The sequence below is a fragment of the Triturus cristatus genome, chromosome 3_2 (genome assembly GCF_964204655.1).
Source record: "Triturus cristatus chromosome 3_2, aTriCri1.1, whole genome shotgun sequence".
NCBI lineage: Eukaryota > Metazoa > Chordata > Amphibia > Caudata > Salamandridae > Triturus > Triturus cristatus.
The window spans coordinates 456,252,167-457,405,599 of NC_140584.1; the positions used below are offsets into that span (position 1 = coordinate 456,252,167).

A 1,153,433-nucleotide genomic window follows, 5' to 3' on the forward strand; every position below is an offset into this window, starting at 1 on the left:
ATAGGCAAAACACATTCAGGGGTGGGCAAACATGCCACTACTGTAACATGCCAGGACATTTCATTAGAGAATGTAGGACCAAAAAGAACAATGAACAGGCAGGGGTAATATATGGCCAACAAATGGTACCACCTGGTCACACTGTGGTACAGCCTGCCATGAGCCCCTAAGTGATATATCTTCCACAGCCTCAAATGCAGCCTCAACAACAGTTCCAGCCCCAACAGGTGCAACAACACGAGCCCCAAATGCAGTACGGGCAGCAACAGGCAGTGCAGCCCACTGTACAACACCAGACCTTACAAGGTGGGGTAACGGTCAGAGGAGGAAACCCCTTTCAGCAAAATTATGTGGGAGGATATGCTCAATGAAGGTGCCCACGGAGTAGTCTCATGTGTCCAGTACTATCGATAACTCACATGCCAGACGAGGAACCCACTGTGACGGTAACCATAAATGACAGGGAACACAGCTTTCTTATTGATACTGGAGCCACTAGGTCCTGTATCCGTGAAAGAGGACTCCCGCTGTCAAATTTGTTAGTGGACACACAGGGGTTCTCCGGGGAAGTGATGAGGGTTCCATTCACCAAACCTGTGGAGATAGAGATAGGGGGGAGGTACGTTAACAGCAGTCTTTTATTTTCCCCCACGGCCCAAGCAAACTTGTTAGGACGTGATCTTATGGCAAAATTAAACATGTCCATCCACTTTGAGGAGGATGGGACAATGGCTTGCTCAACGCCAGGAATGTCTCGCACACGTATCATGACAATGGTCACTCACCACCCAGACGGTGACCAAACCAGAGCTAGGCCTATAGATATCCCAGCCTTTACTAGAGCAGTGTATACTATCATAGCAGAAACACCAGAACTAAAAGGAAAGCTAGTTGAATTGCCAAGGAACTTTCTGTTCGGCCGCCAGAGCCCCTGGTCAGAAAAGCTGAATTCTGAAGTGTCAGGTTAAAGATCTCTTACTGGAGGTGGAAGCTGTGGAGATATCTTCCACCTGGGGGATGGTGATGGCCAGTGAGTACACCTGTACGATGTGGGCCTGTGTCATCTTTCATGACCCCAATATAAAAGTAAAAGATATATCACATGACCAGTTGTTTGCCGATAACCCCACAAGATCAGTGTTAGTTTTTCAAGACAGTATTCCATTGGGTGCTACGCTGGAAACAAGGTTGGCAATAACAAAGACTGTTTCTGGTCCTAGTAAGGACAATGAACTTTCACAGGTACCCTCTGATTTGTGGACCAAAGGCTCCCACGATGTGGGCCTCGTCCGCACAGCAGTCCCATTCAGAAGAACCTTGAAGGAAGGAGCAATTCTACCAAGGGTAAGGCAATACCCTCTATCCAAAAAAGCAGAGGAGTGCACCGCCCCAGTTATACAGGCATTGGTAGAGCAGGGAGTCATATACCCAGGTGTATCCCCCTGCAACACCCCGATTTACCCGGTCGAGAAGGCCAGGGGTAATTCATGGCACATGATTTAAGACCTGCGCCCCTTAATGACATAGTGATACCGGAATTCCCAGTAGTACCTGACCCTTCCGTTATCCTGACTAACATACCCAAAGTTGCCAAATACTTCTCAGTCATAGACTTGAAAAATGCATTCTTTAGCATTCCACTACACCTAGATAGTCATTACTTGACTGCATTCTCATTTCGTGGCTCCCAGTACCTCCATTCTCGTTTACCTCAGGGGTACTGTGAGTCCCTAGTGTCTTCAACAGAGCAGTCAAGAATGACCTCGCTAATTTTCAAAGTGACAGCAGTATGTCGATGACTTACTAATTTGTAGAGCCACAGAAGAACAGTGCAGAAACGACACTGTGTCTCTGCTTTTCACCTTTGCCCAACGAAGCTACAAAGTAGACAGAGACAAATTACAATATTGCCAGGAAGAAGTCCATTATTTGGGACAATTGCTATCAGCCTCAGATCGCCGAGTTACACCTGAAAGAGCAACATCAATTAGACAGATGACTGAGCCCGAGACAGTGAAGGAAATGCTAACATTTTTGGGCCTATGCAACTATGTCAGACAAAGTGTTTTTGACTATAGCACTATAGCATGCTCGCAGCCATGAAACAGGCAAAGACATAGAAAGACAGAATAACATGGACTGCAGAAATGTGAGAAACATTTTACAAACTAAAGACAGAGATAACAAATGCACCAGTGTTAGGAACACCAGACTACACTAAAGAGTTTTTCCTTTTTTGCCACTGCAATGGCCAGGTGATGACGGCTGTCCTCACCCAAAAGTATACTTTAGGCCTCAAACCAATTGCGTACTTTAGTGGCCTACTTGATCCTGTTATGAACGGCCATTACCCCTGCGAGCAAGCTTTGGCAAAAGCAGCCTTTGCGGTTGAAAAAAGTGCCCCCATTGTCATGGGTTCACCTCTGACGCTGTATGCAAAACATGCAGTGTTTGCAATAATTCAGAAGGCTGAGACGACACTAACAACACAGAGAGTATCAGGCTATGAGATAATGTTATCACTACCATCTCTCAAGGTAGTCAAGTGTCATACAGTCAACCCTTCTACTTTCTTTGCACCCCCTATTGAAGGTGCAGCTAGTGACCCCCATGACTGTGCAACATATAATCCAGATGAGTGTAGCCAAGCAAGAGAAGACCCTATTCCAGGTAGCATTGTATATTTTGTAGATGGATCATCCCCAATAGATCAGGACACAGGAATACGACATCCAGGGGCAGCAGTGGTCATAGCCATGCAGCATGATTCTTCAGATACTTTGCAGATAACAGAACAGATAATTTTGCCATCCCATTATTCTGCTCAAGCTGCTGAGCTAGTAGCACTGGTGGCGACCCTTAAACAGGGTGAAGGCGAAACAATTACAGTGTATTCTGATTCCGCCTACGTCACTATAACAGTGCATTCCAGCATTATGTGGTGGAGCAGATGGGGATTCCTGAAATCCGATGGAAGCCCTGTCATGCATCGCCCTCTTTTAAAAGATCTGATTGTAGCTCTAGCTCTACCACATGCAGTCGCTGTAGTAAAATGCGCAGCTCACACCAATTCTCAAGACTTTGTGTCCCATGGAAATGACTTGGCTGATTGGGCAGCCAAGGAAGCAGCCAAACTCCCCCTAAACAATGTACCTGCCACAATTCCATTAACGACTGACACAGCAGCTAGCGACACAGATGCATCTTATGATCCCCTGGACCCTTCTAAGCATTATGCAGAAACAGCTCACCTACATCTAAGAGAGATACAGGAAAATGCTCCAGACCATGAAAAGCAGTTGTGGGAATCTAGGGGATGCACACAGACAGGTACAGATTTAATATACAGACGGATATCAACAGGGAAGCCTGTCATGCCCCAAGCTCTACTACTTATAGCCTTGAACCAGCTACATTTTCCATCACACACTGCCAGAGACAACATGTCCCTCCAGATACGCCAGGATTGGTTTGTTCCCAACTTACACGACAAGATCACAATGTACCTGTACACATGCACCGTGTGTCAGCAGTATTCCCCAAATCCCACCTTCATGGTAATAGCTTCTACAATACCCCGACCACAAGGACTCTTCAAGGAGTTGCACATTGATTATGTTGATATGATTGACAGATGCAACCGTTACCGGTATCTCATAGTTGTAGTCCATTTTCAAGGTGGATCGAAGCAGGCCCTTGTGTGCACTGTGATGCCAAGTCTGCTGCCACTTTTCTGATCCGTGAGGTTATACCGAGATGGGGAATTCCCGAAGGGATCAGATCCGACAATGACACACACTTTGTGACTAACATTTTTTCCCATCTTACCACCTTGCTAGGAATAACACACAGGCTCTCATCAGATTATCACCCTCAAAGTAATGGTATTGTGGAGCGCCTTAATGGCCTCCTCAAGAACAAATTGAGTAAACTGTGTGTCACCTTGAAAAAGAACTGGTTGTACTGTCTCCCATTAGCATTATTTGCTCTCAGAAATACCCCAGGGTCAGATCACCATTTGACCCCACACCAAATAGTGACTGGGAGGCTGATGAGTACATTTGTGCCCCCAACTAGACACAAGTTGCAAACTGAAAGTGCACCTGAAGTTGTTCAAACTGAAATGTCTGACTATATTGCACAGCTAACAAAAACCGCAAAGTTCTTCTATAAACAGGTCACCCAAGCAGTAGATAAGTGTGCCAATGCACTTCCAGCAGATGACCAAAGACCACCTTTGCCAGTTGGAGCTTTAGTGTACACAAAGAACTTTATCCGTACCTGGAAGGACAGCAAATTCAACGGACACTTCTGAGTAACTCACAGCTACTGTGGTGAAAGTACAAGGACATAAGCCATGGTACCATCTGAGGGACATTCGCCTGACGCCGACCTTGCCATCTATCCTTTCAGACACCGAGCAGGAAAAGGAGGGGGGAGAACAGGAGAAGTAACTGGAGTAAAGCCTCCCTCCAAAGCTTCAGCTTCAACAGACACTTATTTTAAGATATGTACTTTTATTTTATTTTTCCTCCTCGGTGCGTTAATATTGATGATGATAGCCCTAGTCTATTTCGATTTTCTCTCTACATTAGATATCATGCGCATGCGTAGAAGTGTTGAAAATGAAGCTGATCATCACCCTCTCCACAAGGCTCTGCTTGAAAATAGTTGGTACCAGCACATGCATAGTATAGGCCAATCGAAAACTAATACCAGTTTTTATGTATGCTCCCTTATTCCCCATGCCACTGCAGTAGATAGATTGCATCACCCCAAGGAGGTACCCCTGAATGTTACACACTGTCTTTTGCACCTCTTTTTATGTAGAATAAAAGCACAGCTACAACCAATGCATGTTAGTCCGGCAATATCTCCAGTCAATACAACCTAATTTGACACCAACCCTGGGGTCCTACAAATTCTTACAGAAAATGAAGACATAGTGAAGGAAGTATCAAGAATGAAGGAAGCAGGGCAGAAAAGAAACTATGCAGTTTGGGAAAAATGGATATTACAGCGGGGCATTTGAGGAAAGTCTAATCCATCATCCGGATGTAGTAACTATTCAGCTAAACCTCTGCCCCCTGACTGCGCAGCTAGGCCAGTACTCAATATTACAGGATCAGTATTTGTCAATGATAAATGGCACACTGATGCCACATTCATATGTAGAGCTTTATCATTGTGGAATGGCACAAAAACAAATAACCCTTTAAAATGTGATAAGGTAGTAGGACAATGTCAGCAAATATGGGATGCAAACATACAGAGATATACCTGGACAGAAACAAACACACACCCTAGGGCAGCAATAAAATTAACACCGTTTTCTCTTTGTTTTAGAGGAAATGGGCCAGTAAAGGTGGGAAGAAACCTCAACTGCAATACCACCGTGGACAACGCCGACATGCAGGGGGGCACCACCAGCCGGACCACTTTTGGCAGTGTGGGTCCCGGCTCCACCTACAGCTACCTCCGAACTGGAGTGGTCTCTGAGCCCTGGTCATACTGCACATCCCCTCCCTGGTGATACCAGGAGTTGATATTAAGACATTGTATGACCATCCCATGAGCCGTCCAACGACCCTGCTGCATCACCACGTGAAGAAACGATATGCTGAGTACTTTGGCACCACAACCTGGAAAGATGTTCCGCAAGAATACAGACTTTTTAAAGATGCCCAACTATTCTTTGGCAGCATTATACCATTGTTTCAGGCAAAAGCAACCGCCCGCTGGCGCCAGATCACAAGATGGGAGCTAATGAAGGCCATAAATGCCACGGAAGATGGCTTCAATGCCATTAAGGAAGAACTACATGCCCTTAGATTAATGGTGATGCAGCATAGATACATTCTAGATTTAATGACGGCCATGGAGGGGGGTGTGTACAAGAAGAATGGATCCACCTGCTGCACGTATGTGCCAGCCAATGATGCAGACAATGGGACATTGACCGGGGCCATTCGGACATTGCATGATCTCCACAAGAAGATGGTCAAAGAGGGGCGTGCTCTGGATAAGTGGTTAAACGGGCTGGTTCGATTGGGTGCCGTCCTGGATGTTGGGGTTGTGCAAGGCCTTGTTGCCTCTAATTGTTGTATTGCTTTTGATGTGCCTTGTATTTCAGGGGATACTAGCCTGTTGCAAAAAGATGACAGCTAGCGTGGGAGGAGCATTCTTGGTCAGAAAAAGCACCACAGATGTCTTAGAACAGAGTGTTATATATGAGGAGATTCCCTTTGAGGATGGGAGATTAGGAGAAAAAGTAGTTGAAGAATCAACTAGAGGGGGGAATGATATAGGGAAAATAGGATACATTTTGTGCAAACACACACAGAGTTAAGGTCTGCAACTTCTATGCAGAAGTTCCAAGTTAAAAGCAGCTTTAGGCCTCAGTAGAAATACAGGCCCAGGCCTCTGCACGAGAAATAGGTCAGAAAATGCATGTTACAGGGTCAATGAGTTTAGCTGAACTTATCAGGTCACACAGTTTGTTGAAAGGTCAGGAAATGGCCTGCAGTCACAAACATAAGCTACTGCATGAAGCGTAGATCATATCTTCTTCCAGACTCAGGAAACCAGTAGTGTTTTAAATGTTGGAACTACAAAAACCACAAACCACAAGCCCATCTGCTAGCGAGACTGAGCTAGAAGGTGTCAATCATGTCTTTTGCAACTGTGTTACTAATGCATGCACACATAGATTAAGCACGCACACAGGATGGACTTGCCCAGGTGCAAGCCTTGTCACTGCTCATAAGTCGCTTCAGTTAAAAACCACATGTCACACTTACACAATGCTAGGCATGATGGATGAAACCACAGGTCAGAGGTCAGATAAGCATGGCCAAACAGCGTTAGGCAAAAATATAACCACTTGCTTCACAGGAAAAAAGATGTGTGTAAAAAGTTGCTAATAATGTATGAGAACAGGAAAACCACCGAGGAGGTTTCCGCCAATATGAGATGCGAGGGCCTTGTGGCCCATATCTATATGTGTTTTGTTTTCAGGAAAATCTTGTAAACTGCTGATTTTAATCTACTCATTTCTGACATAAATCCTATGCTTGTAACTTTTTTCTCTTGTGGTTTTAGCGTATATAAGCCACTGCTTTTGAACTGTTCATTGGACATCAGACTCCAGTCTCTGCTGAGCCTGGCTGATCTCCCCAGCTGATTAATGCATTAAACCATATTGTATTGTCAACCTGCTCCTGTGTTATTCTTACAGAGATCTTTTCCCTTCATTTTCCCTTCAACACAAGCACGCACCAAACAATTGAAAAAGAAAACAAAACACACTTACCTTCAGTCAGCTCTGCGCTGCCTCAGGGGTTATAGAAGGCTTGGGACTCGGGACAGCCAATGAGGGAAGGCAGCTGTTCCAACGTAATCACAGAGTGGGATGGGGTCAGTGAGACTGCTGACCCCACCCCACTCTGTGATGAAGTGTCACTGATTGACACTAGATCCTGGACGCTTCAGGGCTTAAAACTGAAGAGCGCAGGTGCGAGGCAATCAGTGACCTTACCCCTCGTCACTAAGGGGAGGACCTCAGCAACCTTTGCTGAGCTGAGAACGTCACGCCCACCGGAGCTGTGACTTTCTCAGCCCAGCAAAGTTCAGTTTAGTCTGCCAGGAGCCAGCACTAAATGCGCATGTCTGGCTCCTGGCTGCTTGAACTAAAAGTGAACAGTGTCTGTCAGGCTGACCTTTGCTCAGCCTGACAGACACTGTTCCTACGGGGCAAAAGGTGGAGGGGCGTGGCCCCTCTGCCCAAATGGACCGGCCGCGCAACCCCACACATAAAGCAGGCCATGTGCTTAATCAAATTTTCTCTAATGTTAAATTTGATCTTGAAAAGCCCTTACCACTAGTCTGGACAGACCATTATTTAGGCCTATTTTAGCAAGACCTAGGATTAAAAAAAACAATACGTCTGTCATGAGGGCAATTCATAAAATTTAACCATTGGAATGTATTCACTCTCTGGAAGAGAGTACCCCCTCTCTCTCAGGGCGAGTGGAGGAAGATGCCAGCACTTTAGATAGCTGGATTAAAAATACCTCAAGTAAGCTAGCTCCGATTTCCTCATGTACTCCCTGCAGAAATAATCCTTCCGTTCCCTGGTTTAAAGAGAATCTTAGGACTAGGAAGAAACACTATAAATCCCTTGGAAGGCATTGGCGAAAAAACGACACGATTGATGACAAAGTAGTTTATAAAGCAGCCTTAAACAAATACTATGTGGAGGTTAGGGCAACAAAAATAGCATTTTTGAGGAAAGGAAAGAGAGGGCAGATGATAAATCAAGAGACATTTTTAGAGTTGTCAAAAAAACTTCATGTTCCCTGAGGCATGTACCATACTGCACCAACCTACTGTTGAATGGTGGAATCAGTTGGCCTCCTATTTTCATGATAAGATCTCAACTATTCCAGCCAGCCTAGCATCGGGTTCCTCATGGGGAGAGTCATTTGGAGACCGCTTGCTCCAGTACTGTCTCTCCCACTTTGGTCTCTCCTTCAGATTTTCAATCTATAACTTTTGATGAATCACTGGCGGCCCTATGTGCCCTCAAATCAAGATCGCCAGCAGACCCCTGCCCACCTCATCTATTAGCGATAGAGGCAGACGCTATTAATCCACTGGTCAATAGTCTGCTTAATGCATAATTGTCCTCAGGAACAGTCCCTGTGTTATGGAAGCAGGCTAAAACTCTGCCCCTCTTAAAAAAGCCTGTAGCGGACCCCACGGAGCAATCTAACTACAGAGCAATTTCCCTACTGACAGCATTTTCCAAGGTACCAGAAAAAGCTGTTAATCAACAACTATCTCAGTATTTTGTAACTAATGAGCTGCTCCATTCCAACCAGTCTGGCTTCAGGCCAAATTTGCATTGATTGAAGTTACCAAACATATTAGAGGTACCTTGGATGCGGGGAAAGGCTGTCCTAAATATGTGAGATTTGTCAGCGGCTTCCAATACGGTCCCTCACTCTATGCTCTGTCATGCCTCCAATCCATTGGTGTAGCTGGACTGGCTTTGGACTGGTTAGATTCTTATTTGAAGAACAGACAGCAGGAAGTGTGGATTTCCCTATACTCCTCTGGAGCATTTGAGTTGATAGTAGGAGTGCTGCAGGGGTCGGACGTAAGCCCCACATTGTTTAATGACCTCATCCCTTTAGCACAGTTGGCCAAGGCTCTGGGGGCTAAGGTGATTTCATACACTGACGACACACAGCTGTTGTTTACATGTGGGAAGGGAGAAGCGTTTGCAGAACATCACATTAAAACTTGCCTTTTTTCTGTCCTCCACTGGATGTCTTTTCATCAACTGAAATGCAACGCAGAAAAGACAGAAATATTATTCTTCGGTCCCAGTCCTCCGGATTGGGAGTTTCTGTGGCCTCAAGATGGCCCACCCCTCGGTCCTCAAAGGATAACAGTTGAGAACTTGGGTGTTTCATTTGGCTACGCATTATCTTTTCAGCCACAGATAATGTCGGTGTTTGGAACTTGCTTTGGGCTTCTGATGACATTTAAAAAATGTCTACACCTTCTCTCCCTGCCTGCAAGAGAGGTGGTTATCCAGGCACTCATAGCATCTAGACTGGACTACAGAAATGCCCAACATGTAGGACTCCCAGACTATCTGCTTAACAGCTTGAAGTGGTCCAAACCACGGTAGCCTGCATGCCACTTAATCTGCCCCAAGAAAACACGTGTCGCCTCACTTGCGGGCCCTCACTTGGCTTCAGATAAAGAAGAGAATTCTCTTCAAAACATTAATTCTAGTCCATAGAGCACTACACCATTCTAGCGTGGGTTATCTTAGGGCTGGAATTTGTTTCTATGGCCCCTTTCGAAACTTGCGGTCAGCCCGTTTCTTTCTGGTGAGGATCCCTAAGATCCATGGTGGCGGAAGGACTTTCTCTTATCTTGGATCTATGATTTGGAATAAACTCCCACTGGAGCTACGTTCTGTAGTGGCTACCGCCTTGTTCAAGAAAAGGCTGAAGACAAGGCTCTTCCAACCAGAATAGATGATCTCTCTGCATAGCGTTATTGAGTGAAAGCGCAGCGCCAGGACCCTCCCTGGAGTAGCCGTGTGCTTTAGAAGTCCCATTTCATTCATTCATAAATCAATGCAAATATTTAAACATGACATGCAGCTTTTGGAATATAGCAGTTACCTCATAGAAAGTGCAAGGAAGGGCGAGTGCGAGTCCGTAGCTGAAAGGTGTTTTGATGTTCCTTTTTTTATGCGCCTTTGGACAGTTTTGAAGTTGCATCTCATTTGTTAGTCAGTCCCTTCACTTCTACACATTTCACAGGCTTGGAATTAATACCTCTGGTTGCTCCAAGTGCCTATAGGTGGTTCCGTTTAAAGTGGGGTGTATAGTATTATGATGCTTTCTAACGCTGTAGCAATTGGTCAGTTGCTTAGTTGTATATTTGTTGCAAGCTCTCTAGTTCATTATAGTGTTGCATATTTGCAACTTTTAAATGTTTGACTGTTTGCCTTTCCTGTGCCTCCTGGTCAATGGCAGAATGCCGAGGCATTAGGACACCCTACACATTGATCAATCAGTCATTGTGATTGGGTTGCCAGTTCAATCGTCAGATACAGGAAAGCAGATGGGATTAAGGCAGCACCACAAACCTTCGGATAATTGCATAGTCACAGCTTCTGATCAGTATTTCATAAGTACAAAAGGATCTATGGTGAATCGTGGGCCTTGGAAAATGTACCTCTAGTTGAAGAGCCATGGTATTTCTCTCAAGCGAACTGCATTCACATTACATATTGACCTTTACGAATAGGTATCGTTTTGTATAGAGCTGATGCTCATAGAGTCTGTTTCAAAGCTCTTTGCTGGGAGGGAAAGGTGGGTTTCAAAAATTCAAGGTGGGAGCATCTGTCATCATAGATGCTTCTAGTGAGGTGGCAGAGAGACAGAGGGATGCTGCCACTTGAAAGAGGTCACAGCAAGAGGGCATGAACACGAGAACACAACAGATGGCACTATTATTAATTATTTGTGGTTCTACTTCCAGAGTTGTCGGTAGTGCAGCAGAAACACTGTCACCAGAGCCCAATGCTGTAAAGGGGCAGTTGCACCTCAGAGGTGGTTGTCTTTATTTGCTCAGTGAGGGTTTGATGGACAAAAACACGCACCCTGGATTCACGTATTTGAAGGAGGCTCGGTAAAATAAAGTCTTTGTCTGGGATCAGACAATTTAGTCAAGCAGAGTAGCAGAGATTGATCACAGATTTTCCAGTTCACACTGTGCAATTTAGTCACTAGATGGGTATCTCTTTCTGGGGTCAAAATGTTAATAGTTTGTCCTTAATTCTTGCTGGATGAGATCAGAGTGTTGGGCAAAAGACACACAGTACATTACATGTTTTGGCACAGAAAGATTTTCCAGGATTCAATACTGCTTCTCCATGTTGCGTGGGTGGCAGCGGTAGCCACTAAGCCATGTCTCCTGCTGTCCTCTTAAACATAAACTTAGAAACATACGCCTCCCCTACCCTGATGACAATTCCATTAGTGAACTAGAAGGAAAGTCTGTTGTAATGCCCACCGTTATTTGGGCCTAGATTTTCAATATACATGAAGCAACATTATAGTCAATTAAATCCAACACGGGAGATTTTTGTACAGGGCACATCCTGAGCTCACATAGTTGAACGTGCTTGCATATGTGAAATGGGAAGAAAAGGTGGGCCGCTGAAATCAAATTATGTAAACCTAGGAAAATATTTTGTCAAGTGAGGAAGACAGGATTGATCCCAGGTTTTCTAGTGTTATATTGTGCGATTCATATACTAGATGGGTATCTCTTACTTCTGTTTTACCTCTTAGGTTAATGCTTTGTTTTTCATTCTTGGTGCATTAAATTAGGAAGAAGCTACACGAAAGCTTGGTTTGTTATGGGCTTGAGGGTCAAAGAAGAACTCAATCTGAGCTAGACATGTGGCTCAAGCATGCAGTGGTTTTGCTACCATCCAGATCTTTAGGTCAAATGTGTTAGATAATTGTGATGTAAAATCCTCTTTTTTCTTTTGCAAACCGTTTTCGTTAGACAACTCCATGATCCCCAAACCCACCTGTTTGTGGGTTTGGGGATCATTTTTTTCACTGTTTTGCTCAGTAAAAAAAGACATTATTTACGCTCACTACTTTCTAAATTCACCAGCTGCCACTGACGAATGCATATATATTGCAACAGGTCATTCTTTGGAACATGGAGTATCCATATTTAGGAATTATTTGGCATGTAAACATTCGAGAAGCATTTATTTCAAGAGACTTCCTAAGCCGAAAGTTTGGGTTTTTCTGAAAGTTACATTGGTGTTACATTTAGTAAAATCGATTTGACTTCGAAACAATTATCTGGCTGTGTTTGGTTTCCTCTAGAATTTCTGATATTAAAGCTTTGGATTTGAGATGTATTTGCTCCTGAGATGGCAGGGGTAAGATTGGATGTAAGGTGACAGAATAAATCTATTGAAGTGGTAATTTGTGGTTTTGTACGGTGACATGCATTAGAGAGTATTAGTCAAGGAGGAGAGATGCAGGACCACAATTTTGGATTTTCTATGTTAATCTATTCAAGCCTATAATTACTACTGCAATGTGGGTCAGTTGTGTAATGAGGGAACCTGGAGTGAATGTGGGGTTATTTGAAGCAGATTCTGGAAGAGGATCTATGACACGGAAGGCTTTTTTCTGAGAGGTGCATTACCAGATATGTTCTATTCTGCAGCCTGGTTGAGTGTGCAGTGCAAAGTTTCTGAACTTGTACCTAATCTGAGCCTTTGGTCTTGCCATACAATTATAATTTCACCATCTCGTATTTGAAAAAAAAGACACAGAGGCTCGGATTATTCTTACATTAACTTTTTCCCACCCATAGGGGAGACAGAAGGAAGGGATTTTATTTTTGTATAATTAGGATTATACCTAATTCTCAATAGTGTTTTTGCAGTTTGCCTGTTTCATTTTGCTAAATGGAATACAACAAATGTGTTAATATTTTCACAATGAGTAGATACTAAATCGAATTTGGTGGTGTTTGACTGGAGGAAAACAATATTTATTGGAGTCATTTGAAGATGAAAGGAGGAAAGAGTATTATTTATTTTTAATTACTTTTAACACCTCTAGTTTTTTTCGAAGCTTGCCTTAAAGAGGCTGCATTCTAGAAGACATGGAATGCTGTTGTTTAAAATGTTCTGTTGGCATGGTATTGAGTTGCTGTGGGACAGTGCATTAATGGAGATTCACATGAAAGAGCAAATAGAGGCAGAATTCCTGAAAAACAATATGACGACTCTGCCTTGGAGGCCGTCACAGGATATTATGTTAGGCGCACAGATTGGTCGTTGTGGATTTTGGCTAAAGCCCAGGGGCTTATGTGCATCTATTCCCCAGAGATGGCCCTGCTTGATAGCCCTGCCCTTTCACCTACCAGGGACAAAGGCATAAAGACCATACTATAGAAGGCAGGGATATAGAAAGTCAGCCAACTATATATTGATAATAACTGTATAACCCTAGAGCAATTTAGGGGAGAAAGAGACCTAGCCTCTCATAGACCTATTTGACCCCTACAGGTTAAGACATGCAGTTAGGGCACATTGGCTGACATTTTCAGAAGTACCAGTGGAATTTCCCTCCTCACACAAAGTGTAGATCTCTAGATTATAGTGGTATTTTATAGAGGCCTTAGAGGTTTCGGCTAGCACTGTTACAACAAGATAGGAGGCAGAACCCAGAAAAGTAAAAATATTGTTGTGCCCAAACCATACTGGTCTCTATTAACTGTAGGCATCAACTAACACTTTACACATTTGAACAGGATGTACTTCTCTCCTAGTTGCTTGCATAAATTAGACCCTAGTGAATCCCCCATGTGAGAAACTTAAACCCCGCATGTTCTGATTTGATCACTAAACATAGCAAAGTCAAGGGGCATCTGAAATAGTAGGTCATCTAATGGAATGCACCCTCACATTGAAGTTGCTAGGATTTAGGACAGTAATAGAGTTACTGGCAAAACAACGACTGGCAAGGACCTAGATGAGAGGTCTAGCTCCTAAAGTAACAGACTGGTTGAGGGATGCGGCCTCTAGCAAAACTATGGCAACAGACTTTGCCACTTTGCAACATTTAATGGCCATACCAGATGATATATGGGAACTTCTGCAGACATATCTTGTCCTGAAGTGTCCTATAAATAGATAATTACTAAAGTTTAAGACTAAAATGATATTGATGGTTGTTCCCGCCTAGTTATGGTCAAGGACATTTTAAGAAGACGGTTAAGCTTCACTTCCTGTTCTTAAGGAAGGAATATATCTTTGACAAACCTATATATTTTTACCAACTTCACCAAATTTGATGTGGGAGAAAGTAACCTGCAAAATGTGCTTTGATGTAAACGATGTATGTTGTTGTAGTGCTACTATTAAAACTAAGTAAAGTTTGAAAATTAAATTTAACCTACATGACAATTAGTTGAAGAATGACAAGACAGACTGACTACAAACAGAATGACAAACAGAACATCCGGTTGCGTGACAAGGTTGCAAAAAATGTGAAGCACTCGTACAACCCCAATACATGACATCCTAACACCCCCTGTATGAATTATGCTCAATAAATCTGCATTACAGAAACAGAACTCACTGTACTGGATGAAAATACCCTTCAAAGTAACTAAACCAACATCTGCTCCTTGTCTGATAAAAAAGGTTCAGTGCCTGAACAATGGTAGTAAGTGCTATGTTATTGGAATTATAAATTACTCATACATTAACATGAGTGTTCCTCTATCTAAAATCTTTTTGTGAATCCGACCAAGATAACATAACAGTAGGAATGTATGACATGGCAAACTGTTGACAAACACAGTGGTATGGTCCCCCTTTAGAATTTTCTACTGTTGTGTATTCACTTAGGGCATCATTATTGTGCCAGACGGTCGGACCAATGACCGCTATTGCAGCAGTCAGGAGCCCGCCGACATGCATGGGGGCAGTCAGACTACCGCATTATGATGCGACCACCGGGTCTGCGGTCGAAAATGCTGCTGGGGCATGCTGCAGCCATGTAAAAGGGCCACAGAACATGCCTCCAACAGGCAACACCTGCTGCACTGTTTGCCATGCACATGGCACATGGTGCACGGAGGTGTGTGGGCACTACATGTGCCCCCATTGCCACTTTTCAGCGGCCAATGATGGACAGGGGCCCTGTTTGGGGCACGCATATCCATTTCCGAAAACCTTTTCATGGCGGTGCTACCTCCATTAAAAGGCTGTTGGGAAGGGACATTGTAATCCCGACGGCTGTGCCTGCCTTGCACCGTTGCCTTTCTGGGACCCAGCTCCGACCGCCGCCCCATCTGGAACCCTGATCTTGGCAGAGGTGGTGGTCTTGCATCGTACAGAAGTGGGTCCAACTGCCAGCCTCCTATTGCGGCGGTCGGACTGAAGGGATATCGGTGGTCTGACCGCCACCGATGGCCTGTCAGTGACCCGATCACCCGACATCAAAATCACGCCCTTAGTTTTCTAAGAGCTGTAGTTTCACATATACTAATGGGTTGCAAAATCAGTTATGCAGCCTTCAGTTGCCAAGTAGCTCCTTGTCATGGATAGCTCGTAACAAGCAATGGTCTATTTGCCTCAGCATACAAGTTCCCCTTTCCTATAATAAGTATCACGATAAGTACTTTTGTCTATGCCAGACCTACATTTTAAGCACTAGCTCTTTCCTCTTCAATGTCACTCATGACACAGGGCCACACTCACTTTTGTAAAATCAAATCACAATGTAAAATGTTTGTCTTGTCAGCATCATAAAAACCCTTATGGTGATCACTGTCAAAAAAGTAGCTACTTCGCTTAGAAAATGAACATGTCAGTGTATGGCCGAGCATGATCCATGGTTTTACCTTAGCTTACTCCATATTTGTATGGTTAGTTTAAAGAATGATATCTTTGTTGCCAGCCTCAAGTAAAAAGTAAATGGACCAACAGATTAAGAGGGCTGACCCAAAGCTCCTCTCTGTATGTATGTAAAACTGTAAGTCACACTTTGCTTCCATCCCCCAAAGTAAACTATGCAAGTGACAGCTGCTGAAGTGGGCTGACCCATTGCCCCAATAATGTGGGTGCCTAAAGACATGAGCACATCCACCTTCAAAAAGTGCACTTTAGAGCCAGCGTTGTTGGGCAGATACCTTACTTTGCCCATGTTTTTTTTCTTTCAATTCTTTGTCCTGTGTGTTTAATCTGTGTTTCAGGTTACAGTAATTCAAAGCAAAGCCAGCTGTACCTTATATTTGCTCCTTTAGGAATAATGTTTTACTTGAATGTGCATCAAGACTAATAATTGGTATAGAAACCCTGTTAAGTATACCTACATGCCCTTCTTTTAAAATGATATGCAATAGTTACTTTTTTCATTTACAAATTTGATTGCAAGCATATGACCATCACATATAGAAGAACGCGTGTTTTCTTTTTTTTCTTGTCCTTTTTTGTGGTAAATTACTTTTAATAAAATTAACTTTTACAGCAGCTTACAAAAAAGCTGAACCTTTGCCTTTGTCAAACGTTTGCATAATTAATTCCCCAATTTGCCATCTTTCTGCTACAGATCATAACTCATTTATTCACAACTGTATCAGTGAAATAAAACATTTTCAGTTATTGCTACGGAATCGCAAGCTATTGTTCTATGTTGGAAAAATAGATAGCATCCTTTATCTCTTACTCCACATATGTTCTGGCTTCCCATTAGGGATCGACATGTGGCCTGACACTGGACTACCCTCACAAGCCTAACTTCAGAAGTTAACTGTTCCCTTTCCTAAAGGTGCCACTTGAACTGTTCTGAGCTTGGTAAGTACATAGTTTTACATAAAGCACACAAGTGAGCATTCGACTTACATCCTTGATGTCAAACAGTGAATCCACCGATGATATGACTCTTCTGACTTAGCAAAGCTGCAAATGCAACTTGGCAGCTTCATAACTGTTTGATAACATTTCGGTTCACCATTACTGCTGGAGCATGATTTGGCAATGTAAGCATAATTCGATCCAACAGATGAAATTGCAGCTTTCAACAGGATGCTCAAAGAAATACAATTTGCTTACCTTACGACATGAAAATGTTAAATTAAATAGAAGTAAAACAAATCATTTTACTTCCTATCCTCACCCATGTCTCAAGAGGTGTGCAGTGCAAGCACTTTTAGGCTAAGAATTTTAAAAAGTGGTCACTTAGTGGCCCCCTTAGTACCTTTGGAAAATGCCCTCCTACACATTACATAGCAGCCAGTAATGTTTGAGGATTCGGACTCCTGAAGAATTTTTTCCAAAGGCCTCAGTACCACTCAGTAAGTAAGTTAAGACATGTAACTGTTTTTAATACAACCCTGAACTTTAAACAAAAAGTAAAGAGCTTGGGCTCATTACCGCTCCATTGAAATATCAGGTGAGTTTTAAAATGTATATTTTCTCTGTCGTTTCATAGTCTTTCGTCACTTCACATTTGATCTCACATTCTCTGCCCTTGTCATTTGGGTCAGTTTGAAAAGTTACTGTTGAAGTATATCCAGAACTGTCCTTATCATCCAGGTTTTCAATACAGTCCTCGTCAAAGGGGTACATCCCATCGAACCATGACACGTCGGCATTGCTTGCACTGCATCCAGCTATAAAATAGTTCAATACAACAATCTCACCAGCCTTTGGATTACTGGTGAGACACTGAATTTCTGATGACTGTTCTTCCTCCTGAATTTCTGATTCACATCCTGAAAAGTATGAATTGAAAAACATTTAAAGAACTTCATTTAAAATAGGAAATAATTAGTTGAGTACAATATTTAATAGGTTGCTGACTGACAATTCAGGCATAGTTGAACATATAACTCAGTAGAAAACATTAAATTATAATTGGCATATGTTTCACTTAACCATTCAAACCTGTACATACTGCGGGGAACATATGATTTCAGGGTACACATCGTTACTTTCCTGCCAGCGTTATTGATTTACTGAAACAGTCACAATTTTAGAGTAGACAACAAACAAACAATTTTTATAATTTTAGTTAATCTTTAATTCCAAATTCAATATTGTATGTTCTGAAGACCCAGCTCCTTACTATCTCTGCCTAAAACCGGTGTTCAGATCTCTTATGTCTCATCATTTGACTCAACATTAGAAGACGGATGAGGAAAGACAGTGAGCACATGTTTCACAATGAATTTTTCTTTTTTGTCCGGATATAGAGGGAGTTGTATAAAGATGAGGCGATAGCTGATTAAAAAGACAAATCCAGAAAACACAGTCATTTAAATATTAATGTATATGCCAAGAAAGCATGGGCCTCTCTAGTGTGGTCTTTTATATAGGAGGTCAAGTTATCTAGGATCTTCAGCTCTCTTTACGGGATTTGAGCAGTCTCTGGTAAATGACAAACTGCTATCCACCACTGCTGCATAAGACATCATCTTTTCCGATACCAAGTCAGACTAGGAAAACTTGCCAGGAAACAACGTTTACAACGCTGTTTCCACAACACAGTGCTATTACAACGTGGTTGTTACAACGACCGCGTTGTTAGTACGCAATACCTTTACATCGCAAGTTAATATAACGACTTGCTGTATGTGGCGTCCAAGGTATTGGATATAAAACCCAACACCTTCCCTGCTGTTGCGCAAACCGGAGTAGGAATAGTAAATAATACTATTCCTAAGTCCAGCAGTCCCCCTACAGCAAGTCGTTGTAATGCATTGCGATGTAAAGGTATTGTGTACTAACAACGCGTCCATTGTAACGACTGCATAGTAATAGCATGCGATGTATTCGCATGCGTTGTAACATGCTATATTCAAACTTGCCCATTATCACCCTTTGTACTTTAGTCTTTGCAGAGTCTTTAGTGCAACAGCTGAGATCTCAGATACTGCATGATGTTTAGAACGAAATGCGATCAAGATGAAATTATATAGATGAAATTATATGTACATTCTGAGAACGTGAAGTATTAATTGGGGTGCATACTAGTCTACCACAAGTAATAAGGTCACAAACCTTTTAGTTCCAGTAAAGTTTTAATTAAATTAAACCTGAAGTTAGCTCCTCCTTGTATGATAAAGAGTAGACAGGATTAACTTAAGAAAATGTGTAAAGTATTTAGAAGTACCAAAACAGTAAACATGTTTAAAAACACAACACCATGAAAAATCCACTTCAATTTCTAAAAATAGAGAATACTTTCATGAACTAAATGGCACAAAAAATGACACAAATCCAAAACGGGGAACCAGAAATATGTATTTTTAAAGTTTTAAATAAAACTAGCACCAAAATGCGTTAAGCGCCAAACACAGACATCTGGTTGTGTTTGATCAGGACTAAGGACAAAATAACACCACAATGACAAATTAAAAATAATATCTTTGGTTTCTCTTCTTGATTTTTAACAGAAAAAGCACTGAAAAAAAGTAAAACACCAATTAGTAATCATTGTTTACCAGGACCTAGGAGTCATTTTAGGACAACCAGGTCGGAGTTTGGGTTAGATACACTGAGCAGGTTTGTTCCAGTCGCAGATTTTACCTTAGGACTTAGTGCCTGATTTAGATCTTGGCAGAGGGTTACTCCGTGATATCCCGTCCGCTGAAATATAAATCCCATTAGATTCTAGGAGATTTATTTTTTGGCAGACAATATATCCGTCAGCGTTGGGACAGAGTAACTTGTCCGCCAAGATCTAAATCAGGCCCTTAGTCTCAAAAATTGAAGGTAAAATCCTTCAGTGGGTCAAGACAGCAGACTAAGGAAGTCCTCTTGAAGCCGGATAGCCAATGAACACGCCGTTGGTTTTGTGAAGAAAATACAGGGCAGGAAAAGTTCAAATTTTGCACCCAGAGACGTCTGCTTATTGGCCGAATACTTTTTGTGCCTTTGCCCAATCAACATTTCTATGTTCGGGCTTACTCCCTTTTTTGGAGCTACGACTCTTCCTGCGGGGCAAGGCTGCAAGCTGTATCCAATGATGAGTTCAGCAAGGACCGATACCTCCTGATGCGGTCCCGCTGAAATGAATTTGCTGCTGCAGAGAAGCTCCAAGTGGAGAAATCCGTCTCTTCAGCCTAGTGAAATTGTGAATTGGCAGAATCAACTTGGATGGATGGTACTGGTCCTCATGAAGCTAAATGTCAGATTTTTTGTAAATCTGCTGCTTTTCAAAGATTGTAGGAGAAGTTCAGTTAGACACAGCCAAAGATCCCAGGACCTTAGGGACAGCACTTAGGGGTCATGCCTCACTCCAGCAGAGGCCACCAGAGAGTTCTGTCTTGGTCCAGTTGCAATTAGCCAGATGGGGGCTTCAGGAAAAGGGCCTCCTCTTGCCGCTTGTGTCCCTCTACCAACAGAGTAGGTCCACCAAATGACCCTTGTACAGAGTACAAAGCAGTGGACTCTAAGTGGGATAAGGTCCAGCCCTTCAGGTCTCCTCACAGGACTCAAACAGAAGGTGCAGTCTTTCTGTTCTTCCACAGGCCAGAAAGTGATGAGTGTGCTTTGGGGTGATATTTATGGTTGGCACTAGTTAGTTGATGGGGATGACTCTTGGTTCCTCCCTAACCAATGAAATTAAAGTACCCAGGGGCAACCAACCCCACTTTTCCAGCAGTTTCCATTTGCCTTAAAGGCAAGCAATACCACATTGCACCTTATGCCGGACGTCCAAAATAAGGGAACCCCTTCTCTCTGGTGCAGAGCCGGGGTGTCTGCCTAGAGGTGTGCCCAGGGAAATTAGTAGGAGCCTCCTTTGTGATCACTCATAACTGGCTCTGATGTGGTGCCCCTCCCACTGGGGTTGGAGCCAGCCTGGGGTAACAAAGGTTTGCCTTCTCCAAGTCTCACGTGTAACATAAGAGGTCATTTTCAAGTTAATTAAGTTGCTGGCTACATGCTAACTGGTCTTTGTGAGGGGATGAAAAACACTTCTGCACACTTAGACCATTGTTGCTGCTCTGGCAGCAATTTTGGGTTGCTATTTTACATGGACAACACTATGGATTATTAAATCAAACACAAGAGAAGGTTTTATATTTCAAGGTGCTCTTACATGTGATAATGATGAAAAAATAGGCAAAGTGAAATAAAATAACTGCCTAGCATCCCAAAATTTGATCAGGTGGGGAAGCTCGAAATGATCATAGGTTTTATGGTTTCACATGGAGCAACCCTATTTCATTCCAATTCAGTAATCAAGTTACTTCCTTTTTATACTTGACTCTCCCGAGGTAGTGATAGTAGGAAGAGAAGGCTTACCCCAAGCTGCAGTACAGAGGTCGCGATTCAGATACAGCATTACATAGGATTTTCTAATCTTTGACTCTTCAAGAGTCTAAGGGCTTAATTTGGAGGGCAGGGTGGAATGAGACTCTCAAAATAATTCCATGAACACCTCATGTACATGCTTCCTTCATCAATGCCCACCTTACCCGCCCCCCCTGCAAAGCCCCAGTCACACCCTGCTTGGATCAATGCAGCCCTCAGGTACACAACAGACCATACATTGTGGCACCAGGGAGAATGCTGGTGAGTACCCATGCTCAAAGGGCTTCAGGCAGGGGAAAAAAACTTTCTAAAAGTTACGTTTCTAAATATGTATTTTAAATGTGACTTCACCATTGAATTCAGTTTTAATAAACATAAAAACGTCGTTTAATAATTTTTCTATCTGTTTCCAAACCCAAAATAGCATAATTGAACTTTTCTTCCATACCGTGGTTTAATATATGATAGCCAAAGCCTCTCACAGTGAAAACAGCTTTAGGAGGGCTTTTTACTGAATGGACATGGTAGCATTACATTTCTACATTCCTCTCCATTACAATCCATGTACCCTACCTGATCGGCTACAAGGCCTACATAGGGATGTCTTTTTGATATTTAAATCTGCAGTCCAATATGTCAAAATAACCCTTTTGACAGTGGAAAAACCTTCCTGTTGAACAACAGTAGTCAGGGTACAATGATACCCCAAGAGCATGTTTCCTGTTCCAACTAGTGGATGAAACAATAAGTGCTGCAGTAAACGGGTGACATTTAACTGTCTATGCCATGGATGTAGGTTCTACATCATATACTGTGGATGTATAGTAGAGCCAAGTATGCCAATCAGGGATTAGCCAATTTCAACATGTTTAAAGGGTCAGAACATATAAACTGGTCACTGGACAGAAGTGTCCCAGTGTGCAGTGTGTAAAAACCAGCAATAAAATTCTGTAAAAAAATGGGAGTTATCGTACAAAAGGGGCATTTTCTCACATAGATGATTTAGTTATTTGTATTTCAATGCCAATAAATAGGTAAGCGTGTGCATTAGGAAGTCAGTAGGCTCGAATTACCTAATTCTGTAGAGTGATCAAACAAAAGTGGATACACAACGAGCTAGCTTTCCTTTTCATAAGAAATACCATCACTGCGATAAATAGAGTTTCAGCCTTAAAGTTGGCCTTGAGGGGAGTAGCCTAGGGCGTCAAGAGGGCAGTTGCACCAGACCCCTCCGTCATCTGCCGCCATTGGCCACCATTAATGCACTTTTCTCTGCACCCCTACCACCGCTGATGCCCCACGATTTTCCTGGGAGCTCTGGTTGCTGTGGCTTGGAGCCTGAGGTTCCTGGGGAGCAGGGGAGAATCTGACAGAGTCAAGACCGCACTTAAGACTCGTCGAGTGCTACTCTAGCAAAAGACACACCAGTCAGCACTGGCTGATGCGAATACTGAGGGCAACGCACTGGTAAGTGGTGGCCTGGACGCTAAGAGAAGACCCAGAGCTCGCTGCTCTCGTCCCTGCTAGATGTGAGAGACAGAGAGTGCATGGGGTGTTCCGGATCAGAGAGGCTCAAGGGATTGGGCCGCCTCGAGGACTGGTGCAAATCTAGAGGCCGTGGGAACGGAGCTACCTCCATCTACTCCTGATGAACCTGTGTAGCCCGTGCCTAACCCTAGGCGAACAGAGAGACTACTACCAGTTGCTGGGGCAGTTTGCCTATTTGTTCTCCCTTACATGAGAACTCACTACATGGTGTACCCATGATACTGATACTGGAAACAGCATTCTTGTGGAGAGCAAAATGTACAGGTTGTCTGACAAAGTGAGAGCTAGCATTAAAGAGGTAGTCTGGAAGATGCTGGCATTAGGGGTTCAAACAGCTTTTGGTCCAGCCTAGCAGTGTTGGATCTCGAGGCTGCTCCTCCAAGTGTCACACCCAAACTAAGGCTTTGCGTGGACTACCTTGGGCTCAATGCAGTCACCAAGACTGACTCACACCCCAATCCTGAGCGTATGAGCTCGTAGACTAGCTAGAATCTTCCAAGTTCCTCAGAACGTTTAAGTTAATGTCTGGGTACTGGCAGATTGCCTTGATTGAGGGGGCAAGAGAGAGGTCTTCGTTCTCTACCCAGTAGGGCACTTCCAGCCTTTCTGGTTGAAGATTGCCCCTGCCCCTAACAGAGGTTAGTCAACCAGGTCCTGGCTGGGTTGAAGAACTTCACTTCTGTCTTCCTAGACAATACTATGGTCTTCAGTTCCAGCTGGGAAGATCTCCTGTTCCACCTCAGGAAGTGGTTCAGGCTCTACACATGGTAGACCTGACTATTAAGGCCATTACATTAAGTGCCACCTAGGGCAGGGTTAAATGGGTCACCATCTGGGAGGTGGCATGGTGCAGCCCCAAAAGGTCAAAATTAAAACCATTGTGGCTTGGGAACCCCTCAAGACCCAGACAGAGGTGGGATCCTACTTAGGTCAAGGGATATGGCGCTATTGTTGCCCCCTTGACAGAGCTGAATTCCATGAATCAGCCACATCAGGTGATTTGGACAGAGGCATGCCAGAAAGCTTTTGATGCCCTGAAGACGGCCATGTGCACAGCCCCTATGCTCAAGGCTCCTGACTACTCCCAAGATTTCATCGTGTAGACTGATGCTTCAGAGCATAGCATGGGGGCCATGCTTTCACAACTAAGTGAAGAAGGTGTATGTTGCCCACTTCTGGGTTCAGACAGACCCCAAACCCCTCAGATGTTTAATGCAAATGAGGGGTGAGAATCTCAAACTATTGAGGTGGTCCATCTCCCTACAAAAACACCATTCTGGAACTGACCACACCAATGCCGATGTTCTCGACAGGTTCTTCGGCTTTAGTAAAGAGAATTCCTAAGGGGTTGGCTAGCTCTCCCCACTTTCAGCTGGGGAGGTGACACGTTTTAGACCAGGCATCCTTGGTGAGGTTTCCCCTAACCTTTTGCCTTCAGACCTTCTGTTCTTGCTGACTTTGATTTTGCTGGCCTTAGGATCCTGCACACTTTATCACTACTTATTAGTGCTCTTTTCCTAACATGTGGTAACATTGCCTTATCCACAATTGGCATGTTTTTCACTTTCTTATACTTCCCTAGTAAAGTGTGCTACATGTGCCCAGGGCCTGTTAATTAAATGCTACTAGTGGGCCTGCAGCACTGATTGTGCCATCCACTTAAGTAGCCCTTTAAACATGTCTCAGACCTGGCACAGCAGAGCCTGTGGTGTCTGCTGTTTAAACTATCATGTTGACCTGGCAAGTTAAACCTTTTGCCAGGCCCAAACCTTCGTTTTATCCCCAGGGTAGTCCTTAAATAGCCCAGAGGGCAAAGTGCAATATATTTAAAAAGCTCAACATGTACTTTTAAGTTTTAAATGCCCTGGTGGTGAAAGACTCTTACATTTGTTATTAATTACTGCAAGGCCTATCTCTCAAATAGGATAACATTGGAGATGCCTTATTACATTTTGTAAGAGTAAGAGCAATCCTGTCATAACTGTCCAGCTTCTGGGTAGACTGAACTGTGGCCTGATTAATTGTAGATCCCTAGTTAAACACTATCAAGAGGTGGCAAATATGTTGGAGTGCCTAGACCTAGACGTTTTGTTTTTAAGCGAAACATGTACCAGCGCCGACTCTGTGGTAGAGCTAGGATTTGCATGCCCGGAGGGATATAAAATGTTCCACAAACCCAGGCTGGTGGGGAGAGGCGAGGGGGGGGAGTGATCTTTAATGAAAAGTGGGATTTTACCCCTTTACACATCGATGATGTGGAGGATATTGAACTTCTTGGCTTCTCACTACTGGAGGCAAGAGGGAAAGTGTTAACAGGAATAGTATGTTACAGGCCCCCCAGACAAAATACCCAATACCAAGCCCTAATCAACACCTTTGTTACTATGACCCCAACACACTCAAGGATGATCATACTGGGCGATTTCAATCTCTGGGACAATGGGACCCTCGGCCCCCCACTGAGAGAGTTGGAACAAGCCTGCAAAAGTCTCAATCTGCACCAACTAGTACTTCAGTCTACCCATCAAGGAGGGCACACCCTAGACCTCTTATTTGCAAATCAGAATGAAACGGAAGTGACTGAAGTGCTACCTCAATGCTGGATCGATCATTCCTTGATTCATATTAGGATCACGCTGCCCAGTCTGGCCAGTAACACAAATCAGTCAGTAACCTTCCGGAAGGGAAGAGAATGGGCTAAGCTACTAAAAAGTAGAAAATCTACAACATTTCCAGAACACAATCTATTTGTGTCCAGTAAATTAGTGGATGAAAATTACCAAAGTTACTGTGACTACCTAAAGGGTACTCTAGATCAGATCGCCCCAGTAAAAAGGCTGAAGAATAGAAAATAAATCTCAGCTCCTTGGTACAATGAAGAGCTAAAACTAATGAGGAAAAAACGTAAACGAGCCGAAAGAATATGGAGAAGGTCATATGAGGAAGCGGATAAAGAAAAGCTGAAATCATTACAGGCCTCATATAAGGAAGCAATTTCAAGGGCCAAAGCAGAGTACTATGCTAAAACAATTCTGCAGGCACCTAATAGCACAAAAACGCTCTTCACCATCATAAAGGACCGATCTAATACAGAGTGTACGTGCAATAAAGTAACCGCGACACAAAAACTTTGCGACAATATCGCTACCTACTTTGCCGAAAAAATTAACAAGATAATTAGCGGTCTAAACTCCAACAATAGCAACCCTGACGAGGAAAAGGAACCTCCCACGAGATTAGCAACAGAGCAACAGAAAGAGGCACTTAAGGACTATCTGCCACCCGCTTTAGAGTGCTTTCAAATCCCCACTGAGGATATATTTAACAACTTAGCGCAAAGCATCTCCTCCGGGTCCCACTTGGACCTCCTTCCGCAGGCGATCTGGAAAGAGTTCCAGCAGGAACTATTTCCCTGGCTACGGCAGATTTGTTGTCAGTCATTAGAAAGGATAACCGTCCAGGAGGTCTGGAAGCAGGCAGTAGTGACCCCATTGCTCAAAAAGCCGTCACTTGATCCTAATTGTCCTTCTAGTTTTAGACCAATATCTCTTCTACCATATCCAGTAAAAATTCTGGAGCGGGCAGTTAGTAAATTCCTGGCCCTCTATCTAGAAGAAAATCAACTGCTAGATAAGGATCAATTCGGTTTCCGACCAGGGCATGGAACGGAAACGGCCCTAGCGACGGTCCTGGATAACCTAACAATGGCAATCTGTCCGTACTGGTATTACTGGACATGTCGGCCGCATTCGATATGGAAAATCACAGCATCCTGTTGAAAAGACTAGAGGACATCAGAGTGAAAGGACGGGCGCTAAAGTGGCTGCAATCATATCTGATGGGCAGGCAACAGGTGGTAACTAATACACCGTCTACCTCTCCCAAGACCCCTGTGTGACATGGGGTGCCACAGGGCTCAGCAATTAGCTAATTTTATTCAATATTTATCTGCGCCCTTTAATCCCAATTATTAAGTCCTTTGGCATCGACCTAGTCAATTATGCAGACGATACACAACTGGTGTTCTCTCTGGAAGGAAACCAGGCAGTATCTATTGAGAAATTTCAGGAGTGCATGCTCAAGACCTCCTGCTGGCTTAGGAAAAACTCCTTACAATTTAACAGAGAAAAAACTGAGATAGTATATTGCTCTGCGGCCAAAATCGCTTGGCTTACCCCGCCGAATTTAGACTCAACGATTTGGATAAACCACTGACCCCAGCCAGAACAGTGCGTAACCTGGGGGTCTTCATGGGTGACAACCTCCAACTGGAATCACAAGTCAATAAAACAGTCGGTACCTGCTTCTCCTTGCTAAGAGCACTGCGCCAGATCCTCCTGCTCCTGCCCGCCACTTCCAGACCCCTGGTGGTGAGGAGTCTAATACTGAGCAGGTTGGACTATTGTAACTCCCTGTATTTGGGAGAACTACAATCAGCACTACGGAAACTACAGAAGATCCAGTCTATAGCAGCTAAACTGGCACTAAACAGGCAGTGTAGGTCCTCAACATCATTAACTCCAAAAGACCTTCTCTGGCTGCCCATAAATGAGAGAATTCATTTTAAATCTCTCTGTATGGTGTTCAAAGCAGTCCACGGCCTAGGTCCAATATCCATGCAAGAGAAATTAACCTGGTACGTTCCCGGGAGAAACCTACGCTCATCAAGCGCAAATCTGGTAACCACCACTAGATTTAAGAGGACCAGAACAAGTGGTAGAGCCTTTGGGACAGCAGCCTCACGACTCTGGAATGACCTTCCCCTGAACATTAGGCAAATCAAATCTTTGCTCCTATTTAGAAAGAGAGCTTAAAGACATGGTTATTCCCTAAGAACTAGCATACTGAGCATACCGCGTCTCTAAATTAGGCCTGGGAGTAGTTCGCGAAGTAGCACTTCGCGAAGCTACGCAAAGTGAAGTTCGCACTACGCGAGCTACGCGTAGCACTTCGCGAACTGCGTAGTACCTTGTTCGCACTGTGCCAGATGTCGTTTTCAATGATTGCACAGTGCGGACAAGCAACCGGCACTGTGCAAGCATTGAAAATGGCATCTTGCACAGTGCGAGCTGTAGTTTTCTGCTGCTCGAGTAGATTTTTACTCGAGCTTCAGCTTTCTCAACGCGAACGGGTAGTTTCTCATCGCGAGCATACGCGACCACTCGCACTGAGAAACCTGACCTCCTCGCGTTGGGATTCTCGCCGGGAGGTTTATTTTCCATGCTCGCGATCGCCAACTTGAAGTTGCTGATCGCGAACAAGGAAAAAGTCTCGCCGGGATGTCATTTTGCTTGCTCGCGGTCGCCAACTTGACGTTGAGGACCGCGAGCAAGCAAAAAATGACCGCAGCACTACGCAACACTACGCTATGCGTGTTCGCACTGTGCTACGTGCAGTTCGCGTAGTGCGAAGTAGCGCGAACTTCGCAAACTACGCGAGCGTAGCGTAGTGCTTTGCCCAGGCTTACTCTAAATAGGCTATCTTCATGCACAATGTCATCTGTGCAAGCCACAGCGCTAGGATACCCATAGGGTGACAGTTTTGCGCTATATAAATCCTAGAAATAATAATAAGTTCCAAATAGAACAAGATAACTCCTTCAAGTCTGGTATCTCTGGAATCAGAATTTAAAATCCTAACTTATGGTGAATTCAGATTTCAAATTGCAAATCTTGCCTAAGCCATTTGGTACCTGATGCCTGTCTCTGATCACATATCTGTGGTGGGTGACAGCTGGGCTTTGTGTATTCCCCCTAGACAGCAACACACATGGGCCATGGTTTGATGGCCAATCCTGGCAGCATGGGAGGGTTAAGCTTGTCCCAGCCTCACTTACACCTGAATAGGCTGTGTCCTGTTACCACACAGAGGACTGCATACCCCGTGTAGGGAGTCTGGAGCCAGGGCTGGGAATCTGTGCACTTCACAGGATTGACTTTGAAGTCCCCCCTACTTCAAAGGCACAGCTGGGTACAAGTACTGGACCTCAGACTCCGCCACTTCAGGACACTTCTGGACCTGTGGCTACTCTGCCAGCAAGAAGGACTGCTTGCTTCTAAAAGGAATACTAATCTGCTGGACTCTGACTCTGCTGTGCTAACCTGCTGTCCTCTTTGCCTGGGTGAGAAGGGCTGGACCCACATCACTTGAACCCAGGACCCAGAGTATGGCTCCAAGGTTTGTTGGCTTGCCTGCTGATAGAAGTCTCAGGGGACATAAGACTTCAAACTCACCTGTCTCAGGACTGGGACTCTGCCATCTGTAAGTCTTCCCTGCCAAGTGGTGCCAAACCAGTCCTGGGCCCCTGGAAGTGGGTTAAAGTGCTGCTCCAGTGGAATCCATGCATTGCTGTCAATGCTAAGGACTCAGAACCGGTGCATCTCCTCCACTATGGGCACACTGCCATCATTCTGAAGATCGATGCCGATGCATCGCTGACTTTGGCAGCGCATTGACTCCATTTTCGATGCATCACCACCGTTGCATGGCTTGGAACCACCTATGTGGACCAACAAAAATGCATCGCTTCATCTGCACCCCACATTTCGTGTCCGTCGATGACGCATCACTTCATCTGCGCCTCACATCTCTTCTTTGACGATGATGCAACTAAGGTACTTGGCTGGTCCCTGTATCCAACCCGCGCTCCATCGCGGTCAGCCTGAACGTTTGGATTTCACCTAGTGCGACCAGATAGCCCTGGTGCTTTATGCTTTCAAGCAGTACATTTCAGTTTATTCTTTTGTTATTGTTGCTACTGGTGAGACTATGAAGATGAAAATACCTCAAGCTGATCAAGTTATCACTTTATTTGAGATTTGCACAGGTATGGATTAAAATCAACTTAATGTAGATCCCTAGGATATGATGGTCCTATGACCTTAAGCTATGTTGTCAACATGTTTCAGCCCCTATCCTAGGGCCTCTCAGGTCCAGGGCTTTCATCAGGACGTAATGAAATCTGCTGCCACAGTGTAAAAGTAAATTCACACCTAGTCACACAAATGTGTGGTATGCAATACTAACACTTCATGCGAGGAGAGTAAATTCCCTCACCTTTTTAGGTTTTGCCTGCATAGCACCCGCAGTGCGCTTGTGAAATCTATTGCAATAAATATAAATCTTCAAAGGGGCTTACATCCCCCCATTGGTTCCTGTGCTTGCCACTTACTTTTCCAGCGTTTCTATTGGCTGTACCATAACTATTTCCTTTTGTGTTCCTCGTGGGCTTCTGTTATAATTCTCAATTGGACCAAGCACTGTATTCATCCGCTTTTGAAGCGGAACTGTTAAGTGTAGCGTGAAAGGGGGCCTGTGCGCATAGCTGACAGCTCTAAACGCGGCCCCACCTTCATATGCATGTGCCTCGTCAGTTTCGTGCCGTCTCTTCTCTTATTATTATTATTGTATTTGCTGCACTCACACAGCATGACTTTAATATTGCTGCCTCTCAAGACGTTGCCTTGTTTGCCTTCCTGCCGCTATATGTGCAGATGTGACCTCCTGCTCTTCGTTGTGCTCACACAGCCTGACTTTAATATGGGTGAGTCTCTGGATGTTGCCTTGTTCGTCTTCCTGCAGCTAGATGTTCAGATGTAACCACCTGGCCTGCTTCCCTGATTATTGCTCCTCTGGAAAGGGCGTTGCCATGGAAAACTGGGGTCTCCTCTTCTTATATCTGGGGTGCTCTTCTATGTTTGCAGGTAGGTCCACATTTCATCATCCTTTGGTTGTTTCCATGTGTCGTGCTTTTATTCTCATGCTTACTTGTTTTTTGTCCATTCACTATGAATGGGGAAATTATGGGTTGTTAAAAGTTGTGTTCTCTGAAACATTTTGCTCCCTAGGCATGGTCAAGCAGCCTGAGCCTGGGACACTGCAAAGAGGGAAAGCGCCTCGCCTTTCATTCCTGATATTTTCCTCACTGTTAAAAGTAACTGGCTATTATCTCTTCATTCTCTAATTAGTTATCATCTTATTCTTAAATCTTTTTCTCAGGCCTTAGCCTCCCAATCTACTTCTTTCTCTATCCCTCTAAACTGCTTTGCTTGCGTGTTCTGTATGTGTATACCTCGGCTGTGGCCATGAATGTTTGCATCTTTTCCTGCGCACACTTGCTGCTCGGATATAGGCTCAAGCATGTGTGAACGTCTCCGCTTACAGGCTCCCAGTGCCTACACCTACCTCCGGAGCTCGCCCGCCTTCGGCTGCTCACAAAGCACGCCATGGAGATAAATTGGAATATAATGTTGCTTTCTCTAATCTGTTTCAACATACATAGTCTCTTGTCGAGTAAGTAACCTTCCTATACTACCCGTTGAAGTCATTAAAAAAAAAACGACTTTTTGCAACAAGAGAGACTTTTTTTTTTATGCAACTGTTGCAGACTTTTGCGTGTATCTCAAAGCCCAACTTTCCGGTGATATGAAAATGATTACCAGTGTGTACAACTTAGTACTTTTAAATATACATGTCCAGTTTTTGCACAGTTCTTAATACAGCTACTTTTTTTTTAATGTCCTCCCATATTTTAGAAGATAGGGAGCACAGCAGGGACAAGGGTCACACACTGTGAGGATGACCAAATTAGGACACGGTTCCAAAACAGACATCTTTGCAATACACATCAGGTAAAGTTCTGCAAATCTTCAGCCTGTGGCAGCAAGCTCTTTCTAAGAACAAAAAGCACATTATCAATATTGAAACAATTGCTTCCCATGAACACCGTGTACTGAGAAAAGATGCAACTCCGGCCAGAATCTCTAACTCCTAGAAACCATCAGAAGAGCAACATGCCTTGTTTCCTCTGTGTTTTGCTTTAGCCTTCCAACTAGTCACATGATCATTAATTCTAGAATTATTATTTTTGTATTCCTGGAAGCAACATTGTGGTGAAGCGGCTTTGTAGCAGCAGGTAGTCAGTGGTCACTGCAAAGGGCAAACTGCAGCTGCTTTACAAATGGAAACAGCCCCTCCTCGATGCCAAGACATAATGGTCATTTGAAGTCTCAGTGGCAAAGTTCTTTTTAGGTTTCGCCTGCCTAGGTTACGGTTACACAGGCTGTGAAGGGGCAGGGTGCTGAACAAATGTTGTGTTAGTAACATACAGCAGGTAATACCGGCATTCTGGCCTGCTTCAAGGCGCTCCAATTGTAATGTTTCAAATGTGTCCACACTTTGGTGACAGAACAAACAGGTGATTGTTCTGATGATTTTAATGGCATGTTAACACACCACCCCTAGATGAGCATTCTTCTCCCTGCTCTTTGTTTTACCCACCCCCTTTATACTACCACCAGTTACTGCACAATATATTTCCTTCCTCAGTAAACAAGTCTTAACACTTTTACAGTGTTTATTTAACTTATATTAAATAACTGCTCACCAAGCTAAAACGTAGATTTTAAAAAAAATTATTAATCACAGAGGTTAAACCTAATGCATTTATCAAATGCTTGTTCTTAAATCATTGTTCCTGTAAGCATTCATATTGTATGGGAACTACACTGTGTAGAGGGAAGAATAAAAGAAAACAATGTCTGCTTCGGCAAGGCACACATTAAAAAGGCATTGGTGACCATTGTCTTGTTTGGTGCTACTACATGCATTTTAGTGGACAAAACATGTCAAGCCCATTTGATCAACCCGATGCACAGACAATGCCCGGTAAACATCCTGGGCTGCGTATCCTTAACATATAAATCACACTCATGTCTTGTTTGATCTAGCCTATGATCAACATGCCTTGAAAGCAAAACATGTATTATGTGGAGACAGCAGATAACAAATGACTGCACCTCGAATTCACACTGACACACACTTTCCCATATTGGGATAAGCGTCCAACCATGCGGGGGAGCATGTCCCTGTACTGACACACTGCCCAGCGTATATGCGTTCACCGCTGTGAGATTACAGTATGAGCGAACAAAAGTTCCTGTAAATCATGAGTCAAATGACATGTAAAGCATCCTAAGGCAACCATTACTCAGGAAAGATTGCCCAGGGATTGGGATAGTCCCCTATTTATGTCCTCAATTGTTTTGCACGCTGCCGCTGCACCTGTTTGTCTGCCTGCTCTCTCCCAGGTTGTCCTGGAAGCCAAGGTGAGGGAGCGGGCTTTAAAAGTGTCTGTCAGTCGTTGCGGGATCCAAGGGCCGTGGCTCTAGCGTCATTACGCCATGACTTGATTCAGTCAGTCAGTCAAAAGTACTTTATTCGGTTCATATCAAAAACCATAAAAGTATATTACATAATACACCGATATCAGGACCGCATATAAAATATGAAGAAACAATAATACAGATTGTTAAAAGTTATATACATTAAATCATTTATGTAAAAACAAAATTTTTATAAAAAGGAAAAACAGGAGACACAGACAAAATTCATAATGTCCCGCTGTGAGGCTGTGACCAATTGATATTTTTCCTCAGGCTTAATGCTATTGATAACAAGTTTGCTAAATTAAAAATCACCCAAGAATTCTGTAACATCTGGAAATATAGAAGGGCGGGTTTGACTTGTTTAAAACCTCTATCTTTAATAAGAGGGATAATGAACTTTTTGCGTATTGGACAAAGATGTTTACAAAAAATGATAAAGTGCACAGTGTCTTTGATGGAAAAATTATCACAGGAACAAATCTCCAAATCTGTTCCCTTCGTCCACCCTGGGCGGTCAGTAAGCAGGAGATGGAATTTATTCAATCTAAACTTAGTTAACAAATATCTATGATTCATGTTGTTAACAATTCTCAGGTAGTGTTCTAAACCACTGGTACTAATCAGCATTTGGTGAGCCCTTACTGTTGGTTTACATAATTCCTTTTCTTCCCTTGTTAGATATACCAACTGTTTGTATGTATCTTTAACCCATTTCACGTCCCCCTTTAATAGCTTGTGTGGGTGATCAAACAGTTCAGGGCGACCCAATTCTGTGGTTAGTTTTTTGATATAATTTAGCCACGGAATGGTATTACCATGCTCAAGGGCTAAACAGTCCCTAAGGATCTCATGATTCAACTCTAATTCCACATTTAGCCATAATGAGATCCATTTGAGTAGCGGGGCTAAGGCTATTCGATCTATAAGATAATCTACCACACACTCCTGATGAGCAATGTATCCAGGTGTTGACTGTGGGAGAGATAAAATGGATTTCAAGAACTTGTCTTCAGCTATTTGCAACGCCTTTACATTTTTCCACCCCCACAAGTCCGCTCCATACATGGCTATTGAAATGTATTTTGCATCATAAGTTTTCAATACGGCCTCTAAGGGTTTTGCCCCTAAGTAACGGGCAAAGGCCAGAACAGCCAGAATCGACCTAGAGAAAGCATTGCGTTTGGCTACTAATTGGGGCAACCAAGTGGATTTATCATCAAAGATCACCCCCAGGTATGGGAATCTTGAAACCATAGATAAGATATTCCCTTCGCAGTGCAAAGTCTTAAATCTTTTGGGCTTGCTGCCCACAATCATGACGTGCGATTTCGAAAAGTTCACACTAAGATCCAACAATTTCATAAAATTAGCAAACACATTTAAAAGACATTGCAGCCCCACCGCCGTACGTGCTATAAAGGCGGCATCGTCCGCATATAATAAGGCCGGAATAGAAAACTTGCCAGCCCTTGGGCTATCTAGGGACGCCCCAATAAGGGTCACACCCAGATCATTAATATAAAGAGAAAAGAGCAGGGGGGCCAAAATACACACCTGCCTAACCCCATTAATAATCACAATCTTACCCGTGCAATTGCCTAACCTATCATATCTGACTGTAGCTGTTAAATCTCTATGTAAATCAGCCAGAAAATACACAATATTTTTATCTATGCCCAACTTAAGGAGCAATCCCTAGAGTTTGGACCTATTCACACGGTCAAAGGCCGAGGAAAGGTCCATGAAAGCTAAATATAGGGTGCCCCTTTTGGCAATGGTGTATTTTCCAATTATTAAATGAAGGTTAAGGCTTTGGTCTATGGTCCCTCGCCCCTTCCTGAACCCATATTGCAAATAGGAAAGGGTATCTGTATCTTCCAGCCAATCATTTATTTTACTTAGAACCACTCGCCCCAGCACCTTAACCGCGTAATCAATAAGAGAGATGGGGCGATAACAACTGGGGTCTCCTCTATTACCTTTCTTAAAAATGGGTATGATGACAGATTCAGACCAAGTGTCAGGAATCCCTACAGTACATACCCTATTAAAAACATTGGTTAAAACTCTAGACCAGGTCTGATTCGTCATGGTGTCACAGAGCCTCACAGGAAACATGGTTTCATAGAAGAGGCATCGGCGTTCATTGCTACTGATGGAGCAAGGTTTTCTGTAAATAAAACTGCTCTGATTAAACCTATCATTGTTTGAAAATCATTAACAAAAAATTTGAAATTATCCAAAAAAACATTAATAACCTTTAGTTTTGGAAAAAGAAAATAGAAAAGGTGCAGGAAAATGAAAATGTGTTTAAGAAAGCCACAAATGATTCCGGCACGAAAGACAGCATAGAAGGAGCAGATATTATTTTGATGAGCAAACGTGGAATGAAAACGTGTTTATCATTTAATTAAGCAATATTAATTCCATAGAATAATAGCTTACAATGATTGTGTTTATATTAGACTAATGAAAGATTGAAATGAAAAATTAAATGGAGCTTTTATTTTGAGCGAATCTGTTTATTTCTTCTAGAGAAAACTGCATGCATTACAAAGAAGTCATCAAAGCTGTCATTAGGGTTAATTTTGCTTTAAAATGTACAAATGCAGAAAAATGTGTTTTTTTCTTCATAGATGACTATTGTGTTCTTTCTTTTCAATGGCTGCTACATGTTCGGAGTGTCATCGGAACTTCCACCTGTCCGAGGAAATATTTAAATTAGTGGATAATTGTGGTAGTAAAATGTTACAACGTTTGCTTGAATGCACGTGTGCCGAGGAAGAAGATTTTGAATTCCTTTGCTGAAAAACGATGATGACAGCGTGAATCTAAACAAAGAAATTTGAGAGAAAAGAGCGACGGAAGTGGTGTGACTTAACACCCTATGCTTCTTGACCAATAAGTAGAGAGACTTTCCCGGATTTCGATGCAAAAGTAGGGATGGTCTTTTAACTTTAGGGTATAACTATTAGTGATAGAATCCATGTTTTTTAGAACGAGGCGACTAGAGAGAGACTTCTGTATGAGGCGTTTGTGTGAGTTGTTTCTTTGAGATCCTTTAGCTGATGCTGTCTGTAAGCTGATTCCTTAAATTTGCTCCTTCTACTTTTGTGAGGCTTGCCCCAGCTTTCCCTTCCGGCCCGAGGGTTAGCTTTCCAGCTATTGGCACGCTGTGCTATAGTTTTCTTAGGTTTGTATGAAAATCTGTTTTGCATTAATCTTATTAAAAATGCTCTTTTGTCTCTTACACTATCCACTCAACTCATGCTCCTTAAATGAGATGGATATTGCGAATTACTGAAGTTTTGTTCTCTTGTGTGATGGTTCTAATTCAATACTATACCTTTGTTTGACCATTTCATATGCTATACAAAGAAAAATAGATAAAAGCAAAGTAATATAGAAAAACAGAATCTGTGGTTATTGATTAATGTAAATAATGAAATATATATATAGTTGTATATAATGTGGTTTGTAGAAATATTCCCTTTGTTCTAGGTCTTCATGAGGGGTATACCATCTAAATCTTTGGCCAAATCCCTTTCAACTCTCCGATCCGTCAGAGGTCCTGATGTTGATATGGGCCAAAATTCATTTTTATAAAATAGTGATTTTTAGATTGGCCGGCGTGTGGTGTAAATATTACACACTCTGCCATAGATAGCCAAAAAACCCTTTCTGCTGTGCCACGTGCTAGCTATTTGTGGTAGCAGGATTAGGATGGTTAGTGTAGATTGATCATATTGGCAATTGATTAAGATGAGAATTATTTTTGGTTATTCATCTTTCATACTTTTTGTTACACGTAGTGGTTGTACCGGTTTGACCTTAAAGGGATTTGTAGCACGTCCGAAGAGGCCTAAGTTCCCACGATAAACCCAAGGCCTTGACTTAGTGTGGCATACGCTAAGTAGTATTGCGTTATCTGCTGTTGATGCAAGTATTGAGCAATAGCTGTATTGTTAGTATTGCACAGGGAACTTTGGAGTTAGTATAGTAGAGACTTATTTGGGTACCTTTAGAAAGCACATCTGGAGAAGTTCCGAAACTCTTTACCTGAATGAGAGTAGAATCACGCTGGTCAGAGATTTTACCAGTAGCAAGAGAATTCTTGGAGAGTTTGTGTCTATCTTCGTTTGGTGGAGCAGACAAGCTGGAATGTCTGTGTGTTCTAACCTTGTTTGTTTAATGATTTTGTAAATAGTTAATGTTTGTAAAGGGAGGGTCAGTTGCCGGAGTTATACTAACGTCACAGAAAGCCGCGCTGCAATTGGATAGCTAGAGTGAGTCATCACAGAGAACTGCGCTGCTATTGTTTAAATAGTGTGAATTGTCACAAAGAGACATAGGCTGTTATTGGTTGATTGGTGTGAGTCTAGCTAGTATTGGACAGCGAGAAGCAATTTGATTTGTTAGAAGTACGGAAATAATTTCTTGGATAGAGTTTTAGCGGTCGATCCTAACAAAAAATGAAGTTATTCAAATTGTTGAAAACCTTGTTTAGAAAGGATGAACCTATCCCCATTAGAGAGGGAATCCCTGTATCTCCAGAGGGTACGACTGCCTCTTTTATGTCATTAGAAAGGGGTTATCATATGTGTACCTGGTTGGAAAATTGGGTGAAGTATACAGAGAGAGATGGTAATATGGAATTTCCAGAGCATGGTACTTTTAACAGTAGAATTTTTGAAAATGTGAGATATCAGATGAATGAGTTGAATCCAAGTCCGAGACCTATGCAATAAGAAGTGCTTGAAGAGTGGGAACATGAGGCATACAAAAGAGATAAGGATAGAACTGAGACTAGATACAGAGTAGATACTCAGAGACAAAATGGGATGCACAGATGAAAAATTGGAGGAGAGATGTAGTGGCAATGGGCGAAGGAATGTATCCAGTTGTACTAGTGGAGAAAAATGAAGGAGGAAAATGTAAAGAAAAAAAAAAGAATATTCCAGAAACAGAATCAGATCCAAATGAGGTAGATGATGAGTTGTTGGATGATTTATTAATGACTAGGTCTCTCTTCTTCTTCCTGATTCAGTGAAGGTCATCACTGAGTGCTTCATTGATTCAGATAGAAGATTCCCAAAGGAAAAATACAAGTGTAGTGAGTCAGCCAAAAGGAGAGCTAACTAAAATGATAAATCAGTGAAGTTTGAATGCAGTGACTGTTGGTCCTATAGTTCCATTATATAATAATGAACAGAATGTTTTACAGGTGCATGCTCTAACCGTTCCTGCAGTTTTAGAGAAGACTTTATTTCCTGAAGCGAATGACAGAACTAATAATGATGCAAGTGAATCAGAATCATTGATTGATATTTCTGAAAGATCGTTAAAAACTCCAAAACGTGGTGTACAGGTTGATCCAAGGAAATTATTACAGAATACGAAGGGAGTGACACCTACATCAGGAGGGTCTTCAGGGCATTCACCAGAGGAGTTGGATGAGTGGATTTGAGGGATGACATCTAATAAAGTGAACATGGATGTAGGTAGATTAAAAGCAGAATTGGAAGAAGTTATATTGGGTATGATTAGTCCAGAGAGATTGAGTAGGTATCAGGAAGAAGAGTTGTTATTTTTGTGTAAAAATATCGCAATGAGAGCGAGAAATCTTCATGAGAAATTTGCTGAATTTGCACCGACGTATGGAGTGGATATAGAAAAGTCAAAGGCCTTACAGAAAACATTTAGATTGGATTTCAGTGACAAAGATCTGGAGAGTTTGAATGCTTTAGGAAAACGATTGCAAATTAAGGAGTTAATTAACACATTGAAACGATGGGGTGAGTTAGATTGTTGGAATGGAAGATGGGCTAAAAACAAGGATGAAACAGCTGTAAATACAGGTGCTTTATCAATGTTTCCAGTGAGAGAAACAGGTACAGAAGCGACTGAAATGATATCTCCCGTGAGAGAGGTACCAGGAGGTGGATATGTTCATGTTCTGTGGTCAAGACAGGATATATTATCTTTTACGAATGAATTTCCCAGATTGATAGAAAAACTAGTAGAATGGTACAAACAAGTAGAGAGGTTTGTGAAAGTTTCAAAGGTTTGTGGAAAGACATAGATGGTTTGTTTGATATTGTGGTTCCAGCTGATTTGTGGATTAAGTGTAAAGTTGCAGTAGATTGGCCAAAAGAAGAATACCCAAGAGATGCAAAAACTGGAGCACCATCTGATAAACTGATGAAGAAATATAATCAGGTCATTAACTATTTGAAAGGGAAGATTTTGCCAAAAGAGACAGATTGGGTTAAAATAGATAGAACTACACATGAAACAAAAGAGACAGTGCATGCTTAGTATAAAAGGCTTCTTCAGGTGTTTAAACAGTATAGTGGCGTTGAGAATATTACTGACAAGGACATAGGTCATTTTGTATATAGGTTTGTGTTTGGATTGAGCCTAGAGATTAGCATGATGATTCAACAGCATTCAATCTGTTGGCAAAGCAAGTCTATCAACGACATATAACGTTATGCAAAATATTGTAGTGATGATATTAAAGCGTGAGATAAGTAGTTGAAAGATAAATTAATGTGGGCTCAGATGAAAGCAGCACACAAAGGTGGATTTGTAGAATTTTCTTAATCAGGTTTTCAAGGCAAAGATCAGGTTCTTCAAGATACTCAGAATGCTACTACTACAAAGGGTTGTGGTGCAAGAAGTAGAAATAATAAAGAGGATATGAAGAAGAAATATCCGAGTCATGCTTGTGGTGAATTTGGACATTGGAAAATCCTGTTGTGGAATGTTAACGGGTTGGTGGATAAGATCAAACAGACTGTGGTCCTTCAGTACCTATGTAGACATGCCCCTGACCTTGTTCTTTGACACGGGTCTGTTGGCTCTCAATGTACACTCTGGAAAGCGTATAAAGTTGTGATTAGGGGGTACATTCAGGCAGAGGTGGGCATTAAAAGGAAGCAGGACCGCTCTAAATGTGATGAATTGGAGCAGGAAATAGAGACCCTAGATCGGCAAAAGACGGGGGAGGGGACGAACAGTCGGCAGTCGCTCCTGCGGCTTTGTCTCAAGCGGAAGGAATTGAGGGATTTGTGGGAGGATGAGGCGCGCCATCACCCACTGGCCACGCATAGGCATTTATACAATGTCAGTGAGAAAGTGAATGAGTTAATCGCGTGGCTGGAGAAACGTGACCGGGATCGGGACTGGGGTGCACAGCTCACAACAAGCACGGGGGTCTGTTTGCTCTGGAGCAGATATTGCGGAGGAGTTTGCGCAATATTATGAGCAGCTTTATCAATCGGTATCCTCCAGGCCCATTCACGAGTCCGAGGAACTGTTGGCGGAGCTGTCCTTGCTGACGGTGGCTCTAGAGGACAGGGACGACATATACCAAAAATTAACAGTGTAGGAGGTAGAAGGGGCCATAAGGGACCTTCAATCTGGGAAGGCAACCGGCCCCAACGGGCTGTCTGCCAAACTCTTTAAGTGTATGGCATCTGTACTGGTGAAACCTGTGTTGGAGATGTTTGTGGCTGCGCATCAGGAGGTGTGGTTACCAATGATCTGCCCAATGCCATGGTAGTGGTCATTCCGAAACAGAACAAACCAAAGGAGCTCTGTGGCTCTTATCGACCCATCTCTCTTCTAAATTTCGAAACAAAAGTATTAGCAAATTTTTTGGCCAACCGACTGGTCCCGGGGATTTCCCCTCTGGTACACCCGGATCAGACCGGGTTCATGCTGCAGCGCAACACCAGGCTTAATCTTTGACAGCTGTATGGGGTAATGCAAGCAGTGTCAACCGGGGCAGATGAGCCCAGGGAGCTGCAGTCGCTTGATGCGCGCATGGCTTTTGATAGTATCGAATGGCCTTATCTCCTGTCGGTGCTGACTAGATTAGGACTGGGCCCCAGGTTTGTGGCATGGGTTCATCTCCCATACTGGGACCTTGTTGCCTGGGTTCGGGTGAACGGGGTGGTATCCAGATCCTTCCTGCTCCACAGAGGCACGCGTCAGGGCCGCCTCCTGTCCCACATCCTGTTTGCGCTGGCACTTGAGTCACTGGTGGCATGGATCATGGGCGATCCGATAGTGAGAGGAATAGATGTGGGGGGGGAATGGGAAGAATGTATTTCGTTGCACGCAAACGATATTTTACTTTATGCAGGTAATCCCCAACAGACATTTCATCTGCTTATAAGCATTATACGGCTTTTTGGCACCTATTCTGGTTACCAAATAAGTCCCAAATCTTTAATCTTGCTGGGGTACCCCCTCCACTTACCTCTGACTGCACGGCATTGACGCAGCTGGATAAGTTTAAATACCTGGGTATATGGATCTCGCACTCCTCGCAGGAGTTCCTGCGCATGAACACTCAGGTACAGCTGATAAGACTCCGTGAGGATGTTGCCCACTGGCGTCGGCTCCCCCTTCTTATGGGAAGAGCTTTTTTGTTCAAAACGATGCCCCTCCCACATCTGTTATACATGATAAAAAATACATCGCATAGACTACCCAACACCTTTCTTTGAACTATTGATGGGGAATTTCGGACTATGCTTTGGGGCACCAGGGCACCACGAATAGCACTCCACAAGCTTCAGAGGGGAGTATATGAGGGTGGGCTTGCCATACCAGACATAAGAACCTATTACCTAGCATTCCAACTTATAAATTTCAATGGCTGGGTTTTTGCACCACAGACTGAGCCTACATATAGAGTGGATAGATGTGCGTTGGGACCAAATGGATACCCGTCAGCACTATACCGGAATAGAGGAGGAGGAGGGCTCCCTGCAAACACCCAGACGGTGGTGTGGGAATTGCATGCCGCCAATAAGGCGCTTGGGTGGAAGGGCAGGTAACCCAACAAACCCCATTGTGGCACAGTGACGGGTTGAGTGAAGTAGGGAAGCTCGAGGGTTTCCGCAAGTGGAGCCGCATAGGTATAGATGCCCTGGGGGACATTTGGAGGTGCGATCAGATGCTCACATTTAGTGAATTACAAAAAGACTATCAACTGGTAGAGACAAGCAACATCAATACATCCAATTGAAGCACACGCTCGGTTGCCATATCAAAGAGGGGGAAACTGTACCAGAGTATGCCCCACTGGAAGACTAACTGTTATTAGATCCAAGTCCCGAAAAAGCAATCCCCCTCACATACAAGAAAATAACGAACAACTTACCTGATCCTCTCGAGACACTCCGGGCGCAGTGAGAATCTGATATTGGCCTGTTGGAGGATGATGATTGGCAGGAGGCACTGCAGGGCCCCAGGGAAAAAGCAATACGGGCTAGGTTCCGATTAATTCAGTTACAAATTCTACACAGAACATACTATTCCCGCACACTTGTGCATAGGATCAGGCGTGCGGACTCAGATCAATCAATGTGTGAGGGGATGCGGGTCACTCTGCAAGTTTTTCCACATTTTATGGGAGTGCCCTGTGATACAGCGATACTGGTATATAGTGGCTGGTGTGATGACTGGGGTGCTGGGCATACACATTCAACCAGAGGCCCGGTGGCTCTTGTTAGGCGTCACAGGGGAGGATAGATGGCCAGCTCACACAAAAACCTGGCTAATGTTAGCTGCTGGAGTGGCTAAATGAAACATTGCGCGGCTCTGGGTTGCTTGTACGCCTCCCAAATTATCGGACTGGCTGGCGGATATGAATTGGTGATGCCTTGAGGGAAAGGGTGGTGTATGAGAGCAGAGGTTGCCCTAAGCAGTGGGACAAAATATGGAACCCCTGGGAGAAATATTGAGTTTAAGACTTAAAGGGACCGTAGGGAGGATGGGAAGGCTGTACAAAATGACTCTGGGGGGATGTTGACTTGCATGAGATGTATAAATTTTACTGGGCTGCAATCGGCAGTGCCCTCCGTATGCTGTAACCTATATTTTATGTGGTGACATGATATACTATGTGTATTTGACTGGAACGGTTTATTTTTCTGTTCACTAAAAATACTTTAAAAAATGAAGAAAAATTATTTGACATTGGGAACGCGAGTGTAGGACAAATACAGGTGGTGGTACAGTGGTAAATGATATGAATCATGTTAGACCTGTCAGCCCTAGGGTGGTCTCCCCCTCTATTTTTGATCGTGCCTCATTTTTTCCACCCTCATTTTTATTTTGGACTTAGGTCTCCGGGCGCCTTTTCATTGCCAATCAGTGTTAAGATGCAGGTGCTCCCTTCTCCCAAGATGGCTGCCACAGGCCCCTGCTACTGCAGAGTGGTCTTTCTAGTAGCATCCTAGCTGCCAGGAGCTGGCTGGAACCCCACAACAATGTTGCGACACCAGCCCGCCTTTTTTGTCCCATAGGTAGAATGGGGAAGCTCCTGGAATGTGCTGGAACCTTCTAGAAGGGAGGTGGGGTTTTTACTTTTGCCGCCTTGGATAGAGGTCACCTGACCTAGGGCTACTTAACAGAGGGAGGGAACATTTTCTAGTCAGTTGGCCAGTTGGGGTAAAGTAGACCTGGAGAATCCACGCAGGAGATTTAGGGCCTAGCCAGGGACTTATGCCTCTGAAAGTGACAGGACTTAGGTACTGCCTTTTAAGTGTGTGAGGGATCCTGTACAGCCCACTGATCTAGCCCAGCGGTAGGAGAACCAAGGGGCCATCTGCCAAACCTGACTAGGAGGTAACTAGTCACCAACTCAATCCCTACCCCCAAGAAACAGAACCCCTAAAGGCGCCAGAGACATCTGCGCCATTAAGATTGCTGGAACTTCCTGCTGAAACTGAATGCCGAAACTAAACGCTGGAACTTCATGCTGAAACTGAATGCTGAAACTAAACGCTGGAACTTCATGCTGAAACCTAATGCTGAAGCTCCCTATTGAAACCTAAGCTGAAAGTGACTTCTGGACTGCTGGGGGATCAACCAGGTACTAGCGCTGTGACCCCTGCGCTCCCCGACCTTGCCTGGGATCCCCCTGAGTCAGTCCCACATCGGACGCTGAGCGCTGAGCTCGCCGTCGCCCCTGCTTAACTTTTCACCCCCCCCCCTGGCGCGGGGACCAGAGGCGCACTCACCGCCGCAGCCCAGGACCCAGAGGTCTGCCCCTCATCGAACCGGGGCCCGTGGAGAAGCCTGGGGCCCCGCCGCTGCCGTCGCAGCTGCTGCCTGAGTCATGGAAGGCCGTGAAGCCAGCTCCTGCACCCACGTGACGAGGGAGGACTGCGCTTCGCCGCCCCCGCCGCTGAGCGCTCTGACTGCGGGGCCGGAACAGTGAAGATCCCCAGAGTGTCTGCCGGTGGAGGACGCCGAGATCAAGGTAACCCCCGGGGGCTGGGAGGTAGCGTGGCTGTGCTGAGGCCTGGGACTCACCCCCTGCTCCCCGGGAGGTCTGAGGAGGACCCGGTGCGCCCCCTAACGATCGGGAGCGGCACCGCACTACTTGCGACCGCTTCCCGGTGCCCAACCGAGACTCTGGTTCCCCTCCGTGGGATTTCCCCCCTGCTTCTAGACTGCCGCGTACAAGGGGACCATGTGCTTAAGGCCTGATTATTACAAATAGCGCTGTGTTCCCAAGTTCTGCTCTGAAGTGCTTATGGCCTGATTATTACGAGTAGCGCTGTGTTCCCAAGTTCTGCTCTGAAGTGCTTACGGCCTGATTATTACGAGTAGCGCTGTGTTCTTAAGTTCTGCTCTGAAGTGCTTAATGCTTGATTATTACGAGTAGCGCTGTGTTCTTAAATCCTGCTCTGAAGTGCTTAATGCTTGATTACTACGAGTAGCGCTGTGCTCTTAAGTTCTGCTCTGAAGTGCTCAATGCTTGATTATTACGAGTAGCGCTGTGTTCTCAACTTCTGCTCCGAGGTGCTTAATGCCTGTTTATCCCGTGTAGCGCTGTGATCTCCAGTTTTGCTCTGAAGCGCCAACAGTGTCATGAGTAGCGGTAAGCCCGCAAGTGGTGCCCTGAAACGCTATTAGTTTCCCAGGTGGGGCGCTACGTTTCCCAGGCCTATGTCGAAGCGCTGATAATTACTAGATACCGCGCGAGGTGCCCACGGCGGATTGAAACGCTAGTGGTGGGAGGGGCGCAGCGCGCTGGTTAACCGCTGTGTTTACCGCTCCCCCAGGTTCGCCAGGTACTGCCTATTGCATCATAATGAATTGCTGGTGAATCTGCCGCTAATGTATTCAGGTACTGCCTATGGCACCATAATGAAATGCTGGTGAATCTAACGCTAATGTATTCAAGTAATGCCCATTGCCATCTAATGAACTGCATTTGCATCTAACTGCTTAGATAAACGTGATTGATTTTCATTGAACCTACTGTGTGGTGTCCAGTATTGTGTGCGTTTCCTGCTTCAGGGGATGTGTGTGTTGTATGGTCGCTTTACACTTAAGCCTTCGGGTGCCCACCCGCTCGAGTCACGTTACCCCCTTAGGGCCTGGTGACCCCAGGTCTTACAAATCAGAATCAGTTAAATCAGATGCAAAATCCGAGTTTGATACCTGATGGAAGAGGACACGGTTTACATATACCTCAACCTTAAATACCTCTAGCTCATATACCAAATCAGAATATGAATGGTCATGTACAGAGATACAGTGCAGCTATGGGTTTTCACATGGATGTATCAGCAAAACAGAATGTACAAGTGGCTTCATAATATTGGTTTCAGTCCCAAGGGAGGGATTCAGATACATCTCAATGACGGCGCCTAAAGGGGGAGGAGTAGTGCGTGCTTGGCGTATCCCTAGAGGTAAATCAGTGTGGTCCTTTTGTGGATGGAGAAGTAGAAGATAATGTGATTAGAATCCTTGTAGACACTGGCGCTACCCGTTTCACTGTGAGAACTGTGGAAATTCCTAACCTACCCCTCTCGGGCGATAATATCCAAGGTGTAGGCGTTACAAATCAATTGATCAAAACCAATGATAGTGCAAATTTCAGATTTCAGAGATTTACCTCGATTTGTGGTGTGTCATACAAGTACAGTTAACCTTTTTGTAGAGACTTGTTGTGCACAATGAATTGCACTATCTACTGTACACCAGATGGAATAGCATTCCATACAAAGGACAAAGACGTTGTTTTCAAAATGGCAAGGCAAGGGACATAGGTGAATGATTTGTATCCTTTATTTACAGCGAAGGAATTGCCTGCTGAATTGAGAGAAACTGCGTTGACAGATGTGTGGGATTTTTCAGGGAAAGACATTGGATTGATGAAGGGAGTTGATCCTATTAACATTTCAGTCAAACACGGTGCAGAGTTTCCAAAACTACCACCTTACAAAATAAGTCCTGAAACAATTGCAGGAGTAACGTCTGTGATTGACATGATGATAGAACAAGGTATTTTAAAAAAGTACTAAGCAGTCCTGGTAATTCGCCTATTATGGGAATTAAGAAACGGAGCAGGAAATAAGGATTGTCCAAGATTTAAGAAAAATAAATCAGATAGTGGTGCCTTGTTGTCCAATAGTGCCAAACCCAGCAGTAATTCTTCATCAAATTCCATGTGATGCAGAATGGTTCCCAGTGATCGATTCCCTTGCATCCGGATAGCCAATATTTATTTGCGTTCTGCTTTGGAAACCTTGTCTTGGCATGGTGCCGAGTTCCTCAAGGGTTTACTGAAAGACACTCAATCTTCAATAAGATTTTGAAGAGGTGCTTAGAGTAATTGGTAATGGCCAATAACTCAGTGCTAGTTCAGTACATCGATGATTTGCTTGTTGCATGAAAGACGAGAGAAGCTTGTGTAACAGATGCTAATGCTATACTGAACAATTTAGCAGTAGGTGGGCATAAAGTGTCACCATCAAAATTGCAATTTTGTCAAAAAGAAGTTTTTTACTTGGGGCATAAAATTGAAAAAGGAGTCACAAAGGTGTCACAAGATCGAATAAATGCGATTTTGCAGATGACACCTCCCAAGACACAAAAAGAAATTCAGATGTTTTTGGGTATGGATGGATACTGCAGACAGTGGATACATAGATTTTCATTGACAAGCAAGCATTACAGAAACTGACTCACAAAAAAGTGTCAGATCCGATTCATATGGATGAGGACAGCATGAGGGCATTTGTTGAGTTGCGAGACGACCTTTGTCGTGCACCAGCATTAGGAATGCAAGATCTCCACAAGGATTTTGTATTATTCTGTTACCAAAGAGATGGTTTTACACTTTCAGTTCTAACGCAAATGCATGGAACAACACTTCGTCCTGTGGCATATTTTTTCAGCAACACTTGATTGTGTAGCTGCAGCTTTACCAAAGCAGTTGCTGCTACTTGTGTGAGTTTGGAACAGAATGAAGCAATTGTGAATGGACATCCATTGAGGGTGTATGTACCCCATTCTGTTGATATTTTGTTGACACAAACTCGAACACAGCATCTTACGTGTAGTCGGTTGACAAAATATGAACAAGTGATACTGGGAGCCGAGAATGTAACAGTGACAAGATGTATGAATCTAAATCCAGCTACTTTGTTACCAAATCCAGATTGTGAAATGGTGGTGGAGGAAGCAGATTATGATTGTCTGGATGTGACTGAATTGTGTACAAAACCAAGACCTGATATTAAAGATACTCCATTATCTGAATCAGATTGTTTGATATTTGTGGATGGATCTTGCTTGAGAGATGACATGGGTACATTGCAAGCTTCCTATGCAGTTTGTACAGTGGCTAATGCCATTGAAGCTTCAGGCTTGAAAGGAATAAAAGCATGCTACTTTGGCGAGAAGTGGAGAGTAACCATATTTACTGATAGCCAGTATGTCTTCGGGGCTGTCCACGAATATGGACAATTGTGGTCTCAATTTGGTTTCTTGACCTCATCACGTTGACCAATTTGAAATGGAGAATATGTAAAATAACTACTGCTGGCACTACAATTTCCCAAAGAAATCAGGGTTGTGAAATGTTCAGCAAACAGATCTGGCAGTAATTGTATAACAGTTGGAACTAAGTATGCTGACGAAGTTGCGCATTTTTGTGAGCTAAATTCGGTTTCGATAAATAGAAAGATACAGATATCAGAAGAAAAGGAATGCAATCTAATGTTCTTATCTGTTGAAACATGGGATGAAATTAGACAACTACAAGAGGAAGCAAGTGCAGAAGAAACATAAATTTGGATTAAGGCGGGTTGTTCACGTAGGGAAGAAGATGAGGTGTGGATTTATCCTGATGGAAGACCAGTAATGCCAGATAGTCTGTTGTCCCAAATGGCGAGGTTTTACACACATTGGTAGAGATGCTATGATTAGGATGTTTAAGGAATCATGGTTCAACCCTAAGTTCAGGGTCATTGCAGAAAGTCTTTACCAGAGGAGTGTGACTTGTCAGCAACAAAATGCGGAGAGAAAGACAGTTGTTAGTTGGGGACGAATTGGAAAAGCAGCGGGTCCTTTTACACGATTACAAGCTGATTGTAATGGACTATATTAAGTATTGGTGATTGTCTGTTTGTTTTCTTGGTGGGTGAAAGCCTACCCAACAAGATGCAATGATAGTCTAACAGTTGCTAAATTGCTTCTTAGAGAGATCATCCCAAGATTTGGATTTCCAGTCTCTTTAAAATCTGACAGGAGGACGCATTCCAACAATGAAATGAATCGGATGATTTGTTCAGCATTACAAATTGAACAAAATTTGTATTGTGCCTATTTACCAGAAACATCAGGTGTGGAACAATCAAATCAAGACTTGCAAAGGTGTGTGCATCCACTGCACTGAAATAGCAAGATGCATTACCGTTAGTTTTGATGAGTCTGAGAAGTATTTCTGATAGAAAAACTGGATTGTCTCCACATGAGATCATCATGGGCAGAGCAATGAAACAGTTCCAGCGAATCGGCTAATGAATATAACTGATGATTTGGTTCTCGATTATCGCAAAGGATTGGCTGATGTGGTGCGTTCTGTGTTTCAGGTTGGAAAAGTTGCCACCACAACACAGCAAGAACAGGCACACGACCTGAACCCTGGAGAGTAGGTTCTTGTCAAGAAGCACATGAGAAAGTTGTGTTTGGAACCTCGATGCATGGGCCATATCAAGTGATGCTGGGGATGACGACAGCAGCACAGTGCGTTGGCTTGCCGAACTGGATTGATGCTAGTAATACACAAAGAGTTTCAAGTCCACTTGAAAGTAAGGAATCAGTTAAAGGTGATAAAGAAAGTGATCAAAAAGAACTTGAACAGTGGTTTTATGGGAGGTTTTTAAGGCTGTGTTAAGGGACAGCGCACAAAATGTGATAGCACATAAGAACAAGAAAGAGAGGAAACAAATGGAGACACTCAAAAACAAATTAGAGCAGAACATGGAGGATGAGCCCAGCCAATCCATTATCCGCCAGATAGAAACAACTCGCACCGAGTACCTATCGTTGGAACGTCGTGAAGTGAAACTGAGGTATCTTGCTTCTAGACATCGCATCTATGAAACCGGGGATAGGGCAGGGAAACTGTTGGCATGGTTGGGCAGGAAGGAAATAGAAGCCCGATGGATACACACCATCCAGAGGGATGGGCAGAACCTTACCTCTGTGAGAGATATAGCTAACGCCTTGGCAGGATAATATGCCGCCCTCTATAAGGGTGGGAGTCACCCAGATTCAGGATTACCTTAACAAGGTAGACTTTCCAGTCGCGTCCCCAGAACGTTGGGACGATCTAGAGAGAGAGCTTGTGTTAGAGGAGGTAACGGGGCCATACATCCACAGAAGTCAGGGAAAACAACAGGGCCCAATGGGTTACCCACGGAATTCTTTAAGGCTAACTCCACGCTCCTAGGACCATACCTCTTTGAGATGTTCCAGGTGGCCCAAGAGGACAGTATCCTACCCCCTGACTTCCGAAACACGACGGTAGTGGTAATCCACAAGCAGGGGAGAAAGCCAACGGACTGCGGTGCATATCAGCCAATCTCTCTCCTAAACGTGGAGGTGAAGATTCTGGCATCCATTCTGGGGAATAGACTGATCACAGTGGTTACCTCCCGCATTCATGAAGATCAGTCAGGATTCATGCCTGGAATGGCGACAAGATTCAACTTAAGACGACTAGCAAATTGGATAAGTACAGTTCAACACAGAACATAGGCACACCTGCTGTTATCATTGGATGCAGAAAAAGCATTTGATGAGGTTCACAGGCCCTTCATGTGGCAGACATTAAAATGGTTGGGGTTTGGGCCCAAATTTATGTCGTGGGTTGAACTATTGTATAGGGAGCCGAAGGCGATGGTGCGGGTCAACGGGGCAACGTCAGAGGAGTTTGAAATAGAGAGGGGAACTAGACAAGGGTGTCCATTATCCCCGAAGCTCTTCGCATTGACTCTGGACCACTAGCGCGCATAATTAGATCACATCAGAAGGTAAAGGGATTCATGGCACATGGAATCGAAGAACGCATTTCACTGTATGTGGACGACGTCCTGCTATACGTCACTGACTTCACATCTATGATTCCAACCCTTTTTCAAGTACTAGAGACATACGGAAAACATGCGGGCTATAAGATTAACTGGGGTAAATCAGTCCTCTACCCAGATGCAATGATAGTCTAACAGTTGCTAAATTGCTTCTTAGAGAGATCATCCCAAGATTTGGATTTCCAGTCTCTTTAAAATCTGACAGGAGGACGCATTCCAACAATGAAATGAATCGGATGATTTGTTCAGCATTACAAATTGAACAAAATTTGTATTGTGCCTATTTACCAGAAACATCAGGTGTGGAACAATCAAATCAAGACTTGCAAAGGTGTGTGCATCCACTGCACTGAAATAGCAAGATGCATTACCGTTAGTTTTGATGAGTCTGAGAAGTATTTCTGATAGAAAAACTGGATTGTCTCCACATGAGATCATCATGGGCAGAGCAATGAAACAGTTCCAGCGAATCGGCTAATGAATATAACTGATGATTTGGTTCTCGATTATCGCAAAGGATTGGCTGATGTGGTGCGTTCTGTGTTTCAGGTTGGAAAAGTTGCCACCACAACACAGCAAGAACAGGCACACGACCTGAACCCTGGAGAGTAGGTTCTTGTCAAGAAGCACATGAGAAAGTTGTGTTTGGAACCTCGATGCATGGGCCATATCAAGTGATGCTGGGGATGACGACAGCAGCACAGTGCGTTGGCTTGCCGAACTGGATTGATGCTAGTAATACACAAAGAGTTTCAAGTCCACTTGAAAGTAAGGAATCAGTTAAAGGTGATAAAGAAAGTGATCAAAAAGAACTTGAACAGTGGTTTTATGGGAGGTTTTTAAGGCTGTGTTAAGGGACAGCGCACAAAATGTGATAGCACATAAGAACAAGAAAGAGAGGAAACAAATGGAGACACTCAAAAACAAATTAGAGCAGAACATGGAGGATGAGCCCAGCCAATCCATTATCCGCCAGATAGAAACAACTCGCACCGAGTACCTATCGTTGGAACGTCGTGAAGTGAAACTGAGGTATCTTGCTTCTAGACATCGCATCTATGAAACCGGGGATAGGGCAGGGAAACTGTTGGCATGGTTGGGCAGGAAGGAAATAGAAGCCCGATGGATACACACCATCCAGAGGGATGGGCAGAACCTTACCTCTGTGAGAGATATAGCTAACGCCTTGGCAGGATAATATGCCGCCCTCTATAAGGGTGGGAGTCACCCAGATTCAGGATTACCTTAACAAGGTAGACTTTCCAGTCGCGTCCCCAGAACGTTGGGACGATCTAGAGAGAGAGCTTGTGTTAGAGGAGGTAACGGGGCCATACATCCACAGAAGTCAGGGAAAACAACAGGGCCCAATGGGTTACCCACGGAATTCTTTAAGGCTAACTCCACGCTCCTAGGACCATACCTCTTTGAGATGTTCCAGGTGGCCCAAGAGGACAGTATCCTACCCCCTGACTTCCGAAACACGACGGTAGTGGTAATCCACAAGCAGGGGAGAAAGCCAACGGACTGCGGTGCATATCAGCCAATCTCTCTCCTAAACGTGGAGGTGAAGATTCTGGCATCCATTCTGGGGAATAGACTGATCACAGTGGTTACCTCCCGCATTCATGAAGATCAGTCAGGATTCATGCCTGGAATGGCGACAAGATTCAACTTAAGACGACTAGCAAATTGGATAAGTACAGTTCAACACAGAACATAGGCACACCTGCTGTTATCATTGGATGCAGAAAAAGCATTTGATGAGGTTCACAGGCCCTTCATGTGGCAGACATTAAAATGGTTGGGGTTTGGGCCCAAATTTATGTCGTGGGTTGAACTATTGTATAGGGAGCCGAAGGCGATGGTGCGGGTCAACGGGGCAACGTCAGAGGAGTTTGAAATAGAGAGGGGAACTAGACAAGGGTGTCCATTATCCCCGAAGCTCTTCGCATTGACTCTGGACCACTAGCGCGCATAATTAGATCACATCAGAAGGTAAAGGGATTCATGGCACATGGAATCGAAGAACGCATTTCACTGTATGTGGACGACGTCCTGCTATACGTCACTGACTTCACATCTATGATTCCAACCCTTTTTCAAGTACTAGAGACATACGGAAAACATGCGGGCTATAAGATTAACTGGGGTAAATCAGTCCTCTACCCAGTGGGTGGAACCCATAAACTGTATGACATCCCCAGGGAACTACAAATAAATACAGAGCAGTTTAAGTATTTAGGGATGTATATATCCACAGACATGTTGCGATGCCTCACTCAAAATATACGCAGGCTGGTGGCGGACTTCCATGCAGATGTGGAAAGATGGAGACATTTACCCCTAACACTGTTAGGTAAAGCTGCTATATATAAGATGATCACACTCCCCAAACTTTTGTATATCTTACAGAACACACATTATAAGATCCCAGAGGATGTATTTGGAACAATAGACAATGGGGTGCACACACTCCTGTGGGATGGGGGGCAACCGCGCATCGCTCTTCGCACCCTGCAGTGCAATAAATATAATGTGGGTATAGCCCTCCCAGACATTAGATCATACTACTGAGCGGAGCATCTTATAGTAAATAAAGGAGTGAAAGACACCTGCCGAGAACACACCCGACATACGCACTGGAACATGTACAGTTTGAGTCGCATTCCCATTTACACTACATATGTGGAGATAGAGGAGTCAGACACCTGCTCCCAGCAACGCAGAGGTCACTTGAGACATGGAGGGCAGCAGAAAGGCACCCAGCTCCCAGAAATTGGGAAATTGGAAGGGTTTAAAAAACTGGGATAGGAATTTTGAAAAGCGAGGACATAATAAAAGAAGGCTCCTTGATCTCCTTTAAAGCCTTGCAGCAAAAATTCTAAATGGGAGATAGGCAAAGATATAAATATATACAAATAGAACATGCATGGGCCGCAGAAGGGATAGAGATTGCAGGTACCCCGGAATTTGCACCACTGGAGGGCAGACTAGATATTAGAAAAGGCGGTTTCCTTGACCTACAAAACACTTATTAATAACACCCCAGATAACGTAGTGGCTCTTAGGAGAAAATGGGAGAGTGTCGTGGGTAACTTGGAGGATATATACTGGGAGGTGGCGCTAATGTACCAGAAAGAGATTGCCATCAAACTGTGACTACGTCTAATCCAACCTAAAATCCTTCATAGAATGTACATAACAAGATCCCATCTCTATTAAATGGGGCGGAGAGATTCCCCTGACTGCCTCCGTTGCAAGACTGAGACAGGCACGTTTATCCACACACTGTGGGAATGCACACACATACTAAGATATTGGGCCAAGATACTGGGAGAGTTAAGTGTGATACTTGGATATCAACTTCCGAAAGACGTCAAATATGTGTTGCTTGCCATACCTTCAGACATAGACTGATGGCGGTAGCTAAGAGAGACACACCCAAGAAATGGGGTATGCAAGAGGTCTCCACTCTGAGGGAATGGAGAGTAGGCATGGACATGTACATGGGGGCGGAGCGTGTAACATACAAAATGAGACGGTGCCCTAAAAAAAAATTCAAGATTTGGCACCCCTCGCTCAGACACTATGGATTAGAAGTGGACGAGGTCCAGTATAGGTTCACGAATGGATATAGGCCTCAGGAAGGGACAAACTTTAGTGCACATATATCTGGGGAAGAGGAGGGACGTGTGCTTAATATGGACTCATTGGTATGATCTCACAAAGGTGTATACTGATGTTGCTGGAATCGCGAGAACTTTGTAAAGAATGGAGGGACGTGAATTATATTGTTCCCTGCTATGTGCCAAATGTTTATTTGATGTGTATTGAAAATGGAGAAAAAAAACTATCAATAAACATATTTAAAAAATAAAAAGAACTTCAACAGACTGAAAATCAAGTAAAGTCGGCAACAGCTACTGGGTCGCGTGAGACTGTCGATACAGTGAAGAAATTGATTCTAGAACGAAACAGTGAAGAAGACAAGAAAGAATCAATTAAAAGAAAACTGAGACAAGTCCTGAACCAAACGAAACTGAAGAAATTCTAAAGAAGAAAGCAAGAAAAGGAGATATATGGCCAAGAGGAGTGAAAAGACTGAAATACACTTTGAATGAGAGTGTTCCAAATACAATAGTCGAAATATCTGAACAAAGTGATACAGAAGAAGATACAGTTTAAAGAATTCCAAACAAGAAATACACAGCACCTGAATGGACATACTTGGTTGTTGAAACAGTTGATCAAGAAGACAACAGTGGAGAAGAAATCGAGCCAAATCACAGAAATTGCTACGAGCCACCCTAAATGAACTGTGTTAAAAACTTGGGTGTAGAAATTCGAAAATGTTTCTGAAAATACAGAAAATAAACTGAAATTGAAACCTAAACTGTGAACTGTGCTAAGAAGACTCAAATAAAAAAAAGAGGGAATTGGAGAAGGTCTGTGAAAAGTTTCAGAGAGAAAAGAAGCTGTGGAGACCTAAGGCCTGGAAGTGCCTGGGCACACATATTTTTATCAAATCTAACTTTTTTATTTTTTATTAGTTTTTTAGCTGAAAATGGCTTGGATTCTGGAGACTGGTAATCAGAATCAGGGATCAACTAGGGGTAAGTGTATTAACGTTTGTTGTCTATGTGTTTTACTAATAATGATTGTCTGATTAATACTAAAAGTTGTTGTGCCTTACTTTATGTTTCCTACTAAGAGAAATACTACTAATGATTTAGTGAATATGAAAATGAATGAGAAAGAATCTCTAAAAGAAGACCCACACACTAACATTAAGAGATCAACTGGGAATGACTTACACCAAGACAATTTTATTAATGATTTTTCATTAAATGTTTTTACTAAACTTCTTTATGGGTACGTAAATACTACGGATGCTAGAGATTGTTATGTGTGCATGCAATTACCATCTTCAGTGTTAGAAGGGGTGACTTATCACCACCTTCCCTTAACATATAGAATTTCGTTTAGTGTACTAACAAGTTTGTTGTATGAAAAGGGCCTGATTCAGTATTATTACTCCAATCTAGGTTAAGTATTTTCTGAACTTCCTATTCGAAAGAATATGAATGTAGTAAGTAGCGCGAAGACTGCAGAGTATATGGGAGAGATTTTTCATACTACAAAGGCAATAGATACTGTATATGCCCTTAGAAATAACTTAACCTGCAGTTTATAGAGTGAAGAAATTGAATTCTTTAATGTTGTAGAAGATAGAAAAGAACATTTTCAGAGGAAAGCTGCTGAGGAAAAGAGTCATATTCCTCATGGACTCATAGAGAGAGAGATTACTAGAAAGGCGAGGCATACGCTACTATGACCCTGGATTGGCATCATAGAGGGAAGCTTTGCTTACTAAGACAGAAGACTGAAAATAATAACTATTTCATTAGTTCTAGTGAATGTGATCATACCTTGCTGATTACAGGAGGTTGGGGTTTGAAGAGTGGTATGGATCCTGTTTTTCCCGTAACTTATTATGTGTGTGGTAAGAATGCCTATTATAGGTTACCAGCACGTTGGTTATGTGGGAATTGTCTTTCACAAAGTCTACCATGTAGATAAGAACCATGGAATCAATGAAAGGAGTAAGAGTGGATTAATACGTAGCAAAAAGAGAATTAGTGCTGCTGAAATTGTGGGTGATATTTTTGGAGCATTGATACCTTCAGTTGGGGTAATTTTACATTCGCACAAAACCTGAGGATTGTCCACGGTGGTTGATCGTTTATCAACAGATACTGCTGGTGGATGATTGACACTGAAATGGTGGCTATGAAATCTATAGTTTTACAAAAATAGACTTGCTCTTGATGTATTATTGGCAAAACGAGGGATCTGTAGCATGTTGAAAATTCAACAATGCTGTTCATATATCCCTGACAAAAGTAAGAATCTAGAGGGATATATCACCAATATTACACATTTAAGGGAAGACTAAACTGAACTGAAGGTTGATGGTGCTTGCAAGAAACTTGGCAAGTGTTTCTCCTCTATGGGAGACTTGTTTTTAACATTTGGTAACGGCTTGTTAGGAAGATTACTAATACCTATTACTGCTACTGCTACTGGAATACTAATGCTGTTTCTAATATATAAATGCTGCAAATGTAAGGGGAAAACACTAGAAACAAAACAAAGAGCAAAGAAGAGAAAGAAAGAAGAAAGATAAATGGAAGACAGGAAGAGAAATTTTGATGAGGTAATGAAAGTTATAGATGGGGTTAGGTTGAAACAAATGAGAACCACTGTGTTCTGATACAATCAGATTGTAATCAGATTTTCTGATTTATTGATGGCTTAAGTAGCCATCAAAAGGGGGATTGATGTAGGAGGGTTTTCCGTAAATAAATCTGCTTGGATTAAACGTCCCATTGTGTGAAATTCATAAACAAAACTTTTGAAATTAACCAAGAAAGCATTAATAACCTTCAGTTTTGGAAAAAGAAAATAGAAAATCTGCAGGAAAATAACAATAGGTTTAAAAAGGTCACAAATGATTCCTGCACGAAAAACAGCAAAGAAGGAGCAAATATTATTTTCTTGAGAAAATGTGGAATGAAAACGCGTTTGTTTAATTAAGCAATATTAATTACATAGAAAAATTGTTTAAAATGATTGCATTTATATTAGACTAATGAGAGATTGAAATGAAAAATGAAATGTAGCTTTTATTGTGAGCAAATAACTGAATCTGTTTATTTCTCCTAGAGTAAACTGCACGCTTTACAAAGAAAGTCTCAAAGCTGTCATTAGGGTTAATTTTGCTTTAATATGTAGAAATGCAGACAAATGTGTTTTGTTCTTCATAGATGACTATTGTGTTCTTTCTTGTTGATGGCTGCTACGTGTTTGGAGTATCAGCGGAACTTCCTATTGTCCGATGAAATGTTTAATTTAATGGATAACTGTGCTAGTAAAATGTTACAACTTTTGTTCGAATGCACGCGTGTTGAAGAAGGAGAAGCTTTTGCTTTCCTTTGCTGAAGGACGATGATGACAGCGTGAATCTAAATAAAGAACTTTTGAGAGAATAGAGCGAAGGAAGGGACGGAAGACAAGACAGCCATTGCTGCTTGGATGAGGAACAACTTCCTGCAATTAAGTACATGGAAAACGGAGATCATGTTATTCGGAGAGGCTCCTCTGCTCTAGTCCCCAGAATGGTGGCCTACCGAACTAGGTGCCACCCCGGTCCCTAAAGCCGCGGTAAAAAACACAGGCGTACATCTGGATCAACAACTCACGATGATGGAGCACGTCACTACCACCGTAGGCTCATGCTTCCATACGCTAAGCCTTTCACTGAGGGTTTTCCCTTTTCTCCCTCTGATAGTATGCAAATCACTTCTCCGAGCATTAGTAATAAGCTGCCTAGATTATTGTAATTCTCTTCCGATTTCAGCTAACAAGTCTTCCCTAGATAGACTTCAGGTGGTTCAAAACACAGCGGCACGCCTTATCTCCAACTCTCCTGCCAGGACCGCCTCTTCCCCGCTACTTCAAAGATTACACTGGTTACCAATCCGCAAGCGGATCAGATTTAAGATCTGCTGCACTGTGCAAGATCTGCTGCACTGTGCATAAGGCACTAAATGGCAATGTCCCTAGCTACTTAGAAGAAAGACTTACCCGTTATCAGCCTTCTAAGAACACTATGTTCAGGCTCTAAGTCGCTACTGCTGGTACCTCCTGTTAAGAAATCCCGCATAGGTGGAAAAGCCTTCCATTATCTGGCCCCCTCCTATTCTAACCAACTTCCCAGCCACTTTCGGAAATGCCCAGACTATCTACTATTCCATAAGCTCCCTAAAACTGAGCTTTTTTGAAAACCTCTGCTCTTCCTAACTGTAGCACCTCCGTAGCGCGGAGATATCCCTAAAAATAAATAAATAAATAGGTGGAGTGACCGAACAACCTATGCTTCTTGACCAATAAGGAGAGAGACTTCCCGGATTTCAATACAAGAGAAGGGGTGGACTTTTATCTTTATGGTATAACTATTAGTGATAGAATCCATGTTTTTTAGAATGAGACGACTAGGGAGAGACTTCTGTATCAGGCGTTCGTGTGAGCTGTTTCTTTGAGAACCTTTAGCTGATGCTGTCTGTAAGCTGACTCCTTAACTTTGCACCTCATACTTTTGTGAGGATTGCCCCCGGTTTCCCTTCCAGCTGGAGGGTTAGCTTTCCAGCTATTAGCATGCTGTGCTATAGTTTTCTTCGGTTTGTATGAAAATCTGTTTTGCATTGATCTTATTAAAAATGCTCTTTTGTCTCTTACACTATCCACTCAACTCAGGCTCCCTAAATGAGATGTTATTGTGAATTACTGAATTTGTGTTCTCTTGTGTGATGGTTCTAATTTGATACTGTACCTTTGTTTGACCATTTCATATGCTTTACAAAGAAAAATAGATAAAAGCAAAGTAATATAGAAAAACTGAGTCTGTTGTTACTGATTAATGTCAATAATGTGATATACATATAGTTGTATATAGTGTGATTTGTAGAAATATTCCCTTTGTTCTAGGTCCTCATGAGGGGGATATCTATCTAAATCTTTTGCCAATTCATTGTCAACTTTCTGATCTGTCGGAGGACCTGATGTTGATATGGGCCAAACTTCAGTCTTATAAAATAGTTATGTTTAGACTGACCAGTGCGTGGTGTAAATATTACACACTCTGCCTTAGATAGCGAAAACCCCCTTTCCGCTGTGCCACGCGAAGTGGATTAAATGTTTGGCACATCATTTGCATTCTGTATGCATCTGCTTACTTGCATTTGTTATTGTGTAATTAGGCATTGTGTTGTGCTTTGTGATAATGGCTCGCACATGTATAGGACTCTGGTGACGGTCCTAACTGCAACCTTCAGTTACTGTCGGGCATCCGAACCAGCTGGACGTGATTGAGCATTTGGAATAAAGCTCATGTTAAAGTCTTACCTGCTGCATAGATCCATATGTTACATTTGACAATGACTGTTACTCGCCCACCGTTGTACTCACGCCTTGGGTTTATTTTGAGCTTGGACCGCGTACTCCAGTGGAGATCCTGACTGAGGAACTTTGCCATCCTTGAATCATTTGCATAAAGAGCATACAAGAGCACAAGCGCGTCTCCAGCACTATTGGGTGTGCTTAGGTAAAGGTACCCTGGTTTGATGGTAACCTGCGCAACATCAAGCCGGTTTAGAAGAACCCTCCAGGAATTTTACAAGTCTTTCTGCCTTGTCTCAGAACACTGCGTGCATTGCCTCAAGAGCTGTTGTCCACCTGGTGAGTGGGGGTATCTTCTACTTGTGCATTCCCTACGTGTCCTTTAGCAGCACACGTTCTGCGTAGCGCGGTGCCATCGTAATTTGGGAAGGAGCACCACAGGCTGCCTGCACATTTGGTGACAGGCACAGGAAACAGCCTGAAAAATGATTTTTTAACAACGAGTGGCCTTAACAACGACTCATAAACAGCGACCTGCAACTGAACCACGACCACCTCAACAACTACTACATTAAACAACAAGCATTGGCATAGCCAATAGGTCTCGCTTTTGGAACCTCATAAGTATTTAGTTATGCAGCATAATAAATATCCTTGGTGCAACAACATCAACTGTTGCATGGCTAAACACTTATAAGGTCCCAAAGGCGAGACCTATTGGCTATGCCAATGCTTGTCTTTCTAAGGTAGGGCCAATAATTGGTTCATTTATCTGGAAAAAATATTATTTCCAGAGTCAATTCATCCATATGGCTGCAGAAGCAGACTTAATTCACTCAAATTCTGAAAACAAAATATTGGTTAGCATGCCTATCCTATGTTCAATTCCTATTAGCACCTGATAGATGCTCAATTCACATTTCTGATTCTTGCAAGGTGTTATTAATTCTGTAAATACTAACAGCTTTCTAATTAAATTTATTGCCCCAAAATACATCAATGAAATATTACTGGAGGTAATTTTTGACACAACAAATATACAGTTTACATTAACCTGCCTACACTAGCCTCACTTTCTAAGAACCAAATACATCTCATATTTGTGTATTCCCACTGAGCCAGCGTAAAGCAGTTCTCTACTGCACACCTTCACCTCTGATGGGTGGGCTGTGCTGTTAGGAGTCTGCAAGGCTTCTGAAGGTCGTGAAACACTTTAGGAAGGGCGCAAGAAAGAACTTAGTTGAAAAAATACAACATTGGTGCATGCAAAAATTAAAGTAGTTGATGCAGTTGGAAAGATTTGTTGATGTAATATAGAGTTAAACAGGATTGTTCTAGAGCTGAAAGGAACGCACTGTGTCAGTCTTTTAGGGCCACAGTCACTGCTTAGTCATTAGCTAACCAAGTCTGCCAAGGGAAGTCTAGGGTCCAGATGTATGAAGACATTTTCCCATAGACACAGAATGGGTAAAACTGTTTGATACATCTGGCCCTAGATGTCTGCCTTGCAATTGTTTGCAGCGTGCCGAGTGAGTTTGCATTTTGACTACAACCACGACTCCCGTCTTGCCTTCCACAGTCATTACAAGATGCCGAAAAGAAAGGGACTACTAAGGAGTGCCTAGAGCGATGGGCACCCCCGGTGTTTTCAAACTCTTGTTTGTTTAAATCAGCATAAAGATCTATGCAAATTTTTAAAAAAAAGACAAAATGCACTGCATTCCCCAAAAAATCTTAGCATCTTTGGAGAGAGCTTTAAAACGCATAGACTGCCTTTCTCAATACACCAAAGTCCCGTTCTGTTAATTACAACTTTTTTTAAAAGACCCTGGTGTTAACAGGGGCACATTATCATGTGTCACAACCCCAGATAAAATTACTTCTGACAAAGTCACTGCAAACTTTATCTATGAAATTAGCAGATGTTGGTCTTGTATGTACAACTTGGCGCTTTGATTCAAAAAGGGGCCTACCAGGGATGGATAATTAGCATTTTTAATTTCAGATCTATTCAGTGCCAATGATTAAAATCGTACTTTCTTTTGTTACGAAAAAAAATACCATTGCTAAAATATTATCTCTTTCCTAAAGTCCCTTGTACTACGATTCTCTTGCCCAGTTTAATGTTCCAATATTGACAATCTGTTTACGTTTTTTACCTAAGTAAAGCATACAGTAGGGCAACAAGAGATAACATTTTTAGATCAGGCATTCCGCTCAGTTCACTGGGGGGTCCTTCCTTAATCAATAGCTGTTTAATTTACCAGAGTAATAAAACTTCATTGCACCGGCCCCTGAGAGGTGATAAAACCCATGAAGATTCAAGATGGATGCCATCTTGCTCCATCAATAGCCTCTGCAAGGTCGGTGAGCTGACCTTTTGACGATAGCTGATTGCTGACAACGCACGAAATACGTGCTTGCTTATCATGTGAGACAGGTTTTGAAACATTAGTATGTCGCTGCGTACTAATACAGCCTGCAGTGCAATAGTGCTTCCAGATAACAGTAAGTCGGGGGTTTTGACAGTGGGCAGAATGAAAAAGCTGCGTAATATAGACCAGTCTGGAACGAACATAACAAACTACATATTTGAAGTCTGCGTGCGCTCGAGCCGAATTGCGAAAGATTAAAAAGATGTGTTTGAAGCGGCTATGTCTTGGCAAATGAAAAGAAACACTGTCACATTTTCAACAAAAAGTAGAATTTACCCGCTTGAAGATATAGCAGAGTAAAACAAGCATTGATAAAGCCATTAGGTCTGGCTTTAATGCGCCAACACTTGCAGATAGAGACGCAGGCGAGTGTTTCCATGCGTTGCATACACAAATACTGTTCAGCACATTAAAGGTAGTCCTCCTGGCGTCGAAATAAAGGACGACTTTGCGCACATAACGGATATACTGTTAACAGAAACCTGATTAATATACGAATCCTCTCTGGATACCATGGCAGCTCTCCTGGCAGACTATTATCTTCTTCAGACAAATAGGCAAAATAGTGTGTGTGTCTGGGGAGGGGGTGGGGTGAGGGGGGAGTAGCTGCTGAAATTAAGAAACACCTTAGATTCACGAGCCTGGTTCCATCAGCTGTCCCTACAGTTGATTGCCTCTTGATTAAGCTTGACTCTCCTAAGTCTCCCTTCATTTGTCCAAGGGTCTAGCGACATTTACAACATATTGACATATGCAACATTTTCCACAACTTTTCGCACAATTTTTATCCCCTTGGTTATTGACCATGTTAAAATCCTGATAATAGCGATGACTCCTAAAGTAATTACGAGGAGCTCTTCAGATGTTCCGAGGTAACCCTATGCGAGTCAGTAGTATGGGAGAGGAGTGCAGAGTGTGAAAAAATATGGTGTGACTACAGTGAGTTAAAACTAACTCCATGGCAGACGTCAGACTTTACTGTTGTCTGTCCGGGTTAGAATAAAAACGATTCAAAAGCAAGTGCTCAGGGAGGTATAGGTACAACCCTAGGATTTGTATGGTCTTTGTTCTGTTTCTGCCCTCAAAATACACTTCTCCGATGTGTGGGGAATTCATCAGGACCTATACGCAGTCACTTCTGCTAATCGCTGTCAAACTGAACAGTGGTCAAAACAATACCAAACATATATAAAGTGATCACCAAAACATGAAGGAATCCACTTCTCCAGACCCTGTGGAGAAATAAAATGTAATCAAAATGCATCTTGGTTACATAGCAGACCCAGATGTAAGCATATATCATCCAATTGTAAATTGTAAGTGCCACCTGATCCCATGACGAAACATAATATTTCCTTCTATGTGGTGTCAGCATGCTGGCCAGTGTTGGACATCAGATACAACTCCTAACCTTACCCTGAATAGTTGGGTTTATCGTCTCCACTCGAGGTGTCCCTGGCGAGAGTGTACGCTACAACTGGAAAGAGAAGTCGAAGATGTACCGCAACTAAAAGCAAGAGAAACTTAAACAATGCACTCATAAACCCAATCAAACCTAGCATGACTAAGCTCCAAGAGTAACAGGTAGGTTAAAAAACAAATAGTAAATATAATTATGAAATTATATCGGATTATGGGAATGACCCATTTGAAATGTTTCAGTGATTTAATTTAAGAGCTTAAAGAATTAGCCACAAAGAGAGCTAATCTCCAATGACAGTAAAATTATGCAGCTAGTCAAAAAATTAATCAAAACAGGTAGTGACTGGCCAACAAACTACTCTCATCAATGGCAGCATGTCAATTTACCTGAAACAGGCCCCAAAGCAGTACATGACTCTCCGGGAACCAGGATGCCAGATTCTCCCATTGACCTCATTAAATTGCCAGCCATTTGCACGTATGATGCATAATGATGGTCAATGGCGCATGTGGCGCATGTAGCTCATACTGCATCACATCAACGCAAATGAGGAGGATGATGGGAACAGTAATTCTGATGTTTAACTATCACTCCGAACGGTGTGGACATAAGCGTCAACAAACACTGTTTAAGTATGAGGGCCGATGACGCATGTGGAACATACTGTATTACATCAGCTTGACACAAGGATGAAGATGGTGATGGTGGTTCTGATGTTACCAATTGCTTAAAAACAATGCAGACATAAATGTCAACAAGCAGTGTTTAAGTATGAGCATGTCGCCATTATAAACAAGCTGGCACACCTCGCTCGGCTGCAGGGGGAGGGGCAGAGGAGGGGGCCTGCACGATTCCTTTGCGGGAGCGAGCAGCAAGGCGCGATAATTGATAACATATGGCGCCAGCTGCTCGCTCCCGCAAGTGAATCGCCAGACGTGCACGCGTTGCCATTGGAAGCAATGCAACACGTGCACGTTTTTGCAGGGAAAGCTGTGCCGATTACTAAAGGTCTCTTTCCTATGCAGTGCATGCACGCTGCATAGGCGAGACCTAACGAGTGGCCTTAACAACGACTTTAAACACAAACAAAAATGTAATGAGTTTTGATTATTTACCTTGTGAGGCCAATAGATGGCACTGTAGGATTGTTTTCAGATGTTTTTATGCTGCAGTGTTTTTTGTTTTTTTTAAATAATTTTTTTTTTGTTTTTGTTTTTTGACAGGCACACCACTTTGCCTTGATGGTTATTGATTCGCTGCACATCTGCCTCCTCATCAAAAGCTTGCCTTCACTCGGTGATGGGCACACCTTTTCCTCAGGGAATGATGCTTCCATTGCTGAATACACATCGCAAATTGTAATAACTTGCAAGGTATTTTGTTTAAAGATTGCCTGGACACTCTGTGATAGGCACACTATTTTATCATTCTCACAGTACTCTGCAATGATTTTTCATTTTCATCATAGGTATTTGTTTTGGGGTTTCAACATTACTTTTTATTAAAACATTTTTAATCAAATAATGTTTGTTTCTCTTAATAATTTTCCTGGAAGTTCTTTATCATACACTGGTGCACATTTAGGGTACGCTTCAGGCATTGGTGTGTCCTCAATTTATTTGATGTGTGTTTCTTACCTCTATGTTTGAGATACTGGTGGCAGTTGGAGCTGTTTATTTGTACTCTTGTTCTTAAATTGCACATTTACGGCACGTGTATCATGGCCACTCCACAGCAAACTACGCAACCACCTTCTTTTTCAGCTCAACCTGGTAAACCACTCATTAAGTGGATTGAGTTGTTTAGGATATTTGAAAATCACTTGCTTGCCACAGATGCCAATGGGTACAGCCCCGCGCGCAAGTTTGCCTTGTTATTTGGAAGTACAGGGCAGCCTGCCCAACATGTTTTATTAGCTTAACACCGATACCTGCACCATCTGGAGATGGTGAGTGGAATGTTTATATGGAGGCTATCGCCAGGTTGTGAAAACAATTCTCGGAAGAGACTAACCTCATGCCAGAACATCATAGCATCAGCAAGCATAAGCAGCAACCAGAGGAAAACGTTGCAGCCCTTGGAGTTCTAGCTGCGACGTGTGAATTTGGTCCTTACTTAGACACTTGTACTCGTGACAAGTCTGTATTCAACTGTTATTCAAGGAAGATTCAGGAAAGATTATTGAGTTGCAGGAATCCAACTTTGCAAAAGGTTGTTGACTTAGCCAAGAGCATTGAGAGGTCACTAATTTCTTCCAAAGTGCTATATCCTGAACCTAGTGTCAATGTTGTAGTTCCTCATGATGATGTTTCGGAAGCAGTTACAACAAATGAGAAACTTTTTCAGACACCAGTAAGAGAGTTTTTGGTTCTTGTTATAGGTATGGGTCTAAAACTCATATTACTAATTTTCCTGGCTGTCCTGCTGTTGGCAAGAGATGTTTATCGTGTAAAAACATTTATAATTTTCAAAGTGTGTGCAGGAGTATGAAAAAAACTTGTGAAGATTGGGAGTGTGGGTGTGGATGTTGTTATGTGTGCAGAACCCTTAAAAAATACAGCCCTCACATAGGACTGTACCGGTCAGTCCACATCTGTGAAGGGTCCTACATGTGAAGCTTGCATCGGTAATGTGTCATTGATGGGCATGGCTGATTCTGGGTCACCCAACACCATTCTGAGAGACACCACATTTTATGAGTCGTGGGGAACTAATTACACTTTGATCCCCATAGATGTCAATCCCAAGACGTTCGGAGAGAAGGATATTGAAATGCTTGGATACTTCAACATTATTGTGTCTTGTGTAGGGAGAGAGACATACACTAAGGTGTATGTAGCAGTTAAAGGCATCAATATTATTGGGTGGCAGGACCCTGCCAAAATGGACTTAAATTAAGTCCCAGGTTGTGGCAACCCTGTGGTGGTTAGTGAGGTTCCAGCATCATTGGTTGGGGATGTACAGGGAACTGCTGAGCATATCCTGAATGGACAATATTTTCTTGCTGGCGGGTTGTCCCACACAGTGCCAGATAATGATGGTAATCTTGGATGGGATGATGCAGAATGTGTGACACTGATAGATATTATGGCTGAGCATCAGCCTGCTATGAGCGAGCAAGTGTGGTGAAATGCTTATGCAGAAGATTGTATTTTTAAGAAAGGTCATGGAATATACAGTCTATGGTTAGCCTGTAGAGAAGTATTTAGACTGAGATTTGAAGACATGTTCTTGTGTTATTCACAACGTGTCTGTGGTTAATGGAGTTGTTCTCAAAGGGGAACGTGTGGTCCCACTCACAAAACTGCACAACAGTATAATGTCCTTGGTGCATGTAGGTTATGTGGGAACCACAGACACATATGAAGGTCGAGCAACACTATTGGTGGCCTGATTGGAGTACTTAAGTTAAGCTCATGATGGACAGGTGTCCTGGGTGTCTACACAAGCACTAGGAGAGCACGCATACTCCTTTACACCCGACACCTATTCCTAGGAGTGCTTGGACAAAACTTGGGTTACATTATGCAGGGCCTTACCCCACCTTACTAGTCAATATGAGGTATACTGTGTTTCTCTTTGATTATGTCTCGAAGCGGGTGTGCCATTCATTGGCAGAATCACTCAATACTGAGAGTTATCAAATTATTCGAAAGCATTTTTGTTCTGGAAGGTACACCTAAAATTATAGTTACAGCCAGCAGTACACACTTTGTGTCTGACTGTATCAGAAAATCTTTTGTCCGATATGGACATTAAACAACTGAAAGTAACTCAGTTTTAAGCCTCCTCTAATGGGTTAGTTGAGCATTGTAAAAGCATCATTGAGGAGGGCGTATGAACTGCTTTGTATTCAGAACTAAATGTGGATCCAGTTATTGCTAAAAAAGTTAGGAGTTACAAAACGCCCCTGCATTGCGCCATGGGACAGAAGTCATTTTCATTACTAAAAGATAGAGACATTTCAGTATTTCCCTCATGGTTAACTGAAAGAATTCACAAAAGTGTAAGTGTTGGCCTGCCCAGAAATAATGTAACTTCAAAAGTGATGCCACAAAACTCTTACACGAAGCAACATTTTTATTTAAAAAAAAACAGTGAAGTGGGAGCAGATTTAATGGCGAGTGACTGGGCAATGTTTAAAAATTCCTTCAGACATAAAAGAGGGAACTCTAAGTTCACTGCGCCGGTGCGTGTGGAAAAAGCTAACAAAGGAGCTGCACTGGTTATAGGAAAAGGTTGGTGAAATAAGAGTAAGTTGGTGAAGCTTATGCCAGAGCAGCTAAGCATCATGAGCAAGAGGAAAAGATTGGTTCACACTTGCGTAGCTGGTAACCAGGTACAGGTTGATAGAAATATTTTGAAGAGAGGCTAATTGCCCAACCAACTTGTGGGTATGAGGTTTGTTATGGCTTTGAACCTCGTGATTGTCATGCATAATGTCATTATTATAGAGACGTCTTAAGTGCAAAGTGTAAGTTTGATGCTTATTTTTGTTTAATTTTTTTAAGGGGGGAAGGTGACATAGTGGATTGAATGTTTGGCACATTATAGGCATTCTGCATGCACCTGCTTATTCGCATTTGTTATTGTTTGACTAGACATTGTGTTGTGCTTTGTAATGATGGCTCACAAGTGTAGCAGACTCTAGTGAGGGTTCTAACTGCAACCTTCAGTTGCTGTTGGGCATCCGAACTAGCTGGACGTGACACCGTGAGCAATTGACTGTATGGAATAAAGCTCATGTTGAGGTCTTACCTGCTGTGTAAATCCATATGTTACAATTGTGTAAACTTTCTATACGGGGATATTTCAAAAACTCAAATAATTGGGCAAAAAAGGGTTAAATTGGTAACTACTGTGGTGGAAGGTCTATAGAAAATAAAAATAAAGATGAATAGAAATACAAATAAAAATGCCCTTCAGGAGTGATTACATGCGGAGTGAAAAAAGTCTTCACGGAGACTTAGTTCTTTTACCAGGGCTACAATTTGTTCTAGGCTGTCAGCCAGCTGTTGTAAGTGTGAACATGTTTGCATAATAATGCCTGTGTCAGCCAAATGTAAGAGAAATGGCAAGCTCCGGTGGACAAATCCCTCACTTTCAATCTTGCGTATTGCGACCTAGGTAGTAGGATGACCATTCACTCACTAGGGTTGAGGTAAAAAAAAAAAGGAAAATAAAACTATACCAGAATACTTCTAATCCTGCATGTGTATATGTAAAATCATGACGGTCTGTATCTGATTACAGGTCATTCCTTGACCTTTGCCCAAAATAGGTGATGCACCATTGGTTCAAGGGACTCCATATATTGTACAGCCTTCCTTGTGCACTAATAAGGAAATAGTGCATCTGTACTTAAGTCATGGTTTAATGCCTTAGTGTTCCATAGGAAAAATTTCCTTTTCATTATACTGGTCTATACATGTCAGGTATACCATGAGGGCGAGAAAAACCCAAGGGCACATCCTCGTAAATCGCTTAAGTCTACAAATAATGTTGAGGATATCAAGAGAAGGGTAACCTATAATGAGCATGTTTCAACATCGGACCTCACTTCACATTGTATAATTTAATTGTGATGCACTTGTCTTTTGATACTATAAATGTATGGGATTAGTGAGGGTGGTGGGAGTATTATCTTGACCAATTGCATGAACATTTCATTCTTTATTGAGTGGTCAGATATGCCACAATATATAAATGAGGATCCAATAAACCTTTCGGAACAAGTCATGACACCCGCAACACTGTATTTGTGTGCTTAATGATATTTTGTACTCAGCATGACAGCCATCAATAATTTCTGCAATGGTCTTCTTGGTCATATTTGTTGAAATATTATAGCGGGCTAGTAAGATTGGTTCTCACAATCGACCCACTGAACTAGGAGGTGAATCAAAAAGAGTAGAGGAACAAACAGGTGAGAACCCAAAGAAGGTTGAAGGGGATGGGGACAGCGAGGAAGAGGGGATACAGGAAAGGTTAGAAGGTAGAACAACTGATGAGTAAAAGGGAGGGAGAGAGGAAGACAATGTTGAGGAGGAGGGATTGAGATCGGTTAGAGAAGGAAACAGAGTGAGCAGGGAGAAGGATGGCGAGAGAGAAGTGAGGAGATGGAACAGTGAGTGAGGGGGCCGGTAGGAAAGGAGAGAGTGGAGAGGGGTGATAGTGAAGGGAGAGTGAGCAGAGAGAGGGAACAGTGAGAGGGAGTGAGTGGGACCGGTGAGATGAATGAAGTAAGGCTAGGAGGCAGTGGGTTAGAGGCACCAGTGAGAGGACCGGCAGATGGAGAGGGAAGGAGTGGAGAAAGTGTGGTTACTGTCATACTGTATTTGGGATCCAAACCCTTTACCACCCCACGGAGCAAGTCATAACTTGTTGCTATTGCTGCTTTTGAGAAACAGGTTAACAAAATGAATGTTATGTTAACAACATTTGACATAGCACTCAAATCACCCCAGGGCATCTCCACACTACCAGCGATGACAGGCAAGCATCCACACAAAGAGAAGAATTAGAAAAGGGCCGAATTTAGCAGTTTCAAAAATTGGCAATAGCTCATGCAGGTACGAGTTTGTACAGGGTGCCTGTTCAAATAAAAAGAAGCCAGTTAGGAAAAGGCTCTCCCTCCACACCTCAGCAAGAGGATGAGGGGTATGCACAGCAGGGCTTCGTCCTTGGATCTTAAGCTTCTAGTGGGTATGTAGCATTTAATTTTCTGTTGGAGATAATTGGGGCTTTCGCCATTTAATGCCTTATATGTGAGACAGCAGGTTTAAAAAAATACTCTATTTTCTAACTGGCAACAAGTGCAGAGACTTCAATGAAAGGGTAGACTGGGAGCCTGGCGGAGGGTTGAGGACATGCTTGGCTGCTCTATTTTGAACTATCAGAAGTTTAGCCACGAACGTCTCATTTGCTGCAGCCAGGAAGGCGTTCCCATAGTCTAATCGACTCACTACCGGAGCTTGCACTGATGTTCTTCTGGCATGGATCAGAAGATAGGGGAGTATTCTATGTAGAAGACGCATATTTTGGTAGTACCACCTAGAAGTGGCCAGAATATGGTATTTTATAGAGAGGGCTTGGTACATTTTTTATGCCAAGTTTCTTCGCGGATTGTTGGAGAGATGGAACTGATCCCAGTTGAGGGGACCACCGCTCTTTTAACCATAATGTGGTGGCTTTACCGAACAGCAAGATCTCAGTTCTACCTCTCTAAAGCAATAACGCATGATGTGCAGAACATCACTGAGATTACAGGAAGGTCTGTCCCTAAAAAAAAATATATATATATACACACATATGTGTTTTCTATATCTCAAGCCTGTCTTCTCTCAAATGCCAATTAAAAGGAGAGGTTAAGCATCTGCCGTTTAAAAAATTATCTTATTTTTTTGTAGTAAGTGCAAATAGGTATATAGTAACAGCATACCCCAAAGCAATACAAAATACCTGCAACCCACAAGCAGTGAGATAAAAAAGAATGACATAATCCGCATATACAAATTTCTCCCCTTACCAGGTGAACGTTGTCTGCATACTTTAATAAGAAATATAAAATGCTGATGAGAGATTGTACAAATATAACGAAAATAAAGGGGACGGCAGAAGGTAACCCAGTTTTATCCCATTCTCTTTCAACCTCTATGGTCACTTTCTGTGCCCATAAAAAAGAAACATAGGTTAGATATGTGGAGGGTAATTAAATGTTAACAGACAGTTATGGATACCAGGAGCGTGGTATGCCCATGCTGTAGGGAACCCTATAAAGGCCACTTAGACAGGCTGACTGACATCTAATCCTTACATAGTTCTCAAACACGTCATTTAGCACAACTAAATTATCAAGAGTTGATACATTCAACTTAAAACCAGAATGCCTCAATGGGATAATATTTTTAAACAAAAAAACAATAGAGTGAGGATAATGAGGATCCCGAACCCCCGGTCTGGATATGAGTATAAAACAAAGGAGGGAGAGAGATGCAATCGAAAAAGATTCAATCGAAAAGAAGGGGGAGAGATAGAGAAAGGAATAATTCAGGGTAAAAGAATTTCCTATTTGGAAAAAGACCCATCACTCACCAACCTGGTTGGTGACATGCTTCATCATCTGGGTCCCACCCTGACCGCCGAATGCCGTCAGGGTGTGCTTCCACACCTGGAATTCCAGCGGAGCAGGTTTTCGTGTGTGTAGGTGAGTGAAAACGTGAATGATGAAAAATAAAAGTGATATATTAAAAGTGTCAGCGGTGTGCTTCCTAATAATTTAATATGAAGCCACTTGGCACGATTAAAACCTGTGAATAGATATCGTAACTGGTATTAATGGCCAGTGATATCAGTGTTGGTATGTGTGTGTGGTCAACATGTTTCAACCTTTCTAGTAATTCTTAGGTTTTCGTCAGGACCAGGAATTTGAGGAACGGGGGGGTCTGCACTTGCTAAGGTGCACCCACACCCTGAACCTCTGTGTACTACACCTTTATTAGAGAGTAGTTTGTTGTGCCTTCAAGCCGTTCTTGAAGGATGATTCGGATCTGTAAAAGTAAAATCCGAAAAAAGAAACTTTCTATTGGAATTATTCCCATTAACTCTCCACGCTCACTTATTATGGTATGCGACATGCAATGTGAGTTGTTGCATGCAATCTATTGTGGGTTGTTGAAGGAGGTTAGAATGATGACCACCCAAGCGGTCCAGCTTCCTGTTCTGAGCTGGGGTCATATATGAAAACAGATGGCATAGGTGATAGTTGATGGCTGCATTTAGGAGAGATAGGTATAGGCTTCTCTAGATGAGACAGAACAGTCCCATGTGGTCAGAAATTGTAAATAGGGCCAGCAATCACTTACCTTTCACAGAATTCAGGGTCGTTAACAAAATGGGAATATACAACCTCATGAAAACTCCGACCTCTATGACAAACTGAATACTTTTTAAAAAAGTTTCACCATTCCAGGCTGCACACAAAGCTCACCTCTTGAATATTTTTTTGCAAAAGGAGGGCTATGCTGATGGCACCACAATACCCCCTGGTGGTTTTGGCCAGATGTACAACTGTAATTCAGGGATGTACCACAGTGGGTCTTCAGAGTGCAAATGCTAGTCAGCTGTGCAGTGGACTTGAATATTAGCAAGGCCACTGGCATTATGGCTTCTGCAGTTGCAAAGTTTTCTGCCTAATTATGCCACATTTGCCACAGAATCCGTCACCGGCTGCATAAATTGCAAATTTTAACAAAAAATGTTTCTAGCTCAAACAGATCAAGTCTCTAAACACTCAAAAAATGTGTTACTGTGCAGTAGAAGGCCCTTCACAAAAGTTGGCAGGTCACATTTCAGTTGCTTATTTATGTGTTTGGGTGCAAAACTTGTATTAATGGGATGAAACATTTGCCCAAACATTTACAACGTGAGTAAAAATAAAAACCCTGCCACATTGGCCTTAAATATTAGCAACTGAAAGTAATGAGTGAACAGAGCGTAGAAGGGATTGCGATCATTGAACCTCTCCACTATAACATACAGACCCCTGGTTTCTTCTCATTAGCTTTGGAAGTGGGTGATTTATATAAACAAAAGCTGTGTTTCATTTAGTGTAAAATTTACAGGTGGTATTTCTAAAGTTTCATGATATCATTAATTGTGGCTGTGAAGGGAAGCAGTAGCATAACAAAGGCCCCAGCAGCCACCATGGTGTAGGGGGGCCTCTGAGCTCCAGGGGGTCTCCTCAGCACATTGCCCTGGCCTGAGAGCTACCGAGTGTGGTTGGAGGGGGCCCCCTCCATGTACTTTGCAGGGGGGCCCCCTCAAGTTTTGTTACGCCACTGGTACTATACGTATTTGTATGTGTCTATTACTACACGACTTTCCACGTGTTATGCGGTGCCATCCTCGCTGGCATCAGTGGCTTGTGGGGGGGGAGAAATGTGTGTGTGAGGCATGTAGGTTGTACATGCCCTACTCTGGTTAGAATGGGGATCATTTTAGTTGTATTTGAAGCAGTTTCTTTAAAAAACATTTTTTATTCACCTATACCACAAATCATATTTAATGTCTCTAAGTATAACAAACTGAGATACCTTTTTCTAATGTAATAAAGTATTTTGTAGGACACCATCGTACTCCAGTACCGGTGTGAAGCCTTGACCACTGGTTCAAGGCCAGCACTCTCCCCAGCAGCATCGCCTGTCTGCCGGTCTCCTGCCTGTGTCCCCGCTCAGGGTTTGAGCCAGCAGTCCGTCCCGGCGCTGCTGCTCCACCATGCTGTTCGCCCGCTGTGGTCAGAGGCCCCCCCCTGTGTGACAGCACTTTTGTTTTCTTGTATTTATCATTTTTATTTCACTGTTCCTCTGTTCCTCTGATTGTGTTTTCGGCACTGTGGGTTGTCGTTTTTTCCTGCCGCTGCTGCCCCGCCCACTGATCCAGCCCGCTCCCACCCCCTACCTCTGATCCCGCCCACCTCCCCTTCTTATGGCGATCGCTGCGGGGGAGCGCGTGTGAAGCCTTGACCACTGGTTCAAGGCCAGCACACTCCCCAGCAGCCTCGCCTGTCTGGCGGTCTCCTGCCTGTGTCCCCGCTCAGGGTTCGAATAAGCAGTCCGTGTTGGTGCCACTGCTCCACCCATCTGTTCACTCACAGCGCTCAAAGGCCCCCCTGTGTGACAGCACATCGTATTTGTTTTCTTGTATTTATCATTTTTATTTCAATGTTCCTCTGATTCTGTTTTCTGCGCTGTGTTGCCGTTTTCCCTGCCGCTGCTGCCCCTGCGGCCCCGCCCAGCGATCCAGGCTGCTCCTGCCCCCTACCTCTCATCCCGCCCCCCTCCCCTTCTTATGGCAACCGCTATGCGGTCGCACCGCTGGCGCACCGAAGGCGCACCTAAGCCAAGCCCGTCTGCGCCTGTACCGCACCCAGTGCCAGACCCCCTGGCTCCCGTGACCATCACCACACCCGACGCAGCTACAACGCCAACACCCTCCATGAGCTCAACGGCAGCCGAAATTCCACCTGCTTCCAGGCCACCCAGAAGCTCACCCACGGACCCTTCACCTGCCGAAACTGCAGCTACACCAGCCAGCGCACACCCGCATGTCCCACCCATCCCAAAACTGCAGACCACAACTATCTCAGCTGCATACTTCTCAACACCCGCTCAGTCCACAAGCCGTCGAACTCTGGTACCTGCTCGACTCCTCCGTCCCGGACGTCGCCTTCCTGATGGAGACCTGGATGAACGCCTCCTCGGTGCCAACATAGCCATAGACATCCCAGATGGCTACAAGATCACCCACAGGGACCGCACCAACAAACCAGTAGGAGGAATCGCCATCGTCCACAGAAACACCATCAGAATCTCAACCATCACGAAGACTCCCTCAGCATGGCCGAACACCTACACTTCCAGATCCACATCGATCACAACACCACCCTCAGAGGAACCCTCGCCTACCGACCTCTGGTTCCCCGACCACAGTTCAGCGAACCAGACACCAAACAACCACACCGCCCTCATGAACGCCAGACGCAAACACCACCAGCTCATCCGATCCACCAAAAGAACCTCCTTCAAGGAAAGCATTGACATCAACGCACACAACAGCAAAGAGGTCTTCAACATCGTGAAAGAACTCGCCACCCCCAGCTCCAGCTCAAACGACGTCCCGCCGTCACAAGAACGCTGCGACTCCCTGGCTACCTTCTTCCACTGCAAGATCGCAGACATCCACAACAGCTTCAACACCCAGACGCCGACAACAGACGCAACACCCCCAACTCAACACCCCCTAAACACACCAACCTCCTGCTCTCCTGGAACCACGTCAACGTCGAAGACACCATCAAAATCATGAACACCATCCACTCCGGCTCACCATTCGACCCCTGCCCTAACCACATCTTCAACAAGGCAAGCTCCATTATCGCACTCCAACTCCAAAAGATCATCAACAGCTCCTTCGAGACCACCACCTTCCCGAAGAGCTGGAAACACGCTGAGATCAACGCCCTCCTCAAGAAACCCAAGGCAAAGGACCTCAAGAACTTTCGACCCATCTCTCTGCTCCCGTTCCCGGCAAAAGTCATTGAGAAGACCGCCATCAGACAACTGACCCACTTCCTGGAGGAGAACAACGTCCTGGACTTCCCCCAATCCGGCTTCCGCAGCAACCACAGCACTGACACCGCCCTCATTGTCGCCACTGATGACATCAGGACCCTACTGGACAAGGGCGAAACTGCGGCCCTCATCCTCCTGGACCTCTCGGCCGCCTTCGATACTGTCTGCCACCACACCCTGCGCACACGCCTCTGCGACCCGGGGATCCGAGACAAAACCCTGAACTGGATCACCTCCTTCCTCACTGGCAGAACCCAGAGAGTCCGCTTCCCCCCGTTCTGATCCGAAGCCACCAAAATCACCTGCGGCATACCCCAAGGATCATCCCTCAGCCCGACCCTTTTCAACATCTACATGGCACCGCTCGCCAACATTGTCCGAGCACACCACCTCAACATCATCTCGTATGCCGACAACACCCAGCTGATCCTCTCCCTCACCAAGAACCCGGCCACCGCCAAATCCAACCTTGACGAGGGAATGAAGGCCGTCGCAGACTGGATGAAGACTAGCCGTCTGAAACTGAACTCAGACAAAACGGAGGTCCTCATCCTTGACTCCACCCCCTCTGCATGGGACGACTCCTGGTGGCCAACAACGCTGGGAGCTGCCCCAACACCCACCAATCATGCACGCAACCTGGGGTCCATTCAACGCTCTCTATGGTCCAGCAAGTTAACGCTGTTTCCTTCTCCTGCTTCAACACCCTCCGCATGCTCCGCAAGATCTACAAATGGATCCCCACCGAAACCAGAAGGACGGTCACCCAAGCACTCGTCAGCAGCAGGCTGGACTACGGCAACTCCCTCTACACAGGAACCACGACCACACTCCAGAAGAGACTCCAACGCATACAAAACGCCTCCGCTCGCCTCATCCTCGGGTTCCCTCGCCACAGCCACATCACCACCCACCTGAGAGACCTGCACTGGCTCCCGGTTGACAAGAGGATCACCTTCAAGCTCCTCACCTACGCTCACAAAGCACTCCACAACGCCGGACCAGCATACCTCAACCAACGACTTTCCTTCTACACCCCGAACAGCCAGCTTCGCTCCGCCGACCTCACCCTCATCACCGTCCCACGCATCCTCCGAACTTCCACCGGCAGCAGATCATTCTCCCACCTCGCTGCCAAGACTTGGAACACCCTCCCCACCCACCTACGTCAGACCCAGGATCTGCTGACCTTCAAGAGACTTCTCAAGACCTGGCTGTCTGACCAGTAGCTGCTTCCCCCACCCCTCTAGCGCCTTGAGACCCTCACAGGTGAGTAGCGCGCTCTACAAATGTTTTGATTAATTGATTGATTGATTTCATTTGAAGCCATTGACTGTGGGTGGTCCTATCCAGCCCTCTTTGCCTGTGTTTATTTTTTGTTGCACGTGGCACAATGTGCGTGTACAGTGCGATGTATGACCCCTACGCTTGTCATCAGAGATGTAACGTGACAGTTTATTTCTTGTTCAGACTTAAATAGGTTGCCCTTTCAAGCTTATCCAACTTACTTAAATGATCTCTCCTTTGGCTATGAAGTGGATATTCACCCTGCCAGTACATGCTATGCGTTGCCAAGTTTTTTCAACCTTGGCTCGAAATATGTAAATAATATTTTTCTGTTTTCTAATGTCACAATTCTTGTGAGTGTATCCCACAAACCATGTCTTTTAACATTGGAATATAATTGTTGTTTCTCTTCGCTTATCATGAAATTTAAATTTAAATTTAACAATGAACAATTAACAATGAACAATGAACAGCAAAATATTAGAACGTTGAAATGTTAATTACGGACGTTCGCTGGTGGAGCAAAAGTTTTGTTGCCCTTTTAACATCTAATATCTCGGCGCTGAAAACAAATATTTAATATTAAATTTTTTCACATCCTTTTTTTGTCAATTTCGAGCATTAAACTTGTTGGGCATTTGTTTCCATTTTGATGTTTGCTGGGGGCATGTGATTTTAGTAATTTTATTATGGATTGGGTTGGCATGAGCTGTTGTTTGATGTTTTTGGGGCCATGGACGCGCTTATATAATCAGTTGTTTGGTTGATGCTACCCTATTTTTCGGTCGACCCTGGGCAGCGCATGCGCTGCTCTGCGAGGCATGCTGTATTCGAGTATGGACTTGGAGCCCGGCCCACTCTCCGCTCATATTTGTCATTGGCTTGTGTCATTGCCTTTCGTAAATGCTGGCTTCTGATTCCTTAATAAGCTTGTTAGTCCCTCCTTAGTACCACATTGTCTTCATTTGTAACCTCCCATGAGGACTGGCCCCTTTACTTCTGTTGCACGATATGTCTTTTTTAGTCAGAAAGCACTATTTTCTTTAATGAGTTTTTCGTACTGCAGGCACGACATGCTTTCCTGCAACATTCAGCTTGCCATGCACGCTTTCTCTTTCCAAACAGCTCACGACAACAGCGACCACTTCTTTACAATGCAATACGTCTCACATTTACAAGAGTTTGGGCTATTGGCATTGTAAATGACAATGCCTTTTATTTATGTGTTAATTATCAAAACAGATAAATAAAAGGCATTGTCATTTACAATGCCAACAGCTTAAACTCTCGCAAATGCGAGACCTATTGCATTGCAAATGTTTGTTTTATTTGTCATAGCATGGTGATGACCTAATATGCAGCCTATATAAAGCGTATTTATTTCAGGAGACAGTTGCTTTTCGAATTTCACTTTTTTCAACTCGCTTGCGCCAGGATATGGAGGATTTCAAATCAATTCTTTGACTCAATCTGGTTTACAACAGTATCATAATCTTAGATCCCATTATTGCAAGTAAACACAGCAGCAGGCCGTGACTGTCTGTTTTGCCACCAGGCTTTACTCTGGTGGTCCGGAGCCTTTGGAGGCTGTTTTTTGAGGAAAGTGGGATGCTGTTGGCAACTCTTGTCACTTTCTAAAGTTTCCACAGGAAATTACAGCAGGCATGGGGTCTCAGGAAAGAGAGAGATATGACAGAGAGAAGGCGAATGGAGTAGGGTTGTCAGGTATTTATACCAACATGAGCCGAGCGGTGAGGTTCTACATTTGAAGTTTATTCAAATAAGAAGCCCTTTCTGGTCACTGCATCATCTGCCTGTCTGTTCGCCAACCGTTCCCTCACTCGACCTTCAACATTCCACCCTCAACAGTCGACCTCCACATTCCACATGCACAAGACATGGCTAGCTGGAGGGAGGCAGGGATACCCGACATAAGCAGCAACACAAACATATAGAACTTTTATATAGGATACAACACCTAAACACTGTAAAGAAATCTTCTTACGTTACAATATTTTTATGTCTCTTTGGTAAAACATTTTCCTTTCTAACATTACAAAATCTTTATATCTCCTGGGTAATACACAAAAGGTGTTTCACCAGTTGTAGCATGAATGGTATTGGGTTAACTGCAAATTTTATTCCGTAAACACTCAATTACATTTAGTTTGGAAGAGTTGATTGTTTGAATCCCCTCTTTAATTGTACTAATGGCCCTTTTTATTAATCCATTAAAATGTGGTGAGTAAAGAGCAGCTCTGTAATGATTACTGCCTGCATATTTTCATTGAAACTAATTGAGTTCTATCATCTGACACCACAATCTTTGGGACACCTTCCAAAGAGAACACATTTTTTCAAGAAGTTAATTGTCCAATCTGTTATCCTACTAACTTACTAACTGATTTTTAATATATCCATTTGGAAAAATAAGTCATAAGTACAATAAAATACTTCTGATCTATAGATAGACAATTAAACTGTCCCAAGAAGTCAATTGCTACTTTGTCCCATGGCTGCTCAGGCATCTCCACATTAATCAATGGTGTTTTGTTCAAATACCAACTCTTGTCAGATAATAAACATTCTTTATAACCTCGTAATAATATTCAACCATTTTAGCCATCCCTGGCCACCAAAAATGATTGCGTAAGATCTTCTTTGTGGAAGATGCCCCAATATGACCTTTGTAAGCAATCATAACAAGTCTTTTCTTCAAGGTTTCCGGTGGTACAAACACACCCTTTCTCAGAATAATTCCAGACTCTACAATTAATTCTGGCAACACGTTGCGTAGTGAATTATTTAATGGCACTAGAAGCATTTCTAGACATATGATCTCCAATATTGATGATCTTAATGATCTCTTGCTATTGTGCACCATTCACCAACAGAAATAGCAGAGTTACATTTATCTACGGTATCAATGCAGTAACAATACTTTAGTTCAGAAAAAGTTCATCATCAGTTTCACTGTCACCATTCTGTACAGGCAACCTGGACAAACAGTCAGCCCAAACATTCAATCTTCCAGCCACATAGCTGAACTCAAAACAAATTCCTGTAAGGAAGTAATCAACTGGACCAATCTTGATGAAGGCTTCACTACGCCATTGTCTCCCATAAGGTACACCAGTGGTTTAAGGTCTGTAATAATCTTGAACTTCTGACCCCATAAGTACATTTTGATGATGAAGTATCTTAAATTTGTGCCTTAGAGAGTAGGCAATATAAATGCAATAGTTATTTTGCTACCATCCACTCTGACACAATACAGCACCTCAAAAAATGGCGCTTGCATCCACAGTGACCTCACCTGGATAACCTTGAATGAAGGGTTTCAAAGCATCACAATTTAATATCAGTCCTTCAATTTCTCCAAAGGCTATATACTCGAAACAATTTTGCATTTCTTAACAGACAGAATCACTATTTCGGGCCGTTAAGAAATGCAAAATAGGCTTTCGGTATGTACGAACGGCATAAACGCAGTAGCAAAATGAGATTTCTACCTAGTTGAAATTGGATTTTGAAGATTGACAAAATAAGAAATCGCAAATAGCGATCTCCTATTTGCGAATCACAACTGCATGTATAAAGGATTTCCTAATTGCGATTAGTCGCAAAATGGCCATTTGGGAAATATAATTACAATTGACTCAGAACCATTGGTAACCATGTGCAAACTATAATAATGCCCCAAAATGCATCTGGCTCTTTCACAATTGTGGCGCTATACATCCTGGCGAGAAGGATGAGAATGTTGTCTGTGAGGGAGTGAAAGATAAGGAGGCAGGAGAGGATATTTAGAGTGAGGGTCACCCTGTCTGAACAGACAGAGGAGGAGATTATTGAGAGTTACAGACTGAGTAGTCAGGTTATACTTAATTTGATAGATGAATTGCGACCCCCAGCTGCAGGCCCCAACACTCAGGAGCAACGCAGTACCACCGCATGTACACCTCCTAGAATTGGGGTTTGAGTGTCATAGCAAAGGCGGGGGGGGGGTCACAAAGTGCCTTTTCCAGGTTCTTCCCCAAGTTCCTGGGCAAAATGGTTAGAAAGGTTAACCAATACAAATATTTCCCAATACCCCCACTCATTGCAGCATATAAAATAGAATTTCTGAAGGGTAGCACAGTTCTGCAATGTAACTGGGTGTGTTGATTGCACACATATAGCCAAATGTCCCCCTTCAGCAACTCAATTCATCTACAGGAACAGGAAGAGCTCATATTCACTCAATGTCCAGGTGTGACGCCTCTTGTATCTGCACAGACCTGTGGCCAGATACCCAGGCAGCACCCACGACTCCTTCATGTTGCGCCACAGTGGAATACAGAACCGACTGGCACAGGGGGAATTTGGCGATGGGTTCCTACTTGGTGAAAGAATCACAAACTCAATGAATACAGTGGCCAAGACGGTGTGAGTGATGTGACCTAATGGTTTCTCTTCTCATGCAAATGCAACAGTGGAAATACGTTATGGACGTGGCTCCTGACCCTATACTTGACCTCGAGGACACCAAGTGAGAGACAATACAACAGCGCACACAGGACAATGCACTCGCTCATTGAGTGGAACATTGACAACCTAAAGTCCCACTTTCGCTGCCTCCACAAGACAGGCGGGGCACTACTCTACAGCCCAGACACATGCAGCAAAATCCTCATCACAACTTGTGCCAGCCTGCACATTAATGAGGAGGAGTTTGCACAACATCCACATCACACCTGACTTTGATTATGACATGCTGCTATAACATCCTTGAAATTAAACATCACACATATGGGTAGCTCTTGGTGCACAACTGTGTGACCAACTATTATGCTGGTGGCGACCACATCATAGTAACATTAAGTTAATAGGGTAAACGATGTGCTGGAAAATACAAAGGCAACTCATCCCATTGAGTTGCTAGTGAGACACTTCTTGCGTCTTATTGGGTTGGGTGCTTTCTCTGCATCACAGGGTCCTAGAGGGATTGCTGCGTTTACTCCTGCTTGAGCATGGCTCCTGGATAGATAAGCCACTGAGGCTGGAGCCCTCCTCGCGTTCAAGTGGTGGGGGGATGTTGGGGAATCACAGTTTGTAGGTCTGTATGTTCTGCAAAGCAGTTGTGACTTGCACCAGCCCACTAGCACTGTCCTGGCAGCAGCGTGCCATGTGTGTCTGTATATTTACAGAGTACCTTGATGTTGCATCAGCCAGTCGGTTGATTGAGCATGTGAAGGTGTCAAAGCGGGTCAGGTAGTGCCTGTGCCACTGCGCACCATGCTTCTGCTCCATCGCTGATAGCCAGCACTCCTACCCCTTCTCAATGGACTTTGCCATGTGCTGAAGCTGCCTCTTGACAGCGCCTATTTTTTTGCTTTGCAGGCACTGTGTTCTCGGGATGGACCTTTCCAGGCCATTATAGATGGGCAGTGTATACAACACATTGGACACAGTCTCTGTGCGCCCTCGTAGTGTCCTGTGCTCTGCTGTTGTTGGGTCCCTGCCATGTGACTATCTGCCATTACTGTCCTCAAAATTGGGCAGTGGGGATATGGTGGCTCTCCTGCAAGTCGGGGATGTTGCGATGGGCTGACAATATATTGGTGTAGTGGGTTCAGGGACAACCTCACAGCCAGTAGTCCCTTTGGCTGCCAGGGGTGCTGACCAGTCCAAGCTGTGATCTGTGGAAATGCCTTAATATGATTATTGTAATTAAATGGTTTATGTTTTGCCACAATGTTGTTGTTACTCTGCGGCATGTATTTGTGACATGTTGTTTGTGCTGGTCATCAGCACTCTGTGCTGGGTACTAATGAGGTGCATTACAGCTCCCATGATGCATTGTATGGGTGAGCCAAACACCTCAATGGAGTAAATCAAGCTCTGATTTATGATATGTGGATTGCCTAACGGTATGTTATGTATGGTACATAAATGAAAGATGGCTTACCCTGGCAGGTGCCTCCTGGAATGGAGGTGTCAATGATCCTAACTCCCGCTACACTTTTTGGTCCGAGGGTTCCCTCAATTAGCATCTCATGGGAGTCAGAGGGGGGTGTTTTGAGAGTCCTCAACCAGTTTCACTTTCCTCTGCCATTCTGCTGGCCTGCTTCTCCTTGGTACGGCACCACAGCTCATACCACCGCTCTCATATCTCTGGGATTGTCCTCAGTCTCACTCCCAGGAAGTTCACCTTATCAAGGATCCCATTCCAGATTCTGCTTTTCAGGGCCTCCAAGACTGTGAATGAGGCCTTGCCAAAATGCTGGTCCATGTTGGCAGCACATTCCTCCACCAGAACCTCCAGCTCCCTCTCCAAAAAACTTCCCCTTGCACTACCTGCTGCTCTCAGCCTCTTTCCCCACTTTAGCTCCCATGTTGTGGTCTTTTTTTTACTTGTGATACAGCCAACAGTGAGGTCGGGGCACTCCCGACTTCCAGAAGATGTATTAGGCCTCTGGCTGGTGGCCGCTCACTGTAATTAGCCTCCACCAGGGCACTAACATCATCGTACTGCTTCCAGGTGCATTTGGGCCTCCGTTTTCTAAATTGTGATTTCCTATAAGGAAATAGCAATTTAGTGATTTCCTAAACTGCGATTTCCTAATAGCGTTTATGGATCCGTAGGCATCGCTATTAGGAAATCGCAGGGTGCGTCTATTCCCATTTGCGATTCCCAAATAGCGATTTCTACAGATTCACTATGTAGGAAACGCTAATTAAGAATTAAGTACTGGTGTCCCCAAATGCATTTTTTGTCCCACCTTCCTTCAATAATTTTCTTTTTTTAATTAAGATTTGTTTCAATGACCCTGATACAACACCAAACCTACACACAAACCTTCATAATACTTACTCAGTCCCAGAAAGGAACGTAAACTACCTTGTCAGTAGAGCTTGGGGCCTCCCTGATTGCTGCTAAATCTTTTTTTGGGTTCAATATCTCTCTCAGAAATGCGATGACCAAAATACTCTATTTCTCTTACTCTGAACTTACATTTATCATTTTGCACTGTCATACCATGCTCTTGAAAAATGAACAATACATTGTGCAGAATTACATTAAGCTGAGCCATAGCTGATGCAAATATGAGAATGTCATCCTGATAAGTCATGACACCAGGCACATCCTTAAATAAAACATCCATAAGTCACTGAAAAACACTGGCAGCTGATGCTAACCCAAATGGTGGTCTAAGATACTTAAATGCTTCAGTAGGTTTAATGAAAGTCGTAAGAAGTTGTGAGTGATCTGTCAACGTGATATGATGGTAAGCAACCTTAAGATGTATTGTGCTAAAAATACACGCATCCCCTTCCTGTGCCAGCAATTTCTTGGATTTTTGGAAGCAGATGACATTCAACAACAATGTTCTTATTTAATGAGCGGAGATCAGCACACAACCTGATTTCACTATTTCTTTCACGTGTAATCACAATCCTCGACACCCATTCTGAACATTCGGCAGACGAAATGATCTTATCCAATAGGACTGTCAATCCTTACAAACGCTCAAAGTTACATTTCTAACATTATGCACTATTGGTTTAGCCTTTCTTTTCAAAACAATATCACGTGAAAATCCCTTCATGCACCCAATTTTTCTCTTTGACTACTGAGGTATATTCTTTCAAAAGTAAGTAAATTGTCTCTATACCATCATCATCAATCTTCATCAACAAAGGTTACCTGCTGACCACATCCTTATATTGTGAGTCTTACTCTACCCAATCCAGATCCAATTGAACTGGAATGGAAGACCCAGGTTTAAGAATTATTCCCAATCTTGCTGTATCCATCCACCCAAACACATCCTTTCCTTCAACAGCCTCTTACAGTTTACTGACAACCTTTCTTCCCATGAATGACACAATATCCTCAAACCATCTCAGCATTTGAATCTCAAAACCACCCAAAACCTTTGGTGAAGTGTCACACACATTCAAAAATTTCTCTTTCCAATTTTCCATGAAGGTATTTTGATCAAATATAGTAACGGGTGAACCTAAATCTACAATGACTGACATGATTACTGCTGATTAACATGGAACAAGCCGTGGCTGTTCTGTAATAAAGGTATTGGTGGAAGTGAAGTAAGAATAGCGTTCTTGAATTTTTACTGACATTCGTCTAACATACCTTCCTCGACAATGTGCACAGTGGAAACATTTGTATACTTCTTTCTATCGCTACCCCAACTCTCTTTCGATCAGCAATCTTTGAGAGGAGGACAAAGTAGATAATTTCTTCAAACAAAATTTATTGACATTTTATAATTAGTGGCATTTGCTAAATGTGTTTATGATCCACAGCTGTAACAATTACTTGATCCACTCTTGTCAACTTCCCCACTTCTATTTCTCTTATCATCCACACGCAGAGCTCCTACATTTACTTCTACTCTGATACCATTAATCCCAAACTTTAGATGACATCATAGATCTCTCAACTCCCGTAGCAATACCAATCAGCTCAGAAAAAAATGGATTAGATGTATATAACAATATTTCTTGAATTCACTTGCTAAAGCAACCTAAAACTAACTGGTCACAAATATATGTGTCAATATTGCTGCCAAAACCACAAGATGCTGCTGAAGTTCTGAGATTGGCTTTGAATTCATCGAAAGTTTCTTCACTGCTTTGTTTTCATGAAAAAAATGTAATCTTTTAATAACTACATTGGTTTCTTCACTAAATTGGTTTTCCAATTGTACAACTGCTTCACCATATCACCCCAAGTAGCATCTGTTGTAATCTAGTAAGTGATTAATGCATCCTCTCTGTTGTTGCCCTTTGCCTTGCTGCTCAGTCTATGTAATTTCATCAGAATGTTGAGAGTGTTGGACTGGAAGAAGGAATCAGTTGTTGTGGAAGGGCTGAGCAGCACGGAGGCTGCTCCTGGTGGGGCATTGTATGAAGCATAGCATGAGACATAACTTGGATCTTATCTGAAGAATAAAGATGTGATCCTAATATACATCTCTGGACTACGTATCTTTCATTTAATTGTAACACTGGCGACGATTTTAGAGAACCTGCGTGCTATTTCAATCGAGATTGGACTTTTAAAACTGAAGAAACAACAACCTGTGGATTTGAACAAACCTGGCACCCCTAATGCCCCACCAGTGACCATTTCATCGTCGCCCCAATCAGTAAGTGCCAGTTTGTCTTTGACCTTCCTTCGTTGTCTTAAAGCCAGCCTGTCTTTGCTGAACTGTTCTTGTCCTGTAACATGTTGACAGAGAACATCATCTGTGACCTGGACATTATTTGTGTGTACTAGTGTGTACTGTACATTTGCATTTGGGTTGGTTCCTGCTGCCTGTTGGATTTTGGGAACGTTTTACCAGTGCCAGTTCCTGCCTGCCTGCCTACTGTCCACTGCCTGCCTGTCTTGGAGGAAGTCTGCCCTCCTGCTTTGGTTGAACTGTCTTTGCCTTGTTGCCTGTGCAGTTACATTGGAAATGCGTTTTTAGGTCTCACCTAATCCAGCGCATGCGCTGGTCTGGCCGAGTCATTTCGTCAGTGGCTTTTCGAAGTGCTACCAAAGGCTTTTCCCGGCCACCAGCTTGCGATTACGCGCAAAAGCGTTCGCGCCTTGCTCCACCTCTCCAATGCAGCGTGCCTCGCTCCACACCTCCCTGACCACAGAGCGCATCCCCGCAATCGTGATCGCTTTCACAGATGCCTCACGTTGTTTAGCTGTCTTCCTCGTGTCCCCGCCGCTGCCGCCATACACAGCAATCTGTGATTGTGTATTCTGAGAAAAAGATGAAGATGTGTCTTACGCGGCAGAGGAGGTTATAGTTCAGCCTCGGGAAGACAGTGAAGAGCATTGAAAATCTATCCAGTTTGCTCCAGAATAAACTGCCTCCTGAAAAAGGAGATTCTTCGCCAAACACTGCCTGTAATGAACACCTTGTGTTGCTACTGTGTGTAAACAATCGGCTTCTTTTGGCAAGCCTGGCCTACCTTGGCATGCCAGTAAAGGACAATTTCACTATTATTATTATTATTATTATTATTAATGAAACTGTTCAAGACAGTGGTCAAGAACAGGGCTGTCAAATTTTGAATTAATGTATATTATCTGGAGAGTATGAACGATGACCCGACTAAAAAACAAGTACCACGCTGAGCCAATAACATTTTTGGGAAAATGATTGTTCTGTGTTTAGCTATGCATACTATTTATGGTGTTCCAAGCAAATGGAAAGGAAATTTACATTTTTCTTGTTGATAATCTTCCAGCAAGGTACTGTTTCATTGCGAATTACTTTTATCTATATGTTCTTCAAGCCCAGCATGCTTGCTTTACAGACCACGGTGACTACCTTCTTTATTTTAGTTTTTTGTTTTCTTGGGACAGTGTATTTTTCATAATGCTGTTGTATGTGCTCAAATGCTTTTATTGTGCCATTCTTTTAGGTTCAATTTTATGTGTGTGTTTTTTTTATGCGATGATTGTATTATTTACTGGTACCTTATACTGAATTTGTTTGAGAGGAGGTGAGAGAGTGTAGTGTTTTGTCTTGCATTTGTATGATTAGAGGGAGATAGAGTATAGTGTCCCTGGTCATGTTAGTGTGTGCCCCTCTGATTGGTGGTTACCTCGTGTGAGGTATTGGGCTGTGTGTTACGGGTGCGCACATAAGAAGACTCCTTCTTTTGAAGCTTCTCTGATTTGACTGTTTTGGTTTTACCCTCTGAATTGGTTGTTACCTCGTGTGGGGTGTTGGACTGTGTGTTACGGGTGCGCAGATGAGAAGTCTCTTTCCTTTTTAGCTTCTCTGGATTTACCCTTGTTTTGGAAAGTTGAGAATGCTCTTTAGCTTATCTGGATTTACTCTTGTTTGGGAAGAAGGGAATGCTTTTTAGCTTCTCTGGATTTACTCTTGTTTTTGGTTGAGGTATTTGTATCACCCTGTGGTTAGGGGTTGCAAAATTACCCTGATAGTGTTACGTCTTGAAGCTTTGTGTTATTCTTTAAGCTTGTTGACTTTTTGTATGTGTGTATGTCCACCTCCACACATTCTATTTATAACTATTCATATTGCATGTATGTACAATGATCTCGTATGCTTGTATTTTTACATTTCTGATGAGGGGGGATGTGTTGTAATCTAGTAAGTGATTAATGCATCTTCTCTGTTATTGACCTTTGACTTGCTGCTCAGTCTATGTGATGTCATCAGAATGTTGGAGCGGAAGAAGGAATTAGTTGGTGTGGAAGGGCTGAGCAGCAAGGAGGCTGCTCCTGGTGGGGCATTGTATGAAGCATAGCATGAGACATAACTTGGATCATATCTGAAGAATAAAGCTGTGATCCTAATATACATCTCTGGACTATGTATCTTTCATTTCATTGTAACAGCATCCTCAGGAGATTCAGCTTCTGGCAAATGTTAAAATATTTCCTCAGCAGCAGCCCCCAAGCAGCTTTGCAAATGCATTTTTTCCTTTCAGGATCGACCTTCTAAGCATCAATAGCTCAGAGGTAATTTTCAAAGTTTCTATACCAAGTACACCATTTGACCATAGGTTTGCCTATATTCTGGAGAAAAGGTTGTGGTTGAGTTACAAATTGTTGCGGAGCCATATTTAACATGTTTTATACTCTGCTGTACACCAACTCAATCTTTCAACAATGGCTGCAACTTGCAAAAGTTGCAAAATGACGTGGTTCTTTCTAGAAAGGGTTCTGTTTACCAAGAGAGAATAATTAACCTCTAAATTATTGAGCATTAACAAAAATTGCCATTAACAAAACCATTAGCATCTTTTCTCCAGTGAGTGGAGGTTGTTTTTAGGCAAGAAACCCAACAGAAGTATTAAGCCCTTCTCGAATATGTATTTACATACATTTTCAATCCAACACAAAATGGCTGCCAACGTGACCATTACTGTGTTTTCTCTGGTGAGTGGGGCTTGTTTTAAGCTCAGATGACAGCAGAAGTATTATCCTTTGCAAAATGGGCGCTGACAAGCCCGTTAGCGCATTTTCTCCGGTGTGTGGGACTTGTTTTAAGCCCAGACGACAAAAATTGTGTCTAAGTAACCATTAGCGTATTTTCTACAGTGAATGGGGCTTGTTTTAGAGACAGCAACACCAGGCCTCTGAGCCCTTCTGAAAATGACAATTAATGTTCTTTTTAACATGAGTAAAGATTGAACAGGCCTGCTCCCCAATCAACTGACCTAAACAGCAAATGACCGATTGAATTACTTGTTTCAGTTTTCAACTGATGAGAACCACAAAAGGCAAGCCATTTCTGCAGCACCTCTAATTCCTCGGTTCCCAAGAGACTTCTGTTCCATTGCTGTAGCACTCCACATGATGACAACAGACAGGGCTTCACTCCTCAGTTTTCCTTGTCAAATACCACATCGACTCATCAACAATATTGATGTGGTATTTATAACAACTCGAAATGAGCAGGTGCATTAAAACATTTGAAGTTTATTTGATAAAGAAGCCCCTAGCCGGTCACCGCATTCTTTGCCTGTCTGTTCACCAACCATCCGCTCACTCGACCTCCAACATTCAACCCTCAATATTCTAACTTCACATTCCACATGCATGATACAGCAGGAGCCAGAGTGAGGCAAGGATACCTGCCAGAACCAGCAACAGCAATAAAAACATATGCAACTTATATAGACTACAACAGGTTGGTTCCCAGTCTGGCCCTGCACAATAGAAACATTTCCTTCCATTATTATTCTTTCTTGAATCATTTTATGTAAAGAAGCAGTATCTCTCAAATACCAGTATAGCCTCTTAAACAATGTTTGTTCTTTCAGTACACCACTCTCCAAACATCAAAAAGATTATGATGATGCGGGTAATTTGAGATTTAATTGGGTATGGGGGTGATCACTGAGGTCACTGTTTATACTGCACATGCCTACAGGTTCAGTGTTACCTGAGAGTAGACAAAGTGCTCTGCTGCTCGATGCTTCCTCCTGTAGGTACTGGGGGTCCATTATGATAGATCTGCTGTCCACAGCTAGATCCTATCTGAGGAATGAGTCTGTTTGTGAATCCTGTGACAGAGAGCTTGCAGACAGTAGAACTGTGGCTAACTATTAAATACATTCTTTGGACATTTTCTAATGATTTTAGTCCACCACGTAAAGTGTTGTCTCCCAATAACATCTTTCCTTTCATATTACATTGCAGGGTCAACAATAGGATTATCATTTTGTCAGCTTTAAGATCGAAGTTAAAAAAGTATATATTTTTTTAATATACAACAGATGGCTGTTGGGTAAACATTTTGGTCTAGATCATTTTTCATTATCAGAAGTGTATTTTTAGATTGTTTGTGTCAACTAAGTACATTTCAAAAGCCAGGACTTACTTGGTATGGCAAATTATGCATATTTTTGGCAGCTTTGGAGAACTCTGGTCCGTGCTGTACACTATGTACACTAGGATGCAAAGAAAGGTCACCTTGCATCTCCTCTGAAGATACCCCTCATCTTCTCCTTCACACGCTTCCCTGAAAGGCCCCGTTGCTTGCAAAAAAGGCAATATTGCATCCTTAATATTTCCATGTGATATATGCATGTTCTTTTTTAATTATTGCCTGATGTTTTGGTAGATAGATTCTGATATGTACCACACCGCAAATACAAAGTTTCCTATTGAATAACTGCAATGTCTTTTCCAAGTGTTGGAGGTTGTGAGAAGTTCTATGTAGCGTGTTGTTCTGCCACATATCAGCCAGGCCAGGGATAGTCCATTAGTACAGAGAATAGACCTCAAAATGGCAATGCCACACTATGCACAAGTATGGTGTTCCATGAAGGTGTCCAAAAGGCAGAGTCCCTAGTGCAGAAGGGAGTGCTTAAAGGCTCTGGCCCTTAGCTGATTCCCAGAGGAGTAGCTGAAAACAGACATGCTGGATACTAAGAGACACAACATTGGATCAATGGGCTATTTGGAATTTTAGGGCTTAGACCTCAGTGAAAAGACAACACACAATAGCCAAAGAGACCATGATGGTGTGTTCCTAAACCAGGCAAGACCCACGATAGTCTCTTAGATTGTGACCCCAGTAAATTGTTTGTGAAAGATTTTGCTGGGCACTGATCCATGAAGACAGCCTAACAGCCTACAGAAATGTCTGCTGGATCAAAACAGTACTTACTGCATATATTTCAGAAGGAAACCCATAGTACCAAGATTCCCACTTCTAACATAGACCCACAACAGCATAGCAAGCTGAAGGCCCAAGCAAGTTTGAGCATATTGGACAAAGTCCATTTGGAAGTCTCCAGAAGGCAAACATGGTTCAGGGACAGCACGAAAAAAGTCATCTCAGGTAGTGCTAGGCATGGACCAGTTCAAAACTTTCAAGTCCGGGCTAATTTGCACTAGATGCTCCCCGGACCAGTCTATTGGCATCAGTATCCCTTGAGATGCTGCCCATCTGGGTTATTTACAGTTCATTCTGAGCTTGGCCCATGCATGAGTGTCACAGGAAGTATGTTGTGAAGAACCATGGACCTCAAAAGGTACTAAAAACTCTTTTGGTATCATTCCACACAAAGAGTGGAGGTAAAGTCACTTGAAGGAGCGCCACAACATAAGGGTCTGCATGGTGTTTGGTAAATAGGTTCTTGGGAGTCAGAGTGCTGAGAAGGACCCTTCAAGACATATCAAATTAAATATTCAGGGTACAAAGCAATTGTAAAGGAGGAGTGGAGACCCCTAGTGATTTGGCAACAAAGAGTGCTTGGAACAACACTCTGAGAATCTCTCCAGACATAGCTTAAAACAAGCCCCAGAGGGGTGCATTTGGCACTGACCCACGGATAGGCCCAGAATAGATATTCACAGAGTTCTCTCAGATGTGCTAATAACTCTAAGCACAATCGGAGGCATATCTTGGTCATTTGACCTTATAGTCTGAAATGTCTTTGGGGGTGTCAGGATGGCCCAGGTAATGATGACCATCAAGAGGCCTTAACGGATGATTTGCCTTAGCACATCACAGATGTGGTCCCCAAAAACAACTCAATCGCCTATGGTTTTTTTTAAGCCTTCATCAGAACAAGGTAAGGCAACTTCGAGAGGGACAACAGGAAGTCCCTCCTTTCTTATTGGACACCGGAATTGGGAGGACCACCCAGTAGAAACAACAAGACCAGGCCTCTTTAGGAGGGAGGTGGAGGCATGGCGGGGAGAGATCTCCACTGGAGTTTTGGAGTTTGCTGAATCAACATCAAAAAAGAGGGACGTTGCAAAGGACGCTGGGACCATGCCGCTGGTCCAAACGAACACCCAAAAAGGTGACGGCCTCCCTTGGCTCCTTCGGGACGCCGAGGAATGTGCAGGACCAGGGGAGAAGCTCTGAGGCCACCAGCAGGACGATGTGCCCAACCAAGCTCCTGGAGGAGCGTGGTCCTCACCGGTATGTGCTCGTCTCCTTGGCCAATATGGGACCCCTGACATTTAGTCTGCATTGATAGTGATATGAGTACTTGATGGTGATTGAACCGCGTTGCCCAGGTGTATTAAAACTTTAAGTAGCATAGCGTGCTGTCTGAATAGAAATCATCATAGAGTACGGTGTTGGTGGAGGTATAGTAAATGTTGTCACAAATTGAGCTGCTGAAATTCCCCAGACAAGGTGAAAACCATGTGCTTGCAAGTTGAGCCTTTCTTATGTAATTATTGGTATATATTTATTTTCTTATCATACAAAGGGTGATGGTGGTGGTTGCATGAGACAGGGACCGGCATACATCCCTCACTAAAGCCCAAACCCTGAATCTAAGGATAAGTCCCTCAGAACGCTGACCTGTGGTTTTTCTCCTTTCTCTGAGCGACGAGGACCGTACCAGTGGACCAGATCTCCCAGCACCTACAGGAGAGAAGAGGAGACAAGGAGAATGTTAGAACAATAGCCTGCTATGAAAAGCTTATGAAATAAAACAACCACCTAACTAACAGTTGTGGTCGGAGTCATATGTCCAGCTTGTGCGACAGGGGGCCTAATATTCAGTCATTAAAAGAAATAGACACGTCAGAAAACTCACTTGTTAAAGAGAAGAAAACATTTCCCTGAAATAAGTGCAGGATCTGCAGAAACACAACAAAAATATTTTCCAAAACAGGGAAAACTACCAGTTAATGCAACTAGTTGAGTAAAAATCACACTTATTTTAATATGCCTCCTTAGGGGGTTTTGCCAAGGATTCCAATATGATGTTAAACAGCAAAGCACAAGAAAAAAAACCTTGTTCCACCTCTTACTAAATAGAAAAAAGTTTTGATTTTGAGTAATTATAGTTGCCGTAGCCAACAGTGACAGTGCAGTGATGCTACAGGAAAACTGTTCCCAAAGCTTATGAGCTTCTATGGATTTTTACCTTTGATAGCAGGTCTACAACAAATTCCATAGGGGCTGGAAGTAGAGTGAAGAATTTGAATCTAGTCATCTATACTTCTCATTTTTTGTAACAACCTCCTATAAAGTTCTAAATATAATCCTAATCAGTAAATGCATAAATACCCCTTTATCCAGAAATAAGGCCAGGGCTTCAACAAGTTGATTGTATGTGTGATATAAGTCTCAAGAAGGTTATTTATGCAAAAGATGAATGATGACTTGGAACATCTGTTGAATAAAGTGTGAAAGGGAATGCTTTGTAAAACAAACCACGGACAGGCAGGTACAGGATTGGAAGAGTTAACAAAAGTTTTATTAAAACATTGGAATGTTGGGGTCTACATTGAAGACAAAAGTGTAGCAGAGGACAGACATTAAGCAATAGTATGGGGTGCACTAACTCATAGTTATTGATGAGGGTGGAGTTCCACTCAGGTATTGACAGGGACAATGGAGAGCCAGAGAGCACCCAATTCCCTTTAGAAAATATTGCTGATTTATATCAGGTCCTTAAATTCGGGGTGACATTCACAGAATGGTATGTTAAGTGGTGTGTTTTTCATGATAGTGTTTAGGTGACCGGTTATGAGAAGTATGCTTACTGGATTTGGGTGTTTGTTTTGCGGTGATTGGAGTCTGCTATTTTTGTCCTCTTGAAATTTAGTGAATGAGGGTGGCAAAAAGAATTGTGCAGAATGGGCAATACATTCTTTATTTTGTGACTAAAATCTGTTGGGGGTCATACTAATTTCAGGAATTGTGTAGAGCTTTATGGTGATTTCACCATATTGAAAATATGGCTTTCTGGGATCTGACGAACCATCTTTAAAAGGAAACGTTTTTCTCTTTTGATTTAGAATTTGTCAGTTCATTCCTCTGAGTTCTACTCTTGCTTGACCACAAGGGTCTAATGATCAACAACAAGAATGCTAACATGTTCATGATAAATATGAAAACCTCCCGGTTGCCACATTACTGAAATATTAGCAGCCAAGTTAGAGCTGTTCTTATGGAGCATGCTGAATTGAAACATCATTGTTGTATTTGCATTAATTCACTGTAATGAAATAACTCTTTTTGCATGATCACCCCCAAAGTGTTGGACTGATGCTGCTGGATTTTTTGACCGAGAGTGCACTAAGGCCTGCTAACTTGAGTGCCAGTGCTCAGACTCTTATAAGTATGTTAACTTAGCCAATTGAGCAGAAGCCAACGAAACATATACTTTTAATTCCCTATGATTTGATACCATGTGTACCCTGGGCCTTAAGTTAAAGTGTCTTCCTCAGGGCTGCAGCACTTTGTGTGCCTCCCTAAATGTTAAAAAGTAAACCTGACTCCTAGCCCGGAAGTGAAGTCTGGTAGAGCAACTTCTAACTGGAATTTATCATTTAAAGTAATGACAAATTCTAAACCTCCCTTTTTAATACATATGTCACCTCTACAGCATGCCTGTCAATTCCTAGGGCAGGCTGCTGCAAATTAAAAAGTGGGGCATTTAATTGTATGTGTTCCAACTGTAAAAACCCCACATTGAGGGGCTTATTTACAACAGAATGGAGAAGCTTGGCGTTAAGCAAACATTGCTAACGCCAAGCTTCTCAATTCTGAAAAGTTAGGGATGCGCCGCATTCACAAGAATGTGGGGCACCCCTGCATTTCCCCTAGTGCTGGCACTAAATTTAGCTGCCTAGCGCCAGGGTAGACACCCTTGTCTGTTTTGGGGGGGGAATGATTGTTTATGTGCACGGAGCTGTTCCATCCTGCACATAAACAATCACAAATGGCAATTTGTAACTAATATGTGTGCTGCAATGTGCAGCACACATAGAAGTTGCAAATCATCATTTTTAATGATTGCTTATGTGCAGGAAGGAACACAATCCTGCACATAAACAAATATACATAGTGTTTTGCTGTTTCTATGTGCACTGCAGAATGCAGCACACATAGAAACAGGAAAAAAGGGGAGAAATAAAGCATTTCTCCTCGTTTTGCCATGTTAGGACCAGGTTTTCCCTGGCCTTAATTTTGGCGCTGTCCCATATTTACGCCACCCTTTTAAAAATGGGGCAGCGTCAAAATCAATGGGTGTTGCGGCGTAATGCCCACTGCAACACTCATTGTCTACCAATTTGAGTATAGCATGAAAGGGGGCCTTATTCACAAGGCGGCGTTAAGCCACAATAAGTGGCTTAAAATTGCTTTGTAAATGAGGAAAAGCCCCTATCACCACAGGAACATCGCACAAAGTGATGTTCCTGCGGCGATAGGGGCTTGTAAATATGCCCCAGATTTTTTAATCAAGTAAAGGCTAGTAGCCTGAATGGGACTGCTAAAGTTGGTACTTTAACATATCATAATAATCATCACATTAAACCCGACTTAATGCCCAAGTCGAATTTAATTCAACTTTTAAGTAAATGCAACTTCTGAAAAGCTGCCACTTTGTTGCATTAAGTTTTCCAGTTGCCATTCACATATGCGAGCAACAAGACAGCCTTCTGCACTCCTGGGCTTGCAGGAGAGGAAGCAATAAAGGCCTGTAGTTGGAAGAGGTTTTACCTCTCCCTGGCAGGAAGTCACCCAGGTTTGAGCTCATAAGGCAAGCTTCAAACGGTAATCTGCCTTTGGCTGCCTTTGAAGGGCAAATGGTGGACAGGTAAAAGAGTGGTTACTCTCTTGTTCAGGAAACGGGCGGCATCGGAGACAGGGGAGGGGCATTTGCTAAACCATTTTTTCCATGGGTGTGTAACCCCCAGTTACCCACACCTCTAGAATGGGCTACCAAGCTTAACACACCAAGAGAAGGGTTCAGTCATCTGGGGAGTGGGCAGAATAGTGCACCCTGAGATAGCTAGATGCCACACACTACAGGAAGACCTAATCAGGTGGGAAAGGACATGGTAACCCATTGGCTAGTAACTGCTGCATCAGTGAGGGCACTTTCTGGGTATAAATAAGGCTCCCCTGGCACCTAGACCTCAGATCACACCTGGATTGGAGAGAGGACCTGCCTTGCTGTTTCCTTGGCCTGGCAAGAAAGGCTGCATGAACCTCTGGACTGCACCTGCTGATCTTTGGGCTAGCAAAGACTGTGCCTGCCTGTGGTGACTAGGTCATGAAAAAGTTGCTCCTGCGCACCAGACAGCAGAGGTGAAGTCCAAGAGTCAGTAGAAAAACTTTCTGTTATAGCACCTGGACTGCAAATGCTAAGGAAGCCCATACTGGCTAGCTAGTAGCCAGAATCGTTTGCTTGACACTGACCGCCGACGTGTAGCCGGGCAGACCAAGTCCCAATGCACAAAAGTTGCCCAAAATCTCCTGCACCTGGGAGACCCATTGTAGTGCAGTTTGGTAGCCCAAGACAGACACTAGCCTTCACCATAGGAAACCACTGGTTTTGCTATGACCGGATTCCAGTGGCAACTTGACTTTTGTTGGACTCAGGAGGACTTCAATGGACATTGACTCCTGTGGCCAAAGTTGCCCCATCCAGACCGTGGATCCAGGAGTAGCCCCAGGAATCTCCTCGTTGACTGCATAGCACCGCCTGCGTGATACAGTTTCTTCAACATCTTGTATCCCTTGCATTAGTACCCAGCATTGATGTCTATGGTTGTTCCCCCAGAGAGCCTGGAACTTGACTTGAGGCTACTTTGGTGACAAGGGAACTGCCCTATAAAAATTCTTACTGGTCCCCTTTACCTTCTTTCTATTGAAGCTAGTTGCATAAACTGGGCCAGAGAAATGAAGCACAACTTTGGAAACTGTGTAAAACTTTTATAAAGTTTCTGCGAATGGCAGTAATTACCAATGCTTGTGGGAATTTTGAAGGAAAAGCAGTGATTTACGTTTTAATTAAAATTCTAGATCTTCGGAACCCACAGTGGATTTCTTTCATTTTTGTGGCTGAAAATTCATAAAAATAAAATATATTTTTATAAATTGGTGCTGGAATTCTCTCATGTTGTGTGACTTTCTTATTTTTTTTGTTTAAGTACTTCCTAACACTTTACACTGTTCCTTTGTTTAAGCCTTGCTGCTCGAAGCCACAGCTACCCAGGGTTGAGCGAAAGGTTTTGCAAATGAGCTTGACTGGACCCAAAATGGTACTGTTAGTGTATTACATGGTGAGATCTCACAACCACACCATATAATACACCAATTTCCTCACATCCATTTAAAGAAATGTAATAGGTTACATGTGTTTGTTATTTATGGCATAATATATTTTAAAGAGCTAAATTACGTAATGAAAAAGGTATCTTTACATAGTATCTGTTCCCTTTTCCACATCTCATTCCTAAGACACTGCATCCTCTGTCTCCTGGTAACAGCATGTATCTATCTATCTATCTATCTATCTATCTATCTATCTATCTATCTATCTATCTATCTATCTATCTATCTATCTATCTATCTATCTATCTATCTATCTATCTATCTATCTATCTATCTATCTATCTATCTATCTATCTATCTATCTATATATATTATCTACTGGCGGTCGCCAGTAGATAGTTATAGTTAGGACCATGTTTCCATAGGAAATCCGCAACATTCTATTTGGAATAACTTTGGCGCCGGTCGACGAATCCTCACAAAATTTTCAAAACTAATGGGGCGCTACGCTCCGCTCCTACCCTGAAAGTCTCGGGGGGATTCGTCAAGCGGGGGCTGAGAAAAAAGGGGGGTCCCAAAACACGTTTTCCCCATGCATTTTTCCATAGGACCTTTAGACACAGCTACAGCCGAACGGCTGAACAGAGTTACTTGAAATTTGGCAGAGAGGTAGTCTACAGGTCAAGGAAGTGCCTTTTGTAGGTCTGGTGTAAATCTGTTCAGTAGTTCCTGAGAAAATAGCATTTAAATCAATATATATATCTGTGGCAGCGCTCCGTGCGCTTACCGTGCGCTTACGGTAAGCTTACCGTACGCGTACGGTGCCGTGCGCGAGCGCGATTCTGATTGGCTGTTAGATCTTAGTAAACATTCGAATCGGTCGAAACCAGGAAGTGTCGGCCGCCATTTTCTCTCTCGCACTCTGAGGGGGGGAGGAAAAACAAAGTTGGATAACATGAAAAGGGGCAGGCTAGACAGCTCGTAACCACCTAGCCTTGGTTAGGGTGTCCCATAAGAACCCCCAAGGCCAAAAATCCACTTTTTTTATTTTTAAAAAATACGCCGAATGCGCTTACCGTACGCGTACGGTCAAAATAAAAAAAAATAAAAAATATCCACATTTTCCCCCCCCGTGCGCCAAAGATGCCCGTAGGCCACCTTTTGTGCATGGCATATATAACAATTGAACATTTAATAGATAACCTTTCACAACGAAGCGCATAATATGTCCTCCGTGTGCGGACGGTGCGCGAAGCGCATCGTGCGTACATGGCCCATCCAGCGTAACGTGGGCACACGGTCCGCGTAGCGCACCGCGTGCCCACCGTGCGTGCACGGCACTAACTGCGTAAAGTGGGCGCGCGGTGCGCGAAGCGCACCGCGTGCTCACTGTGCGCGCACGGTGCGCAAAGCGCACCGTGCGCGCACGGAACGAACTGCGTGAAGTGGGCGCGCACGCCACGAGCGGCGTAAAGTAACTTAGCATTTAAAAAAACATACAAATTCACTGAAAAAACCATAGGTTTCACACACGTTATAGTTAGGAATTAGCATTTAAAAAACCTTGCAAATTCACTGAAAAAACCATAGGTTTCACACATGTTATAGTTAGCTGGACATTTCACTCGTGAAAAACCATTGAAATTCCCCCGTTATAGTTAGTGCAGGCAACTATAACTCACGCGACCGCAATCCTCTGCTGATGACATATGTGTCTTTATGAAAAAAAAATATTTGTAATATATGAATAGCTAAAATTTAATGGAAGAAGACATGGGCAAATAAGTGTCTAAATACAGTATTAGCATCAGCAGAGGATTGCGGTCGCGTGAGTTATAGTTGCCTGCACTAACTATAATGGGGGAATTTCAATGGTTTTTCACGAGTGAAATGTTCAGCTAACTATAACATGTGTGAAACCTATGGTTTTTTCAGTGTATATATATATATATAAATTCACTGAAAAAACCATAGGTTTCACACATGTTATAGTTAGCGGAAATTTTACTGATAAAAAACCAATGAAATTCCCCCGTTATAGTTAGTGCAGGCAACTATAACTCACGCGACCGCAATCCTCTGCTGATGCTAATACTGTATTTAGACACTTATTTGCCCATGTCTTCTTCCATACATTTTTAGCTATACATATATTACAAATATTTTTTTTTCATAAAGACACATATGTCATCAGCAGAAGATTGCGATCGCGTGAGTTATAGTTGCCTGCACTAACTATAACGGGGGAATTTCATTGTTTTTTTATCAGTAAAATTTCCGCTAACTATAACATGTGTGAAACCTATGGTTTTTTCAGTGAATTTGCAAGGTTTTTTAAATGCTAATTCCTAACTATAACGTGTGTGAAACCTATGGTTTTTTCAGTGAATTTGTACTGTTTTTTAAATGCTAAGTTACTTTACGCCATTCGTGGCGTGCGCGCCCACTTAACGCAGTCCGTTCCGTGCGCGCACGGTGCGCTTCGCGCACCGTGCGCGCACAGTGAGCACGCGGTGCGCTTCGCGCACCGCGCGCCCACTTTACGCAGTTAGTGCCGTGCACGCACGGTGGGCACGCGGTGCGATGACAAAGCAAGAAAGCACGTCAACAAATCTGTTTCTGCTTTCCTCCGTGACTATGGTATGGGTGCCATTTACCACAACAACTTGCGTTATGACATGCAAGACATTTATAGAGGAGATGGTGTGCACTTCAATGATGAAGGGAACAGAGTCTTCCTCTTGAACCTTAGACTCTGCATCGGTACTTACTTGTAGGTACCACTAAAAAATCATTTCATAAACACAACGGCTCTTTTTAGAGCCCCCTAATATCTAAACACTTAAATCTGATTTTCATTTTATTTTTATTTTTTTTTCTACCGTACGCTTACCGTAAGCTTACCGTACGCGTACCCCGTGATTTTTTTTAAAATCAATAAATGTTTTCTTTGTACTTTACAGTCCTTCTTTGACCCCCTCACAAATGTAAGGGGGTCTGTAACTCTCCTCATTGCCCCCTTTTCTTGTTTTCACTCTTTTTTTTCTGAGTGAAATACACAAAATGGCGGCCGCCGCTTCCTGGTTTCGGCCGATTCGAATGTTTACTAAGATCTAAGAGCCAATCAGAATCGCGCTCGCGCACGCCACCGTACGCTTACGGTAAGCGTACGGTAAGCGTACCGTAAGCGGGCTCAGATATATATATTGATTTAAAGGCTATTTTCTCAGAATCTACTGAACAGATTTACACCAAACCTACAAAAGGCACTTCCTTGACCTAGGGACTACCTCTCTGCCAAATTTCGAGTAATTCTGTTCAGCCGTTCGGGCTGTAGCTCGTTCTAAAGGTCCTATGGAAAAATGCATGGGGAAAATGCGTTTTGGGACCCCCCTTTTATCTCAGCCCCCGCTTGACGGATCCCCCCGAGACTTTCAGGGTAGGAGCGGAGCGTAGCGCCCCACCTATTTTGAGAAATTCGCGAGGATTCATCGACCGGCGCCAAAGTTATTCAAAATAGAATGTTGAGGTTTTCCTATGGAAAAGGGGTCCTAACTATAACTACCTACTGGCGACCGCCAGTAGGTAATATATATATATATATATATATATATATTCACTGAAAAAACCATAGGTTTCAGGGGTGTTATAGTTAGCTGGACTTTTCACTTGTACAAAACCATTGAAATTCCCCCGTTATAGTTAGTTCAGCTAACTATAACTCACGCACCCGCAATGCACTACTGATGACGTCACATATTACATCACTCATGACATGGTCAGTGACATCACTCATGACATCACTCATGACATCTCAAATGACATCACTGATGACATCACTGATGACATCATCCAGTGAATGTGTGTTTTTCTGAAAATTAAATTTGTTTTATATATGTATATCTCAAGGTCGATGGAAGAATAAATGGGTATATAAGTGTCTAAATGGATGATTTGTTTTTGAAAAATTGATTGTGTAACTGACTGATTAAGTGTATCATAGTGAATACATGGCTTAGTGAGTAATGTTTAAATATGTAAATATCTGTATCAGTCTCTCACTTTGTGTATAAGTGGCTGCATGGGTTGGTGAGTAGCTACATGGGTGTCTATATAGGTTATTAGTTGTTTTTTTGAGTATCAGTCTGAGTGTCTGCATGGTTCGGTGGGGGGTATTACGTAGTACATAGGTGCATGAATGAGTGACTCACTGTTTGTATGTGTTGAACACAGCATGTGTGCAGGACTGTATGGGTGGATGAGTGTGTGTATGGGTGTGTTAGTGAGTGAATGACTGTCTCAATAGTGTCTTTATGAGTAACTACATATGTTTTAAACTAGTATATGTGACTATTGGTGTATATATGTGAGTGTATGTGAGAGTGAGAGATTGAAAGAGTTCCTGTATGAATAAGTATGTGTTTCTATAAGTGATTGTTTAAAAGACTAAGTATGTGTAAGTTTCCGTAGAAGTAAGTGTGGTGGTGTGTGTATAACTGTATTTGCAAGTAAATGTATGTTTGATTCTTTATTAGCATGAGTGACTATGTGTGTGAGTAACTCTATGGATGAGTGGCATTGTGTAACAGGATGTATAGGTGTATGAGTACATATGATGAGTGAGTACATGTATGAGTGACTGTATAGGACTGTTGGTGAATGAGTGGTTGTGTATGTGGATCTTAGAATTACTGAAGAGGTTGTTGTAACTGGTATTGGTATGTCCATTGTTTTGAAAATTTTAGTCTCTATTTTTGAATGTGTGTATTAAAGGTTATATTAGGGTGAGAGGAGGTCTGCCACTCTATCACAAGGATGATGTCATCAGTGATGTCATGAGTGATGTCATTTGAGATGTCATCAGTGATGTCATGAGTGATGTCACTGACCATGTCATGAGTGATGTAATATGTGACGTCATCAGCAGTGCATTGCGGGCGCGCGAGTTATAGTTAGCTGAACTAACTATAACGGGGGAATTTCAATGGTTTTGTACAAGTGAAAAGTCCAGCAAACTATAACACCCCTGAAACCTATGGTTTTTTCAGTGAATTTCTGAGGTTTTTTAAATGCTAATTCCTAACTATAACGTGCCTGAAACTTATGGTTTTTTCTGTGAATTTCAAAGGTTTTTTAAATGCTAATTTCTAACTATGCCTACAGAGATAGAACATGTGAAGAAAGAAGAAAAAATGCACAGAAAGAAACAAAAGAAGTGCAGAAAGAAGCAACAGAAGTCCTCAAATACGAAGATAAGTGCAGGAAGAAGGATAACGTGCAGAAAGAACAAAAAGAAGAGCAGAAAGAAGCCTTGTTGCAAAATCATCCTGTACCCTCAACTTTTTCAGACGGATACTGGTGGTAACTGAGTCTGACTAACCAGTCCTAGAGCCAGTGCTATGTTAAAAGACACTTAGAATACAGTGAAAACACCTACATACACTAGGGAACATTATGCATTGGGGTCCCCCTGTGATTAGCATGACCTCCTCTGTAAGCCCCTAGTATATAATAGGGCATGGGGATTAAAACTACCTCTTAAAACAGGCCACAGGGCATTTTTGCACACGTTAACTCAGGCCCGTCCCCTCCCTTCACTACTGTGTAAACACGCCCTGTGTCCGTTTTTAGTTGGGAGATTAAGTTCCTTTGAATCCTGAGGGTCCCTAGGGTCCAACTAGCCCACTAGGTACCTCCAGTAAGTGCCACAGAGCTGCGTTGCAGAGAGGTGTAAAAAGTGGCACGGCCTGGACCACCTCTCTGCAATGCAGCTCAGTGGCGCTTACTGGAAGCACTTGGTGGGCTAGTTAGCCCCCAGAGGCCCTCAGTATTGAAGGGAAATTATATCCCCAATTTAAAACGTGCCATAGTGCGTGTTTGCACACGTCACCTCAGGCCCCGTCCCCTCCCTTCACCGCTGTGTAAACGTGCCCTGTGGCTGTTCTAAGTTGAGAGATTAAGTCCCCTTGAATCCTAAGGGTCCCTAGGGTCAAACTAGACCACTAGGTACCTCCAGTAAGCGCCACAGAGCTGCGTTGAAGAGAGGTGTAAAAAGGGGCTTGGCCTCAGAACACCTGTCTGCAGCGCAGCTCCCTGGCGCATACTGGAGATGCCTTTCGGGGGCGCGTTTGCAGAGTGCTGCACGGAGGGGGCATGGCCTCCGGCACGATGCCAGTCTTTTATTTATTTTAATTTTTTAAGAAGGGGGGCTGTGTGGTTCCCCTTCTTATTCTAATTTATTTGCCCGGATGACCCCATCCCCCAGGGCCTGTCTCCTAATTATATTTTTTTGACCCCAATCCCCAGGGCCGGCCACTGTTTTTTATTATTTTTAAAAAATATATATTTATAGACACACCTAGGACATGCTGGACAAACCGTACGTACCTATCACCATGACGATTTGCGTGATATTCATTAAAAGGCGACTATGCATGCAATGAATCCACGTGGAATGTATTTACACCACTAGTGGAGCTCTGACATGTCTGATGCCCTACCGTGCCTAATCCCGGTAGACACACTTGTCGTTTATTTATACAAACATGGGTAGCTATTGACGGGCACATTTAATACACATGCACACCAAGCCATTCAAAGGGGATTCGACAAAAATTCGACCAAAACTATGCAAGAAACCCCCCTCACGGTTAATAAAACACACATCCACTGCCGGATGTGTAATACTTTTTATTTTACTCTCTGGAAAGGGGACGAACATCACTTGAGAGTCACAACGCACTCCTGACAGAGCCCAATGCTGTGCTACACCCACCATTGCCTGCAGAGTGCCACACACCTCTGTGTTGTATTCCACTAGCTAGTGCATATGCTATGACACTCTCTAGCCCATGTGCACTGTAACACCACCCCGTGAATATGTCATGCCACACTTGTCTTCGCACGGGTTATATTGCCCCATCTAACGTGCCTTCCTCGATGCCTATGTTATAACGCACAGTGCTATGCCATACATATTACAATCTGGGATCCATATCTTTGTCACAGTGCATATGCAACGTTACACTCGCCAGCACATATTTTATATTACAACTTTAGAGACTAGTTAGGTTACACAACACTGCCCTGTGCATATTACACTCCAAGGCGCATATCGCATAGCACGCGCTAGTGCCTGTGCTATCTCGCGCTCTCCAATAAATCTGTCATTGCGCACAATGTATTGCATATTATATTTCACGCCCGGTTCATCTAATATCACACTTTTTGGTGCATAGTTTATACCATACACTATATCTAGTTTTCATTTTCAATCGTGCTCTCAGGACTATGTTCTATATAACACTGTGTTCACCTACCCTTTTCATGGGCATTACATTTTGCGATAGGGGGTGGAGGGTCATGGGGTGTATCTGCCAAGTGAGCCCGGAGTCACAGTCACAAACGTCCTCTTCTTCCTGAATAAAAGTGAGATTATGCTGCATATTTGTTCATATTTTAAGTAGTTCGCACCTACACAATGTTTTAAAAACAATAAAGTTCCTAATACCCGCCTTCTCTGAACAGTTAGCTTGCTGCCCCATCCCCCTCCTCCCTATCCTCTGTTGTGTGAATCCATGGACTAGCCTCCTCCCTCCCGCCATGCATGGCCTGATTTGCTGCCACTGCCCTCAATTTAGTATGATGTACCAGTCCACTCCTCCTGCCCTCCATTGCCCAATTATATGCCCCATCATTGACCTCCTGCTTAAACTCTGTGCTTAGCTTGCTGCCCCTATTCTCCTTCCCCCTGCCCTCGGATGTCTTTGTGCTTGCCCCTGCTCCATCCTTTTTGCCCACCATGTCCCATGGACCTGCCACTCCTATCTACTCTGAGTGCTCTGTTGAGCTGCCACTCCCCTCCCACCTGCCTAGCATTGTCAGATGACTGTAACCTGTCCCTGCCACCTCCACCCTGCCTGTCCACATGCCATGCCCCTATCCTCTTCATCCTGTCCTACATGGTCCATTGTACTGCCACACCCTTCTGCCCTCCCTGGTCTGTTGTGCTGCAACTGCTCCTCCTGCCTGCCCCGTGTGGTCTGTTGTGAGGCCCCTTCCCCTGAACTTTCTTGTCTGTGCACAGGTCCTGACCCTCCCTTCTATCCTCCATCGTCCTTTGTGCATGCCCCTGCACCCTCCTTCTTGCCCATCATAGCCATTGTGCTGCCACTAACCCTCCCACTTGCCATGCATGGTCTTCTGTGCTGCCATGGCCCCTCCCACCTTCCCTGTGTGGTCAGTTAGCTACCCCTGACACCCTCCCACCTTCCCTCCATGGTCTGTGTGTATGCCATCACAGTCTCACTGTTGCTCTAGAGCTGCAGACTTTGCACCTGGGGAACCAGGTTGAAGTTTCTGCTTCAGCTCGACATTCTGTGATTCTGGTCAAATCACTTAGTCTCCCCATGTCTACAACCAAAATGAATTTGTTCTTGTGTGTCTTGCTTCTAGTGCCCATCCTGCCTGACCTCCATGGCTATCTTGCTGCTCCTGCCCTGCCCCCTTGCCCCCAGCCCTCTGTTTACATGTGCAGACCCCTACTCCCTCCCTCCTGGCTTGTCTGTTCCATTGTAATGCCCCTGATCCGTCCCTCCTGCCCTTTATGGTCTGTTATGCTGCAGCTTTCTCTCCTGTCTGTCCATTATGGTCAGCTAGCTACCATTGCCTCTTGCCCCTCTGTTCTCTGTTGTCCATGTGCATGGTCCTGTCCCCTCCCTCTTCCTTTCTATGGATTGTTGTGCTGCACTCCCATCCTGCATGCCCTGTGTGGTGTATTGTGCTGCTGCAAACCCTGATGCCTGCCCTGCAGGGTCAGTTTGGTGCACCTCTCCATGTCCCTCCTGTCCTCTGTTATCCAAGTCCATGTCCCTATCCCATTTCCTTCCATGATCCAATGTACCATACTTGCGAACATTTTGAACTTGGTAAGAGGGAGAGTTTGAAAAAAAACTGGGGTATTGATTTTCCCCTTTGAGTTACATTGAAAAAGAGGATATTGTAGACAGGAGACAGATCAAATAAAGCCCATTTGAGCTTAAAAACATTGGACGTTTCCTGGCTGAATCGGGTCTGTTGGCATGTATGGTTGTACTACCATTGCCTCTTCCTTCTGCCCACAATGGTCTATTACATTGCCACAGACTCTCTTGCAAGTCCTGTATTGTTGGTTTGTTGCCCCTGCCCCCCTTTCCACTGCCCTCCATAGTCTGTTGTGCTTCCACGGCCCTTCCTGCCTGCTCAGTGTGGTTAAATTGTTGCCTTTGCATCCTCCTACCTGCCTTCAATTTTCAGAGTCCGTGCCCCTGGCCTCTGCCTCTCAACAGTATCCTAATGAACAACTAGATTGCTACCATTCTATATTTATTACAAAAGTGTGGAACGCCTGACATCATCTTGATGTAATCAAAACTGTAATACCTAGAGCATTTCCTTTAGAAATTACATATATGAGAGGGTCTTATTGGCATCAAAATTATGGTTAGTGCTCTAAAAGACTAAAATAAGGACATATTTTCTGAGTTTTCAAATAGCGACAAAGCACTTTTAAATTATTTGTTATCTTTATGTTTTTTTATCCAGTTGACCACTTGATTAAATGTTGCACCTTGGCAAGAGGATGTGGTGTTACTTCCAGAGCTGCAGACTTTGCACCTGGGGAACCAGGTTGAAGTTTCTGCTTCAGCTCGACATTCTGTGATTCTGGTCAAATCACTTAGTCTCCCCATGTGTACAACCAAAATGAATTTGTTCTTGTGTGATGTAACCAATGCTCATGTAAGGCACTCCAATACCTGACAAGTCTGCACTATATAACACTGCAAAAATACAAAATAATAAGTGTTTTGCACACTTCTGTCATTGGGCTATATTTGGGCTACATCTGGGTGATTTTGGGCTACATTTGGGCTCTTTTGTCTCCGGTGGCCATCTTGGGAGATTTATTTGTTATGAAGTTTCCTAATTTCCTCATGTACTGCAGTCTCCTCAGTAGGAAATGCTTTCAGTTTTTTAATTTGATTCCATCATGAAGGTATTCAGATATGTCACACATTTGCCATAAATTCTGAATGTTAGCACTCTAGTTGCTCATTAGATCGCTGTAGTAAAACAACTGTTCACCATGGAAGTCTGCTCCTGGTATTAAAAGTTAATGTTTCAGTCTGCATGTCAGAATTTTTTAATGAAATAGAAGAGGATTTGAGAAGTCACTCAAAATGTGCCCTCATTTTCTTTCTTCGGCATTAATCATAATTTCTATGGCAAAATGAACCCCCTCATTGTGTTATTTTTTAAATTAAATGTTTTAAGTGTTACCAGTTTATTCCAATCAAGATGGCTTCAGGTGTGCCATACTTTTGTCATAATGAAGACAGTAAGCGCTCTAGTTGTTTTTAAGAACATTCTGGGACATTCTGTCATTGGGCTATACTTGGGCTACATCTGGGTGATATTTGGGCTACATTTGGGCTCTTTTGTCTCTGGTGGCCATCTTGGGAGACTTATTTGTTATGAAATTTCCTAATTTCCTCATTTACTGCAGTCTCCTCAGTAGGAAATACTTTCAGTTTTTTACTTTGATTCCATCAAGAAGGCATTCAGATGTGTCACACATTTGCCATAAATTCAGAATGTTAGCACTCTTTTTGCTCATTAGATCACTGTAGTAAAGCTACTGCTCATCAGGGAAAACTGCTGCTGGCATTGAAAGTGCATGTTTCAGTCTGCATGTCAGAATGTTTTAATGAAATAGAAGAGGATTTGAGAAGTCACTCAAAATGTGCCCTAATTTTTCTTTCTGCAGCACTAATCATACTTTTTATGGAAAAATGAACCCCCTCATTTTGTTCCTTTTTAAATTAAATGTTTTAAGAGTTACCACTTTAATCCAAGCAAGATGGCTTCAGGTGTGCCATACGTTTATCATAAGTAGGACTGTTAGCGCTCTAGTAGTTCTTGGGAACACTCTGGGAAGCTGCAGTAGAACACAAAGGAATCAACTGACAGTCTCTGCCCTTGTTGGATGTACATGTTTTACTGAGAATGTCAGACTTCATTCTCACATGACTGAGAAAGATAATGTGAATTTACAGAAAATAAGTTCTCAGTTTAGCTTATAGATCACCTTCCAAACCTCTGTGGTAAAAGCATGAGAAAATATTTTTCTTTCAATCATGATATCCCAGCAGAAGGCTTTTTCACATGGTGAAATCACCTTAGAACATACCACAATTCCTAAAATGAGTATGGTACCATCAACAAATGATTTATAATGTAACTAAAGTCTTAAAACCTTCTATTAACTGCAATGCTTTTTAATGAGGTGCTATCATGTATATTGGTCCCAAGATGGCTGCCAACACTTCTTGGATGAAGTGCTGACAGCCAATCAGATCTCAGGATGTGTGGTTAGGCTCCGCCCACATATATATATATGCTTTTAAATGCTATTTTCTCAGGAAATACTGAACAGATTTACACCAGACTTTCAAAAGGCACTTCCTTGACCTTATGGCTACCTCTCTGCCAAATTTCAAGTAATTCTGTTCAGCCGTTCGGGCTGTAGTTGTGTCTAAAGGTCCTATGGAAAAATGCATGGGGAAAACGCGTTTTGGGACCCCCCTTTTTTCTCGGCCCCTGCTTGACGAATCACCCCGAGACTTTCAGGGTAGGAGCTGAACGGAGCGCCCCATTAGTTTTGAAAATTTCACGAGGATTCTTCAACCAGCGCCAAAGTTATTCAAAATAGAATTTTGAGATTTCCTATGGAAACTAGGTTGTAACTATAACTATCTACTGGCGACCGCCAGTAGATAATATATAAATATATATATATATACATATTACCTACTGGCGGTCGCCAGTAGGTAGTTATAGTTAGGACCTAAAGCATTTTTTGTTTTCCCAATAACTTTGGAGCCGGTTGACTAATCTTCGCAGAATTTTCAAAACTAGTGGCCCGCTCCGGTCAGCTCCTGTCTTAAAAGTTTTGGGGTGATTCGACAAAGGGGGGGCTGAGAAAAAAGGGGGGTCCCAAAACATGTTTTCCCCATGTAATTTTATATAGGAAACTTTAGACACAGCTACTGCTCGAACTGCTGAACGGAATTACACCAAATTTGGCAAAAAGGTAGCCCTTGGTTCAGAAATAGCCCTTTTTGTTAAATTGTGTAAATCCGTTCAGTAGTTTTTAAAATATTATAGGAAAAAGAACTTTATATATCTGGGCGGAGCCTAACCACACATCTCATTGTGAGATCTGATTGGCTGTCAGCACTTCATCCTGGAATTGCTGGCAGCCATCTTGGGACCAATATACATGATAGCACCCCACTGAAATGCATTGTAGTGAATGGAAGGTTTTGAGGGTCACCAAAAGGAGAATGTATAAAGGGTGATAAGACTTTAGTTACATTATAAATCATGTGTTGATGGTACCATACTAATTTTAGCAATTGTGGTGTGTTCTAACGTGATTTTACCCTGTGAAAAAGCCTTCTGCTGGGATATCATGAATCATGTTTGAGAGAAAACTTTTTTCTCTTACTTCCCCACAGAGGTTTGGAAGGTGATCTAGAAGCTAAAAGGAGTGCATATTTTCTGTAAATTCACATTATCTTTCTCAGTCATGTGAGAATGAAGTCTGACATTCTCAGTAAAACATGTACATCCAACAAGGGCAGAGACTGTCAGTTGATTCCTTTGTGTTCTACTGCAGCTTCCCAGAGTGTTCTAAAGAACAACTAGGGCGCTAACAGTCTTACTTATGACAAAAGTATGGCACACCTGAAGCCATCTTGATTGAAATAAACTCGTAACACTCAAAACATTTAATTTAAAAAGGAACAAAATGAGGGGGTTCATTTTGCCATAGAAATTATGGTTAGTGCTGTAGAAAGAAAGATTAGAGCACATTTTGAGTGACTTCTCAAATCCTCTTCTATTTCATTAAAAAATTATGACATGCAGACTGAAACATGCACTTTCAATACCAGCAGCAGACTTCCCTGGTGAGCAGTAGCTTTACTACAGTGATCTAATGAGCAACTAGAGTGCTAACATTCAGAATTTATGGCAAATGTGTGACATATCTGAATACCTTCTTGATGGAATCAAAGTAAAAAACTGAAAGCATTTCCTACTGAGGAGACTGCAATAAATGAGGAAATGAGGAAACTTCATAACAAATAAATCTCCCAAGATGGCCACCAGACACAAAAGAGCCTAAATGCAGCACAAATATCACCCAGATGTAGCCCACTCCAACCTGGTTTATGTGTATTTGCAGTTTTATATAGTGCAGACTTGTCAGGTATTGGAATGCTTTACATGAGCATTGGTTACATCACACAAGATCAAATTCATTTTGGTTGTAGACATGGGGAGATTAAGTGATTTGACCACAATCACAGAATGTTGAGCTGAAGCAGAAACTCCAACCTGGTTCCCCAGTTGCAAAGTCTGCAGCTCTCGAAGTAACACCACATCCTCTTGCCAAGGTGCAACATTTAATCAAGTGGTCAACTGGATAAAAAAACATTAAGATTACAAATAATTTAAAACTCAGAAAATATGTCCTTATTTTAGTTTTCTAGAGCACTAACCATCATTTTGATGCAAATAAGACCCTCTCATATATGTAATTTCTAAAGGAAATACTCTAGGTATTACAGTTTTGATTACATCAAGATGACGTCAGGCGTTCCACACTTTTGTAATAAATATAGAATGTTAGCAATCTAGTTGTTCATTGGGATACTGTTGAGAGGCAGAGGCCAGGGGCACGGACTCTGAAAATTGAAGGCAGGTAGGAGAGTGCAGAGGCATCAATTTGACCACACTGGGCAGGCAGGAAGGGCAGTGGCAGCACAACAGACTATGGACGGCAGTAGAAAGGGGGGCAGGGGCAACAAACCAACAATACAGGACTGGCAAGAGAGGCTGTGGCAATATAATAGACCATTGTGGGCAGAAGGAAGAGGCAGTGGTAGTACAACCATACATGCCAACAGACCCGTTTCAGCCAGGAATCGTCCAATGTTTTTAAGCTCAAATGGGCTTTATTTGATCTGTCTCCTGTCTACAATCTACTCTTTTTCAATGTAACTCAAAGGGGAAAATCAATACCCCAGTTTTTTTTCAAAATCTCCCTCTTACCAAGTTCAAAATGTTCGCAAGTATGGTACATTGAATCATGGTAGGCATGAGGAATTGGGGTAGGGACATGGACTCGGATAACAGAGGACAGGAGGGACATTGAGAGGTGCACCAAACTGACCCTACAGGGCAGGCATCAGGGTTTGCAGCAGCACAATACACCACACAGCGCATGCGGGACGAGAGTGCAGCACAACAATCCATAGAAAGCAATAGGGAGGGGACAGGACCATGCACATGGACAACAGAGAACAGATGGGAAAGAGACAATGGTAGCTAGCTGACCATAATGGACAGACAGGAGAGAAAGCTGCAGCATAACAGACCATAAAGGGCAGGAGGGACGGATCAGGGGCATTACAATGGAACAGACAAGCCAGGAGGGAGGGAATAGGGGGTCTGCACATGGAAACAGAGGGCTGGGGGCAAGGTGGCAGGGCAGGAGCAGCAAGATGACCATGGAGGTCAGGCAGGATGGGCACTAGAAACAAGACACACCATGGAGAGCAACAATGAGACTATGGTGGCATACACACAGACCATGGAGGGAAGGTAGGAGGGGGTCAGGGGCAGCTAGCTGACCACACAGGGAAGGTGGGAGGGGCCATGGCAGCACAGAAGACCATGCATGGCAAGCGGGAGGGTTAGTGGCAGCACAATGGCTATGATGGGCAAGAAGGAGGGTGCAGGGGCATGCACAAAGGACCATGGAGGATAGAAGGGAGGGTCAGGACCTGGGCACAGACAAGAGAGTTCAGGGGAAGGGGCCTCACAACAGACCGCGCGGGGCAGGCAGGAGGAGCAGTTGCAGCACAACAGATCAGGGAGGGCAGAAGGGTGTGGCAGTAAAATGGACCATGGAGGACAGGAGGAAGGGGAGAGGGGCATGGCATGTGGACAGGCAGGGTGGAGGTGGCAGGGACAGGTTACAGTCCTCTGACAATGCTAGGCAGGTGGGAGGGGAGTGGCAGCTCAACAGAACACTCAGAGTAGATAGGAGTGGCAGGTCCATGGAACATAGTGAGCAAAAAAGGTGGAGCAGGGGCATGCACAAAGACATCAGAGGGCAGGGGGAAGGAGAATAGGGGTAGCAAGCTAAGCACAGAGGCTGAGCAGGAGGTCAATGATGGGCCATAGAATTGGGCAATGGAAGGCAGGAGGAGTGGACTGGTACATCATGCTAAATGGAGGGTAGTGGCAGCACATCAGACCATGCATGGCAGGAGGGAGGAGGCTAGTCCATGGATTCAGACAACAGAGGATAGGGAGGAGGTGGATGGGGCAGCAAGCTAACTGTTCAGAGAAGGTGGGTATTAGGAACTTTATTGTTTTTAAAATGTGTGTCTGCGCGAACTATTTAAAATATGAACACGTATGCAGCATAATCTCACTTTTATTCAGGAAGAAGAGGACGTTTGTGACTGTGACTCCGGGCTCACTTGGCAGAAACACCCCCTGACCCTCCACCCCCATCGCAAAATGTAATGCCCGTGAAAAGGGTAGGTGGACGCAGTGTTATATAGAACATAGTCCTGAGAGCACGATTGAAAATGAAAACTAGATGTAGTATATGGTATAAACTATGCACCAAAAAGTGTGATATAAGATGAACCGGGGCGTGAAATATAATATGCAATACATTGTGCGCAATGACAGATTCATTGTAGAGAGCGAGATAGCACAGGCACTAGCGCGTGCTATGCGATATGCGCCTTGGAGTGTAATATGCACAGGGCAGTGTTGTGTAACATAACTAGTCTCTAAAGTTGTAATATAAAATATGTGCTGGGGAGTGTAACGTTGCATATGCACTGTGACAAAGATATGGATCCCAGATTGTAATATGTATGGCATAGCGCTGTGCGTTATAACATAGGCATCGAGGAAGGCACGTTAGATGGGGCAATATAACCCGTGCGAAGACAAGTGTGGCATGACATATTCAAGGTGGTGTTACAGTGCACATCGGCTAGAGAGTGTCATAGCATACGCACTAGCTGGTGGAATACAACACAGAGGTGTGAGGTAATCGGCGGGCACTGGTGGGTGTAACACAGCATTGGGCTCAGCCAGGAGCAAGCTGTGACTCTCAAGTGAGGTTCATCTCCATTCCAGAGAGTAAAATAAAAAGTATTACACATCCGGCGGTGGATGTGTTTTTTATTAACCGTAAGGGGGGTTTCTTGCATAGTTTGGTCGAATTTTTGTCGAATCCCCTTTGAATGGCTTGGTGTGCTTGTATATTAAATGTGCCCGTCAATAGCTACCCATGTTTGTATAAATGAACAACAAGGGTGTCTACTTGGAGAGTACCCACCGGCGGGGGCACCGGGATTAGGCACGGTAGGGCGTCAGACACGTCAGAGCTTCACTAGCGGTGTAAATACATTCCATGTGGATTCATTCTATGCATAGTCGCCTTTTAATGAATTTCACGCAAATCGTCATGGTGATAGGTACATACGGTTTGTACAGCATGTCCTAGGTGTTTCTATAAATATATATATTTTTAAAATAATAAAAAACAAAGGCCGGCCCCGGGGGATGGGGTCCCCGGAGGCATAAGTGGTCTGAGGAGGGGGGCAACGCAGCCCCCTCCTAAAGAATTTAAATTAAAAAAAGGCCATGACCCCGGGGCCGATTAAGGCCTTGGGAGGGCCAAATTAATTTTTTTCAACAAAAAAATTTAGGGTGCAGGTCCTGGGGGATGGGGTTACCAGGGCCAGTAAATTAGAAAAAGAAGGGGGGCCACACAGCCCTCCTTCTTAAAAAAATAAAAAAAATAAAAGACCGGCATCGCGCTGGAGGCCACGCCCCCTCCTTGCAGCACTCTGCAAACGCACCCCCTGGCCAGTTGTAAGTTGGGGAATTAATTCCCCTTCAATACTGAGGGTCCCTGAGGGCCAACTAGCCCAACAGGTATCTTCAGTGTGCACCAGGGAGCTGCGTTGCAGACACGTGTTCTGAGGCCACGCCCCTTTTTACACCTCTATGCAACGCAGCTCTGTGGTGCTTACTGGAGGTACCTAGTGGGCTAGTTTGATCCTAGGGACCCTTAGGATTCAAGGGGACTTAATCTCTCAACTTAGAACGGCCACAGGGCGCGTTTACACAGTGGTGAAGGAAGGGGACGGGGCCTGAGGTGACGTGTGCAAACACGCCCTGTGGCACGTTTTAAGTTGGGGAAATAAATCCCTTACAATCCTGAGGGACCCTGGGAGCCAACTAGCCCACCAGGTGTTTCCAGTAAGTGCCACTGCTCTGCGTTGCAGAGAGGTGGTGCAGGCCGTGCCCCTTTTTACACCTCTCTGCAATGGCGCTTACTGGACATACCTAGTGGGCTATTTTGCCCCTAGGGATCCTCAGGATTCAAGGGGACTTAATCTCCCAACTTAAAAAACGGCCACAGGGCATGTTTACACAGTGGTGATGGGAGGAAACGGGGCCTGAGTTAAGGTGTGCAAACAAGCCCTGTGGCGCGTTTTAAGTTGGGGAAATAATTCCACTTCAATCCTGAGGGCCCCTGGGGGCTAACTAGCACACCAGGTGCTTCCAGTAAGCGCCACTGAGCTGCATTGCAGAGAGGTGGTCCAGGCCGTGCCACTTTTTACACCTCTCTGCAACGCAGCTCTGTGGCGCATACTGGAGGTACCTAGTGGGCTAGTTGGACCCTAGGGACCCTCAGGATTCAAATGAACTTAATCTCCCAACTAAAAACGACCACAGGGCGTGTTTACACAGTGGTGAAGGGAGGGGACGGGGCCTGAGTTAACGTGTGCAAACAAGCCCTGTGGCGCGTTTTAAGTTGGGGAAATAATTCCCCTTCAATCCTGAGGGACCCTGGGGGCCAACTAGCCCACCAGGTGCTTCCAGTAAGCACCACTCCGCTGCGTTGCAGAGAGGTGGTCTAGGCCGTGCCCCTCTTTACATCTCTCTGCAACGCAGCTCTGTGGCGCTTACTGGAGGTACCTAGTGATCTAGTTGGACCCTAGGGACCCTCAGGATTCAAGGGAACTTAATATCCCAACTTAAAACGGCCACAGGGCATGTTTACACAGTGGGGAAGTGAGGGGACGGGGCCTGAGGTGACGTGTGCAAACACGCCCTGTGGCGCTTTTTAAGAGGTAGTTTTAATCCCCTGCCCTATTATATACTAGGGGCTTACAGAGGAGGTCATGCTGATCACAGGGGGACCCCAACGTATAGTGTTCCCTAGTGTATGTAGGTGTTTTCACTGTATTCTGAGTGTCTTTTAACATAGCACTGGCTCTAGGACTGGTTAGTCAGACTCAGTTACCACCAGTCTCCGTCTGAAAAAGTTGAGGGTACGGGATGATTTTGCCACAAGGCTTCTTTCTGCTCTTCTGTTTGTTCTTTCTGCACGTTATCCTTCTTCCTGCACTTTTCTTCGTCTTTGGGGACTTCTGTTGCTTCTTTCTGCATTTCTTTTTTTTTCTTTCTGTGCGTTTTTTCTTCTTTCTTCACATGTCCTATCTCTGTAGGCATAGTTAGAAATTAGCATTTGAAAAACCTTTGAAATTCACTGAAAAAACCATAGGTTTCAGGCACGTTATAGTTCGGAATTAGCATTTAAAAAACCTTAGAAATTCACTTAAAAAACCATAGGTTTCAGGGGCGTTATAGTTAGCTGGACTTTTCACTCGTACAAAACCATTGAAATTCCCCCGTTATAGTTAGTTCAGCTAACTATGACTTGCGCGCCCGCAATGCACTGTTGATGACGTCACATATTACATCACTCATGACATGGTCAGTGACATCACTCATGACATCACTCATGACATCTCAAATGACATCACTAATGACATAGAGTGGCAGTCCTCCTCTTCCCCTAATATAACCTTTGATACACACATTCAAAAATAGAAACTACAATGTTCAAAACAATGGACATACCAATACCAGTTACAACAACCTATTCAGTAATTCTAAGATCCACATACACATCCACTCATTCACCAACAGTCCTATACAGTCACTCATACATGTGCTCACTCATCATATGTACTCACACACCTATACATCCTGTTACACATCGCCACTCATCCATAGAGTTACTCACACACATAGTCACTCATGCTAATAAAGAATCAAACATCCATTTACTTGCATATACAGTTATACACACACCACCACACTTACTTCTACAGAAACTTACACATACTTTGTCTTTTAAACAATCACTTACAGAAACACATACTTATTCATACAGGAACTCTTTCAATCTCTCACTCTCACATATACTCACTTATATACACAAATAGTCACATATACTAGTTTAAAACATATGTAGTTACTCATAATTACACTATTGAGACAGTCTATCACTCACTAACACACCAATGCACACACTCATCCACCCATACAGTCCTGCACACATGCTGTCTTCAACACATACAAACAGTGAGTCACTCATTCATGCACCTATGCACTACGTAATACCCCCCACCGAACCATACAGACACTCAGACACTCATACTGATACTCAAAAAACCAACTAATAACCTATATAGACACTCATGTAGCTACTCACCAACCCATGCCGCCACTTATACACAAAGTGAGAGACTGATACAGAAATTTACACATTAAAACATTACTCACTAAGCCATGTATTCACTAAGATACACTTAATCAGTCAGTTATACAGTCAATTTTTCAAAAACAAATCATCCATTTAGACACTTATATACCCATTTATTCTTCCATCAACCTTGAGATATACATATATAAAACATATGTAATTTTCAGAAAAACACACATTCACTGGATGATGTCATCAGTGGTGTCATTTGAGATGTCATCAGTGATGTCATGAGTGATGTCACTGACCATGTCATGAGTGATGTAATATGTGATGTCATCAGCAGAGCATTGCGGGTGCGCGAGTTATAGTTAGCTGAACTAACTATAACGGGGGAATTTCAATAGTTTTGTATGAGTGAAAAGTCCAGCTAACTATAACGCCCCTGAAACCTATGTTTTTTTCAGTGACAATATATATACACACACACATATATATACACACATATATATATCCAAAATCCAAATTGTGGTAATGCTGGCGTGCTACCAAATCACTGGTGGTGCTTTAAGAATAGCGCTACCGCTAGCGCTATGTAATGTACAAGAAATAATCCCCAACCAAATCTGATTAAGGAGGAAGCACTCGTCTCATGGGGGTTCTCTCGTTTATTGCGCAGGTTACATCGGGCCAAGGACAAACAGGAACGCGTTTCGGCAGACAAGCTGCCTTTCTCAACCTGAAATGCGCCATATTGGTGTTTCTATTTAAAATATTCACTAAAACAGAAGATGCACTTCATCTCGCAGCGATTGGGTACAGGTAAGCACAATTATTAAGACAACTGCAACAGTGAAAATCCTTCAAACTAAATTAATTTCTGGATTGTTTTCAATCTGTGCTGTTTATCGTGTTTTATGCCCTTCAGTTCCTATTGTTTAAGAAAAACTCCCAACATGCCTAATTTTACTTTCCGCAAAACCCGGACTGGATTTCATACACGTCCTTCAGCTGCAGTCAAAGGCATCTTGATAATAGCTTAAAATCCAAAAACTCGCATTTTGCCAAGTTCAAGTTTTCACTGTTGCAGTTGTCTTAATAATTGTGATTATGCTTTGTTTATTGAATGTTTGGTCATCAGCCCACATGAAGATTCGTCAAACGGAGCAAATGTTATTAGCGAAATGAATAAATGTTTCCCATGGAAACTAGGTCCTAACTATGACTACCTCGACTGCCAAATATATCTATATCTATATCTATATCTATATATCTATCTATCTATCTATCTATCTATCTATCTATCTATCTATCTATCTATCTATCTATATAGATAGATAGATAGATAGATAGATAGATAGATAGATAGATAGATAGATAGATAGATAGATAGATAGATAGATAGATAGATAGATAGATAGATAGATAGATAGATAGATAGATACACTTCTCTATGGATACCTTTTAAGTAACCACCTTTAAATATTATCAATTATAACATATTTTATATTAAGTAACATGAAATAAGACAGCAATGAGGCAAGTATTTTGAAACAGTAAAAACTGCCATGTACTACACATTTGTCACAGCTTGGGATCAATTTGAATATATAATGCAAAAACATAGAAAGGAATGTTTTCAGGGAATCCTTAATTTCGGGATCCTGTAATGAGAGATTAGAGCCATTTTCATATACATGGTCTGGTCAAGGATTCTAAAGCTCTATTCTCCAGCTGTAGGTCTCATATTGAGGGCACATTCTGTGATTGAGGTGAATACTTTTTTTAGAATTTAATGGTCTTTACTGGCAGCTATAGCAGAGGAAGGCATCGTGTAATGGGACTTGTCTAGGTATCTCCCAGAAGGGATTGACCAGGTGGGAGCATATCAAAATGCAGCATTTTGGTAATGCACAGCAGTCGGATTTATAAAGGCTGATACATTAAAACTTCTTCAACTTTCCAAAGCTTGTCTTTCTGTTTTTCCCTTTTCTATTAGCAATATCTTGCCCTCAGCAAGTATCCTCTGCAAAATGTTGAGCATCAGAGCTTTAAGTTTACATCACATTCAGGTCAGTCTTAGCAAATGAGCAGACACAACAGTCACATAAAACAACATCTTACCCCTAGAGTTGAGCAGCAGTTTTTTTTCCAAAACAGTGCTTGTACTGCTGTGCATGACTTCACACCGGATTTTAATATCTTTGTCACTTGCTTGTAGCTTAAACTCAGCTTGGCTTGAAGTACAATATAAGGCATTTGCTCCAATGTGTGGCTCTGAGCAGGTAACCATTTCCTTTGAAAATTCCATCCAGGAGTTGTACCATTTTATATGTATCTCTTTTGGCGCAAAGTCTGATACATTAATACACAGACGCAGATTATTTGTTGCGTCAGGTTCTGCAGGTGTCGTGGTAATATCCGATATGACAGGAGGATGGGCTAAAGTGGAATAAAAAGGTGTACAGAGTTATAGATGGAGAAAACATCAGTTCAAAACCAGTTATGTCTTGCTGTAATCATTTGTTGACTTGCATACGACTTTCTAGGATTGAATAATGTTCAACTTTCAGAACTGCTTAAATCAAATGCCTAACTATCACAGTAGCCTTTATGAACTCGTCTTCTGTGGAATCGGGGAAGTAGCAATTTTAAAAACGGTGTAAATGGATTTTGGACCTGTTAGCCCTGACCATCTAAGCAAGGCCCCCTGAGATGTTTTTGCCTTGTTTTCGACCTCATTTTCTTGGTATTAGAACTCTGTGCCTTGTTTCCTGGGTAACCAGTGATAAAGTGATTTTGCTCTCTCCTTAAAACATGGTCAAATTGGCCTACACCTAATTGGCATAGTTAATTTACTTTACAATCCTCTGGTGAATGGACCCACATGTAGCCAGGACCTGCAGGATAAATGCCTCAAGTGGGCCACAGCACTCATTGTGCTATACCACCCACTAAAGTGGCAATTTAAAACATGTCTCAGGCCTGCCACTGCAGCCTGCAGTGAACTTTTAAACTGCTAATTCGACCTGCTAAAATACATTTTTTGCCAGTCCTAAACCTTCCTTTGTAATACTTATTTTTTTATTTTTTTTTATTTTATTCAGAACAGGTATCATAGAAACCCCTTTACAGCAAGTAATTATACGGGAAAGTTTCAATCAAATAGTATACATTATCTTTAAAAATAATAGGCATTATGTCAGTAATGTATTTATGATGTGCAACCTGCCTCGTTAAGCAGGGGGAAAAACCCATGGGTTTCGAGGGGGATCCTACTACTTGCCCCGTTGTGGCCCGGGCCGCGTGCCTGTTGGAAGGGTTTTATTTGCTCCTGCTGAACAAGTAACCGCCTTTCAAGGCATCTGGGATCCTTGCTAGTGTCTTCCATCATCCTCTGAAAGTATAAGTAGATACAGCCTAAGTGGGCTCCAAATGTTTCTGGATTGTGAAGTCTGAGGTTGCAATTTGGCAAATGTCTCACTTCTGCCATTAAAGAGGGTTACATCTGCAAGCCAGTCCTGCTTTCGAGCGATTCATGTCCCACACCAGTGCATGGCAATCCTTTTAGCCAACAAGAAGGCCATAGCAGCCAGTCGGCGGATTCCACAGGGAATTAGAGGAACATAACCCAATAGTACAATCAGGGGTTGTGGGGCTATTGTGAATCCCATAATAGCAGTGGTCAATTCTATCATTTCCTGCCACTGCAGCCGTATGGTAGGAAATGATCAAGCCAAATGATTTAGGGCAGTTGTGCGGTCGAGAGGCATTCATCCTCACCTGTTGTTCTGGTGTGAAGTAAGCTTTATGAAGGAATTTAAGTTGAAGCCGTTTACATCAATGATTTATGGACAGCATTTGGGTCACTTACAGCAAAACATCCACTGCTCGTCATTGAGGGTTCTGTTTAAATCTGTCTCTCATGCTAGTCTGCTGCATGTGTGTGGGGGTGTAGGCAGCTCAAGAATTACGGCATATAGTTTGGTCATCGGGTGAGCAAATGAATTGGGTCAGAGGTGTAAATTCTTTGGGTTCTGTTAGGAACTCCATCAGTCACTCCCAGAGCATATGTGCCAATCTTAAGTATGTGTATTGGTTCAATGAGGTGTGACCAGAGTGCTTGGCCATGCTGATGCAGCAAATATCAACTTTGAAGGTCTCCAGTAACGTCAACTGTGTAGTCACTAGCCCGACATTATGTGAGAAATATTCTAGAATGGCCCACTCAACGTCGCTCTGAAACACTGCAATCCAGCACGGCCTCACAAGGGAATCTCAAGCACAGCTGGTGGTGTACTGAGCATGGAATGGCCAATTCGGGTAAAACATGTGAGTAGTCAAAGAGCATGCGCGGGAGGAGTGAAATGCTAGCTACCCAGGACATTAGGTCATCAGAGAGCACCCAGTAATCTGTGCAAGATTGGGTCTAATGTGGTGCAGAGAAGAATGTATATTTTCACTGCCGTTCATGATAGCAGCACCATGCATCTGTCATGGAGTGTTGGGCCATTATCTCAGTCAAGGAGTGCAGGCACAGGGGTTTTGTGGAGCTCTAAGTGTAGGAGCAGTCTAGGTTTAAGTCCAATACTAGGTTTTAATCACTCTCCCTCCCCCTCCCCCCCCCCCCCCATAATACCCTATCACCTTCAGGAGCCAATGGATCACCCAAATATCATGAAAGAAGTTTTGGGGCATCCATGTTAGGGCATATGTACTAACAATTGTCACTGGTAGGTCCTTGAACACTCTGTTGAACACAAGGTGACCCTGGGCGTCCACATACTGTTGGTGTAACTTGAAGTTCTGCCTGTTATGGGTACGAATACAAACACTGTGTGCTTAGGAGTGATAATATGCAAAAAATCTATTACTGCCTATCGAGAAGCACCGAGACCCATATTTGCCAGACTGGTAAACTACTCCAGCAGTGACAGCGTGTTGCGGTTGTCTAGGGAGCAAGGCATATTGCAGTACCAATGAACAACACGATCTCTGTACCCAGATTTCACACAGGCGGTCCAAGAGGCAAGACAGATGTTTCATGATGTAAAAGGCATGTTATGCGATAAGGGCATTTCATTTTGTGAGGTCCACAGCCGCACCGCTGCAGTCTCTGATGCACATCACCCTGCGGGCTGGGAGACTTCAAATATGATGTGCCCCCTACGTTGTATGTTGCCGTCCCAGGTGTTCAGCTACATTCGGTCCAACATTAAAGAAATCGGGCTGGTGGCAGAGCTTCGCGATAGGCGGCCATCTTGGTTGCTGGTTAGGGCCATGCACCATCTTTTTAATACTTATGTCACCCCTAAGTTAGTCCATAACAGTTCCTAGGGCAGAGTGCATTTTAAAAGTAGGACATGTGTACATATGTTTTACATATCCTGACAGTGGAAAACTCCTAAAAGTGTTTTTCACTGTGGTAGGGCCTATCCATTGGCTAACACTAGGTTACCTTACTACACTTCTTAAGTGCTTACTTTAGATTGGGAGATGATAGAAATATGCCGTTTGGAATCAAAATAATTGTAATTGAAATTCCTCTTAAATGGATAAGTTGTATTTCAAGTCAAAATTCTGAAAAGTTGGCATGGCTGTGACTGGCTCTGCTGTTGCAGTATGTGTATTTCTCCAAGACACTGACACAAAGGGGGATTAGGTGAAGACTTCTTGAATTGTATGCCATTGCCTATTATGTGCTTATGGCATAGTACTCTGCCATACTGTCCAGGTCATAAAAGTTGCACTTACCATTGAAAACCATTGGGCTGGGTGATGACTAATGCAGGTTCTCAGCGAGAAGCAAACCTTTTTGACCTCCCAAATAAATTGAATTAAGGATAACTCGTTATTAAGCTCACCCTGATCACGGGGCATAGTACTGTACCTACTTTAGATTTGGCCAGAACTGCATTAAAAAGTTTTAGTTCAGAGAACACAAACTGTCAGCATTTCAAAGGTCAGATGGCCTCACTTCCCATGATCTCATTTCCATTACCCCTGCTATTTTGGTGAATCAATGTCCATGCAACAGAGGTAGTGAAGGTAAAATCAGCCGAGTGGTGGAAGGTGTTCGAATGTTAATTGTTTGTATGATTGCTATTATTCAGATGATTTCTCAGGCCCTATTATCAGCAAATAAATGAAGGCCCGTTCAACCCAGGGTTCATCAAGAGGCTAGAGATTTGACAAGGGTGGGAAGGATAGGCGAAGGCAAAGGAGAACATAAATAGAGGTAATCCTAAAATAGAGTGTATTAAAAGGACCCCATACACACTTCTAGCCTATCTACATACTGGAACTGGACAATTTGTTGAAGACATTGTTCTATTAGAATACAAAAAGCAGTATCAGAAGGTTATATTAAAGCAATAGCCCAGACTCGTACCAAAATGCTGCAAGAAACTTTTTGTATACCACCACTAAAGAAATCTGTTAACTTTTTAATCTCTTTACTCAACCGCCTCATTTTCTTACCCTGCGCTTCTGCAAAAAGGTCCTATTCAGATTGTATTTCCTCTGATCCCCCTTCCAATTAAGATCAAGGAAGATTTCCCTCCCAAACCTCAGACGAAATTCCCAAACAGTATCTTAAAGGATATCCCACTCGTGACACAGGAAACTTTTAGCTCCCTGTTGGCCACGGTAAAGAGCGGCTCCCCAGCTGACCCAGCATCACTGAACATCCTGAAACAGGTTACCCCTATCATGACACCTGACATGATCAACATGATCAATGCCTCACTTACCACGGGAATAGTTCCCACCAGATGGAAAGAGGCGAGGGTGAGAGCTCTACTAAAAAGCCCAATCTGGACCCAGCCGATCTCGGCAACTACCACCCCATATCCCTTCTCCCGGCCATTAGTAAGATAACAGAGAAACACGTAAATTTAATTCTTTCAGGGTTTCTCGAAAGTCATAGCCTGCTCCACCCCTCCCAAACCGGCTTCCGCCCACGCCAAAGCACTGAAACCGCTTTGCTGGCAGTGGTGGAAGAAAGCAGGAAGATTCTGGACTCTGGAGGCTCAGCGGCCATCATACTCCTTGACCTGAGCGCCGCGTTTGACACGGTGAATCACTCAACTCTGATCCGGTGTCTCAGGATTATCGGAGTGGATGGCATTGCACTCCCATGGTGATCCTCTTTCCTGGAGGGAAGAACCTTCCAGGTGTTTAATGAAAGCACTGTTTCCAAACCCATACACCTGCCGAGCGGGGGGCCCCAGGGCTCCTCGCTCAGCCCGACATTATTCAATGCATATATGTCCCCGCTAGCAGCCACAATAGAGCCTCACGGAATCCGAATAATCACCTATGCCGATGACACCCAGCTGGTGGTCGGGCTCACCCAAGCCGAACAGGAAACCCACTCCTGTTTAAATGACATCTCAAGCTGGATGGATGACTCTCAACTCAGGCTCAATGGAGGAAAAACTGAGATCATGGTCTTAGGTAACTCCCTCCGTTTTAACCCCAGCCAGATGAGGCCATCGTGTATGGGCCCACCCTCAATCCCGAAAGCGGAAATCAAGAGTTTGGGGGTATGGCTGGACCAGGACCTCAGCCTCAGGACACAAGCCAGGAAAACAGCAGCCCTCTGTTACGGCCTACCTAGAATGGCCCGAATGGTCCTGCCCCTTCTTCCCTCTACGGCCAAGAAGGTATTGGTCCAGTCATTAATACTCTCCAGATTGGATAATGGGAACGCCTTGTACCTGGGCACTCCCATCTCAGCAATCAAGAAACTTCAATCCGTACAAAACAGTGCAGCGAGACTGCTAACGGGAATCTCCAATAGGCTGTCAGCAGAACCGGCTCTCCGCGCACTCCACTGGCTCCAGGTTCAGGAACGAATCAAGTTTAAATCCTTATGCCTAGTACATAAAGCAAGGCAGGGACTTGGTCCACCGTCGATTTCCACCATGATTCATCCATAAAAAGCCAAGCGTAAACTTAGATCAGATGATCTGCATTTTGCTGAGATCCCCAGGATCAAGAGGTCCAGAAGCGGTGGCAGACGTTTTTCCTACAACACTTCCAAACTCTGGAATGCCTTGCCTCTTCACTTACGCCTAATCCCTGACCACATGGCTTTCCGGAAACAAATAAAGACTTTGCTCTTTCCTTAGCCCCTCTCGTCCCCCTGCTGTCGGCTATTAGCGCTGGGATGCCTCCGGGTAGCCAAGCGCTCTATAAATGTTTTTCAATTCCATTCCACACTCCAAACATGTGCTACCTGTTTAAGGTCTGATCTCTACTGAAAATGAAGGAGAAAAAACTAAAATCCATCTCTGGTCTTCATGCCAAAAAATCAGAATATACACTAGCGGTATACCAATATACAGCTAGAATAGGACCCCTGCGAACCATGTTGTTCTCCCTAGGGTGCACCTTTCTGTGACTGCAACACAGAGTTCAAGTAGTCTCTAGCAGCACTGGAGCTGGAGAACATGTCTTTTTAACAGCAACCACACAATGTTGTAGTAACTTCCATCCCAACAGCTGCAGAGCCCCTCTTTAATAGCTTCAAGTCTTGCCTCCTCAGTAAGGTTGATTGGCTCAATTTCGGGAAATAGGAATGTTGGACCTCGCAAATATAGACCCAAACCCACCAGTACTATGCTTTTTGTAGCACTTGTCCCTGAAGTCCCTTTGATTGCGATCAAAGCATGTGTATTGTCTTTCACTGATTCCTCCTTTGTGCACTCTAATCTCATCTAATCAGTCATCAAATTCTCCAGTCCATCTACAGCTACCACAGGATCCTGACCCATGCTTCACAAGACTCATTTTCAAGTCGTTCATTTTTCATCTGTGGTAAATAATTTAATTACCGGGACTTAATTTGATACAGAAACATAATAAAACAGCTCAGTAAATAAGAGGCAGAATCCGTGGTATTAGAGGTTCGGAATGGGCTTTATTCCAATGGTCGATTATAATCGGTTGCTCCAAGTTCCGTCACCACGAAGGTTCAGGAAGTGAAGTACATACGTTATTGACAATCAATTACTTTTATACAATAGACATTACAGTGAAGTAAATATAAGAGGCGTAACAATTGATAGCAAAGATAACAATTCACATGCGTAACCGGAAATGGGCGTAATGAGGAGTAAAAAGGAACATAATTGGTTATGATGTCATATATAGGTGGATCTATAAGATTATACTTGGTATAGATGCGCGCGCAGCAGCATGACGTGTGATTGACGTGCAACTAGGGGGTGAAGGGGACTTGACATTTAGCTCTACATGTGGCGACAGAAGTCTGGAGGGTCAAGTCAACCTAATCCCAAATCATATCTAACATCCTATGTTTAAAGAACTAAGTTATCCAAAAGAGAGGTCTCTTCGAGTAGAATCTTATTCTATCCTGACTATACTGACCATTAGTGCGTGTACAAGCGTCTAAGTGTCTACACTAGATGCGAGGGCGGACATCTTCCATAGCAATAGGGCTATGAATTACTTTAATAAAGACAGAGAAGCCGAGCCTTTGCTCGGTAGCTAGAAGAATGTTTACTTAAACTACTAGACAGGAATGCATCGGGCAGAGAACGGAGCAGATAATTTCGAAGGTGAAATACAGTTTTTGGCAGGCAGCAGGCTGATGTCAGGCTTCGTGAGCCGCGCAGAAAATGAGGCAAAGTTCATGGTCACAGATGCAGGCTCAGACTGGAGCTTTCAGAGGCAGAAGGCAAGAAGAGTTCGATGACAGAATCAGGGCCTACTTGCCTGGACTGTAAAATGGCATAAGTGAACCATATAAAGCCGGTGGCCTTTCATACTTAGGAATGGAATATCCGGCCTATTCATGGCGGATCTGACAGAGGACATGTTGACGGTGGACGCACATGTGTTTGCGTCTTCATAACTGGAACTGGAGGGAACATACATGTACTTGTGATTCATACATGGAACCGTTGGGGTCCAAGATAGGGGACATAACTGATCAGAAAAATCCATATTTCCACATTCCCTCCTTGTCCCCTACTTGCCCGTTAAGAGATATCAATCTTCATCAATCCATTGATCTGTTCATATAACATCATTTGTTCTTCTTTCTTCTTCCGTGACGAATGAAATCTTGGTGGTGGAATACACGATGTGGCACACAGACCACAGATCGCTGGTCCACATTGTAGACATAGACAGCAACTGAATAATATGAGAAGGCCAATACCTAGGAAAGATAGGACCTTCCATCCAAAGGTAGATAATACACTCCAAAACCAACCGGACCAAGTCCAGGTGCCTGGGTTCTGGTGTATCTGGCTTACAATCTTATGAAGGTGAGTTATGGCTTTATATACAGATGGCGAATTTTCTGGTATGAAAATGCAACAGCTTGATCCGATGACCCTACAAGCTCCGCCCCTATCGGCTAGGATGACGTCAAGGACAAGACGATTTTGAAGCACAACAATCCGCATAGCAGACTGCTCTTCTGTTAAATTGCCTAAGGCGGAAATAGTTTCATTCACTACTGCTTCAAGGGTTCTAGTTAATCTACGTATCAGTTTACTATTAGTAACGGTACCTATATAGGGAAAGAGACCTTTATTGAAATCTGTGTATTTTTCCCATGCTGTTTCAGTGTAATCGACTATTGGGAGATCTCTCCTTACTCTATTATTTACTAAATGAGTGTTTCTGTGATAATCAGGAGGAGCTAGAAAAACAGGTGGCAAAAGGAATCCAATATAGCAAGTACCATCCCAATCTAGAGGCAAACGTACATATGCCGTCTGACCACATATGAAATAGGAATGGCGAGAAGCTCTAAATGTAGACTTGCCTTGATCACTAAATTCTACTACAGTGGTGCATCTACTATGGCCCATATGTATGGAACCATTCTTTCTTATACATAATTCCCCCTTTACTGGGAATACGGACATGGCGGGCAAAATTGGAGTAGCTTCGGACTCGACATTTAGGATCATAAGATTAAGTGTAAAATTACCTAATCCATACACTTCATTTTCTAGATCCGTTCCTGTTCTCTGGGGAAGTCCCTCCTTGTTAGGGTAGCAGACCTTAAGCAAAACTAGGTTCAAATTTCCCCATACCCAGTTATCTTGATAAACTGCAGAATTCGAATCTAGAGAATTAATTAAACTAAACCATGCTCCACAGGAGCCGTTGTGTGTGAACGGGTATGGAAAGAGAGGTAGAATTCCTTGATAATTCTGATAGGGAGGGAGTCGGCCACATATCCAACAATTTGTAGCATTGCTAACCTGATGGGAATGATGTAACATACTGATAAACGTGTTATTGCGCAGCGCAAATCTATAAGACAACTCAAGCGGAGGTAATTCACTAAAAGAATGTTCAGCAGTAACATTGTAAACATTTCTGGCAATAGGGTAATATATGCGCAACAATATACTTGCAGTAATTATTAAAAGACTTAAGAAAAACAAGATTAATAATGTCACTATGCAATGACTACGCAGTGATTTACAGTACGCCTGTCGTTTCAACATTTTCCGGGTGTTTTCTCTACTCAGGTCCAAGGGATACATGTCAGAGACAAATTCAACCGCTTCACCTTGGAGAGGACTTAAACAATCAAATTGCTTGACTGCTTAGGCCTAAGCTTTAGTTTATAGTGTTCGGAATTACTTTGTTCAACAAAAGGAAGTTTTGAGTCAATGGGTGAAGTCACACGAGGTGGGGTATTCACATCTGCTGGTAGTCCATGAAATTTCTTGATATGACTTGAATGAATCCAGCCTTTCCTGCCCTCGATCTTCACGGCTGTTCTTGTGGTGAGCAACACCAGCTGAGGTGACCTCCACCTAGGTTCCAGCTGAGTCTTTCGATCAAAGTTCCTCACGAGGACCAAGTCTCCCGGAACCACGTCATGGGGTTTCACCTCAGTGTTGTCAGGAAAAGCTGCAGCTACCTGTGAACGACAAGATTGTAGTGCAGACATCAAGGAAGCCAAGTAATCTGTCAGCATATTACAGTCAACATCAGTGATTTTACGAGGTATAGGCGTCCCCCACATATTTGGTGGTCTGCCGAAGATCACTTCATACGGGGATAGCCCTGTTCGAGAATGTGCTACCATTCTCATGTAAAAGAGTGCAACTGGTAATGCTACTACCCAGTCGACACCTTTCTCTCTGCATATTTTGGACAATCTGATTTTTAGTATCTGATTATGTCTTTCTACGAGACCTGCTGCCTCGGGGTGTCGGACACAGTGGAACTTCCACTGATAGCCTAACAAAAGTGAAACATGTTTCATTAATTCGGATGAGAACGGCTGGCCGTTATCTGAGTGAACAACACGTGGTAAACCGTATCGTGGGAAGAATTCTCGAACCAACTGTTTGGCAGTAGTCGGGGCAGTGTAATCTGAAACCGGGTATGCCTCCGTCCAACGGGAAAGTGCACAGACAACTACGAGAACATATTTGAATCCTCGACATCGTTCCATCTGGATATAATCCATCTGGAGTACTTCAAAAGGGTGATCAGGAGGATGAAATCCACCCTGTTCTACGGGAACGCTTTTTCCTGGGTTGAACTGGCAACAGATCATACAGGTACGAACTTTTTGTTTGGCTGCTGCTCGCAAATGTTTATTGAACCAAATGTGTTGAATGCTGTCTAGCATAGCCTTTTCTCCTAGATGTGCTGGACTATGTATAGTGTTAATTATAACTTGGACCATTGAATCAGGGAGGAACCACACAGACTTTTCCTTCATCATCCATCCTTGGTCCGTTTGGATCCCTCCTAATTCAGTCCATTTCTTTATTTCGTCTGGTGTAGCATGTGTCTGTATGTCAATTACGTCAAGAGTAGGATCTTTAACCGTCATACAATGTGTCGGCGTCGGGACTATTGTCCTTGTTATGTCGGATGTTTGAGTTTGAGCGGTCTGTTTAGCTGTTCTGTCGGCTAGATCATTGCCTTGAGAAATGACGTCAATAACTTTCGTATGAGCCTTACATTTCATAATTGATATTGCAGTGGGTAGATGTATTGCATCTAATAAGGCATGGATGAGGGGTCCGTGCTGAATGTGGGCACCGTGGGAAGTTAAATAACCTCTCTCTCGCCACAGCACGCCGAAGTCATGTACAACTCCGAATGCATAACGTGAATCAGTATATATGTTGACTTTTTTATTTGTGGCTTGAATACAGGCTTGTGTCAGAGCGATACGCTCTGCGGCTTGAGCTGACAAGGTATTTATGCGATCAGTTTCAATTATTTCAGTGTCTGTTGTGACTGCGTAAGCAGCCACTAACTCTCCTGTACTTGTTCTCATACATGAACCATCTACATACAATGTCAGGTCTGGGTCTGACAATGGAACATCGGTTAAGTCTTGTCTGGGTTTCGTCGTTATTGTAATAACTTCAATACAGTCATGGGCTAATGGGTCTGTTCCGATTACAGGTAAAAGTGTGGCAGGATTCAATGTGTTACAACGTCTGATTTCTATATGTGGCTGAAACAATGTCAGTTCGTACCCAGTGAGTCGCGCAATAGTCAAGTGTTGTGTTTGCGTTCTATTTACAAGAACCTCTACTGCATGTGGTACTTGAACTGTCAATGGATGTCCTAACACTATAGCGTCGCTCTGTCTTATTGCTAAAGCTGTCGCTGCCACTGATTTCAGGCATGCAGGCAAAGCCTGAGCTACGGGATCTAATGTACTAGAAAAATAAGCACATGGTTTGTGTGCTCCTGCTTGTTCCTGTGTGAGTACTGACAAGGCAGTACCTTCGCGTTCTGTAACGAAAAGTGTAAACTGTTTACTGTAACATGGTGTTGCTAAAACAGGTGCTTGGCATAAGGCTTTCTTTAGGCTTTCAAAAGCTTGTGTATGTTCCTGAGTCCAAGGGAGAACAGTCGATGTGGCTGCCTCCTGTGTTGTCAACTGAATGAGTGGTTTTGCTAGAAATGCATACTGAGGGATCCACTGCCTACAATATGAAGTGAGGCCTATGAAAGCCCGTACCTCCTTTTGTGTCTTGGGTATTGGCATGTTAGCTATTAACTGAATGCGGTCGGGTGTAAGCTGCCTTCCCTCCTTGGACAGCGAGTGTCCAAAATAAACAACTCGCTGGACACAGAATTGCAGCTTAGAAGGGGACACCTTGTGCCCCTTTTCGGCTAGAAATTGTAAAACTGTCAGTGATGCTTTCTCACATTCGGGTTCGCTTCTCGCGGTGATCAACAGATCATCGACATATTGAAGCAAAGCAGTGTTAACTGGCATGTGGATACTGTCGAGTTCTCGTTTCAGTGCTTGGCTATAGATGCTGGGGCTTTCTGTGAATCCTTGAGGTGCGCGGGAGAATTTAAAGCTACGTCCATTTAAACTAAATCCGAACAAATATTGGCTTTCCGGATCTATTGGGACGCTGAAAAAGGCATTCTTGAGATCAATTACAGTAAAGAATGTTGCTTCGGAATCAATAGCTGTCAGTAATGACGAGATATCTGGGACCACAGGAAATTGTGGCACAATGCATTTGTTTAATTCGCGCAGATCAATAACCAATCGATATACTGGCGGGGCCTTTGGATCTGTTCGTTTAAGAATCGGAATTATCGGTGAATTACATACATTGGAGTCTGTTTCCACAACTACTCCTTGGGCAATGAGCTCGTCAATTATTTGTAGTAAAGCCACTACAGCATCTGGTGGTAACTTGTATTGTCGCATTCGTGGTAGTACCACTCCTGCCTTTAGTGTGACTCGATATGGTGTAATATTCATGCAACCAACATCAGTAGGGCCTTGTGCCCATAGATGTGCAGGTAAAGTCTGCAGTCGGGGATCCATGTCTCTAGACACATAGTGACCTTTAAAATCACGTAAAAACAATCTTACTCCTTCCGGAGAACAACATATTATAGCTCCTAGAGCTTTCAGTGTTTTTATTCCTAACAAGTTTTCTGGACATGATTTAGTAAGCAATAAATCTGTAGTTCGGGTCAAAGGTCCTATCGTAAGTGGAAGAGGCTGTGACACTTCATTAACAATAGGTTTTCCTGAAAAACCAAGGGAAATATTCTGAGAGCCTGAGAGGGGTGCCCCTGGAACTTCACTACGTTTTATGGTTGTTCGACTTGCCCCTGTATCGAGTAAAAATTTTCTGTCTTGGCCTAATAATTCACTATGTACATAAGGTCCTTCTTGATCTACAGGGATCTCGATAAGGGGTAAGTCAACTTCCCTCTCTAGGCTGGTTCATGCGTATCGTTGGTAATCAGGATAGTCGTACTGTGCGGTCTGGTACAGTTGTCGTGTCGTGGTTTGTGTGGCAGCAACGGGCAGCGCTGGTGCAGCTGGCACAAACTGTATAGACTGTGGTGGAGCTGGCATGGACTGTGCATGCTGCGGGGCTCCTTGTTCATTCTGATCCTGTCTAGGTGGCCGTGGTCTTTCTTTTGTATTACCTATGGCGATATTATGTTTCAAAACTGGACAATCGTGTACGTAATGACCTGGCTTTTTACAATAATTGCATGTCACTTTTACAGGTCCTGTTGGGTCACTGGAATGTGTCGTACCCTTCTTATGTCCTTCAGCTGGAACTGTCTGGGAAACTAGCATTTTCATTTTCGTGTCTTTCATACGTCTATGTTCATGTTCTTGTTCCTCTCTAATTCTGTTGTGATGGTACTGTAACATTTGTAACATTTGTGATGGGGTGTTACCTTGCCAGGTACTCTCGAATTTTAATACTCTGTTCTTCACTTGAGGCAGGGCATTTTCTACTAATTTTGTTACAAATAGATGTGTGTATGATTCGCTACTTGCTTTTATGCCACTATTTATACCAAAACATTTTTCAAATCGGGCATAGTAATCGCTAGTGTCTTCATCTTGCTTCTGTTTACAGGCTGAAATTGTACCCCAGTCTTCCTTTTTCGTAGTTAATAAACGTGGCAGTACCTGTACTAATAAACCTGGTAGTGCTTTAGTTTTATCCCCAAGTCCTGCTCCTGCAGTTCGGGCCTTTTCTTCTGCTTCTAATACTGACCATTCTATCTTTTGGTCTCCTACCTCCCACTCTTTTTCCCTGAGTTTCTCGTAAATGCCAGCAGGCATTAATACCTTTAATATTGTCATAATGTCGGGATAGGTATACTCTCCCATGAGTAACATGTCTTTAATTTCTCGGTGAAAACCTGCTGGGTCTTTGTCATGACTGGGTACCACTTTCTTCATTTCTAACAATTCTATTTTCGATATGGGCGTATATACAAATACGCGTTTAAACTCATTGTCCTCGCCTTTTATTGGGTGCACTTCTCGTAAGGGATTCTGTCTATCCATGTAATACGTGGTTCTTTCCTTGATGGGCAATGAGACATGTTCTGAACATACAAAAAGAATATACTGCTTTCTTGATTCTAGAATTTCTTTAATTAATTTAGTACCTGAACCTCTCCATCTATTCATGAGCAATTCAGTCAATATGTCAGGTAAGGGACCAGGGTCCGAATGCTGACTCTGATATAGTATAAGGAGTTGTTGAATCATATAAATCCCAGCTAAACGCTGTTCATCTGGGGTGAGATTCAAAAATGTGCGTGCTACTGTATCATCACTGTACTTTCCGGGACTGTCAACCCAATGGACAGCTGACCTGGCTAAATCTTGTTCATCCATAGAATCGAGAAAATGATAACCCCTTCGTTCTCGGAGTAATTTGTCAGCTGCTTGGAATGAATGCTCGTTAGACCTTATATTAATTATAGGTGTTTGAAAATTCCTGTTATTATCTGGACATATCGGACGTATCGGGTCAATAAAACATCTATTACTATTATGAGATCTTCCTCTACCCACATAGGCTATGGTGTCTGACTGTCCTGTGGACAGTCCTGATCCTTCTTCCTCGCTTTGTTCGAACTGGTCTACCGCTAATCTTTCTTCGTGTAAGCGTTCTATTTCTTTACGGATCTTTCGGCACATGGCTATTATACAATTTTGCTTATCATGTCTACCTTCTGATATATTCTGGCTCCACCTGGTAAGAATTTGCATTGCTTCCGGGTCTACCCCCGGTCGGTCTTGATTTCTGATCACACAATTTATGAGGAAACGTAACAGTTCCCCCTGTATCTCCACTTTCTGGTATTCCATAGCTCTGTTAATACATTCAGAATCTCGCCCTGTTTGGACAAAATGGTATATATTATCTAGATGCGCAGTCATTCCTGGTAACTTCCCTAAATACACTGCGGCTCGTCTGATACGTAATGATGCCATGATCATTTCGTCCTCTTTGCCGGGCACAGGGTCATATCTACAATCTACAAGAAGTTCCTTAAGCGTACGGGCATTTATGAGTTTGGGGGTACGTGAATGTGCTGACTCTTGAAAGGTAAGTTTAGTTATTCTGGGTGGCGTAGAAAAAATATTGGTACCCGATACCCCATCTGGGGTATCGGGCGTGAAAGGATTCGTTGAACGCGACACAGCAACTATAGGTGTGGACACAGCTATAGAAGTAGCTGTAGGAACAGATGCAGAAACAGATGTGCTTGCCGGAATTTGTTACTGTAGAGATACGGGTACTGGATCTTGGCGTTGAACCTCCCTGGCAGGCGGTCTATGTGGGGCGGAATTAGCATACTCGGGTGCTGCGTCATCTAAATATGAGGAAAGAAAAACATCTTCTGCGGTTCTAGGATGCCCCTTAGGATGTACCTTTATTGGAAATAATGGGGTTGGCAAGTCTTTTGGTATCTCTGGAGTAGCCTTAGGTAACCCTTCGGCCAGAAGGGGATACATACCATTCATAAGGGCATTTCTTTGTCTGTCTACTTGTTCTGATTTCACTCGGATACCTTCTTCAATTAATAGATTTTCTCGAACTTTATTTGAACTCTCTTTATTCTTCTCTTCCTGTCGGAGTGCTTTTTCTGTACGTCTATGAGATTCTTTACGCCATAACGTCTTTCTGTGACTGTCTGACTTTCCTTTTCCATAACTCTTCCTCGACTTTCATGATGCACTCTGCATCCCAGGTCCCCGCTGTGGGCCACCTCTGACTTTCTGGTAATTCCTTGGTGTAGTCTACCCATAAATCAAGAAATAATATAGCGTCTAAGCCATGTTTATGATACATGAAGTACCCTGGAGTGTCCCTAGGAGGAATAGGAACGGCTTCTTCGAGTACCCCTTTTCTTGTTGTGATCTGTCTTAATTTTGAAAAGAGCGGCATATTGAGAACTGATCTGATACTTGATTTAAAACAAACTTAATACAGTAAACACGATAATGAACAGTCATTCACACCACAATATGCAGAACGTACTTAAAACATTTAACATTTAACATTTACCTGAACAATCAATAATGATGACGATCTAAGGAAAACTTAATCACTAAACATAATACTCGACATTAACTGAATCATTCTGAATTATATACTTGATATACTGCTAAACAGTACAGATACACTGCTGAAACAGTGCAGACCGGATTTGTGTACCCAAACCCGTCTTGACCGGCACAAACTATGTGCACGTCAGAAAGCCTCCCCAGTAATGGTACTCACCGGGTAGCTCGGAAACGGAAGGCCTCGGAAACTGAACTGAACTTGAACCGGACTGGACTCGACTCGAACACTGCGGAGACTGGACTCGACTTGGGACTTCGGAAACTGGTGGGCCTCTGTATACCTCGGATCTTGCTCTCTCAGCTAGGCTCTGGTCGGGATACTTCGCACTTCTCACCGCCTCGTCTGGGTGTTGATCGCAGCCTCAGTCGCCCCCGCTTGACCGGAGGGAGATACAGGAAATCCTGCTGGTACGCGTTATTGTCCGTCCAGCTGTGGCAGGAGACCGGGCCTGCAACTCACCGCCGGCGCGTGAGATGAGAAAGTGTCCCTATTCGGGCGCCATTCATGTGGTAAATAATTTAATTACCGGGACTTAATTTGATACAGAAACATAATAAAACAGCTCAGTAAATAAGAGGCAGAATCCGTGGTATTAGAGGTTCGGAATGGGCTTTATTCCAATGGTCGATTATAATCGGTTGCTCCAAGTTCCGTCACCACGAAGGTTCAGGAAGTGAAGTACATACGTTATTGACAATCAATTACTTTTATACAATAGACATTACAGTGAAGTAAATATAAGAGGCGTAACAATTGATAGCAAAGATAACAATTCACATGCGTAACCGGAAATGGGCGTAATGAGGAGTAAAAAGGAACATAATTGGTTATGATGTCATATATAGGTGGATCTATAAGATTATACTTGGTATAGATGCGCGCGCAGCAGCATGACGTGTGATTGACGTGCAACTAGGGGGTGAAGGGGACTTGACATTTAGCTCTACATGTGGCGACAGAAGTCTGGAGGGTCAAGTCAACCTAATCCCAAATCATATCTAACATCCTATGTTTAAAGAACTAAGTTATCCAAAAGAGAGGTCTCTTCGAGTAGAATCTTATTCTATCCTGACTATACTGACCATTAGTGCGTGTACAAGCGTCTAAGTATCTACACTAGATGCGAGGGCGGACATCTTCCATAGCAATAGGGCTATGAATTACTTTAATAAAGACAGAGAAGCCGAGCCTTTGCTCGGTAGCTAGAAGAATGTTTACTTAAACTACTAGACAGGAATGCATCGGGCAGAGAACGGAGCAGATAATTTCGAAGGTGAAATACAGTTTTTGGCAGGCAGCAGGCTGATGTCAGGCTTCGTGAGCCGCGCAGAAAATGAGGCAAAGTTCATGGTCACAGATGCAGGCTCAGACTGGAGCTTTCAGAGGCAGAAGGCAAGAAGAGTTCGATGACAGAATCAGGGCCTACTTGCCTGGACTGTAAAATGGCATAAGTGAACCATATAAAGCCGGTGGCCTTTCATACTTAGGAATGGAATATCCGGCCTATTCATGGCGGATCTGACAGAGGACATGTTGACGGTGGACGCACATGTGTTTGCGTCTTCATAACTGGAACTGGAGGGAACATACATGTACTTGTGATTCATACATGGAACCGTTGGGGTCCAAGATAGGGGACATAACTGATCAGAAAAATCCATATTTCCACACATCTCCAAACTGGAGACAGAATGCTTAGATCAGGGAGTGAGTGTGTTGGAATTCTGAGGTGTCAGCAGGTTGAAAACTAGTAAGATAGTAGCCCCTACACATTTTTAGAGATACAGCTTATGATAGAATCCAGGATACCCTCTCTAAATGCTGTACATCGTCATCCTTGTAGGAAACTCCTGAATGAGGTGGTTTCTGAAAGAAAAAGCTCCTTTGGCTCCTCTCTTACTTTGGACCCTGGTCCATCAGCTGCATGTCATCTCTGTACACATCAGCCCCAAACCTGATCTCAATGGCATCCGATTGTCTCAGGGCAGGAAGGAAAATCCATGGTCCATCCAGCATCCTCCACACATCTTTTCTGCAGCACTTACTCTCTCCTTGTATGGTGTGCAGCAATCCATTGTACCATTCACGGCCTTTCATGGCAGTCACCATCATGTCCCGAGGAGTGAGGAGCTAGGAGCTTCTAGATCATCAGGTGGAATGTCCACTTCCCAGGAGCCACCGAGTGACACTGCTGAAGTGTTGCTTGCCTGGTCCTGAGGGAGGCCAATCACACACCTGCCACACCCCCACCCTCTCTCTCTATCTCTCCGCGTCCATAAATAGCCCTGAAAGTAGGGCAGTGCCGGGCCTCACAAGGCTTGCTGCCATCTTGGAGCTCTGCCGACTCCGCCCTCCTCTACTGTACACTGCATTCTAAGGGAAGGGGTACACTTTGTTGGCGACTGGCAGCCTGTTGAGGTGAGAATACATCCCCCAGCAGGCCTTGTTTACATTCTTACCGTCCCATTGCAAGAAGTAGGGACTGCCATGCTCTGTGTTATATTAGCGCATTTTCCTGCCTGCGTTGCGGTACACTTTGTTGGTGACTGGTGAAATGCTGGGGTGAAACTACATTCTCACTGCCCCATTGCAAGGAGAAGGTACTGCCATGCTTGGCGCTATATTAGCGCGTTTCACTGCCTGCGGTGGGAAACACTTTGCTGGCGACTTGCGACCTGCTGAGGTGGGACTATATCCCCCAGCAGGCCATGTTGACATTCTCACTGCACCATTGCAAGGAGGAGGGGTTGCCATGATCGGCACAATAGTAGCAAATTTCCCTGCCCTCGGCCGACTGAGGCTGGGCTGAGCCACCCCTCTTGGCCCTCTTGCTCTGCATCTTGCTCTCACCGGGGTTTGATTTTGAAACAACTATACTGTCCCACAATCTAAGGTAAGAGACAATGGGAAAAAGGAAAACTGTCATGATGTCTGCCAAAGATCTCCCATTAATTGCTACCATAATGAGTTTCCCCACAACTCCTATGGGGGCGCTCAATAATGAAATACAATCTGTAGAGGAGAGATTGGGGAACATAATATAACAGTAGAGTCAAATAAAATTATTGGCACCACAGAGATTTTGCCTATAATACCACGAACAATGACAAATGAGACCAATTTTATAAACTCTAATCCATGTGTTTTTATGACGACTTAATTATTGTCCCCAGTAACTCTCAAAGAGATGGCAAACAAATGCTAGACCACCCCCACCAAAAAAGGCTAGAAGTACAAAAAGATCAGCCACGACCCACACCAAACCAACAAGAAAATTCTAACAAAGTACCCGCTGCATCAAGTCTTGTTGAGCCCCCCTTGATGGTTGGGGGAAGGATACTTTGGTAGAACAGTTTACTCCTGCTATGCTCAGTGACATTTTTGAGGTAACATTGAAAAAAGTAGTTGATCCAATATTATTCATTCTGAAGAGCACTGAAGCCTCATTAAAGATCATATGCGACCAGGAACACACTAATATTGGATAAGGCCACAAACAGCTTAGCCTCAACCTCTGGTGTGAACAGACAAGCCAAATAAATTACCTATGTTGGATCTTCTGTGGAGCAAAGAGAAGGTCCACAGGGCACCAAAGTACTCTTGAGGCCCGCTAAAGCAGGCCCAGCTAATGCAAGTGCAAAGAATCTGAATGCCACTATTATTCCACCAACAGCCTCACTGAGACTGGACTACTGCCCAGAACAGGCAGCTAATGTCAGAACCCTCAGAACTGGGCACATGCATTGCTCTTCACAACCAAAAAGAGTTATCCAGCTCCCACCTGAAGCCACCTCAATGGTGGGAGGACGAAGCTTATCATCAGTTAAAAAACAAGACTGTACACTGGCTGGCTAAGTACTCGGATTTCTACAGCTCTGAATCCTTATATGACAGCATAATCAATGTGCAACGGGTACACAGGGTCGGATTACACCCCAAAAGCGAACCAGGGGACTGGATTGTCATCAATATTAGGAATTAATTCATTGCTGGGTCTTTATTGGAAACGTTTTCTGCAGTTCATCCATTTTCTGGCGGCATTACTGTGGTTTTGTTTCTATAAACCTGGAGCCGCAAAGTCTTGTAAAGTTTGTGCCCATGCACCTCTGCCATATAATTCTTACTTGAGGTCTCTACCTACAATTGCTTTACGTCCCGGGAAGAAGTTGACTGACTATTACATTTAAGGCCATGCAGCCCACAACGTGAACACTTTAAATAGACGTTCAGAAAACCAACTCCTAAAGACCAGTTAGTGTTGGAGGCTCCCCCAGAATTTATTGATAAATCCCCCTAGCAATGTGAATTGTACTGAGAAGTAAATAGTGCCTCTGAATAAAGGGTTACGGTGCTTTGCTCCAACTTTGGGAGATACTGATACTCTTTCTGCTGAGGATACCCGCATTAAGTTAGACCCTGCTGACCCAGTTGCAGAGATTTTGCCATTTGGAATAATACACCACAGGTCATCTGTGTCTGACAAACACTATGGTTTTAATGAGATGTTTTGGAATGTAGTTTGTGTGTTTAATAAGGAGAAGAATGTAGAGTGGATTAAACTGATTAAGACTTACATTATAGTTCGTCTCCAAGAGACATGGGCAAGAGAACCAGTGTATATTGATGGGTTTCTCTCAATTCATACCCCAGCAGTCCCTTCTAGAGGAGGGCATCACAGAGGTGGTTTGTTAACTTTAATTTCAACCACGCTAGATGTAAAGAATGTAAAGTTGCACCTCGACTCACCTCACTTTCAAGTTATAAGTGTTATGTATAAACCAAGGCTAACACTTGTTATTTTCAATTTTTATCATAACAATGTTGCCTTCTATAATGTTGACATTGCTGCATCTCTTGAACAGAATCTTAGCTAAGTTATTTGTAATCTCAAATTGGAGTATATTGTGATTTGGCTGGGATGTGAGTTCAATTGTAAATTATGTACATTGTATGAGTCCTCTGTTTGTGGGATGCCAGGATGTGACATGGAGGGTTGCACCCATTTTGAGCACATCCCTTGAGTAGAGATTTCTAATTCTATTTTAAATATGTTTTCCCTTTATCTGACCATTGACCGCATGCCATGTTCGAATACCAATCATATCTCCCAATAGGAAGAGGCCAAGGCAGTCTTATCAACTTTATTTGTTCTTTATCATTATTATAAGCCTAGAGCTATCACTTCCTCTATTCTACAAGTTTGCTTGAGTGATCACTATCCAGTGACCCAATCGTTTGACAGGGATACCAACAAACGCCCAAGTGAATCATCTATTATGTCAATGACAGCAAAAGCAAGGGGGTCTTACTCAGGTGGTCTACGGTGAGCCCGGTGCTATATTGGTGGAACTACTAAGGAGAAGCAGGAGGCAGGTATTAGCTTGCCTGGAGCCTGACCTAAATCCCAAGCTCTTGTTGCAGGCTTTTGAGGGAATTTGCCACATAGTCACCAATTTTCTGTCTATTGAAAAAAAAACATTGCGAGTCTAGACAACAAAGACAGTTTAATAATAATTGCTTGAAGACCCAAAATAATCTTTTATGTGCCCCGGAACAGGTACCCCCGATATAGGGGACCAGTGAGTACTTGCAGGCTACACTATAAGAAGGCAATCATGCAGAGAAAGATGGTCACCAGGCAAGAAGCATGGGAAAATTGCACTAAGCAAGTGTAAGGAAGGACCCGTGTCTGTTTTGGAAGACAGTCAATGATTCTTTCTGTAAAGACATTCAGAATTCACATATTGATGTCATCATTCCTCTGCATGAATGGGTTGAACATTTTTCTATATTCTATAATAGCATCAAACCAGTCACTAGCAATGTGAAATGGGATGGCTCTGAGCTAACCATACTAACTTATGAGGGGGTTAGACATGCACTTGAACGGAACGCGAGAAACAAGGCCTCTGGCACAGATGTTGTGCCAACTGACCTCTTTTTGGATAATCTTGATCTGTGGGCACCATTACTTACAACAACCATGAGAAGTGCAGTTATTGAAGGTCCTCCTAAAACATGGTTAACTGCCACTATAGAACCCATCTTCAAAAAGTGTGACAGAGCAGACTACCGCTGCTATCACCCAATTTCTTTAATTGATTCCACAAGCAAGCTGATGGGTAGACCTTAATCTCCACCTGATCATTAGTAAATGCACAATGGCAAAGAGCGGCACACTCCAATTCATGGACCCAGCGTAAGATTTTGACTGGGTGGGTAGAGGGAAATTATGATCAAAAATGCTTAAAATGGGTATAGACACAGCACTGGTGCACTTTCTAGCTCAGATGCATGTAACAGGGTCTGCAAGGTATGGGAGAAAGGTGAGTGCACTGACACAAATTAAATGAAATACGGAGTGAGGCAAGGTTGTGTCCTAGACCCCTTCCTATTCTGTCTTTATCTTAATGACCCTGAGAGCCAGCTTAATTCAGGGGAGACAGACACTCTCAAGGTGGGATCCAGGAAACTGCCCACCTTACTCGATGCAGATCACTGTGTTTTAATTTAAAAAATAAGTGCAGGCCTGCAAAAACTGTTAAACTTATTTTCCTCAATCTGATAGAGGCAGCTTGCTGCATATTCCTTACCTTTGAATTCCGCAGGCGTCACACTGGACCTAGAAGATTTTTCTTCAAGCAATACCCCGGTGCACTGGTAGGTGGCGTCGGTCTGGGCCTGCGTGATTTTGTCGGCATCCCTTGCACTAGACGAGACGTCTGTGTCACCTATATAGACGCCACATTGGCATGCTGATGTTAGTTCTTTACTTTCCACGCCAGTTAAGCACTGCTCCGTGAAGAGAACCACCCTGTGTCACTTTCTGACAGGATTTTTCAATATTTTGTCGATATGTGGTGTCCAGGTACCATGTCTAGAAAGACTTGTTTTTTTTATTTTAAATCTTTATTTATAGATTTTCATCAATACAAACAACAGCAAGCTGCATACAGACTGAAGGCAGGAAGAAGCGTAGCACATGCCCAATGCATGTTGACAGTCACAAACAAGCTTGCCATATCAATGGCGATGCAAGTCCATTAAGACATACAGTGTCTCAATAACCAGCTTGCCTGTCTTTCCAGAAAGAGGCGGCAGTGAACTAAAAGAAAAAAGAGAGGAAGACAGAATGGAAGACAGAAGGGAAGGAGGGGGGAGGAGTCTCTCCATGGCCATCACCCATGAAGTAGCATTTCGGTGCAAAGGATGTCTCCACAAACACTCCTTACACTTCCATCGTTCCACCTACGCACATGTGGCAGGATCCAATACTTAGTCAAGGGGATGCAGTTGCTCCCATATATTTTGAGGGAGCGCCTGCACAGGCATTAATTCCCAGAATTCAGATAGTTGGTTATGAGAGAATGCTGCATCTCTATGCCACTCATTTCTGTGCAGCTTGCATTTCTGGCCCCAGCAGATCGCTACCTGCCTTTTTGCTAGCAGCATCATAGCTGCCAACTTCCTGTTATCTACCGGTGCGTTTCTCACATATCCAAGTAGGGCGATCAGCGGAGATCATTCCAACCTGCAGCTTAGTATTTCGTCCAGCACATCCAAAACGCAACCACAGTACCCTGCTACATCTGGGCACTCCCAGGCCAGGTGTAGGAAGGAAGCCTCCGACGGTCCACAACGCGCATACCTTGCATCTGCACTTAGACCTGCTCTTCGCAGCCACACAGGGGTCCTGTAAAGCCTATGGAGAAATTAAAAATATATTAACCGCAGTCTATAGTTGGGTGATAGCTCTCTGGCCTGCGTGCAGTAGTAGGACCACACGCCCTCCTCGAATGGAGCTCCCAAGCTTTCCTCCCATTCGCGCTGCGCAGGTGGGGCGCAAACTGGAGATTCACGCTGCATACCAGAATATAAACGGGTTATGAATTTGCGGGGTAAAGGATTAGCCAGAAATACCTCCAAAACGTGGAAAGTTTGTGGCGCAATCAGGAACGATTCGTATTGCGCGTGCAGCAAACTCTCAGCTGAAAGTATGTCATTCTATCCAGCAGCCCCATATGGTCGTCCCGAGTGCCGTCTCCATACTAACAAAGGTGCCGTTCAAGAACGTCCATCCCAGCGTGCGCAAGTGCAGCTTTTGCAATCGGTGGCATACCCCAGTCTCAGCAGTGAAGGGTAATGATGGGTGTCTAGTGAGCGGCACGGATGGTGCAAAGAGTGTGTCCAGTAGGGTGACCAACTGGCATTGGTGCAAATTCAGGACGGTGAGTGTAAAAATTCAGGACAAAGGGTCAAAATTCAGGACACAAATTCAGGACAGGAGGTCAAAATTCAGGACAAAACTTTAGGACAATAGGTAAGTTTTACAGACACATCAGAGGAGGTCGCGCAATAGTATATAAATAAGCCCAGCCATACCCAAACATATTCAACCATTTGCAAACCTATCCATCATGTATCCTTCCATCTATCATTTCACTCATCCATCCCTTCATCCATCCTTTCACTCAGCTATCCATTATCCATCCATCCTTTCACCCTATCCATCTGTACTCATCCATCCACTCTTCTACCCATCCATTCACTCATCCATCCAGCCATTTACCTTTTCATTCATCCAGCCATCCTTTCACTTAGTCATCCATCCACCCACCCACTCATCCACCCTTTCAGTCATCCATCCATCCTCCCTTTCTCTCTCCATCGACCCTTTCACTTAGTCATCCTTCCATCCATCCACCCACCCACCCATCCATCTACTTATCCACTCATGAATCCATCCATTGACCCTATCGCTCATCCATCCTTTCTCTCATCCATTTATCCTTTCACTCCTTCACTCATCTATTCATCCTTTTGCCCATCTACCTTCCCTTTCACTCACTCATCCATCCTTACATCCACCCTTTTACTCCTCCGTCCATCCATTCACCCTTGCACTTATCAATTCATCAATCCATACATCATTTCACTCATCCATCCACCCATCCACCTTTTCACTCATCCATCCTTTCACTCATCCATCCTTTCACTCATCCATCCTTTCACTCATCCATCCTTTCACTCATCCATCCACCCTTTTACCATCCAGCTACCCTTCCACCCATACATCCAGCTATTTACCTTTTCTTTGATCCATCCTTCCACTCACTCATCAATCCATCCATCCATCCTCTCTCATTAGCCATCTATTCAATCTTTCATTCATCCATTCACCCTTTCACTAATTCATCCAGCCATCCACCCATCCATCCCTTCACTTACTCACTCGCTCACCTTTTCATATTAATTTTGAGCTGAGCCTTTTTAAGAAAAGGCCCATCAAGAACTTCACCCTCGCTGCAGGAGCCATTCCAGTGTGGAAATGTGGATTTTCCTGATCAGTTATGTCCCCTATCTTGGACCCCAACGGTTCTATATGCATGTTACAAGTACATGTATGTTCCCTCCGGTTCCAGTTTCTAAGACGCAAACATATGTGTGTCTACCGCCGACATGTTCTCTGTCAGATCCGCCATCAATGGGCTGGATATTCGATTCCTAAACATGAAAGGCCACCGACTTTATATGGCTAAGTTACTCCATTTTTACAGTTCAGGCAAGTAGGCCCGATTCTGTCCTCAAAGCCTTTCCCTGCTCTCTGTCTTTTGACAACTTCAGCTTGAGCTCGCATCTGTATCCATGAACTTTGTCCTACTCCCTGTGCAGCTAACGGTGCCTGCCTCGGCCAGTTTTCGCCTGCCTGCCAAGAAGTTGTATTTCACCTTCGAATTATCTATTTTGCTCTTCAGCCGATGCATTCCTGTCTAGTGATTTAGGTAAACATTTCCCTTAGCTCACAAGCAAAGGACTCAGCCTTTCCGTCCTCCTACAAGTGATTCATAGCCCTGCTGCCATGGAAAGTTTTCTGCCCCTCGCATCTCATATAGACACTTAGACGCTTGTACACGCACACACAGTTAGTATAGAATAGATTCTGTCCGAGAGTCCTTCCTTGTGGATAACATAGTTCTCCAAACATAGGATGGTAGATATGATTTGGGATTAGGTTGACTTGACCCCAGACTTCTCGTCTCCACATGTAGAGCTAAATGTCAAGTCCCCTTCACCCCTAGTTGCACGTCTATCACACGTCATGCTGCTGCGCGCGCATCTATGCCAAGTATTATCTTATAGATCCACCTATGTCTGATAGTCTTAACCAATCATGTTTCTTCTATTCCTTATTACGCCTAGTTTCGATTACGTACCTATTTTGTCACTTTTCTTATCAAATGTTACGCCTTCTACATTCGTTTCATTGTAATGCACTTATTATAAAAATACATGACTGTCAATAAAGTATTGTACTTCACTTCCTGAACCCTCGTGGTGACGGAACCTGAAGGCCGCGACTCGAGTCGGCCATTTTGAATGGAATAAAGCCCATTTAGAAAACCTCTTATACCACGGATTCTGCCTCTTGTTATTTTGAGCTATTTACTTTATTTTAAGATTCCGTATGAAATTCAGTCCGGTATTTTTATTTACCACATAATGGCGCCCGAACAGGGACACTTTCTCATCTCACGCGCCGGCGGTGCGTTGCAGGCCCGGTCTCCTGCCACAGCTGGACGGACCATAAACGCGTACCAGCAGGATTTCCTGTAAGCTCCCTCCGGTCAAGCGGGGGCGACTGAGGCTGCGATCAACCCAGACGAGGCGGTGAGAAGTGCGAAGTATCCCGACCAGAGCCTAGCTGAGAGAGCAAGATCCGAGGTATACTGAGGCCCACCAGGTTTTCCGAAATCCCGATGTCCAGAGGGTCCGCTGTCCGCAGTTATCGAGTCCTGTCCATTCTCTGAGGCCTTCCGTTTCAAGGAGCTACTCGGTGAGTACCATCACCGGGGAGGCGTGTTTACGCGCACATAGGTTGTGCCGGTCAAGACGGATTTGGGTACACAAATCCGGTCTGCACTGTTTAGCAGTGTATATGTACTGTTTAGCAGTATATCAAGTATTCCGAAGTATTCAGTTATTGTCAAGAATTCAGCGTGGTGACTAGTTAGGCAGACTGTCATCATTGTCGATCATTGTTATAATGTTTAATGTTTAATGTTTAAAGTATTCAGAAATGTCTTGCATATTGTGGTATGAATGACTGTTCATTGTTCACTGTTCATTTATTGTGTTTTTCGTATTTAAGAAAATTCAAGAGTAAGTATCAGATCAGTTGTAAATATGCCGCTCTTCTCGAAGTTAAGACAGATTACTACCAGAAAAGGGGTGCTTGAAGAAGCAGTTCCTATTCCTCCTAGGGACACTCCAGGGCATTTTATGTACCATAAACATGGCTTAGATGCCATATTGTTTCTTGATCTATGGGTAGATTATACCAAGGGATTGCCGGAAAGTCAAAGGTGGCCCGTAGCGGGAACCTGGGATGCAGAATGCATCATGAAAGTGGAGGAAGAGTTATGGAAAAGAAAGGTCAGACAGTCACAGAAAGACGCTGTTGAGTTATGGCGTAAAGAATCTCATAGACGAACAGAAAAAGCACGTAGACAAGAAGAGAGGAGTAAAGAAAGTTCAAATAAAATTGAAGAAAATCTATTAATTAAGGAAGGTATCCGAGTGAAATCAGAACAAGTAAATAGACAAAGAAATGCTCTTATGAATGGTATGTATCCCCTTCTAGCCGAAGGACTACCTAAGGCTGCTCCAGAGACGCCAAAAGACTTGCCACCCCCATTATTTCCAATTAAGGTACATCCAAAAGGGCATCCCAGAACCGCAGAAGATGTTTTTCTTTCCTCATATCTAGACGACGCAGCTCCCGAGTATGCTAACGCCACACCACATAGACCGCCTAGCGGAGGGGTTCAACGTCAGGATCAGGTACCTGTCCCCGTGCAACAGCAAGTCCCGACACAAGCTTTGGCAAGCACATCTGTTTCCGCATCTGTCTCCGCAGTCGACTCTACAGGGGTATCGACACCCATAGTTGCTGTGTCACGTTCAACGAACCCATTCACACCCGACGCCCCAGATGGGGCCACGGGAGGGGCTAGCAATACCTTCACACCACCTAGAATAAATAAACTTGTTTTTCAAGAGTCAGCACATTCACGTACACCTAAATTCGTAAGTGAACGTACGCTTAAGGAACTCCTTGTAAATTGTAGATATGACCCAGTGGTTGGTAAAGAGGACGAAATGGTCCTGGCATCATTACGTATCAGGCGAGCCGCCGAGTATTTAGCGAGGTTACCAGGAATGACTACGCATCTAGATAACATATATCATTTTGTTCAAACAGGACGAGATCCAGGATGTATTAACAGAGCTATGGAATTCCAGAAAGTAGAAATACAAGGGGAACTGTTACGTTTCCTCATAAACTGTGTAATCAGAAATCAAGACCGTCCGGGGGTAGACCCGAATGCAATGCTTACTCTCACAAGATGGAGTCAGAATATATCAGAAGGGAGACACGATAAGCAAAATTGTATAATAGCCATGTGCCGAAAAATACGTAAAGAAATAGAGCGTATTCATGAAGAAAGATTGGGAACAGACGAGTTTGAGCAAGATGAAGTGTCCGAATCAGGGAATTCCGCAAGACAGTCAGAGACCATAGCCTATGTAGGCAGAGGAAGATCCTGTGATAATGCTAGATGTTTTTCTGATCCCATACACTCTGTATGTCCAAATAATAACAGAACGTATCCGACGCCTGTAATAAATCTGAAATCTCCTGAACATTCGTTCCAAGCCGCAGATAAGATACTGCGAGAACGAAGGGGTTACCACCTCCTCGATTCCATGGATGAGCAAGAATTGGCCAGATCAGCCGTTCACTGGATTGACAGTCCTGAAAAATACGGTGATGAGACCGTAGCACACACGTTTTTTAATCTCAGTACAGATGAACAACGCTTAGCTGGAATCTATATGATTCAGCAACTCCTCATATTATATAAGAGCCAACATGCTGACCCTGGTCCTTTACCTGATATATTAACGGAACTACTCACGAACAGATGGAGAGGTTCTAGTAACAAGCTAATTAAGGAGATATTAGTGTCACGTAAACAGTATGTCCTTTTTGTAAATCCAGATTCTCTCTCCCTGCCCCGCAGAGAAAGAGCACCGTACTATATGGATAGACAAAATCCTTTACGAGAAGTGCACCCAATAAAAGGCGAAGACAATGAGTTTCACCGTGTATTTGTTTACACACCCATATCAAAAATGGAATTATTAGAAATGAAGAAAGTAGTACCTAGTCACGACAAGGACCCAGCGGGTTTCCACCGAGAAATTAAAGACATGTTACTGATGGGAGAGTACACCTTTCCTGATATTATGACGATATTAAAGGTGCTTTTGCCTGCTGGCATATATGAAAAACTGAAAGAAAAAGAGTGGGAAGTAGGAGACCAAAAGATAGACTGGACAGCATTAGCAGAGGAAGAAAGGGGCCGAACTGCAGGTTCAGGGCTCGGGGATAAAGTTAAACTGTTACCAGGTTTACTAGTACAGGTACTGCCACGTTTATTAACTACAAAAAAGGAAGATTGGGGTGCAATCACAGCCTGCAAACAAAAGCAAGATGAAGACACAAGCGATTATTATGCTCGATTTGAAAAATGTTTTGGTATAAATAGTGGTATAAAAGCAAGTAGTGACTCATATCCACATCTATTTGTGACAAAATTAGTGGAAAATGCATTGCCTCCAGTGAAGAATAGAATATTGAAATTCGAGAGTACCTGGCAAAGTAACACTCCGTCGCAAATGCTACAAATGTTACAGTATCATCACAATAGAATTAGGGATGAACAAGAACATGAGCATAGACGCATGAAGGATACAAAAATGAAAATGCTAGTTTCTCAGACAGTACCAGCAGATGGTCACAAAAAGGGTGTGACACATTCTGGTGATTCTGCAGTCCCTGTAAAAGGAACCTGCAATTACTGTAAACAACTAGGCCATTATGTACATGATTGCCCAGTTCTAAAACGTAATATAGCTACAGGTATTGCAAAAGAGAGACCACGATTAGTTAGACAAGATCAGAATGAACAAGGAGCTATGCAGCATGGACAGTCCATGCCAGTTCAGCAACAGTCCATGCCAGCCTCACAGCAACCCATACAGTTTGTGCCAGCTGCACCACCGTTGCCTGCTACTGCCACACAAACCACAACACGACAAATGTATCAGACCGCACAGTATGAATACCCTGAGTATCAGCGTTACGCATGAACCAGCCTAGAGAGGGAAGTTGACTTACCACTTATCGAGATTCCTGTAGATCAAGAAGGACCTTATGTACATAGTGAATTATTAGGTCAAAATAGAAAATTCTTACTCGATACAGGGGCAAGTCGAACAACAATAAAACGTAGTGAAGTTCCAGGGGCACCCCTCTCAGGCTCTCAAAATGTTTCCCTTGGTTTTTCGGGAAAACCTATTGTTAATGAAGTATCACAGCCTCTACCACTTACGATAGGGCCTTTGACACGAACTACAGATTTATTGCTTACTAAATCATGCCCAGAAAATCTGTTAGGAATTAAGACTCTGAAAGCACTAGGAGCCATAATATGTTGTTCTCCGGAAGGAGTAAGGTTGTTTTTGCGTGATTTTAAAGGTCACTATGTGTCTAGAGACATGGATCCCCGACTACAGACTTTACCAGTACATCTATGGGCACAAGGCCCTACGGATGTTGGCTGCATGAACATTACACCCTATCGAGTTACATTGAAAGCAGGAGTGGTACTACCACGAATGCGACAATACAAGTTACCGCATGATGCTGTGGTGGCTTTGCTGAAAATCATTGACGAGCTGATTGCCCAGGGAGTAGTTGTAGAAACAGACTCTAATATATGTAATTCACCGATAATTCCGATTCTTAAACGAACTGATCCTACTGCCCCACCAGTATACCGATTGGTTATTGATTTGCGTGAACTAAACAAGTGTATTGTACCACAATTCCCTGTGGTCCCTGATATATCATCATTATTGACAGCAATTGATTCCGAAGCAACATTCTTTACTGTAATTGATCTCAAGAATGCCTTTTTCAGCGTCCCAATAGATCCGGAAAGCCAATACTTGTTCGGATTCAGTTTAAATGGGCGCAGCTTTAAATTCTCACGCGCTCCCCAAGGATTCACAGAAAGCCCCAGCATCTACAGCCAAGCATTGAAACGAGAACTTGACAGTATCCACATGCCAGTCAATACTGCACTGCTTCAATATGTCGATGATCTGCTGATCACCGCGAGAAGCGAGTCAGAATGTGAAAAAGCTTCTCTGACAGTTTTACATTTCCTAGCCGACAAGGGGCACAAGGTGTCCCCTTCCAAGCTGCAATTCTGTGTTCAGCGAGTTATTTATCTTGGTCACTCGCTGTCCAAGGAGGGAAGGCAGCTTACACCAGATCGCATCCAGTTAATTGTTAACATGTCAATACCCCAGACACAAAAGGAGGTGCGAGCTTTCATAGGCCTCACTTCATATTGTAGGCAGTGGATCCCTCAGTACGCATTTCTAGCAAAACCACTCATTCAGTTAACCACACAGGAGGCAGCCACATCGACTGTTCTCCCTTGGACTCAAGAACATACACAAGCTTTTGAAAGTTTAAAGAAAGCTTTATGTCAAGCACCTGTTTTAGCAACACCATGTTATAGCAAACATTTTACACTCTTTGTTACAGAACGCGAAGGTACTGCCTTGTCAGTACTCACTCAGGATCAAGCAGGATCACGTAAGCCATGTGCTTATTTTTCCAGTACATTAGATCCCGTAGCTCAGGCTTTGCCTGCATGCCTGAAATCAGTGGCAGCGACAGCCTTAGCTATCAGACAAAGCGATGCCATAGTATTAGGACACCCATTGACAGTACAAGTACCACATGCGGTAGAGGTTCTTGTGAACCGAACACAAACACAACACTTGACCATAGCAAGACTTACCGGTTATGAACTGACATTGTTTCAACCACACATAGAGATCCGACGGTGTAATACATTGAATCCTGCTACACTATTACCTATAATTGGAACAGACCCACTAGCTCATGATTGTGTTGAAATCATTGAAATAAAGACGAAACCTAGACAAGACTTGACAGACGTTCCATTGTTAGATCCAGACCTGACGTTGTATGTAGACGGATCATGCATGAGAGCAAGTACAGGAGACTTAGTGGCCGCGTATGCAGTCACAACAGACACTGAAGTTATTGAGACAAATTGTGTAGATACTTTGTCAGCCCAAGCAGCAGAACTTATTGCTCTAACACAAGCCTGTATTCAAGCCACAAATAAGAAAGTTAATGTATACACTGACTCACGTTATGCATTCGGAGTTGTACACGACTTCGGCGTGCTGTGGCGAGAGAGAGGTTATTTAACCTCCCATGGTGCCCACATTCAGCACGGACCCCTCATTCATGCTTTGTTAGACGCAATACATCTACCCACTGCTATATCGATTATGAAATGTAAAGCACATACGAAGGCCACTGATACCATTTCTCAAGGCAATGATTTAGCTGACAGAACAGCTAAACAGACTGCTCAGAATCGCACATTAGACATGACAAAGCCAATAGTTCAGACACCAACACAGTGTATGACAATTAAGGATCCCGCACTTGACGTAATTGACATACAGACACATGCCACAGCAGAAGAAATAAAGAAGTGGACTGAACTAGGAGGGATCCAGACAGATCAAGGGTGGATGACGAAGGAGAAATCTGTATGGTTTCTCCCTGATTCCATGGTTCAAGCCATTATAGCTACAGTTCACAGTCCAGCACATTTAGGAGAGAAGGCTATGCTAGACAGCATTCAGCACATTTGGTTCAATAAACATTTACGAGCAGCAGCTAAACAAAAAGTTCGTACCTGTATGATATGTTGTCAGTTTAATCCAGGAAAAAGTGTTCCCGTAGAGCAGGGTGGATTTCAGCCTCCTGACCATCCTTTTGAAGTCCTCCAGATGGATTATATTCAGATGGAACGTTGTTGAGGATTCAAATATGTCCTCGTAGTTGTCTGCGCTCTCTCCCGTTGGACAGAGGCGTATCCCGTATCAGATTACACTGCCCCGACTACTGCCAAGCAGCTAGTTCGAGAATTCTTCCCACGGTACGGTTTACCACGTGTTGTATATTCAGATAACGGCCAGCCTTTCTCATCCGAATTAATGAAACATGTCTCACTTTTGTTGGGATATCAGTGGAAATTCCACTGTGTCCGACACCCCGAGGCAGCAGGTCTCGTGGAACGACATAATCAACTTTTAAAAATCAGATTGTCTAAAATATGTCAGGAAAAAGGTGTGGACTGGATAGTAGCCTTACCAGTTGCGCTATTCTACATGAGAATGGTAGCACACTCTCGAACAGGGCTATCCCCGTATGAAGTGATCTTTGGTAGACCACCGAATATGTGGGGGACGCCTATACCCCGTAAAATAACTGATGTTGACTGTAATATGCTGACAGATTACCTGGCTTCCTTGATGTCTGCACTACAATCTTGTCGTTCACAGGTAGTCGCAGCTTTTCCCGACAACACCGAGGTGAAACCTCATGATGTAATTCCCGGTGATTATGTTCTCATCAGAAATTTTGATCGGAAAACCCAACTGGAGCCAAGGTGGAGGCTTCCTAAGTTGGTCCTGCTGACGACCAGAACAGCTGTGAAGATCGAAGGAAGAAAAGGATGGGTGCATTCCAGCCATATCAAAAAATTTCATGGACTTCCTCCTGACACAAACAGTACTCCCCGTGTGTCTTCCCCCATTGACTCAAAGCTACCTTTGGCTGAGGCCAGTAGCACCGAACTCTATAAACAGAAACTCAGGTCCAGATCCAAGCTGTCGGACGATTTGATTGTTTAAGTCCTCTCCAAGGTGAAGCGGTTGAATCTGTCCCGACATGTATCCCTTAGGTCTGAATCATGTAGAGTCCAGAATCATAATGAAACGACATGCTTATTGTAAATTACTGCGTAACCACTGTATTGTGACTTTATTAATTTTGTTTTCCTTGAGTTTTTTAATAGTTACTGCAAGTATATTGTTGCATATGTATTATCCTGTTTCTAAACGTACTTTCAATATAACTGGTGAACATTCTTTTAGTGACCTACCGCCACATGAGTTGTCCTATAGACTTGCGCTGCGCAATAACACCTTCATTAGTATGTTACATCATTCCCATCAGACTAGTAATGCCACCAATTGTTGGGTGTGTGGCCGACTCCCTCCCTATCAGAATAACAAAGGAGTTCTGCCTTTCTTTCCACATCCGTTCACCCACAATGGCTCCTGTGGAGCATGGTTTAGTTTATTAAATTCCATAGACCCAGACACAGCAGTTTATCAACAACATTGGAAATGGGGAAATCTGAATCTAGTTTTATTCAAAGTCTGTCACCCTAATAAGGAGGGTCACCCCAGTAGAACAGGAACTGATTTAGAGAATGAAGTGTATAAATTAGGTAATTTTACGCCTAATCTTATGATTTTAAATGTCAAATCCGAAGTTGAACTAATTCTGCCCACTATGTCAGTATTTCCAGTTAAAGGTGAATTATGTGTAAGAAAAGTTGGTTCCATACATATGGGCCATAGCCAATGCATTACTACAATAGAATATAGTGATCAAGGCAAATCTTCATTTAGAGCTTCTCGCCATTCTTACTTCATATGTGGCCAGACGGCATATATGCGTCTGCCTCTAGATTGGGATGGTACCTGTTACATAGCATTCCTTTTGCCACCTGTTTTCCTAGCTCCCCCTGATTATTATCGAAATGTTCATTTAGTACATGAAAGAGAGCGTAGAGATCTCCCAGTTGTCGATTATACTGAGACGGCATGGGACAAGTATGTAGATTTCAATAAAGGTATCTTTCCCTATATAGGTACCATATCAAATAGTAAGCTGATACGTAGACTAACCAAGACTCTTGAAGCTGTAGTAAACGAGACTATAGCCGCCCTAGGCAATCTGACAGAGGAACAATCAGTGATGAGAATTGTTGTTCTCCAGAATCGTCTTGTCCTTGACGTCATCCTGGCCGATAGGGGCGGAGCTTGCAGGGTCATCGGATCCAGCTGTTGCATATTCATACCAGAAAATTCGCCATCTGTATATAAAGCTATAACACGACTTCATAAGATTGTAAGCCAGATACACGAGAATCCAGGCACTTGGACGTGGTCCGGGTGGTTTTGGAATGTGATATCAGCCTGGGGATGGAGAGTTCTATCCTTCCTAGGTATTGGCCTTCTTATGCTCTTCAGTTGTTGTTTATGTCTGCAATGTGGACCAGCGATTTGTGGTCTGTGTGCCACATCATGCATCCCATATCAAAGTTCTCGTTCAAAATGCCGGAAGAAGAAGGAAGAAGAAATGATGCTCCATGAGCAAATCGATGGAATGATGAAGATTGATATCTCTTGAAGGGCAAGAAGGGGACAAGGAGGGAATGTGGAAATGTGGATTTTCCTGATCAGTTATGTCCCCTATCTTGGACCCCAACGGTTCTATATGCATGTTACAAGTACATGTATGTTCCCTCCGGTTCCAGTTTCTAAGACGCAAACATATGTGTGTCTACCGCCGACATGTTCTCTGTCAGATCCGCCATCAATGGGCTGGATATTCGATTCCTAAACATGAAAGGCCACCGACTTTATATGGCTAAGTTACTCCATTTTTACAGTTCAGGCAAGTAGGCCCGATTCTGTCCTCAAAGCCTTTCCCTGCTCTCTGTCTTTTGACAACTTCAGCTTGAGCTCGCATCTGTATCCATGAACTTTGTCCTACTCCCTGTGCAGCTAACGGTGCCTGCCTCGGCCAGTTTTCGCCTGCCTGCCAAGAAGTTGTATTTCACCTTCGAATTATCTATTTTGCTCTTCAGCCGATGCATTCCTGTCTAGTGATTTAGGTAAACATTTCCCTTAGCTCACAAGCAAAGGACTCAGCCTTTCCGTCCTCCTACAAGTGATTCATAGCCCTGCTGCCATGGAAAGTTTTCTGCCCCTCGCATCTCATATAGACACTTAGACGCTTGTACACGCACACACAGTTAGTATAGAATAGATTCTGTCCGAGAGTCCTTCCTTGTGGATAACATAGTTCTCCAAACATAGGATGGTAGATATGATTTGGGATTAGGTTGACTTGACCCCAGACTTCTCGTCTCCACATGTAGAGCTAAATGTCAAGTCCCCTTCACCCCTAGTTGCACGTCTATCACACGTCATGCTGCTGCGCGCGCATCTATGCCAAGTATTATCTTATAGATCCACCTATGTCTGATAGTCTTAACCAATCATGTTTCTTCTATTCCTTATTACGCCTAGTTTCGATTACGTACCTATTTTGTCACTTTTCTTATCAAATGTTACGCCTTCTACATTCGTTTCATTGTAATGCACTTATTATAAAAATACATGACTGTCAATAAAGTATTGTACTTCACTTCCTGAACCCTCGTGGTGACGGAACCTGAAGGCCGCGACTCGAGTCGGCCATTTTGAATGGAATAAAGCCCATTTAGAAAACCTCTTATACCACGGATTCTGCCTCTTGTTATTTTGAGCTATTTACTTTATTTTAAGATTCCGTATGAAATTCAGTCCGGTATTTTTATTTACCACACCAGGACTGGGACAGAAGCCACCCCGGGCGGAGACAGGATCTACCACAGGGGGGACATGAGCCATCACAGGTGGGGGGAGGGGGGGGGGGACAGGAGCCACCACATGGGGGTACAGGAGCCATCACGGGGGGGGGCAGGAGTCATCACGTCATCACAGGAGGGGGAACAGGATCCACCAGGGTGGGCACAGGGGTGGGCATGCATTATTCTAGTATCATCTTGGTCTCTTCAATGGTGGGGTAGGGCTCCTCACCCCCTCCTGGACAAGACAACGAGAAGACAGGCTCTCTTTCCAAAATGTTAGTTTTGCCATCCCCCACTGTGATGTACAGTACTTAAAGGAGATACTTCAAGAGAACTGATTTAACTGATTGTCCTCCATACTTTGTTAATCAGTGTGGGTGCGTTTGTGCCATTTCCTTATTGTATTACATTATAGACTGCATGTTTGCAGAACCAAGGTTTGCTTACAATTTAGTGACAGTTATTAAGCTCTGTGAAGAGAACCACTTGCTGCCTAGGTGTAATTCTAGGTTTTGGGGCCCTGGGCAGAAAGAGAATGTGTGAGGCCCCTCTAAATTGCAGAGACATGACGCATTCAGGGCTGTTTGCATCTGAATAGATGCCCCTGCGCCTGAAGCTGTAGCCCTCCTTCTCAGTCACCTTCAAGCACCTCTTAACAGCTCATCAAGGGCTGAAGGTGTGAGGGTTGCCATCCCGCTGTGCCTCTCCAATGCTGCTGGTATCTGAGCTTTGGTACTGCATCGGAGTCTGTTACAACCGACCTCAACAGCATCGGAGTCAAGAAGGGAGGTGGGTGGAAGCTGTGCCGGCTTTAGGGTGGTGCGAGCGGTGCCCGGTTAAAATTACGGACAAATGGTGTCCGTTAAAGAATCCTTCACGGACAACGGACAGACGGACGAAATTACGGACTGTCCGTGAAATTTACGGACGGTTGGTCACCCTAGTGTCCAGGCGTGCCTTACGCCGAAGTTGCTGTCACGCCCGTACCATGCAGACTCCCATATTGATCTCCGCCCGTGGGTGTCTTTGAGACCGGTTCAGCACCATGGGCAGCGGGATCGGGTCCGCCTGGTCACTTTCAGGGCAGTGTGCGCCATGAATGGAGTCGGGTATATCCAATGGAATCCAAACTGTGCTTGTGCACAGCTATGGTGCAGCTCCATGTCTAGAGCACCCAGACCCCCCTGCTCAAACGGAAGCATGAGAGTCTCCCTTGCCACTCGAGGCTGCTCATCCACCCAGGCAAGGGATATTAAATTTGAGCAAAGCCTCCTCTTGAATTCCGAAGTAAAAGGGAGCAGGAGATTTACAAAGACCTAGAGAAACATGGCTAGTATCATCATTTTGGCGATGGCGATCCGGCCAGCCAGCCAGAGACAACGGGAGCGACCTCCAACAGACCAAGCGGCTCTCCAGCCACTCCATGAGCCTACTGTAATTGTAACGCCACAGCTCTTCGTGATCCCGACTGAGCCAGATGCCCAGGTATTTCACTGGGGAGTCTGCCCACTTGTCAAGGAAGGGAAGCAGATCGGGAACTACCTCTGACTGGCGTGCCGCATGTAGGGAAGAGTAATATGCAAGCATTTCTGTTTTCACAGCTTACTCACCAACAGAGATTCCGTCATCACCGACGCGCAGTTCACTAATATATTCATTTGCCCACAGCTTTTTGAGCAAGCCCCCAAGAGTTTTCTCCGCTCGGTCCCCCTCCCCGTATTGACGGGCCTGCATCTCCTTTCCCCGGAAATGTGTCTCTCTATACGCTGCTTCCTCAAATTCTGCTATCTTTGCCTTAATATGCCCTAGAGTCGCCAGCTGGCCGGTAGCAAAGTATTCCGATTCAAGAGTTCGTATCTCCTTCTCAAGACGCCAGAGTTCTCCTCTAAGCAAGCGCAGGACTCCCGCCTGTTTGGCAATGCAATTGCCCCTAATTACAGTTTTAAATGCCTCCCATAGCATGGACTGGGAGTCCACAGAGCCAGCAATAATCTTAAAATATTTCGTTATGGCACATCTAATCTCCTTTCTGAATACCTGGTCCCGGAGGTGACCAGCCGGAAGCCTCCCACTAAAAGCCCTGCTAGGTGCATCAGGCAGCTAGAATTTTCGCAGATCCGGGTCGTGATCTGAAAGAGTTCTGGCCAGATGAGCACTGTTACATACCCAAGTCTTTAGATTGTGCGATATAAGCCAGTAGTCAATTCTGGACCAGGTGGGGCCCGCTGTGGATATGCAGGTCCCCTCATGACTGCACTGGTGTCGACGGCACCAGACGTCTACCAGTTCATGGTCTTTCATGAGGATCTTTAGCTGTGCCGCCGCCTGCAGGTGGGGTCAGCGGGACTCGCCAGATCTATCTCTCTCTGGATCAAGGAGTACATTGAAGTCCCCTCCACAGAAAACTGCCCCAGGGCCCTAAGACTCTGCCAGCCGCCATACCTCACCAAAAAACTGGGGGTCATCTGTATTAGGGCCATAGACCGATAGAAGCCTAATAGGGTGACCTGTGAGTACCCCAGACACTATAACATATCGCCCTTGGGGATCGCATATCGCAGTGTACATGTGCCACAGGAGGCCTTTTCTGAGAAAGATAGCTGTGCCCCTAGCATAGTTGGAGTATCCCGCTATGAATTTTTCTCCCATCCATGCTGTTTGCAAATGCGAACAGCTGGCACCCATCAGATGGAGTTCCAGTAAGAAACAAATATCCACACCATGACAGTTAAGAAGCGCCGCTACCAAACGTACATTTCTGCAGTCGTTCAAGGCACGCACATTCCAAGTTACAGCTTTTAGTGTATGCACTCTGTCAGGATTCTCATCCATCCATGCACTCTTGTGGATCCATGCGTGTCGATAAAGGGGCAGCATTGGGTGTGAGACCAGAGAGGGGTGGGGAAGAGGGTGGGAAAGAAACAAAAGGGGAAAAGAAAAAACAATGTAACCAGTTTAACTAGCCCAATACCCAAACAGCCCACCCTCACCCACTACAGCCACCCAATTTGGGAGGTCTGCAGTGGTCGCTAACAAAGAGCGATTGGGTCACAGGCAGACCCATCTCCCACAACCAGAGCTCACAGTAGTGACAGATGTGCCACTTCTAGGATGGGGCAGCCATCTGGGAGAGGTGGAGATCAGTGGACTCTGGTCTCCGTCGGAATCCAGAATCTACATCAACATGCTGGAGCTCCGATCAATCCAATTGGCATTGAAAGCCTTTCTCCCCTTCATCAAAGGAAGGCTACTTCAAGTTTTCTCAGACAGCATGTTATTCTGGCGTTCATGCGTCCCTTCACTAAGACAGTATACACCTACCAGTGGAACAAATTTGTACTATATTGTATAGAAAAGTCTATTGACCATCCTTCTGTTTCCCTTTCTGATACATTGGATTTTTTTGTCCCTTGCGCAGCAGGGCTGTGTGCTGGGCACCCTGAAAAGGTATCTTTCGGCTTTGTCTGCCTTCCTGAGGCTGCCAGACCAACCCTCCTTTTTTAAATCACCAATTGTACATAGATTCCTGAGAAGCTTTGTACATATGTTCCCTCCTGCAGCTTTAATTATGCCTAAGTGGGACCTTATTTGGTTCTCACATTCCTAATGTGCGCTCCTTTCGAGCGCATGCATAATTGCCCCCTCTGGCTGCTCACCATCAAAACAGCCTTCTTAGTGGCAACTACATCTCCCAGGATGGTGAGCAAGCTGCAGGCTTTAGCGTACAAGCCCCCCTTTTTGATGATATTCCCTGATAATTTGGTGCTTTTCTCTAGGGCCTCTTTCCTTCCAAAAACGGCAACTCCATTTCATGTGGTGCAATCTGTCATCTTGCCCACTTTCTTTGCTCCTCTGCATCCCTCTAAAGAAGAAGAGAGACTCCAACACCAGCGCCCAAAAAGAGAGTTGTCATTCTACCTTGACCACAAAAAAGAGTTCCAGGTGGACGACCAACTCTGCGCGGGATACGTAGGAGCGAAGAAAGGTTGCGCAGTGCAGAAGAGGATTATCTCCTGGTGGGTCATCCTCAGCATCAAAATTTGCTATGATCTTGCAAAAAAGCAGCCTCCTGAAGGCTTAAGGGCTCATTTCACCAAAGCTAAGGCTGCTACCACTGCTTTGCAACGTGGAGTCCCAATCCTAGACATCTGTCAGGCAGCAACATGGACATACCTGCACACGTTCACCTAACATTACTGCCTGTATGAACAAGTCCATAGGGACGGCCATTTTGTCCGATCAGTCAGGCAGGATTTTCTAGTATAAATTTGTCTGCAGTCCCTGCTCCAGGGATGACATTGCTTGGGTATCTATTCCAAGGTACGGAATCTGTAGCTAGATGTCTCTATCAGCAGGGCCGGACTGGTAGCCGAAACGGGCCCTGGCAAACTGCTCTGCTGGCACCCCCTAGGGTGAGGTGGGGGGGTGCCAGCCGAGCAGTTTGCGAGGGCTGGATTCAGCCGATTTTGTTACAAGGGGCCAATATTTCCGACCCCTGGTAACAAAAACGGCCCCCAGGGGCCCAAAACCGTCCCCCACCCTTTGCGGCCCACCAGGGAAAGGCCCGGTGCCCGCTACGGCCAGTCTGGCCCCGTCTATCAGATGGGCAAGTTATTTACCTTCGGTAACACCGTATCTGGTAGAGACATGATCTAGTTGTGGATTTCTTACTGACTCACCCATCCTCCTCGCGCTGCAGACAAGTTTCTAGGGTCAGGGCCGTTTTCTTTCAGGGCCCAAGCTTCTTAAAAAAAACACCAATGTCAGTACTCTTCATAGCTCTGCGTTGCTGGTGTGGAAACTCATGAAAAGTATCCAAAGTCAGCAGCCAGAGGTGGCGCCTATGTAGGTAACGCAGACGTCACTTACGACACGGACGATGATGTAACACGGAGCTGACCAATGCAACCTACCAGTTTGCAGGGGTATTGCTTGAAGAAAAATCTTGTAGATCCAGTATGACGCCTGGGGAATTCAAAGGTAAGAAATATGAAGCTAGATCATATCTCTACCAGATAAAGCGTTACTGAAGGTAAGTAACTTGTCCTTCATAAGTAGTTTGGGCCAAAAGCCAAACACTTCTAAGTCCCATGTCAACGTTGTAGAGTCATCTATCCCCACTCTAAAATCATGCACAATCAATGGAGACAAACTCCTTTATGTTCCATCCTTCGCATATTTAGGGGTACATTTTGACCAAAAAGGTACATGGTCACATTTGATCAAGGCCAGAAAGTTATGGTTCGATCAAACTACTGATGCCCTTTTCAGATTTGGTGGGAAACTCTGCTCCAAACCCCTGGATGACATGATAAATATTTATTCTGCACAATGCTCCTTTACAGTTGCATATGGAGCTAGAGGATGGGGTCTGGAGACGTCACCAGCCTACAGGCTGCTGAGAAACATTTTTTGAGGAGACTTTTGTCAGCTCCCAACTGCCTCCCTATTTTTCTTTCTCATATGGAGCTAGGCAGGGTTCCCCTAGAAGAACACTTCAAACTAGCACCCTTAATGTTATGGAGAGCAATTTGGGCTAAGGAAGAAACCCGTCTCAATCAAGCCATAATTAATTAACAATTGTCTGCTTCTTGTCAATGTATACAATACTGGCTGGCTGAAATTCATAAAGACACAGCTTGATATTCTAGGGAGAATGGACTGTTATCAGAATCTACAGCGAATTGCCACTATTTTAAAACAGAAACTAAAACAAGATTTTCTAGTCGCTTGTTATTATAAAAGAGAGCCTAGAGATGGGAAAAAAAGGGTGTGTGAGTATCTCCCTCTTGTCACTACAGACCTTATGGAACCTTCTCTTCTCTTCTCATTTAAACGCTATCAACAATTTAATTTGATTAGATTTAGGTTCAAGATAGCTTATTTTCTGGATTCATAACACAGGATCGTATATCGCGACTACTGCCTTGATTCTAGTCCTTGTGTCTCCAAATCAAGCCAGTCAATGTTGCATTTTATCTTTTTTTGTACATTGCGTTCCATTCCAAGGAAATATTTTTACTGAGATTTTTAAATATTAGAAGTTGTAGACTTGTCATGTTTTACTTACAGCGCCTACAGTCAGAATATACTTCAGCTGCTGTGCGTATGAGGACTTTAGTGGGGAAATTACCCATCAGATATGTGCTTTCAAAACAATATTTTGTTTTACATATGCACTTGACATTTTAGATTTTTAATGGATGTAATGATATTTTCGTTTTTGAATGCACATAGCCAGTAAAATGTTTGTGATAGCATGACATCATGATGGTATTTGTTTTTTATGTGCACTAGACACTTTAGACTATTAATGGTTTTTAGGTCTCGCCTGACCCAGCGCATGTGCTGGTCTGGCGAGACTTATTGAGAGGGCTCCAAAAAGTGCTACCAGACCAGCCTAGAGCTACAGTGTATGTGCGCGGGCACGCGCGCCGCAATTACTTTCACGGTCGCTTTGATGTTTGATCGCGATCACTTTCGCAGCCGTACGGCCGCTTGGCATAGCCAATAGGTCTCGCTTTTGGGACCTTATAAGTATTTAGTTATGCAACTGTTGTATGGCTAAACACTTATAAGGTCCCAAAGGCGAGACCTATTGGCTATGCCAATGCTTGTTTAATGATATTTTCTGCTCTTGAATGCATTACATTAGCAGGATATGTATGACTTTCGCGCTTTTTAGTCGAATTTATAACTTTTTGTTGTGATATTACCACAGCATCCTTGTTTACATATGCACAAGTCACTTTAGATCAGCAATAGATGGAGTGATATTCTTGTGAGCCTGTATGTACAAAACCACCATAATACTTCTGGGCTCCAACGATAACCTAGTCGAGTTTTTCATAAACGCTCCAGAGATGTTTTCAAAATAACGGGAGCTTTGTTAAACAATCGATCTTTCTGGTGAAGTGAGGTCAAGCCTCTGATACAAATCTGACAAATGTATACTTCGCATCTGTAATCTGGCATTCTATGAGATGTGTTAATATTTTGGTTGTTTGATATTAAAGCCTTATCTGTATGCTGCTGAGACCTCATGAACTGTGGAGCTACATGAGCCAGGTGCCCTTTTGTGCTTATTTCCTGTAAACAGGTTGCTATTACTGTGAAGCTTTGTTTTATGTGTTTTTTGCTGTATTTATCGTTTATGGTCTGTGTTTGACAGACTAAAGATTGTTGAAATGAACTGTAAGGGAAAAGTGAGATATCTGAACAAGCCCAATTTATCAAGCTGGATTGCTTCACATCACTTTTATTGACATGATCACATTCTTGTTAGTCTATTTCAATCTTGATGGAGAAGAAGGTCAGAAAGGAGATGTTAGTCTTTTAAAAATGCTTGACCAGTCAAGTGGCACTTGATACAGCTGACCTCATCCGTATGTAGGATTTCATCCAGAATTTGTGGGGTTCGGTGGGACTCTTGTTATCACAATTAATATGACTCTCTCTCTTTATATATGTCACTATTCTTAATTTCTGTTGAAAAAATAAATATAGTTCACAATATACATGGGATAAAAAAAGTGCAGACGACGCAGTGCTCAAAAGTGTGATACATATATACAAGTGGGATGTCTACAGAATTTGTAAATACAAAAACTGTCCACAGTCTGTTCAATAATTCCTGCCTACAATTTAATTGAATGGCAGACAATCCCTTCTAAAATTGTTAATGTTTTGACCATATAATCAATGTGCAATGTGCCAGATGCATTTCTTGTCCTGAGGAGACACTAAAACATTTATTATACGGTTGAACCGATGACAATTTAAGAAGGGAGTGTCTATCATTTAATTCAATTGTAGACGGGAATCACTGAATAAAATGCGGACTGTTTTTTGTATTTACAAACTCTGTAAACATCTCACTTGTATATATATCTATCATTGTAAAAGTTGCATATTATCACATTTTTGAGCACTGCACCGTCTGCACCCTTTTGATTTCATGCATATGGTCTTACAGACTCTCTCCTGAGGCGGAAGCCGGGAGATTTTAGCTCACTAGCACGTTGTGTTTTTAAAAAGCAATAATTGACTGTCACCTGCATTTACGTTGAAGCGCTCGCTCGCTGGTTACACCTGACCGCCCAGCAGATCTATTGCTGTAGCGGAGAGGGTTGCCACAGCAACGCCGCCCTCGGTCACAGGACACGCCCAGCGGCGCTCACCACGCCCACAAGCCAGGCCTTAAATTGACTCGCGCTGAGTACTAGCGCTGTCTTACAGACTCTCTCCTGAGGCGGAAGCCGGGAGATTTTAGCTCACTAGCACGTTGTGTTTTTAAAAAGCAATAATTGACTGTCACCTGCATTTACGTTGAAGCGCTCGCTCGCTGGTTACACCTGACCGCCCAGCAGATCCTTTGCTGTAGCGGAGAGGGTTGCCACAGCAACGCCGCCCTCGGTCACAGGACACGCCCAGCGGCGCTCACCACGCCCACAAGCCAGGCCTTAAATTGACTCGCGCTGAGTACTAGCGCTGTCTTACAGACTCTCTCCTGAGGCGGAAGCCGGGAGATTTTAGCTCACTAGCACGTTGTGTTTTTAAAAAGCAATAATTGACTGTCACCTGCATTTACGTTGAAGCGCTCGCTCGCTGGTTACACCTGACCGCCCAGCAGATCTATTGCTGTAGCGGAGAGGGTTGCCACAGCAACGCCGCCCTCGGTCACAGGACACGCCCAGCGGCGCTCACCACGCCCACAAGCCAGGCCTTAAATTGACTCGCGCTGAGTACTAGCGCTGTCTTACAGACTCTCTCCTGAGGCGGAAGCCGGGAGATTTTAGCTCACTAGCACGTTGTGTTTTTAAAAAGCAATAATTGACTGTCACCTGCATTTACGTTGAAGCGCTCGCTCGCTGGTTACACCTGACCGCCCAGCAGATCTATTGCTGTAGCGGAGAGGGTTGCCACAGCAACGCCGCCCTCTGTCACAGGACACGCCCAGCGGCGCTCACCACGCCCTCTACGCCTATCCGATTCAACACTATTTACATGCATTGGAACCGGAAGCGCAGCGGACGAGCGCAGCGGGCGCGACGATTGCGCGCCGAAGGCGCGCATAAGGCAAGCTCGTCTGCGCTCGTCCGCGCCGAGGCCGGGCCTAGGGCCACCCCCTCTGCTCTGCCTGGTCCGCGGCCCATCGCCAATTCTCCTTTGCTATCCTACTCCTCTGCCGAACTCCTGAGATATAAACCATACGCCGAGAAAGCCCACCCCATACCCCTCCTTAACTACAACTCTTGCATTGGACCGCTTAAATGTCTCACATGCACGGAAACGCTGTCCACAGACACCACTATTTCCCCACCCACAGTGTCTGCAGCCCTAATAAACGTCCGTTCCTTACCTAAACACAAAATTGAAATCGCTGAGTTCATTGACTCCCATGATCTGGATATACTATTTATTACCGAGACATGGGGAGACGAATCCTCCGGACCTGACTTCAGAGACGCCACGCCTAACAACTATTGTGTAAGCAAGCTAGATAGACCCTTAAGAAAAGGCGGAGGAATAGCAATTATACACAAAGAACACCTAAGACTAACAACATCAGAAATAACTCTTCCTGAGTGCGAGGCTCTCCTTTTCGCCATATGCATCTCCAGTAAAACTACTTTCAGAGGTTTGCTAATCTACCGCCCCCCAGGATCTAGATCAAAATTTCTCTCAAACTTAGACAAAATCATTGAGATGTCTATTGGATCCCAACACTTCACCGTTTTAGGTGACTTCAATTTTCACCTTGAATCCTATGAAGACCCTGATACAGGAACGCTACTCGGTGACTTGGAGACAGTAGGCCTCATGCAAACTGTCAAATCACCAACCCACTTAGCAGGGCACACCCTAGACGGCTTATTTACCACCAATAGAGACATCACAATCACTAAGGTCATCCCTTTAATATGGACAGACCATTCTGCAGTATGCTTTTCATTTCCCATTAATCCTTGTCTACCCTCCCAGACAATTTCTGGATCAACAAAATTCAGAGACTGGAAGAACATTAATCTAAACCAGCTCACCCAGATCATACATGATAGCCCTCCGCTAAACACTCAGGACCCTGTAGCTGCTTCAGCTACCTACCTGGAGAATCTGAACACAGCCTGCAACAAACTAGCCCCTACAAAAACCTCTCATAGGAACAGAAAGCTGATATCCGCCCCCTGGTTCTCGGAATCCCTTAGACTACAGCGCCAATATTGCAGAAATTTAGAAAGGCAATGGCGCCGACACTATAATAACGCGGACAAGATTAGCTATAAACACGCCCTCTCTAATTACAAAAAACTGATTGCATCCGAGAAAACCGCCTACTACACTAACCAAATAAATCATGCCAAAAACTCATCAGGAAAACTGTTTCAGGTGGTAACATATCTGTCCAATCCTCTGATACCCTCCTCGGAGGGATCTCAGGCCCTTTCAGATACACTGGCCACATTTTTCGAGGATAAGGTCAGAGCCATCTTCTCCACTTTTTCGCCTGATCCTTCCGTATCCCATACCGAGCACTCCACTGCCAATAATACGTCACAATTTTCAGCCTTCGAAAACACCACGAAAGAAATTGTTCAACCCCTGATCGTCCGAACTAAATCCGGATCACCACTTGATCCATGCCCTCCTGCCGTCCTTAACCTCGTCGCAGAAGCCGTTGCCCCGTCACTCACTACCATCTGCAACGCAATGTTCACATCCGGCACCTACCCTTCTGTATGGAAAGAAGCCATCATTAAACCATTACTCAAAAAACCCAGCTTAGATCCTTCTCTTCCAGCCAGCTACAGGCCTATTGCTTGCCTCCCTTTTCCGGCCAAAATCTTTGAAAAGATCATGAACCAGCAATTGTCAACATACATCCATAACAACAACTTACTGGATGACACTCAGTTCGGGTTCCGTCAGGGACACGGCACGGAGACAGCTCTCCTGAAAGCCACGGACGAGCTACGATCCACTATGGACAATGGAGGAGCTGCAATCCTCATACTTTTAGATCTGTCCGCAGCCTTCGACACGGTCGATCATACCATACTGATCGACCGTGTCGCGGCTATAGGAATAAGGGACAAGGCTAAGGAGCTTCTCGCCTCATTCCTGTCAAACCGCCTACAAACGGTGAAGTTGGGACAATTCACCTCCCAGACTTTCTCCCTGCCTTGCGGTGTACCACAAGGATCCTCGCTAAGCCCGACACTATTTAATATATATGTGTCTGACTTAGCGAGGGTCATCAAATCCTATGGAATTTCTCTCACCACATATGCAGACGACACACAACTGGTGTTGTCCGTATTCGATGATGGCCATACAGTAGCTTCAAACTTCCAATCTGGTATGAAAGCAATAAGCTCCTGGATGTCATCAAACTGCCTTAAGCTGAATTCTGATAAAACAGAAGTGATGACATTCGGGAGACCACAACCAATCTGGTCTCCACAATGGTGGCCCCAACGAATGGGACAACCTCCAGAACCAGTAGTCAAGGTACGAAATCTGGGGGTTGTCTTTGACAACAAATTGTCCTTCCAGCAGCATGCAAATTCAGTGGTTTCATCCTCCTTCTACACCTTAAAAAAGATCAAAAAACTCATTCCGTACTTACCATCTTCTGCAGGCAAAACTTTAGTCAGCACGTTAGTCTTTTCTAAAACGGACTATTGTAATGCCTTGCTTCTAAATGCACAACAAAAGGTCCTCAACAAACTACAGACTGTACAGAATGTAGCAGCCAGGATCCTGCTACCCATTCCCAAATTTGCATCTGTCTCCCCTTACATCCAACAGCTACATTGGCTGCCGGTGAGGAGCCGCATCAAATTTAAAGCCTTGTGCATAGCCTATAAAGCGATCCACAATCATGGCCCTCTATTCCTAAAACAAGCCTTTCACCCGCCCGAACAGCGAAGAACACTGCGTTCATCCTCAGCCCATCTGCTAACAGTCCCCCGTACAAGAAAGGCTAACTGGGGAGACAAACGCTTCACCGTTGTCACAGCTAGACTGTGGAACACTCTCCCTCTTCACATCAAATGTGCACCGACTTTGCTCAATTTCAGAAAAAAATTGAAAACATGGTTGTTCCAAGCCTAAACCCCCCCTTCTCCTACAGAGAGTTCTGTGACAACAGCGCCGAGACACCCTCGGGTAATTGCGCGCTCTAAAAATCGCCATAAATAAATAAATAAATAAATAAATTGAACTATACTTATTTTTGAAACATATATGCAGAATAGTGACATATATAAAGAGAACCTGTCTGTTTATTTACATTGTATACCCTAGTTCTGGGTTTGGGAATGAGGGTTTGGTCCTGAGTTCTTCTTATACGTATCTACGTGGGGAACCAGATAGGAAGGATTTCAGAAGCTTATTGTTGGAATTGTGAGATGGGATTTGTAACAATACTATGTTTACAATGGTTTTCCCTAGGGAATAGAGTTCTTAACCCCTTCCCCGCTCATGACGGAACCGTTCCGTCATGAGCCACGGTTGGCGTGTGCTCATGACGGAACGGTTCCGTCATGACAATCCTGTTGGCGGCCGCTCCGCCTGCGCGGCGCTGTTTCCCCGCCTGTGCGGGGCGACAACGCAAATGGGCGGAGTCATGACGGAACCGTTCCGTCATGAGCACAGCTCAACTGTGGCTCATGACGGAGCGGCTCCGTCATGAGCACAGGCCCACCGCGCTGCCCCCCTGCCCCCCCCAGCGCTGCAGCGGAATGTCCGCAGCAGCGAAGGGGTTAAACTAACATTAGGCATTGAAGACTTTGTGGTCAAGGTCAGGTATTTTCAGTAGTGGTGATATTTTTGCAAGGACTGGACTAGTTCCTCTCCTATGGATGCATTGTTGCTTCTTAGAATTAGTGGGGCTTTGGCACTGGCACATGATTGTATTACATTAACTTTAGTGGGACTGTGATTATGAGATGAATGTTTAGTAGAAGATATGATCTGTAATAGGTCTAACATTTTAAAGAATGGCTGTTTCGTAGAGGTTATCTGTTGTGCACATGGACATGCATATGCCTGAGAATCTTCCTTAAGCTCCTTTTGAATTATTCGTATGGTCTCTAAAAAGACAATGATGTTAGCGGTGATAGGATAGCATTTTCATCCCAATAGTGAAAAAAAGTGTTGAGGGGGTTAAGCTTAATTGAATGTGTTTTTTAGTAGTTTGATTTGGTGAGTAGTGTTGGGTCTCTATGTTTTTTACATTGCTCTTTTATGGTTCTTATGGCTTCTGGTATTTTTAATGGCCTTGATATTTTTTCCAGGTCTCTGGTTGGTCTTTTACTGCTGTTGAGTTTTAGGGTGTGCTGTTGGGTTTAGCAACACTTTGTGATAGACTTTATCTTCAAGGGAATATATTTTTATTGAAAGAATTACTATAATAGTAAAAAATCCAGTTGAACATGTATTTTTTGCCCACCAAAATTGCTTTTAGTTCTTTAGATCATCATTGAGTAAAGACACTCTTTAAGGGACTGCTCAGTATTTTCATTGGTTTGGCTTGGCCTTTTTGTGTAGACCAGGGGCTTGTGCAGAATAGTACTGCAAGGCGAACTGCCCACTTGAGTTTATTTATCCATGAGGTTGGGGGATTATAAAATCAATAGAACTGACTTTGTTGGAAGTGAGGAATTGTTAGAAGAGGTTATGCAGTGAGCAGAGTCTGTTTTTTGTTTAGTTTTAAGGTCAGTTATTGTTTTGCCTATTTATCTAGGTGATTTCGAGATGATTGCAATATTGCATTGAGCTGTGACTTCACACGATGGTGACAATGTCACTGAAATGGCAGGAAAGGGTAGATTATAACCATGTGGTTTTTGCATATCATGGAAGCAAACATTTGAGTTGGTTTGTGGTGAATTACATCAGTTCGAGGGAAGCAGGACTAAGGCCTGGTGTCTTTAAGTATGTCTTCATGAAGTATAGAATATCTGTTCAGTAATAAGACTCACTTTTCATTATCAAAGGATAGTTCTCTCTCAAATCTCCACTTTCATTAAACATCCTAAGTCAAGAAGAATTGTAAAGTTAGTTTTTTTGGATGCACTAGCTTAGGCTGATCTCGCTTTGATTTTCTTTTTTTAATACTATAGTACGTATGATCTTGTTCAGGCTCATGCGGAAGGGATCATTGAACGTATGTTTAAAAAAATCCAATTAATTATCAGAAAGCATACACAAAACCATTAGTCAATGTGTAAGAATGACTACATTTACATCTTATTATTGATAATCGTTTTTGGAGCAACACATTTTGACAAAATAAAACATTCAAAAGGACATGCCTCAGTTACTCAAACAAAACATAAGTAGGACTAAAAACAGGAATTATAAGTGTCCAACACATATGTACACAAAGCAGTTTTTAAAATCCTTTTGTACAAATGAACAATGAGTAACAGGCCATGTGGCCCAAAAAGAGGTTTATGCACTCTATGTGGTATCCCAGTGTCCATTTAATTCCATGGTTCTGTATGCAGGATAGCATCTAGTGGAGTTTCACTCCTCTGTAGGCTATAAGTGCTGTACCAGCATGTTTATAACTCATTGTATAAGGAACAGAAACAGGTTGAAGTCTTCAAGGCGGTAACCTTAAATCCGTGTGGGACACTGAACAACAAATAATACACAATTATTTAAAAATAGCAGGCGATCACTTCAAATCTTAAGGAAGTATGGGCTAAATTTAATAGAGGTGCAGTTTACCCCTGTTTGCAAAAATATAAGAACTAAGTTACAGTTCACACCTAGGGCATTGATTAGCAGGCGTTTTACTCTTGTACTTTAGGTGGTGGTTGTACATGGTAGCAGTCTAGAAGGTTTATTTCAAACCATACAGACTTGAGTGTAACAAAAATTGTTAAAGGCCCAAACGTGAGTTATAGGACCGAGCTACAGTCAAGGCCATCTTGTGAAAGACATGGTCTAGTCTTTGAAGTAAGCATGACTAGGCAGATCTGGGTCTATTTCATTCGCCCAAGATGGCCCCGCTCCATTGCCTGTCACAGCGGCTATTTTGTAAGAGACACAGTCTAGTTTTTGAGGTAAGCGTGACTAAGCCGATCCGGGTCTATTTAATGGCCACCGGGAGACAGACGCGGTCTCCAGGGGTACCATCAGGTCATTTTCCGAGAAGAGTGCTTTGACAAAGTAAATCCAGCCAGACCCTTTTGACCTTATTTCTCATTTTTCCAAGGATAATAAGGTTTCTATTTTCCTAACAGGATAAGCTAAGGCACCGGGAATTCTCTCCCCGGTTCCTATCTCATTTACCTTTAGGAAACTCTAATGACCATCTCGATGTCCCCATTACCATTTTAGAGTGTGACTTCAAGCCCCTCTACCCCTGCAGATCATGAGGCATATTACTGCCTAAACAAAAGTATGTGTCATTGATATGTAATATTAATATCTTGTTGTATGTTGTATGTCATGTGGTGTCTTTTTCAGGAGTGCTTTTAAACTGTAATTTGTACATAACCACTTTTCTTCAAAAAGACATTGTGTGTGATCGATTTTTTCCACCACAGATGATCGCAAAAAATTGCTGTTAAGTACACCAACTATAGAGGAGTACATTGATCGAGATACGACGCCGCATATATTAAGGACCTGGCAGCTTGGCTGGTAGGCGGGCTTTTTAGATTTTTCTTATGCTTTATTTCCTACAGATACAGAGTGTCAGTGTACAACCTTATGTATTAAATATCTGGTGAACACACATTATGTGTGCACCCCACAGTTTCCTATTCACAGGATACTTTAGGAGTGGTACTCACGGGGCTGGCCCTCGTGTGGTCCTGAAGAAGAGCTTTAGGGGAAAGCTCTAAACATGTCGGCCCAGTGCTACGGACACCATACTCATTACAGTTAGGTCTTTCCCTAGTATTTACCCCTGATTTTAAAACATATCGACTAGGGGCAGGAATAAAATATTAGCTCACTAGCTAGGTATTTTAACCTATTTTTTTCGCATTCAACCTCACTGCACCACATATATTTTCCAAAAACAAAGTGCTCCTACATTCTTCGCAAGGTGCAGCATGCCTCAATCCGCAGCGGATTGAGAGGACATCAATGATGAAGCATGCCTCCTAGGGGTAAACCTGGTGGGTGAGGGGACTCTAGAATAGAATTGTTCTTTCTGGAAAGAGGGCATTTCACACGTGTGCAGTGGAATCCCTGTTCTTCCTATGGTTAGGTTTCTAATTCTGGATGTTGTGGAACTGCATTCAGTAAGGAGAGTGAACCTAACCTTAAACCCTACCTCCCACCATTTTTTGATTGTGACATATCCGACTGATTAGATATGACCCTGTGATGTCTATCTCTATTACTAGATATTGCAAGTAAGCAGGGACGCCATCTAAAGTATATGTACTGGGCACTGGTAATCACAAGTTCCCCACCTACTTAATAACTTCACTGAAAATAATGTCTCAATAAATCCACACTGATACCAGCGTTGGATTTAGTATGACATGCACTCAGAGGGCACATAAGAGGTGCCCCCTGAAAACATACCAGTCCTCTATTGTGCTGGCTGACTGGTGTCAACCAGCTTGCTACCCAAGATGTATTTCTGACCTACTGGAGGTGAGAGCCTGGGCTCTCAAATGACAGGAACAAAGCAAGATGGCTAGTGATTTAGCATATGAAGACCGGGTGCTTCAACGCCCCTGCCCCCTTTGATATGCGACCTCTGCTTCCCCCAGACCTGGGAGATGCCACCCCCTGCCATGGGACCCATTTGGTACCAGAGCAGGCGGGAATATTAGCTAGTCAAGAGGCTTGTCACACATACAGGCTGAGCACATCCCTAAGGTGGGCAGCATGAAGTAGACCTTCAAAGAAGGGTTTCACCATCTTTTGTTTGGTGAAAGTAGGAACTCTGGGTCAGGGATATGCCCACTCCCTGTAGGAAGTAGTCATATAGGGTCTGTAGTCACCCTAGGGATAGGTAGCCCATTGGCTACTACCTTACACTTCCCGTAATGCCCCACAATCGAGTATTTAGGTGGCCGCCTGCCACCAGGACCTTAGATATGACTACCTGGGAACTGAAGAGGTCAAAAGAAGAGCCATGACCGCAAGAACTGAGGACTGACCACAAATTTCGAGTGAAGCCCAGCCTAACTGCTGGAACCTCAACAACTGAAAAGACCCGACTCGTTCAGAAGCTGTGCATCTGCTCCAAGACTGGAAGCACAGCCCAGCACTTCGACAACCAGTTAGCATCTCCTTTGAAGTGGGGGAGCCACTTCCGTGAAGCCTGCAGGCACCTACAGCATCTGTCCAGTACACCGTTCTGCAGTCAGATCCATCTCTCCACAGTATTGGGAGATGACAGGACCTCCAGTAGCTGCAAAGCACCAATACCTGGAGCCCCGGAGCATTTGATTTGCCTCAACAAAGGCTTGTTGTGTATCTAGTCCAGACACCACCACCACAAAAGACAAACCAGCCCACCAAGGGACAACAAAACCTATGAGGCTGACCCTGAGAGGGGCGCTGCTGTCTGTTTTCTTCCCCCTCTACAGGTCTGACCAAGAGCTGTGAGCGCCTTCAATGCATGGAACCAGCCGAACAACTCTCACTGCACCGAAGCTCCCTTCGTCCCAGATCCTTGAACACTGACTGTGCTTCCTTGTTCCCAAGACCATCATGACCTGAGCCCCCTGTTGGGAGCTCTCGGACTTGTCTCAAAGTCCCACTTTGAAACCTGTTTCTAGGAATCCCCCCTTCTTTGCCAATGGTGTAGCTCGCAGGGCTACCAACCCGTTCGGCTTCTCTGCACTTGGACACTCCAGGGCAGGTAAACCCAAAGTGCTGGTGGCACTTTGGACCATGGCCCTCTAGCACCTTAAGTCCTAAAGGGGACCCCTTAAATACGATTGCAAGTACCTGTATGTCGTATATGTTTATTTCTCTATAGGAAAGCATTGCAGCGTAAAAACACATTTTGTGTGATCTTTTACTTACCTGTAATAATTGATAGTTCGACTAGTATTTACCTAATTATGAAGTCCTTGGTGTTGAAATATATATAAAAATGTGTGCTATTTTTCTAAAATTGGTCTTGAGTCTCTTCTTTTGTGTATGTCTCATTTATTGAATTTGTGTGTACAGCAAATGCTTAACACTACCCTCCGATCAGCCTAAACTGCTCGCCCACACTACAACTAAAGAGAGCATTTGGGATTATTACTTTAAGCCCTGGAAGCCAATAAGGGTCTTCAGAGCTTCCTACAGTGTACCTCCTTTTGGTACACTACATAAAAAACCAGCTACCTTTAACAATCCTAAATTTAGACAGAAGTGTAAGTTCACCTTGGAGAATCCTGCTTGTTGAATGTAATGGGTAAGAAGCAGATGCTTTTGATAGGGAGAGAGGATAATTATCCATACAGGATTAGAAGTGTTTGTGGAAAAAAGTGTGTAGCCTTTCGGGTAAAAGCATTAAAATGGTGGTGCAAACTGAGTGAATTAAATTAAATGGGAAAGATCCCTTTTTGGACGAATGTTTCAGCAGGTAATGATTATGCTCCTCGCCAGATTTACAGCTTTGCACCCATGTTTGCATGACTTTGGTTCCCATTAAGTACCGCAGGTATTTACTTTCCAGCACAAAAGATGTTTGGATTTAGAGCTGTAAAATGGGACCTTCCCAGCAAAAAACAATTGCTATTGTTTTTATCAAAACCCTATTGGCGTTTGTGCTAATCCGCCCCATTGATACAAATCCTGAAATACTAAGGTAGATTGATCGGTCTCTGCTCATACTTCCTCTAGGCTTTAGTACACAGTACTTATCCAATGCATCTGAATTTCTGAGTTTGTCTATGGAAAGGAATTTGTATTGAAAGGGTATGATCTCTGTACAAATTGTATGCCGGGCAGCAGATCTCTTCTGTGCCATTGCAGGCTGCTTGCACCACACCAGTCTGTTTATGCAAATCTACTTATTACCCTGCTATTGGTGTTGTGTTTCCCACTTCGTGCAATGCAGTGCAGCATACCTGGATGCTACATTGCATGAATTTGCTGTAAATTTGTGCTTTCCTGAGAGACCAGAGAATCTACCCTCACGGGAGTGACATGTTGAGTCACTTTGAGGAAATACTTGATTTGGTACAGAATTTATAAACGGCAGCTGGAATAGACAAGTAAAAGTATGAGGCAGTGGTGCTACGGCTCCCCCACAGGCGGTCAGCAAATCAGAATGAGTGAGGAGTAGCTCCATTGTTGGGACCAATATGGGTGCTTTCGTTTTCCCTGTAATCTGGGCTAATTGGGATTAAGGGGTAAACTGTTAAAGGATAATGTTTTTGAAATGCTTCTGAATGTTTCACCGACCACTGCACTCATATTTTGGGGATGAGTGAGTATCCTAATGGGCAGTGCGAGGAGGGCTAAGTATCTTGCCTCTGGACAGCAGGATGAGCAAAGAGGCCAATGTCCAGAACAAGCTAAATTGCCCTGACAAATGACGAGCACAAGGGGTCGTCGTGTCCATTATTTTTATAGGTGTCACATCTGGCAAGGCAGGGTCAGCCCCATTCAAGAGAGGCAGAAAGTTGAGAGTTTGGCCTTGAGGTGCTAGTGTCCGTGAAACTCCCTTTAATGCTGCCACAGTGTGGAAATGAATTGGTCCATTGAAGCTCTCCCAATCTCTTAAAGTTGTGTCAGTGTTCGTCCTACTTGCAGGAGTCTTTAGAAAGGGATTGCCAAGATCTGGAAAAGCACTTAAAAGACCACTAAGGTGCATGCTTCATAGAGTTGTTCTATATCATATTGTCTGATTTGATTTATTTATTTAGTTACTTGGATAAACTGAGTTTATCCAAGCTTCTTGGAGAGTGGCAATCTTGAGCAGTTGTGCTCACTTGCCCCAGGGGTTATTGTACTCACTCCATTTTACCATGAGTTAGAAGCTCATTAAAAACAAATAAACGTGAACTTCATTTGTGTCCATTATGCCTAATTTCTACCTATCTTGGAAGATAGCCACATTTAATGATGATTGTGCCAGTGTATTTCTGCACCCAAATTCGTGCTAAAGTTTAGATTGATAGCTCTGAAAACATTCTGCTGTGCGCAAATACGGAAAGTATTCAGAAAGCATGTGAAAATTGGAACCAGGACAATTGTCACATGATTTTAGGTGTGATTTGGGTGCACAAGAATCTGTTCTTCTGTAGCAAGGGCTTGATGAGAAGGTTGATCCTAAACGTTTGGTTTACAGCCCACTAAAAGGCACCAGGAAGTACAGAAACCTAATGAAGGTTACTTAAGTCAATAACCAGTGGTGTTCTGTTGGTGATTAAAAGTTCTAGAGGCCAGTCAAAGACAACAGAAAGACGTTATTGGGTTTCCCTGAAGAATTGCAGATCACTTGTCGTACAGTAGTTCCTTCCTAATTTATCCTAAAATGATAATATGTTTTTGCATAAGTGACAGAAAATTCATAGCCACTAATGGTGTTTCCCATAACCCCTAATGGCTTTTCCCATCAGACCAATGTCCAGTGTCCTAATAGTAAATTTGGTAGACGTGTGGCAGTGTATCCGGAACACTGGAGTTTTCAATAACAATCCTGTGTAGATGTTGGCTGGACCCTAACTGTAGCTTTATATCCCAGCACAAATCTATTTAATCTCTTTACCCATTAAAGAGTTCTTATTCCTATAGCAAAAATGACCGCTTCACATCAAAGACCTAATCCTTTCACACGGCAACACAAGAAAAGGACACATTGACCTAGATTGTTGGAAACATCAATCAAATATAAAGTACATTATATGATTTAATGCATAATGGCTATTTATTCAATGTTCACTAATTAGCGTTGAGGAATCATGCATGAACCACTGTTTTTTTAATACGTACGTTTAAGAGGCAGATACATCTGTTTGTTAATAGACTGCTGTAGGTTCTTGTGTTTCACCTTGCATACAAATTCTTTGTTGTAGTGTAAAGCTGTGGGAATCAGCTTAAGATCGAAGTATCTGATGGTACGATCCTCGATCATAAGTGGTGGTTGCCTTGAACTTAATCCATTCAGAATTTGTTCATCTTTCTGAAACCAAGTGACAGTGAGGTCCTTGGGATCACAGCCCATGACCTGGCAGCTGAGGGTGAGAGGCTTCCCATACATTACTTCGCTTGGATTCACTATAATGTTTTTTACTATTGGAAAGCCTGTTAAGAAAAAAAGAAAATATGATCACAAAAGAAAAACATGTAGCAGGCAATCAGAAAAAACGTATTCCATGTACTCTGTTGTGCTCTTTGTCCAAGGTTATACAATACATTAAAATAATTGTTGTGAGATATCTCAAAATCATTACTGTACTATGAATGCTAGTTAAGAATAACATTCAACATATTTATAGTAGTTACCACAGCATGACCTACCTGAATATTTTGTTTAAGAAAGGATGTTTACTAAAAATCAAGTATCTTCCATTAGTTTCAAGGCATCAATCAAAACCCATTAGTTCCAAAAAACGATATATGGCTCACCATTTCCAACAGAAACATGAAAAGAAGGATTGATGATCCTGTAAAATCCTAGCAATGACACCATTCAATCAGCCTGTTTTAGGTGACTGTCAATTTTTTCACATATTTCGAAAGCACAAACCTTCATCACTTCTCAATTTATTTCTAATGAACTAGTGGAAGCATAGGTTTACCTCACACCTATATACTCTCCTTTCCTCCTATTTCCACTTTCTGTTTGTAGCTGAGATCTAAAACCTACAAGACGAAAGACGTTTGGTATATGTTAATACTGCAAACAATATGTCTGCTAAAGTGGATCTCTTGCTCATATCTGGATGGCTTTGTTGTCTATCTCAGTTGTCTTCTCTTGATTCATTGACTTTCCATCCAACTCTTCTTTTTCCAGCCTAGGAGAATTTAGAGTGTTCTGATTGGATGATTTGTTTCCTTAACGACATTATTGGACTATTTGTTTGTTTTTGGCCACACCATGTGCATTCAGGTGTCTCCTTCAGCGGCGGCTCCTCCGTCATGTCCATCGCCCCACTGCCTGGCTCAAAGCCAGTAAATGAAATATAAAACTATGTTCTAGCATCGTTTAATTTTTCATTTGCCGGCCCTGAACCAGCTTATGCAGGGTGGGGCGTTGCATGGGGAGGAGGAGTGCTATGTGCACTCCATAAGTGCGCATATGTGTTTGGCCGGCCGGCTCAGGCTGACCAAAACACACATGCGCACTTAGGTTTCTCCAGCTCAGCTCAGGCCAATCCCTGGGCTGCTCTCATAATATGAGAGCAGCGCGGGGATTACACATTACATTACATTAGATGTGATGCTGATCCAGTGTTTGATGGGACCAGGAAGGACGAGGTGTGACGCGGGAAGAGGGCGGCAGCTCCAGGTAAGTGTTTATTTTTAATTCATAAACCCCCCTCACGCTCCTCCTCCCGCGCTCCCCGTGCCCCATCCACCCGCCTCACCACCTCTTCATTGTGGCTGCCGCCACTGGTCTCCTTTCTCTGTCTCTCTTTTCCTCTTCAGGATTACCTCTGCTATGTAAACCAGAGACATACTTTCTTTGCCAATGCTAAGGCTTTTTTCTTTTAGTTTTGTTGTATATTGCCCTCATTTCTGCTGATTTTAATTGGTTGTTTTTGCACTTGCAGCACTCTTTATTCCCACCTGTTTTCTGCAGTAATTCAACTTGTCAAACTCTTGAATATATCATGCTGCATAACAGCAGTTCTCGTCTTTCCAAATAAATTTTGTTGTAAATGTGTTTCGTTTTCAGAATTCTTGAATCTTCCAAGATATTGAGCAGTATAACGTTGCAATGTGGCACAGTGCAGCAGGTTTCAAGCAACATTCCTTTGTAAACCATTACAATGGATGTGTGGCTAGATAAAATGTTCTTGTTTTTTTTAACAAACTTTATTGGCTTTTAAGAATTACAGACAAGCAGTTTTAATTAAATAAGGTACCAGAGATATATTTATCCTCCCCTTCTCCCACCCCATTAAACAGCAGCTAGGATCCACTGTAGTCACATTATACATTCTGTAAGGAATTTATTTCCCTTAGCTCTATCCAGAGACTCCCGCGCCAACATAAAACCATTTAACTCCACCCCCGTCCCTCCCCCCTCCCTGGCTCTGTCTTAAGATCTCTCACGCTTTCACAAAATGTATGGTTTATGTGTATCCTAGATATCCTAGGGTGTCTCTATTGTCCACCAGCAACCATCCGTTAATTAGTACATCGGGGTGTTCTCACCACCTATGCATTCGTATCCTCAGGCTCACTCAGGGCCTGCAGGTCTCGAAGATCCGCCAGCATAGATGCCCATGCCTTGAGATTGTCTTTCATTTTTTCATCCTCTCGGACATGTTTCAATCGGACTGCTTCCGAAGGCGCCCACTCATACATGTCTTTCCACCATGCTTCAGCTAATGGGGGTGTGGGATGCATCCACATTATCGCAACGCATCTTTTTGCTAATACCAGCCCCAAAAGGACAAATTGTCTTCTCAGCTTCTTGTTTTTGGGAGCAGGAAGCTGCCCCAGCAACACTGTTCAAACCTCTCTGGGTGGTGACCACCCAACCCGTAGCACCCTTCAAATGTGCAAGTATACTCTCCCAGTAGGGTGTCAGGACTGGACAGGCCCATCATACATGCAGAAATTCAGCCTCCGTTGTTCCACACCGGGGGCATGCATGCAAACGGTCTGGGTAGATGCTACTGCGCATCCACGGGGTAAGGTATGTCTGATGTACAAAATTGTACTGAACTAGTTTAAATCGCGCACAGGAGCTTACACCCCGGACTCTCTCAGAAACTCTCATCCACTCTCTCTCTGTTAGAGGTTTCCCAACTATAAAAAAGCACTTCACTTGCAGAGGAAGAGTCCAACCCGGAACGTCATCTCGGAGTGCCCGGTACACTAATCATCGTCTATGTGCCATATAGAGTATTACTTTCAGTACATGGGTGCAGGGGGGTTCCTCAGGGAAGGAGGGCCAGATCCCCTGAGCCACCTTCGAGATCTTTTCGTATTGCACAAACTGCTCTGCTTCAAAGCGAAGGAGGCCTCTGCCTCCCCCACGTTATAAAGCGAACATTTTCGTAGAGGTCGCCCATCAGTTGGCACTCACCCTCTTTCCATCTCGCACCGACACAAAGTCCGCTATGCGCAGGAAGGGCTTCTCCACCTACAATGGCATGTTTGTGGCTTAGGGCGCGCATCGCACCATTCTCCGGACCGCGGAGTCCTAAACAGCAGCCACATGCTGTATAATGTAGGGAAAGGAAGTGGGAACTCCAGAGCCAAGCATCAGGAGTTCTCGTAAGGAGTGATCACTGTGCATGCCTGCCAGGAACTGCTTTTCCCAGTTGTTGTCATCATCCAAACAGTGGACCGCATGTTGGAGATGGGAGACCATGTACTAGAGCTCCAGGCAGGGTACCTCATGTCCTCTGTAGCATTGTTAGGCGGCCTCATTTGCGCTTGGAGCCCCACAGGAGATCCACCAGCTACAGAGCATCTAGTGTTCGGAAATAATGTCTGGGGACTCTATATAGTAAGTGTTGTAGTGCGTATAGGCATCAGGACAGAATAATCATTTTTGCAATTGCTATTCGACCTATAAGGAACAGAGGTAAGACTGTCCAAAATCTTATGGGGTCACATATACCCTCCACTACTCTCTCCACATTAAGATCTAGATAAGAGGTCACCGTAGTCGCCAGTCGGATCCCCAGGTACTTAGTCCCCTCCGCCACCCAAGGAAGCCTCACCAGAGGCATTGCGTCCCTTGGCCCCATTGCCAATCTCCCCAATGGGATCAGTTTGGATTTCCCTGGGTTTATATGGAGACCTGAGACATTCCCAAACCTCTGCAGTATGTTAATGTACACCAGAGTATTATTGGCGTATAGGGAGAGCACATGTTTCGTGTCCCCGAGAGTTATTCCCTAGATATCCATCTGTCCCCTCAAAGCGGCTGCTAGAGGCTACACAGCTGCCGCGAAAAAGCATTGATAAAGGGTAGCCCTTAAGGGGTGCCCTGGCCTTGTGTAAATGGTTTAGATACTATACCTCTAGGCCATATTGGGGAAACAGGGCAGTATAGAGCAATTGGACCCATTTGAGAAAAACCGGGCCCACTCCGAGCCATCGCAAGACCAACCAGACATACAAACATTCCACAGAGCCAAAGGCCTGCTCTATGTCGAGCAGTGCCAGGGCATAATCATCTTTCATGGAACATGCCAGACATGCGCCAGGTGCCGCAGATTATGAGTGGTGCTGCGCCTCGGGATGAACCTGGCCTGGTCTGTGTGTATAAGGTGAGGCATATGCGGGAGGAGCCGAGCCGCCAGAATATTTGTTTATTATACACATTGGCTAGATGCTCTTCGACTTCAAGGATAGCCTGCTGCGTACATACTATTTCCCCATTGCCACACTGAATCTGTAGTATTGGCGTCACAGGTGCCTACCGTTTTACAGGTCAGGCAAGTAAAGCCCCAGTTATGTCTCCCTCCACATGCAAGCTTTGTATATATGGAAACCTTTCTAGTCTGCGCCAATTCTCCAGAAAAGCCTCTTGGGCAGCGCACCACTCCCCCATCACATGTGGAGCCGTGGGAAGTTCCGCCGCTAACTTGCCCAACTTCCATTCCTGTGTTCGTATATATCTTGTTCCAACTGCTGTCTTACCCTATAAGTTGTTTTTATACAGACCCCTCAAAGGATAACCTTCATGGCCTCCCATTACAGTGCCCAGCTTGAAGCGGACCCCTCAATTCTTCCCGAAGTAACCAGACAAGGTATCCAAGACCGCGGCTGCAAAGGGGAGGATCCGACAACGCCTCTGCCCTAAGGTGCTATACGGGTATAGCTGGGCGTTACTGGGCTCCCCCAAACTGAGCAAGAAAGATGAGTGGTCTGAGCGGTACCTAGGTAAATAAGTTATCCCTTCCACCTCAGGAGAAAGCTCGAATGAAACGAAACAGAGTCCAGCGGGTTCTAAGTACCGGTCGTCGGGGTATGACATGAAAACAATCTCTTTTTAGGGTAGTGAGCCATCCATACATCGCACTACTGCATGCCATGCAAGAGGTCCCTTAAAGTCACAGTGATTTGGGGTTTGGTATGCGCTCGGGGGTTCACGGTCCAATGTCCCATCCAGGATGCAGTTAACTTCACCCGCCATAATTACTGCTGTACCCAGGTAGGGGGCTGCCGCCGCCACAACAGCCGAAAGAAGGAAGGGCAGTCAATATTAGGGGTGTACATATTAAGGATACATATTTAATTTCCCTCCAATTTACAGTGTAAAATAACGTACCTCCCCTCGGGATCCACAACACCCGGCGCCACCCATATGAGGGCCCCTTGCACAAAACCCGAGTAAAAGGTAGCATAAAGCTGCCCTCTCTATCTCTGCCGTATACATGGCAGTGACTCCCCCCACACGTGTCTCCCACAGGCATGCCTTCGCCACTCCATAGTGTTTCAGATAAGCAAATACCAGCCTGTGTTTATCAAATGATGCCATATCATGGACATTCCATGTTATCAGCTTTGTTACAGAGGAATCTATTAGTTGTAAAGCATTTGCATCTCTCTCCAAATCACCCACTCCACCTTTCGCATTCCCATCAACCAGTGGGATCCCTCCAGCAGTGCAAACATGATAATCAGACACGAAGTCAGTCCCAACCATATCAAAACAAGTACATCATGGTCAAACCCCACTTCCCCCCTCCCCTTGGGCAGTACCACCAATCCTTCCACCCCACAATTGTAGAGAACAAGGACTCTTTGTCCAAACCCCAAACAAAAGATGACAGAAATCCACATCATCATCGTCCTTAGTTCGTGTTTTGTTTCTGGTCTGTCCATAGGTGGGTGGTGTAACAATTCCCAAATGTTGGTACTATGCTAGTGGTTGGGTAACTAGTGGGGTGTGAGGCCGAGACCTCCAGCTCCCCACATGGGTATCAACCTCGGGGAGAGACGCCTATTGACAGCAGCTCACTACATGTAGAGGAATAAACCCCTATACAGCACATCATGCAATATTCCCCTCCCATTACATTCCAGCCCATCCTCCCACTAGCATCAAGACCCCACATTCCACTTATCTGAGCCACCCAGGCATGTTCACGTGCCGCTGCTTTAACTGTTAGCATTATCAGTCAAGCTTGGATCTATCACCAAATCTTAGGTTGCCCCATCCGAGTGTGGCACCGTCTCCGAGACTTGCAGCGTCCCATCAGGGCAGAACCGGATCTGCCCCGGGCTCCCATCTTTGTTGCGGGATTTCCAGTGGTTCACCAACCTGCCTGACTCCGACGATAGGGATGACTCCGTCAAGGGCACCAGACAGGCTCCCGGCAGTTCAAGGGTATCTTGCAAGTTGCTCACCTCCGCCGCCAAAAAAAGAACACAGCTTTTCCGTTACATTCAAATCGTAACTTAGCAGGGAAGAGGAGGCTGTACTTTAGGTTAGGATCCCGTAGAGATCGTTTGACCTCAAGGAACGTTTTGCATTGGTGTGTAGTCTGGATAGATGGATATGTGGGTGGAGAATCAAACAGCAACGCTCCCTAAATACGTGTGGTTTGCAGTCTAGTGTCCCTGTCCCGGTGGTTGAAAAGCTGGGCACCTGGCGGCGCACCAGGTTTAGGCATGGAGACCAGTGCCCTGTGCGCTCTCTCAATCTTAAAAAACTATGAGGGCCTTCTGAGAGCGAGGACATTTACGATCCAGTCTTCTAAGAACAACTCGTTTGAGGTTCCCTCTGCCGTCTCAGGAAAACCCACAAACCGTAGGTTGTTCCTACGTGACCTTCTTTCAGAGTCTTCAACCTGGTCATCGAGCTTCACCACTCGTTTATGGAGTTCCAGGAGAGTTCTCCTGAGGGATCATACCTCTGTTTGTAATGTATCCATGTTCTGTTCAGTTATGGTCACTATTTCCAATACCTTACGCGGGTCACAGTACAGCAAATTGACCTCAATGGCCACAGAATCAATTCTATGCACCATTTCATCCTGGGTGGTTTGGATCATTGGTACATGTCCACCAAGGAGGGGGCTGACTCTGTGGTCCGCAAGGCTTCCTGACCACGGTCTGCCATATTTGTGTCTTGTGGCCCGGGGCCCTGGGGGAGGGGTAGCGTGTAGTTTAGGATTTTGTTGCCCTGCGCCGGCCGGTTCCCCTTTTTTTTGCCATCCTGGCCTTTCACCTGGGGGCCAATAGTCCAGGAATGTGCTGGAATCACCCAGGGGAAGCCGAGTTATGCCCTTTCCAGGTCTGCCTCCAGGGGCGATGCGTCACACCTCCACAGACAGCAGCCCCCCAAAAACTAGGCGCTGTCAGTGCCTAAGATTCATGTTAGCACTGGAGCGCCGTCCCCACATGCGTTCTGCCAATCCCGGTCTCTTACTGTCCTTCCTGTGTTTCAATCAGGGCACTGCCCAGCACCCGCCTCCTTGCTGGTCACCAGGGGACAACTGGCACCTCCCGGAAGCAACCCTCACACTCCCAGGGGATTTCACACCCAGAGTTTTGCCCCTCAGCAATCGCCTCCCAATCCCAGTGTCGGAGAGTTCAGCAGCCTAGAATAGTTCCACTCCTCACACTCCCCCCACAAGCAGCTCTCCCCCTGGGAGTCCCCGCAGTCTCATCTACAACACCTGCCAGCAACCAGAGGCCGCGGTCCACTAGTCACCTTCGTTGTTAACTATGGTTTCGTGTGCCAGCCAGTTCGATATCGCGGACCCGACACCATCACAGCCCAGATCTCCAGGATCATAGCAGGGGACTGGCTGATCGTCTGCTCTGCAGGACTCTTTTTAGCTTCGTGGTAGGCCGCCTGCCGAGTCCCCAGCCGCCGCGTGAATCCCTGCACAGTGTTCCACTCGCAGGTCCATGCATGTGGGATGGCCTCCTTGCAAGCTCAGCACCTCCCGGCATATCACAGACGCAAAGCTTCACCTCCCAGCAGCAGCCCCGGGGGACACCAGTCCTGTCCTCTTCCGCGGCCATCAACCTCTCATCCACAGGGTCTCGCAGGCAGGTGTTCACCTCCACAGCATGCAACTGGGGGGCCTCATGGTCAGTTCCCCTCATGTTTGCAGGGCATTCTGGGTTGAAGCACTAATGCCGGCGGCTCCAGCGCACCAGGCCAGTCGATCTAGGGTCACTTCATCGATAGTGCCACGGCATACAGCGACCCGCCAGAAGGCATAGGCAGGCGGCCTGGCAAGATGACATGAGAATAATGGCCCAATCTTGTAGAAAGTACAAAAAGAAGTAAAATAGTGGTCTAGTCCAGATAGTGCACAGACCCAAGCCTTCCTTCTTCATAAAATCTCTGAAGCCCAGAGCACGCTCTGGTTAGTCGCTATCACTTTCCGCCAGCGGCAGGGGAAGAGCAGCAGGTCTCTAGACTCTACCATGGGCTAGTTGCTCTTAAGGTGCTTCAGGATGCTGCTGTATTTCAAGTATGCCCCAGTAGAAGTGTCTACTTGACCATCTTGTCAGGCCATGCCCCCAACAGATAAAATGATGCTATGAAAGCTTTACTGAACTTTTCTTTCTTTCTTTTTATTTATTCAGCAATTTTTAATGTGCACAGCTACCCCGAAGGCGCAGGACAGACGCAGATATGATGACACAGAACAGTGACTTAGAATAGCCAAGTCTTCAGTCTTTTGCAAAAAGTGAGCAGATAATTGCAATTTCCAAGAGCATCAGGCAAATAGTTCCACAATTTTGGACCTAAATAGGCAAAAGAGCTGCCTTTCACACAGGCTTGATGTAACCTTGGTACAGTGAAAAGAGCTTGATGCGAAGATCTCAATGACCGAGTAAACTGATAAGGAACTACCAGTTACTGAATGTAGCATGGCGCTAAGCCCTGTTTGACTTTCAACATATAATATAGTGCTTTGAACTCAATGCGTTTAGAAACCTTAAGCCAATGTAGTTCATGAAACAAATGAGACTGAAGTGTTTTTCGGTAGATGAAAAACATCCTAGCTCCGGCATTTTGGAGCATCTGTAAACGATGGACAGAGATCTTATCCACTCCCAGGTACAGCACACTGGCACAATCCAATTTGGATATGGCCAAAGCCTGTATTGCAGTCCTTTGAACTGCTAAGTGAATTAGCCATAGAATATTTTTCAGCCATTTAAGGACTGCAAAACAGGTGGCTGTTAATTAGTCACCTGCGGTTTAATGGAAAGCTTTTCGTCAATAAGAAAGCCCAGATTTTTCAATTTCGTCGACGGAATTGGCAGAGATTCTAAGGATTCCAGCCAGTGTCTCGGGCCCAAAGAGGGTAACCACATGCAATTTCGAGAACCATAAAACGCTCCTCTGGATGAACCAGGAGCGGTGGTAATCCCCTAGGAATTTTGGAGTGTCACACCTGAGCCTACATTCAATTTATATGAAGCAAATTAGGCTCCACAAAAGGACAAAGAATACTTTAGTATCAAACCGCAAAGGTTTATTAAACATTAATGGGTTACAGAAGACAAAACTCAGGTTAGTAACAATATGTAGTTAGAAAGCATATGGTTCAACCAAATTAGATTAAATCTTTCAAAGCAGAGGACGAACCAGCAAAGAGTCACCTCATAGGGAAGGACAAAGAAAATGTCAGGCCTCCCTCTGAGAGAGCACTCTAAAATCTCTTGCTCTGTTCTGCTGTATTCTAATGTGTTCTGCTCTAAAGGTACACAGCATTAACATTTTACACAACTGCAGGGAGTTCTCAATAAAACTATTTAATTAGGTTAAAGCAAAATGATACAATTACATACTCAATAAATTATCAAGTTTTCTCATAATACAAGTTTCTCTCTGCGTCCTCCAAACTTATACTATCTGTAACAAGATAAAATAGGTATTATCTGCAAACTGCAGGTATCTCTTGAATGTGCATTAAAATATTACGCGATAATGACAAAGAAAAGAAAGCATGTCACATAGGAAAGAAGAGAAAAGTGAAATGCACTCCATAATATTAGAATTCCAGCTTGAGTAGAAATTTACTGTTCATGTGCCACAAAGCAAAGATGGCAAACAACATTAATGCAGGCCTTAATTTCAAAATGACCTTGCTATAATTAAGCTGAACATAAATAAACATATTTTCTCTCTACATTAGCATTAGTGTGACTATGCACTAATATCATGTTAATGTAAAACATTCAGTATAAGGGGGGGGAGTGGCCGAGCCGGCCAAGATGGCGGCAGCACTTCCCTAGCGCTCCGCTCAGCAGCCCGCAACATCGGCATTAAAATATGCCCCAACCTGACAACAACCCACTGCAAACGCCACCGCCTCCACAGCACGTGTGAGGAACACCCAATGAACCCGGAGGGACGACAGAGACGATGCCCCTAAAGACGCCAGGAGCTATGGCGAGGTCGCGGCCGAGATTGTAAAATGGCGGCTCGCGGTGGACCCTGAGCGCTCCCGCGACTGAACAGGGGTTTGGAGATGGGGCCTGTTGATCACCGACTTTCAGACCTTGCGGCGATCATCTTTCATGCTCGGACAGCCCCCAAGCGGGGGAACACAACAGAAAGGCACAGGTGAGAGCGTTTCAGCAGCTGATCGCGGGCCCCTGCACACCGCGAATCCCATGCGAGGGGTGGCCCCCACCTGGAAAGACACCACGCTGATGCCAGGGCCCACCGTAGCATTCCCACAGAGCGCCCACGAAAGGCACCCTCCCCCGGCACGGCACCGGGCCTCAAAGTGCGCGGGGGAGATACAACCGGGTAGCAGGCGGGCACCAAAGAATTATCCGCGCCACCAGCAATAGCCCCTAACACAGCAGCCCCACAATTCTGCTGGGAGCCGGGAACCAGGGCCTGTGGGAGGCGGCCGAGCACGTCGGAGGCCTGGACGAAGGGGGCGGGAGCCCTTAAAGCTCGATAGCAGAACCACCCAGGACTGGCGCGGGACAAAGGCCGCAAGGCGCCTGCCTGAGAAGGCCCTGCTCAGGGGTGCCCCCAGGAGATGCCCACGACCCCCTCCAGGGCCTAGCAGGGTGTCATCGTGATCTGAGAGGCAGCGGGATCGTGTGACCAACCGCTACCGTACGTGGGACCCCGGGGCACCTCTGAAACCACACTGGGCCCCCACCTCAGCTAAAGACCCAGTGCTGACAAAGCAAGAAAGAAACTTTGCACACCGACTTCTTTCCTCGGGCTGCCACTGACCCCGGACGACACTGAGCCGCAAAAGGATCCACGGAGAGACGTCCGGTCGCTCCTGAATACCATTTTGAGAAGTGATACTCCCCCGGCACCAGCTTGCACGGGGCGCATCCCAGGAGGGTCGGCGGGCATCGCCCATCAGCGACCAGGCGACCGTAGGAAGACTTAACCGGAACAAGAGCGGGGGACACCATAAGGAGAAACATAGGCCCTAACAGACCGTGACCCACTGGATCTCCACAGAAGGAGAGGGACACAAGAATCAGCCGGTGGCTGTCACCATGGGGCGCCAACTCACAACGGGCACTGCACAGACCCCGGGACCTCCGAGAAAAACATCCCTGGTACCTCACACTTCACAACTGGGAGAGGAACCCTCAACCACAGAGGCTTTGTCAAATAAATTGGACAAAGTCCTGGTGGCAATTGAACACTCGAGGGTAACCATGGAGGACAAGTTTTTGAGAACTGGCCACAGACCTCAATTTGCTCTGGGACGACCACAGAAAGCTGGTGGACAAAGTCAAGCAAGGAGAGAAAACACTGCATACTCTGGAACCGCAAATACAACAGCAACAAGACACCTTGAAAGATCAACAAGCATGGGTGAAGATTCTGGAGAACAAAACGGATGATTTAGAAGGAAGGTTCAGCGGAAGCAACATTAGCTTAATCTCCCGGAGGGAGTGGAAGGGACTGACCCTCTCGGATACATTACAACATGGATTACGACGTTCACACCAGCGAGGGACCTGACCCCATTCTTCTCCATAGAAAGGGCACACCAGGTACCGTCCCGCAAACCACCACTGGGGTCGTCGCCCAGACCATTTCTCCTAAAACTGCTCCATTACCAGGACAGAGACGCTATCCTCCGAGCTGCAAGACGACAGGAAACACTCAGAGTAGAGGACAAACAGGTCATGCTATTCCCAGGTTACTCACGGGCTGTTCAACAACAAAGGTCCACCTTCTTGGCAGTAAAACGCCAAAAGAATGTCCAATACGCTCTTCTGTTCCCAGCCCGACTCAAGATCATACACGATAGAAATACCCACTTTTTCTCAGATCCCGCAGAGGCCAACAGCTGGGTTGAGCAGCACCTGTCACAAGTGGACAATCCCAGGAAGGCGCAAACCTATCGACCAGCAGGTCGACAGCGATGGCAACAGACAAAAGTCACGCTTACACAATTGAGCTCACGTTCGGACTCCTCCAACAAGAACTCTGCTGATCTTGAACAAATCAAAGCGTAACGCCGGAGAGCACTTTAAGCGGCCGCAGGGATGGGACCCCCGAGGACAGTTCGGGCTGGACTGTTCCCATTAGGCACAGGGTCAGACTGATTTGCATATGGCTATGTCTGAACTGGGGTGGCAGAGTGGGCTAAAGAACGGTGATGGATTAAACCCAGATCAGTTGACTGGGCGTGAGTGCTTGCAATGTTCAACACTCCGTCCATCATTTCGTTTGGTTTTTGCTTTGTTCGCCATAAGTTGGCAGGGTATGCTCAGACGTGAGTCCCTTGCTCACTTTGCCACTGGATTCAAGCAAGCCTGGCTGAAGATGGCTGAAATGCCAGAAACCGGTCCTATGAAGCTTGTTTACGGTCCAGGGAAGACATGGCTTGGCAGTTCGGGCTGGACTGTTCTTATGAGGCACAGGGTCAGACTGATTTGCATATGGCCATGTCTGAACTGGAGTGGCAAAGTGGGCTAAAGAACGGTGATGGATTAAACCCAGATCAGTTGACTGGGGGTGAGTGTTTGCAATGTTCAACACTCCGTCCATCATTTCCTTTGGTGTTTACCCCCGAGGACAGCTCAGATGGTGAGAGAGGCCCGCACTTCTTCACTTCAGAGGAAGAGGGCAGCGACACAAATACTCCCGGAGATGGCTCAATGACACCACCAATAGTGACCCCCCAAACGGCAGACACCCTGATCTGATACTCCCAGACTGGAATGATGAACATTATGGGGGGCGACCTTCGAGACCTTTATACCTCCTAAACTAGGAGACATTGCTCGACACCGAAAGGACGTTCCAGCCACAGGTCCTGTACTTAAGGCGCCTGAAGACTGTACATAGCATGGAACAGCACCAGACAGTGGTGGCTAGCATAGTCATGGTTGGGCACCACCAAAGCACAGTCAACGAGCGGGTAGCTGAAGTGACAGCGGCTGATGGAGGTGGACAACCACTTCCCCCACGCAACGAACTACAGTTGGCACATGACGTGCAGTTTGAACGTATCGCCTCGAGCGATAGGTCCTATGAGGTGGGATTGTTTCCCATTGGTTCACCTTACTTCCCCCGCATTTCACATCCCCTCAACCCTCCCAGGGGAGCGCACACACGGCATAGAGAAACATGGCTCAGATATAAGTGGCAGGCATTTCTTTCAGCTGTGGAGGGTGCGAGGGATGACAGAGACCCCAGGCCAACAGAAACAATACTTAGACACAATGGCAGCCAAAATCCCTAACACAGACCTGAAGGTCATTGCATTGAACGTCAGGGGCATGCCCACAGCAAACAAACGGTACGCGCTTTACGCCTACATTAAACGACAGCAAGCACAAATAGCTCTCCTACAGGAGACACACCTCACGGCGACAAAGGTGGCTCGCCTACGTAAAAAATTGCGGGGTATTATCTGCCAAAACATACTCTGTATTTGCCAGGGGTGCCCTGATTTGGGTTAGACCTGGGGTCCCCTTTAGAGAACAATCCAGAGTGGTAGACAAAAAAGGTCGATACTCCTTGCTAGCGGGACTCCTCGCGGGTAAGGAAATACTGGTCGGAAGCATTTATGCCCCAAATGTGGAACAAGATCAATGTTGGGTCCACCTTACTGGAGTGTTAGCACAATACACATCACTGCCTTGGCTGTTGGGAGGGGAGTATAGCTGCACTCTAGACATCAGCTTGGATAGGTCTCATCTCCCTCCGGCACAGTCCCCCGCACTGAAACAGACAGGTGTATTCCTTTTACTCTGCCCCACATAATCACAGGGTGAGACTATATAGATTTGTTTGCTGCGCAGCGCTGCTCCCTCAAATACAGCACACAGACTATCTGGGCAGAGTACTATCTGATCATGACGCACATACAGTGATCCTCAGATGGAGGCCGCCCCCCCCGTGCCCATGTGGAAACTACCCCGGGAGTGCCTCACTGATCAGGTGTTCTGTCACACGCATGGCAACCATAAACAGGAATACTTCACATTAAACGCAGGCACATCCTCATCCACATCGATAGAATGGGACGCGTTTAAGGTCGAGGCTAGGGGACATTGCATCCAACACATAGTAGGAGTGGGAATAACACTAGAGCAATCGTTACAAACAGCGGAAACAAGATTGGCGGACCTGACCAAAAGCATGGATAAAGGGGAAGCTACCCCAGAGCAAGTGGCGACAGCAAAAACAACTTACGCAGAAACTATGAGAGACCTTCGTAAATACAATTTTAGGACCTATGCCGCCAGGGTACATTGGGAGAGAAACAGGATGGGAACACTCCTAGCCTGGCTAGTGAAACAAGACACGTACATACATTCGATTACAGAATTGATAGATGCGATGGGTGCCCCTAAGCAGTCACAATACGGACAATATTGCAAGGCTTTGCAGAGGTCTCCAGACTCAAAGTCAATTGGGAAAAATCAACGGTCTTTCCGCTAAGTCCCCACCTAGCTCCCTCGGAGATAACGATTGGGCCCCAGACACTTGGTTGGAATGCTGCTGCCCCTGATCGTCAACTGGCGGCACCGCGTAGGTAGCGGGTGCCATTTATGGAGGGAAATCAGCTGGTGCACAACAGCAGGACATTGCACCGCACTCCACATGGAGTTTGAAACTGCACGATGTTGAAAGTCAAGGACCGGTAGCTCACTGTAGCAGTACTGCAGCACTACAACTATCAGAACGCCGCGGTTGTGGCCACGCCCACAGTGGCGGGGAGTTTGATACTTAAGTTGCCTCCAAAATCACCATGTCTTTGACATTCAAGCCCAGTACCCCTGATGAAGTGTTTACTACGAAACGCGTTGGGTTGGACTGCTGTAGTTTGTGGGCCTGTCTGCTGTTGTCTGCATCGCTGTCTCCAATAAAGAATATTGGACATTACTCACCTGTTGCGGGCCTAATCCTTAGCAGGCACCTCTGTTGGTTTGATAAATATATATATATAGACATACACCAATAGCATAAAATCTCATTAAAAAAAAATTATATCATAAATTAAAACATTAAACTATTTCAAAGTCTTTAAACTTCAATTTTCCACTCCAATGAGTGCAACAGTAGGGAAAGTGCTGGGTAGAAGAGGGGTAGAAAATACTATTCCTACTCTAATGAGTGCAACAGTAATGAAAGTGTTGGATAGCGAAGGGGTAAAAATTACTATTTCCACTCCAGTGAGTGCAAGAGTAGGGAAAGTCTTGGATAGGGGAGTAGCAAACATTAGTATTCCCACTACAGTTAATGCAACAGTAGGGAAAATGTTGGATAGCAGAGGGGTAAAAATTACTATTCCAACTCCAGTGAGTGCAACAATAGGGAAAGTGTTGGATAGCGGAGCGGTAGAAATTACTATTACCACTCCAGTTAGTGCAACAATAGAGAAAGTGGTGGACAGCAGAGGGGTAAAAAATACTATTCCCACTCCAGTTAGTGCAACAATATGGAAAGTGTTGGCTAGCAAAGGCGTTAAAAATACTATTCCCACTCCAGTTAGTGCAACAGCAGGGAAAGTGTTGGATAGCAAAGGACTAAAAATGACTATTCCCTCTCCAGTGAGTGCAACAGTAGGGAAAATGTTGGATAACGTAAGGGTAAAAAAATACTATTCCCACTCCAGTGAGTGGAACAGTAGGGAAAGTGTTGAATAGCGGTGGGGTAAACAATACTATTCCCACTCCAGTTAGTGCAACAATAGGGAAAAAGTTGCATAGCGGAGGGGTAAAAAATACTATTCCCACTCCAGTTAGTGCAACAATAGGGTAAGTGTTGGATAGTGGAGAGGTACAAAATACTATTCCCACTCAAGTTAGTGCAACTATAGAGAAAGTGTTGGATAGCGGAGGGGTTAAAAATACTATTCCCACTCCTGTTAGTGCATAAATAGGGAAAGTGTTGGATAGTGGAGAGGTACAAAATACTATTCCCACTGTAGTTACTGCAACAATAGGGTAAGCGTTGGATAGTGGAGAGGTAAAAAAACACTATTTCCACTCCAGTTAGTGCAACAATAGAGAAAGTGTTGGATAGCGGAGGGGTTAAAAATACTGTTCCCATTCCAGTTAGTGCAACAATAGGGAAAGTGTTGGATAGCAGAGAGGTACAAAATACTATTCCCGCACCAGTTAAATCAACAATAGAGAAAGCGTTGGATAGCGGAGGGGTTAAAAATACTATTCCCACTCCAGTTAGTGCATAAATAGGGAAAGTGTTGGATAGCGGAGAGGTAAAAAATACTATTCCCACTCCAGTTACTGCAACAATAGGGAAAGTGTTGGATAGCGGAGGGGTTAAAAATACTATTCCCACTCCAGTTACTGCAACAATAGAGAAAGTGTTGGATAGTGGAGGGGTTAAAAATACTATTCCCACTGCAGTTAGTGAAACAATAGGGAAAGTGTTGGATAGCGGAGGGGTAAAAAATAATATTCCCACTGGAGTCAGTTCAAATTTAAAAACAAACAAAATATCAACAACACAAAATATTTAAAACATTTTAAAATAAAACATATAAAAATATTACAAATTTAATAAGATAGAAACATATTGTGTTAAATAGATATAACAAATAACTAGAAATATTACATTAAATACATTAAAAAATAATTTACAAACAAATAACTATTTTTAATTAGAATTTATTTATAAACAAAAACATTATTTATTACATAAATGTAATCTTTTTTATTTCCTACCATATAACACCACACAATTCACAACACACTTCTACATTTTTAAAAAATGTACCTCCATAATTAACATAATTATCAATTAAAGAAATATTGGTAATATGAAACAAATTAAAACAGATTCAAATTAATGTACTCCCCAAACGTTACTCCTATAAAAGTGAAACCCACACACAAAAAAAAATAAACAATTACCCTAATTAATTATCAATTGATGAATGAATTTTAATTATCAACTAATTATCAATTAATTAAACATAAATTACTTTCCACCCTCAACCTCAATAAGCTCCACAATCCACACCTGCACATCATTACACAATTTTCATATTTAATTTTAAATTAATAAATTAATATAAATTAACAACTACTTATTAATTAATTAAAAATAAATTACTTCCCACCCTTTACCACTATAAACCCCACAACTCACATCTAAAATGAATTACACGATTGCCATATTTAAGTTTTAATTAATGAACTTGCATTAATTTATAAATAATTATTAATGAATTAAAAATAAATGAATTCCCACAAAAAGCACTATAAAATATAAATTAAATAAATATTAACGAATAATAAATAATAATTTATTTATTATAATTAAATTACTTCCCACCCTATTCCCCTATAAACCTACAACCCACTACAGAACTAAAAAAAGCTAAATTTTAATAAACTACTACCAATTTAACACATATATAAAAAAACAAAAGCAATACTTATACAAAAAAATAGATCACATACATTTAAAATACATACTAAAATACATAACACTAACTATGCCCGCGCTGATCTTGCATACATTGCTGCAGACAGATGTATTCCCGATTCCGGATTAACTCCCACCACGGGCTTTCCCTCACTCCCGGACAGACCCTCTGGACCGACTTCTCCCATACCCTCACTGACAGTGGATTGGGGCTCCGACCCTGTCCCTAGGACCCAGTGCAGATCTTTCACCACGACTGCTAGGACCACAGCACAGCCAGTGTTTCCGGATCACCCGTACCGGCTCCAGTTCCTCTGGTTCCACTGCGCCTTCCCTACCAAACTGAGGATGTCATCACCATTGCGCTTCTTCCACGGACCTTGCACCCGGTGGACCTGATCGCCACCCAACCCCACCAGGGCATCCTATGCTGCCCTTTCTCGCTTGCCTCTTGCTAACTAGCCAGCACCTTCGACCCGGTAACCCGGTCCTTAAGATGATCCTAAATCACTAGGATCAAAACGCCGATGACATTTCAGCACAATTCGCAGCGCCTGTTCAACTAAGGTTCATTCCAAATGACTGTAAAATATGAATCATTACTGTGAATAACCCTTGATGAACCATATATTCTTGTACATAACAGTCACCTTTTCACGTTGCGCCTTCCGCTGTTTTCCTTCACTTGTCACTTGCACCGTCACCTTTGTGTGTCATGAGCACATTAGTGCACAAAATTTTTGCCTACAGTGCTTATACAACTGTTCTGGATTGTTTGTATAAATTAATTTCCCATTTTCAATATATGATGCCTTGCGCACATTTTACAACAAACTGCGAGTCTCCCTTTTTTCTGTCCTAGTAATGTCTTGTACATACTTGTTAAATTGTCTTTCTCAATAATACCGGTTGAGATATTGTTGTTATTTTTCATGTACTTACCCAGATCTCAACCTGGTCTATGGGTTATACTCCTGTTGCTTTTTACCATGGCTAGGTGTGGCATTTATGGGGGAGGATGAAACCAATACAGGACAAAGTGTGCCTGTGCGCATAGATCATAAAGTTTCATATCAAGGGCCTCAAAGCCACCCTGTGTAAAGGGACGCGCCAGAGCGTCCCATTGGAGTTTGGGTTGTCTCCCTCCCCACGCCAACCTGATCAGTTGCTATTGGAGCATTCTAAAAAAGGTGTGACAGGATTATATTGTATGTTTAGAAACAGGTACAACAGTTTGCGCAATATTAGCATTTTGGTCAATGATATGCGCCCTGCCATGGAGAGGGACAGTGTGATCCAGCACGTTATTATGTCTGTCCGGTGTGTCAGGGCCCATCCATAATTAGCCCACATAAGATCCATCCTGTCCCTAGTGACTGTTATCCCTAAATACTTCACCTCTGCCTGGCATCCAACTATAGGGTAATCCAGAGGATACGGGTGAGTGGCTTTCGTTAGCAGAAAGTCTTGCGTCTTTTCCCAATTAACTGTAATTCCTGAGATCCCTCTGAATGCAGTAAATTCACGTAATATGGGGTTCAGACTGATTTGCTGGTTATGGACATATAACGTAATATCATCCGCATAAAGGGATACGAGGATCTGTCTGGTGGGGTATCGTATTGCATGGTCCCCATATTTATTGATGCGGCTTGGCTGCAAGTGGTTCTACAGCCAACGCACATAGTAGAGGTGAGAGCTGGCATCCCTCTCTCATTCCTGTGAGACTGGAAATGGGGCAGAACTTACACCATTCACCAACGCTCTTGTCTGTGGCCGCTGGTACAGAAGCATTATCCAAAAAAGGAAACCAGAAGGTATCCCTATACGTCCTAGCACCCCCAGGCGATACCCCCACTCCATTGAATCAAACACTTTGGTAGCTGCTAAGAAGACCACCACTGCTTCTATGTCCAGGCCCAGATCCTGTATTAGCGAAAATAAGTTTTGCAAATTGTGTGAGGTTGACCGCACTGGAATTAACCCTGCCTGATTGGGCAGCACCAGAGAGCTCATTAGGAGAGTCAGTCTGTTCGCACGTACCGTTGCCAATATTTAACATCATAATTTAAGAGGGATAATGGCCTGTATGATTTACACTTGTCCCTGGGCTTTCCTGGCTTTAGTAGTGAGACAATAGTCGCTTCTCTCATGCACTTAGGAAGAGCTCCCTGCTCCCTAGCCTCATCATAAACCTGCTTAATTATAGGGTTCAAGTAATCGACCGACAGGCCACCCGAGCCAGGCGCCTTACCACATCGTAGCTGCATCACTGCCACTCTAATCTCATTCTCCTCAATCTCCACCTCCAGAAACTACAGCTGTGCATCTCCGAGCCACCCCACCGCCATGTCTTCCAAATATGTTGCTAAAGAAGTAGCCTGCTTCCCTCTAGTGGAGTTCATGGATGAGTAGAATGTAGTGAAGGTCTGTAAGATATTGGTTGTGTCCTTATGTAGGTTGTCATTTGTGTCTTGTATAACTAGCACATAATTATTGAATCTAGGATGGTGGATTTGGTAAGATAGTGCCTTCCCTGGCCTCTCCCCCTCTCCATACCTGTGCACTCTGAAGTACCAGCCCCGAAACAGGCATTCCCAGTCTGCCGTTTCCCTGTACTCTGACAGCTTATCCCTGAGGCTATTTGTGTTGCCCCTGTAGGGGAGTCTGAGAACTCTCTTTCCAAACTTTTAAGGTCCATCTCTAGTTGGGCATATGTCTCGCAATACTCCTCCTCCTTTAGCGAAACAAATGCCTTGTATAGTGACCTTGAACGCCTTCCACACCGTGGTGAGGCAGGGGACCGACCAGACATTTCATTAAAAAAATTATTGTAACTCTTGCCCTATTTCTGTCCTAAAAGAGGAGTCCATAGGTTGTTGGATTTAGTCTCCAGGCATCGTGAGGCATGTAGTCCAGTGGGGGACAAGTGTGATTCGGACTGGGGAGTGGTCTGACAGGGTTTGAGCCAGATGCTGAGCTTGTGTCACCCAGGTTCCAATCCCTCTGGCTATAATCCAGTAGTCAATTCTGGACCTGGTAGAGTGTAGTATGGAGTAATGGGTGTCTTCCTCCAGCTGGGGGTGTAAGTGTCTCCATGCGTCTATGAGATAATGGCCGGCAATTAACTGTTGTACCTGCCTCTGTGTGGCTGTGCAATAACGTCGTTGGGGATTTGATCTCCTTGTGAGGTTCCAAAGTTGTATTTAGGACCTTCCCCACAACACATACGTGGATCCTTTGTCCAACACCTTACCCCAGAGGACATTGTAATTGACGGATCATCTACATTTGGACCATAGCAGCACACAAGTGTGATAGAGTATGGCACCAACCTTCCCCACAGAATGCTATATCATCCCCATGCATCCTGCATCGACCCCACTGCCACATATGGTGTGTTCTTCTTTATTAGTATCACTGTGCCTCTAGCGTATGTAGAGAACATGGAAAAGCATCTATGTGCAGCCCACCGGGAGGCGAATGCAGTATCTGTACGGGGCACAATGCATTTTCTGCAACATGGCTATGTGAATATTGTGCCTGTCTAAATAGGCTAGGACTTGCCTACATTTTTGTGGGTTTCCTAACCCACGGACATTCCTGTGTAGGAGGTTTAATCCTATATTACTTTGCTGTTCCGTTATTCAAAGGGGAGAGATTATATTGTATTCTTTGAAAGCATTGCATAGTCTATTTGGGACTACCACAATTTATTTTTAACTGGTAAGAACTTATTCCTGGCCTCCTACACCGCCATTGTGAAATCCAGGTGGAATGCTACACTAGTCCCCTCGAATTCAAGTTGCTTCTGTCGTGGGACCACATCCCGGTCCTGGTAGTTTAGGATCCTAGCGACTATTGGCCACAGGGTTGCCCCTGGAGGAGGTCGGGGGCCCAACGAAAGGATGCGCTCACTCAGCTACTAGCTGTGCGGAAAGAGCATCCACTCTGAACAGGGTTTTCACCATCCACTCCACATAGTCTTCCATTCGCCCTGAGTTATGTCTATGTGTCTATGTGGGGATATTTGTAAAGCGCGACTGCTACTCCAAGGAGTGTCCTGTCACTGGATGTCGAAAGGTAACAGTGGGACCAAAAGAAAAGGGGAAATTATGGGCTGGAAAAAAGCCATGTTTTCAACTTTTTCCGGAACAGGGGCCTAGACTTGATGCTTCTGAGGGATAGGGGCAGTTTATTACAGAGGGATGGGCCGAGGCAGGAAAGGGCCTTTCACCCTGACCTGGTCTTTTTAATACGAGGAGTGTTGGCCCGAAAGAGATTAGTAGAGCTAAGATTTCTAGATGGGACGTAGAATGAAATTCTGTGTTTAAGATATACAGGGCCCATCCCGTATAAGGCTTACTGGGTCACAAGTAGAGTCTTAAATATGATTCTTTTCCTTACTGGAAGCCAATGAATATTCCTCAGAAGGTTAGACACGCGAGCCTTACAAGGGAGCTCAAAGATAGCTTGAGCCGCAGCATTTTGAACCAGTTGAAGTCTGTCCAACAAATACCCAGGCATGCCCAAGTAGAGGCCTTTCCCGTAATCAAGGCGAGACACGATCAAGGCCTGGATCACCTGCTGTCTGGCAGCCAGAGACAGAAAGAACAAATATTTCCTCAAAAAATGCAGGAAGGCAAAACAGGTGCCCACCACTGAATTTACTTGGGTGTGGAAAAGCAATTGGTTGTCAAATTTAAAACCCAAGTTTTTCATCGCCTGATTTTTTATAGCAGGGGTGGGAGCGTCTGGTGGTCAGAAGGATTGAAGCGGCATTTCTGCATCCATGCCAAAGAAAAGTAGCTCAGTTTTTTCCACATTACATTTCAGCTGATTCGTGGCCAGCCACCCAAATACCGCTGAGATGGAGCTACTAATTAACTTGCTAGGGCAGAGCTTGTTGTTCTTCCACGTGAACAGCGAGGGGAGAGTTAGTGCTCTCCAGCACCCCCATAATGTGCACATTATTGTGCCGCAAGCGCACTTCTAAGTCTTCATTCTTGGTGGCGATAACTTTTAAGAGGCAATCCATTTGCTTTAGTTGTCCCTTTCTTCCATCAGATGTATCCTCTAGTTCAGAGATTCTATTCTCTGCTTCTTGCAGCCTGCATCATATTTTCTAGTTTTTGAGCCAGAATATCGACCGAGTGCATATCGAGTCAATCTTAGTTTCCATGGAGGTGAGGCTCTGCTTCATGGCCGCAAAAGGGTCTTCACGCCGTCATCTGTGGGGTCTTGAGTAACATTGGTCCCCTCTGCCATTTCCCTTTCAGTATCCCTTGAATGGGACCTCGCCACTCTTCGGGGCTCGAAGGACAACCTGGACTGCTTGCCCTCAGTTCTGCCCATATTGGTTCCCTACCTCTCAGTTGTACCAGCTTCTGTGTCGTATCTGTCAGTCCTCCTCCTGCCCAGAGCTCGGAAAGCTCGTAGGCATGGCCCTCACAAAGAGTGGAGATCCCAAGCTGGGCAATCATTTTCAGTCACCTCAGGGAACCGTCCCCCCTACCGTAGCTGTGTGCCCCGTCCCAGTAGAGTGTCTTGTCACCGCAGCTTAATGGTTTCGGTCAGTAGCTCTATATGATGCTGGACCTGCTGTCATTGACCTTCTCCGCCAAGTATGACTAAGTCGGGCTCCCCCCGAATTTGCTGAGCAGAAGCTACCAGTTTAGGGATTTTTCATCCTTCCTCAATCTGCTGTAGCCCTTTATGCGGAACTAGTACCATTCTAGCAGCTGTCTTTCTCACGATTGGTGTCCTTTCGAATTATTATGTTTCACCACTTTACAGAACCCTTCTTGACCCTTATGTAGGACTCTGTCATCTCTCACTATTTTGTGCCCAGAGCCGATGTGTTGCACAGTGGCAGAGTAGGCTGCCTGCCGTCGGTGCCTCGATCCATCTGTTACTGCAGGGGGTGTCCAATGGTGTTCTTACTCTTGCCCACAGCTCTCCTTAATGGGCTCCTGCCTGCACACTTCGCCCCGCACTCATACCGTCTCACCTGTGCGGGGCATTCACAGAGGTCTATAGTCTGCGCCTCACTCGTCCTTCGTTCCTGGGCCCTTCCTGCGTGGGCCACAGGTATTTCTCCACCGAGTCTTGCTGTGCCTCTGTACCAGCCGCAGTTCCCTTCTGCAGCAGCTGGCCCGTACTCCGTTTCTCTCCCTCTTTATCAGGGACCCCAGGTATGTTTGCTTACGGGCCTCCTCATGTCATGGGCCATGGTGGCAGCGGCAGACCTGCCACTGCAGTGTCTGTGTGTGGTTTTAAACTGCCATTTCGACCTGGCAAGTGCACCCACTTACCAGGCCCAAATCTTCCCTTTTACTACATGTCTCCCATAAGGTAGGACCATGTCAGCCCCACGGGCAGGGTGCAGTGTATTTAAAAGGTACCACATCACAACGTGGAGGCCAACATTAGTGCCCAGGGGGACACATCCACGTTGTGATGTGCTGCCTTTTTCATTCAAACTGACATTGTTGACCGGCACGTTGCCCCAGGAGCACATATAAAATTCATAGCATATTTAGTTTCTTATAACAACCTAAAGTTGTAGCGCGCACAACCTACTTTTTATTTAAAAGGTACGACATGTGCTGGTTTTACATGTCATAATAGTGAAATACTGCTAATTTTGTTTTTCACTATTGTAAGGACTATCTCTCTCTTAGGGTAACATAGGGATTGCCTTAAATATCTTTTAAGTTTAACTTCCCGTTGGAAGCTGATAGAGATTTAGAGTTTGGGGTCTCTGAACTCACCATTTAACAGTACATCTTTTGGGGAACTTGGTTTTTAAATTGCATGTTTGAAAATGGCACTTTTAGAAAGTGTGAGTTTCCTTGCTTAACCATTCTGTGCCTCTGCCTCTCTGTAGAATCCACGTCTGGATTGGCTGACAGTTGAAGTCTTGTGCTTTCACTCTAGACAGTTGCACAAAGGGAGGTGAGGTGTGCCTTGTATATCCTGATGTGCCATCACCTGTCCTCACACAAAGCTGTCTCACGCCCCCCCTTCCCTCAATAGTGTGTCTGGAGCCAGGTCAGGGAAAGGCAGGGCCATGTGCACTACAAAGATTTTCCTTTGAAGTTTGCCTCATTCAAAGGCAGAAAGTGGTATAAGTATTGGACTTCTGAGACTCTCAAATCAGAACAGATCACTTCTGGACTAAAGGACATTTCGTCAGAAAGAAAAGCTGGACACTGCAGAAGGGACTGCCACACTGCCTGTTGCTTTGTTGTGCTGGCCTGCTGCTTGCTGTTTCTGTCCTGGAAGTGAAACGACTAGACTTTGCTTTCTGTATCCTGCTTCCAAGGTTCTCCAGGGGCTTGTGCATGCTTGCCTCCTGTCAAGAAGTATCAGGGCCATCAAAGACTTCACCTACCAGTGCCTGGGCTCTTCTGATGAGAGCCCTCAATCAATCAGTATTTGTAGAGCACGGCTACTCACCCCTGAATTACCAAGTGATGCCAATTCTAGTTATGGGCCCTTTGAAGTGTAATATGGTGAGAAAATCTACGCTTTGACTCTCAGCTCCCGTTTTTCCCAACGCAGCACCACAGTGCAGCTGAAGAATCAATGAAGCACCTGTACTGCGGTCGAATAATGGACACAGAACCTGTAGTGCAGCCAAAGAATCGATATATCGCTTGGTTTGCAGTTAAAAGACCACTGCATCGTGAGTCCTGAGCAATGTGTCACCGACATCAATAACACCCCACTCTAACTCCGACAAAGTCCCTGCACCGCAGCTGAAAATCGATGCAGTGCCTGCTTCGGGGCTGTGAAAAATCAACACAACACCTGCTTTGCCGTAGCCACAGCGAGCCTGGATTTTCGATGCATCGTCTCTCAACTCTGTCTCTTCATTGACACTGGGCTGCAGTAAGGAACTGAGGCAGTGTGTTCAGAAATCAACGCATCGCCTACCCTTCTAGTAAGGAACTGACGCATCGCCTCCCCTGACAGTAAGGAACCAATGCATCACCTCCCCTGCCTAGCAGTAAGGATCCGACATATCACCTGCCCTGGCAGTAAGGAACGGATGCAGCACTTCCCCTAAGAGTAAGGAACCAACATATCCCCTGTACCTGTTTTCATCTTTGATTTTGAAGCATCAAGGGTACTTTGGGCTAAAAGAAATGCATAAATATATGTCTATGGATTGAACTTATTTAACCTTTGAAAAGTGGTATCTTTACTTGTATATGTTGGATTTTTGTGGTTTTAGACTTGTGTTATTCAAATAAACATTGGCTATTTGTCTAAACTGGTGTGGACTCATTTTGTGGTGTTGATACTGTGTGTGTGTGTGTGTGTGTGTGTGTACAAATGCTTTATACATTGCCTCTGAGATAAGCCTGACTGCTCGCACCAAGCTACCAAGGGGGTGAGCAGAGACTATCTTAGCTGTGACTTACCCTGACTAGAGTGAGGGTATTTTCTTATACTAGGTGCAAACCACTACCAACAAAAGACCCTATCCCTAATATGTACCATGTACCACATGTCATATTTGATTAATGTCAAAGTATTGTTAATTCAGACTGGTTTGCTGCAGAGAGGGTGGAGGAGGTTGTGACTGATTTCAAAGAGAGCACTCGTAAACAGGAAAGTTGCTGGTACTGTAGAAGGATGTGGTAAAGGCAACAATGCAGTGAGTGTGTTTCATAAAAATACAAGGTATGCCCCCACTGCAACGAACCACCATCTAGGGACTCACAACAAACCATCTTTCAAAGGATTGACGGGAAACTCCAACGGTTGCCCCCATGTGTAGAGCTTTGAAGAATGATAGTCCAAATACAGCATGTTCAGATCCTGTATGCCCACTTGAGATGTAGTATATTTTATCTCTATGCAAGATTAATCCGGTCCCCAGGACATTTCCCATTTTCTTGGAAGAAACCCTTGACATAGTCTTACATCTGAAAGCCAAAGTTTTGAAAATCTTATCGACAGGTAAGTTCAACATCTGTATTGATCAACATGATGCTAAGCCATTCCTATAGAGACTTCTAGCCCCATTTTGAATATTACCAAGACATCAGACTGCATCTTGAAACTTTCCAACAGGACCTCTGCACACCGGTAGGTGGCGCCGTGTGGCTCTTCCAAAGTGAAACGTACTCCTTGCAATGATGATCAGACACAGATCTGGAGCTACCTCTTGTCTCTTTGAGACTCCTATTACCTCAAAATGTTTAAACAGTGTGCAAGGGAAATGTCACCTCCCAAAAAGAAAGGGTTTAAAACTTGTAGAAACCGTCATAAAAAAGGTCTGTGACAAACCCGATGAGGGTCTGCCTGTGGTGCCTGGAGTCTGGTCACAACTGTAAGGTCTGCCGGTATTACACGTCGATGAAACTGAATGCCACAGAAAACTGGGAGTCCAAATTCAAAATCGCCAAGCACCCGAAGACACCATAATAGGATCGACCCAAGTCGAATATTTGGTCCCGATACGATTCCAGAAGTCGCAGGAGTCATTCCAAAGGTTGGTTTTTGTCTTGATTAAAGACATTGGTTAAATCAAAGAAAAAAAAACAAGAAATCTAATTGGGAATCGGCCTCTTCCCGCCAATCTGGCAATCGCAAGTACATCGGCACACTTCTCGATCTCACTCCCAAAGTCGATTGATATCAGAGTGTATTCTGCAACTTGATCCTGCACAGCCTCGGTTTTCAGGGCCAACTGCCCCTCCAAAACAGTTCTGCAATGCCTATTCGGATCCTTGCCCACTCCTTTGCGAGTCTTCGGTCTCATAGAGCTGAGAGTCACTTCATCTGGAAAACCGCTGGTTTACTTGGGGTGGGTGCAGGTTGAACCCTCCGAGCCCATAATGGAGCCAACTCTGACTCCAGTTCTGACTCCATATTCAGTTCCAGGGTCACGTCAGTTCCTGGAACTTGTATGCGGATGTGCACTCCATCGACGCCCCCCGGAAGATGAGGTGCTATTGTACTTTCTGACTTTGAGTCTGCACTGGTTCGACCAAGGCCATGCCTGGCCACTGTCGATGCACCGTTTTCTCTACCCGAGCCTTCACCAGGGAGTATATATACTACATTCCCTGTTTGGCAGAGATTCGGATGATTACAACACGGGTGATGAGATTGGCCAGCCTTACCACAAAGAGAATTGTTATGATAAGTTACAAGAGGGTACTTGCCTTGATATATCCCCTGAGTCAGACTCCTCTCACCCCCAGGTCCTGCCACTGAGTAAAGTATTTTAGGCAGTCGAAGTGCTCGACCTCCAGCTCCCACCATTAAGGTCAAGATCTATGTTCTGTCAGAAATTTTCAGCTTGGACAAAATCCACTGAGCCCCTCCTACCATTAACCACTTCAATGCGCATGCCGTCTCCCGGCCGTCATGAGTCATGGTAGTCGTGTGCTCATCACGGCCGGGAGCCGTCCGACCGTTGCCGCTCTGCCCATGCGCAGCTAATTCCCCGCCTGTGCGGGCGAATTAATCAGTGGGCGGAGTTCGTACGGCTCCCGGCAGTCATGAGCACACGCCCACTGTGATTCATGACGGCCGGGAGCCGTCCTGAGTACCTGGGTGCCACGCCCAGCCCCGCCCCCTCGCACCGCGGCAGATTTTGCCACGCGTAGAAGGGGTTAACAAGGCCCTAACAGATACCTTGTCGGGGCTGGTGCCAAATCTTACTCTGGCTACCCGGTCAAATGCCAAATTTCACAATGCCACTGACATGCCCCATTGACCCAGCATCTTTTATCTCAACACTCCTCCACTGAAAGCTTGGCGGGCATGTGTCTGCAAGCAAGACTAACCCTAACACATTTCCAACTACTACCCCTCATAGGTGAAGAAATTTGAAAAGAAAATCTTCTTGTGTACCAGCTTGGCACTTCAATATGCATATGCCAGCTGTTTCCTGGGGCACTATACCCACATCCTTTGGGATTAGGTGGCTCAGTCCTCCCAGGTGTTCCTGAAGATATCCGATGTGTCCTGACCCAAGCTATTAAGGACTTCCATGAAGCAGACAAGTTCACAATTCTTTCTGGCTTGGTCACTACGGATTCCATAGGGTTGGCCATTGGCACCAGTGTCGCCATTCCCCACCGTGTTTGGCTGAGGTCCACCAGTTTTTCAGATGATTCTCAATTGTCCCTCATGGACATGCCTTTAAATGAGACTCACCTGACTGGGGACAAGGCAGATTCAGTTTTCAAGTAGTTCATGGAGCGTAGGGTCATGGCATGCTCCCCGGGCTTATCGCTCTGCCTTGCCAACTGTGCTACCTGGTCAACCGCATCAGCCCTAGCTCTTCTTTAGCGGCTTCTGCAGAAGTACACAATACTGACAGCCAATCCATCCCCACAATGCAGCCAGCAGTTTTGAGGTTGTGCTGCACACTGCCTCCGTGATCAAGGTCAACAGGATGCCTGTCCACTACCGCCCCTGCTACCCCTCCTGCCAAACCCCTTTAGCATGCCCTTGGTGGAGTACAACCATCTAAAATAAGGCAGGAGCCGACAATTCGTGAAAAGGTTGACAGGCCATAACATTGGACAGGTGGGTCTTGCAAATTGTTCGATAGTGATATGTCCTACCTTTTATACTTTTGATTCTGCACCTTCCACTGCCTCCCCCAAACAACTGATGGAGGGCCATCTTTTCAGCAGGAAGTTCAAGCCCTTTTTGCCAATGGGGCTTTTGAGAGGGTGTTTACTCCAAAAGTAGGAAGTGGGTGTTATTCCAGCTACTTTATGGTGCCCAGAAAAGATTGAGGACTTTGTCCTCAAGGCCGAGAGGAAGGTGCCTTCAAAAGGCCTTCCTTTGGAAAGAGAAATTCAAAATGCTCACTCTGGCCCAGGCCTTGTTTGCCCTCAATCCTGGAGATTGGATGGTGGAGTTGGACCTGCTGGACACCTCTTTCCATATACTTGTCCTGCAGGCCCCTCAGCGTTACCTGTGGTTTGCAGTGGGATAAGAGCATTTTCAGCTCACTGTGTTCCCATTAGCCAGGGCCCCTTTGATATTCACAAAAATGATGGCGGTTGGAGCAGCACATCTTCAGAGGTCAGGGGTGCCAGACATCCCCTACCTCTGGGACTGCTATTGAACGCATGCTTGCCCTGGGCAGTTGTCAACCACATTGAGACAACAGCAAACCTCCTGTCATCTTTGGGGTTCACTATCAGTATGCCAAAGTCACACATAACTCCTTCTACAACGCTCCCCTTCATCTGAGAAATTGTGGACATGGATTGGTTTCATGCCTTCAACGCTAGAAAAGAGAGTCCAAGACATTTTGACTATAATCCCAATCTTTCTGCCTCGATCCTGTATTTCAGTGATGTTGACTATGAGGTTGCGGCAACTGATGGCCTCCTGCATCTTGCTGGTAAAGCACGCCAGGTGGCATATGCAGACTCTGCAATGGCATATGAAGTCTCAGTGGGCCCAACATCAAGGAGACCTCTCCAAACACGTTCAGATTTCAGAGGAGAGTCCAAAAGATCTGCAGTAGTGGTTAAAGGACCATGATTGAGTCAGCGGTAGACCCCTCTCCCAACCCCACCCAGAGCTAACGTGGTGACCGATGTCGCTTTTGGGATGAGGTGGCCATCTGGGAGAATGGGAGATAAGAGGCCTTTAATCCCTGGCAGAGTCCTGGCTGGATATTGACTTTTTATAGCTGAGGGCCATGCCCTTCTGCTGACAGCTTTCCTTCCATCAATTCTGTGGACGCCGGGACAGTTGCTCTCGAACAACAGCACAGTGATGCAGTACTGCAACAAACAGGGCGGGCTGAGGTCACAGACCCTGGGCCAGGAGGCCATACACCTCTGGAAATGGTTGGACCCCAGGGAATTTTGCTTGTATTCAGTACTCCTGATCTTGAGGATCTCTCCTCTGATCAGTAGAATACCATTGGTGCGGCGTGCGAGTGAGCTTTAAGCTCTCTGTGTCAACCCGCTGTACACCACCTTCTTCCCAGATAAGGTGGTTTTTCTGACACGTACAACAGTGTCACAACATTAGGCAAGAAGAATGCCCATTGGTCAAATCATTACCTTGCCAGTGTTCCATGCTCCACGGAACTCCTCCAAGGATGAAGAGGGACTCCACCATTTGGACCCCATGTGTTCACAAAGCACTATAGTCGGGACATTTTGCCTACTCGCTCCCACAGGACTTTTTAGTTGAGTTCATTCACAAACCCACCTTTGAATAAGCACTTCTTTGGTATCTATTCAACCGGTGAGGAATCTGCAGTTAAAAGCTTACATCAGAAGAACAAGTTTCTTATATTCGTTAATGCTCAATCTGGTAGAGAATTAGGAAATGTTGCTGGTGGTGAACCACATGGCAGGATCATTGCATGCCAGGGTGGATCATGAATGGCAGTTTCACCTAGAGGTGGTGCAAGGTCTCTTCCATGAATGGGGAGAACCGTGGCTCGATCTGTTTGTCACTGCAGAGAACACGCAATGTCAGCAATTCGAGCGAGAAATGCCTTGGAAACTCCAACTTGCAGAAGATGTGTTCCACCCTGCCCCAGACTGGCATTACCAGGCATCTAGTGTTTCCCCAGGGCTTACAGGATGGGGTCCAGGTACTCTGCTAGTGGGGACTGGTTTCGTTGCTGGCCACTGGCGGTCCACGTTCCTGTCTGCAGTTCTTATAGATAAACAAGCCAAAAGAAATGATTTAAAGAATGCTTTAAAACTATTTCTTTTTTGTGTTTGGGTAATTCCTGTCTCTAACAGACAGGAACATAGTTGGTTGATGCCCAGCTACAAAGCTGGCCCCCACCGTGCCTTCCCAGCGGAGAAACGCTGCACTTGTTCACTACGTGCTGTATAGGGACTGTTCTGGCAAAATTTACCAGGGCTGATTTTGAGGCCTAGTCCATCCCTGGTACCAACTCAAGTAGAATCAGGACTCCTGTATGCCTTTCTGTCGCTACCGCTCCTGCTATGAGTCCTCAAGAAGATCTCGAATGACTGGGTCCAAATCATCCTTGTGGCCTTGGATTGCGCATGGAGAGTATAGTATCCGGAACTACTGATCCTGAACATCGCTCTTCTGATCAGGCTGCCCCTTTGAGAGGATTTGCTGTTGTAATAGTAGGGTAAGGCTCTGCAACCAGGCCTTCACAAACTCCTTCATGCATGGAGATTGAGCGTTGATAGCTGAACACCTCTGACCTTCCTCTGGTAATGGTTGATGTCACCTTGGCAACCAAGCATCCCTCGACAAAAACTCTATACGCCTGCTGTTAGGACAACTTTGTGGCTTGGTGCGGAATTCTGCCTGGAGGGGGTCTATCTGCCAACTTATATGACATTTTGTTGTTTATTATGCCCTTAGCCAATCAAGGCCTTCCTCTGTTATAGGGTTTGGGGTTGCTGGATCAGACCTGATTATTTAAGTCAGCAGTTGTTATGCACTATTTGAAGGGGTTACATTTGTTTCATCCCTCTCCCTTTGTCATGCCAAAGTGGGACTTTAATTTCTTTGTAACATTTCTGATATGCACTCCTGTTGCCTTGAGGGTGAGAAGCATCAAGCAACAGCTATGAAGAGGCTTGGTGTTCTTCGTTGCCATACCATTGGTGCGGCATATGAGGGAGCTTCAAGCTCTCTGTGTCAACCCACTGTATACAACCTTCTTTCCAGACAAGATGGTTTTGCTGACACGTGGAGCAGCATCACAACATTAGGCAAGAAGGATGTCCATGGGTCAAAACATCACCTTGCCATTGTTCTATGCTCCGCCGCACTCCTCCAAGGAGGAGGAGAGACTCCACCATTTGAACACCAGGAGAGCTCTAGGCCTTCATATTGATCGTACCAAAGAACAATGGGTGGAAGCTCAGCTGTTTGTGGGTTCTTTGGAGCAAACAAAAGGCCAAGGCCGTGAAAAAGAGAAAAACCTCCAGCTGGATGGTACTTTGCATTGAGATCTGCAGCACACTGGCCAAAAATCAGCCCCAAGAAGGACTGCGTGCTCACTCTATCAGGGCCACAGCTGTTACCATTGAGTTGACAAACTGAGCCCCTGTGACAAACTGAGCCCCTGTCCTGAACACTTGCCAGGCGGTTGATAGGCATCCCTCCATATGTTCCCAAAGCACTATTGTCAGGATGGTCAGATCTGCAACAGGGGCTTTTTGTCCACTCGCTCAGACAGGACTTTCTGGTTTGGGTTCATTAACACTCCCAACTCCAAATAAGCACTGCTTTGGTATCTATCCAAAAGGTGAGGAATCTGCAGCGAAAAGTGAAAAGATTCCATCAGAAGAACACGTTACTTATCTTCAGTAATGTTCTTTCTGGTAGAAACTCTATCTAGCCGCAGATTACTCACTGACTCTCCCATCCTCCCCATTCTGTTCTTTGACTTTATCAATTAATAAGATCCCAAGTCTACGAATCTGCACACTTGTCACAACCAATTTGCTATTAGGGCTCTGCGTCTGGAGGTGTTAACAGCTTTGAAAGAAAAATTACACCAGCACAGAGGAGCAGTGCTAATAGAGGCTCCATATGTCATTTCTGGAACGGAACACCCTCAGCGTGGAGCCCCACAGTACCACCTACAGGCACACAGACATACAGCTGAAAAGCTTCCAGATCCAGTCTTATGTGTGGTGAATATTCAAAAGGTGAGGAATCTGTGACTAGATAGTCTCTACCAGAAAGAGCATTATTGAAGGCAAGTAACTTGTTTGTTTCAACCAAACTAAGCTTTAAAGAAGTCTACATCAACTAAATGCTGACTTATGATTCCGAACCACACTATTGTGTTCACATTCAATATCAAAACTACAAGCCCTCTGGCACAACAGCACATTTAATTGGATGACTAATTATATTAACTCTCTCATACATGCACCATCATCTTCCAACACACAAGACAGATCCAAAGACCACTCTGACTAGACATTATGAAAAGGTTTTTAAAACTTCCATAACACTCGCAAAACTGACCCATAAAACACATTGGACCCAGAAAGCCTGCACCACAAGATCAGCAATGTCCACAAGAATGTTTGGAGGCAGGTCCTTGGGCATCAGGCAGGGTCAGATTGGTAAGGTGGGCACTTGGGCAATGGGTGATGAGCTGGTATCTGAGTTGCAGTGGTGAGTCGCTGTTTTAGCCAGCATGGTGACCCATTTAGGCTGTGTCTCTGCTAGTCAGATGCCACCAGCGGCCCAGTGGGGGGCTGAGTGGCCATTCTGGAGGCAGATGGGTCTCTATTTCCGCCCTTTTACCAACAGGGCAGATGTGTAATTCCCAGTCTTTTGCTGGGCCTTCCCATTAATGCATGCAGATTGAGCAAGGGAAGGGGGCCAGAGCAGACGTGGCTTTACTTATATTCAGGTGTGGTTTACCATTGTGAACAAATGTGTGTACAAGGAACCCTGATAACATAAGCATTTATATAAAATCTCAGTGAAGTTAGGAAAGCATGCCTCTAATAGAGAAGCCCCCTTCTTCTGTTTCTGTCCTCCCAGTTTTCATAACAGCGCCAGGACACCTCCGGGTATTTGCCGCGCTATACAAAACTCAATAACATAACATAACATAACACTGAAGCAGTGTTTTGCGAAAAGACATAATTGAGGCCACTTTTTTTTAGGGTGCCAGGGCCTATTTTTGATCCCAATCCAACCCTGAAGTCAGATGCTCAAAACTCTAAAATACCATACCACCAGCCTAAGAGCAGGAACCAACCACCTCCTGTTCAGAAAACTGAAGACCAAATCCTTTGACAAGGCATTATTCTGATGTTTAGAATCAATAACAACAGCATTATAGCAATACTGATTAAAGTAGCTTCAACTCCCCTGCGATTTGACTCTTCCTCCCTTCACTGTGCCAATACACACTCTTTCTTCATTTAGAGCTCCCTAGCAACTGCAAGACTGCATGCCTGCTGCTTTACAAAACTCATCAGTAAAGCAATATCAGTTGACACAGCTCTGTAACTCATGACCCATGATTGTCAATAAAATACTGACATCAGTTGATTAGAAAGAATGTTATATATTGCCCCATATATCCTTCATGTTGAAAATGACTATATTTAGCGTGGTTCTTCCCCAGATTGTCTTTCTTTCAGCACACTATTGTTGCTGAACCTGTTTTTGATGGCCATAGGACTCTGTACACTCCATTACTGCCAAACATTGCTTGTGCTGTCCCTTTTAAACATGCTAAAATTGCCAGATACCCAATTGGCACATTTAATGTACTTATGTTACCATATACTACAAAGTTAAATGTACCTTTGGTCTTTACATTAAATGCTACAAGTGGGCTAAAGAAAAAGAGAAGGGAAGGTGCACTCGGTCAAGGACCCTTATACAAGCAAAAACAGTATTCTGAGATGCATTTTCATCCTTTATTCATTTTCTTCAGTAAGAGGATAGGCACACAGCCAACGCGTTTCGTTCCCTCAAGCCTTGGGAACTTCGTCAGGGCTTCAAACGGGTATAGGATAACGTCAATAAGAGCCAGAGGAGATAATACCATGGGAGTTGAAAATAGCAATCTCGAAAAGTAAATCAAAAGACACCAATGTCACCGAATTCTTAAAGAGCAATTGCGTGAAGTTATATTCCGATCGACACAGTAACGCTTCGAAAGCGTGGCCTTTATAGGGCTTTAAAAGATTATATAAGATATCTGAAATGTTCTATCATGAAGAGGCGCAGTATGATAGCTGGTAACCCCAGGTTCAGTAAAGAGGGCTAAAGCACTCATTATGCATTTAAGGCAGGGTGGATGGTATTTGAAAATACATGCCATACTTTTGAGATAGTTTTACATGTCTCAGCAGTGAAAAATCTCCAAAGTTGTTTTTCACTGTGGCAAGGCTGGTCTCCTGTAGACTAATGCTGGGTTACCTTATAAATAATTTAATAAGTGATAACTTCAGTTTGGTAACAGTTAGTAAAATACTTGTTCCACTCATTTTAGTTGTAATGTAAAATCCTCTGTATAAACTTTACCATTAGAGTTAGACAAAAGGGTGTCCCTCACCCACAGGCTGGCTCTGAGGATAAAAGTGGCATTCCTAGATCCTGAAATAAGAACACTCCTGGACCTGTGAAGATCAGAAGAAGGTCTGCCCTGCTGAAGGAAGAACCGGAAGGAAGACTTGCTTGCCTTGACCCCGGAAGTGACTCCAAGGGTCAGTTGGCTGATCACCAGTTCGAGCTACTGGGACACAACAAGCTTCCTGAGTACTTTCCTCTTTTACAGGTGAGAAGACCCAACTGGACCTGACCTCATCCCCTCTGTTGGTATCTATGGGAATGAGTCCTGACCCCCACATACTGTCCACAAGGTTCTGGACCTTTGGCTATGGTCCGAGTGTACTCATCCATACCTGACAGCAATCTTCACCAGATTCGATGCCGAACGGCACCTGACCGATGCATTTGACAAACACAGACGCTGAGCAGCACCCTGGCGATTCCGGAGTTCACCACTCTTTGAGCACCACTTCCAGCTTGCACTTCTGGTGACTCGTCAACAACCACTTTTTGTTCCTAAAAGGTCTGAAGTCCAAAGGTACACTTTCCACTGGGATGAACCTGGTCCCTGTTTATGACTCAAGCTCCATCGGGGTCAGCCCTAACTTTTTACTTAGATCTGGTCTAGCGTAACTGGTTAACTGCAGATGGAGATTGGTGCTTCCTGGCACAATTTCTAATCCAAACTTTAAAAATTCATATCTCCGGTTATATTTATAGAATTTTTGTTGTTTTGGTGTCATTTTCTTTATTAAAATGCCCTTACCGCCGCTTGCTGCCTGCCTGACACTGGTCCTGGGGGAATTCAGCAACCCACGTGCCAGGAGGTGCCGATAAGTGTTTTCCGTGCCCGGAGGCGCATAAATCATCGCGGCGCTCCTGCAGCGCGGGACGCCCGCAGGCATACCCAGGCCAAGGCAGGCCTGTCTGCGCCCCCCTCTTGTTTCTGTGCTATGAGAAGTTTTATCTGGTCTTCCTGTTCCCTAAGGACAAGCGCAACACTGACACTGTAAGTCTGACCTACTTGGAGTTACTGTCTTTTGGCAATATTTTACATTCGTTTAACCTATGACTCCCTACTTTGGATCCAAGTAACGGTGCACTGTATGGAAATGGGGAAAAAGAAAAACCCGAGCTCTGCACTAGCATAGTCTCCACCAAAATCACACTAGTCAATAATGAATTACATAACAGTGGCAATGGGGGCTGTTGAGAAGCAAATCTTAAGTGTGGAGGAAGCTCTAACCATCTGCTTGGAGAATCCCCCTGAAATAGTAAACTCTGGTACACTTCCTTCAAGTGCAGCCCAATTCATCGAATTGCAGACTGAGAGAACTTGGACTGTGAATAAGGATAATAACAAGATGTGCACAATCCTTACCTCTCCAGGCACTTTGAATGCCCATCCCCTATCTAAGCGTCCAAAGATTCCAAGGAGCTGCCCAGTCGATCCTATCGCAGCTCCACCTGATGGGCATGTAAAGGCTAAAAAGAGGGCTCCAGCACACAAGCTGGGTGCAACCCCTGAGCAACCTAGAGCTGTTAATCAGTACCCAGCGCAACCCTAGACTGCATTCCATGGGTGACCTCTGTTCATACCCTGACTGAACTTATTAAACATCTGTTTGCAGTCTTACGAACCGACTTAAAACTATAGAATGTGCTGTGTTAACTTGTGTTGAGCAATTAGGCTCAACAAATCTTTATTGTGGGACAAATGATCATGGTAATGCCAATTTTGATGCTTTAACCTCTAGAGCCTCTCTAACTCCCCTGTTACAAAAACCTGCACCAGGGAACCCTAAATTACCCAGACGACCAGCGTTAAATCTAGAGCCCCAGCGTCGCCCTGTTCAAGCTATTGACGTAGACAGGGTTTATATCGAAGATGCACCAATTGCTTCTGTGTCTAACACCTGCTCTGGGGGTTCTGCCCTTATTTACCCTTTGCCTATCAAAGACAGATAAAATCTTCCCCCTGCTGCTACCCCATATGTGGTCATTTTGGCCGATGTCCCGACCCTAGGTGTCCTTCCTCAAGAAACATGGGACTCGTTGAGAAACAAGGCTCTTAACTGGTTAAACACCAGAGTTGGGATGGGGGGAGCACTTTTTGCAGATTTTAAGATGCCCAGATGGGTAGGGTGGGTTGGCAGGGTGCCCAAAGTGCTGCAGGGGGGACTGTGTGGTACTCTCTTTTAAAACCCCAGCACTAGTTAGTGATACTGGGAAGGGCAAATTCAGCACTTTTGAATTCAAATCAAATTTCAGTCCTACTGCTAGGTTTCTTTTATAGGCCCCCTTCACAATTGCATAGACAGGTGAATGCTGGGTCACAGCAATTTTTCCAAATACAACCAGCTGTCCAACCACCAATTGTAAATTCAATCAATGTACGTCCCTTGATTTATCCTATTGCAACATCCAATAGATTTGATTGCCTCTCTAGTCCTGCTGGGGTGGACCGAATACAGGCTGAACTAGTGTTAGGAACCTCTTTGTATAATCCCGTCCCTATTACCGCGACCCCTGTTAATAACCGCCAGATAGAAGAGGATCTATCGGTTACCCAACTAACTGAAGAGTGTGCTGCGCTGAGTAATGAGATAAATAAGGACTGTATAATTACTGACCTAAGTACCATTACTGTCTTATGTTGGAATGTAGCGGGGCTCCGTAGCAAGAATAGTTTACCTGAATGGTTAGACTTTGTGACAGGTTTTAACATTATTTATTTGCAGGAAACATAGGTCGTGGAACCAATCTATCTGAATGGGTATAAAACATTTAATTCTCCAGCTACTCCAACGAAGCATGGCAGACCCAAGGGTGGTACCTGTATTTATGTGTCAAACAAACTAAGTTCTTCTATTGCAAATGTAAAGTTCCCTAACACTTTTTATCAAATTGTTTCTGTTGAGTTAATGTCTATAATAATGCTTGTGACTCAGAGATACCGGTCATCCTGGACCAACTGGATATTGATCTAGAATCTTTAATTACCAAAGAAATAGAGACGGTGTAGGGGGGGGTTAAATATCCAACCGTGTAAATTGCCATCCAACAAGATCTGTGGTTTTTCGTCAGCGATGAATGATGATGTTACCCATTTATACACTCAATCAATCAATCAATCAAAATACTTTATTCGATTTCATCACATGGAAATCATAAAAGTTCAAAATAGCAACATATACATAGGCATATCCACAGTAATCAAGTACAAAAGACGTGTTACAAAAAAAAGGGAAGCAATTCATCATAATATTCTATTCACAGATAAAAGAGAAATTAAATATTAAAAGTGTTAAAATAACAAGTTACCAAAATTACATTGTGGCTTGTGACCTAATAATCGCTTTCAAGTAAGTCTTGACTGCCATGATCGTGTCCGATGTTTCCATCATCTGTAATCTCAAAAACGCTACCCTGCAGTATCTAATGTTCCAATTTTTAAGGATCGGTCTAAGATATCGCTGCCTGGGTATAGAAAAGTATTTACAGTGCATTGTTGATTGTAGTGACACGTCATCACAGGGACATACAGAGACTTGAGATGACCAGACATTTGTCACTGGAAATAAAACCATTCTGTAAAAGGAGCCAAGTCGAAAACGGGCCAAGAGCATGCGACTAAAACTATCTTGTACTAGCAACAAATAATGTTGAGTGCCCGTGCCACTCAAGATCAAGTGGTTCGCCATAACGGAGTGCTTAACACTCTCTTGAGCCCATCTTTGATCTTCAAAATATTTCAGGCAGAGTGACTTCAAATCTTTCCTAGAAATATCCACCAAGGTGCTAGGATCTGTAAAATATGCAGGGTGCCCCATAGCCCGAGTAGTCGTTTTTATATAATTAAGCCACGCCGTATCTTTGACTCTCTCCAGCTTAAGGCAATCTAAAATTATTTCTCTGTTAAAAACTGTCTCATCTGTGATCCATACCTTATGCCACAATAATAGTGGGGCTATCTTGATAGTATCCGATATATAAGAGAGTCCCAATTCCTGATGGCAACTGTACGTGGCAGAAGAAATGGGTACTCCCAGAAGATAACGGATAAAACCATTTTCACACGTTTGTATAATGTCTGGGTTTTCAATGCCCCACAATCCGGCCCCATACAACCCCGTGGACACACATTTGGCCTTAAAAACTTTCAAGAGTTCTGGCACAGGTCTTCCTCCTATTGTTTTAGCAAAATTAATAACTGCCCCCAGGGCTCTGCTAAAGTTCAATTTCCTAGCTTTGATGGCTGATTTCCATGTTCTCTTTTTGTCAAAGCTTATGCCCAGGTAACAGAAGGAACCTATAGTTTCTACTTTTCTGTCTTCGATAAAAATGTTACATGTCGTGCCTCTACTAAAGCCACAGACCATGGTGTATGTCTTTGTTGTATTCACTCTTAGGCCCCTCTTTCTCATGTATATAACAAAGCTGTTTACTGCTCTTTGGAGGCCTAGTTGAGTTCTTGACATGATCACCGCGTCGTCGGCATAGAGTAAGGCGGGGACAGGGTTACACCCAATAGTCGGGTAATCATTTTGCTCTCTATTGAGGTGTTGTCCCAGACTATTGATGTAGAGTGTAAAAAAGAAAAGGGGCCAGTATACACCCCTGTCTGACACCCTTTTCGATTAAAAAAATTTCCGAACACTCCCCCTTTTTTCCGTAGCGAACCCTTGCCCCCGCATTCCTATACATTTCTTTTATACACAGTATTAAAACCCTGTCTACTTTAAGATCTTCTAAAGTATTCCATAACATGCCATGATCAACCCCATTGAAAGCTGAACTCAAGTCTACAAATGTAAGAAAAAGTTTCCCCCACTTTGCTTTAGTATACTTATCTATTATGAGAGCTAAGTTTAATCCCTGTTCAATGGTTCCCATGCCTGAGCGGAAGCCATATTGTATTTTTGTTAAAAAACCTGCCTCAACGCCCAGGTTTGGAATCTATTAAGAATTATTCTCCCAGCAATTTTCAGTAGGGCGTCCAGAAGTGAAATGGGCCGATAGCAACTAGGCTCATTTCTGTTGCCCTTCTTGAAAATGGGGACCACTATCGCATCTGACCACGTGGGAATAAGTTTAAAAGTAGTACAACTATTCAAAACCTTCGTTAATAGTGGGGCCCACAGGTCAATATTTGATCTGTAGACATCCACAGGGACCCCATCCGGGCCAGGGGCCTTCCCTGCCGCACTCTCCTTAATTGCTCCTATCACCTCCTTCAGGGTGAAATTCAGACCCAGAGGAAAAACATCATGAGTGTGAGCAACTCGGTTATCCAGGACCACTCCCGTGGATTTAAAAAAGTTCCTAAAGAATTCCACCCACCTTTCACCTGTAATTGCCACGTCTATAACATCATCCTCTCTATCTTGGTAGAAAGAAGCGTTTACAGCCTTCCAGAAACTAATGTTGTCTCTCCTTAGACCCGCCTGATGTAATGCTTCCCAGGCTTCTTTCTTTAGCCGGCTTTTACGCTTTTTCCGGGCTAGGTGATAAGCATTCCTTGCCTTTCTTATATTCTACGGCCATGGGCTCCAGGTTTGCGCCCGCTTACGCCGGCCTCTTTATGGGCTGGTTCGAGCGGGTGCACGCCTGGGGCCGACATGCCTCTGCATGGATGGAACACATACTCTTTTGGGGCAGGTACATTGACGATGTCATTATCATCTGGAATGGACCTGTCCCTGAATTGATGAGTTACTATCACTTTCTCAATGACAATCCATACAACATAAGATTTACGGTAAACTGGAGCAGGGAGAGGATTGACTTCCTGGATATCCAGTTCTTTGTACATAACAATTTAGTACAGAGTATAATTCATCGGAAGAGTACCGCCTGCAATAGTGTATTACGCTATGTTAGTGCCCATCCTCGACATGTAGTTAACAACATCCCTTTTGGGGAGATGATAAGAATGAGGAGGATCTGTAGTAGTCAGGAGGGATTCATTCAAAATGTGACAGAAACTAAAAAGAGATTCATTGCTAGGGGTTACCCTGTGCCCCTTATGAATAAAATTGAGAAAAGGGCCTTAAAAGTGAAGAGAGAAAGTACTCTTGAGAAAAGAATGCCACAAATAGGAAGTAAGGAGTGCCCCACCACTGCCCTTGTGACCACTTACAACAGGGACAGTAGTAAGATCTTCAATATCCTTAGAAAACATTGGAGGTTACTTTGTGAAATACCGGGCTTAAAGGATGAAATAACTAGGACACCCAGGGTCACTTACAGACGAGGCCAGAACTTGAGGAATTTATTATGTCCTAGTTTTGTAACATCTCCTAAAACTCCCAATTGGTTGACAAGGGGGTTTCTTTACGTGTATGAAATGCAGTGTGTGCAAAATGGGAAGAAATAGGACACGCACGTTCCAATATAACACTGGTAAAACACATAAGATTAAACACACCATTACGTGTAAAACCAAGTTTGTAACATATATATTGGGCTGTCCGTGTGATATCATTTATGTGGGCAGCACTAAAAGGGAACTCAAAGTCAGAATACAGGAACACCTGAGAGCGGCAGAGAAGGGTGATTCTAAATACCCCCTTACAACACATATCCAGGCCAAACGACACAAGCCTAATGAACTGTGGTTCTTTGGGATAGACCATATACCACCATCCCCCAGGGGAGGAAACAGAGAGCTGGAATTAAGAAGAAATGAGGCTGGCTGGATATGTAGACTTCGATGTGTGGAAATGGGGCATAACACTGAATATGAAATGCATTACTTTCTCTAAAATATATCAATGCCTTATGAATGTTGATTCAGGTTCATTATATACTACCATGTGAATCTCCTGTATCTAACTGTCATCATTGTTAACCTTGTTACCCCGACTTCCATTCTTGCACCGTTAATGACTTGTTATGAACTGTTATGTTGCTAGACTTAGTGGTACCTGGGTGTTAATCTGGAACTAAGTAACCCATTATTTGCTACAGTTATCAATTTCCAATTTTTCTTAATCTTCACAATATCTGGATGATTTAGTGAAATTGAATATCTTATGAGCTCTATTCCATCGACGAGGACTCAATTGATTAATTCCTGATTAGTAAATGCCTGACTACAGGGTATGTATTTTGCGCCCTAATAGGATGCCTAATTATGGCATTTCACTTATTATTGATCTTTTAACTTTAGAAGTTCCATGATTTTCAAATGACTCATTATATGTACCGGACCCAATGTTGAGTCAATTACCCTTCCAATATGGCGACCATTTGTGACACTGTATTGGGGGGTTGACGTTGACTATTACCTTTTCCGGCATAACATGCCCTCTCCGCGGCACCAAAAGATAAACCATTATACGTTTCTTTTCTTGTTGCGTACATTATCTCTTATCTTCGGGCCTTCTATATATGTTAGCCCTGTGACAGTAAGACGCACTGTTAGTTTTCTTTGAGTTTACGCTGTGAGCATTACCTTTCCAACATGGCCACTATGTTTCCCCTTTTTTTTTGATTCACAGTGACGATATGACATGTCCTTTTCGCGGCACAAATGAAAAACCATCACGTGTTCCGTTTTGTTTCGTTGCGTATATTATCTCTCATTTTCTGGCCTCTTACATATGTTAGCCCTGTGACAGTAAGACGCACTGTTAGCTCTCTCTGACTTTACGCTGTGAGCATTACCTTTCCAACATGGCCACTGTGTTTCCTGTTTTTTGACTCACAGTGACGATATGACATGTCTTTTTCACAGCACTAAAAATAAACCATTACGCGTTCCGTTTTTTATTGCGCACATTATTTCTCATTTATTAGCCTCCCACATATGCTAGCACTGTGATACTAAGACGCATTATTAATCTTCCCTGACTCTATGCCTTGAGCATCACCTTTTCAATATGGCAACTATGTTTGTCTTACAATTTACAGTGACGGCGCTCTGACGCAACTTCCGTTATTTCGAAGCGAGAAACTCAGGTGTTTTGGGTTTTAAGCCTTGACCAATACTACTTAAACGTGCGAGCAAAACCACCGTTTGGTGCAGATTTCTGACGGATTTGGTTCTATCTTGAATACTGAACATGCGGAATCGGGTAGGTTATATGTTGAATTTTATATTATATTTCTTTCCCCACAACTGAGTGTATTATAGTCGGTATTCCCTATAAACTTAAACCTTTGGTTCTTGGTTGATATTAAGGGGTTCGTGGGATTCGAGCTCTTTTTTACGACAAGCGATATGTCGCCCTTATCAAAGTTGATTGAACCATATGGCCTTTTGATCCGTATACGATCTAACTGAGCCCAACACTGATCTAATTCAACTGGGATCGCTCGGTGCGCTGAAGTCACTCATATAAGCATTGGCACGCCGGATCTTGCCTTTAGCCACGCTGTTGCTTTTTCTTTCCTTTTTTTTTTTACTCTTTTTTTCTGTTGTTATATCCGGATTTCTCTAAAAAACTAGTTCTAATTCCTTCACCAAGGATGACGCGAAAGGGATTATTTTAATAGAGTTTCACTCTATGCTGCTAGCTTTAAGGTCGTACCTAGACCAATCTTACACACCATATGGCCAATCAGGCCACCTCTTCTATTTAACAGAGTTATAATGTGAGTTTACTCACACATAGTGAAGGAGTGACTATGTTTGCATACTGTTAAAATATTAATTCAGTGTGGTTCATCTTGTGTGATTGGACTGCCATGTTTCCGCTTTCAGGCAACTTGAAGACTTTGGCTTCTGTCCGTATCATTGGATGAAGTCTGACTTTGTATTATACTGAAAGAACGGGACCTCCTGTTGTCATTTGTTTGACATACACTCGCCCTCCAACTGATAATTTTATCTTGTGAATGTAAGTACAGATACTCCCATGAGGAGTCCTTCTTTTTAACATCTTTTGGAGGTCCATATATTATACATATTGACTGTAATGTTTATTAATGAGAATCATTACACCAACTTTGTCGCTTTTTTCTTGGATAACTTCTGTTCTAGTTTAAGGTCACCACAACAAATGATTTACTCACATTATTTCATTAATGGATTTTCGTTACAAAATTCCCTTGTTTTATATTTTTCTACTTTGGCTCTTTTCAGTGACGTTGAATGATGTTCTAGAAATTGCCACGAATATAAACACACACCGATATATTACTATTTACGGTGGGTACATCTTCAGGTCTCTCCCCTTCTTAAACTTAACTGAGCCCGTTTGGATATAATAAGATGATGATTACAATCAAAAACGATGTTCTCTTTTTCTCGTACTTTTTCGCATATATTTTTCCGTTAGTTTTGGAGTCTCTGATTAAACACTAGCATAATTAATGCAGATTTAACCTAGGAATGAACCTATCGCTGAAATTAAAAATTTTTTTTTTTTTTTAATAAATATATGCTTTCAAGCTGTTATACAATTTAATTCATGTCTGTATGTCTAGTTGACGTTTAATCCGACTAGCCAAATGGAAAATGACGATCACGAACTTTTCTATGAACAACTCGCAACAAATGTTGGTTTGATGGCAGTTTTTAGCTTTCTTATGTCTTCTTAGTACTGTTAAAAGTGATGTCTTTTTTGTAATATTTATATGAATTGGTTCTTTGTTATAAATTATGTTTGTTATGTATAGTTCGGTTTTGTCATTACAAAATGTTGTTATATGTGTTATTTATATATATCTTTTATATATGCATTTTTGCAGCCCTGAAGAAGTCCCAAGTTGGACGAAACGCGTCGGCTGCTTTGGCTGTTCTTAATGTCATTATAACAAATGAATAATAAAGAAGAATTTTTTGAAAAGAAAACGCATCAAGTACATGGACTAATTTAACACATTTTACATTTGTTGAAGTGGTGCACCTTTTGCTGTTTGTTTACATTTGCTCCAGAACCTGGGGAAGCACTGTGCTGGCGGGTGCTATTCAAGAGTGCACACGTGGGGTGAACTTAAATTATCACCAATCAATATAATGGGTTAATCGATAATCCGGTGCTGCCCTAGAGGGATACCGCTTGCTCTTCTCTTTTCTGCCTTTCTTATATCCTCTTTACATTCTTGCACTGTTAATGACTTTTTATGAACTGTTATGTTGCTAGACTTAGTGGTACCTGGGTGTTAATCTGGAACTAAGTAACCCATTATTTGCTACAGTTATCATTTTCCAATTTTTCTTAATCTTCACAATATCTGGATGATTTAGTGAAATTGAATATCTTATGAGCTCTATTCCATCGACGAGGACTCAATTGATTAATTCCTGATTAGTAAATGCCTGACTACAGGGTATGTATTTTGCACCCTAATAGGATGCCTAATTATGGCATTTCTCTTATTATTGATCTTTTAACTTTAGAAGTTCCATGATTTTCAAATGACTCATTATATGTACCGGACCCAATGTTGAGTCAATTACCCTTCCAATATGGCGACCATTTGTGACACTGTATTGGTGGGTTGACGTTGACTATTACCTTTTCCGGCATAACATGCCCTCTCCGCGGCACCAAAAGATAAACCATTATACGTTTCTTTTCTCGTTGCGTACATTATCTCTTATCTTCGGGCCTTCTATATATGTTAGCCCTGTGACAGTAAGACGCACTGTTAGTTTTCTTTGAGTTTAGGCTGTGAGCATTACCTTTCCAACATGGCCACTATGTTTCCCCTTTTTTTTTTTGATTCACAGTGACGATATGACATGTCCTTTTCGCGGCACAAATGAAAAACCATCACGTGTTCCGTTTTGTTTCGTTGCGTATATTATCTCTCATTTTCTGGCCTCTTACATATGTTAGCCCTGTGACAGTAAGACGCACTGTTAGCTCTCTCTGACTTTACGCTGTGAGCATTACCTTTCCAACATGGCCACTGTGTTTCCTGTTTTTTGACTCACAGTGACGATATGATATGTCTTTTTCACAGCACTAAAAATAAACCATTACGCGTTCCGTTTTTTATTGCGCACATTATTTCTCATTTATTAGCCTCCCACATATGCTAGCACTGTGATACTAAGACGCATTATTAATCTTCCCTGACTCTATGCTGTGAGCATCACCTTTTCAATATGGCAACTATGTTTGTCTTACAATTTACAGTGACGGCGCTCTGACGCAACTTCCGTTATTTCGAAGCGAGAAACTCAGGTGTTTTGGGTTTTAAGCCTTGACCAATACTACTTAAACGTGCGAGCAAAACCACCGTTTGGTGCAGATTTCTGACGGATTTGGTTCTATCTTGAATACTGAAAATGCAGAATCGGGTAGGTTATATGTTGAATTTTATATTATATTTCTTTCCCCACAACTGAGTGTAATATAGTCGGTATTCCCTATAAACTTAAACCTTTGGTTCTTGGTTGATATTAAGGCGTTCGTGGGATTCCGAGCTCTTTTTTACGACAAGCGATATGTCGCCCTTATCAAAGTTGATTGAACCATATGGCCTTTTGATCCGTATACGATCTAACTGAGCCCAACACTGATCTAATTCAACTGGGATCGCTCGGTGCGCTGAAGTCACTCATATAAGCATTGGCACGCCGGATCTTGCCTTTAGCCACGCTGTTGCTTTTTCTTTCCTTTTTTTTTACTCTTTTTTTCTGTTGTTATATCCGGATTTCTCTAAAAAACGAGTTATAATTTCTTCACCAAGGATGTTGCGAAAGGGATTATTTTAATAGAGTTTCACTCTATGCTGCTAGCTTTAAGGTTGCATCTAGACCAATCTTACACACCATATGGCCAATCAGGCCACCTCTTCTATTTAACAGAGTTATAATGTGAGTTTACTCACACATAGTGAAGGAGTGACTATGTTTGCATACTGTTAAAATATTAATTCAGTGTGGTTCATCTTGTGTGATTGGACTGCCATGTTTCCGCTTTCAGGCAACTTGAAGACTTTGGCTTCTGTCCGTATCATTGGACGAAATCTGACTTTGTATTATACTGAAAGAACGGGACCTCCTGTTGTCATTTGTTTGACATACCCTCGCCCTCCAACTGATAATTTTATCTTGTGAATGTAAGTACAGATACTCCCATGAGGAGTCCTTCTTTTTAACATCTTTTGGAGGTCCATATATTATACATATTGACTGTAATGTTTATTAATGAGAATCATTACACCAACTTTGTCGCTTTTTTCTTGGATAACTTCTGTTCTAGTTTAAGGTCACCACAACAAATGATTTACTCACATTATTTCATTATTGGATTTTCATTACAAAATTCCCTTGTTTTATATTTTTCTACTTTGGCTCTTTTCAGTGACGTTGAATGATGTTCTAGAAATTGCCACGAATATAAACACACACCGATATTTTACTATTTACGGTGGGTACATCTTCAGGTCTCTCCCCTTCTTAAACTTAACTGAGCCCGTTTGGATATAATAAGATGATGATTACAATACATAACGATGTTCTCTTTTTCTCGTACTTTTTCGCATATATTTTTCCGTTCGTTTTGGAGTCTCTGATTAAACACTAGCATAATTAATTCAGATTTAACCTAGGAATGAGCCTATCGCTGAAATAAAAAAATAAAAAAAATAATTTTATAACTATATGCTTTCAAGCTGTTATACAATTTAATTCATGTCTGTATGTCTAGTTGACGTTTAATCCGACTAGCCAAATGGAAAATGACGTTCACTAACTTTTCTATGAACAACTCGCAACAAATGTTGGTTTGATGGCAGTTTTTAGCTTTCTTATGTCTTCTTAGTACTGTTAAAAGTGATATCTTTTTTGTAATATTGATATGAATTGGTTCTTTGTTATAAATTATGTTTGTTATGTATAGTTCGGTTTTGTCATTACAAAATGTTGTTATATGTGTTATTTATATATATCTTTTATATATGCATTTTTGCAGCCCTGAAGAAGTCCCAAGTTGGACGAAATGCGTCGGCTGCTTTGGCTGTTCTTAATGTCATTATAACAAATGAATAATAAAGAAGAATTTTTTGAAAAGAAAACGCATCAAGTACATGGACTAATTTAACACATTTTACATTTGTTGAAGTGGTGCACCTTTTGCTGTTTGTTTACATTTTCTCCAGAACCTGGGGAAGCACTGTGCTGGCGGGTGCTATTCGAGAGTGCACACGTGGGGTGAACTTAAATTATCACCAATCAATATAATGGGTTAATCGATAATCCGGTGCTTTCCTAGAGGGATACCGCTAGCTCTTCTCTTTTCTGCCTTTCTTATATCCTCTTTACATTTAGGTACTATATGTAATATCTTTTTAAGGTGGATATGAGCTCTGGAGCAATCCCCATCAAACCAGCTCTTTGCTTTTATTCTCTCTCGATTGTTTTCCCTCCTAAGGAGACTGTGGGCTTCTTCAGATATCTTTAAATAAGCAAAATAGACATCTGTGGCGGGAGTCCCCTGTGTAAGGCATATGTCCCATTCGGCCTGAGTTTTAATTATTAAACTGTGCAAAAAAGCGTCAGGTTCTATTCTATCCCATTTTAGGGTATACCCATTTTTTGTCGCCAGACGCACCCCGTGATCATATTGTACCTGGATCTTATTTTTTGTGCAGATTGTCTGAGCATACAATCCAAGAATAATGGGATAGTGGTCACTCATGGAGATTTCCTCCGTGGTGCAATCCAAAATGTCAGAAGCATATCGCTTGGAGAGCACTACAAAGTCAATCGTTTGCAAAACCTATATCAAATTGAAATAATATCTCATTAAACATCTCCCCGCTTTTATTATGCAAGAAATGCGAGGAGAAATCCTCTCTATCTTCCCCCAAGCCACAGATGTTTAATTCACTGTGCGCACAGAGAGAGCAATTAAAATCCCCAACCCATATTAGGGGCATTTCCCTTAGCATACTATCATTTATATTCTTTAATATGTTGCTTAGTTCCCTAAAAACAATCTCTTGACGATCTGTTGGGGCGTTATTATAAAAATTCACTAAGACCACCTCTTTGTCATGTTTTAACCTCAAAGTCAAAATCTGAAAGAACTCGGAATGATGCCTGAACTTCACATTAGTTGCCCCTGCCTCAACTGAAATATAGGTACACAGCCCCCCCTTGTTACGGCCGAAATTAGTGGTGACTGCTGGAGTATGAAACGTGCTAAAACCCTGGATATGGATTTCCCTCTCCATCCATGTCTCTTGTAAACATATAATGTCATTCTTTTCAATGAAGAGTATCCACTCGATATCATGTACTTTAGATTGTAAACCTGCTACGTTCCAACTTAAAATATTACAAGTTCTTACTTCTTCCATGTGTCTCAAATTTTCCTTGTTCGAGACTATTTGAGATGTTGCTATCTGATCAGTGTTAATTATATTATCAGTCAAAGCTAGATGATAATCAGTGTCCGCATTATCACAGTAGATACTAACTGACTCCATTGGTGTCCCTTCAATAACATGGGTATTACCAATATTCTGATCCCTAATAGCACTGCCGACCTCCCCCCGTCTGTAGGTCGCATTACTAGCGTGAGTTTCTATTTTTTTCTCCAGAGTTTCAGACTGTCAATCCTGGTCATCCAACCGTGACAAGGATTCATAACGGTTAGGATGTAACCAGTTAATAATAGGATCACTAGTAACTCTTCTCCCCATGGGGGCGTTGTGGGCAATGGTCATCGCGCTATTCAATCCTGTCTTATCTACTGGATAAAAATGTCCTAGAGGTAAGATAACAATTTCTGAGTGTACCTGGCGGTTGATCCCTGCCCTATACAGGATCTCCCTTATCAATCTTGGATCGCTAAAGGTCAGAACTATACAGTCCCCCTTAAGTTCTTTTCTGCCGTTCCCGACCCATGGAACACGTCTAGCCATTTTAAAATACTTAAATAAAGGGCCACACAGGCCGATCCGGTTTCCCAGCCAGTGTAACGACTTGTTACGTAGTTACCTCCAAGATTCCTGGTCAGTTTGGGCCAACTCTGGGACATTTGCTAGTATAACCACATATGGGTCGGCTGCCGGGGGTAAATTAAGACAGGGTTGCCCTCTAGTGTTGTGTTCTTGGGTCCTACGTGTGGCTATATTACTGTCTATAGATACCTTTTGTTCCTTCAATCTCTTCCATTGTTCCGCCTCTTCACCCGTACCCTGCGCCAAAGAATTATTATTAGGAACTTTGGGCACACCATCTATATTTGTTAAGTTTATGGGTGTATTAAAAATGCATTCCTGCAGGGTCCTTCCATTATTGTGTGGCGCCTCTACGCTCTTACCTGGGAGGGTTCTTATACTAAATTCGATTGCCGCCATTCTATCTGATAAGGCTCCCATACCGTCTATGAGATGAGTTTGAAGGGTAGCTATTATGTTCTGCAGACTTTCCATTATACTTTTCTGACCCTCCAATATTCCCATAATCTAGTTATTGCCCACATTATAATGCCTTTTGGTCGCCTTGGGTTTAGAGACCATTTTTCTCTGTACATTTTTCCTCTTTATACCCCCTCTATCAGTCTGTCCTATGTCCAAGACTTGTTCAACTCCTTCGCTGGGTTGGGAGCATTCTGAGGTCTTACTCCGCTTTGGGGGTGGGGTATGAGTCCTTGCCAGTCCTGCTGTGATCACTAAGGTTTATTAGGTCATCCGTGATCTTTATACAGCCGTTGTGCAGATTTCCTCGAGAACCCTCCTTTCGTGTAGCTTTGGGGCAGATAGTACTCCCTTTCTCCGCGATGATTGTATCTCCACCCCCATTAGTGAACGTTTCTTCTACCCTATGGATCTGTTCTTCAATTTGTCCCATAGCCCCTGTAAGGTATGTCAATAATGTTTTATGACCGATCCCCTTTTGGGTCGATGTAACACTGCTCCCTTTCCGTTTCGACATACTATGGGATTGTAAGCACTGTAGATGGTGCTCACGCTACCGGCCCTGTCTTGGCGGCTACTTCCCGTCCGTCACGTCTCAGGGGGGGGGGCCCAGCCCAGCCTCTTCCGGCTTTTGAATGCCGCAAACGGCCCTGCCCTTGTCCCGGGCTTCTCCCGGTGCGTCCCGCGCGCGTCCTCGCGGGGCGAGGGACCAGGCGGACCTTTAAGTGCCTCCTGGCGCGTTTTGAGGTCACATCGTGGCCCAGGGAATCCTGGATGTTGTGGTGTTTACGGGGCCGGCGGAGCCAAGCCCGGCCGGTCCCTCGTTGCAGGCAGGAGAGGCAGGGGGGGCGAAGCCAAGCCCGGCCACAGAAACAGCAGGCAAAGGTGAATGTCCTCACTACGGTTGCAGAGCGGTGTCCAGGGGAAGCTCAAGAATGGTGATAAGCTTAACGGGCTTATTTTTAAATACGATTTGGGTTTCAGCAATAAATTTGGGAACAATCCAGTTGAGGTACCCTGTGCATTTGATGCTAGTATGGGTAAAAGTGTAATTGATTTTCTGCTTTTTCCCAACTGTTACTCGGCCCTAGATATTAACTTTGAAATCCACGACCAAGCAATGAGGGACCACTTCACCCAGTGCCAAGTGTTGAGCTCTGATTATGGAAGAAAGCAAGGGGCTTGTCAACACACTTTGTCTGTGGAGAGCATAGAACTCTCCCGATTGAATGGCTACACCCTACGCTGGTCAATGGTCGCGACTGAATGGTTTCCTAGAGCAACCAATTCACCAGCACAGAAGGCCTTTGATGTTTGTTTAGATGACTCGGCTGAAGCCTCTGTCATTATGGAGTCATTCGGTCGAGTTACCGGGGCAATCAAAATTGGCCTAACTTCCCATCAGAAGCGAGGTCTAGTAAAGAGGAAGCCTTGGTTTGATCATGCATGCTCAGTGTCCCATAAAAACCTAAAAATAGCCTTAAAAAGTACACCTAGGAATTATTTGGAGGTTCAGCGTAGGAGACGGCTGTACAGGTTTGCTCTAAAAAAAATGCAAAATAAGTTTGAAAGCAGAGGTGTGGGAAAAATGGTATGATGCTAGCTGTAACAATGATACTACCGCATTCTGGCGTGTGGTAAATTCACCCTTTTTAGCGAGGACAATAAGCCAAAACTGGAGGCTGCAGTGAATGAAGTTGATTGAGTAGCGCATTTTTCTAAGCTATATGCAGACCCAACAAAAGGTGATGGTAGTAAGTCTACATCAGCACAGATGGTGGATATTTCATCATCTACAATCTTTTAGGACTGCTCTGATCTTAATTTTACCCTGGAAGTGGTCAACCTAGCTATAAGGTCAAGCAAGGGAGGTAAAGCACCAGGTCCTGGCGGTGTTCCAATTGACCCATTTAAGACTAATATTGAGCTGGGGCCCCCTCGTGACCCTTGTCTTTAGATCATGCCAGAATGTTGGGTTCCCAATGTCATGGTCCGAGTCACACATTGTTCCAATATATAAAAAAGCCGACGACAACTTCCCAGCACACTATAGACCCATTTCCTTGCTACGTTCTCTAGTTAAGGTTGTGGGTCGTATAATTCTAGACAGACTACAAAGTTGGGCTGACAGCAATAACATCATTTTGGATCTACAATATGGATTTCAAAAGGGAATTGGGACCATGGAGCAAGCTATTAATTTGAATCTGCTACTGGGCAAATATGCTCATATCAAAAGAGACAATCTGTTTTAGGTTTTCGTTGATTTGTCAACTGCTTTTGATTGTGTATTTCATGAAAAGCTCTGGTCCGGTAAGACCTTAATGGGTATAAATTGCACCATTGTTAACTTTTTAAGTACATATATTCAAATAGCAGAGCCAGGGTTCATTTTGGTGCAAGAGGCAAATGTACAGGCTCCTTTAGTATCAAAAAAGGGGTTTGTCAAGGGTGCTCGCCCCTTTTTTGTTTAATTTTTACATTATTAATCTGGGTGACACTCTTGCTAACTTGTGTACGGACCTGCCACAAATCAAGCATCGTCCCATTTCCTATTTTGCTATATACGGACGACGCTGTACTTATGGCTTGTACCCCATTGGCTCTGCAGCGTCTCCTTGATAGTTTTGTGCACTATATGGAAAATCTGGGATTGCGAATTAATATCAGCAAAACTTTCGTAATGAAAATAGGCCGTAGTACAACTAAGATGCACAACATCTTTGTAGGAAAAGATACCCTTCCACTAACTTCTTCCTTTTCATACTTGGGTATTTTATTTGACTGTGAGGGGAATTGGAAAAGCGTGATCAACTCTAGAGGGTTGCAATTAGTTAAATTAATTATGGCCCTGTGCAACTTTGCAAGGAAGTTGTGGTGTAAGCGCCCAAAAGGAATTCTGACTATCTATAACACAAAATGTAGAACCATTGCTATGTACAGCTCTGAGCTGTGGCGGTACGCAAACGTGGAACAAGTACAGGTGGTAGAAAATGCCTTCCTTAAAAACCTTTTTGCTCTCCCTTCTAGCTGCTCAAATTTTGTATGCCATTCTGAACTGGGTGCAACCTACTTAACGGATCTGATAAAGATACAGCCAGTCCTTCTTCGGCACAAGATCTGGACTTCAGATCACACGGAATTTAATTGAGCCTTAGTAAAGGACTGCTGCGATTCTAAACTAAAAATTCCATGGCTAAAGTTTATTAAGAACTTTATGTTAGATATCTGTCATCGAGAATATTATTATCAACCTGAAACCGTAAATTGGACTATGAGGAAATCACTAAAAACAGATTGTTTAGACCTTTTGGAAGAATTGAGATTGTCGGACGAAGTGGTCAAACCAACTGTCCAACACAATCAAATGGTTTTGACCACTCCTTCAATGCAACCATATCTTTTTAATGTTTTTAATGCAGATTTGTTTTAACGCGCTTTAAATTGGACATCTTTCACCATCTGACAAGCTTTCCAAATTTTAACAATTGGTCTAGCGAATTAATACCCTGCCCTTGCGACAACATGTCTAACCAATCAATGATGCACATATTGTTCTTTTGTAAATTTTTTACAGATCTGAGGAGATCTTTTATTGTACCTTTAATTAAATCTTTAAATTTTAAACAATGTAGGACTGTGTTTTTATATCTGCAATTACTCCTTAATCTGTATACATGCTTGGCACTACCAACATTTTTTAGGGCTGTATTAAAAAGAAGAAAATCATTACCCGCTATTTGTTAAATTGTGACTGAATCTCAAATCTGTTTTATATTATTGTCGTGAAATTTAAATTTACTGTGGCTTTTATGTATACTTTTATGATACACTTTTTTGTGAATCGAATAAAGATGAATGGATTGATTGATATTAAACTGTACTCAGTGGCGTAACAAAAGTTGCTCCCCTCCCACGTACATAGAGGGGCCCCACTCCGGATTTAATCCGGAGCTATTGGGCCTGAGTACTGTGTTGAGGGGGCCCCATGCAGCTCAGGGCCCCCCGCATCGCGTGGGTTGTGGGGGCCTTTGTTACACCCCTGACTGTACTATATTTTTTCAAATTGGTTTGGGATTTTTGTTGCGTTTACATATTGCCTCTGTGCACTGCATAAATACTTTAACAGTATTAAAGTGAAAGGTTAAGCCTGACTGGTAGCTCAGCACAAATGCACAGGGGTTAGCACAGGTTTATTTAGTGACTTTTGTGGTTCACACTGACAAGTATTGTGATTATTTCTTGAGGTGGGTTCTCACCTTCTCAAATAATACTCCCATTTCTTACACTTATGTGAACTCTGCACAGCACTGGAATTAAGTGATTCAAATAGGAATACAGAAAAATATGGCGAGACAGGAAGTTGGTAAGGTACAGTGAACTAAATATATGATCTTGAAGGGCTGTTGATTTAGTTTTAAATATACTTGGAGCTAACAACTACAAGTTAATTTGTCTCATGTCTCAAATTCACTTTCTGTGTTTACACCATGGAGGCTGTAGTTACTGGAAATGTGTTTGCATCAAACTTTTAAATGTGACCAACACTAAAAAGAAAATATCTTCCTTGTTTAAATGTACAGCAGTTTTATTTAATTTTAAGTAATACTTGCTTCACTGCTACCAGGCTTTCTTTTGTGGCTGTATTCACTAGATTCTAGAAGGAGTAATGCTTCTGCGTGGATTGTAATGCTTGTGATATTGTTCCTATACCTCGGCACCAAAGTACTATCAAGCGTGGTCCAAGAGTGAACATGTGGAAATGTGTGCTTTGACAGGGAGATCAGATTCCCATACCTTTCTCAAAAGAGCTGTCAGTCACAAAGTGACTGAAGATAGTGCCCCAAATAGAATCAGAACAGGTATGCCATGGAGAGGCAATTGAATCAAGGGAGTCCAGGGCTCAATGTAGATGTAACTGCAAAGGGACAAGGTGATCACTTATCATCCTGCCAACAGCCTTCAAGGTTGTGACCACAGAAGATGTGAGACAAGATCTATAACAGGGAAACCTTTCAGCTAGTGAGGCCAGAACATAAGCATGTGTTTGATCATTTTGATTTTGGTACACATGCTTGTGATCAAGTTATATGGGAGAATGGCCATGATCACAGTGTGATGATTGACTGCACCCCTGCGTTCTTAACCTTTAACATTGCTTTACCACCTGGCCCACTGGTCAAAGTATTACCAATTTTGAGGGGCAGTTTGAAGACAAAGGAAAAGACTGTTTCTGTTTTCTTCTGTTCTGCAATTAATTTGTGCACCTTGAATGCAAGCATCACTGTGCTATTGTCCATTTTGAAGCCAACTATTTTTCTGCCTCTTTTAGGATGGCATCCCTGAAATTTAGTATACGGACCACCAATGGTTTAGGGGGTGCCCCTAAATGTGGGGGCCTGGCAAGAACACTATGAACCCACTCTGCTGCATACAGTCTGTGGGAACCTAGCTGGCACAAATGGTAGTACTGCAGGGACACTCAAAGCTTGCTATGTCCGCTTTAGCGATCCTTTCTGGAAGGACTACAATCCATATGTTGTTTCCCCTGGACCTGTCTTCCAAATCATCAGCTCTGTACTTAAGGAAAATAATCTGTTCATTCAGTTCTGACATCTGTATTTGTAGAGGTTACATTTCAGGCTGCAAGAAGAAAAGCATGCCCTCAGTGTTCTATAGCCTGTGTGGTATCTTGTGCTGGTTATCTCATAGAAGATTCATATGCACAACTGCTTAATTTTGCTTTCCCGTGATTTTCTAGTAGCCAGAATACTGGAAGCATTTATGGCCAATTTGTCTGCAGTTGTGGTTTGAGGATCTTTGACCTCCCCAGGTGAAGTCTCTGCTGTTCTTGGGATTTCTATTGATCTTGAGGAATTTTCCCAAGTTCTGAAATGACTTTGGTTTCCCAATGTCATACTTGTTGCACTTGGGACTAAGGGCTCATTGATGACTATGCCTTTTATTTACGGGAGCTTTTTCTGCTGCCATCCTTTATTCACCAGTTCTATTCTGCATTCCATCCATCATTTGTTGCAGTTACACTTTTTGCCCTAAGTGGGACGAGTATGCCCAAACGTGGGTCCCTTGCTCTCTTTGCCACTGGACTCAAGCTAGACTGGCTGATGAACAGTGACATACCTTGAAATCAGTCCTAGGATGCTTGTTTCCGGTCCAGGGAGGACCTGGCATGGCAGTTCGTTCTGGACTGTTACCACGAGGCACAGGGTCATAACTGATTTGCATATGGCTGGGTCTAAACTGGGGTGGCGCAGTGGGCAAAAGAACAATGGATTTAACCCAGAGCTCTTCACTGGGGGGTAATGTTTGAATCATTCAGCATTCCGTCAATCATTTGTTGCAGTTACACAAAGACTGTTCAATTCAGGCAGCACAATTGAGAAGCAATTTATCATCAGTGGGCCCCAATGGGGTAGACAGTGATCACTGTTTGTCTTACTGTATTTCAGATCACAAAACGGGTGTCCACCACTGAAATAGTGTTGAGCTCTACATTTAATCGGTAAAGTACACTCATAAGCACCTGCCTCGCAATCATGCAGGGCTACCTCTCTTTCCTGCACAATCCTAAGATTGAGCGCTGTGGCCTCTATCTCCTCCATCATGTTTTCAGGGTATAGTGCAGTAAAGCCCTTCCCACAAGTAGCCTGGTTGGCCATTTGCCGAATCAATGTCTCTCACCTCCCCGTCGTCAAACCTTCACAGGCCACCCATGGGTGCTATGAGGGAGTTATTATTATTTTCATGCAAAATAGAGAAGGTATACAAAATTTTGTTTTACCTGCTCTATCAGCTACTTCAACTTCTGAAGCTGCAACTCTCAGCTCTTTTGGTAATCTGTGCAATCAGCTGGGGCTTAGGTCTGCTACACCATCTCCTCCTCAATTTTCTTCTGGATATCGATCCATGATGGGCCACCTTTAAAGCATGAGCTGATAGCAGCCCCATGATTCTGCTTGTAGTTTGCAGGCCTGACCTGTCTCACCTGTCACAGCATCAGGCAGCTGGGCCCCTCAGGTTCCTCTAAAGATGGCTCGAGTCCCTGATTTCTTCTCTTTTCCATGCAGAATTAGTTTTTTTCAACAAGGTCAGTAAGGATATCCAGAGAAAGCACCCTACACCACGTCTTAGTTGAGAATTCTCTTTTGTTTATGTAGACTAAGGACAGATAAGCACAGATATGTTACTTGTGTCTCTATCCAACACAGTGATTGTCTGGTGTTTCCCACAATGGTTTTGGGATTTAAATATCACCTGTCTAACCTAGCTTTGGTACAACCTAACAGAGTTCATAGATTCGAGTGTCATCAAAAGCGGAATAAGTGCTCTGTACAGAACCTGCAGGAAATACAGAGAGTTTGCGGCCATTGATCGTGTTCTATGTTTCCAGCACAGGGTAAAGGTGAAGCTCATTCACATTTTATGGTACAGAAACTGCCTCATTGATTTATGAACCCACTCTTTGCGAGGGATTGCCAAAGGATACTACCCTGGATTTTCCTGTTAGCCTGCACTTCTCGAAATATGCAGGGTGTATGCACACTACACAGAGAAATTACAACAGCTAGCAACGAGAAGGGTACTAACATTTCCTGCAAGAATTAAGAGGGGACTTGTAGAGGGGAACCACCGGATCTGGAGGCCTCCGCTGTTCAGGTCAGAGAAACTACCTATGCTACAAGGATAATCTACTCCAAGTGATACATGTTCTCCATATTCAAACATACAATTGACAAAGACATGAGGAAGCATTATACATAATTGTACAATTGGAGCCAGATTCTTAGTTAGTAAAAGGTGTGTTTGAATTATTTCTTGGAATGAATAAGGTCTGTGATAAAGCAAAGCTCAAATGAGAGAGATGTCTCTGATTTCAAAGGGACAATAAAAGAAGAGTTGTTTGTCACTTTCTGAAATCCTTAAATATGTTTTTCAGATAAAAGAGAGCCCTTTCTGTGCAGCATGGAAATGTCCCAGTAAGTTGGGTGATTTTGCTTTCACTCATTTTTTAGGCGGTTACCTTATTAGAACGTGGTCTTTCACATCACCAATTTAATAGAACTGGACGTAATGTCTAGGGAACATAAATGGTAACACAACATTCACATCTGAAAATTGTATGGAACCTCTAATCAGGAATGTGGAAGACCTAGCAAAAGAAAAGGAACACATTTCTTTCAGAACCACTGCGGGTATGGCTGCTTCTCAAATTCGACCTTTAAGACTTTTGCTTCTTAAATAGTCAAGCAATGCCCAAATGCGGATTGCTGGGAGGAATTCTGCTAGGTAATACACATGGAAAAATGGCTCGGATATTGATTTTGACTTAAAATTATCTTGATAAATCAAGGTTTTCATGGGAAACTCAGTGTTGGAAACTAGGCTTCTTTTCAGATGCCCCATCCCCCCCACACACACACACATTTAATCCCATTTTAGACTGCTAGATGGGATTTTTACTCTGATAGTGCGCTGGGACCTGCTAACCAGGTGCCTGTGGCAGTGCTCTTAACCCCAAAAGTGATGTGAATTGGTACACCCAATTGGCAAGGTACTTTGCCCCCTGATAAGTCCCTAGTATATGGTATCAATGGTACCCAGGGCAAGGGTGGTAAAGGGGTCACCAGGGCTGCAGCACTGTGTTGTGCCACCCTGTGTGACCCAAGCAAAAATGTGTCTGCAGGTCTGCCATTGCAGCCCTGCACAAGCAGCCTGTCTGCTCGAGAGTGACTCTGCATACACCATGTGCTGCAAAGCCACACCTCTGCCTTAATGCAAGTAAGTCACTCATAAGGTTGTCCTCCTAGGCCCAGGAGGTAGAGTGCATTATGTTAAATGTGTGGATACATATGTATATACATATATATCCCTACAGCAACCCTCTAAAGTACGATTTTACAGTAAGTGAGTGGCAGTCCATACAGTAATATGGGCTTGCTACTGAGAAACCTCGAGATAGTCAGCTCCATTATGGAACAACCAAATTGTGTCATGTTTGGTGTCAAATAGCGTGCTTTTTCACCCCAACACAATTCTCGTGTCGAGGGTGCGCTGGTATGCACAGGGGTGCCACCCTGACTGCCCCCCCCACCCTCTCTCTAGGATACAGTGACCTAGACCCTAGTGGGCTTCCCCGAGTTGTTGCTGCCGAGACAAGAGTCTGTCCTCCTGGTATGGTGTGCTAGCCCTTCTCCAGGACAGAGACAGAGGCCTGGGCACTAAGGAGGTCACACCACCTTCCTCCCAGGAAGGCTAGTGTTTACCGTTATCAAGGCGGTGAGTCTCAAACGATTTCACCGCCCTTGATATGTTTTCCTTGTCCCTCACTTGAGGACAAAGCCCTTCCCACCTTGTCCAGCCTGACAGATTGGAAAATTAGCTATTTAGGAGACATATACCGCCAAAAGGCTAGCCACACCTTTAGTGTGGGCTAGGAAGTCTGTACAGCCAAGGAAGGATTCTGCCATGTTGGAAGACCCTGAAATAGAGGACTCTGGATAGAAAGGTGGTGTACACCCACAGGATTTTGTCATCTCAGGGGCGGGTTAGCCGCAGGGACCAGTAGCCCATTATCCACTGTCCCTGATGCCCCTAACACCCCCTAAACTAGAATTTAAGAGGCTCCCCTGGCACCAGAACCTCAGTACTGACTCTGGATCAGAGAAAAGGCACAAAGAAGATGCCGTCACCGACAACAGGACTCTGCCGCAGCGCCAAGAGAGGACACTTGAGTGCCCTGAAGAGACCATATACTGGAATTGTGTGCTCGACATGTGTCTGTGGCAAAAGCTCATTGCTCCCAGCAAGAGGGACTCCAATGGATGCCAGAAACCGAAGCAGATTCCCTTGGATTGCAAGCTGCAGGAAAATCGTTATGCTGAGTGACAAGAATTGTGAACCATAGGCCTGTTGAAAGAGAGCCTGAAGAGAAGTGGTGTCCTGCAAGCCCGGAGTAGTGGGCAGGCTTTCCCCAAGTTTCAAGTCACTACTTCACTCCTGTTGACCACCAGTCGCGCGCTGAAGTAACTGTCGACTACACTTGTCACAGCCAAGGCTTGGTGATCACCAGTTCGGTAATCGACCCCTTGAAAGTCATCTCCAGCCCGAGAGCACCTCACAGCGACTGACGTCAGCAATGACCTCGCTGCTGTGTTCCCGTATCTTGAAGTTGGAGTTGTCGAGTGTGTGTCGGAGCATCTTTGGCACGACCTTCCCCGGTGATTGACAGCTGCAAGCTTCCTTTGCACCCGGAGCCACAGAGCAAGGTAGAAGAAATCCAGCTGGCGACCCTGGGTCTAAAGTCTCTACTCTCCGTGGGTAGAGTGAAACTCTCTCTCCAAGTGTGGTTTTCTCAAGTGCTGCAATTTTACGAGCTCCCATGGATCCCGTTCAGTATCCTGGACAGCCAATTCACCTCTGCACCTGGGTTCCCTGGGTAAGGTAACAAATCAACTACTGTTAGAACTTGGTATAGGGACCTGCATGACCTTATCCACAAGAGGGTTCATTTGAATACACCCTGCAAGTGACCGAGTGCTTTCCGCCATTGACTTCTAAAGGTCCAGTTTGACAGTTGTAATGCATTTATTTCTGAACACTTTAAAAATCCACAACTCTGGTTGTATGTATGATGCAAAGTTCGTTTTTGTGCCTATATTTATACAAAAATACAAACTGTTTTTATAAATTGGTGTCAAGGTTTCTCTCAAGTTGTGTCACTCAGGGGCGGCTGGTGACATTTGAAAGTGGTGGGGGCGTAAAATGATTGGCATACTGCACCGTTGCGAGTGAGCGTAGTGAGCGAGCCCGAACCACCATAAGGGGGGTTCGTTGCGATTCCCCTGCCGTGAAAATTTTGAAAAAAGAGAAGAAAAATGGTGCATTTTCAAGCAAATTTGAGAAAGCAGGAAGGTTAATAAAGCAATTGTGAAAGTGCCTCTGTGAACTGTCACTTTTCTCTTTACCTATCTCTCTCCCAGAATTCACCACCTTCACCTGTAAGTGGCTGCGAGCTGCTCTATCGGCATCACTCTCTTCTAGTGGCACTCTCACTTTCCCATCATCTAAGTATCCCTTCCTACCTTATCTCTTTCGCTATCTCAGCATCTCCCCTCCTCTTGTCACTGGCTGGGTGCTGCTGACACTGCCCGGTGACTGTCTCTTGCTGCCCCTTCCATTGTCTCGCAACCCCCCATGCTCTCCTCTCTCCCTATCTTGCTATCTCTTCCTATCTTGTTGCTGTCACATCCATCTTGCTTGCTATCCCTCCCTACATCTCAGTATCCCTTCCTCCCTCGTCTCTTTCTCTGTCTCCGCACCTCCATTCCCCCGTCATAGTAAATGACAAGTAGTTACGACAGAGCACATCTCACACAAGAATCGGATCATTCGGATGAACTATCTCTAGACTCTACTATAGCGCCTAATATGTACCGGTGATTGCAGGTGGTGGGCGCTTAGCGCTGCCACTCTTTTAAGGTCCGGCGTCCGGTCCGGGGCGTATTTCTCATCATCGGCCTTCACCCCCAGAGCAAGAGAGAAAAGTCAGTTAACCGGGGAATAGAAAGAGAAGGAAACAGTGACATAAGGGAACGAGGGTGCAGAAAGGAACATGTGAGAGTAACGGAGCTGATCTAATGCCCATTGCTTATATCATTACAAAACGAAAGCAGAATGGTTTAAAAAGACCACGTTTGTGAATATACAGAGCTGCGCGTGCAGTATGCATTTTGTTTTCCAATGCACGCAAAAACATTCTTCAAAGAGCGAGGAGGCAGTCGCGTGGGGGGGTTGCGATGGGGGGTCACGAGGGGGGGGTCGCGAGGGGGTGGGGGGCTGAGGGAGAATAAAACTTAAAATTAAGACGAAAACTTACCTGACCGCCTCTGCTCCTCGTTGGCAATGGCGCCTCTTGAGTTGAAACAGGAACAGCACTGGAATGGCAACCCCTCAGGCAATCCTGGCGCTGCTGCAGTGCCAGGATTGGCTGAGGGCACAGCTTACTCTTCGCCCGCCGCCTGCCCATTAGGAGACCGAGGGGCTCCTAATCGGCATGCGCAAGTCAGTGAAAACACAAGTGCGCATGACTGGGCACAGGCTAAAAATTAGCTCACCTTGCCCACTCATACGCACTTGTGCTGCAGTGCTGCCTGTCCCTGGCTGGTCTGACAATGCATGTCAGTCAACATGACACCGGATCGCCCACGGTCCGACGTCATGCTGACTGACATGCATTGTCAGTTCTCCCTCGGCGTCTCTGAACTTAAGTAAACTAAGTTCAGAGACGCCAAGGGAGCGGCGGGCGGGGGCCGGGGGGGGCAATGCCCCAACACCCCCAATGGACGCACCGCGCCTGGTGTCACTTACTTATTGTCAATGTTGGTACTGGGAAATGCTTAACACATGTTCCTTTGGGTATGCCTGATTCCTCTGTGCCACACTACCAGGATCGAGCTAAGGCTGCCAATGGCGAATCCAAGGTCCATCTCTGTGTATTGTGATAACATTACATGGTAAGGTCCCACAGCCATACCACATAATATTCCACCCTGCAACACTCAGTGAAAGGAGACCAAACGAAGTCTGATGCCAGACCTGAGCAGGTAAGAAGCACAATCAAAACATGCTGTAACATGCAAGAGAAACAAAAAAAAAGTTTGAAAGTTGACCTTTGAGAAAGTCCATCAAAGAGCAAATCAGGACCCTTTTCTCTTTGAAAGATTCTGGTAGATTACCTGATTGATGTCCAAGGCAGTTTCTGAGGAGGTAGCATCAGGATTTTTGTAGGTAAGTGCTTGAGGGGAGTGATGAAATAATTGCCCTTTCTGGTAGAGACCTTGGGCCAGATGTACGACCCTTTCAATTAGCGCCTCCCAGGGATGGTGGCCAACTGGGCTCAGCAGACCAAAATGTCTGGGACTGCTTGTTAATAAAGCAGCTTTTTTTTTTTTTAAATGCAGCCCGTTTTCCTTAAAAGAAAACGGGATGCATTTAAAAAAAAAAAAAAACGAAACGTTGTCGTTTCATTTTTTTAAGGGAAGGCAGTGGTCCCTGGGACCACTGCCTGCCCTTAAAAAAGTATTTCGCATGCATTTGCAAAGGGGAAGGGGTCACCTCGGGACCCCTTTCCCTGTGCAAGTGCATCACCACCTATTTGGAGTAGGTGGTAATTGCAAGTGTTTTGCGACCGCAATTGTGGTTGCAAAACATTAGTACATTGTTTTGGGACTCGCAATTTGGAAGGGAGTCTTCGTACATCTGGCCCCATATTTCATATTTGATTACCAGGAATCAATTTGTCCAGAATGTTTCACAATGAAAGCAATGTTGCCATCTGGGCATTACCAGGGCCTTGTGCCTCTTCTGTCCTTTCCCGAGTCTATTCATTTCAAAAGTAAGTCACAAATTGTTGGCGGCACAACCAAAAAGTGTCCCAGCTCCCATCCCTCAACACAATTGACTTGTGAAATGTCTTAGCATGCCCTTTCATTTGATTTTTACCACCAAAAAAGGCCCACACATGAAGGACCCCCACGTGTTCAAAAGGAGAGATGTCGCTTTTGTACTGCACTTCCAGTCAGGCGGTGTGTAGGTCAGCCTGCTGAGGGAGCTGGCCGGTATATCCTGTACCCCTATTAGGTGAGTAGCCCAATTTAAATATCCAACAAGCAAGGGGCTTCTCTGTCCCATCAGCAGTTGAGTAGATGCAAACATTAGTTTTACAAGCAATATCTCTGCAGGAGGAGAAAAAATGCAGATTGTAGAAAGGCCATCTGTTCTAGAAAATATTCAACATCTATAGAATGTTGGTATCAAGGGCCCTAAAACTCCTGGTACCAAGGATCATGGATCTTAGGTCTTAGAAATGCCAGAATTGTGGACTACATTTTCTAGGAGGGGTGGGAAGGGAAGAAATGGTACCCTAGGTCCCAGAATATCTGTGAACCACCACTCTTCCAGATTCCGTTTGATTATGTCCAAAAAGGAATTTGCCTTGCTTAAAAGTGGCATCAAGAGTCAAACCTTCAATCCTTACAAAGGGCGTGATCTACATCTGTAGGCGTGCATTGAAGACTATGTCAATACAAGAAACTGGAAGGTCCAGACTCCCCTGGAACCACCAATATGCCGTTACCAGAAATCCTGGTAGGGCTGTACTCCATTCTGAAAGAGAAAAAGTTTTCCCCCATCTCAATGTTCAGAATGGCCCCAAATCATCTTATTATAAACTGCAACCACTTACAATGCAATTCTCACTTCAGGATTTTTAAAATATTATCTCCTTCTTCTGATTTCCCTTTTCCCTGGGCATCAAACTACGATAAATTGTGAAGTATGAATATTACAGATCCCCAGAAAGAGAACTTGCCAAATCAATACAAAGCAATACACCACTAAATTTGATATGAAACAACACACTGACCTTTTAAAATCATGGGGTACATTCCTCTTAGCTGCCGTCCATGATGAGTAACCTCCACTGTGAACTCAGCGTTATGGTCGTCCTTTGTTGGTGTAAATGTGAGTTGGCTTTTCCTTTGGAAGAGATCAGTTTCTTCACACAACTCAGGGGCCTCCACAATCGCGGCCTCGAAGAACTGAAACCCTCTAAACCACCTCACCTCGCATTCTGGAGGGTAGTAGTCTTTTACGACACAAGATAGAGTTACGCTCTCTCCTTCTTTAGGGACTTTGGGCTCACATACAATTTCCAGTGGTTTTGGGCTACTGACTACAGAAAAATACCAAATATAAATGGGGTAAATTTTAAGCGGCGAATATGAGACATAACAGTTTTATACATACATGCTACAGTGGAAATGTTGAACAATTGTTTCATAACTTATGCAAAAAGTAACCCCGTTAATCATGCAGTATTACGCTGCTGTAAAACATGGAAATTCAATGCTCCAATAATTAAAATTGTCTCAGGTTTATGTCCAGTTCAATCTCATGTTCTGAAGCAGTACCATGTGATGGTTGTAAATGCTTAAATGCTTCTTCCAATCAGTTTGACAAACAGAATGTTTTCAAATCAGTCTTCAGACTCTCACCAGGTGATATGTCAGACAGAATAGATGTTGCTTAGATTTATTAATTGCATTGAGTTTTCTCTAGTGATGAATTTTAATCATTTAAAAAACACTATTACCTCCCTCCAATCTCAGTGCATTGTCTTCTGGAAATAAGGCAGGAATAAACAACTGCAGCTGGGTTGTATCTCACAGAGAGGCTATGAGTGATTTCAAATAGACAACTTGAGCTTCGTTCGTGAAATATATCCCCATAATTCTCTTTTTACGCATTGTATATGACGTCACTCAGAACTTCGAGGTGAAAAATCACTTTTTACCCATGTATAATTTTATGTTATCTATATCCCCCAAAGTCAGGTGCCCCTGCTTTCAATTGCTACTCGAAGGAAGAGGAGTACTGGGGTTGCCACTTGTAACATGGCTTCCCCTCCCTGAACCAAATGTGAACAAGCATTGGCATAGCCAATAGGTCTCGCCTTCGGGACCTTATAAGTGATTAGCCAGATGTTTTGGTTTGGCCTTTGTTTTAAGCTACGTTGTAGAGCAGTGTGGCTGCCGTGCAGCTATGTTGCTTGGTAATGTTGAGCTGGCTTTCTGCTGATGTTGTTTTAGTTTACGCTGTTGTAGTGCATCACTTATGTTGAAGTTGTGCTTTGTTAGTGCTGAATTGGTGCTGTGGTATGGCTCTGCTGGTGCTGATTTGGGTCTGCACTGCTGGTGTTGTAGTGATGCAGATGTGGAGCAATGCTGATGCTGAGGTGGTGCAGCACTGTTGCTGAAGTTGTGTTGTGTTGGTCCTGATTTGCTTTTGAATTTTGGCTGTGTTGGTGTTGGTGAATTGATGCTGGGTAGAGCGGCGCTGATGCTGAGATGGTGCTGTGTTGTGGTGTGTTGATGTTGACGTGTTGGTGCACTGGACCTGAAGTGGTGCTGTGCTTTTACCGTTTTGGTGCTGCACTGTTAGTGGTGCATTGGTGATGTTGTGCTGTGTTGGTGCTTATGTGGACTGTGGTGGTGTTTATTTGCTGCGGTGCTGGTGCCGATGTGTTGCAGAGTGTTGCTGAAGTGGTGTTTAGTGATGTTGAGGTGTTGCTGAGTGATGCTGAGGTGCTGTTTCTTGATACTGATGTATGAGAGTGATGCTGATATTGTTCTGTGTGATACTTTGGTGCTGTGCTGGTGTTTAGGTGGTGCTGAGTGGTACAGAATCACAAGACTTTGAGCAGAAGCCAGTATGTTGTCCTGGTTCAAAGTCAGCAGCGCTTACCACTTTGCTCCATCCCTTTCGCACTGACTGCATGCTGTTTGATACACATAACAAACATGTGGCATGCAAAACGTGGGTATATCGTCTGTGCAGTCTACCAAGATTACTGCATAGTGACCGGTACAAGGGGCCGTGTGAAGAGCAGAATGGCGCGCATTGCCTGGTTACTGCAGGTCGAGTAGTACACCAACATCATAGACGTGCATTGCAGACTTGTGTGCCTAGGCATTGTTCTGTTATTACTGCATGCTGATTGGCGGATAAAAATTAAAACATGAAGTGCAGAAACTGTTCACATGTTTGCTTTACTTTTATTACAGCATTCTGGCTGGCACACTGCATTTTGTTTTGAAGGGTAGAGCGCTGTGAATTGTAAGGTTTTTTTCCGTATGCTCAGTGACACGAGAGCAAACGCGAATCCCTAAAGCTGCCGCCTTATAAGATTCCTGGAACATTATTTATTACAAATTCAACACTAAAAGCTTATAAGTCACCAACACTAAGGAGCTGCCTTGATTTGCATTATCGGGGGTGCTAATCAGTGCTAAAATCATCGCAACACAAATGCAAACATTAAAACTCACCGGTCCCCCCCCAAAAAAAATTCCATGAACGAGCAAATTAAGATAGACACCAACACCAAATACTTCACCACACTAGTGGTATGATTAAAACAAAATGTGCTCCCTAAAGCTTCCGCCTAATAAGATTCACGGAACATTATTTATTACAAATTCAACACTAAAAGCTCACAGATCACTTACATTAAGGAGCTGCCTCGCTTCTCCCGTGCAGCGTGATCACTAACCGGGCCCCCTCTACTGGTGACAACAATGACCCTTACCTGCACGGAAGGGATTTGCGGTACCGGGGGCCTGTTTCTCTTAAACTGATTGTGGAAAGCATGTGGGGGTATAATGCTAATCAGTGCTAAAATCATCGCAACACAAATGCAAACATTAAATCTCACCGTGCACGGAAGGGATTTGCGGTACCGGGGGCCTGTTTCTCTTAAACTGATTGTGGAGAGCATGGAGGGGCATATTGCTAATCAGTGCTAAAATCATCACAACACAAATGCAAACATTAGACTCACCGTGCACGGAAGGGATTTGCAGTACCAGGGGCCTGTTTCCCTTAAACTCATTGTGGAGAGCATGTGGGGGCATAATGCTAATTAGTGCAAAAAATCATCGCAACACAAATGCAAACATTAAAACTCACTGTTCACCACCCCAAAAAATACCATGCACGAACAAATTAAGAACGACACCAAAAACGAAAAATAGTTCCAAGACAAATACTTCAGCACACTAGTGGCAGGTTTACAGTAGTTAGGTGGTGGTGCATAGGCGTTCCCTGACAAATAAAGGAGGAACTAAAAGACAGATTAACCGGTCCAAAGCAAAAGATTTAATCTGACAAGCGACCAAGCCAATAAAAAGGCAATGGGCGGAGTTTCACCACTGATACGGATTACTGGATGTCTCGGAGAGACAGCGCATGCTCACTGCCTAGGCGAGACCTAAAAATAAAAGCCTTACCGTCATCCAAAATCAGCGCCCAGTACCTTTGTCTCTTTTCGTTCACCCTGCAGCTGTGTTTTTCTAATTTAAGCAGACAAGCAACGCTGCACTTACAGGCTCTGTAAGTCCTATCGGCCTGGTCTGGATGACCTTTATGACCCAACAACAGTATTTAACCAGTTTTGTTATCAACAGTTGCTACTTCATAGCAGTGAGTTATCAGGTTAAGAATTGAGTTTAAACGCTAATGGCTCTCTATGAGAACCATACATAACAAATGACGTTCAAAGTATAAACCATGAAGATATAATACAAATTAATTAAAAAACAGTTTAAATATAAGATCAGAGTTAATAAGCATACATTGCTCATTATTTCCTTATTGTTGTATTAATGCAGCTCATAACAAGTATTGGCAAATCAAACAGGTATGCTCTTGGCAAGCTTGTGCAATTGTATATTTTTTGTTTTTATTGCAAGCATGTGACCCAGCGGGGACGCCATATGCTTGCAATAAAAAAAACAATTAAAAAGCAAAACAGCTGCATCTGTGTTTTATCGTGATATTTTTTTTAAGAACCTGTTCATTATTTTCAGCATGAAAGACCCTTTATGCCAGAGAATTGCAGCATACGTGGAGATGGCCCACATGGGGACCAGGGTGGCTGACGTCACAATGTGGGGAGTTTATTCTGTCACCACTGTAGTGTTTTGTGGCGAGGTTCTGGGTTCTTCTTGTGACGCAGAGGTATCTGTTTCTCGTCGTCTCTGCCCCATTAGAGGTCGATACCTCAGGCTTCCGACAGTTCTCCAGCCCTCCAACCAATCCCATGCCTCACTGGGGTTCGTGAAATACCAGCAATGGGGTTCGTGAAATACCATGTTTTGCCCTCAGCAGTGATTCTTAGCTTTGTCGGAAAAATCATTGAATATATTATCTCCCATTTTCTTTTGTTTTGATAAACAATTTTATTGGTTTTAATACTCAACAAAAAGAACAGAAAAATCACTGCAACATACAAAACGTTTTGGTAGTCACGGAGTGTTTTCCCGTCAGGCCCAGCAATGGAGAAGAACTAGACCGCCCACAGTCCGCCCAACCATCTCCCATAGCAGATCAGTCCAGCAGACCCAGCCATTTGCCCCATACACTCCTGTGTTTAGTCAGACAGCCTCTTGCCTCATACACAGCTTTTTCTTGGATAGTACACCAGTCCACTCCGCTGCACCACCGTGCAATGGAGGGTGCTGTTGAATCCTTCCATGCCGCTGCAATGTCTCCTTTGGGACTAGCATGGCCGTCTCCAGGAGTAATTTGACTAAGGGGATCCACCCACCCTAGTATGTCACTCAGTTCAGTTACAATTGACGCCCAATATATGGAAAGGGTGGCGCAGGACCAGACCATAGGGTAAAAGTTGGTGGTTCTGCCTCACACCGAGGGCATTTTGGCGACGGGAGTAACCCTGCTCTGTATAGCTTCGCAGGTGTAAGATATGCACAGTGAAGATAGAAAATTTGAATGAGGCGAAGTCTGACCGATATACCTAGTACCTTAGGGGCCATTAGTGCGTCTCTCCAGTCTTCCAACTCCAACGGACCAAACAATTGCTTCCAGCGGGTCCTAAGGGAGTTTAGCACAGACGGGGTGTTGTTTATTAGTAATCAATAGATTTGGGAATTTCCCCCCTTCCCCAGATTCCTCATGAGGTGGTTAGCTCTCATTGGACTGAACTCTGGGACGGCTGTGTGGTCAGGAATGTGGAGGGCAAGGGCATGCCACAATTGGAGGTATTCGTAGAACTGAGTAGCCTGTCGGGAATATGTCTGCTGCAGCTGTTGGAAGGAGGACAGATGGTCACCCTAACACACATCTCCCAATCAGGTATTACCAATCAGGTCTCATTTCTTAAAGCACGCTAATGACCGAACCTCCCGCAGCTGAGTGCTGTGCCAGAGGGGTGTCTGTAGTGTAATATTGGCATCCTATTGAGTGTATCGCAACGCAGACCGCCACGCGAGGACAACCATTCGGGTGACTGCGGGTAGAATGTGAGGAATTGGAGCCCCATATAATAAGGCCTGGATCTGGGAGAATCTGAGGCTTTTTAGCTCTAGCCAGTAGGCCGGACCTGACCAAACCTGCAACTGAATCAGTCGTGGATCACCAGTAGGCGGGTGGACAAGTAGTACAGAAAGGGGTTAGCCATCCCCATACCACTCTCATATGGGGGCCGTTGGCTGTGCACGAGAGCCAGCTGTGACCTCGAGCCCCCCCAGAGGAAAGTCGTGGTCAGTCCATCCAACCCACGACACCAACTGCGGGGGAGCTGAAGCGGGAGATTCTGAAGTACATATATACGGAAAGGGGCAGGACCATCATTTTGAATAGGACAATCCTGCCAAGGGGATTGAGCGGATGCGATTGCCAATGCCTAAGGTCACCTTTTGTACGTTTGAGCAGTGGGCTCACATTGAGGGACCAATTCCGCTCCGGGAGAAGGCCACCCAGATACCAAGGTATTTGAAAGAAATTCTCCGCAGGGGAATGGTTGTTTGCCAGTCCACACATTCTCGCGAGGGATGAAAAGGCACAATCATAGATTTATCTGTGTTTAGACATACGCCCAATGAACTCCCAAAGTATTGGAGGATCTGGAGGCATCTCGGTCTAGAATGGGCTGGGTCAGCCAGAAAAAGCAGGACATCATACGCATACAAGGCGATCCGGTCCTCATGGGACCCATGCTAGTGTCATCCCTGAATCCGCTCATCATCCCGTATGAAACCATCCAAAGGCTCTATCGCAAGAGCAAATGGGAGAGGGGAGAGTGGGCAACCGTGTTGGGGTCCCCTCCTGATGGAGAAGGCCTCCGATAGTGCCCCATTTACGAGGACCCTGGCTTACAGGCTAAAGTAGAGGACCCCTACCATTTTCCAAAAATGGGGACCAAAACCCGCATTTTCCAGTACACTCCCCAAATTGTTCAAGTCGACCGCGTCGAAGGCCTTTTCAAAATCAAGTAGCACTAAGGCTAATAGGGAGTGAGGAGATGACTGTGAGCAATGGCCACATGGAGGTGTCTCAGACAGTGCCGTGTGCTACAATGCGGCATGAAACCACATTGGTCAGGGTGTATGAGAGTGTGAATCACTCACTTCAGACTGGTGGCAAGGATCAGGGAGTACATTTTAATCTCTGTATTAATGAAATTGGGCGGCAGTTAGAACATGAGGCTGGGGGCGAGTCCACTTTGGGGATGACCACGATGATAGCGGTGTCTGTGTCAGGGCGAAAAACGCCTTTTTCCAGAGCCTCATCGAACAGGGTATGGAGTTGTGGGGTCAAGATGTCTCAGAACACCGCATAGCATTCCGCTGGCAAGTCGTCCGGACCGGGAGTCTTGCGAGTACTAAGAGCTGAGATCTCCTCAGTGGTGATGGGCTCATCCAAGGCCTTAATTTCCACCTCTGGGAGCTGCGGGAGGGGGGCACCCTGCAGCAAGAGAGAGCTGGTGGCTAGCGTTGGCCACTGATCCGCCGAACAAATCTCTTTATAGTAATTGGCGAAGGTCTGCGCGATTTCAGCGGGGGCATGGAAAACTTGTCCTTGGGGGTCCCAAATTTCGGGGACTATCTGTTTGGCTAGGGGATGAGTAGTGAGCCAGTGGAGCAATTTTCGATTTTTAACCCCCCAGCCATACACATGAGCCACTGAGGACCTCCAGATCATTTTGGCAGATTCAAGAGAGATGGTCCTGCTATACTCTTGCACTAAGCAGAGCTGCTGGCGGTCCGTCTCCCCATTAGCTGCGTCTGAGGCAATTTCCAAGCAGAAGGCTCTGGCCTCGAGCTGGGAGAGATGGCATTCCTGGGCCTGCAGTCTACGCTTAAGGAGCCCCTGGACTGTGACCTTACCTGTCTCCCACAATGTACCCTGAAGTTGGACTGTGCGCTCATTAGTAAGAAAGTAGTGTTTCAATTCTCCTTCGATCCCCTGATTATATATATATATATATGGGGCGTAGAGCTCCCGTTAAGCCCCTTAGTTGCAGAAGAAGTGGGGAGTGGTCTGATACCCTTTGCACCAGGATTTGGCCCTCAGTAACTAGCCTGCAGTCCGGGGCGGGCATGAAGATGAGGTCAATGCGGGAGTGGGTATGATGCACAGCAGATGTATGTGTATATTCCAAAGTTCTATGGTGCCAGGTACGCAGACGTCACAGAGGCCCAGTTTGGAAGTCCAGTCTCCGAGACATTTAGCTCCTAGTCCTCTATGGGAAGATGGTGAGCCTGTGGCATCTTTGGTTGGGTCAGGGGCAGCATAGAAGTCTCCTCCAGTCACCGTCAGACCCTGGGGAGGGAGTTGATCGTCTACACAGCTGTTCGGAGTGTGGAGTCCAAGTTTGCCTGTGTGGCATATATTGACATCAGATTAATGGTTGAGTTCCTGAGGGTACCTGTAAGGATGACAAAGAGGCCCAGAGGGTCAACAACTGTGCGGGCCGGTGTTAAGAGGAGGGAGCGTCGCAGAAGGATTGCTGCTTCTTGGCCCCTCTAGAGAACCCTGGGTGCCACACTCTATCAATACCCTGACATGCCAAGAAGGGGCCTCAATTTCCCATCAGGTGAGTCTCTTGCAATGAAAGGACATCTGGGTGACATCTTCGAGCGTAATTTAAAATCGCCAGCCACTTAAGTTTATCTAAGAGTCCATTGACGTTCCATGAAAGGACGCTAAGGTGTTCACCCCCACTATAAAGTTGTGACATTATGGTAGGGTAGTGACGTGCAGGCCAGAGGTCTAGGTTGCCCAGAAATCTCCAGAGGCTAGGCTCAGGAAGCGGCTGAGGGCGTTCAGAGCCACCGCATGGACTATGCGGGGATGCATCATGCATTTTGTACCTAGTGTTGCAGAAGAACAAATTAACACAAACATAAATAGGGAAAACAGTCCTCCGCACTCTCCAACGAGCCCCCACCATACTTCCCCAAATGAAGAATCTGTCGCCCCATAAACATTGAATTAGAGTGTAAGAAAAACTAGCAATGGAATCATAGTGTATGGCAATGTGTGGGGACCCTCTACAATTAAGGATTGCCGTTCCTCCAGTTGAAGACATTGGTAGTAGTACGTGAGATCAGATATGGGGGCTGTGTGAAAGTTGGTGTCCTCAGAGGTTGGCCCTGTAGAGTCAATAGAGTGCACCTCAGGCGTCTGGTCCAGTCTCTCAGAGTTCCCACTGATTTCCACCAGTTCCTGGGATGCCGATGATCTGCTCCTCTCACAAGGGTAGCCTGCGGGTGAGGCAGAACCAGCACCATGAGCACGTGCCTTTTACGGGATCCATCGTGGGAAGTCGCAGTCACACCCGCTTGCGGTCCCTTCTGGGGCTCAGATCAAGGAGTGCCCTTTGCTGTGCGGAATGGACATTCCTCAGTCGCCCAAGTCCATGCCACCTCCGGTGAATCAAAGAAGTGTGCCTTATTTTGGAATATCACTTTGAGATGGGCCAGCAAGAGAAGTCTGTACTGCAGATTGAGGGCCTGCAGTTTTTGTTTCACATGTGTGTATGATCTTCTTTGGACTTTGACTTTTTTTGTGTAGTGAGGGAAGATCATAAACTTGGCGTCTTTGTGGAACAACTCTGACCGGGAGCGCGCTTCTTTCAGGATGGCATTGTGATCTCTAAAATTTAGTATCCATGAAATTATTGGTCGGTGTGGGGCTCCCGGCGGCGGTCTAGGTGCGAGTGCCCGGTGGGCTCTCTCAACCACAAACCATGATGGCAGGACGTTCGGGGGCATCCAGGATTTAATCCAGTCTTCGATGAAGGTATTCATTTGTGAGGGTCGCCTTCCTCGGGAAGGGCCACCGAGACATATTCTAAGAGGCCCCTAGGTTGCAGCATGTTGAGTTTAGGATTTTCCACAAAAAGGTCCACTGTCGGCCCCTCCGCTCTCTCAAGGACCCCACAATACACACATGGTTACAACTCGAGTAACCGTCAGAATCGTCCACTCAGTCTTCCAAAGTTTTTGTGACGGAACGCAGTTCATTGACCTGGGTTTTTAAAAGCATGTTGTCCGCCTTGAACAAATCCTCTACTTCAGACATCCAATCACCCATTTTGCGAAGGTCTGCTCTGACCAGCGTAACGTCTGTTGACACTGCATCAATTGTGTATTCTAAAAAGGTGCAAACTCCATGGATTACTTCCATGATATCGTGGAGCGTAAGAGGTTCCTATGTTGGGGTTTGGTGTTCTGCTGAAAGCTGCCCTTTCTAAGTCTCAGCCAGAGCTGCAGAGTCTTTAAGTAAAACATAATTTTCCACCTAGGTTTAATGTATGGTGTAAGTCACTTTCCCACCACCACTGTCATTATTGTGTGATGCAAAGGCCTTGCATGGAGAGTAGTCATTAATCGCAAGACTAGCTGTTGGGGATATGGCTGTTTTGCGGGGGAGGGAGGGATCACGCCTAATGTCACTACCTTGAATCTTGAGGGAAGAGTAGGGCACTCGTCTGCTGAGCAGACCTACTAGTGCTGGCGTCGGCAACCCCACTACCCCAGTTGGGAACAATCTGTGATGCCGCTCCATCCGTAGTCGTCTAGGAAGACGATTCGTGGAGCATCTAATCAAGGAAAGGCTGTCGGGCGCAATGAACTGAGGCCTCACATGCATGATAGGATGTGCCGGCAGTGAATTGTTCTCCCAATTACACTCAGAGCTGGGTTCAAAGAAAGGCACTATGTGCTGATAAAGTGTGTTGTCAGCAGTTGGGTAGGCTGATATATGTGCCGAGCAGGGCCCTCCTCCAATCTCAAGGCCAGTTGCAGTAAGCACCATGGGAATCACAGGCAGATATGGCTGAGCTAACAAGTTACGCGCTGTAGGCGTCACAGGAGCCCTTCGCCAGCAGTGTCTCAGTGAGGCACTTCAGTCCTGATTCGCACACGCTTGTTGTCACAAGCTTATTGCCGTGATGTACTTCATCCTGTATTCAAATGTAATCGTGCATCTTCTGAAGGACATTCCAGATTCTGCGGTTCAGAGTACTGATCAGTCAGTTTCTTTCACCAGTCAGTTACCAGATCGCAGAGGTGGAAGTCGTCAGAGGACGGGCTCCAGGGTACAAGTCCTATAAAAAGAAGTGGGGGGACTGACAATATGCAAATGACCTCATGACGTCATGAAAAGCAGAGCTTGCACGTTTTCTACGTCCAGTCCAAGTTTCTACTCTATATTCTGGAACTCGTAGTCCTGCTTGTAATGATGTACCTCCTACTGTCCCAGCACAAAGAACCACGTGTACACGGTGTTAGTGGTGCACGCAGGAGCACCGGAGCGGAGCTCTCTCCTTCTTGAATTTGGCACTACTAATGCCTGGGAAATGGGCGCCGCCGGACGTCCTGTGACGTCACGCGGCGCGCGTTGCGAAACACTAGACCGCTACACCACATCTCCCCCTCTTATAACAACACAAAACCTAACAACCCCTTGGAATATATACAGTCTTACTTGTTGTCCATGCTGAATTCCCCGAACCTCCGGGGCAGTAAGATTCTTATTCCTCGTCGTGTCCACTTACTGGTTTCCCCAGCTTTCGGAGTGGTGACTACGCCTCCTGGGCTGGGTGCCCCTTCACTGCTCTCCAATCCTGCTTCTTCCCACTCATCTCTCTCAGTCCCCTCTTGGGTATCTGCCTCCTGACCACTCTTCTCCTCGCAGGTTCCGTGTCCTGTTCCCGCCTGGGGACTTCTTTCTACTCCTCCATGGGGACTCTCCCGATCTGCCACCGGGCTCCTCCTTACGCTGGGTGTCCCTGTTTGGTTCGACACTCCCTGTGTCTTCCTCCCATCCGTGGGCATGCATCTCGCCATGCGGTCCTGCGACCATATCTTCCCATCACTGAGAAGTGCTGACCTCGAATATGGTTCCAACACTTGGAAAGGGGGGGTGAACTTGCTGTCTCCTTTCTTCCTCTGGATAGGTAACTTGACTCTTACCCATTCCCCCTTCTCCAGTGCGACTTCTTTTGTGTTGTGCTTCCTATCATAGTGTTCTGTGTATACTGTCTGTGCTTTCTCCAGGTTCTTGCGCACTACGGCTGGGGACCAATGGCTTTGGACCGTGAGGCGTTTCCGGGCCACGTTGTCCTTTGTGAAAGGCTCTCTGGACTGTACCCCGTTGAAGTGGGTGTTATCCGATAGGCCCACATCAGCCGCTTTAACTCCTTCTCCCAATTGCTTCCTTGGCTGGTCGCTGCTTGCACCGACCCCATAATCACTCTGTTGAACCTTTCCGCCGCACCATTCCCGGCGGGGTGATATATTGGGGTGTGCCGAACTGTGATGCCATTCCTGTCCATGAAGGTTTCCCACTTGCTAGATATAAACTGCGGGCCGTTGTCGCTCAGGATCCCTTTGGGGATACCTTCCCTTATGAAGACTTCCGTCAAGAATTCCAGGATTGTCTCTGTTTCCGCGTTGTCCGCTACGTGGACTTCCGGCCACTTGGAGTAGCGATCTACAACTACTGTGATATACTTCTGGATGTCGTTAGTGTCCGTTATGGGTCCCAGGACGTCAATGGAGATCTCTTCCCATGGGTTTTCCGGGCATTCATATCGGCCCAGGGGTGGCCTCAACACTTTTTGAGTCTTATCCGTGTTGCTACATTGCTCACATTCTCTAACGTGGCGTTCCACTGCCATGTCCATCCCCGGCCACCAGTAGTCCTCCTTAGCTCTCCATTTGGTCTTCACTATACCCAGATGACCCTCATGTGTGATGGCTACTATGCGTTGTCTCAACGAGGACGGAGGAACCACTTTGTTGCCGCGCAGCAGGAACCATGGCTTGTCTCCTACGGACAGTTCTTCCCTTACTTCCCAATACTGTTTCAACTCTTCTTCCAGCAATCTCTTCTCCGGCCATCCGTTCGTTACGTACGCTTTTATGGCACTCAACTTCTCGTCCTTTCCGTATTCCTCTTCCCATTCTTGGGCACTTATTGCTCTTTCATGATCACCAGTGAATGCTACCGCATAGTCCTCCCATCCGCCTTCGTCCTGGACTTCCGAGACCTCCTTGGATGCTGCTCTACTCAGGAAGTCTGCCACTTTGTTCTTATGCCCTGGTAGGTACTCTACATCATAGACGTAGTCCAGTAACCTGAGCGTCATCTTCGCGATTCGTGGAGTGGCATGCTCATGCCCGCATGACGTGAGGACCTTCACCAACGGCTTGTGGTCTGTGCGTAGCAGGAACCGTCCACCCCACAGGAATTGCCGGAATCTCTTCATCGCCCACACTGCCGCCAACATTTCTTTTTCGATGACACTGAACTTACTCTCGTTCGGGGCTAGCGCTCGGGACGCGAAACTAATCGTGGCTATCGCCCCATCTGAGGTCCTTTGCGTTAGCACCGCCCCTAGTCCTCGGTCGCTGGCGTCCGTGGTCAACATGGTTGGAGCGTTTGGATCGTATCCATGAATAGGCACTGCCCCGCTGATGTTTCTTTTCACTTCCTCGAATTCTCGTTGGTGCTCCCCCGTCCATAGGAACGTGGATTTGTCTTTGAAGAGCAATCTCAATTGATGGGTCTTGGAAGCGAAGTGGGGAACAAACTTGCTATAAAACTCCGCCATCCACAGGAAGGTTCGTACATCTTCTTTGTTCGATGGGGTGGGGGCTTCCTTGATTGCCGCGACGTTGGACGCTTTGGGTTCAATGCCGTGCCGGCTTATCTCATGCCCTAAGTACGTAACTGTGTTCATACCGAACTTGCATTTGTCCTATTGGGCCGTGAGCCCGTTCTGCTTCAGCACTGTCAAGACTTCCACTAACTTCTTGTTATGATCCGCTCGGGAGGTTCCCATCACCAAGATGTCGTCCTGGAAGTACTGGATGCCTGTTTTCTTGTGGAACAACTTGTGCATCAACTTTTGAAAGCCTGCAGCTGCCGAGGCGAGTCCGAACGGCATCCTTAGGAACTTGTAGCACCCGAACGGTGTAATGAACGACGTCAGGTGGTTGCACGATCGGTGTAGGGCGATCTGGTGATAGGCGGACGTCAAGTCTATAGTGGAGAACCACTGCGCCCCTTGGGTTTTTGCCAACATCTCGTTGATCCTGGGAAGTGGGAACTTGTCCACCACGATGTTCTTGTTCAGTTCCCTTAGATCGACACATAGCCTCACCTTCCCGTTGGGTTTCTGCGCTACCACTAAGGGGGCCAACCATTCCGCGTTGTCGATCGCCTCTATCACGCCGTTGTCTTCCAACCTCTGTAGCTCTTCTTGCACTGCAGCCCTTGTTCGGAACGGGATATTGCGCACTTTGTGGGACACCGGCTGAGCTCCCGCTCTGAGCTGTATCTTGTGCGTAAACTTCGCCATGCGGCCAATGGAGTCTTTGAACACTTCCGGGAATTCTTCTTTCCATCGCTGGGCGTCCTGATCTGGTCCGTCTTAGGTCATGAGGACTTGCATGTGCCCTCCTGGGTTCAGCTTCATGCCCAAGGCTCCCTGGTCTCTCCAGCCCAATACCGATGGTCCCTTCTCTGCCACATACAGTTTTCCTTCACATGTACGGCCTCGGAATTCGAAGGTTAGCGGACAATATCCCACCATGGGTATAGGCTCACCCGTGAACGTTACAGGATGAATGTCAGTGGGTCTCAAGTAGTACGCCGTGCTTGATGCGAAGTCTTTCTCCCATATCCTCCGTTGTATGATTGTGTAGGGCGATCCTGAATCCGCGACCATGGTGACTCTTATGCCGCCTATCGTCATTTCGCACTTTGGTTTTTTGTCCGCTGAGTTCTCTATTCCCAGTACTTGTTCCTCTACTATCAGGATTTCATCGTCCTCTTCTTTGTCCACTTCTTCGTCTTCTTCGCGTGCCCCTTGCGCTACATACTTCACTTCTTGCCTCGGAGACTTCCTCCTGCACACCTTTTCGTAGTGGCCTATGAGTCCACAATAAGAGCATTTGGCGCCAAATGCCGGGCAACCCTTGTCGCTGGCGGCGTGGGTGCCGCTGCCGCACCTGTAGCAGGCCGTCTTGTTCCATTGCCTTTGCCCTTGTGTTCTTGTCGTCCTGGTATTGAATCTTTTATGGGTCCGTGTGCCTTGTTGCCACGCCGGTTGTTTGCTGTCTGGTGTTTCCCCTTTACATACCGCTTGCTCCGGGTGGTTTTCGCGTTTGGCCGCTTCTGCGCACCTCCTGGTTAGTTCTGCTTTCTTCACTAAGGCCACAACGGTTTTCAGCGGTGCGTCGCCGTTCGTCCACAGCTTTTCTTGGATTGCGGTGTTCACCGTGTGCATGATGATTTGATCCCTTATTAGGTCTTCCTGTAGGGTACCGAACTTACACGTTAGGGCCAGTTTCTGTAAGGCCGCCACGTATTCATCGACGGATTCTCCTTTATTCTGTTTCCTATGGTAGAAGTTATACCGATCTATTGCTGTGCACACCACCGGGCGGTAATGGGCGTCCAGGTCTTCTATCGCATGTTGAAACACGTCGTCGCCTGCTGCTGTCCTATCTTCCTTCACCAGGTCTTGGTACACTCTTTGCCCTGCTGGGCCCAGATGGTGGAGGAGAATTTTCTTCCGCCGCGAGCTCGTGAATGGGGTGTCGCCCTCTTCTTCCAGGGCTGCGAGGTAGTTTAAGAAATACCTTTTCCAGTCCTCCCACGGCATCTCGGGCTCCCCTGTTTTAGCCAAGAAGGGCACTGGGTTCGTTAAAGAGAATGTCTGAGAGGTCATTTTCTTCCCACTGCCAGCGCGTCTTCCTCTCGGTGCGGACGTGCCCGATGTCCCCTCTTCTTGGACGTCTCTGCCCCTCTCTTCCCCCTCCTGGCTGGATTCTCCACTCGCCGCGGGACTGCCGCTGACTTTCTCCAGGGTGCTGGCCAATTGCCTGCCTAGTGATCACTCCGTACCTTCTTCCCACCTCCTGGGGTGCGGTGACTGTCGCTGCGGGCCCTCCTCGCCTGCTGCAGTGGCCTGGTGCGCCTGGCATGCCTACTTCTCCACCCGCGGCAGTTGGCGCTTCCTCCGCCTCTCTGCCGCGATCCCGCGTCGTGCACATGGTGGCCTCTGCTGGGTCCTCTCGTTTTCGCCGGGGCTCGGGTCCAGGGTGCATAGGTGTCACCCCTTCACCACCTCGTCGACATTGTAATGATGTACCTCCTACTGTCCCAGCACAAAGAACCACGCGTACACGGTGTTAGTGGTGCACTGCATTTATTACATGCACGCAGGAGCGCCGGAGAGGAGCTCTCTCCTTCTTGAATTCTGCGCTACTAATGCCCGGGAAATGGCCGCCACCGGACGTCCTGTGACATCACGCGGCGCGTGTTGCGAAACGCTAGACTGCTACACCACACTGCTTATCCCCATTAGAAAATGCGCAAATAAAGACTGTGTATACAAAGTAAAAACCTGGACTGAGGGAATTACTCGCGCAAGACTCTGGGAAAGCTGGGGGTTCTGCATAACTAGAGGAAGCTGCCCAGCGGCTAAATCGAATACCCACACACTAGATAGCAAAGAATCGCCGTGAATGCTGCGCGATTAACCCAGTCCTTCGCCGATTTGTGTTTTAAAGTCACAGGACGGCAAATGACCGCCGTTTCATTTCACTGCAATTAGCACAAAACCGCTTACACAAACGGTTTCCTTTTTCATCCACGCCCCGTGGGGCCCAAGTTCTTGGCAGGGGGGACAGCGTCCACCCTGTGAAAAGAGTGGTGGGGACGCCCTGTACCTGCATGTACCCTTGACTCGAGCCCTGATGAGCTCCTTCCATGTAACTTAAAGAAGAATAAACACGGAGAAATGTGGACATAACCGAACGGATTGTGTTTTTCATTTAGCACACCTGGCATACAACAGGGTGCTTCCCGTAGTCGCTCCAAGTCACCCGCTGCAGCGCGCTCAATTTCTCTGCACTCTAGGCCATGGCTTCACTCCAGCATACAGGCCACACCATCACTTACGGTTTGGGAGCACGATGGGCCCACACACAAGGCTTCTCAGACACCCTGCACGCCACCACCTTTAGGGGCTTATTTACAACCCCTTTGCGCCACTTTTGCATCATTTTTAACATGGGAAAAGTGACGTACGGGTGACGCAAGGGGCTTGTAAATAAGCCCCTTAGCATCATAGGCGTAGGCGCATCAGTGGTTGGATGTCGTGTTGGATTTACAGGGATTAGGCAGCGGATTGCGGGAACCTCTTTAGAAAGCGCCATCTTCCTGGGCAGCCTGCCACGCGCCTCCATAGTGATATATTTTTATGTACAGTGCAAGCCTTTCATTTGTTCTATGCATTTTATTTTTATTTGAGATGGAGGCAAGAACGAATCACCTCCTAACCAAGGATTCAAAACAAAGGCAGCTACAGTTTCACTTGAATAATTCATAACAGCAACTTTTCAGAAGAGAACGCATACAATTCACTGATATTTAAATTTAACATAAAAAATAACATAAAAACACAATTTAAACCACCTTTGTCAGTAACTATCTTCAGGCTTATGTGAACAATGTGCACAGGGATTGTATATTCAGTGAAGGGAGCCAAAGGAAAAAAGCTGGCTGACTCATTGCCCACCACAGCAAAAACGTAAAATGTAAATGCCAGTATAACAGGCAAATGGATGGAGTCTCCTGACCAAAAGCAGTCCCTCAATTTGTGCATACATATTACTGTTGCCCAGACTTAACAAGCACTGGCAAAGCCAATAGATCTCTAGTTTGCCAAAGCAAAAAGGCTTGTGGTCAATACGATGAAAGAATAAAGCAAGAATTGCCAAACTTTATTGTTGGGTAAAGTGTCGGGCCCTCACTAATCGACAAAAAAGAGTTGGCAAAAGGCAAAAAGCACACATTACCAAAAGATTCTCTGACTCTGAAGTGAACTAGTTGTGTATGGATGTGCTCCTTGTGCAAGGGAAGCATGCCAACGCTTACAGTGAAGTCGGAGGCAAAGGCAGGATGACTATATAGACATATGATACTTGAGCTCTCGCCCCACTGAAGATATTCCAGCAAGTGAGTGCGATGTAGGCGCTTCAGACTTTATCAAAAAGGCTTCATGCTGCTGAGTGAAAGGTACTGCACCCAGAGATGATGCTGAAACTGTCAAAAGCAACGCTATGATTGGAGGATGGACTGTGGCACTGGGTCGCGGCAGATGGTATGCCGCATGGCACCAGATGTTGAATGGCTGCGGAGGCACTGGAGCCTGGAGAGAGCTGGCAATACATCCCACTGAGAGCTGGCGGAGTGGTGCAAGTCACGGGCCAGCTGCACTCAACGGCATGCCTGTAGATGATGGAGACTGCAGAGAGGGGGGGCCGGGGCTAGCGGCGGCCAAAACTTCTGCACCTACTGCGCTTGTGGATATCAACTGGAAGTGATGCACACCAGGAGGAATGATTGCTACAAGCATCAAGGCTGGCCGTGGACAGAATAAATGTGTGGGGCAGGAATGGCAGCTATAGTATGGAAGAAAATATGGTGGTGTCCATCTGGCTGTGATTTCTGGAAGGAGATGTATTGTCCCTATGCCCCCTGACTACATTCGCTGACGACTGAAGAATCCGGGTACGCATTTGTTATGCACAACGTGACCGAGTTTAATGGTGGAGCTCTCTCCTGTGTAAGTTCCCTTGTGAGTACCGGAACTGAGGCATTCCAAATGGTGAGGTGATATTTGGGATGGTATGACCAGGGGTTTAAGTGGGCCGGGTCTCACCGGTGCTGAGCACCAGCGTTTTTTAAGGAAAGCCTCGAAATGGGTCTCTATCAGGCTCTGTTTTGTGCCCTGGCACAGGAGGTCCGTTAAAGATAGACATTTTCACTTGGGATTTCCCTTCTGTTTCTGAAACTCAGGTGCAGCAACATTGTCATGGTGTCACCAGGGCATTAAGTGGAAGTTTTTCAATATTATACACAAGCCATAGTTGCTGCTTATTTGTCTTATGCAACTAACAACCATTGACAAAGCCAATAGTCCTGACTTGGTGTAGGTATGATGTTACTTGTTGTATCATATATCTTGATGCAATGACAGAAAAGGGAAATGCTACTTACCAGTATGCATCTGTTCTTGGCATGTAGAGCTGCAGATCCACACACTAGCATAGTAGATCGCCATCTGATGTTGGGCTCGGATGCTTGCACCTTGTTGTTGTCTCGGAAGAAGTCTTTGTAGTCACGAGATAGGTGACTCCTCCTTTGGACGATAGTGCGCATGGACATCGACTTCATCGTTAGATTGTTTTTCGCCATGATGGGAAATGATGGCGTTAGTAGAAGAAAAAGAGATGTCCATGTGTGTATATCTAAGTAAGATAGAACTGGAACAGATACTGGTCCCGGGGAGGTGTGTGGATCTGCAGCTCTACATGCCAAGAACAGATGCATACTGGTAAGTAGCATTTCCCGTTCGAGGCATATGAGCTGCAGATCACACACTAGTATAGACTATACAGCAGTATCTCCCCTAGCGGTGGTCACCTGTATCGGTTGCAGTAGTTTGAAATAAAGTTTTAAGGACAGCTTGGCCCACAGAAGCTTGTTGCTTTGCTTGTACGTCAACACAATAGTGTTTAGTGAAGGTGTGTGTTGTAGACCATGTGGCTGCCTTACAAATGTCTTCTAAGGCAATGTTCCCTAAGAATGCCATGGAAGCCCCTAGTTTGTGAGTGGAATGCGCTCTAGGGCGAACTGTTAATGTGCGTTTAGCTTATTGGTAGCATATGTGGATACATTTAATTATCCACCTTGCAATCCCAGATTTGGAGATAGGGTTACCCTTATTTGTGGTGGAGAGAAAGCTACAAGCAATTGTTTTGTTTTGCAAAAAGATTTAGTTCTGTCAATGTAGTAAAGAAAGGCTTGTTTAACATCTAAGGTGTGAAGAGCCCTCTCCGCTATGGAGTCAGGGTTTGGAAAGAACACTGGTAACTCCACTGACTGGTTAAGATGATAAGGAGATATGACTTTGGAAGAAATTTTGGATTTGTTCTAAGAACCACTTTGTTACGATGTAATTGTAAGAAGGGTTCTTGTATGGTTAAAGCCTGGATCTCACTCACTCTCCTGAGAGATGTTATTGCAATAAGAAAAGCTACTTTCCATGTAAGGAACTGCAGTTCGCATTTATGTAGAGGTTCAAATGGGGGTCCCATGAGCCTAGTAAGGACAATGTTTAGTTTCCACACCGGAGAGGGTGGTAATCTGGGAGGAATAATTCTTTTAAGCCCTTCCATGAAGGCTTTGATTGCAGGGACTCTAAAAAGTGACAAGTGTTGTCGATTTTGTAAGTAAGCTGCGAGTGCTGCTAGATGCAGACGTATGGATGAGTATGCTATGTTAGATCTTTACAAATGTAGTAAGTAGCAAATGATGTTCTGGATGGAGGCATCCAGTGGGTGTATATTATTGTTAGTGCAGTAAATGGAAAATATTTTCCATTTTGCAGCATAGCAAGCTCTAGAAGTAGGTCTTCTGGCACCTTTGATAATGTTCAAGCAGTCCGGTGGAAGGTTAAGGTAACCGAACTCTAGGACTTCAGGAGCCAGATCGCCAGATTCAGTTGACCTGGATCTGGATGTCTGATCTCTCCATGGTTCTGGGTTATTAAGGACGGGGAGAGACGTAGTTTTTGGTGTGGAACTTGTGAGAGTTCTAGTAGTGTTGTGAACCACGGTTGGCGTGCCCACGTGGGAGCTACTAGGATCAGTTTGAGAGATTGTTGCCTGAGCTTGGGTACCACTAGTGGAATGAGTGGGAGAGGCGGAAAAGGGTACGCAAATCTGCTTGACCAATTCATCCATATCACATTGCCTTTTGACTCCGGGTGTGGAAACCTGGTGGCGAAGGTTGGGCATTTTGCGTTTTCGTGTGTGGCGAACAGATCTATGTCTGGTTGGCCCCACATTTGGAAAAAGGGTAATAGAACTTGGGGATGTAGTTCCCACTCGTGTATCTGTTGTGTCTGTCGACTTAACAGATCCGCAATCTGATTGTGAACTCCTGGAAGGTGTTCTGCAAGTAGGTATATGTTCTGAGGAATGGCCCATCTCCAAATGTTCTGTGTGAGCTGGGACAGCTGCAGAGAATGTGCGACTCCTTGTTTTTGTATGTAATACATGGCTGTCATGTTGTCCGTCCGGATGAGGACAGCCCTGTTTTGTACATGTAGTCGGAAGGATTTTAGTGCTAGGAATATTGCCAGCAGTTCTAGGTGATTGATATGGAGCAGTTTTGGTTGAGTGTTCCATTTGCCCTGAGTTGTGTGTCCGACGAGATGGGCTCCCCATCCTTTGAGTGATGCGTCTGTCGTCAGCACTATCTGTGGAAGAGGCTCGAGGAACGGCAGCCCTTTGGACAAGTTTATTATGTTCCACCATTGTAGAGAACGATGTGTGCGGCTGTCCACCAACACCAGATCTGTAAGTTGTCCCTGAGCCTGGTTCCACTGACGTGCTAGACATTCCTGTAAGGGACACATTTGAAGTCTTGCATAAGGCACAATGAAGATGCAAGATGCCATCATGCCTATGAGTTGCATGAACACTCTGGCTGGAAGAGAGTGTTGGTTTTGGAATTTTGTGATAAGAGTTTGTATACTGGCTGTCCTGGCTGGACTGGGATATGCTAGCGCTGTGGAGGTGTTTATTGTGGCTCCTAGATATTGGTGTATATGAGAGGGCTAGAGATGCGACTTGGTGTAGTTGATCATGAACCCCAAGTTGTCTAACATTTGGATGGTTTGGTGAGTGTGTAGAACACATCAATTGAATGACTTGGCGTTTATTAGCCAGTCGTCTAGATATGGGAAGACATGAATTTGTTGTCTTTTGAGATGTGCTGCTACTACCGCAAGACATTTCGTGAATACTCTGGGTGCGGTGGTCACTCCGAATGGAAGGACTGTGAACTGGTAGTGTTGTCCGTCCACTACAAACCTTAGGTACTTCCTGTGAGCAGGATGTATGGGAATGTGGAAGTATGCATCCTTGAGATCTAGTGTGGCAAGGAAATCGCCTTGTTGCAGCAGCGGGAGCACTTGTTGAAGAGTGATCATATGGAAATTATCTGAGTGTATATACAGATTTAGGGGTCTGAGGTCGAGTATTGGTCTCAGAGTCCCGTCCTTTTTGGGTATTAGAAAGTACAGTGAGTATACCCCTGTTCCTTGATGCCCTAAGGGAACTGGCTCTATTGCGTGCTTTTGAAGCAGTGAGAGAACCTCTTGTTTGAGGAGCGTATGATGGTCTGGGGACATTGGACGCTGTTTTGGTGGTATGTGTGGGGGGGTAGTTGTAAGTTCCAGGCAATAACCATACTGGATAATTTGTCTTACCCACCTGTCTGTTGTGATGGAATTCCAGACAGGTAGGAACTGTGTTAATCTGCCCCCGACCGGAGTGGAATGGTCTGGGGGGGAGCGGAAGAAAGTCACTGTTTTGTGGCTGGGGAGGTGCGAGTGTTGTTATTACCTTGACCTCTTCCTTTATTGTTGTTTCCTCTGTATCCGCCTCTAAAATATCCTCTTGTGGGGAATGTTTGTGTAGTGGCTTTAAATGAAGATGAGGTGTCTGCGCCCATGTTTTTGGAGGCTCCTCTATAGAAGGAGTGACGAAAGGAGCCACGCGTTTGTTGAGACTGTAACACTCCCATGGACTTAGCAGTCTCGGTGTCCTTCTTCATTTTTTCAAGTGCAGTGTCCACAGCCGGGCCAAAAAGTTGTTCTTGGTTGAACGGCTGACTGAGTATAGTAGTCTGGACCTCCTGCTTAAAGCCTGAAATGCGTAGCCAGGCATGTCGTCTAAGGAATACACTGGTGTTGATTGATCTAAAGGCAGTGTCTGCTGCGTCAAGTGCACATTTAATTGACGCACTTGAAATTAGCTTGCCCTCTTGTATAAGGTCATTTGCCTGGGTTTTATACTGGTCAGGCAGATGCTGCAATAGGTTTTCCAGCCGGTCATAATGTGCCCTGTCATATCGTGCCAGCAGTGCTTGTGTGTTGGTAATACGCCAGTGATTGGCTGCCTGTGCCGCTACCCTTTTGCCAGAAGCTTCCAGCACTTTTGGATTCCTTATCAGGGGGTGACGCATCCCCGGAAGTCTGGGAGTTGGCGCACTTTCTGGCATTGGAAACGAATAGAGAATCCAAAGGCAACTGTCCTTTGATGTAAGTAGGATCTTCAGGGGCAGGCCTATAGTTCTTATCTATTCTAGGGTTAAGAATTCTGGCACACACAGGATCTTTAAACACTTCAGGGGCATGCTTAATGACTCCTTTGATCATTGGTAATATTTGCACTGACTTTTGGGATTGACAAGAAGGAGGCATAGGTGATGTGGCAAAGTCCTTATGTACAGGAACTGGAGCAGGTGGTGTGTCCAGCTTCCTCTTTTTACATGGCACAGCCGTGACATGTCCTGTTTTTGGGTTTATATAAATCTATTTCTGCCTTGGATCTGGGTGAAAAAGTTCTCGGGAACCGCTTTCGGTGCCGATTTTTTCGGTTCCGAGCGAGGCTGTGGTTGATCTTTATGGTCTTTGCCTTAGGGGGCGTATTAGAGTCCTTAGGCTTTTGTTTCGGTTCCGAGGATGTTGGTTTCGGAGCCGAAGTGGGATCTTTAGGCTTGGACACTTTTGAGGCTGGTTTATCCACGGGCCTCAGGGTTTTCGGTAACGTTTTGGAGGTGGAAGGTGGCGGAGCCGATTTCGGAGCTGAGTGTTCCTTTGGCTTCGGTGCCGAAGGCGCCTGGCGGGACAATTACATGAGGTTTGCTCGGTCCCGAGTTACCAGAAGGCTTGTCCTTTTTCTTCTGAGCCGAGCCTGGAGGTGGGGCTTCTGAGGATGTTTTCGGTCGCGACTGGGGCCAACAGGCAAAGTCTTGACCACTGCCTTCGGATTTGGAGGGGTTGGTGTAGGGGCAGTAGTACTCACTCGTTGCCCAGGAGTGATGGGTCGTCTGAGTCTTCTGCCTCTGACACGATTTCGAGAACTTCGGAATCTTCTTCCGGGACATCGGGGCCTTCATCAAAGATGTCCTCTGGTTCCGGAGCTGGTCTCTGTGCCATGATGTGTGGTTGAGCCCTTCGATCCCGAATAGTCTTCTTCGATCGAAAGGATGCGCAGGCTGGACAGCTGGACTCATCGTGTTCAGGTGATAGGCACAGATTGCAGACCTTGTGATGGTCACTGTGCAGAAACTTGTCTCCACACTGGGGCCATTTCTTAAATGGCGTCCTTTCCATGAGCCGTAGGCCTTACGGCGTGGATAGGCCCAGCGAGCCGATGAAGTCGCGTCAAAGATGAATGTGAATCAGAGGGTTTTTTGGAAGTTTTGCACTTCAAAAAAGTTTGAAATTGAGATTTCGAACCGGAGCGGAAAAGTTGCATCCAAACCCAATGGCGAAAAAAAACAATCTAACGATGGAGTCTATGCACATCCGCACTATCGTCCAAGGGAGGAGTCACCTATCTCGTGACTACAAAGACTTCTTCCAAGACAACAACAAGGTGCAAGCATCCGAGCCCAACACCAGATGGCGATCTACTATGCTAGTGTGTGATCTGCAGCTCATATGCCTCGAACATACAAGTTGGGCGGCACACTATGCTAAGCACAGATTTTTAGCTTGCGTGTTTTTAAGCCACGCCCTTAATTAAATTGGCTACGCCCCTTTGAGAGACCCACCCACCGGTTCTTTCATCCAACTTAAAGCCCTGGGTATGACAGTAGGAAACTGCTAATAGTGAGTTGATGTACGGCAAAAGGACTTCCTGGATTCCCCTGGCACTACTTCTTGGCTCTCCTAAAAGACGATGTTGTTAGCTATCAGTGTTTAATTTGAGTCTGTGGTTTCCAGTGCTCGGCATATGCACATAATTCTTAGCACTGGCGCTTGTGATAGTCTGCCACATGGTGGCGCTGTCTGCCAAATTTGGGTATTAGCAGAACAGTTGTTTATTAATGTTATAGCTTTGGGGGTCTTGAATCGTATAAACTGTCCCACGTGTAGGAGTGATGGTTAGTAGTTATGTTGGTACAGTAGGGGCATATCATCAAGCCCCGGAGATAAAATTATCGCCGCTTTAGCGTCCGTTTTCGGACAGAAAGCGGCGATAATTTTATCGCCTAATCAGCTAGGTCACGCTATCGCGTGAATCCTTGCATTATCGCACTTTCCCCCAATGCCCATCTTTGCATCTCTAATGAAATGCAAAGTGGGCGTTCCTGCCCTGACATAACTGGAGAAATGTCACTAAGAGACATTTCTCCAATTATCAATGGGCACGCTAACCTGCAAAGCGACAAGCAAAGTAGCGATAACCTCTGTTATCGCTACTTTCCTTACGCCTGCTTCAAAACTGACTTAGCCATGATATCCAATGTAAGGTGAATATCATGGCTAAGTATGTCTTGCCCTATCTGCAAGCTTTTGCCAAACCTTGTGCGATTATCGCTGTATTTCCAGCGATAATCGCACAATTGGCAGCTTGCGCTCTGAATTTTATCGCTTTGGAGATAAGCGTTGCTGATAGCACGCTATCTCCACAATAAAATTCAGAGTTGGCTGGCGATAATTATCCTCGCGCTAAGAGCGCTGAGCGATAATTATCGCATGGCCTTGATGATATGCCCCGTAGTTGGCAGCAATGGATGGTGATAGCTGCCATATCCTCCTGACGAAGGCCCTGGAACGTATTGTTTTACCAATTAACCACTGCCCAGGATCACATTGCTAAAGCAGGGGTAGAACAATGTAAACTGGGGAATAGGGCTATTACGGCTTAAAATCTTGATCAGCAGGTAGCGGAAAACCTGCAGTAGACACCCTGCAAGATAGGGTATACTGCAAGGCCATTGCGCAGCACACAGATTTGTACTTTGAAATAAATTATAAAACATAGACAGATGAATATGTAGAATGGGATACATTCAAGGATTACCTGCTGAGTATATATGCGTTTCAACTGTGTATGGTGTGAATAAAATCCTGCAAGAAGAAGCCACTTCATTGGAAGCGCAGGTAACTAACTTGGAACAAGTAGTAGCAAGGGGAAGCACTTAAGTTCAGCAGCTACTGGCACTGAAGACCCAGTGCCAGAAAGTATTGGGCAATTTATATAGAATAGAGTAAAAAGAGACATCAGCTAGACAGCACCTTGAAGGTGATTAACCAGAGCACTTGCTGGCTTGGTTGATACGTAGGGAGATGGTCTCATGCACCCACCCACGGTTTTGATGCAAAGTAACACAAAGCAGCACATATCATTGCTTCACACTACTTTTAGGCTACTATTCAGAGCAGATAACGTTTTTCACTGGAGAATAAATCCAAAACCATGACTTTGTGCCAGTACAAAGTCCCAAAAGGGACACAAATTAGATCAAAGTGTTGATGAATCTGATCCTTAATGCGCCCTCATGTAGGACTCCTACCTATTTGCTACGAATGCATGGTGGGCTATAAGACCTTCTCAGCGAATATATCTTCCAATGACTAACGAGGGTGGACATATTTCAGCTTCTTAGTCTCTAATGAGCTCTGGTAATGGAATGTGCTATGTTTTTTCTCTTATATATTTTATGACTTTACTGCTGATATATCTTTCAAAAACGTTTTTTATGTTCCTTCGCAAATTTATGTTAAAATGTTGGATGGAATGTGTCAGGTGGGAGCTAGCAGGTTCGGGTTGCTATCCCCAATTCCCATGGAAGCTTCTTCGCTCTTTTTTCATCTTCTACCACTTTAAGTCCCTTTCACAGCTAGACACCTAAACATAGTCTTTCGTATGAAGACGCAAAGTCAGAGGTTTACAGTTCAGTCCAGTGCCCTACACTCTTGGTCACAGGGCAGTGTTAGATATCCTCTGGAGAGACACAGGCTAGGAGGGTTTAGAAATAAGGCTTGTGTGACAAAATATGAACTCCCACCAATGATAGACTATATACATTTTGACATCACATTACCTCACTCAAATTGGTTCTCTGAATGTTCAGGAACTTAATTCTCATTTTATGTGTAAATCAGTGCTATGATGGTAACACGTTAAGAAATATGAGAATGCACTAATTCAGGACACACATTTTCTCAAATCAGATAGATGACGATTGGTAATAGATCAGGAACCACCAGGATTTCTCTCTTCTACACCTTCAAAGATTTGTGGTCACTACACGCTTTATAAGGAGGGAAGCCCAGTTTAAAAAGGACTTCATGTATTCTGATAGAAAAAAATGTTAGACAGGGTAGGATTGTGGGTATTAAGGACAGCTAACAATTATTTTCAGTATACCGACCAAAATAGAACAAAACGTCTCCCCCATTATCAAATCTCTTTCAGAAATGTGAGCTATAAGTGGGAATGTATCAGTCAGCAGAGGAACCAAAGGTGGCGTCAAAGCATGGGTCCAAATGCAATTACACATTTTATTTGTGTTCCCATAGATCTTATTCCAGAGTCAATTGCTTTTTGATTTCCATAACCCTGCTCCCTGCCTGTGGACTTGGTAGAGACATTTATTAGGGTCAGTTCAGTTCAAATAACTTTATTCGATTCTTTAGAATCATAAAAGTTTACATATATACATAATAAAAACAGTTAAAAACATTTAAAAAAATTCCTCATGTTCCCTTCCATACATCTTGGTGTACCTAATTCTATTAAAACTAAGTGCTGCACTTGAGATTGCAGCTGTAGACAATGACCTCAAGTAGTCAAAGCCTTCCTGATAGGAACAGGGCCGAATAGCTTTCAGTACAGGCTTAATAAAGCGTGCTCTTGGATCTGTATAGAGTGAGCAAAACAGCATAAGGTGCATTGTGCTCTGTTTGGCCAGATTGTTACAAGGACAAGGGGCTAGTCTCTCACACCAGCCAGCCTGTTTAGAACAGGCCAATAGAAAGTGCAGAGTGCCCAACCGAAATCTAGTCAACAAAAAACGTGATTGTACATGTAAGGTAAAAGACAGATAAAATTGCTGATGTCTTAACACTCCACCATCTAACATGCCCTGGTCCTGATTAAACATACTTGATTCAATATGGTATGCATTTTTAATGATCGTTTTCATGTTAGGTTGGATGGTATCTGGATTGTTATAATATTCATCTAGGCCAATTTTATAATAGGTACCCTTGACATAATGTATCCAAGGGAGTGACATGGCGTTATCCAAGTTCATACAGTCCTTGAGGATACTCGTAGAGAAAGTCAGATCTTCTGATGACCAGATTTTCACCCATAAGATCAGTGGTGCGATATTTATACTATCTTTCACATATTCCAGGCCCACCTCGGAATGACAAAATGATGTTGAGGAGCTACTAGGAATCATTAATAATCTTTTAAAAAAGGTATTCTCTAAAACTGAATATATGCCTCGAACATACAAGTTGGGTGGCACACTATGCTAAGCACAGATTTTTAGCTTACGTGTTTTTAAGCCACGCCCTTAATTAAATTGGCTACGCCCCTTTGAGAGACCCACCCACCCACTGGTTCTTTCATCCCACTTAAAGCCCTGGGTATGACAGTAGGAAACTGCTAATAGTGAGTTGATGTACGGCAAAATGTATTATATTCTCTATCTTTATCGAGTCATACTTAAGCGAAATGAAAGTCACTAAACCTCCTTTAGCTCTTCCTGCAATTGATGGAATTGCATGAGTATTTAATGAACAATATCCATCGATAGTGACTTCATGTCAAATGTCTTCACATATTGCAATCAAGCCCTGTCTGTTAATTTTGAAAAAATACCCGCAATATTCCATGATGTAAACCTAAAAGGCTGTGTATTAGAATTCTGAACTCTGGGAACCTCATAAGCACTATCAGTATCATTAAGGTTCAGGTCCCTAGATGCCTCTTCGATGTTATCATTGACAATTATATCATCCATATACATTTTTGGATCCAACCCCGTAGTTCCTACATACTCAATGTTTGAATACTGGGGGGTGCGATAGGCTGTTATCATAGCAATTTATAGATGGAATACCGCTATACAACCTAATTCCCCAGAAACAGTCTCTGAGGTACTAGCCAGTACAGCAATTTCCCCTATATTGTTCCGGGCTGGGGTCAGTCAATCTATTTCTGCGAGATCGCTCAATACCTCAAAACGGTTGGGATGGAGCCAGGGAGGAGGAGGGAGATGCTGTGTTGCCCCTACAGGTTTACCTTCTCCTACTGTATTCCATCCAGCTCCTGGTGGCTGGTAAAAGAACCCCAAGGGCAAGACAGACCCTCACACCCTCAAAACAGTTCTCCGTCCTATTTAGTATGGTCCTAACTAACCCTGGAGATCTATAAGTCAACACGATACAATCTCCCCAAAATGATTTGTTAGATTTCCCCACCCAGCCTATGCGGCGGGCTATTTTGAATTATTGAAATAAATCCCTATTATCAATGCCTGTCCTAATACTCAAAAAGTGAAGCGATATATTCCTTAGTGTTGACCAATGCTCAATGTCTCCAGACGATAGTGTTGGAACATTGGCCAACACCACAGTTTAAGGTGTTGCCTCTGGAGGTAAATGTAAATTGGAGTGCGGGGGCTAGAAGGTCTTTGACCAAAGAACTGCCCCTCTATTGCTACTACATTTCGTGGTCCGTCTGTTTGATTAATGTCAGACTTATCTTTTGGGGTATTTCTTGATATATTTGCAGTCTGGCCTTGAACGTGGGTCAGCACTTCTGACCGACATAATGTGTCAGTGCCATTTATAGGGTGATGTACGACCCTTGAGTAAGAGGAGTCAGCCTGGCTTGCTGGTCTAGGGGCAGAGATTCAGGGTGCTGCGTGTTACCATTCTTAACAATACCCCTGGCCACATTTTGTCCACCGGCTACAGAAGCTACGGAGGTACTTAACACAGGTTTTACCAAACTGTTTATTGTACCCTCGATTTCAATTAACTTTTTTAGTATAGGATCTAAGTGGGCTGAGATTACAAGTTCCAATTTTTTCATAAAAGAGTCTTCCATCTCTTGAATAGGAGGAGCTCCTAATGTTGCAACATTGTCCAATACTTGAGAAGCCCCTTGATTACAATCTAAGTCAAGAGATTTACTCCTGGAACCTGAAGGTTTACAGAAGGAAAAACTCTGTTTACTTTGTTTTTTTGGTTTGTTCGAAGCATGCCCCTTTCTGTTTTTTTGGGGGAGGTGCATTACAGATTCCATGATTAACTTTTGCTTTTTGACCTCGAGTAACAACGCACGGTCTCAGTGGAGTGTCAATTTTTTTGATTTCAACCGAATCGTCATTATTTTCAGAACCCGGTGACTGTATGGTAACAATTCGTGAGTGACCCATTTCCAGGTTCGATTGTGTCGCAGAAGTGACAAGGGCAACAGGAGTAACAGGGGCAATTCGTTGTTGAAAGTTTTGTGGCTCCAAGGACAATCTGCATTGTTTCAAATCGATTTCGTGGCTGAGGGCGGACTCAGCCCTCAACAGAAAGGCGTCCAGTGTCCCAACTACCCCTTGCCCATTTCCAGATTTAGGTCCATTCATCATATATGGCCTTCACCCTACTATATCAGTATATCGTTATGAGCAGTATAAACACTGTCAGTACCACAGTACCACAGTACCACAATAGGATGTCACAGTACCTTCTGGGGTGATGTTAGGGCCAGATGTTAAAAATGTGGCCCAGCCTAGCCCCAGCCTCTGTCGGACTATGACGGGCTAAGACGGGCCCGTGTTCTGCTTTTGATGGAGTCACCGCCCCTCCAGGGGCCGGGAGGAATGTGCAGGCGTGCTTAGGGGTCCAGGGACAGTAGCAAAATTACGGTGCCGGTGCTCGCGGTGCCGGTGCTAGCAGAACAATCACTATACCTCTCTAATGTGCATCCTGGGGTATCACAGCAGACCTTGCTCTCTCTCAGGCGATCAAACAGGTAGAGCACCACTTCTCTAAAGTGTCGCTCAGTGAGCCCCCGGTGTCAAGATCATTACCGCTAAGTCGGTCTTGGTATCTCTCCGCTTGTCATCAGAAGCACACTCAAAAGCCTTGGGATAACGCCCTTCAGCTCTCAGAAGCGCCATTCTTGTCAGTGCGCCGGGGCTTCAGTCCTCACATCCCCAGGTTATAGCGCACCCCTGGCGTCGCTCATGGCCGCCGTCTTGCTCCTGGAGGCGTAGCCGTCAGATCAGGGTCATGTTTGAGAGCAGAGTCATGCAGCGCCAATTCCTTCACATGTCATTCTCTATTTTGAGGCAGGTGCATCTTCATTGAATCTTGCTCAGGAACCACAGATGCATGACCAAAGGTGCAGTAGCTGATACAAAGGCATCCAGTAGAGTGGGATATGGTGTGGGATGCAGCAAAATGCAGTTGTCAGAGGTGAATTGATTTTGCACAGACCCACTTTCATTAAGATGCACCTAGTAACAAAGAAGGCGATTGAACAACATATATCTGACCTTGAATTGAGGTACAGGAGACTGGGGTTTCATATAATGTATTGTGATCTCAGGAAGGCAGGGAGTGAACTATAAAACCTCATGATCAGTGAGATGGCATACAAACTACTCTACCTAAGCCAACAGTACTATGAAAAGGGAGATAAATCAGGTACGGGTGCTTGCCCATAAATTACGGACAAAACAATCCAGAAATTGCATTGAACATTGGGAACAATAATATATTAACGGTGTATCTAGCCTATTATTTGTACTCTAATGAGCACAAGACAGTGACCCTCTATTGCAGGAACAGTTCCTGAAAGATCTTAAACTTCCTTAAATGGACCCTGAGCTGTAGAACACACGGACAATGAGATAACGGCTATGGAGGTTTGTAAATCAAGAGGTGCTTTGGAAAGAAATAAAGCACCAGGGTCTAATGGGTTCCCGGTGTCCTTTCATAAAGCCTACTGGAATCTTCTAGTGGGACACCTGTTGAAGATACTTAATAATGTCCTAAAATTAAAGTCAAGCACACTCACATTGATGGACTGTGTTTGTTTTTGTCAGGCTTCAGAATAATTTGGTTTATACGAAATAGGACAACACTAGACTGGACATACTGCTCATGGAAATAGATCCACGACATTAAGGCTTTTGATTGTATAGAATGAAGCAAAAGGAGTACAATCTGAACTTTTTGTTGTTGGATTACCCATGAACACTGCTAGACAAGTCAAACTCTAAGCCTGTCAGTCAGACGTACATAAAATTTAACTTTGTTTTGCCCCAAACGAGACTCCAAATCAACATTTATCTCTTGCAATTGATTTATTTGATTAGGCTGTCCACTTTCCCTCTTGCTCTTATCCAGGAGATAAATGCCAATACAATATTCAACATATTAAAATGGCTACAGGCCATCACAAAACTGATGATATTCTGTGCTCACTAACTGAAGCCTGACATTAGTGAAGAATGTGTGTATTGATTTTTGAGGGTCAACGATCAGAGGATATGGGCCTATATATGAATTGAGATTCTTGTCCAGACCTGTTTCCAAGTCAAGATTTACAATGGCTAGAGGGGCAGAGTTGTTCGTTTGGGCACATTATGTTTGGATACCTGAGCATTATTTTGGGTTACAACTTTACAGGCCTCCAAGATGCTCTTTTCAAGGATCTACACAGGTGTGGGTGCATGGAGCTCTTTTGATTTAGTGCAATACCTTGCACAACAAAACCTTCTCATAAGGATCATCTATGTTGCGCAAACTCTGTGGAGTATCACCAGCTCAATGCTAAAAGGAGTGCAGTATAATTGTAATCTTTAGTGTGGAACAGCAAACAGGAAAGGTTCACAGGTCGTCTCTAACCCCCAACTCCTAATGGTTGGCATAGTCTTTCCCAAAACAGTGAACGATGTTTGTGCAGCCCACCTGCGACCAGCCCTAGAATGAACCCAATTAGGCGCAACAAAATTATGGGCTGTTCTTAACCACAAATACTCAGACATACCCCTCGCTCTCTCGTGTAATGGTTATGTAATGGTACAAGAAAAACATAGAAAACCCCTTACATATCACATCCACACTGGTACTTCACCAGGACAGGGTTTCTAGATTGAACTCACGTTTGTCTCCACTGGCACTTCTAACACATAACCTTGTTTTTGCATTGGTCTTTTTGATATGGGTTTCCACACTTAAACCACTCCTTTAATGTTGATCAAAATGGCCCTATCCTTCTCGCCGAGAGGGAAGGACATCTCATATGCACTGGCAAGCAGGAGGGATCAGAACCTGCAGCTAAGAGTTAGAACTGGTTTTGCCTTCTCCTGAGTACTCAGACAGAAAGTCTAGAGTGTGTCTGGGAATCAGCTGTAGTTCCTGCCAACCACAATTGGCATTTTCACTTCAAAGAAAGAGCTATGAAATTTGACATTTTTTCTGCCAGCTGGTTAAGTCACCCTCCCAGATGGCTTATTTTTCGTAAGTGGCCTTGTTGATCCCAATTGTGTTAGCCTGTGGCAACAGGACAAGTAAATATCTCCCAGGAGGAGGGCCATTAACAGGGGCATTAAAAAGTCAGGCAAGGCATGTATTTTGTCTCCAAAGTATGGCTGAGAGGGGGCAGAAGACGTTATGCCATTGCTAAAGGCCAGCATAATCCGACAGGAAAAAAAAAGGGGGACCACAACCAAAGTAACAAAAGATTAATAATTACACTGAAAACAGCCCCTTTTCATTCACTCTTTTGTAATGGAAGCACCATCTCCATCTCCATTCGAACAGAAGAAGATGACCAACAGCAAAGTACAGAGTCAGGGAACCCAGGTCCTGACGCTCACATTTATGATAAAAACTTAATTGAAAAAAACACCACAACTAGATTTGTGAATTGTAATATTTTTAATAGATAGTTCTCTACAGTTTTCCCGATAATCTAAAATTTAGCATGAACACATTTAAACCAACACGTGTTTTGCGGCTGATTGGTATAGTGGCCTTCCTCAGGGATGTTAAGAGTTTATTTCACATTATATTACACATATGGTGTTGTTAAATTATGATGGATACCAATGTTACCAAATACCAATTCTAGCATAATTTGTCTCTTTTATATATCATACCCACTATTTGTATTGGAGTATGGGAGTACCAGACATGTCAGAATTGTTTGTTGTTTGATCTCATGAAATTAAGTTTGTGTTCATATGAATGTTTTTTCATATTGATTTCTATGTCAAAATTAAAATGCCAATAAATGAAGAACAATGTTCAGATATTTGCTATACATTCAGGATTAGAAAAGAATAGGGAGAAGATTGCTGTTCCTTTCATATATTTCCTTTGATATTGCTTTTTTTCGTTTTAAATTTGAATGGAAGTTTTACAGAAATACAGTTGTCTTTGAAGGAGCTACTGTTGTATCCAATGTATGGCACATTGAGGCCATCACAGTTAAAACTGTATACATGGAAGATGCTCCTTTGTGTATCAGTGGATACAAGGTCTCTTTTTCCCCCAATGAAAAGGAGAGCAACAGAGCAAAAATATAGTAAACAATGCATTGCCGAAGGGTGAAGTGTGACCTCAACTTCTACAATAACCTAGTGAATAACCATCAATAGATAGTTTTTACTAGAAAGAATATATTTTATTTGATTACTCAAGATTTGGAATCTTATGATGACAAAATCATTTAACTGTGTTAACATATGCATTCGAAATTAGAAAGTTTATGACATTCAGGAGCCTGCAACTATATGTTAGAGTTTAGAACAAACAACTGTGCATTCTCCCTAGTCACCATTTTTGTATATTATGTAACACTAGAGCATTTCTTATTCACTTACTTCTCATTTCCTGCGCTGTTGCGTTGTTTGGGAAACACCACTCTAATTTCGAATGTATACATTAACAGAGTTAAACGATTTAGTCTTCGTAAGATTCCAAAACTTGAGTAATCAAATAAAATATATACTTTCTAGCAAAACCAATCTATTGATGGTTATTCTCTCGGTTTCAGTGGTAGTTGAGGTCACACTTCCCCATACAGGGACCATTGTTTCCTATATTACGGTACTACACAGGTCCCAGGGTCACTGGGTTGCCCCTTGTTCTATGAATATGAGCAACAGAGCAATGCATAAAAAGACTATGGGGTATATTTATCAAAGTTTTGTGATGCCCTTGTGCAACACAAGGTAACACAAGGGTGACGCAAAATCTAGATGAGATTTGCCAAACCACGCATGGCCACCTTACATGGCCCTGCGGTGCTTGGTAAATCTGGAGTAAAACAAGGAAGCGCTGCCTTGCATTTCTCTGCCCCTGGGAAGACATTCTGTGTGTAGAGCATGGGTGTTCACACACATCCACCATGGATTTTGGTGCGATCCCAGATTTACCATAAGTGGTAGACTTGGGAATGCATTAAAATGCTACACCTTCCCAAGGAAGGTGCAATGAAGAATAATATCTTTATTTCTCCTCGTTTTTCCCCTCTTTCTGCCAGTGCGGAACTCTGCAGCCCAAGTAGAAAGACGAAAAAGCCTTAAAGGATTATTTTTGAGCAGGAAGGTGTTACTTTCTGAACAAAAACAATCCTGCCTGTAACGCAGGCACTCGTGTACCATAGTGCAGTGGAGCCTGCGTAGGCGCTAGGCAGTCAAAAGTGTGTCAGTGCAGGGAGAGAACAGGAATGTGTCATATCTTGATAGATATGGTGCATTTCTACCCTCACTCTATCAGACAGCACAGCAGGGTGTCTTGCTGTGCTGTGTTGTGTTCTGTTGTATGAAAACATGATAAATATGGACCAGATTCTTCTATGAACTTTCAGGTTTTGCTAATCTAAAGAATTATCTGTTTTGAAGTGTGTTATAATTTAAGAGTTGTTCTTATTAGAGGGGGAGCAGATCAGACTATGTGGGGCTTAAAGTAGCTGAAAATATGGTCTATAATGATGCTTTGTGTTAGACCTGACAGCCTTAGGGTGGTCTTCCCCCAATTATTCTCCTGACTCTCTCCATTTTTGTGTATTTGTTTTTTTGGGTTTTAGGACTCTGTGCACTTTACCACTGCTAATTAGTGGTAAAGGGCTTGTGCTCTTCAACCTTAACATGGTAACATTGACTCATACCCAATTGGCATACTTAACTTACTTATAAGTCCCTAGTAAAGTGCACTGCATGTGCCCAGGGCCTGTAAACTAAATGTTACCAGTGGGCCTGCAGCACTGATTGTGCCACCCACATAAGTGACCCCTTACCCATGTCTCAGGACTGCCATTGCAGGGCCTGTGAGTGCAGTTTTCTTCCACTCCATCTTGGCATTTAGAACTATTTCATACACTGCTCCGGGAGGGAGACAAAGGGTCTGAGGGAAAGTTTACCGACCTAATCCAGTTCCAATCCCCAATACTTATAATAAACAAACAATGAGGAACTGGTGGTCTAACGGAAAGAGGCTTGTAAGAAACAAAACAAGTATACCAAGAGAAGAGGAACTATACAACTTCAGATTAAACCTACAATGAGACGTTAGGCAGAAAACACAGAGAGTTGTCAGGATTTCCATCAACTGCCAAGAGAGGCCAGTGTCATCATCTGGTCATCCTTCAATCTTAGCCACTATTCCTCAAAGCCTTGAGGGGAATCGTGTGGCAAAAAGATTGCAACTGAGCCAGCAAAGTATAGTCACAGAAGGAGAAAAACCAGAGGTAACTGATCAACGTGATCTTAAAAGGCAGTATGTGTTCTCTTGCTTGGTGGAAATGGTGTAAGTGCAGTGCAGGACAGTGAAAATAAAAAGGAGTTGGAAAAGAGAGAAACAGCCTTTAATCACTATCTCTGTACCAATCCTCTTAAAAACGTGCTAAAGCAACATGGAACAAATAAGTTGCTTCACAGTGGGTCAACTAGTTTCAGCCTAGATGGAACAGTGTCCGGCTTTCTTCAGGACCTATATGACAAATTGTGCTACTGCATCAGTGATCTTGTGATTTAAAATACAAAAATTGTCAAATGTACAACCTTGGATGATGAGATCTCAAAAAGGTCAGGGTGATCTTCACTCCTGGAACAAATGGATACATAGAGAAATCAGAATTATATTCGTTTGGGGGGATAGGTAGGTTCCTTACAAGTCTCAGCAACGCATCATGTGAGGCGGTACTTTTTAAACTAAGCCAATAATTATTGGCGCACTTTAATAGTAAACTATTAACCACGTGCACTCACCTGTACCTTTCTAGATACAGACCTCACCTCACCCGGTCACTAACTCAGGGATGGGAGACCCCGCTCTATAATGGATAAGAGAGTGGATCAGTGTTAGTACGGAAGATACTTATTATTCCTTCTAACATGTTTTAAAAAACCTAATATTGTTCGTTTATCAACATTCTGTCTACCAAACATACAAAGAGTGAAAAAATTCAAACAAGGGGGGGAGGAGGGAAAGATAAACTGTTTGACCTCTCCATTGAAATTACAACACGGTTGTGTAGGAAGGGAAAGGTAAATGGCTACCTCAATGTCGTGTTCGATAGATACTGAGCTGGAGCCCCAGCTGATGCAGCAGTATCTGTCGATTAAGTTGCAACACGGGTGACAAACAAGGGTGTATACAAACGCCCGGTCTAATGTTTGCAATAGTGCTTCTCCCTTGTGGTGGTTAAAGCAATCATTTGAAAAAACCATTTAAAAAAAACCCATTTTAAAAGGGAAAATGCCGCTGTCCGGTCAAGTATAATTAGCGTCTTGAGGAAGCGGTTGTGGCTCCTCACGTACTGGTTGGAAAACTTGAGACCTCGTGTGCTCAGGACAAAAAACGAGTGTCGAGTGTTATACTGCACTGGTATTAAACTGCGCTGATGACAAAACAGGCTACCTAATGCAGGCGAGACAAAGAGAATCTGTAAAACTCGGTAAAACTCACCTATCCGTCGGTGCCTCGGGCTCCCCTGTGTTTGTGGAAGGTACCGAGGCACCGATCAGATGGTGTATTTACGTGTGCACGTAACGAGCCACACGTTGCCAATCAAAACACACTGATGGAACTACAGGATGACCTCATCTTTACAGGAAGTAGTAGTTCAAACGGAGTCGGTAGTAGCATCACTGTGAACAATAAAGTTTCACAGTACGCTTCTGATTGCTCGACAAAATAAATATTAGTGTCTGTCCTGTGGCCATTGAAGCTACATCTCAGGAGTACTTGTAATGAAAGCTTGCACTGATAAATAACACGCAGTGCACCACCAGGAGGCAGACATTCAAACTAGAGTGTTATGACTAGCTTGACTTCTGTCAATGTGTATAAGATGCGATGTGTTCACAGAAAGACACACATTTGAAAGATGTTAGAGGATACATTTAATCCTTTTGTATTCCTCCCTGTAAACTGAATTGTTCGTCTGTTGATTTATACAAACAACATGCTAGTGACCTTTCAAACCAGTTATCAGTGAAATTATACCCTAAAAAACTGATAAAAAATGCATGTAAACGTGCATTGAACAACCATAGAGATGCACTACTTGAACCCAAACCTGCAAAACCATCTCTGGAGCGCCTCACTTTTGTTCACACCTTTAGCACACTCTCTAATGGCATCCAGAAGAGCATCCGAAAAAATTGGCGGATCTTGAACACATGTAACCAAAAAATCCCCATGCCTCTTTTTGCATTCAAACGGGGTCAGAATCTCCGTGATAAATTGGTTAACACCCGCCCAAAAGAACGAGAAGCATCTACACAAGGTACTCTATGGAATCTACCAGCTATCCAAGGTCACTATCCTTGTGGGGGGTGTGCCGTCTGTCCGCAAACTTGACATTCTAAATCAATTGAGATAGGTACGACTAGACCTTGGTTACAGAAATCATTCACTAACTGCAACAGTGAGAACCTGATCTATCTTCTGAAGTGCCCATGTCAATACCATTATGTAGGCATGACAACCCGCAAAGTTAAAATAAGAATGCAGGAACACAAAAGCACATTTAGATGTAGTAAGACCAACACTAAGTTGACTAGACATTTCGTTGAAAAAAATCACAAAGCAGAGGATTTTATTTGGACGGTTTTAGAAAAATCATTTATACCGTCCCATATCACGGACAAAACCCACTTTCTGTTTAATAAAGAACAGCGTTGGGTATTTAAACTGCGCAGTGACCAGATCGGACTCAACGATTCGATACCATGGACTACTTTATCATAGTCCATTGGGGAACAGTTAGCTCAATAGTGCTGAATGATCCTAGTATTAAAATCTCTTCCTAAGACTTAAAATTCCTTTCTAGTACTTGACATGTGAAAGTTTACAGGGAGGAATACAACAGGATTAAATGTATCCTCTAACATCTTTCAAATGTGTGTCGTTCTGTGAACACATCGCATCTTATACACATTGACAGAAGTCAAGCTAGTCATAACACTCTAGTTTGAATGTCTGCCTCCTGGTGGTGCACTGCGTGTTATTTATCAGTGCAAGCTTTCATTACAAGTACTCCTGAGATGTAGCTTCAATGGCCACAGGACAGACACTAATATTTATTTTGTCGAGCAATCAGAAGCGTACTGTGAAACTTTATTGTTCACAGTGATGCTACTACCGACTCCGTTTGAACTACTACTTCCTGTAAAGATGAGGTCATCCTGTAGTTCCATCAGTGTGTTTTGATTGGCAACGTGTGGCTCGTTACGTGCACACGTAAATACACCATCTGATCGGTGCCTCGGTACCTCCCACAAACACAGGGGAGCCCGAGGCACCGACGGATAGGTGAGTTTTACCGAGTTTTACAGATTCTCTTTGTCTCGCTTGCATTAGGTAGCCTGTTTTGTCATCAGCGCAGTTTAATACCAGTGCAGTATAACACACGACACTCGTTTTTTGTCCTGAGCACACGAGGTCTCAAGTTTTCCAACCAGTACGTGAGGAGCCACAACCGCTTCCTCAAGACGCTAATTATACTTGACCGGACAGCGGCATTTTCCCTTTTAAAATGTTTTTTTTTAAATGGTTTTTTCAAATGATTGCTTTAACCACCACAAGGGAGAAGCACTATTGCAAACATTAGACCGGGCGTTTGTATACACCCTCGTTTGTCACCCGTGTTGCAACTTAATCGACAGATACTGCTGCATCAGCTGGGGCTCCAGCTCAGTATCTATCGAACACGACATTGAGGTAGCCATTTACCTTTCCCTTCCTACACAACCGTGTTGTAATTTCAATGGAGAGGTCAAACAGTTTATCTTTCCCTCCTCCCCCCCTTGTTTGACTTTTTTCACTCTTTGTATGTTTGGTAGACAGAATGTTGATAAACGAACAATATTAGGTTTTTTAAAACATGTTAGAAGGAATAATAAGTATCTTCCGTACTAACACTGATCCACTCTCTTATCCATTATAGAGCGGGGTCTCCCATCCCTGAGTTAGTGACCGGGTGAGGTGAGGTCTGTATCTAGAAAGGTACAGGTGAGTGCACGTGGTTAATAGTTCACTATTAAAGTGCGCCAATAATTATTGGCTTAGTTTAAAAAGTACCGCCTCACATGATGCGTTGCTGAGACTTGTAAGGAACCTACCTATCCCCCCAAACGAATATAATTCTGATTTCTCTATGTATCCATTTGTTCCAGGAGTGAAGATCACCCTGACCTTTTTGAGATCTCATCATCCAAGGTTGTACATTTGACAATTTTTGTATTTTAAATCACAAGATCACTGATGCAGTAGCACAATTTGTCATATAGGTCCTGAAGAAAGCCGGACACTGTTCCATCTAGGCTGAAACTAGTTGACCCACTGTGAAGCAACTTATTTGTTCCATGTTGCTTTAGCACGTTTTTAAGAGGATTGGTACAGAGATAGTGATTAAAGGCTGTTTCTCTCTTTTCCAACTCCTTTTTATTTTCACTGTCCTGCACTGCACTTACACCATTTCCACCAAGCAAGAGAACACATACTGCCTTTTAAGATCACGTTGATCAGTTACCTCTGGTTTTTCTCCTTCTGTGACTATACTTTGCTGGCTCAGTTGCAATCTTTTTGCCACACGATTCCCCTCAAGGCTTTGAGGAATAGTGGCTAAGATTGAAGGATGACCAGATGATGACACTGGCCTCTCTTGGCAGTTGATGGAAATCCTGACAACTCTCTGTGTTTTCTGCCTAACGTCTCATTGTAGGTTTAATCTGAAGTTGTATAGTTCCTCTTCTCTTGGTATACTTGTTTTGTTTCTTACAAGCCTCTTTCCGTTAGACCACCAGTTCCTCATTGTTTGTTTATTTAGAACTATTTGCCAAGCCTTAAACCCCCCCCCCCTTTTATTACCTACAAGTCACCCCTAACGAAGGTCCTTGGCAACCCAGAGGGCACAGTGCATGTACGTTTATGTTTTACATGTCCTGGTAGTGACAAACAGCTAAAGTTGCTTTTCACTGCTGTGAGGCCTACTACTCTCATAGGCTACCATTGGAAATTACATAAAATACCTTTATGCTGCAATTTCTGATCGGAAAGCAGTAGCTTTTTCATGTTTCATGTATTTAGAATGGTAATGATAAATCCTCCTTACTGGTGAAGTTGGATTTTATATTACTATTTTAGAAATGCCACTTTTAGAAAGTGGACAATTCTCTGCTCTTAGTGTTCTGTATGCCTTTCAGCCTGTCTCCAATACACTTCTGGGCTAAGCGACAGTTTCCCTTTGTGCATTCCCTCTAGACAGCCACAAACACATGACGGCTAGGTGTGGCTGAGGACACACCTACATACATCTGCATTCTGATGGCCATTCCTGGCAGTCGGGAGGAAGTGGCTCAGACTTACACTTCAAAGGGTAGTGGCCTGACCCCACACAAATGACTGATTAATCCCCACAGATAGCCTGGCAGATAGGACTTGGTTGACAGGGATACTTCTGAACTTTAAAACCACTATTTGAAGTTTCCCCCACTTCAAAGGCTTATTTGCATAGTAGTACTGGTTCTACGACCCCATCAAATCAGACACTTTGGGGTCTTGCAGTGAACCTCTGTCAGAACAACTGCTGTGCTGGTCAAAGGGCTCAACTGCACTGCTTTTCTGAGAGGACTGCTTTTCTGCTTGTTGCCCTGCTAGCTGCTGCTCTCTGACTCGAAGGAGACCTGGACTCCGTCTTTTCTCCAAGTAATCCCCAAGGGCTTGCTGGCTTTCCTTCTGCTTTCTGAAGTCTCAGAGACATAAAAGATTTCTTGCAATTCAGCTGGTGCTTCTGGACTCTGCCATCTGTGAGTCCTACCCTTGCCTGAGGTGTCCTCTGCAAGTCTTGGCATCTGAAGTGGGTTCTTCAGCTGCTTTGCTATATAATCAACGCATTGTCACCACTGTGCTAATCAGAACCGACACAGTGCTCTTTGACGCGGATACAGTGCCGATCCGGAGGCATCCCTGAACGGCTCAATGACAGCACAGGACTGTGAGGTTCAACTCCGATCCATGGTCCCAACCACAAAGTTCAACTTGATGCATTATTCCTGTGAATCAGAACCAATGCATTGTCCTCTCTGTTTAAAGAAGATTGACGCATCTCGTTGCTTGCGACCTAAAAACGTACTTTGTTCGCCGAGCCTGCTTGGGTCCTGTAGTCGAGTGGCGCCTTATCAGGGATGGGCGGAACTTTGACTTTGCCCCGGTCCACCACTATCTAAAGTAACCTCTTTAACGTTACTTTCTTCTAAGTACTTTATTTAATTTATTTCTTCAAAATTCAATAACTCTACTTCTACTTGATAGATTTTGATCATTTTGGTCTTGTTTTGTTCATAAGTGTGAAGTCTTTTTGTCATGTCTTTACTTTGTTGTTGTATGAATTATTGCACATACACTTTATAAATTGCCTTCTAAGTTAAGCTTGTCTGCCCTGTGCCAAGTTACCAGAGGGTGAGCACAGGATAATTCAGGATTGTGTTGTGACTTACCCTGACTACGAGTGTGGTTCCTACTTGGACGTACCTCTGCCACCTAGAGGCCCAATTTCTAACACTTCCATTTCGAGGTCTCAGCAACTTTGGCACCGTTACACTAAGGGTGTGTTTGAGCTCATGATAGTATACCATGTGAGAAGTCTGCTTAATAACTGAGACCTAATCATACAGGTTTGGAGAACAGCATGCATAGAGGTAAAATTGTTACTTGTATTTCTGTTCTTGGAAAATTATCCTAAAATACTGTTATTATTGTCTACTCCACCCCCATTCCTAATTGGGTGAAACAATGAATATGCCTTTCAAGCCAAACAGATTACTCAATTTATTTTTCAGACCCATCATACACTTCATATTTTGCTTTTGTTACCCACATACTATTAACAAAATTAATCACATTCAACAAATTGGTCATTAAGCAAGGAGATCATGTGTGGGACAAAGGTAAAAAGGGAACTTCACTATACAAAAAAACAGCTGCAAAATCCTGCAGCATTGGCTCTCTCTCACACCACGGCCCACCTGCCTGGTGTACATTTAACATAGCATAACAAGTGTATATAACAAGACATAACGTGTATTTGTAATTCACACATTCACCTGAGGGCATCTTGGTGCTGAATAACAGATGTTTAGGTTCCGATCACGATCCGGTAAAAAAATAGCCCGTACGACTCGTATCCGGTCTTTTTACCGTACGAATCGTACAAGTGCCGTACAAACTGGCAATCACGATTCGCATGGTAAAAAGTCCATACGAACCGCATTCGGAATATTTCCCCACACGTCCTCGGGTCGGAAAATGTGTCCGACACGTCCTTGGACGATTTACCGTACAAATGTGAAAAGTGAAGTCCGACCGAGGAATCACGATCCAACCCGTGCGTCCGATCTCACAACCGTATGGTAAAAACACCGTCCGCACCGAACTCCCATTGCAACCATGGAGACATGTGCCCGCATACGCACCCAACACTCCCCCCAGCACCCATACGTTCGAGTCGTACTCCCCGTTAATGTACACACACCCCCTGTATGTACACCCGTGTACGTGTCGAACCCCCACCCGTGTATGTACACCCCTGTACGTTCGAGTCGTACCCCCGCCCCTGTACGTGTCGTACCCCCCTGTATGTACACCCCTGTACGTTCGAGTCGTACCCCCACCCCTGTACGTGTCCTACCCCCGTGTATGTACACCCCTGTACGTTCGAGTCGTACCCCCACCCCTGTACGTGTCGTACCCCCGTGTATGTACACCCCTGTACGTTCGAGTCGTACCCCCACCCCTGTACGTGTCCTACCCCCGTGTATGTACACCCCTGTACGTTCGAGTCGTACCCCCACCCCTGTACATGTCCTACCCCCGTGTATGTACACCCCTGTACGTTCGAGTCGTACCCCCACCCCTGTACGTGTCGTACCCCCGTGTATGTACACCCCTGTACGTTCGAGTCGTACCCCCACAACTGTACGTGTCCTACCCCCGTGTATGTACACCCCTGTACGTTCGAGTCGTACCCCCACCCCTGTACGTGTCCTACCCCCGTGTATGTACACCCCTGTACGTTTGAGTCGTACCCCCACCCCTGTACGTGTCGTACCACCGTGTATGTACACCCCTGTACGTTCGAGTCGTACCCCCACCCCTGTATGTGTCCTACCCCCGTGTATGTACACCCCTGTACGTTCGAGTCATACCCCCACCCCTGTACGTGTCGTACCCCCGTGTATGTACACCCCTGTACGTTCGAGTCGTACCCCCACCCCTGTACGTGTCCTACCCCCGTGTATGTACACCCCTGTACGTTCGAGTCGTACCCCCACCCCTGTACGCGTCGTACCCCGTGTATGTACACCCCTGTACGTTCGAGTCGTACCCCCACCCCTGTACGTGTCCTACCCCCATGTATGTACACCCCTGTACGTTCGAGTCGTACCCCCACCCCTGTACGCGTCGTACCCCCGTGTATGTACACCCCTGTACGTTCGAGTCGTACCCCCACCCCTGTACGTGTCGTACCCCCGTGTATGTACACCCCTGTACGTTCGAGTTGTACCCCCACCCCTGTACGTGTCCTACCCCCATGTATGTACACCCCTGTACGTTCGAGTTGTACCCCCACCCCTGTACATGTTGTACCCCCGTGTATGTACACCCCTGTACGTTCGAGTCGTACCCCCACCCCTGTACGCGTCGTACCCCCGTGTATGTACACCCCTGTACGTTCGAGTCGTACCCCCACCCCTGTACCTGTCGTACCCCCGTGTATGTACAACCCTGTACGTTCGAGTCGTACCCCCACCCCTGTACGTGTCCTACCCCCGTGTATGTACACCCCTGTACGTTCGAGTCGTACCCCCACCCCTGTACGTGTCCTACCCCCGTGTATGTACACCCCTGTACGTTCGAGTCGTACCCCCACCCCTGTACGTGTTGTACCACCGTGTATGTACACCCCTGTACGTTCGAGTCGTACCCCCACCCCTGTACGCGTCGTACCCCCGTGTATGTACACCCCTGTATGTTCGAGTCGTACCCCCACCCCTGTACGTGTCGTACCCCCGTGTATGTACACCCCTGTACGTTCGAGTCGTACCCCCACCCCTGTACGTGTCCTACCCCCGTGTATGTACACCCCTGTACGTTCGAGTCGTACCCCCACCCCTGTACGTGTCGTACCACCGTGTATGTACACCCCTGTACGTTCGAGTCGTACCCCCACCCCTGTACGTGTCGTACCCCCGTGTATGTACACCCCTGTACGTTCGAGTCGTACCCCCACCCCTGTACGTGTCGTACCACCGTGTATGTACACCCCTGTACGTTCGAGTCGTACCCGCACCCCTGTACGTGTCGTACCCCCGTGTATGTACACCCCTGTACGTTCGAGTCGTACCCCCACCCCTGTACGTGTCGTACCCCCCTGTATGTACACCCCTGTACGTTCGAGTCGTACCCCCACCCCTGTACGTGTCCTACCCCCGTGTATGTACACCCCTGTACGTTCGAGTCGTACCCCCACCCCTGTACGTGTCGTACCCCCCTGTATGTACACCCCTGTACGTTCGAGTCGTACCCCCACCCCTGTACGTGTCCTACCCCCCTGTATGTACACCCGTGTACGTCAGAGTTGCACCCCCACTACAACCTCCTAAGTACGGAGCGCACCCCATGCCCCAACATCACAACCGCATGTACGAGTCGTACAAAGCCACACACAAGGACAGCACCGTACAACCAAATGGCCCATGTACACACCGTACACACGCTAAAAACGCAGGTACACAACCAGGACAAACCAAAACAACACAAGAATACACCATTCAAATGGCACAAAGCCACAAAACATGTCCAACAAACACTAAAAAAACACATTCACTGACCTGCAACTGCCAAAAACAAACAGAGGCCCAAAACACCACCACTCTTTATAACACACCCACCCAAACTTCAAACACAGCCACACCCACCAATGGACCAATAAAAAGGGCCCACACACACAAACCATGAGCCTTTGCAACAGACTCACTGCTGCCAGACACCACAGAACCATACTACAAGCTTCACCACACCTTACACTTGCACACCTTCACACAACCACCTTCACAAACACCCCCTCATCACATTCACACACACACACACCTGCACAACCACACCCACACACCCACAACCATCCACACACACCCCCCACCATCCACACCCACACCCCTCACCATGCCCACTAACAAGAATCCAAAGTTCAGTAACCGAGAGTTGGAGGTCCTTGTTGATGAAATCCTCAGAGTCGAGCCACACCTCTTTGGAACATTGGTCAGACAGACCAGCATGGCAGCAAAAACAGCCATGTGGCAGCCCATCGTCGATGCTGTGAATGCTGTTGCGGACACCAGAAGGACCAGGCATGAATGCCAAGCCAGGTGGTACGATCTGCGGAGGAGGGTCCGAGCCAAGATGCTGGAGGAACACAACCAGGCCAACGCCACTGGAGGAGGGCCCTCCCGCAGACCCGTACACTACCAGCCCTGGGAGGAGAGGGTGATGGCCATACAGCCGGTGGAGGCAGTCGAAGGATTAGGAGGACTCCGAGACCCGGGTGAGTACACAAACAACGCACCTCACATGGGGGGAACGTCATCCACAACCAAAATCGCTAACAGGCACGCAACCACCCCAAGCTATCGCAAGACTCAACCACACTCCATGAACACGCACATGCCACTGCCGCCACCATGCCCCATGCACCCAGCTGGACAATGTCAAGTCACAGGCCACAGAAGACACCAACACATGACACGGTAACCCGGATGGCGGGAGGGTGGGCCCCAAAATTCACATAGTGCAACTCACAAGCAGACAACAATGCCCTCTGCCCATATGGCCTAGGTCACAGCCATACAAACACTGTGTCCCCACACAGGAAAGACTCGCCAGCAAATGGCGGACGCCTTGCATCAACACATGGGGTGAAGGCACTGTTTTGCACATGACAGCAGCTAATGAACAGCCAACATTGTGAAAGAGTGGCAGAACACACCACCACAGCGGCAGCGCAGAGACACACACTACACCCAATGGGTGCCTGGAGATCAGAAACAAACTCACATCAACAAGCCAAGGGCCATTCAAAGATCTGCTAACAGTGTGTGCCCAGGAAGCTGGGCTGAGGTGACAGAGGGTGACACACAGAGGGAGGGAGAGGGGGATAGAGAGGGAGGGAGAGGGGGACAGAGAGGGAGGGAGACACAGGGACACGGACAGAGGGAGGAGGCTGACACACGGAGGGAGGGAGAGGGGGACAGAGAGGGAGGGAGAGGGGGACAGAGAGGGAGGGAGACACAGGGACACGGACAGAGGGAGGAGGCTGACACACAGAGGGAGGGAGAGGGGGACAGAGAGGGAGGGAGACACAGGGACACGGACAGAGGGAGGAGGCTGACACACGGAGGGAGGGAGAGGGGGACAGAGAGGGAGGGAGAGGGGGACAGAGAGGGAGGGAGACACAGGGACACGGACAGAGGGAGGAGGCTGACACACAGAGGGAGGGAGAGGGGGACAGAGAGGGAGGGAGACACAGGGATACGGACAGAGGGAGGAGGCTGACACACGGAGGGAGAGGGGGACAGAGAGGGAGGGAGAGGGGGACAGAGAGGGAGGGAGACACAGGGAGACGGACAGAGGGAGGAGGCTGACACACGGAGGGAGGGAGAGGGGGACAGAGAGGGAGGGAGACACAGGGACACGGACAGAGGGAGGAGGCTGACACACGGAGGGAGGGAGAGGGGGACAGAGAGGGAGGGAGAGGGGGACAGAGAGGGAGGGAGACACAGGGACACGGACAGAGGGAGGAGGCTGACACACGGAGGGAGGGAGAGGGGGACAGAGAGGGAGGGAGACACAGGGAGACGGACAGAGGGAGGAGGCTGACACACGGAGGGAGGGAGAGGGGGACAGAGAGGGAGGGAGACACAGGGACACGGACAGAGGGAGGAGGCTGACACACGGAGGGAGGGAGAGGGGGACAGAGAGGGAGGGAGAGGGGGACAGAGAGGGAGGGAGACACAGGGACACGGACAGAGGGAGGAGGCTGACACACGGAGGGAGGGAGAGGGGGACAGAGAGGGAGGGAGAGGGGGACAGAGAGGGAGGGAGACACAGGGACACGGACAGAGGGAGGAGGCTGACACACGGAGGGAGGGAGAGGGGGACAGAGAGGGAGGGAGACACAGGGAGACGGACAGAGGGAGGAGGCTGACACACGGAGGGAGGGAGAGGGGGACAGAGAGGGAGGGAGACACAGGGACACGGACAGAGGGAGGAGGCTGACACACGGAGGGAGGGAGAGGGGGACAGAGAGGGAGGGAGAGGGGGACAGAGAGGGAGGGAGACACAGGGAGACGGACAGAGGGAGGAGGCTGACACACGGAGGGAGGGAGAGGGGGACAGAGAGGGAGGGAGAGGGGGACAGAGAGGGAGGGAGACACAGGGAGACGGACAGAGGGAGGAGGCTGACACACGGAGGGAGGGAGAGGGGGACAGAGAGGGAGGGAGACACAGGGACACGGACAGAGGGAGGAGGCTGACACACGGAGGGAGGGAGAGGGGGACAGAGAGGGAGGGAGAGGGGGACAGAGAGGGAGGGAGACACAGGGAGACGGACAGAGGAAGGAGGCTGACACACGGAGGGAGGGAGAGGGGGACAGAGAGGGAGGGAGACACAGGGAGAGCAAATCAGCCGTGTGGTGTGTGGGAATGTCTGCTCGTCAGCAGGTAGACGGTGTGCATGTAGCCAAGGGTGGCCAGTGCCAGAACCCCCCCTCTTCTCCATGGCAAAACACAGGGCCATGTCACAACCTGTTCACGAGCACAACGACAGCTACCTGCATTATATAAGTGTGTGGATCCACTCCATGTGCACATGTACAGTGCTACACGGAAGGCGCCAATGCATGGCTCGCCACACCTGCCCACTCCACTGCTGACTGCAGTCACACTTGACGCAGCAAGTAAGACTGTGCCACACATAGTTAAAGGGGCCAAAGTGGTGCCCAAGGGACACACCCATGCACAAGTGCACTGTGAGTGGAATGCAAGACAGATCCTAATTCCAAGAGGAAATGTGCCAACGTTGAAACTGATGAAACATGGATGTTGCATGGACCAAAATTAACATTGTCTCTCTCACACACAGGTCAACGTCGTGGTTCACCCCCCAACACTGGGGGGGAAGACTCACAGGACCCGGATCTGCGGGAGGCCGAAGATCCCACCGGCAGCGACGACTCACACCACTCTGTGGATGACCCCGACCAACCTGGCCCCTCTGGTGTCCAACCACCTGCAGCACCTGCGTCAGGTACAACGGGGCCAACCACCACCCCCGCTCCTGCCACATCCCAGGAGACACCCAGGATCCCTGCCCCACCACCACAAAGCAGCCAGGCTGGCCAGGAGGGACACGGTGTCCCGGGCACCCAGGAGGAGGCAGGCGACAACGCCAATGCCACCCCTCAGGGGTCCCGGAGACCCGATGTGCCCACAAGGGCAGGCCAGGTGCAAGTGGGCAGGGGTGGTGGGAGTGGAGGACGGCGGAGGCGCCAGCCTGACCAGTTGGCTGCGGAACCGGTGTATTCCCATGTCCGAAACATCCTGGACACATACCGGCAGGACACCACGGGCCTGGCCCAGGTTGTGTCCGTCCTCGAGGGGATCAAGACCCAGCAGGCCCAGCAACATGCGGAGCTACATGCCTGTCTACTGCAACACCAACGGAGGATGGAGGACGGACAGGCTGAGCTCGTGACGGCGTACACGGGAATTCACGATACACTCCGTCGGATGGCCGACAACATGGCCGACCCTCCCTGTGCCAGAAGGCGGAGAACATCACCACCCACAGGGAGGGATCAGGAGGAGGAGGAGGAAACATCCGATGGAGCATCCCAGACGTCGTCACGGCCTGCTTCTGAGGGTCCCCGCAGGAGGGCGGGTCATCCACGGAAAAGACCGCGAGGGTCGGCGCAACATCACCATCTCCCAGGACACCTGGCCTGGCACCTGGCCCACTGGAGCAACAGCATCACAGCATCAAGAGACATTCTCTGCCACATGGCCTTGCTGGTCACTGTCTGACCAATGTAGACAAAGACTGTGGCATGGACTCGGAGGACTTCCAATGGCAAGGACACCAACTCCCCTACTGAACTTTGGATTCCAAACTCCCGGAAAGCCCCTCACGTCATACCCCCCCCCCCCAAAAAAATAAAAATTCACACCATGAAGAGAAGATGCCTGCTGGTTGCATTATTACCTTACATGTGTCTTGTAAAGTCTAAACATGCCTGAGTTCTCTTTTGACTTCAACCATCCACACCCTGGGGCCTGAGTCTGGCACAGGACACACGGGCCACAGTGTATTAGGCAAGACAGACATGGAGCACCACACACACCCGTGATGGGCCCAACCAGCTGAGGGGGTGGCCGAACAACCGTGCTGACAGACACATTGAGAACAGCAACAGTCATGCGCAGAGGTCAGGGATCCAGTCCAGTGTCCTGGGGGGCACCCAGGTATGTGTAGACAGGTGGCAGAACCATGTCCTGCAAGCTTGAGTCCGGTGGATGCAGAGAATGGGGGCCTGGCCAACGTTGGATGCATGGGGATGGCACATGTCACAATACCCACACAGTCATGGACATCATGCATAATACACAGTCTCAGCCCACACACACAGCTTGCATCTTGCTACTCAACACATAGACACATAGCCACTATCAGGGGAAACCATGCCAGACATGCTGGATGCACCGTGGCAACACACCAGCATTGACTGAGAAAAGAGGCACCTTGGAGGCATAGGGACACCTTTATTAGTCATGTTTTCGGGATTGCAGAGGCAACTTGAAGTACACATGAACACTTCATGTGGAGTAACATGTGGGTCCAACACTGGCACCCCCCCTTCTGCAGCACAAATGCGTGATAGCCATGGAACTGGCACACAATTGTCGGCCAACAGCTAAACACCCACAGCTGCTCACGGAGAGCCTGCCATACACCATTGATCCGCTGATGTAGAAGTCCCACACCATGTCAAGCCAATGCAAACCGTATGTGACCGAGGGCAGTGTTACACACATTGATGCCATCATCACAATCCACTATCCCATCACTGATGACTGTCAACAAGTCTGACCATCTATTCAGGTGTACCCAGCAGCATGTTATGTGTACCATGGTGAGGCTACATGTCTGCAGAGGAACCAAACATCGACAGGGGCAGTGTGCATACATCGTGAACAACTGCCACACCCAATACACCCCTGATGCATCCCTTACCCTATGGAGGCTTCAAAACGTGTCCGTGCCTGTAACGCTGAGTCAGCACATGATGACGTGTCCATGAGGAATAGCAGTGCCACAACAATGCAAGCAGCAGACTGCATGCGCAAGTACCTGGGGAAGAGAGACACACAAGAAGTCAGCCACAAAAAGCACAGCCACTTGCATGTGCATTTACTCGACACATGTATGGATGACAGCATGCTAGGTCACAATTATGACTGGGGAAATACAACCATCACTGGCACCATCACTCCAGTGACATACCCACACACATCTCTGACTCACGTGCCATACATGCAGGTGGAGACACACATCACAACACATGCCACACGGGGACCAATGCGTGCACACTCAGACACTGGTACTCACCACTAAGCAAAGAAGTCGCGTATGAGCCGAGTCCGGATGTCCTCTTGCGGCTCCACATCCTCCACATCACTAGCCCCATTGCCAAGCCCTTCGTCCTCCACGGGTGGATGGTCCTCGTCATGTTGATCCAGGATGAGTGGCACAGCTTACTCAACTGCCATGTTGTGCAGCATGCAGCAGACCATGAAGATTTTGCAGACCTTCGCAGGGGCATATGGGAGCGCGCCGCCGGTCTTGTGGAGGCACCGAAATCGGCTCTTCAGCAGGCCAAACGTCCTCTCTATCACTCGCCTTGTCCGGCCATGGGCGGTGTTGTAGCGGAGCTGGGCCGGCGTGATGGGGTTGCGGAGAGGTGTGAGCAGCCATGGCATGTTGGGATAGCCAGCGTCCCCTACATGTGAAGCACATGGACATCGTTAGAACTGGTGAAGTGGTCGTGCTGGTAGGCTATGCAAAATACAGGACAGACAGACTGTACCCACCAACAACACATGCTTGTTCGTTGCGCAGCTGCATCATCATTTCAGGCACCCTGCTACGCCTCATGATGTAGGCATCGTGTGCTGATCCTGGAAAACGACCACAGACATGTGAAATCACCATGTTGGACAGACACACCACAAGGGCATTGATGGAGTGGTAGTGCTTCCGATTGCGGTACGCTACCTCCCGTGCGTGTGGTGGTACCAAAGCTACATGTGTCCCATCTATGGACCCAATGACATGGGGCATCCCTCCCAGGGCATAGACCCCAGTCAACTGTTCAGGGGTTGGGAACTTGATGAAGTCATCCAGGTGAATCAACATGGCCTCTAAGAAATCATGCAGCACACGGCAGAACATGCTCTGGGACATGCCACCAACATGAGCTATGGTATTTTGAAAGGTACCCGTGGCTAGAAAATGTAGGGCTGCCATTACCTTCAGCTTGGGTGTCAGTGCTGTAGGATACCTGTGCAGCGGTTGCAGGTGTGGTGCCAGTCTCGCGTCAACTCCAGAATCAACTGTTGGGGGAAGCGGTAGCACCGGATCCGATCATTCTCCCGCATGGCAGCCAAGTCCGGAATTGCTCGGGGAAGAAGCGGCGCTCTGCAGGAATTTGGAAGTGACACGGAAGAGTGAGTGCCCCACAACAACAAATAATTTGTACTGAGCACATGTTAATCTGTCTATACACATATGCTACATACGGAGTCAGGTATGTGCCACATGCCCTGGACACGTATGGCTGCCAGGTGACACTCCTACCAAGACCCAACTACACACGGAGATTGAGAACCTCCACATGCCATGCCATGGGATTAGCTGTGTCCCAGTGCAAGTGAACAGCCAGACGCAACACAGGAGTGACATACACCCACACATCAGCAGAAGTAGGATGCAGATTGCAGAGACTGGTAGCGGAACACTAGAGCCACAGGTCACATGACATTACACTAGGACAGCCCACACACCTTGCCATGAAGGTGCACATGTCATGACTCACCACACCTTCATTGAGAGGATGCAGACATGTCCTTGTCACGCTAATCCGTGTCCCATGCATACATACGCACCTCACATCCGATACCACATGTGGCATGGTGTGCGGAACAGTGTCCAATGTCAATCTACACACATACACATGTCGGTTGCTGCAACAGCTGCAGCTTTTGAGGGTGCTCCAACATCAACCTAATGGGAAGCCCCCACACATACATGACATAGTCACATCGTGCACCGTGGGTAGTGACAAGTCAAGTCTGGTAACCGCTGTACCGGGCATCAGGGGACACTTCCGTGTGTTGGTGTCCGTGCCATGGCAGTGACGCTCATCCCATGTGTGCAGTACGACATGCACACATGTCAAAGGAGTCAAGGGCATGCCTGGCACACATTGCACCGTCACACATTACATCTGTACACATCTCATCATACAGGAGACAGGAGGGGTGGGGGCCTATCACTCCCAGCAGTGCCCTGAGACAGGAGGGGTTGGTGCGGAGTCCTCCCAGCAGTGCTCTGAGACAGGAGGGGTGGGGGCCTATCACTCCCAGCAGTGACCTGAGACAGGAGGGGTGGGTGTGGAGTCCTCCCAGCAGTGCCCTGAGACAGGAGGGGTGGGGGCCTATCACTCCCAGCAGTGCCCTGAGACAGGAGGGGTGGGTGCCTAACACTCCCAGCAGTGCCCTGAGACAGGAGGGGTGGGTGCCTAACACTCCAAGCAGTGCCCTGAGACAGGAGGGGTGTGTGCAGAGTCCTCCCAGCAGTGCCCTGAGACAGGAGGGGTGGGTGCCTAACACTCCCAGCAGTGCCCAGAGACAGGAGGGGTGGGGGCCTATCACTCCCAGCAGTGCCCTGAGACAGGAGGGGTGGGGGCCTATCACTCCCAGCAGTGCCCTGAGACAGGAGGGGTGGGTGCGGTGTCCTCCCAGCAGTGCCCTGAGACAGGAGGGGTGGGTGCAGAGTTCTCCCAGCAGTGCCCTGAGACAGGAGGGGTGGGTGCCTAACACTCCCAGCAGTGCCCAGAGACAGGAGGGGTGGGGGCCTATCACTCCCAGCAGTGCCCTGAGACAGGAGGGGTGGGGGCCTATCACTCCCAGCAGTGCCCTGAGACAGGAGGGGTGGGGGCCTATCACTCCCAGCAGTGCCCTGAGACAGGAGGGGTGGGGGCCTATCACTCCCAGCAGTACCCTGAGACAGGAGGGGTGGGGGCCTGTCACTCCCAGCAGTGCCCTGAGACAGGAGGGGTGGGTGCCTAACACTCCCAGCAGTGCCCTGAGACAGGAGGGGTGGGTGCCTAACACTCCCAGCAGTGCCCTGAGACAGGAAGGGTGTGTGCAGAGTCCTCCCAGCAGTGCCCTGAGACAGGAGGGGTGGGTGCCTAACACTCCCAGCAGTGCCCAGAGACAGGAGGGGTGGGGGCCTATCACTCCCAGCAGTGCCCTGAGACAGGAGGGGTGGGGGCCTATCACTCCCAGCAGTGCCCTGAGACAGGAGGGGTGGGGGCCTATCACTCCCAGCAGTGCCCTGAGACAGGAGGGGTGGGTGCGGAGTCCTCCCAGCAGTGCCCTGAGACAGGAGGGGTGGGTGTGATGCACAGTGTGAGCCTGGCTCATTGCTTGTGTAGTTGCCCTCATTCCACCTGTGTCCTTTAAATGGCACGTGCTGCTTTTGGCCTTCCCCCAGAGGATCATGTCACTATGACAAAGGTGCAATGCGTTGGATGCATACTATGCCTTGTTGGAAACAGCAAATGTGTTATAATCTGTGTCCCCGTGACATGTGCCAGGTGTATTGAGGTAGTGTCACTTGTCCATCCTCACAGGTAGACGCCTCTGCCAAGGAGAAGATATGGCTGGACGCCGTCAGCGCCGTGAGGAGTGCGGATGGTCGGAAGCGGCGCCTGCCCCAGGTGAGGAAACGCTGGCAGGATATCCGGTGCTGGACGCGGAGGATCGCACGGGTCCTGCTGGGGGACTCACCTGAGAGCCATAAGAACCGCGGGCGCCGCCGTCTCTCCCACATCCAGAAACGTGTGCTGGCGGTGGTCTTTCCTAACTTGGACAGGCGCCTACAGGAGATGCAGCAGCCGGAAGGGGGTAGGTACATGTGTGTGTTTGTTGTGTTTCACCAGCATTTGTAAGTGCACTGTTCCATGGATACACTTCCAGGGTTTATGGTGCTGTGCAGATCCTGTTACCCACAGTATTGCAGGGCTCTCCTGCCTCCCTTCCCCTCCTTGCAATGTGTTCCCTGGTCTGTGTGTAGTCACTCCATCACAAGGTTATGTAGCCTGACACCTTCTCCAAGTGTACAATGCCTGCAGCATCATGTGTGGGGGTGGTGTGTAACAGGTTTAGTGAGCTTGCCTGTGCCCTGTCCAGTTCTGGACTTGTGGGTTCCATGTCAGTTGGCACTAATGCTGATTCCAGACATGGGAGTTAATCTCTCGAGTGCGAGGCCTTCCAGCAGGCATGTCCCATGTGGTGGCCTGTGACATGATGTGCATGAGTGTGCATTACGCATAGTGCAGGGATGTTAGCGTGTGTTGCAGTCATTCCCATTCAGGAGCATGGAGTTGTGTGGCCACTACTGTCCCCAGGGGCATCTTTTCCTAGGTATCATGTGTGTAATCCGAGAATGTCGACAATCTCTGTGTCTACAGCATAGGTTGTGCTCTGTGCCATTGTCCCCTGGCACCATGTATATTGACGTGAGATGTATTACAAGTGTCCACTGTCCAGCCTGACCTGATTTTCCAAGTACATACTCACGGTGGCCATTGCCTGTGTGTCTTGTTGCAATCATCTGATGATGCCTGTTTGTACATGATTATTTGGACAGGCGCACCTTGGGTAGTTTGTGTGCAATATTGAATTTTTGCATCCCATGTGTATTTCACCCAGACTAAGAGATGTAAGTGCTTCCTGTGTCTCCACAGATTTGTCTCATGTAGGGGGTGGGTGGTGCGGGCATGGCCTACATGTCAAGACCTGTAATCTCCTTGCTAGGACTGGCCAGTGTGTGATGTTTGTCTGGACATACACTCAAGGTGCAGTGTGCCAGTCAGGGTGGGCATGTTATCAGTATTACCTATGCTGCATGTGCCTCTAGTTCCTGGATGTGGTCCCTGCTCATCCCTATTGCCTGCCACACTGTGTGGTGCAGATGCAGTGCTGGATTGTCCCCAGGGCCTTGCTCCTCAGTCAAAATTCCATGTCATCTCATTTGCTAATGTGTCATGCTCTCCATAGTTTTTCCATGGCATGGTGGGTCACACAACTGTGTCTTGCAGGGCCTACATATGTACCTTGTTTTGTAGTTGTAACTCTTCCTTTGTTTCAGGCTATGCACTGTAACCTAAGTAGATTTGACTCATGTGACATATGTATACAGGTGTATGATTAATTCCTGTCTCTTCACCCTGCCCACAGCATCGTCGGGGGACACGGAGGGAGACATGGACACAGACGGCGCAGAGGGACCGAGCACCAGTGCCAGCGGTGACATCGTGCCTGGCACTTCGAGTGGGACTGAGGCGGAGGAGAGTGAACCCGGGGACCTGTCGACTGGCACAACAGAGTATGAAGCTGACGGGTCCGAGGATGATCTCTCCGAGTGGGCGGTGGCTGCACCACCATCTGACAGCAGCCCTACATCTCACACCGCCCCCTCCATTGGCATCAGCCGCCTCCCACGTGCTCGTGTCCCTTCCCAACGTGCCCGGTCACCACATGTCTCCTTCCTGCCAGGCACCGCACCCCCTGCCCCTGTCTCCACTGCTGCCGCCAATGCTGAGTCTGTGGACATCCAGCGGCAGTTGCAGATTGGTCAGACTGCGATCCTTAATGTCCTCCATGCCCACAGCCAGGTCCTCAACAACATGGAGGCATACTTGGAGGGCATTCATTCATCGCAGGCTGACCAACGCAACTTGCTGAGGTCCATAGACTCCACACTGACTGCAGCAGTGGGTCTCCTGCAGCGCTACGTCCCACCCCCTACCCCTGCCCCTTCCACACTTCCCACTCCCATGCCTGTCCCACATACACCCAGACGTAAGCATGCACCCACCACAACAGACACAGGCACCACACCAGCAGGGAAGGTCCGCCGCACACCTCCTGACACGCACACACAGGGTGAAGTAGGCACACCCACTGGGTCGGGGGGCAAACGTGTGACACGCAGCCAGAGTGGGAGTCCGCATTCCACCCAATCCACTCCCTCCAAATCCCCTCCCCTCAGCTCTCCTGGCCACATCTCCCCCAAAGACTCCTTCATGGCCGCTCTGTCCCTGAGCCCCACAGTGACACCACTCCGCAAGCGGTCAAGGAAGTCCATGGTCAGGGTGCTTGAGTCCCCCCCCCTGTCCACACCCTCCCCCAGTGGCGCTGCGACCCATCCCTCTGACCCCCCCCCCCTCCTTGGGGCCTGTGGTTCCTTCGGGTGCAGGGGAGTCCCTGGAGGACCTTGCCGAGGTGTGCAGCGCGCTCCTAGAATCCACCTTTGGCCCTGCCCCACCCCCTGTGGTGGAGTCCTCCATCCCTGCACCCACGTCGCCTACCCTTCGCACTCCTGTCCCTGCGGTGCCTGTTCCTTCCCCCCCACTTGATACCCTCACCCCTGTGGAAGACAACGGCTTGTAACTGTGCAGGCAAGCTAGGGGACACGCATCCCACTCTGTCCCCCATCCAGCTGTGACTCCTGGACTGCCCTATGGGCTTTGTAAATATTGAACTTTCTACATACCAGTTTTTGGATCATGCTGAATAAAGCTATTTATTTTTTGCCATTGGAACACTCCTGCTTTGCTGGCATTGCTGTCGGTGGGGCTGCTACATGGTTGTGGGTGGTGTTCATGTGTTGGGTGTGTGGGAAATGTAGTAGTGTGCTGCTCATAGGGGGGACCATGGGATCTGTGTGCCATCACACGGTGTTAGCTAGCTTTCTCAATTCATGTAAGCAATTGCTGCATGTTGCAATTGTCCCAAGGTGTTTTCCTTCCTCTGTGTACCCTGACTTCTTCCCTGCAGGGTGTTCCCAATATTTAGCGCCGAGCTGTGTGTACATTAGCTGGGTGTGTGACGGAGTCCTTCAACTTTGCACATGCATGCTGAGCCATTCTCCACCTGCATCATTCGTGGCATCCTTGGTAGTCATTGTACTTGTGTATGTGGACTATTGACATGACTTCATGTGGACATGTTATCTTTTTGGCCCTATGCATGCGTATACTCCCAGCCTCGCACACATGTGGTACATATACTGCAGGGTCTTTGTGCACCTGACTGACATTTGTGGGCATGGTATCTGTGGCTACTCCACCCTTTGCGTTCCAAGGGCACTGCTGGGAGTGTTAGGCACCCACCCCTCCTGTCTCAGGGCACTGCTGGGAGGACTCTGCACCCACCCCTCCTGTCTCTGGGCACTGCTGGGAGGACTCTGCACCCACCCCTCCTGTCTCAGGGCACTGCTGGGAGTGATAGGCCCCCACCCCTCCTGTCTCAGGGCACTGCTGGGAGGACTCTGCACCCACCCCTCCTGTCTCTGGGCACTGCTGGGAGGACTCTGCACCCACCCCTCCTGTCTCAGGGCACTGCTGGGAGGACTCTGCACCCACCCCTCCTGTCTCAGGGCACTGCTGGGAGGACTCTGCACCCACCCCTCCTGTCTCAGGGCACTGCTGGGAGTGATAGGCCCCCACCCCTCCTGTCTCAGGGCACTGCTGGGAGGACTCTGCACCCACCCCTCCTGTCTCAGGGCACTGCTGGGAGTGATAGGCCCCCACCCCTCCTGTCTCAGGGCACTGCTGGGAGGACTCTGCACACACCCCTCCTGTCTCAGGGCACTGCTGGGAGTGTTAGGCACCCACCCCTCCTGTCTCAGGGCACTGCTGGGAGGACTCTGCACCCACCCCTCCTGTCTCAGGGCACTGCTGGGAGGACTCTGCACCCACCCCTCCTGTCTCAGGGCACTGCTGGGAGGACTCTGCACCCACCCCTCCTGTCTCAGGGCACTGCTGGGAGGATTCTGCACCCACCCCTCCTGACTCTGGGCACTGCTGGGAGGACTCTGCACCCACCCCTCCTGTCTCAGGGCACTGCTGGGAGTGATAGGCCCCCACCCCTCCTGTCTCAGGGCACTGCTGGGAGGACTCTGCACCCACCCCTCCTGTCTCCGGGCACTGCTGGGAGTGTTAGGCACCCACCCCTCCTGTCTCAGGGCACTGCTGGGAGTGTTAGGCACCCACCCCTCCTGTCTCAGGGCACTGCTGGGAGGACTCTGCACCCACCCCTCCTGTCTCAGGGCACTGCTGGGAGGACTCTGCACCCACCCCTCCTGTCTCAGGGCACTGCTGGGAGTGATAGGCCCCCACCCCTCCTGTCTCAGGGCACTGCTGGGAGGACTCTGCACCCACCCCTCCTGTCTCAGGGCACTGCTGGGAGGACTCTGCACCCACCCCTCCTGTCTCAGGGCACTGCTGGGAGGACTCTGCACCCACCCCTCCTGTCTCAGGGCACTGCTGGGAGTGATAGGCCCCCACCCCTCCTGTGTCTGGGCACTGCTGGGAGGACTCTGCACACACCCCTCCTGTCTCAGGGCACTGCTGGGAGTGATAGGCACCCACCCCTCCTGTCTGAGGGCACTGCTGGGAGTGATAGGCCCCCACCCCTCCTGTCTCTGGGCACTGCTGGGAGGACTCTGCACACACCCCTCTCATGTCTGGGCACTGCTGGGAGGACTCTGCACCCCCCCTCCTGTGTCTGGGCACTGCTGGGAGGACTCTGCACACACCCCTCTCATGTCTGGGCACTGCTGGGAGGACTCTGCACCCACCCCTCCTGTCTCTGGGCACTGCTGGGAGGACTCTGCACACACCCCTCTCATGTCTGGGCACTGCTCCGAGGACTCTGCACCCACCCCTCCTGTCTCTGGGCACTGCTGGGAGGACTCTGCACACACCCCTCTCATGTCTGGGCACTGCTGGGAGGACTCTGCACCCACCCCTCCTGTCTCTGGGCACTGCTGAGAGGACTCTGCACACACCCCTCTCATGTCTGGGCACTGCTGGGAGGACTCTGCACCCACCCCTCCTGTCTCTGGGCACTGCTGGGAGGACTCTGCACCCACCCCTCCTGTCTCAGGGCACTGCTGGGAGGACTCTGCACCCACCTCTCCTATTTCACAATATGTACGCTCATGACATACACGGATGTGGGTACGCTCCATGCATTCGAGGTGGGGGTACATGTCGTACTTACACTGTTGGGGTTGGGGGTACGCTCCTTGCATACGCGGGTGGGGGTACGTGTCGTACTTACACTGTTGGCATGGGGGGTACGCTCCTTGCATACGCGGGTGGGGGTACGGGTCGTGCGTACACTGTTGACATGGGGGGTACGCTCCATGCATACGCGGGTGGGGGTACGTGTCGTACTTACACTGTGTGGGTTGGGGGTACGCTCCTTGCATACGCGGGTGGGGGTACGTGTCGTACTTACACTGTTGGCATGGGGGGTACGCTCCTTGCATACGCGGGTGGGGGTACGGGTCGTACTTACACTGTTGGGGTGGGGGGTACGCTCCATACATCCGCGGGTGAGGGTACGGGTCGTACGTACAATGTTGGCATGGGGTACGCTCCTTGCATACGCGGGTGGGGGTACGTGTCGTACTTAAACTGTTGGCATGGGGGGTACGCTCCTTGCATACGTGGGTGGGGGTACGGGTTGTACATACACTGTTGGCATGGGGGGTACGCTCCATGCATACGCGGGTGGGGGTACGTGTCGTACTTACACTGTTGGGGTTGGGGGTACGCTCCTTGCATATGCGGGTGGGGGTACGTGTCATACTTACACTGTTGGCATGGGGGTACGCTTCTTGCATACGCGGGTGGGGTTACGGGTCATACTTACACTGTTGGGGTGGGGGGTACGCTCCATACATCCGCGGGTGAGGGTACGGGTCGTACGTACAATGTTGGCATGGGGGGTACGCTCCTTGCATACGCGGGTGGGGGTACGTGTCGTACTTACACTGTTGGCATGGGGGTACGCTCCTTGCATATGCGGGTGGGGGTACGGGCCGTCCGTACACTGTTGGCATGGGGGTACGCTCCATGCATACGCGGGTGGGGGTACGTGTCATACTTACACTGTTGGGGTTGGGGGTACGCTCCTTGCATACGCGGGTGGGGGTACGTGTCGTACTTACACTGTTGGCATGGGGGTACGCTCCTTGCATACGCGGGTGGGGGTACGGGTCGTACTTACACTGTTGGGGTGGGGGGTACGCTCCATACGTCCGCGGGTGAGGGTACGGGTCGTACATACAATGTTGGCATGGGGGGTACGCTCCTTGCATACGCGGGTGGGGGTACGTGTCGTACTTACACTGTTGGGGTTGGGGGTACGCTCCATGCATACGGGGTGGGGGTACGGTCCGTACATATCCGTCCCCACGCTATGTGATGCTTGTGCGGCCCATACCCAGGCCTTTGCCACGTGGGTACGAGCCGTCCCGCCATTGTTGGGGTGACATAGGTGTGGGCGTGGTACGACTCGTACCCACGCTCTTAAGGCGTGGGTACGGGACGTACCTGTCTGGTTGTGTTGCCGGTTCGCATCATCAAGAACTTCTGTTGTGGCGGTCGCTGGCTTAGCTGGACACGCCCCCACCCCCTCGTAGTGACCAGGGCCTGAGGGTCAGGTATGTCCAGGGCATGTGTGCTGTGTGACTTTGGTGGGGGTTTTGTGGCCTGCCCTGGTCCTGCCACCCCCCCCCTTTCCCCCCCTCCCTTAGTTGTTCTGACCTTCTGCGACGGCTGCGTCGTAACCAGTAGAGGAGGTCGACTGCTATGAGGGCCGGGATGACACGTAGGTTCGGGTCCATGTCTGTCCGTCGCGTATGGGTACTCCTTGTTCGCGTCGTCCTGTCTGTCCGTCGCGTACTGGTACTCCTTGTTCGCGTCGTCCTGATTTCCCGGCAGTTTTTGGCAGCCGGAAAATATTCACCGTGCGGGATGACGTCGGTGCGAATCGTAATTCCTGGTTCGTGAATGGCAGGCTGCGTGCGTCCCGACGTCAGGTCGGCGCTTTCCCGGATCGCATTTGTATGTTTATTTTGTTCGGTCGGGGTTTTGTACGATTCGTACGGACATGGTGTTTCCGTGCGAATCGTAATTCCATGTTGGTAGATTTTGACGACCGGGTACGCGTCGGACGGAGAATATGCTCCGTCCGACGGTTCGTACCCGGTTTTTACAGGATCGTGATTGGCACTTTTATCTCTTCTCAATATCTTGAAATGATACGCATCCACCAGGGCCCATTCATGTACATCTTTCTGGCATTTCTCAGATCCTCCTGGTTCCAAATTTATACCTAGTCCCAGCAGTTGAACCTCTGGGGGACAGTCTTCCAAGGGGGAATAGGCTTGACTTAGGATTTCAAATTAATCTATCTAATATCCTCCCAAACAATTGCAGTTCTGTAAGCATGTGGGTACTAACTGATAAGGGTCCCTCAAAGATAATAATGTATTATTGAAACAAAGAGATACAGTATGCAGCTGGGTTCCCACGTGGATTCCCCAGATAGCCAAATTCTCTCGCATTCGGGTTACAAGTGGCTCCACCGCAGACATGAACAGCATAGGGGTAGAATAGGCTTCCATCTTGTACCCCTGTCTAATTCCCAGGTATGTGAGATCACTCCTCTTATTCGTACCCTAGCTATTGGTTATATGCATAGCAACATTACCCAGCCAATGAAATTACGACCCTACCCCATCCATTACAACACTACCTATAAATACATCCAACTCACTGTATCAAAAGCACATTCTAGGTCGATGGCAACCTGCACACAGTCATGCTTGGAGCCCACTAGGTCCTTCATAATAAGCATCAGCCATCCAATATTAAGCATCATATTTCTTCCTGGGATAAACCCTTTTGATCTTCATGTATAAGGGACCTAATGAGAGTTTTCGGGTGTTCCTCTGATTGATTGTGCCTGAGTGGGGGGCATGCCAAACCAGAGCCGGACCAGAGCAGTTGAACTGAGCGGTGAGAGGAGAGGCGCCGGACACAGACACAGGCACTGAGAACCTGTAAGCTGAGCTGTGCCTGAGCTGAGCTCGAGGCCGGGCGGTGTGCGCTCAGTGTGTTGCTCTGCCCAAATGGCCCAACGGAAGCAGCCGGGAGATGGAAGACGTGAGATGCGCTGCGCTGGCGGCACAGAGCGGCACAGGCAAGGCGGTAAGAGCTGAGGAGCCCACCTGCCCGCTTGTGCCCGCACCGAATATTGCTGCCGGGAGATGCGTTCACGGCACAACAAGGCAGTAAGGTGGTAAAAGCTGGGGAGCCCAGCAAAACACATAAGATGATGGACGGAATGTTGCACATTGGCAGGACATTCACCCCCAGTCTTAGATCTGGGTTTAATCCATCATTATTTTGCTCACCACGCCACCCCAGTTCAGACATGGCCATATGCAAATCAGTCTTGACCCTGTGCCTCATGGGAACAGTCCAGCCCGAACTGCCAAACCATGTCTTCCCTGGACCGGAATCAAGCATCCTAGGACTCGTTTCGGGGTTTCACCCCTCTTCAGCCAGGATGGCTTGACTCCAGTGGCGTAGTGAGCATGGGACCCACGTCTGGGCATACCCTTCCCACATAGGGCGAACAGCAAAACACACAAGATGATGGACGGAATGTTGCACATTGGCAAGATATTCACCCCCAGCCACAGATCTGGGTTTAATCCATCGTTATTTTGCTCACCACGCCACCCCAGTTCAGACATGGCCATATGCAAATCAGTCTTGACCCTGTGCCTCATGGGAACAGTCCAGCCCGAACTGCCAAACTATGTCTTCCCTGCACCGGAATCAAGCATCCTAGGACCGGTTTCGGGGTTTCACCCCTCTTCAGCCAGGATAGCTTGACTCCAGTGGCGTAGTGAGCACGGGACCCACGTCTGGGCATACCCTTCCCACATAGGGCGAACAGCAAAATACACAAGATGATGGACGGAATGTTGCACATTGGCAAGATATTCACCCCCAGCCACAGATCTGGGTTTAATCCATCGTTAATTTGCTCACCACGCCACCCCAGTTCAGACATGGCCATATGCAAATCAGTCTTGACCCTGTGCCTCATGGGAACAGTCCAGCCCGAACTGCCAAACCATGTCTTCCCTGCACCGGAATCAAGCATCCTAGGACCGGTTTCGGGGTTTCACCCCTCTTCAGCCAGGATAGCTTGACTCCAGTGGCGTAGTGAGCACGGGACCCACGTCTGGGCATACCCTTCCCACATAGGGCGAACAGCAAAACACACAAGATGATGGACGGAATGTTGCACATTGGCAAGACATTCACCCCCAGTCACAGATCTGGGTTTAATCCATCGTTATTTTGCTCACCACTACACCCCAGTTCAGACATATGCAAATCAGTCTTGACCCTGTGCCTCATGGGAACAGTCCAGCCCGAACTGCCAAACCATGTCTTTCCTGGACCGGAACCAAGCGTCCTAGGACCGGTTTCGGGGTTTCACCCCTCTTCAGCCAGGATAGCTTGGCTCCAGTGGCGTAGTGAGCACGGGACCCACGTCTGGGCATACCATTCCCACATAGGGCGAACAGCAAAACACACAAGATGATGGACGGAATGTTGCACATTGGCAAGACATTCACCCCCAGTCACAGATCTGGGTTTAATCCATCATTATTTTGCTCACCATGCCACCCCAGTTCAGACATGGCCATATGCAAATCAGTCTTGACCCTGTGCCTCATGGGAACAGTCCAACCCGAACTGCCAAACCATGTCTTCTCTGGACCAGAATCAAGCATCCTAGGACCGGTTTCGGGGTTTCACCCCTCTTCAGCCAGGATAGCTTGCCTCCAGTGGCGTAGTGAGCATGGGACCCACGTCTGGGCATACCCTTCCCACATAGGGCGAACAGCAAAACACACAAGATGATGGATGGAATGTTGCACATTGGCAAGACATTCACCCCCAGCTGGGGAGACCACCTGCATGCATGCTTACTTGTAAACTCAAGTTTTCCAACTGGTGCAACCCCCGGCCCCTGCTTTAAACTGTCTGACTAACTGTACAGATCCACCTATTGTTCCTGTGGTTGAGGCAAGACCGTAGCTCCTGTGGTTGCGCTGGAGCACTGAGGCTGAGTGTCGCTCCTGCTTCCCCCCCACTCCTCCTTGCCTTCTCCCCAACAGGACCATCTGCATTCCCCAACAGGACGCGTAGGCAGGACGGCTGGAGCAGCTTTAGTCCCCTTAAATCGCACCACAGCACCTCTGCACTACTACCAACGACAGTGAACAGAGGTAACCTGAGTTCAGTTGAATACAGTGACTGTATTATCAATGGTGTCACCACAGCGTGCACACTTTACGAGCGAGAGAATCCAGAGGATCCGGACCAGAGGTTCCTGAGTGCTGTCGTATCAAGAGCGGCTTCTGAGCGCGGCATGGCGGGCTGTGGACCTCTGAACTGCGGGATTGTTCTTCCTTGTCCTCGTCACCCGTTACCCGCAGTGGCAGGCAACCTTAACAGCCCTAACAGCCCTTAATAGCCCCTTGATCAATGAAGCGTTGCAGGGTGGCACAAACTCACAGGACTCACGGGACTGGTTCCTTCCCACCCCCGTTACCGGCTTCCAACTGCCCCAGACCAATGGAGCGCGTGGGGCAGCCTTGATCAGATTAAAGGCACCGAAGGCAGTCTCTATTCTGTTTGCCTCGCGTGCCTGTGTCTGCCAACTGGAGGGCGCTGGGGGTGCAGGGAATCATGAGCAGCTGCTCTTAGCCTGTCTTACCTGCGAGCTTGAGCCCGCCAACCTGCAGAAGCGGCCTGGAGGCTGGAGGCACTGGAAACGGTCTGCATTGCCTGGAACTCGCCTCCATACTGTGCCTGCCTGGAGCTTTCATCTTTGGGTCCTTACCGCCACTCTTACGTGTTATTCTTGAAGTTTCTGGGCTCTCTCTTTTAGTTTTGCTTCACCTTTGACCCCTCCCAGCTGCTGCGAGGACTGCTGCCTCCATCCTTAGCAGGCTGATTGGAGAGATTGGAGAGAGGAAGTTGCCGCTGGTGATTATTATTTTTCAGCAAGCGACCCGAGTGGAGGTGAGAGTCTGCTCCCTTTTGACATTTAAGTAAGCAGGTGCCGGTGCGTGATGTCTGCAAAAAAATTATGCTCGGGCCATGTACTCTCCTCGTCTTCAAGTCATACAAGCAGATTAAGGAGATCGTATAGCGGGTCCAGACATTTACAGCATCTTTGTTATAAAGCTCAACCAGCCATTACTGGCTTCTTCCGTAAAACTCCCCGGTCTGTCCCTGTGGAGGCAATACTGGATCAAGAAGGTTTGCTCATTAAGCCCATCCTAATAACATCACCTCATTTATCCTTGGGGGAAGCACAGAGGATCCCTTGTGGCCTCACGGGGGGTCAGACAAAGTACTGCGAAGGGGCCACGACCCAGACAAATTTTGGGCTGGAGGACGACTCAAGTGGGCAGTTATTGGATCCACTCCAAAGTATAAATATGGGCCCCGGTTCACGCGTCTGCCATTCAACCCACCAGAGCCAGCAGAGTAACCAGCACATCTCTCTAAACCAATCAAACTTAGAGCATCCTACTGCTAGTTCATTCACCGCATCAGTCGTTGACTTTTATGCAAAACTGGACTCAGAACAACTCTTTACCCAGCAGAGTCATCAAAACATTACTGTGAATAGGAAAAAAACTAATAGTATGATTGTGGCTGTATCTGTTGTCTCTCCGGAATAGGGTGGCGCTGACAAGGGATTAAGCGCTGACTGTGCACTTGGGCATACCAGAGGCCCCCGGAAGGTCTCAGGGGGGGATATTCCGGTTACGGAAGAGAAGGCAACCGCATTCGGAAAACTCCATCAAAGAGAAGATTTTACACTCTCAGACATTGATATAGAAGTACAATCAAGGGGTTGGGAAGTCCCTTATGACCAAGTTGACAAAGATGGCTACTCTAAGAGTATATTTAGGGAAAAGAATACCCCAATAGTAAGCTCTTCTCCCAGACTACTCTCACTGCCTTTCTTATATTGTTTTGTTAAGTTCAACAGGAGTGTCACCCATAAACCACGTTGTGATATGGGTAGGTATGAGAGAATAAACAACAATATCACAATTGGTATAATTGCGAGAGACGGTTTAGAGTATGCATGTCAAAGAACATTGCAGAACAGAAAAAGGAAGACTTTGAGTCTTCCTTTTTCTGTTCTGCAATGTTCTTTGACATGCATACTCTAAACCATCTCTCGTAATTATACCAATTGTGATATTGTTGTTTATTCTTTCTTATATTGTAGCACAAGTCATCTGATTGGTACTTCCGTGGAGTCCGATCACGATGCACATGATGTTCATGATGTTTTTTTGCCTTGTGCCCAAGTGAAGTTGGGAAATCAAAATGAGAAGCATGATGTGCCCTCTGAATATTTAATCTGTATTGAAAGAATACTAGGTTCCATTCTGTGTCTACTGGATAAATCTGTATTGAGCTCAGACCATATGCTTGAAATGATCTCTGCAATGTTGTTCGAAGTGCAAAAGGCAACAAAATCTGACATCATTAACCATTCGCCTAAGATATATACGCAAACAGGAGAACAGACAGATGCTAGGACTCTTTCTCCTGTTCCCCGGAGAGAGCTGAATGATGCGTCTGTTCAAGCAGGAATACCCCTCTTTCTATTACCCCCCCATTGAACCTTTGTGTAATCACGACAAGGAAGAGCTTTGTTTAAACTCACTCTTCGGGGAGCCCATAGTGGGCCCCCCTCTGGGAAACATCACACTAAAACCTTAGCCCCTGTTTATCAAGGGAAAAAAGGTTGACAGTATGGATAATAAGAAAGATGAGAAATTCAGGAGCTATGTGGGGCAAAAAGGTAGGGGAGAGGTGGAGGGGGAGGCCCCAATACCATCCACCTCTCAGGGTCAACCCCCTACTTCATCGGGGAAAGGGGGGTCAAAAGCTAGGAAGAAGGGAGGTCTCACAATAATTCCTAAAGGGGATAATATGAAAAAGAAACCTTAAAAAAATAAAACGATTCCCTAAACGGAAAATGGCAAAATTACATTTCCCACTGATCCCCGATTGTCAGAGTGATCCCCAAATTACAATGGAGGAGGGAGGTCTTAAATTGCCAGTTGAGGAGGGTGCTCCTAGAAACCCGACTATAGTACATTTTACATTAGATGGGGATATGAAGGGCGACAGGATTGTCAGATATTCCGTCAAGTCCAGTGTTGCAGTCTCCACAAGTACCTTATTCCCTCCAGACCAGTGAGTCATCCGCTCCCCTGAGTAGGGGGATTTTAAAGGGAGGTGGGGCTGCTATATCTCTGACAAGGCCAAGAGCACTGGGGGCCAGAGTGGATGCAAGTCGAATGGTAGGGTCGCATGTACTGGGTAACTTACAGATGGGTTCTAATAGAACTTTCACAGGGACAACAACATCGGATAACAGAAAGTTAGATATCCCAATCACCTCTACAGTGTCGCATCTAACGACTCAGTTTAATGAGGAGGCACAAGCTGTCAGTGTTGGTGACAGAGTGCCTCTTTGGATCCCTCCAAGAGACGCTGTAAAGAAAGATAATGTGCTGCAGAATGTCCCCTCTTCCATCGTGGATTTTATCTGGCTATTTGACGGTGAATCCTGTCCGGTAAATAGGGGATTCATTCTTAAGCTCTTTTCTGAGATAGAGGCACTAAAGCTGGTGGAAAGTAGAGATATCTCGCCTGTGAAGATTAACCTGCATGAGAGCTTCTTTTATTCCAGGGTCTTTTTTGGCTCTCTGATTGTGGCAAATCTGGTCCTGCAAAACTGTGAATATTTTCTAAAACGAGGGCTGGATTTAATGCCTGTATTATAGTCTAAGGGAGATCACACTTTGCGCCCTCTAGTTCAGTACCCGAAAGTACAGAGGCCCGGTAATCCTGTGGTGTTAGACGCTTTGGGCCCGACTCAGGGGCAGATTTACAAACCCCTTGCACCACTTTTGCATCACTTTTCCCATGTTAAAAATGACGCAAAAGTGGCGCAAGAGGCTTGTAAATCTGCCCCTCAGAGTTTCCATCGGATAATGGTCTAAATATTAAGGTGTCATTAGATAAAAGGGGTCGCTCAATAAATTTGGTGTCAGATGCCGTAGGCACCTATCAGGACACAGACATAGATGACGATCTGGTTCGGTGGAGTAGGGTTGCAAAATCCTTGAATACCAACTGCCCGGTGGTAGAAAGAAGTGGTTCATTGAGGTAGCCGGGGGGTGGGGGTCGGGGGCTATACTTCTGTCCTGGAATATGGCCGGTTTAGGTCATAAAGATGAGAAACTGAATTTGTTTAAATCCTTGAATCCCTCAATTATATGCTTACAGGAAACCTGGTCGTGTAAAGATTTTGATTTTGATGGTTTTTTTGTTTTCTCTTGTTATGCTAAGCACTCCGAAAGGGGTCATGCTAACGGGGGGTATCCATTTTGCTCAAGAATATGATAAACTAGAATCAGAAAGTTTTCCGCCATCCATCAAATCTTTGTATCTGCCTCAAGCTGACATGTTTGGAAGACTCTGGCAGCCTCATTTTCTTTCTGGTGGCAAATCTATATATCCCTCCAGGGAGAAACTTTGACTATTTGTTAAGTACATTTTTCTCATATATTCATGAGATAGCTACCCAGGAAGAATGCCACTCGGTTGTATTAGTGGGAGATTTGAATGTGAAAATTTCGAACTCTGCACTGGAGATTTATGCCAATCTAGACAAAGAGGAAATTTGGCATATTCCAGATTCTCAGCTACCACATGAAATAAAAACGGACAAACGGGGTCTTCTCTTGCTTGATAGTATCAGAAGCATGGACTTGGTCATTCTAAATGGTAGGGTTCCGCTTGATAAAATAGCAGATTTCACTTTCAACTCCCATTATACACAAAGCCTATTGGACTACGTGGTTGTCTCCTACCAAATGTTTGGGGCCTGTGAAAACTGGGGAACAACCTTTACAACGCAACTTTTACAACGCACTACACTTACAACGCATTTTTTACAACGCACAATCCATTACAACGCATGACATTACAATGCATGACACTACAACGCATTTTTAAAAACTACCTTTACAACGCATTCCATTACAACGCATACTACCATTACAACGCATACCATTACAATGCATAATATAGTAATTTTTACCCCTATACTATCCAACACTTTCCCTACTGTTGCACCCCCTGGAGTTAGAATAGTAATTTTTACCCCTATACTATCCAACACTTACCCTACTGTTGCACCCCCTGGAGTTAGAATAGTAATTTTTACCCCGATACTATCCAACACTTACTCTACTGTTGCACCCCCTGGAGTTAGAATAGTAATTTTTACCCCTATACTATCCAACACTTACCCTACTGTTGCACCCCCTGGAGTTAGAATAGTAATTTTTACCCCTATACTATCCAACACTTACCCTACTGTTGCACCCCCTGGAGTTAGAATAGTAATTTTTACCCCTATACTATCCAACACTTACCCTACTGTTGCACCCCCTGGAGTTAGAATAGTAATTTTTACCCCTATACTATCCAACACTTACCCTACTGTTGCACTCCCTGGAGTTAGAATAGTAATTTTTACCCCTACACTATCCAACATTTACCCTACTGTTGCACCCCCTGGAGTTAGAATAGTAATTTTTAACCCTATACTATCCAACACTTACCCTACTGTTGCACCCCCTGGAGTTAGAATAGTAATGTTTAACCCTATACTATCTAATACTTACCTTAAATGCAATTTAATATTATGTGTTGTAATGCTATGCGTTGTAAAGGTAGTATGCGTTGTAATGGAAATGCGTTGTAAAGGTCGTTTTTAAAAATGCGTTGTAGTGTCCTGCGTTGTAATGTCATGCGTTGTAATGGATTGTGCGTTGTAAAAAATGCGTTGTAAGTGCATGCGTTGTAAAAGTGTGCGTTGTAACGACATACATCCGTGAAAACTTAGTGGTATCTCCGTCAATATGGAGTGACCACAGTGTATTGGGTTTGACAATAGCCAACCTGGACCAGGGCTCAGTGGTCTTTAATAAAGCTAATGGCTGCTCCTTTTGGACTCCAAAAGATACCACCGAGGTAGGTGTGATGGTGAAGAAAAGTTATGTAGAATGGCAAGGTTCTGATTCCTTAAACATTTTACAGTTTTTCGAGGCACAAATGAAGGAGATAAAAAATGTAAGTACTGGACTCAACTGGCCCCCGTGTTGCAAACCAGTTTTTGCCACTGCTGAAATCATTAAATCAAGAAATTAATTGTTTAATCAGAAAACAACATTTACAATTCTCCATTGGTAAAAACAAGAAATCAATCGCCTTAAGCAAGCTAGAAATCGTTTTAAATTTAGAGAAAAGAGAAGGGAGTTTGATGCCAAATGGAAGCCACCAGAGCCAATAACTCAAAAAAATACTGGCACCTGATCGCAGAATACTGCGATTCAAGACAGAGGGCTCTGCCTATTTCAATTCCAGAAAGGGAGTGGTGGTCTGTATCTCACTATTATATAAAAATAATGGTACAGTATCTTTCTTGATGCCCTCTACAGAGGAGTCTTCTCTTCTGGAATATGGTCCTCCATCAAGGGATGAAGTAGTGGGCTACATAAAGAATAGTAGATCCTCCGGCGCACAAGGGCCGGATGGAATTCCGATCGTGTTAATTAAAAAGGAGCCAGTGACTTGGGGAGCTTTTTTAGCACCTTTGTTTGATTTCTGCTTCCGAACTATCAATATCCCCTCCTCCTGGAAGGGGAGCATTATAGTTCATTTGCATAAAAAGGGCCCAAAGAGTCAACCTACTAGTTTTAGACAGATTGCGTTGTTGGACGCTACGGGCAAATTATTTGCAAAAAGCATACTCTGTCACCTGCAGCAATGGGACAATGATCAGAACATCTTACCACCTGAACAGGCAGGCTCTAGAAAGAACCATGGAACCCTGGACAACATTGCGGTAGTCCGGATCATTGTAGAGAAATATACTTTCTCACGAAGCATGCCAGTCTATACGTCTTTTATTGATTTCTCCACGGTGTTTGATAAAGTGGATCGTCAAACGCTGTGGAAAAAGCTTAATCATCTCGGAATGCCACACCATCTCCTGGGCCTCTTGATAGAATTTCATACAGACACCTGGTGTCAAGTCATGATGGGAGGCCAGCAAGGTTTATCTTGCAGGATCGAGACTGATAATGGGCTGAAGCAGGGCTGCCTGTTGGCCCCTCTTCTGTTTTCCTTTTATATATATGATCTTCCAGGCACGTTACATTCAGTGAGATGGGATGCCCCTAGAATTGGTCCATTGTCCATAGGTGCCCTACTTTATGCAGATGATGTTGCAATTTTTGATCTAACTCCTACGGCTTGCAACGTCGACCGGATACCCTAACTAAATTTGTGGAGGATCATTTTCTGAAAATTAATATCTCCAAAAGCAAAATATTGAGCTTCCGCAAGAAAGGTCATAGAATAAAGAAAGGGTGTAAGTGGTTGTTAGGGCATGAAGAATTAGAATTAGTCGATTCATATCTGTATCTGGGAAAGGTTTTTGCTAAAAACCGGCGAGACTCAGAACATATTAAATTATGTGTTGGTAAGGCTGCCTCCCAGGCTGGAGCTCTGAATAGATTTTATAAAATTTGTGGGAGACACCATTTTAGTCATGTCCTGTTAGTATTTAAGGTTAAAATTCTGCCCTCATTAACTTATGCTGCAGAAGTATTGGATAATAATCACTGGCTCGCCTTTGACAAGGCTGAAGGCTGGTTATCCGCCAAATTTGTAATTGAAATTCTCTGGCCGCCCCACATGTTTTACGCCTGGAATTTGGTTTAGTCTCCTCTTTTATTTTAGTTTTGTCAGCGGTCCTGAGGTGGGGGAACACTCTCCTGGGGAGATGAGGGTTCCCTTAGGGCGGCCCTGAGAGTGGAAATCTTTGACAAGCTAAAGGATCAATCAGCATTTCTTAGATCATTTGTTTATGCAAATGACATATTTGAGCTCAGTTTAAATAGTAATTCATCTATGCCAAAGTCTGCATTGAAGCTATTCATAAAGAAGTCTGGAAGCTCGATTAGTATGGCAATAGATATTGCTCTAATTAAATCTAAGTCCCAAAATGAGTTGGTCTGTGGTAGTGCCTTGGGGAAAAGGCCACAACCTTATTTAATTTGGAATCATCCACATGGGATGAGAAGACTGATGCTTCTCCTGAGAATTAATTTGTTACCCCTAAGAGATGTTACTGGCATATGGGATAAAATCCCGAAAGAGGAGAGAATCTACAAATTGTTTTATTCTCAAAACCAGGATCTTAATCATGTCCTGTTTGTGTGTCGGGAATTACAAAGGGCAAGGCGTATGTTTTTAAGACCATCATTTATTAAATGTAATATTCATTTGGCCCAGGAGGCCAGAATATTTTTTTTATCTCCACCAAATTAAATGGTCTGTTATAGGAGATTCCAATTTGTAAAAACTTTTCTGGCTATTTATTAGGAAATACTTAATTTTTTTTTTTTTTTTTTTAAATATTTTTATTGATACATTTTTTCCCCACATTTTATTTCCCCCCCCCCTCCCCCATTACATGGACAAGGCACAATAAGTTTCATAAGGCAGCCACATACTCAACTACATATTCAAAAGAAAAATGGAAAGTGAAATATTACAATATACATACTACATACAGATCCTATCATAATATATACGGATACAAATAATATATGTTAACATTCCATAATACATACATTCCTCAAAATACCTTATTCAGTTCCAGCCTTCCATTGAATCAAAGGACCCCAGATTTGTATACCCAGCTTTTTACCCTTTCTCCCTTTCCTAGAGTAAATAGCTGTTTCCAATTTTTGTATTGACAAAGTTTTTCCTAGCCATTGATGATACGTAGGAGGATTTGGATCTAACCAAGTTGAGGCCACAAGCAGTCTAAAAATCGACATTGCTACAAACAGAAAATATTTACAATTAATTTGTCCGTTGGGGGATATTCCCAACAAAATAGTTGCTGAGTCCAACTCTATTGTTGTGTCTAAGGCATTCCGAAAAAAATTCCCGATATCTTGTTTTATCTTATCTAAGTGTGGACAAGTAGAGAAAATATGTAACAAATTGGCCTCCATACTGCCACATCTAGAACACGAGATGCCCGACACAGCCCCCCATTGAGCAATTTTCCATGGCGTATAATACAGGTGATACAGGCTCGTGTAGTGCTGGGCCTGAAGAGACGCTGAGCATAGTAATTTACATCCCATCTCAAGTGATTCAGAGAAAATATCTCTTTCTCTAGCTATATCTAAATCTGAGGACCATTTGATTATCCATTTGTCAAGATCATCCTTTTTTAACTTTGTCATTTCTAAATAAAATCTTTTTATAGTACAGTCATTACCTTTTTGTCTGAGATCCATCATTATACTCCTCCCAAAGCCTAGAGCTCCCCCTTTTTTATTTAATATACAACTCCTTATTTGAAGGTATTTAAAGAAATGATTTGTGTTTAACATATACTTGTTTTTCAAATCTATAAATTGTAAGATGCCATTATCATCCCACATATCACCAATCATTCTTATACCTTGACTCTCCCATTCCTCATATACCATTCCTGAGAACACAGCCCTAGGTAATGAGGGATTATTTTTTAATCTAGTATATACACTATATTTCCCTATTCCAACTTTTTTGGAAAATCCTTTCCATATGCTGTAGGCCGCCATAATTATCTTGAAACGTGTTCTTTTAAAGTAACTTCCATCAGTAAATCTTAAAAAAATATTTTCAGCATTTGTACCCAGAGCTAAACCATATATAGCCAGCGAGCCTGTCTTATCCCATCCATCCATCTCAGCCCCCCCAATTAATCCAGCCATTCCTTGTATTGCTGCAGCCCAATAATATACCTTTAGATCCGGCAGTGACCACCCCCCTCTCTCCCTGGGAAGGGACATATACCTCAATGCCCTCCGGGTTTTACCTCTAGCCCAAATAAAACGATTTACCATACTTTCACAAATTTTAAACCACTTATTTTCAATTAGAAGAGGGATTGCCCTAAAAAGATACAACAGTTTGGGTAAGATCAGCATTTTAATAATATTAACTCGCCCAACTAATGATAAATGTAAGTTCTCATAACGATCCAAATCTTTTCTTGCCTTTTCGATTACTGGGGCAATATTATTATCCACCAAACTATCTAAATTAGACATAATATTAATTCCGAGGTATTTCCCTGCCGGTACTACTCTTCTATCTTCACAAGGTGTAAAAGAGTTTTTAATAATCTGGGTTTTAGACGCGTTCAATGAGTACCCTGAGACTTGTCCAAATCTTAAGGCCTCGGCCTCTACAAATGTGGTTGCTTCCGTTGGGCAAGGTGTTGTCACCGCAACGTCGTCAGCATAGGCTAATATCTTGCATGGCCCAAGAACTGTATTGACTGGGGTGATCTCTGGTGCTGATTCTATCTTCCGTATTAAGGGATCCATATAGATGGCAAATAGCAAGGGAGAGAAAGGACATCCCTGGCGAGTTCCTCTCTTGATTTTAAATTGACCAGTTATACCCCCGTTTATCCTTAATGCTGCACCTGGATCCATATATAGAGTCTGAATTGCTTTCAAATAGCCTCCTCTAATCCCAACTCTAGCTAGGGTCTGCCACAAATACTGCCAGGAGACCCGATCAAATGCTTTTTCCGCATCCAAAAGCATAACTGCCATCGGGTCTCCTGCTACTTCCGCCACATCAAATAAAGTTATAACTTTTCTAATATGGTGAGTTGTCCCTCTACCAGGAATAAACCCATGTTGGTTATCACTAACCAGGTTACTTATAATTCTTGCAAATCTTGCAGTCAGTGCCTTTGAATACATTTTGGTGTCATTATTCATCAATGTTATTGGGCGGTACGACCCTGGTTCATTCGGGGGCTTTTGTTTTTTTAAAATTAATACTATATCTGCCCCGCTCCAGGATTTGGGAATGGATACCCCACTTTGTGCAGCTTGAAACATTTGAGTTAAATTATTACCTAAACATCCCCAGAAAGTTTTATAAAACTCGATCGGTAGCTGATCAGGTCCAGCAGCCTTCCCCGAGGGTAGAGCAGTCATTGCTTCTTTAATCTCAGTTTCGTCCAATACGGTCTCTAATTCCTCTGCATCTTCAGGGGATATAGTTTTTACCTCAATGTTCTGGAGATATTCATTTATTCTATCGATACTACTGGGATCTTTCTCATCATATAAAGATTGGTAAAACTTCCTAAAGACCTCCCGAATTTCTTCTGGATCTGAATGTAGTTGTCCCTTTTCATCCTTTATTTCCTTAATCGTCCCTGCCGCCGCTATCTGTCTGGTTCGTATAGCAAGGACTCGCCCTATTTTCTCACTGAACTCGTAACATCTCTCCCTTCTAATTGTATATTGCTTTGCGGCTCTATTAACAAGTTCTTCCTCTGCCTCACTTTTCACCTTCAGTAATTCTATTACGAATTGTTCAGTCGGCTCTCCCCTTATTACACAGTTATTAAGTTGTTCTTCTGCCTCCAGTACTTTTCCCTCTTTCTCCTTATATCGCAGTCTTTCTGTTTTCCTCTTGAAGGCGCTATAACTACACGTTTCACCGCGTGCTCCTGCCTTAAAGGCATCCCATACTATGCCAACTGCAGCAGTTCCTCTATTATATTCAAAGAATTCAGTAATCCATTTAGACATATGTTTTATATAGTCATCATCTAAAAGCAATCCCCTTTCGAATGTCCACTCCCTTCTTATTGTTGTTCCCCCACTCTGCTTTATCGTTAGGATTAGGGGATTGTGGTCACTAAGTATCCGAGGAAGTCTATCAATTTCCACTATACTAATTAAATCATTGGAAACCAGGAAGTAATCCAGCCTAACGCATATCTGATGCGGTGCTGAATAATATGTATAACCGAGTTGTTTCGATCTGATTGACCCCCAGACATCTCGCAATGTATTATTTTCTAAAAGATCAGTAAGGGCCTTGTAGACCTTTTTTTTCCTCCCCTTATACTGTCTTATTGAGCCTGATCCTAGACCCTCCGCTCCGTCAATATTTAAGTCTCCACCTATAATAACTCGAGGGGCCCAGTCTGCCAACTCAGAATCCAAAAATTGCAGAATTTCTGGATCGTCCTGTGTAGAACCATATGCTGCAACTAATGTTGTCCACACCCCCCCTAATAGTACCTCAACCATCGCCCATCTCCCCCAATTATCTCTTAACTTTCTCCTTGTTACTACATTTTTATCCCTCGATAGAATCGCTACCCCTCTCTGTTTAACTCCTTGTTTAGAAGCAACTATTAATTGAAACCCCAGCTGATTAAGATATATCTCATGGGTACTCATTACATGTGTCTCCTGAAGAAACACAAAATCTACGTTCATTTGCCGTAGCCGTATTCCTATCTTCTGCCTTTTCGTTACATCATTTAGGCCGCATACATTCCATGTCACTAATCTAATAGACATTTTTCATTTTTTTTTTTTTTTTTCCCCCCAGCCAGTTCTCTTCAAACCCTATCTGCTTGCTTTTATTTAATGTTCTAGAAACGATATACAATACTAGGCCTAGCACACAGCATAAATAGACTTCCCTGTTAATTTCAATATTGTCTTCCACATCTTCAGTGTCACTACCCATATCATACAGTTGATACAAATTACTTTTGTCAAATCCTCTTAAGTGTCTTGTACCTTTGTGCCCTGTCCATTTCCCTGCCCATCCCCAACCCCACCCCAGACTGCCCACCCTCAGAGTCCCACCCCCCCTACAGGCAAATAGGTCCAACGGACCTATGTCTGGCCGACTTTTGCCTCCTGGATGTCAAACCCGTAAACCCCCCTAACTTTCCCTTCATCTTACTGTGCTCAGTGTATGTCCAACAAATACCACCCCTATTCGTGCTCAACCTCTACCCCAATTCTTCTTATATTAATACCAATCTTTACTTATTGAAGCAGAAAAAGCTACAACTCAAGAAAACCATCCGATAAAGAGGAGTAAAACATCAAATAAATTTTTTTCCATAGACCTTGAGCAAACAGTTTCCTCTATTATTTTAAATAAGTCCTCATATGTAGCTTTCGTCCCCAAAAATTACTTTACACAGTCTCTATTTTCCATATTATATTTATCTTCGTTTCTTTTGGGGAATATCCCTAAGAGCTACTGCATGATCATTATTCTCAACATTCTCCTTGTGCCTTGTTTTCCGTTGGTCTTGCAGAAAGTTAAGATATTCTTGTACAAGTATCTCAGAGTAAAAAATTTTAAAATTCCCATTTACTCCAATCTTCAAACGAGCGGGATACAGAAGGTAAGCCTCACAACCTATGTTTTGAAATGGGGTAATGAGCTGCCTCATCCTCCACCTTCTTTCCACAGTGGTGTGGCAAAAGTCAGGACGTGCAAAGAACTCTACGCCGTTGTATTTGCATTTAGCTTGGGGCTTTGCTTTGTTAATTATCTCTTCTCGCAGAAGAAAATTCCCCACGTATAGAAGTATTGCGCGAAGCTTACTCTGCGCTGCTTTCTGGATCAGAGGAAAACGATGCGCCCTTTGTATTTCATGGTCAAGATCCCATGTAGACAACTCTGGGAGGGCACCCTTTAATAAGTCAACAACATACCCCCGAACATCACTTCCTTCTTTCCCTTCCTGTATTCCAATCAGGCGAACATTGTTGCGTCTTTGTCTGTTCTCAAATTCCTCGAGTTTCCATAGCATGTCGGCCGTAGTCTTATCTTGTTCTTTTCTGTCATCCTTCACTTTGACCATATCATCTTCTAATTTCCCGGTTCTAGTCTCTACTTCAGAGACTCTCTCAGCCATCTCCTCATACAACCTGCTGACCTTACGCAAGGAGGATTGTATTTTCCTATTCGCCTGTTTAGCCCTGCGCTTTGCTTTTTGGCTCTCAATGCGAGCCTCACTCTGCATTTGTTTTAATGTTGTAAATAAGACTTCAAAATTAGACATACCACCATCCGCTCCACGGTCTGCAGAGTCCAGAGTTTCACCATTTACAAACTCATCTGCCGGTATTCCAGGATTCTCTGCCATCTTATCCAAATTTAGTTTTTTTACTACTGTTTTCATATTGCCTCTGTGTTTCTTTGACAATCTCTGTTGTCTAGATTTCCCTTTTCGTTTGCTTGACTTCCTTTTTTTGCTCTTAGTTTTAATTTTTTCCACAGATCTGATACTGCCCTCAGGATTTGTCTTTGATCTAGAAGAGACGTCTTTTTGCAATGTTTTTTGAACTGAATCCTTATATTCTTTATCAATAGGCTCTATCTCACTACTGATAGGAGTTGAGGAGTTTTCAGAGTCAGTCCCTGATACAGTCTCATTACTTCCCGTGTCAGTATTCACTGTTTCATCATCTGAACTCTCCGTCTCTGACTCCGTGTCTGTCGTTGATCCCAGACTTCCATTCATACTTTCCTCATCATCCGCCTCGTCATTACCAGTGAAAAAAACCTCATCACTGGGAGAGGCAGGAAGTGCATCAGGTAATTTGCGTGTGCTTGCATCCCTCTTATTAATTAAATCCAAGTTAATATCTTTATCAACCCTTAGCTCTGTTTCAGTTAAGTTAGTTGCAGCCTCAGAATTACTTTTTTCCACAACAGTATCCTCCACCAGGCTTTGTTCTGCGCCTGGCCCTTTAACTCCAGATACCACTGGTGCCAAATGAGTTGTGGCTTTCTCCTTTAAGAGCTTGGGTCCGCCCACTTCCACAGCAGTAGAAAAGTCTCCGCCTTCTGCTGCCTCTGTAACTTCAGTTAGAGGCTGTACCTCGAGCATGCAGGTACCATCCCCATCTGCTCCTGCCTGTTCAAACGGTTCCCTCTCCACAGCAGGCTGCAACATCCTGCACAGGCTCACCAACGTGGGGACTCTCACTCCCTGTGGCAGATTCGACTGCAAAGTTGTTTGGTCAGTCGTTACTGGTGTTGCTGCGGGCAAAAAAGTCTCAACTATGGTCATCTGGCGGAGTGCAGTTTCCTTTCCAAATACCTCCCCAGCGGTGAGTTTTGCTTCCTCTCTTCTCCTTACAATAGCTGACACTGGGACAGTCACATTCTTTTTTTTCCCTCCTTCCTCTTTTTCACGTATTTTCTTTAATTTATTTTCCTTTGCCGCTTCTCGCCTTTGCTGCGCTTTAGATCGTGCTTTCCCTCTTAAATTAAGCGCTGGGGCCCCGAGGTTATCCATATCCTCCTCCACCTCAGAGTCACGGCTCCAATCGTCTCGGTCACGATTCTTCCTTGAATAAAGTGCAGGTTTTGTAGCCATAGATTTTGAAGCAACTTTCCAATAGCGACTTCCAGGTAGGGGCGAATGGGAAATCAAAGCTGAACAGTGTTTGTGCAGATATTTCTGCAGAGCCCACTTTTTCTCTTGTGGAAAGTCACATATCAAAAAAAGCAAACCAGTGAGTTCTCTCAACATCGCTTTTTATCAGTATCGAGTGCTCTTTTTCTCCCAGTAAGAAAGGCAAATTTTCCACAGCAGATTAGATTAAATCAACTTAGCTTGGTAGTAGATCAGTGAATCTGCAAAATCTGTAAGTCTGCAATCTAAGCATATGAGCACGTAGTACACCTCATCTTCCCAGTCAGGAGGGTTACAGGGTGCGACCATCCACTACGGCGTCTCGGCGGCCATCTTGCCCCTCACGCATACATACATTGCATTTGCATAGTCTATGGGAGCGAGAGGAAATATTTAAAATCTCGCTATTACAAACTTTATCGATATCCCCCCGTTAGACAATACATTCTAATAGCGAGGAAATACTTAAAATCTCGCTATTAGAATGTATTGTCTAACGGGGGGATATCGATAAAGTTTGTACTGTATAAAAAGCATACTCACCCTTCTATCGCACTTTTTAATCTATTGTTGTAATTTAGGAAAAAAGGGAAATATTTTTTATATCATGTTTAAAATTGTGTCTTTCATTGTATTGTTGCATTTTTTGGACCTCCGTAGGAGTTCCTCAACAAATAAAACTTTTTGACTTGGGACCTAATGATGCCCAAAAATCTACTGGCACCTAGGTTTCAGTTCTTATCAGAAATAATGAATGGTAGTACGATACTTGAGTAAGATCTTTGCCCTCTTTGGGCACCAGGATTACCACCACTTCCTGCATTTTGAATGGGAAGCAATCAACCTACTTGGATTCTTCGAAAAAAAATGACATTTTAAGTGTTCAAGTGTTTTACCTCAGGCCATCCCCACCAAAATTTATTTCAATTTGGGCATTCCAATTGGGCCCTCTAACACCTCTAACTATGTAGTTGTAAGTCTCTCTAGCCTCACACCGCCCATGAATGCCCTTACCTCTTGTTCATCCACCAGAGATAGGCATTCTCTCTTGTATTCCTTACAAATAAATGTTCATTTGCTCCTTTACAATTACCATTCTCCTATAACTCTGTTGTAATGATGGTATATGTGTTTGGGATTTCTCAGGTTTTAACAGCCATGCCAAAAGTCAGACATTGATTATTTGGGATGGGGAATAAACCATGCCATGTTGTGTGTAGGTGTAGATATCAAGCTGGGTCCAGGTATCTTCCATCTGTCTTTTTGTTTACTACAGATGCTGTTCACAATGTCTATGTGAGGGTTATTTGTAAACTGTTACTCCAAAGAGTGTCCTGGCGCTGGCTGGATGGTGGCAACATGGGAGAAGGAGCTTAAGGGCGGGAAAACAACCATGTTTTGAGCTTTTTCCGAAACAGGGGAATGGATTCAATGCGTCTCAAATGCAGTGGCATTTTATTCCAATGGCAAGGTCCCAGGAAGGAGAGAGACTTAACTACTAGCCTAGATTTTTTTAAACGGGGGACATTGGCCAACAACAGGTCAGTGGAGCGTAGCTGTCTACGAGGAGAGTAGAAAGATAGCCTACGTTTAAGGTAGCCTGGTCCTTCCCCATTGAGTGCTTTCTGTGTGGTAAGCAGAGTTTTAAAAAGGATTCTTTTCCTTACAGGGAGCCAGTGCAGGCTCATCAGAAGGTGTGACACACGCGAGTTTCGAGGGAGCTCAAAAATGGTCCGGGCTGCTGCATTCTGGACAAGTTGAGCCTGTCCAGCAAACAGCTAGGCATACCCAGATAGTCTGTTCCCATAATCTAGCCTTGATATAATCAGAGCTTGGATCACCTATTGTATGGCCTCTTTAGATAGAAAAAACTGGAATTTCCGTAGAAGACGCAGCAAAGCAAAACTGGCGCCAACTACTGCATTCACCTGAACACGAAATAGCAGCTGATTGTCCAGTTTGAACCCCCGATTTTTCACCACCAAGCAATTTGCTGAGGAGGCCAGAGCATTACGTAGGCCAGAAGACATGTAAAGGGATCTCTGCCTCTTTACCAAAGAAGAGCAGTTCTGTTTTAGCAGCGTTACATTTCAACTGGTTGGAGGCCAGCCAACCGAAAACAGCTGCAAGGCAGTTACTGATTAGCACACCCAGGCAAGGCTTGTTAGCCTTCCATAAATACAACAACTGTGGGTCGTCAGCATAGGACACAATTTTGGCCGCACATGATTCAGCCACCTCAGCTAAAGGAGTGAGGTAGATGTTAAACACGGTTGGGCTCAAAGCCGAACACTGTGGGACCCCCACCTCCAACAAGCGTGAGGAAGCTGAGAAAGGGTTACGCCAGACCTCCTCTATAAAAGAAGCCAACCATTTCCAAGCCAACCCCCTGATGCCGATCGCGTGAAGCCGGGTCAGGAGCATCTGATGTGACACCGTATCGAAGGCGGACGACAGATCTAACAATATCAGCAATGCCTTCTCGCCTGCCTCCTGACTCAGCCGGATAGAGTCCACCACTTCTAACAGAGCTGTTTCCATTTTGTGATTCGGGCAAAAGCCCCACTGGCTAGGGTGGAGCAGGCCATTCTTTTCCAGAAAGGATGATAGCTGCTGGTTAACGTGTTTTTCCAGGATCTTCAAAAAAGCTGGAAGCAGGGAGATGGGCCTGTAACTAGCTGGATCAGATGGGTTGGCCTGAGCCTTTTTTAGCAAGGGGATAACTTTGGACAACTTCCATTTCCTGAGGACCGTAGCCTCAAGGAGGGAGTAATTTAATAGCTGATTCATGTGAGGGTTGATTGCCTCTCCTCCCAATGCCAGAATAGATGTGGGGGCAAGATCCAAAGGAGAGCCTGATTTAAGGCCTTTTAGCGTCCTTAAGGAATTTTCCAAAGAAATGGGGTCGAAAGAGTCCAGGGGACATACTTCCTAAGAAGCAGGTCCAATGTTATTAAGAAATTCTTGAGCACTGGCCCCTTCTAGGTCTGTCACTGACCTGACCTGTACGCTAGCCAGCACCCTTTCCATGTCCATCAGGGTATTCTTCAAGTAGCCTCACACTCCAAATATATATAAATATACGCACTCTACTGACAGTCACCTTAAATGTCTCCCATTGGGTAGCCCTACAGTTTGTGGACCCCTAGATATCCAGAATATAGTGTCCAGTAAGGTCCCAGATGTGAGGAAGGAAGGTGAGATCAGTCAGAACTTCCGACCTTAACCTAAACATTGGTAATTTAGGCTTGGGTAATTGATGTTGCAAATCAGTGGGGAATGGACTGATAAAAATCTATTTAAATATGTTGCAGGTTCAAACAGTCACATATTCTCCTATATATATTGTGTGCTGGATAATGAAAATAGATCAGATTCTATTAGGATTTTTGGCAATGCCGCTTCCATTGCAGCTTTTAGCCCCGGTCTAGGACTCTACTTATCTAGCCTCCAATTCCCCACACAATTATGATCTCCCATCCAAATTAATCTAACATCAATGTACAGAAAGGCTACCCACATTATTGAGTGGAAAAAGTATGCATCAGCTACGTGTTAATCAAACATGCCTCCCCTCCATCAAGGATACTGAAGATAACCTAGTATGTCCCATGTGGGTTCCACACCTCCTGCAATTAAAATGAGACCCCTAGTGCAACCCAGGTCAGGACCCCCTTACAAAGTTAGAATAGCTCACAGCACAAATGAGATCTCACCATTTCTTACCAAGATTGGACATCTCTGCCCTCAGCAAAGGAGTTTCCTGGGGCATGGGGTTTTGAACTCATGAAAGTGTAGATGCTGTAGCTTTTGGGAAATGTGTCTTGTCTCCGCTCATTCCGGGACATACAGTTCTTATTTATAGCTGCTATCTTTCAATTGGGTGAAAGCAGGGGATTGTACCAATCAGTGTATGCCTATCTGTGTGCTTAGTCTCCTCTTCTATGATATGAGAACGTGACCAATTGACCAGTCTTTGCATCAAAAAACGTCTAACCTCCCAACAGTACAGCCCCCATCCCTACAGGCAAACACCATCCCTCAAACTCCTTGTTCACCCCGGTATGCCCCAAGACTCTTAGTTTTACCAATGAACCTGACATGGAATCCCACCCTATCCCAAAAATTAACTATGTCCCTCCCAACTACTTTGTGGTATTGTAGGTATCATTCAGTCACCAAGACTGTCACCCCTACAGAAGAGGGCTCCCCAGCTATTCTGAGTCTACAATCCACTATACAATATTGTGTTTATCCTTGCTCCCGCCCACTCAGCCATATATAGCATAGATCATATTGTAAAACAACCTCAAAATTAATTTTAACATCTTATGAAATGTATCCTCTTGGCATACATTAAAAATATATACAGGCATCTGCATACCCACCTTCCCCAAAAACCACCTTTTAACTAGTCAGTCCAGGTTCTGAACCACCACACCACCCCTTCAGGTGACATCAGCTCCTTATTCCTTGCACTTAATTTCTGCAAGAACTCCAGCCGACCTCTCCAGCAACCCCACTGGGATGTCTGTTTCCCCTGAAGAGGATCTATCCTCTGGCCTCAAAGTCCTATCATCCTGCACCACCACATGGGGAGTCCAGTCACCTCAGTTCCAAAAGCTTCCAGATCATCTCCAGCCTTATATCCCCTCTATCTATGATCCCCTTGCCCAAGGTTAACTCAAGGGAGTGATAGTCCATAGGGACCAACTTTACCCAAAAATTAACAACCAAGACCAGACATCTGGGCTATCAAAGAAGTATTTTTTGCCCTTTGCCAAAACTTGTAGCCGGGCCGTAAACACCAGAATGTACTTGAGGTTCATCAACTAGAGGTTTTGCTTAACTTCTATATTTGATTTCAGTTGGGCTTGAGCCCTCCTGGTCTAATTTAGGTAAATAGCCCACCTGCAGTTTGAGACTCATGCTATTACTATCTCTCGACCCGCACGTTGGATACAGTCACATCCCTTGTTATTAGGAATTTGTGTTATGAGGAACATAGGTGGCGCGCCAGGCATCGGGGCCAGGACAAGCTCTTTTCACTATAAACAGTCCAAAGAGTTCTTGCGGCTGCATCTCACGTTTGACCCACTCCTCCAGAAATCATTGTGTAGCCATGTCCTCAACTTTCTCTGGAAATCGTAGAAACAAGTATGTTTGGCCTGGTCTTCATCGACACTATTTAATCCTTCAAGGCAGCCACCTCCGACTTCAGCTCTGTGATGGTGCCCTCTGCTTATTGCACCCTCTCTGCCAACTTGCTCAGGTCTGCCTGAAGCAGATTGACCCCAAATTGACACAGAATCAGTTTTCCCTTCCGAAATTGTTTGCAAGGCCTGAAAGGCTGCCATAATATCTGCTACTGAGGTGTCCTCTACCACCATCTTCTGCTTGGTGATTTTCTGCAAGCCTGTTTGTGTAGTCGCCTGCTGTGGCAGGGCACGAGGTGTCGTACACTGCATCATAGTGTTGCCCTTAGGCAGTTTAGGTGATTTAGCTTTACCCATATTCGGTGGCAATGAACTTCAGCCCCCGGAATAATCTAGTATCCAGTTTCTAATTGTTACAGACCTCCCTCGGTCAGTATTAACGAATCTTCTCATGTTGATGACTTGGCCCCCACCCACATACCTGCAGACCCAAGTAAAGTGGTTACCAGGTGTCCTTGCTGCTGGTTGAGGTCCCGCCGGGTAAATTCCACCATCCTCTTCATGTCGGGTCCACAACCAGAGCCCCAGACAGACCACAGCATGCCGCTCCAGGACCCTCCCTCACAGTCTGCTCACGTGCCCTCTGCCAATCGGGATCATTCCACTCCCATCAGTCCCTTCAGGAAAGACCAGCAGGGGGGGTCCCTACACTCTGCAGCCTCACTTTTCCACCCATAGGGCCAGGCTCCTCTCCCTTGTAATCAGTTAATTTCAGCCGGTGCACCCTGGCCTGAGTAACCAGTCCCTCATACAGTTGGCAGCAGTTCCAAAAGATGGACTGTATATGCGCTGACGGGGTCCAACTCCTTACCAGATGCCTGCTCTACCAAGCCCCTGGCCACCCACCATCAGATTTGCTGTCACCCACCCATACCACATGGCATCTGGGCCATCTGTATAGCACTGCAGTCCTCTCTGGGGCTCTGGTGCTCAAGGCTGCCTGACTGCACAGCCCCTGGCCATTCATGCTTTAAAGCCTCTACTGTCAGGGCATGGCTCGACAGACAGGAGATTGGGTTGGGAGAGGTAATAACAGTTCCCACCGGGGGGATGGCATCACCACAGCACCTAATCAGTCAGCAGGGTAGGTAACTGCACTTCTTGGGGGTCTGTCACACAGTATTAAGTAGGGTAGGCTGGGTGCTCCTTACAAGAGCATCAGATCGGTGATCTTGCCATAGCCAGACCAAAGGTTCTTCATGAAAAGAAAAGGATAGTTGGTAAGTGGGAACTGTCAAATAGCCAACTGAGTAAAAAAATGGGGGAAACATTCAGGTTAGAAAACACTGATGCTACAACCAGGCCTGTCAGAAGGGTGTGAGGCAGAAAGGGCATTATTGGCAAGGCTGTTTTGACAGCCCATGCTTGTGCTACCATAACATTATTTATATATTTAAAAATTCAATTTGGAGCACCTTTATTCATAACAAGGCAGTTAATACAAATAATAATCCTAGAAAGAGCCCAATATGGATCTGCTGTGTTTTGTATTTCCCTCTTCTTATGAAGGGTTCGGATCAATTTGATATCCCAGGCCCAGTGAAAACTTCTGATATGCGTGAGTATGACAATAAACAACAATATAGAGCATATGGATGTAGCATTGAAGGAGATACAGTTTTGACAGAGGGTGGGATTATAAAGAAGTTTGTACCTAGTTACAATCAATATTATAATGGTGTCAAAGAATGTAGCGAGCATACAATTACTGAAAGTGAGAAATTCAATAAAATAAAATCAGGCTGTGGACAAAAACAAGTACAAGAGACTTTTAACAAGAGGAATTTAAATAATTTGTGACTTACTCAGATATTTAAGTGTCCATTTAGCTTCTTTGTGTTTGGTAGAACCTTTGTGATTCTTCAGACTTTCATGGCCAACTCTGCATATGAACTCCTTCCCAACATCTTTGTTACAAGGAGTACATGTTAGGCTTGTTGTGCAGCTACAAAGTCCATCTGGTCCACTGGTGACATCACTAATGCTTATGTTCTCACTCACTTGTTCATCATTTTTATACCAACTCACTTTAAGAGTTTTTGGGAAAAAAGAATGGATTCTGCATGACAACGTAAGCACGTCTTCAATACAAAGTGTTTCTGGAACAGCTTGTATAAGGTCCAATGTTGGCTGAGCTAGAAAAATTGAATGGGAGTGACATACTTTAAAGAGAGTGCAATTCATATCTTCCATTACAAACATGCATAATGTTTAGTCCACCTATGGCTGTGCACCTGAAGTACTGCATTATTTCCTCTAAGGGTGGCTAATAACACAATTCAAAAACGCAAACAACCTTAATTTAACGGCCATTAAGATAGCCAAATATATGTGATTTCTATACAGAAAAGTAAATCAAAGACAAATTTGGTGTCACATATCAAACACTGAGATCTTATTTACACACCATTAATTGCAGAGAATAGTTTCTAACTCAAAAAAATGAGTCACTTAAAATGATTAGTTACTAGGGGTGCTTCATAAATAGTCCAAGGACAAGTAATTAAATAAAGAAGGATCTCAAGGGTTCATAGACAGAGACATGAATTCTGCTGTGCCTCCGAGCTGGAAATTCCATCCCAGATTACATTGACCTTACTGAGGCTACTCACTTTCAAGGTACCACTGATGTCCTTTCTACACTGAGTCTGGGAAAGAATGGTGCATTTTGAATTTTTACATCAAAGTAGATTTAGAAAGTCCGCTAACCATCTAGCTCTGGATAGAAAGAGAAGCTAGCAAAAAAGCTAAAAAGGGTTTTAATGCCACAAGCTGTTGGACTGTGTCAGTGTGTGAGACACTCTGCTTCTCTGCAGCGCTCAGCTCATCTCCTGCCACAAGCAATGATCACCCAGAGAACTCCAAAATATTTGCCTGACACATCCTACTGAAAGAAAGAGGTTGCAAAACCCATAAACAAAATCATGTTTTAATTTCTCATTAACCTTTGATGCCCTGTTGCAATTATATGAGATGGATACAAGATGGACCTGGCCGACAGCAGATACAAACAGCAATCCTGATGAAACCCAAATAATACAAAAGCTCCCCTAATGCTTTCCACGGTGTGGTGATGGATCTTTCCATCTCCAAATTACCCACAACAACATTAATAAGGTCCTATGTATGCTCATAAAAGCTGTTTCAAAGTGCCAGAAAAGGCAGGGTATGAAAAGCTGCTTCAAAGTGCATGAAAAGGCAGGGTTCCTCAATTCCTGAAAAAATTATAGCTATCAGTAGGCCTAGTTAGAATTAGATAGATCTATTTTCTGACCCTTCTATTGAGAACCGAGTTGATTCAATTGAGCAGATGTTTTAGGTGAGGATTAGGAAGGGCTGACAAAACAGAACAGCTTTTATGTTTCTTCTAAGTATGAGCCGGTCCTGTTGTTGCCTAAGAGCAGGGGGCGGCTGTTTCAGCATTTTGACAAAAAAGCTTAGGGTTTTACTACTGCCCCTCTGTTGGATATGGCCATCCTTTGAGTGGTGCACCCCCAGATGTTTTGCTTTGACTGTTTCTGCTGGCAGTAGAACTCTACTAATGCTAACCAGTGGAAAGGGCAAAGAGTGACTATGTGTTGAAAAGGAAGCTTTGGAGTGGGAGGAGGAGATGAGAGGCAGATGGGAGAAATGGAATCCTGTGTTATATGGTATTACATATCTGTGGGAATAAGAGAATAACACAGGAAAATGTAATGTATGTGCAACAGGATTGTTGCTGGTTGTACTGAAATCTGAATAAATAAAGAGTTAAAATAAAATGTACACAAAGTGCCTGGGCTACTTCTTTCAACATGATGAAATTAGAATACCCATGATTAGCATATTTAAGTTACCTATAAGTCCCTAGTATATGGTACAAAAATGTACCCAGGGCCTGTAAGTTAAATGTCATAAGTGCACTGCCGCACCCTTTGTGCCATCCACTACAGTTGCAGTGTAAGAACGACAGCAGGTCTACCATGTGTAGCCTGACTGTGCAGTTTTAAACTGTAGGTTTGGCCATTTGACAGGCCTAAACCCACATTTTAAATACTATGCACCCTGCAATAAAGGGAGTAGGAGCAGGTAAAATATTAATATTTAAAAGTAGGACATGTAAAGCTTTAATGTTAAACACGTTCTTACAGTGAACAGACCCCAAAAGCTATTATCACTGTAGCTGGGTCAGCTGCTCCTTACTGGGATACAATATTAAATGTAATAATGTTATCTCCTGTCAGAAAACAACTACAAATGTAATTCTTCAGTTTTTTGCAAAATTGTATTACAAACCCACATTCATAGGTGAAGACAGGATTGTAATAAATATTTTGGAAAATTACCTCTAGAAAGATACCTTTTTCCCTGCCTAAAGCCTTTGGAGGCCCATTTACATTAGTCACCTGGTAGCTGAATTGCCCCCTTGATGAGGTGTGAATTAATCCCAAAAGATGACACAAAGGCTTTTGGTGTGAGGAGGTGTACTGTTCCTCTCACAGGATTACCACCTGGGCTGTGCCGAGGAACTTGATTAACTTCAAGGACGCCTAGCCTGTCACAGGCAAATGTTAGCTGACAACTGGGTACAGACCTTCTTTTGTTCTCCCAGTCAGGCAGGCACCAAACCCAATGGGAGAGTAGTTGTCCCCAGAACTAGTTTGGAGTGGCCAAATAGGAGGCGTTGATCAATTCCCTGGCCACTTCACTGGGGTAGGTACACAGGCTCTACACAAAGGGAGAAGGGTTTTACCATCTTGGATTTAAGCAGAGCGGGGCACTGTGGGATTATTTACAATGGGGCACACAGAAAGAGCTGCAAGTGGACGGGTTACCTTGGGAACATTCAACCTAATGGTTAGGGAGTGGGGAGGAGGCATCCCCACCCACTGGCCGGTGCCAGCCTTAAATGTGGCACCCTTGGTCAACTTCTTCAGAACACTTTCTGGATCTGTGGGAGAACAAAAGAGGACTGGATCTGTTGTCTGTGACCTCAGAGGAGCATAAGAAACTGGACGTTCTCTCCCTTCAGAATCTTGGGGACAGCACTTGAGGTAAAGATTTATTCTAGTAGAAGCCAGCAGCAGGGTCCAGGGCAGGTCCAGTTGGAACTGGTCAGCCAAGCAGTTTCAGAAAAGGCCTCTTGTAGTTTGTTATACCCAGGACAAAGAAGAGGACTCCAAGTGTCACAAGGTTGACCTCATGTTCAAGCTACAGGGACACAAGTGTATGCCTCCTAACTTTTCCTGACACTTAGGACCTAGAAACATTTTGGCTTCAAGAGCCTTCAAAGGACCAGGACCAAACTGCCAAGCTGAACCAAGGAAGGTGTGTTGCCCCTGGGCCAAAGATTAAGGTTGTTACTGCTCAGAGCTTTGCCACCACAGTAAACCCATGCAAACTAGCATAGAAGGTATCCAGTCTCTTGGAGCTCTCTTCAGCTACAGCCTGAGGCTTTGCCCCTCGGCAAAAATCCAAGCTAAATAAAAGGAAAAAATCTTCACAGAGTGAAGGTGCCAAAAGTATCTGGCTGGTGAGGCACCTTCTCTGAACACAAAATTCAAATTTCCCTGAGCTTTTCTGCCAAAAGACAATGGCTTTAATAATACCTAGAGCAGGTGCTATCAGACAATGTGGAGCACTCCTCAGCCACAGCTTGCTGTCTTGTTGAGAATTTTTGACTTCCATTTTAGAGACTGAGGGAACTATTTACTAAGATTTAATGCTGTGTTTGCAACAACGCTAATTCTTTTCACCTATTTACTTTCCAGAGTGAAACTTGTTTTACACTAGAAAATCACTTGAAAGTAATGTGAAGCAGTGCATAGCGCTGTTTTGCATTACTTTGTGGCAAGGGGGCATACCATGGGTGGTGCATGAGTGTTCCCATGCAACTACCCAATGTTTCTGTAGCAAAGCTCTATTTACTTAAAAAAGTAGACAAGGTTCAGCATCAGAAAATAGCTCCTATTTCAAAAAGGCTCTATGAAGGAGAAATGCTTTTTTCTCCATTATTTTCTGACTTTGCATGTGTGTTGCACTGTACAGCACACATACAAAGTGAGAACATTTTTAAAGTTAGTCTAAGCATAGAATGTTGAACCTGAAGAGTTTCCTTCCAGTACAAAACCTATGATAGATGGAGACACCTTTGCACTAAGGTGCAAAGTGTGTCCGTGGCGCATGGCCGGACATTTCTGCACTGGTGTTAGGGACAGGGGAGGAGAATGCCATATTCCTGTAAAAATAGTGCTCTCCTGCTCACTCCCTGTCAGGCAATGCAGCGCATTTGCGGCTGCTGCACTGTGTTGCGTGACAAACTGGCAAAACTGGCCTTAAGTCAAAAGGTAAAACTTCTGACAGGGTCGGACCTGGTTTCTGTATCCAACCCGTGCTCCATTGAGGTCGACCTTAACATGCGCCTCGGTACTGGTCAAGCGCAACTAGATTACCATTATTGCTACCTAATGCTTTTTTGTGCGATTTTGAGCTTTAAAGCTTAATAATTTTGATTTCCCTTACAGGATTTGTAACTTTTTGCTGTCATTTTATTTATTAAAATGTGCTTTATTTATGTAAATTGATTTGGGATTCTCCCTGTATTGTGTACTGATTGTATTACTGTTTTGATACTGCATGAATACTTTACACCTTGCCTTTAAATTACGCCAGTCTGCTCTGTACCACAGCTGCTGGGGATTGAGTTTAGGTTAATTAGTCACCCTGATTGTGGTTGTAACTTTACCTCAGTGCTCACCCCCTTAATTAATACCCTGATTTATCCCTCATTCTTTTTAGGTCTCGCTAGCGTAAGGCTGCGCGCATGCGCAGTCTCGCTGGCAAGATTGTGTTGACAGGGTATTTTCAGTAAGGGGCATTAAGCTCCGCCCCTCTTACCCATTGGCCGGCGTCACCGTTTATGGTAACCGGCGGCCAGTCATTGGGAAAGAGGTGCCGGTGACGTTTTCGCTTAGCTTTTCGAGCCGTCCCATTTGGACGGCCTCGCCTGTCTTCCTTATGCTGCAAAAGGTTTCTTATCTTTATGGGGCCAAACACATGGCCCCATAAAGAAAAGAAACCTTTTAGCAGGCATGGTGAGCACTTGTTTTATTTTTGACGGTGCCGTCGTCTCCGCAGTGCAGCCACAGTGCACCACTTCTGCTGTTCTGCTGGGTGGGGGGTGAAGGCTTTCGCTACGCTGCCCCCGTTCTATCCCTACTACCACCAGGAATGGTGAGATGAGACCCAGCTCACCACTTCAATCCGTGGTACAGGCGGGGGTGGAGGCTCTGGTCATGCTGCCCCATGTCCACGTGCCGATCGTCCTTCGCAGCCCACATTAGAAAAAAGGGGCAAAAGTGAAGCCCGCTGCTCCTGCAGCCCTTGCTGATGTCGCTCCTTGTCCCGCTGATGCTCGCGCCACAACGCGATGCGGAGGGTCTGATCCCGGCTGCCGTCCTCATCTGGATGTCGGGTAGGTCACCACAGCATTCTTTGTCTCAGGTCCACGGAGGGGGTGCTGGGGGTGCGTTGCCGGTAGCCTTAGCAGCGGGAAATTAAAAATTATTTGCGGGTTTGCGACCCCCCTGTGTTCAGGGGCAAAGTCCGGCTTCGGGACTGCGGGATTCGAGCCCGTCCTGTTGCAGCCCCCTGGAGTTCAGCAGCCCAAAATGGCTGAACCACCAACCCCATCCGTACAGCACTGGCCGGACCACCCTCGCTGCCTTGGCAGTAGTGGATGGGTTTTATTGGAAGAACTATAAACTAACATCATTTTGGTCCCTATTTAAATAATGCACAGTTTTGTCTCTGGAAACATATGAGGGGGTGCGAGTGCTTTGGCCACCGGAGTATGTCCGTATCCTGTGTCCTGTGTCAGTCCACTCCACCGTCCATGCTTGTGAATCCCTGATCTTTTGTGTGTCTCACTGTTTCTTGGGCCAGTTTGTGTCACTGTCCCCTTGTTAATGTTACTGCCTCTTCTTCTATGCCCCCAGCATTGGTGCTCTCTCCCTCCCCCTCTCTCTCTCTCTGTTGGTCTCTCCCTGACTGGAGGTAATTGGGAAGGGTCTGGGCATGTGTTGCATAGCGCCTAGTCCTGGTGTACAGGCTGTGTTTAAAAGATTATGTTGGTACACACACGAACAGCGGCGCCGAAAATTAAGTGAATTGCCCAACATCACAGTGTTTTTAAAAAAATCCAGCTTTAAGCTCAGGTTTTCTACGAATCACAAGCAGTGATGTGGTCTGTGGACCACCTTTTTCTCGACGTGTGTGGTGTTTGTGGGTGGGAAGAAGTGATGTGCGGGGGGAGGGGTTTTTGTCCCCTGCATAAGTTGTGACTTCAGCTAATGGAATGGTGCGCTATTTAAAGCGCCGAGAGTGACAGTGCAGGCTGCAGGGTTTACTTTCGTGCACGGGTGCGTGCCCGTCTTGTTGTCACTGCTCTTGTTGTGATGTGTGGAGGCTGTATATCTGTGCTGGGGGGGGCTTCACAGTGGGGGCTAGTAGCGAATAAATGGACTAAGGGGTAATGTTAAAATCAGGGTCCTAAGTGACACTTCCTGACAGGTCTTGCTGCCTCCCAGAAGCACAATAGGCGCCCTCATCAGAAGCCCGCTGAATGGACCTAGTGTTTTATCGACCTCGGAAAGATGAAAGGTCGCGCCAGTCCCACCGGATTGACGTCTCTGTGGACGGCTGATCGGTTATTCAGACAATCCTTGCAGTGCATGCATCCGGTTACAAAATGTGGTGCTCACAGCGCTTCAACTGTGTCAGGGAGCTGGATATGTGAATCATATGTTGTTCCAGTTAATATCTATGTTGTTAGTATCGGTCGAATTGGTAGGAGTACTAGCGAGGGGGTGGTTTTAATGTTATTACATACTTATTGGTCGTAGTAGAGGTGTTTTTTGTTATTATCGTCGGTAGAATAAGTTTGCATAACACTTATTTCTCGTGCGCCTACATCCGAGCTAAAATAACCCCGTTTCCATAAATAGACAGCAGAGTAGAATGATGTGGGATAGTTGTCAAATTCATGCCCGTGGGTCTGGTATACTTCTGTATTAATCCCGGCTTTTCTACTTCACCAAATGATGTGATCTTGGGCAGATCACCTGTTCTTTGGCTCTCTTGCCCGGCTTCATTTGAGACATTTGTTACAAAAACAAAAAGATCACTAGATAGGTGCCAAAGGCTTTGCAAGATTTCCAAATATTTGCGCGTTTTCAGTGCATCTCTGCGTTACTAGCGCTTGTTTGCAGTGAGGCGCAGATGGATGGGCGGCCATTGCCGCCCCTCTATTGTATGAGTTGTTAAGTAAAGATATTCTGAGGTGCACGTCCATGATTGCAATAATCATGCGGCAAAGGCTGCGAACGTTCAATCACAATTCCAGTGACCCTGACTATATAACACATAGATGTTCCATTAGAAGTTAATGTGAAATTAGGTTTAAGAAATAAAACCAAACCGCACAGAAACTAACCAGTTAAGTTAGGCCACATCCCACGCCAGGAGAACCAAAACTGCCCACCCCTGGCCCCTAAAAATGGTTATCATCATGATAAAGCAAAAGCCAAAGGAAATGATGGACGGAGTGTTGAACATTGCAAGCACTCACCCCCAGTCAACTGATCTGGGTTTAATCCATCACCGTTCTTTAGCCCCTCTGCCACCCCAGTTGCATATGGCCATGTCTGAATCAGACATGGCCATATGCAAATCAGTCTGACCCTGTGCCTCATGGGAACAGTCCAGCCCGAACTGCCAAGCCATGTCTTCCCTGGACCGGAAACAAGCTTCCTAGGACCGGTTTCTGGCATTTCAGCCGTCTTCAGCCAGGCTTGCTTGAATCCAGTGGCAAAGTGAGCAAGGGACTCACGTCTGAGCATACCCTGCCAACTTATGGCGAACAAAGCAAAAACCAAAGGAAATGATGGACGGAGTGTTGAACATTGCAAGCACTCACCCCCAGTCAACTGATCTATCATCATGATAAGCCACCCCCCACCCTCTAATCACACAGGGGAGGGGCTGGTACTCTACCATGCACTAACTGGGCCACAGAGGCATGGAGTCGGCATGAGGCCGCCTCCCCCACACAGCACGTTCCTGGGACATAACCAGATGTTCCCCGATGACTAATGGATCTGCAGTCCGGCCACTCTGCAGAGCGATGCTCGTATATGTGATAGTGTTAATTGTGTGACGGAGGTACACAGCTGTCGAAATCTGGGAGCAGCATAGGAAACGACAATGCAGTGGGGGAGTTGTATGCGTGGGTGCAGGGCCTCACCGGTGCTGAGCACCGGCAGTAACTTTATCCTATTAGCATTACAAATACATTATATTTATTTTGCTTAACAAAACTCACATTGACACAAGACATTAACATTTACAAAGCCAATAGATCGCACTCATATAAATGCAATTAATAACTTTTCCATTTACAAATTTTAACACTATTTGCGTTTTACATTACAATCATTTTAATACATTTTTACAAAACATAAAGAATATAAAAAACAATGTCATTTACAAGGCCATTTACTCAAAACAATGACACTGCGAGACCTATTGCACTGAAAATAAATGCTTGTTGTTAAATGATATTGGAGTATTTGTCTTGTTGTATGTCGATCTCAGGTGGGATAGTGTATGCGGATATTGAAGTGTTTAGACAGGTATTTCGTGCCACAGGTATAGAAAATTCTGTGAGTAATGCACAGCATGTTGAATGCTAACATCTGTTTGATCTGTAACCATTGTGTAATCTTTGCAAGGGAGATGTGATCAGTTTTCTTGAGATCTCGCTACAGACAGCTTCAGTTGCCAGTCAACATATTGGCTACAATGGTGTCTGTGACAAACTTAGACAAGAAAGTCATCAAACCATAGGCAAGGGGCAGACCCAAAACTCACTCTGTTTCAATTCTCTGTTCCTGATTTAATGAATTTCCCCCCTAATCTTGTGTATGTTCTGTCCTTGGAACACTTAGGTTTTTGAATGTATCCTTTCCCTGCTGACATTAGAGAACTATTTATCTTTAGACTTTTTTCTTTTATTTAGGATATAGTACTTGAAATGAGTACATGTCCTACTCCTGCCGCACCCTCTCTTGCTTTCTTTTGTTTCCTTTCTCCCAACACAATCGCTCTGCCCCAACCCCCTGATTCCAAAGTCATCCTAGATTTACCTTGCCACCCCGCCTTGCCTCCGTATTGTTGCCCCCACCAACACGGAGTACAATTGTGGCTTGGTTTCTCTCTCCCCTTCCTACCTCTCTTTCGAACCGCTGGCCCCATGCACCTCTCCAATCATTGGATTTGCCAGGTTTTGTACAGTGGCACTGGCACTGGCAAAGCAAATAGAGAAGGCCAGCATCTTAGAATGTTGTTTTCTATATTTTCATGATTGCCGTCTTAGAAGGTTAAAAAAATAACATTCCAAGAAGGTTAGCCCACACTTTTATCTGTGCAAGTTGGCCACTGCTGTTCTTTTAGCTTTTTCATATTTTGTGAAAGTGCAGCACAAGCATTGGCAATGTTATTTTGCATACATACAACATTGACTCAAAGTTGCATCTATATACAATGTTCTACCATCCTGGCAGCATGTCAGCATGGTTTATCTGAGCCTTGAATAAATATAGAGTATTTTACCCTACGGAGTCAGGAGTTTCAATGATGGGTGGTTCACTTAATATAATTTAGATGTGGGAGCAGAACATAAAGATCAGACTAGATATCATCTACAGTAGAGACTGTTGTCCAAAACCTTTTCTCTTTCATGAATACTCAGTGACAAGACATAGTAGGTGGTGCGCCGCTATTGGACCCGTGGTATTCCACTTGCATACCAGAGTTATGGGTTTTGGTAAATGGGAAAGTCAGGAGCGTGGCATATACTTTCATCCTACAAATATGCAACAATCTATCTTGCTGAGTGAAGTTATGCAGGAATGTATTCATTCATACCAGGGCTGACCCTGGAGGTCTTCAAGGTGGTGGACCAGGATGCAGTGGTCCAAGGAATTAAAGCAGTGGGAGCAGGATTACTAGCAGATAAACTGGAACTGTTCTTATTTTGTCCTACCACAATTCCAATAACTGTACTTCTTTTGTGCAACTACCTTAGCAACTTTCCAACATACTATGTGAATGGTCATTGGTACAGATATTTACAAAATAGCTCACTATAACTTTCACTGGAACCTAGCACAGTATTGGTAAAATTAACAATGTGAACACAATTTTATATATATTTCCTTGTGTTGGACAGAAGGTCGACATGAGTATAAGTGCAAAGGATTGATAAGAGTGTGTGTGTCATATGGCCATCTGCAAGGAAATGGTTTTACCACCAGCCAAATTATAAATCCTGTTCATGTGGCTTTAGCCCGGGCACTCTTGCTGGGAACCTTCAAGTGTATGCTATTGCAGATTGTATAAGCTATCAGCGGTCTGCCCAGAAGATGCAGAGATCCACCCATATTAATGGATGTTCTGTCAGTGACTGTCGAACTGTACTCCATGATTGACTCACCAGAGAACCAGTGACTGTAAGTCAGCCATAGTATATACCTCGATGAGTTCACCCGAACGTAGCACAGATGGCCCTATAGAAATGGGCTTAAAATAGCCAGTTATTGTATATCTTCTGAGGATTAGTCCAGGGTTGGCAATTGTACATTCCAAGGGGCCCCAATGGGTGACCTACTACTTCCTGCAATACAGAGTGTTACACTTTGTTGGAAATTACCATCTTTTGCTTGGTATTCCCCCAAATATTTACCTTCTTTTACTGAACCAGTTTTTGAAGGCCATATGACTCTGTGCACTTTACTCCTGCTAACCAGTGGTGGAGTACTTGTGCTCTCTCTTCTAACATGGTCAAAGTGGCATATACCTAATTGGCAAATTCAATATGCTTATAAGTCCCTTGTATGTAGTAATACATGAACCCAGGGTGTGTACATTAAATGCTGCTAGTAGGCTGCAGCACTTATTGTGCCAACAACTAAAGTAGCACTGTAAAACATTCTCAAGGTCTGCAGCCTGTGTGTGCTGTTTTAAACTAGGTAAGGTATAAAGGGTATTCAGTTCCTAGTGAAGTGTGTTTGCCTGTTCAGGTCAATATTGGTTCCACAGGGTACGCTGGGAACCTGACTCTGCAGAAACAAATAGGATAAGAGGTACTTCTCAGGAAAAACTTTAATGAACAAGTTCTCCTACCTCTATTAAAATACGTGGTGCTATCTACTAGAAGTTATTATCTAAGATAGCTGTAGGTCAACATGTTTCAAGCTTTAATTTAGTCAAATCAATGATCTAGTAGCTATTCTTCAGGACCGATGTTACCTAATCTACTTTATGACTAAAGTTTCAATATATAGGTTCATGGATCTACTCCCATTCATGCATACATTTTTTGCGCATTGGTTTAAAAACGTATTTTGGCGATGACCCTAATCGGGTAATATTTATGACTCCTTGAGTCATGCACACCGGCACGCTACTTGCCTGAGTTTTTAAAGAGCAACACTCTGGACGACCTACCCTCGCTGGCCGACTCGGAAGCGAGGGTAGGTGCCTAAAAAATGTATGTGTGATAGGGAGTAGATCCATGAACCTATATTTTGAAACTCCAATTAAAAAGTAGATTAGGTAACATAGGTCAGTGCGCAATGATACCCCAGAGTTGCATAACACAAGTACAAATCTGCTGATGAGGTACAAGATCTAGTCAAGGATGCTTCCATTTATGACAAGTTCCTGAAGTCTCTCTAAACAGGAGTGGAGGTGGAGGCCGGGTCTGGTGGCCCAGTGGGCCAATGCAGCCCCTGAAGGGGCCTGTGCTCGACCTCATGGTCACAGGTTCAAATCCCGGCGGGTCCAATCAGCCTTTCATCCATCTGAGGTCGATAAAATAAGTACCATTGAGTTGGGTAACAATAAACATCTGATATTCAGTGCCAAGACGCCTACGGGTAATCGTGCACTTTACAAATACACGTGTTATGTTATGTTATGTTAAGTGTGCTGATTGTGGCAGACAGGTCAAATAAAGAAATGAAGCAATGGCATTCCTCTCTATGGTGGTCTTTAGATTGTCCCTGATGGAGATCAAGTTAATTCCTTGTTTCTCCTAAGGCAGAACGTAAGTTGGTGAACAGAAAGTAAATTGTTTTCTTCAAGGATGTTAGAAATTTCATGGAATGATGCTCTTTGATCAATTTTTCAAGGAACTTGCCAATAAAGATTGCTCTCTAGCTGACTGAGTTTGCTGGGTCACAGCTTCTTCCTAATGGGCAGCTGTATGCAGGAGATTGTGTAAGGTTTGGGTTGGAGCAGTCATTGACAGGAGGATGTTCTTGAACATTTGTGGCAGGCAGGGATATGAAGGAGAATCCACATGCCCATTAGCCTTGACCTGATTTTAAAATTTAACCATGAGTCATTTAGAAGAGGCTATCAGTGGTGCTTGACTGACTCTAATGCTTGGCTGGAGTACCTTCGTAATTGTTTTGCCCCTATTAGAGCTGCAGTACAATCAGAAGCATATTATATCAAGAGAAATGGTCTTATTTGTGAGTGTATTTTTGTATTAGTGCATCCCTCCCTAAACATCTACTATTTAATTACACCCATATTGCCCTAAACCCCACGATTTAGCAATAAGTATTCCCCATTTTCCACCCACTCCCCATCCCTCTATCATTTACTATGAAAATGTATACCTGCTTGTGCAGAGAGCTCTGCACATGTAGCAAAGACCGCAATATAACATCATCCAACCACATGCAGGCATCCACATAAGAAATTAATTCACACACCAAGCAACCTTTTTTCCTCCACTATGTCAGAGAATGTCTTTGGAGCTTTGCTTTTCACTTTGAAGAAAAATTATTGGAGGAGGAAGATAGGGTTACCAAGCAAAGTACCAGCATATTTGGCATGTCCAAGGAAGCACTCATTGCCAGATTCTACTTTTTACCTGGGTTGATCCTTAATTTGGTTGCAGATTGGGAGCAGGAGTCTGATTCAGCTACAACCCGCTAACAGGTTATCACAGCCCATGGCAAAATACGGACTTCACTCAATTTCATAGCCACTGGGTCTGTCCAGAAGTTCAGTTCAGACAGTGTAGGCATAGTACCGGTTGCAAACACTGAAACTGGCTTGCCTTTAATGAGATGCTTCAAAGGAAAAATGTAACTTTGTTTTTTGCCAGTGACTGTAGCATGGCTGTAAAGGGTGGGAAGGACAATGCAACCAAGGACACCTACGACATGAGGGAAATGGACAACAGCATAGACTCATGTGGCACTTCAGCCACCTCACCTCAAGGAACACCTTTTCTGCAACATACACCACTCTTGCATGGTGTTTTGGTTTCTGAGGATCTCAGTGGTACAGGAAACAGGTACGTTATAACATCTCACACTGGGACCTCATGTGCATTTGGTGGATGGCCTCTCAGTCATACTCACTCATTACTCAGTAATTACACAATAAATACACATCACCCTTACAGTAACTGCATATATGGATATATGATATATGATGCAGTACATTTAGAACATAAGCACATTTTAAGCAATATCCAATATTTGATAGGTGTGATGCCGGGTATGCTCTCTCCCCAAGCTCCTCATACCCTTCGTTCATCCAGCCACACTATTTCATCATAGATACAATATGGCACACCCACGTACATGAGTCATCAATGATCACACTTTAGGTATCCTTAGGTTGGGCTTCAGAATTCCAGACGGTATGGTGTGAGAGGGATTTGCTGCCCCGCCTTGAAACTGTGTGCAAGATGCAGTAGACTGTCATGTGGCAATTTTGTGCACCTTGCAACAGAGGTCACACCCAGGTTCCCCAAGTGGGTTAATGTATGCAGTGTGGGTTCTAGTAGCTGACTCATTTTTTGATTCACTAGTTTCACTGCTCCATTTATCTAGTTGGTTAGTACCTAGCTCATTAGCTACCGGTAGCTCACCAGCTACCTGTAAGTAGCTCTCCAGTGTGCAGACCAGCCTAGTAGTTTAGAAGTTTATGCTTGGCCGAATCATTATATTGAATATTTTGAAGCATGTGAATTCGAGATGAAAATGTGTATATTTTCTGAAATCGTATGCAAATATTTGGAGAAAAATGGCTGAATTTTCAAAATATATTTACAGATAATATTAGATTTAAAAATCATGCATTGTTGGAGAGACTCACTACTAATTTTATTAGCTTTTTATGTTATTGCTGGCAACCATGCCTGAGGCACAGAGGTGGTCACTTCTAGTAATCTTGCATATAGTGACTGCTAACATAATCTTGTCTGATATGGTCACTATTACAACACTTAAAATACTAGTAGCTCGGGACAATTTTCATTGAACTTAAGTAGCTCTCATTACAGAAAAGGTTGGCGACCCCTCTAGTTAGTGATAAATGATGGACTATTATGTAATCCACATATACCATTCTGACAATCAAACATGCTATGCTCTATTTATTAATACAGTTACCCTTCACACCCATTCTTCCATCTTTACCTTTGAACACTGAAGTTAAATCATTCACATAGTATACTCAAGTACGCATACATATACCGTAACACCTTAATTGTCACATGATGTACCTACAATTTAACTGCTTGTAATATTTATACTCCTACGACAATTCATTGGCAAAGTCTGTAACCTCCCGCAATATGGCTGTCTTCTGAGATCAGCTGAAGGTAAATGGAGGCACCACTATGCATGTGTTCGTACTGTTTGAACACAAATGTAACCACAACTGCGTTCTCCTCCTCAGTGAAATACCTCTTCCTCTTGAGTGGTACTGACTGCATCGCAGAGCCTGGATGTGGTTCCTGTTGGCTGCAAGGTGACACAGTCAAAGAGTAAACAGGCAGAGCCTAGAGTCTAGGCTGTATTTCTGCAGTTGGACATGAATAAGTGGCAGGTGTGTATGATTTTGGGCATGTATATAGTACATGCCTATTCTGTGCCATTCAAGGTCTCCACCTAGGTGGCAGAGTTCTATGTCCCATTTGTAACTCACTTGTAGTAACTTTACGGTTGTCAATACTATCGTAGGAGGCTCCACTCTCAGTGGCGAGGGAGGAGACATGTAGGTCTACACTTAGCTATTCAACTCCGTTCAGAATTGGTGCATAGCAAAAAAGTGGAGAGTTACACCTAAGTGTATTACCAAATATACACATACACTTATTACCCAATTCACGAAAGTAGATATTTAAAGCAAATGAGTTCCAGCTCTGGGAAGGGCTGAAAGTGTGCACCAATAAAGAAATCTATACATGCTTTCCTTAGGATGCAGCAGTCTTACAGTTTCTATGAAAAAAGATCAAACCTTCACGGAGTCCCTTTTTGCTGTAATTTAATTCACTTCTTAACATCCGAGGCATTGCTTTGGCATAACTATATTATCTGCACAATTGTTGCAATTATACAATTTCGATAATTCCTCAATTTATTGATAAATAAAAAATGTCTCATAATAGAAGAAATCACATAAACAAGTTCCAAACTACATGATTTAAGGATCTATTATTTCAGTATAAAATGTCTAAAAAAGAAAGAATTAAGTTTTGCTTTTAACAGGATTCAAAAGACAGCTCAGTAACTTCCTGGGATTCAATATTCAGTCATTTTTGTTTTATTCTTTATTTGTGTATTTAGCACTTCTAGCATGCAGTATATACCATCTCATAGTGACTTCAGTGACATGACATTTTATTAACTGTACAATTAATTAAAATCATTACAGTAAAGGTGCTCATCATTTTGCAGCTAGTGCAGATAATTAAAAACTGTTATTTGTAAAAGGAGTTTAAAATATGTTTTGATAAAAATAAAAAGAATAAAAAGTTTGACTCCCCTCCCAAATTCCACCAAAGTCAATCTTCCCCAGAGTTTGTGTTTATGGAGGTGTGACTTTGGTGGCAGTCCGGAATCCCGTGTTGTTCTATGGGTGGCATTATAAACGTATGTTTCATTCCCCTTGGCCTCTGGACCATTAACAATGAGAGGGGCTTTCCTGGAGGGGTTGCTGGAAGTGCAGACAAGCATCAATGCACGGTCTAGACCACCTCAGCGCCCTTGCGCTGGTTTTGTGATGTACTTCTCCAGAGTTTTATTAAGTTCATTTGCCAGTTTTAGGGCAATCCTGATGTGATGGATAAATTTCCCCAGTCTAGCTAGGATCATCGTGCTAGGCTTGGAAAAACACATGGCTGACACTTCGCTACAGGATTTTGTTCCGTTAGTGGAGCAAATCGGCCGCAGTAATTGCCTTCGTTCCTTGATAAGATTGGGGCAACAACATAGAAGGTGGAGCCACGATTCCCTCTTGTATGAGCAGAGTCTGCATTTAGTGGCTTCCCCTCTACGAGCCCACGCAGGATTAAAATACGCGATTCCTAAGGTGATTAGTCTCATGGACAGAATTTTGCTTCGAGCTGATGGTGTAATAGTGTCACTTAGATAAGCCTGGGCTTTGCCAGCTGTCTAAGAACTATTTAGCGGATCTAAGAGTGGACTTGAATGGAGGGATTAACAGTCCAGGTCAAATGAGATTTTGCACACTTGTTTGTTTATCACTTTTTTCCATGTGTTCAGGGGGATCTCTGGCCTAAATATGCTTTCTTCCACTATATTCAATGTTTTGATCGCTTTATCGATTGCAGAGTGCCAGGGCGTGCAAGGCTCTTCAAAGATTGATCTTAACTGATGTTTTAAGGAGTTAGCTGGAGCCCTTAAAATCCTGAGATAGAGTTTTATGATGTCACCCTGGCACATCAAGTCCGGCCTCACCATTCCCAGCTCCCTTCTTAGCCTTGCGTTCCTTGCTGCCCTTGGGATTTGAAGCACTGCTTTATAAGCTTTGGATTGAGCTGTATTTAGGCAGGCATGCTGTGACCCGAGGAAAGCCTGATGGCCATAGCTGATTGCTGGTAGCAGTTTCGCTTTCATAACCTTCAATATTGGGCCGGTGGTCGGACTCATCAGATGATAGTTTAGTTGTTTGAGTAGGTATATGACCCTGTTGGGTTTAGTTCTCTGATGTTTCAGATGGGCAGTTGCCTTAGCCCGTTCCATTAGCCAGACCCCTAGATAATTGTATGACTCCGCAGTCTTGATTTGCAAGCTGCCCAAATGCCAACGTGCTTTCTTTTTCTGATGGTAGATCCCAAAGATGACAACCTTGGTCTTTCCTTGGTTTACTGTCAGATTGTTGATGATGTTAAATTGATTTAATGCAGTTAGGGCTCTTTGTAGACCCACCTTTGTGTGATCCATTTTGGCGGTGTTGTCAGCGTATTGAAGCACCGACAGCCTCGTATTTCCTAGTCTTGGTGTTAATAGGCTGGCTCCTTTTAGGGCGTCCCCCAGATCCGCTGTGTATAGATTGAAAAGAATGGGAGCCAACACGCAACCTTGTTTCAGCCCGTTCTCCGTGTTTTTTTTTGAGGACACGGTGCTAGCACTGGTTTTAACTCTTACCCAGGTGCCTTCATAGAGCAATCTTATTGCCTTCAGTAGGTTCGGTGGGATGCCCCAGTTTTCTAGCTTCCACCATAGTCTTCTGCGTACCACTTTGTCGAAAGCTGTGCTATAATCCACAAAGCAGCAGAAGAGTGGGGGGTGGTTCTTCGTGGTAGCCTGGGTGGATAAGTAGGCCAATGCCAGTACTTTGTATATGGTCGATGCCTGTGACCTGGAGCCAGTTTGATAAGATGATATATTGCTATTCTCATCTGCCCACTCCTCCAGGTCCTTTAGTAGAAGGCGCGCGTAAGCCTTGGCTTCAAGGCCAAAAAGGGCAATAAGCCTATAATTTTTTATTTTTTTTAATTTTTTTTAAAGAAACCTTTATTTGACTTCAAAGAGTTACAGACATGGGCCTACACCCACTTGGGCCGGCCGCTAATTAGTACGAGATGTGTTATTTCACCGTTATACATACATGTCCATCAAAAGATCCCGTTAGTCCATAAGCACTCTGAGTGAAGGCAGCGGTTGTAGTCGAATAACAGTGTTTAAGACGGTTTCATCTTTCAAATTTAAAACTTATTAACATTTCACACAAACAAGGCAATAAGAATTGTAAGTATCAGTACGTGCTCCCCGGGGTAGGAAATTCCACTTTATATAATAATCATGAATGGTCTGTGACAGAGGAGGGGGGGGGGCCTGGGAGCAGAGGAAAAGTCAAACTGTATCATACTCATAACATAGCAAATTAGGAATGTTCAGCTAGGGGGACAAAGGAACATCCAATACTACTGCCAGAGGAGGGGCGCAGATGTCTCCGCTATAAGAATTCCACGGACCCCACACCTTAGTCCATTTCCTAGGCTTGCCTCTCGCCACATACACCGTCTTTTCTCTAAACATGCACCAGTCCATATTCTCCTTCCATACCGAGACCGTGGGTGACCTCTGGGAACCCCATAACTGTGCGATGTTGCGTTTAGCCACCATATTCCCCAAAGTCGCCCACTGCGTCTGTGCCACATTATAATCATTTGGCTCCCACACGTTCAGCAGACACCTCCTAGCTTCTGGTAACAGAGCAACATGTGTGACCTCTTCCATTACCGCATGCACCCGATTCCAAAAGCGAGCCACCTCAGGACATTCCCATATGACGTGAAGGAAAGTACCCAGCAAACCACAGCCACGCTTACACAATCCATCCACAGAAAAACCCATGCGCATCAGGCGGGGTCCCGTGACATACTCTCTATGGAGTATCTTCAGTTGTACGAGCCGAAGGCGGGCCGGAATTGCCACCTCCCTCGGGGAGGCTACCGCCGATACCCAGTCCTCATCATCTAATTCCAAACCGTCAGCTACCCAGACCTCCCTCAGGTGGGTCAACCGGTCCGCCCGGCCGTTTATAAGCTTTTTATAAATCAAGGCACCCTGTCCTCCAGTGGGGAATTTTCCGGGATAGCAGTAACATCAGGGAAAACCGAGCACAACGCATGGCGGACCTGAGCATACCGGAAGTACTCCCTATCATTCAGCTTATATTCCACTTTCAGCATTTCAAACGTTTTAAACTTCCCTTTCACCCAAAAATAACTCACCTTACATATGCCAATCATATCCCATTTCTCAAATCCTTTTGTTTTCCACAAACAGCCCAGCCTTTCTGAAGCATACAGCGGAGTCGCTCGAGTCAGGCGGTCCTTCCATCCCATCGCAGCATTCGCAGCATGCCACACACGTACTGCTATCTTTGTTGGGCCTGTCAACTGCACACCGGGAGACTTCGAATAGAGTGCCCTATTGTAATCCCCACCAGGCAATAACATTTTATCCATCTCAAACGCCGGGTTCAGGGCCGGTCCGTACATCCCGTGATTCACCGCCGTCAATTGGGACGCCCAATAATATCGCTTGATATCGGGGAGTGCAATACCCCCATCATACCAAGGGAGCGTCAATTTTGTGAGAGCGATTCGCGATCGCCCGTCCCAGAACAATTGCCTCTGCAAACTCTCCATCGCACGGAAATAGCGGGCCGGTATAACGTCAAGTGTGTTTTGTAGTGCATACAGGAAGCGTGGTAGCGACATCATTTTAAACAATGCCGCACGTCCGAGCGGCGAAAGCGGAAGCCGTCGCCAACCCGAAACGTCGGCCTTTAGTCGTTGAAGTGGGGGGAGTAAGTTCCGCTCATAACGGGCCACAGGGTCTAATGTTATGAAGACTCCCAAGTATTTAAACCCCGACTGCGAAATCTGGATAGGGCAGCCACGCGGAAGGGGAGGAGCATCACCTGAGAGAACGTAGACGCATGACTGAGTCCAGTTAATGACCAAGCCGGAGTTACGACCAAATGAGTTTAGAACATCAACTAATACAATTAAAGACTGCCGGGGAGATGTGAGGTACAGGAGAATGTCATCCGCATAAAGAGAGATGCGGTCCTCAAATTCAGGCATCCACCTGATGCCCCGCAGTGAGGGCTCCCATCGTAGCCAGGCAGCCAGAGGTTCCAAGGCAAGTGCGAAGAGGAGGGGCGACAACGGACAACCCTGCCGCGTGCCTCTTCCCAACACAAAGGGTGTCGACACTCTGCCATTCACTACCACCTGAGCCAACGGTTCATCATACAACAACTTTACCCAACCGATAAACCCGGGGCCAAAACCAAATTTCGCGAGCGCCGCCCAAAGATACGGCCATTCTAGAGTATCAAACGCCATTGTTGCATCCAAAGACGCCAAAATGGCCGGCTCACGTATGTACGCCGCTCTGGCGAGCACTCCATGAAGACGCCTCAGGTTCAGAGCCGTGTTACGGTGAGGTATGAAACCGGAATGATCCGGATGGATCAAGTCACCAACGACCCTAACCAGACGATTAGCTAAAACCTTAGCCAGAATTTTGGGCTCAGCGTTTAACAAGGAGATGGGTCTATAAGAGATACATCGATCCCGCGACTTCCCCTCCTTGTGAATCAGGACTATTGTAGCAAGATGCTGATCATAGGGGAGGGAGCCCACTTCTTGTGCTTCAAGAAACATTTCGCGTAGATGAGGCGCCATCTTGTCCGGGCGCAGTTTATACAGTTCGATGGGAAGGCCATTAGGACCCATGGCCTTGCCGGAAGCGACCGAGCGAATGGCCAAAGCAATCTCATCAGGCGACAACGTCGCGTCCATCAGTATCCTATCCTCCTCCGACAAAGACGGCAACGCAATATCTCTCAGCAATAGATGAGAGTCATCCTCAGGGCGATCCGAGACTGGAGAATATACCTCGCGGAAATAAGCCACGAAACATTCAACAATTTCCACAGGGTCAGTCACACGCACGCCATCCGCTCTCTCAATAACCGGTACCACTCGACTCGCTCTCTCTTTCTTGTCCAACCATGCAATCAATTTTCCAGCCTTATCCCCCACATCGTATAAGCACCCTTGCTGCTCTCTACTCATCACTTTGGCGGTATCGGTGACCAACGCTCTATAGTCAAGCTGCTTCAGACTGAGAACGTGCAACTTATCATTCGTAACACCCAGCTCCAGGTCCCCCTCCAACCCGGCTATTTCGTTTTCAAGGGGAACCACCTCCTCAATCTTGCTTTTCTTGGTGTGGGAAATTAGAGAAAGGGCTTGCCCACGGATCACTGTTTTGAAGGCTTCCCACAACGAGACAGCAGATGATACTGACCCCACATTGTCATTGAAATAGTGTTCGAGAGACTTGACCAGTTCAGCCCGGATTTTAGGATTACGCAGGTACCAAGGGTTAATCGGTGCTACCCTCCCATCAGCCCCGGGGGTGACCTCCATGTGCAACAGTAGTGGGGAGTGATCAGAAATACCCCGGGCCAAATGTCTTACTTCCCTAACCATCACAGCTTGGGCCGCCGGCATAAGGACATAATCAAGTCTCGAGAGACTGCCATGCGCCCCTGAGTGGAAAGTGTATTGCGCCTGTCTCGGGTGCATTAATCTCCAGCAGTCTATCAGTCCGAGGGTATCTATAAACCCACTCAGCCAGGTCTGTGCCCCAGGGAGATCCCTGGGAGGGTGACGATCCGCTCTACCGGATACGACAGAATTAAAATCGCCCCCCGTCACCAGAAACCCCCCCTGGAGTCCCAAGACCAGGCGTCCCAAATCAGCAAATGTTACAGTCTGCAATCCTGGTGGGACATAAACAGAAACTAGCGAGACAGTTCTGCCCTCCCATCTTCCGACGAGTGCAGCATACCGCCCTCTGTCATCATGAATCATATCGTCCACCTCCAACGGGAGAGAGGCTCTAACCAAGATGCCCACCCCCCTCGAGCCAGAAGTGAAACCGGAGTGGACAGCGAGACGATATCCCCGCCTATTCATAGCATGGCAAGAATTCCCAATTAGATGCGTTTCTTGCAGAAAGACAATGTCCGGCGAAAGCCGTTTCAAACTGCAGCACTACCCCACGTTTAATCCTGTCCCCCAATCCATTCACATTCCATGAGAGTACTCTCAATCCCCTACCCCCATCCCAACCACGTGCACAACCCCCTCCCCCAGAGAACACGACCCCGACCACCAGTCGTAGAGCGTTACGTTGCCTTGTGAAACATTCAACCATTCCCTGGCCCCCCCCTCCCCACCAACGTTTCCGTTACAACTCCCCCCTCCCTGCACCCCTGCGTGAGCCCATGTAGCCCCCCCAACTTGCAGTGTGCCTGTCGCCCTAGCATTAACTAATCTACAAAAAGAAACCTCAGAGGAGGAAAGAGCCTCACTAAGCACCCCACAACCCCCGGGCATTTAAGAATAAGGCACTGAATAGAAACATCGAACCAAAGTATGGAAGTGTCATCGCAATGTTCAGTCACCGGGAACCAAGAGTCTATTCCTGCCCCGCCCCGCCAGGCCCACTCCGTTCTCCTCAGTCTGTCCCTCTCGACTTCGTCGCTGGGGCAGAGTATCAAGCCAATCTCCGACCACCTCCGGCCGATCGAAGAAATGTGACCGATCCTCAAACTCAACACGCAACCTGGCCGGAAAGAGCATCGCATATTTCAGCTCCATGTCTCTCAGTCGCCGTTTAACACCCATGAACCCCTGTCTCTGCTTTTGGACCGATTGTGTGAAGTCCGGGTAGAAGCTGATATTAGTGTTCTCAAACTTCGTCGGCCCACTCACCCTCGAGGCCTGCAGGATAGCGTCCCTGTCCCTAAAATTGAAAATTCTGGCAATGATAGGCCGTGGGGGAGCGCCCATTTTCGGCTTACCACCCGGAACTCTATGGGCCCGCTCGACCGCAAAAAAGTTACTCAATCCTTTGGGTGCAAGATGGTTGATCACGAGGTCTTCCACGAAGAGGTCGGCCGCAGGAACCTCCGATTTCTCCGGCACCCCTATTATGCGCACATTGTTCCGCCGAGCCCTACTTTCAAAATCCTCCAGCCGACGGTCAAATAAGTCATTGGATGTCCGCAGAGTACGGACCTCTGCGGACATCCAATGTCTGACACGTCCGTTGTCAGGCTCGACGTTTTCAGACCCAAGGATTTGACCTTTTCATTCATTTTTGAAAGGTCCACTCTGACTAGATTAACATCGATCAAAACCGTGTCCAATTTATGGGCCAAAGTGTCGAATTGCTGACCAACCGCAGCTTTCATCTCGTCGATGGCACCCATGACGTCCTGAAATGTTAATTCTGTGGACGATCCCGGGCCATCCTTGGGTCTCTCCGGTGACTTATGCAGTCCACTAGGGGATCCTTTTGACTGGGCATAACGGTCCATGTTATTAGTTTGGAAATAACCTCCCCGCCTAGTCGTCTTGGATTTTTGTTTATCTCCGTCCAATCTAGCCGCCATTGTCTGAGGGCCACCAAGGTTGTCGTCCACCAACACAATTAGTAATCCCCGGACAGCCGATCCAATGAGCCTCGGCGATCACGAAATGTAGTCCAGACTAGTGTCCAAGATCCAGGCAGGATTCCCAATCTTCCCACTATCGATGTGTCGCTGACAATCCAGGGTCCCTCAGCCGGGTTCAGCGAGGAGACCCGAAACCGAAAGTGAAAGTGTGGGGTACGCACCAGCCCGGGTCCTGCATGCCGTTGTTGTTCACTTCCTACCCGGGCACCACGCCAACTCGAGTCCGGGGCAAGGCCAGGAGTAGGCCGCCAACTTGAAGTCGATGCTATCCCGGTTCCTGAAGTCCGATTTAAGTTTGGACAACGGGTATCACCTCCGCTTATGTTCGCCTGTAGAAGCCCGTCGATAGAATCAGGATATATTCATGATAGACGTGGGAGGTTGCGGAGGCCCTCGGGAGCCCTGTGCCTATGCGGCCATCTTGATTGCGCTCTAGGCTCCTCCTCTCCAATAAGCCTATAATTTGATGGTTTTAAGCGGTCTCCTTTTTTTAAAATGGGGACCAAAATGGAGCCCCTCCAGGAATCATGAATTATTGCTGATTGGAATGTATGGATGAATAAAGGAGTTAGCAGACCTGCCCAGAAGTCGGGGGCCTTTTTAAAGACCAGAGCTGGATTTACATTTGGTCCGGGGGCCCCATCGTTCTTATTGTTCTTGATGATCTTACTGACTGTATGGGGATTTAGCTTGGCTGGTGTTTCGTCATGTGTTTCCGCCGACATTCTATTACCCTCAGACCAGTTATCTTGGCTGACTTTGGTGTCGCTTGGAGCGATATTTATTTGCCGGTCTGGGCCCTCTTTGCCACTGGTCCTTTCTGGACTGTCTTTATGGGCAGCAGTAATTGTGTATAGCTGTTTGACATAAATCAGTCAGTCCTTTTCTGCTACTCCGTTTTCTCTTGCGATTCCTCTGTTGCTCAGTTGATTTATATGTCTCCACAGGTGGGCTGGGGTCTTCCGTTTTATCAAGGCGAAGACTTTTAGTCATTCCCTTTCCGTGATGGCGTTTTCATGTTCCCAAATTTTCTTTCTTAGTGCTGCCCTTAGTGATGCAACCGACGGTCCCTCTGAAACGCCGCCCCCTCTTTTCTTTTTTGCTAGGGCCTTATGCAGGAGGAGTTTACAGACTTGTATGTCTTTGTTTGGGCCTACGCTACCCCAGCCGTGGCCCGTGGAGGGAGTTCCGTGGGGCGGAAATGCGAGGCGGGGGAGGGGCAGGGTGGGGGGATCTAAAAACCGGAATATGGATAATTGCAGGTAAGTAAACAATAAAGTAAATAAAACGAATTTCGTTGCGCGCCCTGCATCGCAAAATGCGATGCAGCGCGCTACGAAATTTGTTTTATTTATTTTATTGTTTACTTACCTGCAATTATCCATATTCCGGTTTTTAGAACCCCCCACCCTGCCCCTCCCCCGCCCCGCCTTTCCACCCCACGGAACTCCCTCCACGGGCCGCGGCTGCGCTACCCCCTCTTGTCTGTCCTTTGGGCCTGATGTATTTTGTCTGGGGGTTCCCAAACTTTTCTTGTAAATCCTTCACGATATCTTCCCAGGCCTTTATGGGTGATATCGGCGTGGACAGATTGCCTTCCTGTTTTTCTTCCAGCCATGTTTGCAACATGTTGCCTATCTTGACCGACCATTTGATCCTCCTCAGGACACTGTGTTTTCATTCCCCTCTTGATGCTCCAATGGTTTGGTAGTGTGGAGCTGTCGGAACTGTCATCAGGAAGACCGCTCTCAGTGGCCTGTGGTCGCTTTCCATCCTATCTTCCACTTCAAAGTCATTCAAGCTGGCCGCCAGTGCTTCGCTGATCATGATGTAGTCAATTCTTGAGATGTCTCTGAAGGTAGGAGGAGGGTCCCATGTGTTCGAGTGGGCCTTTTTCAGTACATGAGTTGAGGTCAGCTTATGGTTGCTGATGAAGTTGATCAAGAGTGCTGCCCTGCCACAACTCATGGGCGGGGATTTGTAAATGTCCAGGTCCCTCAGATTCAAATCCCCCACTAGGATAACCTGGTGAGATTTATATTTAAACAGGAGGTCTTCTAATTTCCTCAGCAACCCCTCAAACTTATTTTTTATAATAAGCTGGTCCGGATTGATGTAACAGTTAATTATTAGAAGAGGCATAGGATGTGAGTTAATATTCAGGCCTTTGATTTGTAGAGCTTGCAATCCTGTTATGTTTAAGTTGATAGTTTTAGCTGCAAGGGCGCTGTCGTGCTTTATAAAAACTGATAGCCCGCCGGCCGGTCGGCCAAATAGATTCTTTTTTTATGGCTGGAATGAAGTGTTCATAATGCCCTGCCAATGAGGTACTGGCCAGGGCCCAGGTCTCTTGGAGGCAGAGTATGTCGACAGTTTCCAGAAATTGCTTCAAATTTTCGTTGCCACTGATTTTGCTTATTCCTGCTATATTCCAGGAGATTATAGTTAGTTTCTCTTTGTGGACTGCACTTCGCTTTGTCCCTTCCATTGCCGGCCTGGATTCTCTAAAGTTAGGCATGCTGGTTCCCCCCATTTATCCTTCCTGGTTGATTAAGGACTGAGGGGCCTGCACTGATGACCCGGTGTTTGTTTTGACCTTGGGGGCTGTCTGAATTTTGCTTGATGCACCCGAGCTATTTGTCCTGTGCAAGATTGACCACGGGGCCTTTGCTCTGTTATCCGGTGCCAGGACATGAGGATATTTTGGATGCGGCACCGCCTGAACATCAATGCCCCGTTCAGCGAGTTGAATGGCGTTATTTGCAATGGCTTGTTGTGTGTTTATATGCTTTAGACCAACCACTCTTGAGTCGCTGTGTGTGTCCCCCTTTGTACTCAGGAATTTCACCCATTCTATGTCACCCATTTGTATTTGATCTAGGGTTGCCAGATGTTTAAAAAGACGGAGTATATTGCTCCTGTTCAAGATGTCGTGCTGACCTGTGCTTTGATACCTAGGGGTGAGGATTATCTCTTGGAGTATTGATGGTAAACTCGGGATTGGAGCTATTATTCTCCTATATGGGGAGCGCTCTACCAGACCCAGTTCTGAGTTTTGACTTCCTTGTTTACTCGATGAGTGTCTTGCTTGGGACCAATTTATGTGACCTTGATTGGCCCCAGCGTCGACCTCTTGTCCAAGTTCTGCTTCAAAGGAGGACAGGTCCGGCGGTTGCGGCGCTGTTATGTCTGTCGCTATCTGGGGGCTTGCTTCTCGTGGTGCCCGGCTTGTTGTGGTTGTTGACATATGTCTGATGAGATGGTCTGGCTTTACCGAAGATTCAGACCTTGCTGAAGGTTTATGGTCCATCACAGCTGTGGTGCTCGGGAGACCTTAACTGGCTGTGCTCTTCTGCCTGGGGGTGAATATCATGGGCAGCCTTTTTGCCCCAGTTTTTAGTAATAAAGGTAGGATAGGGCTGGGGAGGATTGATGTTCCATAGTGGGGGCTGGGGGATGCTCCTCCTCAACTGCAGTTGCCTCCCTCTTGTCTTTGTTTTTTTCCGTTGTTTCCTTAGCTTCTTTTTTGCTCGCCTTGATAGAGTGGAGTCTTGTGCGTTAGTTGTACTGAGGGTGTGTTCATGCTGGTCAACAACCAGGGTGTCGCACCCCCCCACACTGCCCCTGGATTGTGGTTGATGTCTCTTTGGCCTTTCGGGGGCTGCCCTTTTTGTCTTGAGACACTGAATCTGGGCCCACTTGGGATCCTGCTAGCTTTTTTGCCTCCAGGTGTTTACGGTTTATCAACTCTGAGTCATCAATGATGGATGTTATTGATGTCTCCCAGCATCCTTTGGATATTTCAACTATGTCCGTTAGGATCTCGGGGAGGGAGGCCCATTTCTCCATAAGGGTTGAGCAGCAGCAGGTACAGTCCCCCCGATTGATGGTTAAATACTGATAAACCCTGTTGTTCAATTCGTCCACCCTGGTGCTTATATTGACGAAACGGCCTGCGATGGCTTGTAGGAGGTCTATTTGGACTTCCATTTTGGATGATTGCCACATAAAGGGCTTTATTGGTGGAAGAATTTATATCGGTCGGTGGAGATCTCTCCAAATCCGCGACTGTGCTGACGTTCCTAAGGTTGTAGTCGGCTTTTGAATTGGTGCCCCGTAAGGATTATGATTGCAACAACAAATTAGGGGTTAGTTTAAGGGTTCTTTCGATCTTCTGATCCAGATTGTGGAGGAATGAGGCTGTTAGGTCTCCTCCCACCGGGGAGTTTAGCCTCTCGGTAACTGAGTGTGACCGCATGGTTATACAATTTAGTTCAGAGTCCGTACTCTGGAAATCGAGGCCTTGGTCACTGACTTGATGAATTTTTGCTTTTATCACAAACGTTGGTGCATCCATGGTTAAAGCCGGTTCATATAGCTTGGTAGGTTTGGCATCTTGCCCCACGACAGGGATTTGGTGGGGAGCTGGACATATAATTGTGCCTTTAGACTGCGTTGAGTCCGGTTGGATGCAGGCTGCGCCCTCCTTTCCCTTCAGACCCTTGGACTCCTTATTCAGGAGTTGACCCTCCCCGCATTTTCGGGTATACTCCGGAGTTGCTCTGCCCAGCCCCTTGGGACTGAGACTGCTGACTTGGGGCACTCTCAAGCCATGAGGTAGATCGCCAAGGGGTGTCTCATGGGTTATATCATGGTCAGGGTTCAGAGTGTCCTTTTTCCTAAGGAAATACATTATCGAGCCCTTTTGTGCTGCGTCTTGCAGTGTTTCCTTTCTGTTATCTGTAAGAGATTTACTCCTTGTGACCCTTGTGGTCCCCTCTTTTGAGGAGTGGGCTTTGAGAGTTTCCTCTGGGGTCGTGTGCACTCGCCCTTTTCATTTGGGGCCCATTGCTGGTTAAAGCACTGAGGGGATTACTCCTGTATTTAACTCCAGATAACTTCCCTGCAGATCTTGCCGGGCAATGCCCCCGATGGCAGTGAGGGGTGAGTACTCCTTTCGTCTGTGCTGAGGCAAATGCAGAAGAATGCTAAGTGGGCTAAGACCATTGAAGAGTCTTAACGTCTTGTCGTGTCTATTGCTCTGCACTGTGGTCCCCCCGTGAACAGGTGTCTACAGTATGCAAGAGAGTAGGTGGGCGGGCACCGATGGGCTCAGTAGGTGGGTACAGCAGTTAAGCAGTTGAGGGGCTGATACGGTGCTGTAGGACAGGAGAAGGTGGGAGTAGGCAGTGGTCGTAGATTGAATAGAGGCTCCCCCTGGCACCGCAGCCTCCCCTGGAATACCACCTCACCAAGCCTTATGCCTTATGCCGTCCTCGCCGGGTGTAGCCCCTTTCGCTCACCTGTGCCTTATGCCGCCCTCGCCGGCTGTAGCCCCTTTCGCTCACCTGTGCCCTTCTGAGCCAAAGACTGGGAAGGTTGAGAAGACAGGCGGCACTGTCTTACTGGAGTTCCTGGTCTCCACTGTGCCTCCTCTGTGTCTCTATGTGCCTCTATGTCTCTCCCCGTTGCTGCAGCTGCTGCTGTGGTGGTGCTCCGACCTGGCTGTTTGGTGGCCTGTGCCTGCCCTTGAAGGGCTGCTGAGGGCTGAGAAATGAGGTGGGCGGACAGGCAGACTGGCTCGGGCCGGAGATCTCACGGAGGTATCATGGGCACAGGAAGCAAGAAAACGCAGTAGCAAGCCGGCCAACTGGCGTGTGAACTTGCCGGTCTGCTATGCTGTACTGTGCGGCGTGCGGCACTCTGAGAGAGGAGCGGGAGCGAAGAGCGGGAATGCGAGGGGTTTGGGGGGGTCAGAGCCAGGGCAGGACCAAAGCCGCAAACAGATTTTCAGTGTCCCCCGCTCTGCTCGCGTCCTCCCGCTCGCGCCCTCCTGCTCCGCGGTTGCTGCTGCGGTCAGATCAAAACTGTGGCGTCTGGATCACTCACTGCACTGTGGTGTTTGGATCTCTCACTGTGGTCTTCAGTGGCGTGTGTAGAGTGGGTAAAACATCTGGGTGAAGGCAAGGAGTAGAAGATCCTCTGTCATTCTCTTCAACCCATACTGACCTGACTCTACCCTCTATCATGATCCATGTTCACTCTGGAAATGAACTGCAGGCAATTGAAATGGATTGTCCTTCTGAATCCACTTAGATATTACCATCACAGGAAACCCTTTACTTCTGTTTCTAGGACACAGAGGATTTACCTTTCCTTAGCAAAGCATCTAGCTTACCTATGATGCCATACCAAGCTCAGGACCTGAAATAGTTTCATCATCTCTTCCTCCTTTCTTTATGGTAAAGGCAGACTGTAGCATAGGAGAAGCGAGAGGCCAAAAACACTGGCCTATCATTTGAGTTAAGCCCTAATAAACAATCAGCATTAACCACAACAGCTTTCTTTAGGCTGCTTAAAAATATATGATTACTTTTATATTAGGGAGAACAGAAGATGTTCCTCCTAAATATCAACTCATAAATATCATCTGACAGCAATATAAATGTCAAAATATTGTGAGTACAAAAATACAATGGGCCAAAATGAACAAGTTATTCATCTAATACAACACCCAGTGTGGTAGAAACTCTATCTAGCCACAGATTCCTTACCTGAGAATTATCCCCAAGCGTCAGATGGATCAGGAAGTTTCCGAGCAGTACCCCTGCACGCCACTAGGTTGCATCGTTCGGCTTCGCATTGGCATCATCCGCACTGGAAGTTAAATACACAGCACTTTTATACAAGCCACCATGGCGTGCTGACATCAGTTTATTTCCGTGACATTCTCTGCCAAAGCGCGTGCCATGATGAAGACTGATTACTGGTATGAACTGCTAGGGGCCTTTCAAGAGGTAACCCTCATAATTGACTCTGTTTGCAGATGGGAAGGATGCGCAGGTCGGTAAGGAATCTGTGGCTAGATAGTCTCTAACAGTTAAGGCATTACCGAACGTAAGTAACTTGTTCATCTGTACGAGACTTCTAGCTGCAGATTCCTTATCTTAGAATAGATACTGAAGAAATGTCTCCAAGGCGGCGGGTCTGCAAACCTGTTTTAAACCAGGAAGTCCTGCATGACTGAATGGGCAAAATGCCCACCCTAATGTATCTGACTGTCCAGGCAGTACTCACTTACTTACGCCTACTACCCCAATTGGGGTGAAGGCCATCATTTAGGACTCTCCAACCATCTCTGTCCTTGGCTTTTCTGTCAATCGAACTCCATGTGTATCCCATCTCCCTCCAGTCAGCTTCGAGGCCTCGATGCCAGGTTCCTTTTCCCTTGAGGGTTTGAGGTGAGGCTTGCCTGGTGGTGTCTGATGCGGGCTTCTGGATGGTGGGACCTATTCAGCTCCAGCGTCCTTTCATGATTTCTTCATGAGCAGGGAGTTAGAAAGTCTGCTGCCATAGGTCGTTGTTGCTGATGTTGTTTGGCCAGCGGATTTGCAGGATTTTCCTCAGACAGGTGTTGATAAAGATCTGGACTTTGTTCGTGGCGGTCACTGTTCTCCTTCAAATTTCAGCTTCATATACAAGACCAATTTTACGTTTGTGTTAAAAAGCCTGATCTTGGTTTATAGATTTAGGTTCTTGGAGCTCCAGATCTTCTTCAGGTGAAGGAAAGCAGCCCATGCTTTGCCGATTCTTGCCTTGACATCGGCTGTGCCACCCTGCTTATATATGGCACTGCCCAGGTAGGAGAAGGCCTCAACCTCTTCCAGTGCATCACCTGCAAGAGTGACTGCAGTTGTGCTGGCTGTGTTAGTCTTAAGGATCTTGGTGACCTGAGCAACTGCGCAAACTACAGAGGGATAAGTCTTCTATCAACCCAAGGCAAAGTGTTCAACAGAGTCATCGTGAACCGAATGTAGGAACAAGTCGGCGCTCAGTTATGAGACCAGCAAGCTGGCTTGCGCAAAGATAGATCCTGCACAGACCAGATTACAAAAATGGGCATCATCACTGAACAGCCAATGAAATGGAATTCCGTCCTCTATGTCAACTTCATCAACTATGAGAAGGCATTCAAGAGCGTGGACAGAGAGATTCATTGGAAACTCCACTGCCACTACAGTGTACCAGATAAACTCATAAGAATCATCAGGAACTCTCACAAGGGAATAACCTGCAAGACAGTCCATGGAAGGCAACTCACAGAAGCCTTTATAGTGAGGACCAGAGTCCACCAGAGTTGTTTGCGCTCACATTTTCTCTTCCTGCTGGCAATAGACTGGATAATGAAGGTATCCAAAGCAAGGAAAAGAAATGGGATCCAGAGGGCACCTTGGACGCAGCTCAACGACCTTGACTTTGTCGGTCTTCTCTTGCATCTGCAGATGGGTATGGGAGAGTAGAGCCAGGTTGTCTGCAAACTGGCAGCCACATCAGCACAACCTGGCCTCAACATCCACAGTGCAAAAACCAAGATCCCACTGTCTAGGCAGCAGTGCTTAGTAAACGTGTGCAAGGAAGCTCATGTTGTAGCCTGACAGATGTCCAGAACGGGAGCTCCATGAGCTAGTGCAGAGGTTGCTGCTTTGGCTCTGGTAGAATGAGCAAGCATGCCCTTGTGTGGTTGTTACTTGGCCAATGCATAGCAGATCTTTATACTGAGCACTATTCATCAGGCGATGGTTTGATTCTCCACAGCCTTTCCTTTTTTGGCCCAAATGTACCCTACAAAGAGTTGGTTGTGCAATCGTGTTATATTCCCGGGTTAGGCCCATGTAGCGAAGCTGCTCAGTTTTTTACATTGCACTAATTTTCACAATAAAATTTCTGGCGGGAACGTTTGCACATATTTGCATGCTCAACAATGCTGGATTAGTTTCTCTGAAACTGCTTTGTTTACACATCTAGATTTGCACAACATTATCATGATGCCTCTAACATCATGTAGAAGGCCTCTTTGCACACTATGTACAAATGTCATTCTACCTTCATCCACGGGACGACAGAGCTTTATAAATATCCATAACATCACTAATCTACAATGTACATCGTAAGGCTGCTTTGTGTTATAAATAAGCATCCCATAGATTAACAGAGGAGGCCCTTCAGCTGACACTGAGGGTTCCTGCATGCTATGACTTCACCACGCAGAGGTCTGACATCACCGTGAGGGGGTGTCTAGTTCGTGACCAAGACGTGCTCTTACATTCTCTCCCGACAGATAATGGGGTTGGATCATCCCTTGCGGGGATTCTTGGCTTCACACCAACACACACTCTAGGTACACGCAGAGTAGGGTTTTGCATTGTAGGAGTATACCAGATTACTGCCTTGTTTATATGCCAGCATATATACAATGTTTTAGCACCATGGTAGAACTATATCCACTATTTATACTCTTGGTGTTTGTAATCACTTTCATTTACTTCTGGCTACTGATTGTCGCAGAACATGTATTATATACAAGAATAATGTTGGTTCAATAAACATATTGAAAACGTACCACTGTGTATTCTGTATATTTCTGGGGAAACAAACATTACAACGGGGTCATTACAATGCATTACCATTACAACGTGGTTGTAACAACGCAAATGCTGTGACAATATATGACCATCACAACGCATATGCCTTTCCAACGCATGCCTTTACAACACATTTCGTTGTAAAGGCATGAACAGTAATAGGATATGCATTTCAAATATAAGTATTAGTTAAGTATGGGTTGGGTTTTTAGTGTTTAGGGTGGGTATGGGTTTTGGGTGGCAAGGGTAGTTTTAAGGTTTAAGGTGGGTATGGGTTTTGGGTGGCAAGGGTAGTTTTAGGGTTTAAGGTGGGTATGGGTTTTGGAGTGGCAAGGGTAATTGTAAGGTTTAGGGCAGGTGTGGGTTTTTGAATGGCAAGGGTAATTTTAGGGTTTAGGGTGGGTATGGGTTTTGGGGTGGCAAGGGTAATTTTAAGATTTAGGGTGGGTAGGGGTTTGGGGTGGCAAGGGTAATTTTAGGGTTTAGGGTGGGTATGGGTTTTTGGGTGGCAAGCGTAAATTTAGGGTTTAAGGTGGGTATGGGTTTTTGGGTGGCAAGGGTAATTTTAGGGATTAGGGTGGATATGGGTTTTGGGGTGGCAAGGGAAATTTTAGGGTTTAGGGAGGGTAGGGGTTTTGGGAAGGCAAGGGTAATTTTAGGGTTCAGGGTGGTTATGGGTTTTGGGTGGCAAGAGAAATTGTAGGGTTTAGAGTGGAAATGGGTTTTGGGGTGGTAAGGGTAATTTTAGGTTTTAGGGTGGGTAGGGGTTTTGGGTGGCAAGTGTAATTTTAGGGTTTAGGGTGGGTATGGGTTTTGGGGTGGCAAGGGTAATTTTAGGTTTTAGGGTGGGTAGGGGCTTTGGGGTGGCAAGGATAATTTTAGGTTTTAGGTAGGGTAGGGTTTTTTTGGGTAGGGTTTTTTGGGTGGGAAGGGTAATTTTAGGCTTTACGGTGGGTATGTGTTGAGGAGTTGTGGAATTTTAAGGAAATGTGTATTTATATGTAGTCTTAAGTTTAAGCGAAGTTTAGGATTTTGTCTCAGATTACTTTTGTGAATCGGGCACTTTATTTTTATATATGTTATATATAGTTGATGTGTATATATATATATATATATATATATATATATATATATAAATATATTTAGACATACATAAAGTCTATATACATATATATGCCAAATCAACCGTAATAAAATTGCACTGACATCTATACCAACACGCTGTGGTCTGTACCTGTGTTCCTGCATGTGTGAACTGATGGACTTGTGATTGCTTGTGATTCTGTTTCCCTCTATATATCTATTATCTACTGGCGGTCGCCAGTAGATAGTTATAGTTAGGACCCTGTTTCCATAGGAAATCCGCAACATTCTATTTGGAATAACTTTGGCGCCGGTCGACGAATCCTCGCGAAATTTTCAAAATAGGTGGGGCGCTACGCTCCGCTCCTACCCTGAAAGTCTCGGGGGGATTCGTCAAGCGGGGGCAGAGAAAAAAGGGGGGTCCCAAAACGCGTTTTTCCCATGCATTTTTCCATAGGACCTTTAGACACAGCTACAGCCCGAACGGCTGAACAGAGTTACTTGAAATTTGGCAGAGAGGTAGTCCTCAGGTCAAGGAAGTGCCTTTTGTAGGTCTGGTGTAAATCTGTTCAGTAGTTCCTGAGAAAATAGCATTTAAATCAATATATATATCTGTGGCAGCTTAGGGTGCGCTTACTGTGCGCTTACGGTAAGCTTACCGTACGCGTACGGTGACGTGCGCGAGCGCGATTCTGATTGGCTGTTAGATCTTAGTAAACATTCGAATCGGTCAAAACCAGGAAGAGGCGGCCGCCATTTTCTCTCTCGCACTCAGACGGGGGGACGCAAAACAAAGGGAAAAAACATATAAAGGAGCTGTATAGACTGCTCCTAACCACCTAGATTCGATGTAGGCGTCCCCAAAGAACCCCTAATGTCAAAAAATCAAGATTTATTTTTTTCGAAAAATCGGCGATTACTTTTTATAAAAAAAAAAATAAACAATATTCTCCCCACCCCGTGTGCAAATGTTGCCCGAACGGCAACATTTGTGCATGGCATATAATATAAACGGAAATGTAAATGTATTAAAAAAAAAAATTAACCATACTCTCCCCACCCCGTGTGCAAATGGTGGCCGAAGGGCACCATTTGTGCATGGCCTAAAGTTTGTAATGAAAATGTAAAAGTTTACCTTGCACAACGAAGCGCGTAATATGCCCTCCATGTGTGCACGGTGCGCGAAGTGCATCGTGCGTACATGGCCCATCCAGCGTAACGTGGGCACGCGGTGCGCGTAGCGCACCACGTGCCCACCGTGCGTGCACGGCACTAACTGCGTAAAGTGGGCGCATAGGTTTCACACACGTTATAATTAGGAATTAGCATTTAAAAAACCTTGCAAATTCACTAAAAAAAACATAGGTTTCACACATGTTATAGTTAGCTGGACATTTCACTCGTAAAAAACCATTGAAATTCCCCCGTTATAGTTAGATCAGCTAAATATAACTCGCGCGACCGCAATCCACTGCTGATGACGTCACATATTACATCACTCATGACATGGTTAGTGACATCACTCATGACATCACTGATGACATCTCAAATGACATCACTGATTACATCACTGATGACATCATCCAGTGAATATGTGTCTTTCTGAAAAATAAATATTTTTTATATATGTATATCTAAAGGTTAATGGAAGAATAAATGGGTAAATAAGTGTCTAAATGGATGGTTTTTTTGGTAAAATTAATTGTATAACTGACTTATTAACAGTATCTTAGTGAATACAGTGATGTAATATGTAACGTCATCAGCAGTGGATTGCATCTTCTGATGTTTATTCTTATTTTCTTTGTAGAGATTTACATATAAGAATCACAGCGCTGCCTTCTTTTTCCTTTATGTTAACACGTGTATCGCGCTTCTTCAGGGCTGTCATACAAACAACATATTTTTTTTTTTTAAAACAGAAAAGAAGAACAACTTACAATAAAGCACGTTCCTGATACATTAATATACAAATTAACACTTATTTAAAATTAGAACATAATTATTAATTCATAAACTCAAAAGCAGTATCTAAATTATAACCGATTGTTCAATCAGTCAAACGTGTACAGAAATTCGGGTTGTCATAATAATATACACATTTTCTATGGTAAGTATACCCATTCTAATGATCCATAGTGGTGTATCAATTTTTAAAAACATTTTTTATCCTCCCAGTTCTTATAATGGCTGGAGCATTTCTTTACCTCAGTTAAGTAGCTAATCTCACTTCTTGCCTTGTATTTTGGAAAAAGTTCTCCCATTAGTAGAGTCTCCGTTTTCTAAGTATAGGTTCCTAAAATAATATATATTGATGTTACCTTATTGCTTTGTTTATTTACAAGTAATCATTATTAATATTGAAACTTAATTCTCACCTTAATTATTCATGTATACTTGTTGCACAGTTAAAATATATCTTCATAATCAGAGTGTATTCTTTATCAGTCCTCAGTCTACTGATCCTTGATAAGATCTGTAATAGTCCAAAAAAACAAACATATACCTTACACAGTGTCACCTAGTCTAAAGAACAAAATTCTTTTAAATATTAAAGAGTATATTTTAATTAATTATTTGTTGAACCTTATACCAGGATCGAACCCGCGAAGTTAATTTTTTGTTGATACCATGATCTAATGCGCTGCGCTAACCTCCTTGTCAAAGCAAATCCAGTTTCAATTAGCTATCTGTTTGGTTTTTTAGATTAATTGTATGTTCAGAAAGACTTCTAATGAATTATACCCAAAATTAAAGAACACTTACTAATATTACACATTTGAATCTACACTATAGGTACACTCTACTCTTCATGCTGACTAAAAAGCTTCATTTTGTCAATATCAGTTAAAAAAATATATCTATGACAATTGACTCTGAGAATAGCTGTGAAAAATATTTACGAACTAGGACAGGACCTGTCAGTATTGTAAAGTCAAATTGACAGAGAAATTACTACACTTTATGTCTAAGTTCAACAAAATTAGAGTCCCAATGCTAGAGAATTCTTTTTACCTCTCAACCTTCTCCTCCATCTAATTGAAACCCAAAGTTTATTATTTACTCAGACCATTTTAATGAAAGAACGTACCCAAAATTAGAATACTCAATAATTGTTGTTTATTAGAATCAACATCAAAGCTGCATGCTCAGGTCACTGTACCTATTCTCAACTTCTTAATTGTATTGTAGCAGGAGGTCGTGATCTATGGGAAGTAACTTAGAGTCCCAATTATGATCATCTTAAATATCAATAAGTATACATATGTATTTCTCTTATTCATTCCTACATGTGACATACAGAGTTCCAAGGAAGATGTAATTAAGATATTGAGATATTACCTACATGCTGTATATATATCCTACTTATTAAGGACCGAGTTAACTTAATAATGTATATATTTCATGATCCATATTTAACCCATATTGTACTGCTCGTAATTTACTAATCCAATAGGTTTCTCTCGATCTTAATTTTGCTTCTAAGTCTCCACCTCTTCTATCAATATTAACTTGTTTAATACCCATGAATTAGATATCTTTTAATTCGGTCAGTTTATGTTTATCTTTGAAATGTACTGCCATTGGATATTTAGGATCGCAGTTTTTGATGGCTCTAAGATGTTGCATCCATCTAATCTTCAGTTTTCTCATAGATGAACCCACATATATTTTTTTACAAATACAAGTCATTGTGTATATACAGTGTCTCGTATTACAGTTAATGAAAGAGTTGATTCTGCATGTGTTCTTATATGTGTGATCACAAAAAGTTTGAGAACATATTTACAACAAATACATTGATTACATCTATAAAATCCAGGTGTTAAGATAGTTTTTGTTAATAGTTGTTGTTCATTCTGCACTTCATATTGACATGTATCACTGAGACTCAGAAGATTTGTAAGTGTTGGTGCTTTTTTATACACCATTTTAGGCTTGTTGTCTAGAAATTGGGCAATTTCTTTATCTAAAGTCAATATGTCCCAATATTTACGAAGTGAATGGAAGACCCTATCGTTTCCTTCACTGTACGTAGTGATCTATCTAATCACATCTTTTTTATTCTCTCTGGGTCGTGGTCTGTCATTCAAAAGTTCCTCTCTTGTCACTTTCTGTGCTCTGAGTCTAGCTTTTTCTACAGTTCTGCTGTCATAACCTCTTCTCAAAAATCTTTCAGTTATATCTTTCGTTACAGTTTGGTATTCCATATCCTCACTACAGTTTCTTTTAGCTCTAAGAAATTCCCCGTATGGAATGTTATCAATCTGCATTCTTAGGTGTCCTGATTTAGCATGTAATATTGAATTCGTTGATGTTAATTTCCGAAAAAGTCTCGACTCTATGTGTCCATGTGAAACGTACATTTCTACATCTAAAAAAACAATGCTTTCTAGACAGTATTCAAGAGAAAGAGTTATATTATAGTTGTTAGTATTTAAATAATTGTGAAATAATTTTAGCTTTACTTCACTACCTTTCCAAATCATAAACACATCATCTATAAATCTACCCCAGTAGATAATATTTTCCTCAAATTCACTTCGCCTCCAAGCATGTTCTCTTTCATAATGTCCCATAAATAAATTAGCATATGAAGGTGCGAATTTCGCACCCATTGCTGCACCTGTTATTTGATGAAACAAATCACCTCTATAAAAAAAGAAGTTGTTTGTAAGAACCAAGTGTAGAAGCTCTTGTATCATATTAGAGTGTTGAAGATAGCTTGCTGATTTAGTATACAGAAAGTATTTAACAGTTTCAATCCCTTTGTCATGTTTGATACTAGTATAAAGACTGTTAACATCCATAGCTACTAGAATCATTCCATTTTCCCAAGTAATATTTCTCATTTGTCGCAAAAAATCTTTAGTGTCTTTGATATACGACACAAGAGTTTTAACAAATGGTGCTAGGAACATATCTATATATTCTGATATATGTTCTGTCCTACTGCCAATACCAGAGATAATTGGTCGTCCTGGTGGTAATTTCCCACCTTTATGTATTTTTGGAAGGAAATAGATAATAGGTGTTTTTGCTTTATCTACCAATAGATAATTATATTCATCGATATCAATCAATTTTTTGTCTAAAAACACCTTCAATGAATTGAATCATTTCTTTTGAGTTAGTTACCTGAGATGAATTTGCTTTAGCATAACTCTCACGATCTCTCAATTGTCTTAATGCTTCTTTATGATAGTCATTGTGGTTTAACACCACCACATTCCCCCCTTTAGCTGCTTGTCGAATAATAATACTTTTGTCTTTACTCAAATTATGCAGTGCTTCAAATTCATCTTTATTTAGATTGTACTTACATTTGCTTGGTATGTTTTTGTCAAACTCTCTCATAACAAGATTAGTAAATACATCTATCACATTCTCTCCTTTCATAGGAGGTACAAACTTAGATTTTGGTCTTAATTTACTGGGTACACTGTGGTCAGTTTCAATTTCTAGTTCTAATGCAATATCCTCAATGTCACAATTGGTTTCATCATCCAAATTAACAAGACATCCAATATCATTCAGTTCTTTTCTAGATATTTGGCTGATATCTTTCTCTATACATACTGTTTTTCTCATATCCATTTTGTTAAAAAAGTATTTCTTCAATTTGAGAGATTTGAGAGATCTTATCAAGGATCAGTAGACTGAGGACTGATAAAGAATACACTCTGATTATGAAGATATATTTTAGCTATGCAACAAGTATACATGAATAATTAAGGAACCTATACTTAGAAAACGGAGACTCTACTAATGGGAGAACTTTTTCCAAAATACAAGGCAAGAAGTGAGATTAGCTACTTAACTGAGCCCTGAAGAAGCGCAGTGTGCGCGAAACACGTGTTAACATAAAGGAAAAGAAGGCAGCACTGTGATTCCTATATGTAAATCTCTACAAAGAAAATAAGAATAAACATCAGAAGATGAATACATAAGAAGACTCATATATTGTTTCTTTGCTTGTAATATGAAACTATCTCAGATTTGTTTGTGTTGCATATATAATTGCACTGGTGGGGACCAGTGTCTGAGATTGATGGCGCCGGGCAATGTTACCTGTACCCAAGTTATATTAGAATCTATGTAACAACAGGTGCAAGGTGCCTTTTTGGATTCTGATAAATTTTGCTTTGTGCAATGGCTAAACATTTTGACAAACGTGAATTTTTGGCTAAAGATCTGTTCTCAGGTGTGCTTGTGACAGGAAATGGGGTTGTTCAAGAACCTAAAAAAAGTTTAAAATAACTTTTTATTAAATTAGAGAGACTACAGAAAAAAGAATCTGCTAAATGGTGGGATGCGATGACTCTTAGAAAATATCTAGATGCAGATAGGATACCTAGAGGTCTCAGGATTAATATCTTTACAGCTGTGGAAGACCTAGATGAGCAAAAAGCAGAAAAATGGGAAGAAAGACTCAAGACAACTTCTAAAGATCTCATGATTATGCTTATTGAATTTGCTGAAGATCAAAGAAAACTGTTATTGATAGAGATTGAGGAAATAAAGAAAGACATAGATAATCTTAAGTGCTCAGAGAACACAGCTAAAAGCTATGAGATCTTAGACAAAATTATGGATTTATACCAAGTTGAATTGAAAGAAAAAAAGAGGCTTAAATTTGCAAGAGACGAAAGAGATTACAAATATGGTAGGGTGTATACATATGCTAGAAAATTTGACGGTTCTATACGAAATGATGAGAGAAACAATAAAAATCTTATTAAAAACACCACTAAAACTATAATCCCTAGTGACACATCAAGTGCTAGTTTAAGTAGTAGCGAATCTGACACAGAATGGTCTAACATTGAGGAAACAGGAGCTGGGGCAAGAACCTCTTCTTTTTTAAGGGAACTCAAAAGAATGCGGAGAATACAATTTCAAGCAGGAGGGAGAGATCGAGAACAGATAATGAGAGGAGGAGAGGCAGTAAAGGTGGGGGTACTAGGACCTTCCGTAGAAGACAGAAACAGAGATGGGGTAAGAACCAGGTCAAAACTACAGAGGGAGACAGAAATGAGGAAATAGAAAATCTGATAGTTAATTTGTCTAGCAAATCTTTGACAACAGCAGAAATTAATGCTCTTAATAAGGGTTTAAGCTTTGCACTGTCACATAAATGGGATGATTTGAAAGCTAAAGTTGATGTTAATAGATTTGCACGCACATTGAAATTGAAGAAATACTTTTTTAACAAAATGGATATGAGAAAAACAGTATGTATAGAGAAAGATATCAGCCAAATATCTATAAAAGAACTGAATGATATTGGATGTCTTGTTAATTTGGATGATGAAAAAATTGTGACATTGAGGATATTGCATTAGAACTAGATATTGAAACTGACCACAGTGTACCCAGTAAATTAAGACCAAAATCTAAGTTTGTACCTCCTATGAGTGGAGAGAATGTGATAGATGTATTTACTAATCTTGTTATGAGAGAGTTTGACAAAAACATACCAAGCAAATGTAAGTACAATCTAAATAAAGATGAATTTGAAGCACTGCAAAATTTGAGTAAAGACAAAAGTATTATTATTCGACAAGCAGCTAAAGGGGGGAATGTGGTGGTGTTAAACCACAATGACTATCATAATGAAGCATTAAGACAATTGAGAGATCGTGAAAGTTGTGCTAAAGCAAATTCATCTCAGCTAACTAACTCAAAAGAAATGATTCAGAATTCATTGAAGGTGTTTTTAGACAAAAAATTGATTGATATCGATGAATATAATTATCTATTGGTAGATAAAGCAAAAACACCTATTATCTATTTCCTTCCAAAAATACATAAAGGTGGGAAATTACCACCAGGACGACCAATTATCTCTGGTATTGGCAGTAGGACAGAACATATATCAGAATATATAGATATGTTCCTAGCACCATTTGTTAAAACTCTTGTGTCGTATATCAAAGACACTAAAGATTTTTTGCGACAAATGAGAAATATTACTTGGGAGAATGGAATGATTCTAGTAACTATGGATGTTAACAGTCTTTATACTAGTATCAAACATGACAAAGGGATTGAAACTGTTAAATAATTTATGTATACCAAACCAGCAAGCTATCTTCAACACTCTAATATGATACAAGAGCTTCTACACTTGGTTCTTACAAACAACTTCTTTTTTTATAGAGGTGATTTGTTTCATCAAATAACAGGTGCAGCAATGGGTGCGAAATTCGCACCTTCATATGCTAATTTATTTATGGGACATTATGAAAGAGAACATGCTTGGAGGCGAAGTGAATTTGAGGAAAATATTATCTACTGGGGTAGATTTATAGATGATGTGTTTATGATTTGGAAAGGTAGTGAAGTAAAGCTAAAATTATTTCACAATTATTTAAATACTAACAACTATAATATAACTCTTTCTCTTGAATACTGTCTAGAAAGCATTGTTTTTTTAGATATAGAAATGTACGTTTCACATGGACACATAGAGTCGAGACTTTTTCGGAAATTAACATCAACGAATTCAATATTACATGCTAAATCAGGACACCTAAGAATGCAGATTGATAACATTCCATACGGGGAATTTCTTTGAGCTAAAAGAAACTGTAGTGGGGATATGGAATACCAAACTGTAACGAAAGATATAACTGAAAGATTTTTGAGAAGAGGTTATGACAGCTGAACTGTAGAAAAAGCTAGACTCAGAGCACAGAAAGTGACAAGAGATGAACTTTTGAATGACAAACCACGACCCAGAGAGAATAAAAAAGATGTGATTAGATATATCACTACGTACAGTGAAGGAAACGATAGGGTCTTCCATTCACTTCGTAAATATTGGGACATATTGACTTTAGATGAAGAAATTGCCCAATTTCTAGACAACAAGCCTAAAACGGTGTATAAAAAAGCACCAACACTTACAAATCTTCTGAGTCCCAGTGATACATGTCAATATGAAGTGCAAAATGAATAACAACTATTAACAAAAACTATCTTAACACCTGGATGTTATAGATGTAATCAATATATTTGTTGTAAATATGTTGTAGATAAAACTCAAACTTTTTGTGATCACACATATAAGAACACATACAGAATCAACTCTTTCATTAACTGTAATACGAGCCACTGTATATACACAATGACTTGTATTTGTAAAAAAATATATGTGGGTTCATCTATGAGAAAACTGAAGATTAGATGGATGGAACATTTTAGAGCCATCAAAAACTGCGATCCTAAATATCCAATGGCAGTACATTTCAAAGATAAACATAAACTGACTGAATTAAAAGATATCCAATTCATGGGTATTGAACAAGTTAATATTGATAGAAGAGGTGGAGACTTAGAAGCAAAATTAAGATCGAGAGAAACCTATTGGATTAATACATTACGAGCAGTACAATATGGGTTGAATATGGATCGTGAAATATATACATTATTAAGTTAACTCGGTCCTTAATAAGTAGGATATATATACAGCATGTAGGTAATATCTCAATATCTTAATTAAATCTTCTTTGCAACTCTGTATGTCACATGTAGGAATGAATAAGAGAAATACATATGTATACTTATTGATATTTAAGATGATCATAATTGGGACTCTAAGTTACTTCCCATAGATCACGACCTCCTGCTACAATACAATTAAGAAGTTGAGAATAGGTACAGTGACCTGAGCAGGCAGCTTTGATGTTGATTCTAATAACCAACAATTATTGAGTATTCTAATTTTGGGTACGTTCTTTCATTAAAATGGTCTGAGTAAATAATAAACTTTGGGTTTCAATTAGAAGGAGGAGAAGGTTGAGAGGTAAGAAGAATTCTCTAGCATTGGGACTCTAATTTTGTTGAACTTAGACATAAAGTGTAGTCATTTCTCTGTCAATTTGACTTTACAATACTGACAGGTCCTGTCCTAGTTCGTAAATATTTTTCACAGCTATTCTCAGAGTCAATTGTCATAGATATATTTTTTTAACTGATATTGACAAAATGAAGCTTTTTAGTCAGCATAAAGAGTAGAGTGTACCTATAGTGTAGATTCAAATGTGTAATTTTAGTAAGTGTTCTTTAATTTTGGGTATAATTCATTAGAAGCCTTTCTGAACATACAATGAATCTAAAAAACCAAACAGATAGCTAATTGAAACTGGACTCGCTTTGACAAAGAGGATAGCGCAGCGCATTAGATCATGGTATCAACAAAAAATTTACTTTGCGGGTTCGATCCTGGTATAAGGTTCAACAAATAATTCATTCAAATATACTCTTTAATATTTAAAAGAATTTTCTTCTTTAGACTAGGTGACACTGTGTAAGGTATATGTTTGGTTTTTTGGACTATTACAGATCTTATCAAGGATCAGTAGACTGAGGACTGATAAAGAATACACTCTGATTATGAAGATATATTTTAGCTGTGCAACAAGTATACATGAATAATTAAGGTGAGAATTAAGTTTCAATATTAATAATGATTACTTGTAAATAAACACAGCAATAAGGTAACATCAATATATATTATTTTAGGAACCTATACTTAGAAAACGGAGACTGTACTAATGGGAGAACTTTTTCCAAAATACAAGGCAAGAAGTGAGATTAGCTACTTAACTGAGGTAAAGAAATGCTCCAGCCATTATAAGAACTGGGAGGATAACATTTAAAAAAAAAATTGATACACCACTATGGATCATTAGAATGGGTATACTTACCATAGAAAATGTGTATATTATTATGACAACCCGAATTTCTGTACACGTTTGACTGATTGAACAATCGGTTATAATTTAGATACTGCTTTTGAGTTTATAAATTAATAATTATGTTCTAATTTTAAATAAGTGTTAATTTGTTTATTAATGTATCAGGAACGTGCTTTATTGTAAGTTGTTCTACTTTTCTGTTTTAAAAAAGAAAACAAATTTATGTTGTTTGTATGACAGCCCTGAAGAAGCGCAGTGTGCGCGAAACACGTGTTAACATAAAGGAAAAAGAAGGCAGCACTGTGATTCTTATATGTAAATCTCTACAAAGAAAATAAGAATAAACATCAGAAGATGAATACATAAGAAGACTCATATATTGTTTCTTTGCTTGTAATATGAAACTATCTCAGATTTGTTTGTGTTGAATATATAATTACACTGGTGGGGACCAGTGTCTGAGATTGGTGGTGCCGGGCAATGTTACCTGTAACCCAAGTTGTATTAGAATATATTATCTACTGGCGGTCGCCAGTAGATAGTTATAGTTCGGACCGTGTTTCCATAGGAAATCTGAAAATTCTATTTTGAATAACTTTGGCACCGGTTGATGAATCCTCGCGAAGTTTTCAAAACTAATGGGGCGCTCCGCTCAGCTCCTACCCTGAAAGTCTCGGGGTGATTCGTCAAGCGGGGGCCGAGAAAAAAGGGGGGTCCCAAAACGCGTTTTCCCTATGTTATTTTCCATAGGACCTTTAGTCGAAGGTACAGCCCGAACGGCTGAACAGAATTACTTGAAATTTGGCAGAGAGGTAGTCCTCAGGTCCGGCATGTGCCTTTTGCATATATGGAGTCAATCTGTACAGTAGTTCCTGACAAAATTGCAGTTAAAAGTACATAAATATCTATATGCGCGCACCGTGGCGAACGTGAAAAGGGGGCAGGGTAGAGAGTTCCTGACCCCTTAGCCTTTGTCAGGGGGCCCTGAAGGACCCCGAAGGGTGAAAAAAGCATTTTTTTTTTTTTAAATCGCGGGGTGCGCGCTCGGTGAAAAACCTTAAAAAACAAATATATAATAATACATACATAACTTAGCATTTAAAAAACCGTACAAATTCACTTAAAAAACCATAGGTTTCACACACGTTATAGTTAGGAATTAGCATTTAAAAAACCTTGCAAATTCACTTAAAAAACCATAGGTTTCACACATGTTATAGTTAGGTGGACATTTCACTCGTAAAAAACCAATGAAATTCCCCTGTTATAGTTAGTTCAGATAACTATAACTCGCTCGACCGCCACTCTATCACAAGGATGATGTCATCAGTGATGTCATGAGTGATGCCACTGACCATGTCATGAGTGATGTAATATGTGACGTCATGAGCAGTGGATTGCGGGCACGCGAGTTATAGTTATCTGAACTAACTATAACGGGGGAATTTCATTGGTTCTTTACGAGTGAAATGTCCACCTAACTATAACATGTGTGAAACCTATGGTTTTTTAAGTGAATATATATATATATATATATATATATATATATACATATATATGTATATGTGTGTATATATATATATATATATACACACACACACACACATACATACATTACCATATATATTTATATAGCGTTTTACTGGTAAATACTTAAATTTTCAAACTCAGCTTTAACTACGCAGATGCCTTTATCAATCATGCTATTAGAACGAAATCTATTGTAAAGGCATGCGTTGCAAAGGCATATGCGTGGTAAAAGTTTGCGTTGTAATGGTAACGCGTTGTAACAGCACTTGCGTTGTTACAACCGCATCGTATATCCTACGGGGGTGCCCAGAATCAGTCAAGGCACCTCGCCCTAAGTTTATGTTGTCCAAGAAATGCACAGATCCTACGGATTAGTAGGAACTATACGACACCCGGAATTCTTTTGTGTGGTCAAGGAAGAACGACAACGCTCTTTTGGGGTCTAGATGGTGGGAGTCTCTCCTCTTCCTTAGAACGGTAAAAAACGGCAGTCAGGGTGATGGTCTGGTCTACTTGAAAAGGAGTGACTACATTGATAAAGAAGGAGGCATGTGTCTGGACAATCAGTATGTCTGTGTAGAAGGTAGTATACGGAGGATGCACCAAGAGAGCCTGCAACTCGCTGACCCTCCTAGCCGAAATAATGGCCACTAGAAAAGTGGTCTTGATGGTCAATAACCGATGAAGGCAGTTGTGCAAAAGCCCAACAGGTGTGCACGTCAGCAAAGTGAGGACCAGGTTTAATTCTCACTTGCGCATGATGAGTGGCCTGGGGGTTAAACATGTGATATAAATCCTTAAGAAATCTTGTCACAATAGTGTGACTTTAATAAAGGAGGTTGGTCCAGCAACCACAAAAATGCTGAGATGGCAGTTAGTGGTAAAGTCTTAAGACAGACTTAAGACAGACTTAAGACAGACTTAAGTTAGGATTTTGTCTTAATTTTGTCTTAAGTTTGTCTTAAGTCTGTTTTATGTCTGTCTTAAGTCTGTCTTAAGTCTGTCTTAAGTTTGTCTTAAGACAAACTTAAGACAAAATCCTAACTTCTGTGAATACCAAAAGTAGTAAGTTTAGGATTTTGTCTTAAATTAGTTCTGTAAATCGGCCCCAAAGCGTCTACAACCCACCCTATCCTGCTTGTTGTGAACACCTGGACAAGCCTTTCCTTGATGGAGGGTAGAAAAGCGATCAATGCCAAGTTACTCACCCAAAGCTACAGCAAGTTTATGTGGAGCCCGGACTCCACCGGAGACCAGAGTCCTCTGATCTCCACCTCCCCCAGATGGCTGCCCATCCCCGGAGTGACACATCTGTTACTACAGTCAGTTATGGGTTGCTAGGTAGAGGGGTCTGCCACTGACCCAATCGTGGTTTGTCAGCCACCACTGCAAATCTGTTGTCCCTCTGAGTTCTGGAACCTTTCAAAGAGATTACACTGATGCTGTACCCATTGGAACTTCAGGTCCCAATGTAGAGCCTGCATTTGCCAGTGGGCATGAGTCACTAGTGTGATGCACCAGGCCATGTGGCCCAACAGTCTAAGAATCTGTCTCACCGAAATCTAGGATAGAGGCTTGAACATCGGTATCATAGCTTGAATATCTTGCACTCGCAGTATGGGAGTATAAGCCCGAAACTGTACGTTGTCCAGAACAGCTCCAATGAAAGAGAGTCAGGCGTGACTTTGGCATGTTGATAATGAACCCTAGCGAGTGCAGGAGGTCCGCCATAGTCTGGAGGTGGGAGACCACTGCCTGGGGGTGAGCCCACCTTCAACAGATAATTGTACAGTTAGAGGAAGACTGGAACACCAGACCTCTGTAGGTGTGCTGCAACCACTGCCATTGCCTTAGTGAACACGCGAGGTGTGCTGGTGAGACCAATGGGGAGCATGGCAAATTGGAAGTGCGTAAGGACGCCTGTGAACCACAGGTAACATCTGTAGACAGGCAGAAGGGGGATGTGAAAATAAGCTTCAAGCAAGACCAACACCACCATCCAGTCTGACACATTCAGTGCAGACAGAACTTGAGCGAGCGTGTGTTTTTAATTTCACCTTTTTCAGTAAGTGATTGAGAAGGCACAGGTCGAGTATAGGACAAAGGCCTCCATCCTTCTTGGGTACCGGAAAGTAGCCTGAATAGCAACTACGACCTACTTCTAATGCCGGGACACTCTCTATCACTCCCTTGGATTAAAATAGATGACACTTACTAATAAGTAAGGAAAGATGGTCTTCCATCAGCTGATCATAAGTGAGTGCCATGGTTGGAGGAGTAGACACAAAGAGGATGGAGTAGTTGGTAGTACCCAACGGTCTGATGGTATTGATTTCCAGTGGAGCAGGTGATGGCATATCCTTTCCCCCCCAACTCTCACTGAATGCCTGTGATGGTAGGAGGGCAAACTACATGGGCTTGGAGGCTGCGGCTGCCAGGGGAGTGGTGGACTGGCTCAATCTCTGGCTACCTTTCCCATGCGGTGTGTGGGAACCACGTCCTACGCCACAAAAGGGGGTAGGAGCTTGCTGGCTGTGGTGTTTGGGAGGGTATTGACACAGTTGGAAGCATTTTCCATGGCCATGAAAGGGACAAAATGCAGACTGGGGCTAATGAGGGGGCATGGAGAGAACCAAGGACCTGGCCATAGCCCTGGAGTCCTTTAAGAGGTCTATCTCTAAGTCCGCTTTCATTCTGAAGAGACAGGAGCCATCAAAGGGCATTTCCACAAGCAAAGCTTGGACATCCCCAGAAAAACCAGTAGTTCTCAGCCAGGCATGGTGCTGAAGGACCACCAATGAAGAAATCACTCTGTCCAGCAAGTCGGTCATATAGAGTTCACAACAGATGGCAAACTTTGCTGAGTCAAAGAACAATGAGAGAGCTAGGGAAGGAAGGGGGTGCGTCCGTATCTCCTGTTATAATGTATGTTTTGTCAATGGTGGACTAACCCAAGTAAGTGTGGTACGATCACTGTGAGGCAGTGTTTGGGAACCCACTGGGTTGGTTGAAAGACCCCTCACACACCAACCTGGTTGTTGTCATGCTTCAACATTGGGGTCCAAACCGGGTGGCCGAATGCCCCCCGGTTGTGCTACGACGCCTGGTTACAGCGGAGCTGGTGTGGTGCAAAGGTGTGATGTTGTGTGGTTTAAAAATATCTCTGAGAATCCTTGCCGTTTAAATTTTATTACTGGCGGCTCAGGATATGATTAAAAACTAAGTATGTGATGCAACTATGAAAGAAGAAATTATCTTATAGTTGTATGTGTGGTGGGTCTACATGTTTCAGCCCGCATGGCGATGTATGTGGGGCTTTCATCAGGACCAGTGAAAGTGGTGAGTGGCAAAGTGGGTAGTGCCACGTGAGAAGTGAAAAAATAAAAAGATATTTATACCTACACACTCGCTAAGGTGTGTGGAACCGGTGTCTGCAAACTAGCGGACACCGCAGCGAAAAAGACCTGTGGGAGAGAAAGAGACAGCACAAAACATGTATACATCTGACACATGGGCGACGAGCAATTTCAGCAATTATAAAATGCAATCTTAGGTGCTGTGATGAACCAAACAATTTTGTCAAGAGATTGTACCTGTGGCCTCATTAAGAGCATACAGTGATAGTATGGCATGCTATGAAGCAAATGGTTAGATTAAGACAATTTTAAAATGGTGTGATAAACAAAACATCTCTGTTAAGAGACCATCCATGTGGCTGCATTCAAGGCGTACAGTGATATTGCAGGTTGAAAAACGAATGGTGGAGCATTGTTTGCATGCTAGATGCCTTGTGAGTGAAGGACGTCAAAGGGAATATCAATTCAAGACACCGTGAAACGCGGGGTGGCATCAGTCAATTATGGAGCCTTAACGTAGTGTAAAACCCAAAGGTGAATGAGCGCGTTTATGTTAAAGCTGGTGGGAGGCGAGTTGCGAAGCACGTAGCTTTGGTTATCAGGGTTTTAGGTAGTTTTAAAATGAGCTAGTGGGGCGACGTCGCTCCTGTATGCAGCGCTATGGTAGAAAATGCATATTTACACTATGGCTGAGCTAAATCGCTGGTCGGGGTACGGGAGGAGTGTGCTCCTCAAACAGACTCTCTAGTCTCCAGTAAAAGCATAGGCATCCCTCATGAGAACTAAAGCGCGCCACCTTACTTGGTAGAAGTGCTGCACCCGCCTTACACCTACTGCGGTCTCCCGTGGTCCCGGATGGTTTTGAGCCCACTGAGATCGGAGACTAAGTACTACGGAGCTCCATGGAGTACGTGCAGGCTGGCCTGTGGGCGTGTGATTCGGAAGTGATGTATTCGCATGTGCGGCGAGAGAGTGTTTGAATGCCGCGCATGCACGTAGGAAAATGAAAGCCCTAGTGCGCGCGTGCACAGGGGGTGCTGGCAGCTCTAAGGTCTTGTGCTGCTCGAGAAGTCATGGCAACTAATTGAGCTGAAAATCAAAATAAAGATAAAAGGGGCATAGAAAAAACGGGGCTATGAGTCGGTGTTGACTGAGAGCCTTAAATTGGTGTTGCCTAAGCGCTTAAGATGAACCTATGTTAATGTAAGTTATGAAAATGAAAAGTTCAAATTAGAGACAGGGGGCAAATTTATGATCTTCTTAGGCTATTCCAAGGGATATTGTCGACAAGCGATATATCCATCTTTGTTCTTGTTCCAAAAGGCATTTCTGGATGTTTGGCAGGTTGGGATCCAGAGCTTCCAAGACGACCCATCGCATATTGTTGGTCGTGTGGCCTTTTTCCAGAAAGTGGTTAGTCATTTTGGTGGTGTTTTTCCTGCAGCGTATCGTACTGCGATGTTCACAGATCCTGGTTTTGATTTTGCGGGTGGTCATACTGATGTAAGTGAGGTTACACGGGCAAATTATCCGGTACACAACCTGTTCTCTGTTGCAGTTGGTGTGTTTACGTAGTTCCCATGTTTTTCCGGGTTCTAAGTTTAGGTACTGAGGGCCATATGCATCAACATTGGCATTTGCGATTCCTTATTAGCGAAAAATAAGGATTCGCTAATAAGGAATAGCAAAAGGCTATGCATGTAGGAATCGCTCTTCAAATAGCGATTCCTTAACTTTCCTTAATTGCTACTAGCAAATTGCGAGTAGCAATTAAGGAATGCCATCCCAATCATTTCTATGGGCCTCCAGGCCCATAGGAATGAATTGGAGATTGCATGAGCAAATAGCGAGTACCAGTAGGTTCTCGCAAATTGCTCATGCAATTTCAAGGGTGCAAGGGTGTCAAAATGACACCCTATTGCACCCCTGAAATTGATATGTGCACATATGTTGCACACACACATGCTCTAAGGGCATGTGTGTGCGCAACATGAAACTTTGAAAAATGCACAAAAGTGCATTTTTCAAACTTTTAGCAAATTACCATGCAGTTCATCTTCATGGTAATTTGCTCCCCCTATTAGCGAATTCGCTAATTTTTTAACTTTCATGCATTGCATTTAAGCAATCCCAAATTGAGATTCCTTAAATTAAGGAATCTCAATTTGGGATTCCTTAAATAGCGATTTTTGCTTTTGGGTTGATGCATTGGGATTGGGTATTTTTAACTCAATACCGGGAGCTATTAGCGAATCGGTATGGTACCGACTGGATTTTGGCTTGATGCATGAGGCTGTTAGTCGTCTCAGTGATGTGACTGACGCTGCAACTTCCGCAAGGGAAGTGCTCTTTGATACTTGGAAGACCCCAGGCGTTCTGGACTGTGTTCATGGGTCTAGAAGGGGGTATGGGTCTGGTGGATATTATGGTGTCTTTGATGGATCTTGCTCTTTTGTTCGAAAGAAGGGGAGGTTCCCAGTTGAAGTTGCCTGTGTGCAAGATTTTCCAGTGTTTCCTGATGATTTGGGAAACCTTGTTGGTCACCGTGTTGTGGGTCGTCATGCATGTTAGTGGCGGAGGTGTCGGTTCTTTGATGTAGGTTTCTAGCAAGCCTTCACGGTTCTGGTTTCTGGCCCTCTTATTGGCTTTCTTTGTTATGTATGTAGGGTAGCCCCGTTGGTGTAGTTTGTGACACAGGTCGGTGGCTTGGATTTTGTAATCCTTTGGGTCACTACAGTTTCTGCGTAGTCAGAGGAATTGACCATATGGGAGGCTTTCACGAAGAGCTCTGGGATGGAAACTGGTAAAGTGTAGTTGGGAGTTGCGGGCAGTGGGCTTGAAATGGGTCTTGCTCATGAGGCCTCCTGCTACTGCTTTAATGTCCAGGTCCAAGAATGTCGTGTGGTGGCTGTCAGAGTTATGTGTGAAATGGAGGTTAGGGTCACACGTGTTCAGCCAGTCACAGAATGTGGCCAGGGATTGGCTGGTTCCTTCCCAGATCAAGAGGATGTCATCGATGTATCATTTGTAAAATTTGATTTGAGGAATGCGTGGTTGATTGGGCCCTGGTGAGGACGTCGGAGAGGGCTTTATTAAAGGGGTGCAAGGGTTCGGAGGGTTAGTCCCCGGCTGAAGCATCTATGTTAAGTTGCTAGTCTTGACTACCACTGAGGGCATCTGAAGGTCCAAGAACGCAGCCTCCCTACATACCACCATGGCCCCCTCCCCTGTAGCAACAGTAGAAAGGGAGACCAGGCCATTATATGGGTATGGTGTCTAACCTACCGGCATCCGCCAGATCCTCATACCCGGTGTCCTCGGTATCATCCAATGGGTGGCGATGTTCATCAGGGTTGCCATACCCCTCACATACTTCCCCCGTTCAAGGCCTGTTAAAGACAAAAGCACTGGCTCTGATCAGGAAGGCATGGCTCTAGACAGGACTGGGACACGCATCCTGCTCTGTTTTTGAATTGAGGACGAGGGGAACGGCGTTGAGAATGGACATTGATGGCGATGGGCGCATCAGTACAGGAGCGGGCAGCAGAGAAGGCCTCCGTCTCACTGATGGCACTACTCTGGATCCAGCACCAGATTCAAGGGGCATGACTGGTATTGAGGTTATATCTGCTGTCAGTAATTCATAGGGGGTCCTTCCCAAACCCATGGGGCCCAAAGGCACTCCAGAGTGGTTGGGCCACCCAAAGGTACAAGGCCTCACAGAACTCTCTACATTGGGCGGGGATTGCTCTGGGAAAGTCAGAGAAGCACAGACTCCCTCTTCTCATGCGAGGATTTGGACGGATGCAGAAAAGTCAAACACTTCTTACATTTCTTCTTATGTGACTCATCCAATGACGACTTCGACGGGTACGACTGTTAGGTGTGGTTCCGCAATCTGTCCCGGAACCTTCCACTTGACTGGGATCATCCAACGCTGTGCAGCAAGGACCTCGAGAGGGCGTGCTCCCAGCACCTTGGGGTTCATGTCACAGCCTTAGAGTCATGGTCCTTCTCGATGTACCATAGACAGACCAAGTTGGGGTCTTTCACAGACATCTAACTGGGACAGGCACCGCATGGTTTGAAACCAGACGGTTTCTTGGAGGACATCCTGTCCCAGCAGGAAAAACTCATTTCTCAAAAAAGTGGTTGACATAAAGTATATCAACAAAGGAGGGGGGGACGAGGAGCTATTAGAAAAGGTCCTGTACCAGGGCTCCCAAGTTAAATGCAACAGCAGTATGATGGTAACAGTTCCTAAAGAATAAAGTAAGAGAGATTCAGAAAGCCAGTTAGACTTTTGAAGAATGTGCAGTGTCTCCAAGATGGTTAGAGTGTGCCGAGAAAGAGTGAAGGTACTCCTATGTGGATCTGTAAGTGCCCTCACACACCCAAACAGGTGTATAGCATCATCATCGGGCTGGTGCTCCTCGTGGGGGTGGCGCTGCAGTCCCTCACGGGCCCGTTTGACGGGGCTCTTTGTCGGAGATCTTCAAGGAGTTTGCCGCATTTGTGCATGGGGGTGTGTGGGGCTAAGTGTAAGTGGTGTGGTGATTGAGTTCTAAAAAGAGCCCAAGGACACTTGCAATTTATTAAGGGTGTCCTCGGGGTCCGGATAAAATATATCACGGGGATGGAGAAGCAATCTCAGTTGCCTGTGTGAGAGGGGAAAATGAAAAAATACAATCCCTCTTCTCTCACCCGTGTGGTGAATAAAGTGAGTGTGTCAAGGGGTCGACATGTTTCGCGCCATAGATAGTCCCTAGTGGATCTGGGGGCGCTTCATCAGGACCAAAAGAGTAAGGTATGTCAAATGGGAGTCGGGAAAGAGACACCCTATAAACCCATGAGTCCTAATTGTAGGAAAGGTAGTTGCAAAACAAGAGATAAGAGACACGTCGTCTAGCGTGTCCCTTGTTACGGCCCTCCCTAGTTCCAGGTCAGGCCTCGTCAGCTTAGCCAAATAGCAGTGAAGGCAGCGAAGCTACCGGGTAGGTGTTCCGGAGCACAGAAGAAGAGCACGCACTGCCTTCACTGCTATTTGGCTAAGCTGACGAGGCCTGACCTGGAACTAGGGAGGGCCGTAACAAGGGACACGCTAGACGACGTGTCTCTTATCTCTTGTTTTGCAACTACCTTTCCTACAATTAGGACTCATGGGTTTATAGGGTGTCTCTTTCCCGACTCCCATTTGACATACCTTACTCTTTTGGTCCTGATGAAGCGCCCCCAGATCCACTAGGGACTATCTATGGCGCGAAACATGTCGACCCCTTGACACACTCACTTTATTCACCACACGGGTGAGAGAAGAGGGATTGTATTTTTTCATTTTCCCCTCTCACACAGGCAACTGAGATTGCTTCTCCATCCCCGTGATATATTTTATCCGGACCCCGAGGACACCCTTAATAAATTGCAAGTGTCCTTGGGCTCTTTTTAGAACTCAATCACCACACCACTTACACTTAGCCCCACACACCCCCATGCACAAATGCGGCAAACTCCTTGAAGATCTCCGACAAAGAGCCCCGTCAAACGGGCCCGTGAGGGACTGCAGCGCCACCCCCACGAGGAGCACCAGCCCGATGATGATGCTATACACCTGGTTGGGTGTGTGAGGGCACTTACAGATCCACATAGGAGTACCTTCACTCTTTCTCGGCACACTCTAACCATCTTGGAGACACTGCACATTCTTCAAAAGCCTAACTGGCTTTCTGAATCTCTCTTACTTTATTCTTTAGGAACTGTTACCATCATACTGCTGTTGACATAAAGTAAACAAAAAGCGAGTCAAAAAGGGACTGAGGGGTAGCACTTCACAGATCTGAGCTATCTGGTGCAGAAAGGAAAGAACTGAGGTTAGCACGCTGAAGTGGTGCCTACATAGGTACCACGTACATCACTACCAGTGCCGATGCCATTGATGCTGACCCAAACTACGCCACCTACCAGCAGGCAGAGGTACTGCTCGGAAATTTACAGATCCAATCTGATGCCTAGGGTTAATTCTAAGGTAGGGAATCTGCAACTAGAAATCTCTATCAGATATTGAAGGTAGGTATATCACTTTTGAAAGTTTTACTACTGTATCCATCTTTAAAATGTTGTATCCTTTGTGTGAATACAACAAACATTTGATATCCCCAGCAGGGAGTTCTATAACTTCTTCAGACTTAGAGTGGTCATTAACAGAAATCGGGGCTTTTTGAACCCGCTCCCCTCAAGTGTTGAAGACATGCTGAAACTAATATCTATCAAGCCTCAAAATTGTACAAACATCTGCAGAGAGATGACCCCCAAAACGAACCTCCTAACTCAGCACAAATAAACTGTATCTTACATCAAACTAGCCATTGACATCCCTACCGAGCATAGCTGGGCTCTCATTTGGAATTTCACCCACCACTGAACAATGCAAATATTGGCTGATACACAGATTCTCTTAGACCCCTGACAAACTCTTTAGTCATGTCTGATAGACTCAGATAAATGTTGAAATTGTTCAGACAAAATAGGAGATCTTGATCACATGCTATTCACTTGTAAACTTCTTCACCCCTTTTGGGAAGGAATCCAAGAGACCATCAATGCTATCTTTTAAAGCAACATTAATTGAAAGCCAGTCCTCTTTTCGCTGGGCCCTTGGATTATTACCCCCTCCTCTTCCACTAAGTAGCACAGAGCTCCTTTTACTAGACATACTACTTATGCTGGGTGCAAAATGATACTCTGTGACTGGAAGAATTGCAAAGCCCTACCTTACCACACTTGGTGGGCTTAGGTTTGTTTCCTTAGAAGCCAGGACAATATCATCTTCAACAAGTAACATAATTATAATATCAAACCCCGAGACTCACCACTGTCACACCCCATTACCATGGACTAGCCAGGCTTTCCCCTCCGCTTCTTTTCAGTCCCTTCCACTGCTCTCGACCCCTCTTCCTATTTTTAGTCTTTTTATTCTCTTCTTTCTCCTACACAGCAGTCATACCTGTTACTGGGAAGCTTGCCGGGGCAACTAGGTTTCATAACAGCTCTTTTGGAAACAAAAGTCAAAACTCTTGTGTAGCTTGATAGAGTAGTGTACTATTCAATGCTTTCTAACCAATACAATGTAAAATGTCACTGGAAGTATGTATTGGTTCATACCGTACTCTAAAGTTGTACTTTATTGTTGAAAATCCCTAATAAAGCATTTCGAAATAAAATGTGATTTACAGTAATAGTGTTGTTTTTAATATGTGTTTTTAATGTAATATAAAAAAAAAAGAATTTACCATAAAAACATAAAATGTCTAATTTTTTCAGGTAGCTGGGTGAATTGAGGGATTAAGTGAGCAGTTTTTTTCACTAGACTGTGTATGGAGGAGCCCGAGTTATATTTTGAAGGTGGTGCATAAATTATAAATTTAAGGTATAACCATAATTAAAAAATGCGTATGTTTCAGTAAATTAAGTGTAGCTTGTAGAGAAAGAATAAATAAAGATATAGTAATATAAAGGTGGTGCGTAAATTATAGATTTACGGTACAACTAAAATTTTAGAATTTGTATGTTTCGGTAGTTTAAGTTTGGTTTTTATGGAAAGAATAAATAAAGCTTTCCTAACTATAACTAAGGATTAACCTTTGCTTTGTGTAGAGCGCAGTGTTGAGCAGAGAGTAGTAGAGTACAGTGGAGAGTGTCGAACAGTGTAGTGTCATAGAGTAGAGTGGGGTGTGGTAGCATACTGTGGAGTAGTGTCATAGAGTGGAGTGGCGTTGAGTGCAGTAGAGTGCCATGGCATAGCATAGAGTTCAGTAAACTTTCATAAACAGGAGTAGCATGTTGCACACTAAAATGCAGTGGTGTGTCATAGAGTCTTGGAAAGTGTTGTGTTGTAGAGTGTTGTACTGTAAAGTGTAGGGGCATACAGTGGAATAGTGTGTCTTACAGTGGCACAGAGTGTAGTAGAGTCTTGTGGAGTTGCGTAGAGTGTCGTAGAGTGGAGCAGTGTAGAGTGGAGTGGAATAGAATGGTGCAGAGTGGGTAAAGTATTGCATAATGGAGTAGAGTGGAGTAAAGTGGGATACAGTGGAGCGTTCTGTTGTAGAATACAGTAGGGTGGAGTTGAGTAGAGTGGACTGGCATACCATAGAGTGGAGTAAAGTGTCAGAGTGGAATGGCGTGTCGTACAATGGAGTGGACTGCTGTGTCACTGAGTGTCTGAAAGTGGCTTGGAGTGTCATAGAATTGAGTGGTATAGAGTAGCATAGAGTACAGTACTGAAGTAGAGTAGAGTGGAATAGTGTGCCAGAGTAGAGTGCAGTAAAGTTGGGTGGAGTGGTGCAGTGGAACTTGTGTAGAATGACGAAGAGTGGAGTAGAGTGTGGTACAGTGGATTAAAGAAGAGTGCCGTACACTCTCATAGAATGGAGTACAATGTTGTACAGTGCAGTGCTTTAGATAGGAGTACTGTGTGGAAGAATGGAGGGGCATAGAATGTTGTTGAGTGGAGTACAGAGTCATAAAGCAGAGTACAGTGGAATTGAGTGGGGTAGAATGGAGTGCTATACAGTGGAATAGCATAAAGTGCTGTGGCGTAGAGTGGAGGGGCTTGCAGTGGAATACCATAGCGTGGAGTGTTCTATAGTGGGATACCATAGAGTGGAGTGGCTTAGAGTGGAGTGGTGTACAGTTGAAAAGCGTAGAGTGGAGTGGCGTAGACTGAAGTGACGTACAGTGGAATAGCAAAGAGTGAGTGGTGTAGAGTGGAGTGGCATGGCTTAGAGTGGAGTGGCATACAGTGGAATGCCGTATAGTAGAGTGGCGTAGAGAAGAGTAGCATACAGCGGAGTACCTTGGAGTGGCGTGCAGTGGAGTGGCATGTCTTACAACAGAGTGGAATGGTGTGGTGTACTGTGGAATGGCATAGCTTGGAGTGGCATAAAGTACAGCGGCAGAGTGGCGTGGCATGGAATGAAGTGGCATAGAGTGGAGTGGCGTAGAGTGGAGTGGGGTAAAGTGGAATAGCGTACACTGTAGTGTACACTGGAGTAGCAAAACGTGGAGTGGACTACAGTCAAATAGCGTAAAGTGGAGTGGTGTACATTGGAATACTGTACAGTGGAGTGACATAGAGTGAAGTGGCATGTCGAAGAGTAGAGTGGAGTGACCTACAGTGGAGAGCCATACGTAGACTGGAGTGCCGTAGAGTTGAGTAGTGTGTCATATTTAGTAGAGTGGATTGCCATAGAGTGGAATTATGTAGAGTGGAGTGGCATACAGGGGGGTTCCCGAGAGTGGAGTGACATAGACTGGAATAGCATGGAGTGCCGTAGAGTTGAGCTGCGTACAGTGGAGTGCCTTAGATAAGAGTGGCATACAGTGGAATAACATACAGTTGTGGGGTGTAGATTGGACTGTTGTAAAGTGGAGTGGTGTATTGTACAGAGGATTAGAATAGAATGTAGTGGCATATGGTAAAGTACAGTGGAGTGGCATGTCATAGAGTGGCATGTGGTATAGATTATTAGAGTGGATGGTCAAAAAGTGGAGTGGCGTAGGGTGAACTGTGATGTCCGAGTGGATTGGAGTATAGTGGAATATCATGTCAAAGAGTGGTGTGGCATGACAGAATGGAGTGCCATGTCACGGAGTGGAGAGGCATGTGTTAAAGTAGGGAGGTTTGTGTTAGTCAGTGGAGTAGAGTGTCATAGAGTGGAATATCGTGGAGTGGGGTATCGTACACTGGAGTGAGGTGTCATGCAGTGGACTGGAGTAGCATGTTGTAGAGTTTAGTTTAAACAGACATAGTGTCAAAATAGCTGAAAGGATAAAGATGTAGATTCAATTAGTCAGGAATGTAGAATATGGGGATAAAACTGTAATTTTTTCGAGATATCCAACATAGTTAAATACTGTTAATGTTATAAGTCACAAAACACATAGGGTAAATTTATTAAAATGCCATTCAACACAGCAAAACACCTTTTAGCACTGCGTTGTGTGACAGAGAGATTACTGAAATGCAACCAAGATATCTATTAAAATATGACGCATTCCTGCTCTCTCCTTGAGCTGGCACACTCGTGGCTGCCTAGTGCCAATGTAAGCACCCTTGAGAAATGGTGCAAGGGTGCCTGCGTCGCAGGCAGGATTGTTTTTGTGCAGGAAGGAAAAAGGACAAATGTAACTTGCACTGACTTGTTACTCCAGATTTCCAAGCAATGCAGAGCCATGCATGGTGGCCTTGCATTGCTTGGTAAATCTGACTTAAGTATTGTATTGCCCTAGCGACACTATGCAGGAAGCAATGGCAACACACAGCAATGATAAATCTGGCCCATAGTTATATATTTTGGGCCACTTTAGACCGTAGTAACTTCGTGGTATACCGCAGGACATGCCGATGACAAGGCAGTATATGATTGACTAATAGCTGTCTTTACAAGGTTAAACAGCAGTCATGTTGTTTTTACCATACTTTCGCTGTGGTATGGGATTAAGGCCTTAGATACAGGTAAATAGTTTAGGTTTCATTGTTGTTCGCAACCCTAAAATATTTGTCAAAGTGTTTTTTCTAATTAGACAGAATGGTCTTAACCACTGAAGCAAGCGTGGGCAGACCCTTCTAATTGAGTTGTGGTGGCTTGTTTATCGCAACAGCTGCAGCCCCTGCTATCAATAAACATCAGTTGCAGCAGACGCCATGCACTCCAGTAAGTGCTGCCTCCGCGGTGCTCATTATTCAATGGCATTTGTCAGCATCTCATACACATGACCCTCCAGCAGAGCTCAACTTATTGTTTTCCCTTTTACTCCTAAGCTCTGGGAGTCTGCAGTGCTGCATGGAAGACACTTTATTTACAGATGTGATGAAAGTCACAGATCATAACACACTTCCAAATAAGAAATATACTGAATGTGATTTACAAATAATGTACCTTTCACACAAAGCGTGAGCGTCTTCTCAGCTTCCGCCTTTGTTGCATAATGGAGGATCCTACAAAGGAACTCTGCTTCATCGCATGTTGTTATTGACGGTGCAAAGCTCAATGCACTCAGAATGCTGAAGGTTTTATCGCTGAAAGAGGTTTCGCTTGTAGTATGTGAATACTTGTCAGAGAAATAGTTGACAACATCTTTGCTCGAGTCAAATTCGACCAGCGCTTTCTCCATGTTTTGCCTCTTTTTTATCCATGTGAGTTTTATTGGTCTTGGTTTAAATCCATTAATTGGACAGGTCAGCGTAATACTTTCTTGATGAATAATTCTTGGAGGCTCCATTATGTCAGACACCTTTGGAGGCCCTGATAAAGGAATTCAAACATAAGACATTATGTTGTAAGAAAACGTATGTCAACGTAAGAAGGCGTAGCCTGTGCATCTAAAATGCTTCCGTTTTCAAAATGGAGGAAAGAGAGAATTAATACCTTCGGGTCAAAATGTTCAATTATTGCACAATCGCATAGCAAACTCAAGCCATGAATGTATTTTATCAACTACACAACAGAAATAACACAGACTGAGACACTGCAACACACTAAGGTGCATCTTTATCATACTTTCATGCAGCGCAACGCAGCAAACCGCCTTGCTGCGTTAAGGGAAATGGCGGAATGCACTGTATTTAACTTCAAACAGAACATTGCTATCCTTTCCTTGTGGCAGCCTAACTCCAACACAGGCACCCTTGCACCAAGGTGCAAAGGTGCCCGAGTTGTAAGCAAGATTGTTTTGGGGCAGAAAGGGACACCTTCCCGCACAAAAACAATCCTGAAAGGCCTATTCCTTTCCATGTGTGCTGTTCTGCAGCACACATAGAAAGAGGAAAAAACAAGGAGAAATAAAGATATTTCCACTTGTTATGCCTCCCCTGGGGAGGTGTGGCATTTTGATGTATTCCCAGGTCTACTACTAATGGTAAATTTGGGAATGCCTAAAAATCCATGCGTTATCTCACATTTATTTAGCCATGGAGTGCCAGGCAAGGTGGCCTTGTGTGGCTTGATAAATCTGACTTTAGTTTTGCGTCGTCCTAGCGCACCCTTGCATGGCACAAGGGTGATGCAAAACTATGATAACTATTAGCCCAAATTATTTGCTCCGCATCTCACACCAAAACAGTGTAAATTTGTTTAATACATTTGTTGTCAAAGCCAATATGTCTAAGCTATCAGTAAAAGAGCTTCTCCATTGATTACTTACTCACCCATCCACACAAACAAATGTGAGAATGACTCATTGGTTATATGGATGCGTGCCTGCATGAATGTATGGATGGAAGAATGAGTTAATGCACCGACAGTTGTATGTGTGACTTTAATACATGGATGGATGGCTCGATGTATTAGGTGAGTAGATGGATTGATGAACATGCAAGTGCACTGGGTGTGTGGGCAAGGATAGCATCGGGACAATAGCAGTAAATGGAGCAGAAAGTGAGAAGGGGTAATGTGTGAAAAATTGGAATATCTGATAACCCCAGCAGGATGGTTGTGCTTGCATATGCTGAAATATAGCGCAAAATATAATAGGTTCAGCTGCAACGCCTGACTTCTGATGAAGTAAGTAAGTAAATGGAATCAGGCTTGACCAAGGCTTCTCCTCAACTGATACTGCTGATTAGCTTATCAGTACAGACCAGCTGCGTGATCTCCATGTATCACGGCCACAGAGCTCTCTACCATATCTCCCCCACTGTGTACACTGTCACGCAGGGGTATTCGGACACAAAGGTTATATCGACATAACACTGAGAAGAGACTATATTATGCTATTTTGGTTGTGCTTTTTTCTGACAAACTGCATGGCTTATATCATCACATCACACAATGCTATATGTGGTGAAAAATGACAATCTATGGGTGATACGGAGAGGCAAGCTCTTCTATTTTGTGCTATGTTTCAGTGTATGCAAGCACAAACATCTTGCTGGGGTTATCAGCATGGCTGTTAAACACACCACACCATGTTAAGACATGTTGATAGATTGGATAAGATGATGCAAAAACTTCTATGTACGTCACGTTTAATTGTATGCATGCACATTCGTCTCGTGTGTGGCAACAGCATCGTTCATAGCACATCGCACAATAAGACATGTTGAGAAAGTTTGTTACGTTTAATTTTATACATGCACAATTGTCTCGTGTGTGGCAATAGCATCCTTCATAGCAGATCGCACCATAAAAAGACATGTTGAGAAAGCAGTAGATTTGTGTGTGTGGTGTGAAGAAGTATGCATTCTGCAAAGGTGAAGGAAAAACAACCTAATTTGCCCAGTAGACATTAATAAGGTTTGACGTAACTATCACGGTGTCCAGACAAAAGAAGTGATTAACAGCTACACTAAGCATATTACCAGTGGACACTTGCAGCTGCGTCAAGCAACAGTTGGGTGGAGATTTTAGGGTCAACATGATTGTCTTTTTAACATTAGTAGCTGTAAATAAATACCAATGACCTATCCCGCTATAGGTGAGGGACGCAGAGGCACCTGTAGGTTTCCCCTGTTTCCTGGTCCGTAGTATACAATTTTAGTCAAGGGCACACGTAAAGGTCCCCGTAGGAACAAGGGGCACTATAAAAAATAGAAACAGAATGGTTGGAATGCATAGGGCTAATGTCCTGGTTAGACACTGAATTTGCATGTCTTTCAAAAAGAAAGCTACGTTTTATATTGGTTGTACCCTATAATTTTCTCTTTTCTTGCGAACAATTTTCGTTAGTTGTGTCTGACTACGAAGGAGACGTCCTCCACACTCAGCTATGATGCATGTAGTTTCATATAACTCCGGAAAGTAAAAAGTTGCACTATTTAGACAGCCAGTACGCATGTCCTCCAAAAAATGCTACTGTTTGTGATTATCTAATTATCACTTTTTTATATTATAGTGTCATTTGGAGTAACTTTCTGCATTTTTATTTTTATTTTCATGTGGTCATTATAAAATTTTGAAATAAATAACTGTCACGTTTAACAGTGGAAGTAGTTGGGATAAGGAATAGGGTCACTTATACTTACGCTTATCCCTCTTATATTTTTTGTTGTTCCTTTAGGTTGAAACCTATCCAAATGAGGAATTAGTAGGGTTTTAATTATTACCTTTTTCTGTATGGTTTGATTGGATACCACAGCTAGGGAGTCCTTATACCCTGAAGAAGACCTGAGGCATTTTTGGGCTGTTGTATAGGTCGAGACATGTTGGTAATTTATGGATATTTGATGGCCAGGTGAATCATTGTATTTCACCATATGATAATTTTTAGTGTTTTTTTTTCTTTCTTTTTAATCCTCAATCACCTCAGACCATTAGTGAACATACCAACCGCCCGTACCGTTACTCAATAATGGGGAGACGTAGGCATTGAATGGGGACCAGGAGGACGCGCCCCGCCTACCAGTACCGCAGCAGTCTAGGATGACACTAATCCCAAAGTGAAGGGGGTGGTCACTCTCCTAATCGGTCCAGAAGACCCTGGCAACTGTTGATGTTGGCGACGGGTGGATGAAAAAACCTGGGAATGCCCAACACAGTCAGGAGAGTTTCAAGGAGGTGTAATCATGGGACCAACGTTTCTTATACATCAAAATTTATACATAAATAGAATGATAAAGAGTGGGGAAGGGCTATCCAGTCTCCCAAGCTTAAGTATTGGACCAATTTAATAAGAAATCTCATAGTGCTTTCTTTTTCTTGCTTTGGGTTCAACACAGATCCATCCTAGATGACACAAACAATGAGGACAACCACTCAGAATACAGAGGGGGTACAGCTTCTACCCATCTTTTGTATATCTCCCTCCTGGCCAGCAGTATAGGATAGAAAAAGAAAGAACTAGCATGGCCGGTAATTTAAATGGATAATCCAAAGATTATCAGCGTAATATTCATTTGTATTGGAAGGCCTAGAATATCCACAATGGTGTTTCCTACTCTTTCCCAAAACTCTGCTATGGCCTGGCACTCCACAAACATATGTACATACGAGGCACTGTCCAAATTACATTTTTTACATCTAACTGGAGGCCCCTTTGACCTTTTGGTCAACCTTTACGGAGACAAATAGGCCCTATGAAGGGTGAACAAATGGTTCCTTCTAAACCAAGCTGGTTTAACAGTGGCAAACAAGATGTTAAAGGATGTTTGCCACAGATGTTCTCACTGTTCATTTGGTATAGTAACCCCCCACAGGTCTTCAGCCAGTTTAAAATCCCCACCCACTGCTTCCTCAATAGCCCAGTACAGGAAGGAGACCTCCTTCCCCCCAGCCAGTCTTGTAACTAGCTGCTCCTCGAGAGTGTTTTTTTCAAGTTTTGGGTCCAAATCTGTAACTGAATTTATTTGAATTTTGACAAACCCTCTGCCACCCTATTATGTAGCGATGGCCAATATAGAAGCATGCCCTCATGAGCCAGGTCTCCCCACACCTTCAACACAGCTGCTCTAAGCGGAAGAGCTAGCCTGTCCTTTAGGCAATCTGAATTAAGTAATTAAGACCCGTCAGCCTTTTAATAATAGCCCATGTTCTAGCCATGCCCTGCAGGACTTTTAGTTTGATCTTTTTGAAGAATTTTGGTTGTCCAAATTTGAACAGGAAACCCTCCTGAGATAGACCTGCCCCCTTTATCATTGCAGAAAACATAGCCTTCACCCCGGTATTATCTGGAGTTTTAAGAGCATCCTAGAGTGCGACAGTTGAAAGGCCCAAGCGTAATATTGCAATGTGAGTCCTCCCTTTTCCCTCCTGCGTCTCAGCTTCTTCCAGGATATCCTGGTACCTCTATATGCCCAGACAAATGAGTTGATAGCCTGTTGGAACTTAACTATAGCCGATTTGTTGAAGTGTAATGGAATGGCATTAAGAGGAAGGTGATTTTTGGAAGCACCGCCATCTTTACCAAGTTGATCCTCCCAAGAATGGTTAAAGGGAGATGAACCCAGAACTTCATAAGTTTTTGGCACTCCCTTGAAACGATCGCCAATTGGTCACTGAGATCTTATCAATCTCTTGAACTATTCTGACTCCCAAATACCGCATATCGCGCTTGGTCTGGTGCTAACATTCAGCCAAATTCCAGGTCATAACCTCAGTTTTCTCAGCATTCACCTCATAACCAGATACCTGCCCAAAATCTCTTGCCAGCCTTATAACAGCGGGGAAGGTCCTAGCAAGTTCCGCAGAGAAAACCAAAATATTGTCAGCGTACAGGGCCACCATTCTCTCCCAAACCCCATGCTTAAATGGTAAAATGCTAGCCTCCTCTCTTAACCGCTGAGCAAAAGGCTCAATATATAGGTCAAAGAGGAGAGGAGATAAAGGTCAGCCTTGCCTAGTACCCTTGATGATATTAATAGGTCTTGTCAAGTTACCGTTAACCAGAAGTCTAGCTGATGGATCTTAGTAAATCAGCTGAATAGCACAGCAAAACTTGTCCCCCAGATTAAATTTCTCCATGACTGCAGATAGGTACACCCAATTGACCCTGTCGAAGGCTTTAGTGGCATCTAATGTTATAGCAGCAAGGGACTGCGAGTAAGTTGTGGCCAAGTCTATTGCACCAATAAGATCATAAGTAAGGTCAGATATGTTCCTGCCTTTAACAAAAGCTTTTTGATCTGTATGAAGCATATCGCCCGCAAGAAATCTTGGCAAAGATTTTATAATCTGTTTTCAGCAGCGGGATGGGCCGATAAGACCCACAGCATGCTGGGTTTTTCCCCGCTTTCAGGATAAAGGTGATGGTAGCCTCTCCCCACGAGCCTGTAAGTCTCATACCTTCAGATAAGATCACATTAAAAAGCTGTGCCAAGATGGGAATTACCACCTCTCCCAAAGATCTATAAAGTTCTGTTGGCCGGCCATCTGGGCCAGCATCTTTCCCGCTTTTACAGGAAAAATAGCCTTTCTCACCTCTTTCTGAGAAATGTCCCACTCTAGTTCTTCTTGCTGAGTTAACTTCAGGTGGATAAGCATTCTCCCGTACAGCCACTCCATGGCCACGGTTTTGTCCACCTCACTATCTTCATGGTACAAATCCTGACAGAAATAAAAAAAAAAGTGCCCCCTAGCTCCTCATCTGTGGATAGAGCAGTAGCCCCACCCATGTTGTTGATTTGTTTGATCAGATTGCGCAACCTGTCAAACTTAGTCTTCCATGCCAGGAGCTTGCCTGCACCTTCTCTATACTTGAAATGGGCAAGCTTACTGGCTGCCCATCTACGTGCAACCCTAGACTGAAGAATGGTGTCTATCTGATCCTTTAAACTTCTTAATTTAACCAACTGTTCCTGCCATTTCTCAGAGTCAGTCTCCTTATTTAGGCCCAACTCTACTACCTTCAACTCTGTCTCCTTGTGAGCCACCTCTTCTCTATACTGTCTGTTCCTGAAACAAACCCTACTCGTGATCATGCCCCTTAAATAGGCCTTTAGGGAATCCCAAACCACCGAAGTTGCAGCCAAGGCTACGTTGAGACCCAAAAAGCCATCAGTCTCCTGAGATAAATATTTCATCTCCTCGCCATTGAGAAATAGAGTTCGATCGAACGTCCAGACACTAGGATGCTGACTATCTGCCAGGACAAGATCCAACCAGACCCCTGAATGATCGGACAGATGGGGAGTTAAATAACCAATGTCCTTAATCTTACCACTCAAGCTGTGACTAACCAAGATGTAGTTGATTCTCGACTTGTGGCTGTATTAACTATTGCAGTATGAAACTCTCAGCTGAGAACCCGATGTGTCTCTCCAAACATCACAGAGTCCAGTCTGTGCCATCATGGATTGGAGGTACATCCAGGATCTAGAGGGCACTTTAGCTCTACTTCCTGTCGACTTGTCCAATTTCGGGTTCAGGACTATGTTAAAATCCCCAGCCATGATCACCAAGTCTGGGTAATCCAGGAGATTCGAAAAAATAGTTTTAAGAGAAGAGGGGTGTTCTTGGTTTGGGCTGTAATAGCCCACCAAGGTAAGTGGATAACCCCTGATAATAACCTTTGCAATGACCCACCTGCCACATGGGTCAACCAGAGAATCTAAAATGCGGGCTTTTGCTTGCTTCTTAATTAATATAGCAACGCCCCTTATATTGACACTCTGATTGGAGCAGATCAAATAATCTGCCCATTTTTGATTTTTAAATACCTCAGATATCTCTTCCTTCAAAAGATGAGTTTCCTGAAGGATAATGACATGCGCGGGGGAATCTTTTATATATTGCAGAATGTTTACCCTTCTAGTTTTCACGCGCAGGCCATTAAAATTTCAGGACAAAAGCTGAATCGGTTTCATGAGGGTTTAGAGGTATACGCGACAGTCATGAGTTCTCCAGGTCGCAAAATGAGCCAACACCAGACCAATCGCAACACCACTAGGGCAATCCAAACAAACATTAAGGTGAATGTGGATTTTTATTTATTTTTTACCCCTATGCTCCCCACCCCGTGCACTCAACCCCCCCTCCCAACAGACCCCTTATAGGAGATCCCCCTCCCCCCATTCACCTGGACAGATAGAGTCCAGTTACTGCCCCACGTGGCCACCCATCGCGTCCCTTGTAATCAAGAAGAGAAAACAAAAAAGGCAGTAGAGGAGAAGCTAGAACCCAATGCTTAGCTTCCATTAACTAAGTGTCCCAACGTAGGCCCCTATGTGATGATTTTGTAATTACCTCTCTAGTGCTATTTAGAATCAAAAAATCAAAAAAGAAAATAGGAGTATGTCTTTCGAAGTCCTACTAGCGAAGTCTACCATATTGTTCTTTATAAGTGGATACTATGGATGGCTGCGAAAACCCCAGGGATTGGCCTGCTTGCTATACTTCGCCCTTTCACAGACTTTCTAGTAAGTCATCTGCTTTTTGTACTGATTTTACATTATGCGTGACTTTCAAAGCAGCTGGAAATTTAAGTTGAGCCACAGCACCGAGCTTTTTGAAATCGTCCAGCTTCCTGCCCAACTCCCACTGCCTGTCAAGGGCGACTCGGGCCCAGTGGCGGCTGGTGACATTTGAAAGTGGTGCAGCATAAAATTATTGTCCTAATGCACGGCAGCGGGCGAGCGTAGCGAGCGAGCAGGAACTAACTACGACCGAGAAAATTTTGAAAAAAGAGTGGACAAATGGTGCATTTTCAAGCAAATTTGAGAAAGCAGGAAGGTTAATAAAGTAATTGTGAAAGTGCATTTATTACATTAATAAAGAGATGTCATATAACATAGGTAGCTGCTTATTCAGTATATGTCTCTTTACTCTCCCTGTGCCCTTACATATCACTCCTCTGTGTCTTTGCTTTCCCAGTTCCCTTACATATCACTCATCTGTATTTTTTTCCCTCTGTGCCCTTACATATCACTCCTGTGTGTCTTTCCTTTGCCCGTGTCCTTACATATGTCTCATCTGTGCCTTTGCCCTTACATATCACTACTGTGTGTTTTTGCTCTCCCCGTGCCATTACATATCACTCCTCTGTTTGTTTTCCTCTTCTTGTGCCCTTGCATATCACTCCTGTCTGTCTCTGCTCTCTCAGACCCCTTACATAATCACTCTTCGGTGTCTTTGCTTTCCCTTTGCCCTTATACATCACACCTCTGTGTCTTTGCCTCTCCACGTGCCCTTACAGATCACTCCTCTGTATATATTATTTTCCCTGTGCCCATCCCTCGCAACCCCCTTTGCCTTTATCCACCACTTCTAGATCCTTTGTTCTCTGTGCCCCTTCTGCATCAGTCACTGTGTCTTTCCCTCTCCTATCTGTTTCACTTTTGCCTTTAACTTTATCTCGTATCCATCGCTCTGTCCCTTGCTCTACTTGGGACCTTATAATAATCTGTTCGTCTCCGTCCTCTCCCTGTGCACTCATGCACCTCTCCAGAAAACTTAAATAAAACGATCATACTAAGGGGCTGCTAACCGTATCTACCTGCCAAAAATGCACCCATATCCCACAGCACTCTATCTTCAACCACCTCCTTCGTCGCGGTCTACGTCCTGCGACGCGTCCTCAGACCCCTCTGATCTGTCACAAACGACAAAAAAACACTCCCCTACATTGGCGCTCGGATGCTGAAACGATGCAAGTGCAGAAAGAGTAAACAGGAATGCACCATATTGCTTAAGTATGGTGCATTCCTGCACTTTCACTTCTGTCCTAGAGCAGTGCAGTAAGGTGCCTTTCTGCACTACCTAAGCCCAAATCCCATAAATGAGGCCCATGTTGCACTAATCACAGCCTCAGGCCAGACCTCATCAGCAGCACCAGGTCCATCAAGAGAAGCCAGATCCCCAGAAGCACAAGAGTAGATTGAGGCGACTACCGAAATGACGCAGGGTTCGAGCTACAGGTTTCCTGAGGAGAGAGTCGTAGATTTATCCCTTCTGTCACTTGGGTTAAAAAAAGCGCAATTTAAGAATATATGAGTATCTTTCCTAATAAGTATTTTTTTAAGTTTGAATGACATTACTGGGCATGAGGAGAGGAGCAGATGAGATACAGAGATCTGGATGTGGCCTAGTGAGAATCGTTTCATAAATCGAATGCGCTCCATGTAGATCGTTTGTGAGGAACTTTATATTGAATATGTCATTAATTTTAAGTGAGAAAAAAACGTACATTCTAAAATTGATTTGTGAATCCTTTGCTTTCATATAAATCGAATGCGCTCTGTGCAGAGAGTTTGAGAGGAGGAGCGTTATGTTGAATACGTACATTCTAAAACATTTTTGAAATTATGTCAACCTGTTTTCTTCCTTTATGTAATCTTATTAAAAAAGATTTCAAAGTAAATTAAAATTTGAAAGCGGCCGTGCCTCCGCAGAACCACCAGTAACTGAACTCTGGGAACCGAATACTTGAGAGATCACAGGCTCTGTAGCGTGATGTCTCGAGACCAGTACCCTGCTATATGTGCGCAGGGGAGGGTTCCACTGCGGAAGAGAGAAAAGCAAACCACCATGTGGGATGTTATGTCGGGTAGCATGCTGCCTTTTGTGGTTTTTTTCAGGTTCATCTCTGGATCATTTTTAGTGACAGAAGCGGGATCTCGTCAACAAATTGGATTGTGAATTTGCCTGGTCCCCCTTGCCCAAAGCCAAGCTCTCATTCTCTGTACTGGTGTTTGTAGTAAACTTATACTCCTCGCTTTGATCCATCTAGTTATATGTACAACAGTGTTCATGGGACCTTAGCGGGTTGCGGCGGCCGCCAGCCGTCATGCTCAAGGGAGGGGGTGGGAGGGAGGGTGTCACCAGCGGGGAATTAAACAGTGAAAATACGTACCTCCGCACCGTCTCCGCTCCAAACCGCGTCCGGCCACTTTGTACTGGTGGGTCCTCCGTGTGTTCCTGCAGGAAGCAGCCAGCAGGCAGCTTCCCTCCCCTACAGCAACGCAACACGACCCAATTTCAATGCTGGTAGGCGCAGCAGGCGAGCGCCCTAGCCGGGACATTTTCTCTGCATAGAGAGAATGGGAGAGTGGGCGGTCCTGCTCGAGGGTAGGGGGGGAGTGGCTTACCCACTGTTGTGGGTACTGACTGTTTGGTCGGCTCCAGGGCCGACCAAACAGTCAGTACCCACAACAGTGGGAAAGCCACTCCCCCCCTGCCCTCGAGCATGACCGCCCACCCGCCCACCCGCCCGCCCCCAACTAGGCACAGAGGCACTTCTGCTTTCTCACAATGCGAGAAGGCAGAAACATAAATGGTAGTTTTTACCGTTTATGTTTCTGACTTCTCGCACGGTGAGAAAGCAGTGGGGCGACCCCCCCACGCCCCAATGGGGGAGCCGCCACTGCTCGGGCCAGATCTGAGCGAATTTCAAATAAAATGTTCTGGTCTTCAATGATTTCCCCTTTAAGGTCATATTGAGGATCTTTTCTTTCAAGAAGTAGGTATGGAAGTAAATAAGGATTTTCCTGGGCTTCGTTCTGTTGGGGTTCCTTCTAAAGGGGTCTCTGTGAACCCTCTGGATGTCCTTCCTCAAATCTTCCTTTGACTCCTCGATCTGCAAACATTCTTTTAAAAGTGAAATCATATAGGATTTGAGATTGTCCCCCTCCCTTCCCTCCGGGACATTCATAATACGCAAATTGCTTCTTCGGGAGTTGTTCTCCAACATCTCAAGCCTGTCTCAAAGAGCCAACTCCTGCTTCTTGAGAATCAGTATGTCAGCTTTAGCTGCTCCAAGGTCATCCTTCAACTCTCCCACTGTGCTCTCCAAGGTGTTTGTTCTAGTATTTAGGAGGTCAATTTTCTTCTCCAATGTCTCGCCAAAGTTCCTAATCTCTCCTTGGTTGGCTTCAGATACTGAGAACACCCTTTTGATATCCTCCAAGAGGGTGGAAAGGAGAGCCTCCAGCAAAGCTACTGAAGGCCCCCTTATTTCATGGTCCTTGGAGCCTTTATCCACCTCAGCGTCACAACTGACTTCCACCCCTAGAGATGCCAAGATCTTCTGCCCTTCCAAATCCTGTCCTTTATTCAAGGCTTAATTTAAGCTACTTTCAGAAGTTAAAGTTGGAGTTGATGCTATAGGCAGGGGACCTCCAGAGGCCTCCATCCCCTCCATTATGGAACTTGATACAGGCAGACCTACTGACCCCCTACTAAGGGCCTCACATTGCTTCACAATGTCTAGTACAGGTGGCTGTACCTTGAAATATGACCTCAATGAGGGGGTAATCCTAACTTTGAGATGCAGAGGATTACTTTTAGCCCTCGCTGCCTTGATTCTCCTACCTTTGACCTCACACTGCTGGAAGGAAGAGCAGCTACCTTCTGTGTTTACACTGGTGGCACTACCTTTTCCTTGATTCTTCCCACTGCCAGATTTCTCCTCGGGAGGGGTGGCTGTTTAGTACTTTTACCATTCAATTTTGATTATACTGGCCCCTGAGTGGCCCCTCCGCGCCTCTTGCCCTTCCTTGACCCTATGACTGGAAGCAATATGCTTGATGTCGCCTGTGGCAATAAACTCACCCACTTCGCCTGGACCCCCTGTATCTGCTCCTGCTGCTGTAGATGTGAGGGAGACCGCAAAGGAAAGTCACCGCCTGGATTTGGCTCTTCCCAAAGCTCCTCACCAGTATCAGCCTACTCTAGGGCGGCGAAAACTCGACTGGTGCTGCCACTGCCTGTGCTGACACGGAGGAGCCCACGAGCTGCTGCTCTGCGGCCCCATCTCAGCTCCAGGGCAACCACCACCCACCAAGATGCGTGGGGAGAAACCACGGACTCGGAGGCTCCCAAATACATGCCCCGAGGAAAGGAAAGAAAATCAGCAGAGCCAAGCAGGGGAGAAGGCAAAACCACTCCGAACGGCTCCAAACGGCTCCGACACAGGTAGGGCGGGCGCCAGCTTCACCTCGTAAGGCGCGGGACGCGGATGCCTCTGGGGAGTGAGCGGCTGCTCAGCTTGTTGCCACCATGTTCTCACCATTTATAATGTTTTTAATGATACCAGAGGTACTCACTAATAAAGGAAACCTTTGAGTATGCCCTTAAGTATGTTTTAATTGCTTTTGCCTGAAACAGAACCCAAGTAACTGTCATGAAAATAGATCTATAAGACCTCCCAGGGCACTTTTCCTTCGGTTGAGTCCGCTGGGGTGGCATTGGTCCTACCCCAATGTGAGAGGTCATCAAATGATGGAGCATGCCTTGATATGTTAAGGGTGAGACGACCTCTTAATTATCTTTTGATGACCTTCTCTTCCAAGAAGTCTGAACTGAAAACAGTGGTGACCATATTATCTTCAGGTATATTTTGTATTGATCTTTTATCTGGGAGGATATACTTGAGGATTCAACTCCAATAGGCGCTTGTGGGGTTTGAATTCCCAATGCTAACCTATGAGAGGAGTAGGCCTCACAGCAGTGAAAAATGAAATAGGCTCTTTGTCACTACCAGGACATGCAAAACATAAAGGTACATGTCCTACATGTCCTACCTTTTACTTTCACAGCACCCTGCCTTTAGGGCCTACCTTACTGGTTAACTATATGTAATAAAAAGGGAGTTTAAGGCTTGGCGGTAGTTTTAAACGCCAAGTCACAGTAGCAGTGAATTGCACACATAGGCTCTACAGTGGCAGGCCTGAGACAGGTTTGAAAGGCTACTTCTGCGGGTGGCACAAGCAGTGCTGTAGGCGCACTAGTGCCATTTCATTTACAGGCCCTGGGCACATGGTATACCACTTTACAAAGGACTTGCACGTAAATCAAATATGCCAAACGGGTGTAAACCAATCATACCATGTTTAGGGTGGGAGCACATGTACGTTAGCACTGATTAGCAGTGGCAAAGTGCCCAGAGTCCTAAAGCGAACAAAAAGAAGGTCACAAAATAGGCAGAGGAAGGCAAAATGTTTGGGAATAGCCCTGCAGAAAGGGCCAGGTCCAAAACCCGGGATGCCTTATTACAAGTACCATGGGATATAATGTACTTGTAACAAGGCAGAGAGGATGTCCATCCTGTTTGTGATGAAGTAACCTGTCCGCCAAACTCAAAAGTTAGAGATTGTAGAAAGAGAATATAAAGAAGAGAGTGGAAAAGGTACATTAGGGCCTGATTGAACCTTTCTAATATTCTGACACTGCTGATTTATTGAGAGAAAACATGAGGTTCACACTGTGCAAGAGAGGAAAAGGTGTCTAAGTGCTAATTTCCAATAGATAGAATACCAAATCCTCCTAATCCAGTCTGGGAGGATCACGATGAGTAGTGTACATTTAAATAATTTTTTATCGCTTTATGTGGAAATAAATTATGACAGATACTTTGATATCAATTTAAAACGATTGTGAACCCAGTCCCCACAAACAGTGAGCTATTTGTTAAAAACAACCAATTTGGACTGTCTTCAGTATTAACAATACTTCAACATCTCAAATGTTGTTGTTTATAAAATCATAATACGATTGGTAAGTTATCTCTTAAATTGCTTTGAGACGCAGAGTCACAGTCCATTAGTTCATTAATAGATCAAAAATCATTGGACACAGATGGCACCATTTGTACTGGATATTCCTTTTTCATAAATGTTTTGCAGTCATTCATACACAATTGGTCTTACAGCCGCAGCCAACCTGTGTTTTTTGGTATCTTTCTTTTTTTTAGGGCTCTATAGTTCCACATAAGAGTATATCTTCATATCCATGATTATCTTTAATACGATGACAAATTTGATTACTGGAAGACAAGTGAGAAATAATCCTTGTGTACAGAATAGCATTTATAATCTTTTCTGGAAGTAGATTAGTTAGGTAAAGTTGTTTTCTAATTTCTCGGGGCACTAGTATAGCTTCGTCCAAATTTATAGCTGTTTTTGATCGCTCACATCCATAAGCGTTGCCTATCACACCGTCGGTAGGACCTTCTAAAGAAGTGTCATCACTGGAAATGCATAAAGAAGAGCATGTGAACAACTGAACGCAAATCATCCACCAGGAACCGTTGAGAGTGAAGTGCATGGCACTAAACAGTGGACATTTCCTGCTTGCATCTCTTCATCAGAGGCCTCAAACAGGGACATCCTAATCTGGAGAAGATAATTTGTCACTTTAAGATGAAGATCTCGCTTTCAATCCTCTAGAGAGAGAGAACATTCAGAGCATCAACCCTCACCAATAGCATTTCACCTTCTGGGCACTATCACTGTGAAATATCCTGTCTCTGAGACCACTTCCTAAGTTATATTTTCTCCTAATACAGGGCAGTGTCAGATATTAAACCCTGTTTGTTGAAATAATGGATGGTGATGGTGTTGGTGTTGCCCAAAAGAACTTGCATTATGATCCCTGAGGTGGAAGCAATGAAGGCATCATGACTACTAAATTGTAAGTAGGACGTGGCAGTGATTATATACCTTTTATATCAAGAGGGTGATGATATGCAAACTTACTGCTGCAAAATGAATATGAAGTTGTTATTTATCAGGAGAAGCATTATATAATTTATAAATGTCCAGTTTAAAAGAAAATCATTAGTAAAGTCCTTGGTTACTATGTGAATTACCATGAACTGTGGGGGTAGATATAGTAAGATGTTAAAGATTTTTTTTTACCAGGAGACATATGTGTTGATACAATAATTTACTGTAGTCATTGCGATTATGAGTACAGTTGTCTATCCTTATACTGAAATAAATTAAATAATGGGATGTCCATTGTGAATGTAACTTTATGTGAATGGTATGTGATCTGTATGCGGATGACGCACTCATATACCTTTGTGTGTGCTCTGCACTTTCTGATTTAGTGAGCCTACTTGACAAATTCGGGATGTCTCCAGCCTATCTGTGAACTGGCCCAAATCCTGTCTATATCCCCTAGCGCCCAGACAGCCCATACAACGGGTTGAGCTCATGAGGAGTCCCCTACAGTGGTGTCACGACACCTTCAAGTACCTAAGTGTGTGGACATATCACACCGAGAATGATCTCCAAGGCGACAACCTTGACAATGCTGTTAGCTCAATCAGTTAATCCCTGGCGCTCGTTGCCCTTATATCCACTGAGATGATGGGCCATTTCTAAAATGATAGTACTACCCCGACTGCTTACTTCTTTCCCGCCCTACCACTCATATACTATATTACACTGCAGCACAACTACAATTGCCGCTGGCATTGTTGAATGCACCAGTCAGTCCTGAATCACTGCTCATTAGGAACATGCTGCGTGGGGTCAGTACCTATACCTGGCTCTCTGACTTTGCCATCCACCCACAGGGAGAGACACACCAGATGTCAGTGGCCCATGCCTGTTGGCGCTGGTTTGTGCATTTAAGATGCCCCCATCTTCCTTATTCTCCTGTAATCACCATTAGGGAGTTGCCGTGCATGAAGGCCATGCTCCAGCATATTGACATTGCTTCCTAGAAGGCCGCAGAAATCGAAAACACAGGGAAAATTACAAAGAGGGGAATATCTTGCCCTTTCAGGCCATGAAGGACACTTATGGCCTGGGACTGGTCAATTCTTGACCTATCACGCTATACAGCATGTATTGTGAGAAACCTGGAATGCTGGGGATACAGAACCAATTATTTTAGAGATACTGCACACAATACCCCTCAGTGGGCACACGGCATACCATCACGTCCCCTTATACCTCTCTGAACCTTCCCTTGCCGCCTCGTGCAGCCGGAGCACATGCAAAATGTGAAGCTGGGGCCAGCGAGCGCCATATAGCTCCATTGATAAAATATACTGAGTCACATTTATTATTGACATGGTGATCATGTACTGACGTCACTCAGAACACTATTCCCCCCCACACTGTCTGCTGAGGAAGGCGTTGGTGCAAAACTCTCCAACTATCGACTTCTAGCATTATTCTCACCCCCCTTGTGACGTAACACTTTACACTTGACCCCTAACACTCGTACACATATTTGGCACCAGGGCAATTGCTGTTTTGTTAAAATTTGTGCTTCCCTTCTATCTAAATCGCTTCCCACTCAGTCACGAAAAATCATCCTTTTTTCCAATGACATTATGACTTAATCTTGCAATGCTTTTACATAATTACACGACTGACACATCTTTTCCAGACCTGGCTTAAACCTGGCTGATAGGGCACACGATCCCAGCAGTCTAAACAGCATGGAAAAAACTAAAAACAAATCCTACGCTGCTGTCGCAGGGAACGTCCCAAAGAAACCCGCAGGAAAACAAAGAAGGGATAGCCTTGAGCAACCGATCACCCAACCCAATTACAAGCTGGGGCAACAGGGAAAGGCTCAAGAAATCATCATTCAACAAAGTCCTCATGGTCAAAGTATGGGGAAAGGTAGCCCAGAAATACTCAGGGAAAAAAACAAAAGAGGACGAAAACAAAAAAGGAAAGGGAGAAATAAGATCAGCAACATAAATGCATTCTTCAAAGTAGTAACTTCGACTACAGAATACGCAGAAAGAGACAGTCTAACAGCAACCAATATAACATCACCGGCAAAGGAAATCGCACAAACAGTACAAAGTTCGAACTCTAACTGCATAGGCGAGGGTACGAACAGCAATTACCAAACAAAAACAATTCACCGGAAAATTAAACATAACAAAGGAATAAAATTGGCAGATTGTACGGATCCCTTAAAAACGAATTGTCTGGGATCATTATTAGTCGGTAGCAAGGGAACCCCTCCGACACAGGGATCGACGCCAATAGAAGAAATGGAGGATCGAGACGTGTGGGTAGAAGAGCTACCATGTGGACAGAGTCCCGACGGGGCACAGGTCAAACCAGCCACAGAAGATCCTAAACAACGGGACAATAGGCAGGAGGGAGCCGAAAGTGGCACAATTCTATTTATCCCGGACTATAAGTCAAGAGGTAGAGGGGACATCCTCAACCGAGGCAATATTCTACGTTTATTATCCACCATCAGTAACCTGAGGGATATCAGCACAAACGACCTAGAATCTGTGCAGTTTGTGCATTATAACCACCTGTCTGACCAAGAGGCCACTATAACAACATGGACCACGCAGGAAACAGCGGACCGAATTATGGAGACGGAACCGCGCTTCCAAGCATGGGGGATACGCCTAAAAAGACAGGGAATAATAGGGTATCCAGATCCATTAAGTCAGGCACACAAAGAGAGGGATTATTGCAGCCTCCAAAATAAACAAAAAACAGCTAAAACGGAAAGCGTCCTGAAGGGGGCTCGAAGCTCCTCATTTTCACAGACAGATATTAACCCATCTAGCCCAAGGCAAGTCCAAGGATCATTTGGCCAAAAGGACTGGAACTGGATAGCAAGGACCATCAATTCAAGGGCCCCGAGGACATGACAAAACACGCAACGAAAAACCACAATAAAACATCAATTAAGAATATGTGTTTGGAATGTAAATGGCGTCTGGAACAAAGTCGACGACACTCAGCTTTTACTCTACTTTCAAAAATTTGACTTAATTGCTCTTCAAGAAACTTGGTCAGATAAACCGCATCAATTACAGGGTTTTAAGGCATACCATCTACCAGCCACAAGAAATGCCAAATACGGCCACTTAAAAGGAGGCCAAACGATATACACTTCAATTAAGAGCATCAATGAATTAAAGAATAAAGACTCTATACAGTCAGGCAATAACAGCATCAAAATAATAGAGCTGGACCTAGGGGGAAAAGACAAAAACCAAAAGTTAATCCTGTTAAATGTATATCCACATCCTCGCGAGAAAAAAGCTGGGATGAAACTACTTATAGGAGAAGTAACAAAAATACTGACAGATGAAACGACACCAAACCTCATAGTAACTGGGGACTTCAACATGTACCTCGGTGAGCCACAGACTAGGGATCCATTGTTAGAAGAGCAGTTCCAGGCATGGGGCATACCACAACAGGAAGCAAGCAAATGGGGCAAACACAACAAGCTGTCAACGGACAGCCTAAAGAATTTAGAACATCTTAACCTGGTAGCTTTAAATGGACGCTTCACTAACGATAGCCCCCCCGGCAGCAACCTTTCATAATCAGAATGCAAGTTCAACAATAGACTTTACATTCTCATCTCTACAATGCTTTGGCAAAGTCTCAGATTTCCGAATAGGATCAATGACAGTTAGTGACCACTTACCGCAAGAGATTACCCTTAACACTCAAGGGGCAGCAGTAACTCTGCCAGCAGTAAACCTGGGAGCCTCACTTTCTGTCACACATAAAAGAATAAAATGCAATACGCATAACCCGGAAGGCTTTGAGAAGGAAGCGAGAAAATTGTGGGAAACAAGTACTGCGACTCAGATAGACAACATAAGCCGATGGGAGCTATTTACCAGCAGACTTGGGACCGCTCACACAAAGAAATCAAAGCCCCACACAACAACGGAAGCTAAAAACCAACAAAGCCACAAAAAGTGCTCGCAAACATTGGTAGGTCAAGACAAGCTAATAAAACAAAACACCAATCTAAAACTCCTTAAAAGAAACATTAACAAACAACTGAGGCAATTACATCGAGAAGGACCAGATAACGCTGCCCAAAAAAAACTGCAAAAACTTAAAAACCTCAAAAAGAAACTGATTTGGAACTTAAAAAGGGAAGCAGAGGATGACCTATGGGCCAAGTTACTCCACGACGCCAAAGGAAATAACACCAGCGGAAGATTCTGGAAAATGGTTAATAATCTGCAGACCCCAAGCAGCCCCAGTACCAACTCTCATCTTACTGAAGAAGTTTGGTATGATCACCTTTTGCTCCACTTTAACACGGTTCCAAAAAAAACCAAGACGAGGTCACCAGATTCTGATAGAAATACCTTAAGTTGCACCTTAACAGCGGAGACAACCACACTGACCTTCACAGGAAAACAAATCATAAGTAGGATAGCTAAAGGTAAGACAGAGGGAGCGCCGGGCCCCAATGGAATCCCGCCCATTCTGTACAAACAAAACCCGGAATACTGGGCAGCGGCGCTAGCCCCACTGTATAAACAGATTATAGAAACCAAAATAATACCTGACTCATGGAAAGGCTCAATAATAGCTCCAATTCATAAGAAAGGCAACAAAAACGATCCGAAAAATTACAGACTGATTGCCTTAATTGACAACGAGGCCAAATATTATGCTGGTCTATTATTAGAGGAGCTTATAGACTGGGCGAACAAAAATGCAGTGATTCCCATTTCCCAGACAGGATTCCGGAAACACATGGGAACAACGACAAACATACTGGCTTTATCACTTCTGATAGATGCTGTTAAACTCGCCAACCTGCCCCTTTTCGTTTGCTTCATCGATTATACTTCAGCTTTCGACAACATCAACAGAAAGCTACTATGGGAAAAGCTGGCCAACAGGAAAATACCACCATCCCTACTAGCTCAACTGACGCTTTTACATACGGATTCGTGGATACAAATTAAGCTGGGAGCAGGGGACTACCTGTCAAGGAAAATACCGACGACCAAGGGCCTTAAACAAGGGTGTGTGCTAGCTCCAACCCTTTTTAACATCTTCATGTCAGATCTCTCACAGAAGCTAGACGAATGCAATGCACATGCTCCAAATCTAGGAGGACTCAACCTCTCGAACTTGATGTATGCAGACGACATCGTGCTCATTAGCCGTACGCCGATAGGGCTACAACGTCTAATCGATACAACATCTAATTATTCGGCTATGAATGGTCTCAGCATTAATCTGTCAAAAACAAAAGTGATGAGAATTAATGCAAAGACGTGTTCACCCAAGTTCTGTTGGCAAATAGGTGGTGCAACTCTCAAAACTGTGGGGGAATACAAATACCTAGGAGTAATCATTGACAGAAAAGGGTCATTCCAACCACAGAAAGAAGCAATACAAAGGAGAGGCACCACTATAGCGGTCGCACTGAGGAATCTCAAAAAGAAAGCTGCTGGCCGAAGCTTCACGCCACTATTACAAGTGATTAAAGCAAAATTAACACCGGCCATCACTTACGGGAGCGAATGCCTCCGAGGGAGGGATACATTGACACTGGATAAAACTACAGCAAGGGCAATGCGAATGATATTTAATTTACCTAATTACACCTCGCAGGCCCAGATAAGGCTTGAATTTGGCTTAAGGAATCAAAGAATAGAAAGAATGGGTGTTTATGCCAAAATTTGGCATAAAATACAGGGAGCCGACGTCTCGACTCTGAATCACCATCTCTGGAAGGAGCTAGAAATCAAAAATAAAAGTGCAGCTGCAAATTATCTAAAGCACTCAATAGACTCCTTGAAACTACAAGAAATCTGGAAGAGCATTGGTCCTCATGACATATTCAAACGACTAGTAAACAAATCTGTGAAGATAATCTCGCTAGCCGAAGACAAAGCAACACTAGCTAACATGTCTCATGGCTGGATTGTCATCCAAAATTACACGAGCAGCACCTGCCAAAGCTACCTAGGAGTTGGTTACACACAGACTACAAAGGAGAAGTTTATACGACTAAGGATGGGGATCCTTCCGTCCCAACACCATCTTCCCCCATGGAAACAAACCCAAACGACAACAAGCTGTCAGCTATGTGGGGATGCAAAAGAAGACATCCTTCACCTAATTTGCATCTGCAAAGAACTGGCAAAGGAGCGCAGACTCCATTTAAAACCCGCTCTAAAGAAAATGGGAATAAGAACATGTCGGCAGGCGGTCAAAGCATGCTTTGACGGGAAAAACATCCAACTAATAAGTCATCTCGTCAAATTTATGGAAAAAGCGGGAAAAAAGCAGGAAGCTAGAAGAGAGAGACCGGACGAAGTAAACCCACAAATCATTTGTGCCCAATCGCCCCACTTGGAAAATGTCATGGAATAAACCCCCGCTATGTAAAGCCTCGTAAGAAATGGTGGGGTTGCCCCAAAGAATCTGCAGGTGTGAACATCTTAATATAGACAATTTGGGCACATAATGTCTCTTTTCTATCTGCTTCTCGGACAGCGACAAAAAATGTTTAATTTTTTTAATTTTTAAAATGTACCTTCTTAACCTTATGAAATTTCGCTAGAAGTCTTAGTAAATGACATTTTAACAAACTTATTATAAAAACTGTATTTTAAGGTTGTTTTATATGTAAAATATGTAGCTGATTGCAATGGTTTTAATTTACTGAGCCATAACAATAAATCAAATCTAACATCTTTTCCAGGCATGTCTTTGTAATATTGTAAATGAGTTCATTTATGTCAAAACTGCACTGGCATATGTAAAAAAAAATGTATATAAGTGGGTACTGGAAATTTTAATTAAATATTTAATTACAGACTTTATATAAGGTTTATGTCAGAGCTAGTTCAGATTTTGTTTTGTCAATTAGCCAGTCCATATGTGGTGGCAGTTGAGGCAAAATGTGTTGGGTGGTATTGTAGTTTTTTTTAAATAAGTTTTTATTTATTGGGTGTTTGCATGATTCTCGCAGCCCTGATGAAGTCCATTTTATTGGACGAAAAGCGTTGGCCTGGGCTGAGAATTATCTATATGAAGAATAAAAATGTTTGTGAAAAACAGATATTGGCTCAAGTATTCTGAATGGACTGAATAAAGAAGTGAATAGGATTAGAAATATATGACAGCCCTCCAGTATTGTTTCTTGGACTGCTGAACATTTAAGGTATATATATATAGATATTTTATTTTTTAGGGTGCTCCCCTTGGCAATGTGTCAATAAAATGTGCCTGCGGACTGCTGGACCTTGTACAATTTCTATCAGGCAGCCAGCACGCGCTTCAATAGTAGGTACCAGAGATTCTTGGATTCCAGAGAAAAATGTGCAAGATTCCTGTCAAAGTGTATGGTTTGGCCTCAGTCATGGGCAAAATCATTGATCCGGCTGCCACTCTTCGTACCACAAAAGGAGGGCCAGAGGGACAAGAAACTTGGGTTTGAAAGTCTACATAGAGGCTGATAACCTTTTTGCCCGCTTTCAATAAGGATGATGGCCTTTGAGTCATCATGCTCTGTGTGTCCTTGTTAGGTATGGCCAGAGCATAGGAATCAGGTCCAAAAATAATTTTCATCTCGATACTTTAAAATGTCCCAAAGAGGTGCTCAGCCTGAGGTTCTCCAGAAAGACAAGTGCAAACCTTTTATTTTGCCCCTGAGATAATGTAAATCCACTTCCAAGGTAGAAGGGACACCGTAAACAGCTCCAGAGGAAGCCACATCGTAAGCAGCGATGAGTGCATGGGGATGGGTGCATGGGATGGATGCTTTTGGAAAGTGCAGACTTCCTCAGAAATAGCACCAAGATAAAGGTTGTGGAGGCATGGAGGTGGGCTGCATCAGGGTTGGAGCAGCTTGCATCATTTACCCCTTTGAACATGCCCACCTTGGAAAAGTAGTGGCCATCCTAAATATGCGTAGCTTAGCGAGTTCAAAGACTTCGAACGGGGCTGGATTGGCTAATGGAGTCAGAGCTCCAGTTTAATTTTCTCCAATACTGGAATCCACTCCAGTTGAATATACAAGCATCGGGGAAAGGCGTTGAGTCATTTCCTCAAGGAAGAAGACTTTGGCTTCTTATGTTTTTATGTTTTGTGGGAAGATCTCTTTGGAGATTGTTCCTTTTCTAGAGGTTTACCTTAAGGGGATCACTTCGGTGTGTTCATGTAGGCCTTGAATAAAAATAACTTGGCCTCTCACTCTCTGATGTCATTTGGGTACATCAAGAATATCTGAAGGTCATGTTTGAATTCATACACCACATGCAAATGTCACATGCTTCTGGTGAGGGCATCGTTCAGCATCTGTCACTGGGTTTAAAATATTGATGGTAACCATGGCAAATACCTCTTTCAAAGGCTCTAAAGATGAAATATTTTGTCAGTGATACACCGGGAGTTGCTAAGGAGCCAATACAATGAGGCATGGTAAAACAGGAACTGATGCTAGTGCTTTACTCAGTGCCTTATATGTCCTATGTCTTCACATCTTGAACAGGCAAGGCTGGGATAGAGCTGCATGCAGCCATTTGGCGAAGCTGGAGAGATATTGCCGGGGCTAAAGTTTCAGGCTTAAGTCTGGCACCTGGAGAATATTCATAAATAGAGGCATCTGCAGGAAGAAGTAGTCAACAGAAATATAACCTCTAAAAAGCGAGGTGCTTAGGGGAGGAGTGAACAGGGAAAATAAATTATGATTCAGAGCAATCGAAAATGAAAGCAAAAATGTTCAGACAATCCTTTAAACCAAATTTGAAAAGCAAAATTAAATTCCTTGGTTAACTTCGATCATGAATATGTATGGTATTATTTGAATTTAAAAATCAAAATATTCTAGTATACAAAATAGGTCAAATCGATTTAACTAATATCCCAGACACAACAGTGTCTTAAAAAATGTAAAACTCATAGCAAATATACTTACGTCCAACAACTGTTAACCGACGCTTTTGTTCAATAGGTTCTGCAAGGCCAGTGTGCTTTATAGTCAGGCAGAGTTCTGCTCCATTATGTTCGTCTATATTAGGAACAATTACAATCTTGCATGAAAGGCTATAGCTCCCATCACTGTGAGACTCAATGTTTGCTTGACAATAAATCGAATCCGAATGTTTAGTCATTCCCCAGTTATTCATAATAGGCGTCAAGGCTTCAATATCATTTGCATCAGTATTTCTTTGACTTGGGCAACAACATATTAGTGATTCCAGGTTATTCATAACGGGCATGGAGGCATTTCTTTCACTTGGCCAACAATAAACTAGTGTAGACTTCTTCTTTCCTCGTTGCTCAGATGAGAAAGTGACAGTGATATGCTTTGGCTGGAAACCGGTGATTTGACAAGACAGAGTAGTTTTTTCCATGTGGACTAAATCTTCATTGCCAGTGATTTCTGTTACTTTTGGTGCAACTGAAAGGAAAGCAAAATGGAAATCAACTGATGTCATTAGAAAAAGAACATGCAAAACGAAAAGTGCCCCGCTAGGACTAAATGGGAAGTGAATTTAGGAGAGAAGAGCCACATGTATGTCTGTAGATTTTGCTGCATCCAAACTTGCTTAGTCTCCTCGAGCAGTCTAATAAAAATTATAATACATTATAATTCTCGCAGAGGGCTTACCGCACTCCCCACAGCTCTAAGGATGTTTGGTCTCTGTGGGTACCTGAGCAGAGCGAGGTATGGAGTGCCCAAGGTTGACTTCCCATACTCGGCCTGATCATGCAACGGAGTCCTCTCATATTGGCATGAGGTACTAGTCAAGCTATTTCACATGACAGAATGTGAAATACAAAAAGACCCTAAAACCACGCAGCTGGGAGGGAGATCTTCGGACCACACATAACCTTTATCGCACTGGCTTGCTCTTGGGGCAGGAGGAGTTGACTAGAGTTCAAGCAGCGGCTGGACTCTCTTCTATATTGTAATAAACAACTGGAACTGCATTCAGAACTATTGCCACCAGCTTCTGAACCCAGCGATATCTGGGTGCCCTTGAAATATCAGCCGTGCATCACCACAGACCCCACGACATTGATACCTGATGGATTATGTTTGACTATACACAGAAGTTTTCGTAGGTTCTTAGGCTTTCAGCACCCCCACCTCTCCCAGGCCCCAGCCCCCCTCAAATCCTCGGACAATCTCTGGTTACATATCTCCAAGGTTTCAGATTGCTTATCTATGACATTTTCAAAATTTCAGTGTAATAATGAGTAACATTCTACGAAAATGAGTGACACTTTCTCGCGAGCAAAAATCAAGCAATGAACACAAGGGAAACATATAAATGTAAAAAATGACACCCATTTGAGCAACTAGAAACTAGAAAATCTTAAAACTGCTGCAAAGCACCAGAAACATAGCTGCCAAGTTTGTAGACTGCTTAATTGTGTCATTTTGGTGGTTTTAGTGTTCGTATGAGCAGGGCCACTGCGAGGTTGCGGCAGCAGTGATTATTGCATAGTTGTAGATTTGCCGCAGCAGTTTTAAGATCACTTAGAGTTTCTAGTTGCTCAAATGGGTGTCATTTCTGATATATATATATATATGTTTCCCTTGTCTTCATTGCTTGATTTTTGGTCTTAGAGAAAGTGTAGCTCATAGTCGTTGAATGTCACTCATAATTACGCTGAACTGATGACAATATCACACATAAGCAATCTGAAACCTTGGCAGCTATCGCAGGGCTGTGGTGTGCAAAGGATGAGTTTCAAACCATTACCATTGTCATCCTCCCTGCCATAGCCCTTGTAGTGGTGGGACTCCAGGTCGGGATGCTGGATCAAAACCAGTGGAATGAATAAGTGATGCACCATTTGAAAGTAAGCAAGTCTAAAAACGCTAGTTGATTATGCAACTGTGTGTAGACTATATGTATGATCAGATCTTTCAACAAAAGATGCAATGTTACGCAAAAATTGTGACTCTCTCATGAAGTATTCATTGTTGTTCAACCCATTTTTCTTTTGTCATTTAAAAAAAATAAAGAATAACAGCAACAAGTAATCAAGCTCAGTTGCGAATGACTGCATAAACACAAGGTGCCAGATTTATCAATACTTTGCTCTGGTGCAGCAAAAGTGACAAACCAGCAGGAAGTTATGATCTAATATTTACTTTCCATCGCAAAACTGTATTTGCACTGCAAAGTTGACCAAAATTAACATATAAGGTGGCATACAATAAGTGGTTTATGGGCATTTCCATGCCACCCGCCATGGTTTTTGACACCAAGTCATATGTACTAATATTTGTAAGCCACAACATCTGCCTCCCTAAGGCAGGAGCACAGTAGAAGAACGTTTTCTTTTCTGCAAACATTTCCCACCCTGTTTACCCACTTTGCATGTAGGCTGCAATGTAGATAGTTTGAAAGTTTGTCTGTGCATAGTATTTTGTTCTGGAAGGATACCCAGTTTAAAACCTATGCTAGACATCATGCATTCACCTTTGCACTTAGAGAAGCTAGGCAGCCTGATCGTGTCCTAGATCTAGAAAATGGAGCAGAAGTGACATAGCTTAGTTTTCTGTTGTTTTTTAAAACTTTTTATTTACGTTTTCGAAACAATCAGCAATACATCACTTCGGGGAAGGAAGAGAAATAAGTGCAATACATGTTATCTCCGATGATCAGTATGACAAATCAATACATTGAGAAAGCTATTCCATCTCCCTTCGGCCTCGTGTCAAGAGTACTGCACACCCACTACATAATCCCTTAGCAATATAAAAGCCTCCTCCCTATAAAATCCATGTCCTCCACATAGCTGATCACTCACTTCCAGAACCTCCATCACTTTCAACTTCCTTGACATCAGTGTCAACCTCCGGATTCAAGAACCCAGCACACAATTCACTCCACACAGCGATACCCTCTTCTGCCTTATCGTCCAGCCTACTAAATCTCATGTGAGTTTCCTCCCCTACCGCCCATTCCCGAACATCCCTATGCCAGCAGTCAAATTCAGGGGCTCCCTGTCCCATTCAAGCGATAGCCACATGTCATCTGGCCAGGACTAGGGCTAACTGCAAAAATGTAAATGACATCTTCTTGCCCTTAATTCTTACTATATTACCCATGAGACAACAAGGCAGAGTAAGATCAAACGTGATGTGTGCCGTCCTGTGATTCTCCGGCACCACCCCTCACTCAGTACCCCCATATCCCCCGCACCTTCAGGCCAAGAGTAAAAAATACCCTCTTCCCCCCACCTCATCCACACCACATCTAGGGCATACCACTGAACGGGTAGGATCCCAGCGCCGATGTCCCCACGGTGTAATTTAGGCCCTGTGCAAGTGAAGTATCAATTGGAAACGCACATTGCAGGATACCGTATATGTGAGATCATTAACTCTGTCCCAGTCCCTGTCAGTGAAGGATGTATCTAAATCCATATCCCAGGCCAAGCGCGCCTTTGGAGTGGGCCCTACTGCCTATTCACGTACAGCTTTATATAGTAATGTAATCAAATGCTGACCCCACCCCCTGCCTCGCACATGTCGAAATAATGCCCAGAGTTTGAGTATATTTGGGGGTCTGCCACGTCGTTTTAGCAATATCCGCTAATCCAGCATACTGCAGGAAGCGACCAGGGCCGATCGTAAAAGTATCTCGGGCCTCATCAAAGGAAGTGAAGTACACGTCCGGGTACAGATCCCCCAGTTGTCCGCAACCACCATCAAGCCACGCCTGAAAAGTCATATTATCCAACAACAATCGAATGGCCTTCAGAATCCAAATGGGTAGTTCTCTATGGTACGGGCCGGCTTCAACACCATCCATACAAACCTATGCCACAATATGGCTGTATGCCTAACAATATAAGGGACGTCCAAGCAGATCCCGCACCCTCCATTAGGAGCTCTGGAAGGTCATGCCAGCTGCACCCTGCCCCCCAACAACAGTTTTTTTATGATTGTTGGAAGAGTCCAGCCATCAAGCCGCGTACTGCAGCTGACCATCGAGATAATATGGCACATGGCACTTCGAGGCCCCCATCCGTATAACGTCTGGTCAAGGTCGATAACGCCACTTTGCTGTGCTTTTCCACCAACAAAAGGGAGATTAGGATAGTATCTAGCTGTCGGAAGGTACAAACTGGGTGCAAATAAGGGAAAAGCACCATCTTAACGATGGTCATTTTGGCCATTAACAAAAAGGGCAATGTATTCCAAAATAACACTGATGGCCTCAACCCCTCCATGACCCTGCCCATATTATGTTGAAACTAAAGCTTCAGTGTGAGTGCTATATTAATCCCTAAATACCTGAAGAGAGATGTCTCCCCCGATACAATTCTCCATTCCTGCATCTCTTGTTGTACCCAGACAGCCAATGGCTACATCACAAGTGCAACAAGCATAGCACCAGCAGGAGGCAACACTCCCCACCCCACCCCACAATAGCATGCATGTTCTACACATAAATAAAACACACCACACAAATTTTGTTTGGGCAAAAAACTGCTGCAGGTTTATTACATACACCGTTATGTAATATGGTGGTTATCTTACGGGCGATCCAAGGGCAGGCAACCATCTGGGCCGCCTGATGAGCCAAGCAGCACTGGGGCGAACCCCATCTGGGCTGCCCCTTCGGTGATCCTCTTCCCGGATCACGGTCCCTTATTACTCACGCCCCTTTCAGGGCGGAGCGTAGCAATGCAAGACCCCGGTTGTTCAGGCCCACAACCACCCGAAGGACTAACGGGGTGCCGACACGGTTTTCCAGGAACCTCCCATGAGGCTCCTGGGCTCTTGCTCTGGCACCCCCTATGGTGCCGCACAGAGGTACCCTTCAGTACCCATTTGCTTCCAGATCGCCCTATAACTCCGCCACAGCTCTGGAGGCGGCCACCGTCGCCGCCAGAGCCCCCCACCAAAATAGCTATAGTCTTGCCCGCTAACTCTCCTGTCTAGAGCCTCCTGCAAATCTAGATGAAAGGGAACATCCCTACTGGTTATCGATGCCCCATCTATATCCCAATAGCCCTAGACGTTAGCTTGGATCAGCTAGTGTCTGAAGAAACAAAACGCCCTTTATGCCTGTGAAGTTGTGCCAAGCACTATACACCTCACGCCGCAAAGTTCCACTGCGTCACGTGACTCTGCCCCATCCCAGTCAGGGCGGGACAGTTTCAGACACCCAGGCTCACGATGCCCCACCTATTGCTGATCACACTGGCTGCCAACCTTCTAGCACCGTGTGTGACTGGACACATGTGTCTCCGATCTCTGGGACAGCAGCTCACTTGTTAGGAGACCGTTCCTACCCCCGCTAGCCAACTAGACTATTAGGGCGGGAAGGATTATACTTAACCTTGGCACCGTCCCTTTACTTGCTAAATCAATGCGCACAGGGATGTCCATAACAGGCGTATGAACATTGAGCACGGCTACACCCCAGCACTTGCCCTGCATCCCATATTCTTTATAGGAATTTCGACCGCTCAGCTCCCTCTGGTGAAGCCCCCTAAGCATACCCGCTTACAGAATCTGACTGATTCGATACTGGGCGCACTGTCTGTAATCTAGTGCCTAACCTTTGATGTGGGAGATGCCACACACCGCCTAGGTCATGGTAATCTAAAGGAGCACACCATTTTCCCCCAGGCGTACCTCTAAATGGGACTGGCTCCACCCAGCTGTAACGCCAGAGACACATCTCTTAAAACTCTTTACTGGTTATGCCACTTGGCACCCTTCTGGTTGCAGCTTTGTGTATTTGTAAAGCGCGCATGCCCCCGGGGCACGATGTCGCTGACTAGCCAGTGTATGTTACCCACTCGCTGATACTTATCTATCGCTAACTGCCCTTACTTGGATTGAAGGGTTGCTGGATGCTACCCCAGGACTGAAGACTTAATGCTCCCACCCAGTTTGACCCCAGAACTTGGGGACAACCCCAGTAGTGACCATGCCTTTCATGGTACATCTACCCCAGCGCTTGACTATCAATGTGTTAGGGACCCCAGTCCCAAAAGATGCCCCTTCCATTGTCTGGTTCTAGCCCGCAGAAGGATAACCCGGGGGGGGGGGGGGGCAGACAAGTCTGGGAACCAGAGGGGAAAGTTGTGAGCAAATGGGGAACATCCTTAACAGCGTGGTTAGTACACCGCGATGCGGTTACATCGCAATCGTTACAAAGAACGCGATGTAACCACGCTATGCCATTACAACGCAAGTCTTTACATCGACTTGCGCTAGATGGCATGCTAAAATTACAAATAGTGTAGTTTACTATCCCAACACCTTCCCTACTGTTAAGTGGACTGGAGTTGGAATAGTAAATGACACTTTACTAATGTTAGCACACCATCTAGTGCAAGTCAATGTAAAGACTTGCGTTGTAATGACATAGCGTGGTAACATCGCAGTCGTTGTAACGACCGCGATGTAACGGCACGTGTTGTACTCACTCGCGTTGTAACATCATACATCCCAGCAAATACCTGCCCTTTCCTGAATTTTGGGATGCCAAAAGGTCGAAAATACCCTGTCGCCATTGGCACTAACGCAGTGTTTACCAAACTTTTCCGCGCCACAGCACACTTGTTAGCTGACAACTACCACCACCCGCCTGCTGCACTGGTTAAAGCGCGGGTGAATATGTCTTAACTGAAGCTACCTGATACCGGCCCTTGGCTGCAGGGGAATGCCCACCCAGTGTACATGGTACCCGATTCTATATGGTGCCTGCAGGTGTTCGCATGGAGGCCCTCGTAGCCAATTGCACAATGCAGTCTCAGTATTTCGCAGTGCCTCTCATTGCGTTGAAATTTCTTGAGTAAGTGTAAAATTATACTTTTATTCGACATTCGGGAGGACCGGGAGCAGTCGCATAGGACCCAGGAGGAATTTGTTTCCTGTTATAAGCGGACAAACAGGATATTTCTCCTCCCCCTCCTCCCATGGTACAAGTAGTTCATAGAATTAGGGCTTCACCGTTGGAAGCCATCTAGGAAGTGGAGAGTGGCCTGTGCCACACCCGCGCAGTGGTAGTATCTTGCCACCAGTTGGTAAGAACGGAGCCCCTTTTAACTTAGGTCCTGATGAATGCCTTGGACCCAATTGGGCCGACACGGCAGAAACATGTTGACCACTCACGAGACGGTTAGGGGACACTAACTACCCCATTTCACCATCCTACATTTTTAATATCATACAGTTATCAGTCACATTAAAAAAGCACTTCTGATAACCGTAATGATTTTTAAATCCACTCACAATTTCACAGGCCCCCTCTTAGTCACTTAGAAGTGCATCCCTGTCGTCAGGTATACGCCTGCCCTCTATCAAACGAAGGTTTTAGAGGGCGAGGACTGGCCGATGATGAAGCATGACACCAGGTGGTGTGTGAGACCAGTCCGTAACTTTTTTTGAGATACCCACACTCACGACGTTCTCGTAACTTATTTGGGTTATCACACTAGGAGAGCTCTTTGTGGTAAATATTTAATATTGGAGGCTGCTAGCTCCTAGAACCCCATGCCTCTTGTTCCCTCCTCCACACATGTAGTGGAGCCCTTTTGTGATTAGATTAAAATTATACTTTCCCACCACTGGGCTGTTAACCAGTGGCAAAGGCAGACTGTTTTTTTGCGTCTTCTGACATTGCCTCGGATATATACTACAAAACCCAGTACCTACTACATGCCAGTACCCTTGGCTTTAGCAATGCTTGTTAGGTGTATAAGATAACTGATGCCACAATTCTGGCTTCCCTGCGTAGCATATTGAAAATGCTTCCATTCTGAACTGGTGGGAAGGTCACCATAACGTGTTCAACATTCATTAAATGTCTCCCTTCGATGAATAGCAAGCTCAACCGCAAACGGGACCATTACACTAATCAACTTCCGCAACAGCCAGGTAGGTCACCTGCACGTAATCCAGGTGCCGAAAGCGGAAAGCGGGAGCCCTTTGGAAGTGGCGCACAATCCCCGCGTTGGAGACGAAATAGACCTTGTTGTACTGCGAGAGAGGCACATGCGGAGACAACATAACTATTCTTAGCAAAACAGAGCCTGTCCGTAACTTCTGTCTATATTGGGACAAAGGATGAACCATGATAATATCACTGATCAAGTCTGTGATGTCATATACGCTACCTCTGGCATATTTCTCATAATTCGCCATATACGACTGACACCGCACTCTCCCCCTGTGCTTTGTGTGATCTTGGCCCACTTTGGTGTGAGCAGATCCCCGTGAAGTATACTTGGCTTCTAGGCCGCAATGCACAAGTGTTAGGTGAGAAAGATGAAACCATACTTGCTGAGCCTCAGCCAAAACCGACAACCATTTTACCATTTGTCATCAGTAGCACATACATCAATAGGGCATTGATAAGGGCCACATGCATAACTCCTGGTGGCCAAAGGACCTTGTTGATCAAGCAGCGAAATATTCGCTCAATGCAATAATACAAAACAGATTTCTCATGGCGCACGCCACCCAGGCGCCAAACAGGACACCGATGTTTACTCCGAACACCCCAACTCCAAAGGAAAGGCCCCACAAACCCAACCCCCTGCGCAAGTCACTCACCAAGTCACCGCTGAAGGATCCACCCCTGAACAACGCCTTCAATGAATAGCAAGCTCAACCGCAAATGGGACCATTATACTAAGCAAACCACCAATCAACGGAAATCAACCATACCCCCTGTAAAACAGGTAAAGTGAGTGTGAAACCCAGCCATAGCCAGACAAAACCATAGAAGCAGTTTATATGGGGCATTGTAGAGACGTAACCGATACTAGACAACCTGTTCCTTCCATCTGAAACTCAATAATCATGAACAGGATGCCAAGTGACTTAAAAAGAGGCATATCAACTGTAACAGCTCCCCGCGGTGCTTTCTTTACCTGCCTTCGCATAATCTGCGGTCATGTGACCTTGGCTGGTGGCGTGCTATACCTGAACCTAACGGAAAATGAAACCTCTGGAACTGCAGCCATGAAAGCTAATTAAATGAAGACCAGAGAACTGAGGCAACTCCTCAGGAGTTTATACTCGCAAAGCTGAAGTCATTAGACAATCGACACCTTTAGGGGTACAAGAGCATGTTCAAAATGATCCCTTAAAAGCCTTCTTGAATGCATAAACCTATGATGCATCTTATCTTATCTTATCTTAAGTGTGACTTGTAAAGCGCGCTGACACCAAAGGCTTCCTGGCGCTGTTAAGACAGAGAGAGTGAGGGACGAAAAAGGCGAGAGTCGCATAGGTTAGCCTCAAAGAGGGAAGAGGTGAGTTTTTAATAACAAATAACTAAGCATAAGGATGCTTAGACCACCTTTGGAATGCCCACATTTATGAATGGTCCCTTGATTATCTGTTAGCCACCCACCGGTTAGCCAACTCCATGTGCTTGCAAAGAACACAGTCCCTTATCAAATTGGCACCAACCAAGAACTAGTTTCTTTTTCCTCTCAACCTATGGGAGCAAAACTAACATCAATGGTCGCACTACTGACCCACAGCGCTCCGATTACCGACCCCGGTATGCCTACCTGCAAAGCTTCACCATGCGCTGCTAGGGCCATGTGTTCTACACTTACAACATCACTAAAAGGTTTCTTTTTGATCAAAACAGAACCTCCTATATGCTGAGGTAGAGCCACCTATTATTTTCAGTAATAATAGTGAGCTGCTGCTGTGTTACCATGTTGAAAACACGCCACCATCCCTGAATATTGTATGCAAACTCATTTAGAAATTGGACGAGTGTGTCCGTGCACTGTCAGTAACTTACCCAAAGTGGGCATAAAAGAGCTGGACTGTCTCAAATTCAATGCTGTTCCAAACAGGGGCCCCCAAATAAGTTGCTACCAAGGGCAGCTACTAATACTACCACATATGCTGTTGTGCACGAGTAGGCACTCCTGACCTCAAATCTTCAAAACGCTGTGTTAAACGCGCCAGAGCCAAAGACACAAGTTTTTTTTTTCTTTCTTTTTTTTTTTTGGTAGCATGTATCCACTATGTGCTAGCCCTGCCTTTCATGTGGGCGTCTGGGAAACTGGATCTTTGCATGCCTTCAGGGCTGGACTAGGAATATTTATTTATTTAATTTATTTATAGTTTTATAAAGCGCGAACTACGACCCGAGATGTCGGGTATCAGTGCGCTTCACAGAGCACCAGTTCCGTTACCTGAGGACCCTACACTTTGTAAGGCACGGGGAGATTAAGTGATTTGCCCAGACTTCCATGATGTTGAGCATCGTTGCCGAGACAAATGTGTGCTAGATTTTGCCCCAAACAATGTAAGTATTCTATCCTGTCATCCATGGAGCATCCCCTTGGCCTGCAATGACAGAGACCCTCCCGGGAACTTCCCAAGCCCCTTGTCGGCCCACTGCAGCCAGGTGTGCAACTATGTGCCTGCAGTCACCTCAAGCGGCCACCTCCGTTTGCCCCACACCTTGCTCCTGCCGTGCTGCCAAGTGAAGTAGCATCCCTGCTATTAACCCTGAGCATGTGCAAGTGGACATCCAGACTATACCAGGCCCCTGACGCTGTGAGCTTGGCTTGGGCAACAGGCACTCGACATTCAGTGCATAACAAGTTGATCGATGCCTGTTGGTGTGGTCATCTCTAAAATAGATAGCACCCTTGTGGCAGGCTGTCCGCGTGCCAGTGTTGAAAACTGTGGCGGTGCCGCGCACCCGGACCCCCGTCAAGTTATAACCAGGTAAACTTGCTGCTGGGTATAACATTAGTAGGCCGTGCAATGAATCCTTATTTTGGCCACACACGCCTATGTTACACAGTGATGGCAGTCACTGCCAATGCACAACATAGGTGCAGGACCCTGAAACAGCACCTTGACGCCTGGCATTATCTGCACACTTATCTAACACAATGATTGCAGGGACTGAACCTGCACACTTATCCTGCCCACCGCATTACAATGCACCTAGGCACGGGAGATAAGTGATTTGCCCAGAAGCACAGACTGTATTGGTGCTCTAATGTGCATAACCACACTACAATGCACAATTGGGCACAGGAGTCAGTATGCCCAACAGTACAGTACGGCCTAGGAGCGCTAGCAGTGCCCCGCTTGCATTGCACAAGGGGCGCTGGAGATAAGTGAATTGCCCGGGAGCGCAAAACGGCATAAGAGCGCTGGCATGCGCCCAGCTTTACACTGCCCACACAGGCACGGGAGAAATTGATTTGCTCAATCGCACAGGTCGGTATACGTGAGCACCGCCTTACATAACGTTCAGGCACGGGAGATAGGTGCATTGCCCCGGAGCACAGCACGGTATTGGAGCGCTAGCCTGCACAACGCTTGCATCGTACATTCAGGCATGGGAGATAAGCAATTTGCCCAGAAGCACCGGATGTGGGCGCGACGCACCTCTTTCCCTACCAAGAACACGCTCCTAGAGCCTCGCCTACTGCTCCTAGTAACCCGCAAGCAATCGCGTCGCCCGCATTCATCCCGCAGCGAGGAAAATGAATGAATCACTACCCTCACTGGATGGGGGGTGCACCCACAACTCGCCGCACTCAAGACTCTTCGGAGTTATGGAGGCAGGCAAAATCCAGCCCACGGGCACTCGTCGCCCCACCCCCCACCTTCCGGGCGAAGCCCACGACATAGCTTAAAACGTATAGCGATACAGGCCACGCTGATTTTAAATAAGGCAAAAGTGCCGGACATATTCAAATAAAAGCAGACCCCTGCGTACAACATGGAGCTCGAACCCCCCACCTTCCAGGCCATGCAGACCACATTGCTTAAGACATATAGCAATGCAGGCCCCACCGAATTTAAATAAGGCAAAAAATGCCCATCATATTGAATTCCACAAGCAGACTACTGCGCACAACATGGAGCTCGAGTCCAACATCTAGAAGTTAAAGTCCTCGTACTCTACCAACTGCACCAGTGGTTAAACATATAAGAGGTGCCCAGGGGAACAGCTGCAGACCTACGCACTCGTGGGCCGCAGCAGCCCGTGACCCCTGTTTCTGCCGACTGCTACATGCTTCGAGGAAACTATGAGGCAGTGCCCACCATTACTCCTTAAGACTCGCAAGCCCTGCTGCTCTGTATCCCCCCAACCACGCTCCCTATTCCATCGGACGGCTTACAGCAGTGGAATCCCTTCGGGGAGCGCATCGCTGCATCCGAAACATTCACACATACTGTCTGCAGCACTTACGGGGTCCGTGACAAGAGGCCCATACCGATATTTATGGCCAACCGCCACTCCCCCTAACATTTCCCTTGCCGCTTTTCGCCTGTTAGGTGCTTCTCCCACCAGATGCAACATTACACATTCAACTTATTTAACGGGAAGAATCATGCACCTTGTTCTCCAGCCTCAGAGGCAGCCGCCCTGACCGTGCCGATCCTAATCACGCCCGGTCCTATATGCTCCTGCCCCCGTCACGGCGCGACCTCAACGAGGGGAGGTGGAGAGAGCTGAGGTTGGCTCTTCAGTGAGTCGCTGCGAGGGCTGGCCAGGCGATCGAATGCCCGGGCAGGACCCCCCTCGCTCCGGCCCCCAGCTGGTCCCCATGCTGCACCCCCAGCCGCAGGACCCGCAACCCAGCGGTCCTCCAGCGTGGCCGAGCTGAAGCACCAGGGGGAGGTGGAGGCCCGCAGTTGTGACTCGATAGAGGGGGAGTCGAAGGAAGTGGAGCGACACTATCCTATCTAGAAACCTCAACAATTAGACCGACAACAGGGGGCCTGGCCAGCCCAGGCAAAGGCCACCACTGGCCTCTTCAGGCCTGCACTCACCGCCTAAACCGACGACGCAACAAGGGCACCCTGGCGGACCTGCCCGGACGGCGCTGTCCGTGCCCGTCTTGCTCGCACGCTAGACTGGCCACGCCGACCTGAGCGAAGCCTTGCTGACTCATCACCCATACAGGTCTCACTGTGCCGAGGGCAGCCCTCCTCCCAACAGCTGCTATGGCTCACCCGCAGGTACTGCTGGCGCCGCCGCCGGGTGGGAGGCCTGGCAACGGGAAAAAATTGCAGGTTGTGGATCAGTCGGGCACCCTGGAGGGGTTACAGGCAGGTCCTGCACACCGAGCTAACTGCGAGGTAACCCCTCCCTGGAAGTGAGGACGGGTAGTTCTGGCTGGGGGGGGGCTGGATCAGACCACTTATGCCGTGCCGATCCCGCCAGTGAGGAGCCTGCGCCCCCAAGGTCTTGCTGGTCCCATTAAGGCCTGCGAGGGACCTGACCCACCTCACAGCTCCCGCAGCATGCACATTCTCCCCACTTGCCCCCCCACCTGCGGCCGCAACATATCAAGGAAAAATGCAGCTGCAGCAACGTAATTGCTGGGGCGATGCGGCCTCTCTTCGCGTGGGTATAACTCTGCCTGCACCGCCGCTGCCCTCTCCCCAACCCAAAGTGCCTCCAGGCCAGCCGGCGTTAAGGGGAGGCTGCTGCTGGACTTAAATGTTCCAGGCCCCCCTCCGATTGCCCGATGCTGTCCCCGATCCGAGCAGCTTTCCGGTGCATGTTATCACCGAAACCCGCTCCGTGAGCTGTTTCCCAGCCCCCTCCTGCAGCGGACCAAGAATGGGCAATGGCCGATATCGGCTGCACAGACTAGTGAGGGGAGGAGGGTGGGGATGAGGATACACTCACCGGAGAGTTGGATCGGGCGCGGAACTCGAGAGACGTGGCAGACAGCGTGTCCAGGGGGCAAAAGAGGAAGGACAGAGGGTGGGGGAGGCCTATATACCCCCCGTTCCTCGCGCCCCGGAAATGACGCGCCCTGAGCGCTGCAGCCCCTGGCTGCCAGAGTAGGGGGACTCCTCCCCGAGGGGTCCCCATACTTAGAAGAAGGGGGTGGGCTGGTGCCTTGCTGGCACTAGAGGCCCGCCCTTCCAGGGCACCCTGCGGGTGCCAGGGCAGCCGCATTTGCAATGCAATAGGTCTTGCATTTGCGAGAGTTCAAACTATTGGCATTGTAAATGACAATGCCATTTATTTATCTGTTTTGATAATTAACATAATGCCAATAACTCAAACTCTTGTAAATGTGAGACATATTTCATATCAAAGAAGTGTCCGACATTGTCCCGGGCTGCTGCGAAAGTGAAAGCGCGCATGGCGCGCTGAATGTTGCAGGAAGCATGTCGTGCGTGAAGTAGGAGAAAGACAATTAAAGAAATAGTGCTTACAGACTAAATAAGAAGAGGTGATGGGGTAGTCAGGCTGTTTTGATCTAATAGTCTACAGTTTTTGATGATTCTAATAACTGAACAGCAGCTGTTGATAGTACCCTTTTTAATGGAAGTTAATTTATCAACCTCAGAAGGATGAAGGATTGGGTTTTCTCTGCCCGAATGAAAACCTGTGATTTGCAGATTTCAGACTTATTTCTGTAGGAGATGCACTCGTTGCGTTAAACATTACAAATCCCTGCCCTCCATTTTTTCTTGCTTCGACATGGTGGCTGTGCTTGCAATAAGCAGCCTGTCTTAAGGGAGGGTTGGAGTGTAAACTTATTACCAAGGCAGTGAAATGTACACGCGGAGAAAGCTGATTTATTTTGTTCATGGGATTACGTAATTTAGCCAAGTGGGGTGGGTGGAGTTGTAAATGTCATGCATATGTGGTTATTGGGTGAGACAGTGTACCAGTTTTATTTATTTTTTAATCATGGGAGAATCCCCCCAAACTTCCGCTGGAAATAGGTGGTGCTCGTGGCAATCCAGCTTTAAGTCTCTGCAGGCAGTGGGTGGTGCGAGTGGTGGAAGTGGGTAGTGGTGGAAGGGGGCAGCGCCGATAGTGGAAGTTGAAGATTGCTAAAGAAATAATTTGGGCCCCTGCATTTTTTTTTCTTAAAGTACGCACTGCACCCAAATAACTGAATTTTTACAACATGGTCATGAGACCCCCTTACCTTCAGTGACATTTGGGCTCTATAAAAAATAAGCTGGACATATATGCATGCAAAAGGTTTCTCCAGGAGCAGTGGTTTGGTAGTTTGGTGAAGGAGGTATTCACAATTGTATGATTTGTGTGATATTAACATAAAAACACATCTGGCGAGATATGGCAAAGATTTAAAAACCTACTGCTAAGATCTGTCATGCAGGAACATATTCTAGTCTTAGTGGGCGCACTCCCCATGTTAATCTTCAGAGATATCCATACGCAGTGCTTAATTTGAGCTGGTGTTTTCCGGTGCTCAGCACCGGCACTTAAATGGTTTCCAGTGCTCGGCACCGGCACCTAATTGTCAACACGATATTTAGAACAGCCTATCACAAGGTGGCGCTGCTCATCTAATTTAGAGATGAGCAGAACGACTGTTGTTTAGGAATACAATATACATTTAAAATTGCTCATACCTACCTCCCGAGCCATTCCTTTAGCTTTGGGGACCTGGAATAATCTGAGATGTCGCATTTACACATGCGAGTGATGGTTAGTAGTTGTTTTTGCAAGCAATTACAAGGGCAATGGGTGGTGCACGCTGCAGTGGCCTCCTGGTCAGAGCCCCGGCACTTCATATTTTACAAATTAAGCACTGTCCATACGTATCACTGAGTACTGATAATACCACCTGTTATTACAGTGCTTCGAAACGGCAAGCTCATGATAGCCGCTACATACATCTGCATTACATCATGCAGTTATTCTTCTTGGAAGCGAGACACCGCCATAGGATGGGGTACACTAATTGTACCTGCGACGTCCACTGGCCTGATGTATGGGACCAGGGGGTCGACGTGGTGGAGAAAGACGGCGGTGATGAAGGAGAAGATGAAGGAAGCTGAGGACCAGACTACCAACAACCAGGGCCAGAAGCACAGGCCCTGCTGGAACCACCACATGGCCCAAGCCTCCGCCCGCCGATGACAATATAAAACTAGCTTGGGCCACTTTATGTCCTCTTGAAACAGCACTGCGGCACGTAGCGCATCACAAAATGAAATACACAAAAAACTAAGCACAGAAATCTGGGGGCAGGAATAGTCCACTGACCCGGAGGTCTGGAAGCACCGGCGCCTTTCAAGCGCTACCACTGCTTCACATTAACCGCCGTTAATTAATCCAAAATAGCCTCGTGGGTACCCCAAGATACGAAGTCTTGCAGCTGCTCGTCCGCGCTCACTGCAAGTACTTTCAGTTTCCATTGGGAGGGAGGGGGGCAAGTCAGCACAAGACCAATTTTTTGTGTGTGTAAAAGGCCGCTTTATTGAAAAAGGTGCATATCACAATTTATTAACCTTGGCAACTGCCTTCCAAAACTAAAACCTCACTATACATAAATGACCTGACCCCTTGTTCCCCCCCCCCAACCCTACGATCCCCACATCAAATCCCCCACCCCGCAAAATACAACATCACATTCCATACAATAATATTACACAGTCCTACACAATATAGCATTTACAAATCCTAACCTCCCATGACCCAAATCCCTATCTGCCTTTGTGCAACTGTAACTAATAAACCTATAATCTAAACTTAGCCTACCTGGTTACCCTTTCCCTGCTCCTGCTCACAAACTACCAACATTTAACTAAAAACTACAGCCAATCCTGGCCAACTTTCAACAACCCCGCAAGCACCTGTTCCAAGCGACAAATATACAAAATATCAAACCCTTATGAACCTGTTCCAATAACCGCCTCCGGAGAAACCCCAAAAAGGGTAAAAAAAAAACCCCAAAAACCGAAAAAACTAGGGAGGGAGGGTGGGGACAAAAAACCTACTCTGCACAGCGCTCCCAGCCACCAGGTCACCAAACCTAAAATGGTGGCTGGGAAAGCGTGAAAAAACCCTACATACCTTTGGGCTATTAAATCAAAATTGGGCTACAATTGGGCTAATCCCAATGTAGCCCAAAGTAACCCAAAATGGCCGCTCGCCGGCTAGCCCCTCCCCCTCCCAATCTGCCCGGGGGGCAGACCTCGCTGTGCTCGGCTGCCCCCCAAACCCACCTTCGGTGATATAGGAGCAGGACGAAGCCAACAGGAAAGAGCCGCCTATTTCTACTTTTGCATGGATGGTACCCTTGGTGGCGCAATCGAATACTTTTCAGAGACCGGCGACAACAACAACGAGGAGCGGCAATGGACCGCTGCCCGGGTCTGTTTGCATAATGTGGGAGGAGCAGCATGTGGTCTTGTGATCTAGTCCTACAATGGATGTGTTCTTTATCCCGAGCCGGGCCAACCAGTGTTAACTCCTTGCGCCTCAGTTCCCTTTTCTGTCAGAAATGAAGTGCTAATAAGGAGGATAATTCCAGCCAACAGACTTTGGGGCAGATGGTGGGTTTGGGGGGCAGCCGAGCACCGCGAGGTCTGCCCTCCGGGCAGACTGGGAGGGGCTGGATGAGGAGCGGCCATTTTAGGATACGTTGGGCTACATTGGGATTAGCCCAATGTAGCCCAAATTTGAAGTATAGCCCAAATAGTATAAAGGGGATTTTGGCGCTTTCCCAGCCACCGTTTTAGGTTTGGTGACCTGGTGGCTGGGAGCGCTGAGCAGTTTAGGTTTTTGACCTAGACCTAGTGGTGGTTTTGTGACTGGTTAGACAGTTGTTTATCTTGGCTGAGGAGGTATTGTATGTTAGGATGGCTGGGTAAGATTATCATGTGTTGGAGGCGGTACGGCCCCGAGTGCGAAGCACGATGTTCGACTGTGGGGCAGCGCTGAGATAGCAGGCGTGGCCCCTGCGGGAGAGTCTGGCCTTGTTATGAGCGGGGGGGTTCCTGGATGCCTGCAATGAAGGGAGGAAGGGCCCGGCGGGGGAGCGCGTCCCGCATCTCCCCGCCGGGGTCTAAAATTGAAAGAGGCCGCTTGTATGTGAGGAGAGTGGCCCCGCGTAGTGAGGGCAGTTTGCTTTCAACGCAGGGGGTCCCGCCTGCTAACAAAGGAGGCCGCGTGGTGTCAGGAGGAGCGGGGTGGCAAGGGGGGAAGGCGCATAAGTCCCGGGTGCCGGTACAGGAGAGAGAGCAGCTGGGATTGGGGTCTAAGGGCAGTAAGGTCGTGCAAGGCCCTGATCTGGCAGCTGGGGGCCCCTTGCAGTGTGGGCAGGAGAGGTTGCCTGGGGGTTTGGGTCTGGAGGCGGAAGATGAGATGGGTGAATGGGGGGGTGCAGGAGGGTGTCTGATGTCAGGGCAGGTGGGTGAGGTAGCGGGGGGTGGTGTTGGGATTGTAGGGGACGGGGGGGGTTTCCCCTTTGTTGCTGGAGTCTGAAGGGAGCAAAAAAGACTGGGGCGGCCTGGACATTTTTGCCTCCTGGGTGGAAGAGGTTCAGGGGGTGCAAGGGAGGGTAGGCTGGAGGGTGGCCGCCGGAGGGCTGGGTTGGCCGATTCGGAGGGGGTTGACATAGAGTTTCCATTGGGGGGTGGCAGTGAGGAGGTGAAGGGGGAGTTGGGAGATGTCCATTCGGGCGAGGAGGCCAGGCCGAGTTGGGCTGGTATGCAGGGTACAGCGGGTTTGGTGTGGAGCGATGTGGAGGGGGATTTAGGGGATAGTGGGGAGGTGGTGGATCTTAGTGCAGTGGGGCAGGTGTGGGCGGCCAGCACATTAGGGTTAGGTAGGAAGCGGAGCTGGGATGGGAGGGAGAAGAGAGAGGGGCCCATCACACCAGACCATGCTCTTCTTTTTCAGGCGGTGGAACGTCACGGGGTGCCAGACTTGGTAGGGCTGGGAGCGACCCGTTGGCACCAAGGAGAAGGGAGGGTGGAGCACCGCACGGCATACCCAGTACTGGCGGAGGATCCCGTCGCGGCTGGTAGAAGTAGGCCTAAGGCAGGCTCGCCGGCCCCACCACCCACTGGGCCTCAACGGTTCAGGGGACACCGCAGAAGGAGGAGCGCCGAGGATGACCTTTTGCGTAATTCTAGTAGGGTGCAGTCTGCACCCCTGGCTGTGAAGGCCGGTGGTTCCAGGGAGGAGGAACTAGACTATGAGGAGGATAGCATGGAGGAGGGAGAGTTGCAGGACATAGAAGGCGAGGGAGAGGGGGGGCGAGTAATGATGTGCATAGTGTTTTCCAGGCGGAGCCCACAGGTCAGACATCGCGCTGGAAGGAGAGGTCGGCCCACTTGGCCGGTCGAACAGTGGAGCGACGGCCGGAATCCTTAGCGCCAGGTAAACAAGCAGCGAGATTGCGTCCTTTAATGGTGTCGGTGTGGGGGGAGTTGACGAGGAGGGGGCAGGGGGTAGGTGAGTAAGGGTACGTATGTGATGGATGCCGGAGTAGGGACGGATGACTCAGGTAAGGGGTCAGCAGAGGGCGCAGGTAAGGTGTCCGTGAGTACAGGAGGCAGTGCGCCTGACTCGAAAGAGACGGTGGAATTGACGACAGGGGGACCGGAGACTAAATTGGAAAGTAAAGAGTTAAAGATAAAACGGTTGCCTTACACAAAGCCAATGAGCGCACAACTAATGCTGACCACTAAGGAACGTATATGGAAGGGGGAGTATGTTGAGATGCTTAAGCTCCTTCATGGGGAAGTTAGGGCAAAAGAAGGGTTGAAGGAGGAGGAATTTGAGTTGGCCAAAAGGCAGAAAGATCCTTTGACAATAGAGAATTGGACGGCCGCTTTCCTTATATATGCCAGTGTGTACTGCAAGAAACACCCAGAAAGGTGTGTGGCCATGTTCAAGTACATGGACGTAATCAGGTAGGCCCAAATTACGGGGGGTGGCTATGCATGGGCCCAATATGATAAGGAGTTTCGAGCACGCATGGCATGGGACCCAGAGGCCAAATGGGGTGAATTGGATACGGACTTATGGCCGCACACGATGGGGCTAGCCGGGGCGGGAAAAAACATCTTTACAGCCAGAGGCCTCCCGCTCGTGTATTGGCCCTTTCAGGGGCAACTAACTTGGGGAGGGGTGGGGGGCGCAGGCAGAGGACAAACAGGTTCTAAAGGAGCTTGCTGGGACTACAAGGGATTGTGCACTCGGGAATACTGCAGGTTTAGGCATGACTGCTCGAGTTGTGGAGGCAGACATGCGTTGGTCAATTGTTTTGGGGGAGGGCTGGGGCAGCAACAGGGGAACCAGCAGTGGCAGTCAGGTGGTTTTAGGTCAGGGGGACAACAGCAGCAGCCACCCGCAGGAGGGCGGGGGGCTAAGGGGCCTGGGCCAAAAGGCTCGTACTCCAGGTAGGACTGACAACTTGATTGCAGCCCTGCAGAATTATAGTGACGTAGAAGCTGCAGAGCGACTGAGGGTGGGGTTTCTAGAGGGGTGTTGACTGGGGTATGATGGACCTAGGACAAAGAAGGTGGGCAGACAATGTAAAGTCAGCAAAAGAGCACCCGGACATAGTACAGGAAAAACTGGAAAAGGAGGTGCGTGAGGGCCGCATGGCGGGACCTTTTGAGTATTGGCCTCTACAAAATTTGATTGTGTCACCCATAGGAGTGGTGCCGAAAAAGGAGCAAGGGTAGTTCCGCCTCATCCAACATTTGTCATGGCCTGAAGGCATTTTGGTGAATGATTTCATCGACGAAAGGGAGGCCACTGTGACCTATTCATCAGTTGACGATGATGTCGGCTTTCCGGTTGCTTCCAGTCCATCCGGATGATTGGGATCTTCTGGGGATCCAATTCAACGGTCACTGGTACGTGGAGAAAGCATTACCGATGGGCTGTTCTATGTCTTGCGCACTTTTTGAATGCTTCAGCACATTCCTGCAATGGTTGTTTATGGAACGAACGGGTCACCAAGGAGTAACACACTACCTGAATGACTTTTTCTTTGTGGGCACCTCAGACTCCACGGACTGCCAGGAGGCGCTGGACAGTTTCAATGAGATCATGAGGGAACTGGGCGTGCCGTTGGCACTGGAAGAAAACTATGGGGCCCTGCACGGCTCTGTCCTTTTTGGGCATTGAGTTGGACTCTCGATTGATGGAGGCACGCCTTCCGGTGGACAAAAAGCAGCAAATGTTGGGGCTGCTGGCGACAATGTTGTCGAAAATCAAGGTCACTGTGAAGGAAATTCAGGTGCTATTGGGCCACCTTAACTTTGCTTGTAGAGTGGTGAGCGTAGGGAGGACTTTTTGTAGGTGACTGGGCAGGGCACTAGCAGGTCAGAGACCTCCCCATCATCATGTGTGTCGGTGGGGGTGAGAGAGGACTTGCGCATGTGGCAGTTTTTCTTACAGAACTTCAATGGCATCCTCTTGATGCAGGAGGGTGACATGGTTTGGGATGTGCAAATATTTTCTGATGCGGCAGGGAGCAAGGGCTTTGGATTGTACTGGCAAGGGAAATGGTGTGCGGAACAGTGGCCTCCAGAGTGGGTGGGGGGGGCAGGAGCATAGCCTTTCTGGAATTCTTCCCTCTGGTGGTTGCGGTCACTTTATGGGGTGAGCAGCTGGCACACAAAAAGGTAACCTTCAGAATTGACAACATGGCGGTAGTAGAAATTGTGAATCGCCAGTAAGCCAGGGATGAACAAGTATTGAAATTGCTGAGGTTGTTTGTGTTGGGCTGCTTACGGCATGATATTGCCTTTCGCGCAGTGCATGTGCCAGGAGTGGACAATGACATAGCTTATGCCTTGTCTTGTTTACAGTGGGGGGGGGAGATTCCGTGGGCTAGCCAAGGACGCGCAAAGGACCCCGACCAGCATGCAGCAGCATTTGTGGCACGTAAGCAACACAGGATGTTGCAGCTAGTTTTAGGTTCCCTTGCACAATCCACGAAAGCAGCATAAGGACAGCATGGGAAGATTTGTTGCGCTCATGTGCTAAGCGGCGGGACTCAACAGCGCTCCGACAGGAGGACATGATTCCGTTTATTCTGGATATGATTGAGAGGGGACTCACTAAGGTTACGATAGCAGGTAAACTGGCAGGGATTGCTTTCATGGGGAAATTGTTGTAGGGTTATGCGCCATCCGCTGCAGAAATCGGGATGCGCATGCTGGAAGGTTGGGCCAGTGAATGCAGCCGTGCAACCAGGGTAAGGAATCCCCTGCCTTGGGATCTTTTGGAGAGGGTTATTCAGATTTTGCCTGGGATATGTACGGACGGTATCGAAGTTTGTCTTTTCTCCACGTTGATGTCGTGGATGTTCTTTGGGGCTTTCCGGGTCTCTGAACTGTTAGGATCAAAATCTGAAGAGGGGCTGTTATGGAGGGAGGTGTCCATTTGCAGGGATAGGATCTGCCTTGGCTTAGGAAATCTAAGACGGATCAGAGGGGAGGTGGTAGATGGGTTTCTTTGCAAGCTGACGATCCGCAGCTGACGTGCTTGTGCAGGTGGGGTGCGAGGCGGAGGTCCTTGTCCCCTGATACGGTTGGGTTAGTTTTCAGGCATGCAAACGGGTGGGGTGCAAAGGCTTCCCAGCATTAGGCTGTGTTGAGGAAGGCGCTGGCCGGGCTGGGGATTGAGGGTAAAGGTTTTGGGATGCATTCATTTCGGATTGGGGCAGCATCGGAAGTGAGCAACCGGGGTTGGGGACGAGGGGACATCATGAAGTTGGGTAGGTGGTCCTCTGATTGCTACCAGCGTTATGTGCGCAGCACATCTGGGGTGTTGTAGCGCAGTTCTGTTGTTTTCCCTTTTGTTCATTCATGTTTCTCGTTTCAGGTTCAGTGATGGGTCCCCTCGCCAGGGAGATGTCTATATGGATTGTTGTTGCAAGTAAAAGAGAGAGACCCCTAACAAAACCAAAGGGATAGAGTACTCTAAACAAGTAAGATATATATTCCCTCCAGAGGGAATTTATATCTTACTTATATGGATTGTTGGACATTCCTTTGTGAAGTGGGCACATGTCCATGCCCGCGCCAGTTATTTTGGGAAAAACCTTGGTTTTAATAAAGAAATGTTTGAAGTTTGTTGGAGGGGAAAGGGGGGTATGAGATGGAAGGAGTTGCTGCAGGTTTTATATGGGATTTTGGTGGCTGGTAGGTGCCCCAACGTGCTGGTCATTCATCTCAGGGAAAATGATATGGTTAAGGAAACTGGTTTGGCATTAATGAGACACATGAAGCGTGATTTGTCTTTGATCAGGCATCAGTGGTCCGGTTGTGCTGTCATATGGACAGAATTTGTTCCTCGTAGAGTCTGGAGAGGACTGGTGAATCCGGGGGTGGTGGACAAGGCCAGGAGAAAGCTCAACATGGAAATAGTGCGCTTTTGTCACCATTTGTTTTTTTTTAGGATCACTCACAGGGACATCAAGTATGATACGCCAGAATTTTCTGGGGGGATGGGGTCCATTTATCCAGGCTGGGCATGGACTTGTACTTATTAGAACTTAGGGAAGTCCTGGCCAGGTTGTTGGGGGTCCAAAGATGCTAATAGGATCAGACCTAGGAGGCAGGGGGGGCAGAAAAATGGGAAGGCGACGTTTCCACCTACCCTCCCGCCTTTTCCTGGGTGGTGGGGTTGTTGAAAGTTGGCCAAGATTGGCTGTAGTTTTTAGTTAAGTGTGGGTAGTTTGGGAGCTGGAGCAGGGAAATGGTAACCAGGTAGGCTAAGTTTAGATTAGAGGTTTGTTAGTTACAGTTGCACAAAGGCAGGTAGGGGTTTGGGTCATGGGAGGTTAGGATTTGTAAAGGCTAAATTGTGTAAGATTGTGTAATATGATGGTTATGTAATGTTATTTTGTATTTGGCAGGGTGGTGGTTTGATGTGGGGATCGTAGGGGTGGGGGGTAACAAGGGGTCAGGTAATTTATGTATAGTGAGGTTTTAGTTTTGTAAGGCAGTTGCCAGGTTAATAAATTGTGATATGCACCTGTTTCAATAAAGCAGCCCCCCGGACAGATTGGGAGGGGGAGGGGCTGGCCGAGGAGCAGCCATTTTAGGATACGTTGGGCTACATTGGGATTAGCCCAATTGTAGCCCAAATTTGAAGTATAGCCCAAATAGTATAAAGGGGATTTTGGCGCTTTCCCAGCCACCATTTTAGGTTTGGTGACCTGGCGGCTGGGAGCCCGGAGCAGTTTAGGTTTTTAACCCACCCTCCCTCCCTAGTTTTCGGGTTTTTGGGGTTTCTTTTTATCCCGTTTTGGGTTTTTACCAGAGGCGGTTATTGGAACCGGGTCATAGGGGCTTAATCTGTTGTATATTTGTGGCTTGGAACAGGTGCTGGCGAGGTTGTTGAAAGTTGGCCAAGATTGGCTGTAGTTTTTAGTTAAGAGTTGGTAGCTTGTGCGCTGAAGCAGGTAAAGGGTAACCAGGTAGGCTAAGTTTAGATTAGAGGTTGGTTAGTTACAGTTGCACAGAGGCAGGTAGGGGTTTGGGTCATGGGTGGTTAGGATATGTAAAGGCTATATTGTGTAAGATTGTGTAATATGATGATTATTTAATGTTATTTTTTATTTGGCAGGGTGGGGGATTTGATGTGGGGATCGTAGGGGTGGGGGGGAACAAAGGGTCAGGTAATTTATGTATAGTGAGGTTTTAGTTTTGTAAGGCAGTTGTCAGGTCAATAAACTGTGATATGCACCTGTTTCAATAAAGCGGCCTTTTACACACACAAAAATTGGTCTCGGTTTGGCTTGCCCCCCTCCCTCCCAAACAGTTTGTTTTCAACCAACTTCATGAGATGGTCAACTCAGTATCCTGCAATGGGGGTAGGGTGAGAGGGCCGACACCCTCTCCAAGCCATCTCCTTCTCATAGGACTAAACAGATTGTGTCAAAAAAATCCGTACAGCATCTGTGTCCGTGTATGTGCAGTAGATGTGCGGACTGAGTGACGGGAGCAGTGCTGTGCGCCCTATGCCCTGTAAATGACGTATCCCAGGCAGATTTACTATCACTTTCTCTAATAGACCAACGAGAGCGGAAAGTGACAGGCTAGAGAGAGGCTGGGGAGGGGGTGGAACTAATGGGAGGGAGGTTAAACAAGCAGTCTTTGGCTGCACTCCCAGGTTAGCACTGCGCGTAGGGACTGTGTGCGAGTCGCTGCTCGTACCAGCGGCAATACTCTATGGGAATGAACTTCTTAGAAAAGATGTGATATGCACCCACCATTAGCCATTTGAAGGCTACCATTTTTAAATGACACACGCCAAAGCCACTCCAAAGCGTGGGAGGAGTCAGACCTCACAAAGTACAGACAACAGATCGCCTAACAGCACAAGCGCTGTTCAGGCTTGACCTAAAAAGCAGAGGCGAAAGTGGGCATCCTTGATGCGTCCCCTGACCTACCACCCAAGCTTCAATCAGAATCTGCCCTCCCTGACTTTGACATGGCTCACTATACAACAAGTGCACCTACTTACGATAATGCAGTCCAAAGCCCATACCTCGGAGCGCCTCCAAGAGATAACCCCAGTCCACCGTGTCAAAGACCTTTGCGAGATCAATTGCCATTAGAGCTAATTCTTCATTCCTATATCGCACTTCGTGAAGGACATGAGTCAACCTCCTCAGGTTCATCCCGGTACTGCGACCTGGAATAAATCCACACTGGTCTTCATGTACCAAACTCGGCATAAAGCACGAAGCAAGCATCTTATAGAGTATCTCCGTTTAAGTGTTGATCATTGTTGGGGGCCTATAAGCAGCCGGGTCAGATTCCCTACACCCTCCCCCGGTTTAAGCATTAGGCAAACCTCCTCTTCCCTCATTGTTGGAAGCAAAATGCCACGCTTCTAGATAGACCTTCAGAAGCACATTACCTAGTGGTTCCGAAAAAATCCTGATAACGTTCTTGGAGGAAACCATCGCTTCCAGGGGCCTTCAACAAGGGAGAGCACGAATCACAGCTCTTATCGCATCTAGCTCCAAGGGAGCTTCAAGAGATTCCACCATGTTTGCCCCCAAATGAGGGAGACCCAGCCAATTCAAATAGGGAGTGTAACGCTGTGGATCGACACCTGGGTATGATGTATATACTTGTCACGGATGCGTCAGAAAAGTGAGTAAAATGTCCACTCTAGATGTAACCTTCTGACCCTCCGGCATCCTCAAGTGTGTCACAAGGGGTGGAGCTTGCTCTCTGCATAGAATCCAGGTTGGAGCTTGCCAGGCTTGTCACCCTCCCAATGCAATCTCGGTCTATACTGACATAAAGTATATTTAGCCAGGCAGTCCCAGATTTTAGCCTCCCGCTGCCTAAGTACCAACTCCCTAACTGAAATGTCAGCACCCGCCGAAGGCTTTGTTTGCAGTCTCGCCAGGCTGGCTTCACATTTTTGGAGCTCCTCCCTAAGTTGATGGCTCAATCCACAAGTGAGTCCTCAACATGCCCTTTTAACATAGCTTTCAAGGCCTCCCACTCAGTGGCACTATGGGCTACAGTGCCCCAGTTAATGTCCATATAATTGGTCAGAGCTCCAGTCAATGCCTCACGCCCAATTGATCTTCCAATATGTCTGCCGGCAGCCCCCAGGAACTATCCCTCTGACACGATCTCCCACATGATATCTGACAAGAGACATGCGCGTGATCTGACAAGTAACTCGCCAAATGTGTGGCCGAGACCCCTGCCAGCGTCAGGTGCCCACTGACCAAAACTCTATCTAGTTGACTACAGGTATTGTGAGTCAAAGAGGAACATGTAGAGACCCTGTGCATGGGGTGTACTGACCGGCAGGCATCCGGCAACCCCACGTTCTGCACCACAGTTCGCAGGGCCCTTATCATGCGAGGCCAAGTTCATGACCTCAAGGGATCCCTGTTCAGTGCTGAATCAAACACATAATAAAAATCACCCAGCCATAGTATGTGTATATGATAAGTATGTGTCAGGAGGTCCTGCATGGTATAGAAAAACCCCAGCTCATCAGTATTAGGGACGTACATATTCAATATGGACAGGTCCCTACCATCTAAAGTGCCCTACAACAGCACACACCTACACCCCACATCAGCCTTTGAGTATGTATGTGCAAATGGGACCCCCCGGGCTACCCTCATCAATGTACCTCTTGCATATGTTGAATAGGAGGAATGGAACACCTGCCCTCTCCATTTCTTAGCCAAATGTGCAGCCCCCAAGTCATCCAAATGTATCTCTTACAAGCATGCAATATCTATTTTATTCAGCTTTAAGAAGGACTACACTCTATAACTCTTCTCATAGGTGCCCAGTCCCCACACATTCCAGGAGAGAACCCTGAACTCATCTTGCATCATAAGGAATGAAGGCGGACCCGCCGGTCTTGTCTCCCTGTAGTACCCACGCCTCCGCCATATGCTGTGGAACTCAATAAACTACATTACTAAACAATGTAAACAGACCCAAATCCCCCTCTCCCACGGGCAAAAACAGCTCAGCATTCCCACCATCAAAACCCACCTATAGCTTGTGCCTGGACGAGCACTCCACCCCCAAAAGTCCAACCAGGACCAAACAATAACACCCCCAAAGTACGCAACCCAGCCAGCCAACTGTATACATGCATGGTGCAACAGTTCCTACAAATAGAACCCTGAATAACCTCTGGTACAATACAAGTCTTGTGCATTCTGATTAAATGTCTCCTGGCCAGCGACTATCCCGCTAATCCATCTGATCCTAACACACGGTTCTAAGACAGGCAGCTTTTAACCCCCCATTCTTTCCGACACCTGTGTCCAAGCTGACCCTGCCTGAAATCCACTGAACAGGCAGACCCATGCAATGAAATTCAGCCGGGTCCGCCATGTACAACCCCCCACCCCTATACTCAGTAGAGCAATAGTATTGTGTATCACATCACGTTCAGTGGCCTGAGAGCCATCTGAGGACATTCGAACTACAGTCTCTTCCTCCCCAATCATCACTCAGTGCTGCCCCAAAGGGGTTAGGTTTGGGCATCTCCAGGCTGTTCAGAGGGGTAGCTCCTCATCTTAATAGATATAGTGCTCTCCTGCTCTCTTTCCCTCACAGGCAATGAAGTGCTGGATATTTAGTTGCTGCACTATGTTGCGAGACATATTAAAATATGCCTTACACTTGCTTGTTGTAAGTATCTAAATGTGCTTTGCTAATAGACAATGGATTTGATTTAATTAAATATGCAGATACAGCCAATGTAAAAATGCTATTATTAGTGCACACGTTTACTACAATTTTTGGATGTAGGAAGAGTCCTTGACGTAAGAAAGAAAAAGCATTTACAATGCAATAGGTCTTGCAATGACATTGTTTTGTGCTATTGGCATTGAAAATGTTATTGGTTTTTTTCCCCCCTTCGTGAAGCATTAATCAAGTAAAGGCGCTGTAAATGACAATGTCTTTTACCTCCTGTTGACCCCCGCATAGAGACATACATAGAAACCGCACTGCAAACAGGTACACATGCATGCCCATGCTGAGAAACACACGCACCCCGTGAGACAGACATACTAATACATAGAGGCACACGGGTGCACTGAAGCACGTGATCCCACACGCAGGCACACTGAGTCACAGGCACACTGAAGCTATGGGTCTGGCAGACTAGCCGACACTCCAGACACTGTCACACTGAGTAGAGGCGCACATCATGCTGAGAGGGATGTTTTAATTATCAAGCTCAAGGTGCTCACTGTAAAAGTCAAGAGGAGAGGAAGACTGACGTGAGGTTATGTAAACAAAAAATATTATGCAGTGAATCAAAGGATAAAATTATATACATTTTAAAACCCTATAGTGTTTGTTCACACACCATAACTACAATGTACAAACTAGTAGATCGCCAAACAAATTAGAACCATTGAAGTCATTAGCACTGTAAGTAAGTAAGTAATGTTTATTATTTAGTTAATTAAAACCATAATAATTTAAAACAAGTAGCAAAAGCACAAAATTACGAGCAGTTAAAAACAAAATTTTAAATATTAAATCATTTTGTTTCTTAAAAGTTCAATGCAGCAGGTTAGACATCTTGCCCAGCTTCCGACCCTTTTAGCAATGCTTTTTAAAGGCATTAAGAAATTTATTGCTATGCAATGGGGGGTCTGAGGGGCTTAAGCACGCCATTATAGCGGCTCTGCAGGATCTAACACCTCTTTAGTTGAAACTTGTCTTTAAGAAGATTGCGCGTTCACCCCGCAGTTTTTTGCATGTACAGATTATATCAATGAAGTCTTCTTTCTGATGATTGCACAGCCGGCACGTTTTAGGGCCTGTATGCAGCCAAACTGGCTGCTCAGACAGAGATGGTAGTGATCCAAAACGCAGTGCCATGAGTTGTTTTTTTATGTTGATTGAATAGGTGTCGCATAAATAGGCCGCCGGTGCGAGGGTCTTATAGTGGTTTATCACCATCCATGCGTGCGACCTTGATCTTAGAATATTTTTATCCAGTAGTAGTGAATGAGTTTTTGATGCTTTATTTACAACTTGTTTAAACGATTGGTATGGCAAGTTTTTGTTCCATATTTCCGTCGTACATGTGGCCGAAAGGGATTTACAGAGGTATTGATTAAAAGGAGAATATTTGTCTTGATTTAGTTCAGTCCAGATGGCCTCGGTGATTTTTGAGGTAGCAACATTTAACTTAAAGCGGTACCAGGTTTTCACCGTCGCGTACATTCTGCCAACTTCTTCATTTGTAAGGCCGAATTCCAGCCGAACCTGGGCTGGAGAAGCTGACCTTGGAATCTGAAATACTTTTTTATAGATTGAAGCTATTAGTTGGTTTAGGAGCTCTCCATCCTCTCCATGGAAGGCCTCGCTGGCATATGTTAGAGTTGGCAAGATTTTTGCCTTCATAACGGCAAGCAAAGGTTTATAAGAGGGGCCCTTCAGCTTTTTAGCTAATAGGCTAAGAGCAAATGTTAGAGCACTCGATCTCTGAGACATATATTTTTTGTGCTCCGTGAGATTTCTTGAGTTGTCGATATAGAGGCCTAAGTATTTGTATTTTTTTACCTCCTCAAGTTGGATTCCGTTAAGCCAGATTGTCTGTTTTCTTAACTGTTTTTCCCCAATCACCATAGTTTTTGTTTTAGATGTATTTATTTCAAGTTTGTTTTCAGAAATGTAAACTGACATTTCATTCAGGCATCTTTGCAGGCCGATCTTTGTTTGGTTCATTAGAACCACATCGTCCGCGTATGAGAGATGCGAAAGTCTCAATTCGCCAAGTTTTGGTGGATGGGAATTGGTACAGTCCAGCCTTGGAGAGAGGTCAGATAGGAACAAATTAAAAAGGTGGGGGGCCAGAACACACCCTTGTTTCAAGCCTCTGGTGGTTGTCAGCTTCCTTGAGAGTCTGGACCCGTCACCTATCTTAATCCTTAGCCAGGTGTTTGAGTAGAATAACAGGATGCCTTTTAAAAGCCTTTCAGGGATACCCCAGACTCGCAGCTTTTTCCACAGGAGATGGCGGTCAACACTGTCAAAGGCAGCTTTTAGGTCTATAAAGCAGAGGTAAAGTTGCAATTTCCTCTGCTTACACTTGTTTGTAATTAGCGAGAGACCTAAAATGTTCGTCGTCGTACCAAGGCCTTGTCTAAAGCCCGTCTGGCTTTCCGGAATTAGGTTACGGTCGTCGGACCATGCCTTAAGCTCTTCAAGTACCAAAGAGGCATAATATTTAGCCTCTACGCCCAGCAAGGCTATCAATCTGTAGTTGGCCGGATTAGCTCTATCTCCGCCTTTAAACAGAGGTGTCAAAATCGAACCTTGCCAGTTTTCTGGTATGATGTTTAATTTCTCTATTTTTTTTTAAAACCTTTATTTATATCAGTCTGGAACACAGCTATTCAGCCGACATCCCGGAGGTTCGGCAGCCAATTAAGCAACACATGAAAGCGTCCGTAGCTCTAGTACAGGAAAAAGACAAAGGTTCCGTTTTTTAAACAACCTACAATAAATAACACAAGCAAGGCAGTATACACAATAAACTTGTGCCAGTTCCCGATGGAGGCGTGGCCCCATTCCCAAAATCAGGACAAAGCCACCGGTCGGGTGGATGAGGGAGAAGCAGAGGCGCTAACATTCTAGCATATTTTCATCATGAAAATCCCAAGTTGGAAGTGAAGCTAGGGGGAAAGTTGCTCCTCTGACGGTTCAGTGGCCGGGGGCAGACATATATCACCCCTATACTGGTTCCATCGTCCCCATATCTTGTGCCATTTCTTAGGCCGCCCCCGGGCACTATACACCGTTTTCTCCCTAAACATGCTCCAGTCCATATTGTCCATCCATGCATCCAGAGCGGGAGGTCTCTGAGAGCCCCACAGTCGCGCTATATCACGCTTCGCTACCATATTTCCTAGGGTCACCCATTGAGTCTGCGCCGCGTCATAATCAGTAGGACCCCAGACATTCAAAATACAGCAATTTCTCTATTTCTTGATATAGATTAGAAAGGTGTTCGCCCCAAAACGGAATGTCATATTTAAAAATTGCTTGAGGGATTCCGTTGGGGCCTGGTGCGCCGTCGTTTCTGCCTTTCTTAATTTTGCGTTTAACTCCTTCAATCAACGAGGAAGAGTAACTTGTGGCTGAACTCGGGGAGACATTTTCCTCCATTGGATATATAACCATGTTCAATTGCTCCTTCTGTTTTGAAGTTGCAGCGCCTTCTGGGAAGGTGCATTCCAAAAACCCCATGGGCTTTACATGAATTGCCCCTTGATCATAGGTGTTTCCCACGATTAATTCTGGCAAGGGAGCTTCCCAAAACCTCCTAGATAGAAATTCCACCCACTCAGGTTCTTGTATATTTGAGAATAACACTGTAACTGGTCGATTCAGGTTGTTTATAATGATCCAAAACTGTTTTGAGTTGGATTTCTTTGAACTACAGAGGAGTTCGGCCCAGAATTTATCGTTGCTCTTTCTTTTTTCTTCCCAGAGGTCTTTTTTATAACATTTCCTGAGCTGTCTTACTCTATCCCATGCAGCTGAGTCAGGAGTTGTTCTTTTTAGCATCCTTATGCATTTTTTGAGTTTACGTTTCAGGGTTCGTAGACCCAACGTTGTTGTTTTTTTCCAGGCGTTGGGCTGCTTTTGTCCTGACGGCATTAGTGTTTTTAGCTCAGTTGTAAAGCTTTCCCATGCTTGTATTTTGTCCTGGGCTCCAGTTTTACTAATAATTAATACATTTTTTATTTTTAACTGCAATGTTTCAATTGTGTCGTTTGACCATTTTAGACGTTTTAGGTCCACTGTGTATATGTTACCATCAATAGTTGGATTTACCTGATGTTTGGTAATTTTTGACCTAAAATGTATCAACTGATATGAATGGTCACTCCTGGTTGTAAACTCTATTGTAAAGTGCGATAGGGATGGTATCAACGATACTGAGATTGCTGTGTAATCCAATCTTGACCTTGTCTTCCCCCCATGGAATGTAAACTTAGGGGGGAAGTCATCTGGAGTTCTACCGTTCAATACTCTTAGCCCAAGAAACTCTAAGGCATTAACCAATTCTTGACCTATGCGGTCTACTTTTGGCCTCAGTGACTGGAATTGGTGTGGAACGGACCAATATATATTGTCTGCTGTTGTAGAATCGTCCTCGTCCGGAGTATAAATCAAGTTTGAGTTAAAGTCCCCTGTGAGTATCAAGTCCCACAAGGAAAAAGTGCTCCAGATGTTAGTAATAATTCCGACTAGTTGTTTATTATGGGCCAGTTTTTTCCTGGCCAAAGGATGAGTATATGTGTTTATTAAGAGGACGATTTTTGATCTATTAGCAGGCCCTAATGTCAATTTGATCAATTGAATGTTTGGTCCTTCTGAGTCCATTTGTTCACTTTCAATCTTTAACTCTGAAGAGATATAAACTGCCAAGCCCCCTTTTGGGCGACCAAAGGTTTTGGATTTGGTTGCTGGAACTGTGTAGTGAATGTAATTTGCCAATGGGAGAGCATCTAGAGCCCAAGTTTCCTGCAAGGTTATTATGTCGTAATTTGCCCATTTTTTTGGGAGTTCTCCTTTTTCCAACCATTTTTTTGCCCCCGCGATGTTCCACGAGAGCATCTGTATGTTGGTTGTGTCTTGAGTTGATAAATTGTTTTCCGTTGGTCAGAGGCTTGTTTTCGAAGTTAGTACTCCTGGCAACCACCCCCAATTGTCCTTAGACCTGACCATTCCATTTACCCGGACATTAGGTGCCCCCTCTTTCCATGTTGTTGAGAGGTTGCTGCCAATTGCCCCTTTGAGTAATGTTTGAATGTTAGATGTGTTGTCGTTTCGCCTTTGAGCTTTTCCTTTACTACGATTGAGAATATTGTTCAAGGGGCCGGGGTAACGGGGGGTCGCTGATTTTATCAATTTAATTCCCCAAGCTTCAAATTGCACCTTAGAATCCATGATATGCTGTGCGTCTTCTTCAGTCAGCCAGGTGGTCAGTGTTTGCTCCTTACTCTTTTGGTGTTCCATTCCTATGAATTCTACTGCCAGTAGATTACCTGATGTTAAGTATTTTAATGCCGGAATGTTTGATGTTAATTGCAAGATATTCCCTCTATTCAATATATCATGGGGCCCTTTTGAGTCGTATTCTGGAATTAGCAATAATTGCCGTTCTGTTGGTGCATTGCAGTGGCCTGCCTGGGGAGTTTGGTGTTCTTCCTTATTACCGAGTGTAATTTGCTTTAAGTCGCCTGTAATTTTGACTTTTATGTTAACCCGGTGGGAATTGAGATCCATCGCAGACTGATCGACCAATAGGTCGTCCACCTGGCGTCCAGTGCTCGAGATTGTTTCTGCTTCCCATGCCGTACTCATTAAGATTGAGTCGGCTTCTTGTTTTGGTTGAGGTCTCTTTTGGTTTCCCACCAATCCGTTGGTTCCCCCCAGACTAGGCATTCGGAACTTTGGGATGTCCATTTTCTGGGCAACTTTCATGCTATCACTATACTTTTGGTGCCCCATGTTTGAGAGTTTCTTGACTGTCAGGGTGTTTACATGTTTCTCTTTGTCCGTCTACACGATCTCTATTAGTGTCATGGACCATTTCTAATTTGTGTTGTCCTTGATTGTTTGCAGCTTTGTTTCCTCGGCATTTATCTTCAGGGCAATTTTGTGCTGTCAGGTTACAAATCATAACTCGTTGTTCGCCATGCCTACTTGTGTCTGCGATGATGGTTTCCATTCCTTTCCCTTTTTTTTTGTTTTTAGAGCACTTGTTATTTGTTATTTGTTGGGTTCCAATAAAGTCTCCAACTCGGGTCACCTCTTTATTTGGGCCTTGTTTATTATCTCCCTTTCCTTCTGCTAATTTTTCCGTTGCTACCGAATCTAAGCGAGCTCGGGTCACCTCTTTATTTATGCCATGTATATTATCACCCTTTCCTTCTGCTTGATTTTCAATTGCTGCCGGGTCTAAGCTAATCACACTATCGGTGAGATCATCTGTAGAGCTAATCGAGGCTGTTATTGTATGACCAATCACTGGTAGGCGAAACATTGGATAGATCTTTGTTGTATGTTGCTCTAAAGGCAGAGACAATTTATTCCGTGCTTTCCTGTCGCGTTTTTTTTGTTTACGTGATAATTTTCGATCTTTGTTGCATGATCCATCCTGATTGTCTGTCTGTTTGTCTACTTTTATTTCATTATGATGCTCTGGGCTTGAAAGAGCTTGATCGTTTTCTGTTTTAATAATCATAAATTCCTTTTCTTTTGTTATGCCCTTCAGGCCCAAGGAGGATTGATTAAATTTAATTATCTGGTCTAGGAGTGTTGGCAACAAGCTTAGTTTATCTATTATTGGGCTGCATGCGCACTGGACAGAGTATTTTGCCTGGACTCTGGAGATAAGATTGTTCATACTCTCCAGTTTGGTATTGATCCCTGCTATTTGTGTTGCTATAATGTTCATCAGGTCTATTTGAAAGTCCATCTTATCGTTTTGCATATTAAACGCTGTTATTGTTGTCTGTAGTGTGTCCAATAAAGATTTAGATGTCTCCGAAAAAAAACTGTAGTTACTGGCTGATTCTCCTTAGTCATTAGCACTGTGTAAGAACTAGAACAGCAAAGAAATACTGAAACGGTGGTGCGCCAAGATCCGAGCAGCTCTATGGAAAGCTCTATAAAAAGTCAATATTATTAATGACATGGTCGCAATAAACTGATTTTGAGCCATCGTGTTAGAGCTGTATTATCTGATAGGCGCCGCGAAGTCAGCAGGATTCAAAAAGAAAATTAAAAGGGTAACATGCTCTCTAAAATGCCTATGTGCCCCACAAGAGGAATCGCTATCAGAGGGAAGTGACTAACTATTAAGATAAGAATATTCCATAATACGGTGGATTTAGACATGAACAAAGCTGAGGGTGCAAAAGAAAAACCCTGAAAATGTACTGTCGAACCTACCAAAATGCCGCTGTTAAACTATTGTCTTAAACTATGATGTATGCAAAAGTGACTATGAGTGATAATGCATCACTGTATTACAACATAAAATGTTAATAAAAAGGTTTAAAAAAAAATAAAAAGCCTATGTTTACAGTTGCAGAGTCCCAGATGCCAACTATGTTATTTGAAGAGGGAAAACAACTTGGTATTTCAGACAGAAACAGTGGTGTCATTTTGAATGCATTGTTTAGCAAGTATCAAAAATGTGAACATTTAGAAAAAGAATATGGGGGCATATTATCAAGAAACTGCATTAAAATTGTCGTCCCTTTAGCGGCAGCAAACTGCTGCTAAAGCGGCGATAATTTTAACGCCGTGCTTGATAATATGCACCGTAGTGCGCTAAGACAAGAGTTGGCTGACGCTCAGTTTGAAAACAAGTCTTTGAAAAAAGAGTTAAACATGTACCAAGCTCTGAAGCCATTTGTTTTGACCAGCTATTCTGATAGCCAGGATGGGTCATATGTGAAAAATGTGAACCTAGAAATGTTGCCAGTTAATCTACAGGCTTCACAAGAGGTCTTAATTAATTATTTTGAGGACGTTCCTCCGCCAGAAATGGATTTGAACTGAGAAAATGTGAATGTGCAGGAAGATAAACAGACCAGTCTCTCAGAACTAGCGATCGCTCGTTGCAGGTATAAATCAGACATGTCAGTGAATTATGGATCTTGCTCTACATGGAAAGACGCTATTTTGAAAAAAGAAATGCAGCAATGTGCTTTTGAATCTGCACAACAGACTGTGCAGTGTGTGTTAAAAGAGTGTCCAATACAGAAATGTGGCAGTGAATTTGATGTGCCAGTTCAGGAGCAGTGTGCTAATTTTAGTACTTGTGAAACACACGGAAAGAAACCGGTCCTAGGAAGCTTGTTTCCGGTCCAGGGAAGACATGGCTTGGCAGTTCGGGCTGGACTGTTCCCATGAGGCACAGGGTCAGACTGATTTGCATATGGCCATGTCTGAACTGGGGTGGCAGAGTGGGCTAAAGAATGGTGATGGATTAAACCCAGATCAGTTGACTGGGGGTGAGTGCTTGCAATGTTCAACACTCCGTCCATCATTTCCTTTGGTTTTTGCTTTGTTCGCCATAAGTTGGCAGGGTATGCTCAGACGTGAGTCCCTTGCTCACTTTGTCACTGGATTCACGCAAGCCTGGCTGAAGACGGCTGAAATGCCAGAAACCGGTCCTAGGAAGCTTGTTTCCGGTCCAGGGAAGACATGGCTTGGCAGTTCGGGCTGGACTGTTCCCATGAGGCACAGGGTCAGACTGATTTGCATATGGCCATGTCTGAACTGGGGTGGCAGAGTGGGCTAAAGAATGGTGATGGATTAAACCTAGATCAGTTGACTGGGGGTGAGTGCTTGCAATGTTCAACACTCCGTCCATCATTTCCTTTGGTTTTTGCTTTGTTCGCCATAAGTTGGCAGGGTATGCTCAGACGTGAGTCCCTTGCTCACTTTGCCACTGGATTCAAGCAAGCCTGGCTGAAGACGGCTTAAATGCCAGAAACCTGTCCTAGGAAGCTTGTTTCCGGTACAGGGAAGACATGGCTTGGTAGTTTGGGCTGGACTGTTCCCATGAGGCACAGGGTCAGACTGATTTGCATATGGCCATGTCTGAACTGGGGTGGCAGAGTGGGCTAAAGAATGGTGATGGATTAAACCCAGATCAGTTGACTGGGGGTGAGTGCTTGCAATGTTCAACACTCCGTCCATCATTTCCTTTGGTTTTTGCTTTGTTCGCCATAAGTTGGCAGGGTATGCTCAGACGTGAGTCCCTTGCTCACTTTGCCAATGGATTCAAGCAAGCCTGGCTGAAGACGGCTGAAATGCCAGAAACCGGTCCTAGGAAGCTTGCTTCCGGTCCAGGGAAGACATGGCTTGGCAGTTCGGGCTGGACTGTTCCCATGAGGCACAGGGTCAGACTGATTTGCATATGGCCATGTCTGAACTGGGGTGGCAGAGTGGGCTAAAGATTGGTGATGGATTAAACCCAGATCAGTTGACTGGGAGGTGAGTGCCTGCAATGTTCAACACTCCGTCCATCATTTCCTTTGGTTTTTGCTTTGTTCGCCATAAGTTGGCAGGGTATGCTCAGACGTGAGTCCCTTGCTCACTTTGCCACTGGATTCAAGCAAGCCTGGCTGAAGACGGCTGAAATGCCGGGATCCGGTCCTAGGAAGCTTGTTTCCGGTCCAGGGAAGACATGGCTTGGCAGTTCGGGCTGGACTGTTCCCATGAGGCACAGGGTCAGACTGATTTGCATATGGCCATGTCTGAACTCGGGTGGCAGAGTGGGCTAAAGAATGGTGATGGATTAAACCCAGATCAGTTGACCGGGGGTGAGTGCTTGCAATGTTCAACACTCCGTCCATCATTTCCTTTGGTTTTTGCTTTGTTCGCCATAAGTTGGCAGGGTATGCTCAGACGTGAGTCCCTTGCTCACTTTGCCACTGGATTCAAGCAAGCCTGGCTGAAGACGGCTTAAATGCCAGAAACCGGTCCTAGGAAGCTTGTTTCCGGTCCAGGGAAGACATGGCTTGGCAGTTCGGGCTGGACTGTTCCCATGAGGCACAGGGTCAGACTGATTTGCATATGGCCATTTCTGAACCGGGGTGGCAGAGTGGGCTAAAGAATGGTGATGGATTAAACCCAGATCAGTTGACTGGGGGTGAGTGCTTGCAATGTTCAACACTCCGTCCATCATTTCCTTTGGTTTTTGCAGTGAATTTGATGTGCCAGTTCAGGAGCAGTGTGCTAATTTTAGTACTTGAGAAACACACGGAAAGAAAAGTATGCTTTAAAGTTGTGGACTGTAACATTTCTTAACGCTAGAAAAATACAGATGTTTTTGTGCTTTTGCGCATTGAAAGACACTGGGCAGAAGACAATAAGACATAATGTGATTTGCCAATGGGAGGAAGCAACTGTTATTAAATGGCATATACAGACAGAGACTGCAGTTTTGCATGAACAGATTTGCAGGTCCCAATGGAAAGTCCAGGGATGGTATTTGAGACACAGGATTGCCCAGTAAGTGGCAGATTGTACTGCAAAGCGCATCTACTGTGCAGGACAGAACATTTAATTCCCTTACAGATGAAAAGGCTAAAATCTTGGAGACAGAGGTGGTGACACACGATTCAGATTTGGTGTACATAACTAACGTTGAGCACCTAGGAGAGAAAGACCATACAAACAGGTGGGCAGAGAATGAAGGTATGCATATTCCCCTAGATTTACCTAGAACTGTGATTCTTATGTGTCAGAATGCACAAGCCAGACCAGTCTCACAAAAGGTGAGGGGGGAGTTGAAGAAAGGATAATTACCAGAGCAAACAGAGCAGATGGATTGCCTTGGGTTTCTGCCAATTGATAAAGGGAGCACGCATTCAGCAGTGAGTGGAAAAATAGTCAGGAAGGAGACTGCCCCAGACCTTCTTACTATGCAGGGAAAAAGAGAGTTTCATCCTAATACCAAGGATTCAGAGGCTAAAGTGTGGGTAGAATTCTCAGATAATTCCCCAGAGCCAGTAGAGAACCGTGCAGACAAGAATGATAATATTGTGGCTTCAAACTCAAAACAGAGAAAGGAAAACATGCGAATTTTGAAAAATGTTTTTTGCAAGAAGAGTGATGCTTGTTGCTTTTCCAGTGTAAATGCGACAATATCTCAGCTGGATGTACTGAATTATTTAGAAAGGTATGTACAAGACATTACAAGAGACACAAGAGAGGAGACTCAAAGTTGTTTTTTCAAATGCGCCAATCGGCGTCATATATTTGGCAGATCAAAGGAGTTGCAAAAATAAGAGCACAACAGGGTATAAAATACTCTGGCAACCCTAGTGAAAAAGTGTACAAGTGCTCGTGCTAGTGAAACAACGGCGCTAGTGACAACGTGAAAAACCACAACAGACGTCACTAGGGTTGCCAGAGTATTTTATACCCTGTTGTGCTCTTATTTTTGCAACTCCTTTGATCTGCCAAATATATGACGCCGATTGGCGCATTTGAAAAAACAACTTTGAGTCTCTTCTCTTGTGTCTCTTGTAATATCTTGTACATACCTTTCTAAATAATTCAGTACATCCTGCTGAGATATTGTCGCATTTACAAGTATTTACCCAATCTCAGTTGGGTCTATGGGTATAAGTCCTGTGATTATTCTACATTGTTGCTTTTCCAGGTCATCATACTGCGACGTGTTGGTGGGCCTGATGTCCCTGTCCGTGTCTGTGTACTCCGTGTGGGTGGGACCCTGCCCCTCCCTCCCCAACCTCACCGGATGGTGCAAGCTGACATCCTGTGGCTGAACAAACCAGACAGACCTACCGAGCCAAGAACGATGAACTGATTTCATAAACATGAAGTACAATGTACACAGTTATTATTTGAAATGCAGGAAGGCTGTGTGTCTTTCACACTGGAGGGCATTATTTGTTCCGTATGAAGAAAGAAAAAGAACAACAAAGATGTTGTGCAATATAAATCGAAATTGAAGATGTTTTTTGAGTTAAAGATAAAAAGAAGATGATGATGTTGCCTTTATTTTTTAGCACACAATATATATGTTTTGCTGCTTTAACAGTAGAAGTTCCAGTATTAGCCATTTGAGATATTAGGTGCATTACTGAGTTCCTATGCTTGATTCTATTTGCATCATTTATTTTTTGTATCCAAACATTTATTATTACATGACTTTATGATTTCACTGTTTTAATGTGTGTTTCAAATATACTTGTGCTTTCAGTTCAGCACATGAGTTTATAATGTTACTGTGAGAAAGTGCCATCTTTCTTGCATGGTATGCCCCCACTTTTTGCTGAATTGCTGAATGTACTTTGACTGAGTGTACCCTGGACTCCTGCCAATCAGGTGCCCAGGGCCTATGTTCCTGCCCTAAAACACAAAACCCAAATTGGCAACCCCTGGCCACATGTCAGCCCCTGGTAAATGGTACCCTCGGTACCCAGGGCCTTGTGACCAGGGAAGGCCTCTAAGGGCTGCAGCACTCATTGTGCCACCCTTAGAGGCCCTGTACCCTTACACACACACACTGCCTTTGCAGGCTGGGTGTCTGGGTGCAAGACAAAACAAAGAGTCGACATGGCACACATCCCGGTGTGCCATGCCCATCACCTACACTGCCATGGCATACATCAGCCACCCCTCTAGCTGGGTGCCCTATGCCAATGGTGTGGGAGCAGGAGCCCTGTGCCCCTACAGTAGCCAGGTCCATTAGTGGGCACTGTAAGTGCAGTGCTGCCATTTAAGAGTACATGGTGCTGAGAGCTCGTCAAACACGAACTCCACAGCACCATAATGGCAACACTGAAGACTGAGAAGTTTGGTATCTGTGGAAAATAACTTGAAACTTCCAGTGAACTCAATGCATTATTGTGTTTAAAATTGTGTTGCCTATTGCAACCACTTGCAACTTTCTACAAAAGTCAATTGCATTTTGCAAAAGTATTTATATAAAGCATCTCATTCTGAGGAAGTATATTTTAATACCTATTGTTGGTTCTAAAATAAAACAAGCATATATTTTTTATATATAAACCATTGGCCTAGAGTTCAGTTATTGAGTGTGTGAGACCATTTGCTGGCTTAGTGTGTGCAACAAATGCTTTACACTGTCCTCTGATACTGCCTTACTGCTCGACCAAGCTACCACTTTAGAGAGTAAGGTTATATCTAACTTTAACCTCTGCCAAACCTCTGGGGACTGTGGACTCTGTACACACTGTACCTATTTGGGAACAGTATATACAGAGCCACTTTCTCACATTGGTGTATCAGTGGTGGGATACAAACTTGCATTTGTTAGACTACTTGGTTACCATCTGATCACACGACAGAACTCTTAAAATTGCCTTTAGAATTCTGATTGGTCTTTTCCAAAATTACTAAAAGTCTTGCTAGGGTCTTGCTTAAGTCCCATTAGAATTTTAGAAAAATAAAAGTCACTATAGTCAGGGTAGAGGATTAGAACTGTCAGGTTAGAATGACTCAAACAAACCCAGCTATTAGTGAAAATAATAACATGGACCTGGTGGAGGAGCTCGACCTCACACCTTACTTGCACTTGTCTTTCAAGGAATTGAGGTCCCTATGCAAACTTAAAAATATACCAATGGGCCTGCATCCAACCAAACTAGGGCTCCAGGAGCTCTTGGCTGAGTATGCTAAGGATCACCCATCTGAACATAATGATGGCCAGTCAGATGAGGAAGGGGAAGAAGAGGAGGTGGATAATAACCCCCCACAATATTCCCTAGGGAGGAGAGGGCACCCATACCCTTCAATCCAAGAATTAGCATCTGGGGACCTAGAGATCACACAGGTGACTCTGGTACCAGAGAGATCACTGGGGGACCCACCAGTGAAGAGGACAGCCTTTTAGAAAGGCTGGCCAAAAGATAGAGCTAGAGTCCAGGCTCCTGGCTCTAGAAAAAGAAAGGAGAGTGATGGGTTTAGCACCCATCAATGGTGGCAGCAATAATAAAAACAAGGATAGGGAGGAAACTTCTGACCTTAAAATCCCCAAAGGGATTGTCCCTAAATTTGAGGAAGGTGATGATATCACCAAATGGTTCACAGCCTTTGAGAGGGCTTGTGATATCAGAAAAGTAAAGAAACCTCTCTGGGGGGCACTCCTGTGGGAACTGTTCTCTGGTAACTGCAGACACAGGCTTCTGAGCCTCTCTGGGCCAGAAGCAGGATCCTATGACCTCATGAAGAAAGCTCTGATTGAGGGATTTGGATTCACAACTGAGGAGTATAGAATTAGATTCAGGGGGGCTCACAAAACCCAGACCCAGTCCTGGATTGACTTTGCAGACTTCTCAGTAAAGACACTGGATGGTTGGTTAGCTGGACATGGTGTGCAGGATTTTACTGGATTGTACAATTTATTCATGAAGGAACATATATTATGTAACTGCACAAATGAAAAGTTGCATCAGCATTTGGTAGACCTAGGTCTAATTTCTCCCCATGAATTGGGAAAGAAGGCATACCACTGGGTCAAGACTAGGGTGACAAGGACAACCACTGGGGGTGACCAGAAGAAAGTGGTCAGTCACAAAGCCTCCCCAGGGGAAAGGTGGTGAGAATCCCCAAGATAAAAAGTCTGAGTCTTCCAAAGGGCCCCAAAAACCTGTTCAGATGGGTGGGACCCAAACTACTCCCTATGTGCCTCAACCCTATAGGGGGAAGAACTTTGATCCCTTAAAGGCCTGGTGTAATAACTGTAAGAGGTCAGGACACTTAATTGTAGATAAATCTTGCCCCCACAACAAAGCCCCTAAGGCACCCAGTACAGCTACTCCTGGGGCAGCAAGTATACCGATGGGATCAGAAGTGTACCCTGAGCAAATCTGGGAACACACTGAAGCAAGCCTAGTCTCCCTGGGAGAAGTGGAGTTTGCCACTGTAGCTGTGTGGCCACCCAACTTAAAGAAATATTTACAGTACCCCTGGGTGAATGGAACTAGGGTAGAGGCTCTGAGGGATACAGGTGCCAGTGTCACTGTGGTGAAAGACACACTGGTTTCCCCTGAGCAATATTTCATTGGGAAGTCTTACCCAGTCACCAACGCTGACAGTGTCACCACTAGTCATCCCATGGCCATGGTGACATTAGGCTGGGGGGGGGGTTACTGGCCTGAAACAGGTAATGGTCTCTCCAAAGTTGCCAGCTACATGTCTGCTTGGAAATGATCTGGAAACCTCAGCCTGGGCTGAGGTTGAGCTAAAGGCCCATGCAGCCATGCTGGGCATCCCTGAATTGGTGTGTGTGCAAACCAGAGCACAGAGCAAGAGGAAGGGTGAAAAAGTAGGTCTGGAGCCTGAAATAATGGCCCAACCAACCAAGAGAAAAGGTAAGAAGACTGGGGAACCAGCTTCTGTACAGCAAAACATTCAGGACCCCTCTCCACAGGGAGAGGATTTGGATACCCCTGAGGGAACTGAGTCCATTGAGCTTGACCCTTACCAGGTTGAACTCTTGGGCCCAGTGGGACCCTCTAGTGAAGAGCTGTGCCAGGGTCAGCGAGACTGTCCCACTCTTGAAAGCCTGAGGCAGCAAGCTGTTTCAGAAGCAAAGGGGGATGTCAGTGGTACCCACAGAGCTTATTGGGAAGAGGGATTACTGTATGCTGAGGCAAGAAACCCCACTCCTGGAGCCACCAGGAGGGTGGTAGTGCCACAGAAATACAGAGAGTTCCTCCTAACTTTGGCTCATGACATCCCCCTAGCTGGACATCTGGGGCAATCCAAAACTTGGGAAAGGCTAGTGAGTCACTTTTACTGGCCCCAGATGCACCAAAAGGTGAAGGAGTTTGTCAGCTCCTGTGTTACCTGTCAAGCCAGTGGCAAGACAGGTGGCCACCCAAAGGCCCCCCTCATCCCACTGCCAGTGGTGGGGGTACCCTTTGAAAGGGTGGGAGTGGACATTGTGGGTCTACTTGAACCTCCCACAGCTTCAGGGAACACATTTATTCTAGTAGTAGTGGATCATGCTACTAGGTACCCTGAAACAATTCCACTTAGGACTACTACAGCTCCTGCAGTAGCCAAGGCCCTCCTGGGTGTCTTCACCAGGGTAGGGTTTCCTAAGGAGGTGGTTTCAGACAGAGGTTCCAACTTCATGTCTGCTTACCTGACACACATGTGGAAGGAGTGTGGAGTGCAGTACAAGTTTACTACACCCTACCACCCACAAACCAATGGCCTTGTTGAGAGATTCAACAAGACATTGAAAGGTATGATCATGGGTCTCCCTGAAAAACTCAAAAGGAGATGGGATGTCCTGTTACCATGCCTGCTTTTCGCTTACAGGGAAGTACCACAGAAGGGAGTAGGTTTCTCACCCTTTGAACTTCTGTTTGGTCATCCTGTGAGGGGACCACTTTGTCTTGTAAAAGAGGGCTGGGAGAGGCCTCTTCAAGAGCCCAAACAAGACATAGTGGACTATGTGCTTGGCCTAAGGTCCAGAATGGCTGAGTACATGGAAAAAGCATCCAAGAACCTTGAGGCCAGCCAGGAGCTCCAGAAACACTGGTATGACCAAAAGGTTGCACTGGTTGAATTTCAACCTGGGCAACAGGTGTGGGTTTTGGAGCCAGGGCACCAAGGGCCCTCCAAGATAAATGGAGTGGCCCTTACCCTATCCTAGAAAGAAAGAGTGAGATCACCTATTTGGTTGAGCTGGGCACTAGCAGGACACCCAAAAGGGTTATCCATGTGAACCGCCTTAAGCTCTACAATGACAGGGCTGACATCACCATGCTGATGGTGGCTGATGAGGAACAGGAAGCAGAGAGTGAACCTCTTCCAGACCTCCTCTCCTACAGCCCACAAGATGGGTCAGTAGATGGTGTGATCTTTTCAGACACCCTCTCTGCCCAACAGCAGACTGTCTGCAAACAAGTCTTGCAACAGTATGCTAGCCTCTTTTCCCTGACCCCTGGTCTGACAAACTGGTGTACCCATGATGTGGACACTGGTGACAGTGCACCTGTCAAGAACAAAATCTATCGACAGTCAGACCAAGTCAAGGAAAGCATCAAAGCTGAGGTCAGCAAGATGCTGGAGTTAGTGGTCACTGAACCCTCTGAGCGCCCCTGGGCTAGCCCAGTGGTTCTGGTCCCCAAACCTCATCAACAAGGTGAAAAGAGAGAGATGAGGTTCTGTGTGGACTATAGAGGGCTCAACTCTGTCACCAAGACGGATGCTCACCCTATTCCAAGAGCAGATGAGCTGATAGATAAATTAGGGGCAGCCCAATTCCTCAGTACCTTTGACTTAACTGCAGGGTACTGGCAGATTGGCATGGCCCCAGGAGCAAAAGAAAAGACAGCATTCTCCACCCCTGATGGGCATTATCAGTTTACTGTAATGCCCTTTGGGCTAAAGAATGCCCCTGCCACCTTCCAGAGGTTGGTGAACCATGTCCTGGCTGGGCTGGAATCCTTTACTGCAGCTTATCTTGATGATATTGCTGTCTTTAGCTCCACCTGGCAGGATCACCTGATCCACCTTGGGAAGGTTTTAGAGGCTCTGCAAAATGCAGGTCTCACTATCAAGGCATCCAAATGCCAGATAGGGCAGGGCACTGTGGTGTACTTGGGCCACCTTGTAGGTGAAGGTCAAGTACAACCCTTACAACCCAAGATCCAGGCCATCATGGACTGGATAGCTCCAACAACCCAGACGCAAGTCAGGGCATTCCTTGGCTTGACTGGGTACTACAAGAGGTTTGTGAAGGGATATGGGTTCATTGTGACCCTCCTCACAGAACTCCCCTCCAAGAAGATGCCCAAGAAGGTTGACTGGACAGTTAATTGCCAAAAGGCTTTTGACACCCTGAAAGAAGCAATGTGCTCAGCACCAATTCTAAAAGCTCCAGATTATGCCAAGCAGTTCATAGAGCAGACTGATGCCTCTGAGCTAGGGATAGGAGCGGTCCTATCCCAGACCAATGATGAAGGCCAAGACCAACCTGTTGCTTTTATAAGCAGGAGGCTACTCCCCAGCGAGCAGCGTTGGAGTGCCATTGAGAGGGAGGCCTTTGCTGTGGTTTGGTCCCTGAAGAAGTTGAGGCCATACTTGTTTGGTACTCACTTCCTGGTTCAAACTGACCACAGACCTCTCAGATGGCTAATGCAGATGAAAGGAGAAAATTCAAAACTACTAAGGTGGTCCATCTCCTTACAGGGAATGGACTTTGAAGTGGAACACAGACCAGGGACTGCCCATGCCAATGCAGATGCACTTTCCAGGTTCTTCCACTTAGACAATGAAGACTCCATAGGGCAAGGTTAGTCTCATCACCTTTCGTTTGGGGGAGGTTTTGTGAGAAAGTGCCATCTTTCTTGCATGGTATGCCCCCACTTTTTGCTGAATTGCTGAATGTACTTTGACTGAGTGTGCCCTGGACTCCTGCCAATCAGGTGCCCAGGGCCTATGTTCCTTCCCTAAAAACCCCAAACTCAAATTGGCAAACCCTGGCCACATGTCAGCCCCAGGTAAATGGTACCCTAGGTACCCAGGGCCTTGTGTCCAGGGAAGGCCTATAAGGGCTGCAGCACTCCTTGTGCCACCCTTAGAGGCCCTGTACCCTTACACACACGCACTGCCCTTGCAGGCTGGGTGTCTGGGTGGAAGACAAAACAAAGAGTCGACATGGCACACATCCCTGTGTGCCATGGCCATCACCTACACTGCTATGGCATACATCAGCCACCCCTCTAGCTGGTGCCCAATGGTCTGGGCACAGGAGCAGGAGCCCTGTGCTCCTACAGTACCCAGGTCCATTCCTGGGCACTGTAAGCACAGTGCTGCCATTTAAGAATACATGGTGCTGAGAGCTCGTCAAACACGAACTCCATAGCACCATAATGGCAACACTGAAGACTGAGAAGTTTGGTATCAGACTTCTCAGCACATTAAACCCACACTGATGCCAGTGTGGGATTTAATGTACCAAGCACCCCAGAGGGCATCTTAGAGATGCCCCCTAAAACCTAACCTACAATCCACGTCTGTTCTGAGGCTGCCTAGGCTGCCACACAGCAGACATGTTACTGGACCCCTGGGTAGGAGAGCCCCTGCTCTCCTGGGCCCGCAACAATGCACATACTGGGCGAGGTGCTAAATCTCCTCCCCCAGGATGGGCAGGGGGAAGCTTTAAAGGCATGCCGCCTCTGTGAGCTTCCCCAGGCCACTGCAACCCCCCACTCTGGCAGGAAGCTTGGCCAGAAACCCCAAATAAGGACAGGGGATGTGCCAGCCTGCCAACCCCACCCCTCAGGTGGGGGAGGCGAGGTGAAGCACATCTCTGGGCTCTCGCCATCTTGAAGATGGGAAGCCCTGCCCTATCAGGACTAGGCTACTGCCCCCTCCCACAGGAGAGAGGCAGGATAGGGGGTGTACCCACCCCAGGACAGGGACCCATTGGTCCCTGCCCTTCACCTACCTGTAACGCCCCTAAATCTAGTATTTAGGGACACCCTGAACCTTCCTTCCCCAGATTCCAGATTCCGAAATCCGAAGAAGAGCTAGAAGAAAGAAGACCTGCCCTGCAGCTGCTAGGAAGAGGAAGACACCAACTGCTTTGGCCCGAGCCCCTACTGGCCTGTCCACCCTCAAACCTGCTCCTGCTCCAACCCGGCATCTCTTGTGGCCAGCAACCTCACAAACCCCGGAGGACCTGGCTACCTTTTGACTCTCAACCCCTGGGACTCCCATGAGTAGAGGCTCTACTCAAAATCTATTTCTAATCCCTGGCAGCAGCCCGGAACCGCGAACCCTTCACACTCTGAACCCGCCAAGCCTGGCCGGTGCCGGAGTGAACAAAGACCATGAGGACGACCCCACGGCGACTGTGACCCTGAGTCCGGCACCCAAGGACCTCCCTCGACACTCATGAAGAAGCCTGCAGCCTCAGAACCAGGTGCCCCCCGCGGCCCCCTGTGCCCAATCCTGGGGTGCCTAACCTATCCTCCAACTACCCAACTTATCTCTCGAAGTGGTGGTGGCACCTGAAGAATCTTCGTCCCCGAGCTTGCAGTCTTTTTCTAAACCGGAGATTTCCCATTGAAATCAGTTGAGCGCCCGAAGGCTCAAAAGCACCCTGCACCCAGCCGCCCGAGTGGCCCTGGCAGTGTAACCTCTACACCAATCTACTTCCCCACTTCCCCTGAGTAAGTGACCAGGAGCCCAGCTCCCACAGCCGCGTGGCCTGCTAGTCAGCAGCCACCAACCAAGGCCCCTCTACCTCTCATAGGATAACATTGGGCCTAACTCTCTCTGCACCCAGCCGCCCTTGTGCCGCTGAGGGTGAACTAACTGTACCTACCTGACCCTGGGAGACCCCTGAGCCTATGCCCAGAACCTTAACTCTGCCAGTCGAGTACTTACCTTTAAACCGATAACTCAATTTTCTCCATAGGGTAACATTGACTGGCTTTTCCTGAAATTTCTTCTAAGTGTGGACTTTTCAAAACTTAAAATATTCAACAAAAATCAGCCGAGTAACGAAAACGAAAATACTCACCTGCTCTTAGGTGGGCTCCCAGTGCTGGATCTTGGTGCCCAGCACTGACTCTGAAAAATACTTACAACTGTACTTACCAGTAACCCAATTTTCTCCCATAGGAAATCATTGACTGTTTTTCTGTAAAATTTCTTGTGTGTCAATTTCTGCAATCTTTAAATATTCTTTAAAAATCATATAATTTCTGAAAACGTAATTACTTACCTGTTTTGGATAAAGGTCCCAGTACTGAGTCTAGGCAGCACCCAGTACTGGATTACAAAAGTAACGAGAACATACTATACCTGCAACTTGAATTTTCTGCCATAGAGAATCATTGACTGTTTTCTATGAAATATAAAGTGTCAACTTTTAAAATAGCAAAATATTGTCTAAAAATCATCACAGTAATTAAGTCGACTTTCATCACTTGATTCCAAGTACTGACCCAGGACTGAATCTAGGATCCAGTCCTGGAATTCCAAAAGTAATCCTAAAAGTAATCTGTGGCAAATAACTTGAAACTTCCATTGAACTCAATGCATTATTGTGTTTAAAATTGTGTTGCCTATTGCAACCACTTGTAACTTTCTACAAAAGTCAATTGCATATTGCAAAAGTATTTATATAAAGCATCTCATTCTGAGAAAGTATATTTTAATACCTATTGTTGGTGCTAAAATAAAACAAGCATATATTTTTTATATATAAACCATTGGCCTAGAGTTTAGTTATTGAGTGAGTGAGACCATTTGCTGGCTGAGTGTGTGCAACACATGCTTTACACTGTCCTCTGATACTGCCTTACTGCTCGACCAAGCTACCACTTTAGAGAGTAAGGTTATATCTAACTTTAGCCTCTGCCAAACCTCTGGGGACTGTGGACTCTGTACACCCTGTACCTATTTGGGAACAGTATATACAGAGCCACTTTCTCACAGTTACTGCTTCAACATGTGTTCAATCATAGTTGTGCTTTCAGTTAAGAAATGCAGTTTTTCAATCATACTTGTCCTTTCAGTTAAGAAATGCAGTTCTTCAATCATAGTTGTGCTTTCAGTTAAGAAGTTCACTTTTTTTCCAATCATAGCTGAGCTTTCAGTTAAGAGGTTCAGTTTTTGATATATGTAGGTGATGATAGTCAAAGGTCATGGGGTGGAATGTAGTGCTAGAGGCACTTTTGTGGTTTGACACCCTGTGATGACCTTTGACTACCATTATTTTAATTGACTTTAGTGTATTATTTTATCCTAGTCTGGATGTATGAAGTTCCTGCATATGCCATGCTTCTCTTACAAGTTTCTTTCTTGTAATCTTGCTGTCTTTCAGTTGGAGCTGTCACAGAGTAGAACAGCCTTGCCAAGAATAGAACGTCTGGGATGTGCATTTGAAAATGTGAAAGGGAGAGAGAGTTGTGGAATGTACTTTTTGGCTTCGAAGTGCAGTGTTGTGGGCATTGATGCACACATGTGCTTGGTGTTGTACATTGAGAGATGAAGTATATGAATCCATAAGCAGTTGTGCACAATTGTGCATTGTGTTGTACATTGATGGAAATTATGAAGTTCTTACTATTGGCTTTGACATGGCCTCATGTCATCCTTTTTCCTGACTTTGCCTAGCTTCAGCTTCTCTGCGTGCACAGCAGCGCTTGCAAGTTGCTTGGTTTATTCATGTTCAAGGGCTTTTTGATTTTGTGAGGGATTATTTATGTACCCGGAAGGCTTTGTGAGCTTCGTCAAGATAAAGGCTGGAACATGCGAGATTTGGAGAGGGGTACATGAGAACTCCTTCCTGCCATGGGAATGCTTACTTGGAACCTTGCCAGTTCCGGTAAGATTCCTCTGGCCTGGGGGGAGGTCTTTCTCGAACCTTCTAGTGTGTTTAAAGCTGAGGGTTGCTGACTCGGAAACTGGGAGTTTAGAATCTGAATGGGGGCGGACGGGTCTACCTCAGAGAGTGGACACTGGTTGCTGAGGCTCTCATTCACGGCTGTTTACTTTCCCAGTCTGAGATGCAGTGTTTGCACCAGGTGATGTATTGAGTTTTGGTTATTGCCATTGTGATGTTTGGCCAGTGGCTTTGATCATTTGAGGTGTTTTCTTTGTGATGTAGGAGTGAGTTGAGGTGCACATCCAAAGTAATCATATATACATATATATCTTTCTGATCTCTTGCAGGACGTCCAGTATATTTGCTTGAGTCTTATCTCATATTATTTGCTGCTTCTTTATTCATCAGTATTACCTATGCATTATATTTACCAAGTGTGTTATTATTGCTTGCATATAAACCTATAAATATCTCTTTGTGTATTTGGCATCCGGGAAAGCCTTTCAGTTAGAGAGCATTGTGTAAAATAAAACCCCAAGCCTTATTCTAAAGAGAGAGAGTCCTTGCATTTTGTAAAATAAAACCCTTTTCTAAAGGTGTTGTTTGTTTTGTGTTAAAGTCTTTGCTGCGCCGGGTGTTGAGCCATCCTGTGAGAGCTGTATTATCTGACAGGTGCAAGCAAGACAGCGACATCCCATAATCTCCGCACGTTATTCTCTATTCTGCATAGTGTGGATACCAAACTGGCACTAGCGGCTGTCTTCTTAGACGCCATGAAGGCCTTTGATTCGGTTGAATGGGACTATTTATTCACAATATTGCAATGTATGAGTATTCCCATAGGATTCCTGGCATGGATCCATCTACTATACAACTAACACGCAGCCAAAGTCCAGATTAATGGCCTGGTCTCATCACCATTCTCTGTTACGCGAGGCACGGGTGCCCACTTTTCCCACTCCTCTTTGCTCTCACTATTGAGCCTATTGTGGCCAAAGTGAGACAGCATCATCAAGATACAGTTCTGCGCTGCCAAATGCGCCCAATACTCATCTCTCTATATGCAGATGATATTACCCTGTATCTTAGAAACCCTCAGCAGAATCTAAAACCCATATTGCGGGAATTTGTCCGCTTTAGGGAATTACCAGGAATACATATATATTGGAAGAAATACCAGATCTTCCCCTCACCACATCTACTATACCATTTGACCCTGACTACCCAATAGAATGGTGTCCCACAGAGGTGAAATATCTGGGTATATATATTGCTATTGACCGGGCGGAATTGATGCGCTTAATTTATGGCAGAGCTTTAGAAAACATCACCAGTTGTTTCACACAGTGGATTTCTCTTCCCCCTATCTATGGCAGGACGCACTTCTCTAATAAAGATGGTTATTCTCCTAAAGATCTGATATTCATTGATTAACATCCCATTTAACCATGGTAGGCATTTTTTTACGGCCCTGCGCACTGAGATGATTAGACTGACATGGGGTGACAAACAACCTACACTGAAGTGGGATGTGCTTACTAGGCCTTACTCCCAAGGAGGGTTTGATGTTCCAGATCTGGAATTGTACTACACCTGTGCACATGCTCACTATGCCCATTACTGGTTCCACCCTCCTAAATAGATGCCATGAGTAGCGGTGGAACAATAGCTGGCAGATCCTATACCCCTGGAGGGAGTCATATTGAGGACACCTCAACCTGAGACACCGATCCTACAGCAGTCACATGCAGGGGGAACGCTTGGCAACGAATAGCCATGCACATGCAAGTTCCTATGCTATACTCACCTATACTCCCCCTAGTGTATCACCCGAAGATGCCAGTATTACTGGAAGGTGCTTTTAGAAAAAACACAAAACTAAGTTTGGCATACATAACTGGTGAGATTTATATTTGAAAGGGACATTCCGCACATTGCAACAGATGTACGCTACATCAGCACCCACTCCCATGGACATTTTTTTATATGTCAATTTGCGGCAGTGCATTAAAGAATATACGCCTTCATACCCACAAGAACCACAAGCGCTCACTCCACTACATACGTTGTAACAAAATGAGACAACTTCACACGTGGTATCTAGACTATACCATAGCATATACATCAATCAGACCCCGGTACAATGTGACGCACAGGAGAAATGGGCGACAGAAATAGGGCAGGAAATAACGGAGAACAGTGGATTTACTGCTGTAAACAGACAGAGCAGGTGTCATCCAGTTGCCGCTTGCGCATTATACAGTACACATTTTTACATTGCACATACTATACACCTGTTAAAATGTATAAGTACAAACTGCGAGACAACGATTGTTGTAACAGGTGCGGGATGGAAAACACAGACTTCCTACACCTCGCCTGGATTTGCCCCAGTATTAAGGACTCTCTGGAAAAAGTGTTTGGAGCCTTAGAACCGATGACATCACCCTTAATCGAGGCTTTGCCTGTAATTGCTCTCTTGGGCTACACACAAAATATAGAGGTGGGACACCAACGCTTCACTTCTCTAGGGCTTCTACTAGCTAAGCGAAGAATAGCATGTAGATGGGGACGAGGCAGAGACCCTATGTTTAAAGATTGGATTAAAGACATGATATTTTGGCAGGATCAAATGCTTACTTATGCTCAATTACTCCCACTGACCTTGAGGCCCAGGGACATAGGGGAGCCCCTCAAAGCATATCTCCTCACACACCCAATAGACATTGCAAGTAACACGTAGACACGCTGATGCATACTGTTTAGGCATTACCCTCGCACAAATAATCGACCGGGGAAAAGGAGTAAATACTTTTATGGTCCTGAGTGGAACACTCCCATCCCACGTGTTCCAGTCAATACAATAAACAATTAAATGTGTGTAACTAATGTATTACAGATCTATCTCCGAAATGCTACTACGGAAACTGTCAAGTATGTTCCTCTTGTTGATACATACAATGTATAAGTATAGCTATGCCTGTGCTATTCGTGTATCATGATTGTTTTCTGGTTTAAAAACTAATAAATAAAAAAAATGTGAAAGGCCTAGCAGGGAAGGGGTTAATGACCAAGGAGACTTTGCTTTTTTTTTTAATGTTGCTGGCAGGCTGATGGACTACCTGCAGCCCCCAACAACATTAAAAAAAAGCTTAATAGTGCCCTTCACTATACTAGGGGCACCACCACACTCAAAAATGATAACAAAAAAGCCCTTGAAGGACATTATGAGGCACTCCTTCAAAGGAGCAGTGATAATTAATGAGCATCTCATGGGAAACCCCCTTTTATATAATTATAGGGGAGGAGGCGCTTGACCCCTCCTCATGCACTACTGCCTGGAGTCCCCATCCCCTGTGTTTTCTTTTTATTAAGGGGAGGAGGCACATCCTGTAGGGCCAGCCTATTTTGTAAGGAGAAGGCGGCATGTGGCTCCCGTCCTCAAGCCTTTATGGCCCTGGGGACTCCATCCCCGGGGACATTATTTGTTTGTGGGGAGGAGGCATGTGGCCCTACCCCCTAATCCAAAAGAGGCCCTGGAGACCCATCCAGGTGCCCTGGTGGAAATGCACAGCATACAATACTTTGGGGGCCATGAGGCAGCCCCATGGTGAAACCAGAGCACCCGCAGTCCTGCTGGCTTCTTGCATGCATTCGTCCCATTTTTGCTTGCTCCCGCTAGGCGGACACATCTGAGTATCCCTGCCGTCAGCAGCAGCATTTTGAAAGCTCCTGCTAGGTGGGAGGAGACAAGAGTCTCTGCCCATGCTCTTGCAGGCAGTGAAACTACTGTGCCTTAAGATTTGGCTCCCTGTAAGTAGTCATAGAACTGGCCCTAGGGGATAAGGTCCCGGATGCATTGTCAGGCTCGGTGAGGGAGGAGTGCACCCCCCTCCTCTATAACTATTTATGTCAGCCTCAGGTGATGGGTTCCCCAGAGCCTCGGTGAGTTTCTGTAAGAGGGCCTCCCATTTCATATTGCCCCAAGCCCAGGGGGGAGCAATCTGTTGTTCTGATACCTACCCCACAACAGCGCGGGTAGGGAAACTGATCACATGTCTGCCCCCAGTGGGCGAAAGCATTTTTATAGCTCCCAATTGTTGGGAGCAGACTTTGTGTTTGCTCATGTTTGAGAGCAGATTTAAAAAGGCTACGCCAGACAGGAGCAAGTACATGTTTCCCTGCCCATGCCAGTGTGGGCAGGGAAACCCCTGTGTGCCAAATGTGGGCCATAGGAGATGGGGTCCCTGAGCAATTAAAAGTTCAGGGAGGTGGCTGCGCGGCACCACTCCATTTTAATGTACCTCAAGACCCTCGGAGATGGTGTCGCCCGGATCTATTTAAGGTTTGGGGAGGGGGGCTGCGTGCTCCCTCCCCTAAAAAAATTAATTGGGCTCCGGCAGATGGGATCCCCAAGGTCAAAAACAGCTCAGGGAGTGGGACTGCAACTCTCTACCCTTTATAAATAGATTGGGATCCAGGGAATGGGGTCCCCAAGCTGGAAACAGCTCAAGTAGGGGGGAGCACGTGCCTCGCCCCTAAAAAATGAAATTGGGCCTCAGGGGATGGAGTTCCTGTGGCCGATAACGGCCCGCAGGGGGCTGTGTGCCCCCTTCCCTTTATAAATTGATTGGGCCCCGGGACATGAGGTCCTGAGGGCTGAAAATGGCTCAGGGAGGGGACTACATGCCCCCTCTCCTTAAATTTGCCCAGGGCCCTAAATGGGCAGGTAAGGTGAGCCTTACTGATGGCCCACCCCACATATATATAAACCATGGATTTTGGCAAACACTGCTGTTTTTATTTTTGCCTCAGGAGGTTTTCCCTTTGATGCTTAGGGGCGCAGGTTATCCCTACCCTTCCCCTTATATCTTTGTTTTCCGTTAATCTTCATGACAGGGGACTAAGTCCCCAAATCCTGTAATGACTGCCAGCAACATCAGAGCCAATGAGAGAACTCACTCCTGCGGGAGCGAGATGGCCCACAGGAGAGAACTAAATGCTATACACTACTCCACTCTACACCACCCCAGTGTAGACCACTGTGCTCTACGCCACTCCATTCTATGATAGTCCTTTGGACGGCACTTGACTATAAGCTATTTCAATGTACCCCACAACACTCCAGTCTACACCATTCCACTGTATGCCACTCCCCTCTACACTATTCTACTTTGCGCTATTCCACTCTACGCCATTCCACTGTACTCCACTCTATGCTATTTCAATGTACGCCACTCCTTTCTATGCTATTGCACTGTAAGCAATTTCAATCTTTGCCCCTCTACTGTATGGTATTTCACTCTACCCCACTCCACTGTATGCCACCCCACTGCATGATATTATATTCTACCCCACTCCACAATACATCCCTCCACTGCATGCTACTCCACTATATCCTATTACACTCTATGTCACTCCACTGTACACCATTCCAGTCTACATTACTCCACTCTACGCTATTCCACTTCATGCCACTCCACTGTACGCTACTCCAATGTATGCCACATTAGTGTACTCACCTCCACTTTATATAACTCCACTCTACAAAACTCTACTATAGTCTATGCCACTCGACTAGTCTCTACTCCTCTCTATCCAGATACACTCCGCTGTTCAACTTTGCACACAACTCTATGCCAATACACTCATTGTACAACACTCTACTCCACTCTATGACAGTTTCCAACACTGTATGACACAGAACTCCACTCAACTGTATGAGATGCCACTCCAATTTATAAACCTGTACTCTGTGGCTACAACCCCACTCTACGCTAATCTACTGTACCATAGTCCACTTTACGCCACTCCACTGTCCACCACCTCACTCTACACTATTCCACTCTATGCCACTCCATTCTGCTACACTCCAATGTACAGTATTACACTGTACGCTATTTCACTTTCTGCTACTCTACTTTAAGGTAATCTACGCTGCACCACTACAGTGTATGTCACTCAACTCTACTCCACTTTATTGTATGACACTCTCCTCCTCTCTATGTAACTCCACTCTATAAAAGTATGCCACACTAATGACATTCTACTCCACTTAAACCCCATACACTCCACTGTCCGTACACTCCAATGCACAACACTCTGTTCCACTATACAACACTTTTCTATACAACATAGCTCTCAATTCTATTGCACGAGACCCCACTCCAATTTAAAACAGTCTACGTATGCTACGCCACCCCACTCCACGTCAATCTACTCTACGACATGCCAATCTACTCTACGACATGCCAATACACTCACTACTAGATTGGAGTGGAGTAGAATCGAGTGGAGGACTGCACCACTCTACTCAACTGTACTCCACTGTACGGGACTTTACCTCACTCTACGCTACTATACAACAAAAAACTATGCAGCTCCACTGTTTCACTCACTACTGTACTCTATGCAACTCCACTCTACAACTCAACTACACTGCATGCCACTCTCCGACACTTTACTCCTATCTATACCCCTTCCCTACACTGTACAACACTGTACTATACGGTATACCACTGTACAACACTCTAATCCATTCTACTCTATGATACTCTAGTCTCCTATATGAGCAACTTTTTGTATACCTCTGCACCCCACTTTAATCTGCTCGCCTCTAACACAGTACTTCACTCAACTCCAGTACTCCACTGTACGCCACTCCACTCTACACCACTCTATGCCATTGTACTCAATAACACTGTACGCAAATCCACTCTGCCACATTCTACAACACTGTACTGTACACCACTCCACTCTTCAAAATCAATTAGACTGTATACCACTCTACCCTACTGTAGTCTGCATCACTTTCCAATTCTGCACAACACCACAATACACTCTACTGTACAACACAGTACTCCAATTTGTGGCTCCTTACTCGACTGTATGCTATACCACTCCAATCTACTCGACTCCATGCCACAATAGTCTAATACATGCCACTCCACTCTGGCACTTTACTCCACTCTACAGTACCCCACTCCAGTGTACTCAATTCCACTATACTCCACGCTAATATACTTTATCCCACTCTACGCCACTGTATTATACTCCGCTCAATGCCGCTCCACTGTCAGTTTACAACACTGTACTACACTCTATGTCACTCTACTCCACTCTATGCCCACCCACTCTCTGCCACTGAGCTATACTGTATGACACAGGGTGACACGCCACTCAACCTTCTCTCTACAATACGTCAATCCACTAGATGACATGGCACTACACTCTACCACACTCTCCTCCACTGTACTCTACAACACTGGACTTGACGATACTCATTCTTTGACATTCTACTTCACCAAACTCCACTCTAAATCACTACTTCACTCTATGACAATCTACGACAACCTACTCCACTGTTCTACATGCCATTACACTGTACAACTCGCTGCTCCAGTCTACAATACTTGACTCAACTCTATGAGACACCATGCCTCTACACTTATATAACACTTTGCTACACTGTACGATATACTACTCCATTCTACTCTACTCCACTCTATTCCAATCTATTATTCTCCTCTCTATGACAATAGACTTTACAACACTCCACATAACAAATCACTACTTGCAACTCCGGACACTAAGATTTGAAACACATTTCTATTAAAAATTAACAAAAACACTTGAAATTCAATGAAAAAACAAAGGTTAAAGCTTAGCTATAGATAGGAAACCTTTTTCCCTATCAAAAGCAAGTATAAACTAAGCACACTTTAAAAATTCTAAAGTTATAGTTATAACTTTCATTTACAGTTTATCTATATTATTTATTTATCTGTATTATAATGAGCGGACCTTGTTACATACTCTTTTCAGCTTGCTAACCAGACAACATTAACTATAAGTTGCCACTCTACCATGCCCTGTGTTCTCACAAATAATGATGCCTCGATGTATAACCCTACACTATATGAGAGTCCATTCAATGCAACAACATTCCACTACATTATGCAACTCTACAACACTCTACTCAATGACACTCCACCGCAGTGCATTTCATGACACTCCAGTCAACGACCCTCCACTGTACTCACCCGTGAGGGTCTCAAGGCACGGGGGCAGCTCCGGATCAGTCAAAGAGCCAGGTCTTGAGGTCCTTCTTGAAGGTGTGCAGGGTAAGGTAGTGTCTGATGTTCACCAGGAGCTCGTTCCAGGTCTTGGCTGCGATGTAGGGGAAGGCTCTCCCGCCTGCTCTGTTCCTGCGGATACGCGGGACCTCTGCCAGGGCGAGATCCACAGAGCGGAGGTACCTCGTGGGTACAACACACCACTCCACTCTACGATACTGCGCTCCATGATAAGGCAAACCACTCCACTATATAACACTTTACTCCACTGTACGCTATGACACCCCACTCTACTCCACTCCACACTACAATACTCCACTCTATGATACTAGACTCAACAACACTCTCCTTTACTGTACTGTGCTACAGTCCAATTGATGACACTCCAAACAATGACACTCCACACTGCGATTTGAAACACATTTTTATTAAAAAATAAAAATCATTAACATACAATGAAAAAACAAGGGTTAAGGATAACTTATAGTCAGAAATACATTATGTATTCTTTCTATACATACCCAGCTTAAAATAGACAAACATTAACAGTTAAAAAGTTATAATCAATTTATAAGTTATGCACCACCTTGAAATTAGTATAAGTTGCGCACCTCCGAACACAGTCTTGTCACCTCACTCGCCGCACAACATTAACTATAACTCATGCCTTTTCCATCAACTATTTATACCCTTTCATACTACATCACTTATAGCATATAAACTCATAGCACCCATAACAACACTTAGAACTTCTCATATTACAATATTTGTCACAACACAGTGCAAGGTAGAGTGGCAAGTTATATTAAGTGTTGTCTGGTTCGCAAGTTGAAAAAAGTGTGTAACGAGGTCCGCTACTTAAAGTAATGTGAAGGTGGTGGATAAATTGTAAATAAAACTTATAACTATAACTTTAGAAAGTCTGTGGAGTTTAAGCTTGGCTTGTAAACTGAGGTTACAGAGACATTGCAGTTAGGAAATAGAATTTAAAAACATTAGAAATTAACTGAAAAAGCCAAAGGTTACAGGGATGTTTAAGTTAGGCTCAGATTTCAGTTGTACAAAACCAGTGAAACTCAGCAGTTATAGTTACCTGAGCTAACTATAACTTACGCTCCTGCCATGCACTGCTTGTGACCTCACATATTACATCACTCATGACATGGTCAGTGACAGCACTCATGACATTACTGTATTACTGTTGACAGCTAAAATAATATCACTGGTGACAATACTGATGACCACATCCTGTGAGTGTGTTTCATAAACGGTTCTGAGACTTCGAGATATATACTAAGCTACAGCATAAGTTAATTTACTATTCTTTCTATGCTAGTAATTAGTCATCCTATTTCTAACATATTGCATCTGAGTGGTTGTGTGACAGTATCAGTGTGTGAGAGGATGTCTGAGTGTCTGTATGGTTGTGTGAGTGGATTTGTGAATGGCTGTATGGATGTGACTATGGGTATGAGAGTAAGTGTATGGGTGGGTGAGTGGCTGAGTGAGTGACTGTATTGGAGAGTTAGTGGGTGGGTGAGTGGATGTATGAGTGAGTTAGTGGCTATGTGAGTGGCTGCATAGGAGTGTGAGTGGCTGTATGAGTTAGTGAGTGGGAGGGTGGGTGGTTATATGGACGAGGGAGTAGCTGTTTAGTGTGTGTGTATGTAAGTGAGTAGGTGTGAGTGGCTTGACCTCAGCGCTGCATTTGATACTGTCAATCATGCCATATTGTGCGCTAGACTTATGAACTTGGGAGTGTCTGGTATGGCAGTACAGTTGCTGCGATCTTTTCTTACTGGCCGCTCTTTTAGGGTCTTTGAGGGAGATGTTGCCTCCAACCAGTAACTCCTCAACTGCGGGGTCCCTCAAGGCTCCACATTGAGTCCCACCCTATTTAATATATACCTGAAACCTCTGGCAGAAATTGTACATCCATTTGGCATAAAAAATGTTCCTATGCAGATGATACCCAGCTCGTGGTAGCTCTCAACCACCCGGAAGGGTCATCTAGCACTCTAGCCTGTTGTCTAGAGGAGGTTGCCAAGTGGATGGAACAATCATGCCTTAAGCTTAATGGGGATAAGACGGAGCTCATGCTGTTGGGCAATTCTCCTGTTTTCAACTCGGCCTCCTTTTGGCCATTTTGCCTAGGCCCAGCTCCAACCCCTAAAGATCAAATCAAGAGCCTAGGCATCTGGATTGATCATTCGCTCTCATTCAATCACCAGGCAACTAAACTCTCGGCTATTTGCTTCGGACTTCTAAGGATGCTTCATAAGGTCCTTCCCCTTCTGCCCTTCCACACCAGAAGGATCATGGTTCAGGCACTGATCCTTTCCCGCCTGGATTATGGCATTGCTTTATATCTGGGAGTACTTCAATACACCATCAATAAGCTCCAAGTAATACAGAACTGTGCGGCCCGCAGACTTCTTCAGGTTCCTCGATGGAGTTCTACAAAACAAGCATTAAAAAGCCTGCACTGGATGCCGATCAGACAAAGGATCCAGTTTAAGGCTATGTGTCTGTACCATAAGGCCTTCTGGAAGAATGCTTCCTTGCCCTTCAACCCAGAATAAAAAGGTCCAGATGTGGTGGCCGCTCCTTTTCATATAATGGTGCCATTGGGTGGAATGCCCTCCCACTCCAACTACGCAAGGAATCTAATCTTCTATCCTTTCGCAGGTTATTGAAAACCTGGTTGTTTTAAGTCTCTCTCCTGCCTCTGCTCTTTGCTTGTCTGTCCGCAGCGCTGTGAGGCCTACGGGTAGCCAACGCGCTTTATAAATCCCATTTCATTCATTCATTCATTCATCCATTGAAGAGTAAATGTCTGTGTGAGTGGCTGTAAGGGTGAGTGAGTGCTTGTATTGATGTATGAATGGGTATGTACGTGGTTCTGTGGGTGTGTGAGTGGTTATATGGGTGAGTGAGTGGCTGTATCAGTGGCTGTAGGGGTAAGTGACTGGGTGTATTAGTAGCTGCATTAGGTGAGTGAGTAGCAGTGTGAGTGCCTATAGGGGTGAATAAGTGGCTGCGTGAGTTTCTGTGTGGGTGATTGAGTGGGTGTGTGAGTGTCTATAATGATGTATGAGTGGGTGTGTATCTGTATGACTGAATTTATGAGTGGCTGTATTGGTGAGTGGGTGTATGATTGGCTGTATTGGTGAGTGGGTGCATGAGTGGCTGTATGGATGAGTTAGTAGGTGAATGGGTGGCTATATGAGTGAGTGGATGTGTGAGTGGCTCTATGGATGTGTGATTGATTTTGTGGGTACTGGAATGGGTCTGTAAAGGGGTATACAAGGAGTTGTGGGTCAGTGGGTATGTGAGAGGTTTCATGGTGGTGTAAGTGACTGTCTGATTGGTTCTGTAAATAATGTCATCAGTGATGTCATTTGAGATGTCATCAGTGATGTCACTGACTATGGCTTGAGTGATTTAATATGTGAGGTCTTATGCTGTGCATTGCAGGGGTGTAAATTATAATTAGCTCGTGTAACTGTAACTGCTGAATTTCACTGGTTTTGTACGAATGAAATGAGCCAAGCTATAATGACCCAGTGACCTTTGTTTTTTTCTGTGAATTTCAAAGGTTTTTTAATTCTATTTCCTAACTATAACGTCCCTGTAACCTTTGTTTTTTTATTGAATTTCAAAGGTATTATACATTCTATTTCCTAACTCTAATGTCCCTGTAACCTTTTGTTTTTTAAGTGAATTGCTAAGGTTTTTTAAATTCTATTTCTTAAATATATCATCTCTGTAACCTTTGGTTTTTTAAGTGAATTTCTAAAAAGAAAATTCAATTCTATTTCTTAACTATAACGTCCCTGTAATCTTGAGAAGTGAGTGGGTGTGTGAGAGGGTGCATGAGAGGTTGTATGGTGTATGAGTGGGTGTTTGAGTGGTTCTGTGATTTATGTAATCAGTGACATCACTGACCATGCCATGAGTGATGTAATATCTAAGGTCATAAGCAGTGCATTGGGGAGGGCGTAAGTTAAGTTAGCTTAGATAACTACAACTGCTGAATTTCTATGGTATTGAACCAGTGAAATTTAAGCGTAACTATAACATCCCTGTAACTTGTTTTTTTCAGTGAATTTCAAAGGTTTTTTGAAATTCTACTTCCTAACTAGACCGTCTCTGCAACCTTTGTTTTTTTCAGTGAATTTCGAAGGTTTTTTAAAATTCTGTTTCCTAACTATAAGGTCCCCATAACCTTGGATTTTCTTAAGATAATATCTGTTTTTTTTTAACTATTACTCATGTTGGTAAAGTGCAAGAGAAAAGGGGCGGGCCTCCGACCAGCTCTCAGGAATCCCACTGTGTTGGACTTACTGGAGGTGAGAGGAGGGCTTCTTGACTCCAAAGGACCCTCAGCATCCAAGAGGACTTTATCCCCAACCAATATTGAGCCAGAAGGCTCATTTGCAGAGTGCTGGAGAAAGGGGGTGGGGCCTCCAACCAGTTCTCAGCAGTCACTCTGTATGGGACTTACTGGACATAACAGGAAGGGTTCTAGCCATGCAATGACCCTCAGCATTCAAGGTGACGTTATCCCCCAACCAGTATTAAGCCAGGAGGTGCATTTGCAGAGTGGTGGAGAAAGGGGGCGGTGCCTCTGACCAGTTCACAGCAATACCGCTGTGTGGGACTTACTGGAGGAGACAGGAGGGGTAGTTAGTCCCCAAGGACCGTCAAGAGCCAAGGTAACTTCATTCCCCAACCAGTAGTGTGCCCAAGTAGTGGTAAAAGATCGGCTTTTTAAAAAATAAATATTTTCTTAAGGGAGGGGTGCCTCCTTCCCCAGGCTGATTACTGCCCTGGGGTTCCCATCCCCCAGGGCTCAGCCTATTTGTAATAAGGGAGGGCCCCCTCCCTTGGCTGATTTTGGCCCTTGGTACCCCATTACCCAGGGTTTGGCCTAAATTATTTACAACATTGGGAGGGGGGGCTGCGTGACCCCCTCCCAGAGCCACATTTGGCCCCGGGGACCCCATTCCCCGGGCCTTGTTCTTTCTCAACTGGTGGAGGGGGGCGCAACGGCCAATTTTTGCCCCGGGGACCCCATCTCCTGGGACCCGGACATGTATGCTGGGTGCCCCCAGGGCACCCAATCTCCACTGGGACCACAGGGGAAGCCTGAAGGCCCCTGCAGTCACTGCTGGCTCCACCCCTCCTGTGAGAGCTGGTATTGCTTTCAGACTTAGGGAGCTTCTGGAAAGGCAGCTCATGTCTGAAAGCAATGTTCCTCTGCAGCCAGCAAGCAAGAGTATTTTTAATGGCTGTGGCTTGGTGGGAGCGGTAAAGCTCCTGCCAAGCTATAGCAAACAGCTATGTCCTGGAGGTGGGCACCCTGGGACATAACAGGAGCTGGCCCTGGGAGTGGCAGTCCCTTATTGGCTCCAGGAAGGAGGCCACATGACCTCCTCCTTTCTAGTATGAGGGCCTACCCCGAGAAGGTGGTGGTCCCAGGGCCGAGAAAGGCATGAGACGGGTGCCATGCAGCCCCCTTCTGATTAAAAAAAAAACCTTGATTTTGTCTCTGGGGAGGTGGTGGTCCCTGAGGGAGTCCGTGAGCCCCCCCCCCCATTTTCCATATTAAACAGCCCCAGAGAGGTGGTGGTCCCCGGAGCATGTGGGTTTCAGTGAGGCACCCCAGCATCTATAAATAGCCCCAGGGAGGTAGCAGGGCACGTGGGTGTTGCGCAGACACACCCTTAATAATTAAAAATAAGTGCCCTGTAAAGATGGCGGTCCCCAGGGCTTTTGCAAAGCCTAGGAGTGGAGCCCCATGCACCCCCTCCAGTTTTTTTTATAATGCCCAAATGTCCCTGGGATTTAGCTCACGTAGAGGCTTGCTAGTAAAAAAAGGTGCAGGAGCCCGCAATTCTTTTTTTCAAAAAGTTTGGCAACTGAAAATCACTTTTTTTGTAGAATATCCGTCTTAATTATGACTACCAACTGGTGACCACCAGTAGGTAAATTATATATATATATATATATATATATATATATATATATATATATATATATATATATATATATATATATATATATATATATATATATATACCCCGGATTTTGCCTTCTTTGGTTACTGAGAGCGCATTATTGGATTATTGTGGGAACATTACGAGCCGGCGTGCTCCGCCGACGTTTGCGCCACCTCTCACGGGTCAAGCGGTCCAGAAGGAGCATTTGTGGATTTATATTATGTGAGGACTGCAAATCGACCGGCCCGCATTGCAGCGCTGTTCCAGGACACGGACAACAGTTTCGGTTCAAGGTAAGCCCTGTGGCCCGTACTGTCTGCCCCTCAGGGGCGAGGGTGGGTTTCCCTGTGTGGGGGCTCCTTCTCCTTTCCCCGGGAAGCAGCGGGGGTTTGTGGGTTGCCGCATATCGAACTGTTTGGCCGTTTGGGAGCTGTGGGTTGTGCATACCAAGGATCGCACTAAGGATACGACACAGAGATCTCTCTGCCAACCCTCCCTATTACTTTACTGAACTGGTTTGGCAGTCGTTTAAGCGCGCAAGGGGCAAGAGGAACCTGCTATTCCAGCGGGGGTAACCACAAGTTTGCGAGGTACGGTTAACACATACACGGACATCCACCAGGGGTGTGTAGGAGACATGGAGGAAGAAGGAGAAAGGAGGGCAGCTGCACAGGCTATGTTCGCGAAGAGGCACCCTAAAGCTGCCATAGGAACTACTCCAGCAACTAAGCAGCCAATGGATGATCAACTGCGGAAATTCGAGAAACTCAAAAGACTCGAGATATCGAAGTGGTGGGAAGCTATTTCTCTTCAGAACTACATAGACCAGGACATGGTCCCAAGAGGTCTACGAATTTTTACTACCCCCACGTATGAAACCCCGAACCCTGAGATGCTATCTGAATGGTCCAAGAACTCTGCATTAAGTTCCAAAAGGATGTTGGAAATCCTTGTGAAATATGCATGGATTGATAGGGACAACATCATAAAGGAGATACAAGAAATTCTGGCGGAACTGAATAAAACAACAGACACAGGCAAACTCGAGGCCACAATGAACACCATAAAGGAACGCCTCAAGAAATATGAAGAGGACATTAAAGCTCGCAAGGAGAGGAAACTCGATCGTGACTACAGGGACTACGAGTGTGGCAGGATTCTAACGTTCAGCCGGAAATATGATCACTTGTATAACTCAGAAACAACCAAACTGGCAACCACTGACATCTTGTGCGAAACATCAGCACCCACCACATCACTGACCAGTGACACAGAATCTGATGTCTCTGTGGATACCAACACCCTCACCAATCCACCCTCTAGACAAATTAATTTTTTAGAGGAGTACCAGCACATCCGGCGAAGCCAGAGGACTATACAGAACACTCCAATGATGACAACGCGACGTCAGAGGGGCAGGGGACAGGGCCGGGGCCGCGGCAGAGGAAACACAAACGGAGGAACAGAAGACTCAGGACATTCCAACGATGGAGGAAGAGGCAGGGCAAGGGGCGCAATGGGAAGCAGAAGATCACGCCCAAGGAAGATGTATTAATGGATCCAGACATGGTGAATAAAGCTATCATAAATCTCTCCAAGAGACCTTTATCTGACATTGAGAAACTCACTTTGTGTTTGGGACTCTCGTTTTGCCCTTCCAAACAATTTGATTATGCAGGCACTAGGATTGATCTTTTCAAATTCTCTAGGAAGTTAAAATTGAAAAAATGGCACAAACTCAAGAGACTAGAACACACGAATAAACACATTAGGGAGACACCCACATTCAGTGACAACATGGTTGTTGGAGATATTGATACTCTGATCACCATGCTGGATTTGAATCAGGGTACGGACAGCAATGTCGACACCAACATTAACCAACAACACCTGCTTGACCACACATCGACTGGGGGCGGACCAACTACCACACAAATTCTGGAGGATATGAATATCATCACAGACTCCTCTGGGCACTCAGGTTTCAAGCCCAAGTCCACCTTCCTGCCTATGCTACCGCACGATAACATCGATACCTTTCAAGATGTTGTCAGTAGGTCTTTGAGCACATACAGACACAAGAAGAACTGTCACCACACACCTAATTTATCAGTCCAACAGAGAACACTACTTAAATCACTGGGAGATGACACCAGTATCATTATACGCCCAGCTGACAAGGGCGGTAACGTAGTGATTATGGACAGGGAGGATTACATAGCTGAGGCACTCAGACAACTATCAGACACCCGATATTACACACCGATTGACACCGGCACATACAGCAAAAGCATCACCACCATTTGGGAGTTGCTCATCACCTGGCGAGACAAAGGTATCTTAGAGTGGGATGAGTATTGTTTCTTGAAGAACGACCACCCCATTCTACCTGTTCTATACCTGCTACCCAAGGTACATAAAAGCCACTCCAGACCGCCAGGGCGACCCATCGTGTCATCTAGGGGTTGTGTTACTGAACACATATCGAAATATGTAGATAATTTTTTAAGGGACTTTGTCACCAGTCTGCCCAGCTATGTCAAAGATACGAAAGATTTCCTTGGCAAAATCAACAATCTACAACTGGATGATAAATGTTTGCTGATCACTCTAGATGTGCAATCGCTCTATACCATCATCGACCACAGACAAGGCCTCGAGGCTTGTGAACACTTTTTGAACACTAGGCCCCTACATTACAGAGAGCATAACAAGATGATCCTAGGCATGATAGAATTTTGCCTATCCAACAATATTTTTCTTTTTGACGGTACCCTGTACAGGCAAACTACGGGTACCGCGATGGGTTCGTGCTTTGCGCCATCTTTCGCGAATCTGTTTATGGGCCAGTGGGAGGAGGAGATTTTCACCAACCCCACCTACAAACATTACCTAGAACAGGCGGTGATGTGGCTTAGATACATAGACGATCTGTTTCTCATCTGGAAGGGCACTGAGGTAGAAGCCCGGGAGTTTATCACACTTCTTAACACTAACATCTACAATATCATCCTCACCAGCACCATCAGTGAGAGTTCAGCTGAATACCTTGATGTCAAACTCACCATCAAAGACAAAGCCATATGCACTACCTTACACAGGAAGATCACTGCAGGCAACAGTATCCTACATGCTCTGAGCAGCCACCCGGACACCCTCAAGTGGAGTATCCCGTATGGTGAACTGCTCAGAGCAAAAAGGAACTGTAACACTGAGACTGACTACCAGCTTGAGAGCACACGCATGTTGGAACGTTTTAGAGCCAGAGGGTACCCTAATTGGGTACTGAACAGAGCCAAGGGTAGAGCTGACAAGGTCAATAGAGACACTATTCTTTCCAACACAACCAACACCTTGCCCTTAGAGGACAAGGAGACCAGGATCATCCTCACTTACAGTGCTGACTCCCACAAGATACAGGGCATCCTCAACAAAAACTGGGACATCCTCAAAGCTGACACGATCATTGGGGAATTCATCTCTAACAGACCCAGTATCACATATAGAAAGGGGAGGAATTTCAGGGATCAACTTCTACACAATGACGTGACCAGGTACCCCCAAAGTCAGGAACATGGCCTACAGGGTTTTTATCCATGTGGACACTGTAAGGCTTGCAGGAATAGCTATCTGTGTAAAAAAGTCAGCTGCAATGGGGTTTACAAGGAAATTACACAATTTCTCACATGTGGCTCCACTTTCGTGATTTATGTGATCGAGTGCCCCTGCCGATTATGGTATATCGGCAGCACAACCCTTATGGCGAAAAAACGGATACTAGAACACTACCGTGCCATCTCCCATGGAGATGAGAAATACGCTGTGGCCCGCCACTTTACTGAGAGGCATTTTTCCAACCCAGGTCTCCTCAGATTCTTCATTTTAGAACAAATCCCGAATAACCCCAGAGGTGGTGACAGGGTCTTGAAACTGAGACAGAGAGAGTCCAGATACATCGTGGATTTTCAGACCAAACACCCTGGGGGTTTAAATCAGGATGAAGAGCTGGCAGTGCATTTGAAATGAATTTGTGTCCTGCATATAGTTGAGACTACAGCTCCCATTATCTAGGTACCACATACATACTTCCACACCATCTGTGTGTGTGTCAGAGCATATACATTTTCTGCCTCTCACCAGGATGCCTTAAGTGTTAGTCCACAGTTGTGCATTATTGCTTGGATATGTATGTTAACCTTTTTATCCCCCTTTTTATCCCATTTCTTATATCCATTTGCAGTCTGCCATCCTCTTTCTCTTCCTCCATTACAATGCACAATTTGAGTAGAAACGAAGATATATTTTATTGACAACTTAGATATCTGTCATGTTCTGATACTAAGATTTGTTTTTGTTTCTTTCCTTTTGCAGGAGGGAAGGAAGGAGCCCATTCACCTACGAGCACTATCACGGGCCTCCTACCCTTTCCCCCGTCACTTCACTTGATGGATGAAGCTCACTCTGGCTGTGGTATGGTCACTAGCGTTTCATTTGACTGAGATCATTTCACAACGGACTTGTTTACCTACGTCCACTGGCACTTGCCAGCACTTCTCATGTCGTTATTTCCATTGTCGTTTTGTGCCAATTCATTCTGGAGTAGTGTTATCCATGCTCACTTGAGCTTATACACTGACGAACTACACTTGTTTAGCACCCACGAGTCTGTGACACACTCCCCTTGGCACTTCGACACTGTGGACACATAACTCAGTCCCGTGCTAGCTTAACTATGGGACATTCGGGAGTATTTCTCCCCTAGGCTACGCATTCACCGGTCGCCTTTGAGCTATGATTAGAGGCACGATTCTGGGACACTTCTCTGGGGATGAGCCCGCATATTCATCAGGTTCAGACACAGTGCTACATCTCCCCTTAATGCGAGTTATGTTGGTATTTACCGTTACTTCTTTTCTTTTCTATGTTGTTTTATATTGTATGTATTACAGCATTATATTCATGGTTTATGGTGCCATTACAACATGTCTGCCGCTTTTGACCATCAGACTAATGTATTTCACATGATTGTCCTTTGTCACTGTTTACCCCGGAAAAGCTTTATCCGTCTGTCACCCATGTTTGCTTCCTTACGTGAACAAGACTCTGCAACGAGTTGAAACGCGTTGTGAGGAATAAACACCTCTTTTTGCACTACCCCGGATTTTGCCTTCTTTGGTTACTGAGAGCGCATTATTGGATTATTGTGGGAACATTACGAGCCGGCGTGCTCCGCCGACGTTTGCGCCACCTCTCACGGGTCAAGCGGTCCAGAAGGAGCATTTGTGGATTATATATATATATATATATATATATATATATATATATATATATATATATATATATATATATATATGAGTACACGGGATGGATCCCTTTGTGACGCCGGCGCTCTGTTTTTTGCGCGGTGCAAAATCCATACGACAGGATCCAGTCGTTAAATATTCAAAAGTGGGTTTCTAGTCCTTTGGTTTTTGGACTAGAAAAGGATTGCACTCACTCGTAGTAGTTAGATGGAAAGGTCTTTATTCTTGCCAATAAACCCAACGCGTTTCACCTCGTCACGGAGGCTTGATCACGGGATATGGTTACATTGTATGTCTGTCTTTTATGTTTGACATACTGGCATTTCCTGTTCAATTAACAGTTGCATTGTGGTAAGTGTAGTTTATATACAGTGTAAAATTATTTTTAAACAGTGCTCAAAAAATAAATTCTAAATTAGTCTAATTTATGCATATGCGGACTCATGATAAAACGAGGTTTATTCATGATACTTAAAGTTTTTTGGTTGGTTTTTCTGCTCTCTGGTGAGCATGGATTTCCTCATCCCTTCGATTTTCATTATTATATTGTAATAATGAATGTGATGATTTGTTGCAGTTCTATACTCTCCAGTGAGTATATTTTACAGTTCAACGAGATTTTCTAGGTGTTGGGTGAAGGTCATGCAGTCACACTTAATTTTAGTTCTTGATGTCAGACGAGGATTTGCTTGAGATGAGTTGTGTTATTTACAAATGGGTGTATAATTCTTCATTTTGATTTAGGCCTCTTGGATCCAAAGTTCTGAACATGAGGATGTGTTTTGATTCCTTTTGGCGTAGTTTTTTGAGACGATCGCCTCCTCTTTCAGAGATTGGTATTTGTTCCAAGACCCAAAATCTTATTGTTTCCCAGTCGCTGTTGTGATATCTTTCCATGTGTTTGGCAACTGTGTTTGTCCGATCTTTATGGATTATTGCACGCATGTGTTCCAAAATGCGTTTTTTGGCTTCAAATATGGTGCTGCCAATATATCGTTTTTGGCATGGGCATTCGATCGTGTAAATCACGTAGGAGCTTTTGCACGTTAGATGTTGCCTTATCTTCCATGTTCTACCATTTTGAATTTGCACTTCTTTCAGTGGTGTTGCTATTTTACAGATTTTACATTGCTTACACGGCCAGAATCCCTCTCTCTGTAGCCAAGTTAGTTTCTTGGTATCTTGGAAGTGGCTGTGGACTAGTTGGTCCCCAATGTTTTTCGATCTCCTGTATGTGATTTCTGGGTGATCTCCTATGATCTCTGCCAGTGTGGTGTCCATTCGTAAGATACCCCAGTGTTTCCTGATGATCTTATTCAGTGTTTTGTTTTCTGCACTGTATGTTGTTATTAGTCTGATTTTTTCATCTGTTTCTTTTGCTTTTGTTTGATGAAGTATCATTTTTCTGTCTAGATTCAGAACTCTATCTAGACATTTTGTTACCACTTTTTTGGGGTATTGTCGTGCCACAAAGCGACTGCTGGTGATGTTACTATTTTTGGTGAAGTCTTGTGTTTTGGAACAGTTCCGTCTCAGTCTCAAAAATTCCCCATATGGGATGCTCCATTTGAGATTTGTATCATGAAAGCTTTGCCCGTGTAGTATGGCGTTTGTCGCTGTGCTTTTTCTATGCAGGGTGGTTTCAATCTTGTTATTTTCTATGTAGATCTCAATGTCCAGGAATGTTATTTTTTCCTCACTTATTTCATAGGTGAATTTGAGATTCATGGGAGAGTTGTTTAGTATCTCAAAGTATTTTGCAAAATCTTCCTTTGTACCATTCCAAATTATTATGAGATCATCAATGAATCTCAGCCAGGAAACAATTTTGGTTCTCCATTCATAGTTTTGTGTGTTCCATGCTATGTGTTTTTCAAACCAGCCCATCGTTAAATTAGCATAGTTTGGTGAGAACGAAAATCCCATGGCGCATCCCTGAATTTGTTTGTATATCTGTTTGTTAAACAGAAAGACGTTGTTATTGATGCATAGTGAGATCATTTCATTGAGCATTTCGTTGTGTTCTCTGTATTTGATGTTCCTTTTGCCTAGATAGTATTTGCAGGCTGTGGTGCCTATGGAGTGTTCGATGTTTGTGTATAGCGACGTTACATCCATTGTGATCAGTTTGTAACCTGATTGCCATTCTATGTTCTCCAGTTTTTGGAGTAGATCCGTTGTATCTTTCAGGTAGGATGGTAATTCTTTCACTAGAGGTGACAGGAAGTAATCAATATAATTGGAAGTGGGTTCCAGTAAGGAATTATTTGCAGAAACAATTGGTCTCCCCGGCGGTTTTTCCTTATTTTTATGAATCTTTGGTAGACAGTAAAACGTGGGTAACGTGGGATGTTTTTTGTCCAGATATTTTTGTTCATCTTTGTCAATTAGACCCTTCTCTTGCCAGGTTTGAAGTGATTTGTTCAATCTATCCTGTAGCTCCGTTGTCGGGTCCTTCTTCAGACGTGTGTAACATTTCGTGTCTGATAGTTTTGCACTATGTTGAGATTGGGGTACTATACCTATACTGGCACTCACTATCCTTTATTAATTTTTCTATATAGATTGATATAGACGCACAGTAATAAATCATGGACCTTGACCTGGGTACTATACCTGTATGCACCTACTTTTGGGCAATGAAGCAATTTGCCACTTATCTGTGACTGACTCCATACAAACAAAACTTTCCCTCTGCAGAACAAATAAAAATTGTTGATTATGATAGAATGAATTTATTCAGAAATGTAAACCTGAAAGTTAATGTTTTTCATGAGTTTCGATTAATTAACTTTTCAACCTATCGTTAGAAGAACCATGAATGTAAGGGTCATCATTATGTTTTTTTCTGACTACTATAGTCTTTATTTCATGAACGACATCGAGGACCCGTGTAAACAACTATCTTGTTTGTGATCAAGTCTGTTTTCATTGTTTATTAGTGAACGCTGCGACGTGCCGAATAGAAACTTGCATTTATACTTCCTGGTTCAAAGACGAGGTCATGTGACCAAGGCTGCTTGTCAGCCGAAACGCGTCTTCTGTCGTTGGTGTAATAAACTTTATACTATTTCCTGCAAGACTGGTGTGGCTCGTCTTCTTTCCCTATGGATGTGTGGAGAGGACTCCTGTGCAATTTGTAAACGGCGGCGTCCGTTAACGAGCCCCGACCCGACTGGCTGGGCGTTCACTTCAGCGCCACAACTTCATTTGGATATATATATATATATATATATATATATATATATATATATATATTTATAAACAGCAGGCACCGACACAGTGGATTATTCAACAACCAACTTTTAATTCAAAAGGAGGCTCCTGATGTGTTTCGGTGGACGTACCACCTTGCTCACCTAGCCAGGCGCCATTAAAGCTAGCCGTTTTATACACACACACAGAAAGGGTTGTCATGGTAACATTGTCAATTTCATAGGAATGCAAAACCGCTTAAACCAAATAAAATGACCATGTAAATAGTACATATTGGCCTACTTAATAATGTAAAATAAACTAAAGATTACAAATTCATCTTATCAAAATGAGATTCAGACAAAATTCAATACTTTTGTTCTGCTTTTCTCTTAACCCATGGGAGCACATCTAGTGTAGAACTGCTGAAGAATGCGCTCATAGTGAGCAAATAATTAAAGTATTTCGTCCACAAACAAAATCATGTATCAAATATACCGTTGAGTTGCAATGTTATATCCCAAACAAAGCACACAAAGTTAATTCCACATAGTATGTCTTACAATATACATAGTGCAAATTCACGTATGTGAGTGTTTGTATCGGGGTGTGAATGGGTATATCTGATAGAGACATCTAGCCGCAGATTCATTAACTTTTGAATTTTACCCAGGTGCCAGCCTGGATCTGGGCATTTTTTAGCAGCAGCACCTCTGTGTGTCAGTTGGTGGTGTTGAGCGACTCCTTATATGCGTGGACCACGTCAGTGATGTCACCGGAGTCCATATAAGATGCCCTCCAAAGTGCTGAAATCAGTTTCTTCTTTTCCACACTTGTACGCAGATCCAGAGAAGCCATACCTCTGGACGTTTTGGCTGACTTTAACAGTTTTTCAAGGGAAATGGTGTGCCTTCGTGTTTTAAGGATTGTGGTCCTGGGGTTGGTAGATGTCAGTCACGGACACCCACCCCATCTGCATGTGGTGCCTGGGTGAGTACCATGATTCAGCATTCTGCAACTCCTGTCAACTGCTTTGGTCTAAAGTGCTTAAGGAGCGGCAGATGAAGCTGCTGATGGGACAAATGTCACAGCCCTCGAAGGCGTCCCATAGGCCTCGGTTACCTTCGCACTCCAAGGACCATCAGCGGGGTCGCTTCAGGGACCGTTCTTGTGGACATCGTTCACTATCCTCCTCTCGCAGTACGTCAAGAAGCAAGCGGTCCAAGCCGCGTCGGACCCATACTGTGCCTGTGGAGTTGGGGAAAAAGGAGTTTGCCCAACTACTCCCAACATATGCTTGAGCCAGGGTGACCCTAACTCAGATCAGGCAATATTATTATTCTCTTCACAAGATTTTTGGATCTACACTTTCCCCTGGAGAGACTTTGGATCCCAAAAAGGTGCAGGAGGTTGAGACTGTAACAAATACACAGGTTCACCCTCGGTGTCAGTCAGGCCATCAGATGCCATTTCCATATGGACACCAGTGGACAGCCCTTCGGGGTTTCCACCTTTGGCACTTGGCTCTGACTGAACGACGTTGTCACCGGTGCCAGTCGATTTGTGCACAGCCTTCTGAGGCTTCAACTTTCGATTATAGGGCCTGTTCATTTGATATCAATGATGGCGCCGCACAGTGTTGTACCATTTTCCCTCTCTGATGCAGATGAGGGCGCTGTACAGCACGGTACACATTGGGCGGAGTCGATGACGACCACGCTTGACGCCTTGCACCATCGCACATAGAGCTGATATAGCCGGCTGGCTCAGGCATGGATTCTAGGCTCCTTGTGGGCTCACCTCTTAGTATTTCTCTACAACCAAGTGAATTTCGAGGTGAAGGGGAGGATATGTTTGTTCCACAATCAGATCCAACCATTTTGGACACCAGTTGGATTTCTGAGCTTGGAAATACTAGTGGTTTGGAGTCATATCCAGTCTAGGTCCTTCTGTCCCCTCCTGGATAAGCTTTCTTGGTAAGCTCATCACTTGCAGACATGTTGACGCAAGTTGGTGAAGCTTTAAACATGCCACTTCCATCTGTGGCTTTGTCAAGGGACCCTTTGTTGGACATTTTGCACCAGAGTCAGTCCAAAGAGAAATCAGTGCTTCCTTATTGCAAAGTATTATCTGATATCTTGTAAGGGGCCTTAGGTAACAAAAACCATAAAGACTGCAGTTATAGTTATAGTTATCGCAAGTAACTATAACTTGTACTGTAAGGTAACTGTGACTCACACCCCCACCATGCGCAGGTTTCTCATCAATAATTTTACTGCAAATGTTGTAGTGATATTATCAATGATGTCCTAGAAGATATCATGATTGATGTAGTATGTGGGGTAATTAGTAGTGCATGGTAAGGGTAATAGTCACCTTACGGCTCCCAGGGACATAGCATGAGCCGGCCCTGGTAGAAGGCGTCCCCAGCGCCATTACTGAATCCCATTGTATATACAGTCTGGCCCTGGGGGATGTAGTCCCCGGGATGAAACTGGCCCTGGAAGAAGGCCTGCATGACCTCTCTCCCTTTTTCACTACAGCCAGGCCCAGGGAGATGTGGTCCTCTGGGCCATAATTGGCCCCGGAGGATGCCATGTGCCACCTCCCACTTTTCTATTAAGGCCAGGCCCTGGAGAATGTGGTCCCCTAGCCAAAATCAGCCTTGGGAGGGGGTCCACGCACACCCCCTGCCCCCAAATATATATCAATGTTCCACCCAGGACCTGGCCCACCCGGGGACTTATAAAAAGCAAGGTGCACAAATCTACGCTTGTTTAAAAAAAAAAAAAACATATTTTGCCTTGCCAATTAAAAAACACCTTGTTGAGCCCCAGGCGGAATCCCTGTAGGATACCAACACAAGGCCTGTGGAGTCAGGGTATCCCTACCCTGCCCCATGTCTTCTTTTGCATTTTTTAGGACTTGGGGCCGAGAAATTTTTCATGACAATTTGGTGTATATGGCGAAGGGACTGTTATCCCCCTCCATGTTAGTACTTGAGAAAGCAAAAAATGAGATGTATTTTAGACAGTCATTGATTGGTGTGTGTTTATATATGAAGTCTGAATCCTCATATGATATTTGGTTATTTGTTATAGACACTGTATTATATTGGGAAATGGTGGGTCTATCGGAGAAAAATGGTCAGTGTGTTGGGATATGATGTTGATTGTGTTAGTGTATGATGATTGGAGTGTGGGCAGCCACCATGATGGGTGTGTGGATGTTTGATAGTGTCTGTATGAATGTATGGTAGAGTGTGTGGGCATATAAATTTGGCTTTGTTATCAGGGATGTGAGACTGTATACTTTTTTATGTAGACATATAGTGGTGGCTGTTTAGTTATACATGATGTTATTTCTGCAAATATCTTATGGCCATTTTCTGTTATATGGTGGTGGGTGGGTTCTCATATTTAAGAGTATGAAGTTGATTTAATGGATGAAGGATGATGTAATCAATAATTGCTGTATTTTGTGTAGTGTAGTATATGTGTAGAGTGGGAGTTATGGTTGACCGTGTACAGCAGGGTGAAGTCTTTGGCAGTTCAGCAACGCCAAGCCTCCTTCCTGATGGTCAAGAGGAGACTGTGGGGCATATGTACAAGGAGTTAACGCCGCCTTAGAGGCACTTTTCTGACAGTTCGGGGGTGATTTTTTTTATCATCATATGTGCAAGCTGTCACTAACCTCTGTTAGCTGCAGTTTTCCGGCAAAATCGTTAATTTTAAAGATCGCCACTTCTGTTAGCAAGAATGACATGCAAGGGAAGCGTTCCAGTGCAAAAACAGCTGCTAACCCCACTTTGCGATATTTACAAGGGAATTCTTGAAGTCTGGAAGACCAAAAAAACTGCCTCTAACTGCTGATAGAGGAAGTTTTTAACGACCAGAAAATAGCTGGTCTTAAAAATGGAGATAACAGTTGGGGCCTCATTTCAGCAGGTTTTGGTGCTGGACAGCGCTGCAAGCAATGTTGCTGCACTGCCCTGCGACAAAACTACAGGGCAGGAATGCGCACCATCAATAAGATCATGAAAGGTGCTGCAGCGCTGCAACAAGACAGCGCTGCAACACTTTTCACAACGCCCTTCTTGCAACACCATGGATGTGCTGTATTCACTGGACAGCGCTCCATGAATACTAACTTATCTATCAGCGCCAAAGTCATGCATTGGTGCAGTTGTGTCACAAGCATGATGCAACTCAAGCAATGCATGAAGCCAGCCTATCCCTGTGGCACTGCGTCACCCTTATGCCTGCCATCATGCAGGCGTAAGGTAGTGACGCAGTGCCGTCCTACAATTGTAGCAGTGAAATCTGATGGATTTCACTGTGCCACTCCTATGAGGCCTTGTCGCGTGGGAATGCACACCCTGCATACATCATACCTGATGCAGGTATGATGTGGCACCGGGTTTCACAAGGTCAGCATATGCCTACATGCGTCACTTTGCAAATACAGCGCAACATGGTGCTAGATTTTGCCTGGCCTGTTCTTGAGGGGTGCGCTGCGGTGTTATGGAAGCGTTGGTGGAGTGGTGGTGCTGAGGGAGTTGACGAGAAGTTCTTCGGTGGCCTTGATCCAGCTGCGAGGGGGGCGATGATGGCGGTGGTGTGCGGTGGGCCTGGTGAAGACGTGATGTATGCAATGATGGTCGGTCCAGCAGAGTGCGGCGGTGTCTGCTGGCGGAGGAGACTTGCTCGACCATGTGTCCTGCTATGTGGCTTGGTGCAGTGACTAGCTGCTTGAGTCCGATGTTGGCGAGCTTCCCCAGGAAGGGGTGGTGTTCCAGTCACTGGGGTTGTCCCGGTGGGACTAGAGTACACCGAGTAGGTTGTCGTCAGTTGATGGGAGAGCCTGGGGTGCAATGAGGTCTACATGGTTTCGGAGAATGGGGGTCCATGGCCCGGGGGGCCTGCAGATGAGGGCGCTGCAGAGGATGGGGTTGTGGTTGGTCCGGATCTGGCAGTAGAGGTGTTCCAAGGTCACCATTGGGTCATTAGAGTGCATGGTCAGTCGGAGTGTGCTTCTGTAGGTGATGGCAATGCCTTCTACTGGACGGTCGGGTGGTCCTTGCAGGTGATTTAGTAGCCGTCAGTGATGGCGATGGCTATGTCCGGTCCGGAGCAGAGATTGGTACTGGTAGGCGATGTGGCGTCCAGGGTTGATGGCGAGGAGGGTGCTGGTGTCATAGCAGTGGAGTGTCCGAGAGAAAGGGTCCTTGGTGCTGAGCATGGTCCAGGGGCAGACGGATGCAGACGGGCTTGCCTATGGTTTGCCTTAGGCACGGGAGATGCCCATTACAATGCAGGCATTACATCATAATGCCTTTACAATTCAACTCCAACAACGCAGGTGCCTTTATATCGCATTCCATTCCAACGCATTGTGAGGTTAGTAATGGAGATTTTTAAGTTTTAGAGTTGGTATGGGTTTCGGGGGTCAGAGATGAAATTTGGGGTGTGCTTTGGGGTCAAATATGATTTTCAGGGTGTATTTTAAAGGGGGTCAAAGATACATTTTAGGGTTCAGGGTGTGTTTTGGGGTGCAAGGGTTAATTTTTTAATCTCCGCAATATGCGCAGTATTAGTATGCATTGTAATGGAATGCGATATAATGGTATGCGTTGTAACATCATATCTACCTTTGGTACACCAGTGGTACGCCCGCTGCGCATGGGCGCACAGCGGCCAACCATTGAAAAGTGCTGCGGGGGGAACTTTCGGAAAGGACACTGGATGGGGCAGGGACGCAGGGGTGTGTGTGAAAGGGTGTTGTAAATATTTTAATGAAAGAAATCCTATCTCGAGGCCAGGTACCATGTCTTTGTCACTCCTGCTCTCCGGAGTCTGATTCCAGGAACAGGAAGTAGGCAGCTAGGCGGGGGGATTGGACAGCTGGGAGGTGGGTAACGTCGGAAAGACACTGGATGAGGCAGGGACGCAGGGGTGTGTGTGAAAGGGTGTTGTAAATATTTTAATGAAAAAAATCTTATCTCGAGGCCTGGTACCATGTCTTTGTCGCTCCTGCTCTCCGGAGTCTGATTCCAGGAACAGGAAGTAGGCAGCTAGGCTCCCTCCCATAAGCCAATCACAGTGCTGCAATGCGGCATTGGGCTTGTTCAGTAGCGCTGCGACAAGGCGTGGAGCCAGGGGCTGGAGGGGTAGGCATGTTCTCCATGTAATGCAGCCTGCATGGCGAACAGGGAAGTGTGCATAACTGCTTTGGGCAGCCTGAGAGGGCCACCCAAACAGTAATTGAAAACTTGAGTGGGCATACCACTCTGCCCCTGCCCTGCTCCGTGAGTGGAGCAGCCCTACCCACCCTTCCGCCCGCAAAGGAAACGCAGCACGAGTACATCAGAAAGTTATCATCATGTGTTGGTTTTTCCTCTTCTTGCACTGCTTGAAAGCAGTGGGGCAACGCTCTTCCATCATTGCAGATGAGCCGCCACTGGGGGTGCGTCACACCAGGTGCTAGGCCTGGTTGACTTGACCCCCGGGCCTCCTCTGCTACGCGTCCCATCTTCTCCTTACCTGGACAATGACACCGGTACACTCTCTCCAAATCGGTGACTCAGCCAGCAGGAGCCTCAGCCAGTTGGGATTTCACAAGCCTGGGTACAGCAGTCGCCGCAAAGTCCGCTGGGGAACCTGCTGATGCAGGTGATGCAAAGTCACAGCATTCCCGCCACACAAGTTCGGCGCAGCTTAGGGGCCTCACTCTCTACAGCGTCCTGCCGGCCTGTGATGCAGAGAGGTGTCGCCCACCGTTGATAATCCCCTTCGTGCACCCCGGTGTAGTGGTGGATCATAGTATTTAATGCAGACCTCCCTACGTTGGTGCGCAAGAGTGCCTCTACCATTCACAACTCCAAGGTCCCGTGCTCGCCACGTCACTGGAGTCAAGCTATCCTGGCTGATGAGGGCTGAAAGCCCGAAACCGGTCCTAGGATGCTTGTTTCCAGTCCAGGGAGAACCGGGCCTGGCAGTTCGGGCTGCACTGTTCCCTTTGGGCGCAGGGTCAAGACTGACTTGCATATGGCTGGGTCCAAAGTGGAATGGTATGGTGAGCAAAAGAATGATGGATTAAGGCCCAGATCTCTGTACTGGGGTGGATGTACGACATTGTTCTGCATTCTGTCCATCAGTTGTTGTTTTTGCATTTGTCACCTCGAGTGGGACGGGTATGCCCAGATGTGGATTCCGTGCTCTCCATGCCACTGGAGTCCAGCTATCCTGGCTGATGAGGGCTGAAAGCCCGAAACCGGTCCTAGGATGCTTGTTTCCAGTCCAGGGAAGACCGGGCCTGGCAGTTCGGGCTGCACTGTTCCCATTGGGCGCAGGGTCAAGACTGATTTGCATATGGCTGGGTCCAAACTGGAATGGCATGGTGAGCAAAAAAACGATGGATTAAGGCCCAGATCTCTGTACTGGGGTGGATGTATGACATTGTTCTGCATTCTGTCCATCAATTGTTGTTTTTGCTATTATTATGCTGCCCAATTCCTGTGGTCCACTTTTTGGCTGGGAGGACATCATTTAGTTGGGAAGGGTCTCACAGTAAACAAGATAAAATCAGATGTATTTCATGATGCACTTTTCTCATACGCCAAAGGGTCCCTGAAATGCACCCTACTCCTCTACGTGTTTTGTACTTGCTAGCACAACTCCCTGAAAAACACCAGTGCCTCCCTAAGCACTGGCTAGCCCACTATTGTGCTTCTCAAATCGCATAGCAGTGATTTCCTCCAGTGATGATCCACTTGAAACCAGCTGGCCTGACTACGTTGGAGAATTGCTCAAGGATGGCCATTTCCTTGATTTTGCAACCAAGACTGATCGCTGTGGGCTCCCAACAGGAGAGTTTCATAAGTATGGCAGGATTTGTCATCCAATACATCAAACCTAGAAAACTGTTCTTCAAGAACTTCCCACATACACCGCATTACACACTCTCCAAACATTAGGCCGTGGCAGAAAACTGGTGTCTTCGCTGTAGAGAGAGATTCGAGGCAACTCTGAAGTTTCCTCACAAACTCTTAAGTGCAGTTGGGAAGACGGGCTTCACACCTCTTTTAACAATAGGGAAAGGCTGGATACGCAGGGACCCGATGATTCGGGGCATGCGCTGGTTTCTGGAATGGGAGGACCGTATTTCCCTTTACGCTGACGACATTCTCCTTTATCTGACCTCTCCAAGACGATCCTTGATTGTGGTTTTAGATATCCTTAACGATCTTTGGTAGATACTCCGGCTACTCCATAAACTGGAGCAAGTCCCTCCTGTCCGTGGTGGCGGGTGAACCGCCGTTCCCACCAGGTGGGTGTTCTATACAGACATGTACAGGTTTTAAATATCTGGGTATTTTCCTCTCATTAGATCCCTTGCTCCGTTACTCTCACAACCTCCGCCCCCCCTTGCTTAGGCTGCGTAAAAATATTGATAGATGGAAGTCGCTCCCCCTTTCCCTGCTATGGAAGGCTGCCCTCTTTAAAATGATGTCTTTACCCCAGTTCTTGAATGTCCTCCAGAACTCCTTGTACCCGATACCCGCGTTCTATTTCAGAGAAGTAGAGAGCCTCCAAAGGGATCTATCGTGGAATGGCAAACCACGTATCACTCTAGGTAAGCTTTCCTTGAACTGGTATGGTGGGGGCATTAGCCTTCCCAATATCAAAGTGTACTATTGGGCGGCTCACCTGTCCTCCATTAACCACTGCACTTACGGCCAGCCTGGAGACCCAGGTTTTAGCATGGATAGATGGCTCCTCTCTGGAGGGAACTTTAACAGAGCCCTCTACTCCAGGCCCCGACGCTATTCACTTACGGGCCCCACTAAACACGCAGTACACATCTGGCATGCGGCCACTAAATGCCTTGGTTGGGGGCGTAAGTTAACGCTTGCACCACCGCTATGGGATTCCGATCAACTGGGCACTTTGTGGAGGAGTAAGGGGTTCGAGAAGTGAGATCTCATAGGTATTTCCCATATAGGCGATCTGTGGGAGAAATCAGACATTAAGTCATTAGCCGCATTGCAGCACCAGTACAAGCTGGCTAACTCGGAACGCTTCCGCTACACACAGGTCAGACACGCATTACGCACTCAGCTACAGCCCGGGGTCACGTTACCAGAATCATCCCCACTAGAAGATAGAATATTAGACGGCCATATTCCTGACAGTACCATTTCACTGATATACAAAAAGCTGGTAAACAACATCTCGGATCCTCTCCAGGCCCTCCGAGAGAAGTGGACCGGAGAGGGCATTGAGATGGACGACGAGAAGTGGCAGGAGGCTATCTCCTCTCCCAGAGTGGTGGCGATACCAGCTCGTCTCCGACTTGTCCAACTAAAATTCTTACACAGGGTATATGTAACAGGACCTCAATTAGTGCGGATGGGGAGGGCAGACGAGGGAGACTGTAGACGAGGATGTGGCCAGCTGTGAACCTTCCTTCATATAGTCTGGGAATGCGAGCTGATCCAACCCTATTGGCGCAACATTCATGACATCATTAATACTGTCTTGTCCGTGCAACTTCGTATGGAAGCCCGCAGGGGCCTATTAAACATCTGGGAGCCAACAGATTTGAATGTCTGCTTGATACAATGGGTCATGTTAGGACTAATGCTAGCCAAGAGAAACATTGCCCAGCGATGGGGAGCGCTACTCCCTCCTATAGTGCAAGACTGGGAAAAAGACTTGGATTGGGCAACGTTTCGAGAAAAAACTGTATATGTGGCCCGTGGATGTCCCAAAAAATTGACTTGTGTTTGGGGCTTGTAGAACTCCTATCGAGGGGCTATATTTCAACCTACCCTGACTCCCAATATCGAAGATCCCCCTACACCCTAGACCTTCCACATCTGAATATTAGATTCACCTACCGTTCCCATGAAGCCTAATGTACTACTTCCTCTGAAATGTCATTGTATTGCTGATGTTTATTTCTCAATAATAAAAAATGTTTAAAAAAAAAAAAAAAACAATAGGGAATGGCAGACCATGATACAGTATCCCTCTCAAATTTCCTGAAATGCTTCTTTTACATTTATACAAGGTTGTATTCTTCACAGAACATACTTGAATCATCAGAAAATACATGTGCTATTCCCCATGGCCTCTCTGAACTGCCTCCCATGTCATCTGGCACCAGCACACTTCACTCACATGCTCTGTTCTGCACGCAGTTACAACCCTTTTGGTCTGGAGCCCTCTCTAAATTTACGCAGGTCTTGGAGAAGCCACTTCAGCAGTCTCATGGAGTTGCCCTCCTTGGGGTTTATCACTGACTTAAGGGGGCAAAGCTCACTACTATATACCTACAGCTTGCGCTCCTCCTCGTACACCGTGCCAGCAACCAGCGATGGAAATCCACAATACCCTCCTTCTTTATTATCCTAGCATGGGGACTTCGAACACTGGTCACAAGGCAAAACAAAGCCTCCTCCGTGTGCCAATAGCTGATAGCTGGGACGCCATATTCGTTGCCCACAAAACTATAGTCTCCACCCTGAAGGGATACTACCCTCCATGTAATGATATTGACATACATATCACTCCCCTCATCTCCCTCTTCTTCTATTAGTGCTGATACTATACCCAGGCCTTCTCTCTTTCTCCCCCTCCAAGAGGCTGACAAAACAACGCACTTTAATGCGATCAGTCACTCTCAAGAGCAACGCCACCAGGCACTATTTCCAAGCACTTAGTAACAAAACCATAGGGTGTGGGTGGGTGGAGGAGGAAGGAAGAGGTCCCTATGCGTCTGCTCACTTATATGGTGATGAATTGTGAAAGCAACATCTTCTCCTATGGGAAATAGATGCACTAACTCGTGGACAAGTGATTGACAACTTCACTGTAATTTTATTGTACCATGTTCCACCTAAAATAAATAAAAATGGTTTCGGCAAAAATGGTAAGTTGTGTAATATGTTCCTATACTGGCATCACACGGTTTGAAAAATATTTATATGATCAGAAGCCTTCAATGGAATTTTTGGAACACGGTTACCTGTTTTTTGGGGGAAAGTGAAGCCATTTCAACAGAACTTTGCTTTTATACCTTGGCTCCAAGTACGGAGACACATGTGACTCTGAGTTCCCCAATCTTTTCATATATTAGAAAGCCCAAATTACTGAAGAGGTATTTGACTGACTTGGAGATTTTGGGCATACGAATAACTGGCTTTATCCTCCCTGATGTTTGAAGGTAAAATGTTAGAAGACAATATGTAAACTTAAATCGAACCAGGAGTCTTCGCTTGGATGAGGAAACTGATTAATCCTTTAAAAAAGGTGTGAATATTTACCATAATGACTTAATTAGGTATAGTCCTGTTCTTGAAAACAAAAAAAGAGATGCACACTCTTTCACCAATATGAGGAGTATGAGTGAATGCTTTCTTTCAAATATTAAATACATATCAAACAAGATTCTTCTTACTTAAGAATAATTTGGTTCTGTGCTACGGTTTTTATTATTCAGCTCAAAATACTCGAAAGGCACAATTTCATTTTAGCGAAAAATATCAAAAATAAACAATGTTGATACTCTTCACCCATGCAGCAGATATACACTCTCCCTCCTGGGATGAAAAATATTTTTGAAAAGATCTCTACTAGTTGCTTAGCAGATCCTTCTAATTCACAAAGGTAAAAGAGTATCAAAAACTGAAGAGCGGTTACTGAATTTGTCTGAACTGGTCTACTTAAGAATTCACATCTAACTTTTTGCCCCTACCAAAAACTTTCTTTTGATGGTGTAATTTCTTATCTTTCTACTTTGACATGTGGCAATTTGTTTTCTGTGGAGCAACTCATGTTGAATGTTCCACTTAATGTCAGTAAACCACCTTAGATGAACAGCCCTAACATTCCTTTACATATGGACATACACAACATTGATCATCTGAGCAAAAGAGTGGCAATTTACACAGCCCCATTCCAGAGGGTTAAAACACTGCTGTTGTGGAACCCAAGACATGGTCCTGACCTATGTGGGAAGTGATCTGTCTCTACACTTTATTTTCAGAGGAGTGATTCAAACATGTTTTAATGATCTTATTTCTGCACTTATACATGGAGCAATGGAGAGAGATTCGAAAGTATGGTAAGTTTATGCAAAATGTCTCTATGGAGGTGGGGGGTTGTGTAATAAGACATTTTTGATGTTCCTGCTTGATAGTGGGTTGGTAGTCTGGCCTAATTGTAACAAATTGGATACTGTGCGTAAGATGCACCAACCCTCCATGAGGTACATCCAGCTACACAATGCTGCAGGTGCAACTTAATGGAAGTGGCAGCCTGCTATAACAACAGTAATATGAGTTTATTGGTTCCACCCAAGGCTGTAAGGATGCAGTACCGTGGAACATAGATCTTTCAAACAACCAAAAGCATAAAGATTCTGTGTAATTCCAACCATTTGCGGTGATGTAGTGACGAGAAGTCACAGATTCTTAACCAAATAAGCCTGTGAAGCATACTTGGATCAACAGGGATATATCCCAGTGGGAGTCATAGTGTCTGTCTATAGCTGGTTGTTGGAAAGCTAAAAGAAATCACAAAAGAGCAGCAGGGAAGACAAATCTTCCTGAACTCACCAAGGTAGAGTCTAAGGGGTCTATCTAGAAGTACTGGGTAATGCTGATTACATTACCAACCATGAACCTGGTTTCCCTTTGGGGTCCACTCTGGCATTGTGGGAGTGCAACCCACTGTAAAAGAAAGCATCAAGCTACAAAGGGTTTCCTCCCTCCCTGCTAAACAGGTTTGACATTAATATGGCTACAACAATGATGAGGCCCTGCCCTGAGGTCGAGCGTTTAGATATTTCTTTCTCTTTTTATTAATTGACTCCACATGTGGTGAGGGTGGTAATGAGACCGCTAGACAGACGAAGGTGGCAACAGCGTCTACTCATGGCCACTTTGCTGTAATAGCCCATAAGCTGGTAAAAAAACTGTCCAGATTAAATGGGCATGTTGGGCCCCCAGCCTAGAAATAGATGACACATTTCTCAGTAGAGCATCTGTCCCCAGACAAAACAAGCATTGGCATAGACAATAGGTCTTGCCTTTTGGACCTTATAAGAGAATAAATTACAAGTGCTAAGCTATTAGCCAGGACATCTCTCTCCATGAATGTGCACTTCTGGATTCTGTTCAGCGCACTAGGATAGGTGGAGGTGATGCCAATAGTCCAATACTAGGTTCCTTTACACAATTACGAGTCCCTCCCACTTCCACTGGAGTCCAAGAATATGTCCAACCATAAGACTGGCTGTCAGGCAACGCGGAAATGCTGCTATTGTGAACAACTGTTCTAGTGGTGGTATGTCTTGGTATGGAGGAAGGGTGCATAGTTTCCCCGCCGGCAGTCAAGGAGTCAGGCAGCTGGCTGCTCTCCAGAATGCAGAAGCCCTCATTGTTCTTGAAACCTGCTATCTCACTCTCCTGCTGGGCGAATAAAAAGCGACAGCAGGCTCCTACTAGGGGACCCCGTTCTCCACCTGAAGGGGAGCTGAGCAGAACATGTCAAACTCCGTCATGGTGCTGAGGGTGAGAGGAGGGCTGGCTCTAGTGTGGAGGGTTAGGAGCAGAGTCACACAGACAAGTCACCCTGGTGGGAGAGCAGCAGAAACATGAGACTGCTCATCTGGCCCAAGCCACCAACAGAGAAATTGGACTTGCCTTGCTTTTTGTCTGTCACTGATTGGTCACAAAGTAGCCATCTTTCAAAATAGTCATGAGAAGTTTGCACAAAGTCAGCTGCAGAATTGTTTCAAAATATTTCCACAAGAGGAAACATATTATTATTATATACGGCTTCTAGTAAACATCAGAGAGTGACCATTGCTTGACCGCTAGCAGAATATTTATGAGCAGGACACAGTGTCAATGTTGCTCGCTGATCTTAAAGGGCAGGAGGGAGATGTACAGCAGCGAGGTATAGGACCCGAGTGGTCAGCCTCCATTGTTACTTGTTCGACCGTGGCTGAAACATGAAGAGCAGCATCCATGCAGCGGGCACCATGCTGAAATAAATATAAAGCTGCGGGCATGACAGGGCACTTCCAATCTCTATGCAATGCTGATTCACCCCGCAGAGCTGAAATATGAAGCGGGAGGAATGGCAGCAACAACAGGAAGGAGGGGGCTGGAGGGAAGATGCAAAAATAGAGGTGGGTGAGACACGTCATGCAGAACAAAAGAAACACGGGCATCCGCCAGCCTTAAAGATAAAGCGCAGCGTGCCGCGCTGATCAAGGGATAAAGTGCAACAAGCCATGATGATCAAGGGAAACACAGGAAGTTAAAAAAAAGTCCCTGAGCCAATAACAATAATGGGACAAGCAGAATGCTACAAATAGTGGGGACCTGCTCCATGGACGAGAACAAACAATGAAAAAAGGGGGGACAAATAGAATAATAGCCACTTAGAAGAAAAGATTATTAAAGGACACTGAAATTAATAATTGAAAAGCAGTGGGCGGGCAGTTAGTTCACAGAGTGAATACAGCATGTCTCGAAAAGAGAGCGCATGCGCTGCCTAGGCTCAACCTAAAAAACCTACTCTTCTTAAGTATAAAACACCAAAAAGGCAAGCCAGTCGTTAACATACATTCAGGTACGAAACCGTCTGTTGTGGTTTTCAACCAAGGAATAAATGGCTTAGATGCAGCCTTTACTCAGTGGAAAAGACAGCTTGAAACAAAAATTAATGTGAACCTTATTGTGTCACGCAATACTTCAAACAATATGAAACTATGGTGGGGGTCAGCACCATTCAAACTCAAACTACACATTTCTAAATGTTCAGATATAAAAAGAAGAATCTTTGGTCTGGACAGATCTTTACAGATGCACAAAAGCTCAAGGGGAGGTCAAATATGTTATCTACTAAATAGTATGTAAATGGTGCTCTTTGGCTTTTGAACGTTCAGTACTTTCTGATGGTATCATTTCTAAGAAAGTGGGTACATATAATCCTGCTTTCACTGCACAGATTGTTAGAGTGGCTATTGGAAAGATTATATTTTTGTATACTTGCCTTGGCAATATATTCATTGCCTTCTAGTGGAAGGATGTGTAGGATTAACTGGACATAACATAAACAATGACAACTAGGAGCCAAAATTTACAGTCAATGGTAGTAGAATTATTGCAATCTTGTTGTAGAGGTAAAGGTAATTTCTCTGGCAGTATCGTTTCAATTGGCGAATTTACCACATCTGCTAGGAGCATGCACATTTTATCTTACTGCCCACCTCTAAATTCAGACATTCTGTGTTGGAGTAATTCAGAGATACACAAATAACGTATTGACAGCATATCACCCTCACCATTAGAAGCAAGCCAGTCTTACCTTTCAAGGCATCATGTATATTCCCAAGAATTTTAGAAATGGGGGCCACTTCCAATAAGAGCACACTAAGTATAATGTTCCCCATCCTAAACAGTAGACTGACTCTGGTACAGTGCATTGTAGAATCTTTATGCAGGTTGCATCTGTGCTGATCCAATCCACAGTGTCTTTCATGCTATTGGCATCACTTAGATCATCATGTTTTTGTTCATGGTGCATTTACCCATCAAAGTAGCAGTAGTATTACTGGTGCTATTGAAGCACTGGCATTATGTTTTCCGATATTATGAGTGGCTATTTCTGCATTGCTTTAGTTTTGGAGCAAAACGGTTTTCCAGTGCTTTTTGCGCCTACATTTCTCCCATTTATTAGGTCCTGGCTACAGATAGCTGTAGCTAACTGTTGTGTTCAGTCCTGTTGTTTCCAAATACTCACTGTATTCCAATTCCCATTCAAAGACAACTGACTCAATCATGAGTAAGGTACTAAGGTAGATAACAAACATGATTCTAGAGGAACATTTTGGTCTCACAATGTTCAGACTGATTAACTTGCACCCTTCCATTGCTTCCATTGTTTGCATTCAGGGACCTACTTATTTCTTTTTGCTTAATCCCTGCAGTGCGGAGGCCATGAAAGTCTTTTTCTCCTACTGTAGGCAGGATATTTGTCTGCAGCTGGTGCCCCCGACTGTCCACCCCTGTGGGATGAAAGCCCTCTAGGAGCCAGAGTTTTTTTTATAATTATTAACAAAATGGGATGGGGCCAGCCACTCCCAAGGTGTGGCATAAATCCCTATAGACACCAGGGCTTTTTATGTTTATAAAAATGAAGTGGGGTAAAGGCTGAAAATCAAGTGAGGAGAAGGCTGTGCCATCCAGGCATTGGGCCTTACCTCCACCACAACAGTCTTTCTGCCCCCAGGGGTAGTTTGTTGGATTTACAACTCATTATACACCTAGGTTCATTATATTTATTTAAAAGAATATGGAGAGTCCATCTAGACATCGGGCCTTATCCTCCCACCTCTTCTGCAGGGATGCAGGGTTGTGGAAGGAGAAATCCCAGTAGACTTTTTATATGTGTACAATTTGTACAACAACATGGTTTGGTCCAGCCTGTCCATGTATTGGAGCATACTCTTACATCTAAAGATCCAACAAACTTTTTGACTCCGGGGGCGGTTTGAGGATTTACCTCAAGGGGCAAAGAGCCAACTGGACACCATACCTACCACTCCTAAAGTCCGAACAGTTTTTCTGCCCATCTGAGGCCCACATCCCCAATTTTTACCATGGGAATGACTGCAGTGAGAGAAAATATGAGTTTTTTGGGGCATAATTTGGGTCAGCACAGAGGGATTAACTCTCCAATTTTGCATCTCTAGGGTGGCAAAAAGATTGTCTTGTGCCCAGGGATGGAGGCTGCAGTTCAATACCAGGATGGTTGTATGAAGTCTTTATCACGCATAAGCCTTTATCATGTATGAATAAAAATGTAACAGGTAAGCATTACCCCAATATATTTATATTTTGGGTTAATGCCTGTTACATTTTTATACACACACACACACATATATATATATTTATTTCTCTCAAAGCACAGGTCGGAATTCCGGACCTGTTACATTTTTATATGCATACACACACACACACACGCATACACACACACACGCACACACACATATATATATAGTTATATGTTCCACAATGTGCCACTGCTTTAAAGACGCAAACCACAGTAACTTAATTAAAAAGCAACCGACATTCTTTATTTAGATTTCTTTACATGCCTTACATGTTTCAGAGCCCAGCTCCTTGCTCACAGACAGCCTTGGTGCACGCAGTATTGTTGAAGGGCTTATCCTCTGCAGGTTTAATTGCTTCAATCGACCTTCAGTAGGTCATAACAGATGAGTCAAACTTGTGTTCCATGTTGTGATATGTAGTCCCTTTTATTTTCATTCAGTCTCTGGTAGTCCCTGCACTGCAGCATGCAATATGCATTTTAACAATACCCTTCAGTGGGCCTCTAAAGTAAGGCCGGTGTCCCACTTTATTACACAACGATTTCCCATATTCAAGAAAATATCAGGACTCTCCGGGATGCTTTGTTTCTTTATTAACAAGAAAAAGCCTCTCACCAACGCGTTTCGCCTCTCGACTTGTTCACGGTATGGCATGACTGCCCCGGAGAGTCCAGGTATTTTCTTGAATATGGGAAATCATTGTGCGATATATATATATATATATATATATATATATATATATATATATATGTCCCCACAAAATCCAATGATGCGCTCTCAGTCACCAAGAAACACCAGAATCCGGGACAATGTTCAAAAAGAGGTGTTTATTCCTCACAACGCGTTTCAACTCGTTGCAGAGTCTTGATCACGTAAGGAAACAAAGGTGAGTGAGCAATGGATAAAGTTTTTGGAGGGGTAAAAAGTAACAAGGGACAACATAATATGTTACACTGGTCGTGTAGTCAACCTGGCAGACATCAGCTGATGTCTGCCAGGTTGACTACACGACCAGTGTAACATATTATGTTGTCCCTTGTTACTTTTTACCCCTCCAAAAACTTTATCCATTTCTCACTCACCTTTGTTTCCTTATGTGATCAAGACTCTGCAACGAGTTGAAACGCGTTGTGAGGAATAAACACCTCTTTTTGAACATTTTCCCTGATTCTGGTGTTTCTTGGTGACTGAGAGCGCATCATTGGATTTTGTGGGGACATTTACGAGCCGGCGTGCTCCGCCGGCATTTGCGCCACCTCTCTTGGGTCGAGCAATCCAGAAGGAGCGATCTTTGTGCTACATATATATATATTCACTGAAAAAACCATAGTTTTCACACACGTTATAGTTAGGAATTAGCATTTAAAAAACCTTAGAAATTCAATGAAAAAACCAAAGGTTTCACACATGTTATAGTTAGCTGGACATTTCACTCGTAAAAAACCAATGAAATTTCCCCGTTATAGTTAGTTCAGCTAACTATAACTCGCGCGCCCGCAATGCACTACTGATGACGTCACATATTACATCACTCATGACATGGTCACTGACATCACTCATGACATCACTGATGACATCTCAAATGACATCACTGATGACATCACTGATGACATCATCCAGTGAATGTGTCTTTTTCTGAAAATTAAATAGGTTTTATATAAGTATATCTCAAGCTCGATGGAAGATTAAATGGGTATATAAGTGTCTAAATGGATGATTTTTTTTGGAAAAATGTATTGTGTAACTGATTGTTAAAATGTATCATAGTGAATACATGGCTTAGTGAGTAATGTTTAAATATGTAAATATCTGTATCAGTCTCTCACTTTGTGTATAAGTAGCTGCATGGGTTGGTGAGTAGCTACATGGGAGTCAATATAGGTTATTAGTTGGTTTTTTGAGTATCAGTCTGAGTGTCTGCATGGTTCGGTGGGGGGTATTACGTAGTGCATAGGTGCATGAATGAGTGACTCACTGTATGTGTTGAAGACAGCATGTGTGCAGGACTATATGGGTGGATGAGTATGTGTAAAGGTGTGTTAGTGAGTGAAAGACTGTCTCAATAGTGTCTCCATGAGTAACTACATATGTTTTTAACTATTATATGTGACTATTGGTGTATATAACTGAGTATATGTGAGAGTGAGAGATTGAAAGAGTTCCTGTATGAATAAGTATGTGTTTCTATAAGTGATTGTTTAAAAGACTAAGTATGTGTAAGTTTCTGTAGAAGTAGGTGTGGTGGTGTGTGTATAACTGTATATGCAAGTAAATGGATGTTTGATTCTTTATTAGCATGAGTGACTATGTGTGTGAGTAACTCTATGGATGAGTGGCGTTGTGTAACAGGATGTATAGGTGTATGAATACATATGATGAGTGAGTACATGTATGAGTGACTGTAGAGGACTGTTGGTGAATGAGTGGATGTGTATGTGGTTCTTAGAATTACTGAATAGGTTGTTGTAACTGATATTGATATGTTCATTATTTCGAACATTTTAGTTTCTTTTTTTGAATGTGTGTATTAAAGGTTATATTAGGGGAAGAAGAGGTCTGCTACTCTTTCACAAGGATGATGTCATCAGTGATGTCATCAGTGATGTCATTTGAGATGTCATCAGTGATGTCATGAGTGATGTCAGTGACCATGTCATGAGTGATGTAATATGTGACGTCATCAGTAGTGCATTGCGGGCGCGCGAGTTATAATTAGCTGAACTAACTATAACGGGGAAATTTCATTGGTTTTTTACGAGTGAAATGTCCAGCTAACTATAACATGTGTGAAACCTTTGTTTTTTTCATTGAATTTCTAAGGTTTTTTAAATGCTAATTCCTAACTATAACGTGTGTGAAACCTATGGTTTTTTCAGTGAATTTGCAAGGTTTTTTAAATGCTAATCCCTAACTATAACATGTTTGAAACCTATGGTTTTTTCAGTGAATTTGCAAGGTTTTTAAAATGCTAATTTCTAACTATAACGTGTGTGATACCCATGGTTTTTTCAGTGAATTTGTACGGTTTTTTAAATGCAAATTTTTTTTTGTCATTTTTTGTAAGCCTTTGTATAAAATAATATATGTACTATATCCTGCATTATGGAAAGGTTTTTTTTTTTTATGCATTTTTTTCCATGCGCGTACGGTAAGCTGACGGTACGCGCTTCGTACGTCATAAGTACGGTGCGCGTACGTGATACGTGCGTGACGTACGCGTACACCCGGAAGCAACGTCGCGGGTACGCAGGGGCGTGTAATGCGCATGCGCGATACGCAATACGTGCGTGACGTACGCGTACACCCGGAAGCAACGTCGCGGTTACGCAGGGGCGTGTAATGTGCATGCGCGATACGCAATACGTGCGTGACGTACGCGTACACCCGGAAGCAACGTCGCGGTTACGCAGGGGCGTGTAATGCGCATGCGCGAGTGTGACGTACGCGCTGCGTAAGCGCACGGTAAGCGTCACGTGCGCGCACGGCAGGTCATGTGACTTACAAAGAACACTTTTTATTGGTTGAAATTACTTTCACTTCCAGAAACTTCCCACACCACACCCATTCCCCTCATTACTGCTTGAAAGAACACTTTTCATTGGTTGAAACTACTTTCAGTTCCAGATTCTTCCCACACCACACCCATTCCCCTCATTTCTGCTTGTGATTCTCTAGGAGCAGGAGCTGGATTGACATTGGGATACAATGGCAGAACAGCAGACCTCTTCTGAGAGTGAGGCCAGCAGCACCACCATGATCCAGAGAAGGAGGAAACAAAAGACTTCTTTTGTATGGGAGTATTTCACTTTTCCAGAGGGGGAGAAAAAGGTGAATGCTCCATTGGTCACTTGCAAACTTTGTGGTCGTGTTTTATCAAGAGGAAATCCAAGGAGGAAATATTCCTTTGGAAATCACTCTATGAAGAGACACCTCCAGGAGAGACACCCAAGGACCTTTGCTCGACATGCTGAAGAAAACTCTTCAGTAAGTCACCAGAGCCCAGCCTCAGATGCTCAGCCGAGTACATCATCGGCAGCTCAGCTGAGCCCTTCCTCTGATGTGGGAGCATCACCTTTTTCTTTTCCTGTGGACATCAACCCTCGATTTGGGAGCGTTGAAATGAGGTGTACAAAAGGTGGTGGTCTTATTGTTTTTGGGGAGATCAGTCTTCCCCTTATTAACAATAAGATAGACCAGCATGTTTGTAGATGCTCATAATACTCCCATTCTTTCTTTCCTCCATCCCTGTATGAACCCAACGGCTCTTATAAGAGCCAACCTTACCTCTCAACTTTTTTTAATTTTTTCTTTGAAACTTTTTTTTAATTTTTTTTTACCGTACGCGCACGGTAAGCGTATTTTTTTTTTTTTTTTAAAAACACTAAAAATCAATTACCACATCTCAAGATCCTTGAGAAATTAATAACTAATTTTTAAAAATCTTTTTGAGATAAAGTGGACCAGACCACAAAGTATGCAAGTGACCAATTGAGCATTCACCTTTTTCTCCCCCTCTGGAAAAGAAAAATACATTATGAATCCACTTTTCAGATTTTTTAAAAAGCACATGTCCAAACTGCTTTTTCAGACCACCACCATGTGTAACCTGGGTGGCTGCCTACATTCCAGCAAGGGCAACCAGCCTTAGTGATGCTGAATGTATTTGCATTACTGAGTCCAACCCCAAACCCTTAAACTATTCTTTTTTTTTACCAGTACACCTTAATTTATCGTGAAAACATACTCCATATTATTTTACATGTTCCTCACATTTATATTTCTCCCAAAACAGAAAATGATAAACACAACTTCAACAAAAGGAATTCCATTTCTATTATTCATTTCTTAATTTACCATATACATCCCCTCTCAAACTCTTAACTCACCTTTAAAATTAGTTAGCTGTGAAAGAAATGTGCCACTCAAACAGCAGATTATCAGAGCCAGGATCTCTTTTCTTTACACCTCTCTCCTCTCAGCAGAACCAGATAATGGCAAACTTTCCCTCTCTTTTTCCACACATATACATGTTAATTTCAAATCTCAGTGCATCCCCCTTTTTTTCAAATGTAATCACACATTTCTATTGGTTGAAAACCAACCCTTTTTCAAAAGTACCCTTCCCCCAACTTGACTTCTGCCTAGTACCCTTCCCCCAACTTGACTTCTGCCTGCTACCATAGCAACAGCTCATGGAACACTGCTGTGTGGAGGTAGGTCAGAAGTTCGCCAAACAATGTTACAATCCCACAGAGCAAGAGTGCTTGACTTTTCAAACCTAACAGCAAATCCAAAATACTGTTCTTTGGTAACACATTTTTCTGTACCAATACAAAACATGCTTCTATTAATTTACACATGCAGCCTAGTTTTTATTCTAGAATGGTATGAAACAGCCAATCAGTTCTTTTTTTTATGAAAAAAATATGTATGCCTCCATTTCCAAACTGTCTTTCATTTCATTTTCCCATTCTACTGAATTACACCTCCTGAGTGCATCCAGATCTCCTTGGAAGATGTTCACAGTGTGGATTGTAGGGCACAGCTATGTCTTCTGGAGTGAAAAGTTTGCAGAGAAAACAGGTATGGTGAGAGACCTTGCTTTGCCAAATGTAGACATTAAATGGATTGGTCAGAGAGGGTTAAAGTGGCACCAATTGATGCCATTGGTGAAATCCTTCATGCAAATCCAACACCCTGACCTCATAATAGTGCACTGTGGTGGCAATGACCTAGGCACTTTGACTGGGGTAGGTCTGGAAATGCTTATGAAGGACACCTTTGCACAACTGTTTTCACTTTTCCCTAAAACTGCCTTTGTGTTTTCTAACATATGCCAAAGGCAAAATTGGAACTGGTCCAATCATTTCTGTCCGCAGATTGACAAAGCAAGAAAGCACGTCAACAAATCTGTTTCTGCTTTCCTCCGTGACTATGGTATGGGTTCCATTTACCACAACAACTTACGTTACGACATGCAAGACATTTATAGAGGAGATGGTGTGCACTTCAATGATGAAGGGAACAGAGTCTTCCTCTTGAACCTTAGACTCTGCATCGGTACTTACTTGTAGGTACCACTAAAAAATCACTTCATAAACACAACGGCTCTTTTTAGAGCCCCCTAATATCTAAACTCTTAAATCTGCATTTCATTTCTTTTATTTTTATTTTTTTTTACCGTACGCGTACGGTAAGCTTACCGTAAGCTTACCGTGCGCGTACCCCGCGATTTTTTTTTTAAAATAATAAATGTTTTCTTTGAACTTTTCTGTCCTTCTTTGACCCCTTTACAAATGTTAGGGGGTCTGTAACTCTCCTCCTTGCCCCCTTTTCAAGATATCACTCTTTTTTTTCTGAGTGAAACACACGTAATGGCGGCCGCCGCTTCCTGGTTTCGACCGATTCGAATGTTTACTAAGATCTAACAGCCAATCAGAATCGCGCTCGCGCACGCCACCGTACGCGTACGGTAAGCGCACCGTAAGCGCACGGTAAGCTGCCACAGATATATATATTGATTTAAAGGCTATTTTCTCAGATTCTACTGAACAGATTTACACCAAACCTACAAAAGGCACTTCCTTGACCTGAGGACTACCTCTCTGCCAAATTTCATTAAATTCTGTTCAGCCGTTCGGGCTGTAGCCCTGTCTAAAGGTCCTATGGAAAAATGCATGGGAAAAACGCGTTTTGGGACCCCCCTTTTATCTCAGCCCCCGCTTGACGAATCCCCCCGAGACTTTCAGGGTAGGAGCGGAGCGGAGCGCCCCACCTATTTTGAAAAATTCGCGAGGATTCGTCGACCGGCGCCAAAGTTATTCCAAATAGAATGTTGCGGTTTTCCTATGGAAACGTGGTCCTAACTATAACTACCTACTGGCGACCGCCAGTTACCTACTGGCGGTCGCCAGTAGGTAGTTATAGTTAGGACCACGTTTCCATAGGAAAACCGCAACATTCTATTTGGAATAACTTTGGCGCCGGTCGACGAATCCTCGCGAATTTTTCAAAATAGGTGGGGCGCTACGCTCCGCTCCTACCCTGAAAGTCTCGGGGGGATTCGTCAAGCGGGGGCTGAGATAAAAGGGGGGTCCCAAAACGCGTTTTTCCCATGCATTTTTCCATAGGACCTTTAGACAGGGCTACAGCCCGAACGGCTGAACAGAATTTAATGAAATTTGGCAGAGAGGTAGTCCTCAGGTCAAGGAAGTGCCTTTTGTAGGTTTGGTGTAAATCTGTTCAGTAGAATCTGAGAAAATAGCCTTTAAATCAATATATATATCTGTGGCAGCTTACCGTGCGCTTACGGTGCGCTTACCGTACGCGTACGGTGGCGTGCGCGAGCGCGATTCTGATTGGCTGTTAGATCTTAGTAAACATTCGAATCGGTCGAAACCAGGAAGCGGCGGCCGCCATTACGTGTGTTTCACTCAGAAAAAAAAGAGTGATATCTTGAAAAGGGGGCAAGGAGGAGAGTTACAGACCCCCTAACATTTGTAAAGGGGTCAAAGAAGGACAGAAAAGTTCAAAGAAAACATTTATTATTTTTAAAAACAAATCGCGGGGTACGCGTACGGTAAGCTTACCGTACGAGTACGGTAAAAAAAAATAAAAATAAAAGAAATGAAATGCAGATTTAAGAGTTTAGATATTAGGGGGCTCTAAAAAGAGCCGTTGTGTTTATGAAGTGATTTTTTAGTGGTACCTACAAGTAAGTACCGATGCAGAGTCTAAGGTTCAAGAGAAAGACTCTGTTCCCTTCATCATTGAAGTGCACACCATCTCCTCTATAAATGTCTTGCATGTCGTAACGCAAGTTGTTGTGGTAAATGGAACCCATACCATAGTCACGGAGGAAAGCAGAAACAGATTTGTTGACGTGCTTTCTTGCTTTGTCAATCTGCGGACAGAAATGATTGGACCAGTTCCATTTTTGCCTTTGGCATATGTTAGAAAACACAAAGGCAGTTTTAGGGAAAAGTGAAAACAGTTGTGCAAAGGTGTCCTTCATAAGCATTTCCAGACCAACCCCAGTCAAAGTGCCTAGGTCATTGCCACCACAGTGCACTATTATGAGGTCAGGGTGTTGGATTTGCATGAAGGATTTCACCAATGGCATCAATTGGTGCCACTTTAACCCTCTCTGACCAATCCATTTAATGTCTACATTTGGCAAAGCAAGGTCTCTCACCATACCTGTTTTCTCTGCAAACTTTTCACTCCAGAAGACATAGCTGTGCCCTACAATCCACACTGTGAACATCTTCCAAGGAGATCTGGATGCACTCAGGAGGTGTAATTCAGTAGAATGGGAAAATGAAATGAAAGACAGTTTGGAAATGGAGGCATACATATTTTTTTCATAAAAAAAAGAACTGATTGGCTGTTTCATACCATTCTAGAATAAAAACTAGGCTGCATGTGTAAATTAATAGAAGCATGTTTTGTATTGGTACAGAAAAATGTGTTACCAAAGAACAGTATTTTGGATTTGCTGTTAGGTTTGAAAAGTCAAGCACTCTTGCTCTGTGGGATTGTAACATTGTTTGGCGAACTTCTGACCTAACTCCACACAGCAGTGTTCCATGAGCTGTTGCTATGGTAGCAGGCAGAAGTCAAGTTGGGGGAAGGGTACTAGGCAGAAGTCAAGTTGGGGGAAGGGTACTTTTGAAAAAGGGTTGGTTTTCAACCAATAGAAATGTGTGATTACATTTGAAAAAAAGGGGGATGCACTGAGATTTGAAATTAACATGTATATGTGTGGAAAAAGAGAGGGAAAGTTTGCCATTATCTGGTTCTGCTGAGAGGAGAGAGGTGTAAAGAAAAGAGATCCTGGCTCTGATAATCTGCTGTTTGAGTGGCACATTTCTTTCACAGCTAACTAATTTTAAAGGTGAGTTAAGAGTTTGAGAGGGGATGTATATGGTAAATTAAGAAATGAATAATAGAAATGGAATTCCTTTTGTTGAAGTTGTGTTTATCATTTTCTGTTTTGGGAGAAATATAAATGTGAGGAACATGTAAAATAATATGGAGTATGTTTTCACGATAAATTAAGGTGTATGGTAAAAAAAAAGAATAGTTTAAGGGTTTGAGGTTGGACTCAGTAATGCAAATACATTCAGCATCACTAAGGCTGGTTGCCCTTGCTGGAATGTAGGCAGCCACCCAGGTTACACATGGTGGTGGTCTGAAAAAGCAGTTTGGACATGTGCTTTTTTAAAAATCTGAAAAGTGGATTCATAATGTGTCAGTCTGTAAAAGTGATTATCACTTGTCAAAAAAAAGAGCAGTAAGTGTGCTTTCTAATTGGCAAAGAAATTTCGTTTTGTGACTAATGTGAAAACATGACTCTGTGTGCAAAGAGGAATTATAGGCAGAGATTTATTGCGTATTGCTCTGGTGATTTCACAGTTGCATTAGATGGAAAGGGGGAGCCATTTTTTGGTGCAGAAGCAGACTCTTAGCACACACCCAGCTGCTTACCATGTGGAATCATGCACAGTATTTACAAGCGAGTGGGGTTTGAGGTTTCAGCCAGTAATGCAAATACATTCAGCATCACTAACGCTGGTTGCCCTTGCTGGAATGTAGGCAGCCATCCAGGTTACACATGGTGGTGGTCTGAAAAAGCAGTTTGGACATGTGCTTTTTTAAAAATCTGAAAAGTGGATTCATAATGTGTCAGTCTGTAAAAGTGATTATCACTTGTCAAAAAAAGAGCAGTAAGTGTGCTTTCAAATTGGCAAAGAAATTTCGTTTTGTGACTAATGTGAAAACATGACTCTGTGTGCAAAGAGGAATTATAGGCAGAGATTTATTGCGTATTGCTCTGGTGATTTCACAGTTGCATTAGATGGAAAGGGGGAGCCATTTTTTGGTGCAGAAGCAGACTCTTAGCACACACCCAGCTGCTTACCATGTGGAATCATGCACAGTATTTACAAGCGAGTGGGGTTTGAGGTTTCAGCCAGTAATGCAAATACATTCAGCATCACTAAGGCTGGTTGCCCTTGCTGGAATGTAGGCAGTCACCCAGGTTACACATGGTGGTGGTCTGAAAAAGCAGTTTGGACATGTGCTTTTTAAAAAATCTGAAAAGTGGATTCATAATGTGTCAGTCTGTAAAAGTGATTATCACTTGTCAAAAAAAAGAGCAGTAAGTGTGCTTTCAAATTGGCAAAGAAATTTCGTTTTGTGACTAATGTGAAAACATGACTCTGTGTGCAAAGAGGAATTATAGGCAGAGATTTATTGCGTATTGCTCTGGTGATTTCACAGTTGCATTAGATGGAAAGGGGGAGCCATTTTTTGGTGCAGCAGCAGACTCTTAGCACACACCCAGCTGCTTACCATGTGGAATCATGCACAGTATTTACAAGCGAGTGGGGTTTGAGGTTTCAGCCAGTAATGCAAATACATTCAGCATCACTAACGCTGGTTGCCCTTGCTGGAATGTAGGCAGCCATCCAGGTTACACATGGTGGTGGTCTGAAAAAGCAGTTTGGACATGTGCTTTTTTAAAAATCTGAAAAGTGGATTCATAATGTGTCAGTCTGTAAAAGTGATTATCACTTGTCAAAAAAAAGAGCAGTAAGTGTGCTTTCTAATTGGCAAAGAAATTTCGTTTTGTGACTAATGTGAAAACATGACTCTGTGTGCAAAGAGGAATTATAGGCAGAGATTTATTGCGTATTACTCTGGTGATTTCACAGTTGCATTAGATGGAAAGGGGGAGCCATTTTTTGGTGCAGAAGCAGACTCTTAGCACACACCCAGCTGCTTACCATGTGGAATCATGCACAGTATTTACAAGCGAGTGGGGTTTGAGGTTTCAGCCAGTAATACAAATACATTCAGCATCACTAAGGCTGGTTGCCCTTGCTGGAATGTAGGCAGTCACCCAGGTTACACATGGTGGTGGTCTGAAAAAGCAGTTTGGACATGTGCTTTTTAAAAAATCTGAAAAGTGGATTCATAATGTGTCAGTCTGTAAAAGTGATTATCACTTGTCAAAAAAAAGAGCAGTAAGTGTGCTTTCAAATTGGCAAAGAAATTTCGTTTTGTGACTAATGTGAAAACATGACTCTGTGTGCAAAGAGGAATTATAGGCAGAGATTTATTGCGTATTGCTCTGGTGATTTCACAGTTGCATTAGATGGAGAGGGGGAGCCGTTTTTTGGTGCAGAAGCAGACTCTTAGCACACACCCAGCTGCTTACCATGTGGAATCATGCACAGTATTTACAAGCGAGTGGGGTTTGAGGTTTCAGCCAGTAATGCAAATACATTCAGCATCACTAAGGCTGGTTGCCCTTGCTGGAATGTAGGCAGCCACCCAGGTTACACATGGTGGTGGTCTGAAAAAGCAGTTTGGACATGTGCTTTTTAAAAAATTTGAAAAGTGGATTCATAATGTATTTTTCTTTTCCAGAGGGGGAGAAAAAGGTGAATGCTCAATTGGTCACTTGCATACTTTGTGGTCTGGTCCACTTTATCTCAAAAAGATTTTTAAAAATTAGTTATTAAATTTCTCAAGGATCTTGAGATGTGGTAATTGATTTTTAGTGTTTTAAAAAAAAAAAAAAAAATACGCTTACCGTGCGCGTACGGTAAAAAAAAAAAAAAAAAAAGTTTCAAAGAAAAAATTAAAAAAAGTTGAGAGGTAAGGTTGGCTCTTATAAGAGCCGTTGGGTTCATACAGGGATGGAGGAAAGAAAGAATGGGAGTATTATGAGCGTCTACAAACATGCTGGTCTATCTTATTGTTAATAAGGGGAAGACTGATCTCCCCAAAAACAATAAGACCACCACCTTTTGTACACCTCATTTCAACGCTCCCAAATCGAGGGTTGATGTCCACAGGAAAGAAAAAGGTGATGCTCCCACATCAGAGGAAGGGCTCAGCTGAGCTGCCGATGATGTACTCGGCTGAGCATCTGAGGCTGGGCTCTGGTGACTTACTGAAGAGTTTTCTTCAGCATGTCGAGCAAAGGTCCTTGGGTGTCTGTCCTGGAGGTGTCTCTTCATAGAGTGATTTCCAAAGGAATATTTCCTCCTTGGATTTCCTCTTGATAAAACACGACCACAAAGTTTGCAAGTGACCAATGGAGCATTCACCTTTTTCTCCCCCTCTGGAAAAGTGAAATACTCCCATACAAAAGAAGTCTTTTGTTTCCTCCTTCTCTGGATCATGGTGGTGCTGCTGGCCTCACTCTCAGAAGAGGTCTGCTGTTCTGCCATTTTATCCCAATGTCAATCCAGCTCCTGCTCCTAGAGAATCACAAGCAGAAATGAGGGGAATGGGTGTGGTGTGGGAAGAATCTGGAACTGAAAGTAGTTTCAACCAATGAAAAGTGTTCTTACAAGCAGTAATGAGGGGAATGGGTGTGGTGTGGGAAGTTTCTGGAAGTGAAAGTAATTTCAACCAATAAAAAGTGTTCTTTGTAAGTCACATGACCTGCCGTGCGCGTACGTGACGCTTACGGTGCGCTTACGCAGCGCGTACGTCACACTCGCGCATGCGCATTACACGCCCCTGCGTAACCGCGACGTTGCTTCCGGGTGTACGCGTACGTCACGCACGTATTGCGTATCGCGCATGCGCATTACACGCCCCTGCGTAACCGCGACGTTGCTTCCGGGTGTACGTGTACGTCACGCACGTATTGCGTATCGCGCATGCGCATTACATGCCCCTGCGTGCCCGCGACGTTGCTTCCGGGTGTACGCGTACGTCACGCACGTATCACGTACGCGCACCGTACTTATGACGTACGAAGCGCGTACCGTCAGCTTACCGTACGCGCACGGAAAAAAATGCATAAAAAAAAAAAAACCTTTCCATAATGCAGGATATAGTACATATATTATTTTATACAAAGGCTTACAAAAAATGACAAAAAAAAATTTGCATTTAAAAAACCGTACAAATTCACTGAAAAAACCATGGGTATCACACACGTTATAGTTAGAAATTAGCATTTTAAAAACCTTGCAAATTCACTGAAAAAACCATAGGTTTCAAACATGTTATAGTTAGGGATTAGCATTTAAAAAACCTTGCAAATTCACTGAAAAAACCATAGGTTTCACACACGTTATAGTTAGGAATTAGCATTTAAAAAACCTTAGAAATTCAATGAAAAAACCAAAGGTTTCACACATGTTATAGTTAGCTGGACATTTCACTCGTAAAAAACCAATGAAATTTCCCCGTTATAGTTAGTTCAGCTAACTATAACTCGCGCGCCCGCAATGCACTAATGATGACGTCACATATTACATCACTCATGACATGGTCACTGACATCACTCATGACATCACTGATGACATCTCAAATGACATCACTGATGACATCACTGATGACATCATCCTTGTGAAAGAGTAGCAGACCTCTTCTTCCCCTAATATAACCTTTAATACACACATTCAAAAAAAGAAACTAAAATGTTCGAAATAATGAACATATCAATATCAGTTACAACAACCTATGCAGTAATTCTAAGAACCACATACACATCCACTCATTCACCAACAGTCCTCTACAGTCACTCATACATGTACTCACTCATCATATGTATTCATACACCTATACATCCTGTTACACAACGCCACTCATCCATAGAGTTACTCACACACATAGTCACTCATGCTAATAAAGAATCAAACATCCATTTACTTGCATATACAGTTATACACACACCACCACACCTACTTCTACAGAAACTTACACATACTTAGTCTTTTAAACAATCACTTATAGAAACACATACTTATTCATACAGGAACTCTTTCAATCTCTCACTCTCACATATACTCAGTTATATACACCAATAGTCACATATAATAGTTAAAAACATATGTAGTTACTCATGGAGACACTATTGAGACAGTCTTTCACTCACTAACACACCTTTACACATACTCATCCACCCATATAGTCCTGCACACATGCTGTCTTCAACACATACAGTGAGTCACTCATTCATGCACCTATGCACTACGTAATACCCCCCACCGAACCATGCAGACACTCAGACTGATACTCAAAAAACCAACTAATAACCTATATTGACTCCCATGTAGCTACTCACCAACCCATGCAGCTACTTATACACAAAGTGAGAGACTGATACAGATATTTACATATTTAAACATTACTCACTAAGCCATGTATTCACTATGATACATTTTAACAATCAGTTACACAATACATTTTTCCAAAAAAATCATCCATTTAGACACTTATATACCCATTTAATCTTCCATCGAGCTTGAGATATACTTATATAAAACCTATTTAATTTTCAGAAAAAGACACATTCACTGGATGATGTCATCAGTGATGTCATCAGTGATGTCATTTGAGATGTCATCAGTGATGTCATGAGTGATGTCAGTGACCATGTCATGAGTGATGTAATATATGACGTCATCAGTAGTGCATTGCGGGCGCGCGAGTTATAGTTAGCTGAACTAACTATAACGGGGAAATTTCATTGGTTTTTTACGAGTGAAATGTCCAGCTAACTATAACATGTGTGAAACCTTTGGTTTTTTCATTGAATTTCTAAGGTTTTTTAAATGCTAATTCCTAACTATAACGTGTGTGAAACCTATGGTTTTTTCAGTGAATATATATATATATATATATATTATCTACTGGCGGTCGCCAGTAGATAGTTATAGTTAAGACCTATTTTCCATAGGAAATCCGCAACATTCTATTGGGAATAACTTTGTCGCCGGTTGATAAATCTTTGCGAAATTTTCCAAAGTTTTGGCCAGCTCTGCTCCGCTCCTACCCTGAAAGTTTCGTGGTGATTCGTCAAGCGGGGGCTGAGAAAAAAGGGGGGTCCCAAAGCGCGTTTTCCCCATGCAATTTCCCATAGGATCTGTGGTCGCAGCTAGAGCCCGAACCGCTGAACGGAATGACACAAAATTTGGCAAAGAGGTAGTCCTCAGTTCGGACTCGAGCCTTTTGCTTAAATGGTGTAAATCCGTTCAGTAGTTCCTGAGAAAATTAGAGTTAAAAGTTAGTGATATCTATGGCCGGGGAGGATCCGCGGATCCTCCCCGCACCCTCCCCGAACCCTCCCGAGCACGAGCTGAATGCCAATTGGCTGCCAACACTCTGAATCAGGAAGTGTTGGCCGCCATCTCTTGCCTCGGTAGAACCGAGGCACAAGAAACCACAAAAACAAAGACGCAAAACGCGACAAGGGGGCAGAGTAGAAACACCCTGACCCCCTAGGCCTGCTCAGGGGGTCCCACAAGGACCCCCAAGGCCCAAAAAAAATATGTTTTTTTTTTTAAAAATCGCGGGATGCGCGTAGGGTGCGCGCATCCCGCTAACGAAAAAAAACCGAAGCGCGGTCTCCCGCGCTTCGTTTAGATTTAGCCCCCGCGGTGTAGTTCAAATGGTCCTGTTTTTTTAAAACCCCAATAAAATTATAAAGGGAATAAATCAAATAGTTAGCTAAACATGTGAATGGCCAGGACCGGCTGTGCTTTCTGTATGGCCCCTAAGACGAGAGCAGCATTAGCTGTTCCACAAAATGGCTCCCCACCTATTGTGTCATTCATTCTTGCAGTCTGCGCCTTTTTGTGATTCCTTTTTGTCGCCTGGTCCCTTTTGGGCCTTGTCGCCCTTTAAAGGCCTGCGTGAGTGACAGACCCTCTGTGTGCCAGCTGTCAGTGGGTGAGAGCAGTATTGACAATTGCCCGGCTGCCTTTTAACAAAATGGATGTGTTAAAGTCACATGCCTCAAAATTAATATGCAAATTCCCCTCATTCGTGGGTCGTATTCTAGTGACTGGGAATCGGAAGGACCTTGAATATTACAATTTTTACGCTACCTGCAGTCTCTTGGGTTGGGAACTGTTAACTCTTAAAGTTAGGAACAGAGTTGGCTGTGACATCAGCACCCCTTCGATAGCAAATATTAGGATGTGGCTTAATGGCTAGAGCGACCGACCGTGAAACAGGAAAACAAGGTTCGAGATTGGCGGAGGCTCAAGCATTCTGTGATTCCGGGCAAATCGATTAATGTCCCTGTACCTTAAAGAAATGAATGTGTCCCCTGTAATGCACCCGGTGCTCACGTCAAGCTCTCGGATACCATCGGGGCGAGTCGCGCTATTTAAAACCGAAGGAAATGAAAATAAAAAAATAACCACTGATATATAGGCTTGGAAGGGCACGTGTCCCTTGGGTTGCCCGAACAATTAGGAGGGGGCGAGAAAGGGGCGTTCCTCTTCTATTTTTTTATTCCGAATACCATGCATCAGTTGTTTGTGACTTCAATTAACACTTCAAGCCATCGATCAGTTACTGAAGGTATCCCTGTGGTTTCATGCATTCTCCAGGGATGCCGACTGAAGTCCTGGGGACCACTGCATGCTTCCTTGTGTCTTTTCTGAATGCTAGCATGTTTTTGTTGTTGTTTTTTTTTTTAAAGGACTGGGGTTGCTTTAAAATGTTCACATCAAGGGAATGGAAACACAGGGATGGATTCCTGTGCTGGCAGAGGTTCGTAGTGGGTCGCAAAATCCCTCCTGTCTTTTGAAGATTCATGACGCATGAGGTTTTGCAGTCTCATGCAGATATCCATTTCATGATAACGAGTGATTAGTATATCTGTTGCATGGCAAAATTAAGTTTAATTCATAAACCAGTCAGCCTGTGATCTGCACAGGCTGCAAACTACTCATAGTAGATAGGGCCAGTAGGGCCTGATTCAGAGTTTGGCGGATATGGGATAAAGTACTCTCTCCGCCAAACCCTGGGTCTGCCTAACTGAATTACAAGAGGGCAGACCTTATATTAAATATGTCAGCGATGGAGCCTAAAAACGAAAAAAAACAAAATTGGGGGCAGGCCCTGGGGGATGGGGTCCCCAGGGCCAAAAAAAAAGAAAAAGAAAAAGAAGGGGAGCTACACAGCCCCCCTTCTAAAAAACAGAGGGGGGGAAAAAAAGGATCGGCCCGAGGCCACGCCCCCTCCTTACACTACTCTGCAAACGCGCCAGGGGAACGAATTCCCCTTCAATACTGGGGGTCCCTGGGGGCCAACTAGCCCACCAGGAACCTCCAGTATGCGCCAGGGGGCTGTGTTGCAGAGAGGTGTAATGAGGCCACGCTCCTTTTTACACCCCTCTGCAACGCAGCTCCCTGGCGCTGACTAGAGGTAACTGGTGGGATAGTTGGCCGCCAGGGGACCTCAGGATTCAAGGGGGCTTAATCTCCCAACTTAAAACACCCCACGGGGCGCGTTTGCACAGTGGTGAAGGTAGGGGGCGGGGCCTGAGGTGAGATCTGTGCAAACACGCACTGTGGTGCTTTTTAAGTTGGGGAATTAATTCCTCTTCAATCCTGAGGGTCCCTGGGGACCAACTAGCCCACCAGGTACCTCCAGTAAGCGCCACGGAGCTGTGTTGCAGAGTGTTGTAAAAAGGGGCGTGGCCTCTGAATACCTCTCTGCAACGCAGCTCCCTGGCGCATACTGGAGGTACCTGGTGGGCTAGTTGGCCCCCAGGGGACCTCAGGATTGAAGAGGAATTAATTCCCCAACTTAAAACGCGCCACAGGGCGTGTTTGCACACGTCACCTCAGGCCCCTCCCCTTTCCTTCACCTTTGTACAAATATTCCTCTAAAATTAGCCGAACTACGAATTCCGATTTACTCACCTGTAATCAGGAGAGAACCCAGTGCTGCATCTTTTAGCCCAGCACTGACCCTGAAAAGTAATTCTAAGCGTACTTACCAGTAACTTGTATTTCCTTCCATAGGAATCCATTGTGTAGTTTTCACCAGAAAATTTTCAAAGTGTCCATTTTTGAAATGTACAAATATTCCTCTAAAATCAGCCGAACTACGAATTCCGATTTACTCACCTGTTATCAGGAGAGAACCCAGGGCTGCATCATTTAGCTCAGCACTGACCCTGAAAAGTAATTCTAAGCGTACTTACCAGTAACTTGAATTTCCTTCCATAGGAATCCATTGTGTGGTTTTCAGCAGAAAAGTTTTTAAGTGTCTATTTTCACAAACTAAAAATATTCCTAAAAAATCGTCTATATGACTTAAACACATTCTTTCAACTGTTTACAGGAGGTTGGCCAGTGCTGGATCCAGGATCCACCACTGAGTAAGAAAAAGTAACGATAACACTACTTACCTGCTAAGTGAATTTTCGGCCATAGGATAACATTGGTGATTCTATGGGAAAAAGTTTCCAAGTGTCAACTTTTAAAATACAATAATATTCCTTAAAAATCACTACTGTAACCAAAGCGCTTTTACTCAACTGTTTACAGGAGATGTCCAAGAACTGAATCTAGGATCCAGTCTTGTGGTTAGAAAAGTAATCCATAAAGTAACTAATTGCATTTAACTAGAAATTCACATTGAGCTCAATGTTGCTTTGTGTTTGAAATTGTGTTGCCCATTGCAACAACTGTAACTACTGTACTTAAAAGCCTGTTGCCTATTTGCCAAGTATTTAAACTAAAGTAATTCATTCTGAGAAAGTATATTTTGTATTGTAATGTATAATGTAATTATAATGCAATTAAAAAGATATATCTAAAAATAAATAGTTTAAAAAATGTAGTAAATCAGTATCAAAAAAATCAGTATAACAATTAATAGATTCAAAATTGTCATTTAGAAAACCTTTGAAATTCTCTGAAAAAACCATAGGTTTCAGGCCTGATATAGTTAGGAATTAGCATTTAAAAAACCTTTGAAATGCACTGAAAAAACCATAGGTTTCAGGGGCGTTATAGTTAGGAATTGGCATTTAAAAAACCTTAGAAATTCACTGAAAAAACCATAGGTTTCAGAAGCGTTATAGTTAGCTGGACATTTCCCTCGTACAAAACCCTAGAAATTCCCCTGTTATAGTTAGTTCAGCTAACTATAACTCGCGCCCCCGCAATGCACTGCTGATGACGTCACATATTACATCACTCATGACATGGTCAGTGACATCACTGATGACATCTGAAATGACATCACTGATGACATCACTGATGACGTCATCCATGTGATAAATTAGTGCATCTTCTCACACCCTTTGATATATTCAATCAAAATTTCAGACATCCACTCTCAAAACCATAGATACTCCAATACCAATAACTACATACCCACTCATTGACTCTTAGATCTACACACACATCCACTCACTCACCTGTACAGTCACTCATACTTGCAGTCACTCAGTACAGGACTATCATATGCCTTTATACACCTACATAGACACTCACACACCACCAATCATTCATAGAGGTACTCTCACACCTAGTCAGTCATGCAAATAATTAATCACACTCCCATTTACTCACCTATGCAGTTATACACACACAAGTTCACTTACTCATAAAAATAGTACCATATTCTTACGCTCTTACACAATCACTGATACAAGCACACACTCATCCATACAGCCACTCTCACAATCACGCACTCTCACATATAGCCACTTATATACTCTTACACACATATATACTGCCTTTCACATGTGTAGTTACTCACACATGTATCACTGAGATATACATTCAATCACCAACACACCCATACATACACTCACCCAACCATACAGTCCATCATAGATGCACTCATAAAACCATGCACCCATAGAATCACCCACTCACACATGTATGCACAGAGTCACACACACCCCACCCACACAAACACTCAGGCACCCAAACAGATACTCAGACAACCAATCAATAACCCATAGAGACACTCATATAGCTATTCACAAAACCATGCAGCCGCTTATACACCAACAGACAGACAGATACAAACATTTACACAGTTTAGTCACTAGTCTGCAGTAAGATCCGTTTAATGACTCACTTATACAGTCAGTCACGCACCTACTAAATCATCCATTCACACACTTATACACCCACTCATTCTTCCATAAGTTTTTCCCTATATATATATTAAACATATTTAAAATTTACAGAAACACACACTCACTGGATGACGTCATCAGTGATGTCATTTCAGATGTCATCAGTGATGTCATCAGTGATGTCACTGACCATGTCATGAGTAATGTAATATGCGACGTCATCAGCAGTGCATTGCGGGGACGCGAGTTATAGTTAGCTGAACTAACTATAACAGGGGAATTTCTAGGGTTTTCTACGAGGGAAATGTCCAGCTAACTATAACGCCCCTGAAACCTATGGTTTTTTTCAGTGAAAATATATATATATCTATATATATATATATATATATATATATATATATATTACCTACTGGCGGTCGCCAGTAGGTAGTTATAGTTAGGACCACGTTTCCATAGGAAATCCGCAACATTCTATTTGGAATAACTTTGGCGCCGGTCGACGAATCCTCGCGAAATTTTCAAAACTAATGGGGCGCTACGCTCCGCTCCTACCCTGAAAGTCTCGGGGGGATTCGTCAAGCGGGGGCTGAGAAAAAAGGGGGGTCCCAAAACGCGTTTTTCCCATGCATTTTTCCATAGGACCTTTAGACACAGCTACAGCCCGAACGGCTGAACAGAGTTACTTGAAATTTGGCAGAGAGGTAGTCCTCAGGTCAAGGAAGTGCCTTTTGTAGGTCTGGTGTAAATCTGTTCAGTAGTTCCTGAGAAAATAGCATTTAAATCAATATATATATCTGAGCCAGCTTACGGTGCGCTTACGGTAAGCTTACCGTACGCGTACGGTGACGTGCGCGAGCGCGATTCTGATTGGCTATTAGATCTTAGTAAACATTCGAATCGTTCTAAACCAGGAAGCGGCGGCCGCCATTTTCTCTCTCGCACTCTTAAGGGGTGATGAAAAACAAAGGCCAAAAACATGTAATGGGACTGTTTAGACAGCTCCTTACCACCTAGCCTTGATTAATGGGTCCCCACAGTTCCCCCATGGGCAAAAATCCATTTTTATTTTTTTACGCAAAATCGCCGATTACGCTTACCGTACTCGTACGGTAAAAAATAAAAATAAAAAAAATTAGCCCCACTCTCCCACCCCGTGCGCAAATGGTGCCCGAAGAGCACCATTTGTGCATGGCATAATAAACTTGTTGAAAATGTAAAAGCTTACCTTTCACAGCGAAGCGCATAATATGTCATCCATGTGCGCACGGTGCGCGAAGCGCATCGTGCGTACATGGCCCATCCAGCGTAACATGGGCACGCGGTGCGTGTAGCGCACCGCGTGCCCACCCTGCGTGCACAGCACTAACTGCGTAAAGTGGGCGCGCGGTGCGCGAAGCGCACCGCGTGCTCACTGTGCGCGCACGGTGCGCGAAGCGCACCGTGCGCGCACGGAACGAACTGCGTTAAGTGGGCGCGCACGCCACGAATGGCGTAAAGTAACTTAGCATTTAAAAAACCTTGCAAATTCACTGAAAAAACCATAGGTTTCACACATGTTATAGTTAGCTGGACATTTTACTGATAAAAAACCAATGAAATTCCCCCGTTATAGTTAATGCAGGCAACTATAACTCACGCAACCGCAATCCTCTGCTGATGACATATGTGTCTTTATGAAAAAAAAATATTTGCAATATATGTATAGCTAAAATTTAATGGAAGAAGACATGGGCAAATAAGTGTCTAAATACAGTATTAGCATCAGCAGAGGATTGCGGTTGCGTGAGTTATAGTTGCCTGCATTAACTATAACGGGGGAATTTCATTGGTTTTTTATCAGTAAAATGTCCAGCTAACTATAACATGTGTGAAACCTATGGTTTTTTCAGTGAATATATATATATATATATATATATATATATATATATATATATATATATATATATATATATATATATATATATATATAGATACATCTATATATATAAAATATATATATATAGATATTGGTATATATACATATATGTATAAATACACACACAAGCATACATCCTTGCCACCCCAAAACCCATACCCACACTGAAACCGAAAAACACCCTTGTCACAAAAACCCATACCCATCCTAAACCCCAAAATTTTCCTTGCCACCCAAAAGCCCATATCCACCCTAAACCCTTAAAATACTCTTGCCGCCCAAACCCATACCCACCCTAAACCCTAAAATTGCCCTTACCACCAAAAACCCATCCTAAAACCCTAAAAATGTCCTTGCCAACCAAAAGCTCAAAACCTACCCTAAACACTAAAAATTCCCTTGCCACCCCAAAACCCATACTCACCCTAAACGCTGAAAATTCCCTTACCACAAAAAACTCAAAACAAACCCTAAACCCTAAAAATTCTTACCCAACATTAAAAAAAACTTTCCCTAAAATACATACTTTTATACACACACGCACACACACACAAAACAAAACACTTAGGGGCTGATTTAGATTTTGGCGGTCAGTGGCGTGTGGGCGTGTGTACCAGCAGTCCAACATATTACAACTTTGGAGGTTGGACCCCCATGAAACCACCGCAACCGCCAGGGGTCCGCGATCTCTGGTGGCGGGGAGGCGGTCTGTGAGCCTCCTGTCTGCATGTACCCCTCGTCCAGCATGGCATGGACTTTACAGTCCATGCCATGCAGGAACACACTGCGGCTTTCCCATGGCACTGCCTTTCTAAAGCTCTCCTATGAGACTTTGAAAGGCAGCTCTGTGAGCTAGCTGCCGCAGGACCGCCCGACCTGTAACCCACTTGAAATATGCAGGCAGTATGGGTTTGGTGATGTGGCAGCGGGGCACTGGCGTGGTGGCCCACTGCCACACCGCAAAACCAAGCCCATAATACTTAAAATACCTAATACTCACATGTACTTACCTTTAACACTTTAATAACAAATATGCCTTTACCATTCATGCCGTTACAGCAATATTCGTAGAAATGTTATGCATGGTACAGGCATATTTGATGTAAAGACTTGCGTGGTAGTGTCGCATTCGTGAATTAATGAATGAATGAAAAACAATTTCTAAAGCACGACAATCACCCGGGAGTATCTAGGCACAAGTCTTCAGGTTCTTCCTAAACTCAAATAGGGTTGTCTTAGATTTTAGTTCTATTGGTAGCAAGTTCCATAGCCTCGATGTACAAAGAATGAATCCTCTCCCTCCCTAGTTGGTTTTCTCAAATCTAGGGATTACAAGATTTCCACTGGTGAATGAACGAAGGGAGCATGCTGGAGTGTAGCGCTGAAAATGCTGTATCAGATACTGAGGACCAGTGCCTTGCTGTGCTCTGAAGTCAATGCAGAGTGCCTTAAACTGAATCCGTTTACACATAGGAAGCCAGTGTAATTGAATCAGTGCTTGAGATGTGGATTTATGTTTCAGAATGCCTAACAATCACTGTGCTGCGGCGTTCTGCAGTGTTTGTAGCTTATGTAAAGATTGTATTTGAATATTGATAAAAAGCGCATTGCAGTAGTCTACTTTAGATGAAATGAGGGTAGTAACTACCATCTTCTGCAGGCTTGATGGAATGAAAGGCAGCACTTTCCTAAGAGTTTTTAAAATAAAGGAACATGCTGAGGTGATATGATTTATTTGTCCTTCAAAGGATAGTTGAGTGTCAATGATTACTCCAAGATTTTTTGCTCTGTCACTAGGGATAGGTAGATTCCCCAATTCCTGGGGCCAACAGTTGATCGACCAAAAAGAAGGATTATTTCCTAACAACAGGACCTCAGTCTTTGAGGAGTTTAGTTTTAAGCAGTTACTGCTCATCCATTTTCTAATGTGAGACACACAGTCATGAAACTGGGTGTCGTGGCTTCGATGTGGTCGGTGACAGACACAACAATCTGCATGTCATCTGCATACGAAACCAAAGAAAAAACGATCTTTTCAGAGTCGCAAGTGGGGTAACATAAAGATTAAATAGAGTGGGGCTCAGGGACGAGCCCTGAGGGACCCCACAAGGCAGAGAGAAGGCTGGTGAGCTAAATTTACTGAGTCAGCTAAAAAGGAGGTGATAAACTGAAGTGCATTGTCCTTGATCCCAATTGATTCCAGGCTATCCATTAGAACAGCGTGATTAACGATATCAAATGCGGATGAAAGATCTAAAAGGAACAAAGTCGCATTTCCACAGCCATCTACCGTCTGCCTAATTTCTTGCGTAGCTGTGACCAACGCCAGCTTGCGACTATGATGACTACGAAATCTGAACTGTGTAGGATCAAGACTCTTTGTATTGTCTAAAACAGTAGTTATTCTTGAATGACGATTTTTTCGACCATTTTGGTGGGAAATGGTAGTCGTGTTATTGGGCGATAGTTATTAGGGTCAGCGGTATCAAGGTTGATTTTTTTTAACAGTGGAAGAATGGACCCTTTCTTCCAGTCTATAGGAAAATATCCAGCAATGAATAAGATGTTGAACACGGTCGTGAGGTATGTGGCTATCACTTCTGGGGCTAGATGAATTATTCTGGCTGGACATGGGTCCTCGGGAGAGCCTGATTTAATCTTTATCAGTATCCTTTGGGTCTGATCCACTGTCAGAAGTTCAAAATGGGATAGAGTATTGGCATTGTGGATGTTCTTCAGCAGTCTTGTTTAGATAGACATTTGGATTAATGTCTAAAAAGGAATCATAAACCAATTTGACTTTGTCTTGGAAATGAGATGCTAGTTTGTTGCAAAATTGTTGAATAATATTGGGGTTCTTAGGGTCTGGTAGTTTATTAACTGTTGCAAATTGTTCATTGGAGGAGTTCAGAGCTCCTTCTATTTTTCACAAAGTAATTATTTTTCTCTGTTAAAATCATTCTTTTATACTTCTGTAAATTGGCTTTATATACCTCTTTGTCTTCTGGTCCATGATCGAGTCTCCATTTATGCTCTGATCTCCTACATTTCTGCTTTTTCCATCTAGGATCCTCACTGAACCAGGGTTCAGAGGGGTTAGACTTATGGCTGTTTTGCTGGGGCTAGCAGGGTTAGTGGTGCATCTAGCCATTGATGTTAATTACGAGCAGTAGTATCTAAATCAGGGCAGACCAGTGGGGTTGATTCCATAAGAGATGCATTAAACTGACTAGCATCTATAGTGTTCAATAGGCAACGAGTGGCATTACTAGTATGTAGGTAGGGATTTTCTGCTTTGAGTGGGCCGTTTATCTCAAACATAATTGCCTCATGGTTGGACCATGCCAAAGGGAGAGAGGATACCTAATGGAGCTGTGGATTATCCGTAAAAATGCCATCAAGCAAATGACCAGCTATGCGTGAGGAGCCCTGGTCAATTTGTGTGAGACCAGCGCAAGCAGGTTGTCCATATGGTAAGTAAATTGCCTAGGATAGTGAAATCCGTGGCTTAACCTTCAAGTTCTATCAGGCTGCCAAAGGATTGGGAGAAAGTTGTTCTAGAACCTGGTGGTCGATAGATGAGGAGTCCATTGAAGGAATAGGAAGGCATTAACGTAAAAAATAGTTTTGAAGCGATCTCTAAATGTAATTGCAAGGCCTCCGCCCTTTTTTAATGGATGGTCATGTCTTACTATCCTCAAGCCTGCAGGTAAAGCCAATAGTAGATCTGGCTCAGAAGAAGGATCTGCCCAGGTTTCAGTGATAAAAGCTAGATCAATATTTTAATTTTCCATAAAGAATGCGAAGTCCAGTGCATGTTTTATAAGTGATCTGGCATTGATGAGTGTACAACTACATCTCATTTTAGAATGTTAAGGGGGTGCCACTAGTAATTTTGTAGCTGAAGGAGACATACAACGGATGTTAGTAGGGAAAAAATCAGAGCGGACATGCTAAGCCATCATTACAGTAGTATGGGTCTAACTGAGGACCCCCACAGTACGTTCTTGAGGTATTAATTAAAAGCAAAGTTTCCCTAGAACAGGTAAATGGGCACTTACCTTCTGGGGGCAAACTACCGAGGGGGCTGGCGCTAAGCGCGGTCTGAGCGCAGTCAGGCTTGCCTATGGCGCACCTTTGGCGCTCGAATTTGCATGTGTTTTTGTAGCCCCAACAGGCGGAAGTAAGAAAACGCTGGACCGTCAATTGCTCTAGATGGCGGCCAGCTGAGGAGCAGGAGAAGGAGAAATAGAAACTCTCTCTGCACAAACGGAGACCCACAAAAATCCCAATTTTATCAGCTGTCAAAAATGCAATCTTTCACCAGAGTCAGGCAATTGCTCTTCCAAACATGGGCATTTAAGACACCATGATACCCGGGACAATACAGGGTGTTATGGCTTTTTGGGACTCCAGCACGTTACCCTGATAACATTAATGTACGGGATAAAGTAAGACTATTTTCTGCATATGTAAGTGACAGAAAACTCTGTCACTTCCATCCACTAGCCAAAGCCTTACAACCCTTAGTTTAAACACTTCTCCCAACGGAAATCCTGCCTCCCATGTGTCCCAACAGACTTTCTGCTCCTCTGAGGCCTACATCCCCAATTCTTACCATGGGAATGGTTGCAGTGAGAGAAAATATTAATTCTTTTGGGTGTTATTTGGGTCAGCACAGAGGCATTAACTCCCCAATTTTGCATCTCCAATGTTGCAGAAAGACTGTCTTGTGCCCAGGGATGGAGGCTGCAGTTCAGTGCCAGGATGGTTGTATGACGGAACCACACAAGCCATTACCACGCATGGCTTTACAACGCGGTCATTACAACGACCGTTACACTACAACACAAGTCTTTACCACGCATATGCCTCCATCACGCATGTCTTTACAACGAGCGTTTGTTGTAAATGCATGTATGATAAAGGCATATGCATGATAAAAATGTAACAGATAAGTATTACCCCAATATATCTATATATTGAGGTAATAACGGCTAAAAGCTTTTACACATATATATATATATATATATATACATTTATATATATATATATATATATATATAAAAATATAAAAATGGATATATTTAAATTATATATATATTTAAATTATATATATATATTTAAATTATATATATTTAAATTTTATATTATATATAAATATATGCACTTTTGGACTAACGAGAGACGCGTTATGTGAATAACTTTCGGATGGGACTTATCATGGTTTTCTTGGAAATTATTTATGTTGGAGATTAACAAGAGGTGGAAATATAAACATATTCGGGATTTATGTAGCACATGGACTCAAACTATAGTATTTATTGGATTGCGACACATCTTTACTGATCTATTATAGAATACATTGATTGAAATTTTTGGATTGATCCTATAGCAATAATACAAGACACAAATAAAGCCTTGAGGAAGCCCGTCTGTGGGGCGAAACGCGCGTCGGCTGTTGTTTTTGAAAAAGAAAATAATAAATTGGAAAAGATCAACAACTACTGTGGCTGTGCAGTGATGTCGATCCATTGTGTTCTGTCTCAACATCATAGAGGATAAGAGTAATATGTATACGTTGTGCTCTGGTGTCATTGTTTTTTGGTAATATATATTATAATGTTAGCCATTATGTCTGACGGCCTATGTATATATATATTGAGATGTCATCAGTGATGTCACTGACCATGTCATGAATGATTTAATATGTGACATCATCAGCAGTGGATTGCGGGCGCGCGAGATGTAGTTAGTAACTATATCGGAGGAATTTCAATGGTTTTGTTCGAGTGAAATGTCCAGCTAACTAGAACACCCCTAAAACCTATGGCTTTTTCAGTGAATTTCTAAGGTTTTTTAAATGCTAATTCCTAACTATATCAGGCCTGAAACCTATGGTTTTTTCAGTGAATTTCAAAGGTTTTTTAAATGCTAATTCCTAACTATATCAGGCCTGAAACCTATGGTCTTTTCAGTGAATTTCAAAGGTTTTTTAAATGCTAATTCCTAACTATATCAGGCCTGAAACCTATGGTTTTTTCAGTGAATTTCAAAGGTTTTGTAAATGACAATTTTTAATGTATTAATTGTTATACTGATTTTTCTTTATACTGATTTACTACATTTTTTAAACTATTTATTTTTAGGTATTTTTTTTAAATTACATTATAATTACATTATACATTACAATACAAAATATACTTTCTCAGAATGAATTACGGTAGTTTAAATACTTGGCAAATAGGCAGCAGACTTTTAAATACAGTAGTTACAGTTGTTGCAATGGGCAACACAATTTCAAACACAAAGCAACATTGAGCTCAATGTGAATGTCTAGTTAAATGCAATTAGTTACTTTATGGATTACTTTTCTAACCACAGGACTGGATCCTAGATTCCTTGGACATCTCCTGTAAACAGTTGAGGGAAAGCGTTTTGGTTACAGTAGTTATTTTTAAGGAATATTATTGTATTTTAAAAGTTGACACTTAGAAATTTTTTCACATAGAATCACCAATGTTATCCTATGGCAGAAAATTCACTTAGCACGTAATTAGTGTTATCGTTACTTTTTCTTACTCAGTGGTGGATCCTGGATCCAGCACTGGCCAACCTCATGTAAACGGTTGAAAGAATGTGTTTAAGTCATACAGACGATTTTTTAGGAATATTTTTAGTTTGTGAAAATAGAGAAACTTTTCTGCTGAAAACCACACAATGGATTCCTATGGAAGGAAATACAAGTTACTGGTAAGTACGCTTAGAATTACTTTTCAGGGTCAGTGCTGGGCTAAAAGATGCAGCACTGGGTTCTCTCCTGATAACAGGTGAGTAAATGGGAATTTGTAGTTCGGCTGATTTTAGAGGAATATTTGTACGTTTCAAAAATGGACACAGAACATTTTCTGGTGAAAACCACACAATGGATTCCTATGGAAGGAAATACAAGTTGCTGGTAAGTACGCTTAGAATTACTTTTCAGGGTCAGTGCAGGGCTAAAAGATGCAGCACTGGGTTCTCTCCTGATAACAGGTGAGTAAATGGGAATTCGTAGTTCAGCTGATTTTAGAGGAATATTTGTATGTTTCAAAAATGGACACAGAACATTTTCTGGTGAAAACCACACAATGGATTCCTATGGAAGGAAATACAAGTTACTGGTAAGTACGCTTAGAATTACTTTTCAGGGTCAGTGCTGGGCTAAAAGATGCAGCACTGGGTTCTCTCCTGATAACAGGTGAGTAAATGGGAATTTGTAGTTCGGCTGATTTTAGAGGAATATTTGTACGTTTCAAAAATGGACACAGAACATTTTCTGGTGAAAACCACACAATGAATTCCTATGGAAGGAAATACAAGTTACTGCTAAGTACGCTTAGAATTACTTTTCAGGGTCAGTGCTGGGCGAAAAGATGCAGCACTGGGTTCTCTCCTGATAACAGGTGAGTAAATCGGAATTCGTAGTTCGGCTGATTTTAGAGGAATATTTGTACGTTTCAAAAATGGACACAGAAAATTTTCTGGTGAAAACCACACAATGGATTCCTATTGAAGTAAATACAAGTTACTGGTAAGTACGCTTAGAATTACTTTTCAGGGTCAGTGCTGGGCTAAAAGATGCAGCACTGGGTTCTCTCCTGATAACAGGTGAGTAAATGGGAATTCGTAGTTCGGCTGATTTTAGAGGAATATTTGTACGTTTTAAAAATGGACACAGAACATTTTCTGGTGAAAACCACACAATGGATTCCTAGGGAAGGAAATACAAGTTACTGGTAAGTACGCTTAGAATTACTTTTCAGGGTCAGTGCAGGGCTAAAAGATGCAGCACTGGGTTCTCTCCTGATAACAGGTGAGTAAATGGGAATTCGTAGTTCGGCTGATTTTAGAGGAATATTTGTAGGTTTCAAAAACGGACACAGAACATTTTCTGGTGAAAACCACACAATGGATTCCTATGGAAGGAAATACAAGTTACTGGTAAGTACGCTTAGAATTACTTTTCAGGGTCAGTGCTGGGCTAAAAGATGCAGCACTGGGTTCTCTCCTGATACCAGGTGAGTAAATGGGAATTCGTAGTTCGGCTGATTTTAGAGGAAAATTTGTACAATGGTGAAGGAAGGGGGAGGGGCCTGAGGTGACGTCTTCAATTCTGAGGTCCCCTGGGGGCCAACTAGCCCACCAGGTACCTCCAGTATGCGCCACGGGGCTTTATTGCAGAGAGGTATTCAGAGGCCACGCCCCTTTTTACAACACTCTGCAACACAGCTCCGTGGCGCTTACTGGAGGTACCTGGTGGGCTAGTTGGTCCCCAGGGACCCTCAGGATTGAAGAGGAATTAATTCCTCAACTTAAAACGTGCCACAGTGCGTGTTTGCACAGATATCACCTCAGGCCCCGCCCCCTACCTTCACTACTGTGCAAACGCGCCCCGTGGGGTGTTTTACGTTGGGAGATTAAGTCTCCTTGAATCCTGAGGTCCCCTGGTGGCCAACTAGCCCACCAGGTACCTCCAGTATGCGCCAAGGAGCTGCGTTGCAGAGAGGTGTTCAGAGGCCACACCCCTTTTTACAACACTCTGCAACGCAGCTCCGTGGCGCTTAGTGGAGGTACCTGGTGGGATAGTTGTCCCCTAGGGGCCTCTGGATTGAAGAGGAATGAATTCTCCAACTTAAAACGCGCCACAGGGCGTGTTTGCACAGTATCACCTCAGGCCCCGCCTCCTACCTTCACCACTGTGCAAATGCGCCCCGTGGCGCGTTTTAAGTTGGGAGATTAAGTCCCCTTGAATCCTGAGGTCTCCTGGCGGCCAACTAGCCCACCAGGTACCTCCAGTAAGCGTCAGGGAGCTGCGTTGCAGAGAGGTGTAAAAAGGGGCGTGGCCTCATTACACCTCTCTGCAACGCAGCCCCCTGGCGCATACTGGAGGTTCCTGGTGGGCTAGTTGGCCCCAGGGACCCCCAGTATTGAAGGGGAATTTGTTCCCCCTCTGCAAACGCGCCAGGGGGCGCGTTTGCAGAGTGCCCTGGCGCGTTTGCAGAGTGATGAAAGGAGGGGGAGTGGCCTCCTCCCCGATCCCGTTTAAAAAAAAAAAATCTTTTTAAGAAGGGGGGCTGTGTAGCCCCCCTTCTTTTTCATATTTTTTGGCCCTGGGGACCCCATCCCCCTGGGCCTGCCCCAATTTGTATTTTTTTATTTAAAAAAAAAATAAAATCGGGAAGGGGGCCGCGTGGCCCCCCTACCGAGGCCATAATTTGCCCCGGGGACCCCATCCCCCAGGGCATGGCCCTTTTTTTGTTTTTTGTTTTTTGGAGGGGGGCTGCCTTGCCACCCTCCTGTGTCCCCTTTTGGCCCCGGGGACCCCATCCCCTGGGGCCGTTTTTTTATTTATTTATTTTTAGGAGGGGAGCCGCGTGGCCCCCGTCCCGGGCCACTGCTGGCCCCAGGGACCCCCTCCCCCGGGACCTGGCCATCTCGTTGGGGACCGTGGGGGGTCACAATCCCCCCACGGTCCCAGCCGGCTCCCCGCTTCCTGCTGGAGCCAGCATTGCTTTTCCACATGGGGAGCAGCTAACATGCTGCTCCCCATGTGGAAAAGCAATCGTCTTTGCTTCATTGAAGCAAGAGCAGGTTTCCCTGCTCTCGCTTCAATGAAGCAAAGCAGTTTGCAATGGCAGGGTGGGAGCCGCGAGGCTCCCGCCCTGCCATTGCAAACATCAGTGTCCCGGGGGTGGGCACCCCGGGACACTGTAGGAGCCGGCCCTGGGGGGTGGCGGTCCCCAGGGCCATCTTTGGCTCCAGGAGGGGGGCCGCGCGGCCCCCCTCCCACTTAATTTTAAGCCCCGGGGGGTGGTGGTCCCTGAGGTGGTCCCCAAGCCCCCCCACACACCCCGGGGCATGTGGGGGGGCTCCAGCCCCCCACACAGGTTTTTTTTTTTTAAAACAAACAAGCCCCGGGGGGTGGCGGTCCCTGGGGCTACGGGGGGCCATGAGCCCCCCCGCAAACTTTAACTTAAAGCCCCGGGGGGTGGCGGTCCCCGGCGCTGGGGGGGCCCTCTGGACCCCCATTCCTATAAAGAATTGCCCCGGGGACTTGGCCCCCCCGGGGGCTAAATAAAAACGAAGCGCGGAAGCCCGCGCTTTGTTTTTTTTTCGTCAGTGGGATGCGCATCCCGCAATTTAAAAAAAAAGAAAATTGGGGGGGGGCCTTGGGGGTCCTTGTGGGACCCCCTGAGCAGGCCTAGGGGGTCAGGGTGTATCTACCCTGCTCCCTTGTCGTGTTTTGCACTTTTATTTCGGTTTTCTTGTTGCTGCCAACACTTCCTGATTCAGAGTGTTGGCAGCCAATTAGCATTCAGCTCATGCTCGGGAGGGTTCGGGGAGGGTGCGAGGAGGGTGCGCGGATCCTCCGAGGCCATAGATATATATGTACTTTTACCTCAAATTTTCTCAGGAACTACTGAACGGATTTACACCATTTAAGCAAGAGGCACGAGTCTGAACTGAGGACTACCTCTTTGCCAAATTTGGTGTAATTCCGTTCAGCAGTTCGGGCTGTAGCTGCGTCAACAGGTCCTATGGGAAAATGCATGGGGAAAACGCGTTTTGGGAACCCCCTTTTTTCTCAGCCCCCGCTTGACGAATCACCATGAAATTTTCAGGATAGGAGTGGACCGGAGCTGGCCAAAAGTTTGGAAAATTTCGCGAAGATTCGTCAATCGGCGCCAACGTTATTCCAAATAGAATGCTGCGGATTTCCTATGGAAAATAGGTCCTAACTATATCTACCTACTGGCGACCACCATATATATATATATATATATCCTTGTATGCTGCTTGTTTCAATCTCCAATCTCCGGCATATAAAGCAGGCATGGACCATGTTTCTGTGCAGAATTTTGATTTATTTCTTTAGTCGGCCATTACGCGTTTCGGTCCTTCCTGGACCTTGATCAGATGACAGCCTATATATATATATATATATACATACACACACACATACATACCAAACAGGCCATCAGACATAATACCCAACAGTATAATATATATTACCTACTGGTGGTTGTCAATAGGTAGTTATAGTTAGACTTAGTTCCCATAGTGAAAGCGTTTTTGACTTAAAACTGTGGCACTGTTTGACAAATCTTCGCAAAATTGTCCAAAGAACTGTGACCTCCTGATTCTAGTTGTGCATGGCAAGTTTTAGGGTGATTCATCAAGGGGGGGGGGGCTCAACAAAAGTGTGTTTCCCATAGAAATTTTAGACAAGACCACAGCCCAAACCGCTAAACGGAATTACACAAAATTTGGTAGTAAGGTAGATCTTGGTCCAGAAAAAAAACCTTTTTGTGATTTGGTGTAAATTTTTTCAGTAGTTGTTGAGTTATTAAAAGAAAACCAAATTTCTATATCTAGAGACACGGACCCCCACGTGAATCCTAACAATCTTATGCAGAGAGCTGATTGGCTACCAACATTTCAACCAGGAAGTGCTGACAGACACAAAATGTAAAACAAAAGAGAAGGGGCAGAATAGGAATGCCCTGACCCCCTAGGCCTGGTGGTAGGGGCACCCAGGGACCCAACCAGGGCCAAAAAGCATTTTTGGGAAAATCTTTGCAGGGAAATCACGAAGATTTGCAAATTAAAAACATGAAAAAAATGTAAAAAACAATTGCGGTCTCTCGCGCTTGTTTAAGGATTAGCCGTAAATGAAAAAAAGGGGAGTGGGCAGATGCAGCCCCCTTGCCCAGGGACTGTTTAAGTGCCGGGTTCCACCATGTCCACCATGTCTCTGGGCTTTTTCTAAAATAATTAGGGAGGGGGCCACGCTGCCTTCCTCTTTTGACCTTCAAAGGCCATAGGGACCACCACCTCCCCAGGGCATGTAAATATAAAAGGAGGCGGCAGCGTGGACCACACCTGAAATATTTTAAAATGACCCGGGAACACCAGCTCCCCAGGACACAAGAGTTGATCTTGGGGGAGGGGGGCCATCCAGCCCTCTTCTGAGGCTGTATTTGGCCCCGGGGACCAGCACCTCCCCAGACGTTTTGTAATCTAAAGGGGCGGAGGCCATGTGCCAACCCCTCTCTCAAACCTGCTCCTACTCACTGGGAAAATAATTTTTATCTGTTTTCGTGCCCACAGTCAAACGCGCAGGATAACAGATGAAAGAATTGCTCCTACATGCAGCGAGCAGCATTTTTTACTGCTACCTGCATGTGGGAGCAATGCTGTCCCTAACGTTTCACACTGGTTTCCCTGGGTGGGCTCCAAGGCACCCAGGAAGAAGAGGCCGGGGGATAGGGTCCCCGGGCTGAAATCGGCTTGGGGAGGGGGGCTGCTCTGCCACCCCCCCATTAATTTATGGCTGTGCCCTTGGGGATGGGGTCCCACGTGCTGAAATTGGCCTGGGGGAGGGCGCTGCACGTCCCCCCTTGTATAATTTAAAAAACTGAGTGGATGGTTCTCCCTTTTAATTGCCCTGAATATGCAAATACATTTACCCAACGAGGTAGCACTTACTTATTAACCAGTTGAAACTACTGCAATTGGGTAGACATTTTCAGCAAAACTGTGGATTCTTATTGGAAAAAATAGGTTTCCATTCAGGCCATGATGCTTATTTCACTGAAATTAAACCTCAATGGGAAGCTCTTACAAATAAAAACAAAGCAGGTGCCCCCGTTGAAGCTTCACTTCTGTAAAGCACAATGATCTTAACTTAATGGGGTTTGCGAAGGCAAAACAAGTGTGTTTTCTCTCCTAATCCACGTTGAAAATACAATCTAAAATCCTTATTGGAAGGGAATGCATCGTTGATCTATTAGAGCACAATCTGATTTGTAGTGACTGTGATGAGTGTTTCTTTTGTTGTCTTGAGAGCAGAGTCCATGATTCTCCCTTTTAATTGCCCTGAGCATGCAAATGCCCAAAACCATCTGCACGGTCCGCTTGTTTGGCCATGCCCTGTTTTCCTTAATAGTATGCCACGGTCTTCCTGCCTCTTCCCACGTTGATGGACAGCTTACCAAAAGGCCTCCGAGTGCATTCCCCGCCAATGTAGGTGACGCTTTCTTAATGCAGAGAAATTTTGAGGACATCTCCACCAAACAGGCAAGCACTTACTTCATATAGTTAGGAGAAAGTACCCTTGTTTTGTGGAGATTCCCCTATTTGTAGTCTCGTCCTGTTCTCTAGATGAGGATTCAAGTTATCACAGATTTGTGGATCAAGACTCTCAAGGAACAATCACATTGCCAAAATTACAGGCACACAAATTCAATGGAGATATTTTCTTATGGTCCGTTATGCAGCTGTAGTGTATACTATGCATTAGTTAATACCCAATGAGGTAGCACTTACTAATTAACTAGTAGAAAGTACTCCAGTTGGGTAGACATTTTGTGCAAATAAAGGGGCAGGTGAGGTTCTGTTCTGCCCCATTCACTCACACAGCTATTGACACACCCACGCAGACACTCAGAGAGCCACTCACACCCCCATTCACCTACTCTCACGTACACTCACAGACCCACTCACACACACTCATTTGAGATATCATCAGTGATGTCATCAGTGATGCCACTGAAAATGTCATAAATTATGTAATATGTGAGGTCATAAGCAGTACATTGCGGGGGGCGCTAGTCATAGTTAGCTCAGCTGACAATAACTGCTGAATTTCACCGGTTTTGTACAAGTGAAGCGCGACCATTACTATAACTTTTAGTTGTTTCAATGAATTGCTAATATTTTTTTAATTCCATTTCCAAACTATAACCACCCTGTAACCTTTGTTTTTTTCAGAAAATGTCCACATTTTTTTAAATGCTAATTCCAAACTATAATGTCCCTGTATCCTTTGTTTTTTTCAGTAAGTTACTATTGTTTTTCAAGTAGTAGTTGTGTTTGCAGAGTGGTGGTGAAAATAGCTGGGTCTCCGACCAGCTGTCAGGAATCCTGCTCTGTAGGACTTACAGGCGGTACCAGGAGGGCTTCTTGGCCCCAAGGTCCCGCAGGAGTAAAGTGCACTTCATCCCTCAATCAGTAGTATGCCAGGAATAACATTTACAGAGTAGTGGAGAAAGGGGGTATTACTTCTGAAGACCTCTTAGCATACCTGCAGTGTGGGACTTAATAGAGGTAAGAAGAGGGGTCAAGAAGAGGGGCCAGTCTTTTATGAAATGGAGAAGGGGGTCGCACAGCCCCCCTCCTAGGCCTATTTCAGCCCTGGGGACACCATCTACGGGCCTGCCCCTTTTTTTTTTTTAAAGGGAGGAGTGCAGCACGGCCCCTCTCCCAGGCTGATTTTGGCATGGGGACTCCATCCCACAGGGCCAAGCCACTACTGTGGGTGCCGCGCACCTAACCCCCATTAAAGTATACAACCCCAGGGAGGTGGTGGTGATGGTCCCAGGAGCTGCAGGGGGGTAGCGCCCCCTCTGCATTAATATTACAATTAGCCACGGGGAGGTGGCGGTCCATGGCCTGTGGAGGGGCCGCATAGCACCCCTGCATTTATGTCATGTTTTGCACCAGGGAAGTGGCGGTCCCTGGGGCTGTGGAGGGCTGCGTGCACCCCCTGCATTATTAAAACATTAGGCCTGGGGAGGTGGTGGTGCCCAGGTCGCAGGGGTTGCCGCGAGGGCAACCCTGCATCATAATGAAAAATGCCTCAGAGAGGTGGTGGTCCCAAGGGCTTTAGGGATCATAGGAGGGGGCCATGTGCATCCCCTCAAACATATTTGCACATGCCCCTGAGACCTGGCCCACCCTCGGGCCAATTAGAAACAATAAAAAAATCTAAACTCTTTTTTGGCCCTGCTGGGTCCCTGTGGGGCTACCCTCAAGAGGCCTAGGGGATCAGGGTGTTTCTACCCAGCCTCCTTTTCTTGTTTTTTTAATGTTTTTGCTGTGACTCGGTTTGAGTCACAAGATGGCTGCCAACACTTCCTGGTTTGAAGTGTAGGCAGCCAATCAGATCTCAGCACGATATCGGGAGGGGTCACGGATCCACAGCGTCCCTATATATGTAACTGGAAAGTTCTTTAAATAACTCGGCAACTACAGAACGGATTTACACCATTTTACATAAAGGTCGCTTTCTGCACCAACAGCTAGCTTTCTGCCAAATTTGGTGTAATTCCGTTCAGCAGTTTGGGCTGTAGCCTTATTTATCATATTCTATGGAAATTGACATGGGGAAAAAGTGTTTCGGGCCCCCCTTTTTCTCTGCCCGCTTGACTTATCACACCAAAAATTTCAAGGAAACAGCTGAAATGAAAATTTGGCAAAAATTCGTCAAATGACGCAACAGTTATTGGCAAAACAAAAAACTCTCTTCCTGTGGAAACTACATCCTAACTATAACTACCCACTGGCGACTGCCAGTAGGTAATATATATAAGTAATACCTCTGTGACAAAGACAGAATACAATTTTACCGACCTGAAGAGGCCGTCAATTATTTAATTGAAGGATTAAAGTCATCCAGACTGAGACCTGCAAAAGTGTATAACGGCTTGTAGTCACAGCAGCGGCGAGGAACTAAATGATGACCGGCATTGCACCCTTGACAGGAGGCGCAGGGATAATCGCCATGCATGAAGGCCCACACGGATTTGCGCTGCGTGCAAGGTATACTTTACAACTTTGTTTTCCTGTCTATGAGAGACTGTAAAAACTTTGAAAACCAACGGAAAACAATATACCTACCATAAGAACTGTAATAGACAAAACACACGCAGAGATGGCAGCCATGATACTGACATTGGGAACTACAATTGTGGCAGTCATTTGTTGTTGGCAATGACCCTGCGCTTAACCAGTGTAATCATCTTGCTGGTATTTAAACATGTGCGATGTTTGGTGTCTGGGCTAATGAGCACTGAAGAAGGCGGAAACGCCGAAATGCATTTGCTTACAATAAATCAGCTTTAAGTTCCGTGAGTGCTGCGCATCCTTGGAGCTTTCATGTAAATATAAATATACAACTCTGCCTGTTTCTGGTGTGCCTAAAAGCTCAGAAGATGGTGATCTTAGCACTGGAAGCCTTTTGTTGATGACATTTGGATAAAAAAGAACACGTACTTTCTTGCATAGCACATTTTTTAAAACAATAAAAACATGCTAAATTTTTCTAATTTTCCTGGTTCCTGCTTACTTTTATCTGGAGACCTTCAAACCCACTATGAAAGGATATGCACAAACTGCTTCAAAAATCTAAAGAAGGGCTCTGCTACGGGGTGTGGGTAGATGGGGGAGGGGAGTGGAAGCGGGGTATATTCATTACTTAAGTAACTAACTAAGTACCCTATGGAAGTGCATGTGTTTTTTGTCTCTCTTTTTCCTATATGCTACCTTCCCCAACACATTGATCCTGCTTCCCCCTTTCTCTTTGTGTTTCTTCCCTTCCTCTCTCTTCCCAACCTGCTCTGTTGCTTTTCTGCCCCTCCTACCTGATTCTTTTTTTAAAATAGCCCCCATTCCCCCACCCCAGCCTAGGCTGCTCCCTATCCTCTCTCACTTGTCACCGCCTTGGCGAACTCCCGCCCACTTCATTGTTTTCCACTTTTTTGCACCAGTGATTCTGTCAGTGCACATCTATCTTGAAATGGGTAAAAATACATTTTAAGATGGCAGCCCACAAGTGTGCATGTATAAGCATGCGTGGCGGGCACCAAGAAATGATTTTGCATTGTTTGAACAAACCTATAAAAAAAATAGCTACCACACACCTACCACAGCCATATTTGAATGAATGGATTGGTTCAAATATAACAAATGCAAAGATGGATGCCGTGGAACCACACACATCCATGGTGAACATCTTTGAGTATGTTTATTACAATTTTTACAAATGCGTCTACAGCTGGTTGATGTGGATGCACTAGCATGCACACCAGATACTCAACAAAAAGAAAGATTGGGAATGCCAGTATGTTTCACTGCCAAGAACTACTGGCTTTGTCAATGCTTTATATTGCTTGATATTGCTGTTCTCTACAGAACTAATCATAAATTAATTACACTTATTTTACTATATTTCAATCTTTCTGTATTAAGGGAGTATAAATATAGATATAGATTACCCATTGGCGACTGCCACTGTGTAGTAATGCTTGGGTCACCATTTCCATAGGAAATGCCTTTTTTGTTTTGCTAATAACTTTGGTGCTGTTTGACAAATCTTGGCAAAACTTGCCAAAGAGTGCTACGTTTTCTCTAGTTGGCGCATGGAGAGTTTCGAGGTTATCAGTCAAAGGGGACCAAAAAAAGGAGGTGCCCCAAAACACAAAATCCCCTTGTATTTTCCATAGTTGTTTTTAAACAGTGCTACCGCAAAAAATGCTGAACGGAATTACACTAAATTTAGGAGGAAGCTAGATTGCAGTCCATATAGCATGCTTCTTGTGATTTGGTGTAAGGTCATTCAGTAGTTTGGGATATATTAAGCTCCAAGTCTATACAGTTGGGTTTGAGCGACTCTCGCAAGAGTCGCTCAAACCCAGTTTTAAAAAATAGTGTGGTCTGAATTGGTCAATTTACTCCCACAACAGACATGCTCCAGTGGGAGCGAGTGCTCTCATTGGCTGCCGGCAACATGATGAGAAATGGTGCTGCCAGATATTACAGAGCTTGGGAACTTAGCCCCTGTCCTGAGTTGTACTACAAATCTATATATAAGAAGCAGGGTAGGGAAACCCTGTTTCCCTAGGCCCTGTGGGCAGGCCCCATATGTATCCACTCTCCAGCTGTCCAAAGTTTTCTGTTATTTTTTTTATTGGATTCCATGGGACTCCTGCAGGATTGCAAATCTTTTTAAAAAATAAGCCTATACGCGTTTTTTAAATTATTAATATTTGGGGAAGGGACATATGGCCCCCATCAACAAGTCATAGTTGGGCTCCAGAGTCCTAATTTCCTGGGGCCAAGACATTAAAAAGGGGAGGTGCATGTGACCCCCCCCTCCCCCAGCCTTAGGAGATATCAGGGACCCCATCCTCAAAATAGGGAGGGTGGGCCAAACACCCCTCCCTGAGCCCATATGTGCACCAGGGACCCCCCCCCCCCCCGGTCAAAGATTGCATTCTTAGGGAAGGGGGCATGCATCTTCCCTCCCTAAGCCCAAATGGGCCCCAGGGTTCAATTCCCAGGCCCAACCAATATCTTCAGCCTTTCTGGAAGATGGTTATGTGGCCCCACTCCCCAAGCCTTAAAAGGTCCTCTGCGACGTCCTTACCCGAAGCTGGCTCTTTAACTGCGTCAAGAGGAGCCCACCCCGGGACACAGTAGGGCTGGGCAAGAAGTGTGGTCCCACTCACTGAAGCTTGAAAATGCTTCCGCAGGATTGGAGTACACTGATGTTTCCCTGCTAGTGCTTTTGCAGGCAGAGAAACTGTGACTGCTCCCGCGGAGTGGGACAAAGCAGTAGCAGCTGCTCCCACCAGGTGGGAGCAATGCCGGCTCCCACGCAGGAGCTGGATGAGGCCGCTGGTGCTCCGGGGCTTCGCCTGTGGCCCCCATCATTCTGTTTTGGCTGCGTTAGCCCCCTCCTCGGGCACTAGTATTGGCTGCCTGCGGGAGTTGGACAGAGGACCTCGCTGAAGGCTGTGCATGGTGCGGGTTGGCTGCCCATGGGTGGTTGGATGCAAGGTATACGGCCAACCCCTTGCCGCGCAGGACCTTTGACGTGGGGTTGCTTGCCCGCACAGGGTTGGCCACAGGGCCTAACTGCAGGCCATGCCTTGCGGCAACCCCCCACTGCGTGCAACCAAATGCTGTGCATAGTGGAGGTTAGTTTTAAGCACGGAAATAAAATATTACACTAAAAAATCACTGCAAAAACAAAGGTTATAATTAGGTGAAAATGTCAGTGCCAACGTTACATTTTAAACGGAAAAGAAACACTGAAATTGACCATTTATAGTTATATCTAGCAACTATAACTTGTGCCCTAACGAAAGCTGGTGTATTTCAGTGTTTGTTTTTTTACTTTAAAACATTAAGGGGTCTATTATGATGGAACGGAATGCGGGGCCGTCCGCCAGGGGTGCGTTGGTCCCGCACCTGCAATTAGGATGCCACCGCCACTGTGGTGGTGGCATCCCCCATTCCCAACATTGTGGCAGACAGAGCTCACAGCACCGCCCGCCACAATGCTGGGAATGCACATTGTGCATTGGCATGTACAAGGTGACAGGCACCGCGCGGTGCCTGCCACCTTGTCCTTGCCAATGTAGGGGCATACCACAGGTGCCCCCCAAGTGCACCCCCCACACCCCCAACACATAGGGGGCCCGCAACGGGCCCCCGCAGTCGGGAACCACATACCTTTCCATGGCGGCAATCCACCATGGAAAGGCTCATCTCCGCACTCATCATGATATGGATGGCTGTGTCTTGCAGACACCGCCAGCATGTCAGGACCTTTTTCCACCCGGTCGAAGAGTCGACCGGCAGAAAAGCGGCGGACGGTCTTTCCGTCCGCTGCAGACCCCCCAGCCATACTAATATGGCGGGTGGTCATTCAGGCAAGGATGGTGGGCGGATCGCTCCCACCGGGCCGGCGGTGGCTACCGCTGGCCCGGCGGGGGCGATCCACCTGCCATCCTAATGCGTCCCTAAGTTGACACTGAAATGTTCTCCTAACTATAACGTCACTAAATATAGCTGTAGCTATAGATAAAAGCAGATTAAGTCACTTATGAAACACACATCATTTTACAAAATACAGAAACCACCCCAAACATACCAAAACAATTACAATAATAGTTCCGGAAATATATGCTTACCGATTTTTAGGTACCTTTTGTGTACGTAAAGAGAACATATCACAATTAAAATGCATACAATCATGGTTCCAACAACTGCTCCAATTAATACGCTTAATGAGGTGTCTTTTTCTGTGAATAAAAACAAAAAGTTGTGGGGTTTATTGCCATTTTGATTATTAATACTTTCTAAGGAATAGAATGTACACAGTTGATAACACATGCTGTATTTTGGTTGGAGATATAATATATTTTTACTAGATATACACACATGTACCACATCTTTAAAAGTCAATACAAGTTGATTAGGAGGGCAATATTATAATCAACAGAGTAGTGAATCCAGAACACAAAATATTTAGGGTCCAAATTGATGTTAAACTTTGTTAACACTATTCTATTTCATTATTATTTCTCAATAGTTGAAGTGGTGTGGGAGCACACTTTTCTCAAAAGGTGCTATTGGGATCAAGTTAGTCCTCTTTCTCTTGCCCCATTCAATTTCTTTTTCCTGTTTTCAGGGCGGCGTTTCGTGTGTAGTTGCCCTGCAATCGGTGCTGGCAGTGCCTGCCATCTCCCACCTTCCTTATGGCACTTCAGTACTTCAGACCACATAGTTGCGCCCTGCCAGCAGGCAAATGTTGTGCCAAAGAAAAGGCCGCCTGTGGTGGTCAATGCCCATTTGCAACCACAATCCCTAGCTAAATGCATCCTGAATTACATACTGCTGTTCCATACTTAGAAGGATAGGAAAGGTATTTGTCCATAAGTTTCAAACATACTTTCTGATTGCCATTTGTTATGATTGTGATGTTGCCTTTTGTCCCAGGTAAGCCTCTTTCTAAGATATTGATAGGAGTAAAAGCAGGGCAAGTTTGATGGGAATTGCAAGCAAAGTAGCACAACTGACAAGCATCTGTTATGCACAGCTCCAATCGCAACCTAATGCCGAGCCTGGTGGCTTAGTGGACTAATGCATCCATTGTAGAATCCTATGTTTGACCTCATGGTCACAGGTTCAAATGCTGGCGGGTCCACTCAGCCGTTTATCCTTCTGAGATTGATGAGTACCATTGAGTTGGGTAACAATAAACATCTATTATTCAGCACCAAGATACCCTTCTAGGTGAACATGTGCATTACAAATCCATGTTATGTTATGTTAACCCTCAATTTGAAACTTTTCAATTTGTAAGAAACAAGTTAGCATGGATTTGGGATTCTTCCCTTTTATTAACTAGGCAGTCACCACCTCCTAAACATTGTGCACACATACTCCAATGATAAAACAGTAGATGATGCAGCCATCAATTATTCATCAATACTGTGTTTCTCGCATTCCACTGCTGTCCCTCTCCCTCTAATGATAATACATATCAGGACCTCAGGGAGCATTACAAACTAAAGGAGGGGCAGTTTCGCACACATAATACACTGGTGACAATGATCACGGCTCTGTGGGGGTGGGAAAAACTTGAGCCTGCATTATCTTCACCCCTACAAATATTGGTTAGTCATGGGGATGACAGTAGGGCAATCATGGTGATCTACAGGGCGCTCCTAGATTGACTCATCATGAGGTTCCCCATCAATGACAATGGGCCCTTTCCCTTGGCCAAGATCTTACAGACAATAGCGCCTCACATTGGAATATGTCGAGAAAATATCCAGAAAATCCCATCTGAAATAAACTTAATTAAAATGATTTACATCAGCCATATCCCACCCCCGCAAGTATCCATCGCATGTTCACTGGGGTTGCCCCTAAAAGCCAACGATGCCCATACCCGGTGGAGAACTTCTACAAATTGGTAAGCGCCTGTCCAGAGATGGGGCAATTTTGATCAGAGGAGGTGACACTACTGACTGAAGTCACAAGAAGCTGGACCGAGGCGGGAGAACATCTGGATTTTTGGAGAACCCAAAACCCATGAAGGAACCAATATGATCAACTTCCTAACCCTCTGGCTCCCAGAACTACTAACAATAGACTACAGGCCCTCACTAAAGTATTGGAGGGCCTACAGGAGGCGCCAGGGTCAACAATCCAATGCACCACACCCAGAGCAGTATTTGGACAAAATATCGAGGATTAAACATAGAGTTGCAGAAAAATCAGAAAAAAATATTGTGATACAAAAATATTGTGATGCAGAAACATCGTTGTCAAGAATATCGATTTTTCAGGTAAGTAATATTGTTGTCAATAATATTGATATTGTTAATATAATTTCCAATAATATAGTTGTAAAAAATATCCTTTTTTAATTATCTGTATGTGTTTTAGTTCATAAATTAATTTTATGTGTTATTATTGTTTGTATAATTGCTAAGAATATTTTTAAATACAGTTTGTAGTTTTAAATATCCTATCATTTTAAATGTGTAATTGCTAATAGTAATTTATAGTGTCGTAGCAGGTTGCTAGGTCTGTAGAAGTGTAGGGTGGGAAGTTAGTTAAGTATATTTAATTAATTAATTACTAATTATTATTAATTTAATTGATTATTATGTTAATTGCGTGATAATTATATTTGTTAAGTTATTTATTAGGTGTGAGCTCTTATATTTGTAGGAGTATAGGATGGGAATGTAATTAAGTAAAAATTAATTAACAATTAGTTATTAATTTATTGTTAATTATCTGAGTAATAAATATGTAAATTGTGTAGTAATTTTATTTTTTAAATTATACATTAAATGTGGGCTGCTGGCTTTAATATTTCAATGTTTTAGTAGTATTATAAGTATAGGGAATTAATATTTTTGTAGTCAATATGTTTGACTCAATATTTCTGTATCTCGATATTGTTGTGATAGATATCATGTCAGTGATCCCCCTGCCCAATACTTGTCTGTCCTGCCTGAGAAAGCAACATACTTGCTAAATACTATACACATTTCGGAAACATGGTTCTTACTCCTCTAATGGTCATACAATCCTCCTTGCAGCAGACTTCTACAGTTCTTGGCCCTAAGCCCACAACTTAAAGAGAAGGAAATTACTTATGGCCCACTTTACCCTACAACCATGATCATATTAAGAAGGCCTAACAAGAGAGTTCTATGAACTGGTCGAATTACAACAGTTCCTCAAAGACCGACCAGAAACGACAATGGAAGTGAGACCCTATGACTAAGTGACAGCCAGATTCACTCCAAAGGTAACATCATCTGCATAGCCCAGTTGCAGCTCATTTAGTTGAAATGAAATGAATGACAAAGATTTATAGAAGTGCTACAAATACCCAGAGGAATCAAGGCACTAAAGAGGGTGAGTCCCGGAAGGAAATAAGATCATGAGAAAGGAAAGTTATGAGATCAGAAAAGGAACAGCCTGCTAATTAGTTAGAGGGTGAAAAGCCAGGCCTTTAAGGCTTTTTGAAAAGAATCATGGGCCTGCAGGCTACTGATAGTGTGGAAAGGAGTTCCATAGTTTTGCAGCAGCAACGGAAAAAGCCTGGTCCAGCTACAAGGTTATAAATAGTAGATTGGAGATGTCTAGAGGGAGTGTATCGCTGGAATATGGTTCTCAGTCCTCTAGGACCAGTGTTCGGTAAAGCCCTATGAGCAATGTACAATGCTTTAAAGATGATACGTTTGTTCACTGGTAACCAATGAAGTTTGGAGATCCCTGCCGAGACTGCTTGATTTTTATGAATTTCAAGTATCAGTCTTGTAGCCACATTCTCTACAAGCTGCAGCTTAGCTATTGTGGATTTATTGATATCAAGATAAAATGCATTGCAATAGTCCAGCCTTGAAGAGATCAAAGCTAGAGCTACTTGCTTGCGGGCCTGCAAAGGGATAAAAGGGAACACCTTCCTCAGGGTCCTCATAATCCAGAAACAGGATGATACAACATGGTTGACCTGAAGGTCAAACAACAGCTTTGTGTCTACCAACACTCCCAGATTTTTAGCGAGTGTGTCGGAGTGGATAATGCACCCAGTATGTCCAGCCAATAGCAGTTGTTTCAAATGGATGGTTGGTTACCAATGATCAAGACCTACGTCTTGTCTCCTATGAGTCTAAGGTAGTTGCGACCCATCCATGTGGCTACAGCCTGCATGCATTTCTAAAGTTGGCAGCAATGGCCTTTGTATCATTGATAATAGACACAATTAGTTGCGGGTTGTTGGCATACAAGAGGGCCTGTAGTCCAAAAGACCGTATCCGCTTGGCCAGAGAGGAGACATATAGATTGACAATTGTTGGACTCAGGGAGGAGCCCTGAGGAACCCCACATGGCAAAGTGATGGGCTCAAAGCTGAATTGGTTCACAATTGTTGTCTGTGACCTATCCATAAGAAAGGAGGTTGAGCGCTTTAATGCTGAGCCAGTAAGCACCAGATTCTGCAGCCGGCCGGCAAGCAGGGATCTGGAGATTGAATCAAAGGCTGTATATGTATATGAAGATGGTATGAAAGTGTTAGTGCCGCAGCCTGCCCTGCGTCAACCATGGTTTGGATGTTATCAACAGCTGAGACCAAAGCAGTTTATGTCCCATGGTTGCTTCTGAAACCAAATTGGGAGGTAACTAACAGTTTGTGTTGTTCTAGATATGCTATCAACTGTGACTTAAGGTGCTTTTCTATGATTCTAGATGGGGTAGGCAACAGAGAAATGGGTCTGTCGTTTTTTAAATTAGTAGGGTTCAGGTTAGTTTTTTTTAGGACAGGCTTAACAGAAGCTCTTTTCCACAACTGTAGATAGCATCCTGGGCTAATGGCTTTATTAATGCTTGCTGTAAGATGTAGAGCTATTGTCTTAGCTACCAACTGCAAGACCTTGGAGGGGCATGGTTCAAAAGAGAAAACATGGCTTCCTACTGAGGAGATGAATCTAAGTTTGCTCAGGTGTCAGGTAGGAAAAACTAGAGAGTACCATTCTCTGATTGTCCACAGGTTCACTAGACTCCACTAGGCTATAGTCTCTTGGGTGGAGATGAAGGAGTCTGCATTAGTTCAGATCACAGAACCGACATAGAGACTGCTAGGCCCAGAGAAATCCCCACCTTGGGACTGAGACAAGTCACAGTCCCCCCTCAAAGCGTAAGACATATAGAGAGAGGAAAATGTCTCTGCGGATTTTGTGCATTCCTGCCCAAAAACAATCCTTCTTACAACACAGGCACCCTTGGCTCATGGTACTAGTGCACCTGCTTTGGCGCTAGGCAGCACATTGTGCGCCAGCGCTGGGAAATGACAGGAGCGCACCATATATTAATAAGTAGGGCACATTCCTGCGCTTTCGCCTATCACGCAGCGTAGCAAGGTGAATTGCTGCGCTGCCTGATTATTTGTTAAATATGCCCCTAAGTGTTCATTAATTTGGAGGTGGAACTGCTCCTCTGTTGAATCCCCACAGCTCATAGCTGCAGTTGTTAAGTCATACCTATGCAGCATGGTGCTGAGAGTCTCCACGATCAGATGTAAAGTGAAAAAAGAAATGTGAGATACTAGAAAAAGATATCCCCTCAATGTAATAGTCATACAACGGGCACCCCTCAAATGCCCTACTTGAAAGTCTGGTCGCCAAGAAATATGAACTCCACACCCCTCTACACCTTGTCGGCCGAAAAACCTTACTGCAATTAAAGGCCAAATAATCTGAACATGCAGCGAAATTCCATGGAGAGACTCTAAACCATGCAGCTCCCTTCCTTTGTAAAAGCACGGCTACTAACAAAATGGCAAGTGAGGCAGAGTTTCTGCACATATTACAGGATTATCAGCTGATTTAACAGATATCCTGGATGGTGAAATCACAGAGATTGAGATTGTAGAGGTTCTTAAACTACTATACACAGGGAAGGCACCAGGTGAGGACACCTCCCCCGTCACTTTTTTCAAGATCCATGCCTCACAAGTCATCCACTTGCTTGGAAAGGTATAAAGGGAAATGCTTGCTACCCAAAGCATATCCCTGGACTTCAAAAGGGCCAGACAGCGACCGGATCCTATATTCGAACTACAGATCTATATCACTTCTTAACAGCGACATAAAGATATTGGCAAAGATGCTAGCTAGAAGACAAGCTTGATCTATAAGAATGAAATTATTATTATTTATTCCTGGAAGATCTTCACAAAACTATCTCTGAAACTCTCCTGCACCTCCTCTAGTTATCAAAGCCAGAAGAGTTGCCCTCTCCCTGGATGCTGAGAAGGCTTTTAACAGCATAGCACGGGGCAATTTTGTTTCATTTGATGGATCAGATGGACATTGGACAAACCTTCCTCGCCATGGTAAGATGCCTGAACAGGATTCCCTCAGCAGTGGTATTAGAATGGCTTCCTCCAATCCAATATGCATCCAAAGCTTCACGATGCAGGGGTGTCCCCTATATCCCTTACTATTTCTTATAGCACTCAAGACTTTTACGTTTGCAATCAGACAACAAGCTACATGTATCATTGGTCTTTATTCAGAGGCAGGAGAATTAAATATTGTGCTGTATGCAGGCAACATACTGCCCACATGCTCCATGTCAAAAACATCAGTGCCCGGGGGGCGTGGCCTGCAGCCAATGAAGATGGCCGCACACTAGGTGAGCTGCGGTAGCAGATCCGCATAAATCACCCATAATCCGGCACTATCCGATCCCTTGGGCAGCGACCTACCGTCCAGGGCAGCGGTGATACCAGCGGCGGTGACCTGCTTGCTGCACCTCCCGGGCGGCTGAAGGAGTAAACGGCCGGAGCGTCTGCGGCCTCGATGGTGGCGCCCGTCATCACGGCGCCCCGCTACGGAGGTGACAAGCGGAGCGGGGGCACCCGTTGGGCAGCAGGAGTGGTGCGAGACTATTGTGGCGGCTGCCGCTGATGCCAGTGGGGGCCGCGGCTGATTGAGGGAGGAATCCCGGGGCCCGCCGCGGCAGATTGACAGAGCGGGCGGCGGCCCTCTGACAGTGCCCGCAGGGTCCTAGCGCCGGCGCTGTGCCGGCCGAGCTGGAGACGTCCCGAATCTTCGAGCCCTGGATGCGGGGGACGGCTGCAGTGGCAAGTGAGGGGGCAGTGGGAGCCGGCTACCAGCGTCAGGAGGAGGTGTGCTGGTGCCGGCATCTGGTGATCTCTGGACGTCGGGTCTGAACCGGGTGCCTGACGGGCCTAAATGGTGGCTGACTGAGGAGTGAACGAATCCTCCGATGTGGCAGGAGCCCCAGTGGTGGTGCACGACGGCGAACACGCGGGCTGATAAGGAGGGGCACCCACAGATCATACGTCTCGGGCGGTCTGCCTCGGAGCATTGACGTAGCATTCCGGACCATCAAGAGACTGCAGCGATCTCGCCTGGGTGCGTTGGAGCGGGTCACCGGAAGAGTTGAGACTGCGGTGAGTGGTGGAACGCCAGGGCCAGTGTTGGGGATAGCGACTAACGGTCCCCCGCGCGGTGCAGGGGGAGCCGGCGGGCATCGAGTGTGACTGAGGAGGCAGATTGAGCCCTGGTGGCGTGGCCCGGACTGGACCATATAGGGGAGCGGCTGTCGTGGGGTCGCGGATCGGGCCCTTTTGGGACCATGGGCCGCAACAAACAGACGACACCAGGCCAATCGAACCACATAGACAAATACACGGTCAGCATGGGTCGGGAAGACGACCCGGTTGATGGGAGTCAGCGGAGTGGGGCCACTGGAGATGTGTCCGACCCGTCGCTCAGAGACATTATGCTTGCCATAAAGGAGATGCGGGGGGCCATTAAGGAGATGCGCGGTACCTTTCAGCCTAAGCTGGATTCAGTGGCGGAGGAGGTCAACCTGCTCCGCGCGGACTTTCGCAAGATGTCAGAGAAGGTGGCGGAAGCGGAGAGTGGCATAGGCGGCCTTCAGTCTAAGACGAAGAGGCTTAAGGAGCAGGTGGCCACGCTGACGAAGAACCAAGCGGACATCGCCGCCCGCCTGGACGATCAGGAAGGGAGGACGCGACGCAATAATCTCCGCATCGTGGGGGTTCCGGAGGGCATGGAGGGGCAGTCCACTGACTGCTTCGTGGAGGACCTTATCCTTAAGCATCTCAAGCCGAAACGCCTCTGAAACTTCTTTTCGGTGGAAAGGGCTCATCGGGCGTTGGGGGGGAGGCCCAAGCCGGGGGCTCCGCCACGCACCATCATCGCCCGCCTCCTGAACTACCGAGACCGCGACGCTGTGCTCCAGGCGTCGCGGGTGTCTGGCGATCTGAGATTGGAAGGGGCCACAATTCGTTTCTTTACGGATTTTACACTCCAGGTACAGCGTCAGCGGAGGTCGTTCGAGGGAGTCAAGAGGGCCCTGAGGGACCAAGGACTTAAATACATGATGTTGTATCCAGCGCGTCTCAAGGTTATTGATGGAGAAAAAGCGTACTTTTTCGATTCACCGATGGCAACGAATGACTGGATGGAGGGTTGGCGCACAGTGGGCCGCCCGGGCGGGATGCGCAGACCAGCACAACACAGCGCGAGCCAGGGTTCTCGGAGTGGTGGTTCCCCAACGCCGGAGCCGCCGCCGCCTGAGCAGACTGCCCCTGAGTGAAGGGGTGGGAGAGCCGGCTGATGGCCGCTTAGCGCTGTGTAGGGGGGGCACAGTTGGGCCAGGGATCCTGGCCTCTGGAGGAATGGTATTGGAGGAGGTCTGTGGTACATGACTTGGACTGCCTCTGGGGCTTTGAGTCAGGGGTGGACGCAGGGCCTTGGAGGGTCTTTTCATGTCTCTGGCGCGAAGCCGGGCGAGGAGGGCCGACTGGGAGGGCGGGGGGGGTATGTTGCCTATGCTCTGTTAATGGGGTGGGTGATCCGAACAATATGTATGTCTTCTTCTGCGGTTGCAGAGTCAGGTTCCCTTGTTGTGTTAAGTCGGGGGAGATGGGGTGACAGGCACTCTGCAGGTTTTACAGGTGGGTGGTTGGGGGCCCACGTAGCAGGGAGGCAGGGAGGGGGGTAGTGGAGGGGGCGGGGGGGGGAGTGTTGGGGCATAGTTTAAGTTTAGCTCAGGATGTTTTTCAGTTCCAAATACAGAGGTTAGGTGGCAATGGCAGGCAGTGGGCGTTCGATGGAGGGAGTATGGGGTGGATTCCGATTCGGAATGGGTGACAGAGCTAGGATACGGATCTGGACGTGGAACGTCAATGGGCTGGGTAACAAGATTAAACGTACGCTTGTCCTACAGCACTTGAAGCGGCATGCACCGGATGTGGTGCTCCTCCAGGAGACCCTTCTGCGGGGAAATAAATGTAGGGCGCTAGACCGGTTCGGGTATCAGATGGTGGCGCATTCGGGGTTTACGTCCGGGTCCAGAGGGGTGGGTATACTCGTTCGCAAGGCCCTTCCGCTGGTAACTACGGGCACCTGGGTGGAGGACTCGGGCTGTGTGGCAGCGGTGGCGTTTAAATGGGAGGGGCGCACAATAGTGTTGAGTTCCTGTTACATCCCGCCGGGGTTGCACACTCAGACGTATGTCAAGTTGGGGTCCCACATCGCAGATCTTCCCCGGGGTATATTGGTGCTAGGGGGGGACACGAATGCAGCCATGGATGCGGATCTGGACCGCTCGGGGGAGCGGCAGGGCAATAGAGGGGAGCTGGGCTTGCGGGGCTTCGTCGCATCGTTGGGGCTTCGGGACGTGTGGCGCATCCACAACCCCTCCCTTAGGCAGTACACCTTCTACTCAGCCAGGCATGGGTCTTTCTCCAGGCTAGACCATCTTTTCGTGCTGGGTGATCAGTTGGCGAACTTCTTGGATCCTTGTACCATGGCCAGGGGCATCTCGGATCACTCGCCGGTTGGGGTCTCTCTCCAGGGGCCGACACTTGACCGGTCGGCTTTTACCAGGATTGACCCGTGGCGCCTCCGGGACGAGTCCATTCTGGGCAAGTTGAGGGATGGTTCCAAACTCTACTTCGCAGAGAACTCGGGCTCGGTGGATTCGTCATTGGTCTTATGGGAAGCATATAAGGTGGTGCTGCGGGGTCAGGCTCAGGCGCTGATTGGCGGGCGGAAAAAGGAGGAAACGCTCCAGATCCATCAGCTCGAGGGCGAAATCACATCTCTGGAGAGGGAGGCCGGCGGGGTTCCCTCCACGCAGCAGCGACATGAACTTGCTCTTAAACAGAGGGAGCTGCGGTCCCTGGCGGAGGGTGAGGCACGCGCGTACTCCTTGGCCACACAGCATCGGATATACGATGTGGGTGACAAATCTATGAAACTGATGGCCTGGCTCGAACGCAGGGACCGGGAGCATTCCTGGGTTGCGGCAGTTAGGGATGAAGCAGGGTCCTTGGCCACTACTGGCACGGAAATAGCTGAGGCTTTCGCGTCATACTATGTGAAGGTATACACTCCGGTGTGCACTAGAACGGAGTCTGACTGCGCGGAGTTCCTGCGGGACTTTGACTTGCCTGCTCTCTCAAGGGAACAAGCTGACAGCCTCGAGACGGAACTGTCCGGGGCGGAGCTGAGTGAGGCGCTTAACTCCCTCAAGGCGGGAAAGGCGCAGGGGCCCAATGGGCTACCTGTGGAAATCTACAAGAGACAGGCGAGCATAGTCATCGATCCAATGAGGAAGATGTTCCTCGAGGCACGAGCTGGGGGTGTGCTGCCACCGGATCAACGGGAGGCTACGATCGTGGTCATCCACAAGCCTGGCAAGCCGGCTGACCAGTGCTCATCCTATCGACCTATCTCGCTCCTTAATGTAGAGGCCAAGGTCCTGGCTAAAGCTTTGGCGACGCGTCTGTTGGCGGTCCTGCCCGACCTGGTGCATGCTGACCAATCTGGCTTCATGCCGCACAGAAGCACTCGACTTAATCTTCGGCGGCTGTACGGGGCTGTGTACATGACAAAGGGAGAGGACGACTCCCAGACAGCGTTGATGGCGCTGGACGCCTCTATGGCCTTTGATAGCATCGAGTGGCCGTACTTATTCATGGTCCTACAGCGTCTGGGCTTTGGACCGGTCTTTTGTAGTTGGGTGCGCCTGCTGTATGCACAGCCGGTCGCCAGGGTAAGAGTGAATGGTGCGCTCTCCCGTGCGTTTCCACTGCGTCGCGGCACTAGGCAGGGGTGCCCACTATCTCCCCTTCTTTTCGCACTGGCACTTGAGCCGTTGGCCCACTGGGTACGGAGGGACCAGGCGTTTTGGGGGTTAGCAATGTGCAATGGGTGGAAGGAGCGTATCTCCCTCTACGCGGATGATATTGTGCTGTACATGGCCAGACCGTACCATTCAATGGCGCAGGCGCTCCACCTCGTTGCCTTGTTTGGCAGCTACTCCGGTTATAGGATCAATTGGTCCAAGTCAGTGATTTTCCCCCTCTCTGGCCCTACCCCGCGGATTCCAACCGGGTGCTCAGCCCGGGTGGTGTCAGAGGGTTTTCAGTACCTTGGGGTGTATGTGACTAGAGATAAAGAGGTGTTCTTTCAAAGAAACCTGGAACCACTTCTGGCGCGCCTAGCAGCGGATGTTTCTCATTGGCGATCCTTGCCTCTGTCTCTGATGGGGTGCGCGGGGCTCTTCAAGATGCTGGCTTTACCGCGCCTCCTCTATATCCTACAGAACTCACCGTACCCAATCCCAGGGGGGGTGTTCCGGCGTATTTCACAGATGGTGCGGACCCTGCTTTGGGAGGGAGGAAGCCCTAGAATAGCGTTGTGTAAGCTTACCAGAGGGGTATACGACGGGGGGCTGGCCCTCCCGGATGTCCGTCTCTATTACTGGGCCTCCCAGCTACAAGTAGTTAATGAGTGGGTGTACGCAACGGGGTCGGAGCCGGCGTATAGGGTTGACAGGCATGTTATGCCAGGAGGAAACTGTGAGCAGCTGTTGTATTCGAGGAGGAGATGCAGGGACCTCCCATCGCATACCGGGGTGGTCATACAGTGCTGGCGGGAGGCCCATCAGTTTCTTGGGTGGGCAGGCACCCTCACGGGTCGGACGCCGCTCTGGTTTGGGGACCAACTACCAGAGGTCGCGAGACTGACCGGTTTCAAAGGATGGCGATTGATCGGGATAGATTACCTGGGAGATGTATGGAAGAGGGGCGCCCCCAGATCCTTTGATTATTTCCAAAAGGAGTATCGCATGCACAGTGCTCAACACTTCCATTACCTGCGCCTCATGCGTGCCCTGGGTTCCTACCTGCGACGAGGCTCCTCGCTCCCTGAGTATTCTCCCCTGGAGGATAGGCTCTTGCTTGACCCCATACCGGGAAAGCTAACGGCCACCATTTACCGTAAGCTCATTAATAACATGCCTGACCCCCTCGTCTCCTTGCGGGCTAAGTGGGAGGGAGATATAGGCAGCATGGATGACGAGGACTGGCAGGAAGCCCTGCAGGGCCCTCGCGAAATTGCCATCCGGATGCGGTTTCGCCTCATCCAATTCAAAATCCTGCATAGGGTTTACTATCCACGGACCAACCTATTTTCATGGGGCAGGGCGCTGTCGCCTCTGTGTGTGAGGGGCTGCCGGGAGGAGGGCACATTCTTCCACATCTTGTGGGAATGTCCGAACATAGTACCTTTTTGGACCCGGGTGACGGACACTATGGCGAAGGTGGTGGGTGTGCCGGTCCCATTGGAGCCCAGGTGGCTGCTACTGCTGATCAAGGGAGACACGGACTGGTCCAGGTATCACGAGATCTGGCTGGCTACAGCGGCTGGGGTGGCAAAACGGAACATTGCGAGCGCCTGGGGGCGGTTGCGCCTCCACAATGGGACCAGTGGCTCAGGGACCTGGACTGGTGTCAGAGGGCGGAGGAAACAGTCTATAAATCCAGGGGCTGTGTGAAGAAATGGAGGAGGGTGTGGGGCCCATGGTGCAGATTCCGAACCTTCAGAGGCGGGGGGGGGGCAGCTGTAGCGGGACCTTTGGGTAACTCTCCCGATCCTCAACTCTGTAATGTACCACTGTTGGTTTATGTGCCTTTTGATCGCTGCTTTGTCAAGCATATGATCTTGAGCTATGTTAATAAAAAAAAAGATGTTTAAAAAAAAACATCAGTGCCCCTCTGAATGGAAGATATAACAGGCTTTTTTCAGTTCTTTGGTTACAAGGTCAACTGGTTAAAATGCAAGGTCATACCTATGACTGGCTCTATTACAGAAGACTAGATCAGTGATTTCCCATGCAAACGGATCCCTACCAAGCTTAAATATATGGGCATACTCATAAATTGGACGTCTGCAATATGATTCTAACAGAACAAATGAATGCAGATGTCCACCCATGCAAAGGGCTACAGCTGTCTCTATGGGGCAGAATCCAAACAGTCAAAATTAGCAAAATGGTCAAAATGGTAATAGCACCCAGGCTTTACTATGTCTGTGGCATGATCCTTCTAAAAGATCCCCTAACACAACTCCAGAGAATTGATAGTTGATTGAAATTATGCATTTGGGGTGTCCTGCTTCCAAGTCTGGCTGTGGCAAAGCTCTATGCCGCAACATCTGGAGGCCTACGCTTGCCGAACTTAGAACTCTGCTGCCCAGCACATCTGCTGTCAGAACTTGCATTTTACTTTACCAGGAATCATGAAACACCAGTCTGGCCAACTACTAGAGGCACCTGATCCAGATGACTCTGTCAGCTTTAAAATACTATATCGTGGACAGAAGAATGTCAGAGAACCATGCAACCCAATCCTTGATTCACAGACACATGGGCTTAAATTGATTCTTACACTCCCAGGCCATACTATGGAACAACTCTGACCTACTTATTGAGTGAAGGCCCATCCACTGCCTCCACTGGATCTTCAGAGGCATTTCCACATTGGTTGAACTTTACAAAGAAGGTCAGCTCAAAACATTTTCACAACTATGGAATGACTTTGGCATATCTGAGGCACAGTCTTTGAAAAACAAACCTGTCCCCCTTCTCCCTCTGCTCTCTTTTGATAAGTAACAGTGTATTGCAGTTACAAAACATTAATAACAGGACTATATGGAACCATTTTAGGAGAACTCTAGTCTCAGCCCACCAGCACCGGTCAAGTGGGAAATACCCTTTGGACAGAATATGCAGCAGAAGACTGGGCAGTGTCCAGTCACATGACAAAGGTATCAGGGCAGACTGACTAAAATTCAGTTTCTTTGAAATCTTACATATTGTAGAGTTTCTCATGCAACCATTTGCAAAGCAAACCCATTCCTCTCCTCCAACTGTTGGTTATGAAGTTGAACTGCCAGTGATATGCCCCATATCCTTTGGTCATGCCCAGCCATCCGTCCTTCCGGTCCTAAATATGGAACACCCTTGCTCAATATTGCACATTACCCATCATACCCTCAATGGCTTCAGCCGAATACATGATTCTCAGCCTTTTGTGGAACTTAATAGCCATTTTAAACTTTGCAGGTGTTAGAAAGGTATTCAGCCAGAGTTCTGTTTTCTTTGGGAGTGGAAGCTAGCCTCCAATTCTACCCTGATGGAATGGCAAGAAACTATTTCAACAAAGACAGCCAATGAGAGACTAATTTTCAAACTGAATTACCAATGTCAGAACTTTGAAGGCACGTGGAACCATTTCTAATAACACCCTTGATAACTTCAGCTGCAGATACTTTGACATGTTTGACTTGTAGCCCCACTTGTTTACTGTAGTCCATGTGTTAATGCAGGTGGTTAAACTTCATTGTTGTTTGTTGAAAACTAGTCACTCCAATGGAACTGCAGGTTACTATTTGCTTTTTTGATAGCCTGTCCTAGCTTTTATAGTCCACAGGACGTGGACAGCTATAGACACTCTGTTGTTTTACTACAACAAACTTGGGGGCTGATTATGAGTTTGGCATCCACAGACCGCTTAATTCACTGTGGCTTGGAGGTGGCGGTCCAGCCACACCGCAACGGTGGTGCGACTGCCGTATTACAAGTTTGGTGGTCAGACCACCATCGGACTGCTGCAACCGCCAGGGAACTGCATTTTCTGGCGGTGGCGCAGGGGTCAGGGTCTCACAATATGCTGTGACACTGCCATGCACATTATAAGTTTCCTGACCACCAGAGGTCTCATGTAGGTTCTTACTCCATGACATTGCTGGAAGTCAGGAAACAAAGGGGGCCCCCTTGCACGTTGGTGCATGCAGGGGGGCACATGTGCTACCTGTGTGCATGCACCCTCAGTTTCAGCACGGCATGGACTTCTCAGTCCATGTCAGGCTGGAACACGCTGAGGTGGTCCCGTGGCGATGCACCATTGAAGGTCACATTCAAGCCTTTGTAATGCATAGCCGCTGGACCGCCACGCTGCCAGCCAGACCACAATTAAACTTATATTCTGGTGGACGGCAGCCCTGTTTGGAGGTGTGGGAGCCGAGTGGTGGCGTGGCAGCCCGCTGCCACACCACCAAACTCGTAATAGGGCCCTTAGTGCTTATGTATTCAGCTGTTTACTTGGCCTAGCTTAAGACCTCTCCCTCACACAAAGTGGTACGAACTTTAAAAAGGGAATGCTTATATTCTGTCAGAACTAGATGATAAAACTGTTGATTGCTTTCTCCTGTATTTCCTTATCTATTATACCCGTCCCCTTTACCTGGCCCCCTCTCCATCCCCCACATTATCAGTCAATCACTCAATCAGAACATTTGTAAAGCACACTACTCACCTGTGAGGGTCTTGAGGCGCTGGGGGATGGTGCTACTGCTCGAATAGCCAGGTCTTGAGTAGTTTTCTGAAGGCTAGCAGGTCCTGGGTCTGCCGTAGGAGGATGGGGAGGGTGTTCCAGGTCTTGGAGGCAAGGTGGGAAAACGATCTGCCACCGGAGGTCGCTCTTCGGATGCGGGGGACGGTGGCGAGGGCGAGGTCGGTGGAGCGGAGCTGGCGGTTGGGGGTATAGAAGGTGAGTCGTCTGTTGAGGTATGCTGGTCCGGTGTTATGGAGTGTTTTGTGTGCTTGGGTGAGGAGCTTGAAGGTGATCCTCTTGTTGACGGGGAGCCAGTGCAGGTCTCTCAGGTGGGTTGTGATGTGGCTGCAGCGAGGGATGTCGAGGATCAGGCGTGCAGAGGCGTTCTGAATACGTTGTAGTCGTTTCAGTAATTTGGCCAAGGTTCCTGCGTAGAGGGTGTTTTCATAATCCAACCTGCTGCTGACGAGGGCTTGTGTGACCGTTCTTCTTGTTTCGGTAGGGATCCACCTGTAGATCTTGCGGAGCATGCGGAGGGTGTTGAGGCAGGAGGATGAGATGGTGTTGACCTGCTTTGTCATGGAGAGAGTAGAATCGAGGATGAACCCCAGGTTGCGTGCGTGGTCGGTGGGTGTTGGTGCTGTTCCCAGTGCGGTCGGCCACCAAGAGTCGTCCCAGGCCGAGGGGGTGGAGCCGAGGACTTCAGTCTTGTCCGAGTTTAGCTTCAGACGGCTGTTCTTCATCCACTCGGCGACGGCTTTCATTCCTTCACAGAGGTTGGTTTTGGCGGTGAGGGGGTCCTTGGTGAGGAATAGGATCAGCTGGGTGTCATCGGTGTATGAGATGATGTTGAGGTCGTGTAGACGACGTGGGCGTACGGTGCCATGTAGATGTTGAACAGCGTTGGGCTGAGGGATGAGCCCTAGGGTACGCCGCAGATGATCTCGGTGGTTTATGAGCAGAAAGGGGGAGGCGGACGCTCTGGGTTCTGCCGGAGAGGAAGGAGGTGATCCAGTCCAGGGCCTTGTCTCGGATCACAGCGGCGTAGAGGCGTGTGCGTAGGGTGTGGTGGCAGACCGTGTCGACAGCGGCTGAAAGGATGAGAGCTGCGGTTACCCCGTTGTCCAGCATGGCCCTGATGTCATCAGTGGCGGCGATGAGGGCGGTTTTGGTGCTGTGGTCGCTGTGGAATCCGGACTGAGACGGGTCCAGGATGCTCTTCGAGGTAGCGGGTCAGTTGTCGGTTGACGGTCTTCTTAATGACCTTCGCTGGGAACGGGAGCAGGGAGATGGGCCGGAGATGGGGTGCGATGGTGGTGCTGGCTTTGTTCAAGATGTGGTGTGGGCATGGGTCTGACGGAGATCCGGAGTGGATGGTGTTCATGATTTTGATGGTGTCGTCGTCGCTTATGTTGGTCCAGGAGAGCAGGGGATCGGTGTGGAGGCCGTGGGGACGGAGGTCTCGGTGGCTGTCGGGGCGGTTGTGACACTGAAGCTGTCGTGGATGTCTGCGATCTTGCGATGGAAGAAGGTGGCAAGGGAGTCACACAGGTCTTGTGAGGGTGGGATGTTGTTGGTGTTGGAGCTGGGGTTGGCGAGTTCCTTCACGATGTTGAAGAGCTCTTTGCTGTTGTGTGCGTTGTCATCTAGGCGGTCATTGAAGGAGGCCCTTTTGGCCGATCTGATGAGGTGATGGTGTCTGTGGGTGGCGTTCTTGTGGGCTGCGTAGTTGTCCGGTGTTGGTTCACGGTGCTATTTCTTCTTTAGTTTTCTGCATGTTTTCTTGGAGGCCTGGAGGTCCTCGTTGAACCAGCTGACTTTCTTGCTGGTGTGTCTGTTGGAGGGTTTCTTCATCAGTGCGAGGGTGTTGCCGCAGTCAGGGTCGCTGGGGTCAGTGGGTGTGCTCCAGGCGAGGGTGGTGGTTAGCTGGTCTTCAGTGACTTTGCTCCAGCAGCGGCGAGGGATCTGTTGGGTGCGGTGGTGCATAGTGGGTTTCCGGAAGGTGAAATGGATGCATCAATGGTCGGTCCAGTGGAGTTCGGTGGTGTGGCTGAAGGAGACGTGGGAGCTTGCGGAGAAGATGGGGTCAAGCGTGTGGCCGGCGGAGTAGGTGGGTGTTGTGACGAGCTGTCTGAGTCCAAGGTTGGCGAGGTTGTTGATCAGGGAGGTGGAGTTGGTGTCGTTGTTGTTCTCGAGGTGGAAGTTCAGGTCCCTGAGGAGGATGTAGTCTGTGGAGGCGAGGGCGTGTGTACTGACGAAGTCGGCGATGAAGTCACTGAACTGTGGCCGGGGTCTGGGGGTCTGTAGACGAGGGTTCCTCTGAGGGTGGTGTTGGAATCGGTGTGGATCTGGAAGTGCAGGTGTTCGGCGGTGCTGAGGGTGTCCTCGGTGTTGGTCGAGACTATGAGAGTGTTCCTGTGGACGATGGCGATTCCTCCTCCTGTTCCGTTGGTGCGGTCCCTGCGGGTGATCTTGTAGCCGTCCGGGATGTCTATGGCGATGTCGGGTGCCGAGGAGGGGTTCATCCAGGTCTCCGTCAGGAAGGCGACGTCTGGAGAGGTTGAGTCGAGTAGGTCCCAGAGTTCAACGGCGTGTTTGGGGGTGAGCGGGTGTTGAGAAGAATGCATGTGAGGTGGTTGCGTTCTTTCAAGGTGGGTGGATTGGCGTGAAGGATGCTGGTGAAACTGTAGTTTCGGCAGGAGAAGGGTCTCTTCGCCATTATAATGTACTGCGTTGTCTTGTAGTTTTGTGGAAGGACTTTGATTGACGTGTATCCATGAATTTTTAATCCACTCGGAACACCTATCGACTTAATGCTAATGACAATGGTTCATGCCTGTTGTGTTCAAACGCCTAAACACAATAAAAATACATAATCGGCCAACCATCATGGCCGCAAAGACTTGACTTCGCTCGGCTCTGTGACAGAGCCCTGTGAGAGTATGAATAGCTCCATCCAGTCCCAGGCAGATGGCTAAAGAAGAGCGGGGACTGGACTTTTAATCAGCAGAGACCTCCCCAGGACAACTATTATGGGTGAGCGGGGGCCCAAAATGACTTTTTGGTAAGATTATCGGGACCGCGGTCGCTTAGCTAAGATGGCGGACGGATCCCGTTGCGGCTAAAACTATTCGTTACCTGCTGGCCGGAAGGGGCACAGACAATTGGGCAGCATACCCGGGACACCGGAGGCCTGGCAGTTGGATCGGGGACCCCAATATCAAAGAGGCAGTCGGTACAAGAGATTGGACAGCGCACCCGAGCTCCTGAAATGGTGGCCGCGCATGGCAGCATCATCCAGCTGCCATGGAGTTTCCCCGGAGGCATGGACCTCGTTGGTTCCCACGAGAGGCCCGCTGGTTGAGCTTTCGCACCCGATAGAGTGCGACTGATGCTGAGAGACCCCGACGCGGCTAACAGGCCCTAAGATCCAGACTGCATAAGACAGTGAGAGGGGCCCCTCCCAGAAGTGCGAGTAACCGCTGGGACTGCAGGCAATAAGCTCGCCAGGCTGAGGACAAGCCGAGAAGAGGGTGATCTACCCGGACCGGTTCTGTTGGGCCACACTGCGCGCCAAGGGAGGGGAGAACCCCCGAAAGAGATACCTGGCTGACTGACCCTAAGATGGCACCTGCTGTCATCCAGGCTAGAGCATGCAAAGTCCAGCGCAAAGAGTAACAACAGAGCCCATGCTCCATGCGGACGGGGGGACGCCATACTCCGGCAGCCACAAAAGAAACGTGCGGCCCACCAAGAGGTGGGGATGTGTGCCTTGACCCTATTGCCATTACAGATTTCTCTCGCCAGAAATGTTCTCCCCCTCTTATCCTGCGGCTTTAGAGCGGAGGGCTGCGAGGTGTGACGCAGAGCTGCCCCTATGCCACCCAAAAAAGGGCCGGCCAACAAGGTCTCCAGCTACTTTGGGGTGCCCAAAGCAGGATAGGTGCAGGAGGAGGAGGACGTCCATGGGTCAGGAAGAATGGCGCTCACCCGAGAGGACCTCCTTGCAACCCTGAAAGACTTCAAAAGAGAGCTTAGAGAAGGCATAAAGGCGGACATAGGAGCCTCCTTTAAATCCTTCAAATCGGAAATGGGCACCAAAATTATTGCACTTCAGGCGGACGTGGACTCAATTGGGGCGCGCACCCTCTACCTAGAAGCCAAATGCCAAGATCTGGAAGGCCGACTCCAAACGCTAGAGGAGGGGGCAGAATCCCTTACTGTCCAGTTGAACTCAGCGCTTCTCAAGTGTGAGGACCTGGAGAACTGCTCCCGAAGAGCAAACATAAGGGTACGGGCCTGGAGGAAGGGAAAGAAGGAACAGACATGAAGGCATACATGGTGGGCCTGTTCACCAGCATTATAGGCGAGGGGGCACCCGAAGGGCTTCTAGAATGCGTCCACAGGGTGGGCCCGGCTTTGCAGGGGAGAAACCAACAGCAGAGAGACATCCTAGCCAAATTCACCTCCTTTAAGGTCAAGAAACTGGTGCTCCGAAAAGCCCGGGACAGAGACCTGGTGGAATACCATGGAGCGACCTGTGTGCTATTCCAGGATGTCGCCCAGGCCACGCTGATGAGGCACCAACAATTTCGACTGATCACATCTGCACTGAGGGAGTGCCACATTAGATATAGGTGGACCTACCCATTCGGTTTGGCCTTCTCCTTAAATAACAAGCACCAGCACTTCACGGAGGTGGAAGGGGCGGCGGCCCTACTCGGTCTGAGGAGACCTTCGCCACAAAAAGAGACATCGCCAAATGAAGCCTTCAACGATAGACCCACAGGCCAGGGAGCTACGGGGGCCAGGCAGACACCTAGGAAAGCAACCAAGAAGTTATTGTAATGAGAATACATACCCATCTCACACTCTGTTCAACATACAGAAGAGTCTGCCTACCCGAGCAGGCTGAGGACACTTTAGAGCCCTCCCCGAGGTGCTTGGATCCCCCTAGAAAGGGGACAGGGATGATGAAGGGATCTCCTCCCCCTTTGATTTTCCTCTTTCTATTGTCGCAAACCAGATCACATTAGCCGACAAGCGCCGCATCGATGGCCGGATCTGAGAAGTGACTATGCCAGGGACAAGGTCTTCCAGAGATCTCTCACGGGGCTCTGGGTGAGGGAGTGGTCTTGCCCCAGTAGCCTTCCTAGGATACGGTCCCAAGGGGATTTGAAGACTCTTGAACAGTTCATGTTTTTCATTTATTTATTTTTTATTTATAGATTTATATCGCGCTAGAATCGACTCTTGCATAAGAGTATCTCTGCGCACAGGAAAAGAATAGAGAGAGAAAAGTTGGCAGCTACAGGAGACGGAAGGAAACAGCTCAGCACAATGCAGCATATAGAACAAAACGGTGGATGAAATACTAAAATAGAAACGTTTTGAGTTTTTTCCTAAAAACCAAGAGTTCAGAACATTGCCTTAGCTCAAGAGGAAGTTTATTCCATAAAGTCGGGCCTGCCACAGACAAGGCTTTCCCACCTTGTCTGCTCCTCTTGATGGTCGGTACTTTAAGTCGAAGTTGGCTTATGGACCTAAGAAGCCGAGTGGGATTATAGGGAGTGAATTTATCTTTCCAATAGGAAGGTTCAGAGCCATGTATGGTTCTATGGATAATACAGCATGTCATAAACGTAATCCTTTTACAAACAGGGAGCCAGTGTAATTTGTCAAGGAGTGGTTTAGAAGGTGTTCTTGGGGGGGCATTCATCACAAGTCTTGCCGCAGTGTTTTGTATTACTTGGAGTTTTGCTAGGACTCCCTGGTTAGCTGACAGCAGGAGTCCATTGCAGTAATCCAAGCGACTCAATACTAGTGCCTGAACCAACGTTTTTCTAGTGGAATCAGGTAATAGTGGAAACACTTTGCGTAAGAGTCCAATAACATGAAAGCATTGGCCGAAAACCCAATTGCCATGTTGTTTATAAGTGAGCTCATGATCAAGACGGACCCCTAGGTTTTTTACGACCAATTTGGGTTCAGGTACTTGGCCCAGTTCACATGGCCACCACTCTGAAGTCCACAGATTTCTGACCTCCCCAAAAAGCATTACTTCGGTCTTATTTACGTTGCATTGGAGGTAGTTAGATTTCATCCAATTTGCAACAGCTTTCATGCCATCTGAGAAGGCCACCCTCACTTCGTCGGTAAGATGTTTAAAAGGGAATAGGAGCTGCGTATCGTCAGCATAGGAGACAGGGACAAACCCAAAGTCTCTCAATATGTTGGCCAGGGGTGCCACATAGATGTTAAACAAGGTAGGGCTTAGACAAGAGCCCTGTGGCACCCCCTTGGTGATATGAGTTTCTGTCGACCTGAATGTGCCCATGCTGACAGTTTGGGTGCGGTCAGACAGAAAACTCTTTAGCCAGGTTAACGCTGTGCTCTCAATTCCAATTGCGGTCAGACGTTCGATTAAGATATTGTGAGATATTGTATCGAACGCCGCCGATAAATCCAACAGTACCAGGATCGCCGAATACCCTCGATCCTGATACATGTGAAGGTCATCTGTCACCGATAGCAGAGCGGATTCAGTACTGTGTCTGGGTCTAAAGCCAAACTGAGACCTGTCAAGCTTGTCAAACTGTTCTATGTACTGTGAAACCTGCTTGTTGACATGTTTCTCTATAACCTTCCCTAAAAAAGGGAGTAGTGAGATAGGCCTCAGATTGGATAAGTCAGTCCAGGGAATGGAAGAGTTTTTTCTAATGGGCCTTACCAGTGCTTTTTTCCATTCCCTTGGAACTTGCCCCTCAGTCAGGGAAAGGTTAATGAGACTTTGAATCTGAGGACTCATGCTTTTTCCTACAATCGGAAAAATTCTGGCTGGGATAATATCTGAGGGACTTCCGCTTTTAATCTGACCCAGATAACATTCTGTCTCAATCAAGGAGATAGGGGAAAAGGATTGCAGGTGTGTGATACCTATCTCTTTATCCTGTTCCATAGGTGATAGAGTATCATCAATGATGGGTGGATAGGAATTTAAAATATCGTCATGAATCTTATTTATTTTATTTGTAAAAAACTGAGCAACTTCATTACAGAGTTGTTGTGAAGCCAATTCCAGAGTTTCACAAGCTGCTGGTTTCACAAATGAATGTAAAGTTTGGTATAAGATCCTGGGGGTATTTCCTGCAGCTAACAGAAAGGCCTGTATGTGGGATTTCCAGGCATTATGAATTTCCTTATGATATTTAGAAAGAGCTGCCCAAAAATGATTCTTATCCATGTTGTCATGGGTTAATCTCCACACCTTTTCTAGTTTCCTCGCCTGCTGTTTAAGGGATCTCAGGTGTTCCGTAAACCATACCTCTTGTTTACGGGCTAGACGAGGTTTATAGGTTTTCATAGGAGCAATCCTGTTTACCACCTGAAGTATCGCCCGATTATAACGGTCTAATGCTTTATAAACATTCTCTCCAAGAGAAATGGGGCATCCAGAAAAGTGTTCCTGAAATATTTCTGGAGTAATCTTGTGCCATGGTCTACGTCTAGTGGGAAGGGCTTGTGCCTGGGGGGGGGGTTTTACCTAAATATGAGGTAAAAAATTCCAAGATAAAGTGATCTGTCCAATTGACCTGCGTGGAAGAGCCACATAGCAGGGTATTAGGTTTGTTTGAGAAGATGAGATCCAAAGTACGTCCTGCCAGGTGAGTGGGACCAGTATTCATTAAAGTTAATCCCAACACGGACATGTCAGTTAGTAAAGATTGTGCCTCAGCGTTATCCTTGAGGTCACAGTGCATGTTAAAGTCTCCTAAAAGCAAAAACTCGTTCTCGGGGTCAATGTGTCTGGCCAGTATCTCCAGCAACAAGATGTTAAAGCTGGTATAAGGTCCGGGAGGTCGATAAACCAGTGCCCCTTTGTAGCAGATATTCTTGGAAAAGCTGATTTTGAATACAAGAATTTCTAAGACCGGGGTACTCATTTCCTCTAAGATGGTTACTAATAGACTATTTTTATACACAATGGAAATGCCTCCTCCTATCTTGGTAGGTCGGTCAAGTCTGGCTATTTTATAGCCCTCTGGGAACCCTAATGTGATGGCTGGTACAGAGTGCGGTTTTAGCCATGTTTCTGTCAAATAACAGAGTTCAGGCTGAGATGAAGCAATCATATCCCACACTTCACTATGATGTTTAGACAGCGATCTAATATTGCAGAGAAGATTACGACTCTTACGGGAGTCATGTGGGAGAGTAGCTATAGGTGGTATTTCATGCGGTGCGATTTGTAAGTGATCAGCAGAGGCTTGATATTGACATTTCCGACATGAAAAAGGACCCTCCAGTAGGCATCCTTCCCCTCCCGTGCAACCCTGAAGTACAGGCTTACGGATACGCAACAGCTCTAATGAGGAGTATTTTACCAAAGGTTTCACGCAAGCAGGCAGCTGGGCAACACTCGCGGCCATATCCTCTAGCCCCTAGCCTCGTCCAGTCGCGGACGGGCGCAGACGGGCTTCTCTTTGGCTTGTCTTAGGCGCGTTCTTAGGCACACCCCTGCGCGCAACCGCTGCGCGCTTAGAGTGACGAGCACCCTTTGTAGTCCTGAGACGCCGAAGCTAGAGCGCTAACCGCCCCTAAAGCGGAAGTGACTGGGTCTGCCTGTCCGCCCTCCGCTCAACGGTGATAGTCACCGAGTCGGACCGAGGCGTGCAGGCTGTCAGCTGACCCAGACTTCCTATCGGCCAATACGAGTAAGTAGAGGGGGGATTAACGATATTGCGCTGCCCTATGGCTTAATTTAAAATTTGAATTAGTGCTATTAAAATTGAAAAATCCTCTGCAGTAAGAAACGTGTGTCGCGCAAATTCACTCACGCCTCCTGTAACGCATCAACACAGCTTGTGTAGACGCTGCCACCGTCCACACCAAACCGTCAGAGCCAGTCGTTCCTCGCTCCCTTTGTAGTCCTGAGACGCCGAAGCTAGAGCGCTAACCGCCCCTAAAGCGGAAGTGACTGGGTCTGCCTGTCCACCCTCCGCTCAACGGTGATAGTCACCGAGTCAGACCGAGGCGTGCAGGCTGTCAGCTGACCCAGACTTCCTATCGGCCAATACGAGTAAGTAGAGGGGGGATTAACGCTATTGCGCTGCCCTATGGCTTAATTTAAAATTTGAATTAGTGCTATTAAAATTGAAAAATCCTCTGCAGTAAGAAACGTGTGTCGCGCAAATTCACTCACGCCTCCTGTAACGCATCAACACAGCTTGTGTAGACGCTGCCACCGTCCACACCAAACCGTCAGAGCCAGTCGTTCCTCGCTCCCTTTGTAGTCCTGAGACGCCGAAGCTAGAGCGCTAACCGCCCCTAAAGCGGAAGTGACTGGGTCTGCGTGTCCGCCCTCCGCTCAACGGTGATAGTCACCGAGTCGGACCGAGGCGTGCAGGCTGTCAGCTGACCCAGACTTCCTATCGGCCAATACGAGTAAGTAGAGGGGGGATTAACGATATTGCGCTGCCCTATGGCTTAATTTAAAATTTGAATTAGTGCTATTAAAATAGAAAAATCCTCTGCAGTAAGAAACGAGTGTCGCGCAAATTCACTCACGCCTCCTGTAACGCATCAACACAGCTTGTGTAGATGCTGCCACCGTCCACACCAAACCGTCCATGTAATTCATGTAATTGTTTTGTTACATGTTTTACGCAGGGATCACCAACCTAAACGTAATAGGGAGGTGCGGGGAAGGAGACGGGGGTTCCCCGCTACTGCTTACGTCAGGACGAAGGGCGGATGGGGGTTAAATTAATGTTATGGAATGTTAGGGGCCTTAATTCCCCTAACAAAAGGCAACGCTTCTGGAAATTTCTATGGGGATCAGGGTCCTCAAGTGGTGGCTGTGCAGGAGACACATCTTAAAATGGGAGAGGAAGCACAACTGAAGCATAGACACTATCCCCATATATTTCGGGCAGCTAGCTCCAAAAAACAAAATGGAGTTGCCCTGTTGTTCCATTCCACAGCTCATTTTCACCATGAAGCCTCGGAAAGCGACAAGGAGGGGAGATTTATCATGGTTTGGGGCTTGTTACTGGGCAGGCCCTGCACGATAGCCGCAGTGTACGCACCTAAAGTAGGACAGGCAGAGTTTCTCTCGGCCTTTCTCATGTTCCTAGCGGGATTCACTTCGGGGGAAATTGTTCTCATGGGAGATTTTAATCTCGTCTGGGACTCACAGATGAACACTACGCATCCACAGAGAGCCGGGAAGGGTGCGGAGTGTTCAGCAAGGCACTGAAATTATCCATACAACAACTGGGTCTATTAGACATCTGGAGGACCCTTAATACCAAAATGTGTGACTATTCCTTCTTTTCACACGCCCACAGGTCGTACTCGAAGATAGACAATATTTTTATTAGTCAATAACTCATACATGCATGCACAACCTCCCTCTTCCTCCCCATAGCTATCTCGGACCATGCTCCCGGGACCTGTGTATTAAATTGGCCAGCCCCATGCTCTAAACTGACCAGAGGTGCTGTGCAGGGATAGATTACACAGAGATGACCTCCGTAAAGCTATTAGGGATTTCTTCACAATTAACAATCCCGCGGACACCTTTGCCGCAAAGAACTGGGATGCTTTTAAGTCACCTCCCTCAAGAACCTCCAGACAAAGGAACGGTCAGAGTTGGAACAAGAGTTGCTCAAGGCAGAAAAACCCATAAGGGCACACCCTCGGCTCCAGCCCTTAGAACAGTCACAGCTCTCAGGGGAGCGTTGAATGCCATCTACACTAATATAGCGGAAAATACGTTATTGAGGCTCCAGGCCCCTGGATATGAGGAAAAGGATAAGGTAGGCTCTCTCTAAGCAAGGCAGCTAAGGGTTAAACAGGAGAAAGGCTATGTAAAGCAAATCATTGACAGGAATGAGGTCACACACACCAGTGAGGAGGGGAAAGCCAGAGTGTACCACGATTTTTACAGCACACTATACCAGGCAGAAACCCCCCAGGTGACGGACCAGACACAATACCTAGATGCTTTGGAACTTCCTCAGGTCCCAGCATCAACCAACGAGGAGTTGGGCTGCGCCATATCCCAGGCGGAAGTGCAGGCAGCCATTGACTATCTCAAGCGACATAAAGCTCCAGGCCCAGATGGGTTTACGGTGCAGTTCTATTGAACCTCTGCCACTGAACTAACTCCTCAGCTCACTATCCTATTTAATAATATTGCGGCAAGCCAAGCGGTGTCAACCTCTATGGGGGAAGCCCTGATATCGATAAACCCAAAGACGGGTAAAGACCCTCAAAAATATTCCTCCTACAGACCTATCGCTCTGTTAAATCTAGATGCAAAGCTTTACTCAAAAATCCTGGCTACTAGACTAGAGAAAATTCTACCCCCTCTTATTTACCCCGACCAATCAGGGTTTATTAAAGGGTGCCATACCCACAACAATCTTCGCAGGGTATTTCACCTTATAGATAAGGCCCAGAAAAAACATTATACGACTGGTACCTCTACCCACAAAAGCTACATTCAATTTTTTCCAACACGACTGATCGCTGCTGGCGAGGTTGTGGCCTCCTGGGGGACTTTAAACATATATGGTGGGATTGCCCGGCTATACAGCCCTTTTGGAAGGAAATACTGTCCCAGATCAGGCTAATACTAGGGTACCCGATAGGCGACTCCATGGAACATATACTCCTGGGAGTTCGCAATACAATTCTCAAATATCAGACCCAGGAGGACCGGTCCATCATGTGGCTATGTCTAGGTACGGCCAAGATGTCTCTGGCGGCAGCCTGGAAGACGCCGGAAGCTCCCTCACTCACACAATGCCATGCCCGCTTATGGTGCACATTGGCCCTGGAATGATTGTCTGACACCGTTGATGACTCTCGTAAGGGCTTTGACTATGTTTGGAACCTGCTAGCCAGCTATTTATCGGAGGGGCTCCCTCTTTTTGCATGCAGTCCGAGGCTAAGAGAATTACATCTCTTCCTGATTTAATAGGGGACTCCTCTCCACCGAGGTTGAGGTCGCGGGGGGGCTTACTTCTCGACCCCTCTCCACATATAAGACTATAAGCCTATGTGTTTTCCTGGGTTTGGTTGGGTTTTTTCTTTTTCACCTCTTTCTTTTCACTTATCCACTGGTGGTTTGTTCCTCTACATATGAGGGTGTTAAAAAAAATTAAGAGTTCAGCTTTTGGGCCCTGCGCTTCACTTGTATGGAGGATAATATGTGCACATTCGGACTCTGCGCAGGGTTCTCCTCTCAGATTTGATCGCGGGAGCAATACGAAGCTTGTCACTAAACTGTGCCTCTACTATATCTATAGAATGCATGGATTATGCTCCTGTGAAGAAGGATTGAACGCAGTATGGTTTTTATAAAATGTTTGCACCCTGTGAATAAAATTCACTAAACAGATTTTGACAGAAAAACATACATAATCACAGTAGTCGTATTTAGAGAGTGAAAGATAGCATCCCATGAACCAGATTGAAGCTCTTCTGAGGCCTATTTTAGAGACGTGTTTAACTGTTTTCACCTGATCCAATAATACTGAGAAGAAGGGTATGGAATGTCTATTTTTGCATAGTAATCACGTTTAGTTCTCTATAATCGATACATGGCCTATACTTGCCATTTGGCACTGGGTTGAAAAATATAAATACCTGTTGCAAGATGTGTTCCACCCATTTAATACGGGCAGATTTTTTGCTTTTTGGATCACCCGGTTTTGGAATTTTTACTGTAGGTGAGTCTCACTACGTGTCTCACCCACTATACTAGCATGGTAAATTGCGCACGTTTACTGCCATTGTTCAATTTTTAAGATAAGGCTGCTATGACGCAGCTACGGTAAGGGCCTTTGCCTGGTTACCCGTGAACATGTGTACCCGTGTGTGTGGGCTGTGCATGTGATACTACCGTTGTGTGCAGCCCAGTAACTGCACACAGGTAGCCTGGCATAGTGGGGACTCTCTAGGATTAGAAAGTGACCTGGGGTAGGCCTTATAATGTTAGTGTACACTCATAGGAAAAGTCTGTGTGGTTTATTGTTTTGTCTGCAGTGACACATTATTAAACACATAGAGGAAAACTGCCTTAAAGTTCAGTTTCACTTCTCTTTGGCCTACAAAGTCCAGTGGCATATCAAAAGTGGGTGGATGATGTGTGCCAAAATCAAATCAGTGAGTTGCCAGGCCAACCGAACAAGGAGGAAGCCCAGATAATTGCAGCCAACACAAGAGGTGTCTTCTCTTTGAAGATTTGATGGGAAAGTCCCTGGCTGTGATGTCAGCAAGGGGCGGCACTGAGAACCAAAGAGCACATGTGGCCAGTGACTTCTGGATGAAGCCATCTTGAAATGTCTCAGCATGCTGTGCAGGAGGTTTGGGACAGGGGTGGAGAGGTGATGTGGCAACCTAGGACTGGATCCTGGGACTGCACACGCCATGTACAACTGAAATGCAAAACCTTCTTTACCCATTGAGGCCGACTCCTAACACTCCATCAGGACCAGTTTTGGGAAAGATCTGGACTTCAGCGCCCAGAGATAATGACCAGGATGAGAGATGGCTCAGGGAGACAGTGGAAACAGCTCCCTGCCAGGCATACCAGTATTTAGGCCACTAGTTCCAATGGGGCAAAAGTTACGGCCTTTTAAAAGTTGTCTGTCTTTGACCCATTTTCTGAAGGGGAGAGCATGGGGCTCCACTGCTTGGTCAGGAATTACCCCCGGGGTGAGCCACGGCCTGGGGGTCAGTTCAAGAATTATTTATTTATTCCACCCAGGGTTGGGCGTGTGTGGAACCCCCTCCCCAGTCTCATTTCTTCCCTCAGGTGCCCCATCTCCTTTTGGGGATTACACAAATATAGGGGGAGTGCTGTCACAATCCCCCAAGATGAAAATGGTCCTGGGACCTCAACTTCAGGTCCTAGCACCAGCAGTAGTGTGCCTGACCCCCACTCCCAGTGCCCATGTGGAGTGAAAGAGCCACTCTTGTAGTCTGGCACCCTATGATGACCTCCAACCACCACCATTTTAACTGACTTTAGTGTGTTATTTTAGCCTAGCCTTAATGTAGGATGGTCCTGCATATATCTGCTTCTCTTCTATCCTGTAATCTTGCTGTCTTTCTTTGACATGGCCTCATGTCATCCTGCCTTCTGACTTTACCTTGCTTCAAACTTTTCTGTGTGCACAGTGGTGCTTGTAAGTTGTGTGGATGAGAATTATAGGTGCTGACTTTTGCCTTTGACAGGGCCTCATGTCTGACTCTACCTTGCTGCTGCATGCACAGCAGTGCTTGCAAGTTGTTTGGGTTATTCACATTCAAGGTCTTGGTGTTTTCCTGAGCGATTGATTTTGTTTAGTGTACTGTGGAAGGCCTTGTGAGAGCTTCGTCAAGACAGAGGCTGGAAGAAGTGCGAATGGAGGAAGAGACTTGAGAGCTCCTTACTGCCATGGAGATGCTTGCTTGGAACTTGGCCAGTTCTGGTAAAATTCCTCTGGCGGTAGGAGGAGGTCTTTCACGAATCTTCTAGTGTGTTTAAAGCAGAGGGTTGCAGGCTGAGAAACTGGGAGTTTGGATTCCGAGCGAGGGCAGACGTGTCGATCTCGGATTGAACCCTGGCTTGCTGAGCTCTGATCCCCATCTGTGATTCCCCCAGTCAGAAGTGGGCAGTGTATGCACCAGGTGATGTATTTAGTTGTGTGGTTATTGCCATTGTGATGTGTGGCCAGTGGCTTTGATCATTTGAGTGTTTTCTTTGTGGTGTGGGAGGTGCACATCCAGAGTACTCCTTTGCTCTATATATATGTATAACTTTCTGATCTCTTGCAGGACGTCCAGTGTATCTTATCTTATATCAGTTATTGCTTGTTTATTAATCAGTATTATAGTTTGCTCAGTTATTGATTCATGCCTTTAGATTATAAGTTTGCTACATATATTTGAATCTTATGTATTTTGTATCTGAGATAGCCTTTGTTTAGAGAGTATTATGTAATAAACCCCAAGCCTTATTCAAAAAGTGATAGAGTCTTTGCATTTTGTTAAATAAAACCCCTTTTCAAAAGGTGCTGTTTGTTTTGTGTTGAAGTCTTGCTGTGCCAGGGGTGGTAAGACATGCTCAAAAGTGTATATTATTCAAAGGTGCAGTGGTATAGTTGCCTCCCAGGTGGGAGTGCAGTGATTGGGTGTGGCTTATTGGTGAGAAGCCACATTCAAAACACCATGTCTGGGGGAAAGCTGGGCAACTACTACAGATGAGAACTCCCTGCCTGTAGAATGAGGCAAGCAAGAAGATCTGCCGGGTCACTCGGGCAGCGAATGAGATGCTACCCGCCCATGGAGCCCAAATGAGAATCATTTTCAGACTGTAAATCTCCCAATGACAGAGGGGTGCCATCTATTTCCAGCACAGCCTCTACAACGTTTTTCTGATCTAGTAGAATATTATGTCTTGGACAGAAGACTTTGTCGATAAATCGGCCCGAACCTCCATGATCAATCAAAGCTTCATTTTCACTTGACCTTTTGGAGTAGTGCTACTGAGTGAGTTATAAATGCATTCTTTCTAAAGAAAACACTTTTTGAGACAAAAGTCTTATCCGGGGTTGCTCTCCAGAGACAAGCCTATTACTTTCTCTGACACAACAGACTGTTCTGTATGAAATAACTGCCCTGACCACATCATGAACAGAGACCATGAGCAAAGAGACTGCTGTAAAAGAGAAAGACTTAAGGCTTGATTTAGATCTCGGTAGACGAGTTACTCCATCACACAGAATATGAATACCATTATATCCTATGGGATTTATATTTCGGCAGATTGGATATCTGTCATCGTTGTGACAGAGTAACCTATCCAGTGAGATCTAAATCAGACCCTAAATTCAAGGTGTATATCCAATCTGCAAAGGTTCTTTGGATTTGGACTCGAAATAAAAAGTGAAGAAAACAATAGCGCATAAGATAATCCCAAAATGTATTGATAAAAATATCTGCACCTGACATGCCAGTTAGAACTTTACTGATGATAGCAAACACACAGACAGAGATCTAGAATCACATGGATGTGTTGTGATTATCTGTGAATGGCAAACATCCTAGAGTAGAATGTTAGGATAAGGTCTGAGCAGGGAAACAGTTCTATTGAACGTAACATTAAAGGTATTTCCATGCCTGCTAGATATTCCAGAGAAACTAGAAGACTGTGATGGGAGAGAGACAGTGCTTTTGTCATTAGTGCGGAATGAAGCAATTCTAGAAATTTAATAAGCATATCAAGTGGAGTATAATGAGATGCAGTGGCCTCCCATCTCTCCATAGCATCATATTTGCACCTCGCATTTCCAGTTCCTTAGTGATGTTTCAATACATCACAGCCACATTTGAGGTAGATAGTTTATTATTACCCCCATTCTCTTGTTATACATTTCTCCTGTAGCTACATGTGGGTGTAGCTAGAAGTAAATGTCACTATTGTGTCTTGACTACATCCCCCACCTTCTGACCTATTCATTGGATTTTTAGAAAATAAATAGACCAAGGAATCCCCATGCAGTGTTTTCAGGCACTATTTATTTTCTGATGCATTTTTAGTGAGTAGAACGAGCATGCTTCTGAAGCACCATATTTAAGTACTAACTTAGTGCATCTTACCTTTAACAGTCAAAGTGGTGCTCAGTCTTAATGGTCCAGACAATGACCTGTGCTTCACAATACAAGTGTATACATCGTTATTGTCTTCAATAGATGGCTGCAGTCTTAAATGGCTTGCCACATTATATGTTCCATCTTGGTTCTTCTCAGGATAGCCAGTGCAGGTATCTTTTGCGATGACACCATATTTGGTTGTCCACCAATTTATCTCAAAATCTTGTGGATAAAATCGTTCCATCCGACAAGAGATAGACTTTTCTGTTCCAATTTCTACTTCAACCTCTTTGGGTGACAGGCTTGATGTTGGTTGAGCTGTGTGAAAAAAAATCTAAGAATCAGGTTTGTCACTATACCACAAAATATGTTATTGTCACACCTAATTAAGAGATGTCATGATAATAGTTTTTTTCCTAAGTTTGTTGTCAATAACAGTTCTTGGAAAAATACTGGATTGTCAATGAAATGCTCTCATTAGAAAGCCGAGAGCATTTGAAATTAAGTCATTCACCACTTATATAAACAATTCAAGGGCTTGTACAGATTCGGCTCCTTTTTAACAGCATGTGTTTATCACAGCTATGTCACTTGGTTTACAAAGTTTAATCCCACTTTAGACAACCAAAAGTATGCCCCTGATTCAATTAAATACTTTCTTCCTTCCCAATCTCAGATAAAAAACTGATTACTCCAGTGATTTAAGATGGGTTGGTTCTTCCTAGCATTAAAAGCTTTCAGAGTTCAACTACAGGCAAACAATATCTTTCTTTAAAAATACTATATAGGAGCCTTTTTTATCGATTTGGCTTAATCTATGCAAATAGGGGCAAGAACTAGTATGTACATATCTTAGATTGTGGATTTTGGACAGCTGTATATCAATAGTAGATGTTATTAACACTTCTTTAAAAGAAACATTATATGTCTATTTTCTAATAAGAAAGTGAATCATAGTAAATGCCATAATTAAGTAAAATTATTGTGGTGTCGCCACGTATTCATTTACAAAGAGTATCGCCAAACATGGGACAAAAGTTGCTCCCATACTCGTACTGCGAATATCTAGATAACAATGTCATTACACTGTAAAAAAGTTAGTTAAAGCTAATTCGGTTAAACTTACAATAAAGGAGCGAGAGCTTCCACATTGTGGAAGGTTAAAATACTGACGGGAGAAGCCTTTCAAGAGATACTGTATTTTGAACAGTTAAACTATTGAATGATACAGGTCTGGGAAATAAAGAGTTGTTTGCCAACTGATGTTTTTAAGCGAATTTAGAGGCAAAACTATCTGAAAGCACAGACTGTTCATTAAATGATGTTAGGATTCACACAGTAACATAATAGTATAGAGAAAAAATATTTCAATGTGGAATTAATTTTTGAGCGCAATGCTAATTAAGGTGAATACTGGCGACTAAATATTGGTGAAAAGTTTACCATAGGAAGTAATTCGAATTTACGGCACTTTTTTATAAGATTACATTTTAAGGGTGTTAAATTTGATTTTACTATAGATCTCTTAAAGACCTCTTGGAGGTTGTGACACTGATTTCAAAAGCAACAGTTTGTGTTCTCATCATGTTACTAAGGGTCTCCTTCCTCAGGGCATAGCCCTAAAACATTGACAATAGAATACCAGGAGGACATGAAAATAGTGGACACTAAGGGAATTATTGGGACTGGGATGAAAAGATAATGAATATTATGATGGTATTTACTCCAGTTGAGTGTTTGTGTCCCCTGGTACACGTATATGGTTACAAAGCACTTGAATGAAAGAAATATAGATATAATTAATTCAAAACACACTTTTCAAAGACAATATTTTTTTTTTATTTTTTTTTAAACTTTATTTATAATTTTCACACATAAGGACAAACAGAGCACCATTATTTGCCGGCCAGGCGTTACACAGCTCAATACAGTCTTAGATCCATTGGGCACAAGCACCTCATCTACAATCCGGACCTGCAATATAGTCACATACATCGAGCAAGAGGCACACCACCCCCCCATTTCTTCGATCAGGCCCTCCCGTGACCATCCCTTTCGAGGCCCAGATACTGCCAGGCTAGTATAGTGCACCATTTCCATTCAAGCAGAGGAGTCAGCGGGCTACTCCCGTGCTACCCGATCAGAGGGCTCGACAGCCCCCCACCCCCACCCCCACCTAAGTGTCGTCTGTGTGCGCCAGCAGATATTGCTTGAGGGGGCCCCAGGTGTCTGAGGGTCTCGAGGCCCTGGGCAGCGTCTCCGCATACCGGGTTATTTGCTCCTGACAATACGTCATATCGCGCAACCACTCCTTGAATTTGGGGGCCCGCCCTCTCCCCCAGCGACACGCCACTCTTCGCTTGGCAAGCAGCAAGGCCATCGCTACATATTTGCGGCACGCGCTGGGGATTTGTTTCGTGTAGCCCAGAAGAGCGATCAGCGGGTCTGTCCCCACCGGATGTTCTATCATCTCCACGAGCGCCCCGAAGACGCGTTCCCAATAATCCATCACCGCCGGGCATTCCCTGGCAAGGTGCATAAACCCAGCCCCCTCTCCGCCGCACCTGTCGCAGCAATCCGAGTCCCTCAGCCCAAAACGGTATAGCCTAGCCGGCGTGTGGTACACGCGCTGCAAATATTTGTAATGAATAATTCGAAGCCGGGCACTGCCTGAGATCTCCGCGGTCTGCAGACAGCAGTAAAGCCACTGGTCATCTGTGAGTTCCCAGCCCATGTCGTGTTCCCACTGTGTTCGGGCATCCCCACTGGGGCGGTCTCCCTCCGCTCGTATCATTCGATATAGGTTAGACACCGCATGTCCTGGGTCTTGCTTTGCAACATGTGTTGCAGTGGCTTAAGAGATTCCGGCTCCCGCGGGAAGCCCGGAAAGAGGGCCCGTATTCCCTGTCTCAGTCGCACGTAGAGAAACATTTCCAGCGGTGTAGGCCGTATATCAGCAAAAAACTGCGCGGCTGTACAAAAGGTCCCGTTGTAAAACAGAGCCCCCCAAGTCTGCTTGCGCACCCGAGCGCACAGCTGCCGAAATCCCGTCTCTTGCAGCAGCGATAGGTCAGGGTGGTATGTCAGGGGCAAGGCCGCCGAGTAGATACACGGCGCTCCCATGACCTTCCTAATGTAATGCCATGCTCTGGTTGTGCTCGTAATTGTTGACACGTCTCCCCCACGTGGACAAGGCGGTTCGTGAATCACCCCATCCAGGGGTATCGGGTCCGCTAGCCAGTGTTCCACCGCCACCTGCGGCATGCAGGCTGGAGGATGCACCCAGTAGTACAGGTAGTGGGCCTGAGCACATGCGTGGTATAATTCAAAGTCCGGAATGTCAAAGCCCCCCTGCGCTACAGGTCTCGTGAGTGTCGCCCATTGGACTCTCTGTTTTTTCCCACCCCAGAAGAGGCGCAGCAGTTCGGACTTCAGCGTTCTGAAAAATACTCGTCCCGGGTAATAGGGGATGTTGAGGAACAAGTATAAGCATTGCGGCAGAACCACCATCTTGATCAGCGAGGCTCTTCCCGCCATTGTCAACGGCAGGGAGATCCAACGCGTAACACTAGAGGCAAGCCGGCTCATAGCCGTACCATAGTTAAGGCGGATCATTTCGTCCCTATTCCCCGATATCTGGATACCGAGATATCGCAGATCCGTATCGCACCAGGTTAACGGGTAGTCAAGGGGGAACCTATGCACCGCTGGTGTCAGAGGCCACAACTGCGACTTCCCCCAGTTTATAGAGATGCCAGAGAGTTTCCCGAAAATTATGAATTCTCGCAGTATCGGGTTCAAATTGCTTTGAGGGTCTCTGACATATAGCGTCAGGTCGTCGGCGTATAAAGAGATCAGTATTTGTCGCAGCGGGCATTGGAGCGCTCGGTCATTGTGATGTTGCCGCAGCCTGCATGCCAGGGGCTCAACCGCCAGTGCAAAGAGCAGAGGGGACAGGGGGCAGCCCTGTCTAGTCCCTCTAGTAATGGGAATCGCAGCCGAGACCCGACCATTAATGGACACTCTAGCTGTTGGCTGCTGATAGAGTAGTCTTATCCAGGAGAGGAATCCTACAGGAAATCCCATGCGGCCCAAGACCCCAAACAGGTAGTCCCATTCTACGGAGTCGAACGCTTTTGTTGCGTCGAGAAATATCGCGGCTAACGGCAGCTTGGGCGCTACGTTCTGCATAATGGAGAACAATGTGCGGAGGTTGTGGGAAGTCGCCCTCCCGGGAATAAATCCTGCCTGGTCCGGCAACACCAATTTGCCAATCAGGAGGAGTACTCGGTTTGCAATAAGCTCTGCCAGAATTTTTGTGTCACAGTTCAGGAGCGACAAAGGTCGGTAAAACCCGCAGAGCGTGGGCTCCTTACCGGGTTTCAGGAGTGAGACAATCAGCGCCTCCCTCATCGAGGGGGGGAGCAGTCCGGCCTCCAGGGATTCCCCGTACACCTCCCGCAGGGCCGGGGCCATGATGTCAATATATTCTTTATAGAATTCAGGCGGCAAGCCGTCAAGGCCCGGCGTCCTGCCAGACTTCTGCTGCATGATGGCCTCCCTTATTTCGTCAAGCACGAACGGGGCGCACAGAAATTCGCGGTGGTGGTCCTCCAACCACCCCAATGCCACGTCTCCTAGAAAGGAGTCTAACTCCAAGTCATCCCCGCGCTGCGTTGCGTATAGGGTGGTATAGTGATCCATGAAGGCGGCTTGTATGTCTGTTGTGGTTCTACACGCAGCGCCTGTCTCACTCAGTAGCTCAAGAATAGAGGTGGAGCCTTTGGGTTTTCTGATTGCGTCCGCTAGCATTCTCCCCAGTCGTTCCCCCTCCCCGTATCTTCGGGCCTGCCAGTATTTCCCCATAAACCGGGCCTCTCGGGTCGCCTCATCGACATATTCCGTCAAGTGCTCTCTAAATTCGATCGAAGCCTGCCCACCATCTCCCTCCGACAAACGCATCTCTAAAGTCCTTAGCGTCTCCTCCAGCTTCTGGAGTCTTCTCCTTATATCCCGCAACACTCCAAAACTTTTGGAAATGCACACACCTCTAATTGTGACCTTAAAGGCCTCCCATATCGTGGCGATCGACTGCACCGAACCCCTATTCCTCTGAAAGAAGGCCTGGATCTCGTCCTCCAATTCTGTGCGGAAAACCCAGCAGGGCCGCAGGCTGAAGGCGCCAAACAGGGCGCGAACCCCCATCTCCTAATATGTCAATCGTTAAATGAACCGGAGAGTGATCGGAATAGGTGCGTGCTAAGTGACTTACCCTCCTTATAGCCCGGCCTAACCCCCTCGAGATAAGACAGTAATCAAGCCTAGCCCAGGATGCCACTCCCGCCGTGAAATGTGTACCTTCCCTTCGGTGTGGGTGTCTGTGCCGCCATGCGTCCACGAGCCCTCCCTCCTCTAAAATGTCCCTCAGCATCGCTTGCGAGCGAGTGTAAAGTCGCGGCTGTGCACTGGATCTATCCAAGCTGGGATCCAAGGCCACATTGAAATCCCCTCCCCATATGATGCGCGTAGCGTCCAATGCCGTCACCTTCCCCCAGAGTACCGAGAAAAATTCAGGCGCATCTACATTCGGACCATAGCAGCTGACCAAAGTAACTGTCTCATGTCCCATTCTCCCCCATACTATAGCATACCTCCCCTGTGAATCTAGCAGCTCTCCCCGAGGCTGGAAGGGTACCTGTCGTTTAATAAGGATGGCCACATCTCGGGCATATGAGGAATAAGAGGCAAACAGGCGGTATCCAGCCCACCTACTAGCAATTAAAGTAGAGCGCTGAGGGGTAAGATGGGTCTCCTGCAGGAAGGCCACTCCGATGTGGTGGCGGTCCAAGTAGGACAGCACCTGTCTTCGCTTTCTGGGATCCCTCAGCCCCCGCAAATTCCAGGACATAACTCCTACCCCATCAGTCTGCACCATGCTTCCACGCTAAGGTATCCACAATGCAGAGGTCAGTCTGTGTGTCTAGTGAGGTGCCATCAGTGTCCGAGTCCTTGCACCCTGGCCGTGTTCTTGATATCCGTTCAAGATTGTTAAACTCAGTTTCCCCAACTGTCCCCTCTCCCACCACCCACTGAAACATCCCAATTATGCCAGTATTGTATCTCCCTCCCCCCTCCCTTCCCATTGAACAGTTCCGCAACTCGGCCTGAGAACTTGCCATACTAAGGCGGAAACCACACACAGTTTGAGTCAGGGGTTCTCCCATGTGGGGGCTGTACACCAGGTGGCAGCCAGATTCTCCCGCTCCCCCCAGAGGCGCGGAGTATCTCCCCGCATCCTCCAGAGGCAGCTAGGGTGCCCGGTGTAGGTTCTGCGTGCTCCAACATGCCAAGTGCGCACCATTCCAGATAGTTGGGAACCATATGACCAAGGATGTAGAGGCCCCGCCAGGCCCGCTCTGTCGCTTCAGTGGTCCCCATTTCAGCACGTGGCCTTTAGTCGATGTCTGATGTGGTGGGTGTCCTCGAGCCCTCCACGGATCTGGGTGTTTTGTTACGCCGTTTCACTTGATTCACGAATTCCTCCGCTTGTTGCAGCTTGGTGAAGAACATCTGCCGCCCCTGATGGGTGATCCTCAAGCGCGCCGGGTAGAGCAGGGCGTAGTCAATTTGCGCCTGGTGCAGTTTTTGTTTAACTGGGAGGAAGCGCCGTCTGTCTTCCTGCACTGTCGCGGTAAAGTCCGGGTACATAGTGAAACTAACACCTTCATAGTTGAGTTGCTTCTTTTCTCTCGCTATCCTGAGTGCCACATCTCGATCTCGGTAGTTAAGGAGGCGGGCTATTATAGGCCGGGGCGCGCTCCCCACCGGAGGTTTGGGTCCCAGAGAGCGGTGCGCCCTTTCTACGACGAACTGGGGGGACAGGGCCTCCACCTCCACCACCTCCAACAGCAGTTTTTCTATATACAGCTCCATCTTGCCCATGTTGGTGCTCTCCGGAATACCTAGGATGCGGAGGTTATTGCGCCGACTTCGCGCCTCCATGTCCTCACTCTTGGCAGCTATCACCTCAGCAGCTTGTCCATTTGGGTTACGGTTTGTTGCATGTGAGAGGCAGCATCTTCCGAGTCCGAGATCCGTTTTTCCGCTTCTTTAATTCGGTCTTCATGCCCATCCAGTTTGCGGACTATGGAGTCCATTCTTGCGTTCATGTCGTCCATCTTGGTCGCAATCGTCGCTATGCCCTGTCGCACTTCCAGAAGGATGGCTTTCATGTCAGACTCAGCTTCAGGCGGCATCTCTCGAGTACTGGGCTCTGCAGCCCCTGCACCCTCCGGAGTAGCCTCGGAGCTCTTTTTGGACTGAAACTGGAGTCGCGACTGTCGCGCGTCCGTCTTACCCATCCCGCGGTGGTGTAGGCCGGCCAGCGACCCCCGGGCACCTCCACTCCACCACCTGTTGTCTATCCTTCACAGTCCGGGCAGGTGACCCTCACGTCCCTCTCTCCCAGCTATGGCTTTACTCAAGGTACCGGTATTGCTTCAGGCCGCGTCAGGACATCCCTTCCTGCCAGTCCCTCTCCTTACCACGCGTAACGCCGACTTCTCCTCTGACCCCTGCAGCCAGGTCCGGCCAGCTCGTCCTCCCCAATATCCAGTAGCGCCTTGCGGATCGTTCGTCTCAGGCGGAGCGCCTCTTTAGATGTGTCCCGGGGACCTGTCCCACCACAGCCAGTCCGAGTTCGGATTCCCAGCTGTGCGCATCCAATCACAGCTGCAGGGATACTTTGCCAGTGTTGGGCCTCAGATCTGTTGATCCGCCGGATTCCTTCGCATTTATCAGGCAGCACCCAGGCACCCAAGATAGCACCGCATGACGGGGCAGTCTCACCACGATGTCCGCAGTGGCGCTTCCCCCAGGCACCGGAGCGCCGAACCTCCGGCAGTCCGCTACACCCCCTCCAAAGCGGTCAGCAGCAGCGGCGCCAGCTATGCGTAGCAGGCTATGGTAGGCAGGCTATCCCTCACCGCATCAACCGCTTCCTCCAGCGCTGTGTACCTCCAGGCAGCTCGCGTGCGACACGACTGGCCCTCCGGGGCCCGCGTCCTCCTCGGTGCTTCGGTCCCGTTGTCACCAGCCTCCGGCTCTCAGCAATCTTCACCGGCGTGGCATCCGGCCGCGGGGCTCGTCTCCACTCTGGCCCGTGCACACTCTCCATCAGCGATATGGCAGGCGGCGGTGTTCCGCAGCTCCCCTCTTCCGTCTCTACCTCCGAGTCTTGTAGGGCCTTTCCACCTCGTGGGCGCTGCGGCCTCGCGTGAGCTCTCTCCGCCCAGCCGCAACCTCCGGCAGGGCACGCCTCCGAACCGTTCAAATTTCAGACTCCGGTCGCTGTCCGCCCTTTGCCCCGCTCACACTCCAGTTCTCACCGTCAGCGCAGGGGCTCACAGACTTTCAGTCCCCCTCTATCCGATCGTCATATCGGCATTTGGAGAGGATAATTGAACGGATGATTTACTCCGGGCTGCGGGAGCTTCACCCAGAGGCGGCCATTCCGCTCTAGCGCCACCTAGCGCCCCCACTTTTCAAAGACAATATACAAGAAATATCACTAGTATAATATCATAATAATTACAAAATATCAGATGTGTTCACCCTAGTGTGTGTCTCAATTTCCTTAGATTCAATCTAACATATTGAAATGTCTTGATTAAAAAACAAAAATGTTTCAGTTAGTATTGTTATGATTAGACTCACTGATTAAGTACAGTTCCTTTCTGTGCAGAGATAGTTAGCTAAAAATGTGTTCTCCGCTATAGAAAACCCAAAATGTGGTTCTACATAATTACATTACCTAAAACACCTTAATGGGTAGTCATTATATGCACAAATTCCTTAATAAATGTTCAACATCTGTACCTGTAACTGGACCAAAAGCAGTCTTGTATTTAAAAGTATCCCTGTCGGTTCAACAACACAACTTCAGTTTCCTGTTTTCTTAGATTTTACTCTGCTTTTATGGAGTGTATAAAAGTCCATTGTCAGACCCCGTGTCGGAGCCATCGGGCAGACAGGCGCTATGGGGCCCCAACCGTGATGACTGAGGTTGTTTGCCACTGGTGTCTTGTAGTCTGCCCTACTGTGTCTCTGCAAACTGAGCCAAATCCAACCCTTTCCTCACTTGACCCACAAAATAGAGAGGATGGTTGCTCATAGGCTTCTGAAATAAGTAGTATTGAAGGCATGAGCTCAGAACTCTAAAATCGATCAGCAGACAAAATAACCTGATGTCCAGCACAATGTTTGTCTTTTTGAAAAAAGAAAGTACTTTTACCCACACAGCAATATTACATTTTCCATAATTCAATGTGTTAATACTGGATGATGTCCCTGATCACAATTTCTCTGTGGAAGCTTCACCCCCATTCATCTCTTCATGCCCACTCGGACCAACCACCTGATAATAGCACCCTGAAACGTTTTGTAAGAAGCATTATTTAGGCTCAGGTGTAGATTAAGTTCTCCCACAAGTTCAAAGGTGGAATCAGTTCACTTTTTTTCTTATATCCATTGTTGTAATGGGCAGAAAACAGTCTTAAGTCCTCAGGCCCACTTCAGTGCATCATAGCAACAGAGTGCTAAATACAGAAGGATGCCAGAGGTCTTGTGTGCTGTCACTCTAGCGGTCACAGGGGAGGTGGAACGTAGCCTATTTCTTCTGATGCCTCATCTAGGGCCTGGTGCTGTGCTATGGGCATCTGTGTTAGTCGCAGCACATTTCTGGTCCGGTGCAGATGCATGGCAAGGTACCTGTAGCCATGGCTCTGGAAAATGCAGTGATGAATGCAATCTTTTGCATTATTTGTCAGGAAGCGCAGCCAGACCAGGAACCCCAGTGTATCACCAGTCACTCCTGACCTTGCTCTATGAGGCAGTCCAATTCCTGTGGGTGCTCCTCATTTGTAGGAACACATTGGGCTTCTCCTCCTCTGAAGTCTCTCCTTTTGCAGGGAAGGAGAGAGTCCTTCTCTTTCTCAGAAGTCAGGCTTATAGACACTATGCAGGTCCTCAGTTCCTCCAGCAGAAATTGCAAACTTCGGGTGATGTCCCCATAACTCTGGGAGACTGACTGTCAGACAGGTACCAGCTCTGGTCACGAAGCAGCCTTTCAAATACTCTTTCCCAGTTCCAAGTTCTTTAAGGTCAAGTAAAGGAGGGCTCCTCAAAATGTGTTGATTTGAGTCCCACTTTTACATACATTTTGTAGACCACGGATGTGGGTTCATTGTCTCAAACTATCTGAACCGGTCTAGGGTGGTTCTCTTTCAAGTGTCCTTCTCAGACTACACAAGAGCTGTGTCTGGAGAGCAAAGTAAAGTGTCTCACAGCAGTTAGCACTGGTGCTGCATCCAAGCTGGAGTATCTACAACATGGGACAGAATGAAGTATAAGGGTTCTGCACCCAGCTGTCATCAGGTTCTCTAAAGTAGTAATCAGAGACAAATAAAAGGTCAGGTCTGACTGTGAAACTTCAAATATTGAACAACAGAAACTGCAGTCCCACCCAAAACCCCTACTGGCCACTAAATGTTAGTTCTCAGGAAGAACTAATCAGGACCCTTTTGATAACAAACACTTCAAGGAATTCCCAATGGCAGCCTGGTCTCCATCCTCCTCACTTCATTTTCTGTATCTCACCACAGGAATGCAGTCAAAACACTTTCAGTGTCTGGGTAAGCTATCCTCCATCTTGTACCACGCTAAACCATGGGCATACATAATGGATCCCACTGGCTTCAGTACTCAGACTCATACACACAGAAACTTACAACCCACATATAATGTACATCCACATACTCTACTTACACAGAAAAGATGTCAAAGCAAGATTCTGGGGTCATGTAACAGTGGAACTTTACATGAGAGATCAGAAGGGCACACTTTCAATAATACAGATAAAACTTTCTGGTCAACTATTTAAGACCACAAAACACAGTAAGCTGCCATCACCACTATATATGCTAAATCTAAGACCGAGACAGCAGCCTTCTGTATACTATGAGGGAAGGTATGCTTGGGGGGCCCCCTCCTGGACACACGATAGGTTCTGGACTTCAATGCCAAGTACTCATGCTGTCAGGCAGGGCCGGTTATAAGATTTTTGGGGCCCAGGAAGAAGGGGAATGTGCAAGGCCCCTCTAATTTACATAAGTGACACCTTCAGGGCTCCAGAAGCTGCTTTGAGGAGACTTCTCCTGGGCCGCAGCTCCTCCTCTCAGCATCCAACAAGCACTTTTTTTAAAGCTCATATCAAGCTAAAGGTGTGAGACTTGCTTGTGGGCTGAGAGTTAAAATTGTGGAGGCGCTAAAGTGCTGGACAATGGGCGTCCCGCAGTGTTTCTGAATGGGCAGCCAGGCAGGAGGACTAATTGCATGACAAACATCAAAGCTGTGCTTCGTTGCAATTGGGACAAGAGGAAGTGTCCCTTCCCACACCATCCCTAAGAGGCCCTGGGAGGGGGGCCCCCTTCCATAGGCCCAAGTGTTACAAGGCACCTCTCTTTCAATTGAATCGGTAGGGGTACATGAGAACCGGTGGTGTGTTGCACTTGTGTGGGCCCATGCTGGTAGGCTGAGTGCGAGGTCCTGGGCAGCTGCCCACACTGCCATGCCTTGCGCCGGCCCTGGAATCAGGGTAAGACTGAATCTGTGCTGCTCACTGTTCTCACACCTGTAGTTACAGGTATTAATTTATAAAGATAAAACCACTCCCTTCAAATGTGTGACCCAAAAATGGCTTGAGTGCCCTGAATACAGAAAAGCTGTACATAATGGTTTCGCCAATAATAGAGATGAGCAGCACAAAACTGCACCCTTTTACTAGTTGTCCTGATAGTGAGCATCACAAGCCTGCAGTACTACTGTCTGTTACTAGGTGTACAGACACTGAGCCATACAAGGCCAGTACCACAACCCGTTCTGAATGCCCCAAGAGTGAACAGCAGAAGTCTGCAATATCACAGGCTAATGAACAGGTCATGCATAACTGTAATGCTTTGTCACCTAACCATCTTATTCAGAGGGTATTATCTAGCAGCACATGCACTGAAATATATCCTATATGCAGCAGCATGTCTCATCAAAGATCTTAAGAAGTTTCAGCACATCAATTGATCCCTTATGGAATTACACCGGCTCATCCTCCATACCCACATCATACTCAAAATAAGCTGCAATGCTATCAAATCCAGCACCTTCTCTAACTACTTAAGGTGTACAGTGGCACACCAGAAGGCAAGACATCACCAAACTGGAACCAAAAAACTGCAACAAAAAACTTTAAGACAACCTTTTTCACTCTATAATCCCAGGATCTAGACCTACATCTTCCTCAACATCAGAACTGCCTCAACCTTTCCACATTTGCGAAGGGAGCTGAAGGTCCGCCACCTCAGAGATCACAACATCCCCATTTCATAGGATTGGCCACTCGTGAACATCCCACTTCTTTATAAAGGATCTTAAATCACAACTCAGGGCTCCTGCCTTTCTTCAGTGCTCTGATGCTCTCTGGCTAGTTTAATGCTCTACAAATGCCTATCATTTTTGCTTAGCATTTAGGTAGACATCATTCATATTTATGCTATTAAATCAAAAGCAAACATTGAAACAAGTCAGCCTTTAATAAAGACCATTAATAAAAGAAAATAGTTAACAAACTCTACTATTAAACATAGAGACTTTCCTCTCAAGGGTCTAGTGCGTTGACCCTCAGTAATAATTGTATCTAATTTAGAACCACTGCCGTATACCTCCGTGCCTAATCATGTCTCATTGATATCTAACTTTTGTACGTGTATGGAACGATGCAATTCAGCAGTGTCTATTTTATTCCATAAGCTTGTCATACATGTAATCCACTTTAAGCCCTTAAAGATGAAGCAAATAGTGACTATGCGAGTGAGGGGCTATTTTGCGAGTGGCATAAAGGTCAGAGCTTACATTCATAACCCCTCCATTTTCAAAATCATTCTCAAATATCTATTTGATTTAATGGAATTTTTAAAAGTGCAGTTATGCACCGTATTTACAAGAATATGGCACACCCCTGTGTTTTCCCTTGCGCTGGCGTTAAAAAAAGCTGCCTAGTGCCAACACAGACACCCTTGCGCCACAGTGCAAGGGTGCCTGCATTTGCAGGGATGATTTCCTGCAACCCAGGCATCCTTGCACCATAGTGCAAGGGTCCCTTTGTTTGCAGGGAGTCATCCCTACAACGCAGGCACCCTTGAACAATGGTGTGGTGAGAATGATTGTTTATGTGCAGGAAGGGACACCTTCCTGCACATAAAAAATCTTTAAAGGCGTTTTTGCTCTCTCTAAGCATGCTGCAGAATGCAACACACATAGGGGCATATTTACAAGGGGATTGCTCTACCGGAACGTCACTTTTTCCTACGTTCCGGAGGCGCAATACCCTGCTCCATAGTTACAAAGTGGCGTATTTGTAAATATGGTACCCCTTCACGAAGATATCTGCAGGAAAAGGGGCGTGCAATGGGTGGTGCTGTGGGCGTTCCACCACAACACCCATTGCTTTTTGACGCTGCCCCAGATTTACATGGATATGTAAATCTGAGACAGCACCAAAAACTAATGCAACTGAAAAGCAGGTATTGACAGTGGCGGCCAGCTCAGTTAAGCGCATTGGGGTGGGGCAGGGCGCGGCTGTGGGGGGACAGCCAAAGGAATAGGTATAGTTAAATAAATAAATAATACCTATTCCGTCATCTGTCGACTTACCACCCTGCTGTGACCAGCCACGCCCCACGTGCTCACCTGAGCAGGCCGTCGCTGGGTGTTAGATTGGCGCAATAAGGAGAAATACTTTTGTTTCTCCTTGTTTTCGCTCTTTTTATGTGTGTTGCATTCTTCAGCACACATAGAAAAACCAAATCACCTTTATAGATTGTTTATGTGCAGGAAGGTACCCCTTTCTGCACGTAATCATTCTCGGCAACACAGACACCCTTGCACCACAGTACAAAAGTGCCTGTGTTGCAGGGGTGATTCCCTGCAATGCAGGCACCCTTGCACTATGGTGCAGGGGTGTCTGTGTTGGCACTAGGCAGCTTTTTTTAGTGCAAGGGAAAATACAGGGGTGCGCTGTATTCTCATAAATAAGGCGCATCCCTGCGTTTTTTAAATGACTCTGCTCGGGGCAGCAGATTTGCTTGAAGCGCCATACTGTATAATTTCATTGTAAATATACCCCCATAGGTGGTGCATGGGTGTTCCCATGAACACACCCAAGGTTTCTGAAACTAAGCCCAATTTACTAAATAAAGGAGACTGGGTTTAGCTTCAGAAAACTGCGCCCATTTGAAGTAGGCACAACGAAGGAGAAATGCTTTCATTTCTCCTTCCTTTTCCGACTTTGTACGTGTGCTGCACTCTACACCACACATGCATAGAGGGAAAAGGGTTAGGATGCAAAGGTGTCTCCGTGGCGCAAGGCAGCTAATTTCAGGACCCGGCGCTAGGGAAAGTAGAGCCATACTTCTGTAAATACGGCGCTCGCCTCCTCTCTACTTCTCATGCAGCTCAGCATTTGTGGCTGCTACACTACGTGAGAATCTGGGAAACCAGCCCCCCAAAAGAGCTCATTTAAGACTAAACAGTAACATCGTTTTCAGGATGGCTGGTCTTACATACTTTGGAGCAGTGGTGCATTCCTACCACAGTGGTAGTTGTTAAAGAGTTGCTTGACTCTTGAACTTTAAAGCAATGTGCTGGATTTGTAATTATTTCATGAATGTGAACAAACGAGGGCTGTAATTAGATACCGAGCAGGACATAACACAATTCAGCAATATACCACAAGCAAAATAAAACTGTCAAAACCAAATGGAAAACAATAACCAAAGTGCAAAACAACAATAAGATAATGCAATAATGTAGCACAAAGACACAACAACACAAAAGCACAACACATCTCCCACAACTAAATTCAACACAATATGCAAGCATATTTTTGTCACACATTTACCACCATAATATGAATCACTTGTGTAGGTGGGAAAGGTGTTTGCACCAAGTGTACTACCTCACTTGCATCACCTTGGAAGGACATTGCTAAGTTCACTCTAAACCATAGATCTATAAGGTCAGACCTTCCAGTGTTTGTACAAGGCCTACCACTTCGGGGAAGGAAACAAGGGGGCAAATTTACAAGCCTCTTGCGCCACTTTTGCGTCACTTTTAACATAGGAAAAGTGACGCAAAAGTGGCGCAAGGGGCTTGTAAATCTGCCCCAAGAATTGGATCCAGCTAGTAATGTCAAGAGTTGGTCTTCTAGGCGACACTTGTAGGGTCTTTGGAGATCATAGTTTGTAGATACGGCCTTCGGAGACAGTACCAGATGCCAGATTTATTAAGTTAAGTTTAGCAATTCTCCAGAAATGAAATCCAGAAAGAAGGGACAAACTGGAGACCAGAATAACCTTTCTAGTTTGCCAACCCAAACAGCAAGGTGAAGAGCAGAAGAGCATCAGGAACTGGAGAAGATTGAGACTATGCAGGGTCCATTGTGCGAGCAACGAAGCAGAAGCAATTGCGACACAACTGAACTCAAAATGAACCCTGTTTATATGGTGCCAAATAGGAAGTGAACAAATCTAGAAAATAGTTCAGCCATTTCGCATTGGGAAGTATTTAAAAAGAAAATTAAGTTAGAAATATTGATGCATTGCTGCGAAATATCTTGCTTCTTAGTGTCACTAAAACGCAACAATAAGAATTATGTGGCTGAGTAAGCGTAAGAGTTTCTCTCTTGTGTGCGGTGTTTTGCTAATCAGAGAGCTAGTGCGCTTTAGGGAAACTCTGAATGATGGCAGCATATGACGCCATCACGTCGTAGGCAAGATTTCCGAGGAGCGGCGGGAGGTGACTGTGTGGAGAAGCTGCGTAGGATGCCACTCGCTTTAAGCCAGCTATCTGTGTGCCGAAGGTATCGGCAAAGCCCTTACACTTTGCCTATTTTTAGGAGCTAATGGTTTATAGGGAAATGTTAAATAAAATTGTTTACCCAATAGGTTGGTAGGAACCTGTTCAGCAGGTTCCCAGGATCAATCGCAAGGATTATACCCCTTCCAATCGATAAGGTACTGAAGTCTCCCCTTAAAGTGACAGTAGTCCCAAATCACCTGTGCCTTGTATTTCAGTTCTACATCGATTATTATGGGAGATGGTTTTTCTTAAACTGAAGGTCACTACAAGAGTTATGCAGCTTCGAAAGGGAAAAATTAAAGAAAGGATGCACCCGCCCCTCCCACCCTCCACCCCCAGGAAGGAGGAAGTTTGAGCCCTACAGTGACAGGATTTAGAATCTTTGGAGAAACTAGTTCTGAACTTCCATCAATCTTTCCAAATACCGCTTGACTGCGAGTACCGGATCTTTAGTCTGCAAAGTTTAGAGGATGAAATCCAGCTAAGGCACAGAAGGGGGAAAATCTGGTGAAGGTGTCGAGTGAGTTATTATAGGCAAACTCTTCTACAGGTAAGAGAGATTTCCAATCGTCTTGGAGCTGATAGAGCGCCATGAGATTCTGAAATTTGTAGGGGTGCATCATATTCACCGTTAGTCAGCACCCACATATTAATCAATGTATGTTTAGAAGTGCCATAGAAATGTATTGCTGTAATCGTTTAACATAGAGGTGATTAGAAAAGTAATAACGCTCTTGTGAAGATCAACGTTGCAAGCTATCGTGAATGTATTTAGTAAAAAGCACAATGATTAGTTTCGCTCAATGCAATGTATTAGGTTAAACGTGTGCCATGTTAAAGTTATACGTGTAGATTGCTTATTTACTTACACGAGAATAATGAACTAATGCTTAGGATGTGATTTAGTAGTGTGTTTAATTTTGTAAAGGCCCAATCACATATACGTTAGAAGAGAAGGCCAGTTTATTTTCCTTATGTTAGCTAATGTTGTAGGCCGAAAAGGATTCCCTTGGTAAAGGCTTTGGGTTGCAGGAAAATGTGAAATCTTAAACAGACAAAATGGTTTCTCATTCCCATGTTTCTGTTGCAGGTGCAAGGACCCTTAGCTCGTTAGAGAGAATAGGTCTTTGTTTTAGGAGTTAGGATGCTGTGAGAAGCCAACAGGGGAGTGTATTGGAATGTGAAGAAGTTACTTCTAGCGAGGAAGGTGCCTGGGACCCAAGGTCAAGCTAACGGACATTGGACGACAGACAATTTTTGATGGAAAACTACCGAAGGAAGACCTGGCCGAAGAGGTGTGCCGAAGGGCGTGTTCTACGATTTAGGGGTTTTGTATTAGGGACAGTGCCCCGTGGGTTGAGCAGATGAGGATTAGGCGGGAAGCTAGAAAGAGCATCTTAGATTGAGCTCTGACTAAGTGAATGTACTTCTTAGGAAGTCTTCACTTTTGACACCTTTTTCTTGATTCTCTTGCCTGGGATGGGAATGCTAAGTAGGGATGTCAACTTAGAGGCAGTGTAGGGATAGAAATGTTTATTTTCTTTGACTAATGATTCCTAAGATAGATATCAGCCTGACTAATATATTCCTGATGCTTTTGGAATCTGTAATTCTCTTTGTCCTGAGTCGGATGAGAATCTTGCGTAGGCTCGCTTTTATATTAGTGCCTATTTACCTTTTACATCTTGTATTGAGGTGTTTGTATGATGGAGCGGGGTTTTCTTAAATTCTGTGTACCCCCTCTATTTTTATGGATTTAAAACTAAAATGATTAATGTTTAATATTAATTTTATTAATAAGTTTGCAGTGTGAAACTAATCAACATTACTAATAAGAAATTACATGTGGGAACTGCATTTGCATGGCCTAATTAATACGTAAACTGATTTGCGTACGCATATTAATGATAGATAATTAGAAATTGCATGTTATATGTTGCTTATGTGATGTTAATTGTGATTTTGTGCTTTAAAATAAGTATTTGTGGTAAATGCGCGTTGCTTATTGCTAGATAAATACAGACACATAAAGGGTTTAGTGGGGAAATAACACTGTAATAGTTTTTCCATGTATTAATTATGTTTTGTGCTCCTTTTACTTAAGTTGACATATTAAAATGGCCGCAAGATGGCTGCCGTTCCTATTCCTCTGACGTTTGGCTTAGTGAATCACAGTGGGGTGATTGCGCATGTGTCACTGCCTGAAACCGTGGCTTCTTCATGAACCCGACTAGATGATGACACCAAGGACAGCCAATCTGGGCTGCCTGCCAGTGAAAGAGAAGGAAACAAGTTGTGCGATTGGAAGAAGCAAAAGATGATACAAATAAAGCCAACCAACATACAAACCCAGACAGACTAGTGTGAAGAAATCCAAACAAAGGACTGACTGATATTATGAACTGCCATGGTGCGATGACATTACAAGTCACATAACTTTGCGAGAATTTGAGAATTGCAACAATTGCAACATTCACGGTCGTGGATCTTGTAAAAGAGTACATTTAAAGACAATGGACAGTTCTAAAACCAAGCTGGTGTGAACCGATGACTTCACAGATATTAATGCTGGTGGAACTGAATTTGACCCGGAAGGCTGTTTCAAAATGTTACTGATGATTAATAAAAATGTATTATTTTAAGGCGCAACATTTAGCGCTGGGAAGCAAGTAGAATGATCCTAGTGGACCAATCAGTGTGGTTTAAGACATGTACTGTAACAATGATTTCCGTAAATTTTCCTATAAAAAGTCTTAGACTAGAGAGGTAAAAACCCCTTCCCTTCCATTGCTTATTGATTTCCTGACACTACGCTGACGGAGTGGACGGTGACTCTGCTGGACAGTGGTCTGCCCGAGACTCTGATGGACTGATCTGAATGCCCAAACTTCTTTGCGGACTTACGATTACTTATGGGCACAGAGACGAAAGATTTGAACCTGACTTAGATGACGACAATTAGCCAGAATAGGTAAATATGCTGATAGGGATATTGAATGTATTATGACGTATTTTCCATGCTTTCTACTAGATAAAATATTTCTTTGTTATTACTAGAACTGTGTTGGACTATTCTTATTCGAGTGATGAATTATTTCTAGATTGTTTAGAGAAGTTAAGTGTTGCTATACCCTGCAACTCAGCAGATTCATGGCCTATCCATGGGAGGATTTACTAGGTGATGTTTAGATTCTGGTGAGGTAGGGAAGTCTATTGCTCATTAGGGATAGTGGGTATTTTCCTCCCATTCCAGCGTACGGAGTGATTATCACCTCTTATGTGACTGTAGATCTGTGCGAAATGAATGTTGGTGTTATGGGCCCCACCAATGAATGAGTGTGTGAATGTTGGAAGATCTATGGTTTGTCATTGTAAAGAGGGATTTAGCATTCCGCGCTGCATCAGTTTTCTTGGTAGCAGAGTTATGGTTTGCTATTGTCTTGGGTTTAGCGACGATTGCTTGTAAATAGCTCATTGATTATTGATTGGTATTGATTTATGTACTAACACTCTATGTGAGTTTCGTCGAGTTTTATGTTGTTTGCACGGCTTCCGGGATGTAGGAAGTCGGAAGTAACAGTTCCGTAGTAGGGCAGAGGGAAGCGCTGCTCTCGGGAAAGACGGAATTGTGGTTGCCCGTAGGTACACGGGAAAACGTGTGACAAGTGAAGTTGCACGGCGCATTGTCCGGGTTCGATTCGATAGCATCGTCGCGTGTTGTCATTAGTGACATTCTCGGTGCGAGAGGAGTGTGAATGATAGCGAAGGGTTATCTGTGAAATTTTGGTCTTAAGTACCAGGAAACCAATTGGCATACCGATAACGCTTACTACTGAAAAGGTAGCAGGTACATTCTGAGCTTGTTAGAAGGACAAAGTAGAGGGAAGCGCTGCTTTGTTGGCAAATGCGATATTCTGTAGTAGGGCGGAGGTAAGTGCTGCTCTTGGGAAAGACAGAATCTGTGTGAGTGTACTACATTTTCCGTGTGAAAGTGCGTGAATGAAAAAGGCATTTAGGCTAATTGCGAAACTCTGGTATCGTTGATGATCTAGAGAAGAGGATTAGTTGATGCTTGTTAGAAGGGTAAGGTAGAGGGATGTGCTACTTTATCAACAAATGTATTGATTCCGTAGTAGGACAGAGGTAAGCGCTGTTCTCAAGAAAGACGGAATTCTTGTGAAAAAGGTCTTTTTCTGTCCCTTGGTTAGCGAAGCGGACAATGGAGATGCTTAAATGTCGTTACTAACAGAATTGTAGAAACTGATACGGGGAAAGATTTTCTGCGCGGATTTCGTAAAGGAGGGGTCAGTCAGCGAGAGCAGGAGCAGGAGAGCAGAGCTGCCACAGCGGCTGCTGACGTCAGAACGACCGCGCTGGGATTGGACAGTAGGTCAGAGGCGTGAACGCTCCCTATTGGTGCGCTAGTGTAAAGCCGCGCTAGGAGTGGAGAAGGACAGTGTGACGTAAACGCTTCCTATTGGTGCGTTAGTGTGAGTAGCGATGGGACTGGAGAATTGTGATAGTGACGTAGACGCTCCTGATTGGTGCGTTGGTGTGAAACGCGCTGTGAGTGGACAGACCCTCTGTACCAATTTAACAGAACTAGGAGGTACGCGAAAAGTACGAAAATGTATTACCAACCACTAAAAAAGAAGAAAACGTGGTTTGGGAAAATTAAAAAATTGTTTAAGAAAGACAAACCAGTTAAGACTAGGGAAGAACAGTTACTTCCCCCTCCGAAAACCCCCGCATCTGCAATGATTGTGAAATATGGGTATCATACTTGTATTTGGTTAGACAATTGGGTAAAATACACCAAGGACGATGGAGTCCTGGCGTTCCCAGAGCATGGTTCCTTTAATTTGGCCGTATTAAGAAATCTCCGTGATAAGATGAATGACTTAGAACCAAGACCTAGACCGACGCAGTTTGAGGCGTTGGCAGAATGGGAAGATTAAATGCATGAACGAGAAAAGCAGAGAAGTGGTAGGGGCTACCGATATATGTTCGGTAGACCATATGGACATGAGACGCATGATGATCGAATGAAAAGGTGGCGAGATGCAAACATGACTGATGGAATGTATCCTGTAAGAATGTCAGGAGAGAATGAAGGGAAAAAATGCACAGAGAAAAGGAATAATGTGGAATCGAGTGGGTATGAAGCAAATGAATCAGAAGATGATGTGCTTGATGAGGTGTTTTATAAAAATCCACCCCCATACCGACCAGAACCAGAAACCTTAATTCCAAATGCCCCGATGAGAGAAACGCTGAGAACAATTAAAACAGAGACTATGTCACCGAAGGTAGGGAAATGTAACTCTACAAAAGAAACAGAAAAACAAGCAGAAAGTAGAGTGAATAGTGAACATTCAGCAGAATTAGCTAAAACTACCCTAGAATTAACTGAGAAAATAAGGGAATTGACTAAAAATCTAGAAGCAGTGACCGTCCCAGTGACAATAGGTCCAGTGATGCCAATATTTGAAAGACAAAAAGACAGCGAATATTGTTTGACAGTACCATATAGCAACCAAAATGTGATCATGAATCCAGAATGGACTCAAATTGAGAATCCGTGGGGACCGACAGTGAATATGTTTGAACCGAGTGTTTTAAACAATTCGTTTGCGAATCAGAATGAAATGACAAGGGGAACTGTATTGGAACCACAAAAAGCCCCGGAACAAGTAAATGTAGAAAGCTAGTTAGGACCCTCGGTAGAAGAATTAAGCGAATGGCTTAAAGGGTTACAGAAAACAGACCAGGAATCCCAGTCATTAGAAGTGGCCAAATTACGAATGATACTGGAAGAATTAATAGTCGGAACCATTCCGGTAGAAAAATTGAAAAACTACCAGGAAGAGGAAATATTATTCCTCTGCAAAAGTGCAACCTGGAGAGCAAGAAACTTGCATGAAAAGTTGGGGGAAATTGCAAATGAGAGGGGAATTGATTTTGACAGGGTAAAAGCCTTACAAAAACCTTACAGAGTCGACTTTACAGAGAAAGATATTGAAAATGTGAACACTACAGGACGAATAGGCCAGATTAAAGAGATTGTTGGTTTACTAAGAAAGTGGGGAGATGCAGACAAATGGAGGAGTAAATGGTACAAAAGAAGAGATGATACTTCAGAAAAAGCAGTCTCAGCATTTCCTGTGAGAGAGAAAGAAAGGGTAGCGACGGAATACACCATGAGAGAGATTCAAGGTGGAGGGTATGTGCATGTCCCATGGACAAGACAGGACATTTTGTCTTTCACAAATGATTTCCCTCGACTACGCGAAAAGCCCGTCGAGTGGTACCGGCAGGTAGACAGATTCGTGAAATTGTCAAAGGTATTGTGGATAGATCTGAACAGTCTATTCGACATAATTGTACCTGCTGATTTGTGGTCTGAGTGCAAGTTGATGATCAACTGGCCAACCAAGGAGTATCCTAGGAATCCAAAGACAGGAGCTCTCGATCCAGAAGTAATGAAAAAATATGAACAGGTTATAGTCTTCCTGAAGAATAAGGTACCCCCCAAAGAAACTGATTGGGTAAAAATTGACAGAACTCATCAGGAAAGCAAAGAGTCAGTACATGCATACTATGAGAGGTTGATTCAGGCGTTCAAGCAGTTCAGCGGGGATGAGAACCTCAGTGAAAAAGATTTGAGCCATTTCGTGTACAGGTTTGTATATGGTTTACGCCCAGAAATTGGTGACATGATTAAACAGCATACAGTGGACTGGCAGAATAAGAAAATAGATGAAGTGTTAAGACATGCTAAGTACTTCAGTGATGAGATTGAGGCAAACCAGCGAAAATTGAAAGAAAAGGCAATGTGGGCGCAGGTAAAAGTAGCTGAACGACAGGAAGCTCAAATAGTCGAGCAAGTAAATAACCCAGGTACAAAACCGAGATTCGGGAAAGGGAAAGGCAGTCTGGAGGAAGCCAAGAAGAAGTTTCCATGTCATAATTGCGGCGAGCTAGGGCATTGGAAATCCGAGTGTAAAAACCCTCCGAATGTTAATAATGGAAATCAATCATTGAATCCACAGGTGCAGAAAGAGGTGGGTGGTCAACTGCAGCAGCAGCAGCAGCAGGTGAATGCCTCACGGAATCAGGTGCCAAAACCGCCTTTTCTGCAGAGCAGAAACACACAGAAATATAACAGTGAGTTGGGATTCTACAATGAAGAACAGGTAAACAAACAATCACGCGCTCGCGCTTTGTCGCAGTATTGGCTGCAGCAAGATGGAAGTGATTCAGTGGTAGGATATTGACGGTGCCGAAAGGAGGAAGAGGAGTGCGTACTTGGCGCAACTCTAGAAGTAGACCAGACAGGACCTTTTGTAGATGGAAAGGTTAATGATGAAAACATTACCTTTTTAGTAGATACTGGTGCTACTCGATCAACTGTTAGGTCAGCTGATGTTAAAAACCTTCCTCTTTCGGATGAAACAATCCAAGTAGTTGGTGTATCTAACCAACAGTTGAAGACATACCTAACTGAACCTGTAAAGGTTAGTATAGGGAAATTTTCAGAAATGCATCGATTTGTGGTGTGTGACACAAGTCCCGTTAATTTGCTAGGAAGGGATTTATTGTGCAAAATGAATTGCACTATATTTTGTACGCCTGATGGAATAGCTTTTGAGACACCAGATGAGGATGTATTGTATAAAATTACTATTGCTAACAGAGAGTGTGAAACTGTTGGGACATATGCAGTGTTTAATCCAGATGAACTACCTCCAGAATTGAGAAGGTCAGTAAAAGTAGAGGTATGGGATTTCACAGGAGAGGATGTAGGTCTAATGAGAAATGTAGACCCAGTAAAAATTACTGTAAAAGAAGGAGTAAGTTATCCAAACATTCCCCAGTACAGACTGACACCAGACATAATTGAAGGAGTAACTCCAATAATTGAGAAAATGATCAAGCAGGGAATTCTGAGAGAGATACTGAGCAGTCCATGTAACTCACCCATAATGAGCCTGCAGAAGCTGAATGGGAAGTTCTGGATAGTGCAAGACCTGAGAAAAGTGAACAAAATTGTTGTGCCTTGTTGTTCAATTGTGCCAAATCCATCAGTAATTTTGTATCAGATTCCCCATGATGCAGAATGGTACACAGTGATTGATCTGTGCCATGCTTTCTTCTCTATCCCATTGCACCACGACAGTCAGCAAATTTTTGCATTTCGGTTTGGAGACCGTATTTTGGCATGGTGCCGAATCCCACAGGGGTATACAGAAAGCCCCTCAATATTTAATCAGCTATTGAAAAAGTCATTAGAGAGTCTGCAAATGCCTGAAAGCTCAGTGTTGGTGCAATACATCGATCACCTCCTTGTGGCATCACGTGAAGCTTGTGAGGTAGATACCATAGCATTGCTGAATCATTTGGCAGATGGAGGATTGAAAGTATCCCCAGCCAAACTACAATTCTGTAAGAAAGAAGTGCAGTATTTGGGACACAACATTGAGAAAGGGCTGAGGAAAATAACAATAGACAGAATCCGAATCATAAAAGGAATGAGAGCTCCCATGACTCAAAGAGAAGTGCGAATGTTCCTAGGAATGGTAGGGTACTGCCGCCAGTGGATCAGCAATTTTTCGCTGATAGCAAAACCTCTGGTACGGCTAACAAGGAGTGATGTAAAGGATCCCCTTGAATTGAACAAAGAAGAATTGGCTGCATTTAAGAAACTAAAAGAGAGTTTGTGTGAAGCCCCAGCTCTAGGTATGCCTGACTACGAGAAAGAGTTTGAATTGTACTGCAGTGAGAGAAATGGATGTGCATTGTCTGTCTTAATTCAAAAACACGGGAGACTGAGGAGACCGATTGCATACTATTCGTCAATGCTTGACTCAGTGGCTGCCGGTCTGCCTGGTTGTCTGAAAGCAGTGGCTGCAACATGTCGAAGTTTGGAGCAGAGTGAGGGGATTGTGATGGGATATCCTTTGAAAGTGTATGTACCTCATGATGTGGCGGTTCTCTAAACAAGAAGTCGTACTCAGTACATGACACACAGTCGGCTGACTAAATATGAAAAGGTTATCTTAGGAGCAACGAATGTGAGTCTTGCAAGATGTGTGAATGTGAATCCTGCAACACTTTTGCCTGATGGTGTGGATGTCGAAGTCAGAAATGAAGCAGATCATGATTGTTTGGATGTTCTTGACTACAGCACAAAACCACGTCCAGACATAAAAGACATACCTTTGCCTGAAAGTGACTATGTGATGTTTGTGGATGGGTCATGTTTGAGAACAGAAGAAGGGGTGCTAAGTGCAGCATATGCAGTGTGCACGGTTTCAGAAGGGTTGGAAGCATCCTACCTAAAGGGGGTAACATCTGCTCAAGTGGCAGAGTTAGTGGCCCTGACCCGAGCATGTAAAATTGGGAAAAGTGAGAGAGTGACAGTGATAACTGACAGCCAATATGGCTTCGGAGTTGTCCACGATTTCGGCCAACTTTGGCTGCAAAGAGGTTTCCTGACCTCAGGTGGAACTCCAATTAAGAATGCTGAAGCGGTTGGGAAATTGATTGAGGCGATACAGCTGCCTAAACAATTGGCTGTGGTAAAATGTGCAGCACATGGCCAAGGTCGTGACTATGTCACAACTGGAAACAAATTTGCAAATGACATGGCACAGTATTGTGCAAGAAATCAGAATTCGGTTAACAGGGCAAAGGAGAAGGAGATGGCTTCTTGTTCCTTAATGTTTACTAACGCTATAGGAACATGGGAAGAAGTAAGGCAACTGCAGGAAGAGGCGGGAGAGGAGGAAACTAGGCAGTGGGAAAAATCAGGATGTGCACCAAGGAAAAAGGACCATGTATGGGTCTATCGAGATGGAAGACCAGTTATGCCTGATAGCATGATGTCTACCATGGCACAAATGTATCATGGACAGGGACACATAGGGAGAGATGCCATGATCAGGTCATTTAAGCAGACCTGGTACAATCCAAAATTCAGGCTTATAGCAGAAAGCCTATGTCAAAGATGTCTAATCTGTCAGCAATTCAATCCTGGAAGGAGGACAGTAGTGAGTCTAGGGACCATAGGTCGAGAAGGAGGGCCTTTCACCAGAATGCAGATTGATTTCATTGAGATGCTTCCTTATAACAAATTGAGGTATGTTTTAGTCGTGGTTTGTCTGTTTTCCCGGTGGGTGGAAGCATATCCAACAAGAAGAAACGATGGGTTGACAGTTGCAAAATTGCTTTTGAGGGAATTCATCCCTAGGTTCGGGTATCCGGTGACCCTGGAATCAGACAGAGGAAGGCATTTCCATAATGAGATTGTGGGGTTTATTTGTGAAGCATTGAATGTACAACAGAAACTGCATTGCGCCTACCGCCCAGAGGCTTCTGGTGTGGTTGAACAAATGAATGGTACAATCAAGAACAGAATAGGTAAGATGTGTTTAGCCACAGGAATGAAATGGCCTGATGTCTTGCCTCTAGTGTTAATGACAATTCGAGCAACCCCAGATAGAACCACAGGGTTAAGTCCTCATGAAATCATCATGAGACGTGCCATGCGACATGCTTTTGTTCCAGCCAACAAGCTAATGACAATATCTGATGACATGGTGTTGGAGTACTGTAAAGGCCTGGCTGACGCAGTTCATTCTGTGTTTCACCAGGTTGGACCGGATGCCACCACCCTTGAGAGAAAGCCAGCCCACGATCTGAGCCCAGGAGATTGGGTAAGAATCAAAGTGCACAGAAGAAGAAACTGTTTGGTTCCCAGGTGGGGAAAACCAAGGCAAGTCATTTTGACAACGACCACAGCTGTGAAGTGTGCTGGACTGAAGAACTGGATTCATGCCAGCCATACTCTGAGAATACCGAATCCCATTGGCTGTAAAGAGAAAGAGTATTACGACGAGTCAGAGTCTAATACTGAATCAGACAACGAAGAACCAGGAAAACCAGAGAGCTCTGGAAGGGGGGAGAAAGAACCAGAACAGATATTGGTTACTCGAAGTATCCCATTAAGGCACAGATTGCAAATCTCTGATGACAGGTCAGACTCTGAAGGGGAACAAAGAGGGCGAAGCTTCCGAGAGGAAAGGAGAAAAAGAAAAGAAAAGGAGCTTGGAGAAAAGGCCCTAAAAGAAATTCGAGAACAAGAAGTTCCAGATGAAAACTCAAGAGAAATTCTACCTGAAGTAGCAAAAGAAAGTGAACAGGGAACAGGTACAGAGAGAGAGGGACAGATTGCGGAAGACCCCCGAGGAGGTGTAGGGAACTGCAACATCCAGACAGGTGAAGGGACAAGTAATGAAGATTGCGTATCGGAGACGCGAGGAGGGACAGAAGTAGAGAAATCTACAACTGTGGTGGACAAATAAACTGGTGAAAAGGAAAAGCAAGTTGAGACAGAGTCTGAGGAAAGTGGAAATGAAAAAACTGAAGGCCGAGCTTTGAGAAAGAGAGCTTGGAGAGAGGAAAAGAATCAAAAAGATGAAAAGGGTGTCAAAGAAAGAAAATTGAAAAAGACTGTTAAACCAGAGGTTTGGCCGAACAAGATAAGAAGACTGAGATATCGGCTGACTAGAATAAAACCGTCAGTAGCTGAACAGGTGAACGAAGTCACAAGTCAAGATAAGCCTAAGGAAGGCGAAACAGCAGAAACCGCTGTAACTCAAGGAGCTAGAAGAAATAAGAAAACCCAACCAGAAGTATAAGTCACCAGAATGGACGTACGTGGCACTGCCTGAAGAAGAGCAAGAGGCAGTTAGTCAAGGAAATCCAGAGGAGGCTTTGCTGAAAGTGGTTGAAGAAGAAGAAGCAGGAATCCTGAGAGTTATCTTGTCCGACATTGGAGAAGAAGAAACGGAAGTTCAGGAAATTCTGTATCCAGATCACAAACAAAAACCAAAGAACGATGAAATGCCGAACTAAATAAAACTAAGAAGTTGTGAAGACAATAAAGAAGTAAAAGTAAGACTGGTAAAAACCCTGCAGGGGCTTCGCAGCCTAGGGATAAACCCGGTCATAAAAGAGGCTAAGTCAAAAGACACAGTTAATTTTTAGTAATATGGCTAACACAGAGAATAGTACAGGTAGATGTACCTTCATGAGAAGATGGTGCAAGACATGTTGTTGTTGTACAGGATTCTTAATGCTTTTATGGAGCATTCTGGCTCTAGTAATTTCTTTCAAAGTAACAATAGACACGGTAGGAGGACATGTTGAAAATAAAACTAACCTAGGTAAAATTGTAAAGGTAGTACCAACAGTTAAAGCTAATGCACATTTACACAAAGATAAGTCTATTAATGATTTTTCTAACAATGTATTTTCGAAATTATTGTATGAATATGTAAAAACAATGGATGTAAGGGACTGCTATGTCTGCATGCAGTTACCTGCTTCTGTGGCAGAGGGAGTGACTTATCATCATCTTCCAGTTACTTATGGAATAACATGTAGTACGTTAGTCAGTTGCCTATGAATAACGAATTAAACCCAGCTAAAACTGCTAAAGTATTAGGTGAAATTTTCATAGAGACTAATGAATTAACATTTGAATATATTTTTAGAAATAACTTAACTTGTAGTTTGAAGAAAGAAGAAAATACATTTTTAGACATGGTTGAAGAAAGGAGATTGAAGATGCACAATAAAGCAGAAAGAAGTAAAATGGATAGAATGGTCTGGGATTCAAACATAGAAAAGGAATTAGAAAATGGAGCCAGTCCAACTATGGCTATAGATGCATCTCAGAAAGGCAAATTGTGTATTACGAGGGAAAGATCCCAATACGATTATTATTTTATTGGGACCAGTGAATGCCATGATACATATTTTATTGCAAGTGGATGGGGATTTAGAGGTGGAAATGATCCAGTCTTTCCTTGATTATATTACATTTGTGGGAATAAGGCTTATTATCGTTTGCCAGACCATTGGTATGGCAAATGTTATGTTGGCCTGGTCTTTCCAAAAATATTTCACATGGACAGAGAGGAAGGTGTAAATAGCTTAGATATTCATTTAGTGCGCAGGAAAAGAGAATCTTGGACAGAAATTGTGGGTGATATCTTTAGTGCATTGATACCAGCAGTGGGAATAACTCTGAATGCAGGAAACATTAGAAAGTTATCAACAGTAGTGAATCGCTTGTCAACAAGCACTGCTAATGAATTCTTATTGGTTAACACTGAAATGGTTGCCATGCGTGCTATGGTGATGCAAAATCGACTTGTCCTTGATATCTTATTGGCAAAAGAGGGTGGAGTCTGTGGAATGCTGAAAGTTCAACATTGTTGCACTTACATTCCAGATGAAAGCAAGGATCTAAAGATCTATATCAAAAATATGACGGAATTGCATGAGGAATTAGTACCACTGGAGGCTGAAAATGTATGGACAAGGGTTGGAAAGAAAATTGCTGCTATTAAAGATTTCTTAGTTAAATTAGGTAGTATTATTATAGGTAAAATTTTGTTTTCATTAACATGTGTAGTCGTTGCCTTATTAATATTAAGATTAGGGTGCATATGTTGTAGAAATAGGAGATTAAAGAATAAAACAAAAAGAGAAAACTTAAAAAGAAAAGAGAGAAGTCAAGATATAGAAATGGAAGAGATTGCCTTAGATGAGTTGAAAGAGAAAATATACAAGAAAGCAAAAAGAGAAGAAGCTGAAACGAAACTATGAATAAGAAGTCATTTCAATTCTCCGCCAAAAGGTGTTAAATTTGGGTGGTATGTGGTGATTAAAGAAATCACCAAAGGGGGGATTGATGGAGCGGGGTTTTCTTAAATTCTGTGTACCCCCTCTATTTTTATGGATTTAAAAGTAAAATGATTAATGTTTAATATTAATTTTATTAATAAGTTTGCAGTGTGAATCTAATCAACATTACTAATAAGAAATTAGACGTGGGAACTGCATTTGCATGGCCTAATTAATACGTAAACTGATTTGCGTACGCATATTAATGATAGATAATTAGAAATTGCATGTTATATGTTGCTTATGTGATGTTAATTGTGATTTTGTGCTTTAAAATAAGTATTTGTGGTAAATGCTCGTTGCTTATTGCTAGATAACTACAGACACATAAAGGGTTTAGTGGGGAAATAACACTGTAATAGTTTTTCCATGGATTAATTATGTTTTGTGCTCCTTTTACTTAAGTTGACATAATAAAATGGCCGCAAGATGGCTGCCGTTCCTATTCCTCTGATGTTTGGCTTAGTGAAACACAGTGGGGTGATTGCGCATGTGTCACTGCCTGAAACCGTGGCTTCTTCATGAACCCGACTAGATGATGACACCAAGGACAGCCAATCTGGGCTGCCTGCCAGTGAAAGAGAAGGAAACAAGTTGTGCGATTGGAAGAAGCAAAAGATGTTACAAATAAAGCCAACCAACATACAAACCCAGACAGACTAGTGTGAAGAAATCCAAACAAAGGACTGACTGATATTATGAACTGCCATGGTGCGATGACATTACAAGTCACATAACTTTGCGAGAATTTGAGAATTGCAACAATTGCAACATTCACGGTCGTGGATCTTGTAAAAGAGTACATTTAAAGACAATGGACAGTCCTAAAACCAAGCTGGTGTGAACCGATGACTTCACAGATATTAATGCTGGTGGAACTGAATTTGACCCGGAAGGCTGTTTAAAAATGTTACTAATGATTAATAAAAATGTATTATTTTAAGGCGCAACATTTAGCGCTGGGAAGCAAGTAGAATGATCCTAGTGGACCAATCAGTGTGGTTTAAGACATGTACTGTAACAATGATTTCCGTAAATTTTCCTATAAAAAGTCTTAGACTAGAGAGGTAAAAACCCCTTCCCTTCCATTGCTTATTGAGTGGACGGTGACTCTGCTGGACAGTGGTCTGCCCGAGACTCTGATGGACTGATCTGAATGCCCAAACTTCTTTGCGGACTTACAATTACTTATGGGCACAGAGACTAAAGATTTGAACCTGACTTAGATGACGACAATTAGCCAGAATAGGTAAATATACTGATAGGGATATTGAATGTATTATGACGTATTTTCCATGCTTTCTACTAGATAAAATATTTATTTGTTATTACTAGAACTGTGTTGGAGTATTCTTATTCGAGTGATGAAATATTTCTAGATTGTTTAGAGAAGTTAAGTGTTGCTATACCCTGCAACTCAGCAGATCCATGGCCTATCCATGGGAGGATTTACTAGGTGATGTTTAGATTCTGGTGAGGTAGGGAAGTCTATTGCTCATTAGGGATAGTGCGTATTTTCCTCCCATTCCAGCGTATGGAGTGATTATCACCTCTTATGTGACTGTAGATCTGTGCGAAATGAATGTTGGTGTTATGGGCCCCACCAATGAATGAGTGTGTGAATGTTGGAAGATCTATGGTTTGTCATTGTAAAGAGGGATTTAGCATTCCGCGCTGCATCAGTATGTTCAGTTATTTTTGATTGTAATAAAATCTTACAAATTTCAGTGGTCCTTTCCAAATGAAGTCTAATTGTGGTAGATATATTTTCATAATTGTGTTCATCCCCTCTATGCTTTCTGGCAGATAAAAAGATCCTGGCGACCTGAGAGAATTCTTGGAGATAACCAGGTAGGCAAGAATCCGGACATATCAGTTGGTAGCAGAGTAGGATGGTTATTTCCGATAGCGAGGGGAGATCTAAATTAGGATAAGAGATCCTTGAGGCCCATAGAAGTCAAGTGATGGTGACTCATCGGATGGCGAGCAGCGGACGATGGCGGCTGATGGAGATTGATGGACAGTAGCTGTGCGGCGGAAAGCAGCAGTTCGAGGAGGAGTGAGTATGAATAGGGTGAGATGTTTGTAGATTGCGGTGTTGATTGTTGTGTGATGTCTTGCGGAGTTGGAGTGAGTGTTGAGTGATTGTGAGATCAGGCTGTGAGCGCACGCAGCCCGGGAAAGTCTTAGGCTCGACGAGTAGCTTAAGCGGTTGTGGTGTAGAAGACACCCATGGTAGATTTTGTTGACCACCGAAAGGGGATCGTGAGACATCATCGATTACCTGGACCGAGATAGGGAGTGCGAATGTGTGAGTGTGTGAGAAACCGACACTGGTCGTGGGTTGTTGTATGTGGAATTTGAGTATTTGTAACCTATCAGAGGTGATTGTCTGGTCGGACGTGGGCAGACAGTTGCCAACGGAGGTCGACAATTTCGAGAGACTGTGGATGGACAGTCAGAGAAGTAACTTGTTTGGGACAAACGGTTATTTCAGCGTATGATTGGGACGAATGCAAGGGTGAGACATGAGGTGTGAAGGAGGGGAACTGCTGCGAGCAGAGGAAGAGTGACGTCAGAAGGTGTCGCGCTGCAATAGGTCAGTTGGTGTGAGTCGCGCTGTTATTGGTGGGTTTGACATCAGGAAGTTGACGAAAACATTGTGTGTGATCGGAATTTATTCATCATGAAATGTTTTAGAGTTTTCCGAGAATTCTGTAGAGGTGACAAACATGTGGTTACTCGCGGGGGAGAAGAGACCCCTCCCGAGGATACTCCGGCACATTACATGAAAAGAAATGTGGGGTTGCATACCATAATTTGGCTTGAAAATTGGCATAAGATGACCCAGGGTGAAGGAGAATTAGCTTTCCCACGATATGATTCATTCAGGTTGGAAGTGTTGTATCAGTTGAAGTCCGTGATGGCGGCTTTACGACCTTTGCCGAGACCAACACAGTATGAGGTGCATGCGTGGATTAGAGCAGCGCATGATAGGAAAAGAGATCGAAATCAGGAAAGGGTGAAAAAGTCGATTAAGGCATTTCAGGATGCGAGATCGGATGCAGAAGAGAAAAGATGCAGAGTACAAACAATAGAAGGAGACAGGTTGTATCCCTTATTGGTAAAGACTGATGGCTCGAAGACAAAGAGTGTGGATGACGATGATGACAGTGATACACATGATAGTCTATTAGAGAGGTTATTGTCTGAGAGACCACCCCTATACAATCCAGATCCCTATGAAGGAAAGTCAGCTCAAGCAGAAGGGATTAGTGGAGTACCAACACAGTCAGAAGTAAGAGTAGAAGGGAAGATCTCGACAGGAGTTGAGAGTGTCAGAAATCAGCCTATAGCTAGCGCAGATGTCGGGAAAGGTGTGAGGTTACCGGATGCTTTAAAGGTACCGGTTACCATTGGACCCATTGTTTCTGTTTATGATCCAGACCAAGAGAAGGTCGGGAGCTCAGTACAGTCAGTTGTAGGAGCGAGGAGTGTGGCCGAGGGAAATGGATCAGTGAGTGGAATGGAGCAAACTCCAAAGCCTATAGAACGGAGTACGCCATTACCAGCCACAGCAGACTCCTCTAGGGGACAGGGAGAGTCGAGACCAGTGAGACAAAGGTCTTTGGCGGAGTGAAGATCAGATTTGCGGATGTGGGCACCACCGATGAGGAATCAGAGTGTGAGAACAGCAGAAAGTGAACGAGGCACAATAGTGAATCGTTCAGTTCCTATGAGTATGTCAGAAGAGAGGAACGGGAATGTGATTACGATGAAAGGGATGGTGCAGCTTGTCGGGAAGTACTGAAGGAAGCCCTGAAAGGGAAAATGTTAGATGCTGTGAGGCTACAGGCAGAGGTAGATGAGATAATAAGTGGAAATTTGCCTCTTGAGAGGACCTATATGTACGAACAAGATGAGTTACTCTTTGTAGCGAAGGATGTGACTCGCAAGGCACGAACTGCACATGAGAAGTTGTCAGAATTGGCCAAAAAGTATGATGTGGACTTGTCCAAAACGAAATCATTGCAAGGAAGTCATAGATTGCAGTATAGCGATCAGGAATTGGAAGAGAAGAGGGTCATGGGATTGAGAGCCCATATCAAAGATTTGATCATAGCAATGTGTGCATGGATTATGCTCAATAGGTGGGAAGAAAGATGGTCCAAGAAGAAAAGCTCTAGGAGAACAATAGGAGAGACGCCACCTCCAGGTGGGGGGATGACGGAGATAGGGAATTACCCTTTACGAGAGGTACAAAATGGAGGATACGTGCATGTGCCTTGGAGTAGGGGTGATTTGGCTGCCTTTACTAATGATTTTCCCCAATTAAGGGAAAAACCCGTGGAGTGGTACAAGCACGTTGATCGCTTTGTCAAAATCTCGAAAGTATTGTGGGTTGATTTGAACACATTGTTTGACATTGTGGTTCCGAGTGACCTGTGTTCGGCTTGTAAAATTGCTGTTGAGTGGCCAACCTCAGAGCCTGACAGGGATCCAATTTGGAATGGTCCGCGCCCATAGTAATGAAGAAGTTCGAACAGGTGATCACATGGTTGAAGTCGAAAATCTCACCTCAGGACATTGATTGGGTGAAGATAGATCGGACAGTGCAAGAGCCAAAAGAGACGGTGCATGAGTTTTATGAGAGAGTTTTGCAGGCTGTTAAACAGTACAGTGGACTGGATGTGTTAGACACAAAGGACATGGGACAATTTGTTTCGGAGTTCGTGTTGGGATTGAGGCCAGAGGTTAGTCTCATAATACAGCAGCATTTGATTTGTTGGCAGAATAAGCAAGTGGATGAGATTTTACGGTATTCTAGGTACTGTAGTGATGAGATAGAATCGAAGCACAGGAAGTTGAAAGACAAATTGATGCTTGTTCAGATGCAAACAGCTCAGGGACAGTCTAATGGAGAGACTTTAGGAAGAAAATAGGGAAATAACCAAGAAGGAAATCAGAATGCCCAAGGTCAGGGAAGACCAAAATCAATTGATCCGAAGACAGGGGTGGATGTGGTGACATTGAAAAAGACCACAGCATGTCATCTTTGTCACCAGGTCGGACATTGGAAACACGAATGTCCTTTGAACCCATTGAATCATATACAGCAGGAAGGAGAGATAGTTCAGGTTCCTGTGGCGGACATGGTACCTACAGTCATTCGACCTAAGATGGTCAAAGGGGGGACGGGTGTTCCACAGGTGCAGGTACCTCAACCACCTAGGATACAGAATATGCAACAGGGAGTCCGAACTTATCTACAGATGCCCATGTTTGAAGGGTGTGAGGAATATGGTCCAGACCCGTTGGCACGACCGTGCTTGAGAGGGGAAGAGGACTGCGCGCTTGGAGCAGTCTTAGAGGTAGATCAGAGGGGACCATTTGTGGAAGCAGACATTGATGGTCACCCTACAACCTTTTTGGTTGACACTGGTGCTACTCGGTCTACTATACGATCTGCAGTAGTCCCTGACCTACCCCTTTCGGGACAGTCAATCGAAGTTGTTGGTGTAGCGAATAAGAAACTGACTAGCCCACTGACGGAGCCAATTCCGGTGAAGATAGGAAATTTCAGAGATCAACACCAGTTTGTGGTGTGCGACTCTAGTCCAGTTTGTCTGTTAGGTAGAGATCTGTGGTGCAAACTGAATTGCACCATTTATTGTACCCCGAAGGGAGTGGAAGTACAGACGAGGGATGATGATGCGACCTTTAAGGTTGCGAAGCAGCGTGTGTGCTTAGAGCATTGACAGTGGAAGAACTTCCACTCGATCTGAGGGATTCCGTGTCAATTGATGTTTGGGACCTTAGTGGAGAAGAGATCGGATTGGTCAAATATCTAGACCCAGTGAAAATCCAGATTAAGCCGAATGTGGAGTTCCCTAGGACGCCCCAATATAATTTGTCACCTGAAACGATTGCAGGAATCAAGCCTGTAATTGAGTCTATGATCAAGCAGGGAATTTTGAAGGAGATCATGGGTAGCCCATGCAATTCACCCATCATGGGACTACAGAAATCAAGTGGGAAGTTCAGGATCGTACAAGATCTGCGAAAAATTAACGAGATAGTCGTTCCATGTTGTCCAGTGGTACCGAATCCGTCTGTGATCCTGTTTCAGATCCCATGTGAAGCTGAATGGTTCATAGTGATTGACTTGTGTCAAGCTTTCTTCTTGATTCCTCTGCATGAGGAGAGCCAATTTCTTTTTGCTTTTAGGCTGGAGAATCGAGTGTTAACGTGGTGTCGTCTCCCACAGGGGTATACGAAGAGCCCGTCAATCTTCAATCAGATTTTGAAGAAGAGTCTTAAAGGTCTTGTGCTGCCGCAGATCTCTGTTCTGGTGCAGTACATCGACGATCTGCTTGCTGCGTCAGAAACCGAAGATGCTTGCAGGATCGATACCATTGCTTTGCTGAATTATCTGGCAGAGAATGGACACAAGGTGTCTCCGAACAAACTGCAGTACTGTTTGAGTGAAGTACAGTATTTGGGTCACAGAATTGAGAAAGGCAAGAGAAAGGTGTCACCAGATCGCATTGAGGCTATTATGAATATGCCTGTGCCTACCACTCAAAGAGATGTCAGAATGTTCTTGGGAATGGTTGGCTATTGTCGCCAATGGATCCCAAACTTCTCCTTTGAAGCAAAGCCTTTACAGCCGCTGACGCATAAGGATGTGAGTGATCCGGTACCATGGGACAGTGATTGCTTAATGTAATTTTTAAGGCTGAGAGAAGCCATGTGTCGCGCTCCAGCTTTGGGAATGCCTGATTACAAGGCATTCACATTGTTGTGTTGCGAGAGAGAAGGTTGTGCATTGTCAGTTCTGACTCAGAATCATGGAGGTGTCCATAGACCAGTTGCCTACTTCTCAGCTACTTTAGATCCAGTAGCTTCTGCGTTGCCCGGATGTCTCAAATCCGTTGCTGCAACAGGTGTCAGTATCGAAAGATGTGAGAACATTGTCATGGGTCATCTGCTTACAGTCTATGTGCCACATTCTGTTGAACTGTTGATGACAAGGACTAAGACACAGCACCTCACAAACAATCGATTGACTCGTTATGAGCAAGTTATACTTGCTGCAGAGAATGTGACTTTGAAGAGGTGTTCTGTTTTAAATCCTGCCACATTGTTGCCTATTCCAAATGTAGATGATGAAGGTTGTGAGGACCATGATTGTCTCGATGTGACTGAATTGTGCACCAAACCGAGACCAGACATTGTTGATGAGCCGCTCCCAGACTCTGATGAAATTTTCTTTGTGGACGGTTCATGTGTAAGAGACAGTGCTGGTCGACTGAGAGCAGTGTGCTGTATGTACCATCACAGGAGTGGTTGTAGCCGCTTGTTTAGAAGGAGTATACTCCGCACAGGTGTCTGAACTCATTGCTTTGACCCGTGCCTGTTTGGCTGCTGACAAGATTCGGATAACGATTTATACCGATAGTCAGTACGGGTTTGGTGTCGTTCATGACTTTGGACAGTTATGGTTACAGAGAGGGTTCGTGACATTTTCTGGTTCACCTATCAGAAATGGGGAATATGTGAGACAGTTGTTGGAAGCGTTACAATGTCCAGAGGAAATCGCAGTTGTCAAATGTTCTGCGCACAGCAATGGGAATGATTTTGTGTCGCTGGGTAACACCTACGCGGATGAAGTCGCCCGGTTTTGTGCAGAACAGGGATGCATATTTACTGAAGAGCATGTAGAAGAAAGCCAAGAAAGAACCGATCTCAGTGTGATGTAGGCCATGGCTGATACATGGGAGGAATTAAAACGGTTACAGGATGAAGTTTCTGATCAAGAGCGGGATAGTTGGATACGAGCTGGATGTGAGAAGGGAGATGTGGATGTATGGATTTCGAACGATGGACGAGCTGTGTTGCCAGAATGTCTGTTGAGCCAGATGGCAAGATTGATACATGGTGCTGTACATCTTGGTAGAGATGCGATGATGCGAGTGTTTCGACAGACATGGTACAATCCGAAGTTTCGTGCAGTAGCTGAAGCTGTGTGTCAGAGGTGTGTTACATGTCAGCAGATTAATGCAGGAAAGAGGACTGCTGTGACTTTGAGCCACATTGGGAGATCAAGAGGGCCTTTCAATAGGATGCAGTTGGATTTCATCGAGATGCCAAAGTGCAATGGGTTGAGGTACATCTTAGTTGTGGTATGTGTCTTTTCAAGATGGGTGGAGGCTTACCCAACACGTAGATGTGACACACTCACTGTAGCTAAACTGTTACTGAGAGAGCTTATCCCGAGGTTCGGTTTTCCGACCTCTTTGGAGTCCGATAGAGGGACACACTTCCATAGTGAGATTATGAAATTGCTCTGTGCTGCCTTAACGCCTTGTGTGCGAGTTTATTTCCCGCGCTGTGCGAGAGAAATAAGCGGTGGGCGGGATTACGACGGCTCTCGGCCATCGTGCACACACGCCCACCGTGATGCACGACCGCCGGGAGCCGTCGAGCGCACACAAGGGGTTAAATGTGGATCAAAGATTGCATTGCAGTTATCGACCAGAGGCTTCTGGGATTGTGGAACAAGTTAATGGGACTTTGAAAGCACGGATGGCAAAAGTGTGTTCTTCGACATCTCCGAAATGGCCTGACGCGCTACCCTTAGTTCTCATGAGCCTCCGTAGTGTTCCCGATAGGAGGACTGGGTTGTCGCCCCACGAGATACTCATGGGGAGAGCGATGCGATTGCCAGCGATACCTGCCACTGCTTTGATTAACATCACTGATGACTTGATTCTCAACTACTGTAAGGGCCTGGCTGACGTAGTCCGTTCTGTGTCTCAGCAGGTGCAAGCAGCAGTTGTTCCAGCCGCGAGTGACCTGTGCCACGACTTATGCCCAGGGGATTGGGTACTTGTGCGTAAACACGTGAGGAAGAGTTGCCTGGATGTTCGTTGGCGTGGTCCGTATCAAGTAATACTTGTCACGAACACAGCAGTGAAGTGTGGGGGATTGCCGAACTGGGTGCATGCCTCCAATACCCCCAGAGTTCCAACACACTTGGAAGATACAGCCCCTCTCGTGAATGAAAATCCAGCTGAGGGGGCAGAGCCATCCGAGAGGGCAAGCCAAGCTGTGAGGGTTGCTGATGCAGTTGGTTGTGCACTAGATCGAACTGAAAGGGGATGTGCAAGTCGAAGCCCCGAATTTGACTCAGACAGAGAAAGTGTTTCTGTGGGTGGAGTAGAGTCAAATTCTGCTGAAGGAGGAAGTAGTGCACAGGGTACTCAAAGGGAGAGCAGAAGTGCCACAGAAGCAGAGAGAGTCTGGCCCGTGAAACCAGAGACGGGTAAACTTGAGATTGGCACCTGGAAGAGATCTTGCCCCAGTGTCTGAAACGTCTGAATCTGAGCAAAGTGACGAAGAGCAAGCTCGAGTTAACCTAAGAAGGTCAAGGAGAGTAAGAGTGCCGTGTCAAAGGTACGCCTCACCAGAGTGGACATACGCTGTGACTGATGCCAGGCATACCAAGCACGGGGAGGCTGAGATCCTTGACACTGGTCAGCAATTCCCCGACCTTGAAAATAGAAGTGTTGCTGAGAATTCCAGGATTGGAGAACGAAGGAATACTGACCCTCAATATTCCGAATCCACCGCTTCTGAGTAAAGTTCGTGAGTTGATTCTGGAGACGCTGGTTTTTCCGACTTTTGGTACTGTGCCACCACATCAGGAGTTGGTGATACTTCGTCTTGAAATTTTGCAAGGGGTTTTAGAGTTTTTGGGAGCGAATATCGTTCTGGACTAAAGGTAAACCCCTTGTTGTACATAAAGGTCCAAAAGAAGAAGATAACCTAGGCCCGAGTGGAAGATGAATAAAGTTAGGGACTTTCCGTCAAGATACTGAAAGAGGGCTAGGGAAGTCTTTTTGTAGACTGTGTAAATAAGGAACTAAGAATGGTGATTGAACTGGTTTGACAAGCAATACTCGGATGAGAAAGAGACTTTTACATGTTGTTGTTGAACTGAATCCTGAGAATTTTGCAAAATGGCAGATGCTGGAAATACTCACCGTAGGGCTAAATTAGTGATAGGCACACTTTTAGGGGTAGTGATAGCTGCTATAGTTGCGATAGTCGTAGCCTCATATATAGTTTCACATGAGCAGGAGGGGGAGGTACAGGGGACACCTAAACCTACCACCTCTAGCCAAAAGGGGGTTACTATAGGAGCTCAAAGAGCTTTGATACTTGAAGAAAGTCATAGATTCCACATAGATCTGTATAGAAGTGACTTTAAGCTTAATGCTTATGCGAAGTGAGTATGTGGATGCAATGGATGCAAAAGATTGCTATGTGTGCATGCAGCTACCTTCTTCCGTAGATGAGGGTATTAGATACCATCACCTTCCACTAACCTATGGGATTTCTTGCATCTTATTGCTTAGCATCTTCTATGAGAGAAGACAGTTTGAGTATTTCTTTTCCAATTACGATGCAGTACTTCCTGAAGTTCCGGCCTATAAGCATTTGAATAAGTACGACTATTATAAGTCAGAAGACAAACTTCGGAAGTATTTCATACCGACTTTGAACTTGGATACGGCTTATGTTCACCGATATAATCTAACATGTTTATTGTCGGAAACTGAGAAGAAGTTTATTGGTCAAATAGAGGATAGATATAGAAAACTAACCCAGACACGAAATACAGGAGAGAGTCCAGTAGATTGGACTGATGAGGAGAGATTGCACAGATCTAAGGGGAGTTATGGACCCATAGCGCTAGATCAGACGCAGAAGGGGAAGTTGTGTGTGAGACGTCCTCAGACCTATTATGAAAAGGTTTCGGTCGGACAGAGTACGTGTGACCATACCTTTACTATGGAGGACTCTGCTAAGAACTTTTTGCAAGGTCCGGTGCAAGTGATTCCAACTGTGTATTATGTGTGCGGAAGGAATGCCTATGTGAGGTTGCCTGCAAATTGGTATGGTACATGTTACTTGGCTATTATTTTTCCGAAGATTTATCATGCGGAAGATTTGAATCTTTTGGAGATAGGACATCATTCTAAAATACGAAGAGCTGCAAGTGCAGGAGCAGTGATTGGTGATATCTTTGGAGCAATGATACCGAGTTTGGGAGTGGTTTTGAATGATGTGAAGATAAGAAAGTTGGTGACTGTGGTTGATGAATTGTCAATGAAAACTGCAAGGTCGTTGTTTTTTTTATTTTTATTTTTTTTATTGAGCAGAGCAAGAGGTGGATAAAGAATAACATTGCAAAATACCATTAGCATGCATTTCATAGATAGTATGGCTTTAAAATGTAATAGTACAAAGAAAGAGAAGCACTGATAGAAAGTGCAATGTGCCTAGTGCAAAACAACAAAAGTACATGTACACAAAAACCATTAAAGTGCAAGTGCTAAACATGAATAGTAGCAATAGTATTGCAATGAAGAACATTCGTTAGCATATAAAGATCGATACGGAGACGTACATTGAGACAATTCACCGCTTCAATGGTATAAAATCTATAAAGTGCTAAGTGCGTTCTTAAGAAAAGCCAATCAAGACAGGAATTCACTTCCAATCGAAAGTGCAATATGCCATGTACAAATAGCAAAAAATACAGTACTCCAAACCATTAAAGTGCAGGTGCAAAACATAGCTAATTACGAAAATATTGTAATCAAAGGAATTCAATATCATAGAAACCTCAATAGAAAGCCGGTTTCAAACGATTCGCCACTTCCAGTATTTAAAATATAATTACTAAAAAAAAGTGCTAGTGCATTCTTAACGGGCAATCTAAAAAGGAGATTCACTTTCACATGAATATCGGGAATGGAGAAGACTACTGAGTATATCACTTCCAAAGTTGCATTTACTATTAAGTCTTCTCCAATATTTCAAAAAAATTTCCAATTTCGCTCATATTTTTTTACTGCTCCAACCCTCCTAGCATAGGCCTCCTCAAATTTTGTAACCCTTTTCATTTTATTAATCCATTTCAGATGAGAGGGGGCTTCATTAGATCTCCAATTTTGCAGGATTAATGAACGTGCTACCGCACTAGCAATAAAAATGAAAACTCTTTCAGGATTAGACAGTTGTAGGCCTCCCTTGCAATAGCCAAATAGTACAGTCTCAGCTGTAATCGGAATAGTATTTCCGGTTGCACGCTTGATGTCTAGAAAAACGGCTTCCCAGAAAGACCTCAGACCGGGACATACAAAAAAAATATGGTGCCAACCACCTTCCCCGGATTTGGAGCACCGAAAGCACTTATCTTCTACGTCAGGAAACCTTTTACTTAACCCCTTGTGTGCCACGCCCTTTCCCCGCCCTGTGCCGGCCATTGCATTAGCGGGCGGGGTTCATGACGAGCTGGACTCGTCAAGGGCACAGCGCAACCGCGGCCCATGACGAGTCCAGCTCGTCACGGGCACACAAGGGGTTAAAGTAGAAGGTGTTAGATAGGCCAGCCACCTTGAGAGAAAGGCCATCCTCTTATAATTGGCAGCACGGAGTGCTCTGCCACCGGAGTGGCAGATCCACTCCCACTCCCTTTCGGATAAACTGCAGTTGGTCTCCCGATATATTTTTTCCAGATGGTTCTGGATCAAAGGAGGATGTTTTTCTTTATGTAACAACTTATACCAGTTGCCTATCCCTCGTAGTTTGGCTCCATAAAGGGCAGTTGTCAAATGATTGGGAGATTCGGTTTTACCACCATTACTTCTCAACCAGGAGACCAACCGCAGATATTCAAAATAGGCCGGTTTCCGACGAGTCCCTATCCTGGCCAATATTTCCTGCCAGGAGATCGCTCTATTCTGTACTATGAAATGTCTCAATTCGGTTAATCCAGAATTCTCCCATACCTTAATATGACTAACTTGTATCTGGAAGCCGAGACCGGCACATTCTCTTATATTGAGACATTGAAAGCCCATCAGATTCATGTCCCTAAAAATTGCCTGAAGTCTAAAAAGGGAGTCCTTTAAAGTTTTATATCTACTTTTCTTAGGAAGCTTAGCAGTTTTTAAAAACCCTGGAGTGGATGAACCGATTTCTAGCAGCATTCTATCGATAAAAAAAGTATCTCTACAGGCGCAAGATCCTAACAGCCCAGATACTAAATCGAGAAGGGCAGCTTCATAATATGATCTTAAGTGTGGGAGCGCAAGTCCCCCTTGATCTATTGGTAGTTGTAAGGTATTCAATTTAACTCTGGGGGCTTTCTTCTCCCAAATAAATTGTCTAAGAAGCGTATCCATTTCCCTAAAAAATACCTGATTGATTTTGATAGGTACATTGGAGAATAGAAAGATCAAAAGAGGAAGTATCGACATTTTAATCAATGATACTCGCCCTACTATTGATAATGGAGGCAATGACCATTGATCCAATAATTTGGTTATTTTTATCTTCATTCTTAAATAATTTAGATCAAATAGTTGGGAGAACTGTGAGGAAACATAGATCTCGAGGTATCTTATGGGGTCAGTTCTGGATGCCTGTGATTTTAAAGAACAGGGAAATACGTCAATATCCGCGTTCAAGGCAAGAACTTCAGTTTTGTTTGCGTTGATTTTGTAGCCGCCTATTCTTTCAAACTGAGAGAATTCTCCCAAGACCTCCTCAAAATTGATCCTATTAGGGGGCAGGTATAAAATAATATCATCGGCAAATAGCTTAAGTTTGGGCATATCAACAATTGGGGGGTGGATAGCAGCATTATTTCGGATTCTTAAAACCAGGGGTTCTATAAAAAAAGTAAAAAGTAAAGGAGAAAGTGGACAGCCTTGTCTTGTTCCACGCTTAATTTGTATTGTTCTTGCGCAGGTAGCATTTATTACAAGCTTAGCTGTAGCGTTCTGATAGATATTATTTAGCATTCCTACAACATTTGGAGGAAAACCAAATTGATCCAAAGTAATAAATAAAGTTTTCCAATTTACAAGGTCGAAAGCTTTTTCTGCATCGACCATTACGATACTTGCGGGAATACGATTTATATTAATAAAGTCTAGAGCTTGTATTAAAAATTGGGTATTGGCAGCCATTGATCTACCCGCTATAAAACCCGTTTGATCTCTATGAATGACTTCCTGAGCAGCTGGTAGCAAACGCTCGGCCCATACCTTCATTAATAATTTATAATCGGAATTTAAAAGACTTATGGGCCGATACGAATTCATATCGTCGGGATTTTTATCTTTTTTAACAAATGAGATTATAATCGCTTCTTTAAATTCGCACGGGACCTGGCCTCCTTCTCTTATAAAATTAAACAAGTTTCTCAAAGGAACAAGTAGTTCCTCCGAGAAAACTTTAAAAAACTCGATTGGAAAGCCGTCTTGCCCACAAGCTTTAGATCTCGCAGTTGATTTAATAGCTGCTAAAATTTCACCTACCTCAACTTGACTTTATAAATTATGAACCCGCTCCGTGGATAGTTGAGGGAGATCTAAAGTTGAGAAATACTCTTCAATCGAGTTTTTCTGTATTTTATATTCGGTGGAGTATAACCGGGCATAATGATCCAAGAAGAGTTGAGCAATTCTGGAGCTGTCGACTACTTCCAAACCAGTAGAGGGATCCGCTATTTTTATTATTGAGGCTGATTCCTGTTTCTTTCTTGTAGAATTTGCCAGGAGTCTGCCGATCAACTGGCTCTCCTCATAGACCCTCTGTTGGAATAATTGGGAGTTGCAAACCTCTTCGATGGTAAAGAAATCTTTCAATGCCATTTTTGCCTGATCATATTTATTGGGAAAAGACTGCAGTTGAAGGGCATACTCCCGCTCAAGTTCTAGCTGTAATTGAGCAATCTTATCCCTTCGATCCTTATATTGAGCAGTTGTGAAAGCTATTATTAGACCCCGAGCTGTCGTTTTGAAACCACCCCAAACAGAGAAGGGGGAAGCCGTGTTTTCGTTAATCCGAAAGTATTCCCCAATCCAAACCCTGAAATCTTTTACCCATTCCTCATTTTGCAGTAGGAAGCGGTCCAGCTGCCACCTGGGTCGTTCCCTATTTTCTCCATTGATTTTAATTTCCAAATTAATATAAGCGTGGTCAGAAAAAGGGTTACATCCTATGCCTGCTTCAGCAATCTGGAGGGACCTGGAGCTTAGTAAAAAATCAATTCTGGATGCGGTGTGAAAGCGATGTGAGTAAAAAGTAAAAAATTCTCTGTCCGCATTCCTTTCCCTCCAGCCATCCACCAATTGGAAACCCTTAATAATGGTTTCCAAAGCTTTTTTAGTGCTCGGTTTTAATTGTCCCCTCTGTTTATTTGACGTATCTTTTCTAGGATCCAATATAAAATTAAACTCTCCTCCAAGTATCATCTGCCCCGGGGCACCAGATAATAAAGTGTATATTTGGATCAATGGAGCCTCATCATCAACTATCGGGCCATAGTAATTGATTAAATTAAGCCTCTTCCCATAAAGCTTTACTGCAACCCAAATCCATCACCCCTTCAAGTCTCTATGAACTTCTACGACCTCCCAGGGAAGATTATTTGAGAGATAAATTGCGACCCCCCTCGCTGCTGAACCTGAGGATGCAAAGAAAACGTTCGAGAAAGTTCTAGGTATAAACAGCTTGGGGGAGTTAGACTTTAGATGGGTTTCTTGAAGAAAAAGGATTTGAGGGCTCAATGAAGCTATCATCTAATTAAGGCGCCATATTTTTTTTTATTCAGTATGCCATTTACATTGGCTGATAGAATCTTGCATCTGTTGAACTCCCTAGCCATCTATCCGTCTATTCATGACCAATTCTCTACCTTGTCCCTCCATATACATTCTAATCCTAGCCTTGTTCCAAAAACCTCTTGCTCTATTTTTTTCCCCCTTTGCCATAAGTGAACACTCGACGCCCGCAACCTCACCCACCCCCAGAAAAAAAAAACCTTCCCTAGAATGTGGAATGTCCCCTGCGGACCCCGCTAACCACATTACTTCCCCCCCCTTCAACACCCTGGGGTGTCTTGACCTTACACCCTTAGTGTCCTAGAACCCCACCCTTACCTTGTGAATTAATTTAGAACCTGAAAATCAAGAAAAAGTAAAAAAAGGAGGAAGAAAAAAAAATATTTGTAGATATCAACAGCTTTTTCAGTTAAATTTAGACTCCCTTGGAGATTTCCTTTAATAAAGCCTGAGCCTCATCCGGATCAGAAAACAAGAAGAACTTGCCCTTGACAAGAACTTTTAATTTGGACTGTTGTGCGATTGAGGCTTGGGAACCATAAGTTTTAAAGAGTTGCAAGAGCTTAACAAATTCTTTTCTTTTGTGAGCAGCAGAGGCACTCATGTCAGAAAAGATGCGAAACTTGGTGGTGGCATTTAAAGAAAATTGCCTCTGCTGGATTGATCTTGTTATTATTCTTTCTTTTATTCGGAAGTCCATAAAATTCACCAAAATTGTTTGTGGCATTGGAGAGTTCGGGAAAGGTTGTGCTGGTACCCGATGAGCCCTTGCAATTGTAAGGTCTCCTTCAAACTCCGGAAGGACAGTCTGTTTAATAAAAGATTCCACCCATTGCAGTGGCTGTGAGTTTTCAATTCCCTCTGGAACTCCGACTATCCGTAGATTTGATCTCCGCGAATGATTTTCGAGATCCCCATTCTTATTTTCAAGATGTCTCTCTTTGATTGTGGCTGCTTACATTTCTTGGGACACAGAAAACATCTGATCCTCAAGAAGCAAGACTCTGGCTTCTGCCTCCTGGAGTCTGATGGGGAAACCCTGCATCGCCTCTTCGATTTTCCCCAGGCGTTGGTACAATGTAGCAGTTTCGATTTTCTGGGCCTTCTTCATCTCACGAATTTCCTCTAGAATAAGATTGAGAAGGTCTTTGATGTCTAATTGCCTTACATCACCTTTCTCACATTTCTCCAAGCTTATGATGTACTTAAGCTGGGATACAGTAGGCTCGGTAAACTCGGGAGACGTTGTAAGAGTTGTAATCTCCCCTTGTACTGATACTGGTACTGGTACTGGTACTTCGAATGGGCTTTCAGACCCTAAAGAGTCGTGATGTGGTGAGGCCAATGCTGTTAGTGAGCCTCCATCTAATGTTTCAGCAGCTGTCAGAGTTAGAGTCTCACAGCCCCTGTGCATATTGGTGTCCTGATTTAGATTTTGATCTTTTTCTTGCACATGATTTAAATTTTGATCTCTTCTTTGCGCTTGAGCAGGCACCAGGTCTTTGCCCCCTGCTCTCAAAAGGCTCTGAGGAGATAATTCCTGTCTTGGGGGTAAACTGCCGAGTAGTTCCATTATCTGGCTCCTGTCCGCTAAATCGCCTTTGGTTGTAATCCTTATTGGTGGACTAGAGCTAGAGACCGGAGGCGGCAAAGTAGCTTTTTTAAAAAATAGCGAAAATTGCTTGGAAGGGTTAATTTTATCATTGGGACCATCAGCATCTGTATCTGCTCTATCGGACTCGCCGCGCTGCCCAAGTTCGTCTTCCATACGAGGCTCCTTGGTTTTTAAGGACGTTGACGAAGCCAGCTCCTCTTCTGAGCTCTCAAAGGTGCTGTCTTGGACTGGAGTGGGTGCGAGCTCATCTCCCTTTTGAACCAGGCTAGCAGTTTGTCTTGTTTCCTTCACCTGGGCTAGGCGAGTTTTTTTTTTTTTTTTGACGGGCTATATTGTCATTTTTGGCCATCCCGCTGCTATTTTTTAGGGGTTTACCCATATTTTTTGCTGAAAGGCGATATTTGGAAACAAAGTCTTTCCCCTCCCAAAGCTTAGCTGATATATGATGTTATATGACCGAAAAGGCAGAATCATGTAATTATAGTTATAGTTCGAAGCCAGTGCAATTCAGTGCAAGAAAGCAAAGGATCCAGGGCCTTGATCAATGGAAAGCTTTGCCTTTTTTTTTTTTTTTTTTTACAGAAGGCTCAAGTTATCTATCAGAGATCGTTTTTGCAATGGTTGATTAAAGGTGCTCTGGACCGCACTTAAAACAGAAGCACCATTACTCACTCAGTCGCGCTACCGAGACTGGTGCGGCTCCGAGACTCCAAGACTCCTGTCTCCTCCGGACGCTTATCTCATCTCGTCAATTGCATTCTTTGCCTCGTAGCTCCTGGCTCCTCTGAGCGCTTGTTTCGTCATTCTCGCCTCTCACACCGCACTCCGCGGGTCTCCGATGAAGGCGCCACACAAGGAAGCGGGGAAACTCGCTGCCGAACAGGATAGAAACGCCGTTAACGCTGGCGTTCGAAGTCCGCCATTACGGGGTGGGCGTGGAAGCTTTCGGACACCTGACTAGCCGGAGGTGGGGCGCTCCGCAGTCATTTTCCTGCTAGCGTGTGCAAGGTCGTTGTTGTTGGTGGATGGAGAGATGTTGTCGATAAGGACTGTGGTTTTGCAAAATCGTCTTGCTTTAGACGTATTATTGGCAAAAGAGGGCGGAGTCTGTAAATTGTTGAAAGTTCAGGAAAGTTGTAAGTATATTCCAGACAATAGCAAGGATCTGGAGAAATATATAGACAACATTACCACGATTCATCAAGAGATTGCGGATCTGACTGAAGTGGGTGTGTGGGAGAAGATTGGTAAAGGATTTGGTCGTGTGGGAAGTTGGTTTGCGTGCTTGGGGAAAGGGTTCCTTGATTTTGTGTTGAAGCCCATTATTATTGTTGTGGTTTGTGTGGTTTGCTTGTGGGGTCTCATCAGAGCCTGTAAGTGGGACAGAGGAAACAGAGTTGAAAGAGCTCTTAGAGCGAATGAGAGACGAATGGCGAGACTGCAGGACAGTCAATATCAGAATCTTGATGTTGGACGACAGACAATTTCTGATGGAAAACTACAGAAGGAAGACCTGGCCGAAGAGGTGTGCCGAAGGGCGTGTTCTACGATTTAGGGTTTTTCTATTAGGGACAGTGCCCCGTGGGTTGAGCAGATGAGGATTTGGCGGGAAGCTAGAAAGAGCATCTTAGATCGAGCTCTGACTAAGTGAATGTACTTCTTAGGAAGTCTTCACTTCTGACACCTTTTTCTTGATTCTCTTGCCTGGGATGGGAATGCTAAGTAGGGATGTCACCTTAGAGACAGTGCAGGGATAGAAATGTTTATTTTCTTTGACTAATGATTCCTAAGATAGATATCAGCCTGACTATTATATTCCTGATGCTTTTGGAATCTGTAATTCTCTTTGTCCTGAGTCGGATGAGAAACTTGCATAGGACCGCTTTTGTATTAGTGCCTATTTACCTTTTACATCTTGTATTGAGGTGTTTGTATGTTCAGTTATTTTTGGTTGTAATAAAATCTTACAAATTTTAGATTCGGAGTCAGTGGTAGATATATTTTGATAATTGTGTTCATCCCCTCTACGCTATCTGGCAGATAAAAAGATCCTGGCGACCTGTGAGGATTCTTGGAGATAAATTAAATAACAACCTAAATGAACAGGTAAAAAGAACCTAACCTTAAGGCGTCGGAAGAACAATTGGATTCCGAAAATCACCTTGATGCACAGCGCTTGCATGGAGAATTGATTTAACGTCTCTTTTATCACATAGCGGCACAGTAGAAGATAGAGTGTATTTACACTGGTGCAGAGTGCGATCACCATGAGTTCTATTTACTTTGCATATTGATTTCCTTGTTCCTTTAATATATGTTTTTATACCCTACAGATATTCCCAGACGTATATTTACGTATGTATTAATTTAAACGCATGCCTATTAGCTGCAGCGTCTCACTTTCTTCACCATAATTAGCTCTACTAGGAGTGGCATCTTACACTGGGCTGGTCCCGGTGTAGTCCTGAAGAAGAGCTGGGGAAGCTCGAAACTAGTTGACCATATGCTAGGTACACCTATTCATTATTTTTAGGGCCTTTAGCATATTACCCCGTTTTTAACCAATTAGCTAGGAGCAAGAATAAAATATATTTGGCCCACTAGTTGATTATTTTAATTATTTTTGTCCCACTCCTTTCACTGCACTACACCTGCACTACACATAATCTGTTTTAAGTGCTCCTACGTAATCCGCAAGTCGCAGCACGCCTCAGCCCATAGAGGACTGAGAGGACCCCAATGATGAAGCATGTCACCGTGGGGAAACCCTGGTGAGTGAGGGGACTCAAGTAAAGAAAAGTATTGCCCTTTTTCTTTGTTCTGGTGATTTTCGGAATCTAATTGTTCTTCCGACGCCTTAAGGTTAGGTTCTTTTTACCTGTTCATTAGGGTTGTTATTTAATTTATGTACTAAATGGAGGGTGAACCTGACCTAAAAGACCTCTAATTCCCCTTTTTTGTATTTACCATTATTTACAGCGCGCAGCTGAGGGAAACCTATTTACGATTAATTTCTGTCTGACATTTCACTTCACACATTACGATTAATTTCTGTCTGACATTTCACTTCACACATTAGATAATCATGACTGAAGTAACAGGTCTCACCTACTCAGAAGATGAAGTAGATAGAATTATAGCATCCATGCTTCCCCTGGCTGGAACCAGTACCAGGGATACCAATGAAGCCAGCCAATGCTGGGACGAGTTAACTGAACTTAAACGTGAACAAATAAAAACTTTGATACACGGAATCATGATGACCGAGTATGTAAGGGCCAACATTGCGCCACGTGGTCTGATAGTTAGAAATGAACCCTTCATTTTCCAACATGACAAACTTTTCAAGAAGGATTGGTCATTAATATCCTGGCACTGTACCAGAGATTGGTTGGTGTTGATAATAAAAACAGCTACACGTCTATCAGAGGAGATGAAAATAGGAATTCATGATTTAGAAATTTGTTTGAAAACTTATCAGAGCACAGCAGAACTAAAAAAATGACTAGAAGAACTAAATAAAACTATGGCTGAATTTGAGATTGGCTTGAAAGACGCCAAATACATAAAACTAAAAAAAGACCAGAAAAATTTCTCGCAAGAAAAAATGTATCCCTACACCAGGGAGGACTACATTCCAACAAATCGTAATCCAGGTTACAACACAGACAGCGATGGCTCTGACACTGGCTCAGACTTCTCTGACTCAGGCAGTAATTACACTCCTACGAACAGGAATAGACGATCAAGAGGAGGACGTCCAAGAAACAGGGGCGCACCTAGATTTGGTTGGTCCCCTTGAGGAAATATGAATTTTTATGGTCAATTGTGTCCCCTATCTAGACCCCCAACGGCTCCATGTACATGCTACAAGTACATGTATGTTCCCTCCACTTCAAGCTATGAAGACGCAAATACAATTGTGTCCAACGTTAATATGTCCTCTTTTAGATCTGCCATGAATGGGTCAGATATTCCGTTCCTAAGTATGCCTTGCCACCGTCTTTATATGGTATACTTTTCACGTTTTCCAGCTCTGGCAAGGTAGGCCCTGAATTCTGCCATCGAGCTTTTCCTGCTTCTGCCTCTGAATGCTCCAGCCTGGACCTGCATCTGTATCCATGAACTTTGTCTTACTTCCTGCGCGGCTAACGGTGCCTAGCCCGGCCTGTTGCCTGCCAAAACTGTATTCAGCCTTCAAGTTATCTGCTCCGCTCCTCAAAGAAATGCATTCCTGTCTAGTAGCTTAGGTAAACATCGCTCCAGCTGCAGAGCAAAGGGCCCGGCCTTACTGTCTCCGTACAAGTAATTCATGACTCTCGTTACCATGATAGGCCCATGCCCCCTCGCATCTCATGTAGACACTTAGACGCTTGTACACGCACTAGCAGTCAGTATAGAATAGGATCTGTCCGAGAAGACCTTTCCTTTTAGATAATATAGTTCCTTAAACACAAGATATTAGATATGATTTAGGACTAGGTTGTCCTGACACCCCAGACTTCTGTCTCCTCATATAGGGCTAAATGTCAAGTTCCCTTCACCCTCTAGTTACACGTCAATCACACGTCATGCGGCTGCGCGCGCATCTCTGCCATATATTTTTGCTGACTTTGCAGGATTCTCTTATGGATCCACCCACTTGTGTCATCATCATAATGACGTTTGTCGTATACGCCTCTATGCACGCCTATTGTAACGCCTTTTTTATTACGTAAGTGTATTCTTATCAGCTGTTACGCCTCCTGCATCTGTCTTTACTGTAATGCATTACTATATATATTCTAACCTGTCAATAATGTATTGCTGATCCCTTCCTGAACCTTCGTGGTGACGGAACTCGATTGCCTGGTTCGAACCATCATCATCATTCCTTTGTAAGGAATAAATTCCCTATTATATCCTCGAATACCACGGATTCTGCCTCTTATTTTTACTGAGTTATTCGTATTGTATTTTACCGCATAAATTAAGTCTAGGTAATTTAAATTTACCACATAATTGGCGCCCGAATAGGGACACCTCTCACACCCCACGCGCCGGAGGTGCGTTGCAGACCCGGTCTCCTGCCACAGCCGGACGGACAATTACGCGTACCCGCAGGATTTCCTGTATCTCCCTCAGGCCAACGGGGGGCGACTGAGGCTGCGATCAACACCCAGACGAGGCGGTGAGGAGTGCGGAGAATCCCGACCAGAGCCTAGCTGAGAGAGCAAGATCTGAGGTATACAGAGGCCCACCAGATTCCGAAGTTCCGAAGTATCTAAGTCACGAGTCCAGTCCAGTCCAGTTTGGTCTAGTCCAGTCCAGACTTCCGAGGCCTTCCGTTCCGTGCTTCCCGGTGAGTACCGTTGCTGGGGACGCATCTAGACGTGCACATTAGTTTGTGCCGGTCAAGACGGGTCTGGGTACACAGACCTGGTCTGCACTGTTTTAGCAGTGTATCTGTGCTGTTTAGCAGTACATACAGTATATTTAGTATTATGCAGTTAACTAGTTTTATTCTAATTATTATTGTTCGTTCTAAAATGTTTTGATATGTTCTAAATGTCGTGGTATGAGTGATTGTTCGATCTTCATTATTGTGTTTATTGTAATTATTGTGTTCAAAACCGAGTAAGAATTAAGTAGCAAGGTTCAAGATGCCGTTATTTTCAAAATTAAGACAGATAAAAACTAGAAAAGGGATACTCGAGGAAGCTGTTCCCATCCCACCTAGGGACACCCCAGGGTACTTTATGTACCATAAACATGGCCTAGATGCCGTATTATATCTTGATCTATGGGTGGACTACACCAAGGATTTAGCAGAAAGTCAGAGATGGCCCGCTGCTGGAACATGGGATGCAGATTGCATCATGAGAGTAGAAGAAGCATTATGGAAAAAGAAAGCCAGACAGTCACAGAAAGATGCCATTGAACTATGGCGTAAAGAATCGCATAGACGCACAGAGAAAGCGCTCAGAAAGGAAGAGAAAAGTAGGGAAGATTCAGAAAGAGCCCGAGAAAACATATTAATTAACGAAGGTATCCGAGTAAAAACAGAACAAGTAGACAGACAACGAAACGCTCTTATGAATGGTATGTATCCTCTTCTGGCCGAGGGTTTGCCTAAGGCCACCTTGGAGGTACCAAAGGATCTGCCACCTCCATTACTCCCGATTAAAGTACATCCCAAAACCGCAAAGGACATTTTCCTTTCTTCCTATTTAGATGATGCAGCCCCCGAATATGCTAATGGTGCGCAGCCACGCACACCACCTGTTAACGACGCTCAACCCCAGAATCAGCTGCACCCGCCTCCGCAGCAACAAAGTCCTCCTCACGTTCTAAACATTCCATCTGTTTCTACAGTCCTTTCTGCACCCACACTTTCTACCCTACACCCAACAAATCCTTTTGGACTTGGCACCTCAGGAGGTGCGACAGGAGGTTTTTCCACGCCACCGCCAACAACTAGATTGACTTATAGGGATTTAGCATACCAACGTACACCCCAAAGAGCTAATGACAATATATTAAATGAGCCTCTTACAGATTGTAGATATGATCCAGTGCCAGGAAAACACGACAGAATGTTGCTATCTTCAGTACGTTTACGACGAGCTGCAAACTATTTAATGACGTTACCAGGAATGGTTGAACATCTAGACAAAATATATCGCTTTGTCCAAACAGGGCAAGGTCCTGAAAGTATTGCCGAGGCCATGGAATACCAGAAAGTAGACATGCAAAAATTATTGTTACGCTTTTTCATAAACTGCTTGATCAGAAACAGAGATAGGCCTGAGGTAGATTCGGAGGAAATGCAAGTACTTACCAAATGGGGTCAGAATATAACAGACGGGAGACATGATAAACAGAAGTGTATAGAAGTCATGTGCCGAAGGATTAGACAAGAAGTAGAACGAATACATGAAAGAAGAGTAGAAGCAGATAAAACTGAATCAGAGGAAGAGGAGGAGGAACAGTCAGAAATGAACACAGGACAATTTGAATTACCAGCTAAACAAATGATAGCTTATGTAGGAAAAGGAAGATCCTTTAATAAAACAATACGTCCGATACGTCCAGAATGTAACAGAATTTTTCAAACAGCTATCTCAAATCCAAGGACCCCTGAACACTTATTCCAGGCTACTGATAAATTACTTCGAGAACGAAGGGGGTACCATGTGCTCGATTCTATGGATGAACAAGAATTAGCTAGGTCAGCAGTACAATGGGCTGACAGCTCTGAAAAATACAGTGATGATGCGCTAGCACACACGTTTCTGAATCTCGCCCCAGATGAACAGCGTTTAGCTAGTATATACATGATACAACATCTCCTTATATTATATAAAGGCCAACACTCCGATCCTGGTCCCCTACCTGATATATTGATAGAACTACTCATGAATAAATGGAGAGGCTTAGGTACCGATCTAATTAAAGAAATTCTAGAATACCGACATAGATATAGTGCCTTTTTGTGTCCAGAACATGATTCAGCTCCTTCCATGGAGAGAAAAACGTATTACATAGACAGACAGAATCCCTTACGCGAAGTACACCCAGTTAGAAATGATGACAATACGTTTAGACGCGTGTTTGTGTACACGCCCATAACTAAAATAGAACTATTGGAAATGAAAAAATTAGTGCCCAGCCATGACAAAGATCCAGCAGGTTTTCACCGTGAACTAAAGGACATGTTACTCATGGGTGACTATACCTATCCCGACATTATGAAAATATTGAAAGTATTATTGCCTGCCGGTATTTACGAGAAACTCAAAGAAAAAGAATGGGAAGTGGGAGACCAAAAGATTGATTGGACCGCATTAGAAACAGAAGAAAATAACCGAACTGCAGGCGTAGGGCTTGGGGACAAAACTAAAGCATTACCAGGATTATTAGTACAAGTATTGCCACGTTTATTAACTACGAAAAAGGAAGATTGGGGAGCAATCTCAGCTTGTAAACAGAAACCCGATGAAGACACTAGTGATTTTTATTCCCGATTTTAGAAATGTTTTGGTATTAATAGCGGCCTGAAAGCAAATAGCGAGTCATATCCACATCTTTTTGTAACAAAACTAGTCGAGAATTCCCTGCCACAGGTTAAAAACAGAGTATTGAAAGTTGAGAACACTTGGCAAGCTAACACTCCTTCGCAAATGTTACAAATGTTACAGTATCACCAGAATAGAATTAGAGAAGAACAAGAACACGAACAAAGACGTATGAAAGACACGAAAATGAAAATGCTCGTCGCTCAGTCAGTTCCAGCTGACGGTCATAAAAAGGGTGCGACACAGTCCAGTAATTCAGCGGTTCCCGTTAAAGGGACATGCAACTATTGTAAACAGCCAGGTCATTATATAAACGACTGTGCAGTCCTGAAACATAATATCTCCACAGGTAAAACCAAGGAGAGACCACGTCCGCCTAGACAGGATCAGATCCAACAACAAGCACCTCAACATGTACAGCCTATGCCGGTTCCACAACAGACCGTAGTGGTGCCACAGCCACAGCCACAGCCTATTGCTGCAACACAAAACACGACACAACAGATGTACCAGTATGCACAAAATGACTATCCAGAGTATCAGCGATACACATGAAATAGCCTAGAGAGGGAAGTTGGCTTACCCCTTATTGAGGTTCCTGTAGATCAAGAGGGTCCCTATGTACAGAGTCAAGTATTAGGGAAAGACAGAAAGTTTCTACTTGATACAGGGGCAAGCAGAACAACTATAAGTCACGACGAAGTCCCAGGGGCACCCCTCTCAGGCTCACAAAATATTTCCCTTGGTTTCTCAGGAAAGCCTACTATTAACGAAGTATCGCAACCGCTTGCATTCACAGTCGGTCCATTAACACGGACTACAGATCTATTGCTTACAAAATCTTGCCCAGAAAACTTGTTAGGTATAAAAACATTGAAAGCTCTAGGAGCTATAATATGTTGTTCTCCGGACGGAGTACGACTATTTTTACGTGACTTTAAAGGTCACTACGTGTCAAGAGACATGGATCACCGGTTACAGAATCTACCTGCACATTTATGGGCACAAGGCCCCACTGATGTAGGTTGTATGCACATTACACCATATCGAGTCACACTCAAAACAGGAGTGGTATTACCACGAATGCGACAATACAAGTTACCGCCAGATGCTGTAGTGGCTTTACTGCAAATCATTGACGAGCTCATTACACAAGGAGTGGTTGTAGAAACCGACTCCAATGTATGTAATTCTCCGATCATTCCGATTCTTAAACGAACTGATCCAAAAGCACCCCCAGTATATCGATTAGTTATTGATCTGCGCGAATTGAACAAATGCATTGTACCACAATATCCCGTGGTCCCAGATATCTCCTCATTACTGACAGCTATTGATTCAGAGGCAACGTTCTTTACTGTAATTGACCTCAAGAACGCCTTCTTTAGCGTCCCAATCGATCCGGAAAGTCAATATTTGTTCGGATTTAGTTTAAATGGACGAAGTTTTAAATTCACACGCGCACCTCAAGGATTTACAGAAAGTCCTAGCATCTACAGCCAAGCACTGAAAAGACAACTTGACAGTATCCACATGCCAGTTAACACTGCACTGCTTCAGTATGTCGATGATCTGCTGATCACCGCCCGAAGCGAACCCGAATGTGAAAAAGCATCACTGACGGTTTTACATTTCCTAGCCGACAAGGGGCACAAGGTGTCCCCTTCGAAGCTGCAATTTTGTGCCCAGCAAGTTGTGTACCTAGGGCACTTGCTGTCCAAATGGGGGAGACAGCTCACACCTGACCGCATCCAGTTAATTGTAAACATGCCACCACCCAAGACACAAAAGGAGGTACGGGCCTTCATAGGCCTCACTTCGTACTGCAGGCAGTGGATTCCCCAATATGCATTTTTAGCAAAACCACTCATTCAGTTGACAACCCAGGAGGCAGCGACATCGACTGTCCTCCCTTGGACTCCAGAACATACACAAGCATTTGAAGACTTAAAGAAAGCTTTATGCCAAGCACCTGTTTTAGCGACACCATGTTACAGTAAGCCTTTTACACTCTTTGTTACAGAACGTGAAGGTACTGCTTTGTCAGTACTCACTCAGGAACAAGCAGGATCACACAAGCCATGTGCTTACTTTTCTAGCACATTAGATCCCGTAGCTCAAGCTCTTCCTGCGTGCCTGAAATCAGTTGCAGCGACAGCTCTAGCGATTAGACAAAGCGATTCCATAGTATTAGGACATCAATTGACAGTACAAGTACCACACGCAGTAGAGGTTCTCTTGAACCGGACACAAACACAACACTTGACTATAGCACGACTGACAGGTTACGAACTCACATTGTTTCAGCCACACATAGAAATCAGACGTTGTAGTACATTAAATCCTGCCACACTTTTGCCATTAAGTGGAACAGACCCACTGGCACATGATTGTATTGAAGTCATCACTATTACGACGAAACCCAGACAAGACTTGACAGACGTCCCATTACCAGACCCAGACCTGACACTTTATGTAGATGGTTCATGTATGAGAACAAGTACAGGAGAGTTAGTGGCCGCTTATGCAGTCACGACAGACACCGAAGTCATTGAAACAAATTGTATTGACACATTATCAGCTCAAGCAGCAGAACTTATTGCTCTGACACAAGCCTGTATTCAAGCCAAGAATAGAAAAGTTAACATATACACAGATTCACGTTATGCTTTCGGAGTTGTACACGACTTCGGAGTCCTTTGGCGAGAAAGAGGTTATTTGACTTCTCACGGTGCCAACATTCAACACGGTCCCCTCATTCAAGCTCTGTTAGATGCAATACAACCCCCACCTCAACTCTATCTGGAATAACTCCCTCAGAACGGGCTGTTTCCCTGTCAAATGGAAACATGCCTCCTTAGTCCCCATCCTTAAAAAACCCAACTTGGATCCAGACAACCCCAGTAACTACAGGCCTATTTCTCTCCTGCCTGCTCCAGCCAAGATCCTGGAAAAACTGGTACACTCGCAGTTGTCGAATTACATTGAAACCAATGGGCTTCTCCATGACTCCCAGCACGGTTTCAGGTCGGGCCACAGCACCGAGTCGGCCCTAATTGAAATGGCTGACTCGGTGAGGTGGACGCTTGACCAAGGATCGAGGGCGGTGTTGGTGCTGCTGGATCTCTCGGCAGCATTCGACACCGTCTCTCATAAAATCCTGCTGGAAAGACTGGAGGACCTTGGGCTGGGTGGCGCTGTTCTGAAATGGCTCTCATCTTACCTTTCGGACCGCACACAGCAGGTCTTCACTCCTCCATTCACCTCTTCTGCCAGACCACTCAAATGGGGAGTCCCTCAGGGTTCTTCCCTAAGCCCGCTCCTTTTTAATGTGTATTTCACCCCCCTGGCCAAGCTGATTGCACAGACGGGGATTAAATCTACCTCCTACGCTGATGACATCCAGCTTCTTTTCACCTTTGACTCCCCCTCCGCCTCAGCTTTTGATCCACTTAAATCCTGCCTTAGGGACATTTCGAGCTGGATGGATGCTAATTCCCTCCGACTCAATGCTGGAAAAACAGAGATCCTCTTTTTCAACACACCATCCCCTCTGGACTCCAGTATATGGTGGCCAGAAGACCTGAGCCTAGCCCCCACCCCCAAAGATTCGGTGAGAAATCTCGGAGTTCGCTGGGACAATCAACTTAGCTTTAACAATCAGGTGCAAACAGTTGCATCCTCCTGCTTTGCTAAGATCCGCACCATAAAACGCCTCATTAACTTCTTGCCGGCGGACTGCCGTAAAACTGTGATCCAGGCATTGATCATTTCACACCTCGACTATGCCAATGCCCTCTACCTTGGTATCACAGCAGGCCTCTGCCATAAACTTCAGACGGTCCAAAATGCCGCCGCCCGGCTGGTGGAGAGCATTCCTGCTAGACACCATATCACTCCACACCTCCGCAAACTCCATTGGCTGCCCATAGCCAAAAGATGTGTGTTCAAGGCCATGACATTGGCCTACCGAGCATCAAAAGGCAGTGGATCGGCACACCTGAAAAACACTCTGCGACCCTATGCCAACTCCAGGACTTTACGTTCCAATACCCTCCACTTCCTGGAAACTCCCCGATTTAAACGCTCTCGGGCAGGTGGAAAAACCTTTGAGGTCTGTACCTCTCAGCGCTGGAACAAGCTCCCACTAGCCTTACGCACTTGTCAATCAGAATCAGCCTTCCGTAAATCCCTGAAAACACATCTATTCTCCTCTTAAACAGTGGAATTCTGACCCCTGACCTCTATGTTTCAGAGTTCTCAGCGCCGGGACGCCCCGTTGGGGCCGCTGCGCGCTTTACAAAATACTCAAATAATAATAATAATAATAATACATCTACCTACTTCAATATCTATCATGAAGTGTAAAGCCCATACAAAGGTCACCGATATCATTTCCCAGGGTAACGACCTAGCAGACTGAACAGCTAAGCAGACAGCTCAGAATCGGACTCATGCAACTGACTTGACAAAGACAATAGTTCCGACGCCGACACACTGCATGACAGTTAAGGACCCCGCCATTGATGTAATTGACATACAGACACATGCTACGCCAGAGGAAATAAAGAAATGGACTGAATTAGGAGGGATCCAAACAGATCAGGGATGGATGACGAAGGGAAAATCTATATGGTTTCTCCCCGACTCAATGGTTCAAGTTATCATTAACACCATACATAGTCCAGCACATCTAGGAGAGAAAGCTATGTTAGACAGTATTCAACACATTTGGTTCAACAAACACTTACGAGCTGCAGCCAAACAGAAAGTCCGAACTTGTATGATTTGTTGTCAGTACAATCCAGGTAAAGGCGTACCTGTAGAGCAGGGTGGATTTCAACCTCCCGATCATCCTTTTGAAGTCCTCCAGATGGATTATATCCAGATGGAACGATGTCGAGGATTCAAATATGTCCTCGTAGTTGTATGCGCTCTTTCCCGTTGTACAGAGGCGTATCCCGTCTCAGATTACACTGCCCCGACTACTGCCAAACAATTAGTTCGTGAATTCTTCCCATGGTATGGTTTGCCCCGTATCGTGTACTCAGATAATGGCCAGCCGTTCTCATCCGAGCTAATGAAACACATTTCACTCTTGTTAGGCTATCAATGGAAATTCCACTGTGTCCGACATCCCGAGGCAGCAGGTCTCGTGGAACGTCATAATCAGACCCTGAAAATACGACTTTCTAAAATCTGTAGAGAGAAAGGTGTCGACTGGATAGTAGCCTTGCCAGTTGCACTATTTTACATGAGAATGGTAGCACATTCTCGCACAGGGCTATCCCCGTACGAGGTAGTCTTCGGTAGGCCACCAAATATGTGGGGGACGCCTATACCTCGTAAAATAACTGATGTTGATTGTAATATGCTGACAGATTACCTTGCTTCCTTGATGTCTGCACTACAATCTTGCCGTTCACAGGTAGCTGCAGCCTTTCCCGACAACACCGAGGTGAAGCCCCATCAAGTGGTTCCTGGAGATCTAGTTTTTATACGAAACTTCGACAGGAGGAGCCCGTTGGAGCCCCGCTGGCAACAACCAAAGCTGGTTCTTCTAACGACAAGGACAGCAGTGAAGGACGAGGGTCGCAAGGGTTGGTTACACTCGAGTCATATCAAGAAATTTCATGGACTACCATCCGATCTGAACTCTCAGCCCTGCCCCCTTCCAAAGACTGATTCAAAACTCCCCCTGGTTGAAAAGACCGAATCACAGGAATATAAACTGAAACTAAGGTCTAGCAAGTCAGACAATTCGATTGTTTAAGTCCTCTCCAAGGTGAATCGGTTGAATTAAGTCTTTGACATGTATCCTCTAGACCGAATGAGAGAGAGAAATAGACAGAAACAGCTCAAGAAACATGCATACTGTAAATCACTTCATAGTCACTGTATAGTGACATTGTTGATTATGTTTTTTCTAAGTCTTTTTATTATTGCTGCAAGTATACTGTTGCACATGTACTATCCTATTTTCAAGCGTGCTTACAATGTTACAGCCGAACATTCTTTTAGTGAACTACCTCCACATGAGTTGTCCTATAGATTTGCGCTGCGCAACAATACATTCATTAGTATGTTACATCATTCCCATCAGACCAGCAACGCTACAAATTGTTGGATATGTGGCCGACTCCCTCCCTATCAGAAGTACAAAGGAGTTCTGCCTCTCTTTCCGTACCCATTTACACACAATGGTTCCTGTGGAGCATGGTTTAGTTTGATTAACTCTTTAGATTCCAACACTGTAGTTTACCAGAGCAACTGGGTATGGGGAAACCTGAACTTAGTTTTGCTTAAAGCCTGTTATCCTAACAAGGAGGGACTTCCCAAAAGAACAGGAACTGACCTAGAAAATGAAGTATATGGATTAGGTAATTTTACACTTAACCTCATGATTCTGAATGTTGAATCTGAAGCTGCACTAGTCTTGCCCGCTATGTCCGTATTACCAGTCAAAGGTGAATTATGTGTAAGAAAGAATGGTTCAGTACACCTGGGTCATAGTAAATGTACTACTGTGATCGAATTCAGTGATAAAGGCAAGTCTACATTTAGAGCTTCCCGTCACTCCTACTTCGTATGTGGTCACACCGCATATATACGCCTACCTCTAGATTGGGATGGTACCTGTTACATTGCATTCCTTCTGCCACCTGTTTTCCTAGCCCCTCCTGATTATCATAGAAATACCAATCTAGTACACCATAGACCCCAGAGAGATATCCCGATTGTTGACTACACTGAAACAGCATGGGAACAATATACAGACTTCAATAAAGGTCTTTTTCCTTACATAGGTGTTGTCTCAAACAGTAAACTGATACGTAGATTAACCAGAACCCTTGAAGCAGTAGTGAATGAAACTACCTCTGCCCTAGGCAACTTAACAGAGGAGCAGTCTGCGATGCGGATTGTTGTTCTCCAAAATCGTCTTGTCCTTGACGTCATCCTAGCCGATAGGGGCGGAGCCTGTAGGGTCATCGGATCAAGTTGCTGTGTTTTCATCCCAGAAAACGCGCCATCCGTATATAAAGCCATAACTCGTCTTCACAAGATTGCAAACCAGATACATCAGAATCCAGGCACCTGGACATGGTCCGGTTGGTTCTGGAGCATATTGTCAGCCTGGGGATGGAAAGTTCTATCCTTCCTAGCTATTGGCCTTCTCATAGTATTCAGTTGCTGCCTATGTCTACAATGTGGACCAGCGATTTGCGGCCTGTGTGCCACATCGTGTATTCCACGTTCAAGTTTTCATTCAAGATCCCGGAAGAAGAAAGAAGAGCAAATGATGTTACATGAACAGATTGATGGATTCCTGAAGATCGATATTTCATGAAGGGTCCGTAGGGGACAAGGAGGGAATGAGGAAATATGAATTTTTATGGTCAATTGTGTCCCCTATCTAGACCCCCAACGGCTCCATGTACATGCTACAAGTACATGTATGTTCCCTCCACTTCAAGCTATGAAGACGCAAATACAATTGTGTCCAACGTTAATATGTCCTCTTTTAGATCTGCCATGAATGGGTCAGATATTCCATTCCTAAGTATGCCTTGCCACCGTCTTTATATGGTATACTTTTCACGTTTTCCAGCTCTGGCAAGGTAGGCCCTGAATTCTGCCATCGAGCTTTTCCTGCTTCTGCCTCTGAATGCTCCAGCCTGGACCTGCATCTGTATCCATGAACTTTGTCTTACTTCCTGCGCGGCTAACGGTGCCTAGCCCGGCCTGTTGCCTGCCAAAACTGTATTCAGCCTTCAAGTTATCTTCTCCGCTCCTCAAAGAAATGCATTCCTGTCTAGTAGCTTAGGTAAACATCGCTCCAGCTGCAGAGCAAAGGGCCCGGCCTTACTGTCTCCGTACAAGTAATTCATGACTCTCGTTACCATGATAGGCCCATGCCCCCTCGCATCTCATGTAGACACTTAGACGCTTGTACACGCACTAGCAGTCAGTATAGAATAGGATCTGTCCGAGAAGACCTTTCCTTTTAGATAATATAGTTCCTTAAACACAAGATATTAGATATGATTTAGGACTAGGTTGTCCTGACACCCCAGACTTCTGTCTCCTCATATAGGGCTAAATGTCAAGTTCCCTTCACCCTCTAGTTACACGTCAATCACACGTCATGCGGCTGCGCGCGCATCTCTGCCATATATTTTTGCTGACTTTGCAGGATTCTCTTATGGATCCACCCACTTGTGTCATCATCATAATGACGTTTGTCGTATACGCCTCTATGCACGCCTATTGTAACGCCTTTTTTATTACGTATGTGTATTCTTATCAGCTGTTACGCCTCCTGCATCTGTCTTTACTGTAATGCATTACTATATATATTCTAACCTGTCAATAATGTATTGCTGATCCCTTCCTGAACCTTCGTGGTGACGGAACTCGATTGCCTGGTTCGAACCATCATCATCATTCCTTTGTAAGGAATAAATTCCCTATTATATCCTCGAATACCACGGATTCTGCCTCTTATTTTTACTGAGTTATTCGTATTGTATTTTACCGCATAAATTAAGTCTAGGTAATTTAAATTTACCACACCCTTATCAAAACATTCCACCATACGCTCCTCCCCCACAGTTTTTCTATGGACCCCCACCATTCCATCAACCATATCCACCACAACCCTACCCTTACTGGGAAGAACATCAGAACCAGGAACAGAACCAGTCTTTTTTAGGGAGAGGAAAGACCCCCCTACGAGGAAAAAACAGACGAGGACAACAAGTACAATGGGCCCAACCACTGGAAACGGTGAGGAGCCACACACGGAGTATGGGTCCACCGAACATGCCCTCAATGAGCAGCAACCAAGTCTAGTGGTCAATTTATCCAATCTCACCCTTACACCTATCCAAAAGAGTGTTTTGGAAAAGGGACTAGGTTTTGTCCCAACAGCAACATTGGACAAATTCAAACTGATCAGCGAATTGAAGGAGTTTATTCGTAGGATCAAATTAGAAGTCTATTTCAGAGACAAAGAACCTAACACTACAACTAAGACAGACACTGGATTACACAAGAAATCCAATTTTACACCTCCACCCAATACCCTTCCAATTGAATTACTGGCTTTTGAAAAAGCAGTAATGAAGGAAATCACTGAAATGGACCCAAAATCTATAAAGGTTTTCCACAATACTAGTAGAATTGAAAAAGAGGCAATCCACCACCTTTCAAATGAGAAAAATCTCACTATAAAACCAGCTGATAAAGGTGGAGCAATAGTCTTGCAAAACACACTGGATTACCAGACAGAATGTCTCCGACTGTTGGCGGATACAAGAAACTATTTGCCTATACCTAACGACCCCACAGAACGTCTACGGATCGAGATCGCTAACTTGGTTGAGGAATCTCTGATCAATGATTGGATAAGTAAGAAGGAAGCAGATTTCTTGGAAAATAAGAAACCCGTAATCCCGTATATCTACACCATCCCAAAAATACACAAATCTATGGTGTTACCTCCCGGCAGACCTATAGTGTCTGGGATAGGTTCAATCTTGGAACCGTTGTCTAAATTTGCAGACGCTTTTCTAAGACCATTGGTCCAAGCTACCGAAACATACCTACAGGGTACAAAGGCTGTCTTGTGCCTGATTCAGAATCTCGAATTCAACCCCACTACTAGTATACTGATCAGTTTGGACGTGGAGAGCCTGTATACGAGCTTACCTCATAAGGACACGTTGAACATCTTGGAGGAAGTACTCTTTCTGAACAATTAGGCCTACCACACACCCAGACACGTTGTCCTTGAATGCTGTCGCCTAGCTTTGACGGAATTTTTTTTTCAATTCAATAAAGTTTTGTACAAACAAATGCACGGTACCAGCATGGGAAGCACCTTTGCGCCGAGCGTAGCAGGGCTCTATGTACACTACCTAGAGAAACACAAGATCCTCCATGCGAACAATCCATACATCAACCAGATCAAATTATGGAAAAGATACATTGACAATGTGTTTTTGATCTGGGAAGGTGATGAAGCGGTTTTTGATTTGTTCCTGTTTTGGCTCAATCAACAAGACCCATTCCTAAAATTTACCTACACTATGAGTAGGTCAAAATTGGTTTTTCTTGATCTCAATATAACAGCGCACGAGGGTGGTCTGATCACAACAACACATTTCAAGCCCACGGCAAGAAACTGCCCATTAGCATATGACAGTTTCCACCCAAGAAGCCTAAAAGACAATCTCCCTTTTGGACAATTTTTGCGCCTAAGACGCAACTGTACCACACGGCATGACTACAACATCCAAGCAAAAGACCTTTCACAGAAACTGGTGCAAAGACGATATCCACAACATCTGGTGTTCAAAGCACAAAAAAGAGCATCCAATAACAACCGGGAGGCCTTACTTGAACATAAATCTGAGGATACTGAAAAGAATCAAAAAAGACAAATCTGTATTACTACGTACAACATCGCTTCAGACCAAGTAACGAAAATAATAAAGAAACACTGGTGCATCCTTAACAGTGGAGGCCTAGATTTACAAAAACCCATGTTCAGTCACAGAAAAGCAAAAAACCTGAGAAACTTTTTGGTACACACGAGACCTAACCCCACGAAGACAATCGGATCTGTACGCCTGCTCCACCCATTACCCGAGGGCCATCACCCTTGTGGTAACTGTAGCGTGTGTCACCTGACCAGTGCAACCCAAACCATTATTTGCAACAATGGCATAACATGGAACCTACGATCATTTACCAACTGTAACACGACAGGTGTAATATATCTTATCACCTGTGTGTGCAATCTGCATTATGTGGGGATGAACACGAGAAAGGCAAACACAAGGATGATAGAACACCGAAGTAACTTTAGGTGCAAACGCAACAATACTAAAATGACCACGCATTTCCTTGAAAAACAGCACACACCTAATGACTTCAGGTGGGTCATCATTGAACATGTGGACAACCACCCCAACATTGAAAGGAAGCTACATGAGAAAGAGCAACGTTGGGTTTTCAAGCTACGGTCTGACATCGATGGTCTCAATGACGACATCCCATGGGGACATTTCACTGCCTAATAAGGGTTATAACATATATTTCCCTATGAACAACATTTTGACCTTTCTTTTGAAAAAATAATTCCTGAGTCAAATAATTTTATTGAAACGCATCCTTTAGATCTGACGATTTACAACACAAAAATACGATGGGCATTTACCTTAACCCAGTTTACTTCCACCCCTAAACTGGAGTATTATGATAAATAACATATTCCCATGCAATGTGTTTAATCATGTTCGGCAGTAGACAGTGCCTTGTTCACCCTGATCCATCATGGCCGCACTGTTCTTTACACCACTGTTTTTTTAAAGCACTTTTTTACCGACTAAGTAGTTCTCCTTATCTAGCGGCCCAACCATCTCCCGTTTATTTCTATGGCATTATGCTGGAACTATTAATAAGTTCCAACTACTTTGGCCTTTGACAAATATATTCCGAACTCATCCCGTTCTAAGATGGCCACTACAGAAAGGAGACCCAAACGGAAAGTCCTTTTTCCCTTTCAATGCGGGAATGACCATTGAAAACAAGCACCTCGCCCGTGACCATGCTGTATGCGGTCCGTGAGGCTTGGGCTCCAGTAGGTGTACCAGAGTGTGGTCTTCAACGTACAAGTAAGTCTATATCCCGGTGGGGAAATCCCACATGCCCTCCTGAGCCACGGAGATCGAATTTCTTTACCTAGTTTCCTTCCGTTTTTTCCAAAGCCGTGCAACAGATACGGAGCCCAATCCTATTAACTACCTCGTGTACCATTTCTCTAGGTGTACGAGATTTCCACACCCCCTCCGTTGACCATGAGGCATATTGGTGCTTCAATACATGTATGTAATGTCATGCCTAATGTTAGTTTTGTATGTATGTTGTGTGTTGTGTGTTGTGTCAGACGCATGATCGTTTTTCAAGCATAATGTGCATCTATTTGACTTTTTTACTCACCTTGATGCACAGCGCTTGCATGGAGAATTGATTTAACGTCTCTTTTATCACATAGCGGCACAGTAGAAGATAGAGTATATTTACACTGGTGCAGAGTGCGATCACCATGAGTTCTATTTACTTTGCATATTGATTGCCTTGTTCCTTTAATATATGTTTTTATACCCTACAGATATTCCCAGACGTATATTTACGTATGTATTAATTTAAACGCATGCCTATTAGCTGCAGCGTCTCACTTTCTTCACCATAATTAGGTCTACTAGGAGTGGCATCTTACACTGGGCTGGTCCCGGTGTAGTCCTGAAGAACAGCTGGGGAAGCTCGAAACTAGTTGACCATATGCTAGGTACACCTATTCATTATTTTTAGGGCCTTTAGCATATTACCCCGTTTTTAAGCAATTAGCTAGGAGCAAGAATAAAATATATTTGGCCCACTAGTTGATTATTTTAATTATTTTTGTCCCACTCCTTTCACTGCACTACACCTGCACTACACATAATCTGTTTTAAGTGCTCCTACGTAATCCGCAAGTCGCAGCACGCCTCAGCCCGTAGAGGACCCCAATGATGAAGCATGTCACCGTGGGGAAACCCTGGTGAGTGAGGGGACTCAAGTAAAGAAAAGTATTGCGCTTTTTCTTTGTTCTGGTGATTTTCGGAATCCAATTGTTCTTCCAACGCCTTAAGGTTAGGTTCTTTTTACCTGTTCATTCAGGTTGTTATTTAATTTATGTACTAAATGGAGGGTGAACCTGACCTAAAAGACCTCTAATTCCCCTTTTTTGTATTTACGATTCTTGGAGATAACCAGGTAGGCAAGAATCCGGACATATCAGAGGGTAGAGATGTAACACTTTAGGAATTCTTCAAGAGTTCTGTTTATTCTTACCGTTTGTCTGTTGGTTTGAATGTGAGAACCAGAAGCCAATGCTTTTTTGAATACCAAGTTTTTTACTGAAAGATTTTCAAAAGTTTGAGATATATTAGGATCCATGATCAGAAATGATCTTTAGTAGTAATCCATGAAGTCTGAATACGCCAGAGTATACATTCATCCATGTGACAAAGCCAGAGGAGCCAAAATGGCTGGGCACAGAAATAACCAGATTATTTTCGGAAGAATCAACAACAAACCTTCTGCTGGCTGGAGATTTTAATATGCATTTATATGGCCCGGAAAAAAGGGACATGGATCTGTAGGAACAATTCACTGCCTGGAAGATTCCCAGCCAGGAAAAAGGCAAAAAGATACATCTGTTAGCTCTTACCAGGAACTTCATACAGGACATGGAGCACCTAAGCCTCGTGGCACTAAATGTTCGCTTTCCGGGAGATCAACCTACCGCGGCAACATATCATAAAGCTACAGCAAGCTCTACAATAGACTACACTTTTGTTACTCTACAACTGTTTAGTAGGATTTCAAGCTTCGAGATTGGAACAAAAGAGCATAGCGACCATCTGCCCCTGGAAAATTCTATATGCATACAAGGGCTGTCCCTGGATCTCCCAGTGGAGGATCCAGCCTCGATTCATACTGTGAATTTAAGAAGGCTAACTTGCAAAACCAGTCAACCAGACAAACTGCAAGCCCTAGCAAAGTCAATCTAGGACAACCAAGCAGAGGCACATAGTAACTTGAGAATCCGCTGGGAAACTCTGACCAACTCTGACCAAAAAATTAGGGAATCAGTACGTCATAAGATCAGGCAGCCCCTTATTCCATAGGGGTATGCCCAAAACCCAGTTCGTAAGCTCACGGTCAGGAAATCAGTTCAACTATCTCCCTATTTCCAAATTACCGAATCTGAAGGCCCTCAATAAAGATATAAATAAAACCCTACGAAGGCTCAGACAAAAGGGTAATGAAACTTCACTACAGAAAGCCCTTACGCAGTTAAAAGCAACAAAGAAAAAAGTTATCTGGCAAGCAAAAAGAGAAGCAGAAGACACCTTGTGGGCCAAGCTCTTGTCTGATGGTGAACAATAAACAGCCTAGGAAATGCCAACGTGCAAGGCATCAACTCTAACTTAACAGAGGAAACTTGGGCAAGCCCCCTCTTGGAACATTTCAATATAAAGGAGGAAAGTCCCTCTGCAGCAAAACCGGGGCGGGGTCAGCCTGACGAGCAAAGACTCTATGGAAACACCAGTAGAACACAAATAAGGGTCCCTCAATTTACGACTTTGAAGATCAAAAACCAAATAGCCAAAGGTAAGCCAGAGGTCGCACCAGGCCCCAACAGAATCCCTCCAATTTTATTCAAAACTGACCTGGACTATTGGGCGGCTGTGTTAATATTAGTGTTTAAACACACAGGAGGCGGGGGCATTATACCATACTACTGGAAAATCCATAATATCCCCTATTTATAAGAAAGGAGATAAGAACAAAGCAACTAGCTACCGACTTGGCATTGAGGCAAAATATTATGCCGGACACCTCCTGGATTACCTGACAGCATGGGCAAATGAAAACTCACTCATTTCCATCAACCAGACAGGCTTCTGTAAAGGCACAGGGACTGTCACAAATGTACTTGCCCTGACGTTACTGATGGACGGCGTCAAAGAAGCAAAGCTCCCCCTTTTTCTCTGTTTCATTGTTTCATTGATTATTCTGCAGCTTTCAACAGCATTGACAAGAACAAACTATGGGCCAGACTAGCGAAGATAAAAATTCCAGCCGCACTATTAAAACAGATAATTCTCTTACATACCAACACGTGGGTTCAAGTAAAGCTAGGAACCGGCTAATTCCTGTCAAGGAAAATACCAACAATGAGGGGACTGAAACAGGGGTGTGTGCTGGCCCCTACACTTTTTAATTTGTTCATGGCAGACCTTTAATTGGAATTAAACATCAGCACCTCACACGTGCCCCGGCCAGGGGGGCTGTCACGTTCTAATTTTCTGTACGCCGACGACGTCGTGCTGATTAGCCGAACTCCAATTGGGCTTCAGCACCTGCTAAACGCAACCATTAGTCACGCATCATCTAACGGTCTAATAATTAACTTAGATAAGTAAAAGGTCTTGCGTTTTAACCCGAAACATAACACATCTGGTTTTCACTGGTACCTATCAGGTGCACCCATGGAAGTTGTGGACGAATACAAGTCTAGGGGTGATACTTGACGACAAGGGTACTTTTAATTCACAAAAAGAAGCCAAAAAACTGAAAGGCAACTCAATAGCGGTGACTTTAAAATCTCTTAAACTTAAAACCGCCGGACCAAGCTTCAGCCCACTACTACAGGTTCTACAGGCAAACCTGATCCCAGCTATCACCTATGAGAGTGAGTGCCTTAGGAGAAGAGACAGGGATATTCTGGTTCGTACTCTGTCAAGATCAGCAAGAATAATTTTCAGCCTCCCAAATCATGTCTCTTCCTCACAAATCAGGCTGTAGTTTGGTCTACAGTCACCAAAAATATCTCGAAATGGTGCCTATGTGAAATTCTGGCATAGGATCAGATGGTCCGAACAAAGTTTTCTGAATTTCCACCTTTGGAAAGAGATAAATACAAGCACGGTTTGCATAGCAAGGGACTATCTAACAGCATCTATAAACCACCTAGGCTGAAGGAGCTCTGGGCAACTTGGGGAATGCAAAACAGCTTTAAGTTATTCGTAAATAAGACAGTGAAAAGGCTGTCAGTAGTAGGTGTTTCTTCCTGCACATAACAAATCGCCCCTGCAACGCAGGCACCCTTGCAACATGGTGCAAGGGTGCCTGTGCTGGCACTAGGCAGTTTTTATTAGCCCCAGCACTAGGGGAAACACAGGAGTGCACAGTATTTCTGTAAAATAAGGCGTATCCCTCCGTTTTAAAAATGTTGGAACGCGGCGTTACCAATTTTGGCGTAACATGCTCCGACATTTTGTTGTAAATACCCCCCTCAGTTTTCTAGGATTGCTGTTGAACTTTAATTCAGTCAAATTAGCCAGAAGTGGATCCAAAGAAGCTTGTTGTAATAAAGCAAGGGACTGCTGTAATGAGGTATTGTCAGTGGTCATATTCTGGACATGAACAGTCAGGTTGTTTATTACAGTCAGTAATTCATGGACTTGATCTATGTCTTGATTGCGCAGGCATAGATAGTGACCGGGTGACCCCCAGATGGAGTAGAAAGTATGGTCTGCAAGCCTCAGAACTGTCTAGTCTTAATCACACCCTTCCCTTTTGAAGCAGTGGCACATCCCCGTCGGGACCCAGTAAAGTAAATGGCTGGGGCAGGGCTGGCTCATGGACACGATGAAGGTGTGGGCGTGTCACTGACCTGTGCCTCCTAATTGCCGTCTAGCTACTGCTGTTGTTTCTTCGCCCTCTTAATAGTGATAGTTGGGCTGGGGCAAGGGGAGGAGTCCAGTATAGCTTTGCTAAAGCAAAGTACCTAAAACAGTGTAGCGACTCAGAGGTGTCACGTTTTTCCAGTGCTTAATATGTAAAATATTAAGTGCCAGGGCTCTGGCCAGGAGGCCACTGCAGCTTGCAACACCCATCGCTCTTGTCATCGCTGCCAAAACAACTACTAACCCTCTCTTTCGCATGTAAATGCAACAGTTCAGATTATTCCAGGTCCCCAAAGCTAAAGGAATGGTTGGGGAGGTAGGTATTAGCAATTTTAATGTATATAGTAGTCCTAAACTACCGTTGTTCTGCTCATCTCTAAATCAGATGAGCAGCGCCACGATGTGGTGGACTGTTCCACGTATGGTGTTGACAATTAGGTGCTGGTGCCGAGCACTGGTAACCAATTAAGTGCCGGTGCTGAGCATCGGAAAGCACCAGCTGAAATTAAGCAATGCGTTTTTTACTTTTTTAACCAGTGCAGGTTCAGCAGGGGAGCAGAGGCAATTTGTAAGTGGTGTGTCCGAGTCCAGGACTCTATCTGACTCATACTTTCATCCGTGCCTCTGTGCTGTGTTTTTTTTTTTTATTGGGCCTTTTGGGACCTACTTTTGTTCCCACCAAGAGCATACGATAGAATCCCAGCCTCGTGGATCAACCAGAAGCCCAGACCAGAAAGCAAATCAACGTTTGTTTGTATTTGAAGTCGACTGCTGCGCCTAAGCTGGCCCTGATGGTCTCTGCTAGGACAGCATAGTTGCCAACTGTCCGGTTTTTGCAGGGACAGTCCTGGCAAGTTGGAGACTGTCCTGGGAAATATTGTTGCAGAAACTCTTCCTCTTTATTACACACACGTACGCAAACAAGAACTTTCTATGTGCAGCAGCACTGTGCTGCAAAGAGTCCCAGGAAATTGTTTTCAAATGTTGACAACTATGGAACAGGCCTGCTGCTTCTTACTAACCTGAGCCAGCAGAGCAGCCATGAAGAATGACAGCCTCTGACTGAGAGTCCAGCAGGTCAGGGACTCCACACGACACACACCAAAGCGCAGATTCAAGGGGGAATTTAATTTGCATGCGAGTGTTGAGTCACAGTCGACGCCAGGCCAGTCCACTAATCTGACTTGGATTTAGCTTTGTGCTTTTTTTTACTGGACAGGCAGGGTTTATCTTGCATGTCCAGTCTGCAATAGCAAGCAAGTCTACTGCTTTGGATCGATCCAACAACTGCTGCTGCTCGGTCTGACCCTGCGTCTCTCTTCCAGGGGGCAGTGATTATTACAATCCTACACCACCAGCCACAACGAAGAGCAGAACCTCCGAGTCCGTCTGACGCATCCAGAGCAGGAACACCACTTACCCCACTTTCATGGTCGCTATGTGGGCCAGGTTTGGTCTCTAGTCTCCACGTTGGCGTTGAGGAGCTCATGTAAGCACTTCTGCTATCAGGGCCGGCTTTAGGGCGGTGTGACTGGTGCCACCGCACCGGGTGCTCGCTTCCTGGGGGCGCCGTGTTTGAAAGTTTATTATGCTTTTGAAACACCTGCTGCAGCGTTTCTTTCCCCCGGCAATTACCAGGCCTCGCATAAATGTCAAGATAACACCTGTGATTAATTATCTTCCTGGAGAGAGATCAGCATTTTGTATAGTTGAGGTTTTGTAAAGGGGGGGGCCGCTCGGCCCTCCCGCCCACATGGCGGTGCGCCCCCCCCCCTCCCCCGGCCTCTCGGTGGTGGGGGTGCGTCGCGGGTTGATGAGGCGAGCGGCGCGCACCCACCACCGATTGGCTGATGCCTCCCCCGTGACCCGGAAGCAGCTGTACAGCTTCCGGGGCAGGGGGGCGGGTCGGGCGGGGGGCGGGCCGGCTGGGCCGGCGACCCCCTGGTGCAAAAGCGCCTTAAAAGGCCCGGGGAGCGAGCTGGGCGCCCTCTTGCCCCTGGCTCGCTCCCCGCATACCTTGTGTGCCCCCACGCTCGGGGCGTGTAATTTTCCTTTTATCCCCTCTGCAGGTTCGCGTCCTCGTGTCCACCTACAGCCTTGAGATCCGTCGGGTCAACTGCGGAGGCTTCATCGTGGCAGCCCAGCGACTTGCGTGAGCAAACAGGGCTTTGAATCACTCGGTAAATGGATCCGGTCGTCAGCAGCTGAAGGAGCGAGCACAGAGACCGGTGTTGTGAGGGCGTATGTTGTGTATATTCCGGTAAGGTGTGGAGGGGTAGCGGGGGCCGGTCAATCAGCGAGACGGGCAGCAGGGAGATCGATGCCCGCCTGCACCAGCGTCATTCGTTTTCAAGCGCTGGGACCGATAAATGCGTGTTTAAAGTGCTTGTTGTTTGACTGTTTAAAAGCCGGTTTTGAAGCTAATTTCGCCCGATAAATGCGTGTTCGATTTTTTCCCTGGGGGGGGCGAAGCAGGACCCAGCAGGGCAGCCACTGGAGGGGAGACCAATAATAAAGTACTTGTTTTTTGACTGTTTAAAAGCCGGTTTTGAAGCTAATTTCGTGGGGCCAGTGAGACTGGGCTCATTTTGAGATTGGCTAAGGGCTTTTGGTTGCAAAAAAAAAACTAAAAAAAATAAATAAATTCCAGGCACTGGGATTGATTCCACAAAACCTTTTGCACGCTATTAATATTTGTTTCCTCGTAGGAAGCTTGACTGTGGTGCTTTTTCCAGTGGCATACAACAGATCACGGGCACAGAGCACAACAACGGGCTGAGGACACACGGGTCATCGGTGGTAAGGGGAGTGAGGCGGGCCTGCACTTCATTGCTTCTGGGGGGCCGCCGGGCTTGAGACCTTCCTACAAGGGGTTGGCGCTCGCCCACACGCTAAGACTAGCTTGGTGTGTTTTGCGGTCACAGTTGCATGGTGCTTACGGCCATCTTCACATCCTCCATCTGAAAGAAGGTACAATTGCCTGGGTTGGCTAGGATTAGTTTGCATTGAGTATTGTGGAGAATGCCGGGGGCACGAGTTAATAAGAGTGCCCGCATGGAGCAAATGATGCAGACTATGATGCACAGGATGACCGCAATTGATAGGCACTTGGGTAAGGTGGATGAGTTAGGTAGGAGTGTGGCAGAAATTAATCAGAGGTTGGATGGGCATCCTGGACCACAAGGCAGGCCAAGAAGGATAATCCACCCACCACAGCCTAGAGGTGAATTTGTCACCCCTCCTAAGAGGGGCAAGTCCAAGAAAAATGCAAGCGCAACGCCTAAGAATACAGCTGAGGGGGAGGGAATGCCAGTGGGAGTGCCTACGGATGCCCCCAATGGCACCGGCTGGGCCAGCTCCTCCTACGCCAGCATTGCCGGTTGCCCCACTCGGGGTCATTACCCCCGTCAACCCCGTGAACATTGCCCCAACCCCCCCGAATAACGTTGTCCCGGTGGAATTGGCATCCCAGATAGCCGCCGTTTTACCCTGGTTACAGTTAGGGGGGGTATTGCCATCTTCTCAAGATCATTCAGCGGAAGCCTTGAAACTGGTTGAGATGATTAAGTTGGCCAGGGCGGGGGAAGGAGCACCATTGGCACCAATTACTCCCCTAACAGGTTCCGCCAGCGAGCAGACGGGAAAGAAGGATGGTGCTACGTCACAAGGCATTGACAGTGGTAAGGAGGTAGCTTTGCCATTATTTAAGGATGTTGCTATGCCCTCGAGGAAGGAGAATTTGGCGCAGCATGTGTCTCAGGCTGTGAAAGAGATGATCTGGGCGGGCAAATATATCAACATATTCTCCTTGCTGATTGATAATAGGGAACTTGAATATGCCAAGTCACAAAAGGAATGGATGTTGCCCAGTGAATGGAGAATAGAGTTGGTTAAGTTCAGAGTTGAGGAGACATTTGTTAACTGGATGAGGGCCTTTTCCGTGTTCAGTGCCATTACAGCTGAAAGATCACCCAATTTACAAGCAGAAATGGCCTGCTACCAGAGCAGGATTGCCATGTGGAGCGAGACACAAGTGGGGAACGGGTGGAAGGAATATGACATTTCATTCAGGAAAGCTAAAGAATTCAATCCCTCTTTAGCATGGGATATGGTGGATTCCCTGTCATGGTACAATCAGATAACTGGGGGGGCAGCAGCGATGGGGGCAACTGGTGCACAGAAAATATACCCGGCCAAGCCCCAACAGCCCTTTCGGCATGCGCAAGGAAGTGAGGTACCAGGAAAGGGTAAGGGTTGGGGGGATAAAAAGGGCGTATGTTGGGATTTCAACAAACGGTCCTGCACTAGGGCAGCGGGCACATGTAAGTTCAAACACGCCTGTTCCCTGTGTAGGCACCCCTCACACCCCGAGACCTCCTGCAGATTTAAGGGTGACAACCAGCGCTCCAGGGGGAGAAGGAAACCAAAATAGACAAGAGGAGGGTTTAGTATCTGTTGGACCCGGCCTCGTAGAATGGCCCTCCGTGCCCCCGCACCACCGAAACCTGGTACCTGCAGCCCAAGCACACGGCCCAGCCGACCCTCCCCACCAGGACACACGCACCGACCCGGACATCCCCGTCCATGGCCTCTCTCCTTTCGGCCACCCCGGGCCCGCGTGCCCACTTCATGCACCAAGATGGCCGCCCGGCCCCAGCGCGACCCGGGCCTAGAGGCGCCACTCCGGCTGGAGGACATCACGCTTCCAGGGGATGAGAGAGGGAGGAGCAGTTTCTATCGCACCTCTGAACTCCCCTGGGACGATGGGTTTCGATCGGCCCTCCGGCCTCCCTGAGGGCTGGCTCCACGCCTGCTGGGTGTCTGGGACTCCTCCCGACCCGGCCCCGAAAGGATCAAAAGACAATAGCAGGAAATTCCCGACAAGCGACCCCCAGGTGACAAGACCCCTGCCTGCACGGACTCCGGACATCAAAGAGGGGTCGACCTATAACAAGGGGTGCTCTGGGTCTGTCCGGCAGATTCGACGCTGGAACAACGAGAGCCTGCCGACGTGGTCGCGGCTCCTGGAACTTGGACCCTCCTGAGCCCTGCTGAGTGACTCGCGGCTCCCTGAAGATCGTAAGACCTCCGAACTTGTACCTGAGCCTGCTGAGTGACTCGCGGCTCCCTGAAGATCGTAAGACCTCCGAACTTGTACCTGAGCCTGCTGAGTGACTCGCGGCTCCCTGAAGATCGTAAAACCTCCAAACTTGTACCTGAGCCTGCTGAGTGACTCGCGGCTCCTTGAAGATCGTAAGACCTCCGACCCTGTACCTGAGCCCGCTGAGTGACTCGCGGCTCCAACAGACTCTCACGGTCCCGCCGGACCCCGACTACAACATCGTATCCCCCAGCTCGAGGATTGTGAGCTGTGCGCCGGATACGTCCCTGCTTTGAACCTTTACCAGAGACTGTCCCGCTACCCCCTACCCCTTCCGAGACTCTTGAGCCCGTGCTCACCTTGTACATATTTGCAGTGATAAAGATTGTTTTCTCAGAATACCCGGAGTGGTCACTCTGTGTCGTGTGGTGCCAGAAGTACGATCCTAGATACGAGATTCCTCCCCCTGGGGAGTCTCCCGCCAGTGCCCGGCTACGATACTTCGAGGGTGGGTCTCAGGGTAGTCAGGACCCCTTCCAGGCTCCTCTGAGGTCGCCGTCTAACATTGGTGGCAAGCGACGGGATTCGGGCCCATCACCTAAAGATCGTACCGTGAACAACGGAAGCACTACCGACAAAGATGGCAGAAGGAAGCGCCGTGAGCCCCGCAGAAACCAACGCCAACAGGGTGTTCCAGGTGGAACAACTAGAAGAATACACGCACAAAGAACTGAAGCAATTCTGCAAAGAACTTAAAATCGCTACCACCGGTCTCAACACCAAAGAAGATTTGCAGAAAGCACTGAAAGCTTGGGTGGATGCCGGGGCCACCCACCCAGAAGGCACGGGGGAGCGCCCCGACGAAGCCGAACCCCCCCAAGGCGAAAGCAGCAGCAATCAGGTGCGAGGCATCGTACCAGACGGGGGCCTATCCCCGGAAGAGCTCGCGGACAGAGAGAGAAGCCGCAATCATGAACTCGAGTTAGCCAAACTCAAAATCGAGGGCGAATTGAAGTTAGCGGAAAAAAAAGCTAGCAGTAGAGCAAATGCGTGTACAAGGCGAACTAGAAGAAAAGAAGCTCCAACGGGAGCACGAAGGAAGGAAGCTCCAACTGGAGCACGAACGCAGCTTGAAGGAACTCGAGCTCAAGGCCAGAAACGAGGAAGGGAGGCCCCCGGGAAACCGAGAGACGACCTCCCCAGCGGAACAGAAGGTCCACATCCCCAAGGATGTGGTCAAGGAATATTATAAAAACGATGACATTCAGCAATGGTTCAGGGCCTACGAGGTCGCCATGACCTCCCATCGGATCCCGCAGAAGGACTGGGGGGCGGGGTTGTGGGGGCGGTTTCTGAGCGAAGGAAGGGACACCCTGCTCGACCTACCCCTCTCCCTGCAGACCTCCTACAGCCACATGAAAGAGGCTCTACTCACAAGATACGGCCTCACCCCAGAAATGTACCGTCAGCGATTCCGGGACTGCAGGAAGATCCCGGGCACCACCTGGGTGGAGTATGTAAACTTTTTCAGTCGGCCCTTCGATGGGTGGATCAAGGGCAGCAAAGTCACCACCCTTGCCGAACTCACTGACCTCATGTTGTGGGAACATCTGGCTGCGAACTGCTTCATAGAACTACGTCAGCATCTGCTTGACAGAAAGCTCACAGATCCCCGGAAGCTGGCTGTGGAGGCCGACCGCTGGACCAACACCCGGGTCTCCCGGGGCATGGTAGGAGAGTACCCCTGAGCCAGTCAGGGACCACCCCGCCAGAGAGGGGGAGGGAACCAGGGAGGGCCGAGAGAGTCCCAGCCTAGCCCCCCGAAGACACAACCTCCACCTTTCCCGGCGCCCCCCCCCACCGGTGACAGGGCCCCCTGGGAGACGGGGACACCGGGTGACCGTCACATGTTTCCGTTGCCAGAAACCCGGGCACTAAGCCAATGACCCAGAGTGCCCCATGGCCACCCAAGTCTCCCCTACCACCCCTGCGAGACAGATAGCCAACGTAGCCCTGGGGGAGGAGGTTGAGGAAGCCGAGGAGTGGGAACCCGCAGCGATGGCCCTAGTATCCCTGGGAGATAGGGAGATGATCCCTGGTAGCCTCCTACCCTCCAACACCCAGAAATACGGGCAGCTCGTCAAGATCAATGGCCACCAAGTAGAGGCCCTGCGGGACACCGGGGCCAGTATCACCGGTGTCCTCAGGCACCTAGTCCCCGAGGAGCAGATCCTCCCCAACGTCTTTTGCCCCGTAAGATCCGCAGACAATAGAGAAAGTATGTGTCAGGTAGCCCTGGTGCCGTTTGAGTGGGGAGGGGTGATAGGTAAACTCAAGGTGGCCGTAAGAACCTCCCAGCCGGTCGACTGCCTCTTAGGGAACGACCTGGAGAGTTCTCCCTGGAAGCATGTCGAGCGCAAGGCCCACCTAGGAATGATGGGACTCCCCGAGTGGGTGTGCGCCACCACACGATATATGTCAGCCCGACTCACTCCCCGGAGAGAAGTCGAGAGCACCCCGATCGAAGAGACCAGTACAGTCCCCGCCGAGGGCCCTCCCGTCCCCCCATCAGAAGGGTCCGTCGCCCGCGACGAACCCGCACCATCCGACCCCGCCCCGGTCCCCGAGTTGGGAGATCTACCCGAGTTGGCCCATTGGCGCCACGAGGGCGGGCCCACCCGGGAAGAATTTTGCCGGGAGCAAGCCACTTGTCCTTCCCTGGTCGGGCTGCGGCACCAGGCCGAGGGCCAAGCCGCAGGTGACCAGACCGGGACGCACCGAATCTATTGGGAAAATAACATCTTGTACAGTGAGCAGAAGTCGGTGGAGCTGGGGTCCGGACGGGTACTGGTGGTACCCCTCCGCTTCCGAGATTTCCTCCTGGGCTTAGCCCACGACGTCCCCCTCGCCGGCCACCTGGGTCAGGACAAGACCTACAGCCGTCTCGTGACCCATTTTTACTGGCCTAGAATGAGAGCAGCGGTAGAAGCCCACTGCAAGTCCTGCCCCACGTGCCAGGCTAGTGGGAAGAGTGGGGGGAGGCGCAAGGCTCCCCTCCAACCCTTCCCGGTCGTCAGTACCCCTTTTGAACGAGTCGGAATCGACATCGTGGGACCACTGGACCCCCCCACCTCCCAAGGCCACCGTTTCATCTTGGTCCTAGTGGACCACGCCACCCGCTATCCTGAGGCTATTCCCCTACGCACCATTACGGCCCCCGTGGTGGGCCGGGCCCTGATGGGGATCTTTTCCAGGGTGGGTTTTCCCCACGAGGTCGTGAGCGATCGCGGCACTAATTTTATCTCGAAGTACATGACGTCCCTGTGGCAACAATGTGGGGTGTCCTATAAGTTCACCACCCCGTACCATCCCCAAGGGAACGGCCTAGTAGAAAGGTTTAATAGGACTTTGAAAGGGATGATCGCTGGCCTAGAAGAGCCCCTCCGGCGTAAGTGGGACGTCCTGCTCCCCTGCCTCTTGTTCGCTTACCGGGAAGTCCCCCAGAAGTCCTTAGGGTTCAGCCCGTTTGAATTACTCTACGGACACCCCGTCCGAGGTCCCCTCAGTTTGGTTAAGGAAGGGTGGGAGGCAGCACCCCAGACCTCCCCCCGAGATGTGTTCCAATACGTCCTGGCCCTCCGGAACCAGACCAGGAAGTTCCGAGAACTGGCCGAGGCCAACCTGGAGGCAAGTCAAGAAGAGATGAAGCGCTGGTACGACCAGAATGCCACTCTGGTCGAGTTCCAGCCGGGCCAGCAGGTGTGGGTCATGGCTCCCGTAAAGCCTGGCGCCCTCCAGGACCGATGGACAGGGCCCTACAAAGTGGTTGAGCGGAAGAGTCAAGTCACATACTTGGTGGACGTCCAGTCGCCTCGGGATCCCCTCCGGGTCCTGCACGTGAACCGCCTCAAGCCTCACTTCGAGCGGACAGAACTGAGCCTCCTGCTGGCCACCGATGACGGGGCCGAAGATGAGTCGGATCCCCTCCCGGACCTCCTGTGTGTCAAGGAGCAGGATGGCTCCGTGGAAGGAGTGAACCTCTCCCCAGCCCTCACTGCCCAGCAACAAGCGGACTGCCGCCAGCTCCTAAGACAATTTTCTGACCTCTTCTCTCTGACCCCCCGGGTCACCAACTGGTGTGTTCATGACGTGGACACCGGGGACAGCCCGCCGGTGAGACACCGAGCCTACCGGGTTCCTGACCGGGTCCGGTCCTGCATTCAAGCGGAAGTCTCGAAGATGTTGACCCTGGGGGTGATCGAGCCCTCTGACAGTCCCTGGGCCAGCCCCGTGGTCCTGGTCCCGAAGGCAGCGGCTCCCGGTGTCGCCCCTGAGCTCCGATTCTGCGTGGACTACCGGGGGCTCAATGACGTTACCCGAGCCGATGCCCACCCCATTCCGCGAGCCGACGAACTCATTGACCGACTAGGGGCAGCCCGGTTCCTCAGCACATTCGACCTCACCTGCGGATACTGTCAGATTGCGCTCACCGAAGGGGCCAAGGAGCGGTCCGCCTTCTCCACCCCCGATGGGCACTACCGCTTCCGCGTAATGCCCTTCGGGATGAAAAATGCCCCGGCCACTTTCCAGCGACTGGTGAATAGGGTCCTGTCCGGGCTAGAGCAGTTCAGCGCGGCATATCTGGACGACATCGCTGTCTTCAGTTCAGAGTGGAGTGAGCACCTCCAGCACCTCCGGAGGGTGCTAACCGCCCTGCGCCAGGCAGGCCTCACAGTAAAAGCCAGCAAGTGCCAGATCGGGCAAGGATCCGTAGTCTACCTGGGGCACCAGGTCGGGAGCGGCCAGGTCGCCCCTCTACAGCCAAAGATCGACGCCATCCTGGCCTGGGAACCACCCATCACCCAAACGGAGGTCCGAGCCTTTCTGGGACTCACGGGCTACTACCGAAGATTCATTCGGGGGTATGGCAGCCTTGTCGGCCCTCTCACAGAACTCACGTCTAAAAAACAGCCAAAGAAAGTGCAGTGGACGGCTGCCTGCCAGGAAGCTTTCGATGCCCTAAAAAAAGCCATGTGTACTGCCCCCGTCCTCCAGGCTCCCGACTACGCCAAGGAGTTCATAGTCCAGACCGATGCCTCCGAGCATGGCATTGGGGCCGTCCTGTCCCAAGTGAATGACCAAGGCCTAGACCAGCCCGTCGCCTTCCTCAGTCGGCGGCTGTTGCCCCGAGAACAGAGATGGAGCACCATAGAGCGCGAAGCCTTTGCCGTGGTCTGGGCACTCAAAAAGCTACGACCCTACCTGTTCGGCACCCATTTCAGAGTCCAAACTGACCATCGGCCCTTGCAATGGCTCATGCGGATGCGAGGAGAAAACCCCAAGCTACTGCGGTGGTCAATCTCCCTCCAGGGGATGGATTTCACCGTAGAACACCGCCCTGGTACGGACCACGCCAATGCTGACGGCCTCTCCCGGTTCTTCCGCCTCAGCGAAGAGAACCCCCCAAGATGATGGGCAGTTCTCTCCGGCTTTCAGCTGGGGGGGACGCGTGTTGGACCCGGCCTCGTAGAATGGCCCTCCGTGCCCCCGCACCACCGAAACCTGGTACCTGCAGCCCAAGCACACGGCCCAGCCGACCCTCCCCACCAGGACACACGCACCGACCCGGACATCCCCGTCCATGGCCTCTCTCCTTTCGGCCACCCCGGGCCCGCGTGCCCACTTCATGCACCAAGATGGCCGCCCGGCCCCAGCGCGACCCGGGCCTAGAGGCGCCACTCCGGCTGGAGGACATCACGCTTCCAGGGGATGAGAGAGGGAGGAGCAGTTTCTATCGCACCTCTGAACTCCCCTGGGACGATGGGTTTCGATCGGCCCTCCGGCCTCCCTGAGGGCTGGCTCCACGCCTGCTGGGTGTCTGGGACTCCTCCTGACCCGGCCCCGAAAGGATCAAAAGACAATAGCAGGAAATTCCCGACAAGCGACCCCCAGGTGACAAGACCCCTGCCTGCACGGACTCCGGACATCAAAGAGGGGTCGACCTATAACAAGGGGTGCTCTGGGTCTGTCCGGCAGATTCGACGCTGGAACAATGAGAGCCTGCCGACGTGGTCGCGGCTCCTGGAACTTGGACCCTCCTGAGCCCTGCTGAGTGACTCGCGGCTCCCTGAAGATCGTAAGACCTCCGAACTTGTACCTGAGCCTGCTGAGTGACTCGCGGCTCCCTGAAGATCGTAAGACCTCCGAACTTGTACCTGAGCCTGCTGAGTGACTCGCGGCTCCCTGAAGATCGTAAAACCTCCAAACTTGTACCTGAGCCTGCTGAGTGACTCGCGGCTCCTTGAAGATCGTAAGACCTCCGACCCTGTACCTGAGCCCGCTGAGTGACTCGCGGCTCCAACAGACTCTCACGGTCCCGCCGGACCCCGACTACAACATCGTATCCCCCAGCTCGAGGATTGTGAGCTGTGCGCCGGATACGTCCCTGCTTTGAACCTTTACCAGAGACTGTCCCGCTACCCCCTACCCCTTCCGAGACTCTTGAGCCCGTGCTCACCTTGTACATATTTGCAGTGATAAAGATTGTTTTCTCAGAATACCCGGAGTGGTCACTCTGTGTCGTGTGGTGCCAGAAGTACGATCCTAGATACGAGATTCCTCCCCCTGGGGAGTCTCCCGCCAGTGCCCGGCTACGATACTTCGAGGGTGGGTCTCAGGGTAGTCAGGACCCCTTCCAGGCTCCTCTGAGGTCGCCGTCTAACATTGGTGGCAAGCGACGGGATTCGGGCCCATCACCTAAAGATCGTACCGTGAACAACGGAAGCACTACCGACAAAGATGGCAGAAGGAAGCGCCGTGAGCCCCGCAGAAACCAACGCCAACAGGGTGTTCCAGGTGGAACAACTAGAAGAATACACGCACAAAGAACTGAAGCAATTCTGCAAAGAACTTAAAATCGCTACCACCGGTCTCAACACCAAAGAAGATTTGCAGAAAGCACTGAAAGCTTGGGTGGATGCCGGGGCCTCCCACCCAGAAGGCACGGGGGAGCGCCCCGACGAAGCCGAACCCCCCCAAGGCGAAAGCAGCAGCAATCAGGTGCGAGGCATCGTACCAGACGGGGGCCTATCCCCGGAAGAGCTTGCGGACAGAGAGAGAAGCCGCAATCATGAACTCGAGTTAGCCAAACTCAAAATCGAGGGCGAATTGAAGTTAGCGGAAAAAAAAGCTAGCAGTAGAGCAAATGCGTGTACAAGGCGAACTAGAAGAAAAGAAGCTCCAACGGGAGCACGAAGGAAGGAAGCTCCAACTGGAGCACGAACGCAGCTTGAAGGAACTCGAGCTCAAGGCCAGAAACGAGGAAGGGAGGCCCCCGGGAAACCGAGAGACGACCTCCCCAGCGGAACAGAAGGTCCACATCCCCAAGGATGTGGTCAAGGAATATTATAAAAACGATGACATTCAGCAATGGTTCAGGGCCTACGAGGTCGCCATGACCTCCCATCGGATCCCGCAGAAGGACTGGGGGGCGGGGTTGTGGGGGCGGTTTCTGAGCGAAGGAAGGGACACCCTGCTCGACCTACCCCTCTCCCTGCAGACCTCCTACAGCCACATGAAAGAGGCTCTACTCACAAGATACGGCCTCACCCCAGAAATGTACCGTCAGCGATTCCGGGACTGCAGGAAGATCCCGGGCACCACCTGGGTGGAGTATGTAAACTTTTTCAGTCGGCCCTTCGATGGGTGGATCAAGGGCAGCAAAGTCACCACCCTTGCCGAACTCACTGACCTCATGTTGTGGGAACATCTGGCTGCGAACTGCTTCATAGAACTACGTCAGCATCTGCTTGACAGAAAGCTCACAGATCCCCGGAAGCTGGCTGTGGAGGCCGACCGCTGGACCAACACCCGGGTCTCCCGGGGCATGGTAGGAGAGTACCCCCGAGCCAGTCAGGGACCACCCCGCCAGAGAGGGGGAGGGAACCAGGGAGGGCCGAGAGAGTCCCAGCCTAGCCCCCCGAAGACACAACCTCCACCTTTCCCGGCGCCCCCCCCACCGGTGACAGGGCCCCCTGGGAGACGGGGACACCGGGTGACCGTCACATGTTTCCGTTGCCAGAAACCCGGGCACTAAGCCAATGACCCAGAGTGCCCCATGGCCACCCAAGTCTCCCCTACCACCCCTGCGAGACAGATAGCCAACGTAGCCCTGGGGGAGGAGGTTGAGGAAGCCGAGGAGTGGGAACCCGCAGCGATGGCCCTAGTATCTCTGGGAGATAGGGAGATGATCCCTGGTAGCCTCCTACCCTCCAACACCCAGAAATACGGGCAGCTCGTCAAGATCAATGGCCACCAAGTAGAGGCCCTGCGGGACACCGGGGCCAGTATCACCGGTGTCCTCAGGCACCTAGTCCCCGAGGAGCAGATCCTCCCCAACGTCTTTTGCCCCGTAAGATCCGCAGACAATAGAGAAAGTATGTGTCAGGTAGCCCTGGTGCCGTTTGAGTGGGGAGGGGTGATAGGTAAACTCAAGGTGGCCGTAAGAACCTCCCAGCCGGTCGACTGCCTCTTAGGGAACGACCTGGAGAGTTCTCCCTGGAAGCATGTCGAGCGCAAGGCCCACCTAGGAATGATGGGACTCCCCGAGTGGGTGTGCGCCACCACACGATATATGTCAGCCCGACTCACTCCCCGGAGAGAAGTCGAGAGCACCCCGATCGAAGAGACCAGTACAGTCCCCGCCGAGGGCCCTCCCGTCCCCCCATCAGAAGGGTCCGTCGCCCGCGACGAACCCGCACCATCCGACCCCGCCCCGGTCCCCGAGTTGGGAGATCTACCCGAGTTGGCCCATTGGCGCCACGAGGGCGGGCCCACCCGGGAAGAATTTTGCCGGGAGCAAGCCACTTGTCCTTCCCTGGTCGGGCTGCGGCACCAGGCCGAGGGCCAAGCCGCAGGTGACCAGACCGGGACGCACCGAATCTATTGGGAAAATAACATCTTGTACAGTGAGCAGAAGTCGGTGGAGCTGGGGTCCGGACGGGTACTGGTGGTACCCCTCCGCTTCCGAGATTTCCTCCTGGGCTTAGCCCACGACGTCCCCCTCGCCGGCCACCTGGGTCAGGACAAGACCTACAGCCGTCTCGTGACCCATTTTTACTGGCCTAGAATGAGAGCAGCGGTAGAAGCCCACTGCAAGTCCTGCCCCACGTGCCAGGCTAGTGGGAAGAGTGGGGGGAGGCGCAAGGCTCCCCTCCAACCCTTCCCGGTCGTCAGTACCCCTTTTGAACGAGTCGGAATCGACATCGTGGGACCACTGGACCCCCCCACCTCCCAAGGCCACCGTTTCATCTTGGTCCTAGTGGACCACGCCACCCGCTATCCTGAGGCTATTCCCCTACGCACCATTACGGCCCCCGTGGTGGGCCGGGCCCTGATGGGGATCTTTTCCAGGGTGGGTTTTCCCCACGAGGTCGTGAGCGATCGCGGCACTAATTTTATCTCGAAGTACATGACGTCCCTGTGGCAACAATGTGGGGTGTCCTATAAGTTCACCACCCCGTACCATCCCCAAGGGAACGGCCTAGTAGAAAGGTTTAATAGGACTTTGAAAAGGATGATCGCTGGCCTAGAAGAGCCCCTCCGGCGTAAGTGGGACGTCCTGCTCCCCTGCCTCTTGTTCGCTTACCGGGAAGTCCCCCAGAAGTCCTTAGGGTTCAGCCCGTTTGAATTACTCTACGGACACCCCGTCCGAGGTCCCCTCAGTTTGGTTAAGGAAGGGTGGGAGGCAGCACCCCAGACCTCCCCCCGAGATGTGTTCCAATACGTCCTGGCCCTCCGGAACCAGACCAGGAAGTTCCGAGAACTGGCCGAGGCCAACCTGGAGGCAAGTCAAGAAGAGATGAAGCGCTGGTACGACCAGAATGCCACTCTGGTCGAGTTCCAGCCGGGCCAGCAGGTGTGGGTCATGGCTCCCGTAAAGCCTGGCGCCCTCCAGGACCGATGGACAGGGCCCTACAAAGTGGTTGAGCGGAAGAGTCAAGTCACATACTTGGTGGACGTCCAGTCGCCTCGGGATCCCCTCCGGGTCCTGCACGTGAACCGCCTCAAGCCTCACTTCGAGCGGACAGAACTGAGCCTCCTGCTGGCCACCGATGACGGGGCCGAAGATGAGTCGGATCCCCTCCCGGACCTCCTGTGTGTCAAGGAGCAGGATGGCTCCGTGGAAGGAGTGAACCTCTCCCCAGCCCTCACTGCCCAGCAACAAGCGGACTGCCGCCAGCTCCTAAGACAATTTTCTGACCTCTTCTCTCTGACCCCCCGGGTCACCAACTGGTGTGTTCATGACGTGGACACCGGGGACAGCCCGCCGGTGAGACACCGAGCCTACCGGGTTCCTGACCGGGTCCGGTCCTGCATTCAAGCGGAAGTCTCGAAGATGTTGACCCTGGGGGTGATTGAGCCCTCTGACAGTCCCTGGGCCAGCCCCGTGGTCCTGGTCCCGAAGGCAGCGGCTCCCGGTGTCGCCCCCGAGCTCCGATTCTGCGTGGACTACCGGGGGCTCAATGACGTTACCCGAGCCGATGCCCACCCCATTCCGCGAGCCGACGAACTCATTGACCGACTAGGGGCAGCCCGGTTCCTCAGCACATTCGACCTCACCTGCGGATACTGTCAGATTGTGCTCACCGAAGGGGCCAAGGAGCGGTCCGCCTTCTCCACCCCCGATGGGCACTACCGCTTCCGCGTAATGCCCTTCGGGATGAAAAATGCCCCGGCCACTTTCCAGCGACTGGTGAATAGGGTCCTGGCCGGGCTAGAGCAGTTCAGCGCGGCATATCTGGACGACATCGCTGTCTTCAGTTCAGAGTGGAGTGAGCACCTCTAGCACCTCCGGAGGGTGCTAACCGCCCTGCGCCAGGCAGGCCTCACAGTAAAAGCCAGCAAGTGCCAGATCGGGCAAGGATCCGTAGTCTACCTGGGGCACCAGGTCGGGAGCGGCCAGGTCGCCCCTCTACAGCCAAAGATCGACGCCATCCTGGCCTGGGAACCACCCATCACCCAAACGGAGGTCCGAGCCTTTCTGGGACTCACGGGCTACTACCGAAGATTCATTCGGGGGTATGGCAGCCTTGTCGGCCCTCTCACAGAACTCACGTCTAAAAAACAGCCAAAGAAAGTGCAGTGGACGGCTGCCTGCCAGGAAGCTTTCGATGCCCTAAAAAAAGCCATGTGTACTGCCCCCGTCCTCCAGGCTCCCGACTACGCCAAGGAGTTCATAGTCCAGACCGATGCCTCCGAGCATGGCATTGGGGCCGTCCTGTCCCAAGTGAATGACCAAGGCCTAGACCAGCCCGTCGCCTTCCTCAGTCGGCGGCTGTTGCCCCGAGAACAGAGATGGAGCACCATAGAGCGCGAAGCCTTTGCCGTGGTCTGGGCACTCAAAAAGCTACGACCCTACCTGTTCGGCACCCATTTCAGAGTCCAAACTGACCATCGGCCCTTGCAATGGCTCATGCGGATGCGAGGAGAAAACCCCAAGCTACTGCGGTGGTCAATCTCCCTCCAGGGGATGGATTTCACCGTAGAACACCGCCCTGGTACGGACCACGCCAATGCTGACGGCCTCTCCCGGTTCTTCCGCCTCAGCGAAGAGAACCCCCCAAGATGATGGGCAGTTCTCTCCGGCTTTCAGCTGGGGGGGACGCGTGTTGGACCCGGCCTCGTAGAATGGCCCTCCGTGCCCCCGCACCACCGAAACCTGGTACCTGCAGCCCAAGCACACGGCCCAGCCGACCCTCCCCACCAGGACACACGCACCGACCCGGACATCCCCGTCCATGACCTCTCTCCTTTCGGCCACCCCGGGCCCGCGTGCCCACTTCATGCACCAAGATGGCCGCCCGGCCCCAGCGCGACCCGGGCCTAGAGGCGCCACTCCGGCTGGAGGACATCACGCTTCCAGGGGATGAGAGAGGGAGGAGCAGTTTCTATCGCACCTCTGAACTCCCCTGGGACGATGGGTTTTGATCGGCCCTCCGGCCTCCCTGAGGGCTGGCTCCACGCCTGCTGGGTGTCTGGGACTCCTCCCGACCCGGCCCCGAAAGGATCAAAAGACAATAGCAGGAAATTCCCGACAAGCGACCCCCAGGTGACAAGACCCCTGCCTGCACGGACTCCGGACATCAAAGAGGGGTCGACCTATAACAAGGGGTGCTCTGGGTCTGTCCGGCAGATTCGACGCTGGAACAACGAGAGCCTGCCGACGTGGTCGCGGCTCCTGGAACTTGGACCCTCCTGAGCCCTGCTGAGTGACTCGCGGCTCCCTGAAGATCGTAAGACCTCCGAACTTGTACCTGAGCCTGCTGAGTGACTCGCGGCTCCCTGAAGATCGTAAGACCTCCGAACTTGTACCTGAGCCTGCTGAGTGACTCGCGGCTCCCTGAAGATCGTAAAACCTCCAAACTTGTACCTGAGCCTGCTGAGTGACTCGCGGCTCCTTGAAGATCGTAAGACCTCCGACCCTGTACCTGAGCCCGCTGAGTGACTCGCGGCTCCAACAGACTCTCACGGTCCCGCCGTACCCCGACTACAACATCGTATCCCCCAGCTCGAGGATTGTGAGCTGTGCGCCGGATACGTCCCTGCTTTGAACCTTTACCAGAGACTGTCCCGCTACCCCCTACCCCTTCCGAGACTCTTGAGCCCGTGCTCACCTTGTACATATTTGCAGTGATAAAGATTGTTTTCTCAGAATACCCGGAGTGGTCACTCTGTGTCGTGTGGTGCCAGAAGTACGATCCTAGATACGAGATTCCTCCCCCTGGGGAGTCTCCCGCCAGTGCCCGGCTACGATACTTCGAGGGTGGGTCTCAGGGTAGTCAGGACCCCTTCCAGGCTCCTCTGAGGTCGCCGTCTACCAGTATCACACACTCCCATTGATGTCATGGCAATGATTCCCTGGCTGAACAGATACCCAGATCACGCAGCGGCTAAATTACTTCAGGAGGGATTTTCTTGGGGTTTCAGGATACCGGCAGGAGGGTACACAGGTAAGACTGAGTGCAGGAACCAACTGTCTGTAAAGCATAACCCAGGGGTAGTGGCTTCAAAAATTGAAAAAGAATTACGCCTGGGTAGGATAGCAGGACCGTTTGATGAGGTGCCAGTGCCCAACTTTGTTTGTTCCCCACTTGGTGTTGTCCCTAAAAAAGAGAAAGGCGAATATAGACTCATCCATAATCTCTCAGCCCCAAGGGGGGCATCCTTGAATGATGCTATAGATGAGAATGTCTGCAGTGTAAAATATGCCTCTTTTGACCAAGCGGTGGTGTTGCTTAGGGGCCTGGGTTCAGGGGCATTGATGGCCAAGTCTGACATAGAGTCTGCATTTCGTCTTCTCCCTGTGCATCAGGGGGATCACCACCTTTTGGGGTTCAAGTTTGATGGGAAGTATTACATGGACAAATGCATGCCCATGGGTTGTTCAATCTCGTGTGCCTATTTCGAGACGTTCAGTTCCTTCTTGGAATGGGTAATGAGGCAGGCAACCGGGCATCAGCAGGTCATGCACTACCTGGATGACTTTCTCTTCCTGGGCGCGGCTGGGTCTCAGGAGTGTGCGCGGGCATTGCAGGAATTTTGCGTGCTCATGTGGGCTCTTGGGGTCCCGCTGGCGCCGGGGAAGACAGTGGGGCCAGCTACTTGCTTAGAATTTCTGGGCATTGAAATAGACTCTGTGGAGGGTTGTTTCAGGCTCCCAAAGGAGAAGGTGTCTAAATTCAAGGCGGCACTATGCGCGTGCCTGGCCAAAGAGAAGGTCTCTTTACAACAGCTTCAGGAAACAGTGGGCCAGTTGAATTTCGCATTCAGGGTGATACCAATGGCTCGCCCCTTTTCTCGCTCAATTGCGCAGGCTATGAAGGGTCTGCGAGAAAAACACCACCGCACTAGACTGTCGCTTGAGGTACGCCAGGACATGCAGATATGGATGGCATTCCTGGAGGGCTTCAACGGCAGGGTTGTGTGGTCCGGCCCCCCCACTACTTCAGCAGAGTTAGGTTTATGGACTGACGCTGCTGGGAGTGTTGGGTTTGGTGCCATCCTTGGAAATAAGTGGGTCACCCACAGGTGGCCGGACGAGTGGGTGTACAGTGAGTTGACAACCAACATTGGTTTTCTGGAGCTGTTCCCCATATGGGTTGCATTAATGGTCTGGCCAGAACTTCTGCATAACAAATCAGTGATATTCTGGTCAGACAACATGACGGTGGTGGAGTGTATCAATCAGCAAGCGGCATGCTGTAGGTTCATACTCCGCCTCTTGAAGGAGATTGTGTTGAGATGCTTGAAATTGAATGTTATATTCAGGGCAAAACATGTACCAGGTGTCCTTAATAATGCAGCTGATGCACTCTCTCGCCAAAAAATGCAGGTATTCAGGGAACATCTTCCATCAGCAGAGCCTACACCGACACACTTCCCGTCAGCACTCTGGCAGATTGGTGCCCCAAATTACAGGACCTCGTGGCTGCTAGCTTAGCCCCCAAGACAAGGACAGCGTATGAAGGGGCGTTTGGTTCATATTGCACTTTCTTGGGGCGAGACTGGGAATCCAAATGGGCTCTAGAGAATAGTTTTACAGATTATCTTGGTAAACTGCATCAGGAGGGTCGCTCAGTCGCTACAGCTAACAGGCATAGGGCAGCTGTCTCCTTCTACGCACAGGCAAAGGGAATAAAAGACCCAACTAACAGCTTTGTGGTGCGGAAGGGTTTGAGGGGTTGGCGCCGCTTACAGGGCAGCACGGCTGACACTAGGAAACCAATAGGCTTGTTGATATTCATCCTTTATTGTTTTGTATAATAAATACGGCCGGGGGGTCCCTGACCCCCCACCTTCCAAAGACAACTTGCCTATGTCAATCCTTCAAGGTGGTGTGGGAAGCTGGGAGGGGAGGGTAGCCAGTCACGGACCATGTGACTTTTAGGTGAAGTTAGTGCAGAGGGTTAGTATGCCTGCTGCAAAGAACGTGTACCAAGTAGATTACAGCGTGCGTATGATGTAAACAGATCAGCAGGTTACTGCTTTCAAAAGAGACATCCTTTTGTTACTTGCAATTTATAACTTAAAGTCCTAATATAGGATAGTGAGCTATTAACTTTCATCCTAGAACTGCATACACACTGCAAAGTATACATTATTAGAGCATTAATTAATGTTGCAAAAGGGTTAATTTGGCTAGAAATCGATTCTTATTTTTAAAGAAAACTCCCAACTATGCTGTTTCTTTTTCGACTCTGAGTTTGTGCTTCTCCACGCCAAGCACTCTTAAACTATACTGCCTACCAGTTTGGATGACATGTGACTCCTACACTTTTAGTCTTTTGGCTTATGTAACATTTCCTATACACTGATTTACACACGTATGATTGGTATGAGTGGTGCTGTATAACTAATTCAATGCATCTGAGAGGGTGTGGTTATGGAGACTTGGTCACTGTTAAAGGGTGCTAGTGAGAGAATCCGTGGTGGAGGTGGTCATTGGGGGGGCGCCAACAAACATTGTCGCACAGGGCGCCACCAGCACTAAAGCCGGCCCTGTCTGGTATTTGCTGACTATCTGATGGGTCTACCCAGGACTGCCAGTCTGAAGCGCTCTTGTGTTCTTGTATAAGGCCGCGCTATGTCAAACTTGCAAAAAAATTAAAAAAAGGATTCTGCCTGTCACTTAATTATCCTTTAAGCTAATACACCACTAGTTAATAAGAAAGTATTATCATTTGAATTCGGAAAGAGATACTCCTCTAATGGTGGCTGCTTCGAAATATTAAACAAGAAAACCTGCGATAAATCCCAGCAGCCCATCTTACAATTTGCGTGACCCTAGGCAAATATGTAATTTGAGAGTCTTCTTTTCCTTCATTGTCACACAGCCGAACACCTTCAAATCCGTGAGTTCAAGATGTGCGCTGTACACAAATCTTGTATTTGATGTAATAAAATATAATGTTGCTCTATCTAATCCAGGCCACATTTAGAGTGCACATATCTGAATTGCCTTTTAGTTCCCTAATAGTGTTGTCCTCAGGGCGGGCGCAGGAATGTTTCTAAATTAATGTTTAAAAACTGTCACTTTAAATAAATGTCTCTTTATGCAGTGCATAATCTCATGTACTAAGGTGAAACACTGTAGAACGTTAAATACTTAAGTACTGTATATGTGTGTTTCTATTCCCACCAGCCTGTCTGCACTGAATCCCATTTTCGAGAGGGAAGGCCCCCCACCACCCACCTCCCCGAAAAACCTACGAGGGGTTCGACAAATGGTGCATTTTCAAGCAAATTTGACAAAGCAGGAAGGTTAATAAAGCAATTGTGAAAGTGCAGTTATTACATTAATAAAGAGATATTATATAACAACATAGTTAGCTGCTTATTCGGTATAACCAAGGTCACGCCTGATGCTCCGAGCATACCTGCTTGTGTTTCTAAAACTAAAATGCTGTAAAATATGTGTGTGACGTGCAAAAAAAATGTGTGCATCACCATTTTCCTTTCACATTCTCCAGGTTTATCTTTCAAGCCCAAGGCCATTGGACACTGCTCACACACTGGTTTCCTACTGGAGTAAACATTACCTCACGTTGCAGGGGATTATTAGTACAGCGATTAAACATTTCGATTCTTGCGTTCCCTATATGCCCCGTGACATCTGCATGCTTGAGAAGACTCAGTTAGCTTCTAAAGCTGATGCCTGGGTATGGCCTCATATTCTGTAGCAGAAGACCCTGCGGTACTGCTGATGCATTTGTGGGGTACAAACATTCATCATGCACTGCAGTAAGCTCATTTCAGGAATTTCAAAACATAATCTGTATTTTTTTTCAGCAAGGCACGCATTACAAGATGGATATATATATGTGTTTCTGATCTAAATATAATCAACCTGTTTAATTTGGCAGCACCAAAGCCGTTCTGCATGAATGACACAAGCCACCACTGTGAATAAATGTGCAATACACATGGATGCACTCAAGGCAGCCTGGTGTATGTATTTAGTTGCCATTAGGGCGACGCTCCTCCGCCCTAACGGAGGAACCCCCTGCTTGCCACCAGAGCTAGACTGGCCTTGCCGGCCATTGGGCATTTCCCCAGGAGGCTCAAAGGGTGGGGGCCGGTTTTACAGTGGTGGGGGTTGTTTTTTTTGCTGGGGACGGTTTTGCAGCGGTGCTGCAATATCGGCCCCTAATAACAAATGCAGCAAGCAAACTGTCCGGCTTCCGGGGCCAGACAGTGCTTCTCCAGGGGCTGGTCCGGGAATATTGCCAGGGTTGCTTTGGGTTCCCAGTCCAGCCCTCCTGGGCATGCTTGCTGGCATATTATACTCTGGTCTCAAATTTCCACCCTACTTCATTCAAAATCCACCAGCCGCCCCTGTTAGGGGCTCAGTCAGTGCTTGTGACCGCCAATTTCTAAACATGTTTGTGTCCCGTCTTTTTTTCCTCCATGTGGGAGATCTCAAACTTATCATGTGATTTCCCCCATTTCGTCCGCACTGCAACAAGTGATCAGTGATTGGACGCAGGATGCCACCTGTCCTCCGGTGAAGAGACAGAATATCGAACAAAAAAAAATCGAGTTGCACAAATATCAAGTCATGAATATCATGGTGCAGAAATATCGACAGCAAGAATATCGTCGTCAAAAATATCGTTTGGAAAAATACAGTTGTTAAAAATATTGTTTTTGGGGGGGAGTGGCAAAGCAAGATGGCTGAACGGAAGGGAGCCGTTTCAGCTCCGGACTCCCTTGGCTGCTTACACCCTTCTTTGATACTGCCTCAGAGGCAGAACCTGCATGAAGGTAGAGGAAACGTACCTGCACTGACAGCCGGTACTGAGGTCGGCGTCTGAATCTGGAAGCTGTCATGAGAAGGATAAAGGACGCGACTGGGCAAGCCCCTTAAAATGGCGCTCTAGTGAGGTGCTGGTCGGGGCTGATACAGATCTGAGACAGCCCGTCTATGCTGGGTGCTGCAGGGGTGGATGTATGACGCGCCAACGCAAACAAATACAATGCACACCATTACATCGCATTCATCACATCGCACGCACTATTACATCGCATGCATTCACCACGCAAACCATTACATCGCACAGCGCCCTCACATGCATGCAAAAGACCGTTACAATGCAAACAAAGACCACGCATTCTATCCCACCGCAAAATTCTCCCTCACCGCCCCCACAAACACAGTACAACGCCCTGAGGCGTAAACAGTAAAGGCAAAACAGTTCCATACACTTACATTAACCCTAAGCCCTAACCCTAAAGTCTAAAACACCTCCATATACGACTCCTAACCCTAAGCCCTAACTCTTAAGCCTAAAACACTGCCATATTCGACTCTTAACCCTAAGGCCTAACCCTAAAGCCTAAAACACTACCATAAACGACTCCTAACCCTAAGCCCTAACCCTAAAGCCTAAAACACTACCATATACTACTCCTAACCCTAAGCCCTAACTCTAAAGCCTAAAACAGTACCATATACAACTCCTAACCCTAAGCCCTAACCCTAAAGCCTAAAACACTACCATATACTACTATTAACCCTAAGCCCTAAACCCTAAGCCTAAAACACAACCATATACTACTATTAACCCTAAGCCCTAAAGCCTAAAACCCTCCCCTCCACTAAACTCCCCATTAACTACCCTAAACCCTAAAACAGTCCCCTCCACTATACTCCCCACCAACTACCCCAAACCCTAAAACATTACGAGTACAGCGTCGTCACCTGTCTCTCGTCGTGGTTCCAGCGTTGTCTCTCCACTGTCCCTGTCCCGTCGCCTGCGTTGCAAAAGCGCCTGCGATGTAATGGCGCCCGCGAGGTAACGACGTGCGTAGTAAACGCACGCTTCTTAACGTCGCGTGAGTTGTGACGGCACACGACGTAAACGGATGTGATGTGACGCATGCGTTGCGATGGTCGTTCGCCACAGGGGTAGACCCCTGTCGGTGGTGGGCCCCCGCCTGACGCGAGCTCCATGTGAAGGGGAGCCACGGATGCCTTCGGCTGCCCGCTGCCTGTCAGACGCCGGGAGCCGCGCCCTAGATCGGGGACAGAGACGCTGCTGAAACGTGACACCACCTGCCACTGGGAATGACGGCAAACACCTCAGGACACCATACAATGGGTCAGTCACCCTTATTCTTCTTTGCATGCCACGATTAATTGCCCAGAGGGAGACCAGGAGAACAGGCTTGACTCACCTTAAGATGGCGGCCTTGCTGTGACACGTCTTGGGACAGGGCTCGGTCTCGTCAACGGAGTCTGCAAGGTGGCTGAAGAACTCTACACATTTTCATCTCCTGCCGCCACCCCTGCTGCCCACAACGAAAGCCGACTCCTGCAAGTGCTTACAGGTTCTTCCCCAAAGTCGCCTGACCTTAAGATGGCTAGGGGAGCTTAACTGCCTGCGACTGGCCCTGCCAAGTGTCTGGAAGCTTTGAATATTCGGGCCTAAACAGTGTCCGCAACACACGGAGGGGCCCCTGATACCAGCGCCGGCCTTGTGCTTTGCTCTGCCCCTATGCCACCCAAGAAGACGTCAAATAAAGTCTCCCATTATTTCGCGACGGCCAACAGGACTCCTCCCGCGACAGACCCGAAGTTGGCGAAGAAGATGGCCCTCTCCAGGGATGACCTACTAGCTTCCCTACGGGACTTCAAAACTGAGCTCTGCCAAGAAATAAAGCACGACCTGCGCACCTCGATGGATCAATTCAAGGCCAACCTAACAGAGGAAATGGCGACACTTCGCCAAGATGTAGACGCGGTGGGATCCTGGGTGCTGGAATTGGAGGAACAGTGTTACAGCAAATAAATGATGGACGGAATGCTGACAATGCAAACATTCTCCCCCAGTCAAAAGATCTGGGTTAAATCCATCGTTCTTTTGCCCACTACACCACCCCAGTTTGGACCCAGCCATATGCAAATCAGTCTTGACCCTGGAAGTGGAGGAACAGGTGCAAAATCTCAACGTGCGTTCAAGCAAACTGCAAGAAACACAGCAAAACCTCCAGACGCAGTTGCAGCAAGTGATCCTGAAGACGGAAGACCTGGAAAATAGGGCCCGGAGGGAAAACTTAGGCATTCGGGACCTGGAGGAGGGTGCAAAGGGACCAGAACTTGAGGCGTTTGTGATCGGACTTTTCTCAGATGTCCTGGCTCCCCAACAACTGAAGGTGAAGATAGGCCGTGTCCACAGAGTGGGGCCCATGCTGACGGGGGAACGACGCAGGATGCGTGATGTTCTGGTGAAACTGCACTCTTTTAAAACAAAAGAAGCCATCCTCAATGCTGCAAGGAAGAAAGACAAAACTTCATTCCAGGGCAACAAATGCATGATCTTCCAGGACCTGACACCATCAACTCTCGCACGTAGGTAGTCGCATCGCCCTGTCACCAACAAACTACGTGAAGAAGGGTTTCGCTATCGCTGGACATTCCCTTTCGGACTCGCCTTTGAATACGAAAACAAGCCGCATCATATCGCTGACCTTCAGGATGGCTTCAGACTTTTGGGCCTGCCAGACCCTGAGAATGACGATGCCGCAGGGCCTGTGCATGATCTGAGCCAACATCGGAGAGAAACTCGGTCCTGGCAAACGGACACAAAAAACAAGCAGCAAGTTAAATGATTATTTTTAGAACGGGAACAGTAGAAGGTGCCCTGATACACCAGGGATTTATCACAGGAACCGCAGAACTGTTCCACTGAAGGTCACAAACCGGCTGTAGCAGATGAGCCTCGGTTGTGCTTTGGAACATTAGAAATTTAAGCATGGCTATATTTCGCCCCTATTGAAACTGTTGACTGTTCTCTCCACTCTTAATGCATGGCAGCTGGGGGGTGCGGGCATGGTCCATACTGCCCAGCATTACCGTACTCTCGTTCTGGGAGTCTTCAGCTGGGAGCCCTTTGGCATCTCAGCATGTCATACTAGGGGATTTTGGGGATGGGTTGGGGGGGTGGGTTTCCGGTGGTGGTGCTGGGGAGACATACTCATATCCCTAGGTGGGGTTGATATAGCTCACGAGAGAACCAGTGTTGAGGGTCTAGCTTTTTTGGGACGTGGCGCGACAGCATATACATGCTGTTCCAAGAGGGGGCTATATGAGAGGGTGGAGAGGGCTCAAACCGCTTAAATGGTATCCATAGCGTCATGGAATGTCAAAGGTTTGAATTCGCCTCAAAAACGCCAGAAAATCTGGAAATACCTCAATGATCGCCAGTTTGACGTGGTAGCACTCCAAGAAACACACCTTAAGAAAACCGAAGAAGCACGCTGCGCCAAAAAACATACTCATTGATCTATAGATCCTCTGCAGGCACCAAACATAATGGAGTAGCCTTGCTTTTTCGTAACACAGCCAAATTCCAGCCTGAGTCTCTCAAAACTGATCAGAAGGGCAGAATCTTGATGGTGAAGGGGAGACTCAGGGGTAAGCTTTGCACATTGATTTCCCTTTATGCACCCAACTCGGGACAGTTGATATTCCTATCTACCACTCTTGAAATGATTGGCGACTTCGCAGAGGGACTGGTCATTCTCCTAGGGGATTTTAACTCGACCTGGCAGGCAACGTTAGACAGCTCCCATGCACACCGGGCTACCCCCAACAGTTTCACTAAAGGGGTTAAACAGAAAAGATCCATGTTAGGTCTCAATGATACCTGGCGGACACTCTATCCCACTACCAAAGATTTCACCTATTACTCTCACGTTCACCAATCCTACTCCAGGATAGATTACATCTTTATTAGCCAGGCCCTGGTGGGCTCACTGCAGGCCGCTCAGATCCTACCTCTTTCGATATTAGACCATAGCCTTATATCTGCCAGTTTAACCTGGGACGGGACTAGGCCGGGCACGGCGCGCTGGTACTTCCCAGGCTCGCTCCTGCGAGATAAAACCTTCTGCGCCGAACTGAGAATCTCCATTAACGAGTACTTTGCGCTTAACACTCCACTCCGCAAGATACTACACCACAGAACAATTGGGACGCTTTTAATGCGGTGGTTAGGGGCAAATGCATACAACTCAACGCGGCATTGAATAAACAGAGAGCGAAAGACTGCGTACTGCTTGAAGGGGAATTAGAGGTAGTGGAAAAAGCTCACAAGGCCACCCCCACATGAACGCTCCAGCGGCAGCTCACTGCGCTTAGGGGCAAACTACGCGCTATCTATACTAACAGAGCGAAGTTTACTCTGCTGAAACTGAGGCATTCAGCATATGCTCAGGGGGATTAAGTGGGGAGACACTTAGCCCGACAACTCCATGAAAAGAGGGAACGTGAATTTATTGGGGGTATCCTGGACAAGGATGGCCATGTTACACATGCAGATGATCGCAAAACCAATGCCTTTGGCAACTTCTAAGGGGAACTCTACCCAGGCACCACACCAGACATAGGCTTGCAACAACAATACTTAGACACAGTGGAACTTCAGCATCTCTCCCCTGCAACCGCAGAACCCCTGGAGGGCCCTATTACCGCAGAGGAGGTCAGACAAGCTATTGTCAAACTTAAGCTTCACAAAGCCCCGGGTCCCGACGGACTTACAGCACAATTTACAAATGTTTCACGTCTGAGCTAGTTCCACACCTCGTCGAACTTTTTAATGCAATTGCGACCGATGCCAGGGTCTCGGACACCATGGCCGAGTCGGTGATAGCAGTCATTCCCAAGCCAGGGAAGGTCCCCCAGAAATGTGCCTCATATCGACCCATATATGACAAAATGGTCCCAGCACAACATGAACAATATAAATCAAACATCAATGAATAAATAGACAAAAAAACTGAAGAAACTGGTAAAGAGGGCACAGAAAAGAGCCTGGTTTAACCCTCGAGAGACACTACTGACACCCAAAGACAAGAAGGACATGTCACTACAGAGAATGATCTGCGCTTGAGGTTCAGCGCTTTCTTTTCTTTTTTCTTTTTGGCTCGAATGAAATGCTTTTAGAGCTCTGGCTATCGCCATCTGAGTCAAAAAGGTTTAGCCGGTTAATGTTTATACAGCAGGGCATCCCCATTTCCTGTACGATTGGTCTGTTGGGAAGGGGCTGAAACTGAGATCGATAAATGTCTGGGGAGTTAACCTTCACAATCCCCTCCATCATCATAAATTGTCCGGCGGTTTTCCCTCTTCAGTCATCAATTAATAGTTCCACCTGTTTGCCACTATAGAGTTGGCTACTAGGTCCGTAGCACTGTTTTTATTCCTCCTCTTTTAACTTGATCAAGCGGATGTTGTGCCTCTTGTCTCGCGCCAGCCTACGTAATTTCATCCACGGCTGTGTACAGGCAGATTTTGAACTGCATCCAGAAAAATAATAGGGGATCGGTTCCCCCTTTGGCAGAGTAAGTTTGATGCCAATCTCTTTAAATTTGGGACCTCAATTTCTTGAGAGGCCTTTACTAATAAGCACCTCATGTTTTTAGGTGGCCATCACTCTCTTCGTTGTACCGCTGGGAGGATCTGGACCCCCCTTTTCTTTGACGACACACCGCGCCTTAGATACCTGCCAGCAAGGCAGAAACGGTAATTTTCTGAACTTAGATGTATTCTTGTTCTCTTAGATGTCATGACCCCAACTATAGATCTGACACATTATACTCTTTGTATTAACCCTTTAGGTGCCCTTCCTCCTTCCCACTTGTACCCCTGTCCTGAGGAAGACCCCATTTTGTAAGGTCTCAACGAACACCAACACGAATCAAGGGGTCGAAACGTCGACATAACACAACTGCCAGTAATATCAACCGTGCATGTTGCACTGTGATTCTCATCTTACATGGCGACATCTATGTTTACTGTATCGCATTTTGAGATTAGATCTATGCAAAATATGTGGCATTGAATGAAACATGCCTATCAATTTGATTGTCAATAAGTGTATATACTGTTCCTTTCACTTATCCCTCAATTGTCACACTAATTCACTGACCCTCCCCACCCCCTCTTTTTTTTGGGGGGGCACATCTACTATGTCTTGTGGAATGTTTTTTACTTAAAGTGTGAATTGAATACATGAAAATTGAAGTTCAGTGTGATTAAATAACACTTGAACATTTTCTTCAGTTTTTTTGTCTATTTATTCGTTGATGTTTGATTTATATTGTTCATGTTGTGATGGGACCATTTTGTTCTATACTGTCCTACACCCAGGTCCCAGTGATTTTGGGTATACCCTTTCTATAACAACCTCATATCGACCCATAGCACTTCTCAACCTTGATGCGAAATTATACTCAGCAATCCTGGCATCCCGGGATAATGACCTGATGCCCACACTAATCCACCCTGATCAATCCGGCTTTATAAAGGGGCAACAAACACACAACAATATGCGTCGCACTGTACATCTAATTGAGAAAGTCTCTAAATTTAACATCCCGGCAGTACTATTGGGCCTCGACGCCAAAAAGGCCTTTGACAGGGTGGATTGGTCATTCCTCTTCCTGACCATGTGAAAATTTGGCTTTCGAGATAGGTTCCTCCATATGGTCCGGGCAAACTATCACCTCCCACAGTCATGAGTACTGGTCAATGGGTTCACATCTCTCCCATTTGCCCTTAGCAGGGGCACGAGACAGGGTTGTCCGCTTTCCCCCCTTCTATTTGCCCACAGTTTTGAACTCCTTGCCAAGAGATTCCAAGCTAATGTGGAGATTCGGGGAATCCGCTTTGGAGGTACTGATCATAAAGCGTCTTCTTTTCGTGGATGATATTCTGCTTACTCTCCGGGATCCTGCCTACTCCCTCCAGGCAGTTCAGGAGGAGCTGACCCGTTTTGAACTGGTGGCAGGCTTTAAAGTCAACCTTACCAAATCTTCCATACTCAACCTCCCGCTCACTGACAATGAAGCAACGAGACTGTGGAGCCAACCACCCCTACAATGGGTGACACACTCCCTCCTCTACCTGAAAGTCTATCTCACGCCTAAAATTGGGGACTTAAACAAAGCCAACTATCCTGCGCTAGTGTTACAGACGCAACAAGATTTTAAGAGATGGAAACCTCTCTATGTTTCTTGGCTGGGGCGAATCAACGCCGTCAAAATGACGGTCTAACCGAAATTCCTATATCTCTTTTAGGCTCTCCCCATCGAGCTTTCCCGGGATTTGCTGTCTCGCTTACGCTCACTGACCACCAACTTTATTTGGCAAGGAGGGAGGGCTCGCCTGCCCTTTCATGTGCTGAGGTGACCCAGGAAGGAGGGGGGAGTGGCTCTACCAGATTTCACATTATACTACCAAGCGGCACAACTGCGAGTAGTGATGGAATGGACAGGACGGGAATCTGAAAAACACTGGCTCCATATGGACCAGGCCATTGTGGGCCGCTCTATTTGGGATGTTCTATGGAAACCTAAGAAGGATAGGCTGGCAAACGCATACCTGAGCACCCCCACACGCACCACCCTCACAGTCTGGGATCACATTACACGAAGACAGGGATGGACCACTTTCCCTTCCCCATACACCCCAATTCACTTTAACCCGGCCTTCCCGCCGGATTTACATGAAGGGCCATTTGACTGCTGGAAGGAGGGCAGTTGCCTAAAACTCTCGGACCTCTTCCACAACTTTGACATTCTGACGTTTGACAGCTGCAAAAGAGTTCCTGATCCCACACAGCGAACTCTACCACTACCTCCAGCTTAAACACTGGGCCACGCAACCACACATATGAGAGTCAGTCACTAGGGATCTGACGGTGTTGGAACGACAGGTCTTAAAGGCAGGCAACATGAAAGGGGCCATTTCTTCTCTTTACGCTCTGCTATTGAGTACCATACAAGCTCCCACGATACCTGCATTTTTGGGAACAGGTGCTCGGTCGGGATATCACAGGAGAGTATTGGAAACATATTTGGGGGGACATTTCCAGCCACAACCACTCGATCTCAATACGGGAGGCACACTGTAAGACACTTCCAGATTGGTATCTCTACCCCACTAAACTCAAACAAATTTTCCCTGACAGCTCAGATCTCTGCTGGTGGGGCTGTGGTATGCAAGGGGACTTTCATCATATTTGGTGGGACTGCCCTGGCATTCGGACATTCTGAGAGGAAATCCTATCACACATTAAAGAAATGCTGGGATACCCCATCCCAATGACCATAGAGGGGGCACTATTTGGTATCAGAGACCCCACGTTGGAACACCAAACGAGAGCCGATAAGGCGATCATGTGGGCTGGACTGGGAGCAGCTAAACTCACCATAGCGGCCGCTTGGAAAAAGAAAGATGCTCCCGCCATATCGCTGTGGCACTCCCGTCTGTGGAGAATACATTCCATGGAACGCCTGGCTGACATCTTTCGAGATGAATATAAGAATTTTGAATATAAATGGGGCCCACTGGTATCTTACCTATCCCGCGGCTTGCCATCAGCGGTTTGCCCACCCTCCATAAGGGCTATGCACCTCTTCCAATTCTAAACCCCATCCGGGGAGCCAGGCAGACATACTCCTCACGATGCGGAAACACCACCACCGGGGCGGGGGGCGGAGGAAGGGTTTAAGGGAGGGGTGGGGGGAAGGGGTTTCTGAGTGTTTGGTTTCTTGTTCCTGCGTAAGGGTGTACCCTTGCGAAATGTGGACCTAAATTGAGCATCTTTTCTGCTGAATGTGGGGGGCATAGAAGGACCTTGTGATATGAGCGACTGGACTGCAATTAGCTGATTTTCCGCCTCAGGGGTCTGCATGCTCTATTATCCCATTGTTGTTGTATTTGATTCTGATGCTGAATAATAAAAAAGAATTTTGAGAAAAAATATCGTTGTTTTATTAGTTATGTATTTTAGTATATATATTATATATATGTGTTGTATGTTTTTTGTATAAGAATTGTTTGTATTTTTAATATATGTGTTACAATTTTAGTAGTTATTATTTTTATTTTTTATTTTGCATTTTTAGTTCAGTAGTGGGTTGTGGGTTTATAGGTGAATAGGGTGGGAAGTAATTTAATTATATTTAATTTACTGAATATTTTGTATTTAATAATTTTGTTTAGTTGAGATGCTGTAGTGTTAAATGTGTAAAGTAGTTTATTACTAATTAATTATTAATTGGTTGTTAATTAATTTTAATTAATTAATAGGTAATTAATTATGGTAATTGTGTAATTCAGTTTAGGTGTGTGTTGTGGTATTTATAGGTGTAAAGGGTGTGAAGTAATTTATTTTTAATTTAGGAAATAATAAGTGGTTGTTAATTTTAATGAATTAATTGGTAATTAATTATGGTAACTGTGTAATTCATTTTAGGTGTGTATTTTGGTTTTTATGGGAGTAGAGGGTGGGATGTAATTTGTAGTTAATTACTTCATAGATATAGGTGCCGATTCCGATCCTGGAGAAACCGGGTACGAACCGTCGGACGGAGCGTATTCTCCGTCCGACTCGTACCCGGTCGAAATATCTCACAAACATGCAAGTACGATTCGTACGGAAACACCATTTCCGTACGAATCGTAAAAACCACCGACCGAACAAAAAATACCCACAATTCTGATCCGGGACGCCGCGGACGTGACGTCCGGACGGAGTCAGGCAGCGTTCCACGAACCAGCAAGTACGATCCGTACCGACGTCACTCCGCACGGACAATATTTTACAGGAGCCAAAAACTGCCGGGAAATCAGGACGACGCGCACAAGGAGCACCTGGACGCGACGGACAGCCATGGACCCCAAACTACGTGTCATCCCGGCCCTCATTGCAGTCCATCTGGTGTACAGGAACCGACGCAGACGCCGCAGAAGGTCAGAACAACACCCAGGGGCAAAGGGGGGGGCAGGGGCAGGAAACATAACCCCCACCCAAGTCCAAAATCAAACATGCCCTGTACATACCTGACACCCAGGGCCTGGTCACTTCGGGGGTGGGGGCGTCTCCTCCAAGGCCTGCGTCCGCCACAACGGAAGTCAACATGGACGCGAACCGGCAACACAACAATTGTGGTACGCACCGTACCCACGCCTTAAGAGCGTGGGTACGGGACGTACCACGCCCACCCCTACGTCACCCCATCAATGTCGGTACGGCCCGTACCAACGTCCCAAAGGCATGGGTACGGGCCGTACAGCCATTGTTGGGGTGGGCGTGGTATGTCCCGTACCCACGCTCGTAAGGCGTGGGTACGGTGCGTACCCCTACGGGACCCCAACAATGGTGGTACCGCCCGTACTCACGTCCCACAGGCATGGGTACGTGCCGTACCGCCATTGTTGGGGTGACGCAGGGGTACGCTTGGTACGAGCCGAACCCACGTCCCACAGGCATGGGTACGGGTCGTATCCCCATTGTGGCGGTGACGTAGGGGGTATGCGTGGTACGGGCCGTACCCACGCTCTGGGGGAGTGGGTACGAGCCGTACCACCATTGTGGCGGTGACGTTGGGGTACGCGTGGTACGGGCCATACCCACGCTTTGGGGGCTTGGGTACGTGCCGTACCACCATTGTTGGGGTGACGTAGGGGTACGCTTGTTATGAGCCATACCCACGTCCCAAAGGCATGGGCACGGTACGTACCACTACGGCACCCCAACAATGGTGGTACGGCTCGTACCCATGCCCCCAAAGCGTGGGTACGGCCCGTACCACGCGTACCCCTACGTCACCCCAACAATGGTGGTACGGCCCGTACCCAGGCCATAGGACGTGGGTACGGGTCACACCACGCCAGTGGACAGACACATAGGGGTGTGTGGACACCAGCCCCAGCTGTGCCCAGACATAGGAGGGGTGGGTGCAGAGTCCCCCCAGCAGTGCCCAGACATAGGAGGGGTGGGTGCAGAGTCCCCCCAGCAGTGCCCAGACATAGGAGGGTTGAGTGCCTATCACTCCCAGCAGTGCCCAGACATGGGAGGGGTGGGTGCAGAGTCCCCCCAGCAGTGCCCCCAGCAGTGCCCAGACATAGGAGGGGTGGGTGCAGAGTCCCCCCAGCAGTGCCCAGACATAGGAGGGGTGGGTGCCTAACACTCCCAGCAGTGCCCAGACATAGGAGGGGTGGGTGCCTATCACTCCCAGCAGTGCCCAGACATAGGAGGGGTGGGTGCAGAGTCCCCCCAGCAGTGCCCAGACATAGGAGGGGTGGGTGCAGAGTCCCCCCAGCAGTGCCCAGACATAGGAGGGGTGGGTGCCTATCACTCCCAGCAGTGCCCAGACATAGGAGGGGTGGGTGCAGAGTCCTCCCAGCAGTGCCCAGACATAGGAGGGGTGGGTGCCTATCACTCCCAGCAGTGCCCAGACATAGGAGGGGTGGGTGCAGAGTCCCCCCAGAAGTGCCCAGACATAGGAGGGGTGGGTGCAGAGTCCTCCCAGCAGTGCCCAGACATAGGAGGGGTGGGTGCCTATCACTCCCAGCAGAGCCCAGACATAGGAGGGGTGGGTGCAGAGTCCCCCCAGCAGTGCCCAGACATAGGAGGGGTGGGTGCAGAGTCTCCCCAGCAGTGCCCAGACATAGGAGGGGTGGGTGCCTATCACTCCCAGCAGTGCCCAGACATAGGAGGGGTGGGTGCAGAGTCCCCCCAGCAGTGCCCAGACATAGGAGGGGTGGGTGCAGAGTCCCCCCAGCAGTGCCCAGACATAGGAGGGGTGGGTGCAGAGTCTCCCCAGCAGTGCCCAGACATAGGAGGGGTGGGTGCCTATCACTCCCAGCAGTGCCCAGACATAGGAGGGGTGGGTGCAGAGTCCCCCCAGCAGTGCCCAGACATAGGAGGGGTGGGTGCAGAGTCCCCCCAGCAGTGCCCAGACATAGGAGGGGTGGGTGCAGAGTCACCCCAGCAGTGCCCAGACATAGGAGGGGTGGGTGCAGAGTCACCCCAGCAGTGCCCAGACATAGGAGGGGTGGGTGCAGAGTCCCCCCAGCAGTGCCCAGACATAGGAGGGGTGGGTGCAGAGTCCTCCCAGCAGTGGGTGCCTAACACTCCCAGCAGTGCCCAGACATAGGAGGGGTGGGTGCCTATCACTCCCAGCAGTGCCCAGACATAGGAGGGGTGGGTGCAGAGTCCCCCCAGCAGTGCCCAGACATAGGAGGGGTGGGTGCAGAGTCCCCCCAGCAGTGCCCAGACATAGGAGGGGTGGGTGCCTATCACTCCCAGCAGTGCCCAGGCATAGGAGGGGTGGGTGCAGAGTCCCCCCAGCAGTGCCCAGACATAGGAGAGGTGGGTGCAGAGTCCCCCCAGCAGTGCCCAGACATAGGAGGGGTGGGTGCCTATCACTCCCAGCAGTGCCCAGACATAGGAGGGGTGGGTGCAGAGTCCTCCCAGCAGTGCCCAGACATAGGAGGGGTGGGTGCCTATCACTCCCAGCAGTGCCCAGACATAGGAGGGGTGAGTGCAGAGTCCCCCCAGCAGTGCCCAGACATAGGAGGGGTGGGTGCCTATCAACCCCAGCAGTGCCCAGACATAGGACAATATACTCCATACACAAGTACAATGACCACCAAGGATGCCACAAATGATGCAGGTGGAGACATTGCTGAGCATGCATGGCCAAAGTTGAAGGGATCCGTCACACACCAAGGAAATGTAGACACAGCTCAGCACAACATTTAGGAAACACCCTGCAGGGAAGATGTCAGTGTCTACAGAGGAAGGAACACACCTTGGGACAATGTCACCATGCAGTAAGAGCTTACATGAACAAAGAAATTTCGCAAATACCTTGTGATGGCACACAGATACCAGGGTCCACCCCATGAGCAGCACACTACTACATTTCCCAGACACCTAACACATTATCACCACCCCAAATCATGGAGCAGCACCACCAACAGCAATACCAGAAAAGCAGTAGTGTTCAAAGGAAAATAAACATTGCTTTATTCAGCATGAAAAACAATTGGTTAATAAAAGTCCAATATGTACAAGGCCCATAGGGCAGTCCATAGTCCAAATCCTGGTGGGGGACACATAGGGACGCGTGTCCCCTAGCTTGCCTGCACAGTTCATACCTCCTTTGCTTCCACGGGGGGGGCATCATGTGGGGGGGAAGGACCAGGCACCGCAGGGACAGGAGGGGCAAGGGTAGGTGTTGTGTGTGCAGGGACGGACGACTCCACCACAGGGGGTGGGGCAGCGCCAAAGGTGGTGGTGAGAATGGCGCTGCACACGTCCGCAAGCTTCTCCAGCGTCTCCCCTGCACCCGAAGGAACCACAGGCCCCAAGGAGGGGGGTGTCGGAGGGATGGGTCGCAGCACTACTGGGGTTGGGTGTGGACAGGGGGGGGACTCAACTACCCTGACCGGGGACTCCTTTGACCGCTTGCGGGGTGGTGTCACTCTGGGGCTCAGGGACAGAGCGGCCATGAAGGAATTTTTGTCGGAATCTTGGCCAGGAGAGCTGAGGGTAGTGGATTCAGAGGGAGTGGGTTATGACGAATGTGGACTCCCACTGTGGCTGCGTGTCTTCCGTTTGCCCCCCGACCCAGTGGGTGTGCCTACTTCACCCTGTGTGTGCGTGAGAGGAGGTGTGCGCTTGGCCTTCCCTGGTGGTGTGGTGCCTGTGTCTGGTGGGGTGCGTGCATGGTGACATCTGGGTGTGCTTGGGTCAGGCATGGGAGTGGGAAGTGTGGATGGTGCAGGGGTAGGGGGGGGATGCAGCGCTGCAGGAGATCCACTGCTGCAGTCAGTGTCGAGTCTATGGACCTCAGCAACTGGCGTTGGTCAGACTGCGCTGCCGAGATGCCCTCCATGTATGCCTCCATCTGGGTGAGGACTCGGGTGTGGCCATGGAGGACATTAAGCATCGCAGTCTGACCAACCTGCAACTGGCACAGGATGTCCACAGACTCGGCATTCATGGCAGCAGTGGAGACAGGGGCAGGGGGTGCGGTGCCTGGCAAGAAAGAGACACGTGGTGACCGAGCGCGGTGGGAAGGGACCTGAGCAAGTGGGAGGCCGGTGATGGGAATGGAGGGGGCGGGTAGACATGGAGTGCTGCTTTCAGCTGTGAGAGCAGCCTCCGCCCCCTCTGGCAGCTCAGCCTCGGACCCGTCAGCGTCATAGTCGGTGGTGGGACTGGACAGGTCCTCCGCCTCACTCCCCTCGGCCTCCGTGCCACTCGATGCGCCAGACAAGACAGCACTGCTGGCACTGGTGCTCGATCCCTCCTCATGGTCCGTGCCAGTGTCTCCCTCGGAGTCCCCCGACGATGCTGTGGGCAAGGTGAAAAGACAGGAAATAATCAGACACCTGTCACATGAGTCAAATCTACATAGGTCACAGTGCATAGCCTGAAAAGCAACATGAGTAACATCTACAATACAAGGTACATATGTAGGCCCGGCAACACACAGTTGGTTGACCCACCATGCCACTGAGAAACAATGGAGAGCATGACACAACAGCAAATAACTTGACATCAAATTGGACAGAGGAGCCAGGCTCTGGGGACCATCGTGCACAGCATCTGTACCACACAGCGTTGCCAAAAAAGGGATGAGCAGGAACAATGTCTATTAACTTTTGGCACATGCTGCAAAGCTAATACATTAAACCATGCCCAACATGACTGGGTCACTGCACCTTGAGTGTATGTCCAGACAAACATCACACACAGGCCAGACCCAGCAAGGAGACTTCAGATTTTGACATGTAGGCCTTGGCCGCACAAACCACCCCCTACCTGAGACAATGTGATTGAGACAGAGGAAGTACTTACACCTCTTACTCTGGGATAAAAACACATGGCCTGCACTAAATCCTGATTGTACACAAACTACCCCTGGTGCGCCTGTCCACATATATCATTGACAATCAACCAACATCAGATTGTCGTACCAAGACACACAGGCACTGCCCACTGTGAGTATGCACCAGCAAAATTGGGTCACCATGTACAGTGGACACATGTAGCACAGTTTACGTAAATACAGATGAGGCCAGGGTACAATGCCACAGAGCCCAACCTATGCCAAAGACACAGTGAATGTCCATATTGTTGGATGACGCACATGATACCTAGGAAAAGGTGCCCCAGGGCACGGTAGTGGCCACACTCCTCCATGGTCCTGGATGGATATGACTGCAACTGAAGCAACCGTCCCTGCACTATGCATCACTCCCACTCATGCACATCATGTCAGAGGGCACAAAATTGGACATGCATGCTGTAAGGCAGTACACTTTTAAGACACACTCCTATGTCGGGACTCACCCTATGACATGGACCCCACAATGACTGAACTGGCCAGGGCACAGGCAAGGTCCCAAAACCTGTGACACATCACCCCCACACATGATGCTGCAAGCATTGGGCACTTGGATTAACTGCCAGCCTAGATAACCTTGTGCAAGAGTGACTACACACAGACCAGGGAACACATGGCAAGGAGGGGAAGGGAGGAAGAACAGCAACGGGCCAACTTGGGGGAACAGGTTATGCACTGCACATTCAAACCCTGGCAGTGTATCCATGCAACTGCACACTTCCAAAAGCTGGTGACACACAACAAACACACATGTACCTACCCCCTTCCAGCTGCTGCTTCTCCCGTAAGCGCCTATCCAATTCGGGGAAGACCACCGCCAGCACACGCTTCTGGATGTGGGTCAGACGCCAGCGCCCACGGTTCTTGTGGCTCTCAGGTGAGTCCCCCAGCAGGACCCGTGCGATCCTCCTCGTCCAGCACCGGATATCCTGCCAGCGTTTCCTCACCTGGGCTAGGCGCCGCTTCCGACCCTCCGTCTCCCTCACGGCACTGACGGCTTGCTTCCATATCTCTTCCTTGGCATTGACGCCTACCTGTGAGGATGCAAAAGTGAGAATACTTTAATCCACCTGAGCAATGACACAGAGACACACATATTAATAATTTGTCTTCTTTGAACAGGCCATGGTATGCAGGCAACTCATTGCACCTTTGTCATAGGGACATTATCCTCTGGGGAAGGCCAAATGCACTACGTGCCATTGAAAGTACACAGGTGGCATGAGGGGTGCCACACAATCAATGATCCCGGATCAGACTGTGCATCACAAGCTACACCAGGATTATGTACAGCACCTCAAAGCAGTCACATGCCCCAGCCCACTGACGCAACCTCAGCAGAGTACACAGACACACACAGGCACAGGACAATCACCTGCCATTGCCAACTGCGGGTACAAACCTCACTCTGCCCATGTGCCACTAGACTGGGGGGTGTCACAGGTGTGGGGCTGGCTCAGCACGGCAGTCACACAGCACTGCTCCCTGCTCACATCAGATGGGCAGGGTATATCCATCCCTCATGCAGCTGGTGTGCAACACTCCCCATATGCACTCACCCACATGACAGGGGACTTACACACACACACCAATGTCCAGGGGACGAACACATCATTTGGACACTCACAGCACAGGTACACTAAACAAACACACATCTATGGGTACTTACACCTGTCACACTGGGGGGACCACAGAATCACATCAGGACTGTGGCAACAACATTCCCAGGAGGAGTAGCCAGGCAGAATGTGGCATGCACCATGCATTCATTGTCACAGTAAGCACTATGCAAGTGAGGAGTGCACACAGGAACTACAGCATGCTCTGCATGGGAGACATGAGGCATTCCCCACCCTGGTACCCACTCTAAACAACATTGCATGTCTGTCACACATGGACACAATGCCAGAAGTCACAGTCACAAAAAAGGGGCACAGTCTAAGCTAGTGGAGTCTGCACTCACCTGCTCCCCAGGTCGACCAGACAGCATGGTGTACTGTGGGAGGATCACATCCACCAACGCCATATTCTCCTCCATGGTGAATGGCTGGGCCCTCTCCACAGACTTGGACATGGTGCCAGAGGAATCACGAGCAGCAGCAGTGGTCATGAATGAAAGTTTGTGCAGGCAAGTGCTCTCTCATGGGGCCTGGCTGCCTTATATATGCCTTGCTGGCCTGTTTCATGTACAGGAGTACAGAGTGATTGGTCAATCTCATTTGCATCCTACGTTTCCTCCAATCCCTTTAAACCTACCCCAGTGGCTGCCTTTGCATGTTATAAAAAATGAGTATGATGTCAAGTCAACAACCACTTTGCAACTTTGTATATTTTCTCCAACCGACTTCTGCTGGCCACCTGATGGAAAATTTGAACTTGAAACTGGGTCTCCATGACAACCAGCATGCATTTAGGCCCTTAGACTTGTCCCTCATGTGTCCCCTATGTAATTTCACTATACACACACAGGTATGGTGCGTTCCACGCCCCTAGGGCACCACTTCTCCAGTGATACGGTCCGTACACGGGTGTGTAGGGTCCGTATCACTATGGGAGTGCAGCCGTAAGTGTACGCCACCATGTACGGACCGTACACGCGTGTGTAGGGTCCGTATCACTATGGGAGTGCAGCCGTATGTGTACGCCACCGTGTACGGACCGTACACGCGTGTGTTGGGTCCGTACACGGTGGCGTACACGTACGGCTGCACTCCCATAGTGATACGGACCCTACACACGCGTGTACGGTCCGTACACGGTGGCGTACATGTACGGCTGCACTCCCATAGTGGTACGGTCCCTACACACGTGTGTACAGTCCGTACACGGTGGCGTACACGTACGGCTGCACTCCCATAGTGGTACGGACCCTACACACGCGTGTAAGGTCCGTACACGGTGGCGTACACGTACGGCTGCACTCCCATAGTGGTACGGACCCTACACACGCGTGTACGGTCCGTACACGGTGGCGTACACGTACGGCTGCACTCCCATAGTGATACGGACCCTACACACGCGTGTACGGTCCGTACACGGTGGCGTACACGTTCGGCTGCACTCCCATAGTGATACGGACCCTACACATGCCCTCAGAGCGTGTGTACGGTGCGTTTCACGGCTAACACAGGTGACAGGCGGCACACAGTAAGGAATTGAGCTGTCATACTTGGCCAAGGCTAGACATCAAGTCATTGTCAGTGCAGTCCCACATGTCTCAGGACTAGGTGTGTCAGGCTGTGATGTGCCACACATCCCCTTCCCACCTTTGACATGTGTGCATGAAGTACAGACTTGTTGCGCAATGCATCACTGGCATGGCACAGTCAACAACACCCGCAAGTGTCCCCTGATGCCATGTACACAGTATATTACACCTGACATGTAACTACCGGCGTGGCACGATGTGACTATGTCATGTGTGTGTCATGTGTTCCCATAAGCTTGCTGTTGGTGTACCGTCAAATGCATCTGCAGTTGATGCATCCAAGATGTGTCTGTGTGTAGATGGGCATGACACACCATTATGCACACCAGGACACATGTGGCATCAGACGTAACGTGTGTATGTATGCATCCCACATGGACTTGCGAGACAAGGACGTATCAGTGTAGTCTCAATGTATGTGTGATCTGTCTTGACATGTACCCCGTCATGGCAAGGTGTGTGTTCTGTCCTGTTCTTAACGGACATGTGACCTGTGCCTCTAGTGTTCCGCAACCTGTCTGTATGATTAACATACTTATTCTGCACATATGCCCTGAGGGAACGTGACTGTATACGCCGCTACCGCTTCAGCCAACCGTTGATTGAGGACTTGACCGGCCGGCTGGAAGCACACCTCCAACCACGACACAGGTATCCTACTGCACTGACACCCAGGATGAAGGTGATGGCAGCCCTACATTTCTTTGCCACGGGTACGTTTCAACATACCATAGCTAAAGTTGGTGGCATGTCCCAGACCATGTTCAGCCGTGTCCTGCATGATTTTTTAGAGGCCATGTTGGTTCACCTGGATGAGTTCATTCATTTCCCATTCATTTCCCAACTCCTGAGCAGTTGACACGTGTCAAGGGTGACTTCTATGCCCTAGGAGGGATGCCCCATGTCATTGGGTCTATTGATGGGACACATGTGGCTTTGGTACCACCACAGGCACAAGAGGTAGCCTTTTGCAACAGAAAACATTACCACTCCATTAATGCCCTTGTGGTGTGTCTTGCTAACATGGAGATTTCCCATGTCTGTGCCTGTTTTCCAGGATCAGCACACGATGCCTACATCATGAGGCGTAGCAGGGTGCCTGAAATGATGCTGCAGCTGCGCAACGAACGAGCATGTCTTGTTGGTGGGTATACTCTGCTACTCCTGTATTTAGCGTCATCTTTCTGTCTTACTACTTCTCCTGACCCACTTGTGTCCATGATGTTTCCATGTAGGGGACTCTGGCTATCCCAACATGCCATGGCTGATCACGCCGCTCCGCAACCCCAGAACGCCTGCCGATCACCGGTACAACAACGCCCATGGGCGGGCCAGGCGAGTGATAGAGAGGACCTTTGGCCTCCTGAAAAGCCGATTCCGGTGCCTCCACAAGACCGGCAGCGCGCTCCCATATGCCCCGGTGAAGGTCTGCAAAATTTTCCTCGTGTGCTGCATGCTGCACATCATGGCAGTGGAGAAAGCTGTGCCACTCATCCTGGATCCGGATGAGCAGGAAGATCCACCCGTGGAGGATCAGGGGCTTGGTGATGAGGCAAGTGATGTTGAGGAGGAGGAGGAAGAGGACATCCGGAGTCGGCTCATACGCAACTTCTTTGCTTAGTGGTGAGTTGCAGTGTCTGAGTGTGCACGCATTGAGCCTTGTGTGACATGTGTTGCAATGTGTGTGTCCATCTGCATGTATGGCAAGTGAGTCAGAGGTGTGTTTGGATGTGTCACTCCAGTGATGGTGTAATGTACGAATGTCTTTCCAGAGACACTATTTTCACCTAGCATGTTGACAACCTCATACGTGTCGCGTACATGCCCATGCACGCGGATGTTCTTCTTTTGGCTCACTTCTTGTGTGTCTCTCATCCACAGGTCTTTGCGCATGCTGTCTGCTGGTGGCATTGTTGTGCTCCTGCTATTCCTCATGAATACAGCGACGTGTGCTCAATCAGCGTAACATGCACGGACATGTAGAAAAATCTCCTTAGGGTAAGGGATGCACCAAGGCTTTTTGGGTGTGCTATATGTTTGGAATGTGTATGCACTGCTCCTGTTCATGTTTGGTTACTTTGCATACATGTCGAATCAACATGGGGCACATGACATGGAGCTGGATTCACCTGAAGTGATAGTCACACTTGGTGACAGTCATCTGTCATGTGATTGGGGATTGTGATGAAGGCATCAATGTGTGTAACACTGCCCTCGGAAACATACGGGATGCACCGGGTTGACATGGTGTGGTACATCCCCAGTAGAGGCTCAATGGTGAATAGCAGCCTCTCCGTGAGCAGCACGGGGTGTTTGCCTCACACCCGTCACTTGTGTGCCAGTGCAATGGATCTCCTGCATCTGTGGTGCAAAGGGGGGTGCCAGTGTAAATCTCACATGTTCATCCACATGACCTGTGCATCTGTCAATATGGATGCATTTGCCTTCCGGCACACATGTCCAATAAAGGTGTCCCTCAGCCTCCAATGTGCCTCATCTCTGTCAATGCAGGTCTCTTGCCACTGTGCATGCGGCATGTCTGGCATAGTTATCACAGATTGTGCATATGAGTCTATGTGTAGAGTAGCAAGATGCAAACTGTGTGTCAGGGATTATGATATGTATTGTGCATGATGTACATGTCTGTGTGGGTATTTTGGCATGTCAGTCCCCACAACGGCCACTTTGCTGCATGTGCATCCATTGTCTGTGTGTGTGCCATGTAGAACCAGACACTCCTTCCTTTTCATACACCTTTTGCAGTGGTCCTTACTGACATGCTTGTGTTTGTGTGCAACTTGTGGCATGGTATTCAGGACATGGCGTATGCTGCTGCAGGCCCTGCAGCAAGGGCACAAAGAGTTTCTATATTTGCACTCACACACACGCCTCTAGGACGCACCCCCCTTCCTCCCTCCACCCATTCAGTTTGTTGTAATCTGCTTGTGTGTGACACTGTTGCGGTGTCAAAGGCTGGAACGTCTGCACATGCAACGTGCACATTGCACGACCCTCATGTCCTTGCATAACCCACAACACACTACAGTCTGATGTAGCAGACGCACTACTAGCAATGTCCATCCGAAAATCTACCCCCTGCTGTCAGACACACCCTAAGCACACACACGACACATGTGCATGCTGAGTGTGCAACTCCAACTGCCTACACAGCGCTGGCACGCCTTCCAGGCCCTGTCACTCCAACCAGGTCATGTCCCTCCTACTCCCCACCGCCTCTGTGCCCCAACAAGGCCCTGCATGTAGTATGGTGTTGTTGTGGGACACATGGCACAGGTATCATGTCTCAGCGTGTCAGTCTACAATGTGTCCAGGATCCCCCTCTTCACCATGGCATGCACACTGCATCTCAACATCATCTGGTGTCCCATTGCCAGCCAGGTGCTCCTCACACTCCCCAAAGACGCAGTCCTTGCCAGTTCTCATGTTGAATAATGCATGGTGTCTATTGGCAGATGGCTGGACATCGGCCACCTGATGCTGAACTTGTACATGACTGAGGTGTTCATCTGCGGATTGTCCCCTTACAGCTGGGTCAACTGCTTGTGTCCCACCTGCAAGGGCCCTGCACAGGCAGAAAGTGTCCACACACACGAGCTGGTGTGCATCATGGTTTGCTTGCTCACATGTGCTATGCTGATCACCAGCATATGTACCTGAGGCTTCAGCACACTCTGCATTATGCACAAGATCCACAGTTCGACCCACCTCAAGGCAAGACAGACCATCCCCCAGGTCAACTACAACATCCGTGTGTAATCCTAACCTTCACTCTACGGAGAAGTACGTTACTACTCCCATGATACTTGTCCACATCCAGGGTGCATCTGCACAGCTCTGCTTCAACATCCGGCGACACAGCCACATCACCGTCCAACAGAGATAGCTGCAATGGATCACTGTCAGCTGCATGATGACCTTCACAAGCCACGCCCACACTCAGGATGCAGCCCACCACCACGACACCATCACAACCTTGTGGCACTGTCATCCAAGGCCCCATTGTGCCATCTCCATGCATCCAACCTTGACCTGGCAACCATTCTCCACATCCACCTGACTCCAGCATGCAGGACCTAGTTCTCCCACCTGGCTACACATACCTGGGACTCCCACCCCAGGACACTCCACATGATCCCTGACCTCTGCGCATGACTGTTGCTCTTCGAAATAGGTCTGTACGCACAGTTGTGCAGGAACCCCCTCAACTGGTTGTGCCCATCACGGGTGATTATGGTGCGCCATGTCTGTATTGGATGATACCTTGTGACCCATGTGTGTCCTGTACCAGACTCAGATCCCAGGGTATGGATGGCTGGAGTTACTTCAACACTCAGGCATGGTTTGACATTTACACACACATGTGTTGTTGAATGATGCAAAATGACAGCAACGTCTCAAGATCAAAAAAGATGTATTTATTTGCGGTGGTGTACGTGTCTTGGTAGGTGACATCAGGTGCTCTACCGGGGGAATAGAATCCAAAGTTCACAAGGGGAGATGGGATCCTTGCCATTGGAAGTCCTCAGAGTCCATGCCACAGTCTTCGTCAACATTGGTCAGAATGGGACCAGCAAGTCCATGTGGCAGAGAATGTGATTGTATGAGGTGCTGCTGTTGCGCCAGAGGGCCAGGTGCCAGGCCAGGTGACCTGGGAGATGGTGATGGTCCGCTGACTCTCACGGTCTTTTTCGTGGACGACCCACCTTCCTCCGGGGACCCTCAGATGCAGGCCTGGACGATGCTGGGGATGCTCCGTCAGATGAATCCTCCTCCTCCTCCCTCCCTGTGTCTGGTGGTGGTCTACGCCTGGTGGCACAGGGAGGGTTTGCCAGGCTTTGGGCGATCTGACAGAGTGATTGGCTCACGTCCCTGTGCACCGCCAGGAGCTCAGCCAGTCTTGCCTACATCCGTCCTTGGTGTTGTTGATGACTGGCATGATGCTCGACCAGCAGGTTCTTAATCTCATCGTGGGTTCCCTGCATCCCTGTGAGGGTCTCCTGCATCCCTGTGAGGGTCTCCACTACCTGGCTGATGCCCCTGGTGTCACGCCGGTATGTGTCCAAGATGTTGCGGACCTGTGTCAAGGCCGGTTCCTCAGCTGTCTGGTCAGGTTCGCGCCTCCACTCCCGCCACCCCTGCCCACATGTGCCTGGCCTGCCCTTGTGGGCACATCAGCTCTCCGGGACCCCTGAGGGATGGCTTTGCGGGGTCGCCTGCCTCCTCCTGGGTGCCCGGAGTACCTTGTCCCTCCTGGGCAGACTGGCTGCGTTGTTGTGTGTGAGCAGGGCTCCGGTGTGTATCCTGGGATGTGGCAGGAGTGGGGGTGGTGGTTGGCACAGTTGTACCTGACGCAGGTGCTGGAGGTTGTGGGACACCAGAGGGGCCAGGTTGGTCGGGGTTGTCCACGGGGTGGTGAGAGTCGTCGCTGCCGGTGGTGTCCTCGTCATGCCGATCCTGGTCCTGTGACTCTTCCCCCCCATTGTTGGGGGGAGATCGCCGACGTTGCCCTGTGTGTGAAGGAGAGAGAATGTTAATTGTGTTTCATGCGACATCCATGTTTCATGCATATTTAGGTTGGCACAGTTCCTCTGGGTAGTTGGATATGTCTAGCATACCTCTCACAGTGCACTTGTGGATGGGTATGTTGCAGGGGACAGATTGATATGTACTCCTGGTAATTTGGCCTGTCTAATGGGTGTTGGGATGCTTATTTGGCTATGGATTGGTCTTGTTGTGTCACATATCCATTGTGGGAGTGGCAATTTGCGTTGGCTGCCCCAGGGGGGTGTGCTTGTGTGAGGGGGTGTGTGTGTGACCGGGCATGCTGTTGGGTGTGGTGTGATTTGTCATTGGGTCTACCAGGTGATGTGTCTATCCCCTCATGGTGCATGCTGGCATGACAATGAATGTAAGTTCCTGTGGTAGGTAGGTGGCATGTGGAGTTTGTATTTGAGTGTACAGTGGTCACAGGATTGGCTTGTGCTGTCTACAGCAGGGCCGAGTGTCATGTACCGTGTCTGTACTTGGAGAGTCCCTGTGCATTGTGCATGGTGCATGGGTGTGTCCCTTGGCCACAGCTTTCATCACTTTTCCTATGTGTGACACACTCTTTGTTGCATCATTTGTGTTTGCAGTGAGCAGTGTAGCGAGCATGCGTAGCGAGCGATGCAGAACATGCTTACGTGTTGCACTGTACGTGGTCAATTGGTGCTTTTTCATTTCTATTGGAGAATGCATGTAGGCAACTTATGCATTTGTGACAGGGTTCTAACGAACACAGTGAGTAGGTATACTGGGTGTAGGGTTAGGTTTGTGCCTGCAGCAAGGATCTACTCATGCACAGTTTGACACATGGCCCAGTGATTTCCAAACGTAAAAGGGGTGTTTGACGCACTGCCAGACCTTGTCAACATGCACACAGTCCACCTGCTGACGAGCCGACATGGCCACACCACCCAAGGGTGTTTTGTCTCCCTCTGTCACCCTCTCTCCCTCCCTCTGTCACCCTCCGCCCTCTGTCTGTCTCCCTCTGTTGCCCTCCCTCCCTCCCTCTGTCACCCTCCTCCCTCTGTCTGTCTCCCTCTGTCGCCCTCTGTCGCCCTCCCTCTGTCACCCTCCTCCCTCTGTCTGTCTCCCTCTGTCGCCCTCTGTCGCCCTCCCTCTGTCACCCTCCTCCCTCTGTCTGTCTCCCTCTATTGCCCTCCCTCTGTCACCCTCCTCCCTCTGTCTGTCTCCCTCTATCGCCCTCTGTCGCCCTCCCTCTGTCACCCTCCTCCCTCTGTCTGTCTCCCTCTGTCGCCCTCCCTCTGTCACCCTCCTCCCTCTGTCTGTCTCCCTCTGTCGCCCTCTGTCGCCCTCCCTCTGTCACCCTCCTCCCTCTGTCTGTCTCCTTCTGTCGCCCTCTGTCACCCTCTCTCCCTCCCTCTCTCTCCCTCTCCCTCTCCCTCCGTCTGTCTGTCACCCTCTGTCACCTCAGCCCAGCTTCCTGGGCACACACACTTTGCAGGTCTTTCAAAGGCCATTGGCTTGTTCATGTGGCTTTGTTTCGTATTTCCCGGCACCCATTGGGCAGTGTGTCTCTGGCGCTGCTGCGGCGGTGTGTGCTGACACTCTCACAGTGATGCCTCTTCATTAGCTGCTGTTATGTGCAAATTGGGCCTTCATTCCCATGTCATCCTGCGACACAGCCACCATGTGCAGGTGACACTGTACAGTGTCGGGACGCACTGTTTGTATGGCTCTGCCCTAGGCTAGGCCATATGGGCTGAGGGCATTGGTGTCTGCTTCTGAGTTGCACAATGTATTTTCGGAGGCCCACCCTCCCGGCATCACGGACATCCTGTCTTGTGTTGGTGTTTTGTGTGCCCTGTGACTTGGCATGGCCTTGCTTGGTGCATGGGGCATGGAGCCACTGGTGGCATGTGCATGTTTTTGGTGTGTGGTTGTGACCAGTGATGGCTTTGGGGTAGTTGCGTGCATTATTGGGAGTTGGGTTTTTGATGCGGTTCCCCCCATGTGAGGTGAGTTGTTTGTGTACTCACCAGGCTCGTTGACTCCTTCTAGTCCGTGGACTCCCAACGGCGGCAGCGTGCGCATCACCTTCTCCTCCCAGGGATGGTAGTGTACGGGTCTGCGGGGCAGGCCACCTCCAGTGATGTTGCTCTGGGCGTGTTCTTCATTCATTTTTCTCTTGACCGTCCTCCGCAGATCGTACCACCTGGCTTGGCATTCATGCCTGGTCCTTCTGATGGGCGCAACAGCATTCACCCTGTCAACGATCCTCTGCCACATGGCTGATTTTGCTGCTATGCTGGTCTGTCTGACCGCTGTTCCAAAGAGCTGTGGCTCGACTCTGATGACTTCATCGACTAGGATCTCCAGCTCCACTGTTGTGAACTTTGGATTCTTGTCTGTGGGTATGGTGTGGGGTGTGGGTGTGGATGGTTGTGGGTGTGGGTGTGTGGTTGTGAAGGTGTGTGTGTGTGAATGTGATGAGGGGATGTTTGTGAAGGTGGTTTTGTGAAGGTGTGCAAGTGTAAGGTGTAGTCAGGGTCAAGTCTGCTGCTGTGGGTTGTCTGTGGGGTCTGGCAGCAGTGGGTCTGTTGCAAAGGCTCATGGTTTGTGTGTTTGGGACCTTTTTATTGGTCCTTTTGTGGGTGTGGCTGTGTTTGAACTTTGGGTGGGTGTGTTATAAGGAGTGGTTGTGTTTTGGGCCTCTGTTTCCCTGTTTGGCTGTTGCAGGTCAGTGTATTGGATGTATTTTGGCTTGCTGGACGTGTTTTGTGGTGTTGTTTGATTCAAATGGACTCTCCTTGTGGTGTTTAGCAGTGTCCTGGTTCAGTACGTGTGTTTTTGGCGTCTGTAAGGTGCGTACATCAGCCATGTTGTTGTACAGTGCTCACATTTGCTGTGGCTTGGTGCGACTCGTACATGCGCAATGTTGGGTGAGGGTGCTGGTGTAGGGGCCTGGGGTCGGGTGCGTACGGGGCAGGGTGTAGGGGCCTGGGGGTACATGCCGTACATACGGGACACAAAGGTACGGCGCCTACATATGGGGTGTTGGGGGTACGGTGCGGACCCCCACCCCGTGTAGGTACGGTGCGGACCCACAGCCCAGCCCGTAGGTACGGTGCGGACCCCCACCCCGTGTAGGTATGGTGCGGACCCATAGCCCAACCCGTAGGTACGGTGCGGACCCCCACCCCGTGTAGGTACGGAGCGTACCCACAGCCCACCCCGTAGGTACGGTGCGGACCCCCACCCCGTGTAGGTATGGAGCGTACCCACAGCCCACCCCATAGGTACGGTGCGGACCCCCACCCCGTGTAGGAACGGTGCGGACCCACAGCCCACCCCGTAGGTACGGTGCGGACCCCCACCCCGTGTAGGTACGGAGCGTACCCACAGCCCACCCCATAGGTACGGTGCGGACCCCCACCCTGTGTAGGTACGGAGCGTACCCACAGCCCACCCCGTAGGTATGGTGCGGACCCCCACCCCGTGTAGGTACGGAGCGTACCCACAGCCCACCCCATAGGTATGGTGCGGACCCCCAGCCCGCTGCACCGTACCTACGGGTGGGCTGTGGGTACGCTCCGTACCTACATAGGGTGGGGGTCCGCACCTTACCTACGGGGTGGGCTGTGGGTATGCTCCGTACCTACACGGGGTGGGGGTCCGCACCGTACCTACGGGGTGGGGTGTGGGTTCGCTCCGTACCTACGGGGTGGGGTGGGGGTCAGGTGCGGACATGGGGGCATGGGGGTACGGTGCGGACATGTGGGAGTTAGGCTGGGGGGTGTTCGGCATGTATGCGGGCACATGTTTGGACGTCTCCATGGTTGGTATGGGAGTTCGGTCTTTACGGTGTTTTTTCCATACGGTTGTGCATTCGGACGGACGGGACGGATCGTACTTGCGCGCTCGGACTTCAGTTTCCCGATTCGTACGTGAAACTGTCCGGGGACGTGTCGGACACTTTTTCCGACCCGAGGGATTGTCGGGGAATTTTCCCAATGCGAGTCGTATGGATTTTTTAACATACAAATCGTACTTGCCAGTTTGTACGGGACTTGTACGATTCGTACGGAAAAAAATCCGGATACGAGTCGTACGGGGAATATTTCTAACGGATCGGAATCGACACCATAGTTGTTATTTAATGTTAATTATTTGATATTTATTTTGAGTAATTGTTTATTTTTGTTTGTGTTGTTTTTACTCTTAAAGGATGGGTATTAAATACAATTTAATTATTTTATAATTAGTTGTTAATAGTAATAGTTTTTAATTTAAAAATAAGTTTTAATTGTGTTTTATTTTTTTATAGCTTAATTTAGGTGTGTGTTGTGGATATCATGGTGTTAAAGTGTGTGTAGTCAATGAATGTTTATTATTATTTGTTATTTGAATTTTTTTTTTAATTGATTATTAAGTTTGTTAATTATGGAGAAAGTAAATTAAAAATGTTGAAGTGTTTTGTTATTAGTGTGGTGTTATAGGGTAGGAAATAAAATAAATGCATTTATGTATTAATTAATTTATGTGTTTGTAAATATTTTCTAGTTTAAAAGAATTATTTTTTATAAATGTATGTATTATTTTTTTGATATAGTATTTGTAGTTTTTTATATGTAATTAATATTATAATATGTTTTCTTTTTATATATTCGATTTTTCATTTCTAAATATTGTTTATTTATTGTTATGATTTGTTTTAATTTTTGTTTTAACTGTTTGAGTGTGAATAGTAATTTTTGTCTCTTCGCTATCCAACACTTTCCCTACTGTTGCACTCACTTGAGTGGAAATAGTAATTTTTACCCCTCCGCTATCCAACACTTTCCCTACTGTTGCACTCACTGGAGTTGGAATAGTAATTTTCACCCCTCCGCTATCCAACACTTTCTCTACCGCTGCACTCACTGGAATGGGAAATGTAATTTTCACCCCTCCGCTATCCAACACTTTACCTACTGTTGCACTCACTGGAGTGGGAATAGTAATTTTTACCCCGCCTCTATCCAACACTTTCCCTACTGTTGCACTCTTTGGAGTGGGAATAGTGATTTTTACCCCTCCGCTATCCAACACTTTCCCTACTGCTGCATTCTTTAGAGTGGGGATAGTAATTTGTATCCCTCCGCTAACCATCACTTTCTCTACTGTTGCACTCACTTTAGAAGGAAACGTAATTTTCACCCCTCCGCTATCCAACACTTTCCCTACTGTTGCACTCACTGGAGTGGGAATAGTAATTCTTAGCCATCCACTATGCAACACGTTCTCTGCTGTTGCACTGGCTAGAGTGGGAATAGTAGTTTTTACCCCTCCCCTATCCAACACTTTGCTTACTGTGGCATTCAATGGAGTGGGAATACATTTTTTTACCCCTCCTCTGTCCAACACTTATTCTTCTGTTGCATTAATTGGAGTGGGTATAGTAATTTTTACCTCTCCGCTATCTAACACTTTCCCTACTGTTGCACTCTTTGGGGTGGGAATAGTAGTATTTGCCCCTTTGCTATCCAACACTTTCTCTACTATTGCTCTCACTCGAGTGGGTATAGTAAATTTTACAGCTTTGCAATCCAGTACTTTCCCTATTGTTGCACTCACTGGAGTTAGAATATTAATTTTTACTCCTCTGCTATCCAACACTTTCCCTACTGTTGCACTGACTAGAGTGGGAATAGTAATTTTGACCCCTCCTCTATCCAACACTTTCCCTACTGTTGCACTCTTTGGAGTGGGAATAGTGATTTTTACCCCTCCGCTATCCAACACTTTCCCTACTGCTGCATTCTTTAGAGTGGGGATAGTAATTTGTATCCCTCCACTATCCATCACTTTCTCTACTGTTGCACTCACTGGAGTGGGAAACGTAATTTTCACCCCTCCGCTATCCAACACTTTCCCTACTGTTGCACTCACTGGAGTAGGAATAGTAATTCTTAGCCATCCACTATGCAACATTTATCCTACTGTTGCATTCATTGGAGTGGGAATAGTAATTTTTACCACTCCGCTATCTAACACATTCCCTACTGTTGCACTCTTTAGGGTGGGAATAGTAATTTTTACCCCTTCGCTATCCAACACTTTCTCTACTGATGCTCTCACTCGAGTGGGAATAGTAAATTTTACCGCTTTGCTATCCAACACTTTCCCTATTGTTGCACTCACTGGAGTTGCAATATACATTTTTACTCCTCTGCTATCCAACACTTTCCCTACTGTTGCACTCACTGGAGTAGGATTAGTAATTTTTACTCCTCCGCTATCCAACACTTATCCTACTGTTACACTCACTGGAGTGGGTATAGTGATTTTTACCCCTCTGCTATCCAACACTTTCCCTACTGTTGCACTCTTTGGAGTGGGAATAGTAATTTGTCCTCCTCCGCTATCCAACACTTTCCCTGTTGTTACTCTCACTGGAGTGGGAATAGTAATTTGTATCCTTCCGCTATCCAACACTTTCCCTACTGTTGCACTTACTGGAGTTGGAATAGTTAATTTAATTCCTCCGCTATCCAACACTTTCCCTACTTTTGCACTAACTGTGTTGGGAAATGTAAGTTTAAATATTTTTTTATTACTTTAATGTTTAATTTATTATAGATTGTTTTAAAAAAAATATTTTAAATTATTGATATGTATATCTATTATTTTTATATAATTTTAAACTTTTACAATAAATTAAAGATAGTTTATTAATTATTTTAAAGTAAATATATTTTTGTGTATATATTATTATGTTTGTGTGTTTATCTTTTTTTAATTAAGTTTATTTGTAATATTTTTCTAAAATGTAAATTAAAGGTAATTTATTTTGTTAAAATAATATCAATATATTTAATATATATTATGTTATTTTATATATATATTTAAATCAATATAAATTGATATTTTTTACAACTATATTTTTACATCGATATTTTTGATTCTATATTTTTGTACTACCTGTTTATGTATGGTAGTCGATATTTTTGTAGTCTATAATTTTTATTCAATATTTTTAACATCAATATTTGTGTCATCGATGTTTTATCAGTGAACCCTGTCCTCCACTGAATTGTCACATTGGATCTGGTTTCTTCATGCTAGAGTATGCCTTTTGGGATGAATTGGTAGGATATGTGGTAAGAATTTTACTGTAAGCAGAGGTAACTACACTGCCTGCTACTGCAAAGGATGGTAACTAGTGGCACAGACTGTGCAGAATAAAATGAACCAAGCAGAGTCTGAAATGGGGAGTACTGTACTCATTTTTCACAGACATGTTTGTGGTATCCTAGGTACCCTAATAAAGATTTTTTTTTTTAAAGAGCTGATCTTCGTAGTTCTACACTTTCTATATCCACAGGCAGAAACAGACGCTAGGTTTATAACTAGAAGTCCAGCAATACTCGAGAAAATAAATGCATCAGGAAAGGAAAACAAGCACTTTCAATGCAATAGGTCTCGCATTATTAAAGTTTGAGCTGCTGGCATTGCTAATAATAATGCAACACCAATAGCAGCTCAAAGATTCAGTAATGTGAGACCTATTGCATTGCAATTTTTAATTTTTTTTTTATATAGCACAAACTTGAGTGAAAGGTGTGTATTTATGTTGCATTGAGTACAGTGTAATTATGTGTTGTGTTATTATGTGACACAGAGTGATATTGTGTGGAGTGTATTTATCTTGCATTAAGTAGAGAGTAATTATGTGACGTTCAATTATGTAGTACTGAGATGTATGTGGAGTGTATTTATGTTGTATTGAATACAGTGCAATTATGTGATGTGTAATCACACAACCACACCCAGCCACACACACACAACCACACACACACACACACAACCACACACACACAACCACAAGCGCACACACACACACACACACACACAACCACACACAACTTAAGGGAATCGGGTAATGGAAAGAGAAAGAACTCTATCCAAAATCACACGTTTTCAGTCCAGTCAGAAAGTAGGACTTAGCCCCAGCGAGTCCTTGTTTTGTAGCTAAGCAGATACAGTCAATCATTTCAGTAAGCCTGACGCGACATTAGAAAAAGAGAAGTATAATGCAATTATTAGGCACGCACTGCTTACCTTGTAACCGCGTAAATTTTTGCCGCGCATTTTTCATTTTTTTACCTTGTAACCGCCTTCATTTATTTTACTTTGTAACAAAGTAAATATTTGCAGCGCATTTTCATTTACTTTGCCTTGTAACCGCCTTCATTTATTTTACCTTGTAACCACGTAAAGATTAGCAACGCATTCCTCCCAATTAAGCAACAAACTGTATTACAGCCGCAAAGCCACAAGTAAAGCGATCGCGAAACCGAAAGCAATCGCTTTTGGAAGCAGAGACAGCTGCCAATGGTGCGTGCGCGCCACAGACAGCCATATGCTTTCAATTATCGCGCCCGTGTCTGGGCACGATAATTGAAACCAGATAGGCTTTAGTGCGCGTAACAGACACCAATAGGCCGTGGGTGGATGATGCGCCCGCCTTTGGCCTATTGCGTGCTCTGTCTAAAAAATACAGCCACTAAAAGCCCAATAATAGAAGACAAAACAAAAAACACACGCACAAGCGTGTACGATTCCAGGGTCCATTTCTGAACCCCAGACCAAAGGACTCTCGCTGCGCAAGCACTGCTGCGCAGTGCACCGCTCGGCGCGAGACCTAAAAAGCTGGAGACCAGAAAAAACATTCTAGCTGGTCAAGCCAAACAGAAAGTGAAAAGCGGGAAAGCAGCAGGGACTGGAAAAAGATGGAGAGGGAGCACGCAGTGTCCAGTGAGCGAGCAACGATGCTATTGCAATGCAGATCCTTTTTCCCTCAAGATGGGCAATGTAGTGACTAAAATGCATTGAAGTGGAGCATGGAGACCTACCACGATACCTGACGATGGGCTCAAGGACACCTCAGGATTGCCTATTCACAGTTAGTAAGGTTGCCTGGGCGTGGGAATGTGCGGTCACCTTTGTACTGCAAAAGGCCCCATTTGCCCGGTCACTACCCTTGATTTGTCTTCATAGTTTTCACCATGTACAGACATTGATGGACCAGTCCAGTTGGTTCGGGGGTGGCTGTGTCATGGCAGGTGACTTATACTTAAATGGAACTGTTCTTTCATTTGTGGGTGCAAGAGAATGTTATCAAGTCCCATAAGGTCACTTTCTACAATACGCTGAATTAACGCACACAGTATGTGAATATGGAATGAACTCCCCGAGGAGCCGGTTGAGTCCCACACCCTTATGACAATCTTGGACCCAGGCATCTTTACGGGACTGATATCCCGGTTTTATAAATCTTTGAAAGCAGACCGAAGAGTAGATATATCTAGGGTTCAGAATAGATGGTTGGATGACCTGCTGACACTTCTAACGGAGGGTGAAGGGAAAAGAGCATTTGCACAGGTACAGGAGGTGGCCAGTAACGCACAATTTAAACTCACCCAATTTAATTATCTACACTGTACCTGACCCCTCTTAGATTATCGCAAATTGACCCAACGCGCACACAAACATGTCCTCAATGTGGAACAAGGCCAGCCCATTTTGTACACATGACCTGGGACTGTCCTTGCCTTCACCCCTACTGGACAAAGATAGTGAGAATATTGCGAAATGACGATCAAGCACTGCCTCTTGGGCGTCCTGCCATCCCCAAGGCTAAGACTCGCATGCAGCATTAATTTACCACTCTAGAGTTGATGTTAGCCAGGAGCCGAATTGCCATAAATTGGATGCGGTCCGTGACCCCTAAATGGAAGGATGATATGTGTGAGTGTGGAGGTCGCAGAGGAGTGCCGCCTGCGCATGGTATGTACAGATGAAAATGCTGAAAGAGACTTAGAGACATGGGGCATAATGCAAGTGAAAATACAGACGACCGAGCACTCAACTGGCTATTCAGCTAACACACCCAATAACAACCTCCTCACAACAGATGCAACACTCACGCTCCCCCACAGACTGATGGTGACCATGGTTAACAGGAGAGCATGCTGACTGGTGGGGCAGGCGGGGGAGGGGACAGAAAACTATGCCCTAGTTGAGACTCACCTATGCGGGCCCACAGGAGGGTGCTTATTTTAACTAGCAGTATAGGTTCCCTGGTATTGGACAATTTAATGGAGAACCCCACAGGTTTACTCTCCTCCCGACCAGAGTTACTGGGATCATAATTGAAGGATGAGACAGAAACAAGACAGCTGATAACATATTACCAGCCCATCTGAAATCGTAAAATAATAATGATAATACTGAGGTGCTACTGCGCTATGCCCTTACTGTAAACAACCGCTAAAAGTTTTGCACTAAGTTCCTTTAGTTTACAGAATAGATAAATTGAACCATGGATGACAAAATACGACAGAAATACAATGGAAATAACCTAAATGGGCACATAGGAGTGAATGATTGGCTGCTCAGAGGCAGGATTGTTTACATCCCCATGACAATTGTAATATGTGCTATGATTGATTATTTGTACTGAAATGTTAAGTATATAACGATAATGCACAGTTCTAGCAAAGTAATGGCATGTGCCGCAATGTGATTATTAGCCCGATGCCAAAGCTCCAGTTATGTGATGTATATGTATAATGCGTAATGTAGTGTATATCAAATTCCAATAATAAAATGGTAAAAACAAGTGGAGCATGGAGAGTTTAATGATTTTGTTATGGGCAAATGAATTATCCGTGCACTAAAGAAAGTGGAGTAACTGTTTTTCTATATCTATGTATATGTCTAAGCCCACTCTAGTGGTGTCATTAGATTTGCTAGATGTGTGGCACTGTCAACATAAAATGGCTAATTATTCCAGTTATGTTTTAAACCGCATCATCTGTGTTCGAGCAAAGATTTCTTTCTAGTATTATTCTTAATTCCAGAGTGATACTTTATTGTCGTGGGCTCTAGGCCCGCACACCGGAATAAAGACAACATGGGCACATAGATATGATCACAAAACTGGCCCCGGGCGCGTGTGTCCGGCCCCTTTTATTGTCAGGCACCACGTCACCTGTGGTGGTATGAGTGGGAGATCTAGCCCTTGGGGGGTGGCTGGTACACAGCACTGGGCAAATACTAGAACCCGTCCAGCAGGACTCTACATCCCTCCTAAACTTCATTAAAAAAAGCAAATGAGTCCAGCCTGTGGGAATGAATAAACAATAAAACAAAAACACTATAGAGTCTCTTCAGGCAATACGCAGGATAGTCAGACAGGAGCAGTTGGGAGCATTCAGCATCACTGCATGCATCAGTAGTTTTGCTAGATGACTCTGGGCACAAATGCGGTGTGGATGGAGTCTGGATCTCTTGACCACATGTCCATGGGATTACAGTCCACCTATGTGACATTGTTTGTCCCCCCTGCTCTCGTCGTATTGGAGTTGACTTACACAGTTTAAACTGGGGGGATACATCAGGAGCGTTGGTGGAGTCTGCTGCAGAGGTTTCCTTTGAGGTGCCCTGGCTCCGTGAAAGGCAAACCCGCAAAAGCTGGAACAACATTGACAGTGTTCGGACGTCTTCCCTCGAGGCCCAGTGCCTCCCGGTACTTGTCGATGGAGCAGCTTTAGCACAGCTTTCGTGCCGGGACTCTATCATGTAGAAACTCCTTTTTGGCCCTTTTCGCTGGGCTTCCACAGGACCGCGTGGGGCTGTGCAGAGCCACGTGTAGGTCATGTGAAGTAATCACTGCCAACAGGGCCACAGCCAAGGTGCTTGTGCAACCACAAGGTAAGAGGAATTATGGTTGGGTGTCTTGTCAGCAGGACTAAAGTGCACATGGGTTCTAACAGATAGCCTCTGGGTGTTTGGTCCTACATGGCGCAAGGAGTGCCTCATAAGTCTCCTGATGTGTCACAGGCGTAAGGCTCCACTCTGGTGGTGATATGCCCCTTAGTTGTCGGGGTGATGCACATGGTAATGAGGACGTTGCTCCATTTGACAACCTGTCCAACAGGTGGCCATGACTTGCTTGGAGTGTGGATGATTTAAGGGACTTTGTGGCCACTTGACTGGTTATATCATTGTTGCAGTATTTCTTCCTTGGCATGTGCGGTTGTGAGCTGGGATGTCATCAACCTCAAGTAGCCAGTGATTGGTGGCTGGACGGTCGCACTGTGAAGTGTGGGGCAGATACAGGGTTCGTGCCTTCAGGCGGCTTACATTCGGTACCCCCGCTGGGCTATCTCCAATGATGTCGCTGCACCACGGTGGCTGGCTTGTGACTGTAGGTGCACTCTCCAGTAGTGTCATGAGTCCTCGGTCTTGTCACATTAACCCCTTTCTCCTACACAACTGTGGTTGTTTGGATCTTCCGTGTGACAGGTCTGTCACACACTTTTCTCTCCTCTTCTCTGCTTCGTCGAAATGTGGAGTCTTGGCACTCTCTTCTCCTTTCCAACTCTCTTTGGTAATGTGCCGTCATGCCACATTCTTCTCTCCTTTGACCAGGTCTCTCACTGTGATGTGGCATCCTGCCATGTGTCGCATGTTCACTTCACATGGACCTCTTGCTGGTCGTGCCCTGTTCAGAGGACGGTGTATCTTCTTTCACCGTGGACCTCTCACAGCCCCTCTCCTGTTCGTAGCCATTACTCTTCTCTCCTAGTGAACCTCTTGTAGGTCCTGTCCTGTCAATAGGACGTGACTCTTTACTCCTCGTGGATTTCTTCAAGTCCTGTCCCTTTCTCAAGGATATTCTTGGTGCTCTGCCCCTGGAAGGAGGGTCAATTTCCTTCAGCCTTCGCTCAAGGGCCTAGTGCTTACGCCTCGAGGATGCGCCGTCTCGTCACTTGGTCGTGCCTAAGTTCATGTGTGCTTGGTAAGGTTGGTCACTATGTGGCATTCGCAATGATGGGCCAACGGTGGCCATTTGGTGCTGGAGTGGTCAACTTGTGTGGCCTCTTTCGTGCAGCATTATTTCTCACTCTCAGAGGGCTCTCTCTTTCTATGGCTCCTGCCATTGCTGTCAGATTCCCAGGTGCGGCCCTCTGCGCACCTCTGCTTTCGGGCACTTGGTCTCTTACCATTTGCGGGGAGTATTCTTGTGAGCTGGTGCCCTGTCAGGCAGCGGTGGGGCTAGTAGACGGTCTCTTTGTGGGCGCCCTCTAATGGTGCCATTGCGTGCCTGTTCCTCTCTCTTGCGGTGGTGGCTGTTCACCACTGGGGGCGTGCGGCGCTATCTTCTCACTTGCTGTGACATCAGCCAGCCACTGGGGGCATGCGTACAGCGAACTGTGTTCCCTGTGCTTTACGTGGGCCTGCAGGCTGACTAGTTGGTCTGGCTGCATTTTGACGTTTTTATCTTGGCTGGAGTTATCTTGGCTACTGGTTGCTCCACGGTCTTGGCTTTTAATTGACTCTTGGCAGCTCTCTTGGCTGGGGCGGCTTCTTGGGGCTCTTTGCGGGGGTTTTACATCCCCTCCTCTCCTTGCGGGAACAGCAGGCAGCCAACAGGGGGCATGTGGCACTCTCTTGGCCAGTCTCTTGCTGTAGAGCCGGGAGAGTAAGGCTCCTGGACTCTCTAAAAGATACTCCTAAAACAAGAGGACGACATACACTATCTAAGAATTAAATACACAAGAATTGATTAGAATACAGGAATTCATTAAAATAAATTCAGAAACAACTCCATTCATAATAAAATAGGAAGCATTAAACATCTACACTAGATGATTACACAGTACTTCTCTGTTGGCATTAGGAAAGCAGAAAATGTTGAAAAACCTTCCCACTACCAACCAATAACTGATCTACAGAGAGATCACATACAAGTCGTTAAAAAAAATAACATTATCAGGGCGTGGGGTGGTGCGATAAGATGGTGGACGCCTGGTCTGTGAGCTCCTGGCCGGCCTATATAATCCTACAGAATTCTGAGCAAATGCAGGCATTTTTCCGAGCTAATATACCCCGCACTGCTGTCCTGATGCCGGCATGATCGCTGGCGGCCTCCCTTAGGGATATTAGCCACAGAATTACTCTGAACATTGCCATCGCCACAACCTGCCCTCGGGGTCTGCTGAGAGTGGCACTGAAGCGTTGAGTCAGCTGCGCTCCAAAGGAAGGCAACAATACCATCGTTGATTGAGAGAGGAGAGTGGTGTGAACTGCTACTTGACAATCCTGTGGCTCCTGCCAGGTCCAGCCACAAAAGTTAATAGGGGGGCTGGGGTGCCATTGCTGCCTGCGGAGTGGTGTGCACTGACCAACCATTCCACTCAGGAACCGATGCATGGCCCCCCGGCATTGGCCTGTCCTTCTCGCTTTTGCCCTCCTGTGAGCTTTTGTGGGGCAATGGACTATGCCTGCCTACAAGAACTCAGCCAGATGTTTGAGGCCTTTCACTGGCCTGGGACTGGGAACTGGATGACCACCTCTACAGCCCCAGATACTAACTTGCAGCAGAGCAGGAATTCCTAAGGCCCACAAGAACCCAGCAACTTCCTGCCTCTAATCTTTTCCCTCCGCTCTGGGGCACAGCTGCCATACTCGGCTGGCTACACATCTAAAACAGTACTCATAATGTGGCATGAGGTCGACAGTGGTGGCTGAGAACTGTCATTCCTCCCCTACTCTATCTAGGATCTTTTCCATGGGGAAAGGTGGGTATCAAACCTGGATTTCTTGGCTGCCTACAGTGGCGGTGTCATCAGCCAGCTGAGCTACACAGGTAATCCTCGTACTAACAAGTGCACCACTCTCGAGCTACCTTCATCCTTCAGAAGCCTTGGTTACACACCTCATTGGCATAGTGGGGAAAAGAGAGTGCTGGCAGACTCCTGCTGTGTCCGGAGTTCCTGCTGCATCCCATGAATACTTGGGCGATTCATCCTGGGGAACGCACCTGATGCCAGTGCACCCCTCCCCGGGGCGGGGGGGACCCATCACCTCCAATTGGGAAGCTTGATCTGATACTTCATACCATCGCAGACACCGGATCAACATTAGAGAATACAGTAAATGTGATAGTCGTCGCGCAATAAACTAATATCTAAGGCCAATGCAATCCATTCATAACAAGTTGCACCCACCACTCTTTCTGGATTTTAATGTTTATCTTGAAGGATATTAATAAAGAATAATTTTGAAAATCTACATTGGAAGTGGACTTTTTTCCTGGTGCACCTTCCTATAGGGTATGCCCACGGCGCTTTCTCTCTTCTTCACTGTGGATAATGTACACTGTACACTGATCTGAGAATGTGGGTATCTCCTGCAAGGAATCAGAATCTGTGTGAGAGAATTGTCGAGAGTGAAGAGCAAGGTACTTTAGGACATCAATCAGTTTCTAGGAATATGACAGAGGAAAGTAGACCTCGAGATCAGGACTGCGAATACGATGAACGGAATGGGGCAGCTTGTCGAGAAATATTGAAGGGGGCCCTGAAAGGGAGGATGTTAGATGTAGTAAGGTTGAAAGCAGAAGTAGATGAAATAATAAGTGGAAATTTTCCCCTCGAAAGGATATACGTGTATGAACAAGATGAATTACTTTCTGTAGCGTAAGATGTGACTCGCAAGGCAAGAACTGCACATGAGTAATTGTCAGTATTGGCCAAACGGTATGAAGTGGATCTGTCCAAAATGAAATCATTGCAGGGAAGCCATAGATTGCAGTATAGCGACCAAGAATTGGAAGAGAAAAGGGTCATGGGATTGGGGACCCATATCAAGGATCTGATTATAGCAATGCGTGCCTGGATAATGCTTGACAAATGGGAAGAAAGGTGGTCCAAGAAGAAGAGTTCTAAAAAGACGATAGGAGAGACGCCACCTCCAGGTGGGGGGATGGTGGATGTAGGAAATTTCCCTTTACGAGAGGTACAGAATGGAGGATACGTGCATGTACCTTGGAGTAGGGGTGATTTGGCTGCATTTACGAACGATTTCCCTCGTTCGCGGGAGAAGCCCGCCGAGTGGTATAAGCAAGTTGATCGGTTTGTTAAGATCTCGAAAGTGTTGTGGATTGATTTGAATACGTTGTTTGACATTGTGGTTCCAGGTGATTTATGGTCTGCATGTAAAATTGCTGTTGAATGGCTGACCTCGGAGCCAGAAAGAGACCCTGTTTCAAATGGTTCATCACCCATAGTTATGAAGAACTTTGAGCAAGTGATTACGTGGCTAAAGTCGAAAAGTTCACCCCAGGATATTGATTGGGTTAAGATAGATCGGACAGTGCAGGAACCAAAAGAGACGGTGCACAAGTATTATGAAAGACACTTACAGGCCTTCAAGCAGTACAGCGGATTAGATGCTTTAGAGACCAAAGATATGGGACAGTTTGTTTCAAAGTTTGTGTTGGGGTTGAGACCAGAGGTTAGTCTCATGATACAGCAACATCTGATTTGCTGGCAGAATAAGCCTGTAGATGAGATCTTACGGTATGCTAGGTACTGTAGTGATGAGATAGAATCGAAGCACAGAAAATTGAAGGATAAGTTGATGCTGGTCCAGATGCAAACGGTTCAAGTCCAGCCTAGCGGAGGGACGCTAGGAAGGAGGCAGGGAAATCACCAAGGAGGGAATCAGAATACCCAGAGCCAGGGAAGACCAAAGTCAGTTGATCCTAAGACAGGAATGGATGTGGCGACATTGAAGAAGACTACTGCGTGTCATCTTTGTCACCAGACTGGACACTGAAAACGCGAGTGTCCCTTGAACCCAATAAATCAGGTGCAGCAAAAAGTAGAGATAGCTCAGGTACCTGTACCTGAAGTAGTCCCCACAGTGACTAGACCTAGGATGGTGAAAGGGGGCACTATTAGTCCGCAGGTGCAAGTCCCCCAGCCACCTACAGTTCAGAGTGTTCAGCAGGGAGCTCGAACTTATCAACAGTTGCCCTTGTTCGAAGGGTATGAGGAGTTCGGTCCAGACCCGTTGGCATGACGGTGCCTGAGGGGAGAGGAGGACTGCACACTTGGAGCAGTCTTGGAGGTAGACCAGAGGGGACCGTTTGTAGAAGCAAATGTTGATGGTCACCCTACCACCTTTTTGGTTGACACTGGTGCTACTCGTTCTACTGTGAGATCAGCAGGAGTCCCTAACCTACCCCTCTCGGGACAATCAATCCAAGTTGTAGGTGTAGCAAATAAGAAATTGACCAGTCCATTGACAGAGCCAATTCCTGTGAGAATAGGAACTTTCCGGGACTGACACCAGTTTGTGGTGTGCGACTCAAGTCCAGTTTGCCTGTTAGGAAGAGATTTGTTGCGCAAGCTGAATTGCACCATTTATTGTACACTGAAGGGAGTTGAAGTACAGATAGGGGATGATGATGCGACCTTTAAGGTTGCAAATCAGTATGTGTGCATAGAAATGTACCCAGCGCTGACAGTGGAGGAACTTCCACTTGATTTGAGGGACTCTGTGTCACTTGATGTGTGGGACTTCAGTAGAGAGGAGATCGGATCGATCAAAGGTGTAGAGCCAGTGAAGATTCAGGTCAAGCCAAACGTAGAATTCCCTAGGACGCCCCAGTATAATTTGTCACCTGAGACTATTGCAGGAATTAAGCCTGTGATCGAGTCTATGATCAAGCAGGGAATTCTGAAAGAGATCATGGGTAGCCCATGTAATTCACCTATCATGGGACTACAGAAGCAGAGTGGGAAATTCAGGATAGTGCAAGACCTGCGAAAGGTCAATGTGATAGTTGTTCCATGTTGTCCGGTGGTACCGAATCCATCTGTGATCCTGTTTCAAATTCCATGCGAAGCTGAGTGGTTTACGGTGATTGATTTGTGCCAAGCATTCTTTTCGATCTCACTCCATGAGGAAAGCCAATTTCTTTTTGCTTTCCGGCTGGAGAATCGTGTGTTAATGTGGTGTCGTATCCCACAGGGGTATACGGCGAGTCCATCGATTTTAAATCAGATCTTGAAGAAGAATCTTGAGAGTCTCGTGTTGCCGTAGAACTCGGTTCTGGTGCAATACATTGATGATTTGCTCATTGCCTCAGAAACAGAAGATGCTTGCAGAATTGATACCATTGCTTTACTGAATCATTTGGCCGAGAATGGACACAAGGTGTCCCCAAATAAACTACAGGACTGTTTGAGCGAAGTGCAGTATCTGGGTCACAGAATTGAGAAGGGCAAGGGAAAGGTGTCACCAGATCGTGTTGAGGCTATTATGAATATGCCCGTGCCCACTACACAGAGAGAGGTCAGAATGTTCTTGGGGATGGTTGGCTACTGTTGCCAATGGATTCCCAACTTCTCCTTTGAAGCGAAGCCCTTACAACAGCTGACGCATAAGGATGTGAGTGATCCGGTACCATGGGACAATGATTGCTTAATGTCATTTTTAAGGCAGAGAGAAGCCATGTGTCGCGCTCCAGCTTTGGGAATGCCTGATTACAACAAGGCATTCACATTGTTGTGTTGCGAGAGAGAAGGTTGTGCATTGTCAGTTCTAACTCAGAATCATGGAGGTGTCCGTAGACCAGTTGCCAACTTTTCAGCTACTTTAGATCCAGTAGCTTCTGCGTTGCCCGGATGTCTGAAATCCGTTGTTGCAACAGGTGTCAGCATTGAAAGAGGTGAGAGTATTGTAATGGGACATCCACTTACAGTTTATGTGCCACACTCTGTTGAACTGTTAATGACGAGGACCAAAACACAGCACCTCACGAACAATCGATTAACACGCTATGAGCAAGTTATACTTGCTGCAGAAAATGTGACTTTGAAGAGGTGTTCTGTTTTGAATCCCGCAACATTGATGCCTATTCCAAATACAGATGGTGAAGATTGTGAGGATCACGATTGTCTCGATGTGACCAAACTATGCACCAAACCGAGACCAGACATTGTTGATGAACCGCTCCCTGACCCTGATAAAATTTTCTTTGTGGGCGGTTCATGTCTAAGAGACGATGTTGGTCGATTAAGAGCAGCATTTGCTGTATGTACCATCACAGGAGTGGTTGAAGCTGCGTGTTTAGAGGGAGTACACTCCGCACAGGTAGCTGAAATCATTGCTTTGACCCGTCCCTGTTTGGCTGCTGATCAGATACGGATAACGATTTACACTGACAGTCAGTACGGGTTTGGTGTGGTTCACGATTTTGGACAGTTGTGGTCACAGAGAGGATTCATGACATTTTCAGGTTCGCCCATTAGAAATGGGGAATATGTGAGACAATTGTTGGAAGCATTACAGTGTCCTAAGGAAATAGCGGTTGTCAAGTGTTCTGCCCACAGTAAAGGGAGTGACTTTGTTTCGCTGGGAAATAATTACGCGGATGAAGTTGCCCGGTTCTGTGCAGAACAATGATGTATATTTACAGGAGGGTACACTGGAGAAAGCCAAGAAAGAACCGAGCTCAGCATGATGTTAGCCATGGCCGATACATGGGAGGAACTAAAATGATTGCAGGATGAGGTTACTGACCAAGAACGAGATAGCTGGATACAAGCGGGATGTGAGAAGGGAGATGTGGATGTGTGGGTTTCGAGTGATGGACGAGCTGTGCTACCGGAAAGTCTGTTGAATCCAATGGCAAGATTGATACATGGTGCAGTACATCTTGGTAGAGACGCAATGATGCGAGTGTTCAGACAGACATGGTACAATCCGAAGTTTCGTGCTGTTGCTGAAGCTGCATGTCAGAGGTGTGTTACATGTCAGCAGATGAATGCAGGAAAGAAGACTGCTGTAACTTTGAGTCACATTGGGAGGTCAGGAGGGCCTTTCAATAGAATGCAATTGGATTTTATCGAGATGCCAAAGTGTAATGGGTTGAGGTACATCTTAGTTGTGGTGTGTGTCTTTTCAAGGTGCGTGGAGGCTTACCCAACACGTAGGTGCAACACACTCACTGTAGCTAAGCTGTTGTTGAGGGAACGTATCCCTAGGTTCGGATTTCCAACCTCTTTGGAGTCGGACAGAGGGACACACTTCCACAGTGAGATCATGACATTTCTCTGTGCTACCTTGAATGTGGATTAGAGATTACATTTCAGTTATCGGCCAGAGACTTCTGGGATTGTGGAACAAGTTAATGGGACTTTGAAAGCGTGGATGGCAAAAGTGTGTTCTTCGGCATCCCTGAAATGGCCTGACACACTGCCCTTGGTCCTCATGAGCCTCCGTAGTGTTCCTAATAGGAGAACGGGGTTGCCACCTCACGAGATCCTGATGGGGAGGGCAATGCGATTACCAGTGATACCTGCTACTGCTCTGATTAACATCACTGATGACTTAATTCTCGACTACTGTAAGGGACTGGCTCACGTAGTCTGTTCTGTGTCCCAGCACGTACAAGCAGCAACTGTACCAGCCGCAAGTGACCTGTGCCACGACTTGTGCCCGCGAGATTGGGTGCTTGTCCGCAAGCACGTGAGGAAGAGTTGCCTGGATGTTCGTTGGTGGACCGTACCAGGTAATACTGGTCACGAATACGTCAGTAAAGTGTGGGGGACTGCCGAACTGGGTGCATGAATCCCATACCCACAGAGTTCCAGCACCCTTGGAAGATACAGCCCCTCTCGTGAATGAAAATCCAGCTAAGGTGGCAGGGCCATCTGAGAGGGCAAGTCAAGCTGTGAGGGTTGCTGATGCAGTTGGTTGTGCACTTGATCGAGCTAAAAGGGGTTGTGCAAATCAGAGCCCCGAATTTGACTCGGATGATGAAAATATTGCTGTGTGTGGAGTAGAGTCAAATTCTGCTGAAAGAGGAAGCAGTGCACAGGGTACCCAAAGGAAGGGCAGAAGTGCCACAGAAGCAGAAGAGGTTTGGCCTGTGAGTCAGAGACAGCTAAACCTGAGGTTGGCGCCTGAAAGAGATCTTGCCCCAGTTTCTGAAACATCTGAATCTGAACAGAGTGACGACGAGCAAACTCGAGGTGGTTTGAGAAGGTCCAGGAGAACAAGAGTGCCGTGTCAAAGGTACGCCTCACCAGATTAACATAAAACGTTTACTTTCCAAGCACCTTTAAGCATCCGGCATCAAAATTATCGCCTTGATTCGTATTGCTGCATACGCGATTAATATATATCTCACAAAACAAAAGGTGACGGGCATAAGAAGCTATAGTTAACATGATGTATTGTATTCACCTATAGGTGAATTCACTGTTTTATACACATGGGGTAGGGTGTCCCCTGTGTCAAAGGTCAGTTATCGCGTTTGTTCACCCTGTTCTCCGGCATTTACAACACATAGCCTGTCTTGTAGATTACTGTATAATGTGTAGCATCGTGTGCCCATTTCCATTAAAAACAAGACAGTCAATAACAGTTGTTAACAGACCGGAAGACCCGAGCTTCAGAGTGGTGTTTCAGGCCCTGCGCTCGCGGTGTCCTCCTTCTATTTCGGACCAGGGTTCCTCCCACTCTCAGCGGGGAGCGAGGAGGCAGTTTGGGACCCCGCACCCTGGCTCCAGACTAAGTGCTGTAATTTGGAGCGCCCCCTCCCCCGCCCTGGTGGTGGCCCATTTATTAAAAATGCACTTGGCGGGCGGTGTTGTCGCCAGCCCTGCCGCGGTTACGTGCTTGTATGCCATGTCTGGCCCTCCCTGCCCATGTGTGAGTTATGCCATCAGACTAATACATTGTGACTGCTCCTCTCTCCTGTGACAAAACCTCGCAGCTGCCTCCGAATCTATAGATGTGAAAGGAATATGAAAACAATCATGACAGAGAACTTAAATCCTGGCTGGAGCCCGAAGAATCCGAAATGTGCTTCTGTTCTCAAGGCAGGGAGGATTAATGTCTTGCAAAGTTCCATCCATGGTTGCCGCCCTGCCTGGTTCCCAGCAGCACGAGGCTCCAGCTGCTGGGTGGGTGCTGTAATTTGTAATTACTGCCCTTCATGGGTTCCCATGGCTTAGACCAGCTTTAATTAAAGCATAATTAAGAGCAGATCTGAAGCAAGACAATTACCATATGGCATTTTTTACATACATCGTAGATGGACTTGAGGGCACCTCTCAGGGTAAAGGTAAAGAAAAGTCAGGCCTCTGGGCTCTGTATAAACAATGCACTGTATGGCTGAGCGGCCAGGGGTGTCTCTACAGCCCTTGGTGTTTGCCAGCCTGGGAGCCCTCAGTGGAACAGCACCTAAGACTATTCCAACAATAGTAAAGAATGCTGCTCTATACGGCGGGTGCTTGAATGGATGGATTGATTGGTGGATGGATGAATGGCTGGCTTAAGAGAGGGAGGGGTGGCATGGGTGGGGGGTGGCTGGACTGATGAATGAATGTGTGGATGTCTGTGTGTAGGGATGGATGGGCGGATGGACTGTTGTTGACTATGCATTGCATGAGGAATGACTGGGTGGAAGTGTTCTGGTGGATTGATGTGATCCATTAGTGTGGCTGGATGATTCATAGACGGATTGATGGCTGGATGGATGTTTAGCATTGCTGGGGACATGGAGATAGATAAATAGATAGATAGATGGATGGATGGATGGATGGATAAGATAGATAGATAGATAGATAGATAGATAGATAGATAGATAGATAGATAGATAGATAGATAGATAGATAGATAGATAGATAGATAGATAGATAGATAGATAGATAGATAGATAGATAGATAGATAGATAGAGAGACAGACAGACAGACAGACAGACAGACAGACAGACAGACAGACAGACAGACAGACAGACAGAGGCCTTGATACCCTTAATCACACTTTACAAGAACCCTGATTGACTGATTGACAGTGTCTTGATGGGGGGGGCGTACGTACTAAAACGCACATGACCTTGGCATCCTACAAGAGAGGGCCTCTCCTTCCATTTGCGCGAGTGTTGTAAACTTTGAGGGAGAGTGGTGAGCAGTGGCCAGACCCTTGGACCACCGTGCGTCAGGCTGTATGCGGAAGAGGGGAGTGCCACCCACCACACCTACCCCACACAGTCACGCTCCCACACAGCACTCACATCTGGCAGGGGAGTGATAGGGTCAGCTTTAGGGGACACCGAAGATCCGCGGAGAATCTCGGGCGGCAGTGCAAGGTGCACAGTGCGGCAGATCGTGCGGCGGTAAATAGTACAGCAATAAAGTGTCGGATGGAGGAGGAGCTTAGCGCGCATCCAAGATGGTCGCGTGAGCACAGGGCTCCCCGGACCCTCGCTGCTCCTCGCAACTTATCCTGAAAACATCCTGATTTCTTGGACAGACTTTTGAAGGCGAACCTCGACTGAGTCCATAACTCTTTTTAGAATTTGAATCGGACTTGGGCTACCGAAATTATGGCACTTTGAACTTTTGAGTCCCTCCTTGAGGCCGTGCCGGGGACTTGGTGATCGCTGGAGCCGGGGCGTAGTTGAACAACAACGGCATTGGGACCTCGTCAGTGGCCGTGTCCCCACTTTCGGTTTCGCTTTCGGTTTCTGGCGTGGTCTGATCGAGGGCTTGTTTCGCTCGGCCGGGGACCAATCCAGCCTCCTTCTGTCGACATCGCTGCCTTCTCATCACAGCGTACTGGGTCGAGTCGCGCCTCTTTCCGGACCCCACGAGCCGGCTTCTTGGCCATTTTCACTCGGTCCTGTGGGCCCCTCCGGGGTGCATCTTCCACCATGGCTGGCAGGGGTGAACCCGAAAAGCGGAAGACCAAGATGTCTCTTCGTGGCGGACAGTTCCAGACAAATGTTATGGACCGCTATACTCAAGCCAAGGGATCCCCCGGGCCTTCCAGCAGTACCCCGGAGGATGCCAGAGAAGACCTGTCTGCCCCTGCTGACTTGTCCCTGCAGGACATTATGGGCGCCATCACCGGTATGAAGGAGACCATCGGCCAGCAGTATGAGGCCCTGGCTCGTAAAATTGACACGGTCGCTATCAACGTCACTCTAATCAGGGCTGACCTGTCCAAAACTAATGAGAAGTGAAGTCATTGGATTTGAAGACCTCCAGCCTCACGGCCGATGTGTCGGGACTTTTAACAGACCTTGGCGCTCTGAAATCGGCCAACGACTTGATGTCTCATCGGCTGGACGATTTTGAGAACCGGGCAAGACGCAACAACATCCGCGTCATAGGTGTTCCGGAGAATTCCGAGACCCGTTCTGTTGACCTCCTGGTTGAGGATCTTATCCTCACTCATCTCGCCCCTTCTGGACTCAGCAAGTTCTTCGCTGTGGAGCGTGCACATCGTGTTCCGGGCGGCAAGCCCAAGCCTGGCGCTCCCCCGAGGCCTATCATTGCCAAACTCTTTCATTTCAGGGACCGTGATGCGATCTTGCAGGCCTCGAGGGTGCACGGCCCGGTGAAATTTGAAAACTCCTCTGTCAATTTTTTCCCGGACTTCACTCAACTCGTGCAGAGACAGAGGATGGGCATCCAGGGGGTTAAGCGATGTCTTCGGGACCTGGGCTTGAAGTATGCTATGCTTTTCCCTACCAGGCTTCGAGTGGAACATGAAGAACGGACCTTCTTTTTTGAACGACCGGAAAATGTGAGTGACTGGTTGGATTCCCTGCCTGGCCGGGGCGATCGAGCGGGGCACCCTGGCGGGGCCGATGGTGGTGAGCCTCCACAGAAGTGATCTTTCGGTCCCTAACCTTGATAATCGGACATTGCTCAGTTGGGGTTCAACCTTTTCTGTATATTTTGTCTTATGGTAGTTCGTGTTTGGGTGGCGGGTGGAGACGGGCCTCTCTCCTCCTCCGGGGTCTTTTTGTAGAATGGGATTGTCAGGGCGACAGGCACACTGCATTTTGGGGTGGTTTTGTTGTTTGCAGGGGTGCAGGGAGGGGGGAGTTGTAATGGGTTTTGGTTGGGGGGTTTGTGTTTGTTTTTTTTCTTTCTCAAGGCGACATATTGGTTCTTTCTTTTCTTCTGGTGTCCTGCTCTCTGTGGGGAGACTCCTGCTACTTTTGTGGAGATGGGGGGTAGTGGGTTGAGGTTGATATCTTGGAACGTCAATGGATTGGGGGATCGTATCAAACGGAGTGTTGTACTGCAATATTTGCGTCGTTTGACTCCGGATGTCGTACTCCTGCAGGAGACGCATTTGGTTGGCAATGTGTGCCATGCTCTGAACAGGTGGGGATACCGATTGGTTGCACACTCTGGGTTCACCACTGGTTCCAGAGGGGTTGGTATTCTTGTCCGGTCTTCCCTCCCACTAGAGATTGATAAGGTCATCCTTGACGACAGAGGGCGTTACGCTGCCCTAACTGGGAGGTGGGAGGGCAAGACCCTTTCCTTGGTCACGATCTATGTACCCCCAGGCATCCAGACCTCTACTTTTTCAGATGTCGGCCGGCTGTTGTTGGAACTCCCCGATAGTCTTCTCCTCATGGGTGGGGACTTTAATTCGGTGCTATCCGGCGATCTGGATCGTCACCCCCCCAGGGCCCTTCCCGTTTCCCAATCATGGCTCGGTGGGTTCTTGGACACCTTCGGTCTGGTGGATTGCTGGAGGTTAATGCACCCGACGCAATGTCAATACACCTTCCACTCCGGGGCTCATGGGAGTCTCTCTAGGCTTGATTACTTCCTCATGCCCGCGGCCCAGTCCACCCATGTTGGGGAGGTTCGGCACTTGGCCCGGGGCATTTCAGACCACTCCCCTGTGTGGCTGCTTTTTGACACGGGGACGCAAGCCGCGGGGCGGATCGCCCCTATTAACCCTTGGCATCTGCGCAACCCCAGGACTCGCGATGGCCTCATTAAGTCGCTTGACCGCTACTTCCTGGAGAACGAGGGGTCTGTCCTGTCCTCCGTGTCCCTGTGGGAAGCTTTCAAAACTGTTATTCGTGGACAGGCCCTCTCTTTAATAGCGGAGACCAAGAAAGCACGGAATGGGGAGGTTGTGAGGCTGGAGGCTGAAATACTGGAGTTGGAGGCTGGGCTAGATTCGGGTGTCACCCAGGTGGGGCTCCACGCCCTTGGCTTGAAGCAGTTCGAATACAAATCCCTTGTTACTGACGCTGCCAAGACACTTTACAGGGAACAGCAAGGTAGACTGTATGATGTGGGGGATAAGGCGGGTAAACTGATTGCGTGGCTCGATAAGAAGTAGAGAGTGGACCGTGTGGTCCCTGTGCTCCAGGATTCTGGTGGTGTGCGTGTGACTGACCCTGGCGAGATTGTGGAGTGTTTTGCTGATTACTTTCGTGTGGTTTACTCCCCGGTGTCCGACAGAGATGAGGTTGACTCTCGTTCCTTGTTGAGGGACATTGCGCTGCCTTGCCTGTCTGACGAGGATCGAGAGTGCATGGAGGCATCGTTGTCAGCCGACGAGATTGCTATCGCGATTCGTTCCCTCCGTACTGGTAAGGCTATGGGCCCCAACGGACTGCCCGTTGAACTGTACAAATTGTGTCCGGATAAAGTCGCGCCTTTTCTCCGTGATATGTTTTTGGAGTCGCGTGAGCTTGGCTCCCTCCCTAGTGACCAATGGCTGGCCACCAAAGTTGTGATTCCCAAGGAGGGTAAGCCTCGTGATCGTTGTGCCTCATACAGGCCCATTTCCCTACTGAATGATGAACCAAAGATCCTCGCCAAGGTCCTCGCTAATCGCCTACTCGCTGTTATCTGTGACCTGATTCATCCGGATCAATCTGGGTTCATTCCGCACCGGAACACCGCTCTCAACCTACGGCGTTTGCATGGCGTTCTCGCCAGGGCGGAGTTTCTTTCCGAGCCGGCCATCTTGGCTTCCTTGGACGCCACGATGGCCTTTGATACGATAGAATGGTCATACCTTTGGGCCACTCAAGCGAAGTTCGGTTTCGGGCCGGGATTTATTAGTTGGGTCAGACTGTTATATACAGATCCGCTGGCTCAGGTTGTTGTCAATGGGAGGGTGTCCCAGCCCTTCGCTCTCGGGAGGGGTACTAGGCAGGGGTGTCCGCTGTCCCCCCTGCTCTTTGCTCTTGCTTTAGAACCACTCGCAGCCTGGCTCCGATGGGAACCGTCGATGAAGGGCATTCAGTGGGCCCCTGGCTTTGAGGACCGAGTCTCGTTGTACGCCAACGATATTCTTTTGTATCTCATCTCCCCGCGTGAATCACTTAATGTCCTTTTTGACGTCCTCACTTCTTTCGGGAAAAACTCTGGGCTGATCATCAACTGGTCCAAATCCTGTGTGTATGTTATTTCCGGTGCCCTTCCCCCCTTGCCGAATAGGTTTCCCATCCAAATTTCGCAATCCAGTTTCAAGTACTTGGGGATCTACGTATCGCTGAACCCGGCGATCCGCCATGAGCATAATCTCCTTCCTCCTCTCCGGCGACTTAAGTTGGACATGGCTCGTTGGCGTAGGTTGCCGTTGTCGCCACTCGGTCGAGCGGCACTTTTTAAAATGATGTCCCTGCCCCGATTTCTTTATGCACTCCAGAACTCCTTTGATATTATTCCGGCGGCCTACTTCCGGGAGGTGGAGGGTCTACAGAGGAGACTTATTTGGGACGGTCGCGCTCGTATCGCTCTCGCAAAACTGACTCTCCCCTGGTATGATGGGGGCATCGCGCTCCCGGACATCAGGAGGTACTATTGGGCCTCCCAGCTGTCCGCTGTCCACCATGCTACGTATGCCCCCGGCCCAAATCCGGCTTTCGAGATGGATAGATATCAGTTGCCTGGTGGCAACTTCAATAGAGCGCTCTATTCTCGGACGGCGGGGAGGAACCTAACGGGACCCACTAAGATTGCAGTGCGTGCGTGGAGGGATGCTAATGTGGCCATGCGTTCGAATGATCGCCTGACACGAGCGACCCCTCTGTTTGCGTCGGACGTATTGGGTTGCCTCTGGACGACGAAAGGTTTTGAGAACTGGGATATGATTGGTATTAGCAGAGTGGGTGATCTCTGGGTGAAAGGTTCTGTCAAGTCCTTTTCGGCGCTTCAGAGTGAGTATGACCTGAGTGAGAGGGAGTTCTTCTGGTACGCACAGGTTCGCCACGCTTTGCTGTCGGTTTTCAAGGCTGGTACCACGATCCCCGTAGCTTCACCACTCGAGGACCGTATACTTGATGGTCATCTGCCCGATAGTACGATTTCTTTGATTTATAAGAAGTTAATCAACAGTAGGGTGGACCTCCTGGGGCATCTTCGGGAGGCCTGGACCGGAGACGGGTTGGAGTTGGATGACGAGGACTGGCAGTCTGCAGTGTCTTCCCCGAAAGAGGTCGCCATTCCGGCCCGTCTCTGTCTTGTCCAGCTTAAAATTCTTCACCGTGTGTATGTGACGGGTCCTCGTTTGGTTGCAATGGGTTTTTCTTTGGATGGGCTTTGTAAGCGCGGCTGTGGTATGAGTGCCACCTTCCTTCATATCCTTTGGGAGTGTCGCGAGGTTGCGGCTTATTGGCGCCGTGTGCATGCAGTAATGGAGTGTGTCACTGGGGTTGCTCTGTTGCCTGAGGCTCGTCGATGTTTGTTGAATGTATGGGAGCCGAATGATTACAACGTTGCCCAGGCCCGGTGGGCGGCACTTGGGAACATGATCGCAAAGAGGGATATCGCACAGCTTTGGGGCTCCCAACGGCCTCCCACCGTGTCAGTGTGGAAGGAGAACATGGACTGGTGTATGTTCAGGGAGAAGACGGTATATCTGGTGCGGGGCAAGCCTGGGGCGTGGGGTAGAATTTGGGGTCAGTGGAACGCCTACCGAGGAAACATTTGTACGCCCCCTTTTGAAGATACTTCTGATATTTCCCTGTCCCCCTGATCCTGGGGTTCCCTGAGTACTGCACTCTTTACGCTGATTGTTCTGGCCTCCCCGCTGCCTCCCCCCCTCCCCCGGTCATCTTTATTGACCTGCTGATTCTTTACCTGGTGGGGCGGGGTCCCCCCATCGGCGCTTGACACTGTTTAGATTGTTTCTCGCCTTGAGTTTTGTTTTTCCTTTTTATTCGTTTTCTTTTTTCAAAATTTAAAATGTCAGTATTCTGCCTAATTTCTGCGTTGCCGAGCATAACTTTGCAATCCTGCTGCGCCTCTGGGGACCAGTCGCTGCTTTGTGACGTTTCGTAATTGACATGCATGTGCTAGCGGCCGGCCCTGGTGGTTGTAGGCCCACGTTTGTACTATTGCTTTCTGCACAATAAAGTTTTTCAAAAAAATAAATAAAAAAATAAAGTGTCGGATTACGAACGGGAGGCGGGTGCACACTCAAGGCGCACTGTAACGCCATGCTGCCTTCCGCTCATTGGACTGCTCGCATTCAGAGTATATGCCGCAGCCACGTGCAATCATTTCAATTATCTTCAAGATAGTTTCTCTGGGACACATATTGTCAGAGATAAAAAAAAGTCCCTTTCTGCAGCTCCCCGGGACCATTTTCCAGACGGTTTCTCCTTCGCGCTGCATGATTTGATCCGGGCGCTGTCTGTTTTGTACATTTCCTGCGCCTGCCCAGAGTCGCCTCGCTTGCTCCTGCTTTGCAATGACACACTTTGGTGCCGATCACGATCCGGTAAAAACCGGGTACGAACCGTCGGACGGAGCATATTCTCCGTCCGACGCGTGCCCGGTCTTAAAAATATACTAACATGGAATTACGATTCGCACGGAAACACCATTTCCGTACGAATCGTACAAAACCCCGACCGACGAAAATAAACATACAAATGTGATCCGGGAAAGCGCCGACGTGACGTCGGGACGCACGCAGCCTGCCATTCACGAACCAGGAATCACGATTCGCACCGACGTCATCCTGCACGGTGAATATTTTCCGGCAGCCAAAAACTGCCGGGAAATCAGGACGACGCGAACAAGGAGTACCTGTACGCGACGGACAGACATGGACCCGAACCTACGTGTCATCCCGGCCCTCATAGCAGTCGACCTCCTCTACAGGTTCGGACGCAGACGCCGCAGAAGGTCAGAACAACAAAGGGAGGGGGGAAAGGGGGGGGGGGCAGGACCAGGGGCAGGCCACAAAACCCCCACCAAAGTCACACAGCACACATGCCCTGGACATACCTGACCCCCAGGCCCTGGTCACTACGAGGGGGTGGGGGCGTGTCCAGCAAAGCCAGCGTCCGCAACAACGGAAGTGCTTGACGACGCGAACCGGCAACACAACAATATAGGTACGTCCCGTACCCACGCCTTAAGAGCGTGGGTACGAGTCGTACCCCGCCCACACCTACGTCATCCCAACAATGGCGGGACGGCTGTACCCACGTGGCAAAGGCCTGGGTACAGGCCGCACAAGCATCACGTAGCGTGGGGACGCATATGTACAGACCGTACCCCCACCCCCGTATGCATGGAGCGTACCCCCAACCGCAACAGTGTAAGTACGACCCGTACCCTCACCCACGGACGTATGGAGCGTACCCCCACCCCAACAGTGTAAGTACGACCCGTACCCTCACCCGCGGACGTATGGAGCGTACCCCCACCCCAACAGTGTAAGTACGACCCGTACCCTCACCCGCGGACGTATGGAGCATACCCCCACCCCAACAGTGTAAGTACGAACCGTACCCTCACCCGCGTACGTATGGAGCGTACCCCCACCCCAACAGTGTATGTACGACCCGTACCCTCACCCGCGTATGTATGGAGCGTACCCCCACCCCAACAGTGTAAGTACGACCCGTACCCTCACCAGCGTATGCATGGAGCGTACCCCCCATGCCAACAGTGTACGTACGGACCGTACCCCCACCTCGTATGCGTGGAGCGAATCCACACCCGTGTATGTTTTAAGCGTACATATCCTGAAATAGGAGGGGTGGGTGCAGAGTCCTCCCAGCAGTGCCCAGAGACAGGAGGGGTGGGTGCCTATCACTCCCAGCAGTGCCCAGACACAGGAGGGGTGGGTGCAGAGTCCTCCCAGCAGTGCCCAGACACAGGGGGGGTGTGTGCCTATCACTCCCAGCAGTGCCCAGAGACAGGAGGGGTGGGAGCAGAGTCCTCCCAGCAGTGCCCAGACACAGGAGGGGTGGGTGCAGAGTCCTCCCAGCAGTGCCCAGAGACAGGAGGGGTGGGCGCAGAGTCCTCCCAGCAGTGCCCAGAGACAGGAGGGGTGTGTGCCTATCACTCCCAGCAGTGCCCAGAGACAGGAGGGGTGTGTGCAGAGTCCTCCCAGCAGTGCCCAGACACAGGAGGGGTGGGTGCCTATCACTCCCAGCAGTGCCCAGAGACAGGAGGGGTGGGTGCAGAGTCCTCCCAGCAGTGCCCAGACACAGGAGGGGTGTGTGCAGAGTCCTCCCAGCAGTGCTCAGAGACAGGAGGGGTGGGTGCAGAGTCCTCCCAGCAGTGCCCAGGCACAGGAGGGGTGTGTGCAGAGTCCTCCCAGCAGTGCCCAGAGACAGGAGGGGTGTGTGCCTATCACTCCCAGCAGTGCCCAGACACAGGAGGGGTGTGTTCAGAGTCCTCCCAGCAGTGCCCAGATGCAGGAGGGGTGGGTGCAGAGTCCTCCCAGCAGTGCCCAGAGACAGGAGGGGTGGGTGCAGAGGCCCCCAGCAGTGCCCATGGAAAAAAAAGGGTGGAGTACCCACAGATCCAATTGCCACAATTGTCAGTCAGGTGCACAAAGACCCTGCAGTACATGTAACACATGTGTGCGAGGCTGGGAGTACACACATGCCTACAGCCTAAAAGGGAACATGTCCACATGAAGTCATGTCAACAGACTACATACACAAGTACAGTGATCACCAAGGATGCCACGAATGATGCAGGTGGAGACATCGCTCTGCATGCATGGCCAAAGTTGAAGGGGTCCGTCACACACCCAGCTAATGTAGACACAGCTCAGCGCTAAATATTGGGAACACCCTGCAGGGAAGATGTCAGGGTACACAGAGGAAGGAACACACCTTGGGACAATTTCACCATGCAGGAACTGCTTACATGAACAGAGAAACCTAGCTAACAACTTGTGATGGCACACAGATACCAGGGTACCCCCTATGACCAGCACACTACTACATTTCCCACACACCCAACACATGATCACCACCCAAAATCATGTAGCAGCCCCACCAACAGCAAAACCACAAAAGCAGTAGTGTTCTAAGGAAAAAAAAGGCTTTATTCAGCATTTCCAAATAAAGTGTGTGTGGATAAAGTTCAATATTTACAAAGCCCATAGGGCAGTCCATGAGTCACAGCTGGATGGGGACACAGTGGGACGCGTGTCCCCTAGCTTGCCTGCACAGTCAGACCCCTTCGTCTTCCACAGCGGGGAGGGCATCATGTGGGGGGGAAGGACCAGGCACCGCAGGGACATGAGGGTGAAGGGTAGGCGTCGTGGGTGCAGGGATGGAGGACTCCACCACAGGGGGGTAGGGCAGGGCCAAAGGCGGAGGCCAGGATGGCGCTGCACACCTTAGCAAGGTCCTCCAGCGTCTCCCCTGCACCCGAAGGAACCACAGGCCCCAAGGAGGGGGGGGTCAGAGGGATGGGTCGCAGCGCCACTGGTGGAGGGTGTGGACAGGGGGGGGACTCAACCACCCTGACCGGGGACTCCCTTGACCGCTTGCGGGGTGGTGTCACAGTGGGGCTCAGGGACAGAGCGGCCATGAAGGAGTCCTTGCCGGATATGTGGCCAGGAGGGCTGAGGGGAGGAGATTTGGAGGGAGTGGATTTGGTGGAATGCGGACTCCCACTATGGCTGCGTGACTTACGTTTGCCCCCCGACCCAGTGGGTGTGCCTACTTCACCCTGTGTGTGCGTGCCAGGAGGTGTGCATATGACCTTCCCTGCTGGTGTGGTGCCTGTGTCTGTTGTGGTGGGTGCATGCTGACGTCTGGGTGTACGTGGGACAGGCATGGGAGTGGGAAGTGTGGATGGGTCAGGGGTAGGGGGTTGGACGTAGCGCTGCAGGAGACCCACTGCTGCAGTCAGTGTCGACTCAATGGACCTCAGCAAGTTGCGTTGGTCAGCCTGCGATGAAAAAATGCCCTCCAAGTATGCCTCCATGTTGTTCAGCACTTGGCTGTGGCCATGGAGGACATTAAGCATCGCAGCCTGACCAACCTGCAACTGCCGCTGGATGTCCACAGACTCGGCATTGGCGGCAGCAGTGGAGACAGGGGCAGGGGGTGCGGTGCCTGGCAGGAAGGAGACATGTGGTGACCGGGCACGCTGGGAAGGGACACGAGCAAGTGGGAGGCGGCTGGTGGCAATGGAGGGGGCGGGGTGAGATGTAGTGCCGCTGTCAGCTGCTGGTGCAGCCTCCGCCCACTCGGAGAGATCATCCTCGCACTCGTCAGCCTCATATTCTGTCGTGCCAGTGGACAGGTCCTCAGCCTCACTCTCCTCCGCCTCAGTTCCACTCAATGTGCCAGCCACGATGTCAACGCTGGCACTGGTGCTCGGTCCCTCCGCTCCGTCTGTGCTCATGTCTCCCTCCGTGTCCCCCGACGATGCTGTGGGCAAGGTGAAGAGACAGCAATTAATCACACACCTGTATACATATGTCACATGAGTCCAATCTACATAGGTTACAGTGCATAGCCTGAAAAGAAAGATCAGTAACATCTACAAAACTAGGTACAGATGTAGGGCATGCAACACACAGTTGGTTGACCCACCGTGCCACTGAAGATCCATGGAGAGCATGACACAATAGCAAATGACATGAAATGGAGTTTGACATAGGAGCCAGGCCCTGGGGACAATCCAGCACTGCATCTGCACCACACAGCGTTCCCGAAAATAGGGATGAGCAGGGACCATATCCATGAACTTGAGGCACATGCTGCATAGGTAATACTGAAAACATGCCCACCATGACAGGCTCACTGCACCTTGAGTGTATGTCCAGACAAACATCACACACTGGCAAGACCTAGAAAGGAGAATTCTGGTTTTGACATGTAGGCTTTGCCCGCACCAACCACCCCCTACATGAGACAATTTGTTGAGACACAGGTGGCACTTACATCTCTTAGTCTGGGTGAAATACACAGGGGCTGCATAAATGCAAGATTGGACGCCAAATACCCAAGGTGCGCCTGTCCAAATAATCATGTACAAATGGCCATCATCAGATGATTGTAACAAGACACACAGGCACTGGCCACCGTGAGTATGAACAAGGAAATTCAGGTCAGGCTGTACAGTGGACACTTGTACTACATTTTACGTCAATATACATGGTGCCAGGGGACAATGGCACAGAGCACAACCTATGCTGTAGACACTGAGAGTGTCCACGTTTTGTGATGACACACATGACACCTATGAAAACATGCCCCAGGGGACAGTAGTGGCCACACAACTCCATGGTCCTGAATGGGAATGACTGCAACACACGCCACCATCCCTGCACTATGCGTATCGCACACTCATGCACATCATGTCACAGGCCACAACATAGGACATGCATGCTGTGAGGCATGACACTTGAGAGACTAACTCCCATGTCTGGACTCAGCATCAGTGCCAACTTACATGGAACCCACATGTACTGAACTGGACAGGGCACAGGCAAGGTCCCAAAACCTGTTACACACCACCCCCACACATGATGCTACAGGCATAGTTCACGTGGAGAAAGCGCCAGCCTACATTACCTTGTGAAGGAGTGACTACACACAGACCAGGGAACCCATTGCAAGGAGGGGAAGGGAGGCAGGAGAGCACCGCTATACTGTGGGTAACTGGATCTGCACAGGACCTTTAAACCCTGGCAGTGTATCCATGCAACTGTGCACTTACAAATGCTGGTGACACACAACAAACACACATGTACCTACCCCCTTCCTGCTGCTGCTTCTCCTGTAAGCGCCTGTCCAAGTCTGGAAATACCACCGCTAGCACACGCTTGTGGATGTGGGTCAGATGGCGGCGCCCGCGGTTCTTATGGGTCTCAGGTGAGTCCCCCAGCAGGACCCGTGCGATCCTCCGCGTCCAGCACCGGATATCCTGCCAGCGTTTCCTCACCTGGGCCAGGCGCCGCTTGCGACCATCCGCACTCCTCACAGCACTGACGGCGGTCAACCATATCTGCTTGTTGGCAGAGGTGCCTACCTGTGAGGATGAACAAGTGACACTACATCAATACACCAGGCACATGTCACAGAGAGACATATTGGAACAAATTTGCTGTTTACAACAAGGCATAGTATGCATCCAACGCATTGCACCTTTGTCATAGGGACATGATCCTCTGGGGAAGAGCAAAAGCAGTACGTGCCATTGAAAGTACACAGGTGGAATGAGGGCAACGACACAATCAATGATCCAGGCTCACACTGTGCATCACAAGCTACACCAGGATAATGTGCAGCACCTCTAAGCAGTCACATGCCACAGGCCACTGACGCTACCGCAGCAGAGTACACAGACACACACAGGCACAGGACATGCACCTGCCATTGCCACATGCAGTGACAAACCTCACTCTGCACATGTGCCACTAGACGGGGGGCTCACAGGTGTGGGGCTGGCCCTGCACATCAGACACACAGCATTGCTCCCTGCTCACATCAGATGGGCAGGGTATATCCATCCCTCATGCAGCCCGGGTGCCACACTCCACATATGCACCCACCCACATGGCAGGGGACTTACACACACACCGATGTCCAGGGTACGAACACATCATGTGGACACTCTCAGCACAGGTACACAGAACTAACACACATCTGTGGGTACAGTCACCTGTCACACTGGGCTGACCACATCATAAAATGAGGACTGTAGAGGCTACATTCCCAGGAGGACAAGACAGGCAGAATGTGGAATGCACCATGCAGTGATTGTCACAGTAAACACAATGCAAGTGAGGACGGCAGACATGCACCACAGCATGCACTGGCTGGGAGACATCAGGCATTCCCCCCCCGGAACCCCCCCTACAGTACATAGCATGTGTGCCACACCTGGACACAATGCCAGAAGTCACAGTCACAAACAAGGGACACAGTCTGTGCTAGTAGACTCTGCACTCACCTGATACCCTGGTCGGCCATACAGCAGGAGGTACTGTGGGAGGATCACATCCAGCAAAGCCAGGTTCTCCTCCAGGGTGAAAGGCTGTGACCTCTCCACAGACCTTGACATGGTTCCAGGGAATCAGTAGCAGCAGCTGGGTCGTCGAATACAAAGATGTGCAGGCAAGTGCTCCCTCATGGGACCTGGCTGCCTTATATCTGCCTTGCTGGCCTGTTTCATGCACAGGAGTACAGAGTGATTGGTCACTCACATTTGCATCCTATGTTTCCTCCAATCCCTTCGCACCTAGCACAGTCAGTGGGTTCTTATTGTGTTTTTTTCTTGAGCATGATGTCAACTCCAGAACCACATTGCAACAAAGTAGATTCATTCAAACTGACTACTGCTGTGCACCTGCTTAAAAAAATTCAAACTTTAAACTTGGTCTCCATGATAACCAGCATGCATGTAGGCCTTTATACTTGTCCCTCATGTGTGCCCTATGTAATTTGGAGTTTCACACACAGGTACGGTGCGTACCGGGGCCCTAGGGCACCACAAATGCATAGCAACGGCCCGTACAGGCGTGTGTACGGTCCGTACCACTATGGGTACGCATACGCGAGAACACCCATAGTGACAGTGAGCGTACACGCGTGTGTAAGGTCCGTATCACTATGGGTGTTCTCACGTATGCGTACTCATAGTGGTACGGACCGTACACACGCCTGTACGCTCACTATCACTATGGGTGTTCTCGCGTATGCGTACTCATAGTGGTACGGACCGTACACACGCCAGTACGCTCACTATCACTATGAGTACGCATACGCGAGCACACCCATAGTGATAGTGAGCGTACAGGCGTGTGTACGGTCCGTACCACTATGAGTACGCATACGCGAGAACACCCATAGTGAGACGGACCGTACACACGCCTGTACGCTCACTATCACTATGGGTACACATACGGCAGCACTCCCATGGTGATAGGGAACGTACACAGGCCCTCTGAGCGAAAGTACGGTGCCTTTCACACATCACAGTGGTGACAGGTAGCACACAGGAAGGAATAGGGCTGACATACTTGTCCATGGATGGACATCGAGGCATTGTCTGGGCAGTACTACATGTGTGGGGCACAGGTGTGAAAGGCTGTGATGTGGCACATTACTCCTGAGTGGAGAAGGCACCAAATGTATGATGAGATGTGTACAGATGTTATGTGTGACGGTGCAATGTGTGCCAAGCATGGCCTTAACTCCTTTGACATGTGTGCATGTCGTACTGCACACTTGGGATGAGCGTCACTGGCATGGGACAGTCAACAACACACGCAAGTGTCCCCTGATGCCCGCTACTGGGGTTACCACACCAGAAATGTGACTACCCACGGTGCACGATGTGACTATGTCATGTATGTGTGGGGGGTGGCCATTTTCTTGATGTTGGAGCTCCCTCAAAAGCATCAGCTGTTGCAGCAACCAACATGTGTCTGTGTGTAGATGGACATGGCACACTGTTCCGCACACCAGGCCACATGTGGTATCGGATGTGAGGTGCGTATGTATGCATGGGACACGGAGTAGCGTAACAAGGACATGTCTGCATCCTCTCTATGAATGTGTGGTGAGTCATTACATGTACACCTTATTGGCAAGGTGTGTGGGCTGTCCTAGTGTAATGTCATGTGACCTGTGGCTCTAGTGTTCCGCTACCAGTCTCTGCAATCGACATCCAACTTCTGCTGATGTGTAGATGTATGTCACTCCTGTGTTGCATCTGGCTGTTCACTTACACTGGGACACAGCTAATCCCATGCCATGGCATGTGGAGGTTCACAATCTCCGTGTGTAGCTGGGTCTTGGTAGGAGTGTCACCTGGCAGCCATACGTGTCCAGGGCATGTGGCACATACCTCACTCCGTATGTCGCATATGTGTATTGACAGATTAACATGTGCTCAGCACCCAAAAATTGTTGTAGTAGTGCACTAACTCTTCCTTGTCACTTCCAAATTACTGCAGAGCGCCGCGTCTTCCCCGAGCAATTCCGGACTTGGCTGACATGCGGGAGAATGACTGTATCTGGTGCTACCGCTTCCCCCAACCGTTGATTCTGGAGTTGACGGCGAGGCTGGCACCACACCTGCAACCGCTGCACAGGTATCCTACGGCACTGACACCCAAGCTGAAGGTAATGGCAGCCCTACATTTTCTTGCCACGGGTACCTTTCAAAATACCATTGCTCATGTTGGTGGCATGTCCCAGAGCATGTTCTGCCGTGTGCTGCATGATTTCTTAGAGGCCATGTTGCTTCACCTGGATGAGTTCATCCATTTCCCAACCCCTGAAATGTTGACTGGTGTCAAGCGTGGATTCTATGCCCTGGGAGGGATGCCCCATGTCATTGGGTCCATAGATGGGACACATGTGGCTTTGGTACCACCACAGGCACAGGAGGTAGCGTACAGGAATCGCAAACACTACCACTCCATCACTGCCCTTGTGGTGTGTCTGTCCAACATGGTGATTTCACATGTCTATGCTCGTTTTCCAGGATCAGCACACGATGCCTACATCATGAGGCGTAGCAGGGTGCCTGAAATGATGACGCAGCTGCGCAACGAACGAGCATGTGTTGTTGGTGGGTACACTCTGTCTGTCCTGTATTTTGCGTAGACTTCCAGCACAACCGCTTCTCCTGTCCTACTTATGTCCATGTGCTTTCCATGTAGGGGACGCTGGCTATCCCAACATGCCATGGCTGATCACACCTCTCCGCAACCCCATCACGCCGGCCCAGCTCCGCTACAACACCGCCCATGGCCGGACAAGGCGAGTGATAGAGAGGACATTTGGCCTCCTGAAGAGCCAATTCCGATGCCTCCACAAGACCGGCGGTGCCCTCCCATATGCCCCGGCGAAGGTCTGCAAAATTTTCATGGTCTGCTGCATGCTGCACAACATGGCAGTTGAGAAAGCTGTGCCACTCATCCTGGATCAAGATGATCAGGACCATCCACCCGTGGAGGACCAAGGTCTTGGCAATGGGGCTAGTGATGTGGAGGATGTGGTTCCGCAAGAGGACATCCGGACTCGGCTCATACGCGACTTCTTTGCTTAGTGGTGAGTACCAGTGTCTGTGTGTGCACGCATTGGTCCCCGTGTGGCATGTGTTGCGATGTGTGTGTCCATCTGCATGTATGGCACCTGAGTCAGAGGTGTGTGTGGATGTGTCACTGGAGTGATGGTGCCAGTGATGTGTATTTCCCCAGTCATAATTGTGACCTAGCATGTTGCCATCCATACATGTGTCGAGTACATGCACATGCAAGTGGCTGTGCTTTTTGTGGCTGACTTCTTGTGTGTCTCTCTTCCCCAGGTACTTGCGCATGCCGTCTGCTGCTTGCATTGTTGTGGCACTGCTATTCCTCATGGACACGTCATCGTGTGCTGACTCAGCGTTACATGCACGGACAAGTTTGGAAGTCTCCTTAGGGTAAGGGATGCATCAGGGGTGTATTGGGTGTGGCAGTTGTTTACGATGTATGCACACTGCCCCTGTCGATGTTTGGTTCCTCTGCAGACATGTCGCATTACCATGGTACACATGACATGCTGCTGGGTACACCTGAATAGATGGTCAGACTTGTTGACAGTCATCAGTGATGGGATTGTGGAATGTGATGATGGCATCAATGTGTGTTACACTGCCCTCGGACACATACGGTTTGCATTGGCTTGACATGGTGTGGGACTTCCACATCAGTGGATCAATGGTGTATGGCAGTCTCTCCGTGAGCAGCAGGGGGTGTTTAGCTGTTAGCCGACACTTGTGTGCCAGTTCCATGGCTATCACGCATTTGTGCTGCAGAAGGGGGGTTCCAGTGTTGGACCCACATGTTACTACACATGACCCGTTCATGTGTACTCCGAGTTGCCTCTGCAATCCCGAATACATGACTAATTAAGGTGTCCCTATGCCTCCAAGGTGCCTATTCTCAGTCAATGCTGGTGTGTTGCCACGGTGCATCCGGCATGTCTGGCATGGTTTTCCGTGACAGTGGCTATGTGTCTATGTGTAGAGTGGCAAGATGCAAGCTGTTTGTGTGGGATTAGACTATGTATTGTGCATGATGTCCATGACTGTGTGGGTATTGTGACATGTGCCATCCCCATGCATCCAACGTTGGCCAGGCCACCATTCTCTGCATCCACCTGACTCAAGCTTGCAGAACATGGTTCTGCCACCTGTCCACACATACCTGGGTGTCCCCCAGGACACTCCACATGATCCCTGACCTCTGTGCATGGCTGTCGCTGTACTCAAAATGTCTGTCGGCACGGTTGTGCGGCCACCCCCTCAGCTGGTTGGGCCCATCACGGGTGTGTATGGTGTCCATGTCTGTGTTGCCTAATACAATGTGACCCATGTGTGTCCTGTGCCAGACTCAGGCCCCAGGGTGTGGATGGTTGAAGTCAAATGGGAACTCAGGCATGGTTAGACTTTACAAGACACATGTAAGGTAATAATGCTAAAGGTAGGCATCTTCTCTTTATGGTGTAACTTTTTATTTTGGTTGGGGTACCGGGGGGGGGGGGAATGACATGAGGGGCTTTCCGGGTGTGTGGAATCCAAAGTTCACTAGGGGAGTTGGTGCCCTTGCCATTTGAAATCCTCAGAGTCCATGCCACAGTCTTTGTCAACATTGGTCAGACAGTGACCAGCAAGTCCATGTGGCAGAGAATGTCTTTTGCTGCTGTGCTGCTGTTGCTCCAGTGGGCCAGGTGCCAGGCCAGGTGTCCTGGGAGATGGTGCTGTTGCGCCGACCCTCACGGTCTTTTCCGTGGACGACCCGCCCTCCTGCGGGGACCCTCAGAAGCAGGCCGTGACGATGTTTGGGATGCTCCGCCGGATGTCTCCTCCTCCTCCTCATCCCTCCCTGTGGGTGGTGATGTTCTACGCCTGGTGGCACAGGGAGGGTTGCCCATGTTGTCGGCCATCCGACGGAGTGTACTGTGAATTCCCGTGAACACCGTCACAAGCTCAGCCTGTCTGTCCTCCATCCGCCGTTGGTGTCGCAGTAGACAGGCATGTTGCTCCGCATGTTGCTGGGCCTGCTGGGTCTTGATCTAATCGAGGGTCCCCTTCATCTCGTTGAGGGTGGACACAACCTGGGCCATGCCCGTGGTGTCCTGCCGGTATGTGTCCAGGATGTTTCGGACATGGGAATATACCGGTTCCCCAGCCAACTGGTCAGGCTCGCGCCTCCGCCGTCCTCCACTCCCACCACCCCTGCCCACTTGCGCCTGGCCTGCCCTTGTGGCCACATCGGGTCTCCGGGACCCCTGAGGGGTGGCATTGGCGTTGTTGCCTGCCTCCTGCTGGGTGCCCGGTACACCGTGTCCCTCCTGGCCAGCCTGGCTGCATTGTGGTGGTGGGGCAGGGATCCTGGGTGTCTCCTGGGATGTGGCAGGAGTGGGGGTGGTGGTTGGCCCAGTTGTACCTGACGCAGGTGCTGCAGGTCGTTGGACACCAGAGGGGCCAGGTTGGTCGGGTCGGGTTCATCCACAGAGTGGTGAGAGTCGTCGCTGCCGGTGGGTCCGTCATCCCGCCGAGCCGGGTCCTGTGAGTCTTCCCCCCCAGTGTTGGGGGGTGATCCACGACGTTGACCTGTGTGTGAGAGAGACAATGTTAATTTTGTTCCATGCAACATCCATGTTTCATTGGTTTCTAAGTTGGCACATTTCCTCTGGGAATTTGGATATGTCTTGCATTCCACTCACAGTGCACTTGTGCATGGGTATGTCCCTTGGCCACAGCTTTTGCGACTTTACCTATGTGTGGCACAGTCTTACTTGCTGCGTCAATTGTGACTGCAGTCAGCAGTGGAGTGGGTAGGTGTGGCGAGCCGTGCATAGGCGCCTTCCGTGTTGCACTGTACGTGGGCACATGGAGTGGTTCCACACACTTAGATAATGCAGGTAGCTGTCATTGTGCTCATGCACAGGTTGTGACATGGCCCTGTGTTTTGCCATGGAGAAGAGGGGGGGTTCTGGCACTGGCCACCCTTGTCTACATGCACGCAGTCCACCTGCTGACGAGCAGACATTCCCACACCGCCCAAGGCTGCTTTGCTCTCCCTGTGTGTCCCTTTCTCGCTCCCTCTCTGTACCCCTCTCCCTCCCTCTGTGTGTCAGCCTCCTCCCTCTGTCCGTCTCCCTGTGTCTCCCTCCCTCTCTCTCCCCCTCTCCCTCCCTCTGTGTGTCACCCTCTGTTACCTCAGCCCAGCTTCCTAGGCACACACTTTTTGCAGATCTTTGAATGGCCCTTGGCTTGTTCATGTGAGTTTGTTTCTGATCTCCAGGCACCCATTGGGTGTAGTGTCTGTGTCTGCGCTGCTGCTGTGGTGGTGTGTGCTGCCACTCTTTCACAGTGTTGGCTGTTCATTAGCTGCTGTCATGTGCAAGAACGTGCCGTCACCCCCATGTGTTAATGCAAGGCGTCCGCCATTTGCTTGCAAGACTTTCCTGTGTGGGGACACACTGTTTGTCTGGCTGTGACCTAGGCCATATGGGCAGGGGGCATTGTTGTCTGCTTCTGAGTTGCACTATGTGATTTTTGGGGCCCACACTCCCGCCATCCGGCTTACCGTGTCTTGTGTTGGTGTTTTCTGTGGCCTGTGACTTGGCATTGTCCAGCTGGGTGCATGGGGCATGGTGGCGCCAGTGGCATGTGCGTGTTCATGGAGTGTGGTTGAGTCATGCGATGGCTTGGGGTGGTTGCGTGCCTGTTTGTGAGTTTGGTTGTGGATGACGTTCCCCCCATGTTAGGTGAGTTGTTTGTGTACTCACCCGGGTCTCGGAGTCCTTCTAATCCGTCCACTGCCACCACCGGCAGTATGGCCATCACCCTCTCCTCCCAGGGATGGTAGTGTACGGGTCTGCGGGGCGGCCCTCCTCCAGTGACGTTGGCCTGGTTGTGATCGTCGGTCATTGTGGCTCGGACCCTCCTCCGCAGATCGTACCACCTGGCTTGGCATTCATGCCTGGTCCTTCTGGTGTCCGCAACAGCATTCACAGCATCGACAATCGTCTGCCACATGGCTGTTTTTTCAGAAATGCTGGTCTGTCTGACCAATGTTCCAAAGAGGTGTGGCTCGACTCTGAGGATTTCATCGACAAGGACCTCCAACTCTCGGCTAGTGAACTTTGGATTCTTGTTAGTGGGCATGGTGAGGGGTGTGGGTGTGGATGGTGGGGGGGTGTGTGTGTGGATGGTTGTGGGTGTGTGGGAGTGGTTGTGCAGGTGTGTGTGTGAATGTGATGAGGGGGTGTTTGTGAAGGTGGTTGTGTGAAGGTGTGCAAGTGTAAGGTGTAGTAAAGGTTCTAGTATGGTGCTGTAGGTTGTCTGTGGGGTCTGGCAGCAGTGAGTCTGTTGCAAAGGCTCATGGTTTGTGTGTGTGGGCCCTTTTTATTGGTCCATTGGTGGGTGTGGCTGTGTTTGAAGTTTGGGTGGGTGTGTTATAAGGAGTGGTTGTGTTTTGGGCCTCTGTTTGGGATTTTGGCAGTTGCAGGTCAGTGAATGTGTTGTTTTTGTGCTTGTTGGACATGTTTTGTGGCTTTGTGCCATTCGAATGTTGTATTCTTGCGTTGTTTTGCTTTGTCCTGGTTGTGTACGTGCGTTTTTAACGTGTGTACGATGTGTACTTTGGCCATTTTGTTGTACAGTGCTGTCCTTGTGTCTGGCTTGGTACGACTCGTACATGCGCGATGTTGTGTGAAGGTGGTGGTGTTGGGGCCTGGGGTGCGCTCCGTACTTAGAATGTTGGGGTGGGGGTACGCTCCATACGTACGCGGGTGAGGGTACGGGTCGCATACACGGTTGGGGTGGGGGTACGGTACGTACATACACGGTTGGGGTGGGGGTACGCTCCATACGTATGCGGGTGAGGGTACGGGTCGTACATACACGGTTGGGGTGGGGGTACGGGTTGTACATACACGGTTGGTGTGGGGGTACGCTCCATACGTACGCGGGTGAGGGTACGGGTCGTACATACACGGTTGGGGTGGGGGTACGCTCCATACGTACGCGGGTGAGGGTACGGGTTGTACATACACGGTTGGGGTGGGGGTACGGTACGTACATACACGGTTGGGGTGGGGGTACGCTACATACGTACGCGGGTGAGGGTACGGGTCGTACATACACGGTTGGGGTGGGGGTACGGTACGTACATACACGGTTGGGGTGGGGGTACGCTCCATACATACGCGGGTGAGGGTACGGGTCGTACATACACGGTTGGGGTGGGGGTACGGTATGTACATACACGGTTGGGGTGGGGGTACACTCCATACGTACGCGGGTGAGGGTACGGGTTGTACATACACGGTTGGGGTGGGGGTACGGTACGTACATAAACGGTTGGGGTGGGGGTACGCTCCATACGTACGCGGGTGAGGGTACAGGTCGTACATACACAGTTGGGGTGGGGGTACGGTACGTACATACACGGTTGGGGTGGGGGTACGCTCCATACGTACGCGGGTGAGGGTATGGGTCGTACATACACGGTTGGGGTGGGGGTACGGTACATACATACACGGTTGGGGTGGGGGTACGCTCCATACGTACGCGGGTGAGGGTACGGGTTGTACATACACGGTTGGGGTGGGGGTACGCTCCATACGTACGCGGGTGAGGGTACGGGTCGTACATACACGGTTGGGGTGGGGGTACGGTACGTACATACACGGTTGGGGTGGGGGCACGCTCCATACGTACGCGGGTGAGGGTACGGGTCGTACATACACGGTTGGGGTGGGGGTACGGGTCGTACATACATGGGTGTACATACACGGGTGTACGTACACGGGTGTACATTCAGGGGTGGGGGTACGTCTCGTACATGCACGGGTGTACATACACGGGTGGGGGTTCGACTCGTACGTACACAGGTGTACATACACGGGTGGGGATTCGACTCGTACATAGGAGGGCTGGGGGGGTGTTGGGCGCGTATGCGGGCAAATGTCTCCATGGTTGCTATGGGAGTTCGGTGCGGACGGTGTTTTTTCCATACGGTTGTAACATCGGATGCACGGGATGGATCGTGATTCCGCGGTCGGACTTCACTTTTCACATTTGTACGGTAAATCGTCCGAGGACGTGTCGGACACAATTTCCGACCCGAGGGCGTGTGGGGAATAATTCCCAATGCGGTTCGTATGGACTTTTTCCCATGCGAATCGTGATTGGCAGTTTGTACGGCACTTGTACGATTCGTACGGTAAAAAGACCGGATACGAGTCGTACGGGGAAATTTTTTACCGGATCGTGATCGGCACCTTTGTGTGCCCGGTGCTTAGTTTTCGCTCTTTCATGTGTAATTGCCACAAACAAACAGTCCTCGGCTCACCTGCTGCGGTTATTAGATTCCTGTTGCAGGCGCTGCCTGAATAATAACTCGTACACTTTTGTAACCGAAGTGCTACGCCTTGAAAAAGCCTGGCGTCGGCATTGTTATTTTTATTTTATAGATTTCCATGGCAAATGAATAGAACAGCAGGCAGAGTATTAGAAGGATATGAAACAGGGAGAGGCACAAGGCATGACTCACCGGTCTGAAGCTCTGTTACAAAGACTCGCCCGCTCCAAGCCCTGATAACACTGCTGTCAGCGACTGACAGGCCGGGGGCTTAAATGCTTTTTTTGGGCCTGGGGGTCCTTGTAGGATCCCCTGAGCAGGCCTAGGGGGTCAGGGTGTTTCTACCATGCCCCCTTTTCTTGTTTTTGACCTTTTTTTGTACTTTTTTTTGTGACTCGGTTACTGAGTCACAAGATGGCTGCCAACACTTCCTGGTTTGGAGTGTTGGCAGCCAATCAGAAGTCAGGATGAGATGTGTTATTAGTCTCTGCTCAGATATCGATATTTTTTTCCTTTCTTTTTCCTTTAGTATTTAAAAAATTACTGAACGGATTTACACCATGTAAAAAAAGGGACTCTTTCTGTACCAAGACCTACATTTTTGCCAAATTTGGTGTAATTCCGCTCAGCAGTTCGGGCTGTAGCTTTGTCTAAAGCTTCCTATGGAAATTAACATGGGGAAAACGTGTTTTGGGACACCCTTTTTTTTCAGCCCCAGCTTGACGAGTCACCCTGAAACTTTCAAGACAGGATCTGACCGGAGCGTGCCACTATTTTTGAAAACTTGATGATGATAATGAACTGGGCGATCTTATCGAAGAGGAAAGTTCCGTTACAGTCAGAGGTGGGAGTGATATGTCCAGGATAGACGTAGTGGTCGAAGGTTCGACGGATAATATTACTCTGACCACGATATATCAGACCATTTTGAGCCATATGGACAAAACTGCATTAGAAAGTCATAAAATTCAGAACTCCTGCCGAAAATTGCAAGGCTCTATTCGGAGGTTAGTTAAAGCACAATCAGATTTTGGAGAAAGGTTTACGGAGGTGGAAACTAGAATTTCTAATATTGAGGATGAGTTGGTAAAACAGAAATCGGTCACAGAGACTCTGAGTGGTAATAAAGAGGACTTATTATGGAAAATGGCCGATTTCGAAAATTGCGCTCGCCGTATTAATTTAAGACTGATGCAAATTCCTGAAGGTAAAGAAGGACAAGATCCGCGTAAATTTATAATGGAATTATTTCAGCAGGCTTTTCCGAGCTTGAACAAATGGGACTGGGAACGGGAGATTGAGCGTGCCCATAGATACCCTTTTAATATTCATCTTCGATCTGGACAGAATCCAACTAAGCCTAGACCTTTTCTTGTTGCCTTTAATAATTTTCGTGCCAGAGAAGATGTATATTTGAATACTCAACCAAATAGGAAATCTATGGCGGATGGTTTCTCTTTTTTTGCCACACCTGATTATTCCAAATATTCAATGGACAATCGCTGGCAACTGCGTCAGTTGGTGAATCTATTTCAAATAAAGGGCGCTCAAGCTTATATTATGAATCCGGCGAAACTCAAAGTGATCTACAAGGAGAAAACTCGATTCTTCACTAACGTCGCGGCAGCAAAAGATTACCTGCAGTTTACGAATGACTCTTAATTTTCCAGGTTCATTCAACTGGAAGAGATGAGTTAGAATTGCTTTTCTTGAGTTATTAGATTTATTTTACTGTTATTGCTAGCTCCGCCTCTCAGTCTTATGATTCAGGCATTGTAAGAGCATGTGGTCTGGTAGAAAAAGTCAGAAGTAGGATGTTTAAAGGGAAGGTAGGAAAAGAATAGAAAGGGGAAAGGGAAAGAAAAAAAAAGAAAAGCGCTGTTTTTTTTTTTTTTTTTGGATAGCCTTGTGGGGAAACGTTAGAGGGGCTATGCAGCTCGCTACCATCGATTGGACCATGAGTCCTAAAGCCTCGGATAAGGGGGGTTGGGGGGAGTTCTTTGAGGGTGGGGAAGAGGGGAGGGGTAGGAGGGGAGTGAGGTGGTGGAGGGTACAGGGGGAAGAGAGGGTTAAAGGGGAAAATTCCACGGCGATTTCGGGTGGCAATAATGAAAAGGAAATATATTTCTGGTATTGGGGCATCATTTCAAGCAAAAAAATTAATTTAACATATAGATGTTTAGGTAGAATTAATTATGATTTGAGGATTTTGATATTAACATTGTATGTTACGAAATACTAAAATATGTTCATTTAACGTATCTGGGCTCAACCATTCTAATAAAAGGAGGAGAATTGCTGCTGAAATTCGTTTTATTCAACCAGATATTCTCTGTTTACAGGAAACCCACTTGGCATGGGATAAAAGGAAGCTTATAGCAGATTTAGGCTACACTTTAATTGCTGCCTCCCAACAAACTAATAAAACTAGAGGGGTTATGATTTTGTCCAGACCAGGTTACTGTGATGCTGTTCGTAGTCTAACAGATAAGTGGGGTAGATGGGCAATATTAGAATAAAAGTGGGAGGTGGATTCTTTACAATATGCTCAGTTTATGGGTCTAACATAGATGAGGCTGAGGTTTTGGAATGGTTAAATACAGAACTCGCTAATTGGAGATCTCCTTTAATTATATGTGGAGATCTGAATATTAATTTAAATATTTCGGAGCTGGCTGCAGGCTTAGAAAATGATAGGGTCCGTAAACCACGAGTTTTTAAAGCCTTATATCATTTGGTTACTGATCACGGCCTGGTAGACATTTGGAGTAAAAACCATCCGACACTCCCAGGATATACTTTCTATTCCGCTCCACATAAGAAATTTGTCCGGTTGGACTATTTTTTAATCTCTACATCCATACATTGTGGGACTAAGATCCAGATATTCCCCAGAGTATCATCGGATCATTCTTCAATTTTAACAGAGTGTTCAATCTCAAAAGAGATACATAGTTTAAGAAGCTTTTTATATGATAGGAAGCTTTGTTTTGATGAACAATATAGAGCACATATGAATAAATGGATAGTAGAATTTTTTTTATTTTTTTTTTTGAAACCGTTTATTACAAGACTCAAAAATATACAAATATGGGCCTACAACCTTCCGGCCGGCCGCTAGCAATGAAAGGAGCATACGATATACATTTATAAAACACATGGTGCTGCGGCCGAGCATGCACAGGAGGTAACATCGTTGCGAGCCACACTATCCAGACCCCACTATACGGTTCCATTTTAAACTTAAAGAACAACAAATACAAACAAACCCACAAGGCAATCCTCAATCGGAAATAGCAACACGTGCTCCCCTAGAGGGGGGATCCTAGCCATCCATAGGAATCTCAAGAGGGGGGAGAGATCAGAACTAGGGCTGGGTACACCTAATGCCCAGGTACCGGGGGGATGAGTTGGCTAAGGGGACGGGGCCGGCGACGGATGGGGCAATAACGGTGGAGCACAGATTCCCCCGCGGTAGGCGTTCCAGGGGCCCCATACTTTCACCCATGTCGCAGGCTTACCTCTCGCCACATACACCACCTTTTCCTGAAACATGCACCAATCCATATGTTCCTTCCGGGCCGAGACAGTTGGGGGCCTCTGGGATCCCCACAGTTGGGCAATATCACGCTTGGCAACCATATACCCCAGAGTCACCCACCACGTCTGCGGCACCGAATAATCGGTAGGCTCCCACACATTCAACAGGCATCTCCTCACTTCGGGCAACAGCGCCACATGCGTGACCACTCGCAGCACCTCATGCACACCACGCCAGAACCCCTCCACCTCCGGGCACTCCCACAAGATATGCAGAAAAGTCCCCAGCGCACCACACTCACGCTTACACAAACCGTCCTCAGCATAGCCCATACGCAGGAGCTTTGGCCCCGTCATGTAGACCCTGTGGAGTATCTTGAGCTGGACGAAACGAAGGCGAGCCGGTATGGCCACCTCTTTCGGGGAGGCCACCGCGGAGATCCAGTCCTCGTCGTCCAGCTCCAGCCCATCGGCTACCCAAGCCTCACGAAGGGCAGTCAACAAGTCTGAGCGGTCGTTGATCAGTTTTTTGTAGATCAGTGAGATCGTGCTGTCAGGGACGTGTCCATCCAGCACTCTATCCTCCAGGGGGGGACACTCCGGGATGGAGGCAACGTCCGGAAAGACGGAGCCCAGCGCATGCCGGACCTGCAAATACCGAAAGTACTCGCTGCCCTGCAACCGAAATTCCGTCTGCAGCATCTCGAACGTTTTAAATCCTCCCCTCGTCCAGAGATCCCCCACTTTGCTGATGCTTATTAAGTCCCACTTCTCAAAGCCCTTCGAGGTCCACAAGGAGCCCAACCGCTCAGACGCGTATAGTGGTGACGCCCGGGTCAAACGGTCCTTCCACCCCATAGCTGCATTGGCCGCGTGCCACACTCGCACCATGACACGCATGGGGCCCGTTAGGCGAGCGTCGGGCGCGCTAGAGTAGAGCGCTCGATTATGGTCACCACCTGGAAGTAGCATCCTATCCATTTCAAACGCCGGGTTTAAGGCGGGCCCATATAGGCCCTGATTAATCGCAGCTAGCTGGGAGGCCCAATAATACCTTTTAATATCCGGGAGGGCAATCCCCCCGTCATACCATGGGAGCGTCAGGTTAGCCAGGGCAATACGTGGCCTCCCGTCCCAGAACAGGCGGCGCGGAAGTAGCGCGCTGGGGATAGTAGAATTTTTTTATATTAATTATATTAATCTTGGATCGGCTAATATCGAAAAGGTATGGGACACATTTAAGGCCTGTTTTAGAGGGGAGGCGATAAGTTACGGGCTGTATAATCAAAACAAATTAGGTTCTCAAATGCGGGAGTTGTATAACAGTGTAAGGATCGCGGAAGAAGAGTTGATTAAAGAAATTGGGAAAAAGGATAATTTATTGAATATAAGTGAGTTTGAGGTTAAAGTAGCACGGTGTCGGGCAAATATAACCGGGGTCTGGACCCATGATATAGCGCAGAAATATTTAGTAAATAAACGGCATATTCATGAATATGGAGAAACCATTGGTCGGTCCTTGGCTTTAAGATTAAAAATGAAGGCGACCTCTCGTTCAATCCTAAAATTACAGGATCAGTTTGGGGTGATTCATGAGGAGCCGGGGGAAATATTAGATATATTTCAGCAGTTCTATACGGAATTATATACTTACCAGCCAAATTCTGTTGTAGGTCAGGAATGGGAAGAGGGCATGTTTAGTAAATTAAATGATAGTGATTCGGAATTTTTGGATAGCCCCTTCTCCATGGAAGAATTAGAGGTGGCAGTTAGAAGTATACCGAATGGTAAGGCGGCAGGCCCTGATTTTATTCCGGGAGAAGTTTACAAATGTTTTTTTGAGTCTTTGAAAAAGGTTATGCTGGAGACTTTTAGAATGGCACAAAGGGGGATTGCCCCAAATACATGGAATGATGCTTCAATTGTGGTATTTAGTAAAAAAGGGAAGCCGACGGAGTTACCCGGATCTTATCGTCCAATATCTTTGCTTAATTGCGATAGCAAGCTTTATTCAAAAATGATTGCGAATCAACTATCTAAGGTCATAACACCGCTTGTGGCAATAAATCAACATGGTTTTATTCCAAAAAGAGGCACTGTTACACATATTAATAGGGTTATTGATATTGCAGAGGTGGAAAAAAGGGATCTAGCGTTGATATTACTTGATGCTGAGAAAGCTTTCGATCGGGTGGAGTGGTCATATCTGTGGAAAGTGATGAGAAGGATGGGATTCGGGAAGGCTTTTTTGACTACAATTCAGGTTTAATATAAAATACCCAACGCTAGAATAACTGCTATGGGCTTAAAATCTGAAAAGATTATCATAACGAGAGGGACACGGCAAGGTTGTCCGTGCTCCCCTTTGCTTTTTGCTTTATATATCAATCCTTTTATTATTAGTCTTCAAAACTCACCCTATATTAAACCATTTTTAGTAAAAGATATTGCATATTCAGTTTTTGCATATGCGGACGTTATCGCGATAATAACGACTGATCATGGAGAGTCTCTTGGCGAGATTGAACAATTAGCCAGAGACTTTGGTGCTATGTCTGGTTATAAATTAAATTCAGCAAAAACTCAAGTTTTGTGTACACAAAATATTCAATTTAAGGATCCAAGGGTTACAAATGAGGTTAAATATTTAGGTATGAAAATTAAAACTCAAATGCAAGAGATAGTAGATACTAACTGGGTAGAGATAACATCACAAGTTAAGCAATCATTAGAGAGATTGGGCCGATTGCAATTATCTATAATAGGAAGAGGGAACATCATTAAGATGAATGTTCTTGCTAAGATATTATATTTATTTCGGAGTATTCCACTGGAATTTCCACTTAAATATATATTGCAACTTCAGTCTATTTGTGGGGAATTTTTTGGGGCCCCGGGAAAAGTGCGACGAGCTATGAAATGGTTGACGCTACCGGAAGAAAGGGGTGGACGTGGTATACCGGATTTTTTGCTTTATTATTATGTTTGCTTCTTACAAAGAATGAGGTGTATGTTGACAGGTGAGCCTGTGGAGGATGAAGCGGAAGCACCCTCGATATTCTTTTTGTTATTAGGAGAACAGGCAAAAGGATGTTTATTAAAGGAATTTGAGGGTAATAACTATAAGCATACCCGCTTCAAGGTACTGGACTCTGCCTTTAAAGTATGGAGAAGTGTCAGGAAAATAATACATTTATACTCCCTTTTGTGCTGATAAAATGCTCCCTTCCGTATTCTGGGACAATGTGGCAAAAAGCTGGTCAAGAAATGGCGTATGTAGAATTGGAGATTTATACGATGTAAATGGAATATTTGTTACATATGCAAAACTTCTGGATAAATATCAGTTGCCCCATTGTTCTTTTTTTAAATATCTCCAAATTCAAGATTTTTGTTTAAAAAAACATATCAAGTTCTCTCCCAATATATTAGTGGAAGGGATTCGCCTTAAAAAAAGGATTGGTTCGCTATACTTGATTTTGATGGAGTTTAGAGAGGATGATATGCAAAAATATAACCTTTATTGGCAAAATCAGTTAGGAGAGCCTGAACTGGATATTCAGGCTACTTTGTGTATGTCTAAGGAGATATGTTTGGCTACAAATTTAAAAGCTCAAATTTATAAGACGGTTTTTAGGTTATATTACACTCCCAAGCGGATGGCAACTTGGGGCAATAAATATGATGGGAAATGTTTTCGATGTGGGGACTTGGATGCTGATATGCTGCATATCTTTTTTAATTGTACCAAATTGTCGCATTTTTTGACCAGTATTGAGGTATTTATATCAAAGGTGCTGCATTGCCCGTTTAAGATCTCATCAGCATTTATGTTATTGGGAGTAGGACAAAATGTATCTAACTATCCTACATTACGTGAGCACAAATATTTTTTATTTCTTGCTTTGACTGTTGCGCGTTTATGTATCGCAACGGAATGGTTATTCCCTGAGGCTCCGAAACTTGAATTTTGGAGAGCTAAGCTTTATAATATTTATGAATTAGAATGGAGTCTATATGCTTTGAAGGGGGCTAGAAAGAAACAAATTGGATTGTTAACTTGGGGTGCTCTCACAGACTATCTGGGGGCATGATGAGCCCCGCAGCATTTATTATTCTACTTTAATTTTTAAATGTCTGCGGTTTATTCAACTGTCCCTTAAAGATGTTTTTTCTTGTGTTTCCATAAGTGTCTTAAATGTATGAATTTGAATGTTATTTTTAATTAACTTGTATCAATGGTATGAATCTAATCTGTATTGTCACCGGAATCTTTGTGGAAATAAATAAAATTAAAAAAAAAAGGAAATTAACATGGGGAAAACATATTTTGGGACACCCTTTTTTCTCGGCCCCAGCTTGACGAGTCACCCTGAAACTTTCAAGACAGGATCTGACCAGAGCGTGCCACTATTTTTGAAAATTTCGTGAAAATTCGTCAAACGGCGCCAAAGTTATTGGCAAATCAAAAAACGCTTCTCCTATGGAAACTAGATCCTAACTATAACTACCTACTCGCGACCGCCAGTAGGTGATATATATATATATCTATTCACAAAAAAAAATAGGTTTCAGGGACGTTATAGTTAGTTGAACATTTGACTCATAAAACCAGAGAAATTCGCCTGTTATAGTTAGTTGAGCAAACTATAACTCGGGCGCCCGCAATGCACTGCTGATGGTGTCACATATTACATCACTCATGACATGGTTAGTGACATCACTGATGACATCACTGATGACATCTCAAATGACATCATTGATGACATCAATCATGACATCATCCAGTGAATGTGTGTTTCTATAAAATGTAAATATGTTTTATATATATATATGCCAAGGTGTATTGAAGAATGAATGCATTTACAAGCGCCTAAATGAATTATTTAATATGTGTGTGACTGACTGTATAAGTGAGTGATTGAACGTGTCTTACTGAATGCATGGGTTAGTGACTAAACTGTGTAAAAGTCTGTATTAGTTTCTCCATTGATGTGTAAGCAACTGCATGGGTTGCTGAATACCTACATGAGTGTCTATATAGGTTATTGATTTATTGTCTGAGTATCTGTATGGGTCCCTGAGTGTCTGTGTGGGTGGGTGGGTGTATGAGTTTGTGCATAGATGTCCGAGTAGGTGATTCAGTGGTTGTATGGATTAAAAAGTGCATCTGGAAAGGGCTGTATGGGTGAGTTAGTGTGTCTATGGGTGTGTTGGTGAGTGAATACATGTCTCAGTGGTACATCTGTGACTAACTACATATGTTTTAAGCCACTATATGTGAGTGTTGGAGTATATAAATGAGTATACGTGAGACTAAGTTATTTCAAGAGTGGGTGTATACATAAGTGTCTGCTTCTATCAGTGATTTTTTAAGACAGTAAATATGTGTTAGTATCTGTATAAATAAGTTATGTGGTATGTCTAAAAATAACGAAGTTGGTGTGTATAACTGTATACATGATTAAATGGGTATGTGATTCATTATTTGCATTACTGACTAGGCGTGTGAGTAACTCTATGGATGAGTGGCAGCGTGTGACTGCATGAATAGATGTATGAGTGCATATTATAGTCCTCTATTGATGAGTAACTACATGTATAAGTGACTGGATGTGTGTGTAGACCTAGGAAATAGTGAGTGCTATGTAGTATTTGGCATTTTTCTGTGTATGGTTTGTAAAATAGTAGCCAGCATTTTAGAATGGGTGTATCAAAGTTTATATTAGAGCATCAGAAAGTGCATCAGATTGTCACGAGGATGATGTCATGAGTGATGTCATGAGTGATGTCATCAGTGATATCACTGACCATGTCATGAGTGATGTAATATGTGACACCATCAGCAGTGCATTGCGGGCACGCGAGTTATAGTTAGCTCAACTAACTATAACAGGTGAATTTCGCTGGTTTTATATGAGTCAAATGTTCAACTAACTATAACGTCTCTGAAACCTATGGTTTTTTTTGTGAATTTCTAAGGTTTTTTATATGCTAATTCCTAACTATAACGTCTGTAAAACCTATGGTTTTTTCAGTGAAATTCTTATGTTTTTTTAAATGTTCATTTAATATTTTAATGTTTATAAAACCTATATTTTTTCTATTATATTTTTAAATATTTTGGAACTTTATTATACTTCTTGTTTTTAACTTTAAAAATCATGTAATGTTTTATATCTTCCCCCAAAAATATGTATATTTTTTTTGGGGGAGGGAGAAAACTGCACTCCCATACCGGTAGCGTACCAAGCTCCATCACCACATGAATCCTATCTGCCATATTGCTAAACTCGTAAATGATGCACATTTCGTATCCAACAAGTTCATGGCACCGCGTCCCGCGTAACATCATATACGCATGAAGTCACCCCAGGTACTACTTTGGTATCCGACGGGTACGCAGTACCAAGCCACGTGTTACGTCATGTACGTATGGGGTCGCACCTGCTGCGCATTGCGTATTCGACGAGTACACGCTTCCAGGCACTGTGTAACGTCACAGACGTATAGTATCGCGCCGGGTAGGCCACTCCCTTTTTTTTTTCTTCTCAAAAGTATATCTAAATTACTTTAAACAGTATATGAGAGCACGCGAAAATCTAAATTATTTTAAACATTTATATATTTCTAACTGTAATAAACTTATATTATGATGAATATATTTTCTGAAAATCGCGTCGGGTATGGCCTCCTTGCGCGCTTGGTGCGCGATTGCCATGTGACCTTAATAAAAAGCATTTGATTGGTTCATAACATTTCCCATTGTAACAGTTGTACGACCCCACCCATTTTACTCATTCTCTCTACAGCGTTTGATGAGAGACACCTCTTCTGCTTAGAAAGCTTTTTTGAAAAGTGTTTTCCTGTTTACACATATCTTATACTACACACAACATGCAACGATCATCTTGATCAATATTCATGCTCTGTACATTAGCCTTCCACGTGTGATTGCCATGCATCTCAAACGTTCCATCAAAAAACAAATATGTGTTACACGATGCCCCTGGTGTGTGTATCTGCACATTATTGTGCTGCCTTTCGGCCTGGGTATTGCTGGCTCTAAGGCGCATCACCAGCCACGGGCAGACTGCCCATCCTAGATCACATGCCATCTCATTAACAATAGTTTCCGCCCTCCCAACACATGCTACACTAATCTAAATTGCACACTCTGCGAGGTGAAAACTACAAAAGAAGTACACTTCCTGGCCAGACAGGAACTGAACAACGCCCAAGTCCCCGGAATAATTATTCACACCCCTACGCTGGCGTGGCGTACACAAGCCCAGCCCACTTTGCGTACTTATAAATAGGATAACCACGATGCCACACGTCCCTCTTCTTCCACACTACCTCAAATGATTTGCCGCATCCACCTCGCATATCACAATGCGCAATAAAAAAAAGAAATGGATCCATGAGGTGTACTCCATCCTGGCAATCAACACGGGCTCTAAATTGTGAGCACTGCTGCCCGTAGTGTTTGCTCACACAACAATGACAGCAGGTAAGCAGAGCGGCCTGGGTGCGCAGGGCCTCCAATTGAGCGCGCTGCGGTGAGAGGGGTGGGGTGCTTCAGCCTAGCTACGCAGGTCCGAACAAATGATATTGCCATGTGTTATGATGTGAACTTTGACGTCATTCAGTCACATCTCTGTCTCATTTTAAAGACCTGCAGGACTGTACTGTAGGCCTAAGCCAGCGGGCAGCGCTGCCCTACAGACACCTCTTCAGCGCAGGGATGGGATGCATCAGCCAGACTGCGCACGTGCGAATAAGCGATATTGCCATGTGTTATGATGTGATCTTTGACTTCATTCAGTCACATCTCTGTCTCATTTTAAAGACCTGCTTTACCATAAGGTAGGCCTGAGCCTACGGGCAGCGCTGCCCTACAGACACCTGTTGAGGGCGGTTCTGCGAGAGGGATGGGGTGCATCACCCTGAGTGCGCATGTGCGAAAAAGCGTTGTTGCCGTGCGTAATGATGTGATCTCTGACCTCATTCAGTCACATCTGTCTAATTTTAAGGACCTGCTTGTCCGTACTGTAGGCCTGAGACAGCGGACACGTGGTGTTGGCTTTTAGGACACTGTAGTGAGCTCCTTACTAAGTGTACATGCACACAGGCTCCCGCCACTGCATTACACGCGCACATTATGCTTCTAGTATGCGGTCTGTTCCTTTGTATGTGAACGTTGGCATAACATATTATTATTTAACCTTGTGTATTCTCTTGCACTCCAACTCCTCTTTGAACCACGATTACCACTAACAGTTGGTAGATTGTACTTCAAGAAGGAAGGATGAACTCAACTGGTGTTCTCTATTAAGCTTGAAATAAACCTTCATTTACCTCAAGACGTTTCCAACATTATATTATTTCTCTCTATTCAGACACTGAGTTAGTTGCACCAAAATGCGTGCAGAAGGTGCTCAGCCCGTGATGATGCCCTGGGCATTCTGACATCTTCCATCGTGGTATCAAGACACCGTCCCAGACCGGGGACCTGCTGTGCCACCCTGAGAGAGGCCCCCTGGACTAGGAGCTTGCACCAACACGTCGTGGGATACACCAGTGATGGCGGGTGAGCAGTGAAGCCTTGGTGTGCAAGACCTACAATTGAGCACAGCGTGGGGGAAGGGGTTGGGGTGCAGCACCCTAGGTGCACAGGTGCATGCAAGCGATTTTCCCGTAGCTAATAATGTAGAACTATATTATCAAACAACGGCAATAACATTATCACCACTTTAGCGACAGGAAATTGCCGCTAAAGTGACGATATGGGGTTGATAATATGCCCTTGTAAATTCCCATAGAAGCCCAGGTTCACACCAGAACCTGGGCTTCTAAGGGAATTCACAAGGGCATATTATCAACCCCTTATCTCCGCTTTAGTGGCAGTTTCCTGCCGCTAAAGCGGCGATAATGTTATCGCCCTTCCTTCATAATATGGCCCATAATCTCTGGCCTCATGTATTTAATTTTAAGGACTTGCTGAACCACACTCTTTCTCGCAGACCCCAGCATCCTAGACAAACAGGTGACAGAGGGTAAACACTAAGGGCTGGGTACAATAGGCCGACGCTCTGTCTCCTCCTCCCTCTCTTCTTTTGACTCTCTCTCCCCTTCTCCCTTCCACCCACTCCCCCTCTCTTCCATTCTCACTATGGTCCATTCATTCGGACTACCTTTCTTTACCTTTTCCACATATCACACATAATCATGTTTCATTTTTGTCTTGCAGGTTTCCTATGCTGCTTCCACTGGAGTCCAACCCACGTTTTTTTTATTATACTGTTCTATTACAGTTACATTTCTATTTATTTCTGTTTTAATAAAGGTTACTTATTTTTTCAAATAAATAACTGAGTGTATAGGTCTTCTTTTTCTGACGACACTTGTCTATTGTTTATTGTGAAAATCATCTGTTTATAGGAGAGTTTAAGGACAACATTATTTAATATTAGAGTGCACCTACCAAACATAATCTAACTGACTATTAGACAAATGAAGCCTGGGTAACTGTACAACTGCAACAGTTCTATGAGTGTATCACTTTATAACACCATAAGTACTGCCCGTGTGATTACAGAACAAATAAGGCACTGCCTAGGACCACCGAGGCTTCAGGGACTACCGAGGCCCACCCTGCATATTTAAATAAAGACCCGAGTGTGGCGATCCACGGACTTCAGTTGGCCTCAAACCCCCCGAACAATTAGTAAACAATACCCGGGAAGGTGGCGCTCCCCTAGGCTGTAAAAACGTCTCTGTGCCCTTCCGTGCCTAATTTACATGTGATATTAAGATCTCCAGTCCTACAGAGACCCCTCAATATTATAATTGGATTGGCCACGGAACATTACCCATCCACCAGGGTCCTCATTTAAAAGAACGGGTGAGACCCCGCAACCGTCTAATCCAGCACCGTGTACAAACTCGGCAAGGTTCCCCTCATGACAGCCCTACATTCTAACATTACATACTGAGGGCCATATTATCAAGGAACGGCGTTAAAATGATCTCTGCTTTAGCGGCAGGAAACTGCCGCTAAAACGGCGATAATGGGCTTGATAATATGCCGTAGAGAATTCCAATAGAAGCCCATGTTCCGGTGTTAACATGGGCTTCTATTGGAATTCTCTACGGCATATTATCAAGCCTATTATCGCCGTTTTAGCAGCAGTTTCGTGCCGCCGAAGCGGCGATAATTTTAACGCCGTTTCTTGATAATATGCCCCATAGATTCTAGTAGAATTACATACTAACATTCTACTATGACCTACAATGGAATCCTACGCAGAGCACATGACTTTACAGCAATGAGCTCATAGTTTCATCCACGAGTCTTAACACCGGTAGGGGTAAGACTTTCGCTTCCCACTCCCTATATTGTATAAACATAAACTAACACTTCTTCCACAAGTATGCTACAGCGCTCAGAGCACATCACTTTACAGCAATGAGCTCACAATTTAGGCTCACAGTTTAATCCCCGAGTCTTCACACCAGTAGGGATGAGTAGTTCGCTTCCCACTCCCTATATACTATAAACGCATACTAACACTACTTAGACACTTATAGTACAGCGGCTAATATCCTACACCGCCCAGAGCCCATCACTTTACAGCAATCAGCTCGGTTTCATCCCCCAGTCTTTACACCGGTAGGCGTAACTACTTCTCTTCCCGCTTCCAGTATACTATCAACACACAATAACGGTCAGTAGTTCGCTTCCCACTCCCTGTATGGTATAAACGCCTACTAACACTACTTGCACACGTATGCTACAAACACCAGACCACATCCCTTTTCAGCAATGACCTCACAGTTTAGACTCTCGTTTCATACCCGAGTGTAGCACCATATCATATCACCACCATGCCACTCTGAGCAACACCACACTTTCAGACCGTTAACAGTGATAACTACCTACTGGTGACCACCAGTAGATAATCAAGAACAAATTACAATAGTTCCTTGATTCTTTTAGCTTTCAAAAATTCTCTCTATTACTGTCTTTCTACTTTTCCATATAAATAGTTTTTTTAATATTCAAGTACACATCGAAGTCAGAAATGCAACGTATTCTATCAACACACTTTCTAGAACATTCTACAACACGTGGAGGTTAAAAGTTCATCAATTTTTTAAACCTAAGGATATTTTTTTGCAACATTTTTTGTATTTTGCACATTAGAGCATGGTTTGCAATTTGGAACTTACCCATATGGATTGGAATATCTATGTAATTCTTGAATAATACAAATCTATTAACAACATATCGGGGAGGATATCTGGTATTACTTAACTGGATTTGAAGTGCTGTTATTTGTGTTTACCCATGCAGTAAAAGGATATTTTGCAGTAACATATTTTATGAAACAATGAATGACTTTGAAAGTCAATTAACATGTATCATTGCACACATATTTCCGATCGGCATGGCCATCAAGGTAGTATGATGATGTGTGAATGTTTGCACTATGAAATATTTCAGCGGATCCCCAGCAATACGTCTTTGACATTTGAGATTCTATTTGAATTCATAAACTTAATAAGCCCCTTTAGATGATAAACATGTGGCTTACCAGATACTTCCAATAAAAATGTCCTTTCTGCTTTAGATGGAGTAACAAAGACCACGCACTTATATTTTCCTTCTTCATTAAATTGTATATGTGGAAGCTGAAGAGCTGCATTCCCTTTTCTGATTTCCTCTATTGACATTGTTGATCCAGGTCTTGTTGCTGTTTGTACTCCCCTCTCTCCATCAAATTGACATATTGCTTTTTCTTCTTCCTTCTGTCTGAAGTACCAGATAATTCCTATTATTTTCAAATCCCTGACCAGAGCGCCGAATTTACATGGTATGGTAACGTTTTCATTCACCAATACTTTAATTGGTTCCGCATCCAATATCTTCAACTCCTGGGATTCTTAAATAAAAGAATAAAATTCATTAGAAACAGATATTCTTTCAAAGTGTGAACCAAAATTTCAAGAAATATTCACAATATTATTCCAAGAAATAAAAATGAAGATTGACAGAAAACTACCACATTTACTCTGCTTGCCAACAATCATCCTAAAGTTACCAGCCAGTCACTCATGACGCAAGCGAACACCACGCCCCAAGCTATGTTATGTCCCCACCTTGAGTAAATGTGCCCCTAAAACTCTATGCTTAATTTTGCCAATCTTTTGCTTCATTTTTTCCAATTCTTTACTTTTAGTGCCACCCACACCTTCTGCTTTTGTCCTTCGCTCAAAGTTTTGTGCCACACCCACCATTGTGAATTGCTTTTATCTCACCTCGTGTTTTTAGGGCCCCTCACCTTCATGTCCGGTGTTTCTGCCCTACTTTGAGTTCTTGTGCCATAAAACTAACATGCTTATTTCTTGCACTTACTTCCGGGTTTTGGTGCTTTCAGTCTCTGGTGCTTTGAATGTGTGCCCACTTAAAGTTTTCAGTGTCTCCCAGTGCCCTTTCTAAGCTTTTGATCCAGACTTGTTATGCCTTCAATTTTCGTTTTCGCGTGACAGATTTTGTGCCTCAGAAGTCAACGTGCTTTATTTTTCATTCATCGTTAACTGATCAGCTCTTCCTCAATCTTTTCATTTTTCCCCATCTTGAGTATTTTTACCCTAAAGCCCCCTGAACTTTATTACTGACCCATCGAGGGCTTCTGTGGCCATCCAACGCCATTGCTTCCTTTTGTTCTGTAACTCATTTTTTTCACCATCCTTGTTATGATTACCTATCTCCTACGATAGTCATACCCCCACTTACGCTAACCACAGGTTGTCATGTGACCACAACAGCCAGTTACTTTTGGAAGGCCCCTCTAATGACCTCCTTTTTTCTTTCCATCTGATGAACACTATGACAGAGCAGATTACTTTGTTCTGTGAGATTTTGTCCCTTGGCCTTTGTATTAATCCCCCTCCCCACAGATGTATGCCTCTCCTCCTCCACTTCTCCTGTCCCCCATTTCCGTCCCTACAACCACACCCTTGTGATTAATTATGCCCTAACCCAGAATATTTTTACATTATCAGGCCCATGTGCTCTGTTTTCACAGAAATGTTGAGCTTTTGTGTTCCCACCTCTGCTTTGCATTGGCCACCACTTTGTGTTTTTAAGCCTTTAACTCCTGTGCTTTATCACTTCCCCTTTCTCAAGCTTTTATGTAAGCCTTGATGACATCTCAAATGACATCACGCATGACATCACTGATGAGATTACAAACAATTTACGGTCTTGGCAGAATGGGGGTAGGCACTGCCCCTGCACCCAGACACCACTGTACATGTTCAGTTGTGTAGACCCATAATGTTAGGGGAAAATTAGAATAAAATTGAGGTGGTTGCGTGTGTCTGAAGAACAACCACAGTGGATTATTTCCACATGGTGGCTTAGTGCTGGACGTAGCCTACTACCTGGTCCTGTGCCCACACTAAATCCCGCCTAACCCAGTTGTACATGGCCATTGCCAATGCACAGCAGTCTCTGGACACAAGGACCAGGCCTACAGCCAGGTCCTGTGGCATTCCTATCCAACCCAGCCCAGATACACATGGCCCTCTTCCCAAGCACTGGCAGGACAGGACTGGAAGCCCAAAGCAGCCCTGGCAATTTTGCCAGACCAGTCCCATGGTGGACGGAGGGGTGCAAGTGTCACGCAAGGCTACTTTTGTTATTGGGGGCCGATATTGCAGCACTGATCCAAAACCGGCACTAAGTGACAAAACCAGCCCCCACTGCTGCAAATCTGGCCCCCACCCTTCAAGCCTCCTGGGGAACGTCTGATGCCAGCTATTCCAATCCGGCCCTGGGCACTGGGCCTCAGTTCAGGCTTCATCTCATCAAACCAGCAGCACACAACCTTAAAACAAGAGAAAAAGTTCCCTCATCCAATCAGATTCTTTCATATTTCATTTTTTAATTTATCGACTTTGCAAATCTAATATGGCGATCATATTGTCATGATAGCTGTATATTTCTGGGTGTCCTTTAACCCTTTGGTTTTGACAAAAAAAATGGCAAACAAATTTGAACGGATTTCCATCAAACAATAAAGGGATCATGAGTTGATGAACATCGAACCAGCAATTTTTCTGCAGCTGCGACAACATTTGCCCTAAGGAAATTAACATGGGGATCAGCACTTTTTTCCACTTTTGGGACCTCTCCAATAACAGAATTACACAAAACAAAAATGGAGAAGGAGGAATCCATTGAATATTTAATTAAACCTAATAATGGACATGCAGACTGAGAAAGTTTTTTAGAGGTGGATAGGGTACCTCTAATGTGTAAAGGATTACCTCACAGTGGATCGCATTGTACTTGAGGAACTGACACTTTCTTTGTAAATTTGGGGGTTAGGAAAGGACTATTTTTGTTTTTTTGTAATTCTGTATGTTTTTGTAAATAGATATTGTGCATATGAGTTTTATTTGATTTTGTTATCTAAGTTGACATATAAAATGATTATTGGTCCTTACCAGATAAAAAGTAAAAGAAATAAATTGTGGTTATGACCTGAATGAGCGTGGGATTTGACCTTTTTGAAATAAATGTGAATTTGATGGGACCTTGAACCAATGTATAGGAGTAATTGAATGTATCCTATTATGAACCTTTAGGATATGTGTTCCTCCACATCACGTTTTTTTTGTGGGCATATTTACAGCCCAGAGAGTGGAGGATTACTTGGGCAAACCCCATGTATATTTGGTATAAATTACCAGGAAAGCAAGACAGGAATCCTGTAAATCATCTAGCAAGAGTTTAATTTGATCACTTGCTTAAATCAAATGATTGTCCCTAGTTCTAAACAACGAAACTGCTAAACCTTTAGCATCTGTTTAAAAAATTCACTATTTGATTACGTACTGCATTTCACTGGATTGACTATTTGTTTTTATTTTATTTTAAATTGAGTTTTGTATTTCCTCCATGCTCCGCCTCTCCAAACTATAGTTCCATCATCAGAGCTCCCACTTAGGCTTCATTGGCCTCCTGGCCTCATAAGTCTTGATGTTTGGGCTGCCCACCTATCAAAACTAGTCAAAGTTATCCTGAACAGCCACTCACATCTTAGTAATGTAATTTAATGCAAATATTATTTGTAAAGCGTGACAAATACCAAAACGTATCCTGGCAAAGTAAGAATAGATTAAATGGTTATTAGGGCAAGAAGGGCCAGGTTTGTAGAGCTTCATGGAATGGAAGAAAGTAATCTAGCTATTGGATGTGAACAAGGAGCAATCTCCAGATCTTGGCCACTATCACAGAGAAAGCTGGACGCCAGAAGGACGTAGATCAAAAGATTCTATGAATGAGGGGAGGGGAGTCATGCCTCCGACGAATGGAGAGGTGAGCTGGACAATTCGGCTTAAATTTATCTTGCAGATAGATGGGGCCGAGGTGATGGAAAGACCGAAAAGCCAATCATGTGGATCTAAAGATGATACCCTTTGAGATAGGTGGTCAGTGTAACTTGGATAGTGCGGCACCCCAGGAGGAGCGATGACAGAGTTGCAAAGCTATTCGCACTGCGGCATTCTAGATCACCTCCAGTCGATGAAGGATGTAGCGCAGGGATCCTATAAAGAGGGAAATGCAGTAATTCCAGTGGTTTAGGATTATGCCATAAATCAGGCGGGTGAGAACAGGAAGGCAGGGACATATTTTGTGCAAAGGTTTTATCATGAAGAAGCATGTGATGGATAAATTGCTGACATGGCTCAAGAAAGAAAATCATATGGTTCCAAATGAAGCCCAGATTGGGCACAGTGTTCACAGGAACAATCTCAATTCTGAAGGCCATTGACTAAGAGGAAGTGGAGGCGAATTGATGCTGGAGACAATCAGAAACTTTGTCTTTTTAATGTTTGGTTTGAGTTCACAGCAGTAATGCATTTCTGGAAATTCAGTTGCTCAATGGTGTTCAGGCAGGCATAATTTTGGTATTAATGGGCATAACTCATTGACTACTGTTAGGCAATAAGATTGGGTCTATGGTAAAAATGGTGCAGCTTCAGTTATCTCCCTGAGGGACACCTGAGGAAATTAAACTCAGATTTGAAAGGTGCAAGGTATACCGCCTGAGATTTGTTAAGGAGATGCTCCTTAATCTAGAATAGGGCAGAGCACTAAATTCCCATGTCAAAAAACAGTGCTAGTAGTCAATCGTGAGACACGGTTGAATGCAGCAAACAAATCCAATAGGACCAAGGAAGAAGCTTGGTAGTTGTCCATCAACATCCGGAGAGCATTAGGAACGAAAACCAGTGCTAATTCCATACTATTTAAAAGACAGAATCAAGATTGAAAAGTTTTGAGCAAAGAATAGGTTTCCAGTAAGTTGGGGGGCGGAGCTTGCCTGGCTCCAAGATGGCCGCAGCTAAAGGGAGCTCTATGAGCCCGGCGAATTATCCTTCACGATCCTACTTTCCAGCCGCGCACTTGCTCTTAATTCCTCCCTGGGTGCATTCAAGGAATATTACGCCGTGGCAGCCACTTTCTCCGACGATCTGGGGTCCGATGGGTCCTGATGCTAAGTCCCGTTCGCAGCCCTACATGCGGCCTATGTGTTGTGAGGCAAGGAGAAGCTGAACGGCAGTGTGGGTTATCATCCTGCGGAGCTCACTGAGGGTGGCAAGACCGTCAAACCCGCCCTCCTTACTGAATCTGTGCAGGCCGTGTCATTGGTGGCCGGTGAAGGACCTACCTGTCCATAAGAGGGCCTAGAATTCCGACTGATCCGTGACGCCCCGACTGTTTTGGCGGCCACGAGAGGGGAGTGTGATAATTAATGGACCAGGGTGCTGTGACGCTGTAGAGACAGCGGGGGCTGCGGGCTCACGACGAGCGTCTGAGGGCTGTACTCAGCTCGATCAGCTGAGGAGGAGGAGGGATGCACGGATCTGCCTTGCACCCCTCCTAAGTGACCCCTCTCTGCCGGCCGCTTTGGTCAGTGGGGGCCCACGGACTGCAGCCTACCTCTGCTACGGGCACCAGACTTGGAAAGGCAGAAGCTCGCAGCGCTAATACTGAGGCCTCTGGTGCTACACCCAGACATTAAAGGTGAAGCCTTAATTTACAGAGCTGCGTACAGAGGGGGAAAAACATCAAAAAAAGGAAAAAAGATGTCATGGGGAGGGAAACAAAAGTCTGGGAGACAATTAGAGTGCCTGTCCTGAAGAGCGCAGTTTGCACTACGCACCGCAAGAATCCTTCTTTCTTGGTCTAAACTGGTGCTCTGGGGGACTTCCCGGCAACAAGATGGAGAGATTGCTTTACCCCTTTTGGGGACTGGTTATAGATCTCAGGTCTTCGCAAGCCTCCTCTCCCCACGCAGGAGTTGCGTAGGTATCGTGGGGAGAGCAACGATATTGCCTTGGGGGTGACTGCTCAGCCTGGTCCATCTTGGCTGCATAAGCCCCTTAATGAAGTTAAGCCTGGATTACTGTTGCTTTACAAGAGGCTTGTCTTCACTAACGCCTGGTGGGATTGCTTTGCTAGAGGGCTCCAGGTATTGAAATTAAATGGCTTAGTTCGTCCTTGCTACTCCCTTGTTGCTGTGTTCCACGAACGAGGAGCTTAGATCGCCTTTAACATGGGGAGAACAGACAAATCGCAGACAAGGTTGCACTTCGAGCCTCGCAAGACACCAAGACAGCAAGATATGGATAAAAATGCCTCGGAATCCTTCTCGGAGACGGCCAACCCTACAGTGGATCCGGACCTTAAACAAATTCTGGCAGCGATGCAGCGCAGCCTGACCAAAATTGATGGCAAGATCGACACCTTATCATTTCGAATGGATAGAATGTCTGAGCGCCTAGACAAACATACAGAAAGGCTTGATGCTGTAGAAAAAAGGGTCTCGGCAACAGAAGGCGCCGTAGCCTCGGGATCTCTCGCCCATCCGAAAATGCACAAGGTAGTACAGTTCGTACAAGCCAAAGCAGAGGATTTGGAGGCGTGCTGTAGGCGCAATAACATTAGGTTGAGTGGCATTGCGGAATCCACCAATATTCTGAATATGGTCCTCTTCATAGAACATCTGCTAGTCACCCTGTTTGGCAGAGATACCTTTTCAGCAGTGTTTATTGTTGAACGGACCCTTAGATTGTTGGCCCCAGACCAGTTCCCGGGGCACCCCCAAGGCCCATTATAGCCAAACGACTTACTGTTAAGGATTGTGACGCTGCCCTGCACAAAGCTAGAGAGCTACAGTCGCTGCGTTATAAAGGCATGGACATATCTCTGTACCCCGACTTCACGCAGCAGGAGGCCCACCGCCAGTTTCTACAGATTAAGAGCAAGCACCGGGATCTAAATTTAGACTATATCATAATGTATCCTGCTAAATTACCCATCCTTGTCAAATGAAAAGCGCATATTCACGGACCCAAAGCAGGTACTCCATTTCTTACAGAAAAGGGAGAATGATAAACCTCGCAAGGAAACCCCTAACTCTCCTGCGTCCCACGGGGGAACTGATCCGGACAGCGATGAACAATAACTCCATCTGGTAACCTTGTCCATTGAACTAATCTAAAGATTCTCAGCACTGTTGTGACACGGGCACACTGCCTGACCACAAAATATGGTGACCCAATAGCCATTAAACTGCCTACCGGTAAGGTAACATGGTACATGGTCTGAGGTAGCTGATGATTTAGTGGGAGTACTCGATGTTGCCTTACTGCACGATCTGGTCTGATGCTTGTGATGATGTACTGGTGATATGACAATCATGGTCATAGACAGTCACTGGTGAGAACTTATCTGTTTTCTCCCCAGGCTCCTTGCCCCAGATACATGGACTTGAACTCTGGGTATTGGGCCGTAGTTGTGATCTCTTTAGTGGTTTCAAGCTATTCTGTGATCTTGTTCTGGCTGGAAAATGTGTTTAGATCATTCAAAATGTCTTAGAAAAGAAGTTCCGTTGCTCGGGCAACATCCGCCTCTGTGTGTTACTCACATTATAAACTGTTGTTTGTAGTCACACTAACCATGGTAATGTTTAGTTATAGGAGAGTGGGTAATGTGCAGTCTATGCTAAGTTGGGGGCTGCATAGTGTGGGTGGGGGGGTTATTGTTTGCAAATTTACAGTATACATGCGATATGTGCATAGTGCTCAATTCTGACTAACGTTGCAGTGGGAGAGGGGATGCCTGTTGCCCCATAGCGAATGGTATGGCTTCTAGCACAACAACACACGGCATTCACAACAGACTCAGATTTTTTACCTTGAATGTTAGGAGTATCAACGATTTCAGGAAGCTGCGCAAAGTTTTAGCATATTTTAAACAACATAAAGTGGATGTTGCATTAATACAGGAAACACATCTACCCCCCAATAGCAGCATGCTTACTCGTAAGAGTTTGCAGGGGCATTACAGGGTGGTGGGGTTCACCACACATGCGAGGGGAGTCCTCACGTGGGTTAACCCAAGATCGGGTATCACCTTGGAAGAATTGGACATAGACCCTAATGGTAGATGTGCGGTCTCCAGGTGCTACAAGGAAGGACTGAATATTCACCTAATCAACGTTTACAGCCCTAACTATGATGATCCACTTTTTTTCCCATACATTATTAGCTCACCTGCAGGTTTTGGGGGGTAATTTTAACTGTGTCCTTGACCCACCCCTAGACCACTCTAAGGGCCCTCCTCACCGCCCCTCGGCAGCTGCTAGAGTTATAGTGGACATTAGTGGACAGCTGGGCCTCGTGGATGATTGGTGCATGAGATCCCCTAGCACAGAAGGGTTCACCCACTATTCTGCCCCTCACGATATCCACACCAGAATTGATTACTGGCTGATCTCTAGATCGCTCTTTTACCAAGTTGTCGCTTGAAATACGCTCCCCCGCATGTTCTCTGTTCACTCCCTGGTACTACTAGACATTGATGTTCCTCCTAAGGCATTTATTAGAGGAGTGGCCATCTATAAGCATGTGGGAGTACTTAGTTTGTTACGTAACAGGCTGACGACTTTTGAGGGACAGCTGAATCGGTTGGAACAGGCTCACCTACAGGGGGGGATACTTAAGTCCTTGAAGATCTGAAAAAGGTTCTAGAGGAGTATCGGGGGTGGTGGATAGTGAAGCGAAATACATGGACAAATATGCTACAGCTAGGACATAGGGCGAGCATCCCAGATTCATTCTTGCTGCCATGCAGCATTGCAGAAGGAAGGCCAGCTCAATAGCGGAGTTACGAGCCAAGGATGGTAGTCCGCTACATGAGCCCTCAACGAATGCCAATAGAATTTGCAGATACTACTTTATAGCTCCAGGGTGGTCTTTAACGAGGCAGCTATGAAGGACTACCTAGAGCACATACAAATGACATGGCTCAATAATGAGCACAGGAGCATATGATTGGCCCACTTGACCCTGCCAAGATCGGCTCAGCACTTAACCCTATGCATGACGGCAGTGCTCCTGGAAGATGGACTTATGGTGTCCTTTTATAAAGCAGTTAAGGAGTTACTCATTCCACATTTAGTAGAGCTATTTGAGGAGATGGTTGAAACAGATGTGATGCCTCCCTCAATGAGAGAAGCCTTGATAGTAACCTTGCTGAAACCGGGAAAACCTCAGAGTGAATGATCCTCCTATAGGCCCTTGTCTCTTTGGAATGTCGACACCAAGATTTTCGCAAAATTCTTAGCGAATTAGCTTGCTCCATTAGTCCTGTTACTAATTGGCCCTGAGCAAGCGGACTTTGTCCCGGGGCGCAATTTAACATATAACCTTAGAACTGTATTTGGGACCATGCAACATATAAATCCGTAGGTCAGAGCTGCTGCAGTCTTCCTCGACACAGACAAGGCTTTTGATTCAGTGGTGTGGGCATTTATGAAAGTAGTGCTACGACGAGTCAGTATGAGTGATATCTTTCTCAGACTAGTGACAGTCTTATATAACTCCCCAGTTGCCAGAATTAGGATGGGCGATACAGTCACATCTCCTATTGCAATCACGAGAGGCGCTCGGTAAGGTTGCCCATTGTCCACGTTATTATACACCATTGTGGCAGAGCCATTGACATGTGCACTGAGAGAATACCATGGACATAGAGGAATTCGCTTGCCTAAGTATCGTCTTATTATATCTGCGCATGCTGACAATATGCTTGTGTACGTCCAAGAGCCGATAACAAATCTCACTCCAGTGCTCACCGAGGTGTGCGATTCGATGCTATGGCCTAAAGTCAATTGGGCTAAATCCATTATTTTTCCCCTGACCCCTTCCATGTTACCTATTGAGTTGGACTTCCCATTGCAATGGTCCATGGAACCGGTTCGCTATTTAGGCATTCAAGTGCACACGGAATCGTAATTGGTGCTTAATGAGAATTATGGGAAAGCTATCTCCAAGCTTGAAGATGATGTTGATCGGTAAATTTGTTTATCATTATCATTGATGGGACGTATTTCTCTTATGAAAATTATAGTTCTTCCTAGATTTTTATTCCTGTTTCTAAACACTCCGATGCTATTCCATGGGTGGCCTCAACGCACCAGACCTAGAGTTATATCATAGAACAGCACTGTGTTCCCATGCACACTACTGGATTCACAGCCCACAGAATCTTCCGAACTTGCAAATTTAGGGGGTGGCAGCAGATCCTTACACTTTTCGCAGAAACTGTTTCAGGCCCCCTCTAGGAGACCTGGCACACTAGACTCCATTAACTCTACGGTTCATGCTTGGCATGACTTATTAAACAGACAGGCAGCCACTCTCATGTACTCTCCCTTGATGCCTTTAGACTGGTGTCACTGGCTCACAGTTAGGAGGGAGAAGGAAGTTATACTAGCATTAAAGAAACTAAACATCACTAAGGTGGAAGATCTGTTTCAGGAAGGAGTGGTCCGTAAGTGGGCTGACATTGTCACCGAAGGACACGACTCCTCGACTCTTACACAATATCACTTCTATAGGTTCAGACATGTGTTGCATGAAATTCCAGGGGCTCCTGCATGTCACCCCCAATGCGTTGCTTGGGGGTGACATGCAAGAGCCCCTGGAATTACTAGCCCTCTTTTTCCTCCTACGCTCCACCTCTCCATCTAAGACAGTAACTGACATTTATAACATGATGCAGAAGATTGAGAGGACGAGCTCAATCAATCCTAGACTAAATCGGCAAGGCGACCTATGCATAATTATAGATTACAGCACTTTGCGGTATTGCTGTGAAATGACCAAACACATCTCACTAAACGGAAGACACTGCCTCATTCATTTTAAATTCCTCAACAGGGTATATTACATACCAGAGAGACTGTGTCGGTATGGACTGCGAAACTCGACGGCTTGCCATCGCTGCAGAGAAAGCACAGCTGGGTACTAGCAGAATCGACCTAAGGGCTTTTTTGGGGCTATATCAGCAATATCTTCCGGGAAAGGAAACTGGGAAGCCGGAAGGAAGCGATGATAATTAGATTTGCTGAATCTTGAGCTGGTTTGCTCTTGTTTAGGTTTGACCTGTTTTGGGAGAAGGTTGGGACAGTCCTTGGAAAGTCAATAATGTATCTAAAATGCACATATTCCTGTTGTCTGTACTGTATCCAGCCAATGTGATTGCATATCGTAACGTGTTGATGTAATACTGTAAAAGATTTAAATAAAAACATTTAAAGTGTGAAAGCTGTTAATTACTAATTTTTTGAGGAAGTATCACAAGAAAAGGAAGTAGAGGAATAGGACTAAAGTTGCTAAAGATGCCCAAATCAGCTGTGGGCTTTTCAGGAGGGAGATAACAAGAACCCGATTCCAAACCTCTGGGACCAAAGATAAAACGAAGGACCTGTTGAAGATAGACAGAAGAGCGTGACTCAGAACTGGAGAATCCTTTATCCATTTTCCCGCAGTCTTCAATTGCTTTCATGCTCCCCGTTTGACCCTTGCCCTCCCCATATTATGCTTGTTAGTTGGAGTGGCTAGTAGTCCACCAGAAGGAATAATATCACTATTCCTGTTAGGGCCAGTAAAGGTTTCAGTAATTTAAACCTGGGCTCAACCCTTGCTAGCTATGGCACAGAACAGACAGGTTTAATTGAAAAAAACGTGTAATGCTTTTAGAAGTACCAAAACAGTTATAAAAGTACAAAGCACAACACAATAAAAATCCCACTCCAATTTATAAAATTAGAGATTATTTAAATGAACAAAATGACACCAAATCAACAATAAACAATAAAGATAGCACCAAAAAGCAGAGGTTCTGGGATGGGAGCTTATCCGAGCACTAAAGCTGGCGCTGCTGCATGTTATGGAGGGGTGGGGGGAAATATATATAAACGTCATCTCCTGCTCCTAGGCCTAACCTTGGCGAAACGAGATATTGCCAGGGCATGGAAGGCGACGAGGGCTCCCTCTGTGGCGGCCTGGAAAAATGGTCTAGACTTCTGCATGGGTCTGGAACAGCCCATCTTCGTGGCCAGGGGGTGCCCGCGTAAACATTATAAAATATGGAAGAGATGAGCGGAGTACCGGGGCCTCTGGCTGGAACCTCCGGTAATGGAGGAGCCTTCGCCATCGGTTTAAGTCGGGAGGTTGGCATACGGGGAGGAGAGGGCAGGAGAAGGGGGGTGGCGGGCTTGAGTTGGGACCTGTGGAGTGTTCCTGTGATGCTGCAGTAGGGGGGGTATGGACTAATGTGACCTTTTGGGGGGGGAATGGGTGGAGGGAGTTTGGGGGGTAGGGCAATATCGTCAAATCCTACTATGTTTTGCATCGTTGTTCTTGGGGGAGGGGGAAAAAAGTCATTTGCTGCAATGCTTATCTTTTGTTTGCTTTGGCAGATGACTCTGGAGTACAGAGCCCTGCGATATATATGCAAATTGACCAATAAATTCTGTTTAAAAGAAAAAAAAAGATAGCACCAAAAAGCATTGATTGCCAATAGCAGTCATCTGGTTGCACTTGAATATTCCCAGGTTGCCTATGATGGAGCACAAGGGTGGGATTTGTCCCAGTGGGAAAGTCAACGTCACACATATTTCAGAGAAGGGAGAGTCAGTGAGGCAAAACTGCAGGCTGGACACGAAGATATGCCCGTCAATGACAGGTTGACAAAGGATGAGGTCTCAGTGAAGCGGTTGAAGAAGGTGGGAAAAGCTACAAGTGGGAAAAGTGCAGAGTTTTTACCCAGGAAGCTGCTGGTGCCGATCAGAGACTGCTCAATCGGGACCACTGAGGCTGTCTACATTCAGACTTAGACTACATCTTTGCACACTGATATAATCCGACTTCCAGAAAAGAGTCCTTTTTGACATTATCTGATGACGATCTCGCTGAAACAGATTTGCCTCTGAGGAGAAGAAAGTGGAAGACACTGCGGCAAAGTCAGATCCACTGGTGATGCACCCTTGGCGGATTGGGTGGCAGGTTGGTGACAGTTCTCTATGCAAATTTTCTGAGTCACGGGTTTTTAGATTTAGACAGGAGGAGTACACTAACAAGAGCAAAGGGTTCCAGGAACTCGGGAATAGCACTTGTGGGTCAGGAATCTCTCCAACAAAAGCCACCAACAGGGTCCAGGGCAGGTCCAGTTAAACCCGGTCAGGTGGGCGCTTCTAGAGAAGTAGGCTTAAAGCAGCTGGTGTCCCTGTAACTTAACAGAAGGTCAGCCAGCTAACCCCTGGAGTACACTTCTTTGTCCTGGTTAAAAGTGGGAGCCAGTCCAGCACTTAGGTTTATCCTCATGAATCGCAATAGTATGTGCAGTCCTTCTGTCTTTCTAAGGTCCAGTAGTGTGCTGAAGAGGGTGCTCTGGGGAGCCACATTTATGCCTGGCACTAGCCTATTTATGAGGGTGACTCCTGGCCCCTCCCTTTCCAAAAGGGAAACATTCTCAGGGGGTTGCAGCAGTTCCTATGTGCCCTACTGCAAACAATCCCATGGTGCCCCTCTTTGCCTATATCTAACATGAGCCTTTCTTTCCATGGGCAGAGCTCCTGGGCATTCCCGTGAGGGGTGGAAATGAGCAATCTCCCTCTTTGGTGGTCACTCAAAACTGCTCTGCGGGAAGCTTCCCACTGAGATTGGTGTCGAGGTGACTAGATGCGCAAAGAAGGAGCAGGCCCAGGTGTTAGCCACCTCTGCCGGTGATAAGGTTGGCCCTTTTGAAGTTACCTAAGTTCCTAGGCACTGCACAGATGGCATTCATGTCAGAAGAACAGAACACATCCCCACACCCAAGGCCTTTGTCTCAGCTCTGGAAGCAGGTTTGCACCTCATCGAAGGGTGCTATTCAGCTCCTAGATGACAGTTGGAAGCTCATGCAAACAGGTTTCTAGATGTGTTAGGCAGGTAAAAGATTACTTATTTAAAGTAACTTTTCAAAATATGTTTTACAAATCCAATTCATTTGTAAAATATTTAGTACATATCTAATTTTACCAAAGTCCAAAAATGAACATTTAGCTGTTTGCTAAACGAAATAACATTATTTGCTTTTAATATTATATCCTAATGCTTTCCTATGGAACAGCTAATCCTGATGCAGTAAAAATGGCATGATTACCACATGAATTATTCATTTTATTGTTCAGTTCATTAAAACTTACAATTAAAAAAAAGGTAAAATAAAGCACTACATTAGTTAAGACCACATTATAATTTTTTTTTATTTTGTACCATTATTACATCAAGAAGTAAACATGAGATGAGTGGGGAGTAAAATAGGGCCATAATCTTGATGGTTCATAAATTAAAGTGCATAGTGCATTATCAGGTTTGCGGAATAAGTTGCTCAGTGCATTAGCAGGTTTGCAATATGCGGTATGAGGGGACAAAGTGCAGTTTAAAAGGATAATCAATAACGATTGTAACCATGATCTTAAATGCTCACTGAATTAAAGTGCTTAGCACATTAGCAGGTTACAGAACTAGGCTAAAATTAACAAATTGCAAACAAAGAGCGTAGTCGAGTTGTTGATAGCAATTGCGTCTCTGATCTAAAAGGGTCACTGAATATAAAAGCTTTGGGGTCCATTAGGATGTAGGGCGGATCACCACCGCCATCCTTATGGACCTCTTAGTGCTTCAACAGGTTACAGTGTTAAATTAAAGTGGACAAAGTGTAAATCAAAAGCCTAGTCGATGACAGTTATAGTCGTGATCTTAAAGGCTAACTAAATTAAAGTGCTTGGTGCATTAGCAGGTTACAGTACTAGGCTAAAGCGAGCAAGGTGCAATCAAAGAGCGTAGTCGATACCGACTGCGTCCAGGATCTTAGCGGCTCATTAAGTAAAGTATTCAGTGCATTAGCAGGTTACAGTAAGTACTGGATTAAAGTGGACGAAGTGCAATCAAAGAACGTAGTCAATGAGAATTGTTTCCATGGTTTTAGAGGCGCACTAAGTCAAAAAGGCTAAGTGCGAGAGCATATTACAATGTGCTAAGTTAAAAATGGACAAATGCATTCAGACCATAGTCCGTAAGAGTTATTTCCTGACACTTCAGATTTTGTTTAGCCAGTTTTGTTTCTGCCGGTGACAAAAATTTTAAAACTTTCCCACACACAGAGCACAAAATCGGCTCCTTGATGACAGGATATTACTGCCTGGTGGCTCATGCGGATTCCTTTCCTTAGATAGGGGGAATTCAAAGGTCCTTTCCTTTTCTCTCTGTCAGCAGGGCATGTGCAAACAACATGGCTGATGTCTTCCTTTGCGTGCTGCCCCAATCGGCATGAGGTCACAGTGGTTTGTGTCAACTACTCAGCCCATAATTCAGCAACTTGAGCTTTGCCCTGAACCTAAACAGTTCTCCTAGGTATGATTGTGGCTTCAGGAGACTGTATGTGCCAACTGTCATCCAAGTGAATGATCTTTTACCCATCATGGCTTTTTGAGTGAGGGAAGAAAGATTCTTGGCTGCTGAATTGATTGCTCTGTTAAAAGTAGCCTTAATAAGGGTTAAAGAGCCCATAGCGGCTCAGCTTGTAAGGTTTTTAGGGCCAAATGCATATATTAATTTGCACAGGCATTAACTGGATCAGATATGGCGCTGCACAAGACATTGCTTCGTTTGCCTCCTTGCTCTGTTTTTTTAACTCGTAGCAGGTTTTTAAGTAGGTTCCAAAACTGGATAGGTTCTGCCTCAGGGGCCCAAATTTGGGCTGGAGAGGTGTGACGTGGAAGGCTGAACACCTGCCAATAAGTGCCAATAGAAGCGTTATCAATTACTTTGTCCACTCTCCTCATGAGAGCTTCCGCTCCATCAATACTGAAGGGGTGAATCTTACAGCCATAACTTTAGTAATGGTTGGAGAGACAAACCTTTTAGTGTGTTCCTTAAGGAGCAAAAGGCAGACATAAGGGTATTACTTTTTCTTAGTATCGAGTGACTGCGCATTTTGAAGGAGCCTCTCGAATCAAAGATTACCACCAGATATTTATACTCTATCATCGATTCCAGGGTTGGGCATTCCAGGTGGAAAGTTGTTAATGGGCTTCTTCTTGTGCTCACTAGCATTGATTTGTTTTTCCGTAAGATTGACTTGGAGCCTATGTTCTGCCTCGTAAGTTGCAGTGGCTTTTATTAGTCTCTGCAGGCCAACCTTCATGTAACTTATCAGTGCTATGTTGTTGGTATACAACATGCGGGAGGCATTTAAAACGGGGACGTGTTGGGGTGTGCGAGTTTACCCCAAAGATTTATTGACAGTTCTGCTAAGTACAAATTAAGTAGGAATGGGGCAAGGATACATCCTTGTTTCAGGCCGTTACTCATGTATATTTTCCTTGAAACTGTAGTACGAGAATCTAGTCTTACCTGTGCCCAAGTGCTAGTATATAATACACGCCTTATGGGGGCCTTCTCACTGTAAGAATAGGTTTTACGTTAACATTTTACACATCATTTTTTAAAATACCATGCATCCTGCCTTATTGGGCTTTAAGGTCGACTTAGGGGTGACATTATTATTTAATAGGATGCTTTATGTCAGTCAAAAAGGGTTCGTTTGACAGGACATCGAATTTGCAGTTTTAAAACTAATTAGACAGTGCAAAACATGACAGAAGGACGACTTTTGTATCCCGTTATTCTAGAGGTGCACAATGTGTGCTACAGTCCACTAGTAATATTCAACTTACATGCCCTGGGCACACTTAGGAAATATCCTAGGGGCTTACAGGTAAGTTAAATATGCCTATTAGGAGTACAGCCAATTTCAACATGTTTTAGGGCTCAAACCATATGTACTTGTGTCTGGTTTGCAGAGTGCCAGTGTAGACAGTAAAACAAACAGCAGCATCAGTCAAATAAAATAAAGGTGATCGTGCAAAAAGAGGCAAGATCAATCAAGTGCGCAATTATGAATGAAGTGAATTCTGTAAGAGCTGGACCTGTAGAAAGAATGGTCATTAAAGCAGGACCTGGCTCCAGAAGTATTTTTGGTTGAGTACCGGGGACATTTTTGCAAGCAGCATTAATTTTATTGTGGAAAAAATCATATAGCTCATCACACAGGACTTGTTAGGGCTATATCGTTGAAGTCGAACATTCAGGGTGAGAGAAAGAATTCACTATTGTCAAAAGATCTTTGGAGGAGTTTTTATTGCATAAAAATTAGCTGGAGTATTTGCACTTCCTGTTTATAGGACAGCTTTTAAGATCAGGTTGCTTCTCAGAAAGATAGTTACATCTCTAAGCCTGCTCCAATTTTTCACAGTTGAGTTTGGCATCCCTGAAGGTGGAATTATGCAACAGAGCCATGGGAAGAGACCAATTACAGTGGCGGATAGTAAGGAGAAGAGCTGTGTCCAGCGCATTGTTGACCGATAAGTTAAAAACATTATATCAGAATCCAACAAAGAGAGATCAGGAAGCAGTGGTGTGACTTTGGTAATGCAACCTGAATGGAACCAGGGGTGAGTTTGAACCATGTGCATTTCTTGGCTGAAGTGGCGGAGGCATGGTGAAAGATTGAGAAAGACATTGTTTGTCCTTCAACAGTTTCTATAAAATTTCAGGGTGTGTGTGCATATTGAGAGAACATTAATTAGTGCAGCCTTAATTGGCGTAGGCAGTCACGTTTTTAGATTTAGGTGACCGAGTGGGGGTAAAGAGACAGTCTTTGAGTCCGCCCCTCTACTGACTCAGAACGTAGAAGTGGCCTGGGTAGGAAGCCCGCTGTATGGGAGAACAATGAAGGAAGAGTAGTCATGAAATGAAACAGAAGTCAGTGCAAGGAGGTGTTCACTGGAATAGTTCAGGCATGGGCCGCTTAACTTTAGGTCCCTGATAGATTTGTAAGATCAAATGTCCCAGCATAGATGGTAATGCATATGGATGGATGCAAATGGCCTAGCCTTTGGCATGGCTGGTGCACTTGCCTACTGCACGTCTGTGTGCCCAGCACCACTACATGGCCATCCTTTGGTGTGCCAGTGGGAGTGTCCAATAGGTTGCCTGGCAATGCAGTAAACATTTTGCTAAACACAAAAATAGGGGGAGAGGTGGTATCTAATGAATCCCAGCAGTTTCAGGTGTCTGTATCTAGCTCCCTAGGCACCAATTATACTGACAATAATTTAAATAAGAAGTTAAAATGAATGTGCTGAAGGAAATACATATAATTAAAATCAAAGCAATTGGGCACCTTAGTAAACGAGCCTGGCAAAAAATTTACAAGTAAACATACAGGTTAAAGGTGCCATCTGTGCCAGTAGGTTACATAGTAAGAGTTTAGCCAAGCATGAAAACTGGGGGTCTGCTGGTTGGGGACGGGCAGAGGGGATGCTAAATAAAAAAGAAAATCTAATGTGTTAGGGAAATTCGCATGCAAGTGTGATAACCCCCTATGTGCCACCTCTGACCTGCTCTGCTGCTCACATTACCAGCAAAATAGTAACTCTGCGAACTGCAGGCAAAAATGTAACTTAATTTTCACAAATTAAAATAGTAAGGCCCAATGGGCCAGATTATGATGTTGGGCGGAAAGCCATCCGACAGCTCGTCGGAGGCATTCTGCCTGACATCATAGGTTTCCGTCCGATTGCCGTATTATGATACTGGTAGTCGGAGGGAAACCCATGGGGGAATTCTGCTGCGCTTCCGAAGGACCCAAGGAGCCCGACGGGGCGTCGGTGGGACAGATAATCCCCAAATGGCGGGGGTGCCTGCTCAGGCACTGCCGCCGGGATTATGATGTTTGTTTGCCACAACCTTACCCTGTCTGCCTTTCTGACATCAAAAGGTTGTCGGAAAGTGACTTTGCGGCCCCTAGCAGGACTACCTAGTGGTGCCCCCCAAACATACATGCAGCATGTGGTGGGAACCGCATGGTGCCTGCCACACGGTGCATGAATGTTTTAAAAGTGTATTTTCACTATTGCTGCTAGTGCTGCAGCCGGCAGCACAAGCCACAATAGTAAAAATACACTTTCCGACCGCCATGAATGCGGTCGTATTGTAATAGTGGAAGCGGGACCGTCGACTCCTTGATGGACGGTCTTGTTTCTGCTACAATGTTGGTTGTTTGCTTGTTCGACTGACATCGTAATGTGTGCACCGAACTAAGTATTGTCATCATTGTGTGCCATTAATATGTTGATGCATTTGGCCTTGTTTTTTCCCTAGTGCCTTGTTTCCAAACCTCACTCCCTCCACAGAGATCCCAGGTACCCTTTGATTTGCCTACTGGCTTTATGAGTAGGATTCCCACCGCTGCTCCCTTTACTATACTTTCGATCCAGGACATCCAGGTACATGGCATCTAGGTAAAATGGGAAAAAGTTAAAAGCATCTTAGTTTAAAGGCATCGCCCTAAGGTCTTTTCTCTGTTTCATCCTTTTAGGGTCTGAAAAAGAGTTTGGGCTACACAACCTGCCCCGACTGCTAAGATATCAAACATATCCATTTACCTTCTACAGGTTCCTTCTCCTCCTTCCCAGTCTCTCTGGGTGCATCCACAATCCAGGCGTCTTTGGTCTCACTGAACACCATGTTGTGGGTATGTCTACCCTAGGCTGCCCAAACTCGGACTCAGCAAAAGTTTGCCTACCAGATGGTTACCTCCTTAATAGGATTATGAAGTTCACCCAGAAGCAGAAACACAATTTGCTTACGGTGACAAAACCATTACTCCATCAAAAAGCTGAGCTCTGCTAATCTGACCATACCATCAACATTTCAATGCAACAAAAAAGACCTCACCTATTCAATGAACCAATGGCAAAGACCGGATAAATTACCCTAATTTTAACAAGTATCTTCAGATCTCATGCTACACTTGGCCCAACTGTTCCTAGCCCCTCGGTTAGTGCTGCACTCACGGTACCAGAGTTGTGTCCACCAAAAAGCATCCAACCCAACAAAGTGCCCAGTCCTTGGTAGTTATTACCACACTGCTCTAGGTCCCATCTCATATTTAGCCTAATGCCGCAAGGTATATCAGTACCCATGCTATCTCCCCTACTCCAATCTGAATCAACCAAATAATGGCATCCAATTTAGGCAGCATAAAAGTATCATCACTGAACCATTGCTTCCAGTAGATCTCCTTGCCGCTGAAGGAACAAGGAAACATTGAAGCAGCAGGGAATGCAGAATCCTGGGGATTTCCTGCTGTGTTTTTTCAACATACATTTAAGTGTTGAGCGGTTGACGTGCGTGGCTGGCTGTTATTGTGCGTTATTGACGTTACTAACGTACGTCAGTGGACAGTGAAGGCAGACGCATTGACTCGCGCATGTTCAGTGCAGGGAGCGAGGTCCTCTTGGGTCTTTCTTGTCTACCGGATCATCTGAGCGTACCACAGACCTCACTCTTTCCCGTCCTGCCTGTGCTGCAGCTTGTCTCTCCCGCGGGCACAGCAGAAGTTGTGGTTGCTTATGGCTGCTGCCAATGTGGGGACATTTTTACTAACCCTGTTGTGTGTAGTTTTTCTCCCTTCCCCTTCTGAGATGGATTGCGACAAAGTACAGTAAGGGACCTGCATGAGGAACAGGAGCTACACCCTCGCCCTGACTTCAGCCAGTTGGCACTGAAAAGTGGCTTGGAGCCAAGAGGAAGGGCGAGGAGCTTAGTGCGGGGAGTGGAGATGAGCAATGTGACATTCAGAAACAATGTGCATGCTCCGCAATACCAAGGCGCTCCCAGACCCATTCAATAAATTGAGAGCCAACCAAAGGGTCATGGGGATCTTTTGTTCAAGTTCAAAAAATGCTCTGAAGTAGATCTCCTGTTGAAATGAGGGGATATGCGACCAGTTTCCCACCATTTAAAAAGCAAACCATCTGCGATCCCCCTCTGCAATCAAGACGCAGAGGTCTCGGGTGATTCGCCGAATGTTCATTCATGGCGAATTTTTATATCCTCCGAAAGCCAATTGCAAAACTCTGAGAAATGTGTGTATGAGATCATAACAGTTGGGTTGATTATGTTTAATCCCTCATTCACTGGGCTGTCCAATACTTTGTGGGAAGTGCGCCCAGGAGGAGGACTCGCCATCGCACACAAGAGCTCCCTCCGACTCTCCACCCCCAGCACAAATAACTCCCCTCTCCAGCACAGAGCACCTCCACTTCCAGATCCAAACCAGCCCCAGAACCATGCAGCGCTGAACCCTCGTCTACAGACCCCCTGGCCCTCATGCCTCCTCCGTCACCACCATTGCCGACCTCGTCGCACCCCATGCCATTGCCTCCATGGACTATATTCTCATCGGAGACCTGAACTTCCACCTCGACAACTGCAGTGACCCCAACTCCACCACCGTCCTTGACAACCCCGCCAACTTCAGATTGAAGCAGCTTGTTACCACCCCCACCCACAGAGCCTGACACACCCTCGACCCCATCTTCGCAGAAGGGGCTAACATCTTCTTCAGCCACACCACGCAGACCCTCTGGACAGACCACCACTGTGTACACTTCACCTTCACCACCACCGCACCCAAACCTGCCCCGCGCCCGGCACGAAGGAACTAAAGCAAGATCACAGAGGAACACCTCAACACCACCCTCCTCCATGACCCCCCTCTGCCACAACCAACGCCAACTCCGCATCCAAAGAACTACAACACTGGATCGCTGGCTGCGGTGACAAGCTTGCTCCCCTCCCCCACCCTGTCAAACAGCGCCCCATGAAGGCCACTGGTCCACCACCGACCTCCAATAAGCCAGGTGCTCCTGCAGACGCCTCGAGAAACTCTGGCGGAACAGGAAAACTATTGAAGACCAGAACAACTACAGGAACGCCATGAATGAATATCACCAGCGCATAAGAACCACCAGGCGGACCTTTATCAAGAACAAAATCCACACCAACGCAAGTAACGCAAAAAACTCTTCAACATCATACAGCAGTTCACCAAATCCCCCATCGAAGCCACGGACGTCTCACCATCTCAGGAACTCTGCAACAAGCTCAGCTCCTATTTCCAGCTGAAAATCAAGGCCCTCTACAACAACTTCAGCGAACAGACTCCTGACACCACCCCCCTCTCCACCACCGACAACCAGCCGAGACACCGCCACAACCATGAAGAACACCCACTCAGGAGACCCCACTGACCCCTGCCCACAGCACATCTACCACAGAGCCGCCGCCACCATAACACCCGAACTAGGCCTGACCATCAACGACTCCCTCGAATCCGGAATCTTCCCCGACGACTGGAAGTGGGCAGAGGTCAAGTCCCTCCTCAAGAAACCCTCGGCCGACCCGATGGACCTGAAAAACTACCGGCCCATCTCTCGCCTTCCCTTCGCAGCCAAAGTCACCGAGAAATTCATCTATGCCCAGCTGCCCACCTTCATCGAAGAGAACGCCATCCTTGACTCTTCCCAGAATGGATTTCGCAGCAACCACAGCACCGAGACCGAACTCCTCGCGGCCACCAATGACATCCGAATGCTACTCGACAAGGGCCACACTGCAGCCCTCATTCCACTACACCTCTCGGCAGCCTTTGAAACCATCTCACACAGCACTCTCACAGCCTGACTCCATGACACCGGTATAGGAGGAACTGCCCTCGACTGGATCAGCTCCTTTCCCTCTGGCAGAACCCAAAGGATCAGACTCCCTCCCTTCCTCTCCAAACCTACAGAGATCAACTGTGGCATACCACAAGGATCCTCGCTCAGCCCCAAGCTCTTCAACATCTACATGGCCCCCCTCGACAGCATGGGCTCAGCATACTATCTTACGCCGACGATACCCAACTCATACTCTCTCTCACAAAGGACCCCGAAGACACCAGACTCAGTTTCCAAGAAGTAATGAAAAACGTTGCAGCCTGGATGAGTGACAGCTGCCTAAAACTGAACTCGGAGAAGACAGAGGTCCTCATCCTCGGACCTTCCCCCACTGCGTGGGACAGCTCCTGGTGGCCCCCTGCCCTCGGAAACCCACCCACCCGACAGACCACACCTGGACCTCGGCATCATTCTAGACTCCTCTCTCACCTTAGCCCACCAGATCAACGCCATCACCTCCACCTGCTTCAACTCCCTCTGCATCTTCCGCAAGACCTTTAAGTGGATCCCCCCCAAATGTAGAAAGACCGTCACCCATGCACTGATAAGCAGCAGACTGGACTTCGGCAATGTCCTCTACGCCAGAATCAACAAAACCCTGCTACACAAGCTCCAAACCACCCAGAACACCTCAGCCAGACTCATCCTCGGAACCCCATGACACGAGCACATGACCCAGCACCTACGAGACCTCCACTGGCTACCCATCGAGAAGAGAGTAACCTTCAAGCTACTCAACCACGCCTACAAATCCCTCCACAACATCGGACCCAAATACCCCAGCGAAAGAGTGTCCTTCCACGTACCCAAAAGGAACCTCCGCTCCGCCGACTTCACCATGGAAGAGACCCCACGCATCCGCATAACCAGAGCAGGCAGAAGAGCCTTCTCCTACGTCACAGCAAAGACCTGGAATGAGCTCCCAGTCAACATCAGATGCTACCCCACACTGCACTCAAGACCTGGCTCTTCGACTGATCCGGAGCTGAACCCACCCTCCCCCAACACCTTGAGACCCTCACGGGTGAGTAGCGTGCTTTATAAACCCCTGATTGATTGACTGATTGATTGATTGATTGATTGAAGTAGTGAAGGGACAAAACCCATGACTTTGAACCCACTTAATTCTTCCTTCCTTAGTAGAGACATTTGTCGAGGGTAGAGGCCATGCCTCTTTGATAATGATGGAGATATTACTGATTCTGTCTAAAAATGTTAGCGTAAATGTGCTACAACAAAGAGACAATTATCCAAACATATGGAGTACATATTGTTCAAACACCTACACTAACTGAGGTTACCAAACTTGATGAATTACCATCAAGTCCGATACTTGCAAGCAAAGACCAACAATGATAGAAAGCCAGATCCTGAGCAGAAGAAGATTGATGTCATAGATTCAAATTGTATTGCCACAAATTGTAAAGAGTCTCGAAGCCCCATCATAAAATGGAAAAAATGCAGTATCACTAAAGGAACTAAAAAGAGGAAGTACACATTTGTGTAGTCTACTCATTGAATCAACTGTTTAAAAAGCAAGATGGGAATGTTAAAGTAACAGGTGACCTGAGTACATCCTGCAGAGATCCTTCTACCTTATCAAGTACAACCGTATCTGATTCTACAGTAATAAATGTGTATCTCATATTTGCCTGCAAGAAATAATCTACTGCTAGTTTCTCAGCTAATGAGAACTCTGTTAGGGGTAAGCTTGGAAGGAGATGGTTCCCTATAAAGTGGACGCATATGGTAAGGTTCAATTGCATGCAAGTACTACTGGAAAACGAGGGTGATGTGGTTATGGGTAATGATCTAACACCAACAGGAGACATTTGCCTTTGAGCTCTGGGAAAAACAAAAGATTTAATTCATCCTACCTTCTCTCCCTCTTCCATGCTCTCCACCCCTTTATCTGCATCAGTTGTCGCACGGTCATTTGATAAATTAAACCTGATAGCAAGGTCATTTCATCCACTTGAGCAGAATGGGTAACAGATCTGAGAAGAAGACCTGGAGAGGCCCTCTTTATGCAGCATTCGCTCATGGGAAGAATTGAACAAATGAATCTAATTTTTAAGAATTTATTGTCTGATGTATTCACTAGACTACCTAAAATTCGATCACATATTCTAGACATCTTCTTCCTGATCTCAACATTATGATTGCTTACTTCCAGTAACTTGATTTTCGTCCCATGATACCAAATTCAAAATATGATCATTACTTTAACTGTGTGGAATACAGATCTACACAATTGGCAAAAGGATTATAGACAATGTAGAGGGTTTGCAAAGAAAGGGGATTGATGTAGTACCGTTATATCCAGAGACAAGCGATGGCCTTGGTGACTACGGGCAACAGTCCAACATACCCTATCTCAAATAATTAAGAGTGATGCTAACCAGTTGGGGGTCATGACGACAAAGGATGAGAGGGAAATGTATGATTGATCCAGAAGGAGACAAAGTGATAGACAAAATGTGTTTGATTAACATGGAAATAATACAGATGCCACGTTACCAGCTGCTGGAAAATGGCCCTCTCTGAAGGGTCATACCAAACTTTTTGCCTTCCTCCTCCTCTTTTTGCTGAATCTTTTTGTTAGCCTTAGGACTCCTAGCCCTTTACCAGTGCTAACAAGTGCTAAAGTACATGTGCTTCTTCCCTAAACATGTTTGTGATTGACATTTAGTTTACATGTAAGTCCCTTGTAAAGTGGTACCCCATGTACCCAGGGCTTGTAAGTTAAATGCTACTAGTGGGCTTGCAGCACTGGTTGTGCCATCCACAGAAGTAGCCTTTCAAACCAATCTCAGGCCTGCCATTACAGGGCCTGTGTGTGGATCTTACTGCCACTTGGACTTGGCATTTAAAACTTACTTGCAAAGCCATAAGCTCCAATTTATTACATATAAATCATCCCTAAGGTAGGCTCTAGGCAGTTCTAAGGCTAGGGTGCTATGTGAGAAAAGGTGTGACAGGTACTTTTATGTGTTGCATATCCTGGTAGTCACAAACTGCCTATTTAGGTATTTCACTACTGTCAGGCCTACCCCTCTCACAGGGTAGCATTAGGAACTCCCTAATAATGTTTTAAGCTATAATTCTTTAGCGGAGAGGTGTAGCTTTTTCATGTTTCATATGTTTAGAATGGTAGTGATAAATCCTACCTACTGGTGATGTTGGATTTACCTTAACTATTTTTGAAATACCACTTTTAGAAAGTGGACATTTCCCTGCACTTACTTCTCTGGCTGCCTGACAGCCTGTCTCTAGTACACATCTGGGCTGGGTGACAACTACATTAATGCATTCCCTCTAGACAGCCACAACAAAGGGCTCTCAACTGCATCTGCATTCATCTGCATAGTGATGTGTCTTCCTGGGCAAGAGGGAGGGGAGGAGCTAACACTTCACATGACTAGGTAGTGTTTTGTCCCTACAAAAAGGGCTGATTTACCCCCCATCGCTAGGCTAGTGAGTCCGGCAAGTGGTTTTTGACACGGATCAGCTTGTGAGCTGATCACCGCCTTGATCTTAGCACAAAGACCAGCGATTCCCCTTTGCCAAGGACTTAGTGCTCTACTTTTCTACAACCAGCGTTGTCTATGAGGCTTAACTTGTTCCAGCTGTGCTTGTACTGTTCTAAGTCACCTCTGCAACCACAGTGGCTGCAACACCTTCCAGCGTGGCTCTACTGCGATATGTTGACGGGGTGACCACGGGCATGTCCAAGGGCGTGAGGTTCATCAGCCGTCGATGTGCATGCTACGGTGACATATATCAGCTGACAATGCGGGCCCCACTCCTGACAGCTTGATTGAAAGGTACAGTACTGAGGAGTTGGACCCCGAGGTTCCAGTCACCGACCCGCACGTTCACAGGCAGTTCGCCTTTCGTTGAATTTTCTTGGTCCCGAGGGGCTCGTATATCAATGAACCTCTGGTGCTGTTTACACACTGCTTTCATCCACCACTGCGATGTAGTAATAGTTCTCAGTAACCACACAATCATACGTGCTACTAGTATATGGTTTAACTTAATGACTGCAAAACCTGTTTATTTTAGCCCTTTGATTACCATGGGTATTTAATGTGATAATTAGACAAGTATACATTGTATTTTTGTCGTTTTGGTCTTGTTTATAATACAACAACCTATTTGTATAAACCTGTGTAGAGTCTTTTTGTGGTGTATTCATTGTGTTACTGTGTGCGCGTGTTGCACAAATAGTTTACACATTGCCTCTTTTGATAAGCTTGACTGCTCTGTGATAAGCTATGAGAGGTTAAGTACAGGTTATCTTGATTGTTTATCTTGCTTACCCTGACTAGAGTGGTGGGTTCTGTCTGGCCTGATTGTATACCTTAGCCAACCAGAAACCCCATTTCTAACACAAGCAGTCTTAACAAATGCAACCAGGGCAACTATCATTCCAGAGAGTAGAGTGAGGGTTTAGCACGATACCCCTAGCTAGGCTACTTGTGAAAGGGAGATTCAGTCAAGCGGGGCTAGATGGGGATGGGATCTAAACACCTTGACAATTGTTAGCTGGAACTTATTTGGGCTGTCTGTCAAAGTATAGTGTTAGAAATGTGGTCTCTAGTTGGCAGTGGTTTCCACCCGGTCCAAGTAGGGACTCTCCCTCTAGTCAGGGTAAGTAAGCTACACACCTAAGATAACCGCTGCTCACCCCATTGGTGGATTTTCTTCTTTGTATCACCAGAACTCACTTCCAAGGGCCCAGGAACTGGATTTGGCACCACTTGGCAGAGTAGGACTCACAGCAGCAGAGTCCATGTGATTGCAGAAGAAGTCTTTGATGACCCTGAGACTTCTCAACAGGGGGCAAGCTCAACTCAAGCCCTACGAGAACCTAGGAAGCAGTATGTAGAAAGCAAAGTCCAGTCATTTTACTCCCAGGACAGAAGCAGCAAACAGCAGGCTAACGTAGAAAAGCAAACAGCAAAGTGGCAGTCTATCCTGACAGCAATCCAGTTCTTCTTTCTGGCAGAATGTCCTCAACCCAGAAGAGTTCTGATTATATGGTGTCAGAGGTACAGTACCTCTACCCATTTCAGCCTTTGAAGAGGCAAACTTGAAAGGAAAGTCTTTGTAGAGCACAAGACTCTCTCCTTTCCGGCCCTTGCTCCAGACACACTACATAGGGTGGAGACTTCTTTGTGTGAGGACAGGCACAGCCCTATTCAGGTGTCAGTGTCAACTCCTCCCACCACTCTAGCTTAGAAGGACCCAACATCCTGGTGATGAGCTATCAGGATATGCAGGGAATACCTCAGCTCCCTTTATGTGACTGTCTTGATTGAGTGCACAAACAGCCCAACTGCCATCCTGACCCATATATGTATTCAGAAGCACAGAATGGTTAAAGTAAGAAAATGACAGCTTTCTTTAAGTGCCATTTTCAGACCTGCAAATTAAAAAACAACTTCACTAAAAGATGTATTTTTAAATTGCAAATCCAGAGACACCAAACTCAAACTTTTTGTCAGCTCCCAATTGGAAGATACACTTGTGAGATGTTACAAGGCCATGCCAATGCTAACTTATGGGAGACATAGGCCTTAATGTAGTGAAAAACTAAATTAGGAGGATTTTACTACAAGGACATGTAAAACACAACAGTACATGTCCTGCCTTTCAAATACACTGCACCATGCCCTTGGGGCTACCTTGGGCATACCTTAGGGGTACCTTACATGTAACAAAAGGGAAGGTTTGGGCCTGGCAAGTGGGTGCACTTGCCAGGTCGAAATGGCAATCTAAAACTGCACACATTGACAATCCAGTGGCAGCCTGAGACATGTTTGCAGGGCTACTCACGTGGGTGGCACAATCAGTGCTGCCGGCCCACTAGTAGCATTTGATGTACAGTCCCGAGCACGCCTGATGCACTAATCTAAGGACTCACTTGTAAATCAAATATGCCAATCATGGAGAAACAAATCATACCATGTTTTAGAGGAGAGAGCATATGCACTTTAGCACTGGTCAGCCGTGGTAAAGTGCCCAGAGTCCTATAGCTAGATAAAAGAAGGTCTGAAAAACATGAGAAAGAAGTCAAAAAGTTTGGGGAGAACAGTGGAAAGACAGCCAGGTCCAACAAATAGGATCTAGAGTGGCAAACATTATTTTCTGTTTCCAGGAGACGTAGGCCATTACAGAAATTAACATGGGGGGCTATAGCATGTATTATACTCCTGCAATCAGGAAAAAAAGTGGGTCGACGATCAGGCAGCCTAGTGATCTGAGTGTCAAACTTTCAACATTTCTCAGCCCCTGTTAGACTTGGGGGTCTCTAGTCGGCACAGGTATGCACTTGTGACAAATAGGGACCCTCGCCTCTAGTCAGGGAAAAGGGGTACACTCCTAAGATAACCCCTGCTCACCCCCTTGGTAGCTTGGCACGAGCAGACAGGCTTATCTCAGAGGCAGTGTGTAAAGCATTTGTGAACACATACAGTAATCAAGTGACAATTCTGTTGTTCCTGAGACTTCAGTAGGAGGCAAGCTCTTTTCCAAGCGCTTGGAGGTCCTTCACAAGTTGAGCAAAAGTACACACTGTTCCTTTCTCCTCTCTTTGGCAGTAGGCAACCCCTGCAGGCCAATCCCCCAGTTTCAGGGATAGTCTCTCCTCAGTTTCTTCTTGGTTCCTCTCCTCAGCTGAATTTCCTCTTGTTTCCCAAAGTGATCTAAATTCTTGGGATCAGGGCCCCAATACTTATACCCAAAAATCCTTTGTCCTCTGAAGGCAGAGGGGCCTTTGCCTTGTTCAAACCGGTTCTGGTCAGTCCTAGAGCGCTTTGTTTACCTGACTCCTTCTTTCCTTTCAGAGTGCAGGGCAGAGACATAAGACGCACCACAGGAGGTGGAGCCAGCATTGTGGAGGGAAGGCACAGCCCTATTCAGGTCCCTTGTGCAACTCCTCCCACCCATCTAGATGCAGATCTCTCCATTTACCACTGAGACACCTCACCCTGTCTCCTGGAATTCCCCAACCCTGTCACTCAAACTCCAGAAAGGGAATACACAGCCTAGCAGAGGCAGGTTTGAATGGTTAGGCAAGAAAATATCTACTTTCTAAAAGTGGTATTTTCAAACACAGAATGTTAAAACCAACTTCACTAAAAGATGTATTTTATCATTCTAAGGTCAGGCATACTAAATTCGAATTTCTACCATGTTCTCTGAGTCAGTTAAGATTATAAGATGTAATAACCAAACTGCCCATTCTGGCCTATGGAGAACAGGTAGCCTTGCAATAGTGAAAAACGAAAATGGCTGTAATTCACTATTAGAACATGCCACACACACCAGAGCATGTCCTACCTTATCCTTACAATGCACCCTGCCCTTGCGCCTACCATGGGGGTGTCTGATATGAAGAAAATGGAAGGTTTAGAGACTGGCAAGTGGGTGCACTTGCCCATTCAGCATGACAGTACCAGACTGCACGCAGGCACTGCAATGGCAGACCTTAGACACACTTTTACAGGCTGCTTCTGTGGGTGGCACAACCAGTGCTGCAAGCCCACCAGCAGTACTTGGATTTACAAGCCCTGGGCACTCCTGGTGCACTGTACTAGGGTCTGACAGGTAAACCAAACCAACCAATCATGGAATCACAAATTCATTCAACAATTTACAGTAGGGAGCACTTGCACTGTGGCACTGGACAGCAGTGGCACAGTGCCCTGAGCAACTAACCAGCAAAAACATATAAGGCAACAGCAAAAAATGAAAGGGAGACTCACGCCAAGGTGCCAGGTCTAACAGCTCCCTGGTCGTACTAAGCATGCAAACAAAAATTTTGCATATTAGAATGGGTGTACATTTTACTATGGCGGGTGTCATGGACAGATTGAAGGTCTAGGTCCTTATAGGTAGAGAGGATAGAGGTTAATATATATTTTATGTCCTTGAGGAATTAATTTTAAAGATTAGATCTGATTTTAGCGAAATACCTCCTCACACTATATTAGAATGTGAGGACTTTAATATTTCCCTTTGACGTGATGTACATGGGAATGCACTCTTCCCGAGGAATATCTTTCATGGGGAGTACCTGAAGCTGTTATGGGTGGCAGTAGGGAGAGTAAGTATCCATGGGAAAGGTTCAGGTCTGTGATGTTGACCTGTGAATTATGACGCCTTATTGGTCCAGCAAGTATGACTTACTGTCATAATAGGGTTTCCTTCTTCATTTATTTTATTCTGGTAAACAATAAAGCCTGGGCAATAGTCAGGGATATGTGGATAGTACCTTGCTCAGATAGTGATCATAACCCCCCACCCATTGCATTTCTTTGTACTGGAAAAAGTTTGAAATCCTCTATATTTGATGAAGGTGTGAAAGAAAGTGACACCTTAGCATCCCAGCAAGGCATTAGAAGGGCTGTGAGGTGGAATCTCGAAAATACAAGCGCTTTGTCCAGGATTTGAGGAATGTAATCCACACCCTATTATAGAGCAAATAGAGGTCATCAAACATTGGGATATGTTCACAATAGTTTGTTTAAAGAGGACTAACGCCCTATTATCATCGACCTCACCAGGGCCAGTTAACAATATGACCATAGATTATATGAGCTGTAACAATCGCACTGGTAACGGGTTTGACCATGAATGCTGGATTAGGAAGAAGACGCTGTCATAGGCCTTTGTGAAACACCATGAAATCACTGCTTTCTGAAGAGATCTTTACAAAACTAATTCGAAATTATAAAGAGCTGATTTGGGAAAAGAAGCTTGAGATGTGCCTCAATACTTGGGAAAGGGCAAAACAAGCACCAAGTGCTAAAACTTCTAATATGTCGGGAAACAGTCCCAAACAGTCTACAACTATTTCTACTCAGACATAGTCTGAGGGCAGATAGGACTTCTCAGATGCAGTAGTAGAAGAGGCCCTTCTACAAAAATAGACAACGAAATCCCCGGGCCCTGATTTTGTACCCATAGACTTCTTTAGGGCTGATCCTTTATTATGGGTTCCAATTTTTGTCAGAGTTATTAATGCAATTTTGAGATCTGGAAAACCCCCATATCATGGCACACAGCAACGACTGATGTAATATATCTTTTTTATAACCAACTTTATTAAAGGTTTTGCGGCAAGACACATATCACCACAGTTTGGAAAGTTGGATGTACATGAACATTAGTACAGCAAGCCCAGACATTCTCATTACATAACATTACAGGGTCAAATCGACAAACCATAGTAGCTACACCATTTCCCCCATATTCGGCTATGCTTCTGGGGACAACCATGAGCCTCAAAAATCAGTTTCTCCTGGTGAGCGCACCAATCCACCCCCCTGTCCCAGCTTCTGACAGTCAGTGGTTTTTGCTGCTTCCAGGCGCAGGCTACATCCCATCTGGCAACCAAAGAGGAAGGTACGCTCAGCCCTGGGGCCACAAATCTCCTCCATCAATCTCAACAGCACAACACGAGGTGAACGTTCCAGGGTGCGGACCAGGACAGAAGAGACCACTCGACCAACCCACTCCCAAAAGGGCCTCAGCGCTGGACACTCCAAGGCCACATGAAAGAAATCTGCTGCTGGAAGTGTGCAGCGCATGCATATTGCCTTAACAACGAGTAGTAAGTGCTGCAAGCGCAGTGAAGTGTGATACGTCGCATGTAAGTAATTGAATTGAACCATACGCAACTGCAACAGAATTGCCTACTCGGGCTCTTCCACTCCTCTTCCTCTAGTTCCCCCAAACAGGCCTCCGACCTCTGCGTAGCCCACTCAAGGCCATCAAGGGGATGGATTACCAACAAGCGATAGATCGCAGGGGTTGCCTCCTTACCCAAACGCCCAAAGAAAACCTTTGCTTCCAGCGGACTAAACATGGGTAACAAGTCTTCTGGGATACCTTGAGCCTGCAGAGCATGGCGCAATTGGAATTAACAGAAGAACTTCAAATTGGACAGGGTATATCTAGTCTTTAAGTCCTGGAAGGTCACAATGCTACCTCCCCTGTAGACATCCGCCAAATAGGAAATCCCAATATGGTTCTAGTGGACAAAGCTTTCCAAGGATGAGAGTTGACTAAGCCAAGTTCCCCGTCATAAGGGGGGTCTTCTCCATGAGACAGCAGTCCCAGCCAATTAGCCAAAGAGCCACCCTCCAGCAGGTAAGGGACACCTGCATACAAGAAGGTAATGTGGTGGGCAGATGTGTTCCATAAAGAAGATCGAGCAAACCATCCAGACCTAGCAAGTAAATAACCAGATGGTACACTGAATCATCCCACCCGCCTGTGAAACAGTCATTAATCTGTACCAAGTGGGCTGCGGGGTACTATAGATAAATGTCTGATAGTCCAAAACCAACATTGAAAGTGTGCAGTGATTGAAACGCTACCTTGTGCCTGCCACCCGCCCACACAAAAGTAGTAATCCTGGCAGTCAGGGAGTCAAACTATTTGCAGTGAATGGGGTTTGGATAGTTGCCCAGAATATACACATAACACGGTAGGCACACCATCTTACAGAGGGCGATACGCCCCATTGGGTTCAATGTCATGCTGGCCTTGGTCTCGGTCAAGCATGAGGTCCAACCCTTAGAAATTATGGGCCCATGCCAGACCAGGGACGGGGGGAAACATGAACCCCTAAATATTGAAAGAATTGTGTCAGATAGGAAGATTGGGACACCAAATTCACCCCAGAGCATTTCCCTGCACCCCAACCAGGCAAGACTTGCCTTCATTAATCCGGAGTCTCTGTCAAGCATGAGGTCTAGCCCCTGGAAATTAAGGTCCATGCCAGATCAGGGAGGGGTGACACATGAACCCCTAAATACTTGAAAGAATTGTGCGGGATAGGAATTTTGGGACACCAAATTCACCCCAAAGCGTTTCCCCCCACCCAACCAGGCAAGACTTGCCTTCATTAATCCGGAGTCCGGACGCCTCACCGTATGGCAAAGAAGTGACAGACAACGGGGGCTGGAACGCTGTGGATCCTTCAGAAACAGAAGGATGTCATCCGCATACAACGCTTTGCGGTCCTCAAAGCCAATCCCCCACAGCCAACCCCAGATCTGTGTGTCACAGTGCATAAGTCGCACCAGGGGCTCTATTACCAGACGAAGAGCAATGGGAATAGCGGACACCCCTGGCACATGCCATATTCAATAGGAAATGCAGAAGATTGATACCTCATTAACACGGACCCAAGTGGTTGGGGCAGGGTAGAGAAGATGGATCATACGGCAGAACCCCTCTCCTATCCCAACCCACTGAAGCACCCTATCTATAAAATCCCATGACACTGTATCAAAGCGTGGTGAAATCGACTGATAAGAGGGCCAGGATGCTGTCAAGATCCTTTGCTGGGTATAGCACCGCATGGACCCTCCTAATACAATGACACGTGCAACAATCCGTCTTGAATCCAAATTGATCCGAATGGATCAAATACGGTAAAGCCCGAACCAACTGTGTCACCAGCCATTTTGCTTAGATCTTGATGATGCAGTTAATTAGGGAAACTAGACGATATTTGGAAAACTGGTCTCTAGAGGAGATCCTCCTTAGGCAAGACCACAAATGTGGTGCTGTTTACGTCATGTGGAAAGGACCCTTGTTGCAGTGCAGCTGCAAATAAATTCAGAAGATGGGGACATAGGATGTCACGAAAGTGTTTGTAATATTCAATTGGATACCCATCGGGCCAGCCATCTTCCCGGCCTGTTGTCCTGAGACCGTAGAATTCACCTCCTCTAGCGTGGGCCAAAGCAGTGGGTATGGATGGCAGCGGTGTGCAATCCAGAAGCGGGTTTGTGACCTCTGAGGGTGGCAGGGGATGCCGTGGGTACAACCCCTGGTAAAAATCAGCGACCGCCTGAGCAATAGCTGTGGGTTCTTGATGGAGACAGCCTGATGAAACCTGAATCACCGGGACCATCAGGTCAGAAAAACCTTGAGTCACAGGCCAATACAGTAATTTACACGACTTATCACCATGCGCATACACCCTCTGCATAGAGACCATCCAACAGTGTTTGACCTATTCTAGGGAAACCTGTGTCAGTTCTGTATGAGCTATAGCCAGGACCCAACGAGTGCTCTCGGTGTCCCAATGACGCAAGGCGGCTTCTAGGCTCAGTATTTGATCATCACGTTCAGTCAGCCATGCCATACGGTGTGCCTAAGCCTGACGAACAAAGCCTTTTAAGACGGCTTACTAGATACCCAGAGCGCCGCTGCCGTGAAACCAAACCTACAAAGAACTCCTGCAGCTCCTCTTCAACAAATGAAGCACACTCGCACTTTGTAGGTGCTAGGCATTGAGCCTCCAAGCGGTGCTTTGGACGGCGGGCTGGGCTCCACAAGACAATAAAAGTGGAGCATGATTGGAAATTCTCAGTGTGAGAATGCACACAGATTGGTCCAAAAAGATAGCGCCCATGTGAGGATCTAGTACATGAGAACATGTTTCATTGCATTTCAATATATGCAAGTGACAATGCAGTGAGGAACAGAATGGAAGTAACTCAGAGGGCCAAGACAGGGCCGCAGTCACTATGCCCCCCCGAAGGTGGAGGAGATATCAGCCAGCACGACAGTCAAATTCACTCAGCCAACGTCCTACAACAAAAAAAGCAACCATAGAAAATATGTAATAGTTGAGTCATGGTGTCGCAGAAAGCTGAGAGGAAGAACCTACGTCCACCTCAACAGAATGAAAGATCATGGGAGTATTCAAAAGGCTCTCGGCTGCTGTTGGCAAAGCCAAGGGCGAGGCAGTATCCTCTGGAGTCAGAGCCCTCCACATCAGCCCCCGCTCAATCTGGGATTTCCAAGAGTGGGACCAGCCACCCCTCCGTTGGCGTTGAGGCAGCAACTGGGCACGCTCAACTGCGCCACCCGACTGATGCAGTTCAAGAGGCGGTCTTGCGGCTACCGCCACTCTGTTGCCCAATCCCAGGCCTGTTCTGGTGTGTCAAAAAAGAGAGTACTGGAATGGAAGAAGACCTTAGGATGAGCAGGAAACTGAAGCATGTAGTGTAGATCAAGTGCTCAGAGTTTCTGCTTCACTTCATCAAAGGAGCGCCGCTGCTGCTGCACTGCCTCGTATAGTCAGGAAACAGGAGAACCTTAGAATTGTCAAACCACAGGTCTGGGCTGGCATGGGCCTCCTGCAGGATATAGTCTTGATCTTTGAAACCCTCAGAATCACAGGCCGCAGAGGAGCCCCCGGCGGGGGCCTTGGTGCTAGGGAGTGGTGTGCTCTTCAATGACGAAGAAAGCAGTTTGTTTTCAGACATCCATCTCTTAAACCAGTGCTCAATTACCCTAGTGCGGCCTGCTGCTCCAAGGACTCAGACAGATCAATAAGGTGGAGAATATTATGCCGCAATCTATTTTTGTCATCCTCCGCTCTGTCCATGAGCGAAGCCACTGAAGCAGACAGCTTAGATATCTGGCTGTTAAGGGAGGTGATCTCGTCTTAAGCACTAGATACTTGTGCCTCCACCTCCGTAGTTCTGTCCACCACATTTCGGAGATCCTGGCACAACAGGGAGAAATCCACACTGAGGCAGTCCACCTTAGACTTCACTGCATCTTTGGAGTCTTGTATGGCCTTAAGGCCCACATCTAACTCCGCTTCTTCCGCTTCGTCCGGGCCCTCCACCGTCTCATTGGAGGGGCAGTCGGTGGGGCTATATATTGGTCCATTTTTATCTGGACCAGAGTTTGCGGCGGAACTTTCCTCCGTCCAATTCTTCAGGGCCAGGAATCCAGGTGTCTGGAAGGGAGGGAAGAAAAGAGCGGTACCAAGCCAGGGCTCAGGGGGGGAGGCAACAGCAAAACAAGACCCAGCAGTCAGCAAGTCTCCAGTAAGCAAGCAGGGGAGGGGAGGACAAGATGTTGAGCACAAGTAAGGATCTCAAAAAGGGCGTCCCATGCCCCAGCCCCCACCACGGCCCACAGGGGCACTGCATTACCCCAAGGCACTCGGGTGGAAAATCTCAATCCTTTGCTGTCCTTCAGTGCCCGGGTACAACCCCGGAGGGTTTCTACCCGCTGTGTAGACGGGAGACCAGTCCACACCCCCTTGGACCCCACCAACAAGGGTCTGGCGGGGACGCTGCAGATAAGGGCCCCTGGGAGCTACACCAAAATTCCAGTGAGATCACCACCACTGCACCAGTTCCAACCAGGTAGGCCACTGACACCTGCCCCATCTCCCAGGAATGTTATTTGGGCACCCCGCTGGGCACCACCACAGTCACCAATGGCTCTCCCTGCCTCCGACTCTCAAGTTCTCTCCATTGTTAGCCAAAGTAGAGGCATGCCTCAGCTCTGAGGGCCATGCCAGGTAGACTGCCACTGCCTCCTTCGCATTCAATCCTCATCTGTCCACCGCACCAGCCACACAACAGCAGCCCCCGTACCTTCAGGACCCTGGAGAGAAGAAAGAGCCTAGAAAGGGGAGTCCCTCCGCCCAGCCGAATTGCAGGCCGGCCCTCACCTCCTGGGCTCCAGCAGAGTGCCCCTCCACCCCGGGCCCGGCCACAGCAAGGAGCACTGTGGGCACCACAGGGTGGATTCAGGAGCCTCCATCAGTGGTTGGACAAGGGGAAAGGCCTGCCTCAACAGGACCAGGCCTCAGCATTCGGGAACCCTCTAAGTGTGGCAGCAGCCAGCCCCGAGCGGCTAGTTGTCAGAGCCTTGTCTGAGACCAAGCCTTGTCAAAGGCCAGGCCTTGTCAGGGACCGGGAGGGCAGGGCTTGCTCCCAGGCTGATTTCCACTCCTCTGCCCTCCCATCAACAGAGCAGGTCAAAAGGCTTCCCCGCACCTCCAGGAGGTGGGCCAGCGGCACCGCAGAGCTCGGTGCGTCACTGTGCACCATTCCATTGGCTTGACTCTCTGGCAGGTCCCTGTGCCGCAGCTCGCCCAACCAGATGCACCTGACGGGCCTAGAAGAGGCCCCTTTGTCACTGCTGGGCACCGTGATGAGTCCCGGTGCCCCACCAAGCAAGACGGTCAGAGTAGTCAGGTAGAATGGCAGCTGATGGTCAGCAGGTGATGGGAGCAGTTCTAAAGCTCAACCGCCATCTTGGCCGTCCAGGTCACGCCCCCTGATTGTTCCAATTTTAAGAAAAATTCAGAACGGATCTCCCAAATTATTGCCCATTATCATTATTAGATGGTGCAGGTAAGATTTATGGAAGCACACTTTCTAACCGCATGCAAGATTAGGTGAAACTAAGAAAATACTACCAGATAATCAAGCAGACTTTAGGAGGGGTACTGAAACAATTGATCAGGCCTTGTGCCTATACTCAATTTGCATAAAGTATATTAGGCAAAGAGACATTCCTCCTAGTCTAGTAAACATCAACAAACATTAAACAAAGTTCAACTTATAAAGAGCTAACTTGGAAAAAGAAGCTTGAGATGCGCTTAAGACTTGGGAAAGGTTGAAACAAGTTGCTTGTGATAAAAACGAAAAATGTTTGGTCACTGTAAAATCAGTGTAGGGAGTAAGTTTCACATATATCTAAGCTTTATGCCACTGATAAGTCTGGAAACAGTCTCCAACAGGTAGCCTTTGACTTAGTCAATATCAATTAATCAGGGGATTGGTAAAGCGCGACTACTCACCCAAAAGGGTCTCCAGGCCTTGGGGGTTAAAGGGGCGTGCAGCTCTTAGGGGTTCACGGTGTTTTGTCAAAGAGCCAGGTCTTGAGGTCCTTCAAGAACTTGGGGAGTGTTGGTGTCTGTCATAGGTGAAGAGGGAGGGAGTTACATGCCTTGTCTGCGAGGAGGGAGAAGGAGCATCCTGTTCTAGTGTTCTTGATGTGTGGTACCATTGCAAGGGAGAGCTGGGCTGAGCAGAGGGATCTTTGGGGTGTGTGGAGCAAGAGGTGTTGGTTCATGTAGGTGGGTCCGGTGTTGTGGAGGGCCTTGTGGGCATGGGTGAGAAGCTTGAAAGTGATTCTCTTCTCGATGGGGAGCAAGTGTAGTGTTGGTAGGTGTTGGCTGATGTGGTAGTGGCACAGTAGGTTGAGGACTAGTCTGGTGGTGGCGTTCTGGACGTTCTGGAGTTTGCGAATGAGGTTCATGTTGATCCCGACATAGAGTGTGCTGCCGTAGTCCAGTCTGCTGCTGATAAGGGCCTGGGTGACGGTTTTCCTGTGTTCGAGGGGTATCCAGTTGAAGGTTTTATGGAGTAGGCAGAGGGTGTGGTAGCAGGAAGAGGTGGAATGTGTTGATCTGGCGGTCCATTTTGAGGTCGGAGTCTAGGATGATTCTGAGGTTGCGTGCATGGTCCGTGGGGGAGGGAGGGTTCCCGAAGGCAGGGGGCCTATAGGTGTCATCCCAGGCATTGTGGTGTGGGCCTGTGATGAGTACTTTGGTTTTGTCCGTGTTGAGTTGAAGGCAGCAGTTCTTCATCCACCTGGCCACTGCTTCCATTCCTTGTTGAAAGTTATTTTTGGAGATGGGTTCGTTGGAGAGGGAGAGGATGAGTTGGGTGTCGTCTGCATACGATACAATTTGAATCTGTGTGATCTGGCAATGGATGTGAGCAGGGCCATGTAGACATTGAACAGGGTGGGGCTGATGGAGGATCCTTGGGGGACTCCGTAGGTGGTCATTGTGGGTTCGGAGAGGATGAGGGCGTCTGACCCGCCGTGTTCTGCTTGAGAAGAATGGGCAGATCCATTAAAGGGCCTTGTTCCTGATTTTTGCGTCATAGAGTCTGCAGGCTAGAGTACGATGTGACACTGTGTCGAATGTCGAAGATAGTGGAGTGGTCCAGGAGGATGAGGGCCACAGTCTCTCTGTCGAGTAGGGAGCGGATGTTGATGTTGCAGCGAGTAAGGCCGCTTTGATGTTGTGGTTCTTCCCGAAGCCTAATTTGGAGGAGTCGAGGATGTTGTTTTCTACTACGAATGAGGCAAGTTGACTGTTAACATCTTTTTCTATGACTTTCGCCGGGGATGGGAGTAAGGATGTCGGTCTGAAGTTCTTGAGGTCGGTGGGGTCCGCCGAATGTTCTTTTAGGAGAGGGTTGATCTCTGCGTGTTTCCAGTCATCGGGGAAGGAGGCGGTCTCGATGGAGTGGTTGATGATTTGTCACAGCTCGTGGGCGATGCTCTGTGGTAGATGCGGTGGAGTAGAGGTCATTGGGGGCCCCGGAGTGGGTGGTAATCATGGTCTTTAGGGTATCTTCGATGCTAAGGGTGGTCCATATGTCCAGTGTCGGCTGCGTGGTGTGGGAAACGGTGAGGGTGGGTTTCTCATGAAGGTTGTTCATAGATGGTCTTGATTTTGTGATGGAAGAAGGTGCTGAGTTTGTCGCAGAGGTCCTGGGAGGGTGGGATGTCGGTAGTCTCACTGTTGGGCTGTGCGAGCTCTTTGATGATGCCGAAAAATTCCTTGCTGTTTTGTGCGTGGGTCGAGATTCTGTCCTGGAGTGCTTTCTTCCTTGAGTATCTGATGAGTTTGTGGTGGGCGGTGGTGGCTGCTTTGAAGTTGTCTAAGTCTGCTGGGGTTTTGGAGTTCCTCCATAGCTTTTTTGGAGAACCAGCTGGCTTTCTTGGCATGAGGATTGGAAGTTTTCTAGAGGGGGGCAATGGGGTCGGCACAGGTGGTGATCCAGTTGTGTAGGGTATGGGTGACGGTGGGGGGGTCATTGTCTGTGGAGGTGGGAGCGGAGCTGCTGAGGGAGGTTGCAGGCTGGTCGTCGGAGATCTTGTTCCAATTCCATAGAGAAGTGTTATGGCGGGCATTGCAGCAACAAGGATTGGATCAGCGCCTGTTAATAGCCTCGCAAAGCCTACTTAAAGATACAACACCTCAGGTACGTTATGCAACTAAGAGGAAAAGTACAGAGAGTTTCCCGATTACCACAGGTGTGTGCCAAGGGTGTGTTCTGGAACCCTTGCTTTTCTCACTGTTACTGACTGATGTAGGTTCATACTTAGCGCCGAGACACCCAGGGGTATTTGAGCGCTTTATAAATCTCATAAACATACTTAGATAACCTGAACTCATGATAATGAAACCAAATACTGTGCTAGGATGCTTCTTCTCTGTTAACCAGACAATGTATAGGGTAACCAGATTTGAATACCTTGGCCTATGTTATGAATCCAAACATACTTGGAGCCATCACAGGGAAAAGGCAGCAGCTACATTAAATCAAGCTGCTGCTGCAGTTATTAGATGTAAGCAAAGGTTAGGGGACGGTCATTTAACATGCTATTACATGTATACAGAACAAAGGCAGCATACGCATTATATATATATAGTGATATGTGGAGCAGAAATCTGGGGCTATATAGAAGTTTCCATAATCCAGAAAATTGAGAACATGTTTCTAAGATCAATACTGTCCCCGGGGCAGGGTGAGCCGCTAGCTGCCTTTTATCTGGAGTTTGGTATTGAAACAATTTTGGACATCATTACCCACTTTCTGATATTTTATTGCGTTTGGCTACACAGAATCTGTGTAGGTATTTAGACAAAATAGTGAGGGGCAGATTTACAAGCCCCTTGCGACACATTTACGCCGCCATTGCGTCACTTCTGTGATGCAGCGGCGTCGTAAATCATGCGCCATGTTGCGCCGTATTTACAACGTGACGCATCTAGGGAGATGCGTCACATTGTAAACCCCTGCACCACATGAAACCTGTGTCAGGTTTCATGTGTGCGTTCCAGCGCAGGGTGGGCGTTCCCTCGCAGGTACGCCTCGTAAAAGTGACGCAGTGAAATCTACGAGATTTCACGGAGTCACTTTTACGGCCATGCTGCGTCAAAACCCTGCGCCTGCTTGAAGCAGGCGTAAGGATTGACGCAGCATGTTAGGCATAGGGCACCCCGAGCCTTGCTGGAGCCGTGTTGCAACTCCAGCAATGCACCGCATTTCCGCCAGGGGATGCAAGACGCATTTGCCCATCCATGCGCCACGGAGTGCGGCGCATCAGTGGTGGCGCACGGGTGGTTTTGCGGGTCGCAAGTGTTCTGGCGCATCCCTGCTGATTTGCAGAGATGCGCCAGACCTTGTAAATCTGCCCCTGAGTTCGAAATGTTGACCAAATATTGAGTTGTAAATATCGTGACACAGAAATATCGACAGCAAGAATATTGTGGTCAACAATATTGATTTTAGGGTAAGAAATATCGTTTTTTAAAATACAGAAGTCATTAATATCGTTTGTAAAAATATAGTTGTTTAAAAAAAATTATAAGTGTTATGTATTTTAGTATATATTTTAAATGTATGTGATGTATTTTTTATATAACAATTGTTTACGTTTTATAATCTATGTGTTAAATTTTTAGTAGTTATCAATTTTATTTTAATTAAATGTTGCCTTTTTTAGTTCCATAGCGGTTGTGGGTTTATAGGTGAATTAATATTTTATAGTGTTAATTGTGGGAAGTAATTTATTATTAATTCATTATTAATTGGTTGTTGATATTTATTATTTGAAAATTAAATATGGAAATTGTGTAATTAATTTTAGGAGCAGGTTGTAGGGATTATAGGGGTAAAGGGTGGGAAGTAATTTTTTTAAATTAATAATTAGTTAGTAATTAATATTAATGAAATATTTGAAAATTAAATACAGAAATTGTCTAATTAATTTTAGTTGCAGGTTGTGGGGTTTATAGGGGTAACGGTTGGGAAGTAATGTATGTTTAATAATTAATAATTAGTTGTTAATTAATATATAAATTAATTAATTGAAAAATAAATATGGGAATTCTGTAATTATTTTTAGGTGTGGGTTGTGGGGTATATAGGGGTAATGGGTGGGAAGTAATGTGTGTTGAATTAATGTTTAGTTGATTATTAATATTAATTAATTAATCATTAATTAGGGTAATTGTTTATTTTTCTGGCTGCGTTTTCGTTTTATGGGGTAAGGGCGGGGAGTAAATTAATTTTGCTTACTTTATAATTAGTTGTTAAATAGTGTTCGTTTTTTTAATTGTAAATATATTTTAATTGTGTAATTGATTTTTCTACAGTTTAATTTTAGCTGTGGGTTGTGGAGATTATAGGAGTAAAGAGTGGGAAGTACATTTTGTATGTGTTTTAATTTGTTTTTTAATTAATAATATTTCTTTATTGATAATTAATTATGGTGACTATGGAAGTAATTTTTTTTTATTTAGATGTGGGTTTTTATTTGAGAATTATTATTTTGATTTTATTAATATAATATTTGTTGGTATTTGTCATATGTATTTAACATTATAATATGTTTTATTTTTTTAAAATTTTAATATTAAAAATATTGTATTTTAATTTTTAACATATTTGTATATTTTTTATTTATTTTGTTTTTTAATTATTTTTTTATTGATATTTTTTTGTTTATGATTTTGAACTGACTGGAGTGGGAATACTTAGTTTTACCCCTCCACGATACAACACTTTCCCTATTGTTGCACTGACTGGAGTGGGAATAGTAAATTGTATCCCTCCGCTATCCAACACTTTCCCTACTGTTACTCTCATTGGAGTGAGATTAGTAATTTTTACCCCTCCGCTATACAAGTCTTTCGCTACTGTTGCACTCATTGGAGTGGGAACAGTAATTTTTACACCTCCGCTATCCAACACTTTCCCTACTGTTGCATTGATTGGAGTGGGAATGGTACATTTTATCCCTCCGCTATGCAACACTTTCCCTACTGTTGCATTGACTGGAGTGGGAATAGTAATTTTTATCCCTCCGCTGTCCAACACTTTCCCTACTATTGCACTCACTGGAATGGGAATAGTAATTTTTTCCCCTCCGCTATCCAACACTTACCCTACTGTTACACTCATTGGAGTGGGAATAGTAATTTTTACCCCCCTGCTAGCCAACACTTTCCTTATTGTTGCACTCACTGGAGTGGGAATAGTAATGTTTACACCTCCGCTATCCAACACTTTCCCTACTGAAGCATTGACTGGAATGGGAATAGTACATTTTATCCACCCGCTATCTGACACTTACTCTACTGTTGCACTCACTGGAGTGGGAATAGTAATTTTTAGCCCTCTGCTATTCAATACTTTCCCAACTGTTGCACTCATTGGAGTGGGAATTGTAATTTTTACCCCTATGCTATACAAGCCTTTCCCCACTGTTGCACTCATTGGAGTGGGAACAGTCATTTTTACACCTCCGCTATCCAACACTTTCCCTACTGTTGCATTGACTGGAGTGGCAATGGTAAATTTTATCCCTCCGCTGTCCAACACTTTCTCTACTGTTGCATTGACTGGAGTGAGAATAGTAATTTTTATCCCACGTTATCCAACACTTTCCCTACTGTTGCGCTCTCTGGAGTGGGAATAGTAATTTGTACCCCTCCGCTATTCAACACTCACCCTACAGTTACACTCATTGGAGTGGGAATAGTAATTTTTACCCCTCCGCTAGACAACACTTTCCTTATTGTTGCACTCACTGGAGTGGGAATACTAATTTTTACCTCTACGCTATCCAACACTTTCCCTACTGTTGCACTCACTGGAGTGGGAATAGTAATTTTACCCCTCCGCTATCCAACACTTTCCCTACTGTTACACTCACTGGAGTGGGAATAGTAATTTTTACCCTCCCGCTATCCAATGCTTTCCCTACTGTTGCATTGACTGGAGTGGGAATAGTAATTTGTAATCCATGCTATCCAACACTTTCCCTACTGTTGCACGCACTGGAGTGGGAATAGTAATTTTTACCCCTCTACTATCCAACACGTACCCTACTGTTACACTCATTGAAGTGGGAATAGTCATTTTTATCCCTCTGCTAGCCAACACTTTCCTTATTGTTGCTCTCACTGGAGTGGAAAATTTAAGTTTAAAGATTTTTAAATAGTTTAATGTTTTAATTTACCAATATTTTTGACATCGATATTTAAAACTCGATATTGTGGTATGGGGATTTTTTAGGTGTCAATATTCTGTCAGTGAACCATCTGTGTACAGGTATATACCTGAAATCCATGAAAGAGTTAGTTTATCACTGTGGCATGCCTTAGTATAATCATATCCAAAGCATTCAAAAATCACTCAAACTGGAGATTATTTTTGAGGTTCCCTCTGTCGTTATGGGTGATACACTCACACGGATTAATGAGGCCCATTGTAGGAATAGAATTAAAAATGCAAATAACTCTAGAAGGAGTGGTTCCCCAGTACAGGGATGCCTAAAGCATAAAGCTAATGTTGGCTTTGAACGGTATCTGGATAACATTTACCCTGAGATACGGCGTTCGATATATGTAAAATTTCATCTAGGTACACTTCCAATAAAAACATATGTAGCGAGATGGAGCAACGCTGAGGGTAATGATGAATTATGTGACTGTGCTAGGGGAAATAGAGAAAACATGACCCATTTTATGCCTCCCTACCCAAAATATTGATTGCCTTTATGAAATGGCTTACTCCCTAATTCGGTGCTTACAATAAATTGAACGAGGCAGATGCTTTAGCCCTGTGCTATAGGGTGGACTGCCCAGTGATCTGTTAGACAGTTTACATGCTTATCTGGAGTGCTTGCATCATAATTGGGAAGTTAGAGTATACGGGGAAATCAGGCAGATCTTAGTCAGTTAATATTTTTAACTGTGTTTAATATTGATACAGTGTATTACGCATTATGTAATTATTAATGCTAGTCATGTAGGATTGACTGTTCATGCACAAAAGTTAGGATTGGACTCTATTTTTATCCTTGTTAGTTGATGAATAGATGAGTTTTCATCAATTTTACTGTGGCTTAGTGTTTGCCTGCATTTATTTAACTTGTTATAATATATTATTGGGATTTGATTGTTGTATGATGTACATTGTTAAGGCAAATGTTGAGAACAATGAATGAATGAAATAATCTGATTTCCTGTCATATCTTTGTATGGACATTAACATAAGTCCAATTAACCTTTGGCTAGCTACTTAAATGTTCTGTTAACTCGAGCCATAGTTCATCTTCTGTGACAATGCACTAAATATCTTTATCTGTCAAATCCACACACTTGTGACTACCCTTTAATCAGGTAATATTTCTATTATTACTCTAGCCTACCAAAAATAGGAATTCCTTCATAAACCAATGAAATTATGGTTTCTCACATAGGTGTTCCTCTTTCTTGTCCTGAAGAGAGCTCGAAAATTTTGAAGATTTGGAAATGTCATGGACTCTAAAGTACACCAATTATCACTTGCTTAAAATAATTCTTAATTTTCATTGATTCACATGTGTGCATTGATAAACACATATTGAAAGTTGTTGCCTCTAAATAAAATTGTCACATTGTTCATGTGTTTTTTTCACCTTGGGACACAGCACACATTCATTGATGTATCTGCTCATTGTACCATATATGTGACATTTGTTCAGTTTCTACCTGGTCAGCAGATTAATACACTATAGATGTAGATACTATAATTTTCTGGTTTAATTAAAAGCACCCATAAGGCTACAGTGTAATACTGGTTTTAGTATAATAATTATATGTTTAGAATATATTTATTTTGTTATCTACAAAGTTCGTATGAATGAATTCAAAGTAAACCATTGTTTTGAGTATATACTGGTATAAGGACTGCTCCTGCCATATGTAGTATGCTAAGGGCGGATTCTTTAAACGTGGGAGCTTACTATACTCTTACCTCCTGAGAGGAGGACTTTCTTGTTTTTGCTTTAAACATTGTGACCTAGTGCCTACTCTAGACAGTGAAAAAAAGAGAGCTCCGCCTACATAGAAAAAAAAATAATGAAGGTTATTTGTGGCATTTCACTGCTGCTGGCTAAAAAACTGGCCAGTGTAGATTCCAAACGTGCTACACTTGAAAAATTTAAAAAAAGGTATGTGAGAACAGAGCTATATGCAGGCACGCTATACTTAAAGAGTTTTTAAAAGAAGCCATTATTCCCTTAAGTCTCCACGTCTGAAACGTCTTAACAAACGCTTGATAAGTTGAATAAAACTGAAGCATTGAATACTTCAGAAATTAAAAGGAAGGCTGAAAAGGTGCAGCAAGACATAAGAAAAGATAATAAAGAGAAAACATATAGGTGCCTGTAAGAAGATTTCTACACCCAGAGTCAGAATTACAATATTTGTCAACCCTAGGGCAGATTTAAGAACAACAAATCTGCAACTTTTTCGGAGTCCTTAGCTAGGTCTGACAGCTCTGACCCGCAAGAAAGCTCAAACTCAGGTAATCAAGCCTCAGGGAAATGTTTCTTGTCCATAGGTGGTAAAAGCAAGAGCGGAGAGGGGAGGGAGCAGAACCAAAACCTGGAGGAAATATGACAGGTGGGAACTATAGTGGCCCATAGATGATCGGACAGTACTCATTTTCAATCTGTCAAAACACACCCTGACCAACTCAAAAACACAAATTTTAAGCAGAGGCCTTTGCTTTGTGGTGGCAGAAAGAACAAACTTTTTTCAACTTCTGACTGAGATCTTCTGACTGAGATTCAGAAATCCTTTTGCCAACTAGTTCCTCTTCTCTACCAATGATGCAAGCACCTCTCACAAAGCAGAGTTAGTCAGCTCAGTCAACTTTCGTTCCTCACATTAGCAGTATGTTTCTGGATGATCTTACCTTTGGGAACTTAGGGGCCAATTAGGATGGCGGACGGACTGGAGTTTATCCGCCATCCTGGTGTAAACCGGGACCATCCGCCATGCATGCGGCGATCCTGCACACAACCGATCAGTATGCGACCTGCACCATGGCGGACGGATCCTGCATTTTAACATTGTGGCGGGTGCTGCTGACAGAAGCACCTGTTGCAATGTTAAAATGCAATGTTGTGAATTTTACAGCACTACGTGGCAGGCACCACACGGTGCCTGCCACGTAGTGCTCTGAAATGTAGGGGAGTACCATGGGTACCCCCCCCAGTGCACCCCCAACACAGAGGGGGCCCACAACGGGCCTCCGAATCCAATCTCCGCCAGCCTTTCCATGGTGGTTTCATCACCATGGAAAGGCTGGCTGACGCCATCACTGTAATTTGGCAGATGGTGCCGGCTAGGCACAGCTACCATTTCCCCGGTCCTGTCCGCTCCGCCAGGCAATCCTAACGATTGCCTGTGGCAGAAGCGTGGTGGGTGGTTTTTGCGGAACGATTACCACCGCCATCGTGATGTGGCGGGGGGAAATTGGCAGAGGGCCCGCCACCACATGGTTGGCAGTGGCGGGACGTCCACCATCCTAATGACCCCCTTTGTTCTCAAAGATTTAACCCACATGAAAGAAAAAAGATACTACACCCCCAACAATATTAGCCTACAGGAAAGAAATGTCATCAACAGCCTAAAAACCATTGACTTGTTTTATTCATATTTTTTTTATTCCCAATTACTAAACCAAAATCTCTCCTCTCTCACCTTGTTATCTAAGAAAATTGCTATATCTCTCACCTTGTCACATGAAATAATTGCTATTCAGGTAGCATAATATACAAGAATATAAAAAGATTGCAGTGAGAAATGTACTCTGTCGGTTGGCAGGTGATAAGATCTTTTTGATCTATGTCTTACTACAGGTTCTAAAGTTGTGTAGAGTGGTATGAAATGAGAATTGGTATTGAGAGATGTAGCATAGGATGAAAACACAAATTGAGATTTTGATTGTCAGTCAGCTGTGGTTTATCACAATATTTCGGATATCATGATGGTTAGCTATTAATGTTTTACAAAAATGAGGTTTTAAATATTGTCTCAGTGTATTTATCATTATCAGGACCAGAATATTTACAACAGTGGACTTTTCCATCTGTAGAATACTGAATGACCAGCAGTGGTAGTGTTTGTTGCACAAGAAGATTTCTCTGCAATGCTGACAAAACCACAAAAAAAAGAAAACAGTCTAGAGGCATTCTGCATTCTTTCAATTAATTTATGTGGTAAGTCATGTTGACATTTCAATCATTTGGTTTGTTATTACAAGAAGTTCATAGCATTTGTAAGTCCTCACTACCTTATAGTGGGGTCCTCCAGCATGATTATCCTTCCAGTCAAGATGTTAAATATGTATTTGATTCTTGTGCTCATTATAGTTTATCAAAGAGATTTCATTGCCTCTAAGGCTTGACAATGCCTGTTTCAGATTCTTGTGTAAGCAAAATGTCCTCAGAGAAAATGACTGCTCTTGAGTCTGGAATGGTTTGTCTTAATTTAGAGGGATTGATTTACTTTCTCATGGAGGGAAGCTCATTTAATGTGTTCCTCTTCATTCTGTATATGGGACCCGGATACTCAAGCTAGACTGTTGTTGAGGATACTGCGTTTTTATAGCTCCATACCACTTCCAAAAAGGCCCAATGCATTGAAGGATTCAGGATACTTTTCCATTAAACCTCCTACTTTGCTTATAGATTGCATTTACAGATAGTAACCTAGTGCCGAAATCTAGACATCTCATCCTCTTGTGTGTCATTTTCACCCAAGACACTTGCTTAAATGTTGCCTTGATAGCATAAACCTACAGAAGAATTTTGTCTGACTTGGGGACTGATCCACTGCCTAGCAAGGTATAATATAAATTTGTATTAGTATTGAATGGATGTCAGATGAGGTAGACAAGTGGAAGGGGAAGGTTGCAGTACTTGGTGGATTGAAATTGGACTATAAGGGGCTCATTACGATGGCGGGCAGATTTGATCCATACGCCACCGTAGCAGTGATTGTGTACGACCGCAATGCGTGCAGCGGATCTGCCTATCCAATAATGATGGGACCGCTGCGGTCGGATTCCGCACCTTTAACATTGTGGCGGTGGCTGCTGACAGCAGCACCGCCGCGATGTTGAAAGGAGCATGTTGTGCATTTCACTGCACTATGTGGCAGGCACTCCACTGTGCCTGCCACTTGGTGCAGTGGAATGTAAGGGGCTACCATGAGTAACCCCCAGTGCACCCGCAACTCCCCCCAACTCAAGGGGGGCCCACAACTGGCCCAGAAGACATTCTCTGCCAGCATTTCAATGGTGGGTCAACCGCCACGTAAAGGCTGGCTACCGCCGGCATCATAATTGTGCCAGCGGAGCTTGCTAGGCTCCGCTGCCATTGTGAGCATGCTGACCGCTCTGCCGGGCAATCGTGCCGATTGCTACCGGTGGAAAAGCGGCAGCTGGACTTTCCCTCTGCCGTGGTGCCCACCGCCATCATAATGTGGTGGCGGTAAATCTCATGACGATGGCGGAACGATCACTACCACCGGCCCGGCGGTGGCGATCCGCCCGCCATCCTAATCAACCCCTAAGTCTCAATGGCTGCAATTTGTTTTATTCTTTCAAACTAACCAAAAAATGTTTTATAAATGCTAATTTGTTAAAAACTGCTGAATTGATTTACACCAAATCAAATAAGGACATTTTCTTGAGCGAAGTTCTGCTTCCATGCCAAGTTTTGTGTAATTCTATTCATTTTTTTTCTGTATCACAGAGCACATAGTATTCAGGGAATTAAAATGGAAAACTCACTTTTTGACACCCCCTTTTTAGGCACTACCCCTTCCTTTTGACCAATCTGCACTTTACTTGCCAAGCTGAAACCAACTTGGATGGGGAACAACCTTTACAACGCGATTAGTACAACGCGTGCCGTTACATCGCATTCGTTACAACGAACGCGATGTAACCACGCTATGCCATTACAACGCAAGTCTTTACATCGACTTGCGCTAGATGGCGTGCTAACATTACAAATAGTGTAGTTTACTATCCCAACACCTTCCCTACTGTTAAGTGGACTGGAGTTGGAATAGTAAATTACACTTTTCTAATGTTAGCACGCCATCTAGTGCAAGTCGAGGTAAAGACTTGCGTTGTAATGGCATAGGGTGGTTACATCCGTTCGTTGTAACGAATGCGATGTAACGGCACGCGTTGTAAACACTCGCGTTGTATCATCATACATCCACTTGGATGAACGTTTTGTTGAAGATTGCACCAAACTTACTAAGAAAGTCTGACCTAACTGTAACTACAGAGTCAATACAGTTTCTGTTCCTAAAATAGTATATACTGGTTGGTTATCATTAGGACCTCGCTTCAATAGGAAAATATTTTTTTTGTCTGCACATGCCTTTATCACCATTTGCCAAATCTTCAAAACCCTTTCTAAAAAAAAAAGTTCATCCACCTCAGCTTCTTCCTGAAAACTTTCAGGGTGATCCATCAAGTGGGGCCGAGAAAAAGTGAGGGGTCCCAAAACACGCTTTCCCCGTGTAATTTTCCATAGGAGAATTGAGCAGTATACCTCACAAATGGCTGAACGAAATTAAACCAAATTTGGCAGAAAGCTAGACCATGGTCCAGAAAGTGTGCATTTTGTGATGTGATGTAAATCCGTTCAGTATTTTTTGAGGAAATTAAGGTTTAAAATATTTAGATCTGTTAGCTCTATGGATCTTCCATGGCATGAAATATACAAAAAGAAGATCTGATTGGCTGCCACCACATCAACAAAGATGTGGTGGGAGCCATTTTAGGATTCAGAGATCCAGTCTCCTGTCCTGAAAATAAGTGAAAATACATAAGGGGGCAGGGTATGGATACTGTGCGAACCTAGGCCTGCTGGAGCGGACCCAGAGACATCTCTACAGCTTTTTTATAACTTTAATTTTTTTTTTATTTTTACCTCAAAATTGCAGAGAATCCCCAGTAAAATAAAATAGAAAACTCCTGACATTTTTAAAAAACAAAAAGCTCCCTCGGGTGGGCATGGCCCAGAGGGCAGGTAAAAAAAAATGTATTGGGGAGAGGAGCTAGCACCCCACTCCGGAGCCTCCAAAAGGACCCTGAGACCCCATCCCCTGGGGTATATATAAGTAGGGGAGTGGGGCATTCAGCCCCCACCTCGTGTCTTATAGAGGCCCTGGAGACCCCATCCCCTGGGGCAGAGTTCAAAATTTAGGGAAAGAGCATCGGGCCAGCCAATTGGAGCCACTCACCAACCCAGCCAGTGTCCCAGTGAACCCATCCCCTAGTACACTATGGTACTCAGCCAGGGAGAGTGTGGCAGGATTCTCTCCCAGGCAAGGAACACAACTTTTCTCCTGCCTGGGATAAAGCTAAGGAAGAAGCTGCTACTGCCTGCACAGAAACAAAGAAACAGCAAGTTTCCGCAGGCAACCACAAATAGAGCTGGTTGGGGAGCTGGCTGGAGCCCAGGGGGCTTTGGGGCTCCCCTCCATTGCCTTCAACATTAAAAGAAGTGTGGATGTTCTGGGTGGTCACTGAGGCACCCACAGTTAAAAGAAAATGGCTGGCTCATGCCACGGTTCTGGCTGGGGAACAAGCAGGGTCTGTGGAAACCCGGGGATTCAATCTGCGGCCCCCAATTTTTGAGAGTGTTGTCGGGGCCAGGGTGGGCACCGAGGAACCCACTTTTTAAAAAAAATGCCGGCATCTTTCGGCACCCATTATTGGTGCTGGCCCGGGGAGCTGGTGGGGGGCTTTGGGGGTCTCCCTATGGCCCCAATTTTTGGCAACGTTGTGGGTGGCCCATGTGGACACAGGGTGACTCATAAAAAAATATTTATTAAGAATAATAGTAATAAAGGAGGGGCAGCAGCTGCTCATCCACTATTCACTGCTCCAGAAAGGAGCGCCCATCAATGTACTGAGAGATCTTTTCTAAATAATGTTTTTTCTTCCTGTTGAATTTTAGGCCTCACCTAGGCCGCGCTCGCGCTGGCTCTTGAAGACATGCTGTTTTCAGGTATGGACTTTACACTCTGCCCATTTTCCGCGAATCTTTTCAATTGGCTCCTGTTATTGTCCACTCATGACATGGTCAGTGACATCACTGATGACATCAATGATGACATCTCAAATGACATCACTGATGACATCATCCCATGATTGTGAGTGTTTTCTAAACGGTTATGAGTTTTAAACATATATACTAAGGTACCACAAAAATTACATTAGTATACTTTGTGTATTACTAAAGAGTGATACTATTTGTAACATCTATTACGTGAGTGGCTATGTGACTGTGTGTATCTGTATGTGAGTGACTGTGTGGGTGTGTGAGTGACTTGTGTGAGTGAATAACTGGGTGTGTGAATAGCTGTATGGGTGAATATGTGTGTGTGTGAGTAGCTGTATGGGTGAGTGAGTGACTGTATTGTTGAGTGAGTGGGTGGGTGAGTAGCTGTACAGGTGAGTGAGTGAGTGGTTGTATGGGTGTGTAAGTAGCTGTATGAGTGACTGAATGGCTATGTGAGTGGCTCTATGGGTGAGTGACTGGTTGTACAATTGGCTATATGTGTGAGTGAGTGGCTGTTTCAGTGGGTGTTTGGTTAACTGAGTGGGTGGTGAGTGGCTGTATTGGAGAGTGAGTGTCTTTGTGAGTGGCTGTATGGGTTAGTGAGTGGATGTGTGATTGTTTGTATGGATGCACGACTGGGTATGTAAGTGGTTGTGTGGGTATGTGGGTGGCACTGTTGAGAGGCCTTGTGGGTATATGAATGGGTGTATGGTGAGTGAGTGGCAGTGTGAGTGACTATATGCGTGAGTGAGTTGAGTGGGTGTGTGATTAGGTGCATGGGTAAGTGAGTAGCTGTATGAGTAAGTAAGTGAGTGGGTGTGTGGGTGGCTCTATGAATGAGTGAGTGGGTGTGTGAGTGGTTATATGGGTATGTGAGTGGGCATGAGTAGTTGTGTTGGTGTGTGAGTGGATGTATGAGTGGTTCTGTTGATTATGTCATCAGTGATATCACTGATCATGTTATGAGTGATGTAATATGTGAGGTCATATGCAGTGCAGGGGCGCAAGTTATAGTTAGCTCAGGTAACTGATACATTTTTATAGTTTGTGCAGGTATAATCTGAGACTAACTATAACTTACCTGTAACCTTTGGTTTGTTCAGTGAATAAATAAATGAACAGTTCCCCATCAATCATTCCCTGGGAACTTTAGACACGGCTACAGCCCAAACCACTGAACGGATTTACACCAAATTAGGCAGAAAGCTAGATCTTAGTTCCAGAAAAAGTGTGTTTTAGGTTTCGCCTGCACAGCGCTTATGCTATGCCTGTGAAATCTCTTGTATTTCATATATTTTAAAAGGGGGCTCCTATCAGTTCCCATAGCCGAATTACTGTGTTAATTCGCTTTTGTATGGAACTTTTATTCTTAACTTCCCCTGGCTGCACACATTTATGATACTTCTATGAAAGCAGTTCACACTGTTTAAGCCCCATTCATTGTCAAGATAAGATCTCTTTACACAGATAAGGCAGACAGCTTCTAACAGTAAGCTGGAATGCTTGATTTGTATTTCTTAGTTGTGTAAAGCAGATGCTTTAGCCTTAAAACGTTTGTGGCATTCCCTAATGAGGCCTCAGTAGACGTCTTTGCACTTTGTAAGCATTATTGGTTTGATTTTTTTCAACTTAATCTATTTGGTCATTATGATCAAATTCTAAATGTTGTAATTAACATTGCACATTAAAAATAACGTTACTACTCCTCTAAACACATCATATTGCTTTATTTGACTGCTAAACAGGCAGTCACAATTGCAGTTATCTTGCAGTTAAAAGGGACTTGATTTGAATGGTGCAGTGGCACCGCAATCGAAAGTTCTAGGGATCACACTAAACCCAGATTATTGCTAAAGTTTTAAACTAAACAGGCAGTTACAAGTGTAGTTACCTTACAGACAACAGGTTCATGATTTCAATGATGCAGGAGGTGCAGTTATACCAGGACCAAAAGCTCTACGCACCCCACTAAACCCCTAAAATTGCTATATGTTACTATTATGAAGGCAGTCACAAGTTCAGTTTGTAGTTGAAAGGGGCTTCATTTAAATGGTGCAGCAAGTGCAGTGGCACCGGGGCCAAAAATTGTCATAACTCCACTAAAGTGGCAGTCACAATTGCAGTTATCTTTCAGACAGTAGGGACATGATGTGAATGGTGCAGCAGGTGCAGTGGCACTGGGACCAAAAGCTCCAGGCACACCACTTAACACCTAATATTGCTATATTTTATTCCTAAACTGGCAACCACAAGTGCAGTTACCTTGCAGACAACAAGGTCATGATTTGAATGGTGCAGTGGGTAGAGTGGCACTTGGCCAAAAAGTGGTCAGAACTCCTCTAAAGACCTAATATTGCTATATTTTACTACTATACAGGCAGACACAATTGCAGTTTTCTTGCAGTTAAAAGGAACTAAACGCAGAATATTGCTACATTTTACTACTAAACATGCAGTCACAAGTGTAGTTATCTAGCAGGCACTAAGGCCATGATTTTAATGGTGCTGCTGGGGCAGTGGCACCGGGGCCCAAAGCTCTAGGAACCCCTCCAAACACCAAATATTGCACTATTTTATTACTAAACAGGCAGTCAGAAGTGCACTTACCTTATAGGTAATAGGGTCATGATTTGAATGGTGCAGCAGGTGCAGTGGCACCAGGGCCAAAAATTGTCAGAACTCCTCTAACACCAAATATTGCTATCTTTAACTATTAAATAGGCAGTCACAAGTGCAGATACCTTGCAGGCACTAGGGGTATGATTTGAATGGTGAAGAATGTGCAGTGGGACTTGGGCCAAAAATTGCCAGAACTCCTCTAAACACACAATATTGCTATTACATCAGTTAATTCTCTTATTTCCCACTTTCATTTCATTTTTCACAATTTTGATATTACTTACCCAAACTATACCACTACTGACAGCACAATATATTGCTTTTTGTAGATAAACAAGTTATATTTCTTTAACAGACTCTCTGTAGTTTATATTGTCCTACTACTCGACAAGCTACAAATTACAACAAAAACAGCTCATTAGTAATCACATAGGTGAAACATAATGCATTTACCAATGCTTATTGTTATTTGGTATAAATCCATTCAGTATATCTTGGAGAGATCTGATAGGCTGCCACCAATTCAAGAATGATGTGGTGGCAGCCATCTTAGGACTCGAGATCTCAGCCCCAAGTCCTGACAAACAAAAGTGAAAAAATGACATAAGGGGCAGGGTAGGGATACCCTGACTCGCTAGGCCTGGTGATAGGTATGGCGCATGGGACTAAAAACTTTTTTGCCTCAAATTTCAGAGGATCCGCAAATCCGCTGTAATTTTTTTTTTTAAAGGGCGGGCTCCCATCCGTTTCTATCAAAAGAAAACCCTTGGGTGGACCAGGGCCTGCGGGTGAGGCACAGCATATATTTCAGCATGCATTTTTTAGGGGGGGTGCATAATGCTCTTCCTCAAGCCTCTAAAAGGCTCCAGGAACCCCATCCTGGGGCTGATAATTTAAATAAAGAGGAGGGGGGGGCTCTTCTCCCCAAGCCATAAGAGGCCCTGGAGACCCCATCCTCTGGGAGCGATAATTTAAATAAAGTGGAGTGGCTATCTCATTGACTGTGTTCCAGGGTTCCCAATCCCCAGATACTGTCTATTTCCCTTACTGCGGGCGTAGGCAGACAAATTGCAGTGTTCTCCTACAGGGCTGGAGCAGAAAGCAGCCCCAACCCTTTGTAGAATAAAACATTTCCCTGCCTGTGCACAGGGGCAGGGAAATACACTGAATTGCTCCAAACCCATAGGAGCAAAAGAAAACTGCTCCAGCAGGGTTTGAGCAATGCCGGATCCTGCTGCACCCACAATGAGTGCATTTGGAAGCCAATGGGGCTAGGGGGGACCCTGGGCCTCCCCTTCCAGCCTCCAGCATGGGACTAGCTGTTCCATAGATGGGCACCAGGGCATCCCATTTAAAGAAAAACATGCCAGCTCCTGCAAGAACAGGCAGCCAGCAGGGTTGCGGGCCCTGAGCCTCCCCCCAGAGCCCCCACCGTGGGACTAGTTGTGGCGTGCCCCAGGTGGGCACCGGGGCACATCAATTTAACATTTTTTTTTAAATGAGAATGCCCGCTCCTTCAGGAGCAGGGAGCAGGCAGGGTCACTCATGCCATCTTCTATGACATCATTGATAATATCACTGCAAAATTTGCAATGAAATTATTGATGAGAAAACTGTGCATGGTGGGGGCGCGAGTTTTAGTTACCTTAGGGCACAAGTTACTTAACATAACTATAACTTGTGAATTTCTATGGTTTTTAGAGTTTATAAGTTATAAACTCTAAAAACCATAGAAATTAGGCAAGAGCAATATGCTCCCTAAAGGAAATAGTAACAACACCCTGGAAAAAGCAAACATTCATAGGAAATGAAAGATTAAATAATGAAATATAAGCAGGAACAACATGGTGAACTTAACGCTTTTACACTCACTATTCAGAAATCACTGAGTGCTTATGCCAGAAAACTACTGGGCCCAGAAAGGACCCATTTCAATGTCCACTGCTTATATGCTTACAAAACGTAAACAGTATTGTTTAAAAAGACCACATACGTGAACACAAAGCCGCTGTACACATTTTGTTTTCCAATCCACCCATCAACTAGGTATTACTGTACCTCCAGGTTTGGTGCACTTCCCCACCGGGGGAAAACAGCGCTTCACTGGCAAACTCGGTAAAGTGACACTAATGTTTTTGGGGTTTGAATAAAACCGATCCGGCCACTTTAAGAACACTCCGTCTTGCTTTATTTAGTTATTGATTTTTCATATTTTGAACCTTTTATTTCCGTGGCTGCACTTTGGAATAGAAAAATGTCAAAACGGCATTTCCATCAAAAGTGGTTTTCTTTTTTGCATCCATTTCACAGGGAAACAAATGAACGTCAGGAAGTAAAAGAGGGTGAGAACCATTTCTTGAGTCACGGTTTTCGGTAAGTGAGGAGGAGTTAGACAGACAGAGAGGGAATAAGAGTAAGAAAGAGGGGGGGGCAGAGTAGAAGCGGACACCTTCCTAGTGTTGTCTGGGCAGGAAGCAAGATACGGAGACCTTTTTCTTCTCTGCTCCCCGCCTGTCCCCGAACAGCCACTAATGCCGAGCCTTCTCGTTACAACAAACAAATGATGGACGGAATGCTGACAATGCAGACATTCTCCCCCAGTCAAGAGATCTGGGTTAAATCCATCGTTCTTTTGCCCACTACGCCACCCCAGTTCAGACATGGCCATATGCAAATCAGTCTTGACCCTGTGCCTCATGGGAACAGTCCAGCCCGAACTGCCAAGCCATGTCTTCCCTGGACCGGAATCAAGCATCCTAGGACCGGTTTCTGGCTATCAGCCGTCATCAGCCAGGATAGCTTGACTCCAGTGGCGTAGTGAGCACGGGACCCACGTCTGGGCATACCCATCCCATTTAGGGCGAAAAGCGTTACAACAAACAAATGATGGACGGAATGCTGACAATGCAGACATTCTCCCCCAGTCAAGAGATCTGGGTTAAATCCATCGTTCTTTTGCCCACCACTGTTTGGTTGTTGTAACGCTTTTCGCCCTAAATGGGATGTGTATGCCCAGACGTGGGTCCCGTGCTCACTACGCCAAAGAAGATTCATTGGTAAATGCTTGTGTCAAGGATAGGAAGGGTGACCTTGTCAGGTGTTCTGATTGATGGTCTATGACAGTGGCTCTTAACCTGTGGTCCATGGACACTTGAGACTCTGCGAAGCCTACTTAGAGGGTCTATGACTGGTTAGAATATTAAATAGTATTGACAGATTAATAAAGTGTATATGAAAAAAAGCATAATGTACAAGTGAAAATGTATAAATGATCTGTAAACGTGAAGAAATTTTAATTTGGAGAATAAAAATTAAGTTAGTATGCTTGGACTGATTTGTGGGAGCAGTGCAAGTGCATCAAACATAATATAGTGTGGACTCAATTCAATTCAGAAAAGCCCCAAACTTCCTTTTTATGTTCAATTTAAATAAAATATTTAATCTTTTATTTGATGATGAATGTTTGTTTATGTATTGTTTTACAATTTAAATCATCGAAGTTGGTTAGGCTGGGGTTCCCGGCATCCAGTAATGATTCAGTGGTCACCGGGTTCCAGTAAAGATTAAATGGGGGTCCACAGATGTTAAAAGGTTAAGAACCACTGGTCTAAGAGGAGCACCATCATTGTAAAGTTCAGCACTGTGAATTATGGAAAATAATTCAGTTAGACCGCTTTTGTGTGAAATACCAGCAAATATTCAATAAGAAGGCTTACCCATGACATATGTGTGTAAGTATAATATATATATATTTTTTTTTTCAATGAATATTTTTTTTTCAAAGATTTATACAGCGCGAACTCGACCTGAAGGCATCAGCGCGCTTTATATCAGCACCCGTTGCATTACAGATGGACGGACACATTGTTTTTTTGTTAGGCACGGGGAGATTAAGTGATTTGCCAAGAATCACAGGGTGTTAAGCGTTCCTGCCGAGATTTCAACCAAGTTCTCTAACTTGGAGGTAGACCGCTCTAGCCGTTAGGCCACATCCTCTCCCCTAAAAAAAACCAAGCATTTGCAATGCAATAGGTCTCGCATTTGTGAGAGTTTGAGCTATTGGCATTGTAAATGACAATGCCTCATATTTATGCGTTTGAAAACCTGCAAGCTGTGTGTAAACAAGAACTTTGTACTTATAGCCCTTGCTTATGAGAAGCAAAGCTGGCAGTATCTTTTACTGACAGCCTTGCTTCTCGTAAGGACTATACGTACAAAGTACGTGTTTATGCACCGCTTGCAGGTTTTCAAAATAAATTAATAAAAGGCACTCTTATTTACAATGCCAATAGCTCCAACTCACGCAAATACGAGACCTATTGCACTGCAAATGCTTGTTTTATTTACGGATCCAAGTTGTACTGGTAAATAAAGAAAAATAAAGCAGTGGCAAAGTTGTTTTTTTTTTTTTTAAGGCGGGTGGAGGGAAATAACGAAAGCAGGGCTCAGAAGCAACACGGAGAGTACTGGTGCGGGAAAGATCACAGAGGATGGGGTCAGAAGCAACACAGATGGCGGCTGGACAAGAAGGGCGAGAGAGAGCAACGTGGAGCACGTGAGAACAGAAGCACACAGGAGAAAGAGAGCAACGTAGAACGGGTAGAAGCACACATGGAAAAAAGCAATGCATGGGAAGTGAAACACACAAGGGCAAGCACAACACTGAGGGAGCGAGGGAGTAACATGGAGCGCGGTGGAGTGGCGATGGATAAAGAGGGACCCCCCCATTAAAAAAAATAAGATGTTATTATGCAGTCACAGCAGTGGTGTCATTTTGTAGGTAAAAGCACACCACATGAACGCACCTACGCGTACGTGTGAAGTTTTTTAATTTTTTGTATTTACTGATCCAAGTTGTACTAGTAAATAAAGAAGTGCCAAAGCTTTTTTTTCTTTTTTTAAGGCAGGTGGAGGGAAATAACGAAAGCAGGGCTCAGAAGCAACACGGAGAGTACTGGTGCAGGAAAGATCACAGAGGATGGGGTCAGAAGCAACACAGATGGCGGCTGGACAAGAAAGGCGAGAGAGAGCAACGTGAAGCACGTGAGAACAGAAGCACACGGGATAAAGAGAGTAACGTGGAACGGGTGGAAGCACACAGGAAAAAACTATAGTACAGTACTACTACAGTAGTGCTAGGCACCGAACTGGCATGCCAAGCAGAGCGAACATGCAGGACTTACTCACGAACATATTGTGACTATTCACAGCAGTGTTTCGGTACTACACGAGACAGCAGTGAAGGTGTTCAGATTAGATTAAAACGGAGATGTCTTGTAACTTTGCATGTTGAAGCAGCACAAGGTGTGAAAGTCACCGTATTCCAGCCATTAGAGGTGGCAGCATAGCACTGAGAAGTATGTTAATACCGGCATGAAGAGAGGATAAAGACGAAGAAGGACATTGATGGTTACTTAAAGCAGCTAACAAATGGGCAGGAGTGCTTTAACTGATCAGATAAGTACCAGAGGCAGAAGAGTAATAGACAGAGGTAAGATTGTTCAAAGTGGAAAGACTACAGTAGTGCTAGGTCCTGAACTGGCATGCCAAGCAGAGGAACATGCAAGACTTACTCATGAACATATTGTGACTATTCACAGCAGTGTTTTGGTACTCCACGAGACAGCAGTGAAGGTGTTCAGATTAGGCAAGACCACAGTGCAGCTTAGCCTACAGCATTCGTGAAGAACTGACATACTGTAGTAAATCCCAACAAGACCGGCGGCCGCGAGACACTTATAAGGTCCCAAAGGCGAGACCTATTGGCAATGCCAATGCTTGTTTTTAAATTCTTTTGTTCTGATAAATCCCTTATGTCTAGTGGACTTCCTTCACACCTGAGAGGCAAATAGGGGGTAAACACCACCTATCTTTCCCCAGAGAGGACAGAAAGACTGTTGTGTTCAGTGGGGATCACTTGCCCATGCCCAGGGGGGCAGTTCTCCCTCCCCAGCAAAGAATTTTCCATGGTGACTAGTTGGTTAATCCTTGCTTGGCGATTGCAGTCCCACAGCAATCCCAAAGCAAGGATCTGCTCGGTAGAGACACCACTGGTAAGGGACATTATTCTCTTTCCAGCTGAACCTCTCCATTCTCGCTAGTACTTGCTATGTGCACATCACAGAGTCAGGATGGATAGTGCAAACTAGACAAACATGCAACATACCAGTAGAGAAAAGTCTGGACAGAAAACCAAGAGCACATTCTATAAGCAAGCAAGCATTGGCAAAGGCAGCAGGACTTGCCTTTTAGCTACCAACGAAGACCTGTCCATTTCGATGAGGCTGCCAATGTGTGTTAATGCCTGAGTGTTTATCTGGATATTTTTCTTCTGTATTTGTATGCCCTCTTTATGTGTCTGTTTGTCTGTCCGATTATTTATATGGTGTGGTTGTGCATCTGTATTGGTTTCTTTATTTACTATGTCTGTGTGTGCCTGTATGTGCTTGAATCAGTCTGTGTTTGTGTAGCCATTGTTATAAGTGCCTGCGTTGGTCTGTGTATGCCTCTGAGTGCCTCCATGTGTCTCTGTTAGTAATTGGGTGTGTGTGTTTGTATCCGGGTTGTACTGGTGTCTATGTCCGCATGCATCTGGGTGTCTGCCCTTTTCCTGGTCTGTCTGTCTGTCTGTCTGTGTGTTTATGTGTCTGAGTGTAAGGGTCTTTGTATGGTGAGTCTGTTTGTGGGCTTGTACATGGATTTGTGTACTTGTCTGTATTTGTATGGGTGTGCTGAACTTTATTCTAGCTTTGTGCAGTGGTTTCCTCTTAGTATGCCTATGTGTGTCAGAGTGCATTGATGTTACAGTATGTATGTGTGTGTGTATGTTGTTGCGTGCATCTGCATTTCTGTGGAGGAGTCTTTGTATTTATGTGTGTATCTGTTAGGTGTTTATCTGTATGTGTGGCAAGCCCAAAAGCCAAGAAACAGCTGACCATTTCTTGCAATAAAGGACGGTTGGCTTGGCAGGCTGTAAAAGAACGACGACCTCTTGAAGGGTGCGTGTGGTCTTTAACCCACACGTATAGCTCGAATTAGATGGTATAATCACAGCAGTGACTTACTCCTTGATGCATGTTCCTTGCCCTAACATTCTGCAGCAATCACACTTTTTGCAAAAAAGGGTGTGGCTGCCTTTCATTAATATGCACAAAGAAGTAATATCAAACATTGGCTCAGCCAATAGGTCTTTCCTTTGGGACCTATTGGCTTTGGGAATTGCTTTTGGGGTCCATACAGCATCAGCACACACATTTGGCAGCAGCTTTGACAAAGCCTACAGCTGTCACGTAGGCAAGGCCTATTGGCTTTGCCAATGCTTGTTGTGCACAGCAAGCCCGGTCCTCAGAGTATTACTCTAGAAGGGTGAAAATACCTTCCAGACCTGCCAGATTCACAGCCATGTCCTGTAGGCTGAATGCAGATTTCAGCAACAGATGCATTCACCCTCTAAGCTATCCCACAGTCGCACTACCTGTAGAGAATAAAGAAAAGTGTGCCTGCTCATTCAGTTATGTCGAGTGATCCAGGTGTAACTCTTTTACAAAGCTTACACAGCGAAAGGTAAATAAAAAGCATGTGACCGTCGCTGCTGCCAGCGGTTGTACATTGGCAATAATAAACACGACCCTCTTTAAGAACATGAGCACACATTGGAGAAGCCTGCAAGCTTTGAAGTGCTTGGCTCCGGGCACCCTGCTGCTATGCACTAAAGAGGCGACTGCCCAGTGTGTGCAGCAACAAGCCATGGCATATCTTGATGCAGCGCCTTCATGAAGTACAGTACCCGTGATGGGGACATATGGCGGCTGCGCGCGTTCACGTGCACATGCACGCAGGCTTTAGGCCAGCGGCTGCAGCACTTTGAAAATCCCCTTACAAAAATTCGAGCAACAGCGCATGCGCTGTTCTAGGCTCGACCTAATAAAAAACCTGAACTGGAGCAGTATATCATGCATAGACCGGGGAAACTTGATGGCTATGTGGAAGTCAAATTCAGAGCATTGTCGTTCTAGAGTTTTTTGGCAGTAGTACTAGGCCTGAGACTGAGGACAGGAACTGAACAACAAAAAAGTGACAAAGTGAAAAAGAGGCAGTGGTGAGTGACGTTAAGCTTTCAGTCGTTGAGGGCTGGTACCTAAGGCTCCTGGGGGAGTCATTGTTCAAATACATTTCAGTTGCTCTTTAAGTTATGAGCAGGGCCACTGGAATTATGAAATTGTGCAGGCCACCTAATCTGCAGATTTTTAAAAAAAAAATAGTTTCTAGTTCGAACGGTTCAAAAGTTACTAAAAATGCAGTGACACGTGTTGCGGCACCATGGCTGGCCATTTGCAAAGCTGGACTGGTCAGCTTTCTGTTGCTTATTGATATATTTGGGTGTTAAACAGGTACTAATGAGGTGCAATGAATATTCAGACAGTATTAACAAGTTTAAAAATGATGAAAAAATGAAGTGATTCTGTTACTCATTATGCGGCATAATTTGCCTTTTCTTGCTGCATAGTTTACTCAACCCTGCCACATAATTGTGCTTTCTCATGCCGCATAATTCCAGTGGCCCTGGTTATGAGCGAGACACATTTCAGATGTGGTGAACGAAATGGAAGATTCATTGTCTAGTTTTCAGTGATGGAGATTCCACACAATGAGGATCGACGAGGAGAGACAGCCTCGGAGGAATGTGGAACTCTGGACAGGGAAGGCTCTGAAGTTAATGAAGGGACGCCTGCTCTGTCCTACTGGCAACAATTTGTTATTGGCGGGTGTGGGCGACCTTGCTACAAGTGGGCAGATACGGGGAAACAGCGTTGGGGAAGCATCAATGTTAAGGAGATGGGAATCCATACATTTTGTGATGTCAATAACAGAAAAAGAAATGAGTCTCCGTTAACTATTACATAAAACAGCTTCTTATGGGAAAAATTGGGGATATGAAGTGAACGGGGGAATATGTAAAACAAATGGCAGAAGAATGGGCTGGAAAAAGGGGAATAACAGGAAGACGCAAAGAATGAAGGTGGAGATACTGGACTGTGAAACGAGGCAGGTGAGGACTGTTTTTGGCATATCTTGATGTAGCGCCTTCATGAAGTACAGTACCCTTGACGGAGACATATGGCGGCTGCTGCGCGCGTTCACGCGCACATGCACGCAGGCTTTAGGCCAGCGGCTGCAGCACTTTGAAAATCCCCTTACCAAAATTCGAGCAACAGCGCATGCGCTGTTCTAGGCTCGACCTAAATATATATACATATATAAATCACATTTTGGACACAATTAAAACTTGGGGGCATATTATCAAGCCAGGTGATAAAATTATCGCCGCTTTAGCGACAGAAAACTGCCGCTAGAACGGCGATAATGGGCTTGATAATATGCTCTATGGAATTCCAATTGAAGCCCATGTTAGACGTCCTTCACATCCTAACATGCCGTTCTAGCGGCAGTTTTCTGTCGCTAAAGCGGCGATAATGTTATCGCCTGGCTTGATAATATGCCCCCCCTTCTGTGTACACGGACATGCTAAATTTGGGGGGACGCAGCAAGCAGGTGTGTGGGCTTGAACTCTAGCAGAGAGAGGTGCCTTTTCTTGGGGACCCTGAGGATCGCTGTGGCCGCGCCGTCTCCCTCCCGCCGTCACTTGTAGAGGTGACCGCCGTGTGGGGGGAGCGCAGGGAAAGACTACACTTCCCAGCATTCCCTGGGGCCCGGATATCGACGTCAGCGCGCCCGGAGGCGCTATTTACCGGACCTCGACCCCGGCAGAGCGGGGGACGCAGCAAGCAGGTGTGTGGGCTTGAACTCTAGCAGAGAGAGGTGCCTTTTCTTGGGGACCCTGAGGATCGCTGTGGCCGCGCCGTCTCCCTCCCGCCGTCACTTGTAGAGGTGACCGCCGTGTGGGGGGAGCGCAGGGAAAGACTACACTTCCCAGCATTCCCTGGGGCCCGGATATCGACGTCAGCGCGCCCGGAGGCGCTATTTACCGGACCTCGACCCCGGCAGAGCGGGGGACGCAGCAAGCAGGTGTGTGGGCTTGAACTCTAGCAGAGAGAGGTGCCTTTTCTTGGGGACCCTGAGGATCGCTGTGGCCGCGCCGTCTCCCTCCCGCCGTCACTTGTAGAGGTGACCGCCGTGTGGGGGGAGCGCAGGGAAAGACTACACTTCCCAGCATTCCCTGGGGCCCGGATATCGACGTCAGCGCGCCCGGAGGCGCTATTTACCGGACCTCGACCCCGGCAGAGCGGGGGACGCAGCAAGCAGGTGTGTGGGCTTGAACTCTAGCAGAGAGAGGTGCCTTTTCTTGGGGACCCTGAGGATCGCTGTGGCCGCGCCGTCTCCCTCCCGCCGTCACTTGTAGAGGTGACCGCCGTGTGGGGGGAGCGCAGGGAAAGACTACACTTCCCAGCATTCCCTGGGGCCCGGATATCGACGTCAGCGCGCCCGGAGGCGCTATTTACCGGACCTCGACCCCGGCAGAGCGGGGGACGCAGCAAGCAGGTGTGTGGGCTTGAACTCTAGCAGAGAGAGGTGCCTTTTCTTGGGGACCCTGAGGATCGCTGTGGCCGCGCCGTCTCCCTCCCGCCGTCACTTGTAGAGGTGACCGCCGTGTGGGGGGAGCGCAGGGAAAGACTACACTTCCCAGCATTCCCTGGGGCCCGGATATCGACGTCAGTGCGCCCGGAGGCGCTATTTACCGGACCTCGACCCCGGCAGAGCGGGGGACGCAGCAAGCAGGTGTGTGGGCTTGAACTCTAGCAGAGAGAGGTGCCTTTTCTTGGGAACCCTGAGGATCGCTGTGGCCGCGCCGTCTCCCTCCCGCCGTCACTTGTAGAGGTGACCGCCGTGTGGGGGGAGCGCAGGGAAAGACTACACTTCCCAGCATTCCCTGGGGCCCGGATATCGACGTCAGCGCGCCCGGAGGCGCTATTTACCGGACCTCGACCCCGGCAGAGCGGGGGACGCAGCAAGCAGGTGTGTGGGCTTGAACTCTAGCAGAGAGAGGTGCCTTTTCTTGGGGACCCTGAGGATCGCTGTGGCCGCGCCGTCTCCCTCCCGCCGTCACTTGTAGAGGTGACCGCCGTGTGGGGGGAGCGCAGGGAAAGACTACACTTCCCAGCATTCCCTGGGGCCCGGATATCGACGTCAGCGCGCCCGGAGGCGCTATTTACCGGACCTCGACCCCGGCAGAGCGGGGGACGCAGCAAGCAGGTGTGTGGGCTTGAACTCTAGCAGAGAGAGGTGCCTTTTCTTGGGGACCCTGAGGATCGCTGTGGCCGCGCCGTCTCCCTCCCGCCGTCACTTGTAGAGGTGACCGCCGTGTGGGGGGAGCGCAGGGAAAGACTACACTTCCCAGCATTCCCTGGGGCCCGGATATCGACGTCAGCGCGCCCGGAGGCGCTATTTACCGGACCTCGACCCCCGCGACGCGGACAGCGCGCGGACAGCGCCGGGAGAAGCCCGGGACAAGGGCGGGACCGTCTGTGGCCGTCCGGGGCCGGAGGAGGCCGGGCTGGGCCATATCCCCTTCGTCCTGAGACTGTGAGTCACCACGGTGTTCTATGCTATTGATTTGCATTTGATTAGTACTAGGCACATGTTTCTGGATAAGTTTACTACCCACTGAAGCACAAGACCCCTCATTTACGGACCAGAGACTATTAACTGTTTGGATTGTTATTTCCATCTACTGTTAACTTGTGGCAGATTTATTTTCATATTGTGTGTATTAGCCTTACGTGATAAAATTAGGAAATGATGAAACGGGGAAGGAAAATAAACGCCAAAGCCCCTGCAACGCGGTCACACACTAAGTCCCTAGCTGCAGGTTCCCAGCCACTACCAACATTGACTGCTATCGATAAGATGCTCCAGCAGACCATCGGGGTTGTGGCTAATGCTATAGAGAATACCGAGAGACGGCTCTCCATTACACCATCACTGTACATTCCAAGTCAGGAAAGAGACACTTCGGTCACTATGACTGAGGCGCTGGAGGTTAGCTCCTTTATGACATCATCTTATATAGATCTACCTTCCAGTCAGGTGCCAATAGAAAATTCTAAGGATCCCCGAGATAGATCCACTATACAGGCTTCTCCCCCTGCTGTGAAGAAAAGGGTGGACACATGTAAGCCGTGCCCGAGGAATAAAAATAAAAACAAAAATAACACTGCCCCAACTAAATTAAAAAAAAATATCCACACCAACCATGACCTGGTGACTCCATCCGAAAATCTGCGTGACGCAGCGCCAGGAATACCGTGTTGGGTTACTAATATGGTCACGGACCTACAAACTTCCTTGGAACGTACAATTCTCATTCAGCTTAAGCCACTGGTATCAAAACTAGATAAATTGATTTCCATGTTGAACTCCAGAGGCGGGGGGAAAACTGAGGCAGCTAACTCCCAAAGATCGTCGGCCCCTCTTGGTATGGAAGCCCAACAAAATAAAGCTCCCTGCATTTTAGTTCCTGACACTACTAGCCAACCGGCACAGATTGCCAATACGGGATTGATTATGGATGCCCAAAAACCTACATCCCTTCCACCCCAAGACACTCTTAGCGATGGTTCCCAGCAAAGATATAGCCAACCCATTAAAACTCTGGCAAGTAAACCTGATAAAGTCCCGACTACGTTAAAGCAAGGCCAGCTGAGTAACAATACTAGCATTCCCGCAAAAGCTAATATGATACCAGAATCTAATGCCCAGCACTTGCCCACAATAAATTTACCACCCGAAGCACAAACTTTTGTCGTTGCACTGGTGGGTGTTCCACCTTTAAGAGAGGGCAAAAGAGAAAACGAGGATGAGTTAAAGAATAAGTGCATTCAGTGGCTCACAGTAAATAGGCCCCTACCAAGAGACATTTCAGGAGAAATATTGCTGGCTAGAAGAGTGGGCTGGATTGGGAGGAACCCAAAGACTGTAGCAGGAGATGTAATAATTCTAAATTTTAGGGATGCCACTGCTGTACAATATATATGTAGTAGTGACACTTATAAACAAAGCACCCAAATATCTGCTCTACATCTCTCCTATTTCTATCCTACTCCTAGCTGGGAACCGCACTATTCTAGAGCCAGGATTTTTAATAGGGGGCATCATCTCCCACCCTGCAATTTGGAAAATAGAGGTATACATAGAGAAGGCTGGCCTATTCGTACTCCTCTCTACCCGCTACAGTCACATTGGAATAGATTCAGTGTACTGGAAGAGGTGGATTGACTTAGCTTGGGTGGAAAACTAGATCAACAACTCACCAGTAAAACTACCAGCTGGACAAGGGCCATAGAGGGAGAAGCACCGTTAGCAGATTGTATAAATAGCTCACAAAACAGGGAAACTAATATAAATAGCTCGGACACTGAGAGTCCTGATGATCCGACACAAGGTTGCATAAAATTGGTCTCTTGGAATATAGCTGGCCTAAAAAACAAGTTGGGCTCCCCAGATTGGACTGCGTTTATGACTAAATTTGACATTTGCCTAATGCAGGAGACCTGGGCATTGGAGGATAGTAGAAGCCCGACTTTTGCTACCTATAATATCCTCGCAACATCACTAGGTAAAGGCCGCCCGTCTGGGGGACTATCGATATGGGTAGCCACACACTTGGGAACCCAGGCCGTACAAATACCAACAAAATCGCTGGATTTCCAATGTGTTTTATTACAACCGCCAAACAACCCCCCAGTAGCACTAATCAATGTTTATTCGAGGCCAATCAGAAACGGTAAAGAATCAACCACACTGAGTGAGCTGGCATCATTTATCTCAGGGCTAGATCCTTGTAATTCTATAGTCCTCGGCGGGGACTTTAACTGCCAGTTTGAACCATTGGGTGGGGTTGATCAGGGTGAGCAGGATGAGGTAGATGCGCTATGGCATATCCCAGACCCGGATATTTCCCCAGTCAGAGCTTGGACACCTCTGGTATTACAAGCAAAATCCTTCTGCCTTACAACGTCTCTGCGGGCGTGTAACGGGAGAATGGACTCTGACCGCCCAGCAGCAGGAACGTTTAACCGGACAGACAGGGTCTCCATAATTGACTATATAATGATTGAAGCTAAAAATTGGAGCAAGATAAAGAATTTTAAAGTTGAAAAAAGGCAGGATAGTGACCACAATGCTCTGACTTTAATTCTGAAGCCAGGGTCCTTCGGGTTAAAAAACCCTGAGACTACACTAAATGTGGCAATTCCTCCTCTTGTATTTTCTAACAACCGTAGAAGGGTGAAATGGCCTCGTCTGGCAACGTCACCTTTACAACTTGCGAAAATTTATCAAATCGCGATACCCTGGATAACTCGGATGGCTGCTGAAACTGGGCCTACGCAGGTAGTGGAAATACACAAACAGCTAGTATTGGAACTGGGGGATGTTTTCTATCCAATAGCTAGAGCAAAGAGCTATGTGCCCAAAGCGTTTCCTTGGTTTAATACTAGGTGCAGGGAACTAAAAAAGAACCTTCTCGCAGCAATTAAATCAAAAAATAAACCCAGCACTCGAGATGCTAGACAAGCGTATAAGAAGGAGCTGTCTAGGAGTAGGTTGGAATGGGAAGAAGAGAGGTGGGAAGCGCTGAGGGATGCCTTGGTGACTAAGGACGCCAAACTCTTCTGGGAGCTAGTGAGTTCTTCTGTAGGAGGCAGTGGGGAATCTTTCCTGCCAAACATTGCTCCCTCAGTATGGGAAACGCACTTTGCCACATTGTATTCTTCCCCCTCGGTCACCCCGGAGCCACTGAATAGAGCTCGGATAATGCAACCAAAAGACCAACTCTGTGTTCCATTGGATCTAAATTCTACACATGAGCATTGTCCTCAGGAGCCGTCAGACCGTGGAAACTACTCTGGCCACCTAAGAACTAGGAAGCAGATGACTACTGGAAGTATTGAGGTTATCTCAATCAAAGAAGTAGAATCTGCTATTACCAGGCTACCCTCTAACAAAGCCCCAGGGCTAGATAAAGTGCCAGGCGATCTCTTTCGTTCACAACCTAAAATCTGGGGACCCTATCTAGCTGTACTATTCAATGCAGTCCTGACAGGAGCTAATTTACCAGATACCTGGGCAGGGGCTGAAATTGTTCCTATTTACAAAAAAGGTTGCCCTTTAGCTCCCTCGAATTACAGGCCCATAAGTCTCTTGGATACTACACAGAAACTTATGGGCCGGATCATACTAGATAGAATACTTGAGTGGGCAGAGGAGAACAAGATATTAAGTACCTACCAGGCAGGGTTCAGAGCAGGGATTTCGACCCTGGATCAGCTCTTTAGACTACAGGTCTTGTTTTGGAAAACCGTAATTCTGGGAGGGGGTAGTCTCTACCTGGTCTTCGTAGACTTACGGGCTGCTTTTGACCTCGTGCCCAGAGAAAGCTTATGGAAGGTCCTGAAAGATCTAAACCTCCCGCCTTACCTCCTAGAAGTTCTGAAGCATTTCCATAAAGAGAATTATGCTCAGGTACGTTGCGGGAAAAATGGAGAGCTTTCAGAACGTTTCCCAGTTACCAGAGGTGTGCGCCAGGGCTGTGCCCTGGCCCCCACCCTCTTTAGCCTTTACATCAATGGTTTGGTGGGTGAGTTGGACAAGGTTAAGAATGGTGATGTTCCCCGGCTGGCATCTGGACGGGTGCCTGCATTGATGTTCGCAGACGACACCTTATTGCTGTCTCGAACCTCTACAGGCATCCAGAGGGTATTGGATGGCTTTGTAATATTCTGTGCTTCGAGGGGGCTTGAGATCAACTTAGAAAAGACAAAGTTCATGATCTTCGGCCCCCCGAAGCGCACTCGCCCCTGCCCAGTCCTAAATGGCATCCCACTGGAAAGGGTTGGTACCTTCGTCTATCTGGGTGTTACCCTGACCGAAGATTTTGGCTGGGGCCCACAGGTGGTCAAATCCGCCCTGAGGCTCACACAGATAGCGGGGGGTATAAACAAATTCCAAAGGAAAACGCTATTTAAACCGGTCTCCCCTGGTCTCGAGATTTATAAAGCCCAAGCTAGACCTGCTGCAATGTACGGTGCAGAATTCTGGGGCCATACCCGTGTATCACCCCTTTCCAAGGTCGAACATACATTTATTAGAAATTTGATAGGGCTCCCTCAGAGCACCCCGCTGATACCCCTGAGACTAGATTTAGATCTAGAGCCTATCTTTGAACTTCTGGCGAGCAGACCCCTCTTGTACTGGAGAAGGCTGTGGACAGCGTCAGAGCTCGGCGACTACAGAGCTGAGTTTCTTGCAATTTGGGATCAGCTGAAGAGTAGAAACATACCTTGGCTATCCCATATAAAGGCCACACTATACCAGATTGGCCTCCCCCAACTTTGTGAGACCCCAGAGCAAGGCTGTCTGGCGGTAAAAAGAACGGAGTTGTTAGCTATAATTAGACAGCATAATCTGGACCAACTATACCGCCTGTCATCTATGGGTAGGTTGACAACGGAATTCCTACAAGTAAAACTGACCCCCAGTAAGGAGGAGTACCTAGACTTGATTCAGCCGCCCAGAGCAAAGAAGTTATATACCCAATTAAGATACGGCTGTCTCCCGATTGGGGAATTGACTTGCAAGTGGACGGGAAGAGGTGTGGGGGTTTGTCCCGTCTGTAATAAAACCAAAGAAGACCTTGCCCATGTTCTATTTTTCTGCTCCGCTTACAACAAAATACGAAGAGCCTGGCTCGTGCCATTGTGCAGAAACTTGGGATTAAAGCACTGTGCGCAAGCCTGCAGGATTTTACGCTATGACACTTCCCCCCCAATTGTGTTTTCTGTCTCCCGTTTTTTATATGGTATGTGGAGAAGAAGGTCAGCTCTGATTAATCAACCAACTATTAACTTTTAATATAAATGGAATTTTATTGTTCTTTGTTCCCACTTTGATAACTGCTGTTTAATAACTTTTTATCCAAAATACTGAACTATTTATGCATTTTACGTGTATGTACATATTTTATCTGTGCTTTTATGGTCACTGACCGAAATAAAGCTATCAAAAGTGAAAGTGAAGTGAAAGATAATATGCTCTATGGAATTCCAATTGAAGCCCATGTTAGACGTCCTTCACATCCTAACATGCCGTTCTAGCGGCAGTTTTCTGTCGCTAAAGCGGCGATAATGTTATCGCCTGGCTTGATAATATGCCCCCCCCTTCTGTGTACACGGACATGCTAAATTTGGTGGCGGCTAGAGAAGACACAATACAAACACCCTTGACAAAGACCGAAGACGAGAGGCGCTTTGCTTCCTCTGATCACAATACAGAGTGCTGCAGATTAAAAAGTCAAGACTCGCTTCAATTATCACACTTGACAAGCGGCCACTGGCACCTTGGTGGGCACATTAAAGACGGCCAAACAAAAACAAATGAAAAACAGCATACACGCAAATTAAAACAGTGCACTACCTCGGGCTTGGGCAAAAGTCTTTCATGCCGCATAATTTGTGCTGGCAAATTGTCTGGTTCTGCTATGCCCTCCCCAAAACACCCATTAACAGCTCGATAAGGCCAGCACTCAGCACATAATCTGACTGAAGTTCCTTGTTCCATATATATGCCGTCTCATCGAGGACAGTACAGAGGCTTCCGACGCTCCTTCATCAAGGGCAACCTAAACACTGTATCCATTTCTTCTCGGTTTTGTGAACATCCATCGGCGCATGAAGCTGCATTCGTAAACCTGTTTACCTGTTAATATGTACCATATAGTTTCCTTCTGTGAACCCAGAGTCCCGCCCTCCCACCCGCTGCCCTACAAAAAGCCCGGGCAAAAAAACATTATTTTACCTGCAGAAGGTAAACAGAAGGCGAGATAGCAGAGCGCCAGGGGTGCCAGGGTAACTGTGCCCCAGCGCCCCCTGAGCAGCAACGCCAGACGACGCGCCATCTCAGGCCGCTGGGTCCAGGTCCCGAGTGAGGAGAACTTTGCCCAGGACCTTGGCGAGAGCAGCAGCGAATGTTTCACTTTCTGTTTTGCGTCCGTCGCAGGTTGGTTGAGATAAGCGGAACCCTGTAAGGTGGCACTCTGACAACGCCCAGAACAGGTAAAGTGGCATTCTGACAGACAGCAAGCAGCGCACTGTGCGAAACTACTTCACACCAGCAGCTGATTACTTTTGTACGACGGGCCTATCATTATGGTTCAATCTCTCCTCATGTGTCAGGAAGGACTACGCTGGGTCACAAGGGAGGCCTACAAATATCGAGCAGTGCAGAGCGCTGGGAACGCTTCAAGTCTGGCGTTGGCCAAGACATTTGACTTTACAAAGGTTACATGTATAATATAATTACTTGAACGCCAACAGACCCGATTCAGTCGAGATACTCCCGATTTTTTTTATGCAAAAAAAAATAGCTTTATTTTGACTGTCTCTTGCCTGAAATTGCCTCTGCTTTAATAGAAGGTTTAAGGGGAAATGCATCTCCGAATTTGTTTTTAAATCTCTTGGTTTTCAGTTTTTCAAATGTTGGCAGGTATGTTAAAGGGGCTTTCAGGCAGCTCTCTGCATCTGTTGATCAAGTACCCACTACAGCATACAGAAAGGGTCAGTGGATCAGCATACTTCCGCCACTGGCTAGCTTCACTTTGAGTGACTGCATTTTGCTCTTTCACATGGAACTCACCCACACCAAAGGTAGTTCCCGTCAGTGCCTGTGTTTTTGTCCGTACTTTATTATTACTTTAGTGCTGTCTTTGTGTTTAGTACCTGATGTGATAGCAGGAGACTTTCTCTTCACAGTACAGGGAACATTCCTTCTATAGCAGTCCCTGCCTCCTGCTAAATTATGTTGTAAGTTCCTCTTGGAGCTGCCTTCTTTCAAGTCTAAGACACACAATTGATGGACGGAATGCAGAACAAATCAAAACATTCACCCCCAGTCAAGAGATCTGGGTTAAATCCATCATTCTTTTGCTCACCATGCAACTCCAGTTTAGACCTGGCCATATGCAAATCAGTCTTGACCCTGTGCCTCATGGGAACAGTCCAGCCCGAACTGCCAAGCCAGGTCCTCCCTGGACCAGAAACAAGCATCCTAGGACTGGTTTCGGGGTTTCACCCCTCTTCAGCCAGGATAGCTTGATTCCAGTGGCACAGTGTGCCCAGGACCCACGTCTGGGCATACCTGGCGCACTTAGGGCGAAAAAGCAAAAGACACACACTTGATGGAAGGAATGCAGAACAAATCAAAACATTCACCCCCAGTCAAGAGATCTGAGTTAAATCCATCATTCTTTTGCTCACCATGCCACTCCAGTTTAGACCTGGCCATATGCAAATCAGTCTTGACCCTGTGCCTCATGGGAACAGTCCAGCCCGAATTGCCAAGCCAGGTCCTCCCTGTACCGGAAACAAGCATCCTAGGACCGGTTTCGGGGTTTCACCCCTCTTCAGCCAGGATAGCTTGATTCCAGTGGCACAGTGAACCCAGAACCCAAGTCTGGGCATACCTGGCGCACTTAGGGCGAGAAAGCAAAAGACACACAATTGATGGACGGAATGCTTGACATTGTTCTGTCCATCAATTGTTGTTTTTGCATTTGTCACCCCGTGTGGGACGGGTATGCTCAGACGTGGGTCCCGTGCTCTCCATGCCACTGGAATCAAGCTATCCTGGCTGAAGAGGGGTGAAACCCCGAAACAGGTCCTAGGATGCTTGTTTACAGTCCAGGGAGGACCTGGCTTGGCAGTTCGGGCTAGACTGTTTCCATGAGGCACAGGGTCAAGACTGATTTGCATATGGCTGGGTCCAAACTGGAATGGCATTGTGAGAAAAAACGATGGATTTAGGCCCAGATCTCTGTACTGGGGTGAATGTATGACATTGTTCTGCATTCTGTCCATCAATTGTTGATTTTGCTTCTTTCAAGTCTGGCGTAGCCAATATTTTTTGATTTTACCAAAGTTATATGTATAATATACTTATGTAAAGGGGCTGTCTGCCTCCTCTGTTCATCCATTGGGCTATTCTTGTGTCATTTACATTTTGCTGCCACCGACTATGGCATACAGCAGCGGTATCCAATCTGTGTGCCGAAGCACTGCAATGCGCCTACAGAACTAGCCTGGGGCATCGCGGACAGATGCGCAACAAGCCGTTTCTTCTTTCCTTTCTTTCTTGCCTTCCTCTTTTCCTCTTTCTTCCCTTCTTTTTTCCTTTTCTTTTCTTTACTTTCCCACTTTCTTTCTTTCTTTTCTTCACCCACAGCCCACTTAAACCGTAGTCTGACTTCACTGTGAGTTACAACATGCTTCCCTTTCATAAGGAGTAAAATCTTCTTACAGAGTAGTGCAAAGGACTGCTTTTGCAAGGTACACCTTTTTGAAGCCCCAAAAATATTTTTTTCCTTTACTCAATGTTATTTAGATTGATGAGGGTCCAGCAGCTACCCCAACAATAACGTTCTGAAAAAACTATGTCACAGCAAAACAAGATTTGCCAAAGTAAAAAAGGCTGTCAGCCAACACCAGGCCTCTTGGCTTTGCCAATGCTGGTTTCATCATGTTATCCTCGCAGCTGTTGTAGTATTTTATCGGAAATACAATGTAAAGTTAAGCAGGAGCGTTTTTAAACATTGCGGTTTCTGTCACTGGTTGTAACTTATGTTTGCCTCTGTAACCTTTTTCTGATAATACATGGCTAATCGCTCACGGCAGCCTATGTTCTAGGTAGTCTTTATTCAGGATGTCTAGTTCTGCCCTTGGTGCCCGTCTTCACTTTCTGGCCGCACCAGTTTTGTTTGCTGGGCAGGGCAGAACTCTAATTCAATTTTGTTCCCAAATGATGGCTGTTGGACAGGCCACATGAAGGGCTTTCTCCCTCCCCGCATGACAGGGCCCGAGCCCCGGCCCTCCAGGTGTTACCCACAGAAGCAACCCGCACCCCGTCTCAAGACGGGACTCCTGCCCCCGGACATCTCTGTATCATGGGGCCGAACCACTACCGGCCCCCTCGCCCGGCCCGGCCGCCATCTTGGACACTGCACCACGAGGCCGCGTGGCCTCAGCTCGACCCTAACCCTGGGCCTGGCCAGGCCCCGACATCCCGGCACCACCATCCACCCAGGAGGTGAACGGACCACTTGGCAGGTCAATGGGAGAAAGAAGTGTCGATGGCTCTCCCCCGCCAGGTGCCGATCGCCCCCCAGCTCCCCCGGGCGCTGGCTCCACCCCCCTGCTGGGTGTCTGGACTCCCTCATCCCGGACCTCCCGACCTCCAAGTGCGAGGGTCCGGACATCAAAGGGCGCCAGACCTATAACTGGGGCAGCTCCAGAGCAGGAAGGCAGTTGTATCCTGGAGTCGAGAGACACCGCGAAGAACTCATCCTTGACGGACTACCGGCGCTGCCGTAGCCCTGCCTTGTGAACTATCGTCCTGCCTGCTGGCGCTGCCGCGGCCTTCTGCATCCTCCATCCTCGTCGGGACCTGCTGGCGCTGCCGCGGACCGTTGTAACTACCACCTTCGTTGGGACCTGCTGGCGCTGCCGCGGACCGTTGTAAAGACCACCTTCACCGGGACCTGCTGGCGCTGCCGCGGCCCGTCCAGCTAGAACACCGAGCTCGAGGATTGTGAGCTATCCATCATACCATCGCATCTACCAGGTTGGTAACCAGACTGTCCCGCTACCCCCTTTCCCAACCAAGAGACTAGAATTGAGGGGACCCCTGAGTCCAGACCTCCTTGTACCATTCTATCGTACCTAAGAGATCGCTTATAAAGAACGTTAAACCTTATCCTTGTGTGGTGTACATCTGTGGGGGGGAAGTTACTCGTCTGTACGATCGCTGGAGACCTCTCCCCTTGTCCTCGGCCGACCCTCCCGGTCCGTCTAACATTGGTGGCCAGCGGTGCGATCCGAATCAACGCATAATCGTACAGAGAGTAGCTCACCCCACGACGAAACCACAATGACAACCAAAGAGAGCGGATCCACCGAGAAATTCCAAATGGAGAAATTGGAAGAGTACAGCCATCGTGAGTTGAAACAATTCTGCATTGAACAAGGCATTGCTACCACCGGTCTGAGTACTAAAGACGATTTCAAGCACGCCATTGAGTCGTGGGCAGAAACCGGGGCCGCCAGACCCCCGGACAAAAACATTGCAGCATCAGAGAGGAACACCACGGCTCCCGAGGAGCGAAGAACGGGCCTCTCGCAGGAAGAGATCCAAGAGAGAGAGAAAAACAGACTACATGAGTTAGAAATGGCACGGCTCAAAATGGACGGTGAACTAAAATTAGCCGAACAAAAACTGAACCTAGAACATCTGCGGCTCCAAGAAGAACGGGAAGAAAAACAGAGGCAGAGAGAGCTCGAAGAAAAGAGATTAGCGTACGAACACGAGCGCAAACTGGCAGAAATAGACCTACGGAAGCAGAACAAAGAACTGGAGGTTCCCGAGCAACCGCGCACCCCAGGAGCGACAGAAAAGAAAGTCCACATCCCCAAGGATGTCGTTCGAGAGTATGTCCGAGAGGATGACATACAACAGTGGTTCAAGGCCTACGAGATCGCCATGACCTCCCACCGGATCGATCGAAGTGACTGGGGAGCCGGTCTATGGGGGAGGTTCGTCAATGAAGGCCGCGATGCCCTGTTACAGCTCCCAGACCATCTGATGTCATCCAATGACCACATGAAGGCTGCCCTCCTCACCCGATATGGGCTCACACCCGAAATGTACCGCCAGAGGTTCCGAGACTGCACCCGGATCCCGGGTACAACTTGGGTGGAATATGTCAACTATTTCAGCCGAGCCTTCGAGGGTTGGATCAAGGGAAGCCACGAAACGACCTACGAGCAACTTTTTAATCTCATGGTGTGGGAGCACCTCTCTAATAACTGCTTCGTCGAGCTCAGGCAGCACCTCCTCGACAGTAAATTGACTGACCCACGGCAACTCGCCGCAATGGCTGTTATGGGTCTGCCCTCATTACCTTCTTTCTCTGTCTTTTCTATACTTTGCAAAACACTTAAGAAGGGGGGACAGGGAGCAGTTTTGGAAGAAGACTAGGTCCAGTATGGTTGCTCCCAAGTATTAACATGTAATCACTGTGTAACTGTTCCTAAAGCAAAGACCCATAACCAACTTCGTTACGTTTGAGAGAAAATGGAGAAAAAAGAAAGAAACAGATGAGGGTCTCTATATGTGGTTCCCAGTTGATGAAGGTGGGGTAATTTCTCCTTTGGAATTAAGTGCCTTCACACACTCTTGCGAGTGTCATGCTTCATCATCGGGCGTAGCTCCTTGTGGGGGTGGCGCTGCTGTCCCCCACGGACCCCGTGAAAGGGCTCTTTGTCGGAGATCTTTTCAGGAGACGCCGCAGTTGTGCATGCAGTGTGTGGGCCTAAAAAGGTTGGTGCAAGTGTATTACAATTACCTCGCCAGTACCGTAAGGTCAATTTTTATTCATTGGTTCAGGAGATAAGGCTAAAAGAATTATACAGGGGCATTGTGGCACCTCTATTAACAAATGACATAGAGGTCAGGGTATTACTCTGCTGCTCCTAGTGCCCGTGAGTGATTGTGGATGTGCGTGTTGGTCAACATGTTTCGCGCTGGGAATGGGTCCCTAGTGGATCCCTGTGCGCTTCGTCAGGACCGTGTGATGTGAAACAAAAATAGGAGTAGGGAAAAGACACCCTATCTTCCTATGGTACCCCTATTCAGGTGTAAATGCGTAATTTGCGCTCAGAGGAACACCTCTCTTGTGTTCCTGTCGTTACCTAGTGGTGAGAAACATCGGGAACAAAAGACAAACATATAGAGACAAACATAAGTAATGGCGAGTGGAGATACACCATAAACTTAATCGTAGTATTTTGTTTCCGCCATGCATATCATTGTGGCATTTTGTGGGGAAAAAGTGCCCAGGACATACTTTCACTGCCACTTGTGCACGTCTGACAGCATCAGCTGTCTGTGTCTTCAATCATTGATGAGGACTCATGCACTAGCAGTGTGATTGCTGTGCATGCCCGATCCTTACCGAGTGCGGTGTGTCAAGAACACTCTTTTTTTATTCATGGTGGCCACCAGTGCTCATTAATGCAAAAGCGCACTTCATGAGTGAATCCAGTATCACGCGATTGGATGTCGCGTAATACCGGGCTGTTTAATACCCACGTACGGTAGTGAGGAATGATTTCAAATATGTGAGGTATATTCTCCAAAACTCGCACACACTCTTTCAATATTCACATACTGATTACCCCTTTAAAAGAAAAAGTTGTGCCTCGTTCGGCAGGGGAAACATCCTGTACCACGAAGGCATTTCCACGTGTTACGTTTACAACTTTACAACGGTACACTTACCACGTAAACGGCAATACAATGCGTATTCCTTCCACGAACGTCTATAGCACGCAAGCTGGACTGGAACGTCTTCTTCCTCGTCACATTAAGTCCTTTTTTAGTGGCGGCGAAGACGTGAGTTAAAGGCAAAAATTAGAAAAAAAGGGGGCTTGGGGGGTCTCCCCCCAAAGATAAAAAATAAAAAGTGAGAAAATAAAGGGGGCTGGGAGGGGGCTGCTCCCCCCCCCCCCCCAAAAAAAAGAACCTGAAATAACGTGAGGAAGTGGAGGAAATCGACATAGTTTTAGGTGAAAGGGAATGACGCTTCCACTTTAAGACGTACAACGTCACCAATGAAGAACGAAGAGATGACGTGAAGAGGTAAGGGGAATATAAATTTAAAATATATATATATGGATTGAGGGTAATGGGCAGGGGTAATTAAAAAAAGTATTGGGGGAAGGGGAATCACGTAAGGGTACAGGGGAGGGGTATAACCTTTACAAAGAGTATTCCATTACCATGCAAGTATGCGTGGTAAAGGAATATTCGTTGTAAAGGTTATGCGTGGAAATATCATTCAGTTGTAACGCATGCGTGGTAAAGGTATGTGTTGCAACGGAATTCATTGTAACGACATACATTCGTTCGGCAGTCCCCGCGGTCTCAAGGGGGAATATCTGTGGATCAAAAATGTCAGAGTGAGCCCCGTGCACACTGAACGTACCCGTTTGTGTTGTGTTGAAGCAGTGGAGCAATACTTACATTAAAGCCCCTTCGTTTCTTGCCCGTTACCTGCCCTGCCGCTGAATGGCCGCCGGAGGAATACAAGTCGGCGTCCACCCGATTATGAGTGCTTGCGGGCAGAAGTGACAGGGATCTGGGGGGCGTGTCATACAAACAGTAGCCCGTGCTCGATGGATTAGAACTACAGAGAACAGCGGCCATCTTGTAATGGTTCCATAGGACCTGAAATATCCTATATTGTGTCATTAATGTTTGAATACGATGGAAATGATGTACCCATATGCAACAGAGTGAGTTTTGGTATCAGCATCTTGGCTATGATACTAATATTAAGTGTATTCTAATCTTGCGGGAAACAAATTGTTTACCTCGCTGTGTTTCCATATAGTAATGATGACATAGTGTCTGCAATTTGTTACGCTTAATGATTGTGTATTTTGTGCATTTTTCTCTGGGGGCCAACCTCCTCAGAGAGATAGCAGCCTGTGCTAGAGGGTGGTAGATTAGAAGTGCTGGGAACATCGGCCATCTTGTAATGGTTCCATAGGAACTGAAGTGTCCTGTATTGTGTTGTTGATGTTAAATGCGATGGGAATGATGTACTAATGTGCCACAGGGTGAGTTTAATTGTACACACAGTGGCTATAGTACTATTATTAGGTGTGTTCTAATCGTGCAGAAATTTTTTTTTGTGCCTCGCTGTATTTTCCATATAGTGATGCTGACATACTGTCAGCAACTTGTTGCGCTTAACGATTGTGGGACATATCAGCAAGGGCCGGCAATAATTATCGCTCAGCGCTCTTCGCGTGAGGATAATTATCGCCGGCCAACTCTGAATTTTATCGCGGTGATAGCGTGCTATCAGCAACGCTTATCTCCAAAGCGATAAAATTCAGAGCGCAAGCTGCCAATTGTGAGATTATCGCTGGAAATACAGCGATAATCCCACAAGGTTTGGCGATAGCTTGCTGATAGGGATAGACACACTTAGCCATGATATCCACCTTACATAGGATATCATGGCTAAGTCAGAAAAATACCAGACGTAAAAAATCAGCGTCAACCACGGTTAGCGTTGCTTTTTTTAAAATCTCTAACAGGGTTAGCGATATCCTTGATAATAGGAGAAATGTTGCTTAGCGACATTTCTCCTATTATTTTACTCTGGAATGCCCCCTTTGCATTTCATTAGAGATGCAAGAGGAAGCGTAGTGTAAAAGGGTGCTAACATGCAAATTTGCGTGTTAGCACCCTGTTGCTGATAGGGCGCTAGTTTTATCTCAGCTTTTTTGGCTTTTAAAGCCAAAAAAGCAGAGATAAAGCCCTTGTTGATATGCCTCCTGTATGTCTTGTACATTGTCACGGGGGGGCCAACCTCTAAAGAGTGATGGTTCCCATGAACAGTACATCTCCTCCTCGTGGTTGTAGATGTAAAATGCGGTCTGTTGATTCTATCCCGGTGCATTCTACTGTCATACTGTGATATTGTGTGGCATTCTTTGACCCGTGCTAGTCTAGTATTAGTCTCCCATCTCTGGCCATATCACTAGTGTTCCTCAAAAGATTGTGATACGCTGTATTTTTAAATGAAGCTCATCTCATACCTTATCGGAAGGAAGTACACTGTATTGTAGATTGACTGGTTGCATGTTGGTAGGTAGACCCTGCCTAGCTATTTCTGGGGTGGTACATCTTTGTGTGCCAGTATCAGTTTAGTCCTTCTCTGAGACTAGGTCACAAGTTCTGCACATGGGATGTCATCGTTTAGTCCTTGTGTATTGCTTTCCAACCGGAACACCCAAGGCTGTTCTTGCCTAAACAGTGTGGTGGTGGTCCAGTTGGAATTGGCTTCGATTATGGTCCATTTTAAGTTATTCGCAGTATGATTCATCTCCAGGAAATGGTTTTGTAGCTTAGTATTGGTCTTTTTGCATCTTACGGTGCTTTTGTGTTCCCCTATTCGTAGTTTCACAGGTCTGGTTGTCATTCCCACATATCATTTTTGACATGGACATGTGATTAAATATATACAGTTTTTTGTGTTGCAGTTTGTATGGCGTTTTTGTACTCATGGTCTGGCCAGACCTAGGTCAGTTGTTTTGGATGCTTCCGTCAGTGGACAAGTGGAGCAGGTCCCACATGCATAATAACCCTAAACTGGTGGTAGAGCCCACAATGTGGGTTGAGTATTGATGGTATGTTAAGGTCATGTATGTACCAAGAGGTCTTTAAATTTTGTGTTCTTTTAAATGAGAACAATGGAGTGGGTCCTGGGTTGAATGCTCCTGTCTCCAAGATACCCCAGTGTTTCCTAATCAGTTTCTGGATTTTGTTCGAGTTCGGGGTGAACGTAGTTACACATGTAAGTGCAATACTTTGGGGTTTCTTCTTGACTTTCAACAATGCCTCCCTGTGGTTATTCCTGGCTCATTTGTGTGCTTTTCGTATAGCGCTTTGTGGGTAGTTGGGCGCCGCCAGATTGTGTGACAGAATGGAAGATTGTTTCTCAAATCCACAGATGTTATTGCAATTGCGCCAGAGCCGGAGAAATTGTCCCACTGGGAGATTGTCCCTCAGTGCCTTGGGATGATGGCTCTGGTACATCAAAATATTGTTCTCGTCCATGTTTTTTTTATAATTGTGGTTAATAATGTTCCTTCTTGTAGGGTGATCCAAAGATCCAGAAAAGCAACGCTCTCTTTGGATATAGTGCTTGTAAATTTCAGAAAGGGATCTAGGGTGTTCAGCCATTCGCAAAAATTAGTACATCGATCCTCATCTCCTCTCCAGAAGAGTAAAATGTCGTCGATATAGCGTCGTCATATCAGGAGGTTCTCTTTGTAGGGGTTGGTTTTGTCCAGAATTAATTTGGCTTCGAAGTTGGCCATGTACATACAGGCTAGACTTGGCGCGAACCTGCTCTCCATGCTGGTGCCCTGGATTTGATGGTACAGTTGTTTCTTAAAAGCAAAGAAGTTCTCTTTGAGAGCCACGGCTGCGCATTCGCAGATGAAAGAAACTGGTGTTTCGTACGGCCATGGTTCAACATTCTGTTGCATGGTCTCCATGACCTCTAGTGTGGCATCCTAGGGAATATTCGTATAGAGTGCCTCCACGTCCAACGTGGCCAACAGAGTGATAGATCCTGGTTCATTGAAATTCTTAATTAGGTTAAGGACCTCTGTGGTGTCCCTCAGATAAGTTGGTGTTTGTGTGACTATGGGGCGTAGAAAAAAGTCACAAAACTTGCTCAATGGCTCAAGCAATGAGTCGATACCAGACACTATCGGGTGGCCTGGGGGAGGGTTGGTCCCCTTGTGTATCTTTGGTAAAGTATAGTAGTAGGGAATCCTGGGGTTTTCATTGGTCAAGAATGCTGCTTCCTGGGCTGTAAAACAATCCTCGCTTTCCACCTCTTTGGCCAGGCTTCTAATCTTCATAGTGAGTATTGTTGTCGGGTCTTCCTCAATGGGGAGGTAGTTTTTGGTGTCCGAGAGTTGGCGCTGGCACTCGGCATCATATGTGCCTATGTCCTGAACCACAATGGCACCTCCTTTATCGGCTGGTTTGAGGACGATTGATGCGTCTTCCGTGATACCTTTCAGAATTTGTCTCTCGTCTTTGGACAGGTTGTCAAAGGAGCGTCGGTGTGGGAGATTCGTGATAACCTTCAAGACCCCTTGCTCAAACGTTGGCACTTCGTTAGGAGTCATGGCTGCCGTGGGAGTAAATTTTGATTTCTTTTTCAGCCAGGTGCCCGTAATTGGTGTCTCAGGTTTGTCTTGGAAGAAGGCCTTCAATCTCACCTTCCTGAAGAATTGATGGAGTTCCTGGTGCAATCTGAAAGGGTCCTCACAGGGTGTCGGGACAAAACCCAATCCCTTCTCCAAGAAGTTGGATTCTTCCCTGGATAGTGACCTGGAGGAGAGGTTGACAACTAGCGTTTTGTTCCTGTCACCTTGCTCCTCAATACCATTTGTTCTGGTTCCTGCCAGTGCACGTTCCTTGAGACACTTTTCCTTCTTTCTCTTCCTCTGCCCCTTCCACTGTTGTGAAAAGGGGGGTTCGGGAGCTGGTGGTATTGCAGCATCTGTGACGGGTATCCTACTGGTGTGTTCCACATGGGTGGATGGCCCACCCATTGACCTGGGTACGGTTGTTGTTGAAATGGGTGGGGCGGGAAATTCTGGAACAGTGGTGGTGGGGGTTTCTCCACACCCGCATGCACAACTGAAAAGATCTCCGACAAAGAGCCCTCTCGCGGGGCCGGTGGGGCCCGTGGGGGACAGCAGCGCCACCACCACAAGGAGCAATGCCCGATGATGAAGCATGACACTCGCAAGAGTGTGTGAGGGCACTAATTTCCAAAGGAGAAATTCCCCCAACTCCATCAACTGGGAACCACATATAGAGACCACCCTCGTCTTTCCTATACTTTGACCTATTATCATCCATTTTCATTTCCATTGTCCAGTTCAGGCCGAGTTCTTTATTTATATGTTGTTTCTCCTTTCTACTTCAGCATTAACGAATAAAATCTCCAACTGTTTTATAGCTGCCTAATCCTGCATAACCTGATATTGTAATCTTGCCTACCTCTACACTTTAAGATGTTAATTCCATTTCCAAGGTCTTGTCAAACACTTTGATTTCCTGTCACTCTTTCTCCATCCATCTCTCTTCAGTTGCCTACTATTAAAGGTATCAGTCATAAATCTGCAAGACACGGACATTCCCAACCTTCCATTCCACAAAAGTTTTAATCCTTTTATCTTCTCGAGCCTTTAATGAGTTTCATTTCCTACTTCTCGGCCTACCCGCTTATTCTACGCCGGCCCTCTTTCCACTTTACATTCGTGTTTGATTGTCTCTCTATTGTTTTTAAAATTATTCATGGTCAGACCCACCATATTTCTTTATCCTGGTTTCTGTTCATAGTCCTCATGTTTGGTTTTCTTCGACCAGTCTTGCTTCTCCTGTTATCCATAGTGCTCAATTATACTTATGTTTTTTCATCTTCCTGTTCTCAAACACTAGAAAACCGGCCTTCTCTCTATCTGACTTACCACTGTTCTGTGTTCCTTTTAATGCCATCTCACAGAACACCCTCTACAGTGCGTAGCTATGTGACATTTATTTAACGATGTTTAACAAAAGTGACATCATTAAAAAAAAATTAAATAGAACAAAAAAGTCATTTAATTAAATTCATTGGGAACTCCTGAAAAAATAAATAGTCTCCTTTTGGGATTTCAGGAGAACCAAGACCCTAGGTTGGCCGACTCACAAGTACATGCAGTCCAGCTGAAGCTGCAACTTCGGCTGGCCAAGGGTTTCACTTCGGGACTATAAATGCATTATTCAAGACAAATGTGCCAAGTGCATCGAATAGGCTGGAAGTCTGTATCGAACCTATAGCATTGCAATAAAGCAATTTGGTGCAAGTGAAGCATTTATATGAAAATGTCATTATTCACTGACATTAAATGCTTGATGTAGAATGCGTCCCTATGCTTCTGTACATTGGGTCATAGTTACGAAGGTGAATTTTGTCAAAAATATACATTTATGACTGACTACGTTTTTTATGTCTCCCAGAAATTCATAGAGAGATTCCTGGCAGGTGTAAACCCATTTACACATGCATTGACCCATGCGACAAGTGCAGAGATCTCTGCAGGCATAAATCTCGCTTAAGGGTTGGGAAAACAGGCATTCCAAGGTGTGGTTTGCCATGGATGGTCGAGAAAGCCCACAAACTTATTTGTTAGTGAGTATTCCTAAACTTATCTCCCACCTCTTTCCACCCTCTCCAGATTCTGGCAATGGAAAGTGGGATGGCAGTTCCTCAGATTCATAACTACATTGTGAAAAATTGGATTATTAGCTGGAGGGGAATGGTAGTCTCTTCAAGTAATAATAGCACTATTCCTTACTAGGCCCAGTCAGGTCTGAATAATTTAAACCTCAGCTTAACCATTGGTAGCTCTAGCAAAGAACAGACAGATATAACATAGGATAAATGTGTAAAGCACTCATCAGTATCAAAACAGTTAAAAAAAAAAGTAGAAATCATCGCACAAAAAATCCTACTCCAATTTATAAAAATAGAGTGGAACTTAATAAACAAAGTGACACTACAATGACAAAAAAATTAGATGAAGGGGACTGGAGATATAATTTTTCAATGTTTTGGGTGTTTCTAAAGCCAAAAGTGCAAACCTCCAAATGCAGGTATCTGGTTAGCCTTGACTGGGTTAAAGTCTAAAGTTATGGCTGACCGTGCTGGAGCGCGGGTCGCATACAGGGACATGGTTCTTCCTGGTGGAAAGTTTACCTTCTGATTTTGTCTTTTTCCTGGAGAAAATCCTCATCGATGAGGTCAGGTTGCCAGCTGGGTCATAAAGGGAGTCGTCAACGGCGGCCGGCTGTGATGCGGGATCTTGGTGGGTGCTTCAGCGTTGGCAAGAAGTTTGAGGCACTCAACTTCGACAGTGGGAAGACTCTGAGCAGACAAAGACTGACGATCCGGGCCAGGAAGATGTTATAGTCGGCGGGTCCTGGTTAAGTCATCTGCATTTGGACATAGAAACTTTTCTGGAAGTCAAGATCCTTTCAACAGGGTGAAACGGCAAGTTGTATCTGATCAGCTCCCCGACTTGGCGGCAGTCCGGTAGTAGCCTTTGTTTTGTTTTTCTGTTGTAGAAAGTTTGGAAAACGTTTCTATGGGGCCCATCAGGATGGCGGGCGGATTGCCCCCGCCGGGCTGGCGGTAGCCACTGCCGGCCCAGTGGGAGCGATCCACCTGCCATCCATGCCTGATTGACCCCCGCCATATTAGGATGGCTGGGGGGTCCGCGGCAGATGGGCAGACCGTCCACCGCTTTTCCGCCTGTCGACTCGTCGTCCAGGCGGAAACCGGGCACAGTATGGTGGCAGTGTCTGCAAGACACCGCCATCCATATTATGATGCAGACGGTGATTGGCATTTCCATGGCGGCATTGCTGCCATGGAAAGGCAAGAGGGTACTTCTGTTGGGGGCCAGTTGCGGGCCCCAGGCTGTTGGGGGTGCACATGGGGTACCTGTGGTACCCCCCCTCATTGCCATGCACTACGTGTCAGGCACCACATGGTGCCTGCCATGTAATACATGGCAATGCCGTGCACAGTCCTTTAACATTGCGAGCGTGTCTCCAGCCAGCCGATTCACCCCCAATGTTAAAGGGCCAGGATGCGCTCGCCAGTGTGGCAGGCGCATCCTAATTCACATGGTGGGACCGCCGCAGCTTCGGCGGTCGGTCCCTGGCTCCCTTGCGATTCCGCCCACCATCGTAAAGGACCCCTAAGTGTCAGTTTTTGCAGTTTTTGGGCACTACTTGGAGGTTAGGGCTCAATATAACAGAAGCCACCAGCAAGGTCCAGGGCAAATCCAGTTAGAACTAGTCAGTTGGCTCAGCAGTCCTGGGCTTCTTGCAGCTTTTATTTTCGTTCAGCTGAACAGGAGGCTAGCCAACCAGCCCTTGGAGTTCACGTTTCAGTCCTCAATATGAGTAGGTGCAGTTTCAGCCCTTGGATTTACTCTCCACAGATTCAACAGCAGGTGTGGTCCTTCTTCTGTTTTCCACATGTCCAGAGACACTCTTATGCCTGTCACAGTTTGTGAGTAGATGAACCTCCCTGTAATAAAAGGAAAAGGTTCTGAGGGGCAATCCTACCCACTTTTACATTGTTACCAGGGGGTTTGACCCTAAACAGTCTCACAGTGCCTGCCTTGACCATAAGAAGAAATCATGTTGAATTTTGATAGAGTTTCAGGCACACTCCTGAGGTGTCTAGGGAAATAAGGAACTCCTACTGCAAACAAGTTCCTAAACAGTGTCCCCCATTTTGAGATTAGTGCAACTCTGGCTAACTGAACAATGGCAGGCCTTGGTGTGAGTTACATTTGCTTGTGACTGGGAATGTCCCTTTGAAGCTTGTGCAGTTGGTTGGCACATCCCCCAGGCCATCATGTCAGGGGGTCACACCTCCTCCAAACCAAGGCCCTTTAGTTCCCTTTACTGGGAGCCATTCACTCTTCCACGGAGAGGGCCAGGAGGGTGTCAGGTGACTGTTGGGGAATAACGCTGAAAAGGCTACCAGAGGCTTTAGGAAGGAGAACACAAACTTTCTAAAAGTATACAAAAAGTGATAGATAAATGTGTGAATTGATCTCAGTCACTGGTAATTACTTGGGTCTCATCCCACTCCATTGTTATTTTGTACACCATGCCACATCAGTTTGGACCAAGCTGTATGCAATTCAGTCTTGACCCTGCTCCAATGGGAACAATTCAGCCCAAACTGCCAAGCCAGGTCCTCCTTGAACTAGAACACAAGCAACCCAGGACTGATCTCATCCTTGTTATGGGCTCATCAGCCTGGCATAGCTTGGTTCTAGTGACACAGGGCGCACAATACAATACTTGAATTAATCTCGGCCACTGGTAATATCCCTGACAGCATCCCAATCCATCGTTATTTTACACACCATACTACCTCAGTTTGGACCCAGCAATATGCAATTGTCACATCTGGAACTCAAACTGTCTACAGCAGGCTGGGTAGAATTTGGCGGGGGTGGGAGTGGGGGGCGGGGGGAAGATGTGTCTTTAGAAATTAGTGTTCCAGAATTTCCCCAAATCCTGCAATGATCAGGAGGATATAAATATTCTTCCCTATGATCACAACAGGCCCCAGGGGGCAAAGGGAAAGGGATAGAGAGATGATCAAACAGCAGGTTCTTCTACTTGATTCTTCCCATAACCTCTTTTTGTCTCTCTCTCTCTCTAGCTCACATCCAGGGCCTCTGCAATCTAGGTGAAAAAACAGAGATTTGTTGTTAATGCCCTCCTTAATGATACAATAGCTCGTTTTTATACATTAGCATCACTATACTTCTACATATAACCATACCCAGCACTCCCTTTAAACTCAAATTTATATAGCATAACCCCTGAAAGGAAGAAAGGGCAGGATTAATTACCACAAAAGCTTATATCTATTCTGCTTGACCCGTCTCTCCCGCACTTTAAGTTATACCTTCAAATAGGAGTCTTGTCTTATTCAAGAAATACGTCCTTCCTGTTATCCAACTTCATCAAGTTTCAAGAGAACTTTACAAAAGTTCATTCAATAGTTCATGTTATTCAGATTTAGATTGTCTCTGATACAAAGTGTATGTCTTTCATAGTCTTTCCCTGAACAACTATATACATTAAAGTCTTCTTTTTTATCTTTCCTCCTTGTAGGTTTCCAACCACTGAATGCAACAATGCTTAGAGGAGGACTTAACACCCACTGGGGATGTTACTAGTCCATTCAGAACAGTAAGTTCCTTTTATTAACTATAATAACATGCACCTTACCAGATTAGTTGAATAGTTTGCTGTTGTTCAATTTTTTTTTTTTTTGTGTTGTTCGATTCAGGACCTACAAGCATATTCTCCTGGATACCATGGATAGGCAAAGCCTTCTCAGGGAGAATCGGGTGAGTGAAATCCCCAAAAAGAATCAAACAAAAAGTATTGGTTTCTGCAACAAAAAACACCATCTGAGCCTCTGTTCTCCAGGAAGGACAGGGGACAATAAATTAAAATCAAGGATCAAGTTTCCATAAATATTAGGAAATGGTGCAGAATGAGCCAAAAAGCGTAAATGCCGAAAACGTGTACAGAAGCCCTGCACAAATACTTCCTTAATTGCTGGTAACTGTGTCGGCTCACAGGTGCATCCTAAATCACGTCTGGAGCCGAGCTGTGAGGGTAGGGGTCGGGCTGCCTGCGTGAGGTCAACAAAACACTAGACTGCTCTCCTTGGCTCCCAAAGGCACACACTGGAAGCCTTTTCAGCTGTGGTGTGCGCCCAATATTGGGACGTGTGGCGGCAACTGCCACAGTAACTCAGTCTTGACCTGAGGTTGCATGGTGTGGAAAATAACAATAGACTAAGGATGCTGCCCCAAGTATTTACCAGTGGCTGAGATTAATTCAAGCATTCCATTCATCACTTTTTGTATACTTTAACTTTATATCAGTGGCATGTTCAATATAGTGATTGAAAATCCAAGTGTTTAGTGCATTGGATTTTAAATTACTATTAATTTGAGTCCTTGAACCATGGTTCCAGGTATTCCCAAACTGAAGTTATGGATTGTAAGGTGTTATAACACAACCCAGTACTATTCTATGATGAAGCCAGACTTTGAGGATTTTTCACTGCCAGGGCATGTAAAACTTAAGTACACATGTTCTATATTTTTAATACCATACACCCTGCTCTATGGGCATTTAGGGCCTACCTTAGGGATGACTTTCAAGTATTAAAAGGAAGGTTTAAGCCTATCAAAAGGTTTATTTTGCTTGGTCGTTTTAATGCTGCCCACTCAGGGTGCAGGGGTAGGCCTGAAGGGAAGACATACTTTGTCTTGCCACTATAGTGGTGGCACAATAGGGGCGGCAGTCTAATAGTGACATTTAATTTACAGGCCCTGGGCACACTGGGTACCGTATACTAGGGACTTATAGCTAAGTTAAACGTGCCAATCAGGATTTCCAGCAAATTGGACACGTTTTTAGGTATCAAAGCACATGCACCGGGTGCCTAGTCAGCAGGGTCCCAGTGTACAGAGTCTAAAAACCAACAGCATCAGTCCCAAAAATTGGGGAGAGGGAGGGCAGGATCGATCATGCAAAAAAGAGACATTTTTTGGAGAAAAAAATGTTGTTAACGCTGGTTTCAAGATAATTATTTTTTTTTAAACCTTTATTTTTATTATTTTCCATCAATACAGTACAATTGCAATAATAAGGATGAAAAATTACAATGACAGTCATTAGGTATGGCACGTTGAGATACAATCAATGATATCACAGAAAAAAAAAAAAGGAGGCATAGTATACAGTACATATTCCTCTGAACCGCAGGAGAATAGCACCAGCAGTATACTCATTACACCCGACAAAGTCAGTTAGGAATCCAGTGCACATAGATAGCACTAAACATGTGGCCATTGGTTGGTTGCCACATGGGGAGGCGACACTGCTGCAGCAACACATCAGAAACGTTAGTGGGTAAGAAGACACAATACTCATTCATCCGGCAGTGACTCTGCAGCTCGGGTAAGCAGGTAGCTCTGTAGAGGACTCCACATATTTCTTGGCCTCGAGGCCCTAGGTAACAGTTCAGCATACTGAATCAATTGATCTTGGCAGTATATCATGTCGTCCAGCCATTCCTTGAATTTTGGTGCCCGCCCCCTACTCCATCTACAAACCACTGTACGTTTAGTCAATAAATTTACGACAGGATTTAGGGATAAGCTTAGTATAGCCTAACAGTGCTATCAATGGTGTGCATTCTAGGGAAATAAGAACCATCTGGCGTAAGGCATCAAAGATTTGGGCCCAATATTCATTCACCCCAGGACACTCCCAAGCCAGGTGTAAAAAATCAGCACTAGGCCTACCGCATCTATCACACCTGTCCGTGGTTTTCAAGTTAAATCGGAACAACTTGACCGGGGTGTAATATAGACGTTGCAGGAATTTGTAATGTGTGATGCGAAGCCTGGAGCTAGCAGAGATTTGTTCTGTTTGTAGGCAGCAGTATAACCACTGAGCATCAGTTATCTCCTGCCCCAACTCCTGACTCCATTTGACACGGGAAGAGCCAAGTATCTCTCGCTGCTGAGCGCGCACAGTATGATAAAGTACAGAAACACCAGATGTCCAGGTGATGTGGCACGTAGCAGCATATGCAAAGGGGTAAATGTTGCGGGCTCCTGAGGATAGTCTGGGGTGATAGAGCGTATACCCTGGCGAAGCCTGACATAATGGAATATATCCAGTGAGGATGCTTGTAACCCTTGGAAAATGCTCTCAGATGTACGGAATGCCCCATCACGGTAGAGGTCCCTCCATGTGGTGATTTTGGTGCGCTCACATAATTTGAGGAACCCCTGTTTCTTGTAAGAGAGGCATGCGTGGGTGATAGGAGAGTGAGAGGAGCCATGAGTATAACATCGGATGTTGGAGGAGAGACAAAACACAACGCCAGGCGTCCACCGTGCAGATAACCGTGGTAGGTTCAATGTTGCGTGTATGGGGAAGTGTGTATAACATACCATATAAAGGTATTGGGTCTGCCAACCAGTGTTCAGCTGCAATTTGTGGCAAGTATCTAGGGGGATGGAACCAGTAGAACGCATAGTGGGCTTGTGCACAAATATAATACAATTCAAAATCTGCCACATAAAACCCTCCTTGGGCATACGGTTGGATGAGGACTTTCCATTTCAAGAGAGGTTGTTTACCCCCCCATATTAGCCTCGTCATTTCAGACTGTAATGTTTGAAAGAAATGGCGCCCAGGATGGTAAGGGATATTTAAAAAAAAAAATATAAAATTTGCGGCAGGACCACCATTTTAATCAGCGCCTCACGCCCAGCCAGGGACAGCGGCAAAGAAATCCACCGAGTGACGTTTTCCGTAATCCTATGGATCACAGTGCAATAGTTGAGGCGCATCAACTCATCTCTATCTCTAGCGGGTACAACCCCAAGATATTGTAGATCTGAATCGCACCATTCAAGTGGGAAGTCAAGGGGGAAACGCAAGGCCGCAGTGATCAAGGGGAATATTTGAGACTTCCCCCAGTTTATATGTATTCCAGAAAGTTTACCAAACACTAGGAATTCTCTAAGTAGTGGGTTTAGGTTATCCTGTGGATGCCTTACATAAAGCGTTATATCGTCGGCATATAAGGATATGAGAATTTGTCGCAGGTTAAATCTTAGAGCCCTATCCTGGTGATGCTGCCTCAACTTCGATGCCAGTGGTTCAATTGCAAGCGCAAAAAGAAGGGGTGAGAGCGGGCATCCCTGCCGCTTGCCCCTGGTTATGGGAAACGCGTCAGATAGGTGACCATTAATTAATACTCGTGCCGTTGGCAGTCGATTAAGCAGCTGTATCCAGGACAGAAATAAGGCAGGGAACCCCATGCGCTGCAATATTCCATAGAGATAATCCCACTCCACAGAATCGAATGCTTTCGTGGCATCCAAGAAGATTGCCGCCAGCTGCAGTTCCGGAGCCGAAATCTGCAATATAGAAAATAGGGTGCGTAAATTATGTGTGGTTGCTTTGCCTGGAAAGAACCCTGCTTGATTGGAGAGCACTAATTTTTACATCAGCAGGGCAAAACTATTTGCGATTATCTTTGCCAGTATTTTGGCGTCGCAGTTAATAAGTGATAACGGCCTGTAAGAATCACATTGTAGTGATGACTTTCCGGGTTTGAGAAGTGACGTGATTAGAGCTTCCCTCATGAACGGGGGAAGCCTGCCCGCTTCTAGTGATTCCTCATATAGTTCTTTTAAAATTGGGGCCATCAGATCGATATAGGTTTTATAGGAGCCTTCCCAGATTGGAGCTGCATGATGGCCTCCTGTATTTCATCTAGCTCAAAAGGAGCACTGAGGAATGCCCTCTGTGTGTCGCCCAGCCAACCCAAAGCAACGTCATTTAGAAAGCTGTCTAATTCAAAATGATCTTTACGCTGCCAAGTGTATAATGTCAAGTAGTGTGAGGTAAAGGTGGTAAGTATGTCAGTGGTGTCAAGCTGCAGTACCTCTCCTGGCCCCATGATCTCCAAGACACAGTTGGAGAAGTGTGGACGTCATATTATTTGGGCTAGCGTCTTTCCAGGTCACTCACCTTCCCCATATTTCCAGGCCACCCAATATTTCCCCCGGAATGTCATCTCACGATCTGCGGCCTCTGTATATTCAGAGTTTTACCCGGAATGCATGCTGAACACCTTTGTCCCCACTCTCCCCTAGTTGCTTCTCCAGGTCCTTGAGCTCTGTTTCTAGTCTTTTAAGTGTGTTCTGTATGTCCCTCAGCACGCCGAAACCCTTAGAGATACAGAACCCCCGTATTGTCACCTTAAAGGCTTCCCAGATAATTTCTACGTCATCCACGGACACTTTATTCCTTTGAAAGAAATCGTGAATTTCATCTTCCAATTCACTATGGAACACCACATCGAGGAGCATTAAGGGCTGCAGCCGCCAAGTCCGACGTGGTCTATTATACCCAGGAGGAGCAGTGAGTTTGACCGGGGAATGGTCCGAGTATGTTCTAGCTAGGTGTGTGACATCATTTATCAGTGGGCCCAGTCCTCTAGATAATGGGTGATAGTCTAACCGTGCCCATGATGCAGCATGCACTGTGAAATGTGTGCCCTCCCTCTCATTTGGATGTAAGTGGCGCCAGGCATCTAATAGACCCATCTCCAGTGTGATACCCTGCAGAGCATGGTAGGACTTGTTGTAGTGATGCGGTGCGGGATTGGATCTGTTGACAGCAGGGATGAGAGCCACATTAAAATCCCCTCCCCATATGATATGCGTGGAACCTATGTCAAGTATTTTGCCCCATAATACAGTGAAAAATTCAGGATTGTCGATATTTGGGCCATAGCAGCTCACCAATGTGACGGAATTCGTACCCAGTCTCCCCCACACAATGGAGTACCTGCCGGTATGATCTAACAACGTGCCTGCCAGGGTGAACGGCGTGTGTTTCTTAATAAGTATTGCCGTGCCTCTAGAATATGAGGAATACGAGGAGAATAGTCGATGATCTGCCCATTTCGTAGCAAATGTAGTGGGATGTAATGGATGAACATGTGTTTCTTGGATTAACGCAATGTGTATGTGATGCCTATCTAAATATGCCAATAGCTGGCGACATTTACGCGGATCCCCGAGTCCCCGCACACTCCACGTAATTATCTGAAGACACTGATGTGTCGCCGGGTCAGCCATGAGTAGGTGAGGTGTGCGATAATTGAAAGCGTGCCTCCCATGTACTATATGCCTCTGTCATCGATATACCATTTGCCTGTCTGTGATGATACAGTGTAGAAGATATCAACACATTAAACTGAAAACCAACTCCCCCCTAACCCAACCCTCCCACAACAGCACCCCAATTGTGCCTCAATGACATTTTCCACCCTAGACCCATCTTTTCCAAACCTTGTCAAAGCGGTCAACTTAGACCAACGTGGAAGAAAGTCATGTGGGGGATCACCCATAGCGGGGGAATCACTGGTGGGGCACGTTTAACTTCCCTGCTCCCGGTGCTCACACCCGACTGCAGGAGCAGCAGGTGAGGCTGCAGGAGTGGGGACAGGAGAGTGCTCGGCTTCCTGCCAAGGATGAAAGGTACCATTGTCCAGTTCTTACCGGTTACACATGAATTTGCTGCTCGCCTCTGCAACACTGGTATGACACATCCAGAGTCTCTATTCAGCCGAAGAGTTCAATTGTTTGTAAGTGCAAGCGATTGCCCTCAGGGGACGCAGAACATGTGTCAGGAGACCAACAACAGACTCAGGGCCACAGATTTCGAGCAGTGAAAGCTGTATCTCTCCATCTTTACGGGTCTCCTTCCAGCTCCAGGGAGCAGGACGGGGAGGAGTGATCGTCGGAGTTCCGTCGAGGCAATCGCCGGTTGATGCTTTTGAGAAACTCTTCTGCTTGATGCGGATTCAGAAAAATCTTTTGTTTACTTTGGTGCGTGATTCTGAGGCGCGCCGGATATAGTAGAGCAAAGTCAATTTGAGCCTTGCGGAGCTGTTTCACTGTGATTAATTTTCGACGAGCCACCTGCACCGCCACAGTAAAGTCGAGATAGATGGTAAAATTCATGCCCTCATATGTCAGAGATTTACGTTCTCGGGCTAGGCGAACTGCTGTGTCCCGGTAATTAAGGATCCGGGCGATGATAGGACACGGGGCACTGCCTGGAGGAGGCCGGGGCCCAAGAGATCGGTACGCACTCTCTACTGTTAAGTGTGGGGAGAATGCGGCAGCCCCAAATGTGTCTCTCAGAAGGGGCTCGATGTAGTCCTCCATGCGACCCATGTTTGTGGTTTCTGATATGCCTAGGACTCGTATGTCGTTTCTGCGGATCCTAGCCTCTAGGTCCTCATTCTTGGAGGCTATTACTTTCAGGATTTTGTCCATTTGCGTCACCTGTTTTTGCATGCGAGCCGCAGCGTCTTCCGAGTCAGAGATCTGTCGTTCCACCTCCTTGATCTGTTCATCATGCTTGTCCACTTTCAGCACCAGGAAGTCTAGGCGACTGTTCATCATGTCCATTTTGCCGGATAAGGAGGTGAGACTCTGCTGCATCGCCGGGAGGAGTGCTTTAAATTCATCATCAGAGGAAGAGAAATGTGCTTGAGAAGGGGCGTCCATATTTTGTGTTTGTTCCTCGGTGCTGGAGCATGTGACTGCTTTTTTCACCTCGAATGTGAGTCTAGATTGACGTCCCTCTGGCTTCCCCATTGGTGAACGTGAGGCTGATGTAGTCCACACTACTAAGTTTACTGCTGAGATGTCGGCGGCTGTATAGCATATAGTGACCAGCAACAGTGGCCCAGAGCTTCAGGCTAAGGCATATGTTACTCCGGATGGGTCTCCAGTCTCAGCAGTGGATGGCAGATTATTGAGTTCAGCAAAGCGCCCTGGGGCCAATCCATTCAATGTCAGGGTGTTGCCTCGATGTGAGGGGGTATGGAATTACTTGATAACGACAGATGATGAGCAGAGGCCCCTGTGATAACGAAACAGGTGGAGGTTTTGTCAGTAGGCAGTTCCGTTACTCCCTGAGCAGTGAGCAGATCAATGAATACTGCCCGTTCACGCAGTAATGTGCAACCCCCCACCAGGATCGCTGCGTGTCGCCCCTATGGCACAGCGTTGTAGGGTCTCAGAGTGAGCGTGGGCACAGAGGCGACGAGGGCCCAGAGCAGCGGGACATCTCACAGGCCCTCAGGATTTGTGCTGCCCACTGCCACAAGGCGCTCGGGTGACCAAGGGGATGCAACCGGCGCTATGAGTGTCCAAGCCCACGTATCGGAGCTGCAGCACCTCGCGGTAGCCGGTATGTGATGACGTCACTTCGGGGGTTGACTCCCTGATGTGTAGCAGGTGGGCGCCTTCTCTTTGGGCAGTGACAGCAACCTCTGGCAGGTGCGCACTCGATCTCCTGCTTCAATTGGGTCTAGCGCATGGCGCCGCTGCCGTAGTCTCAACCAGGCCTTTGCAGCTCCCCGTGCACAAAATAGTCGCTTGTGCTTGATATCCCAGCCTTGCAGTCACAGTAGTTTTCCGGTTCTAAAGCATGAAGGAGTACTCAGGGTCTGTGCTCTGTAGTAGCACAGTGTGTGTGAGTGGTGCGCTGTGTGGGACACTATCGTAGGCTTGTGGGGGTATTGACGACCACACATCCCTCCGCCGATGTGCTCACCTTTGCTGAAGGGCTTAATGTCCGAAGCACAGCTTATCTGCCATTAATTCACGTAGGGGTCAGCACAGACAGGCCTCTGTTGACGTACGGTCCGAGTTGTACCCGCAGAGTTTCGGCACCAGGACGTTCCCCGGGACTGAGGCCCAGCACCTTGTGGGAAGCAGGGAGCTTGCGTCGCGCTCCCTGGCGTACTCAGTGCTGTCCAGCTCACCATCAGTCTCCCGCTGCGATGCCTGCAGCGCTCTAAGAGGGATTCCCAGGCTGCAATCAAGCTGAAATCGGCACTGGGGCACGTATGTATCTTACTGCACAGCTTCTGTGTTGTTTTAGGCACCTTCTGGCATGGAAAGTGGGATAAATTCAGGATTTTTGAGCCGAGCTACCGGAGCCTCACAAAGGAGCGGCCATTCCGGTTGTGCGCCACCTAGCGCCCCTAGTACAAGATTAGTTACATCTGTGTTGACATATGTTTTGTTGATACATTTACAAGTGCTAGTATATAGTACAGGAAAATAAGAGTCCACGGAAGCAACGTATGAGATATCCAATTTAAGCAAGTATGCATAAACATACAAAAGGTAAGAGAAACAATCCCCACCACCAAAAAAAAACTTACTAACCCTCCCTCCAGAACCAGTTTGGGTGTTCTAGTTGTAGTTGAGGTTACCATCAATAGGGGGGTACTTGAAGGGCCGATGTGGTATACGAGGCAATTCAGTGCCTAAAAAGATAACATCTAGGATCCAATAATGGGTGCTCTACTAGATACTTCATGCTTCAGATATACATATATATACACAGAACTGTTCCAGCAGTATAGCCCAATCCAACTAAATTGGTTTCTTGCAAAGCCCCCTATATTTATCACGTTGCAGTGCCTCACCTTCCGCAGAGGCCCAGCACAGCACCTTCTCTCCCCAGGACCCCACCCTAGGAGCTCGGGGCGACTTCCAGTGTTGTGTTATTAATCATTTGCCAGCAGTAACGAGAGGTCAACAAAGTGTTGCATCACCTTAGCCATTTTTGGCATTGGGGACAAACCCTATATGCAGCAGTCTAACTATGACCAGGCATGTACTCCTGTCAGGTGAGCGAGTCCCTCTGAGACTTCCCCCCAATACCCCATTAGAGATGGGCAGGACCAAATCATATTTATAAGTTCCGCATTTTTTTGAGTGACAACACAGGCATTCTGAAGAGACCGCAGGATACATGCACATGGCATTTTCTTACATACATTATATTTTTAAATCTTACTGTGTAGAACCTAGACAGTCAGGGGTCGATTCCGATCTGGGTCGGACAGCTCTCCGAGAGCTGTTCGTAGCCTTACCTTGCGACCGACTTGTACCCTGAGCCGGTCCGTCCTGGCGATGAAGTACGGTGCGCATAACTGACAAAAATCCGACCGACACGTAGGCTGTGATTCAAGCTTCATTCTCCGTCCGAGCCGTAACTCCGAACGCCAAACCGAGTCGCCCTAAAGCAGTATCCATAGCAGTTTCCGGCCGGACAAGTACGATGCTCACATCATACGCGCCGGACGGGTCACCACGTATGGCACGTCACAGCATCCGGAAAAGAAGCATATCAGGTACGATTCGCGCCAGAACTCAATCCACGGCTACAAGATGGACCAGCTTGCAATGGGTACGAAACGGAGCAACAAGCAGCGTGTACGAGACGAACACATCATGAATCCCATCGCGCAGGTCATACCAGTACTGTACATCTATGACCGGATCAGGAACAGATGCGGACGGTGCAGACAGTAAGTCAGACACCCACCACACAAACATACGACACATACCCGCAAAATGTCACACACACACACACAGAAGATCCATCTCCTGGCTACTAGCAACAGGCCACCATAGGGGTTGCATGGTCAGCAGCACTACCACCCCCACTCATAGGCCCTATGTTGCCCATCACTACTGCCATCCCCACCCATAGGGGACCTGTTGCCCAGCACTCCTGCCACCCCCACCTATAGGGGACCTGTTGCCCAGCACTCCTGCCACCCCCACCCATAGGGCTTATGTTGCTCAGCACTCCTGCCACCCCCACCAATAGGGCTTATGTTGCCCATCACTACTGCCACCCCCACTCATAGGGCTTATGTTGCCCATCACTACTGCCACCTCCACCCATAGGGGACCTGTTGCCCAGCACTCCTACCACCCCCACCCATAGGGGACCTGTTGCCCAGCACTCCTGCCATCCCCACCCATAGGGGACCTGTTGCCCAGCACTACTGCCACCCCCACTCATAGGGCTTAAATTGCCCATCACTACTGCCACCCCCACTCATAAGGGTTATGTTGCCCATCACTACTGCCACCCCCACCCATAGGGGACCTGTTGCCCAGCACTCCTGCCACCCACAACCATAGGGGACCTGTTGCCCAGCACTCCTGCCACCCCCACCCACAGGAGAACTACTGTTGCCCAGCACTCCTGCCACCCCCACCCATAGGGGACCTGTTGCCCTGCACTCCTGCCACCCCCACCCATAGGGATTATGTTGCCCATCACTACTGCCACCCCCACCCATAGGGGACCTGTTGCCCAGCACCCATGCCACCCCCACCCATAGGGGCCCTGTTGCCCAGCACTCCTGCCACCCCCACCTATAGGGGACCTGTTGCCCAGCACTCCTGCCACCCCCACCCATAGGGCTTATGTTGCTCAGCACTCCTGCCACCCCCACCCATAGGGCTTATGTTGCCCATCACTACTGCCACCCCCACTCATAGGGCTTATGTTGCCGATCACTACTGCCACCTCCACCCATAGGGGACCTGTTGCCCAGCACTCCTACCACCCCCACCCATAAGGGACCTGTTGCCCAGCACTCCTGCCATCCCCACCCATAGGGGACCTGTTGCCCAGCACTCCTGCCACCCCCACCCATAGGGCTTAAATTGCCCATCACTACTGCCACCCCCACTCATAAGGGTTATGTTGCCCATCACTACTGCCACTCCCACCCATAGGGGACCTGTTGCCCAGCACTCCTGCCACCCACAACCATAGGGGACCTGTTGCCCAGCACTCCTGCCACCCCCACCCACAGGAGAACTACTGTTGCCCAGCACTCCTGCCACCCCCACCCATAGGGGACCTGTTGCCCTGCACTCCTGCCACCCCCACCCATAGGGATTATGTTGCCCATCACTACTGCCACCCCCACCCCCACCCATAGGGGACCTGTTGCCCAGCACCCATGCCACCCCCACCCATAGGGGCCCTGTTGCCCAGCACTACTGCCATCCCCACCCATAGGGGACCTGTTGCCCAGCACTCCTGCCACCCCCACCTATAGGGGACCTGTTGCCCAGCACTCCTGCCACCCCCACCCATAGGGCTTATGTTGCTCAGCACTCCTGCCACCCCCACCCATAGGGCTTATGTTGCCCATCACTACTGCCACCCCCACTCATAGGGCTTATGTTGCCCATCACTACTGCCACCTCCACCCATAGGGGAACTGTTGCCCAGCACTCCTACCACCCCCACCCACAGGGGACCTGTTGCCCAGCACTCCTGCCATCCCCACCCATAGGGGACCTGTTGCCCAGCACTCCTGCCACCCCCACCCATAGGGCTTAAATTGCCCATCACTACTGCCACCCCCACTCATAGGGGTTATGTTGCCCATCACTACTGCCACCCCCACCCATAGGGGACCTGTTGCCCAGCACTCCTGCCACCCACAACCATAGGGGACCTGTTGCCCAGCACTCCTGCCACCCCCACCCACAGGAGAACTACTGTTGCCCAGCACTCCTGCCACCCCCACCCATAGGGGACCTGTTGCCCTGCACTCCTGCCACCCCCACCCATAGGGATTATGTTGCCCATCACTACTGCCACCCCCACCCCCACCCATAGGGGACCTGTTGCCCAGCACCCATGCCACCCCCACCCATAGGGGCCCTGTTGCCCAGCACTCCTGCCACCCCCACCCATAGGGCTTATGTTGCCCATCACTACTGCCACCCCCACTCATAGGGCTTATGTTGCCCATCACTACTGCCACTCCCACCCATGGGGGACCTGTTGCCCAGCACTCCTGCCACCCCCAACCATAGTGGACCTGTTGCCCAGCATTCCTGCCACCCCCACTGATAGGGGACCTGTTGCCCAGCACTCCTGCCACCCCCACCCATAGGGGACCTGTTGCCCAGCACTCCTGCCACCCCCACCCATAGGGGACCTGTTGCCCATCACTCCTTCCACCCCCACCCATAGGGCTTATGTTGCCCATCACTCATGTCACCCCCACTCATAGGGGACCTGTTGCCCAGCACTCCTGCCACCCCCACCCATAGGGGACCTGTTGCCCATCACTACTGTCAACCCCCACCCATAGGGGACCTGTTGCCCAGCACTCCTGCCAACCCACACATAGGGGACCTGTTGCCCATCACTCCTACCACCCCCACCCATAGGGCTTATGTTGCCCAGCGCTAACTGCCACCGCCACTCATAGGGCTTATGTTGCCCATCACTACTGGCACCCCCAACCATAGGGGACCTGTTGCCCAGCACTCCTGCCACCCCCACCTATAGGGGACCTGTTGCCCAGCACTCCTGCCACCCCCACCCATAGGGGACCTGTTGCCCATCACTACTGCCACCCCCACTCATAGGGCTTATGTTGCCCATCACTACTGCCACCCCCACCCATAGGGGACCTGTTGCCCAGCACTCCTGCCACCCCCAACCATAGGGGACCTGTTGCCCAGCATTCCTGCCACCCCCACCCATAGGGGACCTGTTGCCCAGCACTCCTGCCACCCCCACCCATAGGGGACCTGTTGCCCAGCACTCCTGCCACCCCCACCCATAGGGGACCTGTTGCCCATCACTCCTTCCATCCCCACCCATAGGGCTTATGTTGCCCATCACTCATGTCACCCCCACTCATAGGGGACCTGTTGCCCAGCACTCCTGCCACCCCCACCCGTAGGGGACCTGTTGCCCAGCACTCCTGCCACCCCCACCCATAGGGGACCTGTTGCCCATCACTCCTGCCACCCCCACCCATAGGGCTTATGATGCCCATCACTCCTGCCACCCCCACACATAGGGTTTATGTTGCCCATCGCTAACTGCCACCGCCACTCATAGGGCTTATGTTGCCCATCAATACTGCCACCCCCACCCATAGGGGACCTGTTGCCCAGCACTCCTGCCACCCCCACCTATAGGGGACCTGTTGCCCAGCACTCCTGCCACCCCCACCCATAGGGGACCTGTTGCCCATCACTACTGCCACCCCCACCCATAGGGGACCTATTGCCCAGCACTACTGCCACCCCCACCCATAGGGGACCTGTTGCCCAGCACTCCTGCCACCCCACCCATAGGGCTTTTGTTGCCCATCACTACTGTCACCCCCACCCATAGGACTTATGTTGCCCATCACTACTGCCACCCCCACTCATAGGATGGGTGATGCGCCACACATCCATCATACACCAACATTAGGTATGTCAGCAAAATACATGACCCCCTAACATCATGATAACAGTGTGTAGTCTGTGACAAATGTCCACAAAAGTGATTATGACTTCGAACATACAATGTAACTACCATCACATGTGTGATCAAAAACTGAGTGTGGCCTACACAAGGCAAGCATCACTAGCACCGTGTCAATGTAAAAATAACACCCCCTCATTGGGTAGAACAAAAGTTAAGTGTGTGGTTCCAAACTGCAGCAAATGTTGAGCATTGTGGTGATGGGGTCCAAAATCCCCCTCATCACAGTGACCAAAAGGTAAGTGTCATCATGGTCAAAGCTGCAAATGCCAAACAGCATGTATGATTTCGGGTCCCAACACATGAAACACCTTTGGGGCAAAATAGTGGTTGTGTCCCATACCCACAGAGATGTGGTGAGGCTAACAGTGCTGTGAAAACCTAACATACTCTCGGCCATGTGCAGACAAGCACCACCCATGGGGGCTGACAATGCATACAGTGTACAATGACACAAAAGCAGAAGTGACCATCACAAAGCATACACACATCTGAAAATAGACACAGAAATCAAAACAACCTGTGTAGACTGTAGGTGTCAGGTCACAAACTCCCATTCCATGCCAGCAATGGGACCTAACAACCAGGATGAATGTGCAGAATGATGTGATATTACTCACATTTACAGCAGGGTAAATCACAAAAACAACATCCAGACAATGGCCCACGACAGCAATACAAATGCACTGGTGCAGATGCACAAACAGGCAACCTCACACAGCACATCTGACACAACGTGTGTGTGTATGTGTCTCAGTATCCCCAGGCAACTACACAACACATGAGGGGGGCTGAACCACAGTGAGACAGATGTGGACACCGTGCCATACAAAAGTAAACCATCAATGGCCCCACTTAGTGGGCAATCAGGCATTGTGAGATGAGAGGGAGCACAACAGACACATGTGACACAAGCTGGAATGAACAGCAACTAACACAGCAAGAGACTGACACACAACAGCACTACCCCCAGGGACCAGACATTAGGGTGACACAAGCATGCATGACACGTCCATTGTGCTGACAAAGGTAGATGTCGTACAAACTGTGAAACCCAGATATGTGTCCTGTGCCACAAACGTACATCACACCTACACAAACACAAATCACTCAGCATGGCCCGTCATCCATGGACAAATGGGAGCCAGGGGCCCATCCATGCAAACATTTACATTAGTCCACCCTCAACACCACACACCCTGAACTGCAACAATGTGCATCTGTGAAGCACACATGGACAGGTGACATTGCACATGCACCCATGACAAACACAGTAACGTTGGGAGGAACTAAGGTGCACAGACTCATCACACAAGGACAGTTTACAACCCTGGTGAATGACAGACATACTGCACAGAATGCGGTACATGGCCATGACGTCAAAGCTCCTGCAACCTTCCGAATACCTGCCACAGTCCCAGGACAATGCAGAAGCCAAGGAGAACCACAAGGCACACATGCTGACACCTGCACATATTGCAGCCCTGAACCGGACAAGTGGGATCAGTCACATACACATACACATGTCTCAATCACTGAAAGGTACCACCTAGGGACAACTACATGATATTGCGAACAAACAAGTGCCTTGGGGACCCCTGACTGTGTCCCATCTGCGTCTAACCACATCATCACCACTCAGAACTGACAAATCCGAATGATGAAACACCAATTAACAGTAGTGTGTCATGCACCCACACATCTGGTACCCCATGGCAAAGTTGTGGGATGAACACAGTACCACTCAGCAATCAACAACAGGAACATATCAAGGGAACACTGCCTGTGTATGAAAAGGGATGTGGACACACACACACATGCCCACACAACACACAACATGGGCCCAGGCAATGTCACGGAACAACACACTTACTTGAGGAGACTCAACACCTGTGGAAGCTCAGCTGTGCCAAACATAGTCCCAGCAGTTCTCAGTCATGTCAGCAGAACACTTGGTCAGTCAGCCATCAGTTACCACACAATGAAGGCTCTGGTCACAACAGCCTGGGTACGGGAGTCTCCCTTAAGTCATCTGCACATACTCAATACATATGTCCAGCAAGTTGCACAGAGGGCCCAATTGCTCCTACACCAATGATGCCCACACTTACATATCCAGTGGAGATGCGCCCACAGTCAGGGAAATAGACAAATTGGACAATGGGAAGCACATCATATGTGCATGTGTGCAAGCCACAGATGTGACCATGCAAATGAAATGTTCACAGAGATGCCCACAAATTGTTAATCATGACACACCTACTTAGCTGCAAAGGATGATATGGATAACGACCAGAATAGGATACATATCTCATGGAGTACCTCACATCAACACCTCAGTATTCAGCATTTGAAATCCAGCATTACAACTGCAAGGTCATGCTAAACATCATCAACATAATGTACAGCTAAATCAAATTCACAAGGAGAAAGAAAAAAGCTTTATTCAGCAATTTTAAAAAGCACAGTCCTTTCAAAACAAAGGCCAATGGCCAGTCCATATCCAAATGACAAAAAGTTAACTTGACTGTCACACGTTGCTTGCCTGCACTGGTAAGGACAGGGGACATCCCCTCGGAGGGGCATACATGGGGGCAGGCCAGGCACCGCAGGGACAGGATCAGGACGCAGCAGAAGGAGGCAGTGAAGGGGTGGTGGATGCAGGAAAGTCACTGGCAATTGCAGTGGAGCTGACTAAAGTAGTGGATGCAGTCACAACTGTGGGGCACAAGTCAAATGGGGTGTGTGCGGGCACAACTGCAGTGGGCAGGTCAGATGGAGTGGACTGGGTCCCCACTGCAGTGCCCAAGTCAGACGAGGTGGTCGTGGACTCCACTGCAGTGCCTAACTCAATGGGAGTGGAATGGGGTTCAGGTGAGGTCGGCAGGACAGAGGGGGGACACGGTCCCCACTTCAGTGGCACAAGCTGTCTGACCGGGGGTGGAAGAGCAAGTGGTAGGGGGGGAGGGCCTTAGCATTTTGGGGATGGTGTATCTGTGGGTGGGGGAACCTGGGGCAGGGTGTGGCAGGGGAACCTCTGGAGTGGTGGCCTGGGGGATGGAGGACTGAGACTTCGTCGTGGAGCTGCGGTGCTGGGTGGGATCTTGCTGTTCCAGCTCCGGGGGGACTTGCGGGTGGGGGCCTCAGTCTGACTGCACCTGTGGGAGGGTGTCCGGGTGTGAGGGGCACTCCCCTCTGTGTGTGGGGACTTCCCCTTCCCCTTGTAAGATGGATCTGCTGGGTCAGTGGGGAAGAGGCCAAGATTACAGAGGAAGCTTCTGTGGAGATGGGGTTGCAGGTGAGGCAAGGGAAGGGGGCTGGGAGGGAGAGGTATCTGAGGACTGCGGAGTGGTTGTGGATGACTGCGTGTGTCTGCAAACCATCCCCTGCGAGTGTGGTATCAGTCCCCTGAGCTTGCTTGTGTGCACGTCTAGACCTTGGTTTGGGTGTTTGTGTGCTGCCCGTGTTTGTGGGTTTGTGAGAATGTGCAGGTGTGTGTGAGCTTGGGAAAGGTAGGGTGCTGGGAATCGTGGGTGGTGCAGGGGTAGGAGGGGTGCGGGCCTGTTGGAGGAGGGACACTGCTGCCGTCAGGGAGGAGACCACGGACTAATTGGTCCTCTGTAGGGCAGACATGCCCGATGAAATGCCCTCAATGAACGACACCAGTTGTGTCAACAGACTGGTGTGTGCATGGAGGACACTCAGCATTGATGTCTGCCCTACATGGATCTGTCAAAGCAAGTCCACAGACTCCTCACTCAGGGCAGCACGGGACACAGGGGCAGGGGGTGCGGTGCCTGGCACAAAGGAGACCTGCTCCCGAACACAGGAGCATCCATGGATCTCTGGGATGGGAGCCAATGGGAGGGTTATGAAGGTGGTGGTGGGGGCGGTGGTGGGACAGCCTCACTAGCTGGGGTTTGGTGGCTGCTGACACCCGCCTCCACAAGGGAGTCATCCTCGGAGCTGCTGTGGCCCTCAGCTGGGGTGGATGGTGCTGAGGACTCCTCGGTGTGGCTCTACTCGCCCTCCGTGGGTCCCTCCGACTCCTCGCCTGACACAAGCAACAGACTGTAGGGTCCACACCTGTGGATCAGATGAGGAGGGTGCATCACACAATTGAGGGACATGAGTATTGGACTACAAGACCTACGTAATGTGGAAGTGTGACCAGGCCTAAAAGACTGCAATTAGCATGTCAGACATAGTACACATATTAGGCATGGACTTACCCCCTCCTTGCTGCTGTCTGGCCTTCAGCTGCCCATCCAGGTCCGGGAAGACCACCGCCAGGATCCTGTGCATGTGGGGGGTCAGGGTCCGGTGTCTGCCCCTCCTGCGAGGATGCAACAGCTTCAGCTGGACCCTTGCGATCCTCTGGGTCCAGCCCCGAAGGTCCTGCCACCTCTTCTGGCAGTTGCGTATCAGGAGCTTGTAGACCCCCACCGATCAAACTGCCCGGGCGATGGTCAACCATATCTCCTGCTTCTGGTGGGCATCAACCTGTGAGGATGACAAAGTTAAATGTCCATTAACACACATGCCCCATGTTTGAGCTGCACACAGTTGTATATACATGTCGTTATCACAAAGGAAAATGAGTTATACAGGTAGTGCAACCATGGAAAAAGACAAATGCCCAGCATGTCTGACATGTTAACAATGCCTGGGAAGTTGAAACTTGCACAAATGCACTTTAGCTGCAGAACACCTGTTCATTACATGTACCTAAACACTTTGGGGGATGAAAGTACTCAGTGAGTATGCTTGACACTGGTGTACACACTGGTACTGCTAGTCAGACAACATGGACAATTAGGAAGGCAGTGGACTGCACACTCACCTGCTCCCCAGGTTTCCCATACAGCTTGCTGTACTGTGGAAGGAGCCCATCCATCAGTGAAGGCTGGGGCCATCTCCAGAGTACGTGCCATAGCAGTAGCCAGCGGATGCAGAGACAGCAGCAGTGGTAGCAGGGATGTGGTCCACTAGCATGTAGTGCAGGCAAGTGACCCTATATCTGTGCTGCGAAGGCAGACTCTGTGCCATGTGTCCCAAGTGATAGGTCCAACACGGTTGCATTCTATGAATCTGGGCAATCCATGGAAATGTACGACTCGTACACGTCTTCCGCATCGTTCAAATCTTCACCTTCATAAAACCCTAGTAATTGCAACACTGTTGTAGGCATCCAAATGAATTTCCAGCGCACGACTCGTACAAGTTTTGAATCTGCATCTGTCTCCATGACAGTCCAGAGCCAATGGGTGCGCCCAGCACGGTCAACTGACTGTACAACGCGTAGTTTGAAAATACACATGCACCCGTCTCCATACGATTCACTGGCCAAGGCGTACGCCGGTCTCGGACCATGCCTGCCCGATGCGTATGCATGATAGTCACCTGCGTCGGACCTCATTGCAGACAATGGCTAAGAGTACGCGCGGCTCGGTCCTGAACTGTGCAATGCATACGCATAGTCACCCACGTCAGACCTCATTGCAGTGAATGGCTAAGCGTACGCACGGCTCAGTCATGATCTGTGCAATGCGTACGCATTGTCACCCGCGTTGGACCTCATTGGTGTGACTATTTGATGGCTTCAACACACAATTACTTGCCAGGGACTCAGGTGCACACCTACCACACTACAGCATTGGCCACACAGTGTCCCATGGCATGTAAGGCTGCATTCCCTGTGTGTTTGGGGAGGGCAGCATTTGGTTTGTTGTGTGGCACTTTTGTGCAGCCACTCCCAGGCTGTGCACGTGTGCATGGGGACAGAATCCTTTGTGTGTTGTGCACATTACCACTGCGATGTGCAACTGTACAGTTATGGGCATGAGTCATGGACACAGTTTCATGTTGGATATGTTTAGGATATGTCACATACACCCTGAGTCCTGGGGGTGATGGCATGTATGTCACAGTGAGACCTGTAGCCACAATTCTGATGTACACCCACAGTCTGTGTGCATGTTGTGTCTCAGATGTGGCTGATCAAATGTGCCCAATGGGTGACAGTCTCCACATCCAAGTGGATTGTGCATCAACATTGATGTTCTGTGTGTGTCTACGAGACGTACATGTCGGGCCTGCAGAGACAACAGTGGCCACTACCTGTGGGACTCGCGGTTGCCTTGTGGCGTGTACATGATACGCCATGTCATGCCAGTCTCCATGTGCCAATATAGGGACCCTGGGTATCTGCATGGCAAAGATATGTGATGCCTGGGAGACATCAGGCCTCACTTGTCACTGTGGTGTGTGTTTGTAACGTCACAGCAGTACATAGGTAGGGTGACACAGCCCAATGATTGGCCATTGCTCTACATGGGACTTATGTGGACATGTGGACTTGAGATGTGAGGTGATGGGCATGTAGGTGACGTGTGTCCATGCCCAACAGCACACACCTCAGTACATTGTGTATTGTCATGATGTATCATGTGATATTTTGCTTGGTCATATCCACATGGGTTCCCAGACCTTGAAACCATGCAGGAACGCGACTGCATCCGACTGTACCACTTCACCAGGCCACTGATTGAGGAGTTGGCAGAGCAGTTGGCGCCACATCTGCTACCTGGCCGGACATACCCTACAGCACTGACCCCAGAGGTGAAGGTGATGGCAGCCGTGCACTTCTTTGCTACTGGTACCTTCCAGTACACTGTAGCTACTGCTGGTGGTATGTCGCAAACTATGTTTAGTCGTGTGCTACACGATGTCTTGGAGGGGATGTTGCATTTCATTGATCTGTACATCAAGTGTCCTAGCCTCGCGCAACTCACTGAAATAAAGAATGCCTTTTATACACTGGGGAGGATGCCGAACGTCATCGGATCTATTGATGGTACACATGTGGCCCTGATACCACCACAGGCACATGAGCAGGCATACCGGAACAGGAAACATTTCCACTCCATCAATGCCCTGGTGGTATGTCTTGCAGACATGTGTATCACACATGTGTGTGCACGTTTCCCTGGTTCTGCGCACGATGCCTACATCATGAGGAGTAGTCGCATTGCAACGCTGATGTCACAGATGCCAGACCAGCGTGCCTGGCTTGTCGGTGTGTACTGACTGTTTACCATTGTGTGTGTTTGGCAATGTTGTATTCCACCCTGCTTCAAAACTCTGCTAATTGTTCAATTGTTTGTGTGTAGGTGACTCCGGATACCCCAACATGCCGTGGTTGCTGACACCCCTCAGGAACCCTGTGACACCAACCGAGATGTGCTACAATGAGGCACATGGTCGGAGCAGGAGGGTGATTGATCGGACATTTGGTCTCCTGAAAAGCCGCTTCTGCTGCCTGGACAAGACCGAAGGGGCCCTCCCATATGAGCCTGCAACGGTGTGCAAAATTATCCTTGTATGCTGCATGCTACACAACATGGCAGTGCGGAAGAAGTTGCCTCTCATTCAGGTTGACGATGACCTACCTCCGCCACCTGTGGAGGATCCAGGCCTGGGACACAATGCCAGTGATGACGATGATGAGGGTGACGTCCTCACACAGCTCATCAACAACTTCTTCACCTGAATGTGAGTTTACCGGGTTGTTATGCCAATGTATGGAGTTAGCCTGAAATGTGATGTGGCTGCTCTGTTGCTGTTTGAGTGTGTCTGTGTGCCACTTGTCTGAATGCGTGCAGTGATGTGTCCATTCAGGTGGTCTGTACTCCACAATAGTGTAGAACTGCTAACTTGTTCCTGTGTAGGTTTCTTGTGACATGTTTTGTGCATGTGTATTGCATTTCTCTCCTGTTCTGCTGTGCTTTTGACTGTGTCTTGTGTCTGTCCTTCCCAGGGTACTTTGCCTGTTGTTTGGTCAACACTGACCCCCAACACCCAGAATACAACACCAGTGTGGGAGTTGTCAATTCCCATCAAGTGATGTGCCACACACCCCTGGACTTCAATTCTCTGACACTTTGTGACCGTGTGTCCACTGTAACGTACAATTACCTTGCAACTGTTGTGGAATAAACATGTTGCTAATGTGTAATGAACCTGTGCTATGCTTTGTTAGGTGCGTTGTCTGTCTTCCCACACCTGTCTGACATTTGCTTACCTCACCTGTGGACTTGTTACCACTGACTGTGGATAGGTGTTCTGTCTGTGCATACCAATGTATTTCATGTCAACATCATTGTGTGTGATGAGTTACATGGACATGGTGAGTATGTGTTGTGGTGCTATAGTGGTGTGTCTCCCTCACATGTGTTACATCACCATGACTCACATAACGGTGGTCACATTGTTGTAGTATTTGGCATGCACTGTGTTGTTTAGCAGATCAACATCTCCATGACACATGACAAGTTGGAATCACAACAGAGGCAAGTATGGTGTACTGGTGAGTTTATTTAAAAACATGTGTGAGGATAGTGCACAGGATGGTGGGTGCTGTACATTCGGTTTTGAATTCAAAGTTCACAGTAGAGTTGGAAGTTTTGGTAGCTGAAATGTCCAGAGTAAAGTCCACAGTCATTTGCTACATTGGACGCTACATTGGACCAACATGAACCCTCCATGTCATGTAGGCGAGTTGTGTCAGATACGACAAGGTGAACGTGTTGCGCACAAAGAACATTGTCCAGAACAGGTTTAGAGGCCCTGGGGGATGTGCAGGGACATCTGCATCTCACTTGTCCTTCTTTGGACGACCCCTCTTCTTCTTGTGGGGGGGACGACCCCTCCCAGCACCCGTATCCACACGGGCAGGACCTGCGGCGGCACGCATAGGTGACACTGGGACCCCTTGGGTGGTGTTGTTGGAGATGTTGTCTGTAGCTTCCTGGGGGTCCTGTGTCCCTGTGCTGTCGGTGTTCTGTGGCCTTGGTCTGTCCGTGTTGGCGGGGGTGCCCTGTCTTATTCCAGATGCTGGAGGCGTGGGTACAGGGGGTGCAGATGTTGGTGCTGCTGGTGCTGCATGATGACTCACACCGGAGGTGCCAGGTTGTTCGTCGTCATCCGAAGAGGACAGAGACTGATCCACACCAGAGAGCTGAGGGTCCACCAGAGTCTGGGACAGGGACTCCTGTTCATTTGGTGCTGTGTCCCCAGCAACACCTGTGTTTGGAAGAGACACACAATGTAAGTTATGTTTTTACAGGCATCAATGGTTCACATACATGACATTTTCTACTGTATGTCCGGATGCCTGCTTGTACACTGCTTTGTACAGGGTTGTCACGGACAGAGATTGATATTGTTGTTGCATATTGCCCAGCCAAAATGAAACATTTCAATGTGCATGTCGAAGTGTGTGCATGCCCAGCTCATGTATAGATTTGTCTGTACATGACCATTACTACTCAAGGGCCATCACGTTGCTGACACAGGTGTGTCATCCCTGTACACATGTGAGCTTTAACAAGGACATACATGCTATTCCACTGGGGATATGTTGTAAGATTGGGGCATGTGTGGTAGCAGATTTTGCTAGTCTTTGTGTGCCACATTGGTGTATTGGTACGACATGGTCACAGTCCGGTATGCCTGTGATCTCTTTGGAGGAAGTGGTTTTTTACAGTGTTCCTAGTTCCCATCTCATTTCATACAAGTGATAATGTCAGCATTGTTAATGAGTCTGGTGCTGAGTTTTGTATGTGCATATGTGATTTGACTTGTCAATATTCTCCATGGTGACATGGATTTGGCAAGGTAGCACTCTGGATTTTCAATGCTCATGACAGTGATGGCCGGTGGTGTGTGTGTTGCAGTTTGGCTGCTGTGAGTAGCATGTCTCGTCCAATGCAGTCCAGGTTAGACCTTGTGTCTACAGTGTCTATGTCAGTGAGTGGAGTGTTGTGTGAAGGATGCATATGTTTCAGCACGATGTAGGAGTGGAATTCAGCTCACAACAGCACCGAGTGTGAATGAGACCATACTATGGTGTCAGCTATATTGATGTGTCCTTTCCATTCACTCTCAGATGTCCCCTGTCAATGATGTATATGTGAGTTCCTGTGTGTTTTGTGTACTGTACCATATATGGCACTCCACACTTGTCATCTGCAAGACACTCCTCCCTAGCCCGGCCAGGGGACACCCCAGGACACTGCATCCCCAGACAATGAGTTTGAACATATGGTTGCAATGGCTGTGTGTGCGACCGCATTTTATTTGGCCAGTGCATATGTGTGATTGTCAGCCACATCATTTCTCAGGCCCAGTGTCAGACATCTTGTCAGTCCATTCCCAATACCTGTGAGGCGAGCATGGTTCAGTGTTTGCTTGCTGGGCCATGTAGGTGGGTGGGGAATGTCTGTGACTGCAACTCCCATCATGCTCTTGGCTACACCCTCCTTCCCAGCATGCCCATACTTCCTTCCTTTTGACTCTGCTTCTCTGTGAGGGGGTGTGACAGTAATGGCAAGCTGGCTGACAGTGAAGTCCTTGTGTTTGTTTGGCTACAAGTCCAAAGAGAGCCCCTGTGCTTCACACAGCAGCACCCAGTACGGTGTTTCTTTGGCTGATATTTCACTAAGGTGTGAGTCAATGCATTCTACATGGTGAGTTGTGTGGAGTTTGTGTTGAGGGGGGTGTGTGTCTCCACATGCTGGTAAGTATGGTCAGAGCTGTCAGTCCTCCTTCCCACCAGGCCAGACATCCCACCATGAAACGTGCTTCCATTGGAGGGCGTGCAAGTTGTCTTTCAGAATGTAAGTCAGTGGAGTCCTGCTTCTCATTGGCACACAAGCCCTACCAGGGCCTTGTGCTCCCCACAGCAGGATGCAGTGTCAGCCACCTTGTCAGTCATTTTCCACTCCCTGTGATGTGGGCATGGCTCAGAGAGGTCTTGATGGGCCAATTCAGAGGGGGAGCATTATCTGTGACTACAAACCCCATCATGCTTTTGGATACACTCACTTCACCTGCATACCCGCTATTCCTTCCTGTCAGTCAGCTGCACTGTGAGGTATGTGTTTGTGGTGGCAAACTGTCTGGCAGTGTTTATTTGGCTTTGTGCCACTGCCTTACTCTATTTGTTTGTAGGTTGGTACATGTCATGACACAGTTCCAAGTCACTATGAGATGGCAGGTATTGTGTTTGTCTGACTAGCATACACATATGGGGATGATTATCTATTGGTTACTGTGGCTTTGCTAACGGTGCATGGTTTCACTGTCCCCTTGCCACAAAATATTGAGTATATTGTTTGTGTACTCACCAGGCTCTGGTATGTCTGCTAGACCATGGACGCTCTCTGGTGGTAGGATGTCCCGCACCTTCTCCTCCCAGGTCCTGAAGTATACGGGTTTGGCAGGAGGGCCACCGCCAGTGCGCTGACTCAAGGCGTGATCTTTCTCGATGAGTTTCTTGACCCTCCTGCGCACGTCATACCACCTGTTCTGGATTTCGTCCTTTGTGCGCAACGTTGGTGCTTGTGCGTTCACCTTGTCCACAATCCTCGCCCACATCTTGGTTTTCTGTGACATGGGGGTCCTTTGGACCAATGTACCAAACAAATGTGGCTCTACTCTGATGATCTCGTCTACCAGCACTTCTAACTCATCATCTGTGAACTTTGGACTCTTCTTTGGGGGCATGGTGATGGGTGGTGGTGGTGAGTGATGTATGTGTGAGGGTGCAAGTGAGGGTGGGTTAGTGTTGGTTTTGCTAGCTGTATGTGTGGGTGCTTTTGGTCAGGTGCTAATGGTGTGAAAGTTGTGTGATGGGTGAGTTGTGAGTGTGTCTGTGGTTGCTGTGTGAAGGCTTTTTTCTGCTGGCTGTTGTCTCCTATTTCCAAAGGATCATGGTAGTGATTGATGTCCTTTATATAGGTGGACTTGTGGGTGTGTCTTTGTTCCAGGTTTTTTTTTTCTGATATTTATTGACTTCATCATTGCTTGTTTGGTCCTTTTTTGTCTTTTTTCCTTTGGGTTTTCTAGGCATGAAAGAGACGTTCTTCTGACCGAGACGGACGCTGATGTTGGCTCGTGCAGGCTTCTCCGGGTCATTCACGCTGACTTTCTTCTGTGTTTCATACGAGTCGGTTGCGGATATCTCTATTGCTTGAGGTCCCTGTTTTCTGTGCGTGTCGGTCATGCAGCTTGGGCTCCATGCGAGTCGGTCTGGGTTTACACACCTTGCATCGTACTGCGCGGATCAGACATCGCGGGTACGTGTCGGTTCATTCCTGGTACGTGTCGGTCGGTGTGTATCGCGTCGGTTTTCAGGGCGAATCACTGTTTTCCCTACGGCTTGGTTGTACGGCTTGTATTCCGTACGTGTCGGTTGTAATTCACATGCGTTGCATCGTACTGCACGGGTCGTACGGCGCCGGTCCGTTACGGTCGGTCACCGTCCCGGGTCCGTGTCGGTCGGTACGTTGTGCGGACGGAATCGGAATCGGCCCCTTAGTGTCTAGACAATGTGCTTTACTTAAACAGGTGTGGATGCACACTGCTTTAGATACCCAGTACAACGCACAAAGAATAAAACACCAATATATGATTTCCTGCTATGCTCAACAGGAGCATGGTAACTAGAATGTAATATCAGGTATCTTTCTGTCTTCACATCAGCACTGATTTAATTTAGTATAGGCTTGACAGAGAAGAGATGGAGAGCTGACTATAATGAGGAAGAAAAAGCAAAATACAAGCTCTGCTTAGCAACTTATAAATCTCTTATTATTGAGGAAAGACCTCCTAATTCACAAGGAAGATAGATGAAGCAAAAAATTCCACCAAAGAGCTCTTTCGTACAGCAACTAAACTGACAACTAACATCACAAAAAACGTACTGATGCAAGTCAAACCTTCTAATACTTTGGTAAACTTTTTTCTACAAAAAGTAAAATTGATGTATAATAATTTCTCCTCATCTACCTTGTCTACCACGAGTGATACATATATGTTTTTTTCCCTTATGGAACGGAACACACTAAGTGAGTTCACCGTGCCCCCTTCTGAGGAAGTCACAAAAATACTTAGATCCTTGACTTCCGGATCCCCACAGGATCCTTGTCCTCCTACTGTGGCAAAGCCAGCAGCGGAGATTATTGGCGCTAAGTTTACGACCATCTTTCAAATAATATTTAAGACTGGCGTTTTTCCAATGATATGGAAGAAAGACTCTGTGCTTCCACTTCTAAAAAAAACACCTTAGATCCTAAAGGCTCAAAATAGCCACCTCCCTTTGCCAGCGAAGATTGCTGAAAACATTTTCAACAACCAGACTCATGAAACATATCCAATCCAGTAACCTTAAGATGTTACTCAATTTGGATTTCGCAGTTGTCATAGCACTGAGACACCGCTGATCAAGGCAACCGAAGAGATCAGAAAGGCATTAGACCATGGCAGAGGGTCTGCCTTCATCCCGGTTGATCTCTCGGCTGCTTTTGATACTGTTAGCCACCGATTACTGTTAGAATGGTTGGCCAATGTTGGGATTACCGGCCTAGCCTGGGATTTGCTAAAATCCTTTCTCCTGGATCGAAAAGAGGCTGTTCGACTGGACGACTATGTCTCTCACCCTTTATCCCTTCCCTGCGGGGTCCCTTAGGGGCCCTCGCTCAGCCCAACACTTTTTAACATTTATGTCACTCCCTTAGAGAGCCTAATAAAGACCTTCAGCTTTTCCTTGACTTCATAAGCAGATGACACCTAAATCATTGTATCTCTGGAAAACGCAAGATCAGCACAGGGTCTAGATTCTGCAAGTGTATGCAGGCAACCAATACATGGATGGATACAAATTGTCTGAAACTCATTTCAGGTAAAAATGAAGTCATACTGTTTGGAGCCCAATCCTCCTTCTGGACCAACACCAGTGAGAAAGGCCCACAACCTGGGAGTGCTTATTGATGATAAGTTAATCTTCACTGATCAAGTGAATGTGGTCATAACCTCGGCCTTTATTACACTTGGGGCCATCAAAAAAAAAAAATTGCCTTTTATCCCCGTCAATCTCCAGAAAACTCTTGCCACTTCTCTGGTGATGGCTAAATTAGTTTATTGCAATGGCTAGTTTCTCACTGCTCATCAATTCATATTAAACAAACTACAAATCTTACAAAACGCGGCGGCCAGACCTCTATTAAAAATCCCAAAATACCATTCAGTCTCTAAATCACTAAAGACACTACATTGGCTCCCCATCGGACAACGAGTCACTTTCAGAGCACTTTGTATAGCTTACAAATCCCTTCATGATCCTGGTCTAAACTTTCTCAAAAATACAGCTTTAAATGGTACACCCCAAACAGAAGCCTATGATCGGCCAGCGAAAAATTGTTAGTTGTACCCAGGTTTAAGCGAACCACTTGGGGTGTCAGAAGCTTCATTCTGGGAGCCACTAAGGCATGGAATGCACTGCCTCTCCCCATCAAAGAGGCGTCCAATCTTCTCGCATTTAGGAAAGCCCCGAAAACGTGGCTATTTAGCACTCTGTGGGCCTTTTCATGGGATTTTTCTTTTGCCTATAATGTCAGCCCCAAGACACCTCCAGGTATTTGAGCAATTTAGAAATTTTATTAACATAACATCACATCCTTGGCGTGGTAGTCTCCCAAACATTTTGCCTTCGATACCGTGTTTTTCGTGCACTCCTTTTTGGTTGTATTAAGACTTAGCGCATTTTACCCCTCCCATCTAGAGGTAGAGTGCTTGTTCTTTCTCGCTAAAACGCAGTAAAATTAGCCTATACCTCCTTTAACTTACTTATAAGTCATTGTTATTTGTACTACATGTACCCAGGACCTGTAAATTAAATGCTACAAGGGAGCTGCAGCCCTCATTGTGCCACCCACTAATGTAGCACTGTACAACATGTCTCAGGCCTGTCACTGCAGTTTGTAGTGCAGGTTTAAATCTTTTCCAAAGCCTAAACCTTTTCTTTTAATACTCATCAGTCACCTGTAAGTAGGCCCTAGCAGCTCATAGCGGAGTGGGCAAGGTATTTTAAAAGTAGGACATGTATATTTCATGTTTTACATGTTCTGGCAGTCAAACACCCACAAAGTCAATTTTCACTATAGCAATGCTAGCTCTTCAATAGACCACCATTGAAGAGGATTTTAAATTACAAGTATAAAAAGTATTTTTGTAGCTGCTCCCATACTGAATCTGCCACTCATTAAATGTAATAAGAAAAACCAGTGTTAAAGTCGGATTTTGAATTACTATTTTGAAAATTTCTTTTTTTAAAGTTGGCATTATTCTGCCTTAGGCAAATGTGTCTTTCTGCCAGTGTCCAGGGCCACAAGACTGTTAATGGTTCTCCTGTGGTGTGATGTATATTCCTTCCAGACAGTGGACAAAAATGCCTTGGGTGTGGGGATGGGTGTTCCTCTCCTGAGGACGTCCTTGTGGTTGTACCCAGCCTTTTTTCGAGCTTCAACGGGTAGGCTGGGTGCTCTACCCAGCCCCTTCCTGATCTCAGAAGATGTCTGCCCTGTCTGTCACTGGCAAATATAGCTCACACCTAGGCCAGCCTGCTTCTTGTTTCACAAGCCAGGCTTAAGCCAGACCCTGGATAAAGGGAAGAACTGACCAGAACCAGTTTAGAATTACACAAAGAGGGTGTCCCCCAACAACAGACTGGCACTGGGCAACCCCACAACCTCTCATCAGAAGACTCCTGGACCTGTGGAGACTCAGAAGGAGGACTACCCAGCTGTCTGAAGCCTGAAGAAGAATGGACCAGCTTTTCTTGAAGCAAGGACCCCAGAAATTACTCCAAGGGTGAGTTAGCTGATGACCTGTGAGCAGAGGGACACACCAAGCTTCCAGAGACCATATTCTGTAACATTCCTGCTTTTCCTACTGACAAGTTCCAACCGGAACTGCCTTGGACCCTACTACTGGCCTCCACTGGAGATTGTCCTAACCCCAAAGTGGTGCCCCACAGGTTCCTGTACCCTCGGCTGGTAAGAGTGTACTCATCTTGTCCAAAGACTGCAAAACTGAACATACAGAAAAGCTTCCCCAAAAGAACCAGAGGCTCATACTGGAACCCCACTAACACCACAGCTGCTGTCAACAAATCGCCAGTCTAGCTCATTAGGCCAGATGACCTGTGCAGAGTTCCTCTTCTGAACAGCAACAATCCCCAGTTTCCTAGCGAATGGAATTCATAGAGGCCAATCGGAAAACTGTATTTGACTGTTGACGAGACCATCCCGGATACAGCTTCCAGTCTTCGCCCACAGGGAGCTCTTCACGCTGACAACAACCGCCCTGTTGTACCCTGCCAATGCGAAGTTCTGACTGAGTAGTAGGACTTTAGCAATCCGTCGCCAATGAGCCCCTTTACAGGTCCAGTCTGCAGCCTCGTCAGTCGATGACCTAATCAACTATGACTTTTCTCCCCAAAAGTTTTCTAAGAGCAAACGTAAACTTTCCCCCGGGACAAACCTATTTCCCTGTATCCAACCTGCTCTCTATCATGGTAAGCCCTAACTTTTGACTTTGACACGGTCTAGCACAGCCAGATAACTGTGGTAATCACTGTGCGTTTTGGCGCTATTTTTACTTCAAATGTTAAAAATTCATATCTCTTGTTCTACTTACTGCATTTTTGTAAATTTGGTGTCGTTTTATTTAATTTTCTCTACACATTGCCTTAAATGGTAAAGTGCAAGCACAATACAATTTAGACACAAAGTTAAGCCTGACTACTTTTGTGCCAAGCTACAAGACGGTTAAACACAGATTTATTTATTGACTTTTGTGGTTCACACTGACAAGGATTGTGTTTATTAGTTGAGTGCCCCCCCTGCAACTAATAACCCAATTTCTGATACAGACTTCTAGCCACATATGTCTCACCTTTTGAAAGTTCCCCAGGCATCGGACTGGATCCGTAAACTTTTCAGCAGTACCTCAGCATGCCATCAGGTGGTGCCATCGGGCTCTGCTGGGACACCATTTCACTCAGGAAGTGACGTGAGGAACCTAAATGGACACCACCCCGGTGTGCTAACATTCATTCCTTTCTTTCCACTCCTCCAGACGCAGATCGGAGCTCCCTTCATGTCTCTCACAAACATTTAACACAAAATCTTTCTTCGGCGTTCAACAAGTTTTAGGCTGTGTAAGGACTGTCGCAAACAAATGTCAGTGACAGATCCCCACCAGATGTGCCTGTGGTGTCGAGGGTCGAATCAAGACTCCAAGGTCTCTAGGAATAGTGCATTGATGAACTCAAAGGACATAAGGGACTGCGAGGCAAAGCTTTATATCACCTAGCAAGAAAACACCTGGCTGGGGCTGCTTCAAGTCACACTCCATGTCAAAAGGTCAATCCTAGGCCTGTTCTCAAAGCTGGTCTAGAGGCTGGTCTTCTTCACGGTCCAAATCGTTTGGTAAGTCAAAAAAGAGGCAGAAGAAATTGAAGCGGGTTCCGACCCTTGCGCCGCTTCCTGCCTGAACAGCTGCTGGGGCTGTGGCACAACTCTAGAACTTGCTCCTGAAGTCATCCGACTTTAGAGCCAATCCCACAGTTGGATTTGGCACAACCAGTGTTTAATTTAAGCCGGTGAGGGCCATCAGCACATCCCTTTGGGCACCGGCATTTATTTTTCTGCATCAGCTATTCGCTCAGTGCAACAGAGGAAAAACACACAGATCAGAAAGACGGGATAAGAGAACAATGACAAAACCGACACGGGCCTACTGTATGTAACGCGGACCTCACGATGCTGTTGTTGGGGACAAACTAATAAAAATTGTTTAAAAAAAAAAAAAAGAGAGAACAATGACAAAACCTTCACCAAGGGAGGAAGCAGGAATGGGTAAAAGTGAGATAAAAGGGCAAGGAGTGTCTAGTGGTGGATTAAAGATCACTGAGGTTAATTTAAGATTACCAGGCTTGTTATTCTGCATGCTGAGTTTCAATTGCACCGGCTGATAGCTGCTGAGCAGAGCTTCAGGCACCAGCACTCTTTCTTTTATAAATTAAGCATTGGGTACATCGCAAGTTTCCAGAGCCATGTCAGATTGAAGAGTTCTGCACAGCTATGGCCTGGTTTTTTGGAACCTTACCGACTCCCTCTGGCATGATCTTGGGCCCCAAGAACGGCATCTAGAGCAGTGGCGTAACAAAACTTGAGGGGCCCCCCTGGAAAGTACATGGATGGGCCCCCCATTCTCCGCGCCACTCAAGATCTCTCAGGACAGCAACCCGCCATACTGCAGGGGTTATTGCTACTCCACTGATACCAATACGGCCGTTATAAGTAACCCTGGATGGTGGAGTTAACAGTTGGGCTTAGTCTGCCTGCAGTCTATTATAGGTGGTGGTTTATTCACTACAGGGTCCCTGCCATCAGTACGCTGGGGAAGTTTGCCATATTTTAGGTGGGTTTCCTAATGCAGACGTCTGTCAGAATATGCAACATTGGGCCCACTCTTCGTTCGGTTTTGCCAAAAATGCATCCACTGTTCCTTCTCTTTCACACCTCCTTCCTCCCTCTGGCTTTCTATCTCTTCCTTTCCATTATTTCTGAGCATCCTATCTTTTCTTCATTCTCACCCCAGCCTGTTTCTATTCTCTATCACTTTTATCTCCAACTTTTTCACTTCTATCCCATCAAAATCATTCCACTATGCTTTTCCTATCTCCTGTACAGTATTTCTCTCCCTTTCTCTGCTCTTTTTATGCTATCTGCTTTGTATTCCCTTCGTCCATTTTCTCACCCTCTCCATTCCCTACCTCTCTTTTCCTCTTTTATACCCCAGCTGACCTTGTCCCTATAGCACCTTGTGATTTCTTTCCTTCATACTTTCTCGCTGGGTCCCTTGATTAGCGCTTCCAGTGCATTCTTATCTATCAGTATGCTCTTCATCAATACTGTACAGACCTTTTGCCCTTCTTCTTCCTCATAGTCTCCCAGAACCCCTAGCCTCAAAGGTTGTATTTGTTTACTCCAGAGTCTTCACTGGTGTCTCTAGAGAGGCCAGATTGTGCCGGTTCCCCAGTACTATTTGTCCTGGCTCCCGTAGAGCCCACCACCACAGCTGTTCAATGTATTGGGTGACGACACAGAAAAAACAGACACTGCACCTTGCCACACACATTAAATTGTCCAACTACCTTTTGTAGCAAATCGGTGATGTTTGATTACATTGTTTGAATCAATCTTTCTCTCTCTCTCTCTTTGTCTCTGTGTCTTTGTCTCTGTGTCTCTGTCTCTGTGTCTCGGTCTCTATCTCCATCTACATACACACATACAAAAGTGCCACTGATGGAGGAGAGGATTTTGCTGGAGTGGGGGACACATTTTTACCTCTGACCCACCACAAGTACTTTTTGTTTTGGGCCAAGTATAATAGCCTTGTTCAAACCCCTTCACTTCCCTTATCACTCATACAACATTCTCGTTGTATTCGGTACAGTGACATTGCAATGTTGTTGCGGATTCTTATGCAAACAAGAATCAGATCCCCCACCAGGTCAATACCTCATACCCAGAGACATCCACATTGACACAACTCCCCAAATCCTCCAGGCATATTCCAACATAGGAAAAGGTAAAAAAAGAGTATATTGCATGAGGTGCATCTATTAGGTCAGCACATTGGCTTAAACGGGATGTACACTTTTCTTATGGTCAGAGTATGTTTATCAACATTTTCCATCAGCTGCCTCATTAGTAAACCTGGTCTTGGAATCTCTCCCTGCTGCCTTTTAATTTTGCTAATTCATTGGTGTTCACACTCTGATAATACATTGTAAAGACCAGACAGGGCTAAGGTTTATAACACATGCAACTGTCTGTTACCATTCTTGGACAGATGTATTTAAACAGCACATTGTTGTATTTCCTGGATGCTAACAACTTGCTCTTGCTGCTTTTTCAACCTCCACGCCACTACCTCACAAAGCCATTTACTGATAAGCACCACTATCGATCAAGGACAAAATCACCCCAAAAAATAAGCTGTGGTCCAACCCCACATCGCCTTCCCAATAACTCACTTGAAAATACTCTGCAGAGGGCTGATCCATTTAATGTTTGACAACAGCCCTTGTAACAGACTTCCTGTAGAGCATCAAAACCCATCCAACCTGCTACTGTTCAGAGAACAACTCAAGGATCTCCAGCCAACACCCAACCTACCAACTCAAGACTCACAAGTTTCTCCAACTCCTGCCTTATTGATCATCAGCCCAAAACTAAGACCGACCTCTTTCTTCAACCTACTGTCCTGCAGAAACATTCCAAGGTGACTTCCCCAAATTTCTCTAAATCGATGAAGACAAAGACAACCAGTCACAAACATAACTTCTCTTGTCAATTGTGAGACAAGGCTTTCCATCGAGTGCACTGGCCTTTTTCTGTGGAAAAGACTGGATAAGGTGGGTCTGAGTACACAATTCAAGACATGGGAATTGTGCAACTATTCTAACCCCACAGCTCGGAAGCTGAGCTGACCTTTCACTTTATCCTAAATAAATGGACTGACAACTTCCACAAAGTGTACACCTGATTCTGTGCCTCATGAAAAGAAGCAATGCTTAAAGTGACACACTATTGGTACAACAATCCAGCTAGAAGGTAAAATGGAACCTCAACAGTCCTAATGGCTGTTAACAAATCTTCGGCCACACTGGCTCATCTCCTCTGGTTCTGTCCCAAGCTCAAACACTTCTGGTAGGCCGTCTGAAAGATATCAATAAAATGTTTGCAACAGATATACCCCGTCTTTCTAGTTACGTCCTACTGAGCCTCCCCAATGCCCCAACACACCCTCTACACTCTAACAAAGTGAAGGCAATAATAATGGGTTTTGGCTTTGTGTGGGTCTAAACATGTCATCAAAACCAAATGGGGCACCGATACATTGTCGTCTCACTCTGACTTGCTTCATAAACTGTGCTACCTCACAGGGATGGAAAAGCTTACTGCTTCCCTGCAGAACAAATTGCTACACTTTGACAAAATGAGGGGCCCATGCATCCAATCTCTGGTACAGGACTTTTGGGAACTTACTAGTCCTCTTTACTTATGAGTATGCCAGCTAACAGGACGAGGGGGCATGCCTGATCAGCAAGACAAAGACTGACCACAGTGGGTATGACGCACTAAAAGACCCAGCCTGCTGACACCGAATATGTTGCGAAAGAGCTAATTCTGGCGTGAGTGGCTATTCTCCCTGAATGAAAACCCCTGATATTTTCTCGCTTCACTCTCACCTTTCCCAGTCCCCCTGGTATCCTTCCTTCCTCACCTTCTATCTCCTTCTTCTGTTCTCCCGCTGTTCTACCTCGTCAGCCTTTGGATTTAGGTAAGAGTATTTGTTCCTGGATAAATCAATAAAAAGATCTGAACCATAAAAGATTAATGTGTTGGCAAACTATTTACATTTTAACATTATTAATATAATATTCCATCAACACAAGTAAAATTCAAAGTGGTGTACTAACTCGCAGCTGCTGTCACCTCCGTCTTTCAGAACTATGTGCCTGCTGTTTTTGAGAACTACTCCGTGAGCTTTGAGATTAGGTAGCAGCGGATAGAGCTGAACATGTGGGACACCTCAGGCAAGAGAGCATTGGCATCTTGTCATGGCGGCAGCCCCACAGTGTCATGGATACCGTGTGCTTCAGCCAAGGCGACAATAACTTCCGGTGTCTGCGTGTACCTAGAGGGACCCAAAGGGGATGCCTGTCTGAACCAGTACTACATTTATTATTACATTATGACTGCTTGGGAGACACCCCCTTTAAAAAAAACTATTTTGTTTCCTTCCGTACCTCTCCAACTGTACACCACTAGGATAGAAGGGGTTAAACTGAGTCTCTGATGTCAATATATCAATGCATTGAATATAACAGGAGGCTCCTGGTTTTACACGGAGTAGAAAAAAGCCTTCAAGCTGCCTACGTGCACATGCATGAGACTGGGACCCAGGAGGATGAACATGGACACTGGAATGTAGAAAATCATCTGTCGTCATCCCTAGTTTACACAGGTTCATCTGTGGCCCTGGGAGTTGTACCCAAAAGCAATGAATGCAAAAGACATATGTACATTTGCACATGGGGCTCTGAGACTTGTACACATAGAACTGTTATATTGGTCAAATTCACACGAAGACTACACATGTAGTTGTTAGCCTGCATGTTTAACACCAAGCCGGTAAGGGGAAAGGGGCAACTATCCCTCTTGTGTACACATGCTTGTGGATATACAGAGGCCAGCAGGAAGAGGACCTTTGGGGCCTATCTCAGCCTGCTCCCCACTCTCCTCCTTACATTTACCTGCATTAACAGGACCTGTTTTTCGAGTATGACATATGGGTGGTATATCTCCTGTCCCCTGAAGACATAGTAGAAAGCTATGGTCATAGCAGCTATAAAGTGACCCCATTACAAAAGGCCCCTTCAGGCATCACTTTGGGTGTTGGTACCTGTGTCAAGCTTTACTGTTCCATCTTGGCATCTCCAACAACTCATGTTTGGCACCCAGCATCCACTGTGTACATTGGGTAGCAGAGGCTGTGCCCCTCTCAACCCCTTCCTCCCTAGGTTCTGCTTTCCTAGGTGTTCAGCTGTCAGCATGTCACTGACTTTCAGCCTGCCCTGAGTTTTCCAACAGCACTATGCATGCTGGATGAAAAGTCTGACTCTGAAGCTTTAACCTGGTTTCCTCGACCAAAAGTAGCAGCATATCTCTGCTTTTTAGGTCAAGCTTAGAGTCAGAGTGCTTGCCACTCACTCGCTGCTGTGCCAATCAGAAAAGCTGGCCCCCTTTAGGTGGACTGCTTTCCAAAGTCCCACCCCTGGGTGTTTGGTTGATGCCCAGGCGATTTCACTAAGAGAACAATGTTGTTGGCCATGACAGTACTTTCATGCTTCCTCCTGTTACAGCGTGTAATAGTCCCTCCTCTTATCTGCATTGCTTCTTACTAAAGCCCCGCCTCCCCTGCTCCTCCTGCTGCTCGTGCGATGGAATTCCAACACCCTAGTTTTGAAAAGGTTAATACTTTGCGCCATGTTTATGGCAGATTATTCACAGATAAATACCAAAGCTATCTCTTTAAAAACAAAAAGTGCTAGATATCACGAGGACAGTTAAAGTTTTTGTATGTAGCTTGACACAATCCCACTCCAGATAATTCCAGGACACTTAATACCACATAATTACTATCCACATAATTCCACAGCACCCATGTCACATAATTCCAATACACAAATTCACTCCACACCACAAAATTCCAAGCCACACAATTACAGAACCAACTAATTCAATCCAACCCACATGATTCCACAACAAACCACATGCATACACTCTGTAACAAGTAAGTAAAAACATTGCCATTTACAATGCCAATAGCTCCAACACAAACAAATGTGAGGACTATTGCATTTCCAATGCTTGCTTACCTTCCAATGCATCCCAGCAGAGTCCTATTCCTGGAGCTGCAAACCTTTTCCTGGCCAGAGAGGTTTTAAAGCATGGGCAAAGTGGGCTCTGGCTCAGGGCCCCGGCCTTTCAGGGGGCCCCCTCATAGAGCTAGCTATTTTCTGCAGTGTCTTGTCTTGGTGACCTTGAGTAATGCTTAGACAGTTTGTTTTAAATACCATTTTTCTTTAATTTATTTTTAATGTGGGTGATGTGTGAAAGTCTATTACAGACAGTTTGCAGAGAAATGTTGTGTTTATGTTTCATGAAAAATCCATAACAAAAGGTTATTTTAGATCAAAAGGACCTGAAATACGAGAAATGGGAGCGTGACACAGAGGTCATTTGCACAAGCCCCTACCCCTTAATATTAGATTTAAACACATTTAGAATGTGCACTAATGTGCTTGTGCACTGTCAGTGACCTGGACAAAGGGTGCATGAAAGTGCTGAAATTGGATCTAAATTCAAAGCTGTTCCAAACAGGAGCCCCCAAAATAAGTTTTTCCCAGGGCCCCCAAAATCCTTAAAATGTCCCTGCTCCTGGCCTTGTCAGCTCTGTGCTGCCTCTTCTCAGAGGAGCAGTGCTCTGTGGGGAATGTTCTCTCTGAGGCCCCCACCCCCTTCCTTTTTCGGGGCCTGGCTCGCGGCTCTGACTGAAGAGAAACAATGTAACATGTTACTTTGTTTCTCTTTAGTTCTGCCCTGGGTCAGTGCGAGGAGCTCAGAGCAGGCTGCAGACTAGAGAAATCCTCACAGCTCTCGACTGAAGAGCTAAGGGGGCCCCCTTCACCACTGAAGACTGTGGCGCGGGGGCTGCGGGGGTGTTTGTTACGCCCCTGATCTAGAGTACCACCAGCAGAATCGCCATGAGTGCCATTTGGACCCTCTGTGCCCCTCTTGCCTCTGGCTCCAGTTCCAACACTGCTTCTGGGACCACGACCTAAGCTGGCTCCAGGCACTTCGAGGCCGATGCTGAGTGCCATGACACACGAGGAGGAGGTCCAGAGAGTTCTCTCCACTGCTGAATTGACACTGGTCCAACCTCAACCAAAGTTGCATCCAATACCACCTAAGGTGCCAATTCCCCCACCTGAATTACTACCATAAGGGAGAATGCAAACACTACATTCTCTTTTTTTTACAGACTCAGACATCGACTATGATCTGGGTGACTAGATCGCTCAACACCACCAGAAAGATAATGAGCACAATGAGATTACAGTAGGCTAGTGGTCTCTATACCTTCTGGGAAACTGGCCTGTTCCCATCCCCTGGGCCAGTGACAATGGAATCTACTTCCTACGTCATGATCATGCATTGGTAGGGTGGCCAAAGTGCTCGATCTCCAGCTACTTACCTTGGAAGATAAGATCAACATTACATAACATAACATGTATTTGTAAAGCGCACTTTCACCCAGATGGATATCTTGGCGCTGATTAACAGATGTTTATTATTATCCAAATCATTGTATTAACAGAAGTCCTCGAACCGGGGAAAACATCTTCTGAGCCCCTTCTCCCATTTAATTAGGTACTGATGGATACTTTATTGGGGTCTTCAGCTCCACCGCCCTTCTGCAGTAGGGCTTCTTTTTTCTCAGCACACCCTTCCCCCAAAAGTCTAGTAGTGCAAGCTTACACGAGCAGGTCTAACCCTAATACCTTCTTTCCCACTCCTCCTGACAAGGAATCTAGACAGTCTGGCACTCCAATTAGTTAATGCCCGCGGCTTGTTGGTAAGCTAATCCCACACCCTTTGGGATTCTGTGGCGCATGTTCTCTCTGATGTGCCCGAAAATCTCCAGCCTGGTCTCACTCAGGCGATTAAAGACGGTCATGATGCAGCCAAGTTCAAGATTCATTGTGGCTTGGACCCCATCACTTCCATTGGACTGCCGTGGTGGTTGCTGGAATGTGATTGGGCCTACAGCACACTCCTCTCTCTACCCTACTGAGAACCAACAGTGGTGACCAATGCATTACTTCATGATTGGGGCGGCTATGTGAGAGATGTGGAGATTAGAGGCCTCTGGATTCCGTTGGAGACCTGGCTCCACATCAATCTTCTGGAGCTAGGGACTCTCCACTGGCGCTAAAAGCCTTCCTTCAGTCCATAAAGGTTAAGGTGATTAAGGTGCTCATTGACAACACCACCGCCGTGTGGTATTCTAACAAACAGGGCAGGGTGGGGTCCTGATCCCTGTGCCATGAGGCGCTGCACCTATGGAAATTATTGGAGCACCAGGGAATTTTCCAGGTGGTAAACCACCTGACAGGCTCTTTGAAGCCAAGGGCAGACAAACTTAGCCATTGGTGCCTAGCAGATTATGAGTGGCAATTACATCCGGAGGTGGAGCAAGGCCTGTTTCGCTCATAGGGAGAACTATTGGTCAATCTATTTGGCACTGCTGAGAATGTGCAATGTCATCGCTTCTGTGCACTGGCGTTTCCAAGCCTTTCTCTATCTAAGACACATTCCCACTCAAGTGGAACATGGGACTCTTGTATGCCTATCCACCGATACCACACCTGCACCGAGTTCTCAAGAAGATTAGGACCTACAAAGCCCAAGTCATTCTGGTGGCTCTGGATTGGGCATGAAGAGTATGGTATCCAGAACTCCTGGGCTTGAGCATACATTCTATGATCAGGCTGACCCTCTGTGAGGACCTGCTGTGGCAGCAACACAGCAGGGTTCAGCACCCAGCCATCACAATCTTCACCTTCAAGCTTCCTCTAGAGGTGGGTGATGTCCTCTTGGCAGCTAGGCATCCCTTGACGAAAACTCTATATGCCTGTTGTTGGGTCACATTTGTGGTTTGGTGCTGCACACAGCAAATTGACCCCATTCAGGCCAAGTTATCTGATGTACAGTTGTTTGTTTTGTCTCTTGTCCTGCAAGGCTTTGGTTGGGGCACAGTTAAGGGTTACCTTTTGGCCTCCTTAGAGTTGCCAGATCAGCCCTCATTGTTTATGTCATGAGGTTTGATGTGGTGTTTGAAAGGGCTGCAGCATAAGTCCCCCCCTCCCTTTGTAATGCAACAATGGAACCTTACTATGGTCCTCACTTATTTGATGTGCACTTCATTCGAGCCACTTTACAGCTGTCCCTTACGGCTCTTTTCCATTAAGTCAGTGTGCTCCTCGTCACCATCACCATGGCATGGAGAGTGACCTTCCAGCTCTTTGTGCCAATCCACCATACACTATCTTCTTCCCTGGCAAATTGTTTCCACAGACGCGAGCATCATTTCTATCAAAAGTTGAGACACTATTCCATGTTTGTAAAACTATCACCCTGCCGGCATTCTATGCTCCGCCATACTCCTCTAAGGAGAAGAGGCTCCATCGCTTGGATCCCAAAAGACCACTCGGTTTTTACATTGATTGTACCAAGGAACAGCAGGTGGACGAATACCTACTTGTGAGATTCTATGGAGTGAAAAATGGCAAGGCAGTGCAGAAGAGAACCATATCTTGCTGGATCAGGCTCTGTATTAAGATCTGCTACAGATTTGGCCAAATAATAGACTCTGGAAGGACAACATTCTCATTCTCATTCCAGGGCCAAAGCCGGTACCATTGTGTTTGGTTTATGTTGATTGCGCAGCTTCCTACTATTCTAAGGGCTGCCCTTGTTCTATGTACACAGCATATGTCTAGGACAGGGACTCCTCCTGTTAACACAAAGGTTCATTCATTTATCTTAATATATACAATTATGAATCAGCAAAGTTGTATTTAGAGCATTCATTAAATAAATGCAATATAAGGAAACACTTCACCCAATATTTATTTTGATATATTTTATAATTTACTGTAAATATGTGTTATCCCTAAGTAAACAGGATTCTTAAACATGCGGTCTGGCAGGAGCGGGGGACTGTTACAGGCAGTGCTCTAACAGTGACAGTCCGCCGCACCTGTCAGACTGCCCACCGTACCATTATGCGTGGCTGATCGAAACACTACATGGAAATGTTATGGTGGACTGAAGCTGTGATCCCTTTGAACACTACACCCCACAAGGTTTTTTGAAGTTGCTGAATTTGTATTGAATCCATGGTAGATCATTTTCGGCTGACTTTGTGCTTCCTCACCTATTTTGGAAGCACCCAAGAGATACTGTTTCTAAGGTTCAGTTGGTAATCCTTCTAATTGAGTGAATAAATCTCCTTTTCCTCACGTTGTGGTGATTTTTATGTGGTGAGCTAATCTTTATACTCTCTTCCAGGTTTTCATTATAACTTAGCACCTTGCCTATGGCTACTCTGAGACCATCAAAGATTGTGTGGCCCTGGTACCCCAGGTTGCTTGTATCTAACAGTCCAGAAGATATCTCCATTCTTCAAATGAGTTTGAAACATCGTCGGCAAAATAGCACACTAATTGATAAGAGCTGCAATGAATTGACACTATATAATTTACTCATATGTGTGTTTTGGAGATACATACTTGAAAGAGAGTTGTTTTTAATAACGTGATCTACTGCAATGATTTTCTCTTTAATCTGACACTGGGCACTTTAACTTATATGTTTCTAGTCTTTTATTTATACACTAACTATACATTTGAGATCCTGATTCCTTAGGGATTACACATATCTACAGTACATTATAAAATAAATACTTGGAAAGGTGTTTCCTGCTATTGCATTTAATGAGTGCTCTGAATACAATTTTGCTGATTCATAATTGCATATATTAAAGGTTCACTTGGCTCATCTTGTGTTTTATCTATACATATGCCACATAGGTACGTGGGCGTCCCTCCATATATTCACAAATCACTTATGCCTGGACAGTCAGGTTCACTGAGAAGGACATTTTGCCAGCTCAGTCCTGCTGGACTCTCTGGTCTCAGTCCATTCACAGACAACTTGAGAAATAAGAGGCTAGAAGACTTGATCAGAAAAAAACGTACCTTCGGTAATGCTCTTTCTGGTAGAGACCCTATCTAGCCACAGATTCATCACCAACCCTCCCTTCCTCCCCGTCCTGTGACTGTACTCTATCCATTAATAAGTATCCAAGTCTAGGAATCGGAACACTGGTCACCACCAATAAGCTCATTGGGCTCTGCCTCTGAGGGCACGGACATCCTAGAAAGCAACTGACATCAGCGCGTGAGGATGGTGTTTATAAAAGCTCCGCACATCATTTCCGGAAAGGAATAGCATCAGTGTGTAGCCACACGGAAACATCGGACGGGGCACTAGAGTGATGCTGAAAAGTTCCAGAAAGAGCGTTACTGAAGGTAAGAAACTTGCTCTTCTTACAACAATTTTACAAAAACATCAAATGTGTGCCAGTGCCAGAAGTAGGATGTGGTTGTTATTCTTTCTACTTTCTGGTGCCCACAAACGATGGAGGCCTGCTAGTTTTTTAGACTTGTGCCTCTGTTCTTTTTCTTTCTGTCATGTCTTCTGGAAGGAGAAATAAAAAATACTCGACCTAGCCTAGGTCTTATACGCCCTCGACCTTGGAAACAGGATGGTGGGGTTGGACATCTGAGAGCCTACACATATTTTGCCCTCTGAAGGCACACAAGCCTGGGGTGTTCTCAAGACTGTAAGATATACGTATTTATCCAAGGAATCTGAGAAAAATGTTTATTGAAAGTCAAAGGTAATAACAAGTGAGGGCAAATTCGTATTTTATTAGGCTATTTAGGTGTAGTGCTCACAAAAAAGTGTAATTCTAAACGTTTCATGAAAGGCAAAAAAACAGTTGTGAGGCAAGCAATGCAGTTTTATATCAGCGATATCAAAGAGTAATCCAATTGCATTACTCTGTTAATGAAGACATGTAACTTACATCTTAGTAGTAAGTTAATGCTCTGAGTTTGTTGTACGTTTATTACTTTTGACATTCACAAGGTGTAAACTAACTTAAAAATGTAACTTATCTTTGTGACTTAGACTTTGCTTCTAAAATGTCTGCTAGCAGTTCAGGTAAGAGAAGTGTGTGAATGTTGTCCAATTTTGTCTCAGAGTACCTGGGAACCATTAATTCATACAAGGGTATAACTCACTCAGCATAATAATAAACTCTTCTAAAGTTAATAAACACCATCAGGATCTATATCTTAAATTGTTGGGATGTGGTAAAGTAGCTCAGTTCTTTAGAAAGTCAGGTGCCGACTCTCATTGGACAATTGATATCCAAGGAAAATCAGATTAAGATATGCAAATAGATTTTTGTTAAATGTATTTTATACCAATGTCAGGCTAAAAGTGTCCCTATCCTCTCCAATCAAGGTGTTCAGTCAATTCATCATCTGTAATATCAATCTATGATAGTGTCTCTGGATCTTCTCGAAGATGTCCATTATTCTTGCTGCAATAAACCCACAGCTAATATTATACCCCTGAGTTAATCTCGTATAGGTTAACTGAAATCTGTTTTACAAAAAAGTTGTTGGATGGTGAGAGGTGCTATTTTTTTGACTAAAGAATCCATTTGAAACATCGAATGTTTTATTGTATTTTTTTCCTAACCAAAATCGTCATTAGTCCAGTGCTATGAGCGTTTGCATCTCAAGTATGTGTGCATTTAAATTCCTAAAGTCTCAGACTATTATCTATGAAATGTCTGTTTTCAGTACCAGAAAACGAGGACTAATCTTGGTTGATAACAACACACAAATACACCTTCATACTGTGATTGATCTAATATAGCTTTTATATTTCACTTAGCTTCACTCTTTAAAGGATACCGAGTCTGAACCTGGGGCTCGATCCTTAAGGGAGTCACAGGTGGAGCATTTTCTTTAGCCCCCACCTGGTTTCTAGACAATGCTGGGCCCTATTTTAAAGCCCATTCATGAGCATATTTTTCACTGAGATGTTCAGATAATAAGGTGGAATGTGCTTCCATTATTTCCTCCTTACCTCGAGGTGCATATCTTACAAATGATAGCGGCCATTTATCCTCCACGAGAATTATAAAATAGGTATCTGGCAAATGAGACCAGAATACAGCTTTTCTTTGCACAATATGTCCCCTCAATTTGTATTTCTACATCATAAACCCTGTCTGGGGGGTTTAAATGCCCATCAGGTGTTTCAATCTGCATATATTATTTAGTTTCAGTCACCACCAGAGGCTCTTAGAGAGTCTGGCGAACTATTAGCGCTTCTTGACAGGGCAGCAGAAGTGATATCATCTAAGTTCCATTCGCAGACGTATCCCCAATTTCTGAGGCATATGTTTTCTCAACCAGATGCTTTCTTTATTTAAAAATGAGCTTTTGAGGCTGTACCTTTCACTTCATTCTATATGCTAACCTCGATATCACATACCAGTTCTTTCAGTTTTCTGTCTGATGTATTCATCCCTTCTGTGATACTCAGTCCGCCCACTCATCCTTTCTGTCCTTTTACTGTCCCAAGAGTCCTGCAAAGAAGGTTAAAAAAAAAAGCCTATCAGTATACTGACTTTCTGATTTTATCCCTGTCACTTAAATTATATCCACCCCTACTGGACTCCTGCTGTGGCAGAGATCTAACCCTGGCTTTCTGTTTAGCCTTCTGCTTCGTCGTAGTCTCTAGTACAGCCTTTTCCCTACCAGAGCCCTCAAACTTGTTTTTGTTTTCAAATGTAATTTTGTGGCTCAAGATCCTAAGGTATACCGACCCAGAGAGCTGTAGACTCCTGAAATAATTTTAATAAACTTCTGACACATTGCTGGAACACAACTTCTCCTTGAATGTTACTCAAAAGTATTGCAGAAACTGTTTCAAATTTATGTTTATCCTGCGGTATTGTGTGAGGATAGAGAGGTTCGAATGATTTAAAAACAATCCAAAACGGAATCTCGTCTTGCTTTGTGGGTGCTTTGCCCAGGATATCAGTACTAGTCTGTGGACTGATTGTCTGCACCTCAGGATGTGTTTGTTGTGCAGGGCTAGGAAGTGTTGCTATTGATTGTAAAACGAACAATCTAAGTTGCCCATAGATGGCCACTAACCGATTTGATAGGTGTCTTAACTCAGGAACTTGTACAGTTACTGTGTCTGGATGTGGTGTATACCCAGCTAAAAGAGGCTACTAGCCCCTCTATGCTCAAGGGGCCAAATGTGACATTCTAAACTACATGGGGCAGCTGTCAACCAAACCATTCATGGCGATATTGCTATCTTAGCAGGGTTTCGAAATCACAGGAGTAAACTTCAGGGTACCGCTTACACAACATCTCTTGTCAAAGGGTTTTCCTAACACAGGGCGGGGTAACTTGTGTTGTAAGTGCACATGTTACATACTCCCTTTGAACTCTTTTACTCGTGGGCGAAGTTTGATCTGGTAGGTCACAGTGCACGGAGATTTCCTATTAACAGAGCAGTTGCACGACTTGCTAATTATGAACCCTACTATCTGAATAGGCTGCACCATTGCAAAAACAAATACAAAAAACCAAATCAAAGTGGAGAACTACCTTTTACTAGTCAAGCACCTGACAAACCCACAACAGAGAGGGACAACCTGTCTGGAGTGAGGGAGGAAACCAATGCTATAAGGGGAGTCTCTGCTAGTAATAAGAAATGGTAAAATCTTGCCTGTCATTCAAGATTACTTAAAGATCGTCCCATGTTCGGTGCCAATTAAATATTTTCTGGAGCCTCTTCAGAATAGGGCATGAAATATGGATATCGAAGACCCCCTGGTAGTGCGGACTTAGTCTACTTTTGTGCCACATGTTGGTATGTTGACCATTGCCCATGCAACACACTCACCATTACATAAGAAAAGTGCATTTTGTCAACGATCAGTCCTATGAGACTCACGGGAATATTTGTTATTAGTAGGCTCCATACCACCTCACAATGAGTAGAGACGCTCAGGAATGCACACTAGGAATACACTTTTATGACTATTAAAATCAAAAGCTATCCTAGTGCATACAATATGCATTGTGGGTACTATGAAGACAGTCAGTGTCGTCACTATCTCGTTTAACAAAAAGAACAGTAAGAAATACTGCAACATTGCACTGGTAACTCAGAATTTCGCATCATCAATTCTTCAACCCCTCCTCTCCTTTCTCTAACTAAGCTTATCTTAGCACCAGAAGGAGCACGGGCCAGTTTCTTAGATGGCCTTACTCTCACCAGGGCCTGTGGCCATTGGGGGGTTGTGAGGGCCAATCCCGTCTATATTTCTTCCTGGCCCCCTAGTTGTGGGCCCCCTGTGTTGTGTGCTGGTGAAAGGAGCTGTGGCTTGTAAATGTTCGGTGGTGGCAGCTTTCTTGAGAAGCAGAAGAAAACTTGTCTGGGTCCTCTGACAAGTCTGCTGCCTAAACCTTTGTAAACAGCGTGGTGCCGTGCCTCTATACAAGGCAATATGCAACAGCAGTAAGGCCGGTGTGGCGGAATGGCACTTCACCGCATGCCCATTTCCTGCTCACCTCAATGTCGCTTAAACCCAGCTCATGCATCACTGCCCGTGCCCTCATTATATCAATACACGCACTCAACTGACACTGGATTGTCTCAAACCCCCTTCTCGTTCAGGTTAATACCAGCAGTAAAGTTTCATACTGAATGTGCATCAAATAGTAAGACCTAAACTGAAGGGATGAAATTCCTTCAAATAAACACAATCTCGGTGTAAATGCATTATTTCTGTAGGCATTTAAAAGTAAGCACATTTTACTGCCATTGCTGGCCTACTGTCCTATTAGCACAAGGATAGCAATAGAGACATCTGCCATTCAGAACTTTTCTCTATGAGTGCGACTACTTTCAGCCAGTGCTTAATATGTTTAAAGAAAAAGAAAAAGTACCAGGGCCCTCGTGAGGAGGCCACTGCAGCTTGCACCACCCATTGCCCCTGCCATCCCTGCCAATGTGCTAATGACATTACCAACACAACCACTAACTATCACACTCTTACAAATGTGACAAAAAAACATTTCCAGGCCCCCAAAGCTTTAAGAATGGCTCGAGTAGCAGGTATTATTCATTTATAATTAGGGCTCCCGGTTTTATGGTATTTTTTTTTTTTTACATTTTCGTATGTATTTATCCACATTTATTTTTGGGCCATCATATTGGTAGTTATCTAGTTTTATTTAGTGTTTTGAGAATTCATGGAGGCGTAAAATGGTATATTTCCATATTAATTTAACTAATAAACATGCACTCAAACTTTGATGCCTGTCACATTAGCAAATTAAGCAGTCAAATAGAACAAAACACTACACCCATAGATAAATATTAGCATTATACTTCAAATATATGTTAACGTAAGCTTGTATTTAAGGAAATATCATTTTGTTAGTATCATCAGCTAGCTATGCGTTCAGCGATTGGCCTGGAATTCATAAAGGACAACATGAAGTGTCTCTCACAAAAGGACAATTTTCTGTATTTTTCTGCTTTTAACCCGTTTATTGCGGCGTTCCATTGTGTGCTCGCGACGGCTGTTGGCCGACGGGCGCATCGAAGGGTTTAAACATAAATACAGCCAGTAAACGCACTGCACTAGTTTTTGTCTGTATTTATCTGTAAAAATGGAAAACTGGGAGCATTATGTATAACATGTAAAAAAAAAAAAATAACTGTTCACTTACTCGTCTCTGTATTAGACAACAGTGCCACCTGGTGGATGAATGTCATAATCGCTGGTGCGGACAAATGAGTGCCGGTGCCGAGCACTGGAAACCACTGGCTCAAATTAAGTAGTGCTTTCAGATTGGAAATGCACTTGCCTTTTTATATTTACAAGTGTACATTTGACTATATTTGAACAAGATCAAGTTTAAAAGGAACACACAACTACAAACCCCAGAATGCAATGTGCGAACATGTGTGCCCTGCTCGTCATTTTCATTTTGGGTTGCTGAAGTATGGCATTGTTGCCTTAGTTTTGGTTAATGAGGGTGTGCAGTTAGCTGTTTGAGAGACGTAATTATACCATAGCAAGTTTGTTTCAGAGTGGTGGGTTACTGCGCCCAGGACATCATTTTCTGTTAGGAGGCATGCTCGTCATAATCAAAAGAACACACAGTGACAGGTTGTGTGTTCCCAAAGGCTTGTTTTGCATCATTAACAAGCAAAAACATTGTTTTGCTTTCAAAGCTTACAGCAATACTGTTATTCATTAGAGACTAGTGAGAACTTCCACAGTCTATTGCCATCTTCTTTATACTTTAATTGGAAGAAGTCATAGGCTAGCACATTTGCATCATAGAGGATAGAGCAGCTGCAGTGAAAGGTAAAGTGAGAAAGTCCAAACATTCGGATAAGTATTCATAATATCCTAAAGCCTTCTGGGCATCATTCATGTAAAACTTCTATCCATATCCAGCTGATACCCAGGGCCGGCTTTAGGGCAGTGCGACTGGTGCAGTCGCACTGGGCGCTGACCTGTGGAGGGGGGCGCTGTGACCTGAGAGGGGCACTGTGCTATGCAATGTCTTATGATAGGAGAGATGAGGGGCGCTTTTGCAGGTGGTAGTGAGAGAATCTGAGGAGGCGGCCATGGGATGTGGGGGCGCCAAAAGTGATTGTCGCACCGGGTGCCACCTGCGATACCCCCAGCAAAGGATCTATACAGATATATCCGACAAAATCAACACTGCCTCAATTGACATCTATATGGACGGATCACCGTCTGTGAGTCTTCAGTATTTACCCAACGCTATCTGGTTGTTTGGGTAAGATATATGGCAGCTCCATTGTTACACACATGGTTATGGATGGCTCTTCATTTCATGGGGGACCCCACTGCAGAATGAAACGTTGTTCCTGCCTCACCCATACTACACCTTCCAAGGTAACTAGGTTTGATCAAATGTGTTGTGATTTTTATTCTTAATGATTCTAAGAAACTCACAGAGGGATGACAAATTAGGAACATCATACTATTCGAATGATTGTGAATACAGAAAGGTTACCAGGTCCCAATAAGGGTGTGAACCTTTATTTTCATAGGACCATTTGACAGAGCTGAAATATGTTCTTGCTCATTAATGAACGGAGGATTTATTAAGCGCAAACTCCTTCCCGGAGACATCTTGGCACTAAAGACATGAAAGGTGCATATTCTCGAGTCCTCGTGCTGGGCAGTGATACTCCATAAAGAGAACACGCCTCTTATTGCTGTACAAAGAGCTGTACAAAAAGCCACGTTTTCAGAGATTTTCTGAAAACTGATAGTGATGGAGCGGTTTTAAGTTCCAAGAATAAGCTATTCCAGAGTAGAGCGGTGGTCCTAAAGAAGCTTTTCCCACCCTTAGTTTTTCTTATGAAAGAGAGAACTGCTAAATTCCTGGCTGAGCCAGACCGCAAGGTCCTGTAGGGGTTATATCATCTCAGCTTATCGTTGAAAAGTGATGGGCCTTGGCCTTACAGTGACTTATAGGCCATACAGAGTGCTTTAAACCTGATACGTTGTTTAACTGGTAACCAGTGAAGTTTCTTTATTGCCCCGTTTGCTGATTCAAATTTAGGGATTTTAGAAAGGAAGCAAGCTTCCGCATTCTGCAGCGTATGAAGCTTCTTCAGGGACTCTACTGATAAATTAAGGTATAGGCTATTGCAGTTGTCAAGTCTTGTAAGTACAAGAGGATGACTACTGTCTTCAAGAGATCAAAAGGCAGAAATTCTGTCAGAGTTAAGTAAAAAACCTGAAAACTCCAAGTCCCTTATAAATTGTAATTCCTTTCAGGTGTACTTTTTAGAAAAAGTTAAGACCATTATTATGGAAATAAAGAGTGGGATGGTAAATGGGACTGCCACAACTCCGGTCCCGTATAATTCAGCCGACTGCACTATTACAGCATTTCCAGAGCTGGATACGTTAAGTCTGGAGAAATTGATGGGAGGAATTAAATCTGGCTCTCCAGCAGATCCATGCCCACCCAGTGTCTTTCGTGTAGCTCGTCCCTTATTGGAGGAATGTATTATCTCCCTCCTCAATAGATCTTTGGAAATAGGGTATCTACCGGTGGAATTCAAGGAGGCACGTGTAAGGCCTCTGCTGAAGAAATCTGGTGCGGATCCTGCTGTATTGAAGAACTACAGGCCTATTTCCCAGCTGCCTTTCCTCTCAAAAATACTGGAACAACATGTATTAAAGTCCCTGTCCCTGTATCTGGAGTCTCACCATCTACTCCATGAGCGTCAGGCAGGGTTCCGAGCTCATCACAGCACCGAGCTGGTGATGCTCTCGGTGCTGGATGAATTAAGAGGCATGGCTGACTGTAAGAAACCGAGCGCCCTGATTTTGTTAGATCTATCAGCGGCGTTCGATACGGTCAGTCATGCCTTACTTTTGGAGAGATTGAATGACTTTGGGATCAAAGGCTTGGCCTTTAAGTGGTTGCAATCCTTCCTTTTGGGAAGGACACAAAGGATACAACTGGGGGATGAAACATTTGAGGTGGGGACCTTGGAATGTGGGGTGCCACAGGGCTCTGCCCTGTCCCCACTCCTATTTAATCTCTACCTACAACCTCTGATTGCATCTCTGGCCAGCAGGGGCTGTAGAGTCTTTAACTATGCGGATGACACACAGCTGTTGCTGAGTGTCGACAATACAAGGACCGCACAACTCAACGCCCAGAACATCTTGAGGTACACTGTACAATGGATGACTGAAAATCTGCTGAAGATTAATCCAGATAAGACCGAGGTATTGGTGATTCCATCCACCGCCTCACCTTGGAGTGACCTCTACTGGCCAGCGGAGTTAGGACCCGCCCCAAAATCAAGTACGAATGTAAAGAGCTTGGGGATCAAACTGGATTGTGACCTTTCAATGTCCAGTCAAATTTCCTCCGTGGTGGGAAGCTGTACAAATATCATTCGGCAGCTGCGGAAGCTAACCCCTGTCCTCTCCCAATCAATGATGCGCTCAATCGTAGCAGCAACTGTCATTTCAAGGATAGACTATGGAAACGCTCTATATCTCGGCCTACCTAAAACTCTGACTAACAGACTGCAGGTCATGATGAATGACACTGCACAACTTATTTTTAGACTCCCAAGGAGAACCAAGGCCTCCCCCCTGCTACATAGCCTGCACTGGCTCCCCATTAAAGAGCGAGTGGAATTTAAGAACTTATGCACGGCTCATAAGGCAATTTACGGTCAGGCACCAGCCTACATTGCAGATCGTTTGGAGGTGTACAGCCCAGTGAGAACACTTAGATCCTCAGATTCTCAGCTATTGGTCTGCCCCCGTTACAAATTATTAACTAAGGGAGGTAGAGCCTTCTCTGTGTTAGTTCCTCAGCTATGGAACACGCTGCCTGAGGTGCTGCGCAAGGAGGGGAACCTCCTGCGGTTTAGAAGGATGCTAAAAACATTGTTGTTTAAAAGAATCCTGTGTGTAATTTAGACCAGAGAGTGCCTTTCATCCTGTGTTGCCTAGTTTATTGTTGTTACCATCGATTTCCGAGCGCCTAGAGACCTGCAGGTGATTGGGCGCGATATAAATCTAATATAACAATAACAATAACAATAACAAATGTTTACATTTTCTTAACTAGCTTCAGAGAACAGAAGGAGGCTGATGTAACCTTGTTAACTTCATATTAGAGTTTCAGCTCCTCATCTAGCTGGATTCCTAAATTTTTAACTTTAGTCACTGGTTTCGGAAGGGAACCCTGTTCTGAAGGCCACCATCCCGGTGCCCAAAAAAATAGGTTATTGCAGAATAAAATAACCTCTGTGTTTGCTGATTTTAGTTTCAGGCAGATATTATTCATCCACCTACTGACCTCGCTCATACATGTCCTAAAGGGAGTGTCTGGATTGGTCTCATCTTTAGACAATGACACTACAATTTGCGTGTCATCAGCGTAACAAGCTAGAGAAAGTCAAATGATTTAATGAGCTTTGCTAACAGTGTGACATATAGGTTGAGCAGCATCGGGCTCAGCAATGAGCCCTGTGGATTTTCACAGGGCAATGAGAAGGATTTGAAAATTAACTTACCAAGCGCTAATCTCTGTTGCCTCTTCGCAAGGAAAGATTGTAGGAAATTAAGTGCAGGGTCCTCTATCCCCAACCTCCGCATACGATCAACGAAAAAATATCCTAGTTGACCCTATCAAAAGCTGCAGAGAGATCCAGCAGTACCAGAGCTGCATTCCCTCCTCGAACCTGGGTTTCTCGGATTTCCTCCATGGCTGCCACCAGCGCGGATTCAGTACTATGATTTTTTCTGAAGCCAAATTGGGTGTTGTTCAACATGTGATTTTCTATGAATGCGGCTAGCTGTTTATTCATCACTTTCTCCCTCAACTTGGAGGTGAAAGTGAGCCTGGAGCCTGGAAATGGGACGGTAGTTGTTCAGGTCTAGGGCATTGAGGTTAGCCGTTTATAGAAGGGGCAGAACAGAGGTGGATTTCCAAGGCAGGGGGGAAAACTCTCACTTTGAACATTATAGCAAAGGTGTTATGCCAACTGCACTGGAGCCATATGCATTTTTTTGGGTGGACATGGGTCATGGGTGGGGGCACTAGATTTCACCAGGGAGATGAGCCTCCTAGGGTGCTCTTCAGTTGGGACCTTAAAGACTTGGCCTGCCACGTCTCTAAGGTTGAGTCTCTGATTCTGCAATTGTCATTCCCGTGGATAATTTGTTAAAGATGTTTTCAACCTTCTTCTGAAAGAAACAGACAAGGGCGCCACGAAAGTCCTGGCTATTAACTGCCGAAATGTGATTAACGGTGACTGCAAGTTTTTCAATGACTTGGAATGGAGTTTTGTTAGCATCACATGCTGATTTGATCGTTTTTACCGCTATTATACATTTTTTATGTTTGGCTAATTTGTTTGTAATTTTTTTTTTCCTCGATCTTGCATCTTTTCCTCCCTTTCTTTTCCTGCCTGCGACATTCTTGTCTGGAAGCTTTAAGGGTCTCATTATACCGGGGCTGCGAAGCCTTTTTTAATACAGATTTTTGTTTAACAGGGGCCAGGATATCTAGAGCCGAACCTATCCAGCTGGAAAAGTTTTCTACTCTCTGCTCTAAATTGCGGGTCAGTTGCCAGAATGACGACAAAAGTAGGGATTTGAAGTCTGCCGGCTGAATTCTATGGCAGGCTCTCCCTGTCCAGTGAGTGAGTAGGTTAGTAAGTTTATTATGCATGATTAATTAAAACTGTTGCATACACATGATAATTAAATTCCATAGTAATTCAGTGAGTAAAAGCAATGTTAAAAAGTCATCAAAGTGCATTGTATTAAAACTCACATTTAGACTGCCCAGTGGTCTGACCATGTTAGGGGATGGGAAAGGAAGGGAAAAGAAGATGTTGATGAGTGGATTTTTGGGAAAGATTCCATCTAACATATGTCCCCCTCGGTGAGTAGGTCCTATTATTGGGGACAATGCGAGGCCATTCATTATATTGATCAATTTTATGGAGTCCGAGTCTGATTCCTTTCCCAGATGAAAATTGAAATCACCCAGAACTGACAAATTGGAACTGAGAATGGATGATTCAAGGAGCGCTTTGAGCTGACCAGCAAAGCCACATCTCATTGCAGGGGATGGGGGGCGGGTGGTAAGTGAACATACCCTTAATAGACTGTGATTGGACGGTTCCTCAGAGCACACTAGGGCCTCAAATTCAATCCCTGTGAGTATTGTAACGGTGGCCTTGAAATGATTTTTATATAGGACCGCCAACAACCCTCTCTTCTTTCTAGGTCTGTCCAGACGATAAAACTATCTTGGGGGAGTAGCAGCAATGATTTCTGGGCATAAGTGTGAATCCACCAACGTTTCAGTGACAAACAATGTCTACATGGTGCGCCATGACTAATTCATGAAATTGTAGGCGGTGTTTCACTAAGGACCCCGTGTTCAGAAGCATGCACTCAATATCGGTATGGGTAGAATGGCCCTCTTTGCTGTGCTGCTGATCTAATGTAGTAGTTTCTTCTCTGCCTGCTGCCGGTCTGAGCCTCAGTCATCTAAGATCCATGTTATTGCATTTTATATGGTAGGAGTCAGTCACAGAAAAGATGCTTACTGGTCTATTTGGAGGGCACTTACCGTGAGGCCTAAGAGCTAATAGTGCCTCGGGTGAGTAAATTCAGCTCCATGTCTGTTCTCGGGTTGTTCGACCAGGGGAACGGGCACAGACGGGCTTGCAATGTTTGTTACTGAGCAATGTTTGTTTAATCTTTTGGTAGACAAACAATTGCTAGTACTATTAATTAGAACTAGTTTATTTTGTGGCTCATACTACATTTCTGTTATTGAAGCATTGTAAATGACAGGTGTTTCAATTACCCAGTTTAATAGTAATCGACTTAATGATCTCGGAAGGATAGAAGGCTAAGTCAGTCTTCGCAGGTTTTGAAAAACATAACTGCTACAGTGTTTGTTTTGCTTAGTTAGAAGATAGTGTTTAGAGTTGCAGTGTAATTTTGAGAGTATCACTATTGTGTAACAGTGAAATTGCATATGTACTAGAGTGTGGAGTGAAGTAGAGAGGAGTAGAGTACAGACGCATAAGTCAAAACACACAGGGGCATATTCTCAAGGAACTATCGCTGAGTTACCGGCACTTTATCGCAGCCAAAGTCGCGATAAATAAATTGCCCAATTCACAAGCTGGTGGTAACAGCCGATACCACCAGTTTACCCACAATAGCAGTCACAAAATACAGCGCCATAGATGACCACGGCAACTATCGCTAATGAAATGCAGAGTAGGCGTTCCTGTGCAAAAAGCTGTGAAAACACAACTCCACAACATTCTCAACGACCAGCCACATCGGCGATAAGAACACAAAACATGCAATAAGGCACGTTTGCTGCAGGAAATTAACACCTACACTGACCTGGTGTAAAGTCGGACGACAACCGGCACCATCAAAGGGAGCACAGCCCAGAGCCACACATGAAGAACAACAGATGCCATGGAGCCACTCACCATGAATCCCGGAGCCCTGAGAGGGCAACAACACCCACCACCAAAACCCCCAGGACCCTTCCCTGAGGCCCCACTCTGGACACCCCCCCATCCCCGCCAGACAAAGATATGTCACAACAACGTCACAAAATCATGCAGAAAACAATTTGTGGGGATAGGGAGACCTTAGAGGCGGACCTATCGAACGAGGAAATACGTAAAGCCCTGGGACAGATCAAGTCTGGAAAGGCTATGGGTCCAAACGGCATTCCAGCAGAGTTTCTGAAAGCAACTGCCTCCCTGACTGTACCACACCTGAAAGCCATGTATGAAGAGAGCCTGGAAGTAGGTAGTTTACCAGAGGATCAGCGACGAGCCACCATAGTGGTCATCCACAAGCAAGATAAACCGGCAGACCAATGTGGCTCTTACAGATCAATCTCGCTGATTAATGTGGGGACAAAGGTGCTAGCCAAAGTCTTGGTGAATAGATTGGTGACAGTTATAACATCGCTGGTCCACCCGGATCAATCTGGCTTTATGCCAGGAAGGAATACAGCCCTTAATATTCGGCGCCTACACAATGTGATGGCTCGTCGGGAATATATTGAGGAGGATGTGGCAGTGCTATCTCTTGATGCCTCAATGGCATTTGATTCTTTCGAATGGCCGTATATGTTTGCGGTACTTAAAAAGGTGGGACTGGGCCCTAAATTCATAGCCTGGGTAAGGCTCCTCTATACTGGAGTGCTGGGACAGGTGAGGGTCAACAACTATGCCTCCCGGAAGTTCGAGCTACGAAGGGGTACTAGGCAGGGAAGCCCGCTCTCTCCGCTGATATTCTCTCTTATTCTGGAGCCTCTTGCGGCCTGGGTGTGAAGGGACGTGATGGTGCGAGGGCTGCGGTGGGCGGAAGAAGTGGAGGACCGCATATCCTTATACGCAGATGATATACTGTTATATCTAGCATCCCTGCACAAATCGATCATAGCGGTATTGGACATATTCACAAGTTTCGGTAAATATTCAGGATATGCTATTAACTGGCACAAATCCACATTACATATGTTGAGAGGCCCAGCCCCGACTCCCGTCGAACTGCAATATAGCAGTGGCGACGGAGGGGTTTCGCTATCTGGGAATTTTTGTTACACCAGACCCAGATTGTTTTTATAGTTCCAACCTGGCTCCCCCTCTGGCTAGACTGCGAGCAGACGTGAAGCACTGGAGGTCGCTGCCTTTAACACTGTTGGGGAGGGCTGCGCTCTTCAAGATGCTGGCCCTTCCTCGTTTCCTTTATATACTACATAACTGCCCGCTTAGAGTCCCGGATTCGTACTTTAGAGCAGTTGAAGGTGAGATTCGTACGCTGCTGTGGGATGGAAAGACCTCCAGGATTGCACTGAAAAAACTGACAAAAGGTTGGTACGATGGAGGCATTGCACTCCCTGACCTACAGCGCTACTACTGGGCTGCGCAACTGGTCGCTGTCAACCACTGGATGTATCACCCCCCTGATGACCCAGCGTACGTGCTTGACCAATATCAAACCGACCGGTCCAGATATCTGGGGTCTCTGTACACTGCCGATAGGAAAGGGAGGGGGAGATTCTTCGGTCCTACTCAACATACACTAGAGATCTGGCACTTAGTTAATTCCCAGCTTGGGTGGGCCGGAGTCCTCTCGCGGACCACACCGTTGTGGTTCTCCCAGAGGCTCGGCATGCTGTGCTATCTGCCCGGGTTCGACAAATGGGACCTTATTGGGATTTCGGCAGTGAAAGACCTGGTACAGAAGGGAGCACTACTTACTTTTGAGGACCTCCGCAGGCGCTACCATATGGCGCAAGGAGAAGTATATAGATATTTGCAGATAAGACATGCACTGACGGCGGCGTTCCCGTCTTTTAAAGATATACCAGAGACGTCACCACTAGAGGACCGTCTATTAGATGGACCTCTTAATTCAAAGGCAATATCCCTAACTTACAAAAAGTTGAGCAATAACTTACCAGACACATTTCCAAAGCTTAGAGAGCGGTGGCAGGACGATTTAGGCCCTATAGATGATGAAGACTGGCAAACGGCTCTCATGTCCCCTCGAGAAGAGGCCATCACACAAAGATTCAGGCTGATTCAGCTTCGCATATTGCACTGATCATACATCACAGGGAAAGTTCTGGCGAGAATAGGAGCTAGACCTGACGACTTATGTATGAAGGGGTGTGGACAACAGGCCACAATTTATCATACGTTGTGGAGTTGCCCAGATATACGTGCACTTTGGGAGGGGGCCTCAGAGCACATGCAAACCTCCCTGGGGAAAGACATAGTACTGACACCACAACTGGGACTGTTGAACATATGGGAGGCAACTGACCTCACGGAAACTGAACAGCACTTCACAACACTGGGATATACGTTGGTGAAGCGAGAACTGGCCAGAGGCTGGGGGGAGTAAACCCGCCACGCGTCACCTTGTGGGCTAATGAGATGGATAGATGCATGCTAGCAGAGACCGCAGTTTTTAAGGCTCGGGGATGCCCCAAGAAGTGGGATAAAAAGTGGTCGCATTGGAATGCATATCGAGGGAATCTCTGTGTATCGCCTACTGCTGAAATGGTGATGAATAAGCAAGTAGGATGTGAGGGGAGGGTATAATATGCATTGAGAACTAATGGCTGTTCCTTACTATGTTGACCATCTCAGATATGTCGTCCAATCATGTATGTATGGCTGTGATTGAAACCAATAAACAAATTATTTTAAAAAATGTGCATTAAGCCGCTCAATCACAACACCTAACATACATGTGTGGACAGAAAAAGGAGATTCAGACATCCATATCATGATATACAAATAATACGTTTATTACAGAAAGAAACAAAAACAAGAATACTGAAGAGGCAGGACAATCTACAAGTCACAGCCTGCAAAACAGAAATCTAGATAAGGTGTGTCATGTGCTCATAAAAGTACAGAGAGAGAGAGCGAAAGAGACAGAGGAAGAGAGGGAGAGAGAAAGAGAGAAAGAGAGATGGAGGGAGAGAAAGGGAGAGAGAAACAGAGGGAGAGAGAAAGAGAGTGAAAGAGAGAGGGAGGGAGAGAGAGAGAAAGAGAGAGAGAGAGAGAGAGAGAGAGAGAGAGGGAGAGAGACAGGGAGAGAGAGAGAGAGGGAGAGAGTGCCAACACTGCAGACCCAGGCCTCACCGCTCACCTGCTGCCACCGGTGTGTCTCCAACCACGTGCCGGTATACACTGCAGTCCCCCAGGTCCCTCATCTGAAACAGTTGGCAGAGACATGAATGGCGGAGACTATACAGTTGCACACGACCATCATCGCTTGCCCACCCCTGCGCACACAGGCTGCTGCACCCCAGTCCCTCCCGCTGCCCAGCGGTGGTTGCCCGCCCCTCCGCAACCAGGCCCCACTGCTCACCTTCCGCCACCGGCGTGTCTCCAAGAGGGCCCACCACGTTCCAGTGGGAACTTCAAGCCCGTGGGGCCGTGACCCTGGCACATCCACATCATACAGCCAGGCACCACGGGCCATCAGGTCAAACAGCTGATTCTGGGTCTTGATTTTGCAATGGCAGAGAACACATCAGTGCACAGGGCATCGTCGCAGGCTGCACATCCGCTCAGCCCAATAGGTGCCACTAACTCTGCGAACCGCGCGGCGCCGCCACGTGACAGGAGGCACACACTGCCCGCTGGCTCAGGCCTACACTGCGGTCCAGCAGGGCTCACACTAAACCTTGCCAGTCCTGACCGCCAGGACGGCGCATCATCGCAGGCTGCACACCCGCTCAGCACTTCAGCTGACCCTATCTCACTGCACCCAAAGACACGGTCCTGTGGCAGTGTGCCTGTGCCTGCCGTATCCGGTGCCACCAAGTCTGTGCACCGCTAGCTATGGGCCCTTTATGATTGAGTCCCGTGGTGCCGACACCATCATGTCACCCTCAGCACTGGGCAATGTGAGGTGGCAGGGCCATAGGCCCTCATACATAAATGAGAACCACACGGAGACACCCAGTCAGAAAGTGGAAATGGCATCCAGCACGTGCGCCAGGGCCTTTTTATAAGCAGGGTCACATGTCCTGTGACGCCTATGCAGGATGGGTGCGGTGTGGATGAAACCATCCGTGAGTGGGTGGCATGCTGACAACTAGGCCTGCGAGCAGCAGATCCCTACAGGGAAGACATAGGACATGTAGCCTTGTCATCCCCCCTGTGAGCGTAAGCAGAGTGGGCTGTCCTTGCGTATGCCAGTCCAGCGTAAGGGTGTGAACAATGACCCCGGGGCCCTGGGCGTCGTTCCATCCTGGGCTGGGCAAGAAAGTGAATAATGGATGTACCGCTGTCGTAGTGTTGGCGCCACATGGACAGCAATCGGAAATGTGTCACCCTGTGACCCAAGTCCCACAACATGCACAACATGGACGTTAGGGGAGGTCACTGACCCTACATTCATACCTACTTCCACACTTGAAAGATCATAGACATGACACATCTGTGTAAACATGAATGTTTATTGCACATTCAGACCCCACTCTGCATTGTTGGCACATAGAGGGCCAGCCAGAGTCCCTCAGGGAATTACGAGTACATCGGGAAAGGAAGAGTTCAGTCCGAAGTCTGATATCCGTGTCATTGGTGACCAAACAGATTATGGCAGTCCATGTCGTGGCCCAAGATGAGTGTCACAGAGTGCATCGGGGAGAGAGGAAGGTGATGATGCAGAGGGCAGAACCAAACATAAACAGGCCACATGGCGGAGATGGTTGCTACTGCCTCCTTCTCACCACCAAGGCGGATTCATCCGCATCTTCGTCCTCTGCTGTTGCATGTGCCTCACATGTGGGTTGTGGTGTTCTGTCTCCAGCACCGTGTGGGAGTGACACCCCAGGGGCCGGAGGTGGAATGTGTGCCGCACTGTGTGGCACTGACACATCAGGGGCCGGAGATGTGGATGGGGTGGTAGCAGTAGCATGCATCAGCGCCAGGCCTTGTGGCAGCAATGCCATGAGAATGGTCTTTATGTCATTGAGGGACCCAGGTACCACTCGCTAGTGTGCAGCCGTGGCAGCCGCTCTTTCCACCAGCGTCTGCTGCATGTTCTCCATGAGCCTCCACATGAGTCCCAACTCCCGGGCGATATCGCTGGTGGCACTCTGACTAGTCACTCGTTCTTGTCTCAGAGTCAGGACTCTGGCGATGTCAGCCATGGTTCGTTGGAGAGCGTGGAGCGGACTGTGGGTGTCCGTTAGGGACTGTGAGTGATCCCTGATGGGACTTAGACACCCAGATATGGCGACTAGTTTGTCTGCCATGCAGTCAAACCCCACCTGCACCTGTTCAGCCAGCTTCTCCTGGCATCCCAATACACGGCGTTGGAAGGCCATGTGTTTGTCGCAGGGGTCCTGGGAGGCAGCCGTGGTGCTGGGTGCTGCCTATTGTGTCATCTGCGCAGGGGTGGGTTCTCCTCGTAGCAGCTGGGCAGGCCTGCTCCTGGAAGTGGGCTGCAGAGGCTCTCCACGAGGTGTTGGAGGGCGTCGGAGTAGAAGGTGTGGTGGTCCTCTTTGTCATCAGAGAAGAGAGGTTCGGAATGCTCTGCAGGGGGTGTTGGATTTCCTCCTGCAATGTGAAAGAGAGATGCAGTTTAACAATGTGTTCACATGTATGGTGACGCATTGTACATGTTTACATTCAGACTGCATGACAGTGTACATTGTGACTGTGTGTGGGGAGCTGCCTATTTGATGCAGGACAGTGGACATTCCGACAACTTCACGGATGTGTGTTTGTACTTGTGCATTGTCAACTCACATTTCCCTGAATTGCCAAATGTGATTGGCCAGTTTCAACGCACATGCAGCACCAGTTGTGTCCTCTGTTCTGTTGTGGACGTGTTGCGGTTTGTACCGCATCGTTGTCAATGTTGAAGTGCTCTGCATGTAATGTGTGTGTGTCGCATTTCGGGTGGGTCGCCCATGGAGCTCAGTTTTGGCTGCACCTCATCACTTACATGCGGTGTGCCTCTGGCTTCTGTGCTTATGCAGTGCTGAGAGGTTGCATACTTGTGTGCATTGGTCTCTTGGTGGGAGTTGTGGGTCTGGGGCATGGTCTGTCCGCAGATGTGCTATGCTTAATTGTGCATGAGTGCCATTGTGCTCATCTCCCCCTGTCCCCCCAGTCCCTGTTCGTTACTCACCCTATTGCTTTGGGACTGGTCATGTTGAGCAGTGTCCAGGCCCCCAACTCCTGCCACCGTCTTGCCACTGATGACTGTGGACACCATTTCCTCCATCTCGTCCAGCTCCTCCTGTGGTGCTGGACTCCCACCTCCAGTCTGCATTGCTGCCTTCCGGTTGTTTGCGAGTTTCAGCTTGGTTTTGCGCTTCACATCATTCCAGCGCCTCTTGACCTCATCCGTTGTTCTCTTCAGCATTCCGACTGCATTTACCTTGTCCACGATGGTCTGCCATATTCCATTTTTAGTTGCCAGTGACACAGTGGAGGTGACGAACAGCAGATGATGTAGTTCTATCACCTCCGTTATCAGGATTCTGTTTTCCTGCAGACTGAACCGCTTCTTCCTACTATTCTTGTCCTTGCCCTTCCCTGACCCCGAGGGCCCAGGTTGGTCCTCCGGGGGGCTTGTAGGGTTCTGGTTGTCCTCTGCACTTGCTCCGGCTTCTTCCATTGTGCTTCACTGTAGTTTGGCATTTGTTTGTGTTTTTTTCCACTTTTATGGTGCATTTTCCCACATGACACGTGGGAATTGCAGGCCTGTGGCTGGTTTTCACTGATTTTTGCATCGCGATTGGCGTAATCGCAAGATGTTTTGCATTGGTGTTTCTCATTTTTGCGTCGTGGTGTTGATTTTAGCGCGGTCATTTTACACGTTATCGTGGGACTATCGCATGGTGCCGCCTGCTTGAAAATTCCACGATGACACTGTGCTATTTTCTCACAATGGACCGCAATGTGAAGAGTTTTGTTAAGCTACTTTTGCGGTAGTTATTACACATTCGTGAGAATATCCCCCACAGTGTTCTTAGTTGTTTGTGGTGTTTATAGTGTTGCATCTGTAGGAATACTGTAGATGTATTGTATAAGGCCCTGAGGGATTCACCTATCATGTTGCAGCAACCTTCTCGCTAACCCAATAATGGTTTGTAGTAAAGGTGGTGGGAGATATTCACAAGTCCTTAGATGTATCATTTTTGCATAGATAACTGATTCATTCTTCATGGAAGTAGACAGGGTCTGACACCAGTTCTGCACTCTTTACAGGGAGAGACATCTTTTTGGAAACAGTCAAGCCTTTACGGCCTTTTTGAATTAAAGATGATTGTCAAAACTTCATCACTTGGCAGTGAGTTCTATAATTTACTGTCTGAACAGACAAGGATGCGCCACAGATGTGCCTTATTTTTAAGGGTGGGCCTGACTGTGGTGAAAATCATGAGCAACTAAGTCTCAATTTTGGCATGTATCACCAAATCCTTACTTGTATGAAGGAAGATCTGATTTCCTGGATGGCTCTTTGGGCAAAGCAGAGTATTTTGAAGGATGCTGGTTTTACCAATGGAGTGGTTGCATGATTTGAGTCATGTGATCACATAAGTACAGGTGCTGTAGTTGTCTGGCTGGCACATTTTGAATTTTCTGTAATCCTAATAATACAGGGGGGCTACAAGGTAAAGTCTGTTTGCATAGTCAAGGTAAAACTTTATAAGGTATGGATTTTCTAAGCAGATCCTGAAGGTAGGAAAATGTTGCACACAAATCTTAGGTTGAGTATGGTGTTTATTATCAAATTGCTTCACTTGGGGCACTATAGATACTTTGGAGTTTATGACCACTCCCAAGTCTCTTACTTGTCTTCGCATGTGGACTTGGTGCTGTGCGCTTATTGGATCAACATTGAATAGTTTATGGCTTGGAAGCAATTGTCTAGGCCAGAAATTACAGATCTATCATATGTTGGACGTTCCATCTGCATAGTTGTAACTAGTTAAATTTAAGGACATGTTGAGGTCAGTATTTGGCTGCGGTAATCAATTGAAAAGAAGTAGAAAAACATTGGATCAATGTGAGATGCCAGAATTTATAAAAGGGAGGAGTTGGAAACATATAGTGGTCATCCAGTGATGCTTAGTCTATCAAAGTAGTAAAACTAGATCCAATTTCAGATTGTTCCTTGAATGAGTAGATCTTATCTCCATCGTAGAGTGTGGTGATGGACTGTAGCAAAAATGGTTTACAGGTCCAGTAGTAATAATAACTCCATTTCTGTCCACTTTGGTCTTCAGTTAGTGTCAGATGGAGAGCAGGGTGGATTTGGTTACTTTGGCAGGTCCCATCCCAACTTAGTGATTGGAGAATATGTTATTTTGTTTCAAGATGTTGGTTAAGGCTGATCTTCTGTAGACTCACTATCTGTTGGAGATTGGTAATTTGCCGAATTAGCTGAATCAATGTCTTGTTTCTTCATGACCTGCCTTATGTAGGAGGTCTTGAGATCATGCTGAAGGATGCCTGAGGTTAATCTATGCATTGAAATGTGGCTCCGTTGTCTACAGTATCAGATTGAAGCAATGTAATATGAATGTGTGTAAAATAAAAATTGAGAACATTCAGATCCTAATACGTATTAAAAAGGGTACTCCACTACATTCGCCGTGTTAAAAAATCACTATTGTCGTCATTATGGTTTACTCTATTTAGTGAAAAAACTTGTTTGTTATTATTTCTAATACTTCTTGTCTACACAGCTTTGATGTACCCACATTGCATACACATAGAGGCCTAACTCAAATACATCCACCATATGTATGTGTACAGTATGCATGTCACAAATATAAGCCCAATATGGGAGTCTCAAATAGTGTACTGTATAGGGTCGATGACAATTTCAGTTGTAATTACAGGATAATAACTATGCCCAGGAATTACTGGTACCAGGTGGTATCTGCCACATCTGCCCCTGTTGGATGGTGGGTGGGAAAAAAGTGATTTCTTTGGTTAAAGTGCATTTTTCCTATTGTCATGATTGAACACAATCTCCTTAGGGGCTTCCATTTACCTTGATAATCTCCTTTTCGTCATCTTTTTCAGGTGCTTATCTTAAGGTCCCTGCCAACATACCCTCGGAAAAAGACATATATATCCAGGTAAATCATGAGAAAACTAGAACTCCCTGATATCTCTTAGCAGTTTCCCATACACCATTGGCGTTATTCTTTACCCTCAAGGTTTCTTTTGTTTTGTCCCTTGTACCAAGATCTGTAGCATCAGTGAGGTCGCTTATACCTCGAAGAGCAGTCCTTAAAACTTATTTCAAATACACCCACAGTGAGAGCCACGACAGTGGTTAGTTACATCTAGTGGAGTTTCTCAATACTAGAACCCTGTCTCTAGTCGAAGTAAAAAGTAAAGGGAAAGAAGGGGGGAAAGCAATGAAGAGAGATGGGTAAAAATAAATACCAGCAGAATGTATTACTTTCTCAGAGCACAAGAGGTTCCTTCACCTTTTTATCCCCATTTTAACCGCCTCCCACCAATCACTTGAACAACTGTCGCTTGCCTGGTTGGCAACAGCCCTGCAGGACTGTGGTAAGTCATCACACTTCTGCAGTACAGCGACCACCATACCTTACACCACACATCCTAATTCTATGGCAGGATAGGAGGCTCAGATTATGCTTCTCAATTGCTTTACTACTCAAACAGCAGCCAATTAATACACAGTAAATATGTAAAAAACACTACATATCCCATAAGGCTTTGAACTCACGCCTCCATTATCAACCAATCAAACGTGTCCTGATTACACACAATAGCGAGGCACCATCTTGACTGCCTCTTTCTTTGCTGGTCCGCAGTCAAGATAAATGCCTCGTTATTTTGCTCGGTACACAAAAAACTGTCACAGTGGAAACACATTTAGAAATGTAAAAGAAACATACATCTGTTAGCAATCCAAACAAATTTTACGACAACACCTGTTGCTTGCATGTATGCACATCATTTAATATCCATTTTCTCAGTCCAAACAAGGATCAGTAATTAAACACAGCACAAAAAGCATCACAGTATCAGCATTTTCAAAAGTATCTTGGTGTAAGGTACGTGATAAGTGCAGGATTTTTGGGATTAGTGCAGGGCGTAGTGAGGGAGGGAGGTTGTGAAGGATTTAAGAACATCCACAATTCAATTGAAGAACCTGACCTGCCAAATAAATGGCCACAAAACTTAAATTAGATAACACAGATTTAAGACAGCAGTTTTACATTCACTGACAATCTCCTGTGTTGATTGAAGAAATGAAAAAGTCGACGTTTCGACCCCTGTTAGAGCCAGCAAATTGGTTTGCTTGGGGTTGGGGTCTTCATCAGGACCGGGGGAAGGGCTTACACCTGGGGGCAAAGGTCAAAAATAAAGAACCATGAGGTGTGTCTATTAAGGCCCATTATAGTTAGGAGAGAACAATTGTAACAATAATTACCAGCAACAGCAGGAATAATCACGCTGGAAAAATTGGGAAGGGGCCAGTCAGTGCTCCTAGGAGGAAGGAAAAAAGACGAGGAATACTAAAACCATACTTAAAAAACGGGTGTCAATAAAACCTAAGTAACCAGAAATACTCACCCAAGGTGTAGTATTCCAATGTTCGAAAAACGAGACAAAGGAAGGCTGAATGTATCAGCATAAACACTCATCCAATAGTGTTAAGGGCTGGAAAGAAAGGGGAGGAGATGGCGTTAATGTTCTCCCACACTCGAAAACCGTTGTTAAACAAAGCGCATATAAGGTTGCTAGCCCTAAGGATAATGCGCGGGAAAATTACAAAATTAGGTACCAGCGCATACAAGGTACGTCTACAAATTATAGCGGGGTGCACAAAAGTGTAGGAAATCCCATATACATTGAAAAAGTGGCAAAACTCACTTATAGTATACCATTGAGGGAAAGGACCACTGAGTACTAAGGCTGCAACATACCTCGAGGGCCGCGCCGTGGAAACTGACAGCTAACCCTGGGTGTCGTCACAGGACTGAACAAATAAAAACCAATCGCGCGCACAGCCAATAGGTCGCGCCCTGATTGGAAGGCTCGGGGGTGTGTCAGGTCACGTGCTCGCGTGCGAACCCGGCCAAGGGTCTGGAAGAGAGACGGAGAGAAGCGAAACCGCCGCAGCTGCAAGCGATAACATACCTCGAGGGCCGCGAGAGTCGGTCTGACAGCTAGCCCTGGGACGCGTCACCTGATCAAATATATATCCATCAGACGCGTCCTGATTGGTGGAGGATAAGGGGTGTGTGATGTTAACTAAGAAGATGTGTAAAGCAGGGACCATTTGCTGGTTCTTGATCCATGATCACAGTATTAAAAAGCAATACATTAATTTAAACAATAGTAGATGATACGGAAAATAACCACAACAATTGACATGACAGATATATCCGTTGGTTGCCGCTAAAAAAGCATACGGAATAACACAGGTGAATGGTATCACTAAACGGCACCACAGCGGAGGTGTATTCATATAAACACTGCAGATAACCAATGTAGTGCGGTTCACCAAGATTTATACTAGACAGTTTGCAAGGGTGTGTCCCATGCTGGCTTAGATGTTTAACCATTGTTTAATAAAGATATTTGGGTAAAAGTTGCGTCAAGTTCATTCAGGCCACATGTGACAGAGTCAAAACGGTCCATCCACTTACACTCCCTGATGTTAAGGATTGAAGTGAGGTCCCCACCCCTAACACCCAGTGTTATGGCTTCAATTACCAGCCATCTAAGCGATTCAGGGGAATGGTTACATGTATTGAAGTGGTCAACCATGGGTGCACCAGGTGTATTACATCTAATCCTGCTGCAGTGTTGCAATATCCTGCATTTCACTTTCTGGGTGGTCTGGCCTATATAGATCTTGTTACAGGGGCAGACTATTGCATAAATAACATTCTTAGTCATCAAAAATCATCAACAAACATTGGCACCTGGTGTCCGCAGAACTCCAGCTCACTGAACCCCCAATGCATGCCTTCAAAAAAGGCAAAAATGTCCGCGATCATGTGGTGAAATCGCTTTTGGAAACACAACCAAGGCCAACAATTGAGTCGCTTTGGCATCTTCCGGCTCCCACGGGCCATGTGAAATGTGGACAGTGCAAAGCCTGCAATTTGACTCTTGAAACAAAGACGTTCCACCATAACAACTGCACGGTGGATCTAAAGGTGCTCACCAATTGTAACACTAAGAATGTTATTTATGCAATAGTCTGCCCCTGTAACAAGATCTATATAGGCCAGACCACCCAGAAAGTGAAATGCAGGATATTGCAACACTGCAGCAGGATTAGATGTAATACACCTGGTGCACCCATGGTTGACCACTTCAATACATGTAACCATTCCCCTGAATCGCTTAGATGGCTGGTAATTGAAGCCATAACACTGGGTGTTAGGGGTGGGGACCTCACTTCAATCCTTAACATCAGGGAGTGTAAGTGGATGGACCGTTTTGACTCTGTCACATGTGGCCTGAATGAACTTGACGCAACTTTTACCCAAATATCTTTATTAAACAATGGTTAAACATCTAAGCCAGCATGGGACACACCCTTGCAAACTGTCTAGTATAAATCTTGGTGAACCGCACTACATTGGTTATCTGCAGTGTTTATATGAATACACCTCCGCTGTGGTGCCGTTTAGTGATACCATTCACCTGTGTTATTCCGTATGCTTTTTTAGCGGCAACCAACGGATATATCTGTCATGTCAATTGTTGTGGTTATTTTCCGTATCATCTACTATTGTTTAAATTAATGTATTGCTTTTTAATACTGTGATCATGGATCAAGAACCAGCAAATGGTCCCTGCTTTACACATCTTCTTAGTTAACATCACACACCCCTTATCCTCCACCAATCAGGACGCGTCTGATGGATATATATTTGATCAGGTGACGCGTCCCAGGGCTAGCTGTCAGACCGACTCTCGCGGCCCTCGAGGTATGTTATCGCTTGCAGCTGCGGCGGTTTCGCTTCTCTCCGTCTCTCTTCCAGACCCTTGGCCGGGTTCGCACGCGAGCACGTGACCTGACACACCCCCGAGCCTTCCAATCAGGGCGCGACCTATTGGCTGTGCGCGCGATTGGTTTTTATTTGTTCAGTCCTGTGACGACACCCAGGGTTAGCTGTCAGTTTCCACGGCGCGGCCCTCGAGGTATGTTGCAGCCTTAGTACTCAGTGGTCCTTTCCCTCAATGGTATACTATAAGTGAGTTTTGCCACTTTTTCAATGTATATGGGATTTCCTACACTTTTGTGCACCCCGCTATAATTTGTAGACGTACCTTGTATGCGCTGGTACCTAATTTTGTAATTTTCCCGCGCATTATCCTTAGGGCTAGCAACCTTATATGCGCTTTGTTTAACAACGGTTTTCGAGTGTGGGAGAACATTAACGCCATCTCCTCCCCTTTCTTTCCAGCCCTTAACACTATTGGATGAGTGTTTATGCTGATACATTCAGCCTTCCTTTGTCTCGTTTTTCGAACATTGGAATACTACACCTTGGGTGAGTATTTCTGGTTACTTAGGTTTTATTGACACCCGTTTTTTAAGTATGGTTTTAGTATTCCTCGTCTTTTTTCCTTCCTCCTAGGAGCACTGACTGGCCCCTTCCCAATTTTTCCAGCGTGATTATTCCTGCTGTTGCTGGTAATTATTGTTACAATTGTTCTCTCCTAACTATAATGGGCCTTAATAGACACACCTCATGGTTCTTTATTTTTGACCTTTGCCCCCAGGTGTAAGCCCTTCCCCCGGTCCTGATGAAGACCCCAACCCCAAGCAAACCAATTTGCTGGCTCTAACAGGGGTCGAAACGTCGACTTTTTCATTTCTTCAATCAACACAGGAGATTGTCAGTGAATGTAAAACTGCTGTCTTAAATCTGTGTTATCTAATTTAAGTTTTGTGGCCATTTATTTGGCAGGTCAGGTTCTTCAATTGAATTGTGGATGTTCTTAAATCCTTCACAACCTCCCTCCCTCACTACGCCCTGCACTAATCCCAAAAATCCTGCACTTATCACGTACCTTACACCAAGATACTTTTGAAAATGCTGATACTGTGATGCTTTTTGTGCTGTGTTTAATTACTGATCCTTGTTTGGACTGAGAAAATGGATATTAAATGATGTGCATACATGCAAGCAACAGGTGTTGTCGTAAAATTTGTTTGGATTGCTAACAGATGTATGTTTCTTTTACATTTCTAAATGTGTTTCCACTGTGACAGTTTTTTGTGTACCTAGTTATACCCGAGTCCAGTGGTCTACCGGGTTACCCCATTAATATATAACTCGTTATTTTGCTCAGTACTTGCATATTTGTTGGCATATGTTTATATTTATGATCATGATGTTTATTGCATTGTGGTTTGATTAGCGCTGTCGCGCTCGCACTACGTTAGGCGTGCAATGTAATCTGCGTATGTTTTTCCCCCTCAGCGTGTGTTGCGCTGCTACTTTTATGGTTATTTTATTTATTTTCTTTGTGTGCCAATAATTATCCCCCCTCACAGCTGCGTGTTTATTGCCCGTGAGTTCGCGCGGTTCCCGTGCTCTGGGCGGGGTCTGCCCCCCCCCCCTCTGAGAGCGAGTCACATGCCAGCTGCTTGCCTGCATCTCGGGAGCCTGCACGCATCTGTGCACACGTTGCAGTACTCCCTCCTCCACGCTGGATGACGCCTCTCCCCCGGCTAGGACAGCTGTGGGATTAAGCAGCAAGCAGTGTTGAAGTCAGTCCCGGGCCTCAGATAAGCCTTTGGTATAGTGTTTTTTCAGCGTTGGAAATTGTTTTAACCCCTTAGTGACTCTGCTTTAGCAGAATATAATTTTTGGGCCCCCTGAAATAAATAGGCAGGCAGGTATTAACTCCCTTTATTAGTCCTATTTACAGGGGCTTGTTGGTACCTTCTGTGGCCTCAGTGCTCCAGCTTTTTGTTCCCGACCGACGCCCTTTCTCTATTGAAGGTCAGGGTTGGAAAATTTGGGCTTCCCTCTGGGGATTTTGAGCAGAATATATATATTTCCATATTATTCAACATGATGTCAGACTGTGAGGTCTATGAGGAGAAACTGGCTGCTTATGGTCCCACAGAGGATGAAGATTACTATTACGACGAGAGTGTGGAGTCCCTTGCTGAAAAGACTCTCGATAAAAAGCTGGATAAGGTGATTTCCTCCACCTTAATGCCTATTTCTCTCCGTCTAGACCAGCTAGCAGGTACCACCTCTACCCCTCCTGCAGGTACTCCTACTCCCTCTCCCCTTCCCCCCTCAAAGCCCCCAGGCCTTCCTTGACCCCATGTGCAAATTTACTCGAAATTAAGGACCGCCAAGGAACATGACTTTGACACGCACCCTGTGGCTCCATCCCTGTAACTGACACCGACACGGATACCGATTCCTCACATGAAGCACGCCCTCGTAAACGCGCCAAGAAGCGCAAGCACTCCCTTTCCCCGTCCAACCCTCCCCTTTCACTTTTGATCCTTCCAGCATCATCCACCCCCGTTCTTCTGATTGGGCCCCCGCCCCTGTGGTGGCGGAATACATGCAAACTAATTTACGCAAGAGCTTCGATAAGGAAGTCCGGGTCCATTTGAGATCTGAATGCTCGCTACCTGATCTTGCAAATAAGACTGCCCTTACTCCCAAAATAGATTCTTCCATGCAGACCTTATTAAAGAAATATAAAAAAGATCCCAAAAAGGGCATAGATCGGGCCCTTTGGGCTTGCCAAGATAAGCTTATAGATGTCTCAGGGCCCTTGGCTAAAATCTTGGAACTAGCGCTGCAAGCGCAGGAGACTGGGGTCACTATCCATCCGGAGGTCCTTGCAGGCTGGACCCAGAGGGCAATCTAGCCTCTTGCAAATGCAAATTCTGCCCTTTCCTCAAAGAGACGCAAGTCAGTCCTATTCCAAATTGACCCCCAACTAGTTGAATTAGCCACCGCTTAACCAGGTCCTCTGGCTGAAGGACAACGTTTTGGAGAACGATTTGTTAAGGACATTGCGAAATTTGTTAATACGTTTACTTCACTGGACAAGTCACAATCCTCTCTCAAAAGGGTGTTCCACCCCTCTCTGGCAGGGCCGGTCGTGGCAGGGGATGCTCGAACGGCCGATACAATAACCAAAGTGTCCAACGCCCCTTGACGTAGACTCAGGAACCAGACCAGGCAGGTTTTTACCACACGAGATCCAGGGGTTTCCGGGGTCAGTACAACAGGGGCATCAACAGAGGATAAAGGGACAACGATGCCCAGTCCTCAGGTTATTCCACCTCTCCTTCCTATGATTCCACTGGGGACAGAGTAATGCATTTTCTGTACATTTGGACACAGATCACATCAGATGCATGGATCATTCACACTGTTCAGGGGTATCAAATAGAGTTAATCGATGTTCTTTTTCAGGCGTTTCCCCTACTCCTCTCCATTTTTCCCTACAAGAACAAGCTTTTATAAACTCCGAAATGCAAGAGCTTTTGGCAAAGCAGGCTATTGCTGTGGGTCCCTTCATTACAGACGGATTTTGCAGCAACGTCTTCTTTGTACAAAAGAAGGGAGGAGGCCAGAGGTTAGTGCTGAACTTCAGGGAGTTCAATCCTTTTGTTGTCCACAGACACTTCAAGATGGAAGGAATCCATCTTTTACGAGATCTATTACTGGAAACGGATTGGATGGTCCGTTTGAACCTAAAGGACGCTCACCTGACAGTCCCCATTTGCCCGTCCCATCAGAAATATCTCCAATTTCAATGGAAAGAGCAACAGTTCCGTTATCTGTCCCTTCCCTTCGGCCTTTCCTCAGCACCGTGGGTTTTTAACAAGCTGCTGAAGCATGTGACCACTCGCCTGAGAGAGTTGGGTATCCGCATGAGCGTTTATCTCTACGACATTTGGCACAGGACCCTACTCTATTGTGCACTCACTTACAATGGACGATCTCTCTGTTACAAGAGCTGGGTTTTGTGATCAACACCATGAAATCCATGACTATCCTATCACAAAACGTAGAATTTATAGGTTTTCAAATCATCTCGGTGAATGCCCAGTTGCTTCTCCCGGCATCCAAGATCAAATCCATAAAAAGGGAGATTCGAACGGCTCTGTCACAGCAGAAGGTCCCTGGCGAGGATTGTGGGTCTTCTAGCGTCCTCGATTCAGGCTATCTTTCCACGACCTCTTCATTACAGGGCGATACAACGCCTCAAGATCCAGTACCAACAGAAAAGGTTCTCCTACAATCATCTGATCGCTCTATTTCTCTAGACGCACAAGAGGAGCTAACTCACTCACATGGAGGCCTGGTATGGCAAGGCCATTTTCGGAGCCTCTCCCGACGTACTTGTCGAGTCCAATGCCAGTCGATGGGGCTGGGGCGCAAGATGCGGCGATTATGCCACTGGAGGTCGGTGGTCCGCAGAAGAGTTAAAATTACACATCAACTGTCTAGAGTTGTTAGCCGGCTCGTTTGCCATCTGGTCAAACTCCCCACTGAAGAGCAATTGTTGCATTCTCCTGCGGATGGACAATGTCTCCGCGGTACACTACATAAATCGCCTAAGAGGAACGAAATCTCATCTTTTAGCCAATATCGCAAGGGAGTTTTGGCACTTCTGCCTGGCACAGAAGATCAGGATTGTGGCAGAATACATTCCGGGCAAGAGCAATCCGGTGGCGGATTGGAACTCCAGGTTTCTGAGGGACTTCAGCAACTGGAGACTCCATCCTTCTGTGTTTCTAGAGATAATGGGTATTCAAGGCCCTTGCCTGATAGACCCTTTTGCATCTCGCCTCAATACTCAGCTTCCCACTTCTAAAGCTGGAGTCCGGATCCGATGGCCCTGGGAACGGACTCCTTTCTCCATCACTGGGGCTCCCAAAGGAATTATGCCTTTCCCCCCATCACATTGATTCTGAGAGTAGCAGCTCAGGTCTGGCGACAGGCAACGTCATTAGTATTAGTCACACCTTTATGGAAGACACAATCGTGGTTTCCAACTCTACTGGAGTTGTCAGTGGACCAGCCATTTCAACTACCGATATTCCCGATGCTGCTCCAGGACCCAGTGGACTCCCCACATCCTCTGGTCCTCCAGAATCAGTTAACCCTCATGGTTTGGACTCTCTCAGGACACATGAACGAATTGAGGGCCTTTCATCGGCGGCTGCAAAGTTTATACAGCAAGCTTGTGCTCCATCCACCCGCAAGCGATATTCTGCATCCTGGAAGCGATGGATGGGTTGGTGCCCTCAACGACAGGTGGATCCCATGGGAACTGATTTGAAGGAAATACTAAATGTTTTTGTCTGAATGTGCTTTATCAGGTCTGTCTTATAGGTCTGTAAATAATTTCAGGTCAGCTTTATCGGCCAGACATAATCACATTAATGGGAAGCCTGTGGGAATGCTCCCTTTGGTGTGTAAGTTGTTGAAAGACATAGGCGTCGCTCGTCCGCCATGACCCAGATACACTACGATATAGGATGTTTCATAAGTTCTTTCTTTATTAGAATCATGGCCGGACAATAAAGATTTATCTTTAAAGCAATTATGTGCTAAACTCACTCTGTTGTTGTGTCTTATTTCCAGTCGAAGTGTGTCTGATGTTCATGTTTGAGACTTGGCAGGAAGGGTTTTCTCTACCCAAGGTGTTTCTTTCATCATCTCAAGGAGAACTAAGACGATGTCTCGTTCTGTTGAGTATTTCACTTTCCCTCATAATGAGAAATTATGTGTTTTGAAATGCTTAAAAATGTATGAAGAACGTACATTAGCTCACAGATAGGACCCTCTGGGTCAGTTACTCTTGGCAATTCAGAAACCTTTTTTCCCAGTCTCAGCGGCCACTCTGGCACGTTGGGTTAGGTGGATGATGGCTGAAGCTGGTATTGATATTTCTGTGTATGGTGCGCACTCCACTAGAGGTGCTATTGCCTCTAAGGCTTTTATTATGGGTTCTCGTTTTGAAGATATTTTAAAAGCTGCAGATTGGTCTCCGGACTCAATGCTTAAAATATTTTATTATAAACCTTTTACTCATGTTTCTTCTGTTGTTGTTGGTCAGCTTTGAACCAGCCTCCGGTCCTGCCATACAATACAAAATTTTCCAGCTATAGCAATAAGAATTTTAGATTCTATTAATATTAAGGACACGGAGGCGAGGATTATACCACCCGTTGGGACAGGTAAGATTTACAACTGTCATATTGTTTATGATACATTAAGGGGCCGATTCCGATCCTGGAAAAAGGCTATACAAATCGTTGTACGGAGCGTTTTCTCCGTACGACTCGTACCCGGTAAACTTTTCTTACAACCTAGTAAGTACGATTCGTACAGAAAGCCTTTTTCCGTACGAATCGTAAAAAAGACCTAGGGGTAAAAAAAAAAAAACCGATTCTGATCTGGAACAGCTTGTACGCGACGTCCGGACGTATTTAAGCAGCGGTTTCCGGCCCAGCAAGTACGATTCGTCCCTACTGCACTCCGTACGGCTCTTTTCTTACTGGAGCCAAACACAGCCGGAAAAGCAGAGTCCTACGCGAACCGCTACGCAACGGAGCCCCGGTATGTGACGTACACACCATGAACCCCATCGTACGTGTCATCTCGGTCCTCTTAGCCTACGACCTGGTGCACCAGACCCGACGCACAAGCCGCAGAAGGTGAGAACAACACCCAGGGGCCAGGGTGGGGGTGAGGGGCAGGAAACATACCCCCATACCCAAATCCAAACCTATAATATGGAGCCCATACATTACCACCAGGGTCTGGTCACTTGGGGGGGCGTGTCCAGCAACCCCTGCGTACCGCAACAACGAAAGTGGACGTGTACGGTGCGTTTCACACGTACCCCTACGGCACCAGTAGAATAGTGATACGGACCGTACACACGCAATGAATGCGTGGGTACGGTGCGTTTCACACGTACCCCTACAGCACCAGTAGAATAGTGATACGGACCGTACACACGCAATGAATGCGTGGGTACGGTGCGTTTCACACGTACCCCTGCAGCACCAGTAGAATAGTGATATGGACCGTACACACGCAATGAATGCGTGGGTACGGTGCGTTTCACACGTACCCCTACGGCACCAGTAGAACAGTGATACGGACCGTACAGACACAATGAATGCGTGGGTACGGTGCGTTTCACACGTACCCCTACGGCACCAGTAGAATTGTGATACAGACCGTACACACGCAATGAATGCATGGGTACGATGCGTTTCACACATACCCCTACGGCACCAGTAGAATAGTGATACGGACCGTACACACGCAATGAATGCGTGGGTACGGTGCATTTCACACATATCCCTACGGCACCAGTAGAATAGTGATACGATGCGTACACATGCAATGAATGCGGGGTATGGTGCGTTTCACCCGTACCAGTACGGCACCAATACAATACTGATACGAGCCGTACACACGCAATGAATGCGGGGGTACGATGCGTTTCACGCGTACCCCTACGGCTCCAATACATTTGGGATACGAGGCGTACATACGCCACGTATGTGGGATTACGGTCTGGCCCTGCATGTTACCTTCATATTGGTGTGTGTGTAGGTCCAGGCCAGCAGTGTACTGCTCCAAGGGGGTGGGTGGGTGGGTGCAGAGGATTGCCAGCAGTGGCCAGCCATATGGGGGTGGCTGCAGATCAATACCAGCAGTGTCCAGACATGTAGGGGTGGCTGTAGAGGACTCCCAGCAGTGGTCAGCCATATAGGGGTGGCTGTAGATGAATACCCGCAGTGTCCAGCCATATGGGGGTGGCTGCAGATGAATACCAACAGTGGACAAACATATAGGGGTGGGTGCAGATGAATATCAGCAGTGGCCTGCAATATGAGGGGTGTGTGCAGATGAATACCAGCAGTGTCCAGACATATGGGGGTGGGTGCACAGGACTCCCAGCAGTGGACAGAGATATGGGGGTGGGTGCATATGACTACCAGCAGTGGCCTGCAATATGAGGGGTGTGTGCAGATGAATACCAGCAGTGTCCAGACATATGGGGGTGGGTGCACAGGACTCCCAGCAGTGGACAGAGACATGGGGGTGGGTGCATATGACTACCAGCAGTGGCCTGCAATATGAGGGGTGGGTGCAGAGGACTCCCAGCAGTGGACAGAGACATGGGGGTGGGTGCATATGACTACCAGCAGTGGCCTGCAATATGAGGGGTGGGTGCAGAGGACTCCCAGCAGTGGACAGAGACATAGGGGTGCGTGCAGAGGACTCCCAGCAGTGGACAGAGATATGGGGGGGTGTACATCATTATCAGATGACCACACCTACATGGTGGTGTGTACGCATCCCTAACTTTGGACTATGATGATAGTGCTATAACAACACATCACTGACAGCAGTGTCCCACTCCCATGAGGATGGATGTCTTTCACCCACTGCATGACACACCACATGTGGGTGTGAGGACAAATAACACATGCATAACCACCCATGGCGGATGCAGCACAATACAAACCCTGATATCATGCCACAAGACTGTATAGTCATGTAACTGCCTACAAAACTAAGATAGCCAAAGGGAACACACACTGTCACGCACATCCCAGGACTGATAGGAATGTCCAGGTGCTGGTCCAGCCACCAAGATGTTGTCTCTCATGGAAGGAATAGGGTGGAATTCCCCTAGATACAATGCCCACAATTGTGAGTCAGGTGCCCAAATACCCTGCATAACAAGTACCATTTGTGTGGTAGGCTGTGATTACACACATGCATAGTGCTGAAAAGGGTGAATTTGTCCCTGAAGGCATTTCGACATACTCAAAACACAAGTACAGTGACTAGCAAGGATGGCACAGACGATTCAGCAGGAGACATCGGTGAGCAGGCATGGCCATTGTTGAAGGGATCCGTCCCCAATAAAGGAAATGTGGACACAGGTCAGCACAACAATTGTGCAACTGTTTGCAGGGAAGATGTCAGGTGCCACAGAGGAAGGAACACTCCTTGGGACAATGTCTCAAAACAAAATGAACACACCCTACCAATGATTCTTTGCAGAGACATTGTGATGACACACAGATACCATGGTCCACCTCATGACCATCATACAAAAACATTTCTCAGAACCCTAACACATTACCAGAACACCAACTCCAGGAGCCTCATCACCAACATCAAGTACCTGAAATGCAATAGTGTTGAAAGTAAAAATCAAGGCTTTTTTCAGCACAATTTTTTTTCTCCAAAAAATAGACTATTTACACAGGCCAATGGCCAGTCCATATGTAAAGTGCAAGGGGGGACGTAGGGGACCGCGTCTACCCCTAGCTTGCCTGCACAAATGAACCTCCAGGTTCGTCAGACGGGGGTGGGGCATCATCTGTGGCAGTACCAGGCACCGCAGGGACAGGAGGGGGAAGGGTAGGTGTGGTGGGTGCAGGGGTGGACGTCTCCACCACAGGGTGTGGGGCAGTCCGAAGGTGGAGGCAAGCTCGGCGCTGCACACCGCTGCTAGTACGTCCATCCGAACCCCTGCACCTGAGGATTCCCCAGGGTCAAGGGAGGGTGTGGTGGGCGAGGGATGGGGTGCAGCGCTCCTGGCGGAGGGGGTTGACGTGGTGGGGAACTCAACTCCTGTGCCCGGGGACTTCCTCGTCCACTTGTGGGGTGGTGGCTCAGCGGGCGTGAGGTCCAGCTCAGCCAGAAAGAGCTGCTTGGGTGAGCGTTTGGCAGGAGAGCCAAGGGGAGTGGTTTTGGAGGGACAGGGTTGTGAGGACTGCGGACTGCTACTGTGGCTGCAAGTATGTCGTCTGTCCCCATACCCTGTGGGTGTGCCTACATCCTCCTGAGTGTGCGTGCCAGGAGGTGTGCGCTTCGCCTTACTTGGGGGTGTGCTGCCTGTGTCTAGTGGGGTGCGTGCTTGTGACTGTCTGGGTGTGCGTTGGACAGTATGGGAGAGGGAAGTGTGGATGGGTCCGGGGTAGGGGGTGGGACCGAGCGCTGCAGGAGAGTAACTGCTGCCGTCAGGGAAGAGTCCATGGACCGAAGAATCTTGCGTTGGTCACACATCGTTGCTGACATGCCCTCCATGAACGACACCATCTGTGTGAGCAGTTTAGTGTGGCCATGGAGGACATTCAGCACCGATGCCTGCCCAACCTGCAACTGCCGCAGTATGTCCACAGACTCTTCACTGAAGGCAGCAGGGGTGACAGGGGCAGGGGGGGCGGTGCCTGGGCCGAAGGAGACATGGTGGGCCTCTGCACGGACAGAAGGGACGGGAGCAACTGGGAGGGCGGAGATGGTAACGGAGGAGGCGGGGACAGATGTGGGGATGCTGCCAGGTGGTGTAGCAGCCTCCGCCTCCTCGAATAAGTCAGCGTCGGACCCGTCGCCGTCGTAGGTGGTATCGCCTCCAGACATGTCCTCGGACTGACTCCCCTCGCCCTCCGTGCCACTGGCTCCCTCGGACTCGCCAGCAATGTTGGCACTGTCGCTGGGTCCCTGCTCCAGGTCCGTGCAGGTGTCTCCTTCTGTTTCGGATGATGATGCTGTGGGCAAGGAGAAGAAACAGAAATGCATCAGTCACCTGTATACATCTGACACATGAGCACAAAAACAATAGGTCACAGTGCATATCAGGCAATGCATCATGAGTAACAGCTAGATTACTCCGCACATATGTAAGCCCTGTACTGCCCAGTTGGTAGACCCACTATGCCACTTGGACACAAGGAAAAAAAGAACACACCAGGCCACAACTTGAATGAGAAATACACTGAGAAGCTAGTGTCTGTGAACAGGTGAGCACAGCAATACAATGAAGTCATGCCACCTCTTGTTTACCCTGAAAGAAACAGTAGTGGTGCACCCAAGGTAAACTAACACACCTCACTACTCAAGGTGTCACCACACTCAGAGACCTGTAAGTACTTTGTAACACAAAACGAAAAAATGTTGTTACCTTGGGACTCACAATACTTTACACAATCGACATATATTGAATGTGGCAATTCGCCATTTCGTGAAAAGAACACTCATGTGCCTGCATGAAAGATGTCTCCCAAGGAAGTGCACACAAAACTACATTTACACTGTCATTGAAGAAGCTGGCACCTTTTTCAAAGAAGCCAGTGTTCGAAATAAATGGTGTTGCAGAAAGTACATATACATGGGCCCACGGAGGTCTTGATGTTTGTATCACCAACAACAAAGGAGTTTCACAAAATCAAGACCACTGTGGGAACATGTATATGGATAATCTGCAACACCATTTAATTCTAACAGTGGCTTCTTTGAAAAGGTGCCAGCGTGTTCCATGAAAGTGGAACTGTTGTTTGGTGTGCACTTCCTTGGGAGACATCTTTCATGCAGGCACATTAGTGTTCTTAACACAAATCATCAAATTACCACATTTAAAACATGAAGAACTGTCGACAAGTGCTGTGAGAGCCACGGTACAATCATTTTTGACTAACAACTTGAATTATGTCAGTTGTCACATGGCCATCCGTTACCTGATGCCACAGTTCGCTACACATATGACCCACTGCCTGTCATGTAGAGTGGCACACATGTCCAAACCCAGGACTATGCATAAGCTAATGGGCCTGCAATTGTGTTGTAAAAAAGCATAGCTGTACTGTGGAGACACCCTCATGGCAAGCCAGAATGTCCACACAGATGTCAGCACACAATTACCAAACTGCGTTGCATCTGAACCACACACAGGTGCCAAAAATGTATGAGCAGGAATCATGTTTTTTAAAAAATGACACAGGCTGCAAAGCACGAACATTAAGCACTGGCCACCATCACAGGGGCACTGCACGGTGATTCTTTGTACAGCCAATTCTCACACACAGTCTCAGACCTGGCAAGGAGAAATCAGGGGTGCCCACGTAGGCCTCTCCCGCACAACCCCCCCATACCTGAGTCAATGTGATTGATACAGATCAAGAAGTGACCTCTTAATCAGGGTTTCAAAAACTGTGCAGCAACAATTGCTAAATTGACACAACATCACCTCGTGGGGCTGGCAACACATATTTGTGACAAACAACCATTAACAGATTGTTGTGAATAGCCACACAGGCACTGCCTAGTGTGAGTATGCACAAGCAAAAGGGTGTATCCCTGTCCAGTGGACACATGTAGCACACATTGGAAAAATACAAACTAGGCCAGGGAACAATGCCACAGAGGCAGACCTATGCTGAACCCACAGAGAATGTGCACAGTGTTGGATGACACACATGATTAGGAAGCCAGGGTGTCTCAAGGGACTGTAGTGGGCACACTGCTCCGTGGTCCTGGAATGAGCTGATCATGTCTGAGGCCACAACATTGGTCATGCATGCTGCAAGGGTGTTCAGTTGAAACCTCACACTCCTATGTTGAGACTCATCATCAGCGCCAACAAATATGGACACCCAACATAGTGAACAGGTCATGGCACAGGCAAGGTACCAACACATGTCACAGACCACCTTCCCACATGATGCGGAAAGCAATGTGCACTTTGATTTTCTGGCACCCTAGATGACCATGTGCAAATGTGATTACACACAGGCGAGGGGACACATGTCAAGGAGGGGAAGGGATGAAAAAGAGCACCAGGTGACATTGGGGAACAGAAAATGCACTGCACATATAAACTCTGGGAGTGTATCCAGGCTACAGACTCTTCCAAAAGCTGGTGACACATAACACAACAAACAGCCATGTATCTACCCCCGCCTTGCTGCAGTCTCTCCTGTAACTGCCTATCGAGGTCAGGGAAGACCACCGCCAGGACACGGGTCATGTGGGCGGTCAGGCGTCGGCGCCCGCCGTGGGGGCTAGGAGGGTTGAGCCCCAGCTGGACCCGGGCGATCCGCCGGGTCCAGCACCAGATATCCTGCCACCGTTTTCTGACCTGTGGTAGGCGCCGACTCCGATCCCCCGCCGATCTCACGGCCCTGACTATGTCCAGCCAGATCAACATCTTCTCGTAGGCAGTTACCTGTCAGGATGACAAAGTGAGACAACATCACTACACCTGCTCCATGTCCCAGAGACACACATTTGAACATCTTTGATATGTTGAACAGGGCATAGGATGCTGACAGGAATTGCATCATTCTCAATGAGAAAGTGGCCTGTGTGCAAGCCCCAATGCACTACATGGCATTGAAAGTCAACAGGTGGCATAAGGGGTGCGACACACTCACTGATCATGGCACACACTGTGCAGCACATGCAACAGCAGGCTGATGGACAGCACGGGCCAAGCAGTCACATGTCCCACTCCACTTACGCACCCTCAGCAGACTAGACAGACACACCCAGGCACAGATCACTTGCCTGTCAGTCACAACAGCGGATACAACCCTCACTCTGCACATGTGCCACTTGCCTGTGGGGTGTCACAGGTGTCGTGCTAGCTCTAGTCAGACACACAGCACGGCTTACTTGTCACATCAGATGGGTAGAGCTGTTGCCTCCTCCATGCAGCTGTGGTGCAACACTTCACATAGACACTCACCCACATGACAAGGAACATTCACACACATCAATGTCCATGAGGTCATACACATCATTAGAACACTTTCACCACAGGTCCACTCAACTCATACACATCTGTGGGTACAGTGACCTGTCACACCGGGGGGACCACTGAATCACCTCAGGACAATAGGAAAAAAAGCCACCAAGGATTTGCTAGGCTGAATGTGTCATGCACTATGCAGTGAATGTCACAGTAAGCACAATGCAAGTGAGGAGTGCACACAGGAACTACCTCATGCTCTGCATGAGAGACATAAGCATGTCCCCCCCCTGGGACCCACTCTAAACAACATTGCATGTCTGTCACACCTGGACACAATGCCAGAAGTGACAGTCACACAACAGGTGCATATGCAAAGGTAGTGGAGTCAGCACTCAACTGCTCCCCTGGTCTCCTATACAGCTTGGGGTACTGTGGGAGGAGGCAGTCCAGCAACGCCTCATTCTCCTCTAGGGTGAATGGCTGGGCCCTCTCCACAGTACGCGACATGGTCCAGAGGAAGCAGAGACAGCAGCAGTGTGGTCGACTCGAAAGTCGTGCAGGCAAGTGCCCTCTCATGGGTTCTGGCTGCCTTATATCTGTCTTGCTGAGGGGCATTCATTTAGAGGAGTACATAGTGATTGGCCAGACTCATTCGCATCATACGTTTACTCCAATCCCTTTAAACATACACCAATGACACACGTTCGCATCGTTCAAATTTTGAGCATCATGTCAAGTCAACAACCACTTTGCAACATTGTATTTTTTGGCCAACTGACTGTTCCAGGACACCTGATGGACACGTTGCAACTGAAAACTCTGTATCCATGACAACCAGCATGCATTTTGGGCCTAATACTTGTCCCCTATGTGTCCCCTATGTAATTTTGAAATCCACACACATGTACGGTGCGTTTCACACGTACCCCTACGGTACCAGTAGAATAGTGCACTTGATTTGTTTTCCCTTGTTTTTAAGTGCTGCCCGCAGACTCGCACTCACCTCAGCTCACCCGCACTGTAAAATTGCCTAACCACCGCGTTTGGCGGGTCCTTCTGCCCCGACTCGTGATTGGCGGCCATCTTGGGTGAGGGAATCGCGCTCAGTGCTTGTTGTGTGGTTGTAGTGGTACAGGGTCACAAGGACACGAGACCACTATAAAAAGCAGACAAATTGTGTACTCTGTCTTGCCATTTGAGAACGCACCCATGCTCTATCTCCAGCGAAATGTTTTAATAGCGCTCAGACTATCCGAGATAATCTTTTAAATTACCCCGTTAATATTTACTTTGCACTTGATTTGTTTTCCCTTGTTTTTAAGTGCTGCCCGCAGACTCGCACTCACCTCAGCTCACCCGCACTGTAAAATTGCCTAACCACCGCATTTGGCGGGTCCTTCTGCCCCGACTCGTGATTGGCGGCCATCTTGGGTGAGGGAATCGCGCTCAGTGCTTGTTGTGTGGTTGTAGTGGTACAGGGTCACAAGGACACGAGATCACAATAAAAAGCAGACAAATTGTGTACTCTGTCTTGCCATTTGAGAACGCACCCATGCTCTATCTCCAGCGAAATTTTTTAATAGCGCTCGGACTATCCGAGATAATCTTTTAAATTACCCCGTTAATATTTACTTTGCACTTGATTTGTTTTCCCTTGTTTTTAAGTGCTGCCCGCAGACTCGCACTCACCTCAGCTCACCCGCACTGTAAAATTGCCTAACCACCGCGTTTGGCGGGTCCTTCTGCCCCGACTCGTGATTGGCGGCCATCTTGGGTGAGGGAATCGCGCTCAGTGCTTGTTGTGTGGTTGTAGTGGTACAGGGTCACAAGGACACGAGACCACTATAAAAAGCAGCCACACCAACGCGCAGCGGACACGCGCAGCGGGACGCCGGATTTTAGCCGGAGTTTACGCCAGAGTTTAGCCCGTCTGCGCCCGTCCGTGTCTGTACGGGTCCAGGGGCTACTCATCTTACTCTAAATATGGCAGTTAGCCACTCATTTGCAGGAATCTGTTCATATACAGGTGAGTCACTAAAAAATCTGCGCCCCCTTTTTCATGTCAATTGTACTCCTTGCATATTACCGACTCATAATTTTAAATGTTCTGGTTGCAATTTTTATACAGGTAAAATGACTCGATGCAAAGTGTTGACTCGCACTCGAACCCGTGGGAGCCGACGAGCTGCTAAAACTTTACCTACTAGTCCTCCACTCCAATTTTGGAATATCAATTGTAGGTCTCTCTCGAAACATAAATACCATATCTATGATTTTATTATGGACGAGAGGCCGGACGCAATATTTTGCACGGAAACATGGCTTCAGGACAGTTCTGGCCCGGATGTTGCCATTGCTGTTCCTAGTAATTATATCATAGTAAGACAAGATCGACTCTCCGGAATAGGAGGAGGTATCGCTATAATTTGTAAATCTCGCTACGTGTGTAAGCTCGAAGCCTTTCCTTTACCTGGTTGCGAAGCTGCCTTATTTAAACTGGCAATCAATCCTCAATTCACCTTTTCAGGTCTTTTGGTTTACCGCCCCCCTGGCAATGCGAGTACATGGACGTCGTCTTTTGCCGATTCCATAGCTCCTCTGCTTCTTAAAGCAGCAAATTTTACTATTTTAGGTGATCTCAACTTACACCTTGAAGATCCTCACTGTACTCTTAGTACGCACTTTTTAAATGATCTTGAAGCCCTGAATTTATCACTTCGGAACTCTGGGCCCACTCATTCTGCCGGTCACTTGTTGGACCCTATTTTTTCAAATTTACACTTTGATTGTTCTCAGAGTGCTCGTCCGTTGGAGTGGTCTGACCACTTCGCGGTTCATTTCTCCCTGTCCCTTTTTAAGAGTCCAGCCAAGGGTAGCCGTGGTAAGAGTGAACTGATTCATCAGTGGGGAAGGCTTGATATTGTAAAGTTTAATCAGTTTCTCTCTAATACTTGTCCTGACACGGATGCTTCTGTTTCAGAGCTTCATACGGCAATATCTCACTGGCTCACGAATTCTATAACTACTCTACTGCCTTTAACACCTAAGCGCACTAGATTACATCATCCTCCTGCACCTTGGTTCTCGGAAGATCTGAAGATCCTAAGAGCCAAGTGCAAGGTGCTTGAAAGGAAATGGAGGCATTCCTACTCTGCCTCTTCTAAGGCGGAATACAAAGAAGCCCTTAAGGAGTATCATTCCCAATGTAAAAAAGCCAGGGCTTCTTACACTGCGAGTACAGTGACGCAAGCTCAGAATTGCCCACGTACTCTCTTCTCTGTTGTAAAAAAGCTAACAGGAGCAGACGCTGCCCCGATCCCTCCAGCTTTGGAGGAAGATCAATGTATAGCCATCGCTGAGTTTTTTGTGGCCAAGGTTGAACGCATATATGATTCTATGAGTTCTCCCTTGACAGCAACTGACCCTCGCCTGACACAATTGAGCGTGCCTGAATTATCTTCCCCTCTGCTGAAGGTTACTAACTGGCAGCCGTTTGATGATATCTCCTTTCTTACCTGTTTGAATAGTGTTAGGTCCGGATCCCCCCGTGATCTAATTCCAGTAAGAGTTCTAAAGTTATTGGATCTTGAACCCCGTCGGGTCCTAATGAAACTTCTTAATGCGTCCCTGTCTGAGTCTTATGTGTTACCAGAATGGAAGCATGCAATGGTTGTCCCCCTCTTAAAGAAGGCCGGTGCGGACACTTTGAACTTGTCCAATTTCAGACCCATATCCTTGTTGCCTTTTTTCTCAAAGGTACTGGAAAGACATATCAATTCTCAGTTAAATCAACTAGTAGAAAGTTCGGAATTTTTACATCCTTCTCAATCCGGCTTTCGAGCACACTATTCTACTGAGACCGCTCTCCTTGGGGTTACGGAGAGGCTGCGGCACGGTATTGATCGAGGGGAAACATCTGCACTCATCCTATTGGATCTGAGTGCGGCCTTCGATACCGTGTCCCATTCTATTCTTTTAAATTCCCTCCGGTCCCTAGGAGTGGATGGCCCTGCTCTTGCCTGGATTGCCTCATTTTTGAGTGAGCGCACTTTTCAAGTTTTTTCGGCGAAAGCTTCTTCAGCCATCTGTTCATCGGCACATGGCGTTCCCCAGGGGTCTATACTTAGTCCTCTACTATTTAACATCTATGTTAGACCCCTGGCTACCATCGCCGAGGACGCTGGGTTGACAATCTTTTCATACGCCGATGACACACAGATTGTCTTTTCTCTTTCCAGCAGTGAAGGCAACCGTGACTATGTTCTGAAAAATAGATTATCGCGTGTCGCCGAATGGATGCAAATGCATCTCCTTAAGTTGAATGGCGACAAGACAGAGGTCGTCATTCTGGGAAAGAACAAAGAGTTATGGGGCCCTCAGCACTGGCCAAGTAATATGGGACCCCTTCCACAACCGGTCTCCGTAGTCCGCAACCTTGGTTTTCTTATAGATGACAAGTTATCTATGAGACAGCAAGCTACCAAGGTTGCCTCCACTTGTTTTGCCATCTTAAGATGGCTGCAGAAAATTCTGTGGATGCTTCGTCACTCCACTCAGAGAACTGTCGTACAAGCGTTAGTCATATCTCGCCTTGATTACGGCAATGTTCTCTATTTTGGCGCCGACGTTTCTACCTTAAATAAACTCCAGGTGGTACAAAACTCGGCGGCACGACTCCTCTGCAATTTACCACGGAGATCCTCGGCGGCACAGGCCCTTCGCGACCTGCACTGGTTGAGAATCCCTAGTCGCATAAAATTTAAAGCCCTGTGCTATCTTTTCAAGATCAAACATGGCGTGGCCCCAAAATACTTAAAGAGTCTTGTTCAAGCCTATAAACCTACCCGCTTGTTACGATCTTCGGCAAATGGCGATTTTGTTGTTCCAAGATTTAAACTTGTCAGAATGGGTGGTCGGTCCTTCTCCTATCTGGGACCCAAATTTTGGAACACATTGCCTACTGCCCTTAAGTTGGAAGCCAACTTGTTTGGTTTCCGAAAAAAACTGAAGACCCTGCTTTTTTAATAGCCTTCTTGCTGTTTTAACTGGTGCTGACATGGTATTGTGTTCTCTCTTTCTTCTTTAGTCTATCCCTGGCGCCGGGAAACCCACTGCGGGTAGCTGTTGCGCATTATAAGTTCTATAAATAATAATAATAATAGTGATACGGACCGTACCCACGCAATGAATGCGTGGGTACGGTGTGTTTCACACGTACCCCTACGGCACCAGTAGAACAGTGATACGGACCGTACACACGCAATGAATGCGTGGGTATGGTGCGTTTCACGCGTACCCCTACGGCACCAGTAGAACAGTGATATGGACCGTACACACGCAATGAATGCGTGGGTACGGTGCGTTTCACACATACACCTACGGCACCAATAGAACAGTGATACGGACCGTACGCACGCAATGAATGCATGGGTACGGTGCGTTTCACACGTACCCCTACGGCACCAGTAGAACAGTGATATGAGGCCAGGAATGGAGTGCTACGAGTCCCACAAGGATGTCCATCAAGTACTTGTCATTGCATACTTTCATGTGCAGGCCCTAGGTGTGTCAGCCAGTGAAATTGCACAGGTCATCTCATCTAGTTGCACAATTGATGTGTGATGACCTGTGTACACCTGTGTACCTGTGATGGGGCACTATGTGGCACACATCACCTTGACACTTGCCACATGTGTGTCTGTAGTCCAACTGTGTCATGCACAGCAGCAGTGGGATGGCACAGTCATCAACACCCGCACCTGTCTCCTTATGCCAGGGACAGGGACACTCTATCAACTGACATGTCACGATCAGCGTGCCCCTATGTGACTATGTCAGGTGTGTGTCATGTGTTCCCATGAGCTTGCTGTTAGTGTGCCGTCAACTGCATCTGCTGTTGGTGCATCCAACATGGGTCTGTGTGGAGATGGGCATGGCACACATCTACGCACACCATGCCACATGTGGATTCCCACGGCTTTAGGGTCTGTGTGTATCGGACATCATATTTTCCCAGGCATACATGTCTGCGTCGTCTCAATGGCTGTGTTTTTTTGTTGTCAAATGTACCCCTTCATCGCAATGTGTTTGATATGTACATTTGACATTCCATGTGACCTGTGCGTGTGCCCTGCAGTCAACTGTCTGGATGAGATGACATCCTTCCAATGCAGCTATGTGGATGTGTGTCACTCTGGTGATATCTCCGTGTATCAGCCATGTTGGAGCACCTTGATGAATTCATCAAATTTCCTACTCCTGAGGAGTTGACAGATGTCAAGGGTGATTTCTATGCCCTGGGAGGGATGCCACATGCCATTGGGTCCATTGATGGGACACATGTGGCTTTGGTACCACCACAGGCACAGGAGCAAGCCTATTGCAACCGTAAACATTACCACTCAATAAATGCCCTTGTGGTGTGTCTTGCTAACATGCTGATTTCCCATGTCTGTGCACGTTTTCCAGGATCAGCACACGATGCCTACATCATGAGGCATAGCAGGGTGCCACAAATGATGCTGCGGCTGCACAACGAACGAGCAAGTCTTGTTGGTGGGTATACTCTGTTTGTCCTGTGTGTTGCGGTATGTTTGGCTCTTACAGCATCTCCTGACCCACTTATTTACATGATGTTTCCATGTAGGGGACTCTGGATATCCCAACATGCCATGGCTAATGACACCTCTCCGCAACCCAAGAACAGCTGCAGATCACCGGTACAACAATGCACACGGGCAGACCAGGCGAGTGATTGAGAGGACGTTTGGCCTCCTGAAGAGCTGATTCCGGTGCCTTGACAAGACAGGTGGGTCCCTCCCATATGCACCAAAGAAGGTCTGCAAAATCTTCATTGTGTGCTGCATGCTGCACAACATGGCCGTTGAGAAGGCAGTGCCACTCATCCTTTATCCTGATGAGCAGCAACATCCACCCATGGAGGATCCAGGGCTTGGTCACGAGACAAGTGATGAGGAGGAGGAGGATGATATCCGGAGTCAGCTCATACGCAACTTCTTCTCATAATGGTGAGTCACTGGGTATGAGTGTGCGAGCTTGTAGCATTGAGTGGCATGTGTTGCAATGTGTGTGTCCAGCTGACTGAATGCAAAGTGACTTTGATGTGTGTACTGATTTGTCACTCGAGTGATGATGTCATGCCACACAGTTTTGCGGAGAGACTTTCTTTGAAATTTGCATGTGTCCAACATTGTTCATGTTTCGTAACTGACCGCCCCACCGAGTGCCCTGATTCTGCAACTCACACGCCTCCAAAATGCTCCTCCCTTCCCCCCTCCACCCATTCTTAATGCAGCCAGCAGCTTGTCTGTGCCACTGTTGCGCCAATGCCGTGCCAAAGGCAGGACCGTCTGCGCCTGCAACGTGCACAGTGCACGACCCTCTGGTCCTTGCATGACCCACGTCACACAACAGGCTCATGCTGCAGCCACCCTCCAAGCAATGTCCACCAGACAATCAACCGCCTGCTATCAGGCAATCCCTAAGCGCACACACGACACCTTCGCATGCTGAGTGTGCAACTACAACTGCCTACACAGCACTGCCCCGCCTACCAGACCCTGTCAGAACAACCAGGTCATGTGCCTCCTACTCCACACCCGCTCCGTCCACCAGCACGCCATTGGACTCTGTTACCTCCTCAACACAACAGCCCCACACATCACCTTCATGACAGTAACGTGGATAATAGCATCCTCAGCACACAACTTCTTCATTGCCATCTCTGACGGATACAAGATCGACCGCAGGGACGGCACCAACAATCCCGGAGGATGAATTGCAATTTATTCACAAGTACACCCTCAGAGTCACAAATCCGGTTTCGCACCAACCCCCTGGCAACCCTCAGAGTAACACTCATCTACAGATCTCCAGGCCTACATCCACAATTCCGCAAAGCCATCAACATGTACATCTGCAAGCACGCCCTCGCCTCCACAGGCTACATGTGGCTGGGGGCCAGTAACTTCTTGCTGGAGGAGAACCACACCACCATCCATCATTGGGCCACCAACATTTGCATCCACGTCTCCGACAAACAACACACTGCCACTCACCCCGCTAACGATCCCCCAAAGATGCTTGATGTAAGTCACCACAGACAAGCTGTGTGGGACACTCGAACCAACACCACCGCCACACCCTGCAACCTCACACACACTGGATCAGCAACTGATCCAACAATCTTGCCACATTGACGGACTTTCGTGTGAAGCACAACAACAGTTAAGCCACCTGGGACAAGGCAGACCTACTGGACTCATACAGATCTAGCCGGACTCTTGTGCAAACCTTGCAACCATCAGTTACCTTACAGCCCTGGAAAACGCCACACACAGCCATCACCATATCATCAGCAAGGACAAGCGGAGATCCTTCAGATGGGGCCGAGGCACCAAAACACACGACATCAAGGAGCTCATCAGCATTGTGAGTGAACTGACAGCAGCTCTCCATCCAAAAGCCACCCCACCCTTGCAAGGCAGATCAAATCCCTTGCAACTTTCTACCACTGCAAGTTCATGGACATACACGACAGCCTTGGCACACAGAGGCAGACAGCACTATTATCTGCGGGACAAACCCCCCTCAGGTTCCGGACTCCCGTCAGCAGCAAATACACCACCTGGCTCATGTGCACCATCCACTCTGGCTCTCCATCAGGCCCCTTCCCACACAACATCTCAACCACATCATTCCCCATCCTTGAAGCCCACGTCCACCACGTCATGAATGTCTCCTTTGAGTTTGCCACATTCCATGGGAGCTGGAGGCACGCAGAGACCCAGGCCCTTCTTAAACAACGGACGGCAGTACCGCAGGATCTCCTGGAACATCACCCTGCTTCCCAGCAAATGTCATCAGGAAGACACTCAACGAGCAACTGACAAACTTCCTCCATGCAAACAGCTCCAGGCAACCGGCACCAGACCATCTTCCACAGTAATCACACCACTGCAACCGTCATCATCGCCACCACCAACGACAACTTTGCCCTGCTCAACAATGATGAGACCACCCCCCTTGAGCTCTCAACGGCATTCTACACCATGTGCTACCACACTGTCAGCTCACACATCTCCAACACTGGTATCCAGAGGAGGGCCCAGGATTAAATCAACAAGTAGCTCACCAGCAAGGCACAGGGAGTCGGCCTCCACCCTTCAGCAGTAGTACACTGGGGTCATCTGGCCCATGCCCCAGGGCTCATCTCTCAGATTGACGATCTTCAATGTCTCCATGACCCCCCTCTCCACCATCACATGCGCACACGACCTCATCATCATCTCGTATGCCATTGACACCCAGCTGCTTCTCACCCAAGACCCAGCCATTGCCAGATCCAACCTTCAAGAAGGCATGAGATCCGTTGACGAATGGCTGAACATCAGCCACCTGAGGCTGGACTTGGACAGGACTGAGGTCATCATCTGTGGATTGTCCCCTTACGGCTGGGTCAACTCCTTGTGTCCCACCGGACTGGGCACCGCACCAGCACCCAGTGGCCATGCACGCAAGCTGGTGTTCATCATGGACTCATCGCTCACAATTACCATGCAACTCAACACCATCTGTACCTCATGCTGCAACACCCTCCGCATGCTGCAAATGATACACAGATAGATCCACTCCAAGGAAAGACAGACCGTCCCCCAGGTCCACGACACCAGCCGGGTCAACTACAGCACCGGCCTCTACGGAGGAACAACAGCAAAACTGCAGGAGCAGTTGTCCACATCCAGGATGCATCCGCACACCTCACCTTCAACATCCCCCGCCCCAGCCACATCACCATCCATCTGAGATAGCTACAATGGCTCACTGTCTGCTGCAGGGTAACCTTCAGACTCCTCAACCACACTCAGGAGGCAGTCCACAAACCCAGACCCAAAACCGACCTTGGACGTCTGTCATCCAACACCCCGTTGGCCCAACTCCGTGCAGTCAACCTTGCCCTGGCCACCATTCATCACATCCACAGAACAACTGCATGCAGAAGATAGTTCTCCCACCTCGCCAAACAGACCTGGGACTCCCTCCCCGGGCACCTCCACATGACCCATGACCTCTACGCCTTCATGATACTCTTCAAAATTGGTCTGTCCGAGCAGTATTGCCAGCCCCCCCTCAGCAGCTTGAGGCCATCACGGGTGAGTATTGGGCTCCATGTCTGTATTTGATGATACATTGTGACCCATGTGTGTCCTCGACCGGACTCAGATCCCAGTGTATGGATGGCTGGAGTTAGTTCCACACTCAGGCATACTTTGACATATCCCCACACGTATGTTGTAGACTCATGCTAAATGACTGCAACATACAATTTCATTTATTCTTTTTTGTATTATAGGTCTGGTGCGTGATTTGTGCAAAGAAAAAGGTGCAATACAAGGACCATAGAATCCAAAGTTCACAGGGGGAGATAGGATCTCTGGCATTTGAACTCAGCAGAGTCATGACCACAGTGTTTGGCATCATTGGTCAGACGGTGACCAGCAAGTCCATGTGGCAGATAATGTCAGTCAATCAGGTGATGCTGTTGCACATGAAGGCCAGGTGCCAGGCCAGGTGACCTGGGAGATGTGGATGGGCTGCTGCCTCTCACGGTCTTTTCCGTGGACGACCCACCTTCCTCGGGGGACCCTCAGATGCAGGCCTTGACGATGCTTGGGACACTACGTCGGACTAATCCTCCTCCTCCTCCCTCCCTGTGGCTGGTGGTGGTCTTCGCCTGGTGGCACAGGGAGGTTTGCCCATGTTTTCGGCGATCCGACGGAGTGAATGGCTTATGTCCCTTTGCACCGCCAGGAGCTCAACCAGTCTTGCCTCCATCCGTCCTTGGTAATCTTGTTGACTGGCGTGTTGCTCGACCTGCTGGTTCTTCATCTCTGTGATGGTCCCCTTTACCTCTGTGAGGGTCCCCACTACCTGGCTGAACTCCCTGGTGTCACGCCAATATGCGTCCATGATGTTGTGTATGTGTGACATACCGGTCCCTTCAGCTGGCTGGTCAGGTTCTCGCCTCCACCTGCCTACACTCCCACCACCCCTGCCCACACGAGCCTGGGCTGCCGTTGTGGGCACATCGGGTCTACGGGACCACTGAGGGATGGCAGTGGCGGTGTTGTCTGCCTCCTCCTGGGTGCCCGGCGCACCTTGTCCCTCCTGGTCAGACTGGCTCAGTTGTTCACTGCGGGCACGGCTCCTCGGTGTCTCCTGGGATGTGGCAGGAATGGGGGTGGTGGTTGGCACAGATGTTCCTGACCCAGTTGCTGCAGGTGCTTGGAGAGCAGAGGGTCCAGGTCGGTCGGGGTCATCCGCGGAGTGTTGAGAGGCGTCGCTGCCGATGGGATCAGGTTCCTCCCGAGCCTGGGACTGTGATTCTTCACCCCCATTGTTGGGGGGAGATTCATTACGTTGCCCTGTGTGTGAGAGACAGACAATGTTAATGCTGTTTCATGCAACAGCCATGTTTCATACACATTCAAGTTGGCACTGTTCCTCCAGGTAGTTGTATGTGCCTAGCATTCTCCTCAATGTTCACTTGTGGATGGGTATGTTGTGGGGGACAGATTGATATCTTCTCCTGAGTCTTTGACATGTAGATTCTTGGCTTGGATGCTTCTTCGGCTATGTATTGGTCTTGTGTTACATGTCCATTGTGACAGTGGGTAAATCCATTGCCTGTCCCGGGGGTGTCTGCTTGTGTAAGGGGTGTGTGTGACAGGGCCTGCTGGTGGGTGTAGTGTGATTTGGCACTGGGGCTCCCAGGTGATATAGCTGTCCCCCCATGGAGCATGCTGCCATGACAGTGAGTGTGAGTTCCTGTCCTAGATATCTGATCTTGGTGTCTTGGTGTTTGTGTTTGCACTGGTCACAGGAGGGCCTTGTGCTGCCTACACCAGGGCCAAGTGTCAGCTATCTTGTCAGTACTTTCCCAGTCCCTGTGCATTGCGCATGGTGCATGGGTATGTACCTGGGCCATATGGGATGAGGGCAATTGTGTCCGATTTGGAGTTCAACAATGCGTTTTGTGACACCCACCCTCCCAGCATACCGGACATCCATTCTTGGGTTAGTGCTTTGTGTAGCTTGGGACATAGCATAGCCTTGCTTTCTCAATGGGGCATACACATGTTAGTGGCATTAGCGTTGTTTTTGACTGTGGTTCTGGCCGGTGAGTGCTTGGGGGTAGTTGAGTGCATTTTGTGTAGTTGAGGTGTGGATGCCATTACCCCCATGTTACATAAGTTGTTTGTGTACTCACCAGGCTCTGGAACTCCTTGAAGTCCATGTACTCCCACCGGCGGAAGCAGGGCCATCACCTTCTCCTCCCAGGGATGGAAATGTACTGGTCTGCGGGGCCCACCACCTCCAGTGATGTTGCTCTGGGCGTAGTCGTCATTCATTTTTCGCTTGACTGACCTCCGCAGATCGTACCACCTGGCTTGGCATTCAGTCCTGGTCCTTCTGATGGGTGGGTGCAACAGCATTCACCCTATCGACGATCCTCTGCCACAGGCGTGATTTTTCCCCCATGCTGGTCTGTCTGACCAATGTTCCAAACAGCTGTGGCTCGACTCTGATGACTTCATTGACAAGGATCTCCAGCTCCTCCCTTGTGAACTTTGGATTCTTGTCTGTGGGCATGGTGTGGGGTGAGGGTGTGGATGGTTGTGGGTGTGTGGGTCTGAATGTGGAGGTGTGGGTCTGAATGTGAAGAGGAGGTATGTGTGAAGGAGGTTGTGTGAGGGTGTATATGTTAAGGTGGATGGGTGCAGTTGTTGGTGTGTGCTCTCTAGCTGCAGTGAGTCTGTTGCAAAGGCTCATGGTTTGTGTGTGTGGGCCCTTTTTATTGGTCCATTTGTGGGTGGGCCTCAGTGGGAAGCATAATCCTCGCCTCCGTGTCCTTAATAGAATCTAAAAATCTTGTTGTGATAACTGGAAAATGTTGTATTATTCCTGCCATACTCGGTGCCCACATCGCCTTCCGACTCCTCCTCTGTTGGATTCGGTCTGTTCTCTGAATTCAGTTCCTGGGACGTTATTTCTAGTGCCTCCTCCTCTTGCTTCTTCCCCCTTTTTAAAGGTTAAGTCCTTTTTTACTCAGAGCAAAACAATGACAGTAATAACCTACCTTTACCGCACCAGTGAAGATTCACCAGTGAAAAAAAATTCATTTAACAAGACCAAATGTCCCAAGTGCTGTAACTGTAAGATTCCACTGTCAGGGACCCTGCATAGAACTCCAGTGAACACAATGCATAGGGGTGCACCTTCAAAGTATAAAGTCTATGTGTATGACTTAAATGTCCAGAAATCCAAGAAGTAGACAACAATGGAGGTCTGTCATATATTCATGATTCAATTCAATTCAATTCCTCATTCAGTCCATTCAAAATACTTGAGCAAATGTTCGTTTTTCATAACAATTTTTATTCTTCATATAGAAAATTCTCAGCCCAGACCAATGCATTTCATCCAAAAATGGATTTTATCAGGGATTCTTTGGTAGTAATGAAGATATCATGGCTCTTGATCTTGTTATGTCAATCATTAAACATAGCCCACTATCTTTCAATCCCAATAACGATACCTGAAACTGCAGTAACACAGGTACAGTATTGTTTTAAAGGCTGATTAGTATTAAAAAAAATATGAGATCAGTAAGGGGCACTGCATACTCAGAAAATCTAGATGTAAATCTCCGGTGATAACCTATCAGTCCTAAGAAGGTTCTGAGATCTCTTTTGTTATAGGGCAAGGTACCTTATTAATAACAACAACTTTTACTTCTTGAGGTCTAATAAATCCCTTCCCCAATAAATATCCCAGGTATTTCACTTGTTTAGAGGTTAGCTTGCTCTTTTTCACATTTACTTTTAAGTCGGCTTGTTCTAATGTTTCTAGGATTGCCAACAGATGGGTTAAGTGTCCAACTAGAGCAAAAGATAATATAATCGATATAGGCGGACGCATATTTCTGATGAGGGTGTAACAGAGTATTCATCACCATTTGAAAGGTTGTGGGTCCTATGCCACTCAAAAGGTAAAATGGTGAACTGAAATAACCCACTTGGAGTGGAGAAGGCTGCTTTTTTTATCTAAGGTATAAGGAGCACTTGCCAATAGCCCTTACAAAGGTCCAGAGTGCTGATATATTGAGCCTCCCCTAACTTCTCAATCATCACGTCTATTCTTGGGATTGGATATGTATTGAGTTTGTTTATCTTATTAACTTTCCAGAGTTGATACAAAACCAGGCTATGCTATTTGTCTTTTGGACTAATACTATTGGTGAATTACATTTGATATGGAGGAGTTCAATAACCCAAGATTTAAAATTTTCCTTACCTACTCCTTACCTACTCACTTATAGCTGTTCGTCTTGCCTCAAGGATTTGTTGGCATTTTAATCCCACTATTTTCCCAGGCTCAGTTGGTATATTATGTTGTAATATATTAATTCTGCAGGTGTAACAGAAAATACAGTGGAGGAACGTTTTAAATCTGTCTAAAGGCACTCTACTTTCTCCCCTTCTAACTGGTCATCAATGCATCCTCTCTCAATTTCCGGCTGGCATTATATAGATTTATTATATAGCTCTGGGGCAGGCCCATCCCATTTCTTTAATAGTGTCACATGGTAAATCTGGGATTTCTTACAATCTTTATTTAATTCTATACTGTATGTTACGGAGTTATTTCTTTAATCACTCTAAAGGGTTCTTGCCACTGGCTCAACATTTTATTATATGAAGTAGGAAGTAATAAAAGGACTTAAACCCCTGGTTGGAAAGTTCTCAATTTAGCTTTTTGGTTTCAAGAAGTGTTCGGAGCTTTGTCCTCTCTCCAAAATTTGAGTGACAATTTCCCTTAATTTTGCCTATTTCTTCTGTGATTTAGTAACATTGGGGCTCCTTACGATGGCGGTGAAACCGCCGTCTTGAAGCACTTCTCTGCCCGCCATATTACAATGGCAGGTGGTGTGCCTGTGGACACAAAGTCAGTAGCACTGGTCCACCACAGGCAAATTGTTACGATTGCCTGGCAGACCCACTAAGCATCTCTTAAATGGTGGCGGTGCCTAGCAGGCACCATCTGCCAGATTAGGATGCTGCATCCCCGCCAGCCTGTGTATGGCGGTTCAACCGCCATGCACAGGCTGGCGGGGATGTACTTTGGGGGTCCGCAGCGGGCCTCCCTTCAGCAGGGGCACTCAAGTTTTGTACTTGGAGGGGCATTTCCCTGCACCATGTGGCAGGCACCACGTGGTGCCTGCCACGTAGTGCAGGGAAATGCAAAACTTGCATTTTTACCATTGCAGCAAGTGCTGCAGCCAGCACCGTCTCACATCGCGCCCTTGCGGCCAGACTTCGCGAAGCGGGAATACAAGGAGTCGCCCTCAACTGAATCCAATCCTTCATCTCTGGCAGAACCCAAAGGATCTGAATTCCTCCCTTCCTCTCCAAACCCACGGAAATCAGCTGCGGAGTACCCCAGGGATCATCACTCAGCCTCACGCTCTTCAACATCTACATGGCCCCCCTCGCCGCCATCGTCAGACAGCATGGGCTCAGCATCGTATCCTACGCAGACAACACTCAGCTCATCCTCTCGCTCACAAAGAATCCCGAAGACACCAGACTCTGCTTCCAGGAAGGAATGAAGAATGTGGCAGCCTGGATGAGGGACAGCTGCCTGAAGCTAAACTCAGAGAAAACCGAGGTCCTCATCCTCCGAGCCCGCAACTCTGCCTGAGAAAACACCTGGTGGCCCTCCGCCCTCGGGAGCCCACCCACTCCTACAGACCACGCTCGAAAACTCGGCATCATACTTGACTCTTCCCTCTCCATGAACCGCCAGATGAACGCCGTCACCTCCACCTGCTTCCACTGTCTTCGCATCCTCTGTAAAACATTCAAATGGATCCCTCCCGACTGCAGAAGGACCGTCACCCACACGCTCACAACCAGCAGACTGGACTACGGAAACGTCCTCTATGCCGGAATCAACAAAACTCTCCTACACAAGCTCCAAATGACCCAGAACGCCGCAGCCAGACTCGTCCTCGGGACACCGTGCCCCAGCACATGACCCAACACCTACGAGGCCTCCACTGGCTCCCCGTCGAAAAGAGGATCACCTTCAAACTCCTCACCCACACCTACAAATCCCTCAACAACGTCGGACTCAAAAACCTCAACAAGAGATTATCCTTCCACGTACCCAAGAGGAACCTTCACTCCGCCGACCTCACCCTGGCAGATGTCCCCAGCATCCGCAGAAACCAAAATGGCGGAAGAGCTTTCTCCTACATCGCAGCGAAAACCTGGAACAAGCTCCCTGTGAACATCAGACAATCACCGACCCTGCACACATTCAGGCGAGACCTCAAGACCTGGCTCTTCGACTGACCCAGAGCAGCCACCCTCCCACCCACACAGTGCCTTGAGACCCTCACGGGTGAGTAGCGCGCTATATAAACCCCTGGTTGATTGATTGATTGAATGGTAAACATGCACAATGCGACAGCCACAGTGGCAGTCGCATTGTAATTCCATGTGCGGGACCGCCACCATATAGGCGGATGGTCACAAGCCCCGGGACGATGGCGGACGGACTAAAGTCCGTCCGCCATCGTAATGAGCCCCTTAGTCTAAAAGGGTTTATGTGGTATCCTTTTCTGCTTTCGATGATGCGCTTGCATATCCAGCAAAAATCGTGGCTCTCTTCCGAAAAGTAATTAAAAAAGGGGAATGCCTTGTCGACTTTTGTTCCTGACATCTTATGGCGAATGATGCTAATGGTTACATTTGATTCCAGTCCTGAGTCTCTAATCCAAGTAATTTATTTGGGATCATTTTTACAGTATAATTATACCATTCCACCAGCCCATCCACCTGTGGATGGTATGCTGAGGTGTGAAACTGCTGTATCCCTAGGTTTGCAAAAATCTGGGCCAAAACATGTGATACAAAGGAGGCTCCCTGGTCTGTTATTGTTTCTTGAGGGAAGCCTAACCTGGGGAAAACATCAATCATCATATTTGATATGTGAATAGTGTTAGGTTGCTTTAATGGTCTGGCTTTAGGGTATGGAGTTGCATAGTCCACCATAACTAGTACAAGACAATAAGCTTTTTTAGAAGGAAAAAGAGTACAGATAATTCCATCCCCACCATTTTAAAAGGCAAAGTGGAGCCCTACGGGGCTTATAGTGACTCAACATCTAGCACATCTCGCACTCTTGGCAATACTTATTACGCTAAGAAAATATCACAGGCCAATAAAACTTACTGAGAATCGTTTTCTTAGATTTCTCTTTTCCAAAATGACCTGCTAACAAGTGGCTATGTGACAAGAATAAAATCTTTACCCAGAAAGGTTGCAGGACAAATCATTTTGTGGGAAGAGCTTCGCCCCCTCTTCTATATAAAGAACCGTTTATTTTTTCTCCTTAGCCTTATTCCATGGTTCGAAGGTCTTGATCCCATTCCCAAGCCTCTGTCACAGATAATATGTTGGTGCAGAGACAGAATATCGACGTTGAAATATTTAATTGCATGAATATCGAGTCAAGGATATTGATGGTGAAAAATATCGAGGTAAGTTTTTCCGTTGTTTAAAATATAGAATTTTGTGTAATGTAGAAATATTGAATTTATAAATATCAATTGCAAATATATTGTTGTAAATAATATCGACTTAGTATTTTTTGTTGTTTTTGTTTAATGTTTGCTTTTTAATTAATATGGTAGTAGTTAATTTATATTTTTTAATTCTTTTTTGTGTGAAAATGTTTGTTTTTATTGTATTTTAATTTATTTTTAGGAGCGGGATGTTGGGTTTATAGGGGATACGAGTGGGGAGTAATTTAAAAATATTTGCTTAAAATTTTAAATAGTTTTTACATTTTTGTAAAGTTTTAGGAGCTTTAAGTTGGGTTTATAGGGGATAAGGGTGGGGAGTAATTAAAAAATATTTATTTTACTCTTTTTATATTTTTTTAATTTTATGTAACAATTTAGGAGCAGGATGTTGGGTTTATAGTGGATAAGGGTGGGAAGTGATTTAAGATGATGAGTCTAAGTAAAAATGCAGATTTTGGAGTCCAAATAAACTTAGTCTTGAAAGAAAAGAAAGACGCTTGAAAAATGTTGGTTACAAATACATTTTAACCCCTTCTCCACTCATGACGGAACCACTCCGTCATGAGCCACGGTCGCCGTGTGCTCATGACGGAGTGGTTTCGTCATGCTGCGGCCTGTGCGGGCGATTAGCGCAGTGGGCGGAGTCATGACGGAACCACTCCGTCATGAGCACAGCTCAACCGCGGCTCATGACGGAGCGGTTCCGCTGCCCCCAAACCCCCCCAGCGCTGCGGCGGAATTCCCGCCGCAGCGAAAGGGTTAATAAAACAAATATTGAAATATATAAATAATGAACAAATATATATACATTTAAAATATTCAAAAATGTTGAATTTCTTTTGAGGGCTAATATTTTGGTGTGAATTGTGTAAAATATTTTATAAATATTCTTCTACATACAAAAAATAAATAAATGTATTATTGGTTTATTATTTTGAAAATGTTTTATATATTATTTTATTGCTTTTGTTTTTTATTTTTTTAGTTTCAATACAATTTGGATAATTTCAAGTTTAACAATTTTTAAATTTTAATTGGTATTTAGAATTTAATATTTATATGTTTTACTTTTTGTGAGAAGGGGTGTCTCAATTTTTTAATAATACATTATTTAATTGTATTTTTTATTATTTTTTCTAAAATTATTTACATTTTTCGTAACAAATTTAAAACAAATTGTGTTAAATTTTAAACTTTTATAAAAAACTAAATAAAAAAAATGTTTTTTATAGTTTTGAAATATTTTATATGTTTACATTTTGGCATTTTTACAATATGTAGCATTTTCCTTTACTTTTTTTGTTTTGGAGTTAGGAATAGTAATTATTTTGGGGTTTATTATCTAGCATTTTATTTTTAGTTTAATTTGTTTTGGAGTTGGAATAGTAATTTAATATGGTTTATTATCAAGCACTTTCTTTGAGTTTAGTTTGTTTTGGAGTTGGAATAGTCATTTATTATGGTTTATTATCCAGCACTTTCCCTGACTTTAGTTTGTTTTGGAGTTGGAATAGTCATTTATTATGGTTTATTATCCAGCACTTTCCCTGAGTTTATATGGTTTTGGAGTTGGAATAGTAATTTATTATGGTTCATTATCCAGCACTTTCCCTGAGTTTATATGGTTTTGCAGTTGGAAAACGAATTTATCATTGTTTATTATCCAGCACTTTCCCCGAGAATATTTTTGTTATGAAGTTGGAATAGTAATTGTTTGTGGTTTATTATCCACCACTTTCCCCAAGTAAAATGTTGTTTTGGAGTTGGAATAGTAATTTATTATGGTTTATTGTCCAGCACTTTCCCTGAGTTTATTTTGTTTTGGAGTTGGAATAGTAATTTTTTTCGGTTTATTATCCAGCACTTTCCCTGAGTTTTGTTGGTTTTGTAGTTGGAATAGTAATTCATTATGGTTTATTATCAAGCACTTTCCCTTAGTTTAGTTGGTTTTGGAGTTGGATTAGTAATTTATTATGGTTTATTATCCCGCACATTCTCTGAGTTTAGTTGGTTTTGGAGTTAGGAAAAATACATTTTTATTGTTTATTATGAGAGTTTATATGTACATTCAAATTAAAAAGGAGACGTATGTTAGTTTATATTGTTAATGTTTTTATTTGCAAACACATTTTTTTTCCCAAAATGATCTGCTAACAAGTGGCTATGGTGCCACATGTGGCGAAAGGTATATCCTGTGCCACAAGTACATACGACACAGACTCTCAGTTACCAATACGCACATATCCCATTCATTCACACACATGTTCATACATCCCCACAGACCATGCACTCACTGATGCACATGGCAGCCCTATTGTAGAACCCCTAGCCATAGTATTTTGTTCAAACAATAGTATGGGGCTCCATGGAAATGAGGTTTAAAGTCAAAGAAGCTGGGCGAGGGGGGTGTCTAATAATGTTAAATTCTAGACCTCAACTTCTTTCAGAAATCTATAGGCTGGTCCCACTGAGTTTCCCAAGTAAAGATTAAAGTCACCCAGGGATACTGTCCGATCATTATGCAAAGGAAAATTATCTATATCGTCTAAGATGTTTACTGACAAAAAGCCCAATTTACCAAGCAGAAAAGATCTTTACCCATAGACTTTTTTGTGTTAGAGTGCAATTTTGATGGTGAGTTTAGGTTTGTAAATAATGGCTGCATAACTTCTGGGTTTGTTTACCCCATCACATATTAGAACACGGAAGTTGGAAGGTTCATCTAATATAGAATCTGAGTTTTTTTGCAGCAATGTTTCTATTAAGTAACAGATTCTACAATTACAGATTCGCAGAGATCCACAACCTGTACGACATTTTTAATGTTGATCTTACGTTGTATAAAAAGATCTTCAGATAATATGATGCATTTAGGGAAAAATGATTTTAATAACTGAACAATGAGACTTCAAACAACAGGACATTAAAATAAAAAAATTCTGCTTCTGGTGTGTGTTTAGTAGCATTTGAATGAAGGTGAAAATATTGCAAGTAAATCTCTGGACTATAGGAGATTTTAAACTGTTGAAGGATAAGGATGAGAGTAGTCTCAGGTAGGTCTGCATTCAGATGTACAGCATTGAATATGGCGGGCATTGTTCGGGTGCAGGCAGATGAAAATGGCCTGCCTTTTGCTGGTGTATCCATGCTGTGGTCGTGACTAAACAGTCACCAGTAACTCAGCATATTTGGAGATAGAGCACTAAACGAGGAGAATGAATGTCCACATCTACACTCAATATGGCTGCTGACACTAAAGAAAACAAACTGTTACCCAACCGGCTGGCAGAAGCTATAGGAGAGCTTAGTATCTTGAAAACTATCTGACAAATGCAGTGTAACTTATGCAAACCACGCCAGAAGAGTAGAGTGTCTGCAATGTTCTCCCCATGGGCATCATTAGGATGGTGGGCAGACTTTGTCCGCCCGCCATCCTGATGGAAAACGGGACCGCCCACCATATGTGCGGCGGTCCCGTGGGTGATATTAGGATACGCCCGCCACACTGGCGGGCGCATCACGCATTTTTTACATTGCGGCGGGCGGTGCTTTCAGCAGCACCCGCCGCAATGGTAAAACTGCATGTTGTGCATTTGCATGCACAAAGTAGCAGGCACCGTGCTGTTGAAGATTGCATTAATCTCTTAGCATGAGCTGAAAGCCATTTTGTACTTGGCAGCCATTTTAGTTAGCTATGTGCTGGCCATTTGCTGTTTCCCTCTCCCAGAGTCTTGCACATTCTCAGATGTGCTTAGCTAGTAGAGTGCACCTGTTCCTAGTATAGAACTGTCAGGCTGTTCTAACTGATGTCAGCAACTTATTACTCCTCCTACTTGTTGACTGTGCAGTTCCTGTATGACCATCTATGTGCATAACTCTTCTCATGTGTACTTGTACCGCCTTTTTTCAGCCCCTGCGTGGGTATATAATTCCCCTGTTCTATGTACTCCTTAGAAATGTCTCCTACAGTGATTTGAGAATTCTGTATGACGCATTTTTCCCTCTTCAGAGGTTAAATAAAAAGATGTCTTTTATATTACAGCTTCTGTGCCAATCTCTTCTTTGTTGGTTTAAAAGGACCAGGTGTATCAGTGAAGCCCCTGAGAAGGTTTTGATTTCTACAATTGGTGCCCTCTGTGAGGCTCATCAGAGAAGTGGCTATCCAAGGGAGTGATCCTGATGGGAGACAGGAATCTACTGAGGAGGACAGAACAGGACTCTAGTAAAAAGGTACCCTAAAACTGAGATTCTGTCTCTGCAGCCCAGTATATTTCTGGTCTTCCTGATTGGACTCCTCCAACTGCTTACCACTCCTGACTGAGAACATTTTTGGCGTGAGTATTCTAAAAATGATCGTTTGGTCACTCAGAACTTGGCAGTTAGAATCTGGAAACTTGTGCTTGGTAAGGTCGTTTGTTATGACGCTTTTTGGATTTGTATGGAAATTGGCCAATATTTGGAATTTGGAAATATGTAAACTGCAGTTTATGTAGGCAGGTAATGAGAAACTTTTGTAAACTTGAACGGCACACTTTGAGTTAAGTGCTACTTTGTGTATAATATTGCATATGCTGCAATATGTTTGGCATGCCTGTTCTTAGCACACATCGTAGAATGTGTTGCTTTGTTTGTAGGTACCCTTTGGAACTTGTATTGAATTAGCCGGCTCCCCTAGAGGGGAAACTTAACTAGGTTTTGGTATAAAAACGTATTTCTTCCTTGGTGACTAGTACCCCGAGGAACTAAATATGTACGTAGAAAGGATCCTGGTCTGTGCACTTAGTAACATTCATAACTGATGAGCGTTTTTTTTCCTGGTGTTCTGCCAGCTAAATCTAGTGAATATGACTTACAACTAGTATTTACAAATGGTTTGGTTTAAGTACAGTCTGTGGGCTGTCTTTTGTTTCTGGCTTAAGTGTTGATCTGTGGGTTAAATGTGTGTTTAAATGTCTGTGGTTTGTCATTAGTGGTACTTGTGTGAGTAAGTAGCGATTGCGCAATTGGTGAAAGAATGGCTAGCCTTAAGTGCCCTGTATTATGTGTATGACATCGTTTTGAAAATGTCTGGAATGAGCTCAATGTTTTTTTTTTGTCGTCATTCTGTTATGCAAAACATCATTAAAATAAAATATATTTTAAAAGAATCCAGCAATGAATTATATAATATATGCTAAATAGCTGCACGCTATCATTAAATTGACAGAGTAAGACACTATACATGTGTGCAAATTGCCACAATGTTAAAGATAAAATTAGAATCCACATTGAATAGGAATAAAAAAGCTTCAAAAAACGAAATTGTGTGTTTTGCAATGGATAAAATTAAGATACAATATGTCACAGCATTTATCCTTCTGTATTAGGTATTAACAGGCATTCACATTATCTGAGTGAGTTGGTTGTTGCTGAACTAAGTACACATTACAGAACGACAGATCTGTGCTGGCTCGAAAGGCTGACTTGAAAGGCGTGTGAATTCGACGCCTTTACGTGACATGCAGCTGTGTCAGCACATGGGTATTTCTGACTCCAAGCCACACAAAGAAAACAGCTGAAGTCGCTACCCCTTAAGTCAGTGCAAACACGGTGTAAAATTCTGCATTTCAGACTGCTGTTTTAAAAGTTAGAAATATAGTTTCATTATTTTTGATAAACAGAGGACAGATTGACAGTAGGGATTTCTTTTCTTAATGCCTTTTTAAATAAGGATAAGAGTCGTTTTTAATGTTAAATAATAATGACCGTCCTTTAAAAGTGGCGCAGACTTAAGATGTTTCAAGTTAAGCTTCTGTGCTTAGGGTTAAGAATGCGTTTAAATATGATAGGCAAGGGATGCAGCTTGCTTTTCATATGTGGACTCGTCAAAATGATTGGATTTATTAAAAAAAAAACAACAAAAAAAACTATGTTGATTATATAAAAATGTTATTTAAAATAGGTGCATTAAATTAGTTTTTTAATATTTATAATGCCTAATAATGATACTGTGACCTCCTAGCATCCAAATTGAATTTAAGCCGTTCTATACAGCAATAGGGGTTCACTTACATGTAAAATGTCACTTTACCCAGGCGTACAGGGTATACATTTCTGATGCCACATCTCTGGGATATGTAGAGCACATTCTGGGGATGACTATTATGCAAAAACATTGTATGATATTCATTTTTAAGTACCCCAAACATCAAAGTCGAAATTGAGTAAAATTCACTATTTAAATGAGGTTATTCCAATCAGAGCAGCTTTTAAACTGCCTTAGGCTCCAGTAAATGCACATAAGTAAGTATAGAATGAATAGCTGACATCTATACTGCTAGACAAGCACTCAGCACACTGCTTACAAATATAAATATGTACAAAAAAAACTGGCAGAAGTTATTAAGCTTACCTCTGAATTGCTGGTAGTCAGGAATGGAGTGGGTTGTTGAGCTCTCAGTCTCCAGGGTCACTTTGAATTGGGAAAACCGCATGAAAATCTTGTACACAAGATGGAACAGCTGCGCATAGGTTAAAGGTCGAAGTTCTACATTTAGAAGCAGGACTCAGCGCAACATTTGCTTTGACATTTCGACATTTGAAAAACGAAATGGCAGGGCAGGGACAGAAAGAGGTTTTGCTTACTTTTTTTGTAAAAGCAAGTTTTTGTGCACGGATATGAACAGATTGAATAATAATGGTATATGTGAGCTCTTATTAAGACAATGGCTCTGCCACATATATATAGCACTAATGCTTTTAGGGCTGAATTAAGGAAGCAATGGGATTTAGTTTGAATGCATGTGCCCTCGTGTTACACTTGTACATTTGCTAAAGGAATATGTTCTTTAGCTAGCTCAATGTGCTATTTAGCTCCTCAGATTTTGTTTATGCCCAGTTGCTACAAATTGGGGTTGATAGTGTTGACAGAATGAAACCTGTTACAGGTTTCCTACTGTCAAAAATGGGGGAGGAGGCTAGCTCCTCTACAAATTAAGGGTAGGCAAATTTATGTTTTCTCTCTCTTTTTCTCAATTTCTTTTGAGCCTGTCTAAACTGTCTGTGAAATAGCCATGAGACATTTAATTGGCTATTCAGTAATACTGTTTTAAACATTATTAGCATTAATAAAATGAATAAATAAATTTGCTATGTTGCTGCCCATCCTGTCTGATGGAATTTTGAAAGGATAAGTAGTCGAGATTGCTGTTTCCTTATTTGATCTTTAAGGGGAACTAGCTGTGGGTAGTTTTTGTTCTAAAATTCTCAGATGATAACACCACTATTGTTTGTTATTCTCATGCTACATACAGTTTTGCAAGGGCATTGCTAGTTTTTATTAGCTAGTCTGTGTAAATAAACTGACAGTCCTTACTAGAGCTGATGTTGCATAGTTTGGATTGTGAAAAATAGAATGCAGAGAAGATGCCCATGTGATCCTTAGCAAACATTTTTGAGGAAAATATTGTTTTATAGGAGTCTGTTTGTCACAAGATGTTCTACTGGAGAAAATGTACCCATTATGTTGAAGTTTTTAGTTCTTTATGTAATAGGAATCCCTGCTAAATTAGCAGTTTTAGATTTTCCTGTTGCTCCTATAACATGAGAGCATGGTCCTAAGCATACAATGTAGGTGCTTTTATTAAGAGAAATCATTTTAGAAGTGTCTGCAGTCCTGTACAAGTAATGCAAAGTCTATGAGTAAAAGTGTAGAACATTTCCTTTTTTCTTGAGGGTCTTTAGATGATTAAGATAGGAATATACAGATGTAAGGATTTGGAGTATGTCTGTATTGTTTTTTCTCTTTCCCTCAGAATTTAGTAAATGAACACAGACTTCCTTGGCTGCTTGGGATTGGGTGACGTATTACTCTTGTCAGTTCACCAAAGAGTTCCTTTTATACTTGCCAATAGGTCGAGGCTGTTGGTTTTTTTACTCTCACATAGATGAAAGTGGTTCTTGGGTGCCTTGCTAATATATGGGGCGTCCTTAGACTAGGAAGTATTCTGAGACTATCCTCTCTGTTGATAGATTATTTCTGTGCCTTGTCTAAAGTCCTTTTGTTCTGTCCACCAATAGATATTTGCTGCCTTACAACCATTGCCAGAGGGGCGCGGACGTCAGATCTAGCTTGAGGAGTCAGCACCAGTCCAGCTTGAAGTCAAAGTGAAGGTAACCAGCACAGGCATTGCTGGCAACCAGGACCTCAGTGAAGGTAGAAGGCCAGAAGCACTGGGATGTGAAGTGTGTACCCCTGCCACTGTCTTGGGCGAAAGATGGGTTCACAAATCAGAAAGGAGAAATCGTGGATCAAGTTTTTGATGCCCAGCCGAGAGTCACAGACCGACCAGGAAGGCGAGAAAGTTTTTGCTTGAGGCAACCCCCTTTGAAACAAGGGTTGCTTCAGAGATCCTAGCATCAGGCCTCTGAATCCTGGTCGCAAAGTGGCTGTAAAGTCTTCACCTTTGTTGGTCAAGAGATACCTGGGCACACTGAATGCAATTTATGGCCCCAACGAAAGAGCAGTGTGCCAGCAGAGCAATACAGGAGTTAGGGAAGGACTTGAGTTCAGGGTACAGGTGCTGTGTCTCTGGTGCCTGTTAGATTAAAGTGAAGAAAACTGGTGCACTGCCTGAGACACTGGACAGGATCGCTGAGAGCATTTGCCCTGGAGGGTGATTGCCCTATCCTGAAAGAAGAAACATTTCCCTTGAAACTGGGCCGTGATTCCTGAGTTGCGAGTTGTGCAGCTCCACCGTGGGAACAACAAGAGCCTGCCTGTGAGGCTCAAACGGACACAGGGAGAAGACTCCCCTCTGGTTGGTTGTACAGCGGCTTTAATTTCCCAAGGACTTCTTTTTCTTTTTTGTTGAAAATGTACCCCATTGGTCGTCCCATTTTTGAGGAGGAGCAGCCCTTTGCAGCTCTTCGTCCTAATCCTCATGGTCCTGTGTGGTCCTCCTGGTCCTCTGGATCCAGGATCATTTTTGTAATAATATGTCTGACTGCTTTCATAATTGTGTTAGGAATAATGTTTATTCTGCGAGAGAAAAGTTCCTCTGAGCAGTTGACAAATGTTACTTTACCCTTTCCTTGATTGATACTCTAGCCCTCATAAAGGAAACACTGGAAAAGTCTAGCGAAAATGTTTTTATTAGATATGTGCTGTTGGCTATTTTGAAGTTGAAATTGATGGTCACTGAAATGCATAGGAGCCTAGAAAATGTTTTTACTGGATGGTTCTAGGATTTGCTTAGGACTAGAAAGCAAATAGTTCTGTTTCTGATGATAGTAATTACTCTCTCCTGCTATCTGTATGATCCAATGCTCTGTTCCCTTTGTACTCCTGCTTATACCTTATACATACCCGCTTAACAATATTTAGAATGAGAAATGCCCACCAAGCAATGAATTAGGATACTGATAAATTTATGAAAAAAATTAATATGCATATTTCCTACTGGATTATGGGAAATGTCTTTAGCTCATGCTAAAAGGACCATCTGTTGAAGATTGCATTAATCTCTTAGCATGAGCTGAAAGCCATTTTGTACTTGGCAGCCATTTTAGTTAGCTATGTGCTGGCCATTTGCTATTTCCCTCTCCCAGAGTCTTGCACATGCTCAGATGTGCTTAGCTAGTAGAGTGCACCTGTTCCTAGTATAGAACTGTCAGGCTGTTCTAACTGATGTCAGCAACTTATTACTCCTCCTACTTGTTGACTGTGCAGTTTCTGTATGGCCATCTATGTGCATAACTCTTCTCATGTGTACTTGTTCCGCCTTTTTTCAGCCCCTGTGTGGGTATATAATGCCCCTGTTCTCTGTACTCCTTAGAAATGTCTCCTACAGTGATTTGAGAATTCTGTATGACGTATTTTTCCCTCTTCAGAGGTTAAATAAAAAGATGTCTTTTATATTACAGCTTCTGTGCCAATTTCTTCTTTGTTGGTTTAAAAGGACCTGGTGTATCAGTGAAGCCCCTGAGAAGGTTTTGATTTCTACAGCGCGGTGCCTGCCGTATTGTGCATGCAAATGCAGGGGGGTACCATAGGTACCCCCCATGTGCACCCACACCCCCCAATATGCTGGGAGCCCGCAACGGGCCCCTAAGTCACTGTCCACATGCCTTTCCATGGCGAATGCGACCGCCAGGGTGGGGGTCACATCCTAATCAGTGGGGCGGAACCGCCGCACGTCTGATGGCCGGTTTCAGCACAGCGAGGATGGCGGGTGGACTGAAGTCCGGCCACCATCCTAATGGGCCCCTAAATATATGTATATTTTTTTTTTTATGAATACACGTGCAGTAAAACAAGCAATACAGTACTGCACGAAGTAGCTGGTCTATGCCATGGGGTAGGTAAAATAGATCAAATTAGAGAAAAGAAATGTTGAGTGACAGAGTTGAAGGTAACTGGAAAAGTTACATTCATTACACTGATTTACTGTATTCAGTCATCAACGGCCCGTTGCGTACAAAAGCTGAAAAAACATTTCAAGTGTGCAAGAAAAAGTTAACAAAATGTTGGCAGACCTTGGAGTGTGGTAGAAGCAAATAATTATGCTTGGTGGTGACAGAAATCATAGTGTGGTGAGAATTCAAGGTAAAACTGAAAGACATGATAGCCACACTTGCTTTAATTGTTCTTGTTTTGGGGCCTTCCTGGTGTTGAAAGAAGGGAGTCTGATGGTGAAAAATGTGCCACCACTGACTCCATGCCAAGCCTCAGTTACATCTTGGCTGTTAAGCCATTCTCCTTGAGAGGTGATACATGACTTTCAGGCCCAATTGCCTCCGGTCTCTGATTTTGCATTGCAAGAACATCAGTCCATCTGATTAAGTCAGCACCCCTTCTCTAGAAGTATCCTGCAAAGACTGCCAGTCAATGCCAACCTTGTTGTAAAGTGCCTGAGTAACAATCCAGGCACATGATCTCTTCAGTTCAGATGAAGCACCTTTGATAAAGTCCCACTTTAACACACTACTGCAGCCACAAATGCTCTTTCCAATACGGTGGTCCTTGTACAAAGATTTAAATGAGCCTCAGAGTGTAACATGCATCTTTTCTTGGTTCTTCGTTGATCACTTCACATCTAATGTTACATTCATTCTCCGCTTCATTAGTTTCTATAGTGACATAAGATATGCATCCTCCTTCAAAGTCTTCCTTTCGTATGTTTCTGCTGTTGACAGGATACATGCCCTTGTACCAGAAGATATCGGTGTCATTAGAATGGCAACCGGGCATTTTGCAGCAAAGGATAACGTCTTCACCAGCCTTAGGGTTCTTGGTGACGCACTGTATTGTTAAGACTTCAGCCTCTACAAGAGAAAAATAGGAATGCAGGTAAATAATTATCTTAGGAGCTAAGATCTGCCTGTATTAATAAATATTTTGCTCTTCAGTTTGGCTTTTTCTATGGAAAATCAGGAAGGTATTAGTCACCTGTATTACAACTTCTGCAGGGTAACACTTTCTTGCTTTCCAAGGAACATGTGGGAGCAATGGTGCAACATGTGCTGCATGTAGTAAGACCAAGAAAACTTCTTCATTCCCTGCTTTTTTCTTCTTACTTTTAGTTCTTTTAAAATCCTATTTAACCCATGTAATTTTCAAAGGGTCGGAACTTCTGTGGTGAAGCGAAGGTAAATAGCAGATTCAAGTGCAAAGGGCCTCACTGAGAGGAGGGGAGAATTGGAAGTTCTATTTACAACCATGGGATGGCCCATCCACCTACTCTGGGTTCCTCCACCTTATCTAGAGAAGAGAATACTCTTTTCCTGAGAGCAGAGCTGCAGCCATACCTGCTATTCAGAAAACAATTGGACAGACCCAACTTCGCACAAATAGTGTCAGAGGGGTCGTCCCATTTAGGACAACACCTCCTACACCATTCAGATAGTATCCACTCTGTCGGGGTCCACCAAGCCATCCACAGCATGCTAAGCAGAAAAAAGCCCAGATATAGTTATGCTTTTTTCAAAAACAGACCATTCACTTTGGGTGTTATCTTCTGAAATAACATAAGGTGCTACAATCCTGCCTGCCCTCATAGCTAGGAAGGTGGACCTGATGTCCTATTCCTCCACCAAAACATATTCTGACAGGAGTGCACAAAGGGAGGTGGGGCAACTTTAAATTAGGACAGCCTGCAGTGGCTGAGGCAGCGAAGATGCTGCCGCACAAGCTATACAGCAGCTGCCCCGACTAAAGGTACATCACCAGCTAGGGTACCAGAACAGAATATATAGCTCTAAAATAACGCTTATTCTAGCTGCTTTCTCGACTCACAATGTGTTTAAAGATTTCAAATGAGTATATGAACAACAGAATGAACTAAGCAAAGGATTCAGAGAAATAGGTTTCTTGGTAAGCTTACTGAGCTTATTTTTAGAGAACAAAGTGTTCCAAAGCATTTTGGTGTGCAGCATCTTACATAAATAGGTAAACATCACTAGAGATGCCTGAAAGCTACCTTGGTTAAAATTAAGAGGGAAGAAAGTCATATAGGTTGGGTACAACCAATAATAATCAAGGTTTTATTGTTCAGTGGATGCAAATACAGAAAGTTTGTTTGTCCAGATTCTCGCTCTACAGCTGTGAATATCTGTTGACTAAATTCAAGTATTATAGCTACATAAAATTGTGCAGTACGTCATCTACAATGAAGGTGAGATAAAGGGGGAGGGATACATCTTGATGTATGGATATCAGGAAGTATTATTAGAATGTCAAGTAGTTCATCCAGTTTAAAAATCAAGTTGTAGGTTATTGCAAACTAGATGTGACAGAACTTTGAAACTTTGTTTAATTTCACTGTACTGCATGACACCAAGACCATGAAGGAACGTGATATCATCACACATTGCTGTTACATCTCATAAGATTTTAAACAACAAAATTTAACCTGAGCTGCCGTCCAAATATAATTTAATGTTGAAAAGATAATTCTTAATGAAAGCTAGGCATAATTGATGCCTTCAGGGCTCCCTTTATACCATAACGCCTCCTGATTAGTTAGACTCAGTCTTTTCTTCCTTGATATGAAGAGTGCACTCTACTAAAAATAATGACTCATATAGCAGTAGTTTTAATTCCCCCTTTTCTAATGTAAAGTCCTACCAGCAGCCCAGATGAACAAAATATTTTTGCACAAGTAAAATAAAAATAAAAATAGTACCAGGGTCTGCATGTCTTGCATCAACACTGTCGCTCCTAAGAACCCCCAGGCTCTCTGCCCCTCAGTTCATTTTGGTCTGTCATATTTAAGGAGTATGGTGCAGAGTGGTATGGACAGACCAGATTCATTACACTGATTACTTTCTTATTCCTCTACTCTCTTTTCCATGAGGCTCGTAGGAAGATTTTAAAGAACGCATTAATTTCTGATAGGGTATGGCAGCCTACAAAGACAAAAATTTAGCTGAAGTTATTCTTAAGAAGGGCCTCAGGAGCACAGAGTCCTAGAATGCAGGAGAAGAGTTTTTGAGCAGTCAAGCAAGGGAAGGTCAACTTTACACCATCTTCCTGAGTGATCTTGCTCTGCTAAATTTCTACGCTGCACAACCTTTTGATATGAATGGTGCAATGAATATCTCCTTCCCTCTGACCACTACCACCAACATCATCATTTTGGAGCACCTCTCTCTACGTCAAGACAGGGAATGCCAAGAAGGAGGGAAGAAAAAAAGTTACTGGATCATGGAAATCTGAGGGAACTTTTGTTGAAAATTAACAATATCAACTGATAAAATCTATTGGTATGAAAGACTACACAAACCTCACCAGAATACACCTCAATTCACAAATATTCAGCGATAATAGCAATTAGAAAAAACACGGCTAGACGTAACAAAACATTCCACATTCTTGTGCTAAACTGAGCAAAGGCAGATTAAGCAGATTCAGATGACCGTCAAAATGATTTCTAAAAGTGTGTTCTGAGAAAAATACATTCTGTATCAGAATTAGTATACTTGACAAAGGGCAATAAATATGATCTACACAAGTTGACTAGTATACCAGACATGGCCACGTGAGAAACACAAGACAACACATCAAGCAGTGAAATGGGTAAAAGATTGATCTCCTCAGTCCTATTTGCTGAGCACCACTGTACACACAGACTCACAGGGCTAGCATGCTTACTATGCACTCACAGAACCCAGGATACACACATGGGTCTCCTAAAAAGGAGAAAGATGTCTACAGGGGCCTTTCTACCCAACTCAAACTGCCCTGTTCCGCACTGGTTAGAAATATGTATGCCACGTATACATCTGATGCGGGGATGTCAAGGGGGAACAGATCTTGCTTCCATGTTTTCTGGCTAAGAAGTTTGTAAATGTGAGACTCTGTTGCACAGCTACCTATACTGTCATTGTACTAGATTGGACCATAAATTTAGATTTGTTGACTTTTTAATCTCCTGTTTTGTAACTTCTCTTTGGAAAGACTCTAAAAAAAAAAAAAAAAAAAAAAAAAAGATTGCTTTCCTTTGCCAAGAACCAGTAGCTCTTGAAACTTTTGGATCCTGGTGGTAAACATTATGATTGCATGATTGATATTAAATTAGTGGTATAGACAAACATGGCAATAAGATTAGTCTGCCTGAACCAGGCCGTCAAGCTCAGTGATTGATAGAAGGGGTGCAGAACAATGTCCTGTTGTTGAGAGAGAAGGTTCCTCCAGGGTAGGAGGTGGACTCACATCTAACTGAAGAATATCTGAAAACGACAACTAATTTGTCCACTTAGATCGTGAGTCCACAGGTTTGGTGTTCCACAGGGAAAGACAACTTTACATAGTCAGGAAGCAAAATTACTACACTTTGTGCAATGCTTGGAAGCAAAATTATCAATTCTTGGATGACCCCACAACTGGAATATAAATTTTCCGTTTTTACTGATTTTTACAGATAAATACAGACAGAAAACATTAATTTTCTTGTCTGTATTTATTTTTTAAATGTGGATAAAAACGGAAATTGGGTTGCTTTTTTAGTAATTCTAAATACTCTCTGCCACGACTGACAGGCCAATAGATGTGTGAATTGATAGGTAAAGGGATTAAATAGGAAAGGAATTTTAGTAAAGAGGCTTTAACAGCAGTAGATATGCACAAGGTTGATACTGAAGTTTGCATTTTTTCATATAAGTGCACTGATTTATCTTCTGTGGGTGTTCACATCACTGAAACCTGGCAGACATTCAAGCAGGAGTGCCTATTTATTGGTTAAATAAATATGGAAATACACTAATTTCAACTTACTTCGTCCACAAAACCCAAAATAAATATGGATAAAAACAGATAAAATTAGCAAAAAATAAATATGGATAAATACAGACGGAAATGGCAAAAAAATAAATACCATAAAACCGGGAGCCCTACATATAATAACAGGGCTATAGAATTGTTCAACCTAACCTGTGAGGGGTGTAATTTAGCCAGCAGAAGAGATTCAGCTAGGTGTTAGAAGCATGTTAGTTGAACTGCTGACAAGAACATTCTGTGCTACAATTCAAAACCACATGTCGATTGTAAGGAGACTCCCATTTTCCGAAGACACGTCAAAGATTAACAACACACTGGATTATCATGAAGTTAATCTAGAATTACTCAAACCTGACAACCACACTTGAAAAGAGATTGTGCATCACAAGAACGAGGAAAAAGACATCAAACTGCAAAGAAAGCAAGTTTTTTCCTGGTTTCCCTTCTATACTTTGCCATGGCTGATATCACTTCTTGGTAACGTCTGTGCCTGGAACCAGGGATTGTCTAAAGACATTATTTAATCTGTCACCATCTGCACCAATGGATAAAACAGATACGGCATGTATTCCAGTGAATGGCTAAACGCAGAGAGAGGCAGCAATCCACCATTGTTATGTTTCACTGCCCACCTTGCAAACACCCCTTCAAACATCATGCTATAAAAAACACCTTTTATACTTCTTTGCCCATAACCATTTCTGGATTAGGGTATCACTGGTGTTACAGCATTGTTTGACAGTCCTGCTTAAGTGTAACTCTAAAGGTCCTCAATTATCTCTTTTCGATCTAATCAACTGTAATGCAGATAATAATTTAAAATTCAATCATAAAACAAAGGCCTTGTTTTCGCAATTAATTCTAACACATTTTTAGGTTCAATAGGTTTGAAACAAGTGCATGACTATTGTTATCTTAGTTCTGGTGTTATGCAAGACTGTCATTGATGAAACTTTGTAGAACACAAGAACCGTGAATAATGACTAGCCTTTAAGGAAACCAACAATTCCATTAAAATCATGAACAAAGCACTTTAAACTTCATGTGTAATTTTTAGAAGACTGAAAGAAATGTGTTCTTTAGTTGGTATGCAGAGATCAATCCTGCCCTGTGGGGATGGTGATTGTTAGATAAGGACTAAGTAGGGTTTGGACATTTCTGCTTTGACCAATAAAGGACTTTGTAATTTGAGCAATTCATATAGGTATGGAACTACCAGGCATCTAACAGAAAGTGCCAGGGATACTTTCTTCATTTATGCAAACTCATGTTTAAAAAATGACACTGCAGCCCTTAATCTACGTGGACAGACGTTAAGCAAATCCAATAAAAACCCAATATCTTCAAACAATATTCCTACACATAAAGGGTTTAGATCTGAAAAAAAGAGGCTGTGGCAGGACACTTGTTGGAAAGTGGGTTATTGGTAGGGGCAAATGTAGGTCTGCCACTGGCAATAAGGCCACTAACACAGTAAAGGCTCAGTATAGGTCTTAGAAAATTGGGCCCGATTCACAGAACTAACTTAAGACAAAATCCTAAACTTACTACCATTTTGGTATTCACAGAAGGCACTTACTCATTTAGGTATTCACAGAAGTTAGGAGTCCTAACTTTAGGACTCCTAAATGCGTTCTGTGAATACCGAAAGTATTAAAATTAGGATTTTTCCCAGTTTAGTAGTAGTAAAGTTAGGACTACTAACTTTAGGACTGCTAAATGCCTTCTGTGAATACCGAAAGTCTTAAAGTTAGGATTTTTCTCAGTTTAGGAGTCGTAAAGTTAGGACTCCTAACTTTAGGACTCCTAAACTGAGAAAAATCCTAACTTTAAGACTTTCGGTATTCACAGAAGGCATTTAGGAGTTCTAAAGTCAGGACTCCTAACTTCTGTGAATACCAAAATGAGTAAGTGCCTTCTGTGAATACCAAAATGGTAGTAAGTTTAGGATTTTGTCTTAAGTTAGTTCTGTGAATTGGGCCCATTATTCCTATGCTCAACCTTTGGTAACGTGGCTGCGAGCAGACAGGCTTAACTTCAAAGACAGGTATGTAAAGCATTTAAAAACACAATTTCTGTAAATAATTAAGACACAAAACATAATAAAAATCCAACACCAATTTATAAAAATAGGAAGGAAAATGCTACTTACCAGTATGCATCTGTTCTTGGCATGTAGAGCTGCAGATCCACATACTTTAGCATAGATCGCCATCTTGTGTTGGGCCCGGATGTTTACACTTGTTTTTGTCTTAGAAAAGTCTTTGGAAGTCACGAGATAGGTGACCCCTCCTCTGAATGATAGTGTGCATGGGCATCGGCTCCATCTTCAGATTGTTTTTTCGCCAGCAGGGAAATGATGGAGTTTTGTGAGAAACAGAAAAGGATGCCCATGTGTGCTGTATCTAAATAAGATAATACTGGAACAGATAAAGGTAGCCGGGGAGGTGGGTGGGCATATGTGGATCTGCAGCTCTACATGCCAAGAACAGATGCATACTGGTAAGTAGCATTTTCCGTTCGAGGCATATGAGGTGCAGATCACATACTTTAGCATAGATCATATAACAGTACTCCTCCTTAGCGACGACCACCAGTATCTGTTGCAGTAGTTTGAAAAAGTGTTTTAAGTACAGCCTGGCCCACACTAGCTTGTTGTTGCGTTTGCACATCTACACAATAATGTTTTGTGAATGTGTGCGGTGTAGACCATGTAGCTGCTTTGCAGATGTCATCTAAGGGAATGTTCCCTAAAAATGCCATGGAAGCCCCTAGCTTTCTGGTAGAGTGGGCTTAAGGAGGAATGGATAATGTGTGTTTTGCTTTGTAATACCAAATTTGTATGCATTTGACGATCCATCTTGCACTACCAGATTTTGATATGGGATTGCCTTTATGTGGTGAGAAAGACACAAAAAGCTGTTTTTTTTTTTAGAAAAGGCTTTGTTCTTTCAATATAATAAAGGAGTGCTCTCTTTACATCTAGAGTATGAAGAGCTCTTTCTGCGACTGACTGTGGTTGCGAGAAGAATACTGGCAACTCTACAGACTGATTGAGATGAAACGGAGAAACGACTTTAGGGAGGAACTTGGGATTTGTCCTGAGGACTACTTTGTTGTGATGGAGTTGAAAAAATGGTTCTTGAATAGTTAGTGCCTGTAATTCACTGACTCTTCTAAGAGAAGTAATGGCTACAAGGAAAGCGACTTTCCATGTAAGATATTGCAACTCGCATTTATGCAGAGGTTCAAATGGGGGGCCCATTAATCTTGTGAGAATAATATTTGAGTTCCACACTGGTGAGGGTAGTACCCTTGGAGGAATTATTCTTTTGAGGCCTTCCATAAATGCTTTGATGGCAGGTACTCTGAACAGTGATAGATGTTATCTATTTTGTAAGTAGGCTGCTATTGCAGCGAGGTGTAACCTAATAGATGTGTATGCCAGATTATACTGTTGAAGATGTAGTGAGTAACATATGATGTGTTGAATAGACACATGTAATGGATTGATAGTGTTGAGGGTACAATATATCACAAATCTTTTCCACTTGGCTGCGTAGCAGGCTCTAGTGGTGGGTCGTCTAGCTTCTTTTATAACATTGAGACAGTCATGGGGTAGGTTAAGGTAACCAAACTCTATGACCTCAGGGGCCAGATCGCTAGGTTGAGCTGTGCTGGGTCCGAGTGTGTGATCTCTCCATGGCTCTGCGTTAAGAGATGTGGGGAGAGATGTAGTTTTTGGTGCGGGACTACAGATAGTTCCAGTAACGTGGTGTACTCCGGGTGTCTGGCCCATGTTGGAGCAACTAGGATGAGAGTCAGTGAGTGTTGCTGCAGTTTTCGCACCACTAGTGGAATGAGTGGGAGAGGTGGCAAGGCGTACGCAAATTTGCCTGACCAATTCATACATATCGCATTGCCTCTGGACAATGGGTGTGGATATCTGGCGGCGAAGCTTGGGCATTTGGCGTTTTCGTATGTGGCGAACAGATCTATCTCTGGTTGCCCCCAAGTTTGGAAAAATGGTTGAAGAACTTGTGGATGAAGTTCCGACTCGTGAATCTGTTGTGTCTAAAGACTTAACAGATCTGCTATGCTGTTTTGAACTCCTGGAACATGTTGGGCTAGGAGAAAAATGTTCTGTGGAATAGCCCATCTCCAAATGCTTTGTGCTAGTTGGGAGAGTTGCAGGCAGTGTGTCACGCCTTGTTTCTGTATGTAATACATTGCTGTCATATTGTCGGTGCGGACTAGGACAGCTTTGCCCAGAATGTGTTTCTGGAAGGACTTTAATGCTAGAAATATGGCTAGTAACTGCAGGTAATTGATGTGGAGTAACCTTTGTTTTTTTTTTGTTGAAACTTTTATTAGAAACCGTTGGTACACAATAAAATACAGACAAGGGCCTACAACCACCAGGGCCGGCCGCTATAGAGCCCGAGGGCCCGCAGTGCAACGCCACACATTCAAATGAACCAGCGGCAAAGCTCCCGGCAGTTCGTGAGCACATGTAACAGGCCGTGGCCATAGGCCAGGAGCAATCGGAAAAAACAGTTTCATTTTCTATTAAATATAAAACACACTCAAGGCAATGAGAGTCCGAAATAGCAGCGTGCTCTTCCCAGGACGGGGAACAACGTACAGTGTCTAAAGCAGTTCTTGTCTGGAAGCGGTAGAGGGGGGCAACGGGAAAACAAAGCATGGAACACACCTCACACCATCCCGCAGAATGTGTGTCTAGGGGGACAAAGCAATATCGACCTCTAATGGCAGAGGCGGGGTGCAGATACGTCCACAATATAAATTCCATGGACCCCATACCTTAGTCCATTTCCCTGGCTTGCCTCTCGCCACATACACCGTCTTTTCCCTAAACATACACCAGTCCATATTCTCCTTCCATACCTCGATCGTGGGCGGCCTCGGGAAGCCCCACAGCTGTGCGATGTTACGCTTAGCCACCATGTACCCCAAGGTCACCCACTGCGTCTGTGCCGCATTACAATCATTCGGTTCCCAGACATTCAACAAACACCTCCTAGCCTCTGGCAACAGGGCAACGTGCGTGACCTCCTCCATTACAGTGTGGATACCGTTCCAAAATCGCGCAACCTCCGAACACTCCCATAAGATATGAAGAAAGGTACCCGGCAGGCCACATCCACGCTTACACAGTCCATCCATCGAGTAACCCATACGCAGCAAACCGGGCCCCGTGACATACACTCTATGAAGGATCTTCAGCTGTACGAATCGTAAGCGGGCCGGGATCGCCACCTCTTTCGGGGAGGCCACCGCCGATACCCAGTCCTCATCGTCCAGTTCCAAGCCATCGCCCGTCCATGCCTCCCGCAGACGGAGCAGCAAGTCCGCGTGATCATTAATGAGTTTCTTATAAATCAGAGAAATAGTGCTGTCGGGCACTTAGCCATCCAACACTCTATCCTCCAGTGGGGAATACTCGGGGATAGCAGCAACGTCCGGAAAAACCGAACACAGCGCATGGTAGACTTGAGCATACCGGAAGTACTCTCTATCGTTTAATTTATATTCAGTTTTAAGCATTTCAAACGTTTTGAAAGACCCCTTCGCCCAAAGATCACCCACCTTACATATACCAATCATATCCCATTTCTCAAAGCCTTTCGATCTCCACAAACAACCCAATCGCCCAGAGGCATACAACGGCGTCGCCCTAGTCAAGCGATCCCTCCACCCCATCGCAGCATTCGCCGCGTGCCACACACGTACCGCAACCTGCGTGGGACCTGTCAACCGCGTGTCCGGGGTCACCGAGTACAGCGCCCTATTATAGTCCCCACCCGGGAGCAGAAATTTATCCATCTCGAAGGCCGGATTCAAGGCAGGACCGTATATCCCGTGATTCACCGCCGCCAACTGAGACGCCCAATAGTATCGTTTAATATCGGGGAGGGCGACCCCCCCATCGTACCAAGGGAGTGTCAACTTGGCGAGAGCAATCCGCGGCCGCCCGTCCCAAAACAGTTGGCGCTGAAGACCCTCCACCTCCCGGAAATAACGGGCTGGCACGACATCTAGAGTATTTTGCAAAGCGTACAAGAAGCGAGGTAGCGACATCATTTTAAACAATGCCGCCCGTCCGAGCGGCGAGAGCGGAAGTCGTCGCCACCTCGCGACGTCGGCCTTCAATCGCTGGAGGGGAGGGAGAAGGTTTCGCTCATAGCGAACCGCGGGATCCAGTGAGATAAAGATTCCCAAGTATTTGAACCCCAGGGTAGCAATCTGAATAGGGCAATTCCGTGGCAAGAGGGGGGCCTCACCCGAGAGGACGTAAACACACGACTTGGTCCAGTTGATGACCAGGCCGGAGTTGCGACCAAAGGAACTCAGTACGTCCACCAATACAATTAGCGACTGTCGGGGAGAGGTGAGATACAGAAGGATGTCATCCGCGTAAAGGGAGACACGGTCTTCAAACTCCGGCGTCCATCTAATGCCTCGCAACGACGGCTCCCAACGCAACCAGGCGGCGAGAGGCTCCAAAGAAAGTGCAAAGAGAAGGGGTGATAACGGGCATCCCTGCCGCGTACCTCTCCCCAATGCGAAGGGAGCCGACACCCTACCATTCACCACCACCTGAGCCAGTGGGTCAGCATAGAGTAATTTTACCCAACCAATAAACTCAGGGCCGAACCCAAATTTCGCCAACACGGCCCAAATATATGGCCACTCCAAAGTGTCGAACGCCATAGTAGCATCCAAAGATGCCAAGATGGCCGGCTCACGTATAAATTCCGCTCTAGCAAGCACGCCGTGCAACCGCCTCAGATTTAGAGCGGTATTCCGATGGGGTATAAAACCGGACTGATCCTGATGAATCAAGTCGCCCACGCCCCGAACCAGTCGATTAGCCAATACCTTAGCCAGAATTTTGGGTTCCGCGCTCAACAGCGAAATGGGCCTATAGGAGGCGCAGCGATCTCGCGGCTTCCCCTCTTGTGTATCACAACTATGTTGGCGAGGCGTTGGTCAGGGGGGAGGAATCCGGCCGCACGTGCCACGAAAAACATGTCCCGAAGATACGGCGCTATCTTATCGGGACGCAACTTATATAGTTCGATGGGAAGACCATTAGGACCCACAGCTTTACCCGAGGCGATCGAGCGAGTGGCCAGAGCGATCTCATCTGACGACAACTTCGCCTCCATCAATACTGCCTCAGCCTCCGATAGGGTTGGCAATGCAATGTCTCTAAGCAACAGATGGGAATCCTCCTCCGAACGCACAGAAACCGGAGAGTATACCCCGCGGAAATGAGCCGCGAAGCAGTTAACGATCTCCACCGGATCAGTCACACGCACTCCATCCATTCTCTCCACAACGGGCACCACCCTGCTCGCTCTCTCCTTCTTATCCAACCAAGCAATCAACTTTCCGGCCTTATCCCCCACATCATACAGTCGTCCTTGCTGCTCTCTACTCATCCCTTTAGCGGCTTCCGTGACTAGCGCTCTATAATCTGATTGTTTGAGGCTGAGAACATGCAATTTCTCATCAGTGACTCCCCGCTCCAAGTCCTCCTCCATTTCAGCTATTTCAGTTTCCAGGCGAACCACCTCTGCTCTCTTGCAACTCTTAGCATGGGAGATAAGGGACAAGGCCTGCCCCCTGATCACCACTTTATAAGCCTCCCATAGGGAGACGGCCGACGGCACCGACCCCACATTATCATTGAAGTAGTGATCAGTGGACTTGACAAGTTCCGCGCGGATCTTAGGGTTACGTAGATACCAGGGGCTGATGGGTGCCACTCTCCCCTGCGCCCCAGGGACGACCCTCAGTTGCAACCATATAGGGGAATGATCAGAAATACCTCGGGCTAAATGACGCACCTCCCCAATCATCCCAGCTTGGATCGCCGGCATAAGCATGTAATCAAGTCTCGAGAGACTCCCATGGGCCCCCGAGTGAAAGGTATATTGCGCCTGTCCCGGGTGCATCAATCTCCAGCAATCTACAAGTCCCAAAGTGTCCAAAAAGCCACTCAACCAGGCCTGAGCCCTAGGAAGATCCCTGGGGGGGTGACGGTCCTCCAACCCGGAGACAACGGCATTAAAATCACCCCCCAACACCAGAACCCCCCCAGGGAGTCCCAGGACCAAACGCCCCAAATCAGCAAATGTAGCCATCTGTAACCCCGGAGGCACATACACAGCCACGAGCGAAATAGTCCTACCCTCCCATCTCCCCACCAGTGCCACATAGCGCCCCCTATCATCGTGAAGCACCTCGTCCACTTCCAATGGGAGAGAGGCCCTAACCAGAATGCCCACTCCCCTAGAGCCAGAAGTGAAACCAGAGTGAGCAGCAAGGCGATAGCCCCTCCTATTTAGGGCATGGAAGGAGTTCCCAATCAAATGTGTCTCCTGCAGGAAAACAATGTCGGGCGAAATCCGCTTCAAAAACTGCAACACCACCCCGCGCTTGATCCTGTCCCCCAGTCCATTCACATTCCACGAAAGGATTCTCAATCCCCTACTCCCCATCCCACTCCCGTGCATGATACCCATATCCCGGAAAGCACAACCCGGATAAGTCAGCAGAGAACTTCACATTGCCTTGCGAAACAAACAAACAATCCCCAACAACCCCCCTCCCCCACAATCCCCAAACCACAACTCCCCCCTCCCTGCACCCCTGCTTGAGCCCAAACAGCCCCCCCAACTCGCAGTGTGCCTGTCGCCCTAACATATACCACAAAAAGAACCCCAGAAGGAGGAAAGGACCCCAATAAGCTCCCCACAACCCCCAAGCATTTAGAGGGCATATTGTGCCAAACTAGGGTCCAGTTGAGCCAAGGTACAAAACGTCACCAGTCCAGTCCATCACCCGGAACCAAGTTCTAGTCCTGCTCCACCAAATCCCGTCCGCTCTCCGCCATCCGACTGTCTCGATCCTGTCCCCGAGGCAGGGCATCCAACCAGTCTCCAACTGCCTCCGGCCGGTCGAAAAAGTGTGAGCGACCCTGGAACTCAACCCGCAGCCTCGCTGGGATTAACATCGCATATTTCAGCTCCATGTCCCTCAAGCGCCGTTTGACGCCCAAAAATCCCAGCCGTTGTTTCTGGACCGCTTGTGTGAAGTCCGGGTAAAAGCTGACATTGGAGTTCTCAAACTTCAGCGGCCCGGCCACCCTCGACGCCTGGAGGATAGCATCCCTATCCCGAAAGTTAAAGAGTCGGGCGATTACAGGCCGCGGGGGAGCACCCACCTTGGGCGCACCACCCGGAATCCTGTGGGCCCGCTCCACCGCAAAGAACTTGCTCAGTCCCTTGGGCGCGAGACGATTGGTCACCAGATCCTCAACAAAAAGATCCGCAGCAGATTCCTCCGATCTTTCCGGCACTCCAATGATACGAACATTGTTCCGTCTAGCCCTGCTTTCGGAGTCCTCAAGTCGACGGTCCGTCAGATCACTGGCTAGCCGCAACCTACGGACCTCCGTCTGCAGGGCGGCCACGTCCACAGTTAGGCTCGACGCCGCTTGACTCAAGGAGTCGACCCGCTCGTTAGTTTTGGACAGGTCTGCCCTGACCAAATTCACATTGATCAGGACCGCATCCAGTTTATGAGCCAGGGTATCAAACTGCTGACCCACAGCGGTCTTCATCTCCTCAATGGCGCCCATGACGTCCAGCAGGGTCAATTCCGACGATAGGCCTGAGACCTCCTTAGACCTTTCAGGCGATTTATGCGAGCCACCAGGGGATCCCTTTGCCTGCGCATATCGATCCATGTTATTGACCTGGGTATAGGCACCCCTCCGGGTTGACTTGGGTTTCGACTTGTCTCCGTCTAGTCTCGCCGCCATCGTCCGGAGGCCACCAAGGCCTGGACCCGCCCGCACCAGGGCAAAAGGGACCAGGTAGCTAATTCAATGGAACACAGCCGTCGCCGACAGTCAGCCCATGTATAGTCCGAGAGTCAGGCCAGACACTTCGCCGTCCGCGCCCCTCTGAAACACCAAAGTCTCTCAGCCGATATCAGAGAACAAGCTTGAAAACGAAAGTGAAAGTGCGGGGTCCGTGGCAGGTCAAGCCCAGCCAGCCGCTGTTGTTCACTTCGTACCCGGGCATTTCACCAGCTCGAGATCGGGGCCAAGGCAAGAGCAGGCCGCAAACTTCGGAGTGCAACCATTCCGGTTCCTGGCGTCCGATCTGAATTTGGAAAACGGGTGGCACCTCAGCGCAAGTTCATCTGCAAAAGCCCGTCAAATAAATCAGGATTAAGTCAGGATAGACGTGGGAGGTTGCGGAGGCCCTCGAGAGCCGTAAGCCTACGCGGCCATCTTGGTTGCGCGCTAGGCTCCTCCCCTCGGAGTAACCTTTGTTGAGGTGTCCACCTGCCCTGCATGGTGTGATGTAATAGATGAGCTTGATGAACGGTTGCCGTTTGGAAAGGTTTTTGGTGTTCCACCACTGCAGAGAGCGATGCGTGCGACTGTCCACCAACACCAGATCTGTTAGTTGACCTTGAGCCTGGTTCCACTAACGTGCTAAACATTCCTGTAGAGGACGCATCCGGAGTCTTGCGTGAGGTACTATGAATATACAAGAGGCCATCATGCCTATTATCTGCATGAACACTCGAGCTGGGAGAAAGTGTTGCAGCAGAAACTTTGTAATGAGGCTTTGTATGCTTGCTATCCTGGTTGGACTGGGATATCCAAGTGCTTTTGAGGTGTTTATTGTCGCACCGAGGTATTTTTGTGTGTGGGACGGTTGTAGGTGAGACTTTGCGTGGTTTATGGTAAACCCTAAGTCGTGAAGCAGTTGGATTGTGGCATGAGTATGGTGTACACACTGATCGTATGACTTGGCTTTTATTAGCCAGTCATCTAGGTAGGGCAAGACATGAATCTGTTGTCTTCCCCGGGGAGCTGCAACTACTGCTAGACACTTGGTGAAAACCCTGGGTGCTGTGGTGACCCCGAATGGGAGTACCGTGAATTGGTAGTGCTGACCGTCCACTACAAACCGGAGATACTGTTGTTGGTTTTGCCTCTACTTTTGTTATTGTTGCCTCTATAGCCTCCTCTTTGGTAACCTTTGGTGAATGTGATTTGGGCAGGAGCATTATAAGACGTGGGGGGGTTGTCAGAGGAATAGCCTCTGGAGGTGCCTCTGTAAGAGGAGCAACAAAAAGAATGTGTGGGAGCTTGCGATTGCAAAGCTCCCATTGATTTGGCTGTGTCAGTGTCTTTCTTCATCTTTTCCAGAGATGAATCCACAGCAGGACCAAAGAGGTGTATTTGGTCAAATGGCTGGTTAAGGATGGAAGTTTGCACCTCTGGCTTAAACCCTGAAATGCGTAGCCATGAATGCCTACGTAACAGGACACTTGTGTTGATGGCTCTTGAGGTGGTGTCTGCGACATCTAGAGCACACCGAATGGAGGTGTTGGTGATGAGCTTACCCTCCTGTATGAGGTCGTTGGCCTTAGTTTTATATTTGTCAGGGGGTGTTGCAATAGTGTTTCTAATTCATCATAGTGTGTCCTATCGTATCTGGCCAACTGTGCCTGAGTGTTAGCTATGCGCCATATATTAGCCACTTGTGACGCTGTACGCTTACCAGAGGCGTCTAAGAGCTTTGATCCTTTGCCGGGTGGTAGTGCATCCCCCGATGTTTGTGAATTGGCCCTTTTTCTGGCAGTGGAGACCACTAGGGCATCCAATGGTATTTGTCCCCTGATGTATATAGGGTCTGCTGGGGCAGATTTATACTTTTTCTCAATACTGGGGTTAATAACCCTAGCCCTAACAGGGTCTTTGAACACGTCTGTGGCATGTCTAATGACTCCCTTTAACATAGGAAGAACAGAAGTGGACTTTTGAGCTGTATCAAATGTGTCCATTAAGAAATCTTCCTCCACAGGGTCAGTATGTAAATCCACCCCGTGGTATTGTGAAGCCCTATGAATGAGTTGGTTGAAACCCATGGTGTCCTCTGGAGGGGAAGGTCTAGAGGGATAGATGTCCTCTTGTGGTATATTGGGGACGTCTGGTATATTATAATCATCCCAGGGGTCTGGGGTTGAAGGCGGACTAGGATCTGGGTTATCGTCTGCATCCACCCCCCCATCATCTGAGGTGGTATCATCATCTGCTGGTGGAGGAGATGAGCGTGGAGATGGAGAAGGGGAGTGATGTGGAGGGGGAGCCAGAGGAGGAGGTGGTGAAGGGACTCTGAGAGGAGATGTTGCAATGTCTCTCTTGTTTGGTGGAGATGGAGCTGGTAGAGGCATGTCCATTGGTCTCTTCTTAGGGCTTATAGTGAGTTGCCCTGTTTTAGGATCCTTAATAAGCATTTTTTGCAGTGGATCTGGTTGAAAAAGTCATTCTGTTTGAGGTTGACCTTTAGGTGCCGATTTTTTCGGTGCCGAAGGTTTACGTGGCACGGATTCTGAAGCAGATCTGTGCTCTATAGGCTTAAGAGCGTGAGGTTTTTTAGTATCTGAGGGGGCCTGCGGGACCGGTTGTTGTTTCAGTTCCGAGGGTGTTTTCGGTGCCGGTGGTGTTGTACTTGGTTCCGATGGCTTTTTCAGAGCCGATCGCTGGGTACCAGTATGTTTCGGTATTGATGTGGTAGTCGGCACAGTGGAGGAAGAGGGTTTATTTTTCGGTGCCGGGGTCTTGGTGTCGGCTCCGACAGCAGGCTGACTCGATCCCGAGTGGCCTGAAGGCTTAGTTGTAGACTTCTTTGCCAGGCCCGGAGGCGGGACGTGAGAAGTAGTGTCCCGGTGAGCACCTAGGCCTGAAGGAGAAGGTGTCATCGAAGCCTTTTTGGGGGTTTTAGGGAGGGGGTCGGGGTCGACGTCAGTACTTACGACCCGCTGCCCAGGAGTGATGTCTTCGACGTCGGGGTCATCTTCGGAGTTGTTGCCAAGGTGTTGTTTGGCCCGCTCCTTCTCTGGTACATCGACGCCCTCGTGGAAGATGTCGTCAGGAATGGATGTCGACGAGCGGGTCATGGTTCGTCAAGCTCGATGGTCACGAATGGTCTTTTTGAAGTGGAGGGAAGCACAAGCTAGACAGTCTCTGGCCTTGTGCTCCGGTGAAAGACATAGGTTACACACCTCATGAAGATCTGTGTGTGGAACCTTCGATCCACACTGAGGACACTTTTTGAAAGGAGTCCTTTCCATGAGCCACGTTCTGTGGCCTAGGTAGGCCTGAAGGCCTTCGTCGATGACCGGAACCGAAGACTTCGAAGTTGAAGATGCGCGTCGATTAGGAATCGCGATCGAAAACAATACCGGAGAAAGGTGAAGGATTGCGCGTCGAAAGTTGTATTGTTCACGGTACCGAACTGGAGCGCGAGAAACACATCCGAGCCCGATGGCGAAAAAAAACAATCTGAAGATGGAGCCGATGCTCATGCGCACTATCATTCAGAGGAGGAGTCACCTATCTCGTGACTTCCAAAGACTTTTCTAAGACAAAAACAAGTGCAAACATCCGGGCACAACACCAGATGGCGATCTATGCTAAAGTATGTGATCTGCAGCTCATATGTCTCGAACATATTTTTATCTTTAAAATGACACCAAAACAACAAAAATCCAATATAGGGAACCGGAGATATGAATTTTCAAAGATTTAATCAAGTATAGCACTTAGAAGATTATAGCACCATATTGTGATACCTGCTCACGATAGACCGGGGCAAAGTCAAAGTTTCAGGCCGACTGCCTTTTCTGGAGCTTTTCTCCTCGAGGCCCCTCGAATCTCCCAGCCAGTCTGGATTCCGTGAGGGTTCATCGGATTGACTTGTGACGACTTCCCGGTCAACTTCCCTGAAGCGGGTCTTAGAAAATGTTTCAAGATCGCTTCAGCGGGGCAATCCAGGAATCCAGGCTGACACGCGATGGAAGGCAGGTGGCTTGGCGTTCGCAGTTGCTCCCGGTCACCTGTTCTACGAGCAGACTTAGAAACTTTTCTGGAGCTTTTTCTCGCTGGGTCTCTCGATGCTCTTCATGTAGCCGGATCCAGTGAGGGTTTTCGGGCTTCAGATTTCTTCTAGTGCCGGTCAAACTCTGGAAGTTGGACCGATGGAGCTTTTAGCAGGACGAACCTGGATGGCTTGGCCGGCTCAGAGTTGAAGGAAGGCGGCCTGGCTGGCCAGTTCAAGTCGGTCCCTCCATGGAGTTTTTTCCAAAGTTGCTCCAAAGTTTGGAGTACTTCTTGAACTTCTTCCTGAAGTTCCTCAAGGGGTCCCAAAGTGTCTCAAACTCACTCCAAGGGTCTGTAAGCTCCAAGATGGTCCTTGAAAGTTGAGTTCCCACAATAGACTGGTACAAAACCCTTACATATCCACTGGTAGTTCTCCAAGGTGTAGAGTTAGTTGGTGATGTTCCAAATTAACTCTTTTAACCTGTAGCTTTCAGGGAGTACACTCTTTAGTTCTTTTTCAGCAAGATAATCCACAGGGCTGTAGTTTCAGATGGTGCAGTCTTCAGAGGCCAGGCCTTAGAAATCTTTGCACAGCAAAACTTCTCAACAGGGCACTTCTTGCTTCAGTAAGTTTCAAGCAGCAGATCCGTAGGGCTATGCCCCTCTCAGATACTTATTCCAAGTTCTCTGGGTCAGGCAGGAGGTCACTTCTGACCAATGGGAGCATGGTAACTCCTCAAAGATATGACCACATCCTGTAGAGAGTGGCATTATTTTGTCCCAGAGTGCATCAAATCTTGCAAATCCGTAATGGCTGATTTTCCAGCAAGGAGGTAAGAGCTGACTAAACACACCCCTAGGATGGCTAATTTACCTAGACTCTCCCCCCTACACCTGCTCATACCTTCCTTAATCCTACCATCTGCCTACGGTGGGAAGTTCAGAGTTGTTGACACTGTTCTCTGCTCTCCTCTTTGAAGAACATAGCTTACGACTCCTCCCCCTGGCCTGGCATTCCTATGGAACAGCACACTGCCCTGCCAGCAGAGCTTGTTAACCCCAGGGGCTCTTTATCACCTCTACAAGGCTAATCCACTTAACTCTGACCAATCAGGGCAGACCACTGGAAGGGTAAATTTGGACTTACAAACAAGAAAGTCTTATAACTTCTTGTATGTACAATTTAGGATAAATTCAACAACATGATATTGTTGGATTTATTAATACCATTCTGGGAAGTCTTTGAATGTTATTTCTAGCCCTCTCCTATCAAGAGTTATTAATCAATAACTTTCTACCATGTTAACCTATGTAGCAGGGGATTTGCAAAGGGAAAAATGACTTGGGACATTTTTCCAGCACCAGGACTTACAAAAACATATTTTATAAGTACTTTGCTTATATCCACATGGGACAACTAGGAATCTGTAGAAATATTGCAGATCCTCCCTCCACAGGGCTCCTAGCATCAAAGTCAAATTTGTGCAGCACTTTTCCACAATGAGAAATTTCACGTAACCCAGGGCATATAAAATTCATTTTTATAAGGGTGTACCTTATAAATATCTGACCCCTCACCCCTGGGACACCTAGGGGAGACTGTGGGGGTTCATAATATGCCAAAACATTGTAGGTTATCTATTTTTAAGTGCCCTAAACCCCAAAGTCGAGTTATGGCACAATTTACTTTTTAAAAGCAGTCCTGGCACCCAGTGCTGCTTTTAAACGGACCTCAGTCTTCAGCAGTGCACACATGCGAGTGCAAAAAGAGCTGCTGGCCTCTAAACTGCCATGCCCCAGGATACTAGAGACTTCTAGGTAGTGTCAATCCCCCTGCCCTATTATATACTAGGGGCTTATAGGTTAGGTCATGCCAATCACAGGGGTACCCCACCATACCATTGTGTATCCTGGTGTATGTAGGTGTTTTACCTGTATTCTAATGTGTCTCTCTCAGCATAGCACTGACCCTGGGCCTGGTTAGGCAGAGGCCAGGATCAGTCAGAGTCAGTTACCACCAGTATCAGTCAGCAAAAAGTTGGGGGGCGCCCAGGGCAAAGGATGACTTTGCAATAACACTCGACGGGCAAAAACAGATGGCCTGGCCCAGGGATTACTAGGAGCATTTCCAGAGAGAGAAGTACTCTATCAGACATGGAAAGGTGGTAGTATGAACTGAATGCCACAACTACGTCTCACTGCTGCTTGGTGTGCAAAAGTCCAGGAGAATGCGAGCATCAAGTGGATGTTTAGGACATTGGTCCACATAACCAATAATAATAGGGCAACCCTCGCATCCACTAGGATTATGTGCACATGAATCAATTGTTATTTTATGGTATGGATATTTGTAGAGTGCACAAATCACCCTGGAAGGTAGCCTGTCGCTCAAAAGCAGGAGCGGTGTTACACAGCGTATGTGGAGGATGTGTGCGTTAGGAGTGCGGCTGAGCAGAGGTGCCGGGTAAGTATATGGAAGTTAATGCAATTGATGAGTTAAGTGTGGCTGATGTGCAAGGCTTTGTATGTGTGAGAGAGGAGTTTTAAGACTATGTTTTTGGATGGTGAGCCAGTGCAGGTCTTTGAAGTGCAGGATGATATGGGTGTGGGGTGGGGCGCAGCCTGAGTGTGAGTCCGGAAGCTGAGTTCTCTATGGTCTGGAGTCTTCTGGTCAGTTGCACTTTGGCATCCTGGAGCTGTGGCACATATTCTTCTTGACCTGTCAGCAGTATTTGATACATTTGACCATTGGGGTGCTGATCAACTGTATCACTACTCTGGGCATTGAGAATAGGGCTAAATCTCTATTGACATCCTTTCTTACTGATAGATCACAATCATTAGAGCTGGGTAACTACGAATCAGCTTCCATCTTTCTCCCCTGCGGAGTTCCTCAGGGTTCATCTATCAGTCCAACTCAGTTTAACATTTATGTTACAGAGTTGGCTCTTTTGGTCAAATCCTTTGGCCTTGTGTTAAACTCCTATGCCGATGACAGCCAAATTGTCATGTCCATCTTCAAAAATGGTACTGAGGTCTCGGCCACTTTTCATGATGGCATGCTAGCAATTAGGTCCTGGATGTCCAGACACTGCCTGAACCTTAACTCAAATAAAACGGAGGTAATCTTTCTCCTGTCTTGTCCTCTAGTTGGTGGCCGAAGGAATTGCGATCTACCCCATCCCAGCAACAAAAGCAAAAAATCTAGGTGTGTTACTAGATAGAAAGCTAAACCTCAAACCAAAAGTCAATTCTCTAATCTACTCCTGCTTCTAACTGCTCAGAATGATTAAAAACATATTCCCTTTTATCTCAGCGGAGCCTAGAAAGACAGAACCACGGCATTAGTCCTTTTAAAACTGGATTACTGCAACGGTTTTTATGTTAACATGCAGGAAAAAACCTCAACAAGCTTCAGATGGTTCAAAGTGTGGCGGTAAGGCTTCTTTCGGGGACCACTAAACTCAACTCGGAGGCCAAAGAAATTCAGCAGTTGCACTGGCTTCCAATAAGAAGACTTATTCAATTTTAGGCACCGTGCATAGCCTACAAGGATTTGCATAATAATGGTCCTGAGTTCCTGAAGCACTCCTTTCAGATATACACTCCTGGCAGACGGCTGCGCTTGCTAAGGGCGAATCTAATGACCACTCCCAGAATCCACAAAGCGTGTTGGAGAGGCAGGAGCTTTGTTGTCAGAACTACAAAGCTCTTGAACAATCTTACCTCCCACATCAGAGCTCCGCCCACACTGATCTTCTTCAGAAAAGAGTTAAAAACGTGTCTTTTTAACAACTAGGCGCCTTTCCTGCTCAGTAGTAGTCAGCGCCAAGACACCTCAAGGTTACATGTGCATGTTACAAAATTCTGTAACATAGCATAACAATCGGTGTATGAATTTAAAATGAATAAGACAGAGGCGATAGTTAGGGGCTAGTGCATGCAACTGGGCACAATAGTAGTGCTACTGTGCATTGCATCAGCAAGGGGGTAATGTCGATATACCAAGCGCTTTTGCTCATGAGAGAGCGTATAGGCGCTGAATTCTGCATGGCAGTATATCATTTCTTAACAAGTCTACCGAGGAGATGGGGAGGTCAGAAACATCTCCAGCACCTGGACATGGAATGTAGGCGGGGCCTCAGGAAACGTGGTATGAAGCGCTCAGGTGGCAGAGTGCAACTGACAGTATGCAAGTGTATCTAGTAAGGTAGCATTACCGCCCTGCAAGACCTCCTTCGGTGTAAGAAAGTAGCCGTCAGGGTCGATTGCACCCATAGTTGTGAGGCTTAACGTACTCAATCTAGCACATATCTCGGGTCACTCAATGGGTGGTAACGGGTGTTCAATAATTGCCACTGATGGGCCAAAGAGACTATCGACATGGGCCCTGCGCCGCAGCTCCCCCCCATGCCCACACCGTGCACACCACAGTGTCAATTCTCTCTTGTGTATGCTCAAGAGGCAGGAACAATGCCATCTGCAAAGGGCCACGCGATCACATTCAGGGGGCAGTGTGGGCCAGGAATTGAATGGAAAACAGCCAATAATGGGCGAACTGGGCTTGTGTGCTGAAATAGTATAAGTCCATGTCAGGGGAACCTAGGCCACCCTGTTCATAATGGAGTGTCATGATCTCGCAAGCTATGCATGGCTGACCACCTGCCCAGGCCAAGGAGATAAGACAGAATCTGATTTCTCGACGGAGGTGAAGGTGCAAAGGAAATGATAGATTAATAAAAAGGTAAAGAAATTTGGGGAGAGTTATCAGTTTCGTTATGGCCTTGAGTTGTCCACTCACCACAAACCATAGAAATGTTCAATGAATTGAGTGGATGGGAATATGGACTTAAGCGTCCTTCAATTCGAGGGCACTCATGAAGTCGCCTTACCGCAGCAGAGGGATGACATCCTGAAGTGTGACCATGTGGAATGTTCTGGAAAGACGTACTTGTTGATGGGCCAGAGATCGAGTATAGGCCAGAGGGAGCCATCTTCCTTGGGAATGAGAAGGTACGGGAAGTGCACCCCTTTACAGCAATGTAGTGACTGCACTGGCTCTATGGCAAATAGTGAGTGCATTTCCTCTTGGAGCAGATGCTGGTGTTCTGTGGACAACTTGTGTGCGCATGGGGTAAAGTGGGGTGGTGTTTGGGTGTGTTCTAAGCAATACCCCTCCCATATGATGTCTAGAACTGATCAGTCAGCGGTAATTGCGTCCCAGTGGAGCAGAAACCTCTGCAACCAGCCCCCAAAAGGTGTTGGAGGTCGGGGGGGGGAGGAGAAGAGCATCACGGTTCTGGGGTGGTGGCTACTTTAGGAACTGCCCCTTTGCTTCTACCCTTACTAGTGGCCCCCATACCCTCCCCTGTAGTAACCCAGCGAAGGAGCCTTCTGCTGTTGTCTGGTGTGGGTGTTGTAAGCCTCAGGCATGGCAATTGTCTTGGTTGTGTCGCTGTCCTGTGGGCAGCGCAATGAACCGTGGGCAGTGGGGGACTATAGGGCACCATGGCTTTAGCTGTATCAGTGCCCTTCTAGATCTTTTCTAGCATCTCGTTAACCTGAGAGCCAAAAATATGCTTGCCATCAAAGAGCACATTCAGAAGGAATTACTGTACCTCCAGTTTAAAACCAGAGATACCTAGCCATTCATTGCGGCAGAGAAGGAGACTAGCATTCTTAATGCTGCAAGCAGCTGTGTCCACAGCATCCATAGTGCAACGGATGTTGGTATTGCAGATAATCTTTCCCTCTATTACCAACTAATGCCTGAACCTGCCGTGTTGCACTGCTGGGGGATCAACCTGATAGGTCAGGAGCCTTGGGGCCATAAGGGGGTCAAAGGGAGACCCTGGACAGTCCACATCTCCTGAATATAGAAATCCCAGTGGTGAATGCAGGTGATGGTCCATAGGCAGCGAGGGGGAGGTATGAATTGGTGGAGGAGGCTTGGAAGAGCCAGGCAGCAATGGAGAGGTGCCTCTGTCCTGGTACTGAAGCTTTTGGAGCGCCAGCTCCAATGGAGGGTGGAGGGCTTCCTCAAAATTCAGTCTCCTCTTGAGGGGATCCTTGTAGAGCAGGCTTAGCCAGGATCCTGCCCGGCTGGATGTGGATCCTCTGCTGGCCAGCGCCTAGATGCTCATGGAGCCTCTGCAGGATCTCCTCAAAAGATAGCCTAGTGGGGGAGGAGCCAAGATGGCGACCGGGATGGCAGCGTAGATTCCCGGCTCCGTGAACCTCCGCATCCCGCACGGATATCCTGCATGAGATCCTTACTCTGCGCTACGAAATCGTGTTCGTGAACGGAAGTGGCAACCGATCGTATGACTCCGAGGTCTCTGACTGCCGTACAACCGGAGAACTCTGCGGTTGAACTTTGCGGCCCGTGCGGTCCCGAAGCCGGGACCTCGAGTGGACGCCTTGGCCGGGTGGCAGTTGAACAACAGCGGCCTGTGGTGACTGGGTGGAGTCGGTCCACCGAAGCGGAGCTCCCCTCGGCCTGCATTTTGCTGTTGCGGACTGATGACATGCCCGGGTGTACAATTCTCGGATTCTGTGGCGATTGCCCCTGCCTTTGACGGTGAGCTGCCCGGACGCCGTCCCTGGCTCGCCCTGATCCTTAAGGGCTGCTCCCGGCTTTCCGCGGGAGCTGGTCCGTGGCGGAGACGACTGTTGCCCGTGACCGCGCAACGGCTGAATCTGTACCTGCCCCGGGATCCCTGTCTTCAGCGACGTGGACCTTGAGGCGTTGTTCCCGGGGTCCTGGCCCCAATACGAGTCGGGCCTTCCCAGCGGCCATTTTGTCACGATGCAGCCTACCATCCTCTCCGCTGGGACGCAGCGAGACAGGGGGTGTGTGACTTTCGGGAGTGTGGCGGAGCGATCGGAGGGAGCTGCTCTGGGGTACGGCGACCTCCTGGAGGCCCTTGGTGCCCTTCATTACTCCTTGGCTCATGGCGCCGGGATCCTGGGGGGGAAGCTAGATGATGTGGTAACAGCGTTGGGACAGTGGCGGCATGCTGGTCCACAGGTACACAGTGGCTTTTCACACTGCACACAAGAGGAAGATGTTGCGGCCCCCCCCGCGATTAGTGTACAGCCGGACACTCCGGACAATATGCTACCGTGTGGTCGGCTAACTGTGGACTTGATCTGTTCCGGAGGTATTGGACCTGAGCGGAAGATGGTGGCCTTGTCCCGTGCGCGGTCTCCGGCGACCCGGGGACAATTCCAGCAACGTGTGTCTCATTTGGCTGATTCAGCCTGTCTGGACCTTGTGTGCAGCGCAGATCCTGGGGCGGCACTGGAAAAGACACCCCTCCATGAAGCGGTCTGTGCGGATGCTCAGAGACTTCCACCCCACCCGTGTGCGGCGCTTCCCGACTGTTTTTGGACACTCCTGTACCTTGGGACATCGGACATGGTGCTGGGTCGAGGGGCAGGCATGGGCAGAATCGCAAAAAGCGGTCAAGGCTGAGGCCGATCCTTCGGGGGTGGTCACCTAGTAGACAGGCGGACTCATGGTTGCGCGCTCTCGTGGTTATTCGCATAGTTGGTGTATAATGCTCCCCATTCCCCCCCCCCCTGTTTTGATATGGTCGACTTGGTGCTGCTAATTGTTTGCTGGGGGGAGACTTCACCGTGCGGGAGGGAGAAGCCGGGGGTATGTTTTTAAGGCCCTCCTCCAGTTTATTATATTCTTTCCGCCCCCCCGTCTGGGGGGGCTCTTTCTCACTCTCTTTTTTCCCTGTCTCTTCTATATTTCGGGTCTGGTTCCAGGGCGACAGGCACACTGCTGGGGGGTGGGGCCATACTCATTCGCAGAGGTGCAGGGTGGGGGGATGGGGGAGGGGACTCTTTAGTCTTTATCTCTATTTCCATGGCCTCCTCTTTTTTCTCTGTTTCTTTTTGCTTATTTTTCTGGGATCAGTGCGATACACCACCCTGATTGTGAATCGTTTGCTCTTCATGTGTGCCACAGTTTCCGGGGGGTTCGCTGGGCCTTAGGTACGGGGACCTGCAGGCGCAACTATTTTTGATATTTCTCCACATCCGTACTTTCCCGCGCCTGCGCCATTGATTCAATGTATTGCTGCTTATTGTTTACGTCTCTTATCCTTGCCCCTTCTCGCTTTTGGGAAATTGTTTGGCACCTGATCCTACTGTTTTGTCTTATCATAAAATGAAAACCCCTTTCTCTCCTGGTGTCCTACCTGCGCGGCTCATTGGCCGGACTATATTGGATTGAAGACTTTGCTCTCCGAGGTGCCGCCTGTGTTGACATTTGCTTTTATTATCCTGGTTACTTAGCGGCCGGCCCCGGGGGGTTGTAGGCCCATACGTGTAAATGATTGAAACATCAATAAAGGTTTTTCAAAAAAAAAAAAAAAAAGATAGCCTAGTTGGAGTGGAAGAGGTTCGGCATCCAGAATGCGGACTTCAGTACTGTGGGTTGTGAAGGCTTTGAGTCTGGCTAGGTAGTTTGGTGCAGACCTTTGGTATGAGGCTCTGGTGGCCAAGAGGCATCTGAAGAAGAATGAGAGTTCGATTCTGGTGCTTCAGAAGGACGGGCAGTAGTGGTACTCACTGCAGTCCCCTGCAACAGGTGTTGGGCCGGCTGGGGCCCTTCTGCTTTGACGTCGGAGTCGGCCTCATCTGACTAAACACCGCTTTTATCTCGCCACCAGACGTGCCCAGCTCCTGCAGAGCTTCCTCCTTGCCTTCTAGGTGGATGTGCAGAGTGTCCTCCTCTCCTGTGCCATTGATGCTGAGGCAATGTGACGCACCCTATGGTTCCGAAGGGTCTTCTTGTTACGGAAGGAAGACACGCCACACAGGATTCCTCTTGGTGGTCAGGGTACAGGCACAAGTTATAAACTTCATGCATGTCTGTGCTGGGATACTTAGCGTGGCAAGATGGGCAGAACCGAAAAAAAGGCCTTCCCAGCATATGGACATTCTCAACTGTCGAAGGTGATTGGAGTCGAAGGGACAGAGCCCCACTGCTGAGAATTTGGTGACTAAGAGAAAATTGAATGGAAGTAACGCCAGATGGTAAATCCAAGGAAAAGTGAGATTGTTTGTACTGATGAGGAACAGTGCTGAAGGCACAGTGAAAACACCAAGTGGAGTTGAACCGGAGCTCCAGTATACACATCTGACCCCGACAGCTGAGAAAACAATCTATGGAGACGATGCCCAAGCACATTGCCTACAATAGGTGGAGTCACCAGACCTTGAGACGCGAAAAGACTTCTTTGAGCAAAAACAAGTTGGACATGTTCAAGCTCAACACTAGATGGCCAGAGTATCCACAGCATGTGTATCTACAGCAACACATGCCATGAACATATTATTACACAGCGAGACTGTAATAGGAATATTTCTACCACTTGACGTCACAATTCTGCTATTTGGTGATACAAGCTTTGATTGTACATGCCATCTTACAACTGCTATAGTAAAGCTTATTAGATCTTTTGTAATTTCAAACGTGTGAAAGTTAATCAAGTTCCCAAAAATAAAGAAGCACCTGTCCCCAAATACACCTAAGGTGGTGGAACATATGAAATAACCATGCAATAGAGGGATTATCAGCACTTTTAAACAACAGAGTTAAGAAATCTGAGAAATGTTGGCTTCGATTCGAAACCCACATGAAAAGTCACTCAGACAACTGGGAAGATCTTGCAACGTCAGAGATATTACGACGATCAACCTTATGCTACATGTCCTGTTCACTTCAAAGGAAGTAAAATATCAATACAACAAAATGCAGTAAAGGGTACCGGGAATATGACTTATTGAAGTTTTATGTGAAAATTGGGGCAGAATGCACTAAGCGCCAATGATGGAAGCAGTAGCCCAGAATCTAGGCAGACTGCGAAGGAGCACCTGTCTGATACACCCAGTGGGCTTGTCAAAGTTAGAGATTTTACCTTCTGATTTATTCTTTTTTACTGAACTTAAAATCCTCCATGGGCCAAGCCTGAAAATGCATCTGATGAAGCTGCATGAATCCAGATAACTTTAGCCAAAGGATCATTGACGCTCTGGATGTATTGGAAGCCCAATCTTTACAAGTAGCTCCTCCCGGTCACTTCTACTGCTCCCAGGACCTCAGAGACAGCACTTAGGGGTGGGATCTCACTCAAGCAGAAGCAACAAGCAAGGTCCAGTCCAAATCCAGTTGGTGCAGGTCAACTGTTCACTTGCATAAAAAATGCCGCTTGCAGCTTGTTGCTTCTCTTTGGCCAAAACAGGCCAACTGACCCTTGGAGCTCACTTCTTTGTCCTTGGTACAAGATAGAGCAGGTCCATTCCTTCAGGGCTCCTTCCCAGGTTACAGCAGGCAGGGTCCAGTTCTCCTCTGATCTTCCACAGGTCCAGGAAGTGTTCTGAGGAGGGTTCCTGTGTCCACTCCAAACTGGTTTCATGGTTAGCTTCCAGTCCATTGGGTTCGGAGGCAGTCTGGCTAGTGTAGGGCTGGGGAACAAAGGCTTTCCCCTCCTAGGTCTTTCCTTACACTAAACTACACATTTCCAGGCTTCACCTCTGTCCCTTTCAAGTTAATGAAGTTCCTGGAGCCTCTCCAGCTGCCGTTCTTGAGCTGATAGGGGTCTCATGCTCCATACCAAGCCCATCCTGTAACAAAGTGTAAGCCATTATTACAGGAGAAAAGCTATGGGACATTATCCCTATTTGTAATGCTAAAAAGAATGTATGCTTGGATATAGAAGAATAATGTAGTATAATGTAGTGGATTCTCCCTTATTAACGCTTGATTTTTAAAATATGTTATTGATTTTCATCACCTTAAACAAACTTTATAAAGTGAAGAAAAATAAAATAAAGTTGTTTTAAAAAAGGGCATGAAGAACAAGACAGACTAAAATATTTATTATTTAACTGAGAGTAAGGCTCAACTTTGCTGGCGGTTGTGTGGCGAGATGGAGCAAAAAGTTTTCAAGTTGTAATTGTCTACCCAGTCATCTTCAGTGCCTAAAGGATTGGGTCATAGAACCATCAGGACCTAAACTTTTGTGAACTGGTAAAGACAGATATCAATCTAACTAAGTCTAACTATGCCTAAAGAATTGGGTCATAGAACCATCAGGACATTAACTTTTGTAAGGCTACCCTCAGGTATCAGTCTAACTAAGGCTATAGATTGAATCAACAATATCAGCATGCGCCAGCACCTTGCTTAATAAGGTCTAGAAGTAAACTCTCATGACTTAGGAATGATAACCTGATAAAGGTACCCATCCAGGACCTAAGCCTCTGACAAAACAAATTGGAGCCAGGAATTGGTAGTAGGGAACATTATACCTAAAATCCCAGAGAGCATGCATCTTCAACACAAATCAAACACATATAACTGGATACTGAGGACGTTTGAGTAGAGGTGAGGCCCACAATAATATGTAGACAAAAATACAGAAAGTGCTTATGGTCTCCAGAAGAGGAGTCAGGTCTGCACCTGCATGGCGAGGCTACCAACCAGATAAGGATCAGTGTCCTAAGATCAGCAAGTGCTATCACCAAGAGACATCTGAACAGCAAAATATACTGTCAAGGAACAGTTCAGCCCTAAGATAGTATCGGGCAATAGGGCAAAATGGACAACATCCTCACAGATAATGGTATTGGGAACTTGCATCACCATAAAAGCTATTTATACCCTATAGAAAGCTATCCCTGGTACATACATCCTTTAAGCTTTCTTAAATGTCTCATAACTTGAGGTCAGCTCTGTTCAATCATTAGTCCAAGTAACCATAAATAAAGCAGCAAACTGAAATGGAAGCGTATGGCAAAGTGTATCATGACTGAGCAAGAATAACACTGAGGTTTCTGGAGGTAGCATCAGGTCTCTTTCCCCAGGTTTGTCCCTGAAGTTTTGTTCAGGCCAAGAAATACTAACAATAATCCAACACAGTTTATATCTAGTAGATAACACCACGTGTCTTCTCATGCAGTACCAGAAAACAGATGGTGTTATCTACTAGGTTTAGACCATGCTGGATTGCCATTAGTATTTCTATGCTTGAACAACGCTTCAGTGGTAAACCTGGGGCAAGACAGTTGATACTGCCTCCACAAATCTCAGCGCTAATCTTACTAGTGTCTCTGAATGCGTTCTGGGCAAATTGTTCCATGTCGGGACCAGTGTGTGTTCCAATAAGTTTTGAACAAGACTGCATCCCAGAAAATACTCTGTTATTAGGCAGTAATTTGCTTGGACTAAATTGTATCTGGTCGACCACTCCCAGTCCACCTTTCTTGTCCTACAAACCTGACTTTCAGCACATCAAGCGTGAGTTCTCTCCGGGCTTATGTCTCAAGCCTACCCATTTCCACATTTATGTGGCTTTTCCCAGACTCATCTTTTCATTTGCCATTAATTACATTGCCCAAGCAAATGCCACTCAAATTGTCCTTCAGCTCGATATGTTCTGACATGTGGTCATCCACGCTCGATCTAATCACTGTTCCAGTCACCCAGATCCACAATTTTAGCTGCATCATTTATTTATCTCTAGCTTTGGTGCCTTAGGCTAACAAAGACACCGCCTCCTGCTTTAGATTACATACAACTCTCAAATAAGATCATTGCACTTCTTCTCCCAACGTAAAGGGGTAGAGCAGCCCGCCATAACAGCCAACTTCATTATGGCAAGGTTTTTTATTTGGGAATTCCTAGATGCCTCATGTCTTACGTGCATATCATCCAGAATGCTGATGCCAGGCTTACATTGGGACTAAGAGACAAAGTTCCACCTGTCCATATTTAAAGGAGCTCTACTGGCTACCCGTGCCCAAAAAGATCTTATTTGAGAATCTTTGTACCTCGCCTCTTAGAAATAGGATCTCTTCAGGGCACTCTACAAGCTATGTGGCGCACAAATGCCTGTTATCTTGTGGACCAAGACGGTGCCGACTTCATAGAAGAGGAATTTAAGGGATACATTAAGGGGAAGGAGGCTCACCCATAGGCACAGGTGACAGATCAAGAAGCCCAGGTCCTTCTCTGAAGAGGCAAGCACACAGCCGACCCTCCACTGATATTGAGCACCAACTGGTACTGGCGAGGTCCAAGCGGAAACAAATCTCCTTAGAGGAAGCGAGGCAGTGCCGGAGAGCATCGACCCAGCGAGTCTACAATCGCGGGGACTAATCTACCAAGCTCTTATATTGGCTAGCAACTAATGATCACTCACACAGAAGTGGGTCCCTGAATCTGATAGCTGGCAGAGGGAGCAGGGGAAGGAGACTACTAACAATACAGAAAAACACTGCTCTGCCCAATATTTACTTAATCTGGTGCTAATAAGTCACAGGTACAGAAAACTCGGTCCAAGAACCAATTTGCCCTCCCAAATAGAATGCATACAGATACATAGAAAAATACACACATATATATATATATATATATATATATATACATACATATATATATATATATATATATTACCTACTGGCGGTCGCCAGTAGGAAGTTATAGTTAGGACCCTGTTTCCATGGGAAAACCGCAACATTCTATTTGGAATAACTTTGGTGCCGGTCGACGAATCCTCGCGAAATTTTCAAAACTAATGGGGCGCTACGCTCCGCTCCTACCCTGAAAGTCTCGGGGGGATTCGTCAAGCGGGGGCTGAGAAAAAAGGGGGGTCCCAAAACGCGTTTTTCCCATGCATTTTTCCATAGGACCTTTAGACACAGCTACAGCCCGAACGGCTGAACAGAGTTCCTTGAAATTTGGCAGAGAGGTAGTCTACAGGTCAAGGAAGTGCCTTTTGTAGGTTTGGTGTAAATCTGTTCAGTAGATCCTGAGAAAATAGCCTTTAAATCAATATATATATATGAGCCAGCTTACGGTGCGCTTACCGTGCGCTTACGGTAAGCTTACCGTACGCGTACGGTGCCGTGCGCGAGCGCGATTCTGATTGGCTGTTTGATCTTAGTAAACATTCGAATCGGTCGAAACCAGGAAGCGGCGGCCGCCATTTTCTATCTCGCACTCTGAGGGGGAGGAGGAAAAACAAAGGCAAAAAACGTGTAAAGGGGATGTTTAGACTGCTACCAACCACCTAGCCTTGATGAAGATATCCCCTAAGAACCCCCAAGGCAAAAAATTCAAATTTAAATTTTTTTGAAAAATCGGCGATTACGCTTACCGTACGCGTACGGTAAAAAAATAAAAATAAAAAAAAATTATCCACACACTCCACTCCCCGTGTGCAAATGGTGCCCTAAGGGCAACATTTGGGCATTGTAAATCTAGTCAATTAAAAAATCAAACATTACCTTTCACAAGGAAGCGCATAATATGTCCTCCATGTGCGCACGGTGCACGAAGCGCATCGTGCGTACATGGCCCATCCAGCGTAACGTGGGCACGCGGTGCGCGTAGCGCACCGCGTGCCCACCGTGCGTGCACGGCACTAACTGCGTAAAGTGGGCACGCGGTGCGCGAAGCGCACCGCGTGCTCACTGTGCGCGCACGGTGCGCGAAGCGCACTGTGCGCGCACGGAACGAACTGCGTTAAGTGGGCGCGCACGCCACGAATGGCGTAAAGTAACTTAGCATTTAAAAAAACGTACAAATTCACAGAAAAAACAATAGGTTTCACACACGTTATAGTTAGGAATTAGCATTTAAAAAACCTTGCAAATTCAGTGAAAAAACCATAGGTTTCACACATGTTATAGTTAGCTGGACATTTTACTGATAAAAAACCAATGAAATTCCCCCGTTATAGTTAGTGCAGGCAACTATAACTCACGCGACCGCAATCCTCTGCTGATGCTAATACTGTATATAGACAATTATTTGTCCATGTCTTCTTCCATTAAATTTTAGCTATACATATATTACAAATATTTTTTTTTCATAAAGACACATATGTCATCAGCAGAGGATTGCGGTCGCGTGAGTTATAGTTGCCTGCACTAACTATAACGGGGGAATTTCATTGGTTTTTTATCAGTAAAATGTCCAGCTAACTATAACATGTGTGAAACCTATGGTTTTTTCACTGAATATATATATATATATGTTTATTTACATTGTTTAATTAATACAATACAAAAGGCATAAGAATAAATATCACAAAGATCAATAGGCATCATGAGTCACACACATTCATTCTCTCAAACCAGACAAACATACACATTCTCAGACATACTCAAACATCCCATCAGGTAACAGTTCATTGAATCATAGTGACAGTATTTGAATAATGTCAGGAGTCTTCCCCCAGACATAATAGCAGATAAGAAAATTCAACGTGACAGGAACAATTAAGCAGGAGGGATAAACAATCCTCAACTGATCATGCAGTTCAAAATTACACTTTCTTCTCCAGGAGGGAGATAGATGCAGGGGAGACACGGGCTCCAGCGAGGATGCGTGTTTCGGTGTCAAACCCAGAGCCCATCCATGAGCGCGTGTCTTTCGCGTATATAACTCCACCATGTTCCCATCAGCACTTACTGTCGTCGGTTGCTACCGGCAAGAAGCCCGACTTGCCTATCGGGCGATGGTTCCCCAATCTACATCAGAGACTCGTCTGAGGTATGCTCGCTGGCAGCCATCTCTTTGTCTTATATGTGTAGTGTGTAATTTGGTACCTTAGCACCTTGTACCTAGGACCTTCTTTCTGTCATTGTTTCAGTATTCTTTCTTCCCCGTTACTTCCTTGCCCTGTGGTCCCGGGCAGCGACACCTTCCTTCTATGTTGCCTCAACATCTGCAGTGTTGTTGCCGGTTTGAAAGGACCCATTTATTAATTTTTCATTGTTGCACTTTGTGCAAGGCCTGCGTCATGCAGACACTCCCTGGCTTTATATTACCAGTTTGCTACAAGTGCCCGTTTTTTTAATAATATGTTGCTTACAGACACTCATTATGGTGGTCTTTTGCCCCCCGCCTACACTATGCTGGAGATTTCTCCCGTAAATTAAGCTAGACAAATCATCCTCCTCTTAGTCTGAACAACTCTAACTTGACATGTTCAGCCTGGGTGTTTCTTTATTACGCCTTGCTACCCCAATCTCTTTCTAAGTATGTTTCTGAATGTCGCTATATGTTCGGTTTACATATCTTTTCTCGTCCTTTCATATATATCTGTTTGATGTTTTCTTATGTGTTTGTGTAGTCCTCATCCATGTACAGTGTTTGTTTCCATTTGCAGTTTTCTCTGTCACCATCTAGGTTTCACTGCACTTGACGTGACCTCGCTCTTTCCGAGTGACATCATTTGTCGTCATGGCAACTTCTCTGTAATTCCGTCTGTACTTACCGGATCTGACCGTTCTCCATGTTGCTGGCTTTTTATCCTATATATGGATGTAAATATATTCAATTTCTACTTGCCCCAATGTTTGATTGTATTGGGTGAGCCGGCTTGCTTTTCTCTATCTGTTAGCACCTTTATTGCTATATATTTGTCTCATTAGAAATTCAATGTACATACCTTTCTGTTGTAGGTCATTTTGGGGAGTTCATTTCTGCCGTGCTATCTTTAGTTTTTAACTCAGCAATATGGTCCTGGTGTTGACTTCCAGGTATTGATTAGCATACTTGATACTAATCTTAGTCACATTTTCCTCTTTTTTGGTTATCTTTGGCACTACTTTGTCGCTAATGCCCACTATGGAGTCCACATCTTCCTTTTTCTCTCACACTCGTGGTTGTTTGGCTATTGCTGGTGTTGCTAGCTTATACATTGTACAGCACTGTGGTCGATTTTTCTACACTGCTATAACTCTTTTTTGTGCACTCTCCCTGTTTTATAACTTTGTAAAAATGATTCCTTCGGTCCAGACAATCCTTTGCTTCTCTCCTAGTGAGGTACAGTTGAGGGGATGTTTGATATATCGACACCCCGTTCTAGTTTTATCGTAAAAGACTATATATATTTGTATATATATGTATATGTATATATATGTATATATATCTTTGTTGTTCTTTCAGGCATTACCCTTCATGAGTCCCACACTGCCTTGCTTCGTCCTGATGAAGGGGTGACACCGAAACGCGCGTCGGCGCTGGAGCCCCAGTGTCTCCCCTGTATCTATCTCTCTGCTGTAGAAGAAAGTGTAATTTTGAACTGCATGATCAGTTAAGGATTGTTTATCCCTCCTGCTTAACTGTTCCTGTCACGATCAATTTTCTTCCCTGTTAGTATGTCTGGGGAAGACTCCTGACATTATTCAACTACTGTCACTAAGATTCAATGAACTGTTACTGTCACTGATATTGAGCACCAACTGGTACTGGCGAGGTCCAAGCGGAAACAAATCTCCTTAGAGGAAGCGAGGCAGTGCCGGAGAGCATCGACCCAGCGAGTCTACAATCGCGGGGACTAACCTAGCAAGCTCTTATATTGGCTAGCAACTAATGATCACTCACACAGAAGTGGGTCCCTGAATCTGATAGCTGGCAGAGGGAGCAGGGGAAGGAGACTACTAACAATACAGAAAAACACCGCTCTGCCCAATATTTACTTAATCTGGCGCTAATAAGTCACAGGTACAGAAAACTCGGCCCAAGAACCAATTTGCCCTCCCAAATAGAATGCATACAGATACATAGAAAAATACACATATTTATATATATATATATATATACATACATATATATATATATTGCATCCAATTTGGTTCAAAGCCGGTTTCACAGCGCTCAGTGTGGGTGCGTTCTCCTGCGGCCGAACCGCGCCGCTACTTATTGTACACAAATCTTCCTAGCCAGGAAGAAATAATGGGCCGCACTATCAAAGTGACAAAATAACGGTTATTTATTTTCTTCTTTCAATGGGCATAGTAAGCAGAACTTGATCTACGTGTTTCGATGCCTCCTGACACCTTGTTCACGATCAACTGGCCCACTGCCCCAGTCTCACTAAAAAGCATTCAAGCTGCTGTGATGTCATTTCCTCTGTTATTACTGGCCCTATGCCTTCTGGTCCATGTAGTTGACAGCAGTTCCGTTGAAGGGAATGATTTGTTTCTTTCCTTTCCTCCTGCTTTGTGTTAATCATTTTCTTTCTCTTAATTTTATTGAAGTATCTGATTTCCTGGGATACATTTCTCGTTGTAATTTAATTTCATTTAAGGGGGAACCTTTGCACTGTGTGTTCCAATCACCTTACTGTGTTTGTTGTTCAAATTCTTTTTTTTACGTGTATGAAGTTTTCTTCTTCTTTGTCGTTTTTTATGTTTTTTTTATATTGTTGCATCACAGTTATTATATTTTTTTCTTCCCTCATTCATTCCTTTCTTCTCCCACCGAGTTGTTAATTCTCTTGTTCAGTTCATTGTTGTTTCCATTGCTGTATCCCACGCGACCTTTTTCTTATTAATTTTTTACAGATGGATGTACATCTCCTCTGATTGATTCAGGCCATGGGGACTCAGAGTTCTCAAATTTAAAATGTAGCGCGATTCCTTCTGGCGTAACATCTTCTCACGATCTCCACCACGTTCTTTTTTTGGAATTGTCTCTATTCCAAAAAATCTCAACTTCTTCCAATCCCCTTGATGGAATTGCTCCATATGTTTTGACACAGCATTGGTTCGATCTTTGTGTATAGTTGCCCTTACATGCTCCATTATTCTTTTCTTTAGTTCACAAATGGTACTTCCCACGTACCTTTGTGGGCATGGGCATTCTATCACATATACTGTGTATTGCGTCTTGCCGGTGATTAATTGACGAATTTCCCAGACTTTTTTATTCGCCAGTTTCACTTCTTTGCTTGGTTTAGCTATTTGGCACATTTTACATGAATGGCATTTTACAAAACCTTTTGTTTTCAGCCATGTGTTTTCCTTTTTCTTCCCTCTGAAGTGACTGTGGATCAGATGGTCTTTTAGGTTTCTTGCTCTTCTGTAAGTCACTGTGGGATGATTGCCCACTATGTCTTTCACCGTGTTATCCAATTGCAGAATCTTCCAATTTTTTCTTAGGATTTTTTCAATTTGATTACTTTCTTGTGCGTAATCCATTATCATTCGTATTGGTTCCATTTGCTCCTTATTTTCCACTTGTTTCACCGCTAGGCAGTCCTCTCGTGTTCTTTCATTAGTTCTTTCCCAACACTTTGTTACTACTCCTGGTTTGTATTTTCTCCTTATAAAGCGCTTAGCTGTTTTTTCACTGTGGATCTTCCATTCTGTTTCCTCACTACAGATCCTGCGGATCCTTAAAAATTCTCCATATGGGATGCTGGAAATTAGAGAATTCTGATGGAAACTGGTCGCTTCCAGGGTAGCATTTGTTGCTGTTGCCTTTCTGTGTAGCGTCGTCTGAATCTCCTTGTTCTTAATGTAAATTTCTGTATCCAGGAATATAACTCTTTCCTTACTTATCATGTAAGTGAATTTTAAATCTTTTCTGCAGTTGTTGATCATTTCAAAATATTCCTGGAATTCTGACGCTGTGCCATCCCAGATTATTAACAAATCGTCGATGTATCTTTTCCAACTGACGATTTTGTTCACTGCTTGATCATTCATTGTGTTCCATGCATATTTCTGTTCCCACCATCCCATGGCTAAGCAGGCGTAACTGGGACTGAAAGAAAATCCCATAGCGGTCCCGCTGTTTTGACCGAATGTTTCTTCCCCAAAGACGAAGATATTTTGATTAAGGCAAATGGATATCATTTCCAACAGCATCTTGTTGTGGTTACTGTATTTTATATTTCTTTCCTGAAGGAAGTAATTACATGCTTTCATGCCCATGTCGTTCCCTATATTGGTATATAGGGCTATGACGTCCATTGTTATTAACTGGTATGATGTCTGCCATGGTGTATTTTGTAACGATCTCAGAAGATCAGTGGTGTCTTGTACATATGAACTTAATTGTGTCACATACGATCTCAAAAAGTGATCTATGAAGTTCGCCAATGGTTCCAACAAAGATCCCTTTGCTGATAATATTGGTCTTCCTGGGGGTTTCTTTTGATCTTTATGCAGTTTTGGTAGGAAGTAAATTGTCGATGTGAAGTGCAGCGGACGAGCGCAGCGGGCGCGCCGACAGCGCGCCGAAGGCGCGCGTAAGGCAAGCCCGTCTGCACCCGTCAGCGCACGGTCAGGGCATAGGGCATGTCCCTCTGCCCGTCCTACCTCCGCACTCACCGGCCCGGTTATATTGTCGGCGGAGTGGCTTAAATCCTTACAGCCATCGCAGTGCCCTATTGATAAGGTCTTCTCTGTCTTCCCATCCTCAGATTTTGTTAGTGGCAGTTGTGCGTTTAGTTTTACGCCAGAGCTTATTCCTCCCGGCTCAGCGGACAGGTCTGACACCATCTACGCCTGTCTTATTAATGCGAGATCCGCGAAAAAACACCACTTGGATGTCTTTGACTTAATCATAGATAACAAATTAGACATCCTGTTTGTGACCGAGACCTGGTTTGATGCTTCTTCTAATCCCTTAGTACATATGGCTACTCCACCGGGATTTAAAGTTTACCGGGTGGACCGCGGTGTGTGCAGAGGGGGTGGCTTGGCCTTCTGGTATAGAGACAATTGGACCCTTCGGGGCGAAACCTCCACTCTCTGGGGTAATTGTGAGGCCTTACATTTTAATCTCCAACTATCGGCCCATTTCACTCTCGGTGGCTCGTTGATATACCGTCCCCCTGGTTCTACTGCGAACTTTTTAGCATCCTATGGTGAGGCTTTGGCAGAGCGCGCTCTGAAGTTTTCTAAGTTTGTTCTCCTCGGAGATGTCAACATCCACCTTGACTGTAGTGAAGAGGCAGATTCGGCTGCCTTTCTAGATGCATTACACCTTGTAAATCTTTCCCAATTGGTCCTGTTTCCTACTCACCAGGGTGGCCACACTCTTGATATGATCGGCACCAATTTTCCCACCTCGGTCTCTAAACCTCTCCCTGTGGCATGGTCGGATCATTTCCCCATCTTTTTTTCCTGGTCGTTACATAACTTTCGGAAACCGTCCAACAGCAAACGCCAGCCCCTCTCCAAAAAGGTGGTCTCAACTCAGCTTAGCCTCGCTCTTGATGCTTCTCGGCCCTCCTTTGGCACAGACCTGGATGCTAATGTCACCCAATTCGATGAGTGGATCTCAGGTGCTGTGGCATTGGCTTCGACAGCTGGGCAGGCTAAACTGAGAAGAGAGGCTCCCTCTAAGCCTTGGTTTACCCCCGCGCTGAGGAGTCTTAAGCACAATTGCAAAGTGGCAGAGAGGTCTTGGCGTTCCGGTGGATACCAACACCTGGACAAAGTGCTTCTCAGATCTACACAAAAACTCTATTATAGAGCTATTAGGGAGTCTAAGGGCCTGCACTATGCTGCCCGTATTGAACGGGCTAATAACAACGCCAAAGAGATCTTCTCCATAGTGCAGAGTTTCCTAGCTCCCAGTGCTCAGGTTGCTGTCGCCCCTGTCTCGGATTCCTGGTGTAACTCCCTGGCATCTTTCTTCAGGGACAAAATCATTAGTATCCAGGAGACATTTCGGCCTTTAACGATGTCGGCTAGTCCCGAAAAGGTCCCCTCCCTGCCCAGGGCTCTTCCGATCAGCTGCCTCTCAGAGTTTTGTCCGATAGATTTGCCCAGCTCCCTCAAAATCCTGAAAGCCCTCAAGTCCGGCTCGCCGAACGATCCGTGCGCTGCCAGACTACTCTCGGACGTGGCAGATACCGTCAACACCGAGGTCAATTTCTTGGTCAATCAATCACTAAGGGAAGCATGTGTCCCTATGGTATGGAAACAGGCTCTAATTTTACCACTTCTAAAAAAGCCATCCCTTGATCCGCTGCTCCCAGAAAACTATCGCCCCATCTCGCTTTTGCCTAGATTGGCCAAAGTCTGCGAGAAGGCGGTCACGTTCCAACTGACGAGTTTTGTCGAGGCGGCTGAGGTTCTCCATCCTGCGCAGTCGGGCTTCCGTGCCTCCTACAGCACCGAATCCGCTCTGTTGGAGGTTTCGGAGTCCATTCGAGATTGCTTGGACGCCGGCGGGAAAGCAGCCCTAATACTGCTAGATCTCTCGGCGGCGTTCGACACGGTGCCTCACGCCATGCTCCTTGACCGCCTCTCGGACATCGGAGTTTCTGGACAAGCTTTGTTGTGGATCAGATCTTTTTTGGAGGACAGGACGCAGCAGGTTTGGCTTCCTCCGTGTGCTGCGGCCCCCTTAAGGGTCACCACAGGAGTTCCGCAGGGGTCGTCACTTAGCCCTCTGCTTTTTAACATCTATATGACTCCGCTGATTTATCTGGCGGAGTCTTTGGTGGCTAAAGTGATGGCCTACGCGGATGATACCCAACTGCTGTTTACTTGGAATAAGGCGGACGACTCGGTGACCAGATCTCATCAGTGTCTGTCCTCTGTTTTTCAGTGGCTGGCCAACGCTCAGCTAAAATGCAACGAGGCTAAGTCAGAAGTCCTGTTGTTCGGCTCTTTTTCCTCAGAGTTTAGATCAAGACTCTGGCCTTCTGGCTTTCCGTGTCCTCCGGTTATCAAGGGAGCCGTTAAAAATCTTGGCGTATGGTTCGACGAAAACCTGAACTTTGCCTCGCATATAAAAAAACTTGCTGGCACCTGCTTTGGCCTTTTGAGGAGTCTCAAGAAGTTTCTACCCTTGCTCCCAGCTAAGGATAGAGAGACGGTGGTGCGTGCTCTGCTTCTTTCCCGCCTTGACTACGCGAATGCCCTCCTGGTAGGCTGCACGGGCTACCTTGTTAGGAAATTGCAGGTGGTCCAAAATTCGGCAGCTTCTGGGTGGTCTGGCCCCGTGGCAAAGCGCTCGGGCTCAACTTCAGGCACTTCATTGGCTCCCTGTGGTATCTCGGCTTAAATTCAAAATGCTGTCCATTGTTCAACAGGCCCTTTATGGTCGGGCCCCAAATATCTGCAGGACAGATTCACCTTTTACATTCCTAGGAGACAGCTGAGATCCTCCTCACTGCTGCTTATGGAGACTACTAAATTTAAGCGTGCTCGAAATGGGGGGCAACTCATTTGCCCGCAGAGCCTGCATTGCTTGGAACTCTCTTCCTTTGTCCCTGAGGGCTATTTGTGATCCTCACCTGTTTCGAAAATCCCTGAAGACATTGCTGTTTTAATGGATTTCTGTAGTCTTGCTGCCTTCTTCTGTTGTTAGCGCCGGGACACTTCCGAGTATCTGTGCGCTTAATAAATTAAAATAACATAACATAACATACTGGATGTGTCACCGTCAGGAATTTGCGTTCATCTTCATCAATTAAGCCACATGATGCCCATTCTGAGAGTTTATCATCCACCATTTTTTTGATTGCTATGGTTGGATTACTTTCTAGTTTTTCATAGTATTGGGTTTCTCTCAGCTGGCGGTGTGCCTCTGTTATATATGCCGTCCGCTCCCATATTACTATGTTTCCGCCCTTGTCGGCCATTTTGATTTAAATTTGGTCATCCGTTGATAATATTCTAAGGGCTTCTCTCTCTTCTCTCTTTAAGTTTTCGTCATATTTGGAATGTTTCAATTTGTATAAGTCTTGAATTACTGCATCTTGAAATAAATCAATTTTGTTTCCATGAGCTAGTTGGGGATAACATTTCGATTTTGGCTTCTTTCCACTGAGGCCTCCCCCTGTTTGGCTACAAGCCTCTTCCAGGGAAAGATGTTCGTTCTCTATTGCATCCAGATTGATTAGAGTTAGGAAACTTTCTGAGTCTTTCACTTGAAGGCCTCCAGATGTTTCTTCTTGTGTTGTTTTATTTTGTTGTCTGTATTTCGCTTCCTTGAATACTTTTGCAAGTTTGATTTTCCTTATGTATAGGTATAGATCTATTCTTATTGGTGCTAGGTCTATGCGACTTTTAGGGCAAAAGTTGAAGCCTCTTTTTAGTAGACGTGTCTCTGTTTCATTTATTGATCTTATTGACAAGTTTACTATTTGTAGTTTGTCGCTTATCGTTTCTGTCTCTGGCGCATGCTCCTCGTTTCGGTGCCAATTTTTTCCGCACCACCGCTTGCACCTTTTTCCTCTTCTCTGCGGTTTCTTTCCGACCATTGCCGTCCTCTTCCTCTTCCTTTCTGTTGATGTTGCTGCGTGGGACGATTTTGTTCCCACTGTCTTTGCTGCAGAACGGGGCGCATGTCCCCTAAAAAAGACATCTTCACTGTGTCACGCATTGATGTTGATTCCCCTTCATTCGAATCCGCAGAGACTATTGAGGAAGCATTGCTCGATAAACTCGTCATGCTGTTCCAAGAAATTTGTTCCTTTAATCCATCAAATTTTATTGCAAAAGTAAATATTCGGCCTTCAGCATAGTCATTTGAGTCTCGTATAAATTTGGAGTGTTTCCTTTCCCTTACTGTGTCTTCGTGTCTTTCAATTTGAATCTCCAACTCGTCTTTGAATGTATTCATTTCAGTTGTTAGCTTCAATTGTGATATTTCTTTTTCTGTTTCTTGAAGTTGTAGTTTGATTTTTTCCAAGCCAATCTCAAAGTGTTTAACTAATATTTCTATTAGGCCCAGTGACGATTTTAGTATAAACTCGCCCCATTCTTGCAGTAATTCATTCGTTGTATCCTGATTATTGGGCATAAGCATTATTCTTAAACCCCTTGGAACACGTACCTCCAAATATTTTTTCAAAGTGATGAGCTCCCATGCTTTATTGATTTCCTTGCGACTTTGTTTTTCCCACTGTCTTAATTTATTTTTCACATCCATTTTTGCAGTTGTAGTGGTTGTGCTTGTCTCCTTTGTTCCCTGGCCTTTGTCAAATATATCATTCAGGAGCTCGTTCCTCTTTGCTTCCCTTCTTTCCATATTTCTGCTTTGCATGTACTAGCCCTTATTGCCTTTATGTGATCTTTCTTAATCTTTGCGTTATGTACTTCAACCGGTATTCCTTTTAACAATTAATCCAATAGCTTTTTACCCGCTCGTTCCCTCATTGAAACAATGTTGCGGTTTTAATGCTGTAATTGTCAGGCTCCCCGGCACTCAGCTGGTCGTCCGCTTTAGTGCGGAATTTAGAATAAATAAATACAGTTCAAATGCTCGCTTACCGTTCCTTCAAGCGGCGTGATGCCTCTCAAGACTTCGTCGTTTCTTGCCAGCGTTCACTGTAACCGGACTAATTATTGCATCCAATTTGGTTCAAAGCCGGTTTCACAGCACTCAGTGTGGGTGCGTTCTCCTGCGGCCGAACCGCGCCGCTACTTATTGTACACAAATCTTCCTAGCCAGGAAGAAATGATGGGCCGCACTCTCAAAGTGACAAAATAACACTTATTTATTTTCTTCTTTCAATGGGCATAGTAAGCAGAACTTGATCTACGCGTTTCGATGCCTCCTGACACCTTGTTCACGATCAACTGGCCCACTGCCCCAGTCTCACTAAAAAGCATTCAAGCTGCTGTCATGTCATTTCCTCTGTTATTACTGGCCCTATGCCTTCTGGTCCATGTAGTTCCTACCAAAACTGCATAAAGATCAAAAGAAACCCCCAGGAAGACCAATATTATCAGCAAAGGGATCTTTGTTGGAACCATTGGCGAACTTCATAGATCACTTTTTGAGACCGTATGTGACACAATTAAGTTCATATGTACAAGACACCACTAATCTTCTGAGATCGTTACAAAATACACCATGGCAGACATCATACCAGTTAATAACGATGGACGTCATAGCCCTATATACCAATATAGGGAACGACATGGGCATGAAAGCATGTAATTACTTCCTTCAGGAAAGAAATATAAAATACAGTAACCACAACAAGATGCTGTTGGAAATGATATCCATTTGCCTTAATCAAAATAGCTTCGTCTTTGGGGAAGAAACATTCCGTCAAAACAGCGGGACCGCTATGGGATTTTCTTTCAGTCCCAGTTACGCCTGCTTAGCCATGGGATGGTGGGAACAGGAATATGCATGGAACACAATGAATGATCAAGCAGTGAACAAAATCGTCAGTTGGAAAAGATACATCGACGATTTGTTAATAATCTGGGATGGCACAGCGTCAGAATTCCAGGAATATTGTGAAGTAATCAACAACTGCACAAAAGATTTAAAATTCACTTACACGATAAGTAAGGAAAGAGTTATATTCCTGGATACAGACATTTACATTAAGAACAAGGAGATTCAGACGACGCTACACAGAAAGGCAACAGCAACAAATGCTACCCTGGAAGCGACCAGTTTCCATCAGAATTCTCTAATTTCCAGCATCCCATATGGAGAATTTTTAAGGATCCGCAGGATCTGTAGTGAGGAAACAGAATGGAAGATCCACAGTGAAAAAACAGCTAAGCGCTTTATGAGGAGAAAATACAAACCAGGAGTAGTAACAAAGTGTTGGGAAAGAACTAATGAAAGAACACGAGAGGACTGCCTAGCGGTGAAACAAGTGGAAAATAAGGAGCAAACGGAACCAATACGAATGATAATGGATTACGCACAAGAAAGTAATCAAATTGAAAAAATCCTAAGAAAAAATTGGAAGATTCTGCAATTGGATAACACGGTGAAAGACATAGTGGGCAATCATCCCACAGTGACTTACAGAAGAGCAAGAAACCTAAAAGACCATCTGATCCACAGTCACTTCAGAGGGAAGAAAAAGGAAAACACATGGCTGAAAACAAAAGGTTTTGTAAAATGCCATTCATGTAAAATGTGCCAAATAGCTAAACCAAGCAAAGAAGTGAAACTGGCGAATAAAAAAGTCTGGGAAATTCGTCAATTAATCACCGGCAGAAAAGAATAATGGAGCATGTAAGGGCAACTATACACAAAGATCGAACCAATGCTGTGTCAAAACATATGGAGCAATTCCATCAAGGGGATTGGAAGAAGTTGAGATTTTTTGGAATAGAGACAATTTCAAAAAAAGAACGTGGTGGAGATCGTGAGAAGATGTTGCGCCAGAAGGAATCGCGCTACATTTTAAATTTGAGAACTCTGAGTCCCCATGGCCTGAATCAATCAGAGGAGATGTAGTACATCCATCTGTAAAAAAGTAATAAGAAAAAGGTCGCGTGGGATACAGCAATGGAAACAACAATGAACTGAACAAGAGAATTAACAACTCGGTGGGAGAAGAAAGGAATGAATGAGGGAAGAAAAAAATATAATAACTGTGATGCAACAATATAAAAAAAACATAAAAAAACGACAAAGAAGAAGAAAACTTTATACACGTAAAAAAAAGAATTTGAACAACAAACACAGTAAGGTGATTGGAACACACAGTGCAAAGGTTCCCCCTTAAATGAAATTAAATTACAACGAGAAATGTATCCCAGGAAATCAGATACTTCAATAAAATTAAGAGAAAGAAAATGATTAACACAAAGCAGGAGGAAAGGAAAGAAACAAATCATTCCCTTCAACGGAACTGCTGTCAACTACATGGACCAGAAGGCATAGGGCCAGTAATAACAGAGGAAATGACATGACAGCAGCTTGAATGCTTTTTAGTGAGACTGGGGCAGTGGGCCAGTTGATCGTGAACAAGGTGTCACTTTGAGAGTGCGGCCCATTATTTCTTCCTGGCTAGGAAGATTTGTGTACAATGTATCACAACCGCACAGGATTTCTGCAACAAGATAAGCTCCAAATATATCAACCTTCAACTGAACCCCAGAGATCTTGCACTTTATCTCCCTGAATTGACCAAAGAAGCAACCTTGACCTCATTGCCCACCATCATCATGGACGAGATGGCTGTAACCATAAAGACTATTCACTCCAGCCCCTCTTCTGACACTTGCCCCCACCCAGTGCTTAATTTGTAAAGAAAATAATAATAATAAGTGCGAGGGCTCTTGTCAGGAGGCCACTGCAGCCTGCACCACACATTGCCCCAGCCATGTTTCAAATGTTAGTAACAACGCAGCTACTAACCATCACACTCCTACAAGTGTAACCATTCAGACTATTCCAGGCCCCTACAGCTATAAGGGCTTGGGCGGCAGGTAGTAGTAAGTTTAAAAAATATATATCTTTTTATTAAGTTCGAGCAAAAGAGAAACATAGCATTACAGTTACGTTAATACATGACAATCCTTCCTTACAGAATCCAGTAGATACAACATCTCTTCCCAATTAGTTATCACAGAACTAATTCACCTTCATTGTTCCTGTCACCTCAGTAGCACTTGTGGTAGGCAGGGACTGGACCGTCTCTCCCAAGGGGGCCATGCAAGGATACCATCTATATGCATTCCATTTGGCCCATATTTTCCCCATCTCCTTGGGCGCCCCTTGCTCACATAAACTGATTTCTACGCCACCATACACTAGTCCATGTCCCTCTTCCAGTCTCGTAGGGTCGGCAGGGCTTCTGACCCTCATTGGCGGGCTATGTTTTATTTCACTACCATTAAACCCAGGGTGACCCAGGTCTGATCTGCTCGTCCCAGATCTGAGTCCTCCCACACATTCAATATGCACCACTTGGGCAGAGGGTATTAATGTTTCTCCCACTTTCTCTGAGATGCAGGATATTGTGGCTTTCCAGTAGTCTTGGATTCTATGGCATGCCCAAAGGATAAGGAAGAACAACCCTTCCTCCCCACAAACTTTGTGACACAGTGCGTCAGTTTTCCTACCCATTTTTAGCAGTGTGTTGCAGGGAATGTATGCTCTGGAGGATTTTGAGCAGAATCAGTCTGAAGCGGATCCTAATGGCCACTTCTCTTGGAGATGCCAAGGTTTCCAGCATGAGGTAAGTTATTAATGGGTTTTTGATATGTGAGGGATATCGCCTTACAAGTTAAATGAAATCTGCATTCTAGTGGTGATGATTCAGGTATGGACTTCCCCGGGCACCACTGCTCTGATGGCATGACGGATTTGTAGATAGCGGAAAAACCCAGTGTGGGCCAATTCGTTAGATTTTTAAAATTGTTCGAATGATGTCATGAGTACCCCCGCATACAGGTCTTCCACCCTCGAGATCCCTATCAGGTCCCATTTATCAAATCCTGCTCTCGTCCCCATTGTGCCCAGTTGTTGTAGATCCCATAGGGGAGTTGCTTTGGTAATTTTATTCTTTCATCCCAGCTTGGTGAGTAAATGCAAATGTAAATTGATACTTGTATAGCGCACTACTCACCCGCAAGGGTCTCAAGGCGCTTGTACAAATACCGCTGTGGAACCCATCCTGGCTTTCCCTGTGAGGCGTCCACTCCTGGGTACCCCCAAGGTGGAGGCCAGGCATCCTTAGCGTTGTGGGGGCCGTTTTGGAGATTAAGCAAGCTATTGCCCAGAGTTGCAGAGTGGGACTCCATGATTGGAATAGGCACCAAGGCGAGAATTATCATGTCCGTGGAATTTTTGAGCCCAAGACCCGCCGAGGCAGGGAATTGAACCCTGTTCCCGGGCTAGACCTCTGCATCAGGGTCTGCCGCTCTAATCATTGAGCCACACTTCTCCAGTGTCGAGTGCCACACACCAACCATCAGAGCCATGTGCCCCTCCAGCGAGAGACGCTTTGGATCTTTATAGAGCACCTGCAGATACCCTCTCAGCTGGAGATTTAATCGGTCCATCCTATAGGCAGGTTCCAAGGACGGTTGGTAGACCCATTGAATTATTGTTACTAATTGGGCCGCCTTATAGGAAGTCTGTATGTGGTGCAATGCTATTCCTCCTCATACCAACTAAGGGTCAACTTAATGAGTGCAATTCTTGGGGATCCCCTGTCCCATAGGAGCGTTCGGATCACACTATCTATTGAGTTAAAATATGCCTCAGGAACTGGGAATGGTGTGTTCTGCGAAATGTAGAGAAATTGAGGCAGTGCCATCATTTTAAACAAGGCCGCCCTGCCCAAAAAGGACAGGGTGTGCACCAGCCAGTGTTGGACATCATATTGGACTCGAGTCAAAGGGCCTTGTATATTTCGGGCTTGAAACCAGACTGGGTCTGTAGTTACGTCCCTACACCCCATGTAAGCACCTGAGGTTTAAAGCGGTGCAACATCCTGGCATAAAGCCCGATTGATCCGGATGGACTAAGGAGGTGAGCATTGGAAGCAACCTAAGGCTAATTATTTTGCTAGGATTTTTGCCTCCAAGTTGAGTAGTGAAATGGGTTGGTATGAGGCGCATTGGTTTCTAGGCTTACCTTCTTTGTGGATCACTACTATGGTCCCTAGTCTTTGATCAGTCGGCAGCTTGCCCTGTATTCTGCTTTCCTCAAACATCGTTAGGAGATGTGGAACCATTGTGGGTGCAGTGAGCTTATACAATTCTATGCCGGAGTTTAGGGCTCTGAGCGCCTGCATTACCACTTCCTCAGTAATTTCAGCATCTAGAAGTTGCTTTTCTTCCACCATCAAGACTGGGAGGTGAAAATCTGCCAGGAACTCCAAGGAGTCCTGTTCTGTAGCCCTCGTTCCCGAGGAGGAAATTGCTGAGTAATGATCTGCAAAGGCCTCGGCAATCTCTACGGGGTCTCGGAGGACTGCCCCAGTATCTAGAGTGATAGATGCCACCCACCGGTTTGCTCTCTCCCGCTGGTCGAGCCATGCAAGCAGTTTTCCTGTTTTATCGCCAATATCATGCACACGGTGTTGTCTCACCTTAATTTTATTTCTGGCCTCCTCCGTCACCCAATCTTTATAGTCTTGTTGTTTGATTTTTAATGTATGTTGCAGGCTATCATTCACGTTCCAGGTCAAGGATATCTTGCTTGAGCTCAGTCACTTTTGCTCTCTTCTCCCGCTTGTGTCCTGAAATTAGTGAAAGGGCCTGGCCCCTAACCACCATCTTGTATGCCTCCCAAGTACCTGTGCTGATGCAACTGAATGAGTATTTTCCTGGAAATAGTGTTCAGTGGCTTCAATAAGTCCCTTTCTGATTGTCGGCACCTTAACATACAAGGAGTTAATCGCGACTGGGCCTGGATCTGAGACACCCCCCGCTAGAAGTTTCACGTCTGTAAAGTAAGGGAGATGTGAGGCAAGAGAGATTCAATTCAGGAGCGGCGTATATAAAAGGATATTTATCAACTCTCCTGTCCAGGTCTTCAAGAGTCCCCAAGAGTGCTGCATGCCTCCCCAGTCTATCAGACCAAGTCTTTTAAATTATCTGGGGAAAATATTTCTTTAGAAGGATCCCCGTGCCCCTGGATCCTGATGTGTACCCTGCATGTATTTTCATTTCATACCCCCATCGGTTGAGAGCGTTACAGCTGTTTCCCATCAGGTGGGTTTCTTGCAGCAATACCACATCTAGGGAGAGCCTTTTGATATGTTGCAGTACTATGCCCTGTTTGATCTTATTACCTAACCCATTTACATTCCAGGTCATTAACTTAAAGTCCACGGAAAATTGCCCTGTCATTCAGCTGCTAGTTTATGCTATTTTAGCCCTGCTTTGTAACTTTACAGGATCTGTACCCCCCATGAGTCCCTGCCAAAGTGTTAATGTGAACTGCTATGTTTCGGTCCTGTTCACAGATGTTCCCTGCTCTTCTTGTTAAACCTGAAAAGATCTATAGCAAACATGCTATAACAGTTTGAAAACTTCCCCTCTTTACCCTCCACTGATCCACCACCCACCCTGCATCCCAGCCTGACGAAGTCCCAATTGCCTGCCCCCAACTCAGCAGAGTTCCTGTCGACCCTTCCCAACTTAACAAACATAGTGAACGTGTGCCTGCCATCCAACTCTCCCTTCCCCCCCCTTGTCTCTAAGCTTTGTGCCTCCGTATAGAAGGTGGATTGTATGCAATCAGGGACTTGTCCCTAGTTTTGGGCCCATAGGCCTTTAAGTCTTCCCGTCTTTATGACACTATATTAAGAGCGGAGAAGGTTGGGCCACTGTATTTGTGAACTTTTTAGTCCTGCAATGGGCGCTGGACTTCTCAGCTTATCCTCCCAGAGTTTAGCCAGAATATCGCTTTCCAGCAAGTTCATGCCTCTCCCCCCCAACCCCCCAGGTGTGTGCCCCCTGTTGGGTGGGCTCCTGGCACCTTTGCTGTTCCTCTGAACCTCCCACGTTGGGCCTTCGCCCCAGAGCTCTCCACTGTCCTCCAGCAGTCAAGCCATTCCCACACTGCCTCTGGGGTTGTAAAGAACCATTCTTCCCTTCTGCTTCCACCCGTAGACGTGCCGGGAAGAGCATAGAATACTTCACTCCTTTGTCTCTGAGTGCTTTCTTTATTGCTATGAAACTACGTCTCATCCCATGTCTCTTAAAGGTAGATTCCGGGAAGAAGGTGACCTGTGTGTTTTCTATAGAACTGGTGAGGCAGTGCGGGCATTTTGAAGTATCCCATTCCAGTCTCTATAGTTAAAGAGAGGTGCTATGATGGGCCTGGGTGGTTCTCCTGGCTTGGGCTGCCCACCCGGTACCCGATTGGTCACCTGTACCTCTGCGAATTTTGGGATCACAAGAAATCTGACGTTGTTGTGCCGCGACCGTCCTTCTTGATCTTCCAGTTTGGCATTTCCTTCATTTGGGCCTTGAGCACTGAAGTATCCTGTAGTAAGGTTTTTGTGATGTTTTCGACTTTTTGCACACCCGCACCCATATTGCGCAAGTCTGATCGAATCAGCGACACTTCCGTTGAGACTGAATCCCCATGGATTGCGGCCATGATGTTGCAGAGGGAGAGAGGATCACCGTTGGAAGCTGACATGGAGTCAGTGTGCGGACGCTCCTGAAGATTTTCCTGAGCCTCCTTGCCTTTCTGGAGAGCAAATTTGTCCAGTTTCATCTGGTGACTAGTGTTCATATTTTTCCCTCCAGTCATTTTGGGAGTGCCGCCTCCAATGAGTGAGCGATTTGAGTCTGAGCGGATACAGAGGAAACCTCTGCTGCCAGCCAGGAGTCACCTAGGTAATCCCTGTTGCCTGTCAGGTTGTACCTCCACGCCCCAGTTCTGGCCTCCACTTCCCACAGGGTATTATGATCACTCTTCGTTTCCTGCTTTCCTCCCCCCGGTGGCTTGTGAAACAGCCTGCGCCCCTTAAAGGCTGTGGTGTGGTTGGGGAGTAACCTTGAGCGGCGTTGGTAGCTTCCCAGTCTACTAATGCTGCAGCGCCTCAGTCTCTGGCCCGCCTCTATGGGGCAGCTCTGTGTCTCCCGGGGACACACCGTGCCGTCCCATGTTCACTTCAGCCCAGGCCTGCTCTGGGTCACCATTGAGCACTTTAAGTCCTGTCCGGCCTACTTTTCGCCACGACTCGCGTCTTTTCCTGCAGCCGGTCTCTTGCTGTCAGGTCGTGCACAGCGTGTGGTGGTCACCCGAGCACTGGTTCTGCAGTCAGTTCGGTAGAGGATCACTGAGCTCACTCTGAGGTTCCTGTCAAGCCGTCCTCACTGCCTCCTTCGGTTCACGCCTCCTTTCACCTGGCGCTGTCTTAGGAGACCGTCGTTACTCTGAAAATTGAGGCCGGGGCTACAATGGGAAAACACTCCTGTAGTTCACCCGGGCGGTCCAGAAACTGCCTGTTAACGCCCTCCACAGCTGCTCTCAGTTTTCTGCGACCCCTTTTTGCCGTCTGCTGTGAGTTTTATTCAGATTTCTAGTGGATCTCGGGGGGATTTTGAGGGTCGAGTTGTGGATCCGCTTCAGGCAGGGCCATCTTAGCTCATTGGCAAGCCATGTCCCTCGGTAATAATCATTTTTAATGTATACTGAATTAATTATTAACTGTTGTGGTCATCTCTAAATTAGATAGACCACGCCACCTTGTGGCAGACTATCACAAGCTCTGGTGTTTTTTGTTTTGGTATTTTAAAAAAAAATTGTATTACAATTTGTAATGTGAGAAATTACTTATTAACCTCTTCAGTGCCCATGACGAGATAGTCTCGTCATGGAGCACGGTTGCGCTGTGCCCATGACAAGACTATCTCGTCATGAACCCCACCCACTAGTGCAACGCCCGGCACAGGAGGGGGAAAGGGCGTGGCACTGAAGGGGTTAAGAATAAAAAGAAAAATATCTATGCAGCATATCAAAAATGAATACACTTTAAACAGGTTCCAGTACTGTTCTCTAAATGACTAAGACATGAAAGCAAAAATATTTTCTTATACAGAGAAGGAGGTAAATTTCATTTGCTTCTATCTTTTCCTTTTCTTGTGCCATTTATGAAAGACAGAATGTGTTTTATCACATGCTTTGCTAAGCGAAAAAGTCAACCATATGCTTTTAGTTTTTTTATTAAGAAACTAAAGACTGATGTTGAGGCAGTACTTGGATTTAGATTTTGCTGGATTTAGTTTCTTTCTAAATCCTTCAAGGTTTGCGTAGCCGGCATCCTTTGTGTGGAATTGGAGTGTGGTCAGTGATGGACATTACTTCCAGTGCTCCTATAGTCAAGCTCTTGATAGCAGCCATCCGACCAGGCCCCAGGCCCTTCATGATGACTTGAACGTGGCATGCACCCTTACCTGTGGCTTTTGACACTGCAGGGATAACAGCGGTTTGTGCTGCGATTACTGTGTTCTCTGCATTCTTGAAGCCCTCTGTGTCAAGGAGGTACAAGCAAGTGGCTCATTTTCAGGGGGCCTTGACCTGAATGTGCGTGTTGTTTTATGTTGCTTTGATATGAGCTATTGAGCTTTATTCGAACTTCTTTCCTCCTATTTTAAGCTGATGTTTTCTAGTGGCATTGGTGGGAAGAGACGGAAATCCCTTGGGCTTTGGGATTCTGTGACTACAGCTGTCCTACTAGCATTCTCTGTAGATCCCTGCAGCTTTTGTACACCTGTGTGCACACCTCGGCACAAAGCAATGTTTAGAGCCCATATGGTGTTAGTAGGAACTGTCTGCACGTTGCAGCAATGTGGGACTTCATGACCTACAAACTATGCATAGTATTCAGGAGATGCCTCTATTGCTTTGCTGGGAAGTCTCCAAGACCAACAAGTGCCAGTGTTGACAATTAAGTGCCGGTGCTGAGCACCGGAAACACCTGGCTCAAATTAAGCACTGCCCGGCCATACCTTCATCAAAGGACTCCAACCCATCAGTGAAGCGCTCGCTCCGAACCTCAATGCATCTATATCGGCAGCAAGCATCCCAGACACATCAAAACATGACATCAGCACTTGCCAGCTACTGACTGTCCTCTCAGCTGCTGTACCCAGCAAAAGATCCAGAGAAACTCATCAAGAGACGCCTCACTAACCATCTCAGACACCACCAACTCCTCCACATCACGGAGCCGGTCTTCAGAACCATCCACAGCACAAAAACTGTACCCAGCGCCGCCACAGATCACATCCACATGATCCTAGACAGTGGAGACACATCGGCCCTCACTCTACTGGACTACTATGCAGCTTTTAGCACAGTCTCCCACCCCATCCAGCGCCTACAAAAGACTGGAATCCAGCTGTCTCAAACTCAACACTGACATAGCAGAAGTCATGATCTTCAGTAAGAACACCTTGTCATGTGACTCCATGTGCTGGCTGGCCTAACTAGGACCCACACCTACGCCAAGATCTTCATCAACAGCAAGCTACACATGACCTACCAAGCAAAAGCAGTCACAGCTTTCTGTTGCCACACTGTGAAGAGGCTGAGAAAAATCTTCAAATGGTTCCCAAGCAACACATGCCCTTGTGACAAGCAGGTTGGAACTTGGGAACATCCTCTATGTCAGAATCAGCAAGCAACTCACCAGAAAACTACATACCATTCACATCATGGCAGCCAGAATCCCCCTCAACCCCTCCATGCTGCACTCTCATCATGCTGCACCTCATGGAGTAAGACTGGCTCCTGATACACAATCATTTACAGTTCAAACTCCTTACATACACATTCAAAGCACTACACAACATTGACCCTGCCCATTTTACCTGTTGCATCTCCTATAAAACTTTCTAGAAATGTCCTACTCGCACAAACCTAACTCGGACCTTCTCCTACCTCGATCCTAAAGCGTTGAATAACTTACTACTAGACATCAGAAACTCCTCACTCCTTGAGTTCCACAAGAAGTGGAAGACCTGGCTCTTCGAATAGCCCCTCCCACCTGCCCTTGGCAAGGCTAGAATCACACCAGCTCAGGGCCAGCATACCCTCTCGGGTGAAAGGGCACTCTACAAATCAACATAACATTACATAGCAAGTCTAGCACAGTAATGTTATGTGTTATTATTACTTGCAAAAAGAACAAATGCTGGAAGGAATGCTGAACAATGTCAAACACTCAGCCTAGTACAGAGATCTGGGCCTAAATCCATCGCTTTTTTGCTCACAACACCATTCAAGTTTGGACCCAGCCATATGCAAATCAGTCTTGACCCTGCTCCCCATGGGAATAGTCCAGCCTGAACTGCTAGGCCAGGTGCTCCCTGGATTGGAAACAAGCCTCCTAAGACCTGTTTTGGGGTGTCACCCCTCATCAGCCAGAATATCTTGACTCCGGTGGCATGGTGAGCACGGAACCCATGTCTGGGCATAAGCATCCCACTTGGGGGGGCAAATGCAAGCAGAACAAATGAAGGACGGAATGCTGAACAATGTCAAACATTCACCCCTGTACAGAGATCTTTGCCTAAATCCATTTTCTTTTGCTCACAATTCCATTCCAGTTTAGGCCCAGCCATATGGAAACTATTCTTGACCCTGCTCCCCATGGTACAGTCCAGCCCAAAGCAAGCATCTTTGGACTGATTTTGGGGTCTCACCGCTCATCAGCCAGGATAGCTTGACTCCGGTGGCATGGTGAGCATGGCACCCACATCTGGGCATACCCTTCACACTTAGGGCGACAATCTGGGGGTGGCGTGGTGAGCAGAAAGACTATGGATTTAGGCCCAGATCTCTGTACTAGAGGTGGGTGTTTGACATTGTTCAGCATTCCATTCATCAGTTGTTCTATTTGCATGTGTCAACCTAAGTGGGATGGGGATGCCCAGATGTATGTCTCATACTTGCCATGGCTTGCATTCAAAACCGATCCTAAGATGCTCGTTTCTGGTCCATGGAGAACCTAGTCTGGCAGTTCGGGCTGGACTGTTCCCATGGTGAGCAGGGTCAAGATTGATTTACATATGGCTGGGTCCAAACTGGGGTGGCATAGTGAGCAAAAGAACGATGGTTTATGCAAAGATCTCTGTACTGGGGTGAGTGTTTGACATTGTTCGGCATTATGTCCATCAATTGTTCTTTCTGCATTTGTTATTTCTAGCAGCATAGAATTTTCAATTTTTATTTATTTAGTCTGGCACATCTCCTGTTTCGCAAATATAATTGCGTGGGGACAGCCCAGTGTTTTTTATTGGGTACTCCATTCTGTTATAGGCACATGCATGATCTGCATCTATAAAGATAGATCTCCTAGGTTCTGTGGTAAATTCTGAAGCACTGGAAATTTTAAGCAGTTTTCCTTGTTCCAATTCCACCTGAGACTCTTTTGCCAAAATATCTGATGACCCAAAATATAACATTCTCATTCACCTTTCTGAAATTCTCTTGGGAGGTTGAGAACCCCACCAAATCCTCTGGGGACAATTAGGCGTGTTCACTACAATCACACGTATGGTGCAATGTGGTGTTTAAATGAACATTTTTTGACTAAGTGTTTTAGATCCCATGCCATCGCCAGCATGAACGCAATACTTATAGTTCGCCTTTCTATTCTTATTTTACAATGGCCTATTTCAAAACTCTGCGACAGTTTCTTTTCCTGACAAAACAGAAAAATCTGAAAATTACATTATTTAATGAAAAGAAACATCTACCTTCAACTGGAGAGAAGAGTTGTTCTTTATTCGGTTTGAATGGTCCATCTGCTTCGTACAACGAAGAGTCATAATAGATCGTGATCCCTGAAAATATAGAGCAGCCTTCCGATATAATTAAGTCATTTTAACGAAAACATTTAACTGTTCTTTTTATTTGCCTTATGTCAAATATCTCTGACACCTATCAACATTGTCTGATGACTCCTATGGTAGGAAATACAATATTGTAAGTCACATTTAACATGACAGCAGATCTGGATTTTCTCTATGCAATGAATTCTGATCGGACACGTTGACACCTATAAGTAAGAATGTGAGAAAAATATAATGCTAAAAAATATTTTTTGTTTTGAAGTATCTTCTTCAGATTCCATATGTATTCCCATATGCAAAAGAACACATATATTTTTGTCTCCAAAACCTTACCTGTAATCACTCAGCTTCCAATACAGTCTCTATTTCAGAACACTTTGCTTTCCTTGGTATCAAAACAATTTATATTATTTTTATAATATGGAATAAAACACCTAAAGTGAGTCCTCACTCAAGTGGAAGAGTTTTGCAGGGCATGCATCATAAACAAACTGCAAGAAACTGTGCAATATCGGTCTCTTTGTAATCCACGAGCAATGTGATATCTTACATTAATAGAACCTGATGTTGATCCCTTTAAGATTGAAAATAGAGGGTGCAACGAGTTACCAACCAACAAGCAGAGCAACAACTCACTGAAGTGTTTCCCTGGTGCGGTGATACCATGGCTGCCTTCCTCAACTGTGTCCATCATTTCTAAGATCAACTACCAATGTCCACCCTCCCATCCAGAGGTACAGCTTTTTCCATCCCATTTGCAGCTCCAGAAAATAGTCATGGGTAGGAGGGCAGGTGCATTGGATGAAAATCTGAAAATTCCAGTTACTATGCAAGTTTGGAATTTTCTAATTTTTACCACTACCCATCCACAGTTTTAATTTTGTACAGCCCAAGTTTTACTAAAAAGCATGCATGGTGGATTTGGGGACTGCAGACTAGCCTCTCTCAAACTAGAATCAAATCAAATCAAACAAGACTTGTATAGTGCGGCTGATCACCTGTGAGATATCCAGGAGCTGAGGATCTTGCTGCGGAGGCTCAGTCGAACAGCCAGTTCTTGAGTCCTTTCCTGAATTCCAGCAGTGAGGGTGAGGTCCGGAGGTGGAGAGGGAGGTCGTTCCAGGCCATGGCCATGAGGTAGGAGGAAGAGAAGCAACCTCTGCTGTGGCTTTGACATATGCAAAGGGTGTGAGCGAAGTCAAGGGAGGTGAAGCACAGGTATCTGAAGGGCTGGTGGAAGTTCAGGCGGTGGTTGATGTTTCTGTTCCAATGTTGTGCAGGGCTTTATATGTGTGGATCAGCATTTAGAAGTGGCATCTGTTCTGAATGGGGAGCCAGTGGAGCCTCCTCAGGTGGGGGTTGATGTGGGTCCGCTTGAGGAGGTTGAGGATGAGTCTGGTCGCTGAGTTCTATATGGACTGTAATCTCTTCAAGAGGAGCGAGGTGATTCCTGTGTAGAGTGAGGTGCCGTAGTCCAGCCGGCTGGTGAAGTGGGCTTGGGCGATGGTACTTCTGGTGTTAATCAGGAGCCATTTGAAGATCTTGCGGAGCATGCGAAGAGTGAGGAAACATGCAGAGGTGACATGGTGAGCTTGCAGTCTAGAATGATGCAGAGGTTGCAGGCACAGTCTGTTGGTGTTGGTGAGGGTCTTAGTTCTACAGGCCACCAGGAGTAATTATACAGGGAGATGTTGTTCACGAAGATCAGTACTTCAGTTTTTTCAGACAGTTGCCTTTCATCAAATTTGTGATGTTTGTCATACCTCTGTGGAAGCTGGCTCTCGTGGTGGAGGACTCTTCTGATAGCGAGAAGATGTGCTGGGTGTTGTGAGCATAGGGAATGATGTTGAATCCATGGTTTTTGATGATATCGGCCAGGGGTTTCATGTAGGGGTTGAACAAGGCGGGACTGAGAGCTGAGCTTCATGGGACACAGTAGATGATGCTCTTGTGTCTGGAGGTATGTGGAGGAAGGCAGTTTTCTAGGTTCTTTTGAGAAGGAAGAAGGCAATTCCTCTGAAGACGTCTCCTTGAATTACAATGTGGTGTAGTCTCTTGATAAGGGTGTGGTGGCACACAATGTTGAATACTGCTGAGAGATCAAGGAGGATCCGGGCCGCCGTTTCCCCTCAGTCAAGGAGGGCTGTGAAGTCATCCGTGGCGGTGATAAGGGCGGTTTCGGTGCTATGGTTGGAGCAGGATCTAGACTGGGAGATGTCCAGGAGGAGGTTGGTCTCCAGCTGGTCAGTGAGTTGGTAGTTGATGGGTTTTCCAAGAACCTTGGCTGGGAAAGGGAGCAGAGGAAAGGGATGTTCTTGAGTTCGCTGGGGTTCGCTGACGGTTTCTTGAGAAAGGGTTGGACTTAAGCATGTTTAAATTCATTGTGAAAGGTAGCTGTGTTGATGGATGTGTTGAGGATGGAGGTGAGTTTGTTGCTGATCCGACTTGCTTCCATAGGCTGAAGATGTTGTGGGGACTAGGGTCTGTTGGTGCTCCTGAGTCGACGGAGTTCATGATGTCGGTGGTGCTTTGAGTGGTGAGCTGGTTCCAGATGTTTAGTAGATGGTCAGGGTTTGCCTTTATGGGAAGGATGAGGTTGTAGATGTCAATGGTGATACGTTGGAGCTCAAAGTTTTTAAAGATGTTAGAGATCTTGTTGTGGAAGAAGTACGCCATGGTGACACAGAGTTCCTGGGAAGGTGTGCTGATGTTTTTGGAGGCTGATGGTTTGCAAAACTCTCGGACGATGATGAATGGTACTTTACTGTAGGCACTGGCTTTGATGCAGTTGGCAAGCGCATTCCTTTTTGTCTTTTTCAGGAGTTGGTGTTATTCGTTGAGCGTACTTTTGTAGGATGTTTGGTCTGTGGTGTGGTGGCAGTATTCTGTGCACTTCTCTACTTTGCTTCTCTCTTGAAAGGTAAAGTTGCTCTAGTTTGGACAGACAATATAGTTACCAAGGCTTATCTCAACAAGCATTCAGGAACCGGGTCTCTGACTTGAACTTCCATAGCCTATCACATACTGAGTTTGGAAGAAAACCATCTTATGGCTCTGGCAGCTGCCCATATTCATGGGAAGGATAACACAGTAACCAACAGATTAAGCAGAGTCTTTTCTTCTTGACACAAATCTTGTTTAGCTCATCATATCATTACCAGAATATGCAAAATATTTGGTGTTCAACAGGTAAATCTATTTACCAGCATCAGAGATGATGGCTTTTCTTGCTTTATGCCCAGATTCCGTGATGATAGAGTCAGGGAGGCGGGGTTCGATGCTTTATCATATCCTTGGTCACCTCTCTTTCTTTACTCCTTTTCACCCTTTCCTCTCAGCCAGATTACTAGCCAATCTTAAATGAGAAAAGGTAGAGCTCATTCTTGTAGCACCTTTTTGGCTAAGAATACAGTGTTTTCCTCTTTTGAGGCTCATTGCTCAAGGTCCTGAATGCATTTTGCCTTAGATCCTAGCCCTCTGCAGAGTACCCTTCTCTCAGTCTTCACGAGAGCAGACAAGAGTATCAGCTCTTCTATTAAAACAAAGGGTTTAAAGGAATTAGTTCTGTCTTCCTCTGCTGCAGCTTCTGTCCAGGAATCTTATCTGTTCTCCAGGCCTATAATAGGTCCCTAAATCCCTCTAGTTTGAACCCATGGGGATCCCTTAATTTCTCCAGGATGGCTCTGAGCAACGGTTGGCAGTAACAATACTGAGTGTTCAGTGGCCAACAATCAAGGCAATCGGATCTTCAGATCTCCCTGTGGTGGTCTTGCTGAAAAGAAGTTGTTGGGATATCAGACTCACAAGGGGATTTTCTTTTTGGCATCGTCTAACTAGCTCACTAATTCCTTCTTGGGATCTACCTTTGGTCTTCAGAGATCTGCAGTCTTTTTCTTTTAAGCCTTTTACAGATGTTGACCTCGAATACCTGGCAATGAAAAATATTTTTCTTGGTGGCCATTACTTCTGCCCAGACGTTAGAAAATGTAAATTCATTATCTTATAGACATTTGCTTTTACACATTTTTACAAACAGATTAGTTTTACGTGTGGGTTTTGTCCTAAAGTAATGCCAGCTTTTCATTAGGTGCAGGAAATAATTTTCCCTTTTTTCCCCGTCACGCTCTTCTCCTGAGAAAAAAACCCGCCACAGTCTGTAAGTGGTCATTTCAGATTTATTTTGCTGTCTCCCTTGATTACAGGCAACCTCTATTTGACCTTTGGAATCTTTAGACAAGGTCAAATGTGTCCTCTTCCACATTAAGCTGATGGATTATGAGTGTATTTTCCAAAGAAAATTGTTCTTCTGGACGTTCCCATCATTTTGCAGCTCAAGGAAAATCTACTTGAGGAATTTCAACAATGTTTGATGAAAATTGTGGTTCTTCTATCGAAGTCACTTGCAGGCTGCAACATTTTCTACTTCATTCTCATTTGCATCCACCTACAGACTTAATGTTGGATATCCACAGACTTTAGACTTTGCTTAAAGTATTAGAAACTCACAAAAGGTGATGGGAGGAATGCTTGTAATTTGTCTAATCACTGGCAATCGTTCTGGGTAGCATCCCAACCCATTCTTCTTTTGCTCACTTTGCCACCTCAGTTTGGACCGAACCATATGCGAATCCATTCTGACCCTGCTCCTCATGGGAACAGTTCAGCCTGAACTGCCAGGAAAGGTCCTCACTGAACCAGAACGTGAGCAACCCAGAACCGGTTTTGCCCTAGTCAGGGGGTCATCAGCTGGTTACAGCTTGGTTTCAGTGACACAGTGTGCATGGGACCCACGTCTGGGCATACACATGCCACTAAGGGTGGTACATGATACACACCAAAGGTGATGGGAGGAATGCTTGCAATGTGTCTAACCACTGGCAATTGCTTGGGTAGCATCCTAATCCCTCATTCTTTTGCTCACCAGGTCACCTCTGTTTAGACTCCGCCATATGAAAATCAATCCTGACCCTGCTCCTCATGGGAACAGACCAGCCCAAACTGCCAGGTAAGGTCCTCCCTGAACCACAACACAATCAACCCAGGACCGGTTATTTTTTATAGGTTGATGAGCTGGGTACAGCTTCGTTCCAGTGACACAGTGAGTATGGGACCCATGTCTGGGCATACCCATGCGACTTTGTTCATTTGCACACCATGCCACCTCAGTTTGGACCCAGCCATATACAAATCAGTCTTGACTCTACTCCTCATGGGTCCACCTGATGAGTCCATAACTAGAGCAAAATCGGTCCAGGGTTGCTTGTTTTCCGGATAAGGGAGGACCTTGCCTGCAGTTCGGGTTTGACTGATCCCATGAAGAGTAGGGTGAAGACTGATATGCAAAGACTGATATGCATATGGCTGGGTCCAAACTGAGGTGGCATGGTGAGCAAAAGAACAATGGGTTGGAATGCAACTCCAAGCGATTGCCAGTGGTTAGACAAATTGCCAGAATTCCTTCCATATTTATATATTCATAAAGAATATATAAATATGTAAACAAATTAAATACAAATATATTTAATATAACAAAAATAACATATTATAATGTTAAATACATATGATAAATACCTATAAATATTATATTAAATAAACCAAAAAATAATTTTCAAACAAATATATATTTTTAATTAGGAAATATTTAGAAACAAAACATTCATTATTACATACATTTAGTATTTTAATTTCCTACCCTATAACACCACACAATTCAAAACCAACATGTAAATTAAAAAAAATGTTCTTCCATAATAAACATTAATTAACATAATTTCTTTTTTGGTAACCAATTTTATTGATTTTTGAGTGAACATAAAAAGAAAGAAACATTACAGCACAAGTAAGCATTAGCAAATTGGCACATTGGCAAATTATTGATATTGTTATGTGCAAACATACTTGACGCTCCATTCTTAATGCATGATTGTATTCAATCGGAGTCTGAGAAGAGACAGAAAACCCCTTTATTACAGTTGGTTCAACCACTTGCCCCAGACTTTTGAGTGTTTGGCTGGACATCACCAAGCCTCGAACAGAGGCTTCTCTTGCACTGCACACCAGTCTATGCCCCTGCGCCATTTAGATATACTTGGAGCAACAGGTTGTTTCCATGCAGCGTCGATATCTCATTTGGCCACCATGGTGGCGGTACCTAGGAAGAGCTTGTCTGACCTGGTCAGGCCATCCATGGCTCCCAGGGGGAGGCTCAGGGGGTTGTGTGGCACCTCCCAACCCAGGACCCCCGTGAGTTCAGATTCCAGTGCCTCCCAATATGGGGTGAGGTGAGGGCAGTACCAGACCATGTAATTAAAGTCAGCCGGTTCTTGTACACATCGCGTGCAGGCCGGTAAGGGTGGCAGACCTGCCTTGTAGAGGCAGTCTGGGGTTAAGTATGCATTGTGTAGATAGTATAGCTGAAAGAGGCGAAGCTGAGTTGGTAATGGTTTTGGGGGACATTAAAGCATCACCCCAGTCCTCGTCTTCAAGGGGACCCATACATCCCTCCCAGAGGCTCCTGAGCGATTCTAGCGTTGTTGGACCATTGTTGGTTAAGGAGCGATATATCCACAACAGGTCTCCAGGTCCCCCATCATGATATGTGCTTCCATTGGACTGAACTCTGGAAGTGTAGTGCCAGTCGATAGGTATGTATTGAGGGTGTGTCGTAACTGTAGATATCTGTAAAATTGAGGGGTGAAGAGTGTAGCGGTATTGTACATCTTAGAATGATGGTATGTGGTCTCCCGCCCACACGTCACCCAATTGCGATATGCCAACAAGGTCCCATCCCTAAAATTCCTCCAAGGCTTCCACTTCCCCAAGCCACACATCCTGCCAAAGAGGTGTTTGTTAGGTCAGTTTGTTGTCCCACCGAGTGTAACATAAGGCCGAGCGCAAGGCCAGCAGGATCGCTCGAGTCACCGATGGCAGGGCTCTGGGGAAAGGGCCTCCATACTGCATTGCTTGGATTTGCGAAAGTATTAAATCCCTTAGTTTGATTCTGTATGCTAGGTTAGGCCAACCACCATTAAACCAGTCATGCAGGACAAGTAGTCGGGTGGCTTGAAAATATAGATAGAGGTCAGTCATGCCCATGCCCCAAAAGGTGGAATCCGGCAGTGGGCGAGAGCTATAAGTGGTCTCGCACTCCCCCCAGAGGAACTTTGTGGCCATGCTGTCTAGTTCCTTTTACCAGCTCCGTGGGAGGTGGAATGGGGTCTTTTGAATAATATAAAGTAAACAAGGGAGAATCATCATTTAACCCAGTGGGTTAAGTGGTAAGGTTAGCCAACCTAGGATATCCAATTTAGCTTTCTTAATCAGTGGGGTGATGTAGAGCGCCCATTACAAGTCGGGGAGTAGGGAAATCCATATCCCAAGATATTTGAACGACTGCCGCCTGATGGGGATGTTTTATTGCCAGTCGATAAATTCCCTTGAGAGATGAAGGGGTACCAGTGTCAACTTGGCAGGGTTTAGGCGTAGGCCTGAGACCTTTTCAAAGGTGTGGAGGACCTGGAGGCACCTGGCTCCGGACTGGGCCGGGTCCGCAAGAAAGAGCAGCATGTTGTCTGTGTATAGGGCGATTTTGTCAATGTGGGAGTCCTTCCATCTCCAGCCCTGGATCTGGTCATCATCTCGGATGAGGCATGCCAAAGGCTCTATCGCAGGGCGAAGAGGAGGGGTGAGAGGGGACAACCCTGTCTTGTGCCCCTTCTAATCAGGAACGCCTCTGAGAGAGCTCCATTAATGAGTACTCTCGCTCTCGGTTGGGAGTATAAAACACGGACGAAGTGCCATAAGGGTTATCCCATTCCCGCTGCGCCCAACACATCGTCCAAGTATTGCCAGTTGACCGCGTCCAAGGCTTTCTCGAAATAAATTAGAAGGAGCGCTAACTAGGGGGCCAGATGTAGGCGCCGCAGACAGTGTCTTGTACTACGCGCTGGCATGAAGCCACATTGGTCTGGACGGACCAGCTTACTGAGGGTTGGTCGTAGGCCTTGGGCTAGGATTGCGGCGTATAACTTCATCTCCATGTTGTTTGGCGAGATTGGATGGTTGAGTCTTGGGGATAACGACATTGGTTGCTGCATCCGTTTCGGGGGGAATGCCCCTGTCTCAGTGACATCTTGGGATAGGGCAAAGAGGTGGGGGATCAAAGTGTCCTGATATGTATCGTAGTATTCTTGCAGGAGCCCGTCGGGACCCTGTGTTTTCCCTGCCGCCATCAAGGAGATGGCGTCACCTATTTATTCCAGGGTGAAGGGGCGGTCCTGGTCAGCCGCCTCACTCGCGGCAAGGTGGGGAAGACGAACACCTCCCAAGTTAGTCAGATCAGAGAGTGAGGCTTCAAGCTTTTGGGCTGAGTAAAGCCAGGAGTAGTAGTCGGGAAGACCTGGACTATCGGGGCTGGCTTACGATGTGTTGTTCCGGTGGGGTCCCGGACTTCGGGAACTATACGGTTTGCCAAGGAGTATGATATCAGCATGTGCAATATTTTGCAGTTTTTGTCTCCCCACCATTACACTCGGGTGATGGAGGATCTTCAGAGTAGCTTAGCTGATTCAAACGAGATTTGTTTAATTTCCTCCCATATGCGCGTGAATTGCCTTTCTCGTGAGTCGCCTGACGCCTCAGAAGAGTTTCCCTCCAGGCAGATTGCTTGTGCCTCGAGGAGGGCAAGCTGGCAATCCTGGGATGGTCGTTTCACCTTGAGTTGGCCCCTGGCGAAGTCACACATGGTAGCCTTACCTGTCTCCCAGAGGGCACACGGAGAGGGGACGGAGTCTTTGTTAGAAAGGAAGTATTGTCAGAGTTCCTCCCCTATGGCTTTTTTGACAGCTTTGTCCTGAAGGAACCAGGCGTTAAGCCTCTAAATAGGGCAAAGTTTGTCACAGGGGTCACCCAGGCAAAGGAGGGGTGAATGATCTGAGATACCTCGGGGAAGGATATGGATGTCGGCCACTATCTGGCGGTCGGGGCGGGCATAAAGATCATATCGATACGTGTGTATGATGTGCCGTTGAAGTATGGGTGTAGTGGGTGTCTCGGGAGTTCCATGTTCTCCAGACATCGCAGAGGCCTAGGGTGGATGCCCAGTCTACCAGTCATTTTGCATGTGACATCCTACCGGAGGAGGGTGTGCCCGTAGTGTTAAGGTCTGGTTGCATGACTGCATTGAAATCACCCCCTCTCGCTGTCTCAACCAGGGGTAGACCGGAAACAATATCAGCAGCCTGTTTCAGTGATAATGTGAGTGTGGCGGGTGGGGCATATTTGGACCATAAATTAAGGGTATTTCCCCTAGAGTCCCGGTTAGGGTTATGAATCAGCCCCTTTGGAAACCGGAGTGCCATACTCGATCAAACCCATACCTTGCAAGGAAGGGACAGTGGCTCCCCAGGAGGTGAGTCTCTTGAAGTAAGAGTACGTCAGGATTGTGTTTTTGGGCGTACCTCAGAACTGCTGTTCATATGACTCTATCAAGAAAGCCACTGACGTTTCATGACAGGACCTGGAGGGGATCACCTCTATTTAACTTCTGTGTCATGGTCTATGTGTGGGGCCAAGAGACCACGGGCCCCAAGCCTACCAGGGGGCTGGGCCGGATTGCGAGCAATTGTGACCTAGGTCTCTGCCTTCTAGTTTTGTGGGATTGTCATGCATTTGCGCTGGTGAAAGGATGGAGTGCTGTGAACACTTAACATTAATGAACAAAAACATAGGACAATGGTCCCAATCCTCTCCCCTCCCCCCACCATATACTTCTGGAATAGAAGCATCTGTTGCCCTGTTGAATTAAAAGTAAACATGCTAAACTAAAACGCTTGGCTAGGAAGTTGCGTGGTGGTGAGTGTTATAATACGTTGAGACACTTGTTCAAGGTCCTGGGGGGACTTTACCCGACGGCCGGGCCCCCCAAGGGGTAGCTCTGATGATGGGAGTGAGAGCCAGCCAGATCAGCTTGATTCTTAGTACCTGGGATGGCCAGGGTGGGATGTAGGTCTGCGGGTGCCTCGACCCCTGAATGACTGTGTGCACCCCTTACGAGCTTTAGGAAATGGCGGCCGGGCCACTTCAGTCCAAGGTCTAGAGGGCAGAGACGTGGTTCGATACCTGACACTTTATCTTGGAATACAACCTGGAGGCGGGCTGGAAAAAGTGGCCTGTATTAAAGACTGAGGACATGCAGTTTTTGTTTGACATTGGTACATGTGCGCTGTTGAGCCTGTACCTCTCTTGCGTAATCAGGAAAAAACATTATGGTGTGGTTTTGGTAGGTAAGGGTGTTTTGGGCTCGAGCCTCCCGCAGGATTGCGTCTCTATCTTTAAAGCTAAGGATCCTGGAAATGATGGGCTGGTGCGGAGCACCGGGCGGCAGCCTGGGTGCCAGGGATCGGTGAGCCCGTTCCACTGCCAACCATGCTGACAAGGCGTCCTAAGCATCCATGACTCCAGCCATTTTTCTATGATGGTTGCCATTTGACCTTGTTCTGTCCCCTCAGGAGATCCCACCAGGTGGAGATTATTTTGCCTTGACCGGTTTTCGGCGTCTTTGGCACTTCTGTGCAACTCTTTGGTGTGGGTCCTTAGGTGGGTTACCTGCTCTTTCAATTGGCGGACGTCGTCTTCGACCTTGGAGATACAGGATTCTGCCTCGGCAATTCAGGCTGTACCGTTGCGGAGGTCTTGTCGAAATAGGGCCATATCTACTAAGACCTCCCCGATTTTGTTCTCCACTGAGGCCTGTGATGTACTGATAGCTGGCAAGATAAGGGTGAGGTCTCCTCCGAGGAGAGCAGGCTTATCCATGGAGGCCTCTGATGGTTCGGATTCATTTGTGGTGAATTGATCCATCATGGTTTGCATTTGCGTTGCTGTTGGCTTCGGTCCACGGTCCTTCCCCATGATGTTTAGGGAGGAGGGTAGCTTTTACTTGCAGTGTCTCTTGCTCTCTTGGGCAGTCACTGCCCGGGCCCGGAAGATGGTCCCTGTCTTGTCGTCCAAATGGCGCGGAGGGGGGAATATCCCTAGAGTTCCTGCATTGCAAGATATTCTTATGTTTTTAGGTGGGGGTGTCAGGTCATGCAGGAGGCTTCTTCCCCATATCGTCAAGGTGAGCTGTAGCCTGTGTGTTCGGTGCTTTAGCTTCAGTTTGGCGGGTGCCGGTGAATGGTTGCGGTGCGGGGGGGCTGTTGCCCGCCATGTCAGTTTATGGGAGTTTAGTGAAGGAGGCACTTCCAGAGGACAGCTCCCACACTCCTCGAACCTTTGTTGCCCCTGAACTTGGTGATCCTCAGGTTGGTGCTTGGCGGGTTGTTGTCAGTGTGCTTTTCCCTGGGGCCTGCGCGGGGGTCTTTTCCAGAGGGCCTCAATGGGGAGGCCCCAAGGAGACGAGGTGGCCCCAGATGATAGCTCCCCAGGTGAAATTCTAGGGTTGGGGGGAGCAGAGAACAGGCACGGTTCACTGGACTTTAGTTCCCTGGGCCTCCCTCTTGACATCCAGGCCTGACCCGGGATCCCGGCTCACCTTCGTGATGACCCACCGAGAAGTGTCTCAGACCAGGACAGGCCGTGTCTCTGGTTCCAGGCAGTGGGGCCTGATGACCGGACCATGGCCCCTTAAAGAGAGGATGCCGGCATTGGGGGCTTGTGGTATCAAGGTTTCTCCATTCGCACCGCAGAGCCACAGGCCGCAGGTGGAGGACAGCACTCTACAGCTCTGTGTGGTGCGTTGTTGAAGTCGCGGGGGGTTCCACCTCAAGGCTGTCTGCTCTCTGACGGGGCCCTGCTGGGGAACCCGCCTTCGCCTCTTTCCTCACGCCAGGGCCTCCGCAGGCAGCATCCCCTTGCCAGCTCGGGCCTCTCAGAGACACCTTCGGCCGGTTGGGTGAGGGGGCCGCTTCAATGCTGTCCCAGCTGTTGTGGATGGGAGATGGGAACTCCAGCTGCTGCCCAGGCAGTGTGGCGCACTGCGAGGTCCGCCTCTTCAAGGCTCGAGGCCTTACCTTCAGTACGTTCCTCCGCAGTCCCCGCCACGCAATGTAAATCACCTCGTGGGTCCTCCTCCAGGTTGCAGGGCCTGCAGGTGGTTCAGCCCGGGAGGCAGCTAATGGAAGTCCCGTCCGCGGCCCTGTTGCTCACCGGGCATGGGCACTGAATCCGGCCTGCCATTTTGCAGGAGACTGCCTGGCAGGCTGCAGAGTTGAGACGGCTGCGGGAGGTCGCCTTGGAAGTTCTTCTCACTGGAGGCGCTCACAGCTATGGTGGTCAGTGAGCGACTGGCACCGGGAGTGACAATAATCTCTCGATGGGCTTTGTAGATCAGAGCGGATGACAGAGGGGTCCTGAGAACTCTAAGAGTGCGACCGCCATCTTGATGCTCCAAGCAACGCCCCATAATTAACATAATTAATTACCAATTAAAGAAATATTATTAACTAAAAAACTAATTAAAACTCCTACAAATTACCTTCCCACACATTACCCCTATAATCCCCACAACCCACAGCAAAAATTAAACTGGAAAAAAGTTAATTACACAATTAAAACTTATTTTTAAAAAAAAACTAATAGTATTTAACAACTAATTATAAAGTAAGTAAAATTAATTTACTCCCCACCCTTTACCTCTATAAAAGTAAAAACAAAACGCAAAAAAATAAACAATTACCCTAATTAAATATCAATTAATTAATATTAATGATCAACTAATTATTAATTAATTAAACATAAATTACTTCCCACCCTTTACCACTATAAACCCCACAACCGGCACCTAAAATTAATTACACAATTCCCATTATTAATTTTCAATAAATTAACTGATATCAATTAACAAATAATTATTAATTAATCAAAAATAAATTACTCCCCACCCTTTACTCATATAAACCCCAGAACTTGCATCTAAAATTGATAATTAATATTAAACAACTTATTATTAATTATTTAAAAATAAATTACTTCCCACCCTTTACCCCTATAAATCCCACAACCTGCACCTACAAAAAAATTACACAATTACCATAATTAATTACCAATTAATTAACAACCAATTAATAATGAATTAATAATAAATTACTTCCCACAATTAACACGATAAAATCTCAATTCAATAAATATTAAGAAATAAAAAAAAATCATTAATTTATTATAATTAAATTACTTCCCACCCTATTCCCTTATAAACCCACTACCTGCTACGGAACTAAGAAATGCAAACTTTAATTAAAATAACATTGATAGCTACAAAAAAATGTAACACATATTAAAAAACATAAACAATTCTTATGCAAAAAAATACATCAGATACATTTAAAATATATACTAAAATACATACCACTAATTAAAAAATCGATATTTTAAACAACTATATATTTGCAAACGATATTTATGACTTCTATACTTTTTTTATTTGATTATTATATTCATGTAGTACAATTTTTTGGCTTCGATATTCTGTCTCATTACCTGGGACAGGTACGCCCAGAAGTGGGTCTCGTGCACACTATCACTGGAACCAAGCTGTTCCTGGCTGATCAGCCCATAACTAGGGAGAACTGGTCCTGGGGTGCTGGTGTGCCGTTTCAGAAAGAACCTGGCTTGGCAGTTTGGGCTGGACTGTTCCTATTGGAGCAGGGTCAAGACTGATTTACATATAGCTGGGTCCAAACTGAGGTAGAATGATGTGCAAAATAACTGTGGGTTGGGATGTGGCCCAGGTGATTAACAGTGGCTGAGATTAATTCAAGCATTCCATCCATCACTGTTTTGCATGCTTAAAGTATTAGACCTATTAAAGTGTTACACCTGTCAGGAGTTCTTCCACTGTTATGGGAATCGTGTCTCCAGTTCTGCTTTGACAAAAACTCAAAATAGTAAGTGGAGGGACAAGATAATAGTTGAGGAGGTATCTTAGCAATTTTCTTCATTACTCTAGTTATCGTTTATGCAGCGGAGCTAACTCCCTCCCCCCCCACTCGCCTCTGGTGGCCTCTGCTCCCGCTCTAAATGAGACCGACACCAGAGATACATCACCATGAGGATATAACACACCTAACGAACGCTGCTACCGCGATTCAACGCTACTCACACATCAACTAGCTGGAAACACAAACGAGAAGTCATAACCACCTCGCCCCACTCTGCCCTTCTCCCCCCAATGTAGCAGAGCACCCTGCGCACCAAGAAAATAAGTGTGGGCATCGACGCTTTGGATTCACAACCTGACTGGGGGTTCCTCCCCCCCCCTCCCGTCCGCTGCTTCCCGCGCACAGTGCACAGACCCGCCGTGCCCCACTGGACGGCTGCTGACCCCCCGCTGCAGCGCCTGATGATCTCCCCCCCCCCTCCCCTTGACCCCACCTGAATTTACAACCCTAACCCCTACTCCCCCTACTGCCACACAAGCGTAGGGAACAGTTTGTTTACTGGTCAAGTTCCCTGGCCGGACTCCTATCTTATCTCGGATAACAGATGATGGGCGCATCGTCTGGACTCCCCGAAGCGATACCCTATTAAACACACACCGCTCTCTGGCAGCAGAGATGCGATGGCATACGCGCCCTATAAGGGATGGGTACATCCAGTGCTCTCAGTGAGATCTTGACAAGGGCACATTGAGTTGAATACTGGACATAACCCCGATAACCAGCGGCTTCAGGGGTGTAGCGATGGGGGGACAGATGTGCGCCACGCAGCCCGCACATGTGCCCTAACTATGAAGCTGTAGACTAGACTCGCCGAACTTAAGCGTTAGCCTCTATGCCTCCGTGAGCTATACCGAAACACTACTGCCACGCTCCGGCAAGCATTGCGAACATGACGCTGACACTGTGCCGCCCAGGGACCCCCACGCTAATGTTTAACCACGGCGATTTGCGCAACTCTCAATAAGGGCTTGGGTGATGACCGCAATGGCCACAATGCTAGCTGGAATACTGCGTTATCTCTGTTACCGACACTAAGAAAAAGGAAAAACATAGACCTGTCATTTATTAAGATAATTACCTAATGTCTGTAACAATACCACCATGTACAACGCCGCCGGACACCCGGGTTACCGGCTGAATGGCTGTGTCATATTATCTGGAAACCTCTGCTTAATGTCTAATCGATTAGCCACCATGGATGGTGAATGTATACTGTATGATGACACAGCTGTGAACAATAAAGGTCTTCCCTCTATCCCTCTTGGCTTTTAATCTTATTTCCTCTTGCTTAAATTGATAGGACATATCCAGGGACTTGTCTCTGTTTGCCAGGTAACAGGTGGCACCAGAGAGCGGGAAGGACGTAGGAAGGGAGGAGGATTGGATTTTTCTTCTGCTGGGTTATGTGGTGGCTATTCGCAACCATAACTGGATAGCCAATAAAGAATAGTAAAAGCAATTCTTACCTTTGAGCATGAGCGTACAGCTCTTCTCTGTAACTTTACCACTCGCAGGATGTACAACCTCACATTTGAGTTGACAATTGTGATCATTCATCCGTGGTATGAACTGAACTTGGCTTTCAGAGAAACACAAGCCATTTTTTGCAATTTGTGGTTCTGTGCTTGATACTTCTTCCTCAAAGCAGCGGCTTGATTTAAACCATCTCACTTGGATGTATCCTGGTGCATAGTTATCCATAAAAACTCTTAAAGTCAAAGATTTGTTGACCTCTGGCTCAGATGGTATCATTGAAAACTCAGAAACATTGGGTGGTAAAGCTGGGGAAAGAGCATTTAAAAAGAAATCATTTTGCAGGTATGTGGCAATTCAACTTATTTTCTTCCTTACAAATGGTGTTTATTTTCTAAAGTTAACATAAATAGATATTTATCTCACAATCAGTATTAATTCCACTTTCTAAATCAATTTGATTTGAACTTAAGGTATACACACATACACACACACTTTTCTTCACTTCAGACCCCCAATGCTCTCTCTCTAGCTTCAAGCTAGACACACAGTAAAGGTAAGAGCTTTATTGGACTTTAAACCATTCATTTTTGTACCAAAACTGACAAATAAGGTGTCTAAATTCAGCTGTTCTCTGCAGATAAAACTCAGGGCCCTTACTATATCTAGGAGCAGAACAGACTCAGCCGCAGAAAACTTGGCAAATAAAGATGGAAGTATTATCTCCTGAATCACATGAAAGGATGAATTCACCTTGTGGAGTAAGTTTGGACCCAAAGTCAATACAGTACAATCCTCAAAGACCTTTAAATAAGGATGGTGACATTGTAATGAGCCCAATTCACCAATTCTTCCTGATGTGGAAATAGCCACTATGAAATACACTTTGAAGGTCAGGTATTTTTCTGATACTTCTTCTAAAGGAACAAGTGGGGACTTTGGTTTCCATTATTAAAAGCCCTTTAAATTTCTTGAAACCAAACAGTTTATTGATGAGACACTACCTCATAGACCCTGAGGGATTTAAATGTGGACCCTTAGCGTTTCAAGTTGGCAGCTGAAACTTCTTGTCAAACCCATCCTGTAGAAGCTGGTTCACCTTCTCTGGTGCACAGCTCACTGTGGAAATATGATTGACCATACATTGTTTGTCAAAAGAGGCCATATGGTGATTGTAGCACATGTTAGTACAATCCCTCCTAGAAGCCTGGACTATTAAAGAAACAGGGAGAGAAATCTCCTTTTTAAGAAACTCTACAGCTCAACTTCCAAACCAACAGACTTCGACACCAGTAGGAATCTAGAAGTAGAATTGCCCATATTATCGGAGGAGGAGATAGTGGAAGAATCCACTCCTTCCCTACTGAGAGGCATCATTGGGCCAGATGTATGACCATTACAATGTGTGAGTCAGTAAATTGTGTCATTTTGAAACTCGCAAATTGCGATTCCTAATGGGGTCGCAAATTCCATGCCTCAATAATATTTATGAGGCAGGTGCAACTTGCGACCCCATTGGTAATGGCTAGCACTCCCAGGGATAGTAGCCTACTGGGGTCAGTAGACCACCATGTCTGTGACTGCTTTTTAAATAAAGCAGTTTATTTTTTTAAATGCATCCCCTTTTCCTTAAAGGAAAACGGGATGCATTTAAAAAACGAAAAGTGAAACGTTTGGGTTATTTTTTGTGAGTAGGCAGTGGTCCGTGGAACCCCTGCCTGCTCTCAAAAAATGTACTTGCATCCATTCACAAAGAGCAAGGGGTCCCATGGGGACCCCTTATAATTTGGGAGTGGCTTACCACCTACTTGAAGAAGGTGGTAAACTGTGAGTGTTTTGCAACAGCAATTGCGGTCACAAAATAATCATACATTGAAGTGCGAGCCGCTATTAGGAGGGAATGCCCTTGGCACGCCCCTTCCTAATAGCGAGTGGCAAACACTATTTTGCGAGTCGGTAATAGGTTACCGACTCACAAAATAGGGTTTGTACATGGGGCAAACCAATTTTGTGGTCGCAAACGGGCTGATTTCCCATTTGTGACCGTAGAAGACGGTAATATATATGGCCCCAAGAATAGAGATATATGTCCTCTTTCGCAAAAATCATATCCTCATAATCACCTCTGCCTGTTCCCTCCAAATCCCCATGAGAACTCTGGGAAACAGAAGAATCAAATGGAAAATTAACCTAGGGACCTTGACCAAGGGTTCAAGAAGGCACCTACTTCAAGAGCTTGATGTTCCACAACCCATGAAAAGAACAGAGAAAGTTGAGTATTTGTCTGGTCTGCAAACATGACTACTTTTGGAAATCCCGTACTAAGAAAAATCACTTGAACTATCAAGGGATTTAGAGCAAAATCTTTTGAACCCCTCAAAACTTGACTCAACCTGTTACACTGAATGCTGTGTATCCCTTCAATATGAATTGCTCTAAAAAAACTAAGATTCTCTTCTGCTAAGAACAAATAAGGTAAGTTAAATGTATTTAGGCTTGAGACCTTGTGACAAAATGATGATTCAGATATGCCTGTGATCACTACCAGTGCTGACCCTAGGATATTGTCCAAAAATACCTGGTGCACCCTCCATACAGTGAATAATTCCCTCCACCACACATGATGAAAGGAATCTTCCCTGTTTCTCTCTCTAAACACCATGCAGAAAACTCTCCCCTGAAGAAGGGGAAGAGAGATGCCTTTTAGAGAATACTTGTTCATGTTACACCAAACCTGGAGACATGCAGACTCAGCTATATCATAAAAAGACTTAGGGATCCCAGTTGTCAGGTAAAATGAAGCTATCGCGAAACTAAACGGCCACCAGCCACCCACGCACTGTATGCAAATTGGGCCCCATCACCACCGCCCACTTGACTGCGTGCACACTGCTCCAAGCCGGTCTACAACAGGCCACGGTATCTTTGAACAGGGTAACAGCATCTAAATCTTTAGCGTGGGCTCCACTGCACTGCTCTGTATGCTGAAAATGCCGATATCAGACACGTTCGTTAGTAAAAAGCAAGCCCCAACATCATTCATTTCCATGTTTACAGAAACCCAGCACTCTAAAAACAAGATTTTTATTAAAATAAATTATTCGTAGGAAAAAGGAAGAAAACAGAAGTGCCTGAAAAGTGTACACAGAAAATGGTCACAAAAAAACAAATCAGGAAGGGAGTAAGGCAGAGTGTTGTTTAGTGGAGGGTTGTATACCTGGGTAGAATGGAAAGTAAACAATGCTTGGAAAGCAGTGACAAGGAGCGTTACACAAGACTACAAGTTATTTAGGAATTAGGAATGAGATGAGGAAAGAGATGAGGGGGTAACCAGCATTTTGCATTTGATATTCAATGTATACCTTGGCAAACAACTTGCGTTCTGAATGTTTTCAAACACTATTTCTGCAAAGGCTTCTCTAGTGACTTTCTAGTCTATTGGTAAAGGATCAAAATGGAGGCTGCTCAGACATGCTGTTGTGAGAAGGATTACACACTGGTTCCTTTCAGGCAAGAACCTCCTTTACACACTAAGGGCTCGATTTGATCTCGTTCGAAAACCATTGCGACCAAATCGGTTCCGGAATTCTTTCTGGATGACTCGGATCGGAGGAGTCTGACCGAACGAGTATGATGCATCGGATGTTCCTGTTATGATTCGGTCGGGCTCCCATTGACTTCAATGGGAGCCTGTGTTCCGAATGCGAACACAGGCTCCCATTGAAAAGCGTGTACCCTGTGGTGCCTACCACACCGTGCATGGGTGGGAAGAGGGGACCCGGATGAAGGGGGGCCTGGTACAGGCCCCAAAGACCGGTTCCGGCAGTCGATTTGTTCCGGTCAAACCAAATTGAAAAGGCTGTCCGAATCGTTCATCGTACTCACTCTTCGGAAAGGCTCGTCCTGCCAGAATGCCTTGCCGAACCGATTCGGTAAGTGCTAACGGTTTACAGGCATTGTACTTGGTCTTTCGGAACTGTGACCGGTTCGGTCCGAAACAAGGGCTCCTGGTCGGATTCGCAAAACCCGAATCCGATTCTGGACCCTTACGAACAACATCAGAATCAGGCCCTAATGGTCCAATATATGAGGGATCCCCTTTTCACAAAGGAAATCTGCACATTTTCAAACATTTGATGATCAAAGCACATAAGCACTGCCGGTCTGCTCCAACACCTCTAAATTCATTGGTACCCAGACTATGATGACAGACTCTCTCCACAGGCTAGGAAGCTCCTGGCATGCCACATTAAAGGGCCTCTCCTCTGACCTTCACTGGACGGAGAAAAATGTTTTACACCCAATTTTAAGTTGTATAAATAATGATTGTGCCATTGCACACATCTACATTCTTCGTTACAAATGGGTCAGAATCTACTCCTTTGTCCACTGCCGATCACTAGCTTAAAGGCAGCTAATCTTGTGAAACTTCAGCAGCCGCTAATGGCCCCGTCAGCTATCAAACAATGACCTAATCACTGTGCTGATTATTCAACCTGCTATGCCCCATTACAGGTTTGTTGATAACGTAGTTCCCTCTTACAACAATTTTCTTGAAACCTGTTTCAAGCATTAATCTCAACATCAAAAGAAAGTGAAAGATGATAGTGAAGAAAAAGTCACCACAATGCTCACTGATACAGCATGATGTTTCATTTTTTTCCTGATGCACCTCCGCCATTTTTCCAACTTGACTTATCCTCCCTTTGTTACATTTGCAGAGGTTATTTGATGTAATGTGAATTTATAAAATGCAACAGTAAACCCAAGGGGTTCTTCAGGCTACGGAGCAACAGAGGAGTCATGCAAATGTTGTCAGAGTGTAATAGGTGGAAATAGTGAGGTTTCAAGATCCTTTCTGAAATTGGGATGATCAAACTGAATTTAAATATGAACAGGGAACGTATTCAAAAGTTTGCACAGCCACCTTGCCTCATACACCAAAAATGTGAAACTGATAGCTGGGACAAAGAGAAAGATCTAAGCTCCAGAATTTGTTGGTGTCTGGAAAAGCAAGACTGGGGAAACAGATTTTTGCCATGCTTAGCCCTGTGAAAGAAAAATTAAAAAATACTTATTCCGCAGACAGCAAGTGAATGATGGAGAGATATCCATAAACAAAATCACACGAGGAAGATGTAAAATCAGCCTAGCTGCCTAACATTGTATATCCTGGACCTGTGCTACCTAGTATTTTGGGAGTACTCCGTAAAGTAAATTACCATAATTACAATAATATTGTCTGCAAGTGAGTATTAAAATAATTACAATAATATTGCCTGGGTATTAGAATTTCTGTAATGCACACATTTCTAAACATTCCTTAAAAGCTAACCAACCTTGGTGGCTTGAGGAGCAAGAATCGCAGGGGACTGCAGAGAAGAAGACTGCCAGCAGACTGACCACAGCCTCAGTTTTATTGCTGTTGAACTTGAGTGAGTTTGTCCCATCCAGAGGAAGACTGTAGTAAAACTACATGTGAGAGGGTCCTGCATAATAGCGATGTACTAGTTAAGCCTAATGAAGAACAGTGTGCCATTAACGTCACAGTAAAACTGAATATTGATAAAGCAAATGAAGGAGGCTAAAGGAAGAGCCTAGATTTCTCAGAAAGTCAGGCTCACTGCTTAGCCTTGAGGAACTTCATATCAAAGTGCTAAAACTAAAACAAATGGGAGGGATCGGCATTGCTTGAGAACAGTCTAACAAAGAAAGGGGTCAGTCAGCAAAGGTACGTACTCCCACCCTAACTACCAGGAGGCAGATGGGGAAAACGTGGTGGAGACAGTGTCCAAAGCCACAGAGAGACATCTATCAGGATAAGGGTGCCATTCCACCACTATCTAGTGCATTCCAAAGACTGTCCACCATGGTAACTAGAACAGATTCAGTGCCATGGCTGAATTGAAAAGCCAACTGTGACAAATCAAGAAGAGCGTGAGATTAAAGACAGGAATAATCTACAGGACTGATAGTGTTTGTCAGAATCTTAGAAGGTGGAGAAGGTGGATGTTATCTAGGTAAGGTGGTCAGATCTGCATTTGGTTAAGAAGTGGAGTGGAGTGAATGGCTTGTTTCCATTGAACAGAAACTACACACTCAGCAAAGGGACAGCTGCATACTAACTTGAGTAAGTTCTGATATAACAATAGGAAGAGTTCATTTTAGGAACTTAAGAGTGCAAGTGTTGCAAGGAGATCATAGGAAACAGAAAGCACTTTAAAATCAACAATTGTTTCTTAAACAGGAGAGAATGCCTCCAGGGTAGCAGAGGTAGTCGAACAAGGGGAATCACACAAAGGACCAGCTGTGTCAGGGGAAACGTCTACCGAAGAGTTTCAGTCATCTCAAAGATGTAAGTAGAGTATTAACTCCAATGGACTGGGATGTGGGAACAAAAGAACGGTTAGGTTTGGAAAAGCAGTGTACAATTTGAAAAACTGTGGCTGCCCCATTGGTGGCAGCAGAAAGGACGGTCTTATAATATTCAGAATAAGCATTTTTAATAGTAGATTTATTGAATTATTGAATTTCAGCACAAGGAGAATAAATAGCAAATCTTTCACCAAGATGCTCCCCTTTTTTACAGGCTTTCTATTATCTGCCCTCATGTGAATCTTGGATTTCCTGACTGTTACAGTGGTCTCCGTTGACCATGGGAGATTGCTCCACCAGCTCAGTCCTCTTAAATGCCCCATAGCATCCTACTGCGAAAGCCACCTTGGAGGCTTCATCTCAGTATCTGATGAAGCCTCCGTCTCAACTGATTTTAGTTGTCCTGTCACCCTGCGAAACTCTACGGGTAGCCTTTCACCCATCCTGGGCCTTATTGTGAGCTCTATACAGTGACTGGAGAATATTACACAACAAATACTGTCTAATTTCTCCCCCTATGCTCACCTCCTTTTGCAGAAATTCCTCTTTACTTTACTGTAAATATGACCCCTCTCTTTCTTGCTTCAAACTGACCTCATATCTCCATCACTCAACAACTACTTCAACAAGACCACTTGATGACTTAACTCTCCCAAAGACTAAACCCTCTTTGATAATTCCCATTAGGGAAGTCACCTGACAATTTGATTACACAGACTCGAATTCTACCTCCCTGCCCCGTACCCAATTGCTTGATTAATATATATTTCTGTATCCTTACTGTGGTCTATTTTACTGCTCTGTTGTCCTATATTTTCTATATGACTGTTTGTTACTCTCACTTGACTTTCGTCATGTACGTTTTGTAAACTTATTCTCAACAGATGTGAAGCACTCGGATACCCTTGAGTCTAACCAGCACTGTATAAAACTCAGAAAATAAAATAAAATACATCGAAGATGGCTAACCCATTCTTCCATCCATAATTAGAGTCTCTGTATCCCCTATTCAATTCCCCAATTTAGATCAAGTTGTCTCCTTCTATCAGGGCCAAGAAGTAGTATTCCTGGGCCTGGATACTGCGAGTTTAGAAGGACCCTGGGAATAAATTGGAGCTGATCCAGTCACCCCCTGAATAGCATCTCTAAATAAAAGGAGGCAGTGTAAAGGCTGTCCTTTGTTCTGCCATCTGTTCCTGCATCTCTCCCAGATGGCTAATCATTATAAAGTGGCCAGCTGTTGACAACAACCGCCTTCCTAGGCAGAGAGGCAATGCTACTGTCCTTTGGAGGGAAGAGTAGTTAAATCTAGTCAGGAATGAATACAGGCCTCTGGAAGGGAGAGGAGTAAAAAAACAGTTCTAAAAGAATTGTAGCTCATGCAAAACAAAGTGCATCTGTATAAAGTTACTTACCCATTAAAGTTATCAAAAATCTGATTTTGCAATTGAATTTGATTTGTAAAACTGAATGGAAAATAACATTGAACCATTTTGTAGGCATTGTCCCAATAGAGTTAGAAATTAAGGGTTTTAAATTTAACTTGGTCTATTCACAGAGAATCTACCTAAACCTACAGAGTGAAAAAAGGTTTTCGACATCTGGTCACTATGGGGGTCACAAAAATCCATATATGCAGTGTGTTATTTGTTTTTTAATATATTACGCAGCCAGCATTGTGGGCTAACCCAGCATTTTTTTTTTTTTTTTTTAAATTTTATTGAACAATAAATCAATTACAAGCATGGGCCTACAACCACCAGGGCCGGCCGCTAGATTCAGAAAGGATCATACAGATGTTAAGGCAGTAGTCGACTCCCGGGGCCCAGCCCCGTACATGGCTCCGGATAGTCCTAGGGAAGCAGGATACATAGGTTTAACATAAATAACGAATAAAAACAAAAGGCGAGGCGTAAGAGCAAAAAATGTGGGTCAGGCTACATCCGGGGGACTCTACTGCAGACCTTCAAATAGCTATCAAGAGGAAGGAGTACTGATAGGTCGGGGGGGGGGGTCACGGGAGAGGAACGTCTATATTCGGTTATTCCAAAAGTCGCAAGGAACCATCAAGGGTCAGGGGGACAAAGCAATATCGGTGTCCACTAGGGGGGGAATACAGATACCCCCACGATACGCGTTCCATTGCCCCCAGATTCTACCCCATGCCCCCGGTTTACCACGAGCCACATACACAGTCTTCTCCCTGAACATGCACCAGTCCATGTTCTCCTTCCATACGGACACGGTGGGAGGCCGCTGGGAACCCCAAAGCTGCGCTATATCTCTCTTGGCAATCATGTTCCCCAGGGCCGCCCACCGAGTCTGAGCCGCGTTATAATCATTGGGCTCCCACACATTCAGGACACAGCGACGCACCTCCGGCAGCAGCACAACCCCGGTGACTTGTCCCATGACCACATGAACCCGGCGCCAGTATTCCGCCACCTCGCGACACTCCCAAAGGATATGGAGAAAGGTGGCTCTGAGTCCACATCCCCGCTTACATAGCCCGTCTTCAGAAAATCCCATCGAGACCAAACGGGGACCCGTCACATACACCCGGTGGAGAATCTTAAGTTGGACCAGGCGGAGACGGGCTGGAATGGCCACTTCCTTGGGGGACGACAGTGCGGACTGCCAGTCCTCGTCGTCCAGTTCCACCCCATCCCCCGTCCACGCCTCCCGGAGGCGCACCAAGAGGTCAGCCCGATTATTGATAAGTTTTTTATAAATTAATGAGATAGTACTGTCGGGGACATGACCATCGAGTATGCGGTCCTCGAGGGGCGAAGAAGCCGGGATCGTGGTCCCCTTCCCAAAAACAGAGAGCAGGGCATGCCGAATCTGGGCGTAGCGGAAGAACTCCCTTTCCGTAAGTTCGTATTCGCTCTGGAGCGCCGCGAATGTTTTAACCGCACCCTTAATCCATAAGTCTCCCACTCTACTAATACCAATCGTGTCCCAACGTTCAAACCCCTTCGTTGTCCAGAGGCTTCCCAGGCGGTCGGAGGCAAACAGAGGAGTAGCACATGTTAATCGCTCATTCCAGCCCAAGGCTACATTGGCCGCCTTCCAGATCCGTACCGCAATCTTAGTAGGGCCCGTAAGGGTCCGTCCAGCCGAGCTGGAGTAAAGTGCCCTGTTATAGTTTCCGCCGGGAAGCAGGAATTTATCCATCTCATACGCCGGATTCAAGCCAGGCACATACGTGGCATGGTTAATGGCCGATAGCTGTGAGGCCCAATAATACCTGCGAATGTCGGGAAGCGCGATGCCCCCGTCGTACATGGGGAGAGTAAGCTTTGCCAGAGCGATACGCGCCCGTCCGTCCCACACCAGTCTCCTCTGCAGGCTCTCCACCTCCCGAAAGTAGGACACAGGAATAACATCGAAGGAGTTCTGAAGTGCATAGAGAAATCTGGGAAGGGACATCATTTTAAACAGTGCTGCCCGACCCAGCGGGGACAAGGGCAGCTTACACCACCGAGCCGTGTCCTCCCTCAAACGCCGAAGTGGAAGCAGGAGATTCTGCTCATAGCGAGCCACCGGGTCCATCGAGACGTATATTCCCAAGTATTTAAAGCCGGACAGAGATAATTGGATCGGAAGCCGAGGCGGCAAGAGAGGAGGGTCACCGGAGATAGGATAGACACAGGATTTAGACCAGTTGATCGTTAGACCCGAATTTCTCCCAAAGGAAGTCAGAACATCAAAGAGAACATTAAGCGACTGCCGCGGCGAGGTGAGATACAGGAGAATATCGTCCGCATACAACGAGACCCGATCCTCGAAGCCCGGGGCCCACCGGATCCCTCTGATCGAGGGCTCCCAGCGGAGCCAAGCAGCGAGCGGCTCCAAGGCAAGAGCAAAGAGCAGAGGGGACAACGGGCACCCCTGCCTCGTACCCCTACCGAGAGCGAAGGGCCGAGAGACCCGCCCATTAACTACCACCTGAGCCATGGGTCCCGTGTAAAGAAGCTTCACCCAGCCAAGAAATCCCTCCCCAAAGCCGAATTTGGTCAAGACAGCCCAGAGGAATGGCCACTCGATGGTGTCAAAGGCCATCGTGGCGTCTAAAGAAACCAGCACGGCTGGTTCGGAGAGGTACTCCGCCCTGGCGAGGGCGCCGTGAAGACGCCGCAAGTTAAGAGCGGTGTTACGGTGAGGGATGAAGCCGCATTGATCAGGATGAATCAAATCGCAGATGACGCTCAACAAACGATTGGCAAGGACTTTAGCCAGGATTTTAGGCTCTGCATTTAGCAGTGAAATAGGCCTGTAGGAGGCACAGCGATCTCGTGGCTTACCGTCCTTGGGGATCACGACTATCGTCGCCAGACGCTGGTCGTCAGGAAGGGAGCCTGCCTCAAGGGACTCCTGAAACATACGACGGAGGAAGGGCGCGAGTTTATCCGGGCGCAACTTATATAATTCAATAGGCAGCCCGTTGGGACCCATCGCCTTGCCCGAACGAAGGGACCGAATCGCAGTTGCAATTTCATCTACAGACAAGGGGGCGTCCAGCTGCTCACGGTCTTCGACGGACAGGCCGGGCAAAGCAATATCCCTCAGCAGAAGGCAAGAGTCTTCTTCATCCCTATCAGTCACCGGGGAGTACACGGCCCGGAGGTGGTCAGCGAAACATTCCACAATCTCACCAGGCTCAGTCACACACACTCCATCCGAGACACACAGCTCCGGGACCACACGATTCACTCTCTCCTTCTTATCCAGCCACGCAATCAACTTTCCCGCCTTGTCCCCGGCATCATACAATCGACCCTGCTGCTCCCTATACATCGTTTTGGCAGCGTCAGTGACAAGAGACCTGTATTCAAACTGTTTCAGGCTGAGGGCATGGAGCCCGTCCGGAGTGACACCCGTCTCCAAGGCCGACTCCAGCCCCGAGATGTCAGTCTCCAGCTTCACCACTGCCTCACTCCTGAGCTTCTTAGCCACCACTATCTGGGAGAGGGCGTGTCCGCGGATTACGGTTTTAAAGGCTTCCCACAGGGACATTGCGGACGACACCGACCCCTCGTTTTCAAGGAAGTATTGGTCCATAGCCTTAACCAGGCTGTCGCGAGTCATAGGGTCTCGCAGGTACCACGGGTTAATGGGAGCAATCCGCCCTGCAGACCGCGACTCGGTGTCAAAGAGCAGCCACAGCGGGGAATGATCGGAAATACCCCGCGCCAGGTGCCTAACCTCTCGAATCCGACCAGTCTGTGCCGCGGGCATAAGGAAATAGTCTAACCTAGAAAGACTCCCATGCGCCCCAGAGTGAAAGGTGTACTGACATTGGGTCGGATGCATTAATCTCCAACTATCCACCAGGCCGAAGGTCTCCAGCAGGCCACCAAGCCATGCCTGGGCAGCGGGGAGGGCCCTGGGTGGGTGACGATCCAGGTCACCCGAAACCACCGAATTAAAGTCCCCGCCCATAAGCAAAAGACCCTCCGGAAGTTCAAGCAGCTTTCGACCCAAGTCCGCGAAAGTGGAGTTCTGGAGGCCCGGGGGGACGTAAACTGAGACCAGGGAAAGGGGCTGCCCCTCCCAGTCAGACACACATAGCGCCCTCTGTCATCCGAGACTACCCTAGTGATATCCAACGGAAGTGAGGATCGCAGGAGAATGCCCGCCCCCCTGGAACCAGTTGTGAAACCAGAATGGGCCACGAGGCGGTATCCCCCCCTGTTCATTGCATGACAAACATTGCCAACCAGATGCGTCTCCTGGATAAACACCACATCAGGAGTCAGACGACGCAAATACTGCAGTACTACACCCCGTTTGATACGATCCCCCAACCCATTGACGTTCCATGACATCAGTCTCAACCCGTCCCCCCCCATCCCCTCCAATAGATCAAAGGCCCCCCAGTCAGCAGCACAGTTCCCGAATCTGGACAAAAATCAATACCTCGCCCTGCGAACAAAAAACACACAGCAAAACAACCCCTCCCTCCCCCCAACCCCCCCCCAAATCCAACTCCCCCCACCCTGCACCCCTGCGGGCCAGAAAACCCCCCCAACTTGCAGTGTGCCTGTCGCCCTACTAACCCCATTCTACGAAAAGACCCCGGAGAAGGAAAGGGACCCGTCCCCGCCCGCCCCCCACACAGGTCCTAGTGAGACAAAATGAACAAAAGAAGTAAAACCCAGCTGAACAATGCAAAATGGCAAAATCAAGGACCAAAAGTCACTCCAAAGTGGACCCGTCACCTTCGGCGCCTGCCGAGGGCCCGGGACGGTCACCTCTGTCCGGCAGCGAGTCCAGCCAGTCACTCACGGCCACAGGAGAGTCAAAAAAGGCAGTCCGATCCTCATGTTCCACTCGGAGTTTTGCAGGGTAGAGCATAGAGTACTTTAGGCCCAGTTCACGGAGACGACGCTTCATCCCCTGGAATCCCATCCGCTGTTTCTGGACAAGTTGGGTAAAGTCCGGATAAAAGTTAATGGATGAGTTCTCATGACGAACCGGGCCGTGGACCCGTGAGGCCTGCAGAATCGCATCTCGATCTCTATAGTGGAACAGTTTGGCCACGATAGGCCTCGGGGGGGCCCCCGGCCGTGGCCAACCGCCCGGAACTCGATGGGCCCGCTCCACGGCAAAGAACTTACTTAGGCCTGCAGGGGCCAACTGTTGGAGGATGAGTTCCTCGACCAGGAGGTCAACCGGGCGGTTGTCGGAGGACTCCGGTACGCCTATGACACGGATGTTATTGCGTCGGGCCCGTCCCTCGAAGTCCTCCAGCCGCCGGGCCATCTGATCGTTGACCGCCTTAATGTCACCAAGCGCGGCCTGCAGGTCCGACACATCCGTGCCAAGGGTGGAGGTCCGCACATCAAGAGCCTGAACCCTCTCGTTAGTTTTGGAGAGATCTGCCCGAATTAAGGTGACATCGATTGCCACCGTGTCGATTTTACGGGCCAGGGCCTCGTATTGCGTGGCGATGGTTTCCCTGATGCCATCAATGGCGCCCATGATGTCCTGCAGGGAAAGCTCCGGAGAGACGGTCGTGCCACCACCGACGGCATCCAGGGGGGGGCCGGTCGCTCCAGGGGACCCCCTGCCCTGAGTGTAGCGGTCCATGTTGTTGGCCTGGACCGGTCCCCCGCGGAGGGAGGCCTTAGTCTTGCGCCCCTCGGGGCCCCCCTTGCCCCCCATGTGGTCACGGACACCGAAGGGGACCGCCGATCAGGTGTCGTAGGGGCACCAGCACCGCAGACCAGCGCCTCACCAGAGACCACAATATAGCGGTGCGGGGGGACCCAAGGCGATGGGCACACTGGCGGCAGGTGGAGACAAGGCCTCGCGCAGAGGCCAAGGAAACACCCCGCCACATCAAGTGCATTCGCAGGCCAGCCCCCTGAAGTCCGAAAGTGAAACCGAAAGTGGTAGAGCGGCCACTGGCACCGCACTGCAGCCGCTGTTGTTCAATTACGACACGGCTCCACGGTTCACCTTCGCCCCGGGCACCTCCGTCGGGTGGGTCCCAAAAGTTCGAACAACGACAACTCAGGATTCCCAGGTCCGATTCGAGTTCTGAAAAGAGATACGTGCTCAGCCGGTCTTCATCTGCCAGATTCCATAAACCACATCAGGATATTCTCAGGATAAATTCCGAGGAGCAGCAAGGGTCCGGGGAGCCCTGTGCTCACGCGACCATCTTGGATGCGCGCTAGGCTCCTCCCCCCCATTTTTTTTATTTTTGAAATCATTTTTGATTTTGAACAAACAACTCCCATGAGTGGAACAGAGCATTGTGCAAAAAGACACAGATACAACAACACTCAACAGAATGACACAGGAGCGCCATGACAATAATGATACAAAACATGATACGACAAGTCTATCCCTGATGCTAACAAGGCATTTTTCAAGGGCCACTTATTAGTATATAAAATAGGATCTCCTACAGGGCAAATACACTTTCCATTCACCTCTATGACTGCAGTGCCTAGACAGAGGACACTGGTATTCATGGCAAACATATATTTTGTGAAAATGTGGTGTAAATACACACTGCAGATGAAATATGGCATTTAACTTCCATGCCATTGGTGGATTTTCTGCACCATCTACCCCAGACGTGCAAGAAGGTTAAACAGACTAATTGCGTGAAATCCATTTTAACAGTACTGTAGGATGTTGGGTTACTGGTTGAGGGTGGTGAAACCCTATGCAAACAGCAACCACAATTTCCATTTTGGGTGAAACACAAGCTCCCCCCAAATTAACCGATGCTTAATCCTCCGGTAGCTTGGCACAAAGCAGGCAGGCTTACCTTTGAGGCAATGTGTAAAGTATTTATGAAGCACTTCAAATAGTAATAAATTGACAGTACAACACAAGCAAAATATAGTAAAATCTAATAAATGATTTGAGTGCCAAAACAACAAAAATCCAATCAGCAGATCCGGAGATATGCAATTTTGCAGATGTAAGTGAAAACAGTGCTTAGAAGCACAACGTGCCAACTATGGTTATCTGGCCATGCCCAAGCGGGACACAGTCACAAGCGCAGGCTGACTGCAATGGAGCGCTAGACAGATACATGGCCCATGTTAGGCTTGCTGAACAAAGTATCTTACATCCTGGTTTACAGAGCATTTGCGAGATCCCGCGTCAAGGATGCGTCTCGAAGCAGCGGTTCCAAGGAAGTTGCGGTACTGCAATGCAGCGTCCCACACTGTTGTCAAGGATGGCATTAATGAGGGGCTGCAATGTGATGTACTGCGTCATCGTCTGGACGCAGTTGACCATGGGCTCACAACGCAAACGCCTGCATTGAGGATGCGTTCGCAGTAGTGGATCCGAGGAAGCTAAGGGCTGGGATGTATCGAGCAACAACGGTTCCAATGCGGTTGCTGGGAGATGTGTCACACTGCATAGGTTTTTTTGCTCACAGGATCACAGTTGGGCTGGCAGAGCACCTTCAGGCCCACTTCCAACTGGTTAGGACTGGAGTGGCACTGCTTGGGGGATAGGACTTGCAACGGGCAGAGTCCAGGTGCTAGATTCAATGTGGTTAGAGCCTTTTCAGTCATTTAGGCTCTGATTAGGAAGTAACCCAACTAGCTGTTGGAGTCACTCTGGTGGTCCTGGGTACAAGTTGCAGGTCCAAATCTTCTCACTCAGGCAGCAACACAACAGAGTAGTAGCCACAGCAGTCCATCTGAGTCTTCCACAGGTCCTGAGGTGTACTAACGAGAAGGGATTGAGGGTCCAATATTTATATTTGGTGGCAGCTTTGAACTAGGAGAATCTTCAAGAGGTAACCCCTCTCCCAAGAGGTGCTTGGAATTTCCTGCCTCCCTCCTCCCCTGCCAAAACTAGTGTCAAACACTTTGTGAGTGCACTCAGGCAGAGCCTTTGAGATGAGCAAGTGTGGTAGGTGATAGCTTGTCAAGTCGGTAATGGCTCATCCTGCCAACACCTATTCCCCATTGTCTCACTGTTTGAGAGCCACACACAAAGACCAACTTCCAGATACACCTAGTCATGTGGCCGAGGATACAGGCACCAAATGGTTAGAACAAGAAAATGCCAACTGACAAAAAGTGGCATTTTCAGAATTGTGACATAAAATTCGACTTTACCATTAAAAAGGATTTAAAATGACCATTTTGTGGACACCAAATTCAACATTTCTATCGGCTCCCAATCGAAAGTTACCACTTATTAAATGTAATAAGGGAACCCAATGTTATTATATGGCAGAGATATACCTCACAGTATTGAAAAAGGAATTTTTTTAATTAACAGGATATGCAAAAGTTGTAACTACATGTCCAACATTTTAAATACACAACACCCTGACCTATGGGCTATTTAGAGCCTACCCTAGGGGTGACTTACATGCATTAAAAAGAAAGGTTTCGGTCTGGCGAATGGTTTATTTGGTCAGGTCGAAATGACAGTTTAAAACTGCACACACAGGCTCCAGTGGCAGGCCTGAGACATCATTAAAGTGAAACTTAAGTGGGTGGCACAATTAGTGCTACAGGCCCACTAGTAGCAATTCAATTAAAGGCCCTGGGTACATGTAGTAACACTTTACTGTAGCTTTATAAGTAAATTAAATGTTCTAATTTGCTGTAATCCACGGTTGCCACTTTGGCATTGGTCAGCAGTGGTAAAGTGCACAAACTCCTAAAGCCAGCAAAAGCAAAGTCATCAGAAACAGGAGGGTTGCAGGCATAAAGTTGGGGAAAACCCACACCAAGGATGTCAGGTCCAACAAGTACCATGTTAGGGTCAGGGCACATACAATGTGGCAATGAAAGACAGTATCACAGTATCGTAATATCAGCAAAATTGGGGTTCTGAAAAAGGTAAACACGCAGAGAAAGAACCTTTGCAACTATCAAGAAACATTGTTATGTATTCCATAGCATAGGGCTAAGTTACTGGGTAAACTGATAATGACAATCACAGTGAAGAGGTACATGGTTAAAAAATGTTAATGTGGCAAATTTACTTTTAATGTCACAATGGTTTACCACGCACAATGGGGCAGTTCACTACAATCGAAATGTTATTGTTCAATACGAATGTATCAGTGATGTATGATTGCACTCTATAGCATCAGCACTAATGGCCATTTTGGATGAACACAGCAATAATTTTGTGACTTGGTCAGTCGTGCAAACTGAGTTCTTCATGTGTTCCTACACTACCATTAAAATAGTCCATTGGATAATTGTAGGTAAAATATTGTTTAACAGAACTGATCAACATGATTGCATAATGTTGTATAAAATCTACTATGAAAATACTTGGACTCTAAAATGGCCTTCATATATCCAACTGCCTTGAGAAGCCTGAGGCCTCTATGCTAAACGTCTGTTTTTCAAATGGATGTAAATTGTTAACAAATGTAATAAAATATGTTTAAAAAAAAAAAAAAGCAATATTGGATGTTCGGTTGTAAGTGAGATGCTGACAAGAGCATCAGGAGGTGCCCGAGAGAAGAGGCTATAAAAGAACACCGCCCAGCAGAGCTCTAATAGGAATCTCTGCCATGCAGACCAGAAATCTGTGTAAGGTTGCTGTTTCTAAGCCCTACGGGGACCACATGCTGTTTCCTGCTCACATGGCGTGGTGTCTTGCTCCTTCTTTCAGAAAATACAGAATCTCCCACACAGTGGCTCAAACACGGCGAAGCAGGAGACATAAAACACCTAGAAAAGGGTTTTGTTTTACAAAATGCAAAGACTCTCTTTTTAGAATAAGGCTTGGGGTTATTATTTATGCAATGCTCTCTAACAGAAAGACTTTCCCAGATGGCAAAAATGAATCACATGCAAGCAATAATAACACACTTGATAAATGCATGAATAATACAAATGAATAAACAAGCAGCAAATAATATGAGATAAGACTCAAGGAAATATACTGGACGTCCTGCAAGAGATGAGAAAGATATATACACTGAATTTTCAAACGATTACTTTGGATGTGCATTTGCACATCACAAAGAAAACACCTCAAATGATCGAAGCCACTGGCCACACATCACAATGACAATAATTAAAACTCAAACACCTCAAATGACCACAGCCACTGGTACTACGCATCACAATGGCACTAGTGAGAAACAAATCACCTTACCCAATCGTTCACTCGACATCCTTGCCAATTCACGCTGCGGGGCGGGGGGCCCGTTCACAGCTGGCTTGGACTCTCGACTGGGACTCAAGTTCCGTTTGTCTTACAGCAGTACATCTACTCTGTAAGCGAGCTCCTAACTCAGCTGTCAACAAACCTCAGCTTTATAGTCTCAAAACACACACTAGAAGATTCAAGAGTCTTCCTCCCCGCACAAGGATACTTACTTGAACTGGCCAGCTTTCAAGCAAGAATTCCATGGCAGAAAGGAGTTCCCACGTCCCCTCTATATTCTTGCATGTTCCAGCCTTTATCTTAACAAAGCTCATGAAAGCCTTCAAGGGTACATTAAACAATCTCTCACAAAAACAATCCTTGAACGTGATCAACCCAAAACAACTTGCAATGTGCGCTCGGAAAAAGCTCAAGCCAGGCAGAGTCAGAATTCAGGATGACATGAGGCCACGTCAAAGCCAATAGTAAGAAATTCATAATTCTTCCCAGTGTTCAACACAGTGCACATTTGTGCACCACTGCTTATAGCATCACATACTTCATCTCTCAATGTACAACACAGTGCACATTTGTGCACTACTGCTCATAACACTGCATTTAGAGACCAAAAAGTACATTCCACATCTCTCTCTCTCATACTTTCAAATGCACATCCCACACGTTCTGTTCTTGGCAAGGCTGTCCTACTCCATGACATCTCCCACGTAAAGACTGCAAGATTACAAGACAGAAACCTTTAAGAGAAACAAGGCATATGCAGGACGTTGTACATTTAGGCTAGGATAAAATAACACACCAAAGTCAATTAAAATAATGGTAGTCAAGGGTCATCACAGGGTATCAGACCACAAGAGTGCCTCTAGCACTACACGTGGCTTTCTGATAAGACTCTTGCCATGAGAAATATAGTTAACTTTCCCAGGTACACCAAACAATGTTTGAAGAGCTGCTACTGCCATTTCTCCATGTGTCTATTATAGTGAGTCCCGCTTTGTGTAAGTATTAGCTTTGAAGCTGTTCTTGGCCCCAGACAAGGGGCCTCTATATCCCCTCTCCTGGGAAAAACATTTCTAACTTTGATAACAGGTTACTGCTCAGCTGAGAAAGAAAATAAATTTCATTAACAGTCCTACATGCTGGAGGAGCTGGATCCATGCTTCTGTGGATTAGAGAGAGATGGACACTTTGGGGAAAGGTACTTGTACAGGGCAAACTGCTTGATGCATACAGTTCCGGTTGTGAAGGTGGACTGAGCTTTCCCTGGCGTTAATAACATTCATACCATAGTGAGAGGGCAAAGTGCACATATGTAAGAAATATTCTTCAATCCTGAAAGACTAGTTAATTCTGGTTTGTATATGGATGAAAAGGTGCATTTCTATGAGCTACGAAAACTGAATTCAAAGTAATGAGCCTTTGTAAGAAAGTAACAAGATTCCCTAATCACAATGATTTATATAGCCAATATTACCTTTCCGTTTCCCTTTCCAATATCTAGGTGTCAAGTTGTCAGCAATTCGAAGTGGACAGACGACTGAAGGTATCATCACCATAAATACCTTGTTACAAACACTGAAAGTCAATTCACTCACAATCTTGCATGGTGTTAAGAAAGAGTGTATGTCTCTTTTACTTATCAATCTGGGGATAATCCACTGACCTGCAGCTTGCACTCCACTGGTTTCAGTCACTTTAACGGAACCACAATTACAACAACAAGAACTAAAATACATGTTTGATATCATATTAAGTCTGTTTATTGATCATAACTGATCACTCCACTGTGAAATCATACATTTTAGGGCAGATGTATAACTATACTTTCAGTGCTCAGTCAAGAATTATTTATGAGTTAATTCCAGAAGGTTCTTACCCAACTTTTAGGAAGGAGCTTCAGACAGTCATCGCCCACTCAATGATTTATGTTCTCTCTGCTCCACCCTAAGCAAAGCATACAGGACTGTTGTAGCCCACTTGAGATGTTCGAATCTTTATGTGCTTATATGTATATTTTCCTCTGTTTCAAACTTGCCAACATTCTCATATGGAAAGATTATTTTCTCTGTGTTATACTTGATCAATGTTAATGTTTCTGATGGGCATGAATCAGTTTGTGTTCATATGTTTCTACATACATGTATATTGTTCACAATTGCTACACCCCAAAGTTACCTCCATGTCGCACGCTGGCGAGTTGCAATATACCAAAAATAAATAAATATAATCAAAATTCTGTAGTAATTTTTGGCACTGGCTGCTTACCTGGAAGCAATATCTTTGCTTGCTTTTTGATAGGCTCCCGCAAACTAGGATGGCTGACAAGAAATGAAATATCCTTGTTGTAATCCAAAGCTGTGGGCCTGAAGTGCAAGCTTGATTTTAGGTTGAACACGCCATTTTCGTCCTCACTACTTCCTATATTAGTAATGTCCTCCAATTTCATCCCATTGTTATACCAATCCACAGTAATATCATTAGGGTGGAAGCCAGTAACGTCACAAGTCAGGGATATGGGTTGGCCGTACCCAAAAATCTCAGGCTCAAAAATGATGTCTGAAACCTTGGGTACACCTAGAGAAAAACATAAAATGGAAAATTACAAAATGGCAACTATACCTACACTGGTATGTTAATGAAGTTTTCTTGAAACACAGACTAGATAAACAATATATCAAACAATCACTAGAGTATACCTTATCACAGCACCGAAACTTTAGAACACATAGGAAGCTTTTTATGTGCCTGAGGTCCGTGTTCCATTCTAGTATCCATGACTAAATTCAAGTGCATGCACAATGAATGAGTGCCACATGTACTTACTGGTCCTTCCTTAAGCACAGCAAGCAGGTATTTTGCAACATAAAAGGGTATGTTGTTAGGAAGGTGGCCGCCACTCGGATAGGAACACCTCATTTCCACAGGCCATAGAGTCCCAGTAATGCCAGAAGCATTTGGATTACCTGTCTCATTAATTACATTCATGAGCCAAAACACTTTTTCTTTGTCAATCACCTAGAAGGCGTTTCCACACGATAATGCCCCCTAAATATTCTCAGCAGCCTCATCCTTGTCAGGTACACTGCTCCCTACTGTTTAGCCAGCAGGCTCACCAGAATCAGCAGGGCTCATTGCTGTTGATCCACAGGCTATATCCAACCAGACTGACTAATCAACAAGCTTGCTGAACACCCACCTGCTGACACGCCAAGTCTCTGGGCTTCTCTGAGAGTATTTGTTTCAACTGTGTTAATTTATGTTTTCAGATGGGCACCTGAGAGGATATGACTTCCAAAACCAAGAGAGCTTCTAGATGGCTACTGTTATCCAGATGGAGTCTCACAGCAGTTATTTTGGATGCACTGTTTGTTTCCTTGTGTTCAAACTATGACGGTCATCTAATCAGAGTTACCACTGAAGGAGCGTCGCTTTTTGGCCGCTATTCTGGCATCTCCAAGATTCACCTCCACAGCTTGTATCAAATGTATGTTGATAGGGAAACGTTTGTGCAGTTAAGAAGAAAAAACAGACTACCGGGTCCCAACGGATGAAATCAGATATTTTGGGCATACATGGAAACAGAGATGATGTTACTCTGCGAGAGTTGTGAGATATATATAATGTTATTCGTCAGGAAGGTAAGTCCATTTATACTGAAGCTTCCATCTCTCTCCCTAACATAGAGAACATTATTTTACTGCTCAATACCACTTTATGGATGGGGAAACAAAACTTGGAAGAAATGTATTTTGAGAGCTTGCAGGTATCTTAGTTTACGCCAGGACTTGGAACACAGGCAACTGGTAGCATTTGAGAGTAACCTCTAATTTTTGTGATGTTTTATAAAGTCCTAACAGTGCAGACAGTCACAGCTGTTTTTCTTTCTTTCACGTAGGCCTCTCCTAGGATCCAGGGCTCAGCTATTGTGGGAAGATATCACCGAGCCAGCTTATTTAGGTATAGTGGGATGCATACCACAAGCTTGCTGTGGCGAATTTGCATCTTCTCTGTCCCAGAGCACTGACAGTATTTCACCCTTTTTATCTAAATTATTTCAATGCCTTAATGGAAAGTAATTGGGGGTTATTTACTATAGTTTTGCACAGATGATCTCTTAGTGCAAAAAAGCACAGCACTGAGTTGATCTCCCTATCTTTAAAATGGGCGAAAGGCACAGCACCGCTTGAGTTCCTGCCTCACGCTTAAATAATTTTCACCTTATGTTCTGCTTATCCTGAATTTATTTATCTTCTCCTTCCACTTCGACATTGTTTCCTCCAAATTCAGAGGCATTAACAATTTTTTTGCTATGCATCATTCTATGCTTTTCCATCTATTATGATTTCATTTTCTTGAGCTTTTTACTGTTTTGGCACTCATTTTTTTTTTTTTTTTTACAGTTCCTTATTCGAGCATTGTAGGCAAATGGTTTCACATCCATTTGACGAACTAGTTCTTCAATTTTGCATTGAAAGTCCTATCTACTACACTTTGTACTATATTTTTTCTCTGTGTTCTGTTCTTGATCTTACCCTTTTCTACATAAACTGCTTCTCTGGATTCATGTAACTACTCTTTATGTTATTGCATGTAGAAGTTGCACATTTTTCTATCCAATTATTTTTCCAGGCAGACTTAACATGATCAATTCTCAATACATTTCCACTCTCTTTCCCGCCTATTATTTTTCCTTTTTCCTTCAAGTGCAATCATTGCATCTAGTCTGTCCAAACTCTTTCTATTTCGAGTTACTCCCAGCCCACCCACAACCCATAGCTGTCTTCACAATCACAAAATTCACTCACTCGTATATTTTTGTCTACAAAACAACCAAATCAAACCTGATTGTAATGAACAAGATGGATTCAAAGTTAGACCAACAAACTTTTCTCATCCCGGACATCCATCCTGTTTTCGGTTAGTCTAAAGCATCCCAAACTCCTCCTTACCTTGCATCTTCGAAAAAATGCTGCTTGTTCCTGGACTGTTGCTATATATGGTATTGTGCATTAAAAAATGCAAAATGCATTCCTCTTCACATCACGTCTCTGATTACCCTTTGCACACATTTCCCATTTCTTTGGCCCTACCTTTTAGATCAGTGGTTAAAACCCCTTTCCCTGCCCACTTTCAATACAAGTTGTTAGACATGAAAACAATTTCTTGTTCTGTTTGCCCAGCCTTAGCATTTTTCTTCTTCTTCAAAGTACACTATACACTTTCAACTAGTTTTTGCATTCTGTTATTTCTGTAACACCAGCTAAATTTGTACAGTGCTTTGGACAAGACGTGTAATTAACTAAATCAAAATTGCATTTCCAGTTTTCCAGTAACACTGTATGTGAGATTGTTGCTCTTGTGTAACTTGCCACACTAGTTCCACCTTTAAGAGGAATTAAGAAGGATCTGTAAAGTCTGCATATATATATATATATATATATATATATATATATATATATATATATATATATATATATATATATATATATATATATATATATATATATATTACCTACTGGCAGTCGCCAGTAGGTAGTTATAGTTAGGACCACGTTTCCATAGGAAAACCTCAACATTCTATTTTGAATAACTTTGGCGCCGGTCGACGAATCCTCGCGAATTTCTCAAAATAGGTGGGGCGCTACGCTCCGCTCCTACCCTGAAAGTCTCGGGGGGATCCGTCAAGCGGGGGCTGAGATAAAAGGCGGGTCCCAAAACGCGTTTTTCCCATGCATTTTTCCATAGGACCTTTAGAACGAGCTACAGCCCGAACGGCTGAACAGAATTACTCAAAATTTGGCAGAGAGGTAGTCCCTAGGTCAAGGAAGTGCCTTTTGTAGGTTTGGTGTAAATCTGTTCAGTAGATTCTGAGAAAATAGCCTTTAAATCAATATATATATCTGAGCCCGCTTACGGTACGCTTACCGTACGCTTACGGTAAGCGTACGGTGGCGTGCGCGAGCGCGATTCTGATTGGCTCTTAGATCTTAGTAAACATTCGAATCGGTCGAAACCAGGAAGCGGCGGCCGCCATTTTGTGTATTTCACTCTGAAAAAAAAGAGTGAAAACAAGGAAAGGGGGCAATGAGGAGAGTTACAGACCCCCTAACATTTGTAAGGGGGTCAAAGAAGGACAGAAAAGTACAAAGAAAACATTTATTGATTTTAAAAAAAATCACGGGGTACGCGTACGGTAAGCTTACGGTAAGCGTACGGTAGGAAAAAAAAAAAAAAAAAATGAAAATCAGATTTAAGTGTTTAGATATTAGGGGGCTCTAAAAAGAGCCGTTGTGTTTATGAAATGATTTTTTAGTGGTACCTACAAGTAAGTACCGATGCAGAGTCTAAGGTTCAAGAGGAAGACTCTGTTCCCTTCATCATTGAAGTGCACACCATCTCCTCTATAAATGTCTTGCATGTCATAACGCAAGATGTTGTGGTAAATTGCACCCATACCATAGTCACGGAGGAAAGCAGAAACAGATTTGTTGACGTGCTTTCTTGCTTTGTCATCGCACTGCGTGCCCACCGTGCGTGCACGGCACTAACTGCGTAAAGTGGGCGCGCGGTGCGCGAAGCGCACCGCGTGCTCACTGTGCGCGCACGGTGCGCGAAGCGCACCGTGCGCGCACGGAACGAACTGCGTTAAGTGGGCGCGCACGCCACGAATGGCGTAAAGTAACTTAGCATTTAAAAAACCGTACAAATTCACTGAAAAAACCATAGGTTTCACACACGTTATAGTTAGGAATTAGCATTTAAAAAACCTTGCAAATTCACTGAAAAAACCATAGGTTTCACACATGTTATAGTTAGCGGAAATTTTACTGATAAAAAACCAATGAAATTCCCCCGTTATAGTTAGTGCAGGCAACTATAACTCACGCGACCGCAATCTTCTGCTGATGACATATGTGTCTTTATGAAAAAAAAATATTTGTAATATATGTATAGCTAAAAATGTATGGAAGAAGACATGGGCAAATAAGTGTCTAAATACAGTATTAGCATCAGCAGAGGATTGCGGTCGCGTGAGTTATAGTTGCCTGCACTAACTATAACGGGGGAATTTCATTGGTTTTTTATCAGTAAAATTTCCGCTAACTATAACATGTGTGAAACCTATGGTTTTTTCAGTGAATATATATATATATATATATTCTGTTACAACAAAAGAAAGACTGATGTGCGTAAGAGGCAGGATGCTATTGTAGTACATTTTCTTATGCTGCATATCACAGAACTTGCCCAATTTGTCTTTAAAGCCATGGTATATATTGGGAGTTTTTCTACAGAGGTCTGTGGATGTTAAAGAAAACTGTGCAAGAGGCAACAGATACTCAAAAGTGTGAATATGCTATGCCGCTGTTAGAGCAATTATCGGCTAATTCAAAACATTCAAGGTCAGCTGTAGTTTTTTTCTTCTTGCCATTCACCTTAGAAACAAGTTTTGCCTGCTATACTCTAGATGTGTGGAAAATCTTAAACCTGTATATGATTGTGTTGGAGGTCACTACCCAAATCCCAGAACTAAAGATATCTTTAAAGACTGAATGAATGTTTGCCATCTGTACCGTCTGCTGTCTATTCATTGAGAAGGATACGAACCATGGGAGTGGCTTATCTCTCAGACCGATAGTGGTAAGCCTTTCCAGTGAAATAGCATGAGAGACTGTGTCGACCACAGCCAACAGGTCAAGAAGTATAAGCGATGCAGAATTACCGGCCTCCAAAATCCTCAGTATATCATTAGTGGCAGCCTTGTAAGTACGGTTTCCAGTCTATAACAAGAACAGAAGCCTGTTTGATATTTATTGTACACCCCGTTTTCCTCACAGTAAGAGGCTAACTGCATACTGACCCAACTTTACAAGATTTTGTCGAAAAGTGGAAGTAAAGAAATAGGCAGATAATTTGAAGGAACATTTGGATCCAATGTTCCCTTTTTCAACAGGTTGTGTAACGAGTGACATTTTATAAAAGGCTGGAATGATTCCACTATTTATGGAGTTATAACTCATCATAGTGATCCAGGGAGATAGAAAAAGGGATATCTTCTAGAAGATCTTAATAGCACAGGGGTCAAGAGGAAAGCCTGGCTTAATCACAGAGATGTTAGATATTACCTCCTCTTCCGTAATAGAACAGAACTTAGACAATCCTTTTGAAAAATGATGCCAGGCTCTAAGCCTTCCATCAGAGTCCCTGTAGGCGTGAATGTTGATAAAATAGAGACATTCTTGTTCTGAAAAAAGTCAGCCAGATCCCAGGAGGAACCTTGAGTAGGCAGAACTTTAGGCAGATGATGAGTGCTTTTAGCTAAAGACCTATAGACTGAAAACAGTTCTCTAGTACGGTTATTATCAGACGTTATGGTAGTAATTCCCCCTACAAGTTTTCAGAAGACTTTTATACGTTTTAAGTTCTCCTTTTTTATGCCTCTATTCCGACTTCAGAATAGTCTTGTCTCCAGAGCCTCTCCAGCCTTTTGCATTACCTTTTAGCCTGTGCTCATTCTTGGGTATACAAAGGAGCCGATGGCGATCTGCAATACAAAGTCCTGCTTTCAAGTTGCAGCATTACGTCAAGAGCTCCCTGAATCAAAGACTTAAACTATTCAATGGACACATCCGTATTAGCATTAGGCTGGATATTTGGCTTAGATTTTTCTAAGCATTTCCAAGCCCAGAAATACATAATATAGAGAGATTTCCGAGACACCATCCTTATGTATACGTAAAGGAAATCTGCTTGTGGTCAGACCACAGTACCTCGTCTACAGTCTCCATAGTAATAAATCCCTCTTTAACATAAATAAGGTCCAGTATATTAACTGCCTTATGAGGAGGTTGATGAACCAACTATGTTATCCCCAATGCTGAGCAGGTGTTGGCAATCTGAGAGGTCTTGGCATTCAGGACCTTCTCACAGAGGATTTTAAAAACCTCCAATGCCACTAAAGATTCAGTTTTCAGAGATACAGTAGAAACTATTTCTAGGAATGAACTAATAAAGTCTGGCCCAGGAGGTTGATATTTTAATAAAAACTTTACTGAGCCATTATGGTTTACAATTCGAGACATGGCAAGTAGTTCCATTTCCTCTCCCTGTGCTACCAAAAAGCAGGCAAATGACTCTTTACAAATTAAACCGACCCACCACACCCCAACCTTTTTTTCCTATTCACATTGTGTATGAGGTAGCCTACTGGTATGGCAGAGGGTAGTTTAGGGTCAGAATGCTCCTTAATCCATGTTTCAGTGTTAAACAATCAAAATTGTAATTTACAAGTAGCATGCCAATCTCTACCGCATGCATTATCAAAGACCTTGCGTTAATGAGACCACATTTCATATCATACAAAGGCTTACACTCATTTTTCACCCAGGCAACCCGAGAACAAGTGCTATCCTCCTCATTAGATTGTATCTATGTATCTGGAACAGGCCCCATAGGAAGCCTATCGTCACTCTTCTTCCCACGGACAGTTAGGAACTGTTTAAGATTGGAGTATGTTAAGGAGAGCTGCAAGACAAACCATACTGGGATTAGAAAACCTAAATGGAGAGAAACTCCCTGGAGTAGTACCTTTGTCAAATTTCGGAAGAAAAATTAATAGCATGCAGGGCCCTGGGTGCCGATGGGCTTGCCTTTGGCGCACCAGCAGCACATCCGCAGTGCGCATCCGCTGCGCTGATGCCAAACGTCCATGTTAATATAGCTTTGCCTTCCCATGGCATTAGGGCATAGTTAGTGCTACTACATGTACATGTGGCATTGACATCCATGTGCAAACTCGCTCCATATGATCAGGAACAACAGGAAAGAGTGAAAACCACCTGGAGCAAATTAAGAACCATTATATATCCCACCGACAGTATCTATTGACCTCACAGTCCCTGTTATTAACTTTTGTTACACCTGCTAGCATAGGAACTGCCTGCTACCACTCCCACACTTGCACTGCAACAAATGCCCACAAGTTTGCTGCTTGGTCCACAACATACCAGTGCCCATGGTAACATGTAAGATGGTTTGACTGCCGTACCATAAGTATACACATACTCAGCTATGGGAGTGCATCATAGACAGGATCAGCGTAGTTACTGGCCAAAGGACACACGCTCCAGCAACGACCACAATGTCTACAGTGGTGCTCGACTCTCTAATAAAGGAACTTAAGTCATGCACTCAGGAGGAAACAACCAGCAGCATCTCTAGAGAGGTGAAATGTATACAGACAGGCATCTCAACATTCCAGGAAAGGCTTAATTCTACTGAGAAGAGATCAGACGCCATAAAAGACCAATTCAACCAAATGTATGGTGGGAGAAGGGGGGTCAAGACCAGTGAGAACTGCACAGGTAGTTTATCAAATTAGAGAAAAGGACCAGGTGGGATTACGCGTTTATTTTGAATCCATGAGTACACTGACAATATGATATATTTCTATACTGGCACCCTACCACACCTGCTGGTAACTGGATTTTCCCTGAAACTGAACTTTTAGACAGCACACTGATCTCACTCACTGAACACAACCAAGAAAGGCACCCCGCTTCCCAAGAAATCTGAAATCCACTTCGGCCGGCTTGAACCAGCCACAATCATCATAACGATGGATGAGAATACTAAGGAGTGATATAACATTGGTGGCCTACAAAAGGAAAACATCATAACAAGGGGCAGAGGTAATATCACTGCCCCTTGAAGGACAGAAGGAAACAACTTAGCCACTCACCACAGGACACTGTTTAGAGGCATTGCCTGGAATTAATCCCTTCACAAGTAATTTGCCCACTATATGATCATCGTTAGTTTTATCCCAAGCTAACATTCCCATAGACACAGCATATTGCTACTCACTTCACTAAGCATTTTTTCTTTCTTGCGTACTGTTGATGCAGGCTTCTTCATCCCCTCGAAGGTCTTAATATACACTATAGTGTGTCTGACTTCCCCTTGACTCTTCACAATCTGAGCACCCAATATACTTTCACATTTCGAACTGTCCAAATATACTTGCACAGAGGCTGCATAGCATATAGATCAATTACTTCCACTAGTGAAAATCAGCTGTACCCTGGTTAAGCTGGTTTCATTCCTACTGACCATCCCTACCTACCCTACTTCAGATCTATGGGGTTGCCACAGTCACTTGACTTAATGCATATGGTTGTTTCTTACCCAGGCTACTTTCATCTTATATATCTTTATCTCTTCACCATGGGCACAGGTTCAGTAACTTAAAGCAGATCTCACCTTTCAAAGCCCTCATAATGGGCAAATGGCTCTTGAATACCCAGTGGGTTTGAAAGCATGATAATCAGTTTACCTCCCACAGCAACCCTCTTCCACCCACCCACCATGCTACCTTTCTGTTTTACCTGCCTCCACTTGATTCTCAGGCATTCTTGGTCCTTCAATGGGCCTCTCCCCTATATTATCTCTGCCAGTTTTTAACTTGATGACAAGCCTCTCACTCTTAAGTCCCTGTATCGAAACTAAATACTCACTCATATAGTACTTTCCCTCATCACACACCTTGTATAAGGACATGCAGAAGCACTCACTATACTGTCATTGAATTTTATTGGCCTGTGACATTACAATAAGTAGTAAAATTCCTAGATACCTTGCCCAAAATCCTTCGACATTAATCTACTGCAGGAGACACAACATTATAATTGGAATATGGAAACCTGAAGAGTGTATTTTGGGAAGGTGGTCACCAACCATAGGTCTCTGACTCATCGTGTGCCACATCTGGAATCAAGGAATCTGGGGCTGCTTTACTCTCCAAAAGTAGTTTTAGTAAGAATTCTAAAAGACATGGACTCACCCACTGAGCCACTACATAATCACAAAATCTAACTGGTGGTATGATTAGTGTAGCCTTCAAAGAGAGCAAACCCTAAATTATTACTGAATTATCGAGACAGCATTAAGTAGATAGAGTATGGTGGTAGGTGGAGTCTGGGGTATACAATGAAGGCCTATGTTGGATCATTCAGAAGAAATACTACTGCCAATATTAATGACTGGGCTCCTGAAATCAAACATTATAGGTTGAGGCAAAGACCTGACTGACAACTGTGATAACAAGTTACTCTGCCCAATCCAGGAAAATAGACACGAAAAAACAATAACTCCTGGAAAGTTCCATTCTGAACTGACCAGACAATACTATAAACCACCATCCAGGATCAGACTGCAAAACAGAGGCAGCAAACGTTTAACTCCATGCACTCATTACATCTCAACCTGAATATGTCCTAGAAAGACTTAAATGGAGACACAATGAGCACAGTGAAATGGTCAAAAGTGCTGCCAAATCACGCCAATTGTAGGCTATGTTTTTGAACCCAGATATCTACGATGCACAGGGTCAGATGCACCCATAAAGATCATAACACCTAATACTGCCTTCTTCCAGCAACTTTAACATTTTGCCCCATGTACAAAAGCCAGTGAAACCAAGAGTTGGAGATTCTAGCCTTTAGTTTCACTCACTGTGGTCCAGATTGCGGATCAGCATGCGTCTCGCTTACATTCCAAAAGGTGGTATACTGAGAGCACTGAGTAAGAATACCACCTTTTAGAATGCAAACTAGACACATGTTGATCTGCAATGTGAACCACCATGAGTGGACCTAAAGGTTAGAATCTCCAACTCTTGGTCTCACCGGTTTTTCGTCATGATGAGTTCAACATCAGCAATGAGACAAAATACTGCAAACAATGGAAAGCCACTTCCTTGGCCATGGTGATGATCTGGATCCTTAGGTGATGTAAAACAGTAGCACCCCTGAAACATGAAGATTCCTGCAATAATAATGCTCATGGCACCCCAGGAAAAAAACAAACGTACATGTTGCAGGACAAGCTTTTGGTTTTTGAACTAGTTTGCGGACCATTCATTCCTTGTCAAAGAAAGGAACCTGTCTCTGACACACTATGGCTAAAGTATACAAGCTGGATATCTGTCCAACATGGGTAGTATACCGGAGTGATTTCATGCTTTTGAGATATTATTCAAACTTACTCATGTCTTTTCTGCAATCTTCATTAACATTCTTTGCAAACTTCCTGACTTTTTAGCTTTTTGGCAGTCTGCATAATTGTGAGAAAGTTGTAACAGACTGGTTGTATACCCCTTTCCTTGAAGATCATTACCTGCCACCATACGCTCCTACTTCTCTCCCCACCTTGCCTTTTCAGTCCACAAGTTTAGCGCTCTTCCAGTTTATTATGTATGCTTTTCAAAGTTATAGTGTCCTCCTTTTGGTACACATTGAATGTAAACAGTGCAGACATTATGTTAAATTATTCTGAAAAACGTTCAATAAAAATGGTTACATTGATGGTATCATCTATATTATGAAAAACATATTAGGAAGCCACGTCATGTGTGGATGGTGTTTCCTCATGAGGTCTGGCATGGAGCGGGTGCAGGGTTTCAATGAGTCATCCATGAGAAAATCCTGGATATAGCACTACGTATATGAAGGTAAACTCTGACCTATATGTTCATTGAGCAGGTTCTTTTCCTTTTTGGAAGACCAGATCCTTCAGCTTTCGTGGCACATTTATTTGGATGTAATCTGAGACACCAACAGCACTGTGGAAATCAGCAACTACAAAAACAAACACCCTTTGGGATTAATTACCATTTCTTCAGAATCACCAGAATGCTCATATACCTCTTTTCATTGAGATCTTTCCTTCCTTAGGCCACCCTTTCCACTTTTTCACCATCTTTTCTTTTCAGTCCCGCCACTTTATTCCTTTTATGTCAATTTACTGTGCATGCTTTACGAAGCTATAGTATGGCCTCCCATGGATACATACAAGACATAAAGCGAGTGCAGAATATGCTAAGAGGATGTCATACCTCATCTAGTGTACACTGGTTAATCTGATAAACTTTTAATAAACATGGTTAACAAATAAAACAATGCACGTGCCATGGTGGGAATATACATGGTTATGGGAAAAAATATCTAGAAATAATGTCATGTGTGGATGGTGCTTCCTCATGAAGTTTGGCAGGCAGCAGGTTTAAGGATTAAATAAGAATGAGGGATATATTACAGCATGTCCGAACTAAAATCTGCAGTACACGCCAACTTCATATTGACTAAGCAAATCATCTTCCATTTGTGGAAGACCAGCAGATAGATTTGGATGCAGTCAATCACACCCAGATAATGGAGGAAATTGGCAATTACTTAGAAAATTCCTTTCAAGCACTAAGGTCAGTCTGTCTGCATGTATGTTTGTGTGTAATACAACATAATGCCGTACTTGCGTCAAAAATACATAATTAGTCATTTATTCCAGGATGCGGCTAAAAGCTTATCTGCAAAATGCAGCACACACAGAAAGTAGAAAAAACAAAGAGAAAATAAAGATATTTCTCCTTGTTGTGCCTCACCTTGGGAGGCGTAAGGATTTGGTGCTTCCCCAGGTTTATATGCTCTCATAAGTCTGGAGAAGTGTCAAAATGTATGGGTGTTAAGTTGTAAAACCCACTGCAATGCCCATTGAATGCCTCCTAAGCGCAGACTAAGGCAACACAGCGATTTGCGCTGCCTTGCCGTACTCCATATCTATAAGGCAATTCAAAGCCATGCATTGTGGTTTTGCGTAGACTCATAGATCTGATTTTGTGATTTGCGCTACTTAAGCGTCACAAAAAGCTTTGGTGGCTCAAGGGGATTGTAAATATGCCCCTAGGTATTCTGAGAGGCCTAAACGAATGGCCAGGTGTGCCTCGTGTGCTGGGGACCAGTGCATGAATGATCCCTGCAAGCACTCATTGACAAGACACTCTTCTTGGGCTATATATAAATACAAGAAAGTAAACGGAGGAGGGATCCGCTCATTATGGGCTTGAATTGGTCGTCTGATTGGTCCGGTAGGATTTTCCTTTACGCCGACGACATTCTGTTGTACCTGACCACACCTTTTTTCTCACTGTGGCGTGTCCTCCATATCTTCGCTTTATTTAAAAAATATTCCGGGTACACTATTAACTGGGACAAGTCTGTGGTGTATGGAACTCCGGTTTTACCGATGGGTTGTGAGGCCCACATAGTGACTGACGGCTTTCAATATTCAGGAATCTACATTACGCCGGATTCCTCTGTCTTTTATTAACACAACTTATTGCCCCCCTTGCTTCGTCTCAAAGCAGATATCCATCATTGGAAAACATTACCCCTTACATTGTTAGGTAGAATGGCCCTTTACAAGATGATGGCCCTCTCACGCTTTTTGTACGCCTTACAGAACGCGCTATACTCTGTTCCTCCACGATATTTCCAGTTAATTGACTCCGCAGCTAGGGCATTGCTCTGGGATTGGGGTGCCCCCAGTATCGCTTGTTCTAAATTGACAAAGAGCGGGTACGACGGTGGTATCGTCCTGCCTGACATCAGGTCTTATTACTGGGCCTCCCAACTAGTTGTTTTAAATCAATGGGTTCATCGTCCTATTTCGGACCACGCTTATAGAATGGACCGGCACAGTATGCTACCTGGCTCCTATCTTAGAGCACTTTATGGGGGTACACGCTACGTACCCAGGTTCATTCCCACATCATCTACTGTGGATGTATGGCATAAACCAATGCGGGCTTTGAGGTGGAGGGATAAAATAACACAATCTACCCCCCTGCTGGAATCTAGCCGCTTGGGTATGCTCTCCCAGCAGCCGGGATTTGATGGATGGGATTTGATAGGTCTTTCTACAGTCGCGGATGTGTGGGCGAGGGGTAGAGTGATTCCTTTTGTTGATCTACAGAGGGACTATCAATTGCACGATCGAGAAACTTTCCGTTATCTGCATGCTAGAAATGCATTGTATAAAGCCATTCTTAAGAACTTGGAGGTACTGGTTTCCTCGCCTCCGGGGGATAGGTTATTGGATGATTATCTCCCCGAGAAAGCTATCTCTTTGACTTACCGGAAAACCCTCCATCACACTCCAGACGCCCAGGATAAACTGCAGGCTAAGTGGGCAGACATTGTTGGAGATCTGGATGAGGAGGATTGGAAAGAGGCGATGGTAGCAATCCGATCGCGATTCAGACTCCTACAACTGAAATTGCTGGATCGGACGTATTACACCAGCTCTGTATTGGTCACGATGGGTGTGCTGGGTTCCCCAGCGTGCCCACATGGTTGTGGCCTAGCTGGTACTTATATACACCAATGGTGGCACTGCCCTGTCCTACGAGAGTATTGGGGAAAAAGTTATTACTGGTATGACTCGCGTTTGTAATTCCAAAATAGACGACTCCCCCGGGATGTGTATCCTTAATAGTTTGGGACGCCACAGATTTGTCACGTACCGAGAAGATGTGGGTTACACTGGGATGTAGGGTGGCGAAGCGTAACACTGCTAGAACATGGAGGGGTGGAGTTCAGCTGTGTTATAAGGATTGGGAGTCAGACATGGATTGGTGCATGCAGGCTGAGAGGGTGGTTTATGAAAGAAGGGGGTGCTCACAAAAATGGCCCAAAATATGGGGTCCATGGAACAAAAGCAGAGGTTTGTTGTGCATCCCTGTTGTCCTCCCCCTCCCGAGTGGTAGACAATAAAGATATTTAATTGCTTTGAATATGGAACGATAATGTATGTTTTTTGTAATGTTTCCCAATGCCTAAATGTACATTTTTGCCGTGTCTTGAGCTTTTTGTATTGTAAGATCATTGTACTGTACTGTCTTGATTTGGTTTGTATGGTTTTATGTTTTATCTTTGAATAAAAAGATCTTTAAAAAAAAGTAAACTGAGAAACAAACTACATAAAAGAAACACTGCAGACATTAGACTCGCAAACTTTTTCGCTCTGGGGCATGGTGACAGGACTGCACTGGCACACATCACGAACACACATGTAAGTCAACCTGAAATAAATCTGCTGGACTAGCCCCACAGGCCCCAGCCCACCCACCCAAAGATAATCAACAGGAGTTGCTGGTTGGAAGTGAAGGAGGCAAAGGTCACTGACACACCCATTGGTACCTTGTCCCAAGCTGCCCCGCTCCTGGCCAGTGATTAATGGAGGTCTTCCAACACTGCCCGGATCATGTAAATAATGCCAAAAATGAAAATCTGTTCCTCGCAATAATACACACCGCCCCCACCAGTGTGTAGTCACTGCCCTGGCATATGCCTTCAGGGCGATGTTTTCCCTGCCCAACCAACACATGAGCAGGGCCCAGGGGCCATCAACCTCCTCCACAAACAAAAGCACAGATTTAGACAGTTTTGTCAACGATCAGCAAGCACAATTTATTGCAGGATGCTCGAGGGTTCTTTTTTTTCTCCCCTAGGGTGGTAGGGCAATGCCCCTCATGCCCATTAACACCAGCCGCCCCTGTTTCCTATTTTCCTTGTTTACGATTCCAAATATGGTTGTTTTACAGCGTGCTATAATTATGCATCCTCTGATTGTTGAATTACAGGTAACAATACTGTTGAATGCTTTTTTCACTACAATTGTTGTTTTACTCAGTCAGTCAATTAGTCTTTATTCGATAATTTACAACCATAAAAGACACAGTACAAACATAAAAGTGTCATAAAATATCATAAAAGCGGTAGCACCCTAAAAACTTACATTCCTTAGAAAATTTAATATCAACTATATCGAATTTCCAAACATCATTGACTAAGTTAGTAAATATGTAAATACAGCCATAAAACCAATTCCTACACAATTTGACCAAGGGATGCCTGCTTACCAATAGCATAGTCAGATAGTATGTACAAATACCGGACCAGCCTCCAAATTTTTCCTTCTCAGTGCCCAAAACCAGCTAAGAAATTTCGCCATCGCGATCACAATATCTGGACTTGTATTTGATACCAAGATACGCAGAGCTGTCATACATGATCTGGTACCTAGATTGGAACACAGTGGGTTAAGCCACCTTCGACGGGGGCCATTATAGGCCGGGAACACAAACAGTACATGGGTTATCGACTCAACCTGGGATGGACACGAAGGGCAATTGGTATCATGAGCCTTATTCCACTTTGCAGTGAATGATCGTATGGGGAGAGAGCCTACTCTGAATTGGTGATATAGTTTCCTATCACCAGGTTTTGTAATCAGATTCCAGTAAGCTTCTGCTTCCATTGCAGGCTTATGCTCCAGAAAGATACCTGTGAGCGAACTACTGCTCACCTCTGACAGTGTCTTTTTAGTAATCATAGCCCAGTAGAGTTCTTTGTACTCATTTTTATTGGGAAATAAGTTCCCTATAGGATCTTCCCACAAATGGCGAAGCCCCATGTCAAACAAATTACCCTTGATCTTCTGGAGCCATTTGATTTCATTACAAGACCGGAGGCTACATTATGCAATAACTTTTATTGCGCCGCTCAAGATGCAGCCCTTTAAAGTGTAACAAATACATCATAATAAGAACATTCCAAACAAGACAACAGAGTCCCATGGTAACCGCTAGACTTCCTCTTTTATTCGCTGCTCAGGACAGTTAAGTATATCTTTTTTACTCTCCCATCTTATGGTTGTATTACGACTGTTTATTCATATATTTTTAACTTTATTCTTACCTTAGTTCAAGGTAAGTAACCTTATTTCTACCCATAAGGTCTAGAATTTATTTACCCTATAAATCATAAGGTTTATACTTTATTTACCCTATCAGGTAAGTTTTTATTCCCTTTCCAAACCCTTCCAATTTATGGTTGGGCCTTTTTCCTCGTTTCTTTCAAAGTTTTTATGCCTTTATGTTACATGGGTTAAGATGCCTAGCTCAAACGCTTCTAAAACCCTTTTGTTTTATAAGCGTTTCATAAGTAATTGAAGCGAACTGACTCCGCTTCGATTTAGAAAGATTTCACAGGACCGAGACCGAGATTGAAGCGGACTGACACCGCATCAATTATTATACGTTCTCCCCCCTCAAAGAAATAATGTAGGAGTTATTTACTTTTAAGCAACTCCTCGTGCCGCCAACGTTCCAATTCACAAATTTGGTTCCCAGGTGTGATGGAATTGGCCATGGAAGTTCCTCGTCTTATCCTAGGGAGTTTAGATCTTCTACAGGGTCTGGAAGGAGAATTACACCCTCTTCTTTTAGAAGGAAACATGAACCTTCTTGCCTGGAAGATTTCAGGGAATCTTTAAGATACTCAGGTCTTTCAGGAGAAGCTAAAAGCCTTTTGAATGAATCATGGGCCCCCGGAACCAGAAAAAGATACACTAGTGCTTGGAAAAGATGGTGTAGTTGGTGCATGGAACGGAATATGGATCCCGTGGAAGCACCTGTAGTTGAAGTAGCAAATTTTTTAGCAGATCTCTTTAATTTAGGACTATGATATAGAACCGTTAATTGCTATAGATCTGCAATTTCAGCAGGGCACTCCTTGTTGAACGATTTCTCTATTGGTACCGATCCTTTGATCCGCAGAGTAATGAAAGGTATTAAATTCAAACATCCTCCCAAACCCAAATATGATTCATTATGGAACGTTAACCTGGTTTTTGACCTTTTTTCATCCTGGCCAGACAACTCTTTTCTTACAAGGAAACAAATATCTACTAAGCTAGCTACTTTACTTTGTCTTATTTCTTTTAGAAGAGTATCCGATGTAAAAGCCCTAGAAATATGTAATAGATTTTACTCCCCTGATGGAGTAGTTTTTGAAATATATAAAAGGACCAAAACCATGTCTGAGAACATCTTTTATCCCCTTTTTCCGAACTCTCCAAAACTATGTGTAGTCAGTTGCATGAAGGTTTATGAACAAATGATGAGTGCCTTTTAGACCTCGCAGTGAAATGCAATTACTAATTTCCTATGTTAAACCCTTCAAAGCCGTTTCTTCGGCAACTATTGCTAGATGGGTAAGGTCTGTCATGTTTGAAGGAGGAATAGATTTGTCTAAATTCGGCGCACACTCCTCACGTGCCGCTATGGCAAGTAAGGTATTTTGGGGTGGAGGATCACTTTCCGATATTCTTAAAGCAGCTGATTGGTCTAACGCTTCAACTTTTGTTAACTTTTACCTTAAACCTGTTGAACATGTAAGCAATGTTGCACTAAGGAGCTTTGAACTTGCATAATGTAGCCTCCGGTCTTGTAATGAAATGACGATTCTCCAATTATCATACAGAGAGAATCTTGATTTCATTAAAGACAACGGAGGCTGACATTATCCCTCCCACCACTCCCAGGTGGATGTTTTATTAATGTCGTACTTTGACATTGTTTATTTCTCTTGATGTAATGTGCCCTTTTCATGTAAACTTTGTCACCTTTTATGGTCAATACTACCCTCTTTGTTTTTTCTTTCAGATTCTTCTTCGTTATAACCCTTTCTTTTCATGGAGGAAGTTTAAGCTACAGTTACCTTTTTCTTCGCAGCTCTAAGAGGAAGTCTAGCGGTTACCATGGGACTCTGTTGCCTTGTTTGGAATGTTCTTATTATGATGTATTTGTTACACTTTAAAGGGCTGCATCTTGAGCGGCGCAATAAAAGTTATTGCATAATGTCAGCCTCCGTTGTCTTTAATGAAATCAAGATTCTCTCTGTATGATAATTGGAGAATCGTCATTTTAGAGGACAGATCGGCATTTCTAATATGCATTTGTGCATTAGCGTAAGACGTCAATTCAGGAGCAGTCCAAAGCCTCCTCCAGTAGGCTAGGGGTCTAAATCCCGCAGCCTCATCGAAGGAGGTACATCCCAGATCAGACATCAGGGGCTTGATGGGGATTGATTGGGGGAGGGCGATCAATGTTCTCAGAAAGTTATTTTGTGCAAGATCTAGGGGTGATAAATTTTCAAACCCCCAGAGTTCTGCACCATTATTATATATCGATAAAGCGGGCCCCACCGGTTTAGTATTTGAAAGTGGATGTTCTTTAAGTAGGGCACCTGCTAACTGGTTGTGCCTGAGAACTAAAACATCTAACTGGGGTGTCCAGTTCATCTTCCTACCCATTGTTACTCCTAGATAGGTGAAGGTATCAGTTTGTTCCAAAAGTGCTTTATTCATTTCAACTCTCCCTTTAATGAGTTTATGTTTATGCAGCACCATGAACTTGGTTTTATCAACGTTTACTACAAGTTCTTGGTCGTTGCAAAACTCTATAAATCTATCAAGGGCACGTTGCAGACCACATTGAGTTTTAGATAAAATTAAAGTATCGTCTGCAAACATTAAGAGCGGAACCCTTGAGCCGGCAAGAGTTGGAGCATTTGTTGGAAAATTAGTATAATACGAAATAACCTTGTTTATAAACAAGGAGAATAGGGTAGGAGCAAGGACACACCATTGCCGCACTCCCTTGTTAACTGGGAAACGGTCTGTTAATTCACCCTGCTGTCCCCACCTAACCTGAGCATAATTAGCCTCATGCAGTTTAATGATAAAACTTAAGATTTCTAGGGGCAACCCGGCCTCCTTTAGTGTGTCCCATAGCTTGTGGCGGGGGACTAAGTCAAACGCTGATTTTAAGTCAACAAATGCTGCATATAGGGTTCCCCCTGCTAAGATCACTGTGCTCCAGTATGTCATCATAAATCTAAAAACTTGGTCGATGGTACTGACATGGGGTCGAAAACCCGCTTGATAGATAGATAATACATTCTGGTCTAATATCCATTCATTTACTCTACCTAGCACAAGTCTGGCAACTATTTTCTGTAAGGTATCGATTAGGCTTATCGGCCTATAGTTGCCAGGTCTGGCACGGTCACCCTTTTTGTATATGGGAATGATTTCGGCCCCGCGCCAAGTATCTGGAATCGGCACACCTCTAGCAATAGCCTTTATGATGATAAAAATATATTCAGTCCAGTTTTATCTATCCTTTTTATAGATATCGGCCGGGATACAATCCGGGCCAGGTGCCCTCCCTGCTGGAACCCCATCCAGGACCCTTTCTATCTCCCCTTTGTCAAAAATTAAAAAAACATCAGAATTCACCACAGGGTAGTCAGTAAAGATGCTCGACGAGGAGGCAAATTGAGCTTTATAGTATTCCACCCAGAGTTCGGGAGGTACATTGTTCGTTGGTGTGGGCCCTATCACACCACTGCCCCATTTGACTAATTGCCAACATTTTGACCAATTCTTCCTATTACTAGCATTAGTTAGGCTCACCCATCTGTCCTCATCAAAATCCTTCTTCGCCTTTATTTGTGCCTTTTTTTAATTTACCCTTGCTAATTTGACCTCTTGAGGAACCCCTTTCTTGATTGCTTTTGAAAGATGCTTAAATGCTACTCCGCAAGCCTCATTGTACCAGTTGGCCGATTTTTTTGTATAGTGCCTAATTGGTTTCTTATTTTTTGTAAACAGGGTCTTCAATTTTGCAAATAGATCCTCATGAGCCTTCTTAAAATCTAAGAAGGATTTATCAGGAGAATCTGGTGAGCCGAGCCTTAGTAAAGTTTCTTCCACCATTGCCTTAATCTGCGTCAGGGTGCCTTCGTCTTCTACGACCACGCCCCATTTCAGCTGTCGGCAGTCTTGTGACATAGTTACTTCTCCTATTGCAGTTTTCATGTCAGCCAGTGTGGGGTCCAACCCTATCCTAGCTAAGGTTAGAACTAATGGATCGCGGTCTGTGGTGTACCATCATATCCACAAGTCTAGGCCAGAGCTCTAGACTAATGAGAATATAGTCTATTCTACTTCTTCTAGTCCCAGTAGAGAACGTATTAGTACCATCTATATATGAGGGTGATCTCCCGTTAACAGCCCTTAGCCCCCTCCCGAGGGATAAACTTTTTAATTGTAACGCCGCCTCTGTCTACTTGTTGATTGGTGGCAATGATAAAGACGGTATCCCCCAATTCTGGTCTTCCTCCATACTGAGGCTATAATCGTCTAGGCCTAGGGGCTCAAATGTACAATTAAAATCACCTGCAATCACCAGGACATTTGTGCCAACTAAGTCATTAATAATTTCATTCTCGAGGACAATTGTTGGTGACGCTTTCCCACCCGCAATCCCTCTCGCATATACATTAAATAAGATAAAGTCTAACTCACCCTCAGCACGAATCTTAATAGCAAGAATGTCTGGGCTATCTACTGGTACTTCCGCTATTTGAAACAATGTCTGTTACTTTACCCATATAATCAATCCCCCGTTAGATCTCCCCTTACTATTTGGGACAGCCGCTTTACCAAAAGCTAAATAACCTGGGCGGTAGATCATGTCTACTGACCAAGGGGCACATGTATCAAGCGAATTTTTAGTCGCAAACGCTGCGATTCGCAAAATACAGCGTTTGCGATTAAAAATTCGCAAAACGGGATGTATTAGACAAATTCCCAACGCAAATTTAAGGAATCGCTAATTTAGCGATTTCTTAAGTTTGCGTAAGCATTTAAGAAATCGCAAATTGGGAGGAGCCTAGCGCGCATCCAAGATGGTCGCGTGAGCACAGGGCTCCCCGGACCCTCGCTGCTCCTCGGAACTTATCCTGATTTTATCCTGACTTGGTTTACGGAATCTGGAAGATGAAGGCTGGCTGAACACTGACCTCCTTTCAGAAATCAAATCGGACCTGGGAATCCTGATTTATGGTGGTTTGAACTTTTGAGGCCCAACCGATGGCTGTGTCCGGTGCGAGGGTGAACTGTGGAGCCGGGGCGTAATTGAACAACAGCGGCAGCAGCGCTGTGCCAGTGGCCGCTCCATCACTTTCGGTTTCACTTTTGGACTTCTGAGGGGCTGGACGGCGGAATTGCTTGGTGCGGCTGGGTGTTTACTTGGCCTCTGCTTGAGGCCTTTGTCTCCGCCTGCTACAAGTGTGCCCATTGACTTTGGTCCCCTCGCACCGCTACATTGCGGACTCTGGTGCGGCGCCTGTCTGCTGTGCCGGTGCCCCTTCGACACTTGATCGGCGGTCCCCTCCGGCGAGCGTGGTCCTCATGGGAGGCAAGGGGGGCCCCGAGGGGCGTAAGACTAAGACATCCCTCCGTGGGGGACCGGTCCAGACGAACAACATGGACCGCTACACTCATGGCAGAGGGTCCCCTGGAGCGGCCGGTGCCCCCCCAGACGATGCCGGTGGTGGCACATCCGTCTCCCCGGAGCTGTCCCTGCAGGACATCATGGGCGCCATTAACGGCATCAAGGAGACCATCGCTACGCAGTACGAGGCCTTGGCCCGTAAAATCGACACGGTGGCTATTGATGTCACACTAATTCGGGCGGATCTCTCTAAAACCAACGAAAGGGTTCAAGCGCTTGATGTGCGGACGTCCACCCTTGGTGCGGATGTGTCGGACCTGCGGACCACTCTTGGCGACCTCAAGCTGGCCAACGATCAGATGGCCCGGCGGCTGGAGGACTTTGAGGGACGGGCCCGACGCAATAACATCCGTGTCATAGGCGTTCCGGAGTCCTCCGACAACCGCCCGGTCGACCTCCTGGTCGAGGAGCTCATCCTCAAACAGCTTGCCCCCGCTGGCCTGAGTAAGTTCTTTGCCGTGGAGCGGGCCCATCGAGTTCCGGGCGGTCGGCCGCGACCGGGGGCCCCCCCGAGGCCTATAGTAGCCAAACTTTTCCACTACAGAGACCGAGATGCGATTCTGCAGGCCACAAGGGTCCACGGCCCGGTTCATCATGAGAACTCGTCTATTAACTTTTTTCCGGACTTCACCCAACTTGTCCAGAAACAGAGGATGGGTTTCCAGGGGGTGAAGCGTCGTCTCCGTGACCTGGGCCTTAAGTACTCTATGCTTTCTCCCGCAAAGCTCCGAGTGGAACACGAGGATCGGACTACCTTTTTTGACTCTCCCGCGACTGTGAGTGACTGGCTGGACTCGCTGCCGGACCGGGGTGACCGGCCTGGGCCCTCTGCCGGTACCGAGGGTGGCGGGTCCCCTTCGGAGTGACTTTTGGTCCTTGACTTTGCCACTTTGTACTGTTCGGCTGGGTTTTACTTCTTTTGTTCATTTTGTTTCACTATGACCTGTGTGGGGGGCGGGCGGGGACGGGTCCCTTTCCTCCTCCGGGGTCTTTTCGTAGAATGGGGTTTGTAGGGCGACAGGCACACTGCAAGTTGGGGTGGGTTTTTGGACCGCAGGGGTGCAGGGTGGGGGGAGTTGGATTTGGGGGGGGGTTGGGGGGTGGGAGGGGTTGTTTTGATGTGTGTTTTTTGTTTTCAAGGCGAGGTACTGATTCTGGTCCAGTTTCGGGTGTTGCGCTATCTGCTGGGGGACCTTTGATCTACTGGAGGGGATGGGGGGGGACGGGTTGAGATTGATGTCATGGAACGTCAATGGATTGGGGGACCGTATCAAACGGGGTGTTGTGCTGCAGTATTTGCGTCGTCTGACTCCTGATGTGGTGTTCTTACAGGAGACGCATCTGGTTGGTAATGTTTGTCATGCCATGAACAGGGGGGGATACCGCCTCGTGGCCCATTCTGGTTTCACCACTGGTTCTAGAGGGGTGGGCATTCTCCTGCGATCTTCACTTCCGTTAGAGATCACCAGGGTAGTCCCGGATGATAGAGGGCGCTATGTGGCTTTGACTGGGAGGTGGGAGGGGCAGTCCCTTTCCTTGGTCTCTGTTTATGTTCCCCCGGGCCTCCAGAACTCCACCTTCTCAGACTTGGGTCGCATGCTGCTTGAGCTTCCGGACAGTCTTTTGCTTATGGGCGGGGACTTCAATTCGGTGGTATCGGGCGACCGGGATCGTCACCCGCCCAGGGCCCTCCCCGCTGCCCAGGCATGGCTCGGCGGACTCTTGGAGACCTTTGGTCTGGTAGATTGTTGGAGGTTAATGCATCCGACACGATGTCAGTACACCTTTCACTCTGGGGCACATGGGAGTCTTTCCAGATTGGACTATTTTCTTATGCCCGCGGCCCAGACTGCCCGGATTCGAGAGGTTAAGCACCTGGCTCGGGGTATCTCTGATCATTCCCCACTGTGGCTGCTCTTTGACACCGGGACGCGGTCTGCAGGGCGGATCGCTCCTATTAACCCTTGGTACCTGCGAGACCCCACGACTCGCGATAGCCTGGTCAAGTCGATTGACCAATATTTCCTTGAGAATGAGGGGTCGGTGTCGTCCTCAATGTCCCTGTGGGAAGCTTTTAAGACAGTACTCCGCGGACATGCCCTCTCCCAGATAGTGGTGGCTAAGAAGATTAAGAATGAGGCGGTGGTGAAGCTGGAGACTGACATATCGGGGCTGGAGGCGGCCTTGGAGGCGGGTGTCACTCCGGATGGGCTCCATGCCCTCAGCTTGAAGCAGTTTGAATACAAGTCTCTTGTTACTGACGCTGCCAAGACTATGTATAGGGAGCAGCAGGGTAGGTTGTATGATGCCGGGGACAAGGCGGGTAAACTGATTGCTTGGCTGGATAAGAAGGAGAGAGTGAATCGTGTGGTCCCGGAGCTTCGGGTTTCGGATGGAGCGTGTGTGACTGAGCCTGGTGAGATTGTGGAGTGTTTTGCTGACCACCTCCGGGCGGTGTACTCCCCGGTGACTGATAGGGATGAGGATGACTCTCGCCTTCTGCTGCGGGATATTGCTCTGCCCGGCTTGTCCGTCGAGGACCGTGAGCAGATGGACGCCCCCTTGTCTGTTGAAGAGATTGCCACTGCGATTCGCTCCCTTCGCTCTGGCAAGGCTATGGGCCCCAACGGCCTGCCTATTGAACTGTATAAATTACGCCCGGATAAAATCGCGCCTTTCCTCCGTCGTATGTTTCAGGAGTCGCTCGAGAAGGGTTCCCTTCCCGCTGACCAGCGTCTGGCTACTATAGTCGTGATCCCCAAGGATGGTAAGCCACGAGACCGCTGTGCCTCCTACAGGCCTATTTCCCTATTAAACGCAGAGCCCAAGATACTGGCTAAAGTCCTCGCCACTCGCTTGCTGAGCGTTATCTGTGATCTGATACATCCGGATCAATGCGGCTTCATCCCTCATCGTAATACCGCTCTTAACCTGCGGCGTCTCCACGGCGTCCTCGCTAGGGCGGAGTACCTCTCCGAACCAGCCGTATTGGTTTCTTTAGATGCCACGATGGCCTTTGATACTATCGAGTGGCCATTCCTCTGGGATGTCTTGGCTAAATTTGGCTTTGGGGAGGGATTTCTCGGCTGGGTGAAGCTTCTTTATGCTGGACCAATGGCTCAGGTGGTTGTCAATGGGCGGGTTTCTCAGCCTTTCGCTCTCGGAAGGGGTACTAGGCAGGGGTGCCCGTTGTCCCCTCTGCTCTTTGCTCTCGCCTTGGAACCGCTCGCTGCCTGGCTCCGCTGGGAGCCCTCGATCAGAGGGATCCGGTGGGCCCCGGGCTTCGAGGACCGGGTCTCGTTGTACGCGGATGATATTCTCTTATACCTCACCTCGCCGCGGCAGTCGCTTAATGTTCTCTTTGATGTCCTTACTTCCTTTGGGAGAAATTCGGGTCTGACGATTAACTGGTCTAAATCTTGCGTATATCCTATCTCTGGTGGCCCTCCTCTCTTGCCGCCTCGGCTTCCGATCCAAATATCTCGGTCCGGCTTTAAATACCTGGGGGTGTACGTTTCGTTGGATCCGGCGGTTCGCTATGAGCAGAACCTCCTGCTTCCACTTCGGCGTTTGAGGGTGGATACGGCTCGGTGGTGTAAGCTGCCCTTGTCCCCGCTTGGTCGCGCAGCGCTGTTTAAAATGATGTCCCTTCCCAGATTTCTTTATGCACTTCAGAACTCCTTCGACGTCATTCCGGTGGCCTACTTTCGGGAGGTGGAGAGCCTGCAGAGGAGACTGGTGTGGGACGGGCGGGCGCGTATCGCTTTGGCAAAGCTTACTCTCCCCTGGTACGACGGGGGCATCGCGCTTCCTGACATCAGACGGTACTATTGGGCCTCCCAGCTATCGGCCATTAACCATGCCACGTATGCGCCTGGCTTGAATCCGGCATATGAGATGGATAAATTCCTGCTTCCTGGCGGTAACTATAACAGGGCGCTTTACTCCCAATCGGCTGGAAGGACCCTCACGGGCCCTACTAGGATTGCGGTAAGGATCTGGAAGGCGGCGAATGTAGCCATGGGCTGGAGTGAGCGTTTAACGTGTGCTACTCCTTTATTCGCCTCAGACCGCTTGGGAAGCCTCTGGACAACGAAAGGCTTTGAGCACTGGGACACGATCGGTATTAGCAGAGTGGGAGACTTATGGGTCAAGGGCGCGGTTAAAACCTTCGCGGCGCTCCAGAGCGAATACGAGCTTACTGAAAGGGAGTTCTTCCGTTATGCCCAGGTTCGGCATGCCCTGCTCTCGGTCTTTGGGGAAGGGACCAAGGTCCCGGTTTCTTCGCCCCTCGAGGACCGCATACTTGATGGTCACGTTCCCGACAGTACTATCTCTCTGATTTATAAAAAACTGATCAATAATCGGGCTGACCTCTTGGTGCGTCTACGGGAGGCATGGACGGGAGATGGGGTGGAGTTGGACGACGAGGACTGGCAGTCCGCACTGTCATCCCCTAAGGAGGTGGCCATCCCGGCCCGTCTCCGTCTGGTCCAGCTTAAGATTCTCCACCGTGTTTACGTGACGGGTCCCCGTTTGGTCTCGATGGGGTTTTCTGAGGACGGGCTTTGTAAGCGGGGCTGTGGGCTTCGTGCCACCTTTCTCCACATCCTATGGGAGTGCTGCGAGGTGGCGGAATATTGGCGCCGGGTGCATGAGGTTATGGGACAAGTCACCGGGGTTGCTCTGTTGCCGGAGGTGCGTCGCTGTGTTCTGAATGTGTGGGAGCCCAATGACTATAATGCGGCCCAGACTCGGTGGGCGGCCCTGGGGAACATGATCGCAAAGAGAGATATAGCGCAGCTTTGGGGTTCCCAGCGGCCTCCCACCGTGTCTGTATGGAAGGAGAACATGGACTGGTGCATGTTCAGGGAGAAGACTGTGTATGTGGTAAACCGGGGGCATGGGGTAGAATCTGGGGGTAGTGGAATGAGTATCGTGGGAATATCTGTGCTCCCCCCCTGGTGGATACGTCTGAGGTTGCCTTGTCCCCCTGATCCTTGAAGGTTCCTTGCCTATCTGGAATAACCGAGTATAGACCTGGCTCTCCCGTGAACCCCCCCCTGACCTCTTAGTCCTCCTTCTTCTTGACCGCTATCGGGTGGTCGGATGTGGAGTCCCCCTGCTGTGGTCAGACGCCCATTTCATGTCGTCTCGCCTCGCCTTTTGTTTTTAGTTGTTATTTATGTTAAATGTGTGTATCCTGATTCCCTTATGTGCAGTCGGAGCTTCTGTAATGTGCGGAGCCCCCACGGGCCAGTCATTGACTTTAGCACTGTGTGATCCTTTTTTTGATTCTAGCGGCCGGCCCAGGCGGTTGTAGGCATGTGCTTGTATCCTTTTTACTGCTCAATAAAAAATGTAAAAAGAAATCGCAAATTGCGATTTCTTAAATGAAATGTAACACTCACCAAAGGATTGCGATTAATCCTTAAGAAATCGCAAATTACCACCAACTACTAGTTGGTGTTAATTTGCGATTTCTTTTAAAAATGCACGTTTTGTAATTTTACAAAGTGCCACGTGACGCACATACATGCCCTTAGGGCATGTATGTGCGCCATATGACCACACATGCTAATTTCAAGGGTGTATCAGGGTGTCATCTTGACACCCTTGCACCTTTGAAATTATTCTCAAATTGCGATTAGCAAATTGCGATTCACAATTTGAGAATTACTTCCCATACATTCCTATGAGTCTCCTGGCCCATAGGAATGAATGGGCAGGTATTCCTTAATTGCGATTTCGCAATTTGCTAATCGCAATTAAGGAATTTTAAGAAATCGCAAAAAGTTTGCAATTTTTTAAATACATCCAGTTTTGCAATTCTCAAATAGCGATTCCTTAAAAATCGCTATTTGAGAATCGCAAATGGTGATGTTGATACATATGCCCCCTGGTCTCTTGAAAGGCAATAATATCATACCCCTCAATAAAGCATGACCAATCAGTGGACAAGGTTTTTGAAGGTAAATCGACAATATTCCAGGATAGCAGGGAAATCTGGGAGGGAGTTATATCGGCAGACTTTCCCAGACATGATACAGATATCGCACACACCTGGCTCTTATCCTCTACTTTGTGGATTCCTTTTAGAGGGGTTAGTGGGAAGATAGGAGAGCTATCCTTGTGCTCAGCCCAAGTCGAGGTTGGTAGGTGTAGTCAATCACATAGGGCTAGGTCGGATAGTGGAGCAAATCTATTGGTCAAAGGGACCTCTGATGGCCTATGTGCTATACCAAGAGGTGCCCAAAGTTGCTTATCCTTCCCATGGGAATTCAGCACATTAGAATAATATGGCCCAGATTTATAAAATAAACCCTAGTGGTAAAATGCACACTTTATCCATGTGTCTTCCTGGCATCCCTCCCAATTTATCCAAAATAAATCTGGTACTATGAACATTGTTAAAATTGACAACAACACAATCACCATTCCCTTCCTTCCTCGAAGGGCCAATCCACGGAGTTCGTCTGGCCATAATCATGTGCTTGTCAACTCCCTTCTCCCAAATCCCAACATCCTTTAGACGATTGTTAAACCAGTGCAAAGATTTTAATAACAACTGGTCAGTAGTTTCAGACTGCGCTTCCCGAAGTGGTGGAACGTTCATCAGGACGGCCACTAAAGGGGCAGCTGCGGAAGGAAGGTGAAGGGCCGGATCATTAGCTTGCACAGCGTTCTGACCCAAGCCTCTGGATCCTTGTCGGCGAATAGATTTACTGACTTGTCTGACTAAAGGACAGTTTTTACAGTTGTCATCCTTCATTGCGACATTTACTACTTCCACTCTGTCAACATCTGGAGAGCTCGAAATCGATTGTGCAAATTCGCTAGACATGTTCCCTAAGTCAGCATCATCCTTGTGCGAAGGGACTGTTTTTGTTTGTGTTACTACAGCTGCATTCGTGTGTGGCCCAGAAGCAGTTGGCTTAATTGCCTGCAGACTTGGGGGCTTACGTTTGGCTAAATCCTTGTCTGGCACCAAAAGCCCAATATTACTGTTAATGATCACAGGAGTAGGCTTAAGTTGGGCGAATAAGTCCTCTGGCATAGAAAAGCCTGTCTTAACCTGGGATTCAGAATTAGTTAATCGCTCCTCTATCCGGCTCAGTCTATATGTAATAGGAGATAGTAGGGTTGATAGTAAATTTTCCAGCCTTCTCCACATTTCCTCATTAGAATTCTGGCTAGGGCCACCCAAAGATGAAAAGTTAAAATCCGGAAAGGCCGGGGCATGATTGCCTTAAGTACTGCATTCAACCGCTAGGTCACAACCACCGTTATTATTAATCCTTGGCACTTTCGCAATTGACGCCCTTTGTGGTCCACCTCCCCTCTTCCTTTTAGCTGCAGAATCTGGAATGGTTTTATTGGTTTTAGTTATGTTTTGTTTTGTAGATCTGGCTGAAGTTTGTAAAGGCATGCTGACAGCGGTATTAGTTGCGGCTACTGATACTTGTACAGTACTCTCCGAAAGTAAACCTGCTCGGGTGAGCGCAAAGCCGCTAGCTTCATTATTAATCGTAGGTGTAGAAAAGTTTACCGCCAAATGCACCGGAGAGAGAGCAGAGGCGATTAGACCCAGAGACGATCTTTTGGCTAGTTGCGGGTCCAGGAATAGTCTTCGCTCAGTGATCTCGATCTCTTTCTCAAGCACAGAAGCTGCCCTTGTAATAAATTGATCTAACGTACCCGCTACCCTGCCACCATTGGAAGCACCCATCAGCTTCCCGTCTCGCTTGCTCATTGTAAATGTTTGAACCCAGACAGTCAACAGGTGTTAATAGAAGCAAATACTATATTTATCAGGACTAACCTTGTGGTATATGCGCTTTTAGAGGGGGGGCCCGGCCCGGACTCGTCCGGTCTCCGACGGTCTCAGACGGGCCTGCCCTTGGCCCGGGCTTAGCCCGGCGCGCGCCCGCGCACGTTCCGCGAAGCGGGAGCGGCGAGCCGCTGATGTAGGCTGCGGCAAGGAGGCACAGGTGCGGGGCAAAACCTCCGGGGCTTCCTGGGACTTGCAGTCCCTTCTCCAGCAAATACAGCGTCCTCCTCACAAGACGAAGCGGCTCCCGTGAAGCTGGAGTGGCGAGCCGCTGATGTAGGCTGCGGCAAGGAGGCACAGGTGCGGGGCAAAACCTCCGGACTTCCTGGGACTTGCAGTCCCTTCTCCAGCAAATACAGCATCCTCCTCACAAGATGAAGCGGCTCCCGCGAAACGGGAGCGGCGAGCTGCTGATGTAGGCTGCGGCAAGGAGGCACAGGTGTGGGGCAAAACCTCCGGGCTTCCTGGGACTTGCAGTTCCTTCTCAAGCAAATATAGCGTCCTCTTCACAAGACGAAGCGGCTGTTCAGTAAATGCAAGTAAGTTTGAAGCTGTGCTCACAGGTTTAACCTCTTCTGTGCCCATGACGAGATAGTCTCGTCATGGAGCACGGTTGCGCTGTGCCCATGACGAGACTATCTCGTCATGAACCCCACCCACTAATACAACGCCCGGCACAGGAGGGGGAAAGGGCGTGGCACTGAAGGGGTTAAATGCAAGTCATGATGAAATTACACCTAGTAGATACCTCAGGATGTAGCGGTCGTTAAGTGTTGCTTCTAGTGTCTGTGCAACACGACACTGGACACGCTGGCTTGACACTTCACAGTGAATGAGCTGCAGACCACGAGAGTATTGGGGAAAAGTTATTACTGGTATGACTCACGTTTGTAATTCCAAAATAGACGACTCCCCGGGATGTGCATCCTTAACCCCTTCAGTGCCACGCCCTTTCCCCCTCCTGTGCCGGGTGTTGCACTAGTGGGTGGGGTTCATGACGAGATAGTCTCGTCATGGGCACAGCGCAACCGTGCTCCATGACGAGACTATCTCGTCATGGGCACTGAAGAGGTTAATAGTTTGGGACGCCACAGATTTGTCACGTACCGAGAAGATGTGGGTTACACTGGGATGTATGGTGGCGAAGCGTAACATTGCTAGAACATGGAGGGGTGGAGTTCAGCTGTGTTATAAGGATTGGGAGTCAGACATGGATTGGTGCTTGCAGGCTGAGAGGGTGGTTTATGAAAGAAGGGGTTGCCCACAAAAATGGTCCAAAATATGGGGTCCATGGAACGAAAGCAGAGGTCTGTTGTGCACCCCTGTTGTCCTCCCCCTCCCGAGTGATAGACAATGAAGATATTTAATTACTTTGAATATGGAACGATAATGTATGTTTTTTGTAATGTTTCCCAACGCCTAAATGTACATATTTGCCGTGTCTTGAGTTTTTTGTATTGTGAGATCATTGTACTGTACTGTCTTGATTTGGTTTGTATGGTTTTATGTTTTATCTTTGAATAAAAAGATCTTTAAAAAAAAAAGAAAGTAAACTGAGAAACGTCAAACTACATAAAAGAAACACTGCAAACATTAGACTCGCAAACTTTTTCGCTCTGGGGCATGGTGACAGGACTGCACTGGCACACAACGCGAACACACATGTAAGTCAACCTGAAAGAAATCTGCTGGACTAGCCCCACAGGCCCCAGCCCACCCACCCAAAGATAATCAACAGGAGTTGCTGGTTGGAAGTGAAGGAGGCAGAGGTCACTGACACACCCATTGGTACCTTGTCCCAAGCTGCCCCTCTCCTGGCCAGTGATTAATGGAGGTCTTCCAACACTGCCCAGGTCATGTAAATAATGCCAAAAATGAAAATCTGTTCCTCGCAATAATACACACCGCCCCCACCAGTGTGTAGTCACTGCCCTGGCATATGCCTCCAGGGCGATGTTTTCCCTGCCCAACTAACATATCACCCTCCTCCACAAACAAAAGCACAGATTTAGACAGTTTTGTCAACAAGCAACAAGCACAATTTATTACAGGATGCTCGAGGGTTCTTTCTTTTCTCCCCTAGGGTGGTAGGGCAATGCCCCTCATGCCCATTAACACCAGCCGCCCCTGTTTCCTATTTTCCTTGTTTATGATTCCAAATATGGTTGTTTTACAGCGTGCTATAATTATGCATCCTCTGATTGTTGAATTACAGGTAAAAATACTGTTGAATGCTTTTTTCACTACAATTGTTGTTTTACTCTATATACACAAATGTATTGATGCCAATAAAGCAGATCACTATACCAATAAAACCGGAAGGGAACCAAAGCCATGCAACTAAAACAACAAAATGGCATTTTAAAATAAGCCAGGCCTAATGTCAGACTACAGGCAAGTCGCTTTATACTCTGCAGACAAAGCATTGCTAGTTTTAAATGCACGAAAGCACATGGCATACAAGGCAATGATTTATGACTTTACCTTTCAGAAAGAAGTGAAGCTGCTTTCTTGCTGGTATGCCCATAGTTGCATAATGGAGCACGCTGACCGATATTTGCTTGTCGTGGTCTTCTCTTCTGGTCTTGAAAGTGATTGATGTCTTACTACTGAAGAGGCCAGTGTCGGGATTTATTACAGGATTTCCTTCATTTATTTCACATTTTGAATGACGGACGTCATCTCCAATTTGCCACATAACCGTGTATTTCTCCGGAAAGAACTCTTCTATTACACAGGATAAAGTCACTGGTTTTCCAAGCTCAGGGTACAGGGGATCACTGCTGATTTCTGCAATTCTTGGAGGCACCACTGCACAAAAAACAAGCAAACTACTTACATTGTCCTCAGCACACAACACTTTGTTTAAGATTGTATTACACTAGGCTTGAGTTGCCACTACAATGAGGACTAAAGTAACGTAACAATCTAAAAAATAATAATAAAAAAAAAACAACTAATTATGACATGTTCATTAAACCAAAGGGTTGGAATGTAAAACAGTACCATATGTAAATACAACAAAACACATTTTCAAGGTTTGGTAATGCCTGCAGTTATGCATTTGTGCTTAAAAGTGGACTTCCATCGCGTATCTTCGTTCATCTGTGGCCAGGTATTGAAGATAGTCTGACAAAAATATTGTCCTAAATATCCGTTCAAAAAACATATCGCCCTATTGTAGTTAATAATAAAAAGTCTACAACCAAAAGGAAGCGACTTTTGGAAACAATATTTAGGACATGATATTTTTGTGAAAAGATATTTAGCTCAACTATCTTCTGAACTGCAATCGAGCTTAAACTAATAATTTTTTTTATGGTGTAGTTAATTAAAACCATTGCAATTTAACAGGTACACATTCCTGATAAAAATAAATCCAGGACAAGAGAAAGTACACACGTTTTTTACAACTGATAAAATGCTAGTGCATATGGTAGACACATAAGTTGGCTAAAACATTAAGGGCCCGATTACGATGCGGTTCAGACCGAATCGGTTTGGGAATGGTTTACGACCGACTCAGATCAGGAAAGTCCGACCGACCGATTACGATGCATTCGGATGCTTCCAGATACAATTCGGTCAGACTCCCATTGACTTCAATGGGAGCTAATGTTCCGACCGAATGCATTGGATCCCAGTGAAGAAAGAAGTGGCTGGGGAAAATCAGGCAACCTGCGGTGGGCACCCCCCTGGTGCCTGCCATACTGTGCTTGGTTGGTAAGGGGGGACCCATGGGTAATCCCACAGGCCCGAATGGGAAGGCTCCGGGTGCAGGGTGGCCCGCTACAGGCCCCCAAAGTCTGATTCCAACTGCTGAATTGAATCGGACGGCACGATTCGGAGAGGCTGTCCGAATCCAGCATTGTAATTGGTGGTTGGGAAACATGGCACGAAGAAACGAATGAGTCTGCTCCATACGGCTCGGTCATTCCGAATACCGTCGGATTCAGATTAGTATATTCCTAATGCCTAACTCGCATCATAATCGGTTGGTCGGAAACCTTTCTGATTCAGTTGGAAAGACAGGTTCCCGATCCGATTCGGATAGAGCAAATACCGTTAGGAGGCCTTCCAAACAGCATCGTAATCGGCCCCTAAGACTTTTAACTTTCAAACTTGTGGCTCTAGACAAAGCTGAAGATCCGCCTGTGTCTAATAAATACAAAGTGAAACGTGCATTGAAGGTAACTGATTTTGCTGACCAGTAAGGGGCGCAAAGAAAATATTCTGCACACCTAAAACAAAAGCATTGTTAGGGGTTGCGGGCAGGTTAAAACCAGCCACTTGGTAATTCAAACAAGGTGCAGAGTGCAATACGACAAAGGTATCAGCGTGTTTTCATAGGTTGGGACTGCGGCCATTGTACCGTCCAAGGACAACCTGTTATTCTTCCCGAAGGCTAGCACTTAAGCCACAATAAGTCCGAGGGAAGGAGATCTGCGATAAAGTGCAACATTCCAGGTAAAAGGTAGCAGTGGCAGGGCCTGCAAAGTGCTAATCAGTGGCACGTATCATGCAGCACGGGGGCAACATTAAAATAAAAACAAACTGGGGGTGTGCCTTGATGCCAATGAAGATGGTCGCTCGCTAGGTGAGCTCCGTAGCAGCTCGGCGAGAGAGACGGCTTTTCCACCAGACCTACGATATGTTGATGCTCCCAAATGGAATCCTTCATCTCATTAAAGGCTCTGGAAGCCTTTTCTGTAATTTCTTCTTTGCGGGTGAGCATCTTTGCATCTCAACGTGGCTGAGCGTTTCTCTCACAGGACTTGCGCCCGCCATTTTTTTTTTTCTTCAGAGAAGACACGCATTTTTATATTCTCAATGGAAACGGGAGCATTTATGGACAGAATATAACATGGACTATATTCTAATGTTCAAATTCTCTCTTTTATTTAATGAGCAACATTTATTTTGTGAAGACAATGGAGCTTGGCAATGTTTATTATGATTACTGACTCAGCATTACATTGCCTTCAATACTCATAGAGTTGTGGTGTTTGGCTGATTGTAAAAGGAACCTCTACAACAGTAAATCTCTGATTTTGTCTTAATGAAAACAAAACTAGAATTAACCATTTGAACAGTGCCAATTTGTCACAGACAATGCGCTTTTTTCCTCACATGAGTTTTGACGCTTGTCACTATGTTTAAATATGGTCTCATGCCAAACAGGAGTGGACTATAACTAAGCTGAGCTTCATTATAACGTAAGACTATTGCCTAATATATTGAACCCTACAGGAATTCTTGCTGTTATTTCAACTACGGTTTTCTTCAGCTGCTATGACATGTATTTTTTCCAAGCAGTCTTGCTTTTTTCTGTGCATCCAACGCTCACTCATTATTTTATGGGGAGAACGAAAAACTCTTGTTGTGTCACTGGTTTGTCAATACCATTCTCATCTCTGGCAGATCATAATCCTTATTCTGTTCTTTCAACGAGTATGGAGAACTCTGAAAGTACCTCACCACTTACTAATAAGGACACTTTGGTAGCTTCATCAAATATTCCGCTACCCACCAACAAGCTTCCTCCTAAACTGACCACTTCAACTATATTATCCTCTGGAAAACGCACCAAAAAAGACTCTCCATCACATACTACGTCTCCTCCACCAAGCACTTTGGAAGTACTTCTTGAGGAAATACGAGCCTTTAGACCATACATGGAGGAAACAAACATAAGACTTAAAGCTTTGGATGACAAGTGGTTTACTATGGAGACTAGGGTTAGGCAGATTGAGCAGCAAGTTTACTCTGATCAGGTTGTGATGAACCAGGTACCATCAATGAAATCGGATATCGCAATACTAAAAAAACACATGAAAAATGTGGAAAACCGCAACAGGTGTATTCATTTGTGCATTTATGGTGTGGCAGAAGGCTTGGAAGGCTCAGATGCCATTTCATTTTTCAAATCCTTTCTTCCACAAGTTCTTGGCTTACCTAACTCTCCTGCTTTAAATATTCAAAGAGCACATTGTTTAGGTTATATTTCAACCATAACAGATTCTTCATCCAAACCTCGAGGAGTTATTATATACTTCCAGGAATACACGGATTCATTAAAGATCCTACAAGCAGCTACACTCAAAGGCCTTGTTTCATGGCAAGGCTCTAATCTCTTTTTTGTGCAAGACTACGCCAAAGAACCAGCAGACTGAAGAAAGAAATTCCTGGAATTGAGGCCAGCACTTCGGTCTATCAATGCCAGATTTGGGCTCTTTCACCCTTGTTTGTTCAAAGTGACTTACAAAAATAGAACAACAAATTATGAAGATCCTGCTTTATTACACTGATTCTTGGAGCAATGTAGAGAGGATGATATGGATGTTTCCAGACATGCTACTATTTAATTCTATGCGGTTATTTGTCCAATATGTTCTGTTGCTCAGATTTTGTTGATTATGTTGTTTTTGTTCCGTTTAGTTAAGTCTCTTATACTTACCTGTTATGTTTTCTCTTTTATACTTACCTGTTATGTTTTCTCTTTTATTAGGTGCGATATTTCCTTCATGCATACCTTTTTGTTATTCTTGGTCTGCTTGCTGTCCTCCCTCCCCGGTCCGCCCTGAGTTACCTGGTTAGTTGTGCCATTTTCCTCATGTGGCTTCACCACCCTCATTTGTTTCATGTCTTTTGTAGTCGATCATTATGTTTTTGGAATCTATGGTATATGTTTTTTGTTTATTTCTTATACTTGTTGCTTCTTCTTTTCCCACTTTACCTATCCTTTTTCAATCACTTTTCTTCTTTCACTAATGATTTTTCCTTTTCCTTCTTCTTTCTCTATTCCTTCATCTTCCTTACCTATCCTTACTTTTCTTATCTTCTCCTTTTTCATAACCACTCATTTCTTCCTCTATGCTATTCATCTTTGCTGGTTTGGTATTGCAAACTTTATGCTGAACATTTTTACATATATCATACTGTTACATTTTCGTTGTTTTAATTATTATTGCAGACATTTTATCTCTCATAGTTTAATGTAGATGGCTTGAAGAGTCATTTCATAGAAACGTTTAGGGTTTGAGTTCCTCTATAAAACATCAATGGGTATTTTCTCATTTATCTAATTTAAAGTGTGATATAGCCTTTCTACAAGAAATTCATGTTTTAGAAAAAGAAATTGCTAAACTTAATCGACAATGGGTTGGCCATGTTTTTGCCTCTCCAGGTATGGGTAATCGAAATGGTGTAGCAATTTTATGTCATAAACGTCTTGATTTTAAAATTCTTTCACAAGATTCCAATGATGTGGGCAGATGGGTTTCTGTTTCACTGTTATTGAATAATATCCTTTTGACTCTTTTTAAACTGTATGCACCTACTACCCGAGATTCAAATTTTTGGCCTACAGTATTATCTAAATTGATGTATTTTCATGATAATTATCTGTTAGTTGATGGGGATTGTAATTTGGTTATAGACCGTATTATTGACCGCAACTCTCAGTCCATATTCATTCCCTCTCCTATGTATTCTCAATTCACTTCTACTCTTCAACAAAGGTCTCTGGTGGATGCTTGGCGGTTATGCAATCCTACCCTTCGAGAATATTCTTTCTTTTCTCCAGCACGCTCTTCCCAATCTCGGTTAGATTATCTATTCACCTCAAAAGCATTGACAAAACATATCACTAATTCAGATATTGGTTCCATATTGATTTCTGATCATGCCCCTGTTACTTTAGATCTGGATCTTCTCCCTCCTACTCAAAGTACACGCAGATTGAGATTCAACAACTCCCTCCTACTAGATTCCATGTTTACCCAACAATTTGAATCTTTCATCATCACTTCTTTCCTTAAGAATGAAACTCCATGCATATCCTCACAAATTATCTGGGATGCCTTTAAAGCAGCCTGCAGATATTTTGTCATCTCTTTTGTGTCCCAACGAAAGAAATCTTCTTTACTTTCTTTACAGTCTCTTAAGGCACGCACTAAACAATTAGAACATTCTTTTTTCATACAAATTCTAAATCCTGCTGGATGAACTAATCAAAGCCAAATGTGAATTCAACAAAATATCTACTGAAAATGCTAACTAGTTTTTACTAAAATCCTAAGACAAATATTAGGGGGGGGGGGGCAAAATAAAGCGGGAAAACCTTTAGCCAATTATCTTAAAGTTAAAAAAGAACGCACCAAAATTAGTTCTATCCTTTCTTCTAACAGTCAGTTAGTTTACAGAAATTAAGATATTCACTCAATTCTTTCAAAATCTTTACACCCCTGAATGCCCAATACCTCCAGATGCTATATTTCAATACTTATCTTCTCTTAATCCTCCTTCCTCTTCTGATCTAGATTTTTCAATATTAGAGGATGAAATCCAAGAATTAAATATCCTTACGTGCTATTCGATCCATTAAACGCGGTAAAGCTCCAGGTCCTGATGGCTTTACAAATGAATTGTATTCTTATTTCTCTCGTATTCTTATTCCTAAGCTACATCAATTATTTCACTTCTTTATATCTTCCAAAAAGAAGCTTTGAAATGCCTTCTTCCCAAACAATGTTAAGACCATACTCTTTGTCAAAATTATAGGCCCATTTCTCTAACTAATTTGGATTATAACATTTTTGTGAAAATGTTTGCTTTACGCTTAGAGAAATTCTTACCTCTATTTTTTATTGGACGAGAACAATATATATATAAATGACCAACCAACTCTATCGAAAGCCTTCTTGGCATCCAAAGAGATGGATGCTAAAGAATCTTTGACACAATTTGGCTTTAGTAAGGACATTAAAGAAAAGTCTAGTGTTGTCTGAGAGATGTCTACCTTTATTGGTCATTTATTTTTTTCAACTTTGTCCTGGTTTGGCTTTGGTCCTAAGTTTATAAATTATGTTTCCTTACTTTACTCTTCTCCTGTTTCTACCATTTTAGCTAATGGTCTTATCTCCTCTTCCTTTCCTTTATCTCTGGGGTAAGACAGGGTTGTCCTCTTTCTCCTCTTCTCTTTATTGTATCTGTTGAACCTTTTTTAATTTAGATCCATTCAAATTCTCAGATTACAGGTTTTAAATATGGCTCCAGTCAATTAAAACTCTCGGTTTATGCAGATTATATTTTACTTTTTCTATCACAAACATAGACCTCTCTACCTACTTTCTTATGGGAAGTACATTCTTTTGCCTCTGTGTCTGGTTATAAACTAAATAGTGAAAAATTTGAAATCCTCCCATTAAACAGACTATATTTTTCAGTGGATTATATTTTTTTTGGTTTTCGTTGCAACTCAGATAAAATCAAGTACTTGAGTTTATGGTTCAAATCGTCCATTAAAGAATCCATGGTAACAAATTTTAAGGAATTACAAATATTATTGAAAACTACCACATCCAGGTGGAATCCCATGTTTCTGTCTTGGTGGGACCGCCTCGACACGACACGATCAAAATGATGTTGGTTCCTATAGTACTTTTATACATCTTCCCATAAACATTCCTAAATCATATTTTAAAACAATCTATTCTATTCTATCTAAGTTTCTATGGAATAATATGAAACCTCGTATGTCTTTACACAAACTTAAAAGACCAGAACAAGTAGGTGGTGTCAATTTTCTAGATTTTCAATCCTACCATACTGCATTCTCTCTTAAACAAACTTCTCTACTACTTCAAGAGGACAGCGAGGAATCTCTACTACCGTTGTGGACTACTGTTGAAAAACAATTTCTTCAACCTTTCTCCTTCCAAGAAGTTTTATCCTTTACTCATCGTCCTTTGTCTCTCTCTCTTCCCATTTTTAATAATAGTTGAAGAATTCTTCAACCTTTACTTACTAATCATCTCTCTCCTAAGGATCGTTTTTTGCAATCTTCATTATGGTATAATAATCATCTTAAAATCAATAATAGAATTATTTTTGTAACGATTGGCATGCTAAGGACTTCTCTGGGTACATCAACTATTCCAAAATGATACATGTATAACGTTTTTAGCTGCTCAAGCACGTTTTTCTTTACCTATCACTTATGTGTCTAAATATACATCCCTAATTTCACTGATTCAGTAAACATACAAAAGTTTGGCACTCAATACTTCTTCATCAGATTCGCCTCCCACTGTCCTCTGTGTCTTGTCTCTTTCTCCTTCCGCGTCTCAAGTTTATAAACATTTATTCTCTTCTCCAGTTATCCTCGATAAAACAGAGGTAGAGCTTCTACGGGAGACTGATCTTCAATTGTCCCTCTCTATCATTACTTGGAATAAAGTCTAGATTAAAATTAAGAAATCCTCTCAGGCTGCTAACACTACCCAAACTTTATTTTATATTTATAACAGACTTTTATTGACCCCTGTCTCATTGCATGAAATAAATCCTATTCTCTCTTCATCTTGCTGGTCTTGTAACACACCCTCAGCTGATTTGCAACACATGTTATTTACTTGCCCTCATGTTCATAATTTCTGAAAACTAGTGTGGAAACACATTAATAATATATTTCATACACAGATCCCCTTCACCTTTGATAACATATTTCTTGAACACCACCAATAACTCTTATCAAGCTTGGTGGTATGGGGTTTGTTATAATCACAGGTTGGATAGAGCATATGTTTATCCCATCTCTCTTGCTATAAAACAAGAATAACTATGGTCTACTATTACTCGCTTTCTAGACTTATCTGCAAATATAGCATGCACCCATAACCTCCGAATTGAAGAACTTCCTAAACATCCATGAATTCATTTTTGTTGTGTATTGTTGTATATTTTTTGCACCATTTTCTATGTTCCTTTTAATATGCATTTAAGTAATTATTAATATTTATCTAAGTGGTTATGCTAAAATTAATATCCTATAATGTCCCTTTTCTTCCCTTCTTGCTTCCCCTCTTTATCTCTTTTCCTCTCTTCCCATATTACTTAACAGATTATGCAGTTAGAATTGTATTCCCTATTTCTATGCTTGTTGAATTGTTTTATATTATATCAATAAACCAAAAATAAAAACAAACAGACACTAGAAAAGGTGTGTACCAGCAGCAAGGGAGGGCAAAGTGCAACAATTAATATAACGACAAAATTACAATATGATTTCATAAATGGGCACGAAAATGAACCAGTAACACATCACACCAGTCAATGGCTAAAAATTCATAGATACCACGCCTAAAAAACAAACATCGCTGCGATCGAGGGCATTCACAGCGGTTTCTTAATCCACCCATGATTCAAAGGGTATAAGTACCTTTATGGGGTGGCTCCAGAGTGCAATCAAATAAGGGGCTCAAGCTGATACCACTAAGTGGGGTTCCCAGGTGGCAGAGTTTCTTAGTTGCTAAATCAACAAACTTAATCAACAAAATATTCAGAACAATGTTATTAGGGTTGAGTACATCAATAATGGCACACTGGTATGAGCGAATGCCCAGTTTGTTCCATTCCCACTTCACTAGAGATTTTCGTTCAAGTAAAGCTGGGCAGCTGCAGGCGAAATGTTCAAAAGATTGATCATACAGACTACACCCCTGTACGTTGTTGATTCAGAAGGCCTGCACCACCTAGCTAAATGTGTTAGGAACAGCCATTCCCCAAGTCTGAGGGCCATGAATCTTACTTTTTCATGTTTTGAATGCAGATAGGGCGAGGGAAGCACCAGATGGCAGGAATTGATGACCGCCCATGCATGCTTATGCTCTGCTAAGGCATCTATGTCAGCCTGACAAGAAAGGAAGCGCACACACTTTTTGATACATTTCTTAAAGGCATGTTGGCTTATGTGGGAGGCCCAAAGCATAACATTCAAGGTACTAAGACAAGTACAGATGGTGGGATTGTCTAGAGCCACTGATTTTAATCACATGCCACAATTGGCTTTCTAGATATCCTCTAATGGCGATTCTGAGTTTGTGGCATTGATTTAAGAAAGTTCCTGCTCTAAGCAATCGCTGAACTAGGAGGCCTAATTCCAGCTGGATCTAAGCAGCTGAGGAGGATCTGGGCAGCCGTAGGGCAAATTTATATATCTCAGTGACCAGTTTATTCAGGAGTTTGCCCCACCCTATCCAGTAAAATCTCACTACCGTAGGTCCAAGATGGAATAATTTTTACCCTCATTATGTTCAGGAGAGGGAGAAGAGTTGCCCCCACAGTAAACTTGATGCTTTTGAAAGGGACATCTGGAGGGCCAAAGCAACTTCCTTCATTTGTTGAACAAAGGTTCACCTTGCATCAATGATAACCCCAGGTATTTGTGCGACTGTTTAATTGTGGTCTTGTTGTCATTAAAGTACCAGCAGCAGCCCCCCCCCCCTGCTAGATTTCCTGCCCCATCTTAAATTTTTCTTAAATAGACCTCCAGACAGTTGACAACTGTATAGCAGTGCAGTGTGTTTAGCAAAAGCTGCAGCCCAGCTCTTGCATAGGTAAACAGGGCTAGATCATCTGCATAAAGCACATTTCTAATATGGTTTCCGCCTATCTTAGAGGAATGACTGTTTATAATATCGAGGGCACTGGACAAGTTTGAGATGAACAAGTTAAGGAGGGCTAACACAAACCCCTGCTTAACCACCCTACCCCCGCGCATGAGGCTGCAATTTTTTATGGATACACAAGAGCCGTCACCCAGTTTGATGCGGACCCATGTGTTCAACTGAATGATAGCCTCCAGGAGCGTGGGAGGGCTGCCCCATTTCTTTAAATTCGTCTAGAGCGCCCCTTTGGAACACAGTCAAACAATGCCTTGAAGTCAACAAAGCAGTAGTGCAGTGATTGCCTTTTTCAGATAGCATGGATATGGATAACAATTTTGCCAGGGTGCCAGATGTTTCAATAAACCCAATTTGGTTCTTCAGAATTAACCCCCTTGACTCCACCCACTGCTGCAGATCTTTCAGCAAAGGACTGGCCAAGAATATCGCTTCATTATTCAGAAGTGCTATCAATCTATAATTGCTGGGATTGGATTTGGACCCTCCTTTGTAAGTTGGTTGAATAATGGCCGCATGCCAGGCAGTAATTAAAGAGCTGTGAGAGCTTACCTGCCCAAAAAGGAATATCCTCCTTAAAAAGGGCTGGGGGGAGTCCATTAGGTCCAGGGACCCGTCTGATCTGGTCTTAACCTGAACCCATTGCAGCCAGCTAGTCAGATATGGTAAGTCTGCAATAAAGGAGACTGAGCATTCGTGAACTCGAAAAGTGGAGGCGGTAGTAACCTCATTTGGACTAATGTGGCAAGACTCACCCATTTGCTGGGAGATATAGCAGATCTGGGAGCTGAAATGATTAGACATGAAATGCCTAGGGAGGAAAGATGACCATTCTAATTCAGAGATGTTTGCACAACAAGATCTGCCCGACTCGTTCACTTTTCTGTTTACCAGGGCCAAGTATTTTCTCAAATTAGTGTTTTTACTTTCATATAAAAGAATCAATCAGACGGGGTCTGCTCGTCTGGTCTTCTCTGCCCAGACAGCTTGCTTATATCTGTTTTGCACCTGCTTGAATGCCGTTGCTAACTTGTTATTACCAAAGTTTTTAGACGCTGCTCTCAAGGCAAAGTTCCGGGCTTTTTTTTTTAGCTTAGAATTGTAGCTGTGGGGGGGGCGGGGGGGGGGGGGAGACTTGGCATAGCTATGATGTGCAGCAACAGCAGCAGTTGTCTGTCGGAATTTTGAAAGGAACAAGGTGAGGAGGTTAGACCACTCGGCTATCGGGAAGATGTTTCTGATAGCGGACCCTCTGGTACTTATTATGTATTCGGTCTTGATTTTGCCACCGGTATCTTCTCTCCATTTGAGTCGCCAGAGGTTGTCGATGTAAATTCCCTTACTGGTGGGACAGGACAGGGTATTTTGGGCAAATTGGTGTTTATTCTCAAGAACTGTGGACGATGGTCACTCTCTGGGCGAGGGGTTGTACAATAGCTTTCCACTACAGCAAACATTTCCACATTGAATATGGAATAATCGAGGTAAGAATATGATTTTCCGTCTGATCTTGTCCAGTTAGGTGGAACGTCCTGGAAGCCTTCCATTTAGAACTTTAAAATCGAGATTATTATGCTGCAAGACCACAAGTTCACCCAACGGACTTTGTGGACATCTTTTGGGTCTAATTTGATCTGTGATGTTCCAAGTGCCCTCAGTCAAGGTCTCTGGTGTTTTCTCGTGGAGATCTTGAAAGATGTTCACATTAAAGTCCGGAATTCCGGGAGTAGCAACAATTTGACGCCAGGGTTGTACAGGGCTGCATGTTTGGTGAGTCTTTGGATTCTGGTACGAGCAGGAGAGTCCAGAGTGAGGTTTAGAACTTTATGGCCTCCCTGATTTTCTTTCACCAGCCGGTTACATGGTGAGTACTCCATGTTTAGGCCAGTTCAAGTACTCTTGTTCTCTTATGACTGTGACCCGGATATTTTCTCTGTTAACCTGAGTACAGAGCCCGGAGGGGTCAACAGGGCAACCTTGGTTCAGCACAGCTCCTGGTTCGCGCAAGTCCTGTACTGCCGTCCTGTCCGGCTGGCTCTCCCCTGGGTTGGTTTCCTCAGTGCTCAAGTTAGTTTGGCTCACAGAGCTGTCAGTTAGTCTTGACTCTCTGGCACTGGGGTTTAGGGGAAAATTTGCACTGGTATTCTCTCGCCCGACATTTTGGTTGTGCATTTATAGATTGATTAGTGCCACTTTATTCCTTAGTGGATACTAAGCTCCTTGTGCTCTTTTTAATTAACAAATGGAACAGCTTGTGTCTTGCTGAAGAAGTACAGCGTTTTTAATTCCTTTGCTTCAAGCAACATTTCCTTTCTCTCTTGCCTACGAGTAGAAGAAGCTGAGTTGAGTCTGAACCTGAGGTTCTAGGGAAAGACTAAGGCGGCGTTGTTGAAAAAGCAGCCACGTTGTTCCATGATGGCGTTCCTACATGCTCGGGGCTGGGGCCAGTTGTCAGAAAGAGGGCTTCCAAACATTGAGTTTCAATGGCTTCAGAGGCTTGGGGGTGTATAGTCTCAGCCGGAATTGCCCATTGCCCAGAGCCGGCTTTAACCCCTTTTATCTTAGTTAAGATGTTATTATGGAAGGCTGGGAGTGATGACAAGTTGTTGATGATGGGGGAACAACAGCAAACGGTCTGGGCAAGATTGGTAGAAGACTGTGCCCTCTGAAAAAGTGTTTTTAGGTTGTAGAGCTTGTTAACAATCCCTGTCATGAAGACGGCAAGGGAGTTCAAGAGATCGACTTGGAGATCCAGCATATTGGAATGGTAATTAAGAACAGAAACTGTAGACTGAAGAGTCTGCAAGAGTTGTGGCCAGATAGAACATGAGGTGGCCAAGGGGGCACCTAAGCTGGCATTAATCGATGAGCCAGAACTGTGAGGGTTCTGCAAGAGAGAATGATCGTTCAGCTCTATACAGCCAACCCGAATGGCTGTGAGTCACCCAAAGCATTGGGTCTCAGTAATTTAATTGGAGAAAGTAAGGCAATATTTCCTGCTGATTATTGGACTAAAGGGGCATTCACTGCATAGTTCTGAGATTGATTCCAGTTGAGGTTGCACTCCGGAATGTGCATAGATACCTGTTTGAAGACCTTTGTTGGCTGAGCAGGTTAGCTTTGTGTGTGAGATGAATGAGGTACATGTTTTACCAGTGCTAATAGCAAAAACTGTCTCATGAGAAAGGTGGCCAGTGAGAAAACCTGGGCTGGCCATCTGGTGGAATTAACCACTAGAGAGGGAGGCGATAATCACAGTGTAGGGCTAAAAACAGGTGAAGTCGATGGGGCAGATGGGTCAATGAGAGAGACCGTCACACCAACAGTGTTATTACTTCCGATGCCACTCTCATTTGGTCACAGTGGGGCTGCATGGACTATGGCTTGAACAACGGACTTTAATGGCTCCGTCCCAGCCAGTGTCAGGCATTCATGAGCGTGGGACTCCTCCTCTTGCGGGGTATGTATACGGATGATAGTCAAAGGTTTCTTGAAAAAGACAAAAAGGTTGGGGGTGTGTAAACCCGGTTAACCTGACCTTTTCCTAGGGCTTGCTGTGGTGTGGTTAAGTGTGGAGGGTGGGGCCAAAGCCTGGAGACTGGATTCAAGCTTGAGTGACAAAGGCTCCCTTTTCGAATCCAAGTCCGCCTGCCATGCGGCCTTGTTCTTCCTATGCTTCAAGGCCATTGGTAATGCTCTCCTCCTCTTGCCAGAGTTTATCACTTAACTTCATCTGGGCACTAAAGAATAGTGACAATACAGCGCCTTCGCAGCACTAGTTGCAGCGCTGGTTGCTGAGAAACAGCCTGCGGGTCTCCCCTTCCTTATGTATAAACCTACACGTCAGCCATCAGCAATCTCCTCTCACTCTGCGGCTTCGCGGGGAGTAACTATCCTCTCACTTTGCGGCTTCGCTGGGAGTAACTATGGCACTAGTTTGATGATGCAGGCTCTTAGCTTCACTGCTTCTCAGATTCCCTATTAATTATTTGTAGTTTTGTGCAAATTTCAGGAAGGTTGGGCCATTTTTCCCTTCTTTCCGAGCCTCCTCACTGCCCCATGTTGTAGCCTCTAGCAGTTTGCAAGGAATTATATAGTGGAATAGGGGCTTTGTTAAGTAGGAGAGGGTTAAACATGGAGGGCTTGCACCCTGGCCTCCTAGTTCACGAAGAATGTCTTTATGTTCCCTTCCTTGCATGCCTTGCGCCGGCCACACCCCTGATGGAACCAAATTAGCAACTAGCCTATTGGAATGCTGATATTGGCTGGGTGTGTGCCCAGGAAGATGGAGAGGGTGTGCGCCAACTGTCACTGAAACTACCAACACCTGGCTGACATCTAGAAACCACCAACCAGTGAAGGGGAGAAGGCGGTGAAGGTGGGGTGATGGAAGAGGGGGCGGGAGCACACCTGATGCCACAAGCTGCACCCAAACTTAGTCGGGGCACTTCCACAGTGCACGGGGCTCTACCTAATGTCACGGAACTAAAAGCAGCTCTCCTCTCACCCTACATGCGGATCAATATCAACAGAACTTATCAGGGAGCCACTCTGTGTTACAGGGCTTTGCGTCCTAGGGTGCTTTGTTGTCATGATCCTTTTCTTGTTTTATGGACCGGGGCTGAGGACTGGCAAGGAGTAGCTGTGATGGGCAAGGTAGACCATGGCACTCACTGTGTTCACGGTGTGCGGCGGAGGCACACTGACTCAACTTGTGGCTTTCTGTCCTATCTCTCGCTTCTGCCTCAGCCTCTCACAACTCTCTGCTACGGTTTTCTTGTTGACGGGAACTGCAATATGCCAGGTTCTTGTTCTGCACAGCTCACTTCAGCACTTCCGAAGCAGCTTTCTGGTTTAGAGGGGCCGGTTGACAAAAACTAAGGGACCGAGGAGTGTCGCACCTTGCTCCTCACGGCTCCCGTTTCCTGCCACGCCCTTCCTCAGCAATTGATTCGGTGCTCTGCGTAGCTCTGTGCTCTCTAAGGCCAGATCAGTATGAAGCACAGAAGTTCTAATGTCAAGTTCATCCAACGGGCAACTAGTAAGTAAATCACGCTAAAAAAAGGATCAGGATGAGGCACTTAAACTAAATCTCACACTCATGTTCTTTGATTTTTGCCAACTCAAACAATGATGACCTCGACACAAAGTATAAAGTATCCCTGTCCCACATTTATGGTCAAAGAATGTAATACTGTGGGGTTCTCATGAAACACTGCTCCAATAATGGACTTGCAAATTATTTTTCCTAGTCAAACATATCTATTCTGTCCATATGGGCCTGCCCTACTAATCTCTTAAGCAGACCACTGTATTACAACGTTTTCTGACACTTGAATATTTGATAGGTGGTTACTGACAACAATTGACTAGTCATTCTTTTCCCAGTGGGGTGTACTTAAGGCTCTGGGTATTTTTTTCAATTAGTTGCATCGAGTTTCTATTAGACGTTAAAGAGATTCTCTGGCTCGAGAGCCATCTATACATCTTTATCCCACAGTGAATTGGAGGTTTTGCAAATGCCTCCAAGATAAATGGCCTATTATTGCCAAGTGCTACTGCAACACCTGTTTCGACAACAAGCTTTCCAGAGCGTGTTGTCACAAATACTACTGCAGTCAGATGTATGATCACAAAGTTCAACAGGAGAGAACAATAATTCCTCCACTAACAGGTGACCTAGAGAAGTTCCTCACTAAGACTGGGCTGTGAAGACTAAGGCCTGATTTATATGTTGGCGACGAGGGAACTCTATCGCAACAGTGACCGAGTTCCCTCCTTGCCAACATTATGGGTAGTTGGCTCAATTTAGATTCAGACGCGCCATACAATGACAACATTAGAGACTACGTTTGGCTGGATGTCCGCCCACCTAATTTAGATGGAGGGACATATAAGCATTTTTCAATTCCCATCACCACCAGGAAATACTTGGCAGTAAGGGGCATTGAAGAGTGCTTAATGCCCCCCTCGCCATGGGAGTTTCCTCCATGGTGAAGGAGGCTTTATATTTTTTTATTTTCAAAAAGAAAATCTTTGGGTTTTTCTTTTTGAAAATAAAAAACATTGTTGTAAGTTTGCTGTACGGCTCAGTCATGTTGACAGGGCGGTGCAGCAACCTTACAATGTATTAATAGTGACCCCGGTGTGAAAATCCTGTAGAACAGAGCAGGCAAAGTAGCTATCTCTGCAAACCTGCATATGAAGACTGTTGAAGGTGTGGACGGACACAGAAGTAGCTGCCTGGCAGATTATCAATATAATCAGAGCTCAATTTTGCCTGACCTCCTTCAGAACTTGGGGAAGAAACAGCAGAGATGGGAATGCTTAGAAGGCACAGGAGTCCCACAGAAGATTATTATTTTATCTCACGGTTTTGAAAAGCGCACAGTACCCCCAAGAATTTCCCAGAGCTTAGCATGATGAAACATGAGAACTCTCTACTTAGAATAGTCATGTCCTCAAATCTTTGTGGAACGCAAGAAGGGAGGTACTATCCCTAAGTGATTTGGGAAGAGAGTTCCACAATGGACCACATCTCCCAGGAAGTCTTGTGGTGGAAACTCTGGAGCACAAAATACTTCACAGTGAGAATTCTCAGACATACCCAATGCATGGACTACTAAGTTAGGATGCCTTCACCTACCTCTTGGTGCACATGCAACTGAGCTTGTCTACTCTGGAATCAAGGATCTTGCCAGATCATTGACAGTCAATTAGAACCCCTGAAGGTCCAGCCAGTGCCATAGTTTCAGCAGTTCCTGAGACAGCACCTGCGATCCCCACATCACCCTGCTTGTTACAGTACCCCATGGCAGTCATGCTACATGTCAGACCTTGCACAGTGGTGCCCTTGATGGAAGGCAGAAAGGCCCTGAAGACCAGCTGGATGGCACATAAAGTTCGAGAAAGTTGATGTGGTCCCTTTAATCCAACAGAGACTGGAGGCCTCTGATCACTACCGCACCCAGATGACTTTCCTAGCCCTGACCAATGTATTCGCCATCACTATAAGCTCAGGGTGGGGTAGCCCAAAAGGCCTGTCACTTGTCAGACTGGTGTCCTTCTTCCAGCATTAAAGGTCCTGCGCTGCCTTTTCTGACACACGGATGTTGTCTGTGGGTCACACCCAGTATTGGGCCTATTGAGAGAGGATGTTCTATTGTAAAGCCTGCATGAGCCAAGGATTCTAAAAAGCCTCAGGGCTGGAACCCAAGACTGAGCCAGAAACATCAGGGGCACATCCTGAATGTCTAGGACTCACTCCAGGGGCACAAAGGCTTTGAACATCACCATGTCAAGAATTGCCCCTATGAACGGAATCCTTTGCACCAGTCAGTGGTGGAATTTCAGCTCGTTGATGGAGAACCCAAAGGAGGAAAGTAGTGTGATGGTTGTGTGCAGCTGTTATGTTACAAAATGTGAAGAGTCTGGCCCCAGTAGCCAGTCGTCAAGGTGTGGGAAGACTTGCACTACTGACCTGAGAAAATGGGTCACAACCACCAACATCACCTTCGTGAAGGTATTGGGGGGAGAAGGGGTCGAAGTGAGCCAAAGGGTAAGACTGTGAACTCAAAGTGTGCCTTTCCATGACGAATCGGACTTGCAGGATGCCGGTTATGCAGCCCTAAGAACACCATCTAGAGAGCTGACAAAAAGTGATGGACAACCTGCAGGAACAACTGATCAAAGGTAATTGCCTGCCACCTGGACAGGTAAATGTGTATTCTGTCCCTTACAAGTCCTTACAAGACCTTACAAGTGACTCCACAAGCGTTAATCAGAGCAGTTTGGCGATGAAAGCAAGGGAAGATGAAGACCAAACTGACCATGCTGTTGTTGGGCCCGTTCTCTGTGACACATCTATGCCCTCCGGAGTCTCCAAAAGGGCTGGGCAGGCTGCTGCATGGAATGAGACACCTGCCTCTGGCGAAAGTAACCCTTTAACTTATGGTATTGTTGGTGGAACTGGTGGGTTGGAGCTAGCAAGCCTAAGGAGTGAGCCATAGCACGGCTACATTTGAATCACTCCGGAAATGAATCTCCTCATCTCCAAATAGCCTATAACTATAAAAGAGCACGTCTCAAGGATGCTAAATCCCAGGAGAAACCTGTGCGTATTCAAGAGTGGCAATGAATAACCACAGCTATAGCACTTCCTAGACAGTCTGTGGTGTCCGGTCAAGCACACAAGATGGACTTTGTTGAATGTTATCCATCATGCACAATCTGGGCAAAAGTATTTCTAAACTCATCAAGGATGGTGGACAGCATCTCACTCATCATGTACCAAAGGGCGTGGGTGTATCTGCCTAGCAGGAAAGCAGCATTCAAGGAGCATAAAACTAAGCTGATGGAGAATTCCCTCTCGCCAAGGGTGTCGAGTCAAAAAAGCAGGGTCATCCAGAGCAGATCTACAGTGCCTGGCTATGGAGCAACTTACCAGAGGAGCGGAGCAAGACTTCACCCATGCCACAACCGTGTGATGATTAATGCAGCAGAGACCTGGATTATAGAATGTGGCTCATGCACGATATCTGTGCTTGACTCTATAGAGGTTGAGTCTAATGTCTTCTATAGAAGCAACTTTCACACTTTAGGTTCAGGTGAGCAGTAAATTCCTTTGAAAAAAAGAACAGGCAAATGAGGTTGCTCTATGATCAAATATTCCCCAATATTATTTTACGACCTCTTACCAATCAAGGAGCATCTTGGACTGGGTACAATTCTAATATCATCAACAAGATCCAGTACCAGGACGTTGGAAAGCATGGAACAATCATTATTGTTAGTAATGGTCCAAGTACTGAAGGTGATCCTAAGTACACCAAGTCCTATTCTTTCTGCGATAGACCTAATAAAGTGTGGGGAGGTCCTTGTTGAACAATCTAGCAACCATACTTCTGCTCACAAAGGTATCTAACTCCTTACTCGCTTGGCACAATTAGGGTATTCTCTTGCTTAAAAAAGGCGGTTATAAAATACAGGTCAGGGTTGGAAGTTCAGGTTCTGGAGTGGTGAGAATTCAGGAAAGTGACGAAAAGGATGACAACTTCATATAACTATGATAGGAAATTGAGCCTATACTACTTTGCCCCCTTTTCCTGGTCATACTAAAAGTATCACATGCATTATATGAAGTGAAGAAGGAACAAAGGCAGTTTGAAATACAACACATGCAGTTTACTTGACTGCATCCTCAAAGGTAATTAGCAACAAAACCCAAATCAGAAGTATCAATAGTATCAAATGCTGAAAAGACTGAGAGAAGCTTCGGGATGAGAGATGCAGTTCATAGAACAGCATCACAAACATCCCTGTGCCCCTGAGGTAGGTGCATTCATGATCTATTGACACAGTACTACTGCTGGTAAGGTAGGAACTACGTCCATGTAAGTTGCAGAAATGGCCAAAGGATCCGCAAGCTCAAGGTCACAGTGAGAGGCTTAAGACAAGGATGCAAAGAGAAGGCCATCTGGACTATTTAAATGATGCCCATCTGTTTTGTAGCATGGAGGCATATAAAATGCAATGTGCAGATGTTAAGATTATCTTCAAGGGACTTAAATAGGAAGGAGTTAGCGTTTTTTGTTTTTAATCAGAGCAAGCGTGACTGCCAGGTCTTCACGAGTAAACTTACCTTCACTTTTTAGGTCTAGCCTACAGACTGCTTTAGCAGTCAGCGAGCCTCGGATAATAAGAAAAATAACAAAGAAATCCAAACATAGATTTAAAGAGAGGCTTTGAGTCATCCCTCTTCATCCATTGGTCTGTTCAACTGTCATTCCAATTTGCTTCTGCTCACCACAGTATTTTGCCGGTTCACATGTGCATCTGGCTAAAAAGGTCTCTTCAAAGTCAAGGCTGGTGGGGTAATAATTTAATTAGGTATTTTCTTTCCATTATTTTGCCTTTTTATTTTGTCATACAACATTGTGTGCTTAAGCTATGTCTTCAGGTTAAAGTAACGGACCGTTTTACTTACCCTGTAACTATCTGTCTGTAGCTTGTATGGCTCTGCATACTCCTGCCATCTAGGGTTTGGCGTGGACATTTGCAAGTTGTTTAGGTCGAGCATTCGAGACCTCTTGTATATACCTTAGTGTATACTTATATATTAGAATATACTTATATGTGTATGTACTTTGTGGGCTCTGGAGATCAGCCCTAGGACTTGTCTGCTTCCGCTTAGGGACTTTTTTTTTTTGTTGAACTGCCTCTATTTAACTTCCTTAATAAAAAAGGACTAGTAGAGGTCAATAAAATACCAGACTTGCTTTCTGCTGAGAGACTTTCTTTTTTAATTTTTCTGGCAACTGCCTCTATTTAACTTTCTTGAGCAGAGGTCAGTAAAATACCAGAATCACTTTAGCATTCTCTAGATTCCAGTCCATAGAAATTGTTTTCCACGAGCACCCGTAGTGCATAACTAAGGGGCTGATTCACAGAACTAATCTGAGACAAAATCCTGAACTTACTACTTTTGGTATTCACAGAATGCACTTACGACTCCTAACTTTACGTCCGGACTCGGGCCGGAATTTCCACACCCGAACCTTACTCTCCGCACCCGTAGCGTACTCTCCACACCCGGACCGTACTCTCCGGCAAGGGCCGTACTCTCCGGCTAGGGCCGTAATCTCCGGCTGGGGCTGGATAAAGTGTCATCAATGGGCCGGATTGCAATTTTTACAAAAAGGAACATTAGGAATGTGTGATAAATGGTAGAGGAGGTCATGAAAAACAGTGTGGGCAGGGAAAAGGATACGGCAAGACACTACATCATAACTCAGAAAGGTTTTCTCCTTTGCATCATGGTACATGCAGTGCACAATTTGCGCTCCCCTCAGTGTTGACTGTGCAGTCAACATTGTTATATTATTTATTTCTATTAAAAATAATGTTGATCTTTTACACTATATAAAAATGTTCAGTATGTTGCTGATGTCATCAGCCAGGTAGTAATCCTTTCACATAAACACTATCCATGCTGTCATATAATCTCTGTAGCACAACTTTGGCACTAATAGGATAACGCAGGCATTATCCTTGCATTTTTCATTTGACAGAGGCAAAACTCATGCACTCACCGAGACACTACCCCTGCACTTATGCAATCTCCAATGCTCTACCCATGTACTCATGCCATCACTCAGGCACTACTGTTGAACTCATTCATTCACCTCTAATACTAATTCTGCACTCATTCATTCAGTGATACACTACCAATGCACTTATACAATGACCCAGGCATTTCTGTTGCAGTCATCCTTTTACTCAGGCACTAACCATGTACCCATCTAAGCAACCAGACATTAGCCATGCACTAATAAAAAGTCACTCAGGGACTACCCATGCACTCATACAATCACTCAGACAGTACACCTGCACTTATGCAATCACCCAGGTACTGGTGCTAACCATGCACTCATCCAATGACCCATGCATTAACCTTGCACCCATTCTTCCAGTCAGGCATTACCCATACACTCATCCAATCACTGAGGTACTACCCATGCACTCATGGAATCAGACAGGCACTACTCTTGCACTCAAACATTCACTTAGGCAGTACCCATGTACTCATCCATTCACTCAGGCACTATCCATGCACTCATCCAATGACCCAGGCAATACTCTTGCACTCATACTTCGACGCATCAAATGACCCAGACATTACCGTTCCACCAAACCTTCCACTCAGGCACTACTCATGTACTCATCAATTCACTTAGGCAGTACCCATACACTAATGCTGTGCAGTCAACAATGTGGGGAGTACAAATTGTGCACTGCATGTACCATGATGCAAGGAAGAAAACTTTTCTGGGTTATGATGTAGTGTCTGACCGTACCCTTTCACCTGCCCAAACTGTTTTTCATGACCTCCTCTACCATTTGTCACACATTCCATATGTTCCTTTTTGTAAAAATTACAATCTGACCCATTGATTACACTTTATCCGGCCACAGCCGGAGATTACAGCTCGAGCCGGAGATTACGGCCCTAGCCGGAGATTACGGCCCTAGCCGGAGAGTACAGTCCGGGTGCTGAGAGTATGCTCTGGGTGCGGAGAGTACAGTCTGGGTGAGGAAATTTCGGCCCGAGTGCGGACGTAAAGTTAGGAGTCATAAGTGCATTCTGTGAATACCAAAAATCGTAAGTGCCTTCTGTGAATACCAAAAGTAGTAAGTTTAGGATTTTGTCTCAGATTAGTTCTGTAAATCGGCCCCTAAATACATATAAGGTCCCAAAGGCGAGACAGATTGCATTGCAAATGCTTGTTTTGTTTATAGTGACTCCACTGTTGATCCACAATGTACCACAGGATAAAGACCGCCGCTTAGGGGGTGAGTCATGTAATTGGAGAGAGAAAGTGTAGAGCATCTGTGATCACTGCTGACTTCTAGGGAGGTGGATGGGTGCATGTGAATCTACATCACTACACACTATGAAGAGATGATTACAGGATAGGTAACAATTTCTGTTCGGCTGTTGATACCAAACTCTGCTTAAGTGGTGCCTAGCAAGCAGCTGATGATGATGCTTGAAATAAAGCATGTAATATAGTCCAGTCAACCAAAGCCTTCTGCTGGGCTTGGGTGTCGACACAGTATTGTTTAGTGAACATGTGCAGAATTGACCATGTAGCAGTTTTACAGATGTCTGCTACAGGAATAATCTCCAAGAAAGCCATAGTTGTTCCTTTCTTACATGTGAAATATGCTTTAGGAGGGGTACAAGCATTGTATGCTTGGCCTTCACATAGCAGGGTTGGATATACTTTACAGGCCATCTGGCAATACTTGCCTATGTGAGGTTGAGCAAAAGTTACAAACAGTTGCTTTATTTTAAGAGTTAATTTGATTATGTAATGCCATTTCTGCTTTTGAGTCCGGATGGACGAATAAGTGGATAATTTTACAATTTGGTTGATATGGAAGTGGGAAATCAACTTTGGTAGGAATTTATGGTTATGAAAGGGATTAAAGGTTCTTCTATATTTAAGGGTTGAAACTCAATGATCCATTTGAGAGAAGTAATGGGCACTAAAAAGGAGTTATGTTTGCTAGGAGATTACATTTCCTTCATCCACCAGTTCTTGGCCCCTTTTCCAAAGGGCCTAAGGGAGGTGCTTGATGAACTGCTATTTCCTCCCAATGGTATTAGTTGTAGTGGGAGGAATCTGAAAGAGTTTGAGATTTTCCATTGTGTGGTAACCCCCACTGATGTACCTTTTCCCTGTTGCATATATCCTCCTGCTCTTTCTCTCCACAGGAAGAGTGACTCCAGTCACCTGTGCTGAAGCTCGCATTCTTGCTTTGTGGACCATCACTAAGTCCGGCTATACCTGCCCCCTTATATAAATAGGGTCATCTGACGATGCCTTAAATTTCTTTTCTAGGAGGTTGGGGGGGGGTTGACAGATCTGCCCTTTACCTGGTCGTTCAAGTGCCCTGAGAACGCTTTGAGCATGCCACAAAGCAATGGGTTGTACTGCATGGACCTTTCATTCTTCTGCATTTTTACATTAGCTTGGTGTGCAGAGCTCTGTATTACCACATGGTATGCAATGGTATTATTTGTTAGGGAAGCCTTAATGGAGTATAGGTACAGGTCTGGGTCACAAAAACGCAAAAAGGATCCCACACCAAGTTATACAAAATAGAACTTTCTTTAATAAATAGGCAGGATCCAAACGACAAAAATCCATATCAGTAGAACAGGAGATATGCAATTGTAATGATTTTAGTGAAAATTGGGCCAAAACGCATAAAGTGCCAACTCTTGATATCTACTCACATCAGGCCAGGATAAAGTCACAAGTTCAGGCCGACAGCGGCGGAGCCGGCTACAGGGACCCAGTTAGTCCCATTGAACAAATTATTTTAAATCCTGGTTTTGCGGAGCGTTGCAATGATCTGCGTTGAAGATGCATCGGGCAGCCAAAGCGATGCATTGGTTCTGAGAAGCAGCAAGACTATGGTGGGAGGTCCTGCAACGTCGTAGAGGATCCCGTCAATGAGAGCTTGCGATGCAAAGTCCGGGATCGAGGATGCGTCGCCCAGTCAAAGCAATGCATCCAACCTCCACAGCAGCAACAATGTGCCAGTTCTGCTCAGGTTTGCGCAGGGCAGCAGAAGAGATGTGTCCATTCTACTGCATTACAGTGACTGGCAGAGCACCTTAAGCCCATTTCCAGTGGTCCAGGACTGGGGTGGTAGACTTACAGATGGCAGAGTCCAGGGGTGCCGGAAGCCTGTTGCGTCCCTGAAGGTTCAGATCAGGAGGACAACCATCTAGCTCTTGGAGTCACTCTGAGTTCTGGATTCAAGTGATGCAGGTACAGTCCTCCTCAATTAGGCAAGAGCGAAGCAGGCAACAGGTCATCGCAGCTGAGCAGCAGTCCTTCAGAGTAACAGTCCAGCAGAGTGGCAGTCCTTTCAGCAGCACAGCAGTCCTCCTTTCTGGCAGAGTATCCACAGGTACAGAAGTGGTGGTGTCTGAGGTCCAATATGTATACACAGTTGTTCCTCTGAAGTGGGCAGAAGCTTCTAGAGGAAGGCCTTTGAAATGCACAGGTGCCCTGCCTTCCAGGCCCTGGCTCCAGACTAACTACAGGGGGTATGCAGCCCTTTGAGTGAAGACAGGACACAGTGTATTTAAGTCAAAGTGGGGCGAGTGGGATATTAGTCAGGGTCAGTATCAGCTTGAGGTTCATTAATAGGAAAGGAAAGTGTAGCTGACCATGGTTAAGCACATCGGTTTCAAAGTCACTTATGAATTCTTGGTTTGTGCACGAAATGTCCGGAGCACGCCACACTTATGCTCCACTGTAGAAACAGATACAGAACTGTAGAAGAGCAAGGACGGTGCACAGCGTAGCACAATTCAAGGAGTTTTCAGTCTTATGAAGAGAAATCTTTTTATTCTTTTTCAATCTTAAAAATACGGCACAGCCAACGCATTTCGTTCCTACGGAACTTCGTCAGGGCTGAAAAGAATATATATACAAATAAAACACAACATCTGAATAGACATACAAACAATACAAATATAAGACATATAAGTACAGATACATTTACTGTAGACATTACTAAACATCAGGATGGTTAGAACGGTATAGACATCACAAGGTAGAAAAAAATATATATATAAAATCCAACATATTTATAGACACAAAACATACGACTACTGTATAGAACATATATCACACAACATTTAAGATAAGCCTATGCTTAAACAATTGTACAGAGGTAGCAAATCAGATAATATACAAAAGGGAACATATATAACACATATAAAAACATATATAAAAACACCATAGAAATATTGCAGCTCTATCACGAACACATAGGTGTGATGGAAGAGACTTAAGTAATATACCATAAAGACCAGTAGGTGTGCGCAAAATACGTAGAAAAAGCTATATCTCTGATGTCCTACATCATTGTCTAAACGGATTGTGAAAAACGCATTTTAGTAGAGGGCAATCTCACCTTTTAATACAATCTTTATACAGGGAATCCTGTCAATCCGTTTCCTTTTAAGGTCCTAGTACTCCAAGCAATATAGTAAATCGATCTAAAGTTAGAGTAAGTTAAGAGGACATAAAGTCAAGGACCGTAATAAAATCGACCTATTACTACTAACTTGATAGCGTATTCGGCGGGTTTCTCCATATACTACGTATTTATTTATTAATTTTACTACAGTGATATATGCAGATCACTGTTGTCAGTAAGTTTACCCATAACAAAGAAAACCGCCGATTTTATACTGAAATCAACACTCGAATGGCCCAACTTCTTATAAGCGTATGCGTAAGCATATATGCAACATTTATTGAGCATTCTAACAAGTATCATGCTAGAAAACATATTTCTTATTTAAATTTATTTTCAGTGATGTATATAAATCTCTCTCATAAATTGAGAAGGCCATAACAAGACAAAACCGTCAGTTTCATATGATAAGAAAAAGACGAAAAATCAAAGTGGTTTACACGTGCACAGGACATCACACAAAAAGAGAACAAATTCATCCATGTCATAAATGATGTCTACATCCGCTTACCTCAACGTGTAATAGGGCAACAGTAATCCCCAAGGTGGAACAATCATTCAGTCCCACCCGATTACATATTTCTTTTTTGGAAACCGAGAAAAAAACGAGAGTATAGCCCAAGAAGTGACAATGATTTTTAAAAAAATATTTTTAAAAATATTATGTACACACGTATATACACCCCAAAGAGAATACGGGTATACAAATGGTGTCATATCTAAAATGAATATAGAAGAAGCCGAGCTCTAACCTGGTGAGTCTCCCTGATTACATGTTTCTTTTCTGGAAACCGAGATAAAGTGAGAGTATAGCCCACGAAGTGACAATGATTTTGTTAAAAAAAATATATATACCCACGTATATACACCCCGAAAAGAATACGGGAATATAAATGTCGTCATATCTAAAGTGAATATAAAAGAAGCCGAGCTCTAACCTGGTGAGTCTCCCTGGTCGACTTTGTATCGGTCCAACCGTGAAAAGCTTCAGCAAGTTTAAAGTTCCCGCCATAAGTGCTCCATAGCTCTAATATCCCACGTTAACCCATCAAGCACCTCCCCCAGGTCACATGTATCATCCCGTTCGTACTTGGTGATACACATCCCAAAACGCGGCGCCATATTGTAATGTCCAGCCAGGCCTATAATCCGATCGATGGTAGCCAGAAAACATGCCTTTCGTAAGCCTATGAGACCTGTTAAATAAGTGAATATGATTAAATTTTATCACAAAAGATATATAAGAAAAAGTAATTCTTTTTTTATTTTTTAAGAAGAAATAAAAAAGGTGTTTCTATACGTGTGAAAATATCCAACCTAAACAAATAAACTTTCCGACATATAACGATAAATAAAGGGGCGCTATTCAGGAAACGTACAATCACGCCCCTAAGTAAAGTGTATAAGAGTACAACAAGATGATAAAGAACAAAGTGTTACAATTTACGCACCATCTTGTAATGTTGTATTTGAATACGAGGAGCATAAATGAGAATTGTCTATCAATCCAGAACACCAACTTGACATGGAGCGGAGGAACAATGCATCGAGCGTTCCCCAACAGGCAAATGTATTCTCATGACCTTTACATATAGGAGGCTTAAATGGGTGATCATATGACAACTAAGTATTCCATACAAGATAAATAGAAATATTAATATTAACAACATGTACGGATAATCCACCATTAAAACAACAGAAAACAAGCATCACCAAAGCACGAGTCATGTTACGCTAACCAGCAACGGAGCTACTTGCTAGACTCACTTTCATAGGACCTAAAGTCCATGGCCCTATAGCTTCAGGGAGTAATAAAATGTGTGGAGAGCAAGAAGGAATAGGAGAACTTATGCCCATATATATCCTGATTAAAGTTTAGAGAAAATAATGCATTTCCCCATCCGTGTTATGTCCCAAACTGGTAGCCCTCAGATTACATATCCATCTTGACTCCTTCTGCCGTAATAATAGTTCCCTATTACCACCCCTTATTGGTATCGGGACATGGTCAATAGCATGGAACCAAAAAGAAAGGTCACTTGGATGTTCCTTCACATAATGATTAGTTATTGGATATCTAGTGTCTTTGGTTTTAATGGCACGTCGATGTTCCTGTATTCTTGCTTTGAGACTGCGGTTCAATATCATAATCATCCCAGGGATCTCCTGATTGTGTATCATCTGGGATATCCTGATCTTCCTCTACTTTGATTATGGGGATATGTTACCTGGCCTCAGACAAATATGGTGAGTGAGGTGGTGAAGTAGGTAGTGGAGAAGATGTTTGTGGTATAGGTGAAAGGGGAATGGGAATTTGCAATGGACTAGTAGCAGCATCCTTTCTTTTCTTCTTTACAGGTTGAACAGTGATGTCCAATGCCTCTTCAAAACTCAACTGCTTTTTAGAAGTCTATTGTTTTGGTGGTTGGATCATTATTTTCTTAGTTCCAGGCTGAATTTGCAGTCTTTTTTCTTTTGGATTGAGCTTTTAATGAAATTGCTCAAGAACTGGCTATGGAGGAGATTTCGGACCGAAAACAAAGCATTTCGGTGGTGGAGATTTGTTTTCGATGAAGGAATAATTGCTTCCAGAATACAGTCTTTATTTCCGTGCTGAGACTGAAGATCGAGGTGTTGTGGCCTCGGATGTCAATGAGGTGGAGGCCCCTGCTGTAGGCACCCGAGCCGGAGGTGCACATCTTGACTTTTCTGCAGTGGTGGCCCGTGAGCAGGTTTTTCTGTGGAAACCAATGGTTAAGGTTTAGGATCACGGGTATAAGTACTCACTGTCCGTCGCTTCTGCGCTGGTTGAAGAATGGTTGAGTCCTCCTCGGACTCAGACTCGGAATCATGGATGGAAAGATATTCCTCCTGTGCAGCTGAAGCTTCTTCCTCCTCTTCTGGTTGACCGAAGATGTCCGGGACATCGTCTGCTTGTTTGCATTGCATTTCCTGTCTCCTTGTCCCGATGAGTCTTTTCGGACCAAAAGGATTTGTAGGCCTCACAGGTGTCTGCTCGGGCAAGAGGTATAATTTACAAATGGGATGTTGGTCGGTATGAGTGTATTTGGAATGAAACTTTAGACAGAAACTAAACGGAGTGTGTTTCATTAGCACGTCATTCCCTGAGAGCGTTGTAAATTGAGAAGTTTTGCCCATCCGGGGACGGCCTGTGGGCTGAGGAAGCAAACCGAAGACCGCCTACGGAAAGGGTGTATAGGACGCAATAGTGTATCGACCGATCTAGGCAATACCGTCAAAAGATATAAAAGGACCAAAAGGGAGCCCGAAGGAATCTTGAACCAGAGCGCGAGATACTACATACTCATTGGCAGTGTCGATGACCATTGGCAGTATTACCAAGAGGAGGAGTCACACAGCCTTGTGACCCGAAGAACACTTCTTGGAACAAAAACAACTTGTAATCATCCGAGCCCAACACTTGATGATGGACTTATGCAAAACATGTGTATCTACAGCACACATGCCTCAAACAGGTCATTATAAGAGTGTTCTCTTTTTACTTCACCCCTCACTTCAGACCACTGTTTCCCGTTCAAACCTACCTTGCTCTTCATCCCTGAAAACAGGCAACGTATGTGTATGGAACGATACCCGAACAGCATATTAGAACAATAAATACGGTCACCTCCAACTAGCCCATCTAGTTTTGGGAAAATACTCCTTGTGTTTACAAGAGCAAGGTCTACTTTACCTTCCAATCAAAATAAAATAAGGCATAATTTTCCACATACACTTTGAAAACCTAAATCTTTAACCTGCCCCTAATCTCATTCAGCCTGAACCGCCATATTGCTGCATATGCGATCAACGTAATGCTGTGTTCCCCTCCAGTATTATTTCATCACATGCACACCTTTTACTGCATTTTGAAGTTTATGGATAGGACAAAATCCTACTGGTGCATAATCGAATGTCTGTCATTAACACCAGAATACTAAATAGTGCCAGCAATAAAAGAATATGAATAGGTAACAAAATATTCCTCAGTACTTGTATTTACTCAGTCAAACTGTACTCAATTTTTGCTCTCCCCATTTGTGAGTTCAAACATGCAACATAAAAGAAAAATTAATAAAAATATTAGAAACAGAACGTTCTTCTAATATTTCTATAACCAGAGATGAAGCAGAATGGTCACTTTTTTCTCCGCAGTACCATGGTTGTTACCAATACATGCTCCTCTCAAGGAGGAATGGTAGCATTAATGTTGTGCTGGGCACGCCGCCAAAGGCTCCTCCCCTTTCCCACCCAGTGTCTTGGGGGCCTGATCGAAGGATGAAGACCAAGGCGTATGCAACCGGTGGAACCTTTGATGGGCCAAGGGGCTCAGAAGAGTTTAATATGCCCAGTTCATTTGCAAGGCTTGAGTCTCCCATTAATGCTAAGCGCTTCATAGAATAGTAAAGTGCAAGATACCATAGTAAGTATTTCGTTCTAATTATTTTACACCCTTAAAAGCTCTTGCACATCTGTTGGGGATGTTAAAGTGAACTCCGTTTCAAGGCAAGCTACACTTTGAAGGTGAATGATCTTCAGCAATGCTAAAAATAGAGTTTTTAGATATACACACAACACAAGTCAATAAATCGCGCAATTCATTTAAGGAAACTAATCTAGAATTTGTACACTGGTTGGCAATCTTGGGGCAGTAGGGACTTGGGAAGCTTCCAACCTGCTTTAAGTGCATCGGTTCAAACAAATCTATTTGGCAGACTATCATTGTTTAAATAGCCAATGCACAATCAAAGCATGTGGATTGCTGTTACCTGGTTTACTTGAAAACACTTATCCTTAAAAAGGAGTTTTAATCTTTTTTGCAAAACGGTGAGTGGGAAAATTACATGGCGGTGACAATGTGCTGAAACTCCTTTTTTTTGGTTTGATCTGTTTATTAGATTTTAGTATATGTGATCCATTCAGCAGATATATTCATCGTCAATAGAACCAGTAGGAAATCTCCGAAACAAATTATTCAAAACATTATAGCGATAATTTGAACCTATAAAAATATCGATCTATATCCATGACGTAAATAACCCTACCATTGGTCTAACAAGTAAATAAAGTCAACACAAATATGTTACACTTTCCTTAGCGATACAATCGTACTGTACCTGTACATATTAATTCCATATATAGATCACAAATGGTTCCCCTTGACCATGTCACTTCAACCGAGTGTTTGATCAAACGACCATAAATATAAAGTTTGAACTGTAAACAACCAATTAAGAAGCAGAAAGGGAAAGCAGGTAAGCCTGTGTTGGAGGGTGGGGTGGTGGGGGCGGTCAATGTTTGTTACAATAGTACCAATTAAACATTTGCACATATGCATACTTTATCATCAAAATATTATTACATGCTGGCCCAGGGTGTGTGATACATGCTACACGTTCCAGATCACATTTAGAACACATTACAACACATATATTTACTAGCATTATTCGGTACTAGGAATGTCAGGGTGATGTGCTGTAACTCCTTATATTGAAAAAGCCTGCTTGGGCATCACTCTAGGAACAACGCTTGACAGCTACAGCTGATGTGACAGTAGAAAAACATGAAAACTAATATATTTGTGTGCCAGCTTACCAATAGGAATCATGCTCCAGACAACTTCTTTAGGCTCCATTAAACTGGCATGTTTGATGCTGCACGTAACCGTCTTGCCTTGGTCATTCGGACTTGGAAGAAATGTGAATTTGCCAACGCAGTAAAAAAGGTCCCGATCAGTTTTGATATCAATATTTTCTTGTTCCCTTCTCACTTCATCCTTCAACCAATGTATTTCAATATCTCTGGGGAAAAAAGAGTGTATCTTGCATTCTAATGTAATATGCCCCTCTGGGCTTTTCAAATACTGTATGGGATTCAGTACAGGTCTAGCTAAAAGGAAAAAACATAAAATAGAACAGTATTAGTTTTGTTATAGAGCGCAAAATTACTTTAGTTACATAGCACCAGTCACGATCAACCTTGTAAATTATCCACAGATTTGCAGCAAATTGAAAATCGCACCAATCCCTCTCACCAAATATATAGGTCGGGAGAAATATCTGTGACTACTAGGTCATATGTTTTGAGAGTTCTGCAAATGAGCATATGTGTCTCCCTATCACACGGAAATGGGGATCAAAGCATTGATGTCTGACCAGTCTTAACGTCCCACATAATAGTATACCACCAGTAAGGTGCAAGAGGCTTAGGACACAATCCCCCTAGGTCCTGACTAGAGAGACAAAAAGACATTTTTGTACACTCTATAATAATGTATGCACAGTAGCCCTGCACTCTTTATAGTATGTCACATAACCATATAAATAAATTTTTGTTTTACAAACTATATCCATAGTATAAGTAGTTTTCAATGGATGGTCATTTTCCCAAATGAGAGAAGTCGATCAAATCTTTAAAAGTTATTCTTTATTCATGTTCATTAGAAGAGTTCATAACAGCCGCCAATGCGTTTCGTCCTCAATCGGACTTCTTCAGGGCTGAAAATTTATACAGACAGACACTATTTACAACATTAAATACAAACATTTAAAAATGTATAGCAACCACATTTATAATTAAAACAATACAAAAGAACATTCTATATCAATCAATTACATTTGGGAAAATCTTTTTTTGTATTATATTGACAGACCATAGTGACAGATCATTCAGAAACTTAACTCAATTATACACAAAAATTGTGACCTTGCCAGAAAAGCAAAAGTAGGAAGAATAACCAGATTTTATACTGTTTCAAAGTCATATATTTTCACTAAATAAAAAAGGAAAAAGGGAAAAAAAGGGAAAATGGAGACAAGGGAAGAAAAAAGACCTCATAGTCATGGTGAACAAGATTAAACCACAAAGGATTTTCATCCTAACAATAGCAATATCACATTTCATGCAATAGACAGCGTCGGTGTGAATGCCAGGGGAGGCGATAGAACTTTACAATTAAGACAGATGGAAGCTCGTTGGATCTGTAGATTGAGATCAGTTACCTAAGGGTTGAACATCAATAATGAATTTCATTACTTTTTATAACAATGTTCTAACCGTCTTTGTCCTGTTTATAACCTTGGTCTTATGACTATATGGACATTGCTAACTTTGATCTGGTTTTATTTAGGAGAATTGTGTTTGGCAAAATTCCCTTTTACGTGTTCCAAATACATTTATCTGCCAGATTTTTCTTTGTATCTCAGTTTTGAGAATGTTATTACATTTATCTGCCAGATTTTCTCTGTATGTTAGTTCTGAGAATGTCATTACATTCAACTTTGAAATGCAGAATTTGTGAAACATTACTTGACTGGAGCTGTCACTGATGCGTCGAGATAATATTATGGATATATGATGGGACGACAATACTGTACCCATCTCGACAAACATAAGTTGTTACATGATGGGTAGGTAATAGTGGGTGCTCACTAGATGGACTCTAGGTGATACATTTACATGCGTATGATATGCTCTTTCTATATGAAAAATATCCTTCAAATTGCACGTGTCGTTGAATGCGTACACACTGGCAGATGTTGGAACATGTTTGAATTGTACCGCTCATACAAATATTTCTTTCAGAGGTGAACTAGTTCCCTCTGTAGAGTATTTCTGTCTATGGTGCGAAAGAAAAGTCCTTTCACTGGCGCACTCTATACGATTTTATATGTGTCATTTTATATGTACAACATAATTTTGATTAGAATTTAAAATTTCTTTCTCCCTTACATTTGGAAAGGTCGTACCCGTGAATATTGGTGTGGGGACTCCATAGCGACGATATAGAATTGGTCCTTTTAAACTGAGCCTTTCTTATAAATACGTGTTCAATCGGGCGACGCTGGTAGCTATTGAGATCAGGTCGCGTTGATTAAATAGAAACTAAATTTTGCAGGCACGATGAACATTTAGAAGTACTCGTGTGTGTCACTATTGTTTTTAAATATATACAAAAATTAGTTTTTGTGATATGTTTGTTGTTGGGCAGACTTGGACAAATATATAACTTGCTCATTCAAAGATGGCGCTCCCAAAGTAGGTCTTACCTACGTCACTCTTTTGCGACGCCCATGTTTGGAGCACAATTATCTGGCTAAATTGAACAATTAATCAATTTAGTAAACATATAAAAGCGCGCAGTCTCTTGTAGCGTTTTGTGAAACCTTGCCGAACCTGATGACCGCATGAAGACGGGCGCAACCTTCGCCGTAAGTTAAATTCGAACGCATTAGATTATCGCCAATATAAGAGCTCGATATACTCTATTCTAACGATTTGACCAGGATTAGAGGTCTATTACTGTGGATATATTTCTACTTTTATCATTAAGAGCCAACTTTTTCGTGCTTTAATATTGGCTTTACTATGATTGTCGATCATGTTTATATTTTCTAATTGGGCCATCTGAATGCCAGATATATTATAGTATCTTATAACAGTGGCGATAACTGATGTATGTGAAAATATTATCCTGTGGATAGAATATAGTGGAATAGTGTGTATGGGTCTCTATATTATGAACGTCCTTTGAGCCAGTCATACATACTTTAAGATGGCCGCCGTGATTAGCACGTTCACATACGTGATGTGAGCTATAAGTATGGTTTATACACCTGGGAGTTTTGTGAAGATCGGACTATAGCGTGAATGGCTAATGACATTGGATAAAAACTAATTTAACATGAATAAATTCATAACAAAGCAGCATTATGACGACATATTTATATATTATTTTATTTACTTTTTAGGATAACACTTTTTTCTTGTTCGTGGAATATATTGAACTGACAAACTATAATGTCGAATATATAAATTTCAAGTAAGTGTGGCGACTTTAGACCTTTTGAATTTAATTTTAAATACAACCGCACATTACAGAGCTTTATGATTAGCATTTATAAAGTTGGTAATAAGGACCCTTGGTGAAATCACTTAGGAAGACCTTGTTGGTGTTCTTCAAGACTGATCATAAAAAGCAATCAAATAAGCATGTGACAACTAATGATACAAATTGTAATGTGACATACCTGTATATGTCTGTATTGCTTCCCCATAGATCGATCGCATTCTAATCTTTGACAACAACTGAAATTAATTAATACTCTTTGCATTTGCAAGGTATGTGTTGACTTGTTTGTTTAAATAGATGTCGATAAGATACCATATTATTATACCTGGCAGAAAATCCTTTGTGGTTTAATCTTGTTCACCATGACTATGAGGTATTTTTTCTTCCCTTGTCTCCATTTTCCCTTTTTTCCTTTTTTATTTAGTGAAAATATATGACTTTGAAACAGTATAAAATATGTGTCTCCCTGTCATGATATCTCCCAGCCTAGAAATACTTATATTGTCCCAGGCCCAAAAGCCCTGTAAAGCACTGACCTCTTGAAGTCTAGTGCCATAGCAAAGTGGGGATTCTGTTGTTAGTTTACCGGGTCAGCCTACACAACACAATCTTCTGCCAGGGGTTTAGTGCCTCTTGGTGCATGAAGTAATTAGGGTTTTATCTTACTCTCATAGAGATAATGAAGGGGGCTTATGCTTCCCATTGCCCATCCTTGTAACGCATATGCCAACTCTTTTTAATGTGCTTTGAGCTATTAACGATTATCAGGCGGACTGTAGTGTAGTATGACTGGATGTTTGCGGACCCAATTCTGCCATTATATTTAGATTTTTGGCCATAGCTATCAAGAGGAAGCATCCTCCCCACAGGAAGTTCCAAATAATGGAATTCATAATGGTGAAGTTTTCCTTATTGATGAGATATGCGTAATTTTGTAATCGATAAAGCGTATGCAGCAATGAGGCCATTTTAAGTGTTGCAGCTCAACCGTGCATGGACAAAGGTAGCATGACCAGAAGGTCAAGTTGCTTTATGGATTATCCAACTGATAAAGAAGATTGTGCTCCCATGCTTTCGTCTTGTTTCTTAACATGTACACCAACAGATATCTAAAGACTTCTTCATGCCCACAGCTCACTTGGAGTCTCCAGGGTCTGTTTCTATAGGGTAGACCACTGACTTGGAGGGGTTTGCCACTAATCCAGAGAATGCACAAAACCCACAAAGAATCTCGAGAGCTTGATGGAGCGTGATAGCGCTCTAAAATTGTAGGGGTGCATTATAATCATGGATAGTCCGTATCCGCATATTTTCCTGTGTTGTATTAACATGTGGTTCTTAGGAACGTGTTGTAATAATGATTTGATGGTAAATCGATAGAAAATTATTTGGTGCCATGCAAGAGAAATGAAAGGGCATTTATATTTGGAAACTGTAACCTTTAGTATAATGCAACTGCCTAATGAAAAGTCTATGTGTAATGTAATGCATTTTGATTTAAACGTGCACTATGTTAAGGTCTGCACATGGAATAACTAACTGGGCTTAAAATGTAATAATTGTAGATACTTGCAGATGTGTAATTTGATGTGTAAAAGCCTAAATGAAATATTCACGTTGTGTACATGGAAGGCCTATTTGTTTATTCTTATGTTGGCCGATTTGTGTAGGCCTGCAAATGTAATTTCCCTGGTAAGCTCACATTTGGAGGTAGTCAGAGAATGTCATGTAAATGCAAGGTTGTTCTGTTCTCATGTTTCAGTTGCAGGTGGAAGAAGCAGCCTTTGTTAGTTAGAACTAACGCTTCTTTGTTTTAGGAGTTCGGCATGGAGGAGAAAAGAAACAAAGTAGAAGGGATGTCGATAATTGGAAGTTGGTGTTCTTTGTCACCAAGGAGGCTTGTGAATCAAGGTCACACAGTTGAACACTGGACGGAGTGTGGAAGACGGTGGAAAACTACCTAGGAGAGGTGTTCGTTGAGATGAGGTGATCTGTGGGCGTGTTTTCCATCTTTGCGTTTTGTATTAGGGATAGTGCCCCGAAGGAGGAGAGTCAGAGAGAGTGCGAGAGAGAAAAGGAGACAGGATGAGTTAGGGGAAGGGGTTAGAAGATCGATCTGGAAAAGAGCATCTTATAACGAGCTCTGTAGCATTAGCTACTTGATCCATACAACGTGAATGTACTTCTTAGGAAGTCCTCATGAGCTGACACCTTTTACTGATCTTGTCTGAGGAATGCTAAGTATGGAGGTCACTTTAGAGATAGAGTAGGGATAGTCTAATGCTTTTCACTTTTCAGCCACAGATGAAGTCTCACTTAAATATTGAAGAAGTCCTTGCTTGTGTCTTATTCTTGGAACTTTTCATCCTTAATATGGATTAAGCTTACTCGTAGATATGGTTTTGTATTAGTTCCTATGTACTTTTACAACCTTGTCTTGAGGTGCTTGTACATTCAGTTGTTTTTGGTTTCGTAATAAACCCACTAACTTGGACTGTTGGATTTTACTAAAATAAGTTATTTCTCCCCTTTACACTTCTCAGCAGGTAATAAAGACCCATCGACCCAGGGTTCCTAGTAAATTTTAGGTAGTGGAACCCAGCTTTATCAGTTGGTAGCAAGGACGGTTACCTCTGCAGTAAGGGGAGAAGCTAGGGAAGAGTTAGTTACAAGCCCAAGAGATGGTTGCCCAGAGAGGAGCAGAGAACGACGGCGCTTGTCCGAGACCGACGGAGAGTGACGGTGCAGTGGAAACATCAATTTGTGGAGGAGTGAGTATGAATAGGGATGTTTGTTAGATTGCGGTGATGATTTTATTGTGTGATGTCTTGCAGAGCTGGAATGAGAGTTGAGTGATTGTGGTTTCGGACTGTGAGCACGCGGGGTTCACGTTATTTCTTGATGTCCGGCTCGACGAGTAGCCTAAGATCCCGGGATAGATAGATTGTGGTATAGAAGACACCCAGAGCCGTAATTGTCTGACCATTGATTTGTGGGAGACGTGAGACGTCATCGACAAACCCACCTGAGATAGGAAATGCGAGAGTGAGTGTTTGAGTGTCCAACGTAGGTCGTGGGTTACTGTGTGCAGGATCAAGTGATTGGATCCTGTTGATTACTTATATGACTGTCCGGCCGTTTGTGGGCAGATGGCCGAAGACAGTTGTCCAGTCGTTTCGCGAACAGACAATTGTCAGATTGAGGTAGACAATTACGAGTGACTGTCCGGTCGTTTGGTGGACAGACAGTCGATTAAGTGACTGTTCGGTTGTATGGTGGACAAACTGTTACCTGGTTGTGAGTGAATTGTGCGAGAATGAGATACGAATTGTGAAGGAGGGGAACTGCTGAGAGAGGAGGAAAGGCGACGTCAGAGTTTGCCATGCTGTGATAGGTTGGTTGGTGTAAAGACGCGCTGGTATTGGTGGATTGACATCAGGAAGTAGAACAAAAACATTGTGGGTAAAAGAGTTAATTTCATCATGAAATGTTTTAAGGTGTTGACAGAATAATGAAAAGGTATCCCCCAGTTGCTTTGAGGTCCAAGAGGAGGGGGAAGAAAAAAACAAAATAGACACAACCTCTTATCTGACCTATCGTTATTTTCACAGTGGTCATCACTCACAAGGATGACATTTCCCCATAAACAAATAGTTCATCATATAGTTATTTCTTTTAGATTTTTTATTATTTTTTTAATCACAATTTATTTATTTATTATGAATATCAAAATTAGCTTTTCTCAATTGTTTATGTTTATATGGTCATGGAGACATTATTAGAAAACAAGAAACAATTTGTATTGAATTAAGACAATGATGTGAAGAGAACCCCTAAGCGAGGCCATCAAATCTACATTTACAGCTCTCATTCCCATCAAACATACTCTCAAACATACCACACAAAAAATGAACAATAAAATACACATACAGGTCAAGATCCTGCTAGCTACATGTATCTAAAAGCTACTCAGTTTTTTCTCATTGTTTCTTCTTTATTGTTTCTTCATATAGTTCTTTAAGTAGGATTCCCAGATGTGTAGTATATGGTCAGATGGTTTACGTACGTTTCGGTGACAGACAAATTAGAATCACCTGCTCCAGGACCAATAAAACATTCCCTTAAGTCTGTATTGTGAGTTAGGGGTTCACTGCAAGATTAAATATAATTTGTATGAGATACAGGGGAATGTCATTAACTATAGTTGCTTTATAATCATCTTCCATATTTTATAATGATGTAATTCTCCAAATTAGCCCACCAGAGAATGTAAAAAACATTTTTAAGGTGTAATCTATTGACTCTTGTTCAGGATTTAGCCGTGCTTAGAAAGTAAAGATGGTGTGAGTTTTTAGATCCAAGAGTTTGAGAGACTCCATTGTGCACAGCAAGAGGATTGAGGAAGTCAAGAGAGATTTCGTGACACATTTAAAACAGATTCTGTGACACATGCTTAAAGATTAAAATAGATCACCGTGTATAATAGAAAAAGAAAACAAAGTATAATTACATATGGATCCTACATGAGATGTTAAGCGTAGAGTTGTATCCTGTTCACAAACGACTGACTTTCAAATTGAGGTCATCGAAAAGATGTATTTGTCAGAGTTAAGTATTTCTCTGTCAGAAAAATTGGGATAAAAGAATTTTGTAATTAGCTAAAATTAGTCCGCCATCATAGTAGTTATGTTCTTATAGGCGGTATTGTGGCTATATAAGAATGTTATCATGTCGTACCCCTATTGTATAGTTCTTTCCACTTATAGGATTCTTGGTAGATCACATTAAGAAGTAGTCCATCTATTCAGATTTTGGTTTAAGGCAGTTCAGCGTCTATATACGCTTTTAAAGATATTGTCTGTAACAGAAGAGTCACGATCTGTGTTAGGAGTCCTAGGTTGGATCTACTACCCCTCTGATAGTGATATTGAGATGCACTGTGTATTTCTTACCTAAATGTTAGTGTAAATAGCGTTTCACTGAATTTTTCATCGCGCACCCATTCTTCGTGCTTAACAACCAATCTATTTATTTGTTATTTTCAGTTCAATCCTGGATTTTCCATCTGCAATATTTAAACGATACCAGATTAGTTGTGTACAAGACTGGAGCTACTATTATTTGTCTACCTATAATGAGGCAGCAAGGGTTGTATGTGTAAATACACATAAGCAATTCTTATGCTATAGCACATATTGTATAAGGGCAATATAATTGCATTTGGAAGGGACAAGCGATTTATACAATCCTTTTCGAGAATCTGTACGACAAAGGGTTGATTGTGTGAATACACAAAATCAGTTCTTATGCTGTTGCGCGTGTAATATATGGGCAATATAAGTGGATTTGGAGGGGGCATGCGATTTATGCAATCCGTTTTGAGAATCTGTAGGACAAAGATTTTTTTGATGCTATATATTCTATGTACCAACGCTTTCCCAGTTAAAAGAGATATTACCCCGTCACATAGGCTTACAAAGAAAGAAGATTAGGGTGCATTTTAGGATTATGGATTTCTTCTACACAATTACTATATAGGCATGCTGTTGGCTAAAACTATTTCCCACTCTTGCCTGTCAGTAGGAGAAATAAAGAAGAGAAGGTCTCCCCCTCCCCAAAAAGAACCCTCCTTACCCGTGTCGCTGAGGTTCCGAGCGTCTGTCTGAGTGTACTCACGCCGAAAAGGTTTTTGTAGATTCGTCATTCTTGGTTTATATGACGTGAATTGTGCGCGTCTCCTGGGCCGTTCTCAAGATATTTTAGTTTGGCGGGCTAAGTGTCCGTAATGAAAGTGTTTTCTAAAAGAGCCACATTGGAACGGTAGATCTAGTGAGTAATTTGCGTTATATGTAGTATGACATAAAACAATATTGTAAGTAATTGAAATTATTGCTATTACATATATTATCTCACTATTTTCTTTTAGCAAGGTTTTACCTATTGCGAGTTAGATTTTCGGGGTTCTATTTTTACTGGGACCAACATCCCAGAGCGGTAACTTTTCACAGCGGTAAGCTAAGATTTTTACATGCATCTTTTATTTTATATGACATAAGTACAATTTTGTTCACGACCTAAGATATTTCAATTTCGGATTATCTGAAGTGTAACTCGTCAAGCTTTGATTGTCTGCCAGAGACATTCTAGCTAGATAATACATATGGCGGATTGGACAGTCTAAGGTCCTGTTTTTTCTTTTCTATTTTCAGGCGCCATCTTTGAACGGTGAGTGTTCAGCGTATGTACCTTGTCGTGAAACTATTCAGATGGGATAAGAAGTGTGAAAAGGCAGAACCGTTTTTAATTTATTAAAAATCTATGTGAGAAAAATTGTTTAGGAATATGATTAAGAACAATTAGACAGAGAGTAAAAATACAAGTATATTTGTCTACTTACAGATCCCCTCTCAAGGTGGTGATAGTAGATGGTCATACACCACTTTAAAAATGGGGCAGTATTTATAACTTAGAATTACAGGGATTCCATGTTGCAAAATTTTGCTTAGTTGAAAAGAGCTTTGCATTTTTACTGACATATGAGGCTTGGCCTATATTAACAGATCTAATTATGTTGTCACTAACCATACTATTTCTTCATTTAGACCTTTATGGACTGTGTCCAGTGAGACAATTCAGAAGGTTTCGCGTTGCTTTCGTATCTTGGTTTGACCCTTACCTGGTATGTTTTTACCCGTTCTAGGATTAGCCATTTCAGATCTGTTTCTGCATGTTGACAATCTCGATAGTGTTTAACTAGAGGTGCCTGTATCTTCCCTGTTCTTATTGCTGATTTATGTTCAGAAAGCCTGGTGCGTAGTTCTCTGGAAGTTTCACCAATGTAGCCTAGGCCACACGGGCATAGGATCAGATAGACAATATTTGAACTTCTACAGTTTGCCATCTGTTTTAGTTTACCTGATTTGCCTCCTTATGTCCACATTTGGGTAATTATGGCGGAATCACATGCATGACAACTCCCACAACGGTAATTTCCCATTGGTGGAGGTAGTCCATCCATAGTAGTTTGCCTACTATTGTCTTGGGATTTAGATCTACTATGTACCAGTTTGTCTCTTAGGTTAGGATTTCTCTGATATGCTACCAATGGTTTCTGTGTTGGGATTTCTTCTTCATTGGTGTTTAGTATCTTCCAGTTTTTATCTGCTTGATCTTGCAATTAATACTGGAATGGTCCACACACTACATGTTTTAAGGTGTTGCAAATTCTTTGTAGGGGAGATAGAAGAGTGGTAACTCGAGTGGGAGAAGAAGCACCACCCGAGGATACCCCAGCTCATTACATGGCTACGAACGTAGGGCTCCATACTATAATTTGGCTTCAAACTTGGCACAAGATTACCGAAAAGGAGGGCGATTTGGCTTTTCCTCATAATGGTTCATTTAGATTTGATGTGCTGTACCGATTGAAGGCAGTAATGAATGCGTTGCGACCTCTACCCAGACCAACACAGTTTCAGGAGCTAGATGCATGGATGAGAGCAGCGCATGCAAGGAAGAGAGATCAAAGTCAAGAAAGGGTGAAAAAGTCGATCAGGGCATTTCAAGATGCACGATGGGACGCATTGACTAAAAGATGGAGGGTAGATACCATTGAGAGAGATAGACTGTTTCCTTTATTAGTAAGAGTGGAAGATGCTCAGAAGAGAAGAGAAGAAGACGATGAAGGTGATACAGATGACAGTCTACTGGAAAGGTTACTAGCAGAGTGTTCACCTCCATATAATACAAGCTCTGAGGAGGGGAGGAGAGCAATTACAGAGGAACCTGTAGAACCACAGACAAGCTCCAGTGTAGGAATAAGGGGAAGGATTTCAACAGGAACAGAGGGAATGGGAGCACAACTACTGAAAAGTGAAGAAGCAAGTGGAGTCAACACAATTACCTGGCTACCGGAAGCTCTTACAGTGCCGGTCACCATTGGTCCTATAGTATCAGTGTACAATCCAGATCAGGCAGGAAATGCAAGTCTAATATGATCAACAATGGGAGAGAGCACTGGTTCTGGGGGGAATGGCACAGAGAGTGGAACAGGTCACCCTTCGAGACCCATAGAATCGAGTACACCTTTGCCAACCACTGCAGGTTCTTCTAGAGGTCATGGGGAGTCGAAAGCAACGATATCAAGGTCTTTGCCTGATTGACAGTCCGATTTGAGGATGTGGGAACCCCCAGTGAGAGGTCCTAGTAGAAGGATGACTCGAGGAAACAGTGATCAGGGAGCTTCGGGGAGTCGATTGGTCTCACGGAACACTATGGAAGGGAATCAGTGTGGAGATCAGTGTAGTGAGAGTGGAGAGTTGAGTAGTGCATCAAGTCAAGGAACGATTAAAGCTGCTATGAGGGCTAAAGTGTTAGATGTAGAGGAAATAATCAGTGGAAATTTGCCTTTAGAAAGGATGGAACGCTATGAGCCAGATGAACTGCTGTTTGTGGCGAAAGATGTAACTCGTAAGGCAAGGAGAGCACATGAAAAATTGTCCGAATTGGCACAGAGGTATAATATGGATTTGTCCAAAACGAAGATGTTACAGTGAAACCACAGGCTAAATTAAAGTGACCAAGAATTAGAAGAGAAGACGCATATTCGAGAACTGATTGTAGGGATACGGGCATGGAGCATGCTTGATAAATGGGAAGCAAGATGGTCTAAGAAGAAGAATGTCAAGAAGAGTATAGGAGAAATACCACCTCCAGGAGGGGGGACAGTAGGAGTAGAGGCTTATCCTTTGTGGGAAGTACCAAATGGAGGGTATGTGCCATGGAACAGAGGTGATTTAGCAGCGTTTACTAATAATTTTCCTCAGCTGAGGGAAGAACCTGTTGAGTAGTACAAGCAGGTTGATCAATTTGTCAAAATTTTAAAGGTACTGTGGATCGATTTGAATACATTGTTTGACATTGTAGTACCGAGTGATTTGTTGTCTGCATGTAAGATTGCTGTTGACTGGCCGTCGTCGGTACCAGAGCGGGATCCTGTTACCTATGGTCCTTCACCTGTGGTCATGAAAAAGTTTGAGCAGGTAATCACATGGTTACAATCCAAAATTTCACCACAAGACATTGATTGGGTTAAGATAGACAGAACTGTTCAGGAGCCAAAGTAAACTGTACATGCCTAATACGAGAGGCTCTTGCAAGCTTTCAAGCAGTACAGCGGGCTAGACACTCTTGACCCAAAGGATATGGGACAGTTTGTCTCTAAATTTGTTCTAGGATTGAGACCAGAAGTTAGCTTTATGATCCAACAACATTTAATCTGCTGGCAGGATAAATACGTGAACGAGATTCCACAGTATGCCAGGTATTGTAGGGATGAAGTGGACTCTAAACGTAGGAAGCTCAAGGATAAGTTAATGCTAGTCCAAATGCAAAATGCGGACAAAACCGATCAGACACAGTCAGGCGGAGGAACATTAGGAAGAAGACAGGGAAATAATCAAAGAGGGACCCAGAATGTGGCAGGTCAAGGAAGAGGGAAACCCATTGATCCTAAGACAGGAATGGATGTTGCCACATTAAAGAAATCTACTGCATGTCATAACTGTCACAAGATCTGGCATCGGAAGCATGAGTGTAGGACCAATCCAGCTAATCAGACTCAAGGGGAGGAAGTGGTACAGGTACCTGAGGTTGCCAATACGGTGACGGGACCCAGATCTATGCAAGGGAGAACACTAGCTCTGGAAGTGCAAGTTCCCCAGGCACAGAGGATTTCACAGGGAGGTCGAACATACCAGCAGATCCCTCTTATCGAGGCCTTTGATGAGCTCGATCCAGACCCGTTGCAATGGCGTTACCTGAGGAGGGAGGAAGACTATACCCTTGGAGCAGTCTTGTAGGTAGACCAGGGAGGACCGTATGTAGAGGCGGATGTTGACGGTCATCCCACCACCTTTGTGGTTGCTACTGGTGCTACCCGATTTACTGTGAGATCTGCAGTAGTTCCTAACCTACCCCTTTCGGGACAATCAATCCAAGTTGTAGGAGTGGAGAATAAGAAAATGACTAATCCATTGACTGAGGCAATACCTGTGAGAATAGGAACTTGCCACAACCGACACCAATTTGTGGTATGTGACTCAAGCACAGTCTGTTTGTTGGGTCGTGATCTTTTGTGCAAATTGAACTGCGCAATCTATTGTACACCCAAAGGAGTGGAATTGAAGACTAATGATGATGATGCTGCATTTAAATTGGCAAATCAGAATCTGTATACAGAGCTATTCCCTCTGTTGACAGTCTAGGAACTCCCACTCGACCTGAGAGATTCTGTCTCTTTGGACGTATGGGACTCCACAGGAGAAGAGATAGGATTGATCAAAGGGGTTGAGCCAGTGAAGATCCAAATTAAGCTAAATGCGGAGTTCCCGAGAACACCCCAGTACAATTTGTCACCGGAAATGGTTGCCGGAATCAAGCCTGTAATTGAGCCTGTTATCTAACAGGGACTTTTGAAGGAGATAATGGGAAGTCCATGTAACTCGCCCATTATTGGATTGCAGAAATCAAGTGGGAAGTATAGAATCTTGAAGGACCTGCGAAAGGTCAACACGATTGTAGTTCCTTGTTGTCCCATGGTACCGAATCCATCAGTGATACTGTTCCAGATCCCATGCGAAGGTGAGTGGTTCACAGTGATTGACCTATGCCAGGCATTGTTTTCGATACCACTGCATGAGGAGAGCCAATTTTTATTTGCTTTCTGGCTGGAAGATTGTGTGTTAATATAGTGTTGTATCCCTCAAGGGTATACAGAGAATCCATCGATCTTCAATCAGCTTTTGTAGAAGAATCTTGAGAGTCTCGTACTGCCACAACACTCAGTTCTTGTGCAGTATATTGATGACAATTTGATTGCGTCCGAGATGGAGGATGCTTGTAGGATCGATACGGTAGCTTTACTGAACCATCTAGCAGAAAATGGACACAAGGTGTCTCCAACCAAGTTACAGTATTGTCTGACTGAGGTACAGTATTTGAGTCACCGAATTGAAAAAGGCAAGAGAAAGGTGTCACCCGATCGAATTGAGGCGATCCTGAATATTACTGTGCCTACCACTTAGAAGGAAGTCAGGATGTTTCTGGGAATGGTTGGGTACTGTCATCAATGGATCCCCAATTTTTCCTTTAATGCGAAGCCTTTGCAGTGGCTGACGCACAAGGATGTGAGCGATCCGGTACAGTGGTATCCTGACTGCCTGATTGCATTCTTGGAGTTGAGAGAGGACCTGTGTTGTGCTCCAGCTCTAGGGATGCCAGATTATAACAAGTTCTTTTCATTGTTCTGTTATGAGCGAGAAGGTTGCGAATTGTCAGTTCTTACTCTTAGTCATGGAGGTGTCCGTAGACCAGTTGCCTACTTCTCAGCTACTTTAGATCCAGTAGCTTCAGCGTTGCCCGGATGTCTTAAGTTGGTTGCTGCAACCGGTGTCAGCATTGAGAGTTGTGAGAGTATTGTTATGGGTTACCCACTTATGGGTTTTGTTCCACATTCAGTTGAGCTCCTGATGATGAGAACTAAGACACAACATATGACAAATAATAGACTCACACGTTATGAGCAGGTTATACTAGCCTCAGAGAATGTGACTTTGAAACGTTGTTCTACGCTGAACCCTGCTACTTTAATGACTTTGCCAAATGTAGGTGATGAAGATTGTGAGGACCATGACTGTCTCGATGGGACAGAACTTTGCACCAAACCTCTGCCCGAGTCTGATTAAATCCTTTTTGTTGATGGTTCATGCTTAAGAGACAATGTGGGTCACTTAAGAGCAGCATTTGCTGTATGAACCATTTCTGGAGTTGTGGAAGCTGCTTATTTACAGGGAGTATGCTCCGCACAGGTAGCTTTGACTCGTGCCTGTTTGGTTGCTGATCAAATCCGAGTCACCATCTACACCAACAGCCAGTACGGATTTGGTGTGGTTCAAGACTTCGGACAGCTATGGTCACAGAGAGGTTTTTTAACGTCATCAGGATCTCCTATCAGGAACGGGGAATATGTGAGACAGTTGTTGGAAGCTTTGCAGGGTCCACAAGAAATTGCTGTGGTAAAATGTACAGCCCACGGGAGGGGGAATGGCTTTGTCCCACTGGGAAATTGATATGCGGATGAAGTTGCACATTTTTGCTCTGAACAAGGGTGCATTTTCACTGGAGATTATACAAGAGAGAGCCCAGAAAGAACCGAGCTTAGCATGATGTTAGCCATGGCAGACACCTGGGATGAGCTAATGCGTCTGCAGGGAGAAGTTTCAGAACAGGAAGAGGCTGCTTGGGTTAGAGCAGCATGTGAGAAAAGAGATGATTGCATTTGGGTTGGAAGTGATGGTCGAGCAGTATTACCTGATGATTTCTTGAGCCCTAAGGCAAGAAGATTCATGGAACAGTGCACATTGGAAGGGATGCTATGGTGCGAGTGTTCAGACAAACGTGGTACAATCCACGGTTCCGTGCGTTTGCTGAAGCAGTGTGTCATAGCTGTATTTTATGTCAACAAATGAATGCTGGAAAGAAAACTGTGGTAGCATTGAGTCACACTGGGAGGTCTGGAGGGCCTTTCAATCAAATCCAGCTCGATTTTATAGAGATGCCTAGGTGCAATGGCTTGAGGTACATTTTGGTTGTGGTGTGTGTTTTCTCACAATTGGTGGAAGCGTACCCAACAAGAAGATGTGATAGCCTCACAGTAGCAAAGTTGTTGCTTAGGGAATTGATTCCACGGTTTGGTTTCCAACTTCATTGGAGTAGGATAGAGGAACACACTTCCACAGCGAAATAATGAAGTTACTTTGTGCTGCCTTAAATGTTGATCAAAGACTGTATTGTAGCTGTCGACCAGAAGCTACTGGTATTGTGGAACAGATTAATGGGACTTTGAAGATGAGGCTGTCAAAAGTGAGTTCATCTACGTCTTTGAAATGGCGTATGCATTGCCACTGGTGTTGATGAGCGTTCGTAGTATCCCCGATAGGAGACCTGGCCTTTCACCACATGAAATCCTAATGGGGAGGGAGATGCGGTTACCAACAGTGCCATCCACAGCCCTGATAAACATCACAGATGATTTGATCCTTGATTATTGCAAAGAACTGGCTGACGTGGTCCGTTCTGTGTCTCACCAGGTTGAAGCTGCAACTGCCCTGACCTCGAGGGACTTCTGCTATGACCTGTGTCCAGATGACTGGGTATTAGTTTGTAAGCACGTGAGAAATAGTTGCCTAGATACCCGTTGGAGAGGCCCTTAACAAGTGATTTTGGTGAAAAATACAGCAATGAAGTGCAGAGGCATGCCAAACTGGATTTACAGCTCCCATACTCGCAGAGTTTCAGAACCCCTGGTAGAAACAGCTCCTCTCATAAAAGAAAATCCAGCTGTGGCAGCAAGGCCACTCGAGGGGACAAGCCAAGCTGTGGGGGTTGCTGACGAAGCTGGTTGCCCACCAGAGCAAGCTGAGGGGGGTCACGCTACACAAGAGCCAGGTATTGACTCAGAGGGAGAAAGTAACATGGCAAATGGTATAGAGTCAGACTCAGCTGAAAGAACTGGTGCGCAAAGTGGTCGGGTGCAGAGAAGAAGAGCTGAAATTGCAGAAGAATCGTGGCCTCGGAGACAAAGAAGACTGAACCTGAGACTAGCTCCTGAGAGAGATCTTGATCCTGTGTCGGAGATATCTGAATCTGAATCGAGTAATGCAGAGCAAGCTCAAGAAGGTCCAAGAAGGTCAATGTGAGTAACAGTGCCTTGCCTGAGATGCACTGCCCCGGAGTGGACTTATATGGTTACTGATGCCGGGAGTATTGGGGACCGGGAGACTGAGGTCTTCGCAAGTGATCAGCAGAACACCCAAGTTGAAAATTCATGTGGGACTGATAGTTTCTGGATTGGACTGACAATAACTATACCGAAACCTCCGATATTGAGCCGAGTGCGAATTCTGATCCTTCAGTAACTGTCCTTTCCAATTTTGGGATATCAGCCACTAGCTTAGGAAATTGCAGCTGTTGGTCTTGAAATTTTGCAGCATGTATTGATTGCATTCGGTTCGGAGGTTATAAGAGACTGTGATTGAACTGTGAACTGTAAATAAGTGTTAAAGAAGATAACCTAGGTCCGAGTGGAAGAAGAATACATTTAGGGGTCTTTTTGTAGAAGAAGAAAGAGGGTTAGGAATTCTTTTTAAAATGTGTAAATAAAAATCTGAATAACGAACTGTGAAAGAATTTTCAGTACTTCAATGGACTGTGTTTGAACTGGCTGAACAGCAATCTGAAGTGAAGGAAAAGAGACCTCTATTGTATCCTCTTGCTGAATTAAACCGACAAGCTGAAAATGGAGTCTGGAAATTCGAACCGTAGGTCTAAATGTGTGATAGGTACACTCATAGTAGGGGTGATAGTTGTAATAGCAGTAGTTATTATTGTGTCTGTAAATGTTTCACATGATGCAGAAGTTGAGGAAGTCTGGGTAATAGAGACATCCACACCTACTACTTCTAGCACAAAAGAGGGTATCATAGGAGCTGAAAAAGCTATGCTAAATCACACTAGTCGTATGTTGCATGTAGATTTATCTAGGGGAGATTACATGCTTAATGCATATGCAAAGCTGCTATATGAATATGTGAACACAATGGATGTGAGAGACTGTTATATGTGTATGCAATTGCCTCTGTGTGTAGAGGAGGGTATTCGATATCATCATCTCCCTTTGACGTGTAGTATTACATGTAGTTTATTGTTTAGTATGTTTTATGATATGGGTCAATATGAATAATATTTTTCAAATTATGATGTAGTGCTTTCAGAGGTTCTAGCTTATGAGCATTTGAACAAGTATGATTATTACAAGCAGGAAGATAGAAAAGGGAAGTATTTCATACCCACCCATCGTCACAATTTAACATGCTCATTAACGGATGTAGAGAAGAAATGTATAGATCAGGTAGATGATAGACATAGACAATTAACTGGAAATCGTTATGACAAGGAAAGGAAAGTTGAGTGGACTAAGGAGGAGTTAGCACATAAAGCGAAGGGGAGTAGTAGTCCAATAGCATTGGATTTTAAGCAGAGAGGAAAGTTGTGTGTGAGACAAGTTCAGACCTATTATGAGGAGGTCTTTGTAGGACAGAGTGTGTGTGATCATATTTTCACTATGAGGCTACAGTGAAGACGTTTTTGCAGGATGCAGTACAAGTGGTTCCAAACATGTATTTTGTGTGTGGGAAAAATGCTCATGTGCAATTGCCATTGAATTGGTATGGTACCTGCCAGATAGCAGTGGTGATCTGAAAATGTATCATGTGGAGGACTTAGGACTTTTGGATAGTGGATTACATCCTAGAAGGAAGCAAGGTGCAAGTGCAGGAGAGATTGTGGGGGACATTTTTGGAGCATTAATACCAAATCTGGGAGTGGTGCTGAATGACATCAAGATTAGGAAGTTATCAACCATTGTGGACAAGTTGTCAGCAAACACAGCTCAGTCGTTGTTGCTTGTAGACGGAGAGATGGTGTCGATAAGAGCTATGGTGATACAGAAACGTCTTGCTTTAGATGTTTTACTGGCAAAAGAGGGCGGAGTCTGTAAAATGCTGAAGGTTCAACAGTGCTGTACTTATATACCTGATAACAGCAAAGATCTGAAGAAGTATATAAGTAACATCACTGAGATACATCATGAGGTGCATGACGTAGCCACAGAAGGAGTTTGGGATAAGGTGGGGAAAGGATTTGGTAAAGTGGGAAGTTGGTTTGCTTCCCTTGGAAAGGGAATTCTTAGTTATATCTTGAAGCCTATTATCATAGTGGTGGTTTGTGAGATTATATTGTGGGGATTAGTTAGAGTATACAAGTGGCATAAAGCAAATCGAGTTGAGAGATCACTTAGACAGCAAGGGCGAAGGATGGAGAGACTGCAGGACAGTCATTATGAGAATATCAAAAACCTGGAGAGGTTCAGACAGGGAAGAGTGGCTACAAGTTCTGTTTAGGTTGGTTCTTTCTCCAGGGAGTGTGAATTGTTGTGATGACACTTGTCATCAGAGGGGGGAACTGATGGAGCGTGATAGTGCTCTAAAATTGTAGGGGTGCATTATAATCATGGGTAGTCCGCATTCGCATATATTCCTGTGTTGTATTAACGTGGTTCCTAGAAACGTATTGTAATAATGATGTGATGTTACATCGATAGAAAAGTATTTTGTGCCATGCAAGAGAAATGAAATGGCATTTATATTTGGAAACTGTAACCGTTAGTATAATGCAACTGCCTTATGAAAAGTCTATGTGTAATGTAATGCATTTTGATTTATACGTGCACTATGTTAAGGTCTGCACGTGGAATAACTAACTGTGCTTAAAATGTAATAATTGTAGATGCTTTCAGATGTGTAATTTGATGTGTAAAGGCCTAAATGAAATATTCACGTTGTGTATATGGAAGGCCTATTTGTTTATTCTTATGGTGGCTGATTTGTGTAGGCCTGCAAATGTAATTTCCCTGGTAAGCTCGAATTTCAAGGTAGTCAGCAAACTTTATGTAAATGCAAGGTTGTTGTTCTGTTTTCACGTTTCAGTTGCACGTGGAAGAAGCTGCCTTTGTTAGTTAGAACCATTGCTCTTTGTTTTAGGAGTTAGGCATGGAGGAGAAAAGAAACAAAGTAGAAGATGGTGTTCTTTCTCACCGAGGAGGCCTGGGATTCAAGGTCACACAGCTCAACACTGGACGGAGTGTGGAAGGCGGTGGAAAACTACCTAGGAGAGGTGTTCGTTGAGATGAGGTGATGTGTGCGCATGTTTTACATCTTCGCGTTTTGTATTAGGGATAGTGCCCCATGGGAGGAGAATCAGAGGGAATGCGAGAGAGAGGAGACAGAATGAGTTAGGGGAAGGGATTCGAAGATCGATTTGGAAAAGAGCATCTTAGAACGAGCTCTGTAGCTTTGGCTACCTGACCCATACAACGTGAATGTACTGCTTAGGAAGCCTTCATGAGCTGACACCTTTTACTGAACTTGTCTGGGGAATGCTAAGTAGGGAGGTCACTTTAGAGATAGAGAAGGAATAGTCTAATGCTTTTCACTTTTCAGCCACAGATGAAGTCTGACTTAAATATTGGAGCAGTCCTTGCTTGTGTCTTATTCTTGGAACTTTTCATCCTTTATATGATCCATCGGATTAAGCTCACTCGTAGATATGGTTTTGTATTAGTTCATATGTACTTTTACAACCTTGTCTTGAGGTGCTTGTACATTCAGTTGTTTTTGGCTTTGTAATAAACCCACTAACTTGGAACTTGCACTTTGTGATCCTTTTGAGGCACAGTTATTACAAATTGTTGGATTTTTCTAAAATGAGTTATTTCTCCCCTTTACACTTCTCAGCAGGTAATAAAGACCCCATCGACCCAGGGTTCCTAGTTAATGTTAGGTAGTGAAACCCAGCTTTAACAAGCTCTGGCACCACAATCCGTCCTGTGGGTGGTGGAGATAATTAGGAAGTTGCCTGCATATAACTCTAAACTGTCCATCACCCCTGGAGCCCCCTCGAAGAGTCTAATCAGGGTGTCTCTCCTGAGCCACTCTGCCAGTAGTTCAATGGCTCCTGCAAATACTAGGGGCAAGAGTGTACAGCCTTGATGTGTGCCTCTACATTTGGAAAATGTCTGTGTGGTGCCCGTACACTTTTACTCCTGCCAGCACGGTTAGAAAATAACAGGCATGTATACTGGCAGAATGTGTGCCATAGATTGATTTTATCTAGGAAATTGGTCCCATCCCACAAAATCAAAACCCCTCTTAGAGCCTATTTAGTATCAAGGACAGTGGACACTGTAACCAGTCTGAGAGAAACAAAAATATTTTGCAGTCTTTTAATATCATGTCTGCGAGAGCATACCAGCATTAAGCCATACTGATCTGGGAGCTCTAGTTGCCCTATGACTTTCGTCAACTGTGTCGCAAGACACCTAGCTGTGAGTTGGTAGGAAATATCATACACTACCACACACAGCTTTCCCATGCATGGCTGTGCCGCACAGTCATTACAATGCATTGTCTTTAACTTAAGTATGAAATTTAAAAAATATGTATTTATCCGGGCCACTTGAATTATGTGGCAGTGGAGACCCAGATTGTGAGGCAGGTTGCAGCACTTTTTGTGATAGTATCAGTTCATTGTTTTGTCATTTTTAGGGTTGAGCCCGCGAGAGCGTGGGCTTGTGCATGCGTCTCACTTGAGGGACACTGTTATTAACAAAAAGGGCTTGGATGCGGCAATTAAGCGCAAAGAGGCACGTGGACTACGAAAACGCCCCATCTCCATGAAATGGGATCTTATGCTGGATGGTTTCAAAACACTAGATCTTCTCCCACAACAAACCAATTCTACCCCGCAGTGAAACCCGCATTATGCGGTTCTAGGTTTAAATAACTGTTAAATGGCCAATTGGCATTACTGCCCGCACATCAGCAGTAGGTCATACCAAGAGATGTATACACAAACACACAAGGTTGAGTGGCACAAAGGAACCGACAGGCCAGGAGGAGGCTAGAGGGTGGGGGGATCTATGTTAATGGGGTGATGTGGAAATTTGTTGCATATCGAACCAAATAGATATTTCTCACCTTGTAGATATCCATGCTGTCATATGTGCACAGACTGTCTTATTTTCAATTTTGCTTATGCAAGCAGATTTTGAGAATGGCAAATAGATAACATTTGTGACTGGTAAGAAAATAGAAAAATGCCACAATGTACCTGATATTTTAACTCGAAGTCATCCTGTGGTGCTCAATAAACTTTGTTTAAAAAATGGAAAAAAAACAAGGGCTTGTAGTCCGCCCGTTGCTTACCAGTTGTTGCCTTGCGTGGCACTCTTCTGTACAGCCTCGTAATTCATCACTTGGGACTCAACATCATTTCTGTTCCTCGCTGTGGAGCAGGACCAAGCACTGATTGATTCAACATAATCAGTGCCAGTCCACTGCTCCCAACGTGACTGAGGTACAATGTTATTCTTTATACTGTTAGTGCCCTGCAAATAGAAGGCGTGCCCCTTTCACAGGATTAGAAATTAGGTATTGGGTGTCTAGGAGGAGTTGCAGCTCCTGAACCCCATCTGCTTACACCAACATATTTCAGACAATTTCTATTGCCCTTGCGGGTCACTGGCCTTCTTTAGGGTATCAATCCCTTGTGATTATTTCAAGTATTTATAGTCAGATTCTGACCTACTTCAAGAATGGTTTAAAATACCTTACTTGTTTCTTGAGAGTAATCACACTTGCCTATTGCATCCGAGTCTCATTAGTGATTCTCGTAACCAGGGACCGAAGTGGGGACACCGCCCTGCAGTAATACAATCTTCAAGGGGCGGCATCTCTAACCCCATACCACTCTGTGTCGTCTGATCATTGCCAATAGATCCCCCTAGACACCCAATACCTAATTTTTAATCATTTCAAAGGGGACCATTAATAAATGAGTTTTCACTGTACCCTCTTAGGCAGTCCTAACTTGCAATTGTCTCTGCATTATGGATCCCTCATTTGGAAAACTTGTCTTTCTTTTCTTGGTTTATTCCTCCTTTCTTTAAAAAAATAAATATCAGTGCTACACCCAGTGTGTTGGTCTGCTCCTGGGTGTTGATAGCGGTCCTATGATGAAGTATGCCACTACAGAGTGGGTGAGGGCAGTCTTAAAAATCCAATGGTTTTAACCAAACTTTGCACATCTTTGACCCTCCTGTAAGCATGTCAAGTGTAAGGACATCTAATATATACATAAAACAGAGCATTCCCTCGACTCCTCCCTTTCTTTTATAATATTCTCCATCCTTCTCTTTTTGTGTGTTTGAACGTATATATGGGGGGAGCTAGCAAAGGCTCACTCCCTTGTCTCTTAGTTTGTGGCATCAATCATCATCTTCAGCAAAGCAATAGCAAATCTTGCTACTTGTTTAAAGAATTCTGCCAAAAAACCATTGGATCACGGCATTTTCCTCACCCTGTATCTGTTTGAAAGCTTCTTACAATTCTACTGCGCTGATTTATTCTTCTAGGAGTTCTTGTGAACTGTTTGTGAACGTGTCATTGGGTGGTTCCAGACACATTCCAGTAAGTCATCTGGTACTGGCGTTATCTTCTAGTGTATAGCTGCTGGCATTGAGCTACAAAGACCTCTGTGACCACTGTCCATCTGCCCAATGCTGTATATGTTTTGGATGGCATTTCTGCACTGGCACAACTTACTGGCTTTATTGTGCCACTGGCATATCCTGCATTATGATGCATGTTAAGCTGGCATTGTTTCCCCATCAGTGTCTGTATTAGCTTAGTGCACTAGTGGTTCAGTGTTCTGGATGAATTAGGGATCTAGGTATAGTGAACAGGTTGATGTCAAATCTAAAAGTCATTTCTTCCCCTTGGTGTTTATTCTGGGCAATAGTGTAACTAATTAGCCTGCCTCTCATGTGCCCTTTGTTTGCCTCCCAAAGCATTACATGTGAACAGTCACAACCTTGGTTCAATGCCCAGTATTTCTCTGTTTCCTTCGTTATGTACGTTTTGAATTCTCCATCTAGCATCCACCAGGTGCTAAGGTGCCAAATGCTTCTGATCCCTCCCTGTGCGGCGCCCGTATGATTTTTATTGGCAAATGGTCTGAGAGTCCTCAGGCCATGCTTTGGGCTCCTGACGCTTTGCCAAGGTTTGTTTCTGGTGCAAGAAGGAAATCCAATGTATAGAAGATCTTGTATCTTCCACGGTAAAAGCAAAGCCGTGTGTTACCTAAACTCAGAACCACCATGAATTTCTCAAAGTGTGCAGGGTCTTCCTGCTCTGACCCCAAATATGTTGAATTGTGAGGATACAACCCCAGTAAATCTTCAGCGGTATATCTGCGTAATCTCTTGTTAAGGGTTTTTTCAAATTACAGCAAGGTATGGTCGCCCTATGAGAACATGTCATGTCACATCAGCTATGAATAAAACTAAAGTTCCTGTGTATGGACAGTCCTCCACCCCAGCCCCTCAACATGAACATGGGTGCATGTTGATCATGGCTAATCTATAAGGACCTTTTGAAGAAATTGACAATTCTGCTGAAAGATATCTTCTTATCCTCGTATGGTCTTCCTAGCATTTTATTAAGGGCAACATTCTGTTCAGCCACATTGCATCAACCTCTTTGGAGCAATTATCAAGAATAAACTAAATTGAGATCAACTTTGATTTTCGGACGTTGAACATTCGAGGCCAATATTCGGAAAGTGGAAATTTCAAAATTACTTTATTTTCATCCGAACAATTGTCACGGTGTGGTGTTGAAAAGCGAGAGATCAATAATATGCCATAACTCTGGAGTCAGCAGAGTGCGAGTCATAGTATTGATTTCCAATAAGACTTCAACTTAATAAAGCAATGGTTTAAGGAGGGAAGACTCCATTGGGTCCTTTTGAATGTGGGCAAACGTTGCATTGGTCCTCTATACTAGTGGAGGTTTTATAAAATATAGTTATAACGGTGTAAAAACTGCATGCCACAAGTTGCTGGCAACAAAGGAAACTGATGCCACATAATTACCATAAAGTTGCATATAGCTCCAAAAAACGTGGCATGAGGGAAGCTTCCGTCAAAAATCCATTAAAGTGACCTCCCTACTTTTACAGCCATAAAACACTGTTTCCCCGCAAAATTGTCAGATATATCATCTGTTTCAATGTGGAAATTGTGCTGCCAGCTGCAAGCGCATAACCGTGGAGCTTCAAAAGCTGCTTAGAAACGTGAGGGTTAAGAGGCGATAGCAAATGCAGAGTCCTTTGGGTCCAGTATTACAAGACTAAAATAATGTCACTGAGAAGAATGTTAAAACATGAGCTTTTAGTGTCTTGCCAGCTGTTTTCGTTGCTTTTCTTGATTATTTAACACTTTAAATATACAGGTTAAATAGGAGGCGTTTAAGTACTGGCTTGCTGACAACCCTCCTGTGAGTCTCATCCTGCTGCTGTTCTCGGGTGATTTTTTTTTTAGACTATCTCATGGGATTTACATAAGGATATGCAAAACGCATAAAACTGTAGTAGTCAATAACAATGTATTGAAATTCTAGCAGTGATTTTATGATGAGTGTGTATTGGCTCTTGTTTTGTTCGATTAAGTGACCAAGACATTTTTTCCCATAATCCTGGCATGAATGTGGGGATACACAAGTCCAGTAAAAATTGGAAAGGTAGTTTCCTATTTTCATCTCTTAAGACTTCAATGGACGGACAGTTTCATCGGTTACTTCCAAGATCTGTTATTTTGCTCGCTTGTGTTGGGCTCGGGTGTATACGAATATGTGGGCTATCTTCCATAAAAAATATATTTACAGTAGGACACAGCAATATGCTGTTCTCTTAAGCATGAACACTACTATATAATTGCACCATTTAAATAACTAAACCTTTTAGAAGGCTTTTATGTATTACCTAAAAGTTTAGACTGCTTTTAAAATTAAGTGAAATTATTTTTACTGTGGATATGGAAAACACCATTGTGATTGGGGTATTGTATTCACTAGGCGCCAAGTTTGTTTTGCATTGCTTATCTCGACATAGTCGAGAAGAGTTTATTTTCAAATGACTGTGAACCGAACAGTTATTTCAATAACTATGGGTAGGTGCCAAACTAGTTACTGTATATATAAAGCGCAAATTACAAGTAAAAGAAACATTGTGTCCTACAATGTTGTAGTGTCCTTTTTATTAAGACGCAGAGAATTCTAGGAAAGACAAATTGGTGACATCCTGGCTAGCCACATATCCAGTGATGTCCAAGGTGTTTAGTGTTTAAAAATGACTAGGGTTGGTAGGTTTCCCTATATGTCGGAGGACCACCTGCCTAGAAGTATGTTTCTATCTTCCAGTGAGGTGAAGGGGGCTATTTGGAGTTTGTTAGCCTAAGAAAAAATCCAAACATCGCCCAGGCTCTCCACTAGGGCACAGGATTGTTTGTGTCTCTGCCCAGCAAGGTGCCACCAGCTCCTTTTTTCTGGGGATATAAAAACATTTTTAAAAATCAATATACCATCTGGGGTCCTCTCTGCGACACATATATCTGGGCTTCTGCACTCCAGCAAGGAGCCAGGCACAAAACAGTGGGTAACCATGCACTTTTTGGATACTTTCTGAGGCTAAGGACCAATCCAAACAATGTCTGTCGACCTCACTCAGTCAAAGAAGTGTATGCTTGTGCCTCAGCGAGAAGCCAGGCACTATTTTAATTTTTTCTTACAATAACAAAAAAATCCAAACAGCATCTGGATCCTTGCTGAAGCACAAAACTGCGAGTCTGTGTCCCAGAAATCAGTGAGTTATAGGAGATAATGGTTCAATAAGGACTCATTTAGTATTATGTTCAGTATATAAGTAGCAACTTAGTTACTATATTTAATCAAAATAGGAGAATTTAATATTTCATGCAAAATATAATTTAACAAAACGTCAAACCTATAAGCTAGCGATAGTGTGTTTAGTACTGTGTTTAATCATAAACTGCATACTAATTATCATAAAGGCAATCAAGAACATACAGATGTGCACGGTGTCCCCAGTGATCACATACAGAAACAAAGCGATTAAGGAAGAGTTAAATGTGTGTATACAAAAACAACAATGGCCCAATTCATGAAGAATTCATAATTTACAAAGTCTGTAAATCAATACACACCATCAGTCATAATGTCAAAAACCTCCTTATTACCTTGTAAGGTCAGCATCGTGACAATTTATTTAAAAAAAAACATCAAATATGGCAGTAAAAATGATACCAGAAAATATCCCTAGTTTTTTGAATAGGGATAAACAGATGGTTATAAAAAAATCACTTGCAAGAATAGTTGTGAGAAATCACTTACAATTTTCGCGAACCAGCACTTAGGATGTCTAAAATCAGAAAACTATGAAAAAGTATAAAAATGTACGAAATACCAGCAAGACTGAGTCAGCCTAGTGAAAAGGCTGATGAGTGCTACTCACTCCTATAACTGTAAATATCGGAGATTTAACAAAAAAAATCAGGCACTTCAAAAGGAATCAATCTTATATATTATCCAGATAACCTTAACCAGTGTATCTGTGCCTCAGTAGGGACATTCAGGGCTCACCCAAAGATGGTTAAGCATCCTCACTTGCGAGGTTTATATAAGGGAAGAAATTGTAATCCCTCCTGGCCCAGGTAAAGTGGCCCGCACCTCACCGTAGCTGGCCGAAGCTAAGACAGAGCAATCGTCACTGTCTGGCAGAGGGATTCTAGTGAATGGTACTTCTAATAAACGAGCCGTCATGATTGCGCCAGATATAAATGGCCTCCGAGACTTCAAACGAGGCGTGGAGAATGTGTTGTACTTTGAGAGTATGGAACATCAGGCAAGATGCGGAATGAAAATGACCTACAATGAGGAAAATTATCAACGTTATCTCCTATATAACTAACTAAATGGGAGGAAAGCAAGTAGGGTTTAAATACGGAGAATATAAAGAATTAATTTATCATAATTTGTTGCTTAAAAATTCAGGTAACTTGAGAAATGAATTACTGGAATAAACCAAGTGTTTGGAGAAAGACTGCACAACAACATATGTATAATAGGCTTACATATGCAGTATGAGGACAGATATACCATTGTGCTATAATCCATGTGGACAGAAAAAGCAACTGATGTTAGGCACAAGTAGAGAAACGGACTATGAGTATAAAATAATACGTCTATGAATGTGTAAACAAACACAAAATAAGCAAAAGAGCGTCTAAGGCAAAGTTCAGTCCACTCAAAGTTCATGTTCTCAAAATGGAGCGCCATTCTTGAGTTAAGCTGGTGAGGGAGGTGGGGAAGAATGCCTGTCCTTTCTTGTTCTTTTCACCAGTAGGATTACCTAGGTGGTAAAATAGCTCTTCGTACCCTGTGAATGCAGGTAATGTTGAGCATAGCACAGTTTGACAGCATCCACTATCCTATACCAGCACTCTCTAAAATGCACCTGACAACACTGATATACATATGTTCACTTTATGTTACCAGGGACAGTGAAGGGCGATGTACTGAATGTGAATGTGGATTCACACTCGAAAGATGGAGGGCCAATGGGAAGGATGATATTTTGATCAAGGAGGATAGTGTCAGGAGTGAAAGGATCACCCTCTCTAGAAGGAGCAGGCTCTGCATTTCTAGAATTCACCTTCTCGCTGAGACAGGACGCCACCGGACACGGTTACACGCTACACAGCACTTCAGTCACAATTTTCCTTTTACACTGAGGATACCTTCACGTTTTACTCCAACACTGGCATGGGATCCTCCCCTATATGGACATATAGGTGGTCTCCACTAAATTGAGGATGTCTTTTCTAGCCATATTACACGTCCCAACACGGACGTACTACGCTTACAGCGATTTATGGATACTAGTTTACTTGACGAGACATCAGCAACTTTACCTTTGCGCTGAAGAAGCCCATGTTTGGGCGAAACGTGTTGGATGTCTATATCTGAAATCAAGCATACTTCAAATAAAGACGCACAAAGATCACAACAAAAACACCTACTCATTGTTTTTTCAACTTGTACATATTACTATCCTTACCTGCTTTCAGTATATATTGCCTCTCATATCCCCTGTGTGTTTGTTCATTTTTGTGGTCAAGTGACAGCTGACCATTTGAGGTGGGCAATATTCAGAACCCATGTGACTAACCCAGACAGTGCAGTCTTCTTTAACCCGGGTGCCATCTCATTTCCGATCTGCATTTCTAAAATTGCAGTATGAAACACGCATTTAGGAAGACCGTTTTGATCAATGGTTTGCTGGTTCTGGCTCGATCATAGCTTATACCTAGGTCCTCATAGTTTTAAGAGTGGGCTGTGTTTGCTGACCCACTGTAGAGTTGCTTGGAGCATTCTATGAATTGTTCCAGAAAAATTCTAACCTGGACTTGTTCTTTGTTAATGTTGTTTACCTGGAGCCACATTTCTGAAGATCACGAGTTATGTAGAACAACTGCCTGAGGTTTTTATTGGACTTGAGTTTAATCCCTCAAAAGCGTTGTGACTTAGTCATATCCTACCCTTCCAAGGACAGTCTTCTTAATACCCTGATAGGAGGTAACCCAGTTAGAGTTTACAGACAGATAAGCCTTCTGTATATCCCCTATGAGAAGAGGGGGAGGGGGGCCAGTAGTGTCCCTGGCATTTAACACAAAAAGAAACAATTACTTAGTTTAGTCCATCTGGATATAACATCCAGGCACATCGCGATCCCCCACATAGACAAAAGGTTGTGACCAGGAAGCTGGTGCACTTCCAAGTCTGGAGAAATGTTTTTCCCTCAAGCAGAGGTGTGACCTGCCATAGACCCAGACAGTCAGCTGTAGGTACCCACAAGGCACACAAAACCCCTCAGGCCTCGCCACGGTGTTCTCCACAACAGAGCACCTTATGACATGGGACATGGGAGAGGGAGCCAATGACCTTAGACAGAGGCTGCAAAGGCAGGCACTGTCGTTTTCCCGATCTGAAGGCCGAAGACAGTCTCAGCTCCCGGCTCGGGTTCCCCCAAACCCCCTCGAACACCACACGCTCTGATGCGCAAGCTAGCACAGGTCCACTGGTTGCAAGCATGGGTCCCTCAGACTCTGCAAGCTTCCCTGCACTGCTCAAACTCCTCACGTCCCGGCACTTCAGGTGGCTGCTGATCTTTACGAGCACACTCCTCTGCCATAGTGTGATGATGGTCTACGTCAGGACGGTTCTTGTCCCAACCAACGATCACTTCCATCTGTCTCTGCCGCACCCAGTGTGGTCTTTATGATCTTGTGGAGACAGTAAGATCCTTTGTGTCCCTGGGATATCATGGACAGGAGGCCAGCTCACCTGCCCTTGGAGAGTATCTCAGGACCCAGGCCACGACAGTTGGCCCTTTGCCGCAGGCCAGCAACATACAGACCAATCCAACCAAGTGATAGTCCACTTCTTGGAGCACAACAAGCTCCAAGCAACAACAAGTCTGCAGATGGTCCAGGTGCAGTTCCTCCTGCCCTAAAGATTCCTCGTGTCGATGTCCCAGTGCCAAACCAACATAGTATGGTTCCAAATCCAATAGCGTCTCTACTTTCGGAGGCCAGAGGCCCAGTAGTTATACCCACATTGGCCTTGGAAGATACAATCAGTTCAAAGGCCACTTTTAAAATGCACAGGCCCTCTCTAATTTTTGTCCTTTCTCCGATACAACCCCGGGAGGTTTGATCACTATCTTTAATGGGGCAACACCATGCTCCTTGGAAAGCAGGTGCCAATTCCACCCCCAAGTAACTGTCCCATAAAGGTCCCTCAGAGTCAGAGGTCCAAAGTTTGCCTTGAGCCCCTAGTTTATGGTCTTCTATTGGGAATGCACAGATGTAGCTGTCCCCCTAGCACCCACATGTGAAATAGGAGACAGGCCGACAGGCACACAGAGCCACGAGCATCAAAATACGGGCTTTCCCAAACTGAGATTTCCATCATAGTAATGTCGAACCCATTCGCACTACCAGAGAGGATTAACCATTACGAACTCAACAATACCAAATACTATACTGCTAATATTCTGCCCGCAGGAAATACTGCTCGATAACCTTTCCCTTCACCCCCTCATGCTAACCCAATGTGAGAAGCAGGCCCCACTGTTCTGAAAACACCACCAATGCCATTCATGACCTTTGCAAGTAACGCATACACGCACATACCCAACCTCTTCCCAACAACACACCCTGTCACCAGGGAGAACTCCCATATAGCAAGAGACATGCAGAACCTTGGCACACAGCTTTTTAAATACCAAGTCGAGTAACAGTAACCCATGTGCACAGACCCCACAAGGGCAAACCTGTGGCACAATCAATGAGCTACCTCCGTGGATGCACAACCAGTGTGGCAGGCCCATGGAGGAGCATTCGAGATACATGCCCCAGATATATGTCTTACCTCTTGACAAGGGACTTACAGCTAACTTGAACCAGCCAATCATATATACACCAATCGCCAGTAAGTATATGACGAGCACCCCGCTTTGGCACTGCACGGCAGTGTCAAACGCACTAAAATTCCTAAGGCTAGCATCCAGATCAGCTGAAAAATGGAAAGGAGAAAAGCAAAAAGTCAAGGGAAAGCCCCCTAGAGAGGCCCATTTCCAACAAATATAATTCCTAGGATAGCCCATTCCTTATAGTAAACACCTTTAAGGTGTCTGCCCTGTTTATGCAAGCTCCAATAGTCCCATTGTTTTCCTTTTATGTCAAGTACCCCACTATAGCCACTTTCTTTATGGTCCCTGTCTACCTCTTTTTTTATTTCGTTGATGGGAGGGAAATGCCCACACCCTATTATTTATTTCTCATCTCCTCTCTTCATGCCTCTTCCTATACTCAATATTCTTCCTCACCTCCCTCCTCAACAATGTGTTATATTTTTACCTTTGTTTCTAACCCAGTATTTCTACCTCATCTATATTCTATTACCTACCTTCCTACTTACACTATTGTACCTTTAACCCTACATAAAGCCAAGTACCTTTACTCCTACCTATACCTAAATATGTTTACCGTTGATTATACAGTATTATGTCTATATATGTCTATGCCATGGACTGCTTTTACCTTAGTATCCCCACCTTTGCTCATACCTTAGTACCTCATCTCCACCTTCTCAGTTGTACCTCCGCCCCATATATACTCTAGTACCACTGCTGTTGCCTATAACATAGTACCATATCAATGTACTAGTACATCTACATTTAGTACCTCTCCTGCAGATATCCCAGTACCTCTACCTATATGCTAGTATCACTACACCCACCTATACCTCAGTACCTACACACCTACCTATACTCTAGGATCTCTAATGCTACCTATTTTCCAGTACCGCTACCTATACCCTAATATGTCTACCACTATCGCTATCCTAGCATCTCTACACAAATACATGGCAGGAGAAAAAGAGGCAAGAGTAATGGACAGACGAGAGTGACGTTTTTCTGCACAGCGTAGTCAGTTTTTCTTGTGTTTTTGTTGCATTTCCTCACATTCTTTGATAATAAAAAGGGATTTTCTCATTTTAGGAATTCACTAAAATGGAGGTTCACCCAACCTCCAGCTGGTGCTCTCGAGTTTATTTTTTTACGATATGAGATAGAGCCTTAGAGAGTGCAGGGCCTCTTCAAGGATGCAGGTTTACTTGGAATGAAATATAGAGGCAAGTATGCTCATAGTATGAGAGAGAGATGAATTATGAGCATCAACCCGAGAAAAATAAACTAAAGCTCCAACAAGCTGAGAGATTAAAGTCTGCTTATCTTCCTGGCAGAGGTGATGCCTACCAGTGATGCAAGTTTCCCAGAAAGCAGGTTTTGCATGGTTGAGTCCATGAGCTTACAGACTTGTTCATTAAATGTGGCTGTATCAGATTAAGGTCCTGCCTAGATACAGGTTTCCAACCAGTGGAAGCAGCTGGAGAATCCCTGAAAATATGACACTTAACAGCTTCCTTTCACAGCGAGCAGTGCACATCTGTCAAAGAATACACTAGCTGCTATAACACCTGTAATATGCTATTAGGTGCTAAGCGAATGAGGGTGAATGCCCAGAGACTAGATTCACATTCTCGATTGTGTTTATTTAAATGATTCCAAGTAAATTGTATTTTGACTTTTGCAATGACGTGTGCGTGCTGCAGGTTTCTAATATTTAAGGCATCAGTAGCATAGTCACCAGTGCAAGAGCCTGATTGGTGGATGCGCCATGGGAGGTTATGTGACCATGTCTCCAATGTTTACTGGGCATGACTGGTGCTGTTGAACCTGGACTGACTTTTAGCATTTGTGCTGCTCTATCGGCAAGCTCTGGCACCAACCTCAATGGAAGGACCACTATAGGTCACATGACCCTAGGCACACTGATTGATGGAGTGCACTGGTCACATCGAGACCACATCCCTTCTGCAGAGAACAACAAATGCATATCTACCTCTTTGGGATTAGTAACAAAGGTGCAGTTTGAGTCCCTATACAAAACAAACAGAAACCGATATCAACACATTCCTTACTAAATAAGATTATAAATCCAATTCTAAATATAATATGGGAATTCTTGCAAGTACTTCTATTGTAATACATGTGTTAATGACCACGCTGGACCTATATACAATACCCACCACGTTGGACCTGTATACAATACCCACCACGCTGGACCTGTATACAATCCCCACAATGCTGGACCTGTATACAATACCCACCACGCTGGACCTGTATACAATACCCACCACGCTGGACCTGTATACAATACCCACCACGCTGGACCTGAATACAATCCCCTCCACGCTGGACCTGTATACAATACCCACCACGCTGGACCTGTATACAATCCCCACAACGCTGGACCTGTATACAATACCCACCACGTTGGATCTGTATACAATAACCACCACGCTGGACCTGTATACAATCCCCACCATGCTGGACCTGTATACAATCCCCACCACGCTGGACCTGTATACAATACCCACCACGCTGGACCTGTATACAATACCCACCACGCTGGACCTGTATACAATCCCCACCATGCTGGACCTGTACACAATACCAATACATTTAACATGTAAACTCTGTACTGTGTTTGGCAAAAGATCACCGCTTGCTTAATATACGATTTCCAAGAATCATCTTCGATTTACTCCCTGCCTTAGTAAACAGGGTTCCGTTCCAGTTTATTACATTAACAGATTTGAAAAGAACTTCACTGAAGGGTTAGTTTTAAAGGAATAAAAGGCTAGGGGCTCATTACAAGCGGCCTCAACCACCAGCTGGTACCCCCCACCCTGGAGTTCTTTATACTGAGGTCACCAGTAACTCCAGTGGATGGAAAAAATAAGCATCTTTATGAGTTGGACCATAAGGGTCCTATAATAACTGAGGAATTACTGGGGGGATTGGTATTCTCTGGTCCTATTCCCCAAGTAATTCATTCCTTTTGCCCCAACACTTTCTCACTGATATTTCGGCTGCTTTCAGGAGCCACAATCTGTGTGTGAAGGTAAAGAGGTCGACTACGTTCACATAGATCTCGTATTTGCGATGAAGCGGTAATAAATATAGATTTCATACATTAAGAGACTCTTCGAATGGAGGGTCTCCGTCAAAGAATGTACATATCTCACTGTGCACACATTCTAAACGGAGAAGTATGTGTTGTACCTGTAACCTCCAGGGTCGCCTTGCTTTCCGCTTCATGTTTCGTTGACTTATGCACAGTTTTACATATGAACTCTGACCCGTGATGATCCGAAACGGTTGGTGTAAACTTCAGCATACTTGTGACGCAGTGTGTTCTGTCTGGAAATGGAACGTGGCTTATGCTATGCGTGTATCCGGGTTGTTCTCTTAATTCCTCCACATTGATGGCTTCGTTTTGAAATCTGGCCTCAGCAATCTCTTGTAGGCCCCCATTGTGACTCCTGGACCAGATGATGGATATATCCTTTGGCTTGAAGCAACTTATCAGGCAGGTCAAAGCGCAATCCTCATGTTGTACAAGGGGGCGTGGCATAAAGATTTTGGACATTCTCGGGGCAGCTGAAAGAAATGCAGAATAAAGAACACGTGACCACAAACATAATATATGCTTTAACGTCATTCGTGGCGATTTGTGTTATTTGCATATAAGAGTGTGTAACAATACGTAAACTGTGTATTATGAGTGCAGAGAATTATGTCTAGTAAAGGCCCAATTCACATGTACCTTCTCCAGATACTAAATTTGTTTCCAATGCTGTGCAGAGTACCCCATGTTTGAGGTAAGCTGCTGCCATTCAAATGGTATTAGAATGCTGCGCATTCCACGTGCCTCCAGCTATGTTACTGAGCTGCCTGTCTCCCAGTACAACCTTGTGTTCTCCACGTCGGAGCTACTAAAAGTTACATCTTCTTTTTATGCTCAGTTATAATCAGCTACTCCGAAACTCGGTTCGACCGCACCGACTGAGTACTGTGACACTATGCAACTGCTCTGGTTAGATCATGCTCATCGCGCCTATTTAGACTTGCCCATCACCACTGAAGGAATTGAGCAAGTCATTAGGGATCTGCCCAGGGACAAAGCACCTGGACTTGATGGACTTACCACTGCTTTTATAAAGAGTTTGCCTCACTGCTGGTCCCACATCTTCTAGCCATGTACAAGGTCTCCCTAGAAGCAGGCATCCTGCCCCCCTTGGTGAGGGAGGCGGTTATTATTACACTCCTTAAACCGGATAAACTGGCCAACTGCTGTGACTCCTACCAAACCTTTTCACTAATAAATGTTGACAATAACATTTACGGCAAGATCCTCGCAAATCGTTTGCAGCCCCCCTGCCCCTGATTGTAAGACCCGATCAGTCAGGCTTCATCCCTGGACGTTCTACTTCGCACGACCTTCAGACCACTTTCGCAGTGAAGCACCACCGCGACCATCAAATCTCTGCATCCGCTGCCTTACTCAGTGCCACTAAGGAGTTTGCCTCCCTAGAGTGGGCATACCTCTTTCACCTCCTGGCGCAGCTTGGCTTTAGCCCACGTTTCATCAAGCAAGTACACCTCCTTTACACTCTTCCCACCACTCAAGTGTGCTTAAATGGGCTAATCTCTTATCCCTCCCCAGTCACCCATGGCACACAGCAGGGGTGCCCGCTATCACTGTATCACTGCTACTTTTTGCCATCACAATGGAGCCGTTGTCGGCGAGGCTCCATCAGCATCACACGAACAGGGTCATTGATTTTACCACCAGGGGATTGATGGTATCGAAGTACGCGGATGACATCACTTTATACGCATGCGGCCCACAGGAGACCCTGGCTCCTCTGAGGCAGGAGGTTGTGCGGTTTGGCGGCTACTCAGGTATATAAGTTTATTGAGCCAAATCTATATTATTCCCTCTTACCGATAGTACACAGCCGTTCCCAACTGAGTACCCTTTGAAATGGGAAATGGACCTGGTCAGATACCTGGGCATATGGCTCAGGCATGATACGTAAGAACTAAGGCGAACAAATTACAGCCGGGCCATGGCCTGATTAGAGGACAGAGTACCTACTTTGTCCAAACTGCCCCTATTCCTTGCTGCCCGTATTGCGATAGCAAAGATGATCATCCTTCCAAATTTCTCTACTCTTCCTTAACATGCCCCTACCACTCATGGCTCACTTCCTCAAATGTTTCAAATCTAACATAGTGACGCTAATATCGGTGGATAAACAACCACAGGTCTCCTGGGAGCTCCTCACTCTACAACTCGCATAGGGAGGATTAGGCACACCAGACATGACATTAGATGCTTACTGAAACCAAGCTCAATTCCTTCACTTTATAGCTATACCCAGCTCCATTCCAACTACATGCTGCCATTGAGACAGACAGGCGCTGCCTCGTGCCTGTTACCAACAGCGTTATATCTACCCCAAAGAGCTACAAGGAATGAAATTGACACGGTTGAGTGCGTACGCTGGGCATGGGAGGATCTGGGAAAAGAGCAGGGCTGTCACTCCTATATGCCCCCTCCATCCCACCATCCAACAACCCCTTGATACCACTGCTATTATATAAGGGCGCCATCAAACCTGCACATAAGCACAATCGCAGACTGTTATCAGACCTGTACCCTGATGGTCAGTTTATTCCACCCTCCCCATTCGAGGCCACGGCATCTCCGTCCCCCACTCTACTGAATACCCTACTATACTATAAATTGAGGGCTACATGCCGCACACCACCTGCCACATTTCCACACTTGCCGCCAGACCTCCCAGCGCTGGAACATATCCTCACCTCCCCATCCCCACATAAACTGATAACATGTCTCTACAGCACTATGCAGAATTTCTCACTGGTTGCTTTCCCGAAAGCGCGGGTTACATGGGAGGAGGACACAGACCCGGCCATAACTTATGCGCAGTGCTCTTTTTGTTGCGGGTAATTGAAGCTGTACTCCACCAATTACAGACTATGCCTCGTTCACTTTACATTTCTGCATTGCCTCTATCACACCCCTTTACAACTATTCAATATGGGGCTAGTTCCAGACCCTCACTGTCTATGCTGAAGCTCACCCCAAGCTTCCTTTATCCATCTCGCTTGGCTGTGCCCAAGGGTGGGGTCCTTCTAGAGGGAGGTGTACGAGCATATACAGTAGAATCACCTGCTCCCTTATTACCCCCTGGTGGGTCTGCTGAATTATTTTAAAGATACACCCAACATGCAACGTCATCTCACTGCCATGCTTCTCCTGTTGGCTAAGCGGAGGATGGCCATACACTGGGGTTGGAAACTCACTCCCACCGTCAAAGCATGGCTTTGTGATGTAACATATTGCTAAGAGCAGTTGACCAACTTCCGGGTACTTATGCTGATCCGCTACCGCCCCAAAGATATCTGGGAGCCATTCCTTCACCAGAGGGACTCAAACTCGCCAGCACTCGCTTTAATGCCCTGAAAACTATGTCAAGGTATGGCTTTGCACGTTTGTCCCTAGTCCTGTAGAAGTGGCTCCTGGCAGACTCGACAATCCATTTGCACTAAGACTATGCGTCCTTTCAATGTGATTTTATAGTCATTTTACTGTTACTTTTGCCTCTGTGTTTGCACTAATTCCTACATATGAGAATTTGAGCAACATCATGTGCATTGTGTTCTGATCAAGATTGTTCACTCGTGGCAATGTTCCTTTGTGCTCCTCCCCTCCTCCTTCCACTCTTCCCACCTCCTCTTGCTTCCCTACCTCCTGTTCCGCTGACTTTGTTGTTGTCTTGTTTATAATGACAAATGTCAATAAAAATAATTAAAAAAAACATTCAAATGGTATTAGTACAGTGTTGTCTTGCTTCATTGAGCAAGATTTGCGCTATATAAATTACTTGAATTTAAAAAATGAATAAAATATTGTTCAGGTCTTACATCTAACACTCGGAGTGTAACTGTGGGTGTCGCCCAGCTCAGGAGCTAAGCGTTTGAAGAGGCTTCTGTGAATTTGGGTATTTCAAGAAGGTTCATCTAATGCAATGACTAAGCTGAGGAAGGACTCTGCTAGTAAAATTGCCAGTATGTATATGACGAGCACATCGCTGTGGCACTGCACGGCAGTGTCAAATGCGCTGAAAATCCTAAGGCTAGCATCCAGATCAGCGGAAAACTGGGAAGAAGAAAATCAAAAAGTCAAGGGAAGGCACACTAGAAAGGGCCAGTTCCGACAAATACCATTCCCAGGATGGCACATTCCTTAAAGTAAATACCTTTAATGTGTCTGCCCTGATGTTGCAAGCTCACAAAGATCCATTGTTTTCCTTTTATGTCAAGTACCCCACTATAGCTACCTTCTTTATCGTCTCTGTCTACCTTTTTTTTTTTTTTGAAGAGAGGGAAATGCCAACACCCTATTATTGATTTCTCATCCCCTCTCTTCATGCCTCTTCCTATACGCAATTTTCTTCCTCACATCCCTTGGCAGATGGGATACTTCTGGGATATACCATTTGCTGTATTACAAGTGCCACTGCATATAATGTACTTGTAATACAGAGCACTGGATAGCTATCACGTTTGCGACGGAGTATCCTATCTACCAGTTAGGTGGCAGGGGAATGAGAAAGGGAAAAAATGTTCGACAGGTCTGGCATGAATCTTCAGGTATAGAATGGAAGCCCTCCGCCCCAGGCTATTGCATATGAAAAGGAGGAGGATGCATGAAGCTAAGGAACTGTCAAAGATTGGAAAGCTGGAAAAGTTGCCCAAGATAAAACTGTGTCCTACTCATGATACCACATTGTTTCAAGATTTTCTAACAAAGTAAGAAGTCAAGTTGTTGGCTGCTTCACATCTCTACAAAGAATGTCAAATCGACAGGAAAGCAAAGACCAATGGTGAAAAGGGGAGTTAAAAAATGGTAACAGTTTCTATAGCAAGGAGAAGACCCCTGTCTTGCTTCGCCTTTCAGATAATACAGAATCTCCCACACGGTGGCTCAACACGCACGGCAAAGCAGGAGACATTAACATAAAACAAACAACACCTTTAGAAAAGGGTTTTATTTTACACAATGCTCTCTAACAGAAAGGCTTTCCCAGATGCTAAATGCACAATATTCAAATACACAAAGAGATATATATGTTTATATGCAAGCAATAATTACACATTTGGTAAATGCAACAGTTAAATGCATGAATAATACCATGAATAAACAAGCAGCAAATAATATGGGATATCACTCAAGAAAATATAATATGCTGGACGTTCTGCAAGAGATCAGAAAGATATATATACACTAGATACATCAAATGATTACTTTGGATGTGCACCTCACTCAGTCACACATCACAAAGAAAACACCTCAAATCATCAAAGCCACTGGCCACACATCACAGTGACAGTAATCAAAGCTCAAACACCTCAAATGACCACAGCCACTGGAACCACGCATCACAATGGCACTAGTCAGAAACAAATCACCTCACCCGATGATCGTTCACTCGGCATCCTTGCCAATTCTCGCTGGGGGCCCGTTCACAGCTGGCTTGGACTCTCGACCGGGACTCAAGTTCCGTTTGTCTTACAGCAGTACGTCTACTCTTTAAGTGAGCGCCCAGCTCAACTGTCAACAAACGCCAGCTTTATAGTCTCGAAACTCGCACTAGAATGTTCGAGAGAACTTTCCCCCCACGCCAGAGGAATCTTACCAGACCTGGCCAGCTGCTAAGCAAACATTCAATGGCAGGAAGGAGTTCCCACGCTTGCTCTACAATCTTGCATGTTCCAGCCTTTATCTTGACGAAGCTCACGAAAGCCTTCCAGGGTACATTAAATAATCTCTCACAAAAATAATCCTTGAACGTGATTAACCCAAACAACTTGCAAGCGTTGCTGTGCGCACAGATAAAGCTCAAGCCAGGCAGGGTCAGAATTCAGGATGACATGAGGCCATGTCAAAGTCAATAGTAAGAACTTCATAATACTTCCAATGTACAACACAATGAACATTTGTGCACCACTGCTTATAGCATCACATACTTCATCTCTCAATGTACAACACAGTCAACATTTGTAAACCACTGCTCACAACATTGCACTTCGAGACCAAAAAGTACATTCCACACCTCTCTCTCCCTCTCATGCTTTCGAATGCACATCCAACACGTTCTGTTCTTGGCAAGGCTGTTCTACACCGTGACAGCTCCCACTGAAAGACTGCAAGATTACAAGAAATAAACCTTTAAGAGAAACAAGGCAAATGCAGGACCGTCGTACATTCAGGCTAGGGTAAAATAACACACCAAAGTCAGTTAAAATAATGGTAGTCAAAGGTCATCACAGGGTGTCATACCACAGGAGTGCCTCTAGCACTACAACCCCTGATCCACCATTAAAGAGAAGATCAGAGCTAAAGTAGAGGTGTGTGAGAATGTCTCATTGATAGTGTTACCCGAGGTAACAAGAGACACAATCAGATATTCTATGTACTTTAATTATTCATTCTGGAAGGTGGGTCATTCAGAGTCCTTCAAACTCGCAGAAAGAACACTGCCCCAATTTCTGAAGATAGTTTTCCTCAATTACTTAATCCATATTTTCACACAGACCGAAGAAAGAGATGCATGCAAATGAGCGTGTGCCTTTATATGTGAGTATGCACACATGAAATCGTGTGTGTGCAGGGTCGGACTGGTTTATAGCGCTATCAGGCAGTGCCCGATGTGCTGGTCTGGGAGGTCAGTATATGGGCCAGGTATTTGGTTGTTTGCGGGCTGATTTTATGGTCTGCTGGGGTGGTTGTTACTGTTGTTTTCCCTGATATTAAAACAAACACTGCTTGCAGCAAGCTCAAATTCACACAGTCTTCTATACTGTTAGAATTGGTGGTCTCTAGTTGGCACTGGTAGGTGCTTGTGACAAATAATCTCGCCTCTAGTCAGGGTAAAGGGGTACACTCCTAAAATAACCCCTGCTCACTCCCTTGGTAGCTTGGCACGAGCAGACAGGTTTATCTCAGAGGCAGTGTGTAAAGCATTTGTAAGCACATACAGTAATCAAGTGACAACACTAGAAATGGACACTACACCAGTTTTATATAAAAAATAAGTATTCTTTATATAGATTTACCACAAGAGCATAAACGACAAAAATCCACAATACTGTTACTTAAAATGGTAGTTTTAGCTTAGTTCTCTTTAGTTCTTAAATGCAACACTTTAAGTCAATGTACCTTTAGATGCGACACGCAGGGCAACAAAAGTGTTGCAACGATGTTGATGCGATGAAAGTTCGGTGCAAAGAAATAAAGATGTGAAGATCTTCCTGATGCGGCACACTTCTCCGATGTTGCGAGAGATCTCGGCTAGATGCGTCAGCTGCAGCGGCGACACCCTTGTCCAGTGATGCGACGACAACGGCTTTGGCGGCGACACTCTTCTCAGACGTTGCGAGACGCTTCTGCTCGATGCGACAACTGCAGCGGTGACACCCTTCTTCCGTGATGCGACGACAGCATCTCCGATGGCGGCACGCTTCACGTGGATGCGAGGCGCTTTTCTTGATGCGGTGCAATACGACAGCTACAGCGGCGACATCCAAAATGCAACGCAGCAGCAGCGACGGCGACACGCTTCTTCCTCGATGCGAGACAATTCTCGTGATGCGGTGCGATGCGACAGCCTCAGCGGCTGTGAAGG

General features: G+C 45.6%; 2 protein-coding genes and 3 pseudogenes across 3 annotated transcripts in view; 2 read left to right on the forward strand and 3 right to left on the reverse strand.

The window, feature by feature from the left end:
* The first annotated feature begins 2,258 nt into the window (after positions 1–2,258).
* LOC146857531 (uncharacterized) lies at positions 2,259–3,171 on the forward strand (annotated as a pseudogene).
* Positions 3,172–5,571: 2,400 nt separating this feature from the next.
* On the forward strand, positions 5,572–6,349 carry LOC146857532 (syncytin-A-like; annotated as a pseudogene).
* Positions 6,350–16,574: 10,225 nt separating this feature from the next.
* Positions 16,575–829,871, reverse strand: LOC146857533 (uncharacterized). The gene is made up of 12 exons (XM_085648075.1): positions 829,705–829,871; positions 757,018–757,365; positions 578,587–578,898; positions 546,350–546,460; positions 415,071–415,556; positions 391,161–391,526; positions 330,507–330,836; positions 242,861–243,169; positions 177,018–177,329; positions 119,129–119,446; positions 92,587–92,649; positions 16,575–17,856 (listed from the first exon to the last, which is right to left on the reverse strand). Exons 1-12 carry the CDS (start codon positions 829,802–829,804, stop codon positions 17,531–17,533), a joined length of 3,381 nt encoding a protein of 1,126 aa, XP_085504201.1. The 5' UTR covers positions 829,805–829,871; the 3' UTR covers positions 16,575–17,530.
* Positions 829,872–955,845: 125,974 nt separating this feature from the next.
* Positions 955,846–1,153,433, reverse strand: part of LOC146857534 (uncharacterized) — a 364,382-nt gene continuing 166,794 nt past the window's right edge. Inside the window, exons 6-12 of one of the 2 annotated variants that reach the window (XM_085648076.1) lie at positions 1,145,935–1,146,312; positions 1,111,392–1,111,685; positions 1,080,229–1,080,555; positions 1,048,139–1,048,447; positions 1,027,864–1,028,178; positions 1,012,365–1,012,451; positions 955,846–956,745 (exon numbers count right to left, since the gene is read on the reverse strand). In XM_085648076.1, coding sequence (XP_085504202.1) covers positions 956,456–956,745; positions 1,012,365–1,012,451; positions 1,027,864–1,028,178; positions 1,048,139–1,048,447; positions 1,080,229–1,080,555; positions 1,111,392–1,111,685; positions 1,145,935–1,146,312 — 2,000 coding nt within the window. In that variant the 3' untranslated portion in view covers positions 955,846–956,455. The remainder of the gene's footprint in view (positions 956,746–1,012,364; positions 1,012,452–1,027,863; positions 1,028,179–1,048,138; positions 1,048,448–1,080,228; positions 1,080,556–1,111,391; positions 1,111,686–1,145,934; positions 1,146,313–1,153,433) is intronic. The other variant, XM_085648077.1, reaches the window with a different exon arrangement.
* Positions 1,008,901–1,009,462, reverse strand: LOC146857535 (small ribosomal subunit protein uS11m pseudogene; annotated as a pseudogene).

Coding starts and splice junctions, on each gene's coding strand:
- LOC146857533 (XM_085648075.1), bottom strand. CDS start 829,804: ATGGCGCGTCGTCTGGCGTTGCTGCTCAGGGGGCGCTGGGGCACAGTT. Junction 757,366..829,704: donor CTTCTGTTTACCTTCTGCAG/GTAAAATAATGT, acceptor CTTTTATTTAAG/AATCCCAGGAGTTGAAGATA. Junction 119,447..177,017: donor GATGTATCTGCCTCTTAAAC/GTACGTATTAAA, acceptor ATTCCACTTTAG/CCCATCCTCCTGTCATATCG.